Raw genomic sequence first — 910791 nt, 5'->3', positions numbered from 1 at the left:
CTTGTATCTTCGCTTCTCCTCTCTTCCTTGCCATCTTTATTCCAGTCTCTTATTTATAGATGATGTTAGCATGGTCGTAGTCTCACAGTGAGGTCCTTGACCACGTGATTATCATCTGTCTCTCTCACTGTGAACCCCTTTAGGGACACAACTCTGTCTTTTTTGCTCAACACCTTATCTCTATGGGACAGGACACCCAGAGAGTAAACTTACCAAGCAAGTGGAGAAACAATGAATAATTGTCCAGAGAAGGCTACCACATGTCACTGGTCCTCAAATCTGGGAGAATCTTCCCTACCATATTCAAAATTTATCATATAGGTAATACATAGGTATTACACCAAGGGATATGTTCCCTGGATGAAAACTTGGTCATAACAAATACTTAACTGCTCTCTGAGAAATGAGGAAAGCACCAAAACATAATAATTCAAGGTATATAGACATGAAGTCAAAGATAGAATGCACTTCAGGCCAGCAATATTTGTTTGATTTTTCAATGAGAGACTGCTAGTCAGTATGATATTCACCAAGAGAGACCCTGACATTAGCCGTTCCAGCAATGTCCAGAGAAAAGGTGCCCCAGGACACCTAGTATGGACTTTGAGGAAATAATACCGACTTCAAACATCACTGCAGAGAAAAAGGCGTATAGCTTATGAGCCACAAGAACTAAGAATCACAGGATATACTTCCCTACTTTCCCGTCCCTCCCACCCCTCCCCAGCCCCTCCTCATTTGCCGCCTGTCATCATCATTCTTTAGGTGTTAGGTTCAGGAGCATCGCCTCCAAGCTTTCCCAACCATGCTCCATGCCGATCAATCCCTCATTCTGGGATCGATGCCTCTGCCTGGGGTCCCCAGAGTGTCATACACCTCCCATGCCTCATTATACATGTTCCACATCATTTCAGAGTTACTTAGGCACCTGTGTGTATCCTTTAGTAAGTTGTCAATTACATGCTGGCAAGAGTGAGGTACTATCTGTTTCATGATTCCTAGTACCTCTCATAGAGCCCCCCTCAGAGCTGCTATTTAAGAAATGGTTGTTGTATAAGTTCATTGTTGTGATCCTTTGTTTATTAGGTGACCACTTTCTGATGATCGTTGGCCTTCATGTAAAGAGAATGGACCCAGGGAGAAGGCTGCGGGTTGAAAGTGCGATCCCCTAGGAATTTCGCATTTTCCCAGGAAAGTAGTACATTGGTATTCTGACCTATATACATCAGTCTCTGGGCACTTAGTTAATGTGAGTCCATTTCTTAAAGAGAGGTGTGTTTGGCCAGGTTCTACCCAGTGGCATCAAGAGCCTGCCCCATGCAAACACCTTCTCCATCTGCATCTTGTTCTGACCCCACACTCTGCGTTAGAAACGTTCTTACAGGGAGGAAAAGCGATTCAAGACTCAACCTGAAGCCAGTTCTACCTTGAAAGAAATAAGCAAGCAAATGATAAAAAGCAGCCTGCACAAAAACTGTATTCATCAGAGGTGCTGCGATGTTAGATTTTTATTCATTTTAGTTAGCTGTATAGCTATTTAGCTCTTGAATGTTATGATCTAAATTTATTCTACATTGAATCTGCAAAGTATTTAATCTATAATGGAAAAACAGCTTTTTGTACTAGTTTCATCCCAGGAACCTATTTTCCCCTAAGGTGAAATATTATACAGGGCTCACTTTTTTTCCTCCTTTTCCCCAAAACTTGGGGTTTCATGACAGTGACACTTGAAGCAGAGGAGAGGAAGAGCAGAGGGGCTCTGGCTGCAGTCCAGGGAGGCCATGCCTCAGTGTGGGGAGGCAGAGTTTCCCCTCGGGGCCAAGCTTGTCTCTGCATTATTCTGTGCTCTGCTCAGCTTCTGTGATGGACAACAAGAAAGGAATAAATGTGCCGGGTCATTGAAGGCCATTTGCAACACTTCATCCTGTTTTTATTGCGAGAGTGAACCTTGGCTATAGTTGCTTTCATTTGTAATTATAAGTTGGATATTACCATTATTGCAAGCTGTCAGTAGTTCTGACCTTTTGCTATAAAAATCCTTGCCAGGCATTTATCCCATTTAATCCTTCCAGTGACCCTCTAAGTCCCACAACCATGCTGTCACTTTCTAAGGCTGGGAGAAGTTAAATGACTTGTTCATAGTCACAGGAAAGGGATTGCCAATGCTGAGACTTCTACCCATTTCTGTCTGGTGGAGAAGACTCCCTTTTAACCCCCGTGATAGTTTCCACAAAAGCAAGTTAAACAAGACTTAGGAAACACCAGCAGTTCTGGTGGCTGCTACCACCAGCCTGTCCCAGACCGTAGTCTGCTGTGCTTTCTGTAGCTCTTTGGGGCCACAACCTGCAGACTTGCCAGGGCTCATCCATCACGGTGGCAGTTCCTTCAGGACAGTGCGGGCTGAAGGGAAGAACTATGTTTCAAGAATGCTTGCCAGGTACATCGGAAACATGAACCAAAGGAGAAACACGGTCTTTGGTTTAAGCACTTTAAAGGGATGTAGAGATACGTGTGAGAAAGTATGTCATGTTCAGTGTGAAATAGAGCAGTGAATCCTCAGATAAGGCCAATCATGTGTTCATGTAGCTAAAACAGCATTTGGTAAAGAGAAATTTGGTCACATCACATCAGTCTGTGTGATTTTGGCATTTAGTCAAGAAATCTTTACTGAGTATTTAGTTTACTCTGTGGAAGGCTCTGTGCCAGATGCTGGAGATTCTTTCCCCCTCTATTTAGGCTTCTCTCATGGTTCTCAGATCATAATGTAATTAAGGACAAGTGTTGACCAAAAGATGACATGGGATCTAAATCTGCTTTCCCTGGAGCCAGGTACAAACCTTCCTCTTTACAGTAGGGGTCCTGTGGGAGCACTGATACTATGAACCAGCGACGCTCTTCTTCACGAATGTGTACGTACAGAGGAGCCCCTTCCATGGCAGATAAGGGGTGTTGCTAAATCATTACCAGGACACAATTCTGCCCTCTGAATAAGGATTTGGGAAAAGGAAAAATAATGGTTATTGAAATAGCACTCGGCTTTTTATTGAGCATTATCCCAGGATGCTTTTCATCTTTTCCTATGTCTCGAAGAAAGCACCTTGGATCCAAGGAGAGAGCATACGCTGAATAAGCATTTTTGGGGGGGTCTTCTAAAACTGAACTTTATAGATAAGTTCAGTTGAGGTTCAGTGTTTCTTTCTCTCAGGTCTGAGTGTCTAAGATCTACAAATCCTCTCTCCACACCAGCAGACTTTGTGGCCCATCCCTTCCTTCCCAACTTTCTAAAGGATTTATCCACCATAAAATATGTGACATAATGATATGCCTGGATGGCTTAGTCTGTTAAGTATCTGCCTTTAGCTCAGATCATGATCCTAGGGTCCTGGGATCGAGTCCCACATCCAGCTCCCTACTCAGTGGGGAGCCTGCTTCTCCCTCTCCCTCTGTCCCCCTGCTTGTGCACTTTCTCACTTACTTGCTCTCTTTATTTTTTTCAAGGATTTTATTTATTTATTTGACAGAGAAAGAGATCACAAGTAGGCAGAAAGGCAGGCAGAGAGAGAGAGAGGGAAGCAGGCACCCCACTGAGCAGAGAGCCTGTTGTGGGGCTCGATTCTAGGACCCTGAGATCATGACCTGAGCCAAAGGCAGAGGCTTTAACCCACTGAGCCACCCAGGCGCCCCTGCTCTATCTAAAATAATAATTAACATCTTAAAAAAATAAAATTTCTTCTCCCATTCTGCAGGTTGCCCTCTATTTTTATTTTTTTAACTTTTTGAAAAACATTTTATTTATTTGACAGAGAGAGAGAGATCACAATTAGGCAGAGAGAGAGGGGGAAGCAGGCTCCCCCATGAGCAGAGAGCCTGATGCGGGGCTCGATCCTAGGACCCTAAGATCATGACCTGAGCCGAAGGCAGAGGCTTAACCCACTGAGCCACCCAGGCGCCCCTGTGGGTTGCCTTTTAGTTTTGTGAAATAAGTCAATGAGAGAAAGACGATTATCATATTGTCTCACTTATATATGGAATATAAGAAGCAGCGCAAAGGATCATAGGGGAAGGGAGGGAAAACTGAAAGGAAAGAAATCAGAAAGGGAGCCAAACTATGAGAGACTCTTGACTCTGGGGAAAAAAAACTGAGGCTTGTGAGGAGGGAGTTGGGTGGGAGATGGGGTGACTGGGTGACGGGCATTATTAAGGAGGGCATGTGTAGTGATGAGCACTGGGTATTGTATCCAGCTGGTGAGTTGTTGAACAAACACTACCCCAAAAACTAGTGATGTACTTACTATATGTTGGCTGATGGAATTTGAATAAAAAAAATTTAAAAAAGAAAGATGTCAGTTGGGAAAAAATATAATAAGAAATAAAATATATGACATAATAGTTAACATAATAGTTGCTGAGGACTTACTATATGCCAAACTCTGTACTGAGCAGTATTACAAAAGCCATGTCAGACCAGTTTTCTTCTTATGCCCATTGGATAGATGAGGGAAGCCGAGGGTTAGCGGGTTTAGGTAATTTGCCGAAGTAAACTGTAGAGCTGGGGTCAGATGCACATTTCAATAGCCCTGACCTTCAGGGAATCAGTACATTCACCATTCAGCCAGTGTTACCGAGAGCCTGCTGTGAGCCAGGTGCTCTGGATCCTGAGGATATGGAGGAGGAACACAAAGTTCCCGCCTGTAGAGACTTCTTTTGGGATCGGGGGAGCAATGAACAATTAAATAAACATGAACTATAGTATCAGGGAATGAGACTTGAGTGGGCCATGTGATCTAGACCCCTAACTACTATGGATAAGTGCTTGTTACCAATGTGTCGAGGAAGAAAACTAGAAAGACCGGTATACCCACAAGGGTGGTTATCTTTGGTCCTCAGATTTTTATTTTCTCCTTTACGTTTTTTTTTTTTTTTAATTGTTCAAATACTTTGCAGTGGCAGAATATTTCTGATCTAATCAGATGAAACCCGTAAATATTATTAAAAACAGAATTTAATCTTAGAAAATCCTGATAATCGGCCGGTGGTTTAGGCTCCGTCCTCTTCCCTCTTGCGTTTCAGTTCTTTATATTATCAAAGAAGCCTGCTTTGGTTTTTATTTTCCATCTGGGCCAATGTCTGTAACATTTATTACTCCCCCAGGAACAGGGCTGGCTCCCTGTGCCCCAGGCTTTTCTGAGTTTGTGCATATCAGGCCCATCCTCGGCTGCCTCGTTCCTGTTATGCTCTGTCTCATCGGCTCTGGGATAGCCGGGGAGCAGGACGGGGAGGGAATGGGCCTGAGCAGGTGGCCAGAACCAGACAGAAGCAGGGCCAATCCCGCGCCCTCCAGCACCTGGCTGCAGTCCTCACCGCCCCCTCCTGACCTACTTACCCAGGGCCTGAAGCATGATGGCCTCAGGCCTGGAGGACAGCAGAAATTATTAACAAAGCCAAATACTGTGCAGATGGGGAGCAGAGGACACACTCCAGCCACACTAGAATTCTCACCGTTCCGGAACACAGCACTCCCCGTCACGGCTTTGGGCCTTAGGCCTGTGCTGCCCTCTCAGACTGAAATGTCCCCTGATGCCAACGCTTTCATCCCCTGAGGAGCTGAGTTCCGCTTTTCCTTAGAGGCTAAGATTTGTGTGAGTTCCTCCCTGACCCTCTGCTCCCCAGGTAGGACCAATTTCTCCACCTGCAGGAATTTGTTTCCATCATTAAGACAGCCTGGGGAGGCATCTGCCTTCCCAACCAGCTGGGGAGGCCCTCGAGGGCAGAGTTCATCCTCATTCATCACAGCGTCCCCATGCCCCACACAACTGACTGTCAAGTCAAAGGACCTAGGCCTTGAAGTTGGACAGAACCCACACAGCCTTTGGCTACTTACCTCCACAGCTTAGAAATACAGAATCCCAGGTCCCACCCCAGGCCAGAATCTGCAGCTAGCAAGATTCTTCAAGTGATTCCAATGCACACTAAAGTCTGAGAAACATCATTAGTTTCATTCCTTAATTTCTTCAGCTGTGAAATGGACAGAGGGCTGATTTAAGGGGGTGTTGGGAGGCGTGAATAAGGAAACATAAGGTGTCTCCTGCAGGATGAAGCCATTGTTATTCGCTTTTTTTTCTTATAAAATTATCATTTATTTATTTTAATTTATTTTCAGTGTTCCAGAATTCATTGTTTATGCACCACACCCAGTGGTCCATGCAATACATGCCCTCCATAATACCCAGCACCAGGCTCACCCAACCTCCCACTCCTGTCCCCTCCAAAACCCCCAGTTTCTTTCTTAAAGTCCACAGCCTCCCATGGTTTGTTTCCCCCTCCAGTTTCCCCCAACTCCCTTCTCCTCTCCATCTCCCCATGTCCTCCCTGTCATTTTTTATGCTTCACAAGCAAGTAAAACCATATGATAACTGACTCTCTCTGCTTAACTTATTTCACTCAGCATAATCTCTTCCAGCCCCATCCATGTTGATAGAAAAGTTGGGTATTCATCCTTTCTGATGGAGGCATAATGCTCCATATATGGACCATATCTTCTTTATCCATTCATCTGTTGAAGGACATCTTGGTTCTTTCCAGTTTGGTGACCCTGGAAATTGCTGCTATGAACATTGAGGTACAGATGGCCCATCTTTTCACTACATCTGTATCTTTAGGGTAAATACCCAGCAGTGTAATTGCAGGGTCATAGGGTAGCTCTATATTTAATTTCTTAAGGAATTTCCACACTGTTTTCCAAAGTAGCTGCACCAACTTGCATTCCCACCCACAGTGTAAGAGGTTTCCCCTTTTTCCACATCCTCTCCAACATGTGTTGTTTACTGTTTTATTAATTTGGCCATTCTAACTGGTGTAAGGTGGTATCTCAATGTGGTTTTGATTTGAATCTCCCTGATGGCTAATGATGATGAACATTTTTTCATGTGTCTGTTAGCCATTTGTATGTCTTCCTTGGAGAAGTGTCTGTTCATGTCTTCTACCCACTTTTTATATGATTATCTGTTTTGTGTGGGTTGAGTTTGAGGAGTTCTTTATAGATCTTGGATATCAGCCCTTTGTACTGTCATTTGTGAATATCTTCTCCCATTCCGTGGGTTGCCTCTTTGTTTTGTTGACAGTTTCCTTTGCTGTGCAGAAGCTTTTGATTTTGATGAAGTCCCCAAAGTTCACTTTCACTTTTGTTTCCTTTGCCTTTGGAGACATATCTTGAAAGAAGTGGCTGTGGTCGATGTCAAAAGAGGTTACTGCCTATGTTCTTCTCTAGGATTCTGATGGATTCCTGCCTCACGCTGAGGTCTTTTGTCCATTTCAAGTTTATCTTTGTGTATGGTGTAAGAGAATGGTCAAGTTTCATTCTTCTACACATAGCTGTCCAATTTTCCCAGCACCGTTTATTGAAGAGACTGTCTTTTTTCCCCACTGTATGTTTTTTCCTGCTTTGTCAAAGATTATTTGACCATAAAGTTGAGGGTCCATATCTGGGCTCTCTACTCTGTTCCACTGGTCTATGTGTCTTTTTTTGTGCCAGTACCATGCAAGCTTTGTAGTAAAGCTTGAAATCAGGCAATATGATGCCCCCAGTTTTGTGTTTCTTTTTCAGCATTTCCTTAGCAATTGGGGTCTCTTCTAGTTCTATACAAATTTTAGGATTATTTGCTCCAGATCTTTGAAAAATGCCAGTGGAATTTTGATTGGAATGGCATTGAAAGTATAGATTACTCTAGGCAGTATAGACATTTTAACAATGTTTATTCTTCTGATCAATGAGCATGCAATGGTCTTCCATAGTTTTATGTCTTCTTCAGTTTCTTTCATGAGTGTTCTGTAGTTCCTTAAGTACAGATTTTTTACCTCTTTGGTTAGGTTGATTCCCTAACCAAAGGGAATTATCATTTATGGAATTGATTCTCTAATTTCCCTTTCTATATTTTCATTGTTAGTGTATAAGAAAGCAACTGATTTCTGTACATTGATTTAGTATCCTGCCACATTCCTGAATTGCTGTATGAGTTCTAGTAGTTTCGGGGTGGAATCTTTTGGATTTTCCATATAAAGTATCATGTCATCTTTGAAGAGAGAGTTTGACTTCTTCATTGCCAGTTTGCGTACCTTTTATTTCTCTTTGTTGTCTGATTGCTGTTGCTAGGACTTCTAATACTATGTTGAACAAGAATGGTGAGAGTGGGAATTCTTTTTTTTTTTTAAGATTTTTATTTATTTATTTGACAGACTGAGATCACAAGTAGGCAGAGAGGCAGGCAGAGAGAGAGGGGGAAGCAGGCTCCCTGCTGAGCAGAGAGCCCAATGTGGGGCTCGATCCCAGGACCCTGGGAGCATGACCTGAGCTGAAGGCAGAGGCTTAACCACCCAGGTGCCCCGAGAGTGGGAATTCTTGTGTTCCTGATCCCCATAGAGGATGATATTTGCTATGGGTTTTTCATAGACAGATTTTATGAAGCTGAGGAATGTTCCCTCTATTCCTATACTTTGAATAGTTTTAATCATGAATGGATGCTATACCTTGTCAAATGCTTTTTTCTGCATCATTTGAGAGGACTATGTGGTTCTTTTCTCTCTTCTCTTACTGATTTGCTCTATCACATTGATTGATCTGCTAGTGTTGAACCACCCTTGCATCGCATGGATAAATCCTACCTGGTAATGGTGGATCATCTTTTTAATGTACTGTTGGATCCTATTAGCTAGGATCTTGTTGAGAATCTTAGCATTCATTAAACTGCTAAGAATAGATACTACACTTGATCTTAGCCAAAAGGCCGAGAAGCAATAAAACCTAGCATTCATATTCATCAGGGATATTGGTCTGAAATTCTCCTTTTTGGTGGGGTCTTTGCCTGGTTTGGGGATCAGGGTAATGCTGGCTTCATAAAAAGAGTCTGGAAGTTTTCCTTCTGGAACTCACCCACAAGAAAAAGTTTGGAAGGAATTCAAACACCTGGAAGCTAAAGACCACCTTGCTTAAGAATGCTTGGATCACCAGGAAATCAAAGAAGAGCTTAAACAATTCATGGAAACCAATGAGAATGAAGACACTTCAGTCCAAAACCTATGGGATACAGCAAGGGCGGTCCTAAGGGGGAAATACATAGCCATCCAAGCTTCCCTCAAAAAAGCTGAAAAATCCAGAATATACTAGCTCTCCTTATACCTTAAAGAAATGAAGAATGAACAACAAATTAAGCCAACCCCACACACAAGAAGGGAAATATCAAGATTAGAGCAGAGATCCATGAGATAGAAACTAGAGATACAGTAGAATGCCTCAACAAAACTAGAAGCTGTTTTTTTGAAAGAATAAGATTCATAAACCATTGCCCAAACTAATCCAAAAGAAGAGAGAGGACCCAAATTAATAAAATTATCAATGAAAAGGGAGAGATTACAACTAACACCAAGGAAATAGAAACAATCATCAGAAATTATTATCAACAGCTATATGCCAATAAGTTAAGCAACCTAGATAAAATCAATGCCTTCCTGGAAAACTATAAGCTTCCAAAACTGAATCAGGAAGAAATTGATAACCTGAATAGACCAATATCTAGTAATGAGTGGAAGCAGTGATCAAAAACCTCCCCAAAAACAAGAGCCCAGGACCTGATGGATTCCCTGGGGGAATTCTACCAAACTTTCAAAGAAGAAATAATACCTGTTCTCCTGAAGCTGTTTCAAAAAATTGAAGCAGAAGGAAAACTTCCAGACTCTTTTTATGTTATTCGCTTCTGCTCTGAGAGATGACAGACATCTACAGTGGCCCAAGGTAAGGGGTCTGGATTCTACCCCAGTGAGTTCTGGAGGGAGCTGGAGTGGGCTTAGCAGCCCTCCAATGAGGAGAGGGTGAATAAGGAAGGCAGTGTGTTACCATGGCCCGGGTTTGAGTAGGGCCTGCCATCTCTGCTCTGCTGCTGCTGTTGCTGCTGCTGCTTCTTCTTCAAAGATTTTATTTATTTATTTGACAGACAGAGATCACAAGTAGGCAGAGAGGCAGGCAAGGAGAGAGGGGGAAGCAGGGTCCCTGCTGAAAAGAGAGCTCCATGTGGCAGGCTTGATCCCAAGACCCTGGGATCATGACCTTAGCCAAAGGCAGAGGCTTTAGCCCACTGAGCCACCCAGGTGCCCCTCTGCTCTGCTTCTTAAGGGGCCTTCATCCCTGCCAAGAGCCAGAGTGTGTTGACTCATAATGTTGGGCTCTTCTGAGTCAGGCTCCTGGGAAGCCCACCCAGATCTCTCTTACTTTGTCAAGTCCCTTATCCAGACTGGGTGAAATTGTCTTTAGGATCTCAGAGAGATCTGAGAGCAGCTAGCACCTCATCCATTAGCAGGCTGCAGAACGGGAATCTGTGGCTGTTTGGATTGGGTATTTTAAAAAATTAATTAGACCTTCATATGGATTCATAATTCCATCCAACATGGGGACGGCACCACATCATTTCACACTTTTTGCATCTACCATTCTATTTTATATGGATTTATTTAATATTGATAATATTGATGAAACCCTTACAGAGATCAGTTGTGGGGGAAAATTATTAGTGTTTCAAAAGATATCTGGGGATGGGCGCCTGGGTGGCTCAGTGGGTTAAGCCGCTGCCTTCGGCTCAGGTCATGATCTCAGGGTCCTGGGATCGAGTCCCGCATCGGGCTCTCTGCTCAGCAGGGAGCCTGCTTCCTCCTCTCTCTCTCTCTGCCTGCCTCTCTGCCTACTTGTGATCTCTCTCTGTCAAATAAATAAATAAAATCTTTAAAAAAAAAAAAAGGTATCTGGGGCAATGCTGTTCTCACATAGTATATTGTCCCCTTGGAATTCCCTGACTTGGTTGCTGCTGGAGACAGAGCCTCCATGTCTGCTGGGCCCACAGGCAGCCTTTCTCTGGGGCCGCGACAACACTGAGACGTTTCTCTGCTTATCTCTGCTCTCATCAGATCCTGCCGGCCCATCGAGGCAGATAACAGAGGGGAATGATTGATTCAGTGACAATAGCTTCAATTTTTAACCTTTAGACCTTCCCTCAGGGACAAATTAGATCAAGGTTTACTCTCAACCTGTTCTCCGTGACATGGTGGAAAAGCCTTGCCCAGAGAGCTAACAGAAGCTGCTAGAGAGATGCAAATACATCCTGGCAAGAGGCAGTGTGTCCTTCAGTGACATGGCCTGAGGTGGGCTCTGACCAGGAATGGGGATTTGAGACTCTGGGCAGCTGGCAGGTACTTTTTGGTAGGGCTAGAACCAGTTGCCAAATGGGGCCAACGTGGTTTCTAATTACAACAGAATAGACTTGGGACATACTTAATTCACACTGAAGTGGCCAGTGAGGTGGCAAACCAGGGAGCAGAAAGTCAGCAGGTGTAAGCCCAGGGGCATCTAAGAACCTCCCAGGACCTTATAATCTAACAGGAGACCTTAGACTCCCAGCTACAAAGAGTTCAGGTAAATGTAGTTGTTGCAGGACTGAGTCAGCACGTGTTCAGCCTGCAGTCTCAGATCAGAGCTCAGAGTAGTAGAGAGTGACTGGAACCAGAAGGTGAATTGCTGAGCTCATTTCTCCCCAGCATCGACAGGCAATGCACACATGATAAACTGCACATGTTTAAAATGTGCAGTTTGATATGTTTTATCATCTGTGTGTACCTGTACAATCAACACTACAAACAAGATAATGATCATGTCCATCACCGCCAGAAGTTTCCTTGCGCCCCTCTGTAAATTCTCCCTTCCATCCCTCCCTGCTAGCTCTGTCCCCAGGCAACCACTGGTCAGCTTTCTGACACTGTTGTGTATTAGTTTACATTTCCTACAACATTACCTATTGGAATCAAACAGTATAAGCTCTTGTCAGACTTCTTTCATTTAGCCTAATTATTTTGAGATTCATTCATGTTGCATGAACCAGCAGCTCATTTCTTTTTTTTTTCCTTTTTTAAAAACTTTTTATTAACATATAATGTATTATTTGCCCCAGGGGTTTCAGGTTTGGAAGTTGTCAGGCTTACACACTTCATAGCACTCCCCATAGCACATACCCTCCCCAACATCCATAACCCAACCACCCCTAGCCCCCCATACCCTAGCAACCCTCAGTTTGTTTTGTGAGATTAAGAGTCTCTTATGGTTTGTCTCCCCTCCGATCCCATCTTGTTTCATATTTTTCCCTCCCTACCCCCTAAGCCACCCACTCTGCCTCTCAAATTCCTCGTATCAGAGAGATCATATGATAATTGTCTTTCTCCGACTGACTTATTTCACTTAGCATAATAACTTCTAGTTCCATCCACGTCATTGCAAATGGCAAGATTTCATTTCTTTTTATGGCTGCATAGTATATTCCATTGTGTGGTGTGTGTGTGTGTGTGTGTGTGTACCACCTCTTCTTTAGCCATTCATCTGTTGATGGACATCTAGGTTCTTTCCATAGTTTGGCTATTGTGGACATTGCTGCTAGAAACATTCAGGTGCTTGTGCCCCTTCAGATCACTACATTTGTAATTTTGGGGTAAATACCCAGTAGTGCGATTGTTGGGTCAGAGGGTAGCTCTATTTTCAATTTAATGAGGAGCCTCCATGCTGTTTTCCAGAGTGGCTGTACCAGCTTGCATTCTCACCAACAGTATAGGAGGGTTCCCCTTTCTCTGCATCCTCGCCAACATCTGTCATTTCCTGACTGGTTAATTTCAGCCATTCTGACTGGTGTGAGGTCGTATCTCATTGTGGTTTTGATTTGTATTTCCCTGATGCTGAGTGATGTTGAGCACTTTTTCATGAGTCTCTTGGCCATCTGGATGTCTTCTTTGCAGCTCATTCCTTTTTATTGATGCGTAATATTCCATTGTATACTATAGTCTGTTTATTCATTCACCTGATGATGGACATTTGAGTTGGTTTGTGGTTTTGGCAATTAAAAATAAAGCTGCTCTAAACATTTATATATATGTCTTTATATAGACATATCTTTCATTTATCTAGGTAAATACATAGGAGTAAGGAATGCATCATTCACTGCATCTATTTAAACTTTGTAAGGAACTGCCAGACTGTTTTCCAAAGTGATTTTATGCATACAATACATGGAACATACTTATACTAAAAAAAAAAAAATGTTTATCTGATGTTTAAATTTTACTTGATGCCCTTTATTTTATCTGACAACACTATCGCCAGGAAGAGCCCAAGATCAGACCATTCTCTCCCACCTCGGTGGTTGGCAAACTTTTTCTGTAGAGGCCCAGATAGTAATTTTTCTAGGCTTTTTGGGCCATAGTTGCAATTACTCAACTCTTCCATTATATTGTGATGACAACTATAGAGCATATATAAATGAATGAGCATGGCTGTGTTCTAATAAAATTTTATTTACAAAAACAGGAGGCAAGCTGGAACTAGCCCACAGGTCATAGAATTGCTGACTCCTGTCTTACATCAGATTTTCAAGGTACAATTCCAAGATCCACAGTGTATGACTTGGGAAGTTGGTAGAAAAGCAAATTCTTGGGCTCTACCCCAGAATTGCTGAACCAAAAGCTCTAGGGAGGGGGCTCAGCCACTTCGTCCCCAGGGAATTCTGATGTGCACTATAGTTCGAAAGATTCTGATTCAAGATTCCCATTCCCCAACACCTATGACCAGGAGAATCACCTGGGGCTCAGACACAGACTCCAGAGCCCAGCAGACCTTCTGACCAAAAATGCAGTGTGCAAGTTGGGAGTGAACATGGGAAAGCTGAATGTGTATGTTTTAGAAGGTTTTACAGTTTCAAACATTTCTAATGAGTAGTCACTGATTATTAGGTGCAGGACCTGCTTATGTTTGAAGATTTCAAAACATGGACATAAAAAGTCCCCACATTAATGGACCTTTCACATCCTGAGTTATCCTATAATAAAGATATGCACAAATGTGGAATTAGGTTCAGATTAGGAAGATAAAAACAATAATGTTCTTTATTCAGACTTTTTTTTTTTTTTTTTTTGCCCAGAAACTAAAAATGCATTTAATAAATCCCATTAACTACACTCCCATGATGCCATCCCCCTAGGCAGTGTTGGTTAGACTAATGCTCACTCCTCCTTCTTTCTCACTGGGTAGGAAAACTAACATAACTTACACAGGCTAATATACTGCAGTTCTTTTCCTGCACAGGCTATCATTCTGCCTAAAGAGAAGTAATTAAGTGAGCCAGCCTTGTTTCCTTTTGGCTAATTCCTCCTCCCTAACCTCCCAAATACCTTCCCCTGGCAAACTACAAATATGTCAAAATGTTATTAAGCATAGGAAAGGAAAACATGAAAATTCATTCAATGTCTCTTTTCTCACAAAACAGCCTCAATTAATGTCTTAGACGCTGCTATCTCGAACTTACAGTTATTGACTTGTTTTATATCATTCAGAACAAGTGATCAAAATGCTTTGGCCAGAGGCCTTTGGTCTTCCTCAGAAAGAGTATTATTAATTAGTTGGCAAAGTGAGAAGTCCTTTCATAGTAGGAGATGGCTAATTAGGGTTTCAGGAAGAAGTTCTTGGGTCTGCAGCAAAAGAAGGAAAAAGTAAGTAAGGTTCTTGGACTGTGGGGAAAATAGCACCTTCCCTCGTTTGCTTCTTAAATTTTACTTTGGACACTCCATAAATTTGAACAAGCAACTTAAAAAAACAGTCAAAAAGTCTCTCTTTCTCAAATAAATAAATAAATAAATAAATCTTTACAAAAAAAGGGGATGTGGGGGCACCTAGGTGGCATAGTTGATTAAGCATCTGACTCTTGATTTTGGCTCAGATCATGATCTCAGGGCTGTGAGATGGAGCCCTGAGCTGGGCTCTGCCCTCAGTGTGTAGTTTGCTTGAGATTCTCTCTCTCCCTCTGCCCATCCCCCTGCTGTCTCTCTTTCCACCCCCCCCTTAAAATAAATAAATAGATAAATCTTAAAACAAAAACAAAAACAAAAAACAGTCATTTGGGCCCACGTTAATTAAGCAGCTGTGAATAGGAGCTCTCTGTCTGGGAAGAACAAGGCCAAAAAATTGGAAAATCAGCTTGGCAATATCTTAGCAAGAGTAAAGTGCTTCATGAATTTGAGATCAAAAAGAGAAAAGGATGAGGAATTCCTCCAAACATCTGCAAATGTGATCTCCAAGTATCCTTTTGAAAATATCTTGTAAGGATTTTTTTTTCTCTTGAATATTCAGTGAGTATGAAAGGACGGGAAATTTGAAATATGTGTGTATGAAGAAAATTAATAAATAGCAATAGATATAAATATTTAGAAAACTGAATAGATATGAGAAGGAAAATAAATGTAGCCATCCATGGAGAGATGGTGCTAACTTTTGCAGTGCCCGTGGTATCTGTAAATCTCTCCCAGCAGAGTATTTCTGAGAACTCTTTCCTCTGGTGGAGATGTTCCCAGTCTGTAATAGTTACCAGTTGACGGGCCGGATTTAGTGCAGCTGTCTGTGAACGGCTGATCTACTGAAGAGGAAACCTGGCAGGTGGCGAAGTCCCCATACATTGGATGCAGTAAATATTTGTGAATAAATAATCAAAATGTTGACCACAGTTTCATTCCTGGAGTCTACCGTATGGCATGTATACTTGCCACAGAGAGTTTTACGTACTTTAAATGACTCCTTTCACTCAAGACCCCTTTGAGGGAGGTAAGATTTTCTTTGGTTAACAGAAAAGCAAATTTAAGAATAGAAAAATAAGTCATTTGCCTTAAGGTGACACCACTGACTAGTAAAATAGGAGAGATTTGAACTCAGGTTCATTTAGGTTTTTGTTGTTGTTTTTAAGATTTTATTTATTTATTTGAGAGTGAGTGCGAGAGAGAGCATGAGCAGGATGTAGGCAGAGAGAGAGGAAGAAAAAGGCTCCCTGCCAAGCAGGAATCCCAATGTGGGGCTCATTCCCAGGACCCTAGGATCATGACCTGATCTGAAGGCAGATGCTTAACGACTGAGCCACCCAGGCTCCCCACGGTTGATTCAGTTTAAATTCTTGTCCACCACACCTAGTTTCCTCTGTTCCATTTCTGTACACCTGGGCAGATAACAACTGAGTAGCTGTTAATAAGAATACACAATAAAACTAATAATTTTTAATTAAAACCTTATTAGCTTTTGTTTGTCCTAGTTCATTTTCTTTGTAACTCAACAGAATCCAATCATTGTGTACAACCTCTAAAATGTGAAATAGGCATGCAAATTTAACAAAACCAAAAGAATCAACAGTAAGGCCATGTGTATTTGAGTGCCAGTATTTCTTTTTATGTTATTATTTTACTAGGGAAATGCAAAATTTCTTCTACCCCATTGTCTTGGAGTCTAGACACTGAATAGTGAGTGGTCAAGACCATGGATTCTCGGGTGCCTGGGTGGCTCAGTGGTTTAAAGCCTCTGCCTTCAGCTCAGGTCATGATCTCAGGGTCCTGGGATCGAGCCCCACATCGGGCTTTCTGCTCAGTAGGGAGCCTGCTTCCCCCTCTCTCTCTATCTGCCTCTCTGCCTAGTTGTGATTTCTGTCTGTCAAATAAATAAATAAAATCTTTAAAAAAAAAAAAAAAGACCATGGATTCTCAGATGAGACAAATCCAGGCTCAGCCACTTGCAAAGTACATAATTTGGGGGATATTCTCAATCTCCCCTTTTGTCAAGTGGGAATAGTAATGGTGTCTATTTTATGGGGTTGTTGGAGGAATAATAACATGAAAACCATTGGCCTATTCCTGGCACATAATAGGCGTTTATCAAATTTTATTTTCCCTTTCTACTCTTCTTCTGATCTTGTTTGTTAAACATGGCAGGAAAATACATTCTGTTTGCAGATAAAGTGGAAGCACTGTCCCGCTAGTCATACATATGCATGTGTGTATAAATAAAAATTTTTCTTAGAATTGTGGCATTTAAAAAAAAATGTTATCTAAATCCTTTCTGTGATTTCTCTTTGTGAGCAGATATCTCTCTCCAAAATTTCCTTTTCTTTTCTTTCAGTCAGTGAGACAAATAGACTAAGCAGACACAGGAAAACAACAACAACAACAACAACAAAACAAAAACACCAGGGAAAATGGTGCCCATCAGTCACAAATAGAAGGAAGGAACTTGCCCATCTGAGAACCCCTAAAATCTCTTTGAAGAGTCTTTCAGAAGAGGGGAAAAAAAGCAACATTTAAAAATTTTTTTTTAATTTTTTAAAATTATTTTTATTAACATATAATGAATTATTTGCCCCAGGGGTACAGGTCTGTGAATCATTAGAAAAGTACCTTTTTAACCAAGAATTCAGGAGCACCTCCTGTGTCCCTATCAGCATCTCAGCCACCTGCAGAAACAGCCCATACCCCACGGGCATCGTGAAGAGAACAGAGGGAGCAGAAAGGACCCAGTGAGCCAGGTGGGAAGGTTCTCGTGCTTTGGGATGCTCTCTGCCAGCCCTCTGGCTCCACTGCCCGCTGGAACCTGGCAGATCACAGAAACATGGAGGAGCTCAGCTTCTCTTAGGAGCAGCTTCAAGGTCCAATCAGGCATGTTGAAAGACCTGGCCTGTGTTCAGGGCTTCTCCAGGGCTTTCCCCATTATTGTGACATCACTCTCCTCTGCAGAGAGTGTCCCCAGGTGTCATAGGTGTCCCTGCCCCCTCTTTTTTTTTTTTTTTTTTTTTTTAATAGTAGAAAGCCAAAAAGAGAATTTGAAATTGCGGTAATATGATTTTTTTTTTTGGAGTTAGGGTGAGATGACAGCAATGAATAGCCTTCTCCTTGAGTCATTAATCTTCCTCTCTTCACCTATGACAGCTACTGTGTATTGGGCATTGACAGATGGGACTTTTTCTACATGGTCAGATTAGACCTTGATAGCAACCCTACAAGTTAGCTATTATTTTCATGTCCATCCTGCAGATGAATAAACAGAGCCTGAGAGGGGTTAGGTTACTTTTCCTCAGGACATAGACTCAGCAATCCATGGTGCAGCCTGGGTTTCCTCCCAGGCCTTGGCTTGCTTGCTTGTTTTCAAAGGATAAACACTAAGTCTTGAAGGGGGAAGCATCTGTGGCTACTCAGGGGTCCTCTGTGCATGTGACTCATGGTGTGTTCATAAAGTCTTCCTGGCTTGACACTTCAGAGAAGAGTCTTCATGCAGGCTGATTTGGGCACTTGGATGGCAGAGAAGATGGTGCCGTGCCACCCTCATTTCTGAGTATAACGTGCGTTGTGTGGCCCCATGTGACAACTGTCATAAACCCTCACGTGGGTGCCACATGGTCAATGAAAAACCAAAACAAGTGCATGTTTTTCTTTGATATCTGAGAACCATTTGACACTGTTCAGAGAGTCTCCACAGGTGATTCTGGGATCCAGTTACACACCCAGTGTAATGGTGCCAGAACAGGTCTGATTCCCTGCCTCTTTCCTAAATTCTGCACCTCCCACACCTTCCACGCTCCGTCAGTAAGTTAGGAGACCCTCAGTGTGATAGCACTGTCTTGTAGCTCGCCATCCCCACTGCCTAGCATGGGGGCTCCCTGCATGTTGGTTGTTGAACTGAATTGAATCGATCAAGCCCATTGGGCCTTTCTTGTTATGGGACTCCCCATCTAGCCCAGTTTTCCAGAACTAATAAATCATTAACATCAAGAAGCCCTCCTCATTACGCTTGTTCACTACTGATTTCTCAGGTTTATATGGTAGGGATAGGGGGATCTGCTCCTTGCGCCCTGCCTGTACAGCCTTGAGCCTTGAGCCTGTACAGCCATGACCATTCCCTACCCAGGACATGATGCCTCTTCTGAAGTTCCCTTGATGAAGTCCCTCTGCGCTTGGATTCTATCATCTGTAGGTGTCTGTGGTCCCCTGCTGATGTCACATACTAGGGCAGAGAGGTCTGGCTGAGGGAGGAGGGGCAGTTAACATTAACCAAACATGGGATTCTACCCTAGCTTGTGACATGGTTCCTCAGTGGGCTTTCTGAAAACCTGGAGCTACAAGATATTTTGCGACAACAGTTGTTCAGATGAGCACATGTCCCTGGAGAGTAGAGGTGCTGACATGGTGGCAGACCCCAGACCCCTCCAGTTACTGACCGTCCTCCCCACGTGTCCACCTGTGTGTGTGGCTTCTTTGGAAGAGGCTGGCAGGGCTCTGGTGAAGAGGGAATGGGAAGGTATCCTTATTAGTGGGGCCACACGGAAGCTTTGCCTGCTACCCATGCCCTCCTGAGTTTGGGAACCTAAAATGGAGAAGCTCAGTATGCACTCCTTCCTCGCTCAGCTTTTGCCATGGCCATTTACCGCTTTGGAGCTATGTGACCATGGAGACCTCAGCTTCCCCAAAGGCACTAGAAGAGGGTGGAAGATGACAAACAACACAAAAGGACACTGAATTTGGAAGTCATAAATAGATATTTGTTTGAAAACATCGCGTTAAGCTGTTTACTGCCATAGCACGTAGGTGCTGAGGATGTTGGTCATCAAAGGCTGCAGGTGCACGTGCGGAACATGCTTGTGACATCGTCATCCTCTGATGCATTCATCAGATGCGTCATCCTCAGTGTGCACCTGCCACGTCCGAGCTCGGGAGCTGACAGGTAAGTATGGATTCAGAGTCACTGATGTGTGTGTTGAGTAAGTGGAAAGAGCAGAGTCACCGCCAAGAGTCTCTGGTGTGGGAAGTGAGACTAGATTTGCGGCTCGAAGGATAGAAGCTCAGAGCATGTCAAGAAGTGCAGGATGGGACAGGCAGGGGTACAGGCGCTGGGCATCAGGAGGACAGGCTGAAATGAGGTATGGGCTGTGCACTGCCTCTCCAGTGGGCCCTGGTCTCAGACCCCTGGGTACAGTCTTGGTTCCTTCTTTAGAATCCCAGAGATTGATCTTAAAGGGGCCAGATTATGGTGCCATCCCTCCGCCCTGGGAACAGAGGATGAGTTTACAGGACTTGAGATCTCAGTCTCCATGTTGGCTCCTGCCCAGCCACCTATAGGGTCTGGAAGTGAGCATTCACTTGCTCTTGATGGGCCTCCTTTCCTTTCTTTAAAAGGAGGGGAATTATTGACTCTGTCCCAGAGTACAATTGTGAGCAACATGTAAGGTGACCCATGGAAGGTATTCCGTGCTGTGCTTAACAGTGGCTTAATAAGTTGTTATTCTAACTATTTCTCTTAACTTGCTAATAGGGCAATGGATGCTTTAAGAAGTTAAATAGTTTATCAGGGTTACAAAAATTAGAGGCTGCATTAGGACTAGAAACCTCAACTCCTGACAGCCAGCCAAATGCTTCACCTTTGGGGAGAAATGGAATTTTTGGTAAGGAAGAGGAGTTGTATAATGTCTCCGAGGCAGGCTTTGGCTACCCCTCAGGAATGCCAAGACATTCCTTGGACAAGAGCTCTGAATCTCTCCGGCCCTAGGTGCAGCATTTGTGTGAAAAACAGGTCTTGAGTGTTACTACTTGACAGAAGGTTGCTTTATAGCATAATTGGGGACAGAGCCCACAGAAGTGTCAAACCTAAATGAGCTGATTGGGTGTCCCCCTGGGGAGAGCCAAGTAAACACCTCTGCCTGAGACAGCAGAGCATTCCTGAAGAAGGACTCTGAATGCTGCCACTCAGCCCCACCAGACAGAGCTTACCTGTACACCAGAGCCCTTGAGATTTGCACAGCAAAGCAGGAAGCCCTGCTCCATGCTGTCCTGGGCATCCGCGGTGACCTCCATCCCCTCCTGTCTTTTCTTTTTTGCTCATACTGAGGAAGAAGCCCAGTCAGTTCAACAGCGTTTACACATTCTGAGTGCTACACTTAACTGCTACATTTTGGGCACATTCTGGGTGCTACACTTAACTGCTACATCCCTGCACCCCCAGCTGAAGGCAGGAGCCATAGCCTCCTCAGGGTCACCAGCCTAGATCATGAGGGGTTATTATTTTTTTTAATTTAAATTCTATTAATTAGACACAGAGCACTTAACCTCTATAACCTTCTGCTCACGACACAAAGGAGACTTTTAGAAATGGCTTTTTCTTGCCATTCCTATCAAAATTTAAGGAAATGTAGTTATTCCTATATAAATTAGACAATAGTCCTCCAACCTAGTTTATATCGTGCTGACCAGAGACCGATGCCAGTTTATGTCCAAAGACCTCATCCATTTTTACTAGGAGCAGCTACATTGATAATTGACTGTCATATTAATGATAAGAATACCCACATACGAGAGAGTTTTCATCTCATGGCCCTTGAAAATCACAAAATTAAGCAACACTGCCCAGGGCAGTACTTCTTGTAGTGGAGCTCCTGCTTAGGACCACTGACTGAGCGAGTGTTCAGACAGGCTTCAGGGATCAAAGGGTAGCTGTCTGGTATGGGAACAATCGAGGTCACTTGCTTCCACACACATACCATTTCACTATCGAACAGATTCTCCCATAACAGGGAGCAAGCAGGGGCTGAAGGAGGGCACAGACTTTAACTTGATCAACATTGTTAGTTGTTGGCAGTTCTTCTTGATGATTTTAATAGGAAAACAAAACCACTGAGGCTTAGAAATTTGTTATGTAAAGAGTAACAGTTGTACACTTTGTGACTTCTCAGCAGAAGTTACACAATCCCGTTCAGAGTAATGGCAGACATTCTCATTTTTCATAAGGTAAGTATTAGATTATTAGATTGAAATTACTATTGAAGGGGCACCTGGGTGGCTCAGTGGGTTAAAGCCTCTGCCTTTGGCTCAGGTCATGATCCCAGGGTCTTGGGATCCAGCCCCGCATCCGGCTCTCGGCTCGGCAGGGAGCCTGCTTCCTCCTCTCTCTCAACATATATAGAAAGGAAGGAAAGGAAGGAATTTTAATCCCTTTGGAATTAATTTTTAGTATCATTTTTACTAATAAAGTTAACTTTTTAATTTTAGGATCTTCCCAAATATTACAACAACTGCCCATTTTTCTTTAGGTTTCATACATGATTTTTACAAAATAACAAGTATGGCTCTGATATAATCCAGTAGAAATGGCTTAATCTCCAAGATCTGTGTAAGGCAGAATGGCACTCCTACCCTCAATTTATAGAAACCAAGAAATCTTCAAGTCCCCCATTCTTCATTATGCAAAATATAGGGCTATTCTTGAGAACCATTGGGGCATTATCCTCAAAGTCCATGCCATAGGACTGTGTCATAGGAGCTGAAATGTATTCTAATCAGATCTAGGTGTGGTGATAAATCCCTCCCCTTGCAAGTGTAGCAGGAGTCTGCTCAGTTACACTGACTAGGGCAGGTCTACCGTGTGTGTTCATCTACTGATGACTTACCACCTACCACATTCTAGGCCAGAAAGGAAAGCATCCTCGAGGAAGGCTTTAGCTAGTTTAAAGGTGACTAACACACCTAGATCTAGGGCAGAAGTTAGAGGACACAGTAAGCATCAGTGAAGACAGCTTTAAAAAAAAAAAAAAATCCTGGGGCACCTGGGTGGCTCAGTGGGTTAAAGCCTCTGCCTTCGGCTTGGGTCGTGATCTCAGGGTCTTGGGATTGAGCCCCACACTGGGCTCTCTGCTCGTCAGGGAGCCTGCTTCCCCCTCTCTCTCTTCCTGCCTCTCTGCCTACTTGTGATCTGTCTGTCAAATAAATAAATAAAATTAAAAAAAAATACTATTTAACACCAATAAAATCTTTTTTAAAAATGAAAAAAAATTCTATTAATTAGTGTATACGATATTATTAGTTACAGAGGTAGAGTTTAGTGACTCATCAGTCTCATATAATACATCGCATGCCCTCCATAGTACCCATCACCTGTCACCCCATTCCCCTACTCCTCTCCTCTCCAGCAACCCTCCTTTGTTTCCTATGGATCACAAGGGCTTATGAACTAATTTATTAATAATAACTACTTAATAAGTATGTAAAGTGTCCCAGGCAACAAGCTAAAGTACTTGACTTAAAAATGTTATTTCAATTAATCATCCCAGCAATCTAGTGAAGTAGGACCTATTACTGTGTATGACGCTCAAAGATGTCAAGGACTTAAAGGCCACAGAGTTAGGAGGTGGTAGAATGAGTGCCAGTTCAGGCTCTAGATTCCACATGATTTACCAGGTCAGAAAGGCGAGGTAAGCCAGGTAACCATGTGAGAGTCAGGAGTGGTCTTTATCTGTCCCTTGGTCAGAATCTGGGCTTAGGTATCAGTGCTTCCTGTCTTTGTTGAATGGAGTCATGACCCACCACAGAAGACAGAGGAATCTAGGAGTGACAGCTTTTGTCCTGAAACGTCCCTTCAGGCTTCCAATCTCTTTCAAGCTCTAGCTGAGCCACCTCCCCTGCATGGCTCTACCCAAACCAGGGGTTTGGGAATTAGACAAACCTCTATCCTGCAGCTTCTTGGCCCAGTGACCTTGAATAGGTTCCTTAGCTTCTCTGAGCCTTGGTTTGGTTGTCTGTGGAGGGATGATGCTACCTGATCCATGAAGTGCAGCATGGAAGATAAAATGAGTAAACGTGGTGTGAAACTGGGTCTGCCACATAGTGCTGGCTTCATGAGAACCTACTAGATCATCCCCTCTTAATTCAAAGGACCTGGCTGAGGCAGAACTTACTGTAATCTTTCACTTTTGCCCCTCTCCTGGGATTGGACAAAAACCTGATACATTCATTTAATATAATAATGCAGGCTCTGGTACCAGAATGCCCGAGTTCAGATCCTGTCTCACTCACTTACAGCCAATGTGATCTTGGATGAGTTACTTGAATTCTCTGAGCCTTGATCTCCTTCCTTATTTGTACAAAGGGAATAATAATGCTACCTACACTCTAGGGTTATTTTGAAAACTAAATGAGATAATTCATGACAAACATGTAAAAGACACTCAATGATGTTAAGCATAAAAAGAAAAAAAAAGTATAAATTAATGTTTACGTGGCATCTTCTGTGTGTCGAGCTAGCCCTAGCTGCTGGGGATACTGTGGTAAATGAAACCAATCTGGTCCCAGACCACATGGAGACTGCAGAGTACAGTGAAGAGGACCCACAAGCCAAGCAACCAAGAAATAAATCTAACATCACAAACTGTAATACAGTCTGGGGACTAAATGAACGTGATTTAGTGGTAGTAACACGTGAGACCTACTTTGAGAAGGTCAAGGAAGGTTGTGAAGTGTAGAGAATTCTGCATACTCTAGTTCCCCTCTTGGAAATTCATCATGTTCATTAACATATTAAAGACTGAGAAATCTTCAGTAAAGAAGGAAAGAAGTCCATTCAATTTTGTTTATCCTAGGTTTTGCCAGATCATTTTGACTGCATACCATTTTTCTCTGCAGAAGAACTTTTAATCATCTTTTTAAAATTAGTGTTCTACCAAACACATTTCAGAGACCTGAACTAAGCTAATACTTCTGTGTAATTAGCTCTTTTTGGCAGCCCGAGGCGGGAATCTTTCATGGGGTTATTCTTTAGACTATAATGACAATACCGCTGGTGAAAAATGTCTTACCAGGTGTCACATTCATCCTGTTTCTCTTCAGCGCTATTGATTTCTTCTCTCTCTTTGGACTTCTTTTTGGTACATTTTTTCACGTCTCTTTGTTAGCAAACTAGTCTTCACTCTGTTCTTTTTGCAGAAGGGTGAAAAAGATGCTTTTCAAGGGGCCGTGAACTCACGTGAGTTATGTAGCAAGCATCACAGCGTGGAGCCCTGACATCATTTTCCTAGAGCCAGCCTGAGGCCTCTGGACCTGTGTGGGGAGAGCAGACGTCCTGTTTAGAATTCAGAAGTGACAGTGAGGCCAGGCCAGCTGGCAAAGAGGACTGGGCATTTCCTGATCAGCACCAGCAGGTAAGAAGAGTGAGAAAAGCAGCACAGTGTGCAAACCTCAGTGTCCAAGATAAATGGGGCTCATCCATTGCCACTAACTACCCAGCAGAGCATGGACCAGGAAAAGGATGACCTTAGGGCACACGAATATGATCCTGTGCATAGAATGTTTCACACCTCAAGCTTAAGGGGTAGCCATAAATTCTACCATTGGGTAGACCATTGGGTCTACCCCTGGAAGTGCTTAATAAAATGCAAATTTTTGCTGAAATGAAATTGAAAATATTTCATGAACTTAGGAAAATCAGACGGACTTGGATTTGTAGACTGACTGTGGCACCACACTAGCTTTGTGACCTTATTTACTCTTTTCAAGCCTCAGTTTCCTTATCCATAAAGTGGGGATATTGCCAGAAACTTCCTGTGAGGATTACGGGGGGAAGGTAGTAATAGTACAAGTGTAGGAACTTAGGGGAGTATTTTAAAATGTCATTTTGCCTCCCCTGTTCTTGTGGGCCACAGTCTATTAACACCATAGGATGAGTAACTCACTAGATTAGTCCTGTTAGATTAGGAATGGGGGCAGTGGTGGGGAATAGAAAAAAAGGATTGGAAAGTTGCTAGAATATTCAGAAATATGTAGAGCACGGGGGTCGCAGGCTCACGGTACCGGTACTGGCTATAAGTAACCAAGTGTGGAGCCCCAAGTCATGTGAGAAAATAAAAAAGTGCAGAGAAGAGTATGGAAATACTCCAGAGAAAACTTCGGCTCAGAGCAAGATGTGGACATGGGCCTGCCAGGCACACTAAGCTCCAGTGGCCAGTTGTGTGACGGGCAGTGATGATTTGTTCTGTGCCCCTGGTGCCCACATGGTTGGCAGGAATTCTCCATCTTTTTCCTCCTCATGATGCCAGAGATATTGGCAGAGAGAAATGTATGGGACAGGGCTTAGAAAGATCATCTCATTCTCTGACCACGTTCCCCCAGGAGGGAAACTGAGATACTGGAGAAAGACTGGCTTCCTCAGTGGGTTGACATGGTCTAAGAAACCACATTCTTTTTTTTTTTTTTTAAGATTTTATTTATTTATTTGACAGAGGGAGATCACAAGTAGGCAGAGAGGCAGGCAGAGAAGGGTGGGGGGAAGCAGGCTCCCCGTTGAGCAGACAGCCCAATGCGGGTCTCAATCATAGGACCCTGGGATCATGACCTGAGCCGAAGGCAGAGTCTTTAACCTACTGAGCCACCCAGGCACCCCAAGAAACCACATTCTTAACTCTGTGTTTCTGGTCTTCACTGGACTTAATTACACATGCCAGGAGAAATGTCTTGAATGAGGAAAGCTTCCTTAGTAAGCTTTTGCTTTGGGGACTAGTAGCATCCCCGGACCTGGCGTAACGCAGTGATATGTGGTATATTTGAATCCAAATATTAAGAAGACATCTAAAAGACATCTATTTTACTTCCCCTTTGCCCCTTCCTCTTTTTGTCTTTTCTTAATGCGGTGATGGTGTAGCAACCATTTTGCAACCATGAGAATACCCCGAGGATGGGGCCAAGCCCCAAGGAGACGGAACAGAAAATTAGAAGGATGCTGGACCATCAGAGGTATCATCTCTGATACGAGAGCCATCCGAGCTATCTAGACTATCAACTCTGGGCCGCTTTCACCTGAGAAAAAGTCTCCATTTTACAGTTTGTGTGGGTGTTCACATGTGTTCATATGTGTTCATACACGAGACAAGCTTGGCTTCAAATCCCAGCACTATATGAGTTTCAACAACTTAATTCATTTTTCTTTGAACATTCTGTTTCTTTGTAGTCACATAAGTAATAATTGCCTTAATTACTCTGTGCCAACAGTTGTGCCCTGTACTTTATATACATCATAGACTAGATGTCCTCTCCATTATACAGACATGAAAACCAAGGTTGACGTTAGCAAGTAGGAGTTCAGACCGAGGGTGATCTGACTTTGGACACCTGTTTCTTGAAATGTGGGTTTCCACACAAGATGGATGAAATTCTATCTACCTCATCGATTTGTGAGGGTTATGTAACATCGGTTACCATGACCCCTGGGAGGCACTTATTAAATGGTAGCTACTATGATGTTGCCTAGATTAAGTGCTGTTTCTTAGTTTTCACTTTATTTTTTGTTTTTGTTTGTATGATTTATGAGACCTAGGGGGGAAAATCTGTGGACAAAAGGAGAGCAATCCTAAGAAGTAAAGAAAAACCGTGAGAATGGGAGGGCATTTTCCCCCCTCCTAGCAGTGGTCAGTTATTTATAGATAATTGGAAGCTAGTATTTTCTACTGTATCTTGAAGCCATTCACAACGGGCCCTGGACTTCAAAGAGCTGGAAATGTTTTCTAGTCCAGATTTTAGTAACTCATAGCATGATCCAAGGTGAATCCCTTCCATTTTCTGGATCCTAGGACTCAGCTCTATAAAAAGAAATGATCGGATTTGGTTCTGTCTAGGGACCCATGGTGGTTGTTCACTGATAATTTCAAGCTCACACAGAATGACCACCCCACCTCACCACAAAAGAATCTTATTCCAATGAAGCCTTCACTCAGTCTTTTCTAGAAACTACATATGTATATTCAATACATATATTAATTTTAAGACTGCTACTCATGACCTATATTAATTTTAGCATCACCAAACCATTTTCCTGTAAGACATGTACTACAGTTACTACTAAAACTTCCTTGGAAGACATGAGAAGTAAGAAAAACTTAGAGTTGAAATCCAAGTACCAAAAATTCTGAAATCTGACTTTCATTCCAAATTATATTTTGTTCAGGTTGCTGTTGAAAATGAGTCCATATTTCCTGTGTGACAGCAACAAAAGGTGCTTACAGGATTTCAGGATTAAGAGAAAACAGCCCAAATTTTATATGCATTCTTTGACATGGCGTGAATCACTTGAGCGACCCTGGCAGCTGTTCTAATAAAGGCTGCATTCTACGCTCACTCTGGGCCATTTTACACCATGAGACTCCATGGCTTGTAAGCTGTCAGCTTTGGAAATAACTGAGATTCGGAGACAGCCTGCAGGAAGGCACCCGTCCAGGAGCTTGCAAGGAATTGGCGCGCTCTTCTCAGCACCCAGCCCTAAGTGCCCATCCAAACCCAGAGGGGACAGCAGGAGCCCTTAGCGAAGAACTTCCTAATGATGAGCCACATACAGGCTGTGACCTTCTTGTCCTTATTAGAAGACAAGTTGAGGTCAGGTGACCTCTTAGTCATGATGTAGAGGGGATCAACCCAGGTGAGGGGTTCACCTTGATGAAGGTCATCTTCCCTTTTTCAAGACTCCTGATTGGCAGTGCCAGCTTTGTTTGCATTACTGTCCAGTAAATTCTAGACTATTTGAATTTCATTAGTTTTTCCATTAATATCCTCTCTCTGTTACAGGATCGAATCCAGGGAACCACATCGTCCTGACTCTCCTGAGGTCTGTAGTCGTTTCTTAGTCTTTCCTTTCTTGTGACCTTGATAGTCTTGACATGACACTGAAAGTCTGTGTAATAAGGCAAAAAATACCTCAATGTGGGAGGACTGGAGAGGAAGAATTAAAATATCATTTTTCACCACAGATGTGATTTTGTGCATAGAAATATCAGGTTAATCCATAGAAAGTTCACTACAAATTGTAAGTGATAAAGTCGGGTATTCCGTAGAAGTCCCCAGACTGAGTTTTTCTCACATGTTTTGCCTTATTAGACTGAGGTTCTGGGGTTTTTGAAGGAATACAGAGAGGCAAAGTGTCATCACATCAGGGGACACATGCCATCCACATGACAACACCGGTGACGTTAGGCTTCATCACTTGGTTGCAGTGGTATTTGCCAGGGCTCTCTAATGTTTTTCCTGTTTCTATCCTCTATTCTTTAGATATGAGTCACTAAGTTAGCCCACCTTCAGGGATGGCTGAGGCAGAAATTAAGAAATTAAGCTCCATAAATGTTGTCTTTTAAAACTGTATGTTTGAGCTGTTTTTGCTGGTATTTAAAAATACAGTTGATTTTTGTCAAAAGTGAATTTACATCTAATGTACTATTTCACTTTTTTTTTTTCAGGATTTTATTTGAGAAAGCAGGTGAGTGAGAGAGCACGCGCAGGGGAGCAGCAGGCAGAGGGAAAAGCAGGCTCCCCGCTGAGCAGGGAGCCCATGTGGGACTCGATCCCAGGACCCCAGGATCATAACCTGAGCCAAAGGCAGACGCTTAATGAACTGAGCCACCCAAGTGCCCTGAGACCTTACTATTTTACTTATTAATCATAGTAAACTTATATGGATTATTTTGAAATTTATATGCACAAAATTATATCTATTGTGAAAAATGACATGTTAATTCTTCCTCTCTAGTCCTTACACATTTATGTATTATTCTGCCTTACTCCACAGACTTTCACTGTAATATGAAGTAGATGTTGCTACAGTCCATATCATTTTCTCATTTTAATCTTAGAGAAAAAGCTTTCAACAATTTACCACTAAGTATATAAATACTCTGTGTGATATTTATAAAGTTCCCTTCTATCTCTATTTTTAAGAGTTTCTGTTATGAATAGATGTTGGATTTTAGTATATCTTCTACCTCATCCCTAAAAATGATGATATGGTTTTTATCTCATTTTGTGAAGGTCGTAAAATATACTGATCTATTCCAGGGTTAAATCACCCTTGCCTTCCTGGAGTAAGTGTAATCAGGATGTATTTTCCTTTTTGTGTATTGCTTAAATTTGAGTTCCCACTATTTTGTTTAGAACTTTTACAGCTGTATTCATTAATCAAGGTGGGAAGGGTTTTCTTTTCTTTTTTTTTTTTTTTAATCATCAAGATGAAAATTGTTTTCTAATCTCCTTAAATGTTTCGTAGAATTTACCTCAGGAGCTGCCTGAGTCTACATTTTGGTGGCAGGGTGAGGTGGGGCAAGTTTTTAATTAAGAGTTACGTTTCATTAATAGTTACAGGAGCATTTATATTTCTGTTTCTACTGTCAGTTTTGCAATTGTTTTTATACAAATTTGACTATTTCATCTAAACTTTCAAATGTATTTGCATGTATTTGTTTATACTGTCCTTATCTTGTGGTATTCCTTTTTTCATTCCTGATGTTTGCTACTTGTGTTAGCTCTCTTATTTTTTAAAGATTAATTAATTAATTAATTAATAATTAATTTGAGAGAGAGCATGAAAGAGTGCACATGTGAGTTGGGGAGAGGCAGAGGGAGAGGGGGAGAACCTTCAAGCAGATTCTCCACTGAGCATGGAGAGCCTGACTTGGGGCTTGATCTCATGACCCTGAGGTCAGGACCCAAGCCAAAACCAAGAGTCAGATTGCAACCTACTGAGCCACCCAGGCAGCCGTCTCCTATTTTTTTTTTTTTAATCTGATCTGTCTTGTCATGTTTTATCTAATTTATTAGTCTTTTTATAAAACCATCTCTTTCTCTTTCATTGATTTCTGATCATATCTTTATTGTTTGTTTCCTTTTACTAATGGATTCAATTTACTTTTTCTAGTTTTTTGAGAATGCCTTTTTTTTATTCTTAAGTCACTGATGTTATACCTTTTTTAAAAAAAAATGTGTATTTCATATCATAAATGTCTCTCCAAGCACATCTTTAGCTTCATGTTACAAGTCCAATGTTTACCTTTTTATTATTTATTTCAAATATTTTCAGATTTCTATTGTCTGTATAAAGCTGTGTCTCTTAATTTTGAAACATGATATTCTAGGATACTAGAAGAATATGTACGTGCATACACACACATACATACACACATTTTCTGGTTGTTCTCAGTGATGCTTTGTCTAAAATATTTAATCCCCCATTATCAGAAGCAGACCTTCTCTTGCTCTTTATTTTTTTTTTAATTTTTAATTTTTTATAAACATATATTTTTATCCCCAGGGGTACAGGTCCGTGAATCACCAGGTCCACACACCCCACAGCACTCACCAAACTTCCTCTTTATTTTTGAATATCAAATAAAGACTTACTTCTCCCTAAAACTTTCCCTCATTATCCCATTCGATTCCCATCCCTCAGCATATCGTCTCTGTTGCCACATAGCTCAGTTGGCTCCTGTATTTCTAACAATAGGAGTTATGCCCCTGCTTCTTTCCTGTTTGCTCCCTCCCCCATCTCTGCACCAAGGGCATCATATTGTAATTATCTGTTCCTCACCTCAACACCTCTCGCGGAGGGGGAAGTGCCAGAGATATGTTCCAGCACCGCTGACAGGTTAGCCTGCTGCTGGTCACATCTCTTGAGTAAGCACCAACCACTGTCGCCGGTACCGATGATGGACAGTGACTGACTTTAGTAATTAGTTACCCCACCAAAGACACAGTCAGTCACTCTCATAAGAACAGGGATGTTTGTTTTGCCACCTGGCCACTCTCCGTGTCTATCAGTCCAGTGCTCTGGCTCTGTCGTCTGAGGTCAGAAGTAGTAACTACTGCAGGATCGAGATGGGTCTGAATCAAGTCTGGGTCCTTCTGGAGCTCAGATGAGGCGCCCTGTGGAGATTCTTTCAGCTCAGACTCTTATCACAATTGTTTGGAGGGAAAAAAATGAGGGTATTTGGAAGTGATTTAATTATATGGATTGCAATGACTTGCTCTGTTATTGATTTTATATATTCAAGGAGTCTTTAAAGTGCTTATTCTTGGAATGGGCAAACACCACCACATTGATTTCTGTGAAGTTGATGGTATCTGGAGAGGAGCCAATCCCGCTGGGCAGAATGCATTTGGGAGTGAAGTGACAGCCTATTTCTAATGAGGTTCTGAGAGGAGAACATTGAATATGGAGGAGCAAGCAGATTGCTTTAAACACAGCCAGCATTATCCACTTGGGCTCTCCTCTTTCCTTCATGGGCCAGTCCAGTCCAGTCCTGGCCTTGGGACTGGTCATTCAGTTTCTCTGCATCTTCCCTAATCCTGGGGATTCTGGAGGCTAAGAGAGAGGGGCACCAGAACATTTTAATACAAAAAGTAATCATTTAGGGACACCAGGGTGGTGTAGTGAGTTAAGCGTTGAACTCTTGATTTTGGCTGAGGTCCTGATCTCAGGGTCCTGAGATCAAGCCCCACCTTAGGCTCCACACCAGATGGGGAGTTTGCTTGAGATTCTCTCTCCATCTCCCTCTGTCCCTCTCCCAGCTTGCATGTGCTCATGCTTTTTCTCAAATAAGTCTTTAAAAAGCTAAATAAAAGATGATCACTTAGTCATAGTACCATTTATATTTTAATTTATATTTACATATGAAAAGAAACATGTGTATCGATTAAAAAAGCAAACACAGCCAGGGGTGATTATTTTCTGGTAGAGAATAGCATGGATCATTATATTTTTCCACCATTACTTTTATATTCTGAAATATATTTGTATGACCAAAAGTGTATTTCAAAAAAGGACTATAGCCTCTGACTTAGTGTTCCACTTCTAGCAATATATATACTAGGTTCATAATTTAAAACATATAAAATATATTTCTGTATAAATGATGATATATAACAAACCAATAACTTGTAAACAAACTATACTTTTTAAAATAGTGTAAATGTGCGGTAATAAGGATATGTAGGAGTAAATGTTGATACACTTGTAGAATAGAATACAGTGTAAAATATAACATTTTTTAAAAGGTTTTAAGCTTTTATATTTTTAGGTTGAAGTATAATTAATATATGGTGTTGCATTAGTTTCATGTATACAACGTGTTGATGCAATAATTCTACACATCATTGTGTCACCATGATATGTATAGTCAGTGTCCATCACCATACAACATTATTATGGTATTATTGACTATATTCCCTATGCTGCACTTTTCATCTCTGTGACTTACTTATCTTAACTGGAAGCTTGTACCTCCTAGTCTCCTTCATCTGTTTTACCTGTTCCCCCATCCACCTTCTCTCTGAAAACCACCAGTTTGTTCTCTGTATTTGAGAGTCTGTTTTTTTTTTTTTAATTTTGTTTTGCTTATTTAGTTTTTTAGATTCTACATGTGAATGAAGTAATTCTTTCTCTGACTGACTTATTTCATTTAGCATAATACCCTCCAGTTCCATCCATGTTGACACAAATGGCAAGACCTTGTTCTTTTTTATGGCTGAGTAGTATTCCATGGATATTAAAAATGATTTTTAATGATTTTGAGGAAAGCACAGTAAATATTATGAAAATAAAATTCAAATTACAAATTTTATTTATATTATAATACTTTTGAATATAATTTGAATTCTGTGAAATACACAGAACAATCTTTAGTAGGTAGTTTTTGGTGGCAGAATCTCAAGGGATTCTGGGACTTTTCTTTCCCATGTTTTTTCTTTCCTATTTTGTGTAACTTTTCATTAGTGAACATGGATTATATACACACACATACTTACTGAGAAAGTAATTAACAGAAAGAACTTTAAACCCTTAGAGTTAGAGTTTTGCTTGCTTAAATAGACTAATTGAGGCTTAAGTGAATGTATGTTTTTTTAACGATTTTTAAGATTTTATTTGTTTATTTGACAGAAAGAGCCAACGAGAGAGGGAACACAAGCAGGGAGAGTGGGAGGAGAAGCAGGATTCCCACTGAGCAGGGAACCCGATGTGGGGCTCGATCCCAGGACCCAGGATCATGACCTGAGTTGAAGGCAGATACCTAATGACTGAGCCACCCAAACACCCTGAATGTACGTTTTTATATTCATTTGATTTTTCTCCTAAATTCAAGCTTGAACTTTTATGCTATTATTGAACCAAAACCCGGAACAATTTTACCAGTTATTTGGAAATCATACTAATTATGAGTGCAGGGCACATGACTGAAATGAACCATTTTCAGAAGATATTCCTATGTGCATTCATCAGCACCTGTCTTCTTCTAAAGAAATGCTTACTCTACTCAGAGACCACGTCCTAATTTGATCTATTTATATTTGAGGCTATTAGCATTTACAATTCACTATGGGTTTTAGATTGCTGCTGCATTTCTCACATTGCCGCTAAACTGTATCACTGTGAGAGGCAGCGTTCTGTGCACAGCCCAACCTGGAGTCCTCAGTGCAAGACATCTCAGGGAATCGTTCTGCAGAAAGCATATTTTACGTAGTGTTCTGGTGGGCAGTGCTCCCTGGAGTAGAGGGGCCCTGAGTTTTACCCAAATTCCTGCTGTGCTTGCCTCCTCGATTCTCTTCTCCTATCAAACTTCATTATTTAGTTGGGTTCAGTTGTTAATATTAGCTAGAATGTGAGCATGAACTAACAGGAGGAAGAAAAGGTGGTCAAAAACATAGGGAAGTTGGGACAAACTTTGTGAAATCAGATTCTGTAATCTTTAAAATAAGTATTTTAAACCTTACTTCCTTATGTGGAGTCTACTGACTCTACAATTATGGAAAATGGTGATCAAATCAATATTGTCTATTACTAATATTATACTGTGCTGTGCCAAGTCTGAATGGGAACGGGAGGTTTAAAGCAAGGTCATTAGCCTGATTGGCAGAATAGTTTAAGTGGTTGCCCATTATGATGATGGTATGTATGAAGACTTAAACAAAACTAAGCCTCCTGCCAAAAGAAACAAAGGATAAAAGTGGTCTAGTTTTGTTGTGTTTTGTTTTGTTTTAAGTATAAATGATGACTCCTCTAATCCATGTTGCATTAAAATAGATATCCCAAGTCTTAGGCTTGCAACAACCAAGTTTTGTCCCCCTCTTACATCTGATGTGCATCGGGGATGTTCCTGAATGACTCTTCTCCAGGCAGTGACTCAGGGGCCCAGGCATCTTCTGTCCTGCCATTCTATCATCCTGGAATCTTTTGTTTCTGACTCTTTGGAAAGATGGTGGAGAGAGGAACCAAAGAGAAGGTATTCCCATTCTTAATGACCCAGAGGACTAGAAGCAACAGATCCAATAGATTCAAGAATTACTCAGATAACCCACTAAAAGGTGCTTAGTTACTGAATGTTTGGAGAGGACTGACACCTGTGCCACAAGCAGGAAGTAAACTGTTGTATTCAAGTTTAAAGAGTTTATTCCCATGAGAGAGCTCATGCAGCTCCTGTGGCAGCTTGGTGCCTGGGGTCACCCATGTGAGTGCTGCAAGGGGAATGAGTCTGTCTACAGCGCCAATGAGTTCCTGACATCAAACTCAACTAGCTTTTTTTTTTTTTCTTTTCAGTTTTTTTTCTTTTATTTGCTTAGTTTTTTGAATATTTACCACTAAGTCAACCACAAATTGTCAGTTGTCAAAATATCCTTTCAAAAAGTTTGTTCACATCAGAAACTCAGCTACTCTTTCAACCACAGCCTCCTTTGGCACATTTTCTTTGAACTAACACATGCCTTCATACATTATTCCAAAACATGTGTGTATTCTGGTTCTGCTGCTTGCTTGGGAATTGAGCCATCTACTTCTGGACTTTCAGTCACCTGTTCCTCTCTCCTATAATCACTCCTCTCTCTTAACTCCAAACCCCACTCGAAAGTCTTCGTTTCTTCAGACACATTGTGAATGAATATGAGTGTGAAGGCAGATTGCTCTGCTTCCATTATGAAGCCATCTTTGAGCCTGCCAGCTACATAGTTATTGGTTTAGCCAGTATTTAAGGAGCATCTCTCAAGTGACAAGCAGTGTCTTAGTCCCTGAAGAGGTAAATAGATAAATCCCCTCATCTCGTGGAGTTTAGCTTCCAGTTGAAGGAGATGGTAGTAAAGACAAAAGTGTTTTTAATCACCAAATCTGATAATGGCTATGAGGATAATAAAGCAGAACATTGTAACATAGGACGGTGGTCTGCTTCCATTTGGGCAAGGCCTTTTTGAGGTGCATGTGGGCTGACACCTGATCTCTTGAACCTGTGCTCTTTCCTCCTGGGGCAAATTGCACGGTGTTTCTACGACTTGTAAAATCGTTCTTATAACTACATGGTATTTATTTCGCCTCCACTCCCTATTCTAATCTGTGAGATTATGAGCTTTTTGAGGGCAAGAGCTATGTTTTATTTATCCCTCATTTTGGGATAACTTTATGTTTTAACTTTCATTTAATTAAGTAGTTCATGCCTGACATGATGCCCACACTTAGTAGGTGCTCAGTGAATGGAAACTCTCAGCTTAGTGATCACGCACACACAGTCTAAGTGTCTTCAGACATGACTGATGGATTTGAAGAGAATTGTACTGACTCGACACCATCAGAAGTAACTCCACAGTGTTAAAGCTGGTTTATTCGTGTCTAGCTGGACAGTGAGTCACTTTCCCTGTGGCATCTCTCAAGTCACACAGCATACTGAGAGTCATATCTGCTTCTTCCATATGTCACTCTGAACACATAGCTAACTGAAAGGGTTTTCTTAGCATCCAAGCACATTTTCTCATGTAATTTACTGGCTAGGGGCCATGCTTAGAAAAATAGGATGAAGTATATTCTCCTACAGACCCTGACATCTGTCTTGTCAATGACAGAATTGGGAGCAGGCTAGATGGCTCTAGCTATTAATCAGTACAATCCTCGCCTGTTTCTGGGGCACTGAGTGGAGAGGCCATGTTGGATTGAATGCCCTTGCTGTTACAAAGCAAACTGTATAATGCTGTTGTTGTTGTTTTGTGCCTGAACGAAGACCTTGACATATTATTTTGTGCCTACACAAGGCCCTCTTATTTCATGTAATCCTCCCCCAACCTTTATGAGATTGATTCTGTTACTGCCTTCATTTTCCATACAGAAAACTGAGGCTTCTCGAAGTTAAGAAATCTATCAAGGTTCCTGAGCTGGGTAGGGACAGAGCCGTATTCAGAAGGAGACCTCTGGCTCCAGAGCTCACATGTGACATCACGACTTTAAGACATATGTTCTCTTCACTTACCACTGCTTCTCCTGTCTAAGGTCAGGAACATTTCCCAGGTCTCCCTTCCCCATATGGCTCCGAGTTAGAGCCAGAGGAGGACCTGGTGTGAGATCTGGGAAATGGAGGTGAAGCTCAGGCATCCTCACATTGGCTGAGCAGGTGTGATGATGAGGGTGATGAGGTGCATGGAGGGCCCGGGCCAGCCTCTGCACTCTTCCTGTTGCTTTGTGCACTTGGTCTGTTTCTGGCAACCAACAGCAGCCTTGGGCCCCCCACCACATGCTTAGCTGCAGACTGCAGGTGGTGAATTTCAAAGGGGTGACTGGTTGGTTCTACAGAGGCCAGAGTTCCCCAGTCCTCTCAGAGAACCCCCACCTTTGTGGTCCTATGTTAACAGCCAGGGGCACACAGCTTCTCCTCTTTCCTTGTGAGCTCTGGTTCCTCCCCCCTCCCCCATCAGAACATCAGAACAACACCCACCGTAAGATGTTCACTTTCCCATTCACCATTGATACAAACAAGTCTTCTGTTAAATCCTGTTTTCTCATAGTACTCATAGAGGCTCTGTTGGCCTAACAGACACACATGTGAAATGGAAATGATTAATGATAGCAAGACCACCACTCCCTGCTTCTTATGTTCTAGCCTCATGCTGAGGGCTCTAGATGCACTATGTGGTGATGATTCAGATTGACTCTTACCTGAAGCCCTTTCAGCATCACAATGGCCCTCCTTTCAGCACAGAAGAGGGCTAGTTTTGTCAAAAGTAATATATGACTGAAAGCACCAGCGAGGTAGCTTTGCCAAACACATAATACTTTGGTGCTGGTAGCCCTGTCTATGTAATTGACCTCCCTAGGACTTCAGTCCCTTGAAGGATTCTTTTCATGAGCCCTTAGTGACTTAACTTCTTAACATGGTGACACATACCCCTTATTTGCTGGCACTGAAAGGTGTTCATCAGAACCTTTATGAGATGACTCCCCAGGTGTATTCTTTTTTTTAAAAAATGTTTTATTTATTTGACAGAGATCACAAGTAGGCAGAGAGGCAGGCAGAGAGAGAGAGAGGGGTAAGGAGGCACCCAGCTGAGCAGAGAGCCCGATGCGGGGCTCGATCCCAGGATCCTGAGATCATGATCTGAGCCGAAGGCAGAGGCATTAACCCACTGAGCCACCCAGGTGCCTCCCCAGGTGTATTCTTGGCAAACAAGGTTTGCTGCTTCATCTGACCACATGTGAAAATGAATGGAAAGGTCAAATTTCCTTTCCCATCTTTACAAATCTCTCTTCCCTTCAATAATAACTATAGCTCCAGTTCCACAAATTGTGTGATCAGTGTTTTCATGCAAAAAAAAAAAAAAAAGTTTTGTAGAGGACAAACATTGTCCTTGTTACTTGAAGATGTCCACAAACGTTTCATTCAAGGATGATGAAATTATTGATGTCTTCATTATCAGTTAGTTGGGACTGACTTATTGGCTATGTTAGGCCATGTCCTCCTCACACCAACAACCTCCATCCATCTCTCTCAAGAACTCTCTGTGTATGGGCCTGTACATCACCACACATCCAGAGGCAGGAAACTATATGTGACTCTTGTTTATTTGACCACTCCAATTAGTCACATTGTGTGAACCCACAGGCCTTCAAAGCCTGGGCTGCAAAAAAAACTGTCGATTTCCAGTATTTGGATTCCATACCCACCTATGCCTTCTGTTTGAGAAATTAAAAAGTCCACCTTTCAAGAACAATTAATCCTCACTTGACCTTGTAGAATGGAGGGATGTGGGATCCAGGCCCCAGATATTCAAAAGGAGCTGCGTGTGGTTATGGGCAGAAAAGGGAGCAATGATTTTGAAAGTGGGCACCCCATAAACCCCTCATAAGGCAGTAGCGTAATGAAGTGTCCCCTGCTCCACCAAATGAATCCTTGACACTATTCCTTGATCCCTGTGAGGCCATAGGTCCAATAACTAGGTCTCTACCTCCCATAAGGAAAAAAAAAAAAAACATAGTAAGTAAGTGGTAGATGAATGAATGGCAGATAAAAAAACTTTTGTGAGATTTCACATGTAAGAGGACCAAGTGTTTTCTCAAAAAGCAGTATCATAGATCACTGTGTAGAAATAGGCAGAGTTTCAGGGGGTTTGGATGCCTATGGAATTGTGTCCTCCAGGGTAACTTTTTTATTTCCCATTTCTACCTAGTGGAAATACATCATTTCAGACTTCCTTCATCTAGAAATAGAGACAGATGGGTGGCTAGAGTGCCCAACTCAGTCATTCATCTGACTTGCCAATACGGTCCACACAGTACTTGCAAGAGAGGCATGTTTTGAGGCGCAGGGATAAAAATTTGACAGGCAGACCATGAATTTACCCAGACCTTCGTCTGACTGGAGGTATGTGTTTCTAAAACACCTCCCTGAGGCTGGACTGCAGTACGTGGTGATCAGATCCACTAGTCTACTTGGGAAGAAGCAGGCTCTTGCCTCATTGTTCCGATCTTGTAGCCAAGAAAGTTCCTATAGGACACCATTCCCTTTACTCAGTAAGAACAGTGAGTCAAAACACTTGTTCCAGTGCCAAGTGACAGTGGCAGCTGTGATGATGATGTTGGTGATGGTGAGCACTTAAGAGTTGCTTCCCCTTTTTAAAATGTAATTGCCATGCAGTAACAGTTGTTATTCTCACTTTATAGATTTAAAAAAACCTGGGTCTTAGAGAGATGAAACATCTTGCTAAGGTTAATTAGAGCCTAATGTGCTTACTTGTTTGATTCTTTGCATTCTGAGGAGAGCACTTTTATTTTCTTCTATTCTGACTAATTGAAAATCAATTCCTTCTACCAAAGTCTTATGAAATACCTATTTTGGATCTATCTCCTTCAACATCCATAAGAAACATGCATCGATTGTCAAATTCCTTCCCAGTTTTTCTCAGTATTATTTTAGATTGCTTCCCTGGGCCATACTGATCAATAGCATAATGGAGTAAAGATGTTTTTAAAGCCACAAAGGTTCGCACGTCATTACTCATAAAACTAGCCATAGAAATATACATATCTTAGGGTGTTTAAAGCACTCATCATATTTCTAAAATCTCAGTTACCCAAAAAGCATCATTAAGGAGGAAAATGAAATGCATAAAATCAAAGCGAGCTTTGGAATGAATGCCACATATGGATTTTGTGACAAGCTGTGGGCTATGTCAGGAAAGGGTCATTTCTGGATCTTTTATAAATGGTGCTGTTTGGGAATTCTTCCCAGGGTTGTTGCAGGGCACCAGTTCTTATTGAGCTTCTCTCTGCCAACCCTGTGATCAGCTGGTTCCATGTGCTCCCAGTAGAAAATGGATTTGGGCAGGAGCTTGAAAATTCTGTTCTGTCATCTCATATGCTTTTCATCTTTGGCTGATCAGGATGGCGACAAAAATGCCAGACCTTAGAGGCATGAGGTAGTAGTATAAAATGACAAGGTAAAGAAAGGGGTGAGTGGCTCATGGCAATGCAAAGCCAAAGGGGTTTTCCAAGGTGGGGGTTCCCCAGAGTATTTGGCCAGCAATTTGATTCGCAGCCCAGCTCCCACCTCCACGCCCTCATCTGACCCAGACTCTGGCATATACAGGGAAGTAGGAAGATTCAGGGCCTTCGTGGCTCTGGACTGGCTGTTCTGTTACAAGTACAACATAACTCAGCCTCGGGAGAGAGAGCAATTCAGGGGCAGATGCTGGAGGATAGGAAGACCACTTCTCATGTTATTGCAGATGAGGTCCTGGGGCAGAATTGAATTTTGTGAATGCCAAAGGGCCAGCCTTAAGAATGATGAGCATTCCGGTCTCTCCTTCTGGCCTTGAGAAGCTATTTCTAGGTCTGGTGTGTTCACTACTTCCTCCTGGTGTTGTGCATTGGCTTTGGAGGCAGCCCTCCCAGATTCCTGTTTGCCCCTACCTGGTTAAATAACATCCTGCCACAGGTGAAGCGTCTGGCCCCAGGGGACCCCCTACCAGATTACTGGACAATATGGCTCTTCTCAGTTTCTCTGTTTGTCCTGAGTCATCTCAAAGATGTTTACTCTCAGATTTATTTCACTGTGCCATCTTTATTTCAGCCGGATTTTGTGAGTTAAGCTTTGTATTTAGGAAGCAAATGGTTTTCATGCTAATTTCTCCCCTAAGGCTCTTTAGGCAACGTGTAAACCAATATTTGCTTTGCTCTGAGGTACAAGAATAATGATATTTATGCAAAACACATTAGCTTCATTGGGCCTTTTCCTATTTCCAAGATGTATGTTCTTATAAACATACCTAAAGAATTTGGGGCAAACATATTCCTTTTCTTCTTGGTTCACTAGATGTCTATCAGATTATCTATAATAAAGTACTCAGTTGACTTTCAATCAGCCAGAAGAAGAAATAGAGGAGGCTGGTATGCTTTGGGTCCATGATGGAATTGAGAGACTTCTGAGGTCATTGCCCTGAAGATTCTTGGCGCAGTGACAGCGGGCCTGCAGGCAGGAGGCTGTGTTATAGGCATTATGTCTAAAGGTATAGAGCCACACAGAGCTGGTTTTCAATTCCTGGTCTGGTGTTAACTGGCTCTATGACCTGGGCAGGCCACCTAATGTCTCCCAAGCTTGGAGTTTTCAACATTAAGGGGATTGATTTTACCTAGATCATAGGGTTAGTGAAAGGATTATATGAATTTATACCAAAAGGTACTTAGCCCTAAGCTCAGCATATATTAAGTATTCATGACAAGGTTGCTTTTATTAATACAAAGGACTTTAGTGAGGGGGCTGGCCAGTCTCATAGACTCTTATTGACTGAGACCCTAACATCAAGATTTGGGTGAACCGTATTTGGATTGACATTTGCAAGAAATTAAATATCAGCTTTCTACAAGGCACTGACTGAATCACTGAGGTCACAGCACAATTGGTTATTTTCACACAGAAACTGTGCCCACAAGGTAATATTTTTTTTGTTATATTTTTCCTTACCCAATTCTTAAATTGCTCTTAATACCACTAGATAAGAGAACACCATACATGATCTTCTGGTATCTGTTCCTCTGGTCTGTTTCCCTCACACCCACCCTCTCTTTACACTCACACACAAACACGCACAATGTATTACATAAAATCAAACAGGATAATAATATGCATTATCTTTTTTAGTCCAGAGTCAAAATATTGGCAGTATTTTCCTAAAGATTATTTTACCTAATTAATACTGTATGGTGTCAGAGTTGATTTCATCAATTGTTCAAAATTTATTTCTACTTTTTAAATATCCTAATGACATTTTGGTAAGGATCTTGAAACATTTATTTTTATTTTTTTAAAAGATTTATTTTTATTTATTTGACAGACAGAAATCACAAGTAGGCAGAGAGGCAGGCGGGGGGTGGGGGAAGCAGGTTCCCCACTGAGCAGAGAGCCCGATGCGGGGTTTGATCTCAGGACCCTGAGATCATGACCTGAGCCAAAAGCAGAGGCATTAACCCACTGAGCCACCCAGACGTCCCTTGAAACATTTATGTGTGTACTTGATTGCTATTATGTTCTTACAAAAACTAGTAGATGTTGAAATGTGGGATCCTAGACTATGCATGCTTTTTGGAGCTTTTGTTGCATCTTGCTAGATTTGCCATCAGAAATTCTAAAGCAATGTATATTCTGCCAGGTGAATTCCAGTTCTGCCAGGTGAATTCCAGTTCCCCTCACCATTGCCAGTTAGGGTGCAGTCGTTTAAAAACGCTCGCCAGCTCGAAAAATGACATTGGTATTTCAGTCCTATTTTGCTTTATTTGTCTTTGAACATTTCCACACATGTATTGGCTTTTGCTTTTTAGTGACCTGCTTTTTCTAAACTTTCCTTCTATTAAAGAATCGATGAGCTGTGGGATGAAGATGGGAATATCGTTCCTTTTAAAATATGTTGATGGCTTTCAGCACTGAGAAGAAAACAAAATGTGACAGCAGTGGGAGACAGTTCACAGCAGAAACTGTGTCCCATAGAACCCTGCGGGCCCTGGAGATGCCAGCTGTGCTGTGGACAGTGGATGAGGCTGAGGACGAAGCCTCCCGGTAATAACAAGTGGTGGAAATAAAACATGTAGGCTCTAAGTAGCCCTCATGAGACAATAAATGAAAACCCTTCCATCCTAAAATACAAAGATTTATGATAGCCCACCAAGGAATGCTACCTGTACCAGTTTCCAGAATGTTCCTGAGAATCTGGAAAACACTCTGTAAGTCAGACTTACAGAGCCTTAAGTTAATAGTCATATAATGAAACTTGCAAGTTGACAGGTATCTAAAAATGTCATATATATTATATGCATAATATTTGAGGGGTATGTGTATATATATGTGTGTGTGTGTGTGTGTGTGTATGTATATGAGAAGGCCAATCTTACAACATTTCTGTGTCAGTTTTACAGGTGGAGTCAACAAAATCTGTTGCATGAATGGTGGCCACGGTGACTTCCATGCCTACCTTGACCCAAGACTTCGCATCGAAAATGGAAACCTCAGAAGGAAGCCTCTGCCAAAGGTGATCAGACAGAGCTCACCCACGTCCACACCTCATCAGACCCTATTCATTCACCCCTCCTGGACCCAAGTGGTTTACAGTGACAGATCTGCTATGTGAGTCTGTATGAATGTGTTCGAGTGTTTATAGGAGCACACGGGCAAGTCCATGGTGACAAGGTGACCACCCCATAACTTTAGGAAGCAAGGGTCAAGGGTTGCAAACCTGGGTGCCTTAAAGGAGTAGAGTGGGCCACAGAATTTGAAAAATGCAGCTGCATTTGAATGTGCTTTCTCTCTAAGATCCAGTGCCAAGTGAGACACTTGTATGCTTCACCCAAGTGACACAGGCCCAGTGCTCCTACACAAACACACCAACATACACTCACATGAATACATCCCCTTCTGAAAGCTCTGTCTTTCACAGCCAACTGTCATGCGCGCTTTGCTGGGAGGTACAGAGGACATTGATATTGTACCTTTCCTGGCTCTGCCCTTCAGCCACACATCATGATGCTTATACCCCTTTGCTCCAGACTTAAGGGCAACACAGTAAAAAAGAGGGCAGCTTGTACTTCAGGACCTAACAGATAAGGACACATTCTGGCTTCTGCTCCTTCCTAGCCCTGTGACCTTTAAAAGTAACTTTCAAAAACGTTAAAAAAAATTTAACAGTTTCCTTTTCAGTGAAAAGAGCATTAAAAATAGCATCACCTTCCCAAGGTAGTCATGTGGATTAAATGTGATAAAATGTGCAAAGAATTTAGCAAGGAGGCCCAGATGCTATAATTTAAGTTCTCATTATGACCATTCCTAGGAAACTCTTCCAAAAGGCTCTGCGGTTGAGAGGAATACTGGTCCCAAGCTCTGCACAGAAAGGAGGGTGACAGGAAGGGTGGGCATTTGTACTAACAGTAACACGAAATTGCTAGACAGCTGCATAGATTCTTTCCTGCAGCTTCTTTCCATTGCCCCAGCTGCTTCTTAATGCAACATAAACACCTGCTTAAATTTCTACTTAAAAAGAACGCAAAGTCACTTTCCTATTTCATTTGAAGAACTGAAGGAAGGAGAGATATTTGCGGAGGTAACGATGGGGCTCCCTGGCTCAGAGGAGCCGGGCCTTCATGCTCTTGCACATGCATGCTCTGCTGGACATCTGTCCATCTGCAGACTCCTGGCACCAGGCACCAGGCAGCACATCTCGGAACCAGTGTCTTCCTCATTGACGCCAACATCCAGACTAAGGTACTTGTCAGTGCCTTCATCTAGACTATGAAAGGGAAGAAAAAATAGAATTGAATATTTTTCCTTTTTAATATTTTCTCTATCTTAATTACAAAATAACTTTTATATAAAAAAAGGTTGGAAAATGCCCCCAAAATAGAGCAAAAAAAGTTAATTTGCTGTAATCAGACCACTCATAGATCATTAAGATATTGGTATATATCTTTCCAGACTTTTACATATATATATATATATATTATTTTAAAGATTTTATTTATTTATTTGACAGAGATCACAAGTAGGCAGAGATGCAGGCAGAGAGAGAGGAGGAAGCAGGCCCCCTGCTCAGCAGAGACCCCGATGCAGGGCTCAATCCCAGGCCCTGGGGACCATGACCCAAGCTGAAGGCAGAGGCTTTAACCCACTGAGCCACCCAGGCGCCCCTGCATATATTTTTAAAAGATGATATATTTTAAGCCTTATTTCTCCACTCAATAGAACATGAATATATGTGCATAGAAATCGTTGTATATAAAACATAATTTTGTTGGTTCCATAGTATTCTCCCTTAGAACCATAGCCTTATTTAACTCACCTCTTATTTTTGCACACATGGCCTATTTCTGATTTTTCAATTCATATAAATTATGAAATAAGTGAACAGCCTTTTATGAACCCATCCAATAGTATTTCTTTAGGAAGAAACTAGAATTGTGGGTTAATGGGTCTATGGAGTTCAAAAACTTCTGATCTGTTTTATCTAGGAAGTTTGCATCAACTTACACTCCACTGGCAGCATATACGGCTTAATCCACACAGAGTGTAAATGTTAGCCAGCCTATGCCAGCGACGGTAACTCAGTATCCCTTCCCGGTGACTTAGTTGGTCATGGGTGTATGACCTGATTCTGACCATTTGAACCTGCAGGGACTCCTTGAAGGCTCCTAGGAAGTGGATCACTCTTTGATTCTAAAAAACACAGAGGGAAACACAGTCCATTCTTCCAGTTCTTACAGTGGAAAGAGAGTTCTTGGAATGATAGGTGCGGTATCCAGATCATGACCACAGGGGGATGCCTGGAGGACGAGAGGAAGTGCGCAGGCGATGACAGAACTGGAGAAAGCGGGTCCCAGACAGCATGGTGAGTAACTACGTTAATAAGCAGGGACCAACTTGAGACCAGCTGCTTCTGTGTGAGATAATAACATGTTTGGTTTCTGAGCCACCTTTTCGTCAGGTTTTGTGTAATTACAATGAAAAACAGCCCACCTGGGTAATAAGCAAAACTGATATATAATGGTTTTAGTTTTCATTTTCTTGATTACAGTGAACTTGAACTCTCTCTTTTTTTTTTTTTTTTAACTTGGTCACTTACTCGTTTTCTTTTCTGGATTGCCTTTATGTCTGTTTTCATTTTTCTGTGGGGGGTATTGCCTTCATGGTGATTTATAAAAAAATATCTTTTTATTTAAAATATTCACCCTATGTTGTAAATGCTACAGATATTTTTCCTATTTCCAAACTTTTCAACATGTTGAAGCTTAAAACTTTTCTCTATTTAACATAGGAATATTTTTTTCTGATTTTATTTGCTTTTATGCTTAGTATGTATTCTGAAACACAGAGAACATATATTCATCTGTATTTTGCTCTAGCTCTTTCATGGTCTTAGATTTTACAATAATTGTTTAATACACATTTTGGTGAATAACATGAAATCAAGATCCAGTTTTTTAAAAGGGTAGGCAAATTCTAACACTATTTTGAAAGGACAAAACATCCCCCGTTGGTTTGTAGGATTCTTACAAATCTTGTGGAATTTTCTCTCCTTGTTCGTGGATACCTATCTGTTCTCTTATATAGTGTCATCCTGCTTTAGTGACTAACTCTTCATATAGTTAATTTTTAGACAATATAAACCCAGCTGCACTGTAATTTTGTAAATTCTTTTTGGTTTGTCTCACTGACTTCTTATGTGTATGTGTGTTTAAGTGTCCCCCAAAATTCTACAAACCTTTTTAATTACATTAAAATAATAATGTGAAGAGAAGTAACATGTTTATAATAGAGTGACTTATTCTTCACGACCACATTTCGTTTGCCAAATCTTTTCAGTCTTACTTGATTTTTTTTTTTTTGCCAGTGTTTCATTTTAATTTCCAGCATGTAGTTCCTATACATCACTTTTTTTTCCCCCTAAATGATCCGATGTTTTCAAAAGTGTTACATTTGGCTCCATGGTTATCAGAGAAAAAAAAAATCATTGTTTTTTAAAAATTGTATGATACAGATGTCAGTAGCAACTCCTCAGTACTAAATATAGCCAATTAATTTTGCAGTTTTCAATCTTTCAGAAAATATTAATGCATATTAGACAGAAGCAGTATCAAAGTAGACACTTAGCTATCATTGGTGTCCTCACTGGTATGAACTTTCTGCTAATGCCAAGGTGGTAAACGATCTTATTTGAGAAGGAAAGAAAGATGCTGTCATCTAATAAACCTGAACTCTCTCAGGGGTTAGAAAGGTTATGATGATCACACCAATTACAAGCTTTTTGCAGCATCTCCCTTTAACATACTGAACCTCAAATCAACACATTGTGAATACTACCATTTTTACTGTTGCTTTAAAATATTATTGGCAAGTGTAAGTCAATCTACTTGGCATTATTTACATAAAAATAAGACTGTTTCAGACCACAAGACAAAAGACTAGTATTTGAAGGAAATTTGAAAATACTATGCCCTTTAGAATCCTGATTTCTTTTCTTTTTTTTTTTTTTTAAAGATTTTATTTATTTATTTGACACACAGAGACCACAAGCAAGCAGAGAGGCAGGCAAAGAGATTGGAGGAAGCAGGCTCCCTTGCTCAGCAGAGAGCCCGATGTGGGGCTCGATCCCAGGACCCTGGGACCATGACCCCATCCGAAGGCAGAGGCTTTAACGCACTGAGCCAACCAGGCACCCCTAGAATCCTGATTTCTTGCAAGAAACTCAGACACATTCAGAGGAGACCCTTCCTCCTCTCTAAACAAATTCCTTAAAACTTTAAGTGATTTCTTACCACTTTTCAACTTTTCAGGTCTTTCCACTCCCACATTAAAAATTAAAAATGTTGGGGCACCTGGGTGGCTCAGTTGGTTGAGCAACTTCCTTCAGCTCAGGTCATGATACCGGACTTCCAGGATCGAGTCCCGCATCAGGCTCCCAGCTCCTTGGGGAATCTGCTTCTCCCTCTGACCATCTCCTCTCTCATGCTGTCTCTCACTCATTCTCCCTCAAATAAATAAATAAAATCTTAAAAAAAAATTTTAAATGTCATTTTGATTCCTTTAATGTTCTTTTCCTTGCATTTTTAAGTTGTCTTTTTAGCGGCTGCTCTAGGATTTACCATCTGCACTTAGAGAAGAGTCTGTTTTAAACATGCATTAGCTTAATTACAGTGTTATATAGAAATGTCATTCCTGGGGCGCCTGGGTGGCTCCATTGGTTGAGCATCTGACTCTGGGTTTTCGGCTCAGATCATGATCTCATGGGTTGTGGGATCAAGCCCTGCATCAGGCTTGCAGTCAGCGTGGAGTCTAGGGGAGATTCTCTTCCTCTGCCCCTCCCACTACTTGCAGGCTCTCTCTCCTAAAGAAATAAATCTTAAAGAAAGAAAGAAAGAAAGAAAGAAAGAAAGGGATGTTATTCCTATAAAACTGTATTCCCTTTACCTCTTTTTTTGTGGTATAGTGTTTTGTGGTACTGTGTTATACACAGTGTATCTACTAATGTTACAAACCAAAGAAATACTGTATTATGGTTGTTGCTTTACCATCTGTAGTAATTTCCTTAGCCCACTGCAGTTTTGCTTTCACCTACCTCCCTTGTGCTATTTATTGGCAAGTGTATTGCACATATATTACATTTTGGTATAAGTCCAACATCACATTATGTACATAGTATTTTATACAGTTGCTTTTTAAATCAGTTATCAGAAGGAGAAAAATGTGCATATATATACTGTTTTTTATAATTATCTTTACCAGTGCTTTTTAGCATTTAGATTCAGATTACTGGCTGAGCTTATTTCCTTTCACCTTGAAGAATGTGCTTCAGTACTTCTTATAAGGCAAGCCTGTTAGCAATAATTACTTTCAGTTTTGTTATTTTGGAAAGTCTTTATTTCATCTCCATTTTTTTTTTTTTAACCAAGTTTGACTTAATAGACATATATACAAAACAATACGGGGCACTGAGTGGCTTAGTTGGTTAAACATCCAACTCTTGATCTCATCTCAGATCATGATCTTGTGGTTATGAGTTCAAGCCTTAGGTTGGGTTCTGTGCTGAGCCGTGAGCCTGCATAAAGCCTGCTTAAAATTCCTCTGCCTTCCTCTCTTCTCTCTCTTCCTCAGCCCCTCTCCACTCTCCTCAAGAGCTCTCTCTTTAAAAAAAAAAAAAATTTACACCCAATGTCATCTAAAATACAAACTTTTTAAAATTTCATTATAACAACATACAGTATTATGTTAGTTTCAGGTGTACAATGTAATGATTCAACAATTCTATTCATTACTCAGTACTCATTGCTTCCACTTTTGAAATGGAACTTGGCTGGGTATAGGGTTCTTGGTTGATGGTTTTTTAATTGAGAGTTTTGGATGCTATCCCACAGTCTTGGCCTCCATTGGTTCTACAGGTAAGTCATCCATTTCTCTTATTGGGACTCCTTTATAAGTGATACCATTTATTTCTTGCTGTTTTCAGGATTTTCTCCTTGTCTTATATTTTTAGAATTTTTACTGCAATATGTCTATTTGTGGATCTCTTTGTTTGAATCACACCTGGAGTTGATGGAGCATCCTAGATGTGTAGGTTGTTTTTCAATAAATTTGGGAAGTTTTCTGCCATTAATTTTTGGAATATTTCATCTACTCCTCTCTCTCCTTTTCTCTGGTACTCTCTTTCCATGCAATTGATGCCTTTAATGGTGTCCCACATTTCTCTGAGTCTCTGTCCACTTTTCTTCTTACTTTTCACAGAGTTCTTTGTCTTTCGTAAGCTCTACTGATGTGTCTTCGAGCTCTCCAATTCTTTCTTCTGCCAGTTAAGATTTCCTGTTGCACCCTCTAATGATTTTTTATATTTCAGTTCTTGTACTTTTCAGCTCCAGAATTTTCACTTGGTTCTCTTTTTTAAAAAAATTCCTGTCTCTTTGTTGATATTCTTTATTTGATGTGACTCTGATATAACATCTTCCTTTACTTCGATTATCCTCTAGTTCCATGAACACATTCAGAATAGCTATCATCAAGTCTTTTTCTGCTACATCTGATGTCTGATCTTTCACAAGTGGTTTGTGTTGCCTGTTTTTCTCTTTTACTCAGTGTAGGGACTCTGGACACTAGTTTCCTCCTCTGGAGACTGTTGTTGTTACTGGCTTGTTTATATTTTAGTGACTAGCAGGGTTATTGTACTAGAATTTATCCCCCCTCCCACACAACATAGTGTTAGTTAAGCCTCTGCTGTTGCTCCTCAGGAAGGCACAGCTTTGGTGTGTCCATGGTCGCCTGGGGGTGACAGTGATATTGGGGGACTGCCTATTTCTCTTTTCCTGATCACTTCCAGGTGTACATTCCATTGAATGCTCTGTTGGTTTAAACAATGTCCTGGGCATAAATTGCTTTACAAACCAAACCTGTCAAATCGTGGGGAGGTTTCTGAGCTTGGTACCATAGTCCCCCCACCACTTACCCACAGGAAATACATTCCAAGACCCCCAGTGGACAGGTGAATCTGCATCGTACCCAACCCCATATATACTATGTTTTTTTCCTATATACATACCTATGATAGTTTAACTTATAAATTGGGCACAGTAACAGGTTAGCAACAGTAACTAATACTAAAAGAGAAAAACTAACAATATACTGTAATAAACATTATGTGAATCTGGTTTCTCTCATTAACTTACATAGTGTTCACCCTTCTTCTTTTGATGATGTGAGACGATAGAGACCTGCCTTTGTGTGTGATGAGATAAAGGAGGCGAATGTAGCAGACATTGTGACATAGTAGTAGGCTAGTCTGATCTTCTGTGGATACCTCAGAAGGAGGGTCACTGCCCTGACTGCAGTTGGCCACAGGTAACGGAAGCTGTGGATAAGGAGAGCCGCCTGTGTTTGATTTTTGTTCTGGCTCTGGGAAGTCTCTCCCAGCTATTTTATTCCATGGGTCTCTACCACAAACCTGTCAGCCTGAAGTGCCAGCTGTATCTTCACCCATGTCTTCTAATCACCTCTTACTACAACCTGCTCTGTTCTTCGGAGCACCTCTGAACTTCTCAGCTCTCCGTTGCAAATGAAGTCAGTTCCTTTGCAAAGTGATTATGAGCTCTCTGTTTTATGGTCTCCTTCTCACTTCAGGCAAAATCTCTCAGCCAGGGCTCTAGAGCTGGTGGGGGGTGGGCGGGGGCAGAGATGATGGTAAGCTGCTCTCTAAGTGACGCTCTTGCTCTGGGAGCTGAGTACTCACAGTGGGGGGCGGTAGTGAGGGCTATTAGCAGGCAATGGTCTTCTTAGCTTGCCTGTGGCATGGAAGCACCACCTCACAGGCAGATGAGAGTGATGAGAGGATCAGTATTCTCTATGTTCAAGATGGAGCCTCCTTTCCACAAGTGGGGCTTGGGTGGAAGAAAGGAGCTCCCTCCTCTCACCTGCATTCAGCTGGGACATAGCCTTTGCAACAGGTACCTGCAGCCTTGCTCCACTCCCTGACTGGTTGCTGGGGGAGAGAGAGCCCTGTGATCTTGAGGGTAGCAGTCAGAAGTGGATTCTCTGCTTTGGTGAGCTGGGGGATGGGAGGGAAGGAAGGAATATTTCTGGTTCAAATAATTCATGCAGACTCTAGAATTTGGGCTCAGCATATTTGCAGTAAAAAGAACAATTCAGACAGATAGGGAGGGAAGGGCATATTATATGTGCCAAGCTTTTTTGTATATATAACGGTCACAAATAAGATGCATTTCAAAAATCCTATTTTGAAATCCTATTTTCTAGCTTTACTACTTTGTTTTGTCTCATCCTCCCTGCATTTAAATGCAGGTAATAGTTCTATTCCTATCAGATCATTAATTCAGCCACAAGACCCCATGTCTCTGGCTTCTCATACACTTCTCATACCTTCCTGTGAGAATACTTGGACTCCTCATCTGTGTGCCCTAATTTTTGCCCTCATGCACTTGGGCCTGTTAGAGTTCTTTACCCTCCTGGGAATGCAGCTCTTCCCAGCACCTGACCTTCCTCCGTGCATGAGGTGGGCAGCTGTAGGCACTCTTGTGGGCTGCACTTCTGCTTTGAAATTAGACAGAAATAGAGCACAGAGGGTTTAAGGAAGTTGCCAAAGGTCACACAGCTGGTAAGTGGTCAAACCAGGATTTGATGTTAAGAAGTCTAGTTAGCATCAGTGCTCTTAACTACTACCTTGCCCCTGCCTCTTCTAGTAAGTGTTCACCCAGCATCAGTTCCCCTTTTCTCCCATTATACAATGAACTCTGTCTGCCCTGGCAGTGAGGACTTGATTTATGTTTAGGGTCATGAAGTACTGGATTAGTTCAGGCCATTTCTCTCAATGGATTGGGATTCTCAAACTTGGCTTCCCCTGGCAATCACTCTGGGAGCTGTAAAAAATAGTAATATCTGGGTCTTTGCCCAAAGATTCTGAAGGTATTGTTATGGGCATTCGGGTTCCTGCAAGCTCCTCGGGTAATTCTAATGAGAACCCCTGCTTTGATAAGCCTGAGCACCAGCATCAGCTGATTCGACTGGCAAGAACAGTTTCCCTCCGTCCAACCTGATTTGCAGGTGTTGATGACACAAGCCAACACACAGAAAATGTATCGGCTTAGACACACAACTGAAGGGGAGGGTCAAGTGCGTCCCGGTTCCCTAACACAGCATCACACTTGTGCCAGGAGTTGTTGGATCCCTATTTTTGTACATCCTTTAACATTAGGCCCTGGAAGGGCTTGTGTTTGGGTTTAATAGTGTGGGGCTGTGTCTCAGACTATTTATACTAATCCTACAGCTGTTGAAGCTGTCGCTTTGTAAATGCCATTGTAATATGACGGGCTTTTCCAAAAATAGTGTTTTTATCTTCCGAACTCTGTGCCAACTAGAACTGTGGAATACACACAGCCCCGGTGCAACTGTAGTAAAGATTAAAAAAAAAAAAAAGCTTACTTATCTCTGTTTTACACCTGCTGGTGCTCCTGGGAAGCCGTTCCCACCTAACAGGGCCAGGAAAGCATTTGGCACATGTGGTTTTCACACTGGCAGGTGAAATCTCAGTAGGTCAGTGAGCATAAGGGCTTGTGAGAAGCCTCAGCCACACCCAGGAAAGTGACCATCTGCACCCTCCAGGGACGCTAACCCCCTTTCCAGAAAAGAGTCTGAAATGCAGGTGGGTTCTAGTAAGCCATGTGTCCTGGGCTGCCGCAGCTGGAGAGGGGGCCATGGAAAGCCAGAACTCAGGATTCCCTTACCCAGCTGGTCTGCTAACATGTTCACTCTATTGAGCACCTGCCTCAGCCTCTACAAGGCCCTGGGACCAGCAGTGAACAAGGCAGGCATGGCCTCTGCCTCTTCTGGGGTCCACAGGCTAATGAAGATGGACATTTAGTGATTGAAATCAAATAAATATAGAACTACAAATTGCGATAAATGCTGGGAAAGGGGAGGAAAGGTGCTATGAGAGAGAATAATGGAGGGCGTGTTGTTGAGATTGGGTGGTGGGTGAGGCAGCTACTGCAGGCCAGGGGGTGAGTGGGAACATGGTGGGGGAAGTAGGAGAAGAGTAGTCTAGAAAGAGGGCACTATGGGGGAATTGTTAGTGTTTTCCTGGAGGAATGCACATGACTAGAGGCAGTGAGCAAGGATAAGAAGGATACTAAGAGAAATGGAAGAGTGAGGTCAAGGCCAGATCACTCAGGGCCTTGCAAAACAGGAGGAAGTATTTGGAATTTTATCCTGAGACCCACTGGAAACCTCCAGGCAGTCTGAGTGAAGTTCTGATGCTAGGGGTGGGGGGGCAGGAGCATCGTCTGTCTGCTAGGAGGAGGAGGGATTGAAAAGTGTATACAGGTGTGAGGTCACCAGAGGGATGGTGCCTGGATCCCAGGGGTGAGGGAGCTGTAAGTATGCCTGTTGCGTATCAGCGCTTGTGTTTTCCATGCCAGGAGGTGTGAGGCGGCTAGGGTAGAGGCTGCCTGTGCCTCTGCATTGCCCATTGTCATCCCTGCTGGTTTCTGGGACACAGGAGAGGGGCAGGTCTGTCTTTCCACGCTGACCTGCAGGACTCTTGTCCTTGAGAACACGCCTCCTGTCTGTGCCCTTCAGTGGTGAACAAACACCGCGGTATGTTCACCCTCTGCGTCTCTCCTGTCTGTCTCCTTTTTCAAGCCTCTGCTGACATCTCAGTCCAGGCCCTGACCTCCCCTGACCTGGTTTGCTGCAGGAGATTTCTAACCCCCTTGGCACAGGCTTTCAAACCTCCCTGACCTCCTGCTAATCAGGCCTCCCTTAAAATCTGACGTTATCTTTCCAAAGCATGGCCTTCGGGACACCACTTTGCTGATTTTTCGTGGCTCATCATTGCAGAACGAGGAACTGAAGTTCTTAACCTTTGCATTCAAGTTTCCAGAGTGCCTCTGCCTTTTCATCTCCTCCCCACCCCCACCTCCCATGACTGACCACATAGGACCGCTCTCTGTTCTGGAACCACAGCCTTTGCTGTCCTGTCGCCTGTCCTTGGAACTGACCCTGCCTGTCAGAACTGAGTGATGTTTCCCACCCGTGAAGGACAAGGGCACATTTCCCCTGGTGTTTACGCCCAGCCTCAAAATTGATCTTTGCCACCCACACTATCCTGCGTGTTCCACGAGGGACGTACCAGACCTCATCCCTCCCTGATGCTGCCCATCTTAGTCCCGTGGTCAGGAAATGCGGAGCACATTCGACCACGTGCACTTGCCATTTTCTCCCCCTTTGGCCCCTTCCTCCTGGAGCGCTGCCTGTTCAGCAGCGGGGTGGCACCGAGAGACGCCCCCATTCTGTACAGCTAGATGCCTGCTTCCTTTTTCATCCTGCTTTGTCTCTTGAAGCACCAATCATACCAGCCAGTGTTTTCTTTTAACAGAATGTAAGGCTCCGGGGACTCTTTCTTCTGCCAGTATATTTGCAATGTCCCCTCCACACTGTCAGCTGCTCAGCTCCCACCGTCGCTTCCTCAGGGATGAGAAAGCAGAGAAGGACCCGTTCCATTTTCACCTGTTCTATTGTTAATGGCCACACATGGGTAGCGTGAACTGGATTTTTGTTGATTCAGTCCCACTGAAGGGAGCGAAGAGGCTATGTACGTGAACCCTGAAGGTTCACAGGCTCCCAAGTATGCGGACCAGTGTTCAGTGGACACATCAGGAGGCCCTAGCACAGCATTAGCTCAAGCAGAACATGCCCCTAACAGCATCAGAAGGCATATTTGGGGCGTCTGACTGGCCTGGCTTCCAACCCTGCAGCTCTGGTCACGGGTTTCTCCAGGAGCTTTGCCAGGTTCAGGACAGCACGATTCTCAAATGTCAAAGGAAAGGAGGTCAGTGCCACCCTGGACTGAACCCGGAAAATGTCTGATGACAATGGACAGTCTCAGGGCAGTGTTCCACTAAACCACCACGTGCTCCCCGGAGTCCTGCCTTCCTGCATACATACCTTGACAGTTTCCAAACTCAGCGCCAGGCCAAATTATGAAAAGAGTGACCATACCAAACATCCATGAGGATTCGGAGCAACAGGGGTGCTTGCACATTATCAGTGGAAACCTAACATTGTACAATCACCACTTAAAAAAAAAAAAAAAGAGGTTTTCCGTTTCCTGTCTCCTACCCTATGATCTTGGGTCTTTATGCAAGAGAAATGAGAATATGTCTGTAGAAAGACTTCTGCTTAAAGGTACACAGCAGCCTAAGTGTCCTCGAGCAGAAGTATGCGTGAATAGACTGAATATTCATATAATCTGTAACCGTGTGGGGGAATACGACTGTGTGGCAGTAGAAGGAACACATAGCCAGCACATGGATGAACCCAGAAAACAGGCCGAGTGAAAAAGGGTATATGATCTCATTGCATGAGATTCCTATGAAAATTCAAGAACAGGCAAAACTGACTTGCTATAGAAGACATCTGAAGGGTGGTTTCCTCTAAGGGAGCTGAGGGCAGGCATCGCCTGGGAAAGGTAGAGACAGAACTTTCTGGAACAAGAGTGATGTTCTATAGCTTGATAGGTGCTTTGGTGACTCAGGTGAATGCATCTGTCAAAACCTGGAATATCCACTTAAAATGTGTGCATACAATTGTCTGCAAGTTCTCACCAAAGGGGGAAAGAAAACTATGCAGATATTAGACTCGATGATTTTCATGCTGACATATTTAGAAGGAAGCACACTGTTGTTTGCAATTTACTTTGAAACATAAAATGTAAGATGAATCAGTGGAAAGAGGGAGAATCAGTGATAAAACAAACGGAGCATGAGTGCTAGAATTTTGGTGAGGGTTGTACAGGTGTTCACTCTAAAATTCTTCCAGCTTTGTTGTGTAGTATAAAGCTCAGAAGTCAAGCTCGTTGTTAGGTGCTGCTTGACATCTAATTAAATGAAGAGGGCCTGCGATGACCTTTGGCAGCTTCCCTCCCCTCCCAGATAATACAGTCCCCTGGCCAACTAAGCCTCCTTCTACTGGACCAGACACAGTCCCTGCTTTCCCTGAGTAGAGGGTTTGAGTTCTATGCCGTCCACAGAATCATTCAACCAAGTCCATCACATCCTTCCATGAGGCCAAGGGGTACCCCATCTTGATGCCGCAGAGCCTGCTCCCACAGAGCCCTTGCTTGTCACCTGAGTGCAGCCCCCATGTGACCCTGCGTGTCCTGTTGTGTCCTCCTCCCCAGGTGGTATTTGTGACTAGGAAATCTTAGTCTGTCCAGGGTCAGGTGTTCTGGGATGGGCCATCCCTATAACCCTAAGGCAGGAATCCCACCCTCGCTGATGGAATGAATAGGAGGCAATTAAAATATGCTGTGTGTTTGCAATTTTCATAAAATATTGGGGAAAAAAAACAAAAAAAACCTTTCATGCCCAGCAGTGAATGACATGACCAAAGAGAAAACATTGTTGCCAGCTTTACTGAACTTACAGCTTGCTTAGGGAAATTCGAAATAGTAATAAGTCACGCATTGGTCACTTAAATGTGCCCCACACTGTTCTCTGTTCTCTGTTATCTAATCCTGACTTGCCTGGGCTCTCGTAAGTGGAAGGAACAGTGTGAGAACCCACACATCAGATGCCCTTCAGGGTAGAAAGCCCTCGCAACTTACTACCTCTCTTACCTTCAGTCAAATCATTTCCCCTCTCTGGGTCTCTGTGCTTTGTCTATAAAAATGAGCAGTTGCCACAATTCGCCCTTCCAGCCCTCTCAGTCTAAAATCAGTAATTTTCCAATTAACATAAACTCCTGCACCTACAATTACCTATGACAGGAAAAAGGAAAGGGGCATCTTCTCTCTGTGTCCCTGATCCTTGCGTTGTGGCTGATATGAGAAATAATTTATTCTAATCCAACATGCCTCTAGTATCCACCTAAACATGAGCCAGCAAAGAGCAGGAATTTAACTGGCTGCCTGACTTAATTGCCTGGTTTTGAGAATTTGCGATTTAGCTGGGGTAAACAGAATTCATTGTTGCCATTGTTACATACATACTTCCCATTGTGAATCCCAGAGTCAAATCATTCAGCCCAGTGTCCTTCTGGACAACCTTTCAGAGGTGAGCCACGGTTTTCTCTAACTCACAGAGAGGTTAGTAGGAGCATTTCCTACCAGAGCAGGCCACATCTGTGTGCTGAAGCTGAGTGTGTGACTAAGCAATCTGAAGGTGTGGATAAAATTGTCACACACGGCCAGGACAGATTCGTTGCAGGCCTGCGGAGATAACAGCTTTTTCCTTTTATTCTTCTCAGGCTTCAGCTCTCTGAAGATTAGTGGAAGATGATGGCTGATCTGGGGCATATTCACTGAGGACAAAACGAGACAGATTATGCTTTGCAGACTTCTTCCTGGAGGTACATCAAAATCTCTCTGCAAGCTTGTGGGGGGAGGACAGTTAATTCTTCATTCTGTGAGACTGTCCTGAGCATTGTAGAGTGTTTAGCACCATCCCTGGTCCCTTACCAGTGGGTGACAGTAGCAGCAACCTAGTCGTGGATCAGACATGCCTCCAGACATGGTCAGTCTCTGCATTTGAAGAGCCCTGCTCTAGAGACGGCCAGTGAGAAACGGTGTGGGTAGGGTGAGGGAAGAAGCTGATGGCTCACCCCGTTGACCTCAGATGACACTGAAAAAAGCTTTGTTTCTAAATGTTGCCCTCAAGTTGGCACACTTTTTTTTTTAATTGTGCTAAAATACACATAACATAGAATTTACCATTTTTAAGTTGACAGTTCAGTACTGTTACATCTATTTACATTGTTGTACAGCCAGTTCCCAGAACTCTTTCCTCTTCCTAGACTGAAACTGTATACCCGCCCCAGATCCCCCTCCACCCAGCCCCTGGCCACCATCATTCTACATTCTGTCCTTAGAAACTTGACTGCTCTAGGTACCTCAATAATTACAATCGTACAGTGTTTGTCTCTTTGTGACTTATTTCACTGAGCACAGTTCCCTCAAGGTTTATCCATAATGTAGTCTGTACCATAATTTCCTTCCTTCTTCCTCCTCCTTAAGGCTGAGTAATATTCCACTCTGTGTGTGTGTGCATGTGTATGTATCACATTTTGTTTATATATTTATTCATCGAAGGACACTTGGGTTGCTTCCTCCTTTTGGTGATTAGAATAGTGCTGCTATGAACATGGGGGTATAGATATATCTTCAGTTCCCTGCTTTCAGTTCTTTGGGGGTATATACCCAGGAGTGGGAATGCTGGATCCTATGGTAATTCTGTTTTTAATTTGCTAAGCAAGTGTTATACCGCTTTCCATAGTGACTGTACCCATTTACACTCACAACAACAGTGCCTGAGAATTCCAGTGTCTTCCATGTCCTTACCAACGTTTGCTATCTTGTTTTGTTGTTGTTTATCTTATCCATCCTAATGGGGGTCTGGTGAGATCTCATTTGGTTTCAATCTCCATTTCCCAGATTATTAGTAATGTTGAGCATTTTTGCATATGCTGGTTGGCCTGTGTTTCTTTTCTCTAACTCACAGTGAGGCTAGTAGGAGCATTTGAATTTTTGAATCCTATTTGAATCCTTTGCCCTTTAAAAAACTGAGTCATTTTGTTGTTGCTGCTAAGCTGTAGGAATTCTTTATATAGCCTAGATACTAGCCCCTTATTATTAGCTATAGGTTGCCATTAACTGTATTTTTTAAATTTTTTAATTTATTTTCAGCATAACAGTATTCATTATTTTTTCACCACACCCAGTGCTCCATGCAATCTGTGCCCTCTATAATACCCACCACCTGGTACCCCAACCTCCCACACCCCCGCCACTTCAAACCCCTCAGATTGTTTTTCAGAGTCCATAGTCTCTCGTGGTTCACCTCCCCTTCCAATTTCCCCCAACTCCCTTCTCCTTTCTAACTCCCCATATCCTCCATGCTATTTGTTATGCTCCACGAATAAGTGAAACCATATGATAATTGACTCTCTCTACTTGACTTATTTCACTCAGCATAATCTCTTCCAGTCCCGTCCATGTTGCTACAAAAGTTGGGTATTCATCCTTTCTGATGGAGGCATAATACTCCATAGTGTATATGGACCACATCTTCCTTATCCATTCGTCCATTGAAGGGCATCTTGGTTCTTTCCACAGTTTGGTGACCGTGGCCATTGCTGCTATAAACATTGGGGTACAGATGGCCCTTCTTTTCACTACATCTGTATCTTTGGGGTAAATACCCAGGAGTGCAATGGCAGGGTCATAGGGAAGTTCTGTTTTTAATTTCTTGAGGAATCTCCACACTGTTCTCCAAAGAGGCTGCACCAACTCACATTCCCACCAACAGTGTAAGAGGGTTCCCCTTTCTTCACATCCCCTCCAACACATGATGTTTCCTGTCTTGCTAATTTTGGCCATTCTAACTGGTGTAAGGTGGTATCTCAATGTGGTTTTAATTTGAATCTCCCTGAGGGCTAGTGATGATGAACATTTTTTCATGTGTCTGATAGCCATTTGTTTGTCTTCATTGGAGAAGTGTCTGTTCATATCTTCCACCCATTTTTTGATATGATTGTCTGTTTTGTGTGTGTTGAGTTTGAGGAGTTCTTTATAGATCCTGGATATCAACCTTTTATCTGTACTGTCATTTGCAAATATCTTCTCCCATTCCGTGGGTTGCCTCTTTGTTTTTTTGACTGTTTCCTTTGCTGTGCAGAAGCTTTTGATTTTGATGAAGTCCCAAAAGTTTATTTTTGCTTTTGTTTCCTTTGCCTTTGGAGACATATCTTGAAAGAAGTTGCTGTGGCTGATATCAAAGAGATTACTGCCTATGTTCTCCTCTAGGATTCTGATAGATGCATAGACGTTTTAAATTTTGATCTAGTCCTTCTCACTTTTATTTTTATTGCCTATACTTTTGGCTTCATATCCAAGAAATCATTGCCAAATCCAATGCCTTGACATTTTCTCCTCTGCTTTCTCCTAAGAATTTTATAGTTTCATATCTTACATTTAGGTCTTCAATATATTTTGTGGCACCCACTTTTATAATTACTACTGTTCTGTGCTGTGGCCTGAAGTCTGAGAGGCAGGCCTCACCTGATTGTCCATGTCTGGAATTATGGTTATGGTAAAAAGCTAACTTTCACAGGTTCTTCCTTCCTTTGCTGCACCTTTCTGTAAAGTCCCTGCACTATTTCCGGGTGTACCAGGGGGCCTCACATTTACATTCAGGCAAGTTCACTCAGTCACTGTAGTTAACTCACACGAACCGTCATCAGTTTTGACAGGGTGCCAACAGACCAGGGAATGCTACTGCCTTGTTCGAACTTCTTCGCCATCTCCTGCCAGGTTTGCCTCTACGTTTCCATGAAACACTGCTATTTCCCATAATCCACTGCTCTCACTTCCACCTACTTGCATGGTTCCATCAGTGCCAACCTCAAGAGGTTCCAGAGCTATGTGGTGGTCTGGGCTGAGGGGAGGAACACATCTTCACTGCTTTATGGTGGCCCACTGTCTTAAAGGGGCTACCCACTTTGGGTTTTGTTTTGCTTTATTTTAGCAATATAATGCTTTCATTATTTGCTGACAGTGTCCTCTCTCCTTAAAACCCAGGCATGAGTGCATGGGGGCAAGGCTAAGCTTAGGACATCAGGGGGCCGGGCAGCATGCCACTCCATTAACAGAGCTTGGTATCTTGGTGAAGCTCATGGGGCCTGGCTCTTCTTTCCCTCTTGATGAGTGTTTTCCTATGAGGATCTTCAATTTCTCATGCAAATGGACTTTTATCCCCCTGCCTCTCAGTACCCCAGCTTAGTGTTCCACTAAGACCGCACCCAAATTACATCAGAGCAATGTGAACTCAGGAAAGCAGCCTCATGGCCATGTGAGGATTTGCTATGAGTTAGTCATGACACCCTGTAAAGCTCCAGTGGGGGCTTCCCCAGTGGGCATGTAAATCCCATCTATTTGGCACTTACGAAGAATCTTCATTTACAAATGATATTTATCATGTACCTTCCAATATTTATGAGTTAATCTAAATCCCATGATGAAACAAAATGCAACACCTAACCGGAAACACCAGTAATCCTTCTGTGATACATCACTATTGACATACTTGTTAATTTCCCTCTCATTGCAATCCTACCTACCCCTGAAACATTGGCATCTCTGTGGCAGTAATTCAAAGTACCCCAGCTTGAGGGGGACAGGAAAATAACACCAAATAAGCTGGCAGTAGAGCCAGGAAAAAAAAAAAAAAGGAACTAGAAATTGCAGCATCTGGTTGCCAGCATCTGGCTAGGCAAGCTGAAGGGCCACGTGGCACCAACAGCCTCTAGAACATTCCCCTGGTTGGACAGGAAAAGTGATTTTCCTTTGTGCCTAAAGCTCTCATCAAACTTGTGGATAGGCTTCCTAAAGTTATTTATGTAATAACAACTGTATTGATAGTTGGAGTAGTGTACTGAGGATTAGTGAGATGGGGCAAGGAAAATAGGCAGCACAGTCCCCGGTATTGAGCTCAGAAAACAGTGGTTAAAAAAAAAAAAAAACAACTTTCTATTTCATTTTACAGTATACAGTGAGGGCACAATGCACTTTGGGAGAAAGAAAACAGGCTTTTGAGTCCTATGATTGTGACCTGGTGGCACTATCTACTAGTTATTCTTTGGCTACCCTGGGAGCCTTGTCTGTCTCATCTGTAAAATGGAGACACCACCACCTTCAAAGAGCTGTTGTGAAGATTGAATGACCTAGTGCCTAGCAGAGTACCTCGTTTATCACCACTATCATGTGGTGGTAATGCCACTTGGTGTTTATTGATCACCAACTGTATACCCGACACTTGGCTTAACAGTCTAAGGAGAGACTTTTATTATATCTGTTTGACGGATGAGGAGCTGAAATTCTGGCAGGCTAAGTGACTCACCTAAGATCACATAATTCATAAACACCCATGCTCGCTTCGGCAGCACATATACATAATTCATAAACACTCATTTTTGAATTAAAGCTGTCATCAGTTTGATGCTCAGGATCATGAATTAACCAGTCTGCCATATCAACCCATCCCTTTGTTTTGGGACTTTGTCCAGTGATCCAGTGAGCCTCAGTGGCTTGGGACTAGAGAATTCTGCAGGGAGGCTTATGAGGGCAGGGAGTGGTGCAGCAGAAAGATAGGAGAGGCAGAAGTTTATAGTCCCAGGGTGCTCTGTGGTGTGACTCTCTATGGAATGTTTATGGACGAGGTTGGGGGATCCGTGTGGGGGACAGACAGGAAGCAGTGTTAGAAGACAAACATGGAGCCAAACAACAGTAATGGATTGAGGAAACTGAGCGAGTCAAATGATTAGAAGTTAAGGGAAAGTCCCCAGCCATCTATCCAGGAGGTGTCTTCTGCAGGAGACTGTGGATCTGCTGGTTCCTAAAGGCTCTTTTTTTTTTTTTTAAAGATTTTATTTATTTATTGACTGAGAGACAGTGATAAGAGGGAACACAAGCAATGGGAGAGGGAGAAAGAGGGAGAAGCAGGCTCCCCGCTGATCAGGGAGCCAGATGTGGGGCTTCATCCCTGGACCCTGGGATCATGACCTGAGCCAAAGGCAGACACTTCACAACTGAGCCACCCAGGTGCCCCCCCCCAAAGGCTCTTAAGAGAGAAGTAGAAGCACACCCTTGTGTTGTGATGACCGGATTCAAGCAGTCTGATACTTGTGGGAATGAACCCACACCAGGAGGTAGAAAGCCATGTAATCTAGCATCACTCAGACTAAAGAAACCCTTCTTGAAAACATTCATGATTGAAAAAAAAGGCGTGGTTGAGAATCTTAAAACCATAGTAAAAACAGTTAAGAGGACCAAAGTCACAGAAAACTCTGTGAACACCTTGTAAAACTTTCACATTTGTCAATGCAAAATTAATCCAACCCAACCCAATAGAAAGAATACCAACTGTATTTAATATACTTTAAATTAACAGTAATCAGTATGATACAATTCATTTAAGTGTCATGGGAAAAAAAAGTTTCATATGATCCTTCCTTGGAGCTTCAGAAGAATGTGTAGAAATTCATAATGCTTTGTCACACATTTCATATCATTTTTTTCCTACTTGATCATTAATCCAAGTGTTTGACTCCTGGAAGAGAGAACTCAGACTTCTTGAGTCCTGACTTCCTGGTCTTGTTGTGGTGCCAGGGATTGAGCCCAAAGCACAGCATACATCAGTATGCTCTCAGGGATTTTTTCTCAGCCCTGTCTCCCCAGCAGACATCGGAGCATGGGTCTGCGCTACGGCTGGCTTCCATCAGGTTTTCTTCCTTCCTCCCAAGTCTTCTACAAACATCTCCATTCTACTTCTCTCCTTTCTGTCCCCAAACCTAATCTCTCTTTTCCATGATAACAGCTAAAAAAAAAAAAAAAAAAAAAAAAGAATACTGTTTTTCTGAAAATAAATAAATTGAAAAAATTTTTAAAAAAGGAGTGGCTTAAACGCTATAGTCAAAGTTCTTATGGATGTATAGAAGTTGACACAAACAGAACTCTGTGCTCTAGTCTTTTACGCATGGGATGTGCTTGTAGTTTACAAAGGATCATAATCTGGAGTTTTAAAGTCAGAGTCAGAACTGTTTTCATATTTTTCCTTGGTAAAAAGTTTCTCTCCAAATACAGCTTTATTTTTTTTTATTTTTTATATTAGTCACCATACAGCACATCATTAGTTTTTGATGTAGTGTTCCATGATTCATTGTTTGCGTATAACACCCAGCACTCCCTGGAATAAATGCCCTCCTTAATACCCATCACCAGGCTTACCCATCCCCCACTCCCATCACCTCCAAAACCCTCAGTTTGTTTCCCAGAGTCCATAGTCTCTCATGGTTCATGTTCCCCTCCGATTTCTCCCCTTTCATTTCTCCTAATGTTCTCTATGTTATTCCTTTGGCTCACAAATAAGTGAAACCATGTGATAATTGAATTTCTCTGCTTGACTTGTTTCACTTAGCATAATCCAAATACAGCTTTAGGGATGTCCAGTGAGCTCTCCCTCAGATAAAGCTGTGAAGGTCAGCTCCATCCGGCTGTCTCACTGTGGAGCCTCCCAGAGACTACCGCCCCTTCATTAGAACTGTATATGGCATTGATTACCATGATCCTATTAATACAGAACATGGAAAGAAGAGTCAGAATGTCATCTGGTGCCAGTAGAAACAAGGAGAATGAGTGGTTGCCTACAAATTAATTAAAAGTATTTCCCAATGATCAGTTTTGATGAGAATGTCTTTTTTTTTTTTTTTTTTTTTTTACAGAGAGAGAGATCACAAGTAGGCAGAGAGAGGCAGGCAGAGAGAGAGGGGGAAGCAGGCTCCCCGGTGAGCAGAGAGCCCGATACAGGGCTCAATCCCAGGACCCTGAGATCATGACCTGAGCTGAAGGCAGAGTCTTAATGCACTGAGCCCCCCAGGTGCCCCAATTGACGAGAATGTCTTAAACATGCACTGATAATCCGCCAGTGAAGTTGTAAGTTGGTACCACCCTCCTCGAAGGAGTCTGGGCAAGATGTTTCAAGAGCAAAATTATTTTGTATATATAAACAGCTTGATTTTGTATATACAAACAACTTCTAAGTTAAATTTGGATTCTTCTGTTCCTCTGTGGGTGGGGGTAAGCACTGGCACAGCATAAGGAGAGTGATAGTTTTCATTGGAAATTTAACAGTTGGCCCTCTGAGTGTTTTTCAGGGTAAAAGAGCCGAAATGGTAGGAGTGTGTCCTCAAGAGGCAGTTCTCCTGCTTAAAATCAGGATTTTGAACTTGTAAGACTGTAGGCCAGCCCCTGGACTGTGGTTTACTCTGAGGAAAGTGAGTGTGCCTTGGGCAAGCCTCTTGACAGCAACACACTTGACAATCCTGTGTTAAGACCTTGACCAACTGCTCCCAGTTCATTCAAACTGCAACAGAGAGCATAGATGCAGTTTACTCTTTACTCTTTACTCCTAGAAGAACTAGGAGAATGATGTGTTTCCATGCTAGAATGGAAAGAGAGGCCCAAGAGGGAAAAACAGAAGTAAGAGCAAAAGTGAAAGGCAGCAGTGGGTTTTACATCCATTTTGATGTAACTGAGGCCTACCTAAGATGTTTTAGGGCCTAGATAAGAACTTAGTGCATAGATGATGGTAAAAGTGACTCAAGGGTCCTAAGGTGGTCAAATTGTTGGAACAAAGGTGATTTTAGGAAAACAAGTATAACTGAGCTTGGGACTGTACTAAGATTGGGAAGGTTCTACCGTGGCTTTCTATTTATCTGCAATGCCATTTTCATAAGGAAGAGTGTATTCGTATCTTACTCAAGTAGTTGAGAAAGCAAACATTTGAAGCAAATCTCAATATGTGAGAAGTTAATATAACACGGACAATGGCCTTTTTCTTCTTTTTACTCTTCTGCATCTTTGAAATTCTCAAGATACATGTTCTGTTCCTCTTTTCTATTCTGCTACAATAATTCTTATATCATTTATTGAGTGTTACTTATGTCTTGAAGATTCTACTAGCACATGCATCATTTCATTTAATTCTAATAACAATCCTGTCGGGTACAGTCTGCTTTCGTCTGTTTTCAGATAAAGAAACTGAGGCTTGGAGGATTTATGTACTTGCCTGAAGTCATTCATTAAAAAAGGCCTAAGCTGAGATTCAAGTTTCTATCTGTGCCTCCAGAACCTGCAGCTGTAACCACTGTGCTGTAGAATGTCCACTTCTTATGAAATACAAATCTCTCTTTCTGGAGTCTATGTTAGGAAAACAAAAATCCAGGAAAAGATTCATGCTCATATATACGCATTACAATATTTATTTATAATAAGTAAAGTTTGGGGCTATGGTTTAATAAATACATACTTAGAGCAAATCCATATGCAGCTCTGAAAAAGGTTTTCAGATTAAGAATATTTAATATCATATAGGATAAAGATTTACCAAGATATTAATCATAAAAAGCAGAGTATAAAAGTGCATGTAGGGAAGAAGCCAACTTTATGATCCTATAGGATATAAATGAGGAACTAGAAAGAAAACAGGCTTGCCTGAGTTTTCTAGCTTTGCCTCATGTAGAAAGAAGGATTACTTCCCTACTTCTTTACATGGATGCTTTTGGAATCATTTCTTGTCAGTTACTGAGGTGGGGTCAGGGAATACAAAAGAAGATAAGAATAGATGTTACTGAAAAAGTAAGAAACCTCAAGGAGACCTAAGGTAGAGCCTCTTGGCTGTCAGGAGGTTTAAACCTAGAATTGGATGCTATTGAGAAAGGGATTTCTGACCCTGACATTTTAAAGAGGAAACTGACACTACCTTTGCAGGCTAGCTTAGCGAGTCAGGGGCCTGGATTTCGCAGTCCTCGAGGAATCTGATCCAAGTCTTAAAGGCTCAAGCGTGATTACTGGGAAAGTGATAATTTGCTTTCATGCCCCCTTCACATCACCTCCGTGGCCAGTCTAGTCTTCAGCTCCCCATTTCTGTCCCACATCATCTGGAAGCACAGTAACTGTGCAGAATTTAGCTACTTGCATTTTACAGAAACAATTCAAGGGAAATCGATCCTTAGATTCCTGGTGAATTGCTTAACTCTCTCATACAAGCCAGTCTTACATTTAGGCTCATTACAGAAACAATAATGAAGCCTCCTTTCTGCAGATTTTTAAAAAAACAGTTAAAAATGGAGTTGCTAGGTTTTTTTGTTTGTTTGTTTTCAGAAAGCAAATAAGTAGTTTCCATTCAAATAGGTTTTAAAGTGCGTAGCCCTTTAGGGGCTAACCTGAGCCTGGGTGGCTCAGCCGGTGAAACGTCATAGTCTTGATCTCAGGGTGGTGAATGAAAGCCCCACATTGGACTCCACCCTGGGCATGGAGCCTACTTTAAAAAAAAAATGTGTAGCAATTTAATTAACTACTAAAAACTATGAAAGATTAACAACTGGCATTTTACGGGGCACCTGGGCGGCTCAGTCACCTAAGTGTCTGCCTTTGGCTCCAGATCATGATCTCAGTGGCCTAGGATCCAACCCTCCCCGCTGAGCAGGCAGCCTGCTTCGTTCTCTCCCTCTGTCCACTACCCCCACACCACTCATGCTTGCTCACTCTCTCTCTCTATCTCAAATAAATAAATACAATCTTGGAAAAAAAAAAACTGACAACTGGCATATTACTCATTCAGAGATGAAAAGGATGGCATGTGCAACAAACTGTGAACACTATACCAAGTAGTATCAAGTTGGAGAGAAATGCATGTACTTTCAATGCCACGAGGTATAAAAGCATCTTATCAGCACAAATGGTATAGCAGTGAAATAAACGTATTATGTGAATATTGTAAAATTCCTGAATGATACAGTTTGACGAAAACAGGCTGACAAGAACCTTGATCCATTGAATCTAAACCACACACTATATTGGTTAAGGTGGTTTTGAATGCAAGAAATATTAACTCCAACTGACTTTTAAAGTAAGGAAAATACTTACCTTGCATAACAATGCCAGGAGGTAAGGCAGGATTCGGTGTTGTTGGAGTTGGAGTTGTTGGAGTTGGAGTTCAACCATTTTGTAGTGGAGCCATGTTTTTTTTCATCCATCCAAGTCATCCTAAGGCTGGTCTGTCTCATGGTTTTGTGATAGTTGCTAGCTATAACTGGAGAAACAAGCTTCCATGTTCATATCCACTGAATTATGGAATCCTAGTCCTTTTCCTTCTCTTCAGTGGATGAAGTCCACTCATGTGCCTCCATCCTGAACTTCCTGAGCCATAACACTTGCCAAGGATATGCCATCTAATTCTTCATTGACTAATCATCATTTACCCCCAAGTTCATAAGATGGACTGAGTTAATTAACTGAGCGCTATGGAGCAAGGGTGGATAACTGAACAAAATTGGGCTTGTGTTAGGAAGGAAAGGGGAGGAAATGGTTGCTGAGTGAAAAGGCAGTAGTGTTCACCACAATCATCATTGTGGTTCCCAATATATAAACCTTACCTGTCTTCCCAAGGATGTACTTCAGCAAGCCAGACTCATGCAGGAAAATCTCACTCACGTGCCTCAGTCTCATCCAGCTGATCAGTCCAGAGCCAGCTCCAGGATTTCTGGATCATGGGCAGCCTTTCCCTTCCAATCTGAATGATCTGGTGAGAGAAGATTAGGGAGAGATTTGGGGTTTGTGGGCTGAGCTTATTGCTATTTGGGAGTCCTTATTTAAGGAAAATACTAAATTATAAATATAAAACTAGGCACACAAATGCACTGTTTGCTTAGAAAAAGAAAACAAATCACAAGAAACTATAAAATTTACCAGGTTGCCATATACCCCAAATATTTAAAAAAAAAAAAACTAGAAAAAGTAATATCCTAATGTATAATGAACATATTTGCTAATTAACTGCCTGACTCATTATGTTCCTACATTTTGTCTCTTTCTCTCATTACCTCTTCTTAGGACAATGATTTCATGATTCAAATGATTATAGAGGTAATGGAAAGATAATGCCACCTGTAACTTTTTTTTTATTTGAAAGTTCAGAAAATTTATTTCACCCTTACAACTTCTTTTCTTTGTTGTAATATGACAGTTGGAGCACTCTTCACTTTTTCTTGTTCAGGTAGATCTTTCTGCTTGGAGGTGAACTGCAGGAGAATTCCAGCCCTTGGTCTCACAGGACACAGGTCACGTGGCAGCTTCCATGGCAGCCGATTCTGCCTGGTCCTTGGCATCTCCAGTCCTCCCAGCTCCACCACACTCAGCTGAGGCAAAGGCGATGGCCAGGTAATGAGGAATCTTGGGTTGTCTTGGTGTCCATGCAGCCTCTTGATGGGATATTTCTGCTTTGTATTAAAGATGACCTCTTGTATTATCCAGTTAGAAACTGTGTGTATATACATGAAGGGAGGGAAGTTTGTTTTAAGTGAGTTGTCCTCCACAATGATAGAGGCTGGCAGGTCCCAAATCAGCAGGGCAGGCGGGCCAGCTAGAGACCCAGAGAAAAGTTGATGTTGGAGTGTGGAGTCTGAGGACAGTCTGGAGGAATTCCTTTTTCCTTGGGGGACCACCATCTTTTTTCTCTTAAGATTTTCAAATGATGCGGTGAGGCTCACTCACGATGTGGAGAATAATTTGCTTTACTCCAAGTCTACTGATTTAAATAGTGATCTCACCAAAAAATACCTTCACAGCAACATTTAGACTGATGTTTGACCAATATCTGGGTACTGTGGCTTCACCAAGTCGCCACATAAAATTAACCAGCATAGCTTCAGATGCTAAAAAGTGTTCTAGAGTTGAAGAGCTGTTCCTGGCAGCTGGGCACATACAGAAGCAGAGCTGATAGCCCACTGACCCTGCTGCATCCTCTCTCTCTCACGACACCAAGAACACAGAGTCTTGGAAGTGAGGGTAACTGGCACCAAAACTCCATTACCTTCACAGGAAGTATCTGTGCCTATGGCGAACAGGTATTTTTAGAATTTCCAAACCAACCGCTATTCAGTAGTGAATAAAGAATGGGCTAGTAATCAATCCTAACACTTTCTATTTAGAAAGGAAAGAAAGGAAACAATACACAGTGGCTGTTAATCCTAGTCTATCCTGGTGCTGGACAGACATGGTAAGAACCTTCTGCCCAGGCAATGGAATGAATCTTTGGCCAGCCAATTGGGCATTTATTGATTCTCCTGTCTGGGACAATGTCCTCTTCCAGTTTCATCCATGGTCACCCCTGACAGGTGCACTGGGGGATGGTCAGTGTTCCTTTTGGGAATGCACTGCTTTTGTAGTCTGTTTCCTGAAGTAATGAATTCTAAGGTCAAGGGATTGCTTAGGAGGTAGGCATGAAAGTTATTGTCAGCCAGCCCAGGGCTTTCTTTGACAACAGAGGTCCCTCATAAACTTAGTAGTTTCATCTCTTTGCTTCTAGGAAATTCAGTGGGCACTCAGATTCCCAGAGCTAGGTGTCTTCTCTGCCACTGTGCCATGTTCTTCCCGCGGCATCAAGTTTAACCTTACCTTGAATCATTTCAAACTGATGGCTTCATTTGCAAAAGCAGCAACAATAATCCTCTCTTTGACCCCAAGCTTCCTTCTAGATATAACTTCCCAGTTAGTGCATAGGGAATACTCACAAGAAGGTGGTGCGAAGAAGCCTGTCAAAATAGGCTTATCTTTTCCCCCACTGATATCTCTTTGTACATCTTCGGCATCTTCCTTGGCTTAACTTTAGCTTGGGGTGGAGAATCCAGCTTTTCTGACCTTGACCGTCTCCAAATTATTGGTTCTCCATTCTGCTTGGATTTTAGGACATGAGCAAAAAAGACCTCCTTTTAATAAAGCTGCATTTTCTTCTCTCTCTGCTTTTAGGGTTCTAAAGTTATCTCTTGTGTGACCTTGCTGAGGGCTGAAAGAAATAGCTAAAAACATTCCAGCATCCTGCAGTTTCCTGCTTCTTTCCTTCCTGAGCTAGCATCTTCTGGCACATCATCTCTGCCCTCCAGTACAGTAAGCAACCCTGTAGCACAGCGTTTCTCTGCTGCAGCACTGGGGTAATCTGTTTGCTGCGCAGGAGTAACAGATCCTGCAAACTGGTGGACACAGAGCACTGGGCCCTGCTGGGAGTGACTTTGGTCTAATAGACGAATCTGTGCTGGGTACTTCTATCTGTTAGGTTGACCTTGGCTGCAAGTAACTACAACAAGAACAATGAACAGAGCCAAGGAGGCTTAAATCTAGAAGGTTGTTTGGTTTTTTAACAACAGATCCAAGTCTGGAGACAACTGATCCCAGGGTGGATTCTGAAGATGAGCAATGACAGGGCTGTGTGTCTACACATGGCAATGCTCTTGGTCTTTCTCTAGGAGTGACAAGATGATTATGGAAACTGTAAGCAACACATTCTTTCTTTTTTTTTTTTTTTTAAGATTTTATTTATTTATTTGACAGAGATCACAAGTAGGCAGAAAGGCAGGCAGAGAGAGAGAGGAGGAAGCAGGCTCCCCTCCAAGCAGAGAGCCCAATGCGGGACTCCATCCCAGGACCCCGAGATCACTACCCAAGCTGAAGGCAGAGGCTTAGCCCACTGAGCCACCCAGGCGCCCTAAGCAACATATTCTTAAGTGGTCCCATTCTTGGCAGACAATAAGGTCTACATAGAAGGTGGCAAAGGGGTCATTACTCCTGCAATATTCTTTCTTTCATTATGAAAGAGAAGATCCCTCAGCAGATGTCCCTTAGTCTCATTGGCCACAACTGGGTTGCATACCTATGTCCGGCAGAATCACCAGGGGAGATGACTAGGGTCACCTGGACCAGCTTGAATCCTTCCCCTCAGGATGTGAAAATGCCAGTCTTCTCTGTGCCTGATGCTGCTCAGCTGAAGCCCAACACAATACAGCTCTGTTGGCAAGGAAGATGGAGAGGCAGCCAAGGCGAGGGCGACTGCTGCAGAGATCCAGAAGGAGAAATACCTGAAGAGTGGAGAAGGTGGTGCCTGGCAAAAGTCAGATCTCTGTGCAGTCCTTTTGGAGGCATATGAAGTAAGGCTTGAAGATCTCTATCAAATTTCTGATCCACTGGTTGAGGGGTCTTACAGTGAGGTATAGGCAGCAGAAGAGAAAAACATCTCTGCGAAAGGAAGGGAAAGTGGAGAACAAAGGAATGGGACATTAAGGAATCAAAATAGAAAAAGGAAAGGGGAAATCAGAGCAAATTGGGAGGACGGAGTGAGATTTTTTTTTTTTTTTAATGACTGTTATTTTCATAGGGACAGAGTTATGGAGAGGCTCAGCAATGTCTTTTGGGGAAGGGGGGGGCCTTTGGGAGTGAGGGAACCTGAAGGAAGACAGACTGTGGCCAGGGGTCGGTCCATCCAGGTCTTGGGGAATCTGAACCTTGTCTAGTCTGAAGGTAATTCTGTAAGAAAAAGGGGGAGAAAGGTGCAAAATGCATAAAATTGGGTTTGAAAGTAAATATTTATTTAGAAGGCAGAAAGAAATCCATATAAGTTACAAACTTTAGGAAAATGACAAAAATTCAGAAAAAGACATTGTTTTTATTAACTGGCTGGCACACATCCTGAATCATTTTTCCTTCAGTTTTTGCCTATACACTCAATCCCTCTTCTTATCAATTACAATGTACTGATTTTCATAGGGAGCATAGAGGATAATTCAGTCATTGAGCAGAGTTGGTTCACAAAGGCTATATTTTTGTACCAAAGGATATTCTTTTTTATGTTTATTTATTTTTTAAATTAACATATACTGTATTTTTTGTTTCAGGGGTACAAGGATATTCTTGATTATTATTGGAATGCATGAAACATTTCACAATCACACATCCTCTCTGCTTGTTGTTTTATTTCAGAGTTGAGTCTACAAACACGGGCATTCTGTTGCATTCCATTTCACACAATTCCAGTCAGCAAAGGAAGAAACATGCATGGCATAATTATAATTCCACTTGGGGTCTATTTCTGACAGGAGACAACTCCCATTTTTGACAAGGCGTCACTGAGAATGAAGTCCTCCACTTAGAATCTTACACACCCGATGAAGAAGTTTTCCCAGAAGTTTTCCCAGAAGTTTTCTTCTGGCTCTACCTCTTAAGCCTTGCTTCCCCTCCACGGGTCACATACTTCCAAAGCCAAGCTCCTGTGCCTCTGCTGCCATGAGACCAGGTGAGTTGGCCAGGCACAGCCGTGGTAAGCCTGGATACCGTTCAGACACCAGATGGCTAGCAATACGATGCACAGAGAGGATGGCACAGTCCGTAAACATATCCCACTAGACCCAGACTGTGTTCAGAAATCAACTTCTCCTGAGCCAGATCCAAAAACTGTTCTCACAGCTACTCTACCAGTGCCCAATACAAGAGGAAAAGGGAGCAGAGGGAAGTTGCCGAGGAAAGAGACCATGGTCTCAACCCTTTGTAGTTCACCTATATGAAACATCTGACAATGTGAAGACATTGCCAGGCCCTTTAGACCTAAATCATAAGCTTCCTTTGCTTCTGGCTAAACTTTTTCTGGCGGGAACAGAGGGAATGGATGGGATGATGAGGATGATTAATAAATAATTTCCTCTTCTTCATGTTTATTCCATGTTACTCAACTGCCTCTGGGGGACCAAGGCAAGACACCAAGCTATTAGCCTTTGCTATCACCTCAGCCTAAACTGTGTTTCTTCCTTGTGCATGTCACGGACTGGCCCTTCAGTGTTCTGTGAGTCCATCTCCTTGAAGTGTTCTCTGATTCCCAGAGCTCAGCTGACTTCCTTCTCCTTCCTTTGATTCATCAGCATACCCCTTCCAGCCCTCCTAAAGCCTCTGGAAACACTCCCTTAGACTCTCAGATCACTGGAGGAGGGACAAGAGCTGAAACCTGTTTTTCTCCCTGCACATACCCCATCACTGCAGATGAGAGGAGAGGAACATGGTGTAGAGAGAGGAGAGAAGGAATCTGTTACAGGTCTGGGTCAGGAGTGAACTCTCTACTCTCCATCCAGTGGAGATGGATCTACACTCTGTGACCAGCTAACCTCCCTTCTGGGTGTTTGCTCTTTTTCTTAGGATGTAAAACCCTTTAGGAGATATTCTCAGTGAGTTCAAATGATTTAGACAAGCTATCTTCAGTCACCATGATTGAGAAGTGAGTTTCTTCTGTAAAGATCTACATTCCACATTTCTTCGAATGATCTTTTTATCCTAGAATTTGTCTAAATATACATTATTCCTAGTAGATATAACTATATAAATATAGCACATTATAATTTGAATCCTTGCTCTCCTTTTCTCTTCCAAAGAAAATAATCTATTTTATCAAGCTGATGGTCATTCAGATTCAGTCAGTCACATTAGATCCATCAGTGGTAGAGACGAATGTATCATGAGTGTTGAAAACTGAAGTTGCAAGGCAGAGTTTGATGCTCAGAATACTGATTTACATCAGAAAAAACATAAAATTCATTTGGGCCAGAATGGAATGAAAAACACCTAACCAGAGGTGTAATAAATGCCTCACTGAAGCTGCAAGTTATCTGTCAGTAGAAATGAGCCGGCAGTGACTGGACTGGTCTCTCGCGCCCTGGTGACAGCCTGTGACTCCCTGAGACCTCTAAACCTGGCCTCTCTCAAGTTCCCTGAGTAACTCCTTGAGGCCCTGCTCGGGCCCTGCTCACAGACCATCCCGTGAACCCTCGGCTTCCCTCACAGTTCTCATCTTTGTTCTCAGGCTCCAGCAATTTATCTTTTATTATCACCAAGCTCTTATCTCACAGCTTTCTTGGTCTTTGGTCTTCTCATCCCAAGACCATTTCAATTCCTTCATCTACCTTCCATCACATCGAAAAGGGCCAATTGAGAGATGACTTACATTCCAAGAAGGGAGGTTAGCAATCACGATAACTAGATGAAAGGCTCCTAGATGGGGAGTAGACACGTGGGTCCTTGACCTAGGCCTACAGTGAATTCCTTTGGTAACTATGACCAAGTCCCCTTGCTTTTCCCTTAAAATTACCAAGATAAACATTCTTTCAGAGTCTTCAGAACTCAGCACATTAGCAAACAGAGAGCCAGTTAAGTGTGTCTTTAGAAATCTACACTCTTCTTCCTCCTCTCTCTCTGCCTGCCTCTCTGCCTACTTGTGACCTCTGTCTGTCAAATAAATAAATAAATCTTAAAAAAAAAAAAAAAAGAAATCTACACTCTTGGGGTGCCTGGGTGGCTCAGTCAGTTAAGCATCAGCCTTCAGCTTAAGTCATGATCTTGGGGTCCTGGGATTGATCCCAGCATTGGTCTTCCTGTTCAGCCGGGAGCTTGCTTCTCCCGTTCCTCTGCTCCTGCCTCAACTTGTGCTTTCTCTCACCCTCTCTCAAATGGATAAATAAAATCTTTTTAAAAAAGAAAGAAATCCACACTCTTTATGTGAAGTCCACATGTTGCTTCTAGATCAAAATGCCTCTCCAGCTTCAGCTTTGTGCTTCCCACTTTTGAGTCCTATCTAGTCCTTTCTTCTGCCAAATCCTAATACTTCCAACCCATCTGCTCTAAACCTTGACTCTTCCTGGTTCCTGTCCCTGGGTACTCATCTCTTACTTCTGCCTAATAACAGTGTTCAATTCAATGGGTCCTTTAGTTCACTCTGTTGTAGCCCACTTTTGGAGGTCCTGAAAATCCAAAGCATGACTCTGAGACTGGTCTTGGCCATAAAGCAGTTGTGAACAAGTGTTGGGTGAGCTGAACTGAATGAGTGGGAGGATTTATGCTATCTTTCAAGTCAGACTTTGGTCACTCCACCATTCTGTTGCAGATGGACAAATAAGATCAAGGACAAGAAGCAGAGGGGGCTAAGATAACACCTTAGGAAGGCAGCAAGCCCCTCCCTCGATCTGATGTCTAGAATATATGGAAGAGCAAACATACTAAGCACCTCCTGCTTTCCATATTTAGGCTGACTGTACTCAGCTTTCTAATACAACAGGCTAGCCTTCCCCAGTGATACTGCAGGCACACAGGTATAAGATGCGACTTTGACCTTGTCCGTAGTCTTGGATATTTCACAACTTCATCTACTTCTCTCCTTCCTCCCTGTGCCACCAGAGTTTAATTATCCATTCACCTAATGAAGGACATTTTGGTTGTTTCCAGTTTTTGATGGTTATGAATAAAGCTGCCATAAAGATTCATATGCAGGTTTTTGTGTGAAGGTAAGTCTTGAACCCAATTGAGTAAATACCTTGGAGTAAGATTGCTGGATATTTGTTTAGCTTTGTAAGACATTGCCAAACTGTCCTCCAAAGCGTCTGGACCATTTGTGTTCCCATCAGCAATGAAGGCATTCTTGTTGCTCCTGGCTAGTATTTGGTATCATCAGTTTTTTTATGTTTGCCATGCCAGTAGGTGTCTAATAGTACCTCATTTTTTTTCATCTACAATTCCCTGGCAATATAAAATGTTGAACATTTTTCCCATGCCTATTTACATCTTCTTTGAGAAGGTGTCTTTTCAGAACTTTTGCCCATTTTTTAAATGGGTTGTTTATGTTCTTACCATTTTAAGAGTTCTTTGTATATTTTGGATAAATCCTTTGTCAGATAGGTTTTGCAAATATTTTCTACCAGCCTTTGGCTTTTCTCTATGATTCTCATGTGATTCTAACTACATGCTTCCCGGAGAAGTCAAAACTATAGAAATGGTGAACAGATCAGTGGTTGCCAAGGTTTGTGATAGGAGAGAAGGATGAGGAATTTATGCACAGGAGATTTTTATGGTGGTGAAATTATTCTATATGATACCTAATGTTGATTAATTTTCTATGTCAACTTTACTAGTCCATGGAACACCAGATATTTTGTCAAACATTATTCTGAATATGTCTTTGATAATGTTGTGGATGGGATTAACATTTGGATCGGGCAGACTGAGTAAAGCAGATTGTCCTCCGTAACATGGGTGGGCCTCATCTGATCACTTGAAGGTCGGAATACAACAAAAAGGCCAACCCCTTCCTGAGTAAGAAAGGATTTCCTCCTACCTGACTGTCTTGAGTTGGGACACCAGTATTTTCCTGCCTTTGGACTTAAACTGAAACATGTGCTCTTTCTGGGTCTTAAACCTGCAGACCTTTGGACTCAGACTCGAACTATCCCATCAGTTGTTTTGGGTGTCAAGTTCGCTGATTGAGGATATTGAGACATGTCAGCCTTTATAATTGCATTAATTAATTCTTTACTGGTTCTGTTGAACCTTATCTATATATGTTCAGTATGTGTATGTGTGTATATATCTGTTGAACCTTTATGTCTATATTTCCTATTGGTTCTGTTAACCTTAACCAATATATTTCTAATGGTGGATCCATGACTTTATACATTTGTCAAAATCCATAGAACTATACAACACAAAGAGCAAATGAAGATACAAACTGGTTCACAATTAATGTGTCCATATTCATCATTAATTGTGACAAATGTAGCACACGAAGCTAAAATGATAATAGGGGAAAGCATGTGTGGGAAGAGGGGGGATATGCGAACTCTCTACTATCTGCTCGACTTTTTTGTGATTCTAAATCTGTTGTAAAAAGGCAAGTCTGTTAACTGAAAAGAAATGTGGAGTATACAGATCTTGGTGTGTTGATGGCATTTGAGGGAAAAAGGCTACTGTGCATTGGGTGAATGATTGCTGCTATGAGGTGCCAGAAGCAAATTTAGGATTAATTCAAAGAAAGTTAAGTAGGGGTGGCCAGGCACAACACAGTGCTTCCCTGGGATTTCCACATGAATTGGTGGTGATGATGATGGCTGTAAGGTAGTTGTGAGTTTCATAGTACACTAGGGTTTGGAATTGGAACCATCTTTAAGTATATTAAGAGATCTGGTGACTTAAAAGGTGTGTGACCCCTCCGTTCTGTCTTCATGTCCTGAAATGGCTGGCAGGCAGCCCTTCCCCCAGAAGAGGGTAGAGGAAACACAAGGAATTCAGATGGTGGTACAGACTATTTCTTAACTTCTCCCCTGAGGCACTTACAGTATAAATCAAGTTTGCTTTGGAGGGATGCCCAGGAGACTCCTCCTCCTCCTCATGTTCCCCACTCACTGTGAGCTTCAGTCTTTCTTTTCCATCCCCCAGGCCAGTGTGAGTCTTATCCTCCCAGTCCTTGGGCAAAGCGGTGCCTCAGGTGCTCTGTGCCCATTTTGCATCTCCTGCTAGCTGCCCTCAGTGGGTCGAGATATTGTGGAGTGGGAGCCCACCATCTCTTTACACACTGTCTTAAGAGTAGATACCCTCTTCCCCAAGGAAAAGTGGGGAGAGAAGAAGACCTGTGGAATGAAAGGAAGCACTGCCTTGCCACGCTAGCTGTTATTATTGTCACTGTTCTTGTTACTGCTGGCATCCAGAGCGATCTGCTGCTTGACTGCTTTTTTGTTGCTTCTCCAGGCCCTGCATATCCCAACAAGAAACACGTTTCCCCTTTGAAGTAACCAGATGAGCCTCTCGCCAGAACACCAGCTGATGTCCAACCCCCACCCCCACCCCCAGCCCCAATCTCCTTCCCTCAGTGGGGGAAGGGACAGCTTATGCTGCAGGAGGAGAGGGAAGCACCATCCAGGCACAGCTGTTTCCACAGGAGGCAGAGAAATGCAGAGTTTGACCCCTACCATCTCTGATGACTTTTATTTTAATGACAAATGCATGAGGAAGAAGGCAGCTTTGACGGGTGTCTGCTGGGAAGGAGCCAGCTGAAAGGCATGCTGTTGAGTTCTTGGGAACACACAGGGAATTGAGTCAGCAGCGCTCCCCTTGCCATATCTCCAAGGCCAGCTCCCCCCTGCTCCTGGCCTTTCTGCTCCATCCCAGGGCTGAAGGTAAGCCCTCCTGACTCAGGGGAGGTCTAGCCAGAAGGCTGGGGCCAGCCTGCCCTTCCAGCAGCCCATTTAGACACACCAACCTTGCACATCAAAGGAGGGTGAGTTTAGTGCCCTGAAGGCCAAAATAAACAGACATCATAATGCTAGCCCTTAGGGAAAAGGGAGGTGCAGAATCAGAGCCCTTTTATCCAGTTCCTCCATATTAGCATTTCAAATCTAGAGGGCCAGATGCCTTTGTTCAGAAAAGGTCACAAGAAGAGCACGTTGACTCCAATAAGCATTCTTAAACAGTCTCATGGGTCAGGCCATTCCAGAAGGATTGGCCTTTGCAGAGCCACACCACAGAATGACAAGGAACACAGAAGGGGCAAAGAGTTGGCACAGTTCAAAATTCTTTGTCTAATTACCCAGAGTCCACTGTTCACCAGACTGAGTTTCGAGCTGTGGTCTTGTTTCTGCCACTCACCTGGCAGGTGACTCCCCTGGTGGGGCCTTAGCTTCCTCCTGCTGCAGAGTGTGAGGCTGGGCTCGCTGGAGCAGTTGCTCCAACCCCAGCTCCACTTGGGTATTACCTGGCAAGCTTTTCATTTTTAACTTAATGAATGCAGATTTCTGGACCCCCTGCCGGCCTTGGTAAGTCGGGGTCACTGGGGCTGTGGCCTGGGTCTGTGCCTATATTTAGTGAGCTTCACTGGAGATGCTGAAGTACCCAGCTGGGCTCTCATCAAAACCCCTTTAGGAGCCACTGAACCAAATGACCTTTGAGGACCCTTTCTCATAGAACTCTTTTTAAAATACTTAATTGTGTTGTGACACCATAAAACATAGACTTTATTTTATTTTGTTTATTCATCAGAGAGACAGAGAGCACAAGCAGGGGGAGCAGCAGGCAGAGGGAGAAGCAGGCTCTCCATTGAACAGGGAGCCCGATGCGGGGCTCAGTCCCAGGATCCTGGGATCATGACCTGAGCCAAAGGCAGACGCTTAACCGACTGAGCCACCCAGGTGCCCCAAAATATAGGCATTTTTAAGAAAAATAAGAAAAGTGGACGTAATAGAAATTTTCTATGATAATTACTCTACCAGCCAGAGAGATCTCTATGCTGTCATTTGTCCTTACATATAGACTTCTAGGATTTTTGCTTTTGTTTGCATAATTATATCCACATTATAAATATAAATGTATGTCTTGGTCCTTCCCTTAACATTATCTTCTGAAGATGTTCCTGTGTTTTATCTGATATTTTCAAAAGTAAATGACATAATCTGAGGGCACGGTTCCTGGTTAACGTGTCATTCCCTTTTATCAGGTGTAATATTTAGCTGCAGGAAATGCAGCTGATTTGTTGCCGAGGGAGGTGAGAGCAGAGGGTGGGCTGTCTACCCATGTTTCCTGCCTCGTGTGCAACCTTCACAACTCGTACGTGCCCACAGACTGCCCTACTTCAGCATCTGTGCCTGGTGAGGACTGATTCACTGAGGGAGACACTGGTGTGTGATGAAGGCAGCCCTGCCTCCTCTCCATTGCTCCCTGGCTCCTCTCCCCAAAACCTTAAATTATCACTGCTGATGGAGCAGATTAATGGAGAGACTGACAGTTGTGACCTAGAAAACTCCTGATCGTTCCCCAACAGTTTTCGTTTGCTGTGGCTGGTTTGGCCCTTTAAATGCTGAGATGAGCTTTGGTATTAATTGGTGAAATCTCAGGTCTGGGAAGCTCCTTCATCAACCCAATCACGAGCTCTCTCAGTCTAAACAACAAGCAGAAAGATTAGGATTGGGTTTGAGGCAGAGAAGTTGCTCAGGGTCCCGTGAATCCGGGCAGTACTGCTCTCTCTAAACTTCTTCTCATTGATGGCAGAAGCCAGAGTCCAGCTTAACCACACATTTTTAAATAAATAAGTAAATAAATAATCCAACCAACCAACCAACCAACCATGCATTTTTCAAGGAGGAAGCTGATGCTTTCCTCAGAGGAAAGGACTCATCTAGCATCTTGCAGTGAGTGTGTGGCAGAGCCTGTTGGCTAGAACTGGCCGCCTGCCTGATTTTAGCCTGAAATGTTGATTCAGGCTGTCTGTGACTGCTCCTTCTTCAGGATGTTCCAGGAGCTCGGGATAGCCTATCACTCCTCCATATTCCCCACTCAAGTTCTTTGCCTCAAAGGCCACATCATTCCAATGTCCTTTCCTTTCTCCTTTCTTCTTTCCTCCCTTTCTCCCTCGCTCCTTGCTCCTTCCCTCCCTCCCTCCCCCAGCTTCCACAGAATTTTCTGAATATTAAGCCAGTGGCAGGTATGTTACTAGAGATTCACAGCTTCACCTCCTGGTGGCAGTGACAGGCCAGTCCCCAAGCTGTTTCTCCCCCAGTGTGGTAAAGATGTGATGGCTGAGGGAACCAGGGGTGGGCAGCAGTCGCAGAGTTGCAGAGTAGAGGGGCTTCCTCAAGCAGGTGGCCTCGAAATCAGATCCTGAGGACCAAGGAGGAAATAACCAGGTGAAGCCTGAGGAGGAGAAGGAGAGCCTTCTGTCTTGGCAGAGAGAACAGTTTGTGCAAAGGGCTGTGGGTAAGAAAGCACATGGTGCACCTGAGGGACTGCAGGCCGTTCTGTATGTGGGATCCAGAGAGTACATGAGGGCGTGCTTGAGTGTGAGAGTGACAATCACAGCAAGACCAGAAGTAGACAAAATGGAAAGGCTATAGGTTCTAAATGGCATTAGCCAAACCTAGCAATCAACTTTAGCCTGAGAGAGGCAGGGAGGGGGCACAATTAAGGTATACCCTGGATGTGTTTGCAGCCACAGAGGAAAGCATGGAATGGCAGGCAGAATTTAAGTGAGAAATGGTGGCTGGAGCTAGGGCCGGGCTGTGGGGAAGGTATGGCATCCAGAAAGCTCTCTGGTAGAGCCTGCAGAGTTCTAGGTGAGTGGCACTCACTGCTTCTAGACTGCACTCAAAGTCCCCAAAGCAGACAGTGAAACTACACAGCTCAAATGACTAAGCCTTAGCCCTCTCTAGCCATCCAGCCAGAGCCCTTGATTCCCCTTCAGTGTTACAGGTGCCCTAGGGCTTCCAGCTGGCAGAACCTGCCGCTGGTCTGCTCAGCCCTTGAGGTGCAGGTCGCTGACCACTGCTGGGATGGAACGTACACACCTTTAATGGGGGCTAATTGAATTTTTGTGTCTCTGAACTCATTATTAAAGGCTGCCCCAAAAGGGAAGAATATCTGTATTTTAATTCTCTTTGTTATCTAAATATAACAGATGTTTGTAATATACGAGTTTTAGAGGATAATGCCCAATTATTCTTGCACCTAAAAACCCACTAGTACAGAATGGTTTTGTACCAAGTCCTACTTAAAAACTGCTTTTAACTGGGAATTATTTGTAGTCCTCTGACCTGGAGATGCCATCTTGTCTCCAAGGGGTGAATGAAGAACAGCGGCCCTTTGGAAAATGCATATGCTAAGGTCACATCTCAGGTGAGGGCTGGAGTCATGGAACTTGTCCTTGTGGAGGAGTGGCATGTCCCGGACCGCTGATGGACCTATGGCAGCAATAGTCTCAGCTCTAGCAGAGAGCAATGACTTGGTGTGTTCAGGGAAGCGTGGAACTCTGCTTTGGATAGAGAAGGAAATCTACTTCAGTTGAGTAATGCTTGAAGACCCCCATAAAGCATAGATATAACCGGGAAAGAGCTATCATATTTAGCCATTCTCACTGACTAATGTCTCTGTTGTTCCTGTACCTAATTAGGCAGGTGCCCAGATGGCTATCAAAGGGATAGAACACAGGACTGTTAAGTTTTGTGGGGAAGAATCAGACAATGTCTGGAGAAGGAGTTGCCTAGGTGGGACAGCACTATCATGATCCTCAGGCTGTAGGGCTGGGAGTCAGCACCATAAGACAATGCCAGCAGCAAGGAGTGACTGAGAAGGAGAGCAATAGAGGACTGACTTGGCCTGATCCCATGTTGGCTGGATCCTGAAAGCCAGTAGCATCCTTGTTTCTGCACTCAGAGCTTCTAGTATATTAAAACCCAGTGCCATGGGTTTTCTTTTTTAGAGCATCTAATTTATTAAAACTCAAGTGTCATAAACAAGTGTTTTTTGTTTAATCAAGATAAACAATGGTCTAAGTAATGTAATTGAAGAGCTCAGACTTCAGTCTTTATGAATTTAGCATAACTTGGGTCCTGGGCTAATCCTGGGTGATCTCAGCTATTACTGCCTTCCAAAAATCAGATCGCTGGACATTATCGGTTTTTTGTTTTGTTTTTTTTTTTAGATCTGCATTCATTACTAAGGATGTCAGAGTCGTTTGCTGGGCATCCAGTCCAGCTAGTGTCTGATCCCTAGATACAGTGATGAGGCAGCTGGCCAGAAATAATAGGAAGAGACCTGTGGCCACTGAGTGACTCTTTCACATTTTTTCTTTCATCTTCACCAAGAGTCTGGGAGGTAGGTTTATTTTTCCCTGTTTTTCTTCCGAGAAAACTGACCTTGCAAAGGGATAATGTAGCCCGAGAAGGCAGGTGGGCAGAACTCCAAGGTGACTGCCCATGATCCTTGCTCTTACATAAGTCCTTTGCTTTGAGTGTGGGCAGAACCAGTGAGGTGATGAAACAGTGCTCTCATAATTAGGTTTTGTTACATGGAGAAAGGATCGTGCATATGGTATGAAGGTCATGATCATTTGACTCTGAGTTAATCGAAAGGGAAACTATCCTGGTGACCCGGCTAATCATATGACTCCTTAAATCTAGACAGAGAAGGCAGAGACAGAAGTAGTAAGGATGTCAGAGAAATGAGGTCAACTGGACATGAGGGAGACCCTCCCTTGCTGGCTTTGAAGTTGGAGAAGGCCACATGGAAGCATTCCCAGCCACAAGCCAGCCACAGAAGGGGACCACCATCTTACAACCTTAAGGAACTCAGTTCTGCCAGCAGTCACATGTGTTTGAAAGCCCCAGAAAGGAACTCAACCTGGCCAGTACCTGTGATGCAGTCTTGGGAAACTCTGAGTGCGGAACCCTACTCAGATGTTCCTGGGCTTCCGGCCTGCAGGCGCCGGGAGCTGGCCAGCAGGTGTGCTGTAAGGGCTTCGTTGTTGTTAATTGGTTACCCAACAATACGTGATGAATCCCAAAGGCAGAGAACCAGAATTTAAACTGGAGGCTGTTTGGACCTAAGGTTGTGCTTCCCCCACCCCGCAGCAGCGGCCTGTACTCGGGGGTGAAGGGGAAAAGTGAGAAGGGCTCCCCGGACCCCTACCTTCTACAAGTGTTTGTTGAGAGACTTGATGTACAAAGCCCTGGATTAGGCAGTTGGTTTACAAGATGATTAAGACTCAACAGCATCCCTTGAGGGCTCAGCATCTAGCAGGCAAGACAAACAAGAGGCAGGTGGTAGAAAGCGTGCACACGAGTCTGTGGCAGACATGCAGTCTGTACGTGGCTGGGGTCGAGAAGGCTCCAAAGGGAAGGAGACTGAGCTTGGACGTGAAGACCAAGTAGGAGGCCACAGCAGACGAAGTGGGAAGTGCCTGTGTGAAAGGTGCCCAAACCTGACTGCACACCGAGTAAAGTGAAGCAGAAGGAGTTTATTTTGAGGGTTTCCACCTGCATGTTGGGAAACTCAAGGCTGAGGGAAGAAGCAGTTCTGTGCTGCTCACAGACCACAGGATTTTATGGGGTAAGTGCGGGAGTGTTTGACTATTTCAGCTGGTTGGTTACCTAGTCGTCGTCTTTGATGTTTGGATCGGGGAGCCGAGTCAGGAACGAGCAAGCGCAGGGGCAGCATGAGCAGACTTGGTGTCTGGGGATTGGCCGGCATCCTCTGCTGATCCCAGAGGAGAGCTGTAACATTCTGCCACTTAGGTAAGGTGGTTTTGTTCTCTTTAATGTGCTTGCATGGGCCGACTCTGGTTTGTTCCTAACACATGTGACTCCATTTTAGTTTGGTTCTCCAAAGGACAACAACATGGGCAAAAGCAGCAACAGAACACACACAATGTAGTTGAGTTCTATGAAGCTGTCTGGGGAGATTGGGATGATTAGTTACGTAGAGCGCAGTGGGGAGACGGGGAGCAGATGCGGATTAGACCGGGCAGAGAGGGGCTTTTCACGCTGTGACAAAACAGGCCAGTTCTCTAGGCAGTGAGAATAATTTCTCTGTTCTGCTGGCCCTGCCCCCCAACCCTACCCAGAGATCTCAAAAAAATCAAAAGGCTTCACTAGACAACATTCTAGGCTGGCTTCACAAATTACAACTCAAGCTCTGTGACTTCAAACGGCTGCCGGGCCTTTGGTCAAATCTTTTCACCTCATTTGATCAGGGACTCATTCCACAAACCCCTTCTGCACAGCAGCTCTTGCTGGACAGTGTTTTGGGCCCAGGCGCCCAGCAGGGAGCCACAGGAGACTGGTCCCCTTAGGGAGCTGACAGGGTTTGGAGGCTGCATTGATCCTTCCTGGAATGGGGGTTGGGAGAGGAGTGACAAGGAATAGGAAACCATTCCTAGAAGGAAGAAAAGGGAATTTGGCTCCTGGGAAATGAGGAAGACACCAGAGAGGATATCTCTTTTCCAAAACATTCTGGAATCCTCTCTGCTCAGAGAAACTGCTGCCTCTGGGGAGTAACTGTGAAGCTTCCGCAGGAGATTTTATGCAGGTCACCAGAACCAGTTGAGAGCTGGCGACTGTGCCAAACTTAATTGGATACTTGGGGCTGAATTACCATGAATTCTTTGCCTTAATTGCATAATGGCTTCCTTTCTTCATTAAAACTTGGCATGATGACATCATAGGCGACAAAACATGTCAAGAGGCATTTGGGGAAGGATTGTGTATTTTCCTATAGCAGACGTCTGTTTGCGAGTTTCAAGGTTAGAGGTTTTCAGTCTATTATAAAAAGGAGTTAAAAAAAAAAAAGAGTGCTGGTGTTGTTCTGTATCTTGACTATTTTCATGGGTGTATGGGTTCTCTCAGGCTCCTGTAACAAACTGCCATAGACCCGGGAGCTTACACACCAGAAGTTCCTGTCTCACGGTGCTGGAGGCTGGAAGTCCAAGATAGAGGTGCTAGCAAATTCAAGTTCTTATGAGAGCTCTCTTCTTGGGTTAGATACCGCCACCTTCACACTGTGTGCTCACAAGGCAGGAGAGGGAGGGAGGCACTGAAAGAGAAAGAGAAAGAGAGAAGCAGGGGAGGACCAAAGGGCACACGGTAAAGGAGCAAGGGAGCTCAAGTGTCTCTTCCTCTTCTTCTAAGAACGCTAATCCTATCTTACTGGGACCCCACCCTGTGACATTACGTAACCCGGATTCTGTCCTTGGCTCTGCGTCCAAGTGCAATCACACTGGCAGGTTAGAGCTTCAACATAGAAATTTTGGTGCACACCATTCAGTCTGTAACAATGGGTGTACAGATCTATCTGTTGGAGCTCACCAGCCCTGGCAGAGAGCTGTACAGTGGACGAAGGAGCTCAGGTGCCAACTTGATCACCCTGTGCCACCCCTGGCTACAACCGCAGGCCATGCCCCCCCCCGCCAAGGCTGATCCCTTCCCAAGGGGCTTCACGTTCAGTGTTTCCTACGCCGTTCTGTGTCTGTTCGTGACATGTGATCTCTGTCTTTGGCTCCGCAGACTCAGTGTTCAGATCAGGGAGACAGTAATGGCTTACATGACGCAGGGTTACTTCTGCAGGTTAACAGAAGCATTCCAGAGACAATGTCTGAGTCCCAAGGAACCTTGATGCTTTCAATCTAACCCTCTGAACTCTAGCCTGTGTGCTTCAACCATGCCAGGGGAATTTTCCTAAAACCCAGAATGGGTCATATTGCTTGGTTGGTTGTGGTCCTCTCTTACCTGTTCCTATATGCATTCAGAAATTATACATCCAGTTTCTGCTGCTCAGGAATGAATGAGACAGAGTTCCTACCCTGTGGAAAACCATTGTGCAACAGAAGCAGATAGACTTTTAAGCAGATAAATGTCACAAAGGGCTCTAGGTGTTTTAATGAAAGTCATTATGGAATTTAGCAGAGCCCAAAGGAAGGAGATGCCACTTTTTCCCAGGGAAAAAGAGGATATCAAGGAATGATTCAAAGAAAAACAGACCCTGAACAAGGTTTTGAAATAAGAGTCAAGACTTTACTAGAAGAGGAAGCAACGTTGAGCAATGACATGAAGCGGTTTAGACGTGCTTATCCCACTTTACTTATGAGAAAGATGAGGCTCAGACAGGTAAAACTGGCCCATGACCATCCTGCCCACATTGCTGGAAAGAAGGGCTCTTAATGAGGTTTTCTGGTAGGAGGTGGGAGTACAGCACGAAACATGGAAGTGCATGGGCCTCTCCACTCTTCAATGTTGCAACTGATCTTTTCAAATTAAGAACTCAATCAAACGTACCTACTGTGCACGGGATGTGGGGGAATACACAAATGCATTATATAATGCCCTCAAGATGCATTTGTTACCTGGGAAAGGAGACAGTGCACAGGCCAGAGTTAAGCCATCCTTTCACCTTTGTATTGCTGACTTGAAAAAGAAAATGGTCGTTGTTTTGTGTCGTTCTGTTTTATTTTCCTGATGACAAAGTGCAAACATTACAACAAAACCAGTCTTATTGGCTTGGTACTTAGCACTTGAGGAAGGTTTTGATTTGTATGTTCTTTTGAACAGTATGAAATGAGCTCTGACCCAAAGGCAGTGAGTGGGTGGTGTTCTATTTGTACTCACACTTCATCGGTACTACAAGAGTTGTCATTCTGAGAAAGGTCAGTCTTTGCAGTTAAGCGATGGGGTCTGTCATGTAGATTCCTTATTTTGTTTCTGAAGGGGGATCTCTGTAACCATAAATAAGAATCAATAACTCTACTTTTATGCCAAGAAGCTTTTCCGTAGATGCCTGAACATCTGTCTCTGGCCGTCAGAGGGAAAAAGCAATCACTGGATCCAGACAGATAATGTCGACATCCCCCACATGACACTTGTGGGTTAAGCGAAGGTGAATCAAGTCATCTCATCTCAAGTCCTTACATTTCCCTAGGCCCTCATGAGCTGGCCCCATGGCATCCAGGATCGATGGTGTTCTGGACCATAGGACGAGGAACTGGAGCCTCATCACGTCTCATGGATGGAAGGGAGGGCAAGAGCCCAGGAACAATCCTTGCTCACTGATGTCTCCAGCCCGCTCCCCAAGTAATCAACAAGACCTCTGGAAGCTTTACTTGGCCCTACAAGGGAAAATTTTAAGTCCCAGATTCCAAAAACATCTGCATATAAAATTTGGGGGATCAAGAGTAGGTTTTGTTAGATTTTTTGGGTGCCAAGAGATCCAGGAACATCACCTGCTAATAATACATCACTCTCATATAAATCTCCATGAGAAATAATGTACAGGACAAAGATAAACAATTAATCTTAGTGTTAGCCTGGCCTTTGACCCTAAACTACAATACAGAAAAAGCCAGTACACTGGACTGGGCAATAGACAGCACTCTTGTGGTCCACACTAGTAGAACACACTCTCCAATCCTGGGCCACGGGCAGACGTCACTAGTCCATTGCAGTACTCTACTGTTGATCTCAGATCTAAACTTGTGTACAGAATGTTGAGTATAGAATGTAAAGAAGCAACTCCTAATTCATAAAATTAGTCCATAAATTAAGCCTATCTGCCATCTTTGGCCTAGAGGATGAGTGAAACTTGCATTGTACTCTCCTTGTCTCACTGCTTCTCCTGGGATTTTCCTGCTCTTCTAAGCTGGACTGGGTACCCACGAGTTTCATGCTATGAAGGAAGATGTCCTATACTTGGACTTGGGTTACTGGAGCTCTGCCAAGTATCCCCTCCTTCCTTTCTCTTCTCTTAACTCCTACCAACCAAGGGAAGAGTGAGCATTGCATTCTCTTGGTCTTCCGTTTGTGTTATCCCTCCCCCTGGTTTGAGTTGTGTCCTTCTGCTTGAGTTATCTTTTGTTTATTCTCCCCCTGATCAGCTCATATTTGCTAATGGTTTTCATAAAAATCAAATCTCCAAAAGGTTACGCAGAGAATAATTTAAACCTCCTCTCTCACTATTAATAACCCGCAGAGGCTTATGTGCTGGACACATTCCTACCTCTGACTCTGGAGTCTCTTAATTTATAACTGAAAATGCTCTCAGCCACTGTTGCAAGGACACTTTATGTCCCACTATCTCATGACGTCTCTGAGGCACTTGTTAAATAATATTCCTTTCCATGGAGCCTCAAACTTCTTTGCCTTTTTTAGAATATTTGGCTTTTGCTTGACCACATCTCCCCTTGGGTTCCCAGGTTAGGCCTGAATCTCCATTTATTGCACTTTGGAAGGAAGTCAGAGGAAGATGCCAGTGACTGGGCTCTGAGAAATGGACTCATTTCTGCTTCCTTTAGAAGATGTAATTCAAATCAGGATTTCCCTCTGACTCCATTGATTGCCCTCAGAGGTGGGTATTAATCTGATGGGTCAGCTTTCAGGGACTTCCTTTCTGGTAGGTGACAAGCCTGAAGACTATAAAGAAGTGCCGGTGGACAGGCAGGGTCTCTCTTTGCTTCTATCCACCCTGCAGCTGATAGACATCTTTCTTACATAATAAGAAGAAGATTCAAGATTTGGGTGCTAGGGAAGTAGACGATAGGGAATTGGCAGACTGCTGTGTGTCATCTTTTGTCTAAAATTACTTAGGCTCCTCTAAGTAGTTGCAAATGTTCTGGGACAACGGGTGTCCTGAATGTCCCTTACCAGGACTTCTTTTTTCTTTTTTAAGATTTTATTTATTTATTTGACAGACAGAGATCACAAGTAGGCACAGAGGCAGGCAGAGAGAGAGAGGGAAGCAGGCTCCCTGCTGAGCAGAGAGCCCAATGCAGGGCTTGATTCTAGAACCCTGAGATCATGACCTGTGCCGAAGTCAGAGGCTTAACCCACTGAGCCACCCAGGTGCCCTCCTTATCAGGACCCTTACATTAACTCTTTACAAGCCTTGATTTCTCCAGCCTTGCCTACTTCTGATCCATCCTGTACCCTGAGATCATAGTGATTTTAAGAAATGCGCATGTGCTCCTATTTCTGCTTTGGAAAGTGAAACACATAGAGAGCTGTGAGAAAGAGAGGGCTCAGAGAAGCGGTTCTACTTAGGGGACAGTGACCCTTGTGTACCCATAATCCGTGACTTATTGGAGAATTCACATTCTGGTAAAGAGTCCCATGCACTTCAGCCTCCCCAACAGGGAGGTGGTAGATGGCTGGGGGGCGGGGAAGTAGGATGGTGAGAAAAAAAAATTTAAAAAAAGGAACTAGAACAGTTTTTTAAAGTAGAAATTTGGAGGTTTGGCAAAATCAGTCAACCCTTATAAGAGGACATATTCTGAATTGTTTAGTAAGTGCGTATGTGGTTGCGTTCTGAACAGAGAAGTCTAGGTCCGCTTGTGGACAGGATCATGGGGCTTTGTGCCCCAGCAGGTTTCTTCTCCTTTGTGGGGGAATCCAAGAGCATGGCTTGGAGGGTACAGGCTGTTCAGTGTCCCATTCCAGGAGTCTGGGGGTGATGAAGAAGCAGCTCAGAGCTAGCCATGTGGGAAGGAGCTTCTTTCCCTTAGCAGTTCAGCTAGAGACAGTCACAGCTGCTGCCGGCACCTAAGCAGGAGAGGCCCAGAGCCAGGGAATGGAGGGCAGGTGCAGGCGAGGCAGGGTGGGACCTAATGTCAGGCGTGGGAGTGTGAAATGAGGCCAGTCTGGGGAGGGTGGAGGGGTCTGGAGGCTGAGGCTAGGTCAGCTCCAAAAGAGACATCTAATCTGAGCACTGTGAGAAAATTGGAATTTGGGGTCAGATTCAAGGGCAAACAGTGCTTGTTGGGAAGTCAGGGCCAGCTTTCAGGACAGATCCTTTGCCAGCTAGGAGAACAATCACTTCTAGGGGATGGAAGGCTAGAGGCCAAAGCCATCTTCTGTCTCCCTCTTCTGATAATTTCCTCTGCTCTTAAAGTCACAGACATCCAAAACTAGTGTCTGCTGGAGGCTGAGGTGTTAGCCCCATTCAGCATTGTGTAGGCAACCCGGGAGGGTCCTATATCTGAGAGGAGGAAATAGCACATTCGTGGTGGGACAGGGTCGCACTGAGCTTCACTGCCCTTCTTTAGGTTGAAAGGATATGCAGTAGCAAGGGCCGTTTACTTCATGGAGATTTTAAATGGTCTGTCATGAATTTGGAAGGAGTCGTTTATCCTGAGGCATCGTCAGACTAAATTTGAAAACCACAGGCATGACCAGTGTTCAGGTAGCTTTGGAGAGAAAAACAAGGTGCCGTGTGCCGCCTCTTGCCTTCCTCCTGTCTTCTACCAGTATCTCCTGAGCACCTCTCTGCACCAGCCTGATTTTCCCCCGTGGAACAGACAGTCTCAGGCTTCCCAAACACTCTAGCATGCTCCCACCAGTCTCCCACTCTCTAAAGCCCGGTAGGGTTGGCTGACTTTTTTATTATTATTATTATTTTTTTGCCTCATTTTGAAGTTGAGGGGGAAAAAAACCCATAAAATGAGATTTTCAAGGGTCAAAATAGCCAGCAAAAAGGCAAGATACCTCATGACAAAGGAATGCCAGATAAGCATGTTTATGTTATGCTTTTTTTCTCTCTTCATGACATCTCTTTGCTCCTAGAGAATAACTTCCATACAATTCTCCTGTATTAAGTGATAAGTGATTGGACAGGAAAGAGAGGTGGCCAGTCTCCCATCCCCCTGAGGCCATCTGATCCATTCTCTTCATTTTAATGGCCCCAGTTTGCAATGCCTGTACTAGACCTTGAACATCAGTGAAGGGATTCTCTGATCAGTGGGTGCTTGCAGCCTAATCTGGGAAGCATTGGACAGCTAAAAGGAATCCTCCATCTCTGATGCTGGAACTAGCTAGAGTATTTGTTAAGGAGTAACTCTCCCTTCAAGTTGCACAAGCATTTCCCCTCCCTGAAATACAAGTTCCTAGCCCCGGGCCATTGTCAGCTGCAAGGAGCACCGTGGGGGTGAGGCCCCGGGTGACACTCAGCTCCACTCTCCTCTACAGTGTACTTGCAGGGGCCTCTTATACTCAGGACAGCTGGTATACCGGGAGGAACATGGTCTTTGGCAACAGAATCACATCCTACTACCAGCATGTGGGCTTTAGACACAAGACCCTGATCACTGAACCCACTACTTTGTTGGAAAGATGAAGTGAGGTGATGAAAAGAGAATGCCTCTTGTAAAACTGAATTTGAAGACCATAAGTGTGCATAAGAGTAGCTTTGAGGATAAAATTAATCAGATGAGGTCACGTGCGCCCTCTTTTCTTTCTCCTGTTCTCCATAAGCCTCCCGAGCACCTCTCTGGGCCAAAAGCAGAGCTAAATCCTAGAAGTGCAGCAATCAATAAGGAAAACATGCTCCTTACCCCACAGAGCTCAGACTTGGAGCCAGCTTCTCAGAGTACACTGTGCCCTGCACATGGTAGGCGGGCCAACATGGGTGGTTATTGTTGATTTAATTATTCAATGCCCTGAAGACCTATTGCGTTCTTTCAGCTTTGTGTAAATTCACACTTTTCAATACATTTCACTTAACCCTCGTTTGGACGTCTACAGCCAAGGAGAGCGCAAGAACCACTGTGCTTTCCCCTATAATAAGTATGGCATGCCCAGCAGAAGTTCAATAAAGAACGCTTTATTGAACTACTCCTGGCAAAACTCAGTTTCCAGGTGAGATTTCTCCAAACAGTATCCAGTGGCAAGAGTAGTGTATTGAAAATTGTCTTTTAAACTTGGAGCTCTGGGTACAGAGAGAAAAGAGAAAAAGAAAAGTCCTTGCCCTTCTACTGACAGCTGGGTCGGAAGCGGGGGAGAAGTCCAGCAGGATGATCCAGACAAAGTCCCAGGGTCACTGCCAGCAGCGAAGGAACATAGCAGCGTAGATGCAAAGAGAAATGTCGCTCTGCGGGCTCTCACTGACACCTTCTGTTTACCCTTCCCGTTTGTCTACTGTGAGAAACAATCAGAGGCGGGAATGTACGGGAAAGAAGCCAATGAGCCCACAAAATGCATGGGTTACTTGGTGTGGTAGAATGGAGGTGATTTTAACAGCAGGTAGAAATAAGCTCTCCTACAGTAAATGAATTTCATTGTAGTGACAACGCCTTGTGAAGTCAGGCTGCCAATGGCCAGCCCTCAGTTCCTGGCAGCGGTGCTGAAACCCAACTTGATGTAATTAAAATAGGAGAAACTCCTTCCTGGGAGAATGTGCCAGGAAAACCAAATAAAATAGCAGGTTCTCAAAATGGATTTTCTTTTCCTTCCTAGTGCTAGACAACACCGATCAAATGAGCAGGACCCACTAATTGTGTTTCTAAAATATGAAAGTAGTGTGTCTAATGGTGAGGTGAGGCCCTAGACCCCTCCTGTTGAATGGAAGCTCTTCTATCTTTCAGGTCACAGGATCCAACCAAGCCCCTCCTCACCTTAAATAAGGGCAGCCAACCTATGCCAACTTCGTAGCTGTGTTCTCTCAGAAATGTGATTGCTATGAAAAATCTGGAAACGTAGGAAAAACCTCAGGTGGTTTCTAGCTTGGCTTCATCTTTGTTGTTTATAAACCTCACCCTCATGGGTAGGCACATCACACAACCTAATTCAGTTGTGTCATAAGTGATCGATGACCCAGGTGACGGGTGTCTCCATGGCTCAGGGCTGGGGGTGAGGCCTTTCCTCAGGGGTGGCACGCCTCCAACACCTGGTCCTCGCTGGCCTTCCTAGCCTCATCCTGCTTGTTTTGAATTGATCTGGCTCAGCTTCTCCTAGCCCTATGCTCTGTTCCAGCTCTTCTCTCCACTAGAGCGTCTTTTCCTTCTTCTTCTTCTTCTTCTTCTCCTTGGTGCAGGAGAGCAGTCTGCACACTTCCCCCAGATCTAGCTGCCCGGATGGTCTTCCCCTTCCAGGCAGCTGGCCTGACCAGGCTCCCTCCACAGCGCCACCCTCCCCACACCCAGCTTGGCTTTCCTTCTGCAGGCGCTGCCTTAGTTCCGAGGGTTTGTTTTTAGTTTGTTTACCCGCCCACCACTACTCTTGAACTCGGAGCTGCTCCAGAGCAGGGCTATGTTACCATTTGTTGGATTCTCCCACACCCAGAAGTTGTCTGCACTGCTGTAAGGCCACAACTGCCAGTGGGAGCGAAAGAGCACACTGCAGAGACGGAGGGAGCACCTGGCTTGCCTGGAGCCATTACCTGAGAAGACTTGGGGTGCGGGAGGAAGGGCGCCATCTTGTACATTGTAGGTACCGCTGCTGCTGTTAAGAGGCCAGCACGAACATGTGTGGAGAATGGAGAGGAAGTGGTGAAGCAACACAGGGAAGCAGAGATTCTGACTTGCCCGCAGGGAAGATGGCGCGAATGAAGGAGGGGATCCTGAGATCAGGCAGATAGGTGGTTCCAAAGGGCCTTGTGTAGGTCTTTGTAGGTCTTCGTAGGTCTTCGCTCTGGAGGAACTCGGACCCCTGTGCACAGAAGCCATGTATAAAAAGGCCCAGCTTTGTGTGTTATTCAGGGCTCTAGAAAGAAACAGAACCAGTAGGATGCATGTATGTATGGAGAGAGTTTAATTAGAAGGAATGGCCCTCAGGACTGTGGAGGCTGTCAAGACCCAAGACCTGGTAGTGTGGGCTGGCAGGCCAGAGACCCAGGAGACCCCTGTGCTGTGGTTCCAGCCCAAAGATGAACGGGTTTGAGACTGAGGGAGAGGAGATATTTCAGTCTGAGTCTAAGGGCAGCAAAAAGCAGATGTCCCCATTCAAAGGCAGTCAGGGAAAGGGAATTCTCTCTTATTTAAGGGAGAATAAGTCTGCCCAGTTGTTTTCCTCAGGCTTTCAACTGATCAGATGAGGCCCACCTCGTTAGGGAGGCCATTTGCCTTCATTCTACTGGTTTATATGTTCCTTTCATCCCCAAACACCCACATTAGCATTCAGAATAATGCTTGATCCAACACCTGGGCACCAATATCTGGGCGCCCCATGGCCAAGTCAACTTGACATATAAAATTAACCATTGCAGTTTATAATTACAAAAAAATTCAGAATAACTTAACTTTCAAAAGGGAGATGATCAATAAATTGTGGTATATTCATACACTGGGAGACATGCATGAACCCGAGCTAAATATATCAACACAGGTAGACCTAGAAAACATAATGTCCAAGAAAGTTGCAAAAGATGAAACTATATTTATGAATTTTTAAAGGACAAAACAAGGTCATGCATGGATATATAACAGTGTAGTCATAAAAACAAGGATAAAATAATAAACATCCACTTCAGATTTGCCTTTTAAAAAAGACAAATTAGAAGTCAACATGACAAGAGGCTGACTTGAAAATTAAATACCGGATGGGGGGTACTTTGTGTGCAAACTGATTTTGTGAGATGTTTCTGCGAGGGAAGGAAACAATGGCTTGTGCTGGTTTGAAGGCTCAATACATGTCCAGGTGACTAGTTGGTCTCTGCAAAGCAGATTCTCTTGAGAATATACAGCTGCTGTTAGGTTTGGGGGAATTTTCTCTGTGTACTTGGGCATGTAAAAAACTATCCCTATGTTTCTTTAGGCAGCAAGAGGATCTGGGGCCCCTCAGGGAGGGTTCTATCTCAGGGGAGCCTGATGGTCAGAGTGGAAGAAAGTCACTCTTTAGGAAGCCCTCTCTGTATAGAACCTGAATCCCGGGAATAATGGGAATGGGCTCATAAATAGGACCTATAAATGGTGTCTTCAAAGACAGAGAGGAGTCATCCTCCTAGGTATAGCCAGACAAACCAGGTTCTGGTCTGGCTTCTCCATGTGCAAGTTTCGTGATCTGGGACAAGTTTGTAACCCCAGGTTGCCGTTTCCTCGTCTCTGCTGAAGAACCTCGAGAAAATGAGGTAATACAGCCCGGCAGAGCTGCCTGGCCTCACTAAAGCAGCAAATGTCTCTTTTTTGGCGTCCTTCCCGCCTCGGAAGGGCAAATTCCAATAGAACATCCCAGTACTTGATTCTATGGCCGTGGAATTTTTGCTGCACAAATGATTGTTATCGAAGGATCCAGAAAGAGGGAGGACACATTCCAAGGCTTTCGTTGAAAATGGATGACTTTGTGCAAATCTTTATTCCAAATGCAGACATGGACATGGAGATAGAGTCAGGAGAACTACCACACGTTCCATGTGTGACCCTGGGAACCTTGCACCACATCTCCAGGCCTCCGTTTCTCCATGGCTAGAAGGAAGCATGCCTAAAGTCTTTATAACCATAAGATAATATGATTTTAAGAACATAACAATGTAGGGACACCTGGGTGGTTCAGTGGGTTAAAGCCTCTGCCTTCGGCTCGGGTCATGATCTCAGGGTCCTGAGATCGAGCCCCGCATTGGGCTCTCTGCTCAGTGGGGAGCCTGCTTCCTCCTCTCTCTCTGCCTACTTGTGATCTGTCTGTCAAATAAATAAATAAAATCTTTAAAAAAAAAAAAAGAACAGAACAATGTACAATAAATAGGGAGAAGCCATGATAACGATACGAGAAAGCTTTATCATTACTCAGTATATACTGTCATAAAGTGGATATATGACCTAAAACTTCCTGACATTGTCCTCATGAAGTAAAAGCGCGGGGAGCAAAGTGAGCATGGTGCTTGTTTGATGAGTCTAGTTCAAAGACAAGGCACGAAGTGAACCCTGTTATTTTTGCCCTGTTCTGACAGACCTATTGGGGCCTCCTCCCGAAGTGTGGGTGGCAAAGTGGCAGAGGTGAAAGTGTACTCACTTCCCAGGTTCCCTTCGCTAGTGGCAGGAACACTGCGTCTGGTACATTCAGTAAGCAGTTTGTACTGTGATTTGAATTCTGAAATTGAAAGACTGTTAAAGGGAGAAAGTACCTGACAACAGGTTCTCAGAATTTATTCAGGTCACCATGATTGAGCTTCAGGTTATTGGAAATTGTCGTTCCCTTCCCCACTTGGGAATAATAATTGTCCTTTCAAGCAGTGTTAAGGCAAGGTCATGTGCCTGCTTTTTGAAATGCTGCTTATTAAGGCCAGAAAGCCAGCTGGTATGGGTCAGGAGAATATTCAGCCCCACAGGTTGATGTAAAAAGCCTATCTGGCTGAAAGAGAGTTAACCAGAAAATTCAGTTCAGAAAATACTCTGTCTACCCATATTGCTGCCGACTTGACATTTTGTTATCTTTTGCATTAAAATGAAAGACGAATCATTCACTGTTTGATGGGATGCTGCCTGGCGGAATAGTGTGGGCTGGAAACAGAGCAACTTGGCTTTGTTTATGACCTACCACGAACTAGCGTGGTGTTTCTGGAAAACTGCTTCACCTCTCTGAAGCTCAGAATACGGGATGCGGAAATTAGAGACTGTCTGGAACCCTGCAGTTCTGGATGCTTCCCTGTACAGAATCACCTGCCAGGTACGGCACCTGAAGTGGAAAAGAGAAGCCTTGAGTTACCTGCAAGGAGCTTAACGGGATCATCGCAGTCCCCAGCCCAGAACTGTCAGCGTTTCCCAGGGCCTACTGAAGAAAGTTCTGGGAATAACCTTGAAAGCTTCCTATCTGTCCAGATAAAGGAAAAGAAGATGGAAAGGGACTCTCTCTGCCCCCAGGATCTGCAGATAAGAAAGTCACTTTCACCCTTGAACATTCTAACATAGCAATTGCTGCTGTGCCAGCAGGTCAACTTAGTGAAATGAGGTTTCCAACAGACACGACCTCAAGTCCCCTTCTAGGGACCTCAACAGTGAGTGTCCGTGAAGAATGAATGGACTCTGGGATTCTGAGTTCTAAGAGCTGTGGCAGGGACTTGGTAGTGACTTACCAAGACCATTTCTTCTATTAGGAACACGGATGTGGGGGAGCTGTGTCCCAGTCCCTCTTACAGGTCACTGTGACTCTGTCACTGAATTCTGTCTAATGGAATATGGGTGGAAGATACCTATTTCCAGCCAGACCCGTGGAAACCTCTCACCCAGATCCCTCTCCAGCAGCCAACAATTGAATACCAGTGTCTTTGGCTTTGTTTATGACCTACCACGAACTAGTGTGGTGTTTCCGGAAAACTGCTGTTTTCCGGAAGAAGTCTCACATTTAAGACAGCAGAGAATCTCTAGCCTAAGTGTATGAATGAATGTCTCCATCACGGACTGGATTCTGCAAGAGTAAGAAATAAACATGTGCATTCACCTGCAGAAATTGGCTACTTATTATAGCAGCTAGCTAGAAAATACCCACCTTCGTACCAAAAAAAAAAAAAAAAAGTATTTTCATTATCCATGACATATAGTCAGTGTTAGGACAGCTTTTAAGACTGCACTTAATTATATCAATAAACCATCCACTGTGCTTCTAATGCCAGATTCTGGGGTCTTAATGAGTGAATGAATACCAAATAAATCATTGGATAACAGTAGGTAAATAAATTAGTCATTGGATAAAGAAATAAACAAAATACAGCCCTGTCAGGAGTGGATAAAATGGCAAAAATGTCTCCTTCCCTTTGCCTTCCTCGCTGTGTCTGGAACAGCTTAGAGCAAGCCCTGGTTTACTTGGCTGGAGTGAGACCTAAATTATCATGCCGGCCTAGGACCCTGTGAGACAGTTAACAAGAAGCTCTGGAAGAGACTGACCACAGTGGCTGCCCAGCTCCTGAGGAGGGAGGAAGGGAATGGAAGAGGATGGGGAAGTGCCATTCAGTCGGAAGCCAGGGCGATGACCCTTTCTGGAACCTGGTGGGGGAAAAAAGAGGCTGTTTCCACCCCGTTCTCCATCCTATGAGGTCATGGGTGTCCAGTCATAATTTTCAAACAATTAAAAGCATGATTCTAATATAGAATGAATATCTGTCAAAGATTATTAATTAAATAATGAGGGAATCAGCACAATGGTAAAGGTAGTTCAAGGAGCATTTTGGAAAACAGGGAAGATGTCATCTATTAGACATAGCATTCTGAAATAAATTTGCTGAGCTAGACCTAAAACTGGAATATCCTATAGAGCAGGGAAGCCTAACGTGTAGGGTAATCTTTTTTATATTAGACAAATCTACATGGCCCATGTGACTTCACTGCATCTAATGCCATAAAAGCAGAGCCCAATACAGGTCTGTTTTCCTGGATAATGAATTAAGTAATCCTCAAGCTTGGGAAACCATTCTCCTGTGTAACGTTGAAGAAACACGGTGCCCCCTCTGCTTTTTTCCCAAGTTTTAGAAGGTTTGCCTGAACCATCCTCCTGGTATGATCAGAAATAATACCCAGAGACTATTCTTGACCACCAAGAAGGCTGGTCTCCTTACGTTTTAGCTTGGTTGTTTACAAAGTGGAAGTAAGATACTAAAGCCGTACTAAGGCCAGAGAATTAGCTTCTGTCTGGAAACTTTATTAAAGAATCTCAGACTGGGCTTTTTAAAAGGCTTGGTTATTTTTGTCTAAATTTAAGGCTAGACACCAAGGCCCAAGAAACTCCACTAGATCTCACATGTAGTACTAATAGATTTTTGCTGAATTTCTTTTCAAGATCATATATATTTTATTAAGATCACCAGCATGCCAGGAAGTGACTCCCATCCCTTCTATGAGCCTGCAAGCCTGAGAGCCACAGGACACATCTCAGGCTGGGTTTCCTGGGACGGCTTTATAAACACTGGTGCCACAGGTTAAATACACGTTTGTAAAGGGAAGCGAGGTTAATTTTCAACATGACACTCCAGATATGGCCTTGGGTGCACAGCTGATTTGTCAAATTATATCTTAGTGAAAAGGAGACCAAATCCTCACTGAACCTACGCAAATAACTATATTGCTGTGCAAAGTAAAGAAACTCAATAAATGCATTAGTTTCTGAGTTCAGAGGTGTTAGTAAGAATCAGATTATCATTAGAAGTGTTCTATTTCAGTTTGCTAAAGCACAGTGTACTAGTGAGATAGATTAAACAGGAAGAAAAAAGATTTCCTCTTATACATATCAGAATAGGATATTTAAAAAAGAACAGTATTCCAAAGTAAATTACTATAATTTAAGTCTATTTTTCTCTCATCAGTTAATTTAGTCCTATGAAACTAAATTTATTCCCCCTGGAAGTCGGGCCAGCAGCTCCTTTCGTAAAATTGTGGGCTTCTGAACTAAAAGGAATTCTGGAAGTTCTCTCCAGTTCCCTGATACGGTCTGATGGTTGTCTAGATAATGTCAGCTTTATACTTTGGAACATGTACCCATAAGTCTTGTCTTTGTATGTTAATAGTTATTGGTATCCAGTACCGTTCTTTCCTCAAGGCTGAGTTTTTCTTTGTTGAAGATACAGATTCTAGCTTGCAGGACTTCAGGTAGATGTCAGAGGAAACTGAAAACCACCTGTAGAAGTGACTATGTATCTGTGGTTCATTTTGTGCAGGAAATAATATCAAAATGGAAAGGGATTAAATTATCTGTACGCCCTGAACACATAACTGTTCTCCTGAGAGTTCAGTTAATGTTCCCTCTTAGGCAGGAACATGTAATGGACAATGAGAGCCCTAATAGATCCCTGGCACCTACCATTCCCTTCTGTAACATGGACACTTGGTAAAACATTCATCTCATTTTACCTATACAAAACTCTACTTTGATTTGAAAGATCATTTGTTCTTGTTTAGCTTTTACAGTGGTGTTGAGCTAATTAAGAGACCTGCAAAACAATCCTTATTATTTCTAGCATCCTTTTTAAAATAAGATTGTAGAATACATTTTTGTGAGTTCCCATGGGACTTTGGGACCTCACAAAGATGTTTTGCTGTAAAAATAATATATATCCATCTTTCCCCTAAGTTATAGTCCCAGTTTGGTGACGACAACATCAAGACTTATAATTTGGCAGCTTGATTAAATTAGAAACAATAGCTTGATTCCCTATCAATCAAAGCAGCAATGGAGTATTTTAAGTAAATATAGAAGAAGGAGACACAGTTTCTTGAAACCTTAGATCCTTAAGAATCCAAGGAATGATAAAGTAAGCACACAGCACAGAAAATTATGCTGGTGGGAATCAGAAGTCTTGCTATCGAGACAGAGAACACAGAAGGCAGTGAATAACTTTGTCCTTTCACTTGTAAAAGCAGGCTGCAAGCTCTAAGATCAATTTATCATTTTAACAGAGAAAAATCAAATTCTAGTTTTAAATTAATATAAGATCTGACAGGAAGGATTCTGCATCTCCCCCACACCTCTTTTGTTACTCTTAAGAATAAGTGTAACAGCTTGGAGCAAACTTTTTCAAAATTTTAGCACACTCCTTTGATTATTTCAGACTCATTATTTGTAGGTGGTCTAAGCCAAGGTGAAGAAATCTAACTCATATAAGCCTTCTACCACTTCCTATATTCAAGTTTTGTCTTACATTATTTTTGTCCACGTCCAGTAACATCCAGACCATTTCGAGCTAAACCGACCCCTTCTTTCCCTTAAGAGACACACCCTACTGCCTTCCGTGCAGTAGCTCTTTGTCAGTACTCCTGGCATACAGTCTTAATTGTTTATGTTGATTAAGACCTCTAGCCAAAGCAACTAAATTTTATCGTAGAGAAATGAGAGCTAGATAGGTAATTGGGAGCTACCCAATATAATCAAGCACTTACACTGACCAGACGCATGTAGTGTGAGCCCCTAGACTACCCCCATCGATCTTAAATCTTCTCAAAGTGAACAAAGGAACACATTCGTTAACAGGACCCAAAGATATCACTACTCTATACCATGAAAATAGAAGCAAAAATAGATACATATTAAGACTCTACTAAGTAACCAAGACTTCTGTATTCTATTTTATTTAGAAATTACCTAGATATCCAAAAAATTCATTAATTTACTCAATTTAATATTAGTCTATGATTTCTAATTTAACTAAGGGTGTTGGAAATTATATTCACACTGACACACTATCATCATGGTTGCTGTTGATATAAAAGATTTCTTAGAATTACCATTCAGTATAGTTAGAATTTTTTACATTTTCACAACTCTCAATTTTATGTAAGAGTAATATTAGCTTATCTAATCAGTCAATTAGTTTAAAAAGTTTAGGAAATTCAGATTAGCTGGTTTCTTCATGAAAAACATACTGAAACCTTGATTTTAAAGATGCTTATACCTCATTACTGATAAAACCAGAAAAAGTATATTTAACATTTTTTAAACCAAAATGATTAAATCAATATGATTTACTTAAAGATTCACCTTGATTGCTTGAATTTTGATTCTTAGAAAAATGCCTCTTAGCTAGTACTTTCTGTAAGAAAGGATTTTTGTAAGCCAGCCCATTTACAGTATTGGAAGTTCAGTTTCTTTATTTTGGGGGTGATTCTGGGAATATATGTAATTTATGTAAGTGCTAAAAATCTCTACAAAGCAATTAATTTCATTTATGAGATATTATAATCTAACTAATACCCTTCAGGAAAAGGAACATATTTCACACTCAAAGAAAAGTAAAGACTTTTCTTAATTGCACACAACCTTCAGAGAGCTTGTAGCTTCATTTCTAGAAATGCCATCACTGGTCATGAATAGACAGAAATATAAAAACTCAGTGGTCTAGACCTCAAAGAGCTGTTCCTCATTCCAGGAAGAACAAAATATTTTCTTAATTGATTTGAGATCACAAATGGCCAAATAGACAAACTGAAGAGACTAAGAAACTGGTTTCTCACCCTACGGAGAATAGATACCATCGTTCCAGTAAAAATCACCAAATGATCAGCCCATAAAACCAGGGCTCTGGTCATCGTAGCCATCGATGGCAAATAAGATACTGACCATGCACAGATCAGAACCAGAACTAAAATTGGTCAAGGACCCAGAAATTAAAAGAAAAACACAGACTTAGATCAAAGAGAGAGAGTCAGGGATGATAAAGTTTTATTATCACTTGTGCTCCATCTCAGGGGCCAATGTAGCATGTTTTGCTGATCAGCCCTTGAAATCCACTTCCTGTGTATCACAGTTGATTGGGCACTGACAGGTGAGTCCACTTGGTAGTCTGAATGAAGCCTCTAGAACAAGCATAATTACTATAGTTTTCCAAAAGTTTAAAACATACAAATATAGAATAAACATGTTAAAGATTTACTGACTCATCAATAAGGGAACCAGTAAGATTGATGAAGGTAGTTAAAATTGCCTTTTGAGGAACAGGATCACATAGTTTACCAAAAAAGGGGGGGATGTTCTGAAATAATGGTATAGGCTAAACATGGTTCCCCAGAGATGTTAACACTTTGATCCTCACAACGTGTATTCATGTGATTTTATCTGGCAAAAGAGATTTTGAAGATGTGATTTAAGTTAAGGATCTTGAGATGGGGAGATAATCCCAGATTATCTGGACAGGCAGAATTTAACTCCAAGTCTTAAAAAAAGAAAGTGGAAGGCAGAAATGTAGGTCAGAATGGAGGAGGACCTGCTCTTGTTGACTTTGTAGATGGAGGGAGAGGGCCATGTGCCAAGAAACAGAGGCGTCTGCCAGCTGTGAATGGCCCTTGATTTACAGTTAGCAAAAGCACAGGGACCTCTGCTTTCTACCTCTAAGGGACTGAATTTTTTCAAGAGCCAGAAGGAACAGGAAAAACATTCTCCCGTTGAGCCTCTAGAAGGGAAGGCAGTCCATGTCCATCTTGATTTTTTTTTGGCCGGTGAGACCTGCTTTGAACTTTAGATCTTCAAACCTGTAAAATAATAAATTTGTGTTGTCCTAAGCCACCAAGTTGGTGGTAATTTGCTATGGCAACAACAGAAAACAAACACGGAGGCAGATACAATTTGTTAACAAACTATCGGCCAGTAAGACTATAACCTTTGAGTTCCAGTTTCTACCTGATGGATGCCTACAGAGTGCATCCGGCTTTGTAAGAATGATTTCATAACTACTGGCAAATAGCAAAAAAAAAAAAAAAAAAAGTCAAAGTCAGAGACAGGCAGGACTCTAGACACTTAAATCATCTTCACGTCAGTCTGCTCTACAATGCCCAGTCGTTATAGAAAGAACACGCTACTCACCTTTTGCCTTCTTTCCAAGTTTAACTTTTTTAACAGGTGAGCTAAGAATTATCACTTCATTTTTTTAGACAGTAAGCTCCATGAGGGAATCACCTTAATTGCATGGATTTATGTTCTCTTAGCATAATGCCTGACCCACAGCAGATGCTAAATGAACGTTTGCTCAGCAGAAGAATAAACCTCCCCGACCTCATCTCTGAATGTTTCCTGCTGGGAAATCTAGGATTCAGCCACACTGAATTCCTTCTCTTCTTTAAATATAAGGAAGCCACTCTCTCTCCCTCTCTTGCCATAAGACTTTTCCATCTCCTTTCCCCTGGCCTGGAGTCCACGTGTCCATCCAGATGGTTTAGCAAGCAGCCCTACTTAGACCTGAGTTTTGACATCATCTCCTCTGGAAGTAATGTCTGGTCGCCTCACTTCTCATAGGTGATTTCCTCTGTTCTCACCTCTGGCCTTAATGTCACAGCACTTAACACATTACATTCCCCTTGAAGGTCTAATGCAGCAAACCGTCATAGTTTAAGCATCAAGTCTAGAGTCAGACTGCCTGGGTTCAAATCCTGACTCTGCAGCTGACTAGCTGTGTTCTTTTAAGTAAGTTAACTGATCTTTCTGTGACTGCTTTCTCATCAGTAAAAAGGGATAAGGTGAATGCATCTACTACTTATCCCTGTGGTAAAGGTCAAATATCAAGGGCTTAGGACAGAGCTTGGGATATGGTTAGCAGGTTGGAGGCTATTATTTTGTAAATTCCTTGAAATGAGAGCTTCCATCTTGATCACCGCTGTCCTTGGTGTCTGATAAAGAATGCCTTTCCTAGAGTAAGTGCTCGGTATCATTTGATGACTTGAACAGAACTGTGAGCCAATGAGGACCATCCCTTTAGTGGGACCAGAAGTAGAAATAAAAGAGCAAGGTGTTGATAGTGAGATAAGCTACCCAGAGAGGCTTACCTTCCAGAGGCCTTCCTCCAAAACATCTAGAAGTCAAAGAACTAAGCAACCCTGCTTCTCCCAGGAAGGGGTTGATGACTTCTGGGACAGATGTCTCAAGTAACCAATTCCAAAAGGCATATGGATTCTAGCAATGGCAGGCCCTTCTATCCCTACCTTCCTAGGGTGTGACTGTGCATACACACACACACACACACACACACACACACACACACACCACACCACACACCTCCCTCTATCTCACCCTTATGCTTCCTAGATCAGCAAATTCTCCAGCAGCCTCAAGACCCATTACATTGAACTTAGGTTCTGCCTTTGAATTCCTCAGGTTTCCCATAGATCCAGGGTGTCCCTGGAGGAATCCTAAAGTATTGGTCTGGCTAAGGACGGGAGTGCCAGTCTTTCCTTTGTTTGGTTACGGCGGCTGCTCCCTGAGCCATCACACCGTTATTGAGGCCGACTGAGAACTATCCACCTTGAGCCCTTTTGCCCCCGTGGGATCAGGAAGCACCGTCAGCCCGGCCACGAACAGCATAGAGCACCTCCCTGCCTCACACAGAGCCTGCAATGCCTTCATGAGACTCACACTCCTGCAGGCATCTCCATTCAGCCCCCACAGAGTGAAAAGAGGACATAAATTATGGGAAAGGCATAGTCATTTTGTAGAAATTACCCTGAGCCAGCATGGAATCTGTACATGGACAGCAACTGAGATTTAGTATGAATTTTTAAAGGCCTGGTCTTATTACAGGCTGAACTGGTGTGGGCTGCCTCCAAATGAGCAATGAGGAAGCCTTGCCCCAGGATGGTCTACAGCCTCCCAGTTGCCATTTGTTACTGAATGAGGTTTTAGAATCATTACCTTTGCAATTCTCATTTTAATGCTCTTATTCCCCTAACAGGAGGAGCTCGAAAATACTACATAAACACAAGCTTTAAAAATTGAAATAAAACTAAGTGGCACCCACTTGAATTATTATTACCTTGCCTTTAAGAAAAAAAAAAAAATGAGCCAAGAAAGTTACATGGAATGTCATGGGTCATACATCATTACAGCCACAGAGACCAGACCCCTGGGTTCCAGATTTCTAGAAACACTGCCTCATCCAGTCCTCATTCTGTGAGTTTCGCACATTCCACCATTACACAGCTAAGGAAGCACTCCCTGGAGTGGGGTGAGACTGAATACAGTATCTAATAGAGTAGATATTTGATGGAAAAAATACAGTTGCATTTTGCACACCTGGGTGACTAAGAACATTCTTACTGTGAATAAGGGCACTCACAAAGCTTAACAGTATTGGTTAAGGTGTTCCACATACCATGCCCAGACTGACTTTCTTCCTCCCTTCCCCCTAAGGAGAGTAGCTTATTGACATTTGAAGAGTCATTGTCCCAAAAGGCAGCCTGCTCAAGCCCACGACACTGCCAGAAATCACAAGACTGAGCTAAAAAGACAAAAAGGCATTCTGTCTCTGGACCCAGCCATCTCTGGCTTGAATAAAATATAGCATTTTAGTGTCACTACACTGCGATTTCAAAAAATAGGCTGGCATCATCCCTTTGAGAACATCACCCTGTGTCCATCTTAGAAAAGGACAGAAGGTAGAATTTCGTCAAGCCTCATCCCCTCCTGTTACTTCCATCCTCTGCAACTCTCCCAGGCAAATGGCTAGATGGGTAAACACTGATGTTGCAAGTGTGTCAAGGCCCTGCCTTGGTAAATGAGAAGAACATACAGTTGATCCTCAAACAACATGGATTTGAGTTGCATGGGTCCACTTAGATGCAGATTTTTTACAGTACAGTACTGGAAGTGTGTTTTTTCTTATGAGCTTAACATTTTCTTTTCTCCACCTCTCTTTATTGCAAGAATACAGCATATAATACATATAACATAGGAATATATGTTGATCGATTGTTTATGTTATCATCAAGTTTCTGGTCAGCAGCAGGCTATCGGTAGTTATGTTTGGGGGGGTCAGAAATCGCATGGGGATTTTCAACTGTGTGGGGTTGGCACCCCGACCTTCCACATTGTTCAAGGGTCCTCTGTAATTTGCCAGAGGCCTCCTTTCCCAGGCTCTAGCATGAAGTTTTTCCCCTTTCATTTCTGCCAGACCGAGACCCTATCTGTTAGACCTCTGCCATCTTTGCTGCCTCCCTCCCAACCTTCAGTCCTGGAACACCCGCCCTGGCTTCCAAACCCGCAGAACCTTGAAGCAGCTTGCAGGTGAGTTTGTGGGCGCCTCTACCTACAACTGCCAGTACCTGGTGTTGGTCAGTGTCTTCTTCCTACCAGGTAAGAGAGTCCCCTTTTAACAGACTTCTTGAGACAACATTCTTTGTCTTTTAAAACTAAGTACATACCACTTTGGTTAAGAGAGAAATTCTAGAAAAGAAGAAAATCATGGGGGTTCTTAGGATAATATACATTCATTTTCCCTTCTGTAGATCAAATGATTGCATTTCTAAAACCATTCCTGTTGAATTGTCGCTTTTCAGTTTTTATTCTTTCATGGGACTGAGTCTCCCTGCGTATTCCTTGAGAAAGTATCAATCTAACTAAAATGCTTCCTTCCCAACAGGAGCCTCAAATACATATGGTCTGATACATGCTTGCACATTCTCAATTTATAAAATCTCCTTTTGACATCTTTCTTGGTATTTACAACTAATGTCTAATTTATTTATTATTATTGTTTCTTAGATCATGAAATCCCTACTTATTTTTAACTGAGGTGTAATTGACATACAACATGATATTAGTTTCAGGGGGGGCAGCATAATTATTCACTATTCTTCTGTTGTGAAGTGATCTCCACAGTAAGTTTAGTTCACATCTGTCATCTATGTGTGTGTGTGTGTGTGTGTGTGTGTCTGTGTCTGTGTGTGATGAGAACTTTTAGAATCCACTGTCTTAGCAACATTCAGCAACTTTCAAATGTACAGTACATTATTATTAACTGCAACGACCGTGCCGTACATTCCATCCCCATGACACACTTATTTAATAACTGGAAGTTTATGCCTATTGGCCACATTCACCTATTTGGCCCCCTTCGACCCTCACCAATCTGTTCTCTGGATCTATGACCTATGGCTTTGCTTTTCGTTTTTAGTTGCTTAGATTCTCTATATAAGTGAAATCATATGGTATTTGTCTTTCTCTGTCCAACTTGTCTCACTTAGCATCATACACTCTAGATCCATTCATTTTGCTTCAGATGGCAAGGTTTCATTCCTTTTTAGGGCTGAGTGATGTGTGTGTGTGTCTACATCACATCTTTTTCATCCATTTATCCATTGGTGAATACCCAGGTTTGTTGTTTCCATGTTATGGCTATTGTAAATAATGCCACAGTGAACACAGGGTTACATATGTCTTTTTATGCTAGTGTTTTTATTTTCTGCAGATAATTATCCAGATGTAGAATTGCTGGGTCATAGGGTAGTTCTATTTTTAATATTTTGAGGAACCTCCATACTGTTTTCAGTATGATGTAGTCACTGCATCAATGTACATTCCCACCAGCAGAACACAAGGAGAAATTCCATTTCTCCACACCCTCACCAACACTTGTTATTTCTTAACTTTTTGACAATAACCGTTCTAGCAGATGCAATGTGGTACCTCACTGTGGCTTTGATTTCCATTTCCCTGATGGTGAGAGATGTTGAGCATCTTTTCATGTGTGTGTTGCCCATCTGGATGTCTTCTTTGGGAAAATGTCTACTTAGATTCTCTTCCCATCATTTCCTTGAATTGTTGTTTTGTTATTGAGTTGTATGAGTTCTTTATATATTTTAGATATTAACCCATTATGAAGTACATGATCTGCAGGTACTTTCTCCTAATCCACAGGCTGCCTTTTCATTTTCTTGATGGTTACCTTTGCTGTGCAGGAGATTTTTAGTGTGATGGAGTCCCACTTGTTTACTTTTGATGGTTGTTGTCTTTGCTTTTGGTGCCAACTCCCAAAAGTCCCCACAAAGACTGCTATCAAGGAGCTTATCACCCGTGCTTTCTTTTAGGAGTTTTGTGGTCTTAGGTCTTCCATTCAAATCTTTAATTCATTTTAGAGTTCAGTTTTGTGTGTGGTATAAAGTAGTGGCCCAGTTTCATTCTTTGGCACATGGCTATCCAGCTTTCCCAGCACCACTTATTGAAAAGGCTGTGCTTTCCCCATTGTATATTCTTGGTTCCTTTGCCACAGATATATTTGCCGTATATGTGTGAGTTTACTTTTGGACTCTCTGTTCTATTCCACCGATCGATGTGTCTGTTGTTACGTTAGTACCAAACTGTCTTTGTCCATAGCTTTGTAATAGAGTCTGAAGTCAGAGAGTGTGATACTTTCAGCTTTGCTCCTCTTGCTCAGGGCTGCTGTGGCTATCCAGAGTCTTTTGTGGTTCCATACAAATTTTATGATGTTTTTTCTCCTCCTATGAAAAATGCCATTGGAATTGTTAAAAAGGGTTTTATTTATTTACTTGAGAGAGAGAGAGAGAGAGAGAACACGAGCACAGGGGAGGGGTGGAAGGAGAAGGAGAGGCAGACTCCCCGAAGAGGAGGGAACCTGACACAGGACTCGATCCCCGGACCCAGAGATCATGACCTGAGCCGAAGGCAGACTCTTAATCAACTGAACCACCCAGGCGCCCCAGCCTTGGAATTTTGATAGGGATTGTCCTGAATCTCTAGATTGCTTTGGGTGGTATGGACATTTCAACAATATTAACTCTTCCAATCCAAGAGCATGGGTCGTCCCTTTCCATTTTCTCCTTCCCCCGTTTGTGCCCTCTTCAGTTTCTTTCCTCAGTGTCTCAGAACTTGCAGGACACTGGTCTTTCATCTCCTTGGTTAAACATATTCCTATGTATTTAATTCTTTTTGATCCATTTTAAATGGGATTGTTTTCTTCATTCCTCTATCTGATAGTTCATTCTTTTTTTTTTAAATTTTTTATTTTTTATAAACATGTTTTTATCCCCAGGGGTACAGGTCTGTGAATCACCAGGTTTACACACTTCACAGCACTCACCAAAGCACATACCCTCCCCAATGTCCATAATCCCACCCCCTTCTCCCAAACTCCCTCCCCCCAGCAACCCTCAGTTTGTTTTGTGAGATTAAGAGTCACTTATGGTTTGTCTCCCTCCCAATCCCATCTTGTATCATTGATTCTTCTCCTACCCACTTAAGCCCCCATGTTGCATCACCACTTCCTCATATCAGGGAGATCATATGATAGTTGTCTTTCTCTGCTTGACTTATTTCACTAAGCATGATATGCTCTAGTTCCATCCATGTTGTCGCAAATGGCAAGATTTCATTTCTTTTGATAGTTGCATAGTATTCCATTGTGTATATATACCACATCTTCTTGATCCATTCACCTGTTGATGGACATCTAGGTTCTTTCCATAGTTTGGCTATTGTGGACATTGCTGCTATAAACATTCGGGTGCACGTGCCCCTTTGGATCACTACGTTTGTATCTTTAGGGTAAATACCCAATAGTGCTGATAGTTCATTCTTGATGTATGGGAACACAACAGATTTCTGTTTCTTGACGCTGCGTCCTACAACCTCACTGAATTCGTTGATCATTTCTCAGAGTTTTTGGCAGTCTTCGGAGACGTTCGGTCGTTGGCGACCCAGGGAACTACAGCAGGGGCTTCACTTCTCGACCACGTGACTGTCCAGCTGGGGGTGGCATCCTGCCTGCCTTGCAAATGAGATTCCAGAAGGATGGGCGACCATCAGGGTAAATTGGGGACGCATTCCCAGAGGATGTCATAAGCTGAGCTCTGGAGTGCTGTGGATGCCCCATTATGTTCTCGCAAACACCAGGTTTGGCTGGGTGTTTGCATCTGGCCATGAACATGACAGCACCACCTGGGTTGTGAGGGAGCCATCGGGTGGATGAGCCTAGTGTGGTAGGAGATGTGCTGAAGGAGGGATGCTCCCACTCACACCTGTGCAAGTGTGAAGAGGAGCCCCTTGGCCCCCAGCGCTGACAGCTGCTATGGCCTGCACCAGACAGACAGGGTGTAACACTCATCTAAGTGACACTCGTTCATTCCGTGGACACCTGTAGGCCAATGAGGAGGCGAGGCTGGTAAGGCAGAGCCTTTCATCTCGAGTGCCTGTTTTGGGAGCATCATTCTACACATTTTACTAAAGAGGAAACACACTCCCTACAGGCTTATTAATTGCTCAAGGTGGCGGGGTAGGTGCGTGGCAGATGCAGGACTGGAAGCCTGGAGCGTCTGACTGCGACACCTGTGTCTTTCCACGATGCGACAGATGCTGCAATAACTCTGAAATGGTTCACCAAGTGAATTTCAGATTATCCGCCTCTGTCTGTAAGCCTTCCTAGAGAGTGAAGACATGCTTTGATACAAGGCCTGTGGCTTGTTCATGAGCTCAATTAGGTCAGTTGGCTGAGAGGCCTTCAAAGAGCCGCACTGCTACAGAAACTTCTTGAGAGCCAGTTCACACAGCCGAAGGAGGGACTATGGGTCCTGGCTGAGCAGCCTGTGCTTAGATACTGGTAAACTTGGAGATTCACCGGCCAGAAACTTCAAGGGAGGACTTGCAGTCCAGCATCTGTGTCTCCTGCTCTCAGCTCAGCTGCAGAGTGCATCTCACCTGGGGCTACACCCTTCCCAGACAGCCCAGATGCAGTGGTGCCAGGCCTGGCCATATGGGACCCATATGGAGTGGGTGATGATTCTGGTCCCCAGACTCCCCACCAGCTTGGCCAAGGCTTTGTGGGGCTTACATCCTAATGAACTTCTCCCACTGTTCACTGCTGCTTCCTCCCTTTCCTTGACTGGTGTTGACCCCAGCAAGTATCTAGCACTCCTGTCTGTCTCAGCATCTGCTCTCAGAGACACCAATGTGCAATAGTACGAACGCCTTCAGGGATACATGTGTATGAGCAGTGGGCCGGCGGAGAGAGAGACAAAGGAACAGCACCACCTTTGCCATGAAGATGCGCATGGTCAGGCACAAGGGGAGAAGTGTGGGTGGCTCGGCTCCAATGCCCACCTGCAGAAGATGAGCTCAGAGTAACTTCTTCCCTCTGCTAAGACCCAGCTTGGTGGGGCTGTCGTTGGTGCTCAGGCTGCTGATGGTGAATTGCACAGGACTCGAACCATACTAGGAGAACTTCTGGCCCTGGACACTAGCCTCTTCCCAGCTGATCTGCCAGTAACTTGGCTCGTAGCCTTCTCTTCTCTGATACCATCCTGGTCCAAGCCACTGTCATCTTTGTGGCCTTTCCCACCAGTTCTATCTCTGACTCCTACTTCTAGTCATTCTCCATACCACATCCACAGTAAATGCAAACTACATGGCAGATCACTGCATCCACTCTTGACTTTCCAGTGGCTTCTTACTGCTTTTAGAATAAAATCCATACCATTAACATGGTCTAGGGTGTTCTCCATGGTCTGGCCCCGCCTATGTGTCAGACTTCAGCAAATCATTTTTTGAATGGCTGCCACACACCAAGCAATGTGTTATATGCTGGAGATAGAGCAGTGAAGAAAACAAAGTTCTTTCCTCCAATGAGCCTCTATCGTAGTGGGGAGAGACAGAGGACAAGCAAGCAAATAACAACTGTGTCAGATCAGATCGTGTTAAGGGTCATGGAGGAAAAAAGGGAGATTCCAGGGCTGGATTGGGGGGTAGCAGGGAAAAGGAGGAGACAGAGTGTCTACAATAAGCTGACATTTCAGCAGAGACATAAAGGGCTTTAAGAGAGGATGCCATGTGGATATCTGGTGTGGGGAGTGGGAGCAGAAAGTCCTCTAGCAGAGGAAGGAGTAACGCAAAGGCCCTGAGGTGGGCGTGTGCTCGGCTTGTTTTAGGAAAGCAAGGTGGCTGCGGGAGCATAGTGGGTGAGAAGGAATGGAGGAAGAGTGAGAAAAACAGAGGGTCTCATGGGGAATTACACCCCTGTGTAATGCACAGGGGTTTACATTACAGTCTGAGTGAGATGGGAGCTCTGAGAAGGTTTGTGCAATCAGGCGCCATATCTGACTTCTGTTTTTGGGGTGGGGGTGGAAGGGGAAGCCCAAGATCTGGTAGGTATTCTCCTATGGGGCTAGACTGGGATGGCCGCAGTGGAGGTGGGAACATGTGGCCCCAGTCTAGTCCCCTGGAGCTGCCTGGACTTGCTGGTAGTTTTGGCTCTAGGGTGTGGGAGAGGCTCAGCAGTCACCCCAAGATTTGGGACTGGGGCAGCGTAAGAATAGCTTTTCTCCTTACTGAGATGAGGAAGGCAGTGTGACTGGCAGGTTTGGTAGGGGAATCCAGAGCTCCTCTTGGACCTGCTGGTCTCACTGTTGCATTTCTTACCATTACCCCCCAGTCACTGTGCTTCCCCCCTCCAGTTGTCCCTCAGTTTCTAGCAAATCACTTTATCAGAGGGCCCTGTGCTTGTGGTGCCGTGTGCCACCTTCCCCCCCTGGTGTGCGTGGATGGTGGCAGCAGCCAGCTGACAGAAAGACAGGGCTCTGACCCTCAGGCTCTTTCTTCCTTCAGGGGCTCCTTGGGACTGTCACTTCCTGTCCCTATGCTGAAAGTAGTTCCCATGCCCTTACAATCACATAAGCTGTATTCTCACTGGGTACCATTTATCACTCTCTGTCACCTTTTTATTTGTTTGTTTGCTGTTTATTTGCTAGCCTGTTGGCGGCACTAGAGTCAGGACCACGGCTCTCCTGCTCCTGAGCACTTAGCTCAGTGCCTGGCATGTGATGCTTGATCAATAAACATTTGTCAAATGAATTTAATAAGAAGGAACGATGGCCCTATACTGCAGGGGCTCGCAGCCTGGGAGAGGAGGTGTCCCCGGATAGTCATCACATGTGACAAAGAGTGAGCGCAGCTGGGGCCAAAGGAGCACAGGCTGGCAGAGGGGCAGAGATAGGGTGTGTGGCGTGGGCAGAGGGGGTGGTGTTCGCAAGACTGGCTGGAGTGGGAGCCTGGGAGCTAGAGGAGGCACGGCACCCCCAGGCGGCAGGAGGAATGAGTCCTGGAAGGCCAGGTGCAGGTGCAGCTGGGCCAGGATCCCCTGGAGGAGGCAGAGGTGGGCAGGACAGGCTGGCTGGCCTTTTCCCCCCACCCAGCATGCAGAGGAAGGGTGCGCAGCACTCCTCCAGGACAGGGAGCACCAAGAATGGAACTACCAGCATCGGCTGCCAGAAAGCCATTCCAAAAGCTCCTTCCCCAGGAGGCAGAGGGAGGCACAGCAGTCATAAATCAGCATTAACTGCGGCTGTCAGGCAAAGGGTGGTTTCCCCAGCACATCCTTTCAGACACTGAGGGAAAGAAACCCCACTGGGCTGAGCCACTGGGGCCAGCCAGTCCACTGTGTGGTCTCACCCAACCCCCTGCAACTGCACTCAGAGTTTCTCTGCTGGTACGTTCTGACCTTGGAAACCCTTGCCTTGAGCACGGTGGGAAAGTAGCACTCCGGCCAAGGTCAAGGCCTTAAGCAGAAGCAGCTACTGGAGGATGTGGAAGCACTCTGTGTTTCAACCCCACCCACACAGTGTTATGCCCAGCAACCCCCACCCCGCGGGCAGAGGTTTCTCTGAGGTGGGGCCTCATCTCTAGCTGAAGGACTCAGTTGGTGTCCGCTGGGAGCAGGGAGCGGGCATCTGTAGTAGGACAGGACAGCCACACCGGCAATGCCACCAGGGATAAAGGCAGTCTGGCACATTTCCTGGGAACTCTTGGCACTGGTTGCCTGTAGAAGCAGCTTTCAGAGCAAGCTTGGTGGAGCCCATGGAGTCCTATGCTCCGGGGTATTTCTCTTGGCTTTCTGAAGGCTTAGGCAGTACAGTCTCTCCTCTCAATGACTCTGGCTGGGTTCTGTGCCAGGATTAAGCCGGCTGCGCTGAAGAACAGGACCCCACTGTATCAGCACTGTGTCTGGAACCAAGGGGTCATGCTCTATTGGAAGAAACGCCACTCCCACACCTGATTTCTGGGCACCCCGGAATCACCCTCTAGGTACCTCAAGGGTGATGGTGGCATAGGTACAAGTGTGGGGAAATTGGAAGGGCCTGGCTGTGGGCCATTCTTCTCCCCCGTTTAGCGCTCCTCCAGACCTTGTGGGAGAACCTGTCCGAGGGTCGTCCTGCCAGGCTGGGCTGTGAGAGGCGGCTGCTACCTGGATTCCCACCTAGGTTACCTTCCAGAGGCCACAGCCACGGTCACAATTTGGTCCTCCACTTCCCCCCAGTGGTTTTCTTCGCTCACTGCACCCTGACTGCTGAGCATGCTATTTATTTATTTTCCTTAATTCCCTCAAACATGATAGAAATCCCATTCCTTCCATATGCCTAACCCTCTCCCTAGGGCTGTAAGGGATGTAGCACCTTCCCTAAAAAGATTATATTCTCTCCAGGAGGTGAAGGCATACCCTCATGGGAACAGTGATGCCAAATAGAGTAGCATCTATTTTCAGGGAAAGTGATGCTGTGATTTGTAAGACATATAGATTTGGTCTTGGTCCACTGTTCCTGGCATAGAGCTCCTATAGCCCTTGGAATTTCCTGATATGGAGCGTGATCATGGTGTCTTTTGCTAGGTTAATGAGGTGACTTTTGGAATGCCCCTGTGATTAGGAGCTGGTTGCCAGGTGAACCAACCTGTGACTGGAGATTTGGAACTCTCAGCCCCACCCCCAGACCTCTGGGAAAAAGAGAAGGACTGGAGGTGGAAGTAGTCACCAGTGGTGACTGATTTAATCAATCAGGCCTGTGTAATGAAACTGCCATAAAAAAAAAAAAAAAAAAAAAAAAAAAAAAAAAAAAAAACAGAAAAAGAGGACAGGGATCGGAGGGCTTTGGGATGGTGAATCCATGGAGATTTGGGGGGGGGTGGTGCATTCAGAGAGAGCATGGGAGCTCCCTGCTTTCCCCACAACTTGCCTTGTGCCTGCCCTTCTTGTGGCTATTCCTGAGTTACTCCCTTTTAAAATAAACCAGTGTTCTAGTAAGTCAAGTGTTTCTAGGAGTTCTATGGGCCACTGGAACCATCTGTGGCCAGGTCACCTTGGGCCTGAGGCTGGCATCTGAAGTCTCCTAGGACTGAGCCCTTAGTCTGTGGGATTGATGCCGTCTCAGGGTGGATATGTGAATGCGTTGTTGAGTTGTAGAATGCCCAGCTGGTGTCCAAGGACTGCTTGATGGTAGGGTGGAGTCCTGACCCCCACTCCCCTCACACACTGGAATTAGATCTTAGGTCTAAGATCTACTTGGGTCACATGTGATTTGCTAGAACAGCCCTGGGTCATAGAAACCTGAATGGAGGGTGCTGGAGAACCTGTGATTTCTCGGTGTCCACGTGGTCCCCTGTGCTCCAGAGCATGAGCTGTGCTGTACTCGGTTACTGGAGGTCAAAGTTATCTGTGGAATAGAGAAGGACCCAGCTCCAGGAGAGGTGAACTACTAGAGGTATAAGGAAACGCAGAATAACAGGAAGCAAGCTAAACATACAGTCCTCTGGTGACTGCTCTGTGTTCAAGCTAAAGCAAAAGTCAGAGGAAGCACTGGGCTGGGCCTTGATGCTACACCAAGCTGACATCTGGGCCCATGTGAGTTTTGGGCACTAGCTGCCAAACTGTCTAGAAAAGGGGAAAGTAGGCAGGGGCAACAGAAAATGCCTCTGAGACCCCTGGTCACCACAAAAGTTGTCACTGTAGCAGGGGAAAACCAAGACACTAATGAAAGCAGGGGTACAGTGTGAGGGAACAGTCTCATTCTGTGGGTCCGTGTCATTCACTGCCAGAGGAACTTTGGCTGAAGTGGGCTGTGAGTCTCACTGAGTGCAGTGTCCTGGGTTTTGAAGGCTGCTATGGGGAAGAGCCGGTTTGGGTTGATCCAGAACCCACAGCTCACGAGGAAACCACCACGGATGCCTGCCTGTGACCCAGACCCAGCATGGGCTCCTCTTGAGGGAAAACTGTGTGGCTTGAAGAGGTCAGGTGTAAGGTCACAGCTGGTAAATGATCAAGCAACACTTCTACTCCCCTGAGATTCCTCAGCGGGCTGTCCCTGCCTCTGTGCTCACAGTCTGCCCGGTGCTCTCCCCTTACTTATTTAATCCTCATGCAAACCCGACAGAGCTGGAGGTATTCTTTCTATTTTATGGAGAAGAAAAGAAAATCTCAAGGAAATCATGTGCCCTCATGGCTCAGACGTTGTCTGGTGGGTAGCTGGGTTCAGATTCAAAATTCACACACAGCTGTACTGGTCACCCAGGACCCTCCATGACACCACAGGGTTCTAGCTTGTCCCCACTTGCCACTGAAGTCTGGGGACTGAGGTTTTCCTAGAAAAGCTGTTCTGCTATCTGCGCAAGCTGGGTGTCGCTTAAGATCTGTCCCCATCCCTAAGCCTCTGTCCTCTCATGGGCAGTCTACGACACATGCCCTCCAAGCAGAGTCCTCCCTGCATCAGCATGCATGGCCGGTTCTACTGTGGGTTTTGGTACTGCTGCCCTTGGGCATTTCACCCCCTGGGTTCTGGGCTGGAGTTCCGTTCAGAACCAGTGTCCCTGTGACCACAGGCAGAGCCCCAGGTATATCTTATCGGAAATGTCCCCTGCTGTTTCCCCTGAGAACCCTTCCCTTGGAGCTAAAAACCAGAGGGCATTCTTCTCTCCATTTAGAGGGCTTGCCCATGAGAAATACCTTGCAGCAACAGGAACAGCGTGCCAGGCTAAGACGTGCATCCAGAGACAGGGCTGCAGTGATGGCCATCCCGAGTGTGGTTTTCAGGGTGACTACAGGACAGGAACCCAAGAGGCAGCACAAAGCCACCATTCAAGTGATACGGGATCAAAGCCAGGGCTCATGTTTATCGGAATTTTACCTGCTAAGCACTGGACATGCTTACTCCATCTAAACCTCACAACAAGTCAGTGAGGGCAGAATTTCCATATTCCCACTGTATAGGTGAGAAGAGAGGAGTTTGGGAAGCTTAGGGCATTTGTGAAGGGTCCATAAGCCCGTCAGTTTGGTTCCCTCCTCTTTCTTCCCACCCGTAGGGAAATAGTGCCCCGAAGCAGAGGCTGTCAGAATCCGCCGTCCACAGAGTTCTCAGATTTGACAGGTCTGGGTGGGGCCTGAGAATATGCGTTTTTAGCAGGCTCCCAGGTGACCTGGAAACTTTGAGAACCACTGCTTTAGGGGTGGGATGGCTAATGAATAGTTTGCTCAAAACCAAATCCAGGGGCGCCTGGGTGGCTCAGTGGGTTAAAGCCTCTGCTTTCAGCTCAGGTCATGATCCCAGGGTCCTGGGATGGAGCCCCGCGTTGGGCTCTCTGCTCAGCTGGGAACCTGATTCCTCCCTTCTCTCTCTCTGCCTGCCTCTCTGCCTACTTGTGATCTGTCTGTCAAATAAATTAATAAAATCTTAAAAAAAAATCCAAAGACATGGTTAAAGCGATTTTTTTTTCCTTTAATGTGTATCATCTTGCATCTAGGGTGACGTGGGCTGGTGGTGCCAATGGGCTTCTTGAGCTGTAGCGGTAGCTGTCAGTGAACCTGATACTGGCCCTCAGGGCTGGTTCTCATGGAGAAGGCAGAGAAGGGTACTCTACACTACTGAGTCTTAAAAGAGCCCAAACAGGGGATTCCAGTGGGTTGATCCCTCAGGTGTGAACAAGGCCAGAGTGACAGGCTTCATGGGCCTTAATAGGCAGGGAGGGCCAGAGACCAAGCCAGGGGGACATGGCCAGCCATGATCTTGACCAAGGGCAAATAAATGCTATGCCTCATTTTGTCCAAACCACAAACATCTGAACTGTGCATCCCTGGAGACTTGGTCTCACTTCTCAGGATCAAGCAGTGGGCACAGGTGCCCTGTCTAGTGCCCAGAGGGCGTGTGGCCATCTCTCTACCCCGAGCCTGCACACAGCCAGACAAGAGAGGATGACACTTGGCAAGAGCGAGAAAAGGAAGGAGGAGGAGGCAGCAGCCAGGGGTGGTCCATGTGGGAGCTGAGAAGACCTCACTCCTTCTCGTCCTAGGCACTGCGCCTGTCTGTTGAGGACTGGCTAAGGTCAAGTTGGAGGTGGTGGCAAGAAGTTTAAATTAACTGTAACTGCTGTTTCATGTGTGGCTGCTTCTCTTCGTTCTGCTTCAGGCCAGCCTGACCCTAGGCTCGTCACGTGGACAGACAATCCCAAAGCACATGTACTGTGGGTGCAAGCAAGGCAGGCAAATGTGCTTTCTAACAATTCCACACTTCAGACCTTCATTAACAGAGCAGTGCAGAATCACAGGGCAGGGAGTTTGTGGGAGCTCTGTCTAAAGGCCTGTGGGGACCATTAATGGCTCTCTAGCTGCCACAGGTTAGTTCCAGACTTGCCCAGATGTCCAGTGTAAGCACAGCCACTGAAGCCATGGTGGATCACATGGCGGCATCCAACCGCAAGGCATACGTGGTTTTCCAAAAGCGGTTTTAGGGGCGCCTGGGTGGCTCAGTCGTTTAAACGTCTTTTGACTCTTGATGTCAGCTCAGGTCATGATCTTGGGGTCATGGGATCGGGCCCCATGTTGGGCTCTGCCCTCAGCAGGGAGTCTGCTTGGGATTCTCTCTCCCCCACTTTCTGTCCCTCCCACTCACGCTCTCTCTCTCTCTTTCAGTAAATGAATATATTAATTAATTACCTAACAAACAAAATCTTAAAAAAGAAAGCTTTTAGTATACAAAACATGCCCTTACACAAAACCAGTTATGTAGGTTGGGAAGCAAAAGCCACCATTCTATTTGTTGTTGGTTTTTTTTTTTTGTTTGTTTTTTTTTTTTTGTCTGAGGCTCACAAAGTTGTTAAATCAAGGGATACACAAAGCAAAACAAAACAAAGCAGAAGGAAAAGCAAAAGGAGGAGGAAATCTACATGTACAATGGTGGAGTTGCCCCCCCCCCAGCTGCTCAGATCATGCAGAATGTTTGATATCCCAGATGAAGGAGAAACACCGGTGAATGACAAAGACCCAGTTTTAAATCTACAGAAAGTAAAAGTGCAGTCAGGGACCAGCAGAGAGAGACATCGCCATTCACAGCAAGTCTTCCTGTCTGGCCCTGCCTGGGCCTATGGAAGGGTCCAGATTTCAGCTTTCCCGGGCTCTGAAGAGGCTGCAGAAGGGCAAGAAGATGCTATGAGGGCACCGCCCTAATTAGCTTCTTACATCAGTGCCTCTGGGTCTTGGCTGAGGATCAGAATTCTCTGGGGCTCACTTACAAGTCTTAACCGCAGACCAATTAAATTTAGGTTGCGGAGAACCATGCATCAAAAATGTTTGAAAACTCCGTAAGTGAATCAGTGGGCAGCCAAGGGTGGGAATCCCTGAATCCCTGGTCTGGAATACTCTTAATGACAATTTCCTAGATTCTTGGCAGATTTTCATAATCTGCTTTATGGCCACCACCCATGGAGTCCGTGAAGACCTGTCCCCAAATCCTCTGAACTGCCTGCTTCTTTTGCTCCATATTTTATTTCATTGCATTGATTTCTCAAAATGAGCATCAACCGGAGTCAAGTAATTAATTTACACTTGAAACATGAATAAGTAGAATTGCACAAGTATTTCCCACTTCTCCCAGAGCATAATGTCTTCTAAAAACCCAGTAACGTTTTCTCCAACTTCTTTAACCACAAGTGCCTTTGCAAAATAAACTTCAACCCTACAATACACCCAGCAAGCCAAATGTTTCTTCTGCTATTTTCAATCAGTTTCTTGATTTTTATCTCTGGCCTCAAAAAAGAAAGAAAAAAAAGGAAAAGAAACCTTTTTGGAAGAACTGCCACCTTTTCAAATAACTTTTTTTTTTTCTTTTGGTATGTGTGATAATGTGGCAATTCTGATTTTTTTCCTAAGAGAAAAATTATACCAGACAGACAGGTCTTAGATAATTTTTCCCACTTCACCACCAATCTCTTGTCCTATTTCTTTTTTAAGTTCTTTTAGAAGTGCCTCTTCCAATCAAAGGAAGGCCATTTATTTCACCATCCATAAATAGCTGTGGGTCTTTAAGATTCTACCAGCACATTGTACTCTCTGCTCTCTGCTGTGTTCATTTTCTTCCCAGTTTCCCTATTCCTACACAGCCTAAAAAATATTTCCCTGTGGGGAAAGCGGGGACAAATGCACTAGAATAAAATGGACCAGCCAGGTGCCCAGATAGTGCTTGATTCCCTAAAGAATGAGTGGGAAATAGCCCAGTGTCTTCCCAGCCCTGGTATAGATTTCAGTGCTGTGAATTGCCACACATTCCCAGAAAATATACCTGTCACAGTTTTGGAAAAATACCTGGAGAAAACACTGCTATTAGAAACTTTGCCAGTGGCCATGGCCATAAGCCAAAAGACAGACAATCTAGTCTCTGCCTTCATCTCTGCTCTGAATCTTTAATGCATCTTGGGGAAAACCTGATTCGGAACCTAAGGAAAAGGACTGAGATTATTTGGTGACTTAGTGAGTTTGTTTATTGCCAATGGACATAGTCAAACTGTTGTTGTTTTTTTTTTTTAATCTCAGTTGATTCATCTTATTTTTAGTATTAGGATTTTAATTATGATGCTACCTTTCAAATTGTGTATGCTTCTGTATGACATGCGAAGCCATGCTTTCAAGCTGTCAGCCACCTAAACTTTAGGAGTGGTATTGACTGGGCAAAATGTTTTGTTTTTAGGGCTGAAATAAAAGAGTAATTTAGTAATATGTCTAAAAAAAATTATCCTCCAGGAATCATTCTCAGATCTCTAGCTGGCCCATCTTGTCTTCTTCCCAAGTCTAGGGTTCGATGGTTCCAGAAGAAAAGCTCTAGATTAGGGAGGAAGACTTGTGTTTTGGTCTATTCCGTGCTCTTCTTAATGGTGTATTACATTTCAAGGAAGAGTAAAAGTTCATTGCTGGGATATTTTGTTCTCATTTTGGGTAATAGGGTGGGGCATGTTATTTATCTCATCGTATTCATTGTTGACCTGCCCCAGGATGACCAGCCGTTCTTAACAACAGAGAGAACTCAGATATCAAAAATCTCAGCCAGACTGTTCAACACACCAGCCCACTTTGAACCCTGTGTCTCTACACTGGAATTCCTTCACTTCATTTCTCAGGGAATTTGCAGTTTTCTGAATCCCTATTGCTGAGAAAAAAAATGGATGCAGAAGTCAGGAAAATGGGAAACAAGTATTACAAATCTCTTTTGAGATTTAAAATTTAACAAATCATAGAGATATTACTGGTTGGAAGGAATCATCTGCTGACTTCAAGTTTAAAGCAAGACCAGAAACTGACAAGGAGAAAGGTTAAGGAGGACATTTCTGGGAACCTGGATGAAAACAACCTACTCTATTTCTCTCGTCACTGTTGCCACGGTTGTTAAGTGGTGTCCCTGGCTTTGTCTGCTGCTAATGGTGAGTCATCCCTGAAAATAAAATGAATGTTAATAGGCTTATACCCATATAATGTTTTATACAAAACCAGTGAAGGGTATTCCAAGAAATAACGAGTTTTGCAAACAAATTAAGTTCTTCAATTGGCAATTTTGACATGTGATTCCGTGTAGTGGCTTTCTTTAATCTGGCTAAGAGATCGGATTATTACGTTATTGGGATACTATCCTAAAACATTTGCTGGCATTTTTCCAGTATGTGAATGTTGCAACAAGCTACAGTTCTTTGTGAAGACATTAAAGTGAAAATTTCTTATTCTTATTTATTCTTCCATACCAAAGAGATTTTTTCAGAAAACTATAATAGTGATTAAGAAATATAAACAATGTTAGAGGTATTTTAAGAAAAACCTGTGATTTCAAAACAAAAAAAAAAAGGAAGATCTATGATTTCAGAAATTCCAGAGAATTCCCATGATTCTGATTTCTTCTTTTCAAATCTTAAAGATCTTCAGGAATTTGGAAATACTGCTCTAAGTTTTGTCTCCTAAATTTCTCTGAGAGGCTGGTGCTGCATGTCTACCCCTGACCTGAGCTGCCTGCCAGCCTCTTGGCGGGTTCCTGCAGCCTGAGAGACCTTAACAGATACACGGATCTGTTCATTTCATCCCCTCACATAAGGCATTTTAGTGGATTCCCACGTGAAGGGGTGTTCGACCTCATTAGCAGCCTGGGGAAAACCACAATCAGAGATCAGTACACACGCATCAGATTGTCACAAAGTATAAATTCCCAGCCCACAGAGGCAGGGACTGGCAAAACCATATTTGGTTTTGCTTCCCATTTTCTTTATAAGCTTAGCACAATGCCAGACAATTAGTAGGTGCTCAGTGCCCATTTGCAGAAGGATAAAAGAGTGAACAAATGCATGGGAATGAGATACCCAAGAGCCTCCATGCTATTGACTACATGCAGTGTCACATACCTGGCAAAATAGAGGGGCTTTGGGGCATTGTCCTGAGTGGTTTTTCTTCCCCGAGGATGGCAGTCAAGATCCCCTCTCCACTTTTCTATTTTTTCAACAAATGCCTTTGCTCCTACTAAAGCAGTGAAATTCATGCTCACGAGCCCAATATTTCCATCTTGCATATGGTGGGGCACCACAGCAGGCCTGGCCTCTTCTTCCTTCCTACTTTTTCAAAAGATTTTATTTATTTATTTGAGAGAGAGAATGAGAGAGAGAGAGAGAATGCATGGAGGGGGGAGGGTCAGAGGGAGAAGCAGACTCCCCACCGAGCAGGGAGCCCCCATACAGGACTCTATCCCAGGAATCCAGGATCATGACCTGAGCTGAAGGCAGTTCACAGGTGCCCTTTTCCTTCCTTCTAAAAAATTATCAAACTCTATCAAATTATATAAATATCTATTCAAACATAGCCTAACATTAGCAGTATCATTTCCTCCTGTTTTGCAGAATTGCAGTGAGAAACAAGATAATACACATTAATGGTGCTTCAGAAAGCACGAAGCGTCATGCGACATGAGTGTGTAGCATTATTACACTGGTATGCCTCTACGGTACACACACATTCCCTGTCCACCTAAGTTTATATTGCAGGACCTCAGCTCGGCCTCAGCCAACCTGAAGAGATCCTCTTCCTATCTGGGGACCCCTTCCTTCCTGGGTCTCTCTGCCCAGCTTTGGGTACCCCATTATTCTGGTACCTATTAGGTAATCAAGGCTCTTGTTATATTTGGACAAAAATGTATTTTATGGGGCACCTAGATGGCTCAGTCATTAAGCATCTGCCTTCAGCTCAGGTCATGATCCCAGGGTCCTAGGATCAAGCCCTGCATCGGACTCCCTGCTCAGCAGGAAGCCAGCTTCTCCCTCTCCCACTCCACCAGCTTGTGTCCCTCTCTTTCACTGTGTCTCTCTCTGTCAAATAAATAAATAAAATCTTTAAAAAATGTATTTTAGAATAACATCCACCATGAATTTTGGTTTTGCAGCTTACAATTTCCTTGACCCCTTGACCAGTTTCTTAACACTTCTGTACCTCAGTTTCTGCAGCTGTAAAATTGGAATGAAAATCCTCCACTTACAGGGGTGTTTTTGAGAGCTGAATATAGCCGTAGGCTCAAAGTAGCATTCTTACTATCTATAGAGTTCGTACTGATTATAAGATATACAATAGTTCCACTTCTCTCTGCGTGATCTCAACTAATTAACAAGCTCATCTTCAATAATAGAAGAGGGAAAAAAGATTAACTTGGGCAAAATTAAAGGTGGGAATATGAGGTTGGATGAAATAGTTATTGGTCCTTTAATAAAGCAAAGGGTTAGACGTGTGTCACAGAAGCCCATCAGCCTCTCCCAATGACCTCTGAACCTTTTAGGCAATGGAAGGACTGGGATACCCCCAAAAAAGGAGCTGACCAATGGAGCAGACACTCTCATCTGAAAGTATTTTCTAGGAGCAGGATGGTCTTCCAAGTCTTAGAATCATGGCCAACTAGAACGTGCCCCTCCCAGCTCTGGGTGGACCACCTCAGCACATTCTGGAAACCATGCCAACAATAATTGGGTACCACTTGATCATCCCCAGATCACTTATTTCTTTCAACCTGGGCTTTGAATCATCATTTTGGACCAAGACTTGCAATAATAGGGCAATGTTGTGAGACCACCCCTCCCTGGGCCCCCATGTGCCCATCTACACACTGAGCGGCTTGGGCAACATAATCAGGCTCTGCCCATGGCAGCTTATATCTCAGAATCAAAGAATATTTACCTTGGTTTTAAATCAACATCATTCTTGCTGTCTTTGAAGTCTGTCCCTGTACTTCCTGTTCTTTTGACTGAGAAGGAAAGCTTTTCACTCTTCCCAGCGCCCAGATACACCCTCCTTCTGGTTTTTTATTTCTTGCTGCTCGCTCACACTGAGGTTCCCAAATTCGGCTCTGTGGCTCCCCAACAGATGTAGGGGATCCCCTGGGTGCTTTTATTCTGTGCCCTGTCTCCATCACTTTCACACAGACAAGTATGAGGTGCGCAATATGCCAGTTTACTTTTTTCCACTCTGATTCAGTGAATGAGTGGAACTAGAAGGGGCCCATCACCAGACACAAGAGGCTCTTAGCTATGACATCCTCAAGTTGGCGATTTCCCAAAAGAGTCCTGATTTCGAATAAGAGATTTTGTCTCCTAGTCAGGAATTCTGAATGTCCATCATGAAAATAGTCATGTATAGTAGTGATGGTGGAGAGCAAGAAAATAGCTGCATAATTGACCCATGTCAGAGATAAAAGTGCTAAGAAAAATCCATGCCTGGTGCTCATGTATATATATACATATTTTATGAGTGTGGTTTTCCTGCCCTCTAGTGTCTCAGAGTGTTAAGAACTTGTCAAACCTAAAAATGCCTTCTTACCCACAACTGGCCATAGATTTTTTTTTTTTTTTTAGATTTTATTTATTTATTTGACAGACAGAGAACACAAGTAGACAGAGACGGGCCGATAGAGAGGAAGGGAAGCAGGCCCCCTGCTGAGCAGAGAGCCCGATGCGGGACTCAATCCCAGGACCCTGAGATCACGACCCGAGCTGAAGGCAGCGGCTTAACCCACTGAGCCACCCAGGCTCCCCCTGGCCATAGATTTTATAGGGTCCCAGAACACAAAATATTAGAACTCAATGGAAAAACCATTAGAGATAATCTAGTGAACATCATCACCTTTTGGGATGGGTGAGAAACTAAAGACGAGAGAGGAAAGAACGTGCTCGGCCTGCCAAAATTAGAGACAGCACAGGAAGGATTAATCATTCATTCAGTAATTGCTTATGTTCATCTTATTGTATAATATGGGTAAAAATTTTGCGCCTTAAATTAGGTCATTTTCTCTGAGGTCTCCCAAGGCCATAAAGTTACATCTTTCTGAGTCCAGAGCCAGAGTTCTTAATTTAAACTTTGCCCCCAAGCTCCTTTATATCCCTTGGGAGAGAGGAAAGACCAGGTCCTTGTCACCCACAACACCATTCCAAGCACTTTGCAGAGTTTGGCCCATATTAGGTATTAAATCAGTATTTATTGAATTAATAAATGAATGAGTGGCAGAATAATTTGTTGAAATACTAATTGTGTCTTTTGTTGTTGTTCTCACTGCTATAGGTATATGAACATTTTATTGAAAGATGTTACCCTCCCCCACAGAAGATCCTGTGTTGCTTCTGATAGGCAGCAAGCCTACCATAATGCACCATGGATTGAACTTCCTCCTTTATGAAGGGATGCCTAAGGCAGTGTGAAATCTTGGTGGAAGGGGGTTATAACTGCAACTCTGGGATACTTACCAGCCGCCTCCCAAACCCCTGGCAAGCTCTAGAATCCAGTTTTCCCTCCATAGCATAAGACAGAAAAATATCTCTGCTCAGATAAGAGCCTTCTCATCTGTTGCTTTCTGCTCATCTTCTGTCTCTGCCACAGATTTCCAACCTCCAATTGCTTCAAGTTGCGCTGGGGAGTTTTGCAAATGCCTGGCTCCCCTCTCTGGGCTACCCATCTCTAAGAAATCTTGCATCTGCGAGTTTCAATTCTTTCTCCAACTCTCTAACACCTTCAGAAACATTATTCTTCAAGTATTTTCTTTTTCCAGTCTTTCTAACTATGGGAAAAGGATCTATCTCAAATAACATACTTCGATATTTCCAGATGCAGAAATTCACTACTCTATGCTTTCTCTTTCCCACATTGACAGGTGAAGTAATACCCATCATGATCCTATCCCATGTCCAAGATTACCACCAGAACAGCAGAGTCCACCTTCAGATGACTGGAAAATTTAATCACTGTGTTTAAAAGTGATCATAGGTCATTTGTGTATCTGAAAGTAACCATGGAAGTCATGAAACCTACCCTAGATTTAACCAATGTGTAGGGAGACAAACAACGACCCACCAAGCAGGTTTGAAAAGGCAGTTATTGGGAGAAAGCTGTTTTATGATCATGTCCTGTTAAAGTCACTTTTAAACACAGTGATTAAATTTTCCAGTCATCTGAAGGTGGACTCTGCTGTTCTGGTGGTAATCTTGGACATGGGATAGGATCATGATGGGTATTACTTCACCTGTCAATGTGGGAAAGAGAAAGCATAGAGTAGTGAATTTCTGCATCTGGAAATACCGAAGTATGTTATTTGAGATAGATCCTTTTCCCACAGTTAGAAAGACTGGAAAAAGAAAATACTTGAAGAATAATGTTTCTGAAGGTGTTAGAGAGTTGGAGAAAGAATTGAAACTCGCAGATGCAAGATTTCTTAGAGATGGGTAGCCCAGAGAGGGGAGCTGGGCATTTGCAAAACTCCCCAGCGCAACTTGAAGCAATTGGAGGTTGGAAATCTGTGGCAGAGACAGAAGATGAGCAGAAAGCAACAGATGAGAAGGTTCTTATCTGAGCAGAGATATTTTTTTCTGTCTTATGCTATGGAGGGAAAACTGGATTCTAGAGCTTGCCAGGGGTTTGGGAGGCGGCTGGTAAGTATCCCAGAGTTGCAGTTATAACCCCCTTCCACCAAGATTTCACACTGCATTAGGCATCCCTTCATAAAGGAGGAAGTTCAATCCATGGTGCATTATGGTAGGCTTGCTGCCTATCAGAAGCAACACAGGATCTTCTGTGGGGGAGGGTAACATCTTCTAGAGCCTTGAATGATCTTTACAGTTGTTGAAATACCAGCCTCATACTCAAAATTAACCAGACGTAAAAAAATGTAAAATATGACACTCCCCACCCGCTGCAAAAAAAATCAACCAGACAATAGGAACAAACCAGTGGGAGATCCAAATATGGGAGTTAATCAGATGAGGACTTGCAAGGGCCATGATTCAGCATTCAAAAATAAACACAGAGGGGCGCCTGGGTGGCTCAGTGGGTTAAGCCTCTGCCTTCGGCTCAGGTCATGATCTCAGGGTCCTGGGATCCAGCCCCGCATCGGGCTCTCTGCTCAGCAGGGATCCTGCTTCCCCCCCCCTCTCTGCCTGCCTCTCTGCCTACTTGTGATCTCTCTCTGTCAAATAAATAAATAAAATCTTTAAAAAATAATAAAATAAACACAGAGACATGGACTAAATAACTATAAAACATAAAAAGGAGATGTTAGAAATCCTGAAATTGAAAAATAACTGAAATAAGGATTTGATAAAGTTGGAGAGTTCATAAACCATAAAATAGATGAGAAGAACATATTAAGACTGAAGCAGAGACAGACAGTAATAGAAAACAGGACAGGAAACAGCCATATAATTTGAGTCCTGGAAATGGAAATGGGAAAGAATGGATCAGAGGCAGTACTGGAAAAGTCAATAGCTGAGAATTATCCAGAACAGATGGAAGACACCAGACTATATATCCCACCCAGAACCGCTACAAACAGAATAAGATAAGTACAAAGAAAATCACAACTAAGTACATCATAATGAAATTCATTTAAAAAATCTGAGGCAACAGGTCTGGGGACAGAGTAAAAAAAAAGGCATGGACAAATAAAATGTGATATGTTCACACTACGGAATATTAGAGCAGTAGGGATAAACAATTTAGAATTACTTGGAAGAACATTTCTTAATCTCTATGCATAATGTGACTTTTTGAGTAAAAGAAGCCAGGCGCCAAAATGCCAAAAAGAAAGCATATGTTTTAAGTCCATAAAAATCATGAAGTAAATGAAATGAAATCAGTTTAGATTTATAGTGAACAAAATCAGAGTATGCTTAACTGTAGGGGAGATAATAGTCACTGGAAAATGAAAGATAATGTAGTAAATCTAAAAAAGTTTGTATTAAACAACAATAATTCTGTTTTGTGAGACAAATATATCTGAGCATGCACACACATATATCTATATATGTATTAAGATAAAATATTTTTATATGTATTATAGGAAAACATAAAATTATAACGTGTATGTTTAAGTAATCAATAACAATATCCAGTAGACAGGACAGAGTTAAAATGTTGCAGTTAAAATGTCCTACTACTTTGTAGTGTCCAAGAAAAATAAAAAATACACTTTATATTAGGAAATACTATACTATATTTGTATATAATCAGTAAAAGATCATTAAAAGAATAGCTAAAGAATCTGTAACTAACAAAAAATATAGGAGAAAAGTAAGACAAATAAGTATCTCAGAAAGAAGTTAAGATTAAAAACCAAGATTATAGAATGGGATAAATAGAGACTCATAGAAAGATAGTGGATTTAATCTCCAATGTATCAGCAGTCACATTAAACGTGAGTAAACTTAATACCCTAGTGAAACGACAAAAATTGTCAGACCAGGTGAAAAATTTCTCAAAAACTATTTACCGCCCACAAAAGATACACTTCAATATTTAAGGATAAAGAGAGATTCAAAGTAAAATGATGAGAAAAGATAGACTGTGTAAACATGACTGCTCTGATCTGAAGGTTGGTGTCCCAGCGAAATTCATCTATTAAAACTCTAACACCCAGAGATGATGGGATTAGGTGGTGGGATGACTGGGAGGTGACAGATGCAGCCCTCATGAATGCGTCTGTGACCTGGGAAGAGGGCCCTTGCTCAGCCACCCTGACACTCTGGTCTGGCTCAGACTCGCAGCCTCAACCCCGTGAACACTAACATTCTGCTGTCTGTAAGCTGCACGCTGTATGGAAACAGCACAAATGGTCACGTAACTTGCTCAAAGGCTCACACTGACTTATGATCAGGGTCACGTCCAGACACACACCTCTTCCGACACCAAACTCACTTTCTCTTCCCTTTGGCTCATCTCCTCTTTTCAACGTCTTAATAATGCAGTATGGTCTATTCTGTATCAATAAAGGAAGGTTTTGTGGAGGGAGAGGCTGGACTTGATGAGCCCAGGGAAGGTTGGAGGGGGCACCTGTCCTACAGCGAGCTGCCCTGTCTGGCCTGCCTCCCCCGCTGGTGCCCTGTAGCTCTCTCTGCAAAGTGCATATCTGATGCCTTCAGGGCACTATCACTCCAAGCAACAGATCTTCATGCTCCTAATTGTCACCCATTATCTCGCTGTGACTTTCTCTGTGCAACTCAGATCCTTTTCCTGGAAGGGCAAAGAAAGTTCAGCTGCCTGACAGCGTTTCCCCAACTTCTTAACTGGGTTAGTTGGCTCTTTAAAATTTGCAACTGGGGCTCCAAACTGATGTTCATTATCAGGTATGTGGGGGAGGATGTCAGAGTCACACAGTAACCTCTGCTTTTGATGTCTAAATTTTATTTTTTTTCTTAATGCCTAAAAAAATTGTATTTTATTATTATATTATTTTTCTTTTTTAGATTTTTTTATGGTTTTATTAGTTTATTTGACACAGAGAAAGAGAGAGAGCACAAGCAAGGGGAGTGGCAGGCAGAAGGAGAGGGAGAAGCAGACTCCCTGCTGAGTGGATGCTGGGCTCTATTCCACGACCTTGAGGATCATGGCCTGAGCTGAAGGCAGAGGCTTAACCAACTGAGCCACCCAGGTGCCCCTTTATTCTTTAAATGTGTTTTCATTTTTAAATGAAACTGCTGAACAGTACATCTTTAAGGGCAGGACAATAGCTTTCTAGCCTCTGTGTGCCTGGCACAGTGCCTGACACATTGCAGGAATCCTTAACTACTTAGCCAATAAAACTGACCTATCTGAACCATTCCCTTTTCCAAGCCCTTTTGAACCTTCTGCTTCTAAATCTAGGAGGTGTCCCTCAAGCTCCTTGGAATTGGAGTAAAGCGTATTTAGAATGACAGAAGTAGAAATTTGATGCCCCATTTTACAGGCCAGGAGCCTGAGATACTGAAATGCGGAAACCAGGAGCTATGCAGCCGAGACAAAGCTCGTGAGTGATGAGCAAACACCTTCCCTCTGTGAACTCCTGCCTGGACCCCTTCCTGGACCTCTTGGGTTGGTTCACTCCTCTCTTTTCCTCTGATCTCAGCATCGTGGAAGTTCCACCTGTCCGAAGCCCATACTGAGGTTCCTGGCAGCCCTGAGCTCAGAGCCCTTCTTCATCAGAGCCAGTGCAGGGACCCAAGTCAAGCATTGTGAATTCCCTCTCATCTGAGTTCCAAGGCGGCATCTGAGACCATGGGTCAAAGAGACTGGCTAGTATGTTTATCACCTCCCACACTGTGGGGTAGCTGAAGGCTCCTGGAAAGACAGTGAGCCATCCCAGAGAGAGTTCAGACCCTGAAGTCACAACCCACCTCTGGGCCTTGGGCTGTGCTCTCTCATTCAGCAAACATTTGGGGGCCTTGTGGTAATAAGACAAGCATGGTTGCTGCCCTCATGAAGCCTTCAAAGTTCCATCTAGAAGAGAGGCATTTGATGAATGCATAAAAAGCAGAGCTAATGTTTACCAGTGCTCACCATGTTCTGGTAAGCGCTGTGCTAAATGCTCTTCCTGCCTTTATTTGAAGACCAGCCAGTAGGTGGCAGAGCCAGAAATTCAAACCGCATCCGCATCAGTCTCACTCTGAAGCCCCAAGGCATGAAAACAAGAAAAGATAGAAAATACCAAACAACACGTCTGGCTCTTAGTTGGCAGGACAATCAAGTGCAACGAATCTGGATTTGAGTCTGAAACAGGCTGGAGTCCTGCCTCTTCTCCCTCTGTGATGCTCACACAGGGGTGAGGGCACACGGAGCTCGGTGGGGCAGGGTCAAGTCAGGCAGCTTCACTGCTTTCCCTACAGCGTCTGGCAGGAAAAAGATGCCAGAATTCAATTACACGGACTTGACTTTCAGCACCCTGGAATGCTCCAGCATGGACGAACCTTGAAGATACAACACTCAAACACAACGGGACAACTCTTGTGTTACCCCACTTATATGAGGGATCTAGGGAGGGGTCAGACGTAGAGAAAGGAAGTAGAAGAGAGATGGCTGGGGGCTGGGGGAGGGGAAAATGAGGACTATCCTTTCACCGCTAGAGTTTCTGTGCCGGCAGATGAAAACATTCTGGAAATCGATCGTGGGGATGGTTGCACAGCGTTGTGAATGGACTTAATGGCCCCAAGTCCTTTCCTTCAAAAATGGTTTAAAGTGGTAAATTGTATGTATATTTACCATAAAAAATAACTTTATTAATTAAAAAACATCCTTGGAAGCTGAGCTCTGTTGCAGAAGCTTAGAAAGTGGTCTAAGGGGACATAAGTCCAAGAATCAAACAAGGAAGTCATTTTGCGATGACATGCTATGGCTGTTTAATTATTGACAGTGCTCTCACCACAAATAATAGCATCTTCCCAGGTACTGAGGCCCTGCTGTGTGTGCTTTGCTCCCACGAGGATGGAAGCCGTCATGTCCATTTTACATGGAAGAGAGTTTTGGTGCTTTTCTCTCAGGTCCACAACCAGTGGGTGGGAGGGGCTGCACTTGAATTTAGGTCCCAGATGTGACCATCTAAGCAGGTCATGCTTCCAGAGTCTCCTCCTTGGGGAAGTACCCTCAGTCTGGGCAGATCGTGACTTGTTTAGTCTGGAAGGATGCCCAGTTAAGATAACAGGAAAGTACTGGTTGAATCCAAGTGCCTTGGGGGCCAACTGGGTCTTCTGCTAAAGGGGAACTCTATGTAAATGATGGTGCCCACGAAATGGGCATCCTCAGGCAGAAGAAGAAGAATAGTTTCTATCAAATGGTCTTATCTCCAGTGGTCTCTGCCCCTGTCCCTGAGGGGCAGGTGGCTGCAGGAAGCTGGGCTCTGTCTTGGGTGGCCACCATTCCTTCTAAGGCCCCTAGTACTCCAAGGAGGGTGAGCAGCCACATCTGTGTGTTGACCTCACACGGGGCTTCTCCAGAGACTGCCACTTGCTCCCTGAAGGGGCATGCTGATGCTCACATCGCCCCTGGTTGAGAACCAGTGCCCTAAGGGAAGACCTCTGCAGGAAGAGGTCAGGTACTTAGCCTCCCTCTGTGGTTAGTCTTTCTCCTCCTCTGCCAGCCTGGGGTGCTGCTGATGCTGGAACGTGGTTAGGAATGACCCACACTGGATTGAAGAAGGGAGCAATTCCTACCCGAGACTCGCCCTATCTCTTGTCTTACTTGCCCTATCTCGCCCCGCGGGCCTTCCAGACATTGTCAGTGCATTACTCAGTGACACAGACAAAAGAAGAAATGAGGTACCAGTGGGTGGTGAGTGCTCTAGCCCCGGCCAGGCAGGTAAAGGGGATTCTTGTAGCTGCAGTGCTAGGAAAATCTACCAGTGGTGTCCTGAGGACTGCCTCCGTGCCGCGTGTCCGCCTTGGCCACAGGAGATGGCATCCGAGGACTCCCACACCAGGGATGCTGCTGTGTGTCTCTGTGGGGCGGGGTGCATGAGAGTCAGCTCATGAGTCAGGAAGCTCCCTACCTCCCTGAGAGAGAAAACAGTGGTGCTGTTCGCCGCGGGTCACAGGAAGGTCACACGCAGCAGGGAAGAGAGAGTGCTTAGCCTGTCACAAGCATTCAGTAAATGCAAGTCGTGATTTTTCTTTTGGATGTTGTCAAGGAAGCAGGGTGTTCTCTGCCAGATAAGAAAGGACCTCTTCCCTGTTAGTCACTGTTTCATCAACAAAGATCAGCAAATTCTGAATCAATTCCATTTAGAGTAACCTTTATTTGTTTACCGGTTTTGTTCATCAAGTCCTTTTACTTATAAAATGAGTTACGAAGGCAACATTTGTTATAGAGAAAGTATCTACCGAGAAGGGTAACAGCTCAGAAAATAGCTCACAAATAATCCTACCACCAGAGAAGGTGAACTAAGTAATTCCGCCATTTTCATCATAATTCTGCCCAGGTTTTTCTCTTCTGGAACGTTTATTTATTTTTAATGTTATAAGCAACATACCGTATTGCGATCCTGGCAAAAAGAAAAAAAAAAAAAGCAAATGATACACTGAGTAAGTTGAAGAGAATTTTGTAAAGTTACTGTGTGTAAGGGAGTGGGCAGGCTGTAGGGCACCCGAAGCTGGGGGCGGGGCTGTGTGTGTCCAGGACCAAGGGGCTGCCATTCCCAGCCACTCCCTAAAGGGGAGAGGGGAGAAGGGAATGAAACAATGAACGGTCAGACCCAAGACAATGAGCCTGAGAACCGCCTGGGGAAGACCCCATGGGACCCCGTGGGAAAAGAATACATACCTTGTTTGGATCTTTGTCCTCCCTGCCAGTGGCCCCCCAGAAACCAGGGAGTATGGTCACCCATGAGTGCAGTCGGCCTCGCCAAACACGGGACAGGTGGACAAGGATAGAGGGACAATATGGAGGGGCGAACAGAAGACAGCCAGCCCCAATAGGAGCACGTTCCTGAGGTCTAATATTCAAACGTGACAGATAAAGCTACCCCTCCCTGAAGAGGTGACCATTTGTTTAAGTTTGGTACAGATCCTTCCAGACCTTTTTCTATGTAGTCACCTATATAATACGTGCCCTCATAAAACATGCAATTTCCTTCTGCCCATATGGGTGTGGTGTTTTATAAATAGGATGATACAGCGTGCATTTTTAAGCAGCTTGCTTTTGTACTCAGCCCTATGTCCTAGACGCTTTGTATGTCTGTTCGTGTAACCTAGTACAAGATTTTAACCCCTGCAAGGTATTCCACAGCATGGTCTGTGGGAGGGTCGTTTCCCTATATCTTAGTTGTGCTCTTCTCCTGGGGATGTGCCAGCATTGTAGTTCCCCACTCTGTTAAACTCAGGTGTGCCCATGTAATTTCCTTTGAGCAAGGACATTTAAACCAAATTCATACATGTCACTTCCAGGCAAAAATTTTAAGAGCCAAGGAGAGCTTCACCATCTCTCTTCCTTGGCCAGGGGGATTGGGATATTTTAGACCAGCTCTGTCCAATAAAAGTATAGTAAAATCTGGTCTGTAATTTTAAATGTTCCAGAAACCACTTTTTTTAATTTAAAAAAAAAAGTAAAATTAACTTGATCATAAATTTTACTTACCCAGTATGTCCACACTGTTCTCATTTCAACCTGCAATCAAGATGGTAATCAACTGAGATATTTTATATTTTTAATACTAAGCCTTTTGCAATCCTGTGTGTAATGTACACTTAACAGTGCGTATCCATTCCAACTAGCCATATTACCGGCCCTCAGGAGCCACATATGGTGGCTACCACATAATTCACCTGGATCCCAAGATGCCACGGAGCTGAATCCATGGCACGCAGTGTGAGTGAGAAAGAAGCCTTGTTGAGATTCTTAAGGCATCAAGATTTGAATGTTGTTTGCTGGTCTGTCCAGACAGACATACGCATCATAATTCTCTTGATATCATAATTCTTTCATGGATGGGCATGCAAATAATTTTCAGTTTTTCACTGTTATAAAAAACGTGTTGATATGGGCACATGGGTTGCTCAGTTGTTAAGTGTCTGCCTTCGGTTCAGGTCATGATCCCAGGTTCCTGGGATCGAACCCCGCGTGAGGCTCCCTGCTCAGCGGGGAGTCTGTGTCTCCTTCCTCTGCCCCCATCCTTGACTCCTATGCTTTCTCTGTCTCTCTCTTTCTCAAATAAATGCATAAATATTTTTTAAAACATGTTAATAAATATCCTTATGTGCATGTCTTATGTTCAGATGCAAGTTTTGTGTGTGGGGTAATCACTCCAGAATAAAATTGTATGTATACTTTTTACATAACAAATATATCTAATGACTGTCCGGATTGACTTTACAAATTTTCATTTCTATCAGCAGTGTATGAAAGGACCTATTTTCTCCATCTTCTTACTAATACTTGATATCATCAAATATTTTCATTTCAAAGATTTTTCTATTTTTCACACTTACATCTCTGATTTTATATTTAACATGATATGTAACCTATTCTTTATAACATCATAAATATTTTAATTTAATGAAAGGGTTTTTTTTTTTAAGATTTTATTTGTTTATTTCACAGAGAGACACAGCAAGAGAGGGAACACAAGCCAGGGGATTGAGAGAGGGAGAAGAAAGCTCCCCGCTGAGCAGGGAGCCCAATGCGGGGCTTGATCCTAGAACCCTGAGATCATGACCTGAGCTGAAGGCAGATGCTTAATGACTGAGTCACCCAGCTCCCCCTAATGAAACTTGTTTTGTTTTGTTTTTAAGCCTTGATTTTCAGTGGTAGCATGAACACATGGTATGGATATACTGAGTTAATGAAACCATTTCCTTAGTTTTCTGGCATTTGGATTTCTGACTTGAATTATATGTAACACCATAGTGAACATCTTTGTACATTGAGCTTTTTCCACACTTCAATTATTTTTCCTTGGGATAAATTCTAAAAATGTAATTGTTAGGTCAAGATTTGTAAAGGTCCTTGATATTTGCCAGCAGATTCTTTTTTTTCCCCCAGACAAATTATATCAATGATACTCCTTCAGGGAAGTTTCAGATTTTAGTATGACATATTTTGGGCAGTTACCATCTGCAGATCCCTTCAGATTCATCGAGTGCTCACAGGGGTCCTGTGAGTTGAACAAAGGGGAAATGACTTGTCCAGAGTCACATGGTACTTAGGGAGCAGTGCTGACACTCAAACCCAGCTTTGGGCCACAAATGTCAGCATTTTCTTTGTTTTGTCTGACACTTTGCCTGTCTCTTTCACACTACCCACAGAAGAGTGGCCTTCACCTTCATCCCTATCTCAGCCACAACTCTTGGCCCCAAATAGTTTATTCATTTAGGTCTATCAGTGGAATTAGTGTTAACGATGGCTTCCTACTATGGCAAAGAGATTTCCTTAGTGCCCTGAAAGGGACTATCACGCTATAACCCCATGATGCCAGGAGAGGGCACTGTTGGCCCATAGTCTGCTTCAGAAACAGAAAAGCTCTGGAGAGGAGGCTGACTGTTTTTGAAATGGTTTCCCTAGGAGAGTGAGAGACCTTTTACTGAAGGAATATTAAGCTGGTGTTTGGCATACAGAGCAGTTTCCCAATGAGCCTCATTGGGGTTCTCTCTTGAGGTGATTTATGCACACAAACGAATTACCTTGTTTCAAAATGAAAGTGGAGTCCATGATGAGACATTGAACTGTTTTAAGTGGAAACCTTCGTGTGGATTTCTTAGCCTAGTTCTTACGATGGCAGACAACAGTGAAATGCAAATGGGGAAATAAGGCCACGTGCGAAATTTCCTTTTAATGTTTAGTAGTGTCGAGTATGTCAGAAACGATCAGAAACCATCTCTCCACATTGCCACGTGTTGTTCCTGGGACCTTGTTGATGTCCTGTAAATGTTAGCTGAGAGCAGAAGGTTTGTTTCTGCTCCCTGAGGAGGCACAAAGCTCTCCCCTGCTGGGATCTGAGTTCTGATCATGCCTGGACCTGGGCCATACTTTCCTGATTGTTTTTTCTCCCTTCTCCCCCAGACCATCGTTGCCATATCTCCATGCCCCTATCCCCTCCTCTGCTTCCCCACCCCTGAACTCTCTGTAAGATTCGGTCTCATCACTACCCTCCTGAAAGCCCCTAGTCGTTCCCCACCATGTGTAAGGTAAAAGGCTTCTTATGTCGTGCTCTACCATCAAAACCCGGCCTCCCCCGGTTTTCCCAGCCTCTTTTTATGCCTCTTCCCACACGCTCTCCTGCTTCCATGTTCCAGCCACACTCAGCTCACGTCCCCCAGACATGCTTTGCTCTTTGACCTTGCCATAGCCTTGCACCTGCTCTTCCCTCTGCCTGGCAAGTTCTCCATCATTTTATTCAACCTGCCCTTCACATTTTGCCCATTCTTCAGAACATAGGCAACAAGTCACCTCTCCCTGCCATCTTATCTAAATATAAAGATAGCCACTCTTCTGTTGGTACTCCTGTGGGTGATCGCAGGTTGGTGCCATGTTATTTCTTGTTCTGTTTGTTCATCAGTACCTCTGGACAGAGTGCTTCTACGGGAAAGAGATCATATATCATTCTTCATTTTATTTCCAAATCCAAGTTTATGCCTGGCATGTAATAGACTCTCAGTAAACTACTGTTATTATTATCATTATTAATTACCTTTCGGATAGAGAGGCACTGTATGAACTTCAGCAATCTGGCAACATGCCCTAAATACCATTCTAAAACTGTTTGAAGTTCTAAGCTGTCATTACTTATAATTTTACAATTTACACTTAAGTTGATGATGTTTGTGTATGCTTACTTTCATTCCTTTCTTCTTCTTGATGATTTTATTTGGGAAGAGGATACCTGACACCAAATTTGAACCAAGGCCAGTGTAAGTTTCTTAAAAGAGATGGAATTTCCATGAAAGGAGAGATTTTCTAATGGGTAAGAAGAGAAACTGGCTCCAAGCATTTGGCAGAAGAATGCAGCAAGGTAGTGTGGAGAAAGAAACAATGATCTTTGAGAGCAGGTGTGCCAAACTGTAGGCAAGGAGAGCCGGGGGAGGACAGGAGCGAATTAGGCAGGAGAGAAAGGCACGGATTTGAGCATTTACTCTTCCTCCTCCAGCTTCCATTTCTGCTCTTCATGGCAGGACTTAATGTTGTGAAAGACAATGGCCAACTTTCTACAACTCCCCATTTTCTTCCAGAAGAGTTCTGAATGATCATCGCATCTCAGAATGTAGAAAGTCACTAAAGGAAAACTTCTCCCCTCAGAGATCTATAGAGCTTGTCCCTTCACATTGTACAGTATTTTCCTGAGTCTTGAAGCTCTTAATGGTAGTCCTGTTTTCTCACAGAGAGTCATGACCAGCAGCCTCTACAACCACAAGGGAACACACAAATGCACAAGCACAAATGTGCATCCACCATCACGCATCCACCATCCCATGTGGGGGATGGCTCCATTTTCCGGCTGATGGATGGACCTCTTGGGTTGACAGGAACCATCTGTCTCCAACTAGCATTTCTAGAGCTTCAATCACATCTCCAATAATCACTTCCCCTAAACACATTAGTGGGAAATGATGTAAAAAATAATTAAGCGTAACTATCTACTGCATTAGGAATTGATGATATCTATGTTTTGTAAATTAGAGACATGTAGGAGAAAATGATTATTCTCACAACTCATTGCTGCGGGATGATCTCTCCATTGTTGCATAGAATTCATCCTAGTTAGAGAAATCTGGGAGAATTTGGTGTTTCAAAGGAAAGAATCACAACACGATAGACTCCAGTGGAAACCAGGTGTCCCAACCATGAGTCTAATGAGCTCATCCCTATCCCCAGGAAGAGAGTCTGTGGAATATTTTTGTAGGAGGGGACTTGTCAAGCAGAGCACTTGGAGCCTGACAGAATTGGCTTTCAAATATGAATCAATGACTTAAAAGCTAGATAATTTTAGGTAAGTCAATTAACCTTTCTGAATCTATATCCTAATAGAAGTGTTCCAAGACTTTAATTAGATGACACATAGGGAGTGCCTGACACATTGCCTGGCGTGTGGACCCTGATTATAGCTATTGATTCTCTTCAACCTTCACAGAGTCTTCAACATCCACCCCGATGATCTGTTTGACACCCTGACCTCATGATCTGAAATGGGGCACACTCTGTGCTCTGTTGTCAGACTTAAGAAATGCCTTTCTTCTGTGCCGTGTCGCACTCCACGTGCCCTCTTGTAGTCCCCTTTCTAAAAGAGCACTGAACTCCGCGGTTCCTCTAAGCAAGGGTTCTACATAGCCTGCTGCTTATTTGCAAATTTACCTCTGATCCACCCTAATGTCTTTGCCTCTCAGAGGATCACTGGTAGCTCCCGTGGGGACCTCAAGGAAGGCTGGCTGAACTGCATATGGAAATAACTCCCGTATCTCCTGGCATCCATATGGACATTCCTGCCTTACTCAGTCCCTTGGACTAAGTTGTACAAGGCTCAGTACTGACATCTTTGTTCAACTCATTGGACAAGCCTTATAGGAAAGGAGGAAGGTTGGGTTGGAGCCATATCAGGCACTCTACCCATCTCACTGACTGGCAAGACCATTATGGTCTCAACAATCTTCTGCCCACCCTGCCCTTCCTTCTGGAACATTCTTACAACCCTTTCCTTTGTAGTTCCTCAGATTGTAACCATCCCTTAGACTTTACTTGCAGTCCAGCCTCCTCTGGAAGCATCTGTCACTGTCTCCCACCCCAGCACAAAGTAAATTTACTGCCCTTACTCTATTGTGTTTGAGAATTAAGCCTCTGGAATCAGACAGAATGAATCTGGATCTTGGCTCCTCCTCTCATTAGCTGTGTGATCTTTGGAAAGTGGCTAATCCTTTCTAAGAAAGAGTTTCCTCTTTTGTAAAAGGGAGACAATTAATACATATCTCGTAGGAGTGCTATGAAGTTGAAATAAGATAATCTATAAAGAATGCAGGAAAGTGCCTTAAACAAAGTTAAGTGTCTAATAAACATTGTCTAAGTCATTTACATTTTTCATTGTACGTTCCTGTGGGACCAGATTGATCATGTAGTCATCTGTCCTTCTCTCCATGCCAACACTTGGGATCCAGAGATAAACAAGACCCTGTCTGTGCCCTCAAGGACCTGGCAGTCTTAGCAGGGAAGCAGAAATGTATACAAGGTCATTAGGATGTGATGGGCCCGAAAGGCTTATGGCATGCCAACTTGGAACCTATCACTCTTCCCTGTTGATGTGAGAGTTAGGACAGCACTTTCTCATTGGGCAGCAACACGCTGTCCCTTCATTGCTCCGGGCTGCTCATCAAAGCCTCTTGGTCCCAGAGAGAGAGAGAGAGCTCAGGCTGTGGCTGCACAGAGATCGGGAGGGACCTGTGCTATATTCTGATTTCAATGCCACCATAACCTCCTCTTCTGATGCATGGGAAATGGAAGAACAACTTTTAGCTCAGACTGCTAGAGCTTCTCAGAAATTTGCCAGGATTTTAATCCATCCAAACCAATTATTCCGAGCTGACGGTCAGTGAACCACCTCAGGATTTGATCCTAGAGCCAGACAGCAAAGGTTACAGATCACATGAAGACCTCTCAACCCCTTCCACCTAACAGCTCTGTCTTAACCATCCCAGACAAGGAATAAAAGGAATCTTCCCCTGGAAGATTTTCAGGGGAATCAGTTCCACTGTGGGGAGAGTGACTTGTAATATAAGATTAATAGTAAAACCTCTGAATCATCATACAAAGCTGTGGGAGCACAGGAAGAGAGGACTAGTATCCAGTTAGCTTGGGGGATTACAATAGCCTGCAAGCACAGCCTTAGCCAGGGCTGGTTGTTATATAAGCCAGCTGGTCTCTGATGCTTGCAGACCTGATGCCGATTGGACAACATGTGGTCTTCGGGCCCCAGCGGAGAGCGTGGGCGGCTCTGCTCGGTCTCTGAGACCAACAATCAAAGGATAAGGATACATCCTGAATTATCTCTGTGCCTTTGTAGCTAATGTGCTATCCAACTGGCACCTTTGCCCACCTGACAGACCTGCTCTTCTGGAGAAACTGTGCTTGTATGTCCTGTCTTTTGTGAAGTTTTGCCTAATATGCTATCAGTCACTTGATGCTTCCAGTTCCATTCAATAAACATTTATGAGGCTCTCTTTTTACTTTTGTGTGCGATGCCACTACATTTTATGATTTGTGTACATGTCTCTATTAGACTTGAGCTTCCCAAAGGCAAGGACGTGTCTGCTTCCCCATTCAGATGCCAGCACAAAGTTGGAGTTATAAGAAATGACTCAACGGGAACAGGGAGATACATGTGAGACCATAATTTCAGACACACTAGTGGGGGAAGTCATAGCTAGGAGGGGTGGAGGAGCTTCTCCTGATGTCCCTGGTGAGTGGAGGCACAATGGACACCTCCCGAGCTGACATAAAAGATCCCAGCCCAAGCCCTTCTTGGCTGTTGGCCCCGCAGAGCTTCATAACCCTTTGGTCTCCTGGCCATCTGGAAAAAGGCCATTGCCTTTTTTCTAATTGTTTTGCTACACTTTACTCTTTTCTAAGGTCTCAAGGTTATTTACATCTACTGTGTCTACAAGGTGAAAATACTATACATCATCCCTATACAACAGATGTAAAAAACCTTAAAAGCATAGCTAATAAAACACAGCCAAGTAAGCAGAATGTGCTGTTTTGAGTACATATTACCTTTGCTTTTAATATAATTTATTTAATCATATATGTGTGTGTGTATATCCATATATCTATATCTATATCTATATCTATATATGAATGATTTAATTTTTAATGTGCTCTGTTTAACAACCAGCTTGGAAAACTCCTCGAACAGGAACAATCAGTGCTTATAAGCCAGATCCAGCTACAGGACTGTTAGGGTGACAGACTCTGATCACTGCCCCGGGACCATGGCTGGAGGACTCGCCCACCACAGAGCATCCACACGCCAGGATGGCAGGCTTGGGCCTCAAACTTGCCCCGGTTCCAGTGTCCGCGAAAATGGAGGGAGTCTGGCCCGCCGGAGGATCTTCCTCTCTCCCATCAGACTGGAGGCTGTGGAGGCTCCCGGACAGGTTTGTCCCTGTCCTTTCCCTGTTTGTGGTTAAGTTGCATTTGCCCCCCACGTGTGTGGGTGGGTGGGACGGCGTGGGCACAGGGAGATTCCAAAATGGAGATCTGTGTTTATTAGGGAGGATCCCTGGGAGGGAGTGAAGGCGGGAGGACTGCGGGAAGCACGAAGGGAAGGTTCAATAGAGATGCATTGTGGGCCCCCGCCGACCCCACGGGGACGCTTGGAGGGAGCTTCTGGAATTTCTCTTTCCCGGTGGTTGGATATGAGCCATCCCTGGAGGGAAGCTGCAACACTGGACTTGCAGCCACCTCCACACAAGGCCGTGCTTAAGGAGATGCCCTCAAACAGTCTGTCCGTGTGGCAGCAGGGCTGGGACGCAGGGTCCTGGGTTCTGCAGGAGGCCTCACTTTGCAGAGAGCAGTCCCGAACCAGGTCAGCTAGGAGCCTGGTAGAAATGCACATTTTTTAGGCCGTAGCACAGACTTACCACATTAGACACTCACTCTGTTGTAACACACTCCCCAGGTGACTGGGATATGGACTGGAGTCTGAGAATCCCTGTCCCCAGCCGCAGGTCTCAAACCCTGATTTTGGAAAACTTGCCTAGAACCCCACCGAGCTTCTGTTTATGTGGGTAATATCTACCTGTATTTACCCACATTAGACATCAAAGCTAAGAGATTTTAAATTTGGTCTGTCAGTGGATATGAAATAACAAAAAGAAGCCCATAGTTTTCATGGAAAATACCTAGCTTTTCAAAATTAGAAAAAAGTTAGGAAAGTGGTTTTGTTTCATATATTTTGCAAACCTCTTCAGTGTTTGGTTTTATGAGAAGATAGCTGGATTTGCACTGGGATTTTTATATTCAGTACGTCTTGACATCACATGTCCTAAAGCTTCTGGAAAACTCCACTGTACATACATAAGAGAATGAGAAAGAAAAAGGCAAATAGCACCTTAGTGTCATTATAGAAATAGTTCTGATCTCATGTCCCTGGAAGGGTCCCAAGGACCTTCACTTTGAGAAGTGCACCTCACCATCCACCTAGAGGAGGAGGTATGGCAGGTAGTGGTGGTTTTTTCACGTACAGAGTAGTTTTGAGCTGTGTCTTGGGCCTTGTGAATGTCAGTTTAGGAGACTCAGGATTATGTTATCCTCTAAGAAGAGAGTTTTGTTGTTTTGATTTCCCAGCAGACCATGTACCTGCTTGGGCTCAAACCGCAAGTTCTGTCTCTTGGGCAAAAGCCTAAAGCATTTCTGGAGTCTGTTGTGTATGTGCAGGGCTCAGGGGAGAGAGACTAGGATAGAGTTTACTCACAGAACGTGGGGCTCACCCCCTCCCACCCTTTCCTTTCTGAGATCCCCCTGAACCCTGCAGCTGAGGTTGCCCCAAACTCAGTCCTCTGGTTTTTCATACCAGGAAGATTACTTGGCTTCTTTTGACATTTTCGCTGCCCCACAGATTGCAGGTTTCAGCCTGTCCTTGGGCCCAAACCCCCTAAAAATCTCACCCTCACGTGATATCATCGTGTCGTTGAGTGTCCACCTGATTTTGTGTACTCCCTCGCCTCAGATGCCTGTGTACGTTTTTTTTTGTTTTTTGTTTTGTTTTGTTTTTTGGTGTTTTGTTCTGTCTAGTTCTTACCTGCAGGAGGGTTAGGTGGTTCTAGGGCAGAGGATAGGCACCGGACTTGGGGCAGAGGGATCTTCTCAAGCGCCCATGCTCCCTCCTCCTCAGTCCCCTCTCGGGTCCTACCAAGAAGGAAGAATACTAATGTAGAGTCTATGAATTAAATGCTTGGTACATGGGTGCCCTTCTCTTTTTAGCTTCTTCCCTTCCTATGGCAAGAGGGGTGAGCAGACCCAGGCCAGCTCCTTTAGCTGACTTAGGCAGTATCTGTTTCTTTCCAATTGCTCTTCGGTTTCTGGCTGGGCATCTGGTATGGGATGTCTGCCCCCATTGAGGCCCAGGATTGCTCAGCACTAAGTACTGGGACCCCAAACCCTTTCTTGTGCTGCCCCTTCTCTCTGGTTACATTCCTCTTGGTGGTGGGTTTGTACTGGATCAACTTTTGCCCCCCCCCACTCCCTTGAGGCCTCATTAGCTGAGGGAAAAGGCTATTAGCTTCCTGGAGTTCTCTGTTTTGGAGTTGGAGAGCAAAACAACAGCTTATAGTTTTACTGTGATGCCATAGTATCTATCAGTACCCCAGTGTCACCATCAATGTCAAGTGGAGTCCTCGGTGAAACTTGGCAGAGGTGGGCCTTCTCACAGGCTGTACCCCAAAACCACAGGACCTGAATGGCTGAGGCACAGAGTACAGAGTCTCTTCCCAGGCCGTCCATGCAGAGGTGGTTGTGACAGACCCACATATGGGAAAGAAGGCCCCAGGTTGAGAAGGGGCCACATGCCTTTCAGGCACCTTCTGGGTGATGGGCGTAGCATAAAGCTGGGCTTACTGGGCTGCTCAGGCTTCCTGTCACACCTGTCTCCTCTGCTGGGCTGGTGGGCCCTCAGCTTCTAGGAGCTCTTTTTCCTATTTCCTTTCTCAGACTTAACATGATCAGAAGGAAAGTCAGAAAGGTTAGTTCTGCTTCAGATCCTTGCACATCACCTGAAAAGGGTCTGCAACACCTTTCAGCATGACCCTGGTTCTGGTCTAAATGACCCCCTCCCCATATGACCTCTCCCCACATTCTCTACCAGACAGGGATTCCACTACCACCTTGGCCCCCTCTCTCAGGGATGATCACATGCCTGCTTCACTGATGACCTGACCTCATCTCCATCTAAAACTTGCTGTGTTCACTGTACCAGTCAGGGGCCCCCTACAGGGGACCATGGCATACACAGCCTGGACCATTTAAGGAAAATTTGATAAAGGAACTTTTAGAAACGGTTGGTTTAGGGTTTAAAGACGAATCAACAGAAGACTGTGACTGGGAACAGAAGTGAATATTAACTGGAATCTGGAGTGGGAACTCAATGGAGGCAGCCACTTGGTCAGAACTCTGGCCTGTGGTCTGGGGGCACAGCCAACACGTGGGCCACCAGCAGAGAGAAAGGCAGGGAAAGACTCTCCACCAACACTTTCCCCATGTCTTCTGACCTCCTGCAGTCGACTGCCACTGGCTTACCTCAACAGAAGCCAACAGGCAAAGCCACTCATTGAAGGAATACACAGGGGCCAAACTTCTGGCCATGGGGTGGGGTGATGAAGGGAGATGGGTACGGGTATGGAGGAGCAAAGAAAACATTGTCCAAGACACTCTCCATCTTGTCCTACCTTCTTTCTTTACTGACTCAGGGAAGAGGAACAGGGTGACTGTTTTGTTCCAAGGGAAGCAGCATAGTATAACAAACACACATTTATGGTTTTATATTACTTACCTGCTGGCTGATCCTAAGCAAACAATGTAATCTATATGCATTTCAGTTCTTACATCTGCAAAGTAGTGTATATTTTATAGGGCTTTTATGAGGCTGTTGTAGTGGGTATAAAGCCCATAGGGTGAGGCCTATCCCACTGGAAACCTCAATAAATGGCTCATATCCTTAAGAGGCCCATCTTTCCCCGTGTGCTTGTCATTGTATCCATATTTTCTCTTGCTTTTGCAGCTACCCTCTCTCTGAGGTGTCTTTCCCTTTTGTCAGCAAACATGTGCAGTCACTCCTCTTCCTAATTCCACTTTTGTTCCATTCACAAAAGTAAGTGAGGTGATGGACATTTTCCTAGAGCTGACATTCCTAGAGGACCCGAGGCCAGTGTGGTGTGTAGCCTTGGACCAGCAGCGGGTCCTTCCCCCTAAACTCCCCCAAGGGGCTACAACCAGCACCTTGCCTCAACTGTCTGGTTGGCTCAGGCTGCAGGAGCCTAGTTGAAGGATGATGTTAATCGGCAAAGGCATCACCAAGATTGAGTGGCCATTCCAAACAGGTCTGGTACTGTTGAGTTTTCCCTTAGAGGAGGGTAAAAGACAGATCTGGAAAATACTGTCTGTCTCTGGGTGTAATTAATTATGAAGCATGCATGTGTATGGTTTATTGGCCTTTTCCAGTTCTGTCCTAGGTGGAAATGATGGTCAGGCCCTAGGAGCCAGAAGAGGTCTCTTACTGGTGATGTAGTAAGTCACAGCTCGTAGGTGGACTTCTGACCACCACCAGGGTTGGCAGCAGGCAGATACTACTAACTGTCAACCCCCAGGTGCCCTTTGTAGTAGTTACCTAGGGCTACCATGACACTATGCAACACACTGGGGGGCTCAAACAGCAGAAATAGGTTGTCTTATAGATCTGGAACTTGAAGTCCAAAATCAGTTGTTAGTAGGGTTGGTTCTGAGGACTGTGAGGGAGGCACTTGGCCCAGGCCTCTCTCGTTGATTTGTAGATGGCCATTTCCTCCCCCGATCTCTTCACATTGTCTTTCTTGGATGTATGTCTTTGTGTCCAAATTTCCCCCTTTTTTATGAGAACATCACTCATCCTGTATTGGAGCTTACCGTAATGACCTCATTTACCTCTTTCAAGACCCTATCTCCAGATAAGGTCACATATGTTAAAGGGTTGGGCCTTTAACATATGAATCTGGGTGGCGGAGGGTAACTGTTCAACCGTAATAAGCTATCATGGTTCTTGAGTCAATGGAGGCTCATAAAAATAATTTTATCTAGAAGATTCTCAAGTTGGCCACATCTCCATAGTTAATATTCTAAACCATTTTCTTGTCAAGGGCAAACTCCTTTCCCATTCTCCCTTGTGATTTTTTTTTTTTTTTTCTGGCTAGTGTCTCTAGATGCCAGATGGATTAAAGAATTTACATGCCATACAGGGATGTTGGCCACGCTGGTCTCTTCCCTTTGCACCAGTCAGAGCAAGTCCTTGGGCATCTTCAAATGAACTCACTGTTTGAGAACTCAGGGTTTCAGCCTGGACCTGCCTGCTTCTGAATCTGCTTCTGTCACATCCTTGGGTAATACTGTCTGAGAGCCCTTATTTGTCTTGTCAACACAGACCAGGGAAAGAACGTTAAACTTCAGCTCTCTCAACCCTGTCTTTTCCATCTCTTGTCCTCTACCTCATGTCCAGAATCTCAGGGTATGGCTGGTACCTACCCCAGGGCGGCATGAAGAAAATACTTTTTCTTTTCAGCACTTCAACATGTTCGGATTGATTCTCTAGCCCCAGGCTGTTGAATCCACAGCTGTTCCGTGGCAGAAAGCTAATATTTGTCCAGGGCTCAGAGGTGAGAGGGCCTCAGAAGCCATGGGGAGAGGATGGGCATTCAGCTCCCACAACCAGCCTCTGGAGAGAACTGTGTGCTAGAAGCTGAGCAAGATGCTTGAGAGAGAGGAGCTCTCTGCCCTCAAAGGACCCATAGTTGTTGTGAGAGACTTTTGTTGACCAGGAGGAGATTCAAGCTGAGGGGCCTGGAAAGGCACTAAGCTGGATGTATGGGCCTGCCTGGACTAAACCGTTTGTTTCTTGTCTAAGAGACAGATCTCACGGATTCTTGAGACTAAATAACCCAGACTCTGGAATGTATTGATGCTGGTCTCTTGTATGGTTTTCCATTTATTAGGCCCTTACGGTCAGACTGGTGATGGAGTTCCTCCTGAAGGGATTGAAAACACGTACCACCCATCATCCAGGGCAAGACATGATTTAGAAAGTAGGCTGTAGACTGGGGGGGAGGCAAAGCTTTCCTTCCTTCCAGCATCCATTGGACCCTGGCCATGGAGGGATCCTGACTTACATGTGGATGGGACAGTGGGGACCTCAACCAGCCAAAAGGAACCGGCTCAGTTATGAGTAAAAGAGGCAACGGGATGAGAGACCCAAGGATGGGGGTGACTGTACCGTGATTGACTTCTGTTCCTCTATATTACACTTTCCTCTCATTGTTCCTGATACTTCGGTAAAATCTCAAAGTTGTAGTTTGGCTCCTGTACTATTGCAGGTAGTAAGAGGAAGGGTGGGTCCCCCATCATGGAGAAATCAACAGATGAAGGCAGAGGGTTGTCTGAAGCCAAGGAGTGATGGAAGCAGGGGTTAGAGGCTCTGTGTGCTCGGATACCAGCCCATGATGGGGCCTCTGAGCCATCAGCCAGGGGCAGATGGAAGGGGCTATTTCCCGACGGAAGAGCTGGTAGAACACATTTCACTGTGGTTCCAGTTCCACACGTGAGCCATCAGTTCAGCCTGACACACCCTGTGCAACAGGTCCACACAGATGTGAGGACAATGCAGATGCATTGAGGATGGTGGTTCAGAGCCTAGGAGTTTGACCACCAAGAGTGCCTCAGAGCTTTGGGTGTGGAATCAGACAGCTTGCCTAGAGGGCCATTGGCACTATTTGCTGGCTGTGAGATCATGGGTAAGTTAATTTTGCTAAGGCTTGGTTTCTTTATATAACATAGTGATGGTGATAGTACCTTGTAGGATTCTTGGGGCACCTAGGTGGCTCAGTCGGTTGGGGGCCCGACTCTTAGTTTCAGCTCAGGACATGATCTCAGGATCATGGGATTGAGCCCTTTGTTGGACTCCATCTTCAGACAGGAGTCTGCTAAGAATTCTGTCTCTCCCTCTGCCCTTCCTCCTGCCACTTTCTCTCTCTCTCAAACAAACAAACAAACAAATAAATAAATAAAATCTTAAGAAAAGAAAAAGAAAAACCACGCTCCCTTCCCCACCACTGCTGAGTTTCTATCCATGTAGTGTTTAGAGTATAGTAAGCCCTCAAATGAGATCACAATATGATCTCTCTTACATGTGAAATTTAAAATATATATACATACAGGGATGCCTGGGTGGCTCAGTCGGTTAAGTGTCTGCCTTCGGCTCGGGTCATGACCCCCGTGTCCTGGGATTGAGTCCCACATCGGGCTCCCTGCATGGCAGGGAGCCTGCTTCTCCCTCTGCCTCTCTGCCTGCCTCTCTGCCTGCCTGTGTGCTCTCTCTCCGACAAATAAATAAAAATAAAATCTTAAAAAAAATAAATAAAGGGGCGCCTGGGTGGCTCAGTGGGTTAGAGCCTCTGCCTTCGGCTCAGGTCATGATCCCAGGGTCCTGGGATCGAGCCCCGCATCAGGCTCCCTGCTGAGAGAGCCCCTCCCTCTCTCTCTGCCTGCCTCTCTGCCTACTTGTGATCTCTGTCAAATAAGTAAATAAAATCTTTAAATAAATAAATAAATAAAAATATATACATACATACCTGAGCTCATAGATACAGAAAACCCATTGATGGTTGCCAGAGGCAGGGCTTGCAAGCAATGAGCAGAAGGTGCAAGAAGTGGGTAAGCTGTGTTGTTGTTGTTTTTTAGTTCAAATAAATATAATAAAAATAAATAGATAAATATGAGTAAACCAAGCTAATATGCTGCTAAATAAGATACCTATTTTCTTACCTTCCCAGTATACTTTCATAGAAAAAGAAAGAGTCTTACAAATGTCTTTATATCCCATACTAGGGTATACATTGTTTAGCAATACATTGAAATACTATTTGTTAACTATGTTGTAGTATTAAAAATTTCAGTTTAGCATCCTGTGATTTTTAAAAATTCTTAGTCATCAGAAAAACATAGGAAAAATCTAAGATCAAAGTAAATTGGGAAAATAGGAAGGCAGGGAGGGGCACTGATAACCGTTTAAATATTATTGGCTTGTTACTAACCAGACACAGGTAAAGATAGTGAACGGCTGTGGGACAGACTGTAGAAAATGGGTATTTCCGTGAAAAACAAAACCCAACCAGAAGTCTGCTATTAGAGAAGCAAAGTGGTTCTGAATAAAATGGTAAAGGAGAAGGAAATTTTGTAAGTCGGGCAAATAAGATCAAAGCGTCCAATTTTCTGATAGTTACGGAGAAATATATTCAATTATTCAACAATCTGAAGGTATCCCTTGTGAGTAAAATGCTAATGGGATAAACATTTGTTCCTTACAGTTTTGATTCTGCACCACAGGGAAAAGATGGGGGCTATTGGAGGGTGTTTGAGTGGTGTGTCCAGCTGTGAACCAGGACCAGACCCTAGAGACGCCAATCGTACAGGCTGATCACCCACTCAGTTTTTTTTCACGCTCTTCCCCTCACTGCTTGTCTTTCCTTCTCCTTTGTTAGCAAGAGGGGCGACAAATGGCTTTGGAGATGAAATTGGTCGATTTTGTGTAAAATGCTAACCTGAATTTTACGTATATATAGTTGGGGATTAAGAAAATCTCTTAATTTAAATAGAGATTGGGTATTCCTTGAAGGTTTCACTTATTCATGTATTTTACGCCTGAACAAACTACTTTCCATCTGTTTGTGTATTTATCCCTTGCAATAAGATGTTGGCAAATAGTACCAGAAATACACTGGAAAAAAAACATTTTCTTTTCAGGAAACATGAGAGTATGCGATGACGAGCAAATGATTTTAATGATACTTTACACGTTAAATTCTTGATTATTTCTATCGCTAGATGATAAACTCAGGTATTCCTGATTCAAAGCAGCAAATTGTGGCCTGATAATAGACATGGGGTTTGTTTTGTTTTCCTCAAAGATATTTATTTTGTGTAATTCATGCCAGAGCTGCCTCATTTTTTTTCTCTGTATTTCACTATGGACTGGTTAGTACTATCTGCACAGGGATTAAAATGTTCTCCCTGACTGGCTTCATAATTTTCCCGTTTATGGTGTGGGTAAAATTTTGTTTTATTAAAATATATTTATATTGATGATAAGAGTTTGATAGTCTTCCCAGCAATAAAAGATAACTTTGAAGGGTGCCTGGGTGACTTAAGTCAGTTAAGCACCCAACTCTTGATCTTGGCTCAGGTCCTGATCTCATGGTCATGAGTTCGAGCCCCATGTTGAACTCCATGCTGGGTGTGGAGTGGAGCCTACTTTAAAAAAAAAAAAAAAAGTTTGAAAGTAATGGGGACAAAAGAGATAACAAGGCTTATTATTCCTTGGGTGGCATTTGGGGAAGAAAGCAAAGGGCAAATGAGGGTATGTATGAGAAGCAGGGGAGGGCATCTGTGTGGGGTCTTCAGTACAAGCATACTTGGAGAGGACATAAGGCACACACATTGGGATTTGAATGGCCAGAGGTGGTCTCTTCATGCTTCTCTGGCAATTTGGCCGACTTCCCCTGAGGTGGAGAGCATCTCACCTACTTTGTCGCCCAGACATGCCACTTTGGAGCCAGGAGATGTTGTCACTTACCTGAGTGTCCTTTTAGACAGCCCCCACCAGCCATCTGGATGAGCTGGAGTGGATTCTGCATTGGAAAAATCTTGCCTCGCTTTTCAAATTCCAGTAGCACAACCTTGCCATTATTCTATTCCCATTCAGATCGGAATGGGAAGAGCAATTAGGGAGTGAGAGAATGAGGCAGGGCTGTAGCCTGAGAGAGCAGAGAAATTAGCAATTCATTATTGGATGGAAACTGTGACAAGGGGATTTTGAGAGTGGCAGTACCCTCGCCGAGACAGCCAGGCTCTAGAAGATTCTGGCAAGGCTTTAATGAGCCATTTCCTAATTCAGCCCAACTAAAGGCTCCTGCTGCCTTAGGAAATGGTCTGGTGCTCTTTCCCTGTCATCTTAGAGCCCCTGCCATCCGGAGCCCTCCGGTGTGGATGTGATGTTTGTAGGGCCCATCTGCCGAGACTCTCTGTTTGCTTCCCGCGTAATCAGTTCCCCCGAGTGCCCTCAGCCAAGCAGCGCTGGGGGTCTGTGAGTGGGTCCTCCATGGCGTCTGCTCTGCAGGAGCACTGAACGGGCTCCTCACACCTGCCTGGATCACAGGAGAGCCTGACAGAAAAGCCTGCCGTGGGTTGCCTGCGTTGGCCCAGTCACATTCTGGGAGCCCATGCAGAAGTGATCATTATGGAAAAAGAATTTAAAAAAAAAAAAAAAAAAAAAGAATAGCTAACATTAATTGTGGAGTGGCAACTGCTGACCTGACTGGACTTCCTGCTACAGCTGAGGGACTCTTCTAGGCATTCTACATGTTAGTACATGGAATTTCTGCATGATAGGTAGACCTATTAATTCCATTTTGCGGATGAGGAAACTGAGACCATGGGAGGGTCTTTTAAAATTATTAGTTAATTTATTTATCAGAATGAGAGAGAGAACATAAGCAGAGGGAGCAGCCTGCAGAGGGAGAAGCAGGCTCTCGGATGAGCAGCGAGCCCGATGCAGGACTTAATCCCAAGATCCTGGGATCGTGACCTGAGTTGAGGGCAGACGCTTAATTGACTGAGCCACCCAGGCGTCCCCAGACCATGGGAGTTTAAGTAACTTGCCTGAAGTCACTCAGCTGATAGAGGGGTAGAGCCAGGGTTTGAACTCAGGCAGAACATCTCGGGGTCCTTGCTCCTCGCTACTACATTGAACTTCATCTAGTTTTCCCTTGGGTGAGTACAACAGGTAGCTGTCTGGTTCCACTAGTTGTTGCTTTAGTCTAAGTTCTGTACAGAATCTGACTCCGACTCGATTTTAGGGGGCTTCAATGGAAAACTGTGTCTTTCTCTGTGAAGCCTGATTCCTTACCCTGATATGCAATTCAATTACCCACTCCTTAAAATATAATTGGAATGGTCTGGAGATCACTCACACTCACTGTTCAGTTGTTTAAACTGAATTAACTTTTTATCTGGAGTCTGCATAGATTTTTACAGGAATCAATGCAGCCACTTGAGGAATCTGGGTGGGAATATTGCCAAAGAGACCATGATTCCTTTCCCTCTGGCTATGGTGATTTTATCTTCTTTATTTTACCCATAGGTGAATAGTGATGACTGATATTGTTGAAACTGTTGAACTAGGCAGCACTGCCTTGTTATAGAAAAATTATAAAGCTCTGTTTCTTAGTTATATTATTCTCCATATTCTTCTGAAATTTAGACATTGAAAAATTATATATATATATATATATATATATATATATATATATATAACACAGGTTCTATTAGAGCATTACGTTGATATGGACAGAGGTAGGGGCTACATATATCCCAAAGTTGAAGATCTGAGAAGATAGTAGGATGATGAAAGAAATTATATGAACCCCTCAGACAGTTCCAGAAAACAGATTATGGGAAAAGGACAAGTTCTCACAAATTCCACGTATCACTTCTGAAAGGATGGTTGGATGGGTGGATAGATGGATGGATGGCCAGGCAAGCAGATAGACAAACTAGGACAAGAATAAGTTAGCAAATGGGGAAGGGAGTGCATTTCAGGTATGTATCAATAAGATAATGCTCTTCTTTGTGACTCTGTGAAGCTATGGTCACCCTCACAAGTTCTTGGATAGGGAGAGATTTAAGTCCAATGTCCCCACAGTCCCTTTGCCTTGGACAAGGTCCAGAGGTCTACATAAACTGCCATGACATCTTGGCTTCAGTCTAGTAAGGTAGCTCTTTTCGTTCTATTTCTGGGGCAAGGAATGGGAGATGATTTCTATCAAACCAGGAGAAGTTTGTCTTCCAGTGCTCCAGACAGCCGAAGGATGCTGAGCCCTCGGGGACAAGGCAGTCGCTTGAGGTGCAGACACAGCATATTCCTCTTAGAGAACCAGCACTGTTTCTTTCTCAGAGATTAAGAGCCAAAACAAAGATACACAGTGTCCCCAGATGACAAGAGCCAGTGTTGTAAAGAGGTCAACACTCCCTAATTTTTCTAAAAGTTCAGTGAATTCCAAGTCAAAAACCCCACAGGATATTTCACAGAAGACATCACACTGACTACAAAGTTTATATGGAAGAGAAACTGTTTTTAAAAAAGAAAGAATTATTCAAAAAGAACAGAAGTACACTTGACCTAACATGTATCAAAATATACAACAAATATAGAGTAATTAAAAGAGAAGAAATTAATGAATGGGTTATTGGGATAAAACAGAGGAAACAAATGTATGTGCAAGAGTTTAGCTAATGGGAAAGATGCAATTTCACACAGGTAGTCAAAGGATGAGCTTTGTTACCCTCAAATGGAGAGCTAGTTGTCCCAACACCATTAATTTAATACAGTTAGACCTGCCCCAGCTCCCCACCCCAGCACCCAAATATTACTGAGAGGTACTAGAGGGCAGTTAAGATAATGATGGTCTTTGATGAAAATGACTGAAAATATTTCTTCAAGATTTTATTTATTTATTTGTTTATTTATTTATTTATTTAAGAGAGAGAGCGAGTATGTGAGCAGGAGGAGGGGCAGAGGGAAAGAGAAAATCTCAAGCAGACTCTGGGCTGAGTGTACAGGACTAAGTCCCACAACCCTGAGATCGTAACCGGAGCCAAAATTGAGATTCTGGTGTTTAACTAACTGAGCCACCCAGGTGCCCCATGACTGAAAATATTTTGACAAACCTTAGAGTAAGTTAGGTCTTCTAGGTAGGAAATCAGGGCCAAAAGTTAAAAAAAAAAAAAAAAAACTATTAATGCATGTGTAAAATGAATTTAAACTCTGGATGCAAACGGCATTTGAAGGGAAGTTAATAAGCAACATGCTTTCAACTTGCTGAATGTTGAACATTTTCAGAATAAAATTTGGAAACAATAAACAACAGACCAGAAGAAAACGAGGTAACTTATAGGCAGGATTAATATTCAGAATATATAAAAAGCACCTGTAAATGCCAAACATTGAAAAACTGACAAAGAATAAAGAGAAGCAGTTAAGAAGAAAGGCCAACAGAGTATAAACATATGAAAAGTTGTTCCATTTGACTAGTAATCAGGGAAATGAAAATTAAATCAACAATTAGCTAACATTTCTTAGCCATTAGATTGGAAATAATTAAACATATTGATCATATTCTGTTTTGTTAAGGAAACAGATCCTGTCACTCACTCTTCTGTGCAGTGTTCATTAGGAAGCCTCTGGGAGGGCAGTTTGACAGTACTACGAACATCTTAAATGTACACACTCATTAATCCAGAAATTTTGTGTCTCTGTTGTATTCCAAAGAAAGACATGTTTTCTTCAAGATTCTTGTCAAGACAGTGGGAAAAACGCCCATCTTTATAGGAATAAATAAACTGTTGATATATACAAACTGTGGTCATTAGTAAGAATGTGGAGAGATACATGTACTGACCAGTGTTTCCAAGGCATTTTTATCTGTCTGTAAGAAAGGAGAGTCAGAGAACCACTCTTAGAACACGATTCCCATTTTATGAAGGGAAAACAAAAATACGTGCTTTGCATAGAAGCATGACTGGAAGGATGGCCATCAGAGCATCTCATTTCTCTCTGTCTCTTCCCCTCCCCTTCCCCCAAAGCTAGTAGTTCAGCCACCTCTCCCTGACCCCTTTACACACGCGCACACAATGCACTCACACACACACACACACACGCACGCACGCATGCATGCCACATACAGAATTATGTCCTAATTCCATCCTAAACTCTCTTCCCGACTCTGCCTGCTCATAGCACCCTGTGCCTCATCTCCATCCCAGCTGTACATTCAGACGATTTTCCTTCACTGGTCTACAGAAGACAGGGACAATGTGTTACATGCTGTGCTCTGTATATGGGACTGGCCCCAAAGCCCAGCACTGTGCTCAGCACACAACAGGCACTCAATGAATGTGCATTGAATGACAACTCCCATGTAAAAGGCAACATTGAAATACATTAATACATTGCTAGTTAATACATAAACATATTAACATCCATGTATCAAATGACTAACTGGAGGAGAATAAGAAACTTGCATGTGACCAAGTGTTGAGCTGTTTCCTGGGCAGCCCTCCTCCGAGAAAGTGTGTGCATTGTTGTGCTTTCTTCAGGGTGCCATGAGGAGAGGTCAGCTGCTTGCCCTTCCTTCATGTGGACACGACTTCGGTCTTCAGCTACTGGGCTTTGCGCGCCTCTGATAAGTGGAATCACAGATGGGAACAGACCGGGCTGGAGGGAGAAGTTCTCTTTTATGGTTTATCGAGCTGAATACTGGCACCTCCATTTTTATTTTAAAAAAGAAAAAAAAATGCAAGTAAAGATAATGTGGAGTTTTGGTTCCAAAACACAGATAAACGGTGGAAGTTATGCAGCTCTCCTGTAAACACAGATAATGTGGTGTGACCAGAGAAACCCCGAATCTCAGGGGTGGAATGAATCCAAGAGGTTATCCGTTCCAGTGAAATTACATTTGTTATAACGTAGAAGGTAGATGATCACTTATCGGTGTGGGTGAGTTTTCAGAGAGGGGTAAAGCGACGTGTGGGTGCTGGGAGCAAGTTGGGACTGGTAGAACTTGGGGGATGAACTCTGGAAAACGAGTCGCCTTGGCTTGGTCTTGATCTTCACACCTGCCTTTTGTCATGTCTGCGTGTGTTTCCAGCAGGCGTTATGCCAGCCCTGAGAGCGTCCCCTCTGCCTCCTGGCAGGAATGAGGCCGGGCCACCACACATGGTCTCTGCTTGTGCTGGGACTGCCCGCATCCAGCTTGTCGCCCCGATCCCTGGAAATCTGTGAGTTGCCTGGTTCTCCCGTGCAAGGCCAGGCCGGGATGTAGTAAACAATCAAAGTATATTGAATTGATAATATTAGATGGTTTTTTTTTTTAATTTTATTTATTTATTTGACAGACAGAGATCACGAATAGGCAGAGAAGCCGGCAGAGAGAGGGGAGGAGGAAGCAGGCTCCCTGCTGAGCAGAGAGCCCGATGCAGGGCTCTATCCCAGGACCCTGGGATCATGACCTGAGCCAAAGGCAAAGGCTTTAAGCCGCTGAGCCACCCAGGTGCCCCTGGATGCTTTTTTTAAACCCCACTTAGAAACAAGAAGATGGTTCTTTATTGGAAAATGGTAAGAGGGTTTGGAAGATGGGGAGAAAGACAGAAAGTGTGAATATCTCTTTTAGCTCTGAATTACTCTTCAGGATTTGGTGTATGAGTTATAACCCTGCTTGGTAAATAAGACTGGACACCTAGGTACTCCATGGAAAGCGAGTCTTAAGTTCACTGTTACTCTACTCTTAGGGGATTATTGTATGTCAGTAGCTTCCCTCTGGGAGGGAATGGGTAGACCAGAAGGCAGGGAAGCAAAAAAGTGACTCCATGTTTTTCTGTTACGCATCCTGTATTTTTGCTCGATAAACTTTCTTCAGTTTTGTGGTTCTTCCCACAATCTTATTCTCTGGGACTTCCCTCCATCCATGCAGAGCCCGCTGAAAGGGCAGGACGGGCCAGTGAGTAGTGACAGCCAGGCTATTGGGAGAGGAGCTGGACAGGAGTCCCTGGAGGTGAAGAACAAGGAGGAAAGAGCCCCAAAATTCAAACACAGACCGCATGGTTGTATGCAGTGACTTGCCAAGGGGCACCTGTGAAATCGCCTCCCTATGATGAATGCCGTTGAAGGGGTCCTCATTTCACTGGACGTCTTTTCCTCACTATCCGTCATCTCTGACTAGGACAGTTTTTGTCTCATGGAAGTCAGCCCTGTTTTGGAGTGGGGTGTGTGTGCGCGCGCTCCCATCTTCTGCCCCCAGAAGTTCAGCTGCCGATCTGTTCAGGCTTCTGTGGGTTCTCTTCCAGAAAAGACACATGCCCCTGACTAGATTGGATCATTTTTGGTGTTCTATAAAAGCAAGGCTCCCCAGGGACGTGTGAAGCAGAGCTTGTGGAGCCCCACATTTTGAGGGATGTTCTATCTAAAACAAGGTCACTTGGAATACAAATCCTATTCTTATCTGTCCTCCTCTGGCCAGATGTATTTAGCCTTTTCCCAGTAGCATATTTATACTCTAAGGGACTTCGACTGTTAGGTCCAGTCCTCTCCTTGATCCAGGAAGAAACCAAGGCCCAAGAAGGTCAAGCGATGTACTTTCCCAGGGCCTCAGAGGGATCTAGGACAAAGGTAGAGTGGACCTGAGCTGTCCAAAAGTGTGAAGCCCCACAACACCCCACCTTCCTCAGGCAGTCTCCATATCTTGCTAACGCTCAGTCATCCCCAGGCTGCGACAGGCCCCACTTGCCCAACTGAATCTAAATGAGACCTACTTGCTTTCATTGCCAATGAAGTTTTTCCATATGGTCCTTTATATAATTGGTCCTCGGCTAGAAGAGAAAATGTATGCTGGTGTCAGGGGGTAAACCCTCTGACTGTTCCAAAGTTAGCTTTCTGCCCACTGCATTTTCCAGCTGCAGAGCCAAGTCAATCTAGGACAAATGCGCTCATGAATCACTGATGGGGTTTGTAAAGAAGGATGTTTCCAGGACCTCAGAGGCCTGGCTTAAGAAATGCAAGTCGTTTTAGAAAAAGGGAAAGACTGCTGCTTTTCAAACCAATGCTTTGTCCACCCTCTGAGTCGCTGACCCACAAGCACAATATTAGCTCGAACAAACACGATCCACTCAGCTTCACCTGGCTTGCCATTGCAAATCCCTGACCAGCGGCGTGTCATATTTGAGGAGCAACACTGTCTGGAGGCAGAAGGCCAGACGACAAAAGAATAGGAATAATAAGCTGAAGAGAAGCCAGCAAGGCAGGGGAGAGAGACAGATGCTCTGTAATGGCCAGGAGTGCTGGAGCCACGGGCAAGAAGTTCAAGTACATCACTAAATCCCATCTCCCTGCCAGGTTTCTCCCCACAGCACAGGTGCGTGTTGCTGTGAGAGTGTGGGCTGAAAAGGCCAAAAGGAAGGAGCTGAATTCCCTGAACTCAGCTTGTAAATCCCTGGGATGAAGAAAGCAAGGCTTTGGAAATGGAAGATAATCAGCCATGCAAGAAACATGGGGACTGCGTTGAATCCTGTGCTTGGAGCCTCTGCTGGGTCCTTCTGAAGGAAGCAGGTAATACCTGTGGTGGTGGGGGCCAGGGGTCCTCCTAAACCCTCCCAGCTCTGTGGCACACTGTGCTGTACAGGTAGTGAAGACATTGTGGGCTCAGTGCCTTCCCTGGTGTTGGACTGGGTGCTCTTTCTATGCGTGAGGCATTCATTGGTTCTTCTCCAGAAACCTCGGAGGAAGGTTATTATCCCTGTCTTCTAAATGAAGCCGTGGAACAGTACAGAGTTAAAAATCATCCCCAGTGCACACGTGTATAAAGGAGAAAAGCCTAGATTCAAACTAAGTTCTCTCTGGCCCTGGAACCCACAGTCTAAATCATTGGGCTGCTTATCTCTTGCATTATGTTTGCTCTATAAGAACTTGCCAACCCTTTTGGCAGTCTTGCTTGGGTGCTGCCCGAGGAATTGAGAGGGCCCAGGCTTTCTGGCCACCTTGACAGGCAGGTATGATGCTCTGGGGTGAGCTATTTCTTCTTTCCTTCCTTTCCCATCTCTCCTTCCCTTTGTCTTCTTTACTTTCTTCTTCCCATTCCTTTTTTTTTTTTTTCTGACCTCTACACCTGTTGACCCTCCCCCTTGACCCAAGCAGTAATATTGAAAGGGGTATTTTCTTCCCTGTGTCAAGAGGTTTCCTATTTTGGGACAAAGATCGTACTCTCTCTTTCTGCAATTTGACACTCTTTGCTTATCAGAACCTTCTTTTGAGGATCTAATGTTTACAGGGAAGTGTAAATGGTTGATGAGTCTCATAAAGGGGGTTCCAAGAATTACCCATAACCTGGATGGCTCAGTTGGTTAAACATCTACCTTTGGCTCAGGTCATGGTCCCAGGGTCCTGGAATCAAGTCCTAAATCAGACTCTCTGCTCAATGGAGAGCCTGCTTCTCCCTCTGCCCCTGCCTACTTTTGCACTCACTCACTCTCTCTCTCTCTGTCAAAGGAATAAATCAAGTCTTAAAAAAAAAAAAAAATCACCAAAAGGCCAAGACCACAGGAAAAATCAGATCATAGCAGAGGTTAAGTCACCAAGGAAAGGAGCCAGTCACCAAGAAGAACTGAGGTGTCATTGCAGTGGGGAAGGGTGTGGGGGGAGAAGAGGTGGGTGGTAGACTGAGTACAGGAGACTCTGCAGTTGACTTTGAAACCACCAGCTAGCAATACTCTTCCTTCTCCCAAGGCGGTCTGCTGCAGCCCAGCCCGGGAAATGGCCACATTGTCTTCTTTCTGTGCCCTTCCTGCCATCTTTAGCTGATCTGGATTCCTGCTTCGTGTCCTGCCTCACCTGCCATGACTGACTTATCCAGACCCTGGATGAGGAGTTCTGTGGACACATACCTCTCTCCTCCTCCTTCATCACCACGAGAAAGTGTACAGGGGAATCACACCTAGAAAAGGACACTCCCAGAGGTAGTCTCTGAATATGTAGCTTCTCGATCCCAGGGTGAGCAGAGAGGCTCAGGGAACTGCCATCACAACCCATATGCAATTACAAAACAGGCAGAGCCACTGAGGACCACCTCTCCCCATGCCTGTGTTTCATTAGCTCAGCTCCAAATGCCTTAACTAGAACAGACAAAGGCTCATTAAAATATCATGTTGGATGGGATGTAACTCTCAGAATAACGTTAACATCAAACAAGCAATGGGGAGGCAGTGTTGCTCTGGTCTTGCAAGTGAGGAGGTATTTTGCAAGGTAAGCACTCTTCTTACCAATGGGGTTTGGATGCCCGTTGGAGAGAAATGATTATGGATGAAGAGGCCATTTCTGTGAGGATCAGAGCTCCGTGTTGACTCAACCCAGGCTTCTCTAGACATCCCTATTCTCGGAGTTTCTGGCTTCTCAAAGCTTCTTTCCTTTTTAAACCTAAATCTGCTAAATGCATCTTCTCTAAATTGACCATTCAACCATTCTTCCAAACAAACAACCAATCACTTTCAAGAGAAGCTGCCAAATTAGCTTTAGAGTGTGGCAGAGTCCTCTTCCCCAGAGAGAGGACCTGTCGGTGGTGAAGAAATGGGAGAAACATCACGAAGGCAGGGAATTCCAGAGGCAGCTCATTCGGTGTGGTATAAAGAACATGGCCTCACGTTAGAGCTAACTCTAGGTCCTAGCTCAGTGACCCTACTGGGTTAAACAGTGCACCCCCCAAAATTTGTGTCTGCCTAGAACCTCAAAGTGGACTTTATTTGGAAATACGGTTTTTGCAGATAGAGTTGGAATGAGGTCATAACTGGATGTGGGTGGGCCATAGTGAGGACTTAGAAGAAGAGGAGAGGCCCACAGAGACACAGAGAAGGAAGAAGGGCCTTGTGAAGAAAGAGGCAGAGACTGAGATGAAACGCTTCAAACAAGGCAGGCTGAGGATTGCCAGGAGCCACCAGAAGACAGCAAGAGGCAAGGAAAGCTTCTTTCTTCGAGCCTTCAGAGTCAGCATGGCCCTACCCACACTCGGTTTTGGGTTTAGCATCAAGTACCATGAGAGAACAAACCTCTGTTGTGTTAAGCCGCTAAGTTGGTGGTAATTTGTTGTGGCAGCCCGAGACCCCTGACAGAGTCACTCTTCAGCTAAGGAAATGTGAATTCGTTCCTTTGCCTCTCTAGGCCTCGGTTTCTTTATCTAGGCCAGAGTTTAGGCCTATCTATTTGCTAAGTTTTATAGTTCACTCTATTTCCTCATATTTAAATGGAATAATATAAATTACTTTTTTGAATAGAGAATTAGCATCTGCATGTGTGGAACCCTTAGTACATCACAAGCTTTTACAGGCATCTCTCTAAATATTTGACACCTATTTTCGTATCTTGCCTTGATATGAAAAGAAATTGAGAGGGCATAACAAATTCTTGCCATAAAGCATGACAGCCTTGCACAGAACTTGAGGCTAAGCTTCCTGTTATCCAATGCAAAAAGGGAAACATGACATTTTTTTATGCCTAACAGAACCACAAGGCAAATAATTCCACTTTAACCCTGGCAAACTTAGGGAAGGTATTACCAGGCCAGTTTATACACTCCCATAGGCTCAGAGTTTCTCTTTATGTGGTCCCAGATTTGACTTAGCCTTGTATGTTATTAAATATCTTGTGCTGCATTCAAGGCTGACCATAGCAGAGATAAGGAAAGACCCCATTTCTGCCCAGGAAGAACGTCTAGCACATTAGTAGGATAGTAAACGGAGGGCATTCATAAAAGCCTATAAGAAACTGACATAAAGCAGAATAGGATTGTGTCCTCAGCCCTTTGAAGGTTAAAAGGATGATGGATAAATCAATAACATTCCGAAACAACATAATCCCATGTCTTAACTTGCAGCCAGGGGACACATTTCTCACCAAGTAGTGGCTACTCCAGTCGTCTTACCTCCTGTCCTAACACAGTGTCATTCGAAGGATAAGGGGCTTCATTTTCCTGAAAAATCTACTGTGAGAGTTACCATTTCCAAGATGATCAAAGTCTGGGAATTGAAGCAGGAAACAGTCTGATGAGTGGTCAGAACACTGGTGGATAAAAACAGACAAGATCCTTGCTCTGATGGAAGTTATACCATAACAAGAGACAGACACCGGTGGTTCATCAACAAATGGAAGGGTGAATATGGTCTGTGCTATGAAAGCAAATAATACAGAGAACTTTTCAGTTGGGATGTCCAGGGAGGTTGTCATGAAGAAGTGATGATTGAGCAGAGATTCAAAGAGTGGATGAAATTTATCCAGGAAAGTAGGGCGAAAAGAACGTTCCAGATAGAGTGTACAGCATGTACAAAAGCCCTGAGATGGGCAGAGCTTGACTAGTAGGAGGGCCTGAATAGAACCCAATGCCAGTGCTTTGGAATGACCATGACAAGTCTTGGAGGGAGGATGAGGCTGCTGAGTTAGAGGCCAACAAAACCATGAAGACCTTCTCAACCATGTGAAGGTTTGCATGTATCCCCACAGCAACAAGAAGCCATGAGTGGGTTCAGAAGTTTGCTACACAGCGATATGGTCTACAGACCAGCAGCATGGGCATCCCTAAGGAACATGTTAGAAAAAAAAAATCTCAGATCTATGTCCCCATCCCTGAAACAAAATCTGTTTCCCGGGTGACTGGTATGCATATTAAAGTTTGAGAAGCACTGGCTTAGAACATTTTCAGGTAGGGTAGGAATTGTCAAGTGTGGAACATCAGCTCAAAACACTTACATTATCGAGTATGTGTGCATGCGTGTGAGTATCAGGGAGGGATGATAGTAAATCCCATCCGCAAAATCCCGTTAATGGCAGCACATGTCATTATGTCATTCTGTGAACATTTTCCTTGAGAGCAATCACTGCATTTTTTACTACATTGGGGCTCCTGCATGCCCTTGAGACAGTGCTCAGTATGTTTGGTCCACTCCGTAGTCAGTGCATGGCTTAACGAAGTCTCTTTCCATGGGGGCATGTCTGAGACACTCAGACGCAGTGCCTGGGTGGGGCTAGCTCCTACTTGTGCAGGACGTCTCTGATGAGTCAGGCTCCTTTCTAGTCTGAGTTGAGACGTGGCCTGAGACTCCCCACACAGTCCTCCAGTGTATACCAATTGATCTGATTAGACACACAGCATTAAATCAACTTGCCACCCCTCATTTCTTTGAGCAAGGCATAAAGACAATTTCAGTAACAATCAACATTTCTTTTTTTTTTTTTTAAGATTTTATTTATTTATTTATTTGACACACACAAACACACACAGAGAGTATAAGCAGGGGGAGATGGAGAAGGAGAAAGCCTGATGTGGGGCTCTATCCTAGGACCTGGGATTGTGATCTGAGCTGAAGGCAGACACAACTGACTGAGCCACCCAGAGGCCCCAACAATCAACATTTCTGAAGGTTCAGATGTATTTGCCCAGGATTGCCAGCCTGACTGCTGAGAATACTTTTCCAGGAGCAGCGAGAATCACACCCCCATGGAATTTGGCCACAAGAGGCAGTGATGGTCACACAGCAGGCTCCCCAATCAAAAGAGGGAAAGTAGAGACCAGCTCCGAAGGCTTGCTTTTCACCGAAGCACCAGGGGCCCGGGGAAGGAACAGCAGAGACTTCTCTGAGAAATTATTTGTTCCGTTGAATCCTCAGAGCTGCCTCCGGGTCTGCAGAGAAGGATGACTGGAAGCGGTTCAGAAAGATAATTTTAGCAGCTGGACAAGTTCAGCTACCACTGGCTTGGACAGAGATGGATAAGCTGTCAAACACCACAGAATTAATCCTGACTGTCTGAGCCAAGCAAGGTTCCCAGGCTCACGAGTAGCCAGTTTCGGTTTTCCTTCAGTTGTTTCTAAAAGAGCGGATGAGTCTTTCCCTTCTCCAACACGTGTATAGAGGTGAATGACAAAACTGTGCTTGCCACCGTCTGTGCCAGATCCAACACCTGGTCATTCCTTTCAAGAGCAAGCATTTTCTCTGGAATCTCAGATACTTGACTATAATCAAATGAAATTGGTTACATGTTTGAATGAATCAGCCTCATTATCTTAGAATTATAGAGACTTGTCCCAAGTTAGCATTAGATGTACCCAGTTGGTAGATTCAAAAAGACCACTGGACACTTTTGTATTTGAGTTTCTTTTAAGGGAGAGGGACAAGCAAGAAACTCAGTCCTACACACAGCTCCAGTCCTAAACACGCTTGCCACATAATGAAGGGACATTTTATTTTTCCATATGACATCAGCAGATGCATATCCATGGAAGACTCTTAATACACAGAGATAAGGAATGACATCCAACAGCCAAACAAAAGGGTTTGGGATGGGAGGAAGAACAAACAAGACATAGTGAACAATCCAGAACATAACCGAGTTTAGCAGTAAGTGCAATATTGCTTACGGAGGCTGCAGGCTCACAGGAAGAGGGAGGTTTGAGATGAATGCTTAGAATGGAAAAGAAAAAAAAAATAAGTTGAACAGTTGAGCAAGTCATCCAGTAGATACCTATGTAGCGTCATTGCATGTGTATGGAGAGTCTTAGCTAACACTGTGCACCCTGCATCTAGATCAGTCTTTTCAAGGAGACAGTTGAAAGTGGGTTGGATTGACACATCTTGAAAGAATGATCAAACAGGTAAACACTTCTTCCCAAACACTAGAATTCGCAAGTAACTGCTTTCTCCGCCATGTTCAGAAAGGTTTACTCTGGAACACGAAAAGGTAGCAACTCATTCCAGGTTTCATATCTGAGCACTATAACTTCTGTATTCCCCTGGGAGTTATTCTACTGTAGTGTTATTTTATTACTTGGTTCAGTTTTATGCATGACATGAAAACCTAACTTTGAGCCACCAAATTCCATGATGCTGATTCGGTGTATTTTATACATCAGTTAACTCCTCTGGGGAAAGTACTATTGAGATATATTTCCGTGGGAGAGAGCTGTGATTTTGTTAATATACACAAAGCCCACTGCTGAATAAAATTCATGTATCTGATTATGTTTATTATATATCCTTGGCATGAGAGTAAGTCTCTTTACCCAATGAGGAACATGTGAATCTATTTGTTTGCTCGTTTCTTTGTTTACTGAAATAGTGACTTCCTTATGGTATTTCTATTTTTAGTTTTTTAAGGAATCTTCATACTGTTTTCCATAGTAGCTGTACCAATTTGCATTCCCACCAACAGTACACAAGGGTTCCTTTTTCTCTACATCCTCTCCAAAGCTTGTTATTTCTTATCATTTTGATTCTAGTCATTCTGACAGGTGTGAGGTGATACCTCATAATTTTTATTTACATTTCCTGATGATTGGTGTTGTTGAACATCTTTTCATGTGTCTTTTGGCCCTGTGTATTTTTTCTTTGTGAAAATATCTATTTGGGTCCTCTGCCCATTTTTAAATTTGATTGTTTGTTATTTTGGTGTTGAGGTGTGTAAGTCATTTATATATTTTGGGTATTAACTGCTTATCAGATCTATCCTTTGCAAATATCTTCTCCCATTCACTAGGTTGCCTTTTCATTTTGTTGACTGTTTCCTTTCCTGTGCAAAAGCTTTCTATTTTTATGTAGTCCCAATCATTTATTTTTGCTTTTGTTTCCCTTGCCAGAGGAGACATATCCAGAAAAATGTTGCTGTGGCCAATATCAGGGAAATTGCTGCCTGGGCTCTATTGTAGGATCCTTATGGTTTCAGGTCTCACCTTCAGGTCTTTAATGCATTTTGAATTTGTCTTTCTGTATGATGTGAGAAAGTAGTCCAGTTTCATTCTTTTGCATGTAGCTAGACAGTTTTCCCAGCACCATTTATTGCAGAGACTGTCTTTTCCCCCCATACAATCCTAGGTATGTACCCAAAGAATATGAAAACTAACTCAAAAAGATACGTGCACCCCTATGGTTATTGCAGCTTTGTTTATAATAGCCAAGATATGGAAGCAACCTAAGTGTCCACTGATAGATGGAATGGATAAGAAAGATGTAAGATACACATGTGCACACGTGCACGCACACACACCAGAATATTATGCAGCCTTGAAAAGGATGAGATCTTGCCATTTGTAAGAGCATGGATAGACCTACATGATATTATGCTAGGTGAAATAAGTCAGACTGAGAAAGACAAATACTGTATGATTTCATTCATATGTGGAATCTAAAAAACAAAGGGATAAACACACAAAAAGCAGAATCAGACTTTACATAACGAGAACAGATTCACGGTTGCTAGAGGAAAGAAGAAGGGGCCAAATGAGTAAAGGAGAGTGGGAAGTACAGGCTCCCAGGTATGGAATGATTCAGTCACAAGACTAAAGGCACAGCATAGGGAATATAGTCAATGATACTATAATAACATCGTTTGGTGATAGATGATAGCTGTGTTTATAACTAACATAGCATGATGTATGGATAAGTTGCATCACTACATTGTACACCTGAAAATAATGTAATGTTGTCTGGCAATTAAACAAAAAAAAAGAAAAATTAGCAACTTTCCATTTTTTTCTAGATTTATTAAGATATTATTGACATATAACATTGTGTGACTTTAAGTTGTACAATGTGTCGATTTGATAGACTAATGTATTGTGAAGTGATTATCACAGTAGGGCTAGATAATCTCCATCACCTTATATAATTACCAGTTGGTTTTTGTATTGGGCAAGAGAACAGGGGGCCTTTGGCTGTGTCTTGTACAGGTGGGGAAGTGGGGTGCTCACTCACGCGATCTATTTTTCTCCCACAAAGGAAATCATAGTCTGAGAAAATCTCTCTTGACCCTGAGCTGTGCTGCTCTGGGGAAGGAGTGATGTGGGAAAAGTCTCTAATGTGTCCAAAGTCATATATATATATTTTTGCTCCAGTGGAGTTTTGAACTTCTCCACTAGAAACCTGGACTTTTCTAATGGCTTTCTTCTCTCTGAGTGATTGCCTAAGACAGTGTTTTCCAGGGGCTCCTGGACCAGGCCCGAGCAGGGCTGGGGCTAGTTCATGAGCCATTGGGGGGTTCACTCTCAGACTGAGGTTCATGTGTATATTACCTGATGCCTCGGTGGGCAAGTGTGTCCTCCTGGGACACTTGATGTATGGTTGATGCCACACCTCTCACAATGACACTTTTGTCTGTGGATGGATTCCAGTTTGCTGTTGTTGAGTGGGGGCTATGGCAAGAGATGTCTTATTCAGTCATGCAGACATAACCTGTCAGCTTATTTAGAAAATTGGTTAAACAAGTTGTAATTTCCAACAGTGGCATCTGGATGAGGTATGGAATTTAAATGAATTGCGTGAAATTTATCAATGCAATGGTTTTAATGAGGGAGAGGATGTATAAAGGAGCCTTCATTTTATTCAGGTCACTCTCTTGAAATGGAGATCTAAAACCAGGGTGACATGTTGTATATTTTAAGCAGTGGATATAATCTATGAAGTAATATTCTGCTCAATTCTGATCAGAATAGAATAGAAAAAATGCATTTAGATCTGGTATCCTCTTCTTAACAAAAGTAAATATTCATGGGAAAGTGACCAGGGTGGCAAAATATTTGGAAACTGCATCATGTGAAGAAAAACAGAGGGTCATTAGCCTAATTTTAACCCTGGGAGAAAGACTTCACAAAAGTGTCTTTGAAGGACTAGAAAATTATTTTGTGGAAGCAAATTCATTCTATGGTGTTTTAGGAGGGCAGAAGCCATAAAGAAGTAAGCACAATGGTAGGATTTTTCAGTTATTAAGACTGCCCAGTGTTTGAATCAAGAGTGGCAGAAGGAGAACAAGATGAGACATCTTGTTCAGCAAGACAGTAGCAAGAACCATCTGAGACAAAAAAGAAAAAAGGGAACTGGGTCAAAGAGAGAAATACTGAGTTCTTTCTCAAGTTTCAAAATCTCTAGGTCGAAGGAATCAGAACCTGGAAAGCTTACTTTTAAAATAATAATAATAATAGACTTTATTTTTAAGAATATGTTTAATTGATCCCAAGAGTTGAAAAGATGGTACAGGGTTCCCATATACCCATACCCAGTTTCCTCTATTATACTGTACAATACTATAGGTAATATATATTGTTATGATAATATATGTTGTTAAAAAATAATATGTGTTGTTAATAACATAATTTATATATGACAAAAATATATACTATATAAAATACATATATTTTAATATGAAAATATTTTATATATTACACATATAAAAATATATACATATATGACATTATTGTAGCTTACATGGTATTTTGGTTGCAATTAATGAACCAATATCGGTATGATATTATTAACTAATTGAAAGTCCATACTTTTTCAGAATTCCTTAGCTTTACTTAATGCCTTTCCAGGATCCCATCCAGGAAACCACACTGCTTTATGTGTTGTATCTCCTGCAGCTCCTCTTGGCTGTGGAAGTTTCTCATGTTTTCTTTGTTTCAGATGACCTTGACTATTTTGAACAATAGTGGTCAAGTATTTTGTAGAATTCCCCTCAAATAAGATTTATCTGATGTTTTTACTATACTTAGACTAAGATTATAGGTTGAGAGAGGTAAAGTTCCACTTTCTTTTTTTAAGGTTTTATTTATTCACTTGAGAGAGAGAGAGAGAGAGAGCATGAGTGGAAGGGGAAAACAGGGAGAGGGAGAAACAGGTGCCCCATCAAAGAGAAAGCCCAACATAGGACTCAGTCCCAAGACCCTGAGATCATGACCTGAGCCACAGGCAGATGCTTAACCATCTGAGTCACCCAGGCACCCCTAAAGTTCCACTTTCAACGCATCCTATCATTGAACACTGCATCAAAAACTGATGATACTGTCTTTTTCTACTGTATACTTTTTCCTGTTTTGTCGAAGATTATTTGCCCATAGAGTTGAGGTCCATATCTGGGCTCTCTACTCTGTTCCACTGTTCTATGTGTCTGTTTTTATGCCAGTACCATGCTGTCTTGGTGATCACAGCTTTGTAGTAAAGCTTGAAATCAGGTAATGTGATGCCCCCAGTTTTATTTTTGTTTTTCAACATTTTCTTAGCAATTCGGAGTCTCTTCTCATTCCATGCAAATTTTTTGGATTATTTGCTCCAGCTCTTTGAAAAATACTGGTGGAATTTTGATCGGAATGGCATTAAAAGTATAGATTTCTCTAGGCAGTATAGACATTTTAACAATGTTTATTCTTTTGATCCAAGAGCATGGAATGGTCTTCCACCTTTTTGTGTCTTCTTCAGTTTCTTTCCTGAGTGTTCTGTGGTTCCTCAAGTACAGTTCCCTTACCTCTTTGGTTAGATTTATTCCCAGGTATCTTATGGTTCTTGGTGCTATAATAAATGGAATCAATTCTCTAATTTCCCTTTCTGTATTTTCATTGTTAGTGTATAAGAAAGCCACTGATTTCAGTACATTGACTTTGTATCCTGCCACGTTGCTGAATTGCTGTATGAGTTCTAGTAGCTTGGGGGTGGATTCTTTTGGGTTTTCCATATAAAGAATCGTGTCATCTGCGAAGAGAGAGTTTGACTTCTTCATTGCCAATTTGGATACCTTTTATTTCTCTTTGTTGTCTGATTGATGTTGCTAGGACTTCTAATACTATGTTGAACAAGAGTGGTGAGAGTGGGCATCCTTGTTGTGTTCCTGATCTCAACGGGAAGACTGCAAGCTTTTCCCCATTGAGGATGATATTTGCTGTGGGTCTTCCATAGATAGATTTTATAAAGTTCAGGAATGTTCCCTCTATCCCTATACTTTGAAGTGTTTTAATCAGGAATGGATGCTGGATTTTGTCAAATGCTTTTTCTGCATCAATTGAGAGGACCATGTGGTTCTTCTCTCTTCTCTTATTAATTTGTTCTATCACATTGACTGATTTGTGAATGTTGAACCATCCTTGTAGCCCAGGGATGAATCCCACCTGGTCATGGTGGATAATCTTTTTAATGTGCTGTTGGATCCTGTTTGCTAGGATCTTGTTGAGAATCTTAGCATCCATATTCATCAGTGACATTGGTCTTCAATGTCCTTTTTGGTAGGGTCTTTGCCTGGTTTGGGGATCAGGGTAATGCTGGCTTCATAGAAAGAGTCTGGAAGTTTTCCTTCTGCTTCAATTTTTTGAAACAGCTTCAGGAGAATAGGTGTTATTTCTTCTTTGAAAGTTTGGTAGAATTCCCCAGGGAATCCATCAGGTCCTGGGCTCTTGTTTTTTGATCACTGCTTCAATCTTGTTACCAGATATTGGTCTATTCAAGTTGTCAATTTCTTTCTGGTTCAATTTTGGGAGTTTATAGTTTTCCAGGAATGCATCCATTTCATCTAGGTTGCTTAGCTTATGGGCATATAACTGTTGATAATAACTTCTGATGATTGTTTCTACATCCTTGGTATTAGTTGTGATATCTTCTTTTCATTCATAATTTTATGAATTTGGGATTTCTCTCTTTTCTTTTGGATTAGTATGGCCAATAGTTTATCGATATTATTGATTCTTTCAAAAAATCAGCTTCTAGTTTCATTGATATGTTCTACTGTATCTCTGGTTTCTACCTCATTGATCTCTGCTCTAATCTTGATTATTTCCCTTCTTATGTGTGGAGTTGGTTTGATTTGTCATTGATTCACCAGTTCTTTAAGGTGTAGAGATAGCTGGTGTATTCTGGATTTTTCAATTTTTTTGAGGGAGGCTTGGATGGCTATATATTTCCCCCTTAGGACCGCCTTTGCTGTATCCCATAGGTTTTGGACTGAAGTGTCTTCATTCTCATTGGTTTCCACGAATTGTTTTAGTTCTTCTTTGATATCCTGGTTGATCCAAGCATTCTTCTGTTTTTTTTTTTTTTAATTTTTTATTTTTTATAAACATATATTTTTATCCCCAGGGGTACAGGTCTGTGAATCACCAGGTTTACACACTTCACAGCACTCACCAAAGCACATACCCTCCCCAATGTCCATAATCCCACCCTCTTTTCCCAAACCCCCTCCACCCAGCAACCCTCAGTTTGTTTTGTGAGATTAAGAGTCACTTATGGTTTGTCTCCCTCCCAATCCCATCTTGTTTCATTTATTCTTCTCCTACCCACTTAAGCCTCCATGTTGCATCACCACTTCCTCATATCAGGGAGATCATATGATAGTTGTCTTTCTCTGCTTGACTTATTTCGCTAAGCATGATTCGCTCTAGTTCCATCCATGTTGTCGCAAATGGCAAGATTTCATTTCTTTTGATGGCTGCATAGTATTCCATTGTGTATATATACCACATCTTCTTGATCCATTCATCTGTTGATGGAAATCTAGGTTCTTTCCATAGTTTGGCTATTGTGGACATTGCTGCTATAAACATTCGAGTGCACGTGCCCCTTTGGATCACTATGTTTGTATCTTTAGGGTAAATACCCAATAGTGCAATTGCTGGGTCATAGGGCAGTTCTATTTTCAACATTCTGAGGAACCTCCATGCTGTTTTCCAGAGTGGTTGCACCAGCTTGCATTCCCACCAACAGTATAGGAGGGTTCCCCTTTCTCCACATCCTCGCCAGCATCTGTCATTTCCTGACTTGTTGATTTTAGCCATTCTGACTGGTGTGAGGTGATATCTCATTGTGGTTTTGATTTGTATTTCCCTGATGCCGAGTGATATGGAGCACTTTTTCATGTGTCTGTTGGCCATCTAGATGTCTTCTTTGCAGAAATGTCTGTTCATGCCCTCTGCCCATTTCTTGATTGGATTATTTGTTCTTTGGGTGTTGAGTTTGCTAAGTTCTTTATAGATTCTGGACACTAGTCCTTTATCTGATATGTCGTTTGCAAATATCTTCTCCCATTCTGTCAGTTGTCTTTTGATTTTGTTAACTGTTTCCTTTGCTGTGCAAAAGCTTTTGATCTTGATGAAATCCCAATAGTTCATTTTTTCCCTTGCTTCCCTTGCCTTTTGCGTTGTTCCTAGGAAGATGTTGCTGCGGCAGAGGTCGAAGAGGTTGCTGCCTGTGTTCTCCTCAAGGATTTTGATGGATTCCTTTCGCACATTGAGGTCCTTCATCCATTTTGAGTCTATTTTTGTGTGTGGTGTAAGGAAATGGTCCAATTTCATTTTTCTGCATGTGGCTGTCCAATTTTCCCAGCACCATTTATTGAAGAGGCTGTCTTTTTTCCATTGGACATTCTTTCCTGCTTTGTCGAAGATGAGTTGACCATAGATCTGAGGGTCTATTTCTGGGCTCTCTATTCTGTTCCATTGATCTATGTGTCTGTTTTTGTGCCAGTACCATGCTGTCTTGATGATGACAGCTTTGTAATAGAGCTTGAAGTCCGGAATTGTGATGCCACCAACTTTGGCTTTCTTTTTCAATATCCCTTTGGCTATTCGAGGTCTTTTCTGGTTCCATATAAATTTTAGCATTATTTGTTCCATTTCTTTGAAAAAGATGGATGGTACTTTGATAGGAATTGCATTAAATGTGTAGATTGCTTTAGGTAGCATAGACATTTTCACAATATTTATTCTTCCAATCCAGGAGCATGGAACATTTTTCCATTTCTTTGTGTCTTCCTCAATTTCTTTCATGAGTACTTTATAGTTTTCTGAGTATAGATTCTGTGTCTCTTTGGTTAGGTTTATTCCTAGGTATCTTATGGTTTTGGATGCAATTGTAAATGGGATTGACTCCTTAATATCTCTTTCTTCTGTCTTGCTGTTGGTGTAGAGAAATGCAACTGATTTCTGTGCATTGATTTTATATCCTGACACTTTACTGAATTCCTGTATAAGTTCTAGCAGTTTTGGAGTGGAGTCTTTTGGGTTTTCCACATACAGTATCATATCATCTGCGAAGAGTGATAATTTGACTTCTTCTTTGCCGATTTGGATGCCTTTAATTTCCTTTTGTTGTCTGATTGCTGAGGCTAGGACCTCTAGTACTATGTTGAATAGCAGTGGTGATAATGGACATCCCTGCCATGTTCCTGACCTTAGTGGAAAAGCTTTCAGTTTTTCTCCATTGAGAATGATATTTGCGGTGGGTTTTTCATAGATGGCTTTGATGATATTGAGGTATGTGCCCTCTATCCCTACACTTTGAAGAGTTTTGATCAGGAAGGGATGCTGTATTTTGTCAAATGCTTTTTCAGCATCTATTGAAAGTATCATATGGTTCTTGTTCTTTCTTTTATTGATGTGTTGTATCACATTGACTGATTTGCGGATGTTGAACCAACCTTGCAGCCCTGGAATAAATCCCACTTGGTCGTGGTGAATAATCTTTTTAATGTACTGTTGAATCCTATTTGCTAGTATTTTGTTGAGTATTTTCGCATCTGTGTTCATCAAGGATATCAGTCTATAGCTCTCTTTTTTGGTGGGATCCTTGTCTGGTTTGGGGATCAAGGTGATGCTGGCCTCATAAAATGAGTTTGGAAGTTTTCCTTCCATTTCTATTTTTTGGAACAGTTTCAGGAGAATAGGAATTAGTTCTTCTTTAAATGTTTGGTAGAATTCCCCCGGGAAGCCGTCTGGCCCTGGGCTTTTGTTTGTTTGGAGATTTTTAATGACTGTTTCAATCTCCTTACTGGTTATGGGTCTGTTCAGGCTTTCTATTTCTTCCTGGTTCAGTTGTGGTAGTTTATATGTTTCTAGGAATGCATCCATTTCTTCCAGATTGTCAAATTTATTGCCGTAGAGTTGCTCATAGTATGTTCTTATAATAGTTTGTATTTCTTTGGTGTTAGTTGTGATCTCTCCTCTTTCGTTCATGATTTTATTTATTTGGGTCCTTTCTCTTTTTTTTTTTTGATAAGTCGGGCGAGGGGTTTATCAATTTTATTAATTCTTTCAAAGAACCAGCTCCTAGTTTCGTTGATTTGTTCTATTGTTTTTTTGGTTTCTATTTCATTGATTTCTGCTCTGATCTTTATGATTTCTCTTCTCCTGCTGGGCTTAGGGTTTCTTTCTTGTTCTTTCTCCAGCTCCTTTAGGTGTAGGGTTAGGTTGTGTACCTGAGACCTTTCTTGTTTCTTGAGAAAGGCTTGTACCGCTATATATTTTCCTCTCAGGACTGCCTTTGTTGTGTCCCACAGATTTTGAACTGTTGTATTTTCATTATCATTTGTTTCCATGATTTTTTTCAATTCTTCTTTAATTTCCCGGTTGACCCATTCATTCTTTAGAAGGATACTGTTTAGTCTCCATGTATTTGGGTTCTTTCCAAACTTCCTTTTGTGGTTGAGTTCTAGCTTTAGAGCATTGTGGTCTGAAAATATGCAGGGAATGATCCCAATCTTTTGATACCGGTTGAGTCCTGATTTAGGACCGAGGATGTGATCTATTCTGGAGAATGTTCCATGTGCACTAGAGAAGAATGTGTATTTTGTTGCTTTGGGATGAAATGTTCTGAATATATCTGTGATGTCCATCTGGTCCAGTGTGTCGTTTAAGGCCTTTATTTCCTTGCTGATCTTTTGCTTGGATGACCTGTCCATTTCAGTGAGGGGAGTGTTAAAGTCCCCTACTATTATTGTATTGTTGTTGATGTGTTTCTTTGATTTTGTTATTAATTGGTTTATATAGTTGGCTGCTCCCACGTTGGGGGCATAGATATTTAAAATTGTTAAATCTTCTTGTTGGACAGACCCTTTGAGTATGATATAGTGTCCTTCCTCAACTCTTATTATAGTCTTTGGCTTAAAATCTAATTGATCTGATATAAGGATTGCCACTCCTGCTTTCTTCTGATGTCCATTAGCATGGTAAATTCTTTTCCACCCCCTCACTTTAAATCTGGAGGTGTCTTCGGGCTTAAAATGAGTTTCTTGGAGGCAACATATAGATGGGTTTTGTTTTTTTATCCATTCTGATACCCTGTGTCTTTTGACAGGGGCATTTAGCCCATTCACATTCAGGGTAACTATTGAGAGATATGAATTTAGTGCCATTGTATTGCCTGTAAGGTGACCGTTATTGTATATGGTCTCTGTTCCTTTCTGATCTACCACTTGTAGGCTCTCTCTTTGCTTAGAGGACCCCTTTCAATATTTCCTGTAGAGCTGGTTTGGTATTTACAAATTCTTTCAGTTGTTGTTTGTCCTGGAAGCTTTTAATCTCTCCTTCTATTTTCAATGATAGCCTAGCTGGATATAGTATTCTGGGCTGCATGTTTTTCTCGTTTAGTGCTCTAAAAATATCATGCCAGCTCTTTCTGGCCTGCCAGGTCTCTGTGGATAAGTCAGTTGCCAATCTAATATTTTTACCATTGTATGTTACAGACTTCTTTTCCCGGGCTGCTTTCAGGATTTTATCTTTGTCACTGAGACTTGTAAATTTTACTATTAGGTGACGGGGTGTGGGCCTATTCTTATTGATTTTGAGGGGCGTTCTCTGAACCTCCTGAATTTTGATGGTCGTTCCCTTTGCCATATTGGGGAAATTCTCCCCAATAATTCTCTCCAGTATACCTTCTGCTCCCCTCTCTCTTTCTTCTTCTTCTGGAATCCCAATTATTCTAATGTTGTTTCGTCTTATGGTGTCACTTATCTCTCGAATTCTCCCCTCGTGGTCCAGTAGCTGTTTGTCCCTCTTTTGCTCAGCTTCTTTATTCTCTGTCATTTGGTCTTCTAGATCACTAATTCTTTCTTCTGCCTCATTTATCCTAGCAGTGAGAGCCTCCATTTTTTATTGCACCTCATTAATAGCTTTTTTGATTTCAACTTGGTTAGATTTTAGTTCTTTTATTTCTCCAGAAAGGGCTTTTATATCTCTCGAGAGGGTTTCTCTAATATCTTCCATTCCTTTTTCGAGCCCGGCTAGAACCTTGAGAATTGTCATTCTGAACTCTAGATCTGACATATTACCGAAGTCTGTATTGATTAGGTCCCTAGCCTTCGGTACTGCCTCTTGTTCTTTTTTTTGTGTTGAATTTTTACGTCTTGTCATTTTGGCCAGATAAGAGTAAATGAAGGGTCAAGTAAAATACTAAAAGGGTGGCAACAACCCCAGGAAAATATGCTTTAACCAAATTAGAAGAGATCCAAAATTGTGAGTGGGGAGAAAGGGGATAAAAAGAGGTTCAAAAAGGAAGAAAGAAAAAAAAAAGAACAAAGAAAAAAAAAAGAAAAGAAAAAAAAATTTTTTTTTAAAAAAAGCAAACACCTGAGAAAAATGTAAAAAAGAAAAAATATATATATTAGATAAACTAGTAAAAAATCGTTAAAAAAGAAAAAAAAAAGGTAACAGTTAAAAAAAAAAATTTTACCCAAAGGCGAGAAGAAAACAAAAACAAAAACAAAAAAAAACAAAAAATGAAAAAGAAAAAATTAAATTAACTGCAAGACTAAAAAAAATCACAGGAAAAAAGCCATGAGTTCTGTGCTTGGCTTTCTCCTCCTCTGGAATTCTGCTGCTCTCCTTGGTATTGAAACCGCACTCCTTGGTAGGTGAACTTGGTCTCGGCTGGATTTCTTGTTGATCTTCTGGGGGAGGGGCCTGTTGTAGTGATTCTCAAGTGTCTTTGCCCCAGGCGGAATTACACCGCCCTTACCCGGGGCCGGGGTGAGTAATCCGCTCGGGTTTGCTTTCAGGAGCTTTTGTTCCCTGAGTGCTTTCCGTAGAGTTCCGGAGGGCGGGAATACAAATGGCGGCCTCCTGGTCTCCGGCCCGGAGGAGCCGAGAGCCCAGGGCCCCACTCCTCAGTGCGCCCTCAGAGAACAGCGCCCAGTCACTCCCGTCTGCCTGACCTCCGGCCCGCGCTCCGAGCTCACCGAGCCTGCGACCGGTTCAAGGTAACACCGAGCTGTGAGCTTGCTGTCGGCTCTGTCTCTGCAGCCGGCTTTCCCGTTCCAATACCCGCAAGCTCTGCGACACTCAGACACCCCCGATCCTTCTGTGACCCTGCGGGACCTGAGGCCACGCTGACCCCGTGTGGGCTTCGCCCCGGTTTAGCCTCTGGAGCGATGTCCCTCAGCGGAACAAACTTTTAAAAGTCCTGATTTTGTGCGCCGTTGCTCTTCTGCTTGCCGGGAACCGGCCCCTCCCCCCGGGGTCTATCTTCCCGTCGCTTTGGATTCACTTCTCTGCCGGTCCTACCTTTCAGAAAGTGGTGGTTTTTCTGTTTCCAGAATTGCTGTTCTTCTTCTCTTCAATCTGCGGATGGATTTTCAGGTGTTTGCAATCTTTAGATAAGCTATCTAGCTGATCTCCGGCTAGCTGAAGCAGTCTCAGCTTGCTACTTCTCCGCCATCTTGACTCCTCCCCCTGATCCAAGCATTCTTAAGCAAGGTGGTCTTTAGCTTCCAGGTGTTTGAGTTCCTTCCGAACTTTTCCTTGTGATTGAGCTCCAGTTTCATAGCATTGTGATCTGAGAATATGCAGGGAATAATCTCAGTCTTTTGGTATCAGTTGAGTTTTTATTTGTTGCCCAGTACGTGGTCTATTCTTGAGAAGGTTCAAGACAGGAAACAACATGTGTTGGAGAGGATGTGGAGAAAGGGGAAACCTCTTACACTGTTGGTGGGAATGCAAGTTGGTGCAGCCACTTTGGAGAACAGTGTGGAGGTTCCTCAAGAAATTAAAAATAGAGCTTCCCTATGAGCCTGCAATTGCACTACTGGGTATTTACCCCAAAGATACAGATGTAGTGAAAAGAAGGGCCATCTGTACCCCAATGTTTATAGCAGCAATGGCCATGGCCACCAAACTGTGGAAAGAACAAAGATGCCATTCAATGGATGAATGGATAAGGAAGATGTGGTCCATATACACTATGGAGTATTATGCCTCCATCAGAAAGGATGAATACCCAACTTTTATAGCAACATGAATGGGACTGGAAGAGATTATGCTGAGTGAAATAAGTCAAGCAGAGAGAGTCAATTATTATATTTGTGGAGCTAACAAATAGCATGGAGGACAAGGGGAGATGGAGAGGAGAAGGGAGTTGAGGGAAATTGGAAGGGGAGGTGAACCATGAGAGACTATGGACTCTGAAAAACAATCTGAGGGTTTTGAAGGGTCAGGGGGTGGGAGGTTGGGGGAACCAGGTGGTGGGTATTAGGGAGGGCACGGATTGCATGGAGCACTGGGTGTGGTGCAAAAACAATGAATACTGTTACTCTGAAAAGAAATAAAAAATTAAAAAATAAAAACTAATGATACACTGTGTGTTGGCTAACTGAACATAATTTTTTAAAAAATGGGTATATATAATCAACATAGTTTATCAATTGTAGATGTTTATCTCAATCACTTGACTGAAATACTGTTTGTCAGGTTTTCCTCTGTAAAGCTACTCTCTTCTCCCTTTTCCTTGCCATACACTTTGGGGGGAAAGTCACTATATGAAGCCCACACTTAAGGAGAGGGAATTTTTGTTCTCCCCTCTTGAGAGCAGAGTGACTACATCAAGCAAGAGAAATTTGCTCCTTTCCATCAATTATTTATTTACTCAGTCATTTATTTATATTAGCAGGTATTTATGGGTATTTATTTATGGATATAAACTTTGGATTATAATCCTGTACTATTCTATTTATTTTGTTGCTCAAATTGTTCTATTTTGGACACCAGGAGCTCTTTAAGTTGGTTCCTGTGTTCTTCTGACAATATCCCCATCGTTGTAATGTTTTGTTCTGTATGGTTTTTAATTATTTTAAAAAGATTTTATTTATTTATTTGACAGAGAGAGAGATCACAAGTAGTCAGAGATGCAGGCAGAGAGAGATGAGGAAGCAGGCTCCCCGCTAAGCAGAGAGCCTGATGCGGGGATTGATCCCAGGACCTTGAGATCATGACCTGAGCCAAAAGCAGAGGCTTAACCCACTGAGCCACTCAAGTACCCCTGTTTTTTAATTTTTTGACCACTTTCTTATTTTCATAGCAAGATACTCCAGGGACACCTTGTGAATTTACTTCCCAAATAGTAGAATCAGCCATTTCTCCAAAGAGTCTGATCTCTTTTCATGGAGAATGGTATTGCAGACCAAGATCTGGGTGTTGTCACTTCTTGGCCATCTCAGCCAACAAAGCAAGGAAATATATGTGGGTGTACTAAACCATGTGTATACATTTATCTATAAATATTTATATAGCCATCTGGATGTCTATTAATACTCCATACATACTGATGTCTTCTGCTCTGATTACCATAAGGAGGAGTCCAGCCTCCCTACCCCTTGCTTATTTGTAATCATCATTGAAGAGTGTGAAGCCTGGTAACCACTGTCCACCATCCATTTAGTTAACTTTTCATTTCCAGTATTTGAATTGTTCTTAGGCACCCCATAAGAGCAATTTTGTCTGCTGGTGTATGGTGTTAATGTGTATTCCATTTGCCCTCAGTCTTACAGATTCTGGTTACAGACTCCAAAGTTACATACTTTTCCCTCTCTCCCCTTCAAGGAAGTAGTTTCATATTCTTTTAATCCAGTTAGATTCTCTTGTTGCAATCTGGATTTTTTTCCTGGGATCCCTTGCCTTCTTAATTCAAAAATATGCCTATGTGAAGATTTACCCTTTATACTGTGAAGTTCTTTGGGCTTTGAAACTAAAATCATATACCCACTATTACAGTATCTTTAAGAATACTCCCCTGCCTTGAAGACTTGCTGTGTTTCACCTGTTTGACCCTCTATCCCTCCCACCAAAACTCAGGCCACCATATTTAATAGTTTGTCTTTTTTTTTTTTTTTTAAGATATATTTATTTATTTTAGAAATGAAACAGAGAGAGAAGAGTGCAAGCAAGTATGAGTGAGGGGAGGGCTAGAGAGAGAGAATGATTCAGTAGATCGCCACTAATTGGGGTGTCCCATGCAGAGCTTGATCCCAAAACCCTGAGATCGTGACCTGGGTGGAAATCAAGAATCAGGCAGACTCAACCAACTCAGCCACCCAGGCACCCTTGGTTATTGTTTGTCTCATATAGATTGTCTATGATTCGAGCCATATAGCATGTAGCTTTTTCAGGCTGGCTTCTTTGACCTAGTGGTATCCATTTAAGGATCATCCATATCTCTTTGTGGCTCGATAGTTCCTCTCTTTTTCTCAGTGAATAATATTCCACTGTGGACACAACATACTTCTCTATCCATTCATCTATTGAATGACATCTAGGTGGCTTCCAATTTGTGTCGATCATGAGTAAACCTTCAATAAACATTGACTTGAAGGTTCTGTGGACTAAGTTTTCCAGTAAATCAAATATACCTATGAGCATGATTCCTGGATTGTATACTAAGAGTATGTCTAGTTTGGGGTGCTTGGGTGGCTCAGTTGGTTAAGCATTCAACTCTTGATTTTGGCTCAAGTCTTGATCTCAGGGTCCTGGGACCAAGCCTAGTGTAGAGTCCACTTGAGAGTCTCTCTCTCCCTCTGCCCCTCCCCTGAATTGCATAATAGATAAATGAATAAATGAATGAATAAAATCTTTTTAAAAAGAATATGTTTAGCTTTTTTTAAAACCTGCCAAACTGTTTTCCAAAGTGACAGTACTACTTTTCATTTCTTCCAGCATGAATTAAAGTTCTTTCTCCTTTGCTTCCCTGCCAACATTTACTATTATTGTGTTTGTTTTGTTTTGTTTTCAGCCAATTTTTAAAATTTTTATTTATTTATTTGACAGAGATCACAATTAGGCAGAGAGGCAGGCAGAGAGAAAGGGAGGAGGAAGCAGACTCCCTGCTGAGCAGAGAGCCCGATGCAGGGCTCAATTCCAGGACCCTGAGATCATGACCTGAGCCAAAGGCAGAGGCCTTAACCCACTGAGCCACCCAGGTGCCCCATGTTTTCAGCTATTTTAATTAGGATTTGGTAGTATCTCATTACTGTTTTAATTTGACATTCCTTAATGACAGTGTTGAGAATCTTGTCATATGGTCATTTTCCATCTGTTTATCTTTTTTGCTGAGGTGTATGTTTACATCTTCTGCCTGTTTTTTAATTGCATTCTTTATTTTTCTGTTGTTGAGTTTTAAAAAATATTTGCCTTTTAGATACAAGTTTTTTATCAGATACATGTTTTGCAAATGTCTCCCAGTGCACGGCTATCTTTCTATTTTAATAGTGCTTTTCACAGAGCATTATGCTTTAATTTTAATGTTCAGTTTATCAATTTTTCTTTCATGAATCATGATTTTTGTGTTGCATTTAAAAACTCATCAACAAATCCAAAGTCACTTAGATTTTCTACTATATATTCTAGAATTTTTATAGTTTCCCATTTTACAATAAAACCTACAATCCATTTTGAGTTAATTTTTGTAAATAGTACAAGGTTGTTCCAGAAATCTTTCTCTTTGTCCTCATTTGGACACCCAGTTGTCCAGCCTCATGTACTGGAAAGACTATCTTTTCTCCATTAAATTACCTTTGATCCATAGATCAGTTGACTACCTTTGAGTGAATCTGTTTCTGTGTTCTATTCTGTTTGTTGACCTATGTGACTTTTCTTTTTTTCACCAATACCATACCATCATGATTATGGTAGCTTTAAATATGTGTACTTTTAAATACTTTTTGTAGTAATCAACTGTCAGTCCACTAAGTTTGTTCTTCTTCAGCATTATATGGCTGTCCTGGGACTTTCCCCCTTTCCATGTTAGCTTTAGAATAAGCTTGTCAATATCTGTCAAATAGTTTGCTTGGCTTTTTATTGATATTTCACTGACTCTTCAGAAGAGATCTTGGGAATAATTGACATTTAAAAATATTGAGTCTTTCCAGAAAAATATGGCTAAGGTCAATGTAAAGGACTTACCCTTAAAAAAAAAAAAGTTTCATGTCTTCATGTCTCACATTTAGATATTTAGTACATTTCAAGTTTATTGTTCTGTGTAGTGTAAAAAAGTAGTCATTTTTACACCATCTTTCATTTTTCTTGCATATATCTGTCCAGTTTTCCTAACACCATTTATTGAACAAACTGTCTTTTCCCCATTGTCTATTCCTGTCTCCTTTTTTATAGATTAATCGACCATTTGCATGTGGGTTTATTTCTGAGCTTTCTATTCTGTTCCATTAAACAATATGTGTAGTTTTGTTCCAGTACCACACTGTTTTGATTACTATAGCTTTGTAATGTATTTTGGAATATCACTAATCATCAGAGAAGTCCCAATAAAAAATGAAGTGAAAAGATGGGAGGCATAAAGTACTTCCAGTAAAAAGAGAACACAACCACTGAGTTTTGCAATTAAACAGAATAAGAATATTAGGAATGAAGGGATGTCCAGTGAAGTCAGGACATTTCTTTTTTGTCTTTAAAATGGGACATATTGGACTCTGTTTCCATACTGATGAGAAAAACCTAGACCAATTTATTTCTTGCAGTAGAACCCTGCAACAGTAATTCATGAGACATACATTTTCACAGCATCCCCTGTTCCTCTGGGTATTCACATGGAAAAAAAAATATCTAAAAATGAAAACTATATGAAGGAACTTTGCTTTGAAATGATTTCATTACTAGGGGAGATAAATATATTTGTGGATTAGTTATCATTTTTTCTGTAGAGTACATTGTCTCTACCATGTCATTGCATTTGTACAGTGAAGTCAGGGTGGTTTATTCATGCTTTTGATTGCATTCTTTCTAACAAGGAATCAGAAGAGGGGTTTCTATTTGTTTTACCAACTCTGTTGTTTGCATTGTGTTCTAGTGTGTATGTATTGACATATATGTGGGGAATTGTGTTATTAGTAGTATGGGCTAAGATCTGTCACTCAGTGTATGGTATTCTCTATATTGCTTTTTTGATATTATCCATCCTGAAATATTGAGCTGTCACTAATATTTTTTACTTGGCAGTCCTTGCAATAAACAAAAATGAAATATATGATATTTTGTACATTGAGTACTAATAAATCACCTCTATATGTAAAAAAAAAAAAAACCAAAACAAAACAAAACAAAAACCACAGTGAGGTATTACCTCACACTAGTCAGAATGGCTAAATCAAAAAGACAAGAAATAAGATATGGAGAAAAGGGAGCCCTTGTGCCCTGTTAGTGGAAATATAAATTGGTTCATCCACTGTTGAAATCAGTATGGGGTTTCCTCAAAAAAATTAAAAATGGAAATACCATATGCTTAAGTAATTGCACTCACCCAAGAAAACAAAACACTAATTAAAAAAGATATATTCATGCCTAAAAAGAAATACTGAGTCTTTCAATCCGTGAATACAGAATGTCTCTCCATTTATTTTGATCTTATTTTTTTCTTTTTCCAGAGTTTTGTAGTTTTCTGCATATAGATCTTGTACATATTTTGTTAAATTTACAACTGGATATTTCATTTTTGTACTATTGTAAATGGTATTGTGCTTTTAAATGTTAAAATTCCAATTCTTCATAGAAATTGAAGATTGCGTTGGTGTGTGTGTGAGAAAGAGTGAAAGAGAGAAAGAGAGAGAGAGGGAGAGAGGGAGAGGGGGAGAGAGGAAGAAGTGAGATTTTAAGGAATTGGCTCACAGAACTGTGGGGCTGGCAAATCCAAAGTCTGTAAGGCAAGCTGGTAGGCTAGAAATTCAGGTAAGGGTTAACGTTGCAATCTTGAGTCCAGCATTTTCAGAGCAAAGCCAGCAAGCTGGAAACTTGGGCAGAATGTCTGTGTTGCAGTCTCAAGGCTAAAGTCCTTCTTTGGGAAATCTAGCATGTGGTCTTTTGGCCTTCACCTGATTGCATAAACTCCACCCACATTATGGAGGGTAATCTGCTTTACTTGAAGCCTGCTGATGTTAATGTTAATCATAGTTAAAATACATAACCTTCATAGCAACATCAGATCTAGTGTTTAACCAAATAAGAGGCCATTGTAGCCTACCTCAGGTGACACATACCACTAACCATCACATTGGTGTGCTTTTTGATTCTGTTTTCTGGAAGAGATTGAAGAGAATTGATATCACCTCACTCTTAAATATTCGATAAAATTTGCCAGTGGAATCATATGGATCTGGTGCTTTTATTTTTATGACATTATTGGTTATTGATTGGATTTTACTAATAGGCACAGGCCTTTTCAGATTATCTCCTTCTCCATGAGTGAGTTTAATAGTTTGTGTCTGTCTAGGAGTTGGTCCATTTCATGTAAGTTCTCATATTTGTAGGCATAGAGCTGTTCATAGTATTCTTGTATTTTTCTTTTTGTCTTTGAGATCCATAATGATGACCTGTCTTTCATGTCTGATATTAGTAATTTGTTTATTTTTGCTTGGTTAGCCAAGTTATCCATTTTTTTTCCCTTTGCACAATTTCATTGACTTGTGCTCTAATTTGTATTATTTCTTTTCTTCTTCTTGCTTTATTTCTTATATTTTCTCTGTTTTCTTAGAGTGGACCTTGAGATAGATTATTGATTTTGCATCTTTTTGCTTTTTTAGTACGTATATTTTGGTACTATACCTTATCCTCTAAACACTGCTTTTGCTGTATCTCATGAATTTTGATGTTGATTTTAATTTTAAGTTAGTTTAAAATATTTTTAAATTTCTCTTGAGACTTCACTTTGACCCATTTATTAGTTAGAAATGTGTTGTTTAATCTCCAGATATTTGACGATTATCCAGCTATCATTTTATTATTGCTTTCTAGTTTAATCTCATGGTGGTCTGAAAATATACTTTGTATGATTTTAGGACTTTTAAATTTGTTAAGTTTCATGACCCAGAATATGGGCTGACTTGGTGAAGGTTTCATGTGAACTTGGTAAGAATATGTATGTATTCGGCTCGTGTTGGATGAAGTATTCTATAAATATCATTTCCCAGTTGATTGATGGTGCTGTTTATTCCAACTCTATTCCTGCTGATTTTTGCTTAGTAGATCAGTAGATTACTGATAGAGGGTTATTGAATTTCTGATTAAGATATATTTATTTCTCCTTGTAATTCTATTATTTTTTGCCTTATGTATTTTGATCCTCTGTTCTCAGATTTGTATATATTAGAGGTTATGACTTTTTAGAGAATTGAGCCCTTTATTATTATATAATAACCTTCTTTATCTCTGATAATTTTCCTTCTTCTAAAGTAGGCTTTGTCTGAAATTAATATAGCTAATTCACATCCTTTTAAATATTAGAATTAGTATGATGCAGCTTTCTCCAGTCCCTTGCTTTTTTTTTTTATTATGTTCAGTTAACCAACATACAGTATATCATTAGTTTTTAATGTAGTGTCCAGCAATTCATTAGTTGCATATAACACCCAGTGCTCATCCTATCATGTGCCCTCCTTAATACCCATCACCTGGTTACCCCATCCCTCCACTACCTTCCCTTCTGTAACCAGCAGTTTGTTTCCAGGAGTCCAGAGTCTCTCATGATTTGTCTCCCTCTCTGATTTCTTCCACTCCCTTACTTTTAACCTGACTATATTTTTATGCTTGAACTGTGTTTCTTGTAGATAACATGCAATTTGGTGTTGGATTTTAATCTGCTATGACAATTTTTGCCTTTTAATTGGTGTAATTAGACTATTCATGTTTAAGGTAACTTGATCTACTTGGATAATAATTACTGTGGTGTTAAGCTGTTTTCATTGCATTTCTCTGTTTCTTTTCTTATCTTCCTTTTTTCTTGTCTTTTCTGGTTTAAAATGACCACCTTATAATACTTCCATATCTCTGTCATTTCTTACCATATTAATTACATTTCTTTTTCGAACAATTTTGGTGGTTTCCCTAGAGTCATAGTCCACTTTCAAATAAAACCGTACTGCCTCTCAGATGGTACAAATATGTGATAACACAGTATTCCCAGTTCTTATCCTTATAAAAGTGCTATCATTTATTTTACTTATCCTCATGATATAATCATGCAATATGTGGTTATTATCATTTTGGACAGTTGTCTATGAAATCAATTTAGAATAAGAAAAATTTTATTTTCCTTCATTTATTCATTTTCTAATGTTTTGCCTTCTTTGTGTAGGTCCTACTATCTGAGCTATATCATTTTACTCATCCCTTGAAGAACTTAAACTTTTAACATTTCTCACAGGGCTGGTTTGCTGCTGATGAATTACCTTAGGTATTATTTGTTTGAGAGTTTTATTTTCCTCATTTTGAAGGTAGATTTTACTGAATATAGAATTCTAGGGCAGCAAATTTTTTTCTTGCAACATTTAAAATATTTCATTCTACTCTCTTCCTTATATGGTTTCTTACGAGAAATCCAAAGTTGTGTTTTGTATTTTTTGTTTTGTTTTGCCTTTTCCTTCTAAAAATAAGTTGTTTTTTGCTCTGGCTTCTTTTAACATTTTTGCTTTGGTTTTAGTTTTCTGAAATTTGAGTGTGATATACCCTGGTGTAGAATTTTTATATTAATTTTGTTTCGTGTTCTCTCAGCTTTCTGGATCTATGGTTTTGTGTCTGTCATTAACTTTACAAAGTTCTCAGCCATTACTACTTCTGTATTTATTCTGCGTTGTTTTGTCTTCTGCTCCTTCTGGTATTCTAATTAAGTATTGTTAAGCCTTTAAAAATAATCCCAATTATCAGATATTATTTATTTATTTATTTATTTATTATGTTCTTTTTTCTTGTATTTTAGTATAGAAAGCTAATAATGACTTATCTTTAGATTCACTGATGTTTTCCTCTGTTTTAATCCACTAGACACTACAGCATTAATCAAGGGCATTTTATTTGTTACCATGTTTTTTATTTATAGCATTTCTTTTTGATACTTTCTTAAAGTTCCCATCTCTCCACTTCCATTACCCATCTGTTCTTGCATGTTGCCTACCTTCACCATTAGAGTATTTCACAGATTAATCAGTTATTTTGTATATCTAGTCTGATAATTCCAAAATCTGTGTCATAATCGAGTCTGATTCTGATGCTTGTTTTTTCTCTTCAGACTTTGTTTTTTCTTGCCTTTAAGCATGACTTGTAGTTTTTTTTTTTTGAAAGCCAAACATGATATATTATGTAATAAAAACAGGTAAATAGGCCTTTAATTTGAGGTTTTATATTAACCTGACTAGAGTTGGAATATGTTTAAAATACAGTGTAACAGTGGGTGTCAGGAGCTTCAAATTACTCTAGTATCTTTGCTTCCCCCCACCCCATCCTCTTATGTTTTCAGGTTTTCCTAAAAATTCCTGAAATAGAGTCATACGTTACAACTAGAGCACTGTTGTGGTGGTGGTAAGGAGGAGGGGAGAGAAGATGACCTATAATTTCATAATTAGCTCTCTGCCTTTTAGTGGGCCTGTGTCCCTGGGCTGTGACCCTCACAAGTGTGTCTTACCTCCACCCCCCACATCTTTAAGTGAGTCAGAAAGGCAAAAGGTGGCTGGAGTTGGGTATTTGCCCTTCTACTTTCTGCCTCAGTGAGATAAGTTACTGATAAAGTCTTTATCACTAGACAGTAGTTTGTTGTTACAGAGAAGGCTTCAAGTGCATTTCAAAGAGTATACTTTCCCCATTCTAAAAGACCCAGGAGCTGATTTTTTTCTCTTCATGATGAGAACTTTGTGGGTACCTGAAGTTAAAACCCACAGAAGTATAACCTGCCCAAGAATGCAGCCCCCAGGGTCTTCTCACTCTCAAAAAATCCCACATTCAGCTTCATCATCAAAGTAACTGTTAAGACTGTCTTTTTTCCACTGTATATTTTTTCCTGTTTTGTCAAAGATTATTTGACCATAGAGTTGAGGGTCCATGTCTGGGCCCTCTACTCTGTTCCACTCTTTTCCACTGTTTTTATGCCAGTACCATGCTGTCTTGGTGATCACAGCTTTGTAGTAAAGCTTGAAATCAGGTAACATGATGTTCCCAGTTTTATTTTTGTTTTTCAATATTTCCTTAGCAATTTGGGGTCTCTCCTGCTTCCATACAAATTTTTGGATTATTTGCTCCAGCTCTTTGAAAAATACCGGTGGAATTTTGATCGAAATGGCATTAAAAGTATAGGTTGCTCTAGGCAGTATAGACATTTTAACAATGTTATTCTTCCAATCCAAGAGCATGGAATGGTCTTCCATCTTTTTGTGTCTTCTTCAATTTCTTTCATGAGTGTTCTGTAGTTCCTCGAGTACAGATCCTTTACCTCTTTGGTTAGATTTATTCCCAGGTATCTTATGGTTCTTGGTGCTATAGTAAATGGAATCAATTCTCTAATTTCCCTTTCTGTATTTTCATTGTTAGTGTATAAGAAAGCCACTAATTTCTGTACATTGACTTTGTATCCTGCCACATTACTGAATTGCCGTATGAGTTCTAATAGTTGGGGGTGGATTCTTTTGGGTTTTCTATATAAAGAATCATGTCATCTGCGAAGAGAGAGTTTGACTTCTTCATTGCCAATTTGGATACCTTTTATTTCTCTTTGTTGTCTGATTGATGTTGCTAGGACTTCTAATACTATGTTGAACAAGAGTGGTGAGAGTGGGCATCCTTGTTGTGTTCCTGATCTCAACGGGAAGACTGCAAGCTTTTCCCCATTGAGGATGATATTTGCTGTGGGTCTTCCATAGACAGATTTTATGAAGTTCAGGAATGTTTTCTCTATGCCTATACTTTGAAGCGTTTTAATCAAGAATGGATACTGGATTTAGTCAAATGCTTTTTCTGCATTAATTGAAAGGACCATGTGGTTCTTCTCTCTTCTCTTATTGATTTGTTCTATCACATTGATTGATTTGCGAATGTTGAACCATCCTTGCACAGCAAAGGAAACACTCAACAAAACAAAGAGGGAACCCATGGAATGGGAGAAAATATTTGCAAATGACAGTACAGACAAAAGGTTGATATCCAGGATCTCTAAAGAACTCCTCAAACTCAACACTCAAAAAACAAATAATCATATCAAAAAATGGGCAGAAGATATGAACAGATACTTCTCCAATGAAGACATGCAAATGGCTATCAGACACATGAAAAAATGTTCATCATCACTAGCCATCAGGGAGATTCAAATTAAAACCACATGGAGATACCACCTTACACCAGTTAGAATGGCCAAAATCAGCAGGACAGGAAACAACATGTGTTGGAGAGGATGTGGAGAAAGGGGAACCCTCTTACACTGTTGGTGGGAATGCAAGTTGGTGCAGCCACTTTGGAGAACAGTGTGGAGATTCCTCAAGAAATTAAAATTAGAACTTCCCTATGACCCTGCCATTGCACTACTGGGTATTTGCCCCAAAGATACAGTTGTAGTGAAAAGAAGGGCCATCTGTACCCCAATGTTTATGGCAGCAATGGCCATGGTCGCCAAACTGTGGAAAGAACCAAGATGCCCTTCAATGGATGAATGGATAAGGATGATGTGGTCCATATACACTATGGAGTATTATGCCTCCATCAGAAAGGATGAATACCCAACTTTTGTAACAACATGGATGGGACTGGAAGAGATTATGCTGAGTGAAATAAGTTAAGCAGAGAGAGTCAATTATCATATGGTTTCACTTATTTGTGGAGCATAACAAATAGCATGGAGGACAAGGGGAGATGGAGAGAAGGGAGTTGAGGGAAATTGGAAGGGGAGGTGAACCATGAGAGACTATGGACTCTGAAAAACAATCTGAGGGTTTTGAAGGGGCAGGGGGTGGGAGGTTGGGGGAACCAGGTGGTGGGTATTAGGGAGGGCACAGATTGCATGGAGCACTGGGTGTGGTGCAAAAACAATAAATACTGTTATGCTGAAAATAAATTTTAAAAAAAATTTTTAAAAATTATTGTTGAAATATTCCTACCACATTATGGCTCCAGAGATTTCAGTGCTAGGGAAGTAGAATGCCCTGGATTCCTGCACAATCCTAGCTGTGTTTGCCTGTATTGGGGGATGATGATTTGCCTTGCAACTTTAGTTCTCTGATGAGTCCGAGAAAAGTCATTGATTTTCAGTTTGTTCAGCTTTTGAGGTTGTTGTAAGGATGAGAGTGATGACTTTGAAGCATGTACATGTTGGCACTGAAACCGGAAGACCTTGGGGGAACAAGACAAGGAAGTGAGTCACAAGAAGGATGCAGATTCTTAATTTTGATTGTTAGGCTCAGAAAGAATTTTCAGCTGTGTCCCACTTTTCTCCAATTGAATGAAGTTGGCTATGAACATAAGATGTTGATGCTTAGTCGCAGAGATAGATGTTGAGACGTCTTTTCACCCAGTTTGAGGCCACTAAACATCAGAGAAGGCAGATTTTATAGGCTTTCCTTGGATGTGGCATAGAGGGACAGAGCGGACTGCTCGTAATATCTGTGTCCTATTATATGCTCTAGCAGATGGCACAGAGCTGGAAAACAGATTGTTGTCATTTGCAAGCATTGTTTTTTCTTTTATTGAGCCAAAGTAATTTTATTTATTACTTGTTAATGTTTGCATCATTTTTTTTATCTTTATATATAAATAGGTGCTTTTTTTCTGAACCATTTGAGTATTAGTTGCAGATATCTTATTGCTACTCTATATATTGCCTGAAAATAGGAATTTTCCTGATTAACTATAATATAGTAATTGCACTCAGAAAATTTAATTTAGAATTAATATGATTATGTAGTATTCAGTTCATTTCAAATCCCCCCGCTTATCCCACGAAGGCCATTTGCTGAAATGTTTTGATCCATTATTCAATCACAGAGAATGACTTTCATCTAGGTACTTTTCTAGTTTACTAAACTTTTCATCTAGTTTCATGTCTTTATTTTTCTTCAATCTAGAATAGCTGTCCCAACTTTTTAGAGTTTTTTTTTAATGATATTAATATTTTCCAAGAGTCCAGGATGTTTTTCTATTCAGAGTGTCCCTAAGTTTGTGTTTGTGTGATTGTTTTCTGATTATTCAGTTAAGGTTAAGCATCTCAAGCAGAAATACTGTATTAGTTATGTTGCGTCATTTTAAGGAATTACTTCAGGGGACATAGGATGTCTGTTTTTCCCTCCATTGGTGACATTTAATTACCTTGTTTAAGGTGGTATATACCAATGTTTTTTGATAAATAAATCTTTTTTTCTATAATCATATTTTAATTTTTCTATTTTTTAATTTTTATTTTTGTAAATGTTAAATATTGGCTGATTATCCAATAGCTTGATTACTAGATCATAGGGTAGTTCTGTTTTTAACTTTTTGAGAAACTTCCATACTGTCTTCCACAGTGGCTGCACAAGTTTACATTACCACCAACAGTGCAAGAAGTTTCCTTTTTCTCCACATTCTCGCCAGCACTTATTGTTTCTTGTGTTTTTTTATTTTAGCCATTCCAACAGGTGTGAGGTGATACCTCATTGTGGTTTTGATTTGCATTTCCCTGATGATAAGTGATGTTAAACATCTTTCTGTGTATCTGTTGGCCATCTGATGTCTTCCTTGGAGAAATATCTGTTAACATCTTTTGCCTATTTCTTAATTGGGTTCATTGATTTTTGGGTGTTGTATCAGTTCATTATGTATTTTGGATACATTTGTAAATATCTGTCCTCATTCTGGAGGCTGCCTTCTAGGTTTCTAGATTATTTCCTTCACTGTGCAGAAGCTTCTTATTTTGATGTAGTCCTGTTACTTCATTTTTGCTTTTGTTTCCCTTGCCTCAGGACACATATCTAAAAAAATATTGCTAAGGCCAATGTCAGAGACATTATTGCCTGTCTTCTCTTCTAGACTTTTTAATGTCTTCAGGTATCACATTTAAGTCTTTAATCCACTTGAGTTTACTTTTGTGTAATGTGTAAGAAAGTGGCCCAGTTTCATTCTTTTGCACGTTGCTGACCAGTTTTCCCAACACTATTTGTTGAGAAATAACATAACATAATTTCCCCCCAAACATAATCCTTCTTCCTTTGTCAGAGATTAATTGATTATATAATCATGGGTTTACTTCTGGGTTTTCTGTTCTGTTCTATCTACCCATGTGTCTATTTTTGTGCCAGTATCGTACTGATTTTTTTTTTAAGATTTTATTTATTTATTTGACAGACAGAGATCACAAGTAGGCAGAGAGGCAGGCAAAGAGAGAGAGGGGGGAGAAAGAAGGCTCCCCATGGAGCAGAGAGCCCAATGTGGGGCTTGATCCCAGGACTCTGGAATCATGACTGAGCTGAAGGGCAGAGGCTTTAAGCCACTGAGCCTCTCACACGCCCCCCCTCCATACTGTTTTGATTATTATAGCTTTGTAATATAATTTGAAGTCTGGAATTGTGATTTCCCAAGTTTTGTTATTCTTTTCCAGTTTGATTTGGTTATTCTGGGTCTTTTGTGGTTCCATATAAATTTTTTAATTGAATTTAATCTTTGTGTGTGTGTTCCAAAATTCATTGTTTATGCACCACACCCAGTGCTTCATACAATATGTACCCTTCTTAATCACCACGAGGCTCACCTAACCCTCCACCCCCCTCTCCTCCAAAACCCTCAGTTTATTTCTTAGAGTCTATAGTCTCTCATGGTTTGTCTCCCCCTTCAATTTCCCCCAACTCCCTTCTCCTCTCCATCTCTCAATGTCCTCCATGTTATTCTTTATGCTCCACACGTAAGTGAAACGATATGATAATTGACTCTCTCTGCTTGGCTTATTTCACTCAACATAATCTCCTCCAGTCCCATCCTACAAAAGTTGGGTATTCATCCTTTCTGATAGAGGCATAATACTCCTATTATATATATGGACCATATCTTCTTTATCCATTCATCTGTTGAAGGACATCTTAGTTCTTTCCAGTTTGGCGACTGTGGACATTGCTTCTGTGAGAAGGTGGCCTTTCTTTTCACTACATCTGTATCTTTGGGGTAAATACTCAGTAATGCAATTGCAGGGTCATAGGGAAGCTCAATTTTTAATTTCTTAAGGAATCTCCACACTGTTTTCCAAAGTGGCTGCACCAACTTGCATCCCCACCAACAGTGTAAGAGGGTTCCCCTTTCTCCACATCCCGTCCAAAACTTGTTTACTGTCTTGTTGATTTTGGCCATTCTAACTGGTGTTAGGTGGTATCTCGGTGTCGTTTTGATTTGATTCTCCCTGATAGCTAATGATGATGAACATTTTTTCAAGGACCCTTTGTATGTCTTCATTGGAGAAGTGTCTGTTCATGTCTTCTGCCCATTTTTTGATGTGATTATCTGTTTTGTGTGTGTTGAGTTTGAGGAGTTTCTTATAGATCTTGGATATCAGCCCTTTGTATTGTCATCTGTGAATATCTTTTCCAGTTCTGTGGGTTGTCACTTTGTTTTGTTGACTGTTCCTTTGCCGTGCAGAAGCTTTTAATTTTAATGAAGTCCCCAAAGTTCATTTTTACTTTTGTTTCCTTTGCCTTTGGGAACATGTCTTGAAAGAAGTTGGTGTGGCTGATGTTGAAGAGGTTATTGCCTATGTTCTTCTGTGTGGTTTTTATAGATTCCTGCCTCACGTTGAGGTCTTTTATCTATTTTGAGTTTATCTTTGTGTGTGATGTAAGAGAACAGTCAAGTTTCATTCTTCTATACATAGCTGTCCAATTTTCCTAGCACCATTTATTGAAGAGACTACCTTTTTTCCAATGTATATTCTTTTCTGCCTTGTCAAAGATTGTTTGACCATAGAGCTGAGGGTCCACATCTGGGCTCTCTATTCTGTTCCTCTGGTCTATGTGTCTGTTTTTGTGCCAGTTTGCGTGCTGTCTTGTTGATCACAGCTTTGTAGTAAAGTTTGAAATAAGGCAACATGATGACCCCAGTTTTGTTTTTCTTTTTCAACATTTCCTTAACAATTTGGGGTCTCTCCTGGTTCTATACAAATTTTAGGATTGTTTGTTCCAGCTCTTTGAAAATTGCTGGTAGAATTGGGATGCCATTGAAAATATAGATTTCTCTAGGCAGTATAGACATTTTAACAATGTTTATTATTCCAATCCATGAGCATGGAATGGTCTTCCATCTTTTTGTATCTTCTTCGTTTCTTTCATGAGTGTTCTGTAGTTCCTTGAGTACAGATCCTTTACCTCTTTGGTTAGATTTACTGCCAGGTATCTTATGGTTCTTGGTGCTTTAGTAAATGGAATCGATTCTCTAATTTCCCTTTCTATATTTTCATTGTTAGCATATAAGAAAGTAACTGATTTCTGTACATTGATTTTGTATCTGGCCACATTACTTAATTGCTGTATGAATTCTAGTAGTTTCTGGGTGGTTGTCCTTTCATTCTTTTGGCTGGCTTTCTGGGAGAGGGGCCTGCCACGTTGTTTTCCAGTCAGTCTTGCTTGTGTTGAGTCCTCCTGCTCCCTATCAAGGGGCTAGGCTCTGTGGAAACTGGTTTTTTGGGCTTTTGTTCTCTGGAGGATTTTGTTCTTTGGCAGCTTTTTGCAGCTTTTAGGAGGTTTAGTGGAAAGCAAACTGCACCCAGACCTCCATCTCAGAGAGAACCCTCAGTCTGCTCCCCTCTGAGTGGTCCAGAACACACAGACTCACCCTCTGCAAACTCCAATGAGCCATGCAACCTCCCACAGGCAGTGCATGTCCCTAGCCACTGTCTCATGGGTCGCCTGAAGCGCCCGCTTGTCTCTGCACCCCCGTGCCACAAAAACCATGAGCGATATTGGTCCAGGGATCCTGCTTCCAGTGGCTGCCTTTGCCAGGACTGCTATCTGGGTTCCAGACCTCAGGTTTCAAAGGTTGCTGCCTGCCTGAGAGATCCCAACCAGAGATAACACACTGAGATTTTCAAGCCCCAGCTGGGAGTGTTCAGACTCTTGGCTGGTGCTAGAGACCCTTGGCTAGTGCCCATAGAGACCAGACCTCTTGCAGGCATGGGTGGGGAGTGTGATTAAGATCCCAGTCATGCAGTGTGTGTGCAGATCGCAAAGGCTGTGGTTCTAGAGAGCGCCCACCAGGCTCCCTCATGCAGGGGTGGAGTGTGCCCCAGCAGGAGTGGTGATGCAAGGCTCGCAACCCAGGGGGCTCCAAGACCAGGAACTGGAGGCTCTGCCACTACACTCTCTGGTGTGGGTGGTCGCCCATGGTGGCCGTCCTGGGTCCATGGGCATAGGCCCATGCCCATGACCTCCCAATTCCACCATTTGCTCTTTAAGACCTTTTGCTCTTTTTGAGTGCTTTTAACCAGACTCCAAGTTAATACTAGTCCCCAGTCACAGGGTACTTTTCTTTGGGGTATTACTTTCCAATGGGTAGGTTCTGGTGGCTCCCTCCCCCTTCTGATTATCCTCTGATATCTGTCCGATCATTCCCACTTGGCTTTACCTCTCCACTGGTATCTTCTGCCCCTGTAGAGATCCAGCAGTGTATAATCCTTCATCTCAGGCTGGTTTCATGGGTGGTCAGAGTGTTCTGGTAGATAATTAGCTCACTATAGGGGACAGGTTGAAACAGGGTCTTCTACTTCTCCACCATCTTGCCCCTCTTCTTCCTTCCATATAAATTTTAAGATTGTTTTTTCTAGCCCTATGAAAAATGCTATTGCTAATTTGATAGGGATTGCATTGAATCTGTGTATTACTTTGGGTAGTATAGACATTTTAATAATATTTGTTCTTCCAGTCCTTGAACATGGAAGCATGGAATGTCTTTCTAGTTCTTTGTGTCATCTTCTTTTTTTTTTTTTTTTTTTCCCCATCAGTGTTTTATAGTTTTCAGAGTACAGGACTTGCCCCTCTTTTGGTTAATTTATTCCTAGGTATTTTATTATTTTGGGTGAAGTTATACATGGGGTTGTTTTCTTAAATACTCTTCCTGCTATTTCATTTTTAGTCTACAGAAATACAACTGATTTCTTTACATTGATTTTGTATCCTCTGACTTTATTGAATTGATTCATCAGTTCTAGTAGTTTGTTGGTGACATCCTTAGTGTTTTCTGCATACAACACTGTGTCATCTGCACGTAGTGAAAGTTCTTCCTTAACAATCTGGATGCCTTTTATTTCTTTTTGTTGTCTGATTGCTGTGGCTAGGACTTCTACTACTATGTTAAAAAGAAGTGGTAAGAATGAATATCCTTGTCTTGTTCCTGGCTTTAGAGGAAAAGCTCTCGGGTTATCTGCATTGAGTGTGATGTTCACTGTGGATTTTTCACAGATGGCCTTATTATGTTGAGGTATGTTCCCTCTAAACCTACTTTGTTGAGGGTTTTTATCATGAATTGGTGTTGTACTTTGTCAAAGGCTTTTTCTGTAACTATTGACTTAATCTTATGATTCTTATCCTTCCTCTTATTGATGTGATGTATCACATTGATTGATTTGCAAATATTAAGTGAACTTGCATCCCAGGAATAAATCTCACTTGATTGTGGTGAATGATTTTTTTAATGTATTATTGAATTCAGCCTGCTAGTATTTTGTTTAAGATCTTTGCATCTATGTTTATTGGACATATTAGCCCATAGTTTTCTTTTTTTGTGGTGTCTTTATTTGGTTTTGGTATCAGGATAATGCTGGCCTCCTAGAATGAATTTGAAAGCTTTCCTCCCTCTTCCATTTTTTGGAATAGTTTGAGAAAAATAGATATTAACTGTTCTTTAAATGTTTGTTGGAAATTTGCCTGTGAGGCTGTCTGGTCCTGGACTTTTTATTTTGGGAGTTTTTTGATTACTAATTTGATTTCATTTCTGGTAATCAGTCTGTTCAAATTTTCTATTTCTTCCTGCTTCAGTTGTGGTAGGTTACATGTTTCTAGGAATTTACACATTTCTTGTAGGTGTCTAATTTTTTGGTAGATAATTTTTCATAATACTCTCTTACAATTGTTTGTATTTCTGTGGTGTTGGTTGTTATTTTTTATTAGGTTTTTTTTGTTGTTGTTTGTTTGTTTGTTTTAGTTCTTTCTCTCTCTGATGAGTCTGGCTAGGGGTTTTCAATTTTGTTGATATTTTCAAAGAACTAGCTCCTGGTTTTATTGATGTGTTCTGTTATTCATTTATTTCTGCTGTAAACTTTATTATTTACCTCTTTCTGCTGGTTTGGGGCTTTGTTTGTTCTTCCTTTTCTAGTTCCTTTAAATGTAAGGTAATGCTGTTTATTTGAGATTTTTCTTGCTTCTTGAGATAGGTTTGTATTGTTATAAACTTCCCTCTTAGAACTGGTTTTGCTGCATTCCAAAGAACTTGGACTGTTATATTTTCTTTTCTTATCTTTTTAAAAATATTTTATTTATTTATTTGACAGAGAGAGAGAGATCACAAGTAGGCAGAGAGGCAGGCAGAAAGAGAGGGGGAAGCAGGCTCCTCACCGAGCAGAAAGCCCAATGCAGGGCTCAATCCCAGGACCCTGAGACCATGACTGGAACCAAAGGCAGAGGCCCAAACCACTGAGCCACCCAGGTGCCTCTGGACTGCTGTATTTTCATTTTTGTTTGTTTCCATGTAATTTTTTATTCTTTCTTTGATTTCTTAGTGGACCCATTCATTGTTCAGTAACATGTTATTTAACCACCATGTATTTGTACTCTTTCCAGATTTTTTTCTCATAGTTGATTTCTAGTTTCATAGTGTTGTATCAGAAAAGATCCAGATATGGACTCTCAACTCTATGGTCAATTAATCTTTGACAAAACAGGAAAAATATACAGTGGAAAAAAGACAGTCTCTTCAATAAATGGTGCTGGGAAAACTGGACGACTATATGTAGAAGAATGAAACTCGACCATTCTCTTACACCATACACAAAGATAAACTCAAAATGGATAAAAGACCTCAATGTGAGACAGGAATCCATCAGAATCCTAGAGGAGAACATAGGCAGTAATCTCTTTGATATCAGCCACAGCAACTTCTTTCAAGATATGTCTCCAAAGGCAAAGGAAACAAAAGCGAAAATAAACTTTTAGGACTTCATCAAAATCAAAAGCTTCTGCACAGCAAAGGAAACAGTCAAGAAAACAAAGAGGCAACCCACGGAATGGGAGAAGATATTTGCAAATGACAGTACAGACAAAAGGTTGATATCCAGGATCTATAATGAACTCCTCAAACTCAACACACACAAAACAGACAATCATATCAAAAAATGGGCAGAAGATATGAACAGACATTTCTCCAATGAATACATACAAATGTCTATCAGACACATGAAAAAATGTTCATCATCACTAGCCATTAGGGAGATTCAAATTAAAACCACATGGAGATACCACCTTACACCAGTTAGAATGGCCAAAATTAACAAGACAGGAAACAACATGTGTTGGAGGGGATGTGGAGAAAGGGGAACCCTCTTACACTGTTGGTGGGAATGCAAGTTGGTGCAGCCACTTTGGAGAACAGTGTGGAGATTCCTCAAGAAATTAAAATTAGAACTTCCCTATGATCCTGCCATTGCACTACTGGGTATTTACCCCAAAGATACAGATGTAGTGAAAAGAAGGGCCATCTGTACCCTAATGTTTATAGCAGCAATGGCCATGGTCGCCTAACTGTGGAAAGAACCAAGATGCCCTTCAACGGATGAATGGATAAGGAAGATATGGTCCATATACACTATGGAGTATTATGCCTCCATCAGAAAGGACGAATACCCAACTTTTGTAGCAACATGGACAGGACTGGAAGAGATTATGCTGAATGAAATAACTCAAGCAGAGAGTCAATTATCATATGGTTTCACTTATTTGTGGAGCATAACAAATAGCATGGAGGACATGGGGAGTTAGAGAGGAGAAGGGAGTTGGGGGAAATTGGAAGGAGTGATGAACCATGAGAGACTATGGACTCTGAAAAACAATCTGCAGGGTTTGAAGTGGCGGGGGGGGGTAGTTGGGGTACTAGGTAGTGGGTTTTATAGAGGGCACAGATTGCATGGAGCACTGGATGTGGTGAAAAAATAATGAATACTGTTATGCTGAAAATAAATAAAAAATAAATTAAAAAAAAAAGATCCATGGTATAACTTGGATTGTTTTGAATTTGTTAAGACTTGTTTTATGTCTTAATATGTAACCCATTTTGGAGAATGTTATATGTATACTTGAAAAGAGTGTGTATTCTGCTGTTTTAGGATGGAATGTTCTGAATATATCTGTTAAATCCATCTCATCCATTGTGTTATTAAAAATCACTGTTTCCTTGTTGGATTTTCTGTTTGGATGATCTTTCCATTAATGTAAGTGGATTGTCAAAGTCCCCCTACTATTACTGTATTACTATTGTTTAATTCCTTTATGTTTGTTATTAACTGTTTCATGTAGTTGGGTGGTCCCATGTTGGGTACATAAATAATTACAATGGTTAAATCTTCTTGTTGGACTGTCCCCTTTATGATTATATAATGTTCTTCTTTTTCTCTTGTTCCAGTCTTTGTTTTAAAATCTACTTGGTCCAGTGTTAAGTATTGCTATCTTGGCTTTCTTTTGACATCGAGCCCTCACTTTCAATTGGCAAGTGTCTTTAGGTCTAAAATGAGTCTTTTGTAGACAGCATATAGATGGGTCTTATTTTTTATCTACTCAGTCACCCTATGTCTTTTGATTGGAGCATTTAGTCCATTTGCATTCAAAGTAATTATTGATAGATTTGTATTTATTTCCATTCTGTTACTTGTTTTGCGGTTGTTTTATAGTTTTTCTTTGATCCTTTCTTTTCTTGCTCTTTTTCATAGTTTGTTGCTTTTCTTTATACTTGAATTCCTTTCTTTAATTCTTTGCATATCTATTTCTGGGTTTTGATTTGTGGTTATCGTTAGGTTTATGACATCTTTCACGTATGGTTCTCTATATTAAGTTGATGGTTGCTTAAGTTTGAGCCTATTCTTTACTCCTCTCCCCACCATGTTTTAGATTTGTGGCATCATATTTTACGTCCTTTAATTTTGTGAATTACTTGACTAATATACTTATTTTTACTGCTTTTGTGATTCCTACTTTTCATTTTTTCACTTATGGTCTTTCCTTTTCACTCAAAGAATACACTTACTATTTCTTGTAGGACTGCTTTAGTGTCCATGAATTCCTTTATTGTTTTAATTTTATTACTATTTATTTATTTATTTGTTTTTTGTCTGAGAAACTCTATCTCTCCTATTAAGAGTGATAGCCTTGCTGGATAGAGCATTCTTGGCTGCAGATTTTTCCCTTTCAGTACTTTGAATATATCATGCCATTCTCTTCTAGCCTAGGAAGTTTCTGCTAAAAAATCCACTGATAAGGTGCCTGGATGGCTCAGTGAGTTAAAACCTCTGCCTTTGGCTCAGGTCATGATCCCAGGGTCCTGGGATTGGGCTCTCTGCTTAACAGGGAGCCTGCTTCTCCCTCTCTCTCTGCCTGCCTCTCTGCCTACTTGTGATCTCTGCTGTCAAATAAATAAATAAAATCTTTTTTAAAAATCTACTGATAGCTTAATGGGGTTTCCCTTGTATTTAACTCTTCTTTTCTCTTGCTGCTTAAAAATCGTTACTTTCACTATCTTTTGATATTTTAATTACTATAGGTCTTGGTGTGAACCTCTTTTATTTGATTTGTTGGGGGATCTCTGTGCTTCCTGGATCTGGATCTCTGTTTCCTTCTCCATATTAGGGAATTTTGCAGCAATTATTTTTTTCAAATATATTTTAGCCCTTTTTCTTTCTTTTCTTCTTCTGGGATCCCTAGAGTGCAAATGTTATTACACTTGACGCAGTCACTGAGTCCCTAAGACTGTTCTAATTTGCATATATTTTCTCTCACTTTATCAGCTTGATTACTCTTCATTACTCTGTCTTCCAGGTCATTAATTAGTTTCTCTGCTTCCTCCAGGCTTCTATTTATTCCACCAAGTGTATTTTTAATTTCCTTTGTTGTGCTCTTCATCTTTGATCTGTTCTTTTTTTATCTCTTTGATAGGGTCTCAGCGATGTCCTCCACTCTTTTCTCAAGTCCAGTGAGTATCTTTATGATCGTTACTTTCAGTTATCCATCAGGCAATGTACTTATCTCCATTTCATTTAGGTCTCTTGCTGTGGTTTGGTCCTGTTCTCTCATTTGAGGCATACTCCTCTGTCTTCTCAATTTGTCTACCTCTCTGTACCTGCTTCTGTGTGTAACAAAAGACATCTCTTTCTCCTGCTCTTGAAGGATGGCCTTGTGAAGAAGAGGCTTATAATGACACACAGTGTAATGTCCCTGGTTCCCTAGGACCTGGCACTTCAAGGAATATCTCTTATGTGTGTTGAATGTGCCCTGCTATTGAGTCCTGGCTGCTTTTTCCTTCAGTCCTGTTATCTGCAGAGGCTCTCTTTGCCTCTTGTGGGGAGTGCCTAGTCCCCTGCTGAGTGGGGCATTTTTTTAACAAGGTGTGCCCTGGTCTTACAAAATGAGACCTGCTGGTGCTGCTATAGGAAACAGAGGCCCCGCCACATGCATAGGTCAGAGACATGGAGTTGGTAGGGTTTCTTCAGGTCTCCTGGGGGGAGGGGGCCCACAACAGAGGAACTGAGGAAAGCATGACTGGGAAGGGCAGAGCCTCTGAATCATAGTGGGGCAGAGCTTGGTGTAAACCAGTTAGGTAGTGAGTGTCGGCACTACACTGGTTCCTGAAGATGGCTGTGAGTTTATATGGGGGTTTTGGGGGACCGGTGGGGAGGTGGGAGAGGGAAATGGTACCTGCCAGCTCCTTTGTTGCTGGAGGGTTGTCCCTGTGATCCTATGTCTCTGGCACATGCTCTGAGATGAGTAAAGTAAATAACTCTCCCTCCATATGCCCCTGGGTGTTTTTTAAGCTGCTGCCTCCATGCTGTGTCTCTGTGGACTGTTTGTCCTACTTTCTTGTTACCAGCAGGGACTTACCTTCCTAACACCTTCCAGGCTCTCCCAGAGCCAAGCCCTCTGATTTTTAAAATTCCAAGCTTTAAGTCCTACCAGTTGTAAGGACTCACAAAATTTGGCCCCTCTTGCCTTCAAAGCCAGATGTCACAGGGATTTGTCTTCTCTGTGTGTGCTCCCTGGTGTGACAATCTGTTTCTTGTCTTGCTCCATGCCACCAGCTCCCTTCTGACAGCAGACAGCCAGGATCTCATCTCCGCTACACTCCCAAACTGCATCTCTGCCCTTCCAACCTTCTTTGCGATATGGCCTCTTCTGTACATTTAGGTATCAATTTTGTTCTGCTAGCCTTCAGGTCATTTTCTGAATTGTTTATGCTGATATGAATGTTATCTGGTTGGATGCGTGGATTGAAGTGAGCTTAAGGTTCTCCTGCTTCACCATCTTTCCAGCCTGCCCTCCTCATATATATATATTTTAATACAAATAAATATGTGTGTGTGTGTGTGTGTGTATACACAATTTACATTAGAGAATTTTGAAGCTGCTGGCACCTGCAGCTACAGACATTATCAGCATGGGTTCATGGACCTCTTTTTATTAAATTACCAAAATCCATTCTTATGATTTTTCATTTTTATACTCAAATATACTCTAGTTTCACCAGTGAGTACCCCTGAAATCTGGTTGTGGAATCCTTCCAACATGCTGCTTTTAATCTTTGAACACACTCTTGTTTTCCATCACAACAGGATGTTCTGCACTTTCTTTGTCCTTTCTATGTAGAAGACCTAGTGTCAGCCATTTCTCAAAAAGCCCGGGTTCCTTTTAGTGGGAAATGGTATTTAGAAATCAAGATCTGGGCACTCCATGTGTTCATTGCTACTGGAGTGTCATTGCTCCTAGCTCCTTTCTGTGGACAAAGTTAAAACATATTTTGAATTATGAGTTCACACTAATGTCCCTGTTAGTCCAACACCGCAGAATTCTTCCTCTTTGTCCTACATTCTGCATTTGTATTTCTCCGCATTTGTATTTCTCTTCCCCCCTCATGAGGACCAGTACTGTATGAATAGGCACAGTGAGAACTCTGGTTCCCAGCATCAATATAGTTACTCATTGCCCAGATCTATAATACACATAGTACTAATTTCAGAGTTGCTACACCAATACCAATACCAACAACAAATCTCCTAAACAAAGTTTAAGATATCTTTGTTCTTCTTTTTGCCTTTAGAATAAATCTCAATGAGGGTATTTAGAGCAAAGAATTCAAAAGTTACTTGAACAAATCATGTTTTTCTTTTGTGTGATGTCAATATCTATTTGATATTTAGATCAGTTGTCTGTGTTTAATGTTTTTTCATCTTTGCTAATTTATTTGGATTGTTTGATCATGTAAAATATTAACATAGAATCAAAGCCAAAACTATATAAAAATATATAGTCAAAGTTGTCCCAATAGACAGCTGCACCTCGATCCTGCACCCTATTCCTACCCTTCACCTCTGGGTTATTAATTAACTAATTTTATTCACTTCTGATTTTTTTTATCTTTCTCATATTTCTTTTTGCAAAAATAATAGATGCACACATTTTCTGATTTCATGTTTTTTATTTTTATGTAAAAGCTAAAAATAGTCTTTTGTACTTTGCTTCTTTTCATGTACTGACACATATCCTGACAATCATTCTACATCCGATCACAGGTATCTTCATCTGTTTTTACAGATGCCCATTATTTCACTGTGTGGATGCATTCATAACACGTATTCCAAATTCTAAGGTAGACATATTAGCTTATTTTCAAGTATTTTGCTGTAATAAATAATGCCTCAGTGAATTATCTTGCTCACTTAGGTGTTTGTTTTTGATGATGGTGGGGATAAATATTCATGGTAAATTCCTAGAAGTGAGATTGCTGGGTCTAAAGGCTTTCTAGGTTGGGGCACCTGGGTGGCTCAATGGGTTAAGCATCTGCCTTCAGCTCAGGTCATGATCCCAGAGTCCTGGGATCGAGCCCTGCATCAGGCTCTCTGCTCAGACAGCCTGCTCCCCCCGCCCCCTGCCTACTTGTGATCTCTGTCAAATAAATAAATAAATAAAATCTTTAAAGGCTTTCCAGGTTTTATTGTGTTGTCGTTGTTGTTTTTTCACTTGACATGAACTCTTACATTCAGTTTTGAAGGCAGTTTTTTTTTTCTTCTTTTCTTTTCTTTCCTTTTTTTGGGTAGAGGCTTGTAGAGGGATGGGGAGGAAGATGTAAATATTTTGGTTTTGCAAAATTGTCAAAGCTGGGGCAAACTTTTAAATGAAATAATATATAAGTTTAACTTCTCTGGTGTAGAACTTTCAGTCAGGACGCAGGCCTAAACCTGGGAGTAATGAGAAAACTAGTTTTATCCTCCCTCCAGACCTCAAAGAGCTGGGGACCACCCAGTAGGGTGGCCATACTGGGGACTCCAAGGGAGCTATTCATATGGAATAAAATTTTAAATAGTGGCCCTCAGAAGTTAAGGTATATGGCATGCCTGGGAACTTGGACTCCAGAGAGGGAGAGAGCTATTCAGATGATTGACATCTGTGGACAAAAGGGAAGGTTGGCACTAAGGTTTGAAGAAACAAGGAACCTCCAGATGGTATCACCAACAAAAGTCCCGTTTCCGTAGTGTAGTGGTTATCACGTTCGCCTCACACCAACAAAAGTCTGTGTGGGAGTGATGGGATAGATGCAGTGCCATTCAACTCACCTACATTTGGCACACCCTGAAGACAAAGTTCTGTGTGACAGAGGGAAAGCAAACAGTGAGTACCTACTGTATACCATAGACTATAATGTTCATTTTATTGTTTCAGCTACCGTTAATAAGTGTGTAGTGAGGTGATATTAGTATCCCCATTGTATACACGGGGAAGCTGAGACTCAGGGGGTTTCATGCATATCGGATCAACATGCTTTCAGATTGTGATCTCAGTTCCTTACTGCAGTATAATCTTGGGTAAGTCAAGTAACCTGAGACACAGTCTTCTCATCCATCAAAAGGGGAGGCTGATGGGATAATTGGCAACTTAATCTAGCGCAGCCTTGTACCACCAGCAGCAACTGTGTCATCTGGGAACGTCTTAGAAACTAGCTTTCTCTGTCTCATCTCAGAACTAGAACCACAGAGAGGGGTGGTTCAGTAATTTGTGTTTAATGACCCTTGAAGCATTCTGGAGGTGGAGAGCCGGTGGTGGAGAGGTTTAAGCACATGGATTCTGGAGCATGACTGTGTTGAATCCTGTAAGACTCTTCTTTTTAGCTGTATGATCTCGCTTACCTAATCTCAGCTCAATCTGAGTTCACTCAGTTTTAAAATGCAGATTTTAAAAACAGTACCTACCTCATTGAGATTATCGTGAGGATGTAATGTACATAAGATACCACCATGAGTATTTTATAGCTATTTCTTAAACGGGATGCCTAAACATCAGGGTTGCTGGAAGGAGGGGAAGATTTAGATAATGTGTCTAAAGTGTGCTTGGTATATATATATATATAGATATCTCAATGAACAGTAACAGTTATAACGGTCAGTAGCAATAATGTTGTAATAGTTTGTTCTAAACTCCCAGAGCCAGCAAGGGATGTCACTAGGACTGGAGTGAGCTCTGTTTGTTTCTAATATCCATACTCTCACTGTACATACTGTACATTACACTGTACCCCTTGTGAACACAGTCTCTGCTTTCAAAAGAAGATAAATCTAAAACAGCCACTCAGAGAGGTGGGCATCCTGGGGGAGAAAAACACAGGACCTGTGAAAAGCTGCAAAAAACGAAGAAATCCTATGTTGGCCTCAGAAGAAGGAGGCCACCAATACCGGGGAAGTGGCGGAGGAAAGAAGTTGATGACCCGCTGTGTCAGAATTGAAAGGGACATATCATTTCAGCTGGAAACACTCAAAACATCATTATTTCGAAATTGCCAGGCAAATTCAATGGTTGGCATTGCTGTGCTAATGTGTTAATAATAATTCTGCAGTTAGAGACAAGCCTGGGCTGTTAGCATTCAAGGCCACTTAAATTTTAAAGAGTCATTTTATGGAAAGTTTTAATTAGCTCTGGATTGTAACTAACATTCTCTTTAAAAGTGTTGTGGGCGTTTGATTAGGTCTGGGCTCCTGTGGATGGAAATTAGAGCTGGATTGTAGGCATTGCTTTGCCTGTGGGTCTAAGGCTGTTCATCTTTCTGGGCCTCGGCTTGAGCTCTGCATGACAGCAGATTCTGGCTGGGGCATCCTGGTGTGTTCTGTGCAAAAGGAGAAGGGTGAAGGGTGAAAGGTGAAGGTTGGTGTGATCCCTGCCTGCAGCCCCTGCCTCTCTCCTCCTGGGGAAAGCTGCACATTCCAGCTTCACACTGCCCTTCACCCCTTCTGGAACCCCATCTAGATGTGCAGTGTCAACTTTGTCCATGGCACTTTTCTTGTAGCATGGTACAGTGGCTCAATGTGAACATGGTCCCAGTGGACCCAGGCTTGAAAAATGGCTTTGCTGCATATAAACTGTTTCCTGAAGTTTATTCATCTCTCAGACTCCCTCTATAAAATGGGGATAAAATGCCAAACACTACTACTGTGGAAATTGGAACTAATCCAGTTGGCACATAGTAGATACTCAAGAAATAATCATTATTATCATTCCCCAGTCACTTCCAACCATGCAAACATTTCATTCTGTTCGGCCTGTGTCCATCTCAAACTGTTTTATGCTCTCTTCCCTTCCACCCCTGAGGCCAAGGACCTGGCTGACTCCTTTGGACTTCCACTTACTGCTCCCTCTACCCAGTTTCCTCCACGATAATCAAATTTTCATGTTGACAGGAAGATCCACGACACAGGGGCACCGGTGGAATTAAGATTATCGCAAGTTCCCCCAGACTAATGACTGAGGAATACAAAATGGCTCCAGTGGTGTAGCACTTGAGCAGAAAGAAAAATGAGCAGGTTTGAGGTCTGGAGCTTTAGGAACCAGGCGGCCTCTGTTGGTGTTGGAAGTCCAGGCATGAGGGCTGATGGGTACCGATCTGCAGGTGTTGCTGGAGGCTATGAGCAGCTTGCAGGAAGTCAAGAGATTCAGAAGGGTGAAGGGAATCTCAGGCACCCTTGTGCCTGGGCAGCAGGGTACAGAGAGCCAAACAAAGGCATAAGAATGTGGATATCACCCATCAAGGAATGATGTGGCTTCTGGCAGCTGTCCTGAGTGATCCTGGGGCTTTGGCTGGCCAAATAGTAGGAAAACCAAATGGGACCAGAGGGCAGGCAATGAGCATCCATAGGTCTCTTCCCGATGGTGGACCATCCCATATCTCGTGACCATCTCTCTGACTCCTTCCGCCCATGTGTCTGTCTGTTCTAAATGTGGCTGTGGATTCTTTAAGACCCAGAGCTCTGAGTTTTGAGATGAGGAGACCTGGGTCCTTACCTGTGCCTGACCACAGTAGGGAAGCCTCGTGGAAATAGGGGGAAAATATGGTCTTTGGAATCGTCTGGACCTGAGTTTAAATTCAGCCCCAACATCTACCAACCTCGTTATGCTGGACAATTCACTTGATGTCTTTGCCTCAGCTTCTCATCTATAAAGTGAGCAAAGTAAGGCTTATCCTTCTGCTGTGAGGTTTCTCTGTTAAGACACACAGAGCACATTGCCTGTTTCAATGAATGATAGCTATTTGGTGTTCAGTCACATTGGTGGCCCTGATAAGGTCGTGGTCTAGAAGGTTTAGTGAATTGTTCAAGGGATGACAAACAAATCCCCAATGATTAAGGCTCTCCTTTTTTTCTTCAGTTAATTTAGTCCAACCGTCTTTAGCTAATTCAATCATATCTCATTCACCAGTGGATAAATTGTCCTCATCAGAAGCTTAACCATGCAGCTAATATGTTTTTAAGATAGATTGATTAACAAAGTCCTAATTGAGGCTCAATAAATGAGATAAATCCAGAAGCCTGTAAGATCAACCAGTAGGTCAGAAAGGACCATTGGCAATATTCAGTTACCCAATTCATTTAGCAGTATTTCAGCAAATATTATGTATCTACCTCATGTATGCCAGAGCTAGGACTATGTTCTATGTCCAAGTTGGGTATTAAAGGAATGTCAATTCAGCCATGATCAGTCTGAGTAGAATACAGTTAGGAAAGATGAGCCTTGTGGGGAGCTAGAGCAGAAATTTTAAAGCTAGTCTGAAGTTGGAGACAAGGTGACAGGGACCAGAAGACAATGCCAAGAAGCCATAGGGAGCTCACACAAAGGTCCAGAGGTAGTAATCATCTGCCAGAAGTGGGGGGCAGAAATGGGAGAAACAGAGAGCCCAGAGTGATCTTGCCCATATCGACCTCTGTGCAACTGGTGGGTAGGTCATGGTGGGGCTGGAAAGGTAGAAGAGTGAGCACACAGACTTCTACAGCCTGGCTGGGAAAATGCATATTTGCACATGTGTGGGTGAGTAATGTGATTGATAGGCCCAAACAGACCGCAGAATCAGTGTGAACTCTGGCATTCTTGAGGCAAAAATAAACTGTGGCTTTCGAGCTGTGGGCCTGTATATCCTTCCCACTGAGAGTAAGTAACTGCACCAATGAGCAAGTGTATGTTGATTTTCTTTGATTCTCATTTTGATCTTAGCCCCGAGCCCATCTTCCAAATGTACTGCACACCACATTTTCTGGCCAGGGACATCACATGTTTGCTCAGCTTCTCAAAGTTGGAGTCATTGGTGCTGGGTATATGTCTTGGCGCAAAACCACAATAGAGGCTATTGAAGGTCTTCAGTCAGTGTCCACTTTATTTGTCCAATACAAGCTTATTGCCTTTTCCTAATACAATTACTGATCAGTCTTCATCCAAATCCTGGCTACCAGTATGCCCTCTGGCAGCTGTGGCTATTAATAGAATGGAACAAGTGCCTGCTGAACTTCCTCAGAAGGTTTTAAACAGATCCTTGAACACCTCTTTACCAGAGACAGCTCAGGCAATGCTTGTTTGAACCTCCATGTGTTTTTTCTTTCTTGTGGAATCAGTTGGCACTTTCCTGTTTCAGCCCTTGGGTGGATTTGCTCCAAGCATTAGCTGACAGAGCCTCTTTCATCAACCTGGAACTTTGTTTCTTAGGTTCTTTGTTCTGCTTCAGAGGGCACTCTGTTTTTTAAAGGAAGTAGTCTATTGTGTGACACCAAATTGCTCTCTGCCTATATTTGTGGACACGAGGATTCCAGAAAAGCTGTCAGTTTACGGAACTTCCAGTAAGTTTCAGGGGAAACTAGACGTGTTCTCCAGCAATATGTTCCTGATCTAGTTGACTCTTTAAAATGGCCTAAATTTCTTCTGATGTCTGAGTTGTTAATAGCTGGTTTTGAATGTGGTTGATCAGGGATTCTATCCCACTGTGAAAATGCTGACTGCACTCAGGAAGCTGGTGGAACCCTAGAGAAGGTTTAGATGACCTGGGGCCCTCTACTCCTTTGTCCTCTTTTTGAGCTCGTCATTCATATATGTAAAAGAGAGATGGCCTTATTTCTTGAGTCCCATTTGAGGAAAGCAGCCTATATAAGAAAGCTGATCAGTCTTCCAACTAATCATGTTTCCATCCGAACCAAAGTGAAGATCAGTGTCAAAAGAGAGATCATTGATCTGAAGGAAAATCAATGTCGTCCTCATCTAGCTTCTGCTTCAAGAGTTACACAAACCTGCGAGAAGCTTCCATTCAGGAATATCTGTATGCTCCTGTCGCAGATCTTAGAGGTCAGTCCTGGAGCCATGAATGCCACCTGTTTAGTGTCTCTAAATGAGAAGGAACTTGCTTTTCCACGTCATCTGTCACGGAGAGCTCAAGCAATAGAAAAATTTGCCTTAAAATGTTTTTCTAGCGGTTCTGACTAGTAGGTGGCATTTGGAATTCTTTGGCACGCTCCTTAACCTCTCTGGTTTGAGTCAGGAAGTCATTCCTTGAACAAAGCATTTGTTGATTTCCTTTGTTAGCTAATTATTTAAGTTGGCCCTATGACTGTTGGCTCTCAAAGGCCGAAAACCACTCTAAAAATCCTGTTTCTCAGCTCATCTACTTCTAATCTAAATTCTTAGAATGTATTTTTAGAACAAGTATGCTTAGAAGTAGGTTTTTGACATTTTCAGTTATTGAAATTTGGAGCATTTTTTTTCTGTATCAAATGCACAATGGCACAATGTATCCTTAATTTCAAGAAGAGTCATTAAAAACTTCCATCTTGATACATAATTAAGCAGAGTCAAAGTGGTCATGATTAGTCAAGCCTCACAATTAAAATCCTCTGTTTGATGAACTTTTGAAATAAAATGCCATTATCATCTAAAACCTCAATCATCTATGATAATGATGCTCTCAATTAATTCTTTTGTTCTTCACAAAAAGATTAATAATGCTAGTTCATATTTTTTTTAAGTATCAACATCTGCAAGAGGCATACCATAGAAACCATATGTAACTAATCTCTTCCAAAGGGAGCAAGAAACAGATTTAGGCATATGTTTTATGGACAGCTAATATTTCCCTATAATAATTGTTCGTGCTAATTACCTTTCTTGAATTGATTATGTTTGCAGTAAATTATTATCTTTATGATTATTGCTAGTTTCAGGAAAATGTTTGAGAAATAAATGGTGGTTAGTCTAAATGACCTTGCACAGAGTTAGTGTTTCAGATTAATGCCACATTAAGTGGATAATTGCTCTGATCTGATCTTCACCCTTAATAGCTCCTTCTGGTCCAGCTGCTGTTTGAAAAATCTTGAATGCCAAAGCTACGTCCTACCAGTGTTAGGACTACATCAGAACCTACTGGATAAATCCTTAAGTTAATGTGGAATATTGTCCTGCACATGATTACAACTTAAGTGTCTACTTGTCACCATAGCATTGGTCTTTCCTTGTTCTAAGGTAATGATTCATCATGGGAGCCAAGGACAGATTGATACTTCCTTTGCCTATAGGACCCATGGCTATAAATGTGGTAGTTTAAGGCGATGTTTGATCCTTTCTCTCTCTCTACAAATTGTAATGTTCACAGTCCTCACAATCAAGATCTTCCTTTAGAATTTAAATGTATTTTTCAACATCTTTATTCTTAGTTGCAAAAATGACTAAGAACTAGGTGCTCAAACTCTATGAAGCACTGGTGGACCACTGAGAGAAAGTAACAATTTACAGAGAAGTAAGTTTCACATAACTAACAGTATGTATTGATGGCCTATTGCATGCAGGTGCCTGTAGGAGGCTCTTCTTACGTTCTTGTTGAGGAAACACGTCATGAGGTCAGAACGCACAAACTGGGTATACGCTAAATGTTTATCATCAGCACATCGAGCGTAGGATCCAAATATTGCTCAGATCTTACTTTTGGTCCTAATGTACCACCACCAAGACATCATTCAAGAAATATGTGAGCCATTAGTTATGCTAGACCCTGCAGGACACAGTTCTGAATAAGACATCTGTTTCTCCTGAGCAGACTTCTGAGGGAAATCAAATAGATAATGACAAAAAGAAAAGAAAAAGAAAGAAAAAGTAATGACAACACAGGGTTATGGTACCAGAGGTCCATGGCACTGCAAAATCACAGAGAAGTGCTGCTAGCCTAGCAGCAGGGAGAGAAGACTGCCTGGAAGAAGTGACATCAGATCACATTTGAAACAATATGCAAGCATTAAGAGAATTGGGCTTGAGCTGGGTAAGGGTTGGGAAGTCACATGCAGAAATCTTGTTAAAAACACAAAATTCAACTGAGTAAATATGAAGATCAAATTGGCTTTATTAATGCATAAATTACACAGCACCCCATCTAGCAAGTAGCAGGAGCTTTGCAGAGCTAAACAAAAGAAGTTTTTTAAAGATAATGGCCATGGGGTGGGGACATTTAAAAAAAACAAAAACAAACAACTAAGACAGGAACCTATTAGCAAGAAGTACATTATTTAGGCCATGTCACCCTCCTGATGAGAGCGGGAGGGGTCTATTAGTAAATTTCTTAGCATTACCCAGGAAACTCTGTGTTCTGGTTAGTTACATTCCTGAATGATTGAAACTGCAGCTAGATTAGATACTAAGTTTTGGTTTGTGGACTTGGCCTAAGTGGCACCATCTGGGGACTGTGGTTTTCTTTTTAACAACTGTTCTAGGTTCTAGACAGCAGGAGCACATTATATATAATAGTTCTGAAGGCCAGGAAGATCACAGAATACCTTTAGAACAGCCATGGAAATTAATTTACTCTGGCTGAGACATAAAGTGCACATTATAGCTGAGCCCACAGAGAAAGATGTTTGCCTTTCACACGGAAGATGACGGAGAACCATTACAGAGTGTTGGGAGGGGAGTGACATGATCAGATATGCGTCTAAGAAAACATGCTCTGATAGGGCTACAATCAAAGGAGGGCAGAGGACCCGTATAGATGCTGGAAATGCGATCTGGGACTGAGAATGGAGTCCACTCCAAACAGTCTGCATTTCCACGTCTCCTACAAGTAAAAGCCACTTTGGGAACCAAGTCAACAAGTCAAGGCTGTTTTCACTTTTTCTGGAGCAATACTGTAATCTGCTTCATAAGAGAAAAATGCTATTTGCCATTGCTGAAAAATGCTCAATTGGTAGTTCTCTGGGAGAAACTATTCAGTTTGCTAAAATTTAAATACCCACAGAGTAAAAACAAAGGCAGCTAATAAGAAATGTGTCATTGAAATTGAACAGAAGCTAGAGAAGTCCCATTTCTTGTTCTTTTTATCTTTTCAAAAGCATGGCTCCCCAGCAATTTACCCGTGTTATCATTCATCCCTTGTATCATTAGCATTTGGGAAAATGCCTGAAACTGTCACCATGAGACAAGCCACATGTAGAAACTAAAAATGCAGTTTGGGGAAATGAGAAAATAAAACTCTGGAGGAGGAGGATTGAACGTTTCATTAAACATAAAGATGTTGCTAAAAATAAAATCCTTCCTAACTTCAGGAGTTGTTGGCTACTGAAATGTCATCATCAATTAGTCCTCTTTTTTGCATGCTCTGTGGTGCAAAACCAATTACTCTCTGACAGTCCCTGTCCTCTGGACACAGAGACCACAGATGTGGGAGACAAAACAAGGGCCAGTTTTGAGCCAAACATATATTAAAGCAGGAACCAGTTTTAAAAACAAAGTCATTGGCAATCATTCATTCATTTGCTCATTCAAGCCAGTCCACACCATTCACAAGGCAGGGGAGCATGGGGGAAGAGCCAAGAGAACTGGATGTGGGCCACGCCCATCGTAGGCTTGTTAGGATCTAGGGCAAGTGTTGTCGCCTTCAATGGCAAAAACAAAGGAAAGTAGTGTCAGTAGAGACTGGGCTTTCAGTAAAAGTGGAAGAGGATCAGGTGGGGGGTAGTGACTAAAAGGAGGAAGAAAAGAATAGAGCAGGCACTGCATTTTGTGTATATCTATATTTCTTATCTTAAAAATAGTTCTCATGTGGTAGGAACCATAATTACTTTTAACATGCGGGGACTAAGACCTAGAATAATTTAATGGTTCGCTGGCCCCAGGACCTTGGTTACTGTTGGTACCTGTTGGACTTCAGGGCACACCATTTTATTTCTAGTCTACCCTAGAGTTGATGTCTCAGAGGTAAAAAGAAATTATAAGTTTGACTTTGGGATTTTGCAAACTTCACTAGGTTAAGGAACCACATATACTCTCCAAATAGCAAGACAGAGTACAAGAAGCACGGATGGGGCTAAGGAGTTGCGGGGTCTCTTCTGGTGTGGTGTCAGGATAATCAGTCGAAGTAATGGGGCTCTGGGAGTCCACGACTTCAACACACCAAGGAAGGCTTCCAGGAAGAGGTAGGAGCACAACTGGACCTTTGAGAGTAGGACCTGGGCAAAAGGGAGAACCAGGGAATCCTCAGATGTGAAAAGCGCTGAGGAAATAAGAACAATTCTACATTTCCCAGGAGGGTCATGTCCGTTTCGGTTCAGATAACTGAGCAGAGACTTCTTTATATCAGCACCTAACTCAAGGAGAGGAGACCAAGAAGTGACCCCACGAAGGTTGTGTACCAGAGATGATCTGGGCTGTGGGGGTTGGAGGAGATGTACTTTCAAGAAGCAGTCAATGGTAGACAAGGAAAGGCTGAGCGGCTCCCTTCATCCCCACTTGCCTCTCTGCAGTTTTGGATATGCACTGTGGACATTTTCTTAGCTTTGACAAGTGCAGTTATAACCTTTCCCCTCACCCCACCTGACTTCCAATCACACTGCTTTTCTGAGCCCCTCTTAGAGCCAACACTATAGAGAAGGGTAAATTAGGAGAAAAGGGTTGGAGATACCGGAGTATATCACTGATTCTCTGACTGTCACTGTCTCCTCCTAGTTTGTAGGTGTCCTTCTGTCCCTGACTGAACATACTAACAGACACTTTCAGAGTTGAAGAGTTCTTTCTGTCCGAACGGGCTGTCCTCCAGTGAAGGTTAGGGCAGTGGGAGAGACGGTCAACTGTTGCAGGTAAAATGCAGAATGTAGAGGCTCTGGATGCATTCTGGACACTGAGTTCAATCATAGCTTAGAAATAGGAACAAGTTAATTTTTATGAGAAGGGGGGCATGGAATTACTCTGGCTCTTCATCTTATTTACAGGAAAGCCAGTTGGAGGCAGGGCTGTGACAGATGTCCTACACAAATCAGAGGTGTGTGAACAGAGGGAGAGGGAACCATTGGTATCTCTCAATAGCCTTCCACTCCTCCACTGGAAGTTTAGCTCTGTGATACATGGCTTAGATGTCATAAGCAGGTAGATGACTGATAAACAGAGAGAATTCTAAGGAGCTCAGATCTGTCTGGAACAGTAGTAACTTAGTTGAAATGGCCCTGTTGTTTGTCGGTGGAGTGAACTATTGAGATAGAATACCATGGACACATTACATGAAAGGGAATCCATGCAATAGAAGCAGACACAAAGTCCCCAAGGTGCCTTTCGAAAGACCTTGGGGCAGCAGGACATTTCTTGAGTCCATCACTTTGATTCTAGCATGGTGAGGAGAGTGGATTTCTCTTGGGAAGGTAGGAACCTATGCTTTCTGGCACTATGACCTTTTGACATCTTAGATGTCTTCTTGGTCAGTAAAGTATCTTTCTGAGGTACTCTTCGTCTCTTAGACATCTTTGTTCCAGCCTTGCTGTCATTCATTCCACCACGTTCCCACTCAAGAGCAGTTGGACTCCATTTGGGATAACAGGAGGTACTGTCTGGATAAATCTTCCTTAAGAAGGATCTCAGATGAGCCTGTGCACAGTATATAGCAAGTGTGAAATAATTCTCGTTTGGCTCAACAGAATATTGCCCCAAGTGGCAATGACAAAAAAGCAAGATTTCTAGTATCAAATACTTGGTGGGAGGCAGGGAGCCGTGCTTTCCTTTCCAAAAATTATAAAATATGTACATCGTGTGAAATAACCCAGTGGCACAGCTCTGTTCTCGAGGAATTAATCATCTCTACAAAAGTTCACAGTAGGCTATATTTTGAGGTATTAGGGAAAAAAAATCAACCCTATTAGTGAAAATGGCCAAGCAAGCTTTGCTGTTTTAGCTTTTATGTTATTCTTTCTTCAGTTTCCTCGATCAAGTCAGTGGAGGCTTCAGACAGAGGTAGAGATGTAAAGGTGATTAGAAGAGAAGAGAAGGAAAATGAAGAGCTACATGTAGGGGTTCAGTGGAAATTACCAACTAGATTTGTAGGAAAGATTAATTAGTGCTATCCTATTTAATGTGATTACTCCTCCATACCACTGTGAACTAAGAAATCAAATAAAATGTAAGTGAATAAAATGTAATCAAATATGTTTCCTTGAAATGTACTTTAGACAGGATTAGCACAAATTCTTAAACCATCTCAAAGTGGAAAAGGATCCACATATTCAGTAATTGCCTTGATACAACTGGATAACTGTTATATTTTTCTAAGTTAATTCTCTCCTTTACATTATCTTATTAAAATAATTTCCAGATGAGCTGAAAGCACTTAAAAAAAACATAATTAGCATATTATAAACTGAGGAGAGAATGGCCTTTCCAAATGTGATTCCAAAGAATGAACTCACCACAGAAATGGGGAGGGAAGGGACAGGACTGAATCCAATAAATTACTACTAAATCTTCTCCACACAAAAGGTACTGTAAATAAAACTAAAAGGAAAATTGTAAAAGCTGGAAAAAACGTTTGTGATCTATGACAAAAGACAAATATGGCAGAAATAAGTTTTAAAAAAAAAATTCAAATAAATGCACACAAAGTGTTCACCTCCCCTGGTGGTAATGCCAAAGATGTAGCATAACAGAAAAGAGTTAAAGAGGAACAATGCTAAGAGAAATAGACTCTTATAGTCACTGGTGCTGGGAAACAGTCTTTCTGGATAATAATTTAGCAGCACATTTCAAATTTGGGTGGATCTTTTGACCTAGAATTCCTACACTTAGGAATTTATCATATGCGAGGTGCCTAGGTGGCTCAGTCAGTTAAGCGTCTTGATCCTGGAGTCCTGGGATTAATCCCTACATCTTACTCTCTGCTAGCGGAGAGCCTGCCTCTCACCCTGCTCATGCTCACTCTCTACCTCTCTTTCTCTCAAATAAATAAATAAAATCCTTTAAAAAAAAGTGTGGGGGGGATTTATGGTATGGAATAATAAAAAAATTAGGTTACAGGTAATGCCTACTGCATATTTACTGTGTTTGTGACCCTGTTCCATGCAATTTACCTACTTTATCCCATTTAATCTTCCCAACAACCCTGAGACTGGGGCTATGTCCTATGCTTTGTTTGAGGAAAGAAGAATCATTCAACTAGTAGATAGTTAACAAATGAAATACTTGCTTCCCACTAAGTATTACTGTAAATATGAAAAAAAATGGAAACAGCTAGAATTCTAAGAGAGAGATTATGTTAAATGATGTAACAATCATGTAATGAATTCAGCCATGTTGACCCAGAAAATGGTGGTGTGGAGTATTTTTGACATTAGAGATGACTAATAAGTATTAAGTGTGAGAAATAGATTATAAGATAGTATATACAATATAATCTCATTTTTTTATTAAAAAATAGGTGTCTGAATATTTTCCTGTATATGCAAACACATTTTTTAAATTCTCAAAATATTAATAGATAAATCAAAATATTAATAGAATTTATGTCCAGAGGGTGGGACTGTGTATGGAATTTGTTTTCTTATTGTTGTTGATCACTTTTTCTTTTTTGTGTGTGTGCATTAAACACATTTTTTACTTGTTTAATGTGTAATGTTGTTCCCCACCCTAAAGTCTTAAAAAAAAAATTAAAAACAGAACTGAGTTAATAGTTGTTAATTTTTATCTCAAGTGGAAAATTGAAGACTCAAGAGCGATGTACTCAGGAGACAATAAAACAAAATAGACCCAAGAGAAATAGGTTTCAGTTTGACTTTCTAAAGATTTTCTTGACTAGCAGTGAGTAAAAATTGAATTACACAGCAGAGGTAGATTGTAGAGCTACGTGGCTTCAGAAAAAGCAAAAAAGAAGGCTCTCTGAAGCTGAATTGCTCATTTACTCAAGTGCTTCCATCTAGAACAGAGATTCTAAACTTAGGGCACAGCAGGTCCCTGAATGCAATTAAGGGAGTCCATGAACTTGAGCAGAAGGAAACTGCATCTTAATTTTCATTAATGTCTAACTACAAATTAGAATTTCTTCCGTTGTAAATGTAGGTGACAAATTACCTGTGAGTTTAGCAGCACCTATGACTTTGGCCCCAAGAGAAAGCCCATATATTTTCATGTCATATTACAGATGTTTGTATTATTATTCATGTTCTTATTACTTGGAAGTTATGACAATTACTAGATTTGTTCCTTAGTCCTATTAGTGAATGCAGTAATAAAGAAGCATATATAGAGCCATATCATATGTTGTTTTTATAAAAATACTTTGCTAACCATATTTCAATATCATGGTTTCCTTGGGAATCCTGTGTTACCCTAATTTTATGTGTTTAACCACATGATTCTGGAAAGGGCTCAATAGATTTCACCAAAATGCCAAAAGAACCCATGGCACGAGTTAAGTTAAATGCCCCTGATGCAAAAGCTGTGGATCAGACAGACAGATCTGTTCAGGCAGAAGACCTCGCTGGTACTCTCAGATGCTCCCTGAGGCGTCTTGCCTAGAGCCGGAAATACCGGTCACAGAGCTTCCGGTTGCAAGAGGGAAAGCACAGTGACAGAGGTCCAGACAGAAACATCTCAGTAGTGCTAGTGCAGGTCATCAGATAAGAGGAGCCAAGGGCCTCAGCAAAGGCAAAGTTATGGGGTTTGAGAAGGGCAAAATAATTCTCATCATTGGCAGATTCCATGTTTACAAGTTCACCTGCTTGCTAAAGTGTATTTATGGGGTGTCTAGGTGCCTGGGTAGCTCAGTTAGTTAAACGTCTGCCTTTGGCTTGGGTCATGATCCCAGGGTCCTGGGATCGAGCCCCACATCTGGCTCCTTGCCCAGGGGAAGCCTGTTTTTTCCTCTCCCTCTGCTGTTGCCCCTGCTTGTTCTCTCTCACTTCCTCTGTCTCTGTCAAATAAATAAATAAAATCTTAAAAAAAAAAAAAAAGAGGCATTTTCTAAGCCCCAAATCAATACTGAGGGTACACTTGCTGATTTTTGGAGCTGTGTGCAGAGCAGTGACAAATTTTGGCCCACCTCACCTCCCCCCCAACTCCCCTATATTCCCCCCCGGCCCCCTGCACTCCCAGCTGAGGTAGAGCAAGGCGGTGCCCAGTCTTACTGTTTCAGCTCTAGGATGGAAGCGCGGGTCCTTTGTGCAGTTTACTTAGTAGTGCTACATTTTTGTGAACTTTTTTTCCTTTTCTTGGTGATTTTGCAACTTAAGATGGCCCCCAAGTGTAGCGCTGAAGTGCTTTCTGGTGTTCATAAGTGCAAGAAGGGTGTGGAATGCCTAATGGGAAAAAAGTGTTCAAATAAGCTCTGTTCAGGCATGAGTCATGGTGCTATTGGTTGGGAATTCAATATTAATGAATCAGCAGTGATTCCTAAATAAGGTGTTTTATGGTAGAAGCAGACATAACACAAGGTTATATATTGATCAGTTGATGAGAATGTGATAGGAACCTAATCCTGTATTTCCCAGGGAGCAATGGCTCAGTGTCTATGAATTCATTGTTCTTGGGGTCTTCGTGGAATGTCAATACCAGGAAGAACAAGAATCAGCTGTGACTACTGTAGGAAGAGCTGGGGGTGTCTCCTGTGGCCTAGGGTCTCTGTGCTTTGGCGTGAGTGCCTTAACCCTTGTAGTACCTGCAGTGTGTTTGCCATCATCCACATGGCAAGGATTCAGAGACAAGCTCAGAATGGAGTTGATCTGTGATCACTTAGTGAGGAAATGACAAATGTTACTTTGCCACAGACATTTCAGAGTCACAACCCAACAGGGTTTTACTTACCGTCTGGGTGGGTGGGCATACCATTTCCCGACCAGGAAAGTGGTGGTATTGCCAGAAAGAACAGGCTAGCATTTTCGGTGGAAATGCGGGACTTGATTTTGGGTGTGGCTTTAGAAGTCATCCACAAAGATGCGTTTATTTTTTTTTAAGGTCTATTTATTTATTTGAGAGAGACAGAGTGGGGGCAGTGAGGGGCCGAGGGAGAGGGAGAGAGAATCTCAAGCAGACTCTGTGCTGAGCGCGGAACCTGATGTGAGATACGATCCCACGACCCTGATAACACCACCGGAGTCGAAATCAAGATTCAGATGTTTAACCGACTGAACCACACAAGTACCCGCACCCCACCGCCCTGACAAAGACACATTTATATGGGAGAGAGTGAGACACAACCCTCAACACCCAGAAGAAAGAGAATCTGAAGAACTTTTCTATATAGAGGAATAAGGGGAAGAAAGAGGAGCAAAGACGCCCAGAGGATAAAAACAACAACCAGAAGTAGAAACAGAATAGGAGACATGAAGTAAAAATGGATTTTCCAAAAAGGCAGACAGGAGATGGCCCGTGGTGTGAGACACTCAGAAAGGTCAAGCAGGATGAAGACTGAGAAAAGGTCACTGCGCTTGCTGATAGAATGTCATTGGTGACCTTTGGGAGAGCAGCCGATGGTGGGGACAGAAGACAAGGAGGTGGTGAGGAGGTCTGAGACCGCCTAGGCAGCCGAGCTGCGCAGCTCTCTCCCGCGTGCACGTTTCCAGAGGGGACGCAGCGAGAACTTTGAGAGGAGACAGGAACAACCTTGGAGACAAGGAAACGGAGTCCAGGAGCCACAGCTAGGCGAGGCAAAGTGTCATTTTGAGAACACAAAAGGGTATGGGAAGGGGAAGTAAACAGGCTTGTCTTTTCTGAGGCAGCAAGCAGCTTGCACCTGCTGGGGCCCGTGGAGACGGAAATCGCAAGTTTTCAGGCTCACATCTCCAGAAATGAGTAAATGGCAAGATAGATTGGGGCACCTGCTGCGGTCGGGTTTCCGGTCTCAGGGATGCTATGTGGAGACATCATCAGTTCTGATTGGAGACCGTCTAGTCATTTCAGGAGACACCATTGCTGGAGACAGAGAGACAATACTTTAAAGCAGCTATAGTTACTTGGCTACTTCTAAAAAGTGATGACCTAGAAATCTTGCTGAATCTGCTTTTGCCATTAATAACCACCTTTGGGCGTTGGCATTTCCAGACAGACACCTTGTGTCAGTTCTTTGCAAGTAAAACAAAAACTCACTTAAATCCCTCAAGTAGCTGAAACGTTTCCTGTTCTCTCTTGTGTGTTTTTCTTATTCATCAAGAAACCCGGCAAATCTTTTAAGTTACAGATGTTGCAGTGGCAGACTTCAGTGAGGGTTATGTTAAACTGTCGCAAAACCCCAAATTAATAAGATCTGACTCCCTAATGCCCTTCATCGGCTGGACCTGAATGCCCTTAATTGCCCTGCTCGGAGGACTAGGAAAGCAGGTGAGGCAGTTTTCCCACATCTTGGTGAAGTCCTCTCAATGATAAAATGCTTCCAGACATAGAATGTTCCAAGCCACCCGTTCGCTGGGAAATGCAGTGTAGAAGCTGATGGATAATAGCAGCTTGCTCAGCTGAACCCAGCCATGAGAATTGAGATATTAAAGTTTGATATGCTGATATGCTGGGGAAGCACTTTTACCCCTGGGTCTAGCTGACAGCCGCCACCTACCCTACCCTGCTCCTGGGCACAGAAAGAAATTGCTCACTTGTCACCTGATCAGCCCTGTCCAGCAGCCTGTGGCCTGACGTCTTCCCTCCAGCTCACCTTTGCTCCAGGGCTTCTGTGATAAGCTAGAGCTGGAAGCAAAAAACAGCGGTCTGCCTTCCCCTTGCAATAGTACGACTTAGCATTTCTGAGCCTGCAGAACGGGAGCACGGGGTCATTGTGAGATGCCCACGAGCGTCTGAAACACTTAGCAGTGGCTGCTAAGAGTCCGCATTTGCTGTGACCGTTAAGGACTCTATGTCATCCCAGATGCCAAGTAGTTTGCTATTTTTTACCCTTTTTATTGCTCTTTCCATCTCAGATTCTGCTAATGTGTGCTCATCATGACAAGTCACACAATACAGCTGTAGAGGCCAAGAAAAACAAGGCTGTACCCACCTCGAGTCTAGCCCTAACGTTGCCCTCCCCTCCATAAAACTGAAGGAGACTGAGGCGAGGCGGAAGAAAATGGAAACAAAGTTAAACCTAAATTTCACTAACAAGAACACTTGGTAGGAGAAATGTGACATTCCACCAGGAAACTCCCAATTGTCGTCATGTTAGTGCCTCAGCAGAGGGAGAAACGGCCTTGATTTGATAATAACCAGGCCTCCAATATCCTGACAGTCTTTTTTATCCTGATAGCCCTTCTAAACATCCCCTTGGTCCTCACCTACTGCTGAGCCAGCAGTCATGGCCCCATTATCTACTGCCAAGTCCACCCCCACTCTGCCTTTAAAAACTCTGACTGTAATCCAAATTGGGGTCCAAGTCCCTACTCCGCTGTGTTGGGTATACTTGGGCCCAAGCTTAAGCTTGTCAAATAAACCCTCGTGTGATTGCATTGGTGTTGGCTCCTTGGTCATCTCTCAGACACAAAAACTTGGGCATAACACAGCATTGTGCAAAGGCAACCTTACTATTTCCCCCTCCTTCCCTTCTTCCAGCAACTTCTCCTCCCTTCCAGAAGTATCTGTTGCTAATTTTTTTTTTTTAAGATTTTATTAATTTATTTAACAGAGAGAGATCACAAGTAGACAAAGAGGCAGGCAGAGAGAGAGAGGGAAGCAGGCTCCCTACTGAGCAGAGAGCCCGATGCAGGACTCGATCCCAGGACCTTGAGATCATGACCTGAGCCGAAGGCAGCGGCTTAACCTACTGAGCCACCCAGGCACCCCCGTTGCTAAGTTTTGCGGGTGATCTCTCACCTTCCTCTCTGCTCTCAACACATACATGAATGTCAGGGACTTTATTTCTCCCTGAATATATGTGTGTGAGTGTTGTTTTTGATACTGTTTTACAAAAATGGCAACATACATACTCTTTCTGCTTTCATAACTGTCTCTTTAGGCCCCTATTACCCACAAACTTTTTCTTTTGAAGAGCCGCGTGCTATCTTAAACAGCCTGTTCATAATGTAATCAGTGCAGAATATAATGCCACTATAATTGTTTCAACCAGCTTCCTACTGATGGAGAGTCAGGCTATGTATAGTTTTGTCTCTCCAGGATAAATAATGTCATTATCGCTATTGTTCCGTTATAGGCGTAAAACTGGTCGCAATTTGAATGGGAAAACCGGACTCCACAGATACGGCAACCGTCTACGTTGTTTCGTCTTCTCTTTGACCCTATTCACCTTCTCTTCTCCTCTCTTCCTTCTTCCCCCTCAGCCCTCTCCATGTCTTCTCCCTCTTGCAAACCACCCTCGTGCCTCTAGGCCCCGATACACCCGGAAACAGGGGGACACTGAAGGTTTGTTGCCATTCCTGCATTTTGTTGGATCTGGCCTCCAGGGAGCCTGTTGTCATCTCATGAAAGGAGTTTGCCGTCCAAAGCAAAGGTTGCATGTAGGTTAATTCCCAGGCTGGGCTCTACCTGCTTGGCTGGCTGGCACCCTGATAGGTGCCTTTTGTTCCACTGGGCTCAGGAAAATCAGAAATTGGAGATTCCCTTAAGCAGAGGAGAGCTCTTACTGCGTTCCAGAATATCCATGGTAGTGGATACTTTTTTCTTTTCTTTCTTTCTTTCTTTCTTTTTTTTTTTTTTTTTAATATTTTATTCATTTACTTGACAGAGAGAGAGGGGAAGCAGGCTCTCCGCTGAGCAGAGAACTCGACACAGGGCCCGGTCCCAGGACCCTGAGATCATGACCCCGGCCGAAGGCAGAGGCCTAACGCACTGAGCCACCCAGGCGCCCCTTTGGTGGGGATTTTCAACAAATTCTGTTACCAGCAGTGTTTTGGGATCTGAAGGTTTTGGTGCATCAACTCCTTCTCAGAATTTAGCTCATTCACTTTTTCCCATACCTTCTGCCTCTGTCACCTGTAGACACGGAGCTGATCTTGAAGAAGAGACCCAAAGTCTTGGCCCGTCTTGCTATAATGGTGGTGCCCGCTGGTGACCAACACTGGACACACACAGGACAAGGCTGACAGAGAGGGAGGGACTGGTCTCCAGTGGGGGACAAATCCTCACCTCTGGGCTAGGAAAGGACTGGCTCAGACAAGCTCTCATGCTTCTGTGTGGCCAAGAGAAAATGAAATTTTGCCTGATGCCCTACAAGCAACCTGTAGCATCTTAGTCAGGCGTAAAAATCTTGCCCAGGCATTGAGTTACAGTTACATTCTGCCATTATTTAGGTACCATTCCCAATTCACAGCTCCCCCCACCCCCAGGTATTAACACACCCACCTTCAGGCACACATGTATGCTTATTGATCCCAAGTTTCTTGACGTCTCACACCAAACAGAGCAGAAAGGCAGAGGGGGAGTCTTGTTGTGGGTGTCCCTCTGGGGACTCCTTCCCTACTCTTCTAGAACTGGAGACGTAGAAGGTACCAGGAGCCTTTGTGGTTTTGTTGTTGTTATTATCTTATTTGACAGAGTGACAGCGAGAGAAGGAACACCAGCAGGGGAAGTGGGAGAGGGAGAAGCAGGCTTCCCGCTAAACAGGAAGCCCGATGCGGGGCTTGATCCCAGGACCCTGGGTCATGACCTAAGCCAAGGAAGATGGCTAGCGACTGAGCCACCCAGGTGCCTTTGTTATACTCTCTGTCTTGGCCTTTGCCCTCCTGAGCATCCTTGGTGCTTCCTGGCACACTGACCCATGTTCTGGTTATCTGCCAGCTTGCTGCAGGCCCGCAGGAATCGGTCACACTAGCTCTGGCTTGCAGGAGGCTGGGGACAAGCTTTGCCATATTTCTCACCTGTGCCACCTGGCCACCCCTGCTGCTTTGCTCCTTCCCCCACAGAACTGTTGCTTACAAAGTACCTATTGAGAAGCAGGAACCAGACCCCTGTTCACAGTCACCCCCTGGACTGTTATGAACATTCTTTGGAGGTCACCCAGAGAGGTAAAAACATTCAGGAGATGCAATTCTCCTGCCTGCTTGACTTTCCCCCAAAGCACCTCTTCTCTTTTTCCCCGTCCTTTCTTACCATCTGTCTTGGTGGCAAAACCCACAAAACCAGCCGTGCTTCATTTTTTGCTCAATGCGGATTGGGAGTCTGGTCACAGAAAGCGCATCTCCATGCGTGTAGAAGACGAAGGGTTTAACCTCTCTGGTTATCAGCTGTGAGCTTGCGTGTCCATAACTGGGTACCGGGGGGAGGACCACACTGACTAGTGGATAACCAGACAGAGTTAGCAGGGAAGGCATCTTTTGGTGATAATTCGTATCACCTGGTCCCAGAATTCCACAACTGACTGTGTGATCAGTCGCTTTATAGTCTACTGTCTGTCCGGGTAGGTGGTATGTTCACAGCATATGCTGTTAGATCCCTGACACTCTGCACCAGACCTGCCGTGTCACTGGTGCTCAGTTCCTATCTGTTGAGTGAATGATCCACCTGGTGCCCAAAGTCACAGCCTGCCTGTCCACAGTGGTGAGTTCCGACAGCTGCTGCAGGGCTGACTGGTGCTCCTTTATGTTTTTACTCAAGGACTGGAATTGGGGACCAGAAGCCAGGGCATCCCAGATGACCAGTTGGGAGAAGAGGGGTGTAGTATGGATTTGGGGAAGGAGTTGTGACCTACAAGGGGAGGAGACGGAATAAACCTGCTAAGTAGGAATCTCCTGGTCTGAGATGTCACATGCGGAGGCCAAGATTCTGTACCTGCCAGCGCAAGTTCCAACTGTCTTCAACAGCCATTGCCTAGACCTTGACTTGGGGTAGAATGTGTTAGGGGAAAGGGAGACAGGAATCAGCCCCCCCCCCCACCATTTCGCTCTTTCACTTGGAAGGGCTTTGTCTGTGCCTGGGTGTGAGTGACTAATGTTCTCGAGCTTGGTGCTTCCTCTTCCTTACTGTAGCATGTGTCATTCTCGACTTGATGTGGGAGGCGGCATGACACAGTGTTTAAACGAATTTGGAATCCAAATTCTGCTACTCATTAGCCGTATGACCTGTTACTAAACTCTCTTAGCCACAATTTCCTTATTGGCAAAACAAAGGAATGTGATGAATATTGAATAAATGTTAGCATCTGTAATGGGCAAAGAAAATACCTTTTGCCCGTTTACTTCCAGTGGCCAGTTAGTTTCATAAACATTATGCCAAACAAATTTCCTGCACATCTTTATAAACTCATTCCTTCAACAGATCTTTCTTGCGCCAACTGCAGTGTAGATGCTAAGACCTCAAACTTGGGAGTTCCCGGGTCTGGGTTTAAACCCTTTACTGGCTGGGTCACCTTGGGCAAGTTGTTTAGTTTCTCTATTCCCCAAACTCTCATTTGCAAAGTGAGTGTATCGATTGCATTTATTTCATAGGTGATTGTGAGCCTTAATCAAGTTAATGCATTAAGAAGGTGGAAAATACCCAGTAGATGTGAGCCCAACATACCCAGTATGAGCCACTGTTTGACTTAATGAGGCAGACACTGGGCTAGAGCGTAGGATATGGCCACGAGTAAAAACAGATGTAATCGCACAACTAACAGACATTGGAATCCAGCGTGCAAGAGGGCTTGCCAACAAATACACAACAATTCTTATAGCTGTCAGTAAGGACGAAGGGGGTGACATGAAGGCTGTGGGCCAATGGGGCAGAGACTTCTCTGTGGATGCGTGGAGAAAGGGTGTGTGGAAAACCTCCCAGCAAAGGGACCATCAGGCCTACTCCTGAGAACCGGGGACATTCAGCCAGGCAAAAGTCATAATTCTACGTAATGAGAAAAGTCAGGAGAGAGGCCCTGGCATAAACAGGAGAAAAGCTAGTTAGAAAAAAAAGAGGGCACCGGTGTTGTGGCTAGGAGACAGCGTGATTGGCTGGGCACCGGGTTGGCAGTCTTTGGAGTCAAAACTAAGGGTTTTAGGCTTGATCCCAAGAGTGTCAAACGTGAGGGATTTTAAGCAGGGAGCGATGTGACAACTTTCCCCCAGGCTTGTTCTATCTGTGGTGCTGTAAGGGGTGATTAGGACAGGGCCTTTTGGTCCCTGGGTCATCTAAATGCTCTCCTTCAGCCCTTGGCTGTTAGCTAATCAGTCCCAGCAGTCTCAGTGCCGGGGACGAATGTGAGAAAACTCATGGAGCTCAACATTCAAATCCTCAAGCCTTGCTGTCTGGCTTCTGCCACAAGGGGACACACTTCAAGGCTAAAACACTGACACATACTTTTTCTTCTCTAGTCACGTCCCCAGAGCCCCACACGGTGTATGGAAGGCGTGTTATAACTGGACCCATGGATAAATGGTGGATGTTGGGAACCAGCACTGTGCGGATGTCACCAGGAGTTCATCCCTCCACACCCAGCCCGGCTTTTCACCCTGTTCTTTATGCCTGGGGCAGAGGGCTTCTTTCCCCAAAGCCCTGGCACAGCATGAGTCAAAGTTGTTTCTGAGGTCGGGAAACTGTGAGGTTCACAGAGACAAAATGCTGTGACACTGCTTAGTTTTATTTCTATGTTTTGCTTTCAGCAGTACCTCTTTGAAAAGCTCTTGATTCCTGGAGAAGGACTGAACCATTTGCATTACAATACGTTGTGTTCCCAGCCAAGGTGTCTGGGCTGGTGAAACCTTCCCTTGATCACCACCTCAGCTATCGTTTGGAACAGTGTGACACTTTCTTTGCTGTGCCCGAGGAGTGTATTTCAACAAGAAAACATTGCAATCTCTGCGTAATAAATCATACCTGTCAGGTAGGCTGCCCATCTCTGGGAGCATTAAGCAAGGGGCCAAACTCTGCCATCTTCCCTGGACTGTGCTGATTTCTCAAGCGCTGATTAAACGGCGAATGCATGGTCTGTACCGGCAAATATAGGTCATCCTCCCCTTTGATGGCTGAATTGCTACCGTGCAGCCAGAGCTCCTGCATGTCAGATCCCTAACGGGTTTTGTTTTACATTCCAAACACAACAGGCTCATAGAACCTTCTGCCACCCACGTAGGCTCCCTCCCACTCGTCAGCGCCTCCTGCACAAACGAGCCCCTCCCCTCCTTCCACAATCCAGGGACTTGAACCAAATGAAATAGCGGTACAATTCAATTCAGATTCAGTTTAGGGAATATTTTGATTTTCTGGTTGAATAATTCTAGAAAAGATACAGGCTTAGTCCCAGGTCCAACTGGCTTATTGGATTTATGTATTTAAAAACAACTTCGATTTGCTTCATAGCTCACTTTCAAATAACCTGGGCTCAATCTGATTCTGGCAATGAGTGTGACCTATCCCCATTTTCTGCTCCGTGCTCACTTCAGGACCCTGCACCCAGCACATGAAGCTAAATGAAGCTCAGTTCTGAAAAGCAAAGGTCTCACTGTCCTCGTCCAATTGCGCTTGGGATCCAAGAAGAGTCAAAATGGCCCAAGAAACCCATTTTAACCAAAGAGTTGGCCTGCAGATGGATTTAACAAAAGCATATTTACTTTGCTGCAGTGACCATATGACCAGCCTTGCACAGTGCAAGAGAAGCGCGGGGGTAGAGCAGCTGCCCTGGAAAATTAACAGCTGATCTAAGTTCTTCCATGAAATAGACAACTGACTGTGGCCCAGTTCAGACTGTAATGGGCTAAATGCTTCTCTCTGATCTCCTCGTGCGGGTCTCACCTGTTCTTGATCCCCCACAATCCTGAAGTTCAATATTGCTCATGCTGTCCCCCAAACCACGCACCTGGCCTATTAGGTAATCAGTGTTTGCTGTGTGTGAGTTGAATTAAAATTCAGACTTATCTTGTAGAAGTTAGGAGTAGATTTGACTGCAAGGAACAGAAATGCCTTAACCGGTGACTTAACAAGATTGAGGTTGGTTTCTTTGTAGCCTACAAGGAGTTCAGCGGTGAGCTATCCAGGGCTGACGTCACATCTCCAGGATGCTCAGGGGCCCCATTTTTAACCATCATCCGTGCTACATAGTCCTCCTCCTACAACACACACCCACACCCTTCAACACGTTATCATGAAACAAACACATAATCAATATCCAGCTCAAGAAATAGAACATTGCCAGCACCTCAGAAGCTTTCTTTTAGTTTCCCACTTAGTTTAAACACCACCTCTTCCCTCCCCCCAAAAAACTACCAGCCTGGCTTTCATAGTTGTCAGTTCATTACTTTCCTAAGAGTTTTATAAATTAAGTTTATCCTAATATACTATAGTTCAGTATTGTCTGTCCTAAAGTTTCTCTTTTAATATTTTGTTTATTTATTTGACAGAGATCACAAGTAGGCAGAGAGGCAGGCAGAGAGAGAGGGGGAAGCAGGCTCCCTGCTGAGCAGAGAGCGCGATGTATGTCTCTATCCCAGGACCCTGGGATCATAACTGGAGCTGAAGGCAGAGGCTTTAACCCACTGAGCCACCCAGGTGCCCCTGTCCTAAAGTATTTTTTTTTTTATTAATGGATTTGTACAGTATGTGTCGTTATACATCTCATTTCTTCTCTCAACATTACATGTTTGATATCAACCCATTTTGTTGTACGGAGAAATTGTTTTCATTGTTGTATAGCATTCTGATGAATGAACAGTGGTACCTCGTTGTGCTAGTAATTGACATTTTCCCCAGTTGCTAATATAGTTAAACACCTTTTCATATGGATTTTAGCTACTAGGGTAACATCTTTTGTGAATTACCTGCTCAAACCTTTCATTTTTAAATTTGTACAATCTGTTTTATTTATTTGCAAGAAGTCTTTGTGTCTTCTGAGTGCAGTTTTTTCAGTTGCTACTGTATTACAAATACCTCCTCAGACTCCATGGCAATGCCATTTCATTCCTGTCCAAGTGTCTTATGACAGTAGACATTCTTACTTTTAACTTAGTGACAACGACCAATCTTTTTCATTATGGTTCGTCTTTTTGCTGTCTGGTTGAGAAGTCTTTCTGGACCTTGAGGTCCTAAAAAACTTCTCCTACTTTATTTTCTAGAAGCTTTGTCATCTTGCCTTTCTTGTGTAGATCTCTGATCTTCCTAGGATTCATTTTTATGTGTGTGATGTAAGCTCAAGTGTTCCCCACCCTCTGCCAAGGTGCAGTACCTGTAACTAACAAGCCCATCATTTCCCTCAATGCTCTGCAGTGCTCCCCACACCATTAATCCACTGTCAGTGTACAGCTGGATTTGTTTTTGAGCTCTCCATTTCATTCCACTGGTGTGCCTCTTTTTGATTGTGTGTCTGTAGCTTTATAGTCCATTTTGATATCAAGCAGAGCCTTGGTTCTTCAAGTGAGTCTTGGCTTTTCTTGGCCCCTTTTATCTCTATATAAATCTCATAAGGAATTTATCGAATTACACATGCAAGAACTTTATTAAATTTATAGATCAAATTTGAGGGAAACTGACATCTATCTATACAATACTGAGTTTTCCAATCTGTGAACATGGCACATTCTACCTTCTAGTTAGGTCTGCTTTAATTTCTCTCAATAATATTTTATAGATTTTTGTTGAAGCTCTTAAATCCTAGATATTCCTATATATCTGGTAACTTGAACGTTATTGTAATTGTGCCTTTTAAAATTCCACTTACTAACTGGTATAGAGAAATGCAATTAATGTTTATATTCTGATCTTGTAAGCAATGATTTTTCTTTTTTTTTTTTTAATTTATTTGACAGAGAGAAATCACAAGTAGGCAGAGAGGCAGGCAGAGAGAGAGAAAGAGGAGGAAGCAGGCTCTCTGCTGAGCAGAGAAGCCCGATGCGGGACTCGATCCCGGGACCCCGAGATCATGACCTGAGCCGAAGGCAGCGGCTTAACCCACTGAGCCACCCAGGTGCCCAGCAATGATTTTTCTAAACTCAATTATTCCAATTTTCATTTCTTTGTGGATTATTTAAGCCTCATATATATATATGTGTGTGTGTGTGTGTGTGTATACATATATACATGAATATATATATATATGAATATATATATATTCATATATATATGAATAAAATCATTATCTATGAATTTCCTTAGGTACTATAGGTCTAAATTTCCCATTTCTTCTTGAGTATATAAAGACAACTGCTCTTATCTTTATCTCAGTCTGCTTACTTTGTGTTTAATTTGTTCTTTTTGTAGTTTCTTAAAAGTTTAAAGAAACTTTTTTAATTAAAAAATTTTGAATTAAAAAATATGTAAGTTTATTTTTTTTAGTTGTATTTATTTGAGAGAGAGAGAGAGAGACTGAGAGACTGAGAATGAGCAGGAGGGGCAGAGGGAGAGAGAATCTCAAGCATACTCTGTGTTGAGTGTGGAGTTGGCCATGGGGCCTGATCCCTCAGCTCTGTGAGATCATGACCTGAGCTGAAATCAAGAGTCTGATGCTCAAACAAGTGAACCACCCAGGCACCCCAAACATGTAAATGTAGATCGTCAATTTGAGTCCTTTCTTGACTAATATAGCCTTTTAAACTTATAATATCCCTGTAGGCATTGCTTTACTACAGCCTAAGAGTTTCGATATATTTGTATTTTTGTTACCCAGTTTAAATATATTTTGACTTCTCATGTAATTTCTTTTTTGAACCAAGGATTATTTAAATTGTGTTATTTAATTTATGAATACTGGAGATTTTCTTGGTTACTTAATCGTTATTGGTTACTTCAAAATTTTTTTGAACTTGACTCTCCCTTATTCTATGTCATTTCAGGTGTTTGTGTGATTACTATTTGATATCATCTAACATATTCATAAGGTTCTGATCATGTCTTTTTCAATCTTCCCTTTCTTCTTCATCTTGTACAGCCTCTATTACCCTGTCTTTAGGTTCACTTATTCTTTCCTCTGTCATGTCCACTGGCCTATTTAAGTCCATCCCATGACTTTTTCGTTTATTTTTAGAAATACATTTTGGAGGACACTTGGGTGGCTCAGTTGATTAAGCGACTCCCTCAGCTCAAGTCATGATCCTGGAGTTCCAGAATCAAATCCTGCACCAAGCTCCCTGCTCAGCGGGAGTCTACTTCTCCCTCTGACCCTGCCCCATCTCATGCTCTCTCTCTCTCTCTCATTTTCTTTCCCCCAAATTATAAAGAAAAAGAAAGAAAGAAAGAAAGAAAGAAAGAAAGAAAGAAAGAAAGAAAGAAAGAAAGAAAGAAAGAAAAAGAAAGAAAGAAAGAATATATTTTGGTTTGGGATTTTTTCATTTCTTTCTTTTTTACTCTTTCTGTTTTTTTGGTGAGATGTTCTTTTGTGGAAATGTGTTTTGTTTAATATAATTGAGAATAGTTATGACAGTGCTTTAAGATCCTTCTATGCTAGTTTCAACATTTAGTTCATTGTATGGTTGGACTCAGTTGGCTGTTTTCTCTTGAGAATATGCTCCATTTTCTCAGTTCTTTGAAAGTCAGGTAATTTCAGATTATATCCTTAACATTATGCATGTTAAATTAGGAGAGTTTTGGAATTTGTTATTTTTACACAGTTGTTGCTTAGTTTGTTCCAGCGGGTAATTTCCTTGGCTGGGCTTGAGTTGAAAATTTTATTTTTGGAGAGCGGCATTGGTCTTAATGCAGATCTTTTGTCTTTATCTTAGCTTTTCTAAATCTGGTCCATGCTTGAGTCATTCAGGGATTTTAGAGAGATCTGAGTAAGCAAGAGTTTGAAGATGTTCTATCTGGCTCTTTTCCCTTTTGAGAGTCCTTTACTCTCTTCAGCGCCCATGATTGCTTGGTTTCACTTGTCTGGTTCCCAAGGCCAAAAAAAGTACAAGGTTTTTCTCATGCCACCTTGCCTACCTCTGCGCAGGCAGCTTAGCCCCAGGCTAAAAGCCTTGGATGTGTACATTTATTGTTAGAGCCGTCTGGCTCCCTCTTGCAAGCTAGCATGCATTCCCCACCAGCCCGTCTGTTTCTGTGTACTTTGCGGTGTGGTCAGGCAGTTGGGTTTCCTACTATGTCAAGGATTAGTATTTGTTTTCCGCGGGGGAATGGGGCTGTCTTAGCCTATAATAACCAGAAGTGGAAGAGTCTTTCTCAGAATACCATTATTAGGAGAGGAGAAATTCAGTGGCAGTGAGTCAGGCTTCAACCTGGCCTACTGAAATGCCAATTGAGTATTACCCCCACCTTAAAAGACCACCAGAGACGTGAGTCAAAGCCAATCAGCAAGGGTCGTTTATTGCAGGTTCGAACCTGGACCTCTGCGGCGCTCGTTGCTGATAACACCGAGAGGTCCAGAGCTGGGTCGGTGCAGGATTTTTATAGACAGATACAAACAAGTTTCGGGTGGGGCTGAGCTTATTGATTGATAGTTTGAACACAATTGGGAGTCTCCTGGTGGAATGTTACATTCCTGCTATCAAGCATCCCTGTTAATGAGATTTAGGTTTAAAAGAAATTTAACTTTATTTACTTTTCCTTCTACCTCCGCCTCCTTCCGTTTCTCATGGAGGGGAGGGTGACATTAGGACTATTGATAAGGTAACTTCTTTGTTGTAAATCTCAAGGATATTTGCAAACCAGGGGAGACTCCTACCTTGCAGGACTGTGATCTCTGCAAGTTAACTATTTATCGTTTTATGGCAGTCAGGGGTGCCTGAGGAATGCTACACATATGGAGGGGAGCGGGTGAAGGGGGGGTGCAAGGCGCCAGCTTTTGCTTTGTCCTCAGCCAGCCTCCTGCTCCTTCACTACTGCACCACAAATACTTCAGCAGTAGATTTCCTTGTTTCTGATGCTAGAATATGGGCCACAGAATCAGACTACTTCTCCTCCTATCCAAAATGCTCAGATACCTCGACCTCTGAGCATGCAGTCTCAAAGTAGACCCAAGACACACATCCACACCGATGAACTGTCCAAATACATCCACACTGTATTTGGACAGTTCTTGGGCTTCAGACATACTCAGTAGGACATGAGTTAAGTCCAATGAGGACCTCTTCCTGACCTTTGTCTCCAGTGTTCCCCAGTAAGCAAATGGTATCCTAGAATTCAGAGACAGAAGAATTAATCAGTAAAGGCTGGAAGTTGGAGGAAGAAAGGAAAGGCCCACCATGAAATTCACACTGGGAAATAGAAACACAGAAGGCACTAGGGCTTATTTAGTATTGACTTACTGAGCCATCTGGGAAATAAAGTCAGGAGCGAATTACGGGCAGGCAAAGGGCTACTCAGTGGGTCTATTTGGGGCTTGCACTCCACAGGGAGATGATAACTAGATATTGAATGCCCACCATGCTGTGGAGCTGCTCTGGCCCCCTTACTGTCCCTCTTTGACAGAAAAGAAATTGAACCTTGGACCATTATTATCACCTGCCCAATATTTCACATCCCAGGAGTGGCAGATTCCCAGGAAGAATCGCAACCTGCTGGGCCTCGGAACAGGCAGGACATCACGGCAGGGGAGACAAGTGGAACAATTCTCTGCATCAGAGGTTCTCTGTCTTTACTATGGTGTAAATAAGGCAGATAGTGTATCTTTTATCATTTAAGCAAAAAAGCAAATTGAAAGGCAAAGGAGCAAGACTGCCATTGTTAAAAATTAGCCTTGAATCTCAATTTGTTTAAGAACAGAAAGAAAAAGCCATTACCCCATTATAGCAACTTGATCATTATTTGTAACAGGTTACTTGGGCTACCAGGTAACATAGCCCCACACTTCAAGGGGCAAGTACTCAAGAAGTGTTAATCCGTGGGAAAGGGAAAGGGCCCCTATTTGGACACAGGGACTCAGCAGGAAGGAAGCTGAATCAGTTTCCTGGGCCCTGGGAGCAGAGCAGCAAGAGACTGGCTTCTCCCAGCCACTCCCAGCCCCTCTCCACCGCCTGGGCCCAGCCCTGCCTGCAATCAATCTGGCCTCTTAGAGCTATTGACCCGTCGGCCTGAAAATCATTGCCTGGATTCCATCTCCTCTAAAATCCATTTTCCCCGCCTCACAGAGAGCCAATTGGATTTCTCAATTATCAAATTGTACAGTCGTGAGCCTGTATACTTCTAAGAGGTAATATGGTGTAAGTTTCTTTTCCGTGGAAATGTCATATTGGCTCCTCCAGGGAGTGAATGGAATATTTAAAATACTCTTCCAGTCTCCATGGCCCGTTAAGAGGGATGCGGGGTTGAAATGGGACTTGGCTGAGGCCGAAATAAAGACAGGCGTTCTCTGAGAAGCTCGGAGGCTGTTTGCTCCGCTGATAGCATCACTGCCTAGACTTTTATCTGTGTCTCTTTCTACTTTTCTACATGGATTACAAAGTCCATAAATGGGTGAATGAAATTTCTCTGCTGACACGCGTCTTTGACACACATAAACTAATTTTTTGGCAATATATTTTGAAACTTTAGGGCTAATCAAATCAGCAATGGTTGTTTACTTTTTGAAATGAAAAATGCGGCTACATTCGTTGGGAGTATACTTCATGGCATGCAATACTTAGGCACTTTACAAATACTATATAATTTTTAAATTAATTTTTGGCTGTAAAAATTATAGATAAACACAGTCCTCTTATAAGAATTCAAACAAGTAACACTGGAGTCCAGTTTGATCTCCATCCTTGTCCTCACCCAGGAGTTTGCTATCCTAACAAAAAGTAACTGCTTTTTCACATTTTTGTGTCCTTCCAGAATTGTCTACCTACTTGCATATGTTGCTATAGAAGGGATATGTATGGATTTTGTTTTATAAATAGAATCATCACTATTTTTCATGCTGCAGTTTGCCTTTCTCATTCACAAGTACATCTAGGTTATCCCCATGTTGATAGGAGAGTTCTGACTCCCTTTTTTAAAATTCTTGTTTCATTATCCAAATAAGATAACACCAAACTTTGTTTAGCTGTACCCTGTTAAAACAGAATTGGATTGTCCCCACTCCCCAACTTTTTTCCTTTTGCTATTACACACAAGGGTAAATTTCTATAATCTTTAGTGCTTTTTTAGCATCCTTGTTACCAGCAAGAGGGTGCTGGTATTCAGACTGAGCCTAGTGTACATGGTACATAGATTTTAAAAGCTCAGTTCTAGTATTAGATTATAGACAGGGTGATCTGCATTTTATTTCAAATGTGGTGAGGGAAGGGAGGAAAAGAGGGAAAAAAGCTGAAAATGCAAAGCATAGCTATTGGGCTGCCACCTCTGGGATCAATTACATATTCATCAGACTAATGAAAAGGACAACCGATCCATAGGAAACATGTAATTGTTGTTTTCGTTTTGGTTTTGTGTGTTTTTGGTTAGAAACCATCAGAAAGCTCCAGTGGTGATGAGAACAAATTCTTACTTAAGAAGAGCATGCTAGGTATGTGGATGCCCTGTTTCTTTGCAGACATTCCAGGTCCAGGCTGCTTCCCATAGCCCCACCACCCACTCTGCCCCTCCCCTGCCCCCGCCCTCCCCCACAGTGCCTGCGGAAGGCTGTGACCAGTGCTGTCCTTTCAAGTGGCTTTACTTCCATCCTGCAGGCTCCAGGAGGACAAAGCACAAACATTTGCATTTATTTGTCTTTTCGAATTAGTCATGTTTAGGAGGTCTTATATAAATCTGACTTGTTCTCATATGAGATATTCAAGCAATATGGGGTTGTTTAAAGGAAGTAAGAAAACATCTCCCCCACTTTCTCTATGCCAATATTAACAGTTCGGTAAACATCTTCCAGACAGAGCAACTTCTCTCTCTTTCTCTAAGAAAAATAATTTTCTATAGATAGGATTAGAGCAGCCCTGCAATTTTTGAAATTTATTTTAGAGAGGGGGGGAGGACAATGGGGAGGGGCAGAGGGAGAGAGAGAATCTCAAGCAGACTCCCTGCTGAGCATGCAGGCTAGTGTGGGGCTCTATCTCATGACCTAAGAGATCATGACCTGAGCCAAAGTCAGCAGTCAGATCCTTAAAACACTCAACTACCCAGTCCTCCCTAGCCAGCCATGCATTTTCAGAGCTAACTTTTTTTCACTTGGCAACGGGTTTTGTCTCTTTCTTTAGCAATGTTAATAGGTATGACCTGTCCTTGATATTGAGTAAATTGTTATCAGTCACTCTATTCCGTCATCCATTTAACTCCAAAATCTTCATTTGTCAGGTGTCCTGCTAAGCACTGGGTGCACAGTGTGGAGCAAGAAAGGCACAGTCTGGAAGCCCTTAGGAATTGGGGACTAGTAGGGAAAGCACATAAGCGGTAGCCACCTGTGCTGTATCTTGCAGGACCTAGTTCAGGAGGTATGGGTGGCAGAGTGGGAGTCGGCAGAAGAGGAAAGCAGCATGTGCAAAGACCCAGAAATGAGAGAGAGAGAGAGAGAGAGAGAGAGAGATAGATAGATAGATAGATAGATCCTGGCCGTTCTGTGGAAATGAATACATTCCATCTAGCTGGGGCACATATTCTGGGGATCTAGAAAGAGCAGATACACTAACATTTGAGCAGTTACATTAGCCTTGCTCAGTGGCCCTCTACAATCAGCAGTTAGTTTTCCCAGCATAAATGTATTCCATCCGTAAATCACCTGGTTAAGCTCAGACCTGGGTATGACTCAGATAGATTGGAGGAGCAAGTATGTTTCACTTGCTCTTTGGACACATTGGTGGAAAATGGCTAATATGGACCAGAGGCATCCATAATAGTGTTCAGAATGAGTGAGAGAACATGGATTGGCTCTTTTTCCAAGGCAGGGGACTATTGAGTGAGACCATCAAAAAAATTGAGTATGCTTGGGACTAGTGGCCCAGATGCCTATGTGTCTGTTGTCCAGATCTACCTGTGTTTATGAGTGGGTGGGTTGCACATAAAGTAAACCCTGTGAAGAATATTCAAGTATTAATATTATAGACACACTTGACAGCCTTTTGGCAATCATGGGCACAGCGAGGCAAAGAAGTAGGAGCCACCGGGCCATGCTGGCTAGAGCAGGGTGAGATCAGGAGGTCCCTGGTAACCCACAGGTGGATCCCTTCTGCTTCAGAGGCATGTTCAGGTCTAGAATAAAGTGAGTCTGGTGAGTGATCAACAGGGAAGACCAGGGATGTGTGAACCTGCATGAAGGAGAGAAGACCCCACCTGAGAAAAGAGAACATGGGAGCCCAGCAGCCAGGTGTGGAGCATGTTCCCCCAGGAAGCCCCTAGGAGGAACCCCCCAGGAGGCAGGCCAAGCACTGGAAGTGGGCTGAACAGATCAGTGCATCAGTAGGAGGCAGAGAAGGGCTGGAAATGGGCTTTTGGTTCTAGCCTCCCTACGTAGGTCTAACTACAGGGTTATTAGAGGTCTGCTGCTCAAGCTCATGTCCTTTGAGTCCTTGGCCTGCAGTCAAGAGTCAAAAAACACCAGTCCTACAGCAGGCAAGCCAGGCTTCTAACCTTGGCTGGGTCCCCTGCCTATGCTGTGTCCTTGGGTACCTAGCCATTCTAAGGCTGTTTCTTCCTCTTTGAAATGGGCTATTGACAGCGCTCCGCTGAATTCAGTGATCTGTACGGCTGTGGTGGTAGAAACCCACCCCAACATTTCTCTCTGGCGTTGGTATTTGGCTGGAAAGGGAAGGTGTAAGTAGAATCAAGGGTGCTTTGCCAGAGCACAAGGCTCCTTGCTGGTCAACTTGCCTTCAGCAGGGAGAGGATAAGAAACCCCAGAGAAGGGGCTTTTGCTAGACCCCCACCGCTGTCCCTGAGCAGAGCTCCAGTGGACTCCCATCAGGTCCCCTAGGGATGAGATTGAACCTGCTAGGGAGCGAGGAGCCTACTGAATGTGCCACAGTGTGAGAGTCACTGGCTTTGAAAGACTAAGGACCAATTAATAAGATTCTGACCTCAATGATGGGGATAGTGGGACTAACACAGGGAATCTGGAACTAAACAATAATTTGTAATGTAGGCATCTGAAAGGAGCCTAAGTTCTCAAGTGTGGCTTTAAATGGACACTTTTCTGTCCCTGCTTCCCCAATCCCCTGCCCCACCAAGGGAAGTTCTGGTAAATGAAGGTAGAGCCAGGATTCTCCTTTCTTTCTAAATTCTATGATTCCCTGAGCTTTCTGGTGAAAATATCCATTTTTTCCTCTATGTAGAATAAAAATTGAGTGCCTACCAGGACCCTGGCAAGTCAGACACTGTCCAAATATCAAAGGAAAAACTATCTTTGATCACATCTGGACCCCAGTAGTTAGGTTGGAAGCACATCATTCCAGGACAGTGAGAAAGGATTTGCAAATGAATGAAGTCTCAGTGACTGATACTACAGGTAGCTGGCACATCAGAGGGAAATGTTTATTGGCTATATATTACACTGAGAAATAGAACAGATAAATATTTACGCTTCCACTGAGACACATTTGAAATTCCCAAACACCCATTGTATAATCTGCTAAGCAATTTGCCTAACTGTTTTGCATTCTTTCCTAAACAGGTGATTATAATATTTATTCTAGTCCTTGTGGATGTGTTATTGGTGGTTATTGGTAGTTGTTATTTATCTGTTGTTGCATTTTTTTTCTTTTTGAAGGGGTGGTAACAGCCTCAGAGAAACTGTTTACAAGGTTATTATAGTAAGTCTCTTGATTTTTAAAATCAGAATCAATTTGGTTTCTCCATTAACAAAAGCTACAAATCCATAATCTTGAAAATTATTTGTGCAGGACAAAAATTTTTATTAGGCAGTTAGTATAAACTCTGCTTGCAGAGTCAAAGAACTACCTTTCCTCATTCATCAAATACACCGGTTAATAAAGAATGAGCACACATAGAACCAGAGCACAATAAAGTATATATTTCCAGATGAAGATCACACAGATATTTTTCTTTGATGTTAAGGAAGCACCTCAGGACCTTAGAATGCCTCAAGGGGTTTCCATTCATCATTTCTGACTACGTAGAAGACCCACAGAAATAAAACACAGTGGAGGTTGTAGCACACACAGGAAACTCCACAGTGATGCTAGGTTTTCCTGTGTGTGTTACAATCTCATTGGCCACCTGTGCGTGGTCAGGCCCAACCGCATGGCCTTTGCCCTTAAAAGCTAGCCTGTGAAACAGAGGAAGGTTGCCCTCTCTTGTAAGAGGTGCGGTCCCGAACGTTCGGTTAGATTCTTGATGCTTGGCACAAAATAAAGCTTTGCTTGACCTTCAAAAAAACAAACAAACAAACAAACAAACAAATGGAGAAAAAACACAGTGGAGAGCTCTGATTTCTAAATGCTGAATAGCACAGCTCACTGTGCATTTTGCTCATCTCCTGTTTTCCTATTCAGAGACTGTTTGTTCAGAAGCCTACATGAATGAAATGCAGGAATATTTGCCTTGCAAGCGTGCATACAATAGACAGGATTCAGAAGAAATGGGAGTGGGAAAGAACTGGTGAGTTGGAAGGGTCCAGAATGCATGCAGGCAGGAAGTGAAGAGGATCTTGACAAGGATGAGGACAGTAGAGCTTTTAAGAGGAAAGGAAGATAGTTGGCCAAGAAAGGAGCTGGAGAGTAGAGGAAAGGAACCAAAGGTGTTCCAGTGTTAAGGCAGCAGCAATATTTGGGTTTGTGAAATAAATTTGCTTTATTACTTGAGGGTTTAGTTGATTATAGAACTTTCTGTAGAACTTGTAGAACTTTCCCTCTATATTGTAACTTTTTTCTATATTGCACTTTTCTCTTTCCCCAAACCATCAGCTCTTTGGTGGCAGGATCTTTATCTTTCATCCTCACCTTCCCAAAGCACTCAGCACCATTCCCAGGCTTATAATAAATACTTGCTGAATGTTTGGAGAAGGAAGGGTGTGGTGAAGAAATCAAAGGAAGCGAGAGATTATGTGGGAAAGGGCATTTGCCTTAAAATTTCAGAACCAAGAGGAGCAAATTCTAGAGCAACATCCTTATGTTTACAGAAAGTAAACTGAGACCCACAGAAGCAACTTGTCCAACCAAGATCAAGCAGTTATGGTGGCAGAGGTAGAGTCTAGGTTTGGGCTGTGTGCCCATCTCATGAAGTCTCCTGCCTCCTCCCAAGAACACAGTGCCTGCCCAAGTTCTGTCAGGGAACAAAGTTGGGAACACAAAGAAGCATCTACACGAAAAATGTCTTTTAGTAAACAGAGAGTGGGCCATGATGATTCTAAACAGGGGTAGGTTCAAGCCCACAAGACTGACCACAGAACACATGGCTAGATTCTAGAATATTGAACTTCACAGATTATTACATGATTTTTTTTGCTATTTTTTAATTTTTAAAAATTTTTTTTATAAACAATATGTATTATTAGCCCCAAGGGTACAGGTCTGTGAATCACCAGGTTTACACATTTCACAGCACTTACCATAGCACATACCCTCCCAAATGTCCATGATCCAACCAGCCTCTCCCTTCCCTGTCCCCTCCGCTGGCATCCCTCAGTTTGTTTTGTGATATTAAGGGTATCTTGTGCTTTGTCTCCCTCCCGAACCCATCTTGTTTTATTTATTCTTTTCTTACCCTCCAAGCCTCCCACATTACATCTCTACTTCCTCATATCAGGGAGATCATATGGTAGTTGTCTTTCTCCAATTGACTTATTTCACTAAGCATGATACTCTTGGTTCCACCCACGTCATCACAAATGGCAAGATTCCATTTCTTTTTGATGGCTGCATTATATATATATATATATATATATATATATATACCACCTCTTCTTTATCCATTCATCTGTTGATGGACATCTAGGTTCTTTCCATAGTTTGGCTATTGTGGACATTGTTGCTATAAACATTCGGGTACATGTGTTCCTTTGGATCACTATGTTTGTATCTTTAGGGTAAATACCCAGTAGTGCAATTGCTGGGTCATAGGGTAGTTCTATTTTCAACTTTTTGAGGAATCTCCATGCTGTTTTCAGAGTGGTTGCACCAGCTTGCATTCCCACCAACAGTGTAGGAGGGTTTCCCTTTCTCCACATCCTTGCCAGCATCTGTCATTTCCTGACTTGTTAATTTTAGCCATTCTGATTGGTGAGAGGTGGTATCTCATTGTGGTTTTGATTTGTATTTCCCTGATGCCAAGTGATGTGGAGCACTTTTTCATGAGTCTGTTGGCCATCTGGATGTCTTCTTTGTAGAAATGTCTGTTTATGTCCTTTGCCCATTTCTTGATTGGATTATTTGTTCTTTGGGTGTTGAGTTTGATAAGCTCTTTATAGATTTTTGGATACTAGCCCTTTATCTGATATGTCATTTTCAAATACCTTCTCCCATTCTGTCAGTTGTCTTTTGGTTTTGTTGACTGTTTCCTTTGCTGTACAAAAGCTTTTGATCTCAATAAAGTCCCAATAGTTCATTTATGCCCTTGTTTCCCTTGCCTTTGGCTATGTTCCTAGGAAGAAGTTGCTGCAGCTGAGGTCAAAGAGGTTGCTGCCTTTATTCTTCTCAAGGATTTTGATGGATTCCTTTCGCACATTGAGGTCCTTCATCCATTTTGACTCTATTTTCGTGTGTGGTGTAAGGAAATGATCCAATTTCATTTTTCTGCACGTGGCTGTCCAATTTTCCCAACACCATTTGTTGAAGAGGCTGTCTTTTTTCCATTGGAAATCCTTTACTGCTTTGTTGAAGATTAGTTGACCATAGAGTTGAGGGTCTATTTCTGGGCTCTCTATTCTGTTCCATTGATCTATGTGTCTGTTTTTGTGCCAGTACCATACTGTCTTGATGATGACAGCTTTGTAATAGAGCTTGAAGTCCGGAATTGTGATGTCAGCAAGTTTGGCTTTCTTTTTCAATATTCCTTTGGCTTTTTGAGATCTTTTCTGGTTACATACAAATTTTAGGATTATTTGTTCCATTTCTTTGAAAAAAAATGGATGGGATTTTGATAGGGATTGCATTAAATGTACATGATTATTTCTTGATTTGAAACCTTAAAAGAATAAAGAGGTATAAACAAATATAAGTAGTGGAAGTCTCTGCCCTGACCTGTACTCCAATAGGCCAGTTACTACCCATGTAGGTACATGCATTTTTAGTTTCTTATGTGTCTTCTGGAGTCTCTTTGTGGCTATTCTATGTGAATAAATATTCTTGTGTACCTCCCATTTACTACACAAAATGTAGCATATTACAGATACTGAGCAACGTCTTTTTTTTTAAATGCAAAATATATCTTGGAGAATTCTTGTATGAATACAGAAAGAGCTACTTTTCCTCTTAGCTACAAGGTATTCTATTGGATGGCTGCAACCCAGTTTAATTAAATGGTCCCTTACTGACGGACTTTTGGGCTATTTCTAATCTTTTGATGTTAGGGGGAAAATCCTTTAATGGCTAGCATGGTACATACACAAAGGGTTTGTGTATTTGTAATTTTGACATATTGCCAATTACCTTCCTAGCAGCTGTGCCGACTGATGTTCGCGGCAGCCGTCGGAGAGCACGTGGTTCCTCACAGCTTCCACAGCAGAGCGTGATCTCAGTCTTCCTTCCATGAGCCAATCTTGGGGGGAGAAGTGCCGCATCAGGGTAGTTTGATTTGCATTTTTCTGTGGAGTGAGGTTGAGCGTATTTAAGATGGAAGGCCATGGAAGTATACAGAAAGACTACAACAGGATCTCCTCCTCTTGCCAAGATCAGTAACTAGCACCCTGGGGGCGGAGGCCTCTGCCTCAGTGGATGGTCTTGCTCACATTCACAAACCCCCTAAGGGTGGGCACTGTGATCTACAGCGTAGAGATGAGGGGACTGGAAAGAGGGTCACCTGCCCACGATCTGGGAAGTGGCACCGCAGGGCCTGAGACTCAGGCGTGGAGTGTCCCAGGACCCCGGTCCACTGCCACCCTGCACTTTTGAGGACGCTGTCTTTATGAGAGTTTGAATTAGGTCATTTGTATGCTGTTCTGCTCCAAGTGGATTTATACCCTTCTCCCTGGCCTTGCTGTTCCCCAGCCCCACGCCTGCTTTGGAAGGACATATTTTCTCTTGAATGTCGCTACAGTTCATCACTTTTCCCTGTAGGATTTTGAGATGCAGAAAGTTTGCTCCTGGGAGGTCTCTCCCTTTGCACTTTCCCCTTTTCTGCTGGCGTCTTGATAAAAGCCACCGTGTTCATAGCAAATTATAAATATTGATCTGTTTTCTGTCTCACCTTTACATAAAGATAGGAGTTGGGGCACTGGGCTGTGTAATCATAATAAATGAAGCAAGTGGAGAAAATTTAGTATTTTCTTAATTCTATGTGAAGGATGAACTCAGTGGAATCATTGGACAACAAAAAGTAACATAAGACCCGTTGACTTCTAAGCTCACCACAGCTGGACTTCACCCAGATTACCTGGGGAAGACAAGTTCTCCTGTGATAGAATAATTGCTTGGAAAGATCTGGAAAATTAAAAGTAGCCAGCATGAACTACTGGCCTTCCACTAAAGTGGTCCTCACCTGTGAGGCCTAGACAGGAAGCCTTGTCAGCTGAGATTCTGTCTAGGAAGGCTTTCCACTGTGCTATCGAGTAACAAGGGAATGCTGGCCTCTCTCTGCCCCGGGTCTGCTTCCTCTAATTTCATCCTTGCATCCAGGCATCTGCCCCCAGTCTCACTAGCCACACTTGGAAATCTCTGTGGCCACCCAGGGCAACACTTCTAGAAACTGCTTCTGCCTTCCCAGTCTGGCCCTCTTGGTTCTTCCTATCCTAAGACCTCAGCCTGCCTGCTGAAGGAGGACAAGCTGGTGAAAGCCAGGCACCATCCCCATGAAACCTGCCTCACCACCACCCGAGGCTCACTCTTGGCTTGTACATATTCCAGAAACCAAGGAGGAGGTTGAGGCTATTTCTAATCCCAGTCACCTAGGCAAATCACATCACTTGGAAATTGCCATGAATGTACACTTTTCAGATGGCTGACATACAGTTCAGTTGAGGGTTGAAGGAATTTAAAGAAGTACCATCCCGTGTACAGCCCGTGACCTCATCCCAGGGCTTCCCTCAAGGCTGTTGCTTTCTGTCCTCAGTTGTCAGGAATAAGGGCTTGGCAGGAAGACAGTGAAGAAAGACCAAGACCCACATCCTTCTATTTTTCTTCCCTCTGTTTGCACTGTGAACAACCACCTTCTACTTGAAATGGTGTGTCTCTCGCGTGGTTGCACATCGGAATTACCTGGAGAGGTTTTAAAGGTGCTGATAGCTAGGTTCCATTCCCAGAGATTTGGATTTGGATAGTGTAGCTGTGACCTGGACCCTGCATTGTGAAACTCCCTGGTGGTGCATCCAAGGTCATGGCAGACTGGAAGCACCACAGGGGTCCAGCCAGGGTCCAGCCAGGGTCCAGACTGGATGAACAAATGAGGCACATCCAGACAATGGAATGGTGTTCATCCTAAAAAATGGAGGACATTTTGACCCATGAGACAACAGGAGTGAACCTTGAGGACATTATGCTATGAGAAATAAGTCAGATACGAAAAGTCAGACATTGTATGATGCCACTTTTATGAGCAGTCATGGACTTTAATCCTCTATCATGAGCATCTGTGGTACCCACATTCCAGTATCCAGATAAGCTCAGTCAGAGCCTCTCAGGTTCTCTAGTTTCCTTCCTAAAATTACAGAACCAGAATGTCAAAGGTCAAAGCCTGGGGTTAAGAGTTTAAATGATTTCCTAAGTAATTCTGATGGGCTGCAAGAGTCCTAAAACCCAGACTCCTTGATCTTACCTGAAGGTCTTGGGCAGTCTGGCTCCTGGATGCCTTCTCAGCTTTACTTACTGTCTTTTAGCCTCATAACACCTTGTGTGTACATGATACCTAGTTAGGGGTTTGCATCCTGCCTGGAATGCCTTTACTCGTTTGCCTCTTATAGTCCTCCTCAACCTTTAAGGTTTGGACTGACTTTTCCAACTCTTCCATAGACCTTCCTGGATTCCTTTCTCATTCTCATTTCCTTTCCTTCCCTCCTTCTGACCACTGGGTCCAATTAGTTTCAAGCTTTAGGGCCCCTTCTATGGTAACCATGTATCTCTCACTTGATGTCTCCAGAATATGGTCTCGTGTTTGAGACTGATTCTCCCTGGAAGACAATGTCCTAGCAGATGTGGGGCTGGTGTTCCTACAATGGGAGTAAGTGTTCAGTATTTACCACATTCAATCCAATTTAACATTACAGACCCAAACTTCCTTCTAAGCTCCAGATAGATAACATTTGGTGATCCATATGGTGGCTCAATCATTTCAGTTAAAACACAGTCAAAACAAGGTCTTGATTTAACCCAGCAGATTTCCCCTTCCTGCAGTCTTCTTCTGTCTCAGCAGTGGCATCTCTGGGCGCTCACTTGACTGCTCAGCTCAGAATGCTGAACCTCATCAGAGGCTGTGTCTCCACATTTCTTACTCACTTCCTACATCCCGGCTGACATGAGGACCTGACAATTCTGTCTCTAAGCTGAATCTCAAACCTTCCCTTTTCTCTTCATTGATTCCGTCAGCTACCAGGTACCAGGTCTCTCTCTACAGGGAAGTGCCAGCTGGGCTCAAACACCCACCTTGCCTCTTCCACTTGGTTTTTTTCCCTGTGATCCAACTGAATGGGACAGTGTGTCTGACTGTGTCCTTTCACTGCTCAAAGCTTGTCACTGGCTATTCAGTGCTCCAGTGCCACAGTTTTTAATATCTGGAAGGTTCTGCCTATGCCTTCTGCCACTCACCTTGTTTTTACTTCCCACTCTAGCAACATCAGCCCCATCTCTGCTCTCTGTACTTTGACCTATGTCTTTTATTCCTCAGAGAATTTGTCTATAATGTTCTTTCTGCCTAGAATGCTGTGACTGTAGGTGACAGTAATATTGGCCACATGCTACTCTTATTTTAGCTTTACTCTCAATATCACTGCCTTGGGGACACCTATCCTCAGCCCCAGTATAATAGGTCCCTACTTTCCTTCCCAGAGCACCCTTGATTTTTCCATCATAGAATATAACCAAGTGTATTTATATTAAAAAAATGGATATTCTTACTCCATTGGATTTCTTCTCAAATTGTATCCCTGATTTCAAGTATCTATAATTGCTCTGTAAATATTTATTGCATGAATCAGCTCCAGACAACCCACCTGCCTGTACAGACCATCCTCATTCTCTTGGCCCTCCTCCTTTCCACCCCAGAATAGAGAAAATTGTCATTATGTTGGTCACAGAATTGCTCCTCTGTTGAGCTAGCCCAAGTGAATCACTAATGCACAAAGCCAGGAGGGTTGGCTTAGGAGGGAAAAATGTAGGAGTGGGCCCTCCCCTTCTAACTAGCAAGCCCTCCCTCCCATCTCCTCTGTGTTCCCATGGTGTCTGGGACACACTTGTGCAGCCTCTGGTCCCCCACCTGCTAGACTCCCTACTAGGGCAGGAGGCTGGGAGGAAGGAAGACTCCATCCCTTTCTCTTTCCCTCTCTGTGCACAATACTGAAAAAGGAGGCAGAAGAAGGAATAGTTTTTCCTGATGAATGCTGCATTTAAAAAAAAAAAAAGTTCCTTTGGCATTTAAATGACCCTATTGATTCTACATGCAATAATAGTTTCATTATATGTACTGTAAATTCTTAATAAATGTCAAATGTAACATGGGTCTGAGAACCTTATATTTGGAATGAACAAGCTATAGCCTCATGATAGTGAAAACTTACTGAGCCCAGTTTCCTCTCTGCTTTAACTTGTTTTGGGGAGAAAGAACTTTCTTATAGTTGTCAAGATTACAGCCTTACACTTTCTTATAGTTGTCAAGAATACAGACTTCGGAAAAACCTGGGTTCAAATTCTAGCTTTACGAACTGGGCAGCTTGAAGACAATTATTTACAGTTAGTGAGCCTACTTTATAGGATTTTTTAAAAGATCACATAAGAGAACACATATCAAATGATGAGCATAGTGTGCTTTTATAGTATATTGCATATCATTATAACACATATTATACAGCCAACATTCAGTAAATGGTAATTATTAATAATTATTAGTATTATAAATTTCTTACCATAAAGTTCAGCAATAAAGCTTACCTGGGGTAAAATTGAAATGTGCCTAATATCTATCTTTCATTGAATAAGTATTTCTAGAACCCCTAAGATGCTTCAGGCAGTGTTCTAGGTACTAGATTACATTGTGGTGAATGAAACAGGCTTGGTTTTGTCCACATAGAGGTTAAAATTCAATGGCATGTGGAAAAACAAATAAGCAAACCAATTAATATTTAGCTATAAAAGAGAATAAGCATCTTAGGGAAATAAGCCAAATGCTTTGGGGAGAAATGATGGAGAGAGGTCTCCATGGATAGAGTAAGCAGAGAGGTGGCAACTGGACAGGAGCTAACTGGCTAAGTCCATTGCCTTATTCCTGTTTCCAGCCCCACAACATGGTATCAGAAGAGGCTTGGCCAAACACCTTGTTAATCTGTTCTGGTCCTTACCAAATTTCCTGATACATTTTTATAAAATTAGCTGAAGTCAGATTCTTTAAACTGACCAAAAATAGTGAATAGAACACACAGCCAACCTACAGGTCAGTAGATATAAATTTTAAAAAATAAAATCTTAGATAAAATGCTAGCAAATGAAATCCAGCAGCATTGGAAAAGGATAACCTACCACAACCAAATGGGTTTATTCCCAGATTCCAGAGGTGGCTTGGCCCAAAGAAGTCAGCTAAAATAATTTATTCTATCAGCTGGTCAAAGGAGAAAGACTATATCTGCATCATCTATAAGTAGAAAAAACCTACCTTTGTGTTTAACATTCAGAATAAGGCTTTTCTTTATTATTCCTGGCTGTGGTTGGTTTGCTGGAAGTTATAAGGCTTTTGGTATGAAGATTAAAATAAACAAACCTTAAAGGTTACTAAAAAAAGGGGGGGGGTATATGTGTGTGTGTGGAGGGAAATGTAAACTGGCCATCTCTCCCAGGCTAGTTTTAGACGGTATCACTTTCCATAAGACTTGCAACTGACATAGGCACCCTTTCTGCCCAATCCCTTGCCCAACAGCTTTGAACAGAAATAAGAGAAATAATACCCCAAGACTGTGGCTGCTCACTAGTGACATGGTTTATGCCAGCATGTAACTGACTGACAGCCTCCATTTCTGAAATTAATTACTTTTCTTCTGGAGTTAAATTTGCTGATGATGCTTCTCACAAAAATATGAGGCCGTTACCTAGCAAATGCTCTAATTAAATAAGAATAAAGGCAGAAAACTTCCAGACCTAAATGAGATACATTTATTCCATGCATGTGTTTGAATCTTTAATAATTGGAAATGTAACAGTCTCTTCCCTCCTGGGATAGTGATAATATCTTGTGCTTTCCTGTATTTGAATCCATCTCCCCTCTAATGTTTATTTATGACTGTGGTGAAGAGGAGAGATGCATTCACTTCTGTCCTTCCCTACCACCCCATGCCCAGTCTCCCGGTCCCCAGCGCTGTGGTTTGAATGGTGTCCCCACAAAATTCATATATTTAAGCCCTAACCCCTCAGTGTGACTGTATTTGGAGGTTACAGCTCTTTTAAGGACATTAAGGTTAAAGGAGAGCCATAGGCATGACATCTTAATCCAATAGCACTGGAGGCCTTCTAAGAGGGGGAAGAGATCCTTGTCTGTCTCTTGATCCTTCAATGTACACACCCTGAGGAAAGGGCCTGTGAAGAGGTCACAGTAAGAAGGTGGCCATCTACCAGCCAGGAAGAGGACCCTCTCCAGAATCTGACCATGCTGGTAGGATGACTTGTAAATTCCAGTCTCCAGAACTGTGAGAAAATATAATTCTATTGTTTAAGCCACCCAGGCCACGGTATTTTGATATGATAGCCTGAGTAGACTAAGACACTCAGTGAGGAGAGAAAAGGATAGCTTGGATTATGAGGGAAAAAAAAAAAAAAATCTAGGGGCACCAGAGTGACTCCTTCGGCTAAACCTCTGACTCTTCATTTCATCCAGGTCATGACCTCAGGGTCATGAAATAGAGCCCAGCATTGGGCTCCATGTTCAGTGCAGAGTCTGCTTGTCCCTGCCCATCCCCACTGCACACTCATTAGTGCTTTCCCTCTCTCTCTCAAATAAATAAATAAAATCTTTTTAAAAATATTCCAGTTTTGCCTCCTGTCTCTTGTCTAAATGGTCTTTTCTGCTTTCAACACATAGCCCACTCAGGGAAGAAGGCTGTGTCCCTTGAACTCGCTTCTAGGGACCCAAGGGCATAGGGACATCAGTGTTCTTGGAGAACCAACATCTCTTTTCTTCATCCCTCCTTCTCTCCTTCACTCTCGTCATGTGAAGCTGCGCAGAAGGATCAGTGAGGACGTCTGTGTGCTACGTACTGAGTCCTACCACAGCCTGAGATCTGCCCCTTTGATCCTCATATCCACAATAGTGGCAGAAGCACAGCAAAGGAGCCCTATGCCATATCTCCCTGAAGTAGCAGAATTTAGTGTGTGTGGCTTTAAAGCTAGTGTTCTTAGCACAGCTCTCTGCCTGTATCATGCTTCTCTCAAGAGCCACTTATCACAGGTGCTTCTGTTGGCCAAGAACGGGTATAAGAATTCAGGGACCAAGTTGATGTCCCAGTCGTCAGGATACTACCAAATATTATTCTCCCCTTTCTCCCCGCTCCTCTCACCCCAGACCGGATTCATTAGATAAAAGAAATAGAGAAATTCCAGGTGCTCCAAGCCCTCAGCTCTCCCAAAAGTTGCTCTTTGGTGTATTGGCTAGGGGGAAGCAAAAGAAAAAGATATCAAGTAAGAATCTTTGAGTCACCAGGTACCTTGGGTAGGGGAGAGGAGGGATTTAATGAATGAAGACTGGTATGCTACAGAAATCAAGGGCAGAAAAGTGGCTGGTCCTTGGGAAGAGAGCTAGCAAAACTGGGAACTTGAAGCTGGTCTGGATGCCTCCCATTCTCTTGTTTGGAAGGAAACACTCTCTTAATGGCTTAATGGCTTCATCCTCCTCTCTTTCTATATACACTTCCTTTGTCTGTCTAGTCTACAGGCTGGAATATGGGGGCCCCACAGAGTCAAAGTTACTTGTTCATGTCTCAGCTGTCCAGAGACTTTTCTGGGCTATTTTTAATTCCATTTGTCCATCCCTAGGACATAGGACCTGTCCTAGACTCTTAGTCTAGGCTGCTGTGATCCAGATAGGCAGGACCAGAGTAAATAAGGTGTCGGCTGGAAACAAAAAGACATCCCCTCAAAAAAAGTATATACCACAGAAAAAAAGAGACGAAGAAAGACAGAGGAGGAAGGCATCTGGTTGACTTTTGTTGAGTTCCTACTAGGTGTGTGTTTCTGTGATCTAGATGCTCTGATGAACATAGGGAATAAAGTGTGATCCTCTAAGGGGATATCTGGATTGACCAGACAGACCTAGAAGAGACAATTTCTGAGCATTACAAAACAGTGTTTATGCAAGGCCTAAATTATGTGGCCCATGTGCAGTCTCCAGAAGTTCAGAGGATGATTAGGGCCTGTGGCAGTGAGAAGGAAAATGAAGTTTACTGTGGCAAGCATCATCTAGATGTGTTCACATATTCTGATTCCAGACTCTCCATAGCCCTGTAAGATAAATGCTACCCAAGAAAACTTCCTGGAGGGAAAGGACATTCTGGTGGCTCTAACAATATGAACAAAGGCTTGGCAGTGGTAAAGACCATGGCTTGTGCAGGGGACATTCAAGTGATTGGTCTAAATGAGGCAGAAACACTTTGGGAGTAGAGGATTTTGTAGGAAAGAAGTGTAGTAGGAACACACACTAATAAAATCATCACTATCCTTCTATTCCATTTATATCTTGACCCCTATGATGATATGCCAGCCTTCAGAATGTGGCATTGGGGGCAAAGAGATGAATGAGGTGTAGCTCAGACTGTGAGAAGCCCACAATCTAGCGGACAGAAGAACAGATGGTGAGTGCAACAGGCATACTCTTCACTCATTTCGGAGGTTAAAACGTCTCCTGTGGCTTCTGGTTTCTCGGTCTTTGAGCCATGTTTCACCATGGCAGTAGGGAGGGCAGAGGATGAAGCCCAGGACATCACGATTGTAGGTCTCAATGTGTCTTTATTATTTTCAAGGACATCTAAAGAGATTTTTTAAAAAGACCCAATAATCTAATGGCGCAGACTTTGGGGGGCTTGGGAGTGATCCAGCACCCAAAACAAGACACTCATCAGAAGTACCAACTATACATAATACCCCCAAAAAAGTGGCTGCCATACCATTGGACAACTACTTTGCAATGCTGTTCATACAGAATAAATCTAATTTTTAATAAAAATGTATCTTTAAGATATACACAACGATTACCCTAGAAATAGATTGAACTCTCTATTATATTGATATATACACAATCTCAGAAATTTGTCTCTAGTGCCTAGTTTACTATACACCAACAGAATTTAGAGCTCCATAAAAATATTTTATAGCATTCAGGCAGCAATGTTCCTATTTCTTATGCGGATACATTGGAAATGTGGTTAGGGCTGTCATTCATCCCTGGCACTTAAATGTTTTTCACAAATAGTTGCTGCCTTAAGAAAGCATCACCAAATAAAACGATTTTATTTGGTTCTTTGATGATATGTCAATAGACATTAAAATAAAAACGCCCTTGTACTCAGGGGCCATAGCCCCCTTCAGAATATTTGCACAGGAAGCTGGAGGGTCTCTGAAGACTCTTCAGTGGGAATGAGGAGGTGGAGTTGGGGGGAGGGTGTTATTACCTCTTCAAAGGATGGCTTAGGTTGTTGGCCACTTCAACTTTACTGGGAAGGTAGGAACGTAATAGAATTTTATTGAGATATACCCTTACCTGTCCAGATAAGGATTGTCATATCCCTATGTCTCCTCTCTCCGCCAGTGTTGAGAGGGAGTACTTTTAGGGCACAGGTATCTCTACTCTCCAGACACCAACAGTATGTAGGAGTCCCTATCTTTAAGCAAACTCAGTCCATAACTATATCTTTGCCTGCTGGATAGGGTTAAGAAGGAGGATGGTATAAAGACTTTACAAAATGATTCATGTATCATCTATTTATAGAAGGAGGCCTGGGGCACCTGGGTGCTGCCTTCGGCTCAGATCATGATCTCAGGGTCCTGGGATGGAGCCCCACATTAGGCTCTGCTCAGCGGGGAGCCTGCTTCCCCTTCTCTCTCTGCCTGCCTCTCTGCCTACTTGTGATCTCTCTCTCTCTGTCAAATAAATAAATAAAATCTTAAAAAAAAAAAAAAAAGAAGGAGGCCTGATAGGACATTGAAAAGGGACTTTTGCATCCATAAATTAGATTGGCCTGCCCAATTATATTGCTTAGAACAGTTCACATAAATATAATAATAATAATAATAAATAATAGTAGTACTCCCTTAAGCCCCCTTCCTTGCTTTCTTTTCTTCCCTAGCACTTACCATGGTATTCACTATTTTTTTTACCTGTTTACTGCTCATCTTCTTCCACTAGAATGGAAGCCTTATGCAGACAAAGGATTTTGTCTTTTATTCCTTTCTCCCACTCCACTCTACCTATATCCTCAGTGGAATATGTCCAACTCAAGTCATGTGCTCATTGAATATTTTTGAACACATGGAAATGCTAACCTTTAATACGTCTTGGTTGTTTCTTTTACCTCATTAATACAATACTATGAGTAATACAATGTATTCTTCCCACATTTTTAACTTCAGAAAATAAATGAATCTATTTTGCATATGAAGAGTTTCAATAGCAGTGGAGCCCAGATTATGATTTTAAACACCATTTGCTGGTAAAACAAACAAAGGCTTCCTAGAGAAGTGGCTGATGCCAGATCTGGAGTGGGAGAATAAGACTGGAGTGTTTTATTAAACAGAAAGCAATGAAGCAATCAAAGACTAATTGAGTTGTATCCAGAGGTTTAAAAGGTCACCTTGAAGGGATGCCCACTGGCCAAAGATGGAGCCTTTTATGTGCAAAAAGATTAACTAAAATTGGTTGAAAGCCTTTAAGTCTTAAAATCCATCCGTTCATAAGAGTAGTTTTTAAAATACTTGTATTGGTCACCTGAAAGTGGCAACTAAGAGAAAAGAATCAAGACTTCCTGTTCAGCTCAGAGATGGAAAGCTGGAAAAAGAGCAGCATTGTTCCCCCACAGCAGGAAAAACAAGAGAGGGAGAATAAAGCTAGGTGGAGAAACTAGAGATAAATGCGTTTGCTTGAATTTTCCGAATGAGGTCACAGGGTATATCACCAACCTGAAATCCGGTGTCAGAGACACAATGCAGCAGACAATTAAGGAGATAATTTTATTCAGACTATAGCAAGAGGGACGTCACCCCGGATTCAAAGATCAGCGTGTCTATTTCAGCAGGATGTCTTTGCCTTAGACTTTATAGGGAGTAGAAGGCAGGTTACAAGTGGGAGATATATAGGTGGGAATGTTTTGTAATCTAAAGTCACAGGAGCTGTATTAGAAACAGCTATTTCTGCCTCTAGCTGATTTGGGGGAGGGGCGGGATAAACAATTCTAACTTTAGCTATTCACTCATAATACAGAAAAACAGGCAATTGACTAGATTGAAAGTGGAAAGGTCTATGACTGGCCTTGTCGGCAGGTTCAGGGGGCAAGGGGAAAGGTGTGTGTTTGGCCCCCTCACAAGTAAACGCAGTCATTTAGAGTTTTATGCTAGTCATGACAGAGAGTAGACAGAAATGTTTATCTGAGTCAGAGGGGGAAGGGGGGTTCTTTGTGCTAAATCACTTTCTGGGACACAAAATGGTGGGTGGATTTATCAAGTGTTGCTGTGTGAAGGAAACACAGAACCAGGTAAAATGCAGCGTCTCCCTGTCTCCCTGGAGAGACTGGCATCTACAAGTATCTAACAGTCTGCTGCTGGTCACCTAGGGCAGACCACCAGGTGCCACAGAAGTCCATAGATACAGGCAGAAAGAAGCTTTTAAGGAATTCCTAAAGGTTGGTGTGGGCTACATGAAGTGTGAATCCCAGACACAGTAAAGGCTTGCAAACTTGTAGGCTGTTTCTCTCAGGAACCCACCCACCCAGGTGTTCAGCTCAGTGCTGGCTTGTGGAGGCCGATGGAAGACCCTGTTGAAACTCCACTGAGCTTTATCTCCCCTGTGAAGCAAAAGCCTTTTTCTTTCTGAGGAAGAGCAACAAAAATGGTAACAGTGGTGGGTTGGAGACAATCCATTGCAGCTGTGTAAGGGGGAAGGGCAAGGGGAAGGGCAGGCATAGGGCATGTCCCAGCACTAGGACTGGCACAGGACCAAGACCATTGGTGAAGCCACACCCCCGCTCAGGTGCATGGTGAACACGCACACCCAAGGCTCAGACCTCTCCCTCCCAGCGTCTCCCACAGCCACACTGCCCAGTGCGAAAAGAACATCACACGGGGCAGCACAAGAGAGATTTTCTCTGAGAAGCTGGGTAAAGAGGAGACCTAATGCCAAGCAGGGAGCAGACACCTAGTGAAACCCTCCACAACAAGGTAGGCCTACTCATGATGGAGATAAGCTCGGTAGGTTCCTGCCTGGTGTCTTTAACGGTATAAAATTATTTCTATTTTGTCTTTTGCCTTTTGTTCTCCTTCATCGTGTGTTAGTAATTAACTTTCCTGTTATGACTTGCCACATGTTTTTATCCCATTATTTTCAACCTTCCCGTATCATTTTGTTTCAGATGCGCTGCTTATGCAAGCTGGTGATGGTGACTGTGTTGGTATTTGCCACACTGATATTTTACAAATGGCCTCTTTGAATCCCTCCGGAAATGGATCCTTTGAGGGTTGAGGTAGGAGCATAACCTTGGTAAAGCAGCGTGTTGGGCATAATCCTCTGTTAGAGCATTTTCTTTAGCTTTCATATTTTCTCTTAACATGGGCGAGACCTTCGTAATAGCCACCTCTCTACATGAAACGGCTTCTTGTAGTTAGGAGTGCTCCGGGAAGCCGACTGTTGACGAACCTCCTCCAGATGAGAGTCAGCAGGTTCTTGTCTGGGCTTTCCGTGCAGAGAGGCTCTCACCGAGGATTTAGCCAATTCGTAAAGAGGTGCTGTAATCACAGAAAAGTATAGCACTCATTGCAATATCCAGTTAAAATCAGAGTCCTCTCCGTTGTCATTTGTGAGGAGTCTAAGATATGTTTCCATAGCCTTTGGTCTATCAGGAAAGAGTACTTTTCCTTCTTTAAGTAGGTCATCCCCTAAATAATAAATTATTGGACAGACTTGAAATACAGCTTTTAAAACTTGAGGTCTATTTTCTCCTAAGTCTGAGAGCAAGTAAATGGCATCCTGTTCCATAGATTTCCTGGTCCTCTGCACAAAGTAGTAAGTCATCTACATGTTGAGTCAGAACTGAATCACAAGGGGGAATTGGGGTCTTTGAGTCTCTATTGAGGACCTGGAACATGGAGCAAGGGGTGTCAGTGAACCCCGAGTACATAACTGTCTAGATACCATATTGCCCTCCCCAGGGGAAGGCAAAAGGGCATTGAACATCTCGGTCTAGAGGCACCCTGGGGAGATGGCAGAGCTAAGATCTGCTTCAGTGAAGCAAGTGGCTTCAGGAAGAATTGATGATAGCATGCTATTTGGGTTGGGTACTTCTGAGAGATGAGGGATGATAATTTCCTTGGTGGTCCTGAGTTGTTGACAAATGGATATCCCCATTCATTGGTTTCTTTCCTGGAAGGATGGAAATGTTACAAGGAGTAGGGTAGGCTATGAGAAAACCACCTTTGGATATAAGCCTTCCAAATAGATTTGATCCTTCTTTGCTTCTGGATTTAAGGAATATTGCAGAAGGTCAGGTAATGGTGGTGTGGTAGGGTCTGTCTGAACTTTTATATTTTCTCTTCCAGTCATTTTGTCTATTATATGTAAAATGTTTAGCCCATAGAATGTCAGGCCCAGTCACAAGATCCCTATTTGGCATGTGTATTAAACATAATGGAGGAGCACCGGGGTGGCTTAGTGGGTGAAACACTTGACTCTGGGTTTTGGCTCGTGATCTCAGGGTGGTGAGATGGAGTCCCACATGGGGCTCTGCAATCATTGGGGGTCTGCTTGAAATTCTTTACTTCTGTTCCTCCCTCTGCATGCACACATGCACTTTCTCTCTCTCTTTCTCTCTCAAATAAATAAATAAATCTTCAGAAAAAAAAAATAATGGTGGAAGCAAAGGTGTATCTAGAGAAGACACAATTGGATTATGGATCAAAAAGTGCCCTAGAACCTGAAACAGTAAGTCCCTCTGGTGTGTGATTTTACAATTCAGCTTGCTAAGTAAGTCTCCTATTAAATTTTCACAGATAGCAACATAGTACTAGAAGTCCTAGCCTCAGCAATCAGACAACAAAAGGAAATTAAAGGCATCCAAATCGGCAAAGAAGAAGTCAAATTATCACTCTTCGCAGATGATGTGATACTATATGTGGAAAACCCAAAAGACTCCACTCCAAAACTGCTAGAACTTGTACAGGAATTCAGTAAAATGTCAGGATATAAAATCAATGCACAGAAATCAGTTGCATTTCTCTACACCAACAACAAGACAGAAGAAAGAGAAATTAAGGAGTCAATCCCATTTACAATTGAACCCAAAACCATAAGATACCTGGGAATAAACCTAACCAAAGAGGCACAGAATCTATACTCAGAAAACTATAAAGTACTTATGGAAGAAATTGAGGAAGACACACAAAAAAATGGAAAAATGTTCCATGCTCCTGGATTGGAAGAATAAATATTGTGAAAATGTCTATGCTACCTAAAGCAATCTACACATTTAATGCAATTCCTATCAAAGTACCATCCATCTTTTTCAAAGAAATGGAACAAATAATTCTAAAATTTATATGGAACCAGAAAAGACCTCGAATAGCCAAAGGGATATTGAAAAAGAAAGCCAAAGTTGGTGCCATCACAATTCCGGACTTCAAGCTCTATTACAAAGCTGTCATCATCAAGACAGCATGGTACTGGCACAAAAATAGACACATAGATCAATGGAACAGAATAGAGAGCCCAGAAATAGACCCTCAACTCTATGGTCAACTAATCTTCGACAAAGCAGGAAAGAATGTCCAATGGAAAAAAGACAGCCTCTTCAATAAATGGTGTTGGGAAAATTGGACAGCCACATGCAGAAAAATGGAACTGGACCATTTCCTTACACCACACACAAAAATAGACTCAAAATGGATGAAGGACCTTAATGTCCGAAAGGAATCCATCAAAATCCTTGAGGAGAACACAGGCGGCAACCTCTTCGACCTCAGCTGCAGCAACATCTTCCTAGGAACATCGCCAAAGGTAAGGGAAGCAAGGGCAAAAATGAACTATTGGGATTTCATCAAGATCAAAAGCTTTTGCACAGCAAAGGAAACAGTTAACAAAATCAAAAGACAACTGACAGAATGGGAGAAGATATTTGCAAACGACATATCAGATAAAGGACTAGTGTCAAAAATCTATAAAGAACTTAGCAAACTCAACACCCAAAGAACAAATAATCCAATCAAGAAATAGGCAGAGGACATGAACAGACATTTCTGCAAAGAAGACATCCGGATGGCCCACAGACACATGAAAAAGTGCTCCATATCACTTGGCATCAGGGAAATACAAATCAAAACCACAATGAGATATCACCTCACACCAGTCAGAATGGCTAAAATCAACAAGTCAGGAAATGACAGATGCTGGCAAGGATGCGGAGAAAGGGGAACCCTCCTACACTGTTGGTGGGAATGCAAGCTGGTGCAACCACTCTGGAAAACAGCATGGAGGTTCCTCAAAATGTTGAAAATAGAACTGCCCTATGACCCAGCAATTGCACTACTGGGTATTTACCCTAAAGATACAAACGTAGTAATCCAAAGGGGCACGTGCACCCGAATGTTTATAGCAGCAATGTCCACAATAGCCAAACTATGGAAAGAACCTAGATGTCCATCAACAGATGAATGGATCAAGAAGATGTGGTATATATACACAATGGAATACTATGCAGCCATCAAAAGAAATGAAATCTTGCCATTTGCGACAACATGGATGGAACTAGAGCGTATCATGCTTAGTGAAATAAATCAAGCAGAGAAATACAACTATCATATGATCTCCCTGATATGAGGAAGTGGTGATGCAACATGGGGGCTTAAGTGGGTAGGAGAAGAATCAATGAAACAAGATGGGGTTGGGAGGGAGACAAACCATAAGTGACTCTTAATCTCACAAAACAAACTGAGGGTTGCTGAGGGGAGGGGGGTTGGGAGAAGGGGGATGGGGTTATGGACATTGGGGAGGGTATGTGCTTTGGTGAGCACTGTGAAGTGTGTAAACCTGGTGATTCACAGACCTGTACCCCTGGGGATAAAAATATATGTTTATTAAAAAAAAAATTTTTTTTTTTCACAGATAGTATCTCAGAGCAGGAAGAAAAGTTTTTCAGTCAAGGACCCAAGCCTTAGGTAGAGGGCATGGAGATAGGGAATACATGTTACTGGATAGTTACTTGAAGTACGCACCGTCTGTGTGTCATCTTTACTTGGAGGGAGAGGTTGAATGAGGGTGGCAGGCTTTAAAGGGCAAAGAGCAGCACAGTATTGCTTTTAATGTGATTAACACTGAGAGTTGATGAGGATGAATCCCTATTGATAGTTAATCCTATTTGTTTAAGGGTATGTGTTGCGAGTTTAGCTACACTGCTCTGGAGTGTAGCTGCCCTGGCATCTATTTTGTGTGGTCAGTTGGCCTTGTACAGAAATTGATGTTTAGTTTTCGGCAAGTCCAAGTTCTAGAAAGCAGCCTAGTTTCCTTGGCTTAGTAACCTCCTCCAGAGCTTTAAAGTGTTACTTGAAACTGGCTCACATAGGCAGAGGGCGGGGTGAGACTGAGAAAAGGGACAGGTCCTCCTGCTTGTTAAGTGGCTGTTGTAGTAAACAAAGGGAGACTGTCTACACGGTTTGTCCTGGGTGGCATCAAGCACCCTTGTGCCTGCCCACCAAACCTTAGGAACTCATGGAGAGGCCTTAACTGGGTTCAGTCATGTATCCCATGGAGGTGTTCTCAGCATTACTTCCTTATCTCGAGGCTCTGTCTTTGGAGCAGCCTTTAAAAGGGGGAAAGGCAAGAAGAATCCAAATTCTAAGGACAGAGTCGGGGTGAAGAGCCTCCAGTCTCATGAGTCAAACTCACAGGTCAGCTGGCAGTTGTGTCCTCTCAGTGCTCCTAGGATGGGTAGTGGAGACGATGGTGTAGATAATGTTGGTAATAACTAACTGGGCTGGTCACTGCAGTCTGTGGGTTAGAGTTCTGTTTTTACGTGTAGTCTGGTTGTGTGTATGCTCAGTCTTTCATGTCATTCTGATGTTATCCCATGTGTAGGTATTCAAAGTTGCCTATCAGATTTATGACCTGACATGTGTTCTTTATCTTGCTAGACACTCAGCGGTCTATTTCAAACTTAGGACTCATCAGTATCCACCTTCACTTCTTGACTATTTCTTGGTGTATTGCTCTCTCTCCATTATCAATCCCCACCCTCTCCAGAACCTCCATTAGAAGCTTACTGGTTTCTGGATCTATCTCTCCTATTTTCTGACTTTCTTCCTTTTCCTCTTACTATCCTTCTGGCTGCAGCTGAAAAAGTGCCTTAACTCAGTCTTCCAGGTTACTCTTTCTTTCTCTTTATGCATTTATTTGGCTTTTTTAGTCCATCTGTTGAGAATTTTACCTCCATTAATTATATTTTTCACTCTAAGAAGTTAATGATTGATGTGTTTTGTGTAAAAGGTTCTCTCTCAATGCGTTATCTTTTTTTTTTTTTTAAGCCTTCTGAGTGCTGTATTAACTCTTTGTCCTCAGATACAAATTTTGCCATTGGTCATGTTTGTTGTTCTTTCAATATTGGATGATTTTTCTGAATTTCCTCCAATATTGGATGATTTTTGATTGCATGTTTATCTCAGCAATTGAAATTTACTGTTAAATTATCCTTGGTCTCTAGCTTTGGGACCTTAGCAGGTGTTACTGTTTTGAATGAAATGTATATGGTGAGAATTGCCAAGGCTGGATGAATGGTTGGGTGAACACCTGGCATTCTGTGCATGAGCACCCATTTGTCTTGGCACTGGACATGCTCTCTAGCTTCTTTGATCTTAGCTTCCATCTGCAAACAGATACCCCTTACTGCTGCCTCCCTGGTCCCTGAGGAAGAGCAGGAATGAGGCACAAGATTTTATTTGCCTGGAGTGCCTCAACTTAGCTAGCACTTGATTCATTGCTTCTGGGTTACATTCAGCTTTTGACTTTCATTATCTCAATGCAAGGGGCAGCTGTAATGCCATTTCCAATTTTTTTATGCTAGAATATTCCTTCACAGAGTCTCCTATATCCTGCCATGCACACACACCTAGTTTTTTAAGCACAGCCATAAAAATGTAAAATGAAATGAAAAGTTATTTCAAATAGTTGGGAAAACAGAAGGTTGCTCTATGTGTTTATTTGGAAAACATGAAACTGGAAAATTTTAGCCTCGTTGTGATTTTTTTAATTTGACTTTTTATTGCAATATTTGCTTTATTGTGATGGTCTGAAGTCAAATCTATAATATCTTCAAGGAATGTATTATATTACAAAAGCTTTTAAAATACATGCTGATGAGGGTATGTCCCAATATAATTGATTTCGCTCAAAATCTTATACATTTTACTTCAGGAAGTTACACATTTTTTTTCTGAAAGGGCACTATGTGAATGCCAAAGGGCCCATCACACAAATGTTGATGGGCTTGGTGAGCCATAATCCTGAACCTTGGCTCACTTGGGTCTTTCTAGAATGGGACTTTCTATACTAGAGAGGACTCCTGGACACTTATCCCCACCTGAAATGGGGCAGTACTCCTCTGTTCCCACGACATCCTATCCTATCCCTACTTCTGCACCTAAAACAAAATCTTCAACCTTGTCTTTCATGTCAGGAGAAGAGACAACCTTGTTTGTTCACCTTGTTTATCTTAAATGTTATAGGCGAGGTATTTTCATGGTAGTTACAAATCCACTTTATTTGTCTTAAATATTATAGTTTAGATATTTCCATGAAAATTACAAATTGGCCATTGAAAGTGACCAAACTTCAAAGGAGAAAGAAGCATGGTGCTTCAAGAAGATTTAAGTTCCCTGGTCAGTTTCCTATAAAACACTGACCATTAGAGTCCTCAGTAGCAACCCATTCAAGACCATGTAGTCTAATTGCTCTTAAAGTATGGTCCAAGAATCCCTGGGGTTCCATGAGACCTTTTCAGAGATTCACAGAGTCTTTCCTTTTTCAACTTTGTATTTGTACAAAGTAGATTCTCTTCATATACTTCAACCAAAACAACATATTGCAACAGATTGAATGCTAAGCTGATGTGATAATTCAGCTGTCTTCTATTAAATCAGATATTAAAGAGGTTTGCATAAATATTGAGCAGTGCTATTCCTCTCATTAATTTGTTCTTGTTTCATAATATATATATATATATATATATATATTTCAGTTTTCAAGGTCATTTTTATTTATTTTATTTATTTTTTTCATTTATTTATTTTCAGCATAACAGTATCATTATTTTTTCACCACAACCAGTGCTCCATGCAATCCGTGCCCTCTATAATACCAACCACCTGGTACCCCGACCTCCCACCCCCCTGCCACTTCAAACCCCTCAGATTGTTTTTCAGAGTCCATAGTTTCTCATGATTCACCTCCCCTTCCAATTTACTCCAACCCCCTTCTCTCTAACTCCCCATGTCCTCCATGCTTTTTGTTATGCTCCACAAATAAGTGAAACCGTATGACAATTGACTCTCTCTGCTTGACTTATTTCACTCAGCATAATCTCTTCCAGTCCCATCCATGTTGCTACAAAAGTTGGGGGTATTCGTCCTTTCTGATGGAGGCATAATATTGCATAGTGTATATGGACCACATCTTCCTTATCCATTCGTCCGTTGAAGGGCATCTTGGTTCTTTCCACAGTTTGGCGACCATGGCCATTGCTGCTATAAACATTGGGGTACAGATGGCCCCTTCTTTTCACTACATCTGTATCTTTGGGGTAAATACCCAGGAGTGCAATGGCAGGGTCATAGGGAAGTTCTATTTTTAATTTCTTGAGGAATCTCCACACTGTTCTCCAAAGAGGCTGCACCAACTTGCATTCCCACCAACAGTGTAAGAGGGTTCCCCTTTCTCCACATCCTCTCCAACACATGTTGTTTCCTGTCTTGCTAATTTTGTCCATTCTAACTGGTGTAAGGTGATATCTCAATGTAGTTTTAATTTGAATCTCCCTGGTGACTAGTGATGATGAACATTTTTTCATGTGTCTGATAGCCATTTGTATGTCTTTAGTGGAGAAGTGTCTGTCCATATCTTCTGTCCATTTTTTGATATGATTGTCTGTTTTGTGTGTGTTGAGTTTGAGGAGTTCATTATAGATCCTGGATATCAACCTTTTGTCTGTACTGTCATTTGCAAATATCTTCTCCCATTCCGTGGGTTGCCTCTTTGTTTTCTTGAGTGTTTCCTTTGCTGTGCAGAAGCTTTTGATTTTGATGAAGTCCCAAAAGTTTATTTTCGCTTTTGTTTCCTTTGCCTTTGGAGACATATCTTGAAAGAAGTTGCTGTGGCTGATATCGAAGAGATTACTGCCTATGTTCTCCTCTAGGATTCTGATGGATTCCTGTCTCACGTTGAGGTCTATTATCCATTTTGAGTTTATCTTTGTGTATGGTGTAAGAGAATGGTCGAGTTTCATTCTTCTACATATAGCTGCCCAGTTTTCCCAGCACCATTTATTGAAGAGACTGTCTTTTTTCCACTGTATATCTTTTCCTGTTTTGTCAAAGATTATTTGATCATAGAGTTGAGGGTCCATATCTGGGCTCTCTACTCTGTTCCACTGGTCTATGTGTCTGTTTTTATGCCAGTACCATGCTGTCTTGGTGATCACAGCTTGTAGTAAAGCTTGAAATCAGGTAACGTGATGCCCACAGTTTTATTTTTGTTTTTCAATATTTCCTTAGCGATTCAGGGTCTCTTCTGATTCCATAGAAATTTTAGGATTATTTGCTCCAGCTCTTTGAAGAATACCAGTGGAATTTTGATTGGACAAGCATTAAAAGTATAGATTACTCTAGGCAGTGTAGACATTTTAACAACGTTTATTCTTCCGACCCAAGAGCATGGAATGGTCTTCCATCTTTTTGTGTCTTCTTCAATTTCTTTCATGAGTGTTCTGTAGTTCCTTGAGTACATATCCTTTACCTCTTTGGTTAGGTTTATTCCCAGGTATCTTATGGTTCTTGGTGCTATAGTAAATGGAATCATAATATATATTTTTCATAAGACATATTTATATTAATGTGAAATAGGCTTCTTTTCATTATTTGAATTAATAAACATCAATATAGACTGATATAATGAACCCCATAAACTGTTTCTCCTTGAGGTCCTTAATAATTTTTAAGAGTTAAAGGGATCTTAAAACCAGAATGTTTGAGAACTGCAGTGTTAGTCCCATTTTACATGGGAGACTCACCCAAGGGTCTGAGCTAGGGAATGGGGGCAGTGAGAGGCACACCCACATTGTTTGACTGCAGAGTCCACATACAAAAACACTGTGCATATTATTTTTCTGTATTGTAGCCATCTATCTTTTATCTGCATGTGTATTTTTTCTATTATTAACTGTATTACAGAGAAACTCAAAGTAGTAATCATAATGGAATATGGCATGTATATATGGAGTGTTCATGCAAAACAAACATTTCTCTATCTCCCTTATAAAGAATAGAAGTCAAAAATGGGCAGAAGACATGAACAGACATTTCTCCAAAGAAGACATACAAATGGCTAACAGACATGTGAAAAAATGTTCAACATCATTAGCCATCAGGGAAATTCAAATCAAAACCACATTGAGATACCACTTTACACCAGTTAGAATGGCAAAAAGTGATAAAGCAAGAAATAACAAATGTTGGAGAAGTTGTGGAGAAAAGGGTACACACTGTTGGTGGGAATGCAGGTTGGTACAGCCCCTCTGGAAAACAGTGTGGAGATTCCTCAAAAAGTTAAAAATAGAACTACCCTATGACCTGGCAATTGCACTACTGGGTATTTCCCCCAAAGATACAGATGTAGTGAAAAGGGCCATCTGTACCCCAATGTTCATAGCAGCAATGTCCACAATACCCAAACTGTGGAAGGAGCTGAGATGCCCTTCAACAGATAAATGGATAAAGAAGATGTGATCCATATATACATTGGAGTATTAGCCATCAGAAAGGATGAATACCCAACTTTTGAATCAATGTGGATGGGACTGGAGGAGATTATGCTGAGTGAAATAAGTCAAGCAGAGAAAGACGATTATCATATGGTTTCAATTATTTGTGGAACATAGGGAATAGCATGGAAGAGATCAGGAGAAGAAAGGGGAAAATGAAGGGAGGGGAAATAAAAAGAGGAGAGGAACCATGAGAGACTATGGACTCTGGGAATCAAACTGAGGGTTTTAGAATGGAAGAAGGTAGGGGATGGGTGAGCCCAGTGAGGGGTATTAAGGAGGGCACAGATTGCACCGAGCACTGGGTGTTATAGGTAAACAATTGAATCATGGAACGTTATATTAAAAACAAATGAGGTACTGTATGTTGATTAATGTAACAAAAATTATTAAAAAATAAATGATTGCTATGTTATTAATGCCTTTCCTATATGAGACTTTGGACTTTGGAGTTAAATTCCAATCATTGGCTTTGGAATTGGATTAATTTCATAAGTTCCTAGACTCCATAGTCTTTCACATCCCCTCTGTTTTTCCCCAGCATCTTTTTATCCTAATAAGTTGTTCTATGTTTTTTTAAATTAAGGACTGAATGCATACAAAAGAAAACTGGGTGATAGATATACAAACATCAGAAAGTATCAGTGCTCTAAGTCTATTCTCTCCCCGCTATGTGCACTCCTACCATCCTGAGATAACTACTTTCCCGAATATAGTACTTATCATTTTCTTGCTCTCTTTATAATTTTGCCACATATGTAGACATCCTAACCAAAATATTTCCTTATGTCTTAAATGTAAATGACTGTATATAGAACTGTTATGTGTGGCCTGTGCAAATTTCTTTTTCCCACTATTTTTTCTTCTCCTCCTCCTCCTCTACCTCTTTCTTCTTCTCAAGATTAACTTGTATTGATTGGTATGTGAAGTATACATTTTTCATTTTCCTCCTGCATAGTCTTCAAGTGCATAAATAGATCATAGTTTACTGGTCCTGTTTCCTATCAAAAGAACATCCAGATCTTATATAAAAACAGTTTTTCTCTGTTAAACTTTTTATTTGGAGATGATTGCATGTTCACAGGCTGTTGTAATAACTAATACAAGTAGATCTCTATGCTCTTCTCCCAGTACGTCTCAGTGGCAACATCTTGCCTAAGCATAGCAGTATTACAGCCAGGAAACTGACTTGATAAAATCCGCTTACCCTATTCAGATATCACCAGTATTCAGGCACGTGTGTGTGTGTGTGTGTGTGTGTGTGTGTGTGTGTGTGTGTTTAGTTCATCACACAGTCAAGGTACAGAAAATGTCCATCACAGTAATCCCTTATGTGATTGTTTGATATGACAGCCACCTACTCCCTTTCTTCTCTGACTCTTGGTGCTCTCTTCTCCATCCCTATAATTGTGTCATTTCAAACCTCCTCTATAAGTGGAATCACATACTGGGTAGCCTTTTGAGATGGCTTTTCCCCACTCATCATTATTCCCTTGAGATCTATCTAAGTTATGGCATGCACCAATAGTTGGTTCTTTTTTTGTTGAGTAGTATTCCATGGAATAACTGCCCAATTTATTCAGCTGTGAAGGACATTTGGGTTGCTGCCAGTCTGGGCATAGTTCATGAAACTGCTGTGAACATTTTTTGCAGGTTTTTGTAAAGAAGCGTTTTTTGTTTGTTTTTTTGTTTGTTTGTTTGTTTGTTTGTTTGTAAAGTAGCGTTTTTAATTCTCTGGGATAAATGCCCAAGAGTGAGATGGCCAGATTGCATGGTAAGCACACATTTAGTTGTGTAGAAAACTGCTAAACTTTTTTTTTTCCATTTTCCATTCACATTTGTGAACATTTTTATATGTCCTTTTGGTGTAGACACTCAAGAGTACCTCCTATGTGTACCCCCAGGAGTAGATTTGCTGGGCTGTAGAGTCTACACATCTTTAATTTTATCTCAAAATGCCAAGTCATTTATGCATACAACAGTGTGTTGCTCAGTACATAAGAGCTCTGTTTACTCCCCTGTCACTTCTATGTGACATTACTCTCTGGTAATGTCTGACATTCTCATTTCCTCCATTGGGGGGAAGTCTAGAATGATGTCTCATGGGATTAATTCCCACTTTCCTAAATAAACATTTATCATATAAATAATCACCACTTAGTTTTCTTTTTCAGCTATGTCTTGCCCAACTCTCTTGTCCATGTTTCCTTTGGGTTGCTCGTCCTCTGCCTTGTGATTCCGCAGCCAGATTATTATAATTTTGTCAGATATAAACATTGTAAACATCTCCTATTTGTAGTTGTTTTTTTTTCTTGCCTCTATGAAATCTTTTTAGGAATAAAAAGTTGAATGTATTGATGCTTTCTTTTATGGTTAATGCTCAGAAGTCTCTTCTCCTGTAATCCAGAATTTTTGTGGGCTTATCTTCTCTACTTAATCCACTTGGAATTTATTCTAAAGCATGACGTGAACAGGGAAACCGTAGTCACTCCAAATGGATACCCATTTTTTCTGGTATGCCTTATTGCATTCCATATTCTGTTCCCAGTGATTTGCAGTGTCTGTTTTGTCATGTCAAGTGTCCATTTAAGCGAGGCTCCCATTCAGCGCTCTTTGTTCTGTTATCTGTCAACATGCTAATCATCCAGTGCCTCCATTATTCCAACTGTATAACGAATCTGGATGTCTCAGTGAGTCAGTCTACTCTCATCCCAGCCTGGTTTTTCTTTCCCTGGAGTGTCTGTCTATTCTTGGCCTAATCTATGTAAAAATTTTGACATGGCTTCTCAAATTTCATAAAAGTTTCAAATGATTGGAATTGAATTAAAACTATATAAAGAGGGGGACCCCTGGGTGGCTCAGGTCATGATCCCGGGGTCCTGGGATCGAGCCCGGCATCGGGCTCTCTGCTCAGCAGGGAGCCTGCTTCCCTTCCTCTCTCTCTGCCTGCCTCTCTGTCTACTTGTAATCTCTGTCTGTCAAATAAATAAATAAAATCTTTAAAAAAAACTATATAAAGAGAAATACATCATTATAGACTTACAGCCCATGAATATTGTATGATTTCTTTTATTAGACCTTCTAGAAATTTGTTGAGTAGTAGTCCAAAAGTCTTTCACATCTATAGTAGTCCAAAAGTCTTTCACATCTATAGTTGCTTTAGTATAGGTGACATATATTTGGTTACTATTTTAAGTGATGTCTTTATTATATTTTCTAAGAATTTGCTAGTATATGTAATTGCAGTTATTTTGCTCAACTACTGTCTTTCTACATTGGCCCCGGTCCTTATCCTTTCTCTTAATTGATCTCTCTTTGTACTTAGCACTTTCAAATATACCATGTAACTTTCTTACTTATTTTGGTTTTTGTATGTTTTCCTTCACTAGAATGTCAGTTACATGAGGGTGGGAATTTTGTCTCTTTCTTACTATATCTTTAGTGTTGAGAATAGTGTTCAGTTTATGTTAGGTGTTTGGTAAATAGTATTTGAATGAATGGATGAGTTCTTAATAATGCTGATAATCATTATAGAAATTGCGGTGGTCATTTTGTGCAGGTCAATCATATCATATGAATATCATACAGTTTAATTTCTTGGTTTTTGTTTGTTTGTTTTTGTCCAGTTGCTCAGGTTATTTTCCTTCATGAAACAGTGGATAGAATTAGTGACATCAGTGATAGTGGTATTCTTGCTACAGATTTTAAAGTAAGACTTGTAATATTTCTCTTATGTGTGTGAGTACATATGTACATGTGTTTTTTATGAAGTGAGATTTTCTCATTTTAAAAAAGTTTCTCTTTACTTATTTGCTAATTAAAAAAAATAACAGGGTATTAAATTATTTGTGATATTTTACCTGTATCTACTGATAAGATCATATGGATTTTTCCATTATTCAATTAATTAGTTTGGTGAGATGGATTAATGGTTTTTAATATTAAACTGACTTCACATTCCTGGTGTAAACTTGACATGGTCCTGCTTTGGTTTACTTGGGGAAAACCTGACCTTTAATATTTGGTGTTACATTATTCTCTTATGTTGAACTATCTGGTTTAGTAGCCTTTTTTAAAAAAAATTATTTTCATATCTATGGTCATGAGTAAGATTAGTCTATAATTTTTTTATTTCATATAATATCCTTTTCTGGCTTTGGCTATGTTAACTTCATAAAAAGATTTTGAAAGAATTATTTGTTTTCTGTTCTTGAAAAAGTTTGTGTAACATTATACTCAGTTTGTTCATTGTTTTGTAGAATGCTTCTCTAAAATCATCTGAGCCCAGGCGTGCTTGAGTGAAAGTTGTTATTTTTGTAAATTAGTTATTTTATTTTTAATAGTTTTAATTTTTTGAGTCAACTGTCACAGTTCATATTTTTTTTCAGAAAGTCTTCCATTTATGTTCTGAAATTCACTGGGTTAAAGTTCACAATTATTCTTACTGCTTTTAAATCTCTGATCCATTTGTGTTTATGTCCCATTTTCATTTCTAATATTATATATTTGTTTTTCTTCTTTCTTTGTTCTTGCTGGATAATTTGTGTATTTTACATCTTTTAAAATAATCAGTATTGGGGCACCTGGGTGGCTTAGTGGGTTAAGCCTCTGCTTCGGCTCAGGTCATGATCTCAGGGTCCTGGGATCGAGCCCCTCATCAGGGTCTCTGCTCCGCAGGGAGCCTGCTTCCTCCTCTCTCTCTCTGCCTGCCTCTCTGCCTACTTGTGATCTGTCTGTCAAATAAATACATAAAATCTTTAAAAAAATAAAATAATCAATATTAACTGAACTTGATTGAGTTTTGCTTTTCTTGCTGTATCTTTTTTCTATTAGTTATTCCTAAATTCCAAACATATGGATGTTTTTCTTTTTTACTTTTTTAGTTATTGATTTCTAACATCGAACTCAGAAAGGTCTATGTGATATATATTGCTTGAAATTTATTGAGCTCTCTTTTATATGGCCTGATATATTCATTTGTTTTCTTATGTAACATTAGTTCTATACCTGTCTATTAAATCAGCTGTTAATGATGGCTTCCGTTCTTCTATAACCTTAGTCTGTTTTATTGAAATATAATTGACATTCAATATCCTGTTACTTTCGGGTGTATATCATAGTGATTTGATATTTTTATACATTATGAAATGATCTCTATGATAAGTGTAGCTGCCATCTGTTACCATACAAAGTTATTCAGATATTATTGACTCTATTCCCTGTGTTGTTCACTGCATCTACATGACTCCTTTATAACTGGAAGTTGTACCTATTAATCCATTTTCCTCTTTCCCTCGTTCCCTGGGCCTTTGTGAGTCTAGGAACCAGTAGTTAGTCTCCTTTACCTGCGATTCTATTCTGTTTTGTTTTGTTTGATTGTTTTGTTTTTTAGATTCCACCTGTAAGTGAAATTATATGCTCAGTATTTTTCTCTGTCTGATTTATTTCACTTCACATAATACATTCTAGGTCCATCCATAATGTTCCAAATAACAAGATTTTATTCTTCTTGATGGCTGAGTAATGTTCCATTGTATAAACGTACCACATCTTCATCCATACATCCATGGATGGATATTTCAGTTGTTTCCATATTTAGGCTATGTAAATAATGGCACAACGAATATAGGAGTACATATGTTTGAATTGTTTCCATTTTTTCAGATAAATACCAGAAGTAGAATTGTTGGATCTTATGGTAGTTTGTTTTTTTATTTTTTGAGGACCCTCTGTATTATTTTATACAATGACTGTACCAATTTACATTCCCACAAACAGTGTATGAGGGTTCCCTTTTCTGGACATCTCCACTAAGACGTCTTTTTTTTTTTAGTATTTTGGATAATATTCACTTTTACAGGTATGAGGTGATACATCATTGTAGTTGTGATTTACATTTGCCTGATGATGAGTGATAAGAATCTTTTCATGCACCTATTGTTTATTGGTATGTCTTCTCTGAAAAATATGTATTGAAGTCTTTTGCCCATTTTTTAATTTTAATTTTTTATTTTTTTAAAGATTTACTTGAAAGAGAGAGCTTGAGCTGGGCGAGGGGCAGAAGGAGAAGGAGACTAGCATAGCCTCCACTGAGCCCAAGTCCAACATGGGACTAGACCCAGGACCCTGAGATCATGACTTGAGCCAAAATCAAGAGTCAAATACCCAACCAGTTGAGCCACCCAGGTGCCCCTTGCCTATTTAAAGTTTTATTTATTTATTTGAGAAAGAGAGAGCGAGAACCCTCATGGTGGGAGGGGCAGTGGGAGAGGGAAGGAGAGAGAATCCTCCAGCCAGTTCCTTGTTGAGTGTGGACACTGACCTGGGGCTTGATCCCAGGACCCTGAAATCATGATCTGATCCAAAACCAAGAGTCAGTTTCTTAACTGACTGAGCCTCCCAGGTGTCCCTCTTTTGCCTATTTTTTCATCAGTGTTTTTTTTTATATTGTTATATACATTTTTATATATTTTGGATATAAATTCCTTATCAGATGTATGATTTGGAAATATATTTTCCAGATTATCACATCGTCTTTTTCTTTTGTTTGCTTCCCTTACTGTGCTAAAGCTTTTTAGTTTGATGTAATCCCATTTGTTTATTTTAGCTTTTGTTGCCTTGTCTTAGGAGACTGGTCCAAAAAATATAGCTGAGAGTGATGTCGAAGAGTTTACTACGTTGGTTTTCCTTCTAGGATTTTTATGGTTTCTGGTCTTATATTCAAGTGTTTAATCCATTTTGAGTTTATTTTTGTATATGATGTAAGATAGTTAAACCCAGTTTCATTTTTTTGCATGTAACTATCCAGATTTCTCAACACTATTTATTGGAGAAACTCTATGTTTTTTCCTCCACTGTGTATTCTTGTCTCCTTTATCATTAATTAATTGATCATATATGCATAGGTTTACTTCTATGTTTCTTATTTTATTCACTTGCTCTACATGACTTGAAAACAGTTTCAAGTGAAAACCATACTGTTTGGATTACTACAGCTTTGTAATAGAGGTTGAAATCAGGGAGCATGATGCTTCCAACTTTGTTCTTTTTTTCCTCAGGATTTCTTTGACTCTTTAAGGTCTGTCATGGTGTGGTAAAAATTTTAGGATTCTTTATTCTAGTTCTGTGAAAAGTGGCATTGGTATTTTGGTGGGAATTATACTGCATCTGTAGATAGCTTTGTGTAGTGTGGACATTTTTGCCATATTAATTCATCTAATCCATGAGCATGGTATATGTTTCCATTTATTTGTGTCATCTTCAAATTCTTCATTAATGTCTTAGTTTTCAGAGTATAGGTCTTTTACCTTTTTGGTTAAACTTACCCCTACATATTTTATTTCTCTTAATGCAATTATAAATGGGACTGCTAGCTTAATTTCTCTTTCTGGTAACTCCTTATTAGTGTACTAAAATGCAACTGATGTTTATGTCAGTCTTATGTTTTGTAACTTTACTGGTTTGTTAATTCTAATAGTTTTTGGTGGCGTCTTTAGGATTTCCTATATATAACATCATGTCATCTCAAATGATGATAGTCAAGTTTCTTCCTTTCCAACTTGGAGGTCTTTTATTCCTTTTCCTTTGCTGGTTGACATGTCTAGGTCTTCCAGAAGTGGTGAGAGTGGGCATCTTTGTCTTGTTCCTGATATTAGAGAAAAACCTTAACAGCTTTTCACCATTGAGTATGGTATTAGCTGACTTGTCATATATGGCCTATATTATGTTGAGATACATTTCTTCTTTACCTACTTTGTTGAGAGGCTTTTTTTGTTTGTTTTTTGTTTTTTAATAAATGGATGTTGAATTTCGTTGAATTCATGTTCTGAATTATTTTCTTAATTCATTTTCTGAATTATTGACATGATCATATGATTTTTGTCATTTTTTTTGATAATATGGTATGTCATGTTGTTTGATTTCCAGGTATTGAACCATTCTTTCATTCCTGGAGTAAATCCCTCTTTATTATGGTATAAGATCCTTTGAATGTGTTGTTGAAATCAGTTTGCTTTTATTTTGTTACAGATTTTTACGTCTATGTTCATCAGGGATATTGCCCTATAATTTTCCTTTTTGTGACATTCTTGTCTGCTTTTAGTATCAGAATAATGCTGGCCTCATAAAATGAGTTTGGAACTGTTCCTTCCTCTTTGATGTTTTAGAATAATTTGAGAAGGATGGGTACTAACTATTCCTTTTTTTTTTTTTTCCGAAGATTGTATTTATTTATTTATTTGAGAAAAGAAAGGTAGAGAGTAAGTTGAGTACAAGTGGGAGGAGGGGCAGAGGGAGAAGGAGAATCATATTTCCCATTGAGCAGGAAGTCCAACACGGGGCTCAATCCCAGGACTCTGAGATCATGACCTGAGCTGAAGGCAGATACTAACCAACTGAACCACCCAGGCACCCTGGTACTAACTATGCTTTAAATGATTTTTGGAATTCACCTGTGAAGTGTAAAGTCCTGGACTTTAGTTTGGGTTTTTTTTTTAAATTACTGTTTTAATTTCATTACTTATAATCAATCTCAGATTTTCTAATTCTTTGTGATTCCTGGAAGATTTGTGTTTATAGGAATTCATCCATTTCTTCTCTTTTTTCCAATTTGTTGGTATATAATTGTTGGCAGTAGTGTCTTGATTGTTTGTGTTTTTGTATTGTCAGTTGTAAATTCTCCTCTTTTGTTTCTGTTACTTATTTAGACTTCTGTCCTTTTTTCTTGATGAGTTTGGCAAGAAGTTACTCAATTTGGTTGATTTTTCAAAGATCCAACTTTTAGTTTCAATGATATTTATATCTATCTATCTATCTATCTATATATATATATATAGTCTCTAGTTCATTACTTTTTTTTTTTTAAGATTTATTTTTTGTATTTATTTGACACAGAGAGAGAGACAGCGAGAGGGAACACAAGCAAGGGGAATGGTGAAAGAGGGAGAAGCAAGGCTTCCTGCTGAGCAGGGAACCCAGTGTGGTTAGATTCCAGGACACTGGGAACAGGACCTGAGCTGAAGGCAGAAGCTTAATGACTGAGCCACCCAGGCACTCCTCTAGTTCATCACTTTCTGTATTGATCAGTATTACTTCCTTCTTCCAACTTTGGGCTTGGTTTGTTCTTTTTCTCATTCTTTTAAATGTAAAGTTAGTAGTTTATTTGGTAGTTTTGTTTCTCTGTTTCTTGAGGTAGGCCTGTATCACTATGAACTTCTCTCGTAGAACTGCTTTTGCTGCATCTCATAGATAATTGGAAAGTTGTGTTCCATTTCAGTTTGTCTCATGTTATTTTTTAACTTTCTCTTTAATTTCTTCATTGATGTATTTGTTGTGTAATAGCATATTTACTTTCCACATTTTGGTGGGTTGGTTTTGTTTTCTGTTTTCTTCTTAAAATTGATGTGTAGTTTCATACATTGTGGTTAGAAAAGAGGCTTGATGTGATTTTTTTTCTTGCATTTATTGAGATTTGTTTTATGGCATAACATGATCTGTTTTGGAGAGTGTTCTGTGTACTTGAAAAGAAGTATATTCTTTAGCTTTGGGGTGAAATGTTCTATATCTGTCTCTTAAGTTCATCTGGTCTAGTAAGTCATATAAGAACAGTGTTTCCATATTGATTTTCTATGTCCATGACCTACCCATTGATATAAGTGGGGTGTTAAATTCTCCCACTGTTATTATTACTGTCATTTTCTCCTTTTATCTTTATTATTTCCTTTATTTGTTTAAAGTGCTTCTATGTTGGATGCATAAATATTTATGAACAGTATATCCTCTTCTTGGGTTGACTCCTTTATCATTATGTAATGCCCTTCCAGGTGTCTTGTTATAATCTTTGTTTTAAAGTCTATTTTTTCTGATTGAAATATTGCTACTTCAGTTTTCTTTTTGTTTGCATTTGCATGGATTATCATTTTCCATCACTTTACTTTCAGTCTGTGTGTGTCTTTATGTCTAAAATGAGTCTTTTACAGGGGCACCTGGGTGGCTCAGTGGGTTAAAGCCTCTGCCTTCAGCTCAGATCATGATCCCAGGGTCTTGGGATTGAGCCCCTCATGGGGCTCTGTGCTCAGCAAGGAGACTGCTTCCCCTCCTCTCTCTCTGCCTGCCTCTCTGTCTGTCAAATAAATAAATAAAATCTTAAAAAAAATAAAGTAAGTCTCTTATAGGCAACATATAGGTAGGTCTTGGTTTCGGGTTTTTGGTTTTTTTTAACCCATTCATCTACCCTTTGTCTTTTGATTGGAGAATTCAGAGCACTTACATTTAAATTAATTATTGTTAAGTATGTATGTATGGCCACTTTTTTCTTTTTAGAGAGGGAGAAAGAGGGAATGGCAGAGAGAGAGAGACAGAATCTTCCAACCCTGGGTTTGATCTCACAACCCTGGGCCTGACCTCACCAGGCTTGAATTTATAGCCCTGAGATCATGACCTAAGCCAAAATCAAGAGTCAAACACTTAACTTACTGAATCACTCACGTACCCCAGTGCCATTTTTGTTCATTGTTTTCTGGTTGTTTGGGAGGCTCTCTGTTCTTTTTCTCTGAGTGTTTGGATGGTTTTCTTTCATCTTATCTTTGGGCTCCTTAGTCTGTATGTATGTATGTATGTATGTATGTTTGTATGTATGTATATATTGTTAAGTGTTGGGATTTTGGTTACCATGAGGTTCATATATATATTGACTTTCTATTTTAAGCTGATAGTTGCTTAAGTTTGAAGACACTGTGAAAGCACTACATTTTTACTTTCCTGCCTCACACACATTTTATGTTTTTGATGCATTTTACACCTTTTTAAAATTTTTAAAAAAGATTTTTATTTATTTATTTGACAGACAGAGATCACAAGTAGGCAGAGAGGCAGGCAGAGAGAGAGAGGAGGAAGCAGGCTCCCTGCTGAGCAGAGAGCCCGATGTAGGGCTCGATCCCAGGACCCTGGGATCATGACCTGAGCTGAAAGCAGAGGCTTTAACCCACTGAGCCACCCAGGCGCCCCCATTTTACACCTTTTTATTTTGTGTATCCCTTAACTACTTATTGTAGTTACAGCTCATTTTACTATTTTAGTCTTTCATTTTCATGCTAGCTTTTTAAGTAGGTGATTGACTGCCTTCATTACTTATGTGCCATTACCAGTAAGATTTTTTCATATATTTTCTTAATCTAGATATGGTATTTTCTATATAAAGATGACCCTTTAACATTTCTTGTAAGACTGGTATAGTAATGATGAGTTCCTTTAGTTTTTACTGGTCTGGAAACATACTTTTTTCTCCTTCAATTCTGAATGATAATTTTGTTGGGTAGAGTATTTTGGCTTGTAACTTTTTCCCTTTCAGCACTTAAAATATATCCTGCCACTCCCTCTGGCCTACAGAGTTTGTGCCTAAAAGTCATCTGATAGTCTAATGTGGTTTTCCTTCTATGCAACTATTTGTTTTGCTCTTGTTGCCTTTAAATTCTTTGTCTTTAACTTTGACATTTTTATTATTATATGTATTGGTGTGAATCTCTTTGAGGTTATTTTGTTAGGGGCTCTCTGTGCTTCCTGAACTTGGATGTGTGTTCCCTTTCCCAGGGTAGGAAAATTTTCAGCCATTATTATTTCAAATAAGCTTTCAGTCTCTCTCCTTTTTCTGTAACCCCTATAATGTGAATATTATAATACTTGCTGTCCCGAAGGTGCCTTAAACTGTTCTCATTTTTTAAAATTCATTTTTCTTTTTGCTGCCCTGATAAGGTGATTTCTACTATTCTCTCTTCAAGGTTGCTGACCCATTCTTCTGTATCATCTTGTCTGCTCTTGACTCCCCCTAATGTTTTTCATTCCAGTTCTCATAATCTTCAGTTCCTTCTTATATCCTTTATTGAAGCTCTCACTGAGCTCCATTCTTCTCCAGAGTTTGTTGATGATCTTTATGACCATTACTTTGATGTCTTCTTCAGGTAAATTAATAATCTCCATTTCATTAGGGTTTTTTCTCTGGGATTTTATCTTGTTCTTTTGTTAGAAACACATTTCTCTCTCTCAATTTTGCCTTTGTATTTGATTCTGTGAATTAAACAAAACAGCTCTCTCTGGTCTTGGGTGGCCTCGTATAGGAGCATTCCCTGTGTAGACTCTATGTGCTGGGTGGCTTTGGCAGGTTGGCTGGAGCTGGAGCAGGCCTGGGCCAGGCGCATTCCTGGGTGTGATATGCTGGAGCTAACTTGGCAGAACTGCTCAGCTGGGTGCAGGTCAGAATTAAACAAAACAGCTCTCTCTGGTCTTGGGTGGCCTCGTATAGGAGCATTCCCTGTGTAGACTCTATGTGCTGGGTGGCTTTGGCAGGTTGGCTGGAGCTGGAGCAGGCCTGGGCCAGGCGCATTCCTGGGTGTGATATGCTGGAGCTAACTTGGCAGAACTGCTCAGCTGGGTGCAGGTCAGAGGGTTCCCAGAGCAGGGTATGCCAGAATCTCCTTGGCGAGGTGGCTGGGTTGGGTTCAGGCAAGTGTCTGGGTGGGTGGGATTTCTAGAACAGATACACCTGGGCTTTCTTGGTAAGACAGGTAGATCTGCTGTGGACTAGGAGCCTGGGTCAGGGTGGGCTTAGCAGGCCAGCTGGAGCACCTAGTCATTGCTCCTTCCTGCAGTATCAAGGTGGATGGGGAACTAAGAAGTGATGCTGTCAGGCATATTTGACTTAAGAGCAAGTTTGAACAATTCCTTGCACATTTGATGGACACCCAATGATTAGTAAATAGAATTCCTTCTCTTATAGTCTAGTTGCCTTTTAAACTGCTGCTTTTGCAAGTCCCAGGGCAGGTGAGTGTGTCTACAGGGCCTTCAGTAATATCCCTTCTTAACTGCAGGTTGTTGCACAGGGAGGTGTGGTTGCCAACCTTACCATGCCTCCTTCTTTCCTACCCGTCTTTTTTGGTCCCTCTGTTGTTGCACACAAGCTGTTCAATTAGCCCTAAGTGTTTGTTAGGAGAAATTGCTGTATATGTAGGCGCAGAGTCCATGTGTCCATGGGAGTTTAGGATCTTCCTACACTGACATTTGGACATAAGCCTTACTCTTTTTTAATTTTTTTTAAATCCCCATTTGATTTACCAGAGGGGTGTGTTTTTAAAAATCTCCTATTATTATGGTGAATTTATCAATTTCATCGTGTAGTTCAATTCATTTTTTTGCTCTTTAGGGTTTGAAGTACGATATTAGGTATACATAAACTCAAAAGTATTAAATTTACCTCTTGAAATTTTTTGTGTTCACTGCTGTATCTGTAGCGTCTAAAGTAGGGGCTAGCACATAGACTGTAAAAAAATATTTGTATGAATAAATTGAATTTTTGATCAATAAATTTAGTGATTCTATAAAAGTGTATTTGGGCTAAAAATAACATAGCTATAACATCCTGTTCTGTATTTGCTTGATAGAATTTTTTAACCCTTTTTCTAAACCCTTCTGTTTTAGATATATCCTATATATCAGGTGCCTGAATCATAATTTTTAACATCTGTCAGGTGGTATTTTAACTACAGAATTTAGTTCATGTGTACTAACAATGATTACTGATATATTTGGATTCTTTTCTGCCACTTTATTTTTTTCTTTTTCTAAATTTTTTTGGATTGTATTTTTTTCTTTTTAGTCTCATTTCATACTTTCTCTTCAACTAATTTGGTTGTTACATACCCTGGTTCTGTTCACATAGTGAATGTGCAGGAAATTTGAGATTTTTACTTAATAAGTGTAAATTTAATAAATATGCATTCTTCTTACCATATAAAACAAGGAACTTAGAGTGTTTTAAATCTGATCATTCCAATCTTGACCTGTATGCTTTTGCATTCTAGAATATTAATTCTAAACTAACTTCTATAGTCCTGCAGATAAGAGAGTAATGTTTTCCTTTTGCACAATTAATGTTGACCTAAGGTTATCCATGTTTACCATTTTCTATGCTTGCACATTTCTTTTACCATCTCAGACCTTCCTTATGGGTTAATTTTTTTTCTTGCTGAAGCACATATTTTAGAAGTTATTTCAGTGGAACTCTTTGAGTAACAGACTCTCCGTTTTTGTTCATCCAACAATATCTGTATTGTGCATTTGTTCTTGAATGATAGTTTTCCTGGGTTTCAATTCCAGGTTGACTATTATTTTTCTCTTGGTGCTTTATAGATATCATTCAATTTTCTTTTCTCTTAAACTGTCGCTCTTTATAATGCAACTGTCAGTCTAATTCAGTGGTTTTCAAAGGGTGGCCCCTAGATCAACAGCATCTATAACACTTTGGAGATTAGCAGAAATGTATTTCTTCAACCTTATTTCAGACCTACTGAGCCCAAACTCTGCAGCTGTATCTCAGGAATAGGCATCCTGAAAAGTCCCACACATGATTCTGATGCATGATAAATTTTGAGAGCCATTGATCTAATTGTTACTCTTTTGATGGGTTGAGGTGTCCATCTTATCTTTATGGTTATTTTGAAGGTTTTTCTTCTTTACCTTTGGTATCCTATAGATTATGATGAGTCCAGGAATCAATTCACTTTTATTTATTTTGATTAAGATTTTCTGGGCATTTTGAATTTAAGAGTTTGTAGTTCCATTAGTCTTGCAAAATTATAACCCATTATCTCTTTAAATACAGCCTGGTGGTGGGTATTGTGGAAGGCGCATATTGCATGGATCACTGGGTGTGGTGCATAAACAATGAATGCTGGAACACTGAAAGAAAGAAAATAAAATGAATAAATAAATAAATAAATACAGCTTATTCCCTTTTTCCTCTCATATGTTCTTCTGGAACTTTAATTAGACTTCTGTTGTATCTTCTACTTTACGCCCCATGTTTTTAACTGTTTTCCATCTTACATACTTTTGTTATCTTCATTGTCTCTGAGGTCATTTCTTCAGGTGCTTCCCAAAGATCATAGGTATTTGTTTCTGATAGAGGCACATTAAGTGGGATTTACATCTTGGATTTTTGGATCACATAGGTAACATGAACTCTGCCCTCAAACCCATATGAATTCAGTTTGTGTTAGAAATTCTCATGGGAGTGTTTCGTCTTTCTACTCTCTCCCCCACCACCCACATTCACCCTGCTCCTCGCTGTCCTCCTCCTTTGTCATTCTGCTTCATAATGAAGCAAGGCCAACACTTGTATGCGTATCCTACACCCCTAATTTCCTGTGTGTGTGCGTGTGTGTGTGTGTGTATGTGTGTGTGTGTGCGTGTGTGTGTGTGTGTGTGTGTGTGTGTGTGTGTGTGTTTAACAAACTCATCCATTGAGGTGATTGCCTTTGGAGGGTCTTGGCTTTCCTGGAGTTGGTGAGCTTAATTTCATCTTGGTGAGGCCTAGTCTTTGTTTTTTTATCTCCTGTTAAAAGACTGTTGCACATAACAATGCATCTTGGAACACTGAAAAAAAAAATAAAATTACATTAAAAAAAAAATTAAAGACTGTTAAAACACAGCTAGAGACCGTCAAAAAACTGGCAAAATCTAGCTCTAGTATGCGCTTAACCTGTGAGTTTTTGCTTTTTTTTTTCTTTTCTGCCAATTAAGGAATTAATCAGTGATGGCTTGATGGCTGAGTTGTCAGGAAAGTAAATTAATTTTACTCAGTATTTTGGAAAATACTATACTAAGAGTGTTTTCTCTGGGTGCCTTGTCGGCCCTTTCTCCAAACATTAAGATCACTTGAATTGCTTTTTCTAGTTCCTCTTATCACGATCCATGTTCTTCCTTGAGTATGGTATATCTAGTGACCTTGCTAGTCTCAGTACTCAGTGGATAGTTTGGAGAATTCATTTGCTCGTCGGCTTAAGGAGGTGGGGTGATAGGCAGGTTCAGATGCCTTGGGTAACTTGTAGGAGTTTTGTTCAAAAGAGCCCAGTCCTAACCCTGGTTTCCCCAAAGGATCCTGGCCTAAGATAACCTGGTAGCCAAATTGTAGGTTGTGGGCTTTTGGGGTCCATGTCCCCACATTGTCCCTTCTATCTCAGCCCAGAAGGGGCAGGCCCAAATGTGTCACAGAACCACACACAAGATAGGATGCAGGTCAGAAATGGTGGAGTGGGGGCAACAATGTATTGGGTCTAGAACTAGAAATTTTAATACCCACAGAGGTGGTCCTGTAGTTTGGAAATTCCCTCTGCTAGGCGGCAGGGGAGAACCCAACTAATAAGTACAAAATGTTTATTTTTTTTATTTTAATTTTTATTTATTTATTTATTTTTTCATGCAGCATGGGACTTTCCAATATGTTTTTTTAAATGCATGAGTTCACAATGATTTCCTTGAACCTTAGGACCTTAAGGGGAGGTTCCAATCCATGACTGGCCCCATCTTATTACTCCATTTTATGGTTCTTTCAAGGTGAGCTTTTATTGGGCATCTTTCCAGTACTATGTGCTGGGTAAGTTGCATAAAAGTAGACTTGGTTCTTGCTCTTTGAAGTGTATTTAGTTCATTTTCCAAGCATTCACCAGCCAAAAGGCTCAGGGCTGTGCTTTTGGGAGACAGTGGAGAAATGACCCCTTCTGATGATCTAAAGGAACCATAAGAGATGGGTAGACTGTCACCTGAAAGATGCGAAGAATAGTCAAATGTAGAGTTGGGAAGAAGTGAGAGTATTCCAGAAATAGAAAAAACTACTCTGGCAAAAAAGTACAGTAGGTTAAGGGCAAAAGAATGAGTATGGAAAAGCAGATCAGGGCTGATGGTGCTGGGAACTTGAAGGGAAGTTGTGAAGGTTGAGTATTATTTATGTAACAAGTGGGAACCACAAGCTTTTGACCAAAAATGGTCCAGAATATTTTCTTTTTAATAGAGGTGGTTGACTGAAACCATAGGCAGGCCAGATATTTTATTTTGGGGTAGGAGGATTTCCGGTTGTCCCTAGCATTCTCCTCAGAGTTGACTGGAACAGTTGGTTGACATGAGGAGGGACTGTGTCAGCAGTCGCTGGCTGTCTCCCTTGGCCAGCTGGCTGTGATATTGTGTATTATCATTACACTAAATGTGATTCTGGGAAGTGGCTTCATTGCTGTTGGTTAACATTAGTCAGATCCTAAATCCTGGCTTGGTGCTCATCCAAAGTGCTAAGATCCTTTGTTGGGGAACTATTTGTTAGAGTAGAAAACAACTTGGGAATTATTCTGCACAAAATGTCAAGAGGCAGAATAAATAACCATTCCCCTCATTAATCCCTATGGGCAGCATTTCTGTTTGAGCGCCTGGCTTTTCCATAATGAAAATATGTCAGCCCTGAATATATATTTGCGCTATTGAGACTGAACAGTGAAATGAAATGAATTCTCCACTCAGCCACAAGTGAAATATGGCAGTTGTGGCGAATGAGTCTCCGCGTGCTGTGAGGTTGAGATCTGGGCTCGAAGAAACCACAGGGAGGCTAAGATCAAGTGAGCGAGGGGAGGGCAGCATGTGATTAAAGTGTGAAGCAATCCCAAGCAGAATTCATCTTCATGTACCCAATTTAAAAGAGAAAGCTGTGCCACACAGTACAACTGGGCGTTTAAGGAACAGGTGAGGCTCTGTGGTCCTCAAAGCCACAGAAATCAGAAACCCCCAGGGTGAGGATTTGATGTGTGGAAATGGTGTACCCCAGAAGCTGCCAGTGTTGACAGAATCACGTGGCCGCAGAGACCTGTCCGTCCAGCCCATTCATTCCCCAGGTGCGAAAGCTGAGGCCCAGAAACGAAGAGACTCGCCTAAGAAATCACAGAGAGCCAGTTAAAGTCTCCGTTGATAATGGCCCGCACTCAGACGAGCCTGGCCTGCTCCCTCCATGCTGAGTCTGGGCTGCGTCTCCCTCTGTCTGTCTGCTGTTCTTACATGGAAACCATGACTTGGGGAACAGGGTGTGATTTCATCATCAGACAGTGCTTTGTGTCTACTGGTTGTCACATGTTGCCAACTGGTGTATTGCCGGAACTTCTCCCAGGGTCCGGAGGGTCATTTTGTGTGTGGGTGTGTGGTTCCCTTTTGCTTTATTTACCTATCTTCGTTTCATTTCTGTGAGCACACTGTCCAGCAGCGCAAGGGTTGTGAACTCGGGCTTTGGAGAGAGCCCATCCCGAGTGCAGATCCTCGCTCTGTCATTTGCTGGCTGTGTCGCCCTAGGACGAGCTGAAACATGCAGAGGTCGATCTGGAACCGTTGGAGACACAGCATGTGCCCAGCTCCGGTTGGAGCAGTACAGCTCTTCCTCACGCATCAGAATGATTCTAGTTAGTGTTTGTCTCCATGGGAAAAGAACCTGAACCACAGAGGAGACTTGGGTTGATAGCCTATTATGTTGGGTTTTGAAAACAAGCCCAGATGGCCAGGGGCTAAGGAAAAGCTGCCGAAAGCCCCTCTCCAAAAGCCACAGAAACAATGTTGGTCAGGTCTCTATTCTAAGAAACGACCAGAACTTCCGGAAGAACTGTCTTAGGTTTTAATTAGGTTCATTGTTTCTTTTGCCAGAATGTGATTAGTGCTAGAGGTTTTAAAAATGAAGCTTAGTTTTATATGACTGACATTCAAATTTGTGAAAAACAGCAGGAAGAAAACACTTTTATATAATCGTGGGGTACCTAAGTCTTTTTTAAAAAGCAAGAAAGGGGTGAATAGAATAGTAAAACCAACAGCAATGTCAGGAAAAGAGGATAGTCTTCTGATTTGGGAGAGCATCGGTTAATGGCTGTTTAGAGTCTCCAGACCCTTGGTTGAGAAAATTGGCAAATCATTATTTGGTATTGAATTTGCCATCTGAATTTCTAGTCCTCAAACCTGTGAGCCGTAGAACCCAGTGACATGATGGATTGGGGATCAGTGGTCCTATACAAACCCACATGTTACAGGATTCCATTCATATGAAATGTTCAGAAGAGACAAGCAGATTTGTAGAGACAGAGAGCAGTGTGGTGATTGCATGGGCTCAGGATGGGAAAGGAGAAGGGACTATGGCTGGGCATGTACTTTCCTGTTAATCTCTTGAAATTAACTATGATGGGGTTGACAGCTCTATAAATTTAATGAAAGACACACTTAAAAATGGATAAATTTTATGCTAAGTAAATTATACCTCAATAAAGCTGTTAAAAAAATCAAACTATGAATTGATGGGGAAATTCAACCTGCATGAAGGTATTGATCAAATGTCATCCTTTATATGAGATCTTTTCTGTTTTTTATTTTTTTTATTTAAAACCTTTCCAGGCAGAATTAACTCATCAGTCTTTTTTTGGTTCCCATTACCATTTGCTTGTATTCAGTATTCATCTAACAGACAGTAAGTGGTAACTCTGTGTTGGGCACTGAAGAATGAGAGGATAGGACATCTCCTGCTTTATTTTATTACTGTAGTAAAAATATATAGAACATAAAGTTCAGTGTTGTGACCATTTTTAAGTGTACAGTTCAGTGGAATTAAGTATATCGACCTTGTTTTGCAACCATCAGTACCCTCCATCTCCAGAAATTTTTTATCATCCAAAGCACAAAATCCACCTCCATTTTGTACTCACTTTACATCCACTGCCCCAGTCCCTGGTAACCTCTAGTCTACTTTCTCTATGAATTTGACTATTCCAGGTACATACCTGATATAAGTGGAATCATATAATATTTGTGCTTTTGTGTTTGGTTTATTTCATGTAGCAGAACATTTTCAAGCTCCATCCAAATTGGGGCATGTATCAGAATGTTCACCTTTTCTTTATCCATTCATCCATTGGATGAGTTCATTCATTTTGTGACTAATGCCCCTGTGAGTGTTGTTGTACAATGATCTGTTCAGATCTCTGGTTGCCATTTTGGGGGCGTATACCTAGAGGTAAAATTGCTGGAGTGTGTGGTAATGCTATGTTTCATTGTTTTGGGGAACTATTACACCGTCTTCCACAGTGCCTGCAACATTTTACATCCCCACCTTCCAGTTTCTTCTATTTTTGGCCAACATGTATTATTATTACTAATTATTATTATTATTATTATTAATGGCCATCCTTAATGGTTTGAAGTGATATATCATTGTGGTTTTGACTTGCATATCCCTAATGATTCATGATGTTGAACCTGTTTGCACATGCTTATGGGTCATTTGTATATATTTTTGGGGAAGATGCCTGTTCAAGTCCTTTGCCCATTTTATGCTTTGATTCTTCGTTATTTTGTTGTTGAACTGTAGGTGTTCTTCATATCTTTTGGATATTAATCCCTTATCAGTTATATGATTGTGAATATTTTTCCCATTCCACGGGTTGCCTTTTCACTGCATTGATAGTATCACTTGGTACACAGAAGTGTTGAGGTTTGATGAAGTTCCTTTTATCTTTTTTTTCTCTTGTTTTCTGTGCCTTTTGGCATATCTAAGAAATCATTGCCAAATCTAACGCCAAGAAACTTTCGTCTTCTGTTTTCTCTTAAGAGTTTCATGGGTTGGGGGAGGAGTCAAGATGGCGGAGAAGTAGCAAGCTGAGACTGCTTCAGCTAGCCGGAGATCAGCTAGATAGCTTATCTAAAGATTGCAAACACCTGAAAATCCATCGGCAGATCGAAGAGAAGAAGAACAGCAATTCTGGAAACAGAAAAACAACCACTTTCTGAAAGGTAGGACCGGCGGAGAAGTGAATCCAAAGCGAGGGGAAGATAGACCCCGGGGGGAGGGGCCGGCTCCCGGCAAGCTGCGGAGCAACCGCGCACAAAATCAGGACTTTTAAAAGTCTGTTCCGCTGAGGGACATCGCTCCAGAGGCTAAACCGGGGCGAAGCCCACGCGGGGTCAGCGTGGCCTCAGGTCCCGCAGGGTCACAGAAGGATCGGGGGTGTCTGAGTGTCGCAGAGCTTGCGGGTATTGGAACGGGAAAGCCGGCTGCAGAAACAGAGCCGACAGTAAGCTCGCAGCTCGGTGTTACCTTGAACCGATCGCAGGCTCAGTGAGCTCGGAGCGCGGCCGGAGGTCAGGCAGACGGGAGTAACTGGGCGCTGTTCTCTGAGGGCGCACTGAGGAGTGGGGCCCCGGGCTCTCGGCTCCTCCGGGCCGGAGACCAGGAGGCCGCCATTTGTGTTCCCGTCCTCCGGAACTCTACGGAAAGCGCTCAGGGAACAAAAGCTCCTGAAAGCAAACCCAAGCGGATTACTCACCCCGGCCCCGGGTAAGGGAGGTGTAATTCCGCCTGGGGCAAAAACACTTGAGAATCACTACAACAGGCACCTCCCCCAGAAGATCAACAAGAAATCCAGCCGAGACCAAGTTCACCTACCAAGGAGTGCGGTTTCAATAACAAGGAGAGCAGCAGAATTCCAGAATAGGAGAAAGCCAAGCACGGAACTCATGGCTTTTTTCCTGTGATTTTTTTTTTTAATCTTGCAGTTAATTTAATTTTTTCTTTTTCATTTTTTTTTTTTTTCTTTTTCTTCTCGCCTTCAGGTAAAATTTTTTTTTTTAACTGTTACCTTTTTCTTTTTTAACGACTTTTTACTAGTTTATCTAATATATATATTTTTTCTTTTTTACATTTTTCTCAGGTGTTTTCTTTTTTTAAAAAAAATTTTTTTTCTTTTCTTTTTTTTTTCTTTTCTTTTTTCTTTTTTTTTTCTTTCTTTCTTTTTGAACCTCTTTTTATCCCCTTTCTCCCCACTCACGATTTTGGATCTCTTCTAATTTGGTTAAAGCATATTTTCCTGGGGTTGTTGCCACCCTTTTAGTATTTTACTTGCCCCTTCATTTACTCTTATCTGGCCAAAATGACAAGACGTAAAAATTCAACGCAAAAAAAAGAACAAGAGGCAGTACCGAAGGCTAGGGACCTAATCAATACAGACATCGGTAATATGTCAGGTCTAGAGTTCAGAATGACAATTCTCAAGGTTCTAGCCGGGCTCGAAAAAGGCATGGAAGATATTAGAGAAACTCTCTCGAGAGATATAAAAGCCCTTTCTGGAGAAATAAAAGAACTAAAATCTAACCAAGTTGAAATCAAAAAAGCTATTAATGAGGTGCAATCAAAAATGGAGGCTCTAACTGCTAGGATAAATGAGGCAGAAGAAAGAATTAGTGATATAGAAGACCAAATGACAGAGAATAAAGAAGCTGAGCAAAAGAGGGACAAACAGCTACTGGACCACGAGGGGAGAATTCGAGAATTAAGTGACACCATAAGATGAAACAACATTAGAATAATTGGGATTCCAGAAGAAGAAGAAAGAGAGAGGGGAGCAGAAGGTATACTGGAGAGAATTATTGGGGAGAATTTCCCCAATATGGCAAAGGGAACGAGCATCAAAATTCAGGAGGTTCAGAGAACGCCCCTCAAAATCAATAAGAATAGGCCCACACCCCGTCACCTAATAGTAAAATTTACAAGTCTCAGTGACAAAGAGAAAATCCTGAAAGCAGCCCGGGAAAAGAAGTCTGTAACATACAATGGTAAAAATATTAGATTGGCAGCTGACTTATCCACAGAGACCTGGCAGGCCAGAAAGAGCTGGCATGATATTTTTAGAGCACTAAACGAGAAAAACATGCAGCCCAGAATACTATATCCAGCTAGGCTATCATTGAAAATAGAAGGAGAGATTAAAAGCTTCCAGGACAAACAACAACTGAAAGAATTTGCAAATACCAAACCAGCTCTACAGGAAATATTGAAAGGGGTCCTCTAAGCAAAGAGAGAGCCTACAAGTGGTAGATCAGAAAGGAACAGAGACCATATACAATAACGGTCACCTTACAGGCAATACAATGGCACTAAATTCATATCTCTCAATAGTTACCCTGAATGTGAATGGGCTAAATGCCCCTGTCAAAAGACACAGGGTATCAGAATGGATAAAAAAACAAAACCCATCTATATGTTGCCTCCAAGAAACTCATTTTAAGCCCGAAGACACCTCCAGATTTAAAGTGAGGGGGTGGAAAAGAATTTACCATGCTAATGGACATCAGAAGAAAGCAGGAGTGGCAATCCTTATATCAGATCAAAGACTATAATAAGAGATGAGGAAGGACACTATATCATACTCAAAGGGTCTGTCCAACAAGAAGATTTAACAATTTTAAATATCTATGCCCCCAACGTGGGAGCAGCCAACTATATAAACCAATTAATAACAAAATCAAAGAAACACATCAACAATAATACAATAATAGTAGGGGACTTTAACACTCCCCTCACTGAAATGGACAGGTCATCCAAGCAAAAGATCAGCAAGGAAATAAAGGCCTTAAACGACACACTGGACCAGATGGACATCACAGATATATTCAGAACATTTCATCCCAAAGCAACAGAATACACATTCTTCTCTAGTGCACATGGAACATTCTCCAGAATAGATCACATCCTCGGTCCTAAATCAGGACTCAACCGGTATCAAAAGATTGGGATCATTCCCTGCATATTTTCTGACCACAATGCTCTAAAGCTAGAACTCAACCACAAAAGGAAGTTTGGAAAGAACCCAAATACATGGAGACTAAACAGTATCCTTCTAAAGAATGAATGGGTCAACCGGGAAATTAAAGAAGAATTGAAAAAAATCATGGAAACAAATGATAATGAAAATACAACAGTTCAAAATCTGTGGGACACAACAAAGGCAGTCCTGAGAGGAAAATATATAGCGGTACAAGCCTTTCTCAAGAAACAAGAAAGGTCTCAGGTACACAACCTAACCCTACACCTAAAGGAGCTGGAGAAAGAACAAGAAAGAAACCCTAAGCCCAGCAGGAGAAGAGAAATCATAAAGATCAGAGCAGAAATCAATGAAATCGAAACCAAAAAAACAATAGAACAAATCAACGAAACTAGGAGCTGGTTCTTTGAAAGAATTAATAAAATTGATAAACCCCTGGCCCGACTTATCAAAAAGAAAAGAGAAAGGACCCAAATAAATAAAATCATGAATGAAAGAGGAGAGATCACAACTAACACCAAAGAAATACAAACTATTATAAGAACATACTATGAGCAACTCTACGGCAATAAATTTGACAATCTGGAAGAAATGGATGCATTCCTAGAAACATATAAACTACCACAACTGAACCAGGAAGAAATAGAAAGCCTGAACAGACCCATAACCAGTAAGGAGATTGAAACAGTCATTAAAAATCTCCAAACAAACAAAAGCCCAGGGCCAGATGGTTTCCCGGGGGAATTCTACCAAACATTTAAAGAAGAACTAATTCCTATTCTCCTGAAACTGTTCCAAAAAATAGAAATGGAAGGAAAACTTCCAAACTCATTTTATGAGGCCAGCATCACCTTGATCCCAAAACCAGACAAGGATCCCACCAAAAAAGAGAGCTATAGACCGATATCCTTGATGAACACAGATGCGAAAATACTCAACAAAATACTAGCCAATAGGATTCAACAGTACATTAAAAAGATTATTCACCACGACCAAGTGGGATTTATTCCAGGGCTGCAAGGTTGGTTCAACATCCGCAAATCAGTCAATGTGATACAACACATCAATAAAAGAAAGAACAAGAACCATATGATACTTTCAATAGATGCTGAAAAAGCATTTGACAAAGTACAGCATCCCTTCCTGATCAAAACTCTTCAAAGTGTAGGGATAGAGGGCACATACCTCAATATCATCAAAGCCATCTATGAAAAACCCACCACAAATATCATTCTCAATGGAGAAAAACTGAAAGCTTTTCCGCTAAGGTCAGGAACACGGCAGGGATGTCCATTATCACCACTGCTATTCAACATAGTACTAGAGGTCCTAGCCTCAGCAATCAGACAACAAAAAAAAATTAAAGGCATCCAAATTGGCAAAGAAGAAGTCAAATTATCACTCTTCGCAGATGATATGATACTATATGTGGAAAACCCAAAAGACTCCACTCCAAAACTGCTAGAACTTATACAGGAATTCAGTAAAGTGTCAGGATATAAAATCAATGCACAGAAATCAGTTGCATTTCTCTACACCAACAGCAAGACAGAAGAAAGAGATATTAAGGAGTCAATCCCATTTACAATTGCATCCAAAACCATAAGATACCTAGGAATAAACCTAACCAAAGAGACACAGAATCTATACTCAGAAAACTATAAAGTACTCATGAAAGAAATTGAGGAAGACACAAAGAAATGGAAAAATGTTCCATGCTCCTGGATTGGAAGAATAAATATTGTGAAAATTTCTATGCTACCTAAAGCAATCTACACATTTAATGCAATTCCTATCAAAGTACCATCCATCTTTTTCAAAGAAATGGAACAAATAATTCTAAAATTTATATGGAACCAGAAAAGACCTCGAATAGCCAAAGGGATATTGAAAAAGAAAGCCAACGTTGGTGGCATCACAATTCCGGACTTCAAGCTCTATTACAAAGCTGTCATCATCAAGACAGCATGGTACTGGCACAAAAACAGACACATAGATCAATGGAACAGAATAGACCCTCAAATCTATGGTCAACTCATCTTCGACAAAGCAGGAAAGAATGTCCAATGGAAAAAAGACAGCCTCTTCAATAAATGGTGCTGGGAAAATTGGACAGCCACATGCAGAAAAATGAAATTGGACCATTTCCTTACACCACACACAAAAATAGACTCAAAATGGATGAAGGACCTCAATGTGCGAAAGGAATCCATCAAAATCCTTGAGGAGAACACAGGCAGCAACCTCTTCGACCTTTGCTGCAGCAACATCTTCCTAGGAACAACGCAAAAGGCAAGGGAAGCAAGGGAAAAAATGAACTATTGGGATTTCATCAAGATCAAAAGCTTTTGCACAGCAAAGGAAACAGTTAACAAAATCAAAAGACAACTGACAGAATGGGAGAAGATATTTGCAAACGACATATCAGATAAAGGACTAGTGTCCAGAATCTATAAAGAACTTAGCAAACTCAACACCCAAAGAACAAATAATCCAATCAAGAAATGGGCAGAGGACATGAACAGACATTTCTGCAAAGAAGACATCCAGATGGCCAACAGACACATGAAAAAGTGCTCCATATCACTCGGCATCAGGGAAATACAAATCAAAACCACAATGAGATATCACCTCACACCAGTCAGAATGGCTAAAATCAACAAGTCAGGAAATGACAGATGCTGGCGAGGATGTGGAGAAAGGGGAACCCTCCTACACTGTTGGTGGGAATGGAAGCTGGTGCAGCCACTCTGGAAAACAGCATGGAGGTTCCTCAGAATGTTGAAAATAGAACTGCCCTATGACCCAGCAATTGCACTATTGGGTATTTACCCTAAAGATACAAATGTAGTGATCCAAAGGGGCACATGCACCCGAATGTTTATAGCAGCAATGTCCACAATAGCCAAACTATGGAAAGAACCTAGATGTCCATCAACAGATGAATGGATCAAGAAGATGTGGTATATATACACAATGGAATACTATGCAGCCATCAAAAGAAATGAAATCTTGCCATTTGTGACAACATGGATGGAACTAGAGCGTATCATGCTTAGCGAAATAAGTCAAGCAGAGAAAGACAACTATCATATGATCTCCCTGATATGAGGAAGTGGTGATGCAACATGGAGGCTTAAGTGGGTAGGAGAAGAATCAATGAAACAAGATGGGATTGGGAGGGAGACAAACCATAAGTGACTCTTAATCTCACAAAACAAACTGAGGGTTGCTGGGGGGAGGGGGTTTGGGAGAAGGGGGTGGGATTATGGACATTGGGGAGGGTATGTGCTTTGGTGAGTGCTGTGAAGTGTGTAAGCCTGGTGATTCACAGACCTGTACCCCTGGGGATAAAAATATATGTTTATAAAAAATAAAAAGTTAAAAAACAAAAAAAAATCAAAAAACAAAAACAAAAACAAAACAAACAAAAAAAAAAGATTTTCATGGGTTTAGCTCTTATATTTAGGTTTTGATCTGTTCTGAGACAATATTTGTATATGGTATAAGGAAAAGCCCCAACTTTATTCTTTTGCAAGAGGATATCCAATTTTCCCGTCAACATTTGTTTAAAAGACTGTTCTTCACCCATTCAGTATTTTTCTTTATCCAGTGAATATTATTGGTGTCCTCAGAGAATATCATTTAGTCATATATGCAAGGGTTTATTTCTGGGCTTTGTATCCAATTTGTATCCAAATATATATAAATATATATTTGTCACATTATTTTGATTACCATGACATTGTAATACATTTTTAAATGGGGAAGTGTAAATTCAGCTTGTTTCTTTTTCAATTGTTTTGGCAATTCAGAGTCTTCTGAGAGTCTGTGTAAATTTTTGGATAGATTTATCTGTTTCTGAAAAAGAAAATACATCCCCACCATCTTTGGGATGTTGGTATGGATTGTTTTGAAATCTTTAGGTCACTTTTGGTAATAGTGACATCTTAATTTTATTAAGCCTTCTAACTGATAACACTAAATATTTTTCCCTTTTCTTGTGTCTTCTTTATTGCCTTTTGGCAACGTTTTGTAGCTTTCAGTGGGCAAGTTTTTGTTCTTTGGATAAGTTTACTCCTCTAAGTATTTTATTCTTTTTGATGCTATTGTAGAGGAAATTATTAATTTTCTTTTAAAATTGTTCATTGTTAGTGTACAAAAACACAGCTGATTTTTGTGGGTTGATTTTGTATTCTACAGTTTCCTTCAAATATTTTATCCTAAATTCTTCCTATGGATATTTTAAGATTTTCTGCGTTTAACATCATGTCATCAGCAAACAGAAATTTGCTTCTTTCTTTCCTAGTTAGTTGTCTTCAGTTAATTTTCCTTGCCTCATTGCTGTGGTTAGTACTTCCAATACTGTGTTGAATAGGAGTGGTAAAAGTGGACATCCTTGTCTGTCTTGTGATCATAAGCTAAAAGCTTTGTCTTTCGTCATTGAGTCTGATTTTAGCTGTGGGATTTTCATCTGTGGATATGATTATGTTGAGGTAATTTCCTTCTGTTCTTAGTTTATAGACTGTTTATCTAAAAAAAGTGTTAAATTTCATAAAAATATTTCCTGCATCATTTGAAATGATCATGTGATTGTTTTCCTTCATTCTGTTAATGTGATACATTATGTTGATTGATTTTTATATGGTGAAACATCTTGGATTTAAGAGATAAATAGTTTGGTCATGGCTTATAAATCTTTAATATGTTTCTGAATTTGGTTTGCTAATATTCTTTTGAGGATTTTTACATGAATAGCTATAAGGCATTTTGGTCTATAGTTTTCTTTAGTGTCTGTCTGGCTTTGGTATCACAATAATGTTTGCCTCTTAGACAAAGTTAAGAAGTGTTGCCTCCTCTTCAGTGTTTTGGAAAGAATTTGAGGACTGATGTTAACTTTTCCTTAAATGTTTGGTGACATTCACCAGTGCACCAGTGTGATCCAGAGTTTTTCTCTTTTGGGAGATTTTCGATTTCTGATTCAGTACCCTTACTTATTAAAAGTGTATTCAGGTTTTATGTTTCTTGATAATTCGGTCTTGGGAGGTTCTGTTTTTCTCGGAATTGTTCATTTCAGCTAAGCTATTCAATTGTTGGCATACAGTTGTTCACAACTTTCTTATAATACTTCATATTTCTATAAAATCAGTAGCAATTTTCCCCACTTCCATTTCTAATTTTAGTAATTTGAGTCTTTTCTCTTTTTTCCTAGCCAGTTTAACTAAATTTTCGTAGCTGTGTTAATCTTTTTGAAGAGCTTTTGTTTTTGTTGACAGTCTGTATTTTTTATTCTTTATTTTATTTATGTGCTCTAATCTATTTTCTATCAACTGCTAGCTCTGGGTTTACTTTTTCTTCTAGTTTCTGAAGGTGTAAAGTTAGGTTGTTGAGTCAAGATCTTTGGGTAAATAACATAAGCATTTGGAGCCATAATCTGTACTCTTACCCCTGCTGTCATTGCATCCTGTAAATTTTGGTATGTTTTTATTTTCATTGCCTTTTGTGTCAAGATATTTTCTAATTTCCTTTGTAGTTTTTTATTTGATTCATTGATTGTTTAGGAGTGTGTTCTTTAATTTCACATATTTTTTAATTTTCTGTTTTTCTTTTTGTTACTGATTTCTGTTTTCAGTGTATGTGATCAGAAAAGATACTTAGTATGATTTCAATATTTTAAAATTTATCCAGTTTAAAATCTTAAGACAATAAAACTTGTTTGCATCTTCATATGTGGTCTATCCTGAATATTTTACATGTAAGGAAAATGTATATTTTGCTGCTGTTGTGTAAAGTGTTCTGTATGTGTCTTTTAGGTCCATTGGCTGATGATGTTGTACAAGTTCTTTCTAACCCATACTCTGACTGATTTTATTCATTATTCAAAGTGAACTACTGAAGTCAAAGTGAACTACTGAAGTCTCCATTTATTATAGAGTTATTTATTTCTCCTTTAAACTATGCCAGTATTTTTCATTTATGTTGGTGCTGTGATTTTTGGTATCTGTAGGTCTATAATTGTTGGATGTTTTGGCGAATTAACCTGAATTCATCATTCTCTGATGATATTCTTTTTCTCTTATATCTGTGTAGCCACATTGTTCTCTTTTGGTTACCACTTTTATGGATTATCTTTTTCCATTTTTTCAATTTCAAACTATTTTTTCCACATCTCCAGTCAGTCTTTTGTAGCTATCAAATAGTTGGATCATGTTTTGTCATTACTGTTTCTTAATCCATTCTGCTAGTAATCTATGTTTTATGTTATTAATGTCACAAATTATATCTTTATATATTATATACCCATTATCATAGCTTTATAATGACTTCTTCTGCATTTGTTTTTTAACTCCTTTAGAAAATAAAAATGTGGGGCACCTGGGTGGCTCAGTGGGTTAAGCCGCTGCCTTCGGCTCAGGTCATGATCTCAGGGTCCTGGGATCGAGTCCCGCATCGGGCTCTCTGCTCGGCAGAAAGCCTGCTTCCCTCTCTCTCTCTCTGCCTGCCTCTCCATCTACTTGTGATTTCTCTCTGTCAAATAAATAAATAAAATCTTAAAGAAAAAAAAAAGAAAATAAAAATGTTACAAACCAGAATTACAATAGTACTTTTAAAAAATAATTGCCCAGGTATTTACCTTTGCCAGAGAATCTTGTATCTTCATATTGTTTTGGGGTACTGTCTAGCATTCTATCATGTCAACCTGAGGGACTCCTTTCAACATTTCCTGTAGGACAGGTCTAGTGGTAATGAACCCTCTTAGTTTTCATCTGAGAGTATCTTAATTTCTTCCTCATTTCTAAAGGACACTTTTACCAGTTAAGGAATTCTTGGGTGATAAGATTTTATTTTCTTTCTTTTAATATATAATTTTATGACACTGCTTTCTGGCCTCCAAAGTTCCTCCTGGAAAATTTGCTGATAGTCTTATAAAGGATCCCTTGTATGTGATGAGTCCCTTTTCTCTTGTTGCTTTAAAATACTCTTTCGCTTTGACTTCAAAAATTTGATTATGATGTATCTTGCTGCGTTTCTCTTTCTAAATTTATTACACTTCCCATTCACTGAGCTTCTTGGATATTTAAATCCATGCTTTCCTCAAATTCATATATTTTCAGCCATTATTTTTTCAAATAATCTCTCTACATTTTTCTCTCTTCTCCTTCTGCCATTACCGTAATATGTATATTGTCAACTTCATGGAGTTTCAGAAATCCCTTAGGCTCTGTTGGCTTTTCTTCATTTTTCTTCTTTCTTTTCATCAGACTTGATAATTTCACAAGTCTTATCTTCAAGTTCAATGATTTTTTTTCTTGCCTGCCCAGATCTGCTATTTAAATTCTTCCAGTGATATTTTTATATTTAGTTCCTGTATTTTTCAGCTCCATTGTTTCTAATTGGGTTTTTTTAAATGTCTTCTCCTTTTTCATTGATCATTTGCCTGATTTTCATAGTCTTTTGTTCATGTTTTCTTTTAGCTATCCAAACGTATTTATGAAGTTGCTTTAAATCCTCTGTCCTCTAAGTCCATTGGCTTTGCCTCTCCCGGAACAATTTCTGCCACTTTGTTTTTTTCCTTTGAATGGGTCTTGATGGCTTATGTACATTGTGATTTTTTGTTTTTGTTTTTCATTAGGGCATTTGAGAAAAACAACTATATCTCTCAGTCTTTGTAGACTAGTTCTGTGCCAGTGTAGTCCTTCGCTAATTAACTGGGCATGTCTGAGGTTTGGGATCAGCCCAAGGTGGAAATGTGAGGTTTTCTCATGCATCTTGCCTTACTACATCTTTACTGGGCCTGTGTGTGACTCCCCCTCTCCCACGTACATAACTGGTTTTGACTGTCTTAATTTCCCAAAGAGTCTCCTTTCAGCTTTTCTTCAGAGTCTTAGATGGTTTATTGTCTGCCTTTACCCATGATCTCTTGTCCGAGGCATCTGCGAGTCTGTAATCCCTCTGCATCTTTCATGAGGTGTGCCTATCCTTTATTTCTGTATGGAATTTGAGTTAGGTAAGCCAGAGACCAAGTCTTTGGGCTGTCTCCAGACAGGTAGAATATTGAAAAAAAAAAAAAAGTTTTTTTCTTCCTTTGTGTTTTATGGAATTGGAAATTGGGCTGCCATTTGCTCTAAATTAAGACAATGCTGCACTGGGAAGATAGTGGTCTTGGGCAAGCAAAAACACCATGAAAGTCCTGCCATTTTGAATGTGGCTCTTTGTTGATTGGATGTTCACTTGGTTGCTGCAGACTTCTAACTTTTTACAGAGACATTACAACTTTATCTTAGTTTTGGGTGTTTTTAAATATTTCTGTGTGGGGGAATGAAGCCTTGGAGCTTCTTTGTCTGCCATTTTGCTCCATCTCTTGCTTTTTTAAAATTATTAGTTTCAGGGGTAGAATTTAGTGATTCGTCATTTGCATGTAACACCCAGTACTCGTTACATCAAGCATGCTCCTAATGCCCATCACACCATTACCCCATCACCCCAGCCACCTCCCTTCCAGTAACCTTCAGTTTGTTCCCTGCACTTGAGAGTCTCTTCTGGTTTGCCTCCCTGTTTTTATCTTTTTCAATTTTTCCTTCCCTCTCCTAGCATCATCTTTTTATTTTACTTCTTAAATTACACATTTGAGTGAAATCATGTGCTATTTGGCTTTCTTTGACTGCCTTATTTCACTTAGCATAATGCCATCTAGTTCCATCCACGTTTTGCAAATGGCAAGATTTCATTCTTTTTTATGACTAATATTCCATTATATATATCACATCTTCTTTGTCCATTCATCTGTCTATGGACACCTGGGCTCTTTACACATTCTGACTATTGTGGACATTGCTGCTTTAAACATTGGGGTGCAGGTGCCTCTTCAAATCACCATTTTCATATGCTTTTGATAAATGCCTTGTAGTTTAGTTGCTGGGGCATGGGAAAGCTCTATTTTTAACTACTTGAGGAATCTCCATACTGTTCTCCACGATGGCTACACCAGCTTGCATTCCCACCAACAGTGGAAGAGGGTTCCATCTATTGCTCTCCTGGTGAGAGAATTGGATATGACACAAGGCACTATATTGGAGGTACATAGGGTGCCAAAGGAGAAGAGGAATACCTGGTTCTGCTGGGAGAAACTGAGAAGGGTTCCCAGAGAATAATTGAGCTGAGTTCCTTAGGCATCTCAGGTAAAGGAACCATCAAGAAAACAGGCTGAAGCTTGAGAAGCGTGGAAGGGCTTAGGAAAAAAATTACAATTTGAGAAGTGAAGAATGCAAGGGGACAAAGAAGCACAAAAGAATCAATTACAAAGTAGCTTGTTTGCCAAGTTCAGTAGTTTATATTGAATGTGAGGGGAAACTTTAAAAATTAAGTAGGGTAGTGGCATGATCAGATTTTCATTGAGAACCAACTCCTTGGAAGCAGCAGGAACTGGGTAAGGATAAAGCAGTCACTAGTTAAAAACGTCCTTGTGCGATTGAGAAAGATGATGGGGGTCAGAATCATGACAGTGGCGGTGACAGAGAGAAGAAAAGATATTTAGAAGGATGAACAGACAGAATCTAAGGACATAATACAGGTTGGGGCAGAAGGTCAGAGGTGATGATGCCATTCCTGAAATCATGAGGGAGACATTGCAAAGAGGAAGCTGATGAATTATTTTTAAATTAATAAGCTTTGAAATGACCTAAAACCTTCTAGTGTATTGGTTGTGTTATTTATTTATTTTTTTTAAATCATGAAACGTGGCAATGAGGCTGATGTCCCTCTTGGCTATAGACATAATCCCAGTCCTGCTCTTAGAAGTCACTCCTGCTACCAACTTAGTGGGTGTCCATTCAGGCCTTGTACTGTTCTCCATACTTTAGATATTTCCTTCCATATGTACATACCCCCAAACTTTTTTCTTTGCACAACTGATATTGTAGAAGTTTTGCTAACTCTGTGCGTATGAAGTTACACCACTCTTTTTTGACTGTTGCATAATATTCCAGAGTAGAATTCCTTATGGATGGATGTTGAGTTCCGTTGCAGTTTGCCTGTTCTATCAGTGATGTTATAGTGGATATACATGCCCATGTCCTTTGTAAATCATGCACTGTTCCCCTGTCTTGTAGTATTTACCGAGAAGTGGAATTATGGGGTCCTACGGCTTATATTCTTATATCAGTGGCTGTTGCCAAACTGCCCTCCCTCCGGGTTTTCTGACTATACACAGAGTGCAGGTGTTCTTTATGCCACATTCTTGTCAACACTCAACATTTTTTTGAGTGAAAAATGATAGATCCTTAATTTGTGTTTGTGTGATCATCAGTGAGGTTAGGAATGGTTTCCTTGCCATTTGTCCTTCTGCTGTGAGTTGCTTGTTTTTATCTTTTCCCATTAGTCTGTTGGGCTGTCTCTCTCTTACGAATTTAGGAGCTTAAAAAAAATTATGTACTAATCCTTCATCTGTTTTATGTCACCAGTATCTTCTTGGGTATCTTGTTTATCTTTTCAGTTTGTTTATGATGTTATTAATTTTGATGGGAGGAAATGATCAGTCCTTGCCATTATGGCTTGTGTTTTTTAGAACAGCCCTGCTGACTCACGCTGCCTTAGGCACATTCATGCTGGGTTTCATTTTATCATTTTCATTGTTTAAGGTTTGGAATTGAGATATCATTGGGAAATTCGGGTAAAATTATGTAAATGGCAGGTGATGTTTCTGGATGGAGTGAGAGTCAAAATGCACACTCAAGCTATAGACTGGGGGCTTCTCAGAGGAGGGAAGATGGTTGAAACCAGTGGCATACATAGTACTGTCCAGAGAAATCAGGTAAAGTCAAAGAGAAGTGGGCCAGAGAAGTTATCAAGGAGGTAACTTGACAGAGCAGCAACCACATTTTATTTACACCGATACTCCTAGAACTCAGTGTGGGGCCTGCCCACAGTGGCATGTGTCACTCCAACACATATTCACTTATAAATGTATAAAGGCTTGCAGAGTGAATACATTTTAAAATCTTCCTCTTTCCTTGAATCAATTTGCCCACATAAATCATACAAATGAGTGAGCCTTGTAAGAGAAGGGGCAATGACCTTCTTGCTAACCATGAATTACCAAAGCTGGAGCTCTGGCTCAGCTCTCCTTCGTTTGGGCTTGACCTTTAAACGAACCCCCGTGGAATCCATGAAGTCACAGCTGGAGGAGAAGTGTGATAGCTGACCTGCACAACAGTGCTGATTTGAGATAGATTTGGAGAGTATCCGCAAATGTCAACTTTCCCTTAATGTGTCCTGAAACTACCCTGGAGGGTTCATATTGGTCATTGTTCTGCTAACATTAGTTATTTTGTGGACCTGTGAAGCACCTTTCCCTGAATTGTCAATCCACAGATTGTCTGTAAAATTTACTCCATGGGGTAAAGGAACAGAATTATTCATAAGACAGTGTCTACCTTAGCTTTTGGCAAAATTACTCACTAAGGGTATAATTAAGTCATAGGCACACTGGCCCGAATGTGAATAAAGCTGGAAAGGAAATAATTCCTGTTCCAATTTGGGTGCTTTCTGATGTTTGACAAGCCTCTGGTATGTTAATCCATGAACTGAAGAAAACTCAGAATCCCCTGTAAAGAAGAATTTCTTTCTTTCTCTTTTCTTTTCTTTAGGAGAATTGGAGAATAACTAATGGGAGGGAAAGAATAAGCAGAACTGGAAAAGTTTAAGGTTGTCAACAGGATGACAACACAAATCTGATAGGTAAAAATGAAGTAACACAGTGGAAAAGCTGCAAACATTGGGGTTAGGAGGTTTGGTTCTAGACTGTGGGCACAGGATGCACTGAGAGGGGCCAGGGCAGGCTGGACTGCCAACTGGTCTACCTCCCCCGTCTGCCTATGCTGTTTGTCCTCCAAAGACTGAGCATGGCCACGGCTCAGTGAGAAGACATGCAAGCTGAGAAAATACACACACTCAGATGTTGCAGACAAATCAAAATTTATTGAGACAGACAGAAATGCACCTACTCAGGACTACAGTTAAGCATTTACTATTAACCAAAGAGTCGTGTTCACATTCCAGAGAAGTCTACGTGGAAAAGCATTCAGAATTTACTAGAATTTTTCTACATCACTATTTCATCTACAATAGGGACAACAAAATGACACTCAGGATTTGGTGGGCTCTCATTACAATGCTACACATTGAACAGGGACAAACATCGGTGACTTTGAGAAAAAGGTATAAAAAGACCAAAACCACCCACTGTAGAAAGGGCTCTTAGATGTTAGATGTTACTGTACAATGTGGTCAAGGTGGGGGGAAAAAAAAGTGTGAATGGCATTCTGGGAAAAGTAGAGGGGCAGACCTGGACAGACACTTAGTCATTCACTGCTGGGCATGGGGAAATGGGTGTAAAGAAGGGAAAACTGGTAACAAAATCTCAGGTTGAGTAGTAAGGTATTCCCATGCCTAGAATATCTGTGGAATTAAAAAGACATCAATATGGCAGACAACTAACCATGGTGGAAGAAAATTCTGGGATTTAGGGTCAATGCTGAGGCAACAGTATTAAATAAAAGAACCACGTGTGGAATAAGAATAAAGCTGTTTAGTAGAGTGCGCACAGAAATGAGTGAGTGAGGATTCAGTTCAATACCTGTCTCAAAGAAAGGGACTGGATTATCACGGTATTATTTTTGTTTAATCAAGAATTTTATGTATACTTAGTCACTAGCAAAAGGACTCCTGCCCAAAAAGAGGAAATCACAAATTCTACCTCTAAGGATAAGGTAACTAGAAAATCGAATGTTTAGTTCTTGTGAAAAGCAGCAAAGCCCTTTAAAAATCTGTCACGCCAAAGTGAGGCATGCAAAGTGGTGTTAATGTTGCTCCATTGATTTGGGGTCCCAGTCTTAGGAGGGCTTTTTATTTACTATTTTAATGAATCAAAACATCTTCTTGGAATATCTTTGAAAACAAGCATCTCGTTACCTTACTGGGAACTGACTGCTGAGCCCACTCTTCTCCATCGTTAAGTTAATGCTAAGAATCTTTAAGTGTCATCTTAATTTGACACTTGTCATAAGATAATTAGGCAAATTAGAATCAGTGGTTCTCTGTTCCTGGAAGTTTTTCTAAGTGAAAGCAATTTGTCGCTTTTAATTTGTTCTCTTGTGCGTTTTTCCAAGCTCAGAGGAGACAGTAACGATGGTTTTCTTTAATGGCCTAAACTGAATTTTTTTAATATGTCTTGATTCTTGTATACACTCTATTAGAATCTAGCTGCAATTAAGCACCTGTTTTCTGAATTACCACCTCAGTGTTTTGTTCAAGTGAGGGAAAACAATTGAAAGAGAGGTGATGGAGTTGCCATCCCAATACAGAGTTCGTCTCCATTCTCGCTCTACGGAGGGTCCTGGTGGTACCCGTGTCTCCCGGGCCAAAGAAGTTGGTTGTATCACGTATGTTCATTTCCCTTCTGAGACTAAGTCTAGGAATGATGCCACTGTGGCCAATGCTAGGGTTAGAAAATGCTGGTTTGAAGGCAGCTTGGTAAAGTACAAAGAAATGGTCCATTTGAGGTGGGGGCGGGGGGGTTGGTCAGCTACTGCCATGACCATGGTTCGGCTGAGTGTATTTTTTGCCTGAGTTTACGTGGTTGTCTTGTGGATGGGCTGGAGCTCAGGAGGAAAGGAAGATAAACCAATGTGGGCTACAGAGCCTTGGCGGGGAGGCGTTGATGAGGGTCACCAGGTACTTGGAACGCGGTGGGGCAGGAGCTTAAGGGTCTGAGGTACTGAACTAAATGGGGCCACTTTGAAGACTAGTCTTTGGTACTTAGATCTGAGCCAGCTTGATAGGGGCAGAAATCCTTGAAACAATAGAGAGGCTGACCCTACCAAATTTGGAGACAGACTGTAATCATGAGCTGACTTAGGGAAAAGAAACACTGGTGGACAGCTTGCTTCATCAGCCTCTTGACACTGGTGCAGGTGTGGGGATGGGGGAAGGAGTAGCTCTTAAAGATCCAACCCTAGCTTCCAGGTGCTATGATGAAATTCTTTGTGGCCTCCCTTTGGGATTTCTTTTTAGTAACGATGAGTGGTATAAAATCTGTACAGCTTGTGTACTCTTGCTATGATCTGTGGATAGAAATGGGGCAAAAGCAAAAGATGAGGTTAAGAATCCTGAATTTTCTTCTGCTAAGGAACACTGTGGTATTGTCTTCTTGGGGAGCAGGGGACGTGTATCCGTGCCTTGGGAAAAGCCCTTGCGTCGGTAGGGTAGGGAAGGTAGGAACCCGTGGCAGACAGGATTGCTGCAGCCCCGGGGAGGAGGGGAAGGGAAGCTTTGAGCCGAAATGAAAAAGATGGCTTGTGAAGTTGCCCATGTGGGAGTCTCATGGCTTCTGCAAGGAAAGTGATTTAGGCGGACAGAGGCTTATCCAAATCAAAGGGCTTCCAGTAACTCTCCAAATGCATAGGGAAAGGAACCTCCTCAGCCTGCAGGCTACAAGTGCTAACTCTTAGTGCAAAAAAAGAACTTCTGATCTACATTTCTTATTCCAGAAATTGTGATCCAGGTCTGGACAAGCTGACAAATTTATAATTGTGTTTCAAATGAGTTTCAAGAAGATACTGAAGTGCTTTTTCTGAGTGGTGTGTGTGTGTGTCTTGTACACACAATCTACTCTGTACATACAGACATCCTTAGGCATGTACAGAGAAGCATCCAGACACCCTTGTTCATGAAGAAAATCAATTCCCCGAAGGAACTCTTGACTGAATTAAGGCTGTTGTTTGTAGGAAGCCAGATAGAGTGATATGAAAAACGAATTTTTAATTATTACCACGAGGGGTGGTGGGGATAGGGCAGAAGAAAGTACAGTGTGGTGTGTTTTCCACGACATCTACAGGACACAAGAAAAGCACTTAGACACCGTAAGGCTGGGAACCATGCTGGAATGACCACTGGTGTGGGTAATCGAAAAGCATCTTGGACGTTTACAAGGTGGGGGCTCCCTGCACGGTCAGAATCCCACAACCTTCACATGCGCGTTGCACAACTCTCACGGGAGGGAAGGAGGCTCCAGCTCAGCCAGCCGCTCCCCTGTCTAAATGAACAGAACACAACACCCTTCTTCCCACACAACTGTATGCAAGACCAGAATGTTCGGGGGACAAGGAGCGGTCTTCCAAACCTCAGGTCGGGTACAGAGAGCAACAATGGAGAAGAGGCCTTGGTGCTGTGGGGTCTTAGATACAAATGCCGGAGTAGGAAGTGACTTGCCGGTCGGTGCAAACCTCGTGTCCTCTTCCTCGTGGGGACTACCAGATGTAGCCCACCTCGTCCTCTTTGTCGTCGTCCTCATCCTCGTCATCCTCTGTCACTGCCCGGGTGTGCACCCTCAGCTTCCCGGATCTGTCCTTTGGTCCCAGCTCCCGCTCGTCCTCCAGGTCATCCAGCAGGACCACAGCGCCGCCACTGCCAAAATCCCCCGAGGTCTCCTGCTCCTCTTCTGAAATGAGAAGACGAAAGGAGAGATGGGAGGTTAGTTGCTGTGGGTCCTTTTCATGCAACTTAAGCATAGGGAGAAACCATGCTGTTTACTCTCTGAATATTGGATCATCTCTGTGTGGATGTGGTTAGTTGACATGGCATGGGCCACAGGCTTTGTGAGCCCCAGAGGTCCGGAGATGCTTCTGCCTTCTTGGGGAGAACCCTGGGGGTTTAGTGAAGTTGTGCGCTGTCAAAAAATGTGATCCAGTCCCCTGGTCACAGTGAGTCCCTGCCCCTCAGAAAGCTAGCTATGCCTAACCTCATGTGATTTCAGGGTTCTTGTGTCTGCACTGTAAAGTTGTTCCCTGTGGGGGTGCCTGGGTGACTCAGTCATTAAGCCTCTGCCTTCAGCTCAGATCATGATCCTGGGGTCCTGGGATCGAGCCCTGCATGAGGCTCCCTGCTCAGCAAGGAGCATACTTCTCCCTTTCCCACTCCCATTGCATCTCTCTCTTTCAAATAAATAAATAAAATCTTAAAACAAGACACAACTGTTCACTCTAGACCACAGATAGGTCTCGAGACTCCTCTGCCCAGATCTTCATACAGTCAAGACCTGCCATTCAACAGAGGTCACTGAGGGGCTGACGCAGAAGGCCCTACTCACCACAGCTCACAGCGCCCTGTTTCCTGGAGCCGGCCAGCTCGTTGCCGTATTTATCCACACACCAGCACTGGCCCGTGCTGCCGTGGCACTGTGTGGCTTTGTAATAGCCCTCCTCGTTACACCGAGGGATGAACACTCCTGAGGGAAGACAAAGTCCAAACTGAATACACGTGCTCAGAAACTCAGGGTTAATGGCCCCCAAGAAAGAAAAGAGGGCTGAACACATCAGATGGGATTTCCAGCAGAGATAGTAGGGGGAATGGAGTGGCTGGTTATTGTTTTATCAAGATTTACAGGGTCCTGGATGGGCTCAAGGTGAGACAGGATCCCTTCGTGGTTAAGTTTTTATTTTTCCTTTTAAAATGCTGATAATTTTTTTTTTTAATTTTCAGCATAACAGTATTCATTGTTTTTGCACCACACCCAGTGCTCCATGCAATCCGTGCCCTCTCTAATACCCACCACCTGGTTCCCCCAACCTCTCTTTCTTAAGAGTTTCCCAGTCTTATGGAGACAGGATTGAGATGGAGCACTGTGGAATGTCCAGTGTACAGCAACATTTGACTTACGTACTCTGTGAGGTGATTATTGCAATCAAGGTTATTAACATCCATCCTTCTGTATGATGAGAACTCTTAGGATTTGCTACTGACAACTTTAATATGTACCACAGCAGTGGTGACTATAGTCTTCACACCATACATTAAATTCCTAGTCCTAACTTGTAACTGGAAGTGTGTACCTTTTGGCCACCTTCCTCCAATTCTCCCTGCCTATGGTAACCACCGGTTTGGCATCCTTTCCTATGAGTTGTTTTAGGTTCCACATACAGGTAAGATCGTATGCTACTCGTCTGACTTACTTCACTTAGCATCTTGTCCTCCATCTCATTCCATTTTGTCACAATTGGCAGGACTTCCTTCTTTCTATGGTGTATAATATTCTATTGTGTACACATACACACACAATAGTTATTCAGTGATCCGTCAGTAGACCCCTAAGTTGTTGCCATTTCTTGGCTATTGTAAATAATTCTGCCATGAACCCGGGAGTGCAGATATCTCTTTGATATGATGTTATTTCCTTGGGATATATTCTGAGTAGTGGAATTGCTCGGTTATAGGGTAGTTCTATTTTAAATGTTTTTATGACCCTCCATACTCCTTTCCGTAGTGGCTGTAGCAGTTCGCATTCACATCAACAGCACACTAAGCTTCCCTTTTCTCTGTGACCTCACGAATATTTGTTGTCTGTTGTTGCTTTGATGATAGCCACTGTGACTGTGAGGTGGTTATCTCATTGTGGTTTTGGTTTGCATTTCCCTAGTAATTAATGACATAGAGCATCTTTTGTTGTACCTGTTGGCCATCTGCATGTTATCCATTCTGGGTGCTTGGGTGGCTCAGTTGGTTAAGTGTCTGATTCTTGGTTTCTGCTCAGGTCATGATCTCATGGGTGATGAAATCAAGTCCAAATCAGGCTCTGTGCTAAGTAGAGAGTCTGCTTAAAGGTTCTCTCCCTCTGCCCCTCCTCCTACTCTCTTTCTCTCAAGTAAATAAATGAATCTTTAAAAAAATGTCTATTCAGATATTCTACCCATCTTTAAATCAGATTTTTCTTTGCTATTGAATTGTGTGAGTTCTTTAAGCCTTTGTCAGATACATGGTTTGCAAATATTCCTTTCTCGTTCTGTAGGTTTTAATTTTAGTGATAATTCTGCTGTTCAGAAGCTTCTGTAATTTTTTATTGTTTATGCTTTTGGTGACCCATCCAAAAAATCATTGCTGAGGCCCATGTCCAGGAGCTTTTCTCCTATGTTTACTTTTCAGAGTTTTATGGTTTCCATTCTTACATTTAAGTCTTTAGTCCATTTGGAGTTTATCTTCTACCACTCATAAAAATTGAGATATAGTTTCAATCTTTTATATACATTCAATTTTCCTAGCACTATTTATTTAAGAGATTGTCTTTTCTCCAGTGAATATTCTTGGCTCCCTTACTAAGTCTAAGTTGACCTTATATACGTGAATTTATTTGGGGGCTCTTGATTCTGTTTCCTTGATCTTTCTGTTTTGATGCCACCATGGCATTTTGATAACTATACCTTGATAATTTGCTTGAAATCAGGAAATGTGATGTCTCCTACTTTGTTCTCCTTTCTCAGGACTGCTTTCCCTATTTGAGGTCTTTGTGGTTCTGTATGGATTTTAGGATTGTTATTTCTACTTCTGCAAAAAATTCCATTGGACTTTTGGTAGGTATAGCACTGAATTTGTAGACAGCTTTGGGTAATATGGATATTTTAACAGTATTAACTCTTCCAATCCATGAACATGGGATTCCTTTTAGTTTATTTGTGTTTTCTTTGATTTATTTTATCAGTGTCAGATAGTTTTCAGTGTATAGATCTTTCACTTCGTTGGTTAAAACACAGCAACTACAAACAAAGAAAATCTTACTTCTTACTTTCCAACTTGGATGCCATTTGTTTCTTCTTCTTGCCTGACTGTATTGGCTAGGACTTGCAGTACTATGCTGAATAGGAGTGTTAAGAGTGGGTAGTATTGTCTTAGTCTTGATCTTAGAGGAAAAGCTTTCACCCCTTCACCATGGGTATGACGTTGGTTGTTGCATATGGTGTTTACTATGTTGAGGTTTGTTCTTTTTATATCTAATTTGTGTTCAAAGTCAAAAATGGATGTTGAATTTTGTCAAATATATTTTCTGTGTCTGTTACGATACCAGATTCTATTACTATGATGTATTTTGAACTATCCTTGCATCTCAGGGTTAAATCCCATTTGATCATGGAAATTATCCTTTTAATGTACTTCTGAGTTTGGTTTACACCTGGAAACATCTTAGAAAAAAGCAAGTATGTGAGCTCCACCCCAGGTCTGCTGAACCAGATACTTTGAGAAAAGGACCTAGAAATAATATTATAATAATGTGTGTGAATACACACACACACATATATATATACATATATATAATATAAATAAAATACAATACATATTTGTATATATAAAAATATAATAATCCCTCCCTGTGTTCTAATACGTGCTGAAATTTGAAAGCCACAAGTTTATAACAGCATCTTATATCTGAAGTCACATTCTCATAAATTCAAAACAGTATTTGAGCCTTTCCAATTGCCAAAGAGTTGTCTATTTCATGGTTTTCGACATTAGTCTTGATTGTTTCACTTCATAATATTCCTATAAAGCTTTTCTAATTAGAACTTTTATTATTCTTTTTAATGCATTTGAAGGTAAGTTTCACTTTAGTTGCTTCCCTCTGATTTTGGTACACAAACTTTTCATTTTCTTTTACTTCTAATTGTTTTATTGTACTTATTAAAAATTATATGCTCCCCCTGCCCCCTTCATGTGTGGGGTTTGGGGGATTGTTTAGTTTTCTTTGGTGGCGTAATCCAAAGCAAATACTCCATTGGTGTTTGAAAAGACAATACATTTCATGATTATGTACAGGAATACATATATATGTATTCTAAGGCTATATACAAATGCAAATTAATCAGGTTATTCATTTCTTCTGTCTACTTGAGCTAAGTTTCAAGAGGTATATGTCTGGTAACAATTGTAGGTATGATGATTCCTTCTTTTAATTCTCTTTTGTTTTAAAGTTGCAAGCATACCATAATATGGTGATAGAAAAAGGAACATTTCAGCACCTCTTTGTTTATAGAATTGTTTATAGAATTCAAGACAAAGCATTTGCTAGATCAGATTTTTATGAAAAGAAGTCTTTAGTATCTTTTAGTTTCAACTTTTAGTGTGATGGTTTTACCTTTACCTCTAAAAGTAAAAATTGGTCTCATAATGAGTTTTGGCCCATTTACATTTCTTCTGATTACAGATACACATGTTCTTCTTTTTCCCCATTTTGTTGAAATGATCAGGATTTTAAGTCCCATCTTTTTTTTCTATAGGTTTAACCACCCTATAGTCTATTTCCAGTATTGTTATGCCTCTCTTTCTCTGTGGGAAATTCAACAATAAGAGTTCAAGTTAATCTAGGTTTTCTTTTTTTCCAGAATAAACTAGAAGCTTACCACCTTTTATCCTCACTGCCCCCCAACAGTCTGAACTTTTCATTCTTGCTCTAGAACATTTCTATGGTCAATAGCAGCATGTCTTATTTCTTCTCCACAACTGGATCTAAATAATTCCTTCTGGGATTGTTTCATTTCTATAGAGTAAATCCTTTGGTGGTATTTCAGTAAGCCTGGGGTTAGTAAACTTAACTTACAGTTTGAGAATACCTCTGTCCTCACACTTGAATGCTCTGTTTCTCAGTTTTGGTTTTTCTTAGAGTGTATGTGTTTCATAATTGCATACTTCTCTTCTATGGGGAAAATACTCCTGAATGTGACTAGAGTAATAACACTGGTATGAAAGCAAAGTGTTTGCTCACCTCTCTGGCTTTCTGCTCCTTAATTTATTTCAAGTAATAGACTCCAGAAGGAAGTGTAGCATGGGAAGCAATGGGTTTACTCTCTTGAACTGGATTTAACCTCAGATCCTGCTGATTGTGGCAACAACTCTTCAACGCCCTGTCACCAGGCTATTCTAAGGTGACCAGGCTCTCAGAGATCAAATAGATAACCACAGAGAACCATCCTAAAGGATAAGTAAGTCTGCTGGTAACCCACACACTCAGAATCTCTGCCAGTGTACAGCAGGAGGACAGAAAAGGAAAAACAAAAACAACAGATGATTCCCATGACCAGGAGGCAGAGAGATTTGTGAATAGATTCTCAATCAAGGTCTGCAAGGAAGACCTACTAGAAAGCTGAAGAAATGCTGACCCCTCTCCTAGTGCTGCCGCTGGAAAACAATAGCACTTGACAGACAAAAAAGAAAACCGGATCCTGGGCTTAGCCTCCAGGCTGGTAAGAAGCAGGTGTTGCTCTAAATCAATGAGGTAATAGAATTACCATTCTTCCTAAGGAAGCAGTAACTATAACTGATGGGAGGTTGTTTTTTAAATTCAAATACCCCTGAAAACACATGTATTATATTAGGAGATTTCCCTATGAAAAAAACAAGGTGCAAGAAGGTCAGTGATATTTTTTAGGAGTCAGCCAGAATAATCTCTGTATGTGGGGAGGCGTGATAAAGTAAGCTTAAGAACTAGGTGGGATTCATGATAGGACAAACATAGGCACTTTGTAGGGAAGACAGAAGATGAGACATTTTATCTTGGATTCCCTAACTTATCAATGTCTCATTATTAAATAACAAAGCACTCAGAGGAGATCCATAGCCCATGAAAATAAAATTTTAAAAATAGATTTATACTATTCTATACCTGTGCACCTTAGGTACAAAACTCAAATCCCCAATACTCGCCAGCATGGAGACATCATGTAGGTGAGCACAAGGCCTTGTGCTGGAAATACCTACGGAAGGAGGGAGCCAGCCATTGGCCTTCACCCCAGAAAGATGCCTTTGTCTTTTTAGAGCCTGGGTCCACCCAGGTCAGAATTACAACTTCGGGGCTCTTTCCGAGTTGAACAGCAGGGATTATCAGAAGCGGGACATCTGAGGCAAGCCAGTGAATACCTTTCAAAAGAATGAAGGAGCAGCTAGGTATTCTGAGGTGACCCAAGAAGCAGTGGAGGAGAACCTGCCAGAGTTCACAGGCGGCCTACTTCTGACAAGCTGCAGCAAACTTGCCCGTTTCCTTTAGTAAATAGGTACACGTCAGAAATGGCAAGCTGCTTAGGCAAGGCACCTGCTTCTTACGGCCTAACAAGAATAATTCTGAATTCCTGTACTGCAGCTGTCAGTTCTTTTTTTAAAAAGCAAGTAAAGCAACACAGACTCCTTTTTCGGCCAACAAATGAGCCTTACTGATGAAGTCCCAGAACCTTAAGTCAGGTTCGGTGTGGTGAGGAGGTTCGGAGCCGACGACTAAAGAAAGAATTCTTAAGACGTCATTGGTGCAAAATGGTGGTTTATTAAAGCACGGGGACAGAACCCGTGGGCAGGAAGAGCTGCTGCCCCGGGTTGTGAAGTTGGGCATGTTATATACCCCACGGTTGGGGGAAGGTGGTGAAGGAATGGGGGATTTCGACAGAGTTCTCACATGCTAGGGAGGGCCTACAAGGTGCCGGGGGGGGGGGGGGGAGTCTTTGACATTATGGCTTGATTAATGTCGTCCCTAGGTCAAGCACTAACATCAAGATAATGGGGGATTCTTGGTGGGGCATTATGATCTGGCTATCATTTACATTCCTTTCTACCCCAGTCTCCTCCAGTTTATGGTGGGAGGGGGACATTAGGGCTTCAGGAACCAAGAGTTATTTGCCTCTGGAAATTTGTGCTATTGATAAGGTAACCTCCCTGTTTAGGTCTCTAGGACATCTTGTAGAGCAAGGGAGATTCCTGTTCTGCAGGATTGCGATCCCTGCAAGTTAACTATTTATCATTTTATGGTGGTCAGGGGTGCCTGAGGAATGCTACACATATGGAGGGGAGCAGGTGAAGAGGGGGTGCAAGGCGCCAGCTTTTGCTTTGTCCTCAGCCAGCCTCCTGCTCCCTCATCATTACCACTCTCTGCCAGGAGGCCCCTTGAGTGCTGGAGAAGGAGGACATGCGGCTGCAAGGGACACCTCGACAAGCCAGCCTATGTTACCTTTACCTCAGCCCCAGCTTGGCAGGTCCAGGAAAAAAACACGGTTAACATTCAGACAGGGAAAGGTACACTCTCTGAACAGCTTTATGCTTTCCTCTACGATTATGCAGGCGAAACCAAGAAATGCAAAGCCTTTGAACCAGAAGAGGGCCCAGCGCATCTTCCTCCTTGCACAGACAACTTAATCTGGGGAATAATTCTGGAATTTCCAGACCACGTCAGGGAGGAGTTGGAGGTAGCAATGGTGCTGGGGCCCCGCCCACTAGTCCCCCACTAAGGGAGGAGGCAGCGTTTCTCAACCAGCTCCCTCGCCTCAACTTACCTCTGGCCAGCTGTCTGGGGATGAAGGGACGCGTTTCTTTCAGGAAACGCAGGTACCTAATTGAATAACCATTGCTGTGGCTCAATATTACAAGAGACATGGATGGTTTAATTAGTTGTTTAAACGAGTGACACGAAATTGTACTCACCCAGCAGGCTTTTCCCCTTGCTCAGCTTCTGAATCCTGTTCATTTCATTCTGGCAAGGGAGACCTAAAAAATAATTTATGAAAGTCAGTTTCCAGATGGTGTGGGACATAATCTCTAATGATTGGCTCCACTCTTGATGTGAAATGTACACAATGACACACCTGGGACTGGAATTACTCCATATGCTGTTATTATACAGCAAAAACAAATTCAGGCCATTAGTGTTACTAATTAAAAAAGAAAAAAATCTTACACTGCAAGGTACTTAAATAGTATTTGGGGGCTACCTGCACTGTATACTAATTTTTCTGCCCACCTTCAACTGAAGCAAATGCTAGGTGCCAACTAGGTGATCTGGCAATAGACATTTTAGTCAGCTGAGAACTAGGATCAAAGCTTCCTAGTGGTTAAATGTTCTGAATGCAACACAGGAGCCGCGAACCAGAGGGAAGGTGACAAATACTTGATGTACCCCAGGCCTTGCTGAAGGATAGAAAGAGGATTAGAATGGCTACTTGGATTACCCTGGCTCAGTACCCCAGGGTAGGACAACACAGGCCACAAGGGCCAACTCTGAAGCTATCCGAGATACGTAGAGAGGCAGCAAATAGAGAAAAGGGAGACCTTAATTCTCAACTCTGCCACCTCACAGTAAAATGCTTTGGGTAAATCTCTCTCAGCCTCCAAGTCCTCAATTATGAAACACCTGTTGTGGTGAAGGACTGATACAGTGGGAACCACATGGCTAAGTAGAGCATATGGGAGTGCACAGTTCTCCAGTCTGGAGAACTGACTCTGTTCTGAGCTTAAAGGAATACGGTTGCACCCATACTGAGTGTTACCATGAGTTGGCCATGCACACCCTGTGGCTTGGCAAGGTTCTGCTCTGTGCTCAAGGGCCCTATACTACTTCTGTCCAAGCAACTTTGGGACCTGTAGTAAGTACCAGAGTACCTCTTTACATCTATTAGCCTGTGCATTGCACACCACACCATCTTGCTGCTTGTTCCTTGAGAAAAGCTAATAAAATCTGGTTACTTCTGGGGTTAAGGTGCTTTCTGAGTATTGGAGAAAGATGCCAACTGAAAACAAGGAAAAGGGAAATAAAGTCCATCTTTGAAGATGAAAGGTAGCATTTACTAGGACACGGGTACCAGAAAATGTTCTAGAATTTTGTCTTAATATTTACAACAATCCCACAAAGTAGGTACCATTATTATTCCTATTTTGCAACTGGAAAGGTTCATCTCTGTGAAACCACAGGCATTTGGAAGACTATTCCAAGACGTACAAGTCACCTTCATTTACATAACGCTGGGTCAGTTCCTCAAACTGTCCCACAGTAATTGTAAAAATTCTGCTTCTTTTTCAGCAAGGAAACATGAATCAGGCTGAGACATACAAGAAACTGCTGTGAAAAAAGCAGTGAAGAGTTAGACCAAATTCCAGATAAAGAATTCTAACAGAAAAAATGTTGGCTGCTGAGCAGATGACAAGTTACCAAAGACTCCTCCAAGTAGGCAAGGATGCTTGTGAAAAAGACACTGTGAGACCAGAGCTCAATGCAAATACAAAGTCTCAAAGACAAAATTATACACTGAAAGGAATGAAGGTTGTATCTGAAGCAGCAGAACTCAGGCTCAAGATCCAGGTTACTGATGCTTCTTCAAGAAGACTAACCAAGGGGCACCGGGGTGGCTCAGTGGGTTAAAGCCTCAGCCTTCGGCTCAGGTCATGACCTCAGGGTGCTGGGATCGAGCTCCGCATTGGGCTCTCCGCTCAGCAGAGAGCCTGCTTCCTCCTCTTTCTGCCTGCCTCTCTGACTACGTGTGACCTCTCTCTCTCTCTGTCAAATAAATAAAGAATATCTTAAAAAAAAAAAAAAAAGAGACTAATCAAATGGAACCAAAGTTTTAATCCCACAGCATAAAAATACATTACATGTCCCCAGGAAAAGGGCTACATATAGACTGAGCCAAACTAAGACATGTCCTAGGAAATGGTTTCCATTATTGTACAGCTAAACCCAGTACTGGGAGAATCATGTTTAAAGATAGCAGTATAACAAACTTTTGTTCCAGGAAGTTCTATTTAGCACCTTTCTTTCTGTACTAAAAAAAAAAAAAAAAAAAAAAAAAAAAAAAAAATTATTTGTTTTTGTTTTTACAAATATTCAACTGTTATTTTAAGGGATATAATTCCAGTAAGAATTTTTGAAAAAAGTTCTAAAACCCAAACAGAACACTAAAAAACATCAAAGCCAGACAACAAATAATGCTACCACATGGAGAATTATAAAGTATTCTCCCAAACTTTCTGGGGCCTGAGAGGGACTCAGAGCCTTTACTGTAGATAATCTACACATTTATCCTAACAAAAACACCACGTATGGAATACCTACAGTCTACAGCTAAAAGAGTGCCTTAGAGAGAATTTCAGCCTTGAATACATACATTAATCAATAGGAAATAATGAAGAAACGTGAGTTCTGGGTCAAGGAGGGAGGCAGTGGGAACCCAAACAAAAAAGAGAGGGAAATGCCACAATGAGAAACAAAAAAGGAACTACAATGAATGGAGTCAATTGTCCTTGATTCAGCTTCTCCTGTGTGCCCTGTGAGGGGGTTCTGGCCTCCTTCAGCCATTGCTCAAAGGGCGGCCCAGCCAGGGACATCCACATGGCATGGTAACCACATCTGTCCCATGTTAAGGACTGCAACCTTCCTCTCAAGATCCTGGCGCTCACAGCTCTGAGGGAGATGCTAGTATGAGGCTTAGCTTACTTATTCCGGTTAAACCTGAACTCTGGCTACAGTCACATGAGGTTTTATGAACTCAAGCCCAAAGCCATCTTCGTACCCAGTGCTGGATGACCCCAGGTATTTGTTAGGATAACAACATGGTTGTTAGTCAACACTGATTTGGAAGTTGCATCTGCCAGGAGGAGAAAAGAGAAAGGAGATAGAAAAAGAAAAAAATGATCACTTTGCAGAGGATACGATGGCTCACCTGAAAAAAATCAAAGGAAGCCAACCAGAATAATTATTACCAACAAAAGGAAAATTTAGTAAGGTGGCTGTGAAGAAAATTAATCCTGAAACAACCCCCAGCAAGGAACTACAATAGAAAAAAAAAAAAAATCAATTTCGTTTACAAGGAAGATAAATACGAGGGAAGTCTAGTATCTGAGAGAACAAAACTTAAAAATGTACTTCTGTTGGTTGGCAGATGCTGTCCTAGAGTCAAAGGATTCAATATTACCTAGCTATCAATTCTCCCTAGATTACTAAGACCCATAACAATAAGCATAAGAATATCCAGGAAACCCTGAAGGATGAGTGGCAGGAGAGGGTGGCTCCACTAGATGTAGGAATAGACAATTATACATGAAGAAGTTTTATATACAATAGACGGAGCATTCAATTAGAGGAGGAAGATGGCTTAGTCACAAAATGACAGGAAGGTAACTGAACAACCTTCTCCAGGAGTCAGCCCCTACCTGACCACATACAGAAGAAATCTAAAGCAATACAGGATTTCAACAGACGATCAACCAACCAAAAGGTACTGATGAAAACACAAACACAAGAGAATTGCTTTAGTATTTCATGGCACAAAATACCTTTCTAAGCCTATGGTAAGCCTCATGGCTTCTAGGAAACCATAAAGGATGGAAAAACTTAACATTATTAAATTGACAAATTTCTTCCTAGCAAAAATGCACCAAGTCAAAGTTGGGGGATAAAATTATTTGCAAGACATTTGGCCAGAACAGTACTAATGTCCTCCATTCAGGGAGAATCCCTAAAAACACACCAAAAAGGACACACAGAGACCTAGGTATTTCTTTGTAAGAGTAAAAATTAGTACAACCATTTGGGGAGGGAAATGGGAAGTAATACTTAAGTTAAAAATGCTTGGGGCACCTGGGTGGCTCAGTGGGTTAAAGCCTCTGCCTTAGGCTCAGGTCATGATCCCAGGGTCCTGGGATCGAGCCCCGCATCAGGCTCTCTGCTCAGTGGGGAGCCTGCTTCCTCCTCGCTCTCTCTCTGCCTGCCTCTCTGCCTACTTGTGATCTGTCAAATTAAAAAAAAAAAATATTTAAAAAAAATGCACAAGCCCTATGACCAATAATTCTGCTTTGAGGAAAGTATCTTGTAGTCCTATCAACAGATACATGTACTTGACACTGAGTGCCCTTTGCAATGATTCACATTTTCTGCTCTGTGTGTACAGTGACTCTGAATGCAGAGAGGCATAGATGCATATAATTTTAAAATTATAATATTCATAGCCCTCTTCCGTTCCTGCGGGTGGGTTCCCACAGCCATGCTCAGAGTAGATTATCCATGATCCCTGACTCAAGCTGAGCCAGCTTGGGGATGTAGGACTGGGATTCAGATATAAGCCACTCTCTGCTAGTCCAGCTAGCTGTGGATCACCACACCTGGGTGCACAAGCCCAGGAAGCTAAGCCAGACCATGCGGCACCTCCCAGAGACTCTGAGCTCCTGCCTCTGCATTCTTGATAGGCTGCAGGGGAACTCAGTCCTCTGACTTGCCATGATGTGAGATACTCCTGCGTTCTTTCGCCATACTCCTCAAATGGGGTCTCTTTTGTAAGTGAGTTGGAGTGTATAACCAAGAAATCCTTGCCTATGAGATTCAGGAGGAAGCTGTATTTACCCTAGAGAGGCTGACAAGAGCCTTTTCTCTGACAAGAGGAGACTTCGTGTGACCAAGGGCATTACAGTACTCTGCTATTTGTATAGTATTCCTCACAGAAAGGATCGCACAGTGACCTTGGGAATGATGTAGCAAAGGTTTCTACACCCCCTTTACAGAGGTAAACGCTGAGGTATGAAATGGATAAGAGATTTCCTCCAAGGAGATTTCACTCCAAGGGGGAGTGAGGTAATAGGCCCTTTCGTTATGCTCTTGGGTTTTCTAATATACAATGATAAAAATAAAATAAGTGAGAATAAAAGAGCCTTTGGGTCTGGCATTCTGTCAGATGACTGCTTACTCTCTAGCCATGTCCTTTGGCTTGACTACTTCCACCTGCCTCCCTAGTATGTGATACACAGGCCTTCGGGGCCAAGTGTGGCTGCCCTGAGCATCAGGAACTACCCCCACCACCACCCCGCTTCCCCTCCTCACCTCCAGGCTTCTGGAAGCAGTAGCACCACTCATTGTTGGAGAGCTTGCCATCCTTGAAGGAGTCACAGGAGTTGAAGAGAGGCTTGATGCAGGGCTCATACTTATCCAGGTAGATGGCATTGATCTCTGAGTGGTCAAGCAGGAGGTCATAGTTCATGTCCAACTTGTTGAACATCCAGCCCAGGGAGTCCTTGCAGATGGGCAAGATGCTGGTGTCAAATCCTGCAGAGAGAAGGGTGCATCTCAGCGGCCATTAAGCCTGGTCTGGGCTGACACGAGGAGGCCCAGGACCCACCCCCCCAACCTCCTCCTCTCCTGAGGCACTTCCCCTCCAAGGGTGAGTCTCAGGGGCACCCTACTAAAAGATACTAATGTTGGAGTAGAGGTTTAAATATTTTAAAATGCTCTTAAACAGAAGTCAGCATTTGAGGAAATTATGTCCCAAAGGGAACAAGTCCCCCACACTAATTTATCTGGGATGTAAATATGAGTTTTCATTTACCAGACTTGCTTAAAACAGGGTATGCCCAAAAGGAAAAATACAAACCTGGTGAGTAAAAGGAGAAACTTGTAATTCTGCAAACTACACTTTTATATCTAGGGGAAAATACCTGAATCACCAAAACAAAAGAAACTATTGTTAAAAAAAAAAAAAAAAGATGGCAGTGAAATGAAACTATATAGCACAATCCAGAAGCACTGATTATGTCCCAAAGGACTGTTAAATCCAAGCTGTCTGAACATTAATGGGAAAACTAGCCAGGTATCTGCCTCTGTTCCCCATTCTTCTTTTCTACCGTTCCCTCAAGAGATACATGATATGGAATCCAAATTGACTCAGACAATAATTTCTTTCTTATTTCCCTGGGGGAGGAGGGGTAGTTTTCTTAAAGAATTATTTGTTTCCAAAATGGGAACTGTACGCACTAGAATAATAACACTTTGCTTAACACTCAGGATATTGAGTCTACTGTAGACAACCCCCGGAGAAGGCCTGCCCCAAATCTAAAATTGGTCTTGCTTTCAGAATCAAAAGCACTATGCACTTTCAAGTTGTTCCATAAGTTGGATTGGTAGAAATAGTTTTATTTTCCCAGGAAAATTACTATAAAAGTTCATTTTTCTGTTATTTAAGGTAGTCCTCTAAGCCCCTTATTTTTAATCATCTCACTGAATCCTTCCAAGAAGCCTCTAAAATACTGTATTCCTTCTACTTTACAGATGGGGGGGAAAGCTCAAGGCTTAAGTGACTTGCTCAAGATCCTCTAATTGTGGAGCTGGGTTTCCCAGGCAGGAGGCCCAGGCCTGAGTCTACATTCTCAGTCCCTTTTCTCCTGGGGCTGTCTGTGCCTCCCATGATCCTCCTACCCTGAGGACATCCAGCTGGTATGGGGGCCTTGCCTGAGGATGGGCAGTGCAGGGCAGGGTGGATACAGCAGCCACAGCTGAGGTCCTGATGGGCTTGACTGCCCACTCCCTGCTCAGCAGGTTTCTCTGTATACTGCCAACTGTTGAAAGCCTTGGTTTCCTAAAAAAGGGTCTTCACTGTCCAGAAACCAGTGAAATAAGTGTAGCACCTCCACCTCTGAGCTCTTCCAGAACCCTCCGCTTCCCCTTCCTGTCAGTTCATGTTCCTCAGATGCTAAGCTCCTTGAGGGCAAACATCACATTGAGTAGCCTTGGCCCATGCAGCCATGTAGTAAGGGCTTAGTAAAAGCATGAGTTGAAAGAAGTTCTCTAACTATTGCAGAGTTTGGCCCTTCAGACATAAAAGCAGTTTTTAAATTTATTCCCACTGACACCTTATAACATGTCTTAGAAAATTCCTTTCTCAAGGGAGATTAGGGGACATCATGTGGCCTCTTCTTTGAAGTTCATGATTGAACCATCCCTATGATGGGGATGTCCTTGGGGCTGCTGAGCAAAGCAAGATCATTTACTCTGACACTAAAAGGCTCCACTATTTTAGATGGAATATTTTACGTAATATGTATCAATTTTATAGGACATTAACATTTTAATACATGACCAAGAGAAGCTCACTGCTCACTGACCAGCCAAGAGACGTGCCATGCTGGTCAGGCAGTAGTCTGAAGGTCAAGCCCCACCTCCCCAATACCCATTTGGAAAGTTCTAAGGAAAAGGCACCTGCATCTAGTATCTAAAAGTGGAGGGCGGAACAGAACAGCCCTTCTAATTGCCCCCAAGCACATGGGATTTCTAATGCCCCATGCTTTCCTCTTCACAACTCCTGAACTGATAAAAACATCTCTCCCTCCTATGGCCTCATGGACTAACCAAGCCTTGCTCCTTTTTATTCCTTTCACTGCAGTTGCTTCAGGACATCAAACCTAAAAGCCTCTTTGGGGACTCAATTTGCTTCTGGCCAAGGGCAGGTCTTTTGCTAGCTCCCCAACTGTCTGCAGAAGGAGTCTCATGGGGCTGGAGGGTGTAAGGAGCCACTCTCTGCACAGCCATCTGCTCTTCCTGGAAAGGTTGTTCAGAAAGCCCAAGGGCCTGGCTGCTCCAGGAGGATCCCCAGGAAAAGTTCCTCTAGACCGTCTGTGAATTAATTGTCCACAAATTTCCAAGCCTTGGCAGGAATGGTAGGAGGAAGGCAAGAATGGAAGAAGAAACTATCTTCCTCCTCCTTTCCCATCGACTCAACCACCTTAAACCACTCTGTGGACACTTAGATCCTGAGAAGCGGACACTATCTTTCCCTTAAACTGTAACATTCAGACTAGCAAAAGAATTGTCCCCTAGATCAGTATTCTCTCCCAGTATCTACAACTACCAGCCACAAAGAATAACCTGCAATTAAGGTGATCATTCAGACTCTGGCCAAAGACCAGAGAGTGGTTGAACTCTGGATCCCAACAGTTGCCAAAGTCCAGATATTTGAACAACTGTGTCATTGGGTAAGTCATTCTGAGCAACAGGGCCATAGTGTGGAGAAGGCTACTGCTCATCGTTTTTGAGTTCAAGACAATAAGAGAGTCCTTCAAGGTACAAACATGCTGGCCCACTCTTTTTCTCTTTAGGTTATGAAGAGGCTCTGAATATGGGCTCTGCCAATGCACTGATGGAGGAGGGGAGACATTATCGAAGATGTTCTGTACAGAGTTGCTTATAAGAGCTGAACATTAGGAACGACTTCAGTGCGCCAAAATCGAGGTCTAATTACATACATTCTGTCTGTAATTGAAATTCTCGGTGGCTATGACAAAGTGCAACACTACTCAACACAGGAGGCCAGAGTGTGCTGCTGAATGACTGACGATCGTCAGATAGATGGTGCGGTGAGTGCTGTATGCATGTACAAAGATACAGATTTTTTTCTCCTGTGTGGCAAGGAGAAAACTTCACATATATGCCACAACATGCTTATGGTGGTTAAAGTGGTGGATTCTTAGATAGCTTTTTGTATTTTCCGAAGTCTCTATACTAAACACATGAGAGTTTTGTGGCCAGACTTTTAAAAATTAAGTTGTTACATGGAGGAGGGGGAAATGCTTGGGAATCAAGAAAATATTTTAACTGGTGTGCATCTGACATAGTGTTTCTTTGATTACACCAAAAGGCTACTGTTAAATCAACGCTGTCTAGTAACTAAGGAAATAGGATGCATAAATTGGAATAAATTAGTGAGAGCAGAGTGGTCTTACTGCCTTGGGCTGCATCAGAGCTGGTGGGCTTGATGACCCTGTTGGCGTCCTCGTGAAGGGCTCCAAACCAGTCTTTCAGGCGGGATGCGAGGTTCCTCAACTCCTTATCTGTGCAGGCTGCAGAAAAGCAAAAGGAAGAAACAGTGAGTCCACCAACTTTCTTCTCTTGTTAGCTCTCAACATGCAATGCCACCCGCAGAGCCGTGCTCAACACTAACCCCCCTCTCCAAGCACAGTGCAGCACTTTCCCCACACTTGGAAAACCATCCAAAGATGCTGCAGTCACAGGGAAGGAGCACGACAGAAAGCCGGGACTCCACAGGGTAAGCAGCATTGCTCAGAACTGAATCTGGACTGCCTCCGAGCAGGTAAAACCAACGCTAACAGTCTCCCGGTTGTGCAACTGGCCTCCAAAGACTAACAGATCTCTCTTGCTAACCCAACAGAACTCGCTAGTACAGTTTGCTGGAGATCATATTTTCCACTAAACTCATGCCAAGAGATCAACACTCAGGAAGAGCGGATGTCCTCAGCAAGAGGCTGCCTGGCACACCAAGAGTTCCCAGTAACGACAATCAATTTTGCTTTAGCCCAAGGTTGGGATTTGTGTGCGGGGCTTATGCTGCTGGCCTTATGGTAGGCTGACTTGACTTTCCCCTAGATACAGATGCATGCCACCTTCATGCAAGAGTCCTTTCTATTGGCACACAGCCCATCTCTAACTATGAGGCTCACCTTTTAAGGTAAATGATAGGAACTGGAGCCAAGGAATACTGCTTCTGAGAACAAGAAGAAACCCCAAATGGCATGTTTGGGTAGAGGGGTACATACTCTGTGAAGGTCTCTGAGGGTGCAGAAGTGAGGCTTGAGGGGAAAAATCCCCAAAGGAGGAACAGTGGTGTTGGAAATGGGGCTAATACATCCTCATTCCATATATTACCCTAATTCTGGGTATAAAGAATCCCGATGAGGGTCCAGACAGTGACCCACCTCTAAGAGGCTGACAAACCAGCCTTTAGCATCTGGAGGGTAAGAAATTAGAAACCCAAGGGACCAAAATCCTAATAAGAAGGGACAAAGACACAAACCCAGAACAGTTGCTTTTCCCAAATTCTGAACCCACAGGAGACAGGACAGAAACCAAGCAAAACACCATTATAAAGCAGAAACAAGTCCTGAATATCTTACAGAGCTGATGGGATGTAGATTAAGGCTGGACTCTACTGGTCTAGAGAGACTGCCAGCATCAGGCTCTCTACTGAAAGGCATGGGGGCAATGATGAATGAGTAGAGAGTCTTGCCAAAAGTCTGGTCCAACCTTCAGTCAATGCATACTCTCACTGAATTGAAGGCATCGGCCCCTGTCTGTCTCCCAAAGAAAAGAATAGTATCATACAGATCTTCCCCTCATTTTTACATTTTGCATTTTTGCTTTTAAGAAAGCCCACCTTTAGCTAGCCTGGTGTTTGGAACTTGACCGACAACAGAGCCAAACTTCTCAGACCTCCGGTGTAAAAGTCTTCCTGACTCTCCATTGTGGGGGCTGGAGTTGGTAAGCAGACCCAGGCTGGATCTGTGGAATGTTAATGCTCCCCTAACCACTCTCCCAACCACTCTCTCCTCATTCCAGTCGGGACCCAGACCTATACCCTGCCAGGCATGGAATGTATGCATTCTTTATATGCACGCTATTAAGGACCTCAAGATACTTAGCCTTGCTTTTGACAACTGGGCCATGATTCATCTTAAGACACCAGCCAGGAAATGGTACCCAGAACTGTCTTCACTGGATGCAGAGTATAAGAGCTCTGGGCTCACAGCGCCTGGAATGACTCCCAGCTTTACCACTGCCTGGCGGGGTGACCCCACAAATCTCAACTTCTCAGCACCTGGGTGTCCTCCTCCATAAACCCAGGATACCACTCTATGGCCATGAGTTAGACCAAGTATGTGAAGGACTTACAGAGCACATGGCACATAACAATTGTTCAGAGTGTGCCAGCTACGATTTAATGGAAGGCTTGCAGGTAATCTCAGAGCACTCATCACAGCACTCAGAAAACCAAGAAGACAAATGCACCTCCATGAAACTGGCTTTGTCCGCATAAGAGATTGGGGAAAATGGATACTTGTATGATCTAGTCCAGTTGCCATTAGCCAGATGTGCCTATTTATATGAACACTAATTTAAGTAAGTAAAATAGTTAAAATGCAGTGTTCTGATCTCACCCACCCCCATCATGTGCCAAACAGTCACCCGTGGGTGGGGACACCATGGGGGACAGCACAGCTACAGAGGGTTTCCCAAGTGCCAGAAAATAGTGGATGACATCAGCTATCCCTTTGGGAACTCCAACTTTTTGGAGGTTCATCATGATATCCTAATATCTGATACCTCTACTCCTTCCCTTTGGTGTTTTTCAATTGTGTTTGTGTGTTTTAGAGAGAGAGCTTGTGGGCGCATATGTGCACGGGGGAGGGGGAGAAAGATCAAGATCTCATGACCCTGAGATCATGTGACCTGAGGCGGAACCAAGAGGCAGATACTCAACTGCTCAACGGAATGCCTCCTCCACCCTCCCACCCCAACATCTTTGGTGTGTAAAGAGGGGCCTGCTCAAGCCGGGAACCAGAATCTTCTGCTAAGCCACGCACACAGCCAGGAAGGGGTCGGGACTCATGGGCTCACCCAGGAGCAGATCCACGCGGACACATGGACTGACAGCCCCAACTTGGAAGCTTGGGATAGAGCCCTCACTTTCATGACTCTTCAGATGCCAAGCAGCTCAAATCAAGAAAGGATGTGCTCTGTTTTCCTGATGGGAGTGGGATGTGGGCTCTAGAGTCAATCTTACATTTGAAAATGGAAAATTAATAGCATCTATTTCTTCTCAATTGCCATGCACACCATCTATTCTAAATGTTCTCTGAGCAGAGAAAATTGCCAAGTCAACTTGCAAAGGAAATGAATCCCCGTCTTACACTGCAGGATAAATTAGTCAGTCATGTTTAACTAAACCCTGACAGATGTGCAGGTAATCTATATCTTTAGAAGACTGCTGAATTTCCCACAGGCTTTCCAAAGTACACAGGCTCTGGATGGCTGATGGAATCAGGCACTGGAATCTCAAAAGAGCCAATGTGTCACTCAGGGTAAAGCACACCAGCGAGACACCCCTGGCTTGGGTGGAGAGAGATCAGAAAGCCTGGACAGAGATAGGAGGCACTCAATTAGTGGGCCCTATTCACTTGCTGTGTCCTCCACTGAATGGTCCTCATGGGGACAAAGTCTGGCCCAGCTGGCCTAGAGCTAGACACATCCCAGAGAGAAAAATAAAGATGACAGCCTGCAGAGCACTGTTTGTTCAGATTGGGGATTCTAGCCACAAAAGACATGCTGGCAGTGAATGGGGAGGCTGGGGAGGGGGAAGGATGCCTGCCTTTTAAGGGGCCCATCAGAGCCCCTGATAAAGGGATGAACGGAGGATTGATGTTTTCAGAAATGGGGGACTCAAAGAGTACCTCCCACACACTCAACTCCTTCCTGGAGAAAAATAACTTTTGGGGAAAAAGAAAATCTTTATAAAAACCAAATCTGCCTGCCATTTTCACTTGGTGTCCTAAGGTGGAGCGATCCTTGTGATTTCTCAAGGGAATCTGAGCTCTCCTCTCCTCCTGGTGACAGAAGCTGGTCCTCAGGCCACCGGCCTCAGCATCTTCAGAAAAAGAGAGTGTTGTCCTGGGAGAGGACTCAGTTCACAAAGGCTAGGACCTGATCCCCTGGGCCACTGGGTTACCTTCCAGAGTGAATGAGGCCAGCCTGTCCTCTTGCTCCCTACCTCTCCTTCTCTCCCCTCCTGCTCTCCACCAGTGTCGCTGTCAGCCTCCTGTTCATCACGGACTGTGTGTTGCCTGCCTGTTCCCACAGGTTACTTTTTCACAGGATCTCAGTCTGTTCCAGCATGGCTGGAGTATAGGCTGCATCCCTGCCTCCCCTGTGGTCGGCAAACGGCACTATTGGGCCCTCCTGTCTGTAGGGCACACACCACGGAAGTGTCCCAGATCCCTACAGAAGGTTCCCCACTTTCTTGCTGGCTCCACTGTCTCCACTCCCATCATCCCCACCAGAACCTCCCACCAAGAAAACTGGATCGGGGTCCTAATTGATCTCCTGTCTTTTCCCCACTTTTGTCTTCTCAGAGGCTCCTCAACCCTGTGCCAGCAAATCCATACCCTTCATGTGGCCTGTGTATTGATCACGGTGCCCTGGGCCACCTCTGGTCTCCCTCCTCTCTTTCCTGGGCTCTGGACCGCATCCTTACCGTCCTTTCCAGATGCTGCTCCATCCTGAGCCCCCTAATCTCCTTGTCTCGCTAATGCCAATTTCCCCATCAGATCTTACAGGAGGATTTTCCCCTCTTAGGAACTTTCAGCGTCTCGGTCCTTGGGTGGCATTCAGCATACCCGTACTTTCTCCTTCACGGCCCCTCTTCCTCTCTAGAGAGTAGCAGCATAAAACAGCCCTGAGTCAGGCTCAGCTCCTAAGGCCCATCATCCTGGGCAGCCGGTACCCAGCATGAGGAATGCTCTCGACACATACTTACTAACTCTACATAACGTGACCCTCTTGTTGCCTTTTGCAAATTTCAATTTATCCGTCTGCAAAATGGCATAATAAAGCTCAGCTCCTAGCACTGTCGCATGGAATATGGTTATATCCACAAAAGAAAGCTCACAGCTCCTGGCGTATAGCAGGGACTTAACAAATTTATGTTCCTCTTCCCATATCCGAACTGTCTGCACAACGCTTTACCATTTTATCTTCGCGCACTTCTTTTCAAGCCTCAGGAGATGCTTGTGATACGGAAAATAATATCTCTCCTTTACTTATTTTGTAGGTGGGTCAGTACAAGTCCACAGGATTCAGCTTGTAACAGATGTCTGCCTTCTCCTGAAGAGAAAAGCTGCACAATGATTCCCTTTGCCTGTATTCTCAGCACTTACCAAGGGTGGATATATAGGTTTTCAAAATGTAGGTATTAAAAGGAAACGGGAATGCACGAACAGCCTGGTTCCAAGCTCCCTAAGTCACACAGTCATCTAGGGACAGTGACAGGATCTGGATCCAGGCTGTTACTTGCTGGGCCGTCCCTGGGTGCTAGACCGGCTCCCTGCATTGACTGGCCCGGTGGGGAACCAGTACTAACTGAGGCAACTAATTGACTGGGTCCATTTTCTGGGTTGGAAAAAATCAAAACATCAGGCCCTCCCATGTAAAGGGAGCTCTGCCAGTGATGCACGTGAGGCAGCCGGCTGTGCATTACGGGGATGAATTCAGGCTCTGCCTTCATTAGCTTTGGCGTGAGAACAGCGGTCCTGCGGAAGGAGCACGCAGCCTTTCTGTTATGCTCCCAGAAGCATGGATCACATGTGCAGCCGCTGGGGCTTCATTAGAGAAAAGTAGAGTGCCACTGCACATTACTCCAAAATGTACAAAAAGACAGCTTTCTCCCCCAGGAAAGCACAGCGCTTGGGCAGAGAAGGGCCCAGGTAATTTGGTGCTCTCCCAGGGGACTTCTCCTGTCTGTTTGGAAAATATGAACAAAATGCAATCAGCAAGTGTAAATAAGGCACACATGGCCTCCGTGGAAGGGAGATAGCCCAGGGAAGAAAACGGGATCGCTTTCCCACCAGGGCGCCATCTCTCCACTCCACCCAAGGCCTGGAGCTTTAAGGCGCTTGGGCTAGACTGGCTCGGAATGCAGACAGTGTTCAAACAAAACAGGAGGACAGAATGAGTGACCCAAGTGATGGGCTTGAAAAGGAGGCACTGGTGTCAATACAAGAGGGCCGAGAAGCTGTCCCAGGGTTTCTGCAACCCGGGTGAGGTCCTGAGGAAGGAAGAAAGGATGCTCTCATCTATTAGTATCTGCTTGTGGGGCAGTGAGCCTGGCCAGTAGGTCCTGAGGGAGAGGGAGGGCTGCTTCTCAAGCACCAGTGAGGGGTCAGCCTTCCCCGGCCACCATGGCGCCATCTTCCCTGTCTCCTTCAGACAAAGCCAAGGGCCAGCAAAAAGCTGGTGAGGAAGTTTCAAATGGGTAATGGTTCTAGAAGGGGGCAGGCAGGAGCCAGGAAATCCAAGCTTCTTTGAAAAGTGCTCCCAAAGGTGGAAACTGGTCTTTCAGGCTGCGCTTGGCTTATGAGGACTCGGAAGGATGAGAACTGTCTATAAAGGCCCCTGGAGGATTAGACAAAAAGCCAAAGGCAAGGAGACAACCAGAAGGATAAAACATACTTGGATGATAGAAAGTGCAGGTAGGGACAGAAATTCTGTATTCACAGCTAGAGTGTTAGTATCTAGTAGAGTGAGCGTGTGTGTGTGTGTGTGTGTCTGAATGTTAAAATCCTACCTGGAGCCCCATTTGAACACCCAATTGGGGCTGTTTGAAAATAGCAAATCCAACAGGCAAGCATTGTAGGCCACCTGTAAACCTCTGCCAGGGCACCAATTATTGGCAGACACTTGGCACTCATGAAATCCTTCAGCTAAAGAGCCAAACAAGGAAACACGCCACCTGTCACACGGACCCACTGCCTTCTGCCACCCAGGCCTCACCCAATGCTTAGCTCAGGGTCCCGGAAGCAGTTAATAGGAAAACAGCTAGAATTTAATTTAAACTTTAGTGCCTCTGAAAGTAATTAAGGAGTTGGGCCAGACCAGGGGGTCCCTCTGGAGCAGGCCGGGAGGCCTTCTCAGAAATGGAGACCTTTGAAAGTAATCTCCTTCAGCCCTCCTAGGTGCTGTCGTGCTTAATTACTTACTCAGAGCAACACTGCATCAGTGCGCAGTGAGTGTGCGCAGTTAGCACCTCCTGTAGGAAGTCCAGCTGAGCCCTCTTCAGGGCAGAGATTAGAGGTGAGCAGAGCCAGGATGGGAGCGACCACAAGGACACCATGTCATCCTCAGGGACATGCAGGCTCCTCCTCCCGAGTGGGCGTGGGGCGGCATGCTGAACACACAGCAAGTGGCTCAGGGCTGGGGATGTGTGTCTAAATGATAAGCAGCGGTGCTGCCCTTCTTTGGGAGCTTGAACGAGCGGGAAAGGGAGCAAGGCTCCATCCCCCGGGAACATACGCTCTAGTAAACTGGAACTCACAGAGGAGTGGGTTGATTCTAGCTAGGTGTGCTCAGCCGTGCCAGCTGCGAGCAGCTGAGTGACTGTTCCCATTTGCAGCTTCCTCATGGGCAGATGTAGCACGGGGAGCTCGGAGCATCATGGGAAGACTGCACTGGAAGAAGACACTTAGCACTCTGGAGCTCCTGGTTCTCGTACCGTCAGTGTTTGCAGACACGGGGTAGCCCCGTGATCCACCAGAGGGCAAAGTACGGAAATCAAGATCACACGTGTGGCATTTTCTAATCAGATGTCTCCCTGAAGCTAGCCAGGAAGGTGTGATTTTCCTCTGTTTTTTTCTAGAGGTCAAGTGACACCTCCCAGGTCCTACAGATGGCAAATAGCAAATTGGAGATTCAAATCCAGGTCCCTGAATCTGAAGGTCACTTGATGGGCTCTCATTCCACAACCCCAGCTGCCTGCACCTGCTCGTGCTCCCATTCCCCAGCAGGCCTGGAGCCTCTTCCACCAAATAAAGATCATGAGGTGTGTGCCTGAGCCGGAGCAGACTGGCACTCCTTCCCGGGCATGCAGACAGGCCGGTGGGCCTGTGGCTTGTGGGTCTGTCAGCCCTGGGTTGGAATCCCAGCTCTCAGTGCCTGAGCTGTTGTTCTCCACCTAAGTCTCTGCTCTTCTCCAGGCCTCTTTTTTTTTTTTTTTTTTTTTTTTTTTTTTTTTAAATAGGCAAGAGAGGTATCCTAAGAGTATCATCCTCACCTAGCTGTGGTGAGGATTTGCTGGGAAGATTAAGCTTTCAGAAATCCAGCCGGCAGCCACGCCCACCTTCCCTTCTGAGGAACTCAGAGAGACTGAATGGGTAATCAACTCCCAGCCTAAGCCGATTTGGTGACCAGAAAGACAACTGAGGTTTCCCCAGGGGATTTCTACAGCTTACTTGAGGTGAATACCCATTTCTAATTGGAGATCATCTAAAAGAGATCTGAGCCAGCTTACACCTGCTCAAATTAAATTGTGTTATTACATGTAAATCCAGTTTTTACTTTTCAGGGCCTAAAACACCAGCCTATGTGCATGTTCTCTTGTCCTGGGAGAAATACCATTTTATGCAAAAAGGGGGCTGAGCAAAGGAATTAGGGCCTCCTTATTCAGAGGCTTGCTAATAAAGTCCTTCTTAAAAAGCAGTCTTTGCAAGAGCTTAAAATACTGACATGAAACTTGGAGGAAAATGAGTTAAACTAATTAATGGTAGAACCTACAAGCAAAGATGGATAAATTTCCCCATTAACCCCATTACAACTATCCTTAGTAACCTGATTTGAGGAGACTTTAATGTTTCCCTTGATTCAAATGATAATCCTTCATCTGGAAAAAGAAATACATTTAGAACTTACACAACATTTGTAAATGTGCATTAGCAGAGTAACACTTATTTTTCCCACTGAATAATCTAGAGCAGGGAGGTTAGCTAGATGAAATAAACTTTTAAAGCTTCAGATAAAATCCATAGCCTTTTCTATACTGCAGGGTATTTAAAAAAAAAAAAAAAAGGTGGAAGTGCAAACCATTGGTTGGAAATGCCAACCCTGCTTTTCACACTGCATATATAAACTTAAATCTTCAAGAGGTTTTAGAGACAGAAACAACCCCCCTCTTTTTTTTGAGAGAGAGCAAAAGCAAGAGCAGGAACAAGGGGGAGGGGCAGAGAGAGGGGAGAATCTGAAGCAGGCTCCATACCCAGTGCCAACCCTGACATGGGGCTTGATCTCATGATGCTCAGATTACGACCAGAGCTGAAATAAAGTGTCAGATGCTTAACCAACTAAGCAGAAAATGTTGTTTTAGGGCACAAAGAAGATGCATCTCCACACCTACTTGGCACTTTGTGTCCAGTTTAACCCACTCAAATTTAGCATTCAAATCTGGGCATTATTGAATGTAATTTAAGTTTTAATGTTTTTCGCCACCTAAGGCATCAGTACGCACATGTATGTTTTTACTCTTAAACATGAAATACACTTATATTGTTATTTAATGGGCCAGGAAGCCACAAAAGATTTGTGGAGGACATGAACGCCAAGCTTGGGACTGGAGATCTGATCCTAATGGTCTAGGATGTGTGTGGAACCTGGGGCTGCCAGTGTACCTTCGTTCACAATTAGGTGGGGGACCAGGTAGATGGCCAAATACAGAGACACATGAGCTCTTCTTAGTTTATTTTCTCTCACCACTACCCCCTCTCCTCAACCAGAGGGGATGGTGACATGGGTATATGGACTGATGGGATGTCACCCTTCTTGTGACAAAGGTCCAGTAGAGCCTCCAGGGCTGCCAGAGTCTCAAGTAAGAGGGTAGAGGTTGGAGCTGGGATTGAAAACTCCCATGTGGAACTGAGGCCAGAACAGAATGGTCCTAAGGATGCCTGGAGAAGACATGGCCTGGCATCTTCATTTTCATCTTTCTGGTAGACAAGCTGACAGACAATCCAGAGAGATACAGCAGAATCTGAGGAGGAACTGCCTCCAGAAACCATAAAGGGTGTCTTAAGCTATCCTAAATCCTGCCAGGTTCAGTGTTTGACTCACTGGTCTTCTCACCCTTCAGACTGTGTAACACACTCTAGCTTTACCTCCACTCTGGAAGCCTTAGCACATGAACAGGTATAGAGACCCAGCGAGAAAAGAAGATGGTATCCCAGCCCCACGGGACATCCTGTGGGTTCCGAGAGGACCTTGTGCCAGGCACAGAGATGAAACAGTAGCCACTATTATTTCTAGAGCTAGAAAGCCTGTCTTTGATCAAAATTGCCTGTTTAGAGACCTAGTATCTAACAAGGCAGCATGACAAAGCTAGCAATATACCTCTTCCCCTCCTGAATATCATATAATCAACAATATAGACAGAATATAACCATCAACTACACTTTTACTGAAACTACAAGAGAGACATAGAATCCCAAACTTCCAACAATATAGAAGAAGTCACCCAGACAGAAGTAAAATGTCCAGGGCCAATAAAACAAAAACAAAAACAAAACAAAACAAAACAAAGTTATGTTTCTGACAGGCAAAAGGCTCCTCCTGAAGTCACAGACCAATATTTCCTGCTCAGTAAGGACTAAGGGATCTAAAGGAAAGGATGGGGGTACAGATCAAGCAGAAGCTGCACAGGAAGAAAAATCAATAAAAAGGCAGAAAAAGAACGAAGTGGCCTAGGGCAGCTGGTCTCAGAAAATGCCCACAAAATTGTTCTTTCTATAGGCAAGAGGCTAACTTCAAAGTTCAGCTTCAGTTTTAGCAAAAGAACTGGAGAAAGGATGGACAGAGCTGTTTCATAGAAAAAGATTTAAAAAAAAAAAAAAAAAGGCACCAAAACCACACAGAGCAGCCATTTTATCAGGAAGCCCTCTTTCACAGGTAACTCTGTGAAGCAGATGCTTTTGTACCTGGAATCTACAAAGACATATGAGTTCCTCCTTTCCATCTACTGCACTCCCTTTGAAACCTGCAGGCCGGCCAAGTCTAACTTATTCCAGTAATAGTTTTTTGTTTTTTTAAAAGATGCTGACATGTTCATTTATATAATACATGAAGAAACCCGAAAAGAGCACCAAAACTTGGCACGGGACACTCAGCAGGAAAGTTGGAAAAGGTGAAAATGTGGACCAAGTATGATACCATGAATTAAAGTGAAACAATCATCTTTATGAAGAAAGAAGATTAAACAATATACAAGAAGTCACAGAGGAGGAGACACTAGAGGAAATACCATCTATCTGAGAGAGAGAGTGAGCATGGATGATTAGGGAGAGGAGAAGAGGGAGAGGGACAAGCAGACTCCACTGAGTGTGGAGCTGGACGCAGGGCTTGATCTCACAACCCTGAGATCATGTTCTGAGCCAAAACCAAGAGTCAGACACTTAACCCACTGAGCCACCCAGGCACCCCCCCAGTTGCTAGATAAGTTTTGACTCTAAAATCCCCCTGTGGGACTTTACTCTGCAAGTATGCATAAATGTGCATTTGAAGTAACCTATATATGACTATCCATTACATTACTTGAAATAGCAAAAGGCTGAAAATAACTGACATGTCTATGGTTAAATCAATTACAGTACATCCGCTCGATGAAAAACTCTTAACAACTACATGTATGAGACCCAAGGATTTCTAAGATAACTTAAGTTAAAAAACTGAAGTGTATCACATGCTACTATCTGTGCTAAAAGGGAGAAGCTGAGAAGCTGAACTTGTTACTTCAAGATACGTCAAGAACCCTTCAAGGATATACAATAAACTAGTAAGAATGGCCTGTTTTATGGAAAGGGGCAGCTGGACAGGCTGTAGCCAGAACGTGAGGGAGAATTCCTGTATTCCTTGAAATACTCTTCCGTTGTGATGTCAGTCTGTACCTCCCTGGAAAATTAAAGTCTGCTCCTTGTCTGTCTCCCCCACAAAGCCCTCTGTCTCCTCGGCGCTGAGCTCAAGGCCCAAAGCCACAGGTGTCCAGGTGAGTTTTGCTCACCCGAAGAACAAATGAACAAAGCAAGGAATAGATGCAGTGCTGGGGGAGGGCCCTGAGGTAGGAAAAGGCCTCAGTGCTGTGACCGCGGGAGTCCTGGGAGCCGTGCAACTCAGGAGAGCGTGTGCCACCCCATCAGTTCCAACGTCACGTGCTAACGTTTCCTTTTTAACCCAAAGGGGAAAAGCAATCCCTAAACTCTGGATTTTTTAAATCAACACAATCTATGTGCTAGTCTCTACCCTGCCCTGTGATCAATTCCAGCACTCCCTGAGTCAGACACTCCGGGGGATGCAGAGATGATGAAGACACTGCCCCTGCCTGGCGCGCAGCCTCCTCTCTCCTTATTTGTAAAAGGAGAGCGTGTTCCCTCTGCTGAGTTGGTAGAATTTTAATGATGAAGACCCAAGCTGCTTTTTTCCCCCAAACGCTCTTTCCTGGAGAACCAAGGTTCGGTTCAATTATGTGTTCATCTGTAGCATCTTCCCAACACCCTCCAGGAGGACCTGACTGCCCCCCTCTGGGGCATCCCCAGGGCCTCCAACTTCCGGTTCTGCTTTTCCATGCTATGCCACAACCTGTTTTGTTCCTTCTGGACCTTGAGAGCCGATGTGGCAAGGATTCTGCAGTCATCCCGAGTGTAATTATCCCCAGTTCCTGGCAGAGTGTCTGGTTACCAGTAGGCAAGGACGTATGTTTGCTGAGGCACCATGAAAATAACAGGAGTACCCGGAGCTCTGTGACCACAGTGCCCCCACCACCCTACAAACACCAAGAATAAGCATGATGAACAGGTCAAGTAACAAAGTGGCTGGTCGTGTGCCACTGAGAATGGATGCAGGGGAGAGCCAGCCCTAACTACCACCAAGACAAGTAACTCCCAGCCAAAAGAAGACCAGACTGCGTTGGGGGAAGAGGCGGGAGACACGCACATGAGCCTGACTCAATTACGTTGAGTGTATGTGGAGACACTGTGTCCATGAAGCCTCAGGATGCCTGGGAAGGTGATCCTATTCTCCACTTCACATTGGAGAATACCAAGACAGTCATGTGGGAGACCTCGCCCATTCTCACCTCCAGTGCCCCCAACACACACACACACACAAACACACAGGCCATGGCTGGCCTTTGAACCCTGGACTGAATGACTCAAGCCAGGCTCTTCCTTCTACCCATGCTGACTTGCTTATGGGAAAGGATGGCCTGACTCTCCCGGCACAAATACCATGCACACTCCCTTGTCCCAAGCAAAGGAATTATAAGGAAGCCTGGCAGCTCTGAGTTCAAGGGTCCATAGTCTGAAATGAGGCCCATGGGCTTCCGGACTGGCACCAACTGGCACTAACCCAACTACAAACACAGTGGCCTACAGCCAGGCTGGCAGCAGCCAGCGGTCCCTGGCATCCCATTTTCCCGTTTCTTTGTATGTTGTGACTGAGGGATGCTCAAACGAGCCCACACACCTGGCTGGTTTCACCACTGGCTTCTCACTCCTGTCTGCAGAGTTACCACTAAGTAATTTCGTTTATCTGTGTCTCTGCGAGCTTATTTGGAAACCATGGAACGCTGCTTACAGAAAATTAAGCTTCATTTTCTTTAAGCACCATCCACTAGTGCAGGCAGGAGATGGTGATTTGGAGGTAACTGGCTTATGCATATGCAAACATGATGCATTTAGCAAATTATGTAGACTTCACACTTCAGAGCTCTGAAGAAAACAAAAGTACCTCCGAAAGAAATTCTAGCACGACAGAGTCATTCTGAAAAGAATAGAGAGACATTGGTTTGTGAAAACTGTTGGGACTCAGATACGGATGGAAATAATGGTTTTTGATGTGCAGCATGCAGTGGCCACAAGCCCACTGTGAACAGGTCTCATTTTAAGCGGAGTTAAGGCATCTCGAAGGACTTCCAAGAATTCTAGCCCGCGGCATGCCTTGAGATTGAATTCATGGTGTCATGAGGCTGCACATTTCCAACTCAATTCCATGAGGCCTCACACAATTTCCCAGCATACGTTTTTCTTTTTGGGCCTAGAGAGAGAATTCTAGGATGACCTCAAGCTCAAACAGCATCACAACCATTGAACCTGCCGTCTGGGCCACACCTACCCCGTTCGGCTTCAGTCTCTTCCAAGATGTCACTGGTAACACATGGTGCTGGAGAGGTGATCACGAGTCTCCCTCCACTGAGGGTCACCTTACAAGCCAGCGTAGTGGACTTGAGGGCTGCTGGGCGGGACGGGAAAGAGTCCTAGGCCTGAGGGCTTCCAGTCTGCACACTGTCTGTCTGCAGGCATTGCCTCTCTAACTGATCTGTGGTGCTCTGCTGGCCAGCTGTCACCCGTGCGGAAAGGTGGCACCCGTGCAGCTCGGCTTGGGTCCCATTCATCCACAGTAACAGCTGGAGTAATCATTTGTCCCAAGAACTGCCACGTATTAAACACCTGCTAGTGCTAACAACCGCTTTGCCTTCACTGTTTTCATTTAATTCTGGGGATAACTTGTCAGAGTCATTATTATTTCTCTTACTGAGGTGGAAACTGAAGCAGAGAGAGGTTCAGTGACTTTTTTCTAGCTGTCACTGAGTGCTTATTCTACGACAGGTGCTATGAAGACAAGGAGGCTCTCACCGAATCATTATACCCATGAGGTAGAGAGGCAGAGACTTTCATTAATATCCACTGTCCAGCCTGTGAACCAGAAGAAGTTCTAGAGCTGGGAGTCACATTCGAGTCACAGCCACAGCCACATCTGTCCTGGTCCTGACATGTCCCACATTATCACTGTTTGAAAGGAGCTCCCCATTGCCAGCAAATGAAGACAAGCCAGGGAAGGAGGAACTTGGGCATGTGGGAGTCATGTTGGTCTTTGGGACCCAATGCTTTTCTTTCTCTCCGGAACTTCCTCCCCATCACAGAGGCGGGCATGCACACACGATTCCAAGTGGTAGGACATAGTATCTTCCAGCTCTGAGGAGCCCACACTGGGAAGTGTTTGCCTGCAGCTCATTATTTATTTCTCTTTCCAATCTATGCGCAGTCCAAATGGCATCCTCTGTCTCCTAGGAATTTGCTTCTCTGACACCTGTGACACTAATGAAGTTTTTCCTCTCAGCAACTCCTGTAAATATTTTCAGAATTGAAGTAAAAGCAGAATAAACATTCTTCCTCCTTTTACACGGGGGACACCTGGAGCTGTGGACATCATCGTGGGTCAGCATCCTTGGTGATACGCAGAACAGCATGTTTCTTCAGGGCTGTTGCTGCCAATACAAGTGTTATCACTGAGCAGTGCACTTTTTTGGAGAACTTGTTTGGCACCCTATCAGCAAGCCTGGATCCTTCTCAGAGAAGGTCAGCAGGTAGCTGAGACTGGTGGCTAATATGCTGGAACAGCAGGGAGTGGGGCAGTACGGATGGCTCTGGGGAGGTGTGTTCCTTGTTGAACGCAGTTTTACTGGGCTATGTGGTCCCCAGGGGTCGTGTAGCCTCAAGACATTCAGATTTACACATATGTCCTTGCTAGTCCAGTGGTCTCAGAACATCAAGATTTGGGGTGTTTTGGGAAACAGGGTCCTGGACATCATTTATAAGCCACTTAATTAAGCCTGCAGTGTCCAGATTCTAAGCGTCTAGGACAGAGGGAGAGGGGAGAAACCCTCTTAGGTCCCTGAGCTCCATCTGGAAAGGGGACTTGCTGTGTCAATATGCCTGAGCTTATCACTCATAATGGAATATGTGCACAGCTAAAACTCATTAATCCAATGTTCTACATCAAGGGATATCAAAATCCTGACAGGAACAGATTCCCAAGAGGGTCACAATACAGCCTCTGAATTTAGTTTGATTTTCGTTTTTAATCCTGTGTAATGACATGAAAGCCCCCACCGACTCCAGGAGAAACCACCCATTTCTCTGACAGGTGTATTCTGTGTACAGCAATGGTCTTGCCAGGAAAGCCTGCCACAGCAGACAGACAGCGGCCAAATTGGTCTGGAAGTGACTTCTCCAGGATGCATGAGTCCCTATGAAAGCGGGCAGGGACGGATTTCAAAAGTCTCTTCAGACAACAGTGAATTCAGAAAGACTCATTTTTCCACATTTACCAAGAGAAGGCTTAAGTGGCTGTGAAGAAGGGTTTGTACCGTGGTTACCACATTCATCTTGGGAAAGAGAACTCTGCCTGCATTTTCAAGGGCCGAGCAAGGATCCAGACGCCGGTGTTGGTGACACTCACATTGCCATTCAGGGCACATTTTGACCCGAGAGTCTCCCCTCCACACAGAGGGCTGAAGGAGCTGGAAGCCCTGCTGGGAAGAACAGTCAGGGCTCGACAAGGTCCTGCTTCTGACACTGTAGCTTCCTTGTTGGATCTCCACAGGGAAGGTCAATAGGCCCCAATCACTGGACGCACACATATGCGAAGGTCATCAACTGCAGAGGGACAGGCTCTCATACTGCCCTGGGACAGGTGGACTCTGGGGTGTGTCTGTGCACCCCTGGAGGCATGTGGGGAAAGGAAGACACATTATAGGACTGTTTCTTAAAGTCATCAGGTCCGGATCAGGAGGACATGACACTGAGCCTGACAACATGTGGCTTTGAAAGGAATCCAGTCAGATGGGAGGGGAATGGAGGGAAGGAGGAGACAAAGCTTCCACGTCTTAGATCTAAGACCTGGAGTGTTAAGGACTTTCCTATTGAAATGACTCGAGTTAGGCAGGCTGATGTTGCTGCTGTACGTGGGAGAAAACCCAAGGAAGACAGGGTTATGGAATTGTGACACAGGTGCCTCTCTGGATCAAGGCCACCACATGCTGCAAAACCAGACCAATGACAGACCCTCGTGGGTTCATCCTGGGACCTTCACAAACATGATCTTCACTCACCATCTGTTGCGCTCTCCTTGGGAGCTGAGCAGGCAGTCCCGTGGAGACCCACCTCTCACTGCCATGAAGATACAGTGATGGGCGTGCAGTGCCTGAAGCATGAGCACAGTACCCAGTGGGGGGTGAGCAGGTGGGGTTTTTCTAGAATACTCACACTCTGCCTTGCTTACTTAAGACTCTTCATGAGTGAGGAGCTGAATCTTCAATGCATGTGCAAGTTCAAGCCCAAATGGTATTTCTAAAACAAGCAGACTTATAAATCTGTGGGAAACAGATTCATCTCAAGAAGCAGAATCCAGAGTCTAAGGACGTGGAGAGATCAGACTGGTCAGCTTGCCACCAACTACGGTCTACCAGCATCACAGGAAGGGGTTTCTTGGCTCTCCCATGGGTTTCTTTGCTTGCTTGTTTTTTAAGACTTCATTTATTTGAGAGAGAGAGAGAGAGAATGCATGAGAGAGAGAGAGTGAACACACACATGGGTGGGGGAGTGGGGGCTATAAGGGGGCAGGGGGTGAAGCTGACTCCCGCTGAGCAGGGAGCCCAAAACAAGTGGCAGGAGACCAGAGGACCGAGAAGAAGAGAAACGTATCATCCCATCACTCTGCCTGAGTCAGCTACGAGCACCACTCTCAGGGCTGTGTGGGGCTCACGTGACTCAAGGCGGGGCCCTCAGCTCCCCGAGAATGGAGAGTGAAACAGAGTCACTATGGACCAGAGGAAGCAGAACATGTGGCTTTTGGTTTTCGGTCTGTCTTACTACCAGAGAACAAGACCTCAGCAGTCACACACAGCACTGGGCCCCCATCTCTCTGACGATGGTATGCAGATGACGCAAGACTCAACACGGTAGGAGCTTAATACACAGCTGCTACTGGTCGCCAACTAAGATGGACTGAGGCCGCCACTCTGGCTACTTCTCTGGGTCCGATTCCAAGGGAAATGTGGCAGTGGTCAAAAAAGTCACAAAAGAAAAAGAGGGTCAGGATTCTATTATTAGTCCCCCGACCTAGCTATGTGTGTGCGCCTATAAACCAGTATTATATAAAGAGCTTCTGCACTCTAATAATTTTTTAAAACGCATGATAATATTGCAGGAGTCACTCAATGGGACCAACAAACAGTATGTAACCCTATAGAAGAACTTAGTGTCTTAAGGAACATCACAATGAAACTATTCCACCAACGGCCATCATTACATTTGCAGTTTTAAAAGAAAAGAAACAGCAGAAAGTTAAAGCCTCACCTGACAATGTACATCAATGAAAATCTCACGTGGATTAAAGGCTTAAGGTAAAAACAATTAACAGTACGAATTATTAGAAGATGAGTAAAGGAGGACTTTGCACAGATCCAAGCAACAAAAGAAACAAAAAACTATTAGAACAAAAATGAAAGGTGAGTATTCATTAAAAGACTCATCAGAGCCCCACAGTGTAGAGGAGAGACCCGCAGACAGATAGCCACCGTCCCATCAAACTGCCAACAGAGCAAGTTGAGCCTGAAAGCTCTGTAAATTACAATTCAGCTTCAAGGCCCCGAAGCTCCAAAGGGAAGCCCCGGGTTCCCCTGCCCTGTGTCAGCTTTCACCTAGAACAGGGATTTGCAAAGTGAAGCCAGTTTGGCACATGCCCCACCCTCCCACTCCAGGGGACAGGCGGTATAGTCTGGAGACACTTTAGGCTGTCATAGCAGCAATAGTATCACTAGCGGGAACGCTGAAGATCACCTCCAGTGCGGGGGACAGGCCCTGGAACAAAGAATGACCTGACCCAAAATATTCGCAGAGCCAATGTGAAGAACCTTGCCCTGGAAAAGAAACAGACACAGGTCCCTACCATGGGATGACCGGCAGGTCCATCCCTACCAGGAGCTGCAGTTAAAGCTTTGTCTTGCATACTCGGAGCTTTCCGCCGCCTTTACTTTGTTGACGCCCCTCAGCGCAGCTCACAGTGACTGTGAGTACCACACTCGTGGAAAGGTGTGCAGACAGCCTACTAGTATACAGACAGAATGGACGCATCTGTAAGTCCAGAGAGGGGCGACGGAGGAGACAAGTCACCCCAGGCTCCCATCAGCTAGAAGCTCTGAAGGAATACTCTGCCTCTTCTCCTTTTGTTTTTCTGCGACTTCTTCTAGAGGTGTATTTACTTTTCCTCTCCTTGGTATCCAAATGTATATTCAAATATTTTTTTAATGTGTATTTTACCTTTATTTGCAATTAAGCCTCTCCCCTTTTTCTCCCACAAGGTGTTCGTGAATTATTTTTAAAGTGAAACGTGAGGAGCACTGGGGTGACTCAGACGGTTAAGCCTCTGCCTTTGGCTCAGGTCATGATCTTGGAGTCCTGGGACTGAGCCCCGTATCAGGCTCCCTGCTCAATTATGTCTTCTTCTCCCTCACCCTCTGCCTCTTCCCTTGCTCATGCTTGCTCTATCTCTCAAGTAAAGAGCATCTTTAAAAAATAAATAAATAAAATGAAACATTAAAAACAACCCAAGTTACTATAAACAATATTTGGAAAACACTGTGAAAAAAGGCAGGCTCAATATTCTTAATATATAAAGAGTGCTTTCAAATCAACAGGGAAATCACAAGGAATGTAACTGAAAAACTGACAAAGGGTATGAACAAATGCTTCGGGGAAAGAAGACACAAATGGTCAGTACACACACACACACACACACACCCCCACACGAAGCATTTCACTTCAATACTAATGAAAAAATGGAAATGGAAATAACAAATACTAGTGTATACTCATAAAATTGGCAAACATTAAAAATGTAACTGCTGCTCATACACTGCTGGTGTGGAATGTTTAAGTGTGAATTATCCAACCTTCTTGAATATTATTTTGATTGTGAGTAATTTTAAAAATAAATAACCGGTTTCTAATTATAAATGCTGGGCTTGCTTTTGCAAAAAGTTTATAAAATACTGAAAAGCATAAAAATGAAAACCAGAATAGGCTAGCACGACAGCAACTGAGAAACAAATAACGTTAATTTTCTGCATATATTTTCCTGTCTTTTCTGAGGGTGTCCTTGTTGGTGATCCACACTGTACATACAGTCTGGTATATTGCTTTTTCTCAGGGTTGTGTGAGAGCATGATCCTGTGCCATCTTGTTATCTTTAAAAACATAATTTACGATTGTATCATAGGTCAGATGGATGTACTCATCTGATAAGCCCCTCCCCTTCTACCAGACATGTAGGGGTTTTACTCTTTTTTTTCCGTATGTCATCGACAAGGCTATGCACACATCCCTGTGATTCAATATTTTCTGTGTCTTCAATAATTGCTTTTAGCTGAGGTTATTCTTAGAATAAGAGGACAACAAATACATTGTGAGTCAGACAAAACCTGAGAGATTTTGCCACCCACAGACCCTCATGACAGCAATTCCCCAGGGATCTACTTTAGACAGAAAGAAAGTGACTGGGGGCACCTGGGTGGCTCAGTTGGTTAAGCATCTGCCTTCGGCTTAGGTCATGATCCCAGGGTCCTGAGACTGAGTCCCGCATCGGGCTCCTGGCTCAGTGGGGAGACTGCATCTCCGTCTGCCCCTCCAGCTGTTCATGCTCTCTCTCTCTCAAATAAATAAATAAAAATTAAAAAAAAAAAGTGACACCCCGACACAACTTATTAGGTACAGAAGGGATGATGGGCAGAGAGAGAGGCAACTATGTGAGTGACACTAACACTAAACAATGTTAACTGTATAAAACAAGAGGAAGAGCTTGGAAGTTACAAGAGTGTAGAACTCAAACACACCCCAACAACAGCAGGTAGTTAGAGCGAAGGTGTTGTAAGGTTCGTCCCTGTATTGTGTGGAGGAGGGCACAGGTACTAGACAAGTAGATGTGCCCAAATTTCTGGATTTGTTGCTAATAAAATGGAAAAAGGAGTGACTATTTCAAAAGTGATGGATACACAAAGAAAGCTTAAGTTAGGAAAAAAAATCCAAAGAAAGAGAAAAAGGGAGAGAGGCAACATAGTAAGGCAAAACAAAAAGTAGAATGTATGAGTAAGACCGTGGCATTACCAAAAATGTTTGGGCTGAATGCTTTAAAGATTGATTAGAACCCAGAATGAAACACAAAACCAAACTATTGCTGTTAAGAGACAACAAAGACTAAAGGACTGGGGGGCGGGGGAAGGTTGAAAGCAAAGGGATTAAAAAAAAAAAAGTATACTAGGTCCATACCAAGCAAGAGAGCTGAGGTGGCTATATTATTGGAAGTATGGGAATTTTACCCTCAGGATTCTTAATTATCAAAATATAATGAAAATTAAAATTTAAATTATCAAAATTAAAGAATAAGGACTACTGAAAACAAAGGGTCAAAAACAACGACAAGAAGTTTCTATCACCAGGAAAAAAGTCTTCCTAAACATGTATGCACTTAGTAAGACAAAAGTCAATCAAAGAAGGGCCCCATGGATCCCAATGTGCATAACAGCAATGTCCACAATAGCCAAACTGTGGAAGAAGTCGAGATGTCCTTCAACAGATGAATGAGTAAAGAAGTATAGTATAGTTCATATATACGAAGGAATATTACTCAGCCATCAGAAAGCGTGAATACCTACCACTTACATCGACATGGATGGAACTGAGGGGGATTACACTGAGTGAAGTAAGCCAATCAGAGAAAGACAATTATCATATGGTTTCACTCATATGTGGGATGCAAGGAATAGCAGGATCATAGGGACAAGGAGAGAAAACTCAATGGGAAGAAATCAGAGAGGGAGACAAACCATGAGAGACTGTGGACTCCAGGGAGAAAACTGAGGGTTTGGGGGGGGATGGGTGAGCCCCATGATGGGTATTAAAAAAGGCACAGATTGCATGGAACACTGGGTGTTCCACGCAAACAATGAATCATGGAACGCTACATCAAAAACTAATAATGCACTGTATGGTGACTAACATAACAAAACTTATCTAAAAAGAAAACCTAATGGGGCACCTGGGTGGCTCAGTAAGTTAAGCCTCTGCCTTTGCCTCAGGTCATGATCCTGGGATCCTGGGATCAAGCCCCACATTGGGCTCCCTGCTCCATGGGGAGCCTGCTTCTCCCTTTCCCACTCCCCCTGCTTGTGTTCCCTCTCTCCCTGTCTCTGTCTCTGTCAAATAAATCAATAAATAAAATCTTTTAAAAAAAAGAAAACCTAATGATGTGTTATATGTTGACCAATTCAATTTAAATTTAAAAAAATCAATCTAGGCATACTGGATATTTAAATACCAATGAAGACAGTATAAGTATTCAGAAGCAACTGTAATAGAATATACTTATGACCTCAAGGCAGGGAAGGAATTTTTAGGTAAGACCCAAAACTGCTGACAACACAGGAAGTTTGAAAAACTGGACAGTACTGAATGAACAACTTCTACAGATTAAAAGATACCACAAAGAGAGTAAAAAGCAGCAGCCCACAAACTGGAAAGGATATTTGGAGCACATAACTGAAAAAAAGTTAGTATCCAGAAGAGAAGAATAAGACTCCTATAAATAAGTAAAAATAGACACCTCAATACAAAACTGACAAAAGACTTGAACAGGAATTCAACAAATGAGATAGCCAGGATGACCAACACATTTAAGGAAAGGCGTTCCGAAACTCCGAAGAAGACCACAATAAGACACCATTTCATATGCACTGCGTTGGCGAAAGTTTTTTAGAAGCACACAGAAAAGAAGTGCTGGCGGGCAGGAATGTGAAGTAACCAGAATGTCTTTATACTGAGGGTAGAAAAAGAAACAGAACAATCACTGTGAAACACAACATGGCATTTCTAATAAAGTTGAAAGCAAGCATTTGTTATGTGTCAGCAATTTCATTCGTAGGTATATGCCCTGGGAAAACGTTTGCACATGTATTCCTGGAGACATATATAAGAATGTTAATATCAGCATTGTTTATGATGGGGAAAATGCAGAAAATAAATGTGCAAGCAGTGGAATATGTTATTGTTTACAATGCTGAATACTATATTATAGAGAGTATGATTGAAATCCCGCTATCTGCAGGAGCATAGATAAATCTCAGGAATATAGCACTGAGTGAACAGACAGAGTACGGTGCCAATGACAAAGACATTCTAAAGCGAGCAAAACTCAACAAAATACCATCTAGGGATGCAAATAGATGCCAAACTATAAAGAAAATTAATGTAGCAGTAAACACAGAAGTCATAATAACGGTTACCTCAAAGTGGGGAGGGAAGGGGAGGACACAAGGGGACTTCAAAGTTAAGGCAATGATCTATTACCTAGTGTTGCCAACGGATACCCTGGTGCCCTCTATATTGTTACAATACCCGGTATTAGATTTGTATTGTTTATAGCTTTCATGTGTTCATTGATAAAAATGACTGGTCTATATTAATATAAATGATTCTAAAAATTAAAAAAATAGTAAGTATGCTAGTGAAGAATCTGCATTCGTAAGTGTAGCTCTCACCCAACCCTAGTCGCAGCATCATGGTAACCATGAGGGAGCATCTCTCTGTGAACTAGAAAATGCCAACAGGGCACGTGATTATATCACAAATGATTCTGGTTGTATTTCCCATCCCTGGGGTGAGTCTAAATTATTTATGTTTTGCTTGGGCTTGAAGTAGAAAATATTTTCAGTTGATTCATACTGCTTGAGACGTATACTGATTTTTTGGATCCTCCAAATGTTTCACCAAGAAAAGACCTGGTAACCATAATGAGTTTAAAGAAAAGTATCTATGCCGACAGAAATTGTTGCTTGATGAAGAAGTCTGACTTGTAGAAGAACAGAATATATTTTAGAAAAAGCTGTGTGGCAGCCGGTATTTTCCAAACAGGTCTACCACATATTCTTCCTTTCTAATGGGACCTGGACATAACTCACATAGGGAACTGGAGTCTCTCTTCCCTCTCCTTGAACTTGAAGCTTTCTATCAAACAGGAGAGTATGGAAGGAGCAATGCTTTGGGACTTCTCAGTGTAGCTCATAAAATGTGATTGAGTTTCTCTCTTTCTGGACATTTGCTCTTGGCACCCAGCTGCTAAGCTTTGTGGAAGGCCAAGAGAGACCTCATGGGTGTTCCAGCCAACAGCCCAGCTGAGGTACTAGCAGATAGCCAGTATCAGTGCCAACACATAAGAACGTGCTCAATATGACTCCAGTGCCAGTCACCATCTGACTTGAGCCACAGGAGAGACTCCAAGTGCTAACTAGCCAGCTGAGTCCAGACAACCCCAGGAACCATGACAGATCATAAAAGTAAGTGATTTACTATTATTGTATGTCACCCAGATTGGGGTGGTTTGTTACGAAGCAATGGGTAACTGCAAGAAACTATGATGTTAAGCTCCATTCAAGTGAAGAAAAGATGATCCAGAATATTAAAGGGATTCCAGAAACCCACAATGTAAGAGGCAACTTTGCCACTAACTAGCTGTATTAACTTCTGTGATCCTCAGTTTCCCTAGGTGAAAAACTAGGGATTCATATCAACTTATACCTCCCAAAGCTTTTCAAACAAGGAATCCAATATCACCATAGCATATACTGTGGAATCAATAAAGTCCAGCTGATGATGTTACTGTGGTTGGGTCTGGTATCTGGCTGGCTCCCATTTTCTTCCAGACCTCCTCCATCCTTATGAGCCATGGAGTGAATTCTCCCCCTGCTTACGGGCTGGGAAGGCATTGATTCTGTCTGTAATTCTCACATGAGGGACTATTTGGTCCAACTCTTGATCTCAACTCTGCTCTCCTAACTCCTGAACACTGGTCATGTCTCCTCAACAGTCAAGCCTAACAAGTAGGAGAGGCAGCACAGTGTAGTGCTAAGGGCCCAGACTCTGGAGTCCGGCTGCCTGAATTAAAATCCTAGCTCTGGCTCTCACTAGCTTTGTGATCTCGTATGTTCTCTGTGCCTCAATTTTTTTTTTTTCATCAGAAGAATGGAATTGATAATCTTTAACTAGTGCAGAGCATTATTACGAGGTGCTTAGAACCTTGACTGGCACCTAGCAAGTTTTTTTTTTTTTAAAGATTTTATTTATTTATTTGACAGACAGAGATCACAAGTAGGCAGAAAGGCAGGCAGAGAGAGAGGGAGAAGCAGGTTCTGTGCTGAGCAGAGGGCCCAATGTGGGCCTCGATCCCAGGATCCTGGGATCATGATCTGAGCCCAAGACAGAGGCTTTAACCCACTGAGCCACCCAGATGCCCCACAGCAAGTTCTTCATAAGCATTGAGAGCACTCAGTCACTACCTTGGAGAAAAGTGACTTATTTTGGTGACTCAAAGAGTAGAACTCAATGGAAACAGAAGGACTGGCTTTCCTCTCAACCAGCCACCAGCGGAGACCAGGGACTGAGCTCTGGCCAGGGGCTTGTGGGCTTTGCAGTGCCATCTTGAAGAGAAATGCCAGGAGCCATTGCTCGAAAGCTGCTAAAGACAGAGCTGAAGGCAAGACGGGATTCACTAAGAGTTGGCTACCTTAAAAGTCTGCAAGAGAAAACTCGTGCCCCGAAATAATTGACATGAAAAGTGTGACTCACATACCAGACAGTGTCTAGAAGAATAGTTTAGAAAATGAGAATCAAATTGGTCCACCGATGGCAAGAAGGCACCCTTTCATCTGCAGTGAGGTGCCCAGACGTGTTCAATACCCTAATTGTCACACACGAAGAAAAAATGCCGATCCTTTGTCAGCGTAAGTGAAGCTCAGACAGCATCCCTTCCCCTGTTCTGCTCTCAGAGAAATGACAAGAGAGCAGGGCTGATTTGGCGCCTCTAAAAGATGGCTTCCCCCAAACACGCGGAGTATCGTTAGCAGGAAATGCTTCCATAGCACAATGCAAATAGAGGCAGTAAAACTCACATAACCATAGCAGGCTACATGTTGAAATTGGATCTAATTAGCAGTGTCAATATAGCACTCCTTGCTAACTTGAACACTTGCATCCTTGGCTATTTCAAGAAGTCCGCGGACGATTTCGTTAGACACGCAACCTAACAGCTTGTACTTCCTATTAAGTCGCTTTATATTAATAAGGTAGCTTCTCTCTGAAATTCAAGTGTCATGCAGAAAGCCAACTTTGGCTTTTGAACAGCAGAATCCAGCAGGGGAGGTACCGCTCCCATGATAAGGTTACCCAGAAGGAGGAAGTGTGGCCGAGGGTGACAGCTGTAATTAAAATTATGTTCGGCTGCTGATCTGCCAGACTGATAAATTCCATAAGCACTAAACTGCATCAGGTTACTGAAAAAAGTTACAATTGACTGCTCATTTCTTGTGCAATACAACACTGGGATCCTGGAACTTCACTGTCATTAATGAAATCTCACGAGGTCCTTGGAATAAAAGGGGCACCAATCTCGGATCCATAGAAAGGTACAAGGTAGTCACGCAGATCATGGGAGAAAATGTCCTGCTTCCTGCCATCTACACCACCATCACTCTATAATTTGGATATGTCCATGATGAAAACTGATCTCTCACAAGAGTACCACATAATTCCCAGGAAGGTGGCCACCCAGCATGTAAGAACAGTAGCAGAAACAGAGAGCTAGGGGGTTGGGAAGAAAAAGATTGAAGAGCCCCTGATACCACGATCTATTGATCTCTACTCTGCAAGTGCAGTTAAGTCGGGAGGCAGCACAGGTGAGACAGGCCTGGAAAGAAGACCTTACCACTAAGCCGGACGGGCAGCAGGAAAGAGACCTACACCCACAGGGTTTGCTGCACACCGATGCTCCTGCCTCTACCAACCTCTTTGGACTCATTCATTCCACGTTAATTCCACAGACACTTCCTCAGCATCTATTATATCCTAAGGACTTTGTTCTATAGACAGGATGGTAAATAAAACATAGTTCTTGTCCTCCGACACAACAAGGACAAAGAGATCCAGAGGGAATGCCAAAACTGAATAAAAAGGACTGGAGAGGTGGCCATCATACAACTATGATCCCATTTTACAGATGAGGCGAATGAGGGCCGGAGGTCAGAGCTGACAGGTGGTGGGACCCAGGCTGCTACCCAAATATGTTGCAAGCTTCTACAAGAGGAACAAGCTAGTGAAGGCAAGACGGGGAGATGACCCCGCCCCACACTCAGACTGACGTAGCCAAGGACAAGTGGGCTCAAGGAGTAACCTACAAAAATCGTGTGAAGAAGGAGACTTGATGAGTTTAAGTCATCACTAAGTAGAAGGAAGAAATGCAGAGAAATACATCTGCAGGAGATGCATTTCCCTATGCCTGAGTCATGTAGCCTCCTCACGGGACAGAAGAGGGAGCAGGACTGGTTGGGGAAAACCATGTAGTGGGAGGGCAACCGGATGGCTCAGTCGGTTGAGTCTCCATCTCTAGACTGCAGCTCTGGTCATGCTCTCAGGATCATAAGATTGAGCCCCGTGTCCGGATCCATGCTGAGCACAAAGCCCGCTTCAGATTCTCTCTCTCTCACTCCCTCTACCCTTCTCCCAGCTCGAACACACCCTCCTTCTCTCTCAAAAAAACAAAAACAAAAACAAAAACACCAAAAAACCAAAAAACCAAAAAACCCAAACCCAAACAAACCACAAAGGGGAGGACATCCATGCTCACGGAGTAGGACAGGATCAGCATCCCAGTTCCCCTACACAGGTATACAACAAGACTCCCATAATGGTTAATTTTATGTGTCAACTTGACTTGGCCATGGCACCCAGGTGTTTGGTCAAACATGATTCTAGACATTTCTGTGAAGGTGAAGGTAATTTTTTTTTTTTTAAGCTAAATTAACATTTAAATCTGTAGACTCGGAGTAAAGCAGATTATGCTCCATAAGGTGGGTGAGCCTCAGCCTATGAGCTGAAGACCTGACAAGATAAAAGACTGACCTCCCCCGCCACACAAAAGAAAAGGAATTCTGCCAGTGAACTGTCTTTGGATTCAAAATGCAGCATCAGCTTTCCTTGGCCTTCTGTCCACTGGCTTATCTTACGGATTTTGGGGCACAAGCTAATTCCTTAAAATCAATCAATCTCTATCTATAATATATACATGCGCATATAGATAGATATCACACACACACATATCACACACATGCTTCCTATTGGTTCTCCTTATCTGGAGACTTATCTAATACAACTACACTGAAGCACGGAACTAGGAGACCAGCTTATGTGGCCCTGGGAACCCTAGGACACCTAGAATGGGGTGAATCCAAAGATTGCTCCCACCCGGGGGGTATAAGTAGCTAGACCTACCACCTCCACGAGATTCATGTGAGCAAAGCCAACAGACCGAATGGCTTAGTCAACTTTTTTTTTTTTTTTTGAAGGAGTAATTTATCCATTCAGTTGATAGACATGTACTGAATGCCAACTATGTCCCATGCCCTGTGTTCAGTACTGGAGAATCTGGCTGGGCTCTGCCTGGTACTTGAGGTGTGAATAAAATCTTCCACCAAAAAAATTTAAACTCACTTATTTTTAGGGTCATTGCATTTTCGGAAGAGTTCCAAGTCAGGTGACTGTGTCTGAAAGTCAGGTTACCTGGAGGGCAAGGATCCATGCAGGCTAGGGTACCAGCGGCAGGAATGCCTGATGAGAGACGTGGGGTTCTGGGACCCCACTCTACAAGCTAGAGATTTTCTCCTTAAGTTCTTTCTATCTTTTGAACTGGATTCTTCTATTAGTGGGAATGTGTGTGTGCCACAGAGCGTCTTCAGAAACAAACAGGCCCCAACTGACACAAATAATGGAGTCATCAAAAGCTTTAGGCCAGCTGTATATAAAATCAACACTTATAAAAATGTTCTAGTGTGAAAAGAACCCTAAGTTGAATTTTTTTTGTAGAGCCTATGAGCACTGCTTGGGATGGTGCCAACAGAACTCTCTGTGATCACAGAAATATCACAGTACCCAATATGGTAGCCACTAGCCAAGGGTGGCTATAGATCACTGGTAATGTGGCTATGACGACTGAGGAACTGAACTTTGGGTTTTAGTTAATTTCAGTTCATTTTAATAGCCATATGTGGCTAGCAGCTATATCGGAGAGCCCAGCTTCAGACTAACTGAATGGTGTAGGTAGAAGGGTATTTTAACAGACTTGGTCTGTCCAGCATGGGGACCCTTCTTCCATCAACCCTATTACAGCCAGGTTGGTCCCCTGGGGTCTCTCCTCCTGTCCCTGTGCACACTGCCCCTCTGTGTCGCTCCTTCTCCTTTGCACATGAGCAGGCAGGGAGCTAAACCTCAAGGAGACTTGTGACTGTCCTGCTGAAAAGCCCACTGGCCAAGGAACCTATGAGGATAATGTGATGGATGATGGGGTGGATGACATGCAGAGCTGGTGTCTATGAATTCCTATGATTGGAATAAACTTACTACCCTCCAGGTCCTGTCTCCTTCACACTATAGGAAGCTAACTCTCCCTTCCTACCCCCACCACTCCGAAATGCTATAGCTGAGAGGGGGATTTTCTGCCTTAGGGTGCCTACACCTCCTTTAATCTTGTCTTCAAGTCAAGGTGAGTGTGCCACATCGGAAATTCCAGCCATCACAGGAGACGTGTCCCCAGGTCAGAGTTGTGAATCTCCTCGGTAAAAGGCAAGCAACATTCACAGGAACAGAGGTGACGGGCTGTTATGAGTGCCAATTACAGCAGGAGAATGCAAATTCTCCAGCTCTGTGAAAAAGAACAGAAAATATTTAACCATATTTTCGCTGGGAAAAATGCTGTGTCCCAGAGGAAACATAATTCATACCACCATCACTTGCTGACTCTAACTAAATGACAGAATACAAGACCTAGCAGAGAATGTTCCTAAATCCAGAATGGAAACATGGTGCTGGTGGCTTACAGTGTGTTGACTAACATGTTCGGTGATACCTTTGAGCACCAGCAGGTTCTAGAGGGTTCCCACCGTTCTATGGAGACACTAAGAGATAACGTGTATGTTGGAGAGGAGGTCATCTCTGGGGACACGTTTCACATCCCATACGTGTACGTAAGGTAGGAAGTCACAGATAGTCATGGGAGAGGGAGGGAAGTGAGGTATGTACTAGTCACCTACCCAACTCCTCAAAGGCTTGAGGAAATCTCACTTAGTTGTCTACCAACTGAATTTAACCTGTTGGGCGCTGAGATTAGCCTCATAGAGGAAGCATTAAAAAAAAAAAAAATACAATGACAACAGTGCACACGCCCACTAAAACTGAAGTGAGTGAAGAAGTTCCTGATAGTTCATGAAATCATGTTCACCTTCCATGAGTCAAACGAATCCTCTTAAAGATGGACTTGTGTTGTGAAGGAATTCCTTTAAGGAATTACTGCATTCATTTACAGTGAATTGCATTGTTACAGTGTATTGTAAGTTTTCCTTTAGAGTGAAGTTCTTGGGAACAGGAACCAAAGCCTAATACACAGCCCAGTGCACTTAAAAGCCATATTGGGCAGAGTGATGGATGAATGGATGAACAGAGGAAGTGATGTCCTGCCACTCTTGGGGACAACAACCATTAGCTCTTGACCCACGGCCACCCAAGTATGGTATTATGGTTCATTTAGCATTTATTCAGCAAACATTTATTGCTGGACAAGTGACTCATTTAAAGGTCTGATCCAAGATGACTCAACACAGCCTAATGAACCACTCATGATGATGCTTCAGCAAATCGAACCGAGAGCCAAGATGTTCACTGTGGTCTTGAGATACAAAGGACAGAAAGAGCAATTCACAGAAGAGCTAGATAGAGTCAAACAAAAAAGGTGCTTTAGCTACTAGTCATCAAAATAATACAAACAAAACTAAACATTGACTGAGGGAGAGAGGTTTAGCAACTGGGCAACATTAAAATAAGATTTCTTGGTGTCTTTTGAAACAAGACTCAGTACTGGGAAGGATGCTGGCAAATGATGGGTAGGACAGAGTGTAGGTTGACACATGCTATTTCGGAAGGTCAGATGGCAGTATGGGTGAAAAGACCTGAAATTATCTCTATCTTTGACTTATTCATTTCATTATAACCATTCATCCTACCAAAGATGTATTTAAAAACTTATGTATGTTGTTCTTGAAAGAGGTATTTATAAGAGCAAGAAGAAAAAACAACAACAACACAACAAACCCAAAGTAACAACTTAAACCAAGAGACTAGTAAAATGTATCATGTAACAGAACCTTATGCAGCTGTCAAACATTAATTTCTAAAAAAAAAAAAAAAAAAAAAATTATTCAGGGAAAGTCTGTAATATATTGCAAAGTCAAAAACAAAACAAAACAAAACAACAACAACATAAAACCAAAATTTTGAAGCACTGCCCAGAAAACGACATTGTTTGCCACAGTCCACACATTCTGTATTTTGTGTGTATATTCTTTTCCTATGTTGAGGAATTCCCACACATTATTCTATCATTCTGTTTAGAAAATTGTGTCTCACAAACATAACTGACAATAACCCCTGACGCTCCCGTGGGATCTCAGACCATAGCCTTGCTCTCTCTCTCCACCCCGCAGTCCTGGTGGGACTGGAGGTGAGAAAGGGCGTTGTCTGTGGCTTCCTCCTAGCTCAACTCCAGAGTCAGGGCTCACACCCAGTTCCCTGGCTTCACGAGAATTCTTTGCATTACACCAAGGTTGGGTTTGCCACGTGCACTAACCAGTGCCAATTTCCAAAATTCATCAGACCTCTCGGTGAACTTCTCGGAGTTCCTATTAACCCAACTGCCTTGCAAAGTGGCAAATACAATGATGCTATTTGTGTAGATGTAAATACTCTCCACGAACAGAACTGGGCACTACCATGTTTTTAATTCTAATTCTTCCCCGGGAATTTTTTTTTTTTCATTTATAATCTGTATAGTAATGAAGAGTTTTGTTTTGTAAGCGTTTTTTCCCCAGAATCATGAAAGCATGTTCTTCCCGGTAAATTATACACAGTATAATTACAAGAACATGGGCCGTGCTTTGGGTCTCACTGCATGGTGATTTCATTTTAAAGCGTTCTCTTTAATAAACTCTGAACACTCCCAGCCTCCACTGCGGGGCTACAAGGAAGTTCTGTGAACAAAACCCATGTCCACATTAGTGAATTCTAATTTTAATGGGTAGGTCTTACCTGGGGGATCAATATCATATTCTCAAGGGCTAGCTTCATTCCAGAAAAATCTCTTCATGACCATTGTAAGATCAGGAATTAATGGGATCATGAAAATGACAGTGTTAAGAACAACGTGCAACTGTCCTTAGTACGGGCCTAGCTTGTGGGGGAATCCTCCAGAAGGAGCTCAGAGCGTATCCGTGTGAATCATTTCCCCAGGGAGGAAATCATTTCTCTAGCATCCTCTAGGTCTGTCCATGTCCTAAAACACACTAGACATTTCTGTAGGGCCTGATCTGTGGGAAGAGCCTGATAAATGTTCACTGGAGAGCTCTGAACGGCAGTGAGAGAGACTCTCTCTTTCTTAGTCCCCAGGGGGGTTTTGTGAGTTGACACAGGGAGAGAATATTCTGAAGCTTGGGGCCCACATATGCCAGAGTCAAAACAAGTCAGAATGCAGTGAGGGGAAAGTGAATTTATGAAGCTGATCATACCAAAAGAGACATACAGCTGTTCACCAAGTAATGGTTTTTGCAAGATTCACCTGGAGGTGAGGTTCGGGGATGGAAAGGAGGAAAAAAGTAGCAGGAGACCCTGGAAGCAGGCTCTGTAGGGCAGCAGGTGGCGGTGACAAGGACTAGGATGTCAGTGGAAGAAGGGGAGGACAGGTCAGAAATGGATGAGCTGTGGGCTAGTCCCAGAGGGAAAGTGATGGTCCAGACGGGTGGGGGAAGCCAGGAAGGGAAGTCAGCACAGGTAGGTGGCAAAGCCCAGTGTTCTGCAGAGGCTAAGGGAGAAGCATTTTCAAAAGGAAAGTGGTGGTCAACATCCCCAAATTCCAAAGAGAATTTGTGTTGGAAGAAGCCTCAATGTACCCCAGGATTTGGGGCTCAGGACTGCGGCGGTGGGCCTGAAGATCAAAAGTCAGCATTCACAAGCGTGGATTGTGACAAGAAGGGGTGCTCTAAGTGTCTTCCACACAATGAGCCTAGAAGCTTGAGGCGTACAAGATGTCAAGACAGGGGCTAGGACCTCGCTGCGTACAAAGGACAGAGGAACAAGCAGAGAGGGAGGGACAACAGGGAAGAAGAGGGAGAGTCATCAGGAAGAAGGAACTCTCCTTGTTCCTGACAAGGAGGGATAAAGGAGCACCCAAGGGCGGTGAGTCCAACAGCCAAGCCCTATGACGTCAGCGCAATCACAGCAGGAGGAAGGGCAGCTGCCAAATGGAGGGTGTCAGGCCTGGAGGCGGGGCTCAGGCTGGGGTTGGCGGGAAAACAAAGGCCCTTCCCTCACCGCTCCTCCTATACGTCCGTCTGTCAGTCCATTCTTCCTTCACTCCTGAGGATGCACCCCACAAGCATAGAGCCTTCCAAACGCATTAAGGTGGCTCCCCAGGGGACCTTTTCCCCTTGGCCTCATTAATACCTACGAATCCTTCCAACGGCAGATCAGATGCTACTTCCTAATGGAAATACCACACCCAGCAAGGCTAGGTGCTGCCCCCTGTCTCTGTACCAGCGCCTCGTACTTGTCCTCACTACTTCTCTCACGCTTATCTCACTCCCAATCCTGTGATGTGCTTCAGAGCTGTGTCACGAGTGTCCTCTCATGCTGGACCATAAGCTCCAAGAGGGCAAAGACTTTTGCTTTTTTACTGTGATACCTGGGCTTTCGGTACAGTGCCTGGCTCCCACGGCAGCATGGCCGGCTCTGTGGGGGAGACAGCCTCAGCCCTGTGTGGTCCTTCAGGCCTGGCGCACAGTAGGTCCTCGCTGAGTACCTGCTGGCTGACGCGCTGCCTGGATGTGGCAGTTACCCTGCTGGGGCCTCAGGTCCCAGTCTGCTAACAGGAGAGCTAGAGATCTTGAGCTCTCAGACCTTCGTGGCTAGAGGGACCTGTGAGAATGGAGTTCTTCACCGGCTGAGTGTCTACTCCTGCATGCCAGGCCCCAGAGTGGGACAGGGAGATAGCGGAGAACCAGACAGGTTCTGCCCTCAAGGAGGAAGACAGACAGAAACCAGGCTTTCCAGTACAGCGTGAAGAACACGGTGAGACTGTCTGGCACAGAGGGGAGCCTGCACCACTCACAGAGAACTTTCAGATCGATGGAAGTGCTTCTCCAAGATGGCCTCCTGTCATTCCTCCTGAGCCCGCTAGGTGAACCAGGGGGTTGTAAATCTGCACAGGCAGCCGCTGGAAACAATCCTGGGGGCAGATGGCACGATAAGCGTTTACCAGGTTCCAGGCCATATGTGAACCTCACCTCAGGGTCTGTCAGACCCCTGTGGGCTGCCCGTTATCAATCTACCCCAGCTGGGAGACGTGAGGTTGGCTCAGGGAGGTGAAGGAGACTCTCTCAGGCACTAAGCTTGGGCGTAACAGAACTAAGAAGGAAACCCAGGTCGGAAGGAGCCAGAGCTAACTAGGAGACAATAGTGATGTCAAACCACAGTCCTTAGGGGAACCCACGGTGATGATGGATTGATGGTCGAGAAAGGCCCCTGCGTGGTCCAGCAAGCCTGGCATGGACGAGGGACATGTGTGGTGGGCAGCTGTGTTCTCCACCTGACAAGGCTTGCAGAAAATCAGACAGCACCAAAGAGTAGGGCAGACGGTCCACAGGGTCCGGGGCAGGCTGGCACAGGCTGGGGTGGGCAGTGGGAAAGGGCAGCTTCTGTTGCTCAGGACTCGCCATCGACTCAGTCCTTTGGCAGGCGGGCCTCCCTCCCTCTAAGGGAGACCGGAAGGAGCGTACAGACCCTGGGCGCCCTCATGCAGAGGACTACACAAGGGAGCACCTCTATGGAAATCAGCCCAGATGAGCACGATGGGTCTTCTCACCTCTAGTGAGACGCACAGGATAGTGCTTCCAAGCAGATCCCTTTGTAGAAGGCACAGTGGCAGCCACCGCCTTCTCCAGAAGGACGGGGAAGATGCGAAGAAGGAAGGCAAACCCGGAACAGGACGAATGTAAGTGGCTGGTGAGCCCCGACGCCCCGCCAGCCTCTGTCACTGCATGGGAGGAGAGCAGGGTCCTGAGGTCACCGGAGCCCATGCCTTCCCTTGTCACATTCCTGAATCTTAGTCAAGCCCTGCTGGGACCATAATGAAGCCAAGCTGGGGCCATGGGTGGGGGCAGGGGGGCAATGTGTCTGCTGACCACTTGTCGGCCACGGTGCCCAGGTGACCACTCCACTCGCCTTCTCTCCCGGTGAAGCCCAACAGGGGTGGTGAGGAATATGGGACCAGAAAGACCAATCAGCAGGGTGGGAACAGTGTTGCATTTTCTCTCTCTTTGCAAGCCCTCAATGTGTCGCATTGGGGCTCCATGCTGAGTTAATCAGGGATCAAGACAGATGTGCAGCTGGGCCCCGGAAGTTCCCTGAGAGGAGGAGAGCAAGGAGCAAGGCAAAAAGGCGGCTACAGTGAGAAAGCATGAGGGTGAGATGGGGTGGGAGAGAAAGCTGGGCTCATAGCAGAAATCACATGGTGCCCCTAGCCACAGAAAGGCTGAGGAGTTGTGCACCTGTTTTCTGGAAGGGAAGGGACCTAATAACCCCCCAGGCACCAGAAGTGGCCTACATCGTTGCATTTTCTAGAAACTCTTCTTCAGTAGGTAACCCTGAGCAGGGGCTGATCAGCCGCTCCCAGGCGTTTCTGCCCTGCCATGCCCCGACTGATGTGTTTAGCCACCACCAGGAGTTCTGGAGAAATAGTAAAGAGTAGCCAAAGGAAAGAAATGCAGAGACTCTCCCTTCACATGTGGAAAGCCCTCTTGGACTCCCCTATCTCCGTGCATCTTCTGCCCCCAGGCTCTGTCTCTATGATCCCTCAGCACCGTCTGTCATCCCCATCGTGTGACACATCACACAGTCTCATGACCTGCTCATCCATCTTCTGCCCAGCAGGGATGGTGCCCAGCATGCAACATAGCTGCCAGGAAACTATTCCGGACTGACCACTGCCCTTCCTTGTTACCCTCCAAGCACACCAATTCAAGCTGCCAGCTCCGAGAGACGAGAGACGAGGCCCCTCCTGAGAACAGACAAGACTGGGCTGGGAGTGGGAGCTTTTCCTGCTCCAGGCAGTTTGCCTGCCCCAAGTGCTGCCCTGGGCTGAGCCCTAGGGAAGCTGCTTTATAAACACTTACTTAGCAAGACATTTAAAATACTATTGATTTCTCTCCTCAAAAGGAGAGGGGAGACAGTGATAGACACGGTGAGCCATTAGCAACAATGAGCCCCTGCCACCCGCAACCAGAGAATTTATTTCCCTTTCAGATTACCAGGCTGGCAGCCCTGGGAGAGAGGAACATGCTAATGGAGGAAGCTGCTAGAACCAGCAGGTGCCCTGGCTCCAAGAACAGCAATTAGAAGCTTAAGCTCCCTTTTCTACGAGACAATGAGAAAAATAAACCTGATTTCAGACAGTGGACCTGTTTGCAAGGCATCTTTCTCTCCTTGACAGGAGGTCACATCTCTCCTCCAAGAGCCAGGAGCCTCTGGTCAACGTCAAGGCACCATGCACAACAGTTTCAAGCACCTGCTAGACGCTGGGTAGGGGCATACATGCGGATGGACAGGGGGGGCATGACGGTGTGTAAAAATAGAGCCCGTGTCCTCTTGGGGGCAACGTGCACACTGGCAGGCTGAATGCGTCCCTGCGTTATGAGCTCCATGACAGCCAGCCAGTCCTGCTAGTTTTTTGCTGTTGGGGTCTCTATAGGACTAACTGTGTGTGCCCACCCCACCCCCATTCACATGCCGAAGCCCTTCCCCCCAGTGGGATGGTATTAAGAAAAGGGGCTTCTGGAATGTCATTAGGTTGAGATAAGGTCCTGAGGGCGGAGCTTCTATAATGGAATTAGTGCTCTTACCAGAAGAGGAAGAAACCAGAAACCAGAGCCCAATCTTTCTGTACCTGTGACGTGAGATTAGGGCAAAAAGGCACAGTCTGCAGGCAAAAAGGCCCGCACCAGTAGCAGAAACTGCTGGCCCATTTATCTTGGACTTCCCAGCCTAGAGAACTGTGAGAAGTACATATCTGTTGCTTAAGCCCTCAGTCTAGCATTGTTAAAGCAGCCCGAGTGAAGGCAGGGTCCTAGCACTTAGCACAATGCCTGTCTTATAACAGATGTTCAATCACCATTCTTTTAATTAGTTTCTGTACTTTGACAGGGACATGACAGTTACTGTAACAGACAATCCATAGGACCTAAGTGGTTTCGTATACAGGAGCAGATGACCATTGACTGTCCCCTCCAACTAAGACAAGGGGCTTGCAAGATCATCACACATGTGTCTTAGCCTCATTTACAGATTTCTTTGAGGTGGGGTTTTCTCCTTAAACTCACAGATCCCAAGTCCCAACCACCCCCCCCCCAAATATTCTTCTGATGCATAAATGTGCACTAGAAATAGTAAAACATACAAATGAAGTTTCAGAAACTCCAGTCCCCTAGATCATGGCACAGTTGATCAGGCAGAGGTGACCCTGAGAGACTAGTCTCACACTGGGGAAGTGCTGCCAATGGCTCTATTTATATATTTTTTTCCTTTTTTATTTTTTATTTTTTATTTTTTATAAACATATGTTTTTATCCCCAGGGGTACAGGTCTGTGAATCACCAGGTTTACACACTTCACAGCACTCACCAAAGCACATACCCTTCCCAATGTCCATAACCCCACTCCCCTTCTCCCAACCTTTCTCCTCCCCTTTTATTTTTAAGATTTTATTTTTTTTATTTGAGACACAGAGAGAGAGAGAGTGAGAGAGAGAGAGAGAGAGAGATGAGAAGGTCCAAGGGAGAAGCAGACTCCTCATGGAGCTAGAAGCCCAATGCAGGACTCGATCCTGAGACTCCGGGATCATGACCTGAGCTGAAGGCAGTTGCTTAATGAACTGAGCCACCCAGGCAGCCATATATATATTTCTTTTTAAGATTTTATTTGTTTATTTGACAGACTGAGATCACAAGCAGGCAGAGAGGCAGACAGAGAGAGAGAGAGAGAGGAGGAAGCAGGCTCCCTGTGGAGCAGAGAGCCTGACTCGGGGCTTGATCTTAGGATCCTGGGATCATGACCCGAGCCGAAGGCAGAGGCTTTAACCCACTGAGCCACCCAGGTGCCCCTATTTTTAAAAGATTTTATGGGGCGCCTGGGTGGCTCAGTAGGTTAAGCCTCTCTGTTCAGTGGGGAGCCTGCTTCCCTTCCTCTCTCTGCCTACTTGTGATCTCTGTCAAATAAATTATTTATTTGAGAGAGAAAGCACGAGAGAGCGTAAGCAGGGGGAGGGGCAGAGGCAGAGGGAGAAGCAGGCTCCTCAGGAGCAGGGAGCCCAATGCCGGACTTGATCCTGAGACCCTGGGATCATGACCTGAGCTGATGGCAGATACTTAAGCGAATGAGCCACCCAGGCGCCCCTTGATTTACATATTTTAATGATCACATGAATGGGATTTGTGGCAGAGGCCAATTCAGGTTTGTTGCTGAACAGAAACATGCTTTTGGGAGAGTAGACATCAGGGACCAGCAGACATTTCTGCCAACCTGCAAGCTGGCTCTCAGAGGTGGGCTCTTGCCTGGGCAGGGAGCCATCCCTCCTATGGGTGTGATTATTACAGCAAACACTAGGGGGAGCCCTCAGGACTGGGCTAAAGGAACAACAGCCACTGAATTAATTCTCTCCCCTTCTGAACAGAAGGTGAGACACTGAAGCAGCTACTCTAGAATCATTCTTCAGGTCACCTAACTCCATGCAAGATGTCACTGACATCATGTAAGTGACATGATGCAATATGTCAATGGATGCCTGACTGCTCTGTCTCAGGGGGAATCTGCACTTCTGAGACCCTATGGAAACTCCATGGATACAGAACACAGGCATCCCAGCAGGGGAGAACTACATAGAGCACAGAGAGAGCTCACAGTAGATGTCATCAGCCCCTTGCCTTCTGCTCTTGCAGAAATCCGCTGCTGAGTGCCAAGGTTTTAAGGGACTGGGGGGGTTGAGAGTGAAGGAAGGACGAGTGGAAAAAGGGGAGATTCAAGAAACAGAGAAGAAGGCAGGAGAGGAGAAAGGGAGTATCTACTTTATGCCACAACAAAAGAATAGTGAAGAGATTTGCCGAGGCTCTGATTTGGTTCCATCTCTCCTCTCTGGCTCTCCCCCCCCTTTCATGGAAATACTATCTTTGTGACACAGATCGACGGTGATGGGAAGCAAGGAAAGACCTTGTAGGTGAGAGTTGTTTGTAAACAGATAAATACCATTATTTTGGCTTTGCCAGCAATCAATAACCACATATAGCGCTGCTTATTTTTATCATTATTATTGACATCTAATAAATTTATGAGTTTTCACCCCTAGAAGGTATAAGTTTTATAAGAGCGGCAACTCTGTGTGTACAATCTATATTCTTGCCGACATCTGGAATCAAGGAGGGTTTTACGATTTAATGATTTAATGCAATGCTCTTATGATAGAGAATGGGAAGGATATTTTTCCAGAAACTTTCCTATCGTCAGTAACGCTGAAGATGATGATGATGATGATGATGACGACGACGACAGTGGTGGGAACGATGGTGTTTATTAGAGGTTATTATGGGGCACCTGGCTGGTTTAGTTGGTAGAGCATGTGGCTCTTGATCTCAGGGTCATGAGTTCAAGCCCCACATTGAGAGTAGGATTTACCTACATTTTTTTTTTTTTTTTTTAGTATGAGGTTATTATATACCAGGCCCCATTCCAAGAACTTCCCAGTGATTATTTCCATTTAAGCCTCAAAACAATCCATGAGGAGGTATCATTATTAGGATCCCATTCCTCCAAGGAAGACATGAATTCAAAGTGGTCCAAGTGTTTGCTGAAAGTCAACCGATAGAGTAGGTTTTGGAATTGAACACAGATCTGTCTGAAGATGGAAACCTGATATTCTAGCACTCTGCTTTTCTGCCTACCATGCCAAGTCTCCTGCAATAGGGACTCTGTGCTCCACCAGGAGCCCTGGCAGGACTGAGGTGTATACAGACAAAGAAATTATGAACCTTGCACCTCGAGGACCTCAGTGCCCACCCACGCTGATGATGACCAGGGGGGTGCTTGCATTTCACTGACAACTCTGTGTGTCACTCCACCTCACGCACTGGCTTTGCCAAAGACCCAAGTTGGAAGATGGGAAATCAGATGGCAACTCCCATCCCCCATCCTTCTGGCTCTCCTCCAATCCTAGAGCAGGCCTGTACTGGGTGCCTTGGCCCCACCAACAGGCCCCAGACCTTGGGCCGGCGGGGCTTTGTCAACCACAGCCCTCAGGGAGATAGGGTCCCCGCCTCAGGAACCTGGGGACGATTGAGGCTATGTATCCTTTCCCATTGGTGACTTCTGTTGAGCCACCACACTGGGCAGGCCTGCAGGAGAGGAAGAGCAGCATACTCTGAGCAAGTCTGGGCTCCTGCCCCCAGTGCACCCGGGGCAACGATATGCAGGTGGCAGGAGCATCACCCAAGCCACAGCCTCCCTCCCACGCCAGCCTTCCTCTGGCTAGGGGAGAAGGACCAAAGGTCCCCGCGTGGAACCCACTCATTGCCTCAATGCCTTGAAGAGGAATCAACCCAGCTGCTAGCTTGGGTCTGCCAGGGCTGGCTTCTCTGAGAGCTTCTCTGAAGGTTAAATTGTCGCTGTCGTGCACAGCTAGATTTTCCCCTGGGTTTCTGTCATTCCTCCTGCACTGGACTCCCGGCTCTGTCTCTGTGCAGCAGCAGCCCAGGGCCCGCCGGGCAGTAGTTTCAGCAGACCGGGCTCGGAGCCTGGAGCAAAAGGGCCGTCAGTACTGGCTGGCTTCCAGTGGAGGTGGGCCCGCCCAAGCATCCAAAGAGGCAGGAAGGGTGGTGTTAACAGCAGGCTAGCACTACACGAGGGCTTGGACAACTGTTCTAATGCATCCTGATGAGCTCCATCTGCTGCCAATCCACACTGGGCATATGTCTCCTCGCCCCGGCACCGCATTTTGGCTGGAAAATTCATCACTGAGCACGTAGACGCCTTGCAGAGAGGAGGCAAATGCTAGAGATGGCCTCCTGTCTGCGAGCAATGGAAGGCAGGTGGGAAAGAACGTTCTGCAACCGTGGACCCACAGAATGCCTAAGGGTTGGGCCCTTCCTGAAACAGTCACCAAGTCCCAAATCAGTACCAGAGCATACATGTGACCCGTCTAAGTCTTCACACTGGCTGGAGCCTTAGCCGAACCGGTTTCCATACGTGCCTTTCTGGCTTCTCCGGGCAGTGCTCAGTGTTCTCATTCTCACTCAGTTCTGAGCTCCATTTTAGCTCAGATCTCGACTTTTTGGTGAAGTGCCATTGACTTCACAGACCGCTTCCTCTCTCTTCACGTGAAAGATCTCCACGAAGCATGAGTTTTCTTCTAGGAACCGCAAGTAAGAAATGCTGAAACACAAGTAGCCCCCCCGCCCCAAGAGGTGGCCATGCCTGACCATCTCCTGGCCTCCTGCACTGGCCTGGTTCCAGGAAATCAACAAGAGACAAATGAGGGTCCACCACGTGCTTGGCCAATGCGGGATGACCAAGGCGAAATATGAGTTCTGCACCTGAAGTCTGGGGACCAAACCTATTTTGTTTTTAAAAAATATTCTCTATTACAAAAATTTTAGTGAGTATTATAATCCTGAAGAAGAAAAACAAAGTAGGAGAGCTCCAACCACCACATTTCAAGATGGACTCTAAGGCTACAATCATTAAGACATTGTGGTGGTGGCAAGAAAGTCAACAAACACATCAATGAACAGAAGAGAAGACTTGAGATGTGGACCCATGCAAATGTAGTCAGCTGACTTTGCAATTCGGTTCAACGGAGGAAGGATAGTTTTTTCAGTGATTGGTGCGGGAGCAATGAGATGTCCCAATGCCAAAGAATGAACCTATTCAGAGACGTTATACCTTAACACATTTAATTAAAGTGGATGATAAGCGAAAAAGTAAATTGCAAAACCATAAAACTTCCAGAAGAGAGGAGAAAATCTATGTGACCTTGAGTTTGGCAGTAAATTTTTAGAAATAACGCCAAAAGCCTTACCCATGAAAACAAAGAGGAGTTGGACTTTGTTAACATTAAAACTCCTGCTCTGTGAATGACAGTGTCACAAGAACCAAAACATAAGCCTGGGAGAAAATATTTGCAAACATGTATCTGACAAAGAATGTGTATCCAAAAGGAAATACTCTTAAAACTCAACAAGAGGAAAACAAAGAGCCCAATTAAAAAAATACACAAAAGATCTTAAGAGCTACCTCACTGAGTAAGATGTAAAATAACCATATGAAAAGATTCTCAACATCAGCTCTCATTAGGGAAATGCAAATTAAAACGATGGCACACCACCACAGAACCTATTAGAATGTCTAAAAGTTAAAAACACACACACACACATACACACACACACACACAAAACTCTGACAATACCAACTGCTGGCAAAGATGCAAAGCAATGCTCTCATTGCTGCTGGCAGGAATAAAATAAAGCATCCCCATCTAGGAAAACAGTTTGGTCATTTCTTTTAAATCTAAACATCTTGGGGTGCCTGGGTGGCTCAGTAGGTTGAGCGTCTGACTCTTGATTTCGACTCCAGTCATGATCTCAGGGTCCTGAGATCCAGCCCTGCACTGGGCTCAATGGGGAGTCTGATTGTCCTTCTCCCCCTGCTCCTTCCACTGCCCGTCCCCTGCTCACTCTCACTCTCTAAAATCAATAAGAAAAGAAAATTTAAAAAAAAAAATCTAAACATCTTACCTTGTGACTCCATGATAGCACTCCTAGGTATTTTCCCACTTAATTTGAAATTTGATGGCAACAGCTCAAAAAAGCTGCACTCAACTATTTGTATCACCTCTCTACTCATCATTGCACAAACTGGAAACAGCAACGATGTCTTTCTTAGGTGAATAAATAAAGATATGAAATTTCACATAATGGAATACTCTTCAGTGATTAAAAAAAAAAGGAATGGTTATCAAGCCACTAAAATCCTTGAGTCTTACATGAATACTGCTAAGGGAAAAATGCTCATAAAAAAGGCTACATAATGTATGGGTCCATTTATAGGACATTTGACAAAAGGCAAAACCATAGAGATACTAAACAGATCAGTGTTTCCCAGGGATGTGAGGTAGGAAGGTGGGAACAGCTGAAAAGTGAAGCACAGGGATTTTTCAGAGTGGTGACCCCATTCTTTATTACACCATAAGGGCGGATATACGACACTATAAATTTGTCATGACCCACAGAACATGGCAGCATAGAGAACCTTAATGTATGCAAATGTTTGAACATCATTTACAAGCCCGGAAAGCCTGGTATGAGATGCAGAATGTGAAAAATCAATCTAACTGGATGACAGAGGTGCTGACCTGAGTAGCTTTGGAAATGAGTGGAGACTATAAGACTAAAAGCAAAAGAAGTAGGCATAAGCACTATGCTCTAAATGATAAAGTCATTTCCTATAGAGGCAGGGGTTAGCGATTCTGATACCACTCTACAAGCATACTGGAAGAATTAAGGAAAGGGATGGCAGATGCTGGGAGCCAAGTTTCCCACTGTTGGAGTGGAAAGTTAAAGACAGACAAGGGAGGAGGCTAGAATGGAGGCTAGAATTATTAATGGATTAGAATTGATGATAAGAGTATGAACTCCTGTAGAGCTTAATATAGATAAGGATGGATTTGAATAGAATTTACAGATGTATGTGTGAGTTCATTAGTATACACATATCTATTTCCTTGCTCTACCAGCTGAAAGGGCAGAGAAGCAACATACCAGTAGTAACAAGCACACCTAGTACCCAAATACCTGAATCTTGGCTTCTCATACCATTCTCTAGTAAAAGGAACCACAGCAACTTGGAGAAATGGCTGGGATTCCATGGCAGAGATAAAGAATATACAAGATGAGACCAAGGCACCAGGAAGGGCCAGAAAATAAAGAAGTACTTGAAAGTAAGTAAATAAAATAAACCCCAGTGAGATTATATCAAAGGGACATGGGAGTTAACAGAAAGAGCTTTCAATGTCCAAAGGAAAAACAATTTGCATGACAAAATCTTAGGGTTGGACTAATTCAATAGTTAGTACTGAATTACAACCTCCAGTACAAAATAAACACTTATGAGGCCAGAGATAAAATACTGAATGAATGAGTCAGGAAGATGAAGCAAATCTTTGGTGCAGAAGAATTTCCAATGATTTATGTAGACACTCCATCCTCAAGGGGATGGAGCATTAACTCCCACTGTTTAAGTGTGGGCTGTACCAAGTGGCTTCCACCCAAAGAGGACAGTATGAAAAGGGAGGAAAAGAGTAGCACTGCAGTGGAGAAACCTGACAACAACTACCTCAGCCAGGTCATCAAGGTTCCCGTAAAGAGCGTTAAGTCACGTTAATAACATGACCCTTGATATGATGAGATGCTGGCACTCTCTACCTCTGTGGTCTTCCTCTCCAAAAACCCATAACCCCAGTCTAATTATATGAGAAAAACACCCAACAAACCCCACTTGAGGACATTCCAGACAACTGACCAATAAACCAGCAAAATGCCAAGGTCATCAAAAACAAGAAAAGTCTAAGAAAAATGGCACAACTAGGAGGAACCTCAGGAGATATAATGACTAATATATTGTAGTATCATGGGTGAAAGTATGGAAAAGACAAAGGAAATTAGGAAAAACTAAGAAAATCTGAATATGGACTTCAATGGATTATAATGTATCAATATTGGTCCATTAATTATGACCAAAGTACCATACTAAAAAAAAAAAAAAAAAGTAAGTAAGAAGAAAATGGATTCTGGGTGTATGGGAACTCCATAATCTCTGCAATATTTCTGTGAACCTAAAACTTCCCTAAAATAAACAGTTTGTGTAATGAAACAAGAATATTAAAGTAATGACTTTGGAAAATAGAATTTTGTTGGATACCAACTGCTGATAATAAGAGGTACATAATGAAATTTCCTATCTTGGCTATTATGAATAATGTCACAGTAAACATAGGAATGCATTTATCTTTTTAAATTAGTGTCTTAATTTCTTTGGGTAAATGCCCAGGAGTGGAATTAGTGGATAATACGGTATTTCTATTTTTAATTTTTTGAGGAACCTCCATATTGTCTTCTATCGTGGCTACACCAGTTTGCATTCCCACCAAAAGTATCCAAGGGTTCTGCAACCCGAGTGTCCACTGATGAACGAGTAAGGAAGATGTGGTAGATATACATACACACACAAGCACTCACATGCATGTACGTGTGCACACACACAGAGTAGAATATTACAGAGCCATAAAAAGGGTGAAACCTTGCCGTTTTGGACAGCATGGATGGACTTAGAGGGTATTATGCTAAGTGAAATCAGTGAGGCGGAGAAAGACAAATACCATATGATTTCACTCATATGTGGAATCTAAAAGAGTCAAATAAACCAACAAAAAGCAGAACGAGACCAATAAATAAATGGAATGAACTGACGGGGAGCATGGGGTGGGAGTGGGACAGGCAAAATGGGTGAAGGGGAGTGGAAGATAGAGGCTACTGGTTACAGAATGAGTAAGTCATGGGAATAAAAGACACGGCAAAAGGAATATTCTCAGTGATATTTGAACAGTGTTGTATCGTGACAAATAGTAGCCACACTGGTGATGAGCCAAGCATGATGTATAAGCTTGTGGAATCACTACTGTTGTACACGAGAAAGGAAGAAAACACTGTGTGCCAACTCTACTCAAAATATTTTTTTTAAATTGGAAGGAGAGGTGAAACATGAGAGACTATGGACTCTGAAAAACAATCTGAGGATTTTGAAGGGGCGGGAGGTGGGAGGTTGGGGGAACCAGGTGGTGGGTATTAGAGAGGGCACGGATTGCATGGAGCACTGAGTGTGGTGCAAAAGCAATGAATACTGTTATACTGAAAAGAAATAAAGAAAAAAAAAACTAAAAAAAAAAAAAAAAAGTGCACACTGACCAAATCCTGAAGAATGACCAAAAATTAATGCACCCAAGGAAATGAGCAGAGGCCATTCCACACGTGATGCATGAGGAGTTCCCCCAAACCAATCCTAGAGGGTCAAATGGGGCCAAAGGTCTTCACAACCCCTGATTCACCTTTGTGCATCAAAAAAATATGAAGTCACCATACTATGGGTTTCTTGGTAAAGGAATATAATTTATTCCATTCTGGAAGTTCTAGCCAAAGGAGTAAGACACGAATAAAGAAGTTCAACACACATACACACTGAATAGAAGGAAGTACTTTATGAAAATCCCAGGCTCAGGAGTTAGAGTGCTATGGGTTCAAAATCTGCCTCTGCCATTTGCTAGATGCATGACCTTGAGCAATTTCAGTGGACAAAGGTCCATTCTTTTACCTTTAAAACTGACAGAATGGTACCACCCAACCCTGGGCTTTCAGAACGGCTAAATGGAGACATACGTATGATACACGGTGTCTAGCAAGAGTGAGTCATCAATAAATGGCAGCTCTTCTTAACATTTACATTGGGGAGAAGATAAAATGTCCATTCTCTGTAGATGAGATCATCTTCTGTAGAAGATCCAAGATGATAAAATGAGGAACTATCAGAATCAAGACCTCCTATTTGAAAGAAATAATCATTTTAACAAAAACAGAAAACAGATTTCATTCACAAAAAGCAACCCCAAACATCAACATTTCCAGCTACAGATGTAATGAGAAATACAGGAGCCACTATCAGAGGAAACTGCAGACATTTCCCAAAGAAATTTGGATTGAGAGATGAGTGTCGTGCTTCCAGATGGAACAACTTAACTGTAAAGTTATCAGTTCGTCTCAAATTACTTTGAAATTCAATCTAAATCTCATCTTCTCAAAGTTTTCAAAATGATCTCTAATATTATCTAGGAGAATAGACAAGAAGAGCCATAAAAATTTTGGAAAAAAAAAAAAGGGAGTGACTTGTTACATGAAAAGATGAATGACAGAGCAAAAATCATTACAAAAACTAGCTATTTAGAAAAGACAAAAAAAAAAAAAAAAGAACCCATAGCTCGATTTCTCATCATGTACCTCAGAATAAGCTTTAGATGGATTAAAACAGTATCTTTTCAACTCCCAGTCACAATCCATGAGTGGGTTATGAATATAGCTTTCTGAAATATAAAGGATAATGACAGAGAAGAGGAAATAGTGCCCATTACGCAGAGTCAGAGTGAGCTTCCATCAGACTGGCTCACAGTACCGACTATTTCTTCCTGTTCCAATGCCACTGGCCTAATGCTTCAAACATGAAAAATTCAAGCCATGAAAGAACAAAATGAAAACATAGGTGAACTTTTTATCTGGCCTCCAAGTTGGGGAGAGATTTCTAAACATACATCAAAGACAGAAACTCCAAAAGAAAAAGCATGACAGACCTGACTGGGTGAAAACATCAAAATCTGAGTCTATCACAAAGCACCATTAAAGACAAATGACAAATCAGGGGAAAATGTGAAATACGTAGGATGGATTCCTATCCTTAATATGTAAAACAATCACCTTGTAAATTACTGAGAAGAAGACTCATACCCTGAAAAGGAAAAAGCATAGGGTATAGCAGGCAATCCATAAAGAAGAATTACAAGTAGCCTCTATTTTTTTGGTTATATATACAAAAAAATAAAAGTTAAATCTGGACTGTATTTAGAGAAGTAAAAAAAAAAAAAAAAAAAAAAAAATCAAACTTTGACAGAGTCAGGTAATTACCTCCCAGGATCCATTCTTCTGCTGTTCGTTGGTAACAAGAACTTTGATTTTAGGGGGCTTGTTGCCTTTGAGGCAAGAAGGCTACATTCTTCAGCATCTCAGTAGGGTCACATGACTAAACAGCTCAAGTGCAGACTGAGTTGGCCACAGAGATGGAAGCAAGATTACATGTGGGTTCAGAGAGGTTTGCTAAACGTAAAGCAGCATGTTCTTTGCATTTCCCTTTTTCCTTTTGGCTGGATTACAGACAAGATGGCTGGAGCTCTAGCAGGCGCGCTGGCCCTTGAGGTTATATGCCAATGTAGCCAAGGCAACAAGATACAAGGGTCTTTGACGATTTAGATGCTCCACACCATCCCTAACATCCTACTACTTGATTTATTTTATAGGAAAATCAGATAAACCCCCTTTTGCTTAAACCACTGTTATTTGACCACCGGAGTACTAATTATATACTGCTCAAATTCTAACTAAAGAAAGTTCCTTTTTTTCTTTATCCACACATAAAAAATTATTTTAAAAATCATAGTCTCTAAAGTTGGTAAGTGTCCTCTGAATAGGTATTCTCATACACTGCTCATGGTATATGTTTTCTGGGAGAAATGTTGCTAGTATACAACCAAAGAGTTACAAACGGCATATCCCTGTACCCAGAAATTCTACTGCTTGGAATGTATCCTTTGAAAAAAAATTAGGATATGTGCAAAATTAATATACAATGATGTTCACAGAAGCAGTGTTTGTAATAATGAAAAATTAGAGAGAAGCTAAATGTTAATAATAGAGGATGAGTTATAAAAATTACAGTACATTTATAGAATCAGATACCACACAGTCATTAAAAATCAAGTTTTAAAAGAATAATTGATGATATGGGGACACTAGTAAGTATTAAGCTAATAATGAATATTTTAAAGTAATATGTGATTCTACTCCATTCAGGAGAATTTTAACACTTAGTTCGTGTATTTTTCAGAATTTCTCAAACAAAAACATGCATAACTCCTCTCAATTTTTTTAGTGTTACTAAATAATTTGCATGTGTCTACTGCCTTTGGCCACAGAGTTATCTGCTCCATCTGGGGGTTCCTTCTGCTCACCTCCATGGACAGTGTGTTCTGGTCCAACTTGCCTCACTGGTCTGCACCTTGGAACATGCTTTCTGTTCCCCTATGAGTAGTCTTCACAAGGGATAAGGAACATCTGATATGTGACCACAGTTCACTTACACATGAGATGTTCCCACTCCAAACCAACCCAATCCCCTGCACCTAGTTCTGGGATCTACATGCTTTCGAGACCCTCGGAGTATCTCGTTGCACTCAGTGATACTCCTGAAGCCATCTCAGGTCTCCCTAGTCCCAGATACCAGGACAGCCCTGTCCCTGACTTCTTGGGAGCTCCTGGCTTCACACCAATATTGCCTGTCTTGAAGGAAATGGTCTTTAAAAGGAATGTGTTCTATGTTGATTAGAAAGTATGTTTAGTTGCAAGAACAGAAAGCTTGACTAACAGTGGCATACATTCATAGAGCTTTACTAGGTGACATAAGGAGTTGTCAGATAGTAGTGATGTCCTTGGTTCAGCAGAGATCCACATTCTTCCCTTTTTTGCTCAGTCATCCTCAATAGGGACACCTTCATCCATAGGCTTTTGGCCTTGTGACTACAAAACGGTTTTTCGGGCTCCACACGCATACCTCTGCAGGGAGGAAGGATGGCATCTATTGTGCATGAAAGCAAAAGCTTTCTCAGAAAGCTCCAGAAGATTTGCCTGTGTTTTTATTTTATTGGTAGGACTGAGTCAAAGGGCCATTCCCTCAGCTGAAGAGAGACTGGAAAATTAGGATGTAGCTGGACATGTGTCCTTAAACAAAATCAGAACTGAGTATGGGAAAGACAGCAACATGTTGACAAGACTGACTATAGAAGCCCAAGGTCTTTGGGAAGGCAGATGTTGTCAAACTGCACAAAGAACAGATCAAGTTATTCACATACTTTGTGTGTGCATGTGAGTGCATGTGCATGTATTACCTAATGAAAGATGGAAAACTCATCTCCATTGAGCACCTATTAGAATCAGCTTCTTTTGTAATTATCTCCAAGAATTCACTTCACTCTCCCAACAACCTCCCCGAAGAGCCCTTCTCTGTGCTTTTGTAGATGAGGAAACAGAGAGTCCAAGAAACTGAGTCATTTGCCCAAATCCACACAGCTCTGAAGTCCTGGGGCTGGGCTTCAGGCTCCCATCTGCCTGACTCCACAGCCCACACTTTCTCTCACACACAGGAACTATACACACCTTGTCTTTCAGCAAGTTCTAGCATAGGTACCTGGTCGGCAAATAATGCAGCACAGCAAGTCTGAGGAAGTTTGCATCCAAACATGAAGATACGTCATTCCAGATTCCCAGGAGGCCTGACAGAGAGCAACCTTCTATGGGAAACGGAGGGCAGTTAAGTGTGCTAGCCACGATGACTGGGATCAATCATGGACAAGGAGGCAGCACACTAGGAATCCAAAGGGTTATTTGGCGACTATTTGGCGAGGGTTATCACAGGAGAAGACTGGGGAAAACAATGCAGAGACTTCCAAAGCCAACCTCAATCAGAACTGGCAGAGTAAACCAAGAAGGAGGTCTGTCTCTACCACAGGCAGAATGAACAGGAACACAGGACATAGAAAGCCACCCATTTTAACCTGGATATTTATTTCTTTAAATACTGCTCTAATTAAATGTGCAATAGATATGTTATAGACTTACAGTTACACTTAGTTGTGCTTGTTCATTGAACAGACCTAGGCTGGGGATATAATGATAAATACATTAATCATAATCCCTACTTTCAAGGAGGTCACCATCTACAATGCCAGTGTATCAAATGTTCCAAAATATAACAGTGCCCATATTTTTAAGTCAGTTTCCTTGTCTTAACTATGTGAGATGAAGTCTTGCCTCTCTGACCTCTGAGACTATGCTAGCAGTAGGTTAAAAGTCTAACAAAGTACTCAGAAGGCAATAAAAAAAGCCCTTGGAGCACTAGACTTACAAACCCAAATCCGTAAAGAGAGAGAAAACATCCTAGCTCTAGACAATTGTCACCTTGGGACATAAGTGATCTCCACATGAAGGCACATGGACAACATGTTATTGATGTATCTGATGTTAAGAGTTCTTATCATCCCACTTAGGGGAGAGACAGAACAGGACCTGGGCACAGAATAGGCATTTACTAAATGCTGGATGGGTCACTCGTGGATGGATGGACAGATGAACCGACACACAGGTGGCTAGACAGATGGATGGAAAGGCAGATGAACAGATGGTTGGATGATGGATGTAGACACATTATCACTACCTCCAAATTCAATAACTGCCCTTGATTTTAGAAAACAAAACACACTAGATATCAGAGCAGCACCTTAAGCTTTAAATTTTATTTTAAAAATTTCTTAAAGATTTATTTATTTAAGAGAGACAGAGACAGAGAGCAAGCATGAGCGGGGGGAGGGGCAGAGGGAGAGGGCGATACAAAGACTCCCTGCTAAGCAGGGCACCCAACGGGCACTCCATCCCAGGACCCCAAGATCATGACCTGTGCCAAAAGCAAGATGCTTAACCAGATGCTTAACCAACTGAGCTACTCAGGCATATGTAAATTTTCATTTCAAATAGGGCTTAGAGGACTCCACAGGCAAGGTACATGAAGTCACAGGTCAGCATTATTTCAGTTCACTATGCCTTTCCCGAACCCGAACAGGCACTTCCTACTAGACACGGAAATAATCAGTATTTAATCCAACTATTTCACAACACAGAGATGTGTATGATTCTTGTACTAGACGCTCCCAATCCAAATGAGAACAAACTTTTGCTAGCTCTGGAAAAATGTTTTCTGTGTTCTCAAGAGAGCCTGAGTCAACTCGAACAGAACGTTCTGTTCCAAAGGACACTACACTTCTGTTGTCAAGGCAAATACACTGGCTTCCAGAGACACCTTGAGCCTTTTTCCTAAGCCAGGGAGGCAGGACACGGGAGAGAGATCTGCCTGGGGCCGGTGTGGACGACGCCATCTGTTCCCTTTCCAGAGGACCCGTTAACACACACAGCAGTCAGGCTCCAGCCTGAGGCTACTGACCCAAGAAGGCCACAGACTGGCAGCTGGGACTCACTGAGTCTGCCTCTTCAAGCTGAGGACCTAATTCATGCATGATAGCCAACCTTTTCAAGTATGGAAAGGTGGTTTGAAAAATATACTAGTCTATATATTGGATCAATTAACTCATTCCACGATGACTGAAGATGGCCTCATCTGTGCCTTGTACCTGCCCATGCACTGTGCTGCATGCAGGGCACACAGGAGTGAACAGTCTACAGGGAAAGCTGGGGCGCAAGTCCCAAGTGGAGAGGACACACTGCCAGATCCAGAGTCACAGACAGGAGCCTGCCAGGTGAAGGCACCCCACAGCGGCGACCCTTTAAGAGTTGGCGTGGGGGGTTGGGTTGGGGCAGAGGGGGAGGGTTTGGGAGAAAGGCAGATGCCAGGTCCTGGTGCTGGGGATAGCCAGCAGTATCCCCACCTGGAGGAAGTCAGTCAAGGGTGGGAATCCTGACACCAATCAGACCAATGCGGCAGGGTGACCTGAAGCTGTCCCCCACCCCCCAAAACCACCATCCTGGCACTCTGAACAATCCCTGGGTATCATCTTGCTTTAGGACAAAGTCTCCTAAATCCTAAAATCTGGAGAGATGTGGGGACAAGGGTCCAGACCTCTTCAGCCTCAGTCATGCCTCTCAGGGAACCAGTTCCGAAGGATTAACACCCTCATGAAAAGAAGGGCTTTTTTTTTTTTTCTTTTTTTAACTTGGATCAAAGTAATTTTTTGCAAGTCATTTTTGGGGAATATTTCTTGTCCCTGTGCATTGGCACATGATCGGAATTCTGATCAAATCCCCTGCCTGCACTAATTCTCTGGTCTTTGACATCCAACTTCTAAATCGGGTTCCACAACATCAGTATCCCCTGCCTAGAGGATTTGTGATATCGGGGCTATGCTCGCATCTCTCACTGGGGTGGGACCTTTAAAGACTCACTCAATTGCCAACCGTGCCTCACTTCCAGATGCGACCTGCTGGAAAGAGCCTTTTAAGAGACTCAAGCATAGAGAGAGCACAGCCAGGCCAAGGAGACCAAAATAAACTGAGGGTCCCGAAGCTGGGGTGGGAAGCAACAGGCCCACGTATAACTGCCTTCCTGGGATACCCATGCACATAGGGAAGCTGGGTTTTTATACCGATCTTTCTACACAACGGAAGTTAGCACAAAGGACGTGCCCCCAGCAGCACCTGCTACTGCACCCCTGGGAAACTGGAAAGCCAGAGTTCTCTCCACTATGATCCCCTGGTCATCCTCGCCACTGCTTCCGCCCCAGGATCATGGCGCCTGTATTTCCCAGAACTTCTCTTCCATGGTTCTGAGGTTCTTTCTCCCTGGAGCATGTCTGAAGTCTTGAAATAATGAGATTCCTCAGCAGAACTCCTGCTGTGTCAGTAGGTCTGCCTCGTCTGGCAGCAACACTCCTTCTTGTCAAGTAGGAGGGGCCCTTGGGGCTAACTCTTCTGGGGTTGGGAGAGGAAGACACGCTTTTAGCCGCCATGACACCATCATGATTTCCATCTGTCTCCTCCCTCGGTCTCCTCAGACTGAAGAGTGCTGCCTGGTTGTCTTGTGTCTGTTTTGGCTGCACTCCCGACCAATGGGAATGTCTAGGACCGCACATGCAGCCAACTGCTTGTTCCGTGCTTTATCTGCCGTCGTTACTCATTCCTCACGCTAACTCATGAGAGCGACATTCCTGCTTCCTTCGTGTCTAATTGCCACTTTCAGTTTTTAAACAGAGAATCAGCATCATCCCCACTAAGGTAATAATGATGATAATGACAAAACAGCTGTAGGTTCTGAGCTCGATGTTTACACTTGGAACTGAGCTCCTCCGTTCTCACCACACCTGTGAGCGCGGGGTCCCACCTTCCCCGGCTGCCCACGTGGCGGCCAAGGCTCCCACGGAGTCTCTCGGATCTCCGAAGGGAGAGACCCTCCACCCCGTCACGAAGCAGCTGGCTCTGCGGGGTGGCAGCCCCTTGCTTTCTTCCGATTATAATTTTGATTTTTTTTTTTTATTGTAATGCGGTCTTTTCTTTCCGACAGATAGCAGGGCAATGAAAGAAAAGTCGACTTCAGGACAGATTACAAATGAATTTTTATCTTCAAGGAGCTGGGTGGGAAACGTGGGGCTATCAAGGAAAGCCCGGGATGGGGGTGAGCCATGAGCCCGTGCCAGCGCTGAGATAAACCGCAGAGAGCGCAGTGTGCTTACAGAGAGGGACGGAGGAAAAGGAGCAAGGACGCTCGTTCCCTCCCCTTGCACAAAACCTGCCAGAGAGTGCTGGGCTCTCAGGGAAGGAGGCCGGGCTCCGAGAGCGGAAAGCACTCACTGCCCGTGCTGCCCGCACTGCCCAGTAAGGGACACTTGAAACTGTGTGGCTGTACAGCCGTGGGTTTGATTTAGGTTAGCAACACAGTCTGATGTGAGCGTAGGAGAGCAAGTTCCAGAAAGCCTTCAGATCCCTGCTCTGTCATTTATCAGCCGCGCAGCCTTGGGCGAGGTACCCCACACTCCAGATCTCGAATGTTCCCACCAGCAACAGAGAGGACATTCTCTGGTTCGAGGAAATAAATGTACCCGTCACTTGCTTAGCCGGTACGCACAGGAAGCACCTTGTACTCTTGATCTCTTGTCCTGATAGATTGTTTTGTTGCCATTTTAAACACTGTACACTATGGTACATCTACATAAAGGATAACTCTTATAATGAGGTAGCGTCCTTCAAGGCTTGACAAAGACTTGTTGAGAATCCAGACAAAACACCATCCTAATACTTCCATTTTGGGTGGGCGAGACAAGACAGTGCAGATAAGAGGTCAATGCGGTGTACAAGAAGGGGATACGTGGGACTGAGGAAGACAAAGGAGGGAAGGGGGATAGCAATTGCTGGGGGGGGGGTGCTCCCGAGAAGGTGACCTTTGTGTAGAGATTTGAAGAGGGGCTGACAGAGCACGCTGTGTGGGTGTCTGGGAAGCTAGTATGGCAGTGTGAACCCCAAGTCAGGAGCACGAAGGGCTCCTCTGAGGGCACCCACGGAAGCCCGTCTGACCAGAGCCGAGCAAGCAAAGTGTGCAGCTGCGGAAGATGGGTACAGGCAGGCAGCAGCCCATCCAATCCCACTGGGCCTGGCAGGTCACTGAAGGGTTGTCAGCTCCTCCCCTTAACCAAGGTGAGAAGTCACTGGAGGGTCTCAAACAGAGGATGGCACCCTTTGACTTACGTTGTACAGAACTGGTTTAATGTCTACATTCAAAAGAGAGTGGATGGCCCCAGAGTTCAAGTAGGAAGCTACTAGAATAAAAGAGGAGGATCTCCTGGACCACTAGGGGAGTGGCAGGGGAAGTGGGAAGAAACAGATGGATTTGGAAGTCTCTTTGGAAGCAGAGTCAACGTGATCGAGGCGTGCGAGTCAAAGAGGATTTCCTTTTCACTTCAGCAAATCAAAATACAGAGGTGCCATTTATCAAGACAGTGAGTACTGCAGGACGAGGAACAGTCTGGGAGCAAAGACCAGGGGTCTGATTTGGGAAACGAAGCCCGAGATGCTTCCGGGCATCAAATGGAAATGCTGAGCGGTCATTACATACTTAAGTCTGGAGCTCAGGAGAGCCGTGTGGGCGGGCTGGCTAGAGGAAAGGATGAAGGGGGGACAGACAGACGCCCTCAAACACCTATCTGTGTGCCTCGATGAAAACACATCTATGACACACAGAAGTGGCAGGTACAAAAGATTACACAGAATATAATCCTGATTTAGGATAAGTAGAGTTTATAAACTACGTTAGTATATGTGTATTGAAAACACACACAGCGAAAAGCGAGCAGAACTGAAATCTGAGGAAAATTTTGCCAAGTCATTTAGATGTCAAAGAAGATGTATTAATTTATACATTTTTTAAAAGTCAGGCCAAGGGAAGACTGCCATTTAGGTGAACTTTCAAAGCCATTAATTGCTAGCACAGACCCTTCTCTCTGGTCTGGACTGTGGCCACCCTCTGTCCCAGTTTACCCTTCTCTCCCTTCGTATCTTTAACTCTCTCCCATCAGTTGCTGCCCCATGGGCTTCCACATGACCAGCAGAACCTCTGCTTTGGCAGAGCTGAACTCACAGAAGAGAAGAGGAAGAACCTGAGTTTAAAGCCAAAGTCAGCAGTTATTCTAAGCACCTGACTAGTTTTTTGCGGTTGCCAGTTTAAGGCTCCCCCCCACCCCAAGGTCATGACATTTAGAGTAACAAGGTCCTAAAAATTAAACGTTCCTTTACATGGTTACTTTCTGGCTGTGGTGTAGGACCAAGTAAGAAGCGAAGGAAGCTGAACGGATATGGGAAGGTTAAGACAAACCGCTTTTAAATTGCAAGTTTGCAAGCCTGAGGCCTTCTCTCTGTTACACAACAGGCATTAAAGAAAAATGTTCTTTCCTGGATACAAAGATAAACCTCCATTTTGCTAGAAGCTTCTGCAGCAGGATTCTGGTAGGATTTTTCCACTGAGACATTACAGCTAGGAAGAACTCCTGAGCCCGTCTCTTTGGCACCACCTCCTGTTCTCAGTTAAACACTTTTCCCCAACTCCACTTGTGATAAGTAATGGAATTAGACAACCGTCTGTCAACCCAGAACTTTTTTCCCCCAGAATCTAGCCCTCGGGTTGAAATCACCATTTGAGAAAAGAAAATCACTGTAAACTATTTTTCTACTGTTTCAAATAGCTCAGAGGCAGGGAAGCTGTTACTTATTCCTTCTTTAGCACGCCCCGCTGCACAGACCGACATGTCACCCCTTTTCCTCCCTGGCCCGAACCAGGTGTGCCCCCACCTCCCAGCCCCTGTCCAGCATTCCAGGTTGCCTGCTGACCCCTAGCACCCTTCCATAACAGAAGCAAACAAGGAGCTGTAGTTGTTGGAGTAATGTTGTCTCCATTTCCTCCTACAAAGACAGATGACGAGGGAAGGCAGAGCGGTTCTGTGGAACGCCTTCAAAACACTGCTGCTTGTGGAGAACACCAGGACATTCTCTGTTTGATGGCTGACACTCCAAGATTTGGACAAGTGCCTGTACACTCCATAGGCAGTTGGACAAAGGCACTAGCCTGGGGGTCCAGAGGCTCTCCACTATGAGACCTCCGTCCCCACCCACTGTCTGACCTCAGGGAAGGTTTTCTCTCTCTCATTGGGCCGTTGAGCTCCTCTGCTGGTAAATGGGGCCAGCGCAAAGGTCCCTGGTGGTCAGTATAACCTGGTAAAGCATAAAACAGCATCACTCTAGGGCAAGTCTGAGGTGCCATCCCCTGGTCCTCATGGGAAACAGGCATCTTCAGGAACACAAGGGTCCCCTCCACACAGTATGGACAAAACAGAAGTGATGCTTTTCCTGATGTTATATCATACAACTGCAAAATTCTCACCTCTACAATGGGGGAGCCTCAACCCCACCTCAGGATGGAATAAGGCTGCCAAGCCCAGGTCAGGGATGGAGGGGGTTGTTTCTGTGAGAGAGTGGAGGACAGGCAGGAGGCAGCCCGGCTCAGGCTGGAAAGGAGGGAAATACTGGCTAGTTTAAAAATGCATCCTGACAACTCTAATGGGAAGAAAATTCTACTTTTCTCTTAGATTCTCAACCACTGTGAAGAAATCAAGAAACAAGTGCCTCACACTCCTCATATCCTTCACAGAGGATTGAAGAAAAAGCAGCGGAAATAAGCCCCGAGCTGAAGAGTTCATCAGATATAAGAACTGACTTTCTAACTGGGCTGGCTACTGAGGACTGGAAAATACCAAGAGAAATTCGTGGCAAATCTTTCCTGGAAAACTCTTAGAAAGAGCACAGAAATTCAGGCTTAACACAGGATTTCAGTCTCACTTCCTCTTCCTAATACACACACACACACACACACACACACACACACACTTTTTTTTTTTTTTTAAAGATTTTATTTATTTATTTGACAGAGAGAAATCACAAGTAGATGGAGAGGCAGGCAGAGAGAGAGAGAGGGAAGCAGGCTCCCCGCTGAGCAGAGAGCCCGATGCGGGACTCCATCCCAGGACCCTGAGATCATGACCTGAGCCGTAGGCAGCGGCTTAACCCACTGAGCCACCCAGGTGCCCACACACACACATTTTGAAACAATTGGTTCTCTACTCTCCCGAGGCTGGCATCACAGAGATGAGAGATTTAAAAAAAACTATTATGTGACCCATCCGAGGTCATGAGGTCATTGAGAGGCGCGAGAGGAAATATTCCTAGATATTCAAGGATGACCCCACCCTCTATGAGGTCTTCAGGGACATCAAAGGAGAGATGCCAGAGAAAAAATAAAAATCAAGAGAACAAATAATCAACCACTTGGCTTGGACTTCTTAGAAAAGCTCTTAAAACTTGAAGCCGAGGCAAGAGAGTTCTGATTTGCAAGAACTGGAGATGTAATGCAAAGACCAAAGGCTAGAAGAAGCAGAACACTCCGAGACTCGCAAGACCAGGTGTCAGACCGTGCCTCACACGCCTGCGACACTCACACCCACCCCTGAGCCAGGCTGAGGCTACAGGAAGTACCCATTCGGGAAGGAGGAGAACAGATGAAGGCAGCTGAGGCCCCGGGAAAGCTTCTGCTCACCCCCGTTCTCCAGCCCAACTCTGGGTCCCAGGCAGGGATGAGATGCTTGTGAAACCACAGGCAGCTGAATGGCTCCAGCAACAAAGAAGCTCTGGGCTCACCTACCATGTGGAAATCTAACTGGGGGCAAGCTTTGTGGAACTACCATCTGCATGAAACAGAAACGGCTGCCCAGAAGATCCAAGGACAGAGGGCTTGAGAGATCACCCTCACCAGTCTTTCTTGGACACTAAAACATTATGGAATAACATGCCCAAGTCTTCTGTGGCCCTAGGGGGGCCCGCGGGGGCTGCAGGAGGACGAGTAAACCCAGAAGAACAGGACCTAGAAGAGCGGGCACCGGGTCTGACCCAATGGTGGCAATAAGCACAGTTCACGACGGGAGTCAGATGTCCTCCATCGGACACAGGGAGCGTGTACACGGCAGGCCAGCTCACCGGAGGCGGTGACAGCTCTCTGCAGATGGATAACAGGGACAGACAATGGCAGGAGCCACTGCCCTTCAGTTCCACAATGCATAAGCCACTGCTGACTTCCGAGCATTTTGATACCCTTGGGATTAACAGAATCTATCTAGAAGAGACTCCATGACTATTGTTACCACCACATGGAACCAAAGCTCGAAAGAGAGATCAGACTGAAAAGAAAATGTCATTAACGACAACTGTGACTGCTCCACTGTGTGACTTCTGTGTGACTTCACTGTGTGACTTCACTGTGTGACTTCTGGCACACCTGCGTTTGCGAGACCATGAAATGTCGTTTCGGTAGCAGGCCCAGAAGCAGGACTGCCTCTGACAAAGCCCAGAGCCCCCCGACGTATCTCAGGAAGGTGGAGGTCTCCGCTCCCACTGCCTGCAGCTTCTGTGATGTCACGGCCCCTCATTTCACCTCTGACCTCTACTTCGCACCCTCTCCCTCTCCTTCATCCCCACTGCTTGTGACAGCCTCAGGGGAAGACCTGTCAAATCAAAGGAAAAGGCCGGCCTTCCCTCCACTCTGCCCAGGTAAAATGTTATTAAGCTCAATACTGCATTTCATCTAATGACCCCAGGGACTTATTGCTGCCTTCACAGCCCGTAGTGCATTCTTATCCCCCAAGTGAACATTGATCAAATCTGTATTAAATAGTTAAGCATTATACCCTGATAGGATGTTGTTGCCTATGTAATTGCATGTGTAATTAGTTAACGACAGCCATGCAGCCTTCTCGGCAGGTAATTTCTGCTTCCCCCACACACTGTATAAAAACTCTGCAGTAAGTCACAGCTCAGAAAGCGGGTCTTCAACCAACGAGGACAATCTCAGAGCCTCAGGCAAAGAACTGTACCAAGTTTGATCGATACTTCCAGTAACAGACTCATCATTGCAAGCTTCCAAGGTGGTATTTCTCAGACAAGCGTCAGATGATGTGAGACACAGTGTGGAGTTAGAGAGCTCCTTTCCGGGCAAAGGCAGAGGACTTCGCAAAAGCAAATCACTGGTCCGAGAGCCAGTGGAACAAAAAATAATTAGGTACGACTAAAAGAACTAATGAAGGACATATAATTTTAATTATTTGTTTTGGAATACTGTTAGTATTCCTTTTTTATTGTTGTCATTCCTGAGAGGTATATGAAGTCGCTTCTCATTCTTCCTGATTTATCTCTTACAATTAACTTAGTAGTTCACCCTTTTTCAAGCATTTTCAAATGAAACACTTTTAAATAGCATTCTTGTTCTCACTGACCTTTCCGGATTCTCGAACACGCTCTTTTCTAAGTCTCTTTGCTATTAATGGCAATGCAGTAACTTGCAAATGTTCAGCAAGAATCTGTTCTAATTTTTACCAGAACATAATTAAATAAATGCATGGTATAGGCAAGGCTGTACCTGGAGTGTCGTATTTGAGAGTTAATCTCATTTAATCATGTGTGACAAGCCCACCATTAAGAAATAGGCACTGGGGTGCCTTGCTGGCTCAGTCAAGAGAGCATATAAGTCTTTATCCCTGAGTTGGGTGTTCAGGCCCCATGTTGGGACAGAGTTTACTTAAAAAAGAAAGGAAGAAACAGGCACTGTACTTCATTTGAAGGCTTCCCAGGAGACCAGTCTGTTATCTCACCATGGCAAATCAGGGAGCCTGAGCAGATTTGGGGCCCCTGAGGAGAGGTGAAGCCACCACCTCATGTAGATACCACAGGCAAAATGGTGGAGGTGACTTTGTTGGTTTGGTTTCTTCACCTCAGGTTAGAGGATTAAATAAGGCCAGTAAACAATACCCCCGGAATAACAGAGACTACTGAAACATCCTACAGTTATTAAGAAATCCTCAGACAGAAGTGAGTTTTCTGGGTTTTGCAGTTTCTTCACACTATAGGGCTTTAGGTTTTCAGACCCTATGCCAAAAGGGTACAAGTATACAAATGAACACTTCTTACTGCAGTTGTATAAATGAATCAGATCCAAACACAGGGAGATCAGCTTTTTGCTCATCAAGAGGAATTTCTGGAGATTAGTTATGACCTTAGAGCTTCCACATTCTGAGCAAAATCTTCCAAAGAGTATCTTAGCACAATATTCCTGTGATGGCCACCATGGACAAAGGCACATTCCAGCATCTTCACATATGTGCCCTGGAAAAGTCAATGGGACCACGAACCAGGGAAGGCATAAACACATTCGCCCAGATCACCCTCCCTCATTACCTATAGAAGATGCCTTAGAAGAGACATGCGTGTCTATGCACTCACATTCATTCACATTCAGAAACGTGCAACATTTTCCATGGACCAGCAGCGACGACAGAGAAAGCCCAGCTCCACAGAAGGAAGAGGCAAACTTCCAGCTTGGGTCTCCTTAAGGAAGGCTCAGAAACAGGCCAAGTCCAGAGCGACAGCCTTCCTTTCTCCATCACTGAAACATCTAAATATGGCCAACCTTCCCTGCCCCCTCAGCCATGAGAGAGAAACCACTGTTGCTAGAGAGTTTTTCTCCTTTCGTGTGTCACCTGGCTTTGTGCTACATTCTGAGCAGAATATACAAGCAAAGAAACGCCTTTGGTGGCATCACTGTTGTGACCTCTCTGTAGTGTCTGTTTTGAAATGTGCCCTTGAGAAGTTCAAAGGACTTAGAGATTCAAGGTCAAGGAAGAACAAGACGTACCCCAGGGCAGGCTGTGGTCTGAGAGGTGAACAAACCCACGCTTCTCATGTCACAGCCGACATGAGAACCTCTGAAAGAACCTAATGCATATCTTGGTCTCATGGAATTATTCTTCAAGACTCAGTTCTTCCTTTTCTTTTTAACGGTAGCTGAAGGCAGTTCAGATTCAAGTCCCTACACAAGCTGGAGTACTTGCCAAGCCCCTCTATTTCCCCCGTGTGGACTCAAACAGCTCTGTTAACCTCCAACTTCCAGGCACAGGGGTTGTGGCGGGGAGGCAGATCTTGGCCACATCAACCTCCCTCCAAGTGTCTCCTGTGATCCCCACTCACCATTCTTTTGTGTCTTGAGTTTTGGTGGCTCAGGCTCCGGAAGACATGGACAGGGCCCATCACAGAGGACGGTGAAGCTTTTGCCAGTAGAACAAGCATGGAACTCCAACTTGCACTGCAAAAGAGAGGCAGAAGAGCCGTTAAGAAGGCAGCCAAGCAGACACCCCATGTGGCGTTCCCAGGAAGCAGCTGGTCTCTCTCCAACCGGGTGGGATCACAGGAGCAAAGACAGAGAAGGAAGGAGTACATCTCAGGTCAAGGTCCACATGGCAAAGTGCTGAAAAAGAAATGGCCTTTCATGTCTTTCCAAAGGCACGGGGTAACCTCTGAGACCACTGGAGAGCACTGGGGTGCTTACTTCACTCGGTGATAAATGCAGCTGTAACTGTTACAGAAGTACTCATTTGAAATGACATCTCAGAGTCCCAGGGGTCCATCAAGGCCCACCCCTTCCACAGAAGGCCACCTCCCTCCATTTCCTTACTCCTCACCTAGGGTGCCTCTGCCCCGGTACAGGGATCCTAGACTCTCTCAGCTGCTCATATAATCTCCCTGGGCACAGGGGCAGGGTAACCCCGAGTTAACACCCTGGATGATGTGTGTGAGGCCCAGCCCTGACCCACCCAGGACATGCAAGGAGTGACTGCTTTTGCTGTAACCATCCCAAACCTGAGTGCTATACAGTCCTTCCCCCTAGAGGATACCCATGGGTGTCTCTAGCACGGGACTGGGTGCAAGCACCCATCTAATTCTAAGATTCAGTGGTGAAGCCCAAAAGTCACCATCTCTTCATGTCAACCCTCGCCAGCCACACTGGTAGTGTTCTGGTCACTTCCTGCCCTTTTCACTACTTCAGCTACTTTTATCGTCAAGTCTCAACCGGTTCAGAAAACAGGCCGGAAAGAATGTTGTTTACAGGTGCAAAAGAGCATAACAGTTAACAGAATTTTTAGGATCCTGACATCTAAGGGACAGGACACGGACTCAGAGCAGTTAAATAACCCACGAAATAATCATGATGCTCTTTTGGGGTGGATTCCAAGCCATGTCTGAGTGTGGGGCTCAGACCCTGGTTCCACAACATTGCTCTTTCCACGTGGAGAGCACATATCCCATACAGTACCCCAGGTTGCTACTGGCCTCCGTCTCAGTTGTCTGACAGTTTATTCTTTTTCCACTTGTACAGTTCTCAGGATCCAGGCCTGCATGTAACCAACCTTCTGCTAAGGCCCACAGGCTGAGAAACACGTGTGTACCTGGTGGAGGTTCCAAAGAGGAGGCAGACAAAATTTACTGAGCACCCACTTTGTCTGTTATTCTTATCAGAGGCCATGGGGAATCTTTTACAAGGGAAAAAAGAAAAAGGGAAGTTACAGTCCTTGCCCTTGGAAAACACAAATGTGTACTTCTGAAAAGCCCACAAGCATTTGCAAACCAGCACACCAGAGGACAGCTGAATACCAAGAAGGCCCCGCTATTCCATTCCCATCCCGATTACAAACCCAGGGCAAGAGTGCTTCAAACCTGGCTCTGAATCTACGGGAGCCACCTTGAGTAACTCCAAGTGTCACTCACACAGTGGCCAGCTTCACGAGAGAGAGCGCAACATACAAGCCCACGGGGTGATGACTTCCCCTTGAGGCAAATGCCTTTTGTACAGACTTGTTAGGCATCTAGTATGTGCGCAGTGTGGCCGGAGGGGTGGTGAGGACTGGATGAAAGGCAGCCATGGCTCAGCCTCCAAACTCAACAACTCCATGAAGAGGCAAAAAAGACCACGTCCTTCTAAAGCCGAGCGACCACGACTGTGAGGCGGTCAGGAGTGGTGTGTATGGAGGGATGGAACAAAGAAGCCCCATAGGAATGGGATGGCCTGCCACCAGCCAGAGGGACAGAACGTAGCCAAGAGGAAGACTGGAAGGGCGCGGGGAGGGGGTGTCCGTGTAAAAAGCTTCTTCTCAAATCCCACAGCCGGTGTGCATGTGCCCAGGGCTGGAGAAAAGACCACTGGGGCCAGCCCCACCTCCTCCCTCCACCCCCCTGCTCTGAAACAATCCTGCTTCAGTTCTCAAACTATTTGTTCAAGAGATTCTCCAAAGCTAATTTAGGGGCAACAGTATATTTGTGTATGAAAAATTATTTTGTGAAGTCAAAACTCAATACATTTACTTACTAAAAATCCTACTGTGACTAAATTGCTGGTTTGTATCCTTGATAGACTGTAAGACTCTTCCCAGACATTCCCTGGCCCTCCGGGAAAGTGGAATCTTGGCTTCGTTCACCGCCCACCTGGGAAAATGGGATCCCCTCCCCTCGGACCTCTGTCCTGGCCACGAGACTTGCTCTCCCTGGGGACTGCGAGTAGGTGTGACCCGCCAGGGTTGAGCAGCTGTTTTAAGAACCACTGCTTACTCGTATCTCCTCTCTCGCTCTTCCCTCTACCATGAAAATGACACGAACCACACTAGGGCCGCTCCTGTGGCCTGGGGCCCAGAGGGCGAGGGCAAGCACCAGAGCTGCAGTGAGACCGCAGCCCACATGAAACAGGAACAAGGAGTTACTGTCTGCTGGCTGCCATAAGCCACGGATGTTTGGGGACCCTTCCTGAGCACAGCATAACGTAGCCAAGGGTGGCAGCACGGACTTCCTACTAGCCCATGAGGTACTCGTCAGCTGGAAAGTCACGTCTTCTCCCAGGCACACAGTAGATGTTCAGTAAACAGTTGCTAAAGGATATGGGTGGTGCTCCCCAGGCTCCCTGGGGCCTCCGCCCCGGTCCCCAGCTGCAACCACCTCACCCGCACAAGGAACACAGGTGCTAGAGCTCAGCCTTCGGGATGTTCCCGGCAAAGCATCCTTGACCCACCCCGGCTGCCTGAGGCCTCTCCTCGAGCTCCCGTCCAGCACTCGGCCTTCTAGCCTCCCTGCTCACCCTCATCCATTGATGGACTCAGAATCTCATCCATTTGCTTCCCAGATGCTCGGGAACACCCGTTTCCCTGGGGGCCTGCCCTCGCCCGAGAGCCTCTGCAGACTGTGATTCCGGTAACTCCGCTTCCTCGGCTGGCCCAGAATCCCCTCTCATGGACAGCCGCTGTCACAATCTGCGGAGGCAGCCGGGCCTCCTCCCGGACCCCGGGGAGGTGCTACCAGAGAAAACAAGATTTATCTGCACCAGTGGAAACCCATGTTTCAAGGGCACAGGCCTGCTTTTTTATCTTCCAGATAGTATGTGTCATTTAAATGAAGCTCAAAGGACTAGAATTCCATTTAATATAAAGCTCAGCACGTGCTATTTAGAGATACCTACATATGTGTGAATATATATTGGGGGGGGGTAGGGTGACAAATACCAAGACAGCGGCGGCCTCTAGGGCAGAGGCAGGATGACGGCCCCAGACAGGAGCCCAGAAAAACACCGTGAAGCCTGAGAATGGTTTATTCCCCAAAGCTCAGTGATAGATTCCAAAGCTTTGGTCATTGGGCTTGGCAACTTACAGAAATAAGACATCTACATTTGTGTATCAAATATTTCATGAGGAAATATAAAACAAAGTTGACATGCCTCCATCAAAGTGATGACCGAGCTAAGGGGAGTAAATGAGGGCACACGTGGGCACCCGTGGGTAAGGGGAGAGGGCACCTGGTTCTGAGCCTGGCCGGGACTGTCGCTGGGCAGGGGGCCTCCTCGGGGTACCTCACGCATGTCCCTGTCCCATAGCACTTCACTAAGGCCCAACCCCTCTGCCCCAGGCTCTCGCTAGGGAAGAACAATTACACAGGCCAAAAGGCGGTCACTGCACCAGCTTTCCTCACAGCGGCCAGGCCACTTCCACAGTACAGTGCTTCCCGCTAGAGTGGGCTACCCTGACAGAGGCTGTCACACCAAGCAAAGGGCTCCCACGCCCTCTCCCAACCTGTAAGCCACAGATGCTCGAGAACGTCCTGCCCACTCACCTTCAATCCCAAGTAGAGAAAATGCACAGAGCCTCTGGGCTCTGCAGAAGTGTGCCCTGTGCTGTGGATAGAACGATTCTGAAAACTCTAGGCAGGTATGCTAGCCCTCACGTAGAGGGTTGCCAAGAGAATGGGGCCAAGAGAAAAAGAGGCAGCTCATGGTACTTTTTTCCAGGCAGCCATCCCATGACTAGGTTCTGGACCTAGCAGACACTGGGCTCTGACCTATCAGGACAGGAGCAGCCTCCTTTGGAAAAGATGGAGTCAGAATGCAAATTCTCCTACAGAGATGTGACGAGGGAGACCCAGGTGTCTCCTGACACCATAGGGATGGCACTGGCTCCTTTCACACATGACAAGCCTCCAGAATGGCCACACCTTCTCTCCCACAGTGTGCTCAGAGCTTCAGGTACAAGGTGGCAAAATCATGGATGGCGATTTGTTGGCAGGAAGGACTTGCTCCGGTGGAACTTACTGGCTCCCTCCACACCAGCCCCGGAGGTACTAGGGATGCCTACCAGCACCTGCTGGCCTTCGTTGACCTGCATCAAAGCAGTGTCTGCAGGCTCCAACTTAAAGAGGGTAGACTGGGGGCCTACCCCTTAGAGTCTGGGCTTGGAGGTGGAAAAGCAAAAAAATGAAACAAAACAATCAAAAAGAACTACAAAATGACACTCTTGGGAATAGATAAAGGAGCACCCATAATTTTTTTTTTTTAATAAAGAATTGTGGGGAGAGAAGAGGAGGAAAGAGGTATAAATACATTTTGGGGATTTAGAGTAGAGAGCCAGTCATTTACTCAAAGCTCCCATAGGGCCAAGGCTAGAGGCAGGCCCAGGAGCTCCTTCCTGGGGAAGGAGACACACTGAACAAACGGAGAGACCCCTCAAGGTGGTCACTGCCACCTTCGGGGGCCCTTCCATCCCTGGACCTGTATCAGAAGTGGGTCTAAGCAGAGAGCAGTCACCACCGCCCTGACCCCACTTCTTTCTAGAAGAGACAACTTTGTACATTGTGTTAGGTATTGAATTATATCCCTCCAACAAGACATTTGTAAGTCCTAACCCCCAGTATCTTCGAGGGTCTTTACAGAGATCATCAACTTAAAATGAGCTCAACAGCGCCGGTCCTAATCCAATATGGCTGCCATGCTTACAGGAAGGGGAGAGCTGGACACAGAGACAGACCCGCGTAGAGGGAAGATGGAGGAGTGAAGTGACACAGGGAGAAGACAGCCACCTGCAAAGAATGCCCGTGGCTGCGAGAAGCTAAGGAAAGGCAGGAGAGAGATTCTCAGTCACGGCCTCCAAAGGAATCAACCCTGCCCACACCTTGGCTTCTACTTCTATCTCCAGGGCTGTGAGACAGTAAATTCCTATTGTCCGAGGCACCCAGTGTGTGGTACTGTGTTACTGCAGCCCTAACAGACTAGCACACCGTCCGCCCAGATGTTTAAAAACAGACAAGTCTCTATGGGATGGAAATGCTGCATATTATGTTCATAAAACATAGACCTTTGTGCCCAGATGACTCAGTTCTCCTGGAAAGCATGTTAAAACTAAACAAAACAAAACAAAACAAAACACCTGGAACAGCAGCCTTAGGATGTTGGGCAGGTAGACATACAGAACTTGGCCAAATACTATCAACCATGACTCATGGGCAGAAATACAAAACATTCAAGACTTTATAATGATTTTATGATCAAGGAATGAAACAAATAATAAGCCCTAAGTATTTAAAAGATGAGATCCTAGAATGTGGGAAAGTAACAACTTTCAAATGACTTTTAAACTTCGTACTGGAACCCATATTCACAGAAACACAAAGAGAAACACAGACATAACATCCTGAAGCTTCTATATCCCTTGACCCACTGGGAGAGAAATGTCTTCCCCAGTCCTCACAGAAACGCAGAAGATGGAGGGAGCCAAAGACTTTGCAAATGGGCAGAAATATTCAAAACGTTGACCTACTTAAAAATAAATGTGCTAGCAGATTTCCCAACCAATTTTTCCTTCCGTTTTGCATAACACACCAACACGTCGGAATGAGGGAATGTTCCTGCGAATGGCCAGTAAATCTTTCTCTTCTGTGATTTGTAAAGCAAAACTAATAACCTCTCTCTGGTTCACTGCTCACACAGATCTCCACTGAGTACGTTTCTCTATTGCCCCGCATTCTTTGCTTTTGCCTTGCATGCTTTGGGTATTATTTTTAACATTTTATTTAAATTGCTTTCTCCACTCTATTTCATCAACCAATCATCTATTTTTAAACCAGACTGTTGACAGTTCACAGTTGACAATTTTGTTCACAGTTGATGAATTTTGATTTGTTTTTATTCCCCCAAAATCCTGTCAAAGAAGGGGGGGTGGGTAATCTCGTGGCTCTGCTGGCTTTAATGAGTGGGCAGGAACTGAGTGTGGCTGCTGGCTCCCCATGTTATTCCTGACAGACGGAAGAACAGCTGTCTGTCTCTCTGGGGCTTGACTGTCCCTGGGGTCATGGGAAAGGAGGAGTGAAGAGAAACAACAGAAGGGTCTTTGGGCTCAATCAGAGGTTTACCAAACAGGCACTCATGTGTGTGTTCCTTCTCACATCAAACAAGTATTTACTGAGCACCTACTATGGGCCAGCACTGTACCAGGCTCCAAACAGACAAGACAAAAACACTGTTCCCATGAAGTTTATAGAGCAGGTGCTGATGAGGACCATAAAACAGCACAAAGGAGAATAAGAGACAGAGAATAATGGGGAGGGGAAGGTATATGACATGGGGTGCTCTCAGGCAATGCGGCATGACATCTGGGTAAAGAATAAAGTGGGCCAGGCAGCGCTCTGGGGTCAGGGGATTCCAGGCAAAGGCCCAGTGGTGGAAGATGCCGACTGCACATGAAAGTCATCAAGGAAGCCAGTGTAACTACAGAGAAGAGTGGAAGGGACCTTCTCAGCTGAGTGTGCAGAGTCCTGTGTGTGACACAGGGGTCAGGTTTGGGCTCACTCCCTGCCCTCCCCCCAAGCACACGCATGCACCCACACTGTTAAAAATTCCAAAGAAGGCAGAACCTTACCCCTTAAAATCAAGTTGCTAAAAACGTGAAAAAGGAAAAGCTTGTCTTAACAGAAGAATGCCAGCTAAATACGTTGAGAAGGAAGACTGGAATTAGGAAATCACTTGGCAACTCCCCATATAATAACTGAGTTAGGAAACGATCATTTGATGGTTATTAGAAATCGTGGGTAAAAGGAATTGGGGAATAGGGAATTCACAGGGTCTCTAAGGGCTTCCCGCAGAAAACACACCTCGTTATTACACAAGGAAAATGTACATGACAGTCACACCTTAAAGCAGGGACCCTGGGGCCAAGGTAGCACCTGCAGCAGGGGGCCCAGCCTTCCTTCTGCACAAGGAAGTATTACACAACAGTGCCTCTGAGGGGCAGGGCCAAAAGCTCCTCACCTCAATCTATTCATTAGAGAATGAGTCTAAAATTGAACATGTTTTATAAGATAAATGCCTGGACTTTCAAAAAATAAACCACCACGAAAACAAAACAAAAAAGCAAAAACAAACAAACAAACAAACAAACACGAACAAAAATAAAACCAAAAACCAACCCTGGTGTGAGTGGGTCCCTCTTCTAGAGCAGAAGAAATTAAAAAGCTGGAACAAACACAGGGGGTGAGGCTTGACTGGCTCTTAGAAAATCACAATTATACAAAGCTGTAAAAGACATTCTGGGAAAAAGTGCTGTGGTTTTAACAAGGACTGCGCATTACCTGACATAACTAGGTTATTGTTCTCGTAGGTGTAGGAACACCTGTGAAAGTGGTCATAGAGGAGAATGCCTGTTTCCTTACCAGGGAAGTGTCTCTAATTTGCTTCTGAATGGTTCAAGGGGGAAAGCAAGTAGGTTAAAGAGAGGGGAGGGTGTGAATTTCACAAAACGTTAGCAACTGCCAAAACTCAGTGATGGGTATGGAAGTACCCCTCACTCAGATTTTTAAATTCTTCCATACATTTAATAATTATTAAACCAATTTCTCCACATCCTCACCAACAGTTATTATTTCTTTTCTTTTTGATTCTAGCTATTCCAGCGGGTGTGTGGTGAAAGATGACAGTGGTTTTGATTTGCATTTCCATCACAATGAGCGAGGCTGAGCACCTTCTCATGTGTCTGTTGTCCATCTTCTTCTTTGGAGAACTGTCTATTCGGGTCCTCTGTCCATTTTTTTAATCAGATTGGTTTTGGTGTTGAACTGTATGAGTTCTTTATATATTTTGGATAATAACCCCTAACTGGATATATCACTTGCCAATATCTTCTCCCATTTAGTAGACTGATATGTTGTTTTGTTGATGGTTTCCCTTGCTGTGCAAAAGCATTCTATTTTAGTGTAGTCCCAATAGTTTAATTTTGCTTTCATTTTCCTTGCCCGAGGAGACCTATTCAGATGATGGTGGGAATGCAGATTGGTGCAGCCACTGTGGGAAATGGTGTGGAGTTTTCTCAAAAAAATTTAATGATAGAGTTACCATGTATATCCACTATTGGGAATTCACCCAAAGAAAGGGAAAACACTAATTTGAAAAGATATATGCATCTCTATGTTTTTTGCAGTGTTATTTACAATAACCAAAATAAGGAACCAACCCAAATATCCATCAATAGATGAATGGGTAAGGAAGATGAGCGCGCACGTGCACGCGCGCACACACACACACACACACACACACACACACTGGAATATTACTCAGCCACAAAAAGAACGAGATCCTGCCATTTTCAACATGGGTAGACATAGAGGGTCTAATGCTAAGTGAAATAAGTCAGCAGAGAAAGGGAAATACCATATAATTTCACTCATATATAGAATCTAAAAACCAAAATGAACAAATGATGAAAAAAGAGACAAAAGACAAAAACCCCTTGAATACAGAGAACAAACTGGTGGTTACCAGGGGGAGGTCCTCAAGGGCTGGGTGAAATAGGTGAAGGGGATTAAGAGTACACTTACCATGATAAGCCCTGAGTAAAGTATGGAATTACTGAATCATATTATATACTTGAAACCCAATACAACACTATGTTAACCATACTTCAATTAAAAAAATTATTAAAGCAAAAGCTGGATAAAAATAAGTGTAACCTGCTTTGCCCAGTGGTGCTGGGATAATGTTTCCAGAAACCATGCCAACCATGCCTATGTGCTCCCCTCAACACTTCCCCACATGGAGCAAGGGCACACTGCAACGACATGTCCTGCTGTGTTTCCCCACCAGGGGGCGAGCTCTTGGGAGGGCAATGAGGACCCTGTAGACCGAAGTCTGCAGGAGGAGGGGGCCTTTCGTAAGAACTTGCTCCACCAATGACTGAGATTTTTCTGGAGCACAGATTCTCGTACACAACAGAAGCAAGCAAGGCCACGATGCGAAGGGTAAACGCAGGTGCAGTGAACGGCAGCATTTTGGTTCTTGCAAAGACCCTCTCTGGTAGTGCATACAGCAGACGTATCACCACGAGGTCATTCTCCTAAGAAACTCCCCTACCTTCTCCTGACCTTCTTCAGTTTGTTAACCATCTAGCAAACCTCTCTTCAGCAAATGAGGACACAAATTTCAGCCCAGTTTGGGTGCAAGTTGTCACACATTTGCATTTGGAAGCAAAGCTGCAACCATTTTCCTCTAACTTGTCCAACAAGACCCATGCAAAAACTCCTGCTCATGAAACTGTCAAAGGAAAGGGCAAGGCCCCATGTGAGGGAGCCTAAGGAAAAGTCGAGAGCTCCCCAGGGGCAGAAGCTCAAGGGACACGTTACAATTCAGAACCAGCCCGCCCCTGTAGCCTCTGATTGGCAGCACCCTTTGTGCCTTGCGTCCAGCAGTGACCCCACTCTGGTGAGCAGAGCCAAACCGTGGGGTGGCTGCCCGAGCCCACAGGGTCCCCAGGCTCATTGCCACTACTCCCCTGTCTCTGGTCCATGTTCTATGTGCCCCAACCTCACCTGCCTTGGGCTCCCACACATCACCTCCACTGCTTCTCCCTTCTGGGATTTTGCCTGATATCCGCTGTGCCTGGGATCCTCGGAAGGCTGGATCATGTCCTGAAATTTCCCAATTCTGTGAGATTTTTCTGTGTATCTAGAATTTGGGGGAGACGGCACAGATGCAGAAGGACACACAATTCCCAGGCCCTGCTTCCTATCAGCCTGTTGGGGAGACCATAGCGCCCATGGAGAGAGAATGGCTAGATCTGCATCAGGAAACATGGGACCCCACACAGCCTGTCCACACGTGGCCAGGAAGCAGACAGCCCCACAACGAAAGCAGCTCTGGACACAGGGACAGATCATTGTCCCTCCCCAGAACCCCCCTCATATAATTCAGACCTTTGCTTAGATGTCCCTTCTCGACAAAGCCTTCTCTCGGTACCCTTGTGTGATCATAATAGGCACTCCTGACTCTCCCACACTGTTCTCCTGTGTGTACACACACACACACGCACACATATACACACATCATGTTCTAATACACTATGAATTTCTTGTTTTAGTTACTGTTTTCTGTCTCTCCCCCTTGCTGGAATATAAGATCCACAAGGACAGGGATCTTTGTTCTGTTCACTGCTGTTATGTGAGGTACCCAGTCCAGCACCTGGTCCATAGTAGTTGCTCAGTAGAAACATGTGGGGTAAAGGAATGAATGAACAAAAGCCATGGCCCATGTGCACAGGTGAGTGACTCAGTAAGAATTCCAACAAGCGACAGGACCCCAGGACGGAGGCAAATCTCATTAAATGAGTTCCAGTTTCCTTCCAGCCCTCTAGGAAAAGGGCTCCAAGTAGAAATGAAACAGATTTCCTTAGAATTTGAAGAGGCATGCAAACCCTCGAATGTGACAACAGATTCAGACTTTCCCCTCTTCCTGGCCTAGCTCCGTTTCCCCTCCAGACAGGCCTCTAGGGGAGCCTCTGTGCCCCAGAGCTGTTCGTGCTCACTGCGTTACTATACTGCACATACTCATCTGTCTACACAGCTGCTTTTGAAGAAAACAGGCATCTTTTCATCTTTAAAGATTTTATTTATTTATTTGACACAGAGAGAGACAGAGAGAGTGAGAGAGAGAACACAAGCAGGGGGAGTGGGAGAGGGAGAAACAGGCTCTCCACTGAGCAGGGAGCCCAATGAGGGACTCGATCCAGGAGCCAAGATCATGATCCGAGCTGAAGGCAGATGCTCAATTGACTGAGCCCTCCAGGTGCCCCGAAAACATGCATCTTTGTCTGGACCCTAGCACACAGCAAGTGCTTCACATGCTGGCTTACTTATGGGATATATTTTGTATATCACTACATGAGAGCAGATGTGGGGGGCTTCATTTTGCAGATGAAGAAAGTAAAACCTCAGGAAAGCAAATGACTGTCAAGGTCACAAGGTCAGTAAGTGGCAAACTTCCTTTTTAATCCAGATCATTCTACTTCTCCCTAGTCCACTGCTGTGTGCATTGCCTAAGAATCTTCTGGACACCGAGGGGTCTGGCAAAGTCTTTCTAGGCATCCCAGGATGGCCGAATGAAGAAGAAGAGGATATTGAGGGGAAGGAATGACTGCAGGGCAGGGCAACTAGAGAAAGGGAGGGACGTCGCACGAGGCTGAGCTACTGAAAGGGAAGGAAGGCAGCCGGCCGCTCCCCACTAACTCAGGCCAAATGAAACCCTTATTCGTCAACTGCACTGGTGCTGGTAATGTTATCCAAAGTCACTTTAAACAGCTCCAATCAGCTAAGATCACTTGCAGAACTCAAGCAGATTAGCCCACAGAACTGAGTAAGGCAGGTGCCTTCCCTTTGTGGTCAGGAAGCTGATGGCGCCCGGCTTACCTGCTCAGAAGGCACGAGGGCCTGCAGCAATTCTGGGCTAACAGAGTAACCACTAAACATTATACTGGGGCGCTCCTAGGCACTGTGCTTTCTGGAGGTTGCAGTCCAGAGCGACCCAGCTGGGGAGGGCTCCAAGATCAGGCCTCTGAACCTGACTCCCACCAGGTGGAAAGGGGGCGGAAAGGGCTTGCTGAAATTCATCGTCTCACCCGCAACTCTAGGAGCTTAGGGAGTACCAACCCGTTCTACAGAGGAGGGTGGCAGGGGGAGGGGGATGAAAGGAGAAGAGAGGAAGAAAAGCAAGCAGCAGAGGAAGCAAGGCAGAAGGAGAGAGCAGAGGGGTCCTGCAAGCAGAGGCAGAAGCCACAGCCCTCCAGGAGAGACTCCAGGCGGTGCAGGAGGAGCAGAGCGCGCAGGGGCTCGTTTACAGTCTCTCGCCCAGCCTGGCTGTGTGGGCTCAGGCAGCTCCAGGAGAAAGGAAGAGAATGTTCCTAGCTGGCACCTGCTTAAAATATAGATGTCTCTACTGCTATAAATGCCCCCAGGATGCCTGTTTCTCAGGCTGTCCAGGCTTCTTCCTCGGAGGGACCCCGTCCACACGAAGCCACCTCTCCAGGCCACCTGTCCCCCTCCCCCCGGACACCGCCAGGACTGACTGCCCTTCACAGGCAGGATTCACGGGAGGTGGCGCTCTGCAAGAGGGGCACCTACTTTCCATCAGGACTCTCGCCTCTCTAGCTGTGATGATGGGGGAGGAGAGGCTTTCTGCCCAGGTTCTGCCTGCCTCTGTCTCCACAGGCCTGAAAGAGGAGGTGATATTCAGAGAGGCAGACATCCACTGCCTTCTGGAGAGGAGAGTCTAACTAATTCACACAACCTGCCCAAGCCTTCCTTTCCTTAGCACTAGATAAAGCCACCCCTCCCCCCACAGCTGACAGGACAGAATGGGTGACAGGGGGATCCCCAGGGTTGGGCAAACCCCGACACACGACAGACAATAAATCTCAGTTCATGCCTCCAGTCCTGCCAACCCTGCCTTTGTTCTGCCATTCCTCCAGTAGCTCTTCTGTACCTGGAGGATCTCTGTGACATGCCAGTGCCTGTGCTTCTCAGTCCCAGTTCATGCCCATGCCTCGCCCCTGTCATCCTCAGAGGAACGTGAAGACGTGAGCCCAGAAGAGGACCTCCATGATCCAAGCCCAGGTATCCCTCGAACCTTGTCCCTTTGCATCTCTTTCCAACACACGCTCGCTCTGCTGTGACACACTCGCTCTGCTGTGACATGCTGCCCTCTAAACAGACCTTCCACACTTCCCCTGGACACCGTGCACTTTGATGCCTGGCTTTGTCACACCGCTGGGAATCCCAGGGCAAATTTCCCCAAGGGTGCCCACCTCCCCAGCACACCATCCTGCATTGCAATGACTGCTTTCTTGCCTGTCTCCCTTAGGAGTTCCACAAAGATGATATAGTTCACTGGTTTAGCCTCAGTGCCTCAGAAAAGATTTGTAAAAGAACAGGTAGTTAAAAAACAAAAACAAAAACAAAAACAAAAACCACTGACGGATGAATAGACACTTGGGCACATGACCAGATGTCTCACTACCTCCTAAGCAGTCACACACGGCTTGGGGGCCACAAGCTGCAGTGGAGTTGCCCAAATGGCGGCTGTGATCTCTCACCAAGAACTCAAGGTTTTGACGCTCCTCAGCCCTATGGATGGCACCTAGGTTCTCACAGTCCACCAGATGCAAAACCTGCCCGGTTCCTCCTCCCTAGTGTGATCCTCTCTGCTTACTGGGGAGTCAGGCCACAGATCCCCAAAGGCAGACATCTTCACATGCCCAGACTGAATTCAAATTCTTGTTTCTGAGGCACAGTCCCTCTGGTCCTGACCCTGCCGCTCCAACAACCCTGCTCTAGTCCTCCCACAGCGGCCCCCACCTCCCTTCCCAGGCCTTGCTCCACTCTGATGCCCCTCTCACATGGCAGCCTCTCCTCCTACCCGAAGACTCCCCACTTGGGCAATGTCCCTCCAGGACCCCCTTGGCCCCAGACACATTTCCAACCCATGCCACTGCCCCTCCACAGCCCATGCCCACTCCTCACAGCTCCTAGCATTTCTTCCCCATTTATGACTGAGCTGCTGGGCTGCCCAGCTTCTGTGCAGTACACGTGCCTATCCCTTGGAGTCAAGCTACAAACATGAAGTCCATCTCGAGCCTCCGTGGTGCTGGTAGAAATTCCTTCAAAGTCATCATAATGTACATAAAGGTTCACTGCAATTAGTCATGGAAAAGGTATTGTGCTAAAGCCTTTTCCAACACCTTTCTCCCTTTATTTTCACTACAGCTTTTGTACAAGAACTCTACTAGCAGCCAACTTATCTGTGAAGAAATTGGAGCTCAGAAACTTTTGTGCAGTGAAGGTCAATTCTAAGCTGCAGAGGTAGAATTCAAACCCAGGCCGTCTGACCCTACAGCTTGTCCTCTGAACGGGTTAATTACACGGTCCCCTGTCAAGACAAGCTAAGAGCTGCACTGACAGTGGTCCTTCCGGTCAGCCTACATGCCTGCAGGAGCTCATCTCTTACCAGGAAAGCTCGGTGTCATGTGTGTGTGGAGTTCTCCCTGGACTGGTTACTGAGGTGGCATGCACTGAGTTACACTGCTCTGCACACAGAAGAGCAGGGAAGAGGTGCCTCTCCCATGGGTCTCTGGAGGGCTCTTGTCATGGTGTCCCTGGAACATGGACCTCACAGGAGTGGGGAGCTTGGTCTTGGCATTCACAGCTGCATCTCAGGCACCTCCAACAGTGCCCAGAACACAGCAGGTGCCCATAGGCGCTCAAGGAAAGAGAAAAGGAATGAGATAGGAAACAATCTCCCGGAGGTCGACCAGAACTACCAGCAAATTAAAAATGAGTTTCTTGGAGAAATGAAAGAACAACCACAGATGTTCTGTTCTGTTCCTTTCCTTTCCTTTCTTCCTCCCTCGCTCCCTCCCTTTCTTTCCTTCCTTCCTTTCTCTCTCTCTCTCTTTTTTTTTTCTTAAGGAGATTCCACACCCATCACAATGTGGGGCTTGAACTCACAACCCTGAGATCAAAATCTGACGTGAGATCAAGAGTTGGATGCGTAACTGACGGAGCTACCCAGGCGCCCCAACCTCGACATTCTAAATGGCTCTATGGGACAGAGCACTTCACAGCCACCCAAAGGTATGGGTGGGATGACCGTGTCACTCATGGAAAAGGAGCTCAGAGTGAAAAGAGGTCCGCATCAAATCCATAACCTCCATAAAGCAACACAAGCAAGGCCTCTTCTGTGGCATCAAGCCAATCTTGTCCTGGTTCTGAACTCCTCAGAATGCAGGCTCCAAGTAATACATCTGTGGAGCAGAGACAATGGAACACTTCTCTGCTCTGATCCTCCTCCAGAGGCCTTGCTGCCTCCTGTCCCAAAGCACCCCCATGGATCTGCCTTCTGAGGGGTGGTTCTGGGCCACCTTCCCCATGTTGTCCACCGTCTCCATCATCACCACCACAGAGTACAGGCAGACTCTGGTGACTCGTGGTTTTTCGAGTGAGGCCCCCTCTTAGAGCGTCTGCATCAAATCCCTCTCTCCTCACCGATAAGGAAAAAGAAACGGAGACAGAGAAAGAGCCGCAGATTTCCAGTGTGATGAAGGGTCCGTGTCATACCCCCAGCAGCCCCTGACATTCAGCAGGATGAGAAAACTGCTGCCAGCTAAGCAAATCCACCAATTCTTTCCAAAGCTAACACTGCCCAATGTCAGAGAAAGCCATTAACATCCCCTGCAGCCTGACAGGAGATAAACATCACCAGCCAGGCAACCTTGCTTTGTGTCTGCTCTAGACAATCATTTCCTCTCTCCGCCTTTACTTGATCTGGAAGAATCGACCCCAGATGCCTTTCTGAAGAAAGCCTGCGTTTGCTCCTAAGAGCCAACAGAAATGAAGCCATGGGTAAAGGTGACCAAAAAGGCCAAAGCGGACTTGGGACCAGGTGCGACAAGATGAAGGTGGTATTTTTTTCAATGAAACAGTAACTTAAACTTTGAATTACTGCCTCATTTTACTGCTTCGAGAAGAAAGACACTGTAGCGCTGAATGGAAAGGTAATATAACTCAAAGTGGATTTTCTTTGCTTGGCATCGCCTCTGTGAAAAATACATTTAAGTAATAAAATGCCCTTGTGAGAGTTCATTCTGTGATGACAGAGCTGAGTTGTGGAACTGGCAAGGACCGGACAGTCATTTATCCTCTTTGGATTACAGGGTTTCCCCCCTAAACAGATCTCATCTCATTTCTCCTAGAACATGACGGAAGGTGAGCCAGCTGGATCAGCTGTCTCAGGAAGCTGACCCTCGTGGCCATTCTGCCCCCAGGAGGTGAGTGTGAGCTGCAGATTCCTACTGCTCATCCCATGGCCAGAAATGTCTAAGTCCCATCATACATGGGGAGCCCCTTCTCCTTTTGTGCTTTCTACTGAGGCCCATAGTGTAGTGCCAATGACCCTGAGGTTGTCGTGGCTTGATACTGAGATGATCAGGCTGATGACATACAGAGGCTGGAAGGCAGGTACCTGATTAATTTCTGGGGATGTATGAGAAGATCTAAATCTGAGCCCAGGAGGTCAGCCATGGGGAGCGAGGGGGCAGAGACAAGTCCAGTACATACAAAAGTCAAATCTTGTGATGAGATGCCATGACCCCAACCAGGTGGGTGGGGATGTTTAGGTAAGCAACCGGCAAGGGTCCACACAGGAGGGCAGGAAGAGAGACCCAGCTACAAAGAGGCAAGCATTTGGTGACAAGGCACTTGAAGTCCCTGTGAAGACTTCAAGGGTGGGTTTAGATGACAATGCATGACACCCATCCAGGTACCAAGGGAATGAGAACCAAGAGAAGAAGCTGGTGCATCTTCAAAGGGTTCATCAGCCTTAGTTTTTCACCTTGACCAAGTGTCCTAGGGCTGGGAATGGGGCCAGGAAGGCCATAGAGTGTGGGCTGAGCAAAGCAACATCGCTTCCAAGATCCAGGAGCCCACCAGGCACGGTCCCCAGCCAAAGGCTTCACACAGGCCTTCCCTTCCTGTGATTTCAATGTCAGCAAGTTCAAACAGGTCTCCTCTCACCACTACCAAGTTTCTACTTGCCTATTTTGATGTCAGTCCAGAACCTGTGTTAATCAGGCCAAAATTCAGTGAGGAAGGCCAACTGTGTTCTCCAGGAAGCTAGCTGCTCCCCATTGAACATAATTTGTGTTCCATACAGCCGAGTGATTTTTAAAACACTCTAACACCAAGCTCGGGGAGAGGGAACCCCTACGGACGAAATGGAAGAGCTCCTGTCTCGCAGTGTCTGTCACAACGTGCATGCTCCCTCCCATGTGGGGGGTTCCTGCTCCACGAAATAATAACAAGCACTCGCATCGTGTCACCCTCATCATGTCACTGCCACAGATAATTAAGCTCATCAATTATCTCCTTCCCTCTACTGCTTGGGGAGGATGCCACTTGTGAAGTTCACAGGAAAGCCGGTACATCAGCCACGTACACCCTCCACAAGTGGACTGGTGACCTCCCAGGAGCACACTGGCTAGAGCGGAGGCTCTGGAATGAGCTACCCTGCATTCCAATCCTCCCTGGCTCTAGACTTCTGAGCTATGGGAAAGTAAGCTAACCCTCCTGCTCCTGACTTTCCTGATTTCTAAAAGGGAGGAAATCACACTACCAGTCTCAGTAGCCTGCTACAGTCCATATGTTCAAGCAACATTTTTGTTGAGCACCTACTATGTGCCAGGCAATGTAGTAGTTGCAAGGGACACAGCAGTGAACACAACAAGCAAGTCTGAGGTCCTTGAATGGGTTGCATTCTAAAAAAAGAAAGCCAGATACTAGGAAAAAATCAACACGAAATGAAATGATGTGAATAAACTGGTCGGCACGAGGCCAGACACAGAGCACAGGCTTGGAGAGAGACAGAAAACACGGAAAACACTTATACTATCTGTCACTCCCACCATGCCTGTCCACGGAAGGAACGGACGTTCCTTCAGCCTTTACCTTGGGCAACTTCGTCTGGCTTCCTTCCCTCCAGAGACAGAAGTGAACAATGACATCATAAGAATTCTGCAGGAGTCCCAAGTGAGGCATTTGGAGACAGACAGACACAGGATCAAATATCAACGCTCACTTGCTCACTCGTTGACCCAGAGCAAGTCACTTAACTCTATGATGTTCCGTTTCCATGTACGTAGAACAGGGACAATTATGGCACCCACCTGCCAAAAATGGGAGCATCAGCCAGGATGCTGGTTAGGGCTCAGCTGGGCACTTGACACAGGGGAGTGCTCATTCCCTTCTGCCAAACACACCCTCACCCCCACACAGGCTCAGTGGCTGCAGCTGCTGTGTGCCTCCATTCTACTTTGGAGATGGTGCCCAGAGTGCCTGAATCATTTTACTTGTCATCCAGGGAGATGCCGTGAATCCCCTCCCGACAAAGAGGCTTCACCACTTCTGCTTGACCATGGTAGCGCTGGCCAGCAGGACACATTCCAGAAGCTGCGCCCCAGTCCAAGGACTGCCCAAGACTTCATGTCACCTTGGAGCCACAGTGAGGCAACCAATGTCTCTCCCGTCCAGACTGTAAGGTCCTGGCGGGCACAGGCTCACCTCCCCTCCTCTGAGTCTTCCTCTCAGTACATTTGGTATGTTTCTGGGACACAAAATAGCATGAGAGGGACAAAATGAGTTGAAGCAACCACTCCAGGGGGATACTAAGAAGCCACTGAGAGAGAGGAACTCATCACTTTGATTCCCCAACACAAAGGCCCTTGTAAGAGGTATTAATGAAAAGTGAACATTCTGCTGAAGAAACTGTAAGACCACCGGGGAGGTTCTATCAAAAAGGAAACCTCAGATTGTTCAATCTCTTCCAAAAATTCTCTTCAGCTATCCACTGACCCAGTGCCTCCCTCAGGCACCAGCCCTACCTTCCCCAGCTCTGAATGTTTTCCTTTTGGATCTACAAGCTCGTCCTTCCAGGGAAGTAAAGGGCCCTATCAGGGATCCATCATCGGCAGAAGGCAAGGGATTCATGCACAGCCCATGACCTTCCACAGTTACACAAATATTCTGCATTTATTGCAGTTTTCATCAGAAAAAATCAATGAAACTTAAAAAAAATCATCAAATGTCTACGTTTCTAGAAGACAACAAAACATGCAATCCTAACAGAAGGGAATCTCAGCCTCCAATGTGACAAACCATAAAAGAAGGTCACAGATCTGGGTTCCCTGAGCAGCACCCGAGATCATCCAGAACTGCCCCTACCTGAGCCTACCGCATACACACACACACACACACACACACACACACACACACACACACACACACACAGCAGGTAACCAAGGACAGCAATGTGGGACATGGACCGAATGGGGGAGCTGTCAGAAAGGACCCGCACAAGTGACTAGAAAGGAAAAACCAAGGTTTAAATTTAGGGCCATGACAAACCACAGCTCAGAGGCACTTGAGAGGCAAGAGCAGGAAAGTGACATTTCCCCAAACAGCTCAGCTCCGGGGAAGTGAACCCACTCGCCATCTGTACCGGGTGTAAAGCTGTTGGCCGGCCTCCCTGCTGGCTTTCTGACACCAGAAGGAGCGTGGGGCTACCAACGGAGAACGCTGGGAGGAGATGGTTTACAGAAAGACACCTGCATCCTGGCCACCACTAAGAACACTTTCACTCTGGGCACCAGAGAGGAAGGACCTTGTCTTTCCTAAGGGAGTGAAGAAAATGACAGCTGGGTGCATGCCCAAGTCAAAGAAAATGGGCCAAGCCCACTCCCGGCTCCATCTCTACAGATGTGGATGACAATGACAGAAACGACAGGGCCAATACCTACTTAAAGTAGAGTTTGGTTCTGATTGGCTTTGATCCTCATTTGCTCAGGGGCTGGCAATGGGATGGAAAACGGCATCAGACCACACTGTTGCACCAGCACAAAAACCCTCCCCCACTCTGCTCCCACAGGGCGGCGCTGTTCAGGGCTGGGAGCCATGCGCTTCCCAGGCTGATGGACCTCAGCTTGATCCCAGTGTCACCACGTACTAACTGAGTCTGCTTCACCCATCTGGAGACTGAAAATAACAACAACACTCCCTTCGAGCATGGTTATATTTAAGCAAGTGAAATGAAAAATGCTCTGGAAGTGTTGCGCTCCGGGACTCCCCATCTGGTCCTCCTTCCTTTTCCTACCAAGGGCTCCGCATCTTCCTGTCCCACTCCCTGGGTTAACCTGCTGCCTGACAGCGGAGGACACCTGAGCTCCACGAAGGATGGAACGAACTGCTTCCTGAACTCTGACTCCTTCTTTCTGCTCCTTTCCATCGTCTCTCCCCATGACTCCCACTGGGCCCCAGCCAGAAGCTTTCTTGGTCGGGGGCACCATGAGCCACCCCAAAGGTTATAAGATGTCAGGGCTCACCATCCCCATCCAGCCACTACCTCGGTGCGGAAACTGAGCGAGGACAGCCACGTTGCCTCTGTCATCATTAGCTTTGCGTGATGGATGAAGAAAGGGAGATGCAGAGAAATCATATAATTTGTCCAAGGTTACCGGGACAACACAGAGGAAAGCTGAAACTTGACTAATGTCTTCTGAGTCCTGATCAAATGCTCCTATTAGGTAACAAACTGTCATTCCCCCAGAGGCTGGGGAAGTCCTTGTAGATATTTGTGGAAATGAATTAAATCAATACAATAAGGCTACATCAGGCAAACTTCCCAAGGAGGAGGGTGATGGGAACAGCACACAGCCTTGTTTTCCTTCCCTTCCATCAGAGTCAATGCAGCAGGACCAGAGGACAAAAAGAGTCAGAGTGACCTCCCTTCTCCCCTAGAGGTGACAGCCACATCCGCAGGCTGCACCTGAAGGGAGTGCTGGCTGGAGGTCTCCACCCCTCAGACCCCTGCTCTTCCCAAGAGGCCCTGACAAGGTCTGGGTCCTGATGCATGAATCAGACAAGTCACCTCAGCTCTCTGAGCTTCTCACATCTTCCTTTGGAAAACAGCAGCACTGACATTTGCAGCTATGTTCTAAGTGAGAGAACAGAGGTAACACTTGTGCCATGGTGTGCCATCGATCGAGAGGAGCTCTTTGCTCTTTATTGTTACGCTATTATTACTGCTATCGACATTGTTGTTCACATCACCAGCTTCGCCTAAAAGAGCTAGTTCCCCAAGAGCTCTTGCCCTCAAAACTCCTACACCCTTAGGGCTCTGCCCAGCAGGGAGGGTGCAAGATTTCGCTTCTCTCTGAAGCAGTGGCTGGAAACATCTGTCCTGGGGAACAGCGCAGCATGGCTGGCAGGGCAGGGAACCCGGGGAGCCCTGGGACATGACACGCAGGCAGGATGAGAGTCAGAAGCACAGCACCAGCTGGGTCTTTCAGGGGCCCAGACATGGCTCCCTCACCTCAGGGGAGATAGAACAGAAAAGACCTCAGAGAGTGGTCAGGTAGTAGGCAGAAAAAAGAAGGGGGTGGGGAAAAGAACCAACATAAGCATGTGAACCAGGGAAAAAGCATGGGGAGCTCCATTTAACTGTAACTTTCCATCCAGCATTTCTACACACGTGGCTGCTGACACTATGTGTTTTCTCTGAGCTTTCTGGTGCTGACAGGCATCTGTCACCCTCTGAGGAAAAGCTCCTGAGTGGAAGTCAGGAGGCTCAGGTTCTGCTCTCTGCTTAGACAATAAGCTGACTTCCTCCAGTCTTAGTCTTCACATCTGTTAACACTGGCAGAAGTCAGGGAGTGAGGACCAAGGGAGGCTGGACTAGTTAGGCTCCAAGCTTTCCTCCAACTCAAACACACTGTGCCTTCTTTTACCAAAAGAATATTCCACCTCAAAATGGATGTGGTCTCCTGTCCAGGGAGGGCTTACGTCTTCTCTTCACACAAAGCCACCCACAGATGTGACTAAAGTCTCAGAGCCACGTCACGAATGTGAAGTCACATGCTCGCCTCCTGCGTACTCATTAGGTAAATTTAACTTCCTACCACCACTGGTTTTAATCTACATAAGCTGGCTGTGTGTTCCTTGTTTGCTCAGCGATCTCGCACAGAGGTGAAAGACAAGCGGTTTCCATCTCCCAAATGGGCTTGCTTCTACTTCTGGGTACAAATCACCTGACTGGCTTGCTCCAAGGCATTTACAAAGAAAGATAAAAAGAGCGATATCAGGATGTCAAGTCCATCAACCTTGTAGGGCAAGTTTGCTAATCCTCCCCCCCCCCTCATCTTATCCACCATCCCCGTCAACCCCCAGCGATGTCCTTAGCTTTTCGTGCCTTTGTCCTGGCAGAAACTATACGTTGAGAGAGTCCCAATGGAGGAGCAAGAACATCAAAGAGTTTTCAAGTAGATTAACAAACAGATCCACTAGCATGTGCTACCAGATTGGCCACAATGACATGGCAGAGCATGGCCAGTGACCCACAGCACTGGGGGAACTGAAAGATGGCAAGCCCACATGGGGCATGTCTTCTTGGTGGCCAAGGAACTTGGTGCAAGGTTCTGAAGACATGGAAAGAGCAAGGCATGGGGGAGACCGGGAGCAAAGACGGAGATCAGGAAAGAGGCTTAGAATGCAAGCTACAGCCCATTTTTAACATAAGGAGCCAAGAGAAGCCACAGGCTCAACCAGAAGAGAAACACAGGCTATGCACCTGGAAAGGATAACAGGAAAAACACTCTGACCTTGGCCAGCAGGCTGCACCACCAAACCACGTGGGACAGAAATAAGGAGCTAGCACAAAAACGCAGGAAGAGAGAGATGATGAGTGTGTCTGCTCCTGACAGAGCCAGCCCATCACCACCCCTCCGGGTCTCCCATCTCCCTGCTCGTCCCTGCTCATGAGCATCAAAGCCTTGACACTCGCTCTCAATCAAACTGGAAGAACATAAAACCAAAAACCTTCAAAGTCGCTCTACCTCAACAGCTGCTTCTAATTTTCTGTTAGCTCTGCTGGGGAAGGCAAGAAGAAATGCCTTTAGGCTTCCAGAGTCAAAACTGTAGTGACAGCCCATGCTTCCTACTGGATACACTAACCCTAGTGGTCAACAGCTTAATTCCCAGGATGTGGCCACCATCCTCATTCCCCCACACCTGCTACAATGTGATAGCAGAAGGACCTTGGTGTCAGTGACCTGTGGGCAGTGTGCCACCAACAAGGTCTCTTTCATACCCAGGGCCTGGAGATCTAGGCTACTGCCTCTCAGGGCCTCCTAAGTGACCTCGTTGGCCCACCTGCTTATGACTGCAGTCAACAAGAGCCCCAGGGACTGACCTCTAGAAACCATGAAGCAGAGGCGGCTTTCGTCAAGAGACATTCTCCACTGAACTCGGATGTCCACTCAACTCCAAAGTCCAATCAGATGCATCATCTCACCCTGAGACAAAAATATCCAAACCTACACTAATTTTTAGGGGGGAAATAGGTTCAGAAATTGAGAATAAGCTTTTAAAAACTCATTTCTGAAGACACTTGGTCAAGTCCTGGGCTAGAGAGCTCAGTAGCCACAAAAGATTGCTCTACGGTTTGAGCTGCAATAAGGACATCTTCTGAAATACACCCAGGTGGTGACAAAGGAATGTGACAGAGGCTAGGAGCAGGCTAGGAGCATTCTACTCCCCAGATAATGGGCTGGGAGCTAAGCCCTGTGTCTAACACTGGGTGCTAGCCATTGTTCACTCACTGACTTGGTTGGGAATCCATGGAGAAATGGAGTCAACTTGGAAATGGTCCCTCACTTAGAACAACAGAAATGGAAGTGATACTTTCTCTAACAAAATGTGCAAATCCCACGTGAGACAAGCTGCCAGTTTTAAGATTCTATTTCAATGAAAAAGGGTTGAGCTTGCCTCAAGAACACAACAAATTTTTTTTTTTTTTTTTTTGCAGAACAGCAATTTGAAGTTCATCCTTTTGTCAACAAAATTGCTGTGTAATTTCCAAACTTGTCCCAGAGAAGTAATTAGCCAACAAACACATCCGTGGAGCCACGACACAATGGGAGAAGAAGAGTCCCAGCTCTCTTCTCCACCTCAGAGCACCTCTGCTGTCGTGGTCTGCAAGAAAGATTCTGAACCGCTGGCCCCTGAATCTGGCCATTTCCAGGCCTTCCTCCCTGTGTGTATGGCAGGCTTCTAGCATACATATAGACTGCTTGGGGACATTTGGTCTAAGTAAGTGGCAGCTGAAAGTGCCAACTCCTAGAGGGCAGGCACCATGTCCACCCTGTCTCCACACTCTCCAAGGCACAGCCAGGCACAGGGATCAAAGAACACAGCACATATTTTTGCTGCCGAAAGTTAATGGAAGAGCGGAATCAGTGAAGTTCAGATGCTATGCAGAGTTTCATCTTGAAAGCATGAAACACCTCTCAAATGCTCCCTAGTCCCCAAGTTGGAAGAGGAAAAAGGGTCATGGCACAAACAGAATAGGCGGATTTTGTAAAAGGAAAATCCCTTTGTTCCCCTGGGCTTTCAAGCAAGGGGCTTTGACAAGAAGCGACTTGCTTCTCCGGAGACGTTCAGGCACCTGTCACTAGGAAGCGGTTTCTCGTTCTTGCGGTACTCTCGGGCTTGGTTTCAGATCCCTGTCTACCTCTCCCTTCAGCGCCTGACATGCTTATGCAGCCATGGAACCGAGCCAAGTCACGGGGAAAAGCCAACACAAGAACAACGGAAATGGGGCCCCACATTCCCTTCCCACCCTTCTGTGTTCTGGGGCCAAGAGGCAAAAAGTAGCAGAAACACAGGGGACAGAGATGGTAGAGTGGCCATACAGGGTGCATGGAGGAATCCTCATCGTGTTCGAGGACTCCACCTTTGAACTGGGGAGACTGTAAGTCATTTCCTCTCTCTCTTTAAGGACGGTGGCTTCTCAACTCCACCCCCTCTTGCCCCCACCATTTACTGAGCACCTACTAGCTGTAGGCACTGCAGAAGGTGCTAGGAACATAAAGTAAGGGGGCCAGCAAAACAGCGCCAAGCCAGCACAAGACGATACTCCCAAGTGTTCTACTAAATGGAAATAAAAAACCCTCGCTGTAGGTGAGACTCAGAAACATTTCCTTCATAAAAAGCATCAATACCGGGCAGCCACATGCCCTAGGCTGTCCTTGGAAAGGGCCTGTTCGCATCTCCACTGAGACATGGGCCCACTGGCATCCTCTACATTTATGTCTTGGTTTCCAGGTAGGAGCAAATAAAAATATCAGTTCTTTGGACGGCCACGTTTACACTCATTTCTGGGTCCCGCTGGCTCCTGGGCCTTCTGAGCCTTCCTGGGTATCTGCAGCTCTCTGCTGGAGCATCCCAGATGGACCTTGCCCTCCAAATGCAGATCCCCACCAGGGAGGGGCCCTGAACTGTTCATCTCTGTCTTTCCCAGGGCTGGACACAAAGGCTGGCATGAAGGCACAGGTATAGTAAATGGTGAACTGAAGTCCTTCCTCCAGGACGGAGAGCTCCAGAAACAGGAGTTCTTTTGTCCTTGGAGATTTTTTACATTCGATGACATTTGCTCACAAAGCCATTCCATCCCCAGTGTACTCCATCATATCCGTCCTTAGAGAACAATGAACTCGCCTTTCCATTATTCTCCTGTCAAGTCCATCAGGAGGCCACGTGGACACCTTCACAATGTGCCCTGCTCACCTCTCTGGGCTCCTCTCTCCCGCTTCCCCACCCACCCTATGTTCAATACACGAGTGTCTACTGAGTCACTCCCCCATACAAGGCATCGTGTAAGCTGCTGGGATGAACCAGTGAGCCAAAAATAAGCGCAGTGCCCAATCCTAGTTACTCATAGATTACTGGGAGACAGAGTTATTAATGAAGGAAACGGAAACTTACAAATACAAAATTAGACCTTAACTGCAGTGACTGCCAAGCATAAAATGCAACTGGTCCTGCTGAGATGTTTGACAAGGGACCTGACCATGTAGAGGGCATCGGAGAAGGCATTCATGAGGGCGTGACCTAAAGCTGGGATCTGGAGGGTGAGGAGGAGTTTGCTGCAGTTGTGTGAAAGGAGGGGGGCCCTTGAGGGGTTTACTCCAACCTCTGCCAACATCCCTCACATTTCTCATTTGCAGCTCAGCTCTCACATGCTCAGGAGACCCTCCCTCACTTTCTGGGTGAGGTATAAAGCCCTCCTGTGTGCCCACCTGTTGCTCTGCACAGGCCCATCTTTATAAAACCACTGAACAACACAGGACTTTCCATCTCCCCTTCTGAGATGGCAAGTCTATGAGGGCAGGGACTTCGCCTAATGTATTTTTCCATTGGCAGTGCCCAGAGAGGAACAAGCACCCAGTTCATTCCTGATGAATGGGAGGAGAGACAGAGGAACAGATGGATGGACGTAGTACTGGTCACTTGCATCCAGCTCTCCTATCTCTTTCAAACATGCACATCTGTCACTGCACTGACATCTGACATGCACACATGTCAGTGTCTGGGCAGTCAACGGTATTTCTGTGTTTAGCATCATGATTCTGTGCTCTACCTGTCTCCCCAGGCTCCCAGAGGTCCATTTGGAGAAGCTGTCATCCTCATCAATGGGCAGAAGGGCAGAATCATCCCCCAGCCCCAAGAGTTTCTGGACTGGAAGAAGTGTGGGGCTGCACTCTGAAGCCACTCCAGCACATTTTAAGAACTCTATACTCAATCTATCATCAAATTTTTCATTCACAGATATTTACTAAGCCCTTCCCATACGTTACACATTATTCTAGAAACCGGGCAGGAAACAAGACAGACATGGACCCTGCCTTCAAAGAGCATACAGCTTAGAGGAACAAGTGAAATAAGATGATCACAGACACAGATAATTGGTCTGAAGAAAGCAGAGCAATGGATTAGAAAGTAAGTGATGGTGAAGCTGGCTCTGTGGTGTGGGAATCAGAGGGCTTCTCAGAGGAGGGGACCTTCCAGCTAAGATCTGAGTGATGAGAGAATAGCAGTCATGTGACGTACTGGGGGAAGAGCATTCAGGTAGAGGGAACGGCATGTACAAAATCCCTGATATGGGACAAGTTCGGCATGCCAGGGGGAGAAATGCACATTAAGGTGGCCAGACAGAGAGATGGAGAGAGAGACAAGGTAAAATATGGTTTGACAGAGGCCAGATTATGGCAGACCTGGGGGGCAGGGTAAGGATTTTAGACATCACTCTACAGGTGATGGGAAGCACACAGGTGTTTCAAATGTTTGCTCAGCTGCTCTGTGAGGAACCAACCCACCCCAGGGAACAGTACCGGCAACACAGACACCAGTGAGAAGGCTGAGCAGGGGCCCAGGTACAAGACAACGGGGTTAAGTGTGTCATGGGAGTATCATTGATGATCATGCTACAGTTTGCAGATGAAGAGGACAAGGCTTGCTAACAGTGGCTGAAGAGGATGGGAGAAAATGACAAGCCCAAGAGGACTCTGAGGTTTGCGGTGTGAGTCCCTGGGTGGAGAGTGGAGTCACAGCAGCTTGAGAGAGACCGTAGGCAATGAAGACAATCATCTGTTTGAACCACACTAAATGGGAGAAACCAATCACACATCTGGGGGAACAGTCCTAGCACGCCATTCTGTCAACACGCCACACTGTTCATGTTCACGGCCATTAAACCAGCGTATCTGAATACTTCACGGACTTCGAGGAGTGAAAAACCCTAGAACTGTAGGGGTTCTGCTCCATCTAGGTTCAGATCCAAATCCGATACTGATGGCTGTAGGATCTTAGGTAAGGAAACAACCCATTTGGGATGCTCAGTTCTTCTGAGACCAAAACTGACTGACCCTGGGGTGGCAAGGTCCCGAGAGGACGGGGAGCAGCAAGCGGCCAGGGCAGCAGCAGGTGCATGGCCAGCGCTAGGCTCGGGCTGGCTGGCCCCATTCCTGACAGCCAGGCCTGCCCACCGGCGAGAGCTGCGGTTCCCCCATTCTTATCATTAGCTATTATTCTCCCCAGGTTGATGAAAACTTCATGAAGGAAAAGAACCCGAGAAATTCCAATGCATTACAGTCATACTGTTTTGAGTGACTGAAATAGCAGGTCAAGAAAAAATGACAGCTACAGGGATAAAAATGTGGATCTACAAAACATGCAATCAAGAAAACCTGTGAGCTGTGAAAACCAAGTAACCTCAGGAACCCTTACTCCCTCCCCCACAGTACCAGCTCCTGGCACTACCCAAGGACCTGGCAGGGTGAGGGGTCGGTGGGAGGGAGGCACACCCTCACTGAGAAGAGGGGAACCCTCCCTCAGAGATTGGGACTGGGGAGGCTGTTAGCACTGAGGTATGTGACAGAAGCTCTTTGTTTATGTGACACAATAATGGGGAAGTGTGGAGAGGGCGGGCCCAGGGGTACCCCCACGACCCACCTCATCCTCAGCCTCTATTTGCGGCAGCCCCCGAAACTGGGCAGTCGCAAGCTGTGCTCCTTTTCTCTGGGTGGGCACTCCACTCCTCCCACGTGCCTATAATAAAATAACAGCCCATCGCCAAGACCAAACAAAAACATGTTTCCATGACGACCACTTCAGAGAGGGGCAAGAACGTCACACAGAGGCAGTGTCAGTGGGGTCACCTGTCATCTACGGAGACCGAGCGCTCCGCGGCAGGCCACCAACACCCACACACCCTGGTCAGGCCTCCAAGCTGGGACCTGGGTCATCCAATCACAGTCCGGGAATGAAAGGGTCTGCAGAAGTGGGGGAGGGCGGGGTATGAATGCAGACACCACTGTGAGGGAACAGTTCAATTCCTCAGGAAAAGGGGCCACTCAGGACACTTGGAAACCAAATCATTGATGGCAGCACCGTTGGGCTGAAGAAATCCATGAGCCGGCCCAGGCCATTATTTACATTTAACTGCCAACACTGGATTCACGGATCCTCGGACTAGCGCCATAGTATTTTCTCCAAGTTACGGAAAAAGAACCTTCTTTAATTAAGATCTGGTTTGGGGAGGACTAATTGAATTCTGCCCCAGATTACTCTGAGCCAGTCAGTTCTATTTGACTAACTCCAGTGGTGTTGCCGTTAGGACCGTCTGGACTTCCCATTGCAATGACTCTCTGGTGAAGCCTGGCTTCTCCGCTTCGGAGCTGAGGGACCACAGCAGGGTAAACAGCTGAGACTCTCTCTCTTCCTTTTTCCAAGCAGGGGTGGAGTTACTAGCGTCCACCTGAGAGGGCCGGTGTGAGAACGAAGTGTGATCTTGTCACTTCAGGGGGCGTGTAGCCTGGCGAGCGGCACATGGTTGACACACGGTGTGGGATGGGCATGGCTACTGGTGTAGATCACGTGTAAAAGGTCCGCTGTGCCAAGGGGGGCCTGGAATATAATGCTCAAGTCAGGAGACATAAAGGTGGTCCCAGGAGAGGGACTCTGGAGCAGGCCATGTGTCTCTGGCCATGTGACTGGAGAGGTTGCTTTTGCTGAGATCCTTAGAGTGGGGAGCCTTCCAGGAAGGAGCAGACTTTTGAATGCTCCCCTCGCCTATGTGGCAGGTGAGGCTAGGGTCACATTTCCGTCCACTCCCTCCATCCCAGGAATGGTCAGGCCATGGCCAAAGCTGCCATCACTCAGTCCTCCAACAGCGTCCTGCCTCAGAGATATAGGAACCTTGGTTTACCAAACCTGGCAGAGCTACTCCCAAACCCTAGAAAGGGCAGCCAGCTCTATCCACCTGCATTGGCAATCTGCACACATACGGAGTGTCTCAGAGGGTCTCAGCAAGCCTTTGATGAATGAACCAACAGTGGCGAGGGGATGAGATGATGAAAGGGTGAGTGGAGCGCAGCGGGGAGCATGCAGAGAACATTCCCACCTGCAAGGCTGCGGGATCTTTGCCCACTTGCCACCACCTCCTCACCATCCCGCTGGCTCAGTAAGATGGTCTCAGCTCAGGCCCACCATGAACGGGCTGCAGCTTGGTGTTCACTGCCCATCAGTGGGATGAGGGAGAATGGACCCAAGAGCCATTTCATGCCAACAGGCCAAGCATCTACCATGCTGGGCACTGCCAAGAGATCAACAGTGAGCAGGAAAATCCTTGCACCAGCTGCTCCTTGATACAGAGGATGCCCTCCCCTAAAGAAGCCTGCTACTGTTCTCACCATGACCGTCACCATCAGAATGTGGAGCCATCCCTCCTGCTCAAGACCACAGGAAGATGGCGTCAAGTATGATGTAAAAGCTAGAGGTCTTTTCCACTGGGGTGCAGAAGATCGTGGCCAGATGGAGGACAGGTTTTCTAGAACAAGTCCCCCGACTTCCTTTGGGAAGGGGCACATAATATTTATAGACGGCTTTTCTATGTGTCAGATACCATTCTAAGAATTTACTAAGCAATCACTGACTGAACCTTTGCAAAAACTCTTTGAAGTAGGTGTCCTCGTTTCCATTTTGTGCCCAGGGAAACCAGGGCACCAAGAGGCTCCTGAATTTGTTCAAGATTGCAGCTTACAAGCTAACCTGGGATTTGAGCTTATACTGTCCAGCCCCACCAGATGAGCGCTTAACAGAGACACTGATGCATGAATCTTCCCTCCATCCTCAGACACGGCACCTTGCCCCACACATGCCCCCCCACAGCCCTCCCCTGGCTCACCTAGGAAACCCTCATTGTTTACCATCTATCTTCCCAAATCAGGAAAGAGCCTGGGGACAGAACCCATATCTGGCGGGGTTCTGGTACACAGCAGTATGTCCGATGAGTGGAGGAGCCCCCCCAGAAGAGGGTCCAAGGCTGGCCCAGAAAACTCTGTGGGCTCTCCACCTCTGCACACTTGGGGGTCTGAGATAGGAATCTGAACGGAGCTGAACAGGTACAGAGACAGAAGACTGAGGGTGCCCCTCTCCTAAGTATGCAGCCCTCAGAGGCACCACCTCCCTTGTTTCCCTGTCACCTACAGGACCGACGGCAGTCGGCCAGGTCACCTGTCATCTTTTCCCTCACCTGCACTGACCACTGGTTCTCATCTCTTAGGCATTTATGCACTTGGCGTGGTTTCTTTTGGCCACGCAGTGAACCCTAATCATCCCTCTGACCCAAGCAGACTTTCCCTAAAAGGCCAATCGGTCTGCAGGCTCCAGGGACCACCCCAGGACACCTGCCTTCCACCATCCCAGCCACTCCCAGAGTTGCGCTGCTGGCTACTGCTCAGAGTTTCCCGAGACCTCTGCATCTCAATTAGGGGCAGAAAGGCAATGCAGCAAATGAGCCCCGGGCTCTATATCCAGGGTACACTTCAAGTACAGAGAATTCTCCAGGAAAGGAGAATCCAAAGTGACAGAGTGTTAGAGTAACTCGCAGTGCTTTACCGGCAAACCTCTGGACAGAGCCAACTCTCTTTTCTGACATTATCACTCAGCCTAGATGAGGCTACCAAGTGTGGGGGTGGGGGGGGGTGGACCAGCACCAGTCAAGACAAACACGCAGACCCCCTGTGGCAAAGTGGATGAATGTGCGAGACTGCAGACTTACTCCACACGTCCGGTCGTCTTCTTAAGAACTTTCTTGATGGAGTACCTGGGTGGCTCAGTGGGTTAAAGCCTCTGCCTTTGGCTTGGGTCATGATCCCCGAGTCCTGGGATGGAGCCCCACATCGGGCTTTCTGCTCAGCAGGGAGCTTGCTTCCTCCTCTCTCTCTCTGCCTGCCTTTCTGCCTACTTGTAATCTCTGTCAAATAAATAAATAAAATCTTAAAAAAAAAAGAACTTTCTGGACAACTGTTGTTCAGGCCCAGCTGGCACACAGTCAACCATACATATTTAAGGTATCCAATCTGATGAGTTTTGATAAATATAAATGCATACACACGCAGAAAACCTTCACTGGAATCAGGATCATCAACATATCCATCCATCATCCCCAGAAGGTTCTTCTGCCCCTCTATAATTCTGCCTCCCCCCAACAGAAAGATCTGCTTTCTGTCAATACAAACTAGCTTACATGTTCGGAGTTCCTATTAATGTCCTCAAATAGTAAGCACTGTTTTTGGACTGGCTTTCACTTGGCCCAATTATTTTATTATTTATTCATGTTGTTCCATGTATCAGGAGTTTACTCCTTTTTATCTCTGCCTAGTATGCAATTGTATCCATGCACCCCCATTTGCTCACGTAGACCCCCGACAGGTGTTGGGGTTATTTGTGGTTTCTGCCTGTTACAAATAAAGGTTTTATGAGCATGTGTGAACAACTACTTCTGGGCACACACACTTGCCCTCTCTGGGGTGGAGACCTACAATTAAAACAGCCAGATCATCCCTATGATACTTAAAGAAACTTCCCACGTGTTTTCCAGACCAACGTGCAGATGGTTTTCCACACCATCATGCATTCCCACCAGCAACACAGGAGAGTACCGGTTCCTCCACTTCTGTGCCGGCACATGAACTGATCAGTCTTTTTAATTTCAGACACTCCAAGGTCATGGTGGCTCGCTGTGGTTGTAATTTGCATTTCCTCGATGACAACAATGTTGAACATCTTTTATGGGCTTGTGTACCATCCACCTATCTTCTCTGATGAAATGCCTGCTCAGACCTTCTCCCCATTTTTATTAGGTGGTTTGATTACTTATTATTGGATTTAGCTCTTTATATATGCTGGACGCAAGTCCTACCCCAGACACGATGTGCGAGTGTTTAGTACTAGGCTGTGGCTGCATTTTTTTCATTCCCTTAACAGTGTCTTTTGAAGGCAGAAATGAAAAATATTTATCCTTTTTATATTTTAGGCAACACTCCTCTGGTGTTGTATGTAAGAAATATTTTCCTAATCCAAGGCCATAAAGATTCTTCTATTGTTTCCTAGAAAAAAACTTAGACGTTTTATAGTTTTAAGGTTCGTATTTAAGTCTAGGGAGGTATGTATTTTTATAGTTTTGCAGATTCATCACTTCGGTTTTTCCTAACACTGTTCTGCACTCATAGCTTCCTTCCTCTTGCTAATATTAATTTTATGTGTTCAGCATTGGCGATAAGATTAACAGGAGATCATTTCTCCCCTCAAAGACTGCATTTTTTTTAACTTATGAAAAATTTTCAATATAGGCCAAAGTAGGGAAATTAGCGCAATGGGTCTCCATAATCTCAGCTGAATAGTTTTTAAGACTTGACAACACTGCCTTGATCTTATCTCTTCTTTTCTTCCTCCTTTCCCCCCTTTCTCGCTAAATTATCTTAGGGCAAACCCTCCAGGTTCCTCACAGTGTATCTCTTTCAAAACTGTGGGTTTTGGGGGTGCCTGGGTGGCTCAGTGGGTTAAAGCCTCTGCCTTCGCTCAGGTCATGATCTCAGGGTCCTGGGATTGAGTTCTGCATTGGCTCCTTGCTCAGCAGGGAGCCTGCTTCTCTCTCTGCCTCTCCCTGCCACTCTGCCTGTTTGTGTACTCTCTCTCTCTCTGATAAATAACATCTTAACAAACAAACAAACAAACTGTGGGTTTTTCTCACTCAGCAGCAATGCTACTATCCTATCCCATTCCCCCTTCCTAATCAGTTTTCCTAAGAGTCCTCCAAACACCCTTTCCCTTTACTATTTTGCTGGCCTGTTTCTCTTTGGGTTCAACCAGTGTGGACGAACATTTGGCAGCTGTGTGTCCCACTCCTCCTTTCTCTCAGGCACTAAGCGAATCCATTTTCTGGCTCCCCAAACACCTCAGGTTCTGAATACGTCTGTCTGACTCTGTGGTGCCTCGTTTTACTCATTACTTCATCTAGCACATCTTGTAAACAGAAGGTATCCCTGGAGACTTCACTAGATTTAAGTTTAACTTCTTCTGGCAAAAATACTCCATAGACCTGGGAGGCCCCCACCCAACCAGAAGACGTCACAAGACAAACAACGCCAGTTGCCAGTTTCAGGGATTCTGTGATCCCTCTGAAGGTTCAGGAGTTAATAGCCTGAAGTTCATTACCTACCGGTTGTTCAATGGTGTCACCCACACCCCATCATCACCAACATCAGCTGTGCCACTGGAGGCTGAAAAATGGTGATTTTCTAGTTCTGTAATTCCTCCTGCTTTTACTACCTCCACATCTTCTGTAAAGAATTTTCCCCTATTGAGCAAAGCTTTAGGCTTACTCTGAAATATGATTTCTACAGAAATAGTATCTGTCCAATTGCTTGTTTTTAATCGCGAAATTTAGAATAAGGAGCCGAAGCCTTGGTTTCTTTCCCATGGTAAAGGGGTTTTTAATCATTCCATTTCTCCCTTTTGGAGTGGACATTTTCTGCTTAATTTTTAAACTGTCCTATTTTTATTTAAACATTCTGAACACGTGTATTGATTTTACATGCAAATCCACCTCTCAAGTTCCTGGGGGTTGAATTCTATAGTTTACTGTCTGAGCGACCCCTTGTTCCTGGTGGCTTACTTCACTCTAGGTTTAAAGAATTATGAGTCCTGTCTGGCAGGGTTTTGAGGGACTCCTGTGAAGCCAGAGCTGATGGCCCAGCCCCCCAGAGACCATTTACTCCTGCAGGAACCTCAGTGCATTCCCACACAAGACTGCTTTAAGTCAATTAACTAGCTTTGGGTTTTCGATCCCATACCTGAGGATGGCAACCCCATCCTCAGGTCACCATCTACCCAGTACACCACAGGACTTGGACTGATGTATGTCTGTGTCTTAGATTTGTCATAAAATGTTTGGTGTACCAGCATTCTTTCTTTCAAGGGTTCTTTCTTTCAAGGTTTTACGGGAGATCTTTTCTTTCTCAAATGGGAATCTGGGCTGAAATTGACATGTGTTCTTGCTATTTGAATTTATCAATAGGTAGATTTTTTTTTTCTTTTTAAATTAAGCCCACCCTTCAATTCAGGGTAAGCTTTTAGATTTACGTGTGGGGGGGTCTCACCTCCAATTTCCCACCTTGTAAGAACTTATGGCACTGTTTCCAGTCTGCAGGTAAGCTGTGACCCCTAAAAACTCTTGATGCAACCAGCTACCATCCAATGCCCCAGAGGTCCCAAGGCAGTGGTCAGGATCCACTGAGGACATCCTCAGGATCTCCCTTACATCTTATAAATTCAGCTGTTTCAAAGGATATTCTATCAGGGGGCTCTGTGTCAGAGTTTTCAGGCTTTCCAGCTCATCAAGGGGCTAGACATACACTTACCTATGAATGATGCCAAGACAGTATAACAAATATGCCCGCAGGAGTGTAGACCCAGTGCTGCTGGAGCACAGAAGAAAGAAATGGCTGGACATAGCATGAAAGGCTCATAGAAGCTTCACTGAGAAGATGTTTAGGCTGAGCCTCACAGCTGAACTCTCAAGAATATGGTTATTCCCTTCCTGGCAGGGGTAGAGAGGTGGGTAGAAGGGGGCCGAATCCCTTCTACCTTCTCATGTACGTTAAAAAGCAAAACAAACAAACAAACAAACAAACAAACAAAAAAACACAACACAACACAAACCAAGCAACCAAACCAGCAAACAAAAACAAAGGAGGCATCCTCTCTATTCCACCTCTATCTTGCTTGTTAGGTGCCAGGGAATTGGGTGGGATGTGGTGTGCTCACCAGAGGGTTTAGGCAGCTGGTCTAGAGAGCTGCCAACAGGAAATACAGATCATAACATGACAGATGCAGGACACCTGGCTTGGTACCAACTTTGGGGCATCCCACCACGCTGATGCACAGTAGTATCTTCTGATCTCTCTACTAGGAGAAGAGAAAGCAAATAAACCCTTATCATGTGCTCCATCTGACCTATCTGGTCCAGGTCTCCGGGTTCCTGTAGCCCCTAGTCTCTCATCTGGACACAGCCAGCCTTTGCAGAGAGGTGAGTCTCAAAGCAGTCCTCAGTACCTTTGGATAAGAACTTAGGCAATGCTCTTTTGGACATAGGATCTTCCCTGATGTTTAAGTCTGGTGTTCTGAGCACAGTACTGGACAAAAGCCAGCATCTCAAGAAAGATCCTTGACCAGAGGATGAGGCATTTCTGTTCCACACAATTGTATGTAAACGTGGAGAACTGCTCCATTTGGTTCAGAAAGGGGAAAACCCCAACAACTTGCTTTGGTGAAAGCAAGAGCATCATTAAAGCCATTTCCCTTGATATGCAGCTATGGCATTGCTTCATGCTAAACTCTAACCTACCTCACTCCCTCACGTGACATACCAGCTAGCCTGAGATGGTACTAGCCTAAGACTCAGACAATGAGAGCAGTTTCTAGAAGACTTACCCCTGTCTGGGGCTCCACTGTTCTCTTGGAACATGTGGTATAGAAGCCCGACTGACAGCACACCAAAAGGGAATATTTTGTTTGTTTCTTTTAAGGAAGGAGAAAAGCAGTATGATTGTGAAGTTAATTAAAGTTGTTTTGTAATGATTTAATTAGATTTATAGCACTGTGCAGATTCACACTGGCCAGGGACTTCCCTGTCTTCTAAAGGAAGGGTTGGCAGAGACCTCATGAGCTTTGCAATTTTACCTAATCCTTAATTTCATCTCCTGATGGGGTGAGGATGAACATAATTGTGTTCAGGTAATTGCTTTATCAAATGGTTTAATTGTGCATTCAAGAGAACCGACAACAAGAAGGTTATTCTTCCTAATGTGTTTTTAACAAAAGCGTTAACTAATTACATGGCATCCTATTCAGGGCATTTGAGAAGCAGAAATGAATACCTATTCTTCCCATCTTGGTTAAATGCATGTTTGCATATAGAACATAGAAATAAGTAGTAAAATAATTAGCTGAATTGCTTCCTTCTGCTGTAACTTCATAACTAATCTGCATGTGGAAGTAGTCTGTGTAAATTCTGTGGATGCGTTTTCACCATGGATGGTGTTTGAACATCTGTGCTTCCTGAAAATGTCACAATAACCATTTTGCCTGAAAGTTTATCCTCCGGGGCCAAAAAAGCCTGTGTTATCTTGGCATGTTCCAAGAAGAAATAAATGCTTAATATAACTGAGGACAGATGTGCCACAGGATCAGAAGGAAAGATTACAACATTAGGCCAAATGGTTGAAAAGAATCCGGAGTTATAATCATGCTGAATCGACTCTATTTTGTATGAACTTTCTCTTTAACTGGCTAACTAACATGTCTGGTATGGACTTGGCTTAGATACCCATCTACACCTGTCATTCATAGAAACCTAGAATGCCTTAATAAATTCTTACAGGCTCAAGCTAGTGTCATTTAGCCAAAGCCTTTAATGAGGTTCTATTTGACATTTTAGGAGATGATGATCATGTAGTACACTGCTCTTTAAATTTCCCTCGATCCAGGAAATAATCTTGCCCTCCCTCTCCTCTGGAAAAAAAAATACTACACTTGATCCTAGTGAACAGGAGGGAGGAAGACGGTCACGTGACCCGGCATTTGATTAAAGGATGGACATAGGACTCGTAAAGAGCCAAGGTGGAATCCTTCCCTGGGGTTGAAGCAGAGACACTGGCAAATGCCTTTCGAGTTTCGAGGCAGAGAGGAAATGAATCCGGGGCTGTCAAAATTCCCTATATTCTGCCAAGGGGAGAAAGCCTCTTTGCGAATGAAGCCAAGCAGAGATAGACAAAGAGAGACAGAAGGAAATGCAATGTTGCCAACACCGAATTTCCTCTTCTTTCTCTGAGGTCTGCCTACCCCAGTATGCTTCCAGCCTTATATGGCAGCAAATTTTCATCTGGGGATTAGGCAGAGTGTGAGTTATGTTTCTGTCACTCGAAATCAAAAGGGTCCTGATGATACAGCTGCTACTTTACATTACTTTTCAGACGGCTTCCCACTCATCGAAGTAAAGACTGCCTCAAGAGTTAGACCCGTGTTCAAGGATCTGCCTGCTGCTTAAGAGTTATGCCACCCTTGGAAAAGTTTTCCAGCTTTAATGATTGGATCTTTAATTTGGGACTAATAAAAGTATGACCTCATGGGTCTGTTGTGGAAACTGGGTGGAGTAACAGAAGAAGTACAATACTATGGCTCTAAGTACAAGGTCATGGTACTTGATACCTATTTAGTAATTCAGTGCTATTGTTTTGTTGTTCTTGTCATGATTAGGATTATTCAAAATATCACCAGGATAGAGACTGATTGGTAACCCCACTACCCACTCTATCCTTCCTTTGATTATTTAATGTTCAAATTTTAGCCAGGCATAGAGCTGCTTGGAATAAAAACTACATTTCCCAGACCTCTTTGCACCCTCATGGAGCCTCGCGATGAAGTTGCATTCGACAGCACACTGGTGACTTCTGAATTGTGCCCCCAATTCTTTCCTCCCCCTCTCTGGATGGGGCACAGCAGCCACCTTGGACCCAGATGCAGACCCTCAACAATTCCATTTGCTGAGAAAGAGCAACAAGCTGAAAGGATCCTGGTCGGCGACCCTCCCTGGGTTGCTCAGCTTTGGAATGTTTGTGCCTGAGAGAAATAAGACTTCATCCTGTTTAAGCCTCTGTTTCATGGGGGTTTTGTTGCAGCAGTCAGACCCTATCTCCTAACTAGACACAATCATAGTTTATGTATTATTCGTACTTGCTTCTTCCAAAACCCTGTGAAGGAGAAGAGGGGAAGATAATAAAACTAGAGCAAGAATTCTACCGAAACTGAGAGTTGAGGGGGTTCGTACCCCAAATTCCAGCTCTCATTCTAAATGATACTTGACTGCTCCTGACCGAGAAAAGGAGGGTGAGAAGGAATGAGGCCTCAGTGGAAAAGGCAAAATTGGGGGCACCTACGCTGGGAGATGTGTCCCCGAATCTTAAACTGTTTAACATGTAAAACACAACCCCTGAGAGTTGGTTAGACCCATGGACTCTTTGTCCGAAGCCATAAAATCTGTTTTTCTGGCTTTCTCTGAGCAACAGAAAATCAAAACAACAGAAAACCTACCACCAGAATCCCTCCGCAGACCTCGGGCATCCACGTGGTCCACGGACACACCACTGCGTTCTCCCCCTGCTGCTACCTGACAGCACATGGGGATGGGACTGGGATTTTTAACCATTCTTATCCCTCCACAGGGCCACCAATTGGGCACATCCAATGGCTCCCCTAATTGCTACTGTCCTCTTCCTTGGGCCAATACTACTGCCACTGTGTTCCAGTTCCTCAAGGCACAGAATAGGTAAAAACAAGCCCGCCATCTTTCGTTGCCCATCATTTGACTCTCTGCTCAGCCAGAACCAAGGCCCTCACCAACAAGCTATTGGCAAGGGAAGACAGTCCTCATCCAGCAGGTTCTGTGGAGGCAGGGCTATCAAAAACACCCCCGAAATACACTCTCCATTCTGTTGCAAAGCAAAGAAGAGTTGTTGTACCTAAAAAGGTCCCATGCCTGTCCTGGTTACAGGGCCCCAGGAGCCTGGTGGAGATCGGGAAGAGGCAGTAAGCTCAACGCTATCATGCAGAGTCTTACAGTGCACATTCTGGAATGCTCTAACCCTCCAAACAGCCTGTGCACGGGAAATGCCGGCCAACAGAGACTCCATTTGCCAAGAACTTCAAACATGACCTTTACTTGGTAGCAATTGTTGGAAACTATTAAGATGACTCTGAAAATAATATAATCTGCAGCGACAATATGTTGAAAGAAATGGCAAGCCTGTAAAGCAAGCTCCCTCTCTCCCCCTCCCTCGTGTGTGCACACTCAGAACAGAGGAGAAACATTTTTCTCCACAGCGGTTCTTAACTCTGCCTCTCTCTTCTGCGGCTAGACATAAATGAGCCATTTGCTAATTGTTTAACAGTGATTAAGGAAGTAAACGTTCTGGGGTGGGGTGGGGGGAGACGGCAGAAGGGTGTCTGCTTCTTTTCTAATTACCAACAGCCAGGCTGAGGTGGAAGGACGGAGCTGGCACTCAGGGGCTCCCAGCTCCATTTGGGGAGGCCTCTCCTCGAGGTCAGCTTCTCCCTGGGAAGTGAGCAGTCCTAGCCCTGAAATCTGAACTTTGGCCAATTGAGTCCAGACGGAGAGGGGACTCAATCAAGTCCTGCTAAAAGAGGCCTTTCCTCCACAAACTGGATGTGGAGCATCCGGGCCCTTCTCCCTTCCTAGCTGCCAGGGACCCCAGGGCCACCCCAGTTTCCAAAACAGCTCTCCCATCCAGAGGGAAGAAAGCTAAGCTTGTCCACTTGAAGCCCAGGCTGCTGGACTGGGTCGGCCATGCCTGTGCAACCCCTCTGCACACAGACAGGATGAAGAGCTGGCAGCCAGGACCCCAATAAGCCTCCTATGTGGATGGTGAGGAGAGGAAGCACAGGGGTTCCCAGCGGGCCCAGGCTGAGGCCATGAAGGTGTTGGCAGGAGGGTTTGCAAGTCCCACCAGGACTAGGATGGCAAAGAAGACCTTTTGCAGAGTTGAGAGCTGAAATGACTTTCTGCGTTCAAAATCCACACCACCCCAAGACTAGCTGGGACTAGGGAGTCTAGGACTAGAATGGCTCTATAGATGGTTTTCTGCCCATTTCTGCAATGATGACACACATCCAAGCCTCACACCCATCAGCAGGCCTCTCACAGCCACCACGCTTCCAGTCCTGGCCCTAAGCATTCCCACCCTTCAGCCAGTGTAAGCGAATCTGAAACCAGAAACCCTCAACAAGATCCCCAGGGCCGACAGGGAAAACTCCAGCCCCCTCACATGGCCTTCAGGGTCCTGAAGAAATGGCCGCTGATTACTTTCCAGCCTCATTTCTGTAGCTAAGCCCCTGTCCCTGGTCCACTTGTGATCAGTCATACTGACACGGTCACCAGCTCCCCAAGGGGCCATGCTGTCCTTCCTCTCTCTCTTCCACCCCCACTCCCATCCCATGGATGAGCTGTCCCCCACACCACTCTTATTCTGGCTGACTACTTCCAGCCTTAAGCTCTCAGTGGGACCATCACTTCCACTAAGAAGACCCATTCATACCTTCAAACTAGCAGAGGTGGCCCCACTCTGTGGCCTGCCGCACCCAGGATGTCCCTCAGCTGACCATCTCTGCTAACACAGGAGACTGCTTTCCCACTCGCCTACCTTCAAATTCCATGAAAACTTTGTCTGCTTTGTCCTTTGCCGTAACACGGCAAGTGGGACAATGCTTGACACGGCATGAAAGAAAATAAATGGTGACTGAGTTTCCACAATACTTCAGTTTTCCTGGCAGGGAGAACGTGACATCAAGGGCTGTGAAATGACTAGGGTGATATGGTCTCAAACCCATGTCAAGGGACATGGTCTGTATCAGATGTTCAGATGAGCTGCAGGGCTGGCCTTCAATGTGTCTGTCCTCCCTAGTGGTTTTCTGTTCCTTCTCTTTTAGGGGTATAGAGTCTGAATAAACATTTATTGCCAGAAACATCTCATATCCCTTCATCTAGGCTTTGTGCATTCTTTTTCACTTTATCTTTGATCCCGGAGGGCAGCATCAATCTCTGAGTGGTGTCCCCAACGCTGGGACACAGGAAGCTCTGCCACAGATGGGGGCTGCTCCTAAGTTCTACGCCTGTCTGACCGTTATGGGTGTAGGAGCAGAAAGAAAGCTCACGTGACGTCACCTGAAGACAGACACCCAGCAGCCATAGCAGAGCTGACGTGTGGGCTCCTTCTTCCTCCTGACAGTGCGTCCCATAGTTTTCAGATCCATGCAGGAGAGAGCAAACACTCCCCATGGAGTACTGTGATCATTTACTAGGGGGCGTGGGTTTCCCTGATGATGATGGGGACCAAAGCAGCAATATATTTTGCCAACATTAATTTCTGTGAATTTGACCTAAGATATCAAATCCCTCCTGTTAAACATGTTTCATGGTCTCATCTGTCCTTTGTTTCCTGACCCCAATGACCTCAGAAAAGGCCATAATTCTAGGGGATGGAGTTCATTAATGCACATTCACCCTTATTAAATGACCATCTACTCATGGTCCTCCAACAGCTTTGTCTATAAGACTAAAATGTCCTCCTCTCCGTTAAAAGGTGGCCATACATTGGGAGCGATAATTCAAATACTTCGAGTAGTAAACCAGACCAGACTGGAACATCCCCCTTGGAAGGAAGCCTTGCTGAATGCCACTGGAGTTTAGAACCATCATCAGGGTCAGAGATCTTAAAGCAGTCAACACGCGGCTATTGACGGACTACTGTTCGATTTGTTTCTTCAGGACAAGGAAAATGCCGAGGTAGAAAACTATTGGTCTAAGGCCAAAGACCAATTCCCACACCACTTTCCACTGCAGTGCTACCCCTCCCTGACTCCTTCCCTTTGTTTTAACTTCAGAAAGAGGCAGCTGATTACAGACATGGAGGCAGGGAACCTTGGGTTTCAAACTCCGCTGCTGTCCATGGCTTTGCAGGCCTCGGTATACCCCATACAGAGAATGGGGAGAATGAAACTACAGCTCCTAGTAAGAATGCTTTAGGTCTCTTCATTTGCTTCCAGAAAAGACAGCTGAGCAGGTCTGGGAAACTTGAGGACTCTCTTTCAGCTGGTGCTGGAATTCAAGGACACCAGTGCCATAGCGGGCTGAGGCCAATGAAAGCTTTGAGGGCCCAGCAGTATCTGGAAGTCACACTTCTTCTGAGGAATCTTCCAAACCCCGATCCTGCCTCGCAGACAAGCTATTTACCAGTACCGGTGAGGAGGCCACCTTCTCTATCAAAAAGCCAACTCTCCGGCCCAGACTGCAGGGGGCTGTGACCAGCGAACATTTCCAGAGACATTCCCTGAGCAACTGACAGCACTTCAAGCCACGGCTGACAGGTTAACTACCGCTCCTTGTAGCTTGGGGGTCACAGGGGGCCGGCACTTGAAGCTCCTTTCGCAAATGAGAGACAGAGGCAAGCGGGCAGGTTTTGGCTGGTTTTGATGTGCAGCACGCCCCTTGTCCCAACAGCCCCGGTCACCCACTGACATTTCAGGGCCTGCCTCCAATCTCGGGCTCGAGGATCAGACCGGTTGCTCCAGAGCTGGAGGGAATAATCTAGAACAGTGCAAACTGAATCTTCAAAAAGAGAGAAGCACTGCAAGGAGCCTGTGACGCTCTGCTGGAGCCCTGGGCTGGCTGTTGAGCTAAGCGACTTGGCCTAGGGAGGGGACAGCTTATTCTTCTCCATCACTAAGCTCTCCACAATCCATTCACTCCCGAGCCCAGATGGGTTACGCAGACCGGGTTATCGCCCTTCCGTCTCAGCCCGAGTCCTTGGAGGCACCCCTCTCGTCCATGATACTCACTGAGCACCTACCACGCACAGCGTCCTGTGTCTGGTGGAGGTGGGGACAGGCACTGTTTCTGTCTCTGCGGTCTCACATTCTTGAGTCCGACACAGAGAAGGCGGCCGCTACAGTAACAAGTGTCCCCCAAGCCAGGCACTGCCAGACGGCACCATCACCTTCCAGCCTCAGCTACAGATCTCCTCTTAGACTGTTCTCTCGCCTTCCCTCTCCCCCGGTCCCCCAATGACAGCCAGGCAGGCATTGTCTTCCTTCTTCACACACACCATCCTGCCTTAGAGTCTTGGCCCAGGCTATTCTCTGTCTAGATCATTCTACCCTTCACTCTTAATTAAAGGACACCTCCTGAGAACGGCCTTCCTTCACCATCCCCTACAAAGCATCCTCTCTCTCTCTCTCTCTCTCTCTCTCTCATTCAGCCCCATTGTAACACTTGCCAAATTTCAAAGCGCAGATTTATCTGTTTGGTTACTTACTTATTTCTGTCTGCCCAACCAGACCGCAACCTGCAAGTGGGCAGGGACGGTGCCTGCCCTGTGCTCCGCTGCCATGTTCTGCATGGGGCCTAGAACAGCTAGGAGCGTTCACAAGCTACGTGCTGAACCAGTGAAGGAAGGAGATTTCTGTAAGGAGCGATAACGGAGTAGGAAGGCAGCTGACTCTGGAAGGCTCTGTTAGTAATGACAACAGCTCTGGGCTTAGTTTCAGCAGGAAGAGGAAAGATACCCAAGCATTTTAAGGGGGGAGACACACAGACAGACCTGTATTACAGAATCCTCCCCACCTCTTCCATCATGCAGAAAGGGCCTTTGGAGGCAGGGGAAGGGCAGATGGGAGGTAATGAGATCTATCAGGAGGGGTCTCTAAAAAACCAAAGTCCTCACTGCCTAGTGTGGTCCAACCACAGGCAGCATGAACACCACCAGGGAACTTGTGAGAAATGCAGAAACTCAGTCCCCACACAAGACCGGCTATATCACAAGGGGCATTTCAGCAGAATCTCCAGGTGACTGTTCACATCCCTAGAAGCTGGGCTTTAGGTGGAAGACAATGCTGGCTTCATCTGCCTTTGTGGATAGGGGACAGAACAAAGTCATGACCCCCTCCCCCAAACCCACAATTCCAGACGTATGCAGGGTACCAGCAGCAAGCCCTCCTACTACAAATATCTCAAACAGATTTCATCAGGGGAAGGGAAAAAAAGGGAAGGGGCAAGGGTGGGTATACTGAGCCGACCTGGGCTCTTTCACCAGGATTTACTGACTGTGACCCTGGGCAGAGAAGCCCTAATTCCCAGAGCAGGTCTGAGTTGGGAGATGCAGGGATTCCTGACTCTGGCTATGAAGATAAGTGAACCTTTTAAATTTCCACTCTAAGTTTCTGCAGTACATGGAACAGAGTTTGGCACATAAAAATGTGGGCTCAGGGGATATGTGTTGAAAGAAGAAACGAACACTCAAAGAGTGATTACAATATTGAGGTCCTAAAAGCAGATTACAGGGGCCTGAGTACAAGCTAGACATACCTTCTGGCTTCCTGTTTTGTTAAACATATCCCTTTTAGTTAGAAAAATGTGAAAGTCTGAGAGGATACAATTCTGCTTTCAGTGAGCAAAAATATATCATCTGTGTAACAGAATCAGCAGGAAAGTATGGCACAGCATTGAAATAACCCAAAGAAGCCTCTGAGGACAGCAAGTAGTAAGCCGCCCTCTCCCGCAGCCCTGGGGAATCTCCATGGTATAAAAGTTAGGACGGTGAGGGGCTCATAGGAACAGATGCTGTCACCTGTGTGTGCAGAGGGGTAAGGACCAAGATGGGACCCACCCCAACAACCACATGGTAGTATGGCCACAGGCGGCCAGGGTGCTGCTGATGGCCACTGTCTTCAACCCCAGAATCTATGTGCAAGTGAGCCTCACGGAGACAACAGGAGGAGAGAGAGAAGCACTGCAGCTTGAGCTGTGGTAAACAGGTGGCCACGTCTTACAGCAAACTCCAGAGACACCCATTGGCTCAGCTATAGGACTCAAACCTTTGGGACCGCTTCCTACCTCACCTTCTCCAGGAAGCCTGCCAGGATTGACTTCAGGATCACATGCCACCCTCAGAACCCTCCTTTCCCCACAGCCTTGGATCACTGCAGTTCCACGGGAGGCATTTGTCTCTTTGACTAGAGAACTTCCCCATGCAGCAGCCTCTCGAGGGCAAGGCCCAAAGCTCACCGAGAGTCACAGGCCCTCATGCTGGCGCAGAGACTAGGGAGAACACACAGCCCCAGGATACTCTTGATGACAAGAAAAAAGAACTGGGATGACTGACCTTGGAAGTGTAGGTGTGGCCATCGGAGCCGCAGACCATGGCTGACTGTGCAGCGGGGCATGGCTTGCACTTCACCAGATTCGAGGGTCCGACCCAGTGTTTGTGAGCCATGCTCCCCTTCTTTTGCCTAAAAAGGAGAAGAGAGGAAGTGAGTTCACTGAAGCTCTGGTCCCCACGAGTCTCACCTGCAAGTTGGCTGGAGAAAAACCCTCCACCAACAACAGGGCTGGTCAAACAGCCAGGCGCATCCTGGAGGCCTTCGCAAGTGTTCCTGTTTGTGCCTAGGGGCTGACCGGGACAAGAGGGTCTGCTCAGAAAGCCCCAGATCTATCCACCAGACGCACCAGGACAACCACATGACCATGAGAAAAAACGGAAAACATGACTCGGTGACACGGAAAGACATTCACAGTGCACTCAAAGAAACACCGAGGGAGCGGCCGCCCTAGCGCCCCAGAGCCACCCCTCTCCGCCCCCGTCCAGGGTGCGGCATGTCCAGGCACCCAGGCACAGCACCCTGGAGCTCTCCCTCCTCTGGGGCTGACGGGCAGCCTTCCCGGCGGGCTGACATACACACAACCCAGACAGCGGTTTAGACAGAAGCGCATCTCCCCAAACAACCAAACGACTTTATCACAGCTGTAGCAAACGATCCCTGGATACATTTGGAAGCAATTTTGGTCCAGCTTCCAATTTGCCATTCTATAGAGGCTCTGATGTGATGTCACTTTCAACTGCTAAAATAATCAGAATTCTACTCTTCCATTCCAGCTCCAGTTTCCCCCAACCTAACCTGTGTCATAATGACAAATGGTGCTATTAGGGTGGCTTATGTCCACAGAAGGCACCCCACCCCTGAATCATGGGCCATTGAAATAAAGGCCTGCAGTGACTACGCCCTTCTTCTTGTCACCCAGCTGCTTCCCCCACGAAGTGCAGGGAGTGACTCTCATGGCTGTGGCATGAGCTCCAGCGGGAGGAGGAATGTCTCTAGACAGTCCATCCACCAGGTGACTGTGGTGCCCTGCCAGTGTTTCTCCCTTGGCAGTGCTGCCTGGTGGTTAACCTTTGGGCTCTGGAGTCACAAAGCATCAAGTACAAATCTCAGCTCTGCCACTTACTCACTGCGCGATCTTGGCAGGGTATGTCACCCTGGACTTATAAGTGAGCCTCAGTTTCCTCATCTGTAAAATGGGGGGAAGCAGAATCTACTTCAAGCCAGTGGCATGAGGAGTAAATCAGCTGATACATGAACTCAGTAAAATGCCTAGACACCAGAAGACCACAAAAATATGAGTTGTCTAGGCATTATACTGAGTACATGCATGCATCAGCTCATTTTTTTTTAAGATTTTATTTTTTTAATTTATTTATTTGACAGAGAGAGATCACAAGTAGGCAGAGAGGTATGCAGAGAGAGAGAGAGAGAGAGAGAGAGAGGAGTAATCAGGCTCCCTGCAAAGCAGAAAGCCCGATGCAGGGCTCAATCCCAGGACCCTGGGACCATGACCTGAGCCGAAGGCAGAGGCTTTAACACACTGAGCCACCCAGGCGCCTCAGCATCAGCTCATTTAATGTAATTGGTGTTTGCCCCAATAACAGATGGGGGTATAGAGGATGAAACTACCACTGCCAGAAAAAGGTGACTTCAATTCAAGGCCCAAGACTTGGAATGGCATTTAAGTCTCTGGAAGAATTCATGGAGCCACAGAAGGAAAGCTTTTCTACTAGCTGGGGAACAAATCTCCAGCTCCATATGGATCTGGATTTGGATCTGAGGTAACCCCTCCTCTTCCAAATGAAAAAAAAGCGATCTAGGAAGAGTACCCCCCCAAACCTGGTTTTTACCCTATCTCTAACCTTCCCTAGACACTCTGGAGGAGGCAGTCCAAGGAGGAAGGTCTGTTTGGGAAACTACCTTTGAGGTTGACCTTGAATCCACACCATAACCTTTGGGGCCATGAGGGGGATCCCAGGCTGGCAAGGCCAGAGGGCTGGGCCTGTCTGGCCAAGGAACTGAAAAAGGAGGTCCCACAAGGACACCATGAGATCACCTCCCTAGTTCAGCTTGCTCAGTCTACGAATGGTGAGAAGTGAAGCCCAAGTTGGGTAAGAGCCTTGGCCAAAGTCATGAAGACAACTGGTGGCCAGGCCTATGATTATGATGATACTGATGCAGCTGCACAGGGACCAAGGATGGATCTCTCTTCTGTGGCCCCTGTCAGCCCCACCTAGATTACTAACTTGAAACTTCCTAGGGGGCACCCATGTGTTTGTTGGGGGTGGCCCTCTCTCCAATGCCTCTCTGCTTCCGTAGGAGCTGCCCAACTTGTCCTGGTCTGTCTGGAATAAAAATGTCTGCATTCTTAAATCACCTGGACATGAGGTCTCCTAGGACCCTTTTCCAAACATACTTGATTGCCTCAAGGTCTGTTCCGGACTAAAGAAGACAGGAGCATGGGTGATGGGACTCCACGCAGTGGCAGAGCAGGCTGTTGGCATGGGGTGGATCCGAGAGTCCAGGATTCCCTCAGCAGAACGCTGTACATTCATCATCATTCACGCGGCAGACTGTCTGACATTCATAATGAATCCACAAATACAGGGAGCACCTCTGGCATCTGGCAACCCCTCTCCTGAATCAGTCCCCAGTACACATGGCCAGTGCTGAAGCAATTCTTTTTATGAATTCCCAGAAAGAGGCTATCAAGCCCAAAGAGTGGGTAGCTTTGTGCAGACATAACCATGTACAAGGATGCCCCAGAGGAAAGGAGGAGCTGAACCAAAGGGAGAGGAGGGAGAAGTAAACACCAAGCCAATGGCTTTGAGGAAGAAATGGAATCACCTATTAACGACTGGTTAATGACACGGCCATCCCTACTCCTGGACCTGAACTTAAACTGAGTTCAGGGGCACTTGGGTGGCTCAGTGGGTTAAAGCCTCTGCCTTCAGTTCAGGTCATGATCTCAGGGTCCTGGGATCGAGTCCCGCATCAGGCTCTCTGCTCAGCAGGGAGCCTACTTCCTCCTCTCCTTCTGCCTGCCTCTCTGCCTATTTGTGATCTCTGTCTGTCAAATAAATAAAATCTTAAAAAAAAAAAAAAACAACTGAGTTCATCACAGGGACACAAAGAGATGAGGCTGGCTGGTGCTTGCTAGTGGGCCGGGTGCACCATGGAGATTCCCTAGACCACTGTGGGGTGAGTGGGTGGGTCTCTCTGGACTGACCACTGCAGCGGTCGCTCAGAAGTTCATCATAAAACCACAGACAGTCAGAATAAGAAAATGCCTTAAAACAAATCTAGTCCAACAACTCTATTTTTATAAATGAGGAATGAGGCACAGACGGGAAGTGACTTGGCCAGTGTCACACAGAAATACAGCAAAGCTACCTCATATGCATTTGTCAGAATGAAGTTATCCTGGAAATGGTGACACGGCTTGGGGACCATTTTAATTCCTATTTTGGCATTTGTATTTTCATCATCAGGGCTCAATTTTATAAGTAAGTCTCCTCTGAAACACTGCTTTTGGCTCCACACCTACAAAGGAACAAGGTGAGCATACCCAACATTGGGTGGTTGTGGAGCCACCATGTCTGACCTCTCTCTTAGAGGGTCCCTGGGGAACTAGAGGTAAGAAGGCTAACCCAATCTAAACATTCATGTTTCCAGTGAAACAAGCCAACCTGTCATATCAGAGAAAACTCAGATGCCCCTTACCTTAATAGGACTCTACTGGGCACAGCCCCCAAAACTACAGTCTTCATCTGGGTACAAATTATATAAAGTTATGGACAAGTTTGTGTGAACTCAAGGAGGCAGAACTTCCCTGGCTACTATGTGTATATTTCAATCCCTGCAATCCAGTCCAAACCCTTAAACTTAACCAACCCAGTCAAGCAAGGGCCTAAGTGTTTGGACTATAAGGTATTTCACTTCTTAAGTCAAAGAATGAAATCCTATGAAGGTGTCTTGATGGAAATGCTATACCCAACATCACAGGCATTCATCACCCAGCATGACACGAGTAATTTAATTGGGAAGCAGGTCCTGCCAGCCTTTCAGCTAGCCACGAAGCCCTAATTCCACCCTGACCTGCCCAGTGTTAGGGGCAACCAAACCTGCCACCCTAATGACAAACCCCGCAAAGAAAACCCTAGCCCACAAGGACCCCAGCAAGGAGAGCACACAGACAACTGGCAGGTCACAGGCATTTCTTTATCTCTTATGCTTAACTGCTTATTCTTAATCTTTTTTTTTCTTTTTAAGATTACCAAAATTCCCAGCATTAATGTTTCCAAAGCAGAGTGATGGTTCTTAAGTATAGATCTGATGACATGACTCCCATAATTAAAACCTCCCTCCGTCTTTTACCCCGCCTTCCTGGGGCACAGGCTGAATTCCTAGTTTTGGTATTACATTGACTGAGCCTACCTTTACAGGATGTCTGCTTCCCACCCCCACCCCACACACACATACACCACACACACATGCACATGGACCACCACCACCAAGTGTTTTTGCTCCAGCCACCACCTGCGGCTCCCCAGAGCCCACCAGCTATCTCTGTGCACCCATACCACCATGTGATTTTCCTTCTATCTGACACATCTTTCCTACCCACACTTCCCCCCTCCATCTCTCTCTGCCTCCCAAGGCAAAATTCTATAAGCTCCAGTTCAATATGCCCCTCCCCCAGGAAGTTTCCTGAGGCCCCCCCAACAGGTAGTCTGGCCACAGGCCTATGCCCCACCCCCAGGGTCCTGCCATCACTTCCATTCAGGCTGCCAACTGGTTTCCCAGTGAGAACCTTGCTTTGACCTGACCAAAAGTTAAGTGACTATGATTACTCTGATAAGATGTGGGGGCAGAATCAGGCTAAAAGCCTTAGAACCCATCCTGGACGCCTCCCCTTTCTGCCCTCACCACTTTCTCCCACCCCTCAGTCCTACTGACCCAATTCCAGCTGGCCCTATGAGCCTCCTCCATGTTTCTCATATGAGCCATGCCAACACCAAGCCTACATGACTGTACGCTTTCTGCCTGCCTGGAAGATGTCCGACCCTCATTCCAGCTTCAAGTCAACTGCCTTTCATGATGTCTCTCCTGAACCTGTGAGCCTGACCTTAAGGAGAAGTGATGGTGACATCATTTGTTCCAGTAATGTTCCATTATTACCCCTGGTTCCAACGCAGCTGTGACATCCACTCGGTGTAAAGCAGTCCTTTTTGAGTCTACCGTCCTCAGTGTACTGTGCACAGCTCAAGGGTAGTCCCTGGGTCTTACCATTTTCATGCTCCTAGGACTTGGAAACACGGTCAACCCTTAACACGTGAGTTTGTTCACTGAAAAAGGTGAATTTATTAATCTGAACCTCTAGAACTTCCTCCTTTTATTTCTGGAAATTATCAGCACTAACAAGAAGACAAACCTATCGTGTGGTTTTAAGCACCAAGAATTCAACAGACTCAGAAATCCCAAGTCAAACTTGATTTAAAAAAAAAAAAAAGATTAGCAAAGCATAAGGAATAACATGGAAGACATTGGGTGAAGGAGAGGAGGAGTGAGTTGGGGGAAATCAGAGAAGGAGATGAACCATGAAAGAATGTGGACTCTGAGAAACAAACTGAGGATTTTGGAGGGGAGGAAGTGGGGGGTTGGGAGGGCTTGGTGGTGGGTATTAAGGAGGGCATGGATTGCATGGAGCACTGGGTGTGGTGCATAAACAATGAATCTTGGAACACTGAAAAAATAAAATAAAAATTTAAAAAAAGATGTAGACAGCATTCTCTCTTAAAAAAATTTTTTTTTTTCTTCTAAAGACAACTGAGAAGTGGGTGGAGGCAACTCTTGCTCTGCTCCTCAGGGCTGAAGGTTCCTCCTAGTCCAGAGGTCAGACTGCTTCCCAAGCTGGATAAGGACCTCAGATGGGGTGGTTCCAAATTCCCAGCAGATATCAATTTTAAGGATTTAGGAATTAGAAATCAGAATTCTCAGGAATCCTCAAGAATTGCTAAAATAGTAAGGTTTTCTACATTCTTCACAGCACTCACATGCTTTTTTTAAATACAGGAAATATTAAGTTTAGTATTAATTACAAAGAAATATACCCTGAAGTGAAAATTCAAACAATGGAAATTATCGGCAAACACAATTGGGTCGTACTCAAATGATAGGACCTTTGGATCTTCTGGCAAGGGAACAGCACAGCACAGAATAGCATGTCGACAGTCTCAATTTCAAGATTTACTTTGTTCTGAAACGATTCTTTGGAACACCACTCAGAGGATTTCTCCTCAGCATAGTATGTAAAGAAACATATCCTAGGTGTATTATTTACAAGAGCAACTCACACTCTTCCAAGAGGACAGCAGTGACAACCAAGACTGACCAGACTGTGACCACTCTTTCTAACACATTCCAGTCCTAGTTCCCAGACATGTCAACCTTACCCTTCAAGTTCACACACCAGGAATGACTCGCTCCTGCTACCCATGGGGGCCTGCCACTCCTCACTCGGTTATCCCAACCCTCACTCCTCAGGGCAAGTCCTCTCTCCTGCCAGTTCCCCACGGTTGACACCAACGAGGTCATTGATGAGATCAGTTGTGGTCCAGCATTTCACTTGGCCATGGCCAAAGGAGGACCAGAACCAAGGCCTACGGCAAAACTGGTGCAGGACATTCTTACGGAAGAATATTTTTTGGTGAGAGATGGGCAGGTATACATTTCCTGACATCCACCCACATGATGAAATTCAACAATGTTTAAAAACTTTTTAAGTGTCCAAAAACAATTTAAGGCTATACTGGAGGCGGGGGCTGCTTAGGGCCTATGTAGCCTTGTTAACTTTTTTTCTTTTTGTTATTGAAGAAAGGCCCTTCACTGTCTAAAGCCCTGGTATTCTACCAGGTATGCATAACTTAAGACAAAACTGCTCTACTCTGTGTGAACTGTGGGTCAAAGAGTAAAGCAAGTCCAGAGAGTAAGTGACAGTAGCCAGAGAGTAAGTGACAGTAGCCAGCAAGCCTCAGTGGTTTTATGGGACAGCCACCTGCCTGTCTAAGGGCCCTGAACACATCTCCCTGACTCCTCCTACCCCACGACTCTCTGACAGTGGTTACTGTCATTACCCATTTTACAGAAGGGAGAGACTGAGACTTATGGAAAAGCCGGTCACCATCCCAGGACCTTTTCTTCCGTCCTGTGTCTGTTTCTCTCATCAGCTTTCTAAAGGAGACCTGTGAGCTCAGAGCCATGAAGGACCCACCCAAGAAGGGCCCCTTTCCAGCAATCCCGGTGTTTGGCTGCTGGCAGCCAGCATCACAAGCCTTGTACTCCCTTGTTAACATCAAGCTGCCCATCCAAAAACAACACTGAATTTGTTGGCAAAATCCGAACTAATTGCTTCTAAAACAAGGATGGAAGATACTCAGAGAGCTAACGTGGTGGCTATTTTGAACCAGGGACAAAATAATGAATGTTAATTGAAATGAAAAACATGTTAACCACTGAAATAATCTGTCATGTAAAATGGTGCTATAATTCCTCCGTTGTTAGGGTTATTCAAGTTGTTATACAAAGTCATAAAATTACACAGGGAGAGCATAATGGCCTGTGTCATTTACAAAAGCTGCTTTGATGACAGAGACAAGCTCTCATGTCAGACACTCTCCATCGTGGTATCTGTGGGCTCAACAGTCTCCATCCTCTTCCAAAGGAAGAAGATTAGAGATGGAAGATCCTGTCCCAAGAGCGCCCCGTCTTCCTAATGAACAGATGTCCATTAGAGGAAAAGAGGAAGAGGTCTCAGTATGCCTGGAGTCACCAGGGTGTGCCTGGGGGTGTCCTGAGTGCTACTGGGCACCCACGTGGTACAAAGACGTGCTGTGTACAGATGTTTGAAATTTAAAAGGGCAAATGCACAGTAACAGGAGCCAGGCATTTAGGGAGGACTTACTCTTATCCTGATGCTATTATTATTACTACCACCAAGAGGAACTAACATGTTTTAAGCTCTCCGGTTCCGGGCATTGTTTAAGCCCTTTATACGGTAATGTGTCTCATTTACTCCTCCCAACATCCCCGAGAGGGAGAAGAGGCATGGTGGAACATGGGAAGCTGTGTTGGGGAGTGAGGTGGGGAGACTTCGGGACCAGAATAGACCTGTGAAGCTGGGAAGGACCACGCTCCCAGTATGGGTCCCATTTGCCCCCTGATTCACTGATTCAAGCTGGCCTGTGCACCCCAGGAAAGCTAGCCCCTCTCTGTGGTTTCCCCCCATCGGAGTTGACCCAAGTAAGGTCGGTGAAGCTCGGGACATATTTCAAGTCACAGCGCAAACACCTCAGGAGATATGCAACCCACGGAAATAAGGAGAGAGCCATCAGTTCACAGGCATGATTCCAGAGCATCATTGACAGGGCTTGTGAAGCGCTTTCAATCCCCCGGGAAAAGCGTGATTTTTACAGTTTTAGAGTAGAATCAGGGCCACCAGAAAATTATGTGCCTGGTACACAAGCAATTCCAAAAGCAAGAACATCTTTCTAAGATGTGGGTGAAGGTTACTCCGAGGCTCCATGACCTGCCTGTCCCCTGAGCTGTGTTCTGGTCGAGGCGGGTGGGGATGACTCTACTCCTAGATGAGCAGGGTCAAAAGCCAGGTGAGAGTTTCCAAAAACACTCTGTGACCATGTAAATCAACTCAAGGGAGGTCTGAGGGTCTGAGAAAGGGAACCTCTGCCTGGTGACTCTACATGACTATTGCCTAACTCTCTGACAACCCTGTGCTGCTGGTCTCAACTCTTAAAACAAACAAACAAAAAAAAGGAATGATTTTCACAATTTTTTAAAGAACTACAGGTTGCCAAGTCCATACCTGACTACCAGTCCCCCATGCCTCCAGTCAGGTTTTAAGAAGCTGGGGTGGTTTAAGGGTGCCTGGGGCGCTCAGGCAGTTAAACATCTACCTTCGGCTCAGCTCATGATCCTAGGGTCCTGGGATCGAGTCCCACATTCGGCTCCGAGCAGGGAGCCTACATCCCCCTCTGCCTGCCGGAGCCCCCTGCTTGTGCTCTTCTGTCTCTCTCTGCTGGGGAAAAAAGGGACTTAGTTCACCTAGATAAACGTGACCAGGACTCAAAGGTTTCAGGGGAGCCTCAGGGGTCAGATCAGTGTATCCAAACAAAATTTTCAAGTTATATTGAGCATTCATTCAAGAAAAGCTATCAAAACTGAAGGTATAAATCTTCTAAACACGGCTACGATTCTAAACACAATCTGTACTTTTTCAATAAACAGTAAGTACCTGCTACATGCTTAAATTGGGCAAAGAATTCAAAGATGATGCTAACATCATAACTGACAGACTTCTCTAATACATATCACATGTCACCCCTCTTACTAAAGGGTAAGGGTCACATTTAATCACTCTGAACATCAACACAGATGTGAGGTAGGTGTTACCTTAACTCTTGAGACGTTGAAGATTCTCACAGACTGCTACCTTATCCAAGAACATCCCTACCCAGAAGCAATGTGCTGTCCACTTCAGAACCGCCCCCCCACCACACCCAGCCGTTCCTGCTTTCCGAGCATCAGAAGCCATGTGTGTGGCCGAAAGCGCACAAAAAGCAGGAAGACAAAGAACCTGCCAGATGACACAGATCTCTTATCTATCTCACATTTCTAGACATTACTTGATATCAACATTTCCTTATACTTGAAAGCGAATATTGGTTCAGGATCCTCATCAAACCTACTTTGAGCCAAGACCCCGTTTCAGGATCAGATCAGGAAGATTAGCAGGCTGATGTGATTATGTAAATTCCACTGAGGGGTTGGAGACTCCAGGATGCAGTCCTCTCCCATTAAGAGAGTGACAGAGCTGGGCCAGAGGCGCCAAGGAGCTCCGAGAGGCAGAGGCAGAGGCAGAGTTCAGGTCCATGCAGGAACCTGGCCACGGGGACTTACACACGTCCAGCGTCCGCATGCGTGGACGACACATGTACCCACACAGGGCCCAACTAAGATTCTGCTTATTGAAGGAAAACGCCAAGACAGCAGTGTCATGGCAAGCTATTAGGGAAATACAAGTGAGCAGCTGAGCTTTCTTTACTCCCGCAGGACAGTGGAGAGCGGAGTACTCAGTTTTAAAAATCTTTTTCTTCCTAAAAGGGGGCAGCAAAGAAATTGTGACTATTACCCACTGACCTTCGGCATTCCTGTCTGGCTTTACTGCTCTTCTTTGTGTGCTGGCCCAGTAAAGACAGGTCCCTTTCCAGCTCTGAGATCTTAATGGAAATCGTTAGCAATGGAAACACTAATTGGGGAAAAAAAAAATCAAATGATAAGCAAGCAAGCCCAAGGCTGAGAATTTCATATGGCTTCCCACCTTGAGCATTCATGATCTTGACTGTTTGCAGGAGGGGCCCTAACAATGAAAGGCTCTGCTAACAGGGCTTCCAGCTTATTGTCTGTAAGCTCAGGTGTGCAGACCAGGGTGCGGGCAAGCACATGCAAGACCACCATCGGTTCTACTCTGATCTTAGAGAACACAAGCTGGCATTCCTGGGAGGACAACTCATGACTGTGGGCGTGTGTATGAGAGAAAGGATGCCCACTCTTATTTCCTAGTCACCAGCAACAAAACACCATGTCTTGAGGTAGCCGGTACGATCGACCTTGGGAAGAACAAGGGAGCGAAATGAAGCAGAAGTGGGGAGAGAGTATGACGTCAGGGACACTGCGGTTTGGAGGACAGGGCTGGAGACAGGAAGCTGACAGGCACCCGGCACTGGAGAAGCTGAGCATCATCATCCACACGCCGTCCACAGCCGCCCATGCCCCAAAAGCGCTGCGGGAGGCAGAAAGAGCCCCATCAGCACCATCACTTTGCCCCTGATCTGGAAGCTTGCTTCACAGTGTCACGGGAAAGAAGTTAGAACCTTGCCAAAGCTCTGTGGCCTTCACTGGTAGGGAATGTTCTGGATACGTGGCATGGGTCTTCTCGAACACTTATCTTCTGCTGCCACGATCCCCCCCACCGTCCTTGTGCAAGCAGCCACTCACATGCCACCTCCCCCTGAGGCTACCTCAGACACCGCGTCCCCTTCTTCTGAGCACGTCTGTCCCCTGTTCCAAGTCCCTTGGATGTGCCCTGCAGCTCTTCACAACCAGTCACTCTGAGCTATCCTCAGTCAGGTTCCCAGCCCTTTCTACAGACAGATGGGATGCTCCAGAATGCACTCGCACAGGGAACAATAAATCCATGGGTCCCAGTGCTATTCCATAGCAGAACCTGGACCAACACACAGACGTTACCAATGGGAAAACCATTCAAGTCACTGTAAGGAAGACACTTCACACAGTGAGGGTATCTGCCTGAGAAGGCTGGGAAAGGAGGCGCCCAATATCACAAGAGTTCAGGCAGAGGTACCCTAGAGGAAGGGGGTTTTCCAGAAAGCATACGATGACCGGCGTAAACATTCTTCTATGACTGGACAGTGAGGAGGTTGTCTCCGTTTCTAGGATATTATAGTCAAGTGCACTGAACACTTTTGTACACAAATCTTAATGTGCCTCTCTCTCAAGTTCTATGAAATAGATTTTCCAAAGTGGAATCACGGGGTCAATGAGGTCAAAACACCCACCAGAAATGTACCAATTCATACTCCTCTCAACAGGACCCTGCCAGGACCATCACTCCATTACCCCAACCCTCTCCTCTGCACATATCTACCAGCTATCAATCTGATGCCAAGTGTTTGGACATGCCACCAAAGGTCTACAGTCATCAACAGAGTAATGAACAGCAACCATCCAACTTGGGCCCATAATACCAGATGAAAATATGGCACAGGGAGAACTGGTGAAGTTGGAGAGTGAGTAGATTAGCAGGAAATCAAATGTCACCCCATTGTGCTGCAGTCGGTTGGCAGGGGCACTGTGAGTTCACACTGGAGGCCCAAGGCTCTCCCGGCAGTAGGATGCTCATCGCCCAGCCTCTGTGCACCAGGCCTCTCTCCAGGTCAGAGAAGGACCCAAAAGAACAATGCCTGCTGTCTTGCTGGGCTTCCTCCTGGCTGTGCAGGCATCATGGGCGACAAGCAGCCCGGAAGGGCCAGTCCCATGGGTCAAAAGAGAGAGGAGTCAGACTTCACAGAGAAGAGATTCTGGAGCGTGCAAGACTCCTGAATGAAGGAGGAGGATGAACTGAGGCCGGTTGCTCTCAGGGGAGCTGCGGGAGAGAAGTGCCAACCTAGGTAGGCCCTGCTCAAGGCTGCCAGACCGGTTGCCCAGCAGATGTCCCCTCCTTTCTGCAGGCAGATTCAAAGGCCCTTCTGCAGCACCTCTGAAGTACAGACCTCCAGCTCTGAGAGAATCGAAGGGTCTGTAAGACAGATGACCCTTTATCCCCTCCAAGGCCAAGCCTGTGGCCCATGGGGCATGGGCCCTTCAGCTGAGAGCGAAGGCCGGCAAAGAGGCAGGGAGCCACGGGAGCAGGCCACCCGGTGAGGATGGAGTCTGGAGTACATTTGCCCCTTCCCCATAATAACAAGACCACTTTCACACACGCTGCCTCTGGCTTCCCTGTGGGAATTCACAGGCACCATCTGAGCATTTTCCTGGACAGTCAAGAGGATGGTAGGCTCTATAAGGGGAAACGGGATACACCCCGCCCTCCTATGAACAGCCCTGACGTGACCTGGAGCACCACTTTGTGACTCACTCGCTGACCTCTCAGAACTTCTAATTAAAGACACCAGCCTGACTATGCATCTCCAGCCTCTTTCTAGACTTAAAGGACACATTCATTCGTTCAATACGTCCCGAACACATACCAAGACCTGAGCCTATGCCCCAGAGGGAGTGTGGGTGGTGCAGGTAGGAGAACGAGCTAATGAGGAGCAAGGGCGCTCTGCCAGTAAGGAACTCACCAATCATGACAACTGATACCATTTGGAATGTTACAAATAATAGGGCCTTTGCATGTGTGACCTCGCGTAGGCCCGAGCGACTCTGCAAAGTCTGCAAGGTTTATTCCTCCACTTAGATGTTCACTGAGGAACTAGAGACTCGGATGGGAGACTCACCTTTGTTGAGCATCTACTATGTGCCAGCACTATGCCTACTGCTATCTTATCACAATGCCCCAGGCTAGGGTGCAAGTCAGTACTTAATAAGGAAATGGAGATTTTGTGTAGGCAAGTGTCTTGAGGGCAGAGTGGCCCTTGGATAGTAGATGGGCTTCGGGGCAAACTTGCCCTGCCCCCCTGCCCTCCCATCTCTGCTAAGCAAGTCTCAACGTGCGTGAGACACACTGTGCTCATGTGCTCTTATAGCACTAGAAATACTAGGGAGTGCTGCCCCTTCACTACCTCCCACCCTTGTCTCAATCTAACAGCAGCTAGAAATGGTTGCCCGCATCTTGGAACCTTAACTCTATTCCATGTTTTGTTTTGTTGTTGTTTTTTTTTTTTAAATTTTCTAGCTTTCACTATATACAATCTTTGTCTCCCATCGCCTCGCCTAGGCCACAAGCTCCAATGAGATGTGCAGGAGCGTCACGTGAACACACACCGAACACTTGTCCCTACTCTTTGCCCAGCTGGCACCTTTCACCTCCCCAGCATGCCTGCGTTCAACCAACTAAAGGGATTCTGTTAGGACACCCCGCCCGTACCCTACCTAGTGCTTATGACAGTTTATTAGATACTTAATTTCCTTTTTATCTCCTTTCTCCTGTAGACTTTGCTCTCCATAAGGCGAGATCATGCCCCTTCATCGCAGAATTCCAAACACGCAGCAGGGTCTGGCAAATAGAAGGCACCATAAATATTTGCTAAATCAAGAAATTATCACAGACTCCAACTTAGTGGGTTCTGAATTAAGGACCTTTCACCCACCATCACCGGTGTACGTGAGCTGTTTCCCGAGGCTCGTCCTGCCAAAATGATGACAGGAGAGATTCGAGTCCTCAAGCCCTTTATCAGCATCACTGTATTCATGGGTGGCCTTCCCTGGCATCTGCAGACGAAGGCTCAAATTCCAGGATGGACCTGAGCCCTGCTATCTTGCCCTCTACCTGGGAATTACTGATTGCCAGTGGAGGTTGGAGGCGGGGCTTCCTCTTTCCCACTAGGTGATGGAAAGCAACACTCCCAGTTCAGTGGAAAGCAGGACACACCAGCACGTCCAGCTGTGGTGAGATCACGGACAGGCAGGCGGGCTGGAAAGAGGACCTTTCCCAGCTCTGTTACAGACCTGCATCCATTTCAGTGTGAGCCCATTAAAAACATCATTTAAGAATGCCTTGGAAAGGTGGCAAAGTCCCCCAACTAATTAACCTTCATCTCTCCTGTCCCTCTGTGCATGGAGGGCCTCGCCCTCTGCCTACCCTCTCCATGAGAAACATTAAAGATAGGACATTAGCCTGAGAACATTGTATTTAAAACAAAAGTACTTCTAAAGATAGCCTCAGATACCCATCTAAATCATCCTGAGTCCATTTCCTGGCCCCATAACCTGCATGGTCAGTGCCCCCAGATGGGCCCTACTGGGGTGTCTGATACCCATCAAGAATGCCTTTCATGGTTCATGGGTTGAATTAATTTGATATAAAAATGTCTAAACTGAAAACCTACAAGTTGGAATCATGAGTTTTGGCAGAAAAGCAAGCAGGCCACAGCAGATTTATTAATAACAGAGGCAAAGGAAATTAAAGCAGAAAATTAAAGCAGAAGTTAGTCTAAGTGGGAAAATTCAGTCTGACCCCTTTTGTAAAAGAGGATGATGTGTTCTGTGAGGGGCCACAGAGGCTTTGTTCCCTAACCCTCTCCCCACCCTGGGATACCTGGATACTCCTCTTTCTAGATACCATAAAGGGCCCCCAGAATGTGTGGGCAATGGAACATCTTCAGTGAGTCGTGGGGTTGAGGGGGTTGGAGCTTGTCTGTTTCCTAGTATTTAGGGATGAACGTGCCAATGTAATGCTTCACACCTGTGTGCTTCCCAACACGCCCTGAGCCCCTGTGGAAATCACATCTAGTGATTACCTCTTCAAAACCTGCACACCCACCTCAACCTCCGCTTTCTAAATCCACTTAAATCTGATGCATGAAACATGCCTCTCTGTCCATTTCTTAACAGGCAAGAACAGCAATCAACACAGCAACCGCAGCCCGTCATCCTGGGGAGAACCTCAGAGCAGCCTAGCGCACGTGGGATCTCTGAGAGACACAGAGGGAGGAGTCGAGAGGGCGGCGTGAACGTCCATGCCCGGACCAGCTCTATACACACTCGGTTTCCTAGCTTTCCAGCAACTTTGTATCTGGGCACATGCACATTTTGGGAATTCAATGATAAAACCTTGCCAATCTCCTATAGAGAGAATACGGCTCAAAAAAGAGAGAGAGAAAGAAAGAGAGAGAGAGAGACAACAATCCAATGCATTGGGGTCAATGGGAAACACAAACTAGCCTCTTTGGAAGATCTTGAGCAGTACAACTTGGGAGGGAGAAATGAGCATGTGGCTGTGGGTGGCAGGGGCCAGAAAGGGCTCAGGTAGAGCAGAGGCTCCTGTCCTTAAAAGTCACACTCAGAAACAACTGTCCAGCCGGCAAGATGCCATCAGACACTGCTGGGAGCACTCACTCAGTAATCGCCCTCATTTGCCCTCCGTCTTTGAGTATAACCTGTGGGGCACGGGCAATAAAGTTAAAAAAAAAAAGAAAGAAAAAAAAGTTGGGTGGGGGGAACAAGGCAGGGGGCAAATTTGGGTTTGGGAAAATGTACTGACAGTCATGATTTTAATGTGTTCCTAAAACTCACCGAGTGAATCCACCTCACCAAGTAATTTCTGCCTCTCACTCCGTCCCCTTTGTTCCAAGGGACTAAAAATTCTACGCAATTACTCATATCTCCATTATGAATTGCTTTTTACTCTCTGCTGCTCTTGTCAAGCTCGTGTAATCAATACTCTCAATTTCAGAGAGAAAAACAAAGGAACAGAGAAGGTAACTGGCTTGCTTGAATTATGAAATCTTGCTCACTGAAGTCTCCAGGAGCAGCTAGGTCCTTCCAGGCAGAGGCATACAATACTTCCATGGGCGGGGGGGCGGGGGGAGGGGAGGAAAAAAAGGCTTCAGTTGAAAGTAAATAAGTATCTCTTATGTTTAAGTGATGTGGTTTCAATGACGACCTTTGGATAAACCAGTGAAGGGAAAAATGAACCCAGAATGACCATTGTGGGCATAGAAAAGGCAGAAATGGGTGTCTGCCATGCCCCCACTGATGGCTCTACTGGTGACACAAGTTAGGTCAGAAGGGCACCAGCTCAAGCATAGGACCCCTAGGGCCAGGAGTAGGTCAGCAGGTTGGCTGGGTGACAGGTGGGCTTCAGTTCTGATGGAAAAGGCAAACTAGAGAGCGAGAGCTCATACCTGTGACTCCTGCAGCAGAGGGGTCCCTGTGGTGTTCCTTCATTCTGGTTCAAATCCATCCCTTGCAGGCCCTTGGCCAGGAAAGGAGTTACTGACAGGACGTCAATAATCCCATCCATACAATGCGGGTCATAATGCAGACCCATCCGACTGCTGTGAGAATTCAGCAAGATCTGTTCTGCCAAGTGTGCCTATCATGGTAGGTGGTCGAGAAATGGCATCTCTTGAATCAACCACTCTCCCTTTGTTTGCCTCAGTGACCACAAATCAAGAGATCCCAGTGACGGTTTTCCCGTTTAATAAGGTGGCTGATTTAGAAGTGGGCTCAAACCCAAAGCTCAGCTCCATAATTTCCACCAACGGCCTATAAATAGTGCCAAGCTCTCATCAGCACTCTACCTGGGCCCAGAGCAGGGAAAGGGAAGATCCCATGAGGTTAAAACAGAACACAAGGCAATGCTTGGGCCTTCGGGAGAAGAAATGTGAGCGTTATCAAGATGGAAACATAAACAAGGAATGCAAGCACCATCACACTTTGGTCACGGGCAAGGCCTGGAGTTGGAGAAAGTATGAGGTCGCCATGCAGACGCCGAGAAATCACCCACTTTGCACGTGGTCGTGTGTCTTCCAAACCGAGCCAGATATGTATATGTATAATCAACCCGTTCAAAGCCCCTGTAGCAGGAGGCAGTGCTTTGTTGTAAAACAAAACTGAGATGAAATAACCATCATCCTTTCAAATATCCTCTGAGAGTTTGGTATTTGAGGCACATTCTGTCATGTACTTCTCTCTGACCTGAAACACTTTGATTCTTTTTTTCCAAGTTCACATAAAAGACAGAAAGCTCTCAGATTGGTCTACAGCACCACGAGCCTGGACTCAATCTGAATTCTTGGCCAGTGCAGAGAATTCGTTGTTATTCCAGATAATTAGGAAGCGGAGATAAAGGGCCATTACGTTAGAGAGGCCTAGCCCCACTGGGAAGACTGGCCGCCGGCTCCTTATTTAAAAACAGATTAGTTCCCACTGCTCCCAGAAGGCTTCCAAGGGTACGCTCAGATGTTCTAAGTCCCATCCTGACACCCTTTCCTCCCGCTCACATTGCACTTGCAGAATTTGAGAATGTTGCTTGTCTGCAAGGCTTAAAACAAATGCTTCAATTTTCCATTCTCCAAATGAAAATCAATGGCAACAGAGAGGTAAAATCAATGTTCATTGCTCTGTAGGGAGAATCCCACCCTTAGCTCCCGCCCACCCAGAGCAATAAATCAGAACCAGCCATTTTGATGGGCAGAGAATCCTTATGAGCAGAGCCCTCTGTGGGTTGTATGGCTTTCTGTCCACCCCTGTTTCCTGAGAGGGCATTTTCTTTAAGAAAGCCTAAAACAGCATTTCCAAAATCTAAGTCAGACAGAATGATACATTGTTGCCTTAAAAACTCTTCTTCCCCCAAAGAGTTCTTTTGCGGGTGGCATTTTTGGCATTGAAACCCAGAGTGTCACTATTTCCCGACAGATCCATTCTGCATTATCTAGCTTTAAAGACTGCTCAGACACCGCACTGACCTGTTCTCCCAGACAACCAATGCTCTGCGTTCTGCTACCACAGATTAGCCTGTGTTCTCTAGGATTTCAGGTAAATAGAACTCAGAGCATATATACTCTTTTCTGGACGATGTCCTTTCACTCAGCAGAGTTATTAGCGAACTTATCCATGCTACTGAATGCATCAATAGCCTATCTCTTTTTATTGCTGAGTAGTAATCCACTGTATGGATGTACCACAATTTGTTTAACCCTTCACCTGCTGATGGACATTTGAGGTTGCTTCTAGCTATTGGCTATCACGAGTAAAACTGCTATGAATATTCATGAGTGAGTGTTTGTAGGGACAGATATTTTCATTGCATAATCCAGATACAAACCTTTTTTCAGACCTGTGTTTCATAAATATCTTCCCTTAGTATGGCTTATCCTTTTCTTACCATGTGTTCTGAAGATCTGTTTTGATGAAATCCAATTTGTTTTTATTTTTTATTATTATTATCTCTTCCTTTTATAGTTCATGATGTTTCTGTGCCCTAATTAAGAAATCTCTGTCAAACCCAAGGTTACTACTCCTGCTTTCTATCAGAAGTTTTATATTCTTAACTCATATTTAGATCTATGATCCATTTCAAGTTAATCTTCTGCATACTATATTATGACAGTCTATAAACTTTGTATCTACAAAGAGTTATAGTATCACAAAGATACTTATTTATAAAAATTAACTGAAGAGAACCCAATACAAATCTTTATTTATAAGATAGGCATCACTTGATGATCAAGTTTTACCAGAAACAAACTAATGGATAAAACCCATTGACTAGAAAAAAGAATGGGAGGAAAGTTTAATTACTGTTTTTCGCTTGTGCAAGCACTGCCTATTTCCCATTACTTTTTACTTTTCTGTATCTTTAGTGTTTGCTGTAATAAGCATCAAAGATTGCTATACCAAAAATCAATTAAGATGTTTTTAAAAAGTCATCTCAGAGAAGGCTTTCCAGCTCTGGGCAGCCTTCACAGGGCTCTGAAATGCATAAATGGCCCCTTTGTAGAACCTAAAAGGTGAACACGCTACCAAGAATTCACCTTCTCCCTAGACTGCTCAGTGTGGCTCAACTGCAGGAAGAGACGAAACAAAGATTTTCCAATGAGAATTCTCCAAAGAGAACATGGGAGGAGCTGAAGCCTCTGGATGAGACCAGATGCAAACCTGAATCTAAACACCACTCTAAAGAGGCGAACTCCAGCCGAGGGAGGCCGGCTGGGTCACTTGGCCGCCCCCCAAAATGGCGGCCTATCCTCCGAGACACTTGGTGCTCACAGACGTGAATTTCAAACAGCTTCTCCATTCACTCCCTCTCCACGGGCCAGGAAAGCTAATGAAATTTTCTCGCTGACGTGCTCACTGTCCTCTGCCTCAATACACTTGACAAGACTGCTAAAGTCTGGAGCCTCACTCGTAATCAGCCCACCGCCGGCCCAGCCGCCTCTCCATGTGTGTGTGCTGCTGCCGATCTGGCACTCGGAGTTTGCCTCTTGAGCTGCTGCAGAGGCCAAACTGGCTGATGGGATTGTCTACAGATGTTTCACGGAGGGAAAGATTACTTCCCTGATGGACGAATAAATAGAGTTGTCAACACTGTCTCCCTGGTCAGAGGGGACCCCTGAAGTAGAATGTGACAGGACAGATGTTTCATCTGGGAAGGTGTCCAAGACCCGAGGAAAAGGTGTGTGCTAGGCTGATATGGTGGGCCGAGCAATTCAGCCTCCGAAAGGGAGCGGGGGAGGATGGGTCCACAGCCAGAGCCAACACCACTGCCAACCTTCCCCGGCTCAGACCACCTCCCAAATCCTGCTAAGGGAGTAGACATGCTGTCTCAATCACAGCCTCCTCTTGGGGCTGTTTTTCCAATGAACAAAAGGTCCCTATCATGAGAAATGCAGTCATCTTCTTAGTCCTTACCTGCTGTGAATCACAAAGAGGGCAGCAGAAATGACACTGTAATCCTCAGGCTGAACCTCACAGCTTCCTCCAAAAGGAAGGAGAAGCAGGGACAGTCAGGCTGGGAAGGAGGGAGGGCACCTGGAGGGGGCTACCTTCTTCTCAGGAGCATGCTACTGTGGGCTTTCCTGGCTGACCTTCCAGAATGAACGAGACACTAGCAATAACAATGATCATAATTGTTTAAGCAACTGGAAGACGAGCCGTCACAATGTGAGTCTACACTGTGCTCCTGACGCACATGCATCCCACTGAACTCTCACACAAGGACATGCATGCACAAAATACCCTGTGCAGGGACTAGCGACACTTATTACCTGGAAACTCTCTCTTGAAGAGTCCTTAGAGGATGTATCCCAAGGAAAAGGAAAGAGGGATGGGTGAGTGCTTTCATTAAATCCACTTTGCAGATGAAAAGGCACAAATTCAGAAAGGTACAGTGACTTGCCAAGGTCACAGAGCAAGAAAGCAGCCAGCTTGGGAACAGAGCCCAGATTGGGTTCATTCCCAAAGCCTTGCTCTTTGTCACTGTAACTCTGTGGCCATCAGGAGAGGTGGGAGATGAGGGTTACACTTGGAACCCAAGCAAACAAGTGGTGGTGTTTCCCACGCGGGCACAAACCACTCACCCCTAGACATGCCCGGTTTCTGCCTCCCCCTTGCACAGACTGGAGCGTAATGCTGACAATTACATGGCACTCCCAGAGGGGCTACATTCCAGGAGGAAACAGGCAAGAGACTATTCCTGCTGTACGTCCATAAACACACATACACAACCCTACGGCTTAAATCTGGAGCACTATCCCAAAAAGGGCATTTGGGTATTTGTGGCAAAAGAGTCTTCATCTTACCACTGGCAGAGAAGGAAGAAATCACGCGCAGCTGGAGAATCTAGTCTAGTTTTCTCAGAGTTTGTATGCTTTAAGAACATTTTCTAGTAATAACAACAATCAACTTTTTGTACATCCCACTCCACAGTGAACTTGATTTTCCTCAAGGGTAGCATAGCGCGTAGCTTCAGTGGGTAATGCGAGCCTGGAACATGGTAGGTACTCGATACCTTTTGGTTAAATGACAGAAAATGAACAAACAGACCAGGACAGGAAAAACGGAGAGGCCAACGTATTGCAGTCATGGGAAACATCGGCTTTGGGGTTGGACGGTCCTGGGTTTGAATCACGGCTGCCATTTTCTGGGTACCTAAGCCAATTGCTACTGCCTCTCCCTGTCTCAATTCTCTGTCTTCAGAGTGGAGACAACAGCAAATACCAACTTGACAAAATGGCTAGAAGAACTCAAAGCGTGTGGGTCTGAGCACCATGCCTGGCACAGGATAGGAGTCTGGGGATGAGATCTGCCTTTACTTCCAGGGAGAATGCTCCAGTCTGCAGGAAAGAGCAGAACCCATTATACCTCGCATCTCAGTTTTACAGAGACAAAGGATGACTGTTTTTATGTGATCATGGAGGCGGAGTCAGGAGCTGCAGGGAAGAGCTCTGCAGAAACAGAAAGGGTGACGGCTTAGCTCCCGGCGGTCTCTGTGCTGGACCATGATGGAGCTTCCCGGGCAGTTCAGAGAAAGCCACTTAGAGAACTGAAGGAAGGAAATTAGAACATGTCCCAAGAGGAGCAGCCAAAGGGACCAGCATTGCTTAGACTTCAAGAAGTGCAGGAAGGGACAGGACAGCCTACATGGTCCCAGGGGCAAAGTGGAATTAATGAGCAAAAGCCACAGGAGGTGCATTTCAGTAGGAATCAAGTCCCAGAAAGGCTGTGTTCTCCACCTGAGGTCATGGCAGAGCACACAGTCATATCCAAAACCGGTGGGAAGACTCCGAGGCCCACGGCTATACTTCTCCACGGTACAGCAGTACAGGAAGAAGGGAGATGAGGCACTGAAATCACCTTTCTCCCACCTCCACCCACCCAACCCCACTGGTAAAGGAAGCCTTGCATGCATGTGTGTGTGTGTGTGTGCACGCACATGCATGTGCTGGTTCTTGCTTCAAATATTTCTGTAGGACTGAATGCACAAGTAGGCCACACTCAAAGGTTCTCTCTGTCATCTACAAAAGCCTAAGCCCACTAGATGGACAAAGCTGGAAGAGGCAAGAGGCAAAGGCTTTAAGGATCCTAAAGGAGAGTGAGGAGACCTACCTCCCCCAGGCTGGGGAAGAAGGGAGACCGGGTGCGACAGACTGAGAAAACAGTAAGACGTGTTCTCAGGAGGAATGGTGGTGCAGTGGGCCTGAGGAGGAAAGACCCCAAACCCCAGCCTGACAAAGATGCCCACAACCTATGTGGGCATAAAGCCAACAGCCTGCAGACCTCAAGAAACCTCAAAGGTAAGCAGGTCAGTGGTAACCAAAAGATAAAAGGCTCAGACCCTGTTCCCTTGGCTATAAGCTTCTGGATCTCTGGAGTCATTCTGGAAGGAGAAATGGTTCTCACAATGACCAAGAAGGGATTTTCTGTTCATCTGCTCAGATGTGGGCTCAGAGACATATAAAGTTGATTTAAAGCAAATACAGATATTGAAATTCTTTGCAAATCAGTGTTTGAGAATTGAGATTCATACCCAGCAGGATGGCAGGCACCATACACCATATCAAAGGATGACAAGGGGTGTGGCTGGGTGGCTCAGTGGGTTAAGCCTCTGCCTTCAGCTTGGGTCGTGATCTCAAGGTCCTGGGATCGAGCCCTCTGCTCAGCGGGGAGCCGGCTTCCTTCTTTCTCTCTCTCTCTGCCTGCCTCTCTGCCTACTTGTGATCTATCTCTCTCTGTCAAATAAATAAATAAAATCTTAAAAAAAAAGAAATCAAAGGATGACAAGGGACACCCATGTGGCTCAGTTGGCTAAGTGTCTGCCTTCGGCTCAGGTCATGATCCTGGGGTCCTGGGATCAAGCCCGGCCTCGGGCTCCCTGCTCCCTTGGAAATCTGCTTCTCCCTCTCCCTCTGCCCCCAACTTGTGCTCTCTCTCTCTCATAAATAAACAAAATCTTTTTAAAAACAGAAACATGTTCTCTCCTCCCCCCGACCACTGTCTCCCAGTCAGACACTAGGTACCCCCAGATCTGTCAGCTGGAGTGGGCCTCCCAGCCCCCTGCCTTACCTGGGGAATAGGTGCTTGCGGCTGACACACAGGGCCGTCTGGTAGTCCTGGGTCACGCATACTTTGTGAGGGCTGCATTTCACCTTCAGGCAGGGGTCTTTGGATGGGTCCAGGGCTAAGGCAAAAAGAACAAGAAGAGGCAGGGGTTAGGACCTCCAGGGAAGTTTGATTTCTCTTTCTACTCAAATAAACAAGTGGGAAATAAACAGACCATGTGTCTGCACTCCATGCCATTTTCTTCGGCTGATGGGGATCAGAATGAACCCCCAAACCAGGGGGAATTCTGTATCTGTGCATGTGTGCTTCTTCAACATCAGGATAGTGATTCCTTTGTGCTTTGGGGAGTTTCAGCATCTCCATCTCAGGCAGGAATTACTTTAAAAATCCTAGAAGCTTACATGCTCCAAGGACCAAGAGCTACTTTTCCCTCTCTCGTTATTTGTCTGCAATTGCTTTTTATGACTTCACCCACGCCTACCTTTACTTATTCCCTGTAACTACAAAAGTCCTTGAGGACAGAGTTTTTTGGCCCCGGTTCCATCAACATGGACTGTGTGCATCCATGAGCTTATTTTAAATTTGGGGAGAACTTGAGGATGTGCAAGACCGTTCTGTGCCACACAGAGTTCCGGTATAATAAGGAGGGGGACAAGCTGACACATAAATATTTATCGTGCAAGGCGGGAGGAGATAAGGGCCCTGCCGGGCATATAAAATGATAACAGAGCTTGAGAGAAAAATAGAGATCAATTTCTGGGACACGGATTAATGAAGCATTAATATGTGAACTGGATATTGACAGAGGAGCAGAGTGGGGCAGCAGTAGAGGCATGAAGACCAGCACACGCCGGCACAGGGAGGCACATCTGGGCCACCAGCAAGGCACTCCCCCCTCCCCCGAAGAGCAAGTGTGGCCTGCACGTGGGGATGACAAGGGGAAGGGAGGGGATGTCGATTCAACCCAGGCAGTGGAGAGAGGGAGGGAGGGTCTCCCACAGCAGCAGTTCCTCGACCACAATGTTTCCCAGAACTGGCTGAGCAGCCGGCCCTGGGCTCATCCGTGCTCGGCAAGCTGAGGAACCCACGTTCCTCAGATGCTCAGAGCAGAGAAGAGGCCGTAGGGAATTCTCCGCAAAACAAAAGCAATCGTATCATCTCCCAGCTCCAGGCCGAAAGCCTATTTAGGCAGTAAATCTTTCATAACTTCTCTCCGCAGCCAGAGGAGGGGACGTTGCCCCATGTCCTCCCCACAGAGATAGGCAGTTACACCAATGGACATCCCAAGCAGGGACAGAACACCTGCCCGGAGAAATGCCATCGTCCCGGCCACAGGCTGGGTCCCTCGGTGACCATGAAACCCTTGCGCTTAGAGAAGTCCTGTTTCCTCTCAGCCCACATGGACCCCAAGTCTCAAGACCACCTCCCTCCAAAGGCTGCAGCTGTGGGGTATGTCTCAGGGGATGGGAACCCACAAGACTCAGAGGCCTTTGTGCTGCGTGAACAGCTCGGGAGGCTCGCTCCGCTGCAGCAGCCTCGGCTGCCGTCCACACCAGCAGGGTACATTGGTTTGGCCAGTCAAGTCAGCAACTAGTCCCAGGTCCTGGTCCCCAGGGAGTCATCGGCACAGCCTACTCCCCAAGGGACTGTCTGTCTGCCTGAAGCTTAGCAGAGGGAAATGAGCTGCAGGACGAAAAAAGAGGCTAATTCAAGCCCCAGGGACAGAGTGTTCGCTTTGAACTCCTCAGCTAAGGGCTGCATCCGGCAGGCAAACGACGGGGCAGGGGCGGGTGGGGGAAGCCTGTGTCTGCTCACAGAGTCCCCCGAGGCTGGGCCTTCTGGAAACTCACAGCAAAGTCTTCCCAGTCCTAGGTGAAATGCTCCTCGTCCTCAGGATGTCCACCTGAGAAGCCAGGAGCCTGGCGCGGCCTCAGGCCACAGGCCTCCTCCTTGGGCAATGTCTCCCACCCTAACCCCTAGAGTGGCCGCCCCACCAACTCTGACCTGCTTTCCAAGACTCATGCAAAATTAAGCCCACCTGCAGAATGACTGCAGGACAAGCACTGATGACCACTGTGCCAATCCTTTGTGGGGCCCTCCTCACCGCAGGAGAAAGTCAGACATCAGGGAGCTCCAGGAACTCAGGGACCAGATCACAAGCAGCCCCCACCAAGGTACCAGCTTCAGCATTTCCCTGACAGGGGCTCAGTGCTGCAGAACCCCGGGGACTTTCACTGGAGTGTGAGGCCAAGGTGGAAGCTGACAGGGCGATGCATAGCAAAATCTGGTGTACTGTAGGACCCGCTTCAGGGCCAAACCTGGGGTTCTCTTTCTCTCTGCAGGCAACTCCACAAACATCCACATCCACACTGTGGCCCAGATGACCTCCATGGACGGTGCCATCTCAGAGCGACTGGGTGAGCTGCTGGGTGACGAAGTACGGAAGAGCAGGCTCCAGGCCCAGTATTTCCGAGTCTGAATGCCAGCTCTGCGGCTCCCCCATGCCTCAGTTTCTCCTTCTACGTGGGGTATACAATGCCATCTACTGTTGTTTGGGTTGTCAGGAAGAGTCCACAAGTTCATATTTGCGAGTATGTAACAGACCTCGTCTAGGTTATACCACTTGTAGGTGTTTGCTCCTTTTTTGAGCATTGTGTCCCCAGAATGAATAAGACGACTTCGTACTAACAAGGATAGCTTGACACTTACCCATGGCTTCAGACATGCGGGTCATGAACCAAGCCCTCTAACTGGATTACCATATATAGTTCATGAAACCACCCAAAGAGGCAGCTGCTAGTAATGTGCCCATTTTACAAACGAAAGTCTTAAAGAGGAGTCACTGATGAGCAGTGCAGAGGGAATGTCACACCCAACCACCTGACTCCAGAACACAAACTTCTCACCTTCAGAGGCCAGCGGGGTGAGAATCACCTAGGATCTCCCGTGAGGACTTAACCGTGGGGCCACACCTCACACCAAGTCGAGAGCCCAAGTGCACCAGGTTCTTGGGAGGTCCTTAGGGCAGAAAGAGGCTCAGGGTCTAACTCAAGGACAGCTAGGGAATCTGGTGTGCCCAGGCCGGAACCATGGCCTGACAGCCCCAGGGCTTCCCGGGAAGGTGAGGAGTCCGGCCCTGGGCAACCGCACGCTCTGTGTGCCGCCTCTGAAGGCGGCAACCGTCCAGCTAACAACACAGACCACTGATTTGGTCAGTTTTCTTTCTGCAGCCTTGGCACATAGTGAACAACTATAAATCACCACTCCTCTAATTCACGAAGCCGGCATTTCTTCAAAACAAACAACCCAAAATCCAACCATAAAGACTACGAAATGAAAACCAGTCCCTTAACTCCATACACATACTTAACAATTTGCATACAGAAATAAAGTCTGCTAAAAATTAATTACCAGGGTCTGAATACTTCAAACATGTATGCGAATTATTTTGAGTAAATGAACTTTGCAGAACAACAAAACAGTAATAAATCAAGCTGTCGGTGTTCATTTTAATCACCACGGTGCATTTTGTGTCTGAAAAACAGCAACGCTGAGATTAAGAGGGGATGAGGATGATGAAGGGAGTGTGTCATCTGCCTTTAAATACGGCCTCCCAGCTGTGCTTTTCTGAGGAACCCCAGTGCCCATGGTGACACCGGAGAGCAGCCGACAGCCGCAGTGGACAGAGCTATGTGGCTCCACTTTGTAAAGGGAAGGATAACAGATCAGAATAGTAAGTGGCATTTGAGAGGCCCTTTAATAAGGGGCAGGGAAATTGCTCAGGGAAAGAAGTAGGGAGAGAAAGCTGAGTGCTAGTGATAACCGGGAGCAGGCCTAGAAGCTTCCTTGTCAAGGGACTAATGATTTCAGGAACCTGTGTTCCAAGTTTCTCCCTCTCCCACCACAGGCTTGACAACAGGACGTAGCACTGCCCACAGGATGGCAGAGTCCTGGATCGCCTGCCCCGGTCCCGTCCCCTCAGGACTTCTGAGGCCCACAGGACTTCTGTGGACTCCACGAGGCCAGTGTTCCTGATCCAGAGCGCTCCCCCACGAGTGCTCCATGTCCTCTCTCCTGCCCATTCCCCAACACCAATCAAAGGTCAGCTGGCACAGAACACATGCCCGATTAATTTGTTTCATAATTTTTAAAGAAATTGTTTTCCAAGAAGAAAAGAGGAATAAATTAATTTCAAGAGAGATGTAGTAAGCTGGAAAACACTGAATTTGAAAGCAAGTTCATTATAGGCTTCGCGTCTTTTTTTTTTTTTTAATTCATTTTCATTTTTAAGCTCAGGGCTTGGTCTCAATTAAGGTTGTGATATTTTAATTATCTTAATTGTTTCTAAACTTGTTTTCCAGTTCGAGTTACTTTTTAATTAGCTACATTGATTTTGAAAATCCAGAACCAAGCCTTTTTACTGTCTGAGGGCATATCCCGTAAGCTCATGGACAGAGGCCCAGAACCCCCGTGAGAGTGGAGCGGGAGACCCCCTCAGAGCTTCTGAGAGGAGGGCAGGTTCCATTTTGTTCATTGGCCACAGAATCCCTGAGAGGTACCTGGGGCACTGACACACATGTGGATCTATTCCATTAACACCCGCAGAGTCTCTGCTCTGTGCGGGCTGGAGGCTGGCACCTCCAGAGGGAGCAGGACCACGTTCCTGCCCCCAGGGCTTCGCAGCTCTCAGGGAGGCCAGGCAACAGGAGGCAAAGTTCAGTGTGGTAGAGGAGAGGTGCAGGACCTCGCCTGGATCTTCAGCGAGTGAGACTTCCTTGACAGACAGCCATCTATGGAAAATGGGTTCAAGCCCAACGATAGGATGAAAAAGAACATTCTAGGTAGGAGGCGCCTTTCTTCACCAGAGAGATCAAGGCGAGTCTGGGGAACGGAAGTGTTTCATTTGGCTCCTGATGGGTTGGAGTAGGGCTGGTCGATGACACAACAGGAGAGGGCGGCAGCGTCACCATGAAGGGCCTTGAGAGCACATGGAGGACTCCAGAGGACCACGGCCCTGCAAGTGCTGCAGGGAGATGCACACAGCAGAACCCAGCCTCCCAAACTGACGTGAGTGGAGAGGGCATACACCCGTTTCAGCCCAAATAGCACTTTGTCAAGAAGAGACAAGCTGCAAACTTTGGGCCTCCAAAGAAGAAGGGGTCTTGGGGTAGAGGTCTCTGTGGCCACCTCTCAGAGCCCTCTTTCCTCCTGTGAGGAACCTCTGGGGACTCGAAGCCACACAGGATCCTGGGAGGCAACAAGCCTACCCGCTGAGTCAAACGAGCCAAGACATCATCTCAAACAGCCGTATGAACTTGTGGTCCATGCCAGTAACTCCTGGAAACTTCCACAGACAAGAGGCCACTCAATTTACAAAAAGTTGACAAATTAATGAATGTTTGTTGTCTCCTCATTGCTTTTAAGGCTGCTCTCTGCCTGAATCACACTCAACCGGGGTTCATCTGAAGAGCAGACACTCCCAGTGATTCATTAGGAGTGACTTAATGGATGGATGACAAAGAAATGACTCCAAACTGCGAAAATCTCATCAAGCTAAGATGCCAAACATTTATTACAGCTTGTCTGTCCCCATGGTAACCTGTGCCTGCGTCTCGCTTCCCCTCTCCTCTACGGAGGGGCTTGTTCACTGGCTGACGGCAGAGCCTCACAGAATACAAAAGAGAAGATTCTGCCCACAGAACTGTGCCGGAACCAGACAAGAATGGCCATAGGGAAGACCTCTGTCACCGGTTTCAGTTTTCTCTGCAAGGCACCGGCCATGTTCATCAGAGGCCGAACCAAGGGGCCCATGGGCTATGCGGCTAAGTCAGCCAGGCAGCTGAGTGGTAGAGACGGGTGACCCTGTGTGCCCAAGATGGCCGAATGGCAGTGGGCGGGGACAGGGACAGATTAGGACAAAGGGGTAGAAGATAAAAAGCTGCATCTGACCAAAAGCACCCCTCCTGAGAAGAGAGATTTTCTTTCCCCTCCAAAACGAGAAGCCAAGAACACTCTTCTTTGTGTTAAAACTAAAAACATCCTCTCTCTTACACTGTGTGTGTGTGTGTGTGTGTGTGTGTGTGTGTCTGGTGGGTGGTAGGGGCTAGGGTGGTATAAGCTGGTAACAGCCTTTTTTGGAGGGATTGGCAATTAATCTGCCACGTCCCTAAATGCTAACAATTATTATATACAGGTGGATGGGCATATAGGAGTTCAGGATATTACCCCCTCAACTTTTTAGTACATATGAAAATTCTAGAATTTAAAGGAAAGGAGAGAGAAAAAGAAATATCCTATGAGCCAGCAAGTCAGCACGTTAGGCAAACATGTACATCTTAATGGTCTACGGTAAGGGAAAGTCATCAACAACTTGAATGTCCATCTCCTTTACCCGGCTTGGGTGCCTTAACAAAATAACACAGCCTGGGTGACTTGGACAACAGACTTTGATTTCTCACAGTTCTGGGGGCAGGGGAATCTGAGATCAAGCTGCCATCAGGGTCAGGCTCTTGTGAGAGCTCTCTTCCTGTCTTGCGGGTAGATGGGCACCATCTCAGTCTGTCTTGATGGCCTTTTCTCAGGGCACACAGAGAGCAAGTCAAAGACACCTATGCTAGAGGACTTGGGCCCTACCCTGATGATATTACTTAACCTTCATTAGGTCTTTAGAGAATCCTCCCCTCCAAATAGAGCCGCAGGAGGGTTAAGGCTTCAACATACAAAACATTCAGTCCATATCACCATGTATAGGGAAACAGCTACCTCAATTACAAGACATGTCTTCATGAAATCTTGCCCAGCTATTACAAAAGAGGAAGTAGATCAGTACGTACTAACACAGGTAGATGTTTATAACAAATTAAGTGAAAAAGCATGTTAAAATATTTGAAATGGCAGAGTAATTTCCCAACACTGTATGGCTAATAAATAGCAAAGCCAGTACTCAAAAATCAGGTCTGTATGCTTCTAAGGGAGATCTCTTTCCCTCTGCTCTCCTGCCTAAGAAGTCTCTCTGACCACAAAGTCCTAGCCTCCACCCACTCACAGAACAGGACTCTCCATTTCTCCACTGGCCTCCCCCTCCTGGGGCTATCCCTGTAATAATCTGCAAATGAATTCAGACTCCCTATGCGCTGGGGCCAATACCACTGCTGTAGCCTGTCACTGATGGGTTTATAAACACCACCTGCAAAAAAAGCAGTCTCCTGCTTCTAGGAGAATTGTGCTGGCAGCAAAGCAACAATGAAGTCAGGACCATCGCTGGGAGCAAGAACAAGTGTCCAGTCCTATGAGAATTTGCAATTTGCCTCCCAGGTGTAAAAGTTAAGTATTCCCCATGCTGGCTAGAAAGGGCTTTCTCCACCTTTGAGGTCATGTGCAAGAGGAGACATTAAAAGCAACCACTGATAAGTGCGACAGGGCTGTTTTACAAGTTCTGATCACTAGAAAAGAATGCATTAAGAAAAGTATACTAGAGCAGCAGTGGAAATAGGCTCCAGAGATCACAAGCCACAGAATTCTAGGAGCCTGGCCAGCCAATCCCCCCTCCTCAAAGCTATCATCCTATACCTTCCTCTGCTACCCAGCTGCTCTGGGATGGTAAAGACAAGGACCCTCACTCTATTTCTGCCAAAAAACTGACCTCCCTATGAAAGTGGGATGGGGAAAAGGAGAATAAAGGGGAGAAGATGGAGAACTAAGTGGAAAGAAAGGGAAAGAGAGAACATTTTATGACATAATGCAGCATCCATTTAGGGGACTGACAATGGTGACAGCGACATCTACCAACTTGTAGAATAATGTACTATTATTCTACGTAACCAATGAAGACGTGGAGGCAGAGATTAGTTCATATCTCTTTCCTCTTTACCAATGAGGAAACTGACACCAAATGGTAAGTAACCTGTCTCTAGTCACAAAGCTGGTTATATCTGGGCTTGAAACTACAGGAGTCTCACACCAAGGCCAATGTCCACAGCCACTAGGCCACTCATGTGACAGGGATAAAGGTGACAACTATAGTACCAAGCAGCAGTATGTTGAATCCCTCTGTCCCCCTCGCCCAAAAATCATTCGTCCCTGGGATCTCCCACTACGAATTTCTTACTATGAAGAAAACATTGTACTATCAGAAGGCAAAGCCAGACAGTTGGACATTTGAGTAAGCTGACAGCACTTTGACAATGAATATGAGAGTCAAAGTTTCTTTTCAAGGTGATGCTCATGCCCAGAGAACTTAACATTCTTTCTGGCTTAAAAAACAATACAGACCAGGTGAGCCTTGCTGTTCCTTCTGTGAGGTATTCTATGAAGCCAATCTATGGCCCACATCACTGATGAGGAGATGCATGACCCCTTGAGCAACATGGTTTGGGATGACCAGCTCAAGCAACAGGACCTGCACCCGACCTCAGTTCTCTGTGGAGGGACAAGACACCATCTACAGAGAAGTCTTAACCTTCCCATCCATCAGAATGGCCAGAATGCATTAACATGTTGTAACGGTAAAGGTCCTCGGGTATTACTTCATGGTAATTGGCAGAAATTGTTCAGAGAACATTTATGAAGAAAGGAGAGAGAATTATTGAAAATATCCAAGACCAGTTCTATAACCTAGGAAAACAAGAAGACAGAAAAAGCACAATAAGAGGTATTACCAAGAAAAGGGTATACTTAAAAGAGTCTTGTAGCTCATTAAGTCTATGTGGTTTTTTTAAAGATTTTGTTTATTTATTTGACAGAGATCACAAGTAGGCAGAGAGGCAGGCAGAGAGAGAGGAGGAAGCAGGCTCCCTGATTAGCAGAGAGCCCGATGTGGGGCTTGATCCCAGGACCCTGGGATCATGACCTGAGCTGAAGGTAGAGGCTTTAACCCACTGAGCCACCCAGGCGCCTCTACTTTTTAACCCATTAAAATTCCTATAATACATGAAGGTTTTCACAAAGAATGAACTCCTTTCTGCTGGTGAACATGGCTCTGTCATGATTCAGCAGTCCTAATAGTTGACCATGTAAGAATAGGGAAATACAGAAACTCCACAAATTTAAAAATATATATATATATACACACACATATTCCTTCCAGAAGAAGAACACCTACAGATTTGGATCAAAGAGGAGAGGGGTTTAAGAGGAGAGGCACAACTATGCCACTTCCTGCCTATGTGGTCCAAATGGGTCACTCTTTAGGATTCAAATGCAGATGAAACGATCTACTTCACTTGGGTATTGTGAGGATCTGATGCCTGAAGGTTGCCCAGAACAAGGCCTGCTACATAGCACGTGTTCAGTTACACTCACCACTCTTTTAGCTCTTTCTTCAAATACGGAAAGTGGATATACATGGAGAGCAAGAAACCCTACATACTTCAGAGACACAAGATACCAGGGCAGTCAAAAAATGGGCAGAAGACATGAAGAGACATTTCTCCAAAGAAGACATCCAGATGGCCAACAGACACATGAAAAATGCTCAACATCACTCAGCATCAGGGAAATGCAAATCAAAACCACAGTGAGATACCAACTCACACCTGTGAGATGGCTAAAATAAAAAACACAAGAGAAAAATGCTGGTGAGGATGTGGAGAAAAATGAACCTTCTTGCACTGTCGGTGGGAATGCAAGCTGGTACAGCCAACTCCAGAAAACAGTATGGAGATTCCTCAAAAAATTAAAAATAGAACTACCCTATCATTCAGTAAGCGCACTATTAGATATTTATCCCCAAAATACAAAAACACTAATTCAAAGGTATACATCCAGCCCTGTGTTTATTGCAGCATTATTTACACTAGCCAAACCATGGAAACGGCCCAAGTGTCCACTGAGAGATGAATGGATAAAGATGCAGTAGGCACATACAATGAAATATTCAGCCATAGGAAATAATAAAGAGTTGCCATTTGCAGAAACATGGATGGAGCTGGAGAAGAGACAGTAGAGGTCAGAGAAAGACAAATACCATACGATCTCATCCACATGTGGAATTCAAGAGACAAAACAAAGGAACAAAGAAAAAATAAAAGAGAGTGAAACTAAGAAATAAGAGTCTTAACTATAGAGAACAGACGGATGTTTACCAGAGGGGAAGTGGGAGGCAGGATGGGTAAAATGGGTGATGAGGATTAAAGAGTACACTTATCGTGATGAAAAATAAATTAAGCTAAATTTAATTAAATGTAATTTAATTTTATGAAGATCCTGGAGCTACAGTTCTTTTCAGTCCTTCCAATTTCAAATGGAAGACCTCCTTGTACAAAGAGAAACTTCAACATTTCTCATTGATCATCAGGCTCAGGGTCTCCTTTATCCAGAAAACGTGTGCTGAGGAACCAGCCCCATACCACTGCTAGACCCACCATATGACAATGAAGGAGTTCATGCATCTCTAGCAGAGCTGTGCTCTGCCTTGTCTCATCTCAGAGATGATTAGGTCTGGGAGTGAAGAAGGGAAACCTTTTTTTTTTTTTTTGCTCAAAATTACATGCACTAAATACAAACAAAGCCTTGTCAACAAACCTACATGGTCACAGTCTTTGTTCTGTTTGTTTTGAGAGAAGGTATTTTGGGGCTTTGAAAAGTCTCTATTGGAAAGTCATGGAATTTGAGTCTTAAGGTATTCTGAGGCCTACATTCAGGCACCACCAATTAAATGTTGGCAGGGGGCACAACAACTAAGGATAAAGAATCTGACAAACACTGTTGATCCAAGAAGACAAGGACATGAGTGCAGAGAACATGAGGTGTGCTGGGTACAAATGGGCAGCAGGGTTTAGCAAGGAAGGCTTTGTGCCCAAGTTTTGTGCCTTCCAATCCTTAGCCAGAGGCTACTATCCATCTGACTGCTTCTGCCCTATCTTATAAAGCTTGTCATGGACAGATGTTAACTGAAACCAGAACAATAAAGTCTGCAGGGAAATACTGCCCCAAATTAGACACGGGGACATTCAAAGGACCTCTAAGAGCCTGAGATGAGGCAGTCACTTCTGTAATGTGGCATCGTGAGAAGCAGAACCTCAGCCCAGAGCTCTAGTGAGGTAGTGTGATGCTCACTCACCGGCCACCTCCCTTCCAAGTCCAAAAATCAGTACGAGAAGGCCAAACAGTCCCACACCCTATGTGTCTACTACAGCCCTATCTTCTTTTCCTGTTTTCCAAAATCTAACCTAGTTCTTGCTTCTCAGACTGGAGCAAGCCAAGGAGAATGAAAATCTATAGTGGTTATCCCTGTAGCATTTATTTTCCTAGGGGGGTAAGCAATTTAAAACTTTTTTTTTTTTTTTTAGGTTTTTATTTATTTATTTGACACACAGAGAGAGATCGGAGGTAAGCAGAGCAGCAGGCAGAGAGAGAGGGGGAAGAAGGCTCCCAGCTGAGCAGAGAGCCGGATGTGGGGCTCAATCCCAGAGATCATGACCTGAGCCAAAGGCAGAGGCTGAACCCACTGAGCCACCCAGGGGCCCCTAAAACTTTTTTTTAAAGTATTAAGGCAATCACCAGTCTACTAGAGAACACAATACAAACTTCATTTAAATTTGTATAAAGAGACTCCAGAATTGTATGTGCTCTCAGTAGGTTCTGTCCCCTGAACCTCATGATAGATGCTTGTTCTAGCCTGTCCTCAGAGGCTCTCTGGTAGAAAAGTTTCAGAAGTGTTGAAAGTGTTCACCAAGTTTAAAAGGTCCTAAGAATGAAGCGGAGATCTCTCCAGGGTACTGATACCTACAATGGAAAAATCAATAGCAGGAAAAGTACATTCAAAGAACTTTCATAAGTAAATTCTTCATTCTTGCAGGACCAGCTGAAGCTAGTGAATCAAAACTGTATCCCATCCTGAAACAGACTCCCCAGGCATCTGTTCCCAGGGATCTCAGTCCCACCGGTGAAAGGCCCCAGGATTTTTCAGAGAACCGATTCTGCATAATCCAAAGCTTTTCTGAGAGCCTTCAATGTGCCAAGCACTGGGTGAGGTTTACAAAAGAGTTACAAAGCATTTGTGGCTCCCTAGGTATGAATATCAAAATTAAAGCTTTTACGACTTTCATCCCTCCCACTGTTAATTTTTTAGAAACACTTGGCTCCGGCTTTATAAATGGGTAATCAGAGACTACACATTTCCAAGTCCTTTCTTTCTTCAATTAGGGCAGATTCATTTCTGCTTCCGTGGGATGGTTCCCAAGGCTATTAAATTCCATTCCTTAACTGATAACATTGAAGCAGTCATGACAAAGTTAGTGCTGATTGGAACAGGGATTTCTTTGGGCACCTTCTAAGCTATTAGAGAGCACTTCAAACTGAGAGAAGAATGGCTGTATCTCCCAATGCAGGATTCAGTAAATCTGTATCATTTAAGTCTTGCGTATTCTTGTTCCTTTGTTTTTGTGTCCCACCTTATTCAATCATTGCTAAAATACTTTCCATGTGCATCCAAATCAGCTAAGCAAGTTAGTTTCAACCTAGCCTATAACCAGCTCTCTTGTCTGCCTCTTTACCAGTGTGTCCCTCAATGGCCAATTACCTCCCTTCCATTACTCTAAGATAAAGACTATACTGCTAATATAAAACATAAATCAGGTCTTAACTGCACATGGAAGATGGATTCAACAATAAATAATGAAAAAGCACCTATGAGGTTTCCTAAGACAAATATGGAATAAACACAAGGAGTAAAATCTTTCATTTTCATTCTTTAGCAATAAATGCTGAGTACCCAGCAGGTAAAACAGAGCAGAGAGATAATCATCTTTGGATACTAGAATGGCTGCAACGTTTCTTTCACTAAAGGAGTGAGAATAATGTCCTCATTTTCATGAAATTTATGGGTTGTAAATTTCATATATATTTTTAAGAAGAGTTTTATCTCCCATTCAGTAGGCTGCTTGAATGGGAGATGAGACTGTTAAAGGAAACCTACTGATTGGGGGAAGATAGTTGCAAATGATACATCCAATAAGGGGTTGATATCTTAAATACATGAAGAACTCATAAAACTCAATAACAACAACAACAACAAGAAAACTCAAACAACTCGATTAAAAAATAAAAACAGGCAGAGGACATGAAAAGACATTTTTCTGAAGATGACATACAGATGGCCAACAGGTACATGCAAAGAGGTTCAGGGAAATACGACTCAAAACCACAATGAGATATAACCTTACACTTGTCATAATGGCTATTATCAAAGCAAACAAAGAGGAACAAATGTTGGCAAGGATGTGAAGAAAAGGAAACCCCATGTACTGTTGGTGGGAAGGCAAACTGGTGCATCCACTGTGAAAAACAGTATGGAGGCTCCCCCCAAAAATTAAAAACAGAACTATTATATGAATCAGCAATTCCATGCCTGGATAATTAGCCAAAGAAAATAAAAAAGTAATTTTAAAGACATATGCAACCTCATGTTCACTGCAGCATTATCTCTAAGAGCCAAATATGGAAACAATTTAAGTGATCATCTATGGATGAATGGATAAAGATGGTGTACACACACAGACACACACACACACACAGAGGAATATTACCCAACCACAGAAAGGAAGTAAATCTTGCCAGTTGTATCAACACAGACCCAGACAGTATACTCTAAGTGAATTAAGTCAGAGAAAGAAAACTACCACGTGAATTTACTTACGTGTGAAATATAAAAAGCAAAACAAATTTAAAAAAAAAAAAAAAGGAAAGAGGCTCATAAATATAGAGGACAGACTGGTGGTTGCCAGAGGGGAGGTAGGTGAGGGGACAGGACAAACAGGTGAAGAGGATTAAGAGTACAAACCTCCACTTATTAAATAAGTCATGAGGATGAAAATTATAGCACAGGGAATATAGTCAATAATGTATAACTTTGTGTAGTGACAAATGTTAACTAGATCTATGAGGTATTTCATAATGTATAAAAATATTGAATTATATTATATACCTGAAAATAACACAATATTGCATGTCAGTTATAACTCAATTTAAAAAAGAGCTTCATGACTCAGTCTTCCATAGTTGGGCCTTAGCCTTCCTTTCCAGAATTTGGCTCATATTCTCAGCCTGTCTCCTCCTCATCCTCCAAGATTTACCCTACCTTCAGTTACATTGGATGACTCACAAACTCTCAAAGTCTTCATTTGCTTTCATGCCTCTAGAGCCTAGACTGCTGTGTCCAATACAATGAACCATCCCATTCTTTTATTTATTTATTTTTTTAAGATTTTATGTATTTGAGAGAGAGCAATCACAAGAAGGGGGAAGGGGCAGAAAGAGAGGGAGAAGCAGACTCCCCGCTGAGCAGGGAGCCTGACTCTGGGCTCCATCACAGTCGAGATCATGACCTGAGTCAAAGGCAGACACTTAATTGACTGAGCCAGCCAGGTGCCCCATGAACCACCCCATTCTTACAAATGCCTTATGAGACCAATAATCTCCACTTGAGAGATAAGAAAAAAATTTAGAACTAGCCAAAGATCAGGTAACTAATATGTGACAAAGATGTGTTGTGACTTTAAGTCTGTTGTAATCAATTATAAATTTCAGGAGACCACAGAGAGGGTCTGTCCTCACTACTGCAAGCCCCTCACCTAAGCAGCCTCTAGACTATTACAGGGCTCAGGAAGAGACGTTGAATTAGTGCCTGCACGAATGGCCCCCAGCTAACAGACCTACTCACTATAATTTCTCTTGCTCTGTGAGGGTAGGAATCAAGTCTGGCTCATCATTTCTGAACCCCAAGCTCCCTGGCTAAACTCTCTATGCAAATACTATCTCCAGATGAATCTTATAAGCTGGGAATTTTTAGGTCACAAAGATTCAGAACTAGAAGAGTCCCTGAAGCACTTGCCTCCAGACCAACAAATTCATGTTTAATAAGGGGAAGACTTTAACCCATCAATTGAGCAATCATTTATGAAACTACATTTATGTGCCAAACTGGGCATTCAGAGACAGGTAAGACACAAGTCCTTAAAGGAAGTGACATTCTGGTAGAGGGATAACAAGAAGGGAGGGGGAGGGGGCAGGGGAGGGGAAAGAAGGGCAAGAGGAAATGAAGAAGGAAGGGAGATGAGGAGGAAGTGATGGATAATTATAAGAACTAAGCAGGTGGGACACCTGGGTGGCTCAGTGGGTCAAAGCCTCTGCCTTCGGCTCAGGTCATGATCCCAGGGTCTTGGGATCGAGCCCCACATGGGGCTCTCTGCTCAGCAGGGAGCCTGCTTCCTCCTCTCTCTGACTGCCCCTCTGCCTACTTGTGATCTCTGTCTGTCAAATAAATAAATAAATAAATAAATCTTAAAGGAAAAAAAAAAAAAGAGCTATGGAGTAGAGAGCTCCTGAGTAGCCACTCCGGATGAAGTTGTCAGGCAAGACCTTAGAGGAGGTACATTAAACTACAATCTGACAAGAAGGAGCCAGACTTCAGTTCAGGTGAGGAACACTGCGGAAGAAGGCCTGCCAAGGCCCCAAGGTAGGAAGGGATCCTGGAGTGTTGGATAAAGAGATAGGTCTTGAGAGGTCACATGGGCTTTTCAAGGACACGCGGCTAGGACGGGACCAGTACATGACTTAAGAAAGGCCAAGTCTTAGCTGTGTGTCCTCAGAGAAGTCCCGAGACACCAGAGACCTGTGGAGATCTAACGGAGCAGCAGAGAAACCAGCCACTGGCCTTGTGAGACCCACAAGTCCAAACAGAACCTCTCTTCTTCTGCAGAGTTCTCTGCCAGCTCTATGCCAAAATGCGGCCTGGAGACCGCCTTGCTGCTAATACCTATTTCCCTGGAGACTCCAGTGAGCCCCCTCCATTGCCAGCTTGGCCCTGCGCTCTGCTGTAGGCCCTCCAGGGAGTTGGCTGGCAGCTCCCCTGCCCAGGATGCTCTCCTCATCCCCACCCCCTTCTGTGAGGTTGAGTTGCAAACTAATATACCCAGTGCCCTGGAAATGCACACCACAGGGTAGAAGGAGGAGAAAACAATGAACTAAAGTAGTGTCCCTCTTCTGCCAATACTCCTTCCTGATGCAAATGTGTAACCTAGATTGTTGGTCCCAGATCACCCCACTGGCTGGGACCGGAGCGGCCATCAGGCTTTCCGTGATCCTGAAATAGCTACTGAGGGGATGTGTTTCCGTGTAATCCAAAGAGTATCCATTTCCTGCCCAATCGTTTTTTAAAAGGGCAACAAATCTCCCTGGTGTCTTCCTTCCTCTGATAAACAGAAACTGTCTGGTCTCCTTGCAGGACTGTCCAATCAACAAGGAAGAGAGGCTCCTGAGGCTAAGAGCCACAAGTCACCAGCATAAAGACAGACCCGTGGGGCATCTCCCTCCCTCCTGAACACTTCCTGCACTGGATGCCGTGCCCAAACCCAGGACTGTGAGTACAGACTGATGAAGCAGCCCCCTGATTTTTAACTCATTTCTAAATTGGAAGTTACCAACATTTCAGACGAAGTTCACTACGGCTTCTGGCAATGGCCTGAATGGACAGAGACAAAGTTTCAGAGAGAGGGCAGAAATTCCCAGGACTCTACAAAGTAGGGGACATCAGGAGAGCATTCAGCGGTACGGCAGAAGTACCCCTCTGTCAAACAAACTGAGGGTTGCTGGGGGGAGGGGGTTTGGGAGAGGAGGGTGGAATTATGGACATTGGGGAGGGTATGTGCTATGGTGAGTGCTGTGAAGTGTGTAAACCTGGTGGTTCACAGATCTGTACCCCTGGGAATAAAAATACATTATATGTTTATGAAAAAATTTTAAAAATAATAATAAAAAAATCAAGAGTTGGACTAAATGACTGAGCTACCCAGATGCTCCTCCTCCTTTCTAATGTATGCATTGAGTGCTATAAATTTTGCTATCCATTAATTTAGCTGTGTCCCACAAATTTTAATATGTTGTATTTTCATTTTCCTTCAGTTCAATGCATTGAGATTTTTTTCTTTTATCTTTGATAATCTAGAATGTTACTTTCTAAGTATTTGGACATTTGTTATTTTTCTTCTTTTGATATCCTATTTGAGTTTTAATTTTTTTTTAATTTTTAAAATTTTAATTCCAATATATTGATATATAGCATTGTAAAAAAAAAAAAAAAAGAAGAAGTATCCCTGTGTCCTGATATGTGGAAAGGGGCCGTGGCAGAACAATGGCCAAGTGTGGCTGCAAAAATGAAAGGATGGGTTGGCTGTGGTCCGAGGTGCATAGAGCACATCTGTTACTCTGCACTTCCAAGGCCGTGAATACTATCTCAGTCCACCCCCATCCCCGTCAAGAGTGGCCTAGTCATCTCCTAGGGCACAAGTCCTTAAGAGAACACACCTCCTTCGCAACCAACCCCCTCCCCTGTGGATTTCAAAATGGAATCAATAGGTCATGGAGATGAGAAGGGATAAGTCACAGAGATCAAAGTCCAGCACAGGGAAGATAATCAATAATAATTCAGTGACACTACACGGTGACAGAGGGTGACTACACTTGCATGGTGAGCACTGAATCAACTAAGAATTGTTGATTCACTCTGTTGTACACCTGAAACTAATATAACATTGCATGTCAACTATTCCTCAATAATAATAATAAAAGGAATCAATAGGAGAATAGGGTTGACTCTACAGCAGTCAAAGATTCAGTAATTCATTTATTCATGAAGCACAGACCCTCATTGAGTCCTACTTGGTGGCAGGCATCATTCTGGGTGCTAACTCAAACAGGCCAACCCTTATGCTTGTGGCAGTGACGGACCCTTGAGAGCCAGAAAGTAACTGCCCCATCTGATCTCATGGAATCCAGAAACAACCCTACATGACTGGTGTTTCCATCATGTTCCTTTTATGGTCAGGATAACCTGATGACTCTACAGGTGGGCTCTGACCAGTCCATATGGTTGCAATTTGCTAGCAGCAAAAAATGAGAAAATATTACATAAAATCCAGTCTACATTTCTGGATTATTTTTAAATGGAAGATTGGCTACACGGGCTTGTATTCACACCTGGCTGGCTGCCTGCTTTACCCCAGCCATCTACATGTGTCCCGTGCCCCCCCTCCGCCCCGTGCACTGTGTTTTGCCTCCCTCTCTCCCTCTCTCTTTCTCTTCTATGTTCACTGCCTGCGGGGCCTGAAGGCACTGGCATTCGTACCACCCACAGAGCTCCTAAGAATTTATCTTTTCTTCACAAAATAAATAACTGCACCATTCACATTCCATATTTCTTTCACTTAGCAAAGACTCCCAAGACAATTGGGATAGAATGTTCCAGAAGGGTTAGTTTTCTGGAGTTTAAAAGCAGTTCCCAAGTCCACAGTATTTCAGTGTTTGGCAAACAACATGATAACTTTTTTTTTTTTTTTTTAGCTTTAACAGCCTGTCTAATTATTCTTCCTTTGAATTTTCACATCTGCATAATTAATTTAGCAATCCTCTGCCCTGGAGAATTTCCCCCTCTTAACAGGCTTTAGTCTGCCTTTTTTTTTTTTTTCCCCTTTCTTAAAGAGTCTTGACTGCGCTGAACGTCAGTCTTAGTGTGGTCAGATCTCAGAAGTGACTCTGGTAAGGGCAGATGGAGGGACAACAAGGGGACCTCTTTCCCTAGTAGTTCCCCAGGGCTGCGCTGTCCCCTTCATGTATGCCAAAGTGGCAGAGAAAGATGTCTCCTACATGGTTTCCTGATCTTCAGAGGTTTCTGCTAATCACTTGGTCTGCAACCAACATCTTCTCAACATCCCAGCCCATAGATATTCCATTCCCTGGGCACTCATATTAGAAATGATAGGAATGAACAAATTCCTTTGGATGAAAGGTTGTTAACCAGGGGTCTGTGGACATGCTTCAGAAGGTCTAAAACCTGAATCCAAATTTTTATGTGCGTTTTTGTGATGTCAAGGACCCAGAATGAGTGTTTACCTTGAATCCTTCAGTCCCCCTTCCTAGCAGCATCCCGTTTTCCTACAAAGAATCTGTGCAAAGGCTAGGCAGGCCAGTGGTTCAGAATGTCCCTTCCCACTAAAAAGACATGGGAGTTGGGTGCCCAGTGATCCTTCCTCTTCCTGCCCTTGTGCATTCAATGCACCTGACCTTTCTAAGACTGAACCATGAAAGAGAGGCCCTCAGAAGGCATTGTTAGTCTGTGTGTGCTGCTGCCTAGCTGCCTGGTGCTCCCTTCATCCCAGCTCCAAACCAGGTCTTCTACTCCAGCTTCCAAAGCTTCTATGAGCCTAGCATACCCTGCCCATGGTATGTGAGAGTCAGGCTCTATTGCCAGAGAACTCTTGAGCAAGGTCACAGCATCTGGAAAACGTCACTGGGTTCTGTGGCTGGAAACCACACTTTCAAAGCAGTGAACAGTCCCGAATTAAGCCAGTGAACACTGAGCCATCAGTGCTCTGAAGGCTCAGAGTGACGGGAGCCAATCGACTCTCCTCAACATCACAGCCTGTACGTAGAAAGCTGCTCCCTCGACATAACACTGTGCCTAGCCCTAGAATGTGGTACTGAGATTTACATAGAACACTGCTATGAAGGTCAGTGGAGAGGGGACATCGGCTGTGCCACAGGGCAGGAGTCTTGAGGGCACTGTGACAAGGGAGGGCCAATGGAAAAAGGACATGAGAAGACCCCCAGGCAAACTTCATCCTTCTCAGGATGGCTGTGTGTGGGATAATCTGGTCCAGGGATATCAGTGACCAGAACACCCAGGGTCTCAGTCAGAGGAGGCAAATCACCACCTTATCATGGTGATGGGGGCTTACTGGGGGCAAGATGGCTATATCATCTCCCAGATTAACAGGCGCAGTTCCAGGCACATGAAGAGTCTGGTGTGCCTCTTGGTCCTAGGATCAAATTCTCCACCCAGAATCAGATCTGACTAGAATCAGGTGTCCACATGGACCCAATCAAATATGGCCTGAGGTAAAGTTTCCAGTCTCAGAAAGCAAGTGTGGCCACCAGGAGCCTACCCATGGGACTTTCTTCTTCTCCTTTTTTTTGGATGGAAATAAATATTCCTGGAGAATGGATACTTCTGAGTTGGGAAGATACCTCCAAAAATATCAACCTCAGGAATTATATGTGGAGGGAGAAAAAAAAAAGCCTTCAAAAATGGGATCACCTCTGTTTTGAAGAGCTCAAGCCACTGGAATAAATACCATAGAGGCAACACTTGATGTCAAGAGTATGCTACTCACCAAATTCCAAATACAGCAAATCAGGATCCTAAACGACCTCTAGGTGCCTCAGAGAAAACGCATCAGAGTATCCCATGTTCCTCCAGAGCCTCGAAACCCTCTCCCCAAGGACAGCTGACTTCCTGTCCTGTCACTCTGAGCTCATGCTTCTAGTTCTTTGGGTTCCGACTGCCAATCACTTCTTAGGCTGTAAAAGCATTACTGCTTTCATCCACAAATTTAGTCATGATTTATCTTTCTACCAATTTTTCCTTGTCGCCCACCAGACTGTGAGCCGTGTCTTACAAATATTTTCTACCTCTCTCGGAGCATCCAGTATCCTACTTCTGTTGACAAAACATTGCCAACAAGTTTACATTGTTTATAACATCCTGGCACCAGTGAGATTTTTTCCCCCTCCAAACTGCTTTTATATTCAAAAATCTCTAGGATTTTTCTCATCTAAGAGGAGAGCAAGATAAAAGATTTTAAAAACTATCTTTTTTTCATCAAGTATCCACAGCCACCTCTACCCATTTTCCATGATGTCAGGAAAAGACCCAACAGCCATCATAGTCTGAGTAAGATCGAAGCATTGTCATTGCCTATTTGCATCTTCGGGAGTACCAGATACATGGAATTATCGCAGCGTGACTCCAGGACCCCTGCACACTATTTGGGCTAGTGTTGTACCTTTACTTTCAAGCTGGTAAGGTAGTGGTTTTCCTTTTCTTTACCCCATCCCTAGGGAAAAAGAAGCTTTTGATGGATATACTATTCCCATTTGCTTTAGTCTCCCGAGAAAACCTGTCTCTTTACAGAGTCATCTGAACTAATGCTAAGAACAGTTTGTGTTTAGATTGGGGATTATCTGCACATACATACACGTACACACACACCTTTTCAGGAGACACGTGGCAATGTCTGGAGGCAATGTGCTTGTTACAACTGGGGGTGGGGGGCGCCAGGCAACAATACCATTGGCATTTAGTAGGCAGGGGTCAGATGCAGTGCTAAACATTTTACAGTCCACAGGACTACCCCTCACAACAATCAATTATCTTGCCCCCAAATGTCAATAGTTCCAAGGTGCAGATGCCCAAGCTTAGGCATACAAGGTGCGTTGGTAACAGCTACTGTTTAAAACAGTCTTCGGGGCTAGGTTCATTTATACAAGAGGGATGAAACATAAGTGAGCCTACATGGAAATAGGGGCCAAAGAAAAAGGGAGGGCAGGGGTTCTGTTCCTAGAGAACCTCCAGAGAACACATCTATCCCATGTCAGCATTGGAAGGGCCTCCAGAAACCACATAAACCAATGTCCTCATGATACTACAGAGGAACTGAAGTCCCAACTTATCCAAGACTCCCAGGCAAGCTGGCTGTAGAGCTGACATGAGAATCTGGGTCTCATGCCTCCAGCCCAGAGTTCTATCTGCTCCATCACATGGATCCCCAGGAGAGGAGAAAAGTGGAGACATCTCGAAAACCACCATTGGCCTTTAAATTCATTAAGAGAGATCAGAAGTAAAAAGAGACCCTTCTAGGGGCACCTGGATGACTCAGTCATTAAGCGTCTGCCTTTGGCTCAGGTCATAATCCTGGCGTCCTGGGATGGGGATCTGCATCGCGTCCCTGCTCAGCATAGAGCCAGATTCTCCCTTTCCCTTGCCCCTGCTCTCTTTCACTCTCTCTCTTATTCTCTCTCAAATAAATAAAATCTTCTTTTTAAAAAAGGGGGGGAGTAGGGGAAAGAGACTTTCCTGATCCAGAATGGAATCAATTGCACATTCTAGAGACTAGAAGGCAAGGGATTTATTTGGCAACAGATAAGCATTTAGGACCTACTATATGCCAGGCACTGGTTTAGATGCCAGGAATACAAAAGTGAATGGGGGAGACATAGTGCCTGCTGTCATGTGACTTCGCCTCTGGTAATACTTGGCAAGAGCGGACATCATGGCCACTAGGGAAAGGGAGAAAAGCTAAGACCAACACTAGACCCAAATGTAATAAGCCTAGTACCCTAATATACCCTCCAGGGCTCCAAGAGCTACAAAAAGGCCAACTCCTTAAGTACCTCTAAAAAGGATGATGCAACACTTTGCTTCAGGCTCTAAACCTTTCATAGATCACTGGGCATCACATTACCTCATTACCTAGTAATGCATTCCTAGGTAATGCCACAGTAGCGCTAATCATCACAGCCAATATTTCCCCGACACGGGTCTGTGTGTTGGCTACCACAGCATGCACTCACACAAACCATCTCATTAAATCCTCCTAACAACTTGGGATGTAGGTATCATTACCCCAATTTACAGATGCAGAAACTAGGGTTCAATGATGCAAAATAATTAGTCCAAGGTCACAGAACTAGAGCAACTCACACAGAGGTCTGTATGCCACCAAGATGTAAGCTCTTAACAACTAGGCTGGAGGGCAATGAGACTTCCTAAGCTTTTCACACTTAGATCTGCCAGTCAGCATGACCGATGTGGGACTCTCAACTTCCTGTTCCTCTTCCACAGCCATAATGGCAGGCCCATAGTCTGCCCATAAGGTCACAGAGCAAACACACAACTACTTTCATTAACACATATTGTATTTCTTTCCGTTGAATGTGACTTCTCAGAAAATTCCGACTGTCATCAGAGCATCTATTTCAAATTCATGTAGCTCACACAGACCATAAAAAGCCACCGTGGCCCGAGGACCACCCTGTCTGAAATAGAAATGTTTGTACGCTATTTAACTCTGAAAAGCAGGGAGGTTATATGAAGTCTTCATGTGCACTTTTCAACACCATCAGGCAAAACAGATTGGTTGCTGCTCCATAAATTTTCGCCACTAGATTAAATTTTGTTAATGGGACTAAGAACATCCAAAATAACCCATTTTTCTATGTGAATATTAGATCCAAGTCATTACTTCTCTACCAGATTAAGTTTTTTAAAAATCTTATCAAGAATGTCATCTGATGAGATGGCTCATCCGACAGCTCTAGGCGTAGCCACGTAACCACTGTGGTCAGGAGGTCCATGTACAGAGCAGCAAAGTCAGGGCAACATGGGACTTAAGACCATAAGCAGACCAAGTCTGCTGGGCCTGTGAATACTTCAAGGATAAATGCACAAGAATCTCATTCAGCCACCATTTAGACAACACCCACTGTATATCTAAAAACATGGGAGCTGTCACCCAAGTTATCTTATTTAAACCTCACCAGATGTCTAAGAAATAAGAGTCATTTCTCCCATCTCACTAAGCCCAAAAAAGTAAGGCTCCAAAAGGTTCAGCCGCCGCCCCAGTACATGCAGCTAGGCCATGGGCAGGCCAAGATGCAAACCTATTACTCCAAATCCAAGTTCTTTATCTTTCTCTCCTTTGGCTGGTGTCCCCATTATACTGACCACGTAAGAGAGGCAGCCACAAAGACAATACAGCCCTTTCCAGTTGAGAGGCACCCATACAACTCCAGAAGTTCCCATTTCCAGAATACGTACCACATGCACTGGACTAGACTCTCTGCAAACATCAGCCAACAGCAACCAAGTAAAGGAGGTGCTTCTGTGGACTGGTTTGTGTTCCCCTCCAAAGTCACACGGGCTGAAGCCCTAACGTGCACACAGTATGACTGTGTTTGGAGATCAGCCCTTGGGGAGGTAGCGTTACAGGAGGCTTTGAGAGTGGGGTGGGGAACTCATGATGAGATTCGTCCCCTTTAAGAAAGGGCGCTCGCTTGCTTGTTCTCTGTGTGCATGGAGGCAAGACCAGGTGAGTGCAGAGTTATAAGCATGCGCCTGCAAGGCATGAAGACAGCCAACCATGCTGACCTGGTCTCTGATTTTTGGACTCCAGAACTGTGACAAAAGCAGATTCTGTCGTCCAAGCCCCCCAGGGCAGGGCAGTTTATTAGGAAGTGGGCAGACTACCATGGGCGCTCCTACCATTAGCATTGGAAGCTATGACACCTGAAGTTCAGAGAGCCTGTGATGGTCCCCTGAGTGCACAGAGGAGGCAACTGTGATTGGGGCCCTCCTGCAGGTGGCCCCAAAGCCCAGACTACTCCCCACAGCCTCTCCCGCCCCCACGTGCACAGAGAACCAGCACACGTGCTCTGCTTCTCCCCTGGACTATCCCATCTCTGAATTCATTCTGGTCTCTGCACAGCACCCCCGGGGGCTCACACTCAATCCCACGAGCCTGGCAAGTCACATGGCCACTTACTGACCATTCTGGTTCATCCTTCTCCTTGACCGTGAGCTCCTCCAGGGCAGAGAATGACTCTTACCTGTCTTTGTGCTCCCCTTGGCTGCCACTGTACCTGCTCCAGAAATGCTTTGCTGAACTGAACTGGGAGGAAAGTTTCTTGCGACCACCACACAGAAGGTGGGCCACACTGTAGCGCTGCGAGACGGGAAGGGGCAGACTCTGGCCTTCGAAGGGTGCTCTGCAAACATGGGCTGAATAAAGGACACTGTCCTCATCGGTTCTAAGCCATGGATGGAGACCTGGGTTTACATTAAGACAGCGTCGACTTACTCTTGGCTCCAAATGGCCGATATAAAAACTTACAAATGACACCAGGAAAGCAAACGAAGACAAGAGAGGGAAATCCCAGGCTGGCACACAGGAGGCATTCACGACCGCTCCCTGACCCGCAAAACTCATCGGCGACCAATTCCTATGAAGAGAAACTCGTGCTAGGGTTTGGGGTGCCATTCATGTGTGAGAGGACACCAGGACCAGCACCGTACCTTTCTAGTAAAAATATGTTATCTCTTTGCCTCCAATTAGAAAGGTTATCGTGACTTAAAATTCCATTAGGAGGAGCAGGGGAGCTGCTCTGGGGCCCTGCGTGTGTCTCATTTATTAACCCACCACAGACAATCTGGCTCCCTGGCCAGCAAGTGGTCTGAGCATCTGGCCTTCGAACTGTAAGTTCTCTATTTTACTTCTCAAAACAAACAAAACAAAACAGAAAAAGGGCTTTCCCAAAGAATTCAGTGGTGAAGGCACTCAAACCCTTTCCACTGCAGGGTGCAGCCCCAGCCTTCAACAGGAACCCGCAGCGTTCCTCAGTTTTTCAGATGGATAAGAAAAACAGAACAATCCACCAATTTCTAAAAAGATGGTCGGACTGGCCCTCCAGCGTAGCCCAGAGAGAGTGCCCGATCCTGCAAAGCTGATTTATGTGACTTGCACCGTTACTCCGCGGCGCCCTCCATTCGTTGTGAGGCCTCGTGATGGCAGGATAATGAGGATTTGGAAAACAAGACTCCATTAATAGATAGGGCGTGATATGGCGAGAGGAATGGTAACAGTACTGCCAAGCAATTCAAGTTGCTGGGTAGAAAAACCAATTATCCAGAGGCCCTTCTCCCCTGCAGGAGGACAAGCCCTCCGTGCATCAATATTTCATGCACTGTCATCTGTGCATTATTTAATAAAGCAATTGAGGAATGAGTTTATTTTATTTTTCAACCTCTCCACCAGAGACCCAGGCTCCAGTACACAAGGCTGGAACTCAGCTGGCAAGCAGAGAGATGTATTTGCCGATTTTCTTTTTTTTTTTAGGTCAGGGGGCTGCTTCTAGTCTTGACTGCATACTCCTGGTGTCTAATACACACTCCCTACTCCAGGGACACCCAATCACTGTGTGTTCCTGCTGATGGAGGGGAACGCACCTCAGAATCCAATCAACATTGATGCAATCAGTCACCAGATCACCAGATGTTTAGTGAGTGTCACGCTGGAGAATACAAAGCTTAGGAATCTGGATCCCTGTCCTCGTGGAACCTCAAGGGTTTTCGTAGAGACAATGGGAAATATATGACAGGTAAACAATGGAACCCACAAACCAGCTGAGCACATGACTATCACACTGGTGGCCCACAGAGTCCGGCATGCCAAAGGCACGGTGCAGATCTGCATCCTTCCTCCAATGCCATCTTTAACTCCCCTCCCTCTGGCACCAGACTTCCCTCTGTGTGTAGTGCTCATGGGAATGAAGTTCCCATTGACTCCTGCCTTTCACCTTTTGGGGGCAGGGGCCAGAAATGTGTTCTTCCTGAGACCTGGCACAGAGGGGCATCAGGTACACGGTCTGAGCCCAGCCCCAGACGTCCTTAGGAGTCTTTAAGGAGTGACTCGGGGGAAATCCAAAAACCCAGCTCACCACACAGCGCAGGTGAACCCACTTGGATCTGATCATTTTCAACATCTGGACTTCAGTAGGGCCCTCCATTTCTACCCACAGTCCGAGCCCCTGACTCCCAGTCGGTCTTTGAGCTCCTGCCATCCTTCTAGTCAATCCTCTGCTTCTTAAGCCTTCTCAAACCAAGAGAGCTTTTTGCAACCAAGAAGCTGCCTCTTCAAAAACTGTTTCTTGGGGTTGGGGGAGACAGCAGGAAATGAAGAGGGAGAGAAGGGAAGGTGGAGAAGGGGAGGAGGGAGATGGGTATTCATCCTTTGTGATGGTTGAATAATACTCCGTTGTATACATGGACCACATCTTCTTTATCCATTCGTCTGTTGAAGTGCATCTTGGCTCTTCCACAGTTTGGCTATTGTGGACATTGCTGCTATAATCATTGTGGTGCATGTGCCTCTTCTTTAAAAAAAAAAAAAAAGACTGATATTTCAAAAGCAAAAGCTTAAATACCACCAAGCTGTGGTCTAGAATCATGGGAGACAGAATTGTATGCATCTGCCTTGCCAGTATTTTGGAGTTTAGCATTGTTTTTATTTTGAATTGCCTGTGGGGGTCAGAGCTCAGGAATCTGAAAAATTCTAGCCTGTCTCTCTGCTCAGTGAACACTTATCTCTGCATTTATCTCGTCTCCTTAACCACGGTACTGACTCCTATAGTATAAAGGCAGGACATTTCTGGTCCTAAATGTCTAAAGACCATGTATGCAGCACCCTCTGTGTGTTAGGTAGTTACTAAATCCCATACGTGTCTGGTTCCACTTAATCCCAACAACAATGCCACAAAGTGTACCACACCCTTAAAAGCATCTCATGGTGAAAAACATAGAGGCCAGAGAAGCCAGGGAACTGGCCCTGATTTACCTATCTTGGTAAAAGGTGGAGCTGACACCAAAACCCCTCTAAGTGGATTCAAGAGCTTCTGGATCTAACCTAGTAACCAAGTCATGCCCCTTAATGATTACTCTCAGGCACATATTCTGGTATCTTCCACAGCAAAATCCAAGGACCAAGTCCTGGGGGCTAAAAGAAACTTGAGCTTCCCTAAGCCAGCCTCCAGTTTCTGCCTAAGCTTTCCTTCTGGAAAGGGGACACCTTCTCCTCCTCTGATGGGAGCACTCTGTGGCAGCTCGTGCCAGCCAGTAACAGTCCCACAGTTAGCAAAAGCCCTTCCTCTTCAAGTTCAAACATACATCTCTCCTCTCCATGGGGAGGAGACAAGCTGACCTAACTCAGTGGCATAATTGGCTTTCATATGCTTCAAGACAATTACGAGGTCTCCCTGCAGGCTTCTTTTCCTGAGGCTACAATTCCTAATTATTTTTCATACATGCCCTCATTTCTAACTCCACAATCAAATCTGTTGCTCTCCTTTGAACCATGTCCTAGCTGTCCTCTGCAGTTAGCAGTGCTGACATGTGGGCATCAAGGCGCTGCTTCCCAGTCTCATCTGTCCGCTTAGGCTTGACTCAGGTTCCTCCATTATAGGGGCAGAGGTAAAAAGGCCCATTCCAGAAGGTGGCTGATGGCCCCCACTCTAAAAGAGAACTTTTGCCTTGATTCTGCTCCCCAACTGGTTCATTGGCAGGTCCAAGCACCCAGAAGTTGCCAGAAGAAAGGGAAGAAAGACCATCCTGACTTGGCATCAGGAACTTCCTGGCCCATCACTTCTAAGGAATGACAGAGAAAGCCAGAAAAGAGGGGTTTAAGCACATATCCATAGAAAGGAGTGAAGGGAAAGGGATATGACGTGCCCCAAGGAGAAGGCATCACCTAAGGAATGGTGCACCACCAGGGAAAAGGCAGCCACCACCTTTTATCATACTGTGTGGGTGTGTACACACATAAACACACACACACACACAGCCATGCAGATCTAATTCCTATTCCTTCTACAGATACCTATGACTCATTTAGTCCTTGCCATCTAAGACCTTACAAGATTATAAAAAAAAAAAAAAAAAGGCAACAGGTGTCATGAGGCAAAAATGACAAATTACTATGGGAATGAATGTGCTGAAGAGAGAAAAATCACTACCTGTGGGCATGAAGGGGACTTATAGAAATAGGCACAAGGGACGTGGGGACGATGGGAGTGGGCTCTGGACAGTCGGCGCTAGTACAAGACACAGGGAAACCACGTGACCAGGGGTGACAGTAAAAGCCCCAGTGGTTTGGCTGGGTAGGGGGAAACTGAGGCCTTTGAGTAAAATCCTGATAGGACCGGAGCTGTACATGATTGACAAGTAAACTGAAAATAACATCTTTACAAGCAAACATGCAAACGTTCAATCTCTCTAAGGCCCACTGAAGCTGGTCGGTGGCAGAGTACAGCTGAGCCAGGAAAAGTAGAGGAAGAGATTGGGTTGGGAACAGGTGGATTGTTTCCTCAAGTGTTACTGTCAGTCAACAGAGCACAGTTCCAGGAGCTCCAGGCTCTAATCTCAGGCTTACCACCGACTGTATCATCTTGGAGAAGTTGCTGAACTTTCCTTTACCTCAATTTCTTGCTTTTGAAAAGGAAAAAAACAGCTATACCTATGTCATAGGGTTGTCAAATAATAAGGTAGGCAATTCTTATAAAGTGCTTGGCAGAGTACCTGGCATACAGAATGTGTTCCCCAGAGCTCCTAAACCATCCCTTCCAGTCATCCCAGTACCCACCCCCATGACACCCATGGAGATGAGCATGATTTAGATCTGTGTACATGGATATACTTCAACACACACGTGTGCATACACACTTGTTTATGACAAACACTAAGCAATGACTCTTTCGGGGGGAAATGTATAATTGGTCAAAGCTCACAATTAAATTAAAATGCATCTACAGGGTGCCTGGGTGGCTCAGTGGGTTAAAGCCTCTGCCTTTGGCTCAGGTATGATCCCAAGGTCCTGGGATTGAGCCCCACATCGGGATCTCTGCTCAGCAGAGAGCCTGCTTCCTTCTCTCTGTCTGCCTGCCTCTCTGCCTACTTGTGATCTCTGTCTGTCCAATAAATAAAATACTTTAAAAATAAATAAATAAAATGCATCTACAACAAAAGTTAAAGGGGGATGGGGGGGCCTGGGTGACTCAGTTGGTTGGGCATCCAATTTTTTTTTTTAAGATTTTATTTATTTTTTTGACAGAGAGAGAGAGAGAGAGTGAGAGAGGAAACACAAGCAGGGAGAGTGGGAGAGGGAGAAGCAGACTCTCTGCTGAGCAGGGGGTCAATCCCAGGACTCTGGGATCATGACCTGAGCTGAAGGCAGTTGCTTAACCAACTGAGCCACCCAGGTGTCCATGGGCATCCAGTTCTTGATCTCAGCTTGGGTCTCGAGCTCAGATCATGAGTTCAAGCCCCATGTGGAGCCTACTTAAAAAAGAAAAAAGAAAAAGAGAGAGAAAAAAAGCCAAGGCAGGAGGCTGACATTGCCCAGGTCTATTTTCTGTGTCCATTGATGCTAACTTTAATGCTACAGAAAGAGGCTTCTAGACCAGGCTATCAACCCCAGGGGAATGCCAATAGCACTAAATTTTTACCCAATCTTCCTAATGACTGAATTAATCTTAGGCAACAACCATTAAAACCACCAGCCCATCTTGCTTTATAAGCTCCTAAAATGAGAAGCACCGCGCAAATCCCAAAACAATGTTCTACTTATCTTCAAGGGAGGAAGATCCTGTCCCTTAATCACATAAATGGCCAAGATGCTTTCAATTCTCTTCCATGTTTGCCATCAAGGTCATCTTGAACTGGCTCAGGGGGAGGGCTCTCCTGAGGCCCTAAACTACTTCCTAGTGGAAAGAACCCACTCCTTCCTTGGCAGTGGGCACAGCAACAAGCCGGGCACTGACCTGATCTCGCACATGCCCTAGAAGCTGGCAAGATCCTTCAGTGTCACCATGGACATTCAGATGTGGGTAAAGCGAACTTCAAATGCTGTCATTGAAAGGTTCAAAATCCCAAGGTTTCCCAGCAATGACAAACATCTCCCTCACCACAATGCACTGTGTTTGCGCACGCGTGTGTGTGTGTGTGCATGCACGTATACATACTTGTTTCATCAGTAATTAAACTTGACTCTAAAAACCCATTAGGGGAGCCTGGGTGGCTCAGTCATTAAGTGTCTGCCTCCAGCTCAGGTCATGATCTCAGGGTCCTGGCATTCAGCCCCGTGCCAGACTCCTTGCCTGGCAAGAAGCCTGCTTCTCCCTCTCCCACTTCCCTTGCTTGTGTTTCCTCTCTGCTGTCTCCCTGTCAAATAAATAAATAAAATCTTAAAAAAAAAAAAAAGAACTCATCACCTGTTAAGTCCTCAGAAAGATGATTACTCCATCAGAAAAGGCAATAACCCAAAATGATGCTCTCATCAATACAAATCAGCCATAGGCGCAGGGCAGGCTAAAGGCTGGTGAGGACAGAAAAGAAACATGATGCTAATAACCTGTACATGGAGCTAATAAACAGAGTATGGTTCACCAGCTGCAATGACAGCTGATGCAATGCCAACAAAATGCTAAGGACCCTGTGTCCCCTTCTCGAGACACTCTCCTAACAGGCATTCCCAGTGGTGGAGTCAGTGGGGGGGTGATCAGGCATGCCAACCTAATGGCCTAACCCCAATTCCCTTTGCTTTCCTTTTCTGCATGTTCAGATCATGTCCTCTGCCAGATATTATTCGGTAGCACCTAAAACCTGGAAGGACAACTTTCAGAAAGGAGTAAAACCCCAGAGACAAGAGGAATTAATCAATTACCATTACTGTAAGGCTAGATACAGTGTGCTCGGAGAAAGGAGGTGAATGAAAGGCCTCGCAGAGCAGCATCTATCCCCTGACAACTGAATGTGGGGGGTGCATTATTTCTGGTATCTGCGGAAATTCCTCCCAGAGAAAACCCACCATATGGAGTTAAAGACAATATTTGCTTTCTTTGAAATCAGGGCAACTTCAGCCAGTAGGCAAAGCAGGTGTCCTATGGCACAGGTGTGCCACGGGCCATCCACATTATCAAAGGCATCTTCAAAGGAATCCCAGGGTGGGATAAATAATGCACAGAGGGAGTCCAGAGGCTGCTTCACTGGGAAACAGCCCCCGGCAGCAGCTGGGTTAAAGAGCTCGGGGCGCCCAGTGTGGGGAGAAAATAAAGTGAAGAGAGAACCAGGGAGGAATGCACAAGGGTAAGAGTTGGGAGTCCAGAGGGAGTGACTTAGAAGAGAGGGGAGAAACAGATAAGGGAAAAGCAGACAAAGGTACTCCAGGAAAAGAGGCTTAAGGAGGTCAGGCAGGGGAGAGATGTAGGGGCTCAGGAAGGAGGGGAATGAAAATGGAGAGCTTGTAAGATAACAAAGTTTAAAACTCCCTGTCACATTAACGCACATAAAAAAAAATAATAATAACTTCCACAAAAAATGCTGTCGGACTCAAAGATAAGAGGAAGGGGAGCCCCAAGCATTCACTTTGAAGAGTCTTTTTAAGAACTGTCTTTGGTGTCAGCCAGTTGAGAGAAATGAGGAATGGGAGGGAATGGAGTTCTCTGACTTCACGTGTGAGGGAGGAACCGGGTGATGGTGGGGGGGAGTCAGCCCAAAGCCTTCAAAACGAGGGTTGAAAGAAGAAAACCAGGTGAGCCCCCTGGACTCCTCTCCAACCTGGAGTCAGCAGTGAGGGAAGGCCACTTCCCTTACTACTGACTGGGAAATGGAAGGACCTCAAAGACCCCCAGAGAAGAGGGCAACACACCTCGGGCTCTCCCTTCGGGAAATCACCTCCACACCCCAGGCAGGTGAGCAGAGAAGGCGGCAGCTCTGGAGAGGTGAATCTCCGAGTCCACCTCATCCCTAGCCCCTGAAACAGCCCATCACACTGCCCAAGAAGTCTCAGACCGTCCAGCTATTTCACACAGAACTGTCCAGAAATCAACTTATCCATGTTTATTTACCACAGATTCCCCTCCTGGAACATGAGTTCCACAGAAGAGGGACTTGCCCATTTACGTCTCAATTCCCCATGCTTAGCACACCGGTAAGCACAGCACTCAGTGGAATGAGCGAGAAAATCTCTTCAATCTTCCTGTGAGTCCTAGGAGTACTGCCGTGGGCACTGCCATCTTGGAGGGTGGCGGGGGGGGGTGCTGGGCCTGTGGTGGCTGCCCAAGGCACCTGGCACCTGCTCACGAGTCAGCCCTTCAGAACATCCTCAAGGAACACATCGCTGCGCATGTGTGACTTTTAAGGAGACCGAGGCTCAGGGAGGTCAAGGGACTTGACTGTCTGCATAATTGAATAGCAGAGTGCGCATCAAATTCAGAAACCCAATGTCCCTTCTCTGCAGAGATTGGGGAATAACAGAGTCTAGTAGTGCAGCAGCCCAACCAGCTCACTTCCCCTGAGAGCGCAAAGCTGGAGCCACCCCACTATGGGCCCCTGACCTCAAGGTGACAAGAGGGAAGAAATAAGTAGCATAATGTGTTCAGACCCAGACTAGCAGTGACCCACTGTGGGCTGGCCTGACACTGACCCACGTCTCTGCCTCTGGATTCCTACCCCCAGTGGAGGCAGGGATCAGTTCTGAGAGGACAGCAAATGTCACAGGACAAGCCTGTAAAAGGGGCAGCATTTTAGAGCTAGCTTGGTTAGAGAAAGGAAAAAAGGCGCCTTGAGTTTCTTTTTTTTTTTTTTTTTAAGATTTTATTTATTTATCAGAGAGAGAGGGGGAGAGAGTGAGCACAGGAAGACAGAATGGCAGACAGAGGCAGAGGGAGAAGCAGGCTCCCTGCTGAGCAAGGAGCCTGATGTGGGACTCGATCCCAGGACGCCGGGACCATGACCTGAGCCGAAGGCAGCTGCCCAACCAACTGAGCCACCCAGGCGTCCCGTGCCTTGAATTTCTTGAGTGACCTGGGCTCCTTCACGGAAGTAGCACCCGATGTCCACATCTGTAGGCCTCACCTCTGCTCAGTCTCCCCCCACCCCCAGTGACTGCCGATGGGACCTCACTTGTCCAGCAGGAAGCTCACACATAACGTTCCAAAACAATGTTCTTTATTCTAGAACACCTGTTGTTCCTCCCGTCTTTTCCATCTCAGGGAAGGATATACCACCCTTTAGGCCCTGAAGCTGAAGCCACATTGATCACTCTCTCCCTGTCACCACCTACCACCCATGGATCTCTCTGGTCCTCTTCACCTGGTTGCTTCTCTCCAACCTCCCTGCCTCACCAGCGTCCTCTAGCAGCCTCCCAGCTGGACTCCCGTTCCTCCTCCTGGGCCCTCCCATCTCCCCACTATGGACAGCCAGAGTTATCGATTATAAATGGGAAGCCAGAAAGGATGCTGTATTTTGTCAAATGCTTTTTCTGCATCAGTTGAGAGGACCATGTGGTTCTTCTCTCTTCTCTTATTTATGTATTCTATCACACTGATTGATTTGCAAATGTTGAACCACCCTTGCATTCCAGGGATAATTCCACCTGGTGGAGGGAGATAATCTTTTTTTTTTTTATTAAGATTTTATTTATTTGACAGAGAGAGAGAGAGATCACAAGTAGGCAGAGAGGCAGGTGTGGGGGAGGGAGGGGGGAAGCAGGCTCCCTGCCGAGCAGAGAGCCCAATGCAGGGCTCAATCCCAGGACCCTGAGATCATGACCTGAGCTGAAGGCAGAGGCTTAACCCACTGAGCCACCCAGGCGCCCCGGCAGATAATCTTTTTAATGTACTGTTGGATCCTATTAGTTAGGATCTTGTTAAGAATTTTGGCGTCAGTATTCATCAGGGATGTTGGTCTGAAATTCTCCTTTTTGATGGGGTCTTTGCCTAGTTTGGGGATCAAGGTAATACTGCCCACATAAAAAGAGTCTGGAAGTTTTCTTTCTGTTTCTATTTTTTGAAACAGCTTCAGGAGAATAAGTATTATTTCTTCTTTGAATGTTTGGTAGAATTCCCCAGGGAATCCATCAGGTCCCAGACTTCTCCAAAGAAGACATACAAATGGCTAACAGACACATAAAAAACGTTCATCATCATAAGCCATCAGGGAAATCCAAATCAAAAGCACATTGAAATACCACCTTACACCAGTTAGAATAGCAAAAATTAACAAGTCAGGAAACAACAAGTGTTGGAGAGGCTGTGGAGAAAGGGGAACCCTCTTACACTGTCGGTGGGAATGCAAGCAGGTACAGTCACTCTGGAAAGCAGTGTGGAGGTTCCTCAAAAAATTAAAAATAGAGCTTCCCTATGACCCAGCAATTGTACTACTGGGAACTTACCCCAAAGATACAGATGTAGTGAAAAGAAGGGTCAGATGCACCCCAAAGTTCATAGCAGCAATGTCCATAGTAGCCAACTGTGGAAGGAGCTGAGATGCCCTTCAACAGATGAATGGATAAAGAAGATGTGGTCCACATACACAATGGAATATTACTCAGCCAACAGAAAGGATGAATACCCAACTTTCACATTAACATGGACCGGACTGGAGGAGATTATGCTGAGTGAAATAAGTCAAGCAGAGAAAGTCAATTATCATGTGGTTTCACTTACCTGTGGAACATAAGGAAGAGCATGGAAGACATTAGGAGAAGGAAGGAAAAAATTAAGAGGGGGGAATCGAGTGGGAGATGAACCATGAGAGACTATGGACTCTGGGAAACAAACAGGGTTTTAGAGGGGAGTGGGGTAGAGGACGGGTGAGCTCGGTGATGGGTATTAAGGAGGGCACGGATTGCATGGAGTCCTGGGTGTTAAATGCAAACAATGAATCATGGAACACTACATCAAAAACTAATCACGTACTGCATGGTGACTAACATAACATAATTTTAAAAAATAAATAAAAACATGAATCCTTTCTGGCTTGAAATCTCTCCAGTTACTTGCAAAGCCTCTCCCATGGCCCACAAAACCCTGCACAATTTGCACCCTGCCCTCATCTCTGGCCCTCCCCTTACCCTCTGGTGTAGCCACCATAAGCCTGCCTGCCTTCTGACCCTTTGCAAGAAAGCTGGTTCTAGCTGGAGAGCCTTTGCTGCACCTAAAATTCTCCTCCTGAGACCTCCGCAAGGCCCCTTGTCACTCACATTCAGCCTGCCTCCAAAGGGCCCTCCTAGGCCACCCTTTCTAAAGCTGCCTCCCTTGTATCATCCTGGCTTTTCTCGGTCACATTTAGCACAACTTCAAGTTTTCCAGCAGTTCTTCCGCAGGAAAGAGGGGTGATCTTCTATGTTGTGTGAACCACTGTAGCCCCTGGGCTGAGGAAAGTGCCTGGAACATGGCAAGAGCTCCGCACAACCTCAGCAAAGAGCTCAGTGCCCCTTAGCGTCCCCAGGGACTGGCACAGCAGCTACCCCAAAAGAGAAGGTACACTGGAAACTCACGACATGGTGGATCGTGACCAGTGGCTTCTACTCCGTGCTGGCTTGTGGAGCACTTCTAAGGTCACTCAGGCTATTTAAACTCTGGTATTATTTTTTCTCCGACATGGAAAGCAGGTTTTGATGACATAAACGGGACTTTGCAGGAAAGGCAGGATCCACCCCCATTCCATTCAGAACCACACCCACATGGGTTAGGGGGAAAAAAGAAAAAAAGAAAGAAAATTAAAGGGACCATGCCCAGTGAAAAAATAAGCTCTCTGTCCTTCTTTTTCCCCATTTGATCTAAAAATAAAGGCCCGGCTCTGAGTTCCTGTGAGAGGAACTCAGAGGAACATCTGATCTAAGATCTGCTTCTGTCTCAGAAAAGGCACAGCCATTTGCTTCCCCTTAATAGGACACGATGCCACCAATTAGTTAACTTACAGGTTGAAGTTGTCACACGGGTTAGATTACAGCCTCCCAGAGCTGGCAGACCAACAGGGCTCATGCTGTTCCCTCTGTGCCTTCCTGGGGGATCCTGGAGGCCTCGGAAGCATTCCTGTCTTTAAGAGAAGGATACCTTCTCGGGACACCTATTTTTCTAACCAGTTCTATAGCCAAACATTCCTCCGACAGTGGTCTAAGCACTGCAGAGCACTAACACATTGTCTGCCCTATTCTGTTCTTTCCACAGCAGAGACGGAATGAGGTTCCCTCCTCAAGCTGGGCAGAAAGGGGTCGAGGCACCAGACCCACTCCAAGCCCCAGCTCAGCCTTCTGCCAGCAGTGAGATTTAGGGAAGTCCCTTTGCTTTGTCAAGAGGGACAGACGTACAGGACAGCTCCGTCTACTTCAGTGACCTTCTATGAGGATGGAAGCTAAAAGAAGCCATCCCTCCCCACCTTGGGCCATGCATGTCTTGAGGCCTAAGGCCCAGCTTCCCTCCTATAGGGTCCCTCAATGACATCCACTGTGTCTTCACTAGATGCCGGGCACCAGAGCTTGACAAGAGCTCACAACAATCCTCCTCAGAATGCCACGGAATGAGAACCTGAGTCATGATTTTAAAGGAAGAAATCGAGCAACAGAAAGGCTGTCTCACTTGCCCAAGATCACATTGCAACCGAGCTTTACTGCCTGTCCCCCTGCCCCACAGTGGGCCCAGAAACCTGTCACCCATGAGCACTGACTGGGTCACCTATCACCTACTTTGTAAAGCAAGCAAGCACGACTTGATGATAAGCTATTAAATGATATTAACTTTTGTAATGATAATGTTTGTAAGCCTGGCCTGAGCCAGTTTTAAATAAGGAGGTGAGGTGGGAAAGGAGAAGGGAGAGCTGATTCTCGGAAGCACCAGGCGTCTTACCTAAATTATCATATCTTATTCCTCAAACATACTGAGCTAGATGTTATGATCATTTTATAGAAAAGAAAATCAAACTCAAAGAAACCTCTACCTTCCGAAGCCTGAAGCTAGTGGGTTTTCTTTGCCAGAGACCCTGCTGTAAGACTCTCAGGGGTGAGTCGCTGTTCTGAGGATTGGCCCGAGTCCCGGGCACCACTCCCTTGGCCACTCAATGGACACCTCCAACTGTGGTCAAGACACCCCCCCACTCTGATTCCCTTGCGCTGAAAGAAACCCAGGAGAGCCAGGGGCTCCAGAATATTCAAGTCAGGGCTGTAAGGGCTCATTTCCCCACTCCAGCTTGCCTCCTTCCCACACACTGATGAGCACAGATTCAGAACAGAAAGCCCTTGAGTTCAGACATTGGGAGAATGGAAAAACACAAAAGGCATGAATAAGCCACTCACTACCCTTGTTCTCAAAAACAAAACAAAATAAAAAACGGAAATACTATGTGTTCAAGTAGATGGCTTGGAATAGTATCCAGAATCCAACCCTATACGCATTTGAGATCTTGGGCTGAGCCCTGGAGGAAGAGATGGAGAATAAAGGTCATCTCCAGATCCTAAGCTCAAGGATCTTCCACCTTAGAGTGCCCAAGATTCAAGCCAAGTCCAGAAATGTTGAATAGAACACAGAGACAACCACTGAGCACCAATGGAAAGGCTCTGTGGAGCAAATAGTATTATGTTGGGCAAAGAAGAATACATACCGTTTCCAGCAGGTGGAAATGAGGTATTCTGGATAGAAGCAGCCCAGAGAGCAAACACAGAATGAAGAATTTGAAGACGTGATGCAGAAAGCTCTAGTCTGCATGTGTGTGAAAGCACAAGCTCTGGTTCGAATGTTATTCCATAGTCAGTGAAAGCCACTCCCGGTTTCTGGGGAGGGAACTGACACACAGGGATCTGCTTTAGGATCCTTTGTTCCACTAGCTGTGAGGGCTGGAGTGGACTAGAAGCACCGGTCAACCAGGGACTATGGTTCTGCTCACAAAATGGTGCTCTCTCAAATTTCAGCCTTAGAAATGAAAACTCCGGGCTGGATTCATAGAATGAGAGGGATGGTCAAAAGGCAAACCTTGGAGGGACCTGGCTGCTGGCTTCCCAATTCTAGAAGCTTACCATCAGCTTTGCACCTCTCTTTTGCTTCATTTGAATCAAGCATAAAACAGAGCTGGAACTGTGGTCCCCATTGAGGCCGCAAACTTTGGAGCGTTAGCTCTCAAACAGGCTTGCTGCTGTGCAAACTCCCAGGGCCAATGCAAAGTGGGAGCTAATCTTGCCACCATCACCCGTGCTCTGGGCTAAGGACAATGGATGATCACCTAAATCAGGCTGGGCAGATGTCTGCCTGGGAAATCCGATTAGGATTTGCTTGACAGTCGCTTGTCATCCTCCGGGACCATGCAGGACATGGCAGACCAGACCCAGTCAGGAACTGACATGCTCCCAGTGCTCCAATACCTATGGCACTCATCTGCTGACCTTCCACTGTTGGCTAAAAGGAACATGAGGACAATCTCATGCCAAGAATGTTTTAGCAGTGGGTTCATGGGAAGAGACTCAGAGAGTCAAAGCGTTCAGAGTTTTTCTCTGTATAAAGACCATATGGAGGGGTGCCTGGGTGGTTCAGTTGGTTAAAGCCTCTGTCTTCAGCTCGGGTCATGATCTCAGGGTCCTGGGATCGAGCCCCACATTGGACTCTCTACTCAGCAGGGAGCCTGCTGCCTCCTCTCTCTCTCTGCCTGCCTCTCTGCCTACTTGTGATCTCTGTCTGTCGAATAAATAAATAAAATCTTAAAAAAAAAAAAAGACCATATGGAAAGCAGCAGCTTGATTGTGCCACTTGTGGGCTTACCATCTTCTGATATTTACCATCAATTCTGAAACAATGTTTAAAATGCTCCAGAAGGCACACCTCTCCAGCCTTCACCCTCCATGGCTCCCTACCACCTAAAAGCTCATGTCTCGGTAATAGAATGAGCTGTCAGAACCTTCCCTCATATACCACATACCCCTCCACACCTTTGCATACAGTTTTCTCCACCCAAGTCCCCCTTTTCCACTGGCTAAATCCTAGTTTTGTTCCAAACACCACTCAAATATCAATGGGAAGCTTTTCTTGAACAGTGTCTTGGCCCTCAGTTACATGACAAATACTTGACAGTGTTTACTATATGCATAGGACAGCACTATTATGACCCCTACTTAGCAAGGAGGGATTCCAGAGAGGTTAAGATGCCGGAGGGCACAGAGACACAGCCCAGATTCACCCCACACTCCAGCCCTGGTTTCAGAGCCCTTGTCTGAATGACCTCCCTGTTCATACTGAAGCTCTAGGTCAGCGTTTCTCTGGATCCGTCTTTCCTACCAGACCACCTAGTCCCTGAGGGCAGAGACGGTGCAAACCCTTGCCTTGGGTATCCTGAGTGGGGATACTGGCCTGCTCCAAGGGCTGTCGAGAGTTCTAGAGGTGAAGGTCTCAGCTCATGTCTTCAACGTGCATGGAGACATAGTGAAGGAATGAGAATATCTTAGCAGAGAGCCACTCCCACAACTGGGCAACAGCTTTTCGTGCATTTGGGAGGTACAAGCCCATGTGTTCTTGGTATGAATGACCTGGGAACCCCAGTGCATGCCCCCCCTGCCAGTCTCTACCAGGAACGAACAGGGAGCCCTCTATGTAAACACATGCATTGACACATTTTGTGTCAATACATCCTTTCAAATGTCCCTTAATGCCAACGATCTCTATGAAGGACTAGCTATGGTGTAGGGACTGTGGATAAACATGAGAAAGATGCAGTATCTGCCCTCGTGAGCACCTGGCCAAGGGGGTGAACACGCGTCAAAGTCTACACAGGGTGAAATGACAACCTTCATGGGGTTACCAAAGGAGGAAGCCAGTTCTCCAAAGATCGAAGTCAGGAAAAGGGCCCCGGAAGACATCTCGGCCTGCAAAACCATTATTCGCAGTATAAGGTCCATGTTCTCAAACTCCACAGCACAGCAAAATACAGATTCTTCTATCTCACTTCCTGAAACCAGAATCCGGGTAGCAAGGCCCAAAGTGCCATGCTTTTACGCTGACTCTTCTGCATTCTGTTTGGCCCTGGTCTAGGCTTGACATGTGGGAGCAACAGCTCTCAGACTGGAAGAGAACACCAAGGAGCATGAGGGAAGGCTGGAAGAGCCCCAGACTGAGCCAAAAGACTCGCGCTGAAGTCCAGTCTCCTGTTCTTGCTGGCTGTGTAGACAAGGACAAGTCATTGAGCTTCTTACACCTTTTCATTTCCAGCGGCCATGAGGCACAACGGCTGAGGTCAGACTGCCCAGATAAAAATCCCAGCTCTGCTACTAAGCTGGGTGACTCTGAGCAAATCACCCATCCCATCTCTGCACATTACCTTCCCTTCCTTCTAACACGGAGCTGTGAGTACCATCTACCTTGGAGGAGACAATCCATCTAGCACCCTTAGCACAGCAGCCGACACCTGACACTCCCTGGACGCTTACCAACTATCATGATCATCATCGTCACCATGGGAGGGCAGTGCGGCCTTAAGATGGAGTCCAGGGGCCACCAATGGAAGGGCTCCCCAGGATTGGAACCAACCTTATTCAAGGTTTAAAACAGAGCTTTGCTTTCTTTAATGACTATGTAAAGTACCTATTCTCCAGTAAGCACTGGGGGTTTTGCTTTCTCCCAAGGGTACATAGCTGTGTTTAGGAGACCAGCGAAGTAAGCTCATGAATAGATTTAATTCAGAGATCTGGAGTTAAAGAAAGCCATGGAAGCAGGCACAAGCTGGGTGCAAAACATTCAAGCCACTCTCCTCGACTGGTTCTAGCACCCAGCCACAGGAAGCCCTTCTCACTCCCACCCTAGACATGTGACTTCTGTCCTCTTCCCTGCCCCAGGATGTCCCATTAGGTCCCGGCACCTGCCGCCCAACATGGCTCACACCCCTGTCAAGTCTGGGAGAAGGTCAAGAACTCCCTGCCTAAGCTTCTGGTTGCAGCTCTGCCAGGCTTCAAACAAAATCAACAATCCCGTCCAGAAGCTGAAAAAAATCAAATAGGAGGCCATTACCCAGGGAAGGGAGTGTTTGGGCAGCAACACCAAAACCCAGCTCCCAGCTCAAGAGAGGAGTACAGAGAGCAAACAACACTGAGACAAGGGACTCCCCTCCTGAGAATCTTCATCTCTCCCCTCCTCCCCTGCCCCTCTCCTCCCTCCTTGCCTTCACCCTCCCTGCCTTGGAGTTCTGAGAGGATCCCCAGATCTGTGCTGCTCAGAGGACTTGGCCCCGCTGCATCCTCTTACAGCTCAGTCCCTGGAAACTGCCCCATGTTGGCCTCTGCCTCACTCTCCAGGCCTCTTCTGAAATATGACCAGCTCGGAGAGCCCACCCCTGAACACCCTTCCCTTCGCTTCTCTGTCACTGGAACCTGTGCGCCCCCTTCACGGAACCGAAGCCGTGGTGCAGATCCCCTCTGTTCTCTCGTCTGCCGTGCCGACCGCTGGATGCCCGGCGTCCACAGAGCAGGCGGCACACAGGGCAGGGCGGGGAAGGACAAACAAAGGGAAGGGGCAGGGGTGAAGCCGAGGCACAGAGAAGAGGAAACAGACGGGTTCAGTGGGAGAGGGAGAGGAGACAGAGAGAGGCTGGAACAAAACCGAACCGAACAGAAGAGAGACTTTCTTCTACCCTGGGTGGTCAGGGATATTTTTATCTCTTGTTCTTGATGCCTCAGAGGCCACAAAGGCACTACACAGCTTCCATGGCTCGAATGGACCTGCTCCAGGGCTGAGGCCACCTTCCCTGAAGCTGTTACCCCCAGACGTTGGCCCCCATCCCACAGCGCCTGGGCGTGGCAGGACCCTGGAATCACTCCAGGCCACGGCACTGGCTCCGGCACTAGGGGAGTCTTGGCAACTATTTTAATTTGTTGACTTTTTTCACCGGCAGCATCCTAGAAGGACTCAGTTCCACACCAGGAAAACACCTCCAAAGCCTTGCACCGAGCTTCACACTGGCAACAACGAGAAAGGGACAGAACCCGGGGCAGGTGTTGGGGGAGGGGTGGGTGGAGGTAGAGGGGGTGAGGACACAGCAGTTACTGCAAGTTCACAGAGTCTCACTGTTCATGTCAGGCTTAAACAAAGGCACGTCTGACAGAGGCAGGGCCCACAATATCCCCAGTCGTGATCCACATGTCTCCACACAGATGTCCATCTCCAAGTCCTTAGCATTGGCTGGGGAAGGGACAAGGTCACCTCTGATGTGGCTGCATCCTCCATCATTTGGCTCCAGAGAAACTGTCCTGACCAAGAGGCCCACAACCTCCAGGTCACTCCAAAGGCCACATCCCAGTCCTCCCCGGGCTTGGCTCTCAGCTTCCCTGGCCCTGCTTGACCACGGCCTCCTTCCTTCTCCATGTGTCTCATGCCTCACCCCAGTCAACTTCTGGCCTCTCTGGAAACTTCTCGACCTGTGAACGCTCCTCCCCCTCTTTATCTCTTCCCTGCCACTGCTCCTGGGGGTACCCTCCTAACTCTCTCTCAGTCTGCTCTCCCAGAAAGGGCACAGCCACCCTCCACCCCGCTCCATGGCTTCAAACAGCTTTCACAGGGACGGCTCCCAGACATTTCTGCGGCCCACCTGTCCAGACGCCTGTTGCTCCTCATCCGGAGGACAATCCGCAGGCAGTAGGACAGCCCCCAGGGCCCTAGCTGACCTCAGCCTTCCTCTCCCCAAGCCACCTCTTCCCTCTGGCCTCCTGTCGAGGCATCCTAACGAGGAAGATAGTCACCTGTAACCCCTTTCCTTCGCCAGCCTCACACCCTTCACTCTAGCCTCCCGTTAGTACCCCAGGCCCTCCCCACCAGCCTGTCACCATTTCCCATCCGATCTACAGATGTCCTTATCAAGATCTCCCCGCAATCTACCTTCCACCCGGCATCCTTATCTGGTTAGAGCCCGTGTATGCACCGAGCACCCACAATGCACTGGGCAACATGGACAAAAAGCACCTCTCACTCTGGGCGTGTTCCCAGCGGCTCTGAATTCCAAACAAGACATAAGCAAGCTGTTCAGATTCAGTGTGTTAAAAATGAGGATCTATAAGGATTTCCACAGGAGCCTGAGAGAGATGGAGAAAGTCATTCAAGTCACTTAGCAACAACCTCAGGGCCTCCTCCCTAGGGGATGCCATCAACACAGCCACCAGTGGTGCTACCATGATACCCAGGAGGGTGTGATCCATTAGGAGGGATCCCAAGTAATTAGGAAGTATAAAGCAGTGAAAGAAGTAATGGCCCAAGAACATTTGTTTTCAGGTCATTACCTTGCCATACATTAGAGCAGACACCAGGCCTTGGGGTAGTAATAGCCCTCTCACTTCTTTGCAGCCTGAAGGATATGAGTCACTACCCTACACCATGAGCACGGGTCCAGGAGAGTCCACAAGACATCCTGGGTCAGCGAGTCACCCCAGAACAGAGGGTGGAAGCTGCTGGCCTTTCAGACACTCTCATTATAGCGGCTAAGGCTCTTTTAATAAGCCTACTGCATCTCATACCTGTCTCCAGTGTGCACCTTGCTTGAGCCACACTTGACCACCACTTTCTGACTATACTCCCGAGACCTGGGGATCTTTCTCAAGCTGTCATCTCCAGCCTGGAATGCTTTTTCCACACTATGTACCATCCTTCAAGCCACACGTTACAGCCCAGGAAAGCTCAACCAACCTCTTCGCTCCTCCGAACTTCCATGTTTTGATGTGTGTGTGGTCTTCTCCCCCACCTCCTCCACAAGATCCAAAACAGGGCTGGGCAGGGTGGCTGTCTGATCCTGCCCTCTCTACCAAAGCTTATTTCAGCCCCTGGCAATGCACACAGCTCCATATCGATTTCCTGAGCCAATCAAGAACGCACTGTAGGGTCCACATCCTGCAGAGCCTTGAAAAATAAGCCTTCCCAGGACCAGAGGAGGGAGCTTTGAATGAGCTTCCTATCTCTGTTCTACCCTTTTCATCTGAGGAAAGAATGTTCTAGGCTGGGGTTTTTTCCCCTCCTCTCTCTTGGTTCTTCTGTCTTCTCTTTCCACACAGAGTCTGCAGGGGGCCAGGAACTAACAGACACAGAAGAAAAACTCCAACTCTTCCTGCCTACGTGAGCTTGAGCTGGTTACTGAAGCTCTCGGGCTTTCTGAGGGTTTCTGCTTCTTTAAATCAGAAACACAAAACATCCCACATGTGGGTTTTATGAAAAATAATTTAACACGGGATTTACAGAGCACACAGTAAGTCCTCAGTTAACATCCTATTCCCTTCCCTCCACCCCCCACTGTGGCGAGTCTCACTAAGCAGAGCACCTCACACCCGCCTGTGTCCGAAGGAGGCCTGCTCTGTGCTGGGAGCCTGCTAGTGGACTCCACAGCTTCGCATGTATTCGGGAGCTAAGCTGGGAATTTCAAAGTCCTCAGGTTTCGAACAGAGAATCCTTTGTTTAAAATAAGCGAGGTTTCATCAAATGGTTCAAAACCTTTGCATCAATCACAATTTTCCTTTTTGAGGACTGTAGAACCTGACCTGTAGTATGAATATGTCACTCATACCCTCCCAGTAACCACACAGTGGGCTCTCGGACAGAGTTGCTTTGAGCTGCTTCTTTCTCATGGAAAATGAGTTTGCCCAGAGCCAGCCACTCCACTGACGGGGTCTCCCTGCCTTTAGACAAGGTCAGTGGAGACACTGAGGGGTGGATATATTCGCAGGGGGGGTGGTCCCTAAAGTCCATGGGTCTTAAAAGGGAAGTGCTTATCTCCAGAATGTTCCCAGTATCTGCATTGTAACTAACTTACCATCTGCCCTTATGGAAGAGATACGGAAAGGGAGTGATGAAAAAGAGAGTGATATGCAAAACCAGCTCAGAGAGACTTCTTCCCAGGACTGAGAGGGAAGGAGTCCTGCAACAGAGCCCAGCATACGTGACAACCTGGCAATGGTGCATAAAGCCACCTCTACAGACATGAAGCCCACAGCAACGGAGCCCAGGGTTACCTGTTAGTGACCCAGCAAGTGCAGCCACTTGGGTTGGAATAAAGACAACCGTATGACTAGTCTAAGTGGGACCAGTGGGAGAAATCCTCACTCCTTAGGCTACCGCCCTCCTGGTGTCTGCCAGTGTTGGGCTGGGCAGTCACCAGCAGGGGCACAGCCAAACGAGGCCATACAGCCTGGGACCGTCTCCCCTGCAGGCGATGAAGGGAGAAACACAATCTGAGCTACACTTTAAAAAGTTGACCGAGTTATCCATCAATACAAGGATGGACAGGGGAATCATGCACGCAAAAGACCACCAGTGACTAAAGTAAATGAGCCGGAACTACATCAGCCAAGATGGGTAAACCTTCAAGATACTTGAGATTTAAAGAAACAACAACAAAAAACAACCCATCTGTATGAGGGTTAGAACATGTAAAACCTAGCACACGTTCTTTACTTAGATACACACAGAGTGAAAACACTCAGGACTCGAGTACCTCTGGGGAGGGAAGAAGGGAATGAGAGCCAGGGAGGACACACTGGGGTCCTCACTGACCAATCTATGTTGTTTTGTTTCTTGAAGTCAATGATCCATAGCCAAGAAGGCTGTGTTAAAACTAGTGGGCAGCTACAGAGGTGTATTTAGACATATATCACTTATGAAGAAGGACGTGTCACTGGGGTGGCTGTGAGGCAAGTGGATGGGAGGGGCCCGATGGGAGGCCGGCGGACTGAGGGTGGGGATGACAGTGATAGTTCAGGTAAGAGACAGGAGGAGAGAGAGGATGGCACTAGAGATAATGAGATGAGGACAGAGTCCTCGTGGGTCTTGGAGAAGACCCAGCAGGCCTGAGGTATTGATGGGATGTTCAGGGCAGGTGGGAGTAGATGGAGGGAGAGGAGGTACTTTGATGGCCTGTTTCCTGGTCACACTGACTTGGGGGGCTTGGGTGGGCAGGGGAAGCACCTAAGTAGGCTGAAGGCAGTGGACGAGAGCCAACTGGTCAACCCAGGGACGTCCAGAAGCCACCACCCTCAGCACCACTCTCTAGCAAATGAAGTGGGACACAGACATCTCCCCAGACCCATCATGGGCTGTCACCACAGATTATCAGGAGGATTCCCTTTATGGGTCACACCTGGTGCCTGCCTTTGATAAAATAACCCAATTAAGAAAGGGAAGGAAAGGACAGAGCTGAAGGCCCAGAGTAGGAAGGCAGCCCACACTTAATTCTGCCCGCAAACCTTTGGGTACAACCAGCAGAGAAAAATGGGCGGTCGAGATGGTGCCCATGAATAGTTGATGGCTCGATATGGCTTTGGGGACCCAGATGACCGTGAAATGTGAGCAGCACCTGGCAGCCCCTGAGAAGCCACATCAGCGGTAATAATGGTGGGCTGTAGGTACAGAGTGCTGCTGATTTATTTCCCCTTCAAGGATACACTGGGAAAGGCAGATTGAATAGCGTGGAAATGAGGCTGGGGGAGACAGAACAGCGCCACCGTGCAGCTAACAAGTCAGGCTCTCCCGGCCCCCAACCGCCCTGGGCCTGCACTCCAGCCTCTCCCAGACCCAGCGTGGAGGCTGCTTCTCCCACACAAGTGCCGAGACATGCGGGTTGGGCAAGTGCACAACTGCTCCTCTCATTCACGGGCTGCCCGGGGTCTTGGTTTTCAGGGTACCTGGTAATGGCAATGTGCCTGTTCCAGACAGAACACTCCCAGAAGGCAGGGGCAGTCTGGGCCTGCCACACCACACGGTACCACTGACAGATGTGCAAAGAGATGGATGCTACAGAACTTCCTTTCCTTCGTGCTTTCGAATCGATAACCCCTTTTCATCACCAAAGGAAGAGAAGCTGCAGTGGGGCTCGTCATTCACATTCACTAACGAGGTGTTAAGTATTGACCATGATGGGCAGAAGCCTGGCTCTTGATGTGCCTGCCATACAGAAGACAGACAAGTGGACAGACACGAGAACTGTGGGAGAAGCTCTGCGGCTCCGGGGCGTGGGGGAGACAGGTGATGTCTAGGGTAGACCACTTCACAGCTGGCAATTCTTCCCAGGGCAAGGTGAGACCTGAAGGGCGAGAGGGCATTAGCCAGGCTTGGGTGTGGAAGGGTGTGTCAGGCAGAGGGAACAGGATGTGCAAAGGCACAGGGGTAAGAGACCACATGGGCTGGCCCTGCATCCACAGCAATTCAGGTCTGCTGAAGCGCAGAGTGGCAGATGGACTGTGCAGAGCTGAGGGCAGAAGGATCAACAAGGGTACCTGGGTCTCTTTCTCAGGACTCAGTCCTATGCCACCCCACCCTGGAAGATGGAGAGATGTGGATAGCCCTGCCCTCTAGGAGCTCACAGACAGAGCCAAGGTCTCCCCACTTCATCCTCCACAGCCCCTACTTCTCTGACAGGCCTGCTCCTGATGCCAGACCCTGCTCGATTTCCCTCCAGGAAGGCAGCTCCTGCTGCTTTCTGAGAGCCCTTGCTGACAATGATCCTTCAGGGTCCGGAAGAAGATCCTACCTGGTCCGTCCAAAGAAGAGTCCCCATTTCTGGTCAGAGCTTCCTGAAGATGCATACCAACAGAGGGTATGGCAGCACAAGGGACCCCAGCCCATGTGCACAGGGTCAACAAGCTTCACCAGAAGGACAACGAAATGCCAAGAGCAGCCCCTCTCTCCCTAATGCAGTTCAGTCCCTGTCCACGGTCAATACGTGAGCCAGAGAGACAGAAGGGCCTGGCTGCAGTCCATGATTAAACCCACCACACAGCAAAGGGCTCATCCATCACTGCTTGCCTTTTCTTTGCCCTCTAACAATGTAAAATAACCCTCTTAAAATCCCAAGTAAATAAGGTGATCTGGCCTCTCCCTTTAATTCCCCTCCGCAGTGAGTGGACCCACTGCCCGTGCAAGGGTTCCAACACCCTTTCCACTAGTTGTAACCATCAATCTTTCCAACTTTAATAATTCTCTGCCCAACTAAGTCCTTTGGATTCCAGGGAAAGCTCCATCATACAGGTACTACCCTGCTGGCTTGCCTGGACAGAAGTGAGCACTGAGTGACCTGAATCTCACAGACATTTTAAAAGGTCAAGATCCCGTGCTCTGGTTTTGCCTAATGTGAACTTTTTTGGCAAAGACCTCTTAACAAACCAAATGGGTGGCCATGACCTTAGCTGGGATCCAGCCCAAACATCAGTATCCTGCCTACTAGGCAGGAGGCAGAAGGTACGGGAGCCGGTACAGTGGTTGAAGGACAGGGCTGAGGAGGATGACTATAGCAGGTCAGCCTTGAGCTTGAACAGCTCCCAGTAGCATGGCATGATGTGGGGAGGGGCAGGGGTGACCCACAGTTCCAGATGTGTGAACTTTAGGTCAGTCCTCACCTGGACTGTCACCAAGTTCACTGCCCCCTAGAGTTGGAAATGAGAAGACAGTTATGACTGCATGTTCATCACACTGAACCGCCAGGGTGGACCTCCCTCTGGAGTCAGCTGGTATAGACTCCTTCCCCCATGGCAGAAACACAGATCTTAGCACTCTAGGTGGCAGTAAGGATGCCAAATAATAGGGACCCCTTTGAGATACTGTGACTTATCGTAGGAAATACCTATTTGGTCTTCAACCCTGTTCCTGACACAGAACACCTAAAACCCCTGAAATTTCCTAAGTGATGAGTGTGACAAAGGTGACTTTTGTTACATTAATGAGAAAAGTTCCTTTGGGAAAGCACTTAAGGATGGGGCTGGTCACCTTGAGAACCAACCATGTGAACAGACAGTTGGAACTTGCAGTCCCACACCCGACCTCCAGGGAAGGGAGAAGGACTAAAGAATGAGTTCAATCACCAATGGCCAACAACTGAGTCAATTGTGCCTATGGAACGGAGCCTCCATAAAAGTCCTAAAGGACTGGGTTTGGAGGGCTTCCCAGTTAGTGAACACATGGAGATTCAGAGAGTGGTGTGGTGGGAGAGGACATGGAAGCTTCGCACTTTCCCCACACCTTGCCCTGTGCATATCCTGGATCTCGCCATTCCTGAGTTACACGTTGTTTGTTTGTTTGTTTGTTTTTAAGATTTTATTTATTTGACAGACAGAGATGACGAGTAGGCAGAGAGGCAGGCAGAGAGAGAAAGGGGGAAGCAGGCTCCCTGCTGAGCAGAGACTGCCCCCACCCCCATGCAGGGTTCGATCCCAGGACCTGAGATCATAACCTGAGCCAAAGGCAGAGGCTTAACCCAATGAGCCACCCAGGGACCCCCGACAGTTTGTATAAAAGACCAGTAGTTTCATCAGCACGTTTTTCTGAGTTGTCAGTCACTATAGCAAACTCATCATACCCAAGGGTAGGGGTTGTTGGAACCCCCTATCTAGAGACAGTCAATTGGCATCTGAAGTGGTGGGGGAAGGAGACTAAGGTAACAGATGCTTCATCCTGGGTACAGGAGGGTGGAAAAAGTTACTGAGGAAAGCAGTTACTCTTCTCAGCCACTCAAATGCCCCTTAGTCCATCAGATGAACATTTACTGTGTGCTCCGAACATAGCTAAGTGCCCTAAGAAATAGGAGCCTTGGAAACTCTCCTTTGATGCTCAGTATCTCATCAATCGTCATCTCAGTCCCTCCTGTTCCCTCCCCCACACTGAGTCCATCTACCTGCTGACATCCCCAGCACTATCTTCCAGTCTCACCCAAGATTCATCTACAACAACAGTATCTTCACTGCAGACCCCAAACCCAGCCCTCCCAATGCAGCCCATCCATCACGCAGCACCCAGTGGGAGCTTTTCAAAATGCGAATCTGTCATCGGAGCTTGCACACCCACCTGAGCCTTTCAGTGGTCTCCCACTGTTGCTAAGATAACGACAATATTCCTTCAAGCGCTCTGCTCAGCCCTGTGGTCTGGCCTCAGCCGATTCCTCCGCATTCTGGCCTTCTTTCAATCCCTCTTACTTACCCCCACTACTTTCCAGAAGAGGGCATCTCAACTTGTTACTCCCTCTGGTTGCAATGTTCTTCCTTCTCTGTTTCCACCATTCAACTCCCTCCAATCTCAGCTGGAATTTCCCCCGGAAAGCCATCCCAAATCCTATGTCAAGTCTTCCTTTTATAACCATCTGGAACGCTGTGTGCCTACTCAGCACTTTATCACTGTCTAGAAGCTGTTTCTTTATGTAATCATTTGACTAATAGGTCTCCCCCCTAAACCTGTGAGCTCTAGGATCACAAGCGCTGGGCTGCTTTCTGTTGTCACTGTGTGATCAACACTCCACAAGGGTGCCCAGCACACACGTTGAACTCAGTGTATATTTGCTGAGTCAAGAATCTTGACCTCCAGAGGACTGCAAGAGATAGTCTAGTTCATGATGGTTCACATCTAGACATCCAGAAAGGGAAATAAAAGAGCTCCCCAAAGCAGCTAGAAGAACCCCTGGGTGATGAGGAGGACTCCACCTGCCCTGTGACCTAAGAGAATCTCCACAGCAGGATACCTGTTAGAAGATACCCACCACCTTCATCTTGACGGCACAGTTGGGATCCTGAGCCCTGTGGGCAACTGTGGGAAGCTCACGGAGTCCATAAAGCCTCAAGAATGCACTTAGACATGAGTCTCCCCTCACTGCACAACCCAACCCTACTCGGTACCCTGCCCATGCAGGAGCTCTGGGAGTGCTGGGCATCTAAACTGAGCGACTATCCTGAGCAAGTTGCTGGTGCCTGTTTGATGTTGCTCCACTAAAGCAGAGATGTCACTCCAGAACTCCCAGAGAGATCATGATTCTCCAAGAAAAGGGGTAGAAGAGAACCTGCTTAGAATGAAAGCACAGTTCCTTCCGATCTCAGCTCTACTGGGCACTAGGCTAGGTGACCACCACTAAGTCACTCTGCCACAGGTCCGTTTTGTCACGTCTCAAGTCAGGATAAGAATCATAGTCCCCACCTTCTGAAGTGGTTGCAAAGATAAGAGAAATAATATGGATCGCACGCCTGGCACAGAGGCCGCTAATTCTGCTTTCCATTTTAAGAGAAAAATCCCAATTCTGCTTTTCTACAAAAATAGATAAGCTTAAAAATCAAATTGGGGGACACATTGTACTTCCTTAAAAAAAATTAAGGTTCTTCTTTCCTGATTATCACAGTAATACATTTTCACTAAGAGGCAATAGGGGGTAGGAGATAAGTAAGGACCCACTGAATGGATTCAAATCTGTACCACCTCCTAAGCTGCAGAGCCCAGGGGGAGCTAGTTCAGCCCGCAGCCTCCAGGGTCTGCATCCATAGAATGAAGATGCTAGCATTTCCCAGTTTATAGCCTCGCCACAGAAATTAAATGAGATAATTTATGTCAAGTTCTTGATACAGCACACAACACCTTGCGAGGATTTGGTAAACATTATTTCAGTTGTCACCCTTCTCACTGTCACTCCCGGTGACATATTTTAAAGCCAGAAACATAGAAAATGAAATTCACAATGCTACCACCAATAAAAAAATTCCAGGATTTTTTTTTCTAATAATTAATCAATACGTTTACAAAATTGAGGTCCTACACTGTAAACTTGGTCGTACCCTAGTATTTTCACTTTTTATGCCACCATTATTAAGAACATAATGTCAGACTTCCATAACACTCCATCATATGGTTTTATTAAAATTAACTCAACATAATAATTTTTATCAGATGTTGGCCTTATAAATAATGCTGCAATGAACGTATTTCTGCATACGTCTTGGTCTTCACTTCTAATTATTTCTTTAGGACAGACTTCTAAACAATGAACTCCTGTATAACAGAGCACATGGATTTTCTTTTTCTTTCTTTTTTTTTTTTTTATTCTTAACATATAGCCAAGTGCTTTCCTCGATTTGTATGGTGCTCACCACAATACTTAACATGCTGACGGACTCAATGAAGAATTGTCATAGGGAGAAAATAGAGTAAGCCCTGTCTTTAAAAAAAAACAGACTTACTGAATAGAAGAAAGATTTTATCTTTTATATTTCTTTGAATGCCCATGGAGTTGAACATTTTTTCACGTTCATTTTTTTATGTTCATTATTTTTTCATGTTAATTATTCTTTCATGCAATTTTGTACTCATGCCTTTAGTAAAATTTCAGTACTTTTATTAATTTATAAACACTTTTTATATATTAAAGCTATCACCACCTTCACTTCCTTGTGACAGTACTTTTCTTAATTTACTTTGTTTTACTTTTGACACAAATTATATTTTAATTTTAATAAAGTCAAATGGTCTGATTTTAGTTAAAAGATCTCCTATTCTTAGGGTTGGATGAAAATTCAACCATGACCTCATCTAACTTTTTTGTGTTCTCATTTTTCATACATAACTCTTCCTAAATAAATGTGTCTCACTGGTTGGCGGGAGACACCTACGTACCTTAAAGTATTTTGCAGAATTTCCCAGCACCATGTGAATAGAATAATTCTTTTGGTGCTGCTATAACCATGAGCCAAAGACCTACCACTGACTACCAGGATTTGTTTTTGACTCATGGATTCTAGCTCACTGTTACATCTGCTGAATTTTACATCAGCTCTTCAGGGGGAAAACTCATCTTCCTCAGAGCATGAGTCAGTGGATCCTGTCATACTGTGACCCCAAGGACATCAGTACTGGTGTCTTCCCTCAGATGACAGCCACCTGTGACAGCATCAGCCTGTGCCTTAACACCAAGACCCCACTGCAGGAGAAGAACATGGTGTCAGTGCAACATATGTCTTTGGTGTTCTTCATACCATTCAGACCCAGAACCCTCACCTTATGAGTTCTCGTCCAAGCCATGGCTTCTGGCTGTTCCCTGTGTATATTGTCTGAAGTCTAGCCTCGTCAGAAAAGAGCCTGTAGGGATGCCTCAGTCACCACACAGCTAATTTTTTGAGCAAGAAGTTCAAGTGTCAAGGATAGTTCTCAGGTATCTGTGGTTATTCCCTAAATCTCACTGACTCTCAGTCCTTACTTGACTTGCTCCTTCAGCCTCAAGTAAGCCCGCTGATGTCTCCATTTCCCTCCATACTTTCTTAACCTGGATCCATGACAGCACACTGTCCTGGATCTCCACCTTGCTTCTGGAAATTCCCTCCTAGCCTTTCAGTACTTCCTGTACTTCTGCATGTTGGAGGTCTGAGGCATTAGTCCTAGTTCTCAGACCTCTGTGCCCTTCTGCTTCTACTCCCTCCCACTGTGATCTCATCCAGTCTCAGGATTTTAAACACCAAGTACAGGCTGATGGCGTTTCCCAGATATTCAGGTTGGTGTATCCAACAATCAAGAGCCAGACTTCGAACGTGTCCCAAAGTGAACTGAACTTCCCCAGCAAACCAGCTCCTCCTGCGGTCTTCCCCGTCAGAGCCCTTCAGCAATCCCCCAAAATAGAGTTAGAATCTGACTCCATCTTTCTGCCCACACTATGACCATGCTGGAACAAGCCGTCACCCACCGTCTCCCAGTCTCCCTGGCTCCGCCCTGAGACCCTCTGCAGAGTAAAGTCAAAGTCCTCACTACGTCACTTCTCTGCTCTTATTTCCCTGCACTCTGCCCCCTGTTCATGTTCTTCCTGATGCCTTGAGAGTCCTCAGACAAGATGAGCACACCCCTCTCCTGGGCCTTCATACCTGCTGCTCAGCCCCTTCTCCCCAGTGGTCATTTTGCAGGACTCCTGCTCCATCGCCTCTTTCCTCATCGTCCCCTTCTCCAGGAGGCCCTCCCTGGTCCTAATGGAATGCCGATTCTCCCGAAATAAAACAGCAACTCTCCACTTCATGCTCCCTTTTCCTGCCTTACTTGTTTCTTTCTGGCACTGACACTGAACAGACTCTACATTTTACTTACTTAGCTTGACTCTTGCCTTCTCCCCCCTCACCAGAAACTAAGCCGCACAGAGACAAGCATTTCTGTCTGTTCACTGCTATACCTATGGAACCAGAACAGTGTTCGGCACACAGTAGGGTCTTAGTTCCTCTGTGCACCAATGGACAAATACTTGGATGGATCAAGAAATCCCTCTTTGACGAGCAAGGAAACAGAGTAGTCAGAAAGCCTCACCGGCTCCGAACTTCGACCCAGAACTGACTTTGTCAGGGGGTCTCTGTTTACAACACTGGGAACAGGAAGTGAGGGGTTAAGGCAGTACGCTACAGATCAAAACTAGATCTATTTGCCAAGCACGGCTCTGCTTTACAATGCAGCAGGCCCCCTTGTCTACTGGCATCCTTCGAATGTAGTTTTTCTGGGGGAAAAAAAAAAATTAAAGGGAGGACAATGTGAATCTCAAGGCAACTGTCTTCTTGAGTTGGCCCAGGAAGGGAAAAAGGCATCAGCAAGACAAAGCCCGGCACAGAGTGAGAAAGCCAGTGAGGGATCTGACTGACAGAGAGAAGAGGTATTAATACATCAGAACAAAAGAGACCAGGAAGTCTGGGCCAGCAGAGAAACGGGGTGCTCTCGTAGGGGCCCCACGGATGAAATGGTGATTACAAAACAAAACAGTCCTAATAAGATTACAGCCGATAATGAATCGGCTACAAAACTCTGGAACGATGTTAGGATTTTAATAAGCATCCCCCAAAGAGCACTCCGTCAATTTCACAAATGCCCATTCTCATCACTTAACTCTAAGGGGGGCGGAAAGCAGCCCCACCTAGCTGTTTCTAAATTAATAATGTGCTTCATTTCTGTTATGCCTCAGAAACAAAGCCACTGTAACATTTCAAGCTGTTTTGGGAGAATTTTAATATTCTCCCTGCTGATATAAACAGAACCTTATTAACTAAGTCCCAGAGATGCCACAGTTGGGATATAATCCAGGCCCTGGTGCCAAGCGCAATGTTAACATTTGAAAATACCTCCTGTGCACACTTCATTTGGACAAGTACGGCAACATTAGCTTTTCCTAGAAAAACGGGAAAGGGAGAAAAAAGGTAGTTCTGTACCCCCTTGAGAAAGGCTGCTTAATCCCAGTTTGGATTAAGACTATGATGGTAAATGGTATATACTGTCTCATTCTCTCTCTCTTTCTTCTTCTCATCTTTTTCTCTCAGCTCTAAAGGAGCTGTATTATAAATAAAGCCGAGCCCATTCCACAGATGGGAAAGCAGAGAAAACCTACGAGACTCTCATACAGATTGAAACTGCATCACAGGAGGGGCGCCTGGGTGGCTCAGTGGGTTAAGCATCTGACTCCTGATTTCAGCTCAGGTCATGATCTCAGGGTCATGAGATGGAGTCCTGGGGTCGGGCTCGGTGCTGGGTGTGGAGTTGGCATGAGATTCTCTCTCCCTCTGCCCCTCCCCCCTTCCTCTCTACCTAAAAATAAAAAAAAAAAAAAGCCACACTGCATCACTGGATGCAGACTTATCAACACAACTGAGGCCTCGGCCCATGGGTCCCAGACCTCAGCCCCACACCTGAGCTTCTCCATCACTGCCAGAACACCTCATCATCCCAGGGCACTCCAGGCTTCCAGGCACAATATGCCATCAGTCACGTGAGCAGAACAAGGCTGCGTGTCATCAGATGCAAGCATTTCCAAATAATCCAGATCCCGTTCTTAGGACTCAGCCTCTGACGACAGCCCGGACCCTCGGGGCAGCAGCCAACCTGCAGGACTCCCCATCACAGCACAGGAAAAGCGAGTCACAGAAGAGTGAAGAGGACAAAGAGAAGTGAAGAAAGGAGCAGGGAAGGAAGGTAGGGCTGTCCACTTGTGCGTCGACTGGACAAAGGAGCTATCAGGGGAGCAGACTGCTAACAGATGCTTCTGTTTCGCTGCTGTCCTGGTGCTGGGAATCCCAGAGAAAACGAGAAGGCAGCACGCGGTGTGACAATGTGAGACAAACCGGAGAAGCCAGACTCAAGTTCAGGATGAACTGGGACTCGGCTCCACTCAAGACCTGATTTTATGCCTCCGGATACCGAGGCCAACAAGAGCATACACACACAAATGCACACGACGTATCAATCTCCTGGCGTGCCCGGCATATAGGAATGTCTCCAGGAGAAGCAGTGAGTAACAACTGTGTTGAACAATGCTCAGAGGCTTGACCGGAGCTCAAAAAGATTCTCCTGCATTTGTAAATAAGTTAGACGCTCACAGGCTGAGACGTCGCCTTCGCGTGAGGAGCTCGGCCCCAGCCGAGGGAAAGAACAACAGAGCATTCTTTTCCCTGAATTAAAAAATCAGGTCACAGTAAACTCAAAAATAACTTTGTAAAGGCTAAGGAACAGAACGGTTGTTCTATAAATAATCACAAGCATCCATATTCATGGCGAGCCTTTGAAACTCGCTGGACACGTAGTTTCGGAAAAGCGAAGTCTGATCCTGCTTAAAGAACGTCATCCATATTCACGTCCTGAATGCGCCCTAATCAACAAATCAAAGTGCTCCACTAATTAAATGCTGATTGCTTGTTGCACAAGGGTGAAAGTCAACCATCTTAGCCAAGGTTTGAGTTATTCTAAGAAATGATGATAGTTAAGCTTTTCCGAGCTGTTTTATGCCTCATGAGTATATTACCCTTAATGAAACTCCACTGAGGCTAATGATTACCTTGGTTGAACCAATAACTAACGGATGACATCCTGGTCTTTATTCCCCCAAGTTTGTAACGGACACTGTGGACACGACGGATAAACTCGGAACACTTTTCCGGTCTTGACCGCTGAGTGTCCAGGAATGACCCGGTAACCCCCCGTGTCACTGCTCAGCCTCGTGGAGGCTAATCTGGTGTGGGAAAGGACAGCTTCACTATGCCTCCCCTGCATCGGAGGGGAACACTTCCCAAAATCAAGGTGGCGAGGCAGGAGACTTACTCTTGAAGTAAAAAGAACGATGAGAGGATCCCGGGCCTGAGCATCTTCCGGTTCCCTCCCCGGGGAAGTCCCCAGGAGCTGCTTCTAATTACTGATGTTCAGTGTATGATTTCCTTATCATTACTGCTATTTACCCTTTTTTCCTTAGGATGGCATTACCATGTTTACCTGAAGGGTAATGCATGCTTTAGCTAAATGAGAAAATCATTCTCTCTGCTCTAATCCTTCAGAATTTTGCATACGATGCTGCTTAAATGAATTTAAAATATCTCACCAAGTCGTCAACAAAAATTACTTACTCTACCTGGCTCACAACTTTTTGATTTACAGGGTGCTTTCTAACGTTGCATGTGTAAACAAGAAACTACGCCTTTCTTTCTTGCTCATTCTTGCTCAACTGTCTTTCCTTCAGAAATTAATCAGGCTGCCTGGAGGGACGTTATGGAAAATCTCCCCTAAGTAATGTGGATTACCGATGTGCTGCCCCTTCCCACGAGAGAGGAGATGTCGAATTCTTCCAAAACCTCAAACTCAGGCAACATGGGAAATAAGTCTGCCTATCAGGTAAGAGCCTAGGCTCTGGACGCTGACAAATCTGGATTGTAGTCCTGTAATACATGTTTTCTTGGTGGCCTCAGCCGGTTAATGAGCCAACCCAAGCCTCGGTTTGCTCCTCTGTAAAATGGGGATAATTACCCTCGTCTCTTGGCTTCTGATGAGGCACCAATTAATGTGCCTACCAAGTCTATAGCACTGGCTTGATAAACGTTAGATGCTAATATTGTTTTTTATTTTATCTGTAATACTATTAGTAATGTTATGTTAGTAATGTCCATAGGATGCTATGCCAGTAGCACAGCAGTCTTGAAAAGAGCAGAGATTTTTGTAAACCTGATCCAGTAAGACCTACAGACTTCATGCATCCCTACACTGTGTCTGGGAGAAATCCCTACCCTGCTTTTTCTCCCAGAGAATCAAGGCAGCAGACTGACAAAACATACTGATTGGCTTTCAAGAGTCATCAATAAATGGCACCATCCCCCCAGTCACCATCAAGGCAGAAATCTAGGAGCCACCCCTGATTTCACCGCTTTTCCCTCATCTCTCAGCCCATCATGCTGTACCATAGATTCTATCTTTCCAACACATCCCACCTTCTCCCCCCTCTCCTCCTGCACACCCAGGGCTCCGCCCCAGGCCATCATCTGTCTCCACACCAGCAAAACAGCAGTGAACCCTGTAGCTGGCCTCCCACACCTCACCTTCTGTCTCTACCCAGTCTCCCCAAAGCCAGTCTCCATCCTATAGCCAGAGGCGGCTTAACACCCTCTCACGGCTCCTCAGAAGAGAGAATCCAACACTCAGCAGAAGATGATCTCTTCCTCTCTCAGCACCCCCACTTGTTTGGTGGTGGTGGTTATTTTACAACAGTTCTCCATTTTAACGCCACTGTGGCTTTTTTTCCCCTGGGTCTCTCTGCTCTGCTGCAGGCTTCCCAAGAACGACTGGGGTGTCCTCCTTCCTTCGCCACCAGACTGCCTATATATAGCACCATATGCCGTACAAGCACTTACTGACCTGATCTGAATTCTTCGAGGCTTGTGATGGGCGAGGGTGAGCTCTGGGCTTTATTCTGCATGGTGGCAGGGACAAAGGCAAACCCATGTGAGGCTGGGGGGCAGCCTATTCATCTCAGGGAGGGGAAGGTACCCTTGTCTCAGAGAGCTGCCTGCCTTGTGAGTGGTAAGGTCCCCAGCCCTGAAAGCATTCAAAAGCAGGGACTAGTCAACAGTTCACAGGAAACAAGTGACTAGGCTGCCGAAGCTGGCAGGGACTTTCATGTCTAGGACTCCAGGACACAAAGGAGCTTAGCCCTTGGCCACAATGACCCTCAGGGGCAGGACAGGGAAAGGGGGAGGCAGGAATGGGGGAAGGGAAGCTGGACATGCCCCTGGCTTCGTGACCTCAGTTTTGGAGAAGACGCTTGTTCAGTCAGAGTCACCACTGAAGGCCAACCACTATGCCTCACAGGCTCGCCAGACACACAGTGAGTACCATCTCTGTGCCCGGTTAGCCCAGCTTGTCTCTGGAAAGACACACAGTGAAGTCAGAAGAAGCAGATCACCCATGCATAAGCTCTGCGGCGTGCTCATGTGTGTCCGGTGTGGGTCTTGCTCATCCGGGCCTCCACAGCAGCCCCAGGACACCGGCACCATCAGAGCCATCACCAGGCGGCTTGCACAGCACCCAAGGTCAAATATTCTACAAGCGAAGGCGGGATGAGGCCCCAGGCAGGCAGTCAGGAAACACACACCCAACCCTACCACTATCTGCAGCACAGCAATGGGACAGAAAATTCAGTATGTACCATCTTTCTCAGTTCCTCTAGGGGAAACCACAGGTGGTGTTCAAAAACCCACTGGACATCCTTGTTAAGGATGCCAGATGGCAACAGATTCCAAGGAGTGAATTAATAACCCTAAGTCGGAGCAGTGAGGGTGAGTTTCAAGGAGGGGGTTCCTGAGAAGGCAAACACAAAGTCCCAGAAGACTCTGAGAAACCCAGTCCAGCCCCCAGAGCTTCTTGCACAGGGGCTCTACCAGCTCGCCCCAGAAGGCCCACAGTGAGCTCCCCCGTGTATCCCCACAAGGCCTTCAAACTGCACAGGCCTGTCAAACACAGCAAGGCGCTTCCAAGAGTCCCTGCTACCTGGAAAAGCCCAACAGGGGGACATTATTTTAGGGATGCACACAGACTCATCGGCAAAACCCAAGGAGCACTCGTTTGGATTCTGGGGCCCTACAGTTTCCCAGCCGGGACACATGAGGCAAGTGACTTGCCCTTCTGGGTCTCTGCTTAGCTGTCTAACACAACGGCATCCTGAGCCATGGTGATATGTAAGTTAATAGACACGATCAGGAACTGCTGATATAATCCAGTAAATTATAATTGCTTTTACTACGTTACAAACAGTATAATTAATATAAGTAGGAGAAACTTCACATAAATACCATCCTAGCTGACATTTATTAAGCATTAACTATATGCCAGGCAACGTCTTATGAAATACACTTGGGTTGTTGTACTTCATTCTCCAATTCCCCCTTCAAGATAGGGCAACTAACCCCATTCACAATCGAGGAAACTGAGAACAAGGAATTAAAGAACTTGGCCTAGGGACACAACGTCCAGTAAGTGTCAGAGCCCAGGTAGGAACCCAATGAGGCGACAGCAGAGGCCACAGGCTGAGCCGTACCTTACCAGCCTGTCAGGAACAGGAGAATAGGGCACGATGTCCCTCGACGTATGTATTTTCACAAGCAGAGTCCTTCGTCCTAAGTGACACGAATCTCCTCTAATTCAGTCTCCTCTCATCCAGGTTCTATGGTATCCAGCTTGGGAATGCGGAGGGGCCTCCTGGCAAGCCCCATCCATGCCTGTCACAGGCCAGCATGGCTGTCCTTCTGCCCAGGCTGCTGTCTTCCTACGCTCCCCAGGAACGGCCCCTGCAGGCCGGGGGACAGGCCTATGAGCACAGAACTCTTCTAATGGGGGCTATTCTGAAGTGGAACCCCAATACCAGCTCCAGCGTTCTCTCGATTTATAAGTAAGTAAATGATTTATAGACACGCCTCGATTTCCTTCATAGTCTTTTCCATGGAATTTTTTTAACTGTCAGGGAAGAGGTCTAGGCTTTGGCTGCAGCACTCTGTTGCAGGCTGGCCCTGGGTTCTCCTGCACATCCCAACCTCACCTGGGTTCCTACTGGCCCCATATGAGACAGTCAGAGGAGGCCTCACCTGCGGGCTGGGTGACGGGCAGCCCACGGCAGGGTCAGGGAAGGGGAGGCAGCTGCTAACCTGGCTGTGACCCCAGGCGGGCAAAGGAACGGGGGGGGGGGGGGGGGGGGAGGCGCGGCGCGGGGGGCAGCCATCAATATCTACTGAGCACAAGAGCAGGGCTGGGCCCTGTGCTAGAGGCTTCCTGGGGCTGCCGGAGGATCCAACGAGATGACACCTGAAGGGCTCAGCCCCGGGCCTGCCCAGCACAGGCTCCAGAAACGCTGACTGTGTGGTTGCTGTGATTTACTCCTGCAATTATTATTTTTAGCTGTTACCATACTCGATGAATCTGAAATCCTGCATGGTTCAAAATCAGAGCACGGCTCACTCATTTAACCTTAAGAAAGAAATTGCATCCTCAAATGTCTCCAAAAGGCATTCGCAAGGATCTAAGTATACAGTCCCTGCAACTTTGATCAAAACCCCTTCCTGTCCCACAGATTCCTGTTCCCAAAGACTGCCAGCCTCATTAGGTGCATGCCTTCCAAATCCCTCATTCACTCTCCATCTGAATGTCTCTATTTCTTTGCCCCTAAGTGCTTTCAAGGGCTTAGCATCTCCTCCCACCAGGAAAACATCTCCTCCCTATTTACAAAGAAGGGGGCGTGGAGAAGAAATGGGGTCAGCAATGACAGTGCTCTCTCTGGTAGCTGGGAGAGCACAGAGCTCTAAGGACATGGCCCTATTAATAATTTTGTCCTATCCTAGTGTCATTAATATGGACAACCACGTCATTTGGGGAGACTGTCCCCATTTTCACAAGACAGAGAGAGGAAGCTCAAGAGGGGTATAGACAACTTCCAGGCCACGCACACAAAAGTGGAAGAGATTCTGTTCAGCTTCCCAAACAGAACTATGCGATCCAGAATGCCTTTTCTCTATGTGAAATAAAGCCATGCAGAATTCCACTGGAGGAGGTGGTTCTGGCCCCGTGAGAGGCCCAGCCTCCCTCACCCTCCTACCTCCACTCCCTCATTCATAATCCGGGGATGATAATATTGATTTCATAAGGTTGTTGTGAGAATCCAAAGAGTACAGCATTTCCTCCCCTTGCCCTGATGAGCCAATTAAAAAAAAAAAAAAAAAAAAATCTGTATGTTGTCTCCTGAATGTGGAAGTAACAACTTTTTCTCCCATTCACTATCAAATCCCACACCATGGAAAGAATTACTCGAAAAGAGTGCTTACTAGTTCCTATTTCCAAAATATATTTTCCATTAGGTAATTCAAAGCTATTAAGGCTGCCGAGGCCCTAAATAACCAGGCCACATCACAGCTAGCATTGCATGACCCACACACTCTAAATGAATTGCTTCTAAAGGTAAGTAGATATGGAGGTACTTTGATTTTGCTCCCATATGACTTAAACTGATAGAAACATTGTAAATATCCTCCCCAAAGTTGGAAGCAGACAACATTGCTGTCGGCGGCAAATGTGAAACCATTTTCATAATCATCTGGGGAGCCCAGAACTGCGGGAGTGGCTTGCATGACCGCTGAGAAAGCGCCCGGCTTGATTGAATCAGACAAACCACAGATTGCTGGACTGTGCTTTGCTTTACATGATGGGCCCCCTGAGAGTTCAAGCCAGTGTTGGTCATGAAAGACACAACAAGAAGCCAACCTTCCAGTCTGAGGATGTCCAGGGAAGTCCTATCAGAAGGTGAAAAATTGATCCCTGTGGCCAATGAGCACGTAATCAGTGGGACTGCATGTGATACGCTTTGTACACAAATATGGAACTGCAAGCAATGCAGGGAGAGGTGAACTCTTCCAAATGCTAAATGCCATAAATCCATATTTTATGTTCTTGGGCATTAAGACCCAAGCATTTTTAGTGATTTCAAATGTTCCACTGTAGCCTTTTCAAACCTGTGTATTTGCCAACCCAACTAGATTTGATATTGATTTTTTGTTACAAAGCCAGAGACTGAAAAGAGCAGGGAACCCAATCTATGATCCGGGGGAGCCAGGTTTCCTCCACGTGTTTCCAATTCCATAGAATTGTCGGGTGACATTCCACCTTGTTATACATAGGACAATTAAGCAGAGTGATGGGAGATGCCAGGTGTATAATATCAGTTAAGTGAGTTCCAATTTCATTCCACGTTGTGTATAATTCCCCTCTTCTTTCACACACACACACGCAGGCAAAAGCAACTGAGCCAAGTTTTCTATGACTCCATCTCAAAGAAACACTGCAAATGGGATGAGCTAAACCAACAGTCCCCAGCTTTCCCATTACTTTCAAGGCTGAGGACATGCATTCACCGGAAGGACTGGAGCACTGGAGGACTGGAGGCTATCCCATCTTAATTTTTGCAGAATTGACACTGAGCCCTTTGTCCTTCTTTCTGAAACACCTTCAAATGATCGGTTTTAAGAGTTGTGTCATTCTCTTCTTTGGAGCCTCCCAGCAGCCCTGTTTAGAAGCTCAGGGAGGTAGAAGAGAGAAGAACAGATCTAAGGGCACCCAGTCTGGGAGGAGAGGGCATCTGAGGAGGTAAAGCCAGAATTTAGCGGGCAAGTCCTCACTGGAAGTCCCAGAGATTTGCTCTTTTTTTTTTTAAAGAATTTATTTTTTTATTTGACAGATGGGGATCACGAGCAGGCAGAGGCTGTCAGAGTCGTAACTAAGCTCCACGAGTACCTGCTACTTGGGACCATGTGCATTCACGATGACTGTCCCCATTTTCCTCAGGAGGACACAGAGGCTTAGCCAGGATGGGTAGCTAACTGGCGGGCACACAACAAGTTGCAGACACAGGCTTTACACTCAGGCGGCCCCCGACAGTCTCCGGACAACAGCCGTGACACCCTACTACCCACGGCTCCAGTGCCGTCTATGAGCCGAGCTCTGCACACCTCCATCACATTCTCTCGTTGCCTCCCCACCAAACCTGTCATGCGGGTCCTTATCTCTCATGCTACGGAACAGGAAACAGACGCCCAAGTCATGCCATGCAGGTGTGTAGCAAGGCTAGCGTCTGCTTCTGAGTTCCCAGGGGCCGTGCTCAAGAGAGGACTCAATTAGGGACAGAGGAAACCTTGTTCCAGTCCCACCATCACCTCTCATTGACTTCATGCTATGTCGGTAACCTTGGTGGGGCCCTGGTTCCCCATGTGTGCAATAGGGCAACAGTGCCTGCTTCAGGGAGCAAGACCAAGTCTCATGGGGAAGGAGAAACACACCTGGTGGGGAGTGGTTTTTACTATAATGATGGTGACCTCTTTCGCATCTGGGATTATTTCTGGATGCAGCAAGGTCAGACCAAACCTCGTCCTGATGCCATCATTTTAACTCACCCTCATCTCAAAGCAGTAACAATGTCAACAGAACATTCTGGGGGTAGAAAGCTGTATGTGTAACATACATCTATGCATTCACATCAGCATCTGGTTTATACCAGCACCAGGCAACTCAGACCAAGAAAACTACTACCAAGCTCTTTCCTAAGAGCAAAAACCTTTTTTGTTTTTTTTGCACATACTCCCCAATACTTAGCAAATCACTCAGCGCAGAGCCTACCATATGTACTGGGAACACAAGTATTTCAAAATGATAGTAAATAGTTAACAGATTACTAGAATTCACTGCCATGAACTATGCACTGTGTTATCCTCATCTCTTCTAATTATGAAGGAAAGACCACGTTCATTCCTATTTTACAAGTGAAAAAAATGCAAGCTCAGTGAGGAGACATTGGTCAAGGTCACAGAGCTAGTAAGTGTTGGAGCCAGGATTCCAACTCAGGCCCACGTGAAGATCACCCAAGGCCCCTCCACAACACCAACACCCAAGTACAGTCAGAACTGCTCTGACACCAGAAACTTCTCTCACTTCCAGGGGTGGGAGTGTCCCCTCACAGGGGCATTGGTTTCATCCTTCATTCAGAAAGAAGAGATAATGTTTACCTGTAACACCATGATTCCCCTAGAGTCTGGCACACTTTCTGCACAATGGGCATGCAACAATAACAAGAAGTTCCACGACTGGGGCACCTGAGTGGCTCAGTGGGTTAAAGCCTCTGCCTTCTGCTCAGGTCCTGGGATCCAGCCCTGCATTGAGCTCTCCGCTCAGTGGGGAGCCTGCTTCCTCCTCTCTCCCTGCCTGCCTCTCTCTGACTATTTGTAATCTGTCTATCAAATAAATAAAATCTTTAAAAAAAAAAAAAAAGAGTTCCACGACTGAATAAGTAAGCATTTATAGATAGCTGGGATCTATGCCCTCACACCAATTAGGAGTATAGTAATAAAAAGGCTTAAAAAAGATCAACAAAAACAATGTCTCACACCAAGTGCCAGTTTCAGGATACCAATGATGAGGTCTAACTGGCATGGAAGGAGAAATTAGTGGGGCTTGAGGATGTCAGGAGACTGAACTCGAGCTGAATTTTTAAGGTAGTCAGGATCTGATTAAAAGATGATGGGAAGCAAAATTTACAGCACATTAAATCATGATCATTTTGTTTTAGAAATATTCCATTCCTATGCAAATATATATTTTAATTAGCAAGTCCTACTCCTCATTTAAAAAAGGAAACTCAATGTATCCATTTCAAAGGAAGAATAAATATTTACTCCACAATTAGATGCAGACCAAAAGCATACCATGTACTAAACATCAATAATCACTGACTCTCACAAATGAAAGACAAACCCTTGCCCAGAGAAAGTACTGGATAATTATGGGCTGGGAAGGATGGGTGGCAAGGTCTATAGTTTCAATGGGACAAAACATCTTTGACCACTGACTATGTGCCAAGAACCAAGCTTTTCATAGGCTTTCTCAGCTAGGACCCATAAAGAACCTGTTTTTACCTCCACAGAGAACAAGTACATCTCTTTCAGCTTAATGTCAAGAGTCTGCCTTCCCTTGGATAAAGTCGCCAACTGTCTTCTCTAAGCAACCTCATCCTCCTCATCCTCCAGCAAGGTCTGTTCTCCTGGCCACTAGGAGGGACACTGTGCTCTGAAGATCCCCTGAGATCCAACTTCCCCCAATGACCTGCAGAGGACTCGCATCGACCAAGCACTCAGAGATGAGAGAGAAAGCTGGGGCACCACCAGAGCTAGTGTGCAATGGAAACTAGAGCATTCCATCCTGGTGTGTGGATTGTAGTGGGTGGTCATTTCATGTATTTTTATACCAAGATACACACTGACAGATTAAGAAAAAGAATTCAAAATGTGTATGAATTTTTAAAGATGGAATGTAAGACTTCAAAGGGATTTAAGGTTTGTGGAAGACTGCTTCAGGCCACACCCCCACACTGCCCAGCCATATGGTTCCTGTTTCTCCACCATGGGGCGGTGTGGTAGGAAGTTCTCTAAGGCTCCAGTTAGTAAAACTTTGCAGATATGGAAGCTACAGAGAATCTCTGGGATGAGTGCACATTTCTTTTTTTTTTTTTTTTTAAAGATTTTGTTTTTATTTATTGAACAGAGAGATCACAAGCAGGCAGAGAGGCAGGCAGAGAGAAAGGAGGAAGCAAGACTCTCCACCAAGCAGAGAGCCCGATGCGGGGCTCAATCCCAGCACCCTGGGATTACGACCTGAGCTGAAGGCAGAGGCTTAACCTGCTGAGCCACCCAGGCACCCCTGAGTGCACATTTCTGATCTGGCACATGAGGGTTCATTTGTAAATGAATTCCCAGACACTAGGCCAGTTACAAGTTCTTGGAAGCAAAAAACTGTTCTAGTGATAAAAAAAAAAAAAAAAAAAAATTGAGATTTAGAGTTCAGCATCTGGCCCAAGGTCAAAAAGTGGCAGAGCAGGGACGCCTGGGTGGCTCAGTTGGTTAAGCAGCTGCCTTCGGCTCAGGTCATGATCCCAGCATCCTGGGATCGAGTCCCACATCGGGCTCCTTGCTTGGCAGGGAGCCTACTTCTCCTTCTGCATCTGCCTGCCATTCTGTCTGCCTGTGCTCGCTCTCTCTCCTTCGCTCTCTCTGACAAATAAATAAAATCTTTAAAAAAAAAATAAGTGGCAGAGCAGAGGCCCAATCCAGTTTCAAATTCAAAATGCAGTCCTTCTCTTACAGGAGCAGAAGATCCAGGTGGCACATGGGAATGAATAACGAGATGATGTCTTGTCGCCAGACGCTCCTTAGTAAATGAGCTGTGGAGTAAGCGGTGATTATGTGCGATCCTGGGCATGGTGGGGCATGGGGTACTGAGACAGTTAGATCCTCAAGGACAGATAGGACCCAGATGGATGAGGACAACAGGTGGTGCCTCTGCGGAGCAAAGACCACCTTGAGCAAAGACTGGTTACCACTTGTGACTTTCATTCACCACAGCCTAAGAGGCAGGGGATGGGAAATCTCATACCCCATATTCAAATTCTGGCCCTATCGATGACTAGCCAGGCCTTGTGGACAACTTACCCTCTCTGGCCTCCATGTCCTCAGCTCTCACAAGGACCCCCAGAGAATCAGATGTCGATGGCTGGCCCAGCACTTGCCATTATGGCTTCCTGCGGCATTCAGACATGGATTCAGTACCTGCTTCAGGAAGGTGCTACGCTACCGACAGGGAATACAGAGTTGCACAGTACAGCATTATCTCCTTCAGGGAGTGTGCAATATGTCAGTAAAAGAAACAAGTAAGGACAAGAGCAAGGAGTCCAAGAGACTAAAGCTTAGCCCAGTTCTGCCTGGAGGGGTTAAGGGTCAAGGATGGGGAGGTAGTGAAGCCCTCTCTGGGGAAGCCTTCTGAATGACAACACGGGGACTGTCTTTCCAGATAAACGGGACACCACAAGGAAAGGAAAAGGAAGGAAAGCTGCTCCAAGGGGAGAGGGGGCACAGGCCAAAGCTTGGGGAGTGCAGCTCAGGAGGGGCTGTATTGGGGCCTGTTGCAGGGGACTGAGGAGGCCATGTGGGCCAAATTTTAATCAGAGGCATGCTGTGGTCAGAGGCATGTTTTGAGAACAGGGCATGAGGCAGGAGTCTGGAGGCTTGAGAGCAGGGAAAGGGAGTCCAGAGGGAGGGAGGTGAGATTCTGAGGGCCTCATTCTGCAGGAGTGGAGCGGAGATGAGGCTGGGAAGGGAAAAACGACAGGAAGCCTGTGGGAAGCCACAGGGAATCAAGATAAACCGACAAAGAAAATAAAACTCAGTTGACTGAAGCATTGCTTTCCGATACTAAAGGCTCTTCTCAAACATAATGAATAAATAAATATGCTTCCAGTGACTACAAAGCAGCACTTGGCTTCCCTTCAAATCGCTCCCCAGAGCCAGTCACTGTGAGCCTTGAGAGAGCACCCATCCCCCTGGGCAGCCTCTCCTCTCCTGGTAGGAGCCCCGGAGCTGGGCAGCCATGAGCCCAGGGGAGAGAGACAGAGGTCAAGGACATGCTAGAGTTTTAGGACAGAACCCACCTAGCCCTCACCTCATTCGGTGACCTTAGACAACACCATTCCCTACCCAGGCCTAAGGTTTATAGATGTTCCCATCTGCAAAAACATGGCTTCTAGCTCACATGGTCCATGACTCTAAAAAAAGGGATTTCCTTTCAGGCTTGGTCCATAACCTACCTCTGCATGGCTCCCAAGTCCTCATTCACATCCCTGAAGTGGGCAAATCTTCTGTGGGGCAGAAACAAGGGCTGTCTGGAGGTCGGCCACTGCAACTGGAGAAAGTCTTGGCCATAATTCTTATATCAGTAATAACAGCTCAACCACATTTTTATTTTATTATATTTTTTAAATTTTTAAAAAAGATTTTATTTATTTATTTGATAGAGGCACAGCGAGAGAAAGAACACAAGCAGGGGTAGTGGGAGAGGGAGAAGCAGGCTTCCTGCCAAGCAGGGAGCCCAATGTGGGGCCCAATCCCAGGACCCTGGGATCATGACCTGAGCTGAAGGCAGTTGCTTAAAAACTGAGCCACCAGGGGCCCCAAACCAACCACATTTTTATTGATCACCTGCTACGCAAAGTCCTTTAAAACGCCTGACCCAATCCTCGTAACATTCCACTGAGGAAGGGACTATAGCATTTCTCTCTTGCTGATGAGGGAAGTACAGCTAAGAGAGGTTAAGTAAGTTGTCTAAGGTGTCAGAGCTTATCAGTGGTGGAGCTGGGACAGGGTCCAAGCCCACTCCTGCTGTCTGTGTGGTCGCATCGCACAGGTACTCTCCCACGGCTTCCATGCCACTATACACGGGGAGAACATCACAAATGAAGGGGGCTCTGACAGTGCCTTCCTGAGGGATGCCACCACTCACCCCTTCCTTACCTGTGCCAGAAATCACTCATCGATCACAGAATCCTTCCCCACTAACTTATGACCCAGGTCCATTTCTAACAAGTCAGAGTTCAGGATGAAACCAGATCCCTTGCCTTCACCCTCATCTTTGCATGCAAAAACTGACACCTGTCAGAGGGATGTGATTGGTTTAAGGTAGCACAGCTTGTTCATGAGAATGGGAACACCATCTTGGTCTCTCCACCAAGCAGGTGGGGTGATCTCTCTGCCAGTCACACAAGCAGGAGGGACGTCTCCCTGCATAAAGGACAGAGCCCTTTCTAAAGGAACAGACATCAGCAGTAAAGGGAGATACAGAAGATGACCATGCCCTTAAGTTCCAGAAGGAGGAGTTCCCACGTGCAGCCCTAACACGTTGTTCTCTGATATTACAAGTCCGCCAGCTAATGGCCCACTCCACAACAGCATATCTGCTTTTATCTCACTTCAATGAGTAATTGGTAAAGCTGAGAAATTAGTGGGGTTATTTTTTTCCAAGCTAACAAATATTTGAACTGGGAATCCCAGAAAATTCATGAATTAAACAAAAGAACAATAATACCACTCATTGAATTCCTTCTGGAAGGAATTTTCTTCAAGTCTTGCAGGGAAAACTGACAAGTTGTGTGACTCAGGCTGTGAGTCTCAATCCCAGGACAGAACAGAAGTAAGCTCCCAGCAAGAAGTCCTGCAGAGGACAGCCAGATGCTTTCTCTACCTGTGACACACACAGGACAGGTGGCCCCCGACAGGCCCAGAAGGTGCTCCTCATCTGACACTGGGTCAGAAGGAGGGATGGGGGAGCCCAGACAGCGCTGCCCAAAGTCAGGAACAAGAGGGTAGAGGCAGGCATGGAAAGAGCAAAAATCATCATCAGTAAGAAAAAAAAGTAGTGCCCAGGCCTCTTCCAAGCGGGTCACAAGTAGGGGGTCAGAAAATGTAGGGTGGTCTCCAATGCACCCCGCTTTGCAATCCCTGGGTGGAAAGAATCTTAAAGAGGCACGTAAAAAGAAACCTGCTTGACTCTTCCCTCCTCTCTTCCCTCTCCTCCCTCCAAGCTCCCCTGGGAACTCTCCAGATAGAGGACTAACGGCAAATTTGCACCCAGGAAATGCTATCATTGCCCCATCAATTTGTCCAGTGGTCTGTTTACATAAATACACTGTGTTCTTTGTGCAAACAAGAATAATGATGCTAAGATTATAAAAATCACTCATCCAAAATCATTTGCAGAGTGGTAAGCAAGCAGGATTCTGGCAGTGCAAGTCTCAAAGGTCCTTTCATTAAATATTAACTCTTCCTTGTGAGCGGCAGAGCTGACTGGGGGCAGAAGGACTGGAAAATGTGAGAGGATCCCCACACTTGACAGGGCCAGCCCCAGGGAGAGTCATACAGCTCCAGAGCTAGGCCAGGCCTAATGAGCCAGGAATTGGCATTTCTGCAAATATGTTTCTTTCTAAAAGGTGAACTCATTATTCTAGAAATTGCATTTCTGAATTCATGAAGGTAAAATTACACCAATTAAGAATCATGCCTTTTCTTCTCCAAATGAATAGAAGCTCAAAATACTGCCAAACAAAATCCCAGGTCAAATTCCATGAAAAGATATACCTTATGACCAGAAATGCACACAGATGTGGAAAAACACTAACTGGCACAGTGCCTTTACTTAACGTTCTACACCTCACTGTGATCTAACCATACATTCATTCACTCATCAAATGTTGGTCAAGCGCAGGGCCCTGTATTGTTCACTTCGGAAGCCAGGGTCCCAACCCTGGATGAGCTCCCTGTCTGGTCCACTGCAGATAACCTCATGTGTCATGGTTTAGGCAGAGAGAGGAAAGGGGTACGAAGACAAGAGCAGCATCAGATGACTTCAGAATCATGCCCTTCATATCCCATGCCAACCAGTCCACATTCCGCAGAAGCGCTATTTTGTCAAGTCTGCAGAACAAGAAAATGCCCTTCCCATCTCTTTCCTCTGGGCACACATGGAACTCTTTCCCTCAAGGTGCCCTGCCTGGTGGCATGTCCCCAGATGCACTGTGAGTCATTCTCTGTGGCACATGATCCAGTAAATCCAGCATTTACTGGATGGATCATCTTTTTCTGGGAAGGACCAGGTGCCAGGCACCATGCTCTGCGTGGATTAGCATCACTTAATCCTCAAGGAACCCTAGGAAGTTGGTACTATTTTTAATCCTACTTTACAGGTAAACACACTGAGCCACAAAGGACGTATGTAAGTCATTTGGCCACGGTTATGCGGGGCTGATACCTAAATCTAGTCTCCTACCACCGTGACCACCAACCGGGAGGAAACTGAAAGCCAGGACTGAGTCAGGCTCTCTCCACCTCCCCAGCACCTTACAGAGGGACCGGCATACAGCAGGAACTCAGCAAATGGTTACTAAGAGGATAAGGGAGCAGGTAATGGAGTGAGCCAGTAAGTCAATGTTGCCGGTCCCCATGCTGAATCCTCAGCTATGTCACAAAGTAGAAAACAGTCATGTGCAAATGAAACTCATGTAAAAAGTCTCCCAATTTTAATTGATGTTTGATTTATCAGCCATACTTTCAAAGCATTTTCTCAATTGTTCTATTAAAATGACTTAGTTAAATTAAAACCTTGTTACAGTATAAACAGTCATAGCAACATGGACAACAAAATCACATCTGCTTAGATGGGCATCTCACCCTTTAATAAAAACCATGATATAGGGGGGCACCTGGGTGGCTCAGCCAATTAAGCATCCAACTCTTGATTTCAGCTTGGTTCACAATCTCAGGGTCATGAGATCCAGCCCTATGTCAGGCCCTGTGCCCAACATGGAGTCTACTTGGGATTCTCTCCCTCTCCCTCTGCCCTTCCCCTCATTTGGAAGCTTACTCTCTCACTCTAATAAATAAATAAATAAAATCTTTAAAAAAGAAAGAAAGAAAGAAAGAAAGAGAATAAAAATCCCACATATCTCTGTAGAAATATATACAGGGAGAGGCACTCAATTATAAAAAGGATTCACCATACATTTCCTACAAATAGCCTGTTGCCTTGGAAATTTTGGTTTTAAATGTCTAATTTTGACAGCTTCCCAAAACCCCATCTTTTTAACTTTTATCCATCACAAGGAAGAATGACCCCTCGGTCACAGTTACCAGGAAGCATACATGGCCTCAGGTTTTAAAAGTCCGGGCCAAGAGCGGAAACTTACAGGTACATCTGGCAGTAGTAACCAAACTCCAGCAGATGGAACATCACTAACCCCACTAAAATGAGAATCGTTACAAGGCAGCCTTCTACAACACACTTAGGTCTAATTTCAGGGAATCAGAACAAAAAATTCAAAGGCTTTCTACTTTTAGTCAATGATGAAGACAAGAATAGATCCCAATTTGAGGAACTTAACTTGATTATTATTGCTATGAGGGTCAGACTATCAGAACCATTCATTATATTTTCTTAGACTATAATTAAATTCATTTTATTGACATGAATATTCATATTTCTGCATAATTGTTGGTATAAAAGCAAGCACGAATGTCAATCTTCTCTCCCAAGGAAATTAGCATCTGAAATATTTCTATGGAGAAACAAAGCTACCTAAAATGATGAATGAATGCTTCCCTTTCCGGGAATGCACACCACCGGTACTTCTCCTGAGGCACTGCAAGGAAAGCAGCATCCACCCCTGCACGAGGCTTCGGGCACCGGGTCCGTGCGTGTCTGCTGGGAAAGTCACAGACTCTCATCCGTGAGGGTCTTCTTTTTCCCTGGCATCTTAAAGGACACACACCAATTGTCTGGCTTCCATTACTATTCCAATCACACAGGAGAGCATGAAGCCTCCAGTTTTCTTGTTTTATTTAATGCAGTAGAAACTGCTGGGTTTTATCATGCCCTAGGCATAGGCTATCAGGAAGAACGTGGGAGAGGTGGCAGATATTGAGTGATCTGAGAACACACTAGGGGCCTGGGTAAACCCAGGGCATACTGAGCAGATTAGCCAAACTGCCTCTGGTTGGCTCCCATCTCTGCTTCAGGAGTACTTGTGGAACACCTCTGTTTGGGTAAGGCCACCACCAGGATCCGAGGACCCCATGAAAGAATGCCAGGGGCTCTGTCACTAAACTGGTCGGTTTCAGTACCACAGTTTAAGTGGGAACAGAGCTCATGCCAGGAGCCAGTGAGAGCATTTAGGAAATGTGTGCACTGGCTTTTGGTTTATGCACATCATGATCATCAAGGAGAATTGTCTACGGGTTTAAATAAGACTGTCCATTAAAGTATTCCCTCCTTGAATGATTGCAGCCTCATAAAAGAAGAATGAAAACTCAATATAATTGTAGGAAGGACTTCCCTCCCATACCTATCAAGGGCCTAGCCAACATTTGTACTGCAACAACAACAAAAACAAACAAACAAACAAACAAAAACGAAAACGAAAAAAAGAGAGAAGGGTGAAATTTTAGGAGGAGATACTTGGAAACTGTTACTAATCACCAGGTCTGCTCCAGGCACTCCTGGTGGCTTCGAGCTCGAGTGTGCATTCTTGAAAGGGGGAAGGGTTCTCTTCAAGAGATGAGACTAATTTCTGAGATACGTGGTATATTTGTGGTATCCAATAGGAAGAGGCAATATGGAGCAAAGAGTGCACTTAATCTCTATAGAAGAGTGATAACAGGGGGGAAATGGTTAGAGACACTAGTATAGACTAAGGCACAGACAAAAAATTCTTAGCTTCATGGAGCTAATATTCTACTTGCAGCAGCAAGGTGGCAAATAATATGTATAATGGATAGTTAATTAAGCCTAAGTGTTATGGGAAGAAATGAAGCAGGGAGAGAAAGTCAAGTCTGGCCAGGAAGGGACAGAGGATGGAAACCAGGGGAAATGACCATCTCTACTGATTAACTTCTCAATTTTCTTCCCAATCATGACTGCTAATGAGATTTATGACTTCAGCATGAGAAAAAAAAATGACATTCTGATGACCAAATAAAAGGGCATCCTCCATAACCAAAGGCAGCTCACTAAGTAGTACATAAGGTGCTATACCATGGAAAGGAAAAATTAAACGCGTGATGGTCAAACAACAGATTTCCATGTTGTAGGGATGGCAGGAGGACTTATTCCTGAAGAATGAAAAGCAACATGAAATTCTTAATGACATCATTTTTAAACACCATCTTTGATGACATATTTGCAGAGGCTCATACATGCCCTTTAATTTCCTTTTCCCTCACAACTGAATACCCACTTGACTGTCTTAATTCCAATGTCTGCCCGTTTGAGACTAATGATTTGCCATTTGGGGCATGCTTCATAATTCCTGGTGGTACCTCCACAATCCTGACGTCTAAACTTCAATATCATTATTCTCATTTTATCACATGTGTTTATGAAATAATAAGCAGGGAAAAACACTACAACCTCAAAGAATTGCTCTAACACTCAAGTTGTAAAAGCAAAGGTGATAATCTAAAAACATGAATTCTAAGCTAGCCAGCCCTCCCTGCCAGAGTTCAGAATGTCTGTCTGCCAGGGGACATCTGAACAGTGATCTAAAACCCATGAAGGTAAGGACATCCATGGTCATCAATTCAAAATGTACTTACTCAGTTTATGCAAAAGTTGGATCTCAAAAGTCTGAACTACCTTCCTGTACTCACCTACTGGATAGTAAGTCGCAAGAGTCACTTCCAGGAGTTTACTCCAAAGGTGTTCTCCCCCTAATAATGCTACAAAGTTTCCAACTTCCTGTAACACTCCAGCATCTTTCCAGATGCTAAACAAAGTTATTCTCCAAGGGAGCAACTTATGATTTGAAAGGAAGAACAGTACAGCTCAGCAATGTTTGTAGGCTAAGTTCAGTCTCCCTGTAGCTTTGCCACATCTTTTCTATGGGGAAATTAACAAGAAAAGCTCTCGGCTTAATATATTATTGGAACTTGGCTACAAGCTAATTGGGGAAGAGAAATCACAGGGAAATGTAGCCCACTGCCGGATGCCTCCAATACAAATCTCGAAAATGGTGAGACACTTCGTGGACAGAGGACCACTTACAATATAGGCAGGATATATGAGATATATGAGTATATGTGACTTACCGTGTACTTAGCTACATTTTTTTCTTGGAATAAGTGACACGCTTTCAAAGTGCAGACTGCAAAATTTTGGTCATAAGGAGGAAATAGCCAAATAGAAATCTTTAAGGAATTCAAGCTGGGAAAAGAAGCTGGTATAAAAACCACGGGGCCAGTTCATATCTGAGTCCCAAGGTACCCATCTACCCACCGATTTGAAAGCCAGCAAAAACTTGAAAAGGCATCACCAATCACCCTGGAAGCAGCAAGCTGAGGTTCGGAAATTGTCTCTGCTAAGCCTAATAGAACAGTTATCTCACACACATATGCCTTCATGGAGTCTTCTAAATCTCAGCCCAGGTTTTCTTCTTTTTTTTCTGCTACCCTTAAATATAATAAAATCGTCACTGCTGCCTATTTAAAATGAGAGTAAAGTCCACAGAGAAATGTGCAGGCAGCATGAGACCCCTGTCCTCTCCCACAGTGCTGCACCAGCCCGGGAAGACAATTAACCAGCTCACCCCCTGCAGGTTTTAATGGCCCCAATCATGGGAGACCAGGAGCGCAGACCCAGCCCAATTTAACAGGCACTCGCTCACACATGGTGCATTTCAAGTGTAAAACAGTTCACTTCATTTCCTTGGTTCCTGTTTGTGCTTCTAAAGGTATTCTTGGAGAGATTAAGTACAATTCTCTTCCAAGAGCATGAAAGCCCTTCATGCTCAAACCCTCCACAGGACTCTATATGGAAACAGCTCAGCCAAGCCAGCTCAAGAGCCATACACAGGAAAAGGCAGGGGTTGCTAAATGTGGCCAGCCTCCCCACACCGCCCTGAAATGCTGGCATGCCAAGAGCGGAAGGAGGTGCAGACAAAAGCCATCAAGAACACAGGCTTCGGACACGGCAGAGACATGGGCTCGGGGATTCCCTCTGAGCTACTTTCTAGCTGGGTGACCTTGACCGAGTTACTATAATAAGGGGATAGGGAAAGTACCTGATGGAGGAAACCGTGGGAATGAGGTCACACGCACAGGCTGGGCAGAAGGACCGTACACCACTGTTAGCTCTCACCATCAACATCACGAGTAGGTACAGCAGATATTGAAGAACCTTCAGGATTCACTCAGCCCTTACCCCAGGCCCCGCTGTGCTTACTTCCCTGCATAGAACCTTCTCTGAATGGTTCAGATGTGTGCACCCAGGCTCACACACAAACTTAGTTCTCCCACATGCTAAGGCACGGGGTACACAAGCACACAGCACATACATGAGCTGAAGCAGAGCTTTCTGGCTTGGGTGTGCAGCAGAGTCACCTGGAAGGCTGGTTAAGTGGGTTTCTGAGCCTCATCCTCAGAGCTGTGCATGTAGGATGTCGGAGCTGAGACGTGAGAATTTGCAGGTCTGGTGCACTAGGCCATGGACCACATTTCGAGAAGCACTATGCTGCAGGAACAAGATATGAGCCAAGCTCAAGAATGGAAAGAGGGGTAGAGGGAAACAAAACCAGTTTTGGAAAGGTCAGAACCAAAGGAAGTCGAGCCCTTGACAAATCTAGGGGCCGGCTCCCAAGGGAGCAGCAAAAATGTCTGCCAGCCAGCTTCCTCCCACCGTGCAAGCAGCCACCCAGAGCTGACCCAAGGCCACAGCCCGACGGGGACATCCAGACTGCAGCCGGTCCCCAAGGACGGGTGGGTGTCTGGAAAAGAGACTACCCATGGGCCATCCACCATCCTGCTCACTCCTTCCCTCCTCCCCATGTTAACACAACGTTGGAGCCTCAAGTTTGCTCCCAGGGAGACTGATGGGCACACTTCATGCTAATCCTTCCGGAGTTGGGAAGCTTTTATTTTCCTCATGTCAAGGGGAAAATGATGGCAGACATTTCCAGTGGAAATGCCGCTGCATTCTTTATAATGTCATTCAGCTGCTGCCAGAATTAAACTATTGACCAAATTAATCTGTTTACCACACCAAATGTGGCTTGATCGTCTTGCCCTGAGGGCTGGAGTGCCAGGCTGCCGAGGCATCTGCATTTATTCTAGGTGATGCCAGACCGTGAAGTGCCACGTATACAGGAGGGGGCTTTAATGCAATGGAAGGAAACAGCACTGAGGGTCGGCTCCTCCTCAGGTGTGCCTTCCCTTCTGCGGGACTCCCCACCTCCTCGGGGGTATGTCCCAACCCTCATGCTAGGTGTATGAACCCTATATGGCCAGACTCGTTACATCCACAGCTTCAGACTCATTATGTCCACAGTCCGCAGCTCTCATTTCCTGAGCACTAGGCACCTGTATCGAAGGGTGTAAGACTCTGCCATCTCTGGGCTTTTGGATGGGCTGTTCCCTCTGCCTAGAAGACTGTCCTGTCCTCTCCCACCTCCTTTGTATGTTCGACTCCTATTCATCTTTCTACTCTCAGATTAGGCATCAACACTGTGTACTCGAATAGGATCTGCTGTGGATTGAAATGTGTCCCCATCCTGGGACACACACACACATACCAACCTCCTAAGCTGAAGTTCTAACTCCCAATATGGGGACATTTGGAGGTGGGGCCCTTGGGTATTAATTAGGCTCAGATAAGGGTGCCCCCCCAAGGGATCAGTGCCCTTTTAAAAAGGGGAAGAGCCACCAGAACTTTCTCTGTCTCTGCCATGTGAGGACACAGCAAGAAGGGGGCCACCTGCCAGCCAGGAAGAGAGCTCTCACCAGGAATCCAGTCTGTGGACTTCCTGAGCTCAAACATCCAGCTTCTATAACCGTGAAAAAGAAGTGTCGGCCGTTTAAGTCACTCAGTCTCCAGTGTCCTGTTAGAGCAGCCTGAGCCGGCCAGTGCAGGGCCCATGTAGTATTTGGGGCTCTGAGAGTTGTACGGATCTGGGCTGTAAGCCACGGGAGGCCAAGAGACACTTACTGACCAGGGTATCTCCACAACATAGTCAAGCTTTAAAATAGGTATAAGGGTTCAGCAACTATTTATAAATGGGTCATAAATGAATGAATGAATGAATGAATGAATGAATGAATGGCTAATGGAGAGCAACCCTCTGCCTCTTTCAGGGCTCCCCGTCTGCAAAAAGAGGCATCTCGACTGAGGACTTCTAGCAAGATCTGCCATCAGGGAACATAGCAGTGACATCAGAAAAGCTGCAAAAAATGAAGCTCAGAGCATGTGAGGAATCTGAAGATCCTGTTCCAGGCCACTTCTGGACTCTGGGAGCTACTGAGCTTTGCAGGCAATGCAGTAGGACTCTTAAAGCAGCAGCCTCAAAGCAGAGAGCCCACAGCCCTGGGCCTCCAAGAAAGAGCTTCAGGATCCCTTGTGGAAGACGAGGGCTAGGGTAACCTTAGAAATTCTGCCCTTGGGGCGCCTGGGTGGCTCAGTGGGTTAAGCCTCTGCCTTTGGCTAAGGTCATGATCCCAGGGTCCTAGGATCGAGTCCTGCACCGGGCTCTCTGCTTGGCAGGGAGTCTGCTTCCCCCTCTCTCTCTTCCCCCTCTCTCTGCCTGCCTCTCTGCCTACCTGTGATCTCTCTCGGTCAAAGAAATAAATAAATTCTTAAAAAAAAAAAAAGAGAAAGAAATAAATTCCACCCTCATCAGTTGTATGTACTAGGTTCTAAGTGAAATTTCATTTGCCAGAGAAACAGATTGCACTGCTTGCCAAAAAGAGAAAATGAAATCTAAAAGTCGTGGTTGCTTTCTAAAGCTTCAGCCCCATTCAGTCCCACTGGCCTTGGAGAAGAACTTCCTAAGGATAGCAAGTGGAATTATTTGCTATATGATGCTTTACGTCAGATCATTTCATAGGGTCCTGAAAGCCTAGTGACTCTCTGGTTTTGGTATGATCAGAATAAAATAGGAGGCTTTGGGAACTTGTCATCTGTTGCCCAACTTGGTGCCAGGTGCTGGGACGTGCACAGGAGGCCGAGGGCCTGCCATTGTGGTTGAAGGAACAAACCAACCTGCATGGCAGTGTCTTTACAGTGAGAGAACATAGGCCATGACCCTAACCCAGTGACTCTCTTAGAAAAGAAAAGGTCCATGTCCATAGGGCAGACCTGTGGACTTTGCCAACAGACATAAGAGCAAACTACCATATGGCTCATAGGGGCAAAGCTACAGCCAGTATGACCACGAACTCCAGACTACAGACCACTACAGCAGATTCGTGATAAAGGATCACACATCTCAGACCCTGCCATCCTCTGGGTCTTTGCTGTCCTCCTCCCCGGGAGCTTCCATGATGAACATCGGCCACTGGGTAGCGGATATACCTCTGAACAGAAACCACACAGCCCTGCCATCTGGGCCTCTCCCTACCTATGTGTAACATAGACCAAGAATAAATCCCATTCCCTTACTAGGGCTGATAAAACCCGACTGCAAGGAAGAACAAAGCTGGCCTGGCTTCATCTTCTCTCTCTCCCTCCTCAGTTACCCGTGGAGAGGAATGGCACCACTGCCCTCGAGGACCCGGGAAGCCATGAAGGAAACAAGCGTGGGGACTCACGAGGGGCACATGGCTGGTTCGAGTGCTGAGAGGACTCTGGTCAATATCCATGACCAAGAGGCGGCAGCAGCAGCACCCTCTCTGGAGACACAGTTCCCAAAAGATCCCACAACACCTCTGAGCAGACACCCCACAGGACCTCCAGGCAAGACCCCATTCAATCCATGACAGAAACCCCAGTCAACTTCCCAAAAGCACTTGCATGTTGCTCAAGTGGAAATGTGGTACAAAAGTGCAAAGACTGTAAAAGCTCACCTCTAGCAGCATTTTAAGTATGTTTTGCCAGGGGGCAGAAAGCATATACAAATATCATATTTTCAGTTTAATTACTACACAGCGCTTCTTGCCCAGATAATGGATTTACCTCGGAGCAATGTCAGGATTCAGGAACAATCTAAATATACCTCCGTGATTGCCCAGAGGTCGTGATGCGTGAATTCTCTAAGGCTTAGCCTGGGTGACGACATCCATCTCTCCAACAACAAGATGAGCTCACACACTGCGAACAGAGGCCACGCTGCACCAGACTTTGTGCATTCTGGTTGTGGGGGGATTCTTGATGCGGCTGGAGCTGTTCCTAGAAAAGAACCTGATCCTCCCTAGACACAAAGGGGATCCTGAACTGATCTGGTCTAGGACACAGCGAGATACTGGAAAAAAACAAAAACAAAAACAAAAACAAAAAAAGAAGGATGCACTTATTTCGGCCTCTCCTTCCACGGCTAAGGACAGTAAGCTACAGGAGAGAATAAAGGAAGAAAATCAAGGCTATCAATCTTAAGCAGAGTGTGAATCAGGATGTCCAAATGCACGTGAAGGAAACCCGACAAGCCTAGGAACACATCTTACTAGCTCATGTCAACAGAGCTCCAAGGGTGCCTAGTGTTGGGGAAGACGTGTCTCAGGAACTGGTCATGAAAGCTCTCAGGCCCCCAATGCCACCAGACTGAAGAAACACAGGGCCCAGGAAGAGGACCTTCTTTCTCACCTGAATCACAAGGTTACAGAAGAAAAGAAGCAAAACTCCTAGAAAGGTGGATGGCTATTGTTTGGGCAGACAAAATAAGAGACCCAGCAGAGAGAGCTCAGAGACAAAGCAAGCCAAGAACAAAACCGTCACTGCTGTAGGGCAGCAGACAACAAAGACCGCCTCTGGCGGAAAGCAATCTGGCACTCCCTAGGGCTCCACTCCTGCAGAAGCACAAGCAAGGACAGGACTGGATACTCTGGACCCATCTTTCTTTATATGCAAATATCTATTGACATCCCTCCAGTTATCACCTAACAGCAGCTCCAAGCAGCTGAAGGCACACAGGAAGCGAGTCTGGTTATGTCTCCTGAGCAGCTAGCTAGCTTCTGAAATACCTAAGAGCCTTCTCTCAAACCACCAGCATCTGGGAAGAAAGGCCCAGGCAGAGAAAGACCTTCACACCCAAAGATGTGGGGGTTCTCCTTGGAAAGAAAAGGTGGTCCCAACCGCCAGCTGCATAATGAACCACAGGAGGAAACAGTGAGAGAAAAAGCAAAAACAAAACAAAAACAAAAAACAAAACATGGAGCACTAGGTGCGGTGAAAAAATAATGATACTGTTATGCTGAAAATAAATAAATGAAAAACAACAACAACAACAACAACAACAACAAAACCCATTGCAATCTTAACCATCTACAGAAATGCAAACACACAGGTAACGGTTATTTTATTCTCTGGGCTTATTTGGAAATTCCAACTATGACGAACCTTCAGCACTTTCCAAGGAGAAAAATAAAAGATGCTTCACTTTTTAAATTATTTTTATAATACCATTATCTAATCATTAGATCAGAACAAAATGCATATGTATATATTGATGTCTAGTAAGCTCTCCACTTTGGGACAGGACTTTCAGATGGTCTATTGCACCGTCCTTTTCAGCGTACTTCTCCAAATGTTTCATGGTAGGGCCTGTTTAATCATTTTTCATACTTTAAAAATACATTAAACCTGATTCCACATTACGTACCTTATCACATGGAAGTTTCTATGGAAATCATTGTAGATTTACACACAGTAGTAAGAAACAGTCCACAGTGATCCCACATACCCTTATCCAACCTCCCCTAATGGTAACATCTTGCAAAACTGCAATACAATATCACAACCAGATCTTCACACAGACACAATCCACTCATCCTATCTGGATTTCACTAATGGCACTTGTTTGTGTGTGTGTGTTAGTTCTATATATTTTCATCACGTGTAGCTTTGCGCTCTACCAAATACACAGCCAAAATACAAGAGTTCCATCGCCACGAGGACCCCCGATATCAACAATTGATAATCACACCTCCTCCCTCCTGACCCTCCTCAGTCCCCTACCACAGCTAACCACTGGCAAAAAAAAATCCTCTTTCACTTATTTCTAACACTTTGACATTTTTAAAATGTTCTATAAGTGGAACTGTAGACAGCATGTGATCTTTGAGGACTGGCTTTTTCACGAGACAAAGCCCTGGAGACTTCATCCTGATCCCTCCATCAGTGGGGCATTCCTATTTTATTTCACAGTATGGATATGCCACACTTTAACCAGATCTACCCCCTGAAGGGATTCTGGCCCAATTCCAATTTTTAGCTCTGACAAATAGAGCTGTTATCAACGTTCGCACGCACACCTTAAATTTGCACAGTGTGTTACATGTCAATTCTATCTCAATAAACCTGGGAGAAAAAGAAAAAAGAATACAATAAAGGTTTGACAGAACTCATGTGGCCCTTTGGAAATGGATTTTTTTCTGTGAGCTGTACAGTATATTTGATTATGCTCATCAGGTCAGTGGTTACAAAGTTCATTTAACTTGATTATCGCCTATGCATTTCAGTCTTGGTCATTCACATAAAACAATCTCCTGTATTAAGAAGAAGTTTGTGTACAGGTTTCTCATATGAACGTCAATTTCCATTTTTCTGAGATAAATGCCCAGGAAGGCATTTGCTGGGCTGCACGGTCCCTGCATCCCAGAGGACCTACACCATTTCACACTGTCACAAGTGACTCTTCCTTCCACAAGGGACTTGCTTTCTCCATATGCTCCCCAGCTCCTTTTCGATTCTGCCATTCAGACAGGTGTGTCATAATACCCCACTGTCCCTTTAATTTGCATTTTCTCGATGGCTAAAGATGGCCACCCTCATTTTATGTGGGTATTTGCCATCTGTGTGTTTTCCTTGGTGAAACGACTCTCCATGCCTTTTGCGCATTATACCATAGCCTTGCTTTCTTACTCTTGAGCTCTGAGAGATCCTCTTATATTCTAGATACTGGTCTGGTGTCAGAAACATGGTCTTTAAGTATTTCTAGTCTAGAGCCTCTTTGTCCATCTTCTTAGCATGGTTGCTCACAGACTGCAGGTTTCCAACATTTTGATTAAGTCCAATTTACCCATTTTGCTCCTATGGATCATGCTTTTGTTGCCAAGTCCACGAATTCTTTGTCTAACCCTGGATCCTGAAGATATTGTTTTTTTCCTACAAGTTTTACAGTTTTAGATTGAAGCCCATGTTTCTTTTTGAGGGAACTTTTATATAAGGTATGAGGTTTAAGGCAATGTCTTTTTTTTTTTCCCCCTGTGGACATCCAACTGCTCCAGCATCGTTTCTTGAAAAGGCTAGCTTTCTTCCGTGGAGATGCTTTTGCACCTTTGTCAAAAATCAGTTGAGCTTATTTCTCTGGTTCTATTTCTAGGCTCTCTATTCTGTGCCATTGATCCATGTGTCTGTCCCTCTGCCAATATCACACTGTCTTGATTACTGGAGCCATCCAGTAAGCCTTAATACAAGGTAGACTTATTCCTGCTGTTTTATCTTTGTCAAGATTCTTTTAGCTATTTGAGGGCCTGTGCCTTTCGACATAAATTTCAGAATAACGTTATTTATGCCTATAAAAAACCTTTCTGGAATTTTGATAGGAATTTCTTTCAAACTGTGTTATCAATCTGGGATATCTTTACACCATGTTGAGTCTTCCAGTCAATGAGTACGATATATCTTTCTATTCATTTAGATCTTTTTTTATTTCTTTCATCAGTTTTGTAATATTCAAAAAATCAGATCCTATATAGGATTTAAGTTACACCTAAGTATTTTATTTTCTTTGCAGTGATCATAAATGATGCCTTTAATTTCAGATTTCACATGTTCATTGTAGTATACAGAAATATGGTTGATTTCTCTGTGTTTATCTTGCATATTGTGTCCTTACTGAACTAACTTACTGGTTCGAGGAGAATTTTTCCCTTCTTTTTTAATTCCCAGGGGGTTTCTACATAGACAACTATGTCATCTACCAATGGGTACAGTGAAATGTGGCATTCCTTGCCAATGACTTATCTTTTCTCACCTTACTGCAGCGACTAGAACTTCTGTCAACCACAAGTGGTGAGTGAAGACTTCTTTGCCACATTCCTCAAGACGAGGGCCTTCCTCACTTCAGGCCAACTGGTGTCTGCTGGTTGAGAAGGAAGTCAGACGCATGGCATTGAAGAGATATCCCTGAGTGTCGTATGGGCCTTTCCCCGCTGCCAAGGGTCTCAGGCTCCCAGGGACAAAGAAGTCTCCCAGGCTGGACCCTTTACTGTGGATGGGCCTCTTTTTGGGGTGACCCCATGCCCTAGCCACCCTGGTATCTCAGACATCTTAGGCCAGCAGGGAATAGAAACATGTGCCTTGGCTGCCGCCCTCAGTGAAGCTGAGGTGCTGGGGTCAGTGGTGTTATTGAGAATTCCTAGTGTATCAAGGGAGGGATGAGCCCAGGCTGCTTTCTGAGGCTAAGGTGTAAGTCAAAGAACACCGTGCCTAGGCCATCCTCAGTCAGGTTTGTGGGGAGGAACTCAGATGCCCGGCCACTGTGCGGTTCTTCCACTGCTGGGAACCCAAAAGGAATCACTTTTTGCTTCCCACCTTCCAGAGTTTTCCTGTGGTTACCTCTTGCGCTACTTCCAGGGTTTACTATTACACGTAGCCAGGAGGGGCAGGGAAAAGCAACTCTATGTCATCTCGTCCAGACAGGAAGTTGTACCAGACCCCTTTCCATCTGTCTAAAAATGAGAGTGCGTGAAATCTTTCTTTCAGTAGAATTCCAAGTAATTCCGGGGCTATTGCTCCCTCCAGGAGGTGGAGATTAATGCCCGGCTTTCCCCCTAAAGGTGGGCTAAATGCAGCAACTTGCATTCAAAAAAGCGAGCAGGGAAAAGGTAAAGTAGCACCCTTACGAGGACAGGAGTGGAAAAGACTACTTCCGTCAAGCGATGCAAGTCTAGACTTTCTTAACAGTGGTTTATCAATGCCAGGCTCGGTTCTGACAAATGGACGATAGTGAGGCAAGAACCTACAAATGGGTCCAGCCGGATGAAAGCCACGCAGAGCCCTCTGCATGTGTGTCCGTGCAGCTGTGCCATAAATCTGAGAGGGTTCCAAAATAAACACTCATTTTTTAAAAATTCATTGAAAAATAAACCTACTACTAAATATGAAACCTATCTTCCACAAAAACTTCTGCTCACAAACACAGCTTATACTTTAGGGTAGACAAGGCACCGGCACTGAAGGGCTATAGGGCGGGGTGCCTGGGTGGCTCAGTGGGTTAAGCCTCTGCCTTTGGCTCAGGTCATGATCTCAGGCTTCTGGGATGAAGCCCCACATTGGGCTCTCTCCTGCATTGGGCTCTCTGCTCAGCAGGGAGTCTGCTTCCTCCTCTCTCTCTACCTGCCTCTCTGCCTACTTGTGATCTCTATCTGTCAAATAAATAAATAAATAATCTTAAAAAAAAATAAACCTACTACTAAATATGAAATCTATCTTCCACAAAAACTTCTGCTCACAAACACAGCTTATACTTTAGGATGGACAAGGCACCAGCACTGAAGGGCTTCAGGGCAGGGCGCCTGGGTGGCTCAGTGGATTAAAGCCTCTGCCTTCGGCTCAGATCATGATCCCAGGGTGCTGGGATCAAGCCCTGCATTGGGCTCTGTGCTCAGCAGGGAGCCTGTTTCCCCTCCTCTCTCTCTGCCTACTTGTGATCTCTGTCAAATAAATAAATAAAAATCTTTAAAAAAAAATAAAATAGGGGCGCCTGGGTGGCTCAGTGGGTTAAAGCCTCTGCCTTCGGCTCAGGTCATGATCCCAGGGTCCTGAGATCGAGCCCCGCATTGGGCTCTCTGCTCAGCAGGGAGCCTGCTTCTCCCTCTCTCTCTGCCTGCTTCTCTGCCCACTTGTGATCTCTGTCTGTCAAATTAATAAATAAAATCTTTAAAAAAAATAAAATAAAATAAAGGGCTTTAGGGCAAACACAGCTCACCTGGGAATCTTCCACAAAGCACCTAGCATTCCATTCCTGAATGTAAAGAGTTATTGCACCTGCCTTCAAGGGGGCAGTCATCTGGAGACTGGACATATGGGGCTGAATCACTGGCTAAGTGGGAGATGAAGCCCTTGGGAAGATCCCGGGGCACTCAGTCCTCACTGTATCAAGGGAGATAGGCTATGGAATGCTACTCGGAATCCTGAAATGTCCAGACAAGGCAGCCATGGCTAAGTAACGTGCCCCAGCTGGACGACACGTATCAGCCTTCAGCGGGACCATGTCACCCGTGCAACACTGTGGAGACTGGGGCGTTTGGGTCCAGACTACCTCACAGCCATCAGTAACTCCCACGTGAGCCAAAGATGGACCTGCAATGACGTCAGGGCACCTGGAACCCTAAGGCCTCACTGAAGTGGCTGACATCACCCGAGCCCTGAGGACGACAGTGGTGACAACACCTGGTCAGAGGAACATCCCAGGTGAACAAAGCACAGCTGCGTGATACAGGCACACGGAGAGAAGATGCCTCGGTTTGGAGGCACGTGGACACACTAGAAATAGCTGGGTGTGTCTACGTGTGCAAGACTGCTAGATACACATGTCTGTGATGAGACACTAGTATGTGTAAAACTTTAGGACGGGGGTATGGGTGCCGCAGAATGGCAGGCAGGTGACAACATCTGTGAGTTTCTACCTAAGAGTAGTGCAATGTGTCACCATGAGCATGAGTGTGCGGGGGGTGGGGGAGCATGCAAGCACCCTATCCACTCTCACGGGTGGTCAGTGCGTGATCATCAGGAAGGCTGATGGCTGTGGGCTTAGGTACTGGAGTACAGAAACCTATGCCAAAGGCTTCTCCTTTGACTAAGGTGCTGGGAAGATGTCAGTCTACGGAGAGTTCACAAGGCCAGCACCATCCTAGTACCACCCATCGAGGGGGTCCTTACCCTTGCCCCAATGGCGTGGGGCTTCTGTGGGGCTGAGGAGACACGCCTATCCACAGCCCGTGCTTCCCCTTTCTACACCATGTCCTGGGTCCGTAAAACCAACGTGTCCTGCCCAATGGGCTTCGGCCAACTTCCAGGCCTGTCTGAGCCTTTTCTCCACATCCGTCCTTTCAGGTGGCCAGAGCTTCCAGTGAGGGCCCCCCTGTGCCTAAGGAGAGGCTCTAGGACAGCAGTCAGCAGGGAGGAGATGGTTTTAGGATCAGGATCCAGACAAGGAGGCTGATATCTGCAGGCAGGCATGCAAGGCCCCTCACAGAGCAGGATGAAGTGAGTAGGAAGAAAAGCGATCTCGCCGCACCTGCCACACACACCCCAGGTCTTGACAGAGGTTCACTTGTCGAGGCAGGGGGATAGACCACACGTGACCATCCACAGCATGTTCATGTGGTTCTGTTGCAACTCAATTTGCACTTAGCCTATCAATTCTAACCCACCACACACACACACACACACACACACACACACACACACACACACCAGGGAAGCGGCTACTAACTACAAGAATATGTCAATCTGGAAACCCCTAGACCTGGGCAAGGTACACAAATATAATTCAGAGCTAGTCTCAGCAAACTACGCCAGGTCACTGGTATACTCCCAGTATCCTCGCAGCCCCCCACCGATGCTGCTCAGGTCTAATTACTCTGGGGGTGACAACCGATGCAAGGACACGAGGCACATTATCGAAAACCACTTTAGCACTGCTCCAGCTCACAGCCACACTGCCCTCAATAATGACTTTACCCAATTAGCTTGCAAGCGCTCTGCCTTTTGTAAATCAGTGATGCCAGGGAAATGAATTCTGCGCCTGGAAGGGAACAGCCAGCAACTGGCAACTGCATGAAATCGTTAATTGGCTTGAGCCTTTTTAGGTTAAGTGAATTATCATTATTTCCTCGGTTTGGTGGCATTGTGCGACAGTGAGGTCAAGTGGGCTGCCCACCATGGCTATCACCTCCCTCCTGGCATTCGTTCATTCCAGGAAATGGCACGAAGCCCTTGGGTGCCTGTCTGGGAGGCAGAGCTGAGTTTGCTCGGTCCCTGCTCTTTCCGCACCCCCTTCTAGTGAGTCCTGGGAAGGTGCACCACGCATGGAGGGCCTCAGGAGAAAACAGGCAAATCTGTGAGCCAATCACACTTGGAAGCCAAGTCTAATTCATTTGCTTAAGGCCTTTGCCTGGGCTGAGAGGGCATTTCATGAGCGTGCTTAATCGTCCCAAGTTCACAGAGAGCTGGGCTCAGCAAATATGCACTTTTGTGAACAGGCTATAAGGTGTGAAACAAAGGATTAGCCCTTATTTCTGGAGATAAATGGAGAAAGTAAAGACTATCTACCCTTACTCATATTTGACAAATTAACAACTCCTAATATGCAGACTGCAGAGGGAAAAACAGTCTGTCCTTCTACGGCGGTGGTTCTAGAACTTTAGCGTATGTACATCAGGATCCCCTTCAGGCCTTATTAAATAAAACAGAGCCTCACCTCATCCCTGGAGCTTCTGCTTCAAGAGTTCTGGCAGGGGCTTGAGACTCTCCATTTCTAACAGGGGAGACACATGCTGCTGTTCTGAGGACCACACTGGGAGGCTACTGCTTAAGGAAACCCTGGCCTTACTTCTAATTACCTATAACAACTCAAATTTGTTTAAAAAAATAATATAGGGACCCCTAGATGGCTCAGTGGATTAAAGCCTCTGCCTTCGGCTTTGGTCATGGTCCCAGGGTCCTGGGATCGAGCCCCGCATCAGGCTCTCTGCTCAGCGGGGAGCCTGTTTCCCCCTCTCTCTCTGCTGGCCTCTCTTCCTACTTGTGATCTCTGTCAAATAAATAAAAAAAAATCTTTAAAAAAACCATATATATATCTACATATAGATAGATAGATAGATAGATAGATAGATATAGATAGCATGGGCGAGATTATGGACGGCAGGGTCAAAGAGATCAAGGTTTCCTGCGTGACTCCACCCCTGCCTAGCTGCGGGACCCTGGCGGGGTCAAGTTCACTTCTTCAAAGTCAGTTTTCCCTTCTGTAACTTAAAAGCAACTCCTCCCAGGGCCATACGGAGGAACGAAATGAACTGCAAACGTAAATCCAACCTACTGCATATTCAGCTAGCTAATTCATCTAGTTAACAAGTGATTATTCTTGTTTGTTCTTATTAATACTAACAAAATATTTGTAAATTATTTCCCAAACTGTCTCCCCAAAGAGACCTTAAGTTTAAATTTGCACCCACAGACATGAATACACTCCTTAGCAGTTCTTGAAACTACATATTCCTTTAAGCTAGACATGCTTCCTAAAACTGAGTTCGCAACATGAAATTATTTAAAAAAAAAAAAAAAACCCTTCACATACAGAATCTTGTCATCAAAGTGCAAAACCTCATAACAATTACACATCAGAGAAAGCTCAAGACTACTCTCATTCATGAATATCATGCAAAAAATAGCACAAAGAATAGAGAAGCACAATAAAAGGTTATTACACCACAACCAAATGGAATTTATACACATATTGCAAAGATTGTTCAATATTAGTAAATCCATCATACCAGTTTATCTTAAAGAACTCAAGAGAAAAATCATGTAACTACCCCCATAGACATTGAAAAAATACTGGATAAAATTCAACAACCATTCGGGATGCCTGGGTGGCTCAATCAGTTAAGCAACTGCCTTCAGCTCAGGTTATGATCCCAGGGTCCTGGGATCGAGTCCCGTATCAGGCTTCTTGCTCAGCGGGAATTCTGCTTCTCCCTCTGCCTGCCTCTTCCCCTGCTTGTGCTGTCTCTGCCAAATAAATACATAAAATCCTTTGAAAAAATTCAACAACCATTCTTAATAGCAACAACAAAAATCACTGAAACAGAAATAAACGTATATTTCTTTGACATGATAAAAAACACTTCTCTCAATCCCGATGTGGCATCATACTTAATGACGCAACACTAGAACACAAGGCAACAAGAATCAGGATGAAAACAAGGGTGCTGACTATCATCCTGATTATTTTACATCACATGAGTGGGAACCAGGGAAAGCCTGAAGAACTGTAAAAATTGGAAAGGAGTCACATAAAACTAGGACTATTTAAAGACAAGTTGATCATATTCTAGGAAAGACAAAATTTTTTTTAAAAGTCAACTAAAACTATAAAAGGACAATTCCAAAAGCTAACAAGATACAAAATTAACATGTAGGTATCCACAGCCTCCTTGTCTACAAACCTCCACTGATCAGAAGATGTACTTCAAAAAAACCGCATTATATAAAATATAAAATACCGTAATACAATAAAATACCACAATAAATTAAATAGAATACTGAGGAATTAACTGAATAATAAATATGCAAACCTTTAAGAAGAAAACTTTAAAACGCTTTAAAGGATATCAAAGAAGACTTGTGTAATTAGAAAGACACACAATGTTCCTAGATAGTAAAACAAACTCACAAATACATCCATTTTTTCTTATGATAATTTATAAATGTAATGCTCTCCTAAACAAAATATCATTTTTAGTTTAGGAATTACACAAGCTTATTCTTCGGCATATTAAGAAAAATATATAAGACTATCAAGAAAAGAGAAAAAAAAAACCCTCTGAAAAAGAGAAGTAATAAAAAGGGCAGCCCTATCAGAGAGTCTAACGTATTATAAAGGCTTACTTATTAAAATATTAAAATAGCATTGCTGACACTGGATTTGACTATGAACACAGACAAATGGATCAAAACACAAAGTCCAAAAATCAATCCAAATTCAGTACACAGTAGAGGTGAGCATCACTACCAGTGGGGAGAAAAATGGATTTTCAACTAACGATGTAAACACAAATGAATAGCATCTAAAGAAAAATATTGCTTCTCTATCTTACAACACACACCAAAATAAACTCTCAACATTTAAATATGGTGGGAGGAGGGAAAAAAAGGGGGAAAATTATTTATTAACCTTGAAGCAGAAAAGGCCTTTTGAGTCATGCCTAAAATATCCTCCAATTTTTAATCCAAGAAGCCATGAAAGTCAACACCAATAAATATAAACACGTAAAAATAAAATGTTTACTTAGCAATATATCATAAGCAAAGTTAAAAAGTAAACACCACCACTGGAAATCTTCTATTTGTTTTCAAACTATAGGCAAAGGCATAATCTCTCTAATATATAAAGAGCTTCTAGAAATTAACAAGTGAAACACTTGGGACTTACTAGAAAATGGGCAAAGGATTAGAACAGATGTATCTTAGGCAAGGCTGTTTGGAAACAGTTATTCTCAAACGCCTACCATTATCAAGGGGCAAGGAATAATTTAACAGTAGTCTTCAGAATTAAAAATGCATGTATCTTCCAATCCAGTAATTGCTCTTCTGAAAGTTTACCATCTGAAGGAAGTGCACATGATGTGTGAAATGCCACATGCAGAGGGTTATTTGTTGCACTGCTTACAACAGTAAAACACTGGAAACTTAAATACCCATCAACAGAGACGGATTAAATAAGTCATCTGTACCCTGCAGTACGACACAGCTCTACAAGAAGAAAAAAGAGGGAACAATGATCGCACCGATATGGAAGGAGCTCCAAAATATACTGACAGTTGCAAAAAGCAGAGTACAGAACATTGCCTATAATAAGCTATCTGTTATGTTTTAACAAAAGAAGAAGAATACACATACACACGCTAAGTAATAAATGCTTAAAGATATTTCTGGAAGGATACACAGGAGACTAATAACAGTGGTTACTGGGTGAGAAAATTGGGCACACGGAGACTTTTTACTGTATTCCTTGCTATTTATTTTCATTTCTGAACCATGTGAATGTATCCCACTACTTAAAAACTACATTTAGAAAACAAAGAAAATAAGAAGAAATGGGATCTCCTGGGAGAAGATTTTTTTAGAAAATTTTCTCCAGACATGCCTGGCAGCTTCCTCACCCCACCTAGATCTGAACCCCTTGAAGCTCCCCTGGGTCTTCTCTTTTCCCCAACAGCCAGCATCTGAGGGAAAGTATGTGGAGGTCGCAGTCTCCCTTGCCATTGGGAGCTATTTTAGAGGTCTCCAAATTACAGTGAAACCTACCAGAAAGTCAAAGGCAGGCTAGGGTTGTGTACTTTAAATTCAGCACCTGAGCCTCTGATTTCTTCTGTTTTCAGTCTCATTTTCCTGGGACCAAAGACATCATTAAGAAAGTGATTTTGCACAATCGATAGAAAAAGAGGTTCGTATCCAACCACAGACTGCCACATGCGTACGTGGGGACCAGTCAGCAACAAGTTGGTTTGAAGGGTCTGAGATACTGGAAAACGCCCCAGCTTCCTGGCTTATCAAAAGACTCCCCCTCAAAGAACCTGCCTAAGGTAATGGTTCTGTTCAAATCCATGATGACATTTTTTACAGGAATTCGGTAGGTAATGCACTGATGGGGCTGTTGATTCAATTTTCTGTTTGCATAAATATCTGGTAATCCCTTATTATGAATGAGTGGGGCTGGCCTCAGGGACGAGACCTCTGGTCCTAATCACTGCAGCCACCAGAACTAATGACCCTAATGACTCGAAACTGATAAACCAGCCACTGGCAGGCCTCCCCTATCACCCTGAGCTGTGGGCTTGCTTGCACCGGCAAGGGGAGACAGCCTCCCTGGCTACCAACAAGGATTAAAGGATTATCTCCAGAGATGAAAGCGATGAGGATGAAGCCATTTCTAATAGGGTGGCAACAGCACTCTTTCCAAGGAGTGGCAACAACCTTAGTAAATATTCTGGGGAAGGCTGTTGCAGCTTATGCTACTATTGATGAAAGATAGAACTCTAATAAAAATTCAGGGAGTATAAAAAGTGTCAAAGATGGTTTCATTTCATGTGTAATAAAGTAAGGCACATAAAAATAACATGTTGGCTATAAAGACACAATATTGCCTTCGAGACAGGTATGAAAGCCAGGCACTTAGAGAGGCTGCTGGTGGCACAGGGATCCGCAGAAAATGAACCCCCGAAGTTCAAGAGGCACAAAATTCAGATTTAGGCTGCGGCGAGGAGAGACGGCGCCGCTGAATACGTGTCCTTCGGGTAATTACCAGCCTGTTGCTTCCTCTACGGGATTTACAAAAGGAAAGACGTTAACAAGAAAGACACGCTGAAGAATTTGGAAGAAGAAAAAAGAACCAGGTATTGAAAATGTATCAGCGTGAATTGGAGCCCATTTCTAGGCTTCTTCCCAACACCACAACAGCAAAATGGGAAAACTGCTTCCTGACATCTGAAAAATGGGGTGGGCGATCTCAAATTTAAAATCACAAGAACAGGGGCACCTGGGTGGTTCAGTCAATTAAGCGACTGCCTTTGGCTCAGGTTATGATCCCAGGGTCCTGGGATACAGTCGTCCTGCATCGGGCTCCCTGCTTAGCGGGGTGTCTGCTTCTCCCTCTGCCTGCTGTTCCCCACGTTTGTGCTCACGCTCTTTTGCTCTCAAATAAATAAATAAAATTTAAATAAATAAAATAAGATAAAAATAAGATAAAATCGCAAGAACATCAAATCTTTGGGTCTCCATGGAGGAGTGTCCTGCCAGAAGACAGAATTCCAAGTGACAGTGGTCGACAGGATTTTGTTCCAATCTCAACCGAGAGTGCACACACGTGAAGAAAGAAATCTGGACTGGTGGACCTCCATTTACGAGGGCAAATGAGTCCACTGGGCAAGGCTCCGGGTGAGCACGGGCAATCCAGGCCGGCCTGGCCTCACCAGATGCTCCACCCACCTGTCACCTTGGCCCATTGCCCTCCCACAGGGGAACTGAAGTCAAACCCCAAAGGGGCAGGGAAATCAGATTCTTTCAGACCGATATGATTTGACAAATTGTGTCTTAAAGGCTAATTTTACAACTGAGCAATATCCAGGATGAAGTTTATCTTCATCTAATACGAGAAAACAGCTCCCCAAAATGAGTAAAAGTGAGCAAGACAAAAGAATCCTCCAAGAATTTCAATGAAAATGATCATTGTTCTCTCTCCCCCGCCCCAGCAAAAGTTGAGGAGGTATTAGTGAACGTGACCACCTGTCCCATTCAAACCCGAAAATTAACACCCTGGGCATTAAGCAGCCAGGTGAGAGCTACCATAATTAATTGTAAACACATCATGTTTCATTAGGATTCTTCTTGATGCTAGTATAAAAAAAAAAATCAATGATCTTTTCAACTTAATAGCCAATCTGAAAAGCAATTTTAGAAAAATAATTGGTTTCAGAAATGGGAAAAAACACGTGGACGCAAGTATACCTTGCCATTACTTTCTGGAGCTTTACAAGGCCATTCCCAGGACTCATATAACATTTATAAGAAATAATTATACTCCAAATGATTATTATACCAACTGTTGGTTCTAATCAATAGTTAAGGACATAAGCAGAGGAGGGAATTAATTACACATTCAATACCGCTCCTGAAAAATAAAAGCAAAATTGAAGGCAATATAAGCATCCAGAAGTGGCGGGAGTGAAAAAGTTCCAGTTCTGCGTGCAGTTTCCCAGGCACCAGGGGCTCTTGCTTTTTGCAAAGGCACCCAGGAGCCTAGGACTCAAAATTATGGGGACACAAACCACCTTGCAGGGGAACTGTGGTCACATGGCCCAATCACAAATTCTCTGAAGCACGAATTCTCGCACAGCTTCCTTGGTTAAAAAATGTCTTCTCAGAAGCTTGAATAACCTAAGATAGTCTTTAAGAATGGGATCTATGATAAGGAAAGAAAAAAAAGATTCTAAATAAGAAGACTAACAAGGAAGGGCAGTCGGAAAAATGAAGAGGCCTGAGCCAGGTCAATGAAGAAACCGTGGAGGCAAGGGGGGACCGAAGCAGGCGGGGGCTGAGCACAGCCCAGGCTAAGAACAAGGCCAGGAGAGGAGGCTGGGTGGCACAGTGGAAAGGGTGGGGCAGGGAGCAGTGAGGGCAAGAGAGATGGCGGGGGAGGGAGGGCGTGGCCCAAGACCTGGCATGTAGCCAGCTCGGTTTCCACACTAAGGTCAGGAGCAGCCTTGGATACCCCATACCCTCTGAGTAGCCTACTGGCAACCTCACCTGCGCTAGACTTGCCCTGGGTTCAGGTGCCATCGGCCACATAGACATTTTGGGTTCTGCCCTGGTTGTAGAATGAATGGAAATACCTTATTTCTGCAGCAATCTTCCTTCTGCTTGCTTCTCAGTAATGATCCAGAGCACAGAAAACGTTACAGATACTTCTCTTCTGGATCCCAGCTACGCAATTATGCATTACCATGTAAGTTTACAAGGAACTTTAAAAAAAGAAAGGATGCTTCTTTCTTGGGGAAAAAAAAAAAAGGCCGTGTGTTCTCTCTTTTCTATCTTCCCACACATTATTTGGAGGCCAAGAATTGGCTACAAAGCTAAGTTGAAATATAAGAAAATTTACTCTTTGGGTTTCATTTCTAAGAAAGGAAACATAGACAAGTATACGTTTTCTCAGCCCTTGTCCCCTTTTAAATCCTATAGCATCTTTAGCTATATATACTGATACTTAGCCCCTAATAACAACAAAATGAAGTCTTTAATTGTTCTCTAAGTATTTTCCCTCTAATTGTCTACTTTATTCATTCATTCACTCAACATCTGCCAAGCACCCTCTGGGCTAGGGTCACAGGTCTATGTGACATACCATGCTGTCCTTGGAACTCACAGTCTAGAAGAAAAGCCTGTTTCCATCATCATCTGTGAAGCAGAAAGCAGAAGCAACACCTGCCTCTATGGGCTCACAGATACCCACGGACACCCATCTCTATCACAAAGTAGAGGATACTTACAAAAGCTTAAGACAACTAATATGAATAAACAGTATGCTTGGTGGCCATGAATGGAGTTTTGGAGTCAAAGCTGGGCTCAAAGTCTGGCTGTAGCCCTAACTTGCTCTGTGACTCTGGGCCTCTGCAAACCTGTTTCCAGCCTTCTTATGTGACTGTAAACATTCGAGGAGAGAGTTCCTATAAATGGCTTAGTACAGAAGCTGGAAAAGAGTCAGTACTCAGAACCACCAGGTGTCAAATGATGTCTGTCAGCTATTAACGATCATGCCTTGGGCTTTGAGAAAAATTCACAGAGACTGATGATAGTTTTCACCTACCACTGTTGTCTCCCAGTCAGAGAATCCTGGCCAGGCAGGCCCACAGCACATTTCTTGGGTTCTTCAAGAAAAGGAAACTATTCTTTACATTAAAGTCGAAGATCATGTTGAGATCCAGAGCCCAAAACCCCTCTGTCACCATTCTCTACATACTAATTCTCTACCAACTACTACAGATGAAACACGATCTATTTCCTCACCAAACAAAACACAATGGATGAGTACAAACCTTACAGGAGTCAATTTCCGCCCCACGCCCACCCCTGTGGACACTGTTGGCTCAGGCATATAACCTGTTAATATGCTACAGAAATATTTTTAAAAGCATGACAGATTTACTTGCAGCAATAGTCAATGAATCCGATGTGGTAATAATTAGAAAAAAACCCGGAAATAACGCAAACCCCAAGAATGGGAGCATGGTTAAACACAGAGCAGTGCTTTAGGAGTACGTACACAGAATTCTATGCATCCACTGAAAATGGATGAAATGACAAAGGAGAGCTCTCTAAGAGCTGCCGAGAACACGGAAGGATGCGGACCGAAGTCAACGTGCACACACACACACACACCAGTCTAGTCCTGGGGACAATTTCAAGAAGTGTGGCCAGAGAAGCTGTTCGGAGTGGTTACCTATGGGAAGAATAATTACGGAATAAAAGGAAACAAGGGAATTAAAGCCCTTTACTTTTTATTTTATATAATTTTTGAAGATTTTAAAATTTTATTTATTTGACAGAGATCACAAGTAGGCAGAGAGCCAGGCAGAAGCGGGGATGGGAGGGAAGCAGGCTCCCCACTGAGCAGACAGCCTCATGGGGGGCTCAATCCCAGGACCCTGAGATCACTACACAAGCTGAAGGCAGAGGCTTAACCCACTGAGCCACCCAGGCGCCCCTATTTTATATACTTTTGAAGTGAATTTTTTACACCATGTGTCTGTTTGTTTCACTTAAAAAAGAGACTTTACATTTTCAAGCTGTCAGCTCAAAAGCCAAAATGCCTCCCCAAATTATAATTAACAGTGAGCTACAAAGACACAAGTTCAGAGGAAATTAAAATTAGACCTTCCTTGAAAAACTTGACAAAAATTAGACCTTCCTTGAAAAACTTGACAAACTTCATGATTAAGGCAAATAGTACTTTTAGCACAGCTTTTTTATAAAGTTTTTCATTTTTTTGACAAAAAAAACAGGTCGACAGCTACCTCTCGGTATAATGCAGATTAAAATCTGTTTGTAGAGACACATCAGGATTCGGACCTGGACTTGAACTAGATTTGAACTTTAGGAGACTCTAAACCAAGAACAAAAATCTATGGCCCAGGGGCCATATCCGGGGCCAAATCTGGCCTGCCGCCACTTTTCTTGTGGCCCACAAGTTAAGAATAACTTGCCCATATTCGAACGGTGGAAAAATTAAAAGATTTTATGACATGTGACATTTTTATGACATTCAATGGTCAGTGTCCATAAATAAAGTTTTACTGGAACACAATCAGGTCCACTCATTTGCATACTATCTACAGATGATTACACACTACAGGCAAAATTGAGTTGTAGCAAAAGAGATCATATAGGGCCCAAATCCTAGAGTATTTACTATCTGTCCCTTTATGGAAAAGGGTTGCTGGCCTCTGCCCGATACAACTAACTTAACTCAGTTTCCTTCACTATACAATAATACCAGCAATAGCCCCAATTTTACAGGGCAGTTGTGAAGACTGAGTGTGTAGTCACGTGGGGAAAATACTCACGTGAAGACAATATAATCATGTGGGGGGGTACTTTTTTAAAATGTTGTTTTTCACATTTCTTTTTTTTTTTTAAAGATTTTATTTATTTATTTGACAGACAGAGATCACAAGTAGGCAGAGAGAGAGGAGGAAGCAGACTCCCTGCTGAGCAGAGCACTGTAACAGTAAGACCCTCCCTCCCTCATCAGCTTTTCCACCTCCTGCTCCTTGAACCAAATCCTACCCAACCGCACCTACATAAGGAGAGTACATCCTTGTCTATTTGCCTCTCTGCCTTTAAGAAAATCACTCTTTTCTTCCCATTGCTGTCTTAGGGCTGACTACAAGACCATCAGTCCTGACTGGCCAGTCATTAGTTCTTAGCAAATGATTTCCCTTCTCTGGGTTCAGTTTCCTCCCTGTGAAGGGCAAAAGGCAATGAATGATTCTCAAGAGAGCTCCTAGTGGAGCAACAAACTGGAGGCCCTGATTCGGGCAGAGCAGCCTCCCTCCCCTCTGTGCTCACTGTAAATCCAGGCAGGGTGTGCCCCCCTCCCCCGCAAGGGGTCCCCCCAGTGCTGAATGATCTGCTAGGGACAGACAGAAACAGAATCACACAGGCACTCGAAGGATGCCCCCAGTCATCTTCCAATGTCTGCATGGCACTTGGTTTCAGATAGTAAATAAACTTGTGTATCATCCGAGGAGATGATGGGGAAAATCCAAACATCATCACCCATCCTAAAAGAATGCTTATTTCTCTCTCAGTTTGTGGTAAGACACTAGGATGCTCCTTCCCAGTCCTATATCTCCTCAGAACCTTTCTTTGACTAAAGACCTCATCTCTGCCTCTAAAGAGCTTTAAACCCTAGGAGACTCAAAACCAGGAACAGAAACCTGTGGCCCAGGGGCCAAATCCAGGGGCAGAACTGGCCTGCCACCAGTTTTTGTGTTAAATCATCTAAAATGATTTAATGTTTGCTATTTCCACTGGGCACTGAAAGGATGTGATGTCAGAGCAGGCTCTGTGCCCAGGGCTTAGGCTAAAGCCAGACATTCCACAGACATGGGGCTGATGGTCCAGTGGGGCTGACTGGGGCACCTGATGCACCAGGGCCTACTCAGAGCCAGCTGTTACTGGAGAGCAAAGTGGCTCAGCCTTGACACTACTGACATGTTAGGCTAGGGTGCCGTGGGAGGCCTCCAGCCCAGTCAGTGCGCTGAAAAAACCAAAACCAAAACCGTGTAAAGAAATTGCCAAATACCCCCAGCATGGAAGGGGTGGAGGTACTTCCCAGTCAACACTACTGCTGTAGACACACAATGCGCATCAGGAAGAAAACCCAGGCTTCAGAGCCAGAAGCCAGGCGGGGGTTCAAAGCCCCCATCAGCCACCTTGGAGACCTTGGGGAAGTCCTTTTCTTTCCTATGCTTTTTATTTTTAAAGAGGGACTCACAGTAACCTTTTTAAATGAAATTATGTGAAATATTATCAAGTAAGAACTAAAATTCCTCTTTTCCTTCCGGCCCATTCCTCAGAGATCAAAGGTTACAGTTTGGTGTTCAGGTATCTGACCTGCAAACACAAGCCCCCTCAGTTACAGACATACACCAACATTCCATTTTAGTGACTCAAGTCCTATTAGATACCCTGCTGTGCTTTTTTATAAGGCTATCACCAATATCAGGGATGTTTTTCCAGGTGACGGTGTATACACTTCCTGAACCTTGTTTAACCTACTGAGCCACCCAGGCGCCCCATCCTGAACCTTGTTTAAAAGAAGCTGCTGAGTATTTTGCTCTCAGGATATGAACCTGTTTTAAAAGTTCCCCAGTTTTAAAATGGGAGCAACCATGTTTTCCTTATCCAGGTATCAGTGGCAACAAGACAGTGCATGTGTACACGCTTTTTTCTTCAAAAAGAGAAGACAGTATTTGCATACTCTCGATAAATGGGAATTACTCTTCTTCTGGACAACTACTAAACTAGGCAGTTACTTTGTGCCTAGTCCTGCACTGGGCCCCGGGAGATACGCAAATACATAAGACACAGTCAGGGAATCAAATAGTAAATAATTCTAGAAAAATTATTAAATCACAACTATGTAATGATATAAGGTATAGGCTATTAGGAGAGAGTGGGCCAACTGCATCTAGGGCCAATGAAAGTAGATTTCCAGGGCGCCTGGGTGGCTCAGTCATTAAGCCTCTGCCTTCGGCTCAGGTCATGATCTCAGGGTCCTGGGATCGAGCCCCGCATTGGGCTCCCTGCTCAACGGGAAGCCTGCTTCTCCCTCAGCTGCTACCCCTGCTTGTGTTCCCTCTTTCACTGTGTCTCTGTCAAATAAATAAATAAATAATTAAGAGCTGGACACATCACGTAGTGTGGGTGAGGGCAGAAATATTCTAAGCACAGAGAATGGGAATGTGTGCAGGCTCCAGCGCAAGGTATTTGCTAATTACTGCAGTAGTACAGTAAATTCTTAAAGAAGCGGTCACACAACTCAACGATGAAATAATTGCAATTCACCCTCAATTACAATTCTAACTCCCTCTGTGCTATCTGAAAATTCTACCACCCAGATCAACTTCCACTGTGCACACTGAAACAATCAAAGAGACCAGAAATCAAGGTTCTAAGAAAAATGAAAACATCCAGAGCGAAGAAGAAAAATGTGAATAACAGTCACAAAGACAGGAGCCACTGAAGCTACTCTACAGAAAATCTCCTGCCGCACAGTTAGCCCAACGGCCTCACAGGATCATCTCGAAGGAGGACCCCGCACCTCCTTGCTCTGACGCTTCAGCCTAAATGTCCCTGGAGACAGAGACAGCCCCTCCCCTTTCTCTTCCAGGGCAGACCCCCTCAGTGACCCGATGCAAACACAAGGCACAAACTTCCCAACTATATAATAATCCCTCTTTATCTGAGTTTCATGATCTCGTCTTTGCTGTCGGGGATAGCAGGAGGTTCTAAACACGGAGGGAGGCATAGTTGATAGGCTAACAGAACCTCACTGAATCATGCCAACACCACAAGCTGTCGGAGGACAGGAATTCGTGCAAGCGTGCCCTCTGGAGGCTGGGCCAGGGGAATCTGTCCATGTGGCTTTGGCTTTTGAAAATAGACAAAAAGACCCACGGAGGACCAGGCTTTTCCTGCTCATGGAGACCAGCCTCATCTACACCTTCCAGCCCTCGAGGGCTTCTCTATAAAGACGATGGCTTCCCAGTTCCTTCATGCACTGCCCTTACCCTCGAGCATCTGAACGGAGAACAAAACCCTTTCTTTCTCCATGGAGGACAGTCTTACACTGAGCAACTTCCATGCATTTGGAAATTTATGACGGTGTCTGCAGATCTAGCAAGATAAAACATGGAACCAAGGCTGGAGATTCCCCTGCCATTCTTGCCAAAAACTCCAGAATCCATTCATGGAAGTAGGATTGTTTCCAAAGGATGGAAGTGAAGATCTAAACTGGACTGGATAGATCACTTTCCTTTATAAGGAACACCAAATAATCCTGCTATTTTTCTCACACAAGTCCCTTGTATTTGACACTTCAATTGTATACAACTGAACCCATTTACTTTTCGGGTGTTCTTTTAAAGCTGCATAGACCACACTTGGTTAAAATGAATCTACCTCGAGGTACCAGTTAAGCAAACTGTTTGAAGATATCCTGCAGGGAGTAACTGCTATTATAAAATAAATTATCAACTCTCAACAGACCTGCCTTATCATAGAACGATGTAAATTAAAAGTCAAAAGGAAGGTCCATGGTAAGTACCCCATCCTCCAACAGCAAACCAGCAGAGTGGCTGCCCAGTCGTAGGTACGAATATTCCAGCAATGGTGACTCATCCCTCCCAGCAGATACCCCTTCCCTTTATAGCTTGAGTTATGAAAAGCCTGTACTTAGAGTGAGATGAGGAGTGCATGGATGGCTCAGTGGGTTAAAGCCTCTGCCTTCAGCTCAGGTCATGATCCCAGGGTCCTGAGATTGAGCCCCATGTCAGGCTCTCTGCTCTGCAAGAGCCTGCTTCCTCCTCTCTCTCTCTCTCTGCCTGCCTCTCTGCCTACTTGTGATCTCTGTCAAATAAATAAATAAAATCTAAAAAAAAAAAATTGTTTAGGGGCGCCTGGGTGGCTCAGTGGGTTAAGCCACTGCCTTTGGCTCAGGTCATGATCTCAGGGTCCTGGGATCGAGTCCTGCATCGAGCTCTCTGCTCAGCAGGGAGCCTGCTTCCCTCTCTCTCTCTGCCTGCCTCTCTGCCTACTTGTGATCTCTCTCTGTCAAATAAATAAATAAAATCTTTTAAAAAAATTGTTTAGAGTGAGATGAAATCTATCACTAACTCCCATTCACTTTTTCTGGAATTATCCTTGGGTGCCAAACAATCTTCTGCTTCTTCTCTACAAGAACCCAACCAACATCTGAGTATAGCTCTTATATCCAAAGGAGTTCAAAATTCCACCCACTATGCTGGCTTATATGGAGGCTTGTCCCCGCCCAAGGGCTTATGCCACCTCACCCCCTACTTTTAAAACTACATATGAAGCCCTTGAAACCATTTCCAAATGAACAAATCTGTCCCTTGGTTAGAGTGTTCACCCCTACACCGACAGCGTAACTTCTCCTCCTGCCTAACCACTGACAGAAAAGACAACTCAGGATCAAGCTGTAACATGTGTAAACTGCATCCTTCTGTTCTCCCCCCACCAAAAAAAATTAGCCATCATGCTCAGAATTCTGTGGGCAGCTCAGAATTTGCTACAACATGTAACATGAATTTGGGAATATCTTCAGATAAAATGTGCATTTCATTAAACATATCAGCATCTGGACACATCTGAGAAGCAGGGATGAATGTGTACACGCGTGCACATGGGAAGTGTCTCCCCCCATGTGAAGCTCCCATGTGATACCTTTGCATTCCCTGGGCTTGCAGCGGGGTGCAGGAAAGAAAGTTGACATTCATCATCACCCACTTGCCTGTGGGTTTGAATTGATCTACAGTCTCAGCGTAGAGGACGGTGACTACATTCAGGCATCAAAATTCCAGCTTAGATTCTGAATTTCTGACCAAGGACACTGGCTCTACCTGCCACCTGGCTGATAAGAAGAGATCCATTTGCTTCTGCTAATTGGCACCAAGATCTTCTGAACTTCTTGTCCCTGCCAGGAAAAGCCCAGAACTCTCACTTCCAATGCTAATCAGTTACCGGAAACAAAATAATCAGAGTATTCCCTGATGGAGACACAGGGCATCCATTCTTCCTGATGTTGTCAATTTTATCCGTGTTTCAAGCCAGGCCTTACGAAGTCTGTGTACTCTGTATTATTCTGGCTTATCATTGAATTAACTTACAGAATTGCACTTTGGCTGTCAGCCATCATGTAAGGAAGAGTCAGAGGAGGAAGCAGTTAGAACTAGTGGGTGTGGTATTTACTGTCAGCCACAATGAAGAGCACGGCCCTGGACAGCCCTGTTAGAGAACTCAGGTGGAGGAAGGCAACTCTAGCCTCAGTACCAGGAACCCCTCAAATCTCTCCAGTCTTACTTTCACTGCAAGGGCATATATGATGGTGTGTTTCCTTACTTCCTTTGGTTGTTAGGAAACTCTAGGGCCAGCTCTAGAAGTGTGCAAGGAAATGGACATGTTTTGAGTAGTTCCCCTTGCTGCAGCTTTAATTTACTTCTGTTTCCTTATATCCAAATAGTGTCCATCTATTCATCTTTTACCTGATACTTATATATTCCCAAATGTTCCATTTTCAAGAATGGGAGAGAGAAAATTATTAAAAAAAAAAAAAAAAGTCAGGCTGTCATGCATTTGGTTACAGATCTGAGGGTCACTAAGTGACATTTCAAGTCAATTTCTGCAAAGAAAGTGACCATTCGTGGACCTGAAATGAACGTAGTGGGAAAACAGGTGTCTTTCTCTCCCGATCTTGACATTAGCAGGTGAAGAAGAGGCTGGAGTAAATGTGAGTTAGGGCTCTCTGGATGGCACTGGCCCGGGGCCAAACCAGGCAGGGCTGGAATGTCACACTGGCTCCCATGGGCTCAGAAGAACCATCTTTCCCCTTACTGGGGTCTTCTCCCCTTGGCAGTGAACGCCTCTCATGATGTCTACCTTCTCTATCCCTTTCTGTCATTCTTCTTGGCCAAAAAAAGAGCAGGAACAACGCAGGGCCAGGTGCTGAACGTGACACCCATCCCCGGCCGACCGCTCCTCCAGGCCAGGCTGCTGGTACCCCCGGCATGGCCCAAATACCCCCCACCCCAGAGCAAGGAGACTCAGCACCTGACTAAATGCCTCCTGATTCACGTGCCTTCACTAGGGCTCTTCGGGGTGTGGCCTGTGCTTCCGAATCCCCGAGGCACCTGTGTCGTGAACTGTGTGAGCTTGAGTGTGCTTCCGTGTGGGCAGGGGTGTGTGTCCCTCTCCTCAAGATTAAAACAATCCATCTCAAGGTGGTGTGGGAGGCCACAGAGACACAGCAGTAATAACCCAGCACTCTGCCTGGGGCTCGGGTTTCCATCAGGCTCCCTGCTCCTGACATTTCGCGTCAGGCCTCACAGTGTCCGAGAGCAGTCTGCGCACAGATGACTTGCACTCAAGCAGTGTGTCCCCAGCTCTGCTAGACACTGCCTCCAGGTCCGGAGAGGGGGAACCCCAAGGACTCACCAGCCTCCAGAGCATACACACCGCAAGTCAAAGACAAGGTCTGACAACAAGGTCTCCGGCTTCCTCTCTGAGAGAAGCCACAGACTAGAAGTCCAAAGACACACCTACCCACTCACAGGCTTGTTGTTGTTGTTTTTAACAACTTATGCACAAACACTGAAGAAATTAGGTTCCACACACATGTCAAAACTTCTTCATCTCCTGCTCCCTTCGAGGAATGAGAAATTCTGTCACCCCTGGGTCCCAGACCCGCACGACCAGCCTCAGCTGGGGCTGCATCACGGTCCCTCTCTGGAGACAGAGTTGGTGCTGTCTTGTCCCGCACACCATTCTCCCCCTGTTGCTGCACAGGGGACCTCAATGTTCACCATCTCTGCTCTGGGGGTATTTCCAGGCGCCCACCAGAGAGATCTTGAGAGACAAATGGAGAAAGAGTGAAACAGCCTGAGAAAGCAATGGCTTACACTTTCCTTATCTCTCTTAATAAATGTGTTTTTCAAAAGAAGCAATCCTATCGAACTCCACTTGGGAGCAACTGAAAGCTCAGCTCTCAGGAAACATTACTTCCCATCCACTGCTGCCCACCTCCCCCTGGCTTATCTCCAGATAGCTACTCAGCCTTGAGAGACCCCCATGACACCTCCTGGGATCCCTTTTCTGAGCCTCACCCAGCAGCTGCTGACCGACCTGGAGCGTCCAGAGTGCCTCAAACACACCCTCGGGCGGATCCCATTGCCCACAGGTCCCGCTCTTCACCACACAGGTGCTGAATGCGCTGAGGAAGGCCTCCTCGACATTCCTCCTCACACATGGAACCACCGAGCCCCTACCAGGTCATCAGTCAAGCACGTGATTCGACAATTCCCTGATCAGTTAGCTCGTGCGCTGGATCAGGTAAGCGGGCATGGGGAAAACTTCAAAGAGCCTTCCAACTCTGGGAATCCAGAACAAAATACTGTCCCTTCATCTTTTACCAAAGCTTTGTCACCTTAATTGTGATCCTTTTTGTTAAGACTGGGTCGGACCTTACATCAGCAGTTTGACAGGTTGTAGGTGCAAGCAATGTCCATTTCTATTTTTGTAGAGGAGGAGGAAACAGGCTCAGAGAAGCTAAGCACTTGCCTCAGTACACACAGCTTCCTGAAGGCCAGAGCTGGGGATTGAACCCCAGCACTGAGCCTGAGAACCGAGGACCTTTCTGATATACCACACTGCCTCTCATCCTGCGTGACATTTACGGCCGAATGGACATCAGACAGGCCTCCTGCAGTGAACTCAGCCATGTAACATAACTGAGGACCTCTACAAAAAGCAAAGTCTCCATCTCGGGCATGGGACCTGTGGGGACACAGGTGATGCTGGCGGCTTCCCTCCCAGCAGCCGCCTCCCGGCTGTGAAAATGCTCTAATCCATTCTACAGTCTCCGATGAGGAAAATTTAAACAGCATTATTGATTGATTTTAAAATTCAGCTGACATTTTTTCCCTGTTGAGAATTTCCCCAAACCAGGGCTGTTTCATTAGGGCTCCACAAATACCATATAATTAATTCAGAGGCTGTTATTCTAGCAGGCGGAATACAGCAGAATGGATTCACACACACACCCCCCCTCCGTTTTTATAAAACTAACAGTACATTTTATGAGTTTGGGAAAAGGTAATAAACACGTCTTTAAAATGGATTTGTCCGTGCTGAAGGAACCTCTTAAACACAGTAAGAAAAGCCACAGAGCCTCATAATTGCAAGGGGGATTTTACTACCCCTCATGATTCTCTATCATTCTGCCCATAGGGTAGAACGCAACCCAGAACAGCTTGGTTCTGGAGGCACAGGGGAGTGGGAGTTCCTAGCGAAGCCTGGGGGAGGCCGACGTACAACACTGACAGAGCCATTGGCACCCCCACGAGGAAGCGGGGCCCACAGTCATAGCTGGGGGTACTTGGCTGGCAACAACGTGAGGTTAAGTGGGCACGAGCCATACACTGACTCGTGGCCCTCTGCAGCACGACGTCATTGAGTCTCCACAAATGCCCCACGAGGCAGGGGTCGCTAGCCCCGGAGGAAAACGCAGAGTAAGGTACTCCGCAGGGTGCAGCAAGCTAATGGCGGACTAAGACGACAGCTGGAGCCCTTGAGACCCTGCTCTCCCTCCACCCCCAGCGGGGCCCGCAGGTCCGTGAGAAGACCAAGTACCTCCGACTTTGGCCTTTCTTGCTTTTTATTCTGAGCCTCCCTTCCCACCCCAGATAGTTTAAAGGCCCGTTTAATTCCACTGGTTTTACTGCAGCTATATTCATACCTCATTGGCTAAACTGTAACCTTTGAAACTCGAGCATCGGGCTCAGATTCTCCATTTTTCCTTCCTTTACGAGTTAAACATACAGACTCTGTGCTGTCTGAAACCATGAGAGCTTAACTATCGTGGATGGAAAAGACCTCGGGAAGCCCCTTTTTACTTCAGAAATAGGCTAAGTGAAGTCCAGAAAGGCCACGTGATTTGCCTGAATTTACCACATTGAAATAGTGGCAGAGTCAAGACCCACCTCAGTCCCTTCCTGGGATACCAGGCTCTCCAAGGCCAAGTGACTTCAGGTCAGAATCAGCTGGAGTGGGTTAGAGATGCTAAGGAAAGCAGTCTGGATAACAAAACAGCATCAGCATAACTGTCTGCCAATGGGGGAATAGTGGCTAAATGGTAGCGCATTAATATAATGTGACAGAACACTAGAAAGGCATTAACTAGATCTACAACCACCGCACCAAAGACCCTCGGAAACAATTTTTCAATGAAATGAACAGGTTAGAGAAGGAAAACATTTATTTCTAGAGGTCAACATGTAATGTAACATCTTGCTTGCCGACATGCCCCTGTGACCTCAAAGTATAAGAACATGGAGGGAAAAGTGCTTTAATGAGGTGGCCCTTTAGGGAAAAGGAGCAAGAAGGGGCACCCGTCGGATTTCAATCTTTTATGTGATTTTTCTTTCTTTAAAATAAGCAAACAGGCCAAGGCAGCCAGAGATGAAAGTTGTGACTTTTAACTCGCTCTAACTTCAAAGCAGATAGGCTGTGTAAAAAACGGGAGCAGATGAAGATGTGAATTAGCAGTGTTCTGTTTCTTCTCTGGCAGAATTGACTCTGAAAAGTTAAAAATCAATACTTGAAAAATTAAAAAAAAAAAAAAAAGCAGTAACTATTTTACTGCCATAATCAGGAAAGAGAAGGGACAACAAAAGGAGAGAAGCTAATGGGGCTGGGGTGGAACGGGAAGGTATGGGGTGGGAAACGGGTTCCCGGGAGGTGAGAGGGGCTGTCACTTAGGGGAAAGTGTCACGGTGATGTCACGTGAAAGGCAAAGAGGGAGAAACCGAGCAGACCAGACATGAAAGGACCAGGGGGAAATTATTAAGATATTAAGATGCTTTCCACAAACCAGACCGGATGCCTCTGAAAATCAGCAGCTCCAGCGATCCGATAAGGTGAACAGATACTTAAACACTGAGCAATGTTCAAGGCAGTATGAATGCAAACCAGAGGCTCTTTTGGGGGGTGAGGTTCAATTCCACATCAAGAGGAAAGCTGTGAGGACTGAAGGTTTCTTTTAAGCCTAACATGTAAAATTTCAGATTAATCTAGAGGAGGGAAAAAAAAATCCTCTTCTGAACAATCATTTTACAGATAAGCAATCTTGCCCCCCTGGGTTCCCCTTTAGAACTGGGACAAAACATGGATGCCGCCCTAATCCACGGGGCTCCGGTTCCAGAAACACAGCCGGAACGTGGAAAGGACTCTCTCCTTTTGAGTCTTAGAATTTCTGCTTCAAAACAGTTCAAGGCTTTGGTCAGAATTTGAGCTTGTTGGGATCTTGGGAAAATAGATGGAAAGTCAAAGGGCAAGGGTTTTCTTCTTTTCCTCAATTCAAGTGAACAGCGTGAGTGAAAAGGACCCCTGACTTTCTGAGCTTTATTTTATCTGGAGATCAATTCCTACAAGTTCATATTCTGCTCTGAACATCACCAGCATCATTGGAGATTCAGTCACAGCCTGGCCGCTCGGGAAGAACGATTAGTATTCACTACAGAAGAAAAAACATTATCCTTAAAACCAACAGCTGTACACTCCATCTAAAACATTCATTTATTCCACATTAAAGGAACTCGCTTGTTTCAAAAAGTTCCCTGATAAATCTCCCTTCAGCCATTTGTCCTCAAAAGGCTTGTCTCATCGAGCAGAACTTCATACCCACAAATCGGCGGGCTCTTTCCTGAGTGAACCATGGCTACAGGAGAGAATCCCAATTAATTAATGTCCCATCACTTGAGGACTCCGTCAAGTAATCAGAATTCCATTCCAAAAATAAGGTCTTTGTTACACACATAAATGACCTTCCCAACCTCCCAATACAAAAAAAAACACAAAAACAACCTTTGATTCAGCAAAAACTTTGGTAATGAAAGCTTCAATTTTTTTTTTTTTTTCAAAAAAGACTGGCCAAGAAACTTTGAAATGACTTTTTAGAATTCGCTTTGCTTCTCGTTCATTCTCTATTCTATGACAGAAAGCAACACCTTTTATTCTTTTAACACAACACCGTGGTCTGGTAAATTGTCTCTGCCTTTCTGCTCCAAGCCCCACTTCCTCAGCCACCCCACTCTAAGGAAAAAGAGAACCCTTGGGACAGCACCCTTATTACCACACTGAAGGTGACTGTTACTAGGGAAGGTTGGTAGTTACAGCACAGGCAGCCTGATCCACAGGCACAGGCTGAGTGAGGCCAAGTTGTAACAGAAAATGCCCCCTCAACTCACACTGACCTATGTCAGTCATAGTAACACTTGACATCTTATGGATTTCTCAGTTTCTGAGACCAACACTCCTCGCCCGACCCACCCCCGCCAGCCCCAGTTCTTGCTGCCAGCCCCCAGCAGCCCCCTTCCCAGTATATACACGCTCTCTGAGCTTAAGACCTTAGATGGATGGCCTCTGACTGACTGATAATTGGGAGCATCCCACAGAGAGCCCTTTCTTACTGGGGTCCCTATTATCCAGCACAGCACGGTGAAATGTGGAGCATTTGACAACCGTTTATGGGTAGATGCGAGGAAGGAAGAAAGGAGCATGTTAAGAGCCTGAACCTCTTCAGCCCCCAAAATGAGGATCTGGGGTGCACCACTGTGGTGACCTATCCTCCCGGTGTGAAAGAGGCCAGCTCTGCCTGACCCCGGGAGCTCCAGAGCATCACAAGTCTTAAGGCCCCCCAGAAGGGAAGAAAGGAAGAGAAAAATAAAACCCAAGTGGAAAAGGAAGGAAGCAACAGGGGGAGACAAAGGTTAACAGGAGGAAGAGGGAATGAAAAAGATTAATTGCTGAAGGAGCACTCATGGAGCACTTACTGTATGCCAGACATTAACTCATTTCATCCTTTTCCTGGTGCTGTCACCACATTTGAAGGCATCGATGCAGAGAAGTGAAGCAATTTGCCAGAATCACTCAGCTAAGAGCTGGTGGGGTCAAGTTCCAAACGTGGAGAGTCTGAATGCAAACCCCAAGTCCCCCCCACCAACACCACACTTACCAAAGCGCATCCCACAGAACATGCTACTTTCTCTGGGTACCTGATAGGCGTGGAGCGAAAAAATAAAAATGAAAGCATGCGGTCAAAGGCAGATTGAGAAAAATGGGAAGTTAAATGGGATTCTTTATGAAAAGACTTCTCTGAGCTTTTCAATCACGAATGAGGTGAATCTCCAGGAGAAGCACAGAGTTTATGTGCGTCCCGAACTTACTGCACCAAGGACTGTTTTCTTAGAGAAGCACTTTGCTGGACCAGACACCACTTCTGGAAACAGAAACCTCATACCTGCTCCTCACCCACTATGTGTGCCCAGATTTGCTAGGGGCCAGGTGATGGAATATCAAGGGTAGAGCAAGAGAGGCCACCCAAGTCTCTGGGAACGTGTCCGAACGAGGTCCACCCCAGGACCTCCATTCCTGCCCACACAAGAACCACGCACAACAGCCCGTGGTCCCCTCTCCAACCCAGTAGCCTGCCCTGCTCTCCCCGCAGGGCAACTGGCATTGTGGACTTCACAAAGGCAATGTCTCATCTGAGTGTTCCCCTCAGTTCTGAACTCCTCTCTGTCCCTTCTGTGAGGAGACCTGGCATTAAATAATTATCATACCCAAAAGGGTGTATACCACTTATCCAAATCTCACAAAGAATTCTCCAAAAGGCCTGAAGTTGATGGCTCTTATATTCCACAGACAGAAACATTCAGGATTCACTTTAGGATAACAAGTTAAAGACGTTTTTAGCCTCTTGAAAGGAGACCACCAAGTGACTTCCTTCTGAGTCAATTACCTGGTAAGGGCTCTCTACAAAGTCCTGTTGTTCCAAGGTCAGTAAATATCCTGAAGCAGAGAGTACAGTTACAAGTAACTGCTTCATCAACACTACCAGTGTCCTAACCACTCGCACCAACACCTACGAGAAGCCGGAGCTCCGGGGGCATTTCAGAGATCCGGCTCCAGGGCTGGATGCTGTGTCTGACCACCTGCGACAGCCAGAGCCCAAAGCTCCAAGGCGATGGAAGGGGCAAGGGACAAGTCACGCAGGAGTCCGTGGGAGGGACGTCATCTAGCAGCTGCGCCTTGGGCTCCTCATCACAGCTGCTGAGTCACCAAACTCAGTCCTCTAAAATACTGCCTTCACCGCGTCATTCCTCTGCTGAAAACCTTTCTCTGGCTCCCCACTGCCAAGAAAACAAAGGGCAAACTTCACAGATTGGTAGCAAGGATCCGTCAAAACCTGCCCCTCAGACCCACCGTTCTGGCTCTTCTCCACCACAATCCCTCATGACCCACTCCCACCTTCTCCTCTGCATTTTCAGCCCACCTCGCCCCAAGGCCATCGGGAAGCCATGTCCACTGCCATGCCCTTGCGTAATTGTCACGTGAAACCCTGCGATGTCTTTCAACGAGTGCCCTTGCTACCAGCTCCAAGTTCTCCCCAACCCCAAAACCACTCCAAACATGTTTGATTTCTTTTCGGCATAGGCAGGGAAATGACTTCTCGCTGCAGCTGACAACTTTCACTGGAGTTCAGCAATTCTCCTATTATCTGGAAGATGAAATGCTCTACATCTTCCATGCCTACGGTTTATATTTCACCAAGTGGTGTCAACACTGATATAGTAACCTCCCATTTTTATTGAGCAGCACACAATGTAATTGATGACATCTGCTGGGGCTGATATTTTAAGTGAAGGCTATTCTCAGCTCTGCCTGCTCTCCCCATGGCTCTGTATATAAATAGCCAACAGCAGCTACACCTGAGCTACAAAGTGGGGCTTCTCAGCTAAGGTCCTCAATTATACCCCATAAAGTCAAGAGGTTTTATCGAAGGAAGATTTATCTAAGCAGATCCAGTTTTCATGCCTGCAGAGCTAGAAAAAGAGGGAGCAGGGGTGGGAATCTGCTGGATATGTCTGCCATCATTCCTAGGAGACAAAAATCCTTCTTTGGACTTCTCGGTTCAGCAGATTTAAGTCTCATGCTCTTTTTGATGCTCAAAGTTTTTATGCTAACCCCCCAATCAAGGCAAGTGATCATATGCATCCCCAAGTGGCAAATGAAACTCACCTTCAAGTATTTATCTTTTCCAGTGTATACTAGTGAAAATGAAAATGTCTTCCCCTGGTGATGTTTAAGTATCTGTGTGCAAGTCTTGGGGCAGAGTCAATCTGGTGGTTAGACAACACTTGATCCTCAAAGGACAAGAACCCATTTCTGCTTCAGGGCTGGAAACAATCAGTCCGCTGCCACTCTCCGTTCAGAGGCCTCTGAAAGCAAAATCCTAGAGGGCATGTTTACGGGAGGGTGCATCTGTAAGGCCCAGAGAGAGTGTGATGTTGTGTATCAGAGCTGTTCCAAAATGAAGGTACATCCTTTCAGAAGTAATGTTGAGAAATTTCAACCATTTTCAATGGGAAATTTATAAATTGCATTAGAAATATCTTCGTCTGCTTTAATGTGGCTTATTGTGACAACTCAGTCATTGGTAAAGTTACAAAGGAGAGAGGCTCGTGGAGGCTGCTAAGATACTGGAAGTCTGGACTGATCTCCAAAGGAAAGCCTTTCCTGAGACCTGCTCCCTAAGAAGCATGCAACAAACAGTAAGGTACCCACCTATAGCTTCACCACTTGCCCTGCCCATACCTACCTTAAGGGCCTTGAACACATCCCACCGAAACTGCTGACCGGGTTACCTCCCCACACCCTGCTCTCAGCATCCCCCAGCATGGGCACCACAGCTTTTGTTTTGTTCCCAGAACCAGGCTTGGTGCTTGTGTACACAGTGGGTATTCAACTTTGAGAATGAATGAATGAGTGAATGTATGAATGAATGAATGAATGAATGAGTGAATGAAATACAATGTTGCCCGACTTGGAGGCATGAACTAAAATGCACATGAAGAAATCCTAACACCAATTTTGTTTAAAAAACAAAAACAAAAAAACAAACAAACAAAAAACAGAGTCCAGGGACAGAGGGACCCATTAGAATGACAAAGGAGAGAGGAGAAAGGGATGCCTTCTAACACATTTATTACATGGCAATTCCCTCCTCGATTTCTTTTTTGTCGATGATGCGACCATCAGGATCGCATCAAACAGTCAAGCCACAGAACTAAACTTCATCCTCAGAAGTGTGAACCTTTGATGCATGGTCAGTAATCTTTTTCCTCCAGGTTTCGGTATTACCTGCATATACATACTTCAAGTACAACCTAGCATCATTTTTAGCCGCCGGTTCTGTGGCTACCGTAGCCACACATGGAACAACAGGGACAGGAAAGTGATTCACAGCAGGTCCTCAGTCTGTCTTAAGTAACTCACAGGAGCACCCTGGGAGTGACTTACAATGGCCATCCGTAGACGGGCTTCCTGCTTGCTGGCATGAGTGCCAAGAGCCCTCTGAGGACCAAGGTTACACCCAAGTGGTCAGTGAGCAGACTCAGAAACAAGCTTCTATTTAGAAGTCATGAAGAAGTTATTTAACAAATGAAATATTAGTCTCCTTGAAAGCCTCCTGAGATGAACCCGTTTCTACAAAGAAAGTTTCATTTTTATAGCTCATGTCAATTGCACATTTCCAGGCCAGCCGTTCCACAAAAGAAATCACTGGATTCTACCCAACTCACCAGGTTACTCTGATAAGCATTTTACTCTTAGTAGTGGTGGTGTTTAAATAAATAAAGAAATAAACCTCCAATGATCGTAGTCAATTCAATACATGTTGAAGAATATGTCTCAGGTGATCTCAGACAAATAACAAAACGGACAAGACAGTTTCTATCACCATGCTCACTTCAGACCCCCAAGTCAGTCAAGTAAGACAGCTCTCTGGCATTCTTAGGAACAGTAACTCAGCATGTAAAGAAGGAAAAATGAGACTGCATTTCCCATGGAATATACAACAAGAAATAATGCATCCTTTACCTTGGTCAAAGGGCTTGTTGGGATTCCAGTTTCTGAAATAATCATCCTATATAAGGAAAAAAAAAAATAGAAAACGAAGGTCAAATTTCAGAAAGCTTCTCACATCACTGCATAAAAACCAGCATTTCTCCCCACCTCCCAAAACACAAAGGAAAACACACACAGCTTAGAAACCCTTCCCCAAACAGACATGCATGTAAAATCAAAAGTATCAAGTTACTTTTCAAATTCTTGTCTTTTCAAACTGTATGGATTAAACACCGGGAATAGTAAAAACATTTCAGGCTAATATGGCAACAGCGCTGCTTCTCCTGGCTTGACAGATAAACCACGACACCTTCCAAGTGCAAGGTGGATTTGCTATCAATTATCCCGCAGGTGATGCCTTGCTGCCCTCACTTATGATTAAGCCTCTGTGTTTGTAACAGCTGATAATTTCAACTGTCAACATTCCTTTCATGTGGAGACATGGAATTCGTGGTGTGCAGTTCCAGTTTTCCAACACTCACTGGTTTTAAAAACAGACTGGCCCCTCCAGTGTTAGAATGAGCCATGGGCATGCACTGAGCTTCCCTACCATTCCTTCTAGGTGTGTCACAATAAAGTAATAGAGGCCGGCCAAGCTGGCCAATTCAAAACCATGTCCTTCTTGCCTGCTGCTTGTATCAATTTATGCTCTAAGGCTAGACACTTCATTACTTTGAAATTCCCAGGGTCTGGGCCACTCACTTATTCACAGTTACAGGAACTACTTCACTTTTAATAACCTCTCCTTGTTAAAGGCTGCCTGTTCTCTTTATCTTCTGCCCTCCACCCCCAGCTGAGCATTCAGCCACCGGCATTAGCACACCCACTGTCCCCGCAATCAGACTGCCAGGTGAAGAGGCTTCACCTGTGTTTATCATTCCCCGTATCATTTTAAGGGTTGTGCACTTGTTCAGTTAATTTCCTCCTCCATGTCGCTGATAACATTTGCTGCATGTGTTTCGGGCAGGTACTCTACATGCCACAGTTTCAGAGAGCTGCTTACAATTAAGCCTCAATTTCTCTTCCTGAGAAGTTAATTTACATCAAAGTGCACAATTAGTTTAAATTATTGTCCACACTGCCTCCTGCTGCAGTTTATCTCTGACATGATCTCCCGTGAATTTTATCGGCCTCTGTGTTGTTCAATTACCTGGCCTTATTATATCCTTGTTGAGTTCACCTAAGCCCTTAAACAGATTTTAGGAAACTGGATTTGGAGTAAAATCATAACATATTGCTTCTTGGGCAGTGATTCCATTTTCCAGAGCATGAATAAACATGAACCGTTTCCTCTGGATCCTGGGGATTCAGCATTAAATTATTTTTAACTCCATGGAATTGGCCCACTTTGCTCTAGCTTTAATGCTACGGCATAAATGACCTCCTCACCCATCTGGTTAGGAAATCTCCAAGGGCCACACCATGAAATGTCATGGAGAACGTTACAAACAAGCCCTCTGCCATATCTCTGTCCCCCTATGATTTTAAATACAATCCTAATCTTTCGAACTGCGTGGCCTGAGACTCAACAGCTAGTATTAAATAAGTTAAGGACTGGACAGTAAGTGGGAAAAATTTAGCACCCTATTTCTTAGTTGGATGGCCGACGGGCTCTCAGCCCTAGACACAACTGTGTTATCCACACATTCTGTTCACGAGGACATGGGAAGAATTAATCCAGGAAGAACCCATCCTCACCAATGGAGAAAAAAATATCAACCTTCCAGCTACGGTCCGTCAATATCCCCTCCGCATACAGAGGCCAGCTTCCTGTCCAATGGCAATGTGGAATCTTGTGAAATATTTTCTACTTGAACATGCTGTTCTGAAACATGGAAGTCCTTGGAAGCTTAAGATGTGTGTCTGACAAAAAAAAAAAAGAAAGGACCAATACCTAACTTTTGTAGCAACATGGACGGGACTGGAAGAGATTATTATGCTGAGTGAAATAAGTCAAGCAGAGAGAGTCAATTATCATATGGTTTCACTTATTTGTGGAGCATAACAAATAGCATGGAGGACATGGGGAGTTAGAGAGGAGAAGGGAGTTGGGGGAAATTGGAAGGGGAGGTGAACCATGAGAGACTATGGACTCTGAAAAACAATCTGAGGGTTTTGAAGGGGTGGGGGGTGGGAGGTTGGGGTACTAGGTGGTGGGTATTATAAAGGGCACGAATTGCATGGAGCACTGGGTGTGGTGAAAAATAATGAATACTGTTATGCTGAAAATAAAAAATAAATTAAAAAAAAAAAAAAAAAAAGATGTGTGTCTGACAGGAAAGGACTGGAACCAAAGACAAGTCCCTTTACTGTAATTTCCCATGCCACATTCCCTTTGATGTCAAGGAAAGGTTTGAGCAAGTCTCAAGAGGTGAATATTCGCTAATGATTTCTACCAAGTTTGGAACCTGGCTGGCATGTGAAGCACGCTTCTGGGCCCCCAGTCACTTTTCCAGGTTAACTACAACAGCCAATTTTACAAATTTCTTGGGGGGGAAAAAAAAACCCAATTTCAAACACAAAGCCTTTCAGTCATAAAAGCAGGTATCTGCATTAGAATATTTTAAGCTGATTGCAAAGGTAATAATACCACCTAATTGCTGCCAAGATGTAAAAGTGCACCTTGAGTGAATGCTCATTATGCAAAGTGAGTCCTTCAAGCAGCCCCTGGCCCAGCAAGGCCAAGTCCACGAGGAGAACAGTTCCTGGCATCTGACTGCTTTTTGCTCAGCGTTAGCAAAGTGGATGTCCTAAGCAAAAACCAATGAGCCAGGAGCAGGTAAAACCTTGAGTGCCACTCTTTGGCTAGAGCTTAGAGAAACCCTTACCAGAGGCCAAGATCATGAGTATGTGGGAAGCACGCTAGAACCAGAGCCCACATAGGGGATGGTCAGGGAGCCCTGGGGAGGGGGCACAGCTGCAGCCAATTGGAGGCTGAGATGTTCAGGCACAAAGAGCACCCTGTGACACTGTACCCACTGGGTTTGACTGGCCTGCACATGGGGCAACTCCAAGCAGGTAGGGGCTGGCTCCCTCCATCACCTCCATGTATGCCGGAATGCCCAGGGAAGCAGCATCTCCACTCAAGTGGAAAAAGCCACAGCCAGAAGACTGCCACTTCTAGACCTGCATCTCCTGACCATGTGCTCATATCAGAAGTCCCCCTATTCGGATGCTCAGGGTACATTAGGACAACTGTCTGGGGGTACTGAACCAACACTCCATCAATACCAGGGCTGGTCACTTCTCCAGGTCCCAAGATTGGAGGTGGGGGCAAGGAGGAGAGCTACCTCCCCAACTCATTTCTTATTTTCTATCTAAATCGATAGAGCTACATTCTCTGTATATTGTCCTAAAACGGACCCAGGCCTCCTGTGCTGTGGACAGCAGTGCCAGTTTCCTTGAGCTACAACTCCCATGCTGGCAAGTACTGTCCTTATCCCCACACCACCCCAATTCTGCACTGCACCCAAGTGTGCTCCTGCTGCACGGACCCCAGAATCCCTTCCGGATACTCTCACAATGCAGGACTTGAAGGCCCCTGACCTCTCATCTTCCTTCTGGCCCAAAAATGTGGTGACCTGCTGGCATTCAGCCTGTGGGGGAAGAAACACCAGATAAGTCCCACAAACATGCCAGGAGATGTGTATGCAATGGAGATGGCCTCTTCACAGGTCCTTTTATCATCTAGTGATGAGGCTTTTAAAAATGACTTACAAGGACCACAGCAAGGGTTAATTTTTAAAACATAAACCTCAGTAGAAAGACACCTATCTAAATATAGTCGTTTATTAAATTCAGTAACTCAGTGCATTATACAGGCTAAAAAATGAAAGATGGCAGTGTTACTATGGGTGTATATTTCAGGGAGCCCACTGCATAAAAGAATGTCAGGCCTCTACCGGATAGGCCTGAGAACAGTCTTCCTCCAAAGTCGAACACCAGAGGAGGAAAGGCTGATTCCATTTTACTACCCCACTTCATACATGAAAATTACCCAACTCTTCAGGGACTGTGAAAATCTGTAAGAACCTAGAAACTGAAGCAGTCTCAAACTTGAGCCCATTGACTTATGTCCAAAATCATGAAATATTTCAAGGCAGGATAAAGCCTTTGTAAGAAAGCATGAAAAGTCTGCATAAAAAATTATAGTAAGAAAGTGACACATCATGACCCATGTAGAATGAGAAAGAGGAGGTGTGGTCCTGGTGGTAGACACAGAGTCAGAGCCTGGAAAAGATTATAGCCCCAATTATTTAATCCTCTGCAGCTGATCAAGAGAGAAAATAACATATTTCTCTATTGATTTCACTAGTTAAATATCCTACTAACCCCCAAAAAAGAAAAATTCTTTTAAAGTACTCTCAGCCAGTGACGTGCTGAGAACTTTAACTCTGGGTTTTTGGGCCAGAAGAAAGATGAGAGGCCACTCCAGAGTGGTCTGTTTTGATCAACAGTCATGGAAAAGGAAGTCCATTCAAAATACATATATAGAACACTATTGTATATTATTACACAATTAGTATACAATTATTCTCTTCTGTAATTCATCTTCCAATAAAGTCTTTAAGCCTCCCTAACATGAAATGATGGAGATATAGATATATATTTCTGATATAATTTGAGTGATGATGTCTGTTCATCATGGACGATCATAACCAATTGCAACAACCTCTGGTTTCATCCCATTTAAATGGGCACCTGAATTTTTCTCACATTGCCCCAGAGCCCCAAAATGGCAGATGCAATTTAGTTCAAATATTCCCCAGGGATTTGCTTTTCCAGAGGTGCTAATTTCAGCCCCACAGAACGTCAAAACAGACTCTGAGGAGGCGACAGGAAGGCAGAACAAAATGGAGACTGATTTTGAAACCTAACTGCCTTACTTTCACCTCCCAACATGATGATATCATTCATTAGCTACCTTACGGCTCCAGATATTATAGATCAAAGACCCTTAGCTCTCACGGAACAGATCACTTCTGCTTCATACATATTTCAGGGAAGCTGAATGTGAAGCTGCAGTTCCATCTGGAGATTACCTGAGACTCCCAGCCTGGAAAATAAATGGGAGCCTCACTTGTCTCAAGCAGGAGTGGGCCACAGGGACACCGACAGAAGGAAGGAAGGTGAGGCAAAGGCAGACAGCCCCCACTGGGTCATCTGTGGCCTTCACCAGTGAATGCTAAGCCCTTCATGGTCAGGTAGTCAAGTCCAGTTTGCAGATCCTGGCTAGGGGGCATCCCCCTTTACAGAACCCAAAATCTTTACCAAGCGATCCATTAAGGGACTGTAAGCAAACCACTCTCAGAAGGATTCAGTGCAAAGTAGTTGGGTTAATTTTCACACTACTTGACTGGGGAGAATAGAAAGAAGGGCTGGTTGGCAGGTGGAAAGAGAGTCTCAGGAAAAGTGAGATTTCTAAGATGACGTTATTTAAGTGCATCGGCTGTGTAATTCAACATTTGACTGGAATTTTAACTGGTGTGCCATGGAAATGTGTACTAATCCTGCCACTGGGAGGTACCAAACATTCTATTTACTTACTGGGATAGGAGCTGGCTTCCTGCTCAAGAACCTTATGGCTGAGCTGTTTCTGGTTCTATCTTTGGGCCAGACTGCGCTCCCGGTCTCCTCTCCACCAGGCCCATCCCGCCTCCCGCCCATCCCACGCGAAAACCCCCACCCAGTGGGAATCCAGTCCTTCTGAAGGAAGCAGCTCACACAAGTAGCCCAGCTTGGGCAGTGACTCAAGGTCCTACCAGGCCTCCCTCCACAGACCCCACTCTTGAGAACTGTGTACACCATGGACTGGGAGCTGTGTGCATGAATCCAATTCCGTGTTAATACATCACTCCCACACACCTGAGCCTCGGCTACCTCTGAGCAGGGAAGGAAGATCTTACTCACCTGCATATTCCCCAAGGCATCACTCAGAAGCACCCAATAAATCCTACCCAAATTGTATAAAATAGAAGTAAGGTGTTTCAGCTTTAACATCTTTGTATTCCTGCAAAATTCCCCCAACTGTTACCAGTAAGTGTGTAAATACAGGTGGGTCTATGTGTATAGAGACACTCTAAATCACTTTCTTCCTGAATAGAGCGAGTCTTTGATAAATTGGTCTGACATTTGGTGTAAAGTCCTGCAGGCCCTAGACAAAATGATTTAGAAAATAACCATGTCAGTTGCTCTGCTCCTTCAATAAATAACACACCAGTAAAACACAGATAATAACTGACAATCATACTTGTACTATAACTAATGAGAAAAGATAAAGCAGCAAATGGACTGTTTATATGCGTTTGATGAATTGCATCTCCTGGATAAACCAATGAGAAATAAATGTGTGCTGTGCCGGTTCACTGAAGTAAAACAAATATTTACCACTGAGATTTAGGATTAAGAGTGAAATTTACATTTTATTTGGCAACTATGGGGAGGCTATGTCTACACACAGTTGAAAAGTCAAAAACCTACCTCAACTTCCTGAGTACGAAAGCATTATAAATGAGAAAAAAAATAAAAGAATCACATCAAACAATCAGAAGGAATATAAACATTTTCGATAATTGCATCAAATTTTCATATCATCATAACATTAGAAAGGTCATAGGCAGGTATCTTCCATCAAGTCACAGACCATTGTACCCTTTAAAAAGTTCCATTGTCCATTAAGTTCATGGGAAAAAAACACGAGGTTATCGAATAGAATAACACAAGTGGGGAGTGATCTGATTGTGCACTAGTGACTCATGTCCTTATGGTAGAACAGCTAGCAAAATCATGATTCGATCTCAACACCCCATCATGATGACTATCTATGAGAGTTTTAAGTGAATAATTTCCCGTGACATCGGACACATTCCTGTGCAAAGGATGAAACTTAGTAAAATTTCGGAGAGGATATCAGAGACCACGAGTGTCAGACCTTCTACATTTCTGCAAAGAAATCGTTTTGCCTTCTAGCTCCAAAATAGCTTGAAGGGGTCTAAAACCTGAGAAAGACTTGAATGTGGGTTTTAGAAATAAGTAAAATGAGTAAGAGCATCATGGCGTCTCCCGCCAATTAAAGGATTACCACCACCGCAGAGTTCTTCAAGACTTTGCGTGTCTCCCTATCCGTCTATCCAAGCTGAGGTCAGAGGAAGTGACCTGCTGACTTGTTCTTTTCTCAGAGAGAATTCCTCCCCAAAAGTATGATCTACACATGGTTATTGTTCTGGGAATAGGAACGAGTGTGTGAGGCCCCAAGTGTACTCTGACCAAGACCAGGGGTGTCTCCCCTCATCCATCTCCCTGACCTTATTAGCCTTATTACCAAAATGCCTTTGCTAACCAGGAGCCTTGATCCCTTGATCCGAATAGCCCGGAGGAGAGATACAGCAGGGACTATGGAGGCAAAGGCCTGGGAGACAGGATAGGCAGGATACTTCAGGCCCCAAAGCAGATAGAGGTTTAAATTCTGCCTCCAGCACCCACTGGCCTTGTACCAGCCCCTCAGCTTCCCTTATCTTCCTCTTATCTTGCTACAGAACAAGACACCGCACCCACCTCAAAGGACAGGTCATGGACCGGTGTTAACGTGGCCAAGTGCCTGTGATATTGTCAGACACAGACAATTACTCAATAAATAAAAGATGTACACTTTGGTGTCCACCGCCAGCGATTTGGAGTACTGAGACGTCTCAGGAACATGGAGAAAAATGGATTTTTGTGGAAATACAGTCAACCCTTGAACAACTCTGGGGGTGAGGGGAGCCAAACCCCGATGCAGTTGAAAATCCAACTCCTCAAAATATAATTGCTAGTAGCCTACTATTGATCAGAAGCCTTACTGAATTCATGAACAGTCAGTTAACACATATTCTGTATGTTACCATGTATGAGAAACAATGTTCTTACAATGAAGTAAGCTCGAGAAAAAAAATGGGAAGATTATCTTGAGAAGATATATTTATAGGAGCGTACTTTATAAAAAAAAAAAAAATCCACGCACAAGTGGACTCACACAGTTCAAGCCCATGTTGTTCAAGAATTAACTGTAATATGCTTAAGGTTTCCATAATGTGACTTCTTGTGCATTTGAATCTTACCAATGAGTGCGGGGAGATGAAGCATACCCAGGAACAATAATTATGAAATATTTTAAATGCATGTGATTTTATTACTGTCACATATGAACAGTGGCTGAGAAAAAGACAAATTTAGTGAAATGTGAAAACCTGACTTCCAGGCACGTCTCTGTTTAAAGGTCAGGCTTAGATTCTCTAAGATCCAGTGACCCTGTCTTTTTAAAAAAAAAAAAAAAAAAAAGATACACCAGAAAGCTGTTTTGTGTGTCCAGTGAGTTTTGAACCATTGTTAATTATTACATATAACCTGTAAATTAAAGTTCCAATCATGAATAACTATATCCTGAGAGAGGAATTGGGCATGCTGTGAACAGGCAAAATTTTGGTGTCATAACTACATGGAGAAAACGGATGCAGACACCCAGAAAGTGTCTGTCTCATTGACACACCAACCAAGGCCCCTATAACCTTGTAGCATGTGAGCCTTTATTTCAAAAAACATCCCAGTTACACTGGTATGAGGCCCAGCCTTGCCCGAGTGGCACAGATTCCAAGTTAAATAGATTCTGCCCTCTTTCTGCAAAGGCCACTCCTGCCACACCCCAGGCCGGCGATCTCCATCAATATCCAGACACTACCTTTTAGAGTGTAAGATACAGCTCTTAATTACCATGGGCTCCTTACTCCCCATCCATCCTGCATGGGCGGTGCTCTCAAAGGGACCTGGGCAAAGCAGCGGTTGTCACCCTCGGCTGATTGCTGGGGTCACCGGAGGGCTTGCCAAACAAGAATGCCTCAGGCAGGACAAGCTCCTTCCTTCACTGGTCTGGGCTGTGGCCTCCACAGTGTTCTGGGTTTTTTGTTTGTTTGTTTGTTTAAGTTCCCCAGATGATTCTAATATTTAGCCCTCAGTGGCTAAAGGAAGTCACAGATCAACTCAATCGTAGGAAATGAAGAGTGACCCAGGAATGGCCAGACCCATCAAGGGTAGCAAACCAGGGGCACCCCACCAGAAGCTTCCAGAGCTCTCTCTTCCATTCTCAGGCTAACCGCTCACGGCTTCCCCAGTTCCACTAACAGCCCTTCTGTCTGCCAGTTGCACAAGCAAGAACCCAGGCTTCAGGATGGACTCCTCCCCTCCTCCCTCCTTCAGCAGCGATTTCAAGGGCAGGGGGACAAGGAGGGGAAGGGCATGGAAATGGAAACCTGGGACTAGTGGGGTGATGCTGAAAGGTCTTAGAAGGGTTGACCAAGCTGTACAGGAAACCTGCAGGTGGAGCTCTGTCCAGCACCCTCACCCCACATCTACTCATGACTGAGTCACCCCAAGGAACCACTAGCCTTCATGACTCAGCTCACCACAGCTGTGCCGGAAGTCAGGCCCCACAGCAAATTAAAGTTCACATGAGATGGTGGAAATCAAACCCAAGAAATCAAAGTCTTAATAATAATCATGCACTAAAAATAGTAGGTACCATGTATGAATGGCCACAATGTCCCAGGGACCGTGCTAAGCCCTTTGTTTTACTCCGACGAACCCTTACAACAGCCCACTGAGACAGGCACCATCAGGACCGCTGAGATGTAGCTGGGGAGATGGAAGCTCAGAAAGGGCAAATGACTACACAAGATCATGCAGTGAATAAGATGCAGAAGAGGACTGGAACACTTTTGCCTGACTCTGAAAATCATGCTCTAACCGTCACCTCAATGGCCCCATATGAAGGGGCCTATTCAGGTTGGAGACCCTGGAGAGAGGAAATGGGGCTGGGAAGATGCCATCAAGAGAAACCAACAGACGGGAGAAGAGCATGTAGACCACTGGCCTCCTAAAAGGTTTCTCTATTGCTGCCATGACCCATGTGTGTCTGAAGCCTCAGCTCTCCCATCTGTGAAATGGGGGAGTGTAAAGACCTGCCTCACAGGGTCTTTGTGAGATCAGAGTTCAAGTCCACTTGTCATGCACCTGGATCCAAGAAAGCAGGGAAGACGCCCTCAGTCCCTGATCCACCCCTACCCAAGATGGCAGCCAGAGTTTCAGAACCATGGCCATCAGCCCTGACAAAGCAGCCTCAGAAGTCCTGTCTTTGTGTGCTCTGGATGGAGCACTCACACCTGCCTGCCGCCAGCACTCCCTGGAGCCCAGTTCAAAGGGAAGTATCCATCACAACATCAAGGCACAGCATGGCGGAAGTGGTGGCTTTGGCACCAGCCATCTCTCTGGGAAGCTATGGGTACAGACTTTGCATGAAATTTTCATTAGCTGCACAGTTAGGCCTGCTACAGTTCCTCCCAGCCCTGCCATTCAGCCTCTTCTCTTCAAGGGAACATCTGGGAGGTGTAGCAATAAACACTCCATTCATGGTGTCCCCAAGTGTCCCAGCAGCGGCCCTGCCCACCCTCTTCTGCATCCCAGGGCTCTGGCCCTTGGACCACTTACACAACAGATACCCACCCCCAGCAAAAAAAAAGCCCTAGAAATATACTGGTCAATGCTTTTTGTCCACTTCAAGCCAATGCTGTCAGCATTGGGATCTGTGAGCGCTCGTGTGATAGTCACAACTTCTGAAGTGACATTCCCCCATGGTAAGTGGTAATCAGAGCAGTCAAGCCTGCCAAAACCAGATCCACGCTCCTGAGCAACAGTTTACCTCACCGATGGCCAACAAGGCTTCCCATGGAGAAGGGGGAGTAGGGGGCCTTTGCTGAGGTTACAGCCATTGCTAAAACCAGAACAACCCTCTGAAAGGGAGGACTCCCACAGCACCCATGCTGCCAACAGCTGCTGGGCTCAATGAACACCATTATGGAGAAGGTACCTTTCTTCTCACTCAACCAGCACTTCCGCAGCTCTGTGGTGGGTGGAACATGGGCTCTCCCCACCACCGCCCCACCCCGCACTACCAAAAAGATGCCTGGTAGAGCGGGAGACTCAGAGGACCACACCAAGCGCCGCAGCCAGGCTCCCCTCTTGAGAAGCTGCTCACTGGACCTCTGGGTCCCAGAGATGATGTACTGATGGCAGGGGACAGGATGGAGGACCCAGAGCAGCCACAAGACAGCTGTCCTCGTACCAAGGGCAACATGCACTGAGTCCCCTAACAGGGGTCCAGCCCCCTCTTTTGTGGGACCCACGTGGAGTCCTATTCCTTGAACATGGGTTGGTCCCGTTCCTCTCCAGGGAAACTGCTACCATCTGGCCATGCTCTAACTTAGTGCCTGGAGCGCCCACAGAGACAGACTGAAGCGGAAGCTGCAAAAGAAGTTGGGGCCAGAGGCTGGAGGGCCTCAAGGCCTGAGGAGAGAGGCCGACTTCAAGGCACTGAGGAACCACTAGAGGGCGCACTTAGAGGGGGGAACCCCATCAAACTGGTGTTTGATGAGGCAAGCTGACATCACTGGGGGGGTGGGGGTGGGGGGACAAATGAGAGGGAGTCCACGTGAAACCAAGGACACCAGTGAAGAAGTCTATTCTGCATGTTCACTGTCACATTCACGCAACGTTTACTACCTACCTGCCCTTGTGCTAGAGAACAAGGAGGAGCAACAGCCAGCCCTTGCCCTCAGGACGCTCACAGCCCGACCAGGGGAGAGAGATGCAGCAACACAAGCAGATGAAGCCAAGTATTACCTGGTAGTGTGGTGATTTCAATAATAATTATTATAATCGTGAAAGCTGCAGGAATACAGAAGAGGAAGCCACTCATTATTCCCGGAAACCTGAACAGACTCTCCTGAGGTGGTGTGTCTCAAGCTGGGTCTGGACAGGCGAGTCGGGTTCCAGGCAAAGAACACACCCCGGGATGGAAGGGGCACTGCAGGCAAGGGAACCACCAGGTGCGGTGCCAAGGAGCACAAGTCTTCGCGGCAACAGCCATGGGCTCAGGCAAAAGGCAGTAAGTAACCATGAACCCACGTGAAGCCACAGAGACAAAACACCAGAGACATAAGCCGGCTTTGCTCAGGATCTCCCCAGACTGCCATCACCGCACTGCTCTGCTCATCCCTTCGTCTGGGACTAGGAAGCTCTGCAGCTACTGTGGCTGGCCACCGGCACCACTGCAGCCTGTCTACTCTAGCCAGAAGGCTGAGCAATGACACCAGGTTGACGGGAGCCATGCTGGCCTGTGGGCATGCCACCCCAGGGCCAAGAGCCAGCTCACACCCAGCTCTCTCAACCTCATCAACCGAGAGCCACCAGCCACCTGCCAAGGACATGGCAGTCATCATAGACCCCAACGGAAACCAGCTGGTCTGCATGCTTGCCCTTCTCTCCAACCTACAGAGACTTACTGCCAGCTTCACGTCTTCTACCTTTGGAGGTGAGCTTCCTGAGAACACAGGCCATGCCGCGTGACTGTGCTCTGGGAACTGGATGCCCCATCCCAACCCTCAGTCAGTGATATGAGTTAAGGCTCTCCCTCAACTTTCAAAATGTTTCACTCTAGTTTGCAGGGAACAGGGATAGGGAGAGAGGTGAACCATCAATTCTTCTACCTATTCTTTAAAGTCAGAACCCTCCAGATCAAAATTATCAAGTGGGATCAGTTAGGAGCGCCTGGGTGGCTCAGTCGGTTAAGTATCTGCCTTCGGCTCAGGTCATGATCCCAGAGGCCTGGGATGGAGTCCTGTGTTGGGCTCCTGGCTCAGTGGGGAGCCTGCTTCTCCCTCTCCTTCTGCCCTTCTCCCCACCACTCGAGTTTTCTCTCTCTTTCTCTCTCTCTCTCTCAAATAAATTGATTAAAAACATCTTTTTAAAAAGTGAGCTCACTTACATGGTAACAAACCACACATTCAACACACTTTATTTCTGGTGGAGGAACACTTAGCTGGCAGAAACCATCTTAGCACCTTAATTTTTACACTCTTTTCTACATTTATTATTTGGGGGAATAACAAGAATGATGATAATAATGCAAGTCTCCTCCAGCCACGAAATTTAGTGATTCTACATATGCCCAATAATCAGTTCTGCCTGAAAGCGCTATATGAATAAGGTGGCAGCAATTTCCACAGAGTAGCAAGGACTACAATGTACTAGAGGAATCCAAGAGGGAGCAGAGGAGTAAGCTGCTTTTCCTGCTTTTGCTGTGATTTTTATTCTTGCTTCCAAATGGAAGGACCTAATACGAACACAAACAGTAATTATGTCCTAGGTCTTTAAAAACCTTTCTACGAAATAACTAACAAGCATTCAAGAAAGAGTCCAGTTGGATTTTTCTTTTCTACATGATGCCCAGAGGTACTGAGATGGCATCTCTGGGGAAAAAATTTCCAAGATCCAATTCTCTGGCTCAGTTACCTTCTCGTGAGAGGGGGCGAGATGCCCGGATGAAATCCGGGCTTGGGGAGAATACAGAAAACCAAAACGCAGTCAAGAAGGCCAAAGAAGCAAGGGTAGTTACTTCATCCACACTATAACTATGCCATCTTGGGGCCCAGAGCCCTCCTCCTCAGATGCCTTGGCAAGAAGAAGGGGCAGCCATGGCACCGACAAGCCAGTGACAGGACAATGGCTACATCAGAGCGGTGCTGGATCCTGTTCATTATATTTGCCTTCTCATCCAGTCGGCTGCATGGCCGCATTTTCTAGTATCCCATCATCCTCAACTAGTGTCCACAACCCAGAGTAAGCAGGAAAAAAACAAAAACACAGAAAAGGATTATAGAAAAATCAGAATGGTTATCAGTGGTTGGGGGAATTCAAAGCTGTTTCTACTTTATTATTTTCCCATTGAAAAAATATGGCAGGAAGGACTTCGTGTGTTGTGTGTTGTCTACTCACTGGTCTGTTCACACATTCATTCATCCCGAGTTCTATGGGATGGGGAAAACGGGGCCAGCATCGCTGTAACATTATGGATGGGGAAACTCTAGGGTACAGAGGTACAATCACCTGGACAAGAATTCACACAGCACTGAAATCTGCAGCATGGAGACCAAGAGTTTAGGCTGAAAAATGGACCCATGTCCCAGACAGAGGAAGGACCAATGAAGAGCTTCCTGGGTCATGACCAAGGATAATGACTTGGGGCACTGCCAGGCAGCTGAATGGAGCCACAAACCCTTATAATGAGCCTGTTTGTAGGCTGGCACATAGGGTCACCATCCCATTGTTCCTTTGTCCTGGAATTGGGACTGCCTATTAGGGAATGAAAGACCTAGGATTAACAGGGGGTGACCCTCTGTCTGTGGGCCATGTGTGCATGGCCCACAGCCCTGGTGCAGAAACACGCTGAAGGATCCAGGGCTCACAGCAGAAATCACACATTTACCCACGAGGCGGTGACAGCTCCAGCAACTCACCCAAATTGCCTATTAGGGAATGAAAGACCTAGGATTAACAGGGGGTGACCCTCTGTCTGTGGACCATGTGTGCATGGCCCACAGCCCTGGTGCAGAAACACGCTGAAGGGCCCAGAGCTCACAGCAGAAATCACACATTTACCCACGAGGCGGTGACAGCTCCAGCAACTCACCCAAATTGCATCTCGATTTAATAAGGCATCGGAGGTTCAGACCCTTCATCTGACTGACCAGCAGGACACATAAACTCCCGCTAGAATCGGAGGACCCTTGTCAGGGCCGCCCACTGGAATTATTTGGGAACAATACCGCATGTGGGTTATTTTGGGGTTGCCCATCAAAGCCTCATGGCTCCTTTCCCACATCTCTCTTTTCACGGAATTCAGCTCTTAGCCCAGCTTGGAGCTGAGATCAATGGCTCTACTTCCTGATCAGAAACATACAAGAGCACAAAAGCCTATGGCACGCTCTTCAGTGGTAACTTCTCTTGATGTCTCCGCTGCCACTGCCTAAGCGATTCTGGGCAAGCGATTCAACCTCTGCAAACTGGGTTCCTCGCCTGTACAATGAGGGCCAGGGTGCCTCCTCCATCGGGATTACTGCAAGGGTTACCTAGGACGTCTATGCAAAATGCCTGGCATGTGGCACACACCTGAACCTGGTAAACTCTATTTTTTAATTGACCTCTGTGCGTCCTGCGCTCTGAGCCAGTGACAAGAGTTTTAAAATCAGACTGCCAGCGCCCTCTGGATCCATCTATTTCTGATCCTGCCATCCTGACTCTGAGGAGGTGTTTTAAGAAATGAAATCTGGGTATGGTGGCTTTGGAAAAGCAGCAGCCGCCACTCTGCGCAGAAGTGTAAATAAAATGCCACTTAAGTAATCACATTACTCACAGCTTAATGCATGTGATCCAGAGCACCAAGCCAGCCCGCGCGTGTGACGGATTTCTTGTTATCTGTCGGCTGCCGCTGCAGTCCGTCCAACCGTCCGCAGGCGTCCTGCCTGGGAACGTCTGCATTACCTCCTGATGGGACCCGCAATCCCGCTATCAGTAGGACCAGACTTGGCAGGGAGGAGGCAATGCCTTCCTAATGAGGTGATAATACACACAGACCTGTTTGCTTGGGGGAGAGCCGTCAGGGTCTAAGTCAGCTGCTAAAGGTGCCATCCTCAGCTCACAGGGGCTCCCAACATAGTCTGGGCCACAGCAAATCTCTAGCTCAATCCTCCCGCCGGCCGGCGTAAGGTAGGGATGGAGCCTCCTTGGGGGCCATGATGTAGTCCACTTTCCACTTAGCAGTGTCAAGGGCCAGACCAAGCACTGAAGGAGGGATCCAGGCAATGCTGTGCTAAATCTCCCTCCTGTATGATGAGGGTCTCTGAAATCCAGAGTTTTCCATGTGACTAGACCTTCCCTGAAAACCACCAGGAAGTGACTGGGAAGTGTTAGGTCCTTATATCATTTGTGCTCTGGATACATGCAGAGCCTCCAGAAAAGCTATTTCAGAATCCACCTGAAACATGAAAGCTAGGTTCACCACGGCACCAGCCACCTCTCCTCTGGGATGGAGTTCCCTAAACATGGGTGGCTTTGATCGAAGCAAGGCTTCTCCTCAGAACCTCTGCCCTTCCCACTTCCACCTCCTACCAGGGCTTCTGTGCCCTGGTGGTCTTCTTCCCTGTGCTCATTCATCAAAACTTACTCCTGGGGGCACCTGGGTGGCTCAGTGGGTTAAGCCACTGCCTTCAGCTCAGGTCGTGATCCCAGGGTCCTGGGATCGAGTCCCGCATCAGGCTCTCCGCTCAGCGGGGAGCCTGCTTCCTCCTCTCTCTCTCTGCCTGCCTCTCTGCCTACTTGTGATCTCTCTCTGTCAAATAAATAAATACATTCTTAAAAAAAAAAAAAAAAAAAACTTACTCCTGAACCTGCCTTCACAGCCAGGTCAAGAGGACCGTGACAGCTCGCAGGCCGTTCAGAGTCAATGAAGGATCCAAGCCTAAGGTGGCAATACCCTTCCAAAGCAGCTGCCAAAACAAAGGAGAGGGATATTCGAGCAGAGGGCCTTGGCTGCCCCCTGAATTTATGGTGCATCTGGTCAGCCTGGTCCGGGGAAGGGTGAGGAAGATGGGGAATGAGCCGGGAAGGGGAAGAGAATGAAAGAGTCTGCGAAGAGTCATGAAGGGAAAAGATACAGTGACCAGAAGAGTGACCACAAGCAATGTGAGAATATTTTCCACTATAGATCCACGGGGTGGTAGAACAAGGACCAGGGCCTAGCGAGGTGCTGGTGTCCTGCCATTTTCTAAGGGGTTGGCAGGGGGGCAGTTTCAAGAAAACAGCAACTCATGCCTGTGTTCTCACAAGGACTTCGCAAGGATGGAGAGAGGTCAGCTACCTTTCACAGTTAAGGCTCAAAGGCTAACTTGTTTGAGGTCACACAGCAGGGTTCCAAATCCAGCTCTGTCCAACCACAGAGCCTGCACTCTTTCCAAACACCATGAACAGCAAGCGCCCAGGACAGTGGGGTGTCTCCCTGAGTCCTGGCCCATCTGATCCCCAAGGGTAGACTCTGTTGGCCCCAGCTCAAACCTCAGCAACTAGCTGGGACTCTGGTTCAATGAGAGCTGTGATGGGAAAAACGATGGCTTCTTCTGGTTCTTTTGCAAGCAAAGGCCTACCCTTAGCCAAGCCCAGGGAAGCTGAGCCTTTAGGGCTAGGATCTGGATGAGGCCAGAGGGCGAGAAAAGGGAGAAGAACTGAAATCTGAGGAGACACCTTGGACTGGGGTGGGAGGGATGGGGGGAACATGCTATTACAGTGAACCGCTTTGTGGTTGCTGGGTGCAGCTGGTGGACAGAAGAGCAAGCAGGAGTCTGGTTGACGAGACGCACAGCCTGGACCAGGTGCAGGCAGGGCTCATTCACGTTAGGAGGGAGACCACTTGGCTAAGTGTAGGAGTCTTCAGTGTGATTCACAAACCATCCCCGACCACTGAGCCCCTTTCCCTGCCCCCCTGCTACAGCGTAACCTTGGACCTGACCCACAGCCCAGCAGGCCCCGGGGGGCCCCCAAGCAATCACTGTGTGAGCACACACACACACCTGAACCAACGGGGGGGGGGGGGCGCCTTACTAAAAACCAGATGCAGATTTGGTAGGGGTCCTTGCTTGCCTTCCGGCTCTTCCTTGCATTCTTCCGCACAACAATTATGCCCAAATGGTAGAACTGGAGAAAATTTCTAATAAATTATGACCGCATACTCAACCACAGCAACCCAGACCTTTTGGGCTTATTAACACTGTCTCTGTGCTCTTTAGAGAACCCCATTATTCTTAAGTCTTTTGCAACTTAAAGGTACCTGGGAAAATAAATCTCCCCCTTCCCCCGCCCCCCGTAACGTGAACGAGTCCCATAACAACAGCGGCAATTCATTACCATGCCATTCTGGGTTCTATTTCTCCAAGAAAATAAATAACCAGTTTAAAAACTGTCAGAAAAATGTTTCACTAATCCTCAGCTTAAACGTGATTATTTATTAGGAAGTGGTGAAAGCTACACACACCTGTGGTAACCCTAAGCGCATGTGGTCCTCAGCGAGTTTTTATTTAAAGGTGGGGAAAATACCTACCACACAAAACAGCTACACATTTCCATGTTGAACAGATCTTTATTTTAGGCCAGCTCTGGCCTCTGGGGCTGATCTTGGTGATGGAAGCCCACTGCACCAAATGCCCAGGCAGAGGAGAACCTGGGGAGAGACCGTGCAAGAGATGGGGGCGAGGAAAACAGGAGGTGTAGGGCTGCTACCTCATGCCCGGCAGGGCCCACCCTCCCAGCGAGGGTCCTGCAAACCTGTTCTTTAAAGAGCCAGAAGGCAAATACTGTTTGCCTTTGTGGGCTCTGTCACAAAAGGTTAAAAACGAGGTATTTTAAAGGAAGATTTACACAAATTCTACCCAGTTCGACAGACATCTGTGGACTCTCTTGGTGATTAGGATCTCAGGGTGTAATAGAGGAAGCCAGGAGCAGCTGGAGAATTTCCCTAGCATCTTGAGGTTTATACAGTCTAGGTTCCATCCTTAAGAAAAACAGGCTCTCTAACCTGAAAGCAAAATGGAGGAGACTCTTTCTGATGACTTTTCAGGTGCTCCTGTGAGCTCCTCGGCCACAGTTCTCCTGACCTCTCCCCCACCCATAGATAAGGCAGACTTACAAAGGCCCCAGACAGCTGTCGTGGCGCCCACGGTTTCTGCCCGGAGTTCCTTGCAAAAGACAGCCGGGGCCCAGCCCTCAGACCACCCGTGTGAGCAGAGCCACACGCTCCACTTCCGGACTCAGACTTTTTGGTCCACACTTGTCTCAAGCGAAGATAAATCCGGCCCCCACAGAGGCCTGCTCCTGACTGAGCACTTGGGAGACACTTCCATGAAGGGATAGCACTGGGGAAGGGTCCTTAAGGACCCAGGAGACTTCCCTTTCTCCCAGATCCTACGCAACTGGGAAAGGTGCGTGTGCGCGCGCGCGCGCGCGCGCACACACACACGCACACACACACGCGCACACACACACACACTCATGACTGTCCTCTTGAGACCTCTCTGAGCGAAAAACCTAGTTAAATTGTCAGGAATGAGTTAACCAGGGAAACAAACTGCATTGCCTTTTCCCTTTTTTGTCTCCAACTCCAAGGACAAGATTTCTCAGATGCCCCTAAAAGTTTCTGCAATTGTCTCTAGACAGACACTAGTGAGGAGAGAAAGCAAATTGCTCTCCGCAATTACTAAGCTTTGAAGTCCCTAAACAGCCAATCTTCATGCTGCCATTGTAGTTGTGTCTACGGACGGCTGGTTCAGACGAGGGCAATCATTCCCTGAGCCCTCCGCTACGGCTAAATGTTCGAAAGGCACTGTGGAAAATTACCCAGAAAACAGCTGCTTATGCTTTAGGCAGTTCCTACGTGGGGAGAGAAGCAACGGGTGGGGGGGTGGGGGTAGGCAGAAGCCATAAAATTGAGAAAATACTATTTTCAAGCTAAATGTGAAGGTAAGTCCCTTTTCAAGAGGTAATCAATAGTCAGGTGGGAGCACAAAAAGACAAGACCCTCTGGTTACAGAGAGAAGGCAAGCGGCAAGAGTCACCCCCAAATGAAGTCAGTGAGCTACAACAGTCCCAGAGAGAGTGAAGGCACCCCTGTTATGGTCCCCAGGGTGCTCAAGGTGCCTCACCCAGCAAAGGGAGCCAGGCCTGCCCCAAGCTTCTCTCTGATTTTCTCCCTCCATGCACAAAACTCTACAACACAGAGTTAGCTTCTCAATCAATTGGAGTAAATTGTGCGGCTCAAGGCACAGAGCTACTGACATTTTAAAAGGCCAGGTAATGGCAGCTGCTCTAGCCCTCCAGCCATAAGCCAAGAATCTTAGAGACTTGGGAACCCTTGGATACACCCAACACCGACTTTCCACCAAGTCTCGCCAATAAGCTGCCCACAACCTAGAGGGCCTAGCACAATATCCGCACTCCTACTCATTGCTTCCCCTAGAAGGGTCCTCTCCCCTCAACCAGGGCCAATTCCCACCATCATAGTTGTGAGGACTTGACCAGGAGGCTGGAAACTCAGGTTCCAGCAGTGACTAGAGTGAGGATCTGGAAACAGCCAGAGATTGTCAACATCGGTTTCTTCCAGGTTTCTGAGACCAGGCCATCATTAGACGTTGTGCTTGGACAGCAGGTTACATTTAAAAGGGAAATCTAGACCCACAATGATTTTCACATCCACGATTCTAGACCAGGTTGTTGCGAAGTATTGAAGCCAGGCAAATTTTATCACAAACTTTAAGGTCCTCCTGATCACATGAGGAGAATAAGACGCGGCGCCTTCCAGAATGAGGAGGAAGAGAAGACCTTGAAAGGGCCCCGAGGAGACAATCAGCTTTGGTGATTTATTTCTTAGAGAGAGAACTGGTGAAGGAGAAGCTGCCCAATTTTTTATATCAGGACTGAACTATTCCTAGCAGGAGGCCTGGAATGTGCTTCTGCCAAGAGCAAGGTTGCCTGTTCACCCCCAGGACAGCAGGGAAGACGACGGAGCTCTGGAGCCGAGCAGAGCCCACTCTGAAGTGGCCTCCAGCATTTACTAACTGTGTGCCTTTGGAAAGGTACTGAATCCCGCTATTCCAGGCTATAAAGTGAGCTTATTAATGAGGCCAACTTCTTAGACTTTACCGAGTCCAAATGAGGGAGTCCATGTAGAATGCTTGCGCAGAGGATGGATGAATGACCAGAAACAGTAGCCACTGTAAGTAGCATTGTTGTTTAATAGATAATCCCCCATTTACATGCATCTTAACCCTGGAGTCCTTTCCTTTTCAAAGACTTTCCCTCGTTACCTCTTTAGGAAAAAACAGTTTCAAGGGAATGCTTGATTGGCCTGTCACTTTTTCTTTTAACACATCACATTCTCTGACTTCATTGTCTGAAAACAGGTGCAAAGAGTCAGTGACTTAGAGTCTTTAAAAAAGAAGGAGAAAGCAAAAACCCTCCCTAACATGTAAGCCAGAGGCAAAGGTGAGGAAAGGTGGTTCTGCTTTAAAATAGAGAAAAGGCAGTTCTTGTGGAGGACAGACCACAAGTCTCCCAGCTGTGGGTGTGTCGGTTGCAGCTAGAACAAAACTGCAGAAAGCAGTCCACTATTCCCAACAAGAGGAGAAATGCACATTTTCCTGTAGATGCGGCTTCAAAATATACAAGGGAGCAGCACCTGGGTGGCTCCATCAGTGAAGCATCTGCCTTTGGCTCAGGACATGATCTCAGGGTCTTGGGATCGAGCCCTGTGTCGGGCTCCCTGCTTCTGCCCAACCCCCAACTTGTGCTCTCTCTCAAATAAAATATTTAATTAATAAATAAGTTAATTAGCATAATATATAAGGGAAATGGGACACAAAGAAGAAAACTCATAAAGCATCTTCTTCATCAAGAAACACCAGGAGAATGAAGGAAACAGGCCAGAGTGGGAGAAGATAGTTAGTTGCATCATTTGAAACCAACAAATGGCTTGCATCCAAAACATAAAGACTACACAAATCCACAAGAAATAGAAAGATGACCTTATTGAAAAAATACCCTCAAAAGATTTGCACAGGCACTCACAATACGGGCTACTCCTAGGCCAAAATCTAGCAGACAGGCTAAAACATTTGACTACGACCACACACAGAAAAAGACATTGGACAACCGGAACGCTTATGCTTGCCAGCAGGAGTGTGGTCCTGACATGCTGTCAGAAAACCGTTGGATGGGACGAACTGAAGACGGTTACAGGTCCCCCCTCTGATCCAGAGACTACATTCCCAGGAAGATATGCAACAGAAATAAGCACAGATATACAAAAAGGCTGATAAAAGAGTGTTCATCAGCAGCAACACTCCCAGTAGCCTCAATAGAACAACTCAAATATCCACCAATAGCCAATGGATACGCTGTGGTGTGTTCACACACAGGAAAGCCAGGCAGCGGCGCCAACAAATGAACTTATGTGTTGCAGCACGGATGGCCCCACAGGCATTGTACCCACTGGGAAAAGACCAGACACGGAAGAATGTGAACTACACAACATCACCCACATCAGGTTCAAAAAGGCAAAACTAAGGTATGATGGGAAGTCAGAAGAGCAGTACCCTCTGGGAAGAAGTGAGGGGGAAGAAGTCAGGAGGGGGTAAGGATAGGGAGGACAAGTCAGACATACGGGTGCACATCTCTTCCCCTAGGTGCGGGTTCCATTGGTCCCTTGGTGGGAAGTCTATTCCTTTTGGCACTTGGTACACAAATGTGCTAGAGTCTAATAAAAAAGGTATCCTGAGTGACTAAAGGAAAGAAAGAATCTTTTCCACTGTAGGTGTATGTGATCTAGGCGGGTCTCTGCTTGGTTGGAAATCAAGACATATTAGGAGTCAGAAAAAGAAATTTCTGGGAAACATTCACATAGCAGAATGGGTGTAGGGTTTTTTTTTTTTAATTTTTATTTTTTAAATTTCTTTTCAGTGTTTCAGAATTCATTGTTTATGCACACACAGCGCTCCATGCAATGCGTGCCCTCCATAATACCTACCACCAGGCTCACCCAACCTCCCACCCCTCGCCCCTGCAAAACCCTCAGATTGTTTTTCAGAGTCCACAGTCTCTCATGGTTCATCTCCCCCTCCAGTTTCCCCCAACTCCCTTCTCCTCTCCATCTCCCCCCCTGTCCTCCATGCTATTGCTTATGCTCCACAAATAAGCGGAACCGTATGATAATCGACTCTCTCTGCTTGACTTACTTCACTCAGCATAATCTCTTCCAGTCCCGTCCATCCATGTTGATACAAAAGTTGGGTATTCATCCTTTCTGATAGAGGCATCATACTCCATAGTATACATGGACCATATCTTCTTTACCCATTCATTCATTGAAGGGCATCTTGGTTATTTCCACAGTTTGGCGACTGTGGCCATTGCTGCTATGAACATTGGGGTACAGATGGCCCTTCTTTTCACTACATTTCTATCATTGGGTAAATACCCAGTAGTGCAATTGCAGTGTCATAGGGAAGCTCTATTTTTAATTTCTTAAGGAATCTCCACACCGTTTTCCAAAGTGACTGCACCAACTTGTATTCCCACCAACAGTGTAAGAGGGTTCCCCTTTCTCCACATCCTCTCCAACACACATTGTTTATGGTCTTGTTAATTTTGGCCATTCTAACTGGTGTAAGATGGTATCTCAATATGGTTTTGATTTGAATCTCCCTGATGGCTAATGACAATGAACATTTTTTCATGTGTCTGTTAGCCATTTGTATGTCTTCATTGGAGAAGTGTCTGTTCATGTCTTCTATCCATTTTTTGCCATGATTATCTGTTTTGTGTATGAATTGCTGGACAGACACACCCCCAGAGACAGGGGGCCACCATCCTCGTCTGGGAAGCCAGAAAAGCACAAGAGAGACCTAGGACCAGCACAACTAATAATCAATGCATTAATTGTTCCCTAAGCACCAGCATTGTTTTAAACACTTAAAATGGATTAACTCATGTAGTTGTCAATTCCTCCCTTTCAAATAAGCACAGAGGAATTAAGTGGCTGACACAATTAGCAAGGGACAGAGCCTGGATTCATTCATTTTGGGTGGTCTTGCTCCAAAATTCACATGCTTAGGGCTGTGCTGTGTCAATACCCGAAACCACCTGTTCATCTAAGGAAGAACAGTAAATCCAACCACCCATCTTGGCAGAGGCACTCATGCTAGCAATGGGGAGAGGGAAAATAGGCCAAGAGGAGAAGAGCCACTGTTTACAGAGCACCTACCCCATGCCAGGCAATGGGGTAAGGACTGTCCCCAAGCCAAATTTGATTTTCACAAGAGCATTATCAAGCAGCTACTATAAGCATCCCCACTGGAGAGAAATAGTAAGTGAGGCTGGAAAAATGTAATAAGTTCCCACAGCCAGTGAAGGGCACAGGCAGGACGTGAACGCCCAACTCCCCTAACTTGAAAGGTCAGTGAAGTCTACAAGCTACGATAGGTCCTGGTGTCATTGTGTTTCCATGGCAAGTCCAGGGAAGCCGCCATCACTGAAGTGGGGTTTCGGAGGGAGAGTTCATACCTCCAGTTGCTTTCTAGAATGGCGCCCTACTGCTTTGGTTGGGGGGGGGGGATGACATGTAAGGATCCCTGCACAACCAACAGCTGGAGTGAGACACAAAGATGTCCCATCTGGAGTGGTGGAGTGGACATCTGTACCACAGGGTCCCCCTCTTCTTACAGGAGAACCTCTACCATGATTCTGGCCTGGATTGGCATACCCACCAGCCACACTCAGGGTCCCATGACTCAGAGTTGGCCAAGTTTGCCCTCCTGGCCATACCACAGTGATTCACCCAGGAATCAGTACATGACCCTACAGATCACTCAGAGTCCTCCCTGAGTTTGCATAGGGATGCCAGAGAGAGACAGTTCTCTCCACATGCCTCTATTAGGAAGAGTTGGCTTGGAACTTCTCCAGAACATATTTCCAGTCACAAGTGAAAAGCATGTCTAAGAATAAAGCTAGTGTGTCAAAGGAGATACACTAGAGAAACAAAGACAAAGTTAGGTCAAGCTCTGGATACAGCTGGGCCTGAAGTCCAACACTGGACTTCCAAATTATGTGGACTATAACCTTTAAGCTAGGCTAACCTGGGTTTCAGTGCCATGCAACCATAAGAGATCTAACACGGCACAGGTCTCTGAGTAAGATATGATTTAGGGACATTTTTCAAAATAAGTCATGGCAGCTTGAATAGGGAAAATGGAGCAGTATGAATGACTCTAAGGAAGGTTCTATAAGGGAACTTTCTTAAACTGAACCCCTAAAACCCTTGCTTAGCTTCATGGGAAAGGATTCATGAGAAAACTCTGGTGTCTCCACTCACTGGTGTAGTTGGGATGGGAAGGAAGCAGATAAAAGAAAGCAAAACAAACCAGGAAGGGAAAAAAAAAAAAAAAAAGTAGAGGGGAGACAAATCAAAATGTTGCAGCAGCTACCTGGGTGAGTCACCCATCATCTTTCCAAGCAGACGGCTATCAGAAAGAAGCCCCCCTCCACAGCAGAACCCAACACAGCCAGGTTTGGCTCCTACAAATGACTGTACGGGGTAATGAATCGACCCATCTTTAACAAGATTCTCCTGCAATTTTAATTCTATACAAGAGCCAGGCGGCGAGAAAAAACAAAATGGTATTTTACTATCTGTAGATACACACCTTAACTTCTAAATTCCTACCTTCAGATAGGAAGGGGGTCAGCAGTAAGGGGAAATTAAATCCATAAATCCACTGATTTATCTCTGCACACACACACAGAACTGGCACCACGACCGTGAACTCTCTTCATGGGCTGTATTTCCCCCAGAGTCGTTGCTGCAAACACAGTGGAAAATCCTGATTTGGAAGGAGAAATAATTCCATTTTCATCTTGTTTATCTTCTTGGTCTAGTAATCCCCTGTGGCCACTGCCCATCTGGCACGTTCCTGTAAGACAACTGTGGCCACTGTTGCTTAATTCAATTCTGTGGTTGGTTGGTGGAATGCGGTTTTCAATGTATACTGTATGGGCCATTGGGTATTGGGCTTATTTTTCTTAAATAAATCTAATAAACCAACACCGAGAACCATTTATTTCAGGAATATGTTGAAAGTACAAATAACATGTAGGCAGCTTTTATGAGAGCACATGAAATGCTATCTGCAGGGGAGTTAACAGAGCCCAACAAATTAGTCTAATCTCAAGTGGACCAGGAGGAAGCCAACAGACGCACCAAAGCAAAATGCAATTAGTAACAATATTCTGCAACTCTGTCGCCCGCAGGAGCATCTGAGGCTATGCAACATGCCTTAATTAATTCTGACCATGCCCTCTGGAGCCCCAGACTGCGCACTTTAGCTTACACCACAGTCATGGAGGAAATGGTTAAGAGACATCAGTCTTGCCCTCAGAAATTTGCAATCAGGTAATCTATTGTGGGTCTTAGAAATCCTACCCCAGCTGCTCCCCAAAGAGAACAGGATCATGGAGGTCCAGAAACAAGAGTTATGAAATGCTGTAACAGTATTATCACTCACCACACACATGAACAAGAGGTCAGGACAAGTAAAGGTTTGCCACATGCTGGAGAGTGGCAACATCCAAAAGAACTTCCAGTGATGGTGGGAACATTCTGTGCTCTGCGCTACCCAATCCAGCAGCCATGTGGGTGATGAGCTCTTGAAACAGAACTAGTAAGACTGAGGCATGGAATGCTTCGCTTTACTTCATTTCACTTTAACTTAAATGGGCACAGTGTCTATTGGCTTATTTATGGAATTATGTAGCTCTAGATGGAAGAGCAGCATTTAGGAATAGGAAGTTAACTGGATGAGAACATACAGAGCCTTTTCCATCTTTGACAAATTTTCAGCAATTTCTTTGTCTTATCTACATACATAAACAAAATGGCATGGTCAAAAACTCCAATAGGTACATTTTATAGATAAGGAAACTGAGGCCCAGAGAGGCTACAGATGTGGTCACAGGGCCAGGATATGACAGAGTCCGAGTGTCCTGAACACAAATCCTGAGATTCCAACACCATGCTGTTTCCACTATGACATGCTGCCTCCACACACATGAGCTCAACTCAAAATGCAAAGAAGAGGTCATGGAATTATCACCTTTCTTATCCTCAGCTCCTGACATTTTTCATGGTTTCCCATGTATCAATTAGTATTCTTACGTAGGGCTCTCTAAGTAAACACAGTATCACACAGAAAAAGGAGAGGCTCCCAGGGGCCAACCACATACTGCAGAATTTGGTCCTCAGTTCCCACCCCCCAACCTTCCTCTCTGCCTTCTGCTTACTCTGCTCCACTTAAAATGGCCTCCTGCTGGAGCAACAGAACAGGCACACTCCTGCCTCAGGACCTTTGCACCAGCTTACTTTTCACCTAAAATGCTTCTTCTTCAGATACCCACATGACATACTCTTTTTTGAGATCCCTGCTCCTTTGTCCTTTTTTTTTTTTTTAATATTTTATTTATTTGAAAGACAGAAGGAGAGAACAGAGAGAGAGCAGGAGAAGCAGGCTCCCTGCTGAGCAGGGAGCCAGATGTAGGGCTCAATCCCAGGACCCCGGGATCATGACCTGAACCAGGGGCAGATGCTTTACTGAGCCACCCAGGCACCCCTCAATTGTCCTTTATACATGAGTTCTGTCACTATTATTGAAGTCCCCTTTCTACCCCAGAAGCCAGTGCTCCTGGCACTGACTCCTGTATTCTTCCCGTAGTGATGCCCACTTGGTTACTATTGGTCTTTTCTGCTCTCACTGGGAACTAAGCTGCATGAGGACAGGAATTCTGTCTTGTTCTCTGATGTCTCCCAGCACCTGTCCCCTAAAAGGCACTCAGTTACTACTCTGAATAAGGACATAGATATACAATGAGAGTTGACCTGCATGGTTATTTTTTCTCCACACTTTTTTAGGTTTCCCCAATATTCTACAATAAACATCCATGTCCCTGCAGTCATTAAATCAATAAATGTTCATCACATAATCCTACTAGGTTGTCACTGTGTGGCCCTAAAGTCACCACCTCCATCAAGTCTTATACCTGCCCCTACTCTCCAGCCTTTCTGCTCTACTAGTAGAGGGGAAGAGGTAATGTCCCCAGAGATGGTCAAGTTTGTATTTCATCAAACCTGCTAGATACAAGAATTTCAACTACAAAGGTGTGCCAGTGAGTCCTACTTATGTCCTTTTGCTTAAAAACTTTTAAATGTTTAAAAAGACTTCCGACAAGTCCACCATTGCATGTTGGGCTAAGAATTCAAGGTCCCAGTACCTGCTGAAGTAGCTATGCATTTTCCCCCAAATAAAGGCCAAGTGTAAACACTGTTGACAAAGCTGGTATCATGCAGCTGGGATATGCTCAACTTCACTGACCAGGCATGCTTAAATAATGCTTTTTTCTAACTGGTGGGGGAAGGGGGTACTGTTGGATGTGGGTTCTGATTTATACCATCAACTATCAGTGAACTTAAATCATATATAAAATAATAAATTCATATGGTAATCACTTGGTTTTACAAAGGTCTTTCATGAATCATCTTATCGAATCTTGTAAGCAACTCAGTAAGCTAGCTCTTATTATGATTCCTGGTAAGAAGCAGAGGAAACCAAAGCACAGAGAGGAAAGAGAGCTTCTCAAATGTCACAAGTCATGTCAATAAACAGAGGTGAATCCGTAATTCAAATTCAAAGCCTGTGCTTAGTTAAAGGACATAATCTCTATTTATGAAAGTCAGGAGTCAAGCAGTAAGATGTCCAGACAACAGAGAAGTTGTGATGGGCAGGCACAAAACGTGGCATGGGTGGGTGAATATGAACTAAGGGAGCATTGAGGCTGTGGAATTGTGCTCCTGGCTTTGCCCATGAACATTATTGTTTGACAAGTGCTGCCCAGTGAATTGGTAGATGGAAAGGATTTTCCCCTCGCCTGAAACTAATGCAGCCCTCATAAGTAAACAGCACTCATCTGTGACAAGCAGAGACAAATCCCAGTTTAGGGCTTTCCTCTGCAAGGTCTTGTGGAGGTATCCTAATGCCCCACTAGTTTAATTCATCACCCCAGATAAAGGGTTAGAAGGTGCACTCAGCACCGGGCAAAACCTTGACACAGGCTCAGGCAGCAGAGCCCAGGAACCAGGGATTTGAGGAAGCACACAGAGTGACGAGGACAGACCTCCGTGGCAAGATGCCTGACATGAGGCCACCTGAGGCCTCCAGCATATGGGTGAATGGCAATAGCTAACCCCAATGAAGCTTAATACATTTGCTTAAAGAAGTTCAACTTGAGTGAACCTCAAGAAAAGGCAAAAAAAAATTAAGAGACAAGAATGTGTGCAAGTATGTATGTATATATATATATAATTCAATTATATATTATCTGTACAACATATCTATGTTCATATACATATGTACATATTTGTGTGTGGTATACATATAAAACACATGTATACATACATGTGTGCATATATACATAGAAATCTGTGTTTGATTATATCTAAGAAGGTCAGGAGGTGACTTCAACTGAGGATACTGAAGAAGGACTACTATGCACACTTCATTTTAATAAAAATGGAAAAAGCATATAATTTGGAAAAAATTATATATACCTGTAAGGACAGACAACAGGACAAACTTTCATCAGGGAAGACCCTAGTTTCAAAATCTCATCAGGGAAGGAAATGCAACATACATATATGATTAAGAGACCATACTGTAATGCAGTCCACAGAAGGATGGCTGGGGCCAGACTGACCTGAGCCCAACCCCATTTCTCCTACTCACAAGCTAGGAAACTTGGGGAAAGTCGATTAACTGTTGGCTCTCCAACAAAGCTGTTTAAAACACTACAAGACTCAGTGTATATAAGATACCCTTTCACAGTGCTGTGTGTATAATGAGACTTGGTCAATGTCACTGCCTTCTCCTCTCACTGTGGTGGGCTGATTGCAGCCCATTCTCAGTGAAGGCCGCCTTTCTGCTTCAGACATGAGAATGGGGCTCCCCCTGAGCTCCTGTGCAGACTGCAGACATAGCATGATTCAATACACATTTACTTGGACTTTTCTTGCTAATTCAATTCCCAGTGTGATCAAAGACTTCAGTCCTCTGAAATTTAACTCTTATGTTATGATACATGATGGTCTTTCTTGGCAAACATTCCATGTGCACTTGAAAAATAAGAATATTCCTCTGCTGGGTATAGTGTTCTATAAAAACCAGCTCGGTCAAGGTGGCCGTGTTCTCATTTCTTATCTGACTGTTCTGTCAATGACAGAGAGCAGTGGAGAGATTTCCAGCTACAATGAAGAATCTGTCCATTTCTCCCTTCAGTTGTCTGTTTTTGTTCAACTATGCTGAAGCTATGTTATGAGGCACACACACATTCATGATTGTTAGATCTTCTGAGTAAACGGATCCTTTTTTTTTTTTTTTTAATTATGAGATGTCCCTCTTTATCTCACATAATACTCCTTTTTCCGGAGGTCCACTTTTTCTGATAGTCATACTGTCACTCTGGTTTTCTTATGCTTATTTTTTGCATGGTACCTGTTTCTTCATGCTTTCACTTTCAACCTATCTGTCCCTCGGTACTTCAAGTACGGCTCTTGCACACAGGACTTAGTTGCCTTGCTTTCTACCTGACAATCTCTGCTTTTTTTCTAGAAATGTTTAATTGATTTAGATTTAATGTTACCACTGATATAAGTGGGATTCAGGTCTGGCAAGTTCTTATTTGTGTTTTATTCTACCTGTTCTTTAGTATTCTCATTCTGCTTTCCTTCTCTCTTTGGAGTTAAATCAAATTTTTAGTGTACCATTTTAATTCTTCTGGCTATTTTGGCTTTATCTTTTGCTTTATTTTTATTAGTGACTGCTACCATGGTTACAATACATACCCTTAATTTATAACAGTCTATTTCATACTATATAACTAATATAAGAAACAAAATAATTCAGGGTGCCTGGGTGACTCAGTCGATTAAGCATCTGCGTTTGGCTCAGGCCATGATCTCGGGGTCCTGGGAGGGAGCCCTACATTGGGCTCCTTGATCAGCAGGGAGTCCGCTTCTCTCTTTCTCTCCCTCTGAGCCTCTCCACTGCTCATTCTCCCTCACTCTCTCTCAAATAAATACATTTTAAAAATTAAAAATTTTACACATTTAAGAAAAGAAACAAGATAATTCCATTTACTCCCTCCCCCCATTCTGTTCCTATGGGCCTTTGTTGAAGTTCATATACATGAAAATATAGATACACTGTATTGAATATAGTATACATGTAAATATGTTCTATATATTATAGTCTACACACATTATAAATCAAATGCAGTAGTTTACCTTTTGTTTCAAATAGCCATATGCCTTTTAAATAAATCAAGAGAAAAAACATATATAAACAGTCCTATAAAATATACCATTCACTGCTATAGATCTGTGTTGTCATCTACCCTCAGGATAAAGAACTTTCTTTAGCATATCCTGTTCATCAGTACTGCTGATGACAAATTTTCTGCTTTTACTCAACCGAAAACACATATTTTACTTTCCATGGCATACTTTTGCTGGATATAGATTTAAGGGATGATAGATCTTTCTAAAGTGTGTGTGTGTGTGTGTGTGTGTGTGTGTGTGTGTGTTTAGTATTTTAGATGTTGTTCCATTGTCAACTGGTCTCCATTATTTCCAGTTTTTTAGTTTCATTTTTAGGATCATTATTCTCACTCTATGTAATGTCTCTTTTCCTCTACTCCAGCTGCTTTCAAGATTTCTCTTTGGTTTTTAATACTTTGACTGTAATGTGCCTAAGGGCAGCTTTCTTTGTATTTATCCTGCTTTGTGTTTGAGAAGTTGGCTATACCCCTAAGTTGATTTTTTTCACCAATTTTAGGAAATGTTAGACCATTATTTCCTCAAATATTTTTCCTGCCCATTTCTCTCTCTCCTCTCTCCTTCTGCAATTCTAATTATATATCTATTAAACCACTTTATAGTATCCCACTGGTCTCTGATGCTCTGTTAATTTTTTTAAGTGAGTTACTTTTTTTATTGATCCAACTTCAGATTCATCGGACATTTCCTCTGCCATTTCGAATCTGCTGCTAACACAATCAAATCAACTTTTCCGTTCAGATATATTTCAACGTTAGAATCTGGACTTTTAAAAGAGCTTCACTTCTCTGCCTGGGTTCTTTGATCTGTTTATGCATTAAGATCACCTTGTCCTTTAAGTCTTGGAATTACTTACACACACACACACACACACACACACACATGCATGTGCACACTTGCTTTAAATTAACTGTCCTAATTCCAATATCTGAATCATCTCAGATCAGTTTCATTTAATTGCTTTGTCTCCTAACCATGGCTCACATATTCCTGTTTCTTATATTAATTTTTATTATATCAATATTATATAGGATAAAATATAGACGATTTCATTTCTTCGATTTTTTTTGGAAAATATTTTATGTTCTAGCAGGCAATTAATTTGGCTACACTCAAACTCCCCTCCAAAGGCTAGCAGCTAAAACATGTCAATTCCTTTAGCCTTTCATCAGTTGCTTTTTGCCAGGAACCTTGGAGTCTCTCCCATTCATGTAAGCTCAGAAGTCAACTAATGGTTTGGACAAAATTAAAAATGATCTTCATAGTCCCCATTCTGTGCTTCCCTCCTTTCTGAAATTTCCTCCCTCCCTTTTCCAGTGTTCTGGCTCCCAACTTCCCAACTTATTATTAGCACAGTCTTTTACTTGATTTCTAACCACCCCAAGTTCCAATAACTAAAGAGTACCTCAAGTAAAAAGCCATATAAATACAACTTTTATCAAGTGCAATTCTCTTCAAGAATCAATTTCCTTGTCATTTCTTCTGATAAACCTATACCAATGGGTTTGTTCCTCAGAGAGAAGAGACTTCTTTAATAGCTTAAGACTAGAAGGTCTTGATAAAGGAAAATGCTCATTATTAGCAGAACAGGAAGAAAGAGACCCACCCTTAAGAAATTTCCAGTCCCTTAACTGACCTCTTGTTCTCGTAACCACACCATCTCTGGCCTCTTGGCCTTGGAACCCCCACCTCTGGGATGTCCGGAGCCTTCCCAAGAGAATTAACCTCCCTCTGCAACACAGAATGATAGCTCCTCTCTGCTCATGCTCTCAGGCTCTGCCCCTGGATGCTTAATGAAAGAACAGCTCTCTAAAGCTGCTCGTGGCGGCCCATGACCCATTAGGGACTGTTGTCGCTCAAAGCAATTTATCAACCAAGAGGCATCCGTGACAATCCTACACCAGTGGTAAATTGCTTCAGAGACAGAAGTGACTCCATGTGAATGTCCCTTCTACCTCCACCATCAGCCCCCCAGTCTATTCTGGAACAACAGTAAATACTAAAGCAATAACTCATGTCCTTTTTCTTGGGTCTGAACTTCTGTTGAGGCCATTAGGAACTCTATCAGCAAACATACTCATTAAGCAACTCATCATTCTCGGCCTCAGTGGTTCTCGTTTGGGCAAGCGCTACTCAGGCCACAAAAGGAAGAAGACTCACCCAGTTTCGTGAACTTCGTTTGGCAAGATAATTCTTTGCCTTACACGGTGTCCTGTAAGAAGAGACCATCTAGAGAATAAAAGACATGAGTCTCTCTGGCCTATGTTTTGATAAGTCCACATTCATGAAGTTTCCCCAAACAGCACAGTTCCGGACCTACAAGTGAATAATGTAAATACTAAGATGCAAAGGACTCTAAACATGCCAACTGACATCCAGGAGTACACTGTAGGTGGCCCACAATGCTGAGGGTCAGGGCATTTCTAGAATGATATGCTTCCAACCATTATAAAATATAACTGGCTCTTGAGGTATCTTATAAATGGCCTAAATTTACTGGTGCATAGTATTGCAGGACCCATAAACAGACTAACAGAAATTCACGCTGGCCCTGCTTCATGAGGAAATGGGACTTGCTAGAATCAGAATGTCAATGCAGAGAAGAAAAATCAAGTTTGATTTCAGTAGTTCTGAACCAGTAAATTATGGGAGGGAGGGTGCACATCATAGAAGACCCCCTTCATCCTACAAAGGGAGTTAACCTTGAGACTCCTTGAAATCCATTTTAGATCCCACTGAGATTCTAAGTGAACTCTATGTTCTCTCCTAAGGGAAAAAAAGCACATATCCACACACATGCATTACAAATGAGAAACTTCCTCTAAAGTGTCCAAGAGCTCTCATATTCATCAGAAGTTCATGACTCAAGGTTAATGAACTCCATAATGCATCTCTGGTTTCCCACCCTATCACCCCAATCTGGTGCATAACAATGGGGGACTCATAAGGCTAGGATTGTTCCAGCCACTTTCACCACTCTGTTTTTGGAATCATTAACAGGTACAGGGCTGAGACAAGCTAGGTGCTCAATAAAGACAAGTGGTAGAAAATACTATTATCATATCAGAAAACAGAAATTTCAAACAAGGAGAGCAAAACTTAAAACACTAGAAGTCTTTACCTACTAATAAGAGCAAAGATAGCATTGCTGATAAAAAAAAAATTACTGAAGTATTTTTATCCATGGGAAACTAGGTTTTGGTGATCAAAGGCTTGAATCCACACCCAACACTGAAGGTAGGAAAGACCTATGTTCTGTTTGTCTCTCTACCTCCCCCAGGCTCTGGTACCCAACAGGTTTGCCTATAAACCCTTGTTAGCAATTGTGCAGAAGGCCTGGTGCAGGCCTCCCAGCACTCCAGCTTCCACAGCCTTCCAGGAGCTCTCAAAGGGAAGACACATACTCTGCTCAGTCTAACAGTCTTAAGTACCCCCTGGGAGATGTAAGCCTAGTTGTGCAGGGCTGGGGCACAAGACCTGCAGAAGGTGCCGGACAGGCAGAAAGAGAATTTCTGGAGTGGCGGAAAATCGGGTACGTTATATATGCATGCCACTAGGAACCAGCAGGCTGACCCTCAGGTGGGTGAGCAGGCACCAGGTCTGGGTCCTCTGAAGAGGGGGTCCCCACACTGCTGCCGGCTAATGATTTATTCACGGCGTCCTTACCACCAAGATCGCCTCCTTCCGGAGAAGAGATGGGGTGAGGCTGACCAGGCCCTGCTGTGGCTAGATGTGCAACTTCAGCAACTTGACTTTTCTGGGCCTCCGCTCCCCATCTGACCGTAGGGGCCAGGATTTCATTTACCTCACATGGTTGTCGGGGGCCTGTTAGCTTCCCAGGGCTGCTGTCACACACTACCACAAATCAGGCAGCTTCAAACCAGAGGAACTTACTGTCTCACAGATTCCAAGCCTAGATGTCCAAGACCATGGCACTGTCAGGGTGGTGTTCACCCTGAAACATGTCGAGAATCCTTCTCTGCCTCTCCTGGTAGTTGCCAGAAACACGTGGTATGCTTTGGCTCACAGCCGTAGTCTTTCCATCTGTATTTCCGTCAGCATTCTCCCTCTTTGTGTCTCTTATAAGGACCTAAGTCCACTCTAACGACCTCATGTTACTTGGAGTCCACGTGCAGAAACACGATTTCTGAATCAGGTCACGCTCACACGTAGCAGGGGTTCTGACTTCAACACAGCTTCTGGAAGCCCCAATTCAACACCTAACAGTTCAGTGAGATAGAGCTGGCTGTCTTTCAAACAGTACCTGGTCACAGGACGTGCTCCTGGAATTAGCAGTTCTGTGGACTTCTATCAGCAACACGGACAGGTTTTGGAACGACCGCCCCTGTCATCAACAGGACTCCAGAGTCCCTTGGACTCAAGGCAGGCATTCGATGAGGGTTGTAAACCTCAGGGCCCCTCCTCACACATGTTCCTCCCACAGGCCTAGGATGGGCCTGGCAATATGCTGGCTAATAAGATTCTCAAGTGAAGTAAGCCTTGCCAAGAGATCATTCAAAAGAATGTGGGGAGGATACTGAAAATCACAGCCTATGCACATCTCCTGCCTCAATTCTGAACCCCATGGCCTTCTTTCTTTCAACTGCCACTTCCTGAGTGCACCTCTACCCTCTCCTGGAACATTCCTTCTACTTTGGACTGGAAGAGGGATAAGAGAACATGCATTAGCTAAATAGCCAATCGTGTATTCGTTGACTTAACTCTGTTGGCACCAATCATCCTTCCCACAAAGCGGGACCTGTGACCTTGTGGTTTGGGCCTTTAAAATCTTGCCCTTCCTGCTTGCAATCTGGAGTATGCTTAGCAGATTTTGGTGGACTGTCTCCTGCACTGCAAGGCCTAAGACCCAAAAAAGCCACCCAGAGGTTGCTCTGCACCCTCTTCTTGGTCGATATGGTTCATAAGATCCCCGTCGGCATCCAAGGTGCAAAAGGAAGATCTTTTACCCACACTCAGTTATGAGCTCCATCCCTTCCATGATCCGTCCCCCTGTCCCATTCCGCCTTGTTCCAGCTACCCATGGAGTCCAGGTAAAAGGAACCAGGTGGAGACACATGGAGGCAGGAGGACGATGGCGTTTGTGGGTCCAGCCTATGGGCAGGGAAATTATTGCTGGCTCTCGCAGTCTGGGAATGGCTTTCATGACTATTCCCATTTACCTGCTATCATAGTAACACGGAGCAGGGCAGGAGTCAAGTCAAGATAGGAAGAGGTTTTACAGTACCCAGCACCAGAGGCATTCAAGTAAAGAGGAACCAAGGTCTGAAACCTCCAGAGACAGATTCTGGGCTGTGGAACCACCCTCCAGCAAGCAGACATGTAAAACACTGCTTTTTCTGTCCTAATCAAAAGTTCTCTCCCAGGGCGCCTGGGTGGCTCAGTGGGTTGAGCCACTGCCTTCGGCTCGGGTCATGATCTCGGGGTCCGGGGATCGAGTCTCGCGTCGGGCTCTCTGCTCGGCGGGGAGCCTGCTTCCCTCTCACTCTCTCTGCCTGCCTCTCTGCCTACTTGTGATCTCTGTCAAATAAATAAATAAAATCTTAAACAAAAAAAAAAGTTCTCTCCCAATAGGAGAACACTGGATAATGCAGCATACACAATTATAAATGCCCAAGCTTCACCCCTTTATTTCATGGGGGGAGTGACATGATGCAGAATTAACTAGAATCCCCAAGCTCAAGGGGTACATCACAGTGAGGACATCTGTGTGAGAAGTACTATGCCATGTGCCTGCCATTATCAAAAATAAAAAAAAATAAAAAAAAAAAACAGGTTTCATCAGCCATGCTAGAGGAAAGACTGACTTATCTTTCTAATCTCTCTGTAGAAAATATTACAAAATTAACATCATAGAAAGAGATGGTGAAAAAGCAGGCAACAAAAAACAAACAAGGGAAAATTTATTATAGGAGTGTGTCAGGCAGTTAATTTACAATCTGTTGTTTCCTGGACTGGGGCATGGCTGTAATAGGCATCAGGTCTGTGCAACATGTAATTTTTTGATGGTTTATTTTTTTCAGCCAGAACTACAGATAATTTTACTGCTAATTTGGCCCAGGTCGTTTTGTGGTGCTTGTCATTAAGGAGAAGCCCCTACACTGTGTAAGCTTCTGGCCCCACAAAACCTGGATCCACCCATGCTGGTGCTACGATAAATCTCTGAGCTGACAGTCTCTGGAAAACTGAGTAGTCTTAGAACAGACTGTGCACATACACAGTATCCCCAGGCAAGACCCCTCAGGCACCAAGACAGATCCCCTATGTATCTAACTCCCTTGGACATGGTTTAACTCTTCGAGCCTCAATTTTCTCGGCTGTAAAATGGGGAGAGTTTATATGGCAGTAGACCTTTAGACTCAAGTAAATCGCTTTTCCAAGTTTCCAAGTACTGTGCTAGGAACCAGAGATGTGTTCATGAGCAAACACAGATGTAAGGGCCTTATTGTCATGAGGCAAAGAGACAGAGGGGAACTGGGCCTTTGTTAATGGGAGGGGCCTCTCCACTTAACCACTGCCTCTGAAATCTTTTCCTCACAACCCAAACCAGACATTGCCACAAGCCACTACGGTAGTTTCAATACACACCTTCTCCTCTCCAGTTGCTGCTTGTGTTCCCAGCCAGGGAGAACCCACATACTGTGGAGCTGACCCTGTCTGCCGGAGGTGGGGAGGGGCTCTCCCACACAGTCTTGGGCTGACTGAACCCTGCACCGTGCGTTTACTCTGGGGCCTCCTTCTCCCCACAAACTACGTGTGTTTTGGTCAATGGATTTTTTTCCTTAGTGTGGTTAATACCTGTCGTGGTTGCCGAAAAGGGTGAGGCAAAGCAAGAATCAGGCCTAGGAAGAGAAAATCTGCGTTTCACATATAAAAACTTCCAGGACACAGAGAACACAGGCAAGCAGACCCTCAGGATTCATGACCACTTGGAAGACTTCGGGAGGACACTGGGATGATGACCACAGTCTGGATGGACGGGCCTGCAGCCAAGGGGAACAGGAGTGAAGGAAGCTTAGAGGCCTGGGGGAGCTCGCGGGCTTGCCCTGAGGGGGATGCACCCCCTCTGAAGGCTACCCCCAGCGCAGGAGGGGCTCAGGGAGCTCCACCTTGCCGAGGGCTGATTCAGGAAGTCCTTTCGTCTCCAGGAACACATCCTGGCACTGAACGAGGAGGGTGCATTTATAAAAGGACACAATGAGACCAGTGTTCAGAAGAAACAGAATGCGATATGGTAAGCCCTGAGACATAAATGACAATCCACAGAAGTACTGAGCCCCCACGCCTGTGGTTAATAAACACTCAATGAACAGCGGCTCTTAGCTTTCTTCTTATCCCCATAGCCCAACGGGACGGCAGAGCGGGGGCGACGGCCACTGGCTCTCTGCACCCCTAGTGGTACTGGTACCAGCGCAGGACATCCTACCATGCAGGAGAGACAGCACCTGATTAATTCTACCTAGCCTTGCCCAACACACGGAAAGAGTACTACTTGGGGGGCGCCTGGGGGTCTCAGTCCATGAAGCGTCTGCCTTCAGCTCAGGTCATGATCCCGAGGTCCAGGGATTGAGCCCTGTATCGGGCTCCCAGCTCGGCGGAGAACCTGCTTTTGCCTCTCCCTCTGCCACTCCTGCCACACACTCTTTCTCACTTGCTCACTTGCTCTCTCAAAGGAAAGAATAAAATCTTAAAAAAAAAAAAAAAAAAAAAAAAAAAATTGGGACAAAGGTGCCCAATTCCTATCTTGCCAGACACTTCCTGTTTGATGTCAGAGCAATTCCTTGCTCTTCCTCTGCTCTGTACCAGAAGGAAAGATGTTTCTTGACTTCTTCGACCTCTGGCTGCAAGCAAGGTCATCCTGTCCAATAGAAGGCACAGGTAGAGTGATGAAGAGCAGGGACTAGGGAGAAGTCAGGGTGTTCCACGCCACTTCCCAAGCCTCCAGGGGCATCTCGGCAGTAACCGTGTCTCTTTCGTGGCCCAGCTCCTGTGGAGAGTCATGCTTGGGCAGCACAGCCCTCGCCATGGTCTAGGCTCCTGCCAGAGGGTCCCGGCTCCTGACCCCTGCACTCCCTCTCCTCCCATGTGACCCTGCAGCTTGAGTGAAAGTTTTCTCTTTGTCTCAGCTCTTCCCTCCCCTGTGCAAACAACGCTCCCTATTCACTCTTCTCCGGTGAAAACACCTGAAGTGGTTTCTGTTTTCCTAACTGAACCTTGACCGATATACATGTAAAAAAGAATTTTTACACCACCACTCAATGGGGCACTCAGGAGCCATTAGGAACGATGATACGTACTTCAGTGTACTGACAGAGAGAGGAGACTGAGGGCTGGGGTAAGACAGTATGAGGGCTGTGGAACAGCGGAACAGCATTATCCTAAGAAAAAAGACATTAAAAGATACATTCATATATGCACTTACAAAATGACTGTAGAAATATACACACAATTTTGATTTGGGTTCTCTCCAGGTGGTAAGATTATGGAATTCTTTAAAAATTCTCTGTGCTTTTAAAAGTGTGATTCTTTTGTCTTTGGCAGAAATTATTCTTCTATTAGAATGCTAAAAATGCTAATTCCATTTTGTGGGAAAGCACAGGAAAAATAAAGGAGAGAGATCTTCAGAAAGAAGGGAAGGGTCACATATTTAATCGGCATCACTCTGTGACCTGCACAGCTCAGGGACTCCTGATGGAGAAGGCCTTCCAAGCCCACCCCTGGCAAGGTGACAGCGGTGGCAGGGATGACCCAGGAAGACAGCAAGGGTGAGGACAAGGAAGGACGCCAGAGTTGCAAGAATCCCTGCTTGGGTAACCAGCACCGGTACGCGCTCTGAGTGGCCCTCCTGGTCACTCCAGACTGGTCCTGAGGACTCTGTCCGTAGCCACAGCTTCTCTACCATTCCTCCAGCTCCCTCGTGGGAACACAATCAATCCCCTCCTCCAGAAGCCTTCCTGCTCTTCTCAGCCAGCTTCTCCCTTTCCCAAGGTGCCTGCTCCTTTACTTTTTCTTCTCGGCACAAGTAGACAGTACCTAAGTGTCTGCTAAGCACGCTGATCCCTGCCCTGGGTGAAGCGTGCTATGTATGGTGTGATTCCCACTGACTGCCATCATTTGTTTATGAAAAGCTCCAAAGGAGTCCAAATCCTGGTTTTGCCATTCAAAGTCTCCAAGTCCTCCAGCAGATGACTTTTCTTCACTGAGCTCTGAGTTAAGGCCATGGACATTATCACACAGGATTATAATGATGGTGAAAAGGGAAAACTCAGGTGAACTATGTAGCATGTGCCAAGTAGTGGGGTCTCAGAGAGTGGGACCCCCCCCCACCACCATTCACAGGTCCAGCCTCCACTTGAGGGGCTCGCACAGCAAAGGCATTCCGGGAAGAGCTGTTGTTCAAGGACACTTTTTTACACACAGATGTCACTCTTTCAGTCATCAGAGAACACTCCTGCGAAAATGCCTACTCCTTTGCACAATAACCCCAGACACACAGAAACTTAGAAACCGCCTGGACTCTGGAGCCAGTGTCCCGTGTTTTGAAATCAGGTTGTACCCTCAGGAGCTGTGTGCCTCAGGCAAGTTACTGAACCTCTCTGAGCCATTCCTGTACAATGGAGATGATACCGCCTTCCTTAAAAGGATTGTTCTAAGGATTAAGAGAGAAAACGCATATGAAGTACTTAACCCAGATCTCAGTGGAGCAGACTCTGAGGATTCACCTCTGTGGCTCCCACTGACACAAACGCTACCAAGTCTTTCTTCGGCTCATGAAAAAAGCAAGGAAACCTCGCTGCAGTTCTAAGCAGCACAGCATAATGGCACCCAGGTGGGACCACACGAGTGTCACCATCATTTAGGAATTTTATATCGTCGGCTAGCTTATTAACCATCTGAAGCAATTCCCGGGGGGGGGGGGGGTTGGAGAGTAGAGTTGAAATAATTGTTTTGAAGAAAACAGGGTAGGTCAACACACCAGAGTCAGTAATCATCAAAAACCGTAATCCACATGTGATAAGCGGCGGGCCTCCACAGAGCTCACCTTTGGTGACGAAAGTAGAATTTGCCCACGAGTTGACAGCTGTGTCGTGCAACAATTCATCGGCATTTCCCCCGTCTCTGGCCTGCCTCCCTCCACAGCAGTGGGAATGTGTGCCTGAGAGGATGGACCTCCCTCATGAGTCACTGTAGAGCCGCCACAGTTTAATGGGCTTATTAGCAAATTAAAAATTTAGAGAACATTTACTGGTTAGTTTCTACTGAGTGATGTCCGTGAAATACTGCAAAAGCAACCAAGCAAATGAGAGGCAGAGAGGCTAGACGGGAGGAGAGGCTGCCTCCCCTGATGCAGGTAAGGCAGATGCTTTAAAATCAATTTGGCATATATTAGAAGGTAACAGGATTGCTCTGTTCCCAAACACAGACACTCCTCAAAAGAGGACAGGCCTCGGGGAACCCTCCGCTTATCGAAGAGCCAACTTCCCACAGGCTGGTCTAGAAATCTATGCCATTTTCATCTTTAAAAGCACACACCTCAAAGTGCATACTAACCCCAGACAGAGCCTCTGGTGTTGGTTTAATAAACAGAACTAACCCAAGAGGGACAAATTCAAAGTCACTTATTTCTTCCATTAGCTTCAGAACGTCATGGTTTTCTCTTGAGCAGAGGGAAAAGATTGCAGAGAAAAATGGCACAAAATTCTCTAAGCACTTACTATGGGTTAAGCACCGCCCTTGATTCTTAATTCTTCTTTGCGGGGGGAGGTAGAGTTAAGCGAGAAGGGTGACTCCAAATTGAGGTCTATTCCTGATAATGGCTGGTTTTCAGTCCTGACTGTACATGAAAGCCACCTGGAGAGTATTAAAAATACGAATGCCTTCGATTCCTTACAAAGGATGTCTTCCTTTGACAATTACAACAAGCTGGAAGTACAGACAGGGCCCCTCCTGCTCCGCAGCATCTTGGTTTCGTCATCATCTGCAAGCGCAGATCATTCGTCCAACATACTTTGAGATAAGTTCAAAGCATCCATTCCTTTCTTGAGTCTCATTTTTACACACACACACTTTAAATGCCCCTTCCTCCATTATCTGAGCAACATCACATGTACACAAAAGACAACAAAATACCAAAGGAAAAAAAAAATAGAAACACAGTAATCCTGGGTACAGCGACCTCCAGGAAGAGCCACTCTACCATTTCGACATCCGCCTCATCAGTCTTTTCCTTGACGTATTTTACATTACCACAAAATGGGATAACTCTGTACCCAGTCTTTTGTAACCTGCTTTTTACACTTAATCAAGCATGACCCTACCCCCATGTCCTTAAATATTCTACAGCATCATTTCAGCATGGCAGCATATGCCTGTATCCCAATTTACTTAGCTCGTCTGAATTAGATGCTGCTATCTGACAGAAGTTATCTTTTGATACCCAAACCAGAAAGAGCAGGCACTCAGGTATTTGAAAATGTGGAGACCCTTTCATTGCATGGCAAGTAGCTGGCATTAATATGCCAATTCTTTAGGGTACTTCTCCTTCAAAGGGATCCTAGACACTTCTTATTTCAAAAAAAAAAAAAAATGCCTGGAAAGATCCTAGGATATGGCTCAATATTCTGATTCAGCTCCCTTAAATCCCCAGCAGCAGCACTGTGCTGAGAGTTCCCGGCGGCCGGCTCAGGGCAGCTTCGAGCACAGGATGGGAGGTGGGCTCACACTGCAAAGACCAGGCTCTGGCCCAGACTCATGCCCTCAGAGAGTCACATGTCCAATGAGGAAGGAGTGAGGTGTTTTGTTTTCTTTCTCATAATCCAAAGGAAACTACATTATAAAATCAAAATCCCCGATACCACCCCAAATGGATCCTGCGTCACCCACCCCCCAGGCTCCAGGCAAAGGGCAGACCTCCAGCCTATCTCTCAGAGAGGGGTCTGGCCCCTGGATCACCTCAATTCATTCTGGCCTCAGGCTCTGAGTCTGACCCCTCAAGGCTTCCCTACCCTGCGGCTTGATTATTTCCATCCTATTTCTGCTATTCTCCCACAAACCCTGCCAAAAGGAAGCCTCTAAGGGCCCCTCTGGTGCCCAAAGCCTCTACAGACAGTAAGTGGTCACCACCTCATTTCCCTCTGCTTGGCTGGAATCATTGCACAAGGTACCCAAGCCTGTCACTGCTTCCGGGCAAATAAGAGCAAGGAAACTGAGCTCCCACACAGGATAATGGGATAATCCCCACTCCCCTGATACAGTTCAGAGAACTCCAAAACCAACACGCCCACCTTTGCATGACAGTCACGGCCCCAGGTTCTCTTAGCTTGATTTAGAATGAACGCAAGATCCCAGAGAAAGAAGACAGGATGTCAGAACTTGCCACGGGGAGAAACGTGTGTTCAAATCTCTGCTCTGCTCTTCAGCTTTCTGAGCCCCATTTTCCCCATGTGAACAACAGAGATAACGTTTTTTAAAAATGCTTGGGGGAGGGGCACCTGGGTGGCTCAGTGGGTTAAAGCCTCTGCCTTCGGCCTGGGCCATGATTCCAAGGTCCTAGAATCAAGCCCAGCTCCCGGCTCTCTGCTCTACAGGGAGCCTGCTTCCTCTCTCTCTTTCTCTCTCTCTGCCTGACTCTCTGTCTGTCTACTTGTGATCTGTATCTGTCAAATAAATAAATAAAATCTTTAAAAGAATGCTTGGGGGATTAAACAAAATAATTAGAAATGCCATATATGAATTACTGAGCACAATGCCTTGTTCTCCTTGAAAGGGAGTACTAGCATCTGTCACCTGTCTGTTGTTTCTCTCCAGCTAGAATTTTATATATAGCCTGGCTCTATTTCAAAGGTATATGTTGGGGGGCACCTGGGTGGCTCAGTCAGTTAAGTGTCTGCCTTCAGCTCAGGTCTTGATCTCCAGGTTCTGGGATCAAGCCCTGCATTGGGCTCCCTGCTCAGCAGGAAGCCTGCTTCTCCCTCTCTCTTTCTCCCTCTGCTCCTCCCCACCACTCATTCTCTGTCTCTCTCAAATATATAAGGAAAATCTTTAAAAAAAGAAAAACATATGCAACCCTGCCGTATTTAATGTTCTTCGAGTGCATGGACCATGTTTATCCTCCTGACTCCCCTAAGCCCATCTTCTCCTGAGCTGGCCAAGTGCTGTCTGTCCATCCATATGCACTGGCCGGGTCTCAACACCCAGCAAAAAGAGGCATCTTCTGCGAATGTGTGGGAAAATCTGTGGGACGCGTCAAACCTAGCTTCCTGAGAAATTCTACCGCATCTCAAAAAGCAGAGCCTTCGTCTGTGTGCTTACCCCTGTCAGTCCTCTCAGGTCCCCTGTATCCTCTGTGGGAGTTTATCAATGACCACAGGAAGCTCTGAGAGGGCCAAACTCTCACATCAGCTAGAGCCAGGACTATGCCAAGAAGCGCCACAGCATCTTTGCTGTAAATCCATCTCTCTCCACTAGAAAGCCTTCCAGAATTCACCGTGGACAGAATGTGATGCTCATCACCAGGGCCACTGTCCAATTCATATTCCAGTGGGTTAAATTCCGTTCATCCTGTCGTCCCCCTGAGGCTGTGAGCTGTGAGCGGTCTTCAGTGTTATGCAAGGACAGTCTGGGGTAGAGACGCTCTGCAAACGTCCAGTGAATTATTTTAGCCCTGGGAAGTAAACACGGCTCTGCGCCCCTCATTTTCTACCTGAGAAAACAGAAGCTGAGAGAGGCTGAGCACTCCCACGTGGGACTCCTCTCTTAAAACTCTCATGAACACATCTATGAGATCAGTTTATCTCATTTTACGATTATTTGCTACCCTTTCTTCTAGTCGGTGAAATCCCTCAGGCCAGAGTCTGCCCCCTCTCACTGGGTCCAGCACTAACCTGGCAGCTAAGGTGTATCCCCATAAAGATTCAGGGCAAGAATGGGGACAGCTCACCTGTCCCCACAGTACCTCTCAGAGCTCACTGTGCCTCCCAGTCCCCAGGGCATCTGGTAAAAACCAGACTTTGATTCAGGAAGCCTGGGGTGGACGGTGAGAGTCAGTATCTCTAGGAAGCCGCCAGGTGACGTCAAGGCTGCTGAAAAGAAGGCCACATTTTGAGCAGTAAGGCAAGGGGTTGGAGTCTCCACCAGCTGGAGCCAATCCTCTTTTCAAAATGAACAACTTTTGGTTTTCCTTCCTGGACGCCTGGAGTTGTCCTATCTCTCAGCTATGACAGAAGACCTCCCTTCCTGGCGCTTGGTCTCCTGATTCTCAAAATTCAGAGCAGAGCTTCTATCCTGCAAAGCGAAGGGCTGGACAGTCCTGCAGCTCTAATCCCCCGAGTGTCGGCTCCCAGGCCAACAACCAGGCCCAGGGCTCAGTTCCTCACTAACAACCCAGCTATAAGAACAGACTCAGGAGCAGATGCCTCTGCCTTTAAATCCTTAGAATTCAGAACAGCATCTGCCAAACCGCATTCTAACTACGATTTTTTTTCCCTGCAGGTTTCATCCCCAGCTCCTCTGCCCTCTGAGTATTTCACTCACGCCCAGGACAGACTCTTAAATTGCAGGACACTCAAATTCTGCAGATCAATTAGCCTAATGAATAACATGCTCTTTTACTCGTTTAACAGTGAGAATGACAAGGTTTCTGTGTTCATCACGAGCCTGCTGTGCGCACCTGGAGAACACATCTACCTGTCTTTAGAGGAGATCTGTTGAAGAGCCAGAGCCCCCACAGTGCCATGTCATCTAAAAGGGGTGACGCTTTGATCCTTCTAAGGTTTATCCTTTTTTCCAAGTTGGGAAGGCCTTTGAATGGTCGCTGGGCCAGGAAGAACAAACAGCCCACCTTCTTCAGAGGGCTCTCGGTATAACCCAATTGTTTCCTCACTGGACTGCCTGGCTGAGTCAGAGGGTCATCTCTGTTGGTGGCGTGCAGAGCTGATGTCCCACGGACAGAGTCCCTGGTCACCAACGAACAGCCTTTGCTCTTCCTCCCCAGATTCCGCTACGGCTACATAAGCATAGAGGGCTTGGGGAGGGGGGGCATGTTAAAGTGGGAAACAGAAAAGTTCTTTGTTCCTAGTCCCTACCGTGCAGCTGCTGGAACCCCTTACCTCCTCACCCCTCCTATCTCATAGCCACGGAATGAGAGCAGAGAGAATCCATCGTCTTTAACCTTCGGGGCCTCCACAAATTTGTCTCTTACCTAAACTGCTGCTGCTCTGGTGCCGTGCAGGGTACTGGAGAGAAGGAGGGCTCCAATGTATCAGGAAGAGATGAATTTCAAAAAATGGATGAAAGGTGTTCTTATAGAAAGTCAGGTGCGGCTGTTAAAGACTAACGCAGGTGAGTCTGCAGAGTCAAACTGTCTTTGTGGGGGAAAGAGCATCTCCGAAACATTCCATTTCCACAAGTAGAAAGCTCAGCTCGGCTGGTATTTTTCCTCACCAGGTCTAGCAAAGTAACCCTGTAAGTCATCAGGTTGGAGAAAAGTCTGACCCCCACAGAAATACATGTTATTGCAAATTTTTCCACCAGAGTGTGATACATTTATAAGAAAAGAGGTAATTCACCAGAGTGTGATACATTTATAACAAAGATCATAATTCACCAACCACCTACACAGGAAACCAAGTTGCAATAGATACGTTTTCCTTCCACCCCTCAGATGAACCTAGCTTCCAAGATCTACATAGTTCTTTTTTTTTTTTAAAGATTTTATTTATTTATTTGACCTACAGAAATCACAAGTAGGCAGAGTGGCAGGCAGAGAGTGGGGGTTGGTGGGGAAGCAGGCTCCCTGCTGAGTAGAGAGACCGACGCAGGGCTCCATCCCAGGACTCTGGGATCATGACCTGAGCTGAAGGCAGATGCTTAACCCACTGAGCCATCCAGTGTCCCTAAATATCAACATAGTTCTAATTCCCATCACTATCCCCAGGTATATTTGTCTTTTTCTTGGCAGACTTTTTTTTTAATACTAAGTTTTGTTTTGATGGCTCACCAGAACCTAGGGTAACAAGTCCTTTTAATTTGGTTATTTTCAATGTCTCATTAATTTTTCAAGCCACACAACACACAAAGGCACAGACTTCTTCACCAGACATTCGCAACCAGTGAAGGTGAATAGTCATTTAATGTAACTGCATATGGTACAAGCAATCTTCCTGTCCCACTGCATTTTCAAAGACCACATAAATATGTAATCTCTTCCTCTCTTTTTCTATCATAACATTCCACTGGGGTGATTCTGATGAGCCGTCCCCCTCCTTGCCTCCGCGGTAAAGTGCTGCGTGATGCCTGATGGATAGATACTGGGTTTGAGGGAGGAGGGTTTCTGCAGCCATCCCTAAACCGAGCTCATTTAAATTACTAGCTGTCCACTACCTATGAGAGAAAAGGCTGTCTTTAAATAATAAAAAAAAGTATGGCTCTATCGCTTAGAATGTCAAGCAGAATTCCTATTTCCAGGCAGCAACAGTGAGAGACCCCACCTGCTTCTTGTGAACCAACTGCTTTCAGTACCTTGTGAAGACGTTGGAGTACTCAAGGCAGTTCTCTCTGTAACGAAGTTTCTGGTGAGTACTGAAACCCATCACTGCTTAGCTGGACAAGTGGATCTTAAGTGGATACACGAAGAGATCGAGGACGCTACTAAGAAAACCAGCCCCTCGTAAAAAGGGAATTCTTGTTGAATTTGTCCTCAGTTACATGTAAGGGGCTGAGGGCAAGAGCTGGGACTCTAAGAACCACAGCACGCAGAGGAAAGCATACAGTCGGTCCCCTTTTGGACGTTTCACCTGGTAGAAAGAAAATTTTTCCTAACCCTGAGATATACTGCTGAGGGCAGAGAGGTTCAATATTGTGGATTTGCTGACCGATTCATCTGCTTCACTGAAGGAAATAAAACATCATTCGTTTATAGACTTGTTGGGTCACAGAGGAGGCTGTGTGGATATCACTCTGCTCAGGACTTACAATTCACATCTGAGTCCCTAACGTTTGCCAACCAACACTGCTGTAAGCTAAAAAGCAGAAGAAGTCACTTTCCCCACCTCAGCAGTTCAAATCTGTCCAATCTCTGCCTCAGAGAAAAGAGAAGGTGCACGCAAGTTCCAAGGCCATACATCACAAAGATTATGCAGCCTGTTTGAGACGTCATGAAAACTACCCAGCTGAATTTTAATATGCCTCTACCCCCAGAGAATTGAGGATTCATGGATTCCCAGGCACAGTGCATCTGGAGGAAGAAATCTCTGTGTAAGTAAAAACCCACAGTGAGTTCAACGACTGACCTTTCCTTTGGCCTTTAATTGATTTGCAAGCAAGAGTCTGTGGCTAGTATTGGATGAAATACTTATTAATTTAAAGCAATTCATTATCCCTTTCTTTCATCCAGTACATTTTCCCAATATGTTTATTGCTCATTATAAGTAATAGATTGACATCCCTTGAAGAGAATGTCTTAATACTTATGAAATGGTTTATTGAAAGGCATCAATTATCAAACTAGCTATGTTACCACCACAGTAATACTGGGTTCCAGTATTAGGAAGTGCTATAAAACTATACTTTGTATCCAAGGGATGTCCGCAAGATGGTCAAAACAGGAAGCCCCGGATTTCATTTCCCCACAGAAACACTAACAATAGCCCACATTCCAAAAATCCTTTGTAAGAACTCCAGAAATCAATTAAGAAGTCATAGTACTCCAGGCAAGTTCAAGGCCATGAGTAACTGCACTGAAATAAGTAACAAAACCCATTTCCTATCAACCATGTCCAACGTTCCCTCAACCTGGCACTGCTAACAATTGGAAAGAAAGGCCCAACTTGTGGCTTCAACCTTGGGAGGGAAAGAACGAAATATACATCAATGCTGTGGCTTTTCAAGGGGCTGCCCAAGGCAGCGGTTTCTATCTCATGTGACTCGGAGCACTGATGAAGAAATAGCATACCTCGGATGCCTGGGGGCTGAAAAGAGCAAAACAGAGCTCAGCAGCTTGTGACAGCACCAGAGACCTTGTAATACTGCAAAAGGAAACTGACACAGCTCACTGCAATTGGGAACAAGGGCCCAGCTTATGGCTTCTCCCGTATTAGAAAAGAGAATGGTGAAACATGCATCACACAATCCAGCTTTTCAGAAGGCTGCCTGGGGGAATGGCTTCTGTCTCACAGGACTCAGAACGCTGATGGAACTGGCATTTATTAGATACCTGGAGGCCAGAGAGAATAAGAGAAAGCTCAGTGGCTCTCTTAGAACCTCGAGTACCTCAGACACCAGAGGGATTAAGAGACAACAATCTCCTGGAAAACAAACAAAGAGAAAAATGTAATCTAACTGGGAAATTACATACATTTGTCCAGAGATTACATATCCCCAGAAAGATCTGAGGGGCCCCCAGAATTTTAGCCTGACTGATGGGTGAAGTTTTGCCATTTGGTCCAAACCTATAAGCACTGCGAGAAATGGCTGTTTTGTTGTTGTTGTTGTTGTTTTCAAATGCGCATATTCCAACATGAAGATTACAAACCAAAGAAACATTGCCCAATCAAATGCACAAAATAGATCTCCAGGTAAATGACTCACCTGACAAAGAATTCAATATAACCATCAAGAAGATACTCAACAAACTTGGGAAAATGATGCATGAGCAAAATGTGAATATCGACTTAGAGACAGAATATTTTAAGAACCCCTTCACTGCACTGAAATTTTCAGCAAAAGGGCTCAACAGCGGACTTGATCAAACAGAGGAAAGAATCCAAGAACTCAAAGACAAGTCATTTGAAATTATCCAGGCAGAAGAGCAAGAATAAAAAGGAATGACAGAGTAAAGAAAGCCTAGAGGACTTAGAGAAGTTCATTAATAAGACCTAAATCCATTAATAATACACACTATAGGATTCCTAAGAAAAAGAAGAGAGAAAAGAGCACAAAAGCTTTCTTAAGGAAATAATGTGTGAAAACTTCCTACATCTAGGACAGGAAATGAACATCCAGATTTAATATGCCAAACAGAGTACAGCTAAGATGAATCAAAAAAAAAAATAATCAAGACACATTATAATCTAATTCCCAAAAGTCAGACAAAGAATTTTGAAAGCAAAAAGCAATTCATCACAAACAAAAGAAAACCCCAGGAAACTATGAGTGGATTTACCAGTAGAAAGCTTACAGTCTAGAAAGCAGTGGGATGATACATTCAAACACACCAAGGGGGGAAAAAAATACCAACCAAGAATGCTATATCCACCAAAACTGTCCTTCAAAAATGAAAGAAAATTAAGACTTTCCCAGACCAACAAAAAACAAAAGGAGTTTAAAAATCATGAGACCTGCCCTGCAAGAAATGCTTAAGGGAATACTTCTAGTTGAAATGACAGGATCCTAGACAGCAGCATGAAAGCATCTGTAAGTATAAAACCCAATGATAAAAATACATGCACAAATACCATAATGGTAGTATGTAAATAACTTTTAGTTCTCATATAGGACTTAGAAGACAAAATTATAAAAATAACTTAAAAATAAGTAAACTGATACACAGTGGGGGAAAAAAAGGTTTTGTTTGTAGCATCAATAATAATCAAAACAAAGTTTATGGGGAGAAGTGAAAGAGTAGAGTGTGATTGAAGCCAAGTTATTAGTTTAGAATGTTGTACTTAAGTCCCATAGTAATCACAAAGGAAGTATCTAGAGAAGATCCACAAAATTAAAATTAAGAATCAAAGCAGGCCACAAGGAAGGAAAGAAGGGAGGGGGAAAGCACAATAAGAACAAAATAATCCCATTCACAATCTCATACAAAAGAATAAAATACTTAGCAGTAAACTGAGGAGCTTAAAGACTTCTACACAAAAGACTACAAAGTGTGTTCAAAGAAATTAAAGGACACAAATAAGAAACATTTGCACTCCCTTGTTCATTGCAGCATTATTCCCAACAGGCCAGAGGTAGAACAATGTAAGTGTCCATCTATGGATGAGGAAGATGAGAAGTGTGTGTATATACACACAGTGGATTATGATTCAGCCTTTAAAAGGAAGGCAATCCTGGGGCACCTGGGTGGCTCCGTGGGTTAAGCCTCTACCTTTGGCTCAAGTCATGAGCTCAGGATCCTGGGATCGAGCCCCACATCAGGCTCTCTGCTCAACAGGGAACCTGCTTCCTCCTCTCTCTCTGCCTGCCTCTCTGCCTACTTGTGATTTCTCTGTCAAATAAATAAATAAAATCTAAAAAAAAAAAAGGGTAGGCAATCCTGTCATATGCCAAACATGGATAAACTTTAAGGACACTGCACTAAATGAAATAAGGCAGTCACAGAAGGACAACTACAGCATGGTTCCACTTATATGAGGTATCTAAAATAATCAAAGCTCAGAGGCATGAAGAACAGTGGTCGCCGAGGGAGAGGATGGGGCAAGAGTCGGGGAGACGGTGGGAAACGAGGAGTTGCGGTTCAATGGATATACCATGTCCATTGTGCAAGGTGAAAAAGTTTGAGAGATCTTCTGTGACAACAGAAGTGCATATAGTTAATACCACACTGCACACTTAAAAATTTAAGAAGTTAGGTTTCATATTGTATATATTAGCAGAGAGAAAAACCAAAAACTGTACCTGTCTAGGTTGGAAGTATCAGAAGAATCTGGATGCAAACCATTTCAAAAGCAGTCTCCCCCCATCCCAAAATTTCACTTTCAAAGAAAAAGAGAGCAAAGCACTGTTATCACTGACCCTGTAGATAAGTTTCATGGCTCAACCCTGAAAACAACCTGAGAGGTCGGTGCTCATCGAGGAAGATGAACACTCTTCAGCCCACCTGCAGCCCTTGAGTGAGCAGTCTGTGTGTGGGAACGCTCCCAAGTACATCTGTAAATACATACGGCAAACTGTTAACAGAACTGATATTCTTGTGGGGCAGAGAGAGAACGTTAGGGGAGGTGGGTAAGAGGTGGTCAGGACACTTTAGCCTTAGGAGTCATATTGGAATCTCTTAAAAGAAGTTGATTTAATTGTGAAATTTAAAATTATGAAAATAAAATTTCTTGGTTAAAAAAAATGACAGGTGACCCTTGAACATCACAGGTTTCAACTGTATAGGTCCACTTCTATGTGAATTTTGTATAAATACCATACACTATTATAAATGTATTTTCTGTCCCTTATCATTTTCTTAACATTTTATTTTCTCTAGCTTACTTTATTATAAGAATATAATATATAATACATCTAACATACAAAATTGAATGAATTCACTGCTCATGGTATCAGTAAGGCTTCTCCACAACAGCAGGTTGTAAAGAGTGAAGTTTTGGGGAGACAAAATTTATATATGTGTTGTTGACTGCACAGGGTTTGGGGCCCCTGACCTCCCATGTTTCTCAAGGGTTAATTCTATCTACCTATTAGCTAAGGTATTATCAATAAGTGTCATTGATATATAAAATGACACAAGCCCTCCCTTGCATGGTATTCCTCAAGTCAGAGATATTTTACCCTTCTGTCCCCGACCAGGCATTCGGTTTCTGGCCATTCAGTTCACTGTCCTTTGTTCTTTGAGACCAGCACAAATGACCCCAGACTCTGGTCATCAAGGGAGCCAGATCTCACGTACTTTTTTTTTTTTTTTTTTAAAGCACCTATACCTTTGCTCAAACCAGTAGCATGTGTGTGGTTCCTGGGAGCTAATAGCCCAACTCTATGAAGTATTTATCCAAGAGCTTAAAGCCAAGAGCTTAAAGGCAGTAACTTGTAATTAGAGTATTCAACAATCATTAATAAGTACCCACGCTGCCAGACAGTACTGCTCTCAGTGCTAGGCATACGGAATGGAACAAAGACCCTGCCTTCTTAGAAATCAAGTGTTAGAAAGATAGACATACAAACTCATGCATGGTAAGTAAAAATGTCAGGGAGTATTAAAAGCTAGGGAAAAAAACAAAGCAGGGTAAATAATACATAGATCGAAGAGTAGAGCTAGTTTACATGGAATGGTTAGCTACAACCTCTCTGATAAAGTCACATTTGAGCCAAGGGATGAAATACAGAGTGAGCCAGCCATGCAAACAAGTCTGTGTAAAGCATTCCAGGAAGTGGAAACAGCAAGTGCAAAGGCCCTGAGGTCTTTTATCTTGATAGATATCAACAAGTTGACTTCTGTTAGGGCTGTACCAATTCACATTCACCAGAAGCACCTAGAATGCCTACTGCCCTACCATTTTCACTAGCACTTCATTTATACATATCTACTTTATTTTCTCCAAAAGGTTTGGATCGATAGACTTGAAGAATGGATGATGGCAGTAGAGGAAATGAAAGAAGGTGGCATCCATTCTGTGCTTTCTATAACATGTACAATGCTCCTTACTTTATAGATGTTTCCATTCATATGCACAACTTTTTGAGAGACATTAATTACCCTCTTCTGCTTACAAAAAACAAAAACAAAAACAAAACCTGAAGCCTACAGACTTCAAGATTTTTTTTAATTTAATTTTATTTTTTCAGTGTTCCAAGATTCATTGTTTATGCACCACACCCAGTGAACATAGGTACTCAATCCTTAAGCTATCACTGGAATTGACTTCCAGTGGGCCTCACTCCAGAGCCTGGACTCCGTGGTGATGGGTTAATTCCCAGTGCAGGGGCATAGAACAGTTCCCTTTCTGCAGCCCCATTCAAGCCATGTGGAGACCTACTCACTCTAAGCTCCTACTTGAGTGGTTGGCCTGGGTAATCTCTTGCATATGCATTTAATTTTCCTTTCACTGTATTTTTTCAACAGTAGAAGCCAATATTTCCCAATGCACCAGGAATTTATCTAGAGCTGAAGTAAGTTACTGTCGGGAAGATGTGGATATGAATAATTAAGCCCCTATTAAACTTGCACACATCTTGTAATAAATCTCAAATTAGAATGTGCCAAGATCTTGTTAAACCTGCCAACACAAATTCTTAAATAAGGTGGGAATATAATTTGGAGCTTATCCGGAGATCCAACCTTTCCCAAAAGATGCTCTTTGACTGTTCAGAATTTTAATCTGAAGATTACCTGAATTCATCTCATCTATCACTCCACTGTGTTTATGCCCACTGTAAAAATCAACCAGGTAGTTTCTCTCAGGATATTCTCAAATGGGGTGCGTTTTAACACATACCACATTAAACCTCATTATTTTGGATGAAATATAGGCCAAAAGAGCCTCAATCTGAGTACACTTCACCAAAATTCTGAAAAATCATAATTTGCAGTCATCATTGACTTTAATGGAACTTTTCATCACACTTGGTGTTAAACGCAACTGATGAATTACTGAGCTCTACATCTGAAACTAATAATGGACTGTATGTTGGCGAACTGAATTTAAATTAAAAAAAAATTTAATGGAAATTTTCAAAAAACCCAAATGCGATGCTTTCTGTTTTGGGGAAGGATGGAGAACTTTGGTTACCAGCACAAAATCCTGCATCGGAATCATTTCCTGCCCCGGGCTCCAGCTTCTTCCCTACTGCACAATGGGAAACAAAAATGTTCACCACATTGTGGAGGGGAGGGCGCTAAAGATTCCGTGACTTAATCACCTATGAAGCCACCTGCCTGCCCCACCGTAAGTGTGGCGTGTCAGCCGTAATCCATATTCTTTGGTGTATCCCAATAATGCAAACTGATATTAGCAAAAACATGCTACTTAAAAATTTTAAAACCCCTCCTTTTTCTCACATCTAAGTGATATGGGTTTATTTTCCTAACCTTATTAACAACCCACAAGAATAAATCAGAAAATAAATCTTAAATACCCCTGTGACACTGACAAAAGCCCACACGGTGATCCCCATTTGCCGAAAGCAAAACAAGGACACCAGTGGTTGAGAAAACTGTTATCCCAGAAAAGACGAATGGAACACAGAGGAACATGCTCAGCTTGCCACAGCTCTCCAAATGGTGTTTGGGAGGGGGGTGCTTTCTGTCCCAAAAGGCCAGTCCATTATTTAAATATAAGCCTGATTCTGCACATAAGCTGTGAAACCTTAGGCAAAGCAAATAACTAGTCTGTGCATCATCTTTCTCAAGTGTAAGGTAAGGAACACGAAAAATACACCTGCTCCTGGGGTTACCCGAATACAATGCCTAGTATGTCAGGTAAGTCTTGCCCCACCCCCAACACACACAGCATTTGCCAACATGAGCTGCTGGGGTGTACATCCACCTGCCTTTTCCAGAGTAGGCTGAATAATTCGGGAAGGAGTCCAGATTCTCAAGCTGAACGCACAGAAGGAAAATGTCTTGGCAAGAAAAAACAACACGAATATATCATTCCCACAGAGACCCCTCAGATTGTTAAGACCTCGGAATTAACCGCCCACTGCCCATGCCTACCTGTAATGCTGTTTAAAATGTAAACAACAGGAGTTCATCACAGCGCTTTCTGCTGCCTGACATCCAACTGACAGCTGAGCTCCTCCTTGCTGGTCATTGAAGAACTACCTGTGGACCACGATCGGCCTGACCAACCAGCACATGCCAGGGGCGCACCTGAAAGGCAACCTGGTGATTTGACATAATCTATAAACTAAACCCAGTTGGATGGCAAAATATGCTCAAGGTCCTTAACCATGTCACCATCAGGGCCTGGCTGCCATGCTCTAGTGCCCTGTCCTCCAGCTCCTTCTGGGGACAGGCACAAGATTATGAGGATGGGCCTGGGAAAGGGGGACAGTTGACCAAGACCATCCCAAGGATGACCTATCTCCTCCAAAGAACTAAGTGTCCTTGCCTTTAAATGACAGAAGAAAAATTCCAGAAAAGAAAACAATCCATCAGGGCGCCTGGGTGGCTCAGTGGTTTGGGCTGCTGCCTTCGGCTCAGGTCATGATCTCAGGGTCCTGGGATCAAGCCCCACATCGGGCTCTCTGCTCCACAGGAGGCCTGCTTCCCTCTCTCTCTCTCTCTCTCTCTGCCTGCCTCTCTGCCTACTTGTGATCTCTGTCTGTCAAATAAATAAATAAAATCTTTTAATAAAAAAAATATTAAAAAAAAAAGAGAAAAAAAAGAAAACAATCCATGCTGTGGGCAGGGGAGGGAACAGATCGAGTAGTGAGACCTGACCCTACTTCCGGGGTGGGCGGTCCACCAGGGAGTCCCCGTAGAGAAAGCCTCTAACTCGGTTCTGGGCACGCCACGTCCCCATCATGCACAGTGACTCTAGGCATTCCCCTCCCGCTCACGGCAGACCACTGCTAGGACAATAGTACCTGTGTTCTGCCACAGTCCAAGGAGCTACGCTAAGCACTTTACATGTGTTATTTTATTTACTCATCATAACGACACTAAGAACCAGGTGCTGTTATCATCGGCACTTTCCAGCTGAGAAAACTGAAGTTTAGAGGAGGAGGCCTGCCAGGATCACACAGCCAGTACACGGCAAAGCTGTAACACCCACCGGAGCCTTTCACATCACTAGCTCCCAACTCTACCACCTCCATGGACCAGGGATTTTTTTTTTTTTAAGTCTTTTGGGGACTGAAAAGGATACATGAAGACATAAATGGCCCCTCAGCTATCAGATTTCCCCCATACCAGCTTCGGGATATGGTGATGGTTATGATACTGGTCAACTGGACTGGACCGTGAAGTGCCCAGACCTACCGCCAAACAGTATCCTGAGTGTGCTGGGGGTGGGGGGTGGGGGTGTATTTCTGGATGAAATTAACACTGAAAGGTAGACTCAGTAAAGCAGACTGCCCTCCCCAAGGTGGGGGGAGGGGCTCCTCCAATCAACTGACAGTCTAAGTAAAACAAAAACCTAAATAGGAAAGAATTCCTTCTGCTTAAGTAATAGGGCTGGGTCATCGGCCTTTTTCACTTTTGTACTTCAGTGGAAAAAAATCAGCTCTTCTTGGATCTCAAGCCTGCTGGATTTTGGACCAGAACTTCCAACATTAGTTCTCAGGCCTTCAGACTCAGACTGGAATCACACCCCAAGCTCTCCTGGGTGCCCAGCTTGCCAACAGCAGATACTGGGACATCTCAGCCTCTCCAACTGCCCGAGTCAATGCCTTATTTTATGTACGTTTATCTTTGTCCTATTGGTCCTGTTTCTCTGGAGAACCCGGCCTAATACAAACACCAAGCATCACACAAGTCTGACTAAATTTAGTTGGACTTTGTTAACAACGGAGCTTTTTTATGAGTTGTTGACACATTAAGCATCCAATGGCCCATTTTTACAACTAAATTTTAGATAAATGTCTGACCCAAAGAAATGGTGCTTGGAAAATAAAATGGGTAGGGATCTGAAGTAGGGGATTGAGGGGGAAAGGGAGGGAGGAAGGAGGTGGGCTCCTCTGACCCTGCTGTGCCTTTGCACACCACTGCTGTTCTGGGGCTCCTAACATAGGACATCCCTCTGAGCACAAATGCTATCCCATACACAAGCCTGAGAATCCCTCCCTCCCTCCCCGAGGCTCACCCAACTGATCGCTCACGTGTCTTCAAGCTTCCCGGATTCTAGAGCCGTTATCTGGAAATATCTGAGCCAATGGCGGAAGAGCAAGTCATTTTCAGGTCAGAAACTTCTTTGCAGTCGCTGCCTCTTCCTTCTCTTCACAAGGCACAATCCCCTGGCCCTCATACCAGGCTCCATGGGGATCAGTCCATCACTGAGCCAGAGCCAGACCAGCAATTATCACATGCGGCTTGGAGAACAGAGCTGAGACCTCACCTCTGCCCTGCCCGGCCTCTCTGCTGGCCCGCTGCTCCTCAAAATTAGCTTTCATCATGACGAGCTGCCCAAACCACTGGAGCTAAGAGATGACCTGTGGGCGCGATTCATAATATGTATGTTCCTGCCACTTCCCTGCCTTCTATCTCCACTCGGTACCTTTAGCTGGCTGCATCCGAGATCGCCAGACATTGCAGGGATGGAAATTATAACTGCAACTCCCAATTATGGGTGACTTTTAGGGTGAGGGTTGCACATCTGCCAGGCTCTTCCGTTTCCCAGCTCCCTCCACCAGCTTCACCCCAAATGCCAGCTGACACTGCCTCTGTAGTCAGATTAGGAAAAAGCCAATTGAACTCATTCCTTGAACACATCAGCACTTATTTTAAAGCCACCTATCTCTCAGATCTCAAGACATGAACTTGCTCCAAATCTATCATCGGATGCACTGTGAAAATTCACATGGAAAGCTAGAAGCCAAAAAAAATAAAAAGGAGTGTCAATGCAGGGCTGATACTCGGTTATGGAACTTGTGAGTTCTTGAGAATAAAATTATGCATCCACGTAACATTTCAACAAATACATGCAGAGGAGTGACTGTGTGCCAGGCACGGGCCAGGGGCGACACAGAGATGGGGCCTAGAAGAGCTCGCTCTTCCCCCAAAGGATGCCACCCGAGCCCGTTCAGGTGCCAAGAAAGGGTTCAAGTTGACTCTGCAGAGCCCCGCCCAGCCCCATACTCGCCATTGCAATCACGGCTTTCACCTACGGGAGCCAGGGGCCAGGCGATACTCAGCCGCATGCACTGTCATCTGTTCATTTCTTGAGCACCTGCTACTTCTGGCCCCATGACACGTATGGGGCCTGTGATACCACTTAGTCCACCGGATGTCTCAGCAAGCTCAGTGTGAGGACTATGACCTTACACCTGAGAGCCGGAGAGATGACACGACTGGCCCCAAGTTCTCTCACCAGCAAACGGTGGTAGAGCCAGGATTCAAAGCCCTCATCTGTGCGGTGGCAAAGCTCTGGTGTCTCCTAGGTGCGCACACTGGGATGCCCCAGGGGTTCCAAAGAGGCCTGCTCCTTGCTCGGCGATCACAGTATCCTTCGTCCCTGGCATCTGAGGCCCTGGGACTGTTTATTCCTGAGAAAAAAAGGACTAGCCACGTGAGCAGCAGGGCTGTAGCTGCAGTGCCCAGGCAGGCTGCCTCCCCTCTCTGGAGTCTGTCTTGTCATCTAGGGAATGTGCAAGGTCAATAAAGTGACCCCCTGGGTGTCTTTCACCCTCAGGGTCTTCTAAACCCCTGCCATTGGAGGAGCTGCCAGAACGCAGACAAGAGGTCCTGGCTTGGCGCGCCTGGGCGGCTCAGTCGGTTAAGCGTCCGCCTTCAGCTCAGGTCATGATCCCAGACACCCGGATCAAGTCTCACTCACATTGAGCTCCCTGCTCAGCGGGGAGCCTGCTTCTCCCTCTACCCCTCACCCTGCTCATGCTCTCCCTTTCTCCATCTCTCTTAAATAAATAAAAACTTTTAAAAGATTTAAAAAGAAAAAAAAAGGTTCTAGCTCATTCCCAGGACAGGGAGTATCACAGCAAGGCCTTAACAAGCAGCTCCACAGGGGCATCTGGGTGGCTCAGTGGGTTAAAGCTTCTGCCTTCAGCGCAGGTCCTGATCCTGGGGTCCTGGGTTCGAGCCCCACATCGGGCTCTCTGCTCAGCAGACAGCCTGCTTCCCCTCCCCACCCCCTGCTTGTCTCTCTGCCTGCTTGTGATCTCTGTCAAATAAATGAAATCTTAAAAAAAAAAAAAACCCAAAAAACCAAAACAAACAAACAAACAAAAAAAAACAAGCAGCTCCATAGAGATGAGTGGGTTCCAGCCTAGGGGCTTCAGCTAGGGTGCCGTCAGACAGAACCCCCCGCACCAAACACCTCACGGCTCCTCACACTCCTCCCCCAGTCGCATCTCCTTTGCTGAGTCAACACGGTGCCTTATGTAGTCAAGTTTTATACAACTCTGAGCACATCACCCCCCCCCCCGCCCTACCCCTGCATCGAAGTTCACCCCCCACCCTGCCCCGTTGCTGGTTATGACAACCCCTCAGGGCAGCCTATGCTCCCTCTCTGGCCTCACCCAGGCCTGGCTCACTCTCCACTCCGACCTCAGTCCTCCCCTCCTCAGCCCTTGCCCTTCCCTGCGTGCAGCCCTTTCCCTCCAACCCAGTCATAGGACCATCCCCCTGCTCTTCAGACCTGGCCCCCAGGTCTTCACTTCTGAGAGAAGCCTTCCCACTGCGCAGTCACGATTCTGGCCCGTCTGGTCCCTTGGAGCAGATATCATCACTGGTCATCTTTCTGCTTCAGTTCCTGGCTCATCTCCCCACCCTGAGGCTCGGCTTCCGCCACCATCTGCACCCAGGAGGGTGCCCAGCCCAAAAGCAGTCCTCAGTGAGGACTCGCCAAACATGGCAAAGAACAGCACCACCTATTTCGATAAGCCATGTCCTGGGTCTGCCCCAGCCAGTGCAGGCTGGACAGGTAAGGGAGTGACAGGATCCTGCGGCCCTGGCAGAAAGCAAGGTCTCTGCTCTGTAGCAGCTCGGGGACACGTGCAAAAGTGTTTCCAAACTCAAAAGGGCCATGCAAATATAAGGTGGTTTTTGTAGAGGCATATATAGCTGGTGTGAAAATACATCTATGACACATTCAAGTCATGGTCCAAGGCAGAATATGCTAAGTGCGAAATCCGCGTCACAGAGAAGCAGGACCAAAACAAGGGAGAATGAGTGCAGGGCGAGGAGCAGGCGAGCCGGCCCAGGGAAGCCAGCCCCTACAAACAGCACAGACTTGGAGATGCCCACAGCTGGAGAAGTTCAGGGGTGGCCCCTCCCCACCAACATCATTGACCCCCCCAAATGCCAGCTAAAAGCACAGATCCCTGGGCCTCACCCGACCCACTTGCTGGAGCTCTGGGAGACTAGACAACTCATCACATCCCCAGTCATCACCCAGCAAAACAGAAGTACACCAGGTCAAAGGGCCTGACAGCACCCTGCTGTGGCTTATAGGCTAGTCATGCAGGAGACCCTAAAATAAAGGGAATAAAAAGTCAGAAATACAGGTCAGGGCTGGACAGAGAAAGACTCTGTGTGTCAGGTTCAAGAGCTGGGTCCAGAGTCCCTAGGTACAAGACTTTGGAGAAAAGGAGTGACCGGGTAAATACATTATTCCAGAAAGCGAGGCAAAGAGCTCAGGAGGGAGGAAGAAAACAGCTAAGTGAGAGCAGAGGGAGTCTCAGGAAGGCACAGAAGACTCCAGTAGACACCAGGCCAGCACAGCCCTCCCCATTCTCCCAGTGGCCGCTGCTAGGACCGTGCACAGACATCAAGAAGAAGACACCACCGCCTCCTTCACAGGCACCTGCTCTGGCCATCCTGGAAAATCCAGGCCTGAGGATGCTCTGACAAAAGGAAACACCCAGGGGGGCACCTGGGTAGCTCAGTGGGTTAAGACTCTGCCTTTGGCTCAGGTCATGATCTCAGGGTCCTGGGATCGAGCCCCACATCAGGCTCTCTGCTCAGCAGGGAGCCTGCTTCCCCGACCCCCCACCTCTCTGCCTGCCTCTCTGCCTACTTGTGATCTCTCTCTCTCTCTCTGTCAAATAAATAAATAAAATCTTAAAAAAAAAAAAAAAAGGGGAAACACCCAGGATCTCAAGGCACGAGTGAGAAAATCTTATTTGCGGGCCAAGAGAGTAAGCGATCCTTCAGAATTCAAGTGCTCCAACACTGGCATTGCCAGAGATGTGCAGTGTGCCAGGCGCCCAATTCCTGGAAACAAATAAATAGTAACTGTAATCCGGTCAAAGCCGAGAACCTGCTTTTGGGGGGAAAGCTGGCACACGCATGTTGCATCCATAAATACACAGAGATTTCTGTGAATGCTGAGTGTAAGTGTGATATTTTCTAAACAAGTCGTGTCTGCTGGTTGCGAGATGAATCTCAATGGCCTCTATGATTCAAGAAACAAAGAAAGAAACCAGGAGTGGGAGGATATATAAACATCACGGGCAAACCATCACTATTAAAAATGCAGGGGGCAGGTTCTCTCCTGACTGGGGAGATGAAAAGCGGCCCTCCATGGGAGCCCAGCAGAACCCCGGCCTCCAGGGGTGTCTGGCAAGGGAGCGATCCTGCCTCCTCCCCGTCCCCACGTCTATGTGGGTCTCCTATTTTGAGTTATGCCAAATTCACGGCCTTCACACGGGTACACAGACTCTGTGAGACAGACTGGTCTCAGAACAATGCAGTTGCACAACTTGGACCCCAAATGATCAAGTATGTGAGCACCCCAACCACTTCCTTTTCTGCTGAGATAAATAGAATAGTGGTGACTTTTAAAAAGCTTTGCTCTTTGAAATGCAATAAGCAGGCTCCAGCCAAAAAAAAAAAAAAAACTACATCATCTCTCCCAGTCTGGAGGCAGACAGGCTGGAAATATTCCAGAAAGATTTTGGGGGTGTCCTTGAAGTTCCCCATAAGAAAAGAAATGGTTTGAGAAAGGTCTCTCCAGTGAGCAGACTGCAAAGAGAGAGCGAAACATGTTTGAATTCCAAGCTCAGGGGAGAACACTGTCACGGAACCAGGTCCCCGTGCTTCTGGCCTTGTCGCCCCACATTGTCTCCAAAGCAGACAATGCTTTCCTGGCCCTTCTGGTTTCAAAGATAACCTTCATGGTGAAAATCAATAGCAATAACTCAGTCCTTGGTTCAGAATAAAGCAGGAGCGCTGGCCCTAAGATGAGGTCCCCTGTTGAGGTCAACGGGACGCTGACACAGAAACCTCATTTTCTCCTCACAATCATGTTAACATTTGTAATCGCTGCCCTCTCGGCACTTAGGCAGGAATCCAACCCAGTGCTGAAGACAGATATGGGTGCAGTCCTGTCTTTCTCTGGAGAGCAGGGTGCCCCCCAACCCCCACCGAGAGGAGGCAGGCACTCCAGTGTCGTCTCCAACAGAGCCCCCTCAGCGGCGGGGCCACCACCATGATCCTGGGGCAAAGAAGTCCAATGAGGAAGAGCACATGTGGTAGGACTGTGTTTCTGAGCCCTGTTTCTAAAAGGCACACTTACAGAGACAGATTTCAGGGGTGGAAGTGGGGACTCAGAGACCTGGAAGGGAAAGGCAGCAACATTCTCAAACTGGACGGAGGCAATGTCACACAATTCCAAAATTGTACTCCAATATACTGAACTGCACACTTAAAACGGGCTGATGTTATGATATTAGACCTTGGGAAGACTATAAAAAGCATGTGCATTCATTAATGATAGGAGAAACAAGTTAAAAAAAGAGAGAATATCAGATATGAAATAACAGGCTCCTAATTTACTTTACATATACTTGCTAGCCATAAGAGCAATAAAAGAAAGAAACATACCAGACAATTTATAGTCATTATTTTCTATATAATGAAATTATGGGTGATATTGTCACTTCATACTTTCTATGTGTTCCAGATTTTGATCATCAACATGCATCGCTTTTGTGACTAAGAAATGAAACCGCTGGGGCGCCTGGGTGGCCCAGTTGATTGGACCACCAACCCTAAGTTTTGGCTCAGGTCATGGTGTTGGGGTCACGGGATGGAGCCCTGTGATAGGCTCCATGCCCAGGGTAGAGTCTGCCTGAGAGTCTCTCCCTCTCCCCCAGCCCGCGCTCATGCGTGCACTCTCTCTAAAATAAAATAAGCAAAACTGTTACCCAGGAATCTGCCTGTGAAGTAATTACACATAATAGCACAAGTTCATAGCCATGTTTTGAGAAGACTCCACTCCCAGCCATAGACACAGAGAGGATTCCTAACTCCCGGCTATTGCTGAAATTTAAGGACCTGAAAGTGTTAAGCCCTCTCTTTTCAACTGAGCACATCCTCTCCTCAGTGAGTCTTCTGTGGGTGTTCCCAGAAGGGGGTCAGCACAGGGGAAAGCAAACATTAATTGTCACGCATTGCACATGCATTCACGAGCTCCCTGTTAACACACTGGAACAAATTTCAACGTGTTCAATTCAATTAAATATGGACGAGAGTAGCTGGAATGACATTAGCAAGCAGAAGCCCCGAGGTGCCCATCACCAACCCAGAACAGAGCCTATTTGTACGAACGCCTTTTTTCCCCCCACGAGAAGGGCTCTTTATTTTCTTGGAATATACAGCATTACTGGAACAGAGGATTTACTAGCCCCAACTAATGATTTCCTATCCTTCAGAATTAATACCACACACTGGATCTCCAGGTACTTTGCTGATACAGGATTTTCTAAAAACAATAAACACTTGGTACCACGCTAACACAGGTGTTTCTCCACTGCAGGTGGTAAGCTTGAGGGCAAGGTCAGTTGAGGCCATTCCTACAATGTGCCAGTCTGAATTATCCTGAACTGAGGCTAACGGTATGTTTCCTTGACACGGCCCAGTAGGAAATCTGGATGGTGGAATCCTCAACCTGCCAGCGTTTTTCCAAGAACCACTCCTCTGCCTGTCATAGGGATGAGCCCCGCAGCTTCGTCTGCACTACAGAACCCACTTACCCCTCTCAGATCCCAGCTTCTGGGGCTATAGGCAGACCTCTGATCCAAGTATCCTCTCTCCTGACATGAGAACTGCGATTAGCCATACTATTGCTCTCTCCTGGTCCTTGGAAATATGGATCTATGCGTTCTGGGGCTCTGGGGCAGCCTTTTCCCACCCATACACCTGGCGATGCTGACAAGCCAGGTTGGGAGAGAGCAGGGTGGAAGAGAGCACAGAGACAACAGATGGAAGAGACTGACAGTGGAATTCTGTATCCCCAACTGTCCACCAGTTCCTGTGAGGGCAGCTCTCGGGATGTGTACACCACCTTGTGCCCATCCTGATGACTCCTACTTTTGTCTTGAACTGAGCTTGAGTTTTCGTGAGTCACATCCAAGGGAACCTTAGCAGAGCTGCAAAATACGTGCCTCTCTGAGAATAGCAAACACTTCTCAGGACTCTCCATTCAGAGGCATTAGCAAAGGTATGGCCAGAGGAATACAATGCTTTCCTTCCCCGGAAAGAGGTCCAGAGACTTCAAGTCCAAGTTCCTAAGGAAAGGGCTCCCGTGGCAGGTGTCCAGGCCGGAAGCCCAGTGGAGCCTCCAGAGGGATCGAGTTACTCAGTGGATCAAAAAAAAAGAAAACCTCCCCATGAGTAGGGACCATGGACAGTACCTGCCTTGCTCTCCACTCTATCCCACACACCTAGTACATGTCTAGTGCTTAGCAGGGCCTCAACTTGTCCCCACTGAATTAACTAGTGGATGCCTCAATACTTACCATCAACTTTTTGCTAAAGTCCTATTCAAGCACAGGTTTAAGAAGTTCCATATACCAATATGGAAGTAGGAAAGTACAGGGTCTGTTCAAGGACAGGGGAAAGCCCCATTTGGTGCCAACACCAAGCATACTTGCAGAGCCACAGATTGTAACAACAAGAGAGAGAGCCTTGAGTATCAAGCTAAAGAAAGAAGCTTAGAGAAGTCCTGTCTGCAGGTCAGCCCAGACCACAGTTAACATTGCTAGGGACCAAACCACATTCCCTGTGTGCTTCCTGAATCCCCCACTTGTACTCTGTCATGTCACTTTACCTTCTCAATGTTCCTACTTACCCCCAAGACTTGGGAGCATCCTCCTTCCATACCAGTATCATGAATATCCCCAATCTGTAACCCTGCATTCTCAGACTCCCTAGCCTCCTCCACCTCTGGACAGGCCGGCCACAGGCACCATCTGACCGATCAAGAGACACCAAAGCAGCTTCAACAAACACCCCACTGAAGGCCAAGTATCAATTCACATGAAGACCAACCACTCAATTCTTTCAATTTTCCCAAAAGTTCATAGATACCCAAATGTATACACATGTACATATGTGCTCATGCATGCACACCCAAACTCAGTCGAAAAGTGCCCTGAATTCTGGCCCTCTTGAAATGCAGACACCTCTGCTGCTTTGGTCTAGCAAGAAACGTTCCTAAACATCCAGTTATCTTTCAAATAAGTATGTCTATAGGAGAGAATATGAAATTTGTTGACAGGAGGAGTTGCCAGTAGATCAAAATAATTCCTCACCATCGCATCCCCCAACCCAACACATAAAGTAACCATGTGACCCTGCGGGGCACTCCATGTCACAGAGTCTGTTTCTCCATTGTAAACTGGGACTAACAATACTCTCTTCGAGTGTAATTTCAAAGACTAATTCAGAGAACACTCATTGAAGTGTTTAGCAGTGGCTGCCCAATGGTAAGACCTCAACAAATGGAAGTCGTGATCCCTTCTGGTGTTATGAAGTGAACGTTGTTAGGTCAGTGTAAGCACATGACCAGGCCACAAGTACATACCTACTTCTGGAATCTGATCAGAAATGGAGCCCCTTCCTCTAGCAATGCCAGAGCCTAGTCAGCAACCTGGGGGCTAAGGAGAGCTAGCAGAACAGGAAGTGAATGGGGTTCACATCATGCCGCAAGCATTCATCTCCCCTTTTATGTGTGCCTGTGGGGCACGAGCTCTCCCCCACATTTAGTTCTTAGCTTTGAATCAAACTCCACCCCCAGCTCCAGGAGATGGAGCATTTGATCCAGACCCAAGCACATCAATGTACTCCATTTTCCTGGCCACAGCGACTGGTTCATGGATGGACGCCATGTTGAAATCAGAGCCAATGCAATGCAATGAGGCATTTGCCAGGATGGCTGGAAGACATTTTCTACTCAATGTACATGTGTGAGGCTGGAAGCTGGAAGCTGCTGCCACCACACGCCCCCACTCCCTCCACAGGGATACTGCCCGCCTGAGAACAGAGCGGGTACACAGACAACATGTCAGAGATGGGAAGTGGGAATCCAGGCTGTAATGACCTCTACAAGCCCCTACATCCAGCTCAATCTCAAGTCAGAAATACCTCTGAAATTCTTGGTTGTGTCTTAGAGATCTTTTCTTCCCCTTCCACCAATCTGAAATCAGAACGGTGTCTCGAGCCACTGGGACAGTCCTAAGTAATGCACAGAGTCAGAGTGTTTGGGGCCGATTAGAGGTAGCGATTGGGCACAGGAGTCCGGATTATGCTTGCTAAGCTCAGACTCACTTTGGACTGTGGAAAAGATGTCCTCAAGAGATGGGCACACTGGGAAAACGGCAAATCCAAAAGCCACGGGATGCATGCTGCTCGGCTGAAAGGGCACGCCAGCCTGAGCACCTGAGGTCTGCCCGTGGGGTCAGCCCAGGCCCAGCAGAGCCTCTGACCTCCCGTCTGCCCCATCCCTCCATGTGGCAGGAACTATGGCACGGACAAGGGTCATGCTCCCTGGAGCACACAGTGTCAAAGCCCCTCATAAATTCTACTTTACTAAGGCAACAAAACAAAACGACTCTTGGTTAAGACACACATAAGAGAAGCTGGACAGCCAAGGGAATCTCAATCTGCAGCTGTCTTCCCTGAATGAGATCCCGATCCTGGATTGTCGCAAGGACTTTGGGGACACTTGGGATGACAGGTGTGCCTCCACCACACGCTGGTCACAGGTCTATTCAGACATCGCAGCCATTTGAATTCTTGATGATCTCTGCCAGCCAGCACCCACAGTCACCCCAGATCCTTACTGAAGCCTGGACAAGGATCCTTACCGAGAGGCAATGCAGGGAACGGTCAGTGCCACACAATGGAGGCAAACCAGCACCACACTCCTGACTCGGCTATTTCCTAATGAGGACCTACCGCAAGTCACTCCAGCTCTTTGAGCCTTGACAGTGGTAGCTGTAAATGGAGGCTAATAATCTGACTCTCTGACCAGGCAGTCCTGAGGTTGGAGCGAGGAGGAACTCAATGGCTGGGTGGGTAGGAGGTCTTCACTCAGTTGTGTGTGTAAGACAGAGGCCAGAGCGGCTGAGTGACTTGTGCCAGGTCCCAGAGCCCCTAACTGGGGGGTGTGCGGCTTGCATCCAGGTCTGACCTCAGAGCTCTGGTCACCCTTCTTTGTACCTGCAAGGTTGGACCTGTGACTGACAGTCAGTGGGCTGGAGCACGAGTGTGACAATCCCCTCTCCGAACGTCCCTGCTGACGCAGGTGCCCTGTCAGGAAGCCTGCATTCCCCTCGAGGGGGGGCAGCTTCAAGTGTTACATTCTGCACAGACTTTGCAGAAACTTAATGCTCTGGGAGGCAGGATCTCAGAGGTGAGAAGCAAGCCCTGTCTTTCTCTAATGTGTGTGTCTGCTTGGGGTGCTGGCAGGCCCCTTATAAATGGAGCTGTGTTTTCAGGTTAGCTCAGAATAAACAAACCTGTTCCCACAGCCTTTTCTCTTCCTAAGTGTCAAGATGCCCCAGTAATCGAATAGGTGTGTCACCAGACAAAGGACATTAGGATGCTGCCAGGAAGGTGGCTTAGGCATGAGGGATGCCATCATCATGTCTCAGGGTGGCGAAAACAAAACAAAACAAACAAACAAAGAAACCATTGCAAAAGAGAAAAATGAAACACAGCCCTCTCTGGATTTCGAGGTTGCATCTACAAGCACAGAAGACATTTCTTCAAACCACTTGAGGTTCACAGGACTATCCGATTGTTAAAACAAACCTTCTTGGGGCACCTGGGTGGCTCAGTGGGTTAAAGCCTCTGCCTTTGGCTCAGGTCATGATCCCAGGGTCCTGGGATCAAGCCCCACCTCGGGCTCTCTGCTCAGCGGGGAGCCTGCTTCCCTCTCTCTCTGCCTACTTGAGATCTCTGTCAAATAAACAAATGAAACCTTAAAAAAAAAAAAAATTTAGTCATTGGTTCCATACATTTTCATTGAGCTGCTGTGTGCCAGGCCCCGTGGCAGACCATCCCAATCCCAGCCCCCAAAGAGCCAGGCTTGGGGCCTCGGGCTGGCAGTGCAACCGGTGCCTCTCAGGGGCCTGGATCCCCTGCCCAGGGTTCAACAAAGGTTTGCCAACACTTCATTCTTACGGTGATGTAGTAGTAACAACTCGTCCCAGGAGAAAATCATTTCAGGGAGCCACATCTCTAAGAACGTGTTCCTTCTAATAAGGTGTCAAGGGAAGAAAACAAAAAGCGTTTGGGGCCCAATTAGTGGAGAATGCCTGTTTTTAAAACTGGACCCCAGCTTCTCCAGTACAGGCTTTCTCCCATCCTTCACCTTGCAAAGGTGCTTAGCCAGACACTCCAGGAGAGCCAAGGCCGCAGCATGAGGGCACATGGAGCTGGTCCAACCCCAGGAGGTGAGCGCAAGTTTGTCAGAATGTGTGTGATCAGCTCTTTCCTGTAGAAGATTCTGGAGGACCCGTGTCCCACTGAAAGCTCTTCAGAGACACTATAATCAAGGACGGCAGGAAAATCCAGCATGACCATGTCCTTTCCTCACCTCGTTTCCCATGTTCCCGACAGGCCCGTATTTACTCCTATGTTTCTCTCAGAACAAGCATTTCTTTCCACAGAATAAAATACAATTTAGAATCTGAAAGCCGTGCTCGCTTCAGCAGCACATATACTAGAATCTGAAAGCCACTGTGTCCCTTCCATCGCTAAGAATTGTTGTGTCCTGGGCACTTCTTTCAGCTTGCCCCACAGAGCTGACCCCCGTGAATAAATAAAAGCGTAAGTCAGAAATTCAGGGAGTGGTCCAGCCAATCTCTACGGCATCTGCTGAGGGTGGTCCTAACCGTCCTCTCAAGAGGCCTTTTCAGGACCTCCTTCCCACCCATCCAGGATCAGATAAAGTGAACTTTCGGTGAAGCCGGGCTGGCAGAAGGGTTGACGCCCAGTGTTGGAAGACAGAGATGTAGGGTCTCGGGGCGGGAAGAAGAACCTCACCGATTATTGACAGCAATGAAAAATGCTGGGTTCAAACCAGCAAGAGCAGGAGGAAATGGAAGTCACTTGGTTATTCACAGACAAGGATATGTGGCCGAGGAAGCCACCAGAGGACCTGCCCCCTTGGCAACACCTGGCAGTAGAAGTCTTTTTTATCAGCTCTTGTCTCCAACTTGTGTGCTGTTTTCATTCTTCCTGGGTTTCTGTTCCATGCTTTGCTCTTACCGGCCCTCTGGGGAGGGCAGTATCTACATTTCCCTTTCCCAGCAAAATCTCATCTCTGAAAATGAGCTGAAATTCATTCACACCAAAACGTAATGACTAGCACTAGATGAATGATTTTATGCTGGATCAAGCACTGAAGTAAAAGAACAGCATTCCTGAAACAGGCTTTTAGCCATCTTGGAGCTGCTGGGGGAGTCTCTGAACGGAAGGCCTTTGGTTAAAGTCCAAGACCATCCAAGCTGTCTCCCCAACATCCCCCCGCCCCCGAAGATGCGGCAGGAGCACAGGCACTGAGGTGGGAGGTGGGCTGGGGGGGCGGGGGGAGGGCTGGCCACACCTCCTCCAGGTCAAACTTCAGTGTGCAGGCTGATGTGGAGATTGACCGTTTCCACAGTCCTTCAGGAGGGGGGATGATGAGTTGACACAGGGAAGAAGAATGAGATCAGAAAGCCCATGGCATTTCCTTCTCCCTCCCCCCACCCCTGCTCAGGACCCTCTTGTCCAGGCTAGAGGTGCAGAAGCCATGTCCCTTCTCTGCACAAGAGTCACACAACGTAGCAGTCGTAAGTGCCTTGGAGAAGTCCAAGCTCAGCACTCCCATTCAACAGTGGAAGAAACGAGGCCCAGAGGGCAGGGGCTTCCCTAGGGTCCCTCAGAGGACTGGTGGGAGAGCCTTAAAGAAATAGCTTGTTGCTTCCAACCCAGTCACCTGCCTCTATACAAATCCTTTATCACAACCTGGGAGGCTTGTGGCTCTCAGGCCTGGTGGGTGACACAGTACACAGACTCACACAGACCCTCTTTAGGGCCAATCCCATTCCAACCCTCTGTTTTTAGAGAAGAGTAAGTCAAGGCCTTCTGCAAGATTCATGCGTTCATCCTGTCACAGGTTCTCTGGTGTCTTGCTGACTAGACCCTCCGTCCCAGTGTGAAGAGACCAGCAGCCTTGCCTATCAATGCTATCAGGACAAGGGAGGTGCTCTCCCCAGTTAACTCATTCTCACTGGAGGTGTTAAGTCCAAGTGTTCCCCTCCAGACTTCCCAGGTGCCCACCCGAGATGAATTCAGCTCTATCCCACAGAACGAGCAACATCCATTTAACCAAAATGTGCCCCACACGGATGCCCATTGCATTCTCTTCCCCATTCCCAGTCTTGTTTGTCCTACTTTTGAAAGAGGTGTTTACTATACAGAATTCGATTTCACACAATAAACATCCCTTCTACCCTACTGGAAAAGCTGACAGAACATAGTTACTTTAAAGAATCTCGAAGAAATGATGCTTGCCCCATCCCCGTCTCTGGGGCTCCTATGCACCAGCAGAATGAAGTGGACACGGTATGTGGGGGGGCTCCATAAGGACAATCAGATGCCCCAGTTCAAGTGCTGGGAGTCCAGAACGGCACCCATACTTCATGATTCTCCCCTAGGACTATGTAAAAATCAAAACCCAGGTCATAGGGCTAGCTGTATTTTCTACTACCAGTCAGAAGTCACTGCACGTTTGCATTAGTGACCTCACATCATGACAGCTGACACATCTTAGCTTTTAGTGACCCTGCGCTCTGTGCTGTCACTGAAATGGGCTGGATGTTCACGACACACTTCAGATCAGTGGTGCTTAAGTGGGGGCAATTCTGCCCACCAAGGGACACTGGCAGTGTCTGGGGACAATTTGGACTGTCACCAATGGAAGGGGAGGCGCTACTGACATTTAGTGGGTAGAGGCCAAGGATGCAGCTAAACATCTGCCCCTGCACAGGAGAGCTCCTCACACATGTTATCTCCCCACAGGGACCAAACAGTCTATCGTGCCGAGGTTCAGAAACCCTGACGCAGACCAGTTGGCAAATGACACTGGGCATAAAGTTTACACGAAGGATTTACTATAAATACAGGTTTCTGTATCCCAATCCCAGAGACTCTATTTCAGCTGAAGTGAGAGTTTGATTTTCCACCACCCCCTACACAAAGACCTCTCTGCCTACCCAACAGCTGGTTTCCGTATTATTTCCTCAAAACCACAGCCCTGCAATTCCAGGAGCTGCCACCAGGGAGCACTGCTGTTAGCTTGGGTAAAATACCTACCAAGTTCCCAGGCAGTTTCACACAACCAGAGCAGCTCTATTTCCCCACAAAAACATAACCACGGTTAAGTGCCAACACAGACTGAATTCAGAAACAGAATAAATCCACATAATATAGTACAATATTTTAAAGAAATGCAAATACCATACAGTGGGGACACCCTGCTAACATATAATCACCTCTGCCTAATTTAACTTCCACTCAATCTTCTAGAACCCAGTGACTTCAGAGCTGGTAAGACCAAAAGAATCCAGTCCTCGAGCCCCGGTTTAACTAACCAGGTCACAGAGCTGGTTTCTAGAGTTCGTTACCTGCCAGGTGGTGCCCAGTGGCACGTCATGGAACAGAACTCCTTCCCACTTATGGTCTTTACTTGTCTGCCTCTAAATATGCCCACAAAGGTGGACATTACCTGGATCCCAGAGCCCAGAGCCCAGGCTTATGCACCCTTGGCTTTGTCCTAAGAATCACATGGGGCTTGGTGGGAACATAGATCCTATCCCTGAAGAACCCTTGTGGTAGGTCTGGAGCAGGATTGAGAATCTACTTGAGCGAACACTAGGCTAGGTGGTTCTTCAGCTGTGGGTCCCTTCCAAACTCTTCCAAAATGTGGTCCCTGTGAGACTCAAATGGGCACCATTCTAGATCGGACCATTCTATATGCCCACTGCAGTGGGAATGTGCATTTTAACAACCTCCTGAACGATTCTTTTGCATATTAACGTTGAGAACCCTTGCACCTGAGGTCACTCCCTGTCTTATGGAAGCATCTTCTTCATCTCTAACAAGGATGAGGGGTTGCTGGATAAATACAAAGCTATTAGCATTGTTGCAAGCACTCCACCAGACGCTGGGGGCATCTGGCTTGTTAGCATTCATCTCGGCCTCATCTAGTTCTCACAAACCTGTGTGAAAGGGATTGTCACCGCCATTTTATCACTTTTTTTTTTTTTTTAAAGGAAACAGACCTGGAGAAGCTAAGTAGCTACCCAAAGCCTTGGGGCTAGAGTGTGACAGAATCAGGATTCAAACTTAAGTCTGTTCCATGAAAAGTCCCTTTCTTCATTTAGACAGGCAAGGGGCAATATTAGTAAGGCCTGGATTTTCCATCTTCCACCAAATTCTTTCAGGCTTCCTCTTCTAGGAGCATAGCAGAATAGATCCCCAAGAGTAAGAAGCACAGGAAGGCTGGGAGCCTGCATTTCCCCCACGGTCTCTTTTAGCCCAGGATCCAGGGACCTGTAAGCCTGAGCCAAAGAGTGAGCAGAAACCCTCTCCCCTCCTCACTCAGCCTCTCCCTCCACAGTCCTTCTCCCAAATGGCTAATTTGAATGGACAAGATTTATCTGACTTAACTGCATTGTTTGACCCCAACCTGCTTCCAGCTTCAACTCCCAAGTCAAAAGGCAGGAAGCCGGACCAGGGAGAAGGAAAGACTGAGATAATCAGCCCTTGATTAATGCTGAGCTGCGAACACACCACCCCTGCCAACGCCACATGGAGGGCTGTGGGGAGGAATGCAGATGAGACAGTGGCTGTGAACGCGCTGCGGCCCCATGAAGCGCCATACAGACAGGACATATCACTCATATCACAGACACATAAACAGGGAAATACAGCTTTTTCCAGCCAGTTCTCTTCTGAGAGTCACGTTCTGCCGCTGAAGAGGGGCAAGCTCTCGCACGAACTGGGTCCCAGCTCGGCAAGAGGACCCCAGGTAGCCCTGAGTGCCGGGCTCTGTGCAGGCACTATAATGAAAACAAAACAAAACAAAAATACAAGGCAGGGCCCCGCGCTCAAAAGGCTGATGATCTGGGAGAGAGGGGAAAAGAGAAATACCCCAGCCCCGAGTGCATGTGCCTAGTGGGACAGTCTACAGGAGGGGAGAGTGAAAAGCGGCACCCAGACCTTCCACTGGGCACCCCCAGCACGGGCACCTGCTGCCACTGCTCTCCTGACTCTTCCCTCCCCACCTTCCAGTTCCACCCTCCATTCTGTCTCAAAGGCTTCCACTCTTGCCCTCCCACGGCCCCACCCCAGTGCCAGCACCCTCAGTGGCTGCATGGGGGAGCTCAGCCCTGCCCCAACTCATCCCCCACACCGTAGTGAAAGAGATTTTACAACTACCCAGGGTGTTTTTATATCCAATCCTATTTAAATACCTCAAGGGCTCCTTGTAACTCTCTGGGGAAAGGTCAAAGTCCTTGTTTGTGGGCCTGGAGCCCTCCTTTAGCTCACAGCTGATCTCTGGCCCTCCCGTAGTGCTCTGAGCTCCAGCCACAAAGCTGGTCAGTACTCCAACAGGCCCTAATCCCTCCCTGCAGGGGTTAAGCACAGGTGGCTCTCTGGGGCCTGAAAACACCAGCACTCACCCCGTGCTGTGCTCTTTTGTGCTGTGCTCTTTTAGGATTTCCGCTGAAACCGGCTCTTCCTTCCCCAGGCACCACCTCCTGACATTCTAGCAGGGGCACAACCTGCTCCACCCCCCAAGAATGCGCTCCAGGTGAGCATTATGACAACCTGCTCCACAGGTATTTCACAGAAAGCGGCATCACCCAGTGATCTGGTGAAAACTGACTCAGTCTGGAGTGGGGAGCTTGATGCCATCCCTCTAACCGGCTCCCAACCAAGGCCGATGATTCCCAGCTGCAGACCCGGGCGGGTATACCCTGGGCCAGGCAGGGCCATGCTCATCACGGTCACCAACCATCCCTGGCACCAAGCCCAAACTTAGCACATGTGAGCATTCAATAAACTTCTACAGAATGACTCCAGGAGGAGGGCAGAAGGGAAGAACGGAGACACTCAGGAAAGGAAACTCACGGTTCAGATAACAGTTCCATTAGGGCCTCAGGAGATAAGAACACTGACCAGGTCCACAAAATTCACAGTGTCCCCTACAGATCAAACCTTCCAGATGAACATGTAAGTATCTGTTTATAAGGCTGGCAATTTGTGTGAATTCAATCCAGAGAGCAAGTGCAAGACCAACACAGAACATCTGAACTTGGGTGACTGCGTGCCCTTTACCAAAGCTACACAAATTGCTCCTTGCCACAGTCTCAGACAGGGGGCACGGGGCCTGGGTCTAACTGTGAATTATTAATGTGAAAGATTTGCATGTGCTTTTTATGATTAGGGCCGACTTTGATGTCTCTGTGCCCTGCTTAGGGCTTCTACACACAACCGTAATTTCTTTACCAAGGGGAGGAGAAAAAAAAGAAAGAAACAATTTGCATAGGCCAAGTATAGGAAATGTGTTGAAGTACTTTCAGTATAAAATGAAATTGCAACAATTACATTGCTCCTCGGTTGCCAAGGATAATGTGGATGCTCGGAAAGGACAGAGCACGGGGACTTGTTTAAATCACGGTCGCGAGTAAAGGAGCACAACATCTCTTTGGAAGCTTGACTCTTAATTCTGCAGACCAGTGATTTCAATATCACTGAATGGGGAAAAAACGGAGGCAAAGCATTTGGAGGAACTTCAATAACCCGCTGCAAATCAATGCCGCACTCTAACACAGCCCTCCCCGTCCTAAGCCTTCCAAAGCAGCGGGTCCGACTTGCAAGATTCCTTACAAAGATCACACTGTGCGACTCAACACACCGATGCGAATTGGACACAATGAAGAAAAGCTGGCTGAAAAGAGAACTTTTAGGTAAGCCTCCCAAGTCAAAAATCGATATTTCTCTGAAGAATAAGGCAGCAGGCATGCTGCTGAGATCTTATTTACATACACGTGGCTCTCAGTCCAGGCCTGCCCCTTGGCTGAAAGAAGGCATCAATAGCTTCTCTTGGGAAACCTGCAGTACACCAGGACTGGCCGGAGATAAAAGATATTTGGGGTTTGTAGCTCTAATTCCAGTTCTGCCTATCTTCAGGGTAATCTCTACTATTGCCAGTATTTGAGGGCATCTCTTTAAAGAGTCTATGGTACTGAGTACCTGGATCCAGCCAGCCCAGTTTTGGGGACCAAGAAGTCAGGTTTCTGGCTTGGGCAAGTGGAGAGGTGGGGGGAGCCATTCACAGAGACCAAGACTCTAGGAGGAAGAATAAGAACCATCGGTGAAGATGGTGTAAGGGAGAGTGTTGGCGTCCTTGGGCTGCTGCAAACACGACCACAAGCCCAGACGGCTGAAACAACAGAAATGGATCTCCTCACAGTTCCAGAGCTAGAAATCCCAATGAAGGCATGGCAGTGTTGGTCCCTTCCCAGGGCTGTGAGGGGAAAATCCGTCCTGGGCCTCTCTCCTAGAGTCCCATGGTTTTAATAGCAATCTTGGCATTCCTTGGCTTGAAGAGTGACAGCCCCAATCCTGACCTTCACCTTCACATGACCCTGTATGTCTTCATATGGTCTCCCATCTGTGCATATCTACTTCTCTGGCCCAGTTTACTCTTGTCCTAAGGACACCAGTCATATTGGTTTACCCTCCCACTACCAATGATCTCACTTTAACTTGATTACCTCTAGAAAGACCCTATTTGCAAATAAGCACCCATTCCTCAGTAGGAGGTGTTTGGACTTCAATGCATCTTTTGGGAGGGACACGTTGCATCCTTGAACAAAGAAGCCCAACTCTCAGCTTGATGAGGGTGAGCTAGCCGTGCATGTATGGACCCTGAGATCAGAAGGCAAATTTGCACTTGGGACAGAGAGTTGAGAGATATTAAGTTTATACCTTTGTAACCCATTTATCTGCTCAAACAGGAATAAGTATTGAAAGGTCAGGCACTGAGTGAGAATGGCATGGCTGAAGCCACAGATAGGGGAGTGCCCCCAAGAGAAGTTCTAGTGCTTTGTAAAGGGCTGCTAAGAAGAGAACCTCAAAACATCAGGGCCGCAGAGGCAGACAAGAGAAGAGGGGCTCGCGGAAGAGTCTGAGAAGGGCTGCCAACAAGGGGGAAAGACCCAGAAGGGCAACATCGCTGACACAAGGGAAATGGTCAGGAGGCGGGTCACCGCTTCCGTGAAGGGCTCCAAGGTGTCGGTCACTCTACCACAAACCACCCAAAACTTAGCGGCTTAAAACACCTGCCATTGGTCCTCTCTCACGGTTCCGTGGCTCAGGAATGCAGGTGGGGTTTAGCTGAGCAACGCTTCTGCACCACAAGGTGTCAACCCCCCACATTTGCTGGTATTCATGTCAGGGATGAGGGATGGTCTGGAGGGATTCCAATACTGCTTCCTTCACAGGTCTGGAACCCCAGGGGCAGGGGGGAGGAGATGGCTGGAGTCAGCTGCCACTGTGAGGCAGGGCGCCCACTCCGGCCACTCAGACACAAGATCTCAGGGGCAGAGTGGAGGGGCAGGCTCTTCCCAGCCCATACTCTTCTACCCTCCTGGTCTCAGCAGAAGCAATCTTCAGTGGCAAAATAGACAGTGTAGAACTTCTTGTAGAAAAAGCTTGAAAAAGTGTCATCGAATGTAGAAAAGGAAGTGTTCTTACCATAATAATAATAAAAAAAGAAAATTTAATGAAATAACCCAAGGAAAACACTCAGCCCAGAGTCTGGCAAGTGCTAATCATCCATTATATGGGCGCTATGACTTAATCAGTTCTACAAGGCTTGTTATGAAAAGCAATATACACATTCATCTCCCTCTCCCTGGAGGCATGGCGGCAGCTATTTTTATAAACTAGCATTATCTTACGTCAGGGATGGGTTGTGCATAAAGAGATTAAGTCTGATCAAATTCAAAAATGAAAAAGCTTTGAAAGTGGTTAAGACTAGATAGATAGATGGATAGATAGGAAGCTAACCCTTAAAGAAAATCTGCAATTCAAAGTTAATGAGAAGATGCAACACTCTCCCTGAAAAGGGTTTTACTGAGAAATTACTGTGCTACTGGGTGCACTGGAGGTAAGACATGAAGTTACTTAGGCATGCCTGGTATTCGCAGCATCCATATCACTCAAACTTGTATTAAATGTATTGGTTTAAAATGTTATTCAAGGGGTGCCTGGGTGGCTCAGTCAGTTAAGCGTCTGCCTTCAGCTCAGGTCATGATCCCGGGATCCTGGGATCAAGCCCTGCATTGGGCTCCCTGCTCAGTGGGGAACCTGCTTCTCCATCTCCCACTACCCTGCTTCTGTTTCCTCTTGCTGTGTCCCTCTCAGTCAAATAAATAAAATCTTTTAAAAAATAAAATAAAATGTTACTCAACTCAGTAGCATGTTTTACGTTTAAATTTAATTGACCCTATTTTACATGGTTAAATGTCAAATATTTTCAAAAATCAGGAGAAATGACAAATAGAACTTGGCATCCAAGTGGGCACGAGAGTACCACTGCCCTAAGAGCATTCATTGGGATCAGCCAGCAGGCCATCTGGCTGGGCCATGTGTCAAGAGGCACACTCCCCAATGACTTGCCCATGAAGAACTGGTTTCATTGTAGGTCGGGACAAGCCAGTTCCATCAGGATCCAGTTAAGTGCAGGCGGTCACATTTTCCAACCAGGACTCAGCAGCAGGGTCAGCAGGTGGACGTTAGGTGTCCCAGGAAACAGGTTGAAGCACAACCCTGACCCAGCAAGGACCACAACACTTGAGAGGACCCCAGAGTGGAAAGTGTCTGGAAGACAAGAGCATCCGAGAGGCAGAATGCTGCGACATAGCAGGATGGCCAGGAAAGGGAGGAAATCTGGGATGGAGTCCCACCTCCCCGCAGAGCAAACAGGCTGCAGAAAGAGCGGAGTCTGCTCACCGACACTGTCGCTCATGGGCCCGGGGCTGCGGCAAGTCGCTCAGCCTCTCAGTCTCCTCACTGATCAAATGCACTCCCGATGCATCCGTCTCATGAGATTGCACCAGCAGGCTGGTCTCTGGGCGCCACCCTCTGTGGGAGGTATTGTCACGGTCACGGGCTTTGTGTTTGATTCCAGTGGTCCTCTTTAAAACCTGACAGGAGAATCCCAAGCTGGGATTTGGATTGAACCAGACTGGGCCAGCTTGAGAAGGATCATGTCCTCCATTCCCGGAAAGGAAGAAACGCCTGCATCTTGCCCTCCATGCCTTTCCAGTCCTGCATCACTACCACTAGCCCCTCGCAAAAAGGCCAGACACCCAGGGCTGTGAATGCAGAGCCCATTTCAAGTGCAGATCCCAGTGGATGGCAGGAAGTTCACATACACTGCCATGATCCTATGGAGATAAAATGTGTCCCCAGCATGTGTTGTTGGCTCCCCCTTTTTTTTTTCCCCCTTAAGATTTATTTTGAGAGAGAGAGAAAGAGCATGAGAAGGGAGAATGGCAGAGAGAGGGGGAGAGACAGAATCTCAAGCAGACTCCACACTGAGCGCAGAGCCCAACACAAGGCTGATCTCAGGACCCTGAGGTCATGACCTGAGCTGAAACTAAGAGCCAGACACTTATCGAACTGAGCCACCAGGGATGCCCCATCACATACCCTTTAAAAGCAACACATATGAAACACTAAAAAGGATACACGATTTTATCATGTGGGGCAGAATAGCCACACACACTGTGGGGCCCAGTGAAACCAAAATTATATGACAGCTATGGAAAAACATTAATCTTAACGCAGCCTCTCAACAGCCTTACTTTCGAAGGCATAGCTGAGAACCTGAGTGAGAACCTTGTCTGAGGCTCTAAGAAGAGCTGGAGACCAGATAACAGCAAGGCCAGGCAGGGAGACAGGACGGGCTCAGGCTCTGGAATCAGAAGGACTTACTGGCTGCATGACCTCCAATAAGTCTCTCAACTTCTCTGTGCCTTCTCTTTTCCTCATGGGTCAAATTCAGACTTGCCAGGTTGTTGAAAAAGTTTGAGAGAAAGTGGGAGAAATAATCAGGAAGACGAGCTGATGGAATGAAGAGCCCCAATGAATGTCAACTACTGTTACTGTTATCATGGTGCCAGTAAGTATTTTAATAGACTAGACTTTTTCTTCAAGGCACAGAACCCAATTCCATCTAAAAAGACATCTCTGTTAATCACTCATTAAATCTGCAATGAGCCTCAGATGTAGTCAAACACTGGGGGAGAAAGACAACTCAGAGGCGTGCCATCTCACCTCAAGGTCGCTATGACATCAGGCATGACTGCTACACGCGCTCCCGTGAGGTGGAAAGAATTTTCTAGATGTTTCACCAACCTGTAAATCATCTTTTTACGTCCGTGACTGGCTTCCCTACAGGGAAGGCCCCTGGAAGGACTGGACCGTGTCTGTACAGGGCTAGGAGAGTGCCCAGGACAGCACGCACAGAAGGTCAGCAAGCAGTGGGGCAGGGAAGACACAGGGATGGGGCGGGGGGGGCAAGTCAGAGATCCCCTGGAGAAGCAGCCATGTCCCATGCTGAGAGACACTGACAGGCTGGAGCCAAGAACAACTCCTCGGCATTTGGAAAGGCAAATAAAATAACTTTCCTAGATCAGCATGAGGACAGAGAAAGGCAGAATGGGGGCTTTTCCACTTGTGGGTGTCATGGGGCAGCATCCCCACATCCTCACCGCTCTTCACAACCACACACACACCTGTGACTCTGTATTTGAGAATCCCCTACAAAAGCCCTCTGGAAGGCTGTTTTCCAGCATGTATGCAGCCAACAGCATTGCAGTTCTGAAGCTATCAAACACCACCGCCGTTGTGGTCAAGTCCCAGAAGACAGGCTGACGGAGGACAAACAGGAAATACAGAGCATTCTCCCAGAAGCGACATGGGATGAGAAGCGGATGCATCAGCTTCTGCCCAGCAAACCAGGGGGCAGCCCAATCATCAGGGGTTTCGCTGGCCTCACCACCGCCACCCAACAATGCAGCAGATGGTCTTCCTTTACACCTGAGAAACCAGTGTCTCTGATCAGATATGGCAGCCCTTTGACAGACACCAATTATTCAACCCAGTAGAATCCTGCACACACGGACCAGTCCTTCCAGGGAGGTACCTGATGATCCGAGCAACAGAGACAGGAGCAAGGCACAAATCAAAGGTCCCCATAACACAGCGCACTCAGCAAGCTCAAGTTCATGCCCTAAAGAGCTCCCTCCCACAGGGGAAGCCCAGCAGGGGGCAGCAGAGGCATCCCCCTCCTCAGTGGTCTGTCCCAGGGCACTCTCCCTGGCAGCCCACCTTCTTCCAGGTGGCTGACGGCTGCTGGCCTCTCGGGCACCAAGTGGCAAAGCTGAATGCCACGGCTCCCTGCCAACCCGTATGGCCAGCTTGACTTCTCGGCATCTGTTACAGGTGACTTGGGGGGTCCACTCTGAGGATCCCCCCAAATCACGTATACACTTTAAAAAGCCTCAATGATGCTACCTCCAAGAAGCTTCTGTTTTCAACCCTCGTCTGCACACCACCGTCTTCGCCCAAGTTCGGACATAGAATAAGAGCACTAAAATCGTATCTCCCTGACTCCAACATCCTCTGCCTCCCAACGGCTCCCCAGGCTCAGGCTGAGGTGGGCCTCTGAAGCACTGTGGCGGGAAACCCAGGGCTTGGTTCCCCACTCGTCACCCCACTAAGCACAGATCCCTGGTCCTGGCCAGCATCTGTCTGGTCCCACACTTTCCTACCTACCCCCTCCACTCCAGCCAAAACCCCCATGCCCCTGCCAGGACCCGCCCTCACCAGAGCTCCCCCTGCTCCGCAAGAGCTACCCGGAGGAGAGCTTCCCTTGTGCTGCCCAGCTGTGTGCTCCGCTTCCCTCCCTCACCACCCCCAAATCTAAGCTCCCCAGAAGGAGGGCTAACTCTTCCTCACCCCCGAGCATGCCTCTCATGGTGCATTTGTACACACCATACACTTTTGATCAGGATTTGAACATACTGTCTAATCAATCAATAGAACATAACGCTTACAGGGAGGGCCTGGGCAGCAACCACAAATAGCAGGTACCTTGCCTGTTGACGGCTTTATTTCATACCTCCCCCAGCAGCCCCTAACCTTCAGCCCCTCTCTGCCTGGTCCCTGGTGGACCCCAGCATGCAGGACAGGATCTGGCCCCTACCAGGTCCCTGGGAATATTTTGTGAATTGAATGATCTACTTTCAACTCTCGGCTCTGCCACTTAACTATGTTAGTGTGAGTAAATGACTCACTCTACATCCTCATCCTCACCATGGTAAAATGGGAGAACAGGACAGGGTCATCTCAGAGCGCTGTCATAGGGTGTCAGTAAAGCAGTTCTGGACAAGGGCTTATCGTGCAGTTGGACAAGGTGGACGTCCGCAATGACCATGCAGGAGATGGGCTGGCATCACCCATGTCCCCGCCACACCTCTTCCACCTTCCAGTTTGCTTTAAAAATCTGGTCCATTCAGTGTACCTTTCAGTGCTTGGGACTGTGTCCCCAGCGGCCTCTGCACCCTTCCCTGGAAGCATCCCCGGTCCGTCCCCCTGTTTCCACTCCTTCCCTCAGCTCTGGACACACTCCACCCCCAGACGGGGTTCCATACACCTCCCTCATGGAGGATCCAGAACACCACGGGCTCCAAGGACCCCAGGCCAGGCTCTGGGACCTCGCCCTCCTCCAGTACATCCTGCCAGGGCATCTCCCCTCTGGGAAAGCTGGGAGCCTGGAGGGAAGTTCTGTTCCCCCACCGTGACTCCTTCCACCGCTCTTCCTGGGAGGGAAGTTGCGGACTGCCAAGACCATGACTAGGGGGCCTGGGCCCATGTGGCCTCAGCTCAGCCAAGTCAAAGATCCCCAGGCTCTGGAACCTCCTTCCACCTGCTCTACCTCCCCGGTGCATGGGGGCAAGGCCACCCACCCTCTTCCTAACACAGCCCCCATTTAACTTCTCAAGCCCACCACCACAAAGTCCACTGATTAACCGAGGTAAGCTGCCAACTAAGGTCCATTTATAATTTAAATCTGCACTGCATAATGCATAAGCTCTCTTGTTATAAATTATTCACCCACAAATTGCCATCTGGACATTTAGGGAACTTGGGGGCACATTTAAAAGAGAAGCGGGCATTTGCCCAGCGTCATGTCAGAATGCAGAGTGCTGGCTGGGTTGTTGTTGCTCCTGTTTTATTCGCCAGGAACCTGAGCAGATGGACTCGGTTCCCCCTCTTGCTAAGACCCGCTGGAGAGCGTGCCTGGGGCTGGGGGTGGCAGCCACCCAGCCCAACCCCTCCGCCCTCATCCCACCCCCACCATGTTGCACTGTCACAACAGCTGGAGGGCACAGTTATCACATCAGTGGGTTTTGTCTCCGGAGAACACAAAGGGAAACCTCACCTAACTCCTGACCTGGGAATTAGCAGCATCTTTCCTTTCCTCAAGTTGATACAAAGAACTAACTTTCTGCTCACCCACAGCTCTACCTTCCTGATACAGATGCTCCCAGAAAACGGAATAGGTGCTTACACTGCAAACCATTCATCGATAGTGACATCCAACACTGATACACACACCCTTCTCTGAGGCCACCGAACTGAAGCCATCCATTCGACTCATCATCATTGAACGTCTTATTGCTGTATCCAAGTACTGCGCTATTTGCTGAGGAGACAGAGATAAAAAGACGACACTCTCTGCTATTAGGAAGTTCACAGACCAGAGGGAAGGTACTCATGCCCACAAACCACTACGTAACAAATTAGCCCTGACGCCCACTTTGTGATGCCCACTTGACACCCACTCTAAGCACAGGCTGCGGAGATGTGAACTGTATGCAATAATTCCAGGTTCAAGGTCAGTGGGGACGTCCAAGAGTCTGTGATCAGTTCTGCTTGTGGAAGAAGAGGGCCAAGGAAAGCTGCCCAGAAAAAGACGCCCAAGCTGGGTCTGGAGGGAGGAGTGGGGGTTTGCCAGGCACGCAAGGAGAAAGGGCATTTTCAGAAGAAGGACCAATATGGGCAAAAGCTCCCAGTCACGTACGTGCAGGCACATATGGGGGGGGGGGGACTGCAAACGGATCAGAATATAGTAATGCTGGAAGGGGCACAGAGCACCCCTGCTGCTGCTCGACAGGCTAGCTATGCCCTATTCTGCCTCATCTGGGACTAATGATTCTTACAGAATCTTTGTGAAGCTGGAAGGAAATGGGATTTGTTCCATTCTTTCCTAACACAATAATACAAACCCTCGCCGCCCCCTGTCCTCATCCTCTGTTAATAATTCACTGCCCAGCAGAGTCAACTATTATGCCCATAAGATACCATTCTGTTTAAAAGATTCTTCCTGGGAGCCAAGAAATCACTGCCAGACCCACCTCATCCTGATACACAAATGAAAAACAAAACAAAACAAAACAAAAGAAACAAACAAACAAAAAAAACAAAACAACAGAAACCTCATCTTCAGCCAAGGGCTTCTGGAGCCCTGTTCCCTTCCTGGGAGCTGTACCAGTCACTGCAAACCCTGAAGGTTTTTCTATGCAGATGTCAGACAGCAGCAAGTAAGCAAAAGAGGTCAGCTCAGTGGAAAAGGGTAGGGTGCAGGGGTGTGGCTGTGGCTGTGTGTCCCTAAGAGACAACATGGAGCAAAGACTAAGACCAGTCACGTTCCCAAGGCAAGCATTTCTTTACCTTCCTTCATACCTACCACATGCACTGGCACAAGCAGCTGCGTCCAGGCAAAATTCAGCCAAGACCACCGCCCACATGACAGCAGGGACACAGTGCTCCCCTAGGGCATGATTCTTCTGCCCTCCATCTATATAACACATTTAGCTCTGCTCACTTCCACATAATAAATTAGACAGACAGATACATAGGCAGGGAGACAGGTAGGAGGTAGGTGGGTGGATATACTGTTTCCTCTACCAATAATATCTCCCCAGAGAGCCCTAACTTTCCACCAGCCACGATAACAAAAAAAAAAAAAAAAAAGGCAATCTGTCCAGCAGTTCTGCAGCGGTTTCCTCCAAAACTTAAATGCTCCAGGTGGTTGTGTACTTAAGAGAAACTTTCTGTTGGTTTTTGATAAACTGTTTATAGAAGACTTTGATATTCTTGGGCTAAACCCTTTCTGAAATCGTGTTCAAACAGATTAAACACTCCAAACTGTGAAGGGTTTTTCTATGCCTCCTGGACAAAATTTCAAGACTTAACACGATCAAATCAAGGACCTAGATATCTTGGACTCCAATTTAATAGGTGCTTTCGGATGGTACCAGAAGAATGAGCTCACCGCAAAGCCCACAGGATGGGAGAACGGAAGAGAGCACGTCAAGGCATCATTCCTGGGATGAAGGCTAAAAATTGTCTACCACAGCCTGTTAGCCTCCCAAAAAGCCTCAGCAAACTAAGCCCACTCGAGAGCCAGAGGTCTGAGACCTACATTAGAAGCGACCTTTTAAGTCTCCCACCCTTAGGAAATACAAATTCTCCCTCTAAGTGGGACCCAAGGCCCTCTTAAGACTCCAGGTTTCTTTATTGGGAATATTACTGTATCTTAGAAAGCAATCTGGGGCTTGCACTGGAAATTTACATTTGGATAATACGCTCATTTAATTATAAAATACTTCTCTGACATTTCATCATCAGGACAAAAGCCGCCCCCAGGAAGGTGAACAGCGCACAGGCATGCATTTCCACACACAACTCCGTCTCTGATTAAAGACCAAGATAAGTGATCCCGAGCATACAAAATGGGTTAAGAGAGTGACTATACGGAATTTTGAACTCTGAATTATATCAATAGAAATTACAAATTCCATGTATTGCGTACCTACTGTGCACCAGGCAACAGGTCAAAGACTTGCTCTCTCTAATGCAATCCTAACAGCAAACCCTAAAGGGTAGCAGCAACTCCCACATCGTAAGGACAAAGGGGAGGAAATGCAAATTTTGTTACTTTCTGTCTTGCTTGCAGGCCTTCATTAATGAAAACTCTTTTTTTTTTTTTCCTTTAATAAAACAATGCCTTCCACACTAAGGAGCAAATATGGTCAGCATTTTTGTATGGTTGCCCAACAGAGATTAAAAAGCCAAAAGGAAACACAGAGATGCAGTTCCTGAGTTGGACTTTTTTCCCCTCTGTGCTGGACATCCCGTAGCACCAAGCTCTCCCCACACCATGCACACATCTCTGTGGCCACCCTGTCCCCTGCTGGGAGGCACCTGCAACCCACAGGATCAGCCTGCGACCACAGCAGATAACCTTGTGGGGACAAACCCACTGTTGCGTACCCATAAGGCTGTCCCTGAGTGTCCGAGGAATAAAGAGGGCCACGTCCATTTCACTCACTCTGAGACCAGGGAAGAAAAACAGCCTCAGAGCCACACACCCCTCCCTTTGCTGCACGTGCCCGGCTCTCAGGCCCAGCTCAGCTGCCAAACATAAATGTGCCAGACTCAAACTGCAATCAGTTTGTCACAACAGCCATCTCTCCCACTGTCACTCCTCGGGGGAAACATGTAAAAACAAACACACTTACACTGCAAGCAAGACAAAAGGCAAAGGTGGGCACGAAGGGCAGAAGCTGACCATTTGTGAGCTCAGAACCTGTGGAAAGGCCTGGGTCTGAGCTTTGCCCTTGCGACTGATGTGCCCTGTCACCTCTGAGCCTTGCTGCTAGTCATGCAATGGCCACTGGGACCCACGTGGGTTTTGATCATCTTCCAAGTCTCCAGGAAGCAGAGTGGAGCCGTGATTTCTCAGCCGTGCTGGTAAACCTTGAAAACCAAGAGCATCGTCCAGTACCACCCATCCCAGGATGTTGTCCTTAAGTCTTGGGAAGCAATTCTATGTGGACCACTGCCTCTGACTTCAGAAATGAGTGCAATGTTTCCGAATAAGCCTGCCGGCTTTTAACCCTACAGTACCTCCCGTGATTTCGGAAGGGCCCCATGCTAAGAAAACAGTCTTTTTTTTTTTTTTTTTTAAAGACAGTCTTGGTAATACCATAGCACAACAATATTTGCTATATATATCACTCATCATAACACTAATTTCCTTTCATTCACGTGCACATTTCTCAGAAGAATGTCTACTTTTCCAAAAGAACTTGGAGGTCAGGATTCCCAGAGTTTCCTCCAAAAAGTTGACCAAAGAAACCGGGATTAGTTTCCTTTGAAAAGACTTCTGACACCATTTCAGGGACGGAACCCATCGCTGTATGTTCCTACATATCCCTTTCCCACATTAAAGCATTATCATATGATGTTTGTCATGGATTGAGCATGTGTATTGCCTCAGACTTCCTGCATTGAGGCCCTAAAGCCCCATGCGATGGTGTTAGGAGAGAGGACCTCTGGGAAGTCAACTGGTTTAGAAGAAGTCATGAGGGTGGACTGCAGCCCATGACATTAGTGCCTTTTTTTTTTTTTTTAAGATTCCTTGATTTATTTATTTGAAAAAGAGTGCAACCTGGGGGAGTGGGGAGCAGAGGGGGCAGGGAGAAGGACCAGGAGAGCATGGAGCCCAAGGTAGGGCTCCATCTCACCACCCTGAGATCATGACCTGAGCTGAAACCAAGAGTCAGACACTTTATTGACTGAGCCACAAGGGCTGCCTGAGATGAGCACCGTTTAAGAGGAAGAGACACAAGACCTCCTTCACTCAGCCGCGTGAGGATGAAGAGGGAAGGCGACCACACACGAATCAGGAAGAGAACCCTCACCAGAACTCGACCATGCTGCGCCCTGATCTCAGACGTCCAGCCTCCAGAGCTGTGAGAAACAAACAGCTATGATTTAAGCCCCCCAGGCTACAGGGGTTTATTGCCGCAGCCTAAAGGAAGACGATGTGATGATGAACTCTTTCTCCCTCTCCCCTCTGGTAAACCAGGAGCTCTGACTGGGGAAGGAGAGAATCTACTGGTGCTCACCCCAGCGCCTAGCACACAGGAAAGACATGTTAGGGGGAGGGCTGCATCCCCGCACACACGGTGGTGGGGGATGGGTGAGGGAATGCACGTATGTGTGCAGAGAGGAAAATTATGGTTTTGAAAAACATTCATTGCTGGAGGAAATGGTTATGACATAATAAGTAAAAATGCAGGAAATAAAATTATATAAACAATGTGATTTCAATTATGTAAACATTTACACATGATTAGGAATCTGGAAGGAAATATGCTAAAAATGCTAATAATGATTATCTCTGGGTGGTAAGATTAGGATTGATTGTTGGAGTTTCCATTCCCCATGTTTCCATAAATTGCATGTATTACATTTATGATCCAAAATAAGATTACGTTTTTAAAAAGGAAATTACCAAGAAGGAGAAAAAAAAAATAAACAACCACAACAACCAACCTCTGTGTTTTAGGGGATTTTCTCCTCTAAAAGCAAGGCAGAGAGACTCAGGGTGGCCAAGTCAAGACATGGGTGAATTCACAGCCAGAGTTCAGGAGTTTACAAGTCTCTGGGTTTCCCAGGAGCACAGAGGATCCTCAGTCCCCCCTTTTGCTCAGATGCCTTCTCAGCAGGCATTCCCTGGCCCCCGCCTTTTCAAAGCAAGGGCTACGCAGAGGTGCAGGTCGTCTGGGGACAAACCAAAAACTACGAGGGTTCCTCAGACCAGGAGAAAAAAGGCAAGGAACGGAACTTGACCCAGATCTTGAGAGCCATAAAGACCAAAACCAAGGGAATCCCAAAGGCATCTGCCAAGAAACTGAAGAGTTTCTCCCCCAGCACCAAGTACAGAAGAAGGTTCTAGTTCAACAGGTACTTGCTTAAGAAGGAGAAGGGCCCACATTATAGGTAATGACACCAATTGTAACAACAGCAGCAACCATCCGTTGGGGGCCCGAGATGGGGTGGGTGAACTTTGATGACACAGGCCAGGTGACAACTACTGTCAGCTTTGCAGGCCTTGTCGTCTCTGTCACTCAGTTCAGCCACTGCAGTGCAAATGCAGCCACAAACAATACAGACAAAAATGAACACAGTTGTGTTCGATTAAAACTCTACCTAAGGAACAGCAGCCAGGTGTGGCGGGAGCCTGTGGTTTGCGGACAACTGACCTAACACAGCAGGCACTGCTGAACCACTAACTTAACTCCTACAGTCCTCAAATGGGGAAACTGAGGCCCGCAGAGATTACATCACTTCCCCAGGCTGTGCTTTCAAAAAGTGGCATGACTTGTCTCAACCTCACATCCAGCTGACTCCAAAGAACCCACTCTTTACCATCCTTGTGGCCAGCAGCATGCTGATGGTGGGGACCACGGATGAACAAGGTCCAGACCTCTCACCATCCCAACCAAGTTCCTGAGGATGGACATCTGCTCCCAAAGTACCAACCCAGCATCCCCTCCCAGCAGAAGAAGAGGTGTCCAGAACTCTCCCATCCACAGCAGAGACATACTACAGGTTGACCAAATTCCTTTACAAAAGGGTTTCACCCCCCCCACACACAAGGACACTGCTAGAAAATGAGCTCAATGGGGCTTTAAATTATTGGTTTACACATCTCTGAGTCCTGAGTGCAGAGGCCAACAGGAAAGATGCAGCATGAGGAACCGCTACCTGAGAGTTACTGTACTGGGTCCCAGTTCAGCTTCATGGTTAAGACTCTACCCCCTGAGAGGCGCCTCGGGGGCTTAGTCAGTTAAGCATCTGACTTTGGCTCAGGTCATGATCTCAGGGTGCTGGGACGGAGCCCCACGTGGGGCTCTCTGTTCAGCAGGAAATCTGCTTCTCTCTCTCCCTCTGCCGCTCCCCCTGCTCAAGCTCATTCTCTCGCTCTCTCAAATAAATAAATAAAATTTTTTAAAAAAGAAAGAAAGAGTATATGACCCAAGGTCAGATGGACCAGGATGGCAATCCCAGCTCTGTGTGATCTTGGGCAAATGACCTAAGCCTCCAGCTAGCTCCCCTATAAATGGAAGTTTGAAATCCCTCAGCGTCTTGGGGCTGCTAGGAAACAACATGGGGGGGCAGAGGCTGCGTGTGTTTTGTTCAGCGTCCTACCTGCAGTAGCGGGCACACACAGTAGGTTCAAAATCAAGGGCAGAAAAATAAATTATCTCTGAAAACTTGCATTTTAAGTCAGCAGGAAAATAAGATTTATGTTGTGAATAGCTTCCCGATAAAGAAGTCCAGCAGCAGAAGCACAGCCAGCTCTCCTAGAACTTGAGCCCCAGACACCAGCGACCACCCCTGAGCTGCACAAACCTACCCTCCCTCAGAGCCCTGGAGGCCCTTCCCTGCCAGAGGCTGGAAATGGCAGCTCAAGTGAGCAGGGAGGGAACAGCAAAGCTTCCAAGGACACCCTGCTCCCACCTCCAGTCTGGTGGCTCCTGCCTTTCCCTAAGCTGCCGCCTCCTGCTTCAGACCCTAGAATGAACCCTGACCTTATTAACTTCCAGCAAACAGAAGACGGAACATACCCCTTCCACAGGCCTCTCTGGGGGGCAGCCTAATTGGAGGAGGATAAGGGTTAAATATGAATTTGCAATCTTCCCTAATGCAGAACCACCACCTGCACACCTGTGGCTCCTTCATCAGCTGCAAGGCTAGAGACTTGCGGTGGGGGGGGAGGGTAGTAATATTTTTTGCACCTGCAGCGTTCCACGGGCCCCAGAGCTACACAGTCAAATGATACCATTTTATCCCTACGGCAACCCTGAGAGGTGGGTGTTTTCCTTCACATTTTAAAAGAGGGAGCCGCAGCTCAGAGAGGTTATAGCAGAAGTCCAACCTCACATAACTAGTAGGGGACAAATCAGGTGCAAGGACTAGATATAAGTTCAAGGGCTCACCACTTCACTTTCACCCAACAGCCAAGGCACCGGGCGGTCCCGCTCCGCCTCACCGAGACCATCTGGTCCCATGTCCCCGTTGCCCACTACATGCCAGCCACAGTGGCCTCCTTTCTGTTCCAGGAACCTGGTGTTCCCCTTCCCTGGAATGTTCTCACCCCTTCTCTTTATCTGACTATCCAGCCTGTGGCTCTCAGCTCAGTAGCTTTGACTTCCTAAGCAAGATCCCCACCGCCCACCCCTCCCCGCCACCCACCACCCAGGACAAGAGCCTAGGTTAACCCTCTACCCTCATCACTGTGTCCTTTACTGTGGCCCCGGGGTCTTTCCCTCCTAGCACTATAATCCAATGGTAAGGCGGACAAGACTGCTTTACAGCTTGTTTCTCAGCCAGGACAGTGGGTTCTAGGAAAGGCAGTAACAATGTCTGTCCTTTACTAAACCCAAGCACTTCCCACAGTGGACGACACAGGTATTCAAATGTATCTGATGAAGGAATGAAGGAATGAATGAACGAGCTAACAAATGAACAAAGGACCACCCACACACATGCCCCAGACATTCTGGGAGGCCCTAACATCATCATCTTCCTTGAGTTTAGCATAAGCATTAATGACTCACCCACATGCATACACAATTTACCACTCATGCTAACTTCTGGAAAACCAAGATTACAAACCACCCGCCACTCGAGATGATAACAGAGCCCTACCCTGCAATTTCCATGCTGAACCTTGCTCATGTCATTTCTAGACACTACTCTGCCACTTTGGCTTTTTCGCCATTGCCATTCAAGTGGCCTGATGAAAGAAGGCACACACAACTGGGCAAAATGGACCAATTTTTTTTTTTTAATAAAGTACTGGGTGAGGGGCTGATACACACCAGGCTGCAGAATTTAACTAGCTTTTACACAAAGGTCCCACAGCTCTGACAATGCCTGACAGACAAGGGAGTAAATTCACCCTCTTAATCAGGGACGATACATAATCAGGGCAAAATGTGGACTGTCCTTGCACAGGGCCTGTACTATTAGGAGTGTGTGCATCACTTTTATACCTCTAGGATCAGGCAGGATTTGAGGGCCAAGGCTTGAAGGTGGAGTTAGGCAAAGCTGGGTTGAACACATGGCTCCATCACCTGCCACCATCTGTGTGGGCTTATGCCTCCTCCTCTGTAAGACAGGACTAGTCCTAATGCCCCCTTCCAAGAGGTGCTGTTGGGCTGATATGGCTTGAACACAGGCCATCTGCTCGTTCGAGCTTGCTGCATGGCAATGGTCACCCCCAACCTCTGTCCCTGATGAAATGGGAGCTCCCCGTGGGCAGGAATCATGAGAGGTTCCACTTAATGTCTAAGGAGCTGGCACAGGTCCTGACACACAGGAGGGCCTCAGGTCATGCTTTCAATGAGGACGCTTACTCAAGCTCCTCATCTGCACAATACCCAGTCTGCCCCGGCCATTGTGCAGCTCTGTCGCCATCTCTCCTCTGGCTGCAATTCTCAGCCCAGGGGTCTTGCTGCAACCCTCCTGAGGACAGTGCTGAGGCTGCTGAGAAGGTTTAAGAAAGCCTCCGCCTTGTCCTTTATAAGAGTCACCACACGAGAATCTCTGGCCAACTGCAAGTAATCTTGGATTCCTCCCAGTCTTCTGCACAAAGCCTGGATTTAAAGGCCCACCCTTCAAGACCTTCTCAAACCTCACTTAGAGTCAAGTTTGGGAGGAATTCTAGAATCTATTCAGGAATGGACAGAAGTAATTCCTCTACCCGAAAGCAAGTTTTCCCTCTTTAAGGGACTCTCGGACATGTCCTTCAGAGGGAACACCAATATTCGGGCAAACCTTGTTTTTTGAGGGTCTTCCACTGTACGCTAAAATCTTCCTTTAAAAACACCAATTGCTAAAGCAATCTGCCTCCTAACCCATTCATAACTCAGCCATTCAAATCTCAGAATAATTTTCCCATAATTCATGTTAATCACTCTACTCTCATAACATGAATCATCTGTTTAATGGAAACTTTCACCAAGATGGGCAAGAGCCACTGGATCTTGCTTTAAAAATTTCTCCAGAGCTCAGAAGGTTTTCTATTATTGACAGAAAAGTTACTGTATTTTTAGCAAGCACTTTAAATATTACTCATGCAATCAAAGCTGTTTCCCCAATTCAACTTCTACAGTTTTCAAACATGTAATATAGTTGACCTTATTAAATATTCCGTAATACCGCTTACACATAACAACATGTAAAAGTACAGTCCTAAAGCTTCTGGCAGCACTAGGAAAAAGGGAATCTGCATGAAATGTCCCAGAAGGAGCAGCAAAGGCACAGCCAGCCAACCGATACCATGGGAGGCAAACACAAGGTTGGGCCCCCAGAAGAGCTCTTTGCACAGAAGTTCAGTAGGTGGGCAAACAGACTGAGATCTGGGTTCTCTGCACTTTAACCTAGAACTCCATTGAATCCTCTAAGAATCCTCTCCAAGTGCTCCAAGGACGAGATAGCATCTTTCAATCCTACTAAAAGTCAGGATGTCACGTGGGTAATAGGACAATTATGATGTTTCAAAATAGAGAACTTGAAACTGTCTCATCGCCATCTATAAGCTAGATAATAAGGCCACAAATAGCTCCTGTATACTGAACGCTCACTATCAGGTATTGTGCTAAATGCCATAGAGATTTAAAATCTTCAATCCTCCGGACAATCCTACGAGATAAGCACTATCACCTCCATTTCTCAGATAAGAAAAGAAAGACACAGATGTTAACAGACTTGCCTATGGCCACTCCACCAAAAAAAATAGCAGAGCCAGGCTGGGAGCTGGGACCTTCTGGATACCAACACACAGGCCCTAACTACTTATACCAACCTGGCCTAGAAGGTCAAGGCTCAAGTCCTCTCCCACCCCCGCCTCAGTGTGCGTCATTTACTACTGTCAACTGTCAGAGTAGTTCTGCTTTTCAAATGGACGGATTGCTGAGTTATGCAGAGACATCAATGATTAAGCAGGAATGTAATTAGAAGCAGCAGAAGCAGCGGAGTTCATCATTGCTTTCACAGGGAAAATCTAGAGACCTTCCATCATCGCTTCTGCGGGGAAAGAGCATGGATCTAAGAAAATGTTGGGGGTTGGAGGTTGGGGGAGGGGAGAATGGGAGACAGATGCTCCAGCTAAGGAAGGTCCAACTGTGTGCAAAACAAGAAATCAGACCAAGTAGGGGGGTGTTGCTGGCTCAGGCTATGGAGCATGGCACTCTTAATCTCAGGGTTCAAGCCCTATGCTGGGTGTGGAGCCTACTTTAAAAAATAAATAAATAAAAATAAATCAGCCCAAGTAAACGAGACTGGGGGTACAGTTTTTTAAACACCAGACCTTAGACTGCTACCATTCCTGAGCCAGAGACAGAGAGAGCGCAAACGCAGTGACACGCAACGGTCTGCCGGGCTTCCTTGCAGTGGAGCGCTCTCGGTTGGTTTTCTTTGTTCATCTGTCCCTATCTTTTCAAGTAGATGAAGCGAGATAACCTGGGTTCCTCTGACTTTGTATCATCCCTGCTCTATCATCCCTGGAGGGGGCTCGGCTTGCACAAGTGGTTTGCCTCCGTTAGACCTTCCCTGCTCTAGTTAATGCCCTTCCCCCGTGTTCCAGAGCGAACCGCACCCATCCCACATGAGAACCACTGCTAGGAAATTATGGTGTGCAGGGGGAGCCCTGGCCTCTCCTGCATCCTGTCAAGCCCTCCACATCCCTTTAGTCAACCGTCAGTAAGAAACATCACTGCCACAGAGCACTGGGGGGGAGCACCGTAAGGTAGAAGGTTTGGGGTTTTTTTAAGTTTTTCTTTAAATTCCAGTTAGTTGGCGTACAGTGTGATATTAGTTTCAGAAGTACAATAGAGTGATTCAACACTTCCATACATCACCCTGTGCTCATCACAACTGCACTCTTTCATCCCCATCATCTATCCAACCCTTCCCCCCGGCCACCTCCCCTGTGGTAACCATCAGTTTGTTCTCTATCACTAAGAGTCTCTTTCTTAGTTTGTCTCTCACTACCCCCGCCCCCCGCTTTATTCATTTGTTTTGTTTCTTTAATTCCACATGTAAGTGAAATCATACGGTGTCTTTCTCGAACTCTGCTTGGCATTATACTCTCTAGCTCCACGCATGTCATTGAAAATGGCAACATCTCATTCTTCTTTATGGCCAAGTAATATTCCACTGTACACAAATACCGCATCTTCCATACAGCAGAAGTTTAAACCAAAGCAAGTCTCTGGGTATGCCTAGGGAAGCCCCGTGAGATGGTGGCCCAGATTTGGCACGTGGAAGACACTTGGGCTTAAGAAGAGCTTCATGGAAGAAATATAAGTAACTCTAGTAGACAGAGGTCTGCAAGCATTAAAAGAGACAAGAGGCATACAGCAAGGAAGGGACGGGATCCAACAGCACCACTACCATCCCATGCTCAGCTCCATCAGCCTCCCCTTCTTTTTTTCTGCCCACAGTCTTTCATGCTGACCTGTATAAACCAGACAGCCCAACAAAGTTTCTCAGCACACAAAGTCTAGAAATCTCCTACACACACTGTTGAGACCTACACCTGTTAGGTACCTGCTAGTAACTGTGCCAAAGTCTCAGGACGCTCAGAGAGACAGCACAGCTCTGCCCTCAATGTCCAGGGCAGGAGACAGAGACTCTATTGCTATGTCTGCAGAAGACGTGCCGTGACCAAGATGCCTGCCACCCCGGGCTTCCCCGCACTGCCTAGCCTATCCAGCCAGCCCCTATAGGCAGCTTCACCATCTCATGACACTCTCCTCAGAGTGCCATTTGAACTGGAGTGCAACCCTGATCCTAGAAGACAAACTCAGGAGCTCAAACTCATTGGGCGAAATTTTCCCTCAAACGCCTTTCGGCACCTCATAGTCACCAGACTGGGGGCAGCTAACGACGGGCTTCTGACCCAGAAGGTGCTGGGGAGCTCAGGCTGGGAGAACAGTTTTCAAGCACAAACATACTAATCAACAGGCAGACAAATTCAGTTTCTGCAAATTACTACCCTAGTGAAGTAGGAGAACAAACCAGGCAAGCAAAGCAGGGTGAGGAAGGGAGATGACATGACACTTGAAGCTAAAATTACATGAGAGACGATGGACTCCAGGAAACAAATGGAGGGTTTCAGAGGGGAAGGGGGTGGAAGGGATGGGCTGACCCGGTGATGGGTATGAAGGAGGGTGCATATTGCATGGAGCACTGGGTAAAGTTTGTTAAATGCAAACAATGAATCCTGGGACAGTACATCAAAAACTGATGATGGACTGTATGGTGACATAATAAAAAATAAATTTTTTTAAAAATGTCATGCCATTAAAAAAATAATAAAAATAAAATAAAATTACAATTGGAGAAAGTACCATAAGGAGGGGAGCTCGGGGCCCCGAGGGTGGAGCATGGCCCCTATGAGCCAGCCTGGTGGTCTGGGAAGGCTTCCACAGGAAATGAGACCCGAAGGAGGAGGGGAAGCTGCCCAGGCAGAGACGTGAGAGGATGATCCAGGCTGGGAGAACACCACATGCAAAGGCCCCATGCAACCCCAGCAGAGCCGGCCAGGCCTGGGAGCACTCCACACAGCTCCATGGAGGCCCTACACCATCACAAACCCAGGCTGGACCCAGGTATGGGACTGCTGCAGTAAGCAAAACATCCCCCATAGATGCTCTGTGGGCTGACGCCCCCGGTGCCTCCCTCTCCTGCCCCCCCAAACCCTCTGTCCCTATGGCTTCAGCTTCTCCCCTTGGGCACCCCCCCCCCCCGAACGACTGTGCACAGTATAGCATGTTCTGTAGAAGCATGAAGCATGCGGTCTGTTTCCTTATTAATCTTGTTGTATCTTATTTAAATGGCCTGGTGCCTGCCTGGTGTTCCACACAGAGCAGCGGGGTTTATGCAGCAATCGGCAGCTGGGCGAGCTGTATTTCATTTCTTTTGTGTTGGAGGAATGACCTAGATGCTGCTCTGTACAACAGACTCGCACTTGCAGGCTTTAACCCCCTCTTTTCCATCCAGCCCGGTGTGCAGGTAGAGAACGGAGGTAGGGGCAGACAGGGTGCACTCTGCTGAGCTGACAAGTGAGGAGAATGCCTGGGGACTATTCCAGATGGCCAGGACAGTGGTGCCCCCCCTTATGGGAGAGTATCTCTGGGGAGGCCAGCTGCAGCAGAGACTTCTCTAGGGACCTGTGTTTATGGAGACTCGGACATAAGTCATGAGTGAAGGGAGAAGGTGAATGACTTGTGCTCCCTCCAGCTGCCTCTTTCCTTAGGGGGTCTCATCTCACACCTTTGCCACGATCACTCCTCCCATGCATTTATTCCCGCCTCTATCCACCAGTTCTTCCGCACAGGCTCTGTGACAGACCCAGAGATAAAGGACAGCCTGGAAGAGATCTGCCCTGGGAGAATACAAAGGCATAAACCCCCACAGGTGCTACCCCCACAGAGCCAGAGAGGAGCCCGGGAGACTGGGCTGCAGGCTGAGGTCCCAGACTTCCCTGCGAGCGGCTGACTGGGGAACTCAGCCAAACATCTTACATCGGTAAAACGACACGAAGATCCACGAGGACCATGGTCTTGGTCAGCTCGGGCTGCCACAACTAACCACCACAGATGGGGCAGCTGAGGCAACAGGAATGGGTTTCTGACAGTCCTGGAGGCGAGAAGCCCAAGGACTAGGGCCAGTTCATTTGTTTTCCTGGGGAGGACCTGCTTCCTGGCTTCTGGCTGACCAGCTTCTCACGGGGTCCTCACACATCAAAGAGGGAGATGCAGCAAGCTCCCTGCTGTTTCTTCTTAGAGATCACCAATCCCACCGGCAGGGCCTCCCCCTGATGACTTCATCTCAACCTGATTACTTCCCAAAGGTCCCCCCTACAAATACCATCACGTGGCAGGGCTTCCACGCAGAAATTCTGAAGAGACACAGTTCATTCTGTAGCAACTACCAACCACAGAGGACCAGCATGGCAACTGAGATCCAACAGGCAGACAAGATAGTCCAGGGACTAGCCCTTACCAATGCCCTGTGAGAATGGGTCTGCCTGGTGACAGCAGGCCACTGCTACCTTGCATCTTCCTGCTGCGACTGACACAGGGAAGGTGCCTTGTGCAAACGGCAGGCGGAATCTGTCATCCAGGCCCCAGCCTGCCTTGCACCGCACTCAGGATTCTGCACCCCTCCTTCTGGCTCCCACCTCCCCCTGCCAAGCCAGAGCGTGACTTGGAATTGAACTTTTTCCCTCCAGGGGTATGAAAGGAAACTGAAAACACAAGAGATGTGATTAAATGCTGAGCTGGTCATCCTGCCACAGGCTGACAGTCGCACGTGGACCCAGTCCGGTGATTTTCCACCTCTTAATCAGGTCCCTGCCGGGTAGAAAATGCTACGAACATCAATGAGAACAAATGCTAATAAGGTTCTAACAGGCATTGGATGTCAAGAGGTGAGGACTAAGCCTTGCATATTTTGACTGAAAGGGGGTCAAAGAGGAAATAATCGGGATACTAAATAGAAATCTTTTATTCAAGAGGAACGGCTTCCCTGAAAGGCAGCTGCTCCAATCACTGACACTCATTCATTAAAGAATGTGCTGCTCAGTGTCCCGCGGCAACAGAAACGCCCAGCTCCATCACACGTATCCTTCCTGGCATTTTAGCTAATGTGGTAAAATCACCAGCAAATTTACATCAGGCCTAAGTGAAAGATAAGGTCCTTTCCTGACACAGGCAGTCATTAGAGTTCTAGCTGTCGTGAAATTTCTCCCAGAAAATACTGTGGCCTTGGAAACATTCTATCGAATGCCTTCTTGAAGCAGCCCTGCCAAAGTTAATGTATTTGTCAAGTGTCTGGGGCGGCATTTTTCTCTACCTCTCCAGGGGCTTGGTGAAGAAAACCCTTCTGGTGAATGGACTTTAGGCCCACAGAAGAACCATATGAAACCTTGCTCACTGAGATGAAGGGACAGCCTGGGCCGAGGGCCATAGTGCCCTCCCAGCTCACCCGACCACCTGACCGCAGCACGTGGCCAGCCAACCTGCACTTGACTCTGCTTGCACAATCAGCCTTGGTCAGAGGATTCTCAATGAGTTCCTGAGCTTTCTGTGCCTTGAGACATATGGTCTCTCTGATTTCTCAGACACCTGGTCCGCTGGTGCCCTGGGTTTCCTGATGAAGAGAAACTTGCTTTGAGTGCTAATGAGATGGAATAAATAGTGTCATTTCAGCATCAGAAAGACATGGATTCAAGGCCCAGCTCCCTCGTGTGATGTAAAACTTGGGATTCTCCCTTAGGGCAAATCCTGGCTTTATTCCACTGCAAATGGGGCACGTCAATACCGTGAAAAGCACTTAGCATAGAGCTAGGAATATGGGAAGCACTTTGCAAAGGTTAGCTATTATATAAGAGGTTTCATTAAAAAATGGATTTTCCACACCAATACAACAGTCAAAGTAGCTGGGTAAATAAAGAAGCCGCAGGGGATTCTACGATTGGGTTACAATGAGCAGTCATCCCTTTAGGTAAGAGGCTTACCATGAATTGTACAAACAACCTTCCATTATGAACACAAATGGGCAGTCAAGAGGAGTGGGACTCTCAGGAACACTCGTGAACCCTAAATCATACATAACCTCTTGGAAGGAAGGAGATGATTTTACCTGGAACTCTCTGGAACTCAGACATCTCCAATTACGAATGCTCTCCTCCTAGCTTAGATATCCAACCTGATGATGACATGATGCAGAAGGTGAGAGCCCCTTTGATGCTGTAAGTGCTTACCACGTGCCAAGTATCAAACTAAACACCCCCATCCATTTGCCTGTCCTCACGACACCGCCTCAGTCCCACTGTCCCAGTGCTGTCCCAGAGAAATGTCACGCGGGGCACAATTGTGAATCAATCATGTATGTCGCTTTCATTTTCTAGCAGACACATTAAAAAGTGAAAAAAAAACAGGCGAAATTAATTTTCTATTTCATTTAATCCAACATATCCAAAATATTATCACATAGCCGTATCATCAGTATCTTAAAATGTTAATGATCTATTTTACTTCTTTTCTTTCACCACTAAGGCTTTAACATCCAGTGTGTGTCTTATATGCAGAGAATACCTCAATTCAGACCAGCCTTATTTTAAGTACTCAGCAGGCACATGGAGTTGGTGGTCACTACCCTGCACTGTGGAGGTCTCAAGAATGAGCAAAAGTCTTGAGAAACCTTGGACAGGGTCCCTCAAGAGCAGTTGGTCCAGAGCCAAGGTCGGAGCTGCTACACTGTCCTGCCTCTCACCTCCTAAGGCCATTAAGTCCCACATTCTGCAGCCCACCACTTGCCCCCAACAAATAGTAGCTTCATGCTAAGAAGCAGAAGCCAATCCCTTCGTGAATGCTGAGGGAAAACGCAAGAGACATCCACAAACGTGTGTTTAAAGATAAGATCCTGATAAGGCACCATCCCTGAAACCTGCAAAAAATGACCCCAGACTGAGAAACAGCTAAAGAGGAGACAAGCACTCTTTTAAAAACAGCACCCAGCTGATGTCCAAAGTTGGTTCAAAGCTGTTCCAAAAAAAAAAAAAAAAAAAAAAGTCCAACTCTATGTCAGAAATTCCCAGGAAGGGAAGGGAAGAGAGAATGAGTGTTGCGGAGATTAGCTATGATTTGGTAAGGATTCCAAAGTAAAATGCCAGAAAACGACAATGCTAAAAATGGGGGAGGGGGGGAATGTAGTAACAGAGGAGGTAGCATATACTTGAACAGGAAATAGACAAATGCACATTTCACGTGAGACAGAGCAGGGCATAGCCACGCAGCAGGGGAAGGGACCTACAGGTCAGCAGCCCCACTCCTGCCCATGTCTCAGCTCAGGGTCCAGTTGTTGCCTGAAAGATGCAGAAATTATTCGAGACAGAAGCTCTTTGCAGCTATAATTTGTAGTGTAATGGCATAATGGTAATGACTTGCTGACAACTGTACTGTGACAAAAAGTGCATCCAAGAACCAAGATGGCTTGGAAGGCCTCCATGAGGTCTCTATCCCACTCCAAACCTGAAACTCTGTCTCTCTGGAAAGGGTCTCCAGCTCCTGTACAGGGAGATGGTCACCAGCAGGCGCTTAGCCTCAAACAGTCCTGACTCTGCCTCTTAGCAGCGTGACTCTGGCTGAGTTAATGGCTCTAGGCCTCAATTTTTTCTTCTGTAAGAATAAATAAATCCATTAATTTAACAAGTATCTCTTAAGCCCGTGCTATTCTAGCTTCTGGGGATACAATAGTGAAGAAAAGGAGAAAAAAATATCTCCCCACGACCCTTAATTCTAGTTAGAGGAGGTGGCACCCAGTGGGCAGATGAGCGCGTACAAACACACAGAATAATGGTACCTACACTTCACAGGGGTATTGTGGGAACTCAATTCAACAGCACATCTAATGCAGACTGTACGCCCTAAATAAATGTTAGCTGTTGTTATTAGGAAGAGTAGTAATAGTTACATCTAATCCTTCTAGCTCCACCTGGGCCTGGGTCTGGCTCCAAAACTCCAATTTGGCCAGAAGCCAGGGAAGGATAAAAGCCAGAAAGGCACTCCGTTCTTCCCATCCTAGCGTCTTTCTGGATTTGGGCCACAAGGACGTCCCACCATAAGGATGAAGTACCAACGGTCTTCGTTGAGCAGACTTAACTATCCCACGAAGCCCAGGTGTACAGCAAAGTTGGGTGCGAGAAAGAGGGCTCTGGGGGCCACCGTTCTACCGACCAGTGGAGCACCAGCCTTCTACCAGCCCCCAAAGTGGAGTGACATGCCCTTTTCCAAAATGCTTGCAAACTGGTAGGGAGAAGTGCCTCGGAGACGTGCTAGCACACTATGGACCAACACACTGTGGGTTATCACATTCTCCCAGGGCTGGAGGGAGAGTAAGGTCTGCGATCCTGCCACTGGCATGCATCTGTGGCTTTGCAGTGGTGCCCCAGGGAGTACCAGGGCTCTGCAAGATGGGAATGACGATGCCCAGAAAGACAGTAGGGTTCCCCACACCACTCATGAAGCCCATGCTAAGTGTCCATGCTGTGTGTAGTGCTTGCCTTGCATGGTCTTACGTACTGTGGCCAAAAACCCTACGATAGCAGCATTCATTTTTTTAATGCCCACGTTGTAGATAATGAAACTGAGGTTAAGTAATTTGTCCAAAGATGCACGAGCAAGTGGAAAGCAGGGAGACAGTCCAACTCCAGCAGATAAGCCAATAAGCTAAAGGGACTCCCCAGGGGCCAGAGGAAGCAAAGCGGCTGAGGACTCAAAGCCATCAGCCCCCAGTGAAGGTGCACCATTTCATATTCTGTCTATTTCTTACCAAGAGAATCCAGATGACATTTGATTTGGGGGGGGGGGGGCATCACTGCTATTTTTTTTTAATCCCTGGCATAAATGATGGCCAATATCAAAAGATGGCTTATCCATCAAACTTTAAAAAACATCACGACCAAATGCCCATCGACAGAACAGATAAATAGCATTTACACATTTGTATAATGGAATACAGCAGAGAGATGGGGAACTACTTACAGATACGACACAATAATCTCATAGACATGAGAAGTGAAAGACGACAGATGAGGAAAAATATATACTGGATGAATCCATTTTATATCAAGATCAAAAACGGACGAAACTAATCAATGGTGATAAAAGTCAGAAAAGCAGGTACCTTTGCTAAGGCAGCAGTGGCTGGGAAGGGCATAAGGGAGCATGTGGGGTTCTGGAAAGGTTCTTGGATCTTAATTAGATAAGATTACAGAAGAGTACTGAGGGTAAACCTTACTGACCTGTGCACTTACGATCTGGATGTTTTCCCATATTATATCTCAATAAAAATATTTTTAAAAAATAAATAAAAATAGAATACCTTTCATCAAAAAACAAAAGATAACAAGTATTGTGGAGAAAAGGGAACCCTTGCACATGTTAGTGATGTAAACTGGTATAGCCATAATGCAAAATAATATGGAGATTCCTCAAAAAGTAGAAAATAGAACTACCCTACGATCCAGCAATACCACCTTTAGATATATATCAAAAGGAATTAGGATCTGAGAGAGAAGGCTGCACTCCCATGTTCACTGTAGTATTGTTTACAACAGCAAAGACGTGGAAATAACCCAAATGTTCATCAGTGGATGAGTGGATAAAGAAAATGTGATATATACATACAGGGGAATATTGTTCAGCCTTAAAAAAAGAAAGACATCCTCCCATTTGCAACAGTGTGGATGGACCTGTAGGACATTATGTTTGTGAGATAAGCCAGACACAGAAGGACAAATATTATATGATACCACTTATATGAGGACCCTAAAATAGTCAAACTCAGAGGAGCAGAGAATAAAATGGCAACGTCAGAGCCTGGGTGGGGAGAGGAAAACAGACATATTAGGTACAAAGCTCTAGTGACATGAGGTACGTTCTAGAGCTTTACTGTACAGCATAGCGCTTGGGCCTAACAATACTGTGTTGTAGTCTTAAAAATTTGCAAGAGAGTAGATCATATGCTGTGTTCTTATCTCACACGATCAATAAATAGTAATAATAATTACAGTGGGAAGAAATTTTTAGAGGTGATGCATATGTTTATGGCATAGACTGTAGTGATGGTTTCATGAATATATACTTACCTACGCATTCATTCAGTGTATAGATGAAATACATACAGCTTTTCATGTCAATCATACCTCCATAAAGTGATTTTTTAAAAATTCAGAAATATCTTCATAAATTATTTAATCTACCATCCTGACTTTAGGTAAAAATGAACCCATTCTCCTTTAAGAAAGAAGGCAATGGCTTCTCCTGCTTGTTGAAACAATAACTAAAATAAGGTTGTTGTTAAAAAAAAAAAAAAAAATTCCGTCCCAACACCAAAGCTCCTGAGCAGTGGAAATGAGCGAGCAGAAGCCCCCAGGCTCCAGGTCCACTCAGGTGATAGTGACCTCCCGCTGCCCCCAGCCCTGTCTGCTGGGGAGATCCACAGTTGGAATCTCCAAAGACATGTCTGCAGAGAACAAAGCCCATGCCGCCCAGCCACTTCAAAGGATCTTAGAAGAATATGCCTTTTCTCTGCGCCCAGGAGCATCAGGCCTTTTCAGAAGGCACCACCAGAAACTCAAAAGCAATCTCAAAAGCACTGAATGCAATAAAACTCTTGCTGGTCATCTCAGCAGCCGGGTACACGAAGTAAAATGGGCACGCCCAACAAAAGGGAAGCAGCAGCCGCCAGCCATTCACACAGAGAAGCCCACTCCAGGCACACTTGCCTCTAATTATTTCTAGGTCTGGGAACAAACAGAGCTTAGAATAAATACCAGGGACCCCACCCAGTTACAGCCCCAGAAAACAACCCAGGCCCCAGGTATTCTGGTCACAGGAAGAGAGCAGCACAGGCTCTGTGGGCCACCAGCAGACACTTCTCCCACCCACGCTCCCCCCACTTATTAAAAGTGAAGCCAGGGGTGCCTGGGTGGCTCAGTCGTTAAGCCTCTGCCTTTGGCTCAGGTCATGATCTCAGGGTCCTGGGATCAAGCCCCACATCAGGCTCCCTGTTCATGGGAAGCCTGCTTCTCCATTTCCCACTCCCTCTGCTTGTGTTCCCTCTCTCGCTGTTTTTCTCTCTCTCTGTGTCAAATAAATATATAAAATATTTTCTAAAAAAATTTTACAAAAATAAAATAAAAGTGAAGCTGGCCTGCCTGTTATCAGGAGCCCAGAACGCTGGCTTTGCTGTTGTCCATGAGAGTGGTTTTGATGCAGGAAGCAAAGGAATAATGAGAGTCACTGGGTTGGACCACAATCACACTCGCATTTGAATTGCACTTTAGCAATTACAAGGTCCTTGGCCAGCAGAGCTCCCCCTGGGATGTAGCAGGAGGTGGGCTTTTCATAAGGAAATGAGATGCATCCTACCAACAGGTTTCCCTCCCAAAGCTGCCTGGTGATGAAGAGTGCTCCCCACTGCTACCTCCCCACCACACCAACAGCCGGCAATGGAGGGAAGCCAGTGTGCCTTTTGGAAAAGTAGCTCCTGGATTCCTTTGATTGCCATGCCCTGGTTTCCCTTCCCGATCTCTGCCTATTCTTTCAGTACTGCCCTACCTCAGCTCTCCATGCCCTGCCTTCCCAAGACACCTCCTTACATGCACCCCGCCCCTCCCTGGGAGAGAGAAGACTGGAAGGTCAGCAACAAGATGTTAGCAGCCATCAAGCGTGGCTAACAGAAGCAGGAGCAGCTTACACTTTCTTCTTTTCGCCCCACGTACATCCAAACAGTACATTATTCAGAAGTTTATTGCTGTCTTTTTGCTCCTGTTTGTTTTGCTGCGGCAGCTCACGGACAGGGGCCTGGCTTCGCTGACACAAGAAGGAGATGACCAGCCTGACAGTTCTCCAGGGCTGGGTTCTCCCTGCTCCACAGGAGAGTAAATATTATTTCTGCGCTTTCGATCTCCTGACCCGTCTCCACCAGGCAAGCGATGCAGGCCCGAGCTTCAAGCTGAGAACCAGAGAACAGCCTCGCACAGGGTGTGGGATGGGGCAGGGGGGAGCACACAAAGGCCTCCACGGCTGGGAGCCTGACTGCTGGTGTGGGGCAGGCCACGGGGGACCCCATGAGAAGGGGGAGCATTCAGTGCCAGGCCCTCCGGTCTCTTCTGTAGGGCGACCCCCCCCCCATCTTTCCCAAGGGAAGGAGCCCTGAGGCAAGCGTGACACCATGCCCCTTGTCTATCTCTGGCAAGTTGTGCTGAAAGTTGATTTAACTTCAGGGGGAAATGTAATGTGTGCTGTCTTGCTCTCCAAGTATCAAGGAACAATTTGTTCCTGTTCTGTTTCTTTCTTTCTTTCTTTTTTTTTTAATTTTGTACAAGGAACATGTATTACTTGTGGAATAATAAATTAAGTTTTTGGCACAAGGCAAGACACAAGCAATTAAATAAGCTGCCAGCTACATCGTGAGAGGAGGGCTACTTCTTTTGCGTCCGCGTGACCACCAGCTGCAGCGGCACTCAGCCTTCTCTTCCAGTGGGTTGAGAGCAAACTCTGGTGTTTTTTCCAAGGGACACATTCCAGTCAGCAAATTAATCAAATCAGTCCTGAAAGTAAGTCCTTGTCCTGAAGAGCCATCAGACCAGTCCAAAAGAGCCATCAGACCAGTCCAAAAGAAATCTTGATATGAGAATCAAGAGACAAAGTTGGCAGAAATGCAACACGATCACCTTGCCCCTTCCCCGTCTCAGCTTTGCTCTGCACAGGAATTGCTGCCTGAGGGACAGTCAGGGCAGTGGCTGGGTTAGCACAGCTTTGCAGCTGCGGGAGGAAGCGAGAGGGTAAGTGTGGCAGAAGTGAGAGAGCAGTGGTATGGGAGTCCAGGTGGGACTGGCCCAGCCCCTGCAGCTCTGTAAGATGAGGATAAGCCAGCTGACCAACAGAACCAAAGCCGAAGGCTGAGCTAATGAGCTGCCCTATGTCTCAAGCATGGGCGGCTACAGGTTCTGAACTGGAAACACAAGTGGCCAAGGGCTCTTCGTGCAAATGAGATCACAGTCCCCACCTGAGCCAGCGAGGAGATGGAAGATGCTACCAACGGCTACATGCGGACGGCCCCCTTTCTAAGAAAAGTGTCCAGATGGGGTTTCAAAACCACAGGTGAGTGTGTTTTCTATCAGGCAGCCTTTCTCCCTCACCTCAGGTGGCCAGACCAGAGCCCAATGGCCAGCCTCAGGGCTGTCCTCCACAGTCTAGCCAGCAGCCCCTGATAACTCAATTCCCTCCTGGGGAGCAAGGACGTGAGACCTGAGGGAAGTCAGCAACTGGGAAGAGAGAAGCAGCAGAGGCATGGAAAGGCACCAGGAGGACAGCCTGTTACACTCTGGGGTGTCCAAGAACTCAGACCCATGAGATCGATGGTTCCTGCACCCCAGACACCTCACAGTTCTCCACAGACTTACCTTTCCCAAGACTGGGACTTCCTGGGCCTCCTCCTCTACCCCCCTGCTCTGGCCATGCAGTATACCCTACTTTCCCACAGGAAGCAGAGAAAGCCTAAAAGGGCCCAGAACATCCTCCTGTCTAACCTCAACGGCAGGCGGCTGGGTCTGGGGGTGCTGGGTGCACACAGCGGTAGGCCAGGAGTGTCAGCCCACCAGCCACTTCCCAGGACTGTTAAAGTCAGGATCATGTTTTCAAGCCACTAGAATGAAAACTCATTCTGGCTTTCTATCACAACAAAGAGAGATTAGCCATCTGAAAAGAGTTTCATCATAATGAATTTGTTTTAATTTCCTTCAGACATGAGAGATCAAACATACACAGATTTATCTTTACTGCAAAGAAAAAAAAAATTCTGGGTAATACGCGAGTGTGTTTCTGTGCCATCCTGTGGCTTGAAGTAACAAAAAAGGAGAGTTTCATGTTCAAAAAAACACTGTTCAAATGACAAGGTCTCTTAATACTTTTTCTGTTTCCCAAACAAGCTGCAAATTCTCCCGAGTGGCATCTCTCGCTCACTGGACGGTATTGATGTCGCTCAAACTTCACACAAGATAAGCCAATGATTTTAAAGTCTTTGCTCCTTTCTTTGGCTTAATAGCCATATATCATACATTAAGTCAGCATCTGATTTGAATGTGAAATTTTCCTTCAAGAAGCCAAGACATGTCTGGCGGTACTATCAGCCAAGTCACCAGCCAGGACTCGACAAGACAGCAGAAGCTGTGGGATGAGCGAGGCTGGAGCCTGTCTTCTCTTTCCCGAGTCCAAATAAACTCACCTCTCGAGTAATTCAGACCTCAGTGGTGGATCAGTTCATGAGCCCCAATGCTGAGAGCACTAAAACCAATTCCCCTGCACAGACTGAGTCATCAGACTAAATATTGCCACTTTAACACTTAGTGAGTAAGAATTAGAATGTCAGGGAAGAGCTTTCCAAGCATTCATCATTCTCCTTTGCTTCCTCTAAGATATTCATATAACAACTCCCTGAGACCCACACCGAAGAGACTCAACAGACCGACAGCTTGGTGGGTAAATGCCGTGCGCGTGAATCACGGCTCATCTGGGCTCTAATACATCCACCGTCCACTCTAAGGAACTCAGTAAGGGCAGAGAGGTAGGAATGGGGGGCGCTGGGGGGAGAGTTGGGGAAGGGGGAGCGTGGGGGAGGTAATGGGGCAGGTTAGGTATACCCGAAGCTAGAAATGGCTGTAACCACAGAAAATTCATTAATGGATTTGCTTTACTGGTGAAGTCATGACAATAGCTTCTGGGTACGTTTCCCTAAGCAGGTCACGGAACAGCCCCTGTATATCCAGTATGTGAGCATGAGCTCCTTAAAGACACCGTGGCTGAGGAATAGGAAGCCAGGGAGGTGGGGGAAAAGACTGGGCAACACGGCCCAGGTGAACCAAGCAGCCTATCCACACTCACCTTAAAATGAAGGCACGTGACGTGGCACTCAGAAGTCTGAGCAGGTGCTGGGTCGGGACTAGTTCAAACTGTGAAGCACAACCCCAAGAGGGTCCCCTGGTTTTCTATCCCTCTTCCACAGTCCCCACATAGAGCGCCCCCCCCATACTGAGCAACCCCACCTCGCATTCCCCTCCCTGAGAGCACCTCCTACTCCAGAAGCAGCTGTTAAGAACATGACCTGGGGTTCAGAAAGACCCTGGGTTCAAATCTCAGCATGACCACTTCCTGTGACTCCTTGACTCGGTCACCTTAAAGCCTCAGACCTCTTTTTCCCATCTGTAAAATGAGGATATGAGAACATCACAAAGAGCTGCTGTGATTTTTAACAACATAAAAAACGAGCAAAAACAAGAACAAAAAGTCTTAGCGCACCCCCTAGCACGTGGTGGGCTCCAACCATGTCTCTTCTATGGCTGATCTGACAAATTGATTTTTCTGACAGTACAAGCAGCTACTTGGTGGGCTGATCTTTAACTACTTGCCTTCCCCCAAGAAGAGGGGCTGCAAAGGGAGACTGGGGAGCAGGGAGCTGGCAGCAGCTCCCCCAGATGAATGCAGCCTTTCCCACAGGGTGATCTCGTCAGGGTGACTTCACACCCTCCCCTCTGCTTGTTGAAGAACACAACCTAAGACAGAAGAGGACCACCGGCTCTTCTCACAAGCAGATGCCCTGAAGCTGTGTCAGCACTGACTGGAGGGAAAGGACTTGATGTAACTGGGGAACTCAGGGCCAAACCTAACACCTGAAGGCCTGGTGGCCAGGCACCTGCTTCACTCTGCCCCACTCTGCTCCAGCAAGCCCCTACACCCTATTTCCAAGCTGGGTCCCCTCCACAGGTACCAGGGGTACTGTGGGATTCAAGCACCGGAACTTATCTTTTACGTGGACACAGTTCATACCTGCAGCGCCCAGCATGTGGGGTTCTTCAGATTAAAAGAAACAATGCCTGGAGTATGCTCTGCATGATACCAGTCCCATGGTACACAGGAACATTCCATGGTAATACGCTGACCACTGCCTTCTTTATCTTCTCTGGGACGTCTCCTTGACTGCCTGGCACCCTTCTCCAAAAAGCATCTGAGACGATTCAGGCTTCCCCTCTGGACTACAAACCCCTTAAGATCAGGGGTCAGGCTTGTGGGCACCCGCTCACTAAGCACTCCATGAGCCGAGGGGAATGGTCTCAGCCATGAGATCATGGGCTCCGCTGTCAGACAGAGCCAGGCTTGGAATGCAGCTCTGGTATTCTCATGACATGATGTTGGACATGCAAAGTCATATCTGGGCCTCACATTATCATCTGAGGAGCAGGAATGTTGCAGCCGTACAGAGAGGTTGTGAGGAATACCTCAGACAACACGTAGGCAGCACCAGGGGGCCAACAAGTTGTATGTGCCCCGTGACCACTGTCACCTCCTTGGTGCTCGCCAACTGTCTGGCTCAATAAATACCTGATAAATCAGTGAATGGGTAGTGTCAGCCACTCCTCTTCCAAGAGAGGCACCAGGTCACACTGAGCTATGACACCTCTGGGGAGGCTTCGAGGCCTCAGTCCAGAGACTGAGTCCACAACCTCTCCTCCTCCACAGCCCCTCGGAATGGACACCCCACCTGCAGAATGACGAACCACTCCGTTCATCCATCTCTCAGGTATTCACCATGTGTCCAGCACCTCCTGGTGCTCCTGAAGAGGGGTCAGCCAACATTCTTCTATAAAGGGCCAGACAGTAAACAACTTGGGTCAGGGGAGGCTCTCTGGGCCGTATGGATCCTGTCGCAACCGCTCAATGAGTGCCGCCACAAACAACCTGTCCACCAGTGAGCGTGGCCGTGTTCCAACACCACTTGCTTTACAAAAACAGGTGCTGGGCGATAGTTTGGGGCCCCACCTTCTGAGGACATATGAATGAGGGAGACTCAGGAGCCACACAGTGACGGACAAAACTCCTACAGAGAAGGGACAAGCCGAGAACAGAACATTCTCATTCCCACCTCGGGCTGAATGAGGTCCCACCTTGTCCACCCAGGATCAATTAAAATTGCACTTAAAGCCAAGGAGAGGGGCGCCTGGGTGGCTCAGTGGGTTAAAGCCTCTGCCTTCGGCTCAGGTCATGATCCTGGGATCGAGCCCCACATCGGGCTCTCTGCTCAGCAGGGAGCCTGCTTCCTCCTCTCTCTCTGCTTACTTGTAATCTCTGTCTGTCAAATAAATAAATAAAATCTTTAAAAAAAAAAAAAAAAAGCCAAGGAGAAACAGGAGAAGTTGAGCCAAAACTCACAGCATAGAGGAGATATTTCTAATAGGAAGTCCAATCAGCAAACAGGAAGAGTCTGTTCATAACACATTCAATGAGAATTTATTTGGCGCCTGCTGTGTGCCAGGGCTCTGCTGGGTGGTAGGGATGTGAGCACAGCAGACCCAGTCCCTCACAGGGCCCACATCGAACAGAGAAGAGTTCCACTCCCTGGATGAAAGCGTGGAGCTAGTGCTAACTGAAAGGACCACGGACCATCCAAACCCACAGAACACAGAGAAACCCATGAAACACATTGGCATCCCTTCCAAATGTTCTATCTATGTCCTTTGATGTGATCTCTGTGGGTACAGGGCACAGAGGGAACTGTGGGTGATCTCACTAGAAACTACAGAGCAAAAGCAAAGTCACCCAATTATATTCTTAGAAAATGACTTTTTCTTGACAGGTAGCCAACTGTCCAGGGTTGGAAAGTCCATGAGAACTCGGGCCATCTTGTGCCCTTGGAGCCCATGCGGTGTCCTGGCATTTAAGGCTCCAACCTCAAGGGTTCCTCTCCAGGTCTGCTCGAAGGTACGTTGGCCACTCACCCCTTCCAGCTCTGCATGGACATGGACCTAGTTTCCCTCTCTGAGTGGGGGCACTCACACAGCCTTCCAAGTCAGACACCTTTGGCTCCTCTGCCCAGGCTGCCGATTCTGCTCTGCAAAACCCTCTGAGTGCTCAGCTACTTCTTCAAAACAGTCAAAATTAATTTTAGACAAACATTGAAGAGGAAAGGAAAATCTATCTGGAGGACTTGCCAATGCTCACAGCTGTGACAGTGACAAGAAAAGGGCGGCAGCAGACAGAATTCGCCGCAGACCATTCACTTGTCATCACGTACCATCCTCTGCACAAATTGGCATAATTTAGGCAAGAAAATAGGGCAGCTACAGCAAAATACCTAAGGCTCATTCCAAAGACCAATCAAGACAGGATGTGAGAAGGACAAATAAAGCACATTGCCACATACTTCCTGGGAGATGGGTTTTATCACAGGCTTAAAATGATAATCCAAGGATCTCAGCCCTCTTTAAAATAGTATAGAAGCACCTCCAGCTCCTCCCATGCTCTATGGTCACCCAGGATGAGGAGAGCCAAGAGCTTTCTAGAGTGCCAAGAACACTTTGCCCAGGTCCTGCCTGCCCCCGACCCTGGAAGCTTACTGGCTTCTCTGCTAGGCATTGCCTGCCTCTGTGGGCCCCACAAGTTTTCATCCCTGTGTCCTAACACTGCTTTTACTTCTCTGTGCTATAGCCCATGTTTTACATCCTGATGGCACCATGAATGACTAGAGCAGTGTTCATCAGGGTTCGAGGTGTCACTGCTGAGAAAAAACAGAAGCAGGAAGAACCCTGGCTTGGTGGATGTCACAGGCATGGTCCCAACCCCGGACCAGCCAACCCAAGGCTGGGGGCGCTGGGAAGAGGCACCACGGAGGACCACTGCTGTGAGCCCAGCACACACAGAGGGCCACAGGGCGGCATCCCCACTTCTCAGATGGAGACCCCCAAAGCTGCAAGAGGCAGGGCTGGCACTTGGATCCAGGTCTCTTAGATGGTGCAAGTGCTGCTAAGGAATGGACTAGACGCAAGTCTGACAGGGCTGGGGTGTAGAAGAGAAACCACGCCACCCCGGTGGGCCGCTTCACCCAGGTTCCACACAGCTTAACTGTGCTGCGCAAATGGCCAAGAGCAGATAAACTCTCCTTAAGGTTCAGATGGGGACACGCAAGTTCCAGGCATGAATGATGCATTTCATGGGAGATACCCAAAGCTATAAGTGGTACCAAGAAATTCGGGGATGTGAGAATGTCAAGGGACCACGGCCCCATCCTCCTCCGTGCTCTGGCATCCCGCCCATGCCGACGCATGCACATGGGCCGGCACACGTGCCCACACCCCCTCGGCTCCACACTGGACTCTACTTTCTTCCTTGCTCTTGCATAGAATCCCATGTCTTTGTCTCATGTTCCCTATTAGCCAGAGGAGAACCTTTCTCCTGTTCTCTCTACAAGGGACTCTGCAATCCAGGGGTACTTAGGGATTTTTCTATTTAATAAAAAGGGCAAAATATAAGACAAGTTGGCAGACAGAAATCCCCCGTGGTCTGAAACAAGGTCACGGAGGAGTCAATGTGAGGAAATGATGCTTGCCTGGAAGCTCTATGTATCTCTAAGCAAATAAAGGACATTTGTTCCCGTGACTGCTAACACGATGACCCTGGGGACCCAAATAGCCTCCCGGCCTGACTCGGTATATATTTTTAATGAAAAATTGCAAATTAGATTAGCTTAATTTGACCACATCTGCCTTTTTAAACAAAGGAAATTACCATTTTAATGGAATGCCAGCTATTTGTCTAAAGGAAAGAGGTCCTTGTGAGGTCTGCTTTGCCTGTTCTATTTCCATTTTTAAAAAGAAAAGAGAAAAAGGGGACTGCAGGGCAGAGGGCGGCTGGTCAGGCTTGAAAAACACACAGGAGTTGTGGCGAGCCTCACAAAGGGCTTTAAAAGCACCAGGGAAAACCCTACCTGCAAAGAGGTTCTCAGCCACCAGAAACAGCACAGACTCCTCGTGTGTCAACGCCGCCCATGTCAGTTTCCTTTAGGAAGGTTCTGCTGAGCCCCTGTTGTGTGCCAGACATGGTGTTGGATGCTAGGGATTCAGCAGAGATCAAGGCGCTTTCCAGAGAAGAGATGCAGGGAAGCAGCCAGAGGTCAACCATCTGAACGGAGGCCCGGAGTTAGAAGGGAGCAGGTATAGGTACAGGGGGTCAAGCACTCCAGGCAAAAGGAACAGAGGGGCTGGAAGTGTAGGGGGGTGGGGCTGGATGGGGCTGAAAAGCTGGCAGGAACCCCATCACAAAAGGCGACTAGCATGGAGGCCACCTTAAGGAGAGCAGGCTTTATGCTGAGGCAAAAGCGAATGTCAATGGTATTCTTTTCAAAAGTTCCTCTAGCTGCTGTGTAGGAAGTGGGGGACTGTGAGAAAGATGAAGCCAAGGGAAGACGCAGCAATAAAGATTCCATCCTACCTCTGGACACCCTTTCCTCCTAGTCACACCTAACCTCACCTGTGCTCACTGCCTTCCGGATGGTTCTACTCAGCCCTCCCTACCTCCTCCCTGCCTGTCCCTGAACCCTACCTGTCATGCACCCTCCTGCGTGGGCTCCTTTGATGGGCCCTCCTCTCTCAGACATCCCTAGTCATCCCCGACTGTCTCCTCTTTTTTTTGTTGTTTTTTTGGTTTTTTAAAGATTTTTTATTTATTTATTTGACAGAGAGAAATCACAAGTAGATGGAGAGGCAGGCAGAGAGAGAGAGAGGGAAGCAGGCTCTCTGCTGAGCAGAGAGCCCGATGCGGGACTCGATCCCAGGACTCTGAGATCATGACCTGAACCGAAGGCAGCGGCTTAAACCACTGAGCCACCCAGGCGCCCGCCGACTGTCTCCTCTTGACCCACGCTCAGACAACCCATGCCCCCACACCCTAAGTGGCCCTGGCCTTGGCTTCCAGGCACCCTAAGTACAGGCTTGAAAGCTGACCCTCAGTCCTGTCCTCCTCACTCGTTGAGTTCAGGCAGCAGTGCGACCTGCCTTCTGCTTCCACAGCTTCTCCAAAACCGCTCTGCCAGGCAGTGCCCCCGACCTTCCTACTGCCAAATCCTCAGTTTTCCTCCTCCTGGTGGCATTTTCCACCCCTGACCGTAGGCCATCCATCCGCTGTAAAACTCCCCTCCTTCAGTCTGGATGGAAAACTAAATTTAGGCAGTTTCCACCTACCTTTCAGCTCACTCCTTCGCTGGCTCTCCTTTCTCTTCCTAATTCTGGGATGAAAACCCGCCCCAAAGCTCTACTCTCAGCGCCCTCAGCTCTTCCTAGTTTCCTTCCGCTGGGTGATGCCACAGGTCCACCCATGACCACTGCTTCCACACACTGTCCAGAGATGGGCCACTCCCTCTCAATTCCAGCAACTCCCAAACCCCAACCCCAGGACACAGACGGACTTGCACGTCGCCTTTCTGCTCTGCCAAAAGCACCACTCCTACAGCTAGAAAGCTCATTTCCACAGCCTACATCTTTTCCTCTTTTCTTCCATAAACCATTACCAAGTCTCATCACAGGTCTCTCAACAGGATCCTCTACCAGCAAGAGTGCCCCCAGAAGGGAAAGCGGGAGGTACAGCCTCTAGAGACACACTGCACACGTTCACAACTCGGGGCTGCCACTAAGCAGCTGTGGGACCGTGCCTGGCTGCTTCGTTGTTGTGTCTCAATTTCCCTGTCTATAAAGGGGCGATGATATTGAGTACTTGGTTCACAGGACAGTCGTGAGGATTACAGATAACAGGGCAAAGCATTTCGCACAGTACCTGTTGGCACACAGTAAGAATTCAATTAATGAAAGTCGAAATGATTAATTCCACAGTCTCGGTTCAGCTCCTCCCACTTCTGTCTACCTCTAAGCCCACCCTTGGATTATTCAATAAATACCAACTTGTCCCAGCCAAGGCCATTCTAGATCAGCCAACAGCGAGAGGACCCACAGACATGCCAGCAAGACCAGCCAAGAAAACTCTACCCCCCCATCTCCAGACATGAAGATTTACTGTTGTACGTCAGTGATGCTCTGTGGTTGTCTAACAGGCAACAGTAACCGACGCATGCATTGACCAACATGGAGAAAAGCTTATAGTGTATGATGGGGTAACTGACCCAAAGCAAAGCAATAACACAGAACATACACTGTTCCAGGTGAGAGTGAGTGTATGTATGCATACGTGTGTGTGTGCATGCTTACGTTCATAGAAAGTGGCAAATGCAACTATTTATCTATGTAACTGTCTTCCAGGCTGAAGGAATATGTCCTGAAGGAACCACACCTGCTTTGTTTACCATTTTAGACTTAAGTGCCTAACGGAAAGCCAGGAATGCTTGTAGACATTGAATAAATACTGTTAGATGAATAAATAAGTGGATTTCCCCGGTGTGCACGCATCCAAAGGCCTAGAGATTTTATAACAAATTATCAGAAGCAGTCATCCCCAGCTGCTTCAATGACCAATGACATAGGTTTTAGTTTTTTTTTTTTTTAATAAACAGTATTTTCTATTTTTCCACAATTAACATGATGAGTTATATAATAAAGCAATAAATTCTTCAAGGTGAAGGTCCCTGGATTCAGAGCACAGGCTTTCCCCATCAGGAGAACCTGGAGTAATACCTTCTTTCTCTATACTCTCAGTGTGCACTCCCAACCCTTCTTACACTTGTGTTTGCTTTTTTGTTGGCAGAGATCTTTTTACCATGAGTAGATGGCTAAACTCTTAAAAATGAATACAGAAGGGGCTCCTGGGTGGCTCCGTCCATTAAGCATCTGCCTTTGGCTCAGGTCATGATCTCACGGTCTTGGGATTGAGCCCCACATTGGGCTGCCTGCTCAGTGGGGAGTCTGCTTCTCCTTCTCCCTTTGTCCTTCTCCCTGCTTGTGCTCTCTCCCCCTTTCTCTCGCAAATAAATAAAATCTTTAAACAGATGAACACGGGGGCGCCTGGATGGCTCAGTGGGTTGAGGCCTCTGCCTTCGTCTCAGGTCATGACCCCAGGGTCCTGGGATCGAGTCCTGCATCTGGCTCTCTGCTCAGCGGGGAGCCTGCTTCCTCCTCTCTCCCTCTCTGCCTGCCTTTCTGCCTACTTGTGATCTCTCTCTGTCAAATAAATAAAATCTTTAAAAAAAAAACAAATGAACAGATGAACACAGGAGTACATCTACTCCTCTCAATTCTGAAAAATAATTCAGAAAAGCAGAATGTCCTAGGATGGGGAGGTACAAACCTCCAGCTGTGAAATAAGTCAGTCACGGGGAGGTAACATGCAGCATGGAGTCCACAGTTAAAAACACTGTACGGCAAATATGAAAAGTGCTAAGGAAGTCAATCTTAAAAGCTTCCAAAAAAATTTTTTTCTAACTCTTTATGAAGACAGATGGTAACCAGACTTCTTAGGGAGATCGTTTCGCTGTGTGTAGAGATGTCAGATCACTGAAACATAATGTTTCATGTCACCCTGCGAGAATTAAAAAACCAAGTCCTAGAGTCCTTGACCTTATTGTACATATGAAGAAACTAAGGCACAGGGGACTGTCTGGGATGACAAAAGGCAGAATGAGAACTCACCACTAGGCAAGAATCAGACTGAAATTCAGCCTCCTTCTCCGGTGCTGGTGCCAGCGCCGTCCCTGGCCATCACCGGCAAGGACGCCTTGCCCTTGTGAATGGCCGCCCTTCAGAGACTGTCTATGTGCCTCACTCATCTTTGTACCCACTCATCTGTCCCGTTTGTCTCCCATCCAAAACGGGCTCAATTCATGTCCACTGCACTGAACCAGGTGACAGAGCCCGTCTCACTGATGAGCTTCAAGAGAGGCTCCGAGTCTGGGCATTGTGTGAAAAATGCTTTCTGGCTGTGTTCCTGTTTTCTAAGGAGAGGGCAAAGCTTGTATCAGATATTCCAGTAGAGTCAATAACCCAGCTAAGCTGAGCTCCAGCAAGATGACATGACATCTGCCCAGTGGCAAATGGTGGTCAGTGGGCAGACCTGGGGCCAGAGCTCAGACCTCCTCATTCCTAGCCTGAGTCTTCTCTTCTTATAGACTGTCCACCTTGCTGCGTGCTACTGTCCATGACAAGGTCCCAGAATGCTGCATTTCTGCAGCTCAGAAAGATGGTCAGACCGCTTTATAGCTTTATTGAATTTTGTTTTCCGCAGACCACAATTTTTTGTAATGGTAAAATATTTCTGACATGCCTGGAATTCATTCCTTTAATTCATAAGCAATCCATACAAATGTCAGGCATGCCAAAGTAATTTTCTTTGAAATGATTTATCGGCCGTATGAACACAAGTCATCCCATCTGATCTCTGGAATTAAAACCACATTTCTCTCTTCACAAGAGAAGGAGAGCGCAGTCACGACAAACAGGATGCATTTTCATTGGTCTGGGATGAGCGGGTCGCAGTCAGTAAGCAAAGTGGTAAACAGGAGGCTACCCAGTCCAGACCTGCGTGTCTCTCTCCTCCCACCAACATGAGATCTGTGCCTGGCGACTCCTTCCCAACCGATGGCATTTAATACCTACAATAATCACCCATCTACAGCCAAATTACAGGCAGCTGCTACACTGTGTGCGCACAGTGAAAACAGGCTGTGATGAGAGGAGGTGGTTGACGGAGCAGAAATCACATTCCTGCAGTGCAGCTTGGAAGAGGCTCAAGTTCAGCCCCTGCAAGGCCTTCAGACAGCACTGCCTAGATGTGAATAGAGGATGCGAGGATGCCGATCCCAAGGATGCTGCTAGCCAGGGTGCAATACTTTTTTTTTTTTTTTTTAAGATTTTACTTATTTATTTGACAGAGAGAGCACAAGCAGGGGGAGGGGGAGAGGGAGAAGCAGACTTCCCACTGAGCAGGGAACCCCATGTGGGGTGTGATACCAGGACTCTGGGATCATGGCCTGAGCCAAAGGCAGACGCTTAATGACTAAGCCACCCAGGCACCCCGCCAGGGTGCAATTCTATCCTGGGTGTGCACTGCCTGTGAAGAGCCTGAATCGGAATGCCAAGCTAAGGTTACTCCCTTAGTTTGCTCCCAGAAAGATCCAGGCCCCCCAGCACCAGCCTGAAACCTGTGATTTCATGCAAGTGGCACCCAATCAGAGCTTTGAAAGTCTCTCCAACCCACGTTACATTTCTGCAGTCTATAATACTCTGCTTTTGTCAAGGACTACCTTGCCTCAAACCTCCAGGTCTCGCTATCTGCAGAGATGGGGCTTTCAAACCTCAGGACCCAAATAACACCAAACTGGATCTCAATTCAGCCAGTTTGATTCCTCACACTGCACTCAGATAAAAATGTGCCCAGCAATCAAGCCCGTTCTACACCTCAGAGTTCCTCACATAAAAATGTTCCCTTCACCAAACAACCTCCAGAATGCCTCCAGTATTTCTCGAGAAATATCAGAGAAAACACTTGCAGCAAGCATGAAGGGATCTCAGAAACATCCGATGAGCACATCGTTTCTCAAAGTGTGGTACGTACACTGCAGGGGATTTGGGAAGCATACAAAATTTTTTCATTAAGTAATTTATGTTCTATGTATCAAACCTGTCATTTCAGATCCATCATTATTTAAGACAAAATTGGAGAGAAAGGGAAACTGATTTAAAGAACCAAAATTTTAATAAATTCAGGGGTTGAAGAACGTGGCTGAAACCAGGAAGAGAGGCACCCACAAGTCTGGGAGACGTGGGACTGGACGTGAGAGAGGAGGTCCGCTCCTGCAGCGGCACCAGCAGCTACCTGTGAGCATGAGCACAACTACGTTGGACGGCAGGGAGTGGGGGCGGGAGGTGGGGGTGGGGGGTTGGTGGGTCACGGGCTGGGGGAGGAGCACTTCTGACATTCTCCAGGCACCAACACTGCTTCCAGAGCCTTTCATGCGTCATCACATTTTCCATAGTGATCCTGCAAAAGACAGCTTGGTCTCCTTACTTTATCGACAAGCAAGAGAGAGAGACAGGTTCAACACTCCTCCAACATAACACACTTATCCATCCCAGGCATATGAAGTGTCTCATCTGGCCTCATAATGCAGCTGCATGGATTCACCCAAGACAAGGCATCTCAGTGGTGAGTTACCTCCCTTCTACCCAGCAGAACGAGAAAACAGAACAGTAAGAACATACTCCTCAAAGAACATGAACTTTTATACTTTAAAATTCCAAAATGCTTTCACAACCATCAACATCTCCTTACCTTGAGGTATTGCTTTCATTTGACCGATAAAGAGACAGGCCCAGAACTGTTGAGCAAGGGGCCCAAGGTCACCCAGTAAGTGAACAATAGAGGCAGGATGAGAATGGAGGTTTTTAGTCTGTTGATCTAGAAGCTCAAAATCCTGCTCCATGCTCTTTCCAGGATGCCAGGTCAAAGAACTCCCTCAGAGAGGGGGTGAAGGAAGCTCCATGGATGTCCTATGACCTCTAGAATTACAGTGGCATCCCACCCAGCAAGGATTGGTCCAAGAGTCCATGAGAGCAATGCCCATCCCTTCTCCGTAGTTGAGGACGGTGTCCTCACATGGTCAGTGAGTTGATGCCAGTGGTTAAAGGTGGCTCACACCGTTATCCCCAGGAGATCAATATCTGGCTGTACATGTGGCCATGGTTACTATTCCTATCAACTAGAGCTTTCTCGGCCTTTACTAGCTGAATCATTTACTCCTTCAGGAAGGGGATCAAGACATTCTTTCTCCGCACCCCAACTTCCTTCCCTTCACAAAACCAACCCTGAAGGAGGTGAGATGTATTCAACGCTCTCTCGGTCTTCACTAATGCCTTCTTCTTTCCTTTGTTAATGATGGGTCAGATGGTGGGTTCTGCCTGCCTGTCTACTGTTGAGTTCCAGTGACTTTCAGAGTGGGGGCTCTGGAGAGACTTCCTAAATTCACAAACCAGTTCTTGATCTTGGGCAAATTACTTACCCTCCCTGAGGGTCAGTTCTTCCTCCATCAAAGAGGAATGCCATTAATGCCCACTACTCAGGGTCTGAGGGGCCCCACTGAGTTAATCTGTGTGAATCCCTTCCCTTGGCTCCTTTATCCATTCTTCAAGACTCAGTTTAGAAACAATCTCCTCCATGAAGCCTTCCTGGACACGCCTACCTTCCCATGCATGGTGGCTAGTTCCACATCCACCACACAGCAAATGTTCAATAAATATTTATCAAGTGAATGTTTAAAGGGCATTTCCTAAACAAAGGAGAATCATCAGAGCCTAGAAGAAGAAAGATTAATTATTGGGATGCCAATGGTAGGGCCCCTCTCCAGTGGCCTAGGGAGACTGTGTAGGACACCAGAGGCCCCCCCCCCGACCAGTGCACACTGTATTGATGACTGCCTCTATCACCCACATACAGGATTGTTCTGCAAGCTGACAAGACTTACAATGAGGCTGGACTGCCTGCCAGCCCTTTCCAGGTACGTGCATACCTCAGCGAGGCAGCCTTGTTAGCTGATGGGTTGGGACAAGGTAGCAGAATGACAATAATTTGTGCCTTTGAAATAACTGGTGCCCAGAGACTATACTCAGTCCAAGAGAAAGTGTCAAAAGGCAGGTCCCCATCACCCCGGGACCAGGCCAGAGAAACCCGAACTGCCATCAGTCTGTGTCTCCCCGCCCCCACCCAAGGAAAAGCAGAACATAGCCCGGCTGTGCCTGCCATTAAGCAATGTATCTGGCCTTGGATCATTAACTTGTACGGCTGACGAAAATACAGTAACAAATCTGAAATATTTGCTGAATTTATCTCTCTGCCCCTAGCCCTTCTAGCAGCTTCTGATAGGATATGCAGAACACATTCTTCTCTCAGGAAGACAGAAACAAATCTTTGGGGAAATTATGAGAGTAAATAAAGCAGGAGTCACCAGGAAACCACAGCTAAACAAATACTCAACAAATCTAATTGATTCGCTAATTTGGGAATTTGGCAGATTAACAGGGTTTTACTGCAATTTTATGGATAATATTTCCATAATTTCTTCCTAGTTAAGTGATCGATAAAATCTAACACTATAGCACCTGTTTATTCCTGAAAATGAATAAGCAGCGAGAAAAAAACTGTGACCGTACCACCAGCCTGCCGTACCTGGCGTCCCTAGACAGGGCAGAGAGACTTACCCAGGAGTTATACTGTGGACAAAGCCATTTGATTTCCCAACAGTCCAACACTGCAGACATCTGGAAGACCCCAAGATGGCCAGGGGTCTTAGCCAAAGGAATTGGGTAGAGTAGGGCTATCTGTGTATCAATGACATGATCCTGAAGAACGCACAATGGAAGGCAAGAATATGTATGTCCCCTCAGAGATGGGTAGTTACCATTTATATTTAAGTAAGCTTTTTATTTTTCTTGAAAGTTCTCTTTTTCTAAGTCACAGAAGCCCACGCAGGATGGTGACAATAATGCCAGAAAATGTTTGAAATATGCCAGGAGTCAGGACATCACGGAAAGACTCTATAGTGTAATCGTTAGAGCTAATACTTACTGAGAGCTGGGCAATATGTGAAGCAAATTTTCACAAGCAAGAGCTCATTTAATTCCAGCAGACCTACCAGGGAGAATTCAGAGCCCCAGTTCTTCACTGCGGGGTTATGGAAAAAAAAAAAAAAATCTGTGGCTGTTTCCATTATTAAAAAATACTTCCTGCCTGCAGAGGTCTACACCACAACAGCTCACAGCCAAACGGGGTCTTGGGGGCAGACCAGACAGACCATCTGCACCGAGTCCTCACCAACTGTAGACGGAAGGTTCACATAGGGACAAGTCAGCCTTTATATATTTAATTTATATATTTATATACTTAAAATTTCTATATATATATTTATAAAATATATTTCATAAATTCATGAATTTTATGTTTATTTTCAAGAGCAAGATTTTTTTCTCCATAAAGAATAAAAAACTACAAGGCTTGCACACTCCAGGAGAGTTTAACTTCTTTGCTGGACTCACCCTCTCAGAGGTCAACAGTCCCTGAAAATAACATAATTAGTCTTCAGGCTCTCACAACTGTCCTGAAGCAAGTTTCATCCACTCAGATTGCATAAGGCAACTCATCGTCAAAGGCCTGGGTTCTACTCACAGACTTTAAGATGACTGAGGTTTTCTTGCCCTCACCGTGGCATTCCAAAGCTGCGACCAGGGACCCTGAAGCCACTGGACAGTGGGGTAATCACCAGGTCATAGGGCAGAAGACAACAGTGTGCTAAGTGCAGCTCCAGTAAGGAACCATTCTTACTGCCTGTCCCCACAGCCAGAGGCTGCACCTAGCTAGGCCACCATAACGCCCACCAGCCCCTGCAGACCCGGTGACATGTGTGAATGACTCCAGGAGAGACTCTCATTACTCCTGGAGCCTCCAATGGGAAGAGGATCAAGCCAGCTTGGGACAGGAAGATTCACAAATGGACAAGGAGACCAGTGAGTCCTACAAGGAAGCTAGGCAGAGTCCTGACCACCCACCAGTGCCCAAGAGATGCCTGTTCTCTGCTCGTCCACACTCTCTATCTACCCAGAAGAGCAAATCTGCAACATACACTGCATTTTTTAGAAAGGGGAGCCTTGGAATTAGAATATCTTACTCCTATTTGGAGGGATCAAGAGGAAGAGGTTTTAACGTAATTTGTCTTTGGGGTCACACAGAGAGTATGGCAGGGTGACACCATGGTGGTCATCTAGAGGCTCCTTACCAGGCCCTTGGCACAGCCCTTGGGACTTAAGATGGCTCTCGAGAAGGCAAGCACTGCTCCCAGCCAAGGAGCTAGGTGCTACACGGGCACACACCCAAACACGAATGGTGCCAAGAACAGCTGGCAAGGAGGAAAGAAAAGGGCAGATCAAAGAGAAGAAAGTCCACTGCCCAACGGAACGTTCTTCCACTGCCACTCACACACTTACCAGCAGAGCAACCACTGGAAATCCCTCCCCAGCCCACCCATGAATGACCTACTTAGCTGGAACCAGAATCAATAGATAGGTATTGGGGCAGAGCAAAGAGAGAGCCTGTCTCCAACTGAGGCTGCCCGGCATCCTTGCACCAAACCCAACATAGTTGAGAGGCCAAGAACCAGGGGCCATCCCTGATGGTTCCAGTGAACTAGAACATCAGGGGAGGTGTGTACCAAGTCCCACTCAGAGAAACACTGTAACCAGAGGAAAAGCAATAATGCATCAGTGCCTCTTTGCACTGTTCCAACAAGCATAAGGAACAGATGCAAGCTAGGGGATTGGGGAAACTTGGCAAAATGATAGCTAATTTAAAAAATGATAGCCAATAAAGGCTAAGATTTATTAAGTGCTAGCCATGTGCTGGCTTTACCTACAACGCCGGACTGAGTCCTAACAATGATGCTTTGCAGGAGGCACTACTCGCATTCTCATCAGAAGCTGGGAAATGGAGGCTTCCAGAGGCTATGTAACTTACCCCAGCCGACACAGCTAACTCCAAGAAAAGCCTGCTTGCCATAGCCCCTGTGTGTATAGGTGTGCACACTCTCCATGCCCTTCTCCCCACACAGTGCATGCACAGTCCCCTGCTACCCTGTGAATCCCAGGATCCCAGCACCTCCTTCTTTTTTTTTTACAATTTTATTTATTTATTTGACACAGAGAGAGAGAGAGAGAGAGACCATATTTAGGCAGAAAGGCAGGAGGAGAAAGAGGAGGAAGCAGGCTCCCTGCTGAGCAGAGAGCCCTACATGGGCTCCATCCCAAGACCCTGGGATCATGACCTGAGCCAAAGTGGGCTCGATCCCAAGATCCTGGGATCATCACCTCAGCCGAAGGCAGAGGCTTAACCCACTGAGCCACCCAGGCGCCCCCCAGCACCTCTTTCTTTTAGAAGAAAGCTAAAGGGGTCTTTAGTCCAGAAAGGCTTGCATTCCATCTGAGATCGCGAGATTCAGGCCTCAGGTATCTCTGTGAAAAAGGGGGTCCTTTATTACTGTTCTCTTAGAGGAATTTCTCTGTCCCTCCCAACAAGCTGCAAAGAGTCCCGCCTGTTCCTGAAGATTCCACCTTGAAGTCAACACCGGAAAGCCAGGGAAGAGGGGTTACAAGTCCAACACTGCGTGTCTGGGAGAAGACAGGCCTGTTTATTCTAGTTCCCCCCACTCAGAGGTGGGTCTTCATTTGTTTCAGTAGAAGCTGTTCGGTTTCTCTCTAAAAAGCTTTTAGGAAAATGTACGACCATTGCAGATAAGCTAGTTCTCGTGAGATTAATATGCTTATAGACATAATAACAAAACAGACTTGTGCATCTCCCCTAAAATGAATTTAAATTATAGAAGGAAGCATTTCATAGGTTTGAATTTAGTCAGCGTTTTTAAATGTCACTTTTTATTGACAACCATCTGGAGTGAGGATAAGGTGTATTTCATGCCACTTGGCCGAGGTGATGTTTGGCCTGTGTTACTTCCTATTTCACTGTAATTAATCTTCTCTTACTGAGTAGGAAGGGAGGTGAAAATGTGATCGACAACATTAGACACCACAGGGCAGATATGGGGGCTCCCCAAAAGCAGCCCCAGGAAGTCAGATCTCGGTTCTCCCAGCAACATGAAATCTGGGGCTGCATAAGGCAGGGGCTCCAAAAGCATGCTGTTCTTCACTGAGTAAAGGGGGGAAAGGAGCCCAAAAAGTGATTTCTAATATACAAAATAATAAGAAAAATACGAAAAATAAGAGAAGTCTATTTTTTTATAGCTGCAGTCCTGATTTTGGAAATAGTTCTGAGCCTTATAGGACAAGTTGAGAGGCACAAGCAAGTTCACTGAGATGTTCCCCTAAACGTGAACTCCCGTGGTGCGGCTTGAGCCCTCCTTAGAAGTATCAGTCCGCAGCATGGACGAGCGGTGCCTGCCCTCAAGGCAGATCAGAAACAACGGGCTCACTCTGTACGTGTTCACATGGAAGGTCAGCGCCGCACCTGGGGTCACACAGCAAGGTCACTTCAGAACAACAGCCACTACACGTGTCCCTTCTTCTTCTTACCTCTTCCCCATTTCTTCTCGGCTCTATGTGACATAAAACAGGCTGCCACTATATCCTCAGTGACAGAGGAAAAGAGAAAGGAGCAAGAGGGCCACGCAGGGATCAAGCTCCAGGGACAGTTCTGGAACCTCGGCCCTCCCATGGCAGGCTGGACAGCACCCACACTGCCGGTTCCTCTGGGGAGCTTACCTTCTGGGAAGTATAGACAGGGGTATGAAAACAGCTCCCCATTTCCATCCTCTTTAAATTCAATCACCTTGATGTTTAAAAAAAAAAAAAAAAAAAAAACAACACTCTGTGATTTCCCAACTATATCCAACAACAGACATTTACGGATGTCTATGAAGTGCCAGCAACTGTTCTAGATGCCTGGGATAAAATGGTGAACAAAACAAAGATCTCTGTCACTGTCAAATTCACATTCCAGCAGAGAGAAGAGGCAAGCAATGCATGTGATAAAGAGAGCACTGAACGTGCTGGAAGGGAGTAAGTACTACACAAAAATGAAAACATAGAGCCAGGTGGGTGGGGATGAAAAACACACGAAGTGTGGTGGAAATGGGTTAGAGTAATAAATCAGGTGATGTGGGGAGGCCTCACTGATATGGTGGGACTTGACCCAAGACCTGCAGGAAGTGAGGGAGTGAGCCGAGCAGTTATCAAGGGACAGAACTCCCAGGGAGACTGGGCAAAGGCCCTGAGGTCCAGTGTGTTCGGGGAACAGCAAGGAGGCCAGTGTGGCTGGAGCAGAGCGAGCAAGGGAGAGAGGAGATCAGAGAAGCTGCAGGAAGCCGGATCATGATGGGGGTGCAGGACATAGAGTGCTCTGGATTTTCCTCCAAGACACACGGGGAACCTTAGCCAGGATTTGAGCAGAGGAGTGAAACGTTCTGATGTGTTGTACAAGGACACGACTGCAGAGCAGGGAGGTTGCCACTGGAGATGCAGGCAGAGCAGGTGGAAGGCATGTGCGCTCTTCAGAAGAGAGATGTTAACGATGGCCAGGATGGGTGCCGCGGAGGTGAGGAGTCAGTCAGCCAGCAGACCAGTGCTCATGCCCCTGCTCCTGCAGCCACACACTCAAATGCCAGCTGGAGTCAAACTGATGAGCTGAATCGACAAGGTCGACCAGGTTCACGTGGAGGCCAACTAGATAGTGCACGAGCGCCCCGTGAGAAGGGGTGGCCGCTGACCAGCCACCTGTCTCCACAGGGCACTGGGAGCCAAATGGCTATGTCTGAGGATTTTCCACAATAGGAGAACCAAATCTGTGGGGTTTGGGGGGACATCTCATATTTTTTTTTCTTTTTTTTTTTGAAAGGATTTTATTTTTTTTATTTGAGAGAGAGAGACAGCACAAACAGAGGGGAGGGGGAGAAGCAGGCTTCCTGATGAGCAGGGAGTCCCACCCAGGGCTCCATCCCAAGACCCTGGGATCATGACCTGAGCTGAAGGTAAAATCCACCTTGTGGATTTGACAAACACCTGGGTTTGTCACAGCTGATGCACGCGCACTGATAGTTTAATCTTTGAAAAGCGAGCCAACACACATGTGATGAGTTATACTATGTCAGGACGATCCACAAAGTTTGTTTCCTAGAGGCTTACGGCTTTTTTTATCCTTAAGAACATACCGCCGCTCACTCCGAACCCGTCTCTGAATGCAGCAAGCCTTTACAACAGGAGCTGCCAGGCTGAATTCCTTCCAGGTGAACACTCTTAATAATTAATAATTAGGAAAATAAAGATGACACGAGCTCGTCAAAGATGCGGGAGCCTTTGTCCCTCACGGTGCAGGAAAACTCCATCGTCAGAAACCCCACACGAGATAGAGCTTGTTACAAAGTAATGGAAGCAGAGCAGAAGCTATCCCAAGCTGAAAGAAGCTAATGTCTAAATTCATCACTGTTTAGGTCAAGAATGCAAAATCCACCTGAAATGGTTTTGCAAGCATCCAAGGGGAGGAACAGGGAAATCTCCTCATCAATTCACATAATTACTGACACCTCGCATAATGAGCTTATCTTAGCCTCATAAATCAGCTGAACCACAAGTTATTAAGTGTCTGAAAGGGGAGAGAAGCTGGAGGTGTGCTTTGTGGGAGAAGGGCCTGGGCAGGAGGCAGAAGGCACAAAGGGCAACTGCTGCCCCATGCCCTCTCCTCCAGGCAGAAACCAAGGTCCTCTCCGAGCCACAGAGGAACAAGCTCCACCAGACACCCCACTCACCATGAACAAGCCTACAGGCTATCCTGCCCCCCGCTGGGTCAAAAGGGGGTGCTCCTGCTTCTCTGAGGCTTCACACTGTCCCCCCTCCTGCCGGCTACCCAACCATAAGGACCAAGAGGGACCAGTCTGCTGTAAGACGCAGACCGCAGAGCTCAAAGAAAAGGGCAGGTTTGGCTAATTCCTTTCCCAGTCACGCCAAATGCATTTTAAGGCCTAATTTGAGAGGACCTGTCTTTACTGAGGCTTAGAAAACCAAGCAAGGAGCCCACAGCTGTGTCGTGGATGAACCCTGCAGCCTCACAGAGTTACCCCATAGGCTTCCTGCAATGGCCGAGCCCCGAACTCAGCTCTATTCACCATCTGGCCCTGACAGCTGAGCAGAGAGAAGACACAGAAGTCTTCAGGACCAGGCAAGCCTGACTCCATCATCCTCAATTCAGCATTCCGGGTGAGCTGCTGCTCTCAGGCTCCCATCCTGGTCCCACTGACAGGAGAAGGTCCATAGTTCCAGGGAGGTAAAATAAGAGGTCGTGGGCTCCTCGCTGAAGGAGCCCAGCATCCTACAGAGCGGACTCGATGCTGACAAAACCTCATAGCCCAGGAGCCAGGCATCTACAAAGGCAGAGGCTTGCTAGACAGTCGCACACAAAAGCAGCATCAACCCCTGGCACTCCATGCGGACGCCAGCCCCCGTAGGTGTTAAACACATCTGGAAGAAAGTATTAATTCTGAGGATGAGGTGTGAGTCAGTGAGAGAGGACTCCCCCAAGAGCAGGAAGGCCAGGCAGGTGTGGACACCTGCCCACAATCCTGAAGGCAGGGGGGCATGGCAGAACACCAGTTTCCTGACAACTCGACACCTACCTGCTCAGCCTGCAATCCATCTTGAGCACTGGGTGCCAAGGGACTGTCGCCATAAGCAGAAAGCCCATTTGGATTCAAAGCTTCTATCTTTCTACTTAGAAGGCCTCCAAGAGGACAACTCTTCAGAATTACAGGCAGACAAATGGGAAGGGCACCAACTACATGTCTGGCACTATGATAAGGACAATGCATGCATTTTCCACTGAAAGTCTCTAAGTGGGGAGCCACAAGGAGCTTGCCTAGGTGCTCAGAGCACAGACTCTGGCTCTCTATCCCAGCTCTTCTACTTTCCAGCGGAGTGACTGTGAGCCAACAACTGAACTGTACCTCAATGTATGCCTCTGCAAAATGGAAATAAAACAGTCACTGCCAATAGTAATCCCCAAGTAGGGCTCTTAAGAGGATTAAATGAATTACTTAAGTCAGTGCTTCAGAAGCCTAAGTGTGCATATTAGGTACTATTAATTCAGTTTTATATTGAGAACAAGGAAGTGCGTGGGAAAAAATAATTTGCCGATGGCCAAAGAGCTAGGAAGTAGCAGAGCTGGGTCTCGGACTACAGTCTCATCCTTCCACACTGTGAGACATGAAGAGCATCCTGGGATCCTGCCTAAAATGGTTAAAACAAACTTAGAGAGAATTAACAGCTTAATTCTATCCATGAGATATGTACTGGAACAGGACATAATTTCATGGTCTGGAAAAAAGAGATATAAGATCTATACTTCAAGTCCATAGCTGTCACTGTAAACCAACTCCTGTCCGAGGAGAATGGGCAATTTTAAAGGAAATGATCTTTTTTTTTCCCCCTCTGGGGAAAGGTGACAACACTATGCTTTACTTTAAGCCATACTTCACAACTGCGGAGACACTTGGGAAGAGACAGGAGACAGGGAAAGGGCAGCACTGACAGGCTGAACCCAAGGGCAGGATGTCACCTGGGACACCTGGGACCTAGGACCCTCAGGTTCTTGTAGTCATTAACTGGTTGGGTGTACCCAAAAGGGGAAGTGGTGATTATATTAGGGAAGTATTCAGTGAGCCCACTAGATGGTGGCCCTGTGGTGCTTCTTTTATTATTATTATTATTATTATTATTATTATTATTATTATTATTATTTTGGAGAGAGTGAGTAAGCAGGAGGAAGAGCAGAGGGAGAGAGACAAGCAGACTGTGTTGCTTTTGGAGCCTGACACGGGACTCAATCTCACAAGTCTGAGTTCATGACCTGAGCCAAAACCATGGGTCAGACGTTCAACTGACTGAGCCACCCAGGTGCCCCAGACCCAGGGATGCTTCAATCCTGCCTGGGCCCATCTTCCTCTCTTCCTCAAGATCCTTGAGGAAAACAGATGACCAGAAAAGCACAGAGCACTACTTCTGTGAATCCAGACCCCAAAATAAAAAAACACTGATCCTGGCTAGACCACACAGAGAATTCCTATCACCAGGCTAACACAAAGATCTTCATTCTCCTAACACAAAACCGGATCCCAAGTCCTTCTGCTCTGAGAAAAAAACAGTCCATTGTACACCCACCAGCTTTGAGTAAAATGGAGCAAGGAATGTAAGAATATTTGGAAACATACATCAGGTTACATCACTCCCTAAGTTAAAACCCATTCGTGTTTCCCCCATGCAGAGAATGGCCTCCAAAAGGCCACTGCCAAGCCACAAGGTTCTGTAGGGTCTGTGCCTGCTTGGCCCTTCTCCCCCTTGTCTCTCACTCATTCTGCTCCTTGCTGCTCCCCTCCAGAGGCCCAACTCTCACCACCTTGGAACCTTTGCAAACACTGTTTCATCTCCCTGAAAGGTTGTTTCACTGTATCCTGATTTATTACCTTCCTAGCACTTATTATCATCTGAAAACACATGATTTATTTATTTATTTGACCTCTTAGATGATAGGTCCCATAAGGACCAAAGCCTCTCTCTGTCATTCAATGCCATGTTCCCAGCACTCAGCAAAGGGTCCAGGCCTCCCCGAGTCCACTGTGATAGAATGGTCTGACCAACCAGATGGAAGAGAGTGGAGATGAGGAACGAAGAGAGAGACACAGTCCCAGACTCAGGGATGACTCTCTGATCTTGTTCTCAAAAGGCCCCACCACGATCCTCACCCCACTGATGTCAAAGACAAAAAAAGACAAGAAAAACCACATGACTTTGCCGTGACATTAACATTTTGTGAACTCCACCTCTGGAATATGTTACCTCCTAAGGATTCCTGACCGTGAAGCCCATCAATCCTTGCCCACCTTCGCAAGGATAAAGAACTGGTCTTTAATTCCAATCTGTCCTTGAGGAAAAGTATAGGAGAGAGAGAGAAACATCTTAAGCTACCAGATGTGGCCACCACATAGAGAAGACATCATCTCTGGACTCCCATTAATGTTCTTTTTTAAGACTGCAGGACTTCTAAGGTCATTTGCAGTGCAGTGAATCTCCAGTTTTATGTTGTGGAAGAGGACACAAGCCTCCCCCAAGGACTGATTCCCTGGGAAAGTGAAATGGTATATCAAGGAAAGAACATGTATTCCAGTAGGAAACGGACTGGGGGACGTCCCAGCTCTACTACTTACTGTGCAGTTTTGACAGTGGTTCTTAGCCTCTCTGAGGCTCAGCTTCCTTGACTGTAAAATGGGAGGGTAACTCCACTATCTCCCTGGGTGGGTGGGAGGACAGGCCCCGTGCTGTGTCTGATGCTGATGCCCAGAGGGCACTGTGTCAAGGTCAGTCCCATCTGCTTCTCAACCCCTTCCCCAGATACAGAGCTGTGAATACAGCCCTCTAGGCCCTGAGTGGGAACTTCTAAGTCTGAGGGAACCCCAGGTCATCGTACTTTCTCCAAAGCGTCCTGATCACCCACTGTCAACAGCATCCAAGAACTGCCAGATGTGGTCCCCAAATTCCCCCATCCTCCAAGATGATTTTCCCTTTCTTCATTCACAGCCTGGAAGGACACTGTACTGCTGATGCAACAAATGGGTATGTTTGAGCCCTGCTATGCCCTTCACAGGTGGCACACGGGCCCTGAAATCCAAAAGAGAACTGAACAGAATCCATGAGTTCAGGGAAATCCTAAATCCAGGAACAGAGCACAGGTGGAGAGGGAGGCTGCACCCAGACACTGGCATGGGGCTCCCAAACCAATATGGGACTGGGCGGCAGGCCAGAGGAAAAGGCAGTGTAGCCAAGGGATTCTGCGCAGGGCCCAGGTCAAATCTCAGATCTGCTCATGTCCTATGTGTACAAGACTCTGCCTCCCCTTCTGTAAAATGGCTTAATGACAGTACTCAACTCCTCGAGTTCTTGCGAGGGTTGAGAAGAAGCACAGACACACTCAGCACACAGTAAGTATTACATGGGTAAGAGATATACAGCAGGTGCTCATGGAAGACTAGCTGTTGTAGCAGCAATTACTGGGTTGGCAAAGTCAGTTCTGTCTTGCTTTTTGAGGTTCTTCTGTTAGATTGGAAGACTACACATTCAAACACCGCAATGACTCAGTCCTTCAGCATCTACTAAATACTAGATGTCTGGCCCTTGGGGAGCCTGTGGCCCAGTGAACATTCAATTTAGCTCAGTTCAGCATTGGGCAGGCACCCCATGCATTTTGGGCCCCGGGCTAAGCACTGGGGGAGGAGGAAGGATGCTAAAGCGAAGCCAACGTGGACAGCAGGGCAGCAGACGGCAGGGCAACGGACGACTGGAAGCAGCCTGCTCGGGCCATCACATGACCAGCTTTCCCGCACCCTGAGAACGTCTTCCATTGGCTTTACCACATCTTCCATCTCTACACCAAGACCTTATTACCTCTCCACGCTTCCCATTTTATACCCTTATTATCATGCTCCTGATACTGTGTGTTCACAGACACTTAATCAAGGTGTTCGCCTGGTTTATTACAACACCTTCCAGCGGATCTATTTCCCCTTATCTGGCAGCTCCACCACGGCACCCGCTGGTGTTTGAGAAGATCTTCCCAGGGTATCATTTCACTTGTTCGTGATGATAATTAATTTTAAGCACTGATCAAGATGTTCAGAGGAACCAGACTTTGGGAATTGATGGCCAGGGAGGTTTATCGGGACAACCGGGCCTTTGTAAGATGATACAAGCAGGCTGGCTGCAGGAAGCAGGGAAAAGTCTGCATTTTGATAATCATCTCAGTGGCTGCAAGGATCACTGCTGTCAAAATCTGTTATTAGTTTCATTATTCCCAACAAGTTCCGTTTTGTGCCCATTGGATAATTGGCCAAGGAGACATCACTGCATTTTAACGGAGCCAGTAAGTATTACATAGAGACGAAGGCCCACGCAGTCTAGGGCACGATGCAAAGAACAGGCGAGCGGGAGGGGTGCTGACTCTGGTGTTCACAGCCCTGAGCAGGGCTCGAGGCAGGAGGGGAGTATGCCACTCCAGCTCCCGAGCAGGCACCAGCCAGGTAACAGTCAGAGCTATCCCAGGCACACAGGACAGTGGCATTCTCTTCTTATAGGTCTGTGTGGAGCGGGAGGCTGCAATGAGCTGAAGGACTAGAGGTGGGAAGGACAGGTGCACATAGCGGGTAAGGCAGAAATGCTACCTTGAGAAGAACAAGCTTCACCGAGGAGCACACCAAGTCTGGGGACCACAGGAAAGGATGTTTTCTAGCATCTGGCTTTCGATAAAATCCAGGGTCAAGCCACAAATTCCCATGCTTGCCAATCTAGTGGCAGCATGGATTCCAGCAGGAAGGACTTTACCCAGCATTCTCCTAGGGACCAGGCACAGTTCTGGGCCCTACTTGAGGACCCCGTGTGTTCCATGTCCTCAAAGTCCAGTGGGGGACACAAGCCACTAGAGACAGGTGGCATGTGAGCAGCTGGAAGAGCTAGTTAACCCAGATAGGGATTTTAGCTAAAACTTCCCACGGGGGCCTGTGGGCTGGGGCCTGCAGGGTCAGTCACGATGACCACGTATCAGGTTCTGCGGGCCTGACACAGGCATGGCACAGATCTAGTCATGTAAATGAGGACACCCCAAACTGCAACAGATAGTGACAATTCCCCAGAACACTAAAGTCTCACTTCATCCCACTGCTTTAATCCTCTCCAGGGGGAAAAAAAAAAAAAGCGCTATTTAGATTTAAAAAAAAAAAAAGAAAGAAAGAAAGAAAAGAAAACAAGTATTGAATATGAATTTCCCCTGTTGTGTCCAGTCCTCACCCCCACAGTAAAGAAGTTGAGTGCCTGACATAGCCACCACGGAGAAAGAAGAATGTGGATGAGAGGCACCCCGGGACTCTGAGGCAGAGCCCTCGGACTCCAGATGACCCCCAAGATAAACAATCCTCCCCAGCAACAAAAGGTTGAGGGAAATAAACCACATGTCATGAAGACGGAGTGCGGGAGCCCAATGCAACAGTGACCTCATTGTCCAGGACCGCACGCCCACTCAGCTCAGAAGATACTGCTAATGCGTCAGAGCGCAGGGGTGCACCTGAAGGCCCATGGAGCCTCAGGACCTCACGACAAGTGTCTGGGCTCCAGATGGTGCTGTCATCCAGTCTCTGCCCACTGGGTGCCGGGCTCCAAACTGAACGTCCAGTGGCCACAGAGAAGTTGGGCCAGAGTGAAAAATGAGCTGGGGTTCTAACCTGTAGCCGACAGGCCTGATAAAAGGTGACTCGGGGCCAATAAGTATGTGTGGGGAGAGCTTTTAGAACGAAAATGTGCCACTTTTGACATTAAGAGATGAACCAGCTGCATGGCTGTCCACTTTGTTTTAACCAGGAGCACGGGAGAAAGCTCAGGTCTCTGCCTGGAGAAGAGAAGTCGCAGGCCCACAGGAGGAAACCCTGCTAGCTCAGTGAGAGCCTCTGAGCACAGAAAGCGGACAGAATGACTCCAAATCCTCAGGGGAAGCCTGGGAACATCGGTGGAGTGTCCATCAGGGTCTGTGACCCAAGGCAGGGAGAGGGTGCTGTCTTCTAACAGGCCTCAAGTAAGAGATGGAGAGAGGTCCTCCTGGGGAAGAGCGTGGTGAGTAGGTTGACACACACATACAAGAATATCCTCCGGGGTCCTGTAGGGGTGGGGGGAATAGGTGGGCAGGGCAACTCGATTTCATTCAACAGAAAATTTGGAAAAGAGAGTCCAAGTAAACTCTGATCATGTGCCTGGGTCTGCATGTTCTAACACACAAAGCTGTCCAAAATGTAATGGCAAGTGGTAAGGAGTTACTTTTGAATACAATGTGTATCGTGGGATTCTATTTTTATGAAATCTTAAGAGTTCACTTTGGGGGGGGTGCTGTACCAAGAAATTACAGTCGTCATCTCACTGAACCCTTTGATGGACAGATGACTACTATTATGTCATCTCATAATTGAGGACATTAACTGAAAGCTCTTCCCATGCAATCCTGCTGAATACAGACTACGCTGCTTCCCAGGGGCCAGCATAAAGCACTCCTACTGTATCCTCAGTTTTTCCCCAGGATTCCACTTCATCTGATCATGAACTGTCAAAAAAATAAAATAAAAATGCACAGGAAAACAGTAATTCTCTTTCATTTGTGACAAATGGGAAAAAGTCATAAGCAAAAACCAAACATACACTATAATCCATAACTTCTCCTATTTCAAAAGGGACTTTGATACTGAACATCTTAAGAAGTTGATAATTAATGGGTGAGTGGATAGATGGAGGGGATTGAAATTCACTTACCTGGGTAGCTCCAGCTGCCTTCCTAAAGGTTCTTCTTTTCCACACCTCCTCATTCCCAGCTCCAGGAATGAGCTCCAATCCCACCCCAGCACAAATCACAGACCCCCACGGAGACCTGAGCTACAGCTGTGGCTTCTCTGTAACTACCACCTTTGGAGGGAGCTGTACCACACCCAGATATTACAGTCTATATGGAAATCTTCTGCCTCTCAACAGACTTCAGTCCCAAATACGTGAATAAACATTTACCCTGGACAATCCTTAAACACCAAACAACTCACACTGAGCCCCTACCTGTTCCACCAACCACCAGCTTCCTAGTCACCAGGGTCCAACAGTGTATGGATGACAAGAGGCTGTATTCAATCAACACAGCACTCGTCTTTTTTTGAGAGCACCCCTGCTCCACTCATGTCTTCTCCTGCCTCCAATATGCCTTAAACCAAAATGAGAGCACTTGTATAGGTCAATAGCCCATCCCCAACTAATGGACAGTTCAAGAAAAGATCATCATACACAAACTATGAGAAATGATTCCAAATGGAAAGAAAATAGAGAAAATCTTTTCTCCAACTCATAATGATATAAACACATTTAGTATAGAAGAGGGGAAAATCCATTCTAAGGGGTCAGGCAGATGTGACTTCTTTCCTATCCCCTGTCCGCCCTTCCCAACAGTGCCTGCAACATTGGACCCTCCTGCTCCCAGCAAGCCCACTGGCTGGGTGAGAGGGGCACGCAGGCCAGTGTCTCTGAGAGGTATGAGACAGTGACCAAACATGCCTGTCCCCTGTCACTAACCACCTTTCTCGTTTCCCCTTCTGCCAAGCCATCTGTAGGAAAATGTCAACATGTGCTGCAGGGAGAAAATGTATTTGCTAATTTATGTGCTGGGTAAATTCCCTTATTCAGTAGAATAATAAAAATGTGACTGCTCACCACCCTTTCCTTCGAGAGTAAAGACATCTTTATTAATGATTTTAAAACCCAAAGAAAAGGCAATGCTTTGCTCTCTTTACATTTCCCTATATTAAGTGCAAGACATTCTCTTGCTGGTGGCAAAACACTGAAAATACCCTTCTGGTCATGATTTATTGCTGGAGGAATTTTATTAAATTGGGATGTGACCATGTGTCTAGCTATCAATTACATCACTGGGAAAAGAAAACAACAGAGATTTACATTTTCAGTAATTCCTGAAATAAGCACTCTGTGTTCCTGGAGGTGTTAGAAAATATTTCCAAGACTTCATATTTTAACCCCCTAAGGCCCAGAATGTCAAATGCTGCATATTCTGGTGCTAAACAGAGTCATAGATGATCCTAGTCTTTCTCCCCCTTGCACTAACTGGAGGATTTTACAACCTATCCCCCATGTGCTACAGTTTTGCTGAACAAAGTCTGTTCTACCACAGACCTCCTTGATTCTGAATTTGGCCTGAATCCACAAATGAACATTCAATTAGGACAAGAAAAGCATTCAGATTTGGACTAGCACAGTTATAAGTAAACCAGAAGAAGAGATAGAGGATGACATTTTTAAGCCCTAATTAGAGGATCTGAGCCATTGTGGGGAGGGGGGGTTAGGTCAAATTTCAAATAGGTAAAGAAAAAAGGTATTTCAGGATAGGTATGTAAATAGAGATTTATGAATAATTCTTGGACTAGGAAAGAAGGTGACATAGATAGAGAAGGTCCCCAGTGTTTGAAATTCCTATGATAAAAAGCAGTCCCTTCCTATTACAACAATAGGCAGTCCCTGCCTATTACACATAGGCAGTTCTGAGTTGAATCAGTGCTACCAAGAACTCCCTGGGTTGGCTTTTAAAATGGATTTCTGAAAGAGCATGAGGTTTCCACCCCATGTGTTTACATGGCTATTGAATGTTACTAGCAGAAGGAAAAACTATTAAGTTCACAGATTCAGGGGGAATGACATGCACCAAAGGTAGAAGAAAGGTCTCCTTAGGATGCAATCAAGGTGGCAGCTAGGTCCTACCTTCTCCCTCCATTGTAAAGAAAAGTGGACACTGTATGGATTCCCCTATGGGGTAAAGAGGAATTCTCTGGTCCAGACAAGCCATTCATCACATCCCAGAAGCTCTACTCAATAAGCACTGAGCCAGAAAGTCACAATTGGGAATCCTTAACTGGCTAACTGGTCAAGTGCCCAAATGAATCAAAATTAAAGGCCCTTATTTTCATAACCCAGAGTCTGGAAGCAAATTCACCTATTTCCAGAAAAAAAGAAAAACTTCTGCTAAGCCACATCCACTAATTCAAATGAAAGAAAAACTCATTAGCTAGCCCACTTCAGTGTTACCTTGGTAACCCTGATAAATCACATACTTCCAAACACTATAAAATCTCAGGTCACCTTGTTCACTCTTAAAAACCTACGCAGATAAGAACTGTAAACCCACAGATCCAAGAACCTGCATGAACTTCAAGCACAAGTAACAGGAAGAAAACTAAAGGCACATCATAATCAATTGCACAAAACTAATGGTAAATAGAAGATCTCAAAAGTAGCCATAGGAAAAGAGGATGTCTTCTGCTATAGAAGAACAAGGGAAAAGCAAAAAATAAATTTCTTCAGGGAAACAACACAAACAAAAAGATAAAGAAGCAACATCTTTAAAGTAATGAAAGGAAAAAAACCCATCAACCTAGACTTCTATATCTGACAAAAATGACTTTCAGAAATGAAGCTGAAATAAAGAATTTTTCAGACAAACAAAAGCTATAAGAATTCCTCACCAGCAGCCGTGGAGTACAAGAAATGTTAAAAGCAATACTTCAGGCAGAAGGAAGGCTACATCAAATGGAAAGACAGACCTATACAAAGACACACACAAAGAGCTCTGGAAATAGTAACTACATGGGCTGTCAGAATCCACCCTGTTTAATATATATATATTTAATTAATTGCTTTCCTTACACTAATTATCTTGTTGAAAATATGTTTTAACTTTTTAGCTCATACCTGTATGGTATTGCCTTCTCTGATATTGTTGTGAGTTAAGCAGAAGAGCAAAATAGCAGCTTTGTATAACACTGTTCAAAACTCAGGACTCCAGAAAATCTATTATTCTCCCTCAAGAACTATGAAACTGGTGTAAATAAAATATACAGTGGAAGAAGCAACCTATAACTCATTGAAAAAAATTAAAAGGCTATCAAAAATAACATGAGTAAGAAACTGCCAAATATTTTCCCAAAGTCATTTTACCATTTTACACCACTGACAGCACTCCATCAGTGTTTTGGTATTTCATACCTCACCAACACCAGGCACTGAGAGTCCTTTAAATGTTATCCCATGTAATGAACATGAAACAGTGTATTATTATGTCTTTAATGTACATTTCCATGATGTCTAATGGTTTTGATCTTTTCATATGCTCACTGCCTATCTGTTGACCTTCTTTTATGAAATTTTGTTCAAATATTTTGTCCACTTCCTAACTGGGTTTTCTTATTATTATAAATTTATTATTATTATTTTATTTTTTAAAAGATTTTATTTATTTGACAGAGATCACAAGTAGGCAGAGAGGCAGGCAGAGCAGGGGGTGGGGGGGAGGCAGGCTCCCTGCCCAGCAGAGAGCCTGATGTGGGGCTTGATCCCGGGACCCTGGGATCATGACGTGAGTCAAAGGCAGAGGCTTTAACCCACTGAGCCACCCAGGCACCCCTAAATTTATTATATTTAAAGTTATATTTCTTTATATATTCCATATCCAAGTCTTCTGTCATAAACATATATATGTATGCACACACACACACATATGCACATACATAGATATAAATATAGATATAAATGATATAGCTATAGCTATAGATATATAGATAGAAATATATTCTCACAGCCTCTGACTTGTTTCTTCATTTGCCTCATAAGCTGTTTCAAAGAGCCTAAGTCCCAAGCTGGGAACAAACCAAATGTCCATCTACAGGTGAATGGATGAACAAATAATGTCATATACACACAATGGAATACTAATACTAATCATCAATAAAAAATAATGAATTATTATATGCAAAATAATATGATCAAATCTTAAAAAGATGATACTAAGAAACCAGACTCAAAGATTATGTACTGTATGATTTCATTTATATGGTGAAACTCATGCACAGTGACAAAGTAGATCAGATCTCCTTGGGATAGGGAACTGATTGCAAAGGGACCAGAAGAAACTTAACAGTAATGGAAATGTTCTAAATCTTAATTGTGGTGGTATTTACATAGGTGTATACATTTGTTAAAAGTGAAACTGTACATTTAAAATTGGTGAATCATACTGCATGAAAATTATTACTCAATAAAATTGATTTTTAAAAGGCAGTCTTCCCTGTTATCAGTATGGACTTTCTATTCTAAAAGTCTACCAAAGGGTCTGTTTACATTCATAAGTATGAAAAATCACACTTACAGATATAAACATGCTGGCTGCCCCTTATTTCTATTGACTATTTCTAGAATGCTTTCACAAGGCTAATATTTTAAACCAACACTTAAGATTGGGCTTAGCACAATGGATGGCCTTACCAAGTGAAGACACATTTATTACTAATGTACTTATTGATCTGCCTTGGTTGTTTATTTTCCAGAGTCCCATAAAGCCATTGGTATGGCAAAAGACTATGATGCCAAAGACACAGAAGAAACACTCAACACAAATATAACCCACTGCATAAAATTTCCTGGTCCCATGTGTATCTTCCCATCTGTGTCACTGTGCAAACAACCTTTCCAACCTGCTCTGCAAAACAGAATGACCTGGTATTCTGCTGCCAAATTCATCTCCAAAACCAGAAATATGGTTTGCATTTCTGGAAGCAAATAGCAGTTCTCATAATGTTGATGAATCACAGTACAATACGGCCCTGAGTGGTACCCTGGCTTGCCCAGGCAGCCATGTTCATATCCCAGTTCTTGAAGGCTGATAACACATTTGTAACTTCTATATTACCCAACCAAGTGTTGAAGCTTCTCAAGCCCTAGCAGTGTCCTGCATCTTACCAAGGAGCACGGCAAGCCACGAAATAACATGGTGTATATTTTCTGGAGCATCAATTAATTCTACATGGAAATACAACATGGATAAAATGCTTCTATGGTAAAAAAAAGTCATGTGATATTATAGAAGAGAAAGCAATATTCATATGCCTGGTTAAGATTTTAGAAAGACACTTTCAAGACATTTCCTACTAGCTATAGCTGCTTCAGATTAAACTCCAAAAATCCTCAAACCCCTTTTAGGGTACATATTCCGTTTTCTATATTGTTGAGGGTACACTCTAGAATGACAACAAAAAGGCCGCCAAAAGAACCAGAATATGCTCAAAAATCATTAAACTGATGAGGATCAGGGGCGCCTGGGTGGCTCAGTGGGTTAAGCCACTGCCTTCGGCTCGGGTCATGATCTCAGAGTCCTGGGATCGAGTCCCGCATCGGGCTCTCTGCTCAGAGGAGAGCCTGCTTCCCTCTCTCTCTCTCTGCCTGCCTCTCCATCTGCTTGTGATTTCTCTCTGTCAAAAAAAAAAAAAAAAAAAAAAAAACTGATGAGGATCAGAAAATTCCACTCCTGTCATTTTCCTAGATTCCCACCAACTCATTCTAACCCAGGGGTTCTGCAGAAGTCACATGTTAGACCCAGCAGCCACATCTTTAACCCTGACTTAGCCACATCTCTGATACCACTTCAGAACTGCCCAAGTTTTCACATCCATAAAACAGAGATGACAACAATAGCTAGTTTATAAAGTACCGTGCACTTAAATTACCTGGCCAGTATGAGTACTCAGTGAATGCTAGCTGCCTATCATCATTGCTGTTGTTTTATTATTGTTTTTAATCTCTATATACCATAGCATAACCTTTTTATTTACCAACTGCAATCCATTCAGTAATAGATTATTGACTATCCACTCTCAAATGGAGAGGAGGTAATGAGAATTCTGGACATGCGGCCTGCATGCACAGCCTTTCAGGAATCCTTACTGAGACATGGTATTCTCCGTGGGTATCAAATCACAGCTACAAAAGAAATAACACCTTTTTCTGGCTGAGCTTCAAAAAGTGACCCAAAGCAAACTCTGGTCTTCAGTTATGCCATGCAGATGAGCTTAAGTAGTAACTCAATGCTTCTGAACAAACGTAAGACCAATAGAGAACTTCAAGTGTCCAGCTATGTATTTATATACAACAGGAATAGCCATGATCAAGAGTCTGCCATCCACACAAGGAGGTCCCTTCTCCCTGAGAAGGAACTCCCAGAAGACCACTACCAATCAGAAGTTTGCCTTGCAAGTACGGAATGACAGCCAAGACAGAGGCATGTTTTCAAGGAATGTTTCTAACAGTGACAACCCTCCTATAGTCTAAGGATATTTCTACTCCAATAACTTAAATAATCGTTCACCTTTCTTACATAAGAAGTTTTGTTAAGCAGCTGCCAAGACTGTGGACTTCATTCTCCAGCCCGCTTTGCATCTAGGTAGGACCACATTACTAATCCTAACTAATGAAGTAGAAGTAATATACATCCTTTCCAGATTGAATGGCTAAAAGAAGTGGGTATGTAGTCTCCATGCTGTCTCTTTCCCTATTTGCCAGCAGACACAGGTTAAAACTAGTAAATCTGCTGATAGCCTGGGTCCCTGGATGACTGGGTAGCAGAGACTGGGGAATTTGTATCTTACAGTAGCTACAATCACCATAATCACCACGGTGTGTTCACTGCTGAAGTATGGAAGGCCCTGGGATTCTGCAGCCCCAAAGCAGTGTGGACTGTGCTCACAAGTCTTGCCAAGGCCCCCAGGAAAACAGGTTGTTTCTTTGGTTTACTCTAAGATAAGAAATAAGGAGTGCCAGTGTTAGGAACAAACCAAAGATACAAGTAAGAGCCACACTCTCCTTTGTCTCCCTTGTTTTCTCACGAAGGTCTGGCCAGAGTTTGATGGCCATGGACCCCCAATGAAGTAAGATGCCCACCAGAACAAGGCTACTCTAAACTGTGGTCTCACTGCCACCTCTAACCACCTCAGAACCCAGAACAACTTAAACCACCATAAAAGGCAATCCCTGGACTATTGAGCAAATCACATCACGCTTTAGTTCCAGGTTCCAGGCTCTAAATGATGGCTGTGCCAGGAGCAACCTCCCTAGCTTGTGTCCAAACTGAGGAGCACAGAAGTTCTCCATTTCTGTCAAAGGGATGGACATGCCCAGTCATGACCTGCCACCACCTACTCCCTGCGACCGCAACCACACATACTGACCTCTTTCCTACCTTGGGCAGATTCACCTTACAAATGGGTTTGCATCTGCAGCTGAGAGAGAAAGTGGAGAGGCAGTGACAGAAGTGACGAGTGAGATGGGAGGCTTCATCCTTGAGATAACAGAGAGCCTTCAGAGGGGTGAGGCAAGAGGAATCTAACACACAATCACATCTGTGACTCAGGAGCAAAGTGAGGTGGGGAAAATATAAAGGCAGGGAGCCTGTCACAGCCAGCCATGAACAATGGCCTCATGATCTCCTGTCCCCACACCATCCTTCCTTGCAACTGCCTCAACTCCTCTAGCACGTACCTCTGGTTTGTGGGGATGCATGGGATCTAGGATCACTTTGCTCTGGCTGTATCATCTGTTCTCATTCTGTATTCTTCCTTGAAAAATGTGGAGGCTCTGTCCACTTACTAAATGGGAGTTCTGTGCCTTTGTTTGTTCAAATGCACTTTAAGAGAGGATTAATACAGTGTGGAGATTCCTTAAAAAATTAAAAATGGGCCTATGACCCTGCAATTGCACTACTGGGTATTTACTCCAAAGATACAGTCGTAGTAAAAAGAAGGGTTGTCTGTACCGCAATGTTCATAGCAGCAATGGCCACAGTCACCAAACTTCGGAAAGAGCCAAGATGTCCTTCAAGAGATGAATGGATAAAGAAGATATGGTCCATATCTACAATGGAGTATTGTGCCTCCATCAGAAAGGATGAATACCCAACTTCTGTATCAACATGGATGGGACAGGAGGTGATTATGCTGAGTGAAAGACATTATCATATGGTTTTGCTTACTTGTGGGGCATAAGGAACAACACGGAAGACATTGGGAGATGGAGAGAAGTGAGTTGGGGGAAATCAGAGGGGGAGACGAACCATGAGAGACTGTGGACTCTGAGAAACAAACTGAGGGTTTTAAAGGGGAACGAGGTGGGGGGGGGGGTGCACCTGGTGGTGGGGGGGGGTGAACCTGGTGGTGGGTATTAAGGAGGGCACATATTGCATGGAGCACTGGGTGTAGTGCATAAACAATGAATCTTGGAACTTTGAAAAAATAAAACTAAATTTTAAAAAAAGAGAAAGAGAGAGGAGTAATCCCCTCTTGTTCAATGGAGTCATCCCCTCAGTGTCCTGCTCCCAGCCTTCTGATTCTCCTTCTGACTTTCATCACTGGTCCCTAACCTACCACCACCCATCCCCAATCAGTGACCAATCAGAACTGTAGGAGCCATCCACAACTTTTCTCCCCAATTCCCCCACCTTGGGCTAAAACATCAAATCCTATAGATTCTACTTCCTGAGTATGTCTCAAGGCCTTCAACTCCCATCCTTCTACAACAATGCCACAGAACCCAAGCCAGCGGCAACCTTCTCAGAAGGACTACACAAATCCCCTCCCATCCCGGAGGTACCAATCTATTCCTGTTCCCTCCAACCTACTTTCCACACTGCACCAAAAAGGACCTTTTAACCACTTAGATGTGATCATGGCACTCTCTACTTAAAACCTGGAGTGGTTTGCTTTTATTCTTAAGATAAATACAAATCTACATGGGGTATTCACAATACCATAATGATCTCTGGTCCCTGCCTACATTTCCGGGGGTCTTTTTGCTTTTCTCCTTCTATTTCCAGATTGGCCTCCTCCTTTCATTCCCTGAAATGTCACAGGATTCTAACTCTCTCAGGGCATTCTGTCTCTTGGAGCCCATGGTGAGCATGTCACCCCGTTTCCTGTCCTTGCTCCTACGTATGCTTCATCTCTGCTTAAGGCACAGTTTGCTCAGTGAAGCCCTTCAAGCCCACCCCCAGCCCCATGCCATTACACTGGATCTCTCATTACATACAATACACATTATATTGCGCTTTGGATCCAAAATAATGACTGTAACTAGATTATATAATGTAAATAAGTAGATGAATGTGAAATGCCTATAATCCCATTATATTGTACTTTTCCTAAGCAGCACTCACATGACTATAATTAAATATGTATTTGGGTAACTGTTTCATAGCTGTCTCCTCCCCTGGACCGTAAACTCCAGAAAGGCAGGAATGTGCTCTGCTGTTCAGTGCCATATCCTCAGGGCCCATGACACCCCTGGCGCCCAGCCAGCCCTTGCGAAGTCTCAGTTGACGCCATAAATTCAGTCTTCCTGTGTAAGAGACGAAGAGACAGAGGCCCAGAGATGGGAAGGGGCCTTCCCAAAGTCCTGCAATCTTTGTCAGAGCCACGGTTTAAACCCTAGACTACTAATCTTCAGTTGAATCCCTGGCCCACACCAACGCCTACATTACTCCAGCCCCAAGAGATCGATCCACTTAGTTATCCAAAGGACAGCATAAACCCCAAAGATCTGTGTTCAACTCCTGGATCTGCCACTTAAAGCTCACGGGGCAGTGGTAGAAATTAGACTAGGCAACGTCCTGCTGTGGTGGGCACAGGCTCTGGCACACACGAGCTCTCCAGGGATGGAGCTCTTCGGAGAACAGCTTGTGAAGGCTGTCCGCTTCCTGTGTGTCAGCCCTCAGCAGGCCGGAATAGTCCTGTCCTTAGAAGGTAGGAAAGCATTCTGTGATGAGCAGTTACTGTGCGCTCCCGCCCCACACCATGCAGCAACAAACAGGGATCAATGATGATTAACACATGACACTGCTCTTACCACACCATCACGGCTGTTCCACATCGGGCACACAGAGCCACGTGACAGGTGATCCAGCTTAACAAGATGGCAGTGCTGGCTTCCGGTATCCTGCCAGCGCTAGCTTCTGGTTTTCTGGCTTCCGGCTTTCATAGCCAGGTGTTTATGAGGAATTTAAATTTTCATTTCAATGTACTGAAAGCATTATTATTGAATATACCAACAGCTCTATTCTGACATTGGCAAAAGAGCCAAACCCACAGCCTAGCTCATACTCGGTCCATGTCTGGACAGCCTCAGCCTCATGCAGGAAAGCTGTGTCCTGGAAGCTTGTCACCACTGGCATATTACAGTGATGGTACAGCCAATCCTGTAATCACCTACTTTCCCCCCCTCAACCCATGGTGTTTTAGGCCCTGTGTGAGGCGCTGGGGACTCAGCAATGATGAGACACAGCCTCTACTCTGGGAAGCTCACAGTCCAGTGAACTATACTTGTAAAACACTTTACAATCTACTAAGTGATTTCAATGAAACCTTTAGCCCATCATTCCCGGCACTTTTATTAGCATTGTATATGCCTTTCTTGGTCTGAGAAGAATTTAACAAAATTTGTTACCAGTTAAAATTAGGCTGAATTGCTTAATTACCTACATTTTAGCTTTAGGATTCTAAGTGGGTGGAACAAATCCTGAATTTCTCTAGCAAAGAGTGTGGCAGACTGCTGAGCAGCTGCCCAAGAGCCATTGCAAAGCCCCCTTTTCCATACGGCCTCTCACAAAGACACTCGCCAGCCTCCCTTCTAGTGAGGGGTCATCATCCAACCTAGTTCCAGCCATATCATGTCTCTAAGAATCTGGGACAGCTTTTGCTCTGATTTCAAGGAAAGACGCTTCCAGCTGCCTTGGCCCTTGTTCCTTCCCACCATCTTCACATCACAGAGATGTAATGTTTGGAGCTGTAGCAGCCATCTTGCCAACAGGAGGCAATGAGGAAGTCCAAAGGGAAAGAACCAGAGGCACTCTCATTGCTAGTGCAGAGCCACTGAGAACAGAGCCAATGAGAATAGCTATATCCCTTCAAGGCCATTCATTAACTAGAAAGACCAAGGCCTGGGTGTTGACAACACTGTAGGAGAGCCTTTCTGTTACCTGCAGCCACACAGGCCTAAAATGCATAGCTTGGGGCATGACTGAGCACATGCCTTTGAATGAGGCACACTTGGGCTTAGGTACCAGTGCAGTCCCTTCCTCACTACACAAGTCTGGACAAGTTACTTAATTCCTCAGTGTTCAGTTTTTTTCCATCTTCTTCTTTTTTTGTAAGACTTTATTTATTTATTTGACAGAGAGAGAGAGATCACAAGTAGGCAGAGGGGCAGATGGTGTAGGGAGGAAGCAGGCTCCCTGCTGAGCAGAGAGCCCAATGTGGGGCTTGATCCCAGGACCCTGAGATCATGACCTGAACTGAAGGCAGAGGCTTAACTCACTGAGCCACCCAGGTACCCCCAGTTTTTTCCATCTTTTTTTTAAAGATTTTATTTATTTGAGAGAGAGAGAGAGAGATCACAAGCAGGCAGAGAGGCAGACAGAAAGAGAGAGAGAAGCAGGCCCCCCACTGAGCAGAGAGCCTGATGTGGCACTCGATCCCAGGACCTTGAAATCATGACCCAAGCTGAAGGCAGAGGCTTAACCCACTCAGCCACCCAGATGCCCCCAGTTTTTTCCATCTTCTATAAAACGAGAACTTTACAACTGCTGGTGAGAATGTAGAAGGGTATAGCACTATGGAAAACAATGGGGCAGTTCCTCAAAAAATGAGGTACAAGGTTACCTTATGATGCAGCAAACACTTCTGGGTACAAAAGAAATGAAAGCAGGGACTTGAAAGGGTACTTGCCCACCCACGCTGATGGCAGCATTATTCACAAGAGCCAGATATGGAAGCAACCCAAGTGTCCATCAACAGATAACTGGATAAGCATAATGTGATGTGTGTACAATGGAATATCATTCAGCCTTAAAAAAGAAAGAAATTCGTGATCATGGTATCTCCCCTGCCAGGTAAGTCAAGCAGAGAAAGACAACTATCATATGATCTCCCTGATATGAGGAAGTGGTGATGCAACATGGGGGCTTAAGTGGGTAGGAGAAGAATCAATGAAACAAGATGGGATTGGGAGGGAGACAAACCATAAGTGACTCTTAATCTTACAAAACAAACTGAGGGTTGCTGGAGGGAGGGGGGTTGGGAGAAGGGGGGGGGGTAGGGTTATGGACATTGGGGAGGGTATGTGCTTTGGTGAGTGCTGTGAAGTGTGTAAACCTGGCAATTCACAGACTTGTACCCCTGGGGATAAAAATACATGTTTATAAAAAAATAAATAAATAAAAATTTTTTAAAAATTATTAAAAAAAAAAAAGAAAGAAAGAAAGAAATTCTGACGCCTGCTACAGTATGGATCAAACCTGAAGACATTATACTCAGTGCAATGAGCCCATCACAAAAGGACAAACACTACATGATTCTTTCTATATAAGGTACATTGTCAAATTTATTGAGACAGAAAGTAGAATGGTAACTGTTGGGGGCAGGGAGAAGAGAGAAGCAGTATCTCCATTTTACAAGATGAACAAAAATCTCTAGAGATGGATGGTGGGATGGCTTCTCTTTTTTTTTTTTTTTAAGATTTTATTTATTTATTTGAGGGAGAATGAATGAGAGAGAGCATGAGAGAGGAGAAGGTCAGAGGGAGAAGCAGACTCCCCAGGGAGCTGGGAGCCCGATGCGGGACTCGATCCTGGAAGTCCGGGATCATGACCTGAGCCGAAGACAGTCGTTCAACCAACTGAGCCACCCAGGCGCCCCTGGGATGGCTTCTCTTAACGTGGGTATAGTTAACATCACTGAACTACATACTTACAAACAGTTAAAATGGTAATTTTATGTTGTGTATATTTTACCACAATTTTTAAAAAACAATTTTAACTAATAAAAGATAATTTTTTAATTATTTTAGAAATTAAATAGAATAAAAAGAGGTGTTAGTGAATTAATCGCTTGTCAGACTATACCACCCCCATAGCTTGTCAAGCTGACCACCATCCCTGTAGTCCTTGCCCCCATGTGGATTTGTCCCAGATCAATATATCCACAGGATACTTCATCTGTGGAACCAACACGCACAATCACTTGTCTCTCTAGGAAACTAAACATGAGTCCATTGGTTTCCTGCCCTGAGGAAGGCAAAAAGATTTCAACCAAGAGCCACAACCCAGGGTAGAATGTAACACTTGTTCCAGAGAGTGAGAGAAAAAAATGCAGCATCTTCAGAGATCAGAGCCACTGCTCATGGCTTTGGAATCTGAGAAATGTTTCAAAGGAGAGATGGCATGGGAGCTGGACTTGAGGAATGAGCCCATGTATTACAGAAACAAGGGGTTTTAAAGCCATTTCCAGCTAGCAATAACAGTAACATGAGCCAAGATGGCAGACCATCCCATGCAGTTGGAGAGAACTGGGCACTAGGATGAGCAGGGAAGATGAAAGCCAGATGAAGAAGCCCCAAATGCCAGGCAAGAAAGTCATACCTCTGCTTCACAGAGGGCAGGAGATTAAGTTGTGTGTCTGTAGTCACGGCACTGAAGACTATTCTAAGCATACCCCAAGTTCTCAATAATTGCTAACTCACTCTGTGACCAGCAGCATCTGCAGGGACCCTCCAAATGACTAACAAAGGTTTCCTGAGGTCCCACTCAGCTGCCACAACCTCCTTCTGTATTGCCTGATCTACTTCTATTACCTGGTCTACTTCTAAAGAGAATGAGGAGCCACAACAAACACTCGAAAAAAACTTCAGTTACTGATGGACACCAAAGGCCAGTGCTGGCCCCCAGAAACCCTTATTATGCATGCTTCCAGATGAGATCCCACCAGACAGAACAGGCTACCACCCTGAAGGAACACCAGCCCCACCTTCCTCCCAGCCCAACTCCAAATCTGGTCATCTGGCTTCTTGAGACCACCTGCCCATGTCCTTCTCTACATTCAAAGCAAGTAAGTAAGCCCAAATAATTGAGGAATAAAAGCAGAAAAATGGATAAGGAGATTCAATGCAAAAAAAAAAAATTATTCAATTGGGTCCAATTTTAATAATTTTAAGAAATTATTTCAAAGTTCTGATCGCTATAAGTGATGAAACAATTCATGACAGAAATTGCAATTACCAAAAAAATGATCTGTTCTGCAACAGGAATTTTAGTGACATTTATAACACACAAGAAATCATGAAGCTTAATTATCTGAATTTACTGGGGCTACAGATGCCGTGTTGAAATCTAATTAAATAGATCCACCGAAACTGGCCAACTAAAGAAATGGCAAAGTTGCTGAACCATGCACTGGTTTTTAAAAGCAGTTCGTGAACAGCCTCCAAATAGGCAGTGAGTAATGATCTATCTTTCTCCCTCAACTGTCACTTGAAAAAAAAAAAAGAGAGAGAGAGACATTTCTATATTGATCTTCAGTCCTTCACAATAGAATTTACTTCGACTCCTAAAACACATCCCCCATTCCAATGATCTTCAACAACTCTCCAGGATAAATGGAAACTCCCCCACCACTTACCTTTCGTGTCTTACATCCAAACTCAATCAGGACTCAAGGAAACAGGTAGAAATCCTCAAATGACAGAAAGAGAAGTCCTTCCTCCATTTTTAAAGAATGTTAACAATCAAATATTAACAGCATTGAGAAGTTCTACAAGTCTTGAAATACCAACGAACTGCCTGTTTAAATACTAAGTGTTCCTTGTGGACAAGCTTGTGATTATTAAAAAACCACGAACTGCTCAAAGAAGAAAAAAGAGAGAACACCCAAAGGAACCAAAAAAAATTAAAGCTGCCAACAATCTCGCCAACCACATATAAAACTTTGGCCCCGTCCTTTCCGAAGTATTTTCTAAACACATCTATTTTTTATCACAACATGATCATGTTGTATTTATAATCTTTACATCTCGTTCTATTGTTATTCTCTCAAGCATTTTTAACATGATTTCTTTAAATAATCTGTTCTTTCTGGATTTCCAGCTTCTTCCCACATTTAAGCTTTTATCAATAAACAGACTTACATCCACATGTGTAAACCTGTACATACATCTTTTATTCCTGAGGAGGGATTCTCATAAACTCACTTCTAGAACCCTGTACACTCACTTTTCAAGGTTGCTGATAAGACCAGCCAAATTGTTTTAACTAAAAGATATATATCAATCTACATTTCTACCAACAGAGTCGATGAATAGCTTTTTTCTTTCCAAATGCATTATTGGACTTTCAGTGCATGCCTGACCAGTTTTCTTTCATACATTTCTCCTTGTTTTACTATTTCTGCTATTTTGTCCCATTTCCATTAACATTACAATTAACATTAGGGTCTTTAAAGTTTCTTTTAAAACATGATTCTCTTATTGAACACACAAAGACCATTATATCTAATGTTTTTGTCAGATTTAAGTGCACACACACGCACACGTGCACACACACACACACACACAAAGTTGTGCAGGGGACAGAGGGAGAAGCAGACTCCCAGCTGAGCAGGGAGCTGACATGGGGCTCCATCCCAGGACCTGGGGATCATGACCTAAGCTGAAGGCAACTGCCACCTAGGTGCCCTTCAAATGTATTTCTTTAAAGGGATTGGGGTTGAACAGCTGACAAGTATTTCAGGTTTACTAGTTGTTGGCGCTTCCTTTTCTGTTAACTGCCAGTTTATATACCCTTTATCAATTTTCCCAGGAGGGCTTTAGTATTATTCTTATGCATTTGTACATTGACAAAATCCTCTGGAAAAAAATATTTTTCCAGGATATTTTATCAGCATTTTTTTTCCCTTGGGCAAGTTTTTTAACTTCTAGAAATGTTCATTTTATGTATAGTCATCAGTCATTTTCCTCCTTTGAAATCTCACTTCTGTTGACTGGTATTAAGAGACTCACAATTTTTCCTAGCTTTATTTTTATAATGGCAACTTTTGTATTTAACCCTTTAAGAGAACTAAAATTTGTTTTGGTATATTGTGTGAGGAAAGGCTGGATTCTATTTTCTTTCCAAGTGATTACTTTAGAAGTCATCAAATAATTCATCTCTCACCTTCATCACACGCTAAAACCCTCTTTGGTTAACAGACTCCGTGTCTAGACTCTTCTGTTCCATCCAACACTAGGTTCCTACACTAATAACCACATGGTCTTCATGAGCGTAGTTTGGGTACATTCTAAATCTGGAAATGCAAATCTCCGATTATACATCGTTTTCTAAACTTTCTGGCAATTCCAGCCAGCTTCTTCTTTAAGAATTTGAGAATAATTTGACACATTCCCAAAAAAAGAAAGAAAGAAGTCCCCAGCTGAGACAGTGATTGGAATGGGGTGAAATGACACATTATTTTGGAAAGAACTGACATCTTTATCACACTGAGAGAAACTGGCAGCACATACTTCCATTTATTCGAGTCTTCTTTTCTGTCAGTCAATAAATTTTTGTGATTTTCTTCATATGGATTCTGCAGCATTTCTTGTCATGTTATTCCTATGTCTTACGTATTTTTACTCCAAGTAAACCGCACTGAGCAAGGGAAGTCTGAAATGACATGCCGAAATTTCAACACAGCCTGTGAAAGATCTGCTTGTCTCTCCAGGGCCTGACAGAGAGGCTCAACAGTTCAGGAATAAATGAAGAGAATGAAGAAATGAATGGATGAGCGAATGAATGGATGGTAACAAATGGCTACAGAGGCCCTGGTAGTAGAGAAGACCAGGGTGAGCGAGGCCCCGTAGCAGACTCCGATGCTTCTCTCATGCTCAGTGCCCACTTGAGATTCTCAAAGAATAAGAAATCGTCTTCAAATATTGATCCACCTAGCTCTGGTAGTAGTTCTGTCCCTTAAACTACATTTTCCCACACTCCTGCTCTTGCTGCCATCTCCGGGGGTGGGCACAACCATGCCAAGGTCTTTCTTGTGAACTTCAGCTTTGAACAGAATGGCACTGGCCTTTGGAACGGAGTCAGGCTGTTGTCAGCCCTGAGGGATATTACAAAGGTGATGTGAGGTAAGAGAGAGAACAGTTTTACTGTGATACCGGCCACAGGCCAGACAGGTGATCCATTTCAAGGGCACAATGCTATGGTATATAGAACCAAGAGGTTTGCAACCATCACCATCCCCCCCCAACCAAAAACAAAAATAAAAAACAAAAACAAAAACAAAAAGCCTGTAGTCATTTTAAGCTGTTTGAAAACTATGGTAAAATATATCTAACATAAAATTTATCATCTTAACTATTTTTAGGTGTACTGTATATAGTGTTACTTAGACTCACACTGCTCAGCAACCAACACCTGGAACCTTTTCATCTGGCAGAACTGAAACTCTGTACCCATTAAATAACACTGCCCTACTCTCCTCTCCTCTGAGCTCCTGGCAACCACCATTCTACTTTCCATTTCTGTGACTTTGACTGCTCTAGATACCTCATCGCAGTGGAATCACGTAGCATTTGAATCTTGGGGGCTGGCTTATTTCACTTAGCAAAATGTCCTCAAGGTTTATCCATGTTGTAGCATGTGTCAGGATTTCCTGCCTTTATAAGGCTGAATACATTATAAGCTTTTTTTTTTTTTTTTTAAGAGCATAATAAAGAAGGAGAGGTTAGGAGAGAAACAGACAAGGACAGAGACCAGCAGCTGGGAGGCTCCTGCACTGGTCGCAGCAGGAGACAATGATGGCTGCCCTAGAGCAGCGATAGGGACAAGAGTAGACAAATTCAAGACACACTTTGAATTAATAAAACACACTAAATTCATGTTATTAAGGTCCTCCAGAGACAGGGGATCAGAGTCTAAAGTAAGAAGGATTTGCTGAAGTTCTAATCAAGAAGCAATCAGATAAAAACCTTTGCACAGCAAGGAAACAGTCAACAAAACAAAGAGGCAACCCACAGAACGGAAAAAGATATTAGCAAATGACAATACAGACAAAGGGCTGATATCCAGGATCTATAAAGAACTCCTCAAACTCAACACACACAAAACAGATAATCATGTCAAAAAGTGGGCAGAAGACATGAACAGACACTTCTCCAAGGAAGACATACAAATGGCTAACAGACACATGAAAAAATGTTCATCATCACTAGTCATCAGGGAGATTCAAATCAAAACCACATAGAGATACCACCTTACACCAGTTAGAATGGCCAAAATTAATAAAACAGTAAACAACGTGTGTTGGAGAGGATGTGGAGAAAGGGGAACCCTCGTACACTGCTGGTGGGAATGCAAGTTGGTGCAGCCACTTTGGAGAACAGTGTGGAGATTCCTTAAGAAATTAAAAATAGAGCTTCACTATGACCCTGCAATTGCACTCCTGGGTATAGATAGAGATGTAGTGAAAAGAAGGGGCACATGCACCCCAAAGTTCATAGCAGCAATGTCCATAATAGCCTAACTGTGGAAAGGGCTGAGATGCCCTTCAACAGATGAATGGATAAAGAAGATGTAGTCCATACATATAATGGAATATTACTCAGCCATCCAAAAGGATGAATACCCAACTTTTACATCAACTTGGATGAGACTGATGGAGATTATGCTGAGTGAAATAAGTCAAGCAGAGACAGTCAGTTATCATATGGTTTCACTTACTTATGGAACATAAGGAATAACATGGAGGACATGCTTCCTTAGGAGAAGGAAGGGGAAAATGAAGGGGGGCTATTGGAGTGGGAGACAAACCACAAGAGACTATGTATTCCAGAAATCAAACTGAGGATTTTAGAGGGGAGGGGGTAGGGGGATGGGTGACCCCTGTGATGGGTATTAAGGAGGGCATGCATTGCAGGGAGCACTGGGTGTTATATGCAAACAATGAATCATGGAACACTACATCAAAAACTAATGATGTACTGTATGGTGACTAATATAACATTAAAAAAAAAAAAAAAGCAATAAGGCCCCCAAATGCTATCTGCCACTCTACAGAGCTAAGCACTTTGCCTTCTCTCCCCAGGCAAAGCACAGGAGATTTATTCATAGGACAGGGGATAAGAGAAGATCTCTTCATCAAAGGACCCCAGGCACAGGTCAAAGGCTAGTGTGCCCCACATAAAATAAGGGAGATAAGCAAACAAAGGGGGATACTGAGATAACCCCCCAACACACACCCAGCCCTCTCATCTCCACTGGCTTCAAGAAGCACTGGCAGTCCCATCTTCACCTTCTAGGCAGGAAAGGCTGTAAGTCTTCTCTGGACAGCACAAGGAACCCAAGAGGGAAGACCTGAAGATACGAATATTAATTCTTTTTTCTTTTTTTTTTAAGATTTTATTTCCTTTTTTTGATAGAGAGAGAGACAGCAAGAGAAGGAATACAAGCAGGGGGAGTGGGAGAGGGAGAAGCAGACTTCACACCAAGCAGGGAGCCCGATGTGGGGCTCAATCCTAGGACCCTGGGATCTTGACCTGAGTCAAAGGCAGACACTTAATAACTAAGCCACCCAGGTGCTCACCAATATTAATTCTTAATCAAACAGCTAGGCATATCACCCTACAGAAAGACTCAATGTCAACGAGCCATACCCACACACCACGGGCTCCAGCTTTGTAGTCCCTCTTATAGGTGAACCAACTACTGAGTGAAACACTGGAGGAAAACCTTGAACACCAAAGACAAAGACCATAATGGTGGGGAGAAAGTGATGAACTTGGAAGAAAATTGACTCCACAAGGAGGGGAAAACAACTTGAAAATAATTACCATTAATATCCTCAGAAAGATAGGTAAGGAAACTCTCACCCTGAAATGAATAGCATGGTACAACAAAAGACTACCTGGAAAATAAAAAATAAAAATTAAAAAAAAAAAATTAGAAAGTTAAGTTCAGGGGCACCTGGATGGCTCAGTCAGTTAAGCCTCTGCCTTCAGTTCAGGTCATGATCTCAGGGTCCTGGGATCGAGCCCCATATTGGGCTCCCTGCTCAGCGGGGAGCCTGATTCTCCCTCTCCGCTGCTCATGCTTTCTTTGGCTGTCTCTCACTCTCTCAAATAAATAAATAAAACCTTAAAAAAAAAAGAAAGAAAGTTAAGTTTATGTGTATGCATTCACAAAAAAAAAAAAAAAGTCAACAGGTAATTGGACAATGAACTTGGGAAAATGTCCTGGAAACCAGAGCAAAAAGACAGAAAATAGAAGATAGAAGGTGACTTAATTAGAAATATAACTTTGAATATTAAGAGTTGCATAATAAAGGGAAAATGAAAATCATTCAAAACAATTTTAGAAAAGAATTCAAAGTATTTCCCAGAGTAGAAAAACAGGAATTTCCAGATTTGAAGGGCCCTCTACCCAGATAAAAAACAAAAATCAGCACAGATTAATGCACAGCAAAATGAAATCTTAACATACTTAGGGGTGGGGCACCTGGGTGGCTCACTGGTTAAAGCCCCTGCCTTCGGCTCCGGTCGTGATCCCAGGTTCTAGGGTCGAGTTCTGCATGGGGCTCTCTGCTCAGCGGGGAGCCTGCTTCCCCCTCTCTCTCTCTCTGCCTACCTCTCTGCCTACTTGTGATCTCTGGCTGTCAAATAAAAAAATAAAATCTTAAAAAATAAATAAATAAATAGATGATAGATCAATAAAATACTTAGGGGTAAGTTAAGTCCGACAAATATAGAAAGAGGGAAAAGGAAATGAGCACCATAGAAAGTAGCAGGACTCAGGCTTTGACTTCTCAGGAGCAACCAAAGACAGTCGAGACTTGTCTTCAAAATTCTGGAAGTATTTCCAACTTAGAACTGTGTATCTAGCCGCGCTACCACGAATGCATGAGGGGACATCTGTACTCCTTCAAGACCTCACTGCCTTTCTCAGGCAACTACTGGAAGGTGTTCTCACTGGCCAGGGAGGTGAATGCAAACAATGCCAGGACCTAACGCAGGAACTAAAAAGACAGGAATGGGAGACAAATGCAGTGAGTCCCCAGGCAACAGCGCCCGAGGTCAGGAAGAAAGGTTGGCACCAGGACCCAGAGGAGAGCCGTCCGGAGTGACCACAGACCCCGGGCCCCAGGAGAGAGCGGCCAGAAAAAGGGAACTGACGGAAATCCAGATGCCCCTGAATATCTTCGGAGGAGATCTGCCCCTTGGAATGGTCCAGAGGTTAAATCAGTGATAAATATATATAAAACCAAGCAATTACAAAAGGAAATACAATCCTTAGGACCAGAGAAAATAGTTAGTTATGGAGGAAAGAAAAGTAAACATGGTTTGCTACATGGTTCGATTATAGTATATTCCTAAGATGGGACACTAGGGCAACCATAAAAAAGAATGATGCTATTCTCCACGTGTTGATATGGAAATCTAAGATACATTGAGAAGTTTAAAAAAAAAAAGAAAAAGAAAAAGAAAGAAAAGAAAAGAAAAGAAAGCTAGACAAAATAGTATAACAACCTATCTTATTTTTTTTTAAAGATAAGATATAAACAACTTTTTGCTTTTCCTTCTTCAGCTTGGGAACCCTGGAAGGATGGGTACACACACAGGTATGCACAAACTAATAAAAATAGGGACCTGGGAAGCCAAGAGAGGAACTGGACAGATGGGGGACAGGGAGAAAAGAAAATTCTTCACATAGACCTTGTTGAACAATGTGAATGTATTATCCACTTTTTAATGGTGCCGAATTACCACGTGACCCCTCCCCGCATGTGAATGAGCTCCGTCCTGGCTTACACAGATTTTCCTGAGCCATCTGGCAAGCTGGCCACGCCCTCCAACATTAGTTCCAGGACTGATGCCGTCAAGGCTGCCTAACCAATCACCTATAAGCAAACAAAGGAAACTAATACACATTAAGTCCAAGCTGCTGCCATGAAATAAGATGGAAAGAAGGAAAAAGAAACAGAAGGAGGACAAAGGATTAGTCAGCTCAGGCTGCCACAAAGGACAATAGCCTGGGGACATGTGGATGCTCAGTTGGGAGAGCCTGCAACTCCTGATCTCCGAGTTGTAAGTCTGAACCCCACACTGGGGGGAACCATTTTTAAAACTGGGAGGTTGGGGGAGTCTGGTGGTGGGTACTGCAGAGAGCAGGTATTCCATGGAGCACAGGGTATGGTGCATAAACAATGAATTCTGTTACACTAAAATTAAATTAAAAAAAAAAAAAACTGGGGGACATTTGGGCGGCTCAGTTGGTTGAGTGTCTGACTCTTGATGTTAGGGTCATGGGTTTGAGCCACACCTTGAGCTCCAGGCTGGGTTTGGAGCCTCCTTAAAAAATCTCTTTGAATATTTTAAAAATTAAGTATATTTTAAAGATCTTATTTCTTTATTTGATAAGAGAGAGAGAGAGAGTGAGAGCACAAGCAAGGGGAGCAGCAGAGGAAGCGGGAAAAGCAGGCTCGCCACTGAGCAGGGAGCCCCATGCAGGACTCAATCCCAGACCCTGGGATCATGACCTGAGCCAAAGGCAGATGCTTAACTGACTGAGCCACCCAGTCACCCCAAAATTAAATATTGTTTTAAAAGACCTTTAAACAGCCTGAGTGCCTTAGGCAATAGAAATTTATTTGCTCATGGTTCTGGAGGCCCGGAAGTCGAATCTGAGGGTGCCAGCAGGGGTGGGTTTTGGTGAGACCATTTTCCTGGGTTGCAAATGGCTGCCTTCTCACTCTGTGCTCATGTGGCAGAAAGAAACAGAGAGATTTCTCTTCCTCTTTTTCTATGGTAACCAATGCTACTGAATTAGTATCCCACCCTTACGGCCTCATATAATTGCAATCACTTTCTAAAGCCCTATCTCCAAGTATAGTCACACTGGAAAGTAGGGCTTCAACATCACAATTTGGGATGGGGGGAGACAATTCTGTTCATACAGAAAGAGAGAGTGAGTTTACATGGCTTGAGAATGTAACGATACGGAAGAATATGTACACCTAGCTTTGGAATAGTATTCATCAAAAAGCCAAATCCAGATCATTAGGAAGGGTCAGGTAACAGGGCTCAGATACATGGAATCGTCTGATTATATTAGATGTTAACCTCTACCACTGGCTGTTCACCATCTTTCTCAAATGCCCGCTCCAGCCTCCCTGAGTACCATCCAGAAGGCCTAACTGCACCTTTCCTTATGAGCAATCATGTTACAAGACTCAGAATTCAATTCTGAATCTAAACCTCATCACAGTGAAGTGCTGATATAAATGGAAATCGTACATGCTTCGGTTTCCTGGAAGTTACATTTTACATTTCATACCTAAATTTGATTCCAGCTTTATTCTTACAATCTGCCAGTTTTACTTTTTCCCAAATGCCCATTGCCCCAAAAGCAAATTCCAGGAAAAAAAAAAAAAAAAAATATATATATATATATATATATATGCCTGTCTAATGTGGAAAAAGAAAGATAAATGACTTATGAAAATGATGTCTATTGACCCAGATCCCGCTGAGCGAGCAAGCGAATCCTTGGGTGCAAATGAGGCACTTATTACTGCTCTCCGAGCCTTGGGAGGCTTCATTTATTACATGCCTGTCGGGGGGCACTAATAGTTCTTTAATAACCTGAAGAGCAAGGGAGTTTTCTAACATGACAACTGATCTTCGTGCACAGGGCTGCAAGTAGGGGAGCCCTCATCAAAACTATCCCTGCAAATCTGGAAAGAAGTAGGGGAGAAAATCAAATGTTCAACATCAGCGTCTGAGAAGGAGCCCACCCAATGTCCACTGAAGACTCAGGAGGTTTCACCAATCTCTTCCTAATCTCCTTTTCCAATTTCATCTGGCAACAGGACCAGCCTTAGAAATGTATGCCAATGAGATATTTGAAGGGCCCGGCCCCATAACCAGGGGTATGTGGTAAAGGGCTGTCTTGGCTCTTGGTCTCAAGACATTGCCATGGAAATTACCTCCTTTCTCTAGCCTTTGTGTTTTCGCTGCAAGTTAAAGGGATTGGACCAAGGTTCTTTTCAGCTCCCAAAGTCTGCGGATCCCAACTTTGATCAAATCACACTACTTAGGAAGATAAATCCAATCAGCAGTCTTAGCTGCCTGCCAGGCTTAAACCACTGCTCACCACAGGCCAGTGAGCAAAGGCCTATTTGCAGGACTACCCCCGTACAGGAAGGAAATGGGAAAATGGCTAATGGTATAGCTTTGTAATCACCTCGGAGGCTCTGACCTCGGTTCCGGTCACACAGAGCAGGCAGCTGTGTCTTACACTGCAGAGATGGCAAACACCAATCCACTGTGCATGGGTCATTGACTCCTGGATAATTCATTAGCAAGAGAGCACAGAACTGCCCCGGTGACAACAGAAAATCCATAAGCAAGAGGCCTCAAACAAAGAAAATGTCTCCAGGGGTTAAGACGTTGGCTTTTAGTAGGACACTCTCTCCAGGTCTCTGGGGATGTGCAGTTACCTATTCACAACTAGGCAGGTGCAGAGCTCCCAGCAGGGCCAGAAAGCAGACCCCTCCCCGAACCCAGAACTGCTCCTACAGGCCACAGGGTACTTAAATGGCATCATAATTTCCTGAGTCTCAGAAATAAGCTCGATCCTCCTCTAAAGAAGCAAACCAACAAAGCCCCAGTATGGTGCGCTTGCCCACAGATGATGTTCTTGCAGAGTGTGACCAGCTACTCCTCAGCTATGGCTACTCCTGCCAGTGTGACCTGCTACTCCTTGGCTGTAGCTACTCCCACCAGTGTGACTCACTTCTCCTCAGCTGTGGCTACTCCCACCAGTGTGACCCACTACTCCTCAGCTGCAGCTACTCCTGCCAGAGTCAGGCCTCTGCACAGACTGCTGTAATTCTTTTGGGCCATTCAGTCAGTTACTTTTGCAACAGCCTTGCTAGTCCTCTGGGGTCCTCAAGGAGCATCATAGCTTAGGGTCAAAAAAAGCCAAGGAGGCTCTGACTGACGGAGATGCCAGCCCACAACAAATGAGACAAGAGGTACAGAGTAACTGGGGAAGGTCAGCACGAACTGGGTTCAAATCCCCAGTCTGCCACTTCCTAGCCATGGGATCCTGGACAACCTGTTCTCTCCCTCAGGACCACTTTTCCACCAGAACAACAAAGATGGTAATATAACCTAACTCACAGGGTTGTGCTAAGAGGTAAATAAAAAGACATGCACGACACTCAAGTCCATTACCTTGCAGGCCATAGGTGCTCACTGAATGTCAGACATGGCCGTGCACTCACACACATGCAAACTGAGGACCAGCACAAACAATTTATAACAACAGGAGACAATTCTAACACCAGGACCTTAGATAAAAGCTGATCCATCATGTACACTCAAGGAAGAAAAAATAAATAAAGAGGCACTTGCCAACAAGGAAAATAAAAAAACAGAACTAATTATAGTAGGTCCTCTGTGTCTTGTGCCCAACAGAAAATGAGTTTGTTGCTAGGCTCCTCTTCTGGCCACAATTCATGATGCAATTAAATCACTGGCATTGTTTCCCCTGTTCCATTTTCAACAGCCTCCTTGCCCAGGTCTCCTTGATGGGGCCTGCAGAGTGGGGCCAGGGGAGGAAGGAGGCAGTGGCCCCCCGCAGACGTGCACCTGCAACGGTCAAGTTCCCTGCACCTGACATCTGCCCAAGTCACTGAGGTCACCTGAAGGAGAAGGGTTTTCTGGACTCTGGTGTCTCCATCCCTGCCACAACCACGAGTTCATTTCCAGGGTGGAAAAGAACCCTGGCTTTGAAAAAAGACAAGTCTGCCAAGAGGTCTGTTGGCGCAGGTGTAGAGAGTGAGATACAAGAAGATTTCAGCGTGGTGCCTCGATCATACGAGACCCCAATTAAAGTAACGGCTCCTCTGGCCAAGCCCTTAGATTTCCTCCTACCTCTGCTGCTAGTCCTTCTTAGTGCTCTTTGTAGACTCAGGGTTCCCCCCCTATCCTTCTCCTTAAAAGTGTCATCTTTGACTTCCTTTCCTTCTTCAACACTCGCTCTTCCTGGACAATCACCCACAGCCTAATGACTCTCACCTGGCTGCCTGTAGCCCAGTCCTCTCTTCCAGACCCCAGCCCGTTTTTTCCAGCTCCTTGCTCAACTTCTTCTCTGGCTTCCCCAGGGCTCTCAAGCCACCCGTCCAAAAACACCCCGCTAAGCCTGCTCTTACTCAGTGACCTTTAAGAGTCCCCTCAATAGAAAGCCACAGGTTCATCTAATGCCACAGTCTGTACATTCTGACTGCTTCTGCCATGAGTGCTCTCCTGGCCAACTCCATTACCGCTGCCTTCTGCGGGCCTTCACCACTGCTCTGGCCCTGCCAACCTCCCCACCACCTCCTGAATCATCCACCGGACTTGAAATCTCACCCTGTCTCTCTGATGTTGAAAATCCTACAGTGGGTCCCAACAACTGTGAGTAAGATAAATGTATCAACACATCACTTATTATCATCAACCCTGGCCCACTGCTCATAATCATATGGTTTAAGAGGAATGAACAGGGACCATTCCAGGAAATTGAGGGTGGTCACCCTTGGCCAGGCCTAAAAGGCCCTTCATGATCCATGATCCATGTCCTGCCTATGCTAACAACCTTGCCTCCCGTGGCCTCTCAAACACCACTACTCTGACTTTGTGGACATTCCCAACCTCCTCCCAAGGGTCATCGCCTCTCTGACCTGGTGTGCCCTATTACCTCTGTCCCCAGTGTCTGTGACACAAGTTCCTGCAATGCCCCTCCCATGACATTTCCTCTATGATATGCTCCCTGCTCCCCCTCACCAATACACTAAGGCCTTCCCACCCTCTCTCCCCTCCAAGGCCTGACACACAGCACTTGCAGAGCCCTTGTCACATGGGCTCCACCTGTGTGTTCCTGCTGGATTCCAGCCGCATCTGACAGTGATGTCTGGTACAGAAACATGCAGATTCACCCAACAAGTATGTAAGCATCCAAACCATGAGCCTCTATCTTGGTGCTAAGCCCAGATGAGATGTGGGCACTGAGTCACAGCAGAGGTGACAAGTTGACCCAGGCACATTGGGACCAACCACTGAGCAGGCCTCCAAGGAGCTCAAATCCAGACCTCCCCAACAACCTTGTGAGATGGAACCAGAACTCTAGCTCTTCTCCCTCTATTCCTTAACACCTTTTTAGGTCCAAGTAACCGAGCCAGCCTCAGTCGAGCTCAGAGTTGAGCTCGGGAGAAAAGGAGTATCTACAATGTAAGCACAGGAACGATGCAGGCACACAAGGCTGCAGCCAGGCCTGAGGACAGGGCTGGGTCTCAGCGAGTGGAAAGTCACCCTACTCATTCTCACAGCTTTTCTCTCCCTCTGCTAATGATCCTCCTCTGCCTTCTCTGACATCCAGACAGGTAACAGCCTTCCAGCTGCCATGACACAGATCCAGTGATGCAAATTCCCTTCCCAGCTCCCAGTCCACAGCCCAGGAAAGGAACTCCGAGTAGCCCAGCCTGGGTTCAGGGCCCATCTCCAGCTCAGTTTACGGCAGATACCATGGAGCAGGCTTCACAACAGAATAGCCACTGAGGGTCTCACTTGTATAAACGGTGGGAAGTGAGGGGGAAATGACAGAGCTCACTGTGAGTTCTGGAAATATTCCACGAAGAAAGTCTGCTTCCTACCTCCACCCTGGACAGTTTACTTTTCCCTCTCCTCTCTCCGTATTCCCTTCCCCCTAAGTAAGCTGTTTTTTCCTCTGCTAGAGTCGTCTTCCTCAATCTTCTGCCTGTTTTTCAGAACTGAGACCAAATCTCACCTCCTCCAGGAAGCCCTACAGGGTTCAATTTCTCTAGTTACAAAACACTATTCACATCACTTAAGGTAGCTGTGTTTTATCTGTAGTCACACCTTTTCCTCAACTCTGTCAACCATCTACTTGAATTCTGTACGACCAGACTTAAAGGGCCCCTCCTGCACGCTGGGCCTGGGCTAGAGGCTTCCTCTGAGTCTCAGGAAGTATTATCAACTCTTAAGAAGAAACTCACGAGGTCTGTGAAGAACCTTCTGCGTGTCAGAGTAAGTAAAGGTAAGAGGGAGTCAAGAGTGAATGCAAACATTATTTCTTGAGAAAGGTTAATTCAAGGGTGAATTTTTTCATGTTCTGCAAGTTTTCCATTTTCAAAACGATTTAGTTCAGCCATCCTCTAAGAGCTGGCCCTTTGGAAGCATTAAGTTCAAATGCTGACTTTTGCACACAGCATCAGAAGTACCTCTCCTGGGAAGAAGGAAGGCGTCCCACACAGGACTTGAAGCACGGTAATGACCACTTCTCGCCACTGACAGACTCAGCACACAATCACTTCGAGCTAATAGAAATATGCTCCGAAATGAATGGCCTTTGGACCATTTTAAATTCCAAGAGGGTGCCTCAAGGAAGAGAAGGAGATGACAAGACAATCTGGGACCGAGACCTAGTTCTGGCTCCACCATTACCACTTCCCTAATAAGGACCCCAAATTCCTCCTTTATCAAATGAGAAAGCTGCAATACAAAGTCTCAGAGATCCCAGCCAGCACTAAAATTCTATGTTCTGCATTAAATTATGTAGACACAGGCTCCACAATATCCCTATGGACTTAAATATCACACAAAAAACCAGTGCCAGGCATTTATTAGCAGTTTAAAAAAAAAAAAAAAAACACCAAAAAACTCAAATGATGCAGGGGAAAAAAAACATTCTATCTGTTGGGGAGAAGGAAGTACCAAAGACTTTCTTCCTGATATACTTTGTATAAATTTGTTAACAGCAGAGCTACTGCAATTAAACCAAAACAATGACACAACTCATCAATGCAGCTGCAGAAAACAACACACTGTTTGGCTCTCCAGAGGACAGCTGGGCCACGAAGAAACAGATCACAGATACCCAGAGATGAAGAGCAGCAACCACCACAGGAGGGACCCCAAAGGGAAGGCAGCATCCCCTTTGGTCTCTGTAGGGTGCCACGGTTAGCGATCCCAAAGTCAGTCTAACCTGGATTCTGAGGAACTCCCACAGGAGGAAGGTATGTGAGATGCACAGGTAAGAGAAAATTGAGAACGTGCCAACACGGGGGCCAAGAAGAAAGGCCCACATAAGTCAACATGGCTTAGAGACACCAAAGGTGATGGTATTTTTTAAAATTGTGGTTTAAAAATAAAAAGCAAAACAAAACAAAAAAAAAAAAAGGAACATAAAATCTGCCATCTTAACCCTTTTTTTTTTAAGATTTTTTATTTATTTGTCAGTGAGAGAGCAAGAGTGAGCGAGCACAAGCAGAGGGAGAAGTGGGCTCCCCGCTGAGCAGGGAGCCTGATGCAGGACTCCATCCCAGGACTCCAGGATCATAATTTGGGCTGAAGGCAGCCACCCAGACAGTCCCATCTTAACCATTCTTAAGTGTAACGTTCAGTGCTATGAAGTCTACTCACACTGTTTGGGTAACAATCTCTGGAACCTTTTCATTGCAAAGCTGAAACCCTATACCCATTCAACAACTAGTCCCCGTGTCCCCTGCCCCCAGTTCCTAAGAACCGCCATTCTACTACCTGTCTCTACGAATGCATCTCCTCTGGGTACTTCACTTGAGCAGAATCATACAGCACTTGTCTTTTTTGTGACCAGGATTTTTTTTTTTTTTTTTTGCTTAGAAAATGTCCTCACAGTGCTGTGAAGTGTGTAAACCTGACCTGTACCCTTGGGGATAAAAATATATTATATGTTTATAAAAAATAAAAAATTAAAAAAAAAAAAAAGAAAGAAAGAAAATGTCCTCACAGTCCCTCCAGGTTGCAGCCTGGGCCAGAATTTCCTTCCTTTTTAAGGCTGATTAATATTCCATTATATGGATATGCCACATTTTTTAATCTATTCATCAATCGGTAAACACCAGGCTGACTCCACCTCCTGGTTACTATGAATAATGCTGCCATGAACACGGGTGTGGCCGTGACTCCTCTAAGCAGAATCTCATCAACTGTTCCAAACTAAAAGGTCAACTGAAAAATTCACTTACTATTTTCTCATATGAACTACCATTCCTTCTTATCTACCATGGAGAATCCATGATAGACTCAACATGGCTCCTGCATAGCTAGAACAACTGAGAAAGGTCTTCCATCAGCTAGAAGACTATCTGCACGCTGGGGAGGTCACAGTGATACCAGAAACATGCCATCCACCAGCCAGCCCACGACCTAGTGGCAGGGACCATAGTCTTTCCCTCAACCAGCAGTTCCCCACCTGGTGTCTGTTTGTATAAGGAGACTCCTTCCAACAAGGACAACAACAAAAAAAAATCTAAGAAAAAAAAAAAGTATAGTGACAAGCCACTAGTAATTCAGAGTTGTTTAAAATAAATTGGTATTTCATTACATCAGATGCATCTTCTAATATAGAGAGATAACATAAGCAAAGCTTGGCAAGCACATGCAGTTACAGAAATCACCCCCCAGAGGACACATACCCCTCCACCCCAGCTATGCAGGAGCCAAGATCCAGGGGCGGGACCGGCTCACTACGCCAACCCTACTTGTCCATTCAGGCCGACTGCCCACACCTGAGTGGCATGACAAGCACTGGAAGAAATGACGAGAATTCAATCTATGCCTGCAAGAAAAGTCCTAAATAAACTCCACACACCTCCGTAAGGCCAGCCAGCAACATTAATAACTCCAAAGGATAGAATATAATCTGGCTAGGCTCAAGAGCCCTGCAGCCTGATGCCTGGTTTTCCCTACTGTTCACATTCAGTCTTTAATATCAAGTAAACCTTAAGCACAGGTATTTAAAAAATAAGCCCAAGTTTACAAGCACCTGAAAAAGAACTACCCCTGACCTCACATTAGTGCCAGACAGAGGTGGTCCCCCTTGAGAGCAGGCAGCGTCCAGCCCCTTCTCTCTAACATTATTTGATTAGAAACCTGGCAGTTAAAGCAGATCCCCCAAGGGGAGGTAATTAGGATGGAAGAAATCCCCTACGATGTGTAAACCGTGAGATCCCCAGCACTGACAGAGACCAGCTGAGCCACAGTGTGCCTGGGCTCAGGAGCGCAGGGATGAGAAGTCCCCTTCCCACCAGGCATAGCCACCAAGCATGGTTGGAATACAACTGAGTTCAGGTGTGAGTGGAAAAAGAAAACAGACCTGTTTTGAAATTTGACAACTAAGAGTTCCTTGAACTTTCAGTTTTTAAACAGCAATATCCTTATGGGCGTGTTTTTCCTGTCAGTCAGTTTGAACCACTAATTTAGAATTAATTCAGTGATGGATTTCGGATTCCAAAACAAGCAGGTTCTCTGTTGTTGTGACATCGTGAGCTTAGCAGACCTTGTACAAACACTGCCTGCACTCCTCAGCTGTTTGACTTCCCAGCCCCTCCTCGTGCTCCTCCTCCAGATCAAAGAGAGCCTCTTTTCAGAAAAGCCATGGCCTTGTGGGGTGGGGGGTGGGGAGTAGGGGGAGGAGGAAGTTTGACCTGACGTGCAGCTGGAATGTGGATTGAGACTATTTCCACCGACTTGTCAGCTGGGTGCCAGGGGAGAGGAGACAGCCCTTTCCACTCAGGGGCCCACACCCCTTCCAGAACCTCTCCATTACCCCCCTCCCTCAGGCCCTGCATTGGAATGGCTAAGAAGCCAGGAAGAAGAGGCTTGGCTTTGGTCCCCAGGACATCTGAATGACCTATTGCCGCTCCCCATCCCATCAACTGGCTCATCATGAATACACAGAAGAAAACGATTTCTCCTCAACCAACCCAAAGGCTCAAAACTTGTGCCTAGTCAGACAAAAAAAGGAACCCGTGTCCCCCAGCATAACACTGCTCCTCCCCCACAACTGGGCCACCTGACTGAATTTCCAACTCCACAAAGTTCTCAGCTTCTCCTCTTGGCCCTGCATCCAAAAACCAGCCAGTTCCCTCAGAAGATGCTTTTCACATGAGTTTCGCCACAACTTTTATTTTTTTAAAGACTATTTATTTGTTAGAGAGAGAGAGAGCACAAGCAGAGGGAGATAGAGAAGCAGACTGCCCACTGAGAGGGAGCTCAATGCAGGACTTGATCCCAGGACCTGAGCCAAAGGCAGACGTGTATCTGACTGAGCCACCCAGGCATCTCCTGCCACAACTTCTAAACAAATCTTGAGCAGCCTGTGTTTTTTCATGGCCAACAAAAAAGGACAGCACCACAGGGAGAGAAGGGCTCTGCCGGCCACTGGCTATCGGGTTTTAGTAGATTGCCTCTCTATACCTCCGTTTTCCTGACGGTAGAATAGGGTAATATGCTCATATCAAAGGATTCAATAAGGCAGCATTCATGAATAGGTGGTCTAACAGAAGCATAGTAGGCATTAAAAAACAAAAACAAAACCAATGTTAGTATCTGCTTCCCAGGAGGCCCAGGGAATCCTCAAGCCATCCACCTGGGGAGTGCAAGATTCGTGGAGAGAGCAAAGATGCTGGGCGCCTTCTAAAAAGCCTCCACTTCTAGAGTTTTCATTTAAATTTCAACTGAGGCAAATATGGGAGGATTGTGGACTCCTAACCTATTCTGAGGAATTGATCACGTTGGATAATGAGCCTATCACCAACAAGTGGGACAGAAAGGGTTCAGTTCCACTCCTAGACTGCTGTGGTTCTCACCCCTCGGCCTCGGTCCTGACCCAGAGGCACCCTGCAGCACTGCAGGCAAGTCCGCCCTGGTCCTTTGCTCAAGCTTTCCCAGGCACTGGGGCAGGTACTCAGGAAGGGTGTGGGGGGCACAGGCACTCTGGCACCCCCAATTCAACCAAGGCTACCCTCATGGCTAGTGACCAGTGCATTCATACAGGGTCCCAGGCTTGGAAGAAACATACTCTGCTGTCACCATTTTTAACTTCTTCTTAATTCGTGAAGAGGCGGCAAGTTTCAATGTTTCACCAGCCACTGCAAATCACATACACAGCTCCCTGTTTCACGACTTTCAGCTTTTCTCCCAAACCAGCTCTTCCTATTCCTGATAATGGCCCTGCTATCTTCCCCATGACCTGGGTCTGGAATCGGACACCCTCTTGCTCATGAGCCATCACATGGAAACCTGCCAGGCACTTTTAGTTCTATTTATATCGTGCGTCCGTATCCCCCTCTCCATCCCCACTGTGGCTGCCCCACCTCTCTCTCCCACACCTGGCCTTACAAAATACCCCTCCCTGAAAGCTAGTCTCCCCTCCTCTAGGCCCTTCTATCACTCATCTACTCTGCCTGCCTGTGGCGGATTAATGCCACCAAAGCAAGTATAATCAGAGCGCCCTCCTGCTCAAAGCCCCTCCAAGAGCCTCACTCTCTCCCAAGGCAGCAGCTCTGTTGTTCTGAAGCTGCTGATAAGCCTCACCCTGGACCTGTCTAGGAAGAGACTCACCCTGCCCAGGATTGTTAAATCTTTTAGGAAAGCCACAGGCCAGAAGCCGGGTCCCCTCTCTCTCTCCTTGATTCTTATTCTACAACAGAATGCTGCCCTCTTCCTGATTTACATACCATCCTTAGGATACTGCCTGCTCCCTGCAGTCAGAATCCATGCCTGATCCATTCCAGCTCTGCCTACCCCCAGCACTCCAGCACAAGGAAGAATTTCTTTTTTTAAGTGATTTCTCACAACGCACATTTGCAGTGTTGCCCCAAGCTCCAGTTAGAGCCTTTGCAGGGTGAACTCCCTGCCATCGTGATACTTTTTACAACGGACTCAATTTTGCAGGACATCTGTCACCTCCTTTTCTCCTTCTTTTTTTAGTGACAATAAACACAGAGGAATTTCATTAGGCATAAACAGACTCTTGAAATCTACCTCAGTGTAAAATGAAAAATCTTTACTAATCCAGCTAATGTGCTTTCCCTCCAACACCCACTGAGATCTGGTTCTCATTTGAATATTTAACAAGCATCATCTTGGTAAACCTCTCTCCCTTGATATGTAGAAATAAAAAAGTGAATTTAGCTCATTCAGACTGTGTCTGGCCTTGCACATACATTTTATGACTCCATTTGAAGACTTAATCCTATCACAGAACATTAATTCTGGTTTGTACAAAATGGTACCAGCAGAATCCAGTTTCTTGCTTCATCCATTTATATGAGTTTCCTTCAGTGAGCCCTGTAATGGTTTAGCTCAGTAAATATGCATGTATGTTTTCTACTTCTACAGATTAGGGTAATTTCAAATATAATAATAATTGCCCATTTTAGTCCATGAACCAACAGAGAATCTTAAAAATGTGTTTTGTAAAATAAACCGAAATCAAATGATCGACATTTTTAGTATGTGTTACCACCATGTGCTGTGTGTTTTTTCACAATAGTATTGTGATTAGAAGAGCTTTTTGCCAAGAAAATATATTTTTGTACCAATTCTGAGGGCTTACTGTTGCAAAGAAGAAAATAAATAAAAATAGTGTGCTTTGCCAAGTTATTATGAAACCGTCAGTTTGAAAGGGTGGGACTCACTGAATCCCAAATATTTAGTTATGCTTCCTCCCATTTGAGTTGGCTATTCTGTACCGCCATTTGGAAAACAGTAAAAGTAGATTTGAGTCGAGGTTTGTAACACAGTAACTTTGGAAGAACCCCCCTTTTTAATTTGGATGTATCTAGCAGACATCCTAATAATTGAGACTGTAATGTGCATGGCTAACATGCCCCATTCAGTACACATATAGTAGTTCTTTGTGGAAAAATAGCAACAACAAATTCCCTGGGCGTACTTCTGACAGTGGTATTTGTATTGTTATGACTAGTATTTCAGATGAAAACACAAAGTTTCATTCTCTGGCTACATGGCCATTATTTAGCCTATGTCTGTTTTCTCTACTGCACTGTTAGCTCTATGAAGGACCAGATATAAGATATATAGATAGATAGATAGATAGATAGATAGAAAGATAGATATAGATATAGATGATTATTATATAATAGGTATATACTCAGTTATATGTGTGTATATATATACTCAACTATATGTTCCACTTTTGATCATGGTACTGCTATCAAAGTACTACAGAGATGTGGGTGGAAAAGAAGCTTTCCCTTGTTTCCTGACAATCTTCTAGGACACTAGTAGCTTATGAATCCAGGATACCTTCAAGCCTATGAATCTGAGTTTTAGGAAAAGAGAAGATGGATATTATTTGACTTTTTAAATCCTTTCCACCTTACTGTGTTCTTCACCTTCTTTCAAACCAAAGACAAATATCAGCAGGCTTCTGTATGCCTCAAATGTCATAAGTAGTTGTTTTGCTAAGCAAAATAAGGCATGCTTCTGAAATAAAACTCAAAACCAGAGCGTATTTGGTCCTGCCAGAAAGTGATTATGGAATTCACTGTCAATGCAAACAGCTCCAGAAACACATCCCCAAGCCCCCCGATTCCACTAAAAAGCAGTGCAGGGAATTCAGAATGAGAAACTGCTTCACATACACCTCTCATTAAAAATAATTGTCAATTCCCTGTGTGCTCTCTGTGATCCTCTGGGGTAGCTACAAGAAAGAAAAAATGAAAACATGAGCCGTATCTACCAAAAACAGCCCACAAGTGAGGAACTCTCCTAATACCTAAGAATAAGAGGCCCAAAATATCAATGTACTGTAAGCTAAAACCATTATTTTGACTCAAACCAGTACAATAACTATCTTGGATTCTCTACTTGTTTCAGTATGACAAAACCTAGCCATGAGGGGTGCCTGGGTGGCTCAGTTGGTTAAGCAACTGCCTTCAGCTCAGGTCATGATCCCAGAGTCCTGGGATCAAGTCCCATATCAGTCTCCCAGTTCCATGGGGAGTCTCCTTCTCCCTCTAACTTTCTCCCCTCTCACGCTCTCTCTCACTCTCTCTCTTTCAAATGAATAAATAAAATCTTAAACAAACAAACCTCGCCATGAGAATCTAAAGCTTTATGCTCTAGAAGCAAAAGGTTTCATTTCGTCTGAAGCTGTGTTTTTGCTCACTGGTTTACAGTAAGTTTATCAGCACCATGGACAGTTCCAAGAAGACACAGAGTCACGAATCTCTACCTCACACCAATGATATAATTAAGGAGAGACAAGAAATGGAGATGTCATTGTGTCTTTCATTTTGCCCTGTCTTGTTGGAAGACAACATAAAGTAAAAAAAAAAAAAAAAAGAAAAGAAAGAAAGAAATGTATCAAGATCTTTGATCATTGTGACTGTGGTGGCATCCTCTCACCCTCAGGGTTTCACTTCTCTAAACTAAATTTAGCTGTGTGTGCATGAATTAACACAAACATATACCTTGCTACCCAACAGTAAATATTATGATGCATGAAGATGTCACAAGCAAGCAGAGAAGAGCATTAACCAGGATCAGGGGGAAAAAAATGTAAGAAACACAAAACCTCTGAGGCCATCCACTATAGTCAAGGAAAGAGTAGGTGAGAAGAGTGAATATAAATCCTCACAGAACAAAAATAACATCATTTTGTCTCTATCAATGTGGCCCAGTCTGCACAACTTGAGACCAGCTTATCTGACAAGCAAAACCTTGGCCTGGATGAGTGCTTGGTAACCGACAGAAAGCCAGGTCTAAAAGGGCAGCTGTTTCTATCCCAACTCTGGTACCAGCAGGGTAGACTCTGAGTTGACTACAAAGGCCCTCCAAAATACCCAGGAGAGTGGAAAACACATTCAGAGGATCAGGCAGCTGTTGCTTAGATGTGGTTCAGTAACAATCACATGAAAGAGCACTGAAAATCTCTTTTATATGACCAAGGTGCCTGGATGGCGCAGTCAGTAGAGCATATGACTCTTAATCTCAAGATCATGAGTTCAAGCCCCACATTGGGCATGGAGCCTAGTTAAGAAAAATTTTTTTTAAATATCTTTTTTTTTTTTTTTAAAGATTTTATTTATTTATTTGACAGAGAGAAATTACAAGTACACTGAGAGGCAGGCAGAGAGAGAGAGAAGGAAGCAGGCTCCCTGCTGAGCAGAGAGCCCGATGCGGGACTCGATCCCAGGACCCTGAGATCACGACCTGAGCCGAAGGCAGCGGCTTAACCCACTGAGCCACCCAGGCGCCCCTTAAATATCTTTTAAATGACCAATAGACTCTGAAGAAAATGTCACAACTCCATAAATCCACACAAGCATCTCAACAGCCTGCTGATGGGGGGTGGGGGAATTTAACTTTCTTGGGTAATGAAGGGAGTCCACTAAAGAAATTCAAAATGATTTCACTCAGCAATGTTTGAGAGGGGTTCACAGTGATTAGTACTTTCAATGAAAAGTGGATATTGATTCCTCCATGGAAGCATTAATAAACATGAAAGTTACATGATTTGCATGATGAGAATGTTGTTTTCCCTTAATTTTGTTTTGGCAAAGTACAATGAAGGCCCTTGAACAATTAATCACAATTGCTGAATTACAGCAATAAATGACAGATCTTCTCAATTCCAGGCCAAGGATGCTGTCAAATCATATATATGCAAAGAGTGTTTTGTTTTGTTTTTTTTTTTTTTTTTTTGCCTTTAGATACCAGCTTTTTGAAAAGCTGTCACATGTAATTTGGAACACTTGAAAATAAAGCAGAAATCTATCTGTTCCTCTTTTTTAACCCAGAGAAAATAATATATAAGAAAATGTAGTCTTTTTTCCAAATTAAATTTAACACCAACCAGACATACATTGTCCTAAAAGGGCTTCTTCAGATGCATGTTCAGTTCCCAAATCCTTGTACAGTAAGTTCATTCAACTGGGAACTAAGAAGAAATGAAGGCAAGTTGTGAAGAATTAACAACAGACTTTGTGCCTTACACAAGAGAACATACCCATTTTTCATCACCATAACACTGCTTCACTATCATCTTCCAGAGCATCTTTCCTTGAAAGATCTGGGTCTACTGACAGATTTCACTTTATTTTAAGGACAATAAAGAAGTTATTTTCTTCAAATGAGAGGGCTATGATACTAGAAGAGGTGAAGGGACTTGTCCCACAGTAACTCATCAAGAAAGAAGGATCCTGCTTTACAGATGGCTTTGTTTCCAGGGCAGCACTACAGACACCAAATCTGCCTGAATCAAACCAAGTTAGCTGCTCTCAGAATATCCAACATGTCTCCTAGGAGACAGGGGCCATGCTGGCCTAACAGGGTATATGGGAAGAAGAGCTGCTTTATGGACTCTAAATATAGATAATATTAGAGAAATGGCAGCCAATGTCATAGTCCTGAAAAGTTCTGAATGGTAGAAACCATTTGTTCATGGATGTGTGTGTCCACATGGTCCACAATAGGTTGCTCCTCATCTTTAAGACCTGCAGACCCAAAGTCTGAGAAGCTTCAGGATCTGTACTTAAAAAGCACCACTCCTGGGGTGCCTGGGTAGCTCACTCTGGATCTAGGCTCAGGGTCATGAAATCAAGCCCCATGTCAGGCTCCACAATGGGTGTGGATTCTCTCCACACCTCATGCTTAGGATTCTTTCTCCCCTCCTCCTCCTCTTCTCTGTGGTGCTTCTCTCTCCAATCCTGCTGCTTAGGATTCTCTGTCCCCTCTTCCTCTGCCCCATCCTGCATACCCCCTCTAAAATGAATGAATGAATGAATGAATTAAAATGGGATCACTTCTTTCTGCCAACCACCAACTATGTTCACAGCTTGGAATTCAGGTATTAATTTATTTTCCCAGTCTAATTTAATATACCATATCAGTCACATGGGCTGAGCCTGAGAAACCCTGGTAACTATGCATGGTCCTTTATCATGACTGCTCCCTGGCACTTAGCTGCTTCCCCTAATCTTCAGATACTCCTTACCACTTATCAGGAGACAAGACTGACATCAGGTAAGACTGCCCAATGCAATGTTCTTAGCTCTCATTTTGATAAGAGGGAAAAATATGTTATAGTACTATAAAACTAACATAACCAATAATTCACGCATCACAATTTATGTAGCCACTTGTATATCTTTTAATATTTGCTGATAGAATGAGTTCTTCCCCCCCTTCTGGTAAACTGAGATGCAATGCACCCCTTATACCTTCCTTCTGAGTCTCCAGCTATATGAATGTGAAAAGAGGGGCGCCTGGGTGGCTCAGTGGGTTAAGCCTCTGCCTTCGGCTCAGATCATGATCCCAGGGTCCTGGGATAGAGCCCCACATGGGGCTCTCTGTCAGTGGTGAGCCTGCTTCCCCTCCTCTCTCTCTGCCTGCCACTCTGCCTACTTGTGATCTCTGTCTGTGAAATAAATAAATAAAATCTTAAAAAAAAAAAAAAGAATCTCAGTAACACCTCAACCCAAATACTATCTTCATATCCAATCACCCATCTTCTGACCAGCTTAAGGCTTTTGATGAATTTATTCAATCAACAAACTTTCAATGAGCAGAAATTATGTTCTGGCATAATTATCATCCCTGGGAATGATATGAAAAGAGACTGCTCTTGTCCTCAAGGAGCTAATAATGAATGATGGTGGCAAAAATCCATAACCAGTAAAATGATGATCTATAAGAACTAAAACAGAAGTCTGTAATGGATACCATGGAGTGCAAAAAATAACAGGCCACTTAAATACAATGGGAAATTTGTACAAATTTTATCTGAGACTATAATAATGATACCAGTATGTTACTTCAATATAATATAGCTTAACATCTATGGAAGAAATTCATTGTTAACACACACCACCAACTACTGCACATCTGCTAGTGGGTATATTAACCTTTATTTCAAGAGACTATTCAATAAATATGAAACAAGGCTGCAAGTAGTTCGGTCACAGTGTCTTCCAGTGCTCATCCCACTTAATGGTCTAGGGCTTCTCAGTTTAGCTTGATATCCAGGAGAGAGGAAATTGAAATTGGAGAGCAACTCACTGACGGGGAAATCACTAGGTAAGATGAGGCTTCACTATCAAGGAAGAGTTTCACATATGGCTGATTCTGAGCAAAACCCCACACATGACCAGATACCTGCAGAGGTCTCCATGAATTTTTCAGAGGAAGATCAAAGAGAAAATAGACATGAATGGGTTGGAGCAGAATGATATGAAGTGGAAACTGTTCTGGCATGGATTGGAATTTAGATAAAGTCTAACCATGCAGGATGAGTTTGAGCAGAATACAATGTTCCTAGGCTCAGGAGACAAATGTTTCATGTCAGTGTTGGGACAGCGGGAGAGTATGAGCAGTTCCTGGTGTTCAACTCAATACCACTCGGAGACTATTAAAACCATACCAAGAATCAAAAAGCTACTCAAACCTCATACCCTGGAATGACTTTTCCCTCTAGACAATGTTGCTGAAGTCATCATGCAGTGATGAAAGCCCTGTATCAAGGAAATTAACCAATAAGTTTTGTATGAGCATTTAATTCAGAAAATCTAATTAGCCAAGTCTTGGGTGTAAGTACCTACTATGTGCTAAAAAGTGTGGAAGACATTAGAGAGGCACAGATTAAAAAGGACACACTCAGTACTACCATATCCCTGTCATTTCAAAAGAAATGTGCTGGCTTTTCTAATGATCTCAGAGAAACCAAAAGAGGAATTTGTTCCTTAAACAACATAAATCTCCTTCAGTTCTAAACCAAGTGGGAGCTGTGTGTGGGGGATAAACCAAAGGACACAAGATGAGATAACCCACAGGAACAACTCACTCCTGTTCAGTGGTTACTGAAAATGAAGAAGAATACAGTAGTAATCTGTGCATTGCCAAAAACATAGGCAGGTACTTAGAGAAATGCTGACCTGGGTTCTAAGGAGACATGGTTTCTTTGGGGACTAAGCATCATCATTCCAGTGATGCCTCATTCTAGACTGGGCTCAACCCTCACTGATAGCTCAGGGCAGTACATTTCAGAAAGAACAGGCTCTGGGTGAACTGGTACCTGGCAAAACATCTATGTCAATGGACACACTTTACTGGAGATTTGAGACATATGCACTGGGTCAGCAAAACATTCCACAAGAAGCCACAAGGTCATCATTTCCAAAAATGGCTTCCAGATCACAGTCTCCTCATCAGCATGGAAGAGACTCAGGGGATTAAAAGGCAAAAAAAAATAAATAAATAAAAAATAAAAAGAAGGAGTTGCATATTCTTCTAGATTTCCCACAGCGAATATATATTACTTTGTAACAAGAGAAAACATTTAAAAAAAAAAAAAAACACGGAAAAAATTAAGTATTGCTTGGGGCAAAATCTTTGGGCCCTGGATGCCTTAACTTTGCAAAATAAGCCATTCTGAAAAAAGTCCGTGAATCTGGCCTTCTGTCAAGTTTCCATGATAGGAGTTTATGCCATGAAATTGAGGAAATATTTCTGTTCTTCAAATATCTGATTTCCTCCACCGAAATTTCTCCTGGGGTAAGAGCTCACGTTCTTGATTCTCAGCTTTTCCCAGTAAAAATGGGGAAGCATCTAGCATTCTTTTTTTTAATGATTTTATTTATTTATTTGACAGAGAGAGACCACAAGTAAGCAGAGCAGTAAGCAGAGGGAGAAAGAGAAGCAGGCTCTCCACCGAGCAGGAAGCCCGATGCGGGGCTCGATCCCAGGACCGAGCCGAAGGCAGCCGCTTAACCAACTGAGCGACCCAGGTGCCCCAGCATCTAGCATTCTTGAGTACATCATATTGTCCCTTGGAGGAAACTCATGTGACCTGTGGACAGAAGGGAAGCACTTGACCATCAAACAAAAATACACCAATCAGTCCCCCTGCTACAGGAACACGTTCCAAAATGAGGAGGAGAGGAAGCTGACTTGGACAGCTTTACCACCTTCTGAATCCCTAAGTGTAGACCACAAGCTTGGTCGTGCTTATTTGAAATGATGTCGAGCCACAGGGAAAGAGAAAACACACAAAGTGGCAAGAGTGTGTATCCCTCATGGTTCTGGCATGGATTGGAATTTAGATAAAGTCTAAACTGACACACAGTTAGGAGTGAGTGAGCAGCTCGGAGAAGGCAGCCCTGGGTTAAAAGCCCTTGGGTTGAATGAGCAGGCTGCGGACCACCTGATGAACAAGCAGGGCCCTCCTCCAACTCAAGGCAAGCGGGTGTGGATGTTTAAGCCATGTGGCTTCCTAGGAACTAACACACGACTCATTACCAAATTCAAGGGCAGGGGAAGCTCTTTGAAGTCTGAGACAACATTTTTCAAATAAATGCTGGAAGCAACAAGACTGTCCCTGGGACCAGGCCCCACCAACCCTACACCTGATTGACTTTCCTTCTCAGATGAAAATGGGCGCCTCCAAACTCCAAAGCCCGGGGGGTAGGGGGGTGGGGTTCCTCATCGGTGAAGAGGTGGTCCCAAGAACAAGATGTCTTTGTACTCTACACAGAGACGCAAGCTAATTCAAAGCTATAGGGAAAATAAAACATTCCTCACAGCCAGAGTTCTGAGGAAACATGTCAGCAAGGGATTCCTTTTGCAAACTCTCTATAGAGCTAACCAAGACTGCCTGCAAACTTAAATGATGCTGCCCCCTCTTTGGGGACTGTTTCATCTGGAACATACTTCCACCCAGACCTGAAGATGTGTGTGGCTTCCAGCTCATTCCCAGATTCTTATCATCCCTGAGGTTTTTATCAACATCAACACTAAGGCCCCTGCTCCCTTCAGGAGCTGATGGTATACTGGGAGAAATACAAAGGAAAAATAACCACCTGGTGAGTTATTGCAGGGGAAAACTGTAAGCACTTGCACCACCATAGGTATACAAAATATCTTTGAGAATTAAAGCAAATATAAAGCAAAATATCTTTGAGAAAAGCTTCCTGGAAGAGTAGGTTTGGAAGTGAAAGTTCATAGTCCACCTGGGGTGTTAGGACAAGGGAAAGGTATGCTGCAAGGGGGGCTTGGCAAGCAGGAGTGCAGGAGGGCAGAAAGCACAAGCAGTATTTAGAGACTGCACATAAATAAATCTGGTAGAGGAGAGAATCTGCAGGAGCATGAGAAGGATGAATCAGTAGGATTAGATTATAAAGGGTCTTGAAGGTCAGGCTAAGAAGTGTGGATTTAATTCATCAGGAGTGGGCAGTCTTTGAAAGCACCTGAGCAGGTACATTTAAAGACAATATAGAAGATAAATATGGAGCAGCCTGGCAGATGCTGTAGAGTAGGGGAAGCCTATACTGGAGAATGGGTGAAGGTTCCAGAAGTCCAAGATGCCTGACTCCTGTATAGACAGGACTGAGAAGGTTATGGACTATGATTCTTCTGAACCTCCTGCCCTCTCTGCTTATCCATGCTCCTGGAAGAGTCGTCAGCCTCTTGGAGGCAAGCGCCTAAAGAGACTCTTCCAGGTCAAGGACAAGTCAAGAATCTACCTGTCTAATGGACTCACAAGGGACAGACAGGAACAAAAGAATAGAGCTCAGCAGCTAATCCCTACCCCTCCCCATGTGCCCCATTCAATTTGTTCATTCAGCCACTGGACTAAGGGTCTAGGCAGATCCTGCAGACACAGGGAGGACAATAATGACCGCGTCCCACACAGAGGCTCGTAACACAGGGTCATAAAGACTCTCCAGGCAAGTTTATTCTGTGGGTTTCTACCTGTTGCACTTGAACTTGAGGAGAAAGTCATCTTTAATTTCAAATAAAATTCAATTCCTTATACCAGCCAAGGGGTTCTGCATGATCTGCAAAGCCTTGCCTGGCAATCTCACCACACATCTGCCCACTTGATATACTCCATATATTCTTCTTTTCATTCCTCAACTGTGCCACATTCTTTCCCACCTCTGGGCCACCACACTCACTACTCCTCCACCTAAGCATGTCGTTCCCCACATCTTAACTCAGCTGCCTCCGCTCAGCTTTCCTCCCTTTTTAGAAGAGCTTCCTGATCACTCCAAGCTTTCTGCCCACACAAGAGGTACATCTCACCTGCCCACCAACCACCTCACCACACCACACCACACCATCTTTTTAAATTGCTCTTACTGAAGTAGAGTTGCCAATGTTCTGTTAGTCTCGGGGCCACAACACACAGTGACTTGACATTAATATACATCATGAAATGCTCACCATGGGAAGCAGAGTTGCCCTCTGTCACCCATGTGCCGTTATTCCAGTATTATTGACAATATCCCCTATGCTGTACTTCTCCTCCCCATAACTCACTTCCCCTGTAACTGGAGTTTGCACCTCCTCGATCCCTTCACCTCTTTCATTTCCCTGCCACCCTCCATGGCCCCATCTTCTTATTTGCACTTAGATCTATCAGAAATCTAACTGAGCTAAGTGTTTTCTCTGTAGTCCATCCCTATTACAAGGCAAAATCTGGAGGAGCAGGGACCTTCTTCCATCTCGTTCACTTCTGTCTCTCCCGTGTCTATAAAGGTGCCTGGCCCATTGGTGGTCCAAAAATATCTGTCAAATAAGTGAAATAATTAATGAACCAATCCATGCCTTAAAGATCCATGAAATCCCATCCCCCTGAGTAGAAAATCTGTTAAAGGCTGTGAGGCACATCTTCAAGAGACTAGAGCCTTAGAGTTTCTAGTTTTTGTGTTTTGTTTTGTTTTGTTTTAACCATCTGCATCTAAAATGTTGGCAGCTGGGCATTGTGTGTGTTCACATCAAATGGGGGAAAGCAGTAGGGAACTTGTTCAATATACCGTCACTGAGAAAAGAAACTTCCAGAAATGCCTTCATTAACGAAGTGGCTTTTAGGGGAGAGTCCCTTGAAACATGATATCCCTGGCAATAAAACTCCCCTCACTATGGAATGAAAACCAGGCAAGAGAGGGGTAAGAGCTCAGGCATCCACCTGCGACAGAAGTGAGAGAGCCTGGAAGACCCAGGTTGAAGTTCATGCAAGTCACGGCAACGAGCTCTCTGGTGGTGTCTTTGTTCTGTCTCCATGTCTGGGCTCTAATGAGGCTTTAGGAAAAGCAGAGCTGCCTTTTAAGAAAATTTCATCCTAACCTAGCAAGAGTGAAACGGAGCCAAGCCTCACTTAGTGGGACTAACAAGGCGGAAAGACAATAAATGAAACCTTCAGATAATTCAGACACCTCTTCCAGCAAACCTGTCTGTGATCTAATAATAACAACTATGACCATGTCTGTGGCATTTGATCACACATAAAGCACCCTCATATCTCACTGTCTCCCAGAATCCTAAAACTCCCTGCGAGGCCAGGGCTGGCATCATCAGCATTTTGCAGATGAAGGAACAGAGGCTCAGAGAGATGGGGGCAGAATGGGAAGCAAGACCCTTGGCCCACTGAGGCAAGGGACCCCCACTAGGGAATGCTCTTCGGCTCTTGAGGCAGACGTGAGAGGTGTGGAAAGGTCCTACAGGGCCCCATGCTCTGCCCCTTGCACTCACATCTGTGCTAGCCCTGGGCCTCACTTTTGTTTCTCTTATTTTTTTTTTTTAAGATTTTATTTATTTATTTTACAGAGAGAAATCACAAGTAGATGGAGAGGCAGGCAGAGAGAGAGAAAGGGAAGCAGGCTCCCTGCCGAGCAGAGAGCCCAACACGGGGCTCGATCCCAGGACCCTGAGATCATGACCTGAGCCCAAGGCAGCGGCTTAACCCACTGAGCCACCCAGGCACCCCTGTTTCTCTTATTTTGTGCTGATGGAATTTGTTGTTTTAAAACTTCTTCCAGGGCAGAGGCGCCTGGGTGGCTCAGTCGGTTACGCATCTGCTTTCAGCTCAGGTCATGATCTCAGGTCCTGGGATGGAACCCTGCATCCAGATCCCTGCTCAGCAGGGAAGTCTGCTTCTCCCTCTTTCTCTGACCCTCCCTGCTTGTGCTCTCTGGCTCAAATAAATAAATAAAATCTTTAAGACAAAAAAACAAAAAACAAAAAACTTCCCTCTTTGGATGGTTACTTCCTCCACTGGCTCGTTTCTCCTCAGCCACAAGGATGCAGAAAGGCCCAGAAGACAGCAGCCATGTCCACTGGGCCTCCTCTTGCTCTGGTGGCAGCCAGAGGCTGGCACCTCCAGCCAGTGAAGTTGTTGGGGCCTCTGCAGCTGGACAAAGACAAGGCTGCTGGTCACACACTTAGGTGACAGAGGGCCCCTCAGGTTGGAAGCTCTCCCGTGAGCCAAGGCACTGGGACCCTGGAGGATTCAAGGGGCAGATTCGCAGTCCAAACGCCTGGCTCAGAACCCCAGCTCAGCGGCTTCCCAGCTGTAATGACCCAGGGCAAGTGACTTAGGTTGAGACTCAGTTTCCTCATCTGAAAAGTAAGGATTGCAGGGATGTCGACCCCATGAGACCCCTGTTTTAAACGTGCGAACACCTGCAGAGGACTTAGAATAACGTCTAATTAAGGGCTGCGGCCCTTAATTGCTCTCATTTCAGATACAGTATTCTTGAAAGTTTAAGAGAGTTTGCAAAGGAGCAGGGATGGGAAGGAGCATGCCTACCTCTAATTCACAATGCAATGTGCTTCATAAAATTTTGGAGAGATGAACCAATAAGATTAATAGCCAAATAGGAAACCAAAAACTCACCGAAGAAAGGGAAAACTTGACTAAGAATGGCAAATCCGTTCCAGCTTCAAGGCCTTTGCATTTGCTGTTCCTTTGGCTTGGCAAGGTCTATGCCCGCATCCCCCCATGCCTGGCTCCAATGTCCTTTTCTCAAAGGGCTTCCCTGACCGCACCCCCCCCCCGCCCACCTAATAAGACTTCCCCCATCAGTAGTCATCACCCTCAGAAATGATCTGCTATGTTCAATTGCTTACTGCTTACTCCTTCATCAGAATAGTAGCTATATGTAGCCAAGAACGTAAACTGTTTTGTTCACTATTGCTTCCTTAGGGCCTCCAACAGGGCCTAACACCAATTAGATGCACAACATTGGCAGAATCTATAACTGGACACTGAAATGATTCACGAAGAATGGATGGGAGTTTTCCAGGTTGAGAAAAGATTTTCCCATGAAGGCAAAAGTGTCTCTGGCCTGAAGTTTGATAATTTCCCATGATAAGAGCCTTCACAGTGTGATAAAACCCTACTTACACTCTGAACCTCCACTCGATCTTTCCAGAGGTTAGCACTCCAACAGTTCAGTCAGGTAACTAACAACTGTCTTACCCTATACTCCCATCAAAGCAGTTCAAAGCAGGAGACAGAGGCTCTCTCCAGCACCCAATAGAAAAATGCCACGTGACATGGAAAAACGTTTATGGAGGGAAATTCACTGATAATTGAAGGGGTGACATCAAAACATTGCAGTGGAAAAAAAACTGTTTGAAAATTAAAAATCCAATCAGCAGATATTTTTGTTATTATATAAATTTAAATTACATTAACAATTATATATTAACAGTAATAGCTAACACTTATGAAGCTCCTGCTTAATAGAGCTAGCCTTTTGTTGATTTTTACATCAGTGAAGAGCTGAATTTATAACATAAAAATATATGCAAATGGAATCATTCATTCATTCACATAGCAAACACTCATTAGGTGCCTAATTTATGTTAGGCATTGCAATGTAGCAATGAACAAGCTCCAGATCGTTTCCTCAAGGTGCTCACAGTCTAGGTGTGACATAGGAAGGAGTGATCAACTGTGCTTCAGTGGTTGGTCAAAAATAACAAAAAATTTACAGAGATCACATAATAATGATGATGATGATGATATCAGCAAGGAAGATTTACTGAGTAATTACTATGATCCATCCTGTTCTAACATACACTTCACTCCCTTAATCTTCACAACATACATATGAGATAGACATATTATTACTTGCATTTTACAGATGAAAAATCGAGACACAGAGAACTTAAGTCCCTTATCCAAGGTTGCGGAGCTGGTCAAAGTCTTAAGAGGTTGACTGTGCTTGACCTTGGACAAAGTAAAAAGTTCACCAAGTGGCTTGGTCATGTTTCTCCATGTCAATACTCTTTTGGGCCAGTTAATTCATCATTGTGGGGCTGCCCTATGCTTTGTAGGAAGTTGAGCGGCATCCCTGCCCTCCACCCACTAGATGCTGGTAGCAACTGCCTCCTGTTGTGATAACCAAAAGTGTCTTCAGACACTGACAAATGTCTCCTGGGGGGAAGATGCTGAAAACTACTAGGTAAAAGGAAGAGCATGGTCAAGGCACCCTGGCAAGAAATGACACATCAGGTCTGGGAAACTATGAGTAACCTGATATGGGGTCTGATTCAGGAATCACAAAAGACGATATTACAGGGGTGAGCAAGAACCAAATCACAGAGAAGCCTTGTGGCCAACAGGAAGAATCTGGGCTTGATCAGCCACTGAGGCATTTTAAGCAGGGACGGGACAAGACCAGATTTAGGTTTCAGAAATACGGAGCTGGAAGCCAGAGAGAAGGTGGCTCGAAAATGATGTAGAAAGAAATTAGGGAGTGGGGGGCTGAATTAAGACAGTGACAGGAAGCCAGGGAAGAAAAGATGCCCTTAGAGCACTGGGGGTATGAGGGGCAGGCTCAGGTATGGGGTGAGAAAGAACACAACCAGGAATAATAGAACCAGCCCCCAGACTTGAGTGGCTAGATAAATAGCAATACCACTCATGACAAGAAGAAGAAGAAAAGAAACCCCACTTTACACAGACTTGAGTGTGAACTGTATCAGAGAGAGGCCCTCCAAGTAGAGACATCACTGCACCACTGGATCAGCCATGTCTTGAATCTCCATCCTGGGGCTGGAGACAGATACTCGGAGTGTGAGGTTAATGTGGTTGTGAAGACCTCCCTGCTGAATGAAATTATGCAGGGGAGATTGACAAAGAAAGAAACAGCCTGAGGACAGAACGCTGAGGCATCATCACCAATATGAAAGTCTGGGAGTTAGAACAGGACCTACACAAAAAGAGTCAGAGAGAACCAAGGAGGCCATGTAAGAAAATCATGAGAGAACAGTGTTCTGGAAGCCCGTGGAAAAAAGGGAGATAGCAGGTAATACCAAAACCTAGGATTCATGTCTGAAAGAGAAGGTATAAGTAATAAGCACCCAGGCCATCAATTGGATTACATTCATAAAATACTTCCATGAGGAAAATGTAAGCTACTAATATAAATAAACATAATTCTCCAAATTTAGAGAGTTAAAGAGACTACCCAATTAAACATACTTACTTAATTCGCTTGTGATCTCATTGAGAATGGAAAGTAATCCCAACATCAAAAGGCTGCCAAATTCATGACAGCTGAAGAGAGATTCAAATCATGACAGCTGAACATTGTGGGCAACGTAGAGCTTGGAATATAACATCCCAGTTCCATCCAAATTTCTTTTCATAACAACATGAAGACCAATGTACAAGCTTATACTTTTGATAAATTATAAAATGATCTTTTCATAAGAGCCCCAGCTTGATTCCTGTTTATCTGGAAAAGTTCTGTTGAACTGTCAGAGGTTTTTACTAAAAGAGACATAGTATGTTTCCAGAATATAAGGTCTTATCTGAAGCAACATTTCATATAGTAACATGCCTAGTATACGTTTTATACCCAACAATTATTTGCAGTCTGTACATGCTTGGTTATTTGTCCATCACTCGAAGCGAATCTCTTTGAATTAGCAATTATGATGCAATTCCACAGTACTCAAGAAGTTGGCAAAAATCAATCCTGAGGCACCAGATACACAGGCACACCAGAGGACCAAAAACAAACAAATAAACAAACAAACCTGGTCTTCAAATATCTTGGGAAGAACACGAACTCCAGAATTCAGGGCTTAGAAACATTCTGCACCAAAAATTAATTCCCAGGAAAAGGTCCTGGAACTTCAGAATCTAAATCCATGGTGATCTTACACAACACTAACCTTTTCTCTTAGACATCTTGCATTCTGTTCTGTTGCATTTTTAGATCTATAGATAAATAAAATAGAACATAAGCTTAAAAGACTTTATTACTGGTTAAAATATTCACAATGCCACTATCTGCCACAGAGTCATGTGGTTATACGGGCAAACAATTACTCAATTTAATTTCATCTTGCATAAGTTGAAAAACAAGCTGTAATCACAGTGGTCGCTGTTCATTTTATTCCAAAAGCCACCATCTTTTCTGTTCCTGATTGGATTTTATTCTTAGATACAAGAGAAGTGGGCTTCCACATTAAGCATGCTAATTCACAGAGCATTAAAAGGGCATGTGTAAATAAAATGACAGCTGGATCTCTCCTAAAGGGGCTTGAATCCAGTTCCTTAAAGAGACAGGGTCCAAGATGAGCCACCACCCAAGTCCTCATACTGAACAGTCTCACACCCCACTGCACTGAGTCCCAGAAATCCACACAGCCAGGACTCCTAGTCTTTAGGTGAGGAAGGAGCCCAAAGTCACTACAGGTTATATTCTACCTGTGGCAAAGGCTCCAGGATTACACACACTACCAGCACTCTCCCAAGACCTTGAACAAGTTACTCAGTATCTCTTAGCCTCACTTGTCTCATCTGGTAACAGGAGATAATAGTAGAACCTCCAGCACAGAGTTAATGTGAGGAGCAGATAAAAATGTACATAATAAGTGTTTATTTAGCACAAGACCTGATATGTATTAAGTTCCCATTATTATCATGAATATTAGCTAATAAACTAATAGAAATTCATGCAATCATTAGCGATGGCTGTATAACAAATCACCCCAAGACTCAGTGCCTTAAAAAACAAGCATGTAGATCTCACAGCTTCTGTGAGTCAGGAACCCAAGTGCTCTTGGGTTCAGTGCCTCTGCCTCCAGATTTCTCCAAGGCTGCAGTCAGGCTATTGGCTGACATCTCATCTGAAGGCTCAAATGAGGGAGGATCCCCTCTCCAGTTCACTCACATGGTAGTTGTCAGGATCCAGTTCCTCAAGGGCAAATGGACTGAGGGACTTAGCTCTTCCCTAGGTGACAATGAGAAGCCTCCCTCAGTTCCTCACCACATGGCCTAGGCCTCCCACTGGGCAGCTTACAACAGGGCTTCCACCAGAGCAAGCAATCAGGGTAAGAGAGAGCACACAAGACAGAAGCTACATTCTCTTTGTAACCAAATTTCAGAATTGGCATCCTATACCTTTGCAATATTCCATTTGTCAGAAATTAGTCTCTAGGTCCAGCCTACACTCGGGGGGGGGGGGGTGGATTACACAAGGGCAAGAATACCAGGAGGTGGGGATTATTAAAGGTCATCTTCAGGCTCTAGTGCAAGGTGAAAAAGACAAAATCTTCACAATGAGTTTGTAACTCTTTTTTTCCTTCCTTCAACAAATATTTGAATATTTATTCCATATCAAGTACCCTGAGACTAAAATATAGAACAGAGACATGCCTTTGCTCTCATGAAGCTGATACTCTGGTGGGGGAAACAGACATTAAAGAAATAAACTATGATTGAATTACAGTTGACAAGGTCCATGAGGAGGAAGACATTGTGTAAAACTGTAGGAAGAATGGGATCCGCTCAGAACTCATGAGGGCTTCCCTGAGGAAGAGAGCCAGGCTGAGACATAAAGGATAAGATAGATTTCACCAGGCAAAAGGCAGGGCCAGGCAAGAGAAGAGACATCCAGACACAAAGGAATGGACCACAGGAAGGCTGTGAGGCCAGACATACCCTGCACATGCTGGGCTCAATAAACAGAGTGGTGGAGGCAGAAGGGTGTCCAAGCAGGACTAAACAGGGAAGTTTCTGACGGACTCCTATTCTCAGCTACATTAAATTCAGAAAACACGATTCAGATATGTTGGTCCTTCATGGTTTGAGTTAGATCTACAAACCACCACATAAACAGTGAATAAAACCCATGATGGTCTCAATCTTCCAGACCTTCAAACCTGCAGTGTCTTGGGGGCGTAGGGTTGTTTTAATGGTTTGTCCATGAAGACAGGCATCCAAACTAAGACACACTACCCTTAACCAAAATCAGATCTTATTCCAAAAGATTACTGCTAACTGAAAAGCACTCAGTTAGAACGATGAAGACTCTTTCTCATTCCATTTCATTAAATTCAATCAATTTTTCCATAAATAATGCTGCTAAATGACTCCTGGAGTTAAAGAGAACACAGAAATGCTGATCCATGGAGGAGGTAGACCGAAACACTCAAAAATAAAGATGCTTTTCTGTTGATTCCCAAGGTTAGAAAACAGACCCAGAAACAGCTGCAGCCCAGTGGGGAGTTAAATAAAGAACTTTCCTCCAGGGCATTCAAATTCTGTTCAATGCCCTCTCTTGCTTACTAGCAAGCTGCAAGTTCAAGTGTCAAACAGCCACAGAAGGACACATTTCAATAAGTCCAAAATCCAATACATTTGTACCAGAGAGGAAATTAGTAGATTTTCATTATTTTCATGCTAACCCGAGCTGAGCTACTTATGATAAAGAACCGACATTGTAATCCTGTTGACAAAAGGCCATCTTTCCTATCGATGCTATGAAAACCCATATTACACTGTCATAGTCAATCCATACATAAGAACATAATTAAGCTTTGGGAGTAGGTGACACATGTTTATTGCACTCAAAAGTTGAATGCCAACTGTTAGCTAGCCCTGGTAACAGCATGCTCCCAGCTGCACTCCCCACAGACTTAACATCAGGACAGAATTGCCAAAATAAAGCCTACAGGCAGAACAAAGCAGAGGGGATCCAAATTGCATGTTCTTCTGGAGCAATGAGGAATAGTGGGATAAAACTGAGAGAGAAGGGACACACACACACACACACACACACACACAAAATCTCCAGCTGGTCGTCTGGTCAACCACATGATCATCACAGCTTCCTCCGTGATAATGTGGAGAAAGGGAGTCAAGAAGGATGGGCCAGGAGAAAATAGCATAATGAAAGAGTTGAGTAAGCTTTAAGGTAGCTATGGGAAACAGCAGGAGACTGGGAGACCCTACATTAGAGTTTTTTGGCTAGCAAAATGAGCCTCTGGCTATAAGTTAAAAGTACTGGATTCCAGCCTCAAGTAATTAACTCTTTGGCATTTAGCAAACATCTTCAATCAAGTAATTAGCAAGTCATTATTGAGTAGCTACTATGTGGTCAGTGCTCAACAAGCTGTGGGGTTGACCCAAAGGAGGTTAAGGCTCCAATGCTGCCCTCAAGGAACTTCACATTTTAACTTGAGACTAGAAACAAATATGTACTAAAACTTTAGTTTCTAGCACCTGCCAGGACTGACTCCTTGTTACCAAGGCCTTGCAGAGCTGGGAGCTAAAATTTTAAGCAGAAGAGCTTTTCACATCTAAGTGCTTTTAAGATGGAAATCTTTCAGAAATATATGATCTTAGCATTTCCAAAGATTTTCAAAGAAAACCCCGCAGAAATGGTTCTGCTGGATATTAATAAGAATTATGCCCCAAAAGAAAAATGTTAGAAGGTCCCATGGTCAATAAGTTTGCGAAATAATGGGTTGAAAAATTAAATAGGCTTCTTTACTATAGGACTTCTCACAGCCTTAAAAAACTAATGTGAATTGTGAGCATCTAAAAGGAGGATATGATTTACTTCTCTAGGGAATCATTTCTCTCATTGATTAAGGTTCTGTGCCATGTACTTTGGAAAGACTATGCTATACACTTCCCTTTCTCCTTAAGTAAATGCTCTTGCTGGCTCAGAATTGTCTTATCAGGAGGCTGAGTCACGGCCATGGGCCGAAGATGAGGGAGAACTGGACAGAAAGCACTTTCCCTCCACCAGCCACCCTTGGCACAATGAGCTATGTCATGGCGGCAGTACTGCCCACCACCCAATCACATTGCACAACCACCTGTGTCATGGGAGGGATGGGGGAGAAAGGCCTTCAGAGCAGCACAATCTGGACACTCTACCTGGAATCCAGATGTTAGCCATGAAGCCCCAGAATGTTCCACCCCCATATGCTGCTCCACTGCAACTTATCCCACACGCTTGAAAGTCTCACTTCCTTTAAGAAGATTCCAGACGACATTGACCCTTTCCTGCCCCACTCAAAAGCACAAATGGCCTGCAAGATGTTCTTGGCACCCACCTGGGCACTGTCATATGACCCTTCCCATGGTTCCTTTTGGGACTCCTGTCCCATATGACCATTTCTTTGTGGAAGGATTTGTGGACATACCTTCAGCTAAACAATGCATTCCACAAGGGCAGAGATACTCTATCTCCCTAGGACAGCAAGGACATAGGCTTTCAATTTTTTGCTGATGGACTGAGAAAAATTTAGAGAAAAATGCAGGGTACTATGATCACAAGAAGTCAACCAAGCTGGGCCAGCCAGCCCCACACTGGCCCATCTGAGAGAAGTGCAACGCTGTTTGGCTCCCGGGAACAGTGCATATGGCACAGTTGTCCCCCTGCTGTGACGGTGCCCCAGGGAAGGCGGCCAAACTTTTTGAAGCGTGGCTGCTAAGCGTGATGCCCCCGAGGCCTTAGCAGGCCCTGACAGGAGTCTGGTAGCTCTTGCCACCCAAGAGCCATGGCGTCAGCACCATTTGGGGATGGCCCCAGTTAAAAGGCTCACCAGAGGCAGAAAAGAAATCGGCCTGGGGTGTCTGGGTGGCTCAGTGGGTTAAGCCTCTGCCTTTGGCTCAGGTCATGATCCCAGGATCCTGGGATGGAGCCCCACATCGGGCTCTCTGCTCAGCGGGGAGCCTGCTTCCCTTCCTCTCTCTCTGCCTGCCTCTCTGCTCTCTGCCTACTTGTGATCTCTGTCAAATAAATAAATAAAATCTTAAAAAAAAAAAAAAGAAAGAAATCAACCTTATAAAAGCCACTGGTCCAGTCCATCACCAACATGAATGGCCACAGATCCTGGCTTCCCTCCCTCTAATACCTGAAGAAAGAACGTGCCTGGAGGAAGCTACCTTGAGGCCTGGTGGCATGTCTCCAGTGGTGCAGCAGGACAGTGAAGAGCACATGTGTCTGGAGAGGGACAACCCAGGTCTGAATCACCGCACTCCAGGGAACTGCTGTCTGTCCTTGCGCAATTCAGTTAATATTCTGAGCCTCAGTCTCCTCACATATGTAAATTGGAGTGAAATCGTTCCTTCTCCATTAGAATGCTGTGGGCATGTGTGAGATAAGCACACACAGGGCTCCCCCCCAACACTGGACACAGAGTAAATGCTCAGTGCACACTGGCCGTGGTTACCAACCACTGCTTCCCCTAACCACACTGGACTTCGTGACAGGCTCAGCTCTGCCCAAATCTCTAGCCCAGGCTGAGGTCTCCACAAGCCCACAGGGCAATCTTACACCAACCTCTTCACATAATATATGCTCAAGAAATCCAAAATATTTTTCACATAGTTACTATTGGAGATTTTGCTTGTTCCCCACCAAATCAGAATATTTCCCAAAGTCAAATTATGTGTGTTCTTTCTTGCTTCTTCACCTAATAGCTGTGAGGGCTTGGGCAGCCTCCTCATCTCTAAAAAGGCAAATGTTCATAGCACCTACTTGGTTCACAGTCACTAAAAAGCTAAAGATCAGCAGATCAGACAACAGGACAGAGGGGGAGGGGGTTAGGCAGAGCTGGCAGCAGTAAGGGAAGGGGCTTCTCCTCAGAAAGGGAGGGAGTTCAGCACTCCTTCCACCTCTGAGGAGACACAGAGCCAGCTGGGCACAAGGGGCTCCGGGAAACTCTGCTGCTTGGCCATCAGCACAGAGGGAATCACCTGTCCGCATGCCCTGAGGGTATGGAAAACAATGGGGCCAAGTTACTTAGCCCAGATAGGTTGTTCTGGAGAAGGGGAGCCTGAAGCTGACTAGGATGAGCAGAGAGGAGTGATCAAAACATCCCCCCACTTGCCAGGGGCAGTCCTAGAGTCAGGCTCTCTCTCTACCAAGGAATTCTGCTAGAGAGCAGCAGACCAAGGACTCGGGTTCATGAATTCATGGGAGGACATGACATCAGGGCGCTGACCTCAAGCACTGCTAACAGATCATATGCGTGTTTGGAGGGGACCTTAGGAAGGGGGATACTTCTGGAATGGCTCTCTCTGGGGTTGCAATTTCCCAGAGGCAGAATTCCTGGTTGAGCAGGTGATGGTAACCCAGTCATGCAATTTTTCCTTTCAACATCCTTATTACCATCTGCCAGGAAAAAAACAACAACAACAACAACAACAAAAAACAATGGGGGGGGGGCTTAAAAGAATGTTGTAGGAGACCATAATGTAGACAAAGAAAAACAAGTATCTCAAGTATAAGAGAAATGCTCAGTGCAAATTAACACTTCACTGAGATTTCATGTTTCTCTATCAGGACAAAAATTAGAAAGGCACCAACCCAGAAGGCTCACCAGCTGGGAGGAAAGAGGCACTCACATACGCTGCTGCTGGGGGTGTTAAGTAGGGCCACCCATTACAAGGGCACAAAATTTGGCAATACCTATTCACCTCCCTAGCACATAAACCCTTTGACCAAGCCAATCTACTTCTGAGATTTAACATGCAGACGGAGCTGCACGTGAGTGAAGCATTCCTAACATCATTCATTACAGCACTGTCATTAATAGCAAAACATAAAAACAACTCCAGTTTCCACCAACCAGGAGGCTAGGTAAATAAAGTATATGCAGACAGTGAAATACTATGCAACTTAAAAAATAATGAGGACCCAAGAGAAAAGTGGGCAAAATTCATAAGCAGTCCACAAAAAGAGACACACAAAATATACAGAAAGATGCCCAACTTCACCTGCCGTAAGAAAAATGCAAATTAAAACGACACCATAATACCATTTCTTACCTGGCATGGTTGTGAAAATTCAAAAGCTTCATCCCATAGTCTGTCAGCCAGGCTGACATGTCAGTGGTTGGAATGCAAAATGCTTTAAACCCATGGAGGGGGGATTTAATAATATCTAATACAATTGCAAATGCTTTCACTCTGACCCAGCAATCCCAGTTCTAGGAATCTACCCCAGTGATGTAACCCCAACAGCATGAAACTACGGACACAAAAAGTTATTCGCTTGCATCGTGCATATGCAAAAAAAATGTTGAAACAATCTAAGTGCCCCTTCCCAGGAAGCTGGCTGAAAAAACTACTATAAAACCATACAATGGGACAAACTATGCACCCTTATTAAAGAATAAGAAAGACCCTTATGAACCACTGCGGGCTCCTTTCAGCATATATTATTAAATGCCAAAAGCAAAGTGAAAAAGTACATATGATATATACACACACACATGAAAAAAGAAGAAATATAAACATACACTTATTTCTCTAATGAAAAAGGTTACCTATAGAACATACATGTGACAGAGAGGAAAGTATGGCAATAGGAAGTAAGATTACTAAATAGATCTTCTTATATCGTCTTGATTTTAAACATGTAAATATTTTATATTTTCAATAAATAAATTTTAAAATGACACAAGATGGAAGACTAAAGTTCAGTATGAACAGTAATAAACCTAAATGCATGTTAAAACGGTAACAAAATGGGGTGCGTGGGTGGCTCAGTGGGTTAAGTGTCTGCCTTTGGCTCAGGTCATGATCTCAGGGTTCTGGGATCCAGCCCCACATCAGGCCCCCTGCTCAGGAGGGAGTCTCTTCTCCCTCTTCCTCCCCACCCTCCCTACCTGTGTTCTCTTGCTCTGTCAAATAAAGTCTTTAAAAAAATAAAAATAAAATGGTACCAAAATCACTTAGAAAATAAAAATCCATTCAAGTAATTTTGCATACATGACTCTGACTATAAACTCTTGGTGGCACATGGTCTAAGGTTTACAAAAGAAAAACTGCAAAGTAATACTCAACTTTACTTAGAAAGCTTGTTGTGAGTACTAGCAATGGTGCTATAATTCCTAGATTCTTTTGTGTATACAAGAGGATAAAATAAATGAGTTGTATTGATAAGAACCAGGGGTCTCATTCTAGGAATAATAGAGATTTATGGTATCTAGCAGCATGTTGTGAGATTTACAACGAAAGTATCAGTATTAGCTAATAATTTACTCCATTCCTAAACTGCATGCACTAAAGGGTATAAAAGTAATGACAAGACCCAGTACCAATAAGCACACCCAACACCCAAATTCAGGCTTCTAAATACCAGTTCTCATAAGAAGGAACCAGAACTCTTTGAATAAATGTCTGATTCCAGGAGTAGAAAGGGAGAAATACAAGATATCCCTGGGATACCTCATTATGCCAGAAAGCAAGGGAGTGTCCAAAAAAACATAAAAGCAGACGTTTAGTGTTTCACACTGTCAAACCTGTGACAATTTAAGAATCAAGAGAAATAGGGTCACCTGGGTGGCTCAGTGGGTTAAAGCCTAAGCCTTCAGCTCCAGTCCTGATCCCAGGGTTCTGGGATCGAGCCCTGCATCGGACTCTCTGCTCAGCAAGGAGCCTGCTTCCCCCCCACCCTCTCTCTGCCTGCCTCTCTGCCTACTTGTGATCTCTGCCTGTCAAATAAATAAATAAAATCTTTAAAAAAAAAAAAAAAAAGAAAGAATCAAGAAGAATAATGATGACAGCACACTAACTCATACTTTACGGATTTTGTTAAAAATCCACATGTCCAGAGTGCCAGGGTACTAAAAAGGTTGAAGAGTAATGAAGTTCTTTTTTTACTGGAAAATACTAGCTAAAAAAAAAATGTAGAAAGCCTACTTAATGGAAAATGATTACTTTGCTATCACCAATGTAGTAATAATACAGGCAAGGGCCATCATTGGATGCTAAAACCGTTGTGTAAAATGTTTTTAAGAACAAGATATTCACAGGTGCCTGGGTGGCTCAGTGGGTTAAACCTCCGCCTTCAGTTCAGGTCATGATCTTAGGGTTCTGGGATCGAGCCCCACATGGGGCTCTCTGCTCAGCAGGGAGCCTGCTTCCCCCTCTCTCTCTGCCTGCCTCTCTGCCTACTTGTGATCTCTCTTTCTCTCCATGTCAAATAAATAAATAAATAAAATCTTGAAAAAGAAAAAACAGGATATTCACAAGGTCTCAAAATTAACCCCACAGATTATTAAATACAAAGGGCAGAGGGTGCTTTTGCAATAAGGGATCTGGTAGACACCACCTTAAACCATCAAAGTAATCACCCCTAAATTGGCATTGGGAGCCTTACATGATACAGTGGGAAGTACAGAATATCACACATGAGGTCTCAGGGCCAAAATGTCTAGTCTGAATGGAATCATGAAGAAGCTATTAGACAAAAACAGACTGCGGGACCTTAAGCTGAACAATGGCCTCAATTCTTCAAATACATCAGTGTCCTGAAAGGAAACCCCCTTCGAAAAAAAGGTGGTGGTACTCTTTTCTAGACAAAAGAAACATTACAACCAAAATCAATACTCAATATCTGCCTAGATTCTGGAGTAAAAAAAAGTTACATATGATATTTCTAGAAGAAATTTTTATGTACACTGGATAACATTTTTGTATTAATGGCAAATAATTTTAGTATTTCAAATGTGGGGTATCATTTCACTTGTTGTCTTGAAAGTAAAGAAGGAAGGGAGCGCCTGGATGGCGCAGTGGGTTAAGTGTCCGACTCTTGATCTTAGCTCGGTCATCATCTCAAGGTTGTGAGATTGAGCCTCACACTAGGTACCATAGTGGGCATGGAGCCTGCTTAAGATTCTCTTTCGCCCACACTCTGCCCCTACCCACTCCCTCTTAAAAAAAAAAAAAAAAAAGTAAAGAAGGGAGAAGTTCTCTGTTCTAATATGTCCAAAGACCCTCCTGAATATTTCACGTCAAATAAGTCCAGATAGAGAAAAACGTATACAGAATCCTACCTTGGTTTCAAGAATGGATGAAATAGGATAAATTACACAACTTTATTAACTTGTATATACACATGGAATTTGGGGAATGATATACAAGAAATTATTAACAGCAGTTACCTGGGGCAGGTAGCAAAGGGGAACAGGAAATGAAACAGGGCACATAAGGGACAGAGTTGGAAGCAAAGGTATTCAATGGGCATTCTTCAAATATCTGGGCGGGGGGGATGCCCCGGTGGCTCAGTGGTTCACCTCTTGGTTTCAGGTCTGGTCATCATCTCCTGAGTCCTGGAATTGAGTCCCACCTTAGCTTTGCACTCAGCAGGGAGTCTGCTTGAGGTTCTCTGCCTTTGCCCCTCCCGCCCCCATTATGCATGCATGGTCTCTCTCCCTCTCATTCTGAAATATATAAATATCTTTTTAAATATTTGGAACCATAACTATGTATTATCTATACCAAAAAGTGAATACTGTTTTTAGAAAAGAAAACCAGAAACTAGAAAGTAGAAGGAATAGGTCAATGAAGGAAACTGGGAACTGTTTGAGAGAGGCCCTCATCTCTTTCTAGAAGTATCAGTGACATCCTGGGATGACAAAAGATGGTCATCTTGGCAGAATGGGGAGAGAAGTGTGTAGTCCAAAAGAACATGTCAAGAGTCTTGAAATTTTTCACATTCTTGTTTCCTAGCAGTTCAGCAATTCTTTTTCTAAAATTTATGCTGAGGGAATAATTGTAAAGATAAACAAATATTTAATCACCAAAAATGTTCATCACAACATTGTTACACTAGGGAAAAATGGAAAATAGCCCAAACGTGAAAGCAAACAACAAAAGCTTATTTAAATAAATTATGGAATATCCAATCCAAAGGGATATTAGGAAAATACAGTCAAAGTATATGCCAAGAGAAAGAAAGATGTTTATCAGCATTTTTAAATGAAAAGGGCACATCTATGATGTGAATTCATTTAAAATTATAAACATGTAGGTATAAAAAGGCATAAACCAACATAGCTTCTATGAAATTACATGTACTTTATTTTTTCTTCCTTCTATTTATTTGCTTTAACTTCTACAAAAATATGAGCTTTATTTTATGGCTATAATTTTTTTTTAAGTAGTAAATTCATTTTTGTAAATAGGGGCGGAAAAGCTCTGTGTGGAAAGCTTCCAGAAAGGTATAATCCAGACACCTTTCCTATCAACGTCAAGGCTAGGCAGAGACTTGCAGGATACTCAGAGTTTGGGGAGCTTGTGGAACATTTCTCAGTATAACTTGTGGGGGCTGGGGGGCTGGGAACCAGCTCACTGGCTAGGATTTCAAAAACAAACCTGTCAGCCTGCCAGCAACCCATATGAGCCGCTCTACACCAGAGTAGGTCAACATCCACTGGACCGTGACGATGTTTTCCCCACTCACTCCCCAAGGAATGATCACACTTGAGGGGGGCAACATGGCTTCATCTCCACAGAGCACCCCTTGCTCAGCTCCACATGTCAGCTCAGGCGGCACCTGAAGCTAAAGACTGCTGTAAGAAGCTGACAGAAGCAGCGCACACCTATCAGCACGTCCTCGTGACTCTGGGAGGAAGGATGCGGTCTTCAAGGAACACCGCTGAAAATCCCACTTTCTGTCAGCTTGCTGGCTGCCAAGCCAGCAGACAGAATGAGATTTATTTCCAACAGATGCCCAGCACGCTCAGGAATGAAGGGTTGGAGTACAATCCAGATGTGAAGTTCTCTCCTGCTTTCCATTAGCTCTCCTACATGGCAGGTCTGTTACTCAGTCCGAGCCCCAGGCTCCTCAGGGATCTATCTCTAGGAGAGTACTAAAGATGAAATGAGCTATGTGTAGAGAGCTCAGTACAACAGCTTGAGTATATGTGTGAGTATACACATACACAGAAGGAGGACAGATAAAGCAAAATGGTAACGAGGCTGCCACAGAACAGCACCTAGCACACACTGTCTCACTAGACACTAGCTCTGATTATTACTGCGAGAGCGAAGATGACTGAGCTAGAGTCATCCACCAACAGAGCAGATAATCCAAACAGAAGGGTCTGAAATCCAAGCCCGTGTGGCTACACCCAAAGTCTCCAAGGATATGACTGGCATCAGTATCCAAAAGAGGGAAGAAATCACTGCATTAAAGAAAAAAATTACATCCAAGTCCCACACAGATCAAGGATGCTCAGATTTGAAATAATCACTGGTTTCACTTTAAATGGAACATAAACTGAATGACTCGATAAAATCTTTTTTTTTTTAATTAAACTCTCTCTCAAGCCCCTCGTTAACAACAAAAAATGAAATTTGTATTCAGCAGAGGTCTCAGGGTTAACCAAGACAAGTTGCAAGTCTAGAGGATTTTTAAATTAGTATATATTAGTTCAATCTCCTATTTACCAAAGAACCACTATGTTGTCAAGCAAAGGGTTAGGCCCCTTGTATCTAAAGTGCTTGTTTCAGTGGGACTTACATTGCTCTCCAGGAAATTTGACTAAGACCCAAAGTGGGAATCAAATTCCTATATATTCTAGAAAAAAAAAAAAAAAAAAACAGGGTTTGGGGTGGTAATAAGCTTCCAGATGTTCAAAAACAACACCTACCTAGAGAGGGTTTTAGAAGTGGGCAGAGCTGATGCTACCAATACCTTGTATAGGCCCTCACCTTCTCCTTAGGACATATGGTCATCAATCTTCTGGAAAATACAATGTTCAACAGGTTCCCCCAGTCGTGTGTATGCCCCCATTCAGGTATAAATTTTAGGGGTGTTAAAGGAAAACAGCTTAAAAATTGGGGTACCTACAAGAGGAGAATATTTGTTTCCCCAAATGAAAATGTTCCCAGGCAGTGGGTTTGCTAGTCTCTCCTAGGACTAACTTAACAGGGAGAAGAAAACTCAAGAGGACTGGCCAAACCTAAAGAAGCCGTAGCATTAGGGAAGCATCTGTCCCCAGTGTTTAGGAAAGCAAAGTGATGAGAGTGTAGAGGACGAACAACACAGAAGGCAGCTCTAGCACCATGGTGTATGTATCTCTCCATGGAGACACCCTACAAAGTAAATGGTCTTATTAGCATAAGGATATGATACAGATGTCTAGGAGAACATGCTCCTGGAATATTATTGATGACCAAATATAGGACTTCTCCTTCCAAGTACATGGTATGATTACCCTCAAACGCCCGCTGGAAGTGGAGTTTGGCCATGCAACTTCCTCGCTCAAGAAAAAAAGAATGGTGGCTCATCTAAACAGATGCAGTGACTTGCTAATGCAGGCTCTGCAGCACAATGACTCTGAAAGCATGGAGATGGAGTCCTCATCAGCCTGTTGTTCTCAGGACAACAAAAATCAGAGCCCCTACCAACCCATAAGAGATGTACAGCATAAGGGAAAAATAAGCCTTCCTTGTTTTAAGACAGAAGAATGATTTTTAAAGTTGTTACCACAGTATAATCTAACTCATCCTCACTGATAAAAAGGGGAGGAAAAAAAATGCTGATCTGGGTGAAGCCACCACATGGGGGGAAATTATGTAATAGGCAGGTCCCCTGCCTGGTCCTCCAAAAAGTCCCACCTTGACACCCAGCCTGGGAGGAAGAGGACTACTAAATCAGCAAAGCTGCAAGTCTATACTGTGCAGGAGAAGAGGAAAAGATTCTTCAAATCTGATAGGAGATTGAAGTTTTCATGTCCATGGGATGTAGTTTTAAAGCCCCAAATGATGGGAGACTATGGAATCTCCTTCAAGATGTTATTCAGAGAAAGCAGAAATTAAAAATAAACAAAGTTGCCTCATGTTTATTTCCCAAACTGAAATTCCTCAATAAGCTGGTTGCTCATACGTGTTTGATAAACAAGGACATGTGTTTATGACTGGTCTCAGAAAACTGCAGCTGTTCCCATTTGCTCTCCTTAAAACACACACACACACACACACACACACACACACACACACTACTAAAATAATTCACAAAAGACAATCAATACTGCCCCAAAATAATCAGTTCTAATCAGCCCTACCAACCATAGCACGTTAATCCTATTATGTGGGCTTCCTGCTTCTCTTTGAGATGAAGTTGTTTTTCTCTGCACAAAGAAGGTACACCCTACAGAGAGAGTGAAAAGATTAAGATATCTGAAAATAATGTATCTGAGGGAAGTAGATTAGAACTCAACTATTACCATGAGAAGGGTGTACAGTGAAAAGCCAAAACAGGGACCACAGGCACAAAGAGCCGATTTGTGAACGGGTAAAGGTTCTCCAACTTCCCACTCTGTTCGATCCACCACCTACCCTCTACAGAACAATTTTGTCTTTTCTCAGCCTAGGCGTCATGGGGGGTAGGAAAACAACCTAAGAAGCCAGAGGACGTTGCAGAGCTCTTAGCTGGGAAAGACTAGGTCTAACTAACTATAAAACAAATTACTGGGAGAAGAAGCAGGAAAAGGAGAGGTTTCTGGTAGGTACTGTCATATAAAAGACTCCTGAGTAACACAGGGACCCAAAGAATGAGAAAGACGAGAATACAGCTTTTGAGAACTGTAGCTGTGTGTTCTAATTAGGTCTTGTTTAACATGTGCTGAAGAATAGAAGGGAAAACTGGAATTCCTTTTGAAATCCTCTGCAGGCTGGGAAGGACTGCGCACCTGTGAATGGAACTGTAAACAAAGCCGCGGCCCCATGGAACCCATGCATTTATGTGAGCCACAGACAATGCCACAGAGACCCCTATGTAATTGTTTATCCAAGTAGAGCACCAGCTCCTTAGGGCCAAGATGTAGTCCTGAGTTTCCACCTTCCTGAGTCTGGCACCATGCCTAGCACAAAGGCATTCAATAATTAAGATGATATAATCTCTCTCAAACTCAAAAATTTACTGATCAACATAACAGGAGAAAAGTGATTCTTAACCTGCTCCCCTTATCCACTGAACAACCGAGTTTCCTGCCTATGTATCAACAGTCGTCATCTCTGCAAAGGTTTAGCTACTCTGCGGGCCGGTTCTGTGGGCTATGAAAAAAGCTCACATAAATACTAACTCTGTGTAGAGGAGAGAAAAGTACCTGAAAAAGCCACTGTAGAAAATAAGTTTGGGTATGAAGGCCCCATGTTAGAGAACTACGAACAGAGTGGCCAAGTTAGCTACAGGTCTATATAAACACCACAAAGTTGTCTTCCAGAGCTGTGGGAAGGAGAGCAGAGCTGTAACAATAGAGGTCTTCTTCTCTTTCCTTCCTTCCTCCTAAAGTATGGCCCAGAATTCAGTGGAACTTTTGACCTCAAGGCTAGAAAGGAGAAAGAGCTTAGCAGCTTGGTATAGCATCACACGGGAGTTATGCTGACAGGAAGTTAATCTTCTAAGTGGAAAGGGTCTCTGAGACTCTCACAAAAACACGACCTTTTCTCCATACTTCTGCCCATGCCTGATTTCTCATTCCTAGGAATGAGACCAAACAGGGCGGAGATAGCAACCCATGCTAGATGTTAGGGGCAGTAAGTGGTGAGGATTGAAGACAGATGCAGAGTAAAGCAAAAATAGAAGATTGGTCTTTACGGGGGGGAAAGGGACACAGTAAAAATGCCCAAGGGCATTTCCATGGAACAGGACGCATGGTACACCCCATAATCCTGAACTAAGTCTTCACATGCATGAACAGAAGCTACAGAAATAGCCAAACAGACACAGTACATTACTGTCCCCATCTCCACAACAATATGAACTCAGTGTGGACTCAAACCCACTGAAATCCGAAGTAAAGGCTTCACAGGATATCCACTGGGAAGCTGACAACTCAACCACCTTCTTGTGGACTGTGTCCCCTTTCCCGCTGCAAGGAAGAGTGCTACAATTACACTGCATAAAAGAAAAGGCTCCCAGTACAACCTTAAATATGTACTGTACATCCAGCAGCCTCGGAGAGACGAGAATTCATCAGCCTAGGTCCTGGAAGGCAGGAGCTCACAATCCAGGTGTGTCTCCAACAGACAGAACAAGAACTCAACCTGAGGAATGCATAAGCCAGGAGAGAGCCACGTGGTACTGGCCATCAGTGCTATGGAATAAAGGAGTAGGTCATTAAAATCTGCTGTAGAGGATGTGAAAAAGAGGTGAGCTGTGAACAGAGATCATCTTGTTGAAAATAATGGCTACTCCCCAGGATGTATGGTGAAACAAGATCCAAGGGAAAATAACCAGGCCATCCATCTGGAGACTGTCACTTTTTTTAGGGAACAGAAATATTTTTATACTGAATTTTCCCACTCCTCAGGGAAACAAAATCAAACAGCCCCTCTGATTCACAGTGCAGCCAATTTATGGTGACTCACAGGTAAATACACGTCTCACACAAAAATTCCCCATGGCTGTTTATCCTGAAAAAAATAATAAAAATTGTAGGATCTCTATTATACCTGATTGGCTACAATAATGCATCACATTTCCTGAGGATGTAAAATATAATGTATTTATTTGATTGATCCCCTCTTCTCTTGGCTCTGGAAAAGTCAAATCTAACTAGAACAAGAGGAGTTTATGCCTTAGAATGTACAGTCTATGAGGACATAAAATTTTGTATATTTCATTTATGACTATACCCCAGAGCCTACGACAGTACCTGGTAGATTTATTTCTTAAATGAGCAATGGAGAGAAAGGCTCATCATATGCCCCTCATGCTCAACTTCATCTAGCTATACTACAACTTACATTAAAAAACAATTATCAGGGAGTGATGTCACCAAGATAGCAAAACAAATCATTCCTGTCTTTGCTCCCCTTCATGAAAACAACTAACAACTACTCAAGAATAAGACACCACCAAGAGAATCCCAGAATATGAGGAGGAAACTGAAGCATGCCCTACACCAAGAGACCAAGACCATTAGAAGGTAAGAGAAGAGGAGAGATACACACTGAACACAATGCCCCTCTCCCAGGCCAGAGAAACACCAAGAAAAGAGGTCTCCTCTGAGCCTCCAGTTCCTCCAAAGGGAAAAAGGAGCCCACAGGGGATACCAGAACCCACTTGTAGCGCTGGGGTCACTTTGTGAGTGCTCCCATTCTGAACTCACTCCACATATATTGTAGGGGAACCTGAAAGTTTCCATGACTGGGAACCTGACTCTAATGGAGAAGGAGGGAGAGACCTGCAAACATCAGTACATTGATCCTGGAAGACCAAATTCATACCTTTGGTACCCAAGTAGTCCCAACCATCAGTTTTGCTCATCGATACAACCACACTAGGGGTGCACTCTGACCAGGAAATATGGTGGGGTGCAGATATACCTGATTCAGACTCTCAAATGAGAAATTTTGCAGCGCTAGACCTGGTTTTCCCATACTCAGGCAAGGAATGGAATTATGGCCCTGCCCACTGTGGATAGCAACTTCTAGCTACTTCTGATCAGAAGGACTGGAGACAACTCCAGGAAATTATGTGGCCCAGGACCACTTGAGCCAAGAGGTGGGAAGCAGAGCTGGTTGCCCTCAGATACAAACCAATTCCAGGCATAGAATATTACTGTGCTATGCACAGGGATGGGGATTAATTCACTGCCAAACCAACCCCTCCCAACCAGAGAGCCTCTTCAGGAACTTGAGAGTAGCCTCAAGTGGCCTGTCCCCCTTCCTAGCATGGATGCTGATACAAAACTCCAACCACTTTGAAGAGTGTCTTTTGGCCCCATCTGACCATGAGGGAAGGTAACAACTCCTGCAGGTTGTGAGGACAAGCAGTGCTTGATCTTGATAGGGGCAGGCAGTGGCCCTGTTCAGCTATCAAACTTGGAGTATGGGTCAGCTTGAGTTAAGACAACAAAGAGTTTTACTGGTTTAGAGCAGCTTCTCCTGCTGCATCCAGGCAGGGAATCTAATTCATAACCCTGCTCATTACTGAATATAGTTTTCAGCCTGTCCCACCAAAGAACCTAAGCCAGAGCATAGAGGAAGGCATGTAGCCTATTTAATAGCTCTACATAGAGCGGCACTTGAAGAGAAACCACAGCAAGTGGCTTTCCCCACCTACAGAGCAAAACTAATGGCCTCACCTGCACAGGAAATTCAGTGCACACTCTGGTTTGATTTGCGCCTCCAAACAACAAGCTATACAGGCATTGGTCCCACCCTGCTGACTTGTACCAAGACCCAACCGTCAACTAAGCCTGACCAGAGAATTCATGCAACAACAGAGCCACCATACAGCCTTACAGTGTTCCTACCCACTGTCAGCAGTTCTAGTCAGCAGTTCTAGCAAATTTTTCCTAGGTGCATACCCTCCCAACCCTGTCCTCAGAGCTTAAACAGTTGTCTTGCCCAAAACTAGATCATAATAGTAAGCCCCACCTGCCAAAGCAGAAACACTTGTAAACCCACAGTGAGTTGATCGGTGAAGAAGGGTCTCCAACGTCTGGAAGAGGAACTCACTCAAATGCACAGATACCAATATAAGGAATCAGAGATCACAAAAAAATCAGGTAAATATGACACTACCTAAGGAAACTAACAAAACTCTAATAAGTGACTCTCAGGAAATGGAGATCTATTAACTGTCAGACAAAGAATTCAGAATAATCTTCTTAAGGAAGTTTAGGCAATTACAGGAATACAGGAAAACACATGCAGACAATTAAACAAAATGATGGAAACAATACATGGACAAAGTGAGAAGTTCAACAAGGAAATAGCAACTTTCAAAAGAGACCAAATATAATCCTATAGTTGAACAATAAATAACTGAAGTAAAGAATTCAAAACAGAGTTTCAAAAGTAGACTCGAACATGCAGAAGAGGGAATTAGTGATACAAAAAAATAAAAATATTAGAACTTACCTAGTCAGAGGAGCAAAATTTTGAAATGAATGACAAAGAGTGAAAAATGCCTGCAGGGATTATGAGACATAATGAAAAGAAACAATATTTGCATTATGGGAATTCCAGAAAGGTAAGAGAGAAAGGGATAAAATGTCTATTAAAGCAAAAAGGTTGAAAACTTCCCAAACCTGGAAAGAAATGGACATCCAAATCCAAAAGGCCAAAAGGATCCCAAATACAATGACTCTGATTAAGCCAACACCAAGGTACATTATAACTGAATTGTCAAGTGTCAAAAACAAAGAACTTTAAGACTAGGCAAAGAGAAAAGTTACACACAAAGGAATCCCCATAAGACTTTCAATGGATTTCTCAACAGTAACTGTTCAAGTCAGGAGAGAATGGAGAGACATTTCAAAATATTGAAATAAAGTAACTGTAAAAGACAGTAATCATATGGTTTCACTCATATGTGGAATATAAGAAACAGCATAGATGACCATGGAGAAAAGAGAAAAAATTGAATGGGGAGTCATCAGAGAGGAAGAAAAACCATGACTCTTAACTACAGGAAACAAACTGAGGGCTGCTGGAAGGGAGGTGGGTGGGTATGGGGTATCTGGGTGATGGACATTAGGGAGGGCACATGATGCGACGAGCACTGGGTGTTACACACAACTGATAAATTACTGAACACTACATCTGAAATTAATGATTACTATATGTAGGCCAACTGAATTTAAATTTTTTTAAAAAGTTATTGTAAAGCAAGAATTCCATACCCAGCAAAACTCTCCTTCAGAAACAAAGGAGGTAAAAGACTTCCTTAACAAATAAAAGCTGAGGGAATTCACTACCACTAAACCTGCCTTACATGAGATATATAGGGAGTTCTTTGAGTGGAAGTCAAAGAACACTAACATAAAAAACAGGAGAAGGGGGGCGCCTCCACGGCTCAGAGGTTTAAAGCCTCTGCCTTCAGCTCAGGCCATGATCTCAGGGTCCTGGGATCAAGCTCCACATCGGGCTCTCTGCTCACAGCAAGCCTGCTTCTTCCTCTCTCCTTCTCTGCCTACTTGTGATCTCTGTCTGTCAAATAAATAAATAAAATCTTTGAAAATAAAAAATAAAAAATAAACAGGAGAAGGTAGCATAAATTTCACTGGTAAGGCCACATATAGTCTTTGTTAGACTCTACAGTTTGGTAATAGGGGTGCATATTCACTTACAATTCTAGTTTTAAAAATTTTTAGAAGGAGCAAAAATAACCCTAACTAGAATACTCTGTTATTAGTAACACAATATAAAAAACATGTAAATTCTAACAGCAATAACCTAAAAGGTGATGGGAAGAAGAAATAACAGTATTATTAAATGTAAGTTGTTACCAGTTTAAAATAGAGTGTGGGGCGCCCGGGTGGCTCAGCAGGTTAAGTGTCTGCCTTCAGCTCAGGTCATGATCCCAGGGTCCTGGGATCAAGCCCCACACTGGGATCCCTGCTCAGCACAGAGTTCTCTCCCTCTGGACTCCTTCCCACTTGTGCAATCCCACATGCTCTCTGTTTCTCCCTCATATAAATAAATAAAATCTTTAAAAATAAAATAGAATAGGGTGTGATATGTTTCAGGTATTTCACGTAAGCCTCGTGGTAACCACAAAGGAAAATCTTTTAGTAAATACACAAAAGAATTAAAATAAAAGAAAAGGAAGTCAAAGCATAATGATACCAAAACACATTAGAACACAAGACAAAAGAATAAGAAACAAGTAATAACAAATGTACGTAACAATCAGAAAACAAAGAATAAAATGACAATAGTAGCTCTTTACCTATCTAGAACTATTTTAAATGTAAACAAATAAAATTCTCCAATTAAAGATAGAATGGCGGCATGGATTAAAAAACAAAACGAAACAAGGCTCAACAATATGCTGCCCACAAGAAACTCACTTTAGCATTAAAGACATATATAGACTGGGAGCAAAGGGATGAAAAAAGATATTTCAAGCAAATGGTAACTTAAAAAAAGCAAGGGTACCCATACTTGTATTAGACAAAATAGAATTTAAGCTAAAAATGATAGAGACAAAGATAGTCATTATATGATAAAGGAGTTAATACATCAAGAAGATATAAGAATTGTAAATATTTATATGTCCATAAGAGAACCTAAATACATCAACCAAAAGCTAACAGAGCTAAAATGAGAAATAAAAAATAATGCAATAATAGTGGGGAATTTTAATACCCTACTCTCATTTAGACAAAATGAGACATTTAGACAAAATATCAATAAGTTAACAGCAGATTTGAACATTATAGATGAAATGGACCTAACAGACATATACAGAACATCTTATCCAACGACAGAAGAATACACAGTCTTCTCAAATGTACATGAACTTTTTCTATGATAGACCATATACTAAGCCACAAAACAAATCTTAGCAAATTCAAGACTGAAGTCATACAAAGTATCTTCTTTGACCCAACAGCTTTAAACCAGAATTCAACAAGAAAACTAGGAAATTAAAAAAAAAAACATGGAAATTACACAATATTCTTGTAAACAATCAATAGATCAAAATATAAAGGAGAAATAAAATTTTGAGAAAAACAAAAATGTCAACACAACATACCAGAACCTATAGAATCAGCAAAAACAATTCTAAGAGAGAAGTTCATAGCAAACATGCCTACATTAAGATACAAGACCCACCCCCCCCAAAAATAACTCTATACTTTAAGTAAAAAAAGAACAAACTAAGCCCAAAGTAAGCAGAGGAGAGAAAATAATAAAAATCAGTGTAGAAATGAAAAGAGAACAGAAAATCAACAGAGAAGATTAAAGAAATGAAAAGTTGAATCATTCAAAAGATAAACAAAATTGTCAAACTCTTACCTAGAATAGCCAAGGAAAAAAGAGAAAGGATCCAAATAAACAAAATTACAAGCAAAAAATAAGACATTACAACTGATACCACAGAAGTTCAAAGAACCGTAATAGGCTACTGTGAAAAACCACATGCCAACAAACTAGACAATCTAGAAGAAATGTAAAAATTCTTGATGGGGTGCCTCAGTGGCTCAGTAGGTTAAGTGTCTGTCTTCAGCTCAGGTCATAATCAAGCCCCGTATAGGCTCCCCAGTTAGAGGGAAGTCTACTTCTCCCTTCCCCTTTGCCCCTCTCTTCATCCCTCATGCTCACTCTCTCCCTCTCTCAAATAAATAAAATCTTTAAAAAAATTCTTAGAAACATACAACTTGTAACAGAGAAAATCTGAATAGATCAATTACTACTAAGGAGACTGAATCAGTAAGCAAAATCTCCCCTCAACCAAGAAAGCCCCAGGGCTGGATGCTTCAGCTGTGAATTTTACTAAGTATTTAAGTAGAATTAATGCCAATCCTTCTCAAACTCTTCAAAAAAATTGAAAAAGAAGGAGCACTCTAAAATGCCTTTCACAAGGCCAGCATCATGTTAATACCAAAACCAGAAAAGGATGGTAATAGAAAACAAAACTACAGGCCAATATCTTAGATGAATACAGAAGCAAAAATTTTCAAGAAAATATTAGCAAACTAAATTCCACGGCATATTAAAAGGACCATCCACCATGATCAAATGGGATTTAACCCTGGGCTGCAAGGATGTTTCAATATAAACAAATCAATGACTATGACATATCACATTAATAGAATAAGAGAAAATAACCATATTATCACTTCAACTGACAAACAAAAAGTAACTGACAAAATTCAACATCCATTCATGATACAAATTCTTAACAAATTAAGTACAGAAAGGACGTATCTCAACATAATAAAGGTTATATAGGACAAGCCCACAGGTAAAATCATACTCCATGGTGAATGGTTGAAACCTTTCCTCTAAGATCAGGAACAAGACAGTCCTTGTAGTACTGGAAGTCCAGCAAAGCAATCAGGTAATAAAAATAAAATGTATCAGAACTGGAGAGGAAGAAGTAAAATTATCTCCATTTGTAGATTAAATGATTTTCTATATACAAATCCCAAAGTCTCAACCTACAAACTGTTAGAATGATGAATGAGCTCAGTTTAGTTGCAGAAAACAAAATTAACATACAAAAATAAGTACTGCTTTTATATATGAACAAAGAATTTTCTGGGAACATTTAAAATTTGACTTAAAAATTTTTAAAAATCAATCCCATTTATAATGCCATCAAAAACAATAAAAATAGGAATAAAATTAACTAAGGATGTGAAAGATCTCTCTTCTGAAAATTATAAGACAATAAAAGAAACTAAAGAAAACACAAATGGAAAAATATCCTGTGTTCATGGATTGGAGTAATTCATACTGTTAAAATGGCAATACTACAAAAAGCCATCTATAGATTCAATGTAATCCCTATCAAGATTCCAATGGAATTTTTCACAGAAGTGGGAAGAACACTCCTAAAATTTATGTAGAACCACAAAAGACCCTGAATAACCAAAGAAATTCTAAGAAAGAAGAACAAAGCAGAAGGCACTATACTTTCTGATTTCAAGCTACATCATAAAACTATAGTCATTCAACAGTACAGTACTGACATAAAAACAGATGAACAGACCGTGGGACAGAAATGAGAGCCCACAAATGAACCCAACCATAAATGGGCAAGTAATATTTGATAAGGGAGCCAACGATGCTCAGTATATAGAAGACAATGTGGGAAAACTGGACATTCACATGAGAAAGAATGAAACTGGACCTATATCTTACAACATTCACAAAACTAACTTGAAATAAATCAGAAACTTAAATGTAAGAGCAGAAACTATAAAACTTGTATGAAAAAACATATTGATATCAGTCTTAGCAATGATTCCTTTTTTATTGGTCACCTCAAGGATAAGCAACAAAATCAAAAACAGACAAGTAGGACTTCGTCACACTAAAAAGCTTCTGCACAGGGGCGCCTGGGTGGCTCAGTGGGTTAAGCCGCTGCCTTCGGCTCAGGTCATGATCTCAGGGTCCTGGGATCGAGTCCCACATCGGGCTCTCTGCTCGGCAGGGAGCCTGGTTCCCTCTCTCTCTCTCTCTCTCTCTCTCTCTGCCTGCCTCTCCATCGACTTGTGATCTCTCTCTGTCAAATAAATAAATAAAATCTTTAAAAAAAAAAAAAAAAGCTTCTGCACAGTAAAAGAAACCATCAAAAAAATGAAAGACAACCTATGGAATGGGAAAAATATTTACAATCTACCTGATAAGGGGATAATACCTAAAATACATAAAGAACTCAATAGCAAAAACAACAAACAACCCAATTAAAAACTGGGCAAAGACCTAATTAGACATCTCTCCAAAAAAGATAGATGACAGGCCAAAAGGTACATGGCAAAGATGTTTAGCATCACTAGTCATTAGGGAAATACACATTAAAACCACAAAGATTTATCACTAGAATGGCCATAATCAGCAAGACAAGAGATAAATGCTGGCATGAATGTAGAGGAAAGAGAACCTTCTGCACTACTGATAGGACTGTAAATTGGTGCAGCCACTATGGAAAACACTATGGTGAACCCTAATTAAAAACAGAATTGCCAGGGCACCTGGGTGGTTCAGTGGGTTAAGCCTCTGCCTTCAGCTCAGGTCATGATCCCAGGATCCTGGGACTGAGCCCTGCATCTAGCTCTCTCTCATCAGGAGACCTACTTCCCTCTCCCCCTCTGCCTGCCTCTCTACCTACTCGTGATCTCTCTGTCTCTCTCTGTGAAGTAAATAAATAAAACCTTTAAAAAAAATAGAATTGCCATATGATCCAATAATTTCAGTTCTGGGAATACAAGCCAAGGAAACAAACCCACTAACTTGGAAAGCTATCTGCACCTCCATGTTCATTGCAGCATTATTGACAATAGCCAAGTCACGAGACAGCCCACGTGCCCACTGATGGATAAATGGGTAAAGAAGTTGTGTTATCTATCTAAACAATTTAATATTACTCAGCCTTTAAAAAACAACAATAAATTCTACCACCTGAGACAACATGGGTGGACCGTGAAGGCATTATACTAAGTGAAATATGTCAGGCAGAGAAAAATAAACACTGTATGATCCTGCTTATTTTGGAATCTTAAACAAAACCAGAGGAAAAAGAAAAATCAGATCTGTAGTTACAGGAAGCTGGGACAGGGGGAGTCATGGAAGAAGGTGGTCCAAAAGCACAAACTTCCAGCTGTATAAGATCATTAAGTCCTAGGGATATAACTATGACATAAGTCACTACAGTTAACAGGGCTGTGTGGGATACAGGAAAGTTGTTAAGGGAGTAAATCGTAAGAGCTCTCATCACAAGACTTTTTTTCCCTTTTTTCCTTTCTTCTCTTCTTTTCATTTTATATATATGAAAAGATGCGTATTACCTGAACCTACCACGGTCATCACATCACAAAATCTGTAAATCAGACCATCAGGCTGTAGGTCTTAAACTTACTCAGTAACATATGGTATGTCAATTGTTTCTTGACAAAACTGGTGGGAAAAAGTCATCATAAAAGGAGCAACCATGGGGCGCTGGGGAAGTGCAGTCGGTTATGTGTCCAACTTTTGATTTCAGCTCAGGTCGTGATCTTGGGGTTGTGAGACTGAGGCCCGTGTCGGGTTCTGTGCTCATCACGGAGTTTGCTTAAGTTTCTCTCTCCTTCTCCCCCTACCCTCTGCTTGTTCTCTCTCTCTCTAATAAATAAATCTTTAAAAAAAAAAAAAAAGAAAAAAGAAAAAAAAAGGAGCAACCACATCTCTAGGCCAGCATTTCTCAACCGTGGCACTGTAGACATTTCAGGCGAGAGGGGCTGTCCTCTACATGGTGGGATGTCTGGCAGCTTCCCTTGCCTCTACACACAAGATGCCAATAGCATCTCCCCCCACTCTCCCTAGCTATGGCAACCAGAAATATCTCTAGACCTTGCCAAATGTCCCCTGGGGGCAAAACCCTCCCTGCATGGAAATCACTTGTCTTCGCCTGGAGAGAGCTCCCCAGTTGCTGACAGATCCAGAGAACTGTTGTGTTTTCATCTTATTCATGATGCTGAGACAGCAGCCAGGGGAACTCCTCTCCCTGCCTACTCTGAGCTGAGTGCACCAGACAGGCCCGTGGTGAGAGCAGTGGGAGGAAATATTGGCTAATGAAAATCAGGCAGATGTCTTGAACACAAATGAAGATGGAGATGTGGGCTCAGGCCTTGTCTGTATTCGACAGGAGAAACCACTTTACCACCGTGGTGGGGATGGACTTGGTTTTTAATGATCTCTTCTCACCCTCCTCCACCACGAGCACATTAAAGTATCTATACATCGTACCAGCAGCAGGGGATCCAAAAGCAGCAATTTGACTTGAAATCTGGCTTGGAGCATCTGCTTCTGTTCCTAATTACGAACGAGGCTAGGATTCATTAATAGCTCCACAATGAAGGGCTCTTCAGAGAATGGGCTCTGTACAGCATTTACAAGGCCAGGTACAAATGTGAGAAAGGGCAACGGCTTTATGTTCCCCAATTCTGGGTGAGCTGCTGGGCTCTCACATCTGTTTCCCTGACACAGTCAAGAGGGTATCAGAGAAACATTCCTCCCAGTCAGGACTCCTGGTAAGCATCAACTTCCCAGCACTAATTCAGTAACCGCACCTACCTTGGCATGGCACATCTCTATCATATCCTTCTTCTTTACCCCAAAACTCACTAATAGCCAATGCTGGCAAGGGTGCAGTAAAACATACATTCTATTGTTCTGGGGGTAGAACCACTACAACATGGTAACATCCATCAGTGGGCTTTGAAATGCACATGCCACTAATACCACATATTTCTACTTCTGGGACTAAATCACAAGGAAATAAATTCTAACTGTAGAAAGGCTCACAAGCCCAAAATATTCATCATGTGATCACAGACAATAAGGAAAAATAGAAACCACCAATTGTCTATTGTCAGGTACTATAGTTTGTTATATCGTACTATTCACCAGACTAATATACACCATTAAAATGTCATTTACAAAGAATACCATCATACGATACTAAAATGTTTATGCCATGTCATTAAATGAAAACAGAGAGAGAGAACACCAAATCATATGACATTAACCATGAAAATAAACATTTTGGCATTAAAAAGTCTTCTGAAAAAAAAAAAAAAGCAAACAGATCCCTCCCCACAAAAAATGTTAACAATGATTGCATATGGGAAGGAAGTGATTTATTTCTCTTTTTGAGTATCTTCTAAATTCTTTCTAAATCATCTATTTCTTTACAATAGGGTAAGAACAATTTAAAGTCAAAAGAATAATCGTAAACTGGGACACCTGAGTGGATCAGATGGTTAAGCCATCTGCCTTCGCCTCAGGTCATGATCTCAGGGTTTGGGATCGAGTCCGTTATCTGGCTCCCTCCTCAGCAGGAAGTCTGCTTCTCCTTCTCCCTCTGCTCCTTCCCTCTCCTCTCTCAAATAAATAAATAAAATCTTAAAAAATAATAAAAGTCAAAAGAATAATGGTAAACCCATATATGTATGTATGTATGTATGTGTGTATGCATGTATTCTCTTTGCCATTCATCTGTCAAAGGACATTTTGTCAGTTTCCCTATCTTGGTTACTATGAACAATACTGCAGTGAATGTGGGAGCACAGATATCTCTTCAGGACAGTAATCATTTCCTTAGGATATATACCCAGAAATAACATTCCTAGATCATATGGTAGTTGGATTTGCAATTTGGGGGGGACCCTCCATAGTGGCTGCACCAATTTACATTTCCACCAATAGTGTACAAGGGTTCCCTTTTTTCTACATCCTTGCCAACACATGTTATCCCTTATTTCGTTTACAATAGCCATTTTAACAAACATGAGATGAAATATCACTGAGATTTTGTCTCAGATTTCCCTGATGATTATGATGTTGAGCATTTCATATACCTGTTGTCCACTTATGTATCTTCTTTGGAAAAATGTATGTCCAGGTCTTTTGCCCATTTGCCCATTTTGAAATCATTTTGTATTTTGCTATTGAGTTGTATGAGTTCTTTCCATATTCTGTATAATAACCCTTATAAGATACATAGTTTGCTAATATTTCCTCCCATTTTGTAAATGGCCTTTTCATTTTGTTGATTGTTTCTTTTGCTGTGCAAGGGTTTTTTAAAGTGTGATGCAATCTCACTTGTTTATTTTTTATGTTGTTGCTTGTATTTTTGGTCTATATACAAACAAATCATTGGCAAGACCAATGTCAAGGAGTTTTTTCCATATGTTTTCTTCTAGGAGTTTTATGGTTTCAAGTCTCACATTTACACCTTTAGGGGCTCCTGGCTGGTTCAGTCAGTACAGCATGCAGCTCTTGATCTCAGGGTTGGGAGTTCAAGCCCCATGACAGGTGTAGAGATTATTTAAAAAATTAAATCTTTAAAAAAAAATAAACCTTTAATCTTTTTTAAGTTAATTTTTGTGAGTGGTATAATATATGTGTCCAATTTCATTCTTCTTCATATGAATATCCAGTTTTCCCAATACTACTTATTAAAGAGACTATCCTTTCCCCCATTAAGTTACCCTCTTATTTTGTCTGTAGCACTTACAAAGTTGTGCTGTTGTGTCTTATTCTCAGCATTATTTCTATCTCCATCTAGAATACAGGCTTAATAAGGGTAGACAAGTACCTAAAAATATAATAGATGCTCAATGCAGTTTGTTGAATTAAGCGTACAAGTTAGATAGTTGAGTGAGTTTGTTTTTTAATTTCTCTGTCAATAAAGCAAAAATGTTGTATTGGTAAAAGAGTAGAAGAGAATAGTTGGAATAACTACTTAGGAAAACTTGAAAGTACAATGCTCACCTGTCTTATTATGACCAATGGATTCTACATATCAGTATGTACCTGTAAAAAAGGCACACATAGATTCACCAAAAGACATTCCCAAAAAGGTGCTTTATATAAGAACCAAAATATGGAAATTACTGAAAGGTCCTTCAATAATAGAACCGGCAGAAACTTCTGGGAAAGATGGTGGAGTAGGAGGATCATAACGTCACCTCATCCTATGGATTTAACTAGATAATACACGTATCAGTGTAAATAACCCAGAAAACCACCCAAAGACTAGCAGAATAAACTCTCCACAGCTAAATGTAAACAAGAGGCCACATCGAAGAGGGAGGAAGAGCAGAGACATAGCTAGGAACTAAATGAACATGCAGGACTGCCTGGGGAGGGAGGATCACTGCAGTTGAGTGGACAGAAAAACAGACACCTCAGCCACTCCAGACATGGAGAATCCCCATTATATTTGGCTTTGAAAACCAGAGGGGCTGCATTCTGCAGGCTTTCATAGTAAGCTGTGCTTAATCCATGGAACTTTAAGTCAGGTTTGCTCTGGGAGAGCTGAGAGGGTGACAGGAGACTGAGTCCCCACCTGTAAAGAGATAGCACAACGGAGTGTTTGGCTGGCTCAGCCAGTAGAGCATGCAACTTTTAACCTCAGAGTCATGAGTCCCAGCCCCTCATGGAATATGAAGCCTACTTGAAAGAAAGAAAGAAAGAAAGAAAGAAAGAAAGAAAGAAAGAAAGAGGACAAGAAACAGCCCCACAGAGATACAGCATAGAAGAGCAGTGTTCAAAACGCCTGGTTGGGCGCCTGGGTGGCTCAGTGGGTTAAGCCTCTGCCTTCAGCTCAGATCATGATCTCAGGATGATGGGATCGAGTCCCACATTGGGCTCTCTGCTTGACAGGGAGCCTGCTTCCTCCTCTCTCTCTCTCTGCCTGCCTGTCTGCCTACTTGTGATCTCTGTCAAATAAATAAGTAAAATCTTTAAAAAATATAAAAATAAAAAAAGGGCGCCTGGGTGGCTCAGTGGGTTAAGCCTCTGCCTTCGGCTCAGGTCATGGTCTCAGGGTCCTGGGATTGAGCCCCGCATCAGGCTCTCTGCTTAGCAGGGAACCTGCTTCCCCCTCTCTCTCTGCCTCTCTGCCTACTTGTGGTCTCTGTCAAATAAATAAATAAAATCTTTAAAAATAATAAAAATAAAAATAAAATAAAATAAAAATTAAAAAAATTAAAATGCTTGGTTTATACAGGAGAAATACAGGAAGATTTACTAATCTCAGAGTGAGGGCCATTTCTCTTCCTGACCCCCTCCCCCCATGCTCCCAGGCCTAGACATCTGTGAGAATTAGCACAGTGACATCTAACATCTCCATTTAACATGACCAGCTTCTAAAGATCTGCCTCCTCCAACCAGTCTGCTTCTGTTCCCTGCCACTGCAGGTCCCCTTCCACAGCCAATACATTGAGTCCTTGTAACCACAGTGCACCATGCCCCTGCATTCTTTTCTGTACATGACCCTCTAGCTATGCCTCAGCTCCAGGTCCCCTCCCACAGCAGACCTGTGCAAACTCTGCTAATAGAGGATGCCCCACCCCCATGTTCTCCTGCAGACCTGCCCCATCTAAAATGTCCCTGGCTGTAGTCCATCCAAAGATAGCTGCACACACCAGTCCAACTGCAGCCCCAGCAGTGGACTGGGAGCAGATATCTGGTCTTGACTGCAGGCTCCACCCACCACCAAAGGCATCTCAGGGCACTGCAGTCTGGTGTTACTACAGCTCTGTCATACATCTGGTCTGACTCAACTCAAACCCAAGGTGGCTCCAGAGTGGCCCACTAACAACAGAGGAACCAAACCCTGCCCACAACAGGCAAAGAGAGCCACGGCCCACAAGTGAAGGCAAAAGCGGCTCAACCACAACAATAGGGCATATGCAACACACAAAGGAAACATTCCTTAAGTGCCAGATTCTGGTAAACAGGGAACATTGTGCTATAGGATACTACTGGACCTGTTCTTTGTAAGGTCATTATTTTTAAGGGCAGGAGATATAGCTGAATTTCCTAACTTTCTTAAAACAGAGATCTGGACAAATGAGGAGACAGAGGAATATGTTCCAAATGAAAGAAAAGGATAAGATCACAGCAAGAGACCTAAAGGAAATGAAGATAAGTAATATGCCTGATAGGGGATTTAACATGGTGGTCATAAAGATACTCACTAGACTTGTGAAAAGAGTGGAAGGCCTCAGTGAGACCCCTTAACAAAAAGAGTGAAAACACAAAAAAGAACCTATCAGAGATTAAGAACTTAATTGAAATTGGAAACCCATCAGAGAGAACAGTAGACTAGAGGAAGCAAAAGAATGAATCAGTGACCTGGAGGACAGAGTAATATAACGCAATCAAGTTGAGCAGTAGAGAGAATAAAAATAATAATAAAAAAATGAAAAGAGATTTAGGGAAACCAGCAACACCAACAACTGTAATAGCATTTGCATTACAGGGAACCCAGGAGAAGAGAGACTAAAGGGGGCAGATGATTTATCTGAAGATGTAATAACTGTGAACTTTCTGCATCTGGGGAAGGAAACAGAAATCCAGGTCCAGGAGTCACAGACGGTCCCCAATAAAATCAAGCCATGGAGATCCACACCAAGACACATAGTAATTAAAAATGGCAAAAAGGAGAGGATTTTATTTTATTTTTTTTTAAAGATTTTATTTATTTCTTTGAAAGACGGAGATCACAAGTAGGCAGAGAGGCAGGCAGAGAGAGAGAGAGAGGGAAGCAGGCTTCCTGCGGAGCAGGGAGCCCGATGCGGGGCTCGATCCCAGGACCCTGAGATCATGACCCGAGCCAAAGGCAGCAGCCCAAACCACTGAGCCACCCAGGCGCCCAAAAAAAAAGGAGAGGATTTTAAAAGCAGCAAGAGGGGGTGCCTCCCTGGATGGCTCAGTGGGTTAAGTCTCTGTCTTCAGCTCAGGTCATGATCTCAGGGTCCTGGGATCAAGCCCTGCATCAGCTCTTTGTTCAGCAGGGAGCCTGCTTCCCCTCTCTCTCTGTCTGCCTCTCTGCCTACTTGTGATCTCTCTGTCAAATAAATAAATAAAATCTTTTTTAAAAAAATAAAAAATAAAAGCAGCAAGAGAAAAGAAAACAGTTACCTACATGGGAAACTCCTTAAGGCCATGAGCAGATTTTTCAGCAAAAACTTTGCAGGCCAGAAGGGAGTGGCAGGATATATTCAAAATACTGTAAGAAAACAGCCTGCTGCAAAAAACACTCTATCCAGCAAGGCTATTATTCATAATAGAAAGAGAAATAAAGAGTTTCTCAGATAAACAAAAGTTAAAGGAATTAATGATCACTACACTAGCCCTATAAGAAATATTAAGAGGACTCTTTGAGTGGAAAAGAAAGACCTTAAGTAGGAGTAACAAAAGTAGAAATCATTAAGTGTATCTATGGAAATCAGTCAAGGGATTCACAAAATAATAATAAAACAATGTAAAGGATGACACCATATAGCTAAAATGTGGGTTGCGGAGAGTAGTAAAGAATGGGTTTAAATTTAAGCAACCATCAACTTAAAATAGGCTGCTACATACATAAGATGTTACACCATACCTAATGGCAACCAAAAACCAGTAACACTTATGCAAATATTAAGAGAAAGGAACAAAGGGGGAAAAGAGAAACCAAAAAATACACTTTTACCTACTGAGCACTGATGGGTACCAGGGAATGAGTACAATAGGTTAAGGGAAGTAAGAGTATACTCTTCCTGATGAGTACTGAGTAATACATGGAATCAGTGAATCACTATACTGTAGACCTAAGACTAATTTAACACTGTATGTTATCTATATTGGAATTAAAGTTTTAAAAAAAGATAAAGGAATCTGAGTATATCACTAAAGAAAGCCAGCAAACCATGAGACAACAAAGCAGGAGAAGAAAGGAACAGAGAAGAACCACAGAGACAACCATAAAGAAAACAAAATGGCAGTAAGTACATACCTATCAGTAAGTACTTTGAATATAATACCTATCAATAATTACTCTAATCAAAAGAAATAGGGTGATCGAATGGATGAAAAAGCAAGACTGCCTACAAGAGACTCATTTCAGACCTAAAGACACATGCAGCTGGAAAATGAAGGGAAGGTAAAGCACTTACCATGCAAATGGAAGGGCAAAGAAAGCTGGGGTAGCAGTACTGATATTGGGGGATAAAAGACCTTAAGACAAAAACTATAAGAAGGACACCATATAAAGGGAACAATCCAACAAGATCTAATAATTGTAAATATTTATGTACCCAACATGAGAGCACCAAAATACATAAAGCAGCTAATAACAAACAAAGGAAGTAATCAGTAGTAACACAATTAACAGTAGAGGACTTTAATAGCCCACGTGTATCAACGGACAGATCATCTAAACAGAAAATCACTAAGCAAACAGTGGCTTTCAGTGACACACTGGACCAGATGGTTCTAACAGATTACTCAGAACATTTCATCCTAAAACAGGAGGATACACATTTTTTTCAAGTGCATGTGAAATATGCTCCAGAACAGATCACATATTAGGCCACAAAACAACCCCCAACAAATTAAAAAAGGCTGAAGTCATATCATGTACCTTTCGTGACACAACGCTCTGAAACTAGAAATCAGCCACAACAAACAAATAAATAAATAAATAAATAAATAAATAAATCTGGAATGAGCACAAATACCATGCTACTAAACAATGAAGGGGTCAACCAAGACATCAAAGAGGAAATCAAAAAATACACAGAGACAAAAGAAAATGAAAACACAACAATCCAAAATCCTTAGACTGTGGCAAAAGCTGTTTTAAGAGGGAAGTTTATGGCAATAAAGGCCTACCTTAGGAAGCAAGAAAAATCTCAAATAAACTACTTAACTTTACACCTAAAGGAGCTAGAAAAAGAAAAAACAAACCACAAAGCCAGCAGAAGGAAGGAAATAATGAAGATGAGAACAGAAGTAAATGAAACAAAAAAATCTAAAAAAAAGAATTTATCCATGAAACCAGGAACTGGTACTTACTATAAGAAGATCAACAAAACTGATAAACCTCTTGCTGACTCATAAAAAAAGAAGTCTCAAACAAGATGAAAAATGAAACAGGAGAAATAACAACTCATACCACAGAAATAAAGGATTAGAAGAGAATATTATGAAAAATTATATGCCAAGAAACTGGAAAACCTACAAGAAATGGATAAATCCCCCAGAAACCTAAAACCTCCCAAAACTGAAGCAGAAAGAAACAAAAAATTTAAACACAAAAAATACCAGCAATGATAGAATCAGTAATCAAAAAACTCCCAACAAATAAAAGTCTAGGATGAGACGGCTTTACAGGTAAATTCTATCCAACATTTAAAGAAGACTTAAGACTCATTCTTCTTGAACTATTGGAAAAAAAAAAAAAAATAGAAGAGGAGGGAAATCTTCTGAATTCATTCTAGTATGCCAGCATTATCCTGAGACCAAAACCAGATAAAACTACAGGCCAATGTCCCTGACGAAGATAGATGCAGAAATCCTCAGCAAAATATTATCAAACTGAATTCAACAATACATTTTTAAAAATCATTCACCATGATCATGTGGGATTTATTCCTGGTTTGCAAGGATGGTTCAATATTCTCAAATCAATCAACATGATACATCACAAGAGAAAGGATAAAAAAAAAAAAAACATATGATCATTTCAACAGATGCTGAAAAAGCATGTGACAAAGTAGAACACCCACTCAAGATAAAAACCTTCAACAAAGTAAGTCTAGAGGGAACATAACAAAACATAATAAAGGCCATATATGAAAAACCCACAACTAACATCAGAGTCACTGAAGAGTTTTCCCCCTAAGGTCAGGAACAAGAGAGGGATGTCCATTCTTACTACATTTATTCAACACAGTATTGGAAGTCCTGACCACAACCATCAAATAAGAAAAATAAATAAAACACATCCAAACTGGTAAGGAAGGACTAAAATTTTCACAATTTGCAGAGGACAGGATGCTTAAAGACTACCAAAAAGCAACTAGAATTTATAAATGAATTCATTAAGGTCAGAGGATACAAAATCAATGCATTTCTCTATACTAATAATGAAGTACCAGAAAGATTAAGAATACAATGTCATTTACAATTGTACCAAAAAATAATAAAATATCTAGAAATAAACTTAACCACGAGGTTAAAGACCTATACTCTGAAAACTGCAGGACACTGATAAAAGACATTAAACATGACACACACAAATAGAAAGATATTTAATGTCTTGATTATTTTATTATTTCTCCCAATTTGGGAGAACAAAAAGTCTTAAAATAGCTACATTACCCAAACCAATCTACAGATTTAACCCAATCTATACCAAAATACTAACACCGTTTTTCACATAACTAGAAAAAAACCACCCCAAAATTTGTACAAAACCACAAAAAGACCCCAAATAGCCAAAGCAATCTTGAAAAAGAAAAACAAATTTGGAGGTATCATAATCCCAGATTTCAAGATACGCTACAAAGCTATACCCATCAAAACAGTATGGTACTGGCACAAAAACAGACACATAGGTCTACAGAACAAAACAGAGAACCCAAAAATAAGCCCATGATTATATGGTCAATTAATTTTCGACAAAGGAGGCAAGAATATGCGATAGGGAAAAGACCATCCCTTCAACAAATGATGATGGGAAAACTGCACAGCAACGTGCAAAAGAATGAAACTGGACCACTTTCTTACACCACACACAAAATAAACTCAAAATGAATTCAGAACTCAGATATGAGACTTGAAACCATAAAAATTCTCAAAAGAGCACAGACAGTAATTTCTCTGACATTGGCTATAGCACATTTTTCTAGATATGTCTCCTGAGGCAAGGGAAATAAAAGCAAATAAGCTATTGGGATGTCAACAAAATAGAAAGCTTCTGCACAGCAAAGAAACCAACAAAACTACAAGGCAATCGAATGAAAGGAGAAGATATTTGCAAATGACATATCAGATAAACAGTATCTAAAATATATTAAGAATTTATACAACTCAACACAAACACAAATAATCCAATCCAGAATGGCAAAAATCAGAAACACAAGAAACAAGTGTTGGTGAGGATATGGAAAAAAAGCAGTCCTCATGCACAATGGGTGGTAATTCAAACTGATGAAGCCACTGTGAAAAACAGTACAGAAGTTCCTCAAAAAATTAAAAATTGGATGCCTAGGTGGCTCAATCAGTTAAGCTTCTGTGTTTGGCTTAGGTTGTGATCTTGGGGTTTTGGGATCAAGCCCTGCATTGGTGCTTCTCCCTATGCCTCTGCCTCCCTCTCCTCTCTCTGTCACTCATGAATAAATAAAATCTAAAAAAAAAAAAAAGACTAAAAAAATTAAAAATAGAATTACCATATGATCCAGTAATTCCACTACTATTTACCCAAGTAATACAAAAGCATGAATTCAAGAAGATATATGCACATCTATGTTCACTGCAGGATTATTGACAATAGCCAAATTATGGAAGCAAACCAAGTGTCCATTAATTAGATGAATGAATAAAGAATATGTGGTGTACACACACACACATACACACACACACACACACACACACTGGAATGAATATTAGCCATGAAAAAGAAAGTTATCTTGTCATTTGCAACAACAAGAATACATAGGAATGGCATAATGCTAAATGAAATAAGTCAGAGAAAGACAAATACAATACAGTTTTCCTCCATATAGGGAATTGAAGAAACAGAGAAAAAAACAGACAAAGCAACAGACTCTCAATTATAGAGAACAATCTGATGGTTGCCAGAGGAGAGATGGGAGGGGGAATGGGTGAAATAGGTGAAGAGGATGAAGAGTCCACTTACCTTAATAAGTACCAAGTAAAATGCATAGAATTGTTGAATCACTATATTGTACACCTAAAACTAATATAGCACTGTATGTTAACTATATTGGAATTAAAATTAAATAGACCAAAAAAATAGAACAGGGGAATAAATTGTGGACTATTCACACAACAATGAGAATGAACAAAGTACAGCAACACACAACAATCTATCATAAATCTGATGTTCAGCAAAAGAAGCCAGACCTAGAAAGACATCCTTACAATTTCATTATAAACAAAACTAATCTACAGTGTTAGAAGTCAGGACAGTTCCTGCTTGGGACAGGGACAGGCAGCAACAGCAAGGGACACCAAACGGACTTCTAAGATGCTGAGGAGATTCTGTCTCTTGATCGGGTTGAAGTTTGTACAGGTGTGTTCACTTGATGAAAGTACATCAAGCGGTAGTACCTTCATGACTGGCACCCTTTGCTCTATATATGTTATACTCCAGTAAAACATACTCTTTACCAATCCAGACCTTGACCTAGAGGACAGACAAGGCTCAACACCGAACTTCAGCATTCGTACATGTCAAGTCCTCTCTCATCTACATGTTTCACCTTGACTACACAGACCAACACCCTTCTATTGGCAGCAGGTGGGTCCCTAAACTTATGCAGAACATCAGAGGCACCCCATAAGTGTAAGAGTTGAGGTGAACTCAAGTGGCCTGACCGCCAGATAGATTGAGAGATGAAGGCTGGTGCGACTTTCCCACAGAATCATGGCTCCCGTCACAATGCCCCTGAATGTCCAGCAGGCCAGGACTGCTCTGGTTCCTTTGTGGATCATAGCTCTTCCTTTGTGGAATAACCCTCAACAGGTTGACAAGCACCCCTTATTCTTCACTTGATCTCAGACAAGCAGTCTAAAGATTTCAGAGGATAGGAATCACCTTTGTTTGGCTCTCTGCTACATCCTAAATTGCCAGCACGGTTTAGAGCAGCCTGGCTAATAAGCATCTGTGCTAGGAATGTAGGAATGTGTGAATAAAGAGAACTACTGAATCTGAGTACCAGCACCTGGTCACTAGAAAAGCAAGATCTAGGTCAAGGATGACAATGGAAAGAAACAAAACAATAAAAACCTATGCAAAGGTCTTTCTGAGATAGGAGAAATTTTTAAACCATCAACCTTGTCATATAAAGAAAAAATCACACAATTTATTTCACACTAGTAAAAACAGCAGTATTTTATCTCTACTACGGATAACACTTTTATGCTCTCCTTCACTGAAAATCACATAGGTCTTGATTCCAGTAGGCTGGTCAAAGGCTGAAGATGAGATCCAGAGTCACGCTAAGACCAGCTGGTTCAGATGTTGGAAGTGATGCCTCAGCCTAATGAAAGTTCTGGACACTAACCTGCCGGTCATGCCCACTGAAGCCACAAAGGAATCAGCATATTAAGGACCATAAAAAGACATGGAAACTACCCAACCATCCCTTAACAACGGGGTTATGGAAAGACCCCAAACAGCCACACAAATCTGTTCAGTTATTATCTGTTAACTATTTTCTCCCTCCTGGCAATGGCTTTATCAATTTTAGGTACCAGTAATTGTAGGAAATTCAGCAACATGGGGTAAAGCAAAGTTTGAGATTCGGTTCAGTGGGCAACGGAATGGCTTCAGAACAAGAAGTACCACCATGCCTTGATGATCTCAAAATTCCTTGTTCATTACATACTCTCGGCACCACTTAAGCGTCAATACCCATTTCTCTGTAAACTAAAGTCAGGGTCAGAGTCAAGTTACTTCAGGTCATCTGTGCATAAAACATATGCAAAGTTAGCCCAGAGTTGGCTGGGTTCAGGCCCCGCCAGAGATAGGAAGATTTGTTGAGATGACATCCAAAAGAGTTTCTCTTGTAAAAGGCCCCCACATCAATTTCACCATATTCATGTACACAAGTGTCCCTAGTAGCCAGTCAAGTGTCAAATGTTATTCTGCTCCAGGAACACCTCCTAACAATGCCTGCTGCTGAGAATACACAGACACACACTCTGGAAAGCAAGACCTTTCTTTCTATTGGTATTAAAGGTAGCTCTGTTGGCCAAAGGGAAAAACACTGCACCCATAATAATTTCCTACTACACAAAATGCTCATTTTGTTTAAAATGTTACTATTCATTGGATCTTATCATGTCAGCTATTTAGGATGAATAATAATTCTCCATGATTTTTCTGGAAATACAGTCCGAAAACTACCTGCATCAGAATTATCCTGACTGCTTATTTAAAATGCAGCTTCCTGGGTGTCACCTTCGACCTACTGAAGACTAGGCTCTGGACACAGAGACTGAAATCTACAGGGCTTTTGTTTTGTTTAAGATTTTATTTATTCATTTGAGAGAGCACAAGCAGAGGGAGCGGTAGAGGGAGAAGAAAGCTCCCCACTGAGCAGGGAGCCCAGTGCAGGGCTTGACCCCAAGACCCTGGGATCATGACCTGAGCAGAAGGCAGCCGCTTAACCGGCTGAGCTACTCAGGTGCCCGGAGAGCTACAGTTTAAAGAAGAGCATTAGTGATGTTTCAAGATTACAGAGCCGTGAGTATAAAAACCACCACTCTAGCACCTCACTCTGGGCATTTTCTCTTTTTGCCTTGGCCTGGACATTTTTAGAACTGAGAGTGAGGCCATGTCAACAGTGGGACAGAAAGAGTGGAGGCTTATATTCGCTGCATATTTGTTTTCTGTCTGTTTCATCTGTGCAAAGATTGTCTGAAACGCCTGCACTAAGTTCTGTTTCCCCGCTCCAATCACAGGCACTGATGGGCTTTGCATAAATGCCTGCTCTCCCGGCACATAATTACACTGGGGAATGCTGACAGTGCCCTCCACGGTGGGACACGCTGCAGATCACGCCGGAAGAGTTTGCAAATTCTTACAAATAGTGGTATAATATGTCTTTCCTTCCCTTCCCCAGTATGCCAAATATAAAAACAAGCTTATTTAAAGGATCAAGAGAGAGAGTCTCCTGAGGGACATATTTGTATAGCATCATAAGAAAAGCAGCCCAATCAAGTTACTGTGGACTTTAGCAGTACCCTTCCAGAAGAATCTCCAAAAACTCACATCACTGGTTTGTCAATACCTCTTTCCTCCTTCCCAAAAAGAAACCGTTACCCTCATCTCTATTGGAAGGACGCTGAGAGGACCCAGACAGAGGGGTTATGAAACGCACCCACTCTATTCAGCCCTTGACGTGGTGCTAAAGGAACTGTGTGTTTTTCCATCTCCCCTGCTAAAGTGTGACTCTTGAGGGTGGTAATCTTGGTTCTCATCTTTAGTCTCCAAGCCTGGTACCCAGTTGGTTCTCAGCAGTGATGGCAGGAGGAAGGAATGGGGGAGGCCATTCTCATTTCTGAAATAAATACTTCATAAATCATCACTCCATCCAGAAACTCCATGGCACCTTTATTTTTAAACAGCAGTGGAAACTGTAGGAGCTCTATAGCCCAGGACACTGGACCACAGAGGGACGGAGAAGTTCAAGGGTTGCAGACCCTAGAAGAGAAAGGCCTTTCTGAAAGGGGGAGGCAAAGCAGGAGGATGGATACTTTCCCACCAGAGAAGGCTGCTGAAGCTGGCAGAGATGGGGGGAAGAAAAGAATAGGCCATCCTTCCGCGTACTTGGTCCATCTGCATACCTCATTTGTCCCAGGCGACTCATGCCCCTGCGCCCAAAATAGGAGCTGAGGTGAAAATGGGCAAAGTGAGTTTTTTAAATAAACTAGGAGAGAGCTTGCTGCTTAACAGAATTCCAGAGCAAACACATCTAATGGAGACACATCAGGGTCCTTCCCACTCATCACAAGACCTTGGGACTTGCTCTTCCCACTTGCTGCCTGGAACACAAGCACATTTTCTCACCTGGCTCGCTCCTGTCATCTGCCACCTGTTAGCTCCAGTGGCTTCCCTAGGGAGGGCTTCCCTGACCAAACGTGTTGATTAGTGCCTTTCCCTCCCCTTCACCTAGTCTCCAAGCATCTATACCTCTACCTTGTAGCACTTCTGTCTATTGTACCTACGTGATTATCGTTTTTATTTTATTTACCTATTTGACAGACAGAGATCACAAGCAGGCAGAGAGGCAGGCAGAAAGAGAGGAAAGGAAGTAGGCTCCCCGCCAAGCAGAGAGCCCGATTTGGGGCTCGATCCCAGGACGCTGGGATTATGACCTGAGACGAAAGCAGAGGCTTTAACCTACTGAGCTACCCAGGTGCCCCTGTACCTACATGATTATCTTTTGACTGTTTATCTGTTTGCTAGATAGTAAACCCCTGGAGGGCACAAACCTCCTCTGTCTTCTTCACTAAGCACCCAGCAAAGGCCTGGTGCAGAGCTGGCATTTGGAGAATGATTTTGCACCAACAAACCATCATGGCCCACAGTAGTGATTTTTGACTGCTTGGGTTTTCCTAAATCGCAGCTAACCTGCTCTGCCTTTAGTGAATTATAGCTCCCCTGAGAGCCTGTCGTGATCTCTGTCTGATTGAGATCAGAGAGAGAGGCCTGAGTAGAGAAGGAAGAAAGGCCTGGCCAACCATACCAGTATATTCCTGTTGGTTTTGAGGCCAAACCAGGAGTCTGGGGACTCCCGAACTCCAACAAGCAACATTTGCTAGACCCTGGAGGAACTTCCTCAAGGACAGTAATGCAGAACCCCACCCACCCTAAAGCCAGCCTGGATCTATCTGTCTGTAGGACGAGATGAGTTTTATACCTTTTGAGATGGGCTGGAGGCCACAGGATCAGAGCTTAACATTCAAAGTGATTCTGATTAGGGCTGAGCTGGCAAAACAGGGCTCCCTGGGGAGCCCTTCACATAACTCAGATTTCAGGCACAGCTGGGCACAAAACCCTCTCATACCCATCATGATGAGTTGCCAGTTTCAGGAGGTCCAGTGATGATGGGAAATACATGGCAAAGTCTTCTGTGCCAGAAGCTGCAACTGGAAATTAGCAGAGAACAGATCATATGGAACCTCTCACAGCCTTCCAGACTGGCAAGGAATGCAGACAGGCTAAATGATAATGGGAGAAATCTCCCCAACATTTCTTGAAGACATGAGACAGTAAACAACACCTGGAGCTGTGTGCCAACATTTCCCTCACAGGGCAGAAGACAAGTGACCCTCAGAAAGCAAATCAGAGGAGCCGGTATACCCGCCACCCAAAGATCATGAGCGTCTTATTTTGCTCTTTGTGTCACGATCTCAGCCTCCCCCAAACCCAACAAGTAGATATGATCCCTCGCTTTTATATAGATGAGGAAAGTGATGCTCTGGCCAAAGACCCAAGCTTATACTTGGCAAGACCGCAAGGTGAACTCAGGTCAAAGAGCGGGCTCTTCCCTACAACAGGACTCAGTTTCAAAGAGCTGTGTCCCACTCGTGCAGGGGTTGCGTTTCTTTTTCAGTTCCCCCTGACTCTCAACAGCACTCCATCTGTTGGTACCCATAATCACTACCAGCTACTAAAAGAATGAGACACATGTCCAAAGCTAGCATGACTTACTGGAGCCCGCCCTCTAAAAAAACAACTTGTCCCCATCCTGGAGATGTGGAAAGTCCTGATCCCGAATCACTCATTCACTCATTCATTCATTCATTCATTCATTCATTCATTCACTGAGCAGCTTTCTGTGCTGAGCTTAACGGTAAAGGTCTGGGAATACCAAATTCTATACCACAGGGTATCCTGAAAAGGGTTATAAAGTTGTAAAGTCCAAGCTTAAAGATAGAGATTAGAAACCCCCAAAAATGTTTTGCAGTATGTGTGTATGATGTAGAATCATGCCTACCTACCCAAAACTACCAAAACTAAAAGCACACGTCTGCAATTCTCCTATAAGCTTTCTTTCCCAGAGATACAGCAAGAGGTGTGCTTAGGAAAAAACGCGAGTCAACACAATGCTTACTGACCACCTACAACACAATGCTTACTGACCACCTACTACACTTATTGTGCCAAGCACAATAAGACTTGGGCTCTGACGTCTGGAGGCATCCAGTGATTTTGAAAGCTAAAATATAAATATATACAACTAAAATTGAGGAATAATACATTAAGTGTTATAGGAGCTGTTGTTAACATAAAAAAAAAAATAGCCTCCACCTTTTCAGCCTTTATTAACCATACACTTTGCCAAGAGCTTCCCAGGCATTAGCCAGTTTATTCTCCATAGCAGCCCTGTAAGGCTGGTTAACATACTGGATAACCCTGTCCCCTTAAGGAGCTACCGCTCCACCCTCCTTTGCACCATGGGATTCAATGAGGCCCCCACCACCACTTTAGCCCCACATCCATCCCAGACCTGGACAATTAGCATATTCTACCCAACTGTCCAGAATTGTTGACTGGGGATGGGTATATAAAACGGCTAAATCTGACAAGTCTCAATTCTGGGAATTTTGTTGGCACTGCTGAGATATAAAAACTTTATGATGATATAAATTTGTACTTGCCATGAGCTACCACATGGAATTAATGAGCCTGAGAATAAAACCAACATAGGGGGAAAGAGAGCCCAAAGACTGGGGGGTGTGGGAGGGGAGAAGAATGAGCACAGACAGCCAAGTCCTACGGGTAAGCTGAGTGTCTGGATCCAACCTGACCTAAAGGCATAGCTTATCAGTAGGATCTTCAGTTACAAAGGAGGTTTTCTTCTCCCTTGAAGCCAGCCTGAACTGGATTTCAGTTACTTGAAATCTAGAGTTCTCACCAATAAGAGGGTTACTATCCCCACTTAACAAACAGAAAGTCAAGGATTCAGAGAGGACAAGTAATCTGACTACCTTGGGTTTAATTAACCAAGGTTTGGGAGGCCGCACGATAGGAAGCCTTGAGTCAGCCTGCTCAAATGACAGGGGCGTTATTTTTTCCCTCCATGAGGGCCAAGGTGGAGACAGGCAAGTCACCTCCCAATGCTCCTTTTTCTGCACGGCGGGTTCATTTCTTGTTTAGCTTTACAGTGAGTGGGAAGTCCTCTGAGGACCCAGGTTTACCCAAGGGTCTATTAAATTCTTCATTCTGGGCACTGTCTTCTTTCTTAGAAGTACACAAAAACGGTGCATTTTAAAAGTAATGGCATCTTATATTAGATGAAATAGAGTAAGAAGATACTTGTTACCTTGGGCAAACTGTTTAATCCCTTAGGGAAATTTATTTTGTTTGTAGTTACCTCATCTGGGGAGAGGAGATCCATCTGCGGTGTGCCTGGATCTGAGGAATTTCCTGAGGAACATCTACAGTCACCTCACCAGAAAAAAAGTAAAAAGTGTCATCCTCAAAGTGTTCAAGTTTAGATACTGAGTGTGTTTGGTCTGAAACACACTATATTAGGTAAATAAGATATGATCAATTATAAAATATTTTATTACTAACATTACTGTCTCTCTCCAAGCAAGATAAAAGAGTTGAGCTCATAATTACGTACTACTCCTCTAGGGGAATAACAGGCCCCATGATCCATTTGGGACACTTCTTGCTTTGGGAAATAATTTCATCAGTCTACAGGAAAGGAGTATCTTCTCAGCAATCCAGTTCAGCAGAAGCAGTACAGGGCAGCACAGGGCAGCACTGGGGGAGGACCGGGAGAGGCAGGGAACTCAGCCCAGAAAGGTCGACTGAGGCAAGAAGCTCTCCCACCCTCGCCAGGCAAGAACTAGGTTTTCTCTGGCAAGGACAAACTGAAGGTAAAGACGGAAAACACGAGAATGGTCTCAGGCCTACAGACTCCCAAACGGTCTCTTTACAATGATTCCTTTGAAATAATTATTTCTACCAGTGGTCATTTAGTATAGGGGATTTAAGACAGCAGGTTCATTAAAGAGAATCAGGATCTCAAACTCATTTAAGTCTCCTTGAACCTGTTTAATCAAAATGATTTTCTGCTACTCTCTATTACAAGCCGAGTTTCTGTGGTGACAGATTAATGACTGATCCACTAAGCCATACCACCTCTCTTGTCACCAACTCTACTGACAGAGCCAGCCACTATTCTATCAATAAGCCCCATTTGCCCTTGAAACTCATGACAGCTGAGATGTTAAGATCAAAGGAGCAGATCAGACACTCACTGACTCCCCAGTTCTGCTAGAGAGACCACCAAATCCCCCAGAGTATGCACCAAGAGGAGAAAGAATGCAGGCTGGTCCTTATGGTCTCATTAGAATTACAAACTCAGGTCACTCCAGACTAAGATAAATGCCAGCCAAGACAACATTTCTGATTCTTCAGGCCTGCTCAAGGTAATTATCCTGGAGTTAAATGTCAAGTCTAGTTTCATGTGTGCATAAGAAAGAAAATGTCATGTTTGGTGTAAGCAACAATATTATTTTAATCACATCAGAAGCTCATTATTAGCAGAAGATAAGCCCTGATGTGACCCCTACAGTAAGCCGTATCTACCTGGCTTCTGTTCCAGTTTGCCTCAAACTAAGATTCTTCACTGATGGCCCTCAGACACGAAGTACAAAAGACTTATAACATGATAACAAAGAAGCCTCACACCCTAAATCCACTCCACTCTTGACTGACTGCAAAACACAGCAAGAATCTGGAATCAGACTGCCTGGGTCAAGTCCAGGCTCTTCCACAGCCCAGCTGTGTAACTTGGGGCAACAGCCTCAACCTCCCAGTTGAAGTCGATAACGGTCGATAATAGTACTTCTCCCCTAGGATGGTTATGAATTTTAAATGAGATAATATATGTAAAGGGCCTTAAACAATGTGGTTGGTTAACATCAGGTATTACCTACTTCGGCAATATTTTCATTTTTTAATTTCAACCAGAATGTATGACTGTTATAAGAAAAAACTTCTCAAAAAAAAAATTAAAAAGTAAGATAGAAATGTATGAAAACCTTCAAGTATTTCCTCCAGTAGACAAGAGGTTACTGAGAAAAGAAATCACATTATTTATCTTGTGCATGCTTACAGCCCACGCTGCCTAGCACATACTAGCCAGTCAGATAGGTGTGGGAATGAATGTGCAAATAAATGTAAAAATGAACAGAGGAAAATTTCCTTAGAGGAATGACTATGAAAAGCAAAATCACACTGAGGAAAAATCTAGAGAATGACTATAGCCTCTTGACCCCTCTATCTCAAACCACAGAGAAGTTAAATGTATAACCGTAGAAAACTGGAAATTATTGTACAACTTAATACAAACACCTGCCTTCTTCATCTTCTCCTGTGCAATACTGTATTTGTGCAAAAATCCCAGTCTCTATCTGACTAAACCATCCAATAGCTCATCTTGATAAAAGAATGATGACCAAACAGACCACCAATTACATTTAGGAGCAAACATCTCCCAACATCTCAACATTGTTCTGTTTCTCCTGGATCCCTCATTCCAGCAACAAGCCAAGACAGAAAGTTTTGTTTCTGTCAAGGAGACAGTGATTAAGTGTGTACCTAGAGCAACAGGATCACCTCAAAGTGCTACGTAGTGGCTCTCAGGTCATCGCTGGCAATGCCACAGGACACTCAATGCAGGAGAGCAGGGAGCACACAGCCAACCCATCATTTCCATTTCCAAGTAAGCCCAATAACCATCACCAAAGCATATGATCAACATTCTAAAAAGAGACTTTAGGACCTCATTTTCAGTTTCACAAGACCAAAAATCACTTCTCAATCTTTCTTCCCCAAGTGCCTGGGTAGTTCATTTGGTTGAGCAGCCAACTGTTGATTTCAACTCAGGTAATAATCTTGAAGTCGTGAGATCAAGCCTTGCATCGAGCTCGGTGCTCAGTGGGAGTCTGCTTGGGATTCTCTCTCTCCCTCTGCCTCTCCTCTCTCTCCTTCCTTCTCTCTCTCTCTCTCTCTCAGAAAAACAAATAAACCTTTAAAAGAGAAAAATTTAACAAATTTAAAACAAATCTCTCTCCCTGGAGGCAACAAGCTTTTTTTCACAATGACTTTCAAATATTGACAAGCATCATAACAGTAATCTCAGGACACACTCTCTGTAAGTTATCAGAGGCCTCAACAAAACAACTAAAACACTAGCAGAGAAGCAAGCTTTGTCAGCCTTAAGCAAGAACTGGCTTAGTGCAAACAATCAGGCTGGCTGGGCAACTGCCCCATTTGCTGGGTCTTCGTCCACTGTCTACTGAACATCCAGTCTGTAGAGCAACCAACCTTTGTGGCCTGGTCCCAGAGAACAGAGGCTTTGTGGTTACTCCGAGTAAATGACCCAATGAAGATGCTTTAAGGTGGAGCCAAGGAGTGTCTAGTTTGAGTTTCACAACTTTGAAGAGGTCACTAGCCACAGCTGGTCTCACAAGACCCCATGAAGCATATAAAATGGTTGATAAAACCTGTCTGGGACTTTCTCAACATTTTGAGATGTTTTTAAATGGTATGCTGGATAAAATGATCATTTTAAAAGAATATATACTCATAAAAATCTTAACATCTAAAATTCTCCAGAAACAACAAAAAATTCTCCAGAAACAAAATGATTTCAAGAATGCTTTGAACACAGAAGCATTTCTCTTATTAAGTTTCAGACATTTCTACAATAGTTAAGGCAGTCTTTCCTAAATATCGTAAGAATTGCCTAGAATGTTCGTTTAAAACAGAGTTTTCCAGCAGTCATTCTGGAAGTAGGGAATCAGGCTTTCCAGAAGAGGAGTCTGTGTGCTAGAATTTAACAAACACCCCAGGTGAGCTTCCTGATCCATCAGGTTCGGGACAACACTGAACCAAGGATAAAAAAAAGTCACCATTTGCAAGCAAGATGAGAAATAGAGAAAGCTCAACTTACAAAAAGTTAAAGCTTAATGGGAAATAAGAATAATGCCATGCTTATGATACACCAAGAGTAGAAACTTTTGAGCAGACACAAAAGCACAGTAAACCTTTCCACACCCTGAAGGCCAGCGAGCACAGGTGTTTTCAATCTGACCCAGGTGCCAATCTAACCAAGGCATTGACAAAGGTGTGCCTTCTCCTCTACATCCGGCCCAATTCTTCCGCCTCTAGCTGAAGTAAGCAACTGCCTTGTCCCGCCACTCTATCCAAAATGGAATGATAAAATACATTTTAAAATGCAAAATTATTTCTACCCTGTTGAGTCCGCGAATGAAGCCTTCTTTGGGGGGCGCCTTTGGGGCAGTTCAGCATCTTTTTCAGCCTAAGGCAAAAAAAGTCATCACAGGACTCTTCCGAAAGGAACAGAAAGGGGATGCAAGATGGTTAACAGAGCAGATCAGGAACAGTGAGAGGTGTGTCAGGCATCTCGTGGTTGGGGAAAGCAAAGAGGAAGTCTGCTGCCTAAGCCAAGCTCAAAATTATTGTGAAAGTTCATTGAAAGTGTTTGAAAGCACATTTCAAAGAGAAGCAGCCCACAGTCAACTAAAGAGGGGAGGAAGAGGAACAGAGAGAGGAGGGAGAAGCCCTCACTGGAGACTGTGGGCACACCTGCTCCTCAGGGATGGGACCCGGAGAGATGCTCGTTACAAGTACAAGCAAATATCTGGATTCACTGGACTTCCTCAGACTTTTCCCGTGCAAAGGTGTGAGGCTACCAGAAATAGGGCTAGACAAATCCAGGAAAGGGAGGGAGATCCCCGCACATCTCTCACCTAAAAGAGCCTGGTGACAAGAACAGGGACTCTTGGGGCAGATCTGTCTGAAGGGCAGGAAACCCTCATGTTAAGTGTCATACAAGTTCTCTCCCAGTCCCCTCCAAGAGTGTGGCCCCAGCTGCCTGGGAGAGCCTCTAGAAGAGCTGTCAGCAGCCCCCATAGCACCTGGGGCAGGGGGAAGGGGGTTGCCATCTGCTGGAAACACTGTGCCACTGTTTCTTGTTCTGCATCCTCTGGGACATACCTGTGGAGCAGCAGCCAGCCTTGGGGACAGAAACAGGCAGCAGATGTGCCTGCCGGGGCTCCCCCAGAGGGCAGGAGACCAACCCCATGAGCAGTCGATCTACTCCCTTTCCCCTAAGACACCGAGGGTCAAAACCACCACACCTCCCCCACACTAGTACTGTCAACATTGGATGAGGCCCATGGCCACGACCCTCCAAAGCTCCTAGAACACCTGTCTCTAACACATCAGCTGAGCTCAGCCCCAAGCCTAACATCTGTAGCATGGAATCTTCTGGCACAGCCTAGAGTCTGTCTAAATCACTGCTGCCCCAGGAAGGTTCTCTAGGGCCCTCGGTAAAGTCAACCATGAACATGACGGGGACTGAGAGCCTGAGGAAGCCTCTCTCTGTTCAAATTCTGTTAGTCAGTCTCCTCCCCGAGTCCTATGATAACACACACCTGGACCACAGGTCGCAGGCAAAGAACATCAAGCCTTCGAAGTTGTCTTTAAAGTTCGTCTCCCGCAAGAGGCAGCCTCGGGACCCCGACCAACGAACTGCGGTGAGCAGGTCTGCACCAATGCCCGCTCCACCCCGCCCCAGAGGCCCCCCGGTCTCTGAGAGGCTCCCCGGCCCCCGCAGGGCCCGGCAGCAGCAGCGGTACTCACGTCTCGAAAGCGGTTCCAGTACTTGTCCCGGTCGTACTGGGAGACGGTGCTCAGCCACTGGTCATTGTCTAGGAAATTGCCGTTGTTGGGGCCCGCGCCGCCCGCCAGCGCGTCCAGGTGCCGGCTCTCCACCTGGAGGAAGCACCACGCCGCGGCCGCCGCCGCCAGCACGGCGATCGCTGGCATCTGCGGGCAGGGGGCACGCCGGGGCGTGAGGCGGGAGGGCAGGGCCAGGCGAGCCCCTCGCGCTGCACCCGGCTCTCGGCGCCTCGGCGACCCGCCCGGGCTGTAGGGACTGGGGCTCTCACCGCGGGGAAACGGTCATCCCCCGCACACCCGGGGCGCCTGTCGCGGATCTAGAGACCCGGGGACCCTTCTCACGAATGGGGGGCTTAGTTTCGAATGAAGAGGCTGCGTCACAAATTAGGGGCTGCTACCAAACTACAGAGGACCCCTGTCGCCTATTCTCCGGGTGCCCCACAGACCGCTACTCTCAGATCGGGGTTTTCAGCACCCCTCCCTAAAAACCGGGAGCCCGGGATCCGCAAGCCGCACTCCCACAGACGGTGCCTAGAGCTCCGGGGTAGGGAGCGGGGAGAACCGGGCTCGGAGCAGCAGCCCAGGCTCCGGCTGAACCGGGCGCGGGGTGCGGGGAGGATGTACTCGCGGCGGGGGTGGGTGTCCCCCTCGCCCGCCCTGCCGCCTCGGCACGAGGGGCGCGCGGAGATACCCCCAGGCCCCGACCCTGCCAACCTCCCGGTGGTCGCGGGGAGGTCCCAACTACCCCAAGTTGGGGCGCGGGGTTCCGCGGGGCACGTACCGTGGGGGCCGGCCCGGGTGCCCGCGTCCGAGTTGCTCGAGCTTGCGTGGCGCGGTCGCGGAGGAGGCTGATCTGCCGGCTCGCTCTCCTACGCTCCTGCCACCCGCCGCCGCGCGTCCGGCCGCTTTGTGAGCCCGCAGCGCTCTGGCTCCGCTCGCTCTCCGGCTCGCTCGGGCGCGGCGACCGCGGGCGGAGGAGCCCGAGCGCACGAGCCGAGGCCTCTGGCGACCCCTGGCGGCCGCGCGCTGCCGTGCCGCCCGCCCGACAGCCGCGCCGCCCCTGGGCCGGGAGCCTGGGACATGGTTATCCACAGCTCAAGGCCAGGCTGAAACCAGTTTTCAGGCTCAGGCTGCTGACGGCGGGCTGAGACGAGTGAGGATACAAGGCCGAGAAGCCAGCCAGCGTATAGACATTCTCAGAAGGAAGGTCGTCCCGGCCACCCAGGACGACCTAGGTCGGGGGGAGGAGAGGCCTTCTTATAAATGCAGATTTCTCCAGACCTGCTGAATCAGCATTCCTTAGGAGGGCACCCCGTCCCCTCCCCCCTCCTCCCCTCCCCCTCCTCCCCTCCCCCTTCCTCCCAGGTGAGTGAATTTCTGCCCTGGCCTTTCCTGGTCGTGTGCCCATCTGCTTCTCTACACTTCCATGCCCCATGACTCTGCCCACATCTGCCAGTGCCTTAAAACAGTCCGTCTGACCTCCATTTCTATAATGTCTACGCCCTTCTTTCCCCACGGTGGACCTGTGCGTATCTTTTCGTGTTCTTCTGCAGAGAAACCCATATCTGCTTCTGTTCCCATCCCTTGAGAACTGGCCCCGGCACCAGCCTGTTGGATTTTCCTCGAGGACAGGAAGGAGAAAGAGGAAAACTAGATCAGGCTTGGAGGGAAGGAAGGAGTGGGTCTGAACCTGACCTCCCCCTCCCCCACCATCTGGTTTCCAGGGCCTGGTCAAATAGGGCTGGAAAGGAATTAATGCAGTGCCCTGTGTGCATACAGGTGACACTCACCTGCTACCTTTCTCTTGTACAACCACACCCCATTCCTCAGACATCTGAGTGATACCTTCTCCTCTCTTCTGTCAACACAAACACACTTAAAACCATTTGTGGTGCTTTCGTGATGAAAACCAAACTCTGAGTGAAGCCCCCAGACCCTGCACATCTGTCCCTGCTCTGGCTGCCTCTGGTGCCACACTTTCCTCCTTCCCTGACTTTGGATAGGTTGGTCTTGGTGCAGACCCTAGTGGAAATAGGCTCCCCCCGCCGCACAGGGTGCTCACTCCTGCCTGGGCCACTGTCCACACTCAGGCCAACACTGGCTTCATTAATTCACCTCTGTAGCCTATACATCCTGACGTCTTCTGAGTAAGGCTTGCTAAGACTCTTAGCCAAGACTTGCTAAGTGAGGCCCTCCTTGAGAACACATTTGTCCAGTTGTCAGCTCACTGCCCTTAAAATCCCTTATCCACGTCTGTGCTCCCCACCTGGCTGTAACAAGGGGAGGACAGAGGCCATGTTTGGCTCATTCTTCTCTGCCCCCACTCCCCAGAGCCATGCTCCTGCTCCCTGACACACAGCAAGGACTCAGAAAATAAGCGATGAAGGAGTGAATGAATAAATGAATGAATGGCACCCAGCTGTGGTCAGGGACCACACTCGGCCAACATTCCCCAACCTGCATGGTGTGGTCCATTACAGGTCATGCCGCAACAAATTTGATTCCATGTCATTTCAAGTGTGGAAATTGGATTGTGATGCTTCCTAAAAAGTAGCAGATGCTTATCCCAACATTGCTCTGGCTGATTTACATTCCTAGAAGCATTCATCAGAGGGAGAAAAAGGAGTGGAGGCACAGCTATGTATTGGGGGCCCCATGGCATCCGCGGTTTATTTTATTATGGAAAGATGTTCGGTATTTCAGGATCCTGTCCTGGCTGCATCAGAGTCGGAGAGAGGTTTAGAAATGATGGAGAGAGCGTTTCTTAGGTCTCATAGAAACCCAACCAAACAGCCACTTCGCCATTTCTCTGCCCAATTTGACAGCAAAACTTCTCCAAAGAGTTGTCCCCAAATGTCATTCTGCCTCCTCAGCTCCAGTTCTTACTTTTTTTCCCGCCCACTCTCATGTGCTTTTCATCCTCACTGACTAACTGAAGTGACTTGTCATCATCCGCAACCTCCTCCAAGTCATCACACTGAGTGGGAGACCTCAGTCCTCCCCTTCTTGGCCTCCGAGAGGTTCCTAGAGGCTCCTGTGGCATCAGCCCAGCTGGCTCTGCCACTCCCTGCTGGGCACACCCACCGGTCATTTTCAGGGCTCAGGCCTGGGCCCTCTACTCTGTCTACACTGTGTCCCTGGGTGTCCCCATCCAGTCCTGCCCTGAGATTCGGCAGTTGCATTTCCAGCCCCAAAGTGTCTGGTGACTTCCAGCTGTACATCCAATTTTGTACTTGACATCTCTTCCAATGCCTTATGAGTATGTCAGACTGGACTGGATGAAACCAGGAGTCTAGATTTCCCTCTGTGAACCTGTGCTCTGAGAGCTCCCTACTACAGTAAATATAATTCCATATACATGACTGTGAAGGCCAGAAACCTGGGAGAAATCTTCTGTCCTTTATTTGTCCTTGCTCCTCACCTCCTCTCAAGTGAGCTGACCTGTTCTACTGCCCACCACCCCTCCAGCCCATCCACTTTGCTCCACCCACATGGCACCCCAGGGGTCCGCAGCCACTGCTGCTTACCTGGAGGACCACACTGGCTTCTCCCTTAGTCTTCCCCGATTCTCTGCTTTCCCCTCCAATCCATTATCCATGCAGGATAATCACTTCCTAACAGAAATCATTCCCTTGGAAAAACTATTCAATGGTTCATCGTGACATGAAAACAAAACCCCAAACTCTTTCCCAGGACTGAGGAAGGCCTGTACCACCTGACCCCTATCCTCCCTCCCAGTCCCTGGATTCTCGCAGTACTCCTTGCCATGGTCTTGCACACAATGCAAGCATGCTTCCACCCCAGGTACTCAGCACTGGCCAGGCGCTTGGCCTGGGATGCACTCTCCCTGCACATCCCAGCTCAACTCCGTGTCACATCCCCTCAGGGAGGGCTTCCCTGACCACCGCATCTAAAAACAGGCCCTCCCCAGCCCAGCGCATCACCACTCTCTAGGCCTTGCACCTGGTTGTCCCGTAAAAGTGTTTGGTTCCTTTGTCTCTTTTCCAGTCCGAAGGTTAATTCCAGAAGGACATACATAGCATCTTTTTTACTCCTGTATCCCCCAGGCTTATCTCAGAGCCTGGCAGTCAAGGTACACTCAATAAATACTTATCCATGAATGAATGAATGAATGAATGTATGAATGAATGAAGCACATTCCATCGCCCTTCATGCATTCCAAAGTTTGGAAACTGTCTAGAGGCGTTTCCTTTGGTAGCCCTTAAATCCTTCGTTCTGCCGATCCAAGCTCTGCCTTTCTGGCAGGGCCTGTCCCCCATTTAATCAGAGGGCATCTGCTCTTGGCCCATCTCCAAGTGCACAACTGGAACCTTCCCGGGAACCACCCACTGGGGTGGGCAGGGCAGCCAGAGCACCACAGGCAGGTGTGGGGGCGCTGAATCTGGCTGGAGCCGAGAAAGGACGTAACCTTGGAACAGGGGCAAGGAGGCTGGAAGCTGGAGACCTGCCATGAACACTGCCAGCTCTTGAGGGCAGAAATGTCAGATTTATTCGGCTGCGGGAAGTACCCGGGACCAAAATCAATACTGAGCCTTGGGGCTGTATTTCTGCTTTTCATTGGCTGACGCACGACTATAATAACTCCTTGTTTTAACATAGTTCTTCTTTCCAAAGTGCTCCACGTGTTTTATTTTCAGTTTAATGGAGCCCCAGACACGTGCTCCTGGAGAGTCTGAAGCAGACATAATCATCACTGTTCTATGCTGAGGAGAGGGGAGCAGAGAAAGGTTAGACGAATTGCTGAAGGTCACAGAAGGAGGAAGGCAGGTCTCAGAGCGGGAAGTTGTAAGTGTAGCCCCCACTCCAGGGTGCTCGGCTGGCTGCAATGAGAACCACCCATTGGGCTCCATGGGATAAAAGAGGCACCTGCGATACTCACCTTGTCATCAACCCAGATTAATGTTTAGCTGAAGCTTCCTATCTCGCTCCTACGTGGCATCTCCATTGGGTCATTTCGCCGCCACTTTGAATTCGGTGTGTCCAAATTGGAATGCCTCAGCCTTGCCTCCTCGCTAAACCCGCTCTCCACCCATGTGCCCACCTCAGGAAAACCAGCACCACCCCAAACGCCAGTGTCACTCCGACCCCCTCCTGAGCCCCCACTTTCAGCAAATCACCAATATGCCAAGTCCCCCTCGGCGGTATTTCTGGTTACGCCCACTCTTCCCACTGCTACACCTCTAGAGTCCACTCCCCCACCACCTTTCATCTGCACCACATGGAGCCCCCCGACAAGGGTCTTTGTCTCTCCGCTAGACATGTGTGATTCACTCTCTCCACGGGCACCAGAACAGCTCTCTCTCAGTGGAAACGTGACCACATCTCTCTCCTTTACTGACCTGCCCATGCTGCCAGGATGAGGATCAAGCCCCTAACCGAGACTCCCTCTGCACCCTGCTAAGCCTGGACCCTGCCAGCCTCTTTGGTCCCACATAGCCCATTTCTCCTTTCCCTCTGATTTTCTGCCCCCCTAATCCCCTCTACTTCAGGGCCTACAGCCTAGATGCTCCCCTTACTCCCCACCCTCCCCCTAGCCAGCCCCTGCTCACCCTTCTTATTAATTATGGCTTCACACAAAGTCCTCAGAAAAGGCTCTCCGGACCCTAGCCTCCTCACTGCACTCTTCGCAGCTGTCAAATGTCCATCCCCCACCAGACCTTCAGGGCACAAGGGTCTGGCATATCTGTCTTGTTTGCTGTTGACCCCACTGTGCTTAAAAAGAGCATCTGGTACCCAGGAGGTACACAATAAATACTGATTCAGTGAATGCTTATGGCTCAATGGATTTATTTCCTTCCCTTCTCAAAAGCAAAGGAGCTCCCAGGTTTCTGTCGGTGTCTTCACCCCCAAACCCTCCATCGATGGAAGCTGGGATCAATGAGGGATGACATGACCACTCCATTCCCAGGCTGGCTGCTGCTTTGAGGGTGAACAGATCGTGGCCCCAAAAAGAGGAAAAATGAAATAGGCACATTTCTTGGCACCACTGAAAAGAGTTCACCCAGCAGGACCTATAACTTTCACGAAGATGTCCATTTCTCCTATTGATTATATGTATCCAGCCGAGCCAGGCTCACTCCATCTCCCTGCAGCCCCCATGGCCATTCCCACCCCACACACATACTGTCTTGCTCTCTTTCCCACCATGCAGAGCCATTGTGCACGGGCAACCCAGCCTAGGAGAAATTGATTTTAAGCAAATGAATACCTCACAAAGAAATGAAAATAGCCCTCAGAAAAGACTAATGGCCAAGCAACTACCTGGGGACAAAGCAGAAGGAGCCAAAGTCCTGCCCACAGAGAAAAAAAAAATACTAGAAACATTTGCTGATGTACACCGGACATATCACAGATCCTACAATCCCATGTGTTATATAATGTTCACAACAACCTCCTATAAAGTACGCCCCATTTCCCAGATGGAGACACTGAGTCCCAGAGTTGTGTCACCACTCATCCAGGATCCCTCAGTGAGTAAACAGAAGAGCCAGGATTTGAACCAGGCACTACGTGATGTCGAAGGTTCCTTCTGACCCACCAGAGCACTCAGCCTCACCACCACCATTTCCCTCTCTGCCTTCTGCATTTCCCTCATCTCCTACATGAAAGCTCACACAAGTAAAAAGTCACCTTTTCATGTAAATGGGCTGTTCCTAATTCACTTATACACAATATCTGTTGTTCTCATAAAGTTTAGCGCCCGTTCCCTGAAGTGTATAGACTAGTCAGCAAGATGTTAAAATGGGAAACCATGCTCATTATTAATGACTTGACTGTCTGACAATGGGGGCTCCTTGAACATGGTGCCAAAGGGCTCAACGTGACTCAGGATCCACAATGAGGATAGAAGCTCACCAGCATGGAGTGTAAATTAGCATTTGGGCGCCAGGGTCCCGTGTGTGGTCCTCATCCACATCTCTACATCAGAAAGTGATGGCTGCTTGCTTACAGCATGCCTGGTGAAACAGAGTGAGGTGCTGTCTTGACCCAGCTCTGTGGTCCTGCAGGGAGAATCGCATCAGGTGTCCAACGATTGCAGGTCAAAGACTTCCAAGGATGGATGCATCTGTGAAAAGTCACTGGGGATGGAGAGGCCACCTCAGAATCCTCATTTCATCATTAAACAATCAGCTATGGAGCAGAACCTTAGCACCAGGCTAGAGGACCCTTGGGACACAACAGTTGAATGGGACAGTTACAGGCCTTGCCCTCATGGAGCTTATTCTCACAGGGAAGACCTCAATGCTGGTTTGCAGCACTGGAGGCATGCTTGCTTGGGCCAGCTGGAGAGAATTCATCTCTGTTTGATTCCTCTATGCTTTTACAGGTCCCCCAAAATCTGACACCCTTCTGCCTAGAATATTTTCCCAACTCTTCAGTAGCTAAAACAATCCTTGGAGGTTGTAAGACCCCATCAGCTGTCAGATGCATCCCATTTCAGAGAAGTTAGAACAGCATTCATCAATAAAACAATGCAGTGCCCACATCAGAGGGTTATCAAGAGGACCTGCAGAGGTTATATAACTTGCTCAGGATTATAAGGGTTCTGATCCCAGGCACTGTGGCTAAGTCCCTCTCTACACTTAGAGATGGGACAGCCTCACTCATTTCCCCTTACACTATGCTCTGAGGTGGGAAATAGGAAGATACCTCATCTCTGGACTGAATAACAAGCCCTTAGAGACTTGAAGATAATTATCTTTTCTCCTCCCAGAAAAGCCATCTAAGCTCCCTTTTTTTCCTCATTAACTTTGTGCTCATTTAAAGATAAGAAAAGCACCCACATGTTGACCTCAGCCTTAATACACAATACAAAGATTCATGGTGGGCTGGCAGGGACCTTCCTCCCTCTCAGGGTCTACATCAGAATTCTGCCTTTAGAAGTGCTTTTGCTTGGATCCTGCAGGTTCACCCCTTGCAGAGGTGGAGGCCAGGGTGTACGAAGTCAACAGAGAGCTTGGTGGTCCATCAGAGAAAAAGGGCTGGGGAAAGGGGCCCCAGCTCAGCAAGGATCTCAAGACTGAGCACAAAAATGCAGTTCTTCATGGAGGGAGCTCTCCAAGAATCTTTCAAGCTGAAATGGAGATGAGAGAGCAAACATGGAGCTGGAGAAGCCATGCAGAGCCAAGTGGGCCTTAGAAACACAAAGAAATGAACCAGACTAGTCTGCTGTGTCCCCAGAGGAGTCTGAGCATTAACTGTCTTAATGGAACATGAACTAACTGGAAAAGATTTCTAAGACCATTCAGCAACTGGCTTGAACTAAAACCAAACTTCCCATAAATATTTCCTACCCAAACTCCCCAGATGGAATACAGATGGGTCAGCAAAGACCACCCCTCTAAAACTGAATGGGCTCAAGCCCCCAGGAATGAAAAATGCTATGAAGACATCATCTCAAGGCGAGACAGTGCCAGAAGGCCTTAGTGCATCAGTGGGAAGACACAGACCTCCATCACTGTGGTAACTACACACAGCCTGGAGGCTCTAATGAACCCTGGTTCAAACATCATCTCAGCCTCCTACGAGCTCTGGACTCAAAGACTAACTGATTAATCCCTCTGGCCCCATTTGTTTGCCTGTAAAATGAAGAAAATAATGGTTTACCTTCTTTATAGGGCTGTGAGGAGGGTTAAGAGGGATGTAAAACTTGCCTAATGTCTATGCATGGGAAACACTATAAATATGATATGCCAGTGTCAGTGCTGTTCCTATAAGGTGCTTTACAGCTTATCGTGTGATTTCTTATTAAAGTCTCACATATGCGGCTCACACAAGCAGGTGCATTCACCCCTTTAGAAACTGAGAAACACAGACTCAGAGTAAAAATTTTAATCACTTACACACTCCTCTCCAGTAGATTTTTCTTTAAAGTCAAAGTGTTGGGAAGAATTTGCCTGACTACACATAGATTCGCCTATAATTTACAGTTGCCTACAACTATGAAAGACATCCTCAGGCAATTTGCAAGTTAAATTTGTATCATTTCACTCAAGGCATGAAACGAAAATGGAGTTATCAAGCCAAGGAGAACTGTAGGGGAGACAGCAGGGGTCCTGAGAAGCTCTCCCAAGATTTTCAGTGGGAGAAGACCAAATTTAGAAAGTTAGCGAGTGCCCAACAAAGGAATATTACACAGGTCATTAAAAGGATGGCTATGAAACCTATGAAGCAATATGGAGACACATAGTGTAATAAAATCAAAAATCAAGTTGTAGAATTGGATGTCCAGAAGGATTTCAGCAGGAAAGAAGGTACAAAAAACAAGTAAACACCCAGGCTAGCAGTGACTATGTTAAGGCAGAACTGTGGGCAGTGTTCTTCCCCTTCTTCCAAAGATATCTCAGTGTGGAAGTGTAGCATAAATAGTATATCCTGTAAGAGGAACATATACCCTAGACTTAGAGAGACCTGAGTTTGGATCTCAGCTCTGTCCCTTAATGCCTCTACGATTGCCACAAGTTTTTCACTCCCCCTCTGCTTCTATTTCCTTATTTGTGATATGTAGGTAATGATAGCACATACCTATAAGGATCAGGGGATGATAATATAGGCAAACAGTGCTTTGAACCACACCTGCTCAATTAACTTTAAATGAGTATTCATAAGCAAAAGGAGAACCTCACTCCTCACCCCTCTCTCCTCTTTAACATCAGGGGTTGGCCAAGAGTTTTGCTATGGTGTTGACTCTTGTCAGTCCTCATGTTCTAATGAAGGTAGTGGAAAGAGAATTAGATTGGTTGTGTGGCACAATTTCTTTAAAATTTTTTTTAATTTATTTGTTTTTGACAGAGAGAGATCACAAGTAGGCAGAGAGGCAGGCACAGAGAGAGAAAGAGAGAGAGAGAGAGAGGAGAAAGCAGGCTCCCCACTGAGCAGAGAGCCTGATGTGGGGCCCAATCCCAGGACCCTGAGACCATGACCTGAGCTGAAGGCAGGGGCTTTAACCCACTGAGCCACCCAGGCACACCATGTGGTCCAATTTTTTTAAAAGATTTTATTATTTATTTATTTTATTTGAGAGAGAGAAAGAGAGAGCCCAAGGAGGAGGAGGAACAGAAGGGGAGGGAAAAGAAGGGGAAATAACCTCAAGCACTCTTGGTGCTGAGCATGGAGCCCAACATGGGACTCTATCTCATGACCCATGACCTGAGCCAAAACCAAGAGTTGGATGCTTAACTGTTTACATCACCCAAGTGCTCCATGAGGCCCAATTAATGCCTATTTTCCTGCATGTCCCCAGGACTCCATTTTTGCTCTCCTAAAGTGAGGGAAGAGGGCTATAGTGCCTCTACTCCAGCATTCAATTCTGAGGAGGTGTGAGGTACCATTGACATTAACAATAGAAGTTTCCATATACTTTGAATCCATTAAAAAGAGACTTCAAACAAATCAGTGAAGCAAAGAATAAATCAATGAGAAAATGGGCAAAGGCTTTGAACCAACAATTCACCAAAGATATAGAAATGGCCAAATTGTATGAGTCAACTGCGTAGTAACCAAAATAATGCAAATTAAAAAAAGAACAACCTATCAAATTTGCAAAGATGTCTTTATTCATTATTTTCTGGTTGACAGATATGGGGAAAAGTCTTCTTTCCAAACTGTCTGTGGGCTCATAAACTATGAGGCACACCCTCCAGGGCACAATGCTCCTGGAGGCCAAGTTCCTGACACGTATTTTAAGAGTCATAAAGTGTCTGTGACCTTTGACCTTTCAACTTGACCCATAGTGTTTGTGACCTTTGACCTTTCAACTAGACCCAAAGGAATTTAGCCTAGTAAGATAACTAAGAGAACCTACAAAGATTTGTCAACAACTCATACATGAAATTCAAGAAACAAAACAGATGAACATAGAGGAAGGGAATGAAAGATAAAATAAGATGAAAACAGAAAGGGAGGCAAACCATAAGAGATTCTTAACTACAGTAAACAAACTGAGGGTCACTGGAAGGGAGGTGGAGGGGAAATGGGGTAACTGGGTGATGGGCATTAAGGAGGGCATGTGATGGAGTGAGCATTGGGTGTCATATGCAACTGATGAATCATTAAATTCTACCCCTGAAGCTAATAACACACTATATGTTAAATAAATTGAATTTAAATAAAAATTTTTTAAAAAAATAATATGTGACCATTAAATTTGGTTATTTGGAAATGTCAAACTGCCAGGAACATATGACATTAACCAAATAAAAATAACCTGTCAGTGTTATCTGAGGTCAGTTCCACAGAAGCAGTCTGAGGCAAGGATTCCTGAGAAAGTGATTATTGAGAGAGTGCTGTGAAGATAAGGGGAGCAAATCTGGAGAAGAATTTTAGCCTGGATCCATGGGAGCTTTGCAACAGGGTTGCACCCTCATGTTGGTGTCCCATGAGGGCCTGGTCTTTCATTTCCCCATGGCACTGACTGCTGACTAGCAGAGGTGTGAGGGATGAGGGTATATAACCAATTCAGACATCCCTGCCAAGGGTAAGTCTCCTGAAATGCAGATGAATGAAACTGGAACACTTTCTTACACCATACACAAAAATAAATTTGAAATGGATGAAGGACCTAGATGTAAGAGAGGGAGCCACCAAAATCCACGAAGAGAAAGCAGGCAGCAACCTCTTTGACCTCGGCCACAGCAACATCTTATGAGACACGTCTGCAGAGGCAAAGGAAACAAAAGCAAAAATGAACTACTGGGACCTCAACAAAATAAAAATCTTCTGCACAAGAAAGGAAACAATCAACAAAACTAAAAGGCAACCAGTGGAATGAGAGAAGATATTCGCAAATGACATAGTAGATAAAAGGTTAGTATCCAAAATCTATAAAGAACTAATCAAATTCAATACCCCAAAAATAAATAATCCAGTTAAGTAATGGGCAGAAGGCATGAATACACAATTTTCCAAAGAAGATATCCAGATAACTAACAGACACATAAAAAGATGCTCACCATCACTCATATCAGGGAAACACAAATCAAAAGCATGAGATACCACCTCACACTGAGCAGAATGGCTAAAATCAACAAGTCAGGATACAACGGATGTTGGCGAGGATGCAGAGAAAGGGGAACACTCTTACACTGTTGGTGGGAATGCAAGCTGGTGCAGCCACTCTGGCAAACAGTATGGAGGTTCCTCAAAAAGTTAAAAATAGAACTACCCTATGACCCAGCAACTACACTACTAGGTATTTATCCAAAGGATATATTATGCTGATTAGAAGGGGTGCATGCACCCCAATGTTTATAGCAGCACTATCAACAATAATCAAATTATGGAAAATGTCCATTGACTGATGAATGGATAAAGACGATGATGATGTATATATACAATACATACATTTTATATGTGTGTATATATATACATATATATATTTATATTTATATGCTATATATATATGGCTCAATTGGCTAAGTATCCAACACTTGATTTCAGCTCAGGTTATGATCTCAGAGTCAAGAGATCAATTCCCCCATCAGGCTCCACACTGGGAGTGGAGCCTGCTTAAGATTCTCCCTCCCCATCTCCTTCTGACCTTCTCCCTGCAGGGCTCTCTCTCTTTAAAAAAAAAAAAAAAAAAAAAAGATAAAAACAGAGAGGAAGTCAAACCATAAGAGACTCCTAAATATAGAGAACAAACTGAGGGTTGCTGGAGGGGAGATGGGTGGGGGGATGGGCAAAACAGATGATGGGCATTGAGGAGGGCACTTGTTGGGATGAGCACTGGGTATTATATGTTAGTGATGAATCACTAATTTCTACTCCTGAGACCAATACTACACTGTGTGTTGACTAAGTTGAATTTATTTTTTTCGAATGACTGGGAAAAAAAGGTAAGTTTTTTTCCTTATACATTTATTATTTGGAATTCTACTATAAGGAAGAGCTATCCATGCTCACCATTAATTAAGTAAGTAATTAATTAATTCTAGCAATATGGACTCCTGGACATACTGCTGTCCACTGCTCCTCATGTTAAATTTGCTCCATTCACCCAACTTCTCCAGGATTCTTACAGGTTATAGTCTCTGGGAAATCACACAAGGGAAGGGTTACTTGGTTTTTGCTGCACTTGGTCTTGAAGTTATGACTGATGATTGTCCCTCCCCTCCCTTTGTCTAGTCCTTCTGCTAAGCTAGGTGACTTGCCTGTTGGGGCAACCCAGACCCTCATCCATGAACAGTCTGAGCCCCAGATCACTGTACCTTTTCCAGGCTGTAACTGCTAGCATTGCCCATTTAAAGCTATGATTTAAATGTGCCATGGAAGTGCCAAGGGACCATAGGGGATCATGTGATGCAAAATGGGTATCTCCTTACCACCACCATGTACCAAAGTCCCACCTCCTCATGATGGTGAAGATCAATTGTTCCATTTTGTGTTGGTCTTCTGGTGTGAGGTGGGGAGCCCAAAGTGACAAGGGAGCACCCATACTTTAGTGGAACACCTACCATGTACTGAAGTGGAAGCATACCCATCTGGAACATAGGATCTCGACTTCAAGATAGGAAGTGTACAAATTCTCCAGATGGGTCAATGAGAGTGATGATGAACAAAGATGCTCCTTCTTACCATCCTTGATTCTCAGACCTGTGTGTCCTCTCTGCTAGGGACATGACACCATAGAATGGCATTTGGTTGAAGATGTATACTCAGTCTAGAGACTGTTACCCCATCCTTGCCCATGTCACCTCTAAATTAATACTTCAGCTACACCTTTAAGAGATTGTTCCGATCCTTAATAAGGCCAGCAGCTTCAGGATGGTGCCGTATCCAAAACAATCAGAGGATCCCATGGTTATGTACTCATTGCCATACCTCCTTTGCTATAAAATAGTTTCCTGATTCAAGGCAATGCTATGTGTTATTACCTCTAAGTATATCAAACACTGATTTGATCCTTACATCTACTAGTGGTGCTGGATGAGACAAGGCATGCTGGAAAGGCAAATCTGAAGGCAGATTATCTGTCAGTCCCAGTCAGAATGAAACGTTGCCCATTCCAAGTCGGAAGAGATCTGAAATACAAGGTTTGGCAATCGTTGCCTCTGGTAGGTCAACATTCAGCCCTCACAGTAGCCAAGCTGACTTAGCAGCAGCTAAACTTCCCTTAGGGAAAGGGAACCCATGTTATTGGAACTATGTATAGCCTTTATCTCTGTGACCAAGGCCACTACATTCATCTGCCTGTTGTGCAAGAACTATAGATGTATGCACATGCATATATTAGCACACACATACACACACACACACATTCTTAGCCCCAGCTACTACAAGAGTCTAGAACAACTATATCCTACTAGTAATGAGCATACCTAGTGCCCATGTCTTGGTTTCTAAATACTACTCTTTAATAAAAGTAACCAGGGCCCCTTGAGAAGTTATTGATTACTGGGCTACAGCAGGAAAAATAAGATGAGCTTGGCATATTTTGTAGTGCCAGAAAGTAAGTGCTCAAAAAGATGTGAGCTTATCAAAAGAACAGGATCCAAACTGGAGGAGCTCCTAATAATGGCCAAAGCTGGAAAAATTTTGGAAACAGAATAAATAATTGCTGTACTGGATTTAAACCATAAAATAATAATATAGATGTCCAGGAGTCCATACTGCTAGAATTAATTAATTAGTTAATTAATTAATGGTGAGCATGGATAGCTCTTCCTTATAGTAGAATTCCAATTAATAAATGTATAAGGAAAAAGGGAAGTAGAAAATCAGTATCAGTCCAACACCGCGGTAATCATTGTTGCAGACAAGATCTACTGATGGATGGTAAAATGAATAGGTTGAAATTTGAAGAGAAAATAATTAGTCTCTAAGCATCTCCCTCAAGATATTTATTACAAAAGGAAAACAGGAACTTTACAGTGGAAACACCCAGTGGAAACCATTTAAGCAAGCGAAGAAAGACAACATCATCAGTAATGGACAATATATCAACACCATAATCTATGACCTTTTGATATGATGCACAAGAAGAACATAACTAATTCCTTTGGTATTCTTTCTTTAAAAAAAAATGCATAACCCCATTCCAAAGATGAGAACATATTAGTCAAACCCAAATCGAGGGACATTCTACAAAATAATTCATCAGTATTCTTCAGAAGTGTAAGATCATGAAAAATAAGAAAAACTGAGGAACCGTTCAAAATTATAGGAGACTAAAGATAAATAACAAGCAAATGTGGGATTCTGGAGTAGAAAGAAGACAACGGTGGAAAACTGGTGAAATTCAAATTAAGTCTATAGTTGATTCATAGTATTTTACCAATGTTAGTTTCCTGGTTTTGTACTATGGTTCTGTATGATGTCATCATTAAGGTAGTAAGCTAGATAACAGATATAAGAAAGCTCTCTGTACTATTTTTGCAACCCTCCTATAAGTCTAAAATTAGTTAAAAGTGAAAAAATTAAAAAATAAACATCCAAAAAATAAAATGCAGTTCAAGTTTTATAAACCAAGGGAAAAACGTATAGACCAAGATAATGCAAACTCTTTCTAGGTTACCTAAGTCCAAGCAAAACAAGTAACTCAGGTAGAAAAATTTAAAAAATCATATCTACTCCTTAAGCCAAAAGGAAACTCTATTTAGAGTTTCCACATGCTGTGTTCTTCCATTAACATGGATAATTGGAAATTGACTGCCTTTTGAAATGATGACCAGTTTCTCTCTCTGAGTACAACACAAGATAAATTCCCAGGGCAATGGCCTATGTTATTGAGTCCAGCAGTAATTAAGTTAATGTATCCTATCTTGTGTATAGAGGTGTAATTCAGGTGGTACAAATCCTTTATTGAACTCAAATTCAATAGTCATGTACAATTCCACTATTTGTGGTGTGCACAAAGGCTGTAGGAAAATTATAAAAGGTGATACATTATAATTATATTCCTATGAAGATTGGGTGTTTCATCCGACACAAGCCATTCATGGAGCACGCTTTCATTTGCACAGAGTAAATGTTCAAGTGAGTAAAATCAGCACATAATAAATGGACCGAAACCCTGTAGCCGGCCCAGGATTCTTTTCCCTTTCCTCTGTAAATATGCCCTGATTTTCCTTGAAGCAGCACCTCCTAACTACTCTTGACCAATATGATCCCAGAGGGCAGGCACCGCAGCCTAGGAGGCCATATGACCCCAGCTTGCCCCAGTAGCTTGTAATTCCCCTGGCCACAGTTTTGGAAGGTTCGGGAAGGGCACTGACCCCAGCCTGGCCAACAAGTCTCTATTCTAGGGCTTCTGTTTGAACTACTACGAAAGAGAAGGGCTCATTCTTTCATAGATGACACTAAAGATGATTTAAGGTAAGCCCAGAGTTAGTGGTGCCAACCTTCCTGTTATCTTGGAAGAGATCCTAAATGAGGCCAAAAGGCAGAAAAGCAGAGCTAAAAGAGGAAAGACTGAGAAACCAGGTACCTTTGTCAACACCTACCTACCTTCCCACCTTCCTTCCTCCCTTACTTCTCTCCTTCCTTCCTTCCTTCCTAAATCCGGCTGTAATTGGGCTTCTAGTATTTACTAATGTAATAAGAAATTTAAAATAAAGATTTCCCAGCCACCAAAAAAATCTTTCATTTGAAATTTCAGCACCCAGATCTGTCTCTAAACTCAGTTATTATTACGCCATTATGAATAATCCTGTCTTTGTAATTTTTCTAATTACCCTCTCTCTCACTTTCCTGGCCTTCCCTCTCATCTCGCATCTCGATAACATGTACAAATCTCACCTCTTCCCAGAGCAATCAGGTGTTCCACCTACCCTTTTCCCCAAGTGTCACACATTTGAAACCTCTAAAACTCAAACTTTGAATTTTCTCTAAGCTCTAAAACAAATGTAAAAAGGGATAGCAAGCTAGGGAGACAAAGCCTTGCATGGTCATTATGGGGTTAAATTGGGAAGTTCATTCTAACAGGAGAGGCAGCTGGGTTGCCATGACCTGTGTTTTCATGCCAGTCACAATGAGCTTGGCAGTCTTGGGAAAGGAACCTAAAGACACAGGCTCTAGCTCTTGGGCCACATAAGGAAGGATTATGCTAAAAGAGAAAGCGGGGGGGGGGGGGGGGGGGTGCTTTGGGGAAACCAGGTGGTGGGTATTAGAGAGGGTACAGATTGCATGGAGCACTGGGTGTGGTGCAAAAACAATGAATACTGTTATGCTGAAAAAAATAAATAAATTTTTTTTTAAAAAGAGAGAGAGAAAGGGAGGGTTTTTTTCTGCTGTAGAATTTTAATCAAGTCAAGTTACAATGTAATCATTCAATCTTAACATTTTATTCACCTTCTTCCATGAGCCAACCTCCTATGAGCTAGAGACCACCTGCCTGCAAACCAGGAACAACAGCAACATTGCCAGCAAATGTCTGTGTAGCTACTATGTGCCAGTACTAGACATATTTCTGCTTGTCCAATCCCCACAGCAGTGCTCTGAGGTCCATGATTTTAGTCTCCTTGGTGCAACAAGGAATCCAAAAGATTAGACTATTTGGCTGAGACCCTACAGCTAGGATTATTGGCACCATAATTCTAACCCAGGTCTGGCTAGGCAAAAAGTCCCTCCTTTTCCAATGTGTCATGTTCCTCCACAGAAACTCTTATCCTCATCACCTTCCAGTTTAACCAGAAGGGGCCCAAGTGGAAACACCTTTGTTGAGCTTGTATGACTAGAGAGGTGCTGAGGACCTTGTGTCTGCAATGACCACTACTACATCTTTCACCCATGAATCCAAGTAAAAGACTATCTCCCAAGGAGTAATGATAAATAAAAAGTATATTTTTCCAACATATATTAAAGGGGCTCACCAAAACACTATTTATAATGAAGGGAAAAGCCTAGAAACATCCACCTGGGGAATGGCCAAGCCAAGTGCTCTAGATCACTAGGAGGGAGATTGTGTAGTCCCCCAAATTTATATTCATTATTTTGTACATGAAACAAGATCAAGCAAAAAAAAAAAGGGGGGGGGGGACAAAAGAATAACATCAGTTACAACAAAATAACTTTGTTTGATCATTTACCATGAAAAGCATATTACATGAATTATATCATTGAATCCTCAACTACAATTCCATAAAATAGGTATTATTATTTCATCCCCACTTTTCAGATGAGGAAACTGAGGCTCAGATTAAGTCAAGTGCCCAATGTAATTAAAATAGAACTCATTTTAGAAATAGGGAAATCTGGGCACTTAGGTGGCTCAGTCAGTTAAGCGTCTGTCTGCCTTCGGCTCAGGTCATGATCCCAGGGTCCTAGGATGGAGTCCCTTACCAGGCTACTTGCTCAGCAGAGAGCCTGCTTCTCCCTCTGCCCCTTGCCCACACCTGCTCATGCTCTCTCTCAAAAAAAAAAAAAAAATTAAATAAATAAATAAATAAGTAAGTAAGTAAGTAAAATCTTTTTTAAAAAATAGGGAAATTTGACTTCATAGCCTTATCTTTCAAAAACTTATCACTACTATGTGAAAACGCAGATACAAGCATGCATCGAAGAACAGCTATAAAGGAATACCTATATATGCGAGGCCCTTTGTAGGGTTCTGTGATATAGAATTGACCAAACAGACAAGGTTATATTACTCATAGAGCTTATATTCCAGTAGAAGAAGACAGACAAATGTGACAGTGGAAATAAAGACGAAGAAGAAAATCAAGTAAGAGAACAGGGGGAGAATGAGAAGGCGATGTTTTAAATGTTTAAGTAGGGTCATCCAGAAAGCCCTTTTTGAGAAGGTAACTTGTGAGCAGAGTAAGAAAAGGAAAAACAAGCCTTAGAGCTGCTGTCAAGTAGGTGATGGAAGTGGGGTTGCTCCAAGGAGAAGATCCCTTTAGTGCTAAGCATGGAGGAATGGTACACCTGTGTGTTCAAAGAACAGTAGGAAGATGCGTGTGGCTGTGGGAAGAGCTAAGGGAGAGAAAGGACGTGAGTTCAGAAGGACAGGCAGGATCCTGAGAACTTTGAGAGGCGTGTGGATTTTATGAAATGGGAAAAGCCTTAGAAGAGTTTCAAATGAGTGACATGATCTGATTAAGTTTTAGAAGGACTGCTCTGGCTGCTGTGGGGAGAATACACTGGCAAAGAGAGTACAGGGGTAAGAAGTAGATTAGAATTCTGGATATGTTTTGAAGACAAAGATGACGCTGTTTCTTCATGATTTGGATGTTGGATATGGAAACAAAAGACAAGTCAGAGATAACTCCAAAAGAAGATCTGACAAGGATAAAAAAAGAAAGTTACAAAGAATATTTTAAGGTAAAGGAAACTTTTCTATAAAATTTTTGAATATAGAATGAATCACATATTACTAAATTGAAATGATAAAAATAATTATATATAAATTTAGTAAAATGGTGCAGCCACTATGAAAAATAGTATGGTGTCTCCCCCCAACATTAAAAATACAAGTATCATATGACCTAGCAAATCCACTTCTGAATAAATAAAAAATTGAAAGCAGGGACTCAAACAGATCCTTGTACTTCCACGTTCAGAGTGACATTATTCACAATAGCCATAAGATGGAAGCAATCCAAGTGTCCATTGACAGATGAATGAATAAACAAAATGGGGTATAGACATACCATAGAATATTATTCAGCCTTTAAAAGGAAGGAAATTCTGATACACGCTACATAATGGATGAAACTTGGGGACACTGTGTTAAGTGAAATGAACCAGTCACAAAAAGACAAATATGATCCCACTTATATGAGGTATCTAGAACAGTCAAAATTATAGTGAAGCTGGTATCCACCTTGTCAGTTCAGATGGAATAATAAAGACTATAAGTCATATCACCCCCAGACTCAACCAGACCACGTAGGCCTAGACCCAAAGGATATGAATTCTGTGTCTCATTCAAGGGAACCTGTAGGAGAAGTAGTTAATCAGCACTGCCCTAGAGATATCATCACCAGATGTAACTAATGAAATCTCTAACATGACAAATAAAAATAGTTTTGGGATTCCAAGTATCTTGAGATGGAACAGAGACATCCAGGGGACTAGACAAAGCTGGAATCCAGAAAGGATCAAGTGACATCTGCTAACATGACCTCATAGGTCCCCAACAAATGGTATCTACCTTCTCAGGAGACCCACCTCCCCCAAATTTTGTCCCTAAAAACCCTCACTTGAAAGCCACCAGGGAGTTCAGGACTTTTGAGCACTGACTCTTTGTTCTCCTATGTAGCACCATACCAATCAATAGCCCTCTTTCCCTTTTGCAAAAGGTCAGTATCACTTTTTACTGGCTTGCTGTGCATCAGGTGAATGAACTCCTGTTTGGTTCAGTTACGGTAGCAACAGAAAGTAGAATGATGGCAGCCAGGGGCTGGAGGGAAATGGAATGGGGAGTTACAATGTGATGCATATAAAGTTTCAGATTTATAAGATGAAAAGTGTTCTGGAGATGGATGGTCATTATGGCTGCACAATGGGAATGTATTTAATACCAATAAACTATATACTTAAAAATGGTTATATGTTAAATATTATGTTATATGCATTTTATCTCAATAAAAAAAAATTTAAGTCATTACCACAACACACCCCCTCCAAAAAAGGGGAAAGGAGTGGAGAAGTTACAAGTCTCCTGAGGCAGAGCTACTGCTCTGTGGCAGAGGGGTGAGTCTTCTCACACATACTGTAAACAGTCCCAGAAATCTTCAGGGTATTTGAGTGGGAAAAGGCTAAAACAGAGCTTGGAATCCTTGATCTCTCTCTGACTATTTAGGTGTCTCAAAGAGAAAGTGTAACAAAAAGTCTTAATAGATGGTGTGTTGTTAAGCATCTATTAGAAGATCTAATGATGGATTCTGTTCCAATTTAATGAAGCAGAGATCATCAAACACATATTGCAAGCTATGAAACACCCCTTCTCATTGCAGACTCCCTAGGGGAGGTTGTAAAATAGATGGGAGTTAATATCTGAAGATTAAATAACACGATAGCAGATTCTTCTATGTTTGACCTACTTTTTGAGAAATGAACAAAGAATTTTTTTACTCATCACTTTAATAAACAACCTAATAGTTCAGTGTTAAACCCCCGATAATGATGATGGTAGCAAAGGGAGACACAAAGTATGGATACCTATTTATTACAAGGACCAGATAAAATGTGTGGTCACCAAAAAGACAAACACTCCAAATTAGGCTAGCAGGACTTCAGCAAGGAACTTAGAGCATTCTGTGATTTTTCCGTTCAGGCCCACAGGAGAAGAAATGGCCTCCCATTTTACCATCACCCCTGGAGAAGACAACTCATAAAGTAAACCAGAGGGTTCCTTTCAAACATCCTGCTTCTGACAGGCCTGAACGGGGCACATAAACACAAACTTCAAACTTAAAATATTTGAAGTTTATGAGGTCTCTTAAAGGTACTTTCTTCATCTACAGTTGGGAAACTGGTCCCAAAGATGGCTGACCCAAGGTCAAATAGCCAACATGTAGGAAAAAGCCAGTTCCTTTAATTATCTCTATGACCTTGAACAAAGGAAAGAAATGAGCAAAGGAAAAGAGATCTCAATGTTTGAAATCAAAATGAATAAGAAAATATAGGAGTCCTGAGGCACAAGGACACTGAGGGCTTCAGAATATGTGTTCTTACATGTGAAATGGAAATGACAGTTGCTTCACAACGTTTCTTTTAAGAAAATAAGACATGTACACTTATCTAGGTGGGGTAATGGATATTTGACCACACTACATTGTGGCTGCCCAACTGAGAAACCTCAGCTGGTTCCCAGGTATCTATATAGGACAGAATGGAAATGGTCATCATTAAGATTTCATCTTAAATTATCACTATTTAGCTAACCAACCCATCCTTGCCCATTCTCTCTCAAGTTGTATTGGCCTCTAAGCAACTCTACACGTGTCCCGGTTTTATTTTCTTTATGGTACATATCCCTGATTTTTTTTTTATTTATTCACCTGTTTATTTTTTCACACTGCTATACCCCAAGTACTTGAAACCACACCTATTATATAAATGTTGTCCTCCATGGTTGTTGACTGAATTGGCTTGAAATTAAAGACCTTCTACAATAACCTCTTGGGAATGAAATGATTCCCAAAGGACACTGTGACACTGACCCTTTTCTGTCAGAATGGCTTGAATATAGTTCTGCCAATGGACAGAGAGTTGAAGCAAGAGATCTCTTAATGCTCTTCCTACTTTCTACTTTCTGGAATTGTTTAACCTTGCCCTATGTCTATTTGCCGCCAGAAAATCTGTCATTTGCAAAAAGAAACAATGAGTTAGCAGCACCTTCCATTTCTCTACAAAGCCTTAAACTCATGTAAAATTGTACAATCTGGTCACGCAGTTGAAACTCAACTCTTGGAAGGGAAGGAGGGAGAGAGCTTTTTAGACTCGAGAGCTAAGACTAAAATATGTAAAGAAAAATAACAACCCTGGTAGTAAGTATTGGCAGCTTCTCTGACAGCAAAATTCAATTTTAGAATAAATCAGGCAATTCTTCAAACTAGAGCTAGACTTCAGGAAATTAAGGTTTGTGTTCAAGTGGGCACATTACAATTTCATAAAAACTGTCTTAGCTATTTCTATGCTGAGGACTTTGGAAGATGATGATGTGCTTAATGTTTCTGATTATGTTCCCGGGCAAATCAAGGACCATGGAATAACTGGAGAAGTAGGGACTGAAAGTATTTGAAAAGAAAGAAACCAGGGCTGTCCTGTAAGAATGGTGTCCTAGGCTCAGAGACTGGGCCAGGCCTTCACAGCACGCCTCCACCTCACTCCTACTTCAACTCTGGACACTTTGAGGCAAATTCAACCAAAAGGGAGAGAAGAGTCTAAGTCCATCCTTAACAAGGACCAAATGTTCTGTTTTCAAATAGATGGTGCCAAAGGGAGAAAACTCCCTGCTGTGTGACAAACATCATAATGGGTGAAAGCAGCAGGGAAGGCCTTTTTTAAAACTGACGCATTACTGTGTCTTCCAAACCAAGATTAGCCTGAGTCCAAAAAAAAAAGAGAGAGTTAACAAGAGAATTTTGGTTTTATCTCCCAGCAAGGAGACTCCATTAGTTTAAGTCCAGAAATGCCTTGCCTTAAGAACATCCAGCATAAAGAAATGAGATTGTGAGAAATGAAAAAGGAACTGGAAATAAGTCCACATTGCACCTTCTCTCATTCTGCATGAGAGGAAACTGAGGCTCCAAACCACTGAATATCATGTCCAAGGGGATTCTCCACAACCAGAACAAGCTCCCAGATCTCTTGACTCCCAAGTTGGCTGACCATCCGTCCTTGTTTGCCCAGAACGGTACTCACTTTAATATTAGAAGGCCCTCATCTAACATCCCCCCGCTGGTCTGGCATGTAAGGGGTTGGAATTTGTCCCTCTGGCCTAACAGTAAGTAAAAAGCAGAATGAACTGAAAAATCACCAAATTTTCTTAAATCCCTCAGAGAAGTGAGGGCACAGAAAACTACTACCCTCAACATCAGAGAGACAGCCAGGCTGATACAGAAAATCACAACCTACTGAACGAGAAACCTATAAGAAGAAAGCTCTGAAGGAGCCAGGGCAGGGATAGGAAAACCTGAACTGTAGTTGATGGATTACGGATGGTTCTGAGGGTTAAAAACTGCAGGGGCCCCAGTCACAGGAGGTCCTCACACGCTTGTGAGTTTCATTTCCTGGAGACCAACCAGGTTCTCACAGTGAAGATGGAAGAAAAATTCCCCCAAGCTTCTAGCAAGAGAATAAGAAAAAATAAAATAAAATTGAAATACACCAGAACATTCCATTCTTTTCAACAAGGCCTGCCCACAAGAGAAACGAGTTCACTAGAACTTAGTAGTTAACTAGAATCTAAACTAGTGAGGTTTTATCAGAGCCCAATGGGACTGGGGGAGGGAAATACCTAGAAACAGTCTACTCCAGACTTCCACAGGGAGAAAGGTAAATACATTACTCAGTCACCTCTAGCCAGTCTGCCCCACGGAAAACGGGGTGGGGGGGATTCTACAAAACACTATAAAGTACACAGCTCCAGGATATAAGCTCACAAAAAGACTGGGACCTAGACATGGATAGGATGGTAGGACTCCCCCTATACCTTACCGCTGAACCACTAGACGGGTATTTATCATAGTTCCTTTGACCCAGTACGTCATGTCTGGCTATCAGGGAAAAAAATGATAAGGCGTACTAAAATGCAGAAAACACAATTTGAAGAGACTGAACAAGTATTCGAACCAGAGTCAGATAGGCAGAAATGTTGGAATTATCACATCAGGAATTTTTTTTTTTTTTAACTATGATTATATGCTAAGGGCTCTAATGGAAAAAGACATGCAAGAACAGATGGGTAATGTAAGCAGAGAAATAGAAATTCTAAGAAAGAATCAAAACGAAATGCTAGAGATCAAAAACACTGTACCAGAAATAAAAAATCCCTTTTAAGGACTTGTTACTAGACTGGATATGGCTAAGGAAAGAATCTCTGAGCTTGGGGATATGTCAATGGAAACTTCCAAAACTAAAAAAGCAAAGACAAAAAAAGACTGGGGGGAAAAAATGGAACAGAATAGCCAAGAACTGTAGGACAACTCCAAAAAGTAGAACATACATGTAATGGGGAATACCAAAAGGAAAAGAGAGAACAGAACAGTTGGAGTATGTGTAGCAATTATGATTGAGAATTTGCCTCAAACTCAGGAAGCTTGGAAACCACCAACCATGGAAAATGCCCAAAAAAACTATACCTAGGTATGCCATCTTCAAACTGAAGAATACCAAGGATAAAGAAAAAATTCTGAAAGAAGCCAGAAGCCAGAAGAACTAAAACACCTTATCTGGAGAGGAACTAAGGTAAGAATTAAATCTGACCTCTCCTCAGAAACCATTTAAACAGGAAGAGAATGGAGTGAAATATTTAGTATTGAGAGAAAAAAAAACAACCTAGAATTCTATTTTGTACAAAATTATCCTTCAAACGTGAAGGAAAAATAAAAACTTGCTTAGAGAAAAAAAACTGAGAGAACTAACCACTAATAGACCTTCCTTGTTAGAAATGTTAAAAGAAACTCTTCAGAAAGAGGAAAAACCTTGTAGGCCAGAAGCTTGGATCTACTTCTTTTTTTAAAAAAACACTTTTTTATTTATTTAGGGAGAAGCAGACTCCCCACTGAGCAGGGAGCAGGGAGCCCGATGCAGGGCTCAATCAGGACCTGGGGATCATGACCTGAGCTGAAGGCAGATGCTTAACCAACTGAGCCACCCAGGTGCCCTGAAACTTGGATCTTACTTAAAGAGAGGAAAAGTATTAGAGAAATAAAAAATGAAAGTACAATTAAAAACTTTATTTTTCTTATTCTTTATTGATCTAACAGATAATAGCTTATTCAAAATAATAATTGTCAATGATTATGTTGGATATTATTCAAGGATTGTAACTTTATGTATAAGTGAAATGAGTGACAGCAGTGATGCATGGGATGGACAGGGAGATAGAGAAGTATTTTGTTACACAAAGTACTAACACTACTCACGAGACAGTATAATATTTTTGGAAAGTGAACTTAGATTAGTTATACACATATATTACGAACACTAGGAACAACCACTAAAAAACAGTAAAAAAAGAGAAGTATAATGAATAGGATAAAAAGAACAGTAAATGGAATCATATAAAATGCTCAGTTAAAACCACAGACAGGAAAAAAAAAAAAAGAGGGGTAGGCAAAAACAGAAATAAAGAACAAAAGCCACAAACAGAAAACAAATATTGTAGATATTAATCCAACTATATCAAAAATCACCTTACACATCATTTGGTGAAAGATCCATCTGACAAAGGACTGTTGTCCAAAATATAAAAAGAACTCTCCAAACTCAACAGTACAAGAACAAACAGTTTAAAAGTTTAGGCAAAGGAAGTTGAGAGGCAATGTGGGGGGGTTGGGGGGTAGGAAAAGAATAAATGAAACAGGATGGGATTGGGAGGGAGACAAACAAGAAGAGACTCTAATCTCACAAAACAAAACATGATGGCTGCCAGGGGGAGGGAGGGAGGGAGAGGGTGGTTGGGTTATGGACATTGGGGAAGGTGTATGCTATGGTGAGTGCTGTGAAGTGTGTAAACCTGGTGATTCACACAATGTACCCCTGGGGCTAATAATACATTATATATTAATAAACAAATAAAAAATTTTAAAACAAGTTCAGGCAAAGTCCTGAACAGATACCACACTGTCCATTCAGGACTTTGCCTGAGATATATAGATATATAAAGATATAAAGACAGCAAGTCAACCTATGAAAAGATGTTCCCCATCATGTGTCATTAGGAATTATAAGTTAATTCAGTGAAATACCACTACACACCTATTAGAATGTCCAAAACCTAGAACACTATCAACACCAAATACTGGCACGGATATGGAGTACCAGGAATGCTCATTCATGGCTGGTGGGGATGCGAAATGGTAGTCACTCTGAAAGTCAGGATGGCAGTTTCTCACAAAATAAAGATACTCTTCACATGCAATCCAGCAGTTGCACTCTTTGCGATTTACTCAAAAGAGTTGAAAACTTCATCCCCATGAAGCCTGCACAAGGACGGTGATGGAAGATTTATTCATCGTGGCCAAATGGGGAAGCAACCATGATGTCCTTCCATAGATGAAAGGAAAAATAATGTGTGGTCCATCCAGATCGCAGAATGTGATTCAGCACTAAAAAGAACTGAGCTATCAGGCCATGAAAAGGCATAGAAGAACCTTAAGTGCACATTACTAAGTGAAAGAAGCCAGTATGAAAAGGCTACAGAGTGTGTGATTCCAACTCTAAGACATTCTGGAAAAGGCAAGGCTAGGAAGGCAGTAAAAATATCAGTGTTGCCAGGGTTGCGGGGCGGGGCGGGGGGATGACAAGATGGCACACAAAGGACGTGCTTAGGGCACTAAAGCTACTCTGTGTGATACTCTAACTTTGGATCCATGTCATACTTGTCCAAACCCGTAGAACATATAACACCAGAGTGAGCACTGATAGAAACCACCATCTCTGGTCATGATAATGATTTGTCTGTGGAGGTTCATCAGTGGTAATGAATGCACCACTCTGGGGAGGGTTGCTGAAAGTGCGGGAGGCTGTGGATGTGTGGGGGCAGGAAGTGTATTGGAACTCTCTGTACTTTCTGCTGAATTATGCTGTCGGTGAAATTAAAGCTGCTCTAAAAAATAAAATCTATTTTAAAGAAAAAGGGCGGGCCCTCATCTTGAGAAATCCCTCAGTCATGGGCAAATTGGGACAGGTGGTCCCCTTACTCCCATGCTAGGATGAGTTCTGTTTGTGCCTCACTGAGCAAAGAGGGCAAAGTCTCTCTGAAATGATCACAAAGGTGAGTGGGGGAAATACAGCCTGATTTCTACAAGTTATAGTTAAGGACAAGTCTTCTGAAATGCATCTACTACATAAAGCAAGACATATCTATTTTTAAAACCTTCATAAATCAAATATTGGAAAGTGGATTTCTTAAATCATGGGTTCAAGTGAATTATTTCAGCACCTCTGTCCTCAGGCTGTGAGCCAGCTTCTCCCAAGAGAGCATTTGAAATAAGTCCATTCACACACATAAGATTTACCCATTATTCTGGCATACACCTCATTGATCGGGGCTGGGGGTGGTTGTAGCCGTGGTGGGGGGAGGTAAATTTGCTTTCTAAAACACATGTTTTAAGAGTTTTTGAGAAATCATATTTTATCTATTAAGAAAATTACTCTGCTCACCTGAAGGACCCCCAGATCCTTAAGGGCTGAGAAGAAGCACTAGTATAAGGAAGCCTTACTGTGAATTGAATGGAATCAAGGAGGTAGGTGAACAAGCAGGATCACTTCTCACCTCACAGGTCTGTCCTCACACACCTGCTTTCCTCTGAAGCTGATGCAACCTGTAGGACCGATGGAGAGGAGGCTGGGGGCAGGGGAGGGATCCTTTTCAAAATGTAACAATGAAGACACTTGAATGTCCCTAGAACAAAAGTTTGGCCCTTGCTTCTGGAGTGTTTCCTGATTTTTTTGTTTTACCCCAGTAGGTATGCTAAGTGAGTATTCCCAGAAAATCTAAATTAATAAACCCATGCCAGAAACACCTCAAGTGAGGTCAGTTATTAGACCAATGAGACCAGCACATCTCGGACTTCATGTGAGTTCAAATCACCTGGAATCTTTTAAAATGCAGATTCTGATTCAATGGTTCAAGGTGAGGTGTGAGAGTCCACATTTCTACCACGTTCCCAGACAATGCCAGTGCTGCTGGTCCAGCAGTAATAGGACATACGTGTCTCATTCCATGGACTATCAAATCGTCCTCCACAGACAGATTTGATTCCACACAATTTTCCCCATACTTGGATCCTTATTCCTTGAGGTGAAGAAACTTTACCTCATGGTTTTAGATGTCTTCCTTACACCAACAGTTCCCAAACTCATATCCCCCATCTGGATGTCTCCCTTCATTGCCAGACCTATAAATACCACTGCCTGCTTCATACCTCCACATGAATGTCCAACACACTTGAAACTTACATGCCAAAAACTCAACTCTGGATCTGCACCCCCCACTAAAATTAAAACAGCTAACCAACCAACCAGCTACAATAAGAGAAAAAATACCTGCTCTACTACCAGCCTTTGCCAACCCCATGGAAGGTGACTCCGTTCTTTCAAAATTGTAAGCATGAGAAACCTGAGATCATCCTGACTCTTCTCCAGGCTGATGTCCCATGTATCATCCGACCTTTCTGGCTTTTCGCCATTTCCTCTGGTACCACCCCGGCTAAACCATTAGCATCCCCTGCATGGATTGCTGCAAAAGCCTCTTACCCAGTCTCCTTGCTTCTGCCCTTGCCCCCTGCAGATGTATTGGATGTTCCCACAAAAGACATGTCATAATCCCAGAAGCTGTGAATGAGTCCTTACGTAGAAAAGATGTCTTTGCAGATAAGTTAAAGATCTCTACATGAGGTCATCCTGGATTTATGTAGGTAGGGCCTAAATCCAATGGCAGGTGTCTTTATAAGATTAAGGGAGAGGGAGATTTGGGAGATAGCGGAGAGAAGAGAAGGTAAAGCCATATGAAAAGAACTCCAAGAGACCGGAGTTATGCAGCCACAAGCCAAGGAATGCTTGGAGCCACCAGGAGCTGGAAGCAGCAAAAACAGATACTGTCCTAGAATGTAGAGGGAAATGCAACCCCACCAACACCTTGACTCCAGAACTGTCGGAGGATGCATTCTTGATTTAAGATACCCAGTGTGTGGCCATATGCTGGGGCAGCCACAGAAAACTAATACAAGTCTCTGTGGTCCAGTCTCAACTGGCAGCCAGAGGATCCTTTTAAATCAAAAGTCAGTTCTGGACACTCCTTTGTTCAAGAGATACGTTCCTGCAATGGCTTCCCATGTCCCTACAAGTAAAGCCAAAATCTTTCCAAAGGTCTTGGATGATCTGCTTCCTACCTTCTTTCCCACCCCATTACTTCCCTGATTGCCTCCCTCTGCTTTCCCTCCTGCCCCTCCACTGAGGCCTCCTCACTCTTCCCTCAGTACTTCCCACCATACGAACTTGAGCCTCTCTGGAGATCTGGGTGGAGATTCTTTCACCTCCTTCTAGTCTTCCATTAAATTACACTTTCTCAACGAGGCCTGTCCCGACCAAGACTGCAAGCCCCAGCTCCCCAACACCCCTACCCTTCTCTGCTTTTTCTCCTGGCAGACCACTTATCACCTTCTAACATATGGTATTATTTCCAATTTATCTTGTTTATTATTTATTACCTGTCTCCTCCAAAAGACTCTCCATGCCACACTGGCAGAAATTTTTACTCCTTTGTTCAATGATACATTGAGAGTGCCTTAAGTAGTGCCTGGCCCAAATCAGGTACTCAATACACATTCAGAGGAAGGGAGGGAGGGAGGAAGGAAGGCAGGAAGGAAACTTTTCTAAAACTGTAGTAGAAATGATAGTCAAACCCAAGATTGTCTGGCTCCAAGGCCTTTACGATTTCTAGTCCATGCCACATTTCAAGATTTTTGTTATAATACTGCCTTTGAAATGCCTGCCTTTAGACATCCTCGTAGGTGAAACTCTTCTAAGAGGAAGCCCTCTTGGAACTTTCATTATAAACACACTTGGAGAGAGTTTAGGGAAGACTTACCTTAGCTATACCAGGAGCGAGAGAGCAGAATGTGGGTCCTGCTCACAAGGAGAGCGAACAGTGTAAGGAAGGGTAAAGGTGAGACATATTTGAAATATGTCAGAAAATAAACCTACAGTAATTTAAGTCATGTCACAAGGCAGTAAAGCAGACACTTCCAAAACTGGAAAGGGGTCAAGAGCCACTCAAGTCCCAACACCTACTAACATTTAATCACCTGTAAATCAATACCACCAAGAAAGTAACTCAATTCTTACCTTCAACTAATACCTTCAATTTCTTCCTTTCATTGTATAAAAGTAGCCTTCTCACAGAGTTCACCATCAAATCTTCCAAACAAGGCCCTATTCCCATGCAGAGGTCAGCACCCTTTTTTTTTTTTTTTTTTAAAAGGACCAGATAGTAAATAGGTTTTGCGGACCACACAGTTTCTTTGGGAACAATTTAACCCTGCTATTGGAGCACAAAGGAACCATAGACAATATATGGAATGGCTATGGCTGTTTCCAGTAAAATTTTATTTATAAAAGCAGGCAACAGACTTTGGTTTGCCATCCCCTGCATTAGACTACCCAGAACAAGGTCAAATCTCTCCTTCACTGGGCAGTCCCACAAAGCCTGTGAGAATACAAGAACCCTTCTATTTCTTAGATCAAAAAAAGTCTGATTTCTTTTCTTCTCAGTGGTATGACCTCCAGTTCCTCCACTAGGGCCCTCTTCTCACACATACCATCTGTCTGTGAAGTTGTCAGACCTGAGTAGGATGCTCCAGAGTGACCAGACCACAACAGAGAGAGCCTATCAGCTCCCTCACTGTAGCCATCATGCCTCTAAGAACACTGCCCAAGATCACAGGCTTTCCTGAACCCCACATCCCACTGTCGACTCAGAATGTATTCACAGTTGGCTAAAACCCCAGGTTATAGCCCCACTGACCAAGTCCTTCCTTTCCCCATGCTGTGTCTGTGCCCTTGGTATTTTAGACCTTACCTTTACTCCCTTAGCACTTGCTTCATTGGATTTCAGACTTGGCCTCCATCCAGTCAAGATCTCTCTGATTTCTAAATCTGTCACTCAACATATTGGTCATTCTTCCTATCTTTCTCATCTATGAGTTGATGAGCAGACCCTCTCTATCTCCATCCAGGTCCTTGATAAGAAATCTCTAGGATGACTTGGCCACTTGCCCCACATTCCCCAGCATGTCTACTCTCCCGTGCAGTCCCCTCTGTGGTGTAGAATGACAGTCAGAGTCATGATTCCCCTGAATGCTTTCTTTCACCTTCAGATGCTGCATCATAGGGGGTACGAACATCAGACAGGAGAGGAGAGAAGAGTGTGTAATTCAGTGGAGGGAGGGAGAAGGGGAAAGGGACCTTTCCTGGATTCTATAGCAAAGGACACAGCAGTTCAACGCCAGCGCATTTGAAATCCAAAGACAAGCTTGTGCCCACGTTTTTGGGAAATAACATGACTGCAGTAATTTCACATGATTATCTCTGATGTGATATAGAATGCAGAAAGTCGGCTACCAGTGGCTTTTCTCTCACTAAGTCATTGAAAATGGAAACTTTTTCTAGTCTCTATGCTAGCAGGGATTTTGATTGGGAATTGGTTTTATTTTTCTTCTTTTTGAAGTATTTTAAGTGAAAACAAATTGTTTTTCAATAAGTGCTGAGCTGTTTTTACTAGCCATACTTGGACCCCAAAGTGGTCAAGGGTTTTTCTCACACCAACCAATTCTCCAAACTCCCCAGATACCAACTGGGTATCCTGTAACTCAATTCAGTTCTGACACTCACTACCAGGAGTTAGCATCAGATCCTGCAAGTTAAAGGGCTCAGTCACAAATCCCAGACCACCCACACTTCCAACCAAGAAGCTGTAAACTAGAGATTCCCACGACCCCCTCCTCAGGTTCAATAATTCACTAGAATGATTCACAGAACTCAGGAAAGCCCTTTATTTACCATTACCAGAGTACTATAAAGACTACAATTCAGGAACAGCCAAATGTAAGAGATGCATAGGGGAAGGTATGGAGGGAAGGGCATGGACCTTCTATGCCCTCTTTGGGCAAAGCAAAGGACACAGCAGTTCTATAGCATACACCTTATTCTATAGAATACATCCTGATGCATTCACCAACCCAGAAGCTCTCTGAATCCTTTATTTCAGGAGTTTTTATAGAGATTTCATTAAGTAGGCATGACTGATTAAATCACTGAACCTCCAGCCCCTCTTCTCTACCTAAGGATCAGGGAGGGTACTCAGAGTTCTAACCCTCTAACCATATGGCTGCTTCCTCTGGCTACTAGTCCCCATCCTGAAGCTATCTAGGGTCCCAGAAGTCACCTCACTAGCACAAACACACATGTGGCTACAAGGAGCTAATTATGAATAATGCAAGACTGGTGTAAGGTGGTATCTCAATGTGGTTTTGATTTAAATTTCCCCGATGGCTAGTGATGATGAACACTTTTTCATGTGTTTGTTAGCCATTTGTATGTCTTCCTTTGAGAAGTGTCTGTTCATGTCTTCTGCCCATTTTTTGACATGATTATCTGTTTTGTGTGTGTTGAGTTTGAGGAGTTCTTTATAGATCCTGGATATCAGCCCTTTGTCTGTAGTGTCATTTGCGAATATCTTCTCCCATTCCATGGGTTGTCTGTTTTGTTCACTGTTTCCTTTGTTGTGCAGAACCTTAACAATGAATATTGGAAGACTGCATCAAAAACTAATGATGTATTTTATGGTGACTAATATAACACAATAAAAATAAATAAAATAAAATGTAAAAAAAAAAAAAAAAAAAAAAGAATAACACAAGACACTGTCCCGCAGGCAATTACAAGGGTTTTCAGAGCTCTGTGTCATAACCAGGGACAAAGATCAAATGTATTCTTTATTACATCACAGGTTCAAATCATTGATCCCCCCCCCTTTTTTTTTAAAGTTTCAAGAAACACATCTACTTGAGTCCCAGGTGAAAAGTAATCCAGAAGAAACGCCAGTCTCTCTCTTGTTGGTATCAAACTAGAATCATCTAGAGTTTTGTGCTGCAACAGGGAAAGAGACTTTCTAAATCAAAGAGAGTGGAAAGAGACAAAAATACAAAGTTGGTTTTTTTTTTGTTTTTTGTTTTTTTTATTGTAGCCCTCAGTGATGACCCAAGTTGAGACTGCAGTGGCTTTTCTCTTCTACGTGCACAGACCGAGGCAGGGCTCACAGTATGTATGTGTGAGCGTGTGTGCTTCCAGCCAGTTACCCAAATAGAATTTGGTATTCATGAGTTTTATATTTGTCTGTTTAAGGATGCTCAGACATAAATGGATCTTTAATTACACGGGTCTAAATATAACCCCATCTCCTTGCACACGAATCCCACCTTTCAATTGCAAATACATTCATTTACTCCTACTAACATTAGCTCCCTCTGAGCTCTCAGAGAAAAGACTAGGGCAAGTCAGGGAAAGAGATTCTTCTGTGCAGAGGGAAGACCCCTCCCCAAAGGAAGCCCTCCCTCTTTCCTGTGAGTCTTTCCCTTTCTAAGAAAAGGGAGTATGAGGAGCCAGCAGCCGCCTGCTAGCAGCCTGGCCTGCCCATCTGCTATTATTGGAGGCTGAGCAGCTTTACCTTAATGGGAGCCTGTTACTGCGGGCAAAAAGGAGAGGAGAAGAAGAGAGTTGGAGGAAATTGGAGCGGGGAGAGAAACCATGAGAGACTGTGGACTCTGAGAAACTAACTGAGGGTTTTGGTGGGGAGTGGGGTGGGAGGTTGGGTGAGCCTGGTGGTGGGTATTATGGAGGACACGTGTTATATGGAGCACAGGATGTGGTGCATAAACAATGAATTCTGGAACACTGAAAATAAATTTTAAAAATAAATTAAAATTAAAAAAAAAAAAAAAGGCTCCACTCCCCTGCCCTGCATGGAGGTGTCAACGCCCAGGTTGCAGCGGTGTGACCCTGAGTCTCTGTTGCCAGCAGAGTCTCTTGGCCTCTAGTTTCCCAAAATCCTGCCCAGTGCACTTAAGTCTGTCTCTTTCCTTCAGTGCTGAAGTCCACCAGCTCCCTATGTGAATGTTGAATTGATTCTGGGTCGGTGGGGAGGCAGTAAATGGAATGGTAGGATGAGAGCTAGGTTTTAGGCAGAAGAACCTGGCTTTGTATGCCCATTAGATTTGCTGTCACTGAGCCTCTTTGTGGAGAGGCCCCAACCAAGGCTTTTCTTCCTCCCTCTTCCACTCTCTGAGCCTGCAGGAGCACACAGCCATAAGCCAGCTTTCAACCACACATCTCTACATGCCTCAGCCAGGCCTTTGAACCCTTTCTTCGCAACCCCTGCTCTCTTTTCTTCCTTTTCTACTCCAAATGAGCTCAGATCACCCAAGGGAGTGAGAGGAGGCAAGATTCCAATTTATTTCCTTGAGCTTCAGACCTGAGACTTGTTCATCCCTGGAATCGAAAGCTCTGATAGCTAGAGTGCCATTACAACAGCCCCACGCTGCAGCAGAAGCAATTTGCGTTTCAAAAGTAATAGAGAGTAAATTGCGGAGGAAATATTTTATGCAAATTAACCAAGCTTAACATTTTGATAAAAGGCTTTTTAAAAAATGAACCAAGGAATCCAATACTCCATTGCAAGTTTAACACAAAAGAAAATTTCAAAAAAGCCTGAATTTTTTAAGTACGTGACAGCAAGAGACATTAACCACCAATATGATGGAACACAGAAGCCCAAGAGCATAAAACTATTAGTTCAAAACAATATTTATGTGAGCTTATGGATTAAGGTGTTTCAATAATTTAAGTAATTCTCTCCCTTCTTTTGAGTGGACTCATCGCTAAGCGAAAACATATTTGCTGTGGGATCAAGGCTACATTTGCAAGTGAGCTTGGAACCTGCAATCAGAGCTGGAAGGAGGAGAATAAAGATTCGAAGGCCATGAACTGTAGGCCAGGCCCTGTGCTAGGTGCTTCATGTACGTTATCTCATTTAAGCAGGCGCGCTCTGAGTTCCCCAAGAAGAAACGACAAAGGGACCCGGAGAAGCCATTTGCTGATTATTACGGGCAAAGACACATCCATGTGGAAAGAAAATGGCTGAGGGAGTACCATTAATGGCTTTTTCACCCACTCCCACTTGAATAACATACTCCTTCAAAATCAAGAAAGATGGATTGAAGACAACATATCTTAAAAGCCTGGTAATATTTCCACTAACCCCAAATTCAGGCTTCCCAAAAGCTCCAAGTCCACATTCTCACAATTCCCACGTAAAGAAACTGTAGAGGGAGGCACAGGTTTCAACACAAACAAAAGACCTAGTAAGATGTGGATCTCACTTGGGATTTTCAAATCAGGGAGATCTTAAAATTATTACAGGGAATGGAGCCTCCACAAGCATACCAAACTTTGTAGACCGAATACATGCTTCACACATATGCGCACTATTTCTCTAATGTATGTAAATACTCGGTGATTAGTATAATGCAAATTCATATTAAAAAGTAACTAAATTTATGGTTTTTGGTCATTATATGATCTCATTGAACAGACCTTAAAAGTATAATCACTATCACATGGAGGTCCACAGTGATTTTTACCTTAAAGAGAGTTCTTCAACAGAATAAACTTGGGAAGCAATGATCTCAATGGGCTGAAACACTTGTCACCAGACTCACACACAGTGCTGTGTAGACAAATCTCACAGACCCACCCTATGGGCTCATCCACTCTTGTTTAATAAGACATCTTAAGAAGCTTGATACCAACTTTTCCAGAATTAAAAGTTGTACATTGGGAAAATGGGAAAACATAAAGCAAATGCCAAATTGATTTCACCATAGAACTTTCAAAACTTCCTGCATGTCAAAAATGCCCTAGAGACATTATGGAAGGGTTCAATGTGGTGATGTAGGAAAATCCTGAACTCGCCTCCAAATCAAGCTACACACAGAACAATTCCTTCTGAAAAAGACCTGAAAACAAGCTAAAGAGTTACATAACTACAAAGAACCAAAGAGCCACATTGAGATAGGGAGAGATGTAGTCTTGCCAACCAGCCCAACCCCAGAGCAGCCACTCATAATTGGGAGGTCACTCACAAACACAGGTTTTGTCCTTGAGGAGTGAGGGGTTCATACCCCACATCAGGCACCCTAACCCTTAGGGCAAACACTGGAGAGAAGATCCCTCAAAACATCTGGTTCTGAAAACCAAGAGGACTTATGTCCAGGAGACCAACAGGCTGTGGAGAATGCCAAGTCCACTCTTAAAGGGCATGTACCCGAGCTTACTCACCCCAGGACCCAGCAGAAAAGCAGCAGCTTGGAAAGCGCCTACATCATATGCGAGAGAGATTTATTTGCAAATCTTCAAGCATCTGTCAGAGACACAGGAGTCTGAGAGGGCTTTCTCTGTGGAGGGAGGCCCAGTTGGGTGCCATTTTTGCACACTCCCTACCTTGATAGAGGTACCTGCTAGCTAGGAGCTGGCAGGCCTGTCCCTCCCTCATGCTCTCCCATAGTCCCCCTGAAGAAGGCAGGCTTGCCCTACCCACCCATGCTCCTGAGGCTCCACAGCAGCCAATAAATGGCAGCCATCCCAACCCCAGGCTCCCACAAGGCTCTGCTAAAACCAGAAGGCATACACAGCCCACAGTGGCAATGCCCTTTGAATGCCTGGCTCTGTGGCCTGTGATGCTGGACCTCACAGGACTGAAACAATTGGAGAGACATTTCATGGCAGACCACCATCACCAGAGTGTGGCCCAGAAGGCTGACTGAAACCCAGCCCTAGTCTTCCTATGAAAAAGGCCTATTTACTTGTCCTAGAGCTTCAGCCTGAGGGACAGGATTCAGATTGGCCACACAACCAGAGGCTATGCAGAAGCTCTCAGGGAATGTCGGCCAGGAGAACACCAGCTTTGTGCTCTGCTTGGCCTCACTACAGCTCACCAGTACATCCCAAGGGAACTCCTACTCTTGTCTGGAGCCCCAGTTTGGCAACTTTCACCAAGGAGATACCTCCAAATCACCTGGTCTAGAATCCAGCAGGGATTATAACTGTGGCCCCATAAGACTATATAAACTTACATACTTTGAAAGCTGCTGCCTGAGGGTCTAGCTCCAAATCATCCTGAAAGTAGGTGCTGTGTGAGATCCTTCCCTTTGGAACAGACAAGGCTTGGTACAACCTCAACAACTGGGACCTATCAGGAATAAATCAGGCTGCTGAGACAATCACAAAGGTCTAAGAGACCATCAAGAATGAGAGGAAGGTTGAAAGATAAATTCATTGCCCATACAAGGCTGTTCTTTCTAAACTGACATTGTTATATCACCGAATGAGAGACACAGAGAGAGAGATGAAGAAAAGTAAGATGAAGAAATAGAGGAATATGTTCCAAATGAAAGGACAAGATCAAACCCCAGAAATAAACCCGAATGAAGTGGAGGTAAGTAATGTACCTGAAAAAGAGTTTAAAGTAATGGTCACAATGATGCTCACCAAACTCAGGAGGGTAATAGATGGACACAATGAGAACTTCAACAGAGACAGAAAATATTAAAAAGTACCAAACAGAAGTTACATAACTGAAGAATACAACAACTGAACAGAAAAATAAAACAGAGATGTTCAACAGCCGACCCCACAAAACCTTGGGTTAAGAAACTCAAGGACTTAGCTTCAAAAAGATCAGAATTTAATCTGATCAGTGTCACAAATACTTCCTTATGGCACCAATATTTAAACTCATGACACCAAAAAAACAGCCATTCCCTAACAATCCCTGAGACTGTCATCTGTGGCTAGCGTAGAGGACCTACCACATCTCTTCTCTGCCTTATCAATGTCCTCCCCTCATGTTACAACAAGAAAGCTTCACCCTGTTGATGACAGCACCCATCATGTCACATGGATCCATGCCAATGTCCATGCCTAAAGCACTCTCTCCTGATGCCCCAAGTGTTTTCAGAGCTACCACCTTCCATACCCACATGGAGAATGTCCCCTACCTGACCTACATCACTCTGTCACGTGGACACCAGAGCATTCCCCAGCACTTCCATGGCTCATGGGTCCTTTGCGAAAACAACAAATTCAGCCTCCATCCCTAAGATCACCAAAAAGTTTAGGGATGGGCTGGGATCAGACACTAGAACATCCTCTTCACCTCCCTGTCTTCCCCTTCTTACACTGCTCCAGGAGCTCTGGCCACAAGAAGTCAGCTCCTTTCTTTTTTTTTCTTTTTTCTTTTTTTTTTTTTAAAGATTATTTATTTATTTATTTGACAGAGAGATTACATGTAGGCAGAGAGGCAGGCAGAGAGAGAGAGGAGGAAGCAGGCTCCCTGCTGAGCAGAGAACCCGATGTGGGACTCGATCCCAGGACTCTGGGATCATGACCTGAGCTGAAGGTAGCGGCTTAAACCACTGAGCCACCCAGGCGCCCAGTCAGCTCCTTTCTTTCAGCCACATTCTCCAAAACCCCATCAATTTTAATTCATGCAAATAAAGAGTTAAGAGGGTCCAAAGTGATTACATCTCCAATATCTATATTTCCTGCTATCGTATGTCCTCTCATACGGCCCTTCTAGCCTCAGGCTCAGTGGTAGGTAGACTAACCCTTCCTGTAAATCTGGTTTCTGCCCCACAACTACCCAATATCCATGTCCATTAGCAAAATTGTCCTTCTCAGAGGGAACCAGACACTAGAACATCCAGTCAGTCCTCCTGACTCCTGTCTCAACTTTATTCCCAGTCACCAAGCCCTAATGGGCATTTCCTGCTTTGTTTTTCTCTTCTTTCAGCCCCAGCACTGCCTGGCTCACACCCAGACAGTGAGACAGCCCCTAACGGGTCTTTGAGCCCTCCTCCCCATCTCTCTGGTCTGTGGGACTACGGCCTCACAAGAGCAAGGCAGCTATTGCACACCTCTGTTCAAGGCCCATTCCATGTCCACACAGCAATGTTGGGATGGACAGTCACCCATGATAAGAAAAATTACTCTGAGAACACCTGTAATAGTAGCCATTTGCTATATACCTGGGCCAGGTACTTTAATTATCTTACTTTGCCAATCTTTACACAACTCTGAGGTAGAAGCTATTGCTCCCTATTACAGAGGAAGAAAGCGAGGTTCAGGTACTTAAAGGTTCCAAACCTATTTGAGGTTTTGAAACCCTGCGAGAATCTGACAAGAGCTATGAACCCCATGTCCAGAAAAATACATGTGCTTAAAAATTATAATGGAAATATAAAATATATGCATATATATATGCATACATGTATACATATAATGCATATTATATATATATATATATATATATATATATATATATATATATGTATGTATCATACGTATGCATATAATGCAAAGTCCTGGATACTATTCCGAAGGATTAGCAGACACAGTGAAGAAATCCTTACATCTCCTAGTGGTGCACTCTGGGTTAAAAACTCCACATTAACATCTTTCACTCTCCCCAGAAGAAGGCATCTAGAATTTTAACTTTTTTTTTTCAGTTAATGACCTTGAAGGGGGTTTTATTTTATCCTTATTTTTTTTTAGCACATTTTATCCCCCTGGAATGCGGCTAAGGCATCTAGCTCATAACTGAAAGGAAAGACAAGAGGAGTGGGGGGAACCATTAAGCTTGACACTGCCCCCCCAGTTCCCCCAAAAAAGCCGACTGCCGTTTCCCTAAATGCGTAAGAGACATCTCCCCTGTGCAGCCAGTGTGGCTCTGGAAGGGAAGAGCAGAAAAGAGCCTCTAACTGCATGCAGAGTAACCCACAGTGTTGAGAAACCCAAGGACTTTGCTTCAAAAAGATCAAAATTTAATCTGATCAGTGTCAGAAATACTTCCTTGCTGCACCAGGATTTAAACTCATGACACCAAAAGAACAGTCAACATCGAGCACTATAATCACTAAAATGCCCTCACCAGCCGTAGGTTAATAGGTTGTCATTCTGAACATGGGTTGAGCCTGAAACAAGCCACAGCACCGACAAAACAAAACCTCTTCTTCTCCTCACTCACCCACCCATCCATCCATCCACCTATTGGATACATGTGGATTCAGAAATGTCCCTGCTTTCAACAAGCTCACAGTCTACAGGGAGGGACAGGTGATTAAATGGATAATTATAGTGCCATCTGAAAGTGGATAAATGTACATCATAAGGGACAGGTTAAATTAATCATGAAACAGCCATACAACAGAGCGCTATATAGCCATTAAAAAGAATAATGTGGCACCACATTCATTGACATGGAAAGATCTCCACAATAGTCGCTGGAGGGAAACTAGCAGGTTGCAAAATAGTAGTTACAGTATTTTACTCTGTAAAATTATACTGTACACACACACAAATGTTGAAAGGATATTCACCAAATGATTTACCAGTTAGCTCTAGGTGGTACATTTTCAAGTGATTTTACTTTAGCCTTCATGCTTCTCTGTTTTGTTTGTACAATTTAATTTTTTCCAAAGGAAAGAGCTTTCTCTGGTGAAAATGAGAGGCACTCACTGGAGAAAATTCATCGTGCTAAGTTCAGTAATGAAGATACTTACTCCCACCAACAGACACACACACACATACACACACACACAAGTACACGCACAAACATGCACAAACATGTTCCTACTCACACGGAACACAGGATTCTCTAAGGATCCCCTCAAAGGTGAATGGCTATGTCTAGAGTTTTCTTCCCTCCTGTTTAGCTACCTATTATGGACTAGAGCATTAGAAATGAAAGATTTTGGAAAATAAGGAAACAATACCAAATGACCCACAGTATCCACTACCTTCCATGACAACGATTTCTCCATTCTGCAGAAGTGAGTTTCCCTTGAGTAAGGGAAGCCACTTCCTTTTCATCCTGCTGGAGTGGGAAACTCTCCTGAAGGGAAGGTGGGTGGGGGGAAAGGGATAACTGGGTGATGGGCATTAAGGAGGGCACGTGATGTAATGAGCACTGGGTGTTCTTTGCAACTGATGAATCACTGAGTTCTACCCCTGAAACTACAATACCCTATAGGTTAATTAAATTGAATTTAAATTTTAAAAAATTTTCAAAAACACCATCCTACACTCCAACCCTCCAGACTATGTCTACAAAACACACAGCAGATGCATTCAGCCCTGACCCTCAGCCTCATACCCACCTTTTCTGCTCACACCCAAGCAAGGCTTGGGGTTTAAGATCCTTTATTCACTTAACAAACATTGACTGAGTTTCCACCTTCCAACCCCCAAGGACTTAGCTTCCATTAGCAGCTAACCTGTGGAGGTGAACAAGACAAGCACTGTCTCCTTTTGGAACTCAGGTTCTGGTGGAAGAAAGGGTGACAGAGAGGTGGCTCCAAAGATTCACTCCCTGAGTTCAAGTCCTGCATCCCATGGACTACCTGGGTGCCATGACTATGCTGGTTGACCTTTCTGAACATTGGCTTACCTTTCTGTGAAAGGGGCACAATAAACCTCATTAAGTTGTTAGGGGGTTAAATGAAATGATGCATGTGGAATGTTCAGCACAGGGCCCGGCACACGGTGGCCCCAGACAAAGGTTAACTGATATTGTCATAAGTATTTACACTCGTAAGGAGTTGCAGTGAAAGACCCAAGTGTAGAGCTCAGAGGAAAGCACTTGCATCAGGGAAGGACAGAGCCTGCCCCAGGGTCACTGTCCACCTTCCAGATAACATGTCTAATAAGAGGAAGGAAGACTGTGATCGGACTTGGCACATGACTCTCTCTAATTAAAATCATGGCCATCAGGGATCCGCAGCACTGAAGCAATTTCCTGACCACATGGTTCAAGTTGGGCCGTACTGGCAGGAACACAGAGGCAGAATGTTAATACCTCCCATTCTGGGAAAATATATAGTAGGAGCCCCACCACGCTGACCTTTTCCACACAGAGTGTTTTGATTAACTGGCATCCTATTCCTCCCCTGCAGCTCTAGAAGGCTATAAACAGAGAGAGGTGAACAGTCAGCCAATCACGCTTTGGTTTCCCTTGAAAAGGTTAGGAGAGGGCAGTGAGCACAGTGACTGGAGGAGGTGAGAAACCACACCTGCAGGTGCGAGAGGGGAAGTGAGAAGGCGGAGCTGCCCCACCTTGGCTCCTGGTCCTGAGCCAGCCTCGGCCCCGCTGCTGGCCAATTAATTCCAGGCACCAACATCTGTCCTGAATTCGTCAAGGTAATTAGCACCACATGTTATCAACAGGAAGCTGGTACCCACGGGCACTTGAGATAATTGTTTCCACACTGGCATATCTCTGCCTACCGTAAAAGGTCACTGCAGTCGATGTATTCCCACTACCCCCATTCCTCTTGTTAAATGAAAAAACTGTCCCTTGCCACGGCAATTCTATCATTTCATTGGCACAGGGCTCAGGGCATCCAGGCAGAGGCTTCTTAGGAGGACGTGTGCTCAGAGAGTTTGCAGTGATTACTTCCTGTACCTTCCGCCATCTCAAGTGTTACCTCCTCTCCTCTAAGCGGTAGCTGAGACACACTCAGCTTGGTCTGGTGTGCCTGGGAACTGGTGTGCTCTGAGCAAAAAATACAAATGCACTGATGACCAAGGTTGCTCAGGACCACCCCCCCCAACAAACTCTAGGGAAGCCTCTCCAGGGGAGCCAGGAAAAGTGGAGATTGTACAAGGTGTCCTTGCCAGCCCCACACCCATTCTCCAGCCCCATGACTGAGCCATGCCCCTGAACAGTGACCATTCTCTTCTCTCATCCTGGGCAGATGCTCCCACACTTATAAAGCTTATCGATCTTGTTCAGCTGCCTGTCCCCCAACCCTGCCCACCACCCTGCCTAAAGGACAGCCCGATGGGAGCAGGGGGTCTTGGCTGCCTCGTTTGTCCCTCTACCTTCATGCCCCACATATAACCTTCAATAAATATTTACTGTGTGAATTGTGAATATGCGGTAGGCAGTGAGGCTGTGCTGGATGGGCGTACATTCCAAGGAGCATGAAACTGGGAAGAGCCTTAGCCACCAGGGAAGCACAATCAACAAATTCTTGATTCCAGGGCAAACAAGAACAAGTAGAACCTTACTGTGCACTGAGCCACCCACTGGGGTCCCAGCATGAATTTGCCAGCAGGCAACAGCCTCCTTCCGGAGGACACAAGGCGTCTGCATGGCAAGCTGACAGCAGCCACAGGTCAAGGACCAGACACAGCAGCTAGAAATGAAGTACTCCCCGAGGCATTCGGCGTTTATTCATCATTCCATGTGCTCAGCCTGTGTGAGCCTCCTGTAACCTGGGGTGGGACAAGGGTGAACTTTCCTGGAGCACATATGCCCCCAGTCATGCCAGGCCATAGCCGTAGCAAGCCCTGGCTGAAGGAGGCCCTTGTGCTTCCCCCACCCTCACCTCCATCAGACACCCCCATGAGCCTCACCCCCAGATCTATGGTCACACTGGTTGCTCTCTGCATCTGGGAAGTGTCCACAGCCATGGCTCAGGGCCCATCCAGCTGCTTAGTGCCTCTGGATACTTCACAGCTCCCTCAAGCCTTCCTCCCTCCCTCCAGGTCATTCCAGAGAGGGGCACACCCCCAACAGCAACACACATCTCTCCTATGACAACTTTATACCACGTGCATGCTTACTTGATTAACGTCGGTGTACCCCACAAGATGGTCAACATCACGAGGGCAGGGCCAAAACTAGATTGGCTTTGCTTCACCATTCCATCTCCTGTGTCTTGCACTACTCAGGTAACATACCAAAAACTCAGGTGGAGTGAAGGAAGGATCTGCCGACCTAGGCCAGCATTTCCCAAACTGTGTCTTAAGGAACTGTTAACCGGTGCTCAGTAAACACAGGTTTGAGAAACACTGTACACTCACCTCACAATATGCATTAGCGTATTATTTTTAACTTGGGAGGAGTCCTGCAAGAAAGAAACATCTAACTTTAATCCTATGTTTCCCTTTCCCTGAGTCTGAGATCCTCTCCTCATTCCTTTCAACATCCTAGAGAGAATGGGGTGGGTGCCTGGGAACACCAGTTTGGGAAACATGATACGAATACCACTTCTGTTTTTAAATATTCTATTTCAACAAACCAGTAAACCCCAATTTTTCAAAACTGCTCTGAGCCATTATGTGAAGGGGGTCTGCTGTGCCCAGGCTTTGCTTCCCACCTGCCTCAATGCTGCCTTTCCTCCAGGGTCTATGGAAATCACGCCAATCAGTTGTGCCCAGAAAGCCCCCAAGGCTCCCTGACCTTAGGCTTATGCCAGAATGAAAAACCAGTCTGGAACCCAGGCAGGTGTGGAGCAGAATTTCCTCTTCAAGTTCATGTTTTCTTCACCACCACCACCCCATCCCTATGCTGGTCACATGAAGTAAGAGCACCCATCAGCATTTACACTGTTCAAATCATGAATGCTGATGCTATCCTTTTTGTCTCATGAGAAACCCAGTGGGTGGTCCTGATACAGTTGTCCTCATTTCAAAGAATAGAGAAACTGAGACCCATGGTTTCTTAAGGTCACCCGGCCCCAGAAGTTGCAGAGTGCAAAGAGAGTTTGTGGTCCCATGCATCTCCAGCCACGGCTCTTCCCCCTTGTGGATCAGGTTACTCTTTGACTCGAAAACTATCACTGGAAGAGATGGCCCAAGGCCCAGCAGGTCTGTGACCAGAGAGAACTCCCTCACACAGGGAGGGAAGCCTAGCTTATGTTGGGCCAGGAGAACCTGACCATCAACAGCCTCTGGGCAGGATCTGGCATGTTGGTTTAACTCAATCCACACAACTGGGTTGTTTTTCGCTGTCTACGTTTAAGAGTCAAGAAATTTCATCTTAAAATCTGGAATCCAGACTCTCTTGAAAACTCAGGGGACATGGCCACCTTGGGTCTTCATTTCCGGGGCAACCATGAACTGGCACAGGTGTCTATCTCTCCAAATGCACACATCCTCTTCAGTTCATCCCAGGCCTCTTGACTCCCTCCCCCTCCCTGATTTACCTGCTGGGCCCTGTGGGCCCTGGAGTGTGACCCCCACTGCTTTGTAGATGCTGGTCTTGTTTCCACCCCACCAGACAAGGAGGTAGGCACAGAGTTGATGGACATAGGGACTGCCAAAGAGGGTGGGGGAAAGCACCACGAAACACATTTTCTGAAGCCTGGAATAACAACTTCCACGGAAAATAAAAACACGTTCCTGCAACAAAGAGAAAATGCAGACATAAATTCCCCTTAACCAGCAGCCAAATGTTTTAATATTTATGCCTGGATTTTCCCAGGCAATTTTAATTCACATTTGCGCTTTTGCTACAGAAAATAAAAGGGAAGACAGGGGTACGGAACATGCAAAATACTCAAAAATACCATCATTTAAATGGAATTGAATCCTTTTCAAAATGCTGCGTCCAGTGAAGTTGTTGCCTTAAGAGGTGGGTTTTTTTGGGGGGGGGGGGTTGTTGTTGTTGTTTTTGTCAATTCTGTGCACCACTCAAAACCCGCTGAAAGCTATAAAAAGCACCCGCCATCTCAATGGACTCCAGATTCACTTGCTCTGGGGCTGGATTCCTATGTGGCCCCTTTGCAGCAGGAGCAGAGCTAGGGGTGAGAGCTGAGGAGCTGCTGGGGCCTGTGGCAGATGAACCTGTTATATTCCATTTCCAAGCCCCACACCGTTAGATAAAGAGGCAATTTCAACCGGGCGCTTGCCGCAGCCCAAATACAACTTTGCCAATCCTGGCTGGCAACGGCAGGAAGAATGCTGCTGCAGAAACAGCGTATTTTCTCAAGTCCTTCAGAGTTCAAGAGTTCATGGTGGCTCTTTCTTCCAGCAAATCCAGCTGCTATGGGCCATGGCATTGGCCAGCCAGGCATTGTACTGGAATGGAGATAAATTTCTCCCCAAAACGAACTCTCAAATCAGCCCACTTTCCAGATGCTGGTGCACCATCACTTCCTCCAGGGAGCCCTCCACCCTCTATCCAGCCATCCCACTGTTTCCTCCCAAGAGCAGGAATCCTTGGTGAATGTTACTCTTAACCTGCTGCCTCAAGTTATTGCTTATCCTTTTTACATGGGGACCCGAGTGACTGGAAGCTAAACAAGCTGGTCCCTCAAGGTGGGACAAAGTCTCCTACTTCTCTTTGTAAGCACACATGTGGTGGGCCCTCTGCTGGAAGAGCCACCCTCATGCAGTAGTCTGGACATTAGCCTCGAGCTCTAAGCACAGCAAAGAAACAGCAAGAATGTGGACCTGGGGAACCATGTGGCTGGGGGATGGGCCAATGCGCAGTGCATTTCCAAACCCTTGGCACTGCCTGAGCCTTGGACCCCTGACACTCTCCGGAGGAGAGGAGCACCCAGCAGTGACTGAGACTCAGTTCCCACCAGACCAGTAGGACAGGGGCTCCAATTTACCGAATGTAAGACACTTACCCACCTGAGTTTGTGCAAAGAAATTTCCACTGGCCTCAAATCTAGCTCAATAAATGACACAGGGGGGAAAAGAAACAGTGTGTGGGCTCTCACCCTCGGTGCAGAGGAGAGAGGCATTGAGAACATGTGGGTGGAGGTTGCAAAACAGGCTCTAGGAGCAGAGAATGGAAGGTGTGTGTGTCCCAGATCTGGGACTGGTAAAAGAGGTTTGCTGATGGAACCGCAGTGGTTCTTTGGATATGGTTTCCCTATTGGTCTCAGTAGATATGTGGAGACTTGCTGTCAGTTTCCCAGGACAAACCACCAAAAGGCCACCTAGAAGCCCCCAAAGAAGCCCCCACTGAGCAGAGTTCTGGCCCCAGTAAGAAGGCCATGCTATGTCACAATGCAGGTGGTGGTCCCCCACAAGAGCCCCAGGACTCGAAGCAAGTTTCACAAACCCCCTTCATCAGCAAGAAATAAACCTGGGACATGACTGAATGAAGAATGAAGAAGTCTGTCCATCGGGGGCCGTAGCTCAGCAGGTTAAGCGTCTGCCTTCGGCTCAGGTCATGATTCTGGGGTCCTGGGATAGAGCCCCTGCATCGGGCTCCCTGCAGCGGGGAGCCTGCTTCTCCCTCTGCCTGCTGCTCCCCTTGCTTGTGCTCTCTTGTGCTTTCTCTCTCATATTCTGTCAAATAAATAAGTAAAAAATCTTTGGGAAAAAGTGAGGGCCACTCTACTGTTCATTCACTGAAGAAGTGTTCGCAAGGCCCCAGCTGCCATGTACCACACAGCCTGCAAGGGCTCTAGCACAAAAGATACAGCAGGGAGCTAGGGAGCCATGGACAGACACGGCCCCTGCCTTCGTGGGGCCTGCCCTCTAGTTAGGGGAAAAAACCAACCAAAAACTGATGAATGAATCATTTCAGGTAGGGATTGATGCAGCTAAATAGAAGTAAAGCAAGAGGAGAGAATGAAAACGTGTTGGAAGAAAACTTATCTAGATGGTCACCTGCAGAAAGGGTGACATTTGAGCAGAGACACTTGGGAAGATCGGAGGGGGAGGGTTCCTAGCAGTTGATGAACAGGCACAAAGGGCTTAAGGCCAGAGAATGGCCAGGGTGGCTGAGGTAAAAGGCAGGGCCCGGGAGGAGGGGCTTCCCTGCCAAGCTACCAGCACTCATCTTCCTCCCCATCCCACCCACGTCCTGGCCCCAGTGGGACATGTGGGAGAAAGGCTCACTCTGGTGGCTCCCACCCCTAACCTGAGCTTCCAGCACCAGTAAGACCCAGTTAGACCCTACCCCGAAGAGGAACCCCATGGAGTACCCAGCCTTCACGGAGATAAAATGGAGTGTTTTCCAAACCACAACTTTCTGAACATCCCCTTCAGGCCCAACATCTATGTTTGATATCAGCTCAAAGGAAATTTTCTCTCAAAGCATTAGTTTTGTACATCCTGGTATTTTTGCACACAGAGGAACAGGAAACCCAAACAGTGCCTCAGTTCAAGGAAGATGGCAAGGCCTCCCTCTCCCCTGCTTGAATCACTGAAGCGAAGTTGAGCGCCCCAGATGGAAACAAGAGAGGCAAACACTACTGAGGTCCCGAATTAAGCTCTGTGACTGGGCCTGAGGGGACGATCTGCACCCTGACTAGAGACCCAGGGACCTGCCCTGGAAGAAGCAAGTAGAAAAGGTGAGGTCAGAGGTCAAGGCTCAGCAGTGCTGCCTGGTGTCTCCCAGGCTGCTGACCACCTCTCTCAGGGACCCACAGGGACAGCCTCAGCTCCTCTGGCATACAGCCCATACTGCAGAGGAGGGGTCATTCAAATGTCCTCTCCCCTGCACACCCTCCCAATGCCCCCACACTGCCCTAGAGACAAAGTCTGAGTGCCCTATAATCCCGCCATCTCGGCCCACTCACAACACTCAACCCATCTGAACCAGTGTTGCTCAGAAGCCTGTGCCCATGACAAAGAGTACGTTGTGCAGGAGCCCCAGCGCACACACCCACACAGGTTTCTGAAACACAAGTTTCAAGAAACCATGATCCTTAATATGTACCATGAGCCCCGATGTTTCCAATCCCATCTTATTCTGTTTCTTTTTAAAGCTGGTCATGACATGCTAAGTTGGTTTCATGCTCCACTAGCAAATCATGAACTACAGTTTGTGTAACAATACACTAAACCAATTTCTGCTGTCTGTCCAAATTGCCTTCCCCTTCCGTCCGTCTGAGATTTCTCACGTGCCTTTCTTTCTGTTTGGATTTCCCTTCTCTTCCCTATTCCCCCCTTTCTTTTGCTGATTCAGTTGTTTTCAACCTTGGCTGTACATTAGAATCAGACGGGATGCCTTAAAAAATATACCAATGCCTGAGCATCTGCTCACACTGGTCCTCCCAGAACTTGATTTCATTGGTCATGGTGGAGCCCTGCTCACAGTACCTAAGAGGCAGAGGTAAATATTTGTTATATCAACTGAAGAGGAAGGTCCTATTATTATCCCATTTTACAGATAAGGAAACTGAACCTTCAGAAGGTTCGTCAATTAGCCAGTGTCAAGAGCTGGAAGTGGAAAAGAAGGGATCAGGACTCCTACCTGCCCAGTTCCAGAGTCAGAGCCTCCTAACCAGCCCAGGTGCTTCCTCTCACAGCCCAAGAGAAAAGAGATGCAACTCACAGCTTTGCCAGACATTCAGGATGAAGATCTAAGGAAAGCCATTAGGTATCACAGTAGGACCGCTTTTCTCCTGGCTCTTTTCCGGCTCTGGGTTCACAGAGCATCCCAGCATCCCTGTAACTGACTTGGTCCCTAGTACCCTTCTATGGCCACTCTGCTCTCTCACCCAGCTCCCCTATTCCCCTTGCCAGCTGGACACTTCCAAAAGGACATTCTCTCAAGTAAAAGGACTCACCCCAAACTCATTCTCTCCTTCCTCTCACCCCCAACATCCCCACTCCCCTGCTTAATGCTTCCACTTATCTAAGTTCAAGATATCCCATCCTCAACATCACTGACCAGTCCCTCCCTCCCTCCACACTCCCCCAAACCATGCTGCTGGGCACCCAGTCTCCCGTGTTGCCACTCCCCACACTCTACCTCATGACCCCACCACTTCCTTGGCTCCCTGTCAGTTTGCCGCTGTCGCGTTCCCCTGGGCTGTAGCAGTGGTCTCCACACATCTTTCTGTTTCCATGTTCTCCCCACCTATCGACCCCCACAAATAGGATGCTTGACCAAAGCCCAACTCTGGCCAGGGTTCTTCTTAGAAGCCTCCAGTGAGCCCATCCTAGCCCACACTGGGAGATAAAACTTAAGTGTCTGAGTCCACTGTTGTGAGCTGGTAGGAAGGGAATTTCCAGCCATATTTTACCATAACTCAACCTACATCCCCAACTAACAGATCTACTAGGTGTGCCATTCCTCAGATACGCCTCCTACGGCCACCCTGACCCAGGCATCAATATTACCAGTTGCTGAAGGAGGACTCAAGAGGAAATCACACCATCAGGAGGACCAGCCCATTAAGCTAAATGTTCCAGACACCACTCACTGCTTTCAATGCTAGGGCCATGGCAACAAGTTGCAGCTCAGCTTCATTGATGAACAAATAATAGGACCATGGGGTTATGGAAGTCTGGTAATTTTAACTGTGAAAAATGGTAGGGACTGTAAAGGTTTCTAATAGGGCCATGGGGAAAATGGGTATTGGTGAGGCAGCACAAAATTATGGCAATGGGGAACCCTATCAACCTAGAAATTACACCAGGTCATGAGGCTTCGGGCGGCTATAGGGGAAGGGAATACAGGCCCCTGCTCTGTCTTCAAATGAGATACATTGTCATATGAGGAAGAAGTTTTTTTTCAGGGTGTCGGTCTGCTTTAAAGTAGATAAGATTCAGAAGTCTTCAGGGACACATTGTTGAGAAACATCTTCCCCTGTACAGAGCTTTCTTTACTCCCAGATCCTGGGAAGGTTGGAATCAAACCCTAGGTGCCCATCCCATGCCCAGATCTCTTCAATTGGATGATCAGGAGCCCCAAAGTGAACTCCTCCCCACCCTGTACCTTGTCCCTGCCTCAGGCCCTGTGCTCCCTTGCCTGGGTTGAGTTGATTGGGGTCCCTACTTTGGCATGCCAAATGCCTAATTGGGAATAATTATAACTCTTAATTATACTTCACGCATTACATACCAACACTACAGCTGCTTTTAAGTTTTATTTTTCATTAAAGCAATGTTTTCAAGAGCTTGTTTAAAAAGGAGGGGGAAAAAACTACTGAATAATCATTTATAATTTAAAAGTAAATAAGAACCAATTATGATCATGTTTGTGAAACAAAATGCTCTCTCCAATCCAGTTACTTATTAACCTAGAAATCTCTTTGAGTCACCTGGAGCTTCAGACTCATGCACGGAATTTAGTGACTCTGAATCTAAGATTTCAGGATTGGTTTCCAGTAATCAAAGACCAAAAGTTTTTTGGATTAAAAAACCCAAAACCTATGGAGTGTCCCATCTTAGAATGTACATTCAGATGTATTTGTACTTAGCTCCAAACCTCATGTTCTTGGTGGTTCTTAAACTTTTAAAGGTATAGCACTGAAAACTCTTCTCCAGAGGTGTATCTGGGTGGCTCAGTCAGTTAAGCATCTGACTTTTAATTTTGGCTCGGGTCATGATCTCAGTGGTCTTGAGATCAAGCCCTGCAACAGGTTCTGAGCCCAACACAGAGTCTGCTCCTCTCCCTCTCTCCCTGCCCCTCCCCCCACTTGCACTCTCAATCTTTAAATAAATAAATAAATCTTTTTTAAAAAACAAAGAAAATTCTACCCCCAGAAAAATGTACACATACACAAAACATACCCCAAATTTTGCATATAATTTTAAGAGATTCATAAAGCTATCCACGAATTCCTTAAGACTGATGCTTTTCAAGATACCCGATGTTCATTTGTTTGTTTTTAGTACAGGGCAAAAACATGGAGGAACTTGCAAATTATACACATTATGAAATTTTTAGACATGATTATTTACAATTCATTCTACAAAACACTAAGTGCCTACTATGTTCCAGGCACCAGGCTAGTTGCCAGAAGCGAGGAAGGCTGTGTTGATGAATCAAATAGGATCCCTGAAGGGGATCAGTGGGAGAGGCAAGGGGAGGATGCATGTTATACCGAGGGGGAAGGAGGAGGAAATGCTGGAAGAATTTTGAGGCCTGTGAGGCTGCCAAGCTTTGACCTTGCTGCCCTGTGAAAGCTGCAGGTGGGGTGGGAGGACAGAGAGGAACCTCAGCACAAAACAGGCAATGATGGCATTAATGTGAAGGCCTGAGTCCCAGACTAGGAACATTAGCCTTCTGAGAGCAAGCTCTTGAGTCTGACCCACTAGCCATGGAACGTGACCAGTGCACTCATTAATTACCAAGTATATACTGTCTTCTAAGAACTCTACATGAGCAGTTCAGGAATAGAAACTCATGAGAGAGCCATGTGCTTTAAGAAAGGCAAAAGCTAGGGGCACCTGGGTGGCTGAGTCATTAAGCATCTGCCTTCGGCTCAGGTCATGATCCCAGGGTCCTGGGATGGAACCCCGCATTGGGCTCCCTGCTCGGCGGGAAGCCTGCCTCTCCCTCTCCCACTGCCCCTGCCTGTGTTCCCTCTCTTGCTGTGTCTCTCTGTCAAATAAATAAATAAAATCTTTAAGAAAGAGAGAAAGAAAGAAAGAAAGAAAGAAAGAAAGAAAGAAAGAAAGGCAAAACGTAAGTGGAGAGGATATGACTAAGTACACTGATGGTTTATTGGAACAATTTCTCTTGTGTATCACAACAGTCCCCTAATTTGGAGCTCAGCTTCTGGTGCTTCCAACCTGTTATTTTGCCAAGTACACATCTATTTGACCACCATCTACTATCATAATCATTTTGTAAAAGAAAACCATTTCACTGTTATTTAATAAGAATAAAGGATATTAGTATCCTTACCAAGAAAAAAGAACTGAAACTTCACACCATGTATATACTCAACAATGCACAGACACACATAGAGTTACATGTCTTTCCTTTTCTAATTTTTCTAGACTGGTGAAATTCTGTCACAGCTCAGCACCAGTTCACAGAAGAGCATTTAGAAACCACCACAAGAGGGTTTAGAAAGAAAGCGAGGGCCAAGTATGGAAGGAGAAATTGGCCCTGCCCAGGATAAAGAAGGAAGGTCTCCCAGCAGAAGGATGAAAACAGCTTCAGCTAGTGGGGATGCTAGAATTAGACAGATATACTGGGAGTGAAGGCAGGTAGTGAGAAAGAAGCTCAAGGCCAACCTCATTTTTGAACTCCTGTTATCACTTAAGAGTCCTCAATGTCCATATATGTGACTTTTGTACCTTATGCATTGTTAACTCTAAACTGCCCTGTACTCCCAGTTTGGACTGTCTTAACTGATGGGAAACACTTCAAGCTATCACTGGATAGTCTTGTTCCCTAAACAACAGTTATGTTTGGGAAGGTTTCCTACATTTGTAGGTGCGTCCTTATTTTTTAAATACTCAAATATAGGGGCACCTGAATGACTCAATGGATTGGACCTCTGTCTTTGGCTCAGGTCAAGCCCCGCATTGGGCTCTCTGCTCAGTGGGGAGCCTGCTCCCCCCCCCCCGCCTCTCTGCCTACTTGTGATCAAATAAATACTTGTGTCAAATAAATAAAGAAAATATTTTTTTAAAATACTCAAATATTAGATTACAAGTGGGAAACCAAAAGGCTATTTTTAGAGGAAAAAATACAAATAAATTCTGTATAATTAGAAAAAGGTGAGAGTTATTTGGTGGACTAAAATCAGTACTTCTTTATTCCCAACAATACTCAGTGGATGTAAGCCAACCACTATGTATTTAATTTTTAAAAAGAAGAAAAACATATAAGACTTTAAGTTAAGTATGACCAAATGACCACAAGGATTTATGTTTTCTCCTTCTGAAAACTCACTAAAATAATAGTGATTTTTTAAAAAGTATAACTATCCAAAGGAAAAAAGAATGCTAAAAGAATAATTAGTAAATGAAAAATTTCCACAAATTTTGAGAAGACAGAAAATGGATGGAGGATTGGTGACTCGCACAATAGGGCCAAGAAAGCTACTACCAATATGCCCACAAAATGGAGATATCTATGACACATAAACTAGTCCCTTTCTCTCTCACCTCAACACAGAACCCCAGAACAGCTTCAGGACTCAAGTTTCTAAATACCACAAAAGGCAGAAAGTAGAGAGCATGAAGGCATGAAGGAATGAAGCAGAAAATGGGAAGATTTATTGGAAGTCAAAATATTGAAATATTTTGCTGCAAAATGTGGTCACAGCCCCCAAACAACCAGTTGACTAACTCTACCCACCCTAAGGAAATCAAAGTTTTATTTTCTGAAGAAGTTAATCTAGTTAGGCTCTGGATTCAGGGACATCATGCATATTAGACATAAAGGTAAAGTTAACTTCAGGAGGAGGAGTCAAAATGGCAGAAAAGTAGCAGACTGAGATGACATCAGGTCACAGGAATTCAGCTAGATAGTTATCAAACCATTCTGAACACCTACAAACCCAACAGGAGATTGAAGAGAAGAAGAGCAGCAATTCTGGAAACAGAAAATTGACCACTTTCTGAAAGGTAGGACATGTGGAGAAGTGAATCTGAAGTGACAGGGAGATAGACCGCAGGGTGAGACGCTGGCTCCCAGCAAGCAGTGGAACAACGGAGCACAAAATTCAAACTTTTAAAAGTCTGATCCACTGAGGGACATTGCTCCAGAGTATAAGTGGGGGTGGAGCCCTCGTGGGTGCAGTGTGGTCTCAGGTCCTGTGGGGTCACAGAAGGATCAGGGGTGAGTTTAGCAGAGCTCATAGGTATCAGAGCGGGGAAGCCAGCTACAGAGACGGAGCTGAGGAGTGAGCTCTTAGCTCAGGATTACCTTAAACTATGATCTGTGGCACAATCAGGCCACTGCTCTTTGAGTAGGGACCCCACAGGTGGCATATCCGGGGAGACAGACCTTCATCCGCCGAAAAACAGAGCAGCAGGATCTGCTGGGTTTAGAGACTCCAAACAGGGCATGTGCCAGAGACAGAAACAATCAGTCACAGGCTGGGTGAGCTCAGACCTTGGTCAGAGACCTGGAAGATAGGAGTGATTGAGCGCTTATCTCCGAGGGTGCACTGAGGAGTGGGGCCCCAAGTTCTTGGCTCCTCAGAGTGGAAGACTGGGAGGCCGCCATCTTCATTCCCATTCTCCAGAGCTCTACCAGAAAATGGAAAGTGTTCAGGAAACAAAAGCTCCCCAGAGTGAACCTGAGCAGATTACTTAGTCCTGACCTCGGCAAGGGTGGTGTAATTCCACCTCAGGCAAAGACATTTGAGAATCACTGCAATAGGCCCCTCCCACAAAAGATCAGCAAGAGCATTCATCCAAGACCAAGCTCACTGATCAAGGAGAACAGTGGAATTCCAGAGGAGGGGAAAGCAAAGCATGGAATTCATGGCTTTCCCCCATGATTCTTTAGTTCTGCAAAATTAATTAAATTTTTTTAATTTTATTTTTTCTTATCCTAATTTGTTTAACTTTTCCTCTTTTAATGTTTTTTAACTAGTTTATCTTAACAATACCTTTCAAAAAATCTTTTTAAACATTCATCATTATAGTAATATTTTATCCTTCATTGTATCTAACTTTAATTTTTGTATACATATAGGGTTTTTTCTTCTAAAAATTTTTTGGGATATAATTTCTTCTAATAGATCAAAATATACCTTAAATCTAGCACAGGGTTTGTTCTAGTCTCCAGCCTGAGCAAATTCTCTCCACTTTCTTTTTCCAACCAACTTATCTTACCAATTCCGTTTTTAGAATTTTTTTAAAATTTTCATCCTTACAGTCATATTCCATCCCTCCATTGTGTTTACCCTTATTTTTGTATATATATAAGTTTTTCTCTCTTTAAAATTTTGGGTGGTACTTTCTTCTAAGAGATCAAAATATACCCAAAATCAAGCGGATGGCTCTGTTCTATTCACCAGTAATATATACATATATATATTTCTTTTTAATTTTTTAAAAATACTTTTTACCCCCTTTCTTCTGTCCCTTATTTGGGGTCTCAACTGATTTGGTTAATGAACATTTTTCTGGGGTCTTTGCCACACTTATAGTATTTTATTCTCTCATTCATATGTTCTTATCTGGATAAAATGACAAGACAGAAAAACTCACTACAGAAAAAGAACAAGAGGCAGTACTGAAGGCTAGGGACCTAATTTATAGGGACTTGGTAACATATCAGATCCAGAGTTCAGAATGAAAATTCTCAAGATGCTAGCTGTGCTCAAAAAAGGCATGGAAGATATTAGAGAAACCCTGTCTGGAGAAATAAAAGAACTAAAACCTGACCAAGCTGAAATTTAAAAAGCTATTAATGAGGTGCAATCAAAAATGGAGGCTCTTACTGCTAGAATAAATGAGGCAGAAAAGAAAATTAGTGATATAGAAGACCAAATGATGGAGAATAAAGAAGCCAAGCAAAAGAGAGACAAACAATTACTGGACCACAAGGGGAGAATTTGAGAGATAAGTGATACCATAAGACAAAACAATATTAGAATAATTCTGATCCCAGAAGAAGAAAGAGAGAGGAGGGCGGAAGGTATATTGGAGTGAATTATTATAGAGGATTTCCCTAATATGGCAAAGAAGCATCAAATTCCAGGAAGAACAGAGATCCCCCCTCAAAATCAATAAAAATAGGTCCACACCCTATCATCTAATAGTAAAACTTACAAGTCTTAGTGACAAAGAAAATCCTGAAAGCAGCCCGGGACAAGAAGTCTATAACATACAATGGTAAAAATATTACATTGGCAGAAGACTTATCCACAGGGACCTGATAGGCCAGAAAGAACTGGCATGGTATATTAGAGCACTAAATGAGAAAAGTATGCAGCCAAGAATATTATATCCAGCTAGGCTATCATTGAAAATAGAAGGAGAGATAAAAAGCTTCCATGACAAACAAAAATTAAAAGAATTTGTAAACACCAAACCAGCCCTACAGGAAATATTGAAAGGGGTCCTCTAAGCAAAGAGAGAGCCTAAAAGTAGTAGACAAGAAAGGAACAGAGACAATATACAGTAACAGCCACCTTACAGGCAATACAATGGCACTAAATTCTTATCTTTCAATAGTTACCCTGAATGTAAATATGCTAAATGCTCCAATCAAAAGACACAGGGTATCAGAATGGGAAAAAAATCAATATGCTGTCTACAAAAAACTCATTTTAGACACAAACACACCTCCAGATTTAAAGTGAGGGGATGGAAACAATTTACCATACTAATGGACATCAAAAGAAAGCTGGCAATCCTTATATCAGATAAATTAGATTTTAAGCCAAAGAGTATAATAAGAGATGAGGAAGGATGCTTTATCATACTCAAACGGTCTGTCCAACAAGAAGATCTAACAAGTTTAAATACCTATGCCCCTAACATGGGAGTAGTCAACTATATAAACCAATTAATATCAAAATCAAAGAAACATATCAACAATAATACAATAATTTTAGGAGACTTTAACACCCCCCTCATTGAAATGGACAGATCATCCAAGCAAAAGATCAACAAAGAAATAAAAGCCTTAAATGACACACTGGACCAGAAGGACATCACAGATATATTCAGAACATTCCATCCCAAAGCAACAGAATACACATTCTACCTAGTGCACATGGAACATTCTCCAGAATAGATCACATCCTGAGTCACAAATCAGGTCTCAACCAGTACCAAAAGACTGAGATCATTCCCTGCATATTTTCAGACCACAGTACTCTGAAGCTAGGACTCAATCACAAGAGGAAATTTGGAAAGTACCCAAATACATGGAGTCTAAAGAGCATCCTACTAAAGAATGAATGGCTCAATGAGGAAATTAAAGAAGAATTGAAAAAATTCATGGCAACAAATGATAATGAAAACAACTGTTCAAAATCTGTGGGACACAACAAATGCAGTCCTGAGAGGTAAATGTATAGCAATACAAGACTTTCTCAAGAAACAAGAAAGGTCTCAAATATACAACCTAACCCTACACCTAAAGAAGATGGAGAAAGAACAGCAAAGAAAGCCTGAACCCAGCAGGAGAAGAGAAATAACAAAGATCAGAGCAGAAATCAATGAAATAGAAACAAACAAACAAACAATAGAACAAATCAACAAAACTAGGAACTGGTTTTTTGAAAGAATTAATAAGATTGATGAGCTCTTGGCCAGACTTTTCAAAAAGAAAAAAGAAAGGACCAAACAAATAAAATCATGAATGAAAGAGAAGAGATCACAACCAACACCAAAGAAATACAAACAATTACAAGAACACATTAAGAGTAACTATACACCAGCAAATTTGACAATCCCTGGAAGAAATGGATGCATTCCTAGAGACATAGAAACTATCAAAACTGAAACAGGGAAATATAGAAAACTTGAACAGACCCATAACCAGTAAGGAGATTAAAACAGTCATCAAAAACCTCCCAACAAACAAGAGCCCAGGGCCAGACAACTTCCCAGGGGAATTCTACCAAATGCTTAAAGAAGAATTATTACCTATTCTCCTGAAACTGTTCCAAAAAATAGAAATGGAAGGAGAACTTCCAAACTCATTTTATGAGGCCAGCATTACCTTGATCCCAAAATAAGATGAAGACCTAATCAAAAAGGAGAATCATAAACCAATATTCTTGATGAGCACAGAGGCAAAAATTCTCACCAAAATACTAGCCAATAGGATCTAACAGTACATTAGAAGGATTATTCACCATGACCAAATGGGATATATTCCAGGGCTGCAAGGTTGGTTCAACATCTGCAAATCAATCAATGTGATACAATACATTAATAAAAAAAGAACAAGAACCATATGATACTCTCAATATATGCTGAAAAAGCATTTGACAAAGTACAGTATCCATTCTTCATCAAAACTCTTCAAAGTTTAGGGAGATAAAGTACATACCTCAATATCATCAAAGCCATCTATGAAAAACCCACAGCAAATATCATTCTCAATGGAGAAAAAGTGAGAGCTTTTCCCCTAAGGTCAGGAACATGGCAGGGATGTCCATTATCACCACTGCTATTCAGCATAGTACTAGAAGTCCTAGCCTCAGCAATCAAACAACAACAACAACAAAAAATTAAAGGCATGCAAATCATCAATGAAGAAGTCAAACCATCACCTTTTGCAGATGATATAATACTTTATGTGAAAAACCCAAAAGACTCCACTCCAAAACTACTAGAACTCATACAGGAATTCAGTAAATTGTCATGGTATAAAATTAATGCACAGAAATCAGCTGCATTTCTATACACCAACAGCAAGATGAAAGAAAGAGAAATTAAGGAGTCAATCCCATTTACGATTACACCCAAAACCATAAGATACCTGGGAATAAACCTAGCCAAAGAGGCAAAGAATCTGTACTCAGAAAACTAGAAAGTAGTCATGAAGGAAATTGAGGAAGACACAAAGAAATGGAAAATTTTCCCATGCTCATGGATTGGAAGAACGAATATTGTGAAAATGTCATGCTACCTAAAGCAATCTACACATTTAATGCAATCCCTGTCAAAATACCATCCATTTTTTTCAAAGAAATAATCCTAAAATTTATATGGAACCAGAAAAGACCCCGAACAGCCATAGGAATGTTGAAAAAGAAAGCCAGAGTTGGTGGCATCACAATTCCAGACCACAAGCTCTAGTACAAAGCTGTCATCATCAAGACAGTATGGTACTGGCACGAAAACAGACATATAGATCAATGGAACAGAATAGAGAACCCAGAAATAGACCCTCAACTCCATGGTCAACTAATCTTCAACAAAGCAGGACAGAATGTCCAATGGAAAAAAGACAGTCTCTTCAACAAATGGTGTTGGAAAAATTAGACAGCCACATGCAGAAGAATGAAACTGGATCATTTCCTTACACCACACACAAAAAGAGACTCAAAATGGATGAAAAACCTCAATGTGAGACAGGAATCCATCAAAATCCTTGAGGAGAATACAGAGCTTCAACCTCAGCTGCAGCAACTTCTTCCTAGAAACATCACCAAAGGCAAGGGAAGCAAGGGCAAAAATGAATTATTGGGACATCATCAAGATTAAAAACTTTTGTGCAGCAAAGGAAACAGTCAACAAAACCAAAAGACAACTGACAGAATGGGAGAAGATATTTGCAAATGACATATCAGATAAAGGGCTAGTATCCAAAATCTATAAAGAACTTATCAAACTCAACACCCAGAGAACAAATAATCCAATCAAGAAATGGGCAGAGTACATGAACAGACATTTCTGCAAAGAAGACATGCAGATGACCAAAGGACACACAAAAAAGTGCTCACCATCACTCGGCATCAGGAAAATGCAAATCAAAACCACAGTGAGATACCAGCTCATACCAGTCAGAATGGCTAAGTCAGGAAATGACTGATAGTGGTGAGGATGCGGAGAAAGGGGAACCCTCCTATGCTGTTGTTGGGAATGCAAGCTGGTGCAGCTACTCTGGAAAACAGTATGGAGCTTCCTCAAACAGTTGAAAATAGAACTACTCTATGACCCAGCAATCACACTACTGGGTATTTACCCTAAAAATACAAATGTAGTGATCCAAAGGAGAATGTGCACCAGAATGTTTATAACAGCAATGTCCACAATAGCCGAACGAAGGAAAGAACCTAGATGTCCATCAACAGATGAATGGATAAAGAAGAGGTCACACACACACACACACACACACACACACACACACACACAATGGAATACTATGCAGCCATCAAAAGAAATGAAATCTTGCCTTTCGCAATGACATGGATGGAACTAGAGGGTATTATCCTGGGCGAAATAAGTCAAGTGAGAAAGACAATTATCATATGATCTCCCTGATATGAGGAATTTGAGAGGTAAAGTGGCAGGTTTGGGGGATAGGGAAGGAAAAAATGAAATAAGGTGGGATCGGGAGGGAGACAAACCAAAAGAGACTCTTAATCTCACAAAACAAACTGATGGTTGCTGGGGGTGGGGGAGTAGGGGGGTAGGGAGAGGGTGGTTGGGTTATGGATATTGGGGAGGGTATATGCTATGGTGAGTGCTGTGAAATGTGTAAGCCTGATGATTCACAGACCTGTACCCCTGTTGCTAATAATACAGTATATGTTAAAAAAAAAAAAAAGGGTAGGTTAACTTCAGTTCCCATTTCTTCACCTTATTCCCAGAAATTCCAGTTAGGCCGCATTAATCTGTGAAGCCCCTGGGGCTGGGGATCTGAATATTCACGGCACCTGGACCCTTCTTCCCAGCGATGCCAAAGGCTCTCCTTCTGTATGGATGTGGATGCCAGCTGGTATGAGACAAGCCTGCTGCTGCATAGACTGTCAAGTGGACTGGCTTGACTTGGCCAGTCTCAGCCCAAATCCAATCATGTCCTAATCAGGTTTAATTGAGATTAATAACCTCTCACAACTGGCTCTAGATATTTCATCAACAGACATCCTGCTAAGAAAACTGCTCTATGGGCCTCCATTCTGGCCCAAAAATTTCCACCTTCCTCCCTCCCCACCCTGGCTCCTAGCCCATCAGACCCCCAGCCCTACAAGAACAAAAGAAAATACCAAGGACATTTTCAGGACCCAAAGAGGATGGGAAGAGCAAAAGCAGGAAGACTACTGAGTCAGAAATATCAAAGCTCTGGCATGAGCCTCTTTGCCTTACTCTGATTGCCCCTATAGAATAGATGCAGGAAAGTTCTAGAAGCATTGTGACCATTGCTATTAGGCTATCTGCATTGCAGCTAATGCTTCCTGGCTCTGCTCAAATGGGCTGCTAACTGGACTAAAAGGAAAAATCAGTCATTTATCTCCTTAAAAAATAATTGTTAAGCACCTCCTCTGTGCCAGGGCACATGGAAGACTGGGAGAAGCAGTTAGTCCAGCTGACAAAGCCAGCCAAAATGGACAGCAGAACAAGATGGGCCCAGAGAACTACAAAGGCTGGATTATGCCATACCAGACAGGCCACAGAAAGAGGGTTGAATTTCCTCCTGAGCACAGTAGGGAGTTACTTATTAATGCAGGACACCACCTTCTATGGTCTGAGGAAGATGCCTGGGCATAAACTTTATAGCACAGTCCCTTCTTTTTACTTTGGAGGAACACTTCCCTAGAATAAAATAAGTTTATTTATTCATCCATCAATTATATACCACAATAATAAAACTTAACTCTCCCACAACACCAGTGAGATCGGGCTCATGTGGTCAGTAGGAAAGCTTGTCCTAAAGAACTGCTGTGGTCTTCAGTCTGCCTAGGGACATCTCCATATCCCAGCTCCATTTTCCTGGAGAAAAAAAAAAACATAGCTTCTGCCCTCAGAAGGCTGTAGAGAAAAGGCGGGTCAACCTGTGATTCCACAAACAGGAAAAGCCCCTATCAGACTCCAATTCTAAGGAACTCAGGATTTCAGAAGGAAACAAATGACGTGAAAGGAAATGAACTTCACACTGGAATGAGAATCATAAAAATGTACCACACAATACTTTTTCCATATTTTGAACTCCTTCAGAGGAACTCCCTGCTAAAACAGTGACCCAGAAGTCAGGGCTGTCAGAGTGAAAAGAAGGAGGGATAGATCTCTCTGCTTTTTCAGACCAAAAAGCAAGAAATCCCCCATCTAGTTTACCTCATCCCCATTAACTCGGACTCTGCGTGGGCTTTTCACAGAAGCACTCTTCAGAGAATCCTAGCTGAACACTTCAAAAAACTTGAACACTGGAGATGCTTTTTTTATGGGGCAGAGAAGGTAATAGCTTTGGTCTCGAGAGTCTGCATTGGCACCAACAACCCGTTCTGAGCCTGTAAGTTGACCCAACCCCTGGGAAGAGCTTTTCAGAAAAACTGAAAACGGGACCCTGCCTTACCCATTGAGGCATGAATACTGTGCCCATTACCAAAAGTGCCAGGTATGAAAAAGAGAACATGGGATGGTGGTCACAGTGATGGGTGGCTGGTCACAGCCATGGGTGGCTGGTCACCACCAGCTCTGGCTCATCTGTGTGCTCCCCTATCCCCACTGACTTTCTATCAGGTGTTTTTTTGTTTTTTGTTTTTTGTTTTCCCAAACCCATTGCAACTCAAGCTGAGCTGAGTTGAGTTTGCAACTGAACCAAGCTGAGCTGGGTTGGTGTGTGTTGCCTGAGCTCCCTTACCAAAGCCTCGTGGGGAAGTCAGAAGCCCCAGTTCGTGCCCTATATCACACCTCTTGTTTGACGACATTGGGTGGGGAGTCCCAAGACTTGCCAAAGTTTCCTGTGAAAAGGTGGGTCCCAAAAGCCACTTTCTGGACAGCAAGGTGTTAGAACAGGCAAAGAGGCCTTTGAACTTTGAACAAGAGGCCTTTGGCTGAAAGGGAAGCAAGGGTTAGGTGAAGCTTGTGATTCCAGAGCTCTCCAAAGCTTACAAATTTAAACATCAGCAAACAAAGCAATCGATGACACAAACTCAATTTGTTCCATCTTCTCACTTACCACGGCCTTCACCAAACATAGGGACTGGCCATCTGTGTTCTGGACTATCAAAGCAGTGTCCACCTCAAGGCTTGCCCCTCCTACCCAGCTCCCAGACTGGGACTACACATCCATTAGAGTGGCTCTTCTCAAACTCAGCTGTGGCCATGTCTCTCCCGGAGTGAACACTCTTCAACAACCAACCACTGCCTGTTAAAGGAAGTCCAACAAGCTGCCTAAAGTAACATGCATGGCTTTTTGTGATCTGTCACTCATGACCACCCCCCCCCCGTCCCAGTTTCCCCTCCGCCCTATTCTTGTCTTCACCCATAATGCACCTCCTTCCCATTTGACAGAAACATACAACCAGCGACAACTCCCAGGATGTGCCACAGGGTTTTCATGCCTGTACCTTTGTGTATGCTATTCTCCCTTCTTGGAATGCTTTCTTCCTCTGCCACATCCATTCATAAAACTTCTCTCAAAATAGTCACCTAAATATTATGTCCCTCTGAGGTGCCTGGGTGCCTCATTTAGTTGAGTGTCCAACTCTTGGTTTCAGCTCAGGTCACGACACCAGGGTCGTGAGATCAAGATTCATGTCAGCCTCCATGCTCAGTGGAGAGTCTGCTGGAGATTTTCTCCTTCTCCCTCTGCCCCCCGCCACCACTCTGTCTCTCCATCTCCCTCACACACCGATAAATAAATCTTTTTTAAAAAATATTCTTTCTGAAGTCTTCTCTGATCTTCTCTGATAACTGATCCCCTCTTCTGTTGACCAGTAGGACATGTAACACCAAATGACAAGTGTTGGTCTACTCCACTAGTCACTTAGAACATAGGCTAAAATTTCATCCTTCACCAGTCCTCTCTCCAATCTGTAGAATGAAAGGATCTTTGCATTGTCCAGAATTAGGGTTAAATCATTCCTGTTTATAGTTGAAAAAACTGAGGTCTAAAGAGATAAGATTCACAATGCCAGTTGACAGTAGACTTGGATCTAGACATCAGTTTCAATTTACTCAACTTCTAATCCAGAGTACTTTCTTTTTTTTTTTTTTTAAGTTTTTAAAAATTTCTTTTCAGTGTTCCAGAACTGAACCACACCCAGTGCTCCATGCAATACATGCCCTCCATATTATCCACCACCAGGCTCACCAACCTCCCAACCCCCCACCCCTCCAAAACCCTCAGATTGTTTTTCAGAGTCCACAGTCTCTCATGGTTCATCTCCCCCTCTAATTTCCCCCAACTCCCTTCTCCTCTCCATCTCCCCATGTCCTCCGTGTAATTTCTTATGCTCCACAAATAAGTGAAACCATATGATAATTGACTCTCTGCTTGACTTAGTTCACTCAGCATAATCTCTTCCAGTCCTGTCCATGTTGATACAAAAAGTTGGGTATTCATCCTTTCTGATGGAGGCATAATACTCCATATTGTATATGGACCACATCTTCCTTATTCATTTGTCCATTGAAGGGCATCTTGGTTCTTTCCACAGTTTGGTGACTATGGCCATTGCTACTATGAACACTGGGATAGAGATGGCCCTTCTTTTCACTACATCTGTATCTTTGGGGTAAATACCCAGTAGTGCAATTGCAGGATCATAGGGAAGCTCTATTTTTAATTTCTTAAGGAATCTCCACACTGTTTTCCAAAATGGCTGCACCAACTTGCATTCCCAACAACAGTGTAAGAGGATGGTTCCCCTTTCTCTACACCCTCTCCCACACAAGTTGTTTACTGTCTTGTTAATTTTGGCCATTCTAAGTGGTGTAAGGTGGTATCTCAATGTGGTTTTGATTTGCATCTCCCTGATGGTTAGTGATGATGAACATTTTTTTCATCTTTCTGGGAGCCATTTGTATGTCGTCCTTGGAGAAGTGTCTGTTCATGTCTTCTGCCCATTTTTTGACATGATTATCTGTTTTGTGTGTGTTGAGTTTGAGGAGTTCTTTATATATCCTGGATATCAGCTGTTTGTCTGTATTGTCATTTGTAAATATCTTCTCCCATTCAGTGGGTTGCCTCTTTGTTTTGTTCACTGTTTCCTTTGCTGTGCAGAAGCTTTTGATCTTGATGAAAACCCAAAAATTCATTTTCACTTTTGTTTCCTTTGCCTTTGGAGATATATCTTGAAAGAAGTTGTTGTGGCTGATGTCAAAGATCCAGAGTATTTTCTACCAGGACTCCCTGCCCACAAGGGGCTGGGCCTGCGCGTCTCCATAGAAGGTGACATCTTCAACCTTAAATCCCATTCAGCCAGAGTAACATTATACAGAGGTCTCTGGAATCTGGGTCTCTTCTGGGAACTGCCATGTTCCCTTGGAGCCTTCTCCCATTTCCAGGGAGCTCAGAAAACTCCCAGACAGCAGCTTACCTCGGGATGCCTATACTCACCCAAGTTCCTGAGGTCCCTGGAAGACCTCCCTCAAAGCACTGTTTTCCAAGGAGTAGAAAGATGATCGAGTTGCATGACCTTGGGCAGATGGTCAAGGGAGAGATATGGTATAGGGGCTGAGAGCACCTGTATTCTCCACATTGTCTTAACCTCCTAGAGTCATAAGTATAGAGAAGGCCATCAAAAAGGAGCCTTTAATTACCTGCAGGTGTCCCAATTAAGCAGTATTGCCTTCCCAATTAGCAGTCCCTTCCATTGGAAATCATTAGGCTTAATTCCATTTCCTGGGAAACATCTTAATCAAGCAAGCTCTGTCCCCAACTCCTGAAGCAGGCAGACTGCTGCTGTTGTCAGCCTGGCCTTGTCTGGTCTAGATGATGCTGCTAAACTGGGCTTTGGGTCAATTTCCCAATTAAACATATCCCTTTAATTGCCCTGTTTTCTACTGTTTATGGCCAAACCAAGGATCTGTTTCTTTCATTACTTGCTAATGGTAGATCATGTTCAAAGAAAGCCCTTCCTTAAAGAAGGAAATAAATTTGTAAGTGTACTCGATGAAATCATCTCTTATACAAAATAAATCTAAAACACTATGGGATGAGAGCTACAAAGCACAGTCTGTTTTCAAGATGTAACTTGAAATCTACAGGTGCCTTCACTCCCAAAGTCAAGGTAGCCCCCAGTTACTGCCCTCTTTTTTTCTTCACTATTCCCCCGAATCATTATATTGAGGGTGACAATCTTAGGAGAGAGGGGATTGTTCCAGGTGCATATGTCCATAGAGGACTCTCCAAGCTCTCAGTCTTTGAATCTTAAATATTTGAATCAGAAGGTGACAGAGAGATATAGGAAGAAGCGAAGGATTTGGAGGTGTCCCAACCCAGACGACTCTCAGGGGAATTACAGCCCATTACATGTCAGCACTGAATCCAACTGCTGACCACCAGCTTTGTAATTTTTCTACAGATCCTCCTCCTTGCTCCTTGATCCAATTCTCTTGTCCCAAATTCAGAGCCCCAATCTCATGTTGATAAAGAACTCACTGCCAACAGAGGAGTTCATTTTTCATCTACATGAGCCTGAAATTCTTCACGCTGTAATGCTGGCAACGCAGTTTTCTTCCCCATCCCCAGCATAGCATCCTCCTTGCACTCTGCTGGTTTATCTCTCCCCTCCTATTGCTACATTGCAACAGACATAAGCCCCCAGGAAAGGGGAAAGGGAGGGAGGCAAAGTACAAGATAGAATTGGTTCAATCGCAATTTAGAATCCCTCGAAACTTATCCCTGAAACCCTTACAAAAACATCTTAATTTTCACTCTGAAATAGACTGAAGTTCAAATCAAATTCTCTTTCCTTTAACTTTTTTTATATCTATGTTAATCACATTCTTATGAAATTGAAGAGAGAGAAGTGTCCCTCTTCTTGGTAATAAATTTAATATGGAGATGATTAGAAGTGCATTTGTCATTGTTGCCTGGAGAGCCTCATGCATTAGCCCTCCAGAAATTAGATCAACACCTAACCATCCCTGCCACTCCCCAGGTCCTCACCACGGTGTTGGTGCAACAATCACCTGCTACTGATTTTTTTTCTCAAATTATTTATTTTTTTAAATTTCAAAATTAGCTCACCTTAACTCATTACTATTCAATAGTTAGAGACAAACTCCCAAACCCTAGAGGACTCTGGTCCTAATAGGTTAAAAAAATTATGTAGATACATATAAATATATATATACATACACACACACACATATACACACACTGAAGACTATCCATATATATATACACACATACATACATGTATATACTATACATATATATGGATAGTCTGACGTATGTATATATACGTGTGTGTCTGTGTGTTTGTACATAAGTGTGTGTGCATATATATAATCTGAAGAATATATATCTGTGCATATATATATGTGTGGTTTTTAGTGTGTATATATATATATATACACTATATATATATATAGTGTGTATGTGTATATATGTGTGTATACATATACACATATATATATATATAAAACCTGAAGTCAGTTGCTTTCTCTTGACTTTTACCATTTCTTCCCTCTCTTTGCAGTAGACAAAACTATTTAGATCTGATAAAGCACCTGGCCTGTTAGATGAGCTTCCTTTTCTCCCCTATAGAAATCCTGATTGAAAATGTCGCTATTCCAATAGCGACATTTCCCGGGCACATTTCCCGGGCACAAGTCACAATTTGTCACTGACTTCGCTTTCAAAGCCTCCTGGTTGGAAAATGGGACTCTTCAGATTTTCCTTAACAAAGTCTCAAGTCAGCCCTGAGAATTCAGATAACCTATGTCCCGTACCTTGTGCCCCATGCTGCTCAGGCCTCTGTGCTAGGTCCAAGGATTAAGCCATGTAAAAGCCTTGTGACAACAGCAGTCAAAATACTAACACTACTACTAATTATAGTTAACATGTGAGTCCTCACTATGTTCCAGAAACAATTGAAGGACTTCTCCCTGTATATTTCATTTATTTGATAGATAGGGAGATAGTTCTCCTATATTATTTCATTTGTATGATAGAAATAGATAAATTTCATTTATAAGATAGATGTGATAGATAGAATGAAATAATAGATATATTATTTCATTATATAATATAGATAGACAGATATTACTATTACCCTCATTGTATGGAAAGGGAAACTGAAGTTCAGGAAAGTCAAGTAATTTCTTCCAGAACATATAGCTAGTAAGTGTGCCAGGACTCACAATCAGGTTGTTCTATTGCCAAGATGCTTGAAACCTCAGAGGAGACAAGGAAGGAAATTAACACTGAGCTGGGATTAGCATCTATCTTATGTACTGAATTCTATACCTGTTCTGCCTCTATGAATGCAAATTAATTAATTATAGTAGATTGGAACCTGGACTCAGGTTCTGACTTCAAGTGAATCACTTTCCCTCTGAGCCTTAGTTCTCATCTATGTAAAGAGACTATTAGACCGAGTGATCCCAGGGGAAACTTCTAGCTCTTACAGTCTGGGAGTCTAAGTAGATAAGAAATAGATGGTACTATGGAGAGTCCTGAGTCCTTTAAAGTTGGAGAAGACTTGGAGTTGATCTAATCTAGTCATGCCAAGTGCACGGCATATAAGCCACCACTTTCCTATACTGTGCCCATGGCAGACATCACCAATGGATCACCATCTTTCTTACTGATTGCAGTTGTAGATTCAGAATCCTTTACAACTCTATGCTAAGAAAGCAATGCAGTGAAACAACAGCACGTTGGATAAACCTACTTTCCATCCCAATGTTTACCAAATGTTCCAATTTACAAGTGGGGAAACTGAGGTCCACAGAGACTAAGGGATTCAATAAACATCTGTTGAGCAATTAATATGTCACAGGACTTGTGTTAGATCCCAAAGATAAAAAGGACACAGTCTTGTTCTCTAATGACTCAGAATACTCTGTAATGAGTATTATTTGACCATGTGGGAAGCCAACTAACTTAGACTAACAGATTCATGGAAGGCCTCTGGCAGGAAGCAGCACTTAAGCTAAGACTTGAAGGGAAATAACAGTTTGTCAGATGAAGAAGGGGCAAGAAGGCCATTCTAAGCATAGAAGACTCTAACAACGGAAGAAAGCCCAGCCTACTCAAAGAGTTATAAGTTGCTAAGGATAGCTGAAACCTTGGAGCAAAAAATGCAGTGAGTTAGGAAATGATGAGCAGAGAGGAGGCCAGCAGTACCCAGCCATGACGACCCACACAAGCCATACTACAGAAGCTGTCCTCAGAAGACATGCTGCATTCCTCCCACTGAAAAGCAGGGTCTTTGTCCCCTGCCCTTGAAAGATGGTAGGCTATTGTAATACTACGGAAAAGATGCCATATGACTTCTGAGCCTAAGCCATGAAACAACATGCAGCTTCCACCTTTTCATTGGAACTCTCGTGCTTCAAGCCATGAGCCACCATGTAAGAATATAAAATTCCTAAAACCACCACACTGGAGGGGTTACATGTAGGTGCTCCTCCTGACAGCCCCAGCTAAGCCCAGCCTGCTGGCCCTCCAACCAAAATGCCACATACGTGAGTGAAACCATCTTGGACTTTAGACCAACCTACTACCAGCTGAACACCACCAAGTGACCTCTGATGACTCCCTCAGCTCACCCCTGCCTGAATTCCTGACAATTTATGAGATATAATAAAATGGCTGTTATTTTATGCCACTAAGTTTTGGAGTAGGATTTTTATGCAGCAGTAGGATACAAGGACAGCAAAGGAACATTGAGAGGTTTGGGGAAGGGAAGTAACATGATTAGGTTTGCTCTGGAAGGAGCTCTCAGGTTGCTGCGTGGGGAATGATTGACAGGTAGAGAGAATGGAGCAGAATAACCATGGGGCTACTGTAGTTGTTCAGGTAAGTGGCAACCAAGACAGTGGCAGGGAGGTAAAGAGACATGCCAACCTGATCTGAGATATACGTAGAACATAGAGTCAACAGAACGCAATGAATGATGGGAGGAAGGATCAAAAAGAGTCTCACTCTTCTGGCTTAAGGTGACTGGGTGGATGATGGTACCTCATGCTGAGATGGGGAACATCAGAAGGGAAGCATGTTGGGGAAGTTTGGGGAGAGGAGCGAGTCTCTTTTGTGTTTTTTTTTTAAAGATTTTATTTATTTATTTGACAGAGAGAGAGAGATCACAAGCAGGCAGAGAGGCAGGCAGAGAGAGAGGCAGGCTCCCTGCCTAGCAGAGAACATGATGCGGGGCTTGATCCAAGGACCTTGAGATCACGACCTGAGCCGAAGGCAGAGGCTTAACCCACTGAGCCACCCAGGTACCCCGAGAGTCCCTTGTAGATGTGGCAGTTGAGACAGTGCAGCACGGAGCAGGGAGAAGCTAGAGCATTCAGGAAATGCGCATGTGCTAGAGTCTTGCATGTGCAAGCCATCCTCTAAGGGAAAGCAATGAAAGTCTTGAGAGCAATGGAAGGACCAGATGTCTCACTGCAAGGAATGAGAAGAGGGAAACTGAGGGCAGAACCACAGGGAGTAGCAGAGCAGAGACTGAGCATGGGCACAGTACAGCCTAGCCACCTGAAATTGTTCTTCCTGAGTGATTCCCCCCAAAAGTTGCTTACCACCCCCTTTCTCTTGTCTCCTCTCTCCTCTCCTCTAGCCACTCCATGCCTTGAACATGATAGACACTGAGGAAACATGAGGCTATTCTCTCTTCCTCCTGCTCATCAGAATTACATATGCTATCCCATCCCAATTTCTTAATTTTTCAAATGCTCTGTTCTACCCTCTTCTAACCATTCCCTCCAGCCTGATTGTCTTCTTTTAAATGCTCCTCATTTCTTTCCCATTTCATTTTCTTTCATCTGCAACCTGCTATTAAGGTTGATTCCCCACCCCAGCTCTTTTGACACCAAAGCAGCTTAATCTGTTCTCCTAACTAACTTGAGATACATACACAGGGTCCAACATTTCCTGCACAATAGTATTCTCTCCATGATCTCCCCTGCTCCCCCACAGAATGGAGTTTTCCTCCTTCCCACATTCCTCATTCTTCCCTCCTTTTCCCATGGCTCCTCCAGCCAGATCTTTCTGTCCACATTTGGGAGACCATGGTCCTGGACTCCAGGCCTGCCAAGTGACTACAGTAGCCATCTTTAGAGTCATTCCATGGAGTAAGACATTGTCTCCATAAAGTACCTATTAGAACACACTAAGTAGCTACTATTCACTATTTTTTAAATTTATTTTTTATTTTCAGCATAACAGTATTCATTATTTTTGCACCACACCCAGTGCTCCATGCAGTCCGTGCCCTCTATAATACCCACCACCTGGTACCCTGACCTCCCACCCCCCCCTTCAAAACCCTCAGATTGTTTTTCAGAGTCCATAGTCTCTCATGGTTCACCTCCCTTTCCAATTTCCCCCAACTATTCACTATTAATGGTTTGTCAGATAATCTTTCTTCAAGAAAAGTACAGCATACCGGGGGCACCTGGGTGGCTCAGTGGGTTAAGCCGCTGCCTTCGGCTCAGGTCATGATCTCAGGGTCCTGGGATCGAGTCCTGCATCGGGCTCTCTGCTCAGCAGGGAGCCTGCTTCCCTCTCTCTCTCTCTGCCTGCCTCTCCATCTACTTGTGATTTCTCTCTGTCAAATAAATAAATAAAATCTTTAAAAAAAAAAAAAAAAAAAAAAAAAAAGAAAAGTACAGCATACGGAATTTAGTCAATAATATTGTAATATACTTATAATGGTGAGCATTTCATAGTATGTATAACTGTTAAATCACAATGTTGTACACCTAAAGCTAATCTAATACTATATCAACTATACTTCAATTAAAAATTTAAAAATACTCTTTGCTGCATCTTCTGCAAGAACGAAGACCATTCTTAGCCATCAGATGGTCGCCATTCCAGAAAATGCCAACATCCCTCTGAAGGGACGCACTGTTATGGTGAAGGGCCCCAAAGGAACCTACAGAAGGCCTTCAGTCATGTCAATGGAGAACTCAGTTTCCTGGAAAAGAAATACAAGAGGCACTGAGTGGACAAATGGTAGGGAAATGGAAAGGAATTGGGAGTCACATATAGAACATGATCAAGAGCATTTCAAGGGCTTCCCTTACAAGATGAGAACTGTGTATATGCTCACTTTCTCAGCAATGTTGTTTGTTACTCAGGATGATATTTCTCTTGATGAAATCTGAAATTTTTTGGATGAAAAATACATTTGAAGAGTTCAGATGAGCCCAGGCATTGTTTGTGCAGTATCTCAAGTCCAGAAAGATGAGGGTTGTTGTTTTTTTGTTTTTTTGTTTTTTAAGATTTATTTGTTTATTTGGGGGGAAGAGAGAGGGAAAGTGGAGAAGAGGGGAGGAGCAGAGGGAGAAGGAAAGAGAGTCTGAAACATTCTGCACTGAGCACAGAGCCTGATGGGAGTTGATCTCATGACCCTGAGATCATGACCTGAGCTGAAACCAGAAATCAGATCATCAACTGACTGTACTGCCCAGGCGCATCAAAATGAGTTAATTCTTAAAGAAAATAACAGCAAACTTGTATCAAACTCAGCAGCTTTGACTGAGTAAGCCACAACAGCTAAAAATAAGGATATTTTAAAATTTGGGGATGGTATAGAAGTTTCTGAAAAAGGAATACTTCATCAAGCTGATGAGTAAGATTTAAGTTGTCCAGCTTTAGAAACAGCAAGATGCTGGATGATTTTTCAGACTTATCTGTGATATTTTAAAGTTGTAATAAAAGCTGTGTATTGATTTGAGGGGGTTAAAAATTAAAACAAATAAAATAAATAAAAGCAAATGAACAAATGTTTTTTAGAGAGTTAACAAATTCCAGTGGACTAAGGAAACTCATTCCTAGGGGAAACTCAATTAAGACACTGAATGGAGGAACAAAACTCAAATTCAAATTAAAGAAAGGTAGGGATGAGCTGGGAGAGTGAACAGCTAAGTCTGGGGTGTGAGGTGGGACGTTCTGAAGGTAAGTAGCTCAGAATTGAGACAGAGCTCCCCTTGTTGTAGGGTGCCTATGCCATGTAGAGGCAGTAAAGTAGTCTCAGAGAATCTCAAGGACATTGATTCCCTCCAAGTGCCTTCTAAACAAGTGTGTACACACACACACATCCTGTATCATGTTGCCTGATAATGTTAATGAGCCTGAGTTGGTCAGACTTGCCTTGGAACTTGCATGACCAGCAGAGTACAGCCCCAGCACAAGACACAAGAATAACAATCTGAATTGGAAACCAAAATATCATGCCTCTCTTCACAAAACTCATTTTGTTAAACCTGCTGACAACTATTATGTAGTAATAGACTACATAAACTCATTTTTGCCTCACGACAATTCTGAGCATTTTCCTTGCCTTAAAGAGGTTTAGAGGCACTGCCAAGAAAGCTAGACAATGTTCTAACTTTCCTAAAATTCCCAGGGTTCCCTTCTAGTCTCGGACGCTGAGGACCACCTCCATGAAGCAGATGTTATCACAGGATGACATATGTGGAGGGATTTACACCAGCTGTAAGATGATAGGTCTCTCATGAATGGCTCCTCTACCTTTGGATGCCACAACTTTCCACAATGCTTCCCACTGTGCTGCACACCAAGGGGTCTCTGAGTGCCATCCATGACATCATCAAGAGATGGCACATACTGTCCCTTGACATAATCCGGGGAGGGTGCAATATTGCCCATGATGTAATCCAGCCAGAAACTACACCAGGGCTTCTTCTGAAAATACCTGTTTTCTTAATCCCTAGAACAGTATCTGTGGTCTGAGTTCCTATCCCCAACTGCTCCTAAAATGAAACATCAGCCCCCAAAAGGAAGAATCCATTATTATCTGAACTGCAAACAATGTCTGAAAACACTCTGAAAAACCTACAACCACCTGTGGCCTGCTTCTCTTTTTATGAAGCCCACACCCTTCTGTCTAGCCTTCTAGTTCTCTACAAGAGAATAACAGGAAACTCACCATCACACTTTATTACACACCTCCCTGCTCCTTCCCCAAGAGAACTTGGGCTATTCCAAATTCTCTTCCCAATATGTATTGGGCTCCTTTCAATAAAGTGTATGGAAACTGGAGTCCCAAAATTATTAAAGAAAATACATTTCCTAGGCAAGAATGTATTTATTCTTAGAAGTAATCTTCTCTATCTTCCCTGTCCTTTGCACTGCTAATAACTTCCCTAATTGAGTTATGATGATATTGTAGGTTAAATCACAGCTAATACAGTTAGAAGAGAGTCTAGGCCTGCATAACCCTATCAGAGCTGTGGTTAAACACACACCCGTTTTTGGAATGTCCCAAACCTCATTTCCAAAAGCAGAAAAGTAGAGAAACTGAAGAAACGTGTTCTTGCCCTAAGAGGTAAAATATTTGTTACAGGTGGTTGATCTGGGGGAAATACAATGTGGCCAAGAACATGGCTTCTAGACTCTATTAGACTAAAATTAAAATTTACTGGCTCAGCCACTTAACAGCCACATGGCCCTAGGCAAATTATCAACTTTTTTGAGCACCTGGTTTATTATATGTAAAATGGAGATGACAACAGTGCTTACTTCAGGGGATTAGAAGAAAGAACATTATGAAGTTCCCAGCACTGAGCATGGCACAAGGGAAACACTCAATAAACAGTAGTTATTAATAATACATTATGCTGCAGATGACTCTTATTAACTTTGAGCTTTGAGGTTTGGTGCAGAGGCTGTTCTTGGGATGAGAGAACTAAGTGTCTAACAAAATTTGCTGGTTAGCAACCATGATTCAGCTGTGGTCTCAGGAACCTTATTCATTGCCTGGCAATGTGTTTTGGTGCCACCAACGTTCAGTCATCCTTCCACCCTTGGACTGCTAATAACTGTCAGTGTCCATTTGGGGCTTCAACATTTCCATTTTTTATGCTATTTCAGAGATGATTGAACAAAAATGGGATTAAGCAACCATCTCGTCAAAAACCAAAACCCCACACATGGGGAAATTCATCATTCAATTCAATAAACTCCCCCATCTACCTCATATCCCAGATCACTTCTTCCAAGTCACTCCTAGTTACCCTTCATTAATTGGATCTGAAATTATTTAATGAGCACCTACTATATTCCAGGAAGCATATCAGGCAATGGAGGCAATAAGAATGAATAAAATGGGCCAAAATATCTAACTCGATGGGGAAGACAGACAATAAACAAATAAATAACTAAGTGGTATAGAGAAAAACAAAGCAGGCTCAGGTGGAGAGGGAACATGGAAAATGGAGTCTCCCAACTTATGTACAGTAGTCAGAGAAAGCCTTGCTACCAAGAGCTTTGAGCAGAGCCCTGAAGAGAGTGAGGGAGTGAAACCTGGGAAGAGCATTCCAGGAAGAGGAAACCACAAATTCAAATACCCTAAGTGAAAGCATCATGAGTTTGATGTGTTAGGAGACCTATGGGATGATCAGAGTGTGTACAACTGTGTTATAGGAGTGAAGGGAGGAGAAGAGATCAGAAAGACAGTAGAGAGCCAGATCAGGTAGAAACTTGTGTACCATGGCAGCAACTTGGGCTTTAACTCTGGAAAGACTGGCAGTCAGTGCAGTCTATGAGTAGAAGAGAATAGAAGGGAGATACAAGGAACACTCTGGGCATTCTATTAATAATGGACTGCCTGTGCAGCAAAGTAGGAACAGACAGGTCATTTGGTGACCTACATTATTCTAAGAGATAGGTGATGGTAATGTGGACCTAGAGATGGCAGTAGAAGTGGTGAGAAAGCTCAGACCTCACCTGCTACAGGAAACTTCATCCTCTCCCCTCCCCTGTGCTTACACCACTATAGGACTTTCACCCTATATTTTAATCATCTCTACTCCCATTGACTCTGAACTCCTTGAGGTAAAGGACCATATATCATGTATTCCTATAATCTCAGCATCAAATCTAACACCTAGTACAGGGTACAGAATCCTAAGGAAATAAACAAACGTTTTTTCCCTCCCACTACATGCCAGGTACTACAGGGATGAACACTACTAATCTATGGCCCTAGGGAATTGGATGGTTATGTTATTCCAGAGTGACCCTTGAATTTAAGAGTGATCCTGAAAGTCTCATGATTTGTTGTTTTGCTGAGGCTGAAAGCTGAATTTTTTCTTGTAGACTGGTATATAAGAAAAAGGCATTTCCCAAGTTCCACTGATTATACAGAATATACATTTTAATTCAACTTAGTTTTTCTCTCCTTTTTTCTCAGGGGCATTTTGAAGGGAGGGGAAACACATATTTCAGAATCTACAAAGATCTCCCATAAAGTCAAGAATCTATTATACTATGCAGTCTCAACCTTCATCAGGCTCATATTCTGGGGGCGAGACACAGATTACAATAAAGTATAAGTGCCATAATAAGGTGGAAAATATAAGAAAGAGACAAAGAAGATATTAACTATTTTAAAATCAATTGTTATACTACACCAATAGGAAACAAAAAAACAAACAAAAAACCCAAAACATAAGAGCCACAAGATGATCTCTGTAGATGCAGAAGAGGAGCAGCACAGCAGGAATATGCTGGGTTTGGAGACCCCAAACGGGACTGTGTACCAGAGACAGAAATGCTTGGTCACAGGCCGGGTGAGACCAGGGAGACAGGAGTGACTGAGTGCTTTTCTCCGAAGACACACTGAAGAGTGGGGCCCCGAGCTCTCAACTCCTCCAGGCCAGAGATTGAGAGACTGCCATTTTCATTCCCGTCCTCCAGAGCTCTACTCTAAAGGGCTAGTATCCAAAATCTATAAAGAACTTATCAAACTCAACACCGAAAGAACAAATAATCCAATCAAGAAATGGACAGAGACATGAACAGACATTTTGGCAAAGAAGACATCCCAAATGGCCAAAAGACACATGAAAAAGTACTTAACATCACTCGGCATCAGGGAAATACAAATCAAAACCACAATGAGATACCACCTTACACCAGTCAGAATGGCTAAAATTAACAAGTCAGGAAACGACAGATGTTGGCGAGAATGTGGAGAAAGGGGAACCCCCCTATGCTGTTGGTGGGAATGCAAGCTGGTGCAGCCACTCTGGAAAACAGTATGGAGCTTCCTCAAAAAGTCTAAAATAGAGCTACCCTATGATTACCCAGTAATCACACTACTGGGCATTTACCCTAAGGATACAAATGTAGTGATCCAAAGGGACGCATGCATCCCAATGTTTATAGCAGCAATGTCCACAATAGCCAAACTATGGAAAGAACCTAGATGTCCATCAACAGATGAATGGATAAAGAAGGTGTGATGAGGGGAGAAGTCAAGATGGCGGAGAAGTAGCAGGCTGAGATGACATCAGGTAGCAGGAGATCAGCTAGATAGCTTATCTAACCATTGCAAACACCTACAAATCCAATGGGAAATCAAAGAGAAGAAGAGTAACAATTCTAGAAACAGAAAATTGATCACTTTCTGAAGTGGGACCTGCAGAGAAGTGAATCCAAAGCGACAGGAAGATAGACCGTGGCGGGAGGGGGTCAGCTCCCGGCGAGCAGCGGAGGAACGGAGCACAAAATCAGGACTTTTAAAAGTTTGTTCCACTGAGGGACATCACTCCAGAGGCTAAACCGAGGGGAAGCCCACGTGGGGTCGGCGTAACCCAGGTCCTGTGGGGTCACAGAAGGACTGGGGGTGTCTGAGTGTCACAGAGCTCACAGGTATTAGAGCGGGGAAGCCGGCTACAGCAACAAAACCGAGGAGTGAGCTCTCAGCTCAGGGTTACCTTTAACCGGGAACAGGTTGGGTGAGCTCGAAGCGTGGCGGGAGGCCAGGGAGAGAAAAGCCACTGAGCACTTTTCTCCAAGCACAATCAATTGAGCACTTTTCTCCAAGCGCGACCAGAGGCCAGGGAGACGGGAGTGATTGGGCACTTTTCTCTGAGGATGCACTGAGGAGTGGTACCCCGAGCTCTCGGCTCCTCTGGGCCAGAGATTTGGAGGCCACCATTATCATTCCCATCCTCCAGAACTCTACAGAAAGTGTTCAGGGAACAAAAACTCCCGAAAGCAAACCTGAGCGGATTACTTAGCCCGGCCCCTGATGAGGGTGGGGCAATTCCACCTCTGGCAAAGACACTTGAGAATCACTACAACAGACCCCTCCCCAAGAAGATCAACAAGAAACACAGCCAAGACCAACTTCACTTACCAAGGAGAACAGTGGAATTCCAGAGGAGAAGAAAGCAAATCTTATCTGTACAAAATGACAAGGCAGAAAAACTCACCACAAAAAAAAAAAAAAAAAAAAAAAAAGGAACAAGAGGCAGTACCGAAGGCTGGGGACCTAATCAATACAGACATTGGTAATATCACAGATCTAGAGTTCAGAATGTCAATTCTCAAGATTCTTGCTGGGCTCGAAAAAGGCATAGAAGATATTAGAGAAACCGTCTCCAGAGAGATGAAAGTCCTTTCTGGAGAAGTAAAAGAACTAAAATCTAATCAAGTTGAAATTTAAAAAGCTATTAATGAGGTGCAATAAAAAATGGAAGCTCTTATTGCTAGGATAAATGAGGCAGAAGAAAGAATTAGTGACATACAAGACCAAATGACAGAGAATAAAGAAGCTGAGCAAAAGGAGACAAACAAACACTGGACCACGAGGGAAGAATTCGAGAGATAAGTGACACCATAAGATGACAAAACATTAGAATAATTGGGATTCCAGAAGAAGATGAAAGAGAGAGGGGAGCAGAAGGTATATTGGAGAGAATTATTGTAGAGAAGTTCCCTAATATGTCAAAGGGAACAAACATCAAAGTCCAGGAGATGCAAAGAATGCCCCTCAAAATCAATAAAAATAGGTCCACATCCTGTCACATGATAGTAAAATTTACGAGTCTTAGTGAAAAATAGAAAATCCTGAAAGCAGCCCGGGAAAAGAAGTCTGTAACATACAAGGGTAAAAACATTGGATTGGCAGCGGACTTATCCACAGAGACCTGGCAGGCCAGAAAGAACTGGCATGATATATTCAGAGCACTAAACGAGAAAAACATGCAGCCAAGAATACTATATCCAGCTAGGCTATCATTGAAAACAGTAGGAGAGATAAAAAGCTTCCAGGACAAACAAAAACTGAAAGAATTTGCAAACACCAAACCAGCTCTACAGGAAATATTGAAAGGGGTCCTCTAAGCAAAGAGAGACCCTAAAAGTAGTAGATCAAAAAGAAACAGAGACAATATACAGTAACAGTCACCTTACAGGCAATACAATGGCACTAAATTCATATCTCTCAATAGTTACCCTGAATGTTAATGGGCTAAATGCCCCACTCAAAAGACACAGGGTATCAGAATGGATAAAAAAAAAAATCAATATGCTGCCTACAATAAACTCATTTTAGACCCGAAGACACCTCCAGATTTAAAGTGACGGGGTGGAACACAGTGTACCATGCTAATAGACATCAGAAGAAAGCTGGGGTGGCAATCATTATATCAGATCAATTCAATTTTAAGCCAAAGACTATAATAAGAGATGAGGAAGGACACTATATCATACTCAAAGGGTCTGTCCAACAAGAAGACCTAACAATTTTAAATATCTATGGCCCTAACATGGGAGCAGCCAACTATATAAACCAATTAATAACAAAACCAAAGAAACATATCAACAATAATACAATAATTGTAGGGGACTTTAATACCCCCCTCATTGAAATGGATAGATCATCCAAGCAAAAGATTAAAAAGGAAATAAAGACCTTAAATGACACACTGGACCAGATGGACATCACAAATATATTCAGAACATTTCATCCCAAAATAACAGAATACACATTCTTCTTTAGTGCACATGGAACATTATCCAGCATAGACCATATCCTGGGTCATAAATCAGGTCTTAACTGGTATCAAAAGATTGGGATCATTCCCTGTATATTTTCAGACCACAATGCTCTGAAGCTAGAATTCCATCACAAGAGGAAATTTGGAAAGAACCCAAATACATGGAGACTAACCAGCATCCTTCTAAAAAATGAATGGGTCAACCAGGAAATTAAAGAAGAATTGAAAAAATTCATGGCAACAAATGATAATGAAAACACAACGGTTCAAAATCTGTGGAACACAACAAAGGCAGTCCTGGGAGGAAAATATATAGTGGGACAAACCTTTCTCAAGAAACAAGAAAGGTCTCAAATATACAACCTAACCTCACACCTAAAGGAGCTAGAGAAAGAACAACAAAGAAAGCCTAAACCCAGCAGGAGAAGAGAAATCATAAAGATCAGAGCAGAAATTAATGAAATAGAAACCAAAAAAACAATAGAACAAATCAACAAAACCAGGAGTTGGTTCTTTGAAAGAATTAATAAGATTGACAAACTCCTGGCCAGACATATCAAAAAGAACAGAGAAAGGACCCAAATAAATAAAATCATGAATGAAAGAGGAGAGATCACAACCAACACCAAAGAAATACAAACGATTATAAGAACATACTATGAGCAACTCTATGCCAACAAATTCGACAATCTGGAAGAAATAGATACATTTCTAGAGACATATAAACTACCACAACTGAACCAGGAAGAAACTGAAAACCCGAACAGACCCATAACCAGTAAGGAGATTGAAACAGTCATCAAAAATCTCCAAACTGGGGTGGCTCAGTGGGTTAAAGCCTCTGCCTTCGGCTCAGGTCATGATCCCAGGGTCCTGAGATCGAGCTCTGCATCAAGCTCTCTGCTCAGCAGGGAGCCTGCTTCCTCCTCTCTCTCTCTCTCTCTCTCTCTCTGCCTGCCTCTCTACCTACTTGTGATCTGTCAAATAAATAAATAAAATCTTAAAAAAAAAAATCTCCAAAATAACAAAAGTCCAGGGCCAGATGGCTTCCCAGGGGAATTCTACCAAACATTTAAAGAAGAATTATTACCTATTCTCCTGAAACTGTTCCAAAAAATAGAAATGGAAGGAAAACTTCCAAACTCATTTTATGAGGCCAGCATCACCTTGATCCCAAAACCAGCCGAGGATCCCATCAAAAAAGAGAATTACAGACCAATATCCTTGATGAACACAGATGCAAAAATTCTCACCAAAATACTGGCCAATAGGATCCAACAGTACATTAAAAGGATTATTCACCACGACCAAGTGGGATTTATTCCAGGGCTGCAAGGTTGGTTCAACATCCACAAGTCAATCAATGTCATACAATACATTAATAAAAGAAAGAACAAGAACCATATGGTACTCTCAATAGGTGCTGAAAAAGCATTTGACAAAGTACAGCATCCCTTCCTGATTAAAACTCTTCAAAGTGTAGGGATAGAGGGCACATACCTCAATATTATCAAAGCCATCTATGAAAAACCCACTGCAAATATCATTCTCAATGAAGAAAAACTGAAAGCTTTTCCGCTAAGGTCAGGAACACGGCAGGGATGTCCATCATCACCACTGCAATTCAACATAGTACTAGAAGTCCTAGCCTCAGCAATCAAACAACATAAAGAAATTAAAGGCATCCAAATTGGCAAAGAAGAAGTCAAACTATCACTCTTTGCAGATGATATGATACTTTATGTAGAAAACCCAAACAGTCCACTCCAAAACTGCTAGAACTTGTACAGGAATTCAGTAAAGTGTCAGGATATAAAGTCAATGCACAGCAATCAGCTGAATTTCTATACACCAACAGCAAGATGAAAGAAAGAGAAATTAAGGAGTCAATCCCATTTACAATTACACCCAAAACCATAAGATACCTGGGAATAAACCCAACCAAAGAGGTATAGAATCTGTACTCAGAAAACTAGGAAGTACTCACAAAAGAAATTGATGAATACACAAAGAAATGGAAAAATGTTCCATGCTCATGGATTGGAAGAACAAATACTGTGAAAACGTCTCTTCTACCTAAAGCAATCTACACATTTAATGCAATCCCTATCAAAATCCCATCCATTTTTTTCAAAGAAATGGAACAAATAATCCTAAAATTTATATGGAACCAGAAAAGACCTTGAATAGCCAAAGGAATGTTGAAAAAGAAAGCCAAAGTTGGTGGCATCACAATTCCAGACTTCAAGCTCTAGTACAAAGCTGTCATCATCAAGACAGTACGGTACTGGCACAAAAACAGACACATAGATCAATGGAACAGAATAGAGAGCCCAGAAATAGACCCTCAACTCTATGGCCAACTAATCTTCGACAAAGCTGGAAAGAATGTCCAATGGAAAGAAGACAGCCTCTTCAACAAATGGTGCTGGGAAAATTGGACAGCCACAGAAAAATGAAACTGGACCATTTCCTTACACCACACATGAAAATAGATTCAACATGGATGAAGGACTACAATGTGAGACAGGAATCCACCAAAATCCTCAAGGAGAACACAGGCAGCAACCTCTTTGACCTCAACCACAAAAACTTCTTCCTAGGAACATCGCCAAAGGCAAGGGAAGCAAAAGCAAAAATGAACTATTGGGATTTCATCAAGATCAAAAGCTTTTGCACAGCAAAGGAAACAGTTAACAAAACCAAAAGACAACTGACAGAATGGGAGAAGATATTTGCAAACAACACATCAGATAAAGGGCTAGTATCCAAAATCTATAAAGAGCTTAGCAAACTCAACACCCAAAGAACAAATAATCCAATCAAGAAATGGGCAGAGGACATGAACAGACATTGCTGCAAAGAAGACATCCAGATGGCCAACAGACACATGAAAAAATGCTCCACATTACTCAGCATCAGGGAAATACAAATCAAAACCACAATGAGATACCACCTCACACCAGTCAGAATGGCTAAAATTAACAAGTCAAGAAATGACAGATGCTGGCGAGGATGCGGAGAGAGGGGAACTCTGCTTCACTGTTGATGGAAATGCAAACTGGTGTAACCATTCTGGAAAACAGTGTGGAGGTTCCTCAAAAAACTGAAAATAGAGCTACCCTATGACCCAGCAATTGCACTACTGGGTATATATCCTAAAGATACAAATGTGGTGCTCCGAAGGTGCACATGCACCCAAATGTTTATAGCAGCAATGTTCACAATAGTCAAACTATGGAAGGAAACTAGATGTCCATCAACAGATGAATGGATAAAGAAGAAGTGGTATATATATATATACAATGGAATACTATGCAGCCATCAAAAGAAATGAAATCTTGCCATTTGCGACAACATGGATGGAACTAGAGGGTATTGTGCTGAGCGAAACAAGTCAATCAGAGAAAGACAACTATCATAGGATCTCCCTGATATGAGGAAGTAGAGATGCAATGTGGGGAGGCTTGGGGGGTAGGAAAAGAAAAAATGAAAGAAGATGGGATCGGGAGGGAGACAAACCATAAAAGACTCAATCTCAAAAAACAGACTGAAGGTTGCTGGGGGGAGGGGACGGGAGAGGGTGGTGGGGATATGGACATTGGGGAGGGTATGTGCTATGATGAGTGCTGTGACATGTGTAAACCTGGTGATTCACAGACCTGTACCCCTGGGGATAAAAATACATTATATGTTTATTTTTTTAAAAAGATGTGATAAATATATATACAATGAAATCCTATGCAGCCATCAAAAGAAACAAACTCTTGCCATCATCAATGATATTAATGGAATTAGAGGGTATCATGCTAAGTGAAATATGTCAATCAGAGAAAGACAATTATCATATGATCTCTCTGATATGAGGAGTTTGAGAGGCAGGGCATGGGGTCATGGGGGACAGGGAGGGGAAAAAAGGAAACAAGATGGGGTCAGAAGGAAACAAGCCATAAGAGTCTTTAATCTCATGAAACAAACTGAGTGTTGCTGGGGAGGTAGAGATAGGGTGGCTGGGTTATGGGCACTGGGGAGGGTATGTCCTTTGGTGAGTTCTGTAAAATGTGTAAGTCTGATGATTCACAGAACTGTACCCTTGGGGCAAATAATACATTATGTTAATAAAACAGCAACAAGTTTGCATTACAAAAACAACAACAACAACCAGAAGGATGTCCACCCTACCACTTTCACAGAGCATTGTACCAAATGTTCTAGCTATGGCAATTTGGCAAGAAAATGATATAAATAGAAGATACCTATGTTGGAAAGGCAGAAGTTAAACTATCTCTATTCACAGATGATATGATCTTGTATATAGAAAATCCTAAGGAATCCACTAAAAAACTACTAGAACTAGTAAATAAGTTCAATAAGATTGCAGAGTTCAAGATCAATATACAGAAAACTAATTGTATTTTTACATACTAAAAATAAACAATCTGAAAATGAAATTGAGAACACAATTTCACTTATAACAACATCAAAAATAGTAGAATACTTAGGAATAAGATTAATAAAATTTAGTACAAATCTTTAGTAATCAAGTTCATGTAGTACTGGCTTATGGATGGACATATAGATTAATGGATTAGAACTGAGAGTCTAAAAGTAAATCCATACATTTATGGTCAATTGATTTTCAACAAGTATCTAATAATACTCTTTCCAACAAATGCTACTGGGACAACTGGATAGCCAAAGGAAAAGAATGGAGTTGAACTCTTATCTCAGACCACATACAAAAATGAACTCAAAATGGAAAAAAGACCTAAATGTAAAATCAAAAACTACAAAACACTTAGATGAAAATGCAATAATAAATCTCGATGACCCTGGATTTGATGATGGATTCTTAGGTATGGCACAAAGAGTATAAACAAAAAAGAAAAAGAAAAAAAATAGATAAATTGAACCCTTCCTCAAAATTAAAAACTCTTTTGCTTCAAAAGACACTGCCCAGAAAGTGAAAGACAATCTAAAGAATGGTAGAAAATATCTGCAAATCATATCTTATTAAGACTTGCACCTAAACTACATAAACATAATTACACTCAATAATAAAAATAGAGATAACCTTGGGGTTATGGACATTGGGGAAGGTATGTGCTATGGTGAGTGCTGTGAAGTGTGTAAACCTGGCAATTCACAGACCTGTACCCCTGGGGCTAATAATACATTATATGTTAATAAAAAAAATTAAAAAACAATTTTAAATACAGATAACCTAATTTTAAAATGATCCAAAAATCTGAAGAGACATTTCTCCAAGAAAGATAAATAAATGGCCAGTAAGCACATTAAAAGGATGTTTAACATCATTTTTATCAAGGAAATGCAAATTGAAACCACTTCACATCCACTAGAATGGCTGTAATAAAAAAGTCAAATAATAAGAAGTATTGGTAAGGATATGAAGAAACTGGAAATCTCATACACTGTTGGTGGGAATATAAAATGGCACAGCTGCTTTAAAAAAGTCTAGAAGTTTCTCAAAGAAGTTATACCTAGATTTAATATTTGACCCAGCAATTCCACTCCTAGATGTATACCCAAGAGAAATGAAAATACTTTTCTACCCCAAAATTTGTATGAATATTTATAGCAGGATTATTCATAACAGCCAAAAGGTGGAAGTCTACATGTCCATCCTCTCATGAATGTGTATACAAAATGTTGTATACCTAAACAGTGGAATATTATTCAGTCATAAAAAAGAATGAAGTACAGATATGTGTTACAACATGAATGGATCTTGAAGATATTAGGCAAAGTGAAAAAAATAAAACCCTTACTACATATCATTGATCATACAACTTTATTTACATGAAATGTCAGAACAGACAAATAAAGAGACAGAAAGTAGATTAGTGGATTGCTTAGAGTTTGGTGATGTCTTCAGCAGTCAAGGTTGCTGTAACAAAGTACCATAGACTTGGTGGCTTACAAATCACAGAAATTCATTTCTCACAGTTCTGAAGGCTGGAAATCTGAGATCAGGTGCTAGCATTGCCATGTTCTGGTGAAGGCTCTTTTCCAGGATTTAGACTGTTAACTTCTCACTGTATCCTCATACAGCTGAAAAAGACTGAGCTAGTTCTCTGGCCTCTTATTATAAGGATACTCTTCCCAGTCATGAGGGCTCCACTCTATGACCTAATCATCTGTCAAAGACCCCCCTCCAATACCATCACATTGAGGATTAGATTTCAACATATGGATTTGGGGGAGGCACATTCAGTCCATAACTGATAGGATAAGGAATTGGGAGATAATAGCTAAAGGACAAGGACTTTCTCTTTGTAGTGGTTAAAAGTTCTAAAATGTGTTTACTGATGGTTTTACAATTCTGTGAATCTATGAAGAAACCATTGAACTATATACTTTAAATTGATAAATTGTATGGAATGTGAACTACATGTCAATACAGGAGTTATAAAAACGAAGAGGCAAGGAGGATAGGATGAAAGGACCTAACAAATTTAATCAGTAGAAGAGAAGAGAAAATGAGTCAGAGGGAAAATTTGCAGAAAATTTTCCAGAATATATAAAAGATACCAATCCATGGATTCAAAAAGCCCAACAAACCCCAGGAAGGATAAGTAAAAAGAAAAAGGCAGACAGGCAGGAAGAGAGGGAGGGAGGGAGGGAAGAAAGAAGAGGGTGGGAGGAAGGAAGGGAGGGAGGAAGGAAAAGGGAGGGAGGGAGAGAGGGAAGGAAGCAGACAAGTTATCTGATATGTCCTATTGTGAAACCACAGAACAACAAAGAGAGCAAAAACCTCTAAAGGCACACAGAGTGAAGTGTCAGAGGAATGAGTTAGATTGACAGCTGACTTATCAGTAGCAACAATGGAAGTCTGAAGGTGAGGAATTATATGTAAAATGTACCACAAGAAAATTACGATCAATCTAGATTTATATAAAATAAAGACAAATAGAAAACAGAGAGATTTCAACTCTATAAGAATAGGCTGAGAGGAAACTTTCTAGTGAATATCTGGCATAATTTTCACGTGTATTAGAAGAAGAGCTTTAGCACTGAAACCAGAAGACCTAAATGTGATTCAAAGTCCTCTATTACTAGGGAAATAAAACTTGTACAAGTCACAGAATCCCATGATAACTCAGTTTCCTCAACTGTATCACAGGAATGTCTGCCCATTTACCTCACAGAACTGATACAAAACTTGAATACAATCACACCTCCTAAAGATCCACAAAATCTATAAAGAATGAGGCAACTTGATGTATACTGATATGGAACTACTTCTAAGACAGTTTCTTAACTAAAAAAAAGCAAGATACATTATAGTGTGTACAGTAAGCTAACTTCTGTTTAAAGAAAGATAATGTATGTTAGACCTATCCTTCTATATGCATAGAATATCTCATGAAAGATTCATAAGAAATTGATAACAGTAAATTGCATTTGGGTAGAAGTGGATGGCTGGGAGACAGGAAAAACAGAGAGATACGCCTGAAAATTTTCAAAATAACATTTGAAAAATCAAATCATTAAACTGCTTCACAAAATACATAGCAATATGTATTTTTATCATTTTAAAGTCAAAGGCTTTTTAAAATATGACACAAAATTCAGATGGCATAAAGGAACAGATTGACAAATTCAAATATCCAAAAGTTAAATAATCCTGCATGACGATAAAAACATCACAACTTCTGCATGTCCTGCTTATTCAAAAAATACATAAAATAATTAATATTTAAATGTTTTTGAGTCTCTGATAGCACATGGTCCTCATAACATTCCCATCCCTTAGTCTACCTTACCACCCATTCTAGGACCAGTTACTCTGGGCAGTAAGGCATCTCAGCTTTAGCCTCTTCAACAGAGGGCCTCCCCAAGTCTTGACTACTGGGGAAAGGTTGTTTACCTTAATCAGATTCTCCCTTACTTCTGGGTAATGTTTTTGATATTTACATTATTATTCTCCTAGCTCTGTGACATTCTGTAAACTGCATGAGCTAACAGCAGCAAAATAACAATAGCCGATTTGCATGTCATTTGATGCCCTATGCCTATGAGAATAAAATGTACACCAGTTTCTCACCCATGATGCCTATAAATGCCCATGAGACCAAGATCCCTAGACAAACCACTCACTGTTCTCCACTTAGGAATACACAGCTGAACTCCAGACCCACCACCTCTGGTCAGTCAATTCAGGCTTCTTCTTCTTCTTTTTCAATCTCAGCAAGAGTCATCTCCAACTTCCTTACACAAAACTAACCACAGTTAACTTTCTGCCACAAATTCTGGCTGAGGCAGTCAGAATGCTAGAAATAAAACATTTTTTTCCTAGAGCAATAGAGGAGGTCATAGTCCACTTTCAGCTCTGAAGCTTCTAAATAAATACATATTTTTTATACAAATTTCAATCATGCCCAAAGATGATACTGTTTAATCATTTTAATTAAAAAGAATAACGGGAGCCCTGGGTGGCTCAGTTGGTTAAGTGACTGCCTTCGGCTCAGGTCATGGTCCCAGGGTCCTGGGATCGAGCCCCACATCCCCTGCTCAATGGGGAGCCTGCTTCTCTCTCTCCTTCTGCTTCTCTGCCTCCTCGTGCTCTCTTTCTCTCTCTCTCTCTCTCTTTCAAATAAATAAATAAATAACATTGCTGTTTTCAAAAAGAAATTAAATAAAATAAGGGAATAATGAATTTGGAGATGGCTGCACATATTGGTGATGCTGTCATGGTTCTGATCTTGCTTGCTAAAATGCAGTTTTTTCCAACCTGGGATAGTGGTGATCATTGATCAACCTCTTCCAAGAATCCTTTAAAAATATAGGGAAAAACAGTGGTGAGGGAGAAGGGAAGGGAGGAAAAATGAGAAGAGGGACATAGAGAAGGGAAAAAAAACAATTGCAAAAGCAGACACCACTGAAATATTAACCAAGGAAAAAAGAAGAATGCCATTCTATCTTTTGCAGTTACCAAGAAGCCATAACCAACAATAACTGAAATGTGAATTACAAGGTTACTGAGGAAAAGTAGGAAATAACGGTACCAAGGGATGCTGACATTTGCTGGTGTTGACACAGGTAAATAAGTTCTTGGGGCTGAAGGAGAATAGCAGATAGTAGGGATGGTATAATTGAGTTGTGTTATACCAAAATTTCCATGATTTTTCCTTGTTTTTCATTTCTATCTTGATGTAAACTGAGACCCATATGTTGTAATATACATAGCTTCCTTCAAGTTCTTGTAAAAATCCTATCACATCTCCAACAGCTCAATTCTTTTTCTCCCTGAGAGGATGAGGGGCATTCCCCTCCCCCATCTTTCTCCTTTGCCCACACCTCTCTGAGACCAACACTGACAGCTCAAACCACATAGAGTACACTCATATGCTCAGCCACTGAATGTTGACAAATTACCAGTTCTTTCAGCAGATAGCAATTCTTCATAGCTTATTTTCAAAGCACTTGAACTTGATAATGTATGCTCATTCAGTTACAAGGAATTACAGAAAATTGATACACTTCTCAATACCAAGAAGCAGAATTATTGTTCTTGGTCTGGGTGTTTACATGTCATCCGGGTTTCAGGGCACATGAAGAGAAACTGCAAAATTGAGGGCAATATTCAAGGGGCTTGGAGTGTAGAGATGGCTGAGAATGGCTCAGAGCCTGGTAAGGACTTCTCCACAGAGTAATCATGGGTACCAGCACAGAGGGGTCACAACTAGAAATCAGGGCCAGCTGGAGTGTTCCGCATGGGAGATAATTCTATTTGGTCCACTTTGGTGGCCCTTTTTATACTCCATATAATTTCTCGGCATTCCAGAATGTCGGACATAGAAAGGGCTTAAATAAAGTCCATGTTTTCCATCGTTTTCATTTACAAGCAGACAATAAAACCCTGAAACCCAGAGAGGTTGGATGACTTCCAAGGTCACAGAATTAATGAGATAATCAAGGCTGGAATCCAAGGCTCCTATTCCCACCAGTGCCTGTTCTATTATGCTATGGTCACTCTGGCTTTACCACTCACTATCTATGTGTCCATGAATGAGATAATCACTTTCTCTGTGCTATAATTTCTTATCTGTTGAAAGGGCACATAATATGAACCTTTCTCTTTGGGTTCATATGAGGATTGAATGAGATAATTCAAGTGAAGAGCTTAGCATAGTGTCTGGCTCATAGTAAATATTCAGTAAATGACAACTCTCATTATTATTACTAGTGTCATTAGCATTTCCATCTTAAATGTGAAGAAACGAAGTATTAGAGTCCCAAAAAGGTTTGATAAAAAAACAATATTTTAAAATAAATGCTTTTCAACTGTAAAACCTAATGTGCTATAGACCCTGAGATGATTACTCTTAGGAACATGCCTCTTAGGACAAATGTGTTTTGAACCAGCAAGATTGCACCTTGCCTACCCATAATGCCTCAGGGGCTCAGCTGAAAGCTCCAAAACCCAGGAAGAAAACTGAACTCAAATTGCCCTTCACTTTTGGCTTCCTTATCCACAAAATCCAGGCTGGTCAATGAAGCCATCAGCCTACTAAAATTCTTTACTTTGGCATCTGACCTGCCTGTATCTTTAATTGCTCAAAATCCCAATTTTTGTTAATCCTCTAACCTGATTAATGAAGCACAATAAATGTTTCAGGATTAATGATCATGTTAATAAGAAAGAAGAGAGGAATTTACCAAGGATGCCTGGAAGATAAAAGAATGAAAGCCATTAGAGGGAAAATATTAAAAGACGTGATGAAGTGTATATGAGAAAGATGCAATTAACATTGCTGTTTTCAGAAAGAACCTCATCACATGCATCAGATTAAACTGCCCCTTTTTCCTACAAATAAACTACAGACTTGTCTCCTCTTTAATGGAATTCAACCTTTGGCTCTTATGAATCAGGATCAGATTGTAACACTCTTGCCTGATAAGACTGGAATTACTTCTATCCAATTCAGAAGTTGTTCACTCTTGGTTATAAAGATCACTACCAAAATTAAAATATAGGAAAGAAGGCCCAACTTTCACACAAATCAGGGGAGTAGAAAGAGAAAGGGGGAGAAAACCTGCAGGTTTCAATTAGACCAGCCCATGGCCTTTGCTTACTCTTAAGATTCACTCAAAGGACCAGATCAAACTCCCACTCATATTTCCACTCTCCATTCATTCCCTAAGAACCCAATCCTCTAGCAGAAAAATCCACTACACAGATAAGAGGGAGAAATGGTGCCTGCCATTTACTGTACATTTTATACATTTTGAAGCCCTTTTGTGTGCATACCTCTTCTCAAGCTTTGTACCAGCGCTGTGAGGTCAGCAGGCAGACATGTCCATGTTACAGATGAGGAAGCTCAGTTTCTAGGAAGTTCCATGACTTGGCCCAAGTTTGGGTTATGGGATGTGTGTTTTTTTTTCTCCCAATAGTAACCAGGTGAAGATTCAAATTCAGGTTTTAGTGGTTCTAGTACTAAAGCTCTTCTTCACATATACACATATATACACAATTTAAAATACCCCCAGAAAATCCCCTATTACCTCAATTCAGTAATAGAAATCTAACAGAGCATGGGAGTAACATACACACAGGAAGGAATTTAAATTTGCTAAATACCTACTAGAAGTTAACCACTCTGCTGGACTGGTTGCATTCCTTTTAGCTCTGCAAGAGAAGTGTTACTGTCCTCATTTTACAAGTGAGGAAACTGGGTCACAGGAAAGTAAAAGGACTTGCTAGGGATTCAGTTTCCTCATCTATGAAATTGAAGGATTGAACTCGATGATCTCTAAAGCCTCTAAGAACCCATGAGTCCAAGAAAAGCAAAGACACTGCTCTACCATGCAGTGGTGGGAAACACTTGGGTCTTTCTTTCACACTTACCAGCTCTTTCTCTGGTGTACAGGGGCCAACACACACTCTCTGAAACCATCTCAGGCCAAAGAGGAAGAGCTGTCCTCTGAGAAGCAAGAAACCCAATGGAATTTTCCAGGTAAAAGATCCCTATGGGTCTTGGTGCACAAGTCAGATGCACTAGTCTGAGGATTCCCTAGGAAATGTAGCTTCTGGCCAGGCAGCCTCATATGCTGAGTGGGAGGCCCCCATACACACAACCAGAACAAACATCCTGAAAGCCCCACAGAGCCACCAGCCTTCTGTGCACCTCTCCACAGCCCACCTGTTCTGGCCCTCTATCCTTCAAGCAGGAACCTACAGCCCAGAGACCAAGCCACACTGGGGAGGGGATTAATCTGAGTGTCCATCTCAACCAAGGCTGACTTCCCTTTCCTGGTATTAATAATAGCAGCAGCTGCGGCCATCTGTGCACCCTTACCACATGCCAAGTGTGGCCCCCAGTTCTTTTCACAGTGTGCAGCATTCAGTCCTTTCCACAACTCTGTACTATGGGCACTGATGTTACTCCTGTTTTATAGGTGAGGAAACTGTGGGTCAGAGGTTAAATAATTGGCCTACAGCCACCACTAGGAAGGGAAGGACTCAGAGTCAAATGTAGGTCTTCTGACTTGACAGCTTGCACTCTTAGCTGCCTCCCCCCCAGGGCCTGGCACCGTGCCTGGTGCTCGCCAAGTGCGTGTTGAAAAGCAAGCATGTCCATATGGTAAAAGGACAGGGAGCCCTTCAAGGGAAGAGTGCCTGAGCTCTAGGAGCAAACTCACACATGCCTACAAACACGCTACTAAAAAAGCAGAGCTCCAAGCTGCAGGGACGCTGTGCACACAGCTCGGGGTGGGGGTGGGGGGTGTGGAGGGGATGGGGTGGGTGAGGAGGATGAGGGGGAGTAGCCACACCCCTCCCCAAAGGCCCAAAGTGAATACAAATGTAGGGTGGGTGGTGCCTGGTGTTTACACTTACGTGAGCTTCTTTTTTCTCGGGGGTTGATTCATTGCACAGTCAAAAATCACAGGATTCAAAAAAGAAAGTGGAATCATCTCCAGAGAAGGTCTTGATGGGGAAAGGGATGCAGAAGACCCCACACAGAGACAAGGGAGAAACTTGATTCATTCATTCAGCAAACCTACGGGGCTCCAGTCTCTGTCCTCACAGAGACCACAGGGGACAGACCTGAATAAAGCAACTTGAAAAGACATGGCACTAACCACGGTGATAGAGTCAAGAAGGAAAAGTCAATTATGAGAGGATTTATTAGGGCGATTTGATTTAGTTTGATGGGGTCGTGGCAGGCCTAGGTGAAGACGTTTAAGCAGAAGCATAAAAGATGCACAGGCGTTCATCAAGGCAAAGGAGGATGGCAGTGGGAAAAGCATTATAGTATGAGGAAACAGCATATGTGAAGTCCTGCGGGGTGCTGAAGGAGGGCTGGTGTAGAAGACAGATGGGCCTGGAAGGCTCTAAGGCAGGGCTTAGGGTGTTCCATTACATTGCAAGCACCATGGGAAGTTACTAAGTTGTTGTGCAGAGAATGGGTGTGGGCTTAGGAAAGCTGGAAGCGGAGAGAGTAGTTATTAATGCTTTCATCCAGGTTAACACAAAGGGTGGTCTGGGGAGGGGGGTAGATGGAGGTGGTGAGACGTGTGCTGAGCTAGGTGACATTTGTGGCAGGGATGAGGATGGGGGCATTAATATACGACTGCGAAGAGCTGAAGCCCAATTGATATCTTCCACCCAGACTTTGCAACAGTTCCAGGAGAGATGACTACCCAGATGAGCACCAGAAATGGGGGTCTCTAAGGTCTCAACCTTTTCAAACACCCCTCTTCCCATTTGGAGAAATCCAAGGGCAGCTCTTGGTGCCTGTTTGCCCAGCTTTCTCCTTCATGTGGGTTCCCTCCCCACTGAATACTATGTGGTCTTCCCCAACCAGTGCTCCCTGGGGGAGAGACAACAGTCCTGAGAAGAAGAAGAAAAAAAAAAACAAAAACAAAAAGCAAACCTCCTTCTTTTGCAGAGGGGAAGTATATGGCCAATATGCCCTGCAAAAAAGAGAAACAATATAGCAAGAGGCAGGGAGGGGCACCTGGGTGGCTCAGTAAGTTCAGAGTCTGACTCTTGGTTTTGGCTCAGGTCATGATCTCAGGGTCATGGGATCAAGCCCCGAGTCAGGCTCCATGCTCTGCACAGTCTGCTTGTCCCTCTCCTTCTGTTCCTTTCCCTGCTCACTCTCTCTCAAGAAAATAATAAAATAGAGTCAAGGAAACTCAACTCAACCCAGCTCAAACTCCAAATAAATTCTTTCTAATTAAAGACAAATTCCAAAACCATGAGAAATGTACACCATCATTTCTAAATGCCGTCCTTTATCTTATCTCAAACCAACTTTTCTAGGCAGTTTCAGTAGACATATTGGCTCTAATCAAATGGTTGAATCCAGAAAACAGAGATGGATGATGACTCCACCCAGACAAGGCACCATGCCTGGCACAACCAACAGCCAGGGGCCAGGATGCTCTCCACTTTCTGACCAGCCCTTCACGGCAGCCCTGAGCCCTCCACAAGCCCACCCCCACTAACATTCCACAGACCAGCTCCCTGTTCCCTTGCCACCCCCAACACACACTCACCCCAAGGCTGCTAGTTCCATCGTAAACCTACTAATGTTGACAACAGCTACAATTTACTGATGTCTCGTGGGAGCCAGACCAGCCATGCAGATAAGTAGGGTCATCCCCATTAGATTGATGATGAATTGTCCACTCAGAAAGGTCAAGCAACTCGTAAGCAGCTTAACTAGGACTCAAACCCCAGACCTGACATCTGAGCCACCCTTCACCACTTTGCTAAACCTCCCCCTGGGCCTCCTTGGCCATTCCTGGAAGTACTTTGCCCAAGTCAGCTGTAGCCAGGGGAGTGGAGAATGCGCTGGCAGTACCCTGTCCTGCAGGGAGAGTGAGAATGACAGTCCTTATCCTGCCCCCCATCTGATTGCCAGCCCCTGTTATCCCTGGGCTGAAATGAGGAGTGACACAACAGAGCTTTAAGTCAAGAGCCTGGGCACTGGGCAGGCTGAGGTCCCTGGAGCACAGCTCTCAGAAAGGGATGACCTGACACCCTAAATCCAAGGCTGGGGATGATGCCCCCCAAAACACACCTGTCTCCAGAGCTGACAGCATTATCTCCCTGGGCCTTGGGTAGGCAAGTCTGACCTGGCTATCCCCCTGCTTGCCATTTCCTCTAAGGTCCCCAGAACCAGCTGAGGTCCTGGAGGCAGACCACTAGGATTCCAACCTTGGGAAGCTTGGGAAAATCACTTCCGCTTTCTGAGCCAGAATTTCCCCCATCTGCAAAATGGGGATGACAATAGTAACACTCACCAGGAGGGGCTGTTGCAAGAACACATGGGAGTCTATGTTGACTGCCACCACCACTTCTACCCTGGAAAAAGTCCCCTGCATCCAGCAAGCACAGCACAGACCCTGTGGGCCCTGCTGAGACTTTCTGGATATGGGTGGGCTCACATCTGCCTGCAGGCGAAGCACCAGCCCTCACAGTCAGGAACCCGTGGGAGCCTCACCAGACACGTCTGCAATCACCTTCTCTGCCCCACTGATGGGGAAACAGAGACTCATGGGCAAAGTGACTTAGCTGAGGCTATACAGCCAGGAAGGGCCACCCTGAGAAGCAGTGAGCCCCTTTCCCGTGCATGCTCCATTATTTCATACCCTCCCATGTGCCTTCCTGTTTAAGGCATGCCAGGAAGTATTTTACCATTTATTTATTGAGACCATATTCTGGGCCAGAAACTGTGCTAGGCTATGGACATGCCGGTGTAAACAGATGATTCCAGTTCCAGGGGAGGGTGCCCAAAGCACCCGCCAAGTTCTCTCAGGGACACAAAAGAGGTCGTCATCAACCCAGCCTGAGAGAGGAGAGCAGACAGCCCAGCCAGGTAGACAGGAAGGACTGGGGAAGGGATCTGGACCCAGGCACCTGAGAGGTATTGCAAGGGCCTGGGGTGGGGGTTGGGGGGCACTGACACTTGTTTTCCTCTCTGCGTGGTGCTTTAGTCCACTCTCCCAGCATTCCCCCTGATTGATTCCGCAGCAGCTGCCCCAGCTCTTTCCTCGGGCCACTTAAGACTTAGCCAAACCCTAGGCATGATATTCCCCAAGTGCTGTCTTTCAGGAGGTCACAGTGGCCTGGGCATGTACTTGGCTCCTGACCCTGGCTGGAGAAGCCAATGAGCCCCAGGCAGCCTCAGCTATAGGTGCTCAGGGAAACCCTCACCTGTACCTTCCTCCAGGGCTGCTTCTGGTGAGGTCAGGCTGAGTCAGAGCCTCTTCTTGCTCCCAGCCCCATGGTCCTCCCCACCCTTCGCTTCACAGAGCCTGCTTATTCAGCTGCTTCGTTATTGTCCGAAACAGCTATTTTCTTAATGCTTACTCTATTTCACGCCAAAGAAATTTTTTTTTACTAAAATGAGTATTCTGCCCAGGATCTACAATTCATGGTAACACATGCTATCCCAAGAAACATACCTGAATCTATCTCTTCCAGAACCTTCCTTGACAGGAACCTTCAGCTCTTCACTGCTAATATTTTCCTTTGGAGTAATAAAAAGAACCTGAGGTCTTCTACTCTGGAAAGCACAGATATTTTAGCTTTATTTCAGGGACCCAATGTCTCTGTGATAACAAGATCCTCTCTCCCCCTCCAAATGTGGACCTGTGCAAATGATTAAAATGAGAAGCCTGCTATTTTCCAGGAATCTATAAAGACCGCAGCAATATATCCCAAAGTATCCCCAGAGATAGAAGAGTAAGATTAAATAATTTGAAGATAATTTCTTCCATGAAAAGAATAATGTTGCCATCAAAATGAAAACCCTTGTAATAAAACCAAATTATGCTGAAACCTTGGGAGCACTCCGCTTCTCTCTTACCATTTCGGAACAGCACTCCTGCAAAAACCGGTGCTGGAATCATCAGCCCAGGGCTCATACCAGAGGAAGAGGCCGAGGGCCTGCATGTGCCTACGCCATCTGGCCATGCCATCAGTTTTCTCCAAGGGACAATGGAAACCGGGTCTAATCTTAAGTATCAAGCTATTGAGCATTCAACAGGAGAGCAGAGAGAGCACTGCTAGCACCAAGAAGTCTAAAGCAAGCTCTGTCAGGTCTCAAGGAAATCAGAACAACCAGCATCAGAACAATGAGTCACTGCTTTCATCTCTTGGGTTGGGTCCAGCTAGGTGGGCTGAGGCTTCCCCATTTTGTTTCGGGGCTAAACTGGGAGTGGGCTCAGAGCCAAATCTGTATAGGACAGGACCCCAGGGGGCTAGGAGCAGTCGAAGGTGGGAGGTGTGGTTTGCAGGGAGAAGGGAGAGGCAGCCCACTGGGTGCCTCTGGAATGGAGTTCTGCCAGGCCAGGGATTCAAGCAAACCATGTTCAAGGCCCCTCCAAAGGCCAGGATGAAACGAACTGGGCAGAGAGCATCTCTAAGTATCTACAGAGAGAAAGGCAATTTTTAGGGGTGTTGTAGCACAGCACCCCTAAAAGACTGAAGGCATTTTTCCTTCTCTTTCAGAGTACTTTTGAGGTGGTCTGACCTAAAAAACAGGGAGACACACGAGCCATTTTGGAAGCACGGAAAAGCGGAACCCTTTCCTCCCAACCAGCTGGGAAATGGTGGGCAATGATTCACATCCCAGGACTAGCCCCTCTCAGGTAAAATATTTAGAGGCTATAGGCAGAGAAAAAAAGGCAAGTGTTTGGTGGGCCTCTGAAACCTGAAACCCCCAAAACTGATGACCGGCCTGCAGAATCAGGTTTGTGAGAGAGCAGCTTCCTCCCCAGGCAGTGAGGAGCTCCAGGAAGGACTTAGTTCATGAGGTTTAATGATGTCAAGACCTTGTGTTAAGAGGTGTATTGGTCTTCACAACCAGCCCAAGAGCATAAAGGAAAACTGCAGAGCATGGTCTGAAGCTCTGGGATGACGATGGAATATTATGTGGCCATCAAAAAAAATACGCCAAATCTCGCCATTTGCAACCGTGTTAATGGAACTAGAGGGCATTATGCTAAGTGAAATAAGTCAAAGAAAGATGATCAATATACGATCTCACTGATATGAGGCATTTGAGAGGCAGCGTGGGGGATTGTGGGAGAAAGGGAGGAAAAAATGAAACAAGATAGGATCGGGAGACACACCATAAGAGACTCTTAATCTCAGGAAATAAACTGAGGGTTGCTGGGGGTTGTCGGGGGAGGGATAGGGTGGCTGACTTATGGACATTGGGGAGTATGTGTTATGGTGAGTGCTGTGAAATGTGTAAGCCTGATGATTCACAGACCTGTACCCCTGGGGCAAATAATACATTATATGTTAATTTTAAAAAGAAAGAAAGAAAATGCTCAAGTATAACTTTTTCTTAAATTTGTCTGTAGGCCTAGGAATTGTTCCCTTAATATTGTATATATATTCTGTGCTATACATAGCATAAGTGTATAATATTATTTGGTGCATTATTTGTAGCTTTCACACAGACTTTTAAGTTACATAATGAAGTACTTGGTCTTATTTCAAATAAGTAAATAAATAAATCAGAAATCTAAGAAACTTTATTGTATAATTAATAAAAAAAGAAAAGAAAACCAACCACGTGAAGCTCTGGGCTGACCAGGACTGAGAGGAGCCAGTTCCGAAGAGAGGGTCTTTCCTTCCCGCCCTCTCTCCACCCTTCCTCCCCTGAAAGCACCTCTCCAGGGGCAGCAAGCCCACAGCAGCAAGCTCCCTACTCTTGACTTCCCAGGGGTACGGTTTAGTTCTTCAAGGATGACCAGAGTCCGGCACAGAGCTTAGCCTATGATGGGTGCTCAGGGGTCAGTTTGGGAAGAGGATTAACAAAGAAGACCTCTGGAGGGCTAAGGCCTACGGTCTATGAGGTTAAGAGCAACTTGACTTAGCAGCTCCACCTCCTGCCCTCCCGCACTTCCTCTCCCCTCCTGAGCTTCCTCCAGCCTCCCTCAATCCTACTCTCCCAATGGGACCTGACAGGACCTGCTTCCTTAGGTCTCAGGTGATTTTCTCTGTCCAGGGATTCCTGCATTTTAAGCAGATTCCCTGGGATGCAAGGTGTTCCTATTTGAGGAATGTCCAAGCCTCCCCAGACTAACAGGAGGGAGGGACCAGAATAAGGGGAGAGAGAGAGAGACTTAGTGCAAGCTGAAGAAGGTAGGGGAAAGCAAGAAAAAAGGCAGAGAGGTCTGTAAGACCCCCCACAAGCAAGAGCTCTCTGACTCCTAAGAGAGAGGCGAGGAAGAATATTACTTAAGGCTTTGATGCCACACAGACCTGGATTCGAATTCTAACCTGGCCACTTGCTGGCTGTGCAATTTTGGATGACTTCTTGATGTCTTGAGGCCATTTCATCGTCAGGAGAATGAAGCTGCCAGGACTAGGCTCCCAGGACTGTGCTGAGGAATAAAGGAGCTGAGGCAGACACATCATTTAGGGGAGTGCCCGGCAGCGCACAGAAGAAATTCAAGAGCTGATTGCTGGTACACTATTTGTATTTCTAAATCAAAGAGGGGCCTCTGGTGTGCAAATAAGGTATTTTCTGAAGTCCTATGACAGCACTGGCTTGTCGAATCAATGGACCCTCTTCATCCACAAGGGGAAACACTTCTAGGTTCCCTGGAAATATGGGCAGAAGACAGTTCTTTAAGAGAAAAATGCTTGAAAAGAGCACAGACAGCCTGAGGTTAAGTCTCCCCACACAGCAACAGCTTATGGTATTTTTAAAAATTTTTATGATTTGAAAAACACCTTAAATCTTACACTCTTATGGGTGGGGGCGCGGATGCCATGCCTTGTTTCACTATTTTATGTAGTCATTTCCCTGCACTTCGGACAATGATAGCATATTTCTAAGATATGTGCTTCTCCTTCCCTTCCTGCGCATACCCAGAACATCAGAACAACTTATTAGGGTTCCAGTGGGCAAAGGGACACGAGGGCAAGTACTTAAAATTGAGATGACGAATCAGGTTCATCTCTGGTGCCCACTCCATTTGATTGGCAGGGGCTGCCTGTGCCTTGCCTTCCAGAGGTCAGTGAGACAGCGTCATGACTGATTAGTGATGCCCACATTTGGGCTCCAAATAGGGTACATAGGACTCTCAGGACAGGTTTTTGATCTCAACAGATTCTATGCTAATCTTCCAGCTACTGAGGAAGACCGGTGAGAAGGACCAGATGTAGTTCCACAGTAGCTAAAGCAGGGAGGGATTGCCTGAGGAGAGGCTCCACTGGCAGGCGGGAAATGGTCCTGGGCTTAGTGCCTGATGAAAGTGCACCATTTTGGAGGACATGGAAGAACTGAACTTGGACAAGTGAGACATGAGAGGAATCTGCTGCGATGGTTGATTTTATGTGCCAACTTGACTGGGCTAAGGGATGCCCAGAGAGCTGCGGGAACGTTATTTCTGGCGGTGTCTGGGAGGGTGTCTCTGAAAGTAATTAGCATTTGAATTGGTGAAATGAGGAAAGAAGATTACATTCACAGATGTGGGTAGGTGGTCTCCAAAGAGAACAAAAAAGGAGAATTTGCTCTCTTTGCTTAAACTTAGACATCTGTCCTCTGCACTTGGACTTTGGTGCTCTTGGTTTTCAGGCTTTCAGGTTCAGACCAGGGCTTAAGCCATTGGCCCCCAGGCTCACACCTTCAGATTAAAACTGAAAACCATTACTTTTCCTGGCTCTTCAGCTTGCAGATGGCAAATTGTGGGACCATTTGGCCTCCATAAACACATGAGCCAATTCCTATGAAATTATATATATATATATATATATATATATATATATATATATATATGACATATTATATATTCTTTTGGTTCTGTTTCTCTGGAAAATCCTAATACACCTTTTAACAAATTGTCATTTGACTCCAGTAGTAATCCTTAGAACATTTGGGGGTAAAAATGAGCAAACACGGCAACAGGCTGTGCCCAAGAGAATTAAGAATCATTAGCTGACAAATATCCCAAATCTTTGCCATTCTTGTGAAAACAATTAGGACTTAAGGGATGAAGAAAAGTAAAGACAGATTCCTGTCAGCATCCTCCAAACACGATAAGGGCTGTGGTTTAATTTCTACGTATTTGGGGGGGGGGGGTCTCCTCTGATATCCTATTTTTACCAATTTCTAGTTTAATTTTATTGTGTCCAGAAAATGAACTTGGTATGATTTCAATCCTTTTAAATTTACTGAGACTTGTTTTATGGCTGCCATATGGTCTGTCTTGGTGTACATGTACGTTGTGACAGGTGGCAAAAATGGCCATAAGATTCTACTCCTACGAACAGAAGGTGGAGTCTATTTCTCCATCCATTGATTCAGCGTTGGCCATGGGGTTTATTTTGGCCAAGGGACATTAGTGGATGTGCCGTAAGTGAAGACTGGAGAGCTCTTGCCCCTTGTGGCTTGATCTCTTGTAGAGCCTAAAACTTTCAAACTACCCAGTGAACAGCCCTGGGCCAGCCTGCTGGAAAATGAGACCCCCTCTGAGAGCCTACCAATCACCAGCTGGTGGAGTGAGGCCATTCTAAATCATCCAGCCACTAGATGACCTGTAACCCTAGCAAAGATCAGCTAAACCATATCAGATCACAACTTCTCAGCCAGGCCACAGAATGGTTACAAATAAATGGGGATGGTCTCAAGCCAATAAGTGGAGAAGTGTCTTGTTGTGCAGTAAAACACTGAAGTATATTTACATGCATGTTAAGTATATACAATATATACACATATACATGCGTATAAGCACACAGGCCCCAATTACCCCTTTCTTCACCTTTTCTCTTCTTTTATAGGCTCTAGTATATATCATGATTGTTCAGTATCTATTGAAGCTTCAGGTTATATGATATAAAGGCAGAATCATCGCCCAACTAGAAGAGGAATAATGTCACCTACAGATGCAGTGACTTATGAAATTTGCGCCATCCTTTTGAGGGGATAAAGGTAAACACATTTAATTTTTGCAGAGGATAGTAATGTTAGGTTATAAAGGAACAATCTGTGGAGCACCTGGTTGACTCAGTCTGTCAAGCATGTGACTCTTGATCTCAGGGTTGTGAGTTCAAGCTCTACATCGGGCATGGAGCCTACTTCAAAAAAGAAAAGGGGGGGTGGGAGCGACTTTGTTGCCACAGTTGTTTAGACATTGGGGAAAAGGACATGTATGGATGTGAAGCAGCCAGATGGAAGGAATGTAGCCGTTAAGGAGGACTGAGAGCAGGAAAGGCATTCCAACCCTCCTGATATGGTGCCGAGGCTGGGAAGCCACAAACTACATTTCCCAGACTGACATGCGGCTAGGGTTTCTGAATGTGATTTAGGTTCTGCTAATAAGATGCACTGAAGCAAAACAGAGATCGGGCTCTAAGGATGTGAGGAGAGAAGTGGGGCACCCATGTTCCTGGGGTCCAGGCAGCATGCATCCAGCCAGGAGCTGTGGTGGCTCTTCCTGATTCTGTGGCTTCCCACCTGGGCCAGAGGCAGCACTGCCCTGGCAGCCCTGCTCTGCAGGGTCCTGTGGAGAGAGCCACAGTAGCCTTGAGTCTGTGTCTGTACCTCTTCCAACAATTTCACAAGCCATTAAATATCCTGCGGTATGTTCCTCACTTGCAACTGAACTCTGACCAGACCAAAAGCGATTCTCCTCCACTAGCACAAGGACCTAACCCTTCACGTTCGTGGACACCCGTGGAGGTCAAAGAAAAGGGAAGCAGACACCTGTGAGACAGGGAGAACTCCTATAGAGACAGTCCATATTTTTTAATAAGACTAAATTTACCAGATTAGATTAAAATGGAAGGGTTTTCCCTCCACCCTAACCAGCAGGTAGAAGACTTGTGAGGAAAATCAGAGCACTGTGAGAGAAAAGGACCGTACATTCTCCCTGTTCCTGTGACTGTATTTCCACTTATGTCTGTCATACATGTTCTATCTCACTTTATCCCTCCAGCCACCCTAGCTGTTGAGGACTATTATTACCCTGATTCAAAAATGAGGTAACAACCTGGAAAGAGTGTATAATAATCGTACAGCCAGGAGGTCGAGTGACCCAGCAGGTCCCAGGAGCCTCACTTTTCACCCCTATGTTATTCTACCCCCAGTTTTTCCCTCCCAGCCCTCTTGGCCCCCACGCCGGTCCCCAGAGCACTTTGTTTCCCCCCCTTGCAAGTTTGCTTAGGCTTTCACGCCAAGATAGGAACAACTGTTGATGCTGTCAGCCTTGACAGACAGGGATGTTATCACTTTAATAGCATTGAGGCCCTCGTTGAGTCCTGAAGATGAAACTTCACACGAAAGCAAAGTGACATATGTGATCCTTCCTGGGTTCTAGAGAATCATCCCACAGTCAGCAAGTCTGAAAAGTGCCTTTGCAGGTACTGTCGCCCAGCTAAGCAACCCCCACCCACGCACCTCCTCCCAGTCTCCCCCACAGGGAGAAAAATCTACCAAAGTTAACCCAGATGCATCCCATCCCTAGCCAGGATGCATCCAAGAGGCAGCAGCTTGGGGCCTTGGAAATAGCAGGTCTGACAGGGGGAGTAGTTGGGATATACATTGAAGATAAAGTCCTTGATCTTCCATGAGCCACAAAAAGCAGCTTCACGGGAAAGCCTAGGGGAAAACAGCAGTCAAATTGCACCTCCGTCAGCCCTGACTTCAATTTATTGAAATCCATAACTCTGCTCATGTCTTCAAGAAAATGTGTTTAGGTGTGGGAGCCTTTGACGGGAAACTAAAATATTGATGAAGAGAAGTCTACACATTTTTTGATAAATAAGATGCCTTCTGATATTAGATTTTAGTACAAACAAGCAAGTATTTGCATCCCTCTCCAAAAAAAATGGATTAAAAATGAGGAGAATCTGATCATTCTGTTATTTTTTCCTGAAACTTAGAGAAAATGACCTTTGCTGAGTATTAGCAGTGGTGCGGTGTCTGCAGTCATTGGGAAGGGAGCTCCTTCAGCTTGATGCACATTTTCATACTCTGTGGTGGGTGCTGAAGATGTACTCAGACATGGTCCCTTTCATTAACTGGCTTTCAAGCCAATTAATTTTTCAGGGGCAACCAATCTGTAAATGACTGAGCACAGAAAAGCATAGAATAATCATGAAGCGCCTAACTTTTGACCCCAGGTGGACACAAGTTCACCCTCCTGTTCAAATTTCCACCAGCTATGGAGATACCGTCTAAGTTGTTTGAACTTTCTTTTATTTTTAAGATTGATTGATTGATTGATTGATTTCACAGAGAGAGAGAGAGAGAGAGAGAGGGAACACAAGCAGGGGGAGTGATAGAAGGAGAAGCAGGCACCCCACTGAGCAGGGTGCCCAATGCAGGGCCTGATCCCAGGACTGCAGGATCATGACCTGAGCCAAAGGCAGATGCTTAACCCACTGAGCCACCCAGTTAGCCCATTGCTTAACATTTTTGAGCTTCAGTTTGCTCATCTCAAAAGAGGAAGAATAACACCTGCCTCTTAGAGTTGTCATGAAGGTTGTGTGCTAAAGGAAAACACAGACTCCACCACTCCACCCAGAAGCCTTCTGTACTGGATGCTGCGGGAGATAACTCAGACCCAGAGTTCCCTTGGCCTCTCTCTGGGACCCGCTAACTGCTCACAGCTGAGCCCCTCCCCAGACAAGGTTCTCTGCCTGAGGGAGCTGTCTCACTCCAGGATACATGACCTGGAGGAGGCTGGGGGTATGCATTCAAAATGACCATTTTTATGGAGTTCTAATTCACACACCCTAAAAATTCAGCCTTGTAAAGTACAATACGGTGGATTTAGTACTTTCACAAAATTATAAAACCACCGCCAGTATCTGATATCAGGACATTTCATCTCATACCCTCCAAAATACCTCACATACCCAGTGCCATGAGCAGTCACTCCCTTTTCCCCCCTCCCCTCATACCTTTGCAACTGTTCATCTACCTTCCATCTCTGCTGATCTTGCCAAGTCTGCATATTTCATGTAAGTGGAACCATACAATAGACGGCCTTAGTCTCTGGCTTCTTGCACTTAACACAATGCCTTCGAGGTTCTCCCTGTCCTGAGCAAGCATCAGCTGATGACTATGTAGGTTCTACATTTTGGCTATTAAGAATAATGCTACAATGAACATTTACATGCAACTTTTTGTGTAGACATATGTGTGTATGCTTAACCCACTAGGTCATACGGTAAACCTGTGTTAACTCCTTGAGAAACTGCCAGACTGTTTTCCAAAGAGGCTGCACCACTTTACATTCCCCATCCTCTCCGGTTGCCCCCTGCCACCCCGCGAGGCATGAGTTCCAATTTCTCTACCTCTTCCACAGTATTTGTTATTGTCTTTTTGATTTTATCCATCCTAGTGAGAATGAAGGGGTATCTCATTGTGGTTTTTGATCTACTTTTCCCTGATGGCTAATGCTGTTAAGCATCTTTTCATGTACTTACTAGCCATATGTATATCTTTTGGAAGGACTGTCTATTCAACTCCCTTGCCCATTTTTTTTAATTGGGTTATCTTCTTATTCTTGAGTTGTAAGAACTCTCTATATATTCTCTATCCTAAATCCTTATGAGATACAGCATTTACAAATACTCTCTTCCATCTGTGGATTGTCTTTTTATTTTCTCAGTAGTATCATTTGAAGTGCAGAAGTTTTGAATTTTGATGAAGTCCAATTTACCTATTATTTGGTCAACAACTGATTTTTGCAGAGATTCAAAAGTTCATCCCCCTTGTGTCCCCTCAGGACAACACTGAGAGGCCATCCCAGCTCCAGAGCTTCCAGAGACTGGCAGAGGCCTCTGTTACAGTGCATGATAGTCTACCTTCCCCTCCCCCCACTTCATTCTGTATCCCACTCTCCTTCACGGGTGTTCCGGCTAGGAACGCTCACTGGGAAAGATTCAGCATACTTATCTCAGAGCCCCTTCTCCCTTGGGAACCAAACTTGAGGCCCTTGTGATGTGTTCCCAATGATCTCAAGAAAAAGAATTACCTCCACTCCATGGCTGCAAGTCCTGTGACATGGCTCCCACCCAGTACTCCAGCCTTATCCCTCTCTATGCCCTCCTTGCGCACTAGGATCCAGCCACACTGAAGGACTGGAGTTTTCTCCAGAAGGCCACATTTCTAGCCTCTGGGCCTCTGCACTTGCTGTCCCTTCTTCCTCTCTCCCCAACACCTCCAACTATCCTTTCACCAGGCCAACACCCATCATCCATCCAAAGTAAGGTCTTAGCTTACCACCATTTCCACCAGCACACTTTTCCTGACCCTACTATATGTGTCCAAAGACCTCTTTACTTACCATGGTGTATGGCGGCTCCTTCTTTACTACTTTGTCTGCACACCTCTACAGGAACCCTCCCAGGAGAGGGACCCTCTCATGTGCACCATGTCTGTAGAGCTGGCTTGGAGCCCGACATCCAAAGAGAGCTGGACACATACATAATGAATGAGTTAATATGTATGAAATACACACAAAGTACCGAAGCAGTCAGAGAAGGCAGTAGCTAACTAGAGACTGCCTCAGGAAGGGGTGCACACGGGCCCCCAGACGGACAGTGGGGGTGCTCCAGCGAGGCAGCCCCGGGGTCTGTAGTCAGCACCACGTCAAAGCCCGGTTCTGATACTCCTCCCAGCTGGGTCCACCTGGGAATCCCACCCACTTGAATCCCCCCGGCTCTCCTGCCCTCACAGGATCCTGGAAACTAGCAGCCTCCCAAATCTAGGCAGGAGGTTTGTGTTTGAAGCTGCTAAAAATCAAAACACCCTTTCTGGGACATACATAAATTCTCCTCTGGTGCCCAAAGATGATTTTATGGCTTTCCTTATCAGGGCTGTGCAGAAATCGCAGGCGCAGAGGCAGACCGTTCCTTAGTTAATCATTGAAATAGGAGGCCAGGTTACATTAAAATGATGGATCTGGGGCTGAAAAAATACATTCGGATGCCCTCTGTAGCCTCAGCCTTTCCTGCCTTGATCCCCTCACCTCAGATCCAGGCTGCTGTTTAAAGGCGGAGGTGAGGTCCGGATCCAGAGGAAGGCCCTGGAGGAGGCTGTTAGCTCCCCAAAGTCTGGGCTCCCTCAGGGCTGGAGTGTGACGCCTGTGCTGACCTGTCTATTCTCAGAGGCTCTGGAGGAGGGCCTGGTCATGGATGGACAGGGGTTTAAATGCATGCTAACCAGGGGTTTAAATGCTTTGAAATCAGGTTCAGAGCTCTTAACCAGCACACTATGTGGTCGAATGATCCTTTGAGACAAGGTCTCCGGGCTCTCCCTCCACCTTCTCCATGCTACCCAGCACCTCCTGGCCATGTGCAGGGAGGGCCCAGGCTCTGCAGCTCAGACAGCACCTCCTCCTGCTCTGTGGTCAGGGCTTGGGCGGCAGCCATCCCCAGCAGGGACAGACCTAGGACAGCCGCATGGCAGCCAGACTGGACACATCATTTTCCTGACCTCCTGCGGCTCCGCCAAGCCCTGGACACCACCCAGGCGGCCACCATTAAAAGTGAGGATATCCTGGAGGACAAGAGGACAAGGGAGCTGGGGAAATTCTCTAAGAGACCAACATCGAATCTCACCCAGCCCTGCCTCGCAGTTTGTGGCTCGGAAAGATTTATGGCGCTGCCTGCATGGGTCACTCTTGAGATAAGGGTCATAGATCTTGCAGCTGACAGGCCTCCTCAATCAGCGCTTCAGGGAAACCTCCACAGCTGATAAATGAGCTGTCTCTTAAGCCTCAGTGACAGGCTCCTAAAGGTCTGCGTTGCTTAGGACTTCTCACTCAGCCTTCAGGAGAGCCATCTGCCCCTGATGCCAAAATAGCAAGGGAGACAGCTGAGGAAGTCTCCAAGAGGAGCCTTCCCAGCCCAGCTCTGCCCCAGGACCCCCACTCAAGCCCCTCAGCAGGTGCCCCAAGCAGAAGGAGCACCATTGGCCCTGGAGGGTAAGGAGCCCTGCATAAAGTTAGTGCTCAGCCAAGGTAATTTCAGGGGCAGAAGTGGGAGGACGGACAAACTGACTGGTGGAGAGGGAACTGCATGCATTTGGAGAGAGAGGGCTAATAGCTTTGAAGCCAAAGTTGCTCACTGCCTACCCAGTGTCCACGGGCCCCTTCCTTCTCCCAGGTACAACTCCTGAGTTCGTTTGGAACAGCAATGAGTCCAGTTAAAAGCCTTCACCTCCTCTGACTCCCCTGCAGCTGAGGGCCCTGCAGGAAACCTAAGTTGTATTCTACTAGGGATTTCTAGAAAGGGTTCTCTTTCCCATTACAGGCACTGTCCTTTGTACTGTTCTCTTCCCTCTTTTTCGTGCCTTTGTACAGATGCGGCAATTGCTACAGGGCATCTCTCTTGCAACCTTTAAGGGATGGAAGATTAGAAAGATAGGGGGACCTCGGATCGCAGTGACAGCATGGATCTGCTGTACCAATCCTGGATTGCTTACCTGGGGACTCACGGCCCTGTGAGCACCATAACCCATTCTCTGGGTAAGCCGCGGGTGTCATTCTACGGTCTCGTGGAGCCAAACAATCTGGGTGATGGAGTCCAAGCTCTGAATCTGGGAATCTGAGCAAGTTGCTTAACCTCTGTCTAGCTTGTTTCCCCATCTGTATAATGGGAATGATGAGAGTAAGAACCACTACCGCGAATACCTCACCCACGGAGTGTTCCACACGCACCGGCCCACACTAAGAAAGTGCCCATGGTATACCCCAGGTAGAGGCATACTGCTCAAAGTTAACACCTGCCTTGGCTACTTCACTGGGCTTTTTTGAGAAACAAAAATTCCATGAAATTCCTTAGTAATATAGTAAAATGGTTACACCTGTTACTAATTCCCCATTCCCGGGACTTCACGGGGTCAAAGCTAGGAAGAATCTGTACTCCTGCCGCAGAAAGTCAACTCAGGAGACGTGGCCCCATTCCCCCTCCCCCCCAGGGAAGGAGGAAACAAAGAAGCCCATTAACGGCTCCTTCTGCATCGCTGCACCTCATGGCCTCCTTCAGAAATTAAAATTAATAAAATAATAAATATAAATAATAAATAATAAAAATAAAATAAAATTAATAAACCCCAGGTGTCCCTGTGCCCAGACGGGAAACAAGGACAGAGAGCACGTCTCTCTCCTTGGGTCTCCCTTGCCTCCACCCACACTTCTGGCTCATGGAGGCCTGTGTGCAGTCAGGATCCTCCCAGTGCTGTCACTGCAGGAGACTGGGGCTCTTATTTAAGAATCTGCTCTGTCCAGCCCAGCCTCCCCAGGGTCGAGAGGGTCTGCCTTCCATATTTTAGGGCCTCCTCAAGGAATCTTCTCCACAAACTCACAAAAGTGGTGTTAGCATCCATATTTTACAGGTGGAGACAAGAACGCCAAGGGTTCAAGCCTGACTCAAAGCCAGGGCATCAGCTTACCTGAGGTCAGGTGAGGACTCGCGTCTCCTGATGAATGCTTCTGGTCTGAGCCACTGGGCTGACCTGTCTTCTGTCACTTTAAGAAGCAATGGCCTCTCTCTCCACCTCCCTCGAGGTCTCTGCATCTGTTTTTCTGTAGGAGTGGTCTCTCGTCTGGCTGTGTGTATCTGTGTGTGAGCACGTGTGTGCATCTTTCTCATTTTGTTTGTCTCCCTCTGTTTCTGTCTCATTCCCTGTCTCTGGGTCTCTTGCTTAGTGAAAAACTCACACTTCTTTCCCCAGGTCTCTGGAATCTGTCCCCCACTCTCTGGAGGCCCATGTGTCTCTCCCCTCTCAAACCCCAGCCCCCACTAACACCCCAGACTGAACCAGCTGGTTTCCACCACTTGAACCCTCCTCACATGTCTTTCTTCTTTTACTGTAAATACTTAGCACCAACCAAATACTAGGCACAGGGCATACAGAGTCAAGCAGGCCGTGTCCCCTGGGATCTCAAAATACACTTTTCCAAATGTGGGGAAGGATGTGGCCAAGAGGCTCCCACTTGTCCCTTGGGTCTCTCTAGCCTGGAGAGGAGCCTGACCTCTCTGAGCTGTCTGCCTGTCACCTGGAACAGGACAGAACCAATGACATCCTCAAGGATCCTGGGACAGTCCAGTTTGTTCACCAGAGGGGAACCCCTATCCCCGAGCATATGGATTTGAGAATTGCCGCTGAGCCAAGTCCCAGTAGGAGACTCTCACCCTGCCATATGGTGAAGCCCAGCTGAACTGGTCATTTGACTCTTGGGATCAGACTCCTGGTGACCACAGTTACTCAAGAGGAGGAGCCAGGAAAGGGGCAAGGCAGAGCAGCCAATAGGAAACATCCAGCCTCCAAAAAAACTGTAATGCCACCTCCCACAGAGGTTGTCGCAGGGATTAAAGATCAAGTGCTAAAGCACTTAGCAGGGTGTGTGGTAAAAAACACTTACCCATTCAAATGTGCCTCCTGCTGCTATCACCACAGCAACAAATAGGCTTATTTACCACTGATAAGAAGGTGGGGACAGCATTGGTCCAAACGGCTTGGCAAGTTGGGCTTCAGTACTTTTCCTGAGCCATTCTTGCACTTCCCAGGGAAAGTGCACTTCCCTTCCTCCCCCTTGTGATCTCCTCAAGGATGCAGCAACAGATGCCTAAAGACAGGACTCCAGAGTGCAGCCAATACCCTGGCTCCATCCCTTGGCAGCTCTACTACCTTACACAAGTTATTTAACCTCTGTGCATTTCATATTTTCGTCTATAAAAGATAACAGTAACTCAGAAGCCCATGATGAGCATTAAAGGCATTGACAGAGGTAGAGCACTTCAAAAAGTGCTTGGCATGTGGCACATACTCAGTAAATGTTACCTAACATTATTTCACATATGTTGCTGTTTTATAAACAGACATTTAAAAGTTGTACATATTTAACAAAATAAAACTAATATTTGTATGGGTAATAATAAAAACAACATCTGTAAAACCAATAGGTCTTACCAAAAAAAAAAAAACTTCTAAAAATTGATTTTTTATTTTTTATTTACAGGCAGATCTCGGTTTGCTCTGCTCTGTGTGTGAACCAGCACACCCACCTGGCAATCACTGGACGGACACCCACACTACCAAACAACTACTGGAGGGACGGGCCTCTCTGGGCCTCACTGATCGTCTTGGGGGGTCTGACACTGTGCTGAGGCCAGGGAACAGAGACCTTGGGATACAGACCCTGTCCAGCGGATCTTAAAGAAAAAAGAAAGTTTATTTGATTTATTTATTTATTTTTTAGATGTTGGCTATTTTATTATGAAAATAAGATGGGCATCCTCTGAGAAATCCTCTGGCTACCCGACTGAGAACATCACTACTGATTGTCATTTCTGATCCATCTAAGTAGGATAACCATTCTCTTCTCTCCCACTGTTTTGGTTTTTTTTTAATTGTATTTTTTTCAGTGTTCCAGGATTCATTGTATATGTACCACACACCCAGTGCCCCATGAAATACATGCCCTCCTTAATACCCACCACCAGGTTCACCCATCTCCCACCCCCTCCCCTCTAAAATCCTCAGTTTTTTTCTTGGAGTCCACAGTCTCTCATGGTTCATCTTCCCCTCCGATTTCCCCCACTTTACTTTTCCTTTCCTTCTTCTAATGTCCTCCATGTTATTCCTTATGCTCCACAAGTAAGTGAAACCATTGGATAATTGACCTTCTCTGCTTGACTTATTTCTCTCAACATAATCTCCTCCAATCCCATCCATGTTGATACAAAACTTGGGTATTCATCCTTTCTGATGGAGGCATAATACTCCATTGTACATATGGACCACATCTTTATCCA

The 910791-nt window shown here is 44.4% G+C and overlaps 1 protein-coding gene and 3 long non-coding RNA genes across 5 annotated transcripts; 1 reads left to right on the top strand and 3 right to left on the bottom strand.

Moving 5' to 3' along the window:
* Positions 1-80938: 80938 nt before the first annotated feature.
* On the bottom strand, positions 80939-93242 carry LOC309861026. 2 transcript variants are annotated; one of them, XR_014309735.1, is made up of 5 exons: positions 93140-93242; positions 87372-87478; positions 83902-84005; positions 82029-82246; positions 80939-81099 (listed from the first exon to the last, which is right to left on the bottom strand). It is a non-coding gene; the product is annotated as an uncharacterized lncRNA (long non-coding RNA). The 2 variants fall into 2 exon arrangements; XR_014309736.1 differs by having other exon boundaries at positions 82029-82243.
* A 162178-nt stretch (positions 93243-255420) lies between these two features.
* Positions 255421-257854, top strand: LOC309860900. The gene is made up of 3 exons (XR_014309694.1): positions 255421-255588; positions 255780-255890; positions 257413-257854. It is a non-coding gene; the product is annotated as an uncharacterized lncRNA (long non-coding RNA).
* A 42970-nt stretch (positions 257855-300824) lies between these two features.
* Positions 300825-799903, bottom strand: SPOCK1 (SPARC (osteonectin), cwcv and kazal like domains proteoglycan 1). Its single transcript, XM_082725613.1, has 11 exons — positions 799738-799903; positions 798918-799103; positions 565345-565390; positions 451225-451339; positions 428118-428244; positions 382675-382789; positions 320972-321088; positions 317304-317525; positions 312146-312208; positions 305013-305150; positions 300825-304364 (listed from the first exon to the last, which is right to left on the bottom strand). Exons 2-11 carry the CDS (start codon positions 799101-799103, stop codon positions 304174-304176), a joined length of 1320 nt encoding a protein of 439 aa, XP_082581739.1. The 5' UTR covers positions 799738-799903; the 3' UTR covers positions 300825-304173.
* A 44300-nt stretch (positions 799904-844203) lies between these two features.
* Positions 844204-849170, bottom strand: LOC309861593. Its single transcript, XR_014310040.1, has 3 exons — positions 849087-849170; positions 848215-848323; positions 844204-844394 (listed from the first exon to the last, which is right to left on the bottom strand). It is a non-coding gene; the product is annotated as an uncharacterized lncRNA (long non-coding RNA).
* Between the last annotated feature and the right edge of the window lie 61621 nt (positions 849171-910791).

Source organism: Mustela nivalis (genome assembly GCF_964662115.1).
Source record: "Mustela nivalis genome assembly, chromosome: 3".
Classification (NCBI taxonomy): domain Eukaryota; kingdom Metazoa; phylum Chordata; class Mammalia; order Carnivora; family Mustelidae; genus Mustela; species Mustela nivalis.
Note: the sequence above shows the minus strand (reverse complement) of the source record. Positions and strands in the feature narration are given on the sequence as shown.

Coding starts and splice junctions, on each gene's coding strand:
- SPOCK1 (XM_082725613.1), bottom strand. CDS start 799,103: ATGCCAGCGATCGCCGTGCTGGCGGCGGCGGCCGCGGCGTGGTGCTTC. Junction 451,340..565,344: donor CAACAAGCCCTTTGACCAAG/GTAAAGGATGCA, acceptor TTTTTGCCTTAG/CCCTGGACCCATCCAAAGAC. Junction 382,790..428,117: donor GCCACACCTACACTTCCAAG/GTCAGTCATCCC, acceptor TCTCTTTTGCAG/TGCAAGTTGGAGTTCCATGC.